The sequence below is a fragment of the Molothrus ater genome, chromosome 3 (assembly GCF_012460135.2).
Source record: "Molothrus ater isolate BHLD 08-10-18 breed brown headed cowbird chromosome 3, BPBGC_Mater_1.1, whole genome shotgun sequence".
Classification (NCBI taxonomy): Eukaryota; Metazoa; Chordata; class Aves; order Passeriformes; family Icteridae; genus Molothrus; species Molothrus ater.
In genome coordinates this window covers 99,803,572-100,957,004 of record NC_050480.2, presented here as the reverse complement: position 1 = coordinate 100,957,004, position 1,153,433 = coordinate 99,803,572, and the positions used below count along the sequence as shown (strand labels likewise).

The 1,153,433-nt window shown below is 40.2% G+C and overlaps 11 protein-coding genes and 1 long non-coding RNA gene across 20 annotated transcripts; 8 read left to right on the top strand and 4 right to left on the bottom strand.

The window, feature by feature from the left end:
* Positions 1-128,362: 128,362 nt before the first annotated feature.
* LOC118685354 (uncharacterized) lies at positions 128,363-271,002 on the bottom strand. 3 transcript variants are annotated; one of them, XR_004979958.1, is made up of 6 exons: positions 270,901-271,002; positions 221,017-221,118; positions 220,008-220,114; positions 153,563-153,915; positions 139,434-139,580; positions 128,363-128,764 (listed from the first exon to the last, which is right to left on the bottom strand). It is a non-coding gene; the product is annotated as an uncharacterized LOC118685354 (long non-coding RNA). The 3 variants fall into 3 exon arrangements; XR_004979959.1 differs by having other exon boundaries at positions 221,017-221,115; XR_004979960.1 differs by lacking the exon at positions 153,563-153,915.
* On the top strand, positions 270,076-319,224 carry MAP3K7 (mitogen-activated protein kinase kinase kinase 7). 7 transcript variants are annotated; one of them, XM_036380847.2, is made up of 18 exons: positions 270,076-270,748; positions 282,413-282,523; positions 284,129-284,194; positions 285,098-285,143; positions 285,814-285,952; positions 287,380-287,504; positions 291,064-291,192; positions 293,268-293,398; positions 293,809-293,890; positions 295,005-295,156; positions 295,767-295,926; positions 298,491-298,571; positions 304,795-304,859; positions 310,410-310,518; positions 312,391-312,477; positions 313,287-313,348; positions 313,889-314,004; positions 316,048-319,224. In XM_036380847.2, the coding sequence occupies exons 1-18, from the start codon at positions 270,659-270,661 to the stop codon at positions 316,226-316,228; spliced, it is 1,932 nt and encodes a 643-aa protein (XP_036236740.1). In that variant the 5' UTR covers positions 270,076-270,658; the 3' UTR covers positions 316,229-319,224. The 7 variants fall into 7 exon arrangements, with proteins under 7 accessions (XP_036236740.1, XP_036236739.1, XP_036236742.1 ...); XM_036380846.2 differs by having other exon boundaries at positions 304,792-304,859; XM_036380849.2 differs by lacking the exon at positions 298,491-298,571.
* An 89,900-nt stretch (positions 319,225-409,124) lies between these two features.
* On the top strand, positions 409,125-591,435 carry BACH2 (BTB domain and CNC homolog 2). The gene is made up of 8 exons (XM_036380552.2): positions 409,125-409,522; positions 452,346-452,432; positions 494,164-494,268; positions 512,956-513,106; positions 547,105-547,359; positions 575,388-576,932; positions 586,270-586,476; positions 590,141-591,435. The coding sequence occupies exons 5-8, from the start codon at positions 547,117-547,119 to the stop codon at positions 590,618-590,620; spliced, it is 2,475 nt and encodes an 824-aa protein (XP_036236445.1). The 5' UTR covers positions 409,125-409,522; positions 452,346-452,432; positions 494,164-494,268; positions 512,956-513,106; positions 547,105-547,116; the 3' UTR covers positions 590,621-591,435.
* Positions 591,436-599,203: 7,768 nt separating this feature from the next.
* GJA10 (gap junction protein alpha 10) lies at positions 599,204-608,087 on the bottom strand. The gene is made up of 3 exons (XM_054514237.1): positions 607,262-608,087; positions 606,741-607,177; positions 599,204-599,409 (listed from the first exon to the last, which is right to left on the bottom strand). The coding sequence occupies exons 1-3, from the start codon at positions 608,085-608,087 to the stop codon at positions 599,371-599,373; spliced, it is 1,302 nt and encodes a 433-aa protein (XP_054370212.1). The 3' UTR covers positions 599,204-599,370.
* Positions 608,088-615,122: 7,035 nt separating this feature from the next.
* CASP8AP2 (caspase 8 associated protein 2) lies at positions 615,123-635,765 on the bottom strand. Its single transcript, XM_036380351.1, has 10 exons — positions 635,473-635,765; positions 634,309-634,384; positions 633,080-633,160; positions 631,325-631,425; positions 630,097-630,171; positions 628,822-628,937; positions 624,532-627,026; positions 620,787-623,718; positions 619,129-619,228; positions 615,123-617,813 (listed from the first exon to the last, which is right to left on the bottom strand). The coding sequence occupies exons 2-10, from the start codon at positions 634,355-634,357 to the stop codon at positions 617,757-617,759; spliced, it is 6,006 nt and encodes a 2,001-aa protein (XP_036236244.1). The 5' UTR covers positions 634,358-634,384; positions 635,473-635,765; the 3' UTR covers positions 615,123-617,756.
* A 332-nt stretch (positions 635,766-636,097) lies between these two features.
* Positions 636,098-729,775, top strand: MDN1 (midasin AAA ATPase 1). Its single transcript, XM_054514215.1, is given in 103 exon segments — positions 636,098-636,199; positions 642,812-643,038; positions 644,570-644,661; positions 644,664-644,793; positions 646,130-646,237; positions 646,316-646,508; positions 648,454-648,666; positions 649,858-649,989; positions 651,466-651,569; positions 653,510-653,624; positions 655,155-655,348; positions 656,397-656,478; positions 657,160-657,255; positions 658,239-658,351; positions 658,878-659,026; positions 659,123-659,183; positions 659,675-659,886; positions 661,339-661,442; positions 662,429-662,573; positions 663,204-663,300; positions 664,508-664,621; positions 665,249-665,396; positions 665,562-665,672; positions 666,489-666,640; positions 667,102-667,280; positions 667,638-667,846; positions 668,921-669,067; positions 669,785-669,926; positions 670,055-670,189; positions 670,275-670,413; positions 671,390-671,528; positions 671,620-671,750; positions 672,242-672,386; positions 673,428-673,557; positions 674,110-674,340; positions 675,063-675,260; positions 676,707-676,915; positions 677,447-677,569; positions 678,466-678,663; positions 678,756-678,863; positions 679,430-679,618; positions 680,442-680,531; positions 680,625-680,885; positions 681,027-681,302; positions 681,631-681,806; positions 682,107-682,223; positions 683,362-683,570; positions 684,107-684,252; positions 684,738-684,940; positions 686,063-686,283; positions 687,271-687,384; positions 688,180-688,312; positions 688,987-689,096; positions 689,753-689,886; positions 690,482-690,642; positions 690,979-691,099; positions 692,245-692,455; positions 692,597-692,828; positions 693,668-693,794; positions 694,673-694,843; positions 694,985-695,199; positions 695,295-695,676; positions 695,859-695,968; positions 697,066-697,762; positions 698,718-698,879; positions 699,532-699,805; positions 700,769-701,004; positions 701,650-701,745; positions 701,960-702,054; positions 702,728-702,852; positions 703,965-704,111; positions 704,392-704,501; positions 704,941-705,014; positions 705,203-705,398; positions 706,863-707,019; positions 707,176-707,322; positions 707,745-707,871; positions 708,752-708,857; positions 709,901-710,016; positions 711,045-711,524; positions 712,045-712,271; positions 712,624-712,770; positions 712,995-713,167; positions 713,540-713,701; positions 713,832-713,969; positions 714,236-714,377; positions 714,591-714,763; positions 714,988-715,131; positions 715,766-715,901; positions 716,549-716,883; positions 718,388-718,549; positions 718,924-719,025; positions 719,172-719,373; positions 719,838-720,008; positions 721,446-721,603; positions 723,106-723,195; positions 723,570-723,685; positions 724,308-724,482; positions 725,096-725,169; positions 725,263-725,377; positions 726,031-726,094; positions 727,310-727,452; positions 728,817-729,775. Coding segments are annotated over 103 exon segments (16,749 nt in total). The 3' UTR covers positions 729,006-729,775.
* Positions 729,776-729,891: 116 nt separating this feature from the next.
* LYRM2 (LYR motif containing 2) lies at positions 729,892-731,587 on the top strand. The gene is made up of 3 exons (XM_036380002.2): positions 729,892-729,968; positions 730,119-730,259; positions 731,175-731,587. The coding sequence occupies exons 1-3, from the start codon at positions 729,924-729,926 to the stop codon at positions 731,253-731,255; spliced, it is 267 nt and encodes an 88-aa protein (XP_036235895.1). The 5' UTR covers positions 729,892-729,923; the 3' UTR covers positions 731,256-731,587.
* An 800-nt stretch (positions 731,588-732,387) lies between these two features.
* On the bottom strand, positions 732,388-820,056 carry ANKRD6 (ankyrin repeat domain 6). Its single transcript, XM_036380000.2, is given in 19 exon segments — positions 732,388-735,682; positions 736,751-737,093; positions 738,810-738,923; positions 739,508-739,660; positions 741,554-741,730; positions 741,959-742,096; positions 742,347-742,451; positions 743,251-743,328; positions 743,560-743,658; positions 745,246-745,344; positions 746,256-746,354; positions 749,586-749,684; positions 750,193-750,291; positions 758,480-758,578; positions 766,868-766,963; positions 766,965-767,125; positions 777,973-778,113; positions 819,477-819,609; positions 819,953-820,056. Coding segments are annotated over 16 exon segments (2,379 nt in total). The 5' UTR covers positions 766,989-767,125; positions 777,973-778,113; positions 819,477-819,609; positions 819,953-820,056; the 3' UTR covers positions 732,388-735,125.
* Positions 820,057-824,580: 4,524 nt separating this feature from the next.
* RRAGD (Ras related GTP binding D) lies at positions 824,581-846,320 on the top strand. The gene is made up of 7 exons (XM_036379906.2): positions 824,581-824,848; positions 831,364-831,659; positions 832,067-832,266; positions 833,240-833,354; positions 839,095-839,237; positions 841,009-841,157; positions 842,732-846,320. Exons 1-7 carry the CDS (start codon positions 824,701-824,703, stop codon positions 842,881-842,883), a joined length of 1,203 nt encoding a protein of 400 aa, XP_036235799.1. The 5' UTR covers positions 824,581-824,700; the 3' UTR covers positions 842,884-846,320.
* Positions 846,321-854,801: 8,481 nt separating this feature from the next.
* UBE2J1 (ubiquitin conjugating enzyme E2 J1) lies at positions 854,802-882,537 on the top strand. The gene is made up of 8 exons (XM_036380764.2): positions 854,802-854,944; positions 864,077-864,150; positions 865,837-865,968; positions 866,529-866,613; positions 868,029-868,134; positions 869,985-870,114; positions 873,812-873,943; positions 881,467-882,537. The coding sequence occupies exons 1-8, from the start codon at positions 854,914-854,916 to the stop codon at positions 881,740-881,742; spliced, it is 966 nt and encodes a 321-aa protein (XP_036236657.1). The 5' UTR covers positions 854,802-854,913; the 3' UTR covers positions 881,743-882,537.
* A 1,974-nt stretch (positions 882,538-884,511) lies between these two features.
* LOC118685158 (gamma-aminobutyric acid receptor subunit rho-2) lies at positions 884,512-915,915 on the top strand. The gene is made up of 9 exons (XM_036380581.2): positions 884,512-884,869; positions 893,337-893,443; positions 901,239-901,306; positions 905,266-905,489; positions 908,868-908,950; positions 910,236-910,376; positions 910,606-910,758; positions 911,371-911,567; positions 915,607-915,915. Exons 1-9 carry the CDS (start codon positions 884,682-884,684, stop codon positions 915,913-915,915), a joined length of 1,470 nt encoding a protein of 489 aa, XP_036236474.1. The 5' UTR covers positions 884,512-884,681.
* Positions 915,916-936,553: 20,638 nt separating this feature from the next.
* Positions 936,554-1,025,328, top strand: PRIM2 (DNA primase subunit 2). Its single transcript, XM_036380402.1, has 13 exons — positions 936,554-936,707; positions 937,400-937,503; positions 937,807-937,886; positions 943,228-943,348; positions 958,656-958,751; positions 959,595-959,732; positions 991,420-991,487; positions 994,561-994,633; positions 995,595-995,780; positions 1,014,524-1,014,650; positions 1,015,493-1,015,575; positions 1,021,213-1,021,281; positions 1,024,729-1,025,328. Exons 1-13 carry the CDS (start codon positions 936,554-936,556, stop codon positions 1,024,954-1,024,956), a joined length of 1,527 nt encoding a protein of 508 aa, XP_036236295.1. The 3' UTR covers positions 1,024,957-1,025,328.
* The last annotated feature ends 128,105 nt before the right edge of the window (positions 1,025,329-1,153,433 follow it).

The following is a 1,153,433-nucleotide window of genomic DNA, read 5'->3' as shown; positions in this document are numbered from 1 at the left end:
CAACTCAATTGTCACCGTCTACATCTTTGCAAAGGCAGGAGTAGATGGCACAGAGTTTTTTTACAGCATTCTCTCTGTCTCATATGTCCATCTTCAACATGCAGGGAAGTGCCCTTTTGCAATATCAGCCAAGATGCTTTGGAAAGTCCCTAGATGAATATCTCTCCCCAAATAAAATTTTAAACCTTAACCACAGTTCAGGTAGCAGTCTGAAACATCTAAGAGATTTGCCTTACTCATTTACTTTTAAGCATCTGGACCTTAGAAATCTTTTATTTAGATTTAAAGGATTTTACCAACAAAAAAGTACCAGCATATTACACCATTGATATGCTGACCAAATGGGAAAAGATGAACTTTTTACTGAAATGATTAAAGCATTCATGAAGGGTAAAAGGCACTATATTGGCACAATATCTGTTGGGTTCGGCTGTCTGTCTCTGCCCCGACACGGGTAGGGTGGTTCTTGGGTGGCACGCGTTTTAAAGGACGAGTCTGGACTCTTCAGCTTTTCGGTCTTCAGGTTGTTTATTATTTCTTATCTACAAAATTTTCTGTCTGCCCAACAGAGGTCTGATCTGCAAGCAGTCACAGGCACTCTCTGACCACCCACGGGGTGGTCATGTCTTTTTATACTAATATCTACGTACACAATATTTACCTTTATTTCCCAATGCTTTTCACCCACGTTAGCAAGTGCACCTTCACCATAAACCAATCCCCAAATGCCAACATCACCACAGGAGATGGAGGACGAGAAGAAGGAAGAAGAAGGACAAGACACGCCCTGATCCCTCCATCTTGTCTCCATAACCCCCCTGTACCCAAAAACCTTAAAATCTATATTTCACCCTCTAAATGTGTCTATTTTACACCTTTTACTCTAAAGTGATTCTCTTGTCCTCAAACTCTTGTTATTTCTGTGGATGGATCAAAATCAAGCCACCAGACACTTCTGGCAACATTCCAGGATTTTCGAGACCCCCAAGGGTTCTCCTGGCATCTCTGGACATTGGGAAAGATGTGCTGAGATCCCACAAATATCTTCTAATTTTTGGTTGTTTTCTTTAAATTTTGAGTCTGTATTGGCACTGTATCCTCTTTTTTGCATGTCTTCAGCCATGCAGAAGCACATGTCTACATATTCTAGCATAAGATTTTATACTGGTGATGCCAAGTCCTTGTCAAGAAGTCAACTAGGTGTTGCTACATCTACTGGAAAACTTTTAAATACCCTTAACAATCTCAGCCTAGGCATCTGAGCATAACAGTGACTATAACCAGAGCAAGCTGAGTGGCAGCCATCCCTGGAACCAGGATGCCAAGGTTAATTTAGTTTCAGAACCAGCAGAGCTGCATAGGGGAGTTTTGAAGGAGCAATGAAAGGCACCACAAGTCTGGTTCATTTAAAATCATCTGATCTTCTTTCTAGTTAAACATTGTATGAAAACTTTTTCAGCTCAGAAAAAAAGGCTCAAGAAAATAACTCTCCAGCTGGTTTTTGCTGATAACTAGAAGCTCTAGGAGAAAGCTGTAACTGCATTCTCCAGGAATTCCTGACTACTAGCCAAAGCAGCCATCCATATTATATGACTGTAACTAGACTCTCCTTAATAATATTGTAATTCATGCATGAACACTCTCATATATGTTTCATAGCTAACCTTGCTTAAAATGCATATCTGTTTTGCAACTCTTAAAGATACCTGATATGAATCTAGAGAAGTACATAATCTTCCAATTAAGCCATCTAAAAGGCAGGTATTCAGAACTGATGAAAGCAAGTAAAATTATATTACATTATGTTACATCTTCCTCTTAATAATGTAAAAATTAGAATGAGGCTAAAAGGGTGAAGTTTTTGTCTAAGAGTTGCTCCCCAAACTCGTGTACAGAAATAATCTTTGAAAGCATGTTTGCACATAATTTCAGTTGTGTCATATTCATCAAGTTGACCATGCTTTCAGACTATTGCCTACTGCTCCCTCCTTCCCCTAAGACAAAAGAATTTGTGATATAAGCTATTGGAAAGACAAAGATCAATAGAATAGAATAGAATAGAATAGAATAGAATAGAATAGAATAGAATAGAATAGAATAGAATAGAACAGAATATTTCATTTGGAAGGGACCTTCAATGATTATCTAGTCAAACTGTCTTACCAATTCAAGACTGACAAAAATTTAAAGGAAGTCATTAAGGACATTGTCCAAATGTCTCTTTGACAGTTTTGGGGTACTGACTACCTCTCTAGGAAACCTGCTCCAGTGATTGTAAGTCCTTTTGGTAAAGAAAATATTTCTAATATTCAGTCTGAACCTTCCCTGGCACAGCTTTGGAGCATTCCCAGGCCTCCTATTACTGGGTGCCAGGGATAAGAAATTAACTCCCTTTCTGTTTCTCCTCCTCAGGAAACTGTAAAAAGAAATTATTTTCCCCTCAGACTCTTTCTCTTGAAACTAGACAAGCCCAAAGTCCCTAGCCACTCTTTATAGGACATTGCTTCCAGCCCTTGCACCACCTTTGTTACTCCCCTCTGGCCACATTAAAGGACCTTCACATCCTTCTTAACTTATGGGGCCCAGAACTGCACACAGAACTCAGGTGAGGCTGCACCAGTGCTGAATACAGTGGATTCAGCACCTCTTTTGACCAGCTGGTGCTGCTGTGTTTGATGCACCCCCCAGGATGGGGATTCCCCTCTGGGCTGCCAGGGCTCAGTGCTGACTTACACAGAGCCTGCTGTGATCCAGCATCCCCAGAGCCCTTTGCAGGGCTGCTCTCCAACCACTCTTCTCCCAGTTGTACCCAGCATTATTCCATTCTAAGTGCAGAATCCAGCATTTGGAAGTGTTATATTTCATCCCATTAACCACAGTCCAGTGCTCCAGTCTATCTGGCAAAGGGCTCTTGTCCCTCAGCACCTTCCAGTTTGTATTATCAGCAAACTTGCTGACAGTGCATTGAATTCCTGCATCCAGATCATTGATAAGTACATTGAACAGAACTGGCCCTAGAACTGAACCCGAAAGAGCAGCACTGAGGACTGTTGTGGGTAACCAAATCTAGCCCCACTTATTGCAGTAAAAACCCCTTTGAGCTCTGCCTTTCAGTCAATTCCACACTGTCAACCCACAGCCACGATAGTGAGGAAATCCCTAGACTTCTTTGACAAAGTATTAATTTACAATCTCTTGGTTGGATCTGATAGTTACCTTGATCTCATGATTTTAAAAATCACATCCAAGTTGTCAAAAAACCCAAAATCATTCTAAATAATGAAGTTAATTTTTCTGTCTGCTGTGTAATGACTTAAAACTTGCACATTTTGTAATCAGTAATCATTTGTACACTGAGAACAACTCTGTTTGTAGGTCACATAATGCCTGCTCATCTGAAGAAATATACCAGAGAACTGTCTTAAATGTCTAGAATTTCACTGATACGTTACAACTCAGCTACTCTGTTTTTCTTGTATCTTTATGAACCAATTTCTATTTCAAAGCCATTTCTCCAACTGGTTAATTAGCAACCAGGTAGATTTAATTAATTAGCTAGTTAGATGTGAGCTCTCAGGGGAAGCTGAAATGAAAAAAGGCTCCGCTGCTTCTTCACTTTCAAAAGGACAAAACCTGCTTTGCAAAATATCTTTCAAATATCTTTTTACTTTCTATGGAAATGTCTGTGTGCACTGATGAAGTTAAGGATCTACAAACTTTCCCATTATAAACTCATTTTTGAGCTCCTGTGCCTTCTGAGCACTGAAATAATCCACCTCAAGTTGAAATAGCCTACAAGGTCTCAGCTCAAAGGAACTTTTTTTCCTCAGAGAACAGAGGAGTTGGAAAAAAAAATACTTCTGTAGGTATGGCAGGGTGGGTTTATCTTTTTATCTTACCATTCTATATAACTCAAAACGACTCATATTGGTTTTTTTTCAAAGATAACGTTCTACCACTCAAAACATATAGGAACTTGCCATCTTGTGCTTCAGTTAAAAAAAAATAAATAAAAAGAGAAAAGAAAATGCAGTGGTTGTGCAGCTGGTGACACACCTTGAAATTCAATAACTCTTTGTGAGCAGTAACTGTTCCTTTGCACATTTTATTGCACCGAAGGGCCTTAGGGATCCATGAAGCACACACTGCAGCAATGGCTTACACTAAGGCAGTTTTCCTGAGATAATATTTTTCAAGCACAGACCAAAACAAATGAATAGTGTAGTCACCCTAAACTGTTCATCACATATTAGCTTCTACACTGATGCTGGGGCTTTTTTGAAAACTAGTAAATAAAATGAAAATATTTTTGTGAGGAAGCATTTGGGTAACGAAAAAGTGATCCACGAAGTGTAAGTGATTCTGCTTAAAACAGTCTGAACTTCCCTCCACCAATTTATGGTTGTAGTTCAGACAAGCCTGGAATTATATTTGTTATTCTTTACAGCTACTCACTCTATAAATACTCTTTCATGTCCCAGTGATTTTTCTTCTGGTTCAACAAACAAAATTCTGTTGCATTTCAGTACTCCCTACATTTTAGTCTCTTCTGTATATTCATGACCTTCCTTACATCTGGTTAGTCCCATTTAATTCACCAAAAGAGGAAGAAAAGGTCACACAGTCATTTTAGGAGTTAGACTCCAAGTATGGGTTTTCTGAAACAGTTTTGGTTTTGTGTCAGTGTCAAGTTTAGTCTTTCAAAAAATTTAAGTGTGTATTTTTTCAGTTATCTTGTGTAAAGATATATCCTCTGCTTTATTGCCTCCTTTTCCCACAAAAGCAGACAGAAAGTTGGTTGATATCTTAGAATGAGAAGAGGGAGCGGGGTGTATCAGCATATCCCAGGAAACAGTTTTTAATAGTATTTCAGTCTTACTATTGCCTTGCATGTGCTCCAGGGCAGATCATTTGCTCACTCAAAACTTTGGGTTTTTCTCTGTAACAAAAGCAGAATATTCTCATTCCTGATAAAGGACTTGAAGAGCTCCAGGGCAATATTCTGTGTATTATCAAATGTTGCTCTTTCTACTCAACTGGGTATATATTTAAAGTGTTTTTGAAGCATTTGCACATGATAAGGAAATGTTAAGAATGTGAAACGTTTGGCTGCAGATGTGCTACTTTACTGTTGCTTTTTCTGGATACATTCCTGTTTTCTGTCCAGTGTTTCATACATAGGGATGAAATATAGCCTTACGAATGGTGTCATGGAAAGGAGGAATCATCCAGTTCATACAGTCAATCAGAGTTACTAGGTGTCACACAATAAGAGAATTTCAGAATTCAGTGTTTGATCCCAGTAAGAATAGTATACATGCTTTTATTTCACCAGAGTCACATCAGGATTACACTTAGAAAAAATAGCATTTGATGGTAGAATTTGAACACTCCATAGGCAAAAAAAAAAAAGGTTAGATTGATAAAAGCAGTATTTTAATGTATGAGATCTCAGAAGAATGGGAGCTTACATGCCTTCATGGATGTGACTTTTGCAGATCTGACCTTACTCCCTCTCCCAACAGCCAGATATAGAAGGAGGCTGTTGGGAGAGCATGCATGGGAAGCATGCATGGGGTTGCATGCTTCCATCTTGCTCATATAAAATCCTCAGTAAGGATCAAGCACATTTGCAATTCATCTGTAGAGGATTGTAGAATCATGGAATCATTTAGGATGTAAAGATTCTTAAGTTTATTGAGCCCTTCTGAGTCCACATCTAAACCATGTCCCTAAGTGACACATCTACATGTCTTTTGAATACGTGCAGGGAGGATAGCTCCACCACTTCCCTGGACAGTCTGTTCCAATGCCTGACAACACTTGGTGAAGAAATTTTTCATTTCAGGTAGTTGTAGAGAGCAACAGATCTCCTCTCAGACTCCTTTTCTCCAGACTAACCAAAACCAGCTCCTCATCACACTTGTGCACCAGACCCTTCCCCAGCTTCATTGTCCTTCTCTGGACATGTTCCAGTGCCTCAATGTCCTTCTTGTGGTGAGGGGCCCAAAACTGAGCACAGGATTTGAGATGCAGGCTGACCAGTAGAGGGCAAGGATCACCTCCCTGGTCCTGCTGGCCACACTATCGCTGATACAATCCTGGACTCTTGGCCACCTGGGCACACTCCTGGCTTGTGTCCAGCTGGCTGTTGATCAGAACCCCCAGTCTTTTCCCACCAGGATCTTTCCAGCCACTCTGCTCCATGCCTGTAGCACTACATGGGGTTGCTATGACCCAAATGCAGGATCTAGCATTTGCCTTATTGAAACTCAAACAATTGGCCTCAGCCCATTGATCCAGCCTGTCCAGATCCCTCAGTAAAGCCTTCCAACCCTCCAACAGATCAACACTCCCACCCAACTTGGTGTCATACACAAACTGACTGAGACTACAATCCCCTAATCCAGATCATCAATGAAGATATTAAACAAGACTGAGCCCAATATTAAGACAAATGCAGGACACCATTTGTGACCAGCTGCCAACAGAATTTACCTCCATTCACCACCACCCTCTGGGCCCAGCCATCCAGGCAGATTTTAACCAATGAACAATGCATCCACACAAGCCATGAACAGCCACTTTCTGCAGGAGAATGATGTGGGAATGGTGCCAAAGTTCTTACTAAAGTCCTAGTAGACACCAGCCACAGCCTTTTCCTTATCCATGAACTGTGTCAAGATCAGGTTGGTTAAGTAAGAGTTGCCTTTCCCAAACCCCTACTGGATTCTTATCCCCTGGTTGTCCTGTAGGTGCTGCATGATGGCACTCAAGATGATCTGCTCCATGACCTTCTCCAGCACCAATGTCAGGCTGACAGGCCTGTAGTTCCCCAGATCTTTCTTCCAGCACTTCTTGCAAACCTCCAGCCCACTGGAACCTCCTTGTGAAACAAGACTTCTGGTAAATGATTGAAAGTGGCTTAGTGAGCACCTCTGCCAACTCTGTCAGTACCTTTGGGTGGATACCATCCCACCCCATAGTCCTGTGTGTGTCTGAGAGCAGCAGATCACCAGATCATTTCCAATGGGTTATAGGGGCTTCATTCTGCTCCCTGTCCCTGTCTCCCAGCTGAGGGGCTGTGTACCTAAAGAACACCTTTGGTGTTACTATTAAAGACTGAGGCAAAGAAATACTGCAATCTTTTCCTCATCTTTTGTCACTATGTTTCCCCCTGCATCCAATAAAGAGTGGAGATTCTCCTTTTATTCCTGATGTATTTCTAGACCCATTTCTATTGTCTTTTAAGTTCTGTTTGGTGCTTTTACTATCCCCTTGCATAACCTCATGACATCCTTGTAGTCCTGCTGAGTTGCTGCCCCTTCTTTCAAAGCTCATAAATTCTCCTTTATTTCCTGAGTTCCAGCCAAACCTCTCAGTTTAGCTAGGCTGGTCTTCTTCCACAACACCCTATCTTTCAGCCTGCTCCTACACCTGTAAGATTTCTTTCTTGAAGAATGTCCAGCCTTCCTGGACTCCTCTTTGTGCTTCAGTACTGCCTTGGAAGGGACTCTGCCAACCAGTCTCCTAAAAAGGTCAAAGTCTCCTCTCTGGCAGTCCAAGGCAACTGTTTTGCTACTACTCATATCATTTTTTGATTTCTGTTGATTTTCTGATTTCAGGATGGCTTCCAAGCATCTCATCACTCACCTGTCCTTCTTTGTTCAAAAACAATGGGTCGAGCAGGGCACCTTCCCTAGCTGGGTCACTTACCACCTATGTGTATTCTACACACTCCAGGAATCTCCTAGACAGTTTCCTCTCTGTTGTGTTGCATTTCCATCTGTTAAGTCGAAGTTTCTCATGAGAACAAGGTTAGTAATTGTAAGACTTTTCCCGGCTGCTTATAGAATATTTCATCTGCTTCTTCATCCTGGTTGGGTTGTCTACAACACTCCCACCATGACATCTTCCTTGTTTCCCCTGATTCTTACCCATACTCAATGCTATTGACACTATCATTAAGTCCTAGACAACCAAAGTTTTCCCTAACATACAGGATTATTCCTCCTTGCCTATCCCTCCTGAAGAGTTCATAGCCATCCATTGGAACATCCCAGTTGTGCCAGTCATCCCACCATGTTTCTGTGATGGCAACTGTGTCATAGTTCTGCTGTTGCACAGTGGTTTCCTGTTTGTTGCCCGTGCATCAGTGTAGATACACATCAGCTGAGTTATTGATTCCACTGCCTTTTCAGGGGAAGAAGCCCTAATTCCTGCTTAACCATTGTCTCTACACTAACTAGCAAGTAGATTGCACCTAACCAGTTAAATCTCAGACCCATTTTTGCTGTAAATCATAGACCTTTTCTATTGTCTTTCAAGTGCGTGCACTTGGTGTTACAATGCAAATCCAGAGTTTATCCCCATTCCTCACTCACCAGCTCAGAGCCTGGATTGCTAAATGTAGGTTTTGATAGAGTTGTGTGGTGGTTCATCCCACGCTGGAATCAGAGTTGTCTTTGAATCAGCTGTCTTTGACAGCTGACACTAAAAAAAATATTAAAACATAATTTCTATTCAGCCAATGCTATTTTTTCTCCTGGAAATTGGACAGTTTTCCTATGAGGTTTTTAGACTACTTTACAGTTAGCTGTCTTTAGGGAGGAAAAATCTTGAATGGTACTCCAACTAGTTTTCTACACTAGTTCTAGCAGACATTTGGTAAAACCTCAACAAGTAGATTCTCCTGGCATTTGAGAACTGTGCTAAATGAGAAATTTACATGTTAAAACTTCATCAGTTCTGTCAAAACAACTCACTATGAGTAAGTGCACACACTCAGCGTGTTGGAAATGCCTGCTGGAATTTGGCTTACTGCAAACCTCCGTATAAAAGACAGCAATTTTCAAGGCCCTTAGCATCTGTCCAAGGTAGAAAAAGATACAACCCATTAGGGGTCTTTGCTTTCATGCTCGTTTTTTGGGGGGGTTTTATTTTTTGCCCCACAAGAACATAATTTAAACCAAAATATTTTCTCTTCTCCTTTATTCCCATTAAATGAAAAGCAGAGAAATTCACTTTCAGCTAAAATTGTATTTAATTCATAGTCCTGTGTCTAAAGTAACACAGCCAGGAAGGAAAAGGTTCTCAAGTCTTCACACAAGTGCCCTTGGGATGCCTCCCAGACTACAGTCGTGTGATTATACCCTTCCCACCAATGTGAGCCCTAGGGAAGCAAGAACCGAACTCTTGGTTCATTACAAAATAAATAAATATAGCCACTGAAGTTTTTACCATTGGAAATGAAGAACTCATGCTGGATACAAAAGAAGATTGGAATTGGAAACTCATCACAGATAAGAAAGTAGAATATGGAAATTTCCATGTTTCGTCTCTTGAGAGCTTGTCAAAATAAATATATTCAGAGACCACATGCAGATGCTTTCATCATTTTAGGCGTTGTGCACAACCATATGAAAAAGGGATTAGCACAACAGAAATAAACAGGCCTTTTCTTAGTTCTTTCAAAGACATAGTGGAAGGAAGGAGAAGAATCTCCCTTCTAATTAGAAGGAAAACAAATGAAAAAATTACTGGACTAGAAAAAAATAACCAAAAGCAGAACGAACATTCAAACTTTTTACTGAACTTTTAAAAAGAAATCAGAATGAAGGGATTGTAGTAGATATTCTCAGAGACAAATCCAATTTCTCTTCACTCAAGGAAGAACAATTTTTTTCTGTGTCCATGCCAGCATCAATGCTGACATCAGTTATATTTTCAAGGTATCATTTTTTTTTCATTCTAAGATAAATAACTTTCTTATTGCTATGTTTGACTGATGATCATGTCTTATTTTGATGAAAGAGAATAATTTCTGAGGATATGTAAGGTATCTCCCCCATTTTACAACCTTTAATAAACACACTATCTGTATTTCTTGTATCTTGTACCTACTATCAGCAGTACATATTGCCATACTATAACCCAACTTAACTATTAAAAAACATTGTATGTCATACTTTTGAAGTAGCTATTTTTGCTTTTTGTTCCTTTGCTTATAGAAAGAATTTGTGAGAAATAATAACAGGTGCAGCCAAATGGTAATTCCTGACCTTCAGGATGCCTAAGCAGAGAATACCAGTGTCCTTTGCCCAGCAGTGAAAGAAAGGGTGGCAGCAACTTCACCATCACTACTGGGCTGCTGGGTCTGTGTTGCTGCCCACCCAGAGCCATTCTGCCTTTCCTGCAATGGAGCAAAGAGAGTTCCCAAGGAACTAGTGTAATTCCTGTTTTTGAACTATGCTGGAGATGGTGAATTCCTTGGCTTTCCAAATTATGCCACATATATATATTGCTTTCACTGATGTGGGATTCTTGGCTAATGGCTCACAGAGTCAGAAAAAGGAACACCAGCACAGGACTTTAGATATACATTATTTTAAAATAGCTTACAGAGAGAATATTTGCATAATGCTACATCTCAGATTTTCCAAATCACATAGGTACCCCTATAGCTCTGGTCTATGCTCACAGAACCATGGAATATTCTGATTTGGAAGGGATCCACAAGAATCATCATGTCCAGTTCTTAAATGAGTGGCCCCTACAGGGATCAAATCCAAAACTGGTGTTATTAGAACCATCTTATGACCAACTGAGCTAAGGCAGCTCTTCCATAAACCTTTTAGAAGTTGCACTCTTTTAAGAGTAGCAGAAGAAGCATACCTTAACACCTTTGTAAATCCAGGCCCTAACTCACATCAAATTTTAGTTAACTGCAGGATCATCTCTTTCTAAGGAGTTTTTTCATAGCCACACCACTTTTTCCTAGCACCAGAGATGACCATAAAACAGGGTCCTGTTATTAGAGCATAAAACTTATTTTATAACCTTAATTCATGAAGGCCTATTGAAATAAAAAAAAAAAAAACCAAAACAGAATACCTCTAAAATTCATGCTTCACTATTTATTGCAATTTTGCTTCTATGTAAGAGATAAATACAACTGGATTTCTTGTAGATCATAGGTCACTGAATTTAAAACAGATACCATTGCTTTTACCCTTACTGAGTTCTTCTTGGCTGAAATACACTTTCTGGAAAGACATTCATGCTTGAGATGAGACCATGAGGCCATATTTCCTTCAACAGTATGTTGTATTGCTCAATATAAGTCCTATGAATATTCTTCAATATTTTTTTCCTTTGCATATTTGGCTACAGCTTTCACAAATGGATTGTGTCTTCTCCTATAGTACACACTTTTGATGTCAGGTTTTGGTCTTTTTGTTGTTCTGGTTTTGGTTTTGTTTTTTTTTCCCCCAAATATTTCTAAGCTATCCATAAACACTGTAAGTTTTGACATCTATTTTATAAGTCAAACTGATTGAAGTCTTCAGGCAAACCTTGCAAACTTTGCAGTCTTCCTTGCAAACCACTTTTTTGGTTCTTTTTTCCTCCACACTCTTCAGTTTTCAACATCACCTTGAGGATCTGGAGAGCAGAACACAGTGAAATACAGATATTATTCCATACATCCAATTGTTTTACTTCTACTGCTTAACCTGTTTTCACATGCAGAATCTCCTAAGGCCTTTTTTCATAATATTAAACTCCCCCCAAAAAAATTTCTACAATGAGTTTCTCAAATTCAATACTCACATCCATATCCACTACTTCAGTCTGGTTTTAACTGGCACCACTTCAGCATGTTCTGTGTTCATGAGTTCTATATTCAATAAGTACTTATGAACATCTTGACTTACATTATATCTTATTTTTCAGGGTCTCCCCTTTGATCAACTCCTGCATGGTGCAACACTCTCCTTAACAACAGTGATTTCAGAGGACCTGTCACTTAATGCAAAATGAAACTTAAAAACTTCCAAAAACCCTTGCACACATGTTAATGATGCTTGGTTTATTATTAATGTAGACTCCAGTGGGAGAAGCAGGATCAGTGCATAATAAACCCATTAATAAAATGGACCAAAAGGGGGTAATCTCTCTTCAGTGATGTGGCTCTCTAAGCTTCCCAGGGTCCTGGATCCCATGGAAACTCAGAGACAGACAAAAATATATGTAATGGGATAGGAAATGGTCCTGGGTTCTAATTAGTGGTTTTAATAAGCTGGTGTTCAAATTTTTGTCTGTCTCTACTGAAGTTCACAAGTTTTGCAGTGTCAGAAGTTCTCCATTTCTCAAGGAAACCTGACAAACTTGGAACAAGCTCCATTCCTTTGCTACAAGGAAAACACACATGTGCCTAGCTCCAAACAGACACCTCAGAAGAGTTGGTTAAAGCCATCAGCCTGTCTGGGCTTGCACGACTGAGACCTGGGACTGCCTGTGTTGAGAAGCAGGTCAGCCACATCAGCATACACACTCAAAAGAGAAACTCCTGTTGAAGTTGTAGCTGAATGCCTTATCTCTCAAAAGAGGACCAAGGAAGCAAATTCACACAGACAGTAGAGCTGGTTCAAGGGCCATCCAAGTAACTCACAGTAAAGTTCTAACACAAAACTGGTGATGGAAGTGTCTGAGGAGCCCCTTCATACTCATGGGGTTGAATTCATAAGGCATCAGCGACAAAAAGACATATTTAATAAATGGAGTAGAGAAGAGAAGAGAAAAACTTCCTGAAAATCCCCTGTCATTTACCTTTTACAAATACAGAAGTCCAGAGGCTAAAACTCACCAGAATTCAAACATTTTATATAAATAGTCTGACCTGATGCTCCTTCATAAAATGGGACAACACCACCATGAAACACTGGCTGTTTCCCCCCCTGCTCCCTCTGCCAGTGTTTTTTCAGGTTCCAGGGTCAGTGTGCCATGCAAACCCCTGACCCCTGGCCAAAATGCTCTCTCACAGAGTTGCTTTTTAGATCTAAGTGTATTCATCTTATGCTTTGACCAGACCTTACTAGATCAATAGAACAAAGCTTTTCTTCACTGGGAGATATGTTTGCCTTTATCTATGGCTGAAAATTTTTTGAGTATTTCTAGCCTTATTTAACTCTTCAGCTGAAAACAAAGTACTCTGTTAAAAAGAAGACAAACATTTTAAAGAAAACTGTGCTTTCATCACAGACTTTCTTCTATAAGCTTCAAAGAGAGACTTGTGGCTCCATAACTGTACACAAACAAGGAAAACCTTTTGACCTCTGTCCTTTTTCATAACTATATTAAAAGACAAAAAGGTTTCACATTTTTTTTCCCATGAGGAAGATTTCCTTGCCTTTGAAGATACTCCATCAAGATAAAATTTTCTTACATCATTATACTTTCACATAAATATACTTCATTTTTTTTCCATGTCAATCTAAAGGGAGTAAGAATGGAAAACTCCAAAGCTGATTTTAATAAATTAATAAGGATGCTATCCTGTTTAAACTTCTGCATGTGCTACTTGGTATAGAATAACCTCAAGCAAAGAGAGTCTTCAATGAAACCCTTCAAAAAGGAATATGGATTTGAATTTAAGAATGAGAAACTTTATATTTACACCATGGCAGATGAAAGAGATTCTATCTGTAACATGAAAGCTTTAAAAACATTAAGTCCAAGGTAAACAAAGAGAAGTACAAGCAAGTGTTCAGCAACTACATTGGAATTTGCAGCGAGATGTCAGTAGTCAAAGGAACATCCGTTCAGGCTGACTGAGGACTGTGACACTGTGACACCTTCCATCTGCATTTGAAAATGGCTTTGGCCCTGAGATCCCAGGGTTCCTGTTCTGGTGAATTTTTCCTATGTGAAACCTGAGGGCACAGATTTCTCTTTTATCAAGTCAGGGAATGAGGAAAAAATGCACTTTATGAATCTAATTCCCTTTTCTTCCACCATCTGTTTCTGTGTAGAAAATTTAAGGTGGTAACATGAGTGAAAAACAGAGTTTGTAGGACATAAGGGTTGGCAAAATTATGAGTAAGGGAGAAGCTTCCTTGTCCTTAAAAATGAGAAAGGACATTTCAAAATATATGATGACTGGGTAGCATTAGCTAAGATTCAAAGGAAACCTGTCTATAAAGGCAAAATTACACCAAAATTATGTGATGGTCAGGATCTAACCCCAATCTTGGCCAGAGCTTCTAGTATGCCTGAGGTTGGATTATAATGTCCATTTCCCTTGTAGTCCTTCAAAGCATTCTTTTCCTAAAACTGACAATTTCAGAATTCTTAGAAGGTGAGATATATGTGTTTGCTTGACTAAATTTGAATATCTCCATGTTGAAGTTAGAATTGAGAAAGACCTCTGATATTTTTTACCCCTTGACCTCTGCAACAAGGATATTTTTTTTTTTGTGTTCTATGGGTGCTTTCTGCAGTAAGTGACGTTGTTTCAGCCTTAATAGGCCATTGTGTTGGAGACCATTTTCCACACCTGCAAGGAAAAAAGCTGAAATTAAACCTCACAAGGGCAATTCATTCAGTAAAGGGGAAGTTTTTTTACTGCTCAACAGTGACACCTCTTGATATTCAGCAGACACTGATAACCTTCAAAGATAATTTAATGCAGTTTGCAGGACAGAGTACTGCAGGCAGTGCAGTTTCTCCCAGTGGAAAGGTTTTTCTTTCTTGGTTTATTTAGGAAAAAGCAGCTCAGCATCCAATCTATTGTTCCAATATGAGAGGCTCAGGAAATGAAAAAATTTATAGGGGACCAGCTCAGAGGAGTGAATCTGTATCCCCAGAAAATGCCTTTGTCATGAAATTTGAAAGTTTTTAAAATGTCACAAAAGGAAAAATATTGCAAAGGACATTTTATCAGCTTGGAGCTCTTCTGAAATGTTAATATTTTTAATATGATTTTTGAAATTAACATCTACCCAGAAAATTTTTTATTCACTCAAATTCTACTTTATGTCAGAATTTTTTATTATCAAACTTTCCATATGCATAGCTTCTACAAGGATGTATACCCAAAAGTCAGCAAAGAATCTGGCCACTTGCATATTCAGTTAAATAGAATTTTTAATAGCAACAATTGAATTTATTAACTCTTTAAAGTACTACTATAATGCAAATGAAAATTTAGACTTAAAAAAAGCCAAAGAACTGAAAAACTGAACTAAAAATAAACCAAGTCTAACAAGTATCCTTCCAGTCGGATATGGAATATGGCCTACTTTTCTGGTAGCTGCTTTAGCTGGCTCTGAGACTGTATTTGGGATCTAGCCATGAAAAGTTTAAATAATCATTCTTTCTAGGCCAAATGCTGAGTGTTAGAACAAGAACTTTTGGCTCACATTTATCTCTATAACAGATGTTGATTGGCCAGCTGAAATTTGTTCATGCATTTTACAAGTGCACCCTTTTGCCAATTCAACAGAAGCATTTGTGAGAAATCCAAGCACATTCATTTCTGTTGGAGCTCTAGCTTTATTCTGCTCATGGTACAAGTTCATTAGTGAAATAGCTGTAGATGAGCTGAAAATAGCTTGGCATTTAGGTTTCCTCCACTGGCACCAATTAGCATTATGGAATAACAAGATCTATGAAGAAAATCTCTGGGGACTATAACATAGATAGTAAATGTGTGAACAAAGAGTTAATTCCTGGATAATAAATTCTCAAGACATTGAAATGACTTAATTGTGAAAGGATTTAATAATTTAGTGCCAATAATAGACAGATTGTAAATTGCAAGGTTTATTTCAAAACCAGCAAAAACTGCACAGAGAGAGGATAACAGTAAAAGAAAAAGTGCTAACCTAGAGAGAAGAAAATTTGAAAACTGTAGGGAAGATTTAGGAGCAGCAATGGTATTAAGGGCACACTCTTTATGTCTGTCATTAATTTTTAAGGGAACTTTAAACCATGCCTATCAGTAAAATGTTGATACTTCATCATTTTTAAGAAATCAGCTACTTCATTGTTTGTAAGAAATCAGCTGTTACTTTTGTCTAGTAGTAGAGTAATACTTGGTGCTAAAAATCTGGGATGCATGCTATGCCTGCATACCATAACAAAACCCTGCTGTCCAAGTTTTGCAATATGTCTTAGAAGTAAACAAATAGGAAAAAGCACATCAGATATGGAGAAAATAAAACCCCAGAGGTGAGACACATAACTGAAAATGCTCCTTATTTCTGGGCAGTGAAACTTGCCATTTTAATGATGACAGGGTTGTCTGTCTGAAATATTTTGAGAAAAGCTATTTGAAAAATCTTTTGGCCTCAACCTCTAGATACATACACATGGGGACATTGAAATAGAGCCAGGAATATTTTAATGCTGATTTTCAGAATCACATTATAGCACCCTACCTATTTTCAGGGTCTTAAGGAATTAGGAGAATAAAAGTATTTAATTTTGTGAGCTGAGTTCTTTATCTGGAAGTGGATATATTTCATTTCTCTGCAACCGAGAAGGGAACACCTTCATATAATGAACCCAGTAAATGAGTAAAGACCCATAGACTGGATTTTTTGGTGTGTTTTTTGGGAAGAGACTCTCCTCTCTGCTCAATCCATATAGCTAGATTTAATTTTCTGAGCAGATTTCATCCTGTGAATGCACAGACACACATTAAATTTGCATCTACATAGGAGAGACACACACACAAAGGAAAGAAAAATAAATTACCCCAGCAAATATAGCACAATATAATACTTGGAATCAAACTTACTCAAAACAGACACTAAATAATCCAGTACCAGTGGAAACTCAAGACATCTAAAAGCCAAGAGTTCATGTTCAGTAAGAAGTATTTTCCTTCATTCTTTGGCATCTGTTGATCTATACATCTGATAAAAAGAGATTATTCTTTTTTTATTTTAGATTAATCAGAAAAGCTTAAATTCTTGGCTATAAGACAATTTGCCAACAGTCTATTAATCAAAATATCTCTTTAAAGTTTTATGTAAACACATCCTAGTTATACCAGCCTAGTTTTCTAATGGATTTTATTTTCCCTAACTTTAGACAGCTAAATAAAAATTAAACATCTAGTCTAAGATAGCCATCTGGGCTACAGTTATATCCTAAAGAGAGACAGACAGCCAAGCAGAGAGAAGGGCACCTCTAGAGTGTCATTGCCTGACATCCCTTTTTGCTCTGAGCCCTCAGATAAGACAGCTCTTATGGCTCTGCCATCTCCCTCTTTCAGCCATCATTGAAGTGTAAATAACTGAGCCTTGTCTCCCTCTCGCTTAGGCGAGTCTGGCTATGTAAGATGAATTTCCAACCTATGAGTTTCACCTCCCCCAGTAGTTTTTTGGCACCTTTGTTCTTTGCTAAAAGCACATATACATCGTTATTTAAATAGCACAAATGGAAGAGGCAAATAAGGACTTCACCCAGTTTCTATATCTCTCCCTTGCTCCTTCTAAACAAAATGTGTGAGAGGCAGGCAAGATAAAATGAAGCATGGGGTTTTCTGCTTTGTGTGGTTTTTTTTGCTCTGGATTTACCATGAGAATTGTGCCACTCATATTCTCCCTTCAAAACAAATCATATGCTTTTAAATAAAATACAGTAAAGTCAATCCCTCATTTGAAACTTGAAAAGTGCAGTTTTGTCCTAGATATGTATAATTATCAAAAGACAGCTTGGAAAAAAAAAGTAGAAGAAGAAAAAAATAAAGAAATTCACCTTTTTCTTTATTTTAGACAGACCTTGAAGTTATATAAGAACAACTGACCTGTTTCTGATGAAGAAGATATAGAATAATAACATTAATATATTTTCTTGAAATCTTTAAAGTTTTATAAATTGCCCATGGAGGTTTGTGAGCCAAGGTCACTCTGTGTCTTTTCATTCTTTTAATTATCTAGTTCCAGCCTGATACACTAGCCTTGCTAATTGGACACAGAGAAATCCCTTATCAGTGAAGTTAGAAAAGGACCTATGAAAAAGGTGTGGGAGACTGCTGTAAATCAAAGAAGAGGAACGGAACAGAAGGAAAGCCAATCAACTGTACCCCTCCGAGCTGTGAGTTTATAGGAAAAGCTCAGCCTCGTTGGATGGAGGAATAAGGGGCCAGCAGGTAGTTACACGTCATTGACCTCTCCCTGATAGATACTCTTGTGAGAGAAGCCAAATGCAGATTCACACCTGCCCTTAATTTCTTGGGGAAGGGAAGATTTTAAGCAGTAGCTTGTGCTTTGGGGTGTGTAGGTGCTAAATCCAATGTTATTCATTTCTATTCCCGTATCCCCAAGACGATCATCCATACCTCTCAAAGCCCAGTGAGGGACTTAATTTTCCTGTCTGGTTTTTACCATTTTCATGCACATTTGACAGGTGTGATGCACACCAGAATGTCTGTAGGTCTTTCAATCTCTATTTGGTAGAATAAGAAATGTGCATATCTGTACTATCCTTGATTTCTCGTCCTTTTCCTTTCCCAGCATTTTTCCACATTCTTCAAGGTTGCCAGTGATTTTTCTTCTTTAAATTGTGGTTTATCATTTGAACTACAGCTCCCTTCCATCTCAGATCTTCCATTTTGAATTTGGATGGTCAATTTAAAGAATTCACTTTCCCCTCTTCATCATCATTTTTTAGTATGAAACCTGTTTTTTCATCAGCTCTTCCATTTCCCCTGTGTCCTAATGAGCCTCTGCAGTGCATATGCCAGTATCTAAGACTTGTTCTTCTGCCTCTGCATTCTTTTCCCAGTCCTCAAATGTCAGCTGTCCACAGAGGTATCCAAAACTATATCTGCTTTTCACAAGCTATATCAAGTCCACTGTCATAATGTGTTTTCACCTAAAAAACCCATATGCCAGCACCCTAACATATTGTCCTTAACATAGAAGGAGTGTATACACAAAATATTTCAGAAATACTGAACTCTGTTTTCATCAGAAGATATTACCAAAGCAAGGAAATCCCATTGTAGCATCCTGCAGATTTCAACAGAATCCGTCAGGCTTCCAGAGAAAACACAGGGGTATTGTAGGAGAAAAGACAAGAAGACATTATCTTGTCAATAGGAAAAATATACTTACTGTTTCATATTTAGGAAATTGAATTGATTCTATTTGGTTTGGAGACATGAAACTGAAAATTCTCAACATTTTAACTGTTAAAATTTTCCTTGGCATTTCCATGACATACAAAAGACATAATACTGTTTTGGCATGTTGGTAAAGTGCAGATCAAAGCGCAAAGTGCAGATCAAACAGCATTCACCTGCAATTGCTTTAACATGTTTGTTTAGCTAACTTTCTCCTGTATCATGCTATTGTGTGACTTCATAATGCACTCTGGGCTTTGCATCCAATGAACCCCTAGCTTCTTTCACATCCAATGTTTTGAAGAAGAAAAGCCTGAACTTCTGCACATTTGGAACTATGAGGAAGATCACATGTATATTGTCCATTTTGGCACATAGCTTTCCCTAGTTATTTAAATGCTACTGTCTGTAAAATTGTGAAAGAGTTATCATTATTGCTGACTGCAAGACCTTCTTGACCAGAAGCATCCCTTCATGTCAAATCCTTCTCATGATATATTTAAAAAGTATCAGGTGGCAAAAAGCAACCAGTTCCATGCTGGGTACTGGCACCCAAATGTCTCTACCCTTTGAACATAGTGTTGGGTCTAGCCAGCAAGCACTGTACACACATATAAAGGAACAAATCCAGCACTGGAGATCACATCCAACAGGCAGATTTTGTGCAGCCATTCGTTTTGTAGAGTAAGAGGGGGGCTTTGTACAAAAAGCTCTGTGCAACTGGCCTCAGTTTTAGAGAATAGTCCCAGCAAATTTAGCATCATTTTATGGTAATCCAAATAGCAGCTGAAAAGAGCATAACTCACTCTATCCACTTTTTACAAGAATTGGTGTATTTTCTACATTTTAAAAATTTAAAATACTCCTACCCCATAAATTCAATTGTATCCTTATTAAATTAGAGAAACTTGCAAAGACATGAGACTAACACAGCATTATGACAGACAATCAGAAAGCTTTCTGCCTTTTTTTCCCAGAAGCATAGTGCAATTTCCCTTTTTTTTGATCTTAGATGTTTTCTTTTAAGAAGCAGATAATAAATGGAATACTTTCCTGCAAAACCTTTCCAGAAGGTTATTCTTTCTTATGGATTTCATTCACACTGCTTCACAGACTTGTCAATATCTCTTATTTTGTTCTGTTTTCCTCCAGCATAGAGGAAACAAACATTAGACAGAATATTTTAAGGTGCTCAACTCCAGGACAAAACAATCATAACAAACTACATTTTAGAGAAAGCACTATCATGTCCCTTTCTTACCTCTTAAAAGGGGCCTCTCAATGAATTGGAAATTCCTTCTAGTAGAGATGCATCTCTTAACAGTAAAAGTGATATTTTGCCCATGTAGTTTATGCTGACTACATGCATAAAAGTTGAAGCTGTGAATAGAGTTGCTTATGTTGCTGGTTTTGTGCGTATAAAAATGTCACTAAACTTCATATCCCCTAACTGGTGCAGCCATAATGACAAAACCCACATAGGTGTGGGCTTCATTTCCACTCTAGTGATAATAAAATGGCACCTGATTTAAGCTGCTGACAGAGTCCTGAGAGATTTGAAAGTTGCAACAGGTCTATGACAAATAGGTATCACAAGAAAGATTAATGTCATTAAATGCAAATGGTTGGAGTTGTGTATCATGCATGTCTCAGTCTGTACAAGCTCTTTTTATCATGTAAAGAGCACATTTACACTTGTTCAGACCTGTGTTAACCTGTCACTGGTTTAGACTAGGAATAGTCTTACACATAAGGCTAATAAAGGCTTTTTCTTTTAGACTGGTAAAATTACAAGTAAAGTGGATCTCTAATGGGGACTAGATGCAGAGAATAGCCTCAGATTAGTAATTTACAGTGTACATGCCTAACGGTAAGAGAATGGACTCCTATCCTGTGTGGCTTAGATTTCTATTAAGTATTTTTCTATAGAAAATGAGGTATTTTGGCAGATACTCTCGCAGTTACCTAGATAATTTATAGCTTTTCCCATTTTCTTTACCATTGACTTCAAGAAAAACTTTTTAAAGCTTAAAAATTTAAGACATTTTTTAAAGCTTGAATTTAAGATTTACTGCCTCATCCATCTTCTATTCATTCATAGTTTTGGCTATTGTCGAAGATTTGGTGAAACCATAACAGTGAAAGGAAAAACCAGCAAACATACAAAATTTGAGATGGTTGCTAAACTATGTTTGATGGAAAGTAGCAATGAGTGAACATGAAAAAGATCATACTAATCAAAATAAAAATATGATGTGGATGTTTATCTGAATGCATCCACTTTCTTTAAGGAGTAAGGTTGAGACACCCTTTAATCTCCTCAACACTGTTTGGCTTAAACCTTAAAACATTAAAAACTACTTCTTTTAGAGCATTTCAGTGCTTCTAATCCCTGCAAAGAAGGAAGAAAGACTTGGCAGGTTTATTTTTGGTTTTGGGCAAAGGTTGAGAACACTCTTAAAAACAGAAATTTAGACTCAATGGCTGAACAGTGACAATATCTTTCCGGCTGAGCCTCTCAGTTCCCAAGAGGAGATAATATCCCCCCTCTATTACAGTAGCCAAGAAGAATGAACAGAGCTTTCAGTAATAAATATAGACAGAGAGGCGTCTGGTTTCTTTTCTGCCTCAGAAGCTATCAAGAATATTTAATCAGGCTTTTCTTTTCTAGTCAATCCTCAGATTATTTTAATACTTTCACATTCGGTATTGAAATTCTGTCATTCTCATCAGTTTTTTTCCTGATGGCTGCATGCAGTCATTGCTAAACAATTTGTTAAAGTGTTATGCTTTTAGAGAGGTCTTTTCCCTTACCACCTAATGGTAATACCATTTTGCAGGGGTCATAAGGAAAGAACATATCCATGATGAGAAAAAATCAAGTGAATGGTAAGACATGAACATGTTCCTATCTCATTCCCTTTACCTCCCTATCCTCTTCTAAGCAGAGAAAAAATAACTCATACCAACCAGATTTTTACCTTATACCTAGCCTGGTGTTTTCTTCCCTACACTAAATTATGTAGTGCTTCTGCAGTGAGTGTGTACAAGAGCTGAATGTAAATCAGAAAAGGATGCAATTGTGAAACTAAAAGGCAGTCACTTCTCTCTAAAACTGCTTTGCTATATGGAAGGCTGGTCTGCTTACCTTATGGTAAAATCATGGGATTACTGTAGTACCTCAGGTATCTGTGCATGACAACACTGAATTTAAAATGCATCCTGTTCTTCATGTGTAATAACTGACACAGACCTGAGTGAATAGGAAGGAAAAAGGGTACTTTACAGCTAGAAGGATAAAGGTATCTTCTAAATTAAAAGGAATTATTAAAAATCAACTCTTAGTTTTTCTGTGCAGCTCAAACACCGAGCAACAAAACAATCTGTATGTTCTGCTCCAGTCTGGCAGGGGGCTGAAGAGATAAACCCCCTTTATTTCTGAATTGGAACATAAATAGCAACAAAAGAGAAATACACTATATAAAATGTTGACAGCCTTGACTGATCATTCACGCTAGCTTATAGCTTTCATCTCATGAACTTATTTCATTGCTCCCTTTTTTATCATGTGCTTGTTAAAAAACAAACCAAAGATCATTTGTTGAACTAATTGCCAGGATTTTAATATAGCAATAGCTTTTACTGCCAATCTTTACTATCACTTGGATGGTGCACAATACTTGCATCACAGTATTTTACACAAAATAAAACATAGTACAAAGGAAGACAGAAAATCCTTTAGGCTATTCTGTACCACTCATCATGACAATATTTGAGCTATTTTTAAATTTATGTCAAAATAGCTAGTACATGTGTAATTTACATCATAAACAAAAAATCCTTTCATGATCTTTTGAATCTATAGGTATTTATGGACCCTGGAATGACCGTAGTTAAAATTAAATTGTGTTTAGCTCATTCATACTTTTACATTGCACATTCACTAGAATGGGGTTCCCACTGGGACATGGGAAGAGGAGAGTGTAACAAAAGTGCAAAGCAGAGTCTCAGCGAATAATTTTAATGTTATTTTACACCTCTGGTAAGAAAAGTGTAGCACAAACTCACACACGTACCACACAAGTTACTACTGAGTCAATCAATGGTCTTTCAAAAAAATTAATGAGTAATAATGATTTCACTGCATTCTGCTGCTTTGACTAGATGGCTATTGTAAGAAAAGCACTCAGCCTCCTTTCTCACATTACTTATAAACAAAAACTGTTTCCTCCAGTTCATGGGAGAGTTGTGAAATGGAGTGAACACCTTGCACTGACTTTTAGTGAAAACTAACCTCCTCTACTTGTTCTTAGCTATTTCTTTTTCTGTTTGCAGGCGCGTGAAACCATCTTTTCAACTCCAGTTTCTAACAGACATGAGATTTGTAAAAGTAAATTATAGTCAAGCATTCTCAATGCAAATCTTGTAACTTTAGAAGACCAAAGAGGCCTTTTTCATCCCAGTGGTCTTAGTGTGCCCTGTAAAGTAGAATGTAATGGCTCAGGTGAAGGAAGGCAAATTTGTCAATACTGTGCACTGACAATGAACAACGCTTGAAGGGTCATTCGCAGCTACAGATTTTTTTAGGAGCTAAAGCATCACATTCCCACAAGCAAACCCAGACACATTCCAGTGGGTTTGGGATGTCAGTTCATATTTACAGCCATCACATGTAGCATCTAAGTTAAGAAGCCCAAGTCTGGATTTATCCTTCTAACATCAGTATGTAGCCTGATATCTGAATTAGAAGATTATTATCATCACTGAAATTGAAATCAAAGACAGTCATCTCCAAGATCAGTCCCACCCACTTATAGTGTTTCTCACTCTCTTTTTGCATTTACAATGGTTTTGAGGTTTAGTGACCATCATAACCATGGGCTGTGTTGCTAAAATTAACAGAATTGCAGATTTGATCCAGTAACAGAATAGCTGAATAGTCTAAAATGAAAGATTTTAATCCATGTGTTTTGAAGACATGACATTGATTATGAAACTGCCAGTGGATGGAAACAAATGTTCTCAAGGTTTTTTTTTGTTGCAGAAAAGCAATTGTTCTCCTCATCACGCTCCCTCCAGGGATGCGTGTGTATGAGACTGATCCAGAGATTTCTTATACAACACAGCAGGAGCAGTGATCCATATAACCAATTATTCCTGTACCTTTACTGACATGGTGAATCATGTAAGTTTTTTCTTCAGATGATAATTTCATTGCTCTTTTAGTTTGTGCATTTATTTCTTTATTGTTTCCCTTAGCTGAACCTTTTGTGGCATGAATTCATTAATGTTAGGTAATGAGGTGGAGATTCAGGCTTATAAAGAGGAATTAACACAGCCTAAATTGCAACTATATTATAGTACCACCATCTGTTTTACTCTTACAGAAAATTTACACATTCTCATTTCAATTAAGTGTGATAGTCAAAATAATTGTAAAATCATTCTCTCTCAGACATTACAATAAATAAAGATAGCATTAAGATAGCATTACTTCTCAGGGACTTAATAACACTTAGTGTAAAACATGTACTTCTATTCAAGTTTTATAACCTTATCTTTATCACCTTTTTTGATAAATATCACAGTATAAATAAAACAAATGGAACTGTTTCATTTTGTCAGCTAGGATTAAGGTAATATATTTAACATACAAATGGCCCACGTAGTGTTGATTTAAGCAGGACTGAAAACTTACCACTTTTTTTCACTTGTCTGAGTGTTCAAGGCACTGCAATTTTTTTACTCAAGCTTAGACTGAAAACTCAAAACTTCATCTATGTTTAAGAGTCAAAACTGAGATTTAGGGCCCAAGAAGAATTTTCCTTTCAATTGCTCCAAAATTATTCAATTTGAGTTTTGTTGGTTACATTTGCTCCAATTTGCTTATATTTTGAATGACATAAAAATTGGGACAATAGACACCTTGTAAAACTGCTGGAAGGAAATGTGATCTTATGATCTTTTAAATGCTTTTCTGTTTATGTGCTATTTCAATTTGACAGTTGATTTGGTTTGGGTTTTTTTTATATATTTAAAAAAAAAAATCTCCTTTAAAAAAAATCAAAAACCAGTTCACTAACAAGCCTAACTTGAGGTTCAGAACTGCGCTATCCATCCTTGATGGATAGCTGTTTATTTTCTACCTTAACTTTACAAATAAAAACAGTAAACTTGCACTGCTTCTACCTTCACTTTTAATATGCTGCATTTTATGTTTCTTCCTTGCAATTCTCAGAAGCATTTCCAAGCTCTTTGCTTATTTGGTTTTATACTTTCCTTGGGCACAGCTTGCTCGTCTGGTCAAAAGTGTGTTTCCAGCATGCCTGCTGATTTCTGCAGCCACTGGATTAGGCCCATATATTATCTGTGTATTTCTTTTTTGCCAGCAATTCCAGAAGATTTACAGGGCTGTTTTAAAAGATGTAAGCCTCTCCATTACGGCAATCTATTCCCATATCATACAGTCCTTTTGTTACAGTGGAGATGCAAATGAAAATATCAATAACTTAAAACTAAAATTGTTTGATTTAATCTTTTAAACCAGACTGTATTTTTAATATCATGTACTTTGGAGTCTACCAAAAAAAAAAAAAACCCATAATTCAAGTCTTGGTCTTTTAATCAGAATATAACTAGCAGTGAGGGGATCAATGTTTTATTTATGCTTCTGTTCAGATCATGTTCAGATGCCCTAATGCAGCTGCTGAAATATCAGCATAACAAATTGAATCTGGACCTGTCATGCCCCAAAATATGAGTGGCATCTCTGAGGACTTAGAGAAGCACAATTAACTGTCTCAAGCACTGAGGAAGGTCCCCCAAGGTAAGCCACCACAACAGGAGCTTGAGATGAGCACGATGGCAAAGAAACCCAGACCTAAATGGAGGTGAAGGTTTGAAATTAGCACACTGGACAAAACCCCACTGTGTAGACTGCAGGAAATGTGCAGACAGAAACAATGGGAAGACGCCAGGCCTGGTGAGGCGGATCTAGGCAACCTATCTGGACAAAAATTCCCAAAAGGGCAAACTGTGAGAAAAGGAGCAGCCAGTTACACACCTGCCATCCCAAGCTGTGGGAACAGCACATAGATCTTGTGCATTCGCTGTACTTGGATTCAATAAAAGTGGTACCTCAGGACACTCAGGGGAACCCACAACAGAGCAGACCAGAGTGAAGCAGGACCACATGGTGATATCTTTGTTTAATCTCTCTCTCTCTCTTTTCTGTCCTATTTATATCCCTCTACCTCGCATTTACTCTTAAATAAAATCTCTACTATTGAATTTGGTCTCATTTGCACCTTTATTTGGGCAGAGGTATTTCTTAATAATCAGATCCTAACTGCATTATGTGAGGCACTGTCCCCAGGGAACATTTTTTTCCTTGCCTCAGATGTATCAGGGCATTACTTATTCACATTGACAGAAAATTCTTAGACTTCTAAGTTTAAAATCTAAACACCTGGCAACCACATTTGGATGGCCTTGCAAACCCTCATCAGCTGCATTTTGGAGATCTAAAAAAAAATTCTGCCTCAAACTAACATAACTTCAAATCTGTCTTCTTTTTTTATCCATCAAAAAAGATTTTATTAATTATAATGAGTTTGAGATAAAAAATTTGAAGACTTTTAGAAGATATATTTGTTGCATAGGTGAGTGATACACAGCAAGACTCACTGAAGAGTACTTCCTACACTTGCTCCAGACTATTTTTCCACAGCACTTCCAACCCTTGGAATGACTAATAATCCACAGATCATCCTGACCTTTCCAGATTATTCTGCATTTCGTCGTGAAATATAAAATCAGTAATCTATCAATAAGACCAGCAATGATAAACACTGACTACAGCTTTGCTGATTCATGCACTCTCTAGCAGGTTATCCCTCTAGAACTAATTGGAATCTTCTGTTTTTATTGAACTGATGCGATGAGCCTGCATCTTTAGAAGATTTGTACTCAAAGTTCAGGGTCTATGGAATAAAAAACCCAAATCCCCCTTTCTTCAAGACACTGTAAATAAATAAATTAACAAAGAGCTCTTAATCTTACTTTGAAGACTTTACATCAGGGTCTAGAGAGAAACCAGGCAGTTTTCCAAAGAAATTTTTTACAGTCAGCACACTGAAAGCAGTCTGACTAACAAAAGGGGGAAAAGAAATTCAGCTGAATTAAAATTGCTCTAGACAAAAAAGGGAGCAAAGACAACAATGATGATTAAGAAAAAAACTGTGGATATTGGTCACATTATTGTACTGCTAAAAAGTGCTAATCAGTCACTCAAAGAAAAAAAAAGAAAGAGATCCCACTGAAAGTTAATGTTATAAGCTATGGGCACCTGGGTTGCTGGAAGAGTAGTCAACAAGAACAGTTAACATATACTAGATAGAGAATATACATTGTCACAGCAGGAGTTTTACAGATTAAAGCATTGCTGGGGACTACACAGGAGAGGAGGATGGCAGGCAATGGTTTTACCAAGAGTAGTTTTACCAAGGCTGGGGAAAAACTGACTTATCTGGGATCAATGTAATCTTTCAGAGGGAGAAGGAGGGTATGGAGGTGTCCTGTAAAATAACACTACTCTGGAGTCCTCATGGAGCTCTTCTTGAGGGCAATCCACTTGTGAAAAGTACCCTTTTTTTGGTAAGTCACACTCCATTTAGATGAAGTTTCCCAAGACTTGTCCTCCCGAAGAGAAAATGTTACAGGATTCACATCATAAATGGAAAAAAAATCACAGAATTTATACAAGTGCAAATTTTTACTTTTTCTTTTTATAAAGGGAGATTGCCTCTGAGTCTTCATTCTCCTTGTAATATACTCGTTCTTTCTCCTTAGAACCTCTGCTGTCACACATGCAATTACACACAAATTAAGGCTAGAAGATTAAAAAATTAAGGAAATCAGATGCAGAATCTGGTTTTCAGCAGGACAGCTTCTATTCCTACTGAAAACAGGCAGAAAATTAGCTATTTTTACCAAAAGCAACTCAGATATGTACTAAAAATCTCTACACATTTACACACACTCTATTTTCTGCCATCTCTATAACAAAGACAGAAAAATATGTTGACAATCACCATTGCTTTCCTTTAGCCTGTCAGCTGTGCATTTCTCTCTCTTAAAAGCCAAGGAATTATGTACACAGGGATTGTGTGATTAGATGCTACAGGGCAGACCAGGCCAAAGAGGAGCCCTGCCTCTGGAGGTACAGAGATTCAGTGATCTAACAGGATATTTCAGGCAGGTTTTGTGACAGAGTTCATGCTAGATGTAAGTCCTATCTATGTGCAAATGCTCCCCATTCCTCATGAAATAATCCATGAACATTCACTGGGCTTCTATGGAAGGAAGAAAATCTCACACCACAACCAGCACTCATAAAAGGAATGTGAGAATTTGTCCTGCTGACATTTGGGAACCTTGTCATTCTCACCTGGTTTCCCTTTCTCCTTAGCTGTTGGTCTTAATTTAATTTATTGCACATAAATTAGTTTATAAGATACATTTTATTTTCTGATCCTCTCTAGTATTTTTGAGAGGGTGTGGGAGATGGAGGGGAAGTATCCATACATTTAATTAATACATCTGTTATGCACAGAAAAGTTATGAAATACCAAAAGCAGTCACCATTTGCCTAGTTTTGGGTTTATTCAATTGATATAATCAGTAAGAGTCTTACTGGTTTCAGTGAGTTTGGGGCAATGCCAGGTCATTTTAAACATCCTGTTTTCCCTTTTTAAAATGTACTAAAATTTAAATTATATTGTAAACATGATCAACTTTACCTTTCACAGAGAGATGCTAGTCTTTATCACCTCCTGATATAGTACATGGAAGCTCCTTTTTTAAAATCATAGCACTGCCTCTGCAAGAAATCTGTGTTAGCAGGGAGAGACACTTTTCTTATTTACATCTATAAATTGTAAAAAGTAAAGTTAAATTCAAACACTGAACCACTTGTAACCATATTGTCTTAACCATTTATGGCTTTCTGTGACATTGCAATCCCAAAATTCTGTAATAGATAAGCAGTCTTATTACCCATGGTTGTTTATTTTCTTCTGTGTTATTTCTGTTATTGTGGCAATTCAAACAGGAAAATAATATCTTTTGATCCTTAAATAACAGGAACTAGAGAAATGTAGTTATAAAATATGATTCAGCCTTCTTTTATCTGAAGTATTCTTTTCTGATGTTATTCTTTAATCAGCCATCTCTAACTAAAAAAATAAACCTGTAGAAAAGAGGGTGATATTTTTTTCTGAATCCAAAGTTTTCATAACTTCATGTTAAGTCTAATCTTACTTAACAGCTCTCTTGAAGGCCATTAGGATGGCAGCAACTGTATTCTGTTATTAGAAGGGCTGGCAAATATCAAAAAAGACAGAATACCCACATTTATTTGAGGCCCATTTCCAAGAAAAATAAAGCACCCACTACTAGAAAAAAATGTATGTCAATTAAAAAAAAGGTAAAAGGACTGACCTATACCCAGCAGAAAAAATAATATTTGTTAATGTGTGCTAGAAGAGGTATCTATGTTCCACAGAAGTGGAAAGTGAAACAATCAGAGAATAAATTCCTACTTGGTGAGTGTTAATAGGGGCAGAGGAGGGCCAAACTGCCTGTACATCATACAGCCCACTCTTTGTTATATGTAAAAGGGACATATACTGGAGCCAGAAGATTTTTTTTAAATGTTTAAAGCAATAAAGTTAGTGGGATTAAATCTTCTTGAAAATATCAGATTCTTATGCATGCATTATTTTGTTAGAGGGAATAGATAAGAATCTCTTGTGGTCTTTTTTCATGTATTTGTCTTCAAGGGCAAAAGGAAAATTTGCTATAATGTACAAGAATTTAATTGCCAGAATCACCCCAGAATGTTCCAAGGCATGTCCCCTTTTTCTTTAAGTCAATTTCTAGTAGACAGTTACAGCACCTTTCTCTAAAACAGGGTATCTGTGGCTTTACCAATACAAAAGGCAAAAATAAATTTCAACCCAAGTATTTGTACCTCATCCTGTATGATCAAGCTAAATTGGAATCCTGAATCAAGCACTGAAGTTGTTGATCTCTTACCTGAATATCTGTGTGCAATTCCTTTCCTCATCACCCTCCACAAAGAAGCAGCCACGACCCTTCCACATCCAGGAGCAAAAGCAAGCGCTTACACAGATGCATTCTTTCCAGAAATCTCTCTCATCAGCCTTTCATTGTGAACCTTATTGCAGGGACTACACATTGGCTAAATCTATGGAAGCCCAGAAAAGAGGGGGAAAATGCAGGTGCCTACACAGTCCATGGACACACAAGAGAGTGTGTCGAAATTTAATTCCACATTTTGGGCCACAGCTACGGAGAAAAAGCCCTGCTAGATATTGGGGAAGCAGAAAAGGATCCAAAGAAGCAGGATGTTAAGGCCCATTCACACAATAGCATTAAATGGGGGAGAGGGATAGGGTCCTCCATTCCAGCCCTCAGACTTTCAAGAGGAAATTTTTGAGCAGCAGGTTCTTATGTCATACAAGAACTGGATAAGTTCTTGCAAGACTGCTTAAATATAAGTACTGAAGATCATTATTATTTTATAGGTAAATTATATTTTTTTTAACACTCTATAGTAGTTTTGCATGTCCTTCCAAATTTTGTATGATTTCTGGGCAGAGTGGATTGAAAAAAGGAAACACCAGTTTCAGATAGTTTTTCAAAGAAATTTCCTTTATGTGTTTGTGGTAGAAAATTAAAACTTGATTTATTACCCCAGCTCTGATGTATACTTGCTGCTATAATTGACCACACAATGCATAGTCCCTACAGTGTGGGACTTGGCCACGAGCACCTTTAAGTCATTCTGATGATTTTAGCCACCCTGCAATACTTCATGAGTAATAACAATAAAAAGAAAAAACAGATTTGTCGCACAGCAAAGTGTATTTCCATACTTGAACAAAGAATAGGTGAGGGAGTCTGGGCTGCATTCCTGCAGAACTAGAGCAGCTTCTTTGTCCTCTTTTGGCTGTACACATTGCAGAACCTGCATAGTTCTGTACATGCTGTGTAGCCTTTCTCAATTGATACTGCAGAACCAAAGGGAAGGAAAGTAGCTAATATTGAGATGTGAGTCCACAAAATCATTTGTTACATTTGCTTCTGCTAGCACTGATAAATTAACCAATTAGGAATAATGTTTTTTTCCTCCAAAGGAATTTTGTAGCAAAGCAATAGAGAATAGCATGGAGTAATATATATTGAATTCCAAGTCAAAATTGTAGCAAGAAGAATACATTAGAGCTGGGGAAAAACTCAAGTCCACGAGTTTTCTAACAGAAACACCCAAAGGAAATTTCTTTGCAAAAATATCAAAAGACAGTGTGTCCCTTTTTCAATCAACTCTGCCCAAAAAATGTACAAAACCTGGAAGGACATGAAAAACTACTGTAAGTTTGTGGTGGGTTTTTTGTAAATGAAAATTCATCTATCATATTATAATAGTCATGTTTTTCTGTACTTACATTTAAGCAGCCTCCCAAGACCAGTTGTATTAATCTTAGTGGCATAAATAGACTTATAGAGAGAAGAGGTTTGTATTGTATTGCCATGGTATTAAGCAGCTGGAGAAGGCTGGATATTTCTAGTACAGAGAGTATTAGAAGTGCAGTGTTCAGTGGACCACAGGCAAGTGGTCCACGAGTCAGGCAAATTGTCCCAATCATCTGTAGATAAAACTTTCCTGCTTTATAGCTCCTTCTGCCACATGTTCCTGCCCCTGTGCCTGCTCTGGCTGTCACTGAGCTACCTCATGGGCACTAAAGCCATGAAAGTATACCTGCCAAGACAGCAGACTGGGTTTTTTTCAAGTACATGAAAGCCTCAAAACAATGTAAATGCTTCCAAAATAAAAGGAACTGCACCATAACAAGCTGTTTTAAGTGTTCCTTTTAAAGCCTTTCCTAAAGAAAAACAGGGAAAAATATACATTCTGATGCTTCATTCTGTACAGGGACATTAGAAACGAGCAAGAAAACTTTCAGAAGGGGTTGACTTTGTCACTGCAAGTACACTTACAGCAATAAAAACCTGGATCAATTAGTGAGGACAATAGATCTCTCTGGTCTTGGTAAGGTGATAGCAGGAGACATCTGAACTCTCATGTTTCAGGAGATGCTCAGTCCCTACTTGAATTACTGTTGTTTTTTCCAAAGCAGCCAGGGCCCTGCAAGTTTGACTTCATATTCTTAAAAAAGAATGTGTTTCACATAGAAATACACACAAATAAAAACACAGAAAGTCTTGAAAACATGGGAACAAAAGGGTTTTTAAGATATGGGAAATTAATTGCTGTGCAATTCCAAGTTTAAAAGCAGTTGCTTAATACGATCCAAGAGATACAGGTCATGGTACAGCCCTAGAGCTTAAACCATGCATGTGTGACCATACAGTAATTTCAGCTGTGAACGACAGCCAAAATATTCAGGTTCAGAATATTTAGAGTTTTTGAAGAGTAAATAAAGTATCTCAGGTTCTCACTGAGAATGTGAAACACAAATGTCCTTACTGGAGAAAACTGTCACAACTCAGGTATCCCAATATTGTCATCAAACAAGGAAATCTTCATATGGAGAAAGGTAGAAAAAGTAATAAACTTGGACAGACAGAGCATCAAAGTGTTCAAAAACACTCAGAGCCAGGGAGCTGAACAAAAACGTTACTGATGCCATACCATTTATATGCATTTAGGCAAATAGTAGAGTTTAATTTACCAGTACTTTTAGGCAATACTTTAGAAGCAGTTTTTCACTGCTGTGTGTTATATGCCTCTGAAAACTGCTAATGTTCATGCATATTAAACTGTTATCTGGTGCAAAATGCTAAAATCTTACAAGTTAAAAAAATATACTTGCTTCTGTATATGTATATTTGCCTTTCAAGCTAATTCTGTCTTCTAGCAAGAGTATCTAAAAGCAGCAAGAATAAGCATTCAAGATAATAGTTTTCTTTATGGATCTTCTTCTCTTAGCAGTGCAGCAGATGAAGTAACAAGGAATCTGCCCAGCAGGTGAATTTCTATTAAAGGCTTTCTGTGTCTCGGCAGTGTCTCACAGCATTGACATTCTTTCACAAAACACTTTGTATCAAGGAATCAGCATTTTTCTAGTGACAAGTCATTTAATAAAATTCCTGACGTGGTCCAAGTACAATTCCTAAACAACAGTGATGCAGTTAGGATAGTTTAAAAGGTGTGCCAGAATGTGAGTTTATTACCATCTGTAAAAAAATCTGCAGCACACACAAAGGATGGTGGCTCTCTGGAGAAAACAAGAGGTTATTGTCTTTGCAGCCTCATGATTTTGCTCCCTGCCTCAACCTCTCATGAGTCAGAATGTTTCCTGCACATTCCAGAATCAGTCTTCTAAATGGAAGCCTCATGCTTTCTAAGCTAAACAGCTTCAGCCCTGGCTGACACCCATGCCTGCTTCTAGCCTGCCATTAGTCAGCACACTATCAGACTGCCCTGTAAAAGCACGATCACATCAAAGCATGGCTTCACACCACTGGACACATCCAATATCCTCATGTGAAGAATGCATCTGTTTTGCATCTGCCCCAACCTGCTCTTATATTCCTCACTGCTTAGCAAATAAAGCCTCCTGCAACACAAAGTACACTCCAGACTGATGCTCAACATATTACCTCTGTGGTGAAAAGACTTAGCAGGCTGTCAAATAAATTCTTCTTAGGACACCATCGTAAATTTCCATTAAGCTATAGGAAATAAAATATTTTATAATGTATTTCCAAACACATAGTCGTTTGTCCTCTGAGTGCCCCAAGAATGCTTACAAACTGCTGTGCAGGCTGGACAGTAAAGCAGCTCCGGTTACAAGGTCAGTTTAAGGGTTTAGGGCAATAATGGCCCAGTTTATAGAAGGGAGGAAGCAGAGGCCATAGAAAGGTAAGGGCTGAAAATGAAGCATAATAAAAACTACAATTTCACTCAGTTGTTCTACAGGAATGAACAACATCATCCACTCCACTTTCCCCTGCTGCCCAGAAGGCCCTTGTTACAGCTGCAGTTTATAAGGTTGATCACTTGAAGGTAGAAAATTTTCCTTTCTATGAGCAAGTATGTAAACTACTCAGGTAAGTTTGGACAATAAATAAACTGACCTGAATACTTCAGGAAAATTAAAAAAAAAAACATTGGAAAGAGAGGATCTCAATTCATGAAGGGATGATGGATTTTTTTTATTAAGTGAATAACAGAAATCTGAGACTTTCTGTTCCAGCTCTGTCACAGGCCCTTTTGTGACCCTGACCTGTGGTCTGAATGCATTTCTCTTGAAGTCAACACGAGTTTTATAACTGTCTTTACAAGAATCAGCATGATTTAAGAAATTTCAGCAGCACTTGTTGACCTCATATCCATCATGGAGCAGCACGATGCAGACACACAGCACTGAAGCTGTGCTCGTGGCATTCAGCTGGTGCAGCCTGGCCCCTTCCCATGCAGAGATCCCAGCTGGGGATGAAAAGAGCGTTACCCAGTGCCGTGCTGTGCCCGTGCTAGTAATCTCTCCCTCTCAGCCTATCTACACAAGAGACATCTTGACATTATAACAAAGAGACTAAATGAAAGACAGACACTTGACGACTGGACCTGGCAGCTGGCCATTCCACAGGAGTCAGTGCAATAAACAACGGTGCAAACTCACACATAGTCTAAATCATCATTGCAGAAGTTTATCTCATTTTCTTTCCTTCTGTAGGAGTTGCCCTTTGTTACTGTGAGTGTGGGAACACCAAAATCACCAATATTTTACCTAACTGACTTAATTTACATTACAACACATTTGACCTGATTGAACTGAACAGCTTTTTGACCTTAATGCTGCCTGATTTAGATTTATTTTAGAAGGGATACCTTCCAAATGAAAAAAAATACTCCAAGTTGAAGGAAAACATTTTTAATTTAAGTCTACTACAGCCTAGAACAAGGGTTTGAAAATCATGTCTCCATGATTTTCACTGCTGTCCAAGCTGCCAGCCTGCAATGTCCTCCTTCTGCCCCCTAGAACCCCCAAATGCCACCCCAAATTCTAGGCCCCCCCAAAATCCCCCCTGTGTCACCCCCCCTTCCTTTTCCATCAGAATTTGGGTTTTGAGGGAGTTCTTGTGGGGGTCCTCAAGGTCAAGGAGGACAAAAACAAAGTCCCCATCCCTCAACTCCACTGGGACCCCCAAATCCCACCCTGCAACCCCCTAATTCCCTGGGATTCCCCCCAATATTACCTTCCCAAGCTTTTTTTAAATATTGGAATTGTGGTTGAAGTGTCTTAGGTGAGTTTTGGGGAGATTGAGGGGGTTGGGGGTCCTGGATGGACTTTGGGGGGGTTCTGAATAGATTTTGGGAGTTCTGGGGAAAAAAAAGGCAAAAATCAATAATAGGCAGCAAAATGACCCTGGAATTTGCAGAAAATTTGTACAGCATAGGGACCTCTGGCTTCAAGTAAGATGTTCAGCAAATCTGAAAAATATATTGCCCAATGCATCAAATGCAGCTGAATATTCATTAGACAATATCAATGGGTATTTATCTACTTAATTTATCCTGTTCAAATGACACTCCTGGCTTCATATACAATTGTATGATAATAAAGACCTGGGTCATGAAAGCTTTACTGGAAACTAAAACATTGAATAAAAATATATCATGTTTATGAATGTTTTCCAGGATTTCATACTTGCTCCTGCTCCAGAGATAATGCTATTTTCTGTTTTGCAGGCCAAATTCTAGGAAGCTTTTTTTTCCCAGCTTGTTTTTAATAATACTTTTTGTATGAGAGTTGAGTTCATGACCCTCTTGGCTGGTAGGAAGGGGCTGTCCTGTCAACAGTCCTTCACTTCCCTCTCTGCCAGAGTGATGTGTGTGAGAGCGTGCTCCGCTCCCCTCCTGCCTGGGAACCAGAGCAGGGACAAGAACTGGGACCCCGACATCTCTCCATGTTCCTCCTGCCCCTTTCCTTCCCTCCCAAGAGAGCCTGAGGCACTGTCTTCTCACACTTCAGCTGGGAGGGAGGAAAGGGTAGAGCTCCAGCAGCAGATAAAGGCACAGGGGACTTGAAGCATGGCAAGTGCTGGTTCTAAGGTCTCTCTGACTAATGGGGCTGCCTGGCCCTTTTGTGGGAAGGCAGAATGTCCCATTAGAGCAAGGCTGTGACACTGAGAGCAGAAGGCAGGCCTTCTCCTTCCCTACATCCTCATGGCGAAAACCCTCCCCTCCATCCCCTCTGAAAACCTGCTCACGGCAACCACAGGCACTTGAATCCTGTGAATTACTCAGTTGCTCTCCATGACAGACATGCCCTTGATGGCTGACAGAAAATATGACAAGAAATGGCTTTTTGAGTTAGGAATTGTTCCCGACCTCCCCCGTACAGCAGCAAGTGCCGCAGACAGGGAGCCATTTGTAGCTGTCACAATGTGTCCTGCCATTATTGCAACATTAAACCTGAATTATGGAGCTGCAAAAAGGTGGTGAGTTTTGAAAGCGTGAAGATAATCTTACCCTGCCATACATTTACACACTTCCCAAGACTCCAGGTAAACACTGAAATGTAACCTGGTTGTTTGTTTCACAGTCCTGAATGGCTTTGTGCCAAATAGCAAGGCTACTAGGAAATCTTTTCTGAGAAATTTTCAAAAGCTTTCTAAAAAAACACAGTGCTTCCCAATTGTAGAGGGTATATCTAAAAATGCAGCAAGAGTCTCTGCAAAATGAGGACTCAAAATAAATCTATAGTCTTTCAGGAAGCTTAGTAGAAAAGAAGTCTTTTTCTCTCCCAGGAAAAAACATCTTTTAAAGAGGGCTTTGTTGGTTTGATTTGGTTTGGTTAGGTTGGGGTTTTCCCCCTACTTTTTGCATTATTTTGTTAAGGAATCTGGAAATAATCTTTTCAATGAAAAATAATTTTAATTTATGGATTTGATACTGTGATTTGGGATATCTTGTATTTCATGAACACATTTTGCTTTCATCAGATACAGACATTTGTCATTATAGAACACTTACCATTTAATAAAAAATAATTTCAAGGAAAAATTTGGTTCTGACTGTTTCCAAGCTTAAATTCCCCTCTGGAATTTTGACTGCCATTTGAAAAGAGTTACCGTACTTCTACTTATATACAGCCACAAGAATTTCTAATGAGAAATACTTTCTAAAAATTCAGTAGAAAGACATTCTCCGGGTAGAAAATCTATCACAACTTACATTAAAGTATTGTAGCCTGACTTTACAGTTTATCTATCACAATTTTTCAAGAGAAACTCACAGCTAAATAAATTATGCTTGAGAGAATGGAAGTAATCTGGGTAGGCAATGGGTTAGTGATGGCAGATAATTGATCTGGCTAAGCAATGGATTATAGATAATGATATTCACAATATTCAAAAATAATCCACAACAAAGTAAAACACTGATATTTTAATGATAGATAGCTAACACCCAGATCAAAGCTAATAAAATTTACTTTTACAAATTAATTATCTGAAAACTTTAGCAGTAAATTATCTGTAGATATGCTGTGATATTTTTGTAGTGTTTAATGACTACCTTTTAGCCAGGGGTGTATTCACAAACTGGTGAACAAGAACTTATTATTTATGACTGCCCCTGTGAATCACACAGGACAATTTCTGACCAGAACTGGGTGACCGGCACTCTGAGATTATGTAAATCATATTAAAGTAGGAAAATGGGATTCTCCTTTTTTTTACAAACTATGTTCAGTGAACATAACAGCACCAAAATAGAAAAAAGCTTTTAAAAGACTATCCTGAGAGGACATTTTTGCACAAATATTTCTGTAACAAGTTACTTCATTTTCCTGATACTTCTGTTTATATATATATTCCTAAATAAAATCTCACACTCCAAAGTTGTGCAGGCGCACACAAATAAGATGCCAGAGGAAAATAAGCTTTTTTGACAAGAATATATACAAACATTATTTGGCAACAGTTACACCCAGCTGAGCCTTACACACCTCAGCTGCCACACACACACCAAGGAAGTGCATCAAAACCATTTTAGAGGCAATTACAGCAGGAAGAAGGAGTGAAGAGAAAGGTGTGTATGATATACATACAGGGAAAAAAAAAAAAAAAAAAGAAACACTGCAAAACCACTTCAAGATGACTTTCATATTCTCTGGAAAGAAAATTCTCTCTCCAGACTGCAAGTTCAACATTTCGAAGTTCCAAGGTGGTGGAAACTTAGGCCTGCAGGGAAATTCCTGGCACAATCTTCCCATGGCAGGGAATTGTTTTTCTGACAAGAAGCAAGAAGTGATGAAAGATGTTCTTAGGCCCTGAATTAGTTTTGGTTTCCTCACTACTGTCAGATACTGAAATTAAAATAAAATGCTACCAAGGTCTAAGAAAAAGGAAGATGCAAAGATTTTTATAATAAAACTAGATATAGGAATTACATTTGTGTTTAACTCTTGTTTAGCATATGCATTTATATGCTTAAACAAGCTTCTACTTGTGCAAACCCATGGAATCATAGAATCATTGAGGCTAGAAAAGATCTTTAAAATCATGAAGTCCACCATTAACCTGGCACTTTCAATTCCACCTCTAAGCAATGTGTCTTAGCACCACCATAGTACTAACATGCAAAAAATACACTCTTTCGACAGCTGAAGAAAACCTCTAAGTCTCAAGATCTTTGCAGAAGTTGTAGCTCTGTGTCAAAAATCCTTGTCTCCAAACCCTCTTCTCCAAAGTATTCAAACTTTATCTGAACCTATGTGAAAAGACAGCAAGAGGTTAACTAGGATTCCAGCAATATACAGATGACTTCAAGGAATATCTCCTTTAAATCAGTAACTAACAGGACCCCCAATCATGACTGCACAAAGCCAGCAGCTGTTTGGGTCATGGAGAAGACAGGAGAGAATGGAAGTCCACGAGGAACTTCCTTCCTTTATGACTCTAGGATCACTGTGTCATGACAGGGTAATGGAAACATTCAGGCTGGAAGGCACTGCACAGGGTCTCTAACCCAAGTGAAAGCTGGGTCACTGATCTTGACAGACCATAAACCAGCTCACAGCTGGTACCACTTTGAGACCCTTATGTACTACTGTCCCTAAGAAATTGCCTGGTAGATTGTACCCCATCCTATCAGACTCTGACCCTGTCAGTCTGACCATGGTGACCCATGACTTTGTGGACACCTGAACAGGTCAGATACATCTGAGGATTTCAGTGAGCGCCGAAAGCAATACTCTACTTCCTTCAAAACTTCCCCCAGGTCTATCACCCTGCATTCTCTTTGTTTAAGGCAGAGGACAGACAGTAGCTACCCCAGAGCCTTCCTTCTTCTCCATGCCTAGGGTTTTGTATAAAGGCAGTTCTGTACTGCACCGCTGAGACTATTTATAAATGAAGGGATGTAGCACACAGTTAGGTGCCAGCTCTGCACCTAGATTAGAAGAATTATTGTCTTCTGACGCAAAACCAAGGCACTACCCCTCACGGAATTCTTTATGCAAGTAATCATATCCAGCCACGTATGCTTAAGCAAAACATAGGACAAATGAAGTGAAAGCAAAATGAAACCACAAAACTGTACACTGATCATCCGGTGTCACTTGCTGACAGAAGAATAAATAAGAAACTGGAAAATTTCATTAGTTCAGCTTGCAATACTGAAGAGGAGTTCGTATAAAAAAAGAACATTGGAACATGCATAACACCACACCATCATTTTTACGTTATATTTAAGAACAAAATCATACCTGACAATTTACACTTGGCCTGTTGTCACTCTTTTCCTGCATCCTCAGTGTCTTCTGAATTATGGACTGTATTTCTCAGCAGAAAATTGTTTTTATCTTTCTTCCTTTGAAATCCTGTCACTGCTTTAAAACTGAGAATTACTGGAAAATATCAGCATGCTCACTTAGAAAAAGCTGATGGTCTTCCATTTCAGATGAGAGCACCACATAAGGCATTCATGGATTTCAAATAACATTAGCAATTATGCTTTTGTTTTCTAGTTAAATATAGTTTCTGCTGCTTCCTCTACCCCCTGTAAGAAACTGATATTTTTCTCTAGTGAACCAAATATTGTCTGGCTGTCTCTGATTTTTTATCCTTTTTGGAGAGATTTTCCCACCTGATAAAAACTTCACTTAAAATTGAAGGGGGAGTTTATAGATAGCATCTGCAGTATGTAAGCCCCAAAAATGCAGCGTGGAAATCGGGAGCAGGAAGACAGAAGCACAAGCATAAAAGGGGTGGGTTTTTTTCTGTTTTCTGTAAATATATAACAACTCTTTTAGGGTACCCCAACAACTGCCAGAGGACCCCATAGACCTCATCTACAAAGGATCTCTGTCTTACATTTCTTGTGTAGGGGGCAAATGATCTGTCAGGTTATCCATACTCTCAATTTCTAAACAGAGTTGATTTGGTTCATATAACAGAAAAATAACTCTAACTTGCAGTGCTAACTTATGATTTAGGACAAGGGGAATTATTTTTTTTCTCCATTGCGAACTTGACTGTACAATCTTCAGTAAGTTGCCTCACCTTCCTGTGCTACCATTTCTCATCTGTAAAGTCAGGACAATAGCATTTTCCAGGTATACTGTGAGGAAAAATACATTAAAGACTGGGAGATTGCCCCGGTAGTACAGCGGTTGGAACATAAAGGAGCCAAAATAGAGTTTTGCTATTGAAGGTTGTCATTAAAATACTGAGTAGTGCTCCTTATTAGAGCTGGCTGGAACACTTCCCATCAAATACATACCGATTTCATCATTTGGCTTTCATCAGAGCCAAAAGCTTTTTTAAAAATCTCAGTTTTGACAATGTTTTTGAAGGAAAGGTTTCTTTGATGAGTGCTGGACACCTCAGTTATTTCCAGAGACAGGGGTCATGCTTTTCAAAGCATCTAAGAGGTTTATCTTTGACCCTATGAAGAAGAAAAGGTTGAAACCTAAAAGGCTACTATGCTACACAATCACCATTGTCCAGCCGGTCCTGCCACTCCTGACTCAGAACACAATGGGGAGAAGAACTCCTGTGCAAAGCAAAGAGAGTGCCTCTTCCAAAAAGGCCATGGAAATGAAACTGTTGGGCAGGGTTTTCAGCAACTGCCAGCTAATCCATTCAGAGTCAGCCAAAGTGCTTGGTCTGACCTACCAACTTTGGCATAAGTATGAGCTGCAGCCTGATTATTCAAACCATGATTATTTAAACCTGTAGGTACATGCAGTTGCCCTCCATCTACATTTTTCTATTTTTTTCCCCAATCCCACATCAAGGATATACAATTCCATTTACATAACATTGGGGCAGTTTGATCCAGGGGAAGTTTTGCAGCTTTTTTTTCAGTTCCTATATGCACACTTTGAAGAAGTGTCCCTCATGCCCAGCAGCTCAATAATTCAAGCAATGCCATTGCCTCTGCAAATTTTTCTTTCTTTTGTTGTTTTTTTTTTTTTTTAAGGAACTAGCACTAATTTAAGTGTAACCTGATTTAAAGCACATCTATATTGGTACTAGCTATAGCAGGGAGCATACGGATGGATGTGATGGTTTCATTGTCTAGCTTAATGTACAACAGGCATTACTGTAGAATTAAAAAAAAAATAAAAGAAATAAAAAGAAAGTTTTTTAATCCCCAGAAAAACATCTCATGACCTTCCTATCCCCTACAAATGCCTTCAGGTTTCTCTCTAGCTGTGTCCTGCTTGGACTGAGACAGGCGAAAACCCCTCTGTGCAGGAGCGGGGGAAGGAGGGCCGAGTGCAGGACTGAAGGGTTCAGGCTCCACCTAGTGGGAACAGCCTCCCTTCCCTTGTAAAATCTGCTCCTGGGTGGGCAGACTGTGCTCCCACACACGGCTGAGGGCTGGCAATCACCCCCAGGAAGGACAGCTGGAAGGACAGATCCCTGTTTCGAAGCTGTGCTCCTCCCGGGCAGACCCGATGGCACAGCTCCTGCACTCAGCATCCCGGTGATGCTCAGCATCCTGGGCTATGCCTGCATCCCAGCTGATGAGCCGGTCTCTCAGCACACTGAGCCATTGGGCTGGAGGTAAAGGGCACAATTTGATCCAAACTGTTTGCTGGCATCTGCACATCCCCCAGAGGACCAAAAATGACTCTCTACTTCCAAAGCATTACAGGGCAGAGTGATTCTTCATAAGCAAATGTGGACTTTCCCTCCAATGTTCAATCTCTGTCTCCTTTCTCCCTGAGGCAGCAACTCAAAGAAAATGACCCTCAAAGGGTATGATTTTCTGCTTCACACAAAGCTTGTTATCCTGGGGCTGCTTTTTCTGTTTCCTCTCTTCTATTCTCTTTCTCCCCTCCCCTCTCCAGAACAAAAAAGATCATACATCTCATCAGGATCTGTCTTCATGGGAGATTCTTTTTTTTCCTTCTTTTGACAACTTTCTTTTCATAAGGAGAAAAAGTGTATTTCTTTTTTTTTTCAATATAATTGTATTCTGCTTTGAGTACTTTGATATAGTAACGACTGTCATGAAGTAGATACGCTGCTTGCTGTTTTATGAAAAAGACTTTTAATCTGAAGTACTAATCATTTAGTCTCATGACTTTTCCCATCTGTTACAAGCTTCTTGTTTTTGGTGGGAGAGGGTTAATTCTGGACATTTATTTTGTGGGCAAAGTTTCAGATTAATTATCTCTAGTGGAAAAAATCTGTGCCTAGCACGTTAAAAATAGCCCTTCCTGAATTCATTTTTCTTTTTAAGGAATTTTAAAGTCCTTCATTTTTGCCTCTGTAGAAAGTAATTTTTTGTAATTATGATCTAAGGATAGGAGAGAGGCAAAGATTCAGGGAGATCTAACATCTTTTATTAGACTGAAATAGATAGAAAGAAGAACCAAGTCATCACATACACACACCTAACACCTGAAGGATGCCCTGCAGACCCCAGAGCAAGTCTTTTTTGCAGTGAAAATAATATAGATATTCTTTAACTCCCATTGTATTTCTTCAAACAACTGACAGCATTGCAAGGAGTGTCATAACATATTTTGTGTCTTTCTAGCTAACAGTAAACAGGAATACGAAATCAAAATCTGAACAATGGATTTTCCACAGACCATTAAGTTAGACTCCATTTTAAAAATTAAAGTTATGCTGTGAAATTTTTAAAAAGCTGTTTTCATACCCACATCCTGACAAAATTAAAGATCATGTCTGATATTGCAGAGGTCTAACAGTTCAGCTGAGTACGTGGATAGCTTCTCTGCTATCTCCCTGCATTGGTCACATCACTTAACTGTGCAAGTGTGTTTGGGCTCCTCTCTGGCTCTCTTGCAACCAGAAATAAATTCCCTCAGCTTTCAGCTGGATAAAGGGTTATGTACAAATCCAGCAGAAGGGATCTAAAAAGGCAGGCAGCTCTAGGAGATGTTTGGGCTTGGATACAAGGCTGTGCTATAGATGCTTGGACACAAACAGCTTTTTGCCTGCACAGACCCAGCATAGGAGAGATGCTCTGACCCTGCAGAAGAGGGACACAGGACCAGGCAACCCAATTGCTGGCATGCAGGCATGCATGAACCAACAGCAATGACACTGTATGCTGCTAACAGTCTCACAAAGCACTCCTAGAGGTTTGCTATTTTCTCTCCTTGTTTTTGCAAGATCTGAGTTATGCTTTCTGTGTTTTTTGTTAGTGGCATTTGGTTATGTTCATAGTACTTACTGTGTTTGCTGCTGCTTGACTACTTGCATGCTGTGCCTGCTTTTGCTAAGTAATGAGGAGCTTCTTTCTTCTATGAAACCTGCTGCATTAAGTAGCCTGTCTTTCATCCCCTCCATGCTTAAACAAAAAAAGCTTGAGCTGCTAGTCTAAGGATTTTGAGACATTTAAGGCTTCATTTTCTCTCTACTGTGCTATTATATCCCATCACATTTATCTCCTGCCAAAGAGAAGCAGGATCAGGGCCCATTGTAAGCTAGGAGAAAATAAAATTTCCAATTTAAGTTGCACCTCTGCAGGGTAAAGGGGACCAGAAAGATGAATTTTGCATGGGAGAGAAAGCAAGCAGTATGCGGTAGAATTGTACCCATCAAATGAAAGATTTGCTCAGAGAGCTGGTAGATTTTGTGAGGGACAGGTTGCCCAGGAATCAGAAAACCAATCTTTCCTTCTATGCTAGCTCACAGAATTTGAAGAAAGCAGGAAGAAAGAGAAGCCACCCACAAAAGAAGAGATTTCTCTATCCTGAAGGCAGATAATGAGTTTGTTCATGGGCTCATCACAAGTTGTCTCTGCCACTCCTTCCTCCTCAGAGCAAGGGCTCCTCTCATTATTCCCCCTCTCCAGTGTGGGGACCCTTCCACAGGAGGCAGTCCTCCATAAACTTGACCAATGTGAGTCCTTCCCAGGGGCTGCAGTTCTTCATTAACTGTTCCAGTGTGGGTCCCTCCCACGGGGTCACTTGGCAGTCCTTCAGGAACAGTTGCTCCAGTGTGGGTCCCCTGTGGGGTCACAAGTCCTGCTCTAGCATGGATTTCCCTTTCCAATGGGTTGTAGATTCTGCCAGAATCCAGGACAGGCTTCCCACAGGGTCACAGCCTCCTTTGGCCATGCACCAATTTCAGTGTGGCATTCTCAGTCTGGTCAATATCTGACTCACTGAGGATCTCCATGGTTTTAATCATGGGCTGCAGTGGAATCTCAGCTTTGGCACCTGGAGTTCTTCCTCATTATCCTTCTTCACTGAGCTTGGTGTCTGCCGAGCTGTTTCTCACACAGTTCTCACTTCTCCCTCATGTTACAGGTTGTTGTACAGGTTTTCTGCCCTTTCCCTTCTTAACTCTATTATTCCAGAGACACTACTACCATCAGTGATCACCTTGGCCTTGGCCACCAGCAGGTTCATCTTGGAGCCAGCTGGAATTGGCTCTTCTGGACACAGAGGGAGCTTCTGGCAGTTTCTCACAGAAGCTACCCCCACAGCCCCCCCACTACCAAAACCTTATCAAGTGAACACAAGACAAGTAAATATAATAATATTCTTTTTCAGGTATTGTATTTATTTATGTTTTGAAAATATTGCAGACTTTCTGTGCTAGTTTTATTTCTTTCTCATTAAAAGAACAGGTGGAAAAAATGTCAGCAGCTATTTCAAATACATAAAGTTCCACACCTGCATAAATGTCTGGACGACCTAAGGAACAGCCTGTGGGTGGTTTTGTTCTCTGTGTTGGTTTGAATCTCCTAATAAAATAAATTTTCAACAAATATAATGGTAGATGCAGAACATTATTACTGAACCTGTGCATACAGATGTTACATCTGAGGTATATTAAATAAGCTATACCACCTGATGAATGGCTTGTGCATGTACAGGCAGGAACCAGGTGAGTTAATGAAAAACTGCTATAATTAGGTGACCTTTTTCATAGTGCATGAAAGATTGAAATTTTGTTTGAATAGGTGAAGTTAAAAAAAGGTATTTCTGTCAATTCCTAAAATAGATATTCTCTTAATATATGGCACTCCGTATCGAAAGAAACAAAGTTATTTCACAAATACATAGTTTACCAAATGTTGTCAGTGAGTACTTCTGATTTTTAAGGCCATTGCCACTTACATAAGTAATTCTGATTTTATTTTTTTTTTACTGTTTCTTTACAAATCAGTGAGAACCTTAAAATATTAGGGTTTTTTTTCTGCTTATTTTTATCCAATTACCAGTGGTCTTCATATGGACAAAAACCAAGTCAGTAGCATGTGGGAAGTGCAAGAGGACTGAGCTCACCAGGCTCCTGGCCTCCAGTTCCCCAAGCCCTCTTTCCTCTGTCTCCTCACACTGACACTGCTTCTGTTTTCTGGGTGTCCCACACAAATCACCTGAAGACTTATTCCCATGGCACAAATCTTTTAAATGGTATGGGCACATGAACTGTTCATGTGAAAATATTGGTGGTTTTCCCTAGGTTTCCACTATCACAGGCTGCAGGCTCTTCTACGAAACATTCTGCAGCAGAATAGAAGTTTCCATTACATCATGCATGGAACAACTTTAATATTGATCTAACGTTTTATACAAGGAAATAGTGTAATACTGCTTTATAAAAATGACTTTCAAATGCTAAATGTCAGCATTTTTAAGAAATGTGAGAACAGCTGTACCTGGTCAGAGACAAGGTCAGTCTAATTTAGCATTCTGTCTCCAAGAGTACCCAATTTCCTAAGTGCTTTGTAAAAAGTGTAAGAGGTAGGCAAGCATAGTGAGATGCTCACCGAGGTTACTCTCCCAACCTCCAGTAATCTGCAACTCAGGAGCTTTTGGCATCAGGCTTAATGAAAAATACCAGGAAAGCAATAACATGTCAAAGTAAACCATGCACAAGCCTATTGCTTTATATATTCTCATATATAAATTGAAAACACATATAAGTCTCTCAGTCTGATCCCAAGACCCTTCAAGCAGAAATTTCTTTCAAATTTCTTTTTAGTCTTACTAAGAGATAAACCACTTACTAGCCAGCCCTCTTCATCTTCCTCATCAGTCCTCATCACAAATAAATTTAAACATTGAGTGACCCAGGATAAGTGGTTAAACAGCAAGGAGAAACAACAAAAAATGAAGCTTTGCTGGTAATAGTCTGGAAATTTAGACTCAAAGCACCTGTGTGTCAGAAGGGGCCAATGTATCCATCAGATCTTGCGCCAAAATTGTTAAAAATTACTGCTCAAGGTTAGGCATCTAGAGCTAGGTGTGTAAAAGAATTGGTGAACTATAATAGCCATTGGTACTTTGCCATCAGAAGCCTCAGCCATTAAGCTGGGAAATTCTATACAATTCATGGCATGGGAGACAACCATTCAGGAATCAAATTTTTAGGAAAAAGAAAAAATTTAAAGCTTTAAGCTTCAGACTGTCATCCTTAAAAACCCTTACCAGCTGCAGCCTAAATCCGGATATACCTAGAATCTATTCCTAACTTCATTTTTCACCTTAATGTACTTCAGGTCCCTGGAGTAGTTCTGAATTTGTGTGTTGTGTATTTCCAAGTACGCCTGGTTTTGATACTCATGGTTGTCTGGGGACTTCTGAATAAGCACCTATAATGAAGAAAAAAGGCACCTTCCTGTGAGAGCTCTTATAAACAACAAGTTTATAAGAGCTTGGAGGTGCTCTTTATATGAGTTTGGAGGTGGTCTCACTACACCTCTGGAAACTGTAGCTTCTTATAGATCAGGCCCCAAAAGGAAAGTACTCAATTGGACAGGACCTCTGATCCAGCCACTGCCCTGAACCTGTTTCTCAGGGGACTGTATCTGCAGGCAAGATCCTTTTCCTAAAAATACTGGAAATGCTTCTTTAAGAATGCAGCTGTGCCTCTTTCCTTGAGCATTTACCCCATGGACGCTCTCTCAGAAATAGTCGCTAAAGTATTTCATTCAAATGAAATTAATTTTGCAGTCAATCAGAGATGGTCATTTCTTTTCACCCAAAAGCCTGGCAGAATGCTCTTGAGGAGAGGTGGCAGATTTCAGTTCTTTGTCTTTTCTCACACTGAACGGATTTGAATTTATTATAACATTCCCACTGCAGTGACCCAGGTACCAGGCAAAAAGATATTTTGGAAAAAAAGTCCCCTCCTTTGAAGTGTGCAGCTTTGTATAAAGCACGTCAATGGCTATTGAAGCCCAGTTTGCAACCACCTCTAGCATTAGCTGTTTCATTTTTTCAAGGATGTCCTTTGGTAGCAGTGGCAGTCTGTGTAGGCTAAAGTCTGTTTACAGCCATTTGCAGGTAAAGAAGGCAGTCTGCCCTGTGTGTGTCTTTTACATTCGTTTCATGCACTTTTGTTCCTTTGCCCAGCTCTGAAATAGAAGAAGCACACCGGGAAAAGTGTGATTGAGGTTTGCCTAAGTGTTTGGATTGTTTCTTCCATTCTGTCAGAATAGCTTCAAAACAGAAAATATCTCCACTACAAGATTTGCATGAAACAATATCAACAGCAGCAAGAAAAGATAATGCTTGAGTACAAGCCTAGCTTATTCTTTTACTAATCTGTTTCTTGATACAAGTAAATCCCTGAAAGGGATCTTCTTTTTTCTTTTCCATGGCTTATGATTTATAAGAAATTGAGAAATGCATCCTCTTTTAGTGTTCCAAGATCTTTTGAAATCCATAGATAGGTATTGCTATGGTACCATGATTAATATGCCACAGTCCACAGTGAAGTCTATGAATATATTTTTGATATAAAAGGTGTAACTGGAGGAAAATTAGACAATAAGCTTGAAATGAGATGGCAATCTTAGTATTAAGCACTATTATAAAATAAACACTATTTGCATATAAATATAATCAAAAGTACTAACATTGTCATGAAGCAAAAGTATTTATTGCTAGCAGCAAAAATATAAATAGTTCTTGAGGTTGCAAAATAATTACATTTGAAAACACACTTTCCCCAAAGAGGGAATTTTACAAATGTCAACACCAAAGCCAAACCATGTTTGCATTATTATTCTAATGTGCCTTTCTGTTCTGTTTTGTCTCTTTCTTTTATATTTACTTTTTTTTTATAATTCCTTACCTGATCACTCTTATTCCCATTTGTGCTTTGTCATCACAGCCTTTTGTTATCCTTCCATTATTCCTTATAATAGTGCCTTTTCTCCTTGAGATTTCTTTGGTTTTGCCTTTTTGTTCTTCCATGATGTCCCTTTCAGACATGGATGATTTGACTCTTCGGTGTCTCTTCAAATGCCAGAGGAAACTTAAAATCACTGTCTCTAAACTACCACCAATATCACACTGCCACATCAGAGAAAGCTGGGATGATTTGGAGGTGAAGACACTTAAAGATATCCTTTTGATCTACTGATTCAGACATGACCTGAGGAGTGGGACAGCTTCTGTCCTTCTGCCACCTGCGCCACTCCCCAGTGATGATGATTTCTCTCTCATTTCTTTTATGGAATGTTCAGGCAGTCCAGAACAGATTTTCAGTGCCTAACTTCCAAGTTCCTGCTTCCTTGAATAGCAGGTAGGCTGTTATTTAGGAAGTTCATTGGGAACGTTGAGGGGTTGGACTGGACGGCCTTTAAAGGTCTCCTGCAACCCAAACTATTTTATGGTTCTGTGATTCTAAATGAGGCACTTTCAGCAAGAGTCAACTAGTCTGTGTCCTGGTTGAGCTCCATATGCCACAGTATTCATGGCCAGCAGGATGCCGAGAATTTAAATTAAGACTCAATATTTGCCACCTTTAGATATTTAGATCCAGATTGCGGCAAGGAACCTTTTGCCCATCTAACATTTAGCACTTAGCTAACAGTGGTATCTGATATATATTTTATCATACATATCATAGGTAACACATGCCTAAGGGTATACCTTTATACTCTTGTTATATATAGCTTGAAATGGTGATACCAGTACTGGCACTCACTTCCCTAAAAGGCATCACAGACAGTCTGGAAATTTTCAGGTCATCCATAGAGGCGGCACATGCCATTCAGCATCCTAGGTTTTCATGAAAAGATGCAGCAAAAAGCCTCCCCTGACTTCCATGTGCACACACATGCACAGAGATGCACAAACTCACAAGTTTTGCCAGCGTTATCTAGATTCATCCCCTTAAGAGGCTCATAAGTTACACATATTGCAGTGCCACACACCACAATATATCATAAGTCTGTTTATGGATCTGCTCTTTTTGTTTAGAGCACTTACATGGAAGATACAGACTCTAGATCAATTGTTTCTTTCACTTAAATTAATCTCTTCCTAATTTAAGAATCCTTAAATTGATGTTGTTTTTTTCTGGTTAATAATGAAGGAGAAAATAGTGTAATGACTTGGTCATGAGACCTGGTATTAACTAGTCACATTTGTAATGAAAATACAGGGAACAGGTTTACCACATTAGACAAGAGACTTACACAAAGGTGGAGTCGATATTCACGTAGTAAATTGCAGATCCATGTGATAAATTACATTTATCATGCACCTTTGACTGACTTACCTGTGTTCTGCCTACTAATCTATCTCTGTCAAGATTCATTCCATCACTCTTAACCTCTGAGCAGTTCTCAAGTGTCTGCTATTTTTTAATGATCTGTCACCAAAAAAAAAAAAAAGGTTTTTTATTAAATATTAAGCCCCAAATGTTTCGGGGTGTGTCCTGCCTGGCTTCGTCTGGCCTCGCTGCTGGACCAAAGGTGGCAGCTGTGGCATTTTTCACCCCAGAGATGCCTTTGGCTGGCTAGGTGCTGCAGCTGGGTGCTCAGAACAAGTCCAGGCAAAATAGGAACTCAGTTTACCTTTGGTAGAAAAGGTTCAGACGGTGAAGAGAAAAGGAGCGGGTTCTGCTGTGTAGCTTAGATCCAGAGTTTATTATAGCATGGTAGATTTCTGTATCTGGCAACAGCTCCAGACAGACAGACAGAGACAGAACCACGGCAGAGACCCCGACTGCATGGTCTGGTGCCCCTTTTAAGCCCCGGGGACAGGGGGAGGGGACGGACAGGTGAGGGCCAACCAGGTGTGAGCAGGGGAAGGGTCAGGGGATGTGGACGCTGGGACAAACCAATGAGCCCAGGCCTGGGGGGCATCTGCCAATCACTCGACACCTTGCTGGAAGGTGCCGGGCAGGAGGGCACAGGGGGAGGGGGAAAGGTTGGCATCCTTGAGGGGGATGTGATAGGTGGGACAGGAAATGGTGACACACAGCAACAGTTTTTGTTCACCAAAAAATGCACAAATTCCTCTCAAATTACATTGTGTTAAGGAGAAAGATGGGGAATACTCAGTTCTGAAGCAAAGAGATGTTTGAGGTTCTCCTTATTCTCAAAAATGCAGAAGAAGCATGTTTCTTTCAAGGGAAAATAACTGGTAGAAAGCTCTTTCCATCTGAATTGGCAAATGTTTCTAGCTGGCATATGCTAGACCTCGAGAGTGGAACACAGTGATTTATACACAAGTTGCTAAAGATCATTTAGAGGTTCAGAACTGTATCAGCAGTCATTCTGAGGCCTATGTAGTTGCCTCATATTAGCAAGTTAATTTAGCTTTAATATAGAAGGAAGTTCAATAACAGTATCAATTTAAAAAATCATAAAACCTCCTGAACCGTTTCTGAAATAATTTTTGTGTTAAATTTGTAACATAGCCTAACTGCATATGTGTTATAAAGTTTTTATTGGCACTCATTAGAGATGATCTCTGTGATAAAGTCAGGAATAAACCACAACTCATGCATACTGTACCTGAGTCCACACACCACTTGGCTAAAAAAACCTTGATTTTATTTCTAGAATGGGGATATGCAAATGCTTTCACCAGCTAAGAATCTACCTCCAAAATACTTAAACATCTTCACTTTTTTGCTTTGCTTTTCTTTCTTTTACTTTCTTTTCTAAAAATATTTTAATGTGCATATGATTGAGAAAGAGCTAAGAGTGACACAAATTAATGAAAGTGTTCAGACTTTTTACTATATATCTAAGTGCACACTTCCAAAAGGGACTGCCAATTGGTTTTATTCTTATGTATTTTAGGAAAATCACAGTCTAGCAGAGTTTGCATTATTTATTAAATTAATTTGATGATGAATCCGTAATTTCAGAGTCATTTACAAGTGTGCACATATTTGCTGATTTATTCACAGACATGGAGAAACACATGCACTTCTCAAAGCACCCAAATACAAGCATCCTGTGTAGAAAATTTTAAACTTAATGACTTCATTTTGGTGCTGTTACAACCAGCTATACACAGAGTTTTCCAACTGGGAAAATTTCATTTATAAATCATTGACACTTGAGCTGCTTGTATTATAGCACATGTGTTTTTGAGAGCAAAATTACCAACTACTGTAGATTAGGGTTCAAATTGCAATAAAAAATAATTAATCCTAAATTAACCAAAAATCAAATTAAAATTATCCAATGGACAGTTTTTGCAAGAGTAATCGTGTGAAAAAACTATTCCCAAGAAATATTTTACTTCATAGAATGCTCACAAAGAGTGTTCAGATATTTGTGTTGGCTGGTTAAGTGTATCAAGTAATATTATGTTGCTTTTGGACTGCATGATTTTTCTCTTTTTTTTTTTTAGTTAATCAGCAGACTACATAAAGGAACTCAAAAATGCAGAATCCATAACAAAATCCAACACCAGCTTCAAAAAGATATTTGATTATTAGACAGTAAATTTGCTTATCTGGAGTTTTTCACACTGGTCGTTCTCATTTGATGAATATTTGCAGAAAGCAAACTCAGACATTATATCAACATGCTTGAAGTAAATTTATTTTAAAATCTGAATGAAGATATGTAATGTTTGCCTAGAGCTAAAAGAAATAGGGTTATGAACACATCATAAATACTATGCAAAGCTTTGAATTCTGTTGCTGAGACACATTATCAAAGGTCGTGCTATCAAGCAAGACATAAAACACAATTTTAGGATCATCTCTTATCTAAAAGTTCAGAGCAGAGTTAGAAATTATAAATTTTAAAGTGATTCCCACACAAGCATACCCATGTTTTGGGGATTATTTGAGTGTTGTCAAATACAATGCTGAAGCAAAATTGTTTTTCTTCATTTTTTCTACATTTATAAAGTTCTTCTTCTTCTAATAAAATTCATGTTGCAAAACACATAATGATCTTCTGTATATACTTATAAAGATGGATATGCTATGTAGTTATACACATGCACAGGATGTTTTTCTTCAAAGTTTTCTGTTAACAAGGATTCTGAACCATACATATGCTATGCACATATAAACCAATACACTCGTGCCCAAAGGAAACAGGAAAACATTTATTTATTTTCTTTTTAAGGAGCTTCCAATTTTGGATTTTTTTTATGGGCTATTCTAGTATTTTCTTTTGAAATAAGGAAAACAGGAAGATGTTGTAGAAAACAACAATCATTCTTTTTAAGACTTTTTTTTTATGACTCAACGAGTGGATAAAAATTGTGAGCAAAGGGAAAAACTGCTATTCTCTCTTAAATATTATCTGTATACATGGTTATCGTTTTCTTTGACTGTGGAACATCAGATTCTCGTACATATGGTGGAGGCACCATCAAAATGTATCTTGGTTAAAATTCTCAAGATCATAGTGGACAGAACCAAGTCCTTCAGGGTGTTTTTTGTCAGGAAAGACATAAAAAATGTTGGGATCCTTTTCTAAGCAAAGCACTTTAGCCCTTTGTGAGTGGCAGACCTTTGAGAAGGGAAACTGCTAGATTGTGCTTTAACTGAAGCAAAGGTTCAATTTAGCTGTTTTCTTGTTGTCAAGAGAGAAACGTAAGTATATCAGCTTTCATGTTTTGTGGGAAATGAAAAAGTATAGAACTGGATTACTTTCAGGTTTTTTTTCAGGTCGGGGGTCAACCACAAACAGCTTTTGGGTCAATCTCCCTGCATTACAGTCTCTGTGCATCCAGTTTTCCCTCCATCTACGTAAGGCTGGCTGACAGTGTTAGTACTTTGCACTGCCTTCTTAAAGGTTGATGAGGTGATGTATCAAATTGGCAGGCTTTTGTAGTGCTGGCAAACCACAGACATAAGATAGGCAAAAAATCTCAGTCCCAACTGGCGTGTGCAGTGTTAACACCAGGAGTAATTTGTTTTCAGCATTTTTTGCATTGATAAGAGTCAAGAGAGAAAAAGAAGTATGTTTAGTTGAGTGGAAGATAACAAACATGCAGTGCCACATTCCCTCTGTGTGCTCTTTGTTATCAGCAGGACTAGTGGCATTATGTACTGTACAATGAAAGATAACCATAGAGTGAGAGATAGCTGGCTTTGTAGCTCTATTGATTAAACAGGACAGCCGGCTAATCAGAAAAAATGTTACAGGGATGGGAGTCAAGCCACTTGGAAAGTGTGAAAGATGATGGCTACACTTGAAATGCTAATTTTTTAATAAGATTGTACTGCAGAAAACTGTTTCCTAGATTATTTGTTTTTATTAAAAAAAAACCCCAAACCTATGCACAGAGATGTATCACTCCATTGCCAATTTGCAAAGATAATAACCGTACATTTATCTGAGACAGCCACAAGACAATTTACAATACAGGTTTGAAGCCTTCATAAATAAAATTCACTGGTCTAGAGTTTTGCTACATACCAGTATCTACATGGGGGTAACCTGTCAAAGAAATGGGTATACCAACTACCTAAGGCTTTAGGGAAGGTTTTTGCATATAGAAATACTTAAAGAAAATACTTCAGAAACCAGTCATTGCAAAAATGAACACACAACCAAAAACCTACAACCAAAAAAAAAAAAACCAAAAAATCAAACAAGACAACAACAACAAACCCACAACTTTAAGATCTCATTAAGGCCTTTGTGACTATTTTGTGATTTTTTTTATTTGTTTATTGCTTAGCTCAGCGCTAAGCATTTAGACTAATATTTTTCACAGCATATATCTGTCTCAAGATGAATTTGCTTGTAGGTTACACATTTGTATAATTTTTCTTCCAGGCTCTTGCTCAGTCTGGGGCTAGGAAGGGACAGATCCAGACTGGAATACAATGGATATGGTAGGTGTATGGCTGCAGAAATTCGGACCAGCTCTGCAGGACCAGCCTAGAATTATGAGGATTCAGAGGTAAATTCATTATTTTCCCACTTGACTTTTGACTTTGAGGTCTGTGCTGCATCTCCTGGAGGCACAATATAGTGTCTCACCTGACGTGCTCTGCATCAGAGTGCAAGATTTCCCTGGAAAAGCCTCTTTCCATGCTACTAATATCTCTGTTCTAATTTTATCAGATTGCTCATGTTCCTTTGAGGCTTCATTCATGATTCCCTCTGGTGGGGTGTAATCTACTGTATCTCTGATCCATCTCCCCCTGCTAGGAGCTTCCTCTGCTACCTGCTGTCTTGCAACATAGCAATTTACTATTGATAATGTTACTGCCGGTAGCTGGATATGATGACTCAGTATAGCAATTTTGGCTCTTTCTTGCTAGTATATGTTGCCGAGGATTCATAGGCACTTCTTTCTTAGTTCATACTTGCCCCAGAAACATGGGAGGGGGAAAGTCACAGGAGGCACAGCACATGCATTTCTGTGTTGGTGAATGTGTCAGTTCCCAGCTCTCTGGGACGACATATTTTAGATGCATATTGGAAGTTAAATACATTGCTTTAACCTTTCTTTATCCTTTCCAATACAGAATGATGCCATTTAGAAGCAACTGAAAGAGCAATTTATACTACATCTTTGACAAATTGAATTTAATAAACAGCACCAGCTTAGTATAGTTTTAACAAATCTGCTCATTCCTCCACGAGTTCACTCCTGCCTTTGCCAGGTTCCTGGAGCCTACAGCAGCCCCTTGGCAATATTCAGCATTTAGACTGTGAATTGTCCTTTGTCTTCGAGGAACACAAATACTCCCAGGCAGATTCTGGGTTTACCCTGAACTGGGAGGTGAGTCATGATAAGTAAAGGTCACATAGATGATTTTCAGCTTGATCCTGCAGCCACTTAAGTCAGTGCCTAACCCTTGCTCCTTTAAGAGGAGGAAGAATTGAGCCCAAAGCTTTGTTATGCAGCTGAAGGTATAGTACTATGTGTCTTTTCTGTTTTTTTACATAGAAGCAACCTCAAGACCTTTATCCAAAATTCTTCTAATTTGGTAGAGCATGTAATATGAAGTTTTTAGCTGAGGCTTGGATCTTTCAGGAAATTTTTTTATTAGATATCAGTTTGATTGCAGAGATCAGTTTGATTGTCATGAATTTTAAATTGAAAGTATCAGAACCTGTTTTCTCCAATTATCCCCTCCTGTCAATTCAATGTTTAATTAATAAATTAGCCACTTCATCTGCTTTTCCAGAACTCACTGAATCAAAAATATTTTTAAGTTATTATCAAAGAAGCCTATTATACAGGTTGATTCATTAAAATACTAGCAACACCAGTGTTTAAATTACTTGGTGTTCAAATAAATTTTGTCCATGAGGGGCAACCCTAAGTCCCACTAACCAGTCAGTGCCTGCTCCCCATGAACACAGGGAGTGTGGTGAGAGACTTCATTTGCAATATGAACTCAAAGCTGCTAGTCATTCTAGTCTGAGTACACACTACAAGAAACATCTTTACTCAAGAATCAGAGGTTTACTTTATCATGTGCCTGCCTATGCATTGCTTCTCTCATTATGCATAACACCAGAGTATCCCAGAGATTTTTACAGACTGCATTATGCAGTGTTTTCACCAGTTGACCAATAATACTACCCCACGTTTTGCTAGGTACGTGTGTGTTCATAGCTACTCAAATCCCTTCCAGAGCATAAGATTAATAAAAATAACCTTACAAAAAAGTCTTCTGTGCAGTTAATTTCAAATTGCTCCCTTTTCACCCCAATTATAATATCTTGAAGACTTTGCTTCAGGCATGGGCATTTTCACTCATGGATTTTCATGATTTTGCACCTATCGTTGAGCCCCAAGGTCCCACTGTCAGCCAGAAAGCAAGTGACCAACCTGAAATCAATTGGCCCATACCCAAATTTAATTAAACTTCTCTCCTCAACTCTAGAGGAAACTGATTTCCCTCATTATTGCTTATGTGGATAATATGTAAAATTAATTCGCCTTCACTAAGTTATCACTGCATTGAGCAAACAACACAGATATAATGTTATTAAACGTAATGAAAGAGGTTCATCAGCAGTTAACGTTAACGTTTTGTGTCATTGCAATGTCGTGTGTAGTTTCCGACAGAATTATTCGGCTTTGCAGCTGCAAGATGCAGAAGGTCAGCTGCTCAAGGGTTTGCAAAGGTTTTGTCATAAGGCACTATTTACACAGTTTTCTGTTTAAAGGAAAGAGATGCAAAAAATTGGGAGGTCTTCCTCTCTGTGGGAGGTGAGAGGAAGACCCTACAGTAGCCCTGCAGGTCAGGAACACTGTCCTGGTGTTGCCTTTGCTAGTAATGAGCCACAGGTTTTCACTGAGATTTCAAGGTCTCAAGGTTTGCCAAGATTCATTTGTCTGAACCTTTCCTTAACTGCAGTCAACTCTGTTTTAACAGAGCACATGTTAGCCGTGAGAGTAGTGTGTCTAATGACCAGTGCTAACAATACTATCAAGTAGTTATGCTACTTGGTGAATTAGGTGAATGGTGAATTAGGTATTTATTACTCTAGCAATGTGCTGAAGAGGAAAAGAAACCTGGTACAACAGCAGGTGTCTGAAGAAGTGGAGACGCAGGATGTGATGCAGAGCAGCAGGCAGGGAATGGTAAGGATGAGAAACTGGCCAACACTGGAGACTGTAAGAGAGTAAATAGCTCACCATGACACTGTTAAAGAATGCAAATATGGAGTTGGACAAAATGAGGTTTAGGTGTATCAATGAACAAGAATTTAACAGCCATGGAATGGAATGGAATGGAACATAATGTTCCATGGAATGGAACATAAATTCAGATACAATGTCCAGCTGCAGACCAAGAAAAAGCAAGATACAACAGCATGTTGAAAACTTATAAAGTGGCATCCAGTTAATCCAAATAAATAAATAAAGGCACGTGAGAGGAAGCAGAAGCCATTGATATCAGTACCAGAACGGGATTCAAGATGCCAGTGGCTTGTACCACCGGGATATGCACATCCCGGCTGTTGTCACAGGACAAGGAATGCCTGAAAGCATCTGGAAAAATATCTGGACTGTATCTGAGTAGATCTAACTCATTAGACAATTCAGGTAGGCAGTGTGAAAAAAAGGATCACAGGTAATAATCAAAGCTGAACTGTTAAATCTACATCCTTGTAACATGTTTGGGGGAAAGGCTAGAAAGTCATAGCAACCAAGGTAATGACAGCTAATTTAGTCTTAAACAGAGAGAAAGTCCAAGGCATTTGGCCTTCAACTACATGATCAACAAAGCTATTCACAGCTTATGCTGACCCTAGAAAGCAATAAATATTTGAGACAGTAGTGCCATGGAGGGAACATATCCTCAAATGCCTAGTGCTGGGCAGAAATTTGAGCCCAAGTGAGCACCATTATTTGTGGAAGCCAGGCCACCTGTAAAGGCTTGTACACAGTCACCAAATGTAGTGAGTGTCTGGCATCCTCAACTCCACGGTGCAGGCTGAGACTGGACCAAAGCAGCAGGGCTTTTTTTGATGCGAATGTGACTGCAGTGTGTGTACATGGTAAAATAGCAATCTTGGAATAGAAACCACTAGACACCTGCTATGCCCATCCCACTCAGTAAATCAATTTTACATTTTATGTCAGTGAGTGGTGTCGTTCAAGCCTTGAGGTTGTTAAGGACACTTCCCATGATCATTCCCCAAGCCCCTTCACAGCAGGCGGCTCCAGTAACCCAAGGGGTCCCTGCTTGGCTCCCCACTCACACACAGACCAAGTTTCCTTACCAGTTCAACCCCAGGACAGCATCTTAAAGATAGTTACAATTCTTATGGGATATGAGCAAAATTTTGTAATCTCACAGAATGGGTTTTTTTCTGATGTCAGTAACATGAGAGTTCTTTCACCTATTCACACAGTGATGTGATCAGCTAGTTAACTGTGTTCATGCTCTCAGGCCTCTATTGCATGTAAATGGTAGATAAATAAATTTATCTGCAAAGATGCTGGTGAAGTAATAGCAAGAGAATTTAACAATCAAACTTAAGGGCTGAGATCAGCACATAAATTCATACTCAGTTTCTTAGACTTACTTCGATATTTTAACCTAAGAGTTAGAGGTGATTATAACAGTCTAGACAAGGCTGGGAGATGTGAATCCACTTTGATCACCTTGATAAAGAGGAAAAAAAAAGGCTTAATCTGCTGATCAGCTGGAAACACAAGAAGTAATTTCTCATAGGTATGATCAGATGCGTTTTGGATATCTGATTGTGAGAGCTGGAAGATACCCTTCCATTCCTTGGTCTGCAGGCCATCTTGGACAATTCAGAACAGATGTTACCAATCACAACAAAGCCAATCCAAAACAGGTTTCCTTCTCCTGTGAAAGGGATATCTGCTGTTTTCCTTTCTGTCTTGCCTTACTGGTTGCAAGCTGTTTATGAAGGTACTCCTTTCATTTTTGCTTTAGGTGCCCAACTTAGGTTAATGGAAAAGAGTAAATGCTTCCAGAGTAAAATCCATAACATAAGTTATAGCATTTAAAGTATCATGGTGTTTCCTTGTGATTTGCAAAGCTATATTCCAGTCCTGAGATGTAAAGTTCTTCTCTATATAACATAAGCAGGCTGCAAGTATGGGTTTTAGCTCTGGAATTTGGAGCATGGCTGCTACCTACTACTTCTTAAATTACTGAACTGAGAAAATTAAGGTGAATACTAAATTCATGTCAAGGTAGGCAACTGGACAGACAGAATGAGTTGAACAATTACTTGTGAAAGTTAATCATGGCCAAACTCCAGCAGTATTACTACCTACCTGAATTTCCCCTGTACTTTCAATTAAATTTTATCTTCATTTCCTCCTGTTAAAACACTACTGCGTAATATTGCTGTCCCAGAAGGAGTCACTGTTCTTTCAAGGGAAACTGTATTTCAGCAGCAAGCCCAGCAATCTTTTTAGGGTCTCTGAGAAGTTCTTAGGATCCTTCTGGGTACACATTTCTATAAAAATGCAAAGTATAATTGTAATGCTATCACTCTGGTATTCATAAAAAGGAAAAAGAAAGGAGGTCAGTGTGTGAAGAACACAGGACGTTGGGAATGTTACCAAATGCAGCTCCTGCTTAATGCAAATGAGGCCACACCAAGTATCCCAACAGAGGTGCTCCTTTTTAAGGATGCCAGACAGCATCAACTAAGAGGTGCTGGGCACCAAAACTTTGATTTTGATTTGTGTACATTTCCAAGTGGAAAGATGAATAGAATTCCCAATAATCTTACTGACTCTAAGGTGTTAGAATTGTTCTAGAGAAAATCTGTGTTAATATGAGTATGGAGGTCTCTTCTTAAGGTATCTGTAGGCACTACATACATTCATATACCATAAGGCACAAAATGTTTCGATTGGTTTTTTTTTTTAAGCTGGCTATAATAGTAATAATGACCTCAGTGCTCAGTATTTCCTGGGGACTAATGACCAGCTGGGATTAATGACCTGAAATGTAGCTGCAGGCCATCAACTCATCCCAGACAGTCATTAATCCTATGGAACTACCAGTGCCTCTACTGTTATTGCTTAATTTAGTCTCCCTAATTTCAGCATAGCTTTAAAAACCTTGCTGCAGCCACTGAGCAGCTCCGTATTTTATTAGCCCTGCATTTCTGCTGCTGAGCACAGGTTGTTTTCCTAGCTGCTGATCAACTCTAAACACTGAATAGACTTTATTAAAACTTGGTTATCAAGCTGCTGAGCATCTCCAGACATCTAAATATTTTATGTGTGTTTGCTTTGAGTGGCCCTGAGCAATTAATACATTGTTTCATTAGGAGGGCTTTTTACTAACCACTAAGTGACTCTAAACACCTAATATATTTCACAAGAAGTTTGTATTCCAGCCATTGAGCAGCTTTAAACACTAAATTGGCGTCATACATTTAAAAAAGAAATCACTCAGCGTTATACATTTCTCACAAGTAATTTCCTGTCTCTACCCTTCTAAACATGATTATTTTATTTTATGGGGTTTTTTTTCAGCTGATACATTCCCATTTAGTTCATTGGACCTCCACTACCATTCATTGAAAAGCTTGGAGCGTCACTGGAATTGGCTTTGCTTCATTTCCATCATCTAATACAAAGAAAAGATGACCCACAGGAGGCAATACAGACCTTAGTTTCCCTTCGGCAACAAATTAAGGAACTAGAAAATTACTGTGTTGTTCTGACCAAGGCAGAAATTCAGACTTTAGACTTAAAAATAACCTGCATATGCAACCACCAGCAGCATGACAATCAAAATGACATTGATTCAGTAGGTGCTCTTAATCATCATTACAGGTCTCCAGCCCAGTGCTGTCAACACCAAGGTTGGCCAACATCTGCTCTGAGGCATTTCAGCACACAGCCCTCCACAGTGCTGTACTGAGTTTGTGTGCCAAGGCTTTGGTAGCAGGGGGGCTGCAGGGGTGGTTTCTGGGAGAAGCTGCCAGAAGAGCAACCTCCACATCCAACAGAGCCAAAGCCAGGAGGCTCCAAGACGGACGTGCCACTGGTCAAGGCTGGGCCAATCAGCAGTGGTGGTAGTGCCTCTGGGACAATGGATTTAAGGGGAAAAGTTATTGCACAGTTGCAGCCAGAGAAGAGAGTGATAATATGTGAGAGAAGCAACTATACCAAGGTCAGTGCAGAAGGAGTGGGAGGAGGTGATCCAGGTACTGGAGCTGAGATTCCCCTGCAGCCCCTGGTGCAGACCACGGTGAAGCAGCTGTGCCCCTGCAGCCCATGCAGATCCACAGTGAAGCAGATTTCCACCTTCAGCCCATAAAGGATCCTATGCCAAAGCAGGTGGGTGGTCAAAGGAGGCCGTGACCCCATGGGAAGCCTGTGCTGGATCAAGCTCCTGCCAGGACATGCGGACACTTGGGAAGAGGAGCCCACACTGGAGCAGGTTTGCTGGCCAAACTTGTGGCCCTGCAGGGATCCCGCCCTGGAGCAGCCTGGTCCCATAGAACTGCACCCTGTGGGAAAGACTCACCTTGGAGAAGTTGGTGAAGGACTGTCTCCTGCGGGAGGAATCCCACACTGGAGCAGGGAAGAGCCTGAGGAGGCCTCCCCCCAAGGCAGAGAGAGTGGCAGAGACAAGGTGTGATGAACTGGCTGTCACTCACTCCCCATCTCCCCACTCTGCTGGCAGGGAAGAGGCGGAGCAATCAGGAGTGAAGCTGAGCCCGGGAAAAGGGAGGTGTAGGGGAAAATGCTTGTGAGATCTGGTTTTGTTTCTCATTGCCCTACTCTGATTTGATTTGTAATAAATTAAATTAATTTTCCCCAAGTCATGTCTGTTTTACCCATGACAGTAAAAGCTGAGTGATGTTCCCTATCCTTATCTTGACCCGTGAGCATTTCATTGTATTTTCTCTCCCAGGTCCAGCTGACAAGGAGGATGATAGAGCAGCCTTTGTGGGCATGTTTTCAGGAAAAATTACTAAGGAAAAGAAAAAACTATTGTTAAGGAGCAGATGAAAAAAAAGATGAAAATCAAATTTCCATATTTTTTAAAATAATTTAAAAATTTGTCCTAAGACAATATAGGCATGGATTTAGAAGAACAGAACATAGATTTAACCAAATAAACACCTCTTTTTCAATTATTATCTCACAAGTAATGTTTTTAGAGCTCAGCCTGATTGCACACACCTTCTGTCTTCTAACATAATACAGAAGTATACTCTCTAATCATATCGGTTGGATTAACAGAATTCAAAATATAGGTTGTATCATTACCTTAGATATTATCTAGTTTGATAATCATGGTATAGAACTGTATCCAATACAAATTTAGAGATATTTTACCAGGATGCACCAGGAGTGTTTTGATTTGTCTAAGTCTCCTCAGGCATTCCTGGTATTCAACAGTTCTGCATTGGTTCTGCAGCAAGAATGGCAAGGCAATTCTTACATTCAAATTATATCCAGTGCGATATACTTCAAAACTTTGCAATAAAATCTTGCCTTATAATATTTGGATTGCTAGTTATGCACCAGCTTCAACTGCAAATATCTGTCTTTGTGCTGATACACCGTGGCATGAGTCAAGGAATGAGCTAGTATGGGAGAAATGAGTGGAGATTATTACTTGGATAACTCCAGTGTTTTCAGTTCTGTGTATTAAAAAATTGACTTTGGATGCTCTGCTTTGGCAAACTTGTAACTCAGACTGATATCTTGTGTGGAGCTGAGTTTGTGTATATGTATGCAGGACTGCGTACAAGAACATGCTTGAATTTTACTTTCAAGCCTCCAATCTCTATCACTTTCCTGAAGTCCTGTCAAAATTACCTGGTTCCCAGGAATCAGCTTTGGGGCTATAGACTGTTACTTCTGGACCAAATTCATTTTGGGCTATTCCTCATGGGAGGTTTTCATTTGGGTTTTTTTATTTTTTTACCTTCCAGGCACTGAAAACCCATATATTTCAAAGCTGAATAACAATTTTTCTTTGGCATGCATATTTTATTTTGCAAACACATGTGGTTTTCATGCAGTTAATATTTTAAGTTTAGAAATCTTAAAATAAACACAACAAAAATCAAAATCCAAGTAAAGACCTTTAAAAATAAAGGGTATAATGGAAATATAAACCAACCCTCAGTTCTGTAAATACAGAAGCATAACTGTGTTGACTTTGGGTTAGGTTCAGTTCAGAGAGGATGAATGCAATATTTATTTCAGCATGAACTGCAAGCATTGAAGTTACTGCCAGTTGTAAGTGAAGTCAGTCTTATGATAATCAAAATCATAATTGAAGAATATATTGTCATGAGAGCAATACATTATTCTTGTATTAAAGAGGGAAATACATTATTCTTGCATTGAAAAGGAAGCCTGCCTCTTTTCTCTTACTGTGATTAATGCTCCAAATTCTTAATGTACTTAAGTCTTCCAGTGTTATAATTCCTGGACCTTTACAACAAAGACATGTCTGCTGCAACAAAATAAAATAAATTAAAAAAAGAACAGGCAATATTGCATTCAAAAAAGGAGTTGCACTGTTTAAGTTATTTTTTCAGCACTGTCTGATCAAGTATGTTTTACTAATACAGTCTTAAGTGTTGGGATTAGTAGTGGCTTCTATATATAGTTCTGAAGTAGGTCAAAAGTTCATTTGGATCCATGCATCCTAACAAACCAACAATAAAAAGTTGCACCATGATGCACTTTCTGGGGAAAGCCATAGGTTTTACGAGTTCCTTGTCTGTGATGGCGCTATGTGAACTTAAAAGTACAACAGTTGCACTGACAAAATCCATAAATAGCAGAGATTTGCCTGTCTTCTCTGGTAATTAAATTTCATAAGACTGCACTGGGAAAAAAACATATACCTCATTTGGAACAACCCAGCATGTCAAAGGCAAACTTCTCATCAAAAACACTTGTTTTAAAAACAGTCATTTATGCTAAAAACAGGCTAAAAACTATTCTCTGTCAGTACACTGGCACATCTCTATGTGATGTCATTTTTAATGTTTATTATTTAATAAAGACCAGTTCTTTATTTGTGAGCACTTAAGAAAAACCTCATGATCAGAAAGCTCAGATTTAAGTTCTGCTTTTGATCCAATAAGTAAATGCAAAAGATTTTCCCACTGATTTTCAACAAGTTGCTGTACTGAAAACAGTTCTATTGTATCTAATTGACATGGTCTTAAAGGATATGAAATAGACTGTTTGTGAATATCACCTGAAGTTAAATCAGAGATTTCAAACAACCTTTTATTTCCTTATGATATTGTTCCTTCTACAAAGAGATGTTTAACAGACAAGATCTCAGTCTTTTCTCTTTCTCCATTCATCAGTATATTTCTCAAAGCTTTTGTCAGTCCTGGTTTTTTTCTTTTTTCCATTATATCGTTCTCATTTACTTTAGTTCTTTTCTCTTGTTATCTTAAAATTTTTCCATCCAAAGAATCAAATTACACGGTGCCTGCTTCTTAAGACTTTCTAAGATAACAGTGGTCTCAGTCAGCCATTCATTTCTTAAAAATCCTAGATTAACCTTTTGCAAATATGTTGCCTCTGAAACAAATCTTCCTGTTGGGTTCTGCGCAGGCTACTCTTTGTTCAAATTGGACACATGTAAGTCTTGTCTTAGGTCACAAATAGAAATTACACCAGTACTGTCTTCACACTTTCCCAATGCTAAATATAATGGCATTACTCTACAGTTTATTATGACTCTTGACATATCTGTTGGAAATATCCCAGAGTAGAAGACAGTTGGAAAGACAACCTTGCAACCAGAAACAGCACAAGCCCATGCAGAAGACACACGTGGTCTCTTGTTTCACAGAGTAGTACAAACACTTAGTTTTAGCATGAATCTGCATAAAATCTTACAATTGCTCCTCTTTAAGGAGATGTTTGATGGCTTTGTAACTCCTCTGTGCCAGATACATCTCAGGCTACTGAAGACACTCCTAAGACACTGACGTACTCCCTGTGCTCTAGGTAACCTCATCTTTAAGTAGAGGTGATATGTCTGTTTTCTTGCCCTCTGTTTTACAGTTGTTGCTATGCCTAGGTACAACTGATCTTTTTTCACTCCAGTGGTTCAAGAAAGGTTTGGGAAATACTCGCATGAAAATTCAGACTTGTTTATGGAAAATGTTTCCAAGGAAACCATGACTCCTTTGCACCTCCTTCTCTGGAAAATTTTTATTCCTTTAGAGTACCAATGTGGCAGGTAGTGATCGGTGTGTAGCCTAAAATGCCCAGTCTTGTCAAGGAGGGGGTTACAGGTGAGAATGGGTACCATGGAAGTAGAAGCAGTAACAAGGTAAAACATGCTGAGTTAGAGTGTGGCTTTGAAAACTGCCAAAGCACCATTATTAGTTCTGAGCCCAGGAAACTCTCATAAATGTGCAAGCAATCAAGAGTACAACCTGATAAACCCTTAGGTGTTAGAAACTGTACTGTTTGCAATTTGACCATCATTGTCTAAAATCCACTCTGCCACAGTAAAAATTACTGATCCAAATTCAGAAGTGAAGAAAGCACCAAATATTCTTCCTTTGTTGAAACAGCGGGTGAGCATTGCACTCCTTTTAATTCACTGAACCTAAGGTCGTCAATTCACATACTAAATAGAAAAGATGTCTGATGGCTTAACTTGAGCTTGACCACCAGACCACTTAAACTAGGTCTCTTAAACTAGAATCACACATAGGTCATCCTTCTCCTACCATTCCCAAGGTTTTCAACCATGTTGCAAGCTGAACTCGGTACACTTGTAATAAACAGTTCCCCCCTCATTTTTATTACATAATTTCTAATTCACAAGTTGAATGTCAGAGTACCATGTCACTATCTATCATCAAATTCTTTTAAATTGAAGAACAATTCTTTTTCTTTGTTGAAATGTTCACATAATAAAAATGATCAAGATAAGAATCCACAGAATTTTTCACAGAAATGTCTTAGATTGTAATAAATCCTGTGATTTCTAGTACTCTGCAGGTTCCCCACAACCTGTTCCTCTTTTCCACACCTCCATTTAACAAGTCTTCTTTGTGGGGATTTAGGAGCATCACTTATAGTATACTTCATTAAACTTTCCATGAGAATTAAATGCTGGAAAAAGAATTTGGAGGAAGCATCAGGAATATGGTTGGCACATAGACGACTAGAATTTTTATGCCTGTTCTTTAAAATACTTTTCCTAATTTAAGACCAGCTTATTTTTATGGGCATGAGTCTTAGCTGGAAATTAGCCAGCATTCAGACCATGAAAAACTTTCTTATTGAAGAAAGTAAAGCAGTGATCAGTAAGCACAGCAGTGAGATTAGTTCAGTTGGTTGGAGCACAGTGCTAATAACCTCAAGTCTGAGAGTTTGACCCCCATATAGTCCATTAACTTAGGAGTTGGGCTCAGTGATCCTTTTAGGTTCCTTCCACTTCAGAATATTCTGGGATTCCTTTCTGTAATTTATTTTAATAAAATAAATTACAGAATCCTTCTCCCTATTGAAGCAACTGCCCTTCTACAGCTCCTGCTTCCTAGCTCATGCCAGAGACTGTGCAGAGGGTCCCACCTCTAACCAAGACCTCAAATTTCTGCACTCAGCTCTTGCCTTGCACCATTTTTTAGCAGAATAGAAAAAAACTATAATTTAAGATAGGGGCTTTAAATAGGACATCTGGTTTGACTTGCATCTGGAAGGAACAACAGTTCAGCCAAAAAAAAGCTCTTGCGATATAATTAAACACATCTGTGAGAAAAAATGTATTGAGTAATATGAAAGGTTCAGTAATATTGGGCAATGAGGACTCTCAGGAAATGAGGCAGCTAGTCAAGACAGCTTCAAAGTCTGGAGAAGAAAAATCAGTATGTACAGAATACAGATTTCTTATATATTCTTCAACTGAATCACAGAACTGAATGTCTGTGCCAAACAAAGTTAAAATGGATCCTTTGAAGAGTCAATGTAAAGATGCACAAACAATAGCCATCAGAAAAACCAAAACATAATTTTGCAGAAATTGAATTTAAAAATATGAAGACCAAGAAATAATATAAGAAATTATTGGGTTTTTCTGGTATGCAAGTTTCTGCATAAGAACTTGCATGAGATCCTTTGGAATATTATTGAGTGACAGTCAATATAAAAGTGCCAACCTTATCTTTCCTGTAATCATTTTAAGCTTTCTTGTCCTTGGTAATCCATTGAGGTTCTGCTAGAAAGCCAGATTGTCAAAAACAGGGGTGCTAAAGTTCTGTTACAAGAGGACCAGGATACAAAAGAAGATATCAGAGTGTATTTACAGAAATTACTCCTCTTAAAACTGAAAAATTAAATTTCAGATACTGAGCATGGAAATAATTACAGGAAAATGTCCTATGAAGAAGTACTGAAAAGGTTATGGCTTTTACATCATCACAAACATGTTCTGGCATGAATTCTTTCAAAATATATGTTTAATTTGTAACAGTGAGAGAACAGCTGAACAAGATGAAACAAACTAGAATGAGCAAATGTGCAAAGGGCTTCTATCATTAAAATCCCTTGATATTAAGAATGTTAAAGAGCCTTCAATGCAGTTTTCTGGAGAACAACATGAACAATATCTTCTGTCCCTCTGTAACAAATGGAAACTTTTTAATTTTTTCTGTCGGATTTAGGTTTATGTAACCAATCCAGTAGAACTGACTGAATCACACTTTGTGCTGTACTTTGTCATTATGCTTTACCAATACGTCTCTAATAGAATCCCATTTGCATTTTGCTTGTTTGTTTGTTTGTTTTGTTTTAAATAGCAGGATCCTGGATTAAGCACATCTTCATGTTGAGACACAATTCAAAACAGAGTATCTAGGAAAGTCTGAAAAGTCACAGTTGTGGGGTGATAACCAGATTATATGTGTAAATTTTATTTGGTCTCTTATTGGACTCACATTTGTCTCTCACTACACTCTTTCTCATGAGAATTCAAACATCACAGTTTGATTTGTTCTCTGTTTGTGCAAAATAAGGCAAAGTATGGCTGGGAATGATGCTGCAGCAGCACTGACAAGGATCTCTGAATGCTTTAATGTGATGCCCAGAAGAACTTGCTTCTGGGAAAATCAGGCAGAGAAATAAAAACCATGAGTGATTAAAGCACATTTCCTCTTTGGAAAGTTATTCTATAAACATGGAAGTGCTTTATCCAACAGATGTGTAAACTTTGTGTCTTTTGAGCCATTATATCTGCTTATCTAAAGAATATGATTTATTGTATTCTATTCCCATAAAACAGAGCAATCTGCAGTATATGTACAATGTTAGAAATAAGTTAATCCTGACTTGCATATGATTAAAATAATTTTTAACTGAGGGACAACTCTGAAATATTCAGTACATACACATACTACATCCTAAGCATGTAAGCAGTCACAGGGAAATCATTGTGTAAGTATACATTAAGCAGTGACCAGAGAAACATTCAAATATCATAAAAGAGGTCACTGGTCTCTGTTGAAGTAGATAAAGTAATAGCTTTGGAATGCAGAACAGTTAAAACAACAGTCTAACATGAGAAACACTTATACTGCAATTAGAAAAGAGAGGACTTCTTAACAAAATTAACTGAATAAATCTGAAGATAAAGAAATAGGAAGACAATAAGCATAAAAATTTGCAATACCATCTTTTAGATTGTGAACACACTTGCAGGTGACCAAATTTCCAGCAATGCTATTTTTCTGTTCACTAACATCATTTTTGACCATCTCACTATTACACATATTGATGGACTGACTATTTCACATCCCCCTCACAAAGTACCAAAACTAGAAATGGAGGAGATTGAAAACAGCTAACACACCAAATAGAAAACATTGAATAGGTCAAAGTCACGGACTTTGCTGTAATCCTTTCTGGAATATATGCAGAAGGCAGAGCAGTCCATGTTTCATTTCTGTGTTAATCATTGTAAAAATTCTGTGAAATGTCATTCTGTGAACACATTCACACAGCAAAATCACTTTGTGAAAAAAGGAAAGTAAAAATTCAATTCATATTTACAGAATTTACAGTACACTTAAAATTGACTAATTCTTTAGTCCATCTATACACAAAATTACAGGAATGGGCTATTAAAACCAAAACAGACTGAAATTGATAATTTTCTTGTGCACCTTCCAAAAAACTGTCAAAACCTTCAGACAGAAGCCTCTTCTTATTGGGAATACTGAACCCTTGGCTACTCATCCTAATTAAAATGTAATTAGGTAAGTGTAATTAGGTAATAATACCACTCAAAACACTTAGCCTGTTTTCCACAATTGAATCCACAGTTGAGCTCACTATGGCATAAAATTCTGAACTCAGATCTCCTGACACTAATTGCATCTTCACCCCAATTTAATCTGACGTGTAGGCAGAAGCCTAGAGCTGCCAGGAATATGTATGGTATGAACTGTGAGAGAGGTCTGGGAAGAACATCCGTGACCCGTGTGGTAGATGTGCAACAAAGGTAATGTAAATATGACTGCTACGACGAGTATCTACTTCACAGAAACAAATCTGGTTATTTCAAGGAAAGATGGAATAACCCATTTAGTCCTTGAGGCTTCCTGGCACATAATTTTAGCCATCTGAAAGACAGATATGTCTTTTAAGGTAGTCTTTTTCACTGCCTCTGTAGTCAACAAAAAGAGGTAGGAGATCAAATAATCATTCATTTCACACAAGTGTAAAGTTTAAAACAAATGGAAGGAGCTGCTTTCTTTGTCAACCTGACTACCAAGAAGAGCTGGCAGAAATGAATTTTTACTAAATCTGAGCTTCTAAGATCAATAAAGTGACATGGAACCTGCCTCTGCTGCAGAAAATGTCTCCAACTACAACCTCACCATCAGCTTCTCATGTCTAAGGCAATAAATAAAAAACGCTAGACAGCCTTAATCAAACATCACATGACATCTGTCACCTCATAAGAGTTTCAGGTTCACTGAAGAGACCCTCAGAAGTCCATTTCAAAACAGTGAAACTGCCCCACCCTTCCCAGGCCAGTCACATCACTGCCTGACCTTAGCTGCAGTCTGGTTTACCTGGAGCAGACCTCAGGGCTAAAGGAGCACGTATGTGTGTGTGCATGCACGCACAAACACATCACTGCCTGCTTGCAAACATCTGCAGTAAAAATGCCCAAGCCCTCAGGCCATGCCAAGTGGGCAGCTCTAATTTACACTGGCACCATCCACAAACTGCTGCAGACAGAAGAAGCTGCCATGAGCTCCACAGTCAAAAATTCCTTCAGGGCAACCTGCTACCTTCCCTGTTTTCTTAGTGTGTACAACCTGCTACCTTCCCTGTTTTCTTAATGTTGTGCATGCCTAGAGAAAAGCACCTTGATGACAAACAGCCATTCCAGTATAATGTATGCAAAACTAGGGTGCTGGTGCCATTCAGACAGGCTACAAAGAGCTGCTTGGACAAATGAACTCATCTCCCAGCCAGAATAAATGCAGTCTCTTTTATATTGTGTCATTCAGCTTCTGTGAAGCCTTCAGAGCCTGCTGAATTTGTTAGTAGTTGCCTGTTATTAACATGTGGTTGGCAGTGCAGGATCATGGTTTCCTTTTCCCAACTGCAAGTGCTTTTCCCTTCCCCTTTATCATCTCGCACACTCCAGCCTCTTCTGTGGACCATTCTAAGGTCTGGCACTTAGGTCGAGATTTTAAAGGGATCAACACCCACCTACCACAATTACATCATGATCTGCAATGATAAATGGACTCCTAAAGGAAAATGCACATTAAATTAAAAAAAAAAACCATAAAAAGACTACACCAACAGGACAATCATGCTTGTCTCAGTAACAGCATCCTGTACAAGATGTTGTAAAATTTAGTCAATTGCATAATAAGGTATTTGAGGAGAGCAGAAAAATGACAACAGGGTTTTGTTTGTGATTATGCTTTCATATGAATAATGTTCAAAGGTCAAGAACAAGAACTGAAAGTTGTTGGGCACCAAGAAAATATATCTTTGTACTTTTTGCCTTCTCCAGGCTGTCAAACAATATATCCACCTTAGCTGGCTGGTTTTTATCATTCCTTGAAAATGCAATCATACACAAAATATATCGATAGCAAGCATGCTGCTTACTAATTAAATTTAGAAATTATTAGAAATACTTGACATTAAAAGATTTAAATTAATTTTTTGAATCCTAATGAGTACATTTTTAATTTAGTATTGTGTGTGCATTTCTCTTGAGGATCTACTGAGGATAGAGAGCATTAAAAAAATAATTGGCTTTAAACCCTGGTAGATTAATGTTTTGTCATGATTTACGCTGTCTGTTTTGTATTCAGCTCTAAAGTTGTTTTCCCCTCTCTGAGTCATGTATTGATAATTCAAATGTAAAGTTATAATAATGAGAGCAATATAAGTTAATCACCACATTAATGTCTTTTTTTTTAATAATCACTTTATCACATCCCTGAACAATCTTTTGCTTAAAAATATCTTAAACATATCCTGAAAGAATAGACAGACATATTCTTCTGTGATCAATGGAAAAGTGGATAAAAATTATTAAACTCTATTAAACTTCGTGTTATGTTAATATTTTGTTTGAATGCTTTTTCTGAGGTATTTTAAAGCATTAAATATTTATGCTTTTAAATATCTCAGAAAATCACCACGAAGCAGATTTTAAATTGCTATACATTTATCTTTCATTTAAGTAAGAAATAAATCATAAAAAATTGTGCAAAATCTTTTACTAGTTAAAAATAAAACAGTCAATTTTCCATCAGTCATACCTAAGAGCCTCTTAGGTCTTCCTCTTTGAAGAAATACATTAAAAGGGGTTAGAAGTTTCACAAATAAATTGGTTGGTAAGCAATATCAATGGTGCCCTAGATTGACCCCATCTATAATTGTTTGCATATCATTGCAGTAAAAGCAACAACGTGTTTAATCTCTGTGTGTTTATTTTGATCTATATATGGACCTTAAAGGTCAATGTGATTTACTCACATTTACTGTTGGTTATTAAAAATGCTGAATAAAGTGATGGAAAGGTGTTAGAAGGCATTTGCAATTAGGAAAGAAAATGACAGTCTGCATGGAACTGCTTACTCTCAGTTTTATCACAAGGGTGTTTAGGGCTTTTTCTACTCTGTTTTCACAAAGCTTTATAACTCACAGCTTGAGAGAAATATATCAAAGCATTTTTTGCCTTCAGTAAATGTGTGGCAGGACTAATCTTTCCTCCCTGGATCTTACATGATCATGACTGTTATAAAATTATGGGAATAGAGAACAGAAGGAACACAATATTTTGCACTGTCCTGCTTTTGGCTTTGGCTTGGGGTTTTTCCTGGGAATTTAAATTACATTGTTAGAATTACTGGACTCTTACCAAATCTAAGGAGGAATATCAGAGTACTCCCTAAACATCAACCCACTGAAGTAAAAAATTTTCTTATTCACTTCAACAGATTTTGGTTTTCTCTGTACACTGAAAAGATTTCCAAGTCACAAAACCTAGCGTTCAATCAGAGGGAAATTGCTCAGCTTTCAAATTTAAGGTAGATTCTACTTTACTATTCTGTCTTACTCAGTATTTTATTCCATTAGGAATTTCTACATGAAATTAAAATAAGAGAAGAAATGAAAAGTAGAAGAAAGAAGTCAGAACAGAAAGCCTGAAGAAAAAAAATATGAAGACAGGAAAAAAAAAACCACAGAAAAGAAAAAGACCAAAAGCAGCAAACAAAAGTAGGAGGAAAACAACAAGTCTTCAATTCAATATAACCCATAAGCAAGTCTGTAACTTTAACCACATGACTAGAGGAGCAGAAATCAAAGTCCCATTCAAAACTTTGAACTAACTGTACCCCAAATGGAGCATCTTGCTGAATCAGTTCCTCTGAGAGTAACAGATAATGGGAAGAACTGATCTGAGAAAACATTTTTCCAGCTTGTAAGCTTTGATGAAATCCAATGGCAACATCACATCTGCAGATAAAATTTTTAAATGAAGAAGTTGCAGCTTTTCAAAATAGATTAATGTCTGATTATGGCAAAGCAGTGCTTAGGGAACATGTCAACATTTCTTCTCCGAAATCCAGGAGTTTCTCAAGAGCAGTGGCAATGGTCATTATTTTTAGAGATTAGGCTGGATCATTCATGTAAGTAATACATAAGTGGTCACAAATTCACAAATTTTCATCTGAATTATGACAGAACTGAGAACTCTATGAAAACATAGTTTTACTGAGCTTTTTCTTCTGCCACAACAACCTAAACAAGGTCCTTCACTTGGGACTTTATGATTCAACATCAAAATCAGCTGATTTACTGAACCCACTCAGAATAGTTTCTGATAGAAAAATTGGATATGAAATCCCTATTTTGCAGCTGCTCCACAAACATGATATTTTGCATGCAGGATCTCAGGATCATGCCCTGCAGCACTGACAGGAAGACCTGGAGCAATCCCATCATCCCATCGTTACATTTTATTTACAGCTGAGGATAGTTAGAGTAGGAGTAATTCTCTATCATTTCTTGGTTAATCTCCTGCATGCAAAAGCTCTGGTAAACTCCTAAGAAAGTTCCTGCTGCCTACCTCCTTATTAGAGCCCCAGAATAGCAAAACATTCAAGTTCAGGTTTAAACAATACCAAGAGGTCTAAAATATATGCTGAGGTGCTCTGCAGAATCAGGACTTGAAGCTGGAGCTTTTCTTGGAGTCAAGAGATTTCCTGCCCTCAATCCATGTTGTTGAATGCCCAGTACTGCAAATCAGCTTAGCTGATTTCATCACACAGTCAAATTGTAATTTTTCTGTTTGTTACTTTACAGGGGCAGCTTGTCTAGCAAGTGTACTCAGTCATCTCTCTTGATATATCTCCTATTTTGCTGAATACTGTGAGCTGCTGAGCAGTTGCTCTGAGAAGTTGTATCTCCCGAGGGTGCAACAGCATTGTAAAATGCCAGTTGCCATTTTTTATTTGTTCCTCAGAGGGACAAGCCCCTTTTGGCCACAAGTACAGCTTTTGAAATTCCTTGATTCACTGCAGCCCATTTAAACCATGTATCCAGGCCAGAGAGTTACTAGAGTCAGATGCAGCCCTCCTAGCTAGAACAGGGAGCTTCATAGGGAGCCAGGTGAAAAATTCCTTGCTGCCATCAGTGTAAGCAATTCCTGTCTTTCATCATCATTTCCCCAGGGGGAAAAGCAGCCTGGACAATCTGATGGATGTTTAGCTACCACAGGCCTGATGCCCAGGAGCTCACACAAGAGTTCTTTGCTGCAATCATAGACCTGGAGCAGAGAGCAGATGAGGAATGGAGCAAAAGCAGTGCCCTTTGCATGTCACATTTCTGCACCCTCCTGCTTCTTTCAGGCCACGTTATCAAATACACTTAGACATTTGCAAGTGGATTTTTAGATAGTACTAGGATAACCACTGATTTATCTAAGTCTCTTGAACAGATTTGTTTACTATCAGGACTATAACATCCCTGAGACTAATTTATCATGAAAATGCGTATTTGGTTTTGACTAAAAATTGTGATTGTTACATCCCGTTTACCTTCTTACTTGCCAAGTCAGCAGGTAATAAATGGACCCAACTAATAATATAAAACTGCAATTTATACCAAATCATTTTCAACCAACTAATATTCATCTTTTTACTTCATGCACTTCTACCATCTTGAACCCAAACTTTTCTTGGAAAACAAAAATAACAAATATTTGAAAGCAGGCAATAAGACATTCCTTATCCTACAAAAATGCACTTGATATGGTTTTAAAAATAAAGTAATTTAAGGGAACACATAATTCTAAGGGAAATATTTCATCCAAATTATGTTCATCTAGCAAAGCTTAATTTTGTTGTTTATATGTGTCTGGATAACTAAATGCTTTCTTGCCTTCAGAGTTGTCCCATTTTGAAATATTAGGTATATAATTGCTAAGTGTACTTTCCTATTTACAGAAAAATGCCACTAAATTTTTCCTGTCCATCTATAAGCTTCTGGCAAGAGTTGATACAACTGTGGTATAAGGTGATTAATAAAGTAAAGGCAAGTAAAGGAGTAATTAATCAAACCACATAAGTAAGTAAGAATAAAAAATGATACAAAAATGACAAGAATAGTCTAAACTACTTGTGCTTTGGCACCACTGAAAGCTGACCAGAGAAAAAGGCTAAAAAGTTCATGAATGTGCTCCAATTAATCTGTATGCACACTGCAATGCTCTTCAGTTTGGTTCATTTAAATCTGAAATTCCCTTCCCTGTTGATGTCAGCTAGTTAGCCAAGATGGTGCATTACTGTTATGATCACTGTAGCACATATAATTTAGATTTATCTCTTTAGGGACTCAGCTCCACCCCCTGCTAGCTAATATGCTCACCATGTTTAATGATGCAAAAAATTTCCCTGAGTACAGGTTATTTATCTTTATCAGGGGCTGCTTTCGGCTGGCTGTCAGTTATCAGCCAGAATATTTGTTCCTAAATGGTTTGTACTCATCCATATTCCAGGGCAATTCTGAGGCCCATATTATCACTGATGTTTGCAATAAAAGTGTTTCAGTTCTTCAGATACACCTTAGTAATACTGATTTATGAGTCTGGACTGGCTGTATTTCTGATGCGGTGATATGAACCCTGAAATATCTATAACTGTCATGGAAGTGAAATATCTATCCAAAATCTCAGAAACAAAACCCACTTGTATGGGTCTTGAAGAAATATGAGGAATGAAGATATTTCTTTGAATACATTTTGAGGGGAATGAGTCAGGGGTGTGTTTTTTAAACTGAAGGTCTGTAGAAAAAAAAATAAAATTAAGAACAGACCAATGAAAAGAAGACAGATGAAAATGTGAGGTAAAGGACCAGTGAGAAAGAGACAAGTCTGGATGGAGAGGTAGGGAGAATAAAAGGAGAAAAACAAGAAAAGAAAGAACTTTGACTGTACCAGATGAGTGAACACTTTGAGCCTATAAGATTGAAAATGATAGTTGGAAAAGCAGAAAACTTAAGTTTTTCACTTGAAAGTACTTTCCTGCACAGCAACATGAACTAGCACCCAGCTTAAAAGTGAGATGCAGATATCCCAAGTGAAGAAAGTTCAAAATCCTGAATGTAGCTCTGCAGCACAGACATGAGCATTATGCTACAGTTCAAAGATGAAAACCAGTGAGTCTGGCAAGTAAGAAAGAATAAAGACATGAAGTAAGTAAATTTCAATTTTTTATAGTTTTAACTAGGATGACAAAAAGGGCAGCAACTGCGTGTCAGATTTGGTGTATGCAGTATAATAGGCTGGATTTTCTTTTCATGGCATGCAAACATCTGTGGCACAGAGATTCCCAAGCTCACAGCAACCAAGCCCATTCCAAAACTGGAAGCAAGAAAGCCAGACACGCTCTCCCCAGGGTGGCATGCTGAGATAACACAGCTTCACTGCTTCCCAGACCTGAGCTCATGCCTGAGCTATGCTGGAGAGCCACACCAGCTTGTTCAGCACAAGCTCAGGTGTCTCCAACAAAACACATACTTCAGAGAGTAAGAAAAGTTAATTCCCCAGTTTACATTCCTCACCTGTGTCTACAAAGACACAATAACACCGTTATTCTCTTCTTATTCTCTGTGCACCCACCTGGAAAGGCAGAGTAATAGAATCATAAAATCATAGAATGGCTTGGATTGGAAGAGACCCTAAAGATCATCTAGTTCAATCTTCCTACCTGAGACAGGGACGCCTTCCACATAGACTAGATTCCTCAAAGCCAGTCACACAACCAGAGAAGTTGCCATCCATAGTTCAGACAAAATTTGGTGTTGAAGCTGGCACATAAAAGGTTGTCTTCAACTCAGGAACATGTATAGGTGTTGACTGAACAATTTTTATTCCAAAGCATTCCTCTAGCATACAGGTGCTCCCTAGGGCCAGCACATCCCTCCTACATCATGGATACAAAGGATTTTGTAACCACCAACTACAGTCATTGTCCTTTGTCTAGGCTTAGGCACACAATGGCCAATCTTCTGGCTGCAGTTCTGCCAGCAAAGCAAGCTGCCATTCAGGAGCTAATAGAATATAACCAGAATTCATGACCATGTCAGGAGTTGCTCAGGGGCTTGTCTCTCTTCCCCCTTGTGCTTCACATTTCTCTGTGGCTCAGGTGTATGTGAGGGTAAAGATCTGTGCTCAAAAATATCTCCTCTGCCATGCTGAAGTAGGGGGTGCCTGCTTATTGAGGAGGCTATTAACAATAATCCATCTTTCCTTAATATACCACAGAGTCTAACAGTTAGGAACACCAGAAATAAAGTGAGTAACAAGAGAGGTTCAAAAGAAGAATAAACCCCTTTATTGACTTTTTTAGAAGATAAAATGCCTGGCAAATTTGAATACATCAGATTTGGATAAATTTCCTGAATCCCTATGGTGAAAATGAGAATGTACCTTGGATATGTGTAAAAGCATTGCACTGAACTTTTTTAGTTTTAAACTCTTTGTAACACTGAAGCTGTTACAGGTTTAAATTATTTACGATTTTTTAAATATGAAAGAAAAAATATACCCTAACACTGCGGAAAATATGATTAATTTCCTTCAGAAGCCTCTTAAGTGTTTTCAGCTTACATCACGTACAAATGTTAATATCACAACCAGAAAACAGGGTGTAGAATGGAAATGCAGCACACATACTTGGAATCCACTTTTGTTGCTTTAAGATGATATATTTGTTTGATTTCTACCATGACATGCTCTTCCTGCTCTGAAGTTTTCCAGAAGTCTGGATTAATGACAAAATGATCTCCCATATAAACTTCCACAATGATAATAACATATGCTGGCATAGACAGAATACTGCTACAGAACCACTGAGAGCCTCTGAGAGTGTGAAATAAAGGCACAGCACTCAAAAAAGAACTTAATTTGTGTTTTATTTCCAGTATTACTGAGGTAAATATTCAGGGACTTAACTAACTTACCATTTAATGCTAATAGGATGATATTTAATATTCACATGCTATGATAAGTATTTGAAATACTCACTCTGTGGCGTTAGATAAATTCCCCATTAGACTCGTCCTTGATAATGGGCATATTGTTTCTGAATGCAATTTCTGAATTATTTAGAAAAGAGACATTTTTCTACCAAGACATAAAATGAACTGCAGATTTTCTGCAAGTTCTTATTACCGTTAGGTCTAGACCACATTATGGCCAAATTATGGTGAAAACCCTTGAATAAAGTAATTTAACAGGAAGCTGTTAACCTGTTAAAGCACCAAGAAATACAGATCAAACTGAAATGAGTTTTAGTTGTATGCTTCTTGATTCAACTATTTAGATAATGTACTTTCATTTAGATCAGCAGCTAAATGTGTGAAGGATAATAGCCTTTCTTGTGCAGGTATAATGAGACATCAGAGCAGTGGTACAGAATAGCAGCAAAGAAGAAGGGAAAAAAGAAGTTCTGATGCCTGAGGTTTTCTTGTGACAGACTCTTTTTGGAAAGAATATGACTATGGAAGCAACAAGTATTTATGTCAGACACTTTCATACAGCTGGAAAACATGAATCTGTCACCTGATGAAAACTGATTATGGGCTATCAAGTTCAGAAGTGGAAATTCTATGCTATTGACAGAAAAAATGAACAACATAAAGAGAGAAAGCTATTTATGCATGTTCCATCTCTTTTCTTAAGCATAAAATAAGCAAATATTCAAGTTCGATTTTCTTCCCTCCTCCACCCTATCATACATAAAATCAGATCAAAAACTTCAAAGGACAGATGAGACAATGGAAGCACACTCTTCACTCAAAACTTCCTCTAACTATCTCTAATATGTCTTCAAAAAATCTAGTTCAAACTGGCAACTTATTTTCTAGTGGTAAAATCTCTTCTTTAAGTACATTAATATATATGACAATAGTGATAATCTGATTTAATTTTCTCTGTGTATTTACATTGCAGCTTAAGCATACATATTTTTTTACTTCCCTAACTCACTTTGTTAATATAACAGCTGACCTCAAAACAATGTAGAAACACTTCTGACTTCCTCAATTTTTATCTTTTGTATCAAAATTTGCTCACATGTCATATACTTCTCCAAAAATAGTATTGATCTTGACCCTGGAACAAAGAAAAAATCCTGGAAAATTTAAAGGGAAACTTTAGCCTATACTTAACTCCATACAGAAGGATTTTGGTGAATAGAAATCCTTGACCTGGGACAATATTATCAACTCTATTACTATATGACTGCTATTAGTAGAGCCAGCAAAAATGCAGCATTTCTATTTTTCAAGATCTTTCACTATTTCAAAATTTTTCTTTACTGAACATGAAATCAAAATTTCTATTTTTAGAATTATGTACCAGGTGGGCTGCATCCATTTGGTTACTCATTTTTTCATCCTATAGCAATTGCAGCAAGTTGTTATACATCATTCAAGGTAGGCCAGAACATGATGCACAATATGTTTACTGTGCACCCCTCCTGACTAGCTAAGTTACATAAGATATGTGTGCAAATTTAGCATACCAAATAGGGCATTTACACGTGAGCCATTCACATAGATATTGTCCTTTTTTTGCAAACAGAAGGAGCAGCTATGATGACAATCTGTTTAACTTAATTTATATGTTTACTTACTTTGCAATGCCATAGATCAAGCCCTAGGAATGCCTGTTTCTTTCCACTAGCCAGCATGAGCAGCTTTGCACTGCTCTTGGTTTTGCGTCATAGGACACTTCAAATAATTTTTACCTTGGCTTTACTTTTTTTATTCTGTATTTGAAAAATCTTTACAAAAACAGCAGCTACACAGATATTACGGGTAGCATGCTTTTTATTTAGTTATTTCTCTTCTGTCTCCAATTTCTGTTTCAATAAAAAAGTTTAGTGCTCAACACCTTGTGCAAAAAGAGCAAAATTAGCTTCTGTATACTAACCAAAGTTCTGCCTATTTCAGTAGCACAGAAAAATTGTTCCAGGAATATTGAGACCACTGTTATTTTTTCTTATTGTTGCTGTTGCCATTATAATTACAGGAAGCCAACGTGAGACCTGGACCCTGCTTGGACTCAGCACTGCAGAATAAAGTACAGAGCAAAAGACAAAACTGGTAGCACTGCTGAATAGAGCAGACAGGAACCCCAAGTTTTTCAGTCTCTAAGACAGAAGGTACATCTTTTTCTCTTGCATAAAGGATTTGAATTATCTTTTGTCTACTGTATTTCCTATTTACTTTAGCCATTGGGGAGGGCTTTTATTCTTTTTCTTTCAAGGTAGGCATTATCATAAAAGAAAAAAGGGAGGACACAACTAAAATCTCTAGGGAATTAGAAGGAGGTATTGCAAACTACTATTAGCACTATGCCTTGTGTTTTAGGAAGAAAACATTGAGAGGAAAAAAACGTGGGGATTTTTTTTGCAAAATACTCATAGAAGCTATGAGAGATACAAAATATCATAACAATGGCAACAGTAGGGTACAGGAGATTGTTCTGATAGCTTACATAAAATTGAAAGCTCATGCTCTTGGATGTAGAAAACAGATGAAAGAATTATTTCTGTGTAGTGATAAATAGAAATGCAAGTAAACCTAACTGGCTGGCATTCCGAAGCTGGGAATAGGAAACAAAGGAGGACCTTCACTTAATAGCTGATGTTCTGGAACCCCCAGCAGGCTATCTGTCTGTCTATCTATCTATCTATCTATCTATCTATCTATCTATCTATCTATCTATCATAAAGGTGCATTGCAGGACGTGTAATGTGGCCAAATGGAACAGATGAAAGTGGGAGGTTTTTTTTGTTTTGCCTTGACTGTTAGCAGTTAGGTAATATACTTACATTTTCAGAACTACTGTAAACAAACTTATACTAAACATTAATTGCATCATGGGTAGAAGTGTCCTTTCTTGTAAAGTGTCCAGGAGTGTACTGTACTTTTTGCTAGGATTGCTTGTGTGGATTTTTATATTTCTATTATCCACTGTATTTTCCATCCACCTTACTTCATTGATCTGATTATTTCACAGGAGGTTTTTGTGTGAGTTTCTTGTTGCTTTTTACCCACTTTCACAAGTGAAAGTGGGTAAAAAGCATTGATTATTCTTAGTTTCCTCTGACTTGAGAAACACCAACAAATTCCCTGTCTTACAGGAGAGTTTAGTTTCTTTGGTGTCTTCTGTTTTGAAAGAATACTATTATTTCAGCACTTTGCAAGATCAGAGATTAAAGCCCAAAGTGTCTCAGATTCCACACGCAAGGACACATCCATCCAAAAGTGGGATTCATCCAATGGAAAATCTCATTTTTTGTCATCCTAAAGTAGAACAAGCAAAAAAATTTACTCACACTCATATGATAAGCATATCATAAGGATATGCTTAAAGGCAATGAATGATCTTAAGAATCTTCAGTTTATATGAAAACCAGTGTCTGATACACATGAACTTTAAACTCCCATGAGACACTATGGCAGCTCAGCTAGGCAGAGGCTGTTGATGCCATCCAAACAAAAATGGACTGATAATATTTTTTTGAGGAAGATTACAGTGGACCAAGTCATTAAAACATATTTTTCTATTAACTTTTTAAATATAAATTTATATTTTAAAATGCCACTGATATTTTAAGAATGGAGTATTTAGGAATGTATCCACAAAAGCTATAATTTGTAACAGATAGAGGCTAAAATAATAAAAAAGGAAGAAGAAAAGCACACAAAGAAAATAGTCACTTCAGAATTTTTCAATATAAAGTATGATTCTGTTCAAATTCTGTTGAGGTAGCTGAGAATCTTTCCCAGACATTCAGAGATCTTTGGTTCACACTATATAGATGCTCACTGTGTCATAGTAATCTCTTTTGTTTCCTATGCATTAAGAAGATTTTTTATTACATTAATCCTTCACATACTGTAGACTTTGAAGTCTTCTCTAAGTCTAAAGTCTGACTTGAAGTATGAGACTGGATAGTAATAAAGTAAAGAAGAAGTACTTTTTCTAGATAGAAGCAGGAATTTAAGTTCTGCTAGAGTTTTCATCAAGCATAACTCCAACCCTGTTAAGTCTCACACTATTAGAATGCTTCTACATATACATAAATAACAGTTGTGCTAAGAAATGCAAGTGTCAGAGATTTATTCATGCTTTGTATCCCCAAAGTAATGTAGAGTACACAAACACTTAACTAAGTGAATTATGGATCTTCTCTAAACACAAAATAGAAATCTGCCACCAGAGAAGCACAGCAATGACTGATTCCAGGTAAGTTTTTCTAAAATAAAATGAGACAACTTTGGTATAAAGCACTCTGCTTTCCTCTTGTGTTTATCTTTGTAGCCAAATTACAAAACCATTTGAAGAGAACAAAGTTTCTAAGAGGCAGCAAAATTAACTCACTGCCTGTTTTGACCATACCAGAACTCAGGAAGCAAAGGGCTCTGGGGTGTCAGCAGCAGAATTCCCTGGCCTCTGAGCATTATTTGGGGTGCCATTGGGGAAACTTAGGGCGGCTACTGCTTTCTGAAAGGCATAGAGATGATCTCTATGTCAAGTGCCCTAAGTAGCTGCCCTAAGAGAAGCAATCTCCAGGCTTGCTTCTCTTCCTTCCCTTCCCACACTGGGAAAAAACATTACTCCAACGAGGTCTTGTCTGCTGTCCTTTAGCAACAATATTTGGATTTTATTTGTACCACTGTGAAGCTTTGAAGCTCTGCTGAAGCACATGAGTTGGTCTTCCCTCTTTATCTGTGAGCATTATCCATTGCCTGGAAACATCCCTCCAGAAGCCTTGTTAAGTGTTTGGCTCCAGGGATGCCATGGCACTCTGAGGTTCCCAGTCACATAACTTTGCTTGAAGCATTTGTAAGACATTTAAGATTCTTCATCACTAAATTTGACCCTCCCAATCCACCACATTTTATTCTGATCAGTTAAGTGTTTGGAACAACAGGAGGTAGCACATTTCTATTTTAACCTTAGGTGTCTTTTTCTTAGGCCACAGGAAGCTGACAATAACTCTAATGTGAAGCTTACTCCTACTTAGCCAGAACTCCCAAAGAAACCAGATGGAAATTCAGACTATTAGAGAAGAAAGGAGGGAAATATGTTTGGAAGGAAATATATATGTAATGTGTGTAATTGGGCCTACTTTCTGAAGTCATGCTCCCTCGTGCCTATTACTTTCACTCAAGGGTGTCTTACTAAGTGGCACTGTAACTTATTTTGGTGTTTCTTTCAGTAGAATTTAAAGGCATTTATCATGCTGAAATTCTTAGAGCAGCACACTCTGTTTGGTATCATTAAATCTCATTAGCAATCAACATTTAAAAAACATTTTCTCAGGGTTTTTTCCTTAATACCCATACATATAGCTTTCCCATAATTAAGCAGGTCTATTAGTTTCACATCGTGGGTGGAATGGAATTTTAAATAACATCCATTTCTTTCAGAAATAAATAGGAGTCTGAAATGAAAAAGTCCTCAGCTGGCTGTTGCTATAAGGGTGAGGAAAAGGATGGGATGACAATAATGCAAAATTTACTGTGCTGTATTGCTGAGAAAAGGGTGGAAGGTTTTCAATCAACACAAGCCTTAGCAAAGAATGATCACTTCTGTGACAGGCTGTGAAATCCAATTTCTGATGAACACAGATCTAACCTTTCAAGGAGGTTTCACAGAAGGTTAATTTCACTCAAACACTGAACTCAAACCTGGGTGTAACCTGCTGAAACTGGAACATGAAGATGCTTGAAATGTTTGGGGATGTGATGTTGTGCCTGGGGAGAGGGTGACTTGGAGGCCAGGTGTTTTTTTCAGCCCTGTTGCTGTCACTTGTCAGCACACAGGATGTTCAGCACCAAGGGAAACATTAAGGGTTTAGATTTTAAAAAATATATTTGTTAACATACAAATATAACAAATATATTTGTTATATTTAAAAATCTCTTTGTTAACATATTTCTTAATATGTGTTGGTGAAGATGGGCAGGGTTGTGATTTCCAAATTTGTTTCCCTTTGTTTAAGAAATTAGAAGCACAGATCAGCCCTGCACCAGGATCTGTTTTGTTTACTTACAAAGAGGAAACAGAAAGCCAAGCCTAACTCAAAAAAAAAGCAATTAAAAGCAGGCATTTTCCTTCTTCAAGAATTCCCAAGTGTACAAGTCCAACAAACTCTGTACCCAGGAAGTCCTGCTCTTGCTCTGACTCTAAGTCACATTTCAACTCTTTCTGTAAGATTTCAGCACTCAGAGAACACATCTTCAAACCAATAAACCAGCCCCACCTTGTGTAACCAGGGAAATCCACCAGTTGACAGAGGAGTGTATGAACTCCTTAGACACAATAAATAGACAGAAAGTAGTAAATATAGTAACATCCAAACTCATAATGCTAATATGAAAAAGTTCTTATATGATTATCTAACAGTACAATGAAACTTGAGGGACTACTTATGCTACAAATTTTTACACACAAGAAAATTAAAATATAGATGCATACTTGAGCTTAGAGCAGAAAATGCTCAAATTCTGCAAGTCATTTAAGCTCTTTGATTAAGCACACTCTGATTTACACCAGATTTAAGCTTTATTCGCCACTTGGGAACATCTTACAAGGAAAAAGGGAGGTTTTACCCTTGTGTATCCTATAAAGAAAGATGGAGGGTTTACCCTTCTGTCACTTGGGCACTCCCCTTTTGATAAGCCTTCTTATCAAACATCAGAGCTGCATTCATGTTGTCTCTGTGCTGAGCTGTGTAAGGGGAACATCTAATTGCAGATCAGTCAAAGTGTTTACTTTTTTTCTATAGTGCAAAAGCAATAAAAGTAGTTTCTAGAACTACACAAATGGAGTCTGCTTGGCTGGAAGGAACATGGAGATCTGATGATGGCACCAGAAAATAAAAATAATCCTTCATGTTCTGTCTAAAACATTAATTGCTTTGCAAGTTAGAATTGCAATATTTGCTTCTTTGCTTAGCAGGTCATTACTCCCAGTGAGCACCTGCCATTGACTATTTGGACCATGAGGATATATCCTTAACTTTAAACTGCTGCCATTAACTAGCCAGCTTCTGTTTTTTTTTTCCTGAACATCATTCTTTGCCCTTGCTGTTTTCTCTTCCTCACTGGCAATTCAGACCTTGGGACTACTGCAATTCTCCCCCTGGACATTTAGCCTCAGGAGAAGTATACATACATCTGTGTAGGAGGGAGAAGAGGAACACCTGATGGGACCTTCAGACTGACCAAATGTCTTCTAAAATGGAGAATGTAAAACTTTCCTCAGATGAAATCAGTGGTGCCTCTTCTCTTGGCCTTCCTCACACTGTGGAAAGCTCTGGTCTCTCTCCAGGCAGCAGAGCAAATCTGTAACAAAGGGCACCAGATGGAAGGCAGGAATTTCCATTTCTAGCCTGCCTACTGTGAGAATCCTGCCTTTCCTCTTCTGAAAAGTCTTGTCATCTCTCAAAATGCAGCTGGAATTTCTCACATCAAAAACAAGTCTGGACTGCTGATAGGTGAAAATTGCAGAGTGGTGGGATGATTTTCTGTACAGTGAACCTACACATTCACTGAGCCATGTACCCCTCTGCCCAGCATTAACTCCAGGTCTGATAAGACATGGGAAGAAGTGATGGGTGTTATCAGTCAACCTGCTTCAGGCTCAGCATGCATTAAAGAAAGGGCTGTGATGGGAACTCTGACAACTTTAATCAATCTACTGCTTCTCCAGACTTGCTCCTACACATGCCTGCAGCCCTCCTGCTTCCTCTGTGGCTGTGCCAAGCCTCAGATTTCACAGCGCCAGCCTGTAAAGACCATGCTGTTCATCATCCATCATGAACTCATGAGTAGGGTGCCCTAACTTTACTGTACAGCTTTGAAATGGATCCTGTAGTGAATAATGACTCTCCATCTATTTCTGATCTGATCTAAAACACATTTCCTTGCTTGCTGTACATCTACTTTCCATCCCTGCTTTTCCGTCTTATTTTTAAACTTTACCATGGAGCTCCATATGGTGTATTAGATTAAAACTGTTGCACAAAGAAGGCAATGCATTTTGTTGTTCTGATCCCCATCCCACCATATCGAACTGCTATGCGAAGAGGGGAGGTTATTGTAGAAAAGGAAAAACAAGGCAAAATCTTCTGCTAACCATAACTCACATTCTCTGCAAATCTGGAGGTGAGGAAGTCATAGTCAACAGCCATATTGGTTAAAAATCTTCTGTAGGACAGAAATTCCCAAAATAGAGTTAGGCTGCATACAGCAGACAAAATTAATGCCTACTATAATGTATCTTAATTCAGTTCAGAAGAACTTGGACCAACATTATCTAACTTCAAAGATATTTCTACAAGGAAGAGCTTCAACTTGGTGACATTTATAATGGGACTCCACAGAATGAGAACAAAGACTCGGCTTTCCAAACGTGTACCACAGAAGCAATTGTATCACCAGCAATATGGATAGGAGGAATAAGCTTATACAATTAAATAAATATGAAATCTTTCAATTAAAGTTAAAGTCTTAGAAGTCCGATTTCATGAACAGTTGGCAGGAGCTGCTGTATTTTTAAGATAATAACAATCAATTCTTCCTGTACAATAAAAATAGTTATAAGAGAAAAATCACTCAAAACTGAAATGTAAGAGGACAAAAGGTCATAAATTGCAATAGAAACCCCTAGGGAATCTGAAAATGTATAGGGGTTGGGGGTTTTAAAAAATTGTCTAGCTATTGAAGAAAAATATTGTATTAACAAATGGACAAATGAGACTAGAGCTATCCCTCAGAGTCGCTTCATCAACCACAATCATATGAAGAATCCAATGTACCTTTTTGAAAAGTAGTTGAAATACTGAATCTGCTAAAGCAGAGAACAAGCCTTTGTTAGCTACTTTTGAAGGTCATCAGTAGCTTTTAGTGTATAGGACGTTTTTACAACAATTAGATCAAAACTCAGATTGAAAATGTTGGTGGATTTCATAAGTTAGAATGACATCAATAGTTGACTCCTAGAGGGCACTGCCTGGGAACAAGGGTTTTATTCTAAAAAAATCTCGCTTCCACTTGGAGCACCACTGGAAACGGACATTAATGTTACGTGGTAACAAATGATTGTTTGTTCATTTTAAATTTAAAGGACGTTTGAAGAAAGACAGCTTCATTTTGGTCACCTTGGGTGTTGAAAACCTGAAAACCCCTGTTGCTTGTGCAACTCCTGAGCAGTCATGTGGATCCTAATAATCAAAACAGATGCACATACAATGTCTTTGGCATGACTGTCCTTATACCATCTGTTAGGCTAAGTTTGCACACTAAGAAGATATAAACCCAACACTAAGAGGTTGTAACTTCAAAACTGAGGTGACCCTCAACAAGCAGGCCTTCAAATCAATGCTACATGTCCTGTCTGTGAAAAAGAACTCATTTTATAGTGCTCACAAGCTCCATTAAATGGCATTCCAAATATAAATGCTGTGGATATCAAAAATCTCAGCTCCTTTAAACCACAGCAGCATGAAGAATGTAAAACATAAAGATTTGAGGAACAAGAAAAATACAGTTTGCCCAACAGGCCTGCCAAATTTTATTCTTCCTAATATCATGTGAGCAGGAAGGAAAGTAATTATTATTTTTCTACATGACACTAAATCCTTTTGCAATTGACAGGCTGAACAAAGGCTACACATGTTTCATTTAGCCAAAAGGCTAGTTTCTGTTTGAGAGCATAATGGATGATTCATTACTTCAAAAAACAACCCTGCAAGAAAACAAAGAAAAATGTCATGTTGATGAGGTGCTAAAACAACTACTGTTTCATGCACAAACAGTATCTGAAACATTGTCTTCTGCTGCATTAGCAGGATATATATTTTTAACAAGACCGTTAAAGGCAGCCAATTTCCTCTATTTACTTGTGATTTTAAACTGAAAATATTCATGTCACCACCTTTTAATTCCTGGAGTCCTCTCCCACAATGTTTCTGGTACCTCTCTTAGCCTCTGGCACCTGTACTGCAGTGTGTAACGGAGACATTACACGCAAACAGGCCAAGGTAGGTTCCTGTTAAAACCAGTATGAGCTCGTGTTACAAAGGCGGTGTAGCAATGTCAGTTCTGGCAATAACAGTGGCTCTGTAAAGTTACAAAAGAACCTCCCTCCTGAGGGAAGAAACTCTCCTCACCCATTTCTGCAGACATGGATAACCTTGCACTCACGAAATTTTTTTCCTTCAGTCTGAGACATCAACTAATGATGAGGATGAACCAAAGACTTGGAAATAAAAAAACACCTGCTGCAGGTAGTGGGTAACACATTAAGACTCATTAAGCAGGTTGCTCACAGGCAACGGACTAATTTTTTTCAAATTCATGATGTCCAAAACAAATTTCAAGTCCAAAAATTATAAAGATTGGAAGTTGAGTGTGCCACTGCAGAAAACTGAAAATGGCATCATCCACCCATGGGTCTGTGAAGTTCTTCCCCATTTTCTCACTGTGCCTTTGAATCAGTTAAATCTGCAGCATTGTCATCATATTACAACAAAAGATATACTTAGGGAATTAGAAGATTCGAGTTAGTAAAAGCTGTGATTATTTTAAAAAAAGCACAGAGAGAGCATATATATATATGTATATCATATGGGCAGGAGTAAATACCTTACTGTGTGAAATTAATTACTTGTATATTTAGATGTAAAGGACTGGGTAAGATGAAGAAAATAAATGTATGCAAGAGGCTTCCAAGTAGGGTGACAGTAAGGTTTATTCAGCTTCAAAGCAGTCCTCAAATGAAGAGATAAAAGGTCCATTACATCCAGCGTTCAACTATCATGCAAGAAAAGCACTGGCAAACACACACAGGAGGATTAATTTTCCTTGTTAAAGAAAAGGGTGTGGTTTCCTAACTGCAGTGTTAGGCAACATCCCTTATATTCATTATATTTCTAGCTTTAAAAACCGAGACACTCAATATTATAAGCATGAAGTTTAGCACTCTTAACCTTGGTGAAAAACGGTTTTATTGCACAGACCTAGCATAAATTTTAATATTAATTTCTGTATTTTCTTCCAAAGGAGTAGCACACATCCAGCAATACTGCATATATTATCCCACACTGTAACACAAGGTAGAGAAAAATTATTTTCTGAGATGCTTTGGTCTTTTCTTATTAATAGGATATTGGTCCAGAGATAATATGCATAAAAGTTTCTCTGCTACCTGTTGCATGTTACTAACACTGGAAAGAAATACGATTGAGCATATTTGAGCAAACTCCCATATACTTGTTATGAAAATTTTCTGAGCTCTCCTTTTGACGTAATTATTTATAATAAAGACAGTTAATCTGTTCTTATTTTTGCCCTTAGTAACCAAAATCTCTTTGTGCCTGAGGATCTATCCAACAGTCAATTTCTTTGGATCATATTACCCTTTACCCAATGAATGCAATTACTCATGGTGATAAGTAACACAGGCTACACTCTAATTTTAAGGCATGCTCCTTCACTGACTTAAGGACCCTAAGGACTTAAGGTTCCAGTCTTCATTCTAGCCGACAGCTCGCTTTCAATTTTACTCTGCCTACAGCACATTGCAATATTTCCAGAAACAAAGGAAATCTTAGAAAGCACCAGTAAAGCTAACCCCATCATTTTCTGACATAATTCCTCAGAAATTACCATTTTTTAAAGTTTTGGAATTTTCACTAAATCCCATTTAGAGGTTTTCAAAATTAGGAAGGTGCCTTTTCTTGGTCAAAATGTCTTTTAATTGTCTTTTAGAATTAACAGACAATTATGTTTCCAAATGAGAAGCATCACACAAAAGCTCTTGAACTGTGCTAAATGAAACATTTTGACAGACCCAATCTGATGTTCCTCCCCACTGGATTTTCAGTTCACTCTTGCAAAATATCGGTTTTTCAGTTCCAAATGAGACAGTGCCAATATTAAAAATCTTTCTACTTCTTCTCTTACTCAAGCTGTCAAGCTGATATTTTAAATAAATCAGTAGGTCTCCAGTCTGTCAGAGTTTATTTCAAAAGTATTGCCCCAACTAGTTTTTTAACAACTGTCAAGTCTATGGCATTGACAAGTTGGGAACCGTTCATGAACTTGGTATGTTATGCACATCTCCTGGAGTATGAAGGGTCCAGAAGTAGTGTGACCACATTTGCACAGTGTCACAGCTGAGGAGGTAATCCTCTCTGCTGGGTTTATTAGTTGAAGAGGGTCCATGTCATATGCACCCTGCCTCTGATCTCAGAGAAAACATAGCCAGAGACACAGAGTTTGCCCTCCTGTCTTCCTCTTACGCTGCGTCTACCCTTTGGTTGCAGTCTATGTGGCAACAGCTTAAATCCTCATAGCTTCCATTCATTGCCTCTCACTTCAACCATGGTTCTGAAAAAAGTCCATTTTCCTGGCAAGGCCACTGAGTGGCCTCTTGTGCAGCTGGAGCTCTTTGAGCTAACAACACCCCCCCCTTTTTCTTGAGGAATTGAATAGCAAGACAAAATTGAAGTATCATGATAGGCAAATCTCAGTCTGTTTTAATAGCAGCTTTCTGCTCATGGTTTTCCCCTAAAATATAGATTCATTCTGAGTCCTATCCAGGATATTTTAAAACACTGGAAAAAAGGTCTATAGTAAATCCCTACCCTTTCCTCTTTACCCCCTAAAATGGACACTTGTGGTTCCAACTCATCAGGTCACACTAAGAAGGTTTTTAAATAACCCTGGCTGAGGCTGAAGCTTCTTTTAAAGGAAAAATCAATGGGTTGCTTTGTTTTCTAAAGTGTTCTAATTCTACCATTCACTGTGTAAAGAGTGGCTGTAGGTAAAGAAAAAGACTTCTTCTCCCCCTTACCTCTGCCAACCTGATACTTTTTCCCTTTTGAATGCCTTTAGCCTGAGCTGTGGAGACTTCAAAGACTTCAAAGGCAGCTGATACTGCTGCTGGGGCTGACATGGAAAATGCTGGATTCAGCAGAGAATGCAAATGCTATGGAAGATCTTAATTTGTTTCAAAAGAATGGTGTCTTTTATTCATTTCAAATGAATTAAAAGGAGTAACCAAAAACAAGCAAACAAAAACAGAAGAGGGAAAAATCACAGGATGAAGGAATTAGTGTGTAGCAAACAAGTTGCATTTTCTGCTGTATTCAGCACACACTTAGGAGACAGGACATTAGCTATGGCTCTCTCTGTGGTTTCCTCAAGCTGAGAAAGGAGAGCATAATCAGTCAGCAACGATTTCTTAGGTGCCTCTGCCTGTGTGCATCATATTCAGGCTCGCTCCTAAACCTTGGCCCTGCAGCTGCCCCAGGCTGTAGCACAAGGGCAGAGAAGCCAACAGAGTGTCCCAGAGGGCCCTGGAGGGTCATGGTGCTGGAGGAATCAGAGGCAAAGCCAGCACAGGCACAGGGATCTCTGCTGTGCCACTGGCAAGGGGCTACGGGGAGGTGAGGTGAGCTGCTGAGGATCAAGTCATAGGCAAGTTCACAGATTAACTAGGGAAAGAGCCCATCTTATTTCTGTTCTGGATTCATTACAGACCCTGGGAGAAAATCCTGTGAAATAAGTTAGGAAGCCCTTTGCTTCTCATCTGTCAGCTGAACTGTCCCTTTCTAGCTGATTTCTTGTCATCTGTAGTGATCCCAGCATCACGTCTGCTGCTGTGTGATCTAACATCTGCTGCAGAGGTCAGAAACTTGGTTAACAAAACATGCAATCTCTACTATTCATTAGGATTTACTGGTGGAATTATCAAAATAATCCTAAAATGCTAATGTTTTATTTATAGAGATACCTGAGAGTCTAGCAGAACCTCTGAAAAATTCATTAGGTTTGGATACCATGTGAATTTTATTTCAGGCATTATGCTTTTAAATGCAGCATCATAGCTTTTTAACAAGTGCATATTAGCTGTAATAGGCAGGCAATGCAATTAATGCAAAGGGGCTCCACAGCTTTTATTACAGAGGACTGTGGGGTTTCAATTTTGGGGTAAACAATTTTAAAAACCACCTTGAAATGGTTTGAGTAAGAGCCCTTCAAAATGAAAAATTATTGTCTTAGCTGGTTTTGGATGAGCTACTCTGGTAAAAACAGTGTTGTTTAATTTTCATTTTGAATTAAAGACCTGGAAAGCTGAGTAATACACAGGCTAATTCTGACCTGAGCTGTGCTTCTGCTCATCTGAGTGCTATAAAAATGTATTAAAAGAGGAATTATTTTGTACACTGTGCTGTACTTCAACATTTAATTCTCAGTAGGCTATAAAATCACTTCCAAGATAATGAAATTACAAAAGAATTTTAATTTCATTTTCAATCCCTTATCATCACAAATCGCTAAGAGAAGATCATCAGAAGATGATGAGTGATATTGCTACTCTCCCTCGTCTGATGACCAGGGTTTTTTGACTGGAATACCTGCAAAAGACTTGCAAGGTAATTTAAATAAGGCATAGTGCAGAAGATCCTGAAATATGCAGCTGGGTACATAATTTTATGCATTATGAAAACACTCTTGTTAGAAAGGATTCTGAGTGGAATAGACAAAATAATAGTAAATAGTGAAAATAATAACCAGGTAAGACAGTAATACCAAATATCATCACAGTAAGGGTTAAAGGTAAAAAGACAAAATTATATACTCCGAGTATAAGATACTCGATATACTCAATAAAAATTAAGCATGTTTTGGTATTTCTATTTCAAAGAAAAAGAAAATGCTTTTCCCTGAAAATTGTAAAATATTCAAGGGTGAGTTCTTCTTTTCTTCTTCCTGGGCCAAAGTTCACAGTCGTTGTTCAAGCCAAATTTTCACCAGAAGTGATAGAGGATTTCAGACTTACTTTCTTTTTCACATTTAGGCAGAGGCAGAAGCAAAGGCCTTACACTGCTGATGCAAAAGTTACTGGCCTGTTACAAAGCAGAACTTAATATAATTCTTCCATGAAGACAGGGTGCATGGCTGGATGTACAAATCATTTTAAGCTTCTGCACATTTCAAATGCTGGTTTGAGCTAAAGTTAAAGACTAAGACATTTGTAAAGACCTAGTAAATGAAGGGAATCTTCTCAAAGATCAAGAAATGAAATTTCCAAGAAACCCGAGAGTAGATTCCTATTGGAGAAACAATGACCCTAGGTACCTAAAATGTGTTTAAGTAGAAATGTCTAGAAACACAGAGACACCAAAAAAAAACCCAAGAAAATTCCCTGGACAATTGTCTAGGCAGTTTCCCACACACAGTTCAGCACACACTGTTAGATTGAGCTATCTTGCTTAAGCTCAAGTTCAGTGCAAAGCACAACAGAGCAGCTCAGGGAATTCTAGGGAAAGACTTTTAATTATCACATGCCAGCAAGAGATAGGACCAGTCCACACTTGTGGGAGTATGGGTATGGTGGGCAGGGTATGGTGGGTGGGAGCAAAGCAAAACAATCTGCCTCCTCCAGCAGCCCCCAGTCCTGGCCAAGCATTGTCTGAGCTTCTGCAAAGACCACCACATGTGGATGACCACCACAGTGACCTGTGATCTTCATCTTCTATGAGTGACCATCTCTGTGATCTGAAGCAGTTCACGACTGCCCTCTAAGCTGTGATGTCACTTCTGAGAAGGAGCACAACCAGAGGCCTTGACCTCTTCTTGTACTGGACCATACTCACATAAATCAGCCTATTTATGCATTACAGTTCTCCCATCACCCAACAACAAGGCTGTATGATCCCTAAGTTTTGGTCCCACTTCCAGTTGCAGTTGGTACATTTATCCAATGACTTGTAAGAATAAAATGTACAAAAACAGGAGCTAAGTGACAATAGAGGAAAAGAGAAATAAAACAATGTGCTCAAGTCTCTAGAGCTGGACACAGTCCGAGCCTGCAGTTGAACTTTCCCACAACCCTGGTCAATGCTTTAGGTTCTGCCTCCTTTAAAAAATAGGGAAGCTAAACCAGACAAGAGAGACAAGGGAAAATATAATGGAAATGTGTCTTGGTTGTTTGTTTCAGAAATACAGCTATAGTAGTCAGTTTTGCAGTGATTTATACCTGCTTAGCAAATGCCTTCTTTAAGCTCTCATACTTGTTCCCAAATAACCTGTGAAGATAAGTCAGGAGTGCTCTTCCAGCTGGGGACATGAATCATATTTCATTTCTTGTGCAATGCTCCTGCATTCTGTGTTTAACAGGTTTCTGTCCTTATTTTATTTAGTTTAGTACAAATTTTTAGGCTAACACAGATAAATTTATGAGTCACATTTATTTACGCCCCTAAAACAGCTCTGTTGTGATATATGTGATGGATACTGAAAGAGAAGTGATTCCAGAAGCTGCTCAGGCGTCTGTGTATCTGTGCCAAATTCCACATTATATTTATCTCTCAGCTATCGCCCAAACACAGGCTCAGTTCATACTAAACACTCTTTGTGTTTCCACAATATTTTCTCTTAACTACATCCATAAAATACAAATTGCAAATTACCTTTACCTTCTGTCACCTCTCTTTACCAGCTCTTTTCCATTTCCTTTCTTTCTTTGCTTTATTCATCCTAATGTTGCCACACTGTATAAAAGTTAAACTAAAGAAGAATCTGCCTTCAGGTGTAACTGCCTTTTCCCTCCACATTTAACATGTCACTGATTAAATTACATGCCAAGTGATCCCATTATGTCTTATGGGAGTTCCATTATTGGTTGCAGAAAGCAATGGCAAGGTGAATAAGAAGTAGAAGTGATTTGCCAAAAAATGGACCAATGATGAACAAAATCATTTAACATCTACAACTAACTTGCACAGTACGGCACTTCCATTCAAAGCTATGGCCACTAACAATATCATTGATTCTGTTTTAAAGATATAACCCCTGTGTCATTTTCTTATCCCAAAGAGGCCAAGTCCTTCAGAGAGATTCACAAGTTTATTTAGTTTCATTTCAAAGCCAGCAGACTTCCCAAGGTTCTTTAAGCTATTTACATAGGTTCCCCTAGGAAGAGAAAACTCTCTGGGAGGTCTAAAACTGCCGAAAATAAATGAAGGCTGTTCACAACTAACTTGCATTAGTCCAGAAAAAATCAGGGACTAGGAAACTTTTTAAGACATTAGGCATAGATGGGTGTGATGATTTAAGAGACATGTATTTGAAGGGTGGACTATTCTGTGCATAAGGAATTGGCTGAATGATCATAGCCAGAGAGTTTTATTTTAACAGGTCTGTGTCCAGGTGGAATCCAGTGATGGCTGGTGTTGCTCAGATCCCTGTCTTGGAACAGGTGTTCTTCAATATCTTTTTTAATGACATAGACAATGACATCAGCAGCACTCTCAGCAAGTTTGCAGGTGACACGAAGCTGAGTGGTGCAGTTGACACAGCCCAAGGAAGGGATGCCATCCAAGGGGACCTGTATAAATGTTAGAAGAAATAGGTCCAAGTGCACGGTGCTGCAGTGGGTCAGGGCAATCCCAGACATGAGTACAGACTGGGAGGAGAACTCACAGAGAGAAGCCCTGCAGAGAAGGACTTGGGGTTCTCATGGACATGAGCCAACAATGTGTACTTGCAGCCCAAAAATCCAACCCTGTCCTGGGTTGTACCGCAACAAATGTAGCCAGCAGGTGGAGAAAGGTGATTCTTCCCCTCTCCTTTGCTCTTGTGAGACTCCACCTGGTGTGTTGAATCCAGCTCTGGGATCCCAATGTACTAAGGTCATGGACTTGTTGCGGTGAGTCCAGAGGAGGGCCACAAAGTTGGTCAGCAGGCTCGAGCACCTCTCCCATAAAAACAGGCTGAGAGTAAGGATTGTTCAGCTTGGAGAAGACTAGACCCATGGGAGATCTTACAGCACCTTCCAGTGCTTAAAGGGAGCTTTTAGAAAAGAAGAGGAGCAACTATTTACATGGGCGTATGGTGATAGAATAAGGGAAAATGGTTTTGAACTAAAGAGGAGATTCAGATTAGATGCCAAGAAATCTTATTCAGAAGGTGATGAGACTCTGGAACAGGTTTCCCAGTGAACCTGGGAATGCCTCATCCCTAGTACAGTTCAAGGTCTGGCTGGATGCATCCCTGAGCAACCTGACCTAGAGGAAAATGTCCCCACCTATGTCATAGGGGTTGGAACTAGATGATCTCTAACTTTCAACTCAAGCCATCCTATGACTCTGTGATTACCCAAAGTTTTTTGGCATTGATTTTTTTGGCAATGCCAAGCAGTGGTACAGATTTCTGTCAAAGAGCTTTTCATCCTCACATCTGTTCCAGTGTAAATGAACATCTGGCCTGGCTGTCAAAGACACAGGGATACAATAGGAAACACATAACCAACAGGCCAGGTGACTGGAAGAAAGAAAACCAACCAAACAAACAAACAAAAAACCAAAAACCCCCAAATTGGTGTGATCTAGGTATTAGAACTAGGATTTCAGGAGTTTTGTCTATAAGCCACGCTGAAAGGATTTTTATCCCCATTTGCATAGGGTTGGCACTGAGTTCCCAAACCTGTACTTGGATGGGACCTTAATGGCACACTGTTTGAGCCTGATTTTAAAGACTTGTAATATGAATGTTCTTGTTATTTTTTTCTTGTTTGGCTAGGGAGTGAAGAGCTGACATTTCCCCAGTTATGAACATGTGAATCATCATTCCTTTAAAAATATGCTGTTTCCATTTCAGATCTAAAGTTTTATATTTTCTGACGTCTCAGGTAGTTGTTAGGAGCAGTTAATACTCAGTTCGTATTTTTACACTCATTAAAAAGTTTTAACTTAAATTTTAAGTTGGAAAGCCACCAGAAAGCCAGAAGATTATGTTTTACTTTCAGCAGGACATCACCACAGAAACCTCTCAGAAACTTCTGTTTGAACTGTGATATATGTTTCAGAGGGACACTCAATCCTAAAATAAAGGGTCCACATGGTGGAGAATCAATCACATTCCTAGGTAAGTTATGTCTATGTTTAACTACCATCAGTGTTAAAAATCACTTCCGTGCTTCAAATCTAAATTTGTCTTGACTCAGCTTCCAACTGCTGAATCTCATTATGGTTTTTTACTGATAGATTAAAGAACTGGCTATGAGAAATCTGTTCTCAGGTAGGTACTCAGAGACCAAAATCAAACCATTCCTTAGCCTTCTTTCAGCAAAATAAGTAGATGAATCTTCTTAAATTTCTCAGTATGAAATATGTTTTCCAAACCCAAAATCTTTCATTGAACCAATTTATTACTTCTCACTATTCAGAGTGCTTTTAAACTGCAGCACTGGAAAGCTCTCCTGTGTGAAATTATCCGTTGTGCTGACTACAACTATTTTTAATGCAATTATTATTAGGGACTTTACAACCTTTTATGTGTGTATCTTGTTTAGAGACATCTGAAGTTCAGCAGAACCAGACAGATAAGTTGTAATGCTGTTACATGCTAGTTTGAAGCTAACCGCAGAATATTAATCTCAGCAAGTGTGGGAACTCAGCACATCGCTCCGGATGTCCAGAGTTGCCGAGAGAACCCTTGGGGGTCTTGGAAATCCTGGAATGTTGCCAAGAGTGCTTGGTGGCTTGATTTTGATCCATCCACAGAAGTGACAGCAGTTTGAGGACATGAGAATCACTTTAGAGTGAAGGGTGTAACAGGGACACATTTATAGGGTGAAATATAAACTTCAAGGTTTTTGGTACAGGGGGGTTATGGAGACAAGATGGAGGGATCAGGGCGTGTCTCGTCCTTCTTCTTTCTTCTTCTTGTCTTCCGTCTTCTGTGGTGATGTTGGCACTTGGGGATTGGTTTATGGTGAAGGTGCACTTACTAACATGGGTGAAAAGTATTGGAAAATGAAGGTAAATATCATGTACGTAGATTTTAGTATAAAAAGACATGACCGCCCTGTGGGTGGTCAGAGTGCCCTTGGCTGCCTTACAGATCAGACCTCTGTCGGGCAGACAGAAAATTTTGTAGATAAGAAACAATAAACAATCTGAAGATCGAAAAGGTGAAGAGTCCAGACTCGTCCTTTGAAACGCGTGCCACCCAAGAACCACCCTACCCGTGTCGGGGCAGAGACAGACAGCCGAACCCGACAAGCAAGAGGCCAGTTGTTTTATGTTATTTCCATATTTCCTGGTGGCTAGATAAGCAAATATGTTTGGGAGACAAATGTATCTAGGGGAGGTGAATAACTGTGCTGCTAGATATTCTTTTTGGTGCTGAACTTCTGACAATCCATATTTAGGTGTGGACAACAGAACATGTAAGAGAAGCCTGACTAAGAGATCACCTGTTTTGCATATAGAATCCAAGGGTGAGCAGCTCAAACCACATGTAAAGAGAAGATAATACTTATGTTTGATCCATACAGCCCTCTCCTCTCATTGCTGCTGCTCCTGCTGAGGAAGGTGTCAGCTCTTCACTGAGACAGAGGGAGTTTTTACCCCCTCTCTTCACCCACGTAGTATTTTACTCACTGCCCTTCATTTTAATTAGGTTATCTTACCTTGAAACAGTTTTTGCCTACATGTCTGGGAAGGTTTAAACCAGAGCTAATAAAATAAAACAATTTCTGGCAAAGATGATAAGCATCTTTACTTTTTTGTCCATTTTTCACTTTGTAAAAATATTTTGCAAAGAAAAACAGAAAAATTTGTCAGTTTTGAAATTAAAATAAAACAGAGGTTGTGGCATATTTTTTCTTTGTCTCCTTTATCTGTTCTGACAGAAATTGTGTTCTCTCTTTACAGTGACAAAATGAAAATATAGGTCATACTAAATAGATTCTTATCTAAATGGAAAGGACAATGTCTCTGTGATACAAAAAAGACAGAACCACTTTTGGCAAAAAAGTACCACCTCCCCAAGCAAAAAATGCCTGTGTTGAGATGTCAAGACCACACACAGCTTAACTAGTGCTGTGCTATTGATCTTCCCAAATGCCTGTGGCCTCTGCCAGCTATTCCTATCCCTGCTAAGCTTGGCTTTACCCTCTTGAATTCACTCCTTCCCACCTTTATTTGCACTTGTCAGTGAGAGAAATAGCAGCTGACAGAAGGAAATTGTTTGTGTCATCTATATCAGAGTTGAGCTCAGGCTCATTTGTATTCTCAGTTAGGTATTTAGTGGGCGCTTGAACTTGAGGTGTCATGGTTCTCCCAGTGAGAGTCGGGTGGTAATACCCTCAGTTCAATTCTCTCTGTTCTTCTGTTTCTTTATGAATTAATCTGCTACAGCATCAAAATGCCAATTTCTGAAGCCATGCAATACCAGGAAAGGTTTTTCACTACTGTTACTGGACACAGCAATAAATACACATCAATATAATCAGGATTTTTAGTGACCCAAATCCAGCTCCACTACTCCAGAACAGTGTATTAATTTCAGAAAGGCCAGAGAACACCTTTAAGGGAAAACAAAGGGAAGATACTAAGTGCTAATTGTTCAGCACAGTACATGGTAATTAACTTAGCCATGCAGTTCCCATTACTGTTAATAGGAATCAGATGGCTAGATCCCTGTGCTAAAAATGAAGTTTTAAATAGATATCTGCATGTGTGCCAAGAAAAAAATCAAGGTAGCAGAAAATCTCACTGAGGAAGATCCAAACACTGAAGGCACTGAAGGCATCTAGAAAGGTTACAGAAGGACTTGTGAAACTGGGGCAAAATTTTACTATGAGATCATTTACTGGAAGTAGTTTTCTTACAAATTGTATAAGGTTTGAGAGAACAACATGTGCACTAGCTGGGAACAGAAGTCTTCAAAGGCAGGGGAACAGCTGTGCTTGTGCAGAAGACATGAGGAGAATGGGGGCAGGCAGGCTGTAACAGGACCACACAGGAGTACACAGCCTTGACTTGCTGCCTAGGAAACTCCACAAAGACATTCAGTGGTGGGACAGAAAAAGGCATGGCTTTAGCTGCTGAATTTATAACTGATTCTCAAGCCTGGCTTACTGGCCAAAACTTCTTCAGAAGACTGGGATAATACAAGAGCTACTTACTCCCTGTAGAACACATGGCAAACATATGCTGCAACATATAAATTTCTCATTAAAATTTCAGAATATAGATGAGGCATTCAAAGCAAAGACCTGAAATCAACTGAATTTTTAAAATTCAAACCAATATTTTGTTAGACATATTCCTTATACATAAATATAAAAATGAAGATGATAATACATACATTTTTTAATGGAGGTCAGCTCTGATGAAACAAGGGATATCAAATCTACAGTCTGGAGTTATAGAAATGTTGTTGGTAATTGGTTATGTACAGCTGTTACTAAAAGTATATTGTATTAATTTCCACATAATAATTAAGCCCAAATTAAGGTATTTACATTACTAGATGGCATCAAATAATGAAACAAGACTCAGGGTCTGAAGAATAAGGACTACTCAGTTGCCATGACAAAGTGAGAAATCTGTGCCTAAGTCTGGACATTTATTGACTCAGATACACAAAGGGAAAAGAATCAAAACAAAATAAAGAGTCTTCTGAAACTAAAATAGAGTTTCTGCACGAAGGAAAAAGAATAATCAAACTGTATCAAAACGCTTTTTTCAGAGACAGGATTTTGGATACACTCTCTGATTCTGTCTAGTAATCTTTCTTCATCAGGATGAAAGAGTTAGTTCTGTTGTTCAGGTATGAGCTCTGAATGATAGTTTCTTTTCCTGTCTTTGAAAAAACAGGCAGACATGGTTACAAAAGGGAAAAAGATACACAAAGGTGAAGGAAGTATGGCTTTTATTGATCTTCTCAGGCTTCATGGCAGCTGTCAGGTTACAAACAGACCATTCTGGGCTGCCAAAGGCAGCGGGTATGCTCTTACCTTGAACTTTATCTTGCTGTTATCATGTGAGTAGTCTGACCAGGGTACTTGCCCAGCCAGGTTTTCTTGCCTTTGGGATGCTATGAAATGGTAGAAGGGGTATTGGCTGACTTACAGGCATCTCAGCATAAACATGGGGCAAGCCCTGCTTCCGTTCCCTTCCAATGCTGTGGCATATTCAGCAACTGCTCTACACCTCCTCTGAAATCACCCCTGTGTGCATGGGCTTGTGCCCAGCCACAGCTCCAGTGATAAGGCCAAGCCTTTCATGAACACTGGAGCTGCTTTTACACCAGTAGGTTAAACAGGTTACTGACAAATGGCAAGATGCAGTGCAAGTACGTATTCCTTTCCCTGCCCCCCCAAAATGAGGTGAGCACCCCTGTACTGCTTTTTGGGGACAGTCCCAGGCCTGTGTTATCCTTTCAGCTATGTCCAGATATTACCAGTGACAGAACTAGCTGAGCCTGGCCAGAGAGAGTCCTGCCACACCACTGCTGCTGATGTGCCAGAAGCACCCCGGCTGTACCTGGCCTGGTTTGGCTTGCTAGAACAGGAAAAACAAAGAGACTGGTTGAGAGATCTGATCTGGAAAGTTTCAGGCTGGATGCCACATGCTGGCTGCACACCAGAGGCTGTGAGGTAGCCACTCCTCAGGACCTTGCTGTAAGCCCTTGAGTTCCTTTGGTCACCACTGCCAGAGGACTTGAACAAAGAATGATTTTATTACAACTCAGGATTCAGCACTGTACTAAGCTGGCTGTATAGTGAAGCAGTACCTCTGCAGACAGGTATCCAAATATCAAGATCTATAAAGGACTTCGGTGTAGTGAAACTGAGCCATGCTTTTTGGTGAAGATGCTTGGCCTGTTCTTTCTGAGACATCAGGATTGTGCTTCCCAGGAGCACAAACAGCATCAAATCAGATGCCTCTTTACCCTCTTTTCTGGCTCCAGTAACCCTACATTGATTTCACCCTGTGCACTCTTAAGAGTGCAGAATATGCAGTTTTAAATTCAGACTCAGATGTCATACTTGCTAGGCAGGTGCTGTGTAGAAAATGCACAGCTCTTTCTCCATCTGGGTCTCTGAAGAGAGGAAAGGAGCTAGTGAACCACCACAAAGGATGAGTTAGTACCACAGAGTAGAAGGATGCTTTTATGTTACATTAAGTGCTAAATCCTGGGATATGGGTAATTTTATGAGAAAAGTGGAATTTAAGACACCATTCTCCTTTTTGAATATTCACTTTGGACTATCTTTGGCTTCCTCACAGTCACTGTGGCCACCTTCTCCATTCATTGCACAGGGCCATGGATGTTTCTGGGCTCTGTGTACTCCATCCCTAAAACTGCAAGACTTGCTAACCCTGCAAGGCCGTGCTTGTTTGTGTATTTGGGTCTGACTGTCCTTGCTTCCAGTTACCTCTCAAGTGAGCAGCAAAAGCCATTTAACAGACCAGTGAGCTTGGCCCTTTCAAGTCAGTCGGAAATGAGTTGCCCTCAGAAACCATTCTTCCTTTTGTCCTCTCATCAGGATTTTGCAGTTATCCTTTTTCAGCCCTAACTGTGGCTATTTAGAACTTGAGTCTTTTGTACTGATATGTCACTGCCACAGAAGTGGGCAGATTTGATTATCTTTCTGATCCTTGTGAGTAATCTCATTTCAAACTTTGACCTCCCACAGGCACCTGCTCCTTTTGACATCAAAGCCAGCTCTTTATCACGGAAGTAGCTTAGCCTTATGGCAAAATTATCGATCGCAGATGACTTATATGCTTTCCCTGCTGTGCTTTATCAAAAGCTGATCCACTCTTTTGTTGCTTCTTTTGAAAATTAGGTTGAATTTGTTACTGTCTCAAGTAGCTGGCTCTATGCTGGCTTATAACTTTTCAGGAATTGTCTCCATCTCTCTTCTTTTTGCATGCCCGTCTTCCCTTCCTTACACTCTGCACCACTATTGCTCAGCACCTCAAAGGCAAGCTGACACATTGCCTAGGATCCCCCTTTCTAATACAAACTTTGTGGTAGGGTGCAATTTCTGCCCACCATAAGTCTCTGTCTGTACTCAACAGACCTGCTCTCTGGAAAACAGCCCTCCTGTGGGAGAACAGGCAAGGCCCCCCTATAAACCTGAGCAAGGCTCTGGCTTTACTTCCTTTCTCATTCTCTTTAATTTCTTTTGGATGCACCACAGGGCAGGATGAAGCTCATCACCTCTATGAGCTGTCACTTGTGACACAGATATCCATTGATGTATCCAGTGGCTAAGGTGATTATGTTTGCATTGCCACATACACAAATGTCTCCTGGAAGGCTCACCAATATCTTAAAAGATAATTTATCACAATTGACAAGTTCCCATTTTTTAGATAATAGGTCTAATTCATCTGGCTGTGATCAGTTCCTTTTCTTAGTAGAATTTTCTTCTATTTTGGCCAGAATCCAATCATTCTTTTCTGGGGCTAATGATGCATTGAATGAATGTATCTGTTTACCAATGCCAAGCCTCTTCTATCAAATAAAATTACTTTTGCTACCTTCATGTGCTCAACAATTTTCTTAGACTTTTCCTAAAAGGGTAATGACAAGTTTGATACTGTAAGCCAAAAATTAAATAACTACCTTATGTTCTAGCTTCAAGATCTTATTTTAAGTAGTCTATTCTTCCAGTTTTAAGAAATTGCTCCTGACAGTCCTTTCCCCTTCAGTGTTTTATTCCATTCAATTTCACTTACAACCTTCTGCCTGCTTCCAAAGTATCAGGGAGTAAGTGACCATTGAACACAGACTCTTCAAATCAAGGTTGAGCTGCAGAGCAAAACACAGGGAAAAGAAGCCTGGCAACATTTTCTGCCCCTTTATACAAAAGGGCTCAACATGGTGCTTCCCCAGAATTAACTCAAGCCCACATCTCAATTAGAATTTTTCTCCAGATGCAGGATTGGCATGGCTTTATAGGGATGGCTGATGACATTGCACAGGATGAAATGTGAGCTAAGGGAACATGAAGCTTCAGTCTGTACATCTGGCAAATCAGAACTCCATAGGAAGAACTGCCTGCCCAGCAAGTGTCACCTGCTGAGAGTGATACTGCAAACCATGGCCCCACACTCCCCTAAGTCTGGCTATGACTGCTTAATTTAGTGCCTTCATTATCATCTGCATTTATTGTCAGAATGTGGAGTTAGAGCTGTAACTGCTTTGACTTTTTTCTTCTATTTGTAAGAATGCTGATTATATGATGTTACAACAATAGAGAATGCTGAAGTTTTAGGACTAAAGAAGAATAGAGTGTAGTTGAACAATAGCTTTTAAAGGTTTTTTTGAAATAAGCCATGATTCTTATTCTCAAATGCATATAAACAAAAGAAAATAGCATGCTAACAATAAATGGAAACATTCTTACTATCTCAAATCTCATACAACACATGCATAGATACCTGCATAAAACTATGAACTACCTCATTATTTGAAGAAATGGGAGACATGCTCAAGGACGTTTTAGCTAAGAGAAATGAAGATAGAAAAAAAGTTAACATTTACATGTATCTATTTATAGAAATAAGAAGTATAAACAGACATATGTGCACATTACTGTGAATCTTTCCTCACTGCTCTTAATGTGCTACTTGTCTTCACTGAACAAAATTTCTGTCAGAATAGAGACCCTATATAGGTACAAATACAGCACTCTGAACAGTGAGTCCACTATTTGGTGGTATTTATGTCTCTGATACAAGACAAATGTAACAAACTGGACATCATTGATAGGAAATACTGCTTCCAAAACCTAGAAAATGAAAATATTTCTGATTGCAAGGTGGATATTGAGAATAGATTTTGAATCTCTCTTACACATTAGATGATTTTTGACACTATTCCAAACTTGCTTTTTTTTCAGTTCAAATTCTGTATTTTTTCTTATCTTTTATATTATTACTAACATAAATAACCCAGGCTGAAGACACAACCATCCCACTGGGACCAGTTTTAGAGGGTTATACTATAATCACATTCTGACATTTAACACAACACACATAATTTGAGACAATTACAATTCTGGGTCAAATCCAAAACTGATTTATAAGAGGTAAAAGTTAGGCTCTTTACACATAATTGCACCCTCAGGAATAAAACAAAGCATAATAAGGTGATAAGGTGTAAATTAGACTAAAATATATGTTCACCTTTCAGGTACTTTACAGCTTCAAAGCAAAGCCCATTTAAATTAAAGGAAATTTTACTAAATTTCATGGTATTTGGATTCAAAATTATCATAAAATACTTTCTACATTATTTGAAATGAATCAATTTCACCTAGAAAGAATAAGGGATCCTATTTTTTTTTAATTTTCCTACCCTGTGCACACAGTTAAATCTGACAAAATGATGAGCTGACAGATTTTTCTCTCTTCCTCCCTCCAGGTAAGAAGTTAAGTATGACAGTCATTAAAGGACTTCAGTCAGGCACTTGATGGATTTGGGTGCAGATACATCCATTTGTATGTTTTCCATTTCCCTTTGGATTTTTTCCTCTAGCCAACTATACCAAAAACTATCAGCTCACGCTTCACTTTCCTGCATGACATAAAATTTCAGGCACAATCTGCCAATGTCAAAAATCCTATCTTTGGGGGTATCTATTAAGAGGTCCCTTACAAGCACTCTGAGCATTTAGCATCCATCAGTAGCAATCACCACCAGCACCACTGCTCCCACTGGTGTGGACAGGGAGAGGTGATGCCACCACCGCCAGAGCAGTGGCCTCATCAATATGTGCTGGCAGCACACCTGTGGTCACACACCCATACTTTTTTGTTGGTCATGCTGGCTTACAAAACCCAGAACACACTGCTGATTTGAGCTGAAATCTTCATATTTCTAGTAATTTTTAAAGCTCTCCATAAAGTGCTGGTCTGCCTTGTCCAGAGCTGCCATTTGGAGATGGGAAAGGTTGGGGTGTCCTGCCTGCAGAACACCTTCCAGATTCACAAATTACCTCAAAGTGACTGGCTGCCTAGGACAGAGGGCAAGCAGAGGGCAGCCCCTACAAACCATAGTGCTCTCATAGTACACATGAGGCAGATCCAGGTGTTTTCTGGAGGCCCAAAGGGTTGGCAGAGAAGTCCCCAGTGACAGCTCATTCCCACCACTACAGCCACCATCTCCTGGTCAGGGAACTGCTGAGTAGCCTATGGTAGGACTGGAAGAGAAGCAGTAGGTAAGAAAAAGGTTCTTGTGTCTGAGTGTAAGGCACAGTAGGAGCCAAGAGCTGGATAACATTTACAGAGAACACCTTCAAGATAAAGCAGCTCTCAGTTCCCAGTCTTGTGGAATGCTGTTTGACTTCTGCTTTCAGCAAGGCTTTGGTCCCTCAGCTTGAGACAGCTGATCCTTGCCTTTGGGGTGCAGGGGATCACAAAGCATGCTGCTGAGGCACTGAAGTTAAGAGTGCTCAGAAAGCTAAAAAAAAGCAGGACAGTCCAAGTCACAGAGTTATCAGAGACTTGGCTGACCTATGCCTTTGAGCCAGTACCTCTGCTCTGTGCTGTGGGATCAGCACTAACTCCACTGAATAAATGTAGCTGTGTCCTATGCAATTTGTAAACACAGTTACAAAAAAGAGTGATATAACACATTTTCATATTTTATGTAGTTCCAGTCAGATAGCAACTAATTGCCATTATTCTTTTAAGTGGGAAAAAGAGATTTCAATATAATGTTACAAAAGAATTAGAGCATATGAGTAACAGGCATATTATGTGTTATCTATGTTTGTTATAGAGATATACATGTATACAAAATCTAATTGTCATGGGAGTTGGGTCTAAGACTTTTAACCTATTCCTTCTGCCTTGATTTTCCTCATGAGAGAATTTCGCCTTTTAGAGATGGAATAATGATTATCCTTAGGAAATGTACTCTTTTTTGAACATAAGTTCAAAAAGCTGTAGTTTAAACATTCTCAGAGCCCTTGAAACTAAATAACTGATTCATTCTGGCATTTTCATCATCTTTGAAAACTCTAATGAATGCTTGAATAAAATAAAAATCTTATATTAGCATTTTTTTTTCTAAGTGCCTTGGGAGTGGAAATTAGTGACTTCCATTTTATCACTCAACCTTTTCCTTAATTCAATTCACATGTTTGTCAGCAGCATTGAGCCTCCCTATATAGGCACAAGATGCTGGCTTTTTACAAAATTGTTCTGTGATAAAATATAATTGCCAAGGTTTTTGTACCTATGTCAAATTAATTATGACCCTTCCTTTCCTTGCATTGAAAATACGTGGTTATTCCAACCTAGCCATTTTGTCTGAAGGTCAGCAGAGCCCTCTGCGATGCAATGTTTCCCACAGGTGCTTTCCTCCCTTCTTTTCCAAGATATGTCATCACAGAGGCCTCCTCTTCTGTGGAAATTGCACTGCTACTGGACAGTGACACAGAAGATTTGCTTGAAAATCCTGTTTTGAATTTATGCTTTTATAACACCAGAAACACTCTTACAATTTTATTTTTTAAAATAAAAATGCATACATGTGTGCACATATATGTAGGTTGCATTTTTCTTTGGGAGTTTACTGTGCAAGAAAGCAAGTGAAGCTAATGTAGTTCACTAGATCCTGTGTCTGGTTTTAAGGCTGAACTCTGCAAGTGGAGCCAAATCAAATGTCTCACAGACACCAAATGCCCACTAAGTTGACTAGGAAGGATTTAAGAGTGCTTTTCAGGGGAGTTATCAGCTAGCCTTCCTTAGTTAGCCTCCTTAGCAGTCCATAATCCAATATTGTGCCTTTGACAGGGGTCTTTAGTCTTTATGTTATTGGCAGAAATAAAACTCCCTAATTCTGCAATGATTCCAGGATTACAGGAATCCCAGATCTTCCATTCCCTGTGCTTTGACTAAATCTTTTATAAGGAATTTTAATTTTCAAAGAGCAATCAGCAAACAGACCAGCTAATCCTTTTAAATATTGACTGGGAAAGTACACATGGATTTCTACGATGTGCACATACAGGAATGTCTGCTGCAGTATTCCAAATCTGTGGCATATTTTTTCCAATTTTCCACTTTATTCTTAGTCTGCAGGGATTAGGAGAAGAATTGAAGAGAAAAATTAGTCTGATATATGTAGCAATCTGCATCTACTTTCTTATATTAAAATCTGAGTCTTTAAGAAATAGGCTATTAAATTTCATCTTCCAGCAATATTTTTGCTCATTATTTATTATTATAGGCTGAATTTCCTTAAGGAGCCTAAAAGATTTTGCTGTCAAAATGTCAATTAAATTAAGAAAAATGTTTGCACTTAATGCTAGTGATTTCTCTTTAAAATTTAGTTCTTCATACATAATAAATAAGACACTATTAACCATTGCTGCCTAACATCATAATTTGATTTCCCACAGGAGCATGATGACAGAAGTGACTCTCATCTTTGGGTGACTTTCAAAAGAGGGGACAAGGTTAGAGACCTTACCTGAGTGTGCAACTTTAGACACTTAAGAGGCAAGGTAGATAAAAATTTGTTAAATGAAAAATGGATGGCCTTTTCCTCACAGACTGGAATGTATTCCCCTTGATGAGAAAGGAAATTGTGATGGGAATCTGGGACATCCTGAAATCTTAATGCAGGAATAGGGCTCCTGAGTAGCTACTCATAGCAAGCCAGAACCAAGCAGCAGCTCACTGCTTATTAAAGCATTAGTAGAGTATTGAATTCTAGCAGCAGAAATTACTCATTTTTTGGACAGAATTTATTTCTTTACAGGCAGCCACTGACCCTGAAATTCCACTTGTATGAGTTTTGGATTTGTTCACTGAGTGGGACAGCACTGGAGTCTTCTATTTCCTTAATTTGTGGATTTGGGTTCAGTGATTTCAGTCGTGTGTTTCTTTGCTTATTTGCTTTGATTTGCTTCAAAGTGTGATTCCCTTTGGGCTCCCTTGACTCCTCTCAGCTGAACAAACTGTAGCCCTGGTCACCCACTGTAAACCAGGTACATATAAAGTGTCACTTCCCAAAGCCAGCACACTTACAGGTACCACATTTACCTCTTCCAGAATGAAACTGTAAAAGGTAAAATTAAGATTTGATTTGCATTTCTGCAAATTATTTCTCACAAAGGAATGTAATTTTGGATTCAGAAGTTTGGAGGTTTTTTTCCCTTTCTGATATGCACTAGTTCAGCTATCTAGAAATGGAAATAGGAAAGTAGGAGTGGCTCTGTTGATTTTTTTTATTGGGGGGGGGGGGAGGTGTTGGTTTGGTTTTTTTGGTCTTTAGGAGTTTTTTTGGTGTTTTTTTAAATTTTTTTTAGTAGACTCTGCTTTGCTGGCAGTATTTTCTCACCTTATCAAGTAATCTATTCTTACAGGTATGCAGACTTTTATAAATTTTTCTCTACAAAGAGTGAAAGGGCTTGTTAGTTAACTGAGACCTGCCTCTTAGTTTGAGGAAACAAAAACAATAAAAAAACTTCAAATAAGCAAGGACTTTTGGACAGGAAACAGGTGAAAAAGAATCTTTAAATTATTTCAGATTAACTCCAAAAATAAAAGCAATATAAACCAAGGTGTTTTCTGATTTAACTTATAAAATAAAAAGTGGAAATCTGTTGAGTAAATAAATGAAAAATAGAATCCTGCATCTGCAGTCTATCCATCTGTTGCCCTGTCTCCAGCTGCAGCCACCTCTGATGTTTCTGAATGACATGGAAAAAAATAAAGGCAAAAGACATGAGCCCTGAGAATACATCTCCCCAGCGCATAAAAGAAATCTTTTCTCTTCACTAATCCCCTGAAGTCTTGATAAATTTTGGTTGCAGTGGTTGTCTTAACACAAATTCCAGGTGTTATGGGCACTCTTAGGGTTGTGCATAATTTATTATCCTTTCCCTCAGAAAGAGAAAGAGGACATGAATAAAGGATTCATACATTTATAAGCATTAAGATCAGAAAGTACCAAAACAACAACTCCAACTAAGTCCCTGGACCTACTGGACACAGAATTTGGCCCAGAGGCAGATTAAATTATATCTCATAGAAGGATTTAATTACGTCTATCTTTAAAGATCTAAATCCATGTTGAGTTGTCCCTGTCCTGTCCTCCCTCCAGCCCTTTTAGGAGACTGTTACTTAGTGTAATTATCCTCTCTGTTAGCAAGATGACTAACTTCAAGGCCTAATTTGTCTTAGTCTTTACAATAGATCTTGTCAGGTCTTGGTCAACAAGTTCAAAAAGACCCTGCTATTGGATCTCTTTCCCACCTGTAATCACCTAGAAATGATCAATCCACTTCTCCATCTCCTCTCAGATAAGCTGAAGAGACTGAACTCTTTAAGCCTCACGTAGCACAACTTGTTTTCCAGCTGCCAGATCAAACCTCCCAAACCTTTCATCTCTGGCACTGTTATTAGGCTGCACCACTACCATGGAATGTACAAGAGCTCTTCAAAGGATTTTAGACTGACCATCTGATATTCACACTGAAGCACTCTCTGAGGGGATTTAGATACTTCTTTTGATTCAGATCTTGGCTTTAAGAAGCTGATGGCTATGGCTGGTTTAGGGCTCAGTAATGGCTTTGCCACAATTGAGCAGGAGAATAGCTCACTGCTGCGGAAGGCAGATGTGCCTCCAGGTTTCTCCCTGCTATGCAGAAAATATTCTTGGTACCATTATTTTACTCCCTCTGTCCCAGAAAACACAGTTGTAGATAGATATAAAGAGTATAAGGAGCAGCAAAACTCTGCTTGCACCTTATAAAATGTATTGTGGGAATGAAGAAGGGAATTCAGCAACCACCAAGAAGTGTCTCTCTTCTACAGACAACAAGTCTTAATAAAAAAAAAACGTACTACAGGGGACAAGAACACAAATGCAGAAATGTACATACACACATCCAGTGACATTGCAAATACAAACAAGTGTGATCTAGGCCAACTATTTTCAAAACACTTTCATACTCAGTGGGGGGTCTAATGCATTTTCAGGGACATTTCAAATCATTCCCTTTTGGAGGGTGTGCCCCAGAGTCCAGAAATATGGAATGTCATTCCATGTTTTTCCACTGATTTATGTGAGTTCTACTTACATCCTCATTCTATGAGGGTTTAAACGTCTAAAGATATAATTAAATTCACTACTTATTTTGTGCTATCTTCTGACTAAATTTCTAAATGAGATGGGGTGCATTTTAAACTCATTTTACAGGACCTTCTAGTGAGCTATAAACTAATTTACAAGTAAATAGTGCTATAATTTAGGAAATAGTTGACTATATGTCCCCCCAAAGTTTTATACACTTTTCAAAGGATGAGTAGGCTCGAGTCAGAATAGAAGTAATTGAAAGCAATGAAATGCATCATCTGAAAGTTCCTGTACACACAGAATCACACACAGAAATTCTAGGTTGGAAGAGACCTTTAAGATCATCGAGTCCAACCCATGTTCTAATACCTCAACTAGATCATGGCACCAAGTGCCACATCCAGTCTTTACATGTATAGGTTTGCCACTTAATAAAATTAAAACTATAAAAATAATTAATATAAACTGAAAATAAAATCTTGGGTCTCATCTCTGATTTTCTCACATTCTCGTTGTAGATTTCAAACGTTGACAAATGGATCAGCACGTCTCAAATAAGGGCTGTGATTACAGATATTTTATGCAAGGAAACAAAATAGAACATCTTTACACAGACCAGGTCCCTTGCTTGACAAGATTTTAAAATACTTCTCACACACACAGAATCACAGTAGCAGCTCAGTGCCATGTTTATTTCCTCACCTCACAGATGGAATATGTTTTTTTCACCTTTCACATGATGCTGCACATCCCAAGAGAGACTTAAACCTCTTTTTCCTGGCTCCCATGTTCATTTATCAGCATCTGACTTCATTGTTTTCTAAAGTCACCCCTGAGAAGGCAGTCTGAATATCAATTTGTAATAAACAGCAAGAATTTGTTGCTGTCAAGGTGTCACAGTGCAAAATAATACATGATTTTTCCAGACACATCTGAAGCTTAAGTAACCTACCCAACAGTCCTCAGCCACAAGGAAAGAACCACGTCACGAGCTCTGCTTCCTGTGTTTGATGCCTTGTTGCCATCGCTTGGGGCGTGGCGTCCCGGGCCGAGGACAGCTCGGTGGCAGCGCCTTTGCCACACGGACCAAGCACACGCACACACCAATGTGGTGGACGGTGAAATGGCATTTATTAACAGTTTTACGGGGTCATTTATAAGAGGGGTTAACGCTCAGGCAACGGTAAAAGGGGAGGGGTTCCGCCTGAGCGTAGCATCACGATATCTTGAGCATAACATCGCGATATCTTCCCACAATGCCTCTCCCCTCAGCTCTCTCAATATAATAATATGAGGTGCTTATTCTACTTCTTGCAGCATGCTGCTGAATCTGCAGTATCCAAATAGTATAATTTGCATGTGAAAACTCAGTACTGATAAAGTAAATGCTTTTTCTGAATAAACTTGTGTTACTGACACCAAAGCCCATTTTGGCCCAAAGGAACGTGTAAAGAGAAAAGGAAATCAGTTCCCCCTTTTTGTCCAGCAGGATCTCACAATTTGCAAAGTTCTGTCCATTGTTGTCTCATGAGTAGAGGTCCCCAGATCTGAGCAGCATGAGGTGGGACTGGAGCAGTGCAGGGCAGAGAAGAGGGTTTGTCCCAGCAGTGGGTGCAAGACAACCATGTGCCCTCAAAACAAACCAAGAACAGAATTCACAAGGGTAGCAATGCAGAGGGTCCTACAGTATTTGTGTCCTCTTGGACTCTTGGTCACTGGCCATGGCTTGGAGAACTTGTACAGCTTCCAGAAAACAGCTGGAGACCTGACCTCCCGCTCTCCTTTTAATGGACAAAGGCAAATGTAAGTCCCAAAATCACAGATGAACTCCGCAAGCTTCAGTGTAGGAGTTCTGAGTCATCAGCTTCCAAAGTCTCCCACATACAGCCCTACCTAGTGCTCCAAGTGCTTTATCTTAACTCATGTTCCATCAATTCCTAATACTATAAATGCAACAAAATAAACCTTTGATATGTTTGTTCTCTATAAAGATTGCGGTTACCTGGCAAACATAATAACAAAGTTAGCTTATTACAGCAGCAGCAACAGCTGCATAACAATTTGCATTCTAGATCCATGTCCTCATTTCTTATAACCTTCAGGTGTTCAAAAGAGGTGCCTCATACAGAGCTATTAATTCTTTATTTAGGCACCTTGACTTTAAATGTACTGAGTACCTCTTGGCTCTGATGAATGTCAAATAACATTCAGATTTAGAAGATTGCATTAATTTCTTTCTTTTTTTTTATTTTCAGGTCTCTGGTTTTGTCCTTGAAGGAAAGGCAACCTTTTATATATGTTTGTGTATATGTCTGCATTGTGCCCAATAGTAACATTAATTCACCCTTATAATAGTATCAGTAATAACATCAAAAGGAGCCAGGGATATGGTGTTTTAAAAGAAAAACAAACAAGCAAACCAGGAGGAGAATGGCCTAACCAGCTATTAAAGTTACCAGTATTTAGGTTTCACGGGAATTACAAAATTTCCTATTGAAAAAAAAGCCAGGTTTGTTACCAGCTGATTTGCAATACAAACATGAAGAGACACAGGTGTGCATTTATGTGCTTTATCTTTTGCATTTCAAGGTTTGTCAATCACATTCATGTTAACATATTTAACAGTTACTTTGCACTTAATGTTTTCAGACTCAGATTTAAAAATGCAAACCTCAATTTTTCTGTTGCATAATGCCTTTATTCCTTTGTTGCACACAAGAAACAGAATAAACTACAGAGTACTGATGTCGTGGCTTTACAACAAGCATTGAAGCAGTAAGATTGCACTTTCAGGTGTCTGATGCAGAGAGGGATTCGTCATATGGATGATTAGTACCTGAACATAAGGATGTGGACAAAAATTTGAAACCATTTGGGAGCTAATGAAACTCTTATGTAGCTAGTAGGGGGAAATTCTCAAGGGCTTCAGCTCAAGGAAGGAAAATAAATTGCCTGAAGTTACCCAGAGAGGTGTTACAAGGAACAGATGAGAACAAAAAGTTGAGTAGGCAACTGAGACAAGTTTGAAGAAATAGTCTTTTTTTTATTGGAAATGTCTTTTAATTGCCATCTTTTCTGAATCCTGACAAGCAAATTAAGGTATTCAGGGTAATGGAAGAAAGAAAGAAGGTTTGAAGGAGGATGAGAGAGGAGTGTAAGAAAATACCATTTATCTGAGAGGGACTGAGGTGATGACCAGGTAGGTCTTTTCAGCAGTGCAGAGTTTAGTGTGGTCCATATGGAAGATCTCTGAAGGCCTTTGTATCGCTCAGCTCTCAGCCTTGTTTTTTCTTTTTTTTTTTTTTTTTTCAGAAAACATTCAGGTATTGCTCATTTTTCTTTCATTATGAAGAGTATTTTTTTTTGCCTACTCCTTATACCTGTTCTAAAATAAATACCTTCTTAGACATAGACTCCATTTCATTTTAGGTACTGCCAGTTCAAAAGTTGAAGTCTTTTGCAAGTTGGAAGTTAAATCCAAATGTTCAATTAATATGAGACTCAAATTCTGATTAAATGACCTGTAATTCACCCTTCTGCCCTCATATTCATTTTCTAAGGATAATTATTAAATAAACATCCCTTTTCAACTGATTATCTTTTGACCCAAATATGATGTAGGGCTTTGGTAACTTTATACTTAAAATGAACTCAAAAAGAAAACAAAATAAAGAACAGTGATTTTAATAACATACATTATACCAGCAACATTTCATAGAATTAAAAATTGTAATTTTTGGAAAAGGGTTAGCTTGAAATATATTGTTTAAGCAAAAAGGAGGCTTCTGTCTTACAGAAATAATACTCTAGGAATAGAGTAGAACTCTGCTGTACTTAGGTATATGGCCAAGTCCCAGACATTCAGGATTAGCTTAAAGTACTCCAGCAAGTACAAAAACCCTCATGGAGTATCAAGACCCATTCAGATCATCAATGGTAAATTTGGTAGAATAGAAAGAACTAAAAAGACATTGCTCAGGTGGGGAACTCATTTCTTGAATCTTGTGCTCTTTTTTTTTGATAAAAAAGAAGTGCCAAAGGCTTTCTAAAAAACAGGAAATGTGCTATTTCTTTCACAAACATAGATCTATGCTTTGTTTTCTTATTGTTGTTGACAGAATCTTTCATTATGCCCTTAAAGAATCATTTTATGTTTATTTGTACTGTCTATACAGATTTGGAGACTTGTTTTATGAATTGCCAGAGAGTGATGTCTTTTTTTAATAAAAGTTTATTACACTTTGATTGATTTCCCTGATATTCATTTTGTGTGTCTGTGTTATAGAAACTCATTTTTGTTCTAAAACCCAAATTACTCTAACTAATGTACCAGAGGAGAACCGTAACTGTTTGCAATTGACAAAGCAAAATGTTTCACAGCTTTATTTGTCAATGCAGATGCCATGGAAAATCATTGAGGGGTAGTTTGCCAGGATCCTTATTTATTAATTCATGGAGGTTTGCAAGAACAACTCATGAGTTTGAAGCAGCACAAATGTCAGAGAGAGCTCAGTCACCTGATCATCTTACCACAAATTAACAAATTACTCTACATCTTGTGTGGTGGTGGGTATGGTAAATGCGTCCAATATGCAAGCATTTACTAGCAACAAATAAATATATATTTAAAATATTAACTTACCTTAGCACACAGTAAAAGACAATTCCACTGTAAACCAAATATATTCATATTTTCCATAAGCCATAGGCATATGTAAATACAGTTCCTGTGTCTCTGCTGATGTTTGATAACTTGCTAAACACCAGTAAATTGAGCACAACTCAGAAATATATGGAAGAATGTCATTTTTGGATTTCCTCATTTTGAAACTCTATATTATTTGCTATCATTTGCAATTGTTCTGGATAACATTAAAATTGCATGTGTTTCATCACCTGGTAAGTCAATTTTTCCCCCCAACAGAGTACCTTCTTTAACTCAAGTAATGTTTTTTAAAAGTGTCAATGTCTTTTTAGTGAGGCAGAATGGAATGAAATTAAATCTTTCAATGAAACCTGAGGTGTGTGCTATTCCCTCAGTGCTGGTTCTGCTTCTCACATTGCCTATGGGACAGCTAGATTAGACAAACACACTGAACATACTCCGTAGAGGCTTTTGGGGAATAATCATCAAAACAGTTTTGTCTTGCCTTGTATTGCTTCACCTGCTCTCTGAGCAACGTACCACATCTCAATAGAGTCTGCAACCACTGATTATTGCACAGCTAGACATTCACCCTCAGTGAAGGACACGACTGAGCTGGCAGGCTTCATCTTGAAGAGAGAGAAATTGGCAACACTTGTTCAGCAACCTTTGGTGAACGGTGGCGAGGCAGCGTGACTTCAGCTGCTGGAAGGACAAAGCTGCCAGGCCCTGCTAGCAAGAGATAGGAATTAAGCCATGAAACTAACGAACAGCAGAGGAGCTGGAAAGCAAGGTTACCCTGTCCTTCTCCTGTTGAGATCGTCCTGGATTTCAATTCTCTGTCCTGCCTCCTGTGCAGTCAATGGCAGCCATTACACATGGTTAAAACAGATTTCTGTACAGATGTGCCGTCCTGAGAAAAGACACAGTGGGGCCACCCTGCTGCCTTCCAGTCGTGAATATCAGAAGTGCTCTGGGCAATCTGGATTTGAAGTCAGCCTTTCTTTGGGCAGTGCTTAGGCTGTGTCATGTCCAGAGGTCCTTTCCAACATAAACTGTGAATCTGTTCCAGTCATCCCCCTCCAGTACTTGGCACCAAGAAATGGCAATGGTGCTGCATTGATCTGTGCTGGCCATATTGCCATAAAAGTACTCCAGTATCAGGAACATGGGTTGAAAGCTGGGACTCCTTTTGATTAGAGCTGACATGGGTCTGGTCTCCCTAAGAGGGAAGAAATCACAAAGAATGTTCTTGATAGCAGGGAGATTGCCATGCTACAGAAAACACATCAGATCAGCCATTTCACTGTTTTCACATAGCTTTGTTTCTTTATCCTTTAAAGGCTCTTGCTTCTGTTGGTATTACACCTCATTCCGCCTTCATAAGGGAGGTAATACCCAATTACACAGCATTGCTGTAGGTAGTGCATGCCCATGCTGTCATGTGCAGGCACTCCTCTGCTTTCTGGGGCTTCCCAGGCATTCCAGAGCCCTTGTTTTAATCCACCAGCCAGCATTTGATACAGAATCTGGAAATTATTTTGCTGCCAAAAGTGTACAAGGGAGGTGAGAGACAATCTGTCGGCTTCTGCTAGAGTAAACACAAAGAACCATTCTCTCATCTAGTAAAACAATAAGATTAGTCCTTTTATCATTAATTTTTTTTCTCTCCTTCACTGCTTTGTAAACACTGCTTGTATGACTTTGCCTCTTATCGTCTGCAAACTGAGTCTGCTTTTGTTGAAGCAGTGTCAATCACAAGGGTTTTCCTGCTCATATACTTAGTGATATGACTGATTGAAAAAGAAGACAGGCTTTCATTTGGGTCTGCAATATGTGACATAGTCACTGTTGGAAATATGAGGGATGGAAAGAAAACAAAGGGAACAATTTGGTAAAATATAACCCCAAGTCCACTTGCTCTGTCAAAGAGATTAAGATTAAACTGAAGGAGGTCAAAGCTATTAACATTTAGACTATAGGGTATATAAGAAGTTAGTCTCTCATTAGATATTGGCTTTCTAATTGGAGAGAAGCTTGTTTCTAATTCTTTATGTAAACACCAGCATTAGCAAAAGCTTGGGTGGTCTCAGCATTGTAACCCAGTGGACATATTTGATCCACATCAACCTGAAAAAAATGTCCTCAATGACTAAACTTGCATTTAAATTGTAAATATGTCTCTTGATTCCTTTTTGCCAACTGTGACAGCATTTGCAAAGGGAAAACTTCACAGTGATACTCTGGGTCTGCTTTAAATTTGTTTTCCCAAATGCCAAATTCTCCTTCACACCATACACTTAGTTGCAATCTTATTTATGTTCAGCTCTTTGGACCAAGCAAAAAGCTTACTGCAGCCACCAGGAAGGAGCACAGACATGACTTGATTGTTAATTAATTCCCATAGCAAGAGTGACTCTTACACAAGTCAGATTATTTATGGAATATCTTTTTCATTTTCAAATCATATTATTATCTGATTTTACAGTGCTCTCTATCTCTTCCTGTCCTAAATCCAATGGCAAGTGAAACAAGGGAAAGTAAATTAGATATCAGCCTGCAGGGTTAGTCATTGGAAGGTAATTTGGTTAATCCTTAGTTGCACTGACCCAAACCATACCTCATGACTGTGTTTAGCAGGTTTCAAGCAGATCTGGTGTGGTGGGCTGACCCTGGTTAGATGTCAGGGGTCCACCAAGCCACTCTATCACTCCCCTTGTCAACAGGATGGGGAGAAGAAAATAAGATGAAAAATAACCTCATGGATCAAGACAAAGCCACTTTAATTAAACAAACGCTATGTGTGGAAGCAAAGCAAAACAAAATATTTATTCTCTATTTCCCATGAGCAGACAATGACCAACCACTTCCTAGGAAGCAGGACTTCAGTATGCATAGTGTTTTCTTTGGAAGACAAGGGTAATAATAAATGCTCCCTCCCCTCTTTTTTTCTTAGCTTTTATTGCTGAGCAGGCATCATATGGTATGATATATCCCTCTGGTCAGTTTGACTCAGCTGTCCTGGCTGTGTCCTTTCCTGAAATCTTTCCCACCCTCAACCTACTGGTCAGAGAAGAATGTTCACAGAATCACAGAACTGCAGAATCACTGAATCATAGAATCACTAGGCTGGAAGAGACCCTTCAGATCTTCAAGTCCAACCCATGCCCTAACACCTCATCTAAACCATGGCACTGAGTGCCACATCCAATCTCTTTTGAAACACATCCAGGGATGGTGACTCCACCCTCTCCCAGGGCAGATGATTTTAGTACTTTATCACCCTTTCTGTAAAAAACTTTTTCCTAAAAAAAGCTGGATAGACTTGATGCTGTCTGTTGGACAGGCTTGATGCTGTGTGAGCCAAAGCACTGGTGTCTATTCTCAACACCTTTCTAGCTACTAATACAAAGCACAGAACTGTGAGTGTTGCTGTTGGGGAAATTACCTCCATCTCACCTAGACCCAGTACATCTGATAATCTCCCATTGCATTAGCATGTTTTCTGAGGATTAACAAATTTTTATTTCATATGTGAGCAGCATAACCAGCATTCTCATACAAGGGGACGGATGAGTGCAGGAAGAGTGAGCTTGTGGCCCCGTCCTCCTACACTCTGCCATTATTGCCGGTGTGATCTGCCAAAACTTCCTATCTTTCCACAGCTTGTACTGCTACAGGGAGATAGGCAAACATTCACAGGAAAAGGATCATGCAAAGTTTGAACTGGAAATAATCCTTATAAATTCATTTGGGCTGCTCTGCTAAAATTTGACTCATAGGTTTTTAATCCTACAAAAGTGTGGATGCTGGAAAAGGCAGCTTTCAGTGATGTGTCTCACAGAAAGACCATTACTATGAACCTTCCTGATCCATTGGCCAGTCTCTGTCATCCACTTAGGGTGATTTCTTGCATCACCAGAGGAAGCCCTACATCTAAAACTGCAGTTTAATCGTCATCATTTTGCAGTGAATAAATACATTTCCTTGCTCAAACAGCTACAGCCCAGGGCTTCCTACAAACCTCTTTGAGCACAGAGGGCAGCCCCTCACAGTGACGCACTTAACTGCGCTATCGCCTCAGCTTTTAAAACCAGTTGCAGTCCTTGGATATGAGGAAGACAGTGTGTATGAAATTCTCACCCTCCCTTTGGAGCACAGCCTCACTGAGTACAGTCAGGGTCATCAAAGCTTTTCAGGCCCAATTGCCAAGTTCCATGCGGCTGTCACTTAACACTCTCTGTTTTATCTTTTCACCTCCCAGTGGTCCATCACTCTGTGCCTGACACAACAATATTGCCACCATGGAAATCATTGCTAGTCTACCCAGCTCTCATTTGGCCAGATGCTTGTGAAAGCAGGAGAGTGTCACATTACTATCTCATTAGTTAATCCAGTTGGCAATGCTGAGCACACTAGTTTTCTAATGGAAGAGATGGTACAAAATATTTTCAGGGAGAAGAGTTTTCTTCAGACAGATGAATATTTTGTTATTTTGGAAGGAGCAAGACAGTTTATGTTTAGTTTTGAAAGAAATAAAAATAAAATGTGGCAAAAGCACTGGTGTCATGTATACCGACATGAATTCATGAAATGTTTGGCACTGGAGAGACTACATTTTTCATCAAAAAAGTAATTTCACAAACCTCCATTCTCCAAGAAATACATTTGCCTGAGCATTTAGAGGCCACAGAAAAATAGATTTATATTGTTATTAATTATAGTAACAGTCCTGAAGGAAAAAGGTCATTTTATGAAAAACAGTTGATTTTGAAGAAAAACACTAAGTCACTAAAATGACTAACTCTGTTGAACATTGAGGTAATTTGAAAGATGAACTCATAACTGCAAAAATAATTATATTATAAGGTTTCAAATTTAAATATATACAAGTGTTTTTTAAATGTTTAACATAAACAAACCAAAGATGAACAGAATCATAAGTGAGGTAGCTTCAGAGTGTTCTAAAAAAGCCCTAGCAGGAAACAACTCCAAATGAGATCATCTTGTCTATCTCAGGGCAGAAAGCTGGCTGTCATTTCTAACTTTTTCTGTTAACAGTAACAATACAGCATCAAATCCTAGAACCACCAAAATTAGCAGTGTCTCCCACTCAAGAACCAGTTTCCTGGATTCTAGGGTACAAGTGATACTGAAGCCTGACTCTAATCCACCTTACCATCTCGCAATCTATTGGTGAGAGCAACAAAAAAGCGTGCAAAGATGAGACAGGCACTCTGCCCTTTTTAAAATATCAGTTGTGGTGGAACTGTTAAACACTTTCAACTTGTTATCCATTCCTTTTCCTTGGGAAAGATTCTTTGGGGAGCTAGTTCTCTCCTTCTAAATTCCATTTAGTCATGAAAATAGGGCAGAAGAAATATGATAAAACTAGGAAATAGGCTCAAAGACATAAGTAATTCTTAGTCTGTATCTTGGTCTGTTACAAAAGAGGTACAAAAAAATATGGGTTTTGTGTGTGTGTTATTAATGCCTTCTACAAGTAATTATCAGAAGAAGAGGGAAAAACTATCACCTTAAGTAAGTATCCATAAAACAAGAAGAAAAATAAACCATGCAGTGTCAGCACTTCAATATGAATAGCATGGTTTGGAGTTTTCATGCCACCAAATTAATATATCCTTGGAATAAGCCATAAATTATAAGTTCCTTAAAAAGTGCTGCATCCAATACTTTTGGAAAGCTGTATCACATTATTTTATCCTTAGAGATGAAAATAAAATATCATAGATGTAGACTTAAGGAATCAGCAGTAGTTTAGATAAAAGTGATCATGATTTGCTTCTGTTTGTTATATACAATCAGAATTAAGTCTGGAGCAGTAATATGTATATTTGATGGATTGCAAGAGCCAATTTTGCAAAGCTGAAAACAATTATGAGCTAAATCATTTGGGAGAAAGAAATTAGACAGGAAATGTGGATAATAACTGGAAAGTGTTTAAAAACATTTTACCAGAGGTTTAAAAAAAAGAGTCAAAGCTGGACTAAATGTTGACTTGCATAAAAGTGAAACAGCTATGTAAATCAAAATAATTACACCAAAAAAAAGGCATTTATTAGAATATGAATTAGACAGGAGATAAGAACTACAGAAAATTGATAAGGATGGAAGCAAGAAGGTTTTTCATCAGAGTTAAGCATAACAAGAAAGATTTGTGGTCTTGACTACACATAACTGTAGCCATCTTAATATATGCAAAAATTTGTATATTCTGTAAATAATTCTGATCTCTCTTGGAAGAAAAAACAGACAAAATCAGTAATCCTATAAGAGGACAATGCAATGCTGTTCATTCCAGTAAATCAGAAGAATGTTAAATAGCAATTTAAATCAGTAGACCAGCAGGATTTACAACCTAGAGGTTTAAAAAAGCTGGCTGAGGAAAATTCCAAACCGTGGATATTGCTTTTTGCTAAGTCTCAAGATGTCCCAAGAAGGACAGGGAAAAAAAAAAGTGCAAATATCTCACCAGTTTTATTTTTTTAAGTTACATGTGTAACCCAGGTGATTGAAGCCCTTTTAGTCTGAGCTGAAATGATAAAATAATGTAAAATCTAATAGAGGGCTAGGGGTGTGTATGCAATTCACCCTAAGCAAAATGGTTTAGCAGAAACAAGAAGTTCTCATAAGCCTTCCTGAAAAATTCAGCATATTTACTGGCCTTAGGAAGCAAGAAAAAAAAAAACCAGCAAATGTTGCCAGGCATATAAAAGACAAGGTGGGCCAGCAAATCAAAGTTCTTCGAAGTCTGCAAAGAACCTGTGAACAAAAATAGCAAACAGCACTGGCATCAGAAAAGTCAGTGTCTGTCAGAGCCCATACAGGTGTGAATAACCTTCCCCACAGAATAAAGCACATTTGAAAAGTGGATCCTTCATCTTTTGTAGCCACACTTTTTAAGCCCCCCAAATTTAGCAGTTTTTGTAAACCTGTCTCTTCATTTCAAATATCCTCTTTTCCAAACTGATATTCAGGCAAGGTTCTTCCTGCCCAGATGCAGGAGAGAAAGTCTTCAGTGAACCTGGTACTGTTTACTGAGGGTCATTCAGCACAAAGATGTTTTCTGTATTAGTACAATTCTGAAACGGTGAACTAGCTCCTAACCAGGTAACACAGTGAATAATTGGTACAACTTGCTAACTGGTTAGGGTTAACTGTGTGTAACATCTCCATTGATTTATGACTGTCAGGTTCACAGGTTACTTAGATTGTTCAATTTAGCACTTTTCCCCAGCTTTCAATTGAACATTTTGAACCAGGTGTTCAATGGATTGATCGATACAAAGTACAATAGGTCTCTGCACCAGTCCATAAACAAAGCTGATTTTTATAGCCTTGATGTGATTTAAACCTTTCACACTTTAAAACATTCTGCAGCACTCTTGCCATGTAAGCATATGCTTCTCTTCACTTTCCTTAATTGACATCAGATTGTGACTTAGCAACACGCAGGGCAATGAAAGCTGCTGTGTGCCTGGAGGGCCTGATCCTGCAAATGTGTGTGCCTGACACTGCATGCAGGTAAGTAACTCCTTTGATCCCAGTGAGGCTATTCACATCTATAACCCTGTTAAGGGGAATTAGTTGTAAGGGAAGGACTGACATTTGATTATTGAGCTTTGTGGCAGGGGAGAGCTTTCCTAGCACTCAGAGGTCATGGGGAAAGGCAAATCTCATTTGTTCAAAGTCACTTACGCAATTTGCACAAATTCTCCATATGTCAGGTTCCCTCCTCCCCATAAAAACACACTCATATGTTCACCTTTGCAGCTTGCCCCCCACCTTGTGACTGTACATATCACATGTACATTGTGTAGGGGTTCATGTTCACCTGCCAGCTGAATTTGATGTCTGGTTCAGGGAGGAAAAGGCAAAACATCAGGAGAGAATTGAAACACAGATGCAAGCCCCAGGGGTCCTCAGTCTGTAGACCCCTTACTGGATGCCAAACTCTGGGTCTGTACCATAGCATTTGAGTGAACGCACCAGATAGCTCATCCCCCATTGCATGATTTGGCCCCGCTTTTACTCTTTCAATTAGCAAAAACTAGGGTTTCAAAGGTTTGGAGAATGAAGACCTTGAATCAGGTTTTGAGGAGGACTCGCTCTCAGTGCTGCTTGAGTGCAGATGGCAGAGCAAGGGAGGCTCTTGAGTTCTGAAGTCAGGGTTACTCTCATGAGGGAGCTGAAGAGGAAAGGGCTGCTCCCACTTTCCTCCTCAGCACATGTCACTGACCTGCCATTCACACATACACACCCATCACATCGCTCCTGAGTAAGTGCTGCTTCTCTGGCTGACCTTCGCTGGAGATTTCTCTAGTACAGAGAGTCTGTCTGAGTAAATATCCCTCAGGCATGTGGAAAATGGGTAGGGATAACAGATGAAGTCAACACATGGAAGAATTTACTGTCTTACCCGGAGGTAAGAAGCAGATCCTCCTTAAGTACTTAAACAACTACAAATGTTTTCAACTCAGTGTTGGTATAAAATAATAATGAAAATAACCAGTCGTCCTTTCTTTTAAAAAGTGGGAAGAGAAGGGAAGTGGAGGGAAGAGATAGGGGGCAGAGGAAGGTGAGGGAGGAGGAAGGAGAAGGGGAAGAGAAAAAAAAGGATAACTCTGAGCTATCACCACAATCCAGCTTTCATCTCACACACTAAAAAGGCACAGAAAGTGTGAAACAGTTGCAAAAGTCTTAAAGAGCAAGTTAAATGACTACCACAGACCTGGATCTTTTAATATCTGTTGAGCTGAGTGTCATAGACTACACATATTTTTGCATTTAACACAGCTTTAAATAGTATACATAAATGCATGTCATTGAGCAGTGACAGGAGAATCAGGCAAGTACTTTTACTTTAAAAATATCTTCCTTCTGTGTTGCTGTTTCACCTTGAAAAAGTGCCATATTCAGCATCCCAGACCCTGGACCCTGAGCACCTTCCTTTGACATCGATCCCTGTGGATCAGCCTCTTTGAGCCTAGCAGAAGTGTTTGAGAAGAGGTCAAGTTTGGCCTCAGAGGGTGTATTTTGAATCAGCTTTCTTATGTTCTTACTCCATCAAAACCTGTGAAAAGGAAATGAATCATGTTTGTATTTCTGCAAGAAGTTGGGGATTATGCAAACTATTTCCTGATACATTATAAGGAGAAATGTTTATTTTTATAAATAATGTATTTATCTAAAACTGTAGCCAAATAAAAGGCTGCCATTCCTTAGCAGTTAGATACAGAAATACAGAAACTGCCATAATTTAACAAACTGCAAATGAAAACATATCTTCTTTTATGAAGCTACCCTCATAAAATAGATCTTGTTACAAGAAGAAGTTGCTGTAAAATAGAAACAGCACTAAGAGCAGAACTGTGTATGTCTGGAATGAGATTTTACCTTAAATGCTATTCAGTAAATGAAAAGAATCATTAAGCACATTACAAGCTATTACTTGAACAATCCATCCAAGTGTTTTTTATTGCCATCTTCTTTTACAAACTCATTGAAAATTTTGAGGGAAAGAGGACGGAAAATCAAGAAACAGCTAGTTTCATACGGAATGAACATATTTTTATTGATGATTTCAAGGCCAGTAGAGCTGCCACCAATGGCCTGGGTGAGGTCCAGTGTTGCCCCTCAGGCACTGCAGAACTGGACAGCTGAGTCACAATGAATTTTTGAGACACTGATGTTTACTTTATCAGAAAAGGAGAGAGAGTCTGATGATGGTTTGTTTAGCCAGTGTCCAGATCTAAACTTGCTTGGAGCAAGTGAGGATGCTCCTTCTAGAGCTACATTTGAACCTGTGCAGTGTTTGTATAGTGTTTAGCACAGTGGGCTGCTTTCAGCTCTTGGAGATCAAACACACTACGGTTCTGCTACTAATTATGATGAGCATGGATATGTTGGTTTTCACTCAGGAAAAGGTTGCTAGATTGTCATTGAGAGAAGTAACAGACCGAAAAAAAAGACAGAAAAATTGAATGGAATCATAAAATATGGAATATGCTGAGTTAGAGGGAACACACAAAGATAATTGAACTCCAACTCCTGGCTCTGCACAAGACATCCCAAGAAGCACACTACATGCCTCAGAGCATTGTTTAAATGCTTCTTGAACTCTGTCAGGCTTGAGGCTGTGACCACTGCCCTTAGGACCCTGTTCCAGTGCCCAGCTTCCCTCTGGGTGAAGAATCTTTTCCTAATATCCAGCCTAAACCTCCCTGGCACAGCTTCAGGACATTCCCTTGGGTCCCTATATTGGTCACCAGAGGAGACATCAGTGCCTGTCCCTCTGCTTTCCCTCCTGAGGAAGCTGGAGACTGCAATAAGGTCTCCACCTTCTCCACTCTGAATATCCATCTGACAGAAAGTTGTCTAGCCATATATCTGCTAAATAACTTGTAGACAAAAGTAGTGTATAATTAGAATCACTGGCATTTTGGTTATTTTCCAGCACAGGATTTACCTGAAAATAGCCATACATATGTTGCATTGATTAGAAGACCACACTGTTTTAATTTTAAATTAACTTTTAAAATAAAAATTGGTGTAATAAAATATAAGAAGTATTTTTTTTTATTTTGGTGTACAGACAGTTGCATATGAAAGTTATTTATAACCAATTTATACCATTTGACAATCCCATTCTTTATCAAAATTAGAGTAATGATATTTACTAATTTAAAAATTCACAAATTAGGCCCTTTGAAAACTGTTGTACAAACAACTTCAGATCCTCAATTTCTAATGGTTGTTTATGAAGTTCATTTTTTATTTTTCGGCCATATCCCTAAAAGAACCCCAAATGTTAAACAAATTAAATAAATGTTAGGCTGAGCTGTGTCCAGACAACAATCATGAATTCTGCAAAAATGGCCTTTTGAAACTCTTCATTATTAGGGCACCTCATATAAAAAAATATCTGCCCTGCAATATCTCAAATCTATTAATGTCTGTTATAAATTTCCCCTTTCTGCACTGGAATGAAAGACACAGAACTGCACTTCAAGGAATTGAATTCCATAGCCAGGTAGCTTAATTTGCCAATCCGTTTCATCCATAAAACATAGTCTACACACATGGATCACATTATAGGGAATTCAAAGGTGAATGAGAAAGAGCAGCTGAGTGAATAAGGAACAGAGGATGCAGGCATATCCCGAAAGCTTTTTCTAAACAATTACCAAAAATCTTAAAATTAAACCACCACTGTGCCAAATGGTCTCAGTCAGATACAAAATTACCCATATTCAGCCATAAGCAAGGCCAGACCTCTTGAAACTGAGTGTTACAGAAAGGTCTCAGCTCCAGAAAAACACCAGTGGCTTGTTAAACAAAATGAAACATTAGCATTTAGACATAGACAAAACAGCCTGGGATGTAAACCTGCCATAAGTTCATGGCAACTTCAGACAGAAAACACACAAATAGATGAAGAACCTATTTTGATTACTCACCAGAAAGCTGAAAGAACAAAGTAACTTACTTTTATAATGGCATTTTCTGGAAAGAAAATATTCCCAATTCAAAGAACAGCTGAAGAAAAAATTTCAAGACAACTTCAGTTAGAAAAATCAAAGTTACTAGTTTATAAACAGCATTTAAATGATGTATTCAGAAGGCATTCCTAGGAAGACTGCATCTGCCAGTAAACTGTCCCAGGTCATCTGTAGAGCACTGGTCAAACACAATAGCCTGAAGCCTGGTCAGCCTTTTATTAAGAGAAGGACCTTTTTGAGAACTGTAGAGCAAATTAATTGATTTGGTTTCAGGTAAGACTATTTCAACCCTTGTTTCCCACATTGCCTCCTGCAGTGGAAATATTACCTTGTCATGTGTACAGTGCAGAGAACTTCAGGATGGTAATGAATATTGAGCCAACATTTCTCTTAGTGGCCAGTTTTCTAAATGTGGGCCGGCAATCATATGCACATGCACTAATCAAGCTTCTCTCTTTCCACAGGAGGCTGCTTAAAGAGATATATGGTAGTAGGATTTGTGCTATGTTGCTCAGGGACTAGGGAACAGATGGAGAAAATTTAATTCCCAGGGCCTATGGCTGCTAGGGGATTCCCTCATGCCACTTAAGTCTTTGAAGTAGAAAGAAAGAAAGTTTCTCAAACCACAAAAAGAAAATTTTACTCCCTACTAACTTGTCTATTTATTTTAAAAAACTCTTTCAGCAGAGAAAACATTTCTCTGCAGCAGATATAACAGCTGCCCCAAATCCATGGAGCAATCCCATGGTGTACACTTGTGGTTGTCCTGCCAATTTCCTTTTTAACTAAACCACAAAATGATGGGATGCCAACCACAAGAGAGCAAATTATTCTGATGTTCAGCACTTACGTGTGGAGAATATTAACTGACCCCTTTTTTGATTAATTGGACCTTTTAATGCCATTAGGGAAAGGGTTAGGTTATAGTTTCCTACTGAGTGGGACAGGCAAGTGGCACAAAGGGCTTATAAATCACCCAGCTCACAGGGGCTTCAGCAGCCGTGTAAATTTACAGATGTGGACAAAATAAAAGTTAATTGTGTTGTTAGTCTCATGAACAGAAACACATAGACAAGTGTTACTTTGAAGAAAACAAGCTAATTTTAATTATGGTAAATGCAGTTATTATTGATGACAGCTGGCTGCTGGATTGAAGCATCTCAGGGTGCTCAGTCAGAATTCAGGAAAGCCAACAGGACTTGGCAATGTAGAACAGGAGTCACCAGCACGAAGGTGTCAGACAAGTGTGGCTGTCACCAGGTGATGGGGTGATGTCTAGGACATGGCAGTCCACTCTGAGAAGCCTCTTGCCAAGGAGTGCTGCTTGTTTATTGCACTTTGAGCAATGAAAAATGAAAGTATTGAGGTTGCTGCCAGGAGAGGACTGAAGACAAGTCAACAGGAACCAAATTCTTGTCCTTTTTAAAGCCACGGGGTTTGCTTCCCTTCTCTCCTCTGGCCTCTAATTTCCAGTCAATCTCTAAGAGAACAAATGAAGATAATATTTAACCTGTAATTTAAGCCATGGCAGAAGAAAAAGTGACCAAAGTAGTGCTGGAGATCTTTTAGCTAACAGAGCAGTTAGCTGCTCTTTTGTTGATTCAGCTTAGAAGAGTGAAAAATGTTTGTATTTATTTTAGGAAAACATCAAAGGAGCATCCTTCCAACCCTGACTATAGCCTCTAGGTATTGTGGTGATTACTGCCATAGCAGCTCTTTTTTGAACTTATTCCTTGGAATAGGGGCCTAGCTTCTTTGGTCTTTCCTCTTGTATCTCACCCTGTCAGAGAGTGGAAAGCAGTTGCATCCCTGAAATTAAAGTCCATACAAAGACTCATTTATTTGCAGGTTTCAGTTCCCAGTGTGGAGCCGGAATGGGATGAAGGGGGATTTAATTGTGTTGTAATATCCCTGCCAGAGGAGCAGTCTAGAAAATTACATAGCATTAAGATATAATCTCCCCTCTGTCTTTTGACCCCCATCTTCTCACTTCACCTGCTCCAGTCCCTCAGAAAGTGGCCAGCCCAGCTGAAGGAGGGTGTTTGCAGGCTCCATCAATCCAAGAATGTGAATTGGATTTACAACCCCTTTGTGGGAACCTACCTTGAGGTGCTCCCTGAATTTGCAGCAAAATTTCACCCTACACATGGCCTCCTCACCAAAGTTCCTCATTCAGTGGCTTAAACTGATGTTGGTTTCCACCAAAACTAGTGCAAACCCCAACTTGTGGCATAGCATCCTCCAGCTGCAGGTGGGGAGAGTGCTGACACACACCCTGTGAGGTCCTGCACTCTCTCCCTTCACCCACCCTTGTGTCCTAAACCCACAGAGGGACAGCCAAATGCCAGGCACTGAGGGCATGCAGCCCCATCCCACCCTGCACGAAGCAGCAAAGGTCAGGGACAAGGAGATGATCCTCTTGGGGAGAATCTAGGCAAACATTCCATGCAAGGAAGCATGCAGCATTTAACCTCATGGCTGTCTCTATGCAGAGATCAAATTGCCCCATCTCTGGCAGAGCCTAGCACAGGGACAGCCCCAGGCTACAGGGATGATCTGGGCTCAGGAGAGAGGAACTGTGGCCCCAAGAGAGGGGGTGAGAGGTGAAAGCTGCTTGGTTCCTTCTCTTACATGCTGCCCCAATGCACAGGAAAATTAACAGGCACCAGAAAAAGGCATGTGAAAAAAGGAGAAGTGCAAATTAACTTTTCATTTCACAAACGAGGAGGGAGAGGCAGGACAAACTCCTGCTCTGGGTCCAACTCCTTTCATGTATACTTCCTGGGGCAGTACAGTTATGTGCCTGCCTAATAACTCAGTCTAGCTCCAGGTAAGCAGTCATTAGTTTTCTTGGGAAATACTCGAGCAGTAAGATACAAAAAGTGGGAAAAATTTATTCAGTCCTTAGTGCTGAAGTATATATAGAGAGAGATGTATAGATAATGCACATAAAAATACAGATACAGGGGTACACATGCATAGAGAATAATAAAAATAGATAGATCTGGTACTACTTTCTGTAGGGTTGGAATGCAAAGAAAGAAAAAGAGGGGGACATATGAATTTAATAAGCTCAGGCATAATTGCCATGAGTAAATGTTAATGCATAGGGATGAACTTTTATTTTTACTTTATACATATTAATAGGCTGCCTCTTTGTGAAAGAGTGACATCAGACATTGATAAATTTGACAGAAGTGAAAGGAAAAAATGGTTGCACTATTAGGAACATTCCTGAGGTGGTGTTGAACGGTGGCTTTGATATATCAGCCTTCAGTTTCTGAGCACATTCGTATTAACTTGTGTATACATCCAGAATTCAAATGAGCTGCTCCTTTAGATGCTGACTTTTAGCAGCAGTCCCACCAGACAGGCTGGAATCAAACCTACAGTTTCAGAATGTGGAATAGTATAATTTTCTCAGTACAGTTTGTGCCTGCTGACTCTCTCAGAAGATTAGAGAAAGAGGAAGCATATAGCAGGTCGTTAAAGATCCACACAAGGCTGAAGAATGGAAAAAAATCTTCAATGAACACACTGCTCCAAGTACACTCTCCTATGCCAAGAGATCCGTGCAAGGCTGTGTTTATAAAATTGCTGAAAACAGAGAGATGACAAATTCCTTGGAATGTATTCACTTAAAGGCAAGTGAGGGCTAACCACTGATATCTGAATGCCTCAAAAACATCTGAACATTGGTGTATTGCCCAACATGGATGCTCTTTATAACCCTGCAGAAAACCTCTGAGAAAACAGTGCTACACCTGCAAGATATGTATTTGTCTGGAAACATCATACCAGTACAGTAAGTGTCTGAGAATCTTACAGTAAAGCCAGCATACACAGGTGCATCACATGGCTTAGGATTCACAGTGAGCCTAGGAATAAATAAAAAGCTGAATCCACACATCTTTTTCTCATTAGTCCATTGAAAGCAATGGACTAGAAAAAAACTAGACATCAGGAGGCTGAAATTTTAAGATGTGAGTTAATACTACTGACACACAATTCTGAACAGCTTCAAACCAAAGGGGGGGTGAAAGAAAAAAAAAACCAAGAAAGAAAAATATTTGGGAATTGGAAAAGGAGGCAGCCATGGAAAATGAATATATAAAGAGAAGAAACAGAGATGAGTTAATGTGTGCTAGATTATATTCATTAGTTTACAAGAAAAATTTGGTTTGAAATTTGGGCAATTCAGTGAGATTTCTGTTATAATGTCTGCTTCTAAAAGACAAAAGGAAAAGGGAAATTCTTTTTTAAAAAGTAAAGTATTGAATAACCATTTTCCCTTCCTTTTCCTCATTAGAGTAAAAGTACTCTCTTTGGAGACAGGTACAGAAATTAGAAATAAATTTTCACCTTTCTTTTCATCACATAGGAATTAGGTTTTTATCCACTTTTTATCTAGTTTCATACAACAGTTAAAAATATTGGGGTTTTTTGTCTCTTTTAAAAATATCAGTCTCCTTTTGGTAAGCAAATGTAGGACATCATCTATATTTTTACTTTTTTTTCAGGTGTCAACCTTAAGACTGCTGGTAAATTAATTAGCCTGTATAACCAAGATTATGAGCAGCAAACTAATAACAAACATTAGCTCTTCTATGCAAAAAACCCAAGCATTTGAATCTATTCAAGACAAACAGTTTTTATCAAACCTACTGTATATTTGAATCTCTCAATGCCTAGTATCACAGCATGCCTAGTAGTTAAAGATAATTAAAGTAATAATACACCTGTTAACTGTGGAGATACTGTGCCTAGCATCAAACTGCTTAGAATTACTAACACGAACTGGCTGAAGGGTTGAGGATGCAGTTTGCATGCTCCTGCTGGCAAAGAGAAGCCTCACACCCTCATCCTGTTATCAGTGAAATAAGGCAAGAGTCCTTCTATTTCAGAGCAGAGGCCACAGCCTAACAGACCAACCATCTCACTGATCATTTTCTTCTTCATAATCAGGTGGACCAATTTCCCTCTTTTCCATCTGCCAGAAACAAGTGGTTTTTTATTAATATCTCTCTTAAAAGTACTCCAACTGCTTACTTGTGCTCTAAATTGCTGCTAAGTGATTAACTCATCTTTTACCTTCTCTTAAAGAAGCAAGCCTCTTCAAGATGGGATCTGAGTTTTCCCTCAACCCACGTTTTCAGCATCATCAACATCAGCATTTTAAGTAAGCATCACTGTCTGAAGAGCAGATTGCTTCTGCATGACAGAAGTGCTCAAATACTGTGCTCCTATTCAGCAAAAAATATATTCAAAGACCATAGATAAGCAGACATTATTTAAAAGATCCTGTTTCTAGAAAGCAATATGCTTTCTGTAAGGAGAGAGGTGTTTTATTTAACTGGCAATGACCACTCTTACTCTGAACTGGCAATAGCCTGCAACAACAAATACATCCAAGTGTTTTATTCAGCCGTGGATACTCATTTTCCTCCTCCTGCAGATACATTCTTTCTATGCATCCAGTGGCTAGAAGCCAAGAAACGCATTTCGTGCTTGGTAATTCATTGCTAATCAGTGTTAATCTGTTTGGGAAAACAGGTATGGCTCAAGCACAGAGAATCAGATCAGTTTGGCTGCTTTGTTGTGACAGTTCACCACCAAGAGCAGCTCTCTGACCTCTTCCATGGGACCCACATCAAGATTCACTTACTCATGTAAGTTGTTCCATACCGAGAAGTTTGTCTTTTTGAGACACGGAAATTTAAAATGAAAGCAACAATGAATTCTGGTGCAATGTGCACCAATTTCACTATTCACATCTCTGGGATCAGTAGTCACTACTAATACAAATTTACCACTGCAAAGCTTGTGGGAGCCTGCCTTGGTCCTACTGAGATATACTCAAATGAAAAAAAAAAAAAAAGGGGGAGAGCTTTGTAAGGAAAGTGCCAGCTTTGCTTTGATTTTTTGGCACTTGAATTTCTATGGGGCAGATATCCATCAGCCCAACATTTTTATGGGCAACGATTAGGAGCAAAATTCGTATTACAGAATCATGGAATTTGTTGAGTTGAAAGGAACACACAAGGATCATCGAGTCCTACTCGTGGCCCTGCACAGCACCATCCCCACGAGTCACACCATGTGCCAAAGAGCATCATCCAAACACCTCTCAAACTCTGTCAGGCTTGGTACAGTGACCACTTCCCTGATGAGCCTGTTCCAGTGCCCAACCGCTCTTCTGGGTGAATAACATTTTTCTAATATCCAACCTAAACGTCCCCTGACACAATTTCTGGCCATTCCCTTGGGTCCTGTCTCTGGTGACCACAGAGAAGAGATCAGTGCCTGTCTCTCCTCTTCCCCTCACAAGGAAGTTGTGACAGCAGTGAGGTCTCCCCTCAGTCTCCTCTAGGCTAAACAGACCAAGTGACCCCAGCAGCTCCTCATACAGCTTCAGCTCCAACCTTTCACCATCCTCATGGCCCTCCTTTGGAGGAGGCCATTAAGCTCTCCAATAGCTTAATGTCTTTTATGTGTTGTGCCACCCGAAACTGCCTCCAGCACTCAAGGTGAGGACGCCCCAGTGCAGAGCAGAGCAGGACAATCCCCTCCCTTGCCCAGCTGCTGATGTGCCTGATGCCTCTGAGGACACGCTTGGCCCTCCTGGCTGCTGGGGCACTACTGGCTCATTTTCAACTTGCCAGGACCCCCAGGTCCCTCTCATGGGTCAGCATTCCCCAGTCTGTATGTCCGTCCTGGGGCAGTCCACAAACACAACCCTGAAAATTGCAGCTTCCCCATAAAAACAGCTGTTGACTGGGAAGCAAATGGAAACAAATACCCCAAACTTAGTGAAATGTTACAACACTTGGCTTTGAAACCCTGGGAAGATGCTCAGACAACAAATATTGATTTTACTTCATGCAAAATAATGTTTATGTTACTGCTGCAAGATTCTGTCCCTGATACTTTCCTGTAGGCGTTGAGCCATATGTTTCTGCAATACAGCAAAGGCACAATTAAGCTCCTCTGTGGGACGGCGCCCCGCCAATGCCAGCGCTCTCCCAGGCAGGAGCACTGCAGAGAGGAGCCAAGGCACACATAGGCTGCGGGCACTCCTGCGCCTCACCCTCCATCCGAGGGCTGGATTTTGAGTCGAGACTGCTGAGGCATGTCTCAGCTCAGCTTGACGGATCCGTCGGGTGGTTATTCAAATGCGATGCTGTCCCAGCCTCATCTGGAACGCCTGCATGACAGCATTTCCCACTCACCCAGCTTTTTTTTTTTATTCATTAAAAATAAGACAGCGCGAGCCTCTGAGAAACCTGTCTGTAAAATAAAGGTCTGCATTAAAGCCAGGTATGAAAAACTGTCTTCCTGACAAGCAGTTGCTGTTTGGAGGTGCATCTATCTCCCAGGGAATCGGTTATGTGCCAGCAACAGAGAAACAATCCCATACAAACAGCAACATTGGGGGAATCTTAAGGCTAAAATTTAAGCACTAAAAAGACAGAGTGGACCTCAGGAAAAGCTAGATTAGCTACCTTATCACTGCTTGCAAGCATGCATACAATATTACAGCCCTTAATTAAGCAGATATGCTTTCTCTCTGATAGAATGAATCAGATGGTCTTCTAGATTTTCTGTGTTTAGCATATATTAACAATTTGTCTCTTTACTGTGTGTCCATCATTTAATTACCATAAAAGCCCCCTAATCCAATGTTTGCTTGGTCATCTTCATGACATATACCCCTATCTCAAAGGTACTCATTTTAATAATTCTATCAGTACAGATGTACAATGCATTCCACAAGACATTTTTCTCTTTAGAGACAGATGTACTTCTTAGCAGTAATTCATTACTTATTACCTCGCAAGCTGTTTTTCAGACAAATAAGCTCACAGTTCCATTACCAGTATCTTTTAATGATGTTTCTGTTTCAGATTTCTTTATCATTGGAGTCTAATCCAAATTTCACTGAACTTTCCCATTAATTTTAGTGAAAGGCTCTGTTCTTCATTTTCCAAGCAGCTCAAAGCACATCTCAGGAAAATCTGTATACTATTTATTCAAAAAGACATTTTAAAATAGAAAGCAAAATATTTCTTTAACATTAAATCGCTTCTCTAATGAGCAAAACCTCCTACAGAGGTTTTTCACTAGTTAGCTGAGAGTATATCCTAGAACACAGTAAGTGAAAGAAACCTGCATGTTGAATGATGAATGGGAGCAGGGTGTTTTCAGAATTACTTCAGAGGGCAGCACAAATGAGTTTCATATGTAGCCTTGCAAAATCATCATGTTGGGCAAATTTGAAAGCTTATTCAATATGGTAATGTTAAGCCTGAGAGCAGATAGATTACTGAGGGTGACAGAAGAATAAGGTGGTCTCTGGATCTCTGGGCTATGCACCAGCTATTCCATGATTCTAAACACAACAGTGAATCTTGGAAGCTTTCATGCTAGGGGACACAGTCTGCAAAGAGACATAACACTGAAAGGCAGAGTCTCTGTAGAGTGACCCTTTCCTTTATTGCACTCTCCTGAGATTCCATCTGGATTACTGCATCCAACTCTGGGGCATCCAAATTAAGAAGGACACCAACCTGTTAGACAGCTTCAGAGGAGGGCTACTACAATGATCAGAGGGCTACAACACTCCTTCTATGTAGTCAGACTGAAAGCCTTGGGGTTGCTCAGCCTGGAAAAAAGAAGGCTTTAAGAAGACCTTGTAGCAGACTTTCAGTCCACAAAGAGGACTACAAGAAAGCAGCAGAAGGACTAATCACAAGGACATGTAGTGATAGGACAAGGGAAAAATGACTTTACACTAAAAGAGAGCAGGATTAGATTAGATTAGATTAGATTAGATTAGATTAGATTAGATTAGATTAGATTAGAAAGAAATTCTTTACTGTGAGGGTGGTGAGGAACTGGAACTGGTTGCCCAGAGGAGTTGTTGATGCCCCATCCCTGGAATTGTTCAAGGCCAGATTGGATGGGGCTTTGGGCAACCTGATCTAGTGGAAGGTGTCCCTACCATGGCACAGGAGTTGATAGTAAATGATCATTAATGTTCCTTACAACTCCAAGCATTCTGTGACTTCCCTGCAATTCTCTGTACTAAACATATTTCTGGTTACTGGAACCCTGAATTTCACAGAGCAAAGGACTTAGGTCTTTGAGGACCTTCTGAAAATCCTACCTTATTTTATAAAGTCCTTGATCTTGTGCATTCTACAACCTCTCCAGTCATGCCCACTTATTTAATTGATTGGTACAAACTATGAGCACATGTGAAAGCCAAATCAAACTGGGATTTCACTATGATAGACATGGTGATCAGAAAATGCCAAAAGGGAATAATCTGTTTAGGCTGAACCGCCAGTTCCATGGTCCTCCTTAGTGGTTAAGAGATTTCAATACTTCTATCATGATTCGCTCTTGAAAAGAATTCTAAAAATTTTAAAGGATACTGAGAACATTGCTGTGTAGAGAATTCACCCATATTTTACCTCTTGATTTCCTCCTCTCACTTTTCTCCAAACTTAAAAATTCTGGTGTTTTTTCCTGTTAAGTACATTCTATGGTTTCAATGATTCGGAAAGAGTAAATGAGAAATTTAAAAAATCAAGTAGTTTAAATATTAATTTCATAACTATGTTTTATTAAGTTAGGAATATTGAGTACTAGTCCCTCATACTTCATACAAAGAGAAGGGAAGAGTTACTCTAAGGGCACCTTATCATGGGGGACATCTATGCTTTTCAAAATAGTAAACCAGCAAAATACTAATTATCTATAATTATCTATAATTTATAATTTTTCTCTATAAGGTGGGACTGCTGATTGACCCCTGGATATTAGAAACTGAGAGGACTTGTTAGAGAACCGATTTTCTTTCCTTGTCACTACAAACTTGTTCCCTATAGTTTCTTCTGTAATGACTTATTCAGCAGTTTACTAAAACATAAAAAAGGACTTGTCATTCTTTTCTGAACTTTTACAAAAGGATGAAGAGATTTAAGCAAGAGAAAAAAATGAGATCCTGTATTCCTGTCTTATCAATATCAGAAACTCATCCTAATAAGGATTACTCCTACACTGACACCACAGCTCTTCCTGTTTCTATAAAACTATTCACAAGTTGCATATATTTCCATATTTGATCTGCATTAATATTAAAATCCTCCTGAAGTTTCTGGAAAGATTTACATGTTTTATCATCAGATAAATCCTTTATTATCTTGTACCAAAAGTTCATTCTTCTTTAAAATGCAATAAATATTTAATTTGAACAAACAAAGCAAAAGCAATTAAGGAAAAGAGGTGCCCTAAGAAAAAAAGAAATCTGGAGATTGAATTCGCAGCTGCATTTGCTGTCTGTGTAAGAATTTCTAGAGTCAATACCAAATAGAAAAAGAAGCAGCAAACACCAAATCTCATATGTAGGAGTCAGAAGATATACCAGGGTATTATCCTTGAGCATCACATTACCATGCACTGCTATATTGGATGGATGAGTAGCAGAAGAGACAGGATATTGCTGTGGTTGCTGGAGACAGAATGTAAGTGGCAGGTGGAATGACAGGACTGAATAGACAGCAAACCCTCCAGTAACCCTGGCAGGAGGAAGTGGTAAGCAAAACTCAGTATCTTTTGGATTTTTTTTCCCAGGAGTTAGAAGGTGTTGAAAGGTTTTATTTATTTATAGTCAATCCTTTGGAGTTGTAAATCTCACAAGAAGTTGCTCAGGAGACCAGAGACTCCTCAAGAACATCACACCTTGTGTTGCTTCAGCACTTTGCATCCACCTCCCAAGAAGTGTGCAGAGGGAGGCATTAACAAGAGAACAGGGGGAAGAGAGGAGGACCCAGAAGCTCTTCTTTCATTTGTGCAAAAATACTACAAGAAAAGAGTGAAATAGATTTAAAGGGAGATAATTATAAAAGTGTTGGGACTTGTATCTGAGGCAAATTTCGTTGTTTTTAAACATAGCCTAGATCTCAAATACAATTTCTATTTCACTCAGAATATACACAGCAAATGCTGCTGGTCTCACTCCTGATCTTCCCAAGCAGTTTACTCCTACAGTAACAAAAAAAAATAAAATCTTTTTCTTATTTGACTATCTCTCTTTTTGTCCCTGCTGTGCCTTGCAATCCCCATCTCTGTGCCATCTGTCAGTGAGACAGGCAAGGGAAATACAGAACCACTGGTACTTACAACTCTTGAAACTTCTGGATAAATCATTAGAGAACATGCTATAGGGAACAACTTCACAATGACAAGGAAATAAAATCAATTTTATAATAAGTATTCTCAAATTCTTGTTTCCATAGGGTCAATCCTCAGTCATTCCCATAGAAAACTCTACCCAAGAGGGAGGGAAAGAGAAAAATTGTCTGAGGTTTCCCTCTGAGAACATTTACTTCTTCCTTGGAAGTGTGGGAATTTGCTCTCCATGCTCTGTGGAACAATGGTGAGGGGATTAGTCTACAACTCCATTAAATTTTCCCAGAGCCACAGGGGCTGTGCAATTTCTAGCTCTTTTGTAAATGATAGTTTGATCAAAAGGCCTCCTGTTACACTTGAAATATAGGACAGGTGTTACCACTTTAGCTATAGACCCACACAGAGAACCCAGAGACAGAGGAGTGAGGTGGTGCCTTGGGGTCCACAAATACTCTTACTTTATAAACCATATCAAAAAAAAAAAAAAACAGGGAATGGAGGCTCTCTATATGAAAAAAAATAGGTTTTCTATTGGCATTGTTACTTTAGAGGGGAGTTGAAAGTTTCCTGAATAGGAAACCAGCATCGAAACTAGCACTAAAACATTGGTGCATCATGCAGGACAGCACTGGGCATTAGTACAGATCTTATTCTCATATGAAAAGCCATCAAGCCACTGTGCCTGTGCTTCTAAGATTGCTATGAACAAAACACATAATCTTTAACCTGTCACAAGTCTTTTTTGCTCTCAAAATTTTTTTCATGGGATATTCTTCTCCTGCCATTTCCATTTCAGAGTAAGCTCTTTTCCCTCCTCCCACTCCACCAAAATGTTGATGTGTCCCTGCAGCTGAAAGTAAGGGGTAGTCACTGATGTCATATTTGTGGAAACACTGTGCAGATGACCCACCATGCTGACAACCTGAAGACTGCTTTTTTGATCTGGTACTCACATTTCCTCCTCCTTTGCCACTTCCCAAACATGTCCATGTGTCATTCTCTGTGTGTAACACTGGTTTTCAGGATTTGTTTTCTATGTGCTAAGAGTTTTGACTGAGGTTTTGTTTTGAAGAACCCAGGATTAATTTTTCCTTTCATACCTGCAAAGAAGGCAAAGTTCCACATCAGTATCATTCATCAAATCTGTGATTTCATGATGGTAAAATGGTGGATATGAATCTTATTACCACAGTTGTTCCCTTGAGCCTCTGTGGTGGAAAAAAAGGGCATCAAACCATATATGAATAATTGCTGTGGTCTTTGAGGTCCCTCTGTTGTACTCATATAAATGGAGCATCAGCAAAAATTATTATCAGGTCAGGTAATTCTAAGGGTGAGATCCTCAGCAGATGTGAATCACTATCACTCTAATAAAAAAAAAAAAAAAGGTCACCATTAATGCCACTTTGATATTTGGATTTAGGAAGCATTTATCTTACTGTGCTCATCTGAATTTATGAGGAACCGGCACTTAAAAATTAAATTGCATCTGAGAGTCAGTAAAAAGAATCAGCTTTACACGAACAATTAAATGTGACAAAACCATACCAAACAAAATTCAGGGCTCTTGAATTGCTTGGTAATTTATCTTAAAGAACATGCAAAAAAGTGTTTCACTGGCATAAGAAGTTGTCTGCAGATAACATCAAAGCTAACATAATACCACTGCTGTTACTCTTCAAAAAAAAACTTTATCTGCAGTTAAAAGGATAAACAGGGCACATTAGAAAGGTAATCTAAAATCTAAAATTAAATAGTTTGTAGTATCCAGTTAAATTAAATGAGTAGTGGAACAATCTAAGAAAACACAGCATTTCATTTAATGACTATTAGATTGATGGCTATCGGTGCTCGTTATGATTATAAAATCGCACTTCAGATACTCACATCTCCCCAGTTTTCAACTCTTCCAAGAGTTATAGTTCTGTCACTTCTCTATAGTACAAAAATACAGCACAGCCTCTTGCAATTTCCTGAGACACTGCACCTGTAATATATTCATGCTAATTGCTCCAAACTCATGCATACAGATGACAAAAGAAGCTGAACGGCAATTCAACTTTTTCATGCAAAGGAAACATAATTGTTTTATAATATGCTGTAAGTTTTGAACCTGCAGGTTAAGTATTCATTTAATTACTTAGGGAGAGGTTGCACTTCTACTCCTCTCCATGTAGAAGAGGCAGACTGCCTTGGTGCCATGCCAGGAGAAGGGTGAAGAGGAGCTCAGATTTTGAGTTTTCCTTCCTGTCTCTCTTCCTCCTGTACCTCTCCCTTTCCCCTTATTACAGATGCAGTATTGCTTCTACTGCTTCTGCTCATCCACTTGCCACTGATATTTTCAGAAACAAGTTATTCAAGCCAAATATGTTGAAAAGCAAATAGAGGAAGAGGAGAAGAAATGTGTTTCCTGTACAGACATGTGGTTTCAACACAGGTATCTGGTTTCAACACAGGTATTACAAATCTCCTACATAAGATCATTTACTAGTTAAGGGATTTTATTTCAGACCCTATCAGCAGTATGGCAGGAAAAAGAATGGTTTTGATACAAAGTCAAAAGTATTTTGGGTTTGTGATAAGAGACCTACTTACCTCTGCAGCAGGAGACCTGGTAAGATGCATCAGTAGCTACCAAGTATCTCCTTTGGCTCAAAACATTGAAGTCTGCGTTTTACAAAATTGAAGAAACATTTGAAAAATTTACATCTAGATTTGTGTGCATGTGTGATCCAGTAGTTGTAATATATTGTCTGCACCACACAGAGTCATTAACTTTGTCTAAATGTATTTATTACATTAAAAAATCATCAAAAGTTATGAACAGGGCTTAAATTTTCAGAAGACTTCGAGTAATTCAAAGGACCATTTGTATGGAACCATCAAAGTTTCCATTTGTACACCCTAAGTAGTAAAGAGACTTAACAGAATTAAGCAATGCAACATCTTCCTTACAGTCCTAATCATACCTCTTACAATACTCACACAATTTTTCTGTGGATAGGCACATAAGTATGGAGGCAACAGAAACCTGCTGAGCAGTGTATGGATCACACTAGTAACAGATAAATTTCAGGTAAAAGGAATGGTGCTCATATGTGTCCAGAGAGACAAAGTCTCTGTTTAGAGCCATTAAGCTCCTAAATAATCTCGGCCACTTGTATGATACAAAACACCAGATCTACATTTTTAAAGATGTAATGGTAGCCCAGGACAACTGAGAGCTTTGGGGTTAGACAATCTTGTGAGTGTGGAGAACAGGGTCCAACTGCTCCTTCTGACCAAACCACAGCCTGAGCTTGAGCTCAAACCAGCACCCCAAGACAGAACCCCAACAGTCACCATTCTCTGGAGTAGGAAAATTCTCTCAGACACCAACACAAGAGGTTCTCCTCCTCATAGAAATATTTTGAGATGCAAAGAACTGAGGTAAGTAAGAGTGTCTTTAATCCCAGCAACTAGGAAATGTATCTAAGATGGATGTTCGACTCCACATCTGATGGGTATCACTGCTCCAGAGCAGGAATCTGAACCTGGCTCTTCTACCTTTCTCTCACAGCTAGATTTACTTTGGGCATGTTGAGACCATGCTGGTAACATCAGGTCCATAGGAAAGACAGTCACATTTTGAAGGCTTCAAGGTTTTAGCCACAGCAGTCCTTGAAGTAGATCTCAATATTTAGGTGAGTTTGGACAGCAAAATCTTGAGCATATGCAAAGCATAACATGCTAAACTAATAGTCAGGAGATAAGTGACAGCTGAGGAGTAATTATTCCAATGGTACATGAGTGCTGGGACAAGGTGATGCCTACATTCAGAAGCAGATTATGGTGACAGAAAAGCTCTGAGCTGACTTTCACAGTACATCCACAGAGTTCAGCACAGCACCATGCAGAGACAGTCACACAGGTCTCAAAGGCAGCCTAGCCTTTTTGGTATGGCAGAACATGCATTATTAAATTCAATCCCTGTTTCTCAGCAGAGCTAATTAGTTCAGGTGCAGCTCAACGCTGCTATAATTATACTCCATCTGCTTCCAGAGCTAGCTAGTTTGGGTGCTGAGAGCTTGGAAATTTCTCTGCAGTACCCCCTCATGGGAGAGGGCATGATACTATTATGTCCTTAGGCGTGAAAAGAGATGGATTGACGCTTTGGTCTCTTTGATGATGCGAGTCTTAGCAGCCTAAATCCTGCCGAGTTAAATCCTCTCAAGGGACAGATTTTTTTAAGATGTTTAAATAGCTAAAGCCCCAGGTAGGGCCCCAGTGAGATTTTTGAAAAATGCCTCATAAGCACTAAGTGTTTGTTGGTGGTAAATGACTCTGTAAGGCAGCACAGCAGTGAGAGCCCCGTGTCAGACACCCAGCCGAGGCAGTCTGTCGCAGGCAGCAGCCCACGGTGCCCCAGCTCTCACCAAAACTTTGTTGTGCTCAAGTTGGCTCTGCTGCCTTGCAATCCAGCATATATGTGTTAAGACTCATTTGGCTACACAGAGAATATCAAGCCTGTCTGCTTCTCAAGAAACAGATAGTGACAACTCAGATGAATGCTAATTTAGCACGCAGTATTTGCTCGCTTTAAAATGAAGCCTTGATCCAAAGACTACTGCAGTGAATGGACTATCTCTCCTCCATGTCAATTCATATTGGATCAGGGCTTGAATTTGTGGCATGAAGCAATTAGTATAAAATAGATTAGGCAACAACTTCCTTTATTCAGTTGTACAAGTTTTTTCAAGACGAACTGATTGCTCACATTTGTTTCATACAGGCAGCTAAATCATCAATACCAACAAGACTGGCATTAATCAACAGAATTACCTCCTCACTCTCACAGGCATTTAGCTTCATATCACTTCACAAAGGCTGTCAGGGACTGTCTGTAGCTTCAAGTACAATACAGCAGTTCCACAGCATGTCTTTCCAGACACTGGAGTCATCCATATGCATTTGGCCTGCAAGCTTTTCAGCAGCACACTCAAATGAGAACATTTTCAGTGACCACATGAACCCTGCATGTTCTCCCCCCATCTGTTTGGTTTATCCACCCATCACTATGCTGTGATAGCATATATATGTACCTGTAGATCCATATGTGCATACGTGTCCAGGGAGTGTGTTCTGCTTCCATGTGTGCTGTGCAGGTGTGACTGACACCTGCATTTAACAGGATGGCATCTATGTGAGCATCTGTGTCACTGCCATTATTAATTTGACACACCACACTGCTGTCAGTGCCAGCTCTCCCAGTATTTTTCTCTCAGCCTCTGCTTGCTTTCTGCTTTCCAGGGGCACTGGCTAAGGCTGCTGAGACTGTTAGACATTGATTGAAACTCAACCAGTTTCATTTATTTAACCAATATGCAGACATTACTTTGTGAAATTATTTTAGAAAGTGACAAAGGGAGCTGCCCCACATCACCAGCTCTTAGGAGAAGAGCTCTGCATTTCTGCTCTGGTTCAGTTATGGCTGTCTCACTGCCAAGCTACACTCAGAGTGCAGACAGCTTCCTATGCCTTTTCAGACATGAAATAATTACTTGTTATATATATATATAGAGAGAGAGAGATAGATAGATATAGAGATAGATATAGATATAGATATAGATAGATATAGATATAGATATATATAGATATATGTGTATATATATATATATATTGCTGCCTATCACTTGTGTATATTCAGTCTTGCTGTCCTATCTCTCACACTGCACTGCAGCTTTGGACCATGTGAATGGAATGCTGTGAGAGGTGGCACCCAAAATGCCTGTGTGAGCCCAGCCCTGTGCCCCAGCTCCACAGCCATCCCCACCAGTACCCTGTGCCACCCCACAGCACTGGGCTCGCTTGCTCTGAGGAGCTCTGGCTCTCTTAGGACACTCCATCAATGGCAGCAGGCTGCCTCAAGGCAGATCAGACTGAAAGGCAGCAATTAGTGACTGAGGTGGTAAAGAGCTGGTATAAGTGATTTTTGCCCATTTCTGTGCAAGGCTAGCAGTTTAACTCAAAGCGTCCCCTGCAGTGGTTTAGGTTGTTAAAGCCTGACTGTACTGAAAAGAGGGAGGACTCGCAGGCAGTCACGGCAGAGAGGCATTTTGAGAATCTGTCTCCACTCAGTCACCTCATCTAGGCTGAAAAGTCTGTGACTCAAGCCTGTGCAGTGTACATTCGAGCAGGTTGGTTAGAACCACTGACAAATAAAAATAACCTCCCTAGTTTTGCACTGGGCAGTGGAAAAAATGTCACACAAATGATGAAGCTCAGCTGAGAAACAGAACCTAAGAACTGAAACTCTGGCCATGGCTATGGAATGAGCTGGATGCAATAAAAAGGGATCAGGGAGTTCTCAGGTCTGAAGCTCAGCATTAAGGTGTGGGTCAAAATAAAACTCTCTTAGACATGCCCGTAAGTCATTCAAGAAGTCTCATGAGCCTCACAGACTGCAGCTCCCCTGATGACCAACAGGTCAAAGACAAATGCAGCAAAGGCAAAAGGAGTTTTCCAGAACTCAGAATTAATTTTTTCTTTGCCTTTTTTCCTTGGCTCTTCATTTTCTTCTTTATCATTTGGTAACCTTCTCTCTGTGCAAAGAGAAATGCCATTCTAGTGTCTGCTTTAGCTTTAAATTTCAAACTTTCAATTTTTATTTTCCAGCTCTCATTAATATGTTACAGATTACTTATTTTATTAATTGCCATCTATTTTACTAGTTAATTTATTTTTCTGGGAAATAAATACTTTCCTGACCTGTTCCAGTCTTGTACTAATGCTTAGCCAAATATCTTAAGGCAGTGAAGGAAAAAACAAACAGCTGAACATCTGCTGAAAAGGTTGGAAGGGTGAATAATCTTTAATAGCTTCTAATGAGCTTCCAGAAATATACTGCAAAAGGAGCAATGCACAGATATGAGTTCTTAAACCCTTACTTGTAAGAGTATCCTGCTCTGTTACTTCACTCATTTACAGGCAGGAGCAAACTCAGATGCAAGAATATGTTGTCATATATGTTTAAAATGCACCCTACAAGGACATATCTCTTTCTTCAAGCAACCATTAATTGTGCTTAACACCACCCCTGCTTTGATGCTTTACTGGTGCAACTCTGGTCGGGAAGACAGGAAGGAGTCCCTTATCAGAGCTGAAGCTCTCCATCATTTTGGTGCACCACTTGTCTGTCTTGGAGCTCCACAGAGGCAAACTGAGTGAGCACACATGCAACCTGCATCCAAAGGTTCCTTTGGTGATGCAGATCAGTGGTGCCCCTTAAAAAGAGCATTAGAGCAACAGGCTCAGCAGTTGAGGCAGCTGTACAGGTGTGGAAAGAAGTGTTGCTACTATTCCCCTACTTATTGGCCAAAGCAGTACCGTGGAGGTTGCTGAAGAGTGTACCCTTCTCTTTGTCTTGCACTTCAATTTCTCCTCTTTGGGCTGCCCTCAGTTCAGCCACATAGACCTGCCTGCCATGCTCGGGCAGAGCATATAAGTAAATGCAACACAAGGAAAGTCAATAGAGTTTCACTCACTCACAATAGAAGTGAATTTAGCCATAAATCAATAAAGAAAGGCAAAATGTTCCCTACGTGCCTGTTCTTGCTGCTGTCCTTCATCTGAAGAGTTCAGCCCCACTTAGAGAATCAATGTATCAATAGAGAGTAAACTGTGTTTTCAATAAAACTGAAGATGTGCACAGATTCAGCATTGTATGATTATTAATTTCCAAAGTTAGACACAAGCTTTTAACAGTTTCCACTAAATCTCCAAATGAAATTGAATCACTTGGATAATAATCAAAAAATATTGTATTAAAATGCTCTCCTCCATCCCTCTCCATGTGCAGAAGCAACTTGGCATATTCCTAGGGCAAGCAAGGATACACTCTCGACTGAGAGCAATGGTGCTTCACTGCCTCTTATTTCTGGATAGCCCTAAGCTCATTCTGCCACCTTGTGTGATCAACATATAATACAGCACAGTCTCATTTTCAGGTCCATATTTCTTATTCCACTCCATTAGGTCTCGCCTCTTATTTAGTACTCCTCAAAGCTGGGAGTCTGTTAAACTATGTGCAGATAACCACTCATCTCTGGTATTCTAATACGGACTGCCAGGACGAAACAAATTTAATGTTCCATTCATACTCCACCTCCCTAAAAGCCACTTAGTTTTATTAGAGAAGTGAATAATTCTTATTAATTATATGAAAGAATGCACGTTCTGTTAGCTTATCGTTAGACTGTGGTTCTCTTACACTTCATTGAAATTATTTGCTAAATAATGCCTATGAATATTTTTAGCTGGTATTATCCATTCAAAGCAATTTGTTGAAAACAAAAATTCAATTTTTAAAAAAAAACCACCTTGAGCTGACTAGCCACTCCTTCTCTTATGGCCTATTATTTCACCTTTATAGAAATAGTTTCTTTACATTTAACCTGACTGGAAAACTGTGAATATTAGAAAAACATTTGGTTTTCAGTGTAAAATGTCTGTTGAAAGAAAATACAAAGGTAGTCTTTCAGAAAGTGTGACCACTGTTTTCTCAATGTTTCTAATTTTTGCTGCTGGTTTCAGTTGTGACATTACAAAGAAAAAAGGTTTTCTAAAAAAAAAGCAAAAGCGTTTAATGAATACCCCAGTTAAAGCCTGTAGGATAAAAGTCTTTGTTTTGATTAGCTGAATGAATTCAAATATCTTGTTCTGGAAACAGCCAAAGCATTCCTCAAGTTCATCTACAAAAACTGTCTAAAGCTTTAGTTCAGCTACCAAGAGAGGCTCCACAAGGGATTCACAGACCCAGGAACGGCGGGTGGTACAATGCAAAAATCAATAATGCTACATGAAGCCATTATCTACGGGTGTCATCTCTCTTCTGAGCACCAGCAAATGCCCACGTGCACTGTAGGTACTGAAACACATAAATGTGACACCAGCTGTCAGTGTAGAGGGACACTTCACCCTGTTCACAGAAAGGCACTCAGTACATCCAGTTTTTAAATGCCTGTGAGCTTGTATGTGCTGATCCGCCGTTCAGCAAAGGTGACAGAAGGTAGGAGCCAGAGAAAACAATTATCAAAAGCTCCTTCTAAATCCTACAAATGCAGATGTTGACATCTTTTATTGCCTTATGCTTTACAGATATAGAACTACATTTCTTATCAAAGTGAACTACGACTCAGCCTTAATTAACCAGAACTGTGGCGCCTACAAGATCTATGCTAAAAGCATAGTGAGTGCCGTCAAAGCAAAATTCATTCCTCTAGTCTGGTGTTAATGCCTTTTACACAGGGAAATAATTATAGCTAAAAGCTGATGTTTTCACTTCATACTTACAGAATACAATTCCTCTTACAGAATCTCATCAACACCTTAACTCGTGGCTGTGGTCAGAAAACTGTTTATGTTATCATACCATTTTACTCCCCATATATTCTGCAAGCAATCAAATCACAGGGCTGATTTCCAGTCCTTCTGCGAGGAGAAATAATTGAGGTAGGAAGATTCACAGTGATTTTAATAAGAACCAGGCAAAATATGTCTACAAGATACAAACTCAAAAAAAATATGCCATTTGCATGTCAGAGACAGCTTTAGTAAATTTGGAATTTGGCAAAAATCTTCAGGCTACACAAACATATCCTTCCACAACTAATAATGAAGCAATTTGAGAAAAATTTCTTTTGTTTCTTGAATGACCCTGTACAAAATTTTGACCTTTCTTTTATAAGATTTTTACTAAAAGGATTAATAAATATATATATTTAAAACCAAAACTGAAATTTTTGCCTCCAACTGTATGTTTCAGGTTGACCTAAAAAGGAAAATCATATTAAAATATGATTGAAAAGTACAACCTTCAAAACATGCTACACACGGTTCTAATATCAAAAGGCTTTGGCTCAAGTTTCAAAAGCACAGAGCAACCCTACAACGTGCATAATTATCCTGGTATAAGGGAACATACAGTAAAGGGACCCGTAAATTTTGAATCCCTTTACAGGCTCTTGCAGAGCCCTTGGCAAGTCATTTCATTCTCTTATATCTCTATTTCCCTGTCTATTAAGTCAGGGCAATAATACCTACCTTCCCCGAAGAGGTGACAGTAATTAAGTCAATGTTTAGCATAGCACTTTCAAGATGCAAATCTCTGCATTAAAGTTCTAAGTACTGTTATTATTATCATCATTATCACCGATTATCATTAGGCTAAAGCTACTGTTTAATTCTGTATGTTCTCATTCTGAGAGATACATTCAACTACCATTGTAAGCTAATTATACCATCTACTCTTAAGTATAGGAGTACAAAAGCATACCTTCTGCTGCATTTGCAGTCTGTTCCCACTTTCAAATTCTCTTTGTGTAAAGGAAAGTATATTCTTAACTAATGCCTTAAGGAAGTTTTCATGGTGTTGCCAAATTAGCTCATTGCAATTAGTATCTCAGGTTTCTCTGCAATCCCAGGAAAATAGCAGTAGCCACGAACGCAGATAATAATGATGACTTTGTAAAACAGAACTGGAGGCTGATATTGAAAGGGCTGTCAAAGAGCAAAAGGCTGCATTTCAAATGACCTTTAAATCCGCTGCGACTCCTGCGGAGGATAAGAGGTAACATGAGTGACAAGAAAGGCTTTTCCAGCTCACCAGATTTCACCAGGTCAAAGAAGCATTTGTAATGAATAAATAAACAGATAATTCATCCCCCAGCTGTTTCGGCAACTTTTCTGATATGAGCGCAGGTAGGAAGCAGGATGGATTTCAGAGCTGAAAAACTAGAGAACCAAAGAACTGAGCCCAAGTTGCTCATTATGCAGGACAGAAAGGAACAGAAATTTGCCCACAGGGCTTCAGATGCACTATGTATCTGTGAAAGCTGAGGCTTTAAAATGCCAGTGTCAAAAGTAGTTTCCTAAAATCGTCTTGACTCAGTTTCTTCTGGTTTTGCTCACAGGAACATGCAGCCATGCCCCCCTCCCTGCTCTGGAAAAATCAATGTGTATGAACTTCCAGATGTCTGGGCACAAAAGTGGCCAACACCTCAAAGCCTAGCTCTGACACAAACAGACACACACAAAGACACACAGTCACACTTTCACATGCAGCCACGGAGAAAACCATTCTTCTCCTTGTGATTGTTTATGCATGAGGACAGCACATTAGTGTAAATAAATGACTGGTTTTTAACAGATATTGAAATTTTACAACTGTCATCCTTGAAATAACTTATTCAAGATGAGACATTTTGTAACAACAGTGTTTTGCATTTACACAATCTTTCTGTTTAATGTTATCAATGCAAAAATATTTCTGAAGTCAAATAATTAAAAGTGCATGAAAATATTAAGAGACAAAGTAAATGTTACTTTTTATAGGGAAGGAAACTGGAGCATGGAGACTAAAATCTGTATTTATTCTTCTCCAGCTGGATGAGACAAATAAGGGCTCACATTGTCAGTCCTGGCATATCACAGGTCTACCAATCATTTGAGGAACACTGTGGCTCCAGTCTCTCCATGTTCCAGGGAATCTCTGTGCTGCAGGGAAGCCTTTTGCTGCAGCCTGGGTCTCACCCATACCAGAGGGCAGTCAAAGGCAGTTGCAGTGCTCACCAGGATCCCAAATGCCAGGCAAGCGCTTCCCAGCTAACAATTAAGAATAGTCTGTAGCACAGGGACTGGTGGGAAGTCTTTCCTCTCCCAAAGACACCTTTCTGTCAATTAATGTGACTCAATATCCACCCCTACACAGGTTTTCCTATTTTATCCAGCCCTCCCATAGATTTTCCCTGTGGGAGGACATTCAAGAGATTTTTGCTCAACCATCTTGAGGAAAAGTGATTCATGAAGCTTTTTCAATGGAGAAGGCATAAATTACTTCTCTAATGTAAAGATGGGGTTGAGAGATGAATGGACAGTATTGAATGGCATTATTACCTGAAATAATGGGAGAAAAGTCATAAAACACACACATACATAGACAGTTGTCCATCTGCTCTTTGCCTTTATTTAGGTCTTGTAGAAAGCTATCCCGAGGTAGGGTGGAACTGGCTGTTGGTATAAATAACTTTTTATAATTTCAATAAGAAAAGAGAAAGAAAAATGCATTGTAAGAAGAGAATTCTTCATATAAATGGTATGTGCATGGTCATCCAGTGCTATCAGCCACTATAACTCAAATGAAAAAGTTTATTGGTAAGCCAGTGTGTCCCCTTGTTAAAGTTCTATGCAAGTCATTTCTTCTTTTGATTAAAACATAAAGACAGCTTAATTTTCCCAATATGAGAAATCCAAAGAACAACCTAGAAACATTATTTCTGTCAGGCAGCTATCAACTGCCTTTCCTTCTTTGTCTGGCATTCTAAGGTACATTTAAGCATTACTACACTGTTTTAAAAGATAGTGAAAGTGGGGTAGGATCAGGCTGTTCAATAACATCTCAGATGGCTCTCATTCTTTAAAACCAATGCAACTGAATTTTGCCAGTTTAAAAGCTGTGCAATACAATCAACTTACTGACAAGTTGCAAAATATAATTTATTGTACAATATCATGTCTTATCATATATAGTATAAAAATATTTATCACTGTAGTTAAAAATTATGTAGTTCTAGTTCCCAGACAAAACACAACTATAATTCCTTATTTTATTACTTCATTGTTTCTCTTTTAATTAACATTTGAATAGGTTCAGAAGTGGATGAAATTACAAGTCTAACCCCTGCCAAATCTTCAAAACCCCTGGACATTTGTATCTATCTCATTCTGTTACTCAAAGCATCAAACTGATAGTACTGGAAATTAAATTGACCAATTTATTCATCACTGTAGCAGGGCTTAAACCTCAGCAACGTGATTGCCATCATGTCAGTGCTGTCAATGACCTGAGTCTTGAGTTTCAGAGATTGCCCCAGTAACACTCGATAATAAGTGGCAAAACATTATTACTTCCTTTGGTACTCATTATAAAAACATTAATTGGGGTGAAAGGTAATCTACTTCATATGCTAAGTCATGGATCTTCTCTAAGGGTGGACAAGGGGAATTGCAAGAATAAGTATGTCATCATGATTTGTTGCCACAAAATTTCCTTGAAGTTTGAATGAACAGACTTCTAGAGGGCATCACAACAAGGAAAAACATTTAAATTATCCAGGTCTGGCCTGAAAGGTCACATTTGATTTTTCATGAAAATGAAAACAACACAGAAATGGGATGAGCTCTGACAAAGTGTCTGTACAATTTATGCAGCCCACTTTTCCAATATCCTGTTTTGACTAGTTTAACTTTATTTATTTTAGGGAATCAGTCCATGGCTCACACACTGCAAGTAGTTAAAATTCATGGTTCTTTTACCACACCACCCCTATTTTCTCTTCCTTTCAAGTACTGTTTTCATAGAAAAAAAAGCCAAAAGAAAAGAAACCAACCCACACCATCACCAATTTTCTACAGTTTGACTCCTGTTGCAGAAAAGCATTAAACTCACAGCCAGGAAGCTGTTTTCCCCCTTCTCAAGTGCTGTCACCCTACCTCTTTAAGCTCTGTTTTATCAGTTGCATAGAAATTTTTTTCTTCATTTCAAAGAGCACATTAAACTCTCATTAACAGAAAGGGAAATTAAGCATGCACAGTTAGAAAACTAATAAAAAAATTCTGCACTAAGTACAGAAACAGGATTCCCCTGACAAATGTGTATTCACTAAGAAATATCACTGCAGGTAACAAATAAACTCCCTTGGCTAAGTCAGATATCATTTCCAAGGTTTTCTCAAAGCAGGCTCTCTCTTGGAGACATTTCAGCAGGAAAGAATGGGTTCTGCTCAGCCTGGGTTTATCTTGAAATTCTGGACTTTCATGTTCACAAAACAATAATGTTTGAAAAAACCAAAAATTTAAATTAAATCCCACACCTCATAAGGAGACATCTCAGGGGCCAGCTACTGGCAGGGCTGGAGAGAATGCTGCTGCCAAATGGAAAATGTGATCTGGCAAGTGGACCTGAAATCTTAGATTTTGAACTTGGCAGATCTGAAAAGTCTTGGCATTTGGTTTTGGGTCCTGGAATGTGAAGCTTGCAAAGTTTTTCCCCATAAGAGTATAAAAAGCACCTTTAATATGTATAAAGCAAACTTCCATCTACCCTTCTTATAAACAGCCCTGGTGTGTTTTGCTCAGTATGAAGTAGCCTTTAGAAATCATTGATTTTGCCTAGATATCCTATATTCATCTTCCTTTGTCTCATACGGGCCCCTGTGACTTTTTGACCTTCCCATAAATTTTAGCATCATTCGGAAGGTCAAACAGTCAGGGAAAGCAAAAAAGGATTAAAAAAAGAAAGAGCTGCAGTGGATGGAGAATTATCATCATAAGCTTATTATATATTTCAAACACTGCAGACTTTAATGGCAGCAAGCTTTTAAAAGTTCAGCCACTGCTTTTACTGGTATAAAGGGACACTGTTTTTTTTTCATCTGATTTTTAATACCACTAATCCAAAGAGTTACTAAAGTATTTCTGAAAAGTTATGAACTACTTAAATTATTTTTCATTCATTTAAAATATTTTTTTAAATTGAAAATATTATTTTTGAAAGTTTCCTATTGTTCACTTGTACCCTTGACAACAGGAAAGAGTCACAACACTACTTGCCTCTCTCTGTTCATCTTGGCCAGAATCCTCTCTGCATTTTCTGGCTTTCACTGTTTTCTTCCCCCCTCTCCCCTCTTCCCTCCCCCCAAATTTTTTTACAGGAAAGAGAGGGAACAGGCAGTACTGGCAAAGCACAGCTTTGAAAGTAAATAAAGACATGCTTGCAGTCTATTTAGTGACAATACATTCTCATTATTAATATTGTTACTATCATCTTTACCAGCATTATAGCTGGAGCCTAAGCATCTAAGAGACACAATTGTTTTCATAAGTCACAACTCTCCTGCAATTTGCTAAAATGCTGTGAGTGAGTAATTTATCCTGTTAATATCTTGTTCAGCTATTGAGAAGTAGGAGTTAGAAACCACAGAAAAGAAGCCAAAGACATAAGGTGCAAAGGAATTTTAAAAATTGTTCTGTAGCTGAGCCAACCCACCTTGGACCCTGCATGTGCAGAAAGTCTCCAGCCCATGAATCATCTATATAGCATGTTGTGGTCCACCGTGCAAGCTGTAGAGAAACACATGCCAAAAGCTGATCTCCAAAGCCTCAGACAGCTTAGTCGGTATAAATTATCTCTTAGGATGAATTATTCTGTCTTGATTTGTGAATTTGACACTCTCTCCATTTGCAAGTTTTTTCCTTCATCCTTTGCATGTGTTAGCATAGTACTGGAATACATTTAAAATCACAAGAGGTCCATTCCCATTTGTCTGTAAGGTTATTTCATAGAAGTTTTTCTTTGTTTCTAAGTATTCTTTTGCCCAGGTTTTCTGCCCCTCATATACCCTGAAAAAGGAAGAGAAAATGGCATAAGCCCTGTGTAATGTTTCACCCTTTCTTTCTTTTTCACTCTTACCTTTACAAGACCACAATATAACCATTTATTCTTCTTCTCATTCACTTGAAACTACATTTTTTTAAAACTTCTCTTTGGATTTACTAGATAAAACATGCATACCTTCCAGTCAGAACTGTTTATTGTCAGTGAGTTTTATAGGTGAAAACCACAGATGTATAGTTTCTAATAAAACAAAAATGAAATTTTATGTCACACCCCCAGTTGAGCAAACCAGAAAAGCCTGTTCTGATGCCTGGCTGAAGCATGCTGCCGAAAATACGCTACAAGTGATGGCTGGGATAGCTGGGATAGTCTGCCACACGGGAGAACACAGCAAGCTTCTCACACCAGTCTCCCAAGGATACACAGGTGATTTAGGATTCAAATCCTTTCTCCATTTCTCTCCTGAGGATTTCCTTTTCATGAGAGAAATCTCCTGCTGGTGCAGAACTACTGTGCTGGAACTCACACTGTGCCCCTCCTGGATACTGGGCTGGGGCGATGCTCTCCAAGATGATAAACTGGCACCTCCGAGGAGGATTTCACTCACTGGCTCACAGGCACTAATTTAAAGGAGTGCCTAGCTACAGTAAGACGTATCAGCAAAGACTACTGAAAATATAATTTTAAAAGCTTTTAAAAGAAGACATATTCCAGAAATTATCTGCAATCTCCTCCAAAGTCCTGTTACACTTGACAGATATTCAGCCAGGATGCAGGTAAATCCCAGAGTTAGCCAAAAGCACTGGACTTCAGGGTCTGTTGAAATTCTGAGTTCATTTCCATGAGGAAATTCTGAGTTCATTTTCATTCATTTATCAAGCAATGACTTGCCACTATAATACCAAAATAATGTATAATTGCCAGACTAATGAATATCAGGGATAAATATCCTTGCCATTCAACAGTTAATCTCTGCTATTCTTTAGCCAAACTTGGTCCCTAAAAAAGATATGCCTTCCTGAGATTCCCTGAAAGCCACAGTGAGGGAGACAGCAAAGTGAGCATAAAAAACAACTGCACAGGTTGGTGTTAAACTATCCAGTTAGACACAATGGAGAAAGTATGACTTTTTGGGAAAAAAACTCATAAGTGCCGCAAGACAACTTACTGACACAAAAATAGATAAAGGTTCCACAAGAAGATAACTTGGTACTATCACATTTTATTCTTTACAATCTCTGAACACCCTAAAATATCTAAAACACCCTGAAGCCAACATTTGGAAATGGAAGAGTTTGACAAAGAATTAAGCTTGCTCCCTGCTTCAGCACATGCAGGATCTTGTACATGACCAACATGAAAGGCGGCTGCTGCAGCAGAACTTTGATGCTGCCTGTGCCCTCCAGTGCCAACACATCCCTGTGCAGAGGCAGCTGCTCTTGACAGACAGTCGTTCTGGACTTGCATGCATAAGTTCAGAGGCAGAAGCCATAAAACTTTCTCAACCACTTCACAAGTTCACACAGCAGAAGCTTGCTGGTGGATTTCCATTGTTTAAGGCTCTCTGAAAACAGATGGAAACATGATGTCTTCTCACAAGTTTTGTTCCCACATTATTGCCACAGATGGTGCTCTCAGATCTTTGAAGAATATCTCTTCTTTCTTACATAAGCAATAACAGGATGCAAGCTATTCCACATTACTGCTGATATAACTGATCTCAAGAAATTACTGCTGAGACATTACAATGGTCTACCATGTTTTTACTCTCTGCCCCTCCCAGAACCATATTCTGTTTCTCCATTTAATCCCCTTGTACTCAAAACCAAGAATAGGCAAGGACACACGCTGAAATATCAAGTCAGATATTTATCTATATTTCCTTCGCAAACAGTTCTTATGCCCTTACTGAGTGATTCTATGAATGTCAATGTTCACTGAAAATTAAGGAAATATTTTTTCAAATTATTTGATTAAAATATTGTTCTGTTTCCTGTGGGATATATTTGTCTTTTCTTCCCACCCCACCCCCTCCCCCCCCACTATGAACATGTAACTAGACAATTATATTTCAACCTCCCAAGGCCTCATTCCCCAAATTGATGTAAATAATAAATCAAGCACCAATGGGAGACATCTTGATTGTCACAAAAGGCCTCTACATTTCAGTATCCAGAATGTCATACAGTATTTGCACTGTTGTTGCTGCACATTTACAGCTCTTAAACAATGACTTCACTGTTACTTTCTGCTCATGAATATAGGAAAAATCAGCTCCTGTTTACACAGAAAAGGATTTGAAAACCACCAAGAAAAAAAGAAACTGCTTCCCAGTCATCATTTACATCAACCATTAACTTGCTAAGGAAGCATACACTTCAGCAAGCTCTAAAAATTGAACTGCCTTATTGTCACAATAAATAAATCAAAAATTCATTCAATCAGTCAGTCATGCCTATTGATCACCATCTGGAAAACTTGAAGTCCAGTCCAGACAATGACCTCTGGCCTCTAGGTGAAGTGCAGCCTACTAGGTATCGTCTATGCTTTCCACACCTGGCTGCTGCTGGAGCAGGTTGACTGCACTTTTAACACACAAATTAAGTCATTTTCCCTAGTCACCTCACAGCCCTCCCATGAGCCCCAGAGGGTTCATGCCTATATTATACTATGATATTGGGGTACGCTTCTTCAAGTCAAAATCTCTGAAATGATAGGATGGCTACATTATGGTTTGCCACCAGAGAGGTTTTGTGGTGTGGTGAGTATTCTACACATGTCAGGATGTGTCATGATGGAGAACAAAGAGGCCTGAGCACAACAGACCCTCTGAGATGGTGCTGGAAGTCTACAGAGTGGTGAAATCCAAAGTGTCTTTAGTTGTACCCATGTTGCCCACAAGGCAAAATATTCTTAAACATGCAGGTGAATGTGGCCACAAACAATTGTTTGAGCACTCTGCAGAGAGTATCCTGGGTGGAAGTTTCTGTGAAGAACCAGGAAAGCTGGGCCCTGGCGCATACTGGGGAGTTATATTTTAGTCTTCTAGGAACTTTGAAATCAAATGGGAGAGAAGAAATTTTAGAAGGTTTTACTTATTCTGGCTTTGTAGCTCACGAGAGTTTCACTACTGGAAAAATTTCTGTTATAACCTAGAGTAAAAATGTTATTCACTTGTAATTACAGGGGTGCATCACCTTTGCTAATTTCCATTGTACAAAGGATAAATAAAAGTAAAATAATCTAGAAGTGTATAAATTTCTGTTGTCTGAGATATTATATATTTAATTACATAATTTTAGCTAGTTTCTTCAAGTATTTCCAGTGTGCCTTTTCTAATTCATGAAGAGGGACATTTTGATTGAATTTCTCCTTAGACATGGTCCTTTGTTGGCTTTTGTGACTGATGCCAACTTTCTTCAGGGCTTGATCAAACTCCCACTGAAGTTAAAGACTCTCAGTAACATCAGTAGGATGAACTGAGATCATATAAGTGTTGAGGATAAAATTTAACTCCAGAGTAAAAATGTAACTGCGCTGTGCATACACCTGTGAAGACAAAATTTTCTGCAAACTTCTGAAAAACCAAAGATATATGTCAGATACTCATATAATATTATTAAAATGATACAGTAAGCGAATATGTATTTTAAAAATTGACTCTACTGTTGCTAGATAGACAGATAATTCAATAGATACATTGAATTCCCGTGGCTTAAGGGACGTTTTGTACTTCAGATCAAAGATCAAAAATCTGATTGCATTGCAGACAAGATTAAAAGAAGCATACCCACTTCAACAAGTCCCCTGTCTACCCTCATCTGCACAGAAATCTTAATGGGTTTTGTATGGAAAGTTTAACAGGAAAGTCTGAAAACTTCTTCAATTCCCACCTGTGCTGGCATGCAGGTCTGAGGTGGTAGAAGGAACAGATAAATCTTTTGGGGCAGAGAGCTCTCCAGCAGCCAAGGACTGTCTTAAGCTAAAGGGCAGCCTTGAGAAAGGCTTGTTACAGTATTATATCCTTTACACTGACAGACTTGAGATATGTGTAAGAAGCTGGAAAAGAAAGGACTTTTAGCCAAATTAAATGTGCTACTCCATGTCCTAACTGTTTGAGCATAAAAAAAAAAAAAGGTTTGTCTAGATCTTAGAAATTTTGGTGTGCATAAACAGAGAAGACATCCTCCATTCCTAAAGCTTCAGCCATTTGTTGCTGGCCAGTTGTTAAAATTACATTTAACCTTCTGGATTTAAAAAAAAACCCCCAGATTATGGAAAATCATTTTAACTCTTCGCTTTTAATATATCTTGAGAGAGACAGAAGTTTCTTCATTAGCATTTTCAGAAGTAGATAATTTTGCAAAATATAAAAAGAATGTGAAATGTAAAAGAATAAAGAAATCCCACAAAATCATCAGAAAAAGCATATCCAGGTAAAGCAAGAATAACATGGAGACCTCTTGTCCTATCACGAGGAATCAAACCAAAAGATCTAAGATGTATATTAATGTTTGTAAGTATATCCCAAGTGCAGGTTCTTTGTTCATTCCATTATTACAGGAAAGTGTAACTTGGCTGAGAGCAGGAACACATGACAGGCCACTGCAATAAGTTAAAACATTGTTCTGTAATAAAGTGTCCGTGTTCGGCATATATGACTCAGTCATCATGCTAACAAATGCAGTTTTGTCTTCCCTCAGTCAGTCATGATGTAAGATTCTGTTTAGAATAAGACAGGCATTTTATTCAAATGCATCACTGCCTCAATGAGAAATGCAATATGCCTAAATGAGAAAATGCAACATGCCTAAACTTGCACCTGCAAGCTTACACTGATTTGTCAGAATAATTTATCAGTATATACATAAATACACTCATATATATTTGGGAATGCTCAAGAGAAACCTTAGGGTTTGCTTCTTGAGAAAACAAACAGGAGAAAAGGAACCACAGGACTGATGAAGATCGGTATGTTTAATTCAAGGAAGGGAAACTCCAGCAGTGCTATCATCAGGTAGACAATCAGTTTCATGGGAGAAATTTGTTCGAGTGAATAATTTTGGTTTAGATCTCATTCTGGACATAATAGCTGTTGAGCACCATGCATTACTCTTGCCAAAATCAGATCATAAGAGCATTTATTTGAGAAAGGTGTTTGAGTGTGCTTAACACTTAGGTAAGTTTAAGCATTGTCCTGAATCAGGATGAAAAGCAACCTGTATCCCCTTTTGTGAATCTTTAACACTTTTTCACTATTCTCTTCTGTTGTTATTATTCTCATTATAATTGTGCAGGCCCTGCATCACCTAATATCACTGACATTTGTATTTCAGTGACAAAAACTTTACTTAGAAAATGCCACATGCATTTTCTAATCTTCAAAAGACTTCAGGCTCAAAATACATTTTGACAAACTCCAAGCAGGGGTTCAGCCCTCACAAGTACACTGGTGGGCTGAATTCACAGAAGACAAAAATAACCCAGCCAGATTCCAGAGCCTCCAGCATCTTCAGTGTTTGAGCTAAACAGTTTGATGTAGAGAAATAAACAGTGGGGCAAAGAGAGAGAACTGGAAACTTTTCTCAGTCAAATGAATTCCCTGAATTATCCTGGACATTTCTAGTAAGAGATGGTTGCTCTATTAAATACGTTACAATCCATCTATCTTTCCACATAACTTTGTCACAGTACTTAAAGAGTTCTGTTATCTCTATTTTATAGGTGAAACAAGAAACACAGAGGATCTAAGTGACTTCAAGTTAGGCTGAAAACCTGTGCCATATGTAGGAACTGAATCTCTCCAGTCTCAGTCAAACTCTTTAGAAATGAGATGCTCTTTCTTCAGCTGGTAGCAGGGTTATCAAACACTGTCAATACCCACTGGCCATGTCTCCATTAGCAAATGAAATGAGAGGTAGATTGCTCCTTGGCTTCAAGGCCAGCTGACACTGCACGGTTCCGATCTGCACAGCCAAGTTCTTGTACCCAAAACAGGGAATTCATGTTCAAGCTCTTTGCCAAGAGCACTAACTCCCAACCTATGTACACTCCAGTGCTGCTTGGGAGAACACTCCTTAGCACCGGCCAAAATTCTGACAAAACCTGTGCTAACAATGTAACAGCATATACGATTCCAAAGCAGAGTCTGAGGCTATTCCCTGACCATCTCTGGCCTGCTCATACACATGCAGTCTTGTTTTCCAGATATCAATTGTTTGGAGGCTTTGTCTTTTGAGAACACATAGAGTTTTCAGGCCCCTGCCAACAAAGCTGAACTGCAAGCATTTCCTTTTGCTTTCCAAAGGTTCCTATTACTCAGTGAATTCTTAGTATTATCATGGCTTGCATCAAACCTTTACCCAGTTGTAATGCTCAGAAAATGACATACATCTTGAAGTTTCATGCCCAAATGCAACTTCAGGTGTAAGATACAGTACTAAAACTCTATTCTTGTCTTTTCTGCCTGCAGCTGGAAAGTTTGGAGACACAAAAATCAATGTCCTATTGTTCAGAGATTTCTTTTTCCATGTTACTTTGTGCACTGGAGGGAGAATATTCATTTCTCTCTTGTTTGAAATGCATTATTTAGTTATTATTCATTTACTAGCCTAAGACAAAGCTAAAGTATGCCATTGTGTTCTAAAGTGCTATTGATTACCAGTACAAAATGAAAATATATAATTGATGAAAACATCAGGATCCTATGGAGACTTACAGTTCAAAAGGTTAAAAGGAAATCCTGATCTCTTGAAAAAAATTGATCTACGTGCAGCCAAGCTAAGTTGAGTCTCTAAGCAAGCTGGGAGAGACAAGACAGAGCAGCTTGTTTGTTTTTCATCTGTAGGAAAAATACAACGGCTGTAATTTGAAAAGAGCAAGTGCTACATTTGTGTAAAGTCTTCTGTTTATTCTTCAGTTCATTGCTAGCGATACAGCTTTCTGTTTTGCAAATAAACTGTCTCATCTCAGTTCCTCACTCCCAGGATTGCTGGGGCTGTGGCAAGCCTGGAAGCTGTATTGCAGTCCTACTGGAGGAAAGCGACAGGCTTTGCTGCTGGGTATGCCCTATTACCACTTGGTAAGTAATGTTCTCAAACCTCAGAGGCAGAGATGCATGTCTATCAGTGCACCTAGAAGGATATTGCTACAAAGAGGGTTTTGGCAAGGAAGAGTGCAGGGGGTGGGGAGAAATAAGAAAACACCTTCATCCCTTGGAAGGAGAGGGACGCCTGGTAGCTACCAGGTGCTGCTGCTCATTGCCGTGGAGATTTATACATTCAAATTGTGTCCCACCTTTCCCCAGAAGTCCACAGTCTGCCTCAGGAGCCAAACACTCGAGGCTAGATTAAATCATCCCTCCCTTTTCTACTGAGTGTCTCCAAAATTAGTTATTTCCCTTCTTCTCTGCTGTGATTGTGATACCAGCTGGTTTGTGTAGGAAAATTAGGGATGTTTTGGTGACTTCTCAGATTTTACCCACAACCAAGAGCCACAGATTAATAGGGTTTGCTTTCTCTTATCAACCAGAAATAACTGGGAAAGGGTAAGAGAAGGATGAAGGCCATCATGTGAAAGTAGTAGTTTAGTCTCTCACTAAAAAAAAGATGGCATATGGTGGAAAGTTGTCACAGCTAATTCTCTGGTCCATTGCTAAGATGGTTGTCTACTAAACATTCAGTCACTGAAGGAGAACCTGCTCTTCAAAGGGACTCCCTTCCTCCTTATTCCAGGGAAAGATGAAATATAAATGCAAAAATATATTTTCATCTCTATCCCTTCAGCTGTCTCAGCAAAAGGCACACCTAGCATCTGTCATTGAATCAATGAAACCCAACAAAGCGCAGAGAAGAATATATTTGTCTGTATTAATTTCCTTTTGGAAAGTAAGAAAATAAGAATATATGTGTCAGGAAAGATGAAAGGTCCATCCATCTTGGAATCCTCTCTGATGTGGTCAGTATCAAAAGTGTCCAAAATATATTAGGATAAACAGGAGGCAGCAGTTCCCCACAGCTTTCTGCAGCCTGAGCCTACAGAATTTCTTAAACTCAAGATCATTTCTTTGTGTTCCATAATCCAGAATGGATTTTTCATCCAGAAATTTTTCTATTATATATTTTACAACCATCTAACTTTTCTCACCCATAATCCTTTTGGAAAAGGGTCCTGCAGGTTTAATTGTATGTTAGGTAAAAAACTAAGTCTACAGCAATTATACAGTGAGAAACTCAGTAATTGCTCCCTTTTCACAACTGTATTGCCTGCCATCACATCCCCATTCAGACACCTCTGGTTCAGGATGAAGAGTGTTAGTCTATTCAACCTCTCCATGTACAGAAACTATTACATACCTTTGATCATTTCCACAGCCCTTCTTTGGGTTTGCTACAGGCTTTTTTGAGATGGGTTGATCAGAACTAAATACAATAGCAGAAAGGAGCTCAACATGAATTCACACAGGGGCATAATCATATGAGATATTCTGAAGCTTCCCAGAGTTGGAAAATCAGCATCCCAAGAGCCTAGTAAGCTATTTATGTTCCCAACACAACTCCAAGATAATGGAGCAACATGACCCCCAATTCTGCTGACAAAAATGGAAGCCTGGTGAACCAAATGTACCAATCAATAACTTACCACTCATTTCATCAGCAGTGTATTTGTTTAAACAGAGAGAGTTACATGCCTAAAGACATTGGTAAATTTGAACCTGAGACAAATTTGCTCGAGGTCAGAGAGGCAGCCTGTGATGGATAAAGGAATTGAAAGCAGGTCTCCCATATCTCACATTAGCACCATAATAACTCACCCTCTCTCATCCTGTGTGCCTGTTACTGACATTTAACATTTTTTACCAACTGTATTTATCTGTCGTCTCTGAAATCCTTATGTGTTTCTAGGCAGAATATAACAAAACTTTCTCACTTTTAAAATCAAAAGGCTATGTAATGAAGAGTGCTTAAATATTCCTAAACTGAGATTTGGGTTAGAGGAATGTAGAGATTATGAGCTGCCTGCATATTCATTTCACAGCATTCCTCACTACTTTGGAAAAAGGGGGAAAAAAGACATAATGTTTACTAGCTCTAACACTGTTGCTCTTGCCAACTGAAAGCACTTAAATTCCCTTCCTACAGCTGCCCCTGCTGCAGACTTCTGAAACAAAGAAAACTGAAATAAAAGAGCAAAGAGCATAACGGCTACCAAGTTGCTGCTTTAAAGTTTAGCTCTGTCTTTAAAGGTTGTAAGGTTTGAAAATGTGCCATTAAAATATACCACAGGCATCTACTTGGGTAGAGTTCAGCTTGCACACTCTCCCTTCTATTGACAGCAACAATCCAGAGTCAGGTTTTTTCAATCAGGTTAGGAATTCACTGTTCAATTTACCAGGTTTACTTTTGGCCTGAAAGAGGGCATATAAATTAAAAGCATACCCCAATAAGACGCAAGCTTTGATGTCTAATAGGGTTCTGTGAATTCATTATTTTAATATTTTAGATTTATAATCAGAAGGCTAACCATTTTGCTCCACTCTACGTAATACGTTTTTCATGGTCCCTTTCCCAGCTCTCTCTGACAAATGTTGTACTCAGATCATATTCATTAATACTGGGGATGTTTTTCAAGCCCTAGGGTACTAAGATCAGGGATGATTTGAAACACCAACTTTCCTAGGTATTAAAAATATAGTTCAAAAGAAGTTTAGGGACCTTTGCATCACTTGAAATATTTATCTTTAATAATGTATCAGCATAAATCTGCTGAAGAAATTACTTTGAAGGGTGTATAATATCTAGCAATGGAGAAATTGGGGGGAAAAAAGGCTAAAGAAAAGGGAAAGAACTCCTCAAGATGAGGAGTTAATAGAATAAACTCCTCAAGAGTTAATAGAATAAACTCCTCAAGATGAGACTTGATACAGGACATTCATAGGTTCCATTTTTTGAAAAAAATTGCTGTCACAACTTAAAAGTTGTTCATCCTCTACTGTCTACTTGTACAGTAGAGCACCGAAGCATCACAACATTCCCTTTTGAACAAAGCGATGAAAAAAATCCCTCAGATTTTTCTAACTCTAAAAAGCTGCTCCTCCTTTTGACCAACCAGTCTACATAGGTAGGATAAATAAAATAGCATGGTCTATCTGCTTGTCCACTCCCTTGATATGAAACGGTCAGAAAAGTAGCTCAGGTGGGTAGCTACTATGAATTTACATTTGCTTTGCTTTGATGAAGCAATAAAAATCAGTGGGATGATATCAGAATCTGCAATTCAAGGCAATCATCGGAGGCACAACCTGTCCCCAGTAAAAAGTATGGAAATGTTACATTAGTTCGTTCATGTTAAATCCATCATGCTCTCAGCTGTAGCTAGGTCAGCAGTTACAGGACAGTCATCTTTTCAATTGCTCTGTAATGCTTTTAATTTTCAATTGCTCTGTAGAATTAATTAGACATGGAACTTCAGGAATAATCGTCAATTCAAATTTTTTTTTTTGAGTATTTGCCTCACAAATACTTTTTGTACTTCACTTTGTTTTTGGAGAAGATCTAACATGCAGAATTTTCCCTTCTGGTATTTTCACTGTATAGTAGCTGAGCACTGACTGAAAGCCACTCCACATATATGGAGCTATACATCTTCCTGAATCTCCTTTTTTCATATTACTATAAGCTAAGGTACTCCTACTTCTCTCCAAAATTTTTAGATTTACACTGCGCCACTTAGGATTATACTTAATTAGAGAGAAATTTAAAACAGGTGAAATGTTTTTATATATTATGGCTATTTTTCCTTCTGGCATCTGTCATATAGGGGGAACAGAAAGAGAAAAGCAGGTCTGAGACCAAATCACTGATGGCTTTAGAAAGTTAAACTCTATCAACAAGATCTTTCACTGAAGAACCTCTCATTAATATGTTGTAATAGCATCAGTTTCTGATGGACTCATTGTCTTTGTGAGACTCTGATCAAGAGATACAAACTCATTACAGATAATTGATATCTGGAACTATACATGTCCCCATTTTCCTAGGTCATGACTTATGTACTCATATTTGGTCATTTTATGAATGTGCATTTTCAAGTGGACAATGTTAATGAGGTGAAAAAGCTCCAATTGAAGTCACAGAATTAAGGAATGGTTTGGATTAGTAGAGATCTTAAAAGATCATCCAATCCAAACTCCCTGACATGGGCAAGGGCACCTTTTAGTGGTTCACATTGCTGAAAGCCTTGTCCAGCCTCACCTTGAACACTTTCAGGAAGGGGACATCCACAACTACTCTGGAAAATCTGCTTCAGTGAAACACCCTCACCTAATTTTTTTTCCTTATATCCAGTTTAAACTACCCTTCTTTCAGTTTCGAACCATTATCCCTTGTCATGTCACCAGAGGCCCTCATAAAAAAGTTTCTCTGTCTTTCTCTTAAGTCCCATCAAGTACGGAAAAGTCTCCCCAGCAAGGTATCTCAGAGCCTTCTCTTTTCACTGCTGGACAACCTCAATTGACTCAGTCTGTCTTCAGACCAGAAGTTCCAACCCTATGATCATTTTCATAGCCCTTATCTGGGTCTGCTGTAATAGGTCCCTGTGTTTCTGTAAATATGGTTTTTTTAGATATTTTCAAACAATTACCTGGTTTTGGAAAGGCAGAAATCCCACACCTTTCTTGCTGGAATTATTAAAAGCAGTAAGAATATTTAAAGCCCTATCTGCAGCCTAGGAACCTACTTTAGTGTAGCACTATACCAATAAATAGTGCTCCAACAAGTGGTAGTACACTACTTGGTTCTGATTAACTAATACTAATTGATTTTACATTTTTAGCAAAGAATACATTAAGAGAAAATAGTTCATGCCATAGTTATTTGGAGGATGTCATTAAAGGCATCCATATTCTTCTCTCTAGGCAGCTTATTTTTTAATTTTTGGAAATTATTCCCCAAGGGCTGTCATCAGGGGTCGAACAGGAGGGGTGACAAACCAAAGGGTATGACATACACTTTTCCTTTAAAAATTAAAAACTAGGCAGCTGGGCAAAATGACACTCAAAGTAAAAGAGGTATACTTAAGAAAGGTAACACAGTTAAGAAATTAATTATTTTCATCAGCATCAACAGAAGTTAAAATCTGAGAGATTTTAAGGAGCAATTTTTTGGTGGCTTTGAACTTGATAAAGGAGAAGGATAATCAACAATGGAAATTTTAAATCATACTCCCCAAGAAATTAACAATATATCATCCAGGGCCAGGTCATACTCACATAATTTTTTAATGAATTTCAGTTGTGAAACTGGAGAATAAAGTACAGAAGTATGTCTCCTTCTGCTTACTGAAAGTTTTATTACTTTCCAGCAGAGTGACAAAAGACAAATATCAGACCAAGCTTTGTAAGGAGCCACAGAGGCAATTTTGGAAATTATAATCTAATGAGTCTGATTAACACACCAGAAAATTCATTTGCCTCCTAATTAGCATAAAATATAATAGAAGCTAGAACAGGTGAGCATATGAATAACTGTAACATGCTGGGGCAGAATCAACATCATTTATATAATTCAAGAGAAAGGGATTTAAAGGACATAGTGAGAAAACAGTGTTTCAGTAGGTATAATGCAGCATGCATTCAAAATAGAAGAAAACCCAAACACAGACTTTAAATGAGGTCCTTCAGCAGCAGTTACGAAGACAAATTAAGGTGGCACAATGTAAGAGAGAAGACCTTTCAGGGATTAATAATAGTTTGGAGGACAGGAAACAACAGGTTGGAACAAATTATTCCTTCTCAGAAGGTGAGGAATTTGCCAGCACAAGTACCTCAAAAATCAATGATGGGACCAATGTGGTTCAATAAACTACTGAATGAAAGTAAAAGAATAGTGAGTTCTGACCAACTCTGACATTGGCCTTCTTGGCTCTCCATGGCAAATTCAAGAATAACAAACCTGGAACAGGAAGTAGAGGGTCTTGAAGCAGATGGCAAGCCGCTTATAAGTGATGGAAACAGAGTTAGTAGAAAGAAGCAAAGCAAGAGAAAAGAATGAGCAGGACTGGAAGTGTTACCAGTCCATCTCCTGCCTCAAGAATGGGTTGTTTCTAATATGTTAGATCATCCTTAACAGATGTGGTGGGAAAGCCTCCAAAGACATAGCTTCTTCAGCATTAGGAAAACACACAGTTCAGCTGATTCAGACTCCCTTCTGTCAGGAACTTAAAACTAACATAAACCTTTCTTGCTGCAGTTCATACCTATTGAACCACACCATGAATGCAGAGAACAGTTACTCACAGAAGGCTTTCACATCTTACAAGTTTATTGTCATAATCTCACATTTATCATGCAAAGAGGTACTCTAGACCAGCTCATACTCATGGTTCTCCAGTGTGCCCAAGCAGAGCAAAAAGATTATGTCACACAACTTGCAAACTTCCTTTACCTTATAGTTCTCACTGTAAAGTTTGTCCTTGTGTAACAGCAAGACGTTGTTGACTCTTGTTCAGGTTGTTATCACTATATTCACAGACTCTTTCCTGAAGGACTGTTGCTTAATCAGTTGTTTCCCATCCCATATTTGTGTAGGCGATTATCACTGCCTAACTGAATATCCCTATTGATTTACAGGTTTTTATTAGAAACTATTTCATCATTTTACTGAGATAATTTTGAATTCCAACTTTGTCCTCCAGAGGATTTGCAGTGCCTCCCAGCTTTGTGATAATGCCAAGTTCAGAACATTGGTAAAGTTCAGAAACACTGACCAGAAAGGTCCCAAAGCGTTCTGGCTAGAGCTCTGTTTCTATTTAGACAATAACCACAAAGAGTTAGTGTATAGATGTGGCTATCAACCAATTTCATTACCTCCCTTCTGAACTTTTGTGAAGACCATGTTTATCTAAAGAAGAGATGCATCTCTTGCTTCTATCCTATCCATGTCGATTGTTATCACTCAAAGATACTGAATTTCTTTACTAACTTTTTTTCCTCCCAAGTCTTTTTTGTTGTTAAACACTTTTTTATCTTCAAGGTGAATGCAGTACAAGTTTGTTCATATGTTGCTCCAGAATTTTTCTGAACTTAAATGAAGGCCTATTTTTCCCTTTTATAAATATAAACATTTTCTTGTTTTTCAGTGATTCTTTGTTGTGGTTCTTTTCAGTGCTATGCTTATCAACCATGTAATAAACATAAGCACTGATATTTTCAAGTTCTTTAAATATCCCTTGGTTAGTCAGTTCTATTCACCTGAAGACACCTAACATTTCTAAGACTTAAATTTCTTTCCCATTTTAGACTTGAATTATACCTCTTTTTGAATTGGTACTAGTTATGCTGTAATTTCCTTCAAGCAGTTTACAAAGACTGATGCAAAAAGGACAACACAACCCCCTAATTCTTCTTGCCCTCCTCTTGTAGCAGTTTTACTGCATAGGAGAAAAAGAAACTTATTACATTGGTATTTCCCTTACTAATTATATATACATGGAATTAGATCCTATTACTCCTAATGTCTTCTGCCAGGTGTATCCTATTCTGAGCCATGGCCCATTTTTTGCCTCCCTGTACTCTGTTTCAGTCATCCTTCAATGCTGAATCTGACTCAGAAGTTTTGTGTGTGTGTGTGTGTGTGCACATGTGAGACATCATCAGTGACCGCACCATCTAACAGAGCTGGCTTCTGAAACACTTTCTCTTGTGCTGTGTCCCACCTGGTTTTTTGGTCCATGTCCTCATTACCATCTCTTCAAACACACCACTCTGCATTTAAGGGTCTTTTTTCTTAAAAATATCTGTTGTCTTGTTCATCTCCTTCCTCCTCTTCCTATATTAATGCTACTATTTTTGTGATGGTTTAAGCCACCCTCCAGTTTCCTGTATCTCAAACTGTAGTTTTGTATCTGTTAATCACTTCTTCCATTGCTTTTACCATTTTTCTAAATCAAAAGTTTGTTGCTTCCATGTGTGACAAACTTTTGATCAGCCATTGCATGAAATTACAGTAGGAGTCAACACAGACATACGGGCAAATGTAATGGGATGGTAAACACAATTTCCAGGGAGGTCATGGCCCAGAAATCTATTGGAATGCTCCTAAAGTGTTAAAAAGCATATGAAGAAGTATACTCCAGAAAACGCCTTCTCCCCTGCCCCTTTACACAATTCCACCACATGCACCTGTAAAATACCTCTCAGGGGATAGAAAGGAAGTCCCCCTCATGATATCAAGAATTAATTACTAGTTAAGGACTATAAAATTAATAATATGAATAAATTTTCAATTTTCACATTTTAGGAAAGTAGCCAACGATGGTTTACTGTGTTAAAGCCAATCCTCAGCACATTCATGAAAGGGTTACTTAAGTTTTCTGATTATTCAAATTCACTCACTTGTGAACTGACTGTGAAGGGCTGCAGGAAATACCTGTTTCAAAGTGAAGAGGTAATAACACACCAAATGAAATCCCCTGTCAGTAAATACAAAACAAAGAACAAGAGAGGGAAATAACCACACAATGTAGACACATCAATGCATTCCAAATTAACTATTATCAATTACAAAGATTTTGCACTCATCTCAAAACAAACTTCATGTTCAGCAGCAAACTTAATAATAAAAAGGACCACTGGGCTTCAATAGGAGACGAAAAATAAAAATGAACAAAACAGGCAGCATAAATACATAACTCTGTTACATGATGTACATGTACCTCTACTGTACCTCATCCCCTGAAAATTAAGGACAACAATTGTTCACAATGTCTTATAACCCAGTAACTAGGGATACCTTAATACCAAAAAGAAGGTTTAGAGCATCTGAAAATTAAGAACTGTCTGCATATGTTCCATAATAGAATTGGAGGTTAGTTATGGAACAAACTGCACCATTCACAGAAGTCTCCATCAAGATGATTGCAACAATACAAAGCCACCTTTGACTCAAGGAACCTTTAAATTCTCAAGTGCCACCTGAAGGGAATTTATACATCATTTGTCTAATATTCTTTCCCTCACCATTCATACTATAAAGGTAGAATAATAGGTAGATGGTATCTGATGCACTACAACTGCCTTTAAATAACTGGAAATATATGCTATTAACCTGTTCCTAATTTCAGTACTGTAGATTGGCAGTATAGCACATTCTACTTCACAAGCAAAATAGAAGGGTCTACTCAGTTGGAAGAGTTCTTTTTTATTATTGCACCATGAATAAGTTTTCATAGAAATCAAGTCCTTCTTCCAGGGAAAAAAAAAAAAAAAAAAACAAAAAAAATTTAAAACAATAAGGAAGAAAAAGAAAAAAGAAAATAAGAAGAAAATGAAGACACAAAGAGGGGATGGGATATGAAGGAGCCAGTGGAAATGTAAGACTGTACAAGCAAAGATTGGGGCAAGTGGCACCAAAAGGGTGAAAGTCAAGTCTGTCTCCTGCACAGTTATCATCATCTAATGCAGGCAAAAATTTAAGGTGACGGAATTAGAGTGGCAGGAGCAGGAGATGAAGCCTGTGAGGTGAGGACAGAAGAAAGACAAGGAAGGAGGGTGGATACAAGCAATGGGGCGAGAGTCACAGCTGAGTGGCAGGGGAGCCATTACAGCTAGCACTGTACACACATAATAAGATATACCTATTGCTAGCTTGCTGGATTCATACAAATATTACAGAAACATGAGGCTCCCAGTGGAAGAAAAAGTGCTACATTGCCATCTAGAGCAGAAAAAAGGAAAATATAGGAAAATATTATATGAACACAGCTGCTTTGGAATGTTAAAAAAATCCAGTTAAAACAGAGAACTGTTCAGAACTTCTTCAACCAGGAAATCCTCAGAAGCAGTAAGGATGCTTTTTTTCAAAACCTCACATGAACGGGAGCCCCCAGCCACAACGGGACTGGCAGATGAGCCTCAAATTATTAGGTCAGAGAGAAAAAGAGCTACAGGAAGAAAATGCTTGATTTGACAAGACAAATCTCACTATTTACCTTTCTAAAAGTACAAGGTCCTTCCTAAGAAGCTTTGCAAAGAATACCCATCCACTGAGAGTTTTGCCAGTTTTTAAACTAACCCAAATAAATCAGTTCAGGTCTTACAGAATATAATAAAAGAGTATTCCATTTCTAAGTCAATTTTCATGCCCTTGATATATTTGCATTTTCTCTGCAGCAACATAAATTCAAGCTTGCAAGTTCTTATTATTAATAAAAACAAATATAAATATAATTTCAATCTGAAACAGCTGTAAGAAAAAATGTTAAATAAATGGATAAGGAAAGCCTTTCAAGGTATTCTTCACAAGCTCAACAGCTTCACAAATTAACTTCCCACCTTGCAAATTTTAAGAGATGTACAAAATCCAAACTAGGACAATGTGTGAACCCGAGCCAGCCAAATTGTCCCCTGAATTGCACTACCACTGGCTGAAGCCTTATACCTGTGTCAGAAATGCAGCTGTTGGAATGAAGAGAGAGTTTTACTCATCTTATCTGTTTGTGAGATCCTAAAATTAGCAAAGCACACACTTCGCGATAGGACCATTGGTAGCAGGGTGGCAGGTGGGAGAGGAAGGCAGGGAAGTGGTGTTGCCCCTCAGAGCCCTTTCCTTGCACTGTCACTGTGATGCATAACAAAAGCATGCACCACTTGCAGCATGCCACGAAGCACAGCAATACCTTTAGGTCTTTAAAGCATCAATATCCGTGCCAGCCCCTACAACACTCAATTTACAATCTGACAGGGCACCTGGTAAACTCCGAATTGCTCTGCTGTCTTCCCTGTGCAAGCTCCACAAATCTGGTGAGTCACAACAGTCAGAACTGTTTGTTTAGAACGGAGCAAGAGCAAAATTGAATTACTTCCTGTTATTAGAGAAATTTGTCCCAGAGGAAGGTGTTGAAACTGCTGAAGCAAGAAAGTGAGAGCATTTTATGGCTCACTGCATTATGAATGGTCTATGAATACACAGACAAAGTACTCTCCAAAGCTACCAGACTCCAAGACATGAGCTCCATGTTTGATTAAAAGATTATAAATGGTCAGACACACACTCCTGTTCTGTTCTCAAACAGTTTATGACTCCTTTCCATTTTATAGTACTCAGTGGCAAAGTTTGCCTAGTCTAGGCATGCACTGAGGCTCCAAATGTTTACCTTAGCTGATTCTAGCTGACATGTTTGAAAATTATTGCATCTATTTGTTCTGCTAGATGTTTTGTCCTTACTTATACTCCCTAATTCCTCACTTGTCCTATTATTAGCCTTATGACTAAAGGCTTTAATTTATTCACCAGAGAACTTTTACAAATGTTTTCTGTCATTCATTACACGTTGTCTCCATTGTCTCCTGGTATCTCTAGAGTGTAGTAACAATCAAATATATAAAAAGTTACAGTATATATTACTTCATATGTCTGCCTCAGACTTTAGCTATTGAACTTCTATGCACTTTAATAAAGCAGACCTTTCCCTACTGAAATTATTCAATCATTAAACTTTAATAGTTGGTGTGAGTCCACATAGCATCAAAGTGCACAATCAGGATTGTTAGCAGATACAGACAAATGTAATCAAGACTTATCTTAGTACCTCAAAAAATATGAGGAAAAAATTACCAAAATAAGCAACACCATCCCTGTCTTCTTTTTATATCCTTCTGCCTTTAAGTTCCATCTCTGTTTTCCTCCTCTAAGTTTCTTTATGTTCACACTTTCATCTGCAAGTGGTTTTTTTAGCACTATCCTCACACAGGTATACCTTAATTTTGAGAAAGAAATTATATACAAATCAATACATCACTTAATAATTATGATTTCACACTGACATGCCCTCACTTGTGGGCATAAAAGAAAAACATCTATTACATGTATGAGAAAAGTTTCACTGCCTTTCCTTCCTAAAAATTCTCAGAATTCCTGTCAGAATTTCAATGGATTTTGACTCCTTGTAAATCCATTTCTGTTATTCTTAAGCAACATTCCCTACAGTTGCTTAAGTTTCTAAATATTCAGATGTTGTCTTAACAACCATCTCTGGTGGATTTTGCTGTCATGACTAGAAGATTCAAAGCATGGCCTTCCCCTCCAAAGCCAACGCCTCTGCATATTTGCCTTTCAGACCTACTAGCTGAAATTTATATCTGTATAAAATTCCCCTGCTGCAGTAGGGGAATAGCCAGCAGGTATCCTCTGTTTTGTAAAAGAATCACTTAAAGGAGAATTAGCTTGTTCAGATTCAACATTGAATGGTAAGAAATAAAAAGAACACATATAATCTTAATAAACCTGAAAAATTTCTATACATAGTAAGGAAGCAATTGGTAAAAGTCAAAAAATCCAAATTCTGACAGCAGGTTCTCTGATTGCAGTTTTTTGTTTTCTGTGACATGTAGTGCTAAAATTATTTTAGATCAATTTTGCATTAACAGGCATTGTTTAGTCCATGAGAAACACCTGCAGCTCTCCTTCCTTAGCCACCTCTTACAATCTGACAATAATATCAAAGAGCAAATGTTTTGAAAAGGATCTGGTTAAGAACGGAAGGCTAATTAAACCAATTTACACTCTAAAGTGAAGATTAAAATGCAAGTTTCCTTGTATCCTTACAGACAAATTAGGGAAAGAGCATCAAAATAGAATCAACACAGACATGCTACAGTCTGATAAAAAAATCTAAGTGGTATATGAAAAAGAAATATTAAATTAAGGGGCTGCTGATGTTGGGAAGATGCACATAACAGACAGTACCTTACTGACGTATTCCCAAGTTAGCAGTTCACTGTGATGAACTGCGCAAATTTTTTTGGAAGCAGCCAAAAGTCTGACATCTAAGAGTAGTTCTTGTTCTCATTTCCAAGCTCTGGTACTAGAGAACTGCATTAGGAAAGAAGTCTACCACCTTCAAAATGTAAATGTGCTTTTCTGACTGAGACCACCTAGTTATTGTGATGATTGCTTCTAGCTAACCTGCAAGTAGCAAGCTTCTGGAGGCTAATAAGAGAGCATGTCATAGCCACAGCTGTCATAATGAGGCACACCTTACTACCTCTTTCTCCTTACCTCAAACAGTACTCAGCTTCAGAAATCATTCTTTCATAAAAGGATAGAAAAATAATTTCAGTCTATATTCATATCACTAAATCTATACAAATGTAATCTAAAACATTAGTAGGGCTCATTACAATCATTTTACCAGCCTGAGCATTTTTATGTAGAGTTATGTAGAGTTCTGAATTAATATCTGCTTTCCACAATAATTCTGCACCTTCAATAACTGCATTCTGTAGAATTTGTTTAGGTCTTTTCTATTTCAAAAAGTTGAATATGGCTCATTGGAAACTAAAATTGGCAGGTTAAGCACCACCTTGTATTTTTATGGTTTGCATGCATGTAATGAGAATGAGATTTATGTCCCTAACCTTGAAATATTCTGAACCAATTATTTACTTAATATTTATGTTAAATTATCTATGATTGCAGCACTGACTATGAAAGCAACCAGAAAAAATTCTGCAGGTGGCCTGTAAAGCTAATTTTGAAGTTAGCTGTACTAAGCTCATGCAGTGGTCTCACGGAATATTAATGTAGTGCTATAAACTACAGTACCCTCAGGGTGTTCACCTGCCATGGAATTTAATTTACTTCATATCTCATCTAATAGACTGAATCTCATCTATTAGGTAAATATAATGTGAATACGTTTCCTTGTTTCTCTAAGGAGTTTATTGGTAAAACCTGGAGAGGCATTCCCATAGAATCTTCTACTACTATAATTAGCTTGAAATTGAGCTATTGTGCCCTTTTCTGTATTAAACAATATAGAATGTACAGCCTAGGTACAAAATAACACCAGGCTCAGAGCCGATGCAGCAGCTGCATTGCTCACACAACAGGTTTGTGTTTATTCTCTTTATTGCAAAGAGGAAAAATTAGAGTGAGCTGTGAGGATTTGAGCCAGAGGCCACTGTGCCAAGAACTGCACCAGCTAGGAGAAGCTCTTCCCAGGGACAGCACTATGCTCTGCCCTTGGTAGCTTAGGTGGCACATTCTCCTGTCTAAGGAGATAGACATCAGTTTCATGGGATTGCGTGAATGGTTAAGTTGCCTGAAAACAAATCTGGTATTGTCTGCAGCCAGCATGTTGGCACAACTTCAACATTGGGAGAGGCTTCAAAGATGCTCTGTTCCTCTGCACTTCTTGCAGTGTCTAGTGCCTGGCTGTAGCAGTGCTGTGCAAGTAGCATTTGTTCCCAATGCATCGAAAGCATCCTGAAACAGCAGCTTGCTGGCAGGTTAATATGCAGCTCACAGAGAGCACATTTTCTGGAAAAAAACTTCAAGGGGCTTGTAGTATAGAGAGGAGCAGGCTTTCTGATTAGCTCTTCTCATATTAAAAACTATCCTGGTAAGAAGAAGACCATAGCAAATTTTGCTCCTTGTACTCTTTTGTGTATGACCTGCTGCTGCATAATATTGTACACATTTGGTTTGTTATTCTCGGCCTGGGTTCACAACAGGCTGAGAATAACCCCAAGTCCACTCCTAGGACTCATTCCTTCCTGCCACTCTGTCTGTCAAAGGGACAGACTCATACACACTTTTAAAAAATCATAAGAAAATAAAACCTTAGTGAAATCCCAGAACAAGCTCATTTACCATTGGTCTGTACTTCTGTGCATAAAGTTCTGTCAGCATAACTCCCGGGGACTGGTCCTTCAGAAAAGCTAGTAGGGGTAGGGAATTTAGGCACCTGACACAGTAAGTGTTCTCTTTCTGTGTATGCCATTTATGAACCCGACTTAGTTGTTATGTCAAACAGGAAAAAGGCATGCATGACGCATAAAAGCAGAAAAATGTGTCCCAAAAACAGCTTTAGAGAAGGAGAATGAGAAAAAGATAGAACCCATGGGCAACTTAAAAAATAAAAAGTAGATGTTATAGTTCACTGAATCAAATATGACATTATAGTGCAGAGGAAATTGAATTCATCTGTACTCGATAAGGGTGGCTTCATTATTCACTTGTGTCTTTGCTTAGTTGTGACACTCATGACTGATGAGACCATCCCCATCTCATGAAGATAAATTCAATATCCGTAGTATCATTCTAATATATTCTCTATATATAGAGAATGCATTTAATGGATGGTGGTGGGATAGTATTTTTATCTTCAGACTCATGAAAGGAAGGAGCACAATTTCCTGGAGCTGACACTTTGAGCAAGTTTATACAGCCACCTTTTCACAACCGTGTTGAGGGTGAAAGTGTTGTTATGGGGACAGAGGAGAGAGAGCAGCACAGAGGTTAACTTCACTGATTTGTCATCTAAGATCTGAATCCAGAATTAGATCAAAATGGAGCAGAGATTTAGCTATTGTGTCCTCATTTTGATAAGATATTTGTCTGTGTATGGGCATACAGCTATCACCATGCAGTCAGTTAGAAGCGCCACTGAAATGGCCTGACATTAATCCAGTGCTGCTCACTGCTGTAACTTTCCTCCTCTTTCTCCATTCAAACAGTTTTCCAAAGCAGTGAAATATTTCTCCTTGATGAGGTCACTGACTCACACCTCCTCACTCCTTCAGTAGCATCCTATATTCATACACAGTAATAGCAGACCAGTTTAGAAATGTGGAAATCCTGGAAGATGTTCAGCAGAAGTGATCCCAGAAGAAATGTGATTAATAAATAAAGCATATAGGAGGGGGTCAAAGGTAGCTATCATAAATTTAATTTACTACACATCTGTAATTTATCACAACTCTGTCCAGAGTGTTCATATGCCTCTTCATAAGAAAGATTTCTCCTGCTAGATCCAGGGGGAAGAGAGAGAGCTCAAGCCAACACAGGTTTCTAAAGTGCCATTTCTGTTCATGCTGCTGCTAATGCAAACACACACCCACATGTACACCCAGAAAAAAGTACTGGTACAGCTGGCCACTCCAAAACACAGGACTTTCTGTCAGAAAACTTCTGTCTAGATTGGGACAAAGGTCCATTAATTCATACACTTACAACAAGACAAGTGAGAGATTTTACTGACAGGTAGAAGAAATATCGAAGAAGAAAAGTCTGAAATAAGCTGCACACACAGAATTTTCTTTCAAATCCCATCATTTGGCAGCTGGCATACATCCACTGCATAATGATTTATATAACTTCAGCATTGTTCAGTTTGTCAGTGTCTTCATCACAGCCACTTTGAGAGTTCCATACGCAACCATTAAAGTCTGCTTCAGGCTGAAACTTGGAACACAAATTCATAAGGAAGCTAAAGTAAGAAAGAGTTACTTTAGTTTCTTAGAAAATTATTACATACTGCCTCTCTTCTGGAGTATAGAATATAAGTTACTTTGAGTACCACATGCACAAATTATTAACAGAATAATTAATTCTTCTTGTTTGGTCTAAAGTTGTAATTATATACAGGAGATATTTTGTCATCACCTACATAACAGAACCAGAATTTGTTAAGCATATAGCAGCATTACTCCACCAGACAATCAGTAACAAAGAGGTGCTATACAAAAATATATGAGTTGTATAGCCAAATGAAATGTGAATTTTAAACTAAGGTTTTCAACAGATAAAAGGAAACAAATGGGGGAAAGTGACCAAGTAAAATAAACAAAAATAAACTCTCACAAAACAAATACTTTGCTTTTTTTTTTCATTCTGGTTTGCAAATGTGTAGTATGAGTCTAGTGATTTGGTTTTATGTACAAAGAGCCCCTTGCTGATCATCTCAGCTATTTTTCACTGCTGTAAGTCCTGATTCACTGAAATAGAGCTGTACATTATTCTCAGATTCCAGAGGAATGTAGAAAAGCTATTTTTGTAACTAGAACTTAAAGAGCAATGTCTTTTGTAATTCAGTGAAGTCAGGTTAATTTACACCATTTAAAGAACTGCCCCATTAACTTGCTGTGACATTTCTAGTTGGCTTTAATGAAATTTTACATATAGTTTTATTCCTTCTGATTTTCAATATAGAATTTAATTGATAGGAGAAATAAAATATTATTAGGTACACTCCTTTCAAATGGAAGTATCACTTTCCAAGTGATCAGACTGTCCATCTAGTTGACTCCCCATAAAGCCTCTATTCAGACATGTTTAATATTGATGTTACACTTTTTATTAAAGATTTTCAAGATACCATGGAATTTTTAAATCTTATACACAAAAATGTTTGACAGCATAACTTAGAAAATAGAAAGATGCAAAATGCTTTTTTTTTTTCTCCACACACGCTGAGTTGCAGGCTTTTCCTACTGGACAGAATAGACTTCCTCCTGCAGTTCAGATAAAACAGATGCTTAAACTAAAACCTTAATTCTGATCATAAAAGAGAAAGGTATGGTTAATACACCACAAACCAGAGAAAAATATGTTGTCTCATTAGTGGCACTTTGATCCGATTCTTCTGTATTTTCTCACTTTAAAAAAAGTGTGCATTCCAGAGCAGAGGGAGCACTCCCCTTGCCTCCCCACTTCATGCAATTCCAGCTCAGCAGCACTCCACACACGTTCACTCCCCAGCGCTGCACTGGAAATGCAACCGCGCTAATTACGGCACGAGCGTGTCCTGTGGAACGGATACTAGTTCATTAATTGGAAGATGAACGTAATTGATTATTTCAACAGCAAGGCTAAACACAAGGGTAGTCCTACAGAGAGATCTGTAGGGGGAGATCTGTCCAAGGTGTGCCCTTCCTTGACTTCGTTCCTTCTCCCAGGAGGTGGCTTTAACAGAACACAGCCAACGAGGTAATAATTACAGATTACTATTAGTGATAGTTAAGTCATTCGTGACCTGTTCCCCTTAGCAAATTGTTCCAGAGCTGATGTGTATTTCAGAAGCCGTATTTGCCACTTGCTGCCATCAGCCAGACACTTTGACAGACAATTGACACATGGAGGTACATTGGCTCTCTCTTCTGATGATGTTCTGGTCAGATAATGCTCAGATTCAATCTTACCTTTGCTGTTGATATTTCACAGTGGCTTGATAAGTGTGTTTTATCATTTCTCCCCTGGTGTAGCAACAGAAATCTTTTGAACAAAGGAAGACTCAGCACTGAGAGTGAGACACCCCTGCTTGTGCCACCATCCTTATCATTGTCACTGAACACACAGCTTACCTAGAAGGCATGTTGAAGATGAAAATCCCCTTGGGCAACTTGTTAAGAGATATACAAACCCAGACCCTACATTTTGGCATTTAGACTCTACACATGCTCTCAAATGCCATTCTGTGTTAGCTGACAAACTCCTAATTAGGATCACCAAAGGCCTAATTAGAGCAAAGGCTTAAACCAGTCCATTCATGTTTTAAAAAGTTCAGCACCTTTTGTGGAAACATCAGGACAGCACTGCCAAACTGGAGCAATCACATCCTCTTTCTCTCTCGCCTTTCAAAGGCTGATTTAAAGGTTATTGCATCTGGCTTAATTCAAACATTGTGCTCAGTCCAGATTGTGGTTGACACAAGTCTTGTGCTGGCAGTAGAGGCACCAACACCACTGTGGAGGGCAAGGGCAATGGCAGAGTCTCTTGCCACCTTTCAGGCTGTAAAAAGCAGCCAGCTGTCACATTGGAACAGTATATACACCGCATCTTCTCAGATGGAGGTGCTCCCTTACATGATTATTGCCTGGTGAACCAGCCAGAGTTCATCCAGAAACTTACCAAGAGGGCTGAAGTTACCAGTTAAACCCTGGGCTGTTGTGCATTGGTATGAGGGCACTGATCTCCATAAACATATGCTGATGGATGTGTATTGAGGATTCTCTCTGTTACCTTGCCTGAAATGATTAAATCAATACAGATTCTTTGATATGGACACTGTAGACAACAACAATATTAGTCTCAATAAAATGACACTAAGAGGAGAAGTCCTTTTCAGTTTCTTTATTTGATTAAAGCGTTTCTGGCTCAATGTCTCCTGCATAGTATCCCATGATGTAACTGAATAACGAGATTGAAATGGAAAGCTGTTTCTAAGTAAGTGAATACTTCACTGGGGCTTTTGTTCTTATTAAGTACAGTTTAACAATTCCTTCCATTCACTGAACACAGATGCCTGAGAAACCTGGAATACCCACTATGCCTGGGCATGGCTATACTCCATAGCCCATCATGTTTGGAAGCACATTTGTAACAGATAAGAATCCAAAATGGTAAAAGTAAACACTTAGGTCAAATTCTTCTCTTGCTCAGAGACACACATTAACTCCAGAATATTTGTACGTGCCAGTGGGGAAAAAAAAATCTTAGTCTTTTTTTATTGTGTCAAGCAGTCAAAGGAAAGCACTTGACAGCTTGTGTGCTGCTCACTGTTGAACTCTATATGTCACTATTGGATTTTTTTCTTTCCTATATAGTCTGCTTTGTTCAGAGTAACTGATGATAGCAGTGAAAAAAAAACAGAACTTCCTCAGTTTTAAACAGAACCCTGTTGAATTAGATTAATATTACATGTTTATTAAATAAACTGACGATGTAGATGAGTATTAATAATTGAAAATTAAACATTATGAATTAAATCACTGCAGCAAGTGAAGCCAGTAGGAATAGGGTTAGGTCAAATACATCTAAGGGAAGGAATGATTTGGTCTACTGATCAAATGGATGCAGATGTTTAAGGATATGGTCCTTATCAAGCTGCTCCTTTAGTCCGCAATGAAATCTAACTTATAACACAGATGAGGCTGATGAGATAATTCATCTCCTTTTAAGCAAGATGTAAGTTATGTATATGTCACAAAGACAAAAAACAGCTTGCAGTCACAAAGATAAAAAACAGCTTGCACTTTTTCCTTATTTAACTACTATTTCTAAATGTCATGTTTCCAGAGCCTTGCAAATCCACTCAGCAAAGCATGCTACAACATTTTTTATATGCTATGGGTGATAGATATAATCCTATAATTTCCAATGCAATAATGAGAGGTTTAATTTTCCATTTCTTCCCTCTGTGAGATGGTGTCTGGCTTTGAATTCTCATTTATGCCTGCATGAGTACACAAACCTGATCTACATCATTGTGAAGTCAATACCTGCTCCAACTTCTTTTTTCATTGTTATAAAGCAAAGCCTGACCTGTAATTCAAAGACATAAGAAAAAGTTTATCCCATCAGGAGTCTCTCTCTTCTTTACTTTAAATCTCGTCTGATATGAGGACTCGTTGAAGGAGCTGTTAAGAACTGTATCAGTTTGTAAAAGGTTGCCTTCCTTCCTTCTTTTTGACACTCCGTGAAAGGTTAACAATAATTTTAAACTTTGTAAACCAGTACATTTGCAAAACTTGCTAAAGTAACATGCATCTTTTCCTGAAGGACAGAAAATCCCTATCAAATCTGAGACTAATTCACAAGGGACTTAACAGAGAAAGAAGCCAGAGCAGTTCCTCTCCACTGCAAGAGGCTGCTGGGACGTGAGAGCTGGATGATTTCCACCACCAAGGGAGAAGAGGGGGAGGCAAGGCAATGGGCCAGGAAAACAGTCTTTGTTCTCTCACACAGAAAAGATAGTATGGAGAGCTGCTATTCTCTTTTCTCACTAAGGAGCCTTTCCATCTTCCAGCTACCCAGAAAGAGCTCTCTTCTTTTCCCCTCAATTTTGGGAGTGTGGAGGTAGGTTTGGATAGAGCTGAGAACAGTAACAGCTTATTGTCCAGTATTTTTTGTCCAGAACAAGCTGAAAACCTCAAAAGTTAAATATAAAACACATTTATCCATCTCTTTTTTTATTGTGCTGAGAAATGATTGTAGTCTTTTACAACACAGAGTAAAATATAATGGCTTATCTTTAATGTTTGGACTCCCTTTGAGTATATCAGCCAACTAGGGCTGTCTGTGTTTGTACATGCTTGTGTGTGAATACAAGTGCAAAACTGTCCATTACAATGATGGAAAGAACAGACCAAAACAATTTTTTCATCAAATATAGTTGTATGTGTGGAAAGGTTCTCAAAATATAGTTATCCAATAGCAATGTCTTATTTTAAGTATAATTTTTACTTTTTTTTTTCTTTTTTGGGGGGGCAGGGGCGAACCACAAACATGTGAAAGCAAAAAGAGTCTAAAAAGAAAACAGACACACACAAAACTATTTTAGCCAAAGGCTGAAGATTTTTGCAGTGAAATATGAACATACATCTTTTAACTGAGATAAAACATCTCAGCAGTCCCATAAGCAAATGCTTCACTTTGGTTCACAGTTCAATACAATCCTTGTAAGCTGTCACAACACTTCATAAGAACTGTATTTTAGAAGCCAAACACCCCCATTTCCACAAAGCAACACACTTCCTCTGAACTGCTTTCCAACCACAGTTCTCATTTTGTACTGCAAGAAGTCCCTGAAGTAGTCTGTGCCACAGTACAGACAGGGAATGCTGACCCATTGAGGTGAATGAACTATGAGCTATTTGCACTTCAAATGGTGGGAAAATCACTGTTGTGCCTTAGAAAAATACAGTTTAGAAAAAAACTCAAAAATTTAAAACTACAGTTTTTAACATCGAGTTGTCCCAAGATGATACCTCTTGGTTTGGTTAAATAAACCAAGACATTGTAAATCGTATTGGAACAACTTGAAATAAATATTTTGCATTTTATTTTCAATCAAGTTTTTTTCACGTTTTAAAAGAAAAAAAAATACAGTCTTCCAAGAAGAGTAGGGACACATTTTAATAATGTCTACTATTTATGTGGTAGGACAGAATTTGTACCAGTTTATTCTGGTACAAGTTGGGTTTAAAATTGCATACAATTGTGAAATCAAATTCTGGGCCATTGAAGTGACACTGTATACTCAGACCATAAACTCCATTCTCAAGTTCAGTACTGTGGCCTGAACTGCCAGTACAGGATGTCATACACTGGCATGTCACATAAGGTCCCTGGGACACCCTTCTCCTCCTCCTTCAGCTCAGTGCAGGGCAATGCAGGAAAGACCTTCACACTCTTTATTATGCCCTTGCTCATGCAAAATTTGCAGGGTTTCCAGTTTATCTGGGGAAGGATTTTCAAGGAAGAAATTTTGATATGCAGTTGAGAAAATCCAAACACCCCTTTAGGTATGTATGTATGCCAACTATAGTAATAAAAATAAGGATGACTTCTACTTCACATTTTCCCAGATCTGCATAAGCTTTGTCTGCATACTTTTACATACCCATTTCTCCAAGGTAGTAGAGTAAATATATTTATGCCATTTTATATGGGAGTTTTCCTCTGGTTTGTTAAACCCACAGAAGCCACAAAGCAAATTTTTGGATTCCTGTTCTCCTTTTCATCATGGGTAAAATGTCTCTTCAAATCCCATAGCTCTTTGTGAGGCAGTTTTGGTATGCTTGGAAAAAACCAAGCACAAGTAAAGTAAAACACAGTTTTCCTGAGCATAATAGATACTTGCTTATTCTGGAACAACTCCATATATTATTAAAACCATACTACTACCACCATAATTATGTTAAAAAAAGAAAAATAAACCACATAGACCCACGGTTGTAATTATGTTTATCTTTATGTAATATCTTGTTATCAGTACAACTGCTGCCCTGCCATTAAGTTGCTTGGTCCCTGAAAATTTACTGACAGGCACTAGTGAGGGATGTATGCACCAACAAAGTTACTCATCCATGCTCCAGCCCCCACACCCTCCTTGAATTCTTTCATTATTTCTGTAACACTTTGTTTGCTATTAGGATTACGTGATTTATTTGTTCAGATTGGGAAGTCTCTTCTTGATGAGCTCCTGTGTTCAGTAAACAGCTCCCAACAACAAACAAGGATTTAAATAATCACTGTGTAATCAGTAGGCAGCAGCACATCGGATCTCATCTCTTCAAATCCAGGTAGCTGTCTGTCAAATCACGTTTATCACACTAAAAGTTAGATGTTTAACTGCATCAGAAACATTCCACTCACTTCCTAAGGAGTGAATTTACTAGAAAAGAGTACTGGACTTCCTGGGTTTGCATGGATTGTGCTGCAATGTGACAGTCTTGAATTAACTGTGAAAGTCCCAAGCAGCACAAGGAGTAACAAGACCGGAGTACTGAGCAGTACTGACTGGTTATCCCCCAGTCTGGTTTGTGCTTAGGAGGGGGCATTAGAATAATCAAGTAATAGTCCAACAAAATTCAGCCCAAATTAAACACCTTTCCAGCAGCTGCAGTCAGTATATTTTGGGTTTGTCAGCTTATTTCATACAGAGATGCCCACAAGCTCTCAAGGAGCTCAAATAATGAAAGGAACCTGTGAACTACAAGGTGTATGCACAGGTCAGTGAGTAAGTCCAAACAGTAGATGGACACAGGCTATTCACCAAGCTCCTTAATGTGAAAGGATTCTTAGTATTTAATCTATAAAGAGGAGGTGAAGAGTAGGTAGAAGGAAAACATGTTAGATGAGATAAAGAAAATCCTGACTATCAATAAAGAAAAAATGGGCACTTAAAGTGATCACTCTAGAGCATAGAAAGTGATTTTTAAATTACTTATCTGATTAGTGGGAGCTAATCTGTCAAGTAGAAACAAATTCACATAAATATTCCATAAATTAAATATTCTCTTGTCATTGAAGTTGTTTTCAATTGTTGGTGGAGATTTTTTTTCATCAGAAGGAGACAGATTACTGCATTGATTTCAGCTCCAGAATGCATTCTCTAATTACATAATTTTAATTGTCTGGCATTTTTATTTGTATGAATTTCAAAGGTATTGACATGAGTTAGAAAGAAAATCCAGTCTCAAATGTGAAAAAGAATCAGCTGCAATCCTGTTAGGCAGCGTACTAGAACACAAACTGAAGCATGTGCTTAAGCCCATATATACTCAACGAAGTGTGTAACCTGTTTCATCTTGCCCCTAATGGGACTTGAACAAGTGCAAAGCAGCACATGAACCTACACCTCTGTCCTTGGAGCTGCTGAAGGTGTGCACTGCACTCTGCCGAGGCATGCAAGAAGAAAGACTCAGGGATCTCATCTTATTAACATTTCAAGAATTTGTTGCTCAGCTGCTGTTTGTTTTCTCTGACAACCAAATGTTACTCAGAGCACTTTTGCCAGCCGCAATCTGATTAGGTATCGCCTTTTCCATAACACTGCCAAGCCAGTCAAACTCTGGTATAGAGAGAGCCTAACCTTTTGTAGATCTCATAATAAACAACTCCAAGTTTCAGGAGAAAATCTCTGCTAGAGAGACCCTGACTACAGCTTGTAAATCAAAGCACTCAGATAAGATGTGAGAGCCAGACCTCTCAGAGTTGATCATGCTGACAGTTGAGCTTTGAATTCTTACTCTATAAATCACTTCCTTACCAGGCATCTGCAAAATCAGGATTTGTAAGCCAAGGGGAAAAAAAAGATGTAGTTTTATTTGGGATTTATTGGTATGATTTGTAAATCTGTTCTAGGACTTACAGATCTGATTTAAGATTTGTTAATCCCGTTTAGGATATGGAAATTTTTTCTCTGACTTACCACGTACTGAAATGCTTCATTAAAAACTGAACTAAAAATTACTGGTTTAAAAGATGGTTTATAAATCAAGAGTTTGCAATTAAGATTTGCTGGCAGGTTCTATAAACTGCACAGTGCATTTTTAACTCAGCCTCTTACAATGGCAGATTTACAAATCCAACTTGCAAATTGTCAGACAACTGTTATAGGCTCAATTCTAATCTGAGAAACAACAGATGTGCTTCCCTGTGTTTCAAAATCCTGTCCTTTTCCATTGCCTGCGTCCTCTGCGGCCATCTCGCTTGCACCAAGGAGGAGAGAAGGGAAGAAAAAGACCTCCTGTATCACCATCACCCTGCCAGGAAAGGAAAAAAGGGTCTGGGAAAGGAAAAACAGGAGATGAAATGAGGGTTACAGTTCCTGTGTCCTGTTGCACAGCCTTCTGGAGCAGCCTGAGCTCCCTCCTGCAATTTTACCTGGTACCTGGGGCCATAAAGAAATCAGGTAATCCTAACTCATTCCCAGGCTGCCAGGCCATAGGCACAGGGAAAACTTTAACTTCATATACAAAACAGTGGAAAACTGGACCTAGCAGGAGCAAACTAGAGCAATTTGACGATTTTTTTTCAACACTCCCAATGATGTCTGCCTGTCTAGTTCAGATTACAAAGAGGAACTTCTGGGAGAAACCCTGGCCCTGTGACAGCAAATATCCCATTGATTTCACAAGGGTAGGATTTCACCCTATAAAAAGGGCACTGGCCAGATTCACAGGAATGCTCTGCCTGCCCCACATCACCCTGGTCACAGCAAGCAGCTGTAAACTCACATCTCTGCTGCAGCAGCCACCTCTCCCCAGGGAGGAGAACAGGGAGCCAGAAGCCAGGGCTGTGGCAGCATCCTGAGGCTCCAAGGCACTGCCAGCAGCTGTGTCTGCCCTCCCCACAGCCCTGCCCATGAGGAAAGTGCAGAAAGCAGCATTCCTCAGTAATTACAAGAAAATTTACACATGTCCTGGGAGTTAGTACTGCTTCCTTTCAGGCAGTTTTACAGTAGCCATCAGATTTTATCCTGAAGCTGAGGGTAATAACAATGAAATAATAGCACTATTAAATAGCACAATTTTTTTCCTAGAATGATTGTTTTTTATACAGTGTGAAAACTGTTTTTGGTAAGCAATGGCTATTTCTAGATCCTATGCAGGAGGTACTAAAATACATTAATGCCTTCTGACTTTTTTTGAATGTCTGTCTTCTTGGAATTGACACTCAGAAAAAGTCAAAAGCTTTTAAAAGTGACCTAATATATTTTATTGTCTACTATATTTGAAATTCAGTTTATTCTCTACTTTATTTTGAATTTCAAAATTTCATCACTGACTTTCTGTTGTCTATTATTGCAATGCTTTTTTTGCCTTGAATTGCTTGTTGCCTTGGATTTCTTACAAAACAAAATAAATACAAAGATGCTAGCAAGTATAAATTTCATAATTTCTTCTTTCATACTGGACAGCATTTTAAAGTCAAAGATCTGATCATTGGAAAACTCAGCAAATATTCATGAGTGTGTATGTGTGTGTGTGTGTGTATATACATACATGGAGCTAAATTTTCAGGTACTTTAAGTACATAGAGGATAAACTGCATGTTGAACTGACTATAAATACTATTACAAGGGGAATTGGAGCAAGCAGTGCAATTAGAAATAGGAAAATTTGCTTCCATAGCTTGGGACCTAACTGAAAACTCAATTCCACATGCAAAATAAATCTGAACTAGAGGATGGAATTGTGAGAAAAATGGTTAGTATTCTATAAAGTGCTAAGTCAGCTCTTTATATACTATACATTTAAAATATATGAAAATCAATGCATGAAAACAGATGTCTTTTTCTTTTTCATTGTGTATTCCAAAGTATAGAGCCTCACTCTCCCCTCATGCATGTCTGACAGACACAGAGACCTACAAAAGTTTGGCCTTTTCCCTCATGTTTAGCCTAAATGAAAAATGGTAAGAAGAATAGATTTGCAAGGAGAAATAGTCTGTGAGAGGTCTCTGAAAGTCAGCTCTCACATCAGAGGTGAGGAATAGTAGCTACAGTTGGGGAAACACTATAAATAATTGCTTTAACAAACAGATGGTGCAATTTAATAGAAATAGAGGTTTTCACATAATTATCTTGCAGGTGATGAATGAAACAGACCTTTACAGACAGTAGCCCAACTGATCTGTTGCAGTGCTAGAACTAACTGCTATTTTCCTTGTACCTTCTTTTCTCCTCTGCTTTGGGGAACACAAGAACAGTTCACCCATGTCAACACTCAGACTCAAACTTAGACTCAACCTCGAGGCTATTTCTAGACTGAAGACAAAAGGCACTTCTTAATGTGCCCTGCAATCCCAGTGCTCTGGCTGTCCATCTCAGGAAACATTAAAGGCTACATCCACCTTTCTTGGGTTCCCTTTAAATGGAGAGACACAGGAGGGACAGGGACGTCCCCTGCAGCACTCTGTGGGGCACAATGGAACCTGGGAACTCTGGAATCCAGGGTAAGAGCCAACAACCCCTACAACTAGCGTTCTTCTCTGAGGGCGTAAAGTATCTGTTGCTAAGCTCTCTTGGCAAAATCAAGCAAAATAAAAGGGGTTTTCTATAGCTGCAGTACAAAGAGCGCATTGCAAAATCATAAAATCTATAGCATGAGGAGAGGAGTAGGAAGCACAACATTGTGGCTGCAATTGTACAGTTTTATGGAGCAATGAATTTCAGCTCTCCAAAGGACCAAAGACCTAACAGTGAGCATCTTTTATTTAAAGTTTAAGTTGAGAGATTTAGGCCTAAAGTTAAACTGAACATTTTCTAAAATTCGAAGTGTCAACAGCACCATCTGATCAGCATCGGCAGAGGTAAAGGTCAAGGGAGTAGAAATGATGGAGGACAAAAATAGTGGCAAGAGAGAGAAAGCTCCTGGCTTGCCTGTGAAGTAAAGACACATACCTACCAGGCTACTAGCAGAGAAGCAGACCATTAGCCTATGGTCTTCATTTGTCTGCTCTAACAATACCAAGCCTAGCAAGAAAAACAACTCTGCAAGGAACTGAATACATTGCATACATGTCCTACCCAAGCTTTTTTGCTTTATCAGTCCATTCATTTTTCATTCCATAAAGATGAAGCTAACATGTTCACTACAATAGTTAGGAAAATCTCAGATCATCTAGGAACAGTAGCTACACAGTACAATATGCTTTTTTATGGAAAAATCCATATATTGAACACATTTGAATACATTTGAGTTCAATTAAATTCAAAAATTTTTAAAAAGGAGCAGTACTAAGGAAAAATTGTAAACATTTTTATATATATATTCCATCACCAGCAGTGGCAGCAGTAAACATTTTTATTGAAGGTTTCAAAAACTATGAAATGAGGCAAAAGTGTCCTAATAAAGCTTTGATAAGTTTGTCATTTACTCTGTTAACTTTTTTCCAAAGGTCACTTCAACAGACATGATTAGACTACAGCTCCATGGGAGCAGTGGAAATTAGCTTCAATGTTTGTCTCATTGATGAAGTTCTGAGTTTGCTGGTGGAATTGCAATAAGCATATGTGCTTAATAATGAGCACATGTGCTGCTTGCCATCTTGAAAGCAAACTCTGCAGCTAAATCATCTGATCTATTCCTTTGCAATCCCCTTCCCCCACAACTGGCTGGATAAATCAAAACAGGTCTCCTGGAAGTGTCTGTACTTCAAGTAAGAATTATAGGGACTTGTGTCCTTCTTCTGGAAAGCGCTAACATTACGAGTTTAAAACACCTGATGCCTTTGCCTTTCCGCCTATAGGCCCTCACATGGGTTTGAGAGTAAAGATGCCTCATTGTTCATCAACAGTCTAAAGATGACCAGGGTTTATGGCAAAAAACTCACTGTCAGCCTGCCAGCTGATATTCACTTTCCTCTTCAGGGCAACAGTAAAGCTGGAGCACAGAAATCTAACACAGGTGCAAACACTACCATACAAACCCCAAAGTAGCAGGGGAAAGGCTCTCCCTTCAGCCAGTTGTGGGACTGACCCCAGAATCACAAACAAATTCTATGTGAACTGTGATTCTATCCACATCTCAAACACTAGTGTCATGAGACCTTTGGCCCAATAAAGGAAATTTGGGATTCTGGCAAGACTGTCAAAGGCCTTGTACCATGGTTTAAAACAAACATCCTGTCTTACACAGAAAGGAAAGAGTGCTATCTAATTCAACTTCTACCCATATCATTACAATGCTGTTGCTCTCCTGTTGCTGAAAAACACCTTCAAAGTCAGGTGTGGAAGGCAGATTAATTACTTTGCATGGGACCTCCCAAGGAGTTAAATACAGCTTTCCATCGCTCTTCTCAGACGTGGAAAGGCTGGAAGTATTGCTAGCCCAAAACCTTTCAGAGCAGGGGTAAAGCAGCAGGCTGAGCTTTGCTGAGGTGATGCACGTACCCCATTCCTCCCCCTGGGTCTGTATCCCACCCCACAGTGGCCACCAGTCCCTGGCATGCTGCAAGCAATGCTCCACATCCCCCTCCTGGAGCCCCAGTCCAGCCCCAGGATGGTCAAATGACTGAGAGTGCTACCTGGAGGAAGGGGGAAGGGCCCACAAAGTCAAAGGGTATTTAACCCAGCGTGGCAAGCATGTGCCCTACCACCTCTTGGAATTTCTATCAGCTGAACACCACTGGAACCAGGAGTGGTACCAATATTTGTTCTTTTCTATACTTTTTCTGTCTGTCTCTTCTCCGTCTTCTAAGTCCCTCTTCTTGAAGCTTTTAGATAGGTAAAATCAGACGGGCCTGGAGTTTGCTAAGTTGAATGGGCTAAGTTAATGCCTTGTGAAGTGCTTTTTGTTCACTGAATGCTGCTCTAAACTTCTGCCAAAGCCCTCTGATTTTCTGAAGTTGCCACGAAAGTTCTTTTTGTTGTTTCGACCTCTTGAGAATATCTTGTCTGTATTTCTCCTGTAACTCAGAGTACATAAAATACCCTAAGCTGCTGTCAGAGGCTCATTGTGCAAGTTTCCTGAGGCCTTGCACAGGACACCAGAGAAAAATGCTGGAACTCTGGCTCTTGATGAAGCATGACCAAATTTCTATGGCTTCATAGGTTACTCTGTCAACTGAGCCAACCTAGTCCATAATGTGAGTGCTTTTGGTGCATTTCAGTCACAACTGCTGACTTCTCAGCAAAAAATACATTGAAATTTGACAAGCTTAAAATTTGGCATTAAACTTTTAGCATTTTACATTAAACTGAGGTGTGCTAAAGGCACAAAGGTAATTGTGGCAGAATGACTTCTCAGGTCATCATAATTTAATTGTGACTATTTGAGCCCCAAGTGATAACTCAAAAGTTTGAAAACACTGCAAAAGTTCCACTTTATTGAAAATTGAGAGAAAATACTTTAACCATTACAGAGAGTAAAATGATAAATGGATCAATCTTTACTAGCAAACAGTAGTAATTAGGTCATACCTCATTTCTTTATTAGAGAAAGGCTTTGGTGTTTAATCATCATTACATAATCATTTAGTCTTCTCCAATCTCTGCCTTTATAGATATTGTAAACTTGGTCCCTGATGCCTCAAATGGTTCTATGCAGGAGGAACCCCATGATCAGCTATTTGAATCAACTACATGATTCTTGCTTTATACCATATTTTCATTTTATAGTCTGTGTTCATATCACAACACAGATAAAACTCCCTGAAGGATTCTAAGAGAAAAGTTCAAAACTGAAATGTCTTTATATGAAGACACTGCTACAAAAATGAGAGAGTCTCAAATCACTAGTAAGGCACAAGACAAAGCACGGCCTAGGGCATAATACCATCCTGGAGAATGTCCAATCGCCTCCTATTGTCTGAAGACAGATGTGCAATTCACCAGATGGACCACGTGTTTGCTTTAGCACAGATCAGTATTGAACTGCTCATTTTCTGAAATAAGCCTCTGAAATCCAAAAAGAATGAGAAACATAATGAATGAGTTCTTAGAGAAATAAACAATGTCAAATCCTCTGAGCCTATGGTTTTCCTTCATGACAGACATTGTCTTAAGCCCACTTCCTCTTAAAGGAGCCCAGAATGTTCTTACTGGCTGCTAAAAATGTAAGTCAGCAGCCACTTACGAGGTCAGTAATGATAAAATCAGTAAGACTTACTTTAACAGGAATTTTTCTTTCCCAAGATATTGAAAAGTATTTTGCCTTAAAGCAATTACTACAGGGAGAAAAATGAGATGTTGCCTCTGTCAGCTTCCTTAGTGAGACAAGGCAAGTTCACACTTCACCACCTGATAACAAATAGCTCTCCATGAAACACAGGCTCACCTTCTCTTCAGGGGTGTTGGACTCTTCATAAGGAAAAGGAAAAGCAAGTAAAAAGTGCTAAGTGTTTCCAAAAACCCAAAGACATTTTAATTGGAATAAAAACAGCTTCAGGGTAGGGTGCCTTTTCTTTAGGCATTTTAGTGCATGTAAAACAAGTTTCCTTCCTAACCACAGGCAGTAAGACCTAAGGCCAACTCAAAGGTCTAATGACAGCCCAACACTATATTTTAAAAGTAGAAATGCTTAACCATGGTCTTTTCCTAAGGGTCCCCGCTTGAGGGAATCAGAAAAATAGCCAAATGAAACTCAGCAGGACTGCTTTAATAAAAACATGAACATACCCTCCAAACTCTTGTCTCTCTTTCCCACGTTTACCTCTTTTTGTTAAATCTGATGGAATACGTTTGGTTGCACCTCTAAGCCTCCTTCTGCTCACACAACAAAAACTGCAAAGCCTCCTGAGCAGCCCTTCAAGCCCTGTAAGCTCCCAGCAGCAGCAGAGTGGTGCAAACTCAGGACTCTACACAGTGAAAATCACCTGCCTGACCCGGCTGCTGAGCAAATGCCATCATTCCTAGGTCATTGCAGCTTCTTTTTAATTTCCTCTGCTGCTTGGCTATAGTTATCACATTTTTCCTCAGGTAAGACAGGGAGCAACCTGCTGTTGCCAAAAGGAGAGTTTCTCCTTCCTCCTTTCTGCAGGCACATTTACTCAGCAACTCAGTCCTGTCTTCCCAATTTCAGTAGTCCTGGTGCACTATGAACTCTTCGTCTCTCCTTTTTTTTTTTTTTGGTATTTTGGTGGTTTTGGTTTGGTTTGGTTTGGTTTGGTTTGGTTTGGTTTGGTTTTGGGTTTTTTGGTTTTTTTGGTTTGTTTTTAATGCTTTTGGTAAAACATCTTTGGCCATTCATTTTGTTGAAGGAAGGGAAAACTGATAGCAGTGGTAAACGGGGAATGCAAGAGCAGAACCACCCCTTCTGGCATCTGGAAGCTCTTGGAGCAGTGCAGTTATCTTGTCAAATAACATCCTTGTATGACACACACTTTCAACTTCATTCTTCCTCATGTTCCATTCACAAGGTGTCAGATAACTATTTGGTAGTTAGAAATTAAAATAAAAGGAAGGCCTCACAAGCTCTGTAGACAAGAAACACTAGAAAAGATTGACAATACTAAATAGGAAGTTGTCAGCAGCCACTGAAAAGTATAACATAACATAATGGATCCAAACTCAAAAAATTCTCCTTTCACAGGATGATTTTTCACAAAGTTCCTGGTTTTCTGTTTCCTACAGCACTGGCTGAAAAAACACTAACCTTTTGAACTCATTCTGCTAGCTGAGCAATAAAGAGAAAGGGAGGAGGCAATCAGAGCCCTCACAACAGAGCACAACACTTATCATATACAACCATATTGATATGCATGGGAAGATGGCTCCATGCCTCCACAAGGTGGACACAGAGGATGTGTCCTGTAATATTATTTCTGGCAGAAAGTGCCCATACAAGCATGATATATATATTTCTCATGCAAAGAATGAAAACCAAAACTAAACCAAAGAAACCACAGAGCTTAATGGAGATTAGGTACTTTTATGACCAAATACATCCCATCTAAAGTACATGTTGGAAACTGTTCTTGTCCTAAAATTTCCTGGTTTTCTCCATTAGCACCGAGAGATTATCCTGGCTAGCTTAGGTGTAGTGGTTTATATCCCAAACATATAACAGGCAAGGTGCAACAATTGTCAAAAGTTGTGACATTATCCTAAGGCAAACATGGTGTGACTTAATCTAGGTTGGAGCTCCATAAGTATACCCAAAATCTGCACTTTAAGCATACCCAAATACCTTTACTTTGCACTCCTTAGCTCTAGGTTTCCCTTTCTCGTTCACATCCCTCTGACATGTCCTTTACCACAGTTCCTTTTACCCCACACACCCTTCTTCCCCATTTCTCTTCTAGAGATGCCTCCTCCTTCACATTGGCTTTCACTGTATTAAAGTGTATTTGGGTTGTTTTTGTTGGCCTGTGTGCAAGGAGATGTGAGACATATCTGCTGCAAAGCCTTCTAAACTAAAAATCACTAATCTGTGATGACAGGTGACTAGACTCAGTGACTCAGGCAGTGCCTTCTGTATAAAATCTTTTGTTTCAGGCAGAGAGCAGATTTTTTACATGATACTTTTCACCCTTCTGTTATGGAGGGCCAGCATGCACTGCTAAAGTATTGCAGTATTACCAAAACCATAAAAAATATATTTATACCTAATGTCCTCTGATTGCCTTGTAACTGTAAAAGTAACAAAATAGTATTTAAATGACCAAAATGAATGAATTTTGAGCAGACATGACTGAGATGTAAATACAGGTGTTGTTTTCTGACAGCTTCTTACTCTGTTGCTGTCCCAGTCTCAGCACTACTACCTCTATAAATATTCCATATCATAAGCTAAGTGGCCATTATAACCTACTTAATATAGGCAATAGTATGTATATAGAAAACTAGTGGAAGAAATAGGGAGGAAATTACATTTGGTTTTGTATTTAATTGAGTGATTTTCTTCATAATGGCTCTCTGGAGCCCATTCACTTTATCATGGGTTTAATTTACATCAGGAGATAGTCGGAAATCACGCTGTTCCTGAAGGAAGCCCTGGCTGGAATCTCTCACCCTCGCAGCAAGGTGACATTCGATCCGTTCCAAAGGGCATCGCGGGAGTGCAGAAACGCTTCCCTACTTCCAGAGAGCCTCTTCTAATGACCAAACTTCAGAAACACTTGACATACAGCTCTGCGCCTAGGAGCACGTGAATATTTTAAATGCTGTTTATAAGAAGCAAAGCTGTGCTAAAATGCCTATTTGCCCCCTGCTGCTTAGCAATATTAAAGATTAGAGCCAATTGTTTTGTATACTGAAGAGCCTATAATGGTTTCTAGAGAAGAACATGTCAGCAAACTAGATAAGGTTCCTATTAAATTTTTGTTGCTGTGGACTGCTGACTTGGGTCATTATACACTTAAATTGAGTTATTGTCATTGTTATATAATGAAACAGAGAGCTTTTTGCCTCCAGTAATGTAGCATATCTTTTAAAGAATGAGTTCTCCTGACTGATTTATAAAATAGTTCTGTTTGCATTACAGTACCAGGCTGCTGGGTGTTTCAAAGTGATTTAGATGAACTGTCCTAAGAGTTCGTGCATATTTCGAAAGACAAATAACAGAGTCTTCTGTGAACCTGCTTCCAATAATCTTTGAAATTTATTGAGTGACAGTGAAAGACATTGTAAAATTACAACTCTCCTCTCTCCCATAATCTAAGAATGTTTCATTCCAAAAAAGGGTACTTAAGGATTTGTGTGGGTTTTTTAATTCCTGATAATCATTTGTTCAGATTTAAAAACAGGACTTGTCCTGTTTTCTTCATTCCAGGAATATTTGTCTTTTAAAATCTCAGAGTTTTATTCTTTAAAAACAGTTACGTTAACACTTTTAAATTTGAACAAAGAATGTGAACAGTGGAAAGATCAGATGACCATAAAAATGAACTACTTCAAGCTACTTTATTTCAAACTAACTATACTGCTGGGGGACACCATAACCATTCCTTTTCAGCATTGCCTTTGCTGGAGCCAGGATTTTACTCTGCACATTTTCCACAGTTTTTTCCCCTTAGATGCATCTAATGGCAGTTCAAGACAGGATGAAACCATCTACACATATGCTATTTTACTTAAATTCTTTTAATTCCCCATGTGATGGCTCTGAAGAGTTGCTGTATTTTAAGAGAAATTCCCCAGTGAGTAATAAAGGAACCAAAATCAGCAGATGCAGAAATATCTGACTGGAAGAGTTTCATTCCCATAAGTCTTAGACAAGAATATATTCAACTGATACAGGCTTATGCTAAATGCTTCCTGAGTCTGCAATTTGGCTAAAAAATAGAGGGTCTTTTTGTTTTCTCTCCACTCCCTTCACATACTTCATAGCCTTTCTCTGCAGCTTTTCTGGCTTCAAGTATCTTTTACAAACACAGGTCACTGGGGTTGTGCAGTAATAGTGAAGATCACATCCAGTTACATCTCCTTTTCCCTCCCTCTGTTAGCAGACACATCCGAGAATTGAATTTTCTTTCCATAGCATTGCATCACTTCTACTCCTTGTGTCATTCTTTGATCAAGCTTTCTCTTATCTCTGTTCTAATGTTAAGATTCCAAATCAAAGCAGAAAATCTTTATTTGACACTTGTATTTCAGATTTTAAATTCCATCCTCTTTCTGTGATCACAGTTCTCAAGATCATCCAATTTTGCCACTGTCCTATTATGATCCTCTACTGCAATAATGATACCTCCTCAATTTAAATCACCAGCAAAATCCATTTGGGCTCTAAATATTGAGCCTTTACACAGAGATAAATTAAAAGATTGTAGCAGATGTATTCTAATAGTTTATCCAGAGGAAGTCTAACAATAAACTCCCACTACCCTATATCACAAATATGCCTATATCCTTTTTTTAGACAGTTCCTCTCCTGACAGTTTGGGGTTTTTTTTTAATCATTATCAATTTTATCTAATCAGAAATTCATATACTATTTTATTGCAGCTCTGATTAGTTAAATATACTGTATTTGCCTTGAAAATAATTCATTATACTAAAGAAGGTGAGAGGATATGCTTGCAGATTTCTACTCTGGTAAATTTTTTTTACATTTTATCCAGTCTTTCAATTGTGTGGATATCCTAATTATTTTTCTCAAAATATGTTTTTAACTTTATAATCCTCAGCTAAATGCTATAGGTTTCTCTGATTACTTTTCCCTACAAACAGATTCTATACCCAATACAGAACCACTTTGAAACCAAGAAAACTACTGAAAAAATTTATACTGGATCTGTGGTTCTGTGGGTTCGTTTTTCACAATTCTTCAATAACAATTATCTGTTGCCTTGAAATTATCCTTTTTTTTCACTTTGAACATTCCTAGGGTACCCACTAAAGTGAACACTGACACAGCTGCGTTTCCAACATATTTCCCTCCCTTTTCCTGGAGGTACTGCAATTCTAAACTCATTTTCCGTGTTTGACTTATTTACGAGTTTCCTTCACAGACAAGTCTGTGAATATCTCACTCCGCTTCTCTTCTTGGCCAAATCCCTTCTTTGGAGGCACTTCTCTCCCATTCAGTCTGAGAACTCTGCGGGCTCTCCTTTGTCTGTTCTTTCACTCGGACTGAAAGACAGCAGGGCCATTCAATTCAAAGCAATTTTGTGTTATAGTCTTTTGTCAACCATCTTCATCCAAAATCAAGCTTAAAATAGCATCAGTAATTGCTAGTTCAGTGACTACTGGGGAAAAAATTGAAAGACTGCTTTTATAAATAAGGTGGTGATGGACTTCTTCACAGCATTTTTTTCTAATTTATCCTGGATAAGATAGGATTTAGTTAAATTAATACATTTCCAGTGCTATTTAGCATTCTGAAATCAATACCAGATCCACAGGTATAGCCAAATCAAGGTATGATGGTCCATTGCCAATATTACAGCTTTTATCACCTTTCTAAAAGTAATTTTGACTTCAAGATAGTTTTATCTACTGTATTTGTTTTTTGGTTTGGTTGGGGGAGTGTTGCGTTTATCACAACTTCTGAGTGAAGGCAATCTCATTGATTCTGATCATTTAGACTCTGAATATATCCCTGGTCCAGCCACGGCCACCTCTCTTTCATCTGTGATATTCAGCTTCATTCTGTACATTAACAGCTCTAATGTCTCCATTTTTTGGCCCACACTCCTTGCATGGATACTTCATGTATTCCCTTGTGGCCAGCCTCAACCAAGTACCTACCTACTCAGAGTAACTTTTTTTTTGTTTTTCCCACTTCCTGATATTCATGTGTAAAAACTTGTAATTATTGTAACAAAAATAATTTTCATATAAAAATTTTACAGGTATCTCAGGGTTATCATCTCCTGTCTTTAACAGTTTAAAAATCCTTTTTTTTCATTTTTGCAAATCAGAATACAACTATCCTAGTTGTTCAAGTGAAATCCATCTGCAAAGAAAAGATTTCTCTATGAATGTGTTCTGAAAATACCTGCCTTTCTTTGATCCATTATTTGATCTATGTTACTTTGTCATTCTTAGAGCATCTGTCAGGGATATTGAACAGACAGAATCACAAATGAGTAAAGTTGTAAGGGACCACACTGGGTCATTGGGTTTAACCTCCCTACTCAAGCAGAATCATCCTAGAGCACAATTCCTTGGATTGTGAGGGAGACACCACAACATCTCCAGGAAATCCGTGTCACACACACAGTAAAGAAGTTTTTCCTCATATTCAGGTGGAACTTCCAGTGAGTTATCTTCTGCCCTATGTTTCTTGTCCTGCTGTTTGGTACAACATTTCATTGAAAGTCTCCCAAGTCTTCTGGTTTTGATTGTTTTGATCCATTCCTGGGTATGTCCAGCTGAATCTGGATATATAATTTGTTCTGTAGTGGAAAACAGGCAGCCATTTTTGCCCTACTGTGTGGAGACTGTTCAGCATGGTATGGAGAGTTTAAGTCAGCTTTCTTAAGAGCTTGAACTCTTAGCATTAACCATGTTTGAAGAGTGCACAGAAGACCAATATTTGAGGGTATTAAATACAGTTTAGAAAATTTGTCTCTTTCTTTAATGCCTAGACAGGTGCTGAGTTTTTTTTGTTGTTGGGTTTTGCATTGCTTGTGGTGGTTTTTTTATGGTGGTTGCTGAATACCACAAAATTTTAAAATACTGACATAATCACTGGCATTTGTCTAGAATGACAAAAATAAACCTCTCCAATATTCTCACTTTTGTGTAGCTTTATATTTTTTCCAGCAAGCATTCTCTTCAGTAAGTCTGACATTATTTAGCATTGCAGATTCTGAGGCATTCCTACCCTATTCATGTGACTAACAGATATAGTAAGTGAATACATCTGTAGGTTTTAACAAAAACTTCTGGGGTTACATGAATGTTTTTGAAGTGCAAATGGCAAAATCCTTTGCAAGAGTCAACAAAATAAGGCTCACGTGTAAATTTATATTTACAAAAATATATAAAAGAGCAAAAAGGTTATGCACTAAGTCTTAGTAATTAGCCTCAATCCATCAATATCCATTGCCAATGACATCTCCATCAAGGGACCCACTTGAATCAAACAATCTTTCTTCTGGCAAAGACTTCTGCAGAACCACCAGCCTTAGCAGCCAACATATCCAGGTTTTACCAGTCCAGAGGCAGAGTGAATGTGACATAGGAGTTCTTCACTGAGAATGAGTTTTCACAAGAGTGCTGAGCTGGTCTAACAGCTTCCTATCACTAAAAATATGGTTCAGCTTTCTCCTTTTTCTCAATCTCAGCTGTGTGTACTTACCACTTCCTTTGTGCTAGCTCCAACAGTTTGATGACTCAATTCAGCTCACTCAGCAAGCAAAAAAAGGGAGATAATTTTCTGCCTGTTGAATAAGCTGACATGTCTCATCAAGGGGTCAGATTGGCTTCAGAGACAGCAAAAGAAAATGTACAGGATCACACAGCCAGAGTGCAATGAGAAAGGAAGGCACAGGCTCTCCTGTGCTGGTAAATTAGCGCAACCATTTTCTGAAACACCTACTTTTTGTCATCCACACCTCAGCACTGAAAATGGGACGGATAACATGTGTATTGTCAGATTCATTCCAGGTGCTCTACTCTCCCTACACCACCTTGTTAAATTCGGGCAGACACCTCAAGAGTTTATCTGAACATAAACAAAACTCTACTGCCTAATCAGTAGCTGAAACACTCACAAGGTTCACATCTTTCTTTCCAACAGGATAATCAGATATAAATATTCCCTCAATAATTTTCTTCTAGCCAGAAGCTACATTCTCTGATGGTATGTGAAGACTTTAACCAATCCCATAAGATCCTGTATCTTATCTGCAAATTTCATTAAAAATACTTAAAATATCTGCCTAATATTAGACTTTGTAAGTAGTGTTAGCTCTGGTAGTAGTGGCTTCATCTGTCACAGAGACAGCACAGGATCATACTTAGCAGCCTAGCAGTGGAGGTATTTGCATTCGAAAATAAACACATCCTTTTTGAAATGTGTGCCCCACACAAAAAAAAAAAAAAAAAAAAAAAAAAAAAGTCAGGGAATCTTACTTTAGGAATCTCACTTTAGTGAATTAATGAAACAGTAATAAGAAAATACACCCTTTTTTCCTCATTGCACCTATTACACAAAGCATAAAAACTATACATGAGGTCCCTATACCTGAGGCTGTGTGTTGTGTGTTCAGTTTTGGGCCACTCACTACCAGAAGGACATTGGGGTGCTGGGGCACGTCCAGAAAGGGGTAACAAAGCTGGGGAAGGGTCTGGAGCACATGTCCTATGAGGAGAGGCTGAGGGAGTTGGGGTTGTTTAGCCTGGAGAAAAGGAGCCCCAGGGAGGACCTTATTTTTCTCTATACGTGAGAGAAGGGAGTACCAAGTAGGAGCTGGTCTCTTCTCCCAAGCAACCAGGGACAGGACAAGAGGAAACAGCCTTAAGTTACCCTACAGAGGTTTAAGTTGGATAGAAACAAATATTTCCTCATGCAAGGTATTGTTAAACATGGGAACAGGCTGTCCAGGGGAGTGCTGGATCCCTAACCCTGGAAGTATTTTAAAAGGTATGGATGTTGCACTTAGGATGTTGCACATGTTGCATGATTTAGTTGTGGGTTTGACAGTGCTGGGTTAACAGTTGGACACAATGATCTGAGAGGTCTTTTCCAACCTAAATGATCCCATGATTCTCTTTTATCTGTTGATCCACAGCCCACTGACTACTGTATCTCATGCTTTTTTTATTAAGAAGCTGGAGGGGAAAGCTGTCCATTAGATTTGTGAGACAAGGTGCTCATTGGGTCAAAGACTCTCTGTGGGGAGTAGAGGTCTGCCCCCAAGCACTTACCTTTTAGATTCCAGGCTGGAAAAAAGCAAAGACTCTGGGGATCAGGACAAACAACTGGGGTGAAGATCAAAGACCAGATTTTTATATAGTGTCTGCTGTAACCTGGGAAGACACTAAAACTGAAAACAGAGCTTGAGGAAAGGACCTGTCCTTCAAGGAGCAATGGTTAAGAGAAATAGCTGTTTTCAAAGCTTTTCATTTCTGTTCTTCTGTAGCAGACTTCAACTATCTCAGTTTCAAACCTAATGTATTCAAAGCTGGTCCAGTAAACAAGGTTTTTGATACTTGATGGCCTTTCACACCCACTGGAGGAGAAAGGTGCAGGCAGCTCCTCCTCGGTGCTTTGGCTTATTGTGCATTCTGTCTCACTTTGATCAGCAGGCTGTGCCCACTGCTAACCACCCCTGCCATCTCCACACTGAATCCTGACAGGCCAACCTTCCTTCTGCAGAGCAGCTCCTGCCCCGTCTCACGTCCCCTGGCACAGGACCTGCCTGTCAGGAGCAGCTCTGCGACATTCCCTGGAAACTGTTCCAGCCTTGCTCTGTGCTCTGCAGTAAAAACCCCGGCCCCTCTGAGCCAGACAATCTGATATTTCACTCCAATGCAGGGGCTAGGCATAGCCTTTATCTCTCCATTAAAGATGCCTTTATTCTTTTTAAATTAAAAACTCTAAAATATTGATTCACATCAAGCAAAACTGCAACAGGCATTCTAAGTCTAATATAAAATATTATTCAAAGACTAAAAACTTTTTCATGAATAAGCTTTCTGCACACTCGAGAGCAAAATATGACATTCTGAACCCAAAAGTAATATAAATCTTTGAGAAAGACAAATTTCCTAGTCAGCAAAAATTTGTTGAAGTTGTATACTTTTCACAAAGAAATTAAATCACTGAGCTGCTCTGGAATCCTTTATAGCTAATAATTAAAAATCTAAAATCTTATTTTCATCCTGTAATAAATATAGCTAACAATCGAGATAGATGAGAAAAAACTAGAAAGGTTTGTTGGATGATTTAAGTTGAAGGAGTTACTACATCAATATTTTGTACTCTAAAAATGGCATGCATCATTAAAAAAGAAGACTTTATAATTAATATGTTTTCATACAACCTACCTTATTTCCCCTGAGATTACTAACCAAACCCTTTTAAAAATCGATTAGTTCAAGCACTTAGCCTAGTACCACTTTAGAATGTAGCAAGACAGATATTAGCTGAATTTAAAACTACAGCAACTTTATTTTTAATTACTTTCCAAAATGCCAGATTTACATGTTATCAAATACATTTCCATGGCAGAACTGACCACTAAGCATTTTTGGACAGGGCAAGAAAAATTAATTATATTCTTTCTAAAAAATTCACTTAGCATTCAGAGCACCTGCATTGTTGTCAGGGATAATAAATGTGGTTAAACTTGTATAAATTTCGCTATATTAACCAGTACAATAACTCAATAGCTTTGTTGAACTGAGCTGACGCCATACATTGCAACACTGTAGTACCCAAGCATAATGTAGGGGAGTGCTAGAAAAAAAGTATGATTTTCAAAGGGAAGAATTGCAGCCTGCCAAAGACAAATTCACCTTCTTAAGTTGCCAGTAAAAAGGACATTTCTGGAACTGAGACATTTTAACAAAAAAATGTTAATCATACATCATGCACTGCTAAGGCGTAGCAATACGATTGTCCTGCTTGTGCTAATATATTAGCTCTCAGGGTCTGGCTGTTTTTATTAAGAAAAAAATTGTAGCAGAACATGGTTTGTGTTTTGAGGCACTGCAGTTGGCTGAACCTGAGGGAATTGTGCAGTATCCCAAAGCCATTCCACAGCAGGCTTATGAAACAGGAAGGGTGTTGGGTCCGTACAACAAAGTCATACAGCTAACAATTGACAGCTGCATCCTGAACAAATAACAAAACATAAATAGCAGTATTTCTAGGTAAAAGATTTTTTTCTTTTATTGAGTTGAACTTCCAGACTCCAGAGAGCTGTCTAGGCTGGCAATAAAGCACCCCAAACATCTCTGAGAAACCTGGTGCATGTCAGGAGGTGCATGCCATGAGACAGGAGGACCTGGCCCTGGAGATCCTTTATGGGTGCTCCAGTTCATCCAATGGGAATTTGCTCAGTGCAAGAGAAGGAGATACTGAAAGCACAGGCCTGATGTGTCTCTGAAGTTAGAGAGTGCAAACCAGAGCATCATGGCTCACCTAGAAGAAAGGGAAGGACTATGGATATCTGCAGAGGACAATTTCTCCTGCTTAGTATTGTCTTTTATAAAAAAATATGCCCCTCTCTATGGTGCTTCTCTGTCTGTTGACTATAGGTGATGCTTAGATGAGGAGAAAAGGTGATTTGCCGGCATTTAGAAAATACTGAAAGAGACCTCACTCTGAACTAAGTTTTGCATTTTTCCAAAAGGGTATGCAAGATTCACTGGAGCAACACCCAATCTCTCCACCTTAAAAATACAGTTCTTAATAATCAGACAAGAGTGCTTGAGAACCTCACTGCTAAAGTGCAATGCAGATGATGTGCAAACAAGAACCAAGAATGGGGATATGTGGTCTTTGTTGTTGACTCAGTCAATAAAGATTCATAATTTAGAAACAGTGGAGTCAAAAATGAGGACTGAAAATGAAGTGACATATATGTTTATTAGAATGCCTGGTCAAACTTGGCACATCTCATTACTCATTCCTAGATAATGTTCAAAAGTTACAAATATCATGAAGGGAGAAAAATACCCAGGGACCTTGAGTCAGCTGATATGAAAAAGGTAAGATATTGAAGGAGGGTTGCAAGTAGAGAAACATATGAAATGATGCCAAGAAATTCAGAGAATGAGGAGAAGGCTGAAGTATGAGAAACCATTTACAGGAAAGTTTCTTATTGTTTTAAAAAATCCATCTCAATTAGTATAATACCTCTTTGAAGTGCCGCAGCAAAAAATATTTTGTGGTGAGGCAGATTGCTACTGCTGTCTGGGAGGCACTGTTGAATGATTTCTTTATTTATGTTATGGCCATGAGGAGTGAGATCAAAAATATTTCCATTCACAGGCAACACATCCTACATTAAGATGTAACACAGCCATTTCTGAGGCAAAACATTCCAATTGCCTTGTAAGACATGGTGATGCCTTATGATAATTCACTAATTGAAATTCTAGGAATAACTGAAATAAATTATTCCAGGGATTAGTTCAGCTATAGGAAACTGACAAAAGAAAGTAAAGATCAAGTCTTGTATCAGTCTACCCAAGTAGAGGTTCCTTCTTTCTCTTTTATATGGAAGACTGATATATATTGTATCTATCAGTGTTGTAGCTGAGCATCTTTTACCATAGAAAATTTGAATATAATGTTGACAGAAGAAAAACACTACATAACAAGTCCTTTTTCCTGCAGCACAGGACTCAAACCATTATCATCAAATCTTAGCTTTGTCCTATAACCAGGACAAGGAAGGCCCTGGTTTAAGCTTTAGATAAATCCAAATACTTTGGTCAGAACTTGGCCCATTCATCATGTAGTCCCCAGCTCTGGGGAAAATAAAAGATGAGGAGAAAAATTCCTCATCTGAGTAGCAAAGTGTCTGGAAAGTCAAGATACCTGTCTCTTCCTTCCATGTGGGAAAGCCCCCTAAGCTCTTTTTTCCCATCTCTTTCCCTTCCAGGCCCAAGAGGAGCCCAAGAAACTACAATTTGTCCTCTTCTCAAGGAGTGGGTAATGTAAGGTACCACAGGAGGACCTGTGGAATAACAATTCCTGGGTGCTTAAAGGTAGGCAGATAGACAGAAATGAGACTAGGGACCAGAACTGCATTTCCCTAAACCTATGGTGAAGAAATAACATTATTTGTAGAATTATAGCACACATGCATGCGCATATATCCATACACACACAAACCACAGCATGGGCAGAGTGAGTTCAAAAATTAACAACAAACCCAAAACATAATATACTCTTTTAAAAAACAAACATTCATATATGGGGGCCAGTCTCAAATTATGGGCCCTGATTCATGATTTTTGAAACTTTGGTATTAGCAGCACAGCCCTTCATGCTGTAATTACAGCACTCTTAATTAGATTGGGAGATTGCTCCAAGATTCCTGAGACAACTTCTGCAGCAAATATAGACACCCTCAAGGCAGTCATATACATTTATGGAAACAGCAATTTTAATAGCAGCTATAAATGGATCAAGAGGATCTGATGACATCATCACAATGAAAAAGTATTTTTGACACCGTCATATGAAAAATTATTTTAAAAGTGAGTCTTTTTTTTCCACTACATCAAAACACACTGATGTGATTTAAAATCATGCTTGAGGGAAATAAAGGCTGTTTCTTCACTCATCTAGTAGATCTAGATAGAAGTTTATTAGGAAGTTGTTACCCCAGAAATAGATCTGCACACCCTTGTTGGACCAGTAGGAAGCTATTAAATGCAACCTTGACACGGCATTCTTTGCTTCAGTTGCTCCATGCATGAGGTTACTAGTTTATATGATGAGATTTTAAGCACATTGCTTTATGCTCTTCTTGTTTTCCATTTCTTTCCTAGTGTCCACTTTGCTAGAGACTAACTTGGTTTTAGCAAATATGAAACAAAGGTTGCATTGCCTTGCCAAATTCCCTCCCACCAAATTACTGAATTACTGAAGGCAGTCCCTGTTTCAGTAGACCTTGGTTGTTTTGCTTGACCTCCAGCAGGTGTCCAATTAAGTCTGAAAAATTTATATGATATTCCCTTTCCATTGATAGTTCTAGCATTAAACTGATGAGATCTCTAGAGAAAGATCATCAGTGTTACACCTTTCATCTTTAATTACACCAGCTGAAGATGAATGAATGTACCAGAAGGATCCCAGCTGGGAAGTAGCACGCTTATTAGATAGTTGATAATTTAATATACACTCTGAATTCTGATTATTTTCTTAAAACATCTGAAGAGCTTTCAAGACTGTAGTACTTATTCAGCTGAACATAGACTGTGCCCTTTTCCTTTTAAGAAATGCTGCTCAGATGTAGGCAAAGAACTGTGAGCATATAGAACAAAGAATTTTAGACAAGGTGAGTCAAAGGTCCTGGTTAATGCATTCAATCTGTTGTTTCCAACAATTTTATATACATCTAAGAGACCACATAGAGAAGCAGAGCAGAAGACTCCTAGAGGACTCCCTGGAGTCTCACCATAGAAGAAGACTCAGTCCCTCTGCTCCGATGCTGTGGCTCCAGCTCCTCCTCATGTATTTTAGTCCTGAGAATGCTTCATTGAAAATGAAATGCTAAATGAGCTCAACTTCAGAGTGAATCAGAGCAAAACAGACTTGCTAGGTAGAGTCTGTAATATAGATACCTAATATTAAGTCTCAGCCACTAGAGGTTGAGAGCTACTTGCCTGGACCTCTTGTAGACTGTTGAGAGCAATAGGTCTGGAAATAACTCCTTTCATCTTCATAAAGAGGTAATAAAAAAGATCAGATAGTACTGCAAAAGTACCATGCTTAGGGGGCAACATGAATGTTGCTGAATTATTTCTGTATTACACTCTTAAAAGATACCCAAGTCTTGCTCAAAGCCAGACACAGTTAAGTAAAAGTACTGGATTTTGTTCAGATGTCTCAAGCTAAGTAAAAGCATTGTAGCAGGATGCTCTGCCTAAGCAAGGATACAGCAGCTCAAAACTTGCATCTGTTTACAGGTTGATGGCTTGAGCAAGAAGAGTTTGCCCTTTGTTGGAGCAAGGAGGGTCTGCTGATTTTAGTGTTGGTGAATGCTGAAATCAGTTTGACCAAACCATCAGGCCCCACCACAAGGATGTGCAAGACATGCTCCCTGAGGCTGGGACCAGTGAGGAAATACAAGCACTGATACAAAAGTGAGTCAGAAGTGTTTGGCAGTAAAAACCACAGAGCTGCTAATAATTTCTTTCAGCACAAAGCTTTTTTTGCTGAGTAAATCTGACAAAACATAATCTTAAAAATATGTATGGCTGACAGTCCATCACTTTATACTCTAGAAGGCCAGTCCCACTTTGCATGGTGAGGCCCTTGAGCAGACATCCCTAAGCTGTGTGATGGTCCTTCCCTTGAGTGGGGGTGCCCCTAAGCTCATTTCTTTAGGCTGAGATAAAGAGATTTGCTCACAGTCATTAATAATTGGTTTTTCTAGTTTTAATATAATTGCATTAATATAATTGCTTCAATATTGCTTCAAAAATAGCACTATACTGGTAGTTATACCATACTGCATAGTAAATAATTCTGACTAAGTTCTTTTTTTTGGTCTAATTATTATAATTTTTAATTAACTCAAATAAATAATTCATTTTATTTATATAAATATATCTGAGTGGCCATCTTTAATCCTGCAGGAAAAAGTTTTGTAAAAGCTCAATTACACCTGTATAATCACTTAGACGTGAATTGCTGACCTAGCCTGGGAAGCTCCAGTCTCACCAAGGCTCCTCTCTGAGAGGAGTTACAAAAGCAAGGAGGTCCTTTCTGCACCTCGTGACTCAATGGGAGCAACTTCTCTAACAAATTCTGTCTGAAGCTCCCACTCTGCCCCAATCACATTGTTTTATTTGAGTAAACTCACTGGCATACAAGCAGTGCATTTTTCAGTTTTTCAGGGCTTGCCTTGGAAGGGAAAAGGTACAAATGATAGCCTGGCACCTGTGCTTTGTCCTTCTAGACTCCAGTGCAGTCCAACTGAGCTGTTGTAGAAAGCATATCCTCCACAACAGAAACTAAATCCTAGGTCTTCCACTTACTTCTATTCATGGGTAGACACAGCACAGAACAGAGATAATTTGAAACAATTATATGGGAAGCTTGAGAAGTCCTTCCACTGGGCATATTCTTAGGCTGTATTCTTATTTTCTTATTAATTTGCTGCTTCTTGTTCCAAAAGGAGCCAACTCACAATACCAGGCAAAATCCTGCTTAAGGATCAAATACATTGAAAGAAAAACATCCACTGAGACCTAAAAAGAAAGTCATGAGTAGCACTAAGGTCTCACAATTTTTTGATAGGTTGCATGATTCTGTAAACATCAAATCCAGCCATAATATTCTTTTACTTGTCTTGGACAGAAATTACAATCATTTTACCAAGTATTGGCTAGTAGGATTGTGTAGTAGTAAAAAATTATCAGAAAATATTGACTCTTCTTTCTGCCCTGGAAATCAAAGAACATTGTGACATTTAAAAAAATATTGTGATGTGTGCTTCATTTAAATTCTAAAGAACTTGAAAGTAGACATTGTCCAGTGCCATGTTCAAAGTAATCAGATGTAATATTCGTAGTTACTTTGAGAAACATGAAATGAGACCCTACACAGATGCACAGCAAGATTTACAGAAACATATGCACACAGCCACAAGTGCCTTACACACTTTTTTTTAATACAGAAAGAATCTATTCTGTTATTTCAGATTCAGTCTGTTATCAATTAAAAATGTTTTACAGCTCAAACACAAGATCAGTCAACCAAGGGGCTTGGTAAATGTGTTATTTATATAGTTATTTGTTAAAATGAGCTTCACTGCATTAGAGAATGTTAAGACAAATTGTTGTGCCCTTTAGATTCATTAGAGATGACAAAATACTAAATAAATCTTAAATAAGTATTCACCTTTCATCACACAGGAACATAAATGGTTAGATCTTATCAACAGGGTACTCTTTTTAATCTTCCTTTATTAACCATAGAAAAAAAATTGCTGTTTTTCCTGCCTTCTTTTTTTAAAAAAGTCAAATAATTCTTGGCATAGCAGGGGAGAGTTAAAGAAGATCATCTTTCAAGTGAGGAGCAAATCAATCTCAGTGAAGGAAAGCCTAACCAGCCTTACTGACTCTGGCCTGCCAGGTACTGTCTCAGAGAGAGACTTCAGTGAAGTGTCAAAGGCAAACCAGCACTTTATAGTGCACAAGCAAGGAGTGCATTATCTTATCATCTGGTTTTATAACTTCCTGCTTCATTGTGCTGCAGATTAAAAAAAAAAAAAGATATAAATGTCATCTTCTGTGTCATTAACCTAAAATCTATTAGAATTTTATTAGAAAATAAGTAGCAAGACAGTACAGCTACATTTCCTCCCTTATGCTGTGCTAAATTGCTTGTGAAAGTGATATATTACAACTCTTACTCTACATCTATTGCAAAACATGGAAGAGAAGCCCACATACTGTGTACATTAAATGGTAATGTTAAATTGGCAATGAAGCAATGCACATCTCCTTAAATCTCCAAACAGGTTCTACAAATTTCCCTTTTGAAGGATGAAGATAAATAAAGAAATTGCTTCCACCTAGGACTAAACAAATGATACCAGTAAGATTCCTTGTTGATATACCCAGGTCACAAGCTATTAACCTTTTTTTAAAGATAACTTTTTTTGAAGAATAACCAAAAAAGAAAGTGCTCTTGTATTTCTCTGCTCAGGGCAGGCAGCTCCTTTATTATTAAAAGTCAGAAGTCTTCAGAAAGAAAATAAATTTCTGAGCCAATAATTTAGAGTCTATGAAAAGTTATTAAGGTTTCTGCAAAACAGAAAATGTCTCAGTTCATTTGGGTTTTTTAATCATACATATTGGAAAGCAGAATTCAGGAGGGATTCAATTTATTCCTGAGTAACTGGTCAGCACAAGGTTAAATAAAGAGGCAAGTTATATGTGGACTCCAGGCTCCCTCTTTAAGGGTCAGTTTTACCCCGAATGGAGCACACAAAGAAACTGCAAAGGGTAGATCAAAAAGACAAAACATTACATCAGCAAGTAGCAGGCTTAAGCCTCTCTTGGGAGCTGCTTGCTCACAAGTAAATTTGGCACCTTGAAATTTAGCCATTCTCCCAGAAGGACACAGGTAGCCTCTGTAAAGATCCCATTTCTAATTCTCCTGCTGCCATAGCTGTGGATTGTGATGATAGTCCATAAAGCATTCAAGATGCACAAAAGAGCACCAGGAGAAATTAAAGCTCTTCAGGCTGGAACTGCTGTTGCAGAATATAACTCACTCATCCAACACTGGCTGCTGCTTTCCAGCCTTTGGAGATTTGAGCATGTGTGGTGGGACAGGGATTTCAGAAATTGAAGCAGCCTGCAGGTACAAGCTGAACCAGCACATTCTCAATCCAGTCTTAGCTCAGTTTAAACTGGGACTAAAATCCTTCCAGCTTGGATCCAAGTTCAAGACTATAATTAACATGACTGGGCCCAACAATCCCTTGGAGAATTTAACACTGCAAAAAAAGCTGCATTTAGAAATAGGAATGTGACAAAGGCACGTGACAAAGGTAAAGCATCCAGGCCCAGCTCAGTCAGAGGGATAACCCCAGCTCCCCCAGCAGCACAGGCACTCTTCACACCTGCAGCACAATGCCACAGGGTCCTCTTACCATTCACATCTGACTTGAGAGGATGGAGAGGTGCTGCAGCACTGTGTGGGTGATGCTGTGCTGTAGAAATCAAGCAGAAGCATGAGAAAAAAAACTAAGCTCTCTGCTACCTACATATACCCCAGATGTACAGAAACTCATACATTCTACAGTGATGCACCCCACAAGACTGCCAGGGTTCAAAAGATATATAAAGGGCTCTGCTGTACAAAAATGTGTTGTTCCATGTTGTAAAACAAAGACCAGAATAGAGCCAAGTGAGCACAAGAAGTACCTGAACTGATAAGTACCCAACTACCAAGCATATTGGCCTTGAATCATGGTGCAGAAATGAGGGCTATTCCTGCCCACACCAGGGCTGGGGAGAGGCAGAGGAGGGTTAGGAGCAGGAGAGCCTTCACATGATGTGTCCTTATATACCCTAGAAAGTTTAGACAGCTCTTGTGCTCAATAGCACCCCAGCAGGGATGTTCCTTTATGGTCAGCTCAGCATTCTGAAGGGGTAACTGTTTGCTGGTTCAGTCACAAACTGACTATAATGATTTCAAAGTTAAAGTTTTGTGTCTGTCTCAGGTAAAAAATCCCAAGATTTGAATCGGTAATATGCTTAGAATTAGTGTTAGGTTTAGCTGATTGTTAAGAAATGAGGGGATAAATACCCCCACATATGGAAAATTGCATCAATTTTTCTTCAGCGTTAACAAATTGTACAGATTGTCTTTGTCCAGAGACAGAAAAAACAACTGGTTCTTCAAAAGTACTGGTATTGCTGCTACTGTCAGAAAGGCTGTTGGTGAGCACTCTTCATCAAAGGACATTTCATGTTTGCATCCACACCCTTCACATTCTGCTGCCAAAGCAATGTCAGCCTGGGCTCATATGCCTTTAAGGCAACTTTAACTTGGGAACATTTCTTCAAAAGGCACTAAAAATGATTTACATTTTTCCTTACTAAATCAGCATTTTTGCTATCATTTGTGTCAGTGTCAGCTTCCTCTCATTCTTCACCTGTATTCTGGCCTCCCTTTCCCCTCCCTTGTGTGCTCCTGAATACCACTTGCATGCCAAGAAATCCATATTGATGAATGCAAAGTTTTTTTGGCTTATTAGAGAAAACGATATTATGCAGCCTCCTATGCAACCTGCACTAAATTTTTTTCTAATATTGGCTAACATCTTTCATGAATAATTTTTCTGAATAGGATACTTCCTTTACAAATGGCAAATACCCCAGATTTGGACTTTTTTTTTTGTCAAGCAGTTAATGCCAAGATGACAGAAAGTGGCACACTGTGGCCTCTACCCTGCCAGGAGGAGGCTGAGACTTGATGTAGAATTTTGGACTTGGAAAAAGCACTCAGATACTGTGGTGATTATTTCACACTGATTACTGTTCTTTACTTTCTATTTTCCCTGACTGGTTAACTTTCCCATTCATGTGCCTCTTCCATCAAGGTAAATTATTAAACAATACATTTAGTTTTCTTGAGGGCTGTTGGTTTGGTTTGGGGTTGTTTTCCCTTTCCCAGAAATACATTTAAGTCACCTTGCAGCAGTGTGCAGCAGCAATCACAGTGCAATTTCAGGAGGAATTAACGGCAAGAATTGCACATTATTCATATCTCACAGAACTTGATAATAAGTTATTATTCCTCACCCTCAAAGGACAAACTGAGCCATGAGAAGTGATTGCTGAGATATCCCAGTGCTTTTGCAGGCACAATGGTGTGAATGTTTCCAGTCTGGCTCAGCATACTGTCTTCACTTACATTTACTGCCAATGCCAAGCACACAACATGAGGGCACTGAAGTCCTTTCAGATGTTGGTGACTCACACTCTCTAAATACGTCACATGCCCCGTCAAATCCACCTTCCCAAAGAAGGCACCAAATGCCATTAGATGAAGCAGATGTTTCTAGGCAACCTGACCATGACTGTGAAGTGACCCTCATCTATTTTGGATTTATCAAATCATCAAAGGCTCCTGCTCCTGCCAATAAGACTTGGGACAGGCGATTCAAAGAGGTCATTATATAATGACCAGCTGCCTGAGCCAACTGAGGCAGAAAATGCTGCCTACAGGGGATTGGGGCTCTTCCTGAGGGAAGAGGATCTCCCAGGAGCCAAGGGGACACAGAACAGCCAGTGTCCTCTTCTACCAGGGTGCTGACCCACCACATCTGAGAGGACGGAGCCAGTGACTGTGGCAGCCATCAGCCAGCCAGGGACCATCAGGCAAAGTGAATGAGTCAGACCTGGAGTCTATGCAGGAAGAACTTTCTGGGAGCAGGGGGAGGCAGGGATGGGGATCTGACAGGAGGACAGATCTGAGATCCCTCCAGAAAATCCCATCAGGAAGTCAAGACAGAAAGACTTTGAGCAACATTCAACATTTCTGAGTCAGAACTGGGGACCTGTACTGAAATGAAACTCCTTATCCATAGGCAGGGCATGCAGGGGTGATAATGGCAACAGAGGCATTTGGATGCTCTTATGGCCCTGACAGCATCTTTCCCCTTTTAAAGGACAGTAAATACCAAGGTTAACCATAGCCAGCTTCCACAATGCTTTCTTATTGTACACACACCAGAACACAGATAATCACAAACATCTGGAGGGTAGCAGCTCCAGTCAGCCACCTAACACATCATACTAAGTCAGATACCAGATATCAACCACAGGGTCCAAAATAGATATTAAAGCAAAAAAAAAAGCACTCAGCCTTTGCAATTTTATTCCCAAAAATTCCTGGATGTCCAAGATCTAGCAATACAACATGTTACCATAGAAAATCTATAGCTCACTTACTAAGCAAAGATGCCTGATCTGCAACCATGTAAGTCCTGATTACGTCAAAATGGCAATGAGGAATACAGAGAGGGCAGTACTCCCAGACATTACTCAGTAACCTATCAGGAGTGTTACATATGAATTATGTTGTGAAACAAGAGGTTGGAGGTGAAACAAACTAGCTGATAAAGAAGCATTGTAGCAGTTCATTAGAAATGTGGGCTGTGTCAAGCCCCTTACTGTAATTACGAATGGAATGGCTTCTATAGATATGAGGGAGAAATGAAAGCAGATGATTGCACAGAAAAGAATCTTTATGGAGTGCTCAGGCACTAAGAACTTCTCAGCCAACAGTCCTTTTCTGCTTGAGTGCTATTTCCAAATGCTTTATATTTTGTTCTCAGAGACTTACACAATCAAAACCTGGGATTAAGATGATGGTTCCACGTCAGGCAAGTACCTAAAAGCAGTTTTAAATCCCTGGATTAGGCACATTCTTTTTCAAAATTTATTAAGCATCTGGTTTACCAAATAATCACCACAAACAACTCCAAACTGTCAGTAGGGAGGAAAATATTTTGATACCTAACTTATCCTGTTATCTTTGAGAATTTTATAGCACTATGCTGCCTTACCAATTCTGGTGTAAACAGGGACAGCACCCCAAAAAAAGGCAAAATCAGCAATTAACTTGGGCAACAGACCCTGAAAAGTGCAAATTTCCTATAAAATCAGGAGTGCTGCTGTCATTGTGGAGGGGTGAGACTGCTTGGAGCAAGCAACTCCACAGGCTCAGCTGCTCCCCAGGCTCTGGTCTGCATCTCCCCCTGTTTCCTCACCCTCCCTTCCCCACCCTCTCTCTCTTTTCAGAAGCCACCTGTCCTCCTGGGGGCAAATCCTGCTGTGGCTGACGCTGCCCAGAAGACCAGAGCAGGTTCTTGGAGTGACAGGAAAGAATCACTACACTGAGTTTGGTGGAAATCTGCTGATGCAAAAGCAGCCTTCAGTGATGCCATGCAGCATGCTGCTGTAGCCCCAGTAATAACTGACTTGGCAAAATTCTTTTCCAGACAATCTAGCTCAAAAATGGCAAACAGACTCTCTTTCTGTGTTGTTTACCTGCTAGGAAGCAGGGAATAAATGAAGCATGTAGGTGCATGTGCACAACTTTTGTATATTGGGAAAGTTACCTGTCCTTCACTTTCTCATTTATTAAACTCTTACTTTGACAGGTTCTTGCACACATGCTTGGACAATTTTTAGAAGTATCATCAATCTAAGTACAGCTGAGTTGCTCTCTCACCTCCCTATCCAGACTTTGACTGAACAGTTTCTTTTAATAAATGAGTGATATGGTTGGGTGTTATCAACCTACTGTAACATTTAATAGATATTCATAACATATATTAATCATGAGCAAGTTTACAAAGAATTCAATCCTGCAAGGTGTGGAGAACACTCGAGTCTCCTTGAAATGAGTGAAAGTAGAAAGGGTGAGATTTTTGTCCTTCCAGGTTCTGCATTACAAATGCCAAGTCGTCCTTCTGGACATTAAAAATGTGAGCACGGCTTTCTGAAGCAATGCATGTGCTGTTTGGTTAGTTTGTTTTACAGGTACCCTGTTCATTGTAGACAGATAATCTGGGTTTGTTTTAAAATTTTTACTACAAACAAAAAGCCTTCCATCAAATTCATCCCAAGTACAGAAGTCTGCTCTTTAGCAGAACTTTCTGCATTTTCCCTACTTGCTTTGAATCATAGCAATACTGTTTGCCCTAGAAACACTCACATAGAAAATGGCAGTGTTCACATTCCTTTCCACATGCAGAACTCAGAAAAACTTCATCAATTAAAAACCAATCAAGTACGTAAGAACAATAACACAGCTTCCTAAAGTCTAGCAACCTATTAAAGTGAAATACAGAATTACAATTAAGATTAATGGGAGACAACTAGAATGAATTTCAATCAGATCTATTTCAAATGCATGTGAGATCCTGTTCATCATTTATACGAAATTATCAAATCTAACCTCATTACTGTTATTTCTTCCCTATATTGGGATTTTAAAAATAAAGTTCCAATTCCTAACATGTTGAGACTTTTTTTCATGACAGGAAGATGGCACAGCTGCAATACACATAACTCTGTTCACTAGATATCCACCAATTTGTCTGGTTTGTGTACAGACATATTCTGACAGCTGTTCAGCCACTTCTTGACACTGTATTGTAATGTTAGATATTCCACAAAAGATTACAAAATATGCCACCCAAATTCTTTATACCACAGAAGATTATGTTCTTTTCCCCCATCCAGTATCCCAGTTCTGTAGTTCCTTCCCATCTTGAAAAATGTGATCTCCAGTACTATCTGCAAACTTGCAGCTTGGGTGGGGTAACCTGCTTTTTCAAACTGAAGAGGTTACAGGTAAGGTCTTATATCTCGGCAGATTATATTAATCAACAAACCTTTCATCTGAGAGGATAGGATTAACTAATGAGCACCTTCATCATAAGCAGTACTGAGTCATAAGCAGTCAAAAAATCTAAGTGATTTTCCAGTTACTTAATTCTTCTGAAAATTTCTGAAAGAATTAAACATGATAAGAAGCATATACTTTCTCTTACATCACCAGAGTTAGCGAAAAATCACTGGAAAACAATTGTGTCCTAGGAATGGCACTCCCCAATTTAGTACCTTCTCCATCCCCCAAACAAGACTTTCTGAATGCAGACACCACCTGCTTACTCCACACCCAATGCCCTCCCCCTTCCCACTCGGGGGATGGAGTTCAGAATTCTAGCCACAATAAGGTGAAATTTATAGGCTGAGATAGGAACAATTTACAGGAAACAGCAATGAGATAAGATAATGAACAGTGACACCAACAATGTTAATGACAAAAGCTATAAGATAAAGAAACAATTTACACAGAAAAATTGCAACAAAATACCAACCTTCTCCCAAAATGCCAGTCCCTTATTTCTGCCCCTGGCAAGTGCAAGATAGTATAGAATAGTATTATCCCCCTCGTGGCTGCTACTAAAATATTAACCCTGTCCTGCCCAAAACTAGTTCACCAACATATCTGTTTACTTTTTCAGACAGCAGGAGGCTGAACTTAAAACTAGGTATAAGCCTAGGAGTGGAATACTTGGGCAGCTGAAGGAGGTTACACTACAGCCCCTGACCAGTGTGACTAATTATATTCAAAAATATTTTACTTTTGCTTTTTCCGTAGTTATACTTTGGGCTCATTTGTTTGCAATGTTCTATGTTATAATTGTTTTGCCTCCATAGTCCATGATGAAATGTCAAATTAGATGATACTGTAAACTGGCAGAATATTTAAGAACCATGACAAAAACTTTCTTCACCCTCTTCTGCCTTCTATATGTAAATGTCTCCTTGTCTCCTTCAACACAATCTAAGCTATTTTAGGAGTTCTTTACCTCTGCACATGCTCTCAAATCTCATTATGCAAATCCAGTATGTGACACATAAGCAAAAATAAAATATATTCAAGTTATTAAATGCAAACCTGAATTCTTTAAAATAGGCGTTAGATATCCAATAATAGAAATTAGAACTGTTAACTGACAATCAATTTTCCAGCTGTCAGTTTAGCAAACAACAATGAAAGTTTTTTAATCAACTCAGTTGGCTACTTGATATTTCTTTCAACAAGAGGCATTCTTCCCATGACAGGTTATTGGAAGGAGGCATGACAAACCCCATATACATAGTAGAATGCCTGAAACAGGGCACATCCTGCTAGCAACAGCCCCTGGAGGATCCCAGCTCTGACACCCTGCAAAGGGGTCAAGCAGGAAGTAGAAGGTATCCCATGCTGAGTGAGAAAAGGAAATGGGGGAAACTGTAGTCACAGTGAGCAGAAAAAACAGGTGGTGGCAGTAGGCCATAGGATTGTTGATTTTGGTTTGTAATTACAACTGGCAATCATTTTCAACCACTGCTGCTTTTTTTAATTATTCCACTTTGATTGCAATTACTAGCCAAAATCAACAATCCTAGAATAGAGCTCAGAGTTTTCTGATGAAATGGTTAAACTCCCAAATGTTTTCACCCAGACCTACAAATCTGCAATTTAACAGGAAAACTTATTAACAAGAAAACTTTTTGGATCACAAGTTGTATGCCAATGTCTCCGTAGCCTAGAACCGTAAGAGTAAGAAGATTACAGTGAGGACAGTTGAAACTTTCTTTTGGAAGTTGAATTACAATCAGCAAAGGCAGCACTCACCAAAGTGCAAACAATTTCATGCACTGTCTTGCTGTAGAGAATAGTTTAAGGCAAATGAGTGTCTCAAGATGAACCAAAGCCTGAGGTTTTCCAAAGCAGTGACATTTTTTGAAAATATCATGTTGACTTCTACCTCATTGGAAACTGTGCTGTGTATGCAACAAAACTCATCAAATTTCTTAAGCATTTGCAAGTAGGGCAGGGGTATTTTGGAGTCTACCTACTAGGCTCAGCCAACACCACAGGCTCACACAGGATGCAAAAAATCCATTTTGAGCATGTGAGAGGTGATTGTGAGCATGTAAGTGGAATCAAGTCAAATTAATCTCTTTTTTCTGCTAAATAATATCTTTCACCTCACAGTTGCTCTTAAGGAGGAATCGCATATTGAAAGGACAGACTCAGCAAAAATGTTACAGAAAACCCTACTGAAATTACCTCAAGAGTACATCTAATCCTTCTCCTCACTGAACTATACCCAAGCCATGCCAGACAGACAAGTTCTTCACATGGAGATTCCATGATCTTTCACAGATTGTGCTAAAGCTTTCCTGTCTTTGTTCTCATTATATTATTCCTAACTTTCAGCGGGAATCCTCATTACACCAGTTAAAGCCTGTTATTTCTTATTCTATCAGTAGAATGTGAAAGGAACAGAGTTTTCCACCCTCCTTTTAAGTTGTGCACACTGTTATGTTCCATGCTATGTTCTTTCTCTACCTAACCATTCCAATTTCTTAAGCCTTTCTTCATAAATCACATTTTCTGCTCCTACAATTGTTGTTTTCAGTAATCTCTCCAGTTGAGCCAGGTATTTGTTAAAAGTTCGTACTCAAAACTGGGCATAATATTCTAAATGAACCTTTACCAAAACTTAATAGACAAGAAGATGATTTCAAATACCCTACAGGTAATACTCTTGTGTAACTAACCTATTAACTCCCAACAAAATCACTTTTTTCTTATCCTGTTCAGTAGATTACTCACTGTGACGGGAGATTCAGCCTAACCTCTTATTCTCCAGTGAGGAGGATACTCAATTATCCAGCCTCTTATTCTTTCTCTGTGGGTGTAAGAAGATTATTCCTGTCCAAGCATAATATCTTGAAATACTTCTTGTTGATCTGCTGCCTTAGACTGCATCTTTAATGTGTCAAACTCTTTCTCAAGACTAATCCTGTCCTACAGTATGCTCCTTAAATATTGATATCTAATGAAAGTTCACAAATAATACTGAAAAGTGATAGTGAGCTTTGAAAAACTTTTTAAATGCAGTTTTCCAAAAAGAGTGCAACTAGTCTTATTATAATCTGTAGAGTGATTTCTTAGCTAGTTTATGAAATGTCATGAGAGATAAAATCAGAATTTGTCAGGAGAAAGCAGAGTGTCATAGCCTGTTTCTTTCCTATCTATAAGGGTAGTTATTATTTAGTTCCAGAAGGAAATTAGACCACTGACATAACCTGATTTTGGAAAATCTATAATGGCTCTTAAGTCATCTCCTCATCATCCTCCAGATCTTTAAAGATACTTTGAATATTTGTTCCAGTATTACTGCAGAAACTAAAGCCTAGCAGACTACAGCATTGATTCAAACAGTGGTGTAAGAAGTGCAAGGTACATCATGGTACTTTCCAGTGCAATTCTGGTCAGCTGGAGAGAGTAGGTGCACAGCAGTCTGACTTGCAGCAGCCACTGGCATTTGGGGGTTGTATTGGAGCTTGTGGTTGTACATGTTCATAAGTGGAATGAGAGCTGGGATCATGTCACATGCCAAGAGCCACCATCAAAGACATCAGAAGAGCAGACAGCACTCCAATGTATGCCACAGCATCATCTCCCTTCTTCTCTTCATGTGCACATTGGAGGTCAAATGTAGACTGAAAGTGAGGTAATGATGCATTTGGTGGGTTACTGCACCCTGCACCTTGTGAGACACCCCACCCTGTCATACTTACCTGCAGCTGCCCTTGCTGCACCTGCTGATGACTGCCAGCCTGCCTTTGCCCAAAGCCCCAGGCAGACCAAGAGGTGGGCCAAATGGCTCCTTTGCTCTCTATTTTCTTCACAGTTCCTCGTTCTGTAAATAATGCAATCTCTCTCTCTACACCATGCCTCTCCCTTTCTCTGAGCAATGCAATTGGAGCTGTGTCAGAGCAGCTAGTCCTTTCTTTGCTCTGATTGAATAATAATGAAAGGATGGGAAACAAAGACTAGAAGCTTTTGAGATTAATCCCCCTTCTGTTCTCAGCTGTCAGACTTACTTATTTTTTCCCTTTTTCAGCTAAATCAGGTCATTATACTACAAATTTTTACTCTGAATGAAAGATTAAACTCAGGTATTTTATTTTCAACAGGGCATAATATTCAGCACAGAATAATTGGCTAGAGTTTCATCTGGATATTTGTATAGGGCCTCCTATCAAATTCCACTAAAACCTTACTGACTCTTTCCATTTTTTTGAATTCCTTAGGATCTTACTGTAGTAGAATCCTGGCAAATGGAATCTTTCACTCAATTATACCTATCTCTACATCTGAGATGTCATGTTTTCATGAAGCCTCTTTAAACAATCAAGAAAATGAAAAGGTCTTCAGGGTTACCTTGTAATAAAAACAGTAACAGAAAAGAAAAAAAATCTGTAACCTAAGTGTTTGTCCTTGACATAGTATTTATTTTTCTACAATGAGAAGGAAAAAAAGAGAAAGAAAAAAAAAGAAGGAGTAAACAAGAAAAGGCTTTCAGACTACATTTAACTGCTTTGAAGCCAACAATTAACTTACCACAGTTAAACCAGAAGGCCAACAAGGCATAAGGTCATCAAAACCAAGGCCCATTGAGCCAGTGTGTTTGGATAGATGCCATTTCCACTTTGTCAGTATGAAGAGTGCTATATTGAACAGAGAGAAGAGAGCTCATGCTGACATAAAATTAAAACCAAAAAACATCAGGTCTATTGTGGTGATCTCACGAGGAGCAGCTATGCATTAGTAAACTCTCTGGTGTGACTATTGAATCTACCTTGATGTTTCTTACTTTACTGATTACTTTATTGATAGTGTCTTTTTTTAAAAAGACATTATCACACAGGGAATGTATTTTCTCAACTGAGAAAAACTGGCTTTATGCCACTTCTGCTCTACCCAAAATCGACCCAACAGTAGCTTTGGGATTTCATTTAAAGAGAGATAGACAAAGCATGACAAAAGCATAGCATATAACAACCCAACATGGGCCTCTGCTAATACACAAATTTTTTGCTGCTGCAACAAATCAGAATATTTCTGGACTTAGTCTTTCTGCTCATGTTCTGCTTTGTTTTCTCTTAAAAAAATATTCTCAATTTAGAAGTAAAATACTACTATAAAATTATGCTCCAAAGCCAATAAAAGACAACAGGACTGACTGATGTTTGGAGCCCTTGAAAAGTTATGCCTTTCATTAATGCCTAAAAATATTTTTGAAGCATTTTGGGTTATTTCTCTCAGAGGTATCAGATTTTCATGATATAAGGGTCATGGGAAGAGTTCATATCAGAATAGGTCCTGCAAAGGCTATTTTGTTGATTCCTTTGCTCTCATGAATGGACAGCATTTCAGACACATTTTTAGTATATGCAGTGCAAGGCTAAGTTTAGTCCTTGTGCTCTATGATACAGGCAGTCCATTGACTTTGGGCAGGAGAATCCTAATGAGAATTGCCAGAAATACTGCTTGGATCAGCAGTGGCTCTAACAAGTTTGAAAGGTACAAGGCAAGCAGTGTCCTCTGAACGTGGAAATTTATAACTCACCTCTTCTTCAGGTGACTCATGTCTTGTCTGATTAATATCCTTCCGGGGACTTTTACAGTTTCCTCCTTTGTTCGAGCTTAGTTTCTCTTGTTCATACCACTGCTGGGAGACAAAATATTCTATCATGAGAAACATGCAACTAGGAAATACAAGTATAATGTCCCAGTACCAGTGGCAAAGGTTTGCTCAAAAGATGATACTGAGCAGGGGCTGGAGATTCAACAATGGTGCCTCAAACCCACTGCTCAGGTAGGACTGGGGAAAGCCTTCCACGTAGGCTACCAGCAGGTATGATCCTAAAAAGACAAAACAGATTTTACATCCAAAGAAATGAGGGCCTTTATCACAAGTGAGTGAGTGAACCACAGAGAGGAATAAGTGAGGAAGCAGGACGGGGTCCTGAGCAACTGAGTCAAGTGGAAGGTGTCCCTGCCCCTGGCAAGGGGATTGGAACAAGATGATCTTTAAGGTCCCTTTCAAGGCAAATTATTCTATGAATTTTTATTACTCTGAGCTGGCTAAAAGCCAGGATGTCCTGAACCTGAACAAGCCCTATTTAGTTAGAGCAAGAGCAGGTTGCCCTGTTTACACCCTGTAGGCATGTCTAGGCACAGTTCTGACACATTTCAATGCAATTGCAGTTTCAAATGCACCCTAGAGAGCACTAGATTGCGGTGATATTAACAAACAGCCCACCAAGCTCTGAAATCCTATAGAAACCTGTGGGATGTGTGGACCTCACAAACTTCCTCGCCTTTCAACATCCCAGGCAGGCAGGCAAACATGATGCCACTATCAAAAATGCCGAATCAAATTTAAACACTACTGAAAACTTCATAAAAGTCAGTGAAGAAATCTTTCCTCTGTTTACTATTAATGGTTGCAAGATAACCTTTATTTGTAGTACCTTGGAGACTTATTCAATAGGATGTAGTGACACTGATGAGAAGGATTATTTATTGTTTATACGGTTGCTTAAAGATGAAGGCTGCATAAATACACTGGAAAATATAATTCCATTTAAAATTCTCTTCATAATGCATCAAAATACTTCCTGCATTAAAGTTATTCCAGACTCACTCTTTGCATCACAAGCCACATTTGCAATGCTCAGAAGGCCTGACTATATCCTTTATCACACAGCATCTGATATACAGTCAATGCAAGAAAATCATAGTTTCTATCTGGTATTCATGTAGTGCCAATAATCTGCAAGGTGTATTGACATCTTTTGAAAAACCAAGGAAACTGTGGGCTTGTTTGAGAGAATTTAAAAAAGAAAGTTTCAAAACATACATTAATGGGCCATAGCACTTGCATTCAGAAGTGATAAAATGGTATGATAAGGATTACATGAGCAACAAAAACCTTCTTATTTTGTGTAAGCACATTAAAATATACCATGTTATTACTAGGTTGTGCATAAGCTCAGAAATGTCTTAAGTAATGAAAAACACATTTTTGTTCACAACTTCCAAAACAAATGTAAAAAGAAACTTTATGCACCCAAGAGGCAAGTCAGACAATACTGAACACAAAACCTCTGGTTATCACCCTCAGTTCCTACTCTTTCACTCTTGTCACTAGTGTCCCAAGGAAATACATTGATCACAGGATAGTTTCCCCCACTTCTGTCCTCACCCTACACCAAGACAACCAACAATAATGATTTAGTGATCGGTTAGAAGCATGAGCTATTCATATACAACAGAACAATTCACTCCAGAAACCACTCACACTGGAAGGACCTGCTGTTTGGCCCATGAACCCTTTTGTCTTGTGTTCTGTGAAAATTTAACTTATTTAATTCCTTTATGTCTATGAATATGAATTTTTATATATTTGACGAGCATTATACCAAACACAATTGAAATCATTCTCCATCATGTTTCTTTTTCCTCTAAGCTCCAGGTCCCAGGGTCCCACTTTTTCCAGAGGTAATGTGCAGTCTAGTTTTCAATGAATCAATAACCTCTAATCAATAATGCTCTCTAGGGGTTGATTTTAAACACCTAAAATAAATCTGTCTCAGGAGGCACTATTCATCTGTGTCCACTGCAGAGCTGACTGCTCAGACCAGACACCTGACTTCTGGTGTCCAGCATCAGGGAAACTGAGTGCTGAACTAAGCTACAGCAGTACTTAGCCCATAACCGATTACTTTTTCAGAAACTAAAAGTTTGGGAAGCTGAAATGCTGTCTTTCCGAAGCTAGTAAATTAATCATGAAATCATTGAATGTTTAAGAGTTGTTATGGTTTTAATCATCTAGTCCCAACCTCACTGCCATGTGCAGGGACATCTCCCACTTGACCAGGTTGCTCAAGGCTTTATCCAACCTGGCTTTGAACACCACCAGGGTTGGGGCATCTGCAACCTCCCTGGGTTCAGAGAGGTTTAGGCCTGTTCCAGTGTCTGAACACACCTCACAGTGAAAAATTTTTATCTTGTTTTTAATGGAGGATTGGGAGAAAAAATGTCTTTATCTTGTGGGAGTCATGGGAACAGAACAAAGAGCCTTTTCGGCTTTTTCTGCGGAAAGCAGTCCTCAGTGATATAACTCCTCAAAAATTTTTTGTATGCTGAAAAAGATTTTCTGTTAAACTTTTCTGGGCAAATCCATCTGGGGTGTATTAAGACAAATCTAGTTATACTGATCTATTACTTCTGTCTGAGCACTTAGTTTTCTTCAATTTAAAAACAACATAAGGGAGTAGGAAAATCTTTAAGCAATGAGACATGACATACTATACCATGCTGTACTGTTGATTAATGTGTAACCCAGGTGGATGGGGAGTAAGATAAGTGCCTGCACCATATGTGGTGAGTGCATTAATCAATATTAACGTGTATTAACAGGTACAGAGAGAGGGTACTGAAGAAGAGCTGGTTTTGGAGCATAATCCTGCTGTGATGGCAATGGGGGATTGAATCTTGTTGACACGAGGAGTCAGCCTGACCTCTGAGACTGTGATCTCAGACAAGCACATGCATTTGATGGACTCCACACCACAGGATGCTGCAGAAGCTAAAAGCTTACATGGATCCAATGAGAGGAAGGGCAGGTTCATGGATCAGAATTTTTTTCAGGCTGTAAATTTAAAGAAATATTTCCAGGTCAGGAAGTCTCTGAGCTGCAAATAATTGGAAGCAGGGGGAAGCCTAAGGAAGTATCACATACAGTTCACCTTGGTTTTATCCTCTTTCCTAGATACCTCCTTTTGATGGCCATCAGGGACTGGGCAAAGAGCTAGAGAGCCATGTGGTACAATCCCATTCAGTGCTCTTCTAGTCTGGTGGTTTGTGCCCTAAATTTACAGCATACATTGAGTTCTCATTAAGTCTGTGCAAGTTGTTTGGTGTTCAGATTGGAGCAGTGTGTGCAGCTGCATGCACACCTCCACTGACCCACTGAACAGCATCGAGACTCAGGTAACTGCCTCACTGCAAACACTGGCAGGAATTCAGCATGGTCTTCTACCACAGAGACCTGGTACCACCAAACATGTGCTGCCAACATCTCCCGTGTCAAAGCTGTGGTGGGGCACTGAGCCTTGAGAGATACTGCCTGCCTGAAGGTGGAAAATCAGCCAAGAGACATAAGTCAGTGTAGTATGGGACACTTCAGGAATGCCACAGCACCACTGCTCCACACGCAGGAGAGGACTGGGATTTTCAGGAATGAGGCAGCAGCTCTTGCTCTCTGCTGAGTTCAGAAGCATCCCCATTTTCCACCCTGCCAGACAGAGACCTTATAACACAACTGCCACATTAGGGAAACCAAAGAAACAACAATAACATATTGCTTATTGGAGCATATTAACATGCCCCTCAGCAGTCTCATTATGACTGTTAAACTTTTACCTAAGATACTGAATTAAATGCCTTTTTTATTTATGGCCTCCTCTCTAGACTCTCTGTTACTTACAGCCCTTCCTACTAGTACAGGAACCAGAGTGGTTCAGCAGCCCAACAGTAAAACAATGCTGTCAACTGCCTACTTTCAAATTAAATTAAGCTTCTCTAATGCTTCTAATTTAATGTGTTAATGCACACGACAAAAGCAAAGATTTTGGGTTGGCTTTTGTGTGATTCTCATAGTCCTGTGTTTCAAAATCTTTTTTTGAGATGCTGAAGTGGCATTTAAATTATAATTTCAACTGATCAGTTAACTAACATATTTGAATGCTGATCCTTTTCCATCACTATAATTTTGAATTTAAAGAACTTTCTATTTTAATGGTGAAGAACTCTAAAAACAGCACATGGCTGTAAAACATCTCAGCTATGTTTCATCCTTTGTCTCCATTCTAGGCAATATGAGGGAGCATCTGTAGCTTACATCCAGCTATTAGGATCTGTCCCTGTGTTGATCAATAAAGACCTCACGACTTTACTCCACACTTCAGTTCCAAACCCTAACTACTCAGTAGACAGCCTGTAATTTCAGCAAGGGAAGAGAGCGCCTGCAGGTGTTGAATTAATGCACCATGAAAGCTGAACTCTGCTGCGTTGCAATGGAGTTAAAATCAGGCTTCTCTGCTCTTGCTGGCAGTATTCAGTTCCCAGTATGTTTCTGACTTTGGATACATAGGCTACCCAGTAATTTTGTCACATCTTGAAAATAGAGCAGAGGTAAAAATCCATTAAAGTCTTACAGCCATAGGTTATATTTACCATTTGCTAAGAGTCTATTGTGTTGTGAAAGGAGCCTGCTTCTCTAGTCCCACCACAGAAAGTTTCTTTTGTCTCACTCAAACTCTCAGAAAGGAACTCAAAACCAAAAAAGGTCACTGATTTCTTAGGAAAATAATGTAAATTGTGATGTTAACCAGAAAAAAATCCTCAGTAAAATCAAACTTTGGGAAAAATATATTTTGAAAGAAAAGTGGTTTAATTATAATTTTTTTAATTTTAAAATCAGAGCTGAAACATTGTACTGAGTATTTTCAATGCCACTGATCCACTGGCTTTGGATGAGAAAATTAACACGGGCAGTGAAGAAAAGCCATCATCAATGCAGCTGTTTTTTAAGCAGACACCTGCTCAGCTATGCCTCTGTGGGTCACATCTAGTTGCCAATCCATATGTGTGACATTTCTGAGGCCAGATTGCAGCTTCATCTCCCAGTACCTCAGTAAAGCTGAGGAAATTTAGATGTCTCACTAAGGCCATGTTGACACCTGTCTCTGCTCCTAACCTGTACCACTGAGCCACCCCATGGGGAGAAAGAGGAAAACCTTCAGTACTGAGGTGGAGATGAAGACGTCTGCTCAATATTTTGAGTGCAGCTGCTCTGTTCCCCAGAGCAAGTTTGCAAGTCCTGAGTAGAACTAGTCATCAAGGTGAGGTGATGTAGGCAGCTGCCTCAGGCAGCAGGCTGCCAGGTGGAAATCAGCCTTTGCTGTGACTACAGCTGGAAACATGAAGGGCAGCAGCTACTTCTGGGTGGGAGAATGAGGAGACTTATTCAAGAAACAACTACTATTCCCCTCTTCCTCTCAGCAATGATAAATCAGGCTCCCCATGGGTCTCCCTCTATTTTCTCCACCTTAGTTTTACTTCTCTCCTTGTTAAGAAATCTTAGATGCAAAGAAACAGACTCTCCCCAGGTAACTGCTACAGATTTTGATGCCCCAGTGAGTGACACAGCTTATGCTACCTGTGACCTTCTGCAAAGCCAGGCCAGGCCAAATGTTCTAGTTAACAAATCTAGTTAACAAGTTGTGGCAGTCCCCTAATGCACTGGAGTTCACAGCCTTCCACAGTCAGAACAGTGCAGGTTGGAAGGGGTCTCCCAAAGTCACCTTGTTCAACATCCCACTTAAAGCAGAGCCACCACAAGCACTAGTCCAGCTTTTCCCCCCTCAGGCAAATATCCAACAGTAGAGATCACACAATCTTTCTAAGCAACCTGTTCCAGTGTGGCACTTATGGCACAAGCCTTTTCCTAATGACAAACCTTAATGCAGACCCTCCCTGCTGCCCCTGGTTTTATGACCTGCCACCACTGTCAAGCACTGCAGTTATATCATCCTTGTGACCGGCCTCCAACCAATTTGGAGGTGCAATATCACCAGCATGGACTGGGGAAAAGTTATTTTCCTTAGTCTACACACCACACTCCTCCCAACATACTCTGCATGATGTGCCTCCCTTTCAATGAGGCTGCATTGTCACGTCCTATTCATTTTGGTATCCACCCAGTCCTTTTCAGTATTTACCACTTGGACAGCCAGCTCTCAGTATTATTGGTGAGCTTATTTTAAGCAGAGGAGCAGATCAGGAATAAAAATATGCAAAACACATCCATAGGAGTTCAAAAATAACATGTTCCATTCCCATTATCCACTTGTTCTCCCTTCTGTACTCACACTGCCCACACTAGGCTCTGCCCTGTGTTATTATTAAATTCAGCTGTTGGAACTGCCAGTACCAAAGTATTCACAGATGCTTTTAAAAACAGGCTTAAAATCATGATGTTCCTAAATGTAAATGGGACAACTACTATTGGTTTGATCATTATTTATACATGTTCATACAGCCAGAGTGTATATAGGCAGGGCAGGGGAAAGAGGCCTCAGTATATTTCCCTGCTATGTCCACACAAGCAGAAAGTGCATCCCAACAAAGAGGGATTTTTCAGTGAAACAGTGCTGAAGAATTAGCTTACACTTTACAAGAATTTCGGGGCATTTTATTTCTGACTAGCTCCAGTCTATTCCTATGCATTTGATCAGCCATGAATAAAGTGAACTAGGTACAGTGAGAGCACACCTTTCATTTTACTTTCATGTACTCCAAGATGTCTCTACAATGTGAACCCAATATTGTAAACTGTAAAGATTATGATTTGTGCTCCAGAGATAGTCTCCTGATTTGAACTAAAATGCTAATGCAGTGATACATGAGTTTCTTCTTTGTGCACTTCCTGACCCTACTCCTTGTGTCTCAATAGCAAGAAAAATACAATCACTTAGATTGGAAAACACCTTAAGATCATCAAGTCCAACCTTTAACTAAACCATGTCCTGAAGTGCCACATCTACACATCTTTTAAATACTTCCAGGGATGGTTACTCCACCACAAGGCAGCCTGTTAAGGGAAAGGAGAAAGACAGAAAAATATTTGTGGTAGAACACAGGCATTCTGACTGAAAATATCTCATGTCTATCAATGTGTGTTTCATTTTACTTTCCCTGACTTGAGCTTAGTTTCCGCTCAATTATTCATTTTGCATCATTCAAACAGAAACAAAACAGATAAGAATTTTAAATATAATTATATAAAATGCCTTACTCTGAGGTCCTGAGAATCACTGTGATTACAAGAAAATTTCAGATGTTCACTACCATTTCCTTTATCTCATGCCTTCAGTTGAAGAACCATTATTGTTTCCTTCTCTGCCTCACATTTTTCATTGCCCCTTTTTTGCAGCATGCATCAGTACAAACTTACATCCTTCCTGAAGCATTGACGGTTGCTCAGTTTATTTACATCCAGTAGTACATTAATACTTTCCACTGTGCAATATGAGGTCCTAGCTAATCCTTGGACACTAATTTAGTTGAATAGGACAGTTACAACTCTCTGTCATTGCTAAAGTTAATGATCTGATGCTTTACAAGACAAGAGATATTTCAAATGAAATTGATTGTATTAATAGTTTTATTGAGCAATATTAACAGAAGTGTGTTGTTCCACAGTGTCCTCAAGCAAAGCCTTTATTGGCACATTAATGGTACATAATGCCCAAATCCATAGTAAGAGACACATTTTATTTCTATAAAATACAATTATGGATAGCCTAAAATTCTACATCAGAAACTGAGAACCATCCCACTCTGCTTGAAAGCCCCATCTTCTGTGGGAATAATGGATAACTGCTGCATACAAATCACCCCGTTGTACTGACAGATTCTCTGTGTTTCCAGCTGTCTGCACTACAGAAGAAGAATATCTGGTGGAAATGGATGAATTAATTTTCTTCTGATGTGCTGAAGTATCTGGGATCCCATTTGATATTAGGAAGAGGGGAAGGTAGCCAGCATCTTGGAAAATAAGACATTTTCAAAGCAGTGATATTAGAGCATTTCAAGTCTATGTAATGAGTGTTGAAGAACACCTGGTGAGGAAGGCAAGAGGGAAGGGAGCTGAGAAGAGCAGGTATACTCTACTTGAGAGAGTCAAAATAGGCCAGTTTCACAGCCATAATTTAAAGCTGTTGAAAAGCAACTCACACCTTACTTACTATTTCAGTCTCTGGACCTAAAAGGACCTCAAGCCAAAGGTTTTTTCAGCTAGCAGAATGCTGCACTGGTCCTCATTCATATGGCCCTCATGCATATCAAACAATTAGTTTCTCACACAGATCACAGCCCAAATTCAAAAATAAACTTTTCTTCTCACAATGGCCGTACCATTTAGGTCAAGTTGAATGCCAAGTATCATTGAAAAATTTCAGAATTTTCAATTTTAAAATTTTCTTCATGTCAGATTGCCAAGTGATCCAACCTGTGTTTCCAGCTCATATATACAGGCATCCTTTGTGAAGCTGCGTATCACTATAAACAGCTATGGTCAATCACCTAGTATAGTTTTCAGTAGGTGCAATAGGGTTGTCTGGCACAGTTAAAGGTGAACTGACAAAGAGAGAGCATCATTGCTGAACTACCTTAAGCACCCAAACAACAGAAAGCAGAACAAACAACAAAATTTTTCATCTCCATCTGCCCTTAGCATTGGGTGTATTTGCCTACCATGACACATCTAGGGAAGAAAACTGAGGTCATGTATGATGTAATAAAATAATGAATTCTGTCTGCAAAGGGCTTTATCTGACCAGGACTCTGGTTCTACCTCAGGTGCTGTGATTGTTTTTCTCTCTCAATGGCATTAGTTTATCTCTACTGATAGCAACCTGAATTGCACAACACTCCCTCAGTGTTAGACACCATAGCAGTCACAAGTTGTGTAAGAGGCAAACAAACACACCAAGCAGTCTGATTACCACAGAATCATAGTATTGGGCTTGGGTTGGAAAGTAATCTTGAACTTCATCTATGTCCAATCTCTTTGCCATGGGACACTTTCCAGTTGGCCAGGTTGCTCAAAGCCCCATCCAATCTAGTCTTGAACACTTCAGGAATGGGGCATCCACAAATCTGGGCAACTTGTTCCAGTGTCTCACTACCCTCACAAAAAAGAATCTCTTCCTAATATCTAATCTACATTTGCTCTACCACTCCAAAGAGATATTTTGGATGAACTTTGAACCTTGTAGCAATGGTCAAAACTGTGGCTTCCAAAGGCTTGAAATTTTCAGCTTATCATCTCTCATAGTTTTTCCAAATAAAAGTGTCAGCCAGTCTGTGGGATGTGGTGAGCATGCCCATAACCCACTGAAGCAAAAGGTTTGTGGGGCATTGCCTTGGAGGAGTAAGACTCTAGCAGATCATCTCAGCAGCCTTTAGCTGCATAGAGTTCTGGCACCCTGCTAGATCAACAAATAGAAAAGGCAATAAAGAGCATCCCAACTAATAGGATAAAGAAGCCTACATGGCAAACACTTCTGCCATTTCTTCTGTGGTTTGCTGCTTTCTCCCCAGGTACAAATGATTTCCTGTGCCTACAATTTTCAAGACAGAGCATTAGAAACTGTGTATGATGCAGCAAAGCTTGACAGCAATCCAGCAAGGTGGGCAGCTGAAGAAGGAGGCAGAGGCAATCAGGGGAGAACTGCAGACAATTGTTCCACAGCTGAATTGTAAGCCTGCGCCTGTGAACTAAAAAATCTATCTCAGATAATTGACATTTATTTGATTGAAACAGCAGGGTGCCCTCCATCAGAATGGGAGGAGACCATATGGAACAACAGTATGAGTGGAAATAATGTTTGTCTGCTGAGTGCGTCAATGTGTTTAGAGATTATTCATCGGGCTCTAGGGATTCCAGTATGGTAATGTTTCAGCTAAATTAGAATCAGATTAATTGCTCTAATCTAATGGAAAGACAATGTTTATCAAATTATTGCTTCTTCACCACATGATATTGTGGTGTCATTACTCTTTGAGTTAAAAAAAAAATAAAATAAAAAGGCTCTCTTGTATCACATCTGCTCATGAGCTCCTTAACAGTGTTGATTACTGCACAAGAGAGACAGTGCAGTTTATAACTCTATAAAGAAATTAATGAATTAGAGTGAAAGTTTGGTAGAAAACAAATTCTCCATACTGTGGGTAGACCTGAAACTACATTAATTGGAATGACTTTGCCTCATTTGGGACTTGGGCTTTTTTTGGAAGGACTTTATTTTTGTTCAAATTTTGATACTTTTTTGCCTCTTTTAAATTTTATTTTAATGGAATGAGCTTGTTTTTTTATAGAGAGTAGCACTAAAATGGAATCATGTAGTAAAAAAGTTAATGTTTTCCTCATTTTCTTTCATCTTCTTTAAGTTGCATCTGAAAATTGCAATGAAATTACTAAAAAATATTGAGTGTGCAGATGAGATGACTAAAATCCTTTAGATATACTTGCTATTATTTAATACTTAGGGTCATTTTAGATCACCATGTATCAAATGTATCAAATGCCAACCCAGAGGAGATACAGAGCTTTTCAGCTACTTTAAAAAAAAAATGGAAATCTGCAGTTCTCATAGCACTACACTGCAAGTGCTGAATATGTCATAAAGTAAGATTCTCCTTTAATCTTTCCAGAGCCTGAATGGTGCAATAGCCTCCAAAGATGTATTTTAAAAGCTGGTTCTACCCTTAGCATTTTAGAACACTTTCAGTATATGTTATACATGCTAAACCACAACATTAAAATATTAGCCCTTTTAAAACTTTATCTAGTAAGCACAATCCTCAAAAGGAGTAGAAGCATGACCTCTTCTAAAAGGGCTAATAAACCCACCAGGAATACCCCTCCATTCTGATTTTCCACTGTGTTGCCCTGACTTGATGCTACTGAAAAGCACTGGGAGTTTTTCACAGGACTTTGTGTATCACATCAGAACAACAGAAGACAGTCAGGCACTTTGTCTCAGCCTAATTTATAATGGTGACATGGTGTTTGTGAGGCATTCAGGCTACATGCTTAAGAGAGCACTGAACAAATATTTTCTAGGCTTCTATAGTAACAGTTTTTCCTGCCTTAAAAGGGTCATATATCCTCTCAAAACATATTTCACTGAAATTCTATTTAAATAAAAGTGAATACCTTTGTTAGTCAAGTGTTCATAATGCCTATTAAAACACATCGTTTATAAAAGTGGGCTAAACGCAACCACAAAAGTGATTGAACACTGAGTAGAAAGCACTGCTTATGCATTCTCTCCCCAGTAGCTTTCTCTCCCAGGTACAATTTGGCACAAAGATGCCAAGTTTTTAAGGCCAGGACCTGTGCTGGCAGGATATTTGTTGTGCTTGTATTCTAGGATTCAGTGTTTCCATAACCCATTTCCCTCCACAAGCATTTTTCTCAAACTTACACAGTGAAGCTTTCTGGAGAGACAAACTCTCCTTCAATCTTTCTTATTTGTGAGACATCAGAAGTTCATGGCAACTCTCCCACATAAAACTTCGAGTTTTTAAGCCGTATTTTATAAAACATAGATCAAAAGTGTAGTGACGTGGAATGCAAATTGGGCTGCATAAACCAGATGCACTCTGAAGCCATGATGACAAAGCCCTAGGCACTTGCTCTTTTCCAACTTTCAATTCAAAACTGTTGTTTGGATACCCCTTTTGGATACACAGTTTTTTATATGTCTGTTTGAAACTAACAGAGAATCTGCCCTCTTTCCCTGAGACTTCCGACTGCTTTTGAAGTGAGTAAGGCTCCAGAACGAGCCATGGTGGATGGCAGACAGACACTTACTCTGTCATCACTTGGTGCTTGGATCTCACTTCATACCTTTTGTTCTGAGAGCTCCAGCAATAGCTTCCCCATTGTTTGCCCTGCTGTTGGAGCTGTGAACTTCCAGCCTAGCCACTCCCTGCTGGGCTCCTGAGCTCTGTACAGCACAAAGATCCACAGTCACATCCGTGCTGGGCACGGAAACACACTTCTCACAGATATATATAACTTAAGGATGATGCAGCTTGCTGAGGAATAGTGTGACTCACTGTATAACCCACAGCATAAAAACACCATTCAGGAAAAATATACTAGTTTAGTACGGATCTATAAGTTTTGAAATGCACATGGCTAATCTAAATGCTTAATTTAAATAAATGACTTATTCATGATCTTTAAATTATCCTCTACCATTATTTGGAAATGATTTAAAGTAGCTGTAGTCCCACACGGCAGAAATGGTGACATGCTGTCAGGAAACCTTTGTTGGTAAAATATACGGATTTATCTGTTTTGAAGGAAAAAAATGTTGTACACATAGGACACTCCATGTGGTAATGAATTAGAAGATTTGCAAACTAGCAGCAGGGGATAGTGTTTCTGAAGAAAAGTCCTTTACTAGAATCAGCAGGGTACTTCAAAATTGCTATTATTACTATCTATTAAAAATTGCAGTGTTAAAAATGCATAGAATACTCTACAGAAAGATTAATGTTATGGCTTATTCCTTGCTCCAAAGAATTTAAAACACAGTTCTGCCTCTGGAGACATTGCTGCCATACTCACAGAAGCCTGAAGGACCCAACAAAGTCGACGGAAGTTGCAGCCTGTGATAAAGAGCATGGCTGGGCATTGATTTAATATAGGCAAAACAAGAAAAAAATGTAAGAACAGCAAGATATTCAGATCTGAGAATTTTGACCCTGACTCTTCTTATAGTCTGGTTTAATTGCACTGTATGAAATTCTGCTTTCATTGGGAGTCAATACAAGTTTATCATCTATTTAAATGCTTAAATGCAAATTCAATTGACTTCAAGGATGTTTCCCCAGTTTAGTGCTTGTATATGTATATATATATATATATATATACACATATTTTAAACAAACAACATGAGTAAATTTTGGAAAATAGAACTGTTTGCTTTTTTGATTTTGGCAGTACAGTTTTCCTGCACCCAACATTTGTCTAAACTGGTATGCACTAAGAAATTACACAACTTATACCTCTTTGGCTTATATATCCAAGCAAAAATATAGGAGGAAGATTCCCAGATAATTAATTTTGATTACAATTTTATTCCAAGTTGTCATTCATACATGCATAAATAATGCATAAAAATACATGATCTTCTCTATAGAGAGTCAGAGATAGCTTTAGACCTAAGAATGACTGCAGTGAGAGGAGAATAAGGACTACCACCCTACTTACTTTCCTTAGGTATTTCTTCATTGCTTAGGAACTGTACCAGCAGAGCAGAAGCCTGTGCTGGCATGACTTGGTAAATATCTCACAACTTCAGTATTCAACCGCAGCATCTGCAGAGCCATCAAAAACTGTTGCATCAACATGTATGAGGACATACATTTTCAATTACATAGAATTTTTTTAATCTCTGACATAGATATGTAAAGTATTAAAGGAACAGATTATATATATGCTATAAAGGCAGCAGAGTAGTTTTAAAGCACAACAGCAACTTTTCACTGTTCAATAACTCAATTTTTATCTAATTATTGCAAATTATAATGCAATTTGTGAGCCAACAATATTGTTGTAACTGATTTTCTGCTTGAGCTGTACAAACATTAAAAAACACCTGAAACTGGCAAGCTCATCTGTGTAATTGAAAAAAATACCCGTTTCTGGTAAACAAAATGTGCCAAGGTTTTTCACCTGAAGCAAATTATTACAGGTGTTAATAAAACTTATTTAAATAGCTTTCCTAATACATGAGAAACTTCTTATATAGCTCTGGATACAGCTCTTTAGTTTTGTTTTATGGGAGTCTAGTAATTGCAGTAGAAATAAAGTGACCATAGAATTCAGTATTGCAGGATTGATGGCTCCTGTAAAGGGATAAACATTGCTGTTTGTCACAGTTGCAGACTTTAAAGACTCACTTGTACTTCTCATCTATGTCTCAAACAAACCCCAAAAACTAAAAGAGCCCACAATACTTCTTCAATTGATTTGCCCTTTGTCACTGTCACAGATATGTTTTCCCTATTTTGACATGTAGTTGTAATTCTATTAGCAGCCCATTGACTGCCCTGTGAAATCGATCTGTGTTGGGCTAGCTGGGTCTTCTTAAACTAGGTGATTTATTGCTTCTGCCTGCTAAAAAAAAAAAAAATTAAAAATAAGAAAAAGGAAAAAAAGAAGAAGTCTTTTGCCTCCTCCATGGTGAACAAAGTACCTAAATAGTGTCTGAAAATGAATAATTTTTAGTTTGGCTGTTGGCTGTCCCAGTGACAGACGAGCTGTGACCCCTTGCCAGCAGCATTACTGAGATGCCTCCTGTTGCTGGCATGTAAAAATTATTGTCAATTTCCCTTATTCATTTACCTCAGTGCCTCATATATAAACTAGATCTCATTTACCCAAAATTTCCTCAGCATCAGTCTATTGGGTTTACCTAATTTTGTGATTTCTCACTGGGCTGCCCAACTGCCTGACTGGAGAATCATTGAAACCTATTCAATGCCTATTCACTGCTGCAGACAGAAAACTGGGGCACACGGGTGCATTTACCATTGTTGCCATTCTAGTTTAGGTCAGAGAAAGAGGTTAGCATCATACTCATCTTATGCAGTGACATCTGACCTACAATTTACCAGGGTCTAAAATGATGTACTGGAACTTTAGATTATGTCCTGATATCTACATTGAGATCTGCACTAATTCTTTCCACTGGATCAGAAAAATAAATTACTTTTCTCCTAGCCATCAAGAAAATTTATGTTGTTTCAGGTTGTTGTGTGGAGATTTTCTATCATCTAAAAACATTAACTTTTGATTGTGGATACAAAGAGATGAAGAATACTTTAATGTACTTGGTTATCTTAACCAAAAGTCAGTTTCTAGCTGTGTTTTCTCATAGGAAGTGTAACCAAGCAGAGATTTAAAGAAGAAGAAATACTTTTTTTTCCCAAATTTAGTACCCCTGCTTTTTAAATAATGATAGTCATTCATTTTTTTTAAGCATGTGCAATTTGTTAATGAATCCTGAACTATTTTTATCATGTACTAGAAAGGGTTACAAAAGTACAGAGATGCTGTATTGTGTGTGGTCATCAGGAAGAAAGCTGACCCACCCAAAATGTTGCAGTCGTGAGTTCTTTTTGTCCCAGTATTTTTTCCTTCTGACTCATTTTAAGATCCATTATGGATCTAAGAGAGCATCTTAATGCTGACTCAAAAGGCCAGAGGGGTTAAAAAAATGTAACCCAGCAGCTGTGTGACTTCAAAAAAGGAGAAGGATGCCTAGAAGTACACAAGTATGCACTGAAGATAAAGGAAGAAAATTCAATAATATCCACTTGAAACAGCACAAAATAATATTGCTGGAGGTGGCTATTATAGTTGATACACTATACTTAGTAAAGAAAGAATATACCAAATAAAAGACTGAGATGAGGGAAAGAAGAAGCTGTCTTGCAATACCTACATCAGAAAAAGGATCTAGGACATCTGGGCTTTATTTAGTCCTTTCAAATATTAAAGCCTAAAGAAACACACAGACCATTGCTTGCGATGACACCTTTTAGAAAGATACTGGAGGAAGGAATTTGAACAAACTAGCAGAAGTTTCTCAGGTAAAATTCCAATGAAACATCTCAGAACACAGTCATTGTAGTAATTGTAGGTAAAAGAAACATTACTAGTGAAAAAAGCAGAGCCTGAAAACCAGCAGTAGGCAAAAAGGGGTGCATTCAGGGCAGGTCTTGGACAGGACCACATCATGGAGCTTCATTCCACAGACACAAAGCTCCCTGCTGGCAAGACAGCCCCAAAGACCTCAGACTGTATGGTAAAGCAACCCCCTGAATAGAGATGACAATGGAATTGAGACTAGATGACCTCCCACTTTTCAGGTCTATTCACTCTCACAATAGTTGTTTTCTCTGTCGGAGTGGCCCATGCTTCTGTCAAAAGACAGGGAGACATTTCCCAGCAGGACCTGGGTCTTGGGTGAGGGTCCTCAAAAAGTCTTCAAAATCCTGTTTATTTTAAAACTAAGCATTGACTTTCTTTGTTGAATTTTATATTGCCAGATGTAGCAGTAATTTTGTTACAGAATGTGTTGACTGCCAGAAAACAGTTAGTGAGATGTTCTGGATGAAACTGAATTGGGTTACTCATTATCACAGGAGAAGTTATCCTTTTGAGAATCTATGGAATCCATTATTACTTGCAGAGGAGACCTTTTGTAACACTGATAAATGTCAACCATGCATGGAGTCTCCACAGAAAACAACGATTTGCTAACCCTGGCAGTTGCCCAGTATGGCATTTCACACCGACTTCAGCTGAGTATAAATAGAGAATAGTGTATAAAGGACATTGGCCTCTCACAGCAAGGAGACTCTGAGTTGAATTTAGTTATACAAAAAACAGGTTCTGAGGGAGACTGTGTTGCACAAAAAATTCTTCTTCCTCACTTCTCTTTTCCCAAAGGATGGGACCTTCAAGCAAACTCATGTTTTTTCCTGTCTTGGAGGTGTGTGTAAAGATGGTAGACTGGAGAAATGTAGTGAAGAAAACACAAATGTGAAGATACCAGCAGGGGTTGTCAGCCCTAAGGGGTGGAAGGAAACTGTAAAGTATCAACTTTACAGAACTAAAAGAGACAGCAGGTTCAAAACGAATAAAAGGATGGGTGACAGCAGCAGCAAACTTTAGCAATACTTGAGACACCTTTGCCACAAGAGGCAGTCACACATATCCCTGAACAACAGGCTCCTCTTATAATGGTGAAGTTTAAAGAGCACTGCTACCTCACTTGTGTATCTGACTTTCAACTAGATTTTCCGCACCAAAAGTGGTGCTCATGTCATACACAGGTACACACAGCAGACATGAGTACATCTGAGTTTATCAGAGGAGTTCAGAAAGCAATTTTTTTGGCCTGCTTTTGGTCAGATGAATGAACTCCACTGATGATCTTGGTTAGAGCATCAGTGACCACAACAGCAAACTTGACACCTACTCACCTAAAATCAGACAAATCAGTCAAGCAGTTCTCTGAAAGAAAGTGCCCAAGCTCACTGAGTAGTGGAGACATGTCCACTTAAGGGATTTTAGACTTAATTTAGGAGTCCTATAGAAAAAAACTTGTTAGGACTGGTAAGGAAACAATGCAGAAAGTGATTAATGGGGAGCTTGATTTGTTTTGCAAGACAGAACAAATCCTCAGGTTAGAACTGCAGTAAACCTCATCCAGCTTTTGAAGGGAATACAGTCTGTCTTCACTGAACTGAATCCTCAACATACAACAGCTAATTAAAGACTCCAAAAGTCTGTAAATACTTTGACAAATATTGATATTTAAACCTGTGATGCTCACTTGGCTAGTTGGCTTAGTCCTGACTCATTTGCTTCCGTGATGCTGCAAATGACTGTGATGATCTCATCATCTGAAACTCCTAATAAAGCAGCTATTCCAAGACGTATGAAGAGGATCTTTCTGATATAAAAACTACAGAAATTACTTTTGATAAACAAGGAAAAATGGAATCACTCACAGTACATGCCTACTGTTGCTAGATATCTGGGAAGAATATTTCCCAAAAACCTTTTCATTAAAATGAACAATAAAACAAATTATCTAATTCAGAGCTGACTCATAGCAGAGAAATATTATCAAAAATTGGACTCCGCCAGAGTCAAACTATTTACACCACTTAGACCAATCTGGCCTAAAATACTTAAAACATGGTTAGTTGGATGCTTACAGTCTGATGCCTCACATTATAATGTAAGTTTTACATCCTGAGGAATATTTTTTCTATGTCTTTTCCTAATTCACAGTGCCACTGGCAGCAAATATCTAGGTACCAATTTTTCAAATCACACCTGAAGTCTAACAATGGTATCAATTTTTATTATTTTCCTATCCACTTGATAGGTTTACACAAAGGTTATAAACATAACGCAAGTCAGCAAGCAAAGGTACATAATTAAGATGCATCCAAAATACCCCATGCAGCAAGTAAATATTTTCTTTTTAATTATATTATTACCTGGGTTTATGTTACTAAATTGCTACACAATTTCATATATAATTGATATTCTAAGAAAAGTATTACTGAAGTGATTCTGTAGTTCAAAACAGCATGAACCTAATAATACACAAACAATTTCTATCTCACAGCCTATAGTGGTGCATGGTATTTGTATGCTAAAAAAAAAAATTCCTTCATATTAACAGTAATTTTGAATGCAACATAAAAACTCAATGACTTTTTTTCTCTTTATTTGTTAAGAAAGATACTAACAGTGCCTCCTGTGAGGATATATTTTGTAGGTTCTTTTGCAGATTATGAAAATAGTTGTGAGGAAATATTTGGATAAAGGAAGACAAAGCTCCAGGTAGCAATAGATTTCATACTGAGTTGATAAATGCAATTAGGGATCAGAAGGATGAACAATTACTTCAGGGGACTTTTGATACCAGAATGCAATATCAGATGATTAGAAAACTGGAAAAATATCATCTTTCCCTATTGCAGATACATCCAGCAGTCTCAGCACAAGCAAGAGCACCATTGTGCTATAGCAATGGATATTGCCTGCCCTGAAGTGTTCACAGGCCCAGCAATCAAATATGAGCCTAAAGGAATACCTGCCAGATCTTGAGAAACTGAAAAGCTAACATAACCCCAGCACAATGTAAGGAGTACTGTGAAGAGTTAAAATGAAGATTTGAGGGATATCCTCCTTGGCTTAGAGAGTTTGAGATGGGTGAAAAAATTTCCCCCATGCTGGAGAAGAGCGTGGATGCAGATGGCACCACTACAGTTCTGATGAAAGGTAGATGCACTTCACAGCCACTTTTAATGAAGGAACTATGAATGAACCAATGTTAATATCTTGCCAAATCAATTATAGCAATATCACAGGGTTTATGTTACTAATTGCCAATATTTCCTGACTAATTGATTCTCTGAGAGCAATATTGCCGGCAGCATTCCACCACTGCTGAGAGATGCTGAGCACCTGGGCACTGCCAACTGCCTGAGTTCCTGCCACCTACAGAGGATGCTCAGCCTCCCCCAGACTGTGAGGCATGGAATGGGTCCCAACAGTCCTTCAGAGCTGAAGCTTTTGTTTTTGAGGAAAAATTAAACTGAACATGGTAACGGTGACTTAACCTCCGATTTGGTCTCTTACAACTTGAAGAAAAAAAAAGAATGAGATAATAAAACCTGTGCTGATTAGCTAAGCAACACTAACTCAGTTTTTGTTTCTATTATATGGCTAATAGTCTCTTTTGAACAGGTTTGATTCTTGTATCTGTTTGCATTAGAGTCAATTTGTGGTATGAGATTGGTATTATTTATTGAATGCTAGATCCAGCGACAAAGTTAAAACTATGAAAATCTTCTGTGAATTTAATTACACTACTGTGAGACACAGTCTTGTATAGATGCTATAAATTAAGTTTAGCAAGTATGATTGGTGTGGTGAATGGTTAAATGGAGGTACCAGATCCATGAAGTTTCTCAGTCATTTCAAAAACTTTGTGGACTGTTGTTTTGACCTGCATTGACCAGACATTTTGAACTTTCTTATTCTATACAGGTATGCATTCAAAATCAAGTCAACTTTACCTAAATATGTAAGGATAATCTCAGCCTGAAAATGTTCAGACTTGGAGGCAGCTTAGTATTCAGTATCACTGAGCAATGTGATTGTGTGTTGGTGAATCTTTAATACATTTGATGCTGTAGAATTTTTTTTCATTACTAAAAATACTTAGTATTCTGAAAGGCAGAATAAATTTGAGAGCAACAAACATTAGCAACTTTTTCTATTTTGTCTAAACCTTTCTGCTCTAAGTGCTACAGACAGTTTCTCTCTTCTTGATCCAATATGTAATTGACAGCTCAGCCCAATGTCCTTCTCTATCTCTTGATTCTTTCCCTGGCTGCTAATAGCATACACCATTTTATACAGCCTCAGTCTATTAACCAAGTGTCTGACCTTGTGGGATGCTGAACACCTGCTGGAATAGACTCAGTGCCCGTAATTCTCATTGATTTCATTAGGAGGAGAGAGAACTTGGCCTCTCCCAGGTCATTTAGGCTTACCTCACTCATAAAGACAGAGCTCATGGTGGACTCCTGCTGTTCCAGAAAGTCAGACTGTCATCAGAGGTAGCTGCTTCCAGAGCACCCAACTTGGAACTGATGCCAAACAACATTAACTGTCAGGAAATAGAAATTAGGAGCACAGCTCCTCTTCATTCCTTATGCAGTCAGTGGAGGGAAATGTTAAGAGTGCCCTGCTGGGTCTCACCAGTAATCCATTTACCCCACTATCATGCTACTGACTTGCACAAGAAGAGAGACACTACTAAGGAAAACACACAAGCCAGGCTGTTTCTACTGCCTTTTCTTTACATAGCCCCAGCACCGACAGCTTTTGCTGTAGGTGTGTCTGAAGGAATGTTCCTACCTCTGATACTGTCCTCTAGATCCAGCAGTGGAGGGTTTGGTGAATAGCAGCAGTTCTGTCTTTATCTTATCTAGGACCCTGGTGACTTCAGAAACCTCAGTCTTACCCACCAGCCTTTTCCTCTCCAGCTGAAGTATTCCTCATCTTCTAACCCCTCCTCATCAGGCAGCTGCCCCTGACTATTAATTATTCTACTCACCCTTGTCTACATCACCTCTAGCCCCCCATGTCTTTCTTGAAACTGGGCCAGAAGTGCTTAAAGTGGTCAAAAATGGGGCACACCAAAGGTATAAAAGCAAAATGGCGCATTCTGCTTGTTCTGAGTGATGGAGGATCTGACCTGCAAAGTTTTAGTTTATATGCCAGTGACCTGCAGCAGCCACGTACATCCTAGCCAGTCACCTCAACCTCCTTTTAGGAAGTAGGTCCCTTCAGGCATGAGTTATCTGATTTAAATTTTCATCCATTTTAAAATTAAATAAACAGTACCTTCTAGGTGCCTGCTCCTTCCTGCTGGCTGTAAAAGTAGATTACACAGATAAGGCAGTTATGTGTGCCTGGGCCATGGCTATGTTTTGTTGACTATAAGAACCTCTTCTGGTGTGCCTCTGATTTCCACAGCCACTCCCTGCCTCCTTGCACTGTGATATAGGGAGAAGCAATCTAAGGATGGGGTCCTGAAGCAATCTAAGGATGGGGTCTTGAAGCATCCTGCAGTGAATTAAAACTTGCTTCGACCCAGGCAGGTGTCAGAGAAAAATGAGGGATGTTCATGTAGGCTGCAGGTTTTCTGGGCCGGTTTTGGTTAAAAGGCAAGGGGTTGGGAAAACAACAAACAAACAAATCCCCATATTTGAATCTTAATAGTTTGCAGAATGATGTGAATGAGAACATAGACTAGTGATAAAGGAATACTAAAATTTGCTCTAATGAAGCCTGCAACTAAGATCAATGAAAGGGGAAAAGACAGATAAATAACATTTTCTTTTGCTTTGCCCCTTTCTGGAGAGCACGTTTTTTGTTTCAGGAATATAACTAGTTTATAATAAAGTGTAGGAAGTGCCAAAGAGAAGAAAAGGTTGAGTGCTAACTGCTATACCACCTATTTATGTTCCATTCACTATTGCAAGATTGACTCTTCCTGATTTAGTTTACATGCATAAATTCAGAGCTACTCAAGAAAATAATTTTGAGGGTTTAGTTTAAAAGAAAAAGAAAGAATTAGTATATGAAAAGATAAAAAACTATTGCTACACTCCAGTCCAGCCTTGTTGAAGTACCTTTTAAGCTTGAACAGTGATTAACTTGCAGCAAGACACTCCATATGTGATTTATTAGGCATCTTGTTTTGGTTTTAGTGAACTTTTCTGTGAGGCAGCAGACTATCATCACCTCTGGAAAACAGAGTTAGTCACCTCTAACTGTGGAGACACAAGCATCCCTTCATAATATTTACTTACTGGGTTATTTATTTGCAATTCTGAAGGTAGTAAACTAATAAGCTCTCACGGGGCCACTGAAAGTGATAATATTCTTTAACGGTCATCACTAAATCATGTAATAATTAACTACAAAATTTTAAAAACCTAGAAATTGCAAAGATCAAAGGTGAAAGCTAAGAAGTACATATTAGAAATAACAACAGGTGACCCCATAACAAAAAAAAAATGAAAACACAAGGAGTTTGTAGTTTGTGACTTGAGACACCTTCCAGAGAAGTAAAATCATGTATTCACTATGTAGTCACCATTTGTACCAAATTCTTTATATAAATTATATCAAATTCTAATAGTAAAAAATATTTCAAAATTTATTTGTTGAAATTTAAGATGTAGTTAGTAGAAACTATTTGTTCTCCACCATGTGGTATGTTAGCTATGAACCGTAAAACAGAATTCACCTCATAATGTAATAGCACATGTACTAATGTTCAACCACAAATGCAGTGGTGACATCTAAGCTGTACAGTACTCCTTATCAGGTCCAAACAAGCCTGTTACATCCTTCCCAGCAGATAAGAAATAAGAAATGAAGAATAACATGGATAACAATATGGCTTATGCCAACTACTTATGCTCTTTTCTCTTCCCATTTGTAATTGAATGAGTGAAACCAAAAGTCAACAAAAAGAGTACAGCTATCTACATGCTTTTCTGTTCCTTTGTTTTTTCGGGGGGTTTCTGCCCTGGCTCTAGAGAGGATTAGGTTGGAACACTACACCACAAAGAAATGTATTGGCTCACTGAGCACCTATGACTAGAAGTTGTCTCCTGTAAACCTCAAGGATTTCCAAGACTTGTTCATCACAGCAGTATATTTCCAGATGATATCTGGGAAGTTGATATCTCCTATAAGCACAAGGGCTACTGATTCAGATTTTCCTAATTGTCTACAGAATCATCAATGCTTTCATTCTGGCTGGGCAATCAGTACTAGGCACCCACTACAAGATTTTCTTTGTTTTCTGTGATGACAGAGCCCCTGTCATCACCAACTGTAAGGACTGTGCAGTCAAACCTCTTACATGTAGTGCAAAACTTGCTTGCCCTGCCTATTACTCCTGAACAACCTGCAGCACTCCATCCCAGCATTCCAGTCACAGGACTCATTCCATCCAGTGATATCATTAACACCAGTGATATCATAGCTCAGATAGCTGAAAAATACTTCCAGACCATGTTCCTTGTTCCTCAAATGCGCTTCTAAAAATGCATGTCATGACAGTATTACTGTTTTTTCCCATCTTTTTGACTGATGAATAAATATTTTAGGGAGTCTCCTCTTCAAACTGCAGCAAAGCTGATGTGGACAGTATATAATTATTGTGGAAGAACTGAGTGATTGCTATCAATCTGTCCTTTGGTCTATAAACAATTAGTGAGGGAAGCTGCTGAATCTGCTAATCATATGCTAAGTATTCACATTTTCTCTTCTCTTGTTTTCATGGGGGTTTTTTTTGTGCAATTGTTACCTGAAATCAATAGGATTTTTTCCACCGACAATTGAAAATACTCCTTGAAATGTCCTGAGCTTCTATGCAGAAATTTCATGCTATAGAGAAAGAAGAGAAAGGCCAAGCTGAGTAAAGAAGCTCATTTTGTTCAGACAAGAAACAAAGTGCACTTTTTCTTTCCCTAAACAAAGCATTTTTAAGAGCAGGATAGAGGACATTTAAATCAATAACCATTAAGAAGCACAAAGCTGCTAAAAGAATATATCTTTGGAGAAAGAAATTATCAGGCTCGGCACAGAAATAACTGAGTGAAATTCTATTTATGCAGGAGGGATCCAAATTAGATGATCCTAATAGGCCTTTTTGGCATTGCAGTCTGAAAAACTATGAAACATGAGAACAAAATAAATACTGCTCATCCCTGTCACAGCTTTTACAGAACGCTTCCCCAGTGACAAAAATACTTCACTCATTCTCTTACTGCACTGAATTTATTGTTTTTCTACATATAGTTTATTAGATTAAGTTTGTCAAATTGTCACAATCATGATTTTGATGACTTAAATTCCAAGTCTTTCTCCTCTTTTCAAAGTGAAATATAGAAGAAAGTAAGCACAACATCCACACCAGCTGACAGCTTTGTCAAGTGCCTGAGACAAAGAGGATATAGGGGCAGGATGGGTAAATAACACTACTGGGAGTAAAGGATGTTCAGTAGACATTAGAGTAACCACAAGAGCCTGGAAGCTTCCTCACAGGAAAAGGAGATCCACAATCAACTGAGAATACCCAAAGCCCAGGAGGCAATAACCAGATCCTGTAGATGCCCTTGGGAGTTTTGTTGTTCATTGAGGTGAGCTTTATACTATTAAATACTGAATAGCTATTTTAATTGTCACATGAAAAGTGTTAAAACGTGGAGCTAGATCCTGCCTAGATCAATAGTGGAAAACTTATATGGTCAAGAAAATATGCAGTCTCAAACATCTGGAAATCTTACTCTCTGTCCATTAATGATTGGATTTCCAAGGTCTTTAAAAAAAATCCTATTTCCCTGTAAAAGATAGAGGGACCACCCCCTGCTACCCCTCCATGGTAAGACAGCATTTCACTTTCTGCCTGATGTGGGTTCTCTTGAGCTGCTAGAAGAAAATGGGCTATGACATCCCACAGCCTGGCCTGTAAAAGAAGGAATAACATAAATGGCCTCTGTGGGGGCTGTAAACAATCCATTCCTCCCCCTGTTCCCACCCTAGTGGGTTACCATGCATTTGCCTCTAGAGCTAAGCAAATACTTGCAGGCCTACCTCAGGAAAGGTCATTTCACTTCCTATGGACAATCCCCAGAGGATGCAGAAACACTCCATATTTCCACTGGAACAGCTCAGGAGAGTTAAGTTTTGCAGGAAATGCTTGCAGTGTTGTGCTTCTGTGTAGCTGACCAAGCATCAGGAGACTTATATCAATGTACAGATATCAGGTTAGCTTCTCTAAGTGCCTCTGCATCTTAGGGTTAAGAGCAGTATGACATAAGCCTCACATTTCTTCTTAAATTCCATAAAGGATATCTAAATACATGTAATCCCTCCAGAACATGATGGTGCAAAAGATATTGCTGTGCTCGGGGTCTTAGAATATATTGCTTCTCTTCACTACTAATACATCACAATCTTTAGAATTAGAAATAAATGCCTACTTTTTTCTTTTTTTTTTTTTTTTAACTTCTTATTTTAGGCAATGGCTTACTTGCAAAACAAAAACCATGTATTGATCATTTGGACAGGGGGGAGAGTGCACCGTTCTGGGACATAGCATTTTCATGCCACAGATTGCATTTCAAAGCAAATGAAGATTGAGATTTCCTCACAAGTAAGAGCACTGATGTGAATGACTACATCACAGATAGGGGCTAGTTCAAGAACTTGAAGGAATAGTTTTTAGTGTAAAATTGACTGTTGGAATTTCATTAAGCTTAAAATTAACACAATTTATTTCCAAATAGTATCAATCATAGTTACTATAGTTCTGCTTCTGACTGCTCTGATATATTCATCACCCATTTGGAACATAAGTAGAAGCTTAGCATACTCATAATTTTCTGTTGTCAATTGACAAAGATGATACTGAAACAAAATAAAAATTAAGTTGCAGCTTGGAATGATACAAATGATCCAGTATTCCAGCCATGGTTAAAAATTCTGATTACAAAAAGGTATATTATCAGAATGGAAGAAAAGGCATGGGGAGAAAAAGCAGCATCTAATCCCTCTGTTAAGCAACTTCAATAAACTTCACTGTAGTTATACCACTGCCAGGATTAGCTAACAAACTTTGAATAAAAGTATGAACAACATTATTGCATTTTTTTTCTTTTAATCCTTGATGAGAGAAAGAAATTGTACAGACTCCAGGAGCACAAAAATAATTGTTACATTTATGATTCTCCAATTATGGCTTATAGGGACTGCTTCTTAGCCATCTCTTTGGTCTTATGAAGGTTTTATAACAAGGCTTTAAATAAAACAAGTGTTTTCAATAGCACCAGTAAAATAATCACATAATTTTGTAAAAGAGGAATTTTCATTTTGCTTTGATTCATGTTACAACTTATAGAGAATCAACCTTCTATTTGTTCAGATAGCTTAATCCTCACTTATGTTCTTAGTTTAAGTGGATACAAAGAAAAAACCCTCCTAGGACTGTTTTCTTCTATTTCCATTTCTCCCTATAGCATTGTTTGAAAGAGGACATACTTTAGAAGGAATGAAGTCTTAAACAGAGAAGAAATGCAAATCCTGTTGTATACTCTGCTCAGCTTGAACTACTCTCATAGGGGTCCAGGCTAGAAAAATATCTTCTTTACATCTCAATGTAGGCTGAGACAGTCAACCCTGAACCCAGTCACAAGTTACCATATGTCAGCTTGGTCAGGTCAGCAGGAAGGGATTGCTGAGGGTTTCTACATCCATTTGCTTTACAGTTGATGCTGATTGCTTCAGAAAGGCAGAAAAATTAGTAGCTCACAAATTTTCCCAAGGAATGCTGCTGATTCTCTGCCTGATCTAATAGACTATTCTGCATGAAGATTCTACACCCAAACACAGATAAAAACAGGAGTCAAAATATAGAACTGGCCAAGATGACATAATTTATTCATAAATTAAAAGATTATTCATAAATCATAGATTAGATTATATATGATGTGATGAGTTAATCTTTCCTCCACAAAACTTTAACAGCAGATTCCTATACCAAGTCTATAATGTCTCAGTGAGCTATAGCCCATATCTGAGAAAAATATTTACCATTGTATCAAAGAATCAGGCAGTTGAAAAGATCATATTCCAAGTTAAGTAGATTTATGGATTAATCATCCTCAATACCACACATCTTGTTTGTTATGTCTTATGTCTTATCTTCTGAGTGTTGGATCCCATTATGCCTTTCCACTGCATTAAAGACCTATCTCTACAAATACCTTCCTTACATAAGTGTAAATAATAATCAAATCACTCTTAATATCCTCTTTGGAGAATCAAAATACATGCAGTTTCTTGCACCTCTAAATTTATGACTTGAAACTTTTTTTGTTAAATCTTGGTGAAAGATTTGTGACAAGGGCCCTAAGATTTCTCTGGTTTTCAGTATCCTTCTTGAAGGTATTCCAGCCTGATTTATTAGTAGTCCCATAAATATGTCCCCAACACTGAACAATGTGGGACACCAGTTTCCTGTTTGTGCTTGATATTTCTTCCTTTCACACCTAAACCTTGTGTTTGCCCTCTGTCCTTAGCACTTCCCAGTGAGTTCCCCATTCAGTGTCTAAGTATACAACTAGCCTTTGTTCAGCCACACATATTTTAGGATGTAACTCTTGATTTATTTTTTTTTAACCACAATTGGCCCAATTTTGCTAACACGAGTTGTTCTGATGAAACTCTGCTATTAAAGAGGCACAACTCAAAGAACCATATCCCAACCAACATCAGTGTACAGAGCTCCTTACCAATTTGTGGTGTGACATCAGCTGACACAAATTAAAAATCTGACCTCCTGCATTCAATACAAGACATTCTTAAAGCCATTTATCCCACAATCCTTCACATCATTTTCTACCAAATAGGACAGAAAGGGGGCAAGAGTTCCACTGGTTTCCCCCCAAACACATCTGGAACGTAGGTAGATGACCTGCTTGTCATGTTGACAATAATCACGGAGACCTGACCTGCTGGTCATGTTGACAATAATCGTGGAGACCTGATCTGCTGAAATGGAGGCTCAGTTGATTGCTAGGAAATAAGGATACTGCAGATTTCTGTCCTTTAGTGGAGCAAAACTTATTGATTCTGCCTAGCACTTCATCCAATGTGCTGAAAAAACACTAAGAAAAAAAATCTAAACTTATGTCATACTTATATTCGTGCACCCCAGTGCACAATGACAAGGTTTTGGTTTTTTATCCTGATAGTTACTTTAAGTTTTAACAAAACCACATTTTTGTAACATGCCCATTTCTAACCTGGAAAGTTTTTCGCTCTAGAAATCCTTTTGGTTAATAAGGATCATCATCAGGGACTAAAAGGGACAAAGAGGGATTTTAATGTGAAATCAGAGACAGCAATGAGAAGCAAGACACTTGAGAAGTCTGCCAATGTTCGTGCCATAGAAAATAGTGGACCTAAATTATAGGTCTATTAAAGCACGGAGATATTGCACTCAAGGTGTTAAAATAACCAATTAAACATGCAGTTTTACTCCTGCAAAAATACAGAGCATTTCTGTGGAAAAAAATACCACTGTCAAGAATTCACCATGACTGCTAGAAATCAAAATAAATAAATAGCTTTAATTGGAAAAAGAATATTTGAAACCACAGTGCAGTTTTGTGGGCAAAGCAAATCTGTTAGCCAGTCTTTTAATAAGTCCTCATTGTACTGGATTCAATTTAGGTTTTCTGTGAACGTGGACATAACCTGTTAATAATTTAACACACCTCTGGTAAAGTAGGAATGCAGTAAATAAAAGGTAAACTAATAAAACAAAAGCAGTGCTTTGTTTTTGCAACTAGATGGTAAATTAATGGAAAAGATTGCTATCACAACACAAATTCTGAAAATGTTATACACACAGAAATCATGAGATCAAAAATTTATGATTCCAAGAGAGGGACTAGCTTTAGCATGTAGCATACTGCAAATGACATGCTTTTCTTCTGGAAGGGTTTTTATGTATAGTGTGTCCTCTCAGTCCAGCTCAGCAGCATTGCTGTGGGAATTTATTTTTTTTAATTCTTCACTGCATTTCTCTGCAATTCTTTCTCTACATTTATTTTTTTCTGCAGACAGAAGCAGTGCATATATGATACATGTTCTGAACAAATGATTAAGGAACATAAATACAAGGTCAAACCAGAGCTTTCATACACTCTAAGTATTGCATATTAGTGCAACAAAATTTAATGTATTTATTTGAATGAAGAGTGAGGGATAGCTCATAATTGCATCAGGGGTGAAAAAGCACTTTGCATTAGTTAATCTACCTTGGTATGTTACACCTGCTGATTATTCCAAGCTTTGCACTGAGTGAAGGTGACGGAGGCTATGGAGCACCAGACCACAGAGGCATGAACAGCCAGCTGCCAGGGTCACCCGCTGCTCCCCTAAATTCCTGTCTGAGCAGGCTCCTAGGGCTGACCCAGGCCACAGCACTGGCAACCTGCACTGAATTCATTTGCTGCATTAGCAAGAGCAGCGTAGCCCTGCTGGGCCGATGCCAGCTGGTGAGGGACACACAGTGCGTCTGCTGGCTGAGCTGCAGGCAGCTCTGCACACCTTCCCTTCCAAAGGCTCCTGGGGGCTCTCCCTGAAGGCAGCAGGACACCAGATCTGCTGCCTCCTGACCCCTAAGGGCACCAGGTCCCATCTGAGTCAGTCCAACAAGCCTAGACACTGACTGGCCCCTTTCCTGGAGATGGGACAGCCTCCCTGGGCTTCATCTGTTCCCAGCATTCAGTATCCAGACAGCCTGGGCACCTTCTTCACCTGAAGTTTATTCATTATTTATTTGTAATTTATTATTTATTAATTTATCATTTCCATTATTTCCTTTGCCCTTCAATCTCACTCTTCTCTGTCTAGAAGCAGCTTACAGGCCCAGGGAGGTTCCAGCTGCCAGCACATTTCTGGCTGCATTTGTCACACTCTTGCAGCACTGTGGGTCTGCAGACAGACCCCTTTTGAACAACCCTGGAGGCCAGTGCTGCTCCAGCTCAAAGGAAAGGCAGATTTGAGGAGCACAGCCATCCTCTATGAGATAATTCTCCTATTTGTCAAGCTCTCGTTACCTTCCTCCCATAAATCTTTCCAGTTTCCTTTCCACACACAGTGGAAACTGAAACTGGGCCTGCCTCCACTGTTAAACTTCCACAGAAGGCAAAACTTTGAGTTTAATATATTCTGCCACTTGAGAAAAGCAAGGATTTGAATACTAAATAGAGCTCCATAATCCATAGCCATGTAATTGTATGTTACGCCAGGAACTTCTGCTAACAACGGAATTCAGGCAGAGGCACCAAGCTGACAGGGAGACAGAGGCTGCTGCTGGGAAAATCAGGGGGAAAGGGATGTTTAGGAGGAAAGGGGGAGGAGGAGAGAGGAATGTCACTGAGAAATATGTGAGTCCTGGAAAAGCAGTAATAGAGAGCTGCTGGGAAAGTAAGAGGCAAAGACAGACTGGTCAAGGAGGCTCTGTGACAATATTGTTATGGGAATCCTGGAAGAGCCTGCTGGAGTAGGTGGCTGATGGCACCCAAAGTGAGCTCAGGAGGGGAACACAAAGACTGGAGCACTGGTTTTGTAGTGTGCTCCCCTGAAAGTCTTACCTACCCTCAGAGGGAATCTGGGATGTTGAAAAAATGACTCAAGTGTATCATAACTTTTTTGTGTAATGCACATCTCCAGCAAATGGGGAAGTTTTAGACAACTGGTAGTGCAGGGCCACATGGCATGAGAAAGGCAGATGAAGCTTTCAGTGAGGAACTTGAAAGAGGCAGAAATAAGCTTGAGAGCTGCTGCCTTCTAATCTGTCCAGTATGGAGTACCCACACAGGGCTGTGATGTGGTCACTTACACCAGGATGCAGGTGCTGTGGGAAGATGGTGGGGCCAGATGTGAAGACCCAGCAGAAAAGGCAGGATTTTCTTGCAGAGCTGTAAGCCTTGCCAGGAATTTGGGCTGAGGTTTGCTAGAGGGTTGCAGATTCTGTGTTTCCCGGATGGTGATAAGCTCACACAAGCAGCAGTGAAGGCACTGGAACATGTCTGCTTTTCTTATTTCCCTTATACTATATGTCCCTTCTCATTAGACATGAGAGGATCACATTTCCAGTTTAGGATGCATGAGTGAGAACAAGGACAGAAAGATAAGAGAATTGTGCAAAGCCTCATCCCTCTGCTTTTTATTACCCTTGTCATCTATCAAGAGACTGACTGCTTCTCTTGCTTTTGCTTTTTTTTCTTTTTTTTTTTCCTCCAGCATATTTGTAAATGTTATTTACTTATTGTCACTAGCTCCTCCAGGCTGTCTACTTTAATTTTATATCACAAATTGTGACCGGCAGCATTTTGTTGCTGCTGCTTTCTTTATTAATTTGTGTCTTACTACTCCAGCAACAATAAAGAGTCTTCAGCCCTCATATAATTTGTGCTCCATTTTGGATCCAAATGTCACAGGAATATTGATAGAATTCCAAGCCTAGCAAGGCTGGGAAGGTACTGTGAGCATTGCTATGGCATACCCACACTTTTGATTCAAGTTCTGGGCCCTTTAACCCAGAGGAAAAGATTATACAACAGTATCATTACCAGCACTATCACATTTCTCTTCACATCACTAAGCATCATCATCAGCATATTTTGAAAAATTTTTCTTGAATTTAGAGTTTCCATAGTTCAAGTCATATAGACCTAAAAATAATGCCTTACCCTTTAAGCACTTTGGACAGAAAATTTTTTCTGAGTCTTGAGCAGTTAAGAAAATCTTCCTTGAGCCAATTTACCATGCAGGGTTTATGCCATCAGAATTATTATTCTCCTCATGTGATTGGCCTTGCCAAGTTTCTCTAGAGTCAACATGTCTATGTTTATGTACCACTGAATTGACTATTTTTTATCTGTGAATACGGTAATGGGATTAGAAGCTTGACTCTTTCCCTATTTATTACTGTGTTTCTGACAGTTCTCATTCCTAATTCTCTTAATTTGGACCATCATATTATCTACAACCAGCCTGTAAACCTGAATGCAATGGTCTGATTATTAAAAATTACTGAAATCATCTTCTCTTTCCACACTTGATCTTCTTTAAATACCCATGTCTCACCACAAATAAAATTTGTAAGAGCAAATCTTAGTCCTGTCTCTGTGCAGTAGTGCTAATAAAAGCAATAAAAAACATAGGTTTTGTCATTAAAAACTTGTTTGTGTGTGCAGAGTAGGTATTTATATTATGGGATGTTTATTCATGTCTCTTATCAGCAATAATGAATAAGCTATATTCTATGAAGGGCAGTTCTCCAGACACATTTGCTACAGGGATCCCCAGAAGGCACACAGTAGTGCAACAGCTCTGGATTTCTATTCTTCCTCACTAGCATGAATTGAAACTACAGCCTCTGCAGTACAATATATTACATTAAAAAATAAAACAGATATAGCTGAGGGGAATAAGAGGAAGGAAGAAAGGCCAGAAATCTGTGATATTAACCCAAAAGAATTAACTTGTTTTCAAATGTGTTTAATTCCTATAGGCTTGAGTTACCATGTTTTAAAGAACCACTCTTTTTCTTAAAGGTATTAGTCAGGGTACAGGAGCTGCAAGATAAAAATAAGATTGGATAAATGTGCCTGTGGCTCAGATCAACACCTGATAAGCAAAAATCTGCCTGTCATTATGCCTGTTTTGTATGCCATCATTGTTGATCCCTGAGTGCAAGGATTCATGGCATTATCACAGCTTCTTTCTCTAGACCTAAATGCTGGCTTCACCACCATTTGTTTTTTTATTATTATACAGTAGGAAAATTGAAAGGCTCACACTGCCCACACACACTGGCTGATGCATTTGTACTCAGCAGTCAGAGCCAAAGGTTGTCTAAATGATACACAGAGTGATGCTTTGAAAATTCATGGCAAAATGAGATCCCCCTCTCATTTCTAAATTACTGTTCTTCCTACTTGCAAATGTGTAAGAGGCATCCACACTAGGAAACAAGCTTTTTTGCTATGCCAGGGCTGACAATTCAAATGAGGACTTTTTTTTTCCCCATCACATCATCAATTTAAAAAGAAAAAACCCTCTCTATAGGATTTCTTGCACTAGAAATATATAGTGAAAACATCATAAAAAGACTATTAGTGACTATTAATTCTTTGGGGTTTTAAAGTAATTTCTGTAAAACACGATTATATTTTTACTGAACTTGTTCAGGTTTTTTAATAGATTTGAAGGCTAGAAGGGACTACCAAATCATTTATTCTGACTTCTGGTATTACTGATAAAATAGCATCCAGTTAGTCCTGTCTTGAGCCCATGGCATTTGTCTGAGTCACACACACCTTTCAGTTTCAGCTCATTCATTCTGAGGGATCCATGGGTAGAATTGCTTTTTCAAAATATGGATGGAAGTTACATTTGAATTGGAAAGAAAGGAATCCTGTCGCTGCTTTTGTCTAGAGAAAAAAAGGACAGAAATTATGAGAAATACAATTCCTGTAAAGCATTTGAAAACATGGAAATATTGATTACCAGGATTCCTCTTAACAAGTAAAGCTATAAATTGTTATCTGTTGTTCCCTAAGCCTTAACAGTCTTTCCCATGGCCCGAACTAATTATAGTGATCTAATTAGGTCACAATTTTTGAAACTAGCAAGTCATAAGACCTCTTGTATTTTTTGAGGTGTCTCCTCTGGTATGAAACAAATTGCATCCCAGAAGTGCCTAGTTTTCTTGAGTAATTAATGAAGAAAGACAATTAGCTCAGTTACAGACAGCTGGGCTTGGGCAGATGAGTCTTATTCACAATGACTCAGTATTTAGCTCTCAAAAGGAACAAAAAATTAGAAGACCATTACATAGCATTTCTCTGCTTCACATAAAGCTCAGGGGATCCTCAATACAGTGCATATAAGAACCTAGGATAAACTGCAAATTTAGCCTGTTAAAAGATCTGACAGGTATTGCTGTCCTGATTAGAAGAAAAAGTCATGAGGAACAGGCTAAAACATTGCTTATTCAGGGTTAGAAGCACCTAACAAGTACCAATGAGGAAAATGCTTATCCTTCAACAGAATTCTTAAAAGACAGGGCTCTGCAGGAAATAATTCTCTCTCAAGACTTTGTTAGCATCATTGTGCAGCCATGAAATGATTGGGCCAGCCAATACAGGCAGTAATCCAGCAGTGACACACAGCACAGTGCAGCCTTCACTATCCATCGCTCTTGCTCAAATCATGGCTGCACCTCCGTGGTGGCTGAGCCCACTGACAGCAACCCCAAACTGCTAATGGATCACACACCACTGAAAAGTGGAAAAGGTGCCATAAGTGGCCATACCTCTGCTATTGTTGTGGGAAATGCTGGGGAATGGGGAAAGACAAATACACGGGCCTCTCAACCCCAGAAGCCAAAAATAACTTGTGTTTGAAAAGTGACTGGACAACCTAAGGCTGTGAGACATAGAGGATTATGTTGGAGGCTCTGCAGCAGACTTCAAAAAGTTTTAGTTACAATGCAATAACCTTCCTTTGACACTGCATGCCCACAGTATTTCATTTAGGTTTGGATTTCTCACTCACACCAAGCTCCCAAGGAGCCATATCCATCGATAATGCTTTCTTTTATCTCTGATTGGTTTAAAAACTCCATCCTAAGCAAGTCCAGATTAGTTATATATGCCATCATCAACTCCCATCTGGATTGTACCAGTGCATTTTGTTTGAACATGAAGTTATCAGACCTTCAGAGATACCTACTAGCTGATTACAGTGAACAAATTATATTACTTTCTCCACTGACTCCACAAAATATTGAATTAAGCTCAAGATTGCAGTGTTTATATTCAAAGTACTCCTGGGACCTCACAAAGTTCTGTCACAATGAAGCCTTACGGAGTAAAAAGAAAAGTTATTTGCCTGAAAAAGAACTGCTTTGTGGTCTAATTTGCAGCTCCTGAATTCCACCAAGCATCCCACAACTTCCTCCAAAGTATGTTTTATACTTACCTAAAAAAATTAAGATTCTACAAAAAACAAAGCTCATGAACATTAACCCCTTCTCCCCAGGGGTGAACTGGGAGAACAAATGTTATTTGTGGCAGTAAATACTTCAGGATTTTAATGACAGTAAAACTGCTACCACAGTGAACTCATTCTAGATGTTGCCATGTCTGACAAAAATTGTCATCTTCAGATGGATTAATAATCATAGAAATTACTCTAATTCTTCCTCCTTTGCTACTTATTATTCAGCTACTCTTTTCGGGGCTTATTGCAGTTAGAGTTCTGGAATGGACCAGAGAAAGTACATGCAAATAATCTCTTGCATTTCCAATGAAATAAAATGGCAATATATACCGTGAATATCTTGCTTCTATCAGAATTTACAATTTCTCAGGCAGACACACGAAGGACACATTTTCCCCAGTTTACTTCTGCTTAGGAAAAACTCACTTGTCCCCCTTCTCCACCAGACCACTCCTGAGGTTTATTACTAGCTGAAAGATTATATCTGTAATGATATTATTTTCCTACAAGGTAGTGCCCACCAGGAATAACAGATTAAATCATGTTCGAGCTTAGACACTGTTAGCACACACCACAAGAATTCGTTCCTGCCAGTTTTAATGATTCTGTCCGAGGGTTTACAGAGCCTGTTTCACAAAAGTGCTAACTTGCTTTGCAAACCTTTCACACATAAGAAACTGGGGAAGGGGGGGAAGAGAGAGAAAGAGAAAAAAAACACTTTCCACACAGAGAACAAAGATGCAAAAATGTTGCTGTCAGTAAGAGAAATACTGGAACTAGTTGTGCACAGGGATTTGGGAAATTTTCAAGGATCATCTCCCCCAAAACAGATTCCACGCTTTCCTCTTGTTTTTCAATCACCTTTAGGAGAGTGTTAGCTCCAAAGGTTGGATTTCAAATTGTCCAGTGATGAAGGGCAAGGCAGAGTGACTCTCTGGTGGGGAGGACAGTAAGAGGGAGACCTGGAAGCCATCAGAGCACAACAGCCATTAACAGCTCTTCCTGAAGAGCCAAGGCAGGGGAACAGCAAGCATTGTTCCTGAAAACAAATTCATCAATGTCAGTGTCGTCCTTGCTAGCTCAGATGCACAGCTTTCAGCTGGCATATTTATTATTAATTATTATTAAATTTATTTATTTAAGTGTGCTTTGCATAGATAGACACATTGTCAGTCACCAAGGACTTAATATCTAAATTAGTTAGGACAAACAAACACGAGATGAAACAACACTGTAACAAAGAGCATGTGAGGGGATTACTAATGAAGAGAGAAAGAGAAAACTGTTTGAAGTGGTGAGTTGAGTCTTTAAAGAAAAACCCACAGATTTTAAAACCAGTGATTATAATCATTAGAATAATCTAGGACAACCATTTTATAGGATGCTGAAAACAGTCTGTAATGTCAAAATGGACATTCACTGAAATATTTCAACCTAGGTCTTGAACCCACCTCACAGGAGCAATTCAATTCCATGTCTATTGACCTGTTTCTGGGATTATTGTGCTTCCTGAAGAATAGGAAAAAATACTCAGAAGATGAGGACAAAAATGTTTTTCTGATATTGGAAAAAGGATCCAAATTCTAAAGAGCAACAAGAACAGAAAAGAAGGCAAGGGAATAAATGGAGCAAGTGGATTTAGAGGGAACCAGAGGATGCCTGCTCAGGTGAGAAACACACAGAGTGATCATAGGGTAATTAGCCTTATAGGGTTTTAAAGAGCTAACTGTTAAAAAGGGCTGGAGGTAGAAAGACAGTGCAGAATTAATATTATATGTTTAGAGTAGCTGAGAAGGATAATAACTGTATCAGCAAAGCACCACTAGATAAAACAACAAGGAATGAGTAGGGCATGAAGGCCAAATGAGATCTAAAATGTCTCTGAGTCCTTAATAAAGAAAGGCTTTTATCTGAGGTCATTTCCATTTCCAGATAGAACAGACCAGCAATTTCTATCATTTATTAGATAAACCAGAATCCATTCTTCAGTGGGTGACTAGATAAATGTTTGAATTCTTCCAAAAAATGATAAAAACAGAAGAGGAAAGTACAAGGACTCCCAGGCTTTGAAGGTCAGTTACTTCACCCTGGAGCATCCTGTAGACTTGGTTAAAGCAACTGACAAATTACAGAAGAATAAGAGACTTTCCAAAGGTCATTTTATTGGATCTATTCCCTCTTAAGTACATTATTAAAAGATTTCTTTTCATCTGGATCCTGCTGTCCCCTTCATGGTCATCTCCAATTGGCAACCCTTCAATTTCTTTCCATAATATGAAAGCTGTACTTTAGTAGAGGTTCTCTAAAGCCCAAAATAGCTCATAAAACATGGGGTTCCTGGTTGCTTTACATCAGAGTCTGCAGATGTTTCAGAGTGCATGTGAGTTGAGTCTGGCTTGTGCAGGTGTGAGTCCAACTTAATAGTTTTCTTAGGCTTCAGAAACGGACCATTTAGGAATAGAAACCAAAACTGGAAGCCAGAGGGCAAATATTTTCAACATCTGCTACTCTTTGTGTGATATTCCTCTGCTTTCAGAAGTAGGATTCTTAGAATTGTTATGTATGGCTTTGATTCAATCTCTGAAGTGCATTTCTGTAACAAAGAAATACTGTTACTGGGATCTAGTGTCATGGGAAACAAGATTCTCAGATTATAGGGCATAGGCATGCCTCCCTTTCCTGCTCCTAGCTATGTAGCTCACTTTTCCCCCTGCAAAGATGACTTGTGGCACTGACAGCAAATTCTGACATAGAAAAATGATGTCGGAGAAGCATTTAATCTCTTTTCACCTGTTCTTTATGAACTCTAAGTCCTGGAAACAAGAACCATACCCATGTTATTAAATATCCCTACCAGCAATCCTATCTATGTACTACTGGCAAACCACTTCAGTGTGATTCCTTCGAGCGTATTTTTCCCATCCTGCTGTCTCAAGAGCCTGGCTAATACACATGCTTATTCTTGTTAGATCTCATTCAAGCATATTTGAGACATTGCTACCAGGTCCAGAACACTTTTTCCAGGGCACTGGATATATTTTTCTCTCATGAAGAACTAATATTATTATCTCCATCAAGAAAAAAATGAAAATCTAAAAAAAGCCCACAGAAAGTGTTATTTTAAGCATTTACATTTGCAGGAAAGTCCCAGAATTCAGGGAACTTCTTTGTGATAAGGGAAAATAGTAGGAAGAAAGAAGCCTTTATCAACAATAATACATGGAGATTGTTCAAAAGCAGAGCCAAAAGCTGAAAATGCTGATAGGTCATTTTTCAAGTAGGGTGTGCAGACATTTAATAGACCATAACTTCATGCTTTGAGAAGATATAATCATAGAGAAATTCTTTGCTTGGGATCTGATGCCTAAAGAAAGGGTGCCAATTTGTAAAGGTACAGAATATCTGAGCAGAAGTGCTTTGCATACCTCTTCCTATCCTGCTCTCATGTTACCTCTGGCACCATAACATTACCATAATGCTGGTAACAGATCCCACAGATCTGTTTTGCACGCACTACTTGCCAGAAGACCAAGATTCTTTCAGTTCTTTTAGTCTCTATCTTGTCTCCCCTTATCCATGTCTCCCACACCCTCGTCTCAGTGTGGGAAAGCCACATATTCCAAAAAGAGGAGTATCTCCTGCTGTGTTTCCACCCTAGCAGGATCAGTTCTATCTTCTGACCTAGAGGCCATGAAGAGCAAGCTGGTAACATTGACAAGTCCTGTTTGTGGATTCAAGGCATTCACTCTGCCTCCATACAGGTCGTATGGTGCCACATGGTTGCACCCCCTTAATTTGGGACTTGCTTGGGGTCTCTCACTTTTCTGATCTACGTTGTTCTCCCTGACCTTCAAAGGAGCACAAGAACTTGGATGCTGCTTGAAAGGAAGATTTGAAAGGTAATAGCAGCACTCAGCTCTCCAATTTCTTCCACTCTTGAAGAATATATAGAAAATCCAGAGAAAACTAAATAACTTATTCTTAGAAAGCTCTTAGATATCACTAAATAAGGCATAGACCACTGAACATTTTTAATAATAAATGTGAGTCTCCATATGTATTTTTTTAATACATATAACTAGAGATCATTTTTATGTTCCTTCCTGCTTTTAAGCATAGATTGTTCATGACACTTGATAACTTGTACAACCAGCATCTGTAGGGTAACTGCTTTATCAAGCTGCCTATGGTATGTCCTTGCACAGGGGCTGAATAGAAACAGCCACACAGAGAAACACAATGGATGAAAGGCTGGGCCATAAAAACAGCAGTTTGTGTTTCTTAAAATTGAGCAAAAACCTACCTGAGTCCATCCTTAGCTTTGAGCATAAGGATTATTCACTGATACTGATGAATGCAATGGACCAAGGTCTGTCCTCTGCTCTGGAGACCAATAATCCCTGGACAGCACATATCAATACAGCTGAACTCTCTCCCATGCAAAGTACGGGCTACAGCCAAACCCTGATAAACTCTGTCTGGGGAGCCCTTAGCCCTGCCAAGGACTATGCTGACCATTTAGCAGCATGCTGATACCCAGACTCAGGCCAGGGCTCAGGTGTTCCCTAGTCTATTCCACTTTCTAATATAAATTATAAACTACAAACTACAGAAGTATAGAAGCATAGAAATGACCACAGAAAAGTTATTAAATGCAACGGTGGGCTGCTCACAATAGATCCTACAGACCTCTGCAAGCAGCTGGAAGAACCCCATATACTGCCACAGAGCTAGATTAAAACTATTATGTTTCGTTCCTGTACTTGACAGTGGTTAGGTCCGTTTTCAGGAGAGAAAAAAACTGCATTCTCCTAAATACTTAATGTTTATTATTTTTTTACGTCTGTAATTAATTGTAGGTACCCCTTTACTTACGTGTAACTAAAGGGGGACAAAAAAAGATTAATTTCTGAACAAACATATAACAGCTATTGTTTTAGTTAGAAAACAGAGGAGTCTGAAACAAAATAATTTTTTTTAATGTAATAAAAGGTGAAAAAATCTAAACAACAATAATGGAGATTTTTCTGACAATTACAACTCACAATAAAATTTATTTTTAATGAGAAAAAAGTTGGGAAAAGGCACATTAAAAAAAGAGTCTTAAGAACATTGTGCAATGACATTTGATTTTAACACTGAAGCTTTATTCTTTGCAAACAAAAATCCGTCTTTAAAACATGTGCAAAAGGGGGTACAAATATAAATCAACTACAGCCAAAACAAGCGCTGTATAGTCAGTACCACAGTACCACCTTGTGGGGAAATAAAAATGGCTTCAGCATTGACTTCTTCCACCGCACAGTTTCAGGAAATACTCATCATATAAACATAAAATTATAACTAAGACAAATGAAAGAGAGCCAGACATCAGCAATGTATGTGATGCATGATTTCTCCCAGTGTCAAATTACTCTTTTTGAAGAATCCATGTTCCAGATGAAATCTTTCAGCAGTCTACTGTAAAAACTTCCTGGAAGAAAAATGTATCCTTTTACATTTGCCTACATTCTTTACTTGACTTCCATTTGTTTCAAATTTATTTCTCTAGTTACACTGAATCAAGAGAACAATTGCATCAGGCATGTCAAATTCCACCCACACAAAATGCTTCATAAAGTTAAAGGCTATGACACAAATAAACTAATGCCAGGATCTTTGAGATGACTTTTTTATTGCTTTTCTGCAACTGATGTAGATATTAGAGACAGTAATATTCCTGACTACATCTGAAGAAATAAGGTTATCAAATCCTCAGATCCCCAAAGGGAGTTTTCATCTGCCTTTCTCCATTTCTTTCATATAGTGAAAGAAATTTGTATGATTAAGTAATTGCTGGTTGTCAGAAGAAGTAGTTGCCCAGCCATCATATTTTAAGAGCTGTATTAAATGCAATTTTCACCCTTTCAAATATAACTTCTTATAGGCATCTCTGAATTTAATGAATCCCTAATAAAGCAGAACAACTAGTTCTTTCTTTCCCAAGTTGTTTGGATGTTGACCAATGGGGCAGGGGGGAGATGGGGAGGGGAATATTCTTTAGGGGATTTCGTTGGGCTATTTTATATTTTCCTCCAATACATAAACAAAGTTTCAACTTGCTTTTCTTCTTGCTGTGGAGAACATGCCATTGATGGGAGCAGTGCAGAAACAAACTCACAAGAAATTAACAAAATTGTATTCAGGTTTACTCTTCACACAGAGCTAGGTTGTGACATGAGACTTCTAGAGTTTGAGGACTCATCCACGTACAGTTATTCTACTAAGACTGATACTGGCTTTACCTGGGCTGGGGTGAGATCCCAATAGTGGGATTCCCTTCACCTTACTTTCATTAAGATATTGGGTTAGCAGCCCAATTGCCCACACATATCTACCTAACATCATCTCAGATTCCCCAGAATATGCTCCCTGGACCTTCAGCTCATGACCTGCATCACATTTACCAGCCCCACGCAGAGGTCACAGAATCCCTGGGGGTCTTCAAAGTCACTAAATGATAATTAGTAGGAAGCTGAACCAAGCCCTAGAAGTGTAACTGAAGTTCGTCACAGGGGCTTGCAGTAGAGAAAAAGAAAAAGACATCTCCAAAGAGTAATTTGGGAAGAAATGCCCTCTGAAGACACCTGTCTCTCCTTACTGATCAAAGAAGGAACTTTGAAACTAAGTGGGAACTAACTTTCAGGGAATCATATTTTGATGAGATTAAACTGAAAGTTAATGTATAACAGTTTATAGACTTTTTCTCTATTTTTGCATGCTGACAATATTGGCATTGTTGGTTGTTGTTTGGGTTGCATGTCGTAGCTATGATTTGTACAAGGCCTATAATGCATACATTATTCCAGGATACCAGTCAGCTCAGATGCCATTAGTGGTGGCAGTACCAGCAACTGGGGTCTGATTGCCAGAGATGGTTCATGTGCATGAACAGTGCCTCTGCACCCAGCTACTCTTTTACAATCACATGCTCTCTTCCCAGTGAAGGCAGCACCCCTCTTTTCTAAATATGCATTTAATTTGCCAGAAAGATAGAAAAAAATTATTCCTCCCTCTCAACAGGTTCTCCACAAACCAACACCCTAAAATCATGGCATCACACAAATTCCCCAAGTTCAATCTCCACATTCCCAGTCTCCATCACAGTGGATCTGGCACACATCCCAGAAGTGGATGATTTTCTAGAAGATGCCACCACCAGGCACATGGAACTTGGAGGGCCTACAATGCCACTAGCCATGTATGCCCCACAGTCTGGGAGACCCACAGACACTCTCAGATAAAAAGTAGGCAAGTCCTGAAGTTAACATTTCAGAGTAGCTTTGAAGTTTTGAGTTTTCCACCACAAAACCATGAGATCTATGTATATATTTTTTTCACTAAAGTTCATTTTCCTTCCTCTTCATGAGACCATTGGACACAGATTGAGATTCCCAAGAGGGCACATGCTGCCAGGTCTCATCAAGGTAAATGAATTAGACAATGAAATGCTGAGATTATGCCAAAAATTAGGTCTTAGCAAGTTAACTGGCTCATCACATCTATTGCATTGATCTGTTGAAGCAACAGCTACAGTAATGGCCTGAAGAAGGCTGTATTTATGAAACAGGACCACACAAGAATCAATCTGTGAGATGTTTCCAGCTTGCTAGCATATCCTTAGGAACATAGTACAGCCAAGGTTGGAAGGAACCTTGAAAGATTATCTGGTCCAACCTTGTGCAGGAAATGGAGGCTAGATGAGATTATCTAGCACCCTCTCCAGTTGTGTCTTGAAAACATCCAGTGAAGGCAACTTCACCATGAACCTGGATGTTGTTCTAGGCAATGGTTATTCTCATTGTAAAAAAATTCTCTCTTGCATCAAGATGAAACCTGGCACAACTAGCACCCATTGTACCTTTTCTTCCCTATGAAAAGAGGGACTCCATCCTCTGGAGAAGCCCTTTAAGTACTAGGATAGTTGTGATGAGATCCTCTCTTGAGCCTTTTCTTCTCAGGGAGAAAAGGACTAACTGCTTCAGACTTTCCTCATACAAGTTCTCCATTTGACCAAGAGCTCTATATGTTCTGTATTTCTGTCAGCTTTAGCTGGTATGAAACCAGAAAGAGCATCTATTCCTGTTTCTCATTTAAATAGTAGAACAGATCTTCTAGAAGAAAAATTTTGAAGGTAAGTTCCTCATACACAGGAGCCTTAGTGTATGAGCTCTCAGACTACATGTCTTATGCCCATTTTGTGATGAAGATCATGAACAGTTTCCCCTCTTATTTCCAGTCCACTGCTCCCATGTTTTGTGATGCTCCACCCACTTTTGTGTCTTGCATAAAACACACAAGGCTGTAAAATCCTTTTCACAATATTGTGTTAAAAACCACACCTGCAACAATTCCTTTCACATGCTCTAATTCATTCATTAGAAGCTTTAAAATGAAAGATAATGATATTACTTCCCCAAGAAATAAAATACCAATAATTTCTCCTCCTTCAAATTTCACTTCCTTCTTTAGAATACCACCTTACTCTCACAATTCATTGCAATACTTACTTGATCTTAAGAACATGCAGTTCATTCCAATCTATATTCAGGTAAAGAAATACCACGATAAGAATTTGTTACATTATTTACACCTTTAATAGCACATTTTTATTCAACATATGATTAGAAGATACCTCCTTAGGAAATTAATACAATACTTTGCTTTCACAGATAGTTATGACAAATAAATTATTTTATTAATCAGGACCATCCAGTGAAGTGACTTGCCCCATTTGCAAGGAATATTTACAGGTCTCCAATCTGCATGCATTAACAGGGTTCTTGTGCAAAAAGGACTTTCCTTTTACTTGAATATCACTTTCCATCAGTACTGTTTACCTTCACAATATCTTTATCTTTCCAATCTCTTTAAACAGAGGCAACATATATCCTCTCTGTCTTTGCTTCACAAGATTAAACATGCCAAGTTGTTTTATATTCCCCTCTGTGGTAAGCCCTCTCTTATCTTGACCATCTTTGTAGCTTTTTTCTGCAACTAGTTAGGTCTCAATTCATTTTTCTTGGAAAGCAGGTACCAACACAGTAGAGCCTTTCAGATGAGGTCTGCATAAACTTTTATAGCTTTATTGGATATGTCAAACGGGATATATAAGCTTGCACATTTTCTAGGTGCATTACCTACAACACTCACAGTCCTCCTAAAACCAGTTAAAGCATGCAAGTTGTAATCTTCTTCACCTCTTCTTCGTAAACCTTTCACAGGATAACAAGATGTCATGAGTTCTCAAATTAATTTATGAACGTGTATTCTAATATTTTAAATACTAGCCACTTTATTTCTCTTATCCTTGGAGTCATCTAATTTCTCCCATTTGATATTCTTATCCTTCTCTCCATTAACTATGCTGTCTAAACTTGTGTCTTCAGAATCACTGTCATACTCCTAATTCTCTTATCAACACTGTAATGAAATTACTAAGAGCTTTCTCTCAAAATTCAATCCTGAAAAAAAGATTTTATTAGTAACTTCATTCCAATACTTCCCTTTTGATAGTCTCTACTGTCTCCTAACCACTCCCCTACTTTCTTTACCCATTTTCAGTTCTTCTAATGATTCTTATCATGTCCAGCTTAATTAACAATTTCCACCACAAGACAATATATCAAATACATTCAAGATAGAATAGTTCTATCCATTCTCCTTGCCTAAAAATATCACTGAATATATCAGAAATGATCTTTTGTTAATCCGAGATAATTGACCTTTGATTAAAAAGATGTGACATTTCATTCCATTTACCTCCATGCTCTTTATTATTCTCTCCATTACATTTTATTTTAAAGCCTACTGAGAGCAGAGCAAAAGACACTTAGATGTCTGGATCTGTTCTTGCATCTTTCTAAAATACCTTTGCAACTTTATAGCTACCTACCTTTACGCCTCTGCCTAACACATCTTCTATCAGCAATTTCATGTACCATATCTTTCAGACCTCTCAGTTCAAGATCAGCCTGTCTACAGCCATCTGTCTCCTTCTTCTCTGTGCTAAATTTGTTACTATCTTTCTCCCCCTGGCCACTTAGCCAAGCCCGGCTGCTGATAGCTGCACCAGAGAAAATGTGTTTGTTTGTTTACAGCACTGAATCTAGGTAGTCTCTCACCTTTGCTGAGCCCTTAATGCACAGTGGCTGCATTATTTGACTTTCCTGGCTCTCTTGGTGGTTTAGACTGCTGGAAAACTCTGGGAGATCTAACATGTCCCAGACTAGGAGGCAAAATAAAGTGCAGAAACAAATGTGATCACTTGAGTTTCTGTAGTATTCATACAACAGAACTTTTCCTTTTACTAAAGTGAATACAATTCCTTGCATACAACTGAGTTTGCTATTTAGCAAATCAGCTCATGCATTTATTTGCAAGGCTTTTTTAGTTTGGTTTTTTTAATAGATGTATTTTATCACAAATAATAGGGAACACCACGACTGAAGGAATTAATAGCTATTTAGAAGATTTTACATACTATGGGGAAGTCTTCCCAGACTGCAAAAGAAGCAATAAAAATACATGAAGCATGCTGGGGGTGCTATCTCAGTGTATTTGGCAGAAGACACCCTTGTTCTGTTTCCCAAGATTGCAACCATTATTGCAGGACATAATTGAAGAAATCATTGAGATTCAAAGTGGAATCTGACACACACACACAATATTGCAACCTGCTCTTGGGAAATATTAATGTACAAGCCAAAGGAGTTGCATGAGAAGAGTAGATTAGGCAACAACTCAGCCATGCAGAGAAACAGAAGTCTCTCAATATCATCACAGTGATTTGTCCTCATGAGATATTTCTACTGTACCTGCACTGTAAGGAGCAGCAGGCTTCTCTGGGGTGCCTCCAAGCTGCAACATGAATTTGTGGGACACGCGTGTTTCACAGTGCTCTCCATACTACAGTCACCAGGAACCTGCTCTTTAATAACAGAGGGTTCCCACAAACTGAAATAACATAACTTCATATTTACAGAACAATGTTTAACAAGGACAAAATAGAATCAGACTTGGCAGAAACATATTCCTGTGCTTAATCTAGAAGGAAACCTTTTTTGTTGTAGGCATTCCAGTTGTAGATACCACCCAGTATGTTCCACCACTGTTTTCTAGTTTCAACCTTCAATCACCTAAAGTGAGACATTTTAACCATTTTTTTTTAAATGTATATACTGAAAAAACAACACAAAGTCTTTTGGAAGAAGAAATCACTTAGCTTTTTTCTAAATCAAGTCAGTAGGAAATAATGTTTGTTCACCCCTCTTTAAAAATTGTCAGAGAAATTTTAAGGGAGGTGGACGAAGGGTAGTCAGGATAATGTATTTGTGCCTTTGTCTGTATTCATGAAAACGTGTCCAAATTCTAAGCTGTACAATTCCATATTATATTGGATATATTTTCATTAGCATATGCAGATATTAGGGCTAAACCTCAGGTCTGTCAAGCTGTCCAGGTGGACTTTGTTTATATTTTGCATCAGACTTACTGCTGTCTCTATTGAAAAAAACACAGCCCTACCCTCTAGGACAGGTGTGACAAAAAGCTCCACAGCAGCTGTCTCAGGCTGGAGTATTTGTGCACACTCTGGCCATGGTACCCAGACCTTTCCAACACTCTTTAAGCAACCTTCCAGGCAATGTAACCACTTTCCAATGTTAGAGAGGCTGAGACCCAGAATGTGGATTTCCCAGGTTCTAGGTTTTTCTTCTAAACACAAGAGCAGTTTTTCTCCAAGATAAGCACAGCAGGTACAGCTTTTCTTTTCCTTTTTCTCATGTATCTGTTGAATAAATATTTTGGGGCTGTACAAGCAATACCCAGTCCACAAAATAGCTAATCGTAACTAATTAAGACTAAGTCAGGAAAGAAGAAAAAAAAAGTAATATCAAAATTACTACATCCTTAAAACCCCTCCTGATCTTCACAGCAGTGACATTTTGATAATGATGATGACTCTGCCTTCACAAAGAAAGAGCTCATTATTTTTGAGATACATATTTCCACATCAATTTCTGAAAGGAAATGAACCTTACAAGCAACTATAATTGGAATGCTCTCTTCTGCTGTCTTAATACCCATCAACAAAATGTAACAAAGATAACAGAAAAATCTCTCCACTGAAAAACAGAAGACTGCAACTGCCATCTGCCTGATACATACCCTAAAGAGATGCCTGTGAAACATAACAAAAAGCCAAATATTCAGTTACATTTAACAGAGATCACCAACTGCCACCCCCTAAAGCACAACCACCCACTTGGCCATCTTTCTAAAAAAAAAAACTACTGATGTAGTTCACCTTTCCCAATGCAACTGTGCCCAAAAAAGAAATAAAATGTTAAGCTTTTGGCCTGAGATCGTGCTCATGATTGCAACTAAGTATCAAGATGATGGATTTCAAGCATCCAGTGATAGATTTTCACAGCTCCCTTTCTTTTCATTCATGCTTTATCCTTGGCTTCAGTTGACTTCAGGTGTTCCTTGTCTTGATCTACAAGTGTTTAGAGAACTGAAGCATTTCATGCAGCAGTATGAAGCCAGTATGAACCAGACTGAAAGGAATCTGGTTTTCATTGGACTTGCAGTTTTCTCAATACCTCAGAAATCCATGTTCCTAATCTTCCAAAAATCGATATATTGCACACTCCAGCAGGTGAGACAGCAGCAGCTGCTTACACTTTCCTGTGAGAAGTTGTGAGGTGCAGGTATAAACATGGTTCTTTATGACTGTGTCCCAGCATGACTAAGATGAGCACTAATAGTGGATTTTGAGAAAACGAAAATCAAATGCTTCACTGGGTATAAGGGGGTGCCAGGGTCAGTATGAACATCCAAACCTATAAACAAGCTGAGAAAGTAGGAGCTCTGGATAACCCCACTGTTGGATGAAGCAGATATTAGCCAGATTTTGTGGTACTTGGACTAACAGAAGATTCTTTAGATCTTTCTACACCAAACCATATCAGAAAATCAAAAAGCAACAGTAGAAACTCAGCACATTCAGCATGAGTCTGCTCCCCACGCACACACAGATTTCTTGGGCAATGTAATTGCACCAACCCCACCAGCCCTGCATACGAGTTTCATCTTGCATGCAGCAGAGTCAACACATACTGTGACTGCTTGGCTGGGATTTCTGGATTGGTGTACATTTGAGAATCCTGGACAAATTACAAAAGCTGACAGAAAAATACAAGAGGGGAGCAAACAAGCCTTAATAGCAACCTGTCACAAAGTGCAGCAGCTCAGATAGAGGTACTTTCACTTTGGCTTTTCTAACAACAGCTGAGCCACCATAAGATTAGGTCACTTCCTATATTCATTCTTGATTTTTTTTTTTCCTAGTTAACTGTTTAAGCAGCTTTCTCAGGCTAGCTCTGTAAACCAGATCTCTCTACATTTATGAGACTTCCTTGTGAGGAACAGACATTCACTAGCATGCCAGCAGAGGAAGATCTAGGAAAGCTTACTAGATCTACTAAAATTACAGACTATTAATAGTATTGTACAATAACATAACTTTTTATATATAGCCCGAAGGCTAAACATATCAAAATGAAGCACAGCTGTTTCAGGGGAACACAGCAGCTCTATTCACTCATCTCAGCACTGATTTCACACCATGGACTGCCCTGAAGCATCAGTCTGAGACATTTACCACCGAAACACTAATGGGGTGGGTGCTGCAGCCAAAAGCAGAAGCAGGAGCAGCAGACAGCCCTGGCAAAGAGAGGGTCAAGACTCCCTTGGAGAGGGAGCAGTTAAGGTATACGTTCATTCCCTATCCCTTTATTACTATGTGTTTACATCAACAGCTCCATTCTCCTCCACTCCACAGCCACTCTCCTACACACAGGTTTCCCCTGAGAAAGCACCGCTGAAGAGCACAAGGCCTGCCCTCGTCCCAAGACCCCGTACAACAGCTCCTGCCCTGGACAGACACAAGCACATATACAGGGGAAGGGCCTGCGCCCGGCACTCGCATGGCGGTGACACGCAGCCCCGGCCCGGAACGCGGGGAGCCCCGCCGGGCTGTGCCTTGCAGCCCCAGCTGGGACGCGCGGCCGGGGCGCTGCCCGCAGCTCCGCTCCGCGCCCGCCGGCGGCTCCGGCAGGCGGCAGGAACAGGAAGCGGGGCCGGGCAGGGACCGCGGCTGCTCCCCCTGGCGGCAGCGGGCGGCGGGGCGGGGCGGGGGCGGTGCCGCCGCCAGGCCGTGGCCCCGCCGCGGCCGCCCGAGAGGCCGCTGCTGCCGGCGCTTCCCCGCCCGCCCCCGCCTGGCGCTCCCTCCCTCCCTTCCTTACTCTTTCACTCCGTCCCTCCCTCCTCGGCCGGGGCAGCAGGAAGCGGCTCTGATGTCAGCGGCGGCGGCCGCGGCGCGGCTCTGAGCGGCTCCCCCACCCCCGCCGCGGCCCCCTCTCCGGCTGCCGCCGCTGGGGCTGGCGGCGGAGCCCGGCTGCGGCCCCGGGGGCGCCGCATTCTCTCGCCCGGGGACGCGTGGCCGAGGCCGGTCCCAAGCTGCGCAGAGGCCGCGGCCTAGGGCAGTCGGCGCGGCGCCCCGCGGGGGTGCGGGAGGGCGCGGGATGCGCAGCGGCGGCGCCGGGGCCTGTGCCCGCCGCCAGTGAGGCCCGAGGCCGCCGCGGATGCGGCCCCGGCGGCGCCTCGGCCAGGCCCGCCCCGACCTGCGCCAGGAACCGCCGCCGAGCCCCGCGTAGCCCCGGCTCCGGCCCTCGGCTGCCCGGTGCCGGACCCTCGCGTAGCCCCGGCCCCCTCTCCTCCCTGCGGTGAAAGAGGAGGCATGTCCGCTGCCGCCTCCGCTGAAATGATTGAAACCCCCCCGGTCCTCAACTTCGAAGAAATCGACTACAAAGAGATCGAGGTGGAAGAGGTGAGTGAGGGTCCCGCCGTCCCCCTGGCTCCCCGGGCGCGGCCAGCCTGGCCCCGCCACGCAGACCCCGCGGTTCTCCTGCCCGGCGCTGCGCTGCGCTGCGGAGGGGCCCGCGGAGGCTTCGCGGGTGCGCCGCGACCCCCCCGGTGTACCTGAGCGGGGGTTCTGTGCTCCCGTGGATGCTACAGCGGCTGGCACCAGCGAACAAAGGCGGTCTGGCTGGGAGCGGAGGTGCCAGCTTACTCCTGCCGGCCCTGCTGCTGGATACCTGACTGTGGAGTTTTATTTAAACGGGATAGATTTATTCAGGACTTTAAAGTTTCCCCACCCATTTTGCCACCCACTTTAGTATGGGTGGCAAGCATAGTTGTCAAGAGAGAACTGTTAATTCTAATCTTTCTTTTAGGTCTCTATGCCCCTGCTTTCACCTTCTGCCAACAAACTGAGCCATTGTATATATAATGATCATACCACTCTTAATGATTTGCTAAATTTACAGCTCTGTGAGCTGTAAGGATAAACAGGGGTTTTTTTCTTAACATAGGCTAGTGATGTTGCACTCATCGATGTTTAACATTTCATTTGTGACCTGTGCCTGTTACACAGGAAGTGACATTCAGTTATTGTATAATAAAATTGGAAGGTAGCTTTTCTTCTGTGAAATTCACATAGTGAAATTTTTTCAGGTGTATCTTTCATCTGTCAGGGGTCCCTGTAAAAGTAAGGTAGGTGTGATCTAGGGTAGCTTGTGTGCTTTAATAACGGGCTCAGCAGTCTCTATATACTACAGTGTTGTTTGACTCTCAGAATTACTCCAAAATATTGCTGCTGTTTTTTCCTTTGTCGCCTGCTAAATTCTCTACAGGAATTAAGTTTCTTCATATAGATCCATAACAAATTTGTTGAGGCCAGCTTGTAGAGTCTGGACCTAACAGGCATCCAAGACTGCTGAAACAGTCCCTGTGCTTTTATTTGTAGATTAACATCTTTCTTTTAAAGTAATAATCACCCTGTTTTCCTTAAAAAATTGTGTGGAAGTGGAGTTTTGTGTAGTTTTATCGGTATGACAGCCTGGGTCTCAGGTTTTTGCAGTACTTTGCTAGATACTGGTTTGTTCATAATTATCCTCCTGGGCTTGGGTCTCCTGGGGATAATTCAGGGACCTTAAAATCTACCATGGAGCACCAGGGCACCTTCTGCTGTATTCAGGTAGTATTGTGGTAACTTTGCCTTTCACCATAGCAGGCACTGGGCACTGGAAATTTTCAGAAGACAATATATTTCAAAAGATTGCCTCTATCTCTTTTTGTGAATTTGGCAACCATAAAGATTTTTTTGTTTCTGTAAGTCTAGTTGTTCCGCCTCCCTTTATGCATTTAACTATTCTGAAGTCAAGGTATTTTTTGTTGTTTTTGCAACACTTAACTAATAACTAGGGATCAAATCACACGTTTTGGGAGAAATAGCATTTCTCACCCAATGAAGAAAGTATAAGCAGGTTATCCATTGTAAAAGGGTGCCCAGTGATGGCTCACAGAAGTGAGTACCACATCTGCTGTGTTAGACATAGCCCTTTGAATTAATAAAGTGCTATTCAAATCTTTAATCCTCACAACACCTTTGGGGAGATGTTAGCAAGGATTGTATTGCTGTTTTACATATGGGAGATGTGGACCTGCATAGTGTGTAATTGGTGTAACTAGAGTCTAGCATTCTAAGGTTTAGTGCTCAGAGCTTGACTGTGTCCAACACAGTCAAGTCTGGCACTTGCAGAAACAGGACTGTCAGTACAAAAATGTATCTAGAGACAGTGCTGAAGTAGAAATTTGTTTAATGCAGTTGTTGTTATTCTAAACACAGTATCTTCATAGAGATACAAAACTCATGTGATGTAAGCAAGACAACTTAGATAGTGTTGTCTCCATGAAAAAATCTGGTCACGGCTAGCATAGCATTTTGAGTGTACCTGTCTTCCCACAAGTTCTTAGAGGCAAAGGGAGTACCCTAGTGTTGAACAATGTCTAAATGTCCATGCACAGCAGAAGAAATAAGACCTACTTTACAAGAAAACAGATGGATTGGAGATCCTACTTAGGCCTTGCTTTTCTGAGCTGTGGGTGTTGACCTCTTACTCATGATGCAGTTTCAGCACAAATAGTCAACGTTGTAGTCATAACAAAAGGCACATCCTTACTGAGGATTTTCTGTGCTCTCACTTTAGGCTCAGAGGTTTTCAAGGATTTTAAGTGGCTGTAATATCTCAAAATTGTCATATTTATGCTTGGCAAACTTCAGATGTTTCAAAATGGAGTGTTAAGAGATCTACACTGGAAACTCAACTGCTTTTATAATCATAGCTTTGCTGTTGTATTATCAAGGCTGTCTTGTCAGCAGATAGCAGTCCCACTCTGCCACTGGTTTATTAATAGATATTGAAGTTCTGGAATACTTACAGGCCCAGAGACCTTGCTAATAAATGTGAGATCTATAAGTGCACTTTCATTTAGGTTTGTCTGAACTCTACTGAGATAAAAACAAGAATATACTATATTTTGGTTTAGCTAGCATGCACATGAGTAACTGTAGTGTTACTTCCCACCAGTCAAACACATCTTCAGCTTCAGAATGCCTTTTTGTTATTTCAAGTGCTTAAAATGAAGTAAACTATAGAGACAATTATTATGAAAGAGTTGGAGTCAAATCAAAATTGATGTGACACAGCAGGAGCATCTTCAAAGCTAGAAGGGGAAAAACAACACAAAACTTTTGTTCAGAAAGTGTTCTCTATTTCAACAGGAGTGCTCTCTATTTCACTATACAAATTTTCAATTGTGAAAATGGCCATTTTTAGTTTTTAGTATTGTATAGAAAAATGATTAGAAACTGAAAAAATAAAATCTAATATAACTGAAATCAAGTCAACAATGAAAAGCCTAATAGCCTTGTTTTAAAATCTCTTATTTGAATCTAGAACAACACTCTGGTTGTTTCTTCCCAGGGGAGTTTCCACATCTAAGCTAAAAGAGACTTTGGTTTTTAATTGTTCTGGCAGCCTACTCCCTGCCACTCTTTCCTGAAAATTCCACAGGCTTTCCTCCACCAGGTAACTGGGTAACAGTCCCATACATGACCAAAACATAGACCTCTTCATCACTTGATGTGTGTGTGCTTGGATTGCACAGCCAAAGGTACATGTCTGGTCATGTATACTGCAGCCCTGCCCAGTCACTGCCTGATGCAGACAAGTTAAAAAACTAATGCCATATTTGCACAGTTGCAAGTTACTTTTGGATGGTCTGAAATGTAAATTATTTGAAAACTGTTTTTTAATGCTCTGCTGGTATATTGCAGTTTACAATGAAGTTTCTTTTCAACAATCTATTTGGGCAGTAGTTAATTCTAAGAGAGTTAGGGTCATGTTTTCTTTGAGATGAAGAGGTAAGCTTTATAAATATTTATTTTAGAAAATTTACTTAGGTCCCAGCAACTAAGGAGATGTAATTTATAGTATATCCACCTATTTTAGATATTTTTTAAATAGTTGATTAATTTCATTAACTGAGTAGCGTGCTGAGAACTACATCTATTCCTTCCAATTCTGGAGCAAAGCAGTTCAGAAGCAAGAGAATGAGCAATACAGTAAGGCAACTGGGTTTTGCTTCCCTTTTCATAGTTAACTTTTAAAAAGTTAGTGAGATGCAGTAATAAAGCCTCTGATTTGGCCTTATTATTATGCAGTGCAAGTTAACTCAGGAGCTCAGTCCCCAGGGGGACCGGGTGCCTGAAGCTAAGCTAGCTCAGGCCGAATCGCTGCAGGGCTACCATCTACCAAGCATGGTGATTTTCAGCTCTATAGTGATTAGCAAGCTCTTAGGATTTCAGCTCTGCTTGCTAGGTAGGGGTGCCCTGGGCTGAGGCTGCAGCAGACGGCAGAGAGAGGAGAAGGAGGCGTCCTGGGGTTCCACAGAGATGGCTTTACTGGGGAAGTCCGCGAAGGGTCCAGGAACAGCTCTTCTTCTCCTGAATGGGCTACAGTATGCCCTTTTTATAGGGTTGGAGAGAATCCAAACTTAACCAATGGTAAGGGTTTAGGGGAATCCAGATTTGACCAATACTAAGGGTTAAAGTAACATAGCCTTATAGGGTTACAGAGATAGGCTATGGGGCAGAGGTCAGGGAGACAGGAATTTCTTTTGCTTTCTCAGCATTCCTATTGTTCAGATTCTGCATGGGGCCTTAGCCAGGTCCATGGGATTTACTACAATGCAGTGTCTGATTATGTCCATTACAAGGTAAAGCAGATTTGTGTGAGCTGCTGTTGAACATGGAGCTGTTACTACCTTCATTGTTTCTGTGTCCTGGGGGATCATCCCCACTTGTAGAATACCAATCTGAAAAACTGAAAGAAATTCAGAGAAGAACCAGATGTGATTTGAGATCTGAACAGCGTTATTGGATATCTGACATGAGTACAGAAGGATTGGTTCTCAAGAACCAAGGGTGGTAGTTAGAAATCCATTTGAACTCAGTCAAATTTCTCAGCCTTTTTCAGTTATACATCAAGGTGCAAAGCTGGGTATTCAAAAACAAAGGCAAAAAATAAGTACATGGTGAAAACATATGCCAGTATTTTCTCTGATTTTATTCTAAGTACATTTCTGGATTAATTCCAATAACTACTTAAATGTAGTTTAGTTACATCAATAGAAGATTCTCTTCATTAATTTGTATAAGAAAATAGCTGGAATGTCAACTGGAGTATGAATTTATAGCAGAAGTTATGCAACACCTATTCCATGTGGATGAAATTTACTAGTGAGTTAGAAGATAGCTAATTAGCTAGTTAAACTCTTAATGTGACACTTTACACTCATTTCTACACATGCAGATACTTTCAGTGAATCAGTTTGTATCCTGTAAAAGAGACTCATACTTTACTTCATAAAGAATATATGGGAAAGAAACCTCACAGATCTTCCTGTTCCAGTGATGAAAGCAAGATCCATATTTATGAGATAATAATAAGAAAAAAAGAAAAAAACTGAAACAACAGAGCAAGTTTCACATGTCCCTTATTTGTTCCACCCAGTAGATTGTTACCAGTATTTTACTAGTTGCAGAATACTTGTTTGTTTTCTGGTTTGGTTTTTTTTCAAAGACCAGTAATTTTAGACAGTGCCAGCCCAGAGAGCTCATGTCAGAGTCCTGCACCCTACATACAAGATTATCCAACATCTTGTTTCTAAAACAATAATTCACTCTCTGAGCTGCTCTAACAGAACAAATTGATTCATACTAGAGCATCAGAAAGTTGTTTGTTAATGTTTTTAAATTGTCATTAATTAAAATGAGTTCAGTTCTCAAGACAGATGTATAAAATCCTATCAGTGCATAAAAGCTTTTCATTATGAAAGTATAACCTGATAAACTGTCATCTTTGAGATGCATGTATTTCTTGGAATGACTTGAGCTATCAAAATGCAGGGAGGGGTTGGTTGCATGTTCAGAGCAAAGGAAGAATTTCTGGAAGCATAGTTTTCAAGAGCAGGCTGGATGGAGTTCTGAGCAACCTGGTCTAGTGGAAGGTGTCCCCGTCCATGATGAGGGATTGGAACTAAATGGTGTTTGAGGTCCCTTCCAACCCAAACCATTCTATGATTCTATAATTTCAGGAACATGTATGATGATACTTTGATTCTTCATAAACATGTTCTAAAGAAGCTGAAAAGAGAATTAGTTCTTAAAACAGAACTAAATTCAGATAGACCAGCCACTGAATGAAAACTGTACAGTGTTATACAGCAGAGATGAAACCCTAGATAAGGACCAGCTCTATGAGTTTGTCAAGCAGAACTTGCCTATATTAAGAATCGAAGTTGATTTTAATAACCAGTTTCTTTCAGGAAGAAATATTTTTTTCTACAGTGTTTTGCATAACTTCTAAGTTCAAACTTGGAAACTAAATCTAAACTAAATTACTTAGTTTACTTCAAATTAGTAGGATTTCTTCCAGAGGTTTTGGGGGTGGGGGAGTGGAGAGGATTTGGAGGTTTCTTCATTGCTGTATGAATCCCAGAAAGGAAAAGCAACATTTAGAGTTGTGCTGACACTAGTACAAATAAACTTAACCAGTCAAAGAACATAGCTGTAAGAATTGGCAGATAGATCTGAACTCCTTCCTAAAAGTGCTGCCAGGGTATTGGCCACAGTCATTTATGGCACGGGGCTGATTTGCTTCAACCTACTTAATAAAGCATAGCACACACAGAGGAACCAAAGCTGGAATTTGATGCTGGTTGAATGAATGATAGAAAGTGTAGGAATATAATTTTAGAAGCTCTAAACTGTTGTTCATGGCTTCTTTTGGCACTTTTTTAAAATTTACGCTGCGTGTGCCATACATTTCACATATGTGAAAAACTGAAAATATTGGTATACTTTTATTAGTACTGCTGGAGCTCTGGTAGACAGAGAGAGTAGAAGCAACTGAATTTTAAAATGTTAAAAAATCAACTGAAGTTGATTTAAATGTTAATGATTTTAACATTTAAAAAATGTTAAAAAAAGCAACTGAATTTTAAAATGTTAAAAAATCTTTTTTGTGTTTTTTAGAACACATAATAGAACAGTTTTTTCCACTCTCTCTCAAGTAGTATCTGGAGCTTGAGAGATCCAAACATTCAGTTTGCATACATCCCATTTCATTAGCAAATATACCGGTAAACAAAGCAATATAGATATTAAAGATAACTTTAAGCCTGTTGTCATTTTGGAAGCACAGGTTTTGTTGGGTTTCTGGTTTTGGATTTTTGTAACTGCTTGTTCTGCTTTCCAAAATCGTAAATGAGCAGCCATACAGTAGATACTGCAAATTATGAAGTCAGTTCTCTAAAGAATACTACGTCTGCTAACCAGGGAGCTATTATATTTTATTGGTGTCTTATATATCCAGCAAGTTTTTTTTTAGAAATAAAAGCACTAGGTATCCAGCATGCAGAACTACCTTACATGGAAACTTTATGGATAAAGAGAAAAACTTTGCATTTTTATGTTTTTGAGTTAATAGAAAACTTGTGGAGTTAATGCAAAGTTGAAATTAATTCTTCCAAAGTTTTGACATTTGTTAGGGAATTATGGTGCATCTGAATAGAGATGCATTTTTCTTGTTTTACTGGGGGAGGGGAAATTTTTGGTCACATCCCTTAGGACAAAATACATCCTTAAGCTCTTAGCATATCTGCAGTCTCTATTTCCTGCATGATTTCTAGTCTACATAACTTACCAGTCAGTATAGTCTACATACTTACAAGTCAGTATCATGTATCTTTGTTTATGTACAGCATTTGATACTATTTGTACACAGAGACAGAGGTAATGCTTGTTCCAGGGTTCTTGTATGGTTCATATTCTTTAAATAAGACTCTAAATACATTATCTGGAAAACATGCAAGTGGCACTGTCCTTCACCGTGTCACTTTGTCACGCAGTAAAATGTAACTTCTTACTGGTATGTATTTTACAGGTAGAAGAATAAATTTTAATACACTTTTCAATCTTTGAACCTCTTTAAGTATTACTTCCAGTTTAAAATGGTTTTGTGTCATGTACCAAGTGGTTTTTCACAAACTTAATTCTCTTCTGTGATAAAGGTAGAAGCAGACTTGTTCTTACTCTATTTCTAAATGTCTCATCTACCCTGTATCTTCCTCTTTTCTCCTAGAAGATATTTAAAGAAACAGAATCTTTTACTAAAAGAATGTGTTTATTTTTAGATCATTTTCCAAATAAACACAGTGCTACAGATCAACTGCTGTTTATTGATTTGTTGTGTCAATAATTCCATTAACTGTGCTTCATATAATTCCAAATATGCACTGTTGCCCAAGCATATGGTGTGGCACCAGCAGCAGGGGACAAAAAGGAATGAGCATGAAGAAACTAAAGTTCAGGCAGTGCCTCCCTCCTGTGATATTAAGTTACTTAGTTCCAGCACGAGGTGCTGAAGGAAACTACATAGTGTTTAAACTGTTCTGACAATATCTAAGACTTACTCCTTTAAAGAATAAATTTAAGGGAAGAAAATTATATGTAAATGGACTTCACCACAAGCAGCATTCTGTCGATTATAAAGGGTTTTTTGCTATGAGTAATATACTTTTTCCAGATTAAGTAGGAAAAACACACTGAGTTTTCACATATGGGAAACCAATTTGTACTGGATCTGTCATTGTTTCTGATGGTTGCTCCTTTCATGTGCCATCCAAGAGCCTGAGCTGCTTTAATGGAGGATCAGCTCTTCTGTTTTCCCTGTATCCTAGGTAAATATTCACTGCATCCATGTCCTCTTCTCAAGTTTAACCTTCTGCCTAAACAGGCACCAAGTCACTGATAAATTGTTATGAAACCTTGACTGCATAATCATTTATCAAACTATTTTCACCAATAATAAAATTTACATACTTGGTGGTCTCACAGCTTTCTATTACATAATTAAGGTTTAGATTGCCTGGTAAACTCTTGGTGCACAACACTGATTTTATTTTTTATTATTATTTTTTTCCAGTCATCAGTGGGACTTCTTAAAGAACATCTAATTCTTGGAATTTATTCCACTTTTCAGCTTAAACCCAAATATTGTGACATTCATGGCTCAATGTAAAACACTACATGGGGCAGTATACTTGTTTCTGTGAGTTTCTTCAGTTATTAGAAATATATCTACAACAGCATTAAAAAATAATGATTTCTTTAGTATATTAATTGGAAGTACATGTACCAGTTCTCAGGATGAAACATGCAAATAGTCATGAATTTTTTGCAGGGAAGTAGTATGCATTTATATTGACTTATGAGCTGAATTTACCATGTGGAATCAAATATAAGAGATACATGGACTTTCTTTTTTTTGTTATACATCTGAAAAATCAATATAAATAAAATGTATAAAAATATATGTAGTATATATTGCATATTGATAATATTAAAATAATATACATAATGCATATAGTGTATTTGTTTATATGGACATACACAAGGCTTTTCAGCAGGGAAAGATACAACTAGCCAGAAAAAAAGTAAGCCTGACCTATCACAAACTGTTGTAGGTAATTCAGGCTGAGTGGAAAAAAAAAGTCAAATTACTTCATTAAATTTTTAGACCAATCTTTTAACATATATGCACTGCTTTCAATCACTCTTTTTGTTTCTGTCATTGGATTAAATGTAACAGAGTTGTAGTTGAAAACTCTGAAAGCATGTGAGAAAAGGTATATTTAGAAAAGGAACCTTCTAAAAGGTGTCTCACAGAGACTTGAACCATAAGACCAATTGTATCCACCTAGGAGAATTCATTTTATGTCCATCTCCTTTTCCCTAAGTGAAAGGGAGTGTTCTTCCCACTCACTTGGGTAACCCTGTTTGGATTTCTTCAGTGTAGGGGAGCAGCAGATGTGGAACTAACTGTATTGCTTCTGCCAATACGCTTCATCCTTCACAAGCTGCTCTGTGGCATCCTTCTCTCATTAGCTGTCCTTAGTATTTCCCTGGTGCTTGCACTTATGTACTCACTAATCACCATTTCTGTGAAATGCAGACTTACAGCAACTCACTGACTGATGAGATTTTTCTTATTCTGTAGGTCTGGTCATGTGCTGTACAAGATGGGTAGGGGCTTTGTAATCAACAATTTTTGTGAAGGTGGGGGGCCTGCCAGCCCCTAGAAAGTGAGCAATTTTATTCAAAATATGGTCTGAGAGAAAAGGAGATAACAAGGAAGACTGTTCAGGACTTTTATGTCTTCCAGTGACTCATTGTTTCCAATTTGTTTATATGTACTATTTTTGTAGGCTGCTCATCTATCATTCATGGCTTGGTGTTTCCAACCTCACGTGTGGAATGCAAGAAAATAGTTAGCGTGTGTTACATCAGGACAAGATGTAAGAAGGCAACACAAAGTGCAAGGCACTTTGTCTGGGGGATGAGGTTACAATCAACAGGTTCTGTTCTTAAACAGAGCAGAATTGGGCATGTTCTGTGCATCTCCTGTGATGTCTTATCACAGACTCTGTCTGTGAACCACTGCTGTGGAAAGTAAACGGGAGATGGCAGGAACTCCTGGAAGGCTAAGTGCATGCTGTAATGTAAAAGAGAAAAATATTTCTTACAGTAATAAGGAAACCAGAAGAAGAAAGTGCCATTGATCACCATGGCTGTCAGGGGCATCTGTCTCTTATATCCACATGAAACTTCTGAGAAATATTAAGCATAATTTCCCTTTTTTTATCTTTCTCAATGCAAGATCTTGATGGGTTTTTTTAATTTATATTTTTCATCTCTTCAAACTGGAGCCTTGATTGCAGACTTTCTCATATCCATCATGACACTTTAGCAGGTCTTGAGTTATGCATCTACAGCCCTTACCATCCCATTTCCAGGGGAAATCAGTTTCACTATTTATTTATTTGGGAAGCACATAGTAAGAACCTAACCCAAGGATTACATAAATGGTAGTCAGCCCCTTGTTTCTCCTCCTCTCTTCTACTTCTCATCCTGCCTGCCCTGCATTTTTTGGATTTGGAGGAGCTCCTTTTCTTTCTGTGCCTGTGTGTGCCCTAGGTTTCCTCCTCCTCATCATTTTCTTTTCAGCATATGAATAACAACACACTTATCTGTGCTTTCCTGTGGTGGCTGCAGTCACTGTTTTGGCAACAGCTTCATTTCAATTTTACATCTCACATACATGTTTTATCATTATTCCGGTATGTTGCCATTTTTCCTCTGAGGAACAATTAAAAGAAGTGGATTTTTAATTAAACATCGTGTGTAATTCACCAGTAACTAAAAGTGACCTTCTTTCTATGCTGCTTTTATTTCTATGCTTGGTTTCAAAGAGCTGCTCTAAATAATGGTGATGTTGGAGCTCCTTCACAGCAGAGGTTAAGGATTACTTGAACACTATAGTATGCAGAAACAGCTACTACTGCTTTTGCAAAGTTACAGTGAAGAGTTATGACTCTTGTCTGGGGTTGTTTTTTTTCATAGTTTTAGGCAATGTTAATTCCAAATAAGCTAGAAAGCAGACTTCAACAGAAATAGGAATAATTTAGATCATAGACACTTTTTTGGAGGACTTGCAGGATAATTTACTGCTATCACACTCTTGAGTCATCTATGAGAAAATGAACTGATAACTTTTAGCACATGGAACATCTTGTCCCAGTTTCATCATGGTCCTGTGCAGTTGTGTATGCATTTAAGTTTCAGAAGTCTTAATTCCTGTTTTTTAGCAAGAATAAACAAATACAGCAGATAGGTGTCATTTCAGGGGTCAAACTTGAAAAGAAAAAAATAAAAGGTCTCATTCCTCTAATTTTCTTCTGAGCAAGTCTTGTTCTAAATAATTGAGATTATACTTTTCTGAGATACTGTCACCACACGTTAGTAATAAAATTTTTTGTATGTGTGTTTTCCAATTCTTGCCTAAATGATCTCTTGAGCAAGCTAAGACTAGTTATGCTTTAATGGCATAGTATTCAATTCCTACTGCAAAACTTGAGCCTGTGTATCTTCAGTTTTCTAAATTAAATTTCTTTTCTCTTTGTGAAGTCCTGCACAGTGGATGAAACTGTTTAAATTTTAACTCCAATGTTTTATATTTTGTTCTAGGTTGTTGGAAGAGGAGCCTTTGGTGTGGTCTGCAAGGCAAAATGGCGAGCTAAAGATGTAGCCATTAAACAGATAGAAAGTGAATCTGAAAGAAAAGCCTTCATTGTAGAGGTACAGTATGTTTAATGGAAAATAGAAGGTTTGGTAGAGCTTGTTTCCTGAAATTCATGGGTGCACTCAGTGTACTAAAAGCTATGTCTTTATCCCAAGAGATATGGTGCCTGCAGTACCCAGTTCAGGCCTGGACCCTTGTCTTGCAGAACAGGAGACCTCTCAAAGCACATTGCAGCTCCTTTAGTTTGCTTCTCATAAAAGCTGAAAAGCAAGAGTGCGGGAGAGACAAGGGCACACAAGTAGGGAAATAACAGTTTTTAGATTCTGTCCCAGTGTGAAGTCAGGGTGCTGCTGGAATACCCACCAAAGCCTTGAAGCTGATTAACACTTCCAGGGGCCACAGCATAGGTTCTCCAGTACAATCAGGTTGATATTTTGAAACTGTTTCTGAGTTTTTTCAGCAGTTCTAATAATTTGATAACTTTTTTTTCTTCTATGCAAGTACCTTGCTACCTTAAAGAGAACACTGTTTTCATTCAATGTCTGCTTATTTAAAAATGTCTTGAGTAGTTCAAGTATACTGATAAACTTCCCAAGATACATAATATTTTCTAGACTCAAAAGCTTAATTTAAATTACATATATTGTGACATGCTTCTTAGTATTTATTCAGGTATAGCTTAAAATGTTCAGGATACATAAAACATGTTAAAAATAAAGCTTAAATTTAGAACTAACTCTAATAAAATGTGACACATTAAAGGGCTGAAAAAACATGTTTGTAGTAGGCTTTTCTGTAAATATTTATATGTTGTTCATTATGATGGAAAGTTTTTAAGGTTATTAATTTGAGTCTGTTTTAATGCTGAGTAAATACAATCAGTCTCCTGGGATTTTTGTGTTCGAAAGAGATCTGAGTAGATAATCCCAGAAATGTTTCAGTAATTACTGCTATTCGGGAAACCTTGCAAGCATCAATGGAAATATTTCATTCTGATTTTTTAGGTCTTCTTAAGGAGAAGATCTAAAATATATAGAAAAAATAGCATTTGCTCCAAAGACAGCATAAAATACTTCAGCAGTCTGTGTTCAGGGAAAAAAATTCCTTTTTGCTTGCTTCTACTGTGTACTAGTAAAAAAATCCCAATGCAAAATAATGCAGTTGTCAGTACAAACAGTAATAGGTTCTTAGAACTACGTCATCCTAATATTAAATTATTTTATGGGGTTGTGGGCTTGGGGACTTTAGAACTTTTGTCCTCTATAAAACAGACAGTAATATTCTGATTTTTTTAATCTAATTGGACAATTTTTATGTAGTCCCAAAATTGAAGGCTTCAGGAAGAGCACCAAATCTATAGACGTCATAGTTGCACAGTGCTTGTGTCTTGAGTGACTTTACTATAGCCTGACAAAAATACTTTCTTTAAACATAATTTTGTCAAACTTCCTTTTAAAATACAGGTCCAGTTTGACACAAACCTGACTACATAAATTGAAATGCAAAGACCGACATAAATCTTGTAATTCATGAAGTCACCATCTGGAATTATGCAGACATAGAAAACTGTACTTGCTGTTGTGGTGTATTATTTATAGCTATGAAAATAAAGCATTAGCCTTTTTTTCCTGTGGTTTGAAGCTCTGTGATTTGTATTGCAGCTTCGACAGCTGTCACGGGTAAACCATCCCAATATTGTCAAGTTATATGGAGCCTGCCTAAACCCAGTAAGTTATAGCTTATGTCAGTATGACAAAAGGTAACTAGCTTAACATATGCAAGCATCAATGCACAGAACATGTATTTTATATTAAAAATGTATCTTTTATATATTTTTCCTGTTTTAGCCATAATAAGGAAATACACAGATATGTAGGTTGGTTGATATTTTCAGATATTTGTTTTTCCTTTCTAATGCTATAAAAAAATAAATTCTTTCAAGAACACCCCAAATCTGTTTCTCATCACCAGTTATAGTTCAGTTTGAAAAAATGGTGTTTAGTGTATTACATAATGTAATTACATTCATATCTACAATCCTATTAATTGCAAATCAATACAAAAAAAATGCAGTATCAAGACATGACTGTGTCTTGTAAATCAGCTCCTATTTTCATACATGTAATTTTCAGGATTTACCTGCTTTCTGCCACAGCTGCAAACAGTCTCACAAATTCTCTAAGCAGAAGAGAGGGTACTGTGACAGGACAGATGTATCCTTAGCTAATTCTTGTATGGGCTATTTAATTGCTTAAAATAATGCTGCATCCCTTTTCTTTCTTTGTACTAGTGAAATTCTTCTGGCATAGTATTGAACAATTTTTTTTTGTAAGCCACTAAAGGAATAAAGTAAAGGACAATGAATTGCAGTTGGAAAACAGTATTTGCTTTTTACGTCTGAGGAGGAGGGAGGTCATTCTTATATTTTCTAACTTCCAGTGAGAACTAAGAGTAAAACTGATTTTTCTTACATGTAAATACATACATTTCAAACTGACTATGTATTTTCCATTAGTTTGGGTATTGGGGCTTTTCAGTTGCTCTCAAAGAACTTCCCTTCAGTTTACAAAAGCTGTTTTCTGCCTCTGCATTGAAAATATGCCTATTTTTTTGTCCCCTTCCCCCCAAAGGTGTGTCTTGTTATGGAGTATGCTGAAGGAGGTTCTCTATACAATGGTGAGTATCATTTCAGCTTCCTGAAGTTAAAGTGCTAGTATTATGGCAAACATGTAAACTACAAGTTGTTTCATAAAAATGAAATTCAACAGAGACCATTCTTGGAGCTATTGAGAAGCCACCTGAATGCAGTCCAGGGCAAACGGCTGGAGGTGGCCTGTTTTCCTGTTTACCTGCTTGGTGGACTTCCAGAGATCTCTCCCAACTATTATCTGTTTCTTTGAAATTCTTAAAATAATTTTAAGGAGAAAGGAGTGTACCTTTTAAAACCTCTTTTCAGTTTGCTGGTTTGTTCTTGATAGCAGTTTCTTATATTTTATACAAGTAACGTAAGGCTTTCCAGTGGAACATCTGAAAACATTCTTCCTTAATTTGTAAATTCCCTGGGCATTTGTTTAACATAGACTTTACCAGGAATAGCTGAGAACAAGCAACACTTCTCACATTGAATTTTAACATAAATTATTATGGAAAATGTACTAAAAAAGTAGGAAATATTTTGACATTTCTGTTATTTTAACAGTCTGCAGAAAGGTATTTTTGGTTCAGTAATGAGGTGTTGGTGATTACTTAGATTCCATAGAGCTTTCTGACTGGTATTTTGTTAACTCCATTGTATCTGTTGTAATATGCAATAAAGTTCTTTTTAGTTTGTGCCTTTGTTTTGCAGTGCTGCATGGTGCTGAACCTCTGCCTCATTATACTGCTGCACATGCCATGAGTTGGTGTTTACAATGTTCCCAAGGAGTGGCATATCTCCACAGTATGAAACCAAAAGCTCTAATTCACAGAGACCTGAAACCACCAAAGTAGGTTTAGAGTTCATTTTTCATATTTTCTTACAATTGGTATTTAAGATCATTTACAATAGTTTTATTGCATTTAAGAGAAATACCTTTAATTGGTACTAACTTTTAGATGTACTGTATTCTAAATGAAATCTGTGCATATGAAGCTTCAGTTGTAGAATGATGATTTATGATACAGAAAACTAACTGTATTCAGTTACTCTCTGTTCAACTGGAAAAATACCCTGCTCTTGCAGGGTACCTGTTGTCATTTTATTGCAGGGGTTCCATACTGTTGTCTCCTTACCACAAAAGTTTCATACCTTCTTGGTGTTTTTTCATGAGCTGTTCTCTGAGCACTGATTCTTTCTTCTTCACAAAGTATCCAACTGACTCCAGTTCCCTCCTCAGCAACCCCACCCACTCTTTTATAGCACTCTTCTTCTCATTGGTTACAGCTGTGGCCTGTTAAAGTCAGGCCTGTTCCTAATCTTTGATAATTGGCCCAGCTGCAACTCCTTAGGAGTAAGATTACTTTCTACACTATCTTTTATTTTCTTATATTCTCTCCCCCTACAGGTATCCATCATGGAAGAGGATTTTATTAGGAATAGAGCTTCTAATCAGAGGCATTTAAAATCTTCCCGTTTTGCAATGGTTGTGGTGTTCAATAGGAGAACATTGTGGGGGGGTTGATTGGTTCTAATGTCATATTTAATCTGTTGCATTAGAGCTCTTTCGCCACATGGCCATCCTCCTTTATCCCCTCCTTCTGCTTGTTCCACTATCCCTGCCAGAAGCTCCCATCACTTTCCACCAAAACAAAATTTAATAGTTTCCTACCCAGTCAGTTTGTTATCCAGCTCATTTTACAGCTTGAGATCTGGCTCCACAGATTAGATAGAAACAGATATTTGAGGATCAGCAGAATCATCCCTTTTTGGTGGTAATCTGCAGTTATTACTAGATAAAATTATAACATGAAGCCACAATTTAAATCTTTAGTCCTTTCTTGTATTCCCCAGTTTTGATTTAGAGAGTTCACATGTAGCTTCAAGTGCTTCCATTTAAATAAATTGCTACATTGATTGACATTTGTGGGAGTCTTGATTGTTCTTCTTTTGGTAAAATTGTTACAGCATTTGTTGGTTTTCAGCCCCTGGCACCTGAAAGTCCACTTTTGTCACTATATGCTTTGTGGTTTACTATGGCTAAAGATATTTATTTAAGATCTAGCATATAGAAATATTAATAAATTACATCATATATTGGGTTACTTTAAAATATGTAATGTGTTCACATTAGACACAAACGACCTTCTTTATTTCCCAGATTATAAAACAAAGCCCTGAGATACAAAGCCTAAGATATTCACCTATATTAGAATGATAGTTGTTGTATTAAAAAATTAAAAAAAGTGGTTTAATATCCTTTTTCTTCTTTGACAGTTTACTCTTGGTAGCTGGGGGGACAGTTCTAAAAATCTGTGACTTTGGTACAGCCTGTGATATTCAAACACACATGACCAACAACAAAGGAAGTGCTGCTTGGATGGCACCTGAAGTTTTTGAAGGTAATAAAACTTCAGTGTTAATATTACATTTTCTTTATAGGGATGCAACTGTGAATTAATGTGGTGTAAGACTAAGAGCGTCATATAGTCTTTAAAATAAAGTTTACTAAAGTTGAGGTAACAACTGAAAGAGTTTTGGCAGAAGTGTAACATTTTTTTAAAAATCTCTACAAGTGTATATTGTCAAATAATTGTGCATAGGTTTGAAGAACAGCACTGAACCAATTCTCTCATGTTATTATTAGATATTTATTTACATGAAGATGTAGAACCTTTATTTGTCATTGCTGAGATTTACATAAGGTGTACCTTTAGACAGCAGCAGTTCCTTATTTTGTAAGTCAGTAAAATACAGCCAGAGGGCTCTTTCCCCACAGTTTTGCTGTTTCTAAGATTCTTAAATCATTTCAAACTCTTCTGTCATTTAAATACACTGTCACTACTTTCACTCCCTACTCTGATTAGCTTTTAACTTTAGAATTTCCCTGTTAGAGTCTAAATTGAACATAATTGCTTTCTTTTTTCATCCCCCACTTTCTTGTAACTCCCATCTTCATCTGCTTTTTGTGTAATCTAGAGATTTGATGTACTTCCTCTTTCCTACATACTGAGGAATTTGTTAATACCAGTTAATTTGGTTATGTAGAAAAACAAGCTATTTCTTGGAGTGTAATTGGTGAAGACTGATGATACTTGATAATTAGATACCTATAATTGCTGCATTATTATCAAAGAAATAAACCCATAGATATTAAATTGCAGACTAAACACCTTTTAATCTGTCTGTACCTTAATTATCAACAGCAATTTAGCAATGGTCTGGAAGAGTCACCCTCCTGCTTTAGGAAGCAGGTGTTCTTGATTTGATATATTTGGCAAGTGACAATGTGCAGCAGTGGTTTCCCAGATTCTGGATCCAGGTGACCTCTTTTCTTTTTACTGTCCTTATTCCAGAGACTGTCCATATACAGTTTTAGGATTCCTCCCAAACATCACCTTTGGAACTTACGTTCTGAAGGTACCATTTTCTTCCACATATTGCTTAGAGTACCAACTGGAGGATTATTTGTTTCACTCAGATGCCTGAAAATTTTCCTTATGTCATTTTATATTCAGACACTTCCTCTATTTTCTTAGCCAGGACTGCTTCTTTTCTTAACATCTGTTTTCTATTAAATTAAATTGTATAAATAGAAGATTTCTTTTCTTTTAGAAATAAGCAATTGAACAATCAGTGTTAAAGATAGACTTTTTTTTCATAAAAAATCTTAATATAAAATGAATATAAATAAGTGTATTGTAGTAGGGATTTGCAGTTCATATCCTAGTTCCTCTAGTGTATGAATCCAGCAAGGTAGAAAGAAACTTTGTATTGCAGTTATTGCCGGACAGCGCAAGAAGCCTTCAGTTTACAGTTGTTTTTATGTGCTTTTAACTGAAAGCATTTACTGATAAATAGACAAATCATTATAAAAACACAAATATCAAGGAGAGGAAAGAATCTAGCATGATGCATCTTCTACAATGCAGCATATCAAATTACTCTTAGAATAGTCATTAAACTACTAAAAATAACCACTTTAAATGGCAAAACTATTAAAAATTTCTTTGCTTGTGTTACTCCAGCAGAATTCAACAATGGAATAAAGGCAATATTAATTTGATGCTGTTCTAGTACAAGGTTTCTAGGTGAGAACAATAAATGCATGAAAAGCATCTGTTGCAGAACATGTTGCTTAGTGAACTAGTTACTGTAATATTAAGAATTTTTCCCCCATTTTAAACCTAAGGCTTTAGGGCACTTCAAGCCTTGTACAAATCAAATAATCTAAATAAAAACTATGCTATAGATCAGGATGAAATAAAAGAGAGCAATTCTGTTATAAAAACTCCCATTAGAAGAAACTGTTTTTAAAAAAAATTAAATTGCTTTGGGATATAAGGAAACAATACAGAATACTTTCTCACCTCTTTTGGACTCTCACTTTTCAGAATTAGTCCAAGACTTCTCAGCCATAAAGTAGAATTCCATTGCTCAAATAGGGGAATAGTACTACTTTAGTTTTTATAGGCTGTGTGTTACAGAAGTTCTGTGACTGCATAGGATGAGACTGTTTTGCTTTCCTTAGTGATCTGCAATTGTTTACATGACTTTTTTTCTCCAACATTTTTGAACATAAGCTGACTGATAAAGCTGACTTTTTCTTCTTCGTACCTTTTGAACTCATTAGCCACATTCAGCTACTTTGATACAGATGTCAAGAGTTTTTGAGATCCACATTCTTAGAGAGTTTTGTAAAGTCTAAATTAGTGCCTTCACTTAAAGAGGGCTTGTGGTTCATGCTGCAGTCTGTTTCTTGTGTTTGCCTTGCAAACTGGCTGGACTGGAACTGACCAGAGAACAGGCTATTTGCCTTGCAGTTTGTCAGAGGTATGGGGGCAGAGGAAGTTGGCTCACAGGTAGTGGATGGAGCCTGTTGCAATTATTGCTGTATGGTGGGTATTCACATGGAACTAGACTTCTTTAATTCCACTGTTACTGAAATGATTAGTCTGAATAATGCTTTCTGATTAGGTATAAACAAAAAAAAAATCTTTTGGCCACTATATGCCAATTTTAATGCTTGTTTGAAGATAGGTGAGCAAATCTCCTATAATTCATATTCACACATATATATTCTCATGTCATTAGCCATTCACATTTCTTATTAGCATTTGCATGAGTTATGGTTGCAAAGCATACATTCTTTCTTTATAGCCTCTGAACATCTTTATTTATTATTCTATATCCCCATCCTGTCTTCAGCGCCTTAGGAGTCTTAGAAATATTGAATTTATGGTCAAAGAATTTTAATTAAGTAATGACATTACAAAAAGAATAAGAATAATAAACAAGGAGGAAATAAGATTGTGAGGAATTGAGGACTCTCCTGTTTTGTTCATGTGGTAACTTAGTTGTTCTTCTGAAGACCTGTAATTAATTAAGAGGAATGGATATGACAGATGTTATTGGCTGGCATATTGTGACTAAGGTTGGAAGTGAATTGAAGAATATTTAGAGGAAGCAAACATAATCAATTAAACCCTGAATGCAAGAGATTTTTAAAACCTAATAAATTCCAGTTTATATCATATAAGAAAAGTGATGCATTTTAGCATTTCGAGATGACTCCAAATGAAAAGGATTGATTCCCAGAGAGGGACATTCTTAACAGTCATACTGTCAAGTGATTTCAGATTTAAGTTAGCATAAATCAGTCAGCTTTAGAAAACTGTTTTTTCTCAGCAAACTAAATGTGAAGTGAAAGTAAGTATGTAAAGCTATTTATTTATTTATTGGAGCAAGCTGCCCACTCCCAAGGGGAGTGGTGGAGTCAGCATCCCTGGAAGCATTGAAGAAGTGACTCAGCATGACATTTAGTGTTGTGGTTTAGTGAAAGGTTGGATTCAGTGATCTTGGAGATCTTTTCCCGCCTGATTTTATGATCTGCTCAAACTATATTTGTTTTTGACGTGTTACATAGAAAAGAGTAAAATTATATTGATGGCTTTCTTCCAGGTAGCAATTACAGTGAAAAATGTGACGTTTTCAGTTGGGGTATCATTCTCTGGGAGGTAATCACCCGTAGGAAACCTTTTGATGAGATTGGTGGTCCAGCTTTCCGGATAATGTGGGCAGTTCACAATGGTGAGTTGAAAATACTTTATTGCATTTGAAGTTGTGTATATGACCTATAAATTTGCTAAACATTCTTAATGTACAGCTTTAAATTACTAGTGTTTCCATTTTGTGCTTCATTGAATATGCATTTTTGTCACAAAGACTGAACAGCCACTTTGTGTCAGTGTAGGTTTTGAGTTACTTGGCTGCTACAGTGTTTGCTACAGTGTAACTGGTGTATGAACAAAGAAGGATAGAGAGTAATGCCCTGTTTATTACATCACTCCATTTTAAAAGTGATCTGAGAAAAACCTCTTACCTGGCTAAATGATGGTTTTATTAGCTACATTTATTAGCTACTTTTTTTTTTTAGGTGGACATCTACAAGAAATGTGTAACTTTAAGTAACTTAACCTGTGTTTATAAATCTTAGAAACTATGAAACCTCCTCCAGGAACATTAGGCATTAAAAATGTTATTTTTGTTTTTCATCTGTGGTGTTTTTGGGTTTGTTTTTTTTTTATTCTGTTGTTTGAATGGTTTTACCTTTATGCCCAGGTACCTGCACTCATGGAGCAGCACTCTACTGTGCTAGGTGCTATGCAGAACAGATTTTCAGGAGCTTAGACTATGAACAGGACACAGTGGTTGTGTTCAAATGGATTGCTTTCTTTAAAGCTGTAGTGTAACATTGGTCAGTGTAGTAGAGTAGGCTGTAGTATCTTCAGGCTGGAAGTGTAACTTTTTTACTGCTGTGTTTTTAGGTACCATGACAAAACAATCTTTTGAGTAATAAAGTAATGATAGTGAAGTAGTTCAGTGAATGTCTGCAAAGAGTTTCTGCCATTTGTGAGAGACAACATCAAGGCTAGCGCCAACTTTTTGGAAGAAAAAATTTAACAAGCAATGAAGGCTGGTACTCTGCCTGAGTGTCATTGCTTCAGTAGTAAATGATAGAAGCATAAGGTGAGCACAGGCATATCCTATTCAAAGAAGAGAATGGGGCAGACAGAGACAGAATCAATTAATATTATAGTCTTAATAATGCATATAGAGAGATGTTTGCAAATGCCATTTTTGAATGACGAATGAGATTCTCCAGTTTTTCAAGGACACTGGATGTTGAGATTAGGAGTGATATGTGCCTTGCATAAAAGCATTTACTGTAAAACTAAGTGTAAATCTAGTGCTAAATTAGGAAGCCTCAGTAAGGTGTGGGAGTATACCTTAAAATTCACTGTCTCTACCTACTTTTGCTTTAAAATTTTATCTTTATCTTTTTCCATTTACTTTTTCCTTTTTCTTAAGAAGGAAAGTTAGTTAGTGTTAGTGCACTTCATCTCACTTAAAACTATTGTGGCATTCTTACTTCATGTATTACTTGTTCTGTTTAATATATTCTTAAATACTTACTTTCTTTGCAAACCATCTCTGTGTCTCATATATCCAGCACAACTGTAATAAGAGGAGGAACTTGAAGCAAAAAACAGCTGAATAGTTACACAATAGTTGAAGTAAAATGTTATTAAAAATTAGTATAGACCATGAAAAAGTCACACAAAATTGGTAGTTGCAGGGCCTGATAATTTTTCAGGATGTTCTTAGGAGCAGCTTTCAAAAATACTTTAAGTCTTCTGGGTTTTTCTGTTTGTTTGTTTTGTTTGTTGGTTTTTTTTGTTTTTTTTTTTTTAATTTTGTTTTTTTATTTTGACTTTTTTTTTCTTGTGAGTACAGCATTAGGAACCAAAGACTGTTATTACTTGCTTTCTAATTTGTTCTAGAACTTTATTCTTGAGAAAGAAGTAACATGTCATTAGCCTTTGTAATATGCTGTATTTGGTCAGTCGGTGAATGTATTCAAACCTGTACAGAAGGAAAAGTTTAATTTTTTTCTACTGCTGCTGTGTAGTGCAAAGGAACTTTTCTTGTCAGTTTTTTGTTTGTAAGAGAGAAAACTAAGTACCAGCCAGTTAATCCAGATTAAAATTAATTCTGCATTTTCCTTTATTTATATAGCAAAATACTGGAGCAAGATCAGACACTTTCAGTTGTTTTAGAGTCTGTTTAAAAAGTTTAAAGGTGTTTTATAATTTCCATTGCAGGTACTCGGCCACCACTGATCAAGAATTTACCTAAACCAATTGAGAGTTTGATGACCCGTTGTTGGTCCAAGGATCCCTCCCAACGGCCATCCATGGAGGAAATTGTTAAAATAATGACACACTTGATGCGGGTAAGTATTTTAATAATTTCTTAAACTATTAAGCTGGAAAATTGATGTACAAAAACTATGCTGTTCATCACACTCCAAAGGTGGGCTTGCGTGTTTTCTTTTGCCTCTCTGTTTTTGACAAAAATTACCAAGTTATTGAAGGGAAATAATTCGTCTTATATACATATATATATGTATATATTTCCTCTTTGAAGGGGTGTAATAACTCATAATAGATTTGAGAAAATAAACAAAGTCATAGGTGTATCTAATGTATTACATTATTGAAAATAATTGCATTCATTTATCTTCTAAATAAATTATTATAAATGTAATATATAATTTACATTTGTAAATTACGAGGTACTATTTAAATAGTTTTAAAACAATTGTAATTACTTTTTAATTAAATAATTACTGTTTTTTCACAGTACTTTCCAGGAGCTGATGAACCTCTGCAATATCCTTGCCAGTATTCAGATGAAGGCCAAAGCAACTCTGCCACTAGCACAGGTACATTTGTATAAGTTAGAGAAAAAGAACAGCAGCATGAAATGATGCAGATAGATTGTAAAGCATGTTCTTACATTGATTTTGAACTCAAAATGGAAAATACGTCCAAAATCTTAAGCATCAGTAGACCCTATTTATTTTGTTAATACTTCATACTTAGTGTTCTCAGTCAAATGGTTTTGCTGAAGTGTACTTGTAATGAAGAAAAATCTTATAATAAAAGCTGTCTCCAAATGCCCAGGTTTAATGTCTCCATTTTTTCCCCATGAATGTTGCTAGCAATTGACACTCTTTTACTCATATGTAATGTTTAGGAGTTGTCAATTTAAAATGTTTCACTGTTCTTCACTATACAGTAAATACAGTAATTTAAGTGCAAGAAAAATCACTAGAAATTTTGGTGGATGGAACAAAATGTGGGCTAGACTTTCAGGTAGTTTTGCCCTCAAAGAAATCCTTTTTTTAATAATAGTAAAAAATCATTTAGTTTTCTCATTGCTTAGAGTACTTTTTTTTCCACTTAAGTAGTTTTTCATTTTACATGTCTCCAGCTTCCTCTGCTAAATTATTTTCTATCACCAAAGAAATTGGTGCTATTTTGGATAAAGCTTCACTGACTACTTTGCAGCTTAGTGATCTTTATATTAAAAAAATCTTTGCAGCTTTAGCATTTCACTAACTTTAGTAGTTTTTCTCCACCTCTCAGCACACGATTTTAAGTGAATTTATCACATCAAACCATGAATAGATATTGGCTGATATTTTTCAGGTGTTTGTGCTGCTCTGTAGTTAATGATGGCCTTTGTCATTAATTGTGAATGAGGTTGCTGCTGTGTTGTTAATATAATATAACAGCTACCCTAAAAATTTCAAAGAAAGGTAAAGATTTACTTCAGAATGTTATCATAGTGTTTAGATAGATATTCTTTTTTCACTGCTCTTGCTTCTTATACTAATTGATCTGTAGCAGTCTTGCTACTTGTCTTTCATTAAAAGTTTTTAAAAGTGTTGATTTAAGAGCAAGTTAGACATCTGAGAGCTTTGCTGTGAAGAGATACACTTCAGTATTTTTAGTGGACATTCTCCAATGCTTTTCCTTGTTACTGGTTTCTAGGTTCATTCATGGACATCACTTCTACAAACACAAGTAACAAGAGCGATGCTAACATGGAGCCAAGTGACTTCCAAGGAGCTTCTACCAATGACACTATTAAACGTTTAGAATCAAAATTGGCACAGCAAATCAAAAATACAGCCAAGCAGCCGGTAAGCCAACAGGTGCAATTTTGAACCATAGTAACAAAATGGACATGGGTAGACATAAGTGTTGTGTCTGCTCTGAAACATGTGTCCTCATTCAAAATAGTACAAAATTGGGTCCAGTTAGTTATAGGAGAAGAATATAGAAGAAAAGGGACAGAAAAATGTTGTATGGTGCCAAAAAGGTAAACTGGAAGGCTCTAATTTTAATCTAATAAATCCCTTTAAATACATCTCCAGTGTATTCAATGGTATTTATTAGATTTAAAAAGTATGTTTGAAAATTGCTGCCTTAATTTATAACCAAAATACTAGTATGACATCAAGGATTAAACATTTTAGGTGAATTTTGAAGTAGAATTCAAGTGGAATACAAAAATACAAAGATACTCTTATGAAAATATTGGCCTAATTCTGCTGATTTTTTTGTCTGTGTGAAGTTAGATTATTTTTAAAGCTGCAGATATTCCATTTGTAGATACCAATTATTGCCATTTATTGTGTTATGAATTTTAAATCTTGTCCCTTTGAAAATGCATATTGTAGAAACATACTGGTGCATAATATGGAGGGGCTTGTGCAGAATTTTTTTTCACAAGGTGTGACTGTTAAACAGGGTGACCCTGGCCGTTTGAGTTTGCCCCCATCTCGTGGCAGCAGTGTTGAGAGCTTGTCAGATGTTCGCGCACGACCACCGTCCGCCCTTGTTTCCGGAGAAGCCAAAAGGATGAGCGCTGACATGTCTGAAATAGAAGCAAGAATAGCTTCCATCACAGGTAAAATTTAATGATGTCTGGGGAGTAAACTAAAGAACTGGAAAGAAATAAAGGAGGAAGGAAAACATAAAACATGCATAGTCTTACAGAAAGTTGTCAACAGTAGCTATATGACAATACTTAAAGTTTTCCTGTAGTCTTGATTGTCCTTTATTAATTGTGGGGGGAAAATGCCTTTATTTATGGTTATACACTCAGCAAGACTGAGTATTTTAATTGAGTATTTTAAAAGTTTTAGAAATTTTGTTGAATTAGATTTTTACCTTTTTTAAAAAAGCATTATGAGACTTCTAAATATCAGTCCTATTCCAAATGCGCAACTTTCTCCTTTTTATCTGAAATAGTGTTATTTCATCTCTGCTAGCGTAATTATTTATATAATAACATATTCTTCAGGGTTGTCTCTATAATACTTTTGAAATTAAAAGGTAGGTTTAAAGTTCATGTTCCCAAATAAGTTTAAAAATCCACTGTGACAGATTTCAAAATGAGAAACATAATTAGATTTTACTCACCAGGTTAAGAAAGCATTGTTGTCTTTTGTTAAAAAAAAGCTACAGGTGTTTTGCCAGGTTTCCGTCAGATATAAACTGTCATGTCTAAACCTTAAATCTGTGAGAGAATTAGAATTTATCTGTAAGTATAAATACATAATATTATGGTGAAAGCAATCTTGATTCATCCCAGAAGAGCAAATTAATAAAAATGTGTACACTTGGCAAACACTTTCTTGTCTCTTTTCTTCATCAAAGATACTGTTTGTTAATATATGTAAACTTCAGGTGTTAAGTACCATATGTGAAAGTTTTTTGTGTTATGATATATAAGCACAGATTTAAATAATTAAGCAAAATTACTTTGGTTAGTTCAGGGTTATTTAGCTGTTTGAGTATGTTTATACCAATATTAAAATTAGGGTAGTTGAGTATCTGCAATTAATAAGAAATCCAAATTCTGGCTTTCTTGTGCACCATGGCTGTTTCATTTTTGTTCTTCATTGTGTTATGGTTACTCCAGGATCTTGTTTTATTAAATACTGAGGTACTGAAATAATATTTATCTTGCCCTATTTTTTTTTTACTTTAATGTTTTTATTTTAAAGCCTTATTCCAAAATCTGTCTATTGTATTGTCAGTCTTTGACTGGATGACTGTGTAGCACATCTCACCCTGAATATCTATAAAGGTTTCTTAACACAGAAGGCAGCTGTGTACTTACCTGGTAATAACACTGTGCTGGTTTTATTTTAAAACATGTCAGGACTCACTTTGGTCGCTGACATTCTTAATGTAACTTTTTGACATTATCAGAGATAGCCTGTCCCTCCTTTGTAAGAGTTTTTAATTTTCCTAGTTTGTCTTCTTTAAGTACATTGCTCTGAAATTATAATTACTATTCAAAATAATCTAAGGGCTTTTTGGTGTTTTTTTGTTATGACTGAAGGGTTTCTTTTTCTTGAAATAAATGTACATATTGAACATACTATTTTTGGTTTGGGGTTCTTTGGATAATTTTTGGGAAATCGCTTCATGCAGTAGTGGACTATGAGAAATGAGGTCAAGCACATCTGACCATAACTTTTTCAAAAAGAGGTGAAACAGCACTGTATTGGTTTCTTTTTTTAATCTTGTTAACCATGTGACAGAAATAATATGCTGTGAACCTGAAAAAAATTGCACGGCTGGGTGAGGATTGGGCTGTTGTTAAATCAAGTTGAAAATGATTTAATCTTGTTCCATCATCCTCTGGATTAATTGTAAGAGTAAATCATGTAATGCACATCACCATTACTTACTGAAATGAGTATGCTACAATGTTCTACCTTTGGGAGATGCATTCAGATTTTTCTTCAAATAGGAACTATTTATCTTAAACTACAGAAGCGGTAAAATAAAAAAAGTATGATTAGATTTTATTTCAAGGTGTATAATGTTTCTTGAACATTATTCAAAAATTAAAAAGCTGGTAGTTAAATCCAGTTTTCAAAACAAAAAATCTTCACTGGAAGGATAAAAGAGTAACTGGCAGGAATGATTGTCAAATGTAGTAAAAGTAAATATTTTTTCAGAGATAGATGAGATTTCCTTTGAAAGGAGGTGACTTAAAGAAGCAGAAGTACCTAGCTATTAGACTTTTTAATAAAATAGTTTGTGCCTAACACTAAAGAGAAAATGTTAGTTAAGTTCAGGCAATCAAGGTTTTTTTTTTTTTTCTGAATGTATAGGTGAATTGAAATAATTTAATTTGTTTTCTGTTTGGATAATTACATTTGGTTTTCCCTTCTGTGTTGCCATGCTGCTTTCTGTGTTTGACTTTTGTGTTGCTAACTATAACTAATTACACTGTGTTGTAATGATGGCTAGTTCTGCATTTTTTGCTTTTTAACAGTTGCTTTACTATGTGTAAGCATGAGTGGAAGGCAATGCAGTTTATTCTGCATGACACATTTTTGCATGAACTCTAGTTTAACCAAATATATGAAAAATGCAGTATTAGGAATTTAATAATTTTGCTCTTGCCATTTTAGTGTTTTGCATGTGTATTGTATATGTGTATTTTTTCAGCCTATTCCAAGCCTAAACGAGGCCATCGTAAAACTGCTTCATTTGGCAACATTCTGGATGTCCCTGAGATCATCATACCAGGTATCGCAGACCAGGTGAACGGGTCAGTTGGTTAAGATGCCGGAATAATGATCAGACTGCTGAAATACTTCTTGCTCCAGTTGCTTTAGGACAGGCCCAGAAATTATCCCACTAAATTTTTCATAATGTTTCAGTAAAGAGGAGCATGATATTTTATTACAAACTTACTTTTATCAGTAAATTGTTCAATCTTCTAATCAAATTTACTTCTACTGATAAAGGACTTTTTCCGTTACGATCTTGATGTTCAGAGTCTTCTTATAGAGGAAAACTATATATGCAGTCTTGTATTACAGTACCTCATTTGGTGAAAATGGAACTAAGTTGAAAAATTCCTGTCTAGGTAATTGATTCGCCCTGATCTTTGTTGTGTTTAGGTTCCCATTTTTAATCAGATCATAGTGGAAAAAAAACCTAAGATAAATGATGTACAGAACTTTAAATCCATGTGATATTTGTGATTAAAACATTAACACTTAGTCTGTGTAATTCTTATATTTGAGTACACTTTTCTAGGGCTAAAATGTGTGTGCATGAGGTATTGCTGTTGTGTTTAAGTTAATGCCAACTAAAATTACTCGGAGAGGCTTTTGATAGGAAAAAAATTAATATAATCAGGCACCATGGATGGGAATATCATTTGGGAATTTAATGAATAATTCTCATGTATTCCAAGTCTTTTTTTAGTTAGTAGAATGACATTTTTCTTTCTTTCATTTCATACTTCTCAAAGCCTAAAAATAAGTATAATCAATCCCAAACTGTGATAGGCATACCATTAACAGTATGCAAGTCACTTCAGAGTGATATGTCAGAAGCAGAAAATGAGGAAATGTGAGTGAAAGTATCTAGGAATCCACTAAAAACCGTGGCCCTCCTATTCTAAATTTCTGTCATCTGAGGAAGTTTCTTTGTAAATCTTGATATTGTTAGGTATTAAAAAGTTGAATGCAAAAGATAATTTTGTACAAACATTTCTTTCAAATAACTTTATTGAAGATTACAGTAAAAATACAGAATATGAGAAAGTAGATTCCAAGGAGCAATAGCACCCATAAAAAAGCAAACCTCTTTGGCACTGAGGCTAACAAATTGGCAAAAAAGTTCACTAGAGTAGCTTCCCACTGTAACTCTCAAGCAATCCTGGCCTGCACTGACATAAATGAAATCCTGAGAAAGCAAGGAAAGCAAAAGTGAAGACATCTGTCCAGTTTCAGTGTTAACTCATGATGAGAGCCTGGTAAATAAGCTCTAGCAGCTAATGAGTGCCTCTTGTCTCCATACACTGTCTGTACATAAAAACATTGAGGCTTCCAAGAAACTTTGAAACTTTTAGGCAATAATGAAGAAGTCAGTGAAATAAAATACAATGTTGTTTTCACAAAACAGATTGTATTGTACCAGTCTATTGGTTTCTTAGTTAGGCAGAGGCAGTCATTAAAAATTCTTCACCTGGTCTATTTTAATTGAACTTGTCAGGATAGGAATTTCAAGAATTTGGAATACATGTGAAAGAAATAGAAACCTGTAGAAATAAAAAGGTATAGGGTTGGAGCAAGCATATTAAGGAGTTTTCTCAAAATTTATTCCTAAAATATTTAAGTGAAATAAGTTTGAGTTAATGCTTTATCAGAAGCAACTATTTATTAAGAGGAGGATTAGAATATCACATAGGTAGGGAGAATTTTGCTGTGACTGAATAGAAATAGGGTAAAATCCAGGGTCATGCACTGACAACAATTTCTATTAATAAGATGACATGGGATCATAGCACATGCATGCAGATTAATTCCAGGTAGTATGAGCCACGAATTTAATGTAGTTGTGAAAAACTGAAATCTTAAGGTGCATTTCCAGGAAAAATAAAGAAGCACTGACACCATTACTGGCCCTTGTTGAGTTTGAATCAGGAATTTAACATACTCTTCTGGTCAGCCATATGAAAGAAACATACATGCACTCAAATAATAATATGAAGAAGAGTTACTAGGATATGAGCGGTATAGAGAGTATAAAAACAAATCTGAAAGCATGGCTTTTTTTAGCTCACAAAGTGAAAGCTGAGAATGAATAATTATTTTCTATAGATGAATCTGCTGCTAAAAACTAGGAAGAGATGACTACTTAAGCTAAAAGACAGTATTGGCACTACAGAAAAAATATGTAAATTGTCTGCAAATAAATCTGGGCTTTATATTGAAAACTTTCCGGTTGTCAGAACAGCTTTCCAGTAATAATCCCAAAGCCAGAAAAAATGATATTAATCATTACATGACAGAACATGATCATCTGCCCAGTAAACTAATTATATTCATCTGTATAGTTCTCACTTCTTTCCTTTCTTTACTCTTTCAGCACAAAGCTCTCAGTTCTGGCCTCTGAACACACTTTTCACTTTCTAGACCCCTAAGCTTCCAAGACCCCCAAACTGTCGCCACCATCTCAGTCCCACCCAGTTATGTTCCATGCTACTTCTGCCACAGACCCAGCTCCTGCAGAGTTCCCTGGGCACGTCCCTCGGTGGGGCGAGCAGCTTGTCCCTGTCCTTGGAGCCGCACAAGCGCCGGTCTGTGCTGCTGCCTGGAGTTGTGCTGAGCACATGGTAGAGCAGCTGCTGCCCAGAGAGGGGAAGCACCAGGCAGGCATGTTACCATGAGTCAGCTGCTTTGGGCAGGGCTATTTTGGAAGTATGAGTGCTACATCTGCTATCATTGGGGGTTTTCGTAATGCGTTGCTTCAACTGCATTTCGTCCATGAACTGATTATGCTTCCAAGGTCGTAAAATACATACTTTATCAATTAAAGGTAAAATATTGTCAGAAGGGGAAGTTTTTAGAATATATTTGCTCTTCTTTCTAAATAAGTACTGTAAGAGTGAAGAGAGATATTTGTTCATTTGAGATGTTATTTTGTGTTACTAGCTTACAAAACTTAAAAACTGAAAGATGGGTCAAAAAATTCCTCCTTTGTGTAACAGCTTAGCAAATGAGTTTGCAGTGGTGATATCCTGTAACCAGATAGCCTAGTGATGTATCATTTTTTTTTCATTTACAGTATGTATAATACAGGTTATAAGCACCAACTTTATTTTTATATACATATTTATATATAAAAAATGAAAACCCTAATAAGTGCGAAAAGTTTAAGTATCCTTATGTTTCAAGAAACAAAATATGATTTCTAGTTTGTATACATTTTTGGTAGAAACCATTCAAGCAGCATCTAGCAAATATACCTACAAGTACAGCCTTCTCTTCACTGGCAATGTTAGACATCTCGTGCATTTAGCATGTGTGCATTTGGCTTTGTAATTTTGTCATCTGAAACTGTGCCACAGCGTTACAATTTTTATAACATTGACACTGCATAAATGATTACTCAAGATAGGAACATTTTGTAGAAGGTCTTTAGAAGGTGGATAGGAATTATGGATGCTGTAGGTCTGTAGTTTTTCTATCTACTTTTAAAATCAATGTATGCCAGAAATCCCACCCTTGTCTTCCCTTAATCAGGGAAGATCATTTAATTCTTCTGGAATTCAGATCAATGTTTTAACTTCTTCAGAATGTCTTATAGCAGTGTTGCAGTCACTAATCATCCTGCACTGTGAGACAGGCTTGAGCCCTGTAGGTGTGTAAGGAAGAGAGAGGACTGTGAGTAAATAAGAAAGTGTAAAAGGAGATGCAAGTATCTGCTAAAGGGCAGGGAGAAGAGGTCATAGCTGGTCTGGATATTTGGCGGCTGGGTGGGGGCGGTGATCAAAAGCTTAATAAGTTGTACAATTTATTTTTGCCTAGAGTATGTGGGGCAGGACGTGATGGAAGTTTCCTGTTCCTTTAGAATTTAATTTTAGAAAATAAATAACACTATGTGAAATGGGTTGTCCTGAGGCCATGAAGTATATTTGTGACTTTTGCTTTTTAATCTTAAAATCCTGTAAACCACCAAAAGCCTGACACTGTGCATCATGTTACTGTGGATTAACTTCTGTCCATGTACAAATCTCTTAGTTTTATAATGAGGAAAAAATATTTTTAAATGGACATAGAGGTAAGAACAAGATCAAAACTGGGAGAGGAAAGCATAAAGTACCCATGAGCTTTTCAAATAAATATTTTTTGTTTTGTTGTACAGCGTATTTTTCAGTTGAAATTTGTCTTGAATCTGGAGCAATAAGTATTTGTGGATTTGTAGTCTGTTTCTGCCTTGTTGAAGCTATTTGCCAGATGTCTGCAGTATTATACTAATTAAAATGGCATTGCCTAGTTGAGCTTGCTCTTCCCTCATGCTACTAACTTGAAGATATTTCATTTAAAGGTGTTCATTTTTTACAACAGTAGTTTTGGCCCCTCTTTCCCTCCCACCCCTTCCCTTCCCGCAAGGCATTTTCTTTTCTTTCTTGCACCCCACCCTGATTATTTTAACATTTTGGCAGCCATGTTCTAATATTTCAGCAACACATGCGCTGGGTTCTTTAAATTCACAAATGTTGCTAATCTGAAATGAGAATTTCAGATATTTTTGCAAGCCTATTTCAGCTGAGCTAATTTTATAACAATGTTGTTGAATGAAATGTGCACATAATTTTGTATCAGTTGTGGGTGGATTGCACATATGTTGCCTATTGAGATGAGCTGTGGCAGCCAGATGAAGTATCCACAGCACAGAATTCTATTAAATGTATAATCTTGTTTGTTAAACAATTGCATAGAGAAAAAGTTCACTGCAAATGAACAAGTTCAGACATTTTGACATAGATTTGTAATTCACAAGATCCCCATATGAAAGTATTAAACAAACTTAGCCGTTGTTGCTTAGGTAAGTATATACTTTCCCTGAATTTCAGAAGCATAAGACCAAGACCACAGAACAGTTGCAATTCAAATCCGTTTGTAGTCAGAGCAAAAAGTATATTCTTTTTCGTTTTAGAATCCTGCTTGACTTTCTTATATGCTTGTTTCTTAAAGTACCTTCTATAAATTTTAAAATATCATGACAAATTGATAAACTGACACTAAGCATTTTGTATTGCTGTTTCGTGGTAGTGTGCTCCTATGTGTAATAATACATATATTTAAAAAATTAAAGGCTTATTAAATATATCAGTTAATATTAAATAGTCTTACATTTTTGTAGTAACTGTTGCAATTCAAAACATGTGTCAGGATAGGCTTGGAGTCGTGGGAATTATGCTGAATGAGAAGTATCTAAAAGGTCAGCAATGTGATGCCTTTTGCAGGGCTTTGAGTGAGCCGTGTTGGTGGCTGAGTGTGGGGCTGCTGGGCGAGGGGCTGCCATGGCTGCAGTACATGTTTCAGATGCTCCCTTCCAGTAGCAGAGTTACGTAATGCACAGAGTTAAGAGCAAGAATTTTGAGCATTGTCAGCTGTTACTCAGGACATTTTGGTGTTTCCTTTTGGACAGCTGACCTGCTCTCAAGAGATAATATAAACAATCACTGTAATAAAAATCAAAGTAGTCAGGGAGATTCTGTTGCATAATCTCCTTTTATTTTTAAGGAGATTTTGTTTCCTGAAAATGCCTTTGATTGCTTGTCAGTGCTAAAATTTAAACTGTTTTATGTAGCTGTCACTGATGGATAATTGCGAACAGGTGGAAGGAGAAGAGGAAAAGATTACAGCATTGTGCTTCGTAGGTTGATGGTGAGATGTGATTTAGCTGAACGGTCCCCTTTTCACACTTCTCAGAGCATGAGAACAGGACATAGTTTCGTTCCCCTGAAGGAGACAGGAGAGCAGAAGGAAGCGCTTTCGCTTCTTACTTTCCTTGAGGGGAGTGTCACGCAGGCAGGAGTCCTTGCTGTGTTCCTTGAGCAAGCCAAAGAGCAACAGGTTAAGGCTGGCAGCCTGTTATCTTTGTGGTTTAGCTTTTAGAAATCCCCATAACGTAACGCACTTGAAATAGATGTCGTCATCAGCTCCTGCCCCAAGTACTAAGCCTGACCAAATACATGTGACAGAAGATGGTGGAGTAGAGTGCAGCAGCTATTCATGTGGTAGGAGTGGTTATTGTATTAGGGTATACTTTTTGTTGACAGGCCAGCATGTTTTGAGTTAAAATTCTGCAGCTGTCTCTCCCCCTCTCTCACTTTGTCTCTGTGGATTTGTACAAATTCCAAGCTCCTCTGCAACAGTCGCACCCTTCTTATTTTGTTCTGAATATATTTCACTGGTTTGTTTTTGTTTTGTTTTTTTCCCAGCAGGAAACGGACAGCAGAGGCGCAGATCCATTCAAGATCTTAGTGTTGCTGGAACAGAGTCCAGTCAGGTAATGTCCTTCTCATCTCTTCTTTGCCTCTCAGTAAAGTCAGCACCAAATCTGTACTGGGGAACTGACCTGGAAATCTTCACCTTTGATGCTTTCATAGAAATGATGTGGAAGCTTGGCAGACTGTAGTGTTGTTTGTATTGCATTGAAATGAGATTCCATGAGGGTAGCTATGAATGAGCTCTAGATGAGAAGCATTTTCTGTATAGCTTATGCAGTATTTATCACTTTTATGTACACATGTTTTTTTTGTGTACTGCTTAATTTGGCTGAGGGCACATGTTACACAGGAAAGCCTTTTCATCTTTCTGTATGTAGGAAACAATTGTAATTGCTGCTTATTGTGTAAAACAGTTATATATAGACTCACTTTCTGCATGAAAATAAAAAGCATGTGCATCAGTATAATAAATGTTACTTATTATCAATTTCTGAATTCTGAATAGTAAATTACAAGATATCTCTATTTCTTGTGAAAGATTTACAGCAGGGTGTTGTCAAAAAGTTTTGTGTTAAAAAAAATACTGTTTCAAAAGGATATTTTGTAATAACATCGCTATTTGACTGGTATTGTAAATGCCATGGAAACAGAGACAGTGGTATGCTACATAACATGCTCCTAGTTTCATTTCAGTTTTAAATGAGAAAAGTATAGCTAATACTTCATTCAGATGTGGTTATTTTGTATTTTTAATTGCTTCAACAATTCACAGAGGCTATTTGGTCCTTAGTGTGATTTGAGATTCCTACTATTATGTGAGTGTGGGATACTGGTGCTTAGCATATTGATCAGGTTAATCAGGTTTCCTTATTAAACAGCCTACTGCAATAATATAAAATGGGTGGTAATTCTTGGGGGGTATAATTATCAGGAAGATAACCTTTGATTTACCAGGAAGATAACCTTTGATTTTACTTTAATTCCATGGAGTATGATAGCCACAGAAACCTCATCAAGCCTGTAGTTATTAGCAAATTTACTGTGTACATTTACTAGAAAATAACAAGTCTACATAATATATTTTAATATCTTCAGAGAAGACAGGTTTAATAGAAAGAAATTAATCTGCAAAATTTAGGAACTAATTTAGCCTATTCATTTAATTGTAGAATTAAAATTATGCAAGACTTAGGGGAAAAAATTAAGTGACAATACATCAGTTATACCAAATTGTGCTGATTGATGTATGAATATATTTAATTAGAGCTTTTTTATTTAAAAGTTTTCATTCTGTTCATTTTAATGAATGGTTGATATTTCAAATTTTCATCATTTGCTTCATATCTTAATAACTATTATTATAATCTTTATTTGAAAGCTGTTCTACTGCTTATATGGGTGTTCTAGCTAAATTGTCATTGTGAACAGAAGGATACAGAAATTTTGTTTTATGTTTAGCTCACCAATATCTCCTGTGGGTCTATAGAAGTACCAGAGTCATATTTTACTTTCTTACTTCTGATAGTGTGCATATTGGAAATGTAAGTGAAAGAATTACAATTGTCTGTTGCTATCCTGCAGTTTCTTTGGAAACATGGTGAAATCTGGAAAACATAATATTTTAACATGCATGAAAAATGCAGTTTCAAAGATATTTTTGCACTGTCCATATAAACAAATAATGAATTTTTATCCCCTTTTTGATGTGAAGAGAGATAGAGGAGTCTGCTGAAACTAATGCTAACTTTTGATGTACACATGCTTGTATATTAAAAAAATTGGAAAACAATGAAGAAACAGAGCACAGTGTAATTATGGCTAAAGACTTAAGATTAATCTTTATGGGTTTCTATACATCTGGACCTCAGTGCCTTGATTTTTTATTAAAAATTTTGAGCTGCTATCCATATAAGCAATCTACGAGCCAAAGCAGAAAAAGCATCTGAGTGATATAGCTCTGGTGAGTTTATCCAATCTCCCCATATGCACTATACCATATCTAGGGTATCCTTTCAAATGTGAAAATCCCCTTCCCCTCCCTCCCTTCATTGCAAACATCCTTCTTCCCCTCATTCCATTCTCCCTTACACCCACTCTGAGGCACAGCCTTCTTCACCAAGCAGCCATGGCCCCTCTGCTCCCTCACCCAGGCCATGAAAGGCCCTATCCCACTCAAAATTGAAGGATTGCCATGCTGCCTCTTCTCTGGCTTTTAACTATTTGACACAGTAAAACAGATCAGAAATATTTTTACTGAATGTATTTTTCCTGAAAATTGCTGCTGTGTCTATAGAAAATGGTTCTGTTGCTACTACAGGTTTTTAATTAGAAAGGTTTTTCCAATTCAGAATGGAATTTTTCTTAAGGTGAAGGAAAACACAAGGCTTGTATATAAATAAATATATATATTTATATTATTAATTAATATTTTTATATATGGGTGCTTACCTGAAAGGGGTAGTCCAAGACTCTTGGTCCTGTGTACCTATTTGTCTGTTTTCATTTGACCACCTTGTATGTTTTATGATTGTATGTCTATTTTATGTCTGTGTGCTCTTGGAAGATTTTTTTGTGTGGCTTGTATGGCTGACAATTACAATGCTTATGTTGTTGAGACACTTAAGGTGCTTAACAGCATTTCTCTTACTGGTGTTCTCAACAGCAGACAGTAATAGTGCTTTGCAGAGGGTTTTACTACTCAGCATCAACAGTTTAGATAGGAAATTTGCTAGGTCAAGGGTTTTCCATCTTTGGATCAGCTGTTAGCGTGATTTGGTGTTGAGAACACGTGTTCAGGTCTGAATTTTCACAGATTTTAGCACTTAGAGACCTTAGACTGGTCCTTGAGTAAGGACTCCAAGTGACATAAACATCACTGATGCAACTGTCTCTTCTAAAATCAAATGCTACATTTTCATTTGTTTCTGTCTATATACTGTGATTCTCTGTTAATTTCTCTCTTTTTCTGGAATGGAATTGTTTCTCTGCCTGTTTCTCTGTACATGCATTTTGAAACATTTTAGTGTGTCATCTGTCTGGTGCTATTGCTCTTGCCTAAACACCTTTCCAACATAGAAACATGCAGTCCCTTAACTGCAACGACTAATATTTTTGGGGATTTGAAGGAATACAGCAAATTGCCATTAATACTGCATGCAGTGTTTACAAAATTTCATGTTTTATATGGATACTGAGAAACATATCTGACATAATGATCCAAGATCTGCAGGTTGTGATCTGATGCTCAGTGTGGTATCCATCTCCTTGCCTGTGTGTCTTTTATTGGTTTGGATGTTTTGTATTCATCTTTCACAGTACTACCATAAACACCAAAACTACCTGCTTCCTCTTTTAAACATTGTTTTGTTTTGTTTTGGCATTGTTGGTTTTTGGGGGAGAGGGGGTGTTGTAACTGTTGCAGGGCCTTCATAACTTTTACAGTTTACTTTGAAGTGAAAAAAATTACTGTATTAAAGAAAGCCATGTGCTGATGTGAACAGTTAAGAAGCAAGGTCAGAATGTACATGCCCACATGCATGCAAACTAAGTGGGATAATTTGGGGATCTGATATTACACAGATGAATCATTCTGTCCATGAGATTGTGAAATTTGTCACAGATGCACATTTGGATTTTTTTCTCCCCTTTCACAGCAAGATAAAATTCACAGTTGAGATGAAGAAACAGAACTAGTAATGATGATTTCTTTAAATCATGTTGCCTGTTTAAATTAAGCTTCAGGGAAGATTATTACTCAGAGTATGCCTGCTTTTCAAGACTGTAAGTGTTTGAGAAATGGCAGCTAAGAATGCCATGAGGGTTTGACCACCTGGCAAAGATGATTTGAGAGTAACCTGCTAGCAAGTCTGGAGGAAGCAAGGATGAAGGGGTAGCAGAATTCATTGCTAAAGTCCATACAATGGACTTTACCTGTCAGAGGGGCTGCCATGCAGGTGGCCTAAAGCATCTCAACAAACACTCAAACACTGTAATCTAACCAGTGTTCAGCTTGGGAAGCTTCCCTTATGCTTTGTAGTGCTTCTTAGATATACTTCAGATGTCATTCCTTCATTTCTACATCTACTGAATTTCATCTAAATAAAGGTATCAAAGAAATGTGGTTTTGGTTGGTGGACCAAAACAATCTGGTAAAGCACTGAGAAGTTACTGTAACTAGAGTATTTCTCAGGTGCCCTTCACTATCCACTATAGTTACTCAGCTAATCTCTTTTTGCTTAAGGGGCCTTCATGCTGTTACAAGTGCTTTCTCTATCTTCTAATCTTTTACATCAGCAGGGTGTGTTTATCATTCATGTTTGAGGACGCTAACAGTAAGTTCAGCAACTTAAATCTTACTTAATGTCAACAAAGACTCCAATACAAAAGATTTTTCAAAATATCTGATGCCATCATCTTGATAATATCCATCAGATTATTTCTATGGTTTATTGTCTTGTTTCTAGATAATAACATAAAACACAAAATGCTTAATAAACATCACAGAAGAAAGAGTATGCATTTGAAATAATGGATGTTTTAGTGTGTATAATCTTGTTATTCTTTGGATCATTTCTGGGCCAGAATCCTGAATTTTAAAGCTTAAATTAAAGTAGGATATTTGGAAATAAAGTCATAAAGAAATACAGTTTCTAGTTAATGTATATTTGAGTGCTTATTTTGAAAAATGGAGTCATTTAATGAATCATTTCATGATAAATACACCATCCTGAAAATAGTTGTATTTTAATAGCGTCTTTCCTTTTACTTCATATTTTTCTGAGAAACTTGCTGGGGCTTATAGTCTTAAATCCATTACTGTGTTAATTTAATGTCACTGAGGGGGTATGTGAAATAGAAACATATATATTGTAAATAAAATTTCTGAAAAAGCAGCTTAGAAGAATAATGAAATCTGTATTATGTTTTTGTGCTTTGGTAAACAAAAAGATTGGAGGAGTCAAACAGTACATGAAAAAACCTTCAGAATTTTGGTTTAGTTCTTAAACTGCTTCACGAGGGAGCATGTACTCATTTTCTGATTGATGTGCTTCAATTGACTGATCCTTTTGATTTCTTTTTTCACATTTTCTGAAGATTAATCACATAACCTCTGAGTTAACAAAAGAACCAGAAGAAAACTGTAGATTAATACATGGTAGTCTAGTGCAGCTACTAAGCTGTATTCCTTTTATTGAGTGTAGTTCATTCATTAATTAAACGTTGGAAACAAACTTCATTTCCTCTTTATGTTACAGAGCTGCTAGATTTCACTGAACAATGGTGCAAAAATCACTAGACATATTGTCATGATTTTCTATAAAGATCTTGAACACACTGTTCAGCATTGCTTTTTGTTATGCTGAATAGCAAAATTGTATCAATTTCTTTTACACAGTAAAGAAGAAGTGGGGATGAAATTATCCCTGCAATGCATGTAAAGTTGACCAAACCATCAGGAGAGCATTCAGGGTAAAAGCTTGGGGAGGGAAATGGGAAAGTATTTTTAAGGAGGATTATAGGTTCATATTTCTTCAACTTTTTTTCTTTTTAATGAACTTCTCAAAAAATCTTCTGTTAACTTGTCATTTTGTTTTATTTTGTCATTTCAGGAGAGTAGAAACAGCAGTAGATCATCTAGTCCTAGTGTGAGAATGATCACTACCTCGGGACCAACCTCTGAAAAGCCAACACGTAATCCATGGACACCAGATGATGCAGGTAATCCTTTGTTTATTGTGTAAATTTTTTGCCTGTAAAAAAATTTAAATATTTATTTGATTGTGGTATGGGGTGTGTGCTCAGACATTAATAAAAGTAAGCAATGAAGATCATGATTTTTTTAAGTTCTGCTTAAATCTAATCATTACATTACTGCCTTGTTTTTCACATACACTGTAAGAATACTTATTTATAGATTGGTAAATTACATAAACTTGTAAACATTTTGCTTGTAAGAAAGCACTGTAAATTGCAGTGATAATAACACTTAATGAGCATCTTATTAGCTGTCGTTTTTTAGTGTGGTTTTGGAGAATTAGGGGAATAGACATCTTAGAACATTTTAGTCTTGTCCAGTTGTATTTTCAGTGCACATATAAAGATTTCATTGCCCTGACATCTGGAATTAAATGTTATGTAGGTGAGTATCATCTGGAGTGGGTTACTCCTGTTAACCACCTCTTGTAATTTTGCTTATGCAGGATATACATGTGCACACAAAATTGCTGGTTTTAAATGCACGAACACATGTCTGTAGAAACATTGTAAATACTTCTACTGTAGCATCACTGCTCTTTTGTTATAAAATAAGATAAAGAATGAAGATAATTGAGTTTGATTTTAAAAGTCATAATGTATTCTGTTATGAAAAGAACCTGTACTGGAATGCAGGAAAAAATGGATCCCCACAAATTCAGTTTTGGGTATAAATAAAAATTACATTTTTGATACCGAAATGTACATGTTGAATCTTAAATTTAGTCTCAAGATGGTACTTCAGAGTGCCTCAAATGCTGTAATCTTTTTCTTACGATATTTTCATCTTGATGATCAGACTCTTTTCCTGTAACCAACTGCAAAATGGAAATTCGTGTGATGACTGACTCTTGCACAAGCATATGTATATATACATAAATATGTATGTATATTTACACACTTGCATTTTACTGAATATAAGGTGATTATGTAAGATGTACTTTTCTTTTTTCCCTGTGTTAGTGGGAGGACAGCACACTCTTGTGTTTTGCTTCCCTGTTTTCTTCTTTCTGTCCTTTGTTGCTTTGCCTGACCACAAGTCAGTGCCTTGTCACTCATAACTTTCCCAAGCCCTTCCCCACTGCTGCAGCCCACCCTGGGCCCTCTTGTGCAGCATGGACCCTGAGTTGCTTTAGGCAGTGGGCACTAATGGGAATTGCTGCCCCGCATTGGAAGCAAGCTCTTATCCAGTCAAGAGTTCATTGGGAACCAAAAGCTGCAAATCATAAGCCAGTGCAACAAAAGTTTGTGCCAAGTTTTTGGTCTCAAATGCAGCACAGCACTGGAGCTAAAAGTCAAGTTTGTTTTCTGGCCCACAGAAAATGGTCACCTTATACTCAGGTAAACACAGAATGTGCCATATGTGTATTTTTTCTTGTTAGGTTTATGTAGGCCGTGCACAAAGAATTGTTCAAATTTCTGAGGAGAGAAATAATATTGGTTTTCTGTAAAAGATGCTATGTTTTTAATTTTATGAAGCAAAGTGATAAAACAAGGATGCAGCCGTATCTGGTCAATCAAGGAGAATTTGCAGTAGTACTGGGACGCGGTGCTGAAACACTTGGGAATGTCGCCTGAAGCACTGACATGTATTGATGTATTTTTGAAGCATTGCAATTCATTGTCACAATATCCGTATATGGCAATAGTCTAATGTAGGGAAGGACTTCTCATGTTGATTGCATTTAAGATACCGTGGTGATTAAGTCTCTGGTTTTAGGGTTGTTTTCTTTTTCTTTTTCCTTTTTGTTTTTACCACCTTCCAGTTTCCTTACAAGCATACACTTAACCACTTTTTCTCCATTCCCACCCTCTTATTTCTGTTTCCTTTTGAAGCTGCTCTTGGAAATAGCATAGTCTTTGAGGGCAACACCTTAGTTTCTCTACCACGACTGCTCTGTGGCAGGTGCTTTTGGGGTATGGGTAAGCAGCCCCTTTTTTTTCCCACCTACCCTCCTCCATATAATCCTCTAGTAGCAATTATGCGGCTGTAAAATCAGTAGTTTCTCCATGTGTCTTTACTCCTGTGTCTCTTAAAGCTTAACAGTAACCTTGTGATCCCCAGATTGTGGGCTACTGAAAGATAAGAATGCAGAAACGTACTAAATCTGGAATGAAAGCTCTAGAGAAATCCAGAGCAACTGCAGTGTAAGGAGAGCAGCCATGCCCAGGGGACAGACCGATTATTGGGTTCTTTGCTACCCACAAAGTATATGTATGGAGCAGAGAAGATGCCCCAGAGCATGTTGTGAGGAAGATACTTAGAGACCTCGCTGGGAGCAGGTTTCAAAACTGAGCAGGAGGTTGTGCTTATTTTATTTTGGCAGAGCTGATTTGCACAGCTTCTAATTTTAAAATCATTAGATGCATGGGCTGGCTGGCTGATCCTTCATAAACAAGAATGAAATGGCAAATTTTTTATAAACAGAAATGATCACAAACTGTACAAAAATGGTATTTTTAAAATCTGTGTGCTGTTACATGGCTTCTAGAAATGTAGGTTGGTAACCATAATTTTTTTTTCTTGATGTGATAGACCATACTTTTGATGTTCTTAACTATCAGAAAAACAAAATGATTCATCTGCCTTGGGATTGGAACACTGCTATTTCCATCTGCTTATCCACATTCAGATTGTGTATTGTGTAATTACTTAGACTTCTTGTTTTTGCCCTGTAAGAATAGAATTAACTCTTTTTAAATACATTAAAGTTTTCTTGGTGTTTTTACAGAGACCAATGGGTCAGATAACTCCATCCCAATGGCATATCTCACATTAGATCATCAGTTACAGGTAATAAATATACAGTTTAATTAGATTCTCAAGTTTGCATTTCATTCCAACATGTGACTTTGGGGCTGCAAAATATAGTGCCACATATTTACCTGGGTTTATGTTCTGTCTAATTTTTGACCAAGGCTAAAAAAATATATTATGTAATCTGAGATTGGTTGACTCAGGTTTGATCAAGCTATTAAAAACAAGCCCTGGGAAACATGATCCCTAAAACCAAATATAAGCTGAGTTTGACTGTCAAAATAAGACATTATTTGCTTGAGTGTTACTGAATCAAATTGTTGTATACACTTTATTTTTTGTGTGTGGGATTAAATGTTGCTCTGATTTTTGTGACAAGTGTCAGATTAAAAACTTCAGATTTGAGTAAACTTTGACATCGGTGCAGTAATATTTTCCAGGGGATGGTTTAACACTTATTTTTAAATGCTTACTGGTTTTTAAAAGACTGTTATAAATACACTGCAGAGACATTCTAACACACTATTTACTAAGATATCAGTTCATTAGTCTTTTACATGTCTGATTTATTTTCAGCCTCTCGCACCATGCCCAAACTCCAAAGAATCTATGGCTGTGTTTGAACAGCACTGCAAAATGGCACAAGAATATATGAAAGTTCAGACAGAAATTGCATTGCTGTTGCAGAGGAAGTAAGTGAAATGTGTTTAACCTTTTCTGTTCTTCTATGTCTTTCCTATCCACAAAGTCTGTGTATAATAATAAAAATACATAATAAAAAGTAAATGATAGTCACTGTGACTATTATTTCTGGCTTTATGAAGTAACATTCCGTAGGGCATAATTATTTTCCAACCTTAAACTCAGGAATACTGAGCTGCTCAGTACAGATGAAATATTTAGAGCAGGTAATTGAAAGTTCTAATCAATATCAAGACAACTCTTCTGGACAAGTCCTACATAAGGAGTAACAAACTTGTAATGTTTGATTTTATCATCTCAAATGAAACACCTGAACTGTTAATGAACCTTGGAATTTAATTGGCTACACTGTCCATTAAAGTATTTTCAGTTGCAATTTATAGAGAATTGTTTAGTTAACGGATTATAGCATTTTGGGTAAGATGTCAGTGTTACTCATTTTGCAGTTAGTTTTAATCATATCTCTGACTTTGGTCAAGCTCTGCATTTACAACTGTATTATCAACATTCATCTTAGATTTTTCTGCCATGGCTTGAGGACCTGATGCTTTAAAGCTGTTATGTGCCTTCTCCTTGTGTGTTGGAAATAAAGTCTTTCCTCTTGCAGTGTTTACATGTACAAGTAAAGCAGCTGCACATATTGTTGTATTAGGTCAAAAATTATTGCTGATTCAGAATCTGAGTTCATAACAGGTTCTGTTGTGTTCTGTTTCCTGATGCTGGGGACCAGTTCAGAGGTCATAGTCACGCACTAGACCAAATAATCAGCTTGTGACCCACCAGTGTCCAAGCCACTGGCAGCTGGTAGTAAGGATCTTGCCTTGGTGTTTGTGGATTAGCTAATGAGAAAAATGTGTGTACCTTTTGTACAGTAGAAATAGCATACAGAATGGGAGGAAAATGTTACTGCAAGATTGAACTCCTATCACATATTCACTTTGGGCTTAGTATTCTGTGAACAATTTGGTTTTTTAACATGTAACTAGGATTTTTAGATCTGATGAGGAGATAATGATGCTAGAGTTAATATCTTAATTTTGATTCTATTTATGTTGTCCCCAATGGTCAATAAATTATTTAAAATATATTTATTTCAAAACTGTTAATTTTCTGCTTTTAGATTCCTACTGGTTTTTTTTTTCTAGGAAGTTTGTGTTCACATTTCTTCCAAAAAGTTTTTTCTTAGTCAGAATGTAATTGTCCATAAGTGTTAAAACAAAAAAAGATGTTGTGATGGATGAATTTAATGCTGGTTAAGGTAGTTATTAGTTCAAACCTCATATAATTACTAAATTTTCTTTAACTGTAGTTAAAAACCATATGGCAATAATTAATTAACTTTCTCCTTTGCTATTTTGTTGCGAAAATATTGCTGGCAGCTTTCCTTCTTGTCACCTCATAACAAAATAGTAAAACAAACTGCCACATCAGTTTTGCAGAATAAATTACAACAAGATTATCAGTGTGTGTAGGCCTCTAAAATCTTTGCTAAAAAAACATGTTGAACACTTACAGCATAAATAATGGGAAATGCCAGTTACAGAAGTAATTTCCTTGATTCTACTTTTCCACTGCTTTAATAAGTTCAAGTCCAGATAGAAAATAGCACTTCACTAAAAAGTTACAAAAATTACTGCAATTTTGTATTTGAAGTTGCCTTTTAGAGGTTTAAAATGTGCATATAGATATCTAAAATTGGAGTTGAATATATTCATGAAATTTTATGTGGCTCCTTAGGTATTTTACTGTGACCTGTAAAACTACATCTGAAAGACATTATCTGAAGGACAGGTTTAGAGGCTGAGGCTAAGTCCTCAGCTGTTTTAAAGTTCAAATGTGGATTTGATTTGGAAGGGAATTTTTCCCCATTCTACATTAAAGAATAACATTCTTTTGTCAACTTCTTTTGCACAGAATATCACCAGCTGTGAGTTCAGATTGATAATCAAATACTGATTTGAAACATATGAAGTCATCTACACACAAATGAAAATAGAACATAAATGACAATGACTTTTTTTTTCCCATTTCAGACAAGAACTAATAGCAGAACTGGACCAGGATGAAAAAGACCAGCAAAATACATCCCGTCTGGTACAAGAACATAAAAAGCTGTTAGATGAAAACAAAAGTCTCTCAACATACTATCAGCAATGCAAAAAACAATTAGAGGTCATCAGAAATCAGCAACAGAAGCGGCCAGGCACATCATGATTTCCTGGGACCTTTCAAATGAAATATATGCACAGAAAAGACTGATTTTTTTTTTTATTGTTATTATTATCCCTTATTATGACAACTCATGAGTGTTAGCTTCTTGGTGTGATCTGTACGTCTGCTACGCTTAACATCATTTAATTTTCTTTTTTCTAGGTGAAATCCAGTTCAACAGGTTAATTGAATAGAGTGAAAAAACAGTGACTTGAATTAACCAATGGCCCTCAATTTAAAGCAAGAAGAGTGGCTGTTTGCATGCTCCTTGTGTGAAGGCTAGCCTAACAAGTGTTGAGGAGGCTGCTATTGTGAGAACTTACTTTTAGTTTTTGGTGTTGCCTCAGTAAGAGCAAAAAAAAAAGACTTTCCTGTTTAAGAATGGTTTTGTTCCAGTGTCTCATCTCAAACTATTATTATGATGATTATTTTCATAATAAACTGAAACATGCAGCAAGCTGCAGAGGTGATATTGGCTGATCAGAGTAATTCATGATGCATTAGTGGTGCCTTTTACCTGTAGACAGTGTATTTTTCCACATGCAAAATGGTAGGCAAGCTGATGCCTGCATTCTCAGTTCAGTGCTTGATAGCCCTGCATTTTGACTAATATATTTCTTGTAGTCTTGCATTCATAAAATATTTTAAGTAAAAGGCTGTATTTTGTTTACTTTCTTGGGGTGAATGACATGCAGTTTTATTTAAATACGGGCCAAAAGTTAGGAAGGTGATCACTTTACACAATACACACTTTATACATGGGACAGAATTGGTCCCTTGTGTAAGAGAGATATCATCAAAAATATGTAAAAGTGTGTTTCAAACTTTTAAAACTTTTGTCCCTGTATAATCTTTGAAAGAAAATTCAGAAAGAAAATTAATACACTACTTGAAATACTTGCTCCCTCTATGTTTTTGCTCCGTTATTGATTTTGTTTCAAGAGGTTTTTTTTTTCTTAAAGTTATTTGATGAAAAGCATTTACCATAAATGTAAATAAGTTTGTTTTGGATAGAGTGGGGAAAGAGTGTGGGGAAATTACTTATTTAAATAGCAAATTATAAAATGGAGTTCAATATGAGAATAGTGGAAACTATTAAGAAAATGGGGGAAATAGCTTAGACCTCTATCAGCAATCTCAGTTATTCCACTCATTTGAACATAGCTCAGAAGAAGCTCATTACAGAATGCCTGCTGCCTTTGTGACTGAAGAATTGCGTTTAATGAGGTGGAGTGGAATATGTAATGCTCAGTGTTGATATTTACCATTATTACATAGGAGAAAATAATTACTTGTTTACATAGCAGATTGATTATTTGGATTATGAATTAACTTTTAACTGGTACAAAAATGAGACACTTCTATATACAATGCTAAATTACTCCTTATATACATACATAATTTCTTGATGTTCTCAGTTACAGGCAGGGTTTTAATAACACTTGTTTGCAAAATTAAAATAGGGAATTGAACTTTAGCTGCTGAGCCCTATAAATAAAAGAGAAGTAATCTGAAATTCGAAGTACACTTATTTCAAAGGAATAGTTACTCATACCCATGAGCAGAACTTGGAAAAACCTTAAGGGGAAAAACCTCCTACTATTTTCTCTTTCTCTTCCTGCCTACTTGATAAAAACCATTACTACAGTTGTGCTTATCTGTGAACAGCAAAGAGGACGAACAACTTACTGGACATCCTGTCTTGAAAATAAATCTATTGTTGGCAAAGCTTTGGGAGTTAGAAACCTTTCCCTCATTTTATTTAAATAAAGGAAGGGTTCTCATTCCCAAAACCTTAACAGATAATTTGATTAGTTAGCTGAAACTGATATTGGGATCAACTTAAGGGCACACATATTTATAGCAAAATGTAATTGAGGGAGAAAATAACTCTAGTATTAGGAATAGCACAAGTTATCCAAAGCATTGCTGTTCACATACATCTGTCTGTCTACCAAAATGGAGACACTCAGTGATCAGCAGCTTACTTAACATATGCTGAAGCATTAAGTAGAGCAGCATAAATACTGATGCTCAACTTCAGAGGCATTGATAGTTACATACACAAAATCATTTCTCAGTTTTTACATTTTTGCTGTGTAGTACAAGAGATATGCTTAAGGTCAATCTGTTGTATGTGAAAAGTCACTTTATGGCAAGGTTTGAATAATGGAAGTGAATGCAGTGAAAAATTAATGGTACATAATACAAAAGTAATTTCTAGCAATTGTTAATGATTTTCCAGGGTTTACATCAAAAAGGGTCTCAGATTATAAAATAAGTGCTGTGCTACCATGCATTTTTGGCTTCAATCAATAGTTTGGTTTTATCACTCTTAATTTGCAAAAGAAATTTGGAGTTTGACTTTTTGCCTTCAAATTGTCCTTTTCTTAATTTTACCAAAAATTTTAAAAATACTTGCCCAGATTTCTCACTGAAGTTTTTCATATGAAAAATTTTGTTTATCATAAAAAAAACTATAAGGGTAAAACACGGCAGCTTGGGCTAAGAAGAGTTTTAACAGCTTAACTTTCAGTGACCTTTATTGTTTTCATAAGGTTCTTGTTTTAAAGTTGTTTACAAATGTACTTTTATTCTTCTGTTAAACTATTTGGACTGTTCAGGAACTTTTTTCATGTACTCCTCTGTTCAGTTAAAGCTGTTCCTCTAATAATGGAGGTGAATCATCTACTTTGGGCTGGGCACTGCCTTCTCAGAAAAGGTAACAGGCTCTGCTTTTTGTTACAGTCTGTGTTCTGTAAGATATTTTGTAATTGAAGTATGCTTCTGTATACTATGCAGTTCTTCTGAAAATGGTTTTTTAGGCTTTTTGGTTTGTTATTTTTTCTGATGAGGAGTTGAAGATTGTAATTCAAAACTTGTACATAAAATGGTGAATGATTTCATATGATTCAGGAATGAGCAGTGTGGGTTTCTGTTACAGGGTTTTACTGCTTTGTCAGGAGTCAAATTAATAAAAGCTGAGAGACTTCCACAAACATGTAGTAATGCCCCAACACTTGCCAGAGCATCCATCTCTCATGGAATCCCACACTGGGTGGAAGATAATCATCGTGCAGTTGTTCCCTGTGTGCAGAACTAGGGTGTAGGATGAATAGTCTTACTCATAATTGAGTATAAAGATATTTTAAGTATGCCACATCTACCTTGTGGATGTAGTGCAAAGAGCTAAGTGCTTGTCTTCTGTTGTTAAGGTCAGAAAAATTCCATTCCCTGTAACTTACCTGTTTTGTTCATAATGGATGTTGCAGCTTGTGAGGTTCCGTTGCCATACCAGAGACAGAGATGACCCCCAAAAGTGTCTCATTGCCTGTGAAGATCACAAAATTGTGCTTAAGATGTGTTCTGAAGTGTTCTGAACAGCTTGATCCTTTCAGGTGCCCTGCTGTAACTTGCCAGGAAAGTTTGAAAAAACAAGGGGAAAGAAAAAGGTGTGGCATACCCAACCTCTCAGAATAGAGATATCCCTGGTGAGCTGGTTGGCAAGGAGGATGTTAGAAAAGCAAACCTGTGTAGATGTATATTCAAATGTAAACACAGGGTTACCTGTTTGTGTGTTCTTACCTACCTGAAAGGAGGATGCAGCCATGTGGGGGTCAGCCTCTGCTCACAGGCAACCACCAACAGGACAGGGGACACAGCCTTAAAATATGCCAGGGGAGATTGAGGTTGGACATTAGGAGGAATTTTTTCACAGAAGGAGTGATTAGACTTTGGAACAGGCTACCCAGGGAGGTGGTAGAGTCACTGTCCCTGAAGATGCCTAAGGAAAGGCTGAAGGTGGCACTTGATGCCATGGTCTGGTTGACGTGGTGGTTTCAGTCATAGGTTGGACTTGATGATCTCAGAGGTCTTTCCCAACCTCAGTGATTCTGTGATTCTGTAGAGAGCTGCATATATCAAATCGGAATTGATAGATATCTTTTTCCAAAATCAGAGCTTTCTTTAGTTTTTATTTACTTCAGTAATGTGACTAGATGGGTGATATTCTATGCCTGTGAAGATCACATTCTTTAGAGGCAGATAAATAGAGGTGTGAGAGTGCATCATATTTTCTGTGCCTGTGTAGCAGTTTCCTGCTTCTTGCAGGGACAATTCACATCCTCCACTGAACTTGGAGAGGTTTGCTACAAATGTTTTGATTTTGAACCTACATCTATCTGGTCATGGAGCAGTACTTAATGAAAGGGCAAAAAGGAATTTAGACTAAGTAGTTTTAATTTTTAATTATTAATAAAATACTGTCTTAAAATACTTTGAGCACTACTAATCCTAGGGCTTTAGCCTAAACAAGCATTAATGAAGGAAAGATTTTTGTTCATAGCTGTGTGCTTTACACTAAGTAGCTAAAAATTTGAGATACTCCAAAGGATACAATAGGCTTGTGTCTGCATAATTCCACATCGTTTGTCAGTAGTGCCCTTCTAACTGGAATAAAGGCAGCCATGCACTTGGGAGCCATTTCTTTTTACAGGTGGATGGAGAGGAGCACATCATAGAATCACAGAATCATTAAGGTTGGAAAAGACGTGGTGGACAACAAGCTGTCTGTGAGCCAGCAATGCCCTTGTTGCCAAGAGGGCACATGGTGTTAGAAAAAGCATTGCAGGTTTATGGAAGTGATTCTTCCTCTGTGCTCAGCCCTGGTGAGCTGCTGTGTCCAGTTCTGGGCTCCTAGTACAGAAGAGACACGGAGCTACTGGAGCAGGTCCAGAGGAGGGCAGTGAAGATGATGATGGGACTGGAGCATCTCTCTCATGAGGGAAGGCTGAAGTAGCTGGGCCCATTTAACCTGGAGAAAAGGTGACTGAGAATGGATCTCACCAGTGTGTATTGGTATCTGAAGGAGGGTGACAAGAGGGTGTTTCCAGCCTCTTCTTGGTGGCGCCAAGCAATACGACAAGAGGCAATGCACAGAAACTGATGCACAGGAAGTTCCACCTGAACATGAGGAAGAACTTTACTGTGTGGCTGACTGAGCACTGGAACTGCCCAGGGAGAGTGTGGAGTCTCCTTCACTGGAGGTATTCAAAAGATGTTTGAATACAATCATGAGTAGCTTGATCTAGGAGACCTTTGGAGCCTGGACCAGATAATCCACTGTCATCCCTTCCAACCTTACCCATTCTGTGAATCTGTTAACACTGATGTGCAGCCTGGTGGAAATGCACTGGTCTTCCTTTTGCCTGGTCATGCTTTCCCCCCACTGATACTGAACAGGAAAAGCAATGGAGCAACTGCACACAGACTGCTCTCCTGTGGTAATTGGGCAAAAGACCAAGTGGTGATTTGCATTCGCATAATCTATGGGCTTAGCATGTGCTGTGGAACAAAATCTTAGTTTATTCCAGAAAATTAGAAAAAATTTCCTATCTGTAGGCAGCTTGAAGATTTTATAATCTTTACATTTTCTCTGCTCACAGGGTGGTGAGGCACTGTAGCAGGTTGCCCAGAGTAGTTGTGGGTGCTCCATTCCTGGCAGTGTTCAAGGCCAGGCTGGATGGAGCTCTGAGCAACGTAGTCTAGTGAAAGGCGTCTCTGCCCATGGAAAAGAGGGTTGCAATTTCATGGTCTTTAAAGCCCCTTCCAACACAAACCATTCTATGATGAGGTGGATATGTGAAGGGCACTGTCTGGGTCTGTTCCCCTTCTTTCTCATTAAGAGTAGCAGTGTGGATGCCACAGCTGTGGCCACCTTTGAGTGATGTGCAAAGCCACATGACTGAGCTGTTAGCTCCTGCAGTGTGGAGAGAGGGGTGGCCAAAAAGGTGCTTAAGAAACAGAGAGCACCTCATGCAGCTTTGCTACTGTATCTACACAGTAGATGCTCTAGACTATTCAGACTCCTTCCAAAACCAGGCAAAGTTACAAAGATTAGGCTAAAAGAGGGAGTAAATCATCCTATCATGTGAGGATATCCATATTTGCAAAGCCACCACATGTGAACCAGATTCTTATTCACATTTCTTAGATCATCTGCATCATTAGCAAATTCCTGGCACAGCCAGGAATTGTTCATGAGGTAGGAGGTGTAGATAATTTAGCTCATCCTCTGAGGGCTGTCTGGGGCCTGTGGGGCTACTGGGAGCAAACTGCTTCTGTCAAGGAAGTGCTCAGATGGGACCTCAGAAGAGTCTGCACCAGGAGCCCCTGTGGTCAGTGCCTCTGTGCTTTCCACCAGAGCACAGTGCCATGGCTGAGGTTACAGGGCTGGTGGTGAGAGCAGCCACCCCCTCTGGGTGTCCTTGGGTGCTGGCAGACACCAAAGCTGCTGTGAAGTGTGAGATTTAGGGTGGCAGTTGTATGCTTATCAAAAACCCTAGTTCCAAAGAGATGGCTAAGGAAGGATTTTGATTATTTGTTTTGGGGTAGAAAAAAAAAATTGGGGTGAGTAGAAAAAAAAATTGGGGTGAGGGTCACTGAGAGCGCTGTATCCCACACCTCTGGATCAGGGAAGTACGCCTGTAGCCTTGGCACCAGCCCTTGTCTGAGTGTGCTACCAAAAGAACCATGTGGTGAAACAAGTGGTAAAGGCTTTCATGGCTGCTTCCCTGAGGGCTCTGAGTTCTCAGACCTGAAAGGAAGAGGAGGAAAAAAAGAAGGAAAAGCCAAAACAACACAGCTAGGGAGATAAATGTGTTTGGTTTATTAATAATTTTGAATATTGCCATGATCTCCCCAAAAAGTGCTAGAGGTGAAACTGAGTTTTCATCTCAGCTGCTTTAATTCAGTGGGTTTAGGACCATGTAATCTGCACTTCCTGGATAAACCTCAGCCTTCACCTGGCCTTCACTGCTGTATTTGCTCCTCTGTAAAGCAGAAGTTTTTATCTAAATATTCCTGGAGCAAGACGTCAGGTAAAAATATCTTTTTAATAAAATCCTATTGTGGTAAATCACAAAAGGTGCAAAGAGTGATGAACATTAAGAACCTAACTTGGGATTAATCATCTGAAAACTCAGATTTTGGTGATTTTTTTTACTTTCCCTGGTGCTCAGTCCCAGAGTGAGAAAAGATGCAAATATAACCAATTGCACACAGCTTTTCTGTATTGTATCCAGCTCCTACAAGTTTAGTTTCTGTCAGTGAGGTTCAGTGAGGGGTCTGGAGCACAAGTCCTGTGAGGAGCAGCTGAGGGAGCTGCGGCTGCTTAGCCTGAAGAAAAGGAGGCTCATGGGGAAGGAACCTTGTTGCTCTCTACAGCTCCCTGAAAAGGAAGATGTAGCCAGGTGGGGTTCAGCCTCTTCTCACAAGTAATAAGAGGAAATGCCCCCCAATTTTGCCAGGGGAGGTTTAGATTGGAAATTTCTTCACCAAAAGGGCTGTTGAACTTTGAACAGACTGCCCAGAAAGGTGGCTGGGTCCCCATCCCTGGAGGTATTTAAAAGCTGTGTAGATGTGGCACTTAGGGATGTGGTTTGATGTTGGACTTGGCAGTGCTGGGTTAGTTGTTGGTCTTGATCTTTGAGGTCTTTTCCAATGTAAATGATTCTATGATTCTGTGATTCTATGTATAGTTGCTAAGGAAAGTAGCAAAGTATAATTTTAAAGATGATTCTACTGAGGTTTAGCCCTTACTTGATTTATTTGGGGGCAGATTTCATAAGAAGCGAGTGATTTTCAGAATATCTTTATCAGGTAGAGCGCCAGTCTCATGGCTGATGTTGATGTTGCAAGTTTTTAACTAGCACTGTGGCTTCCCTGGCCTGAACAGTTACTTCTAGTCTGGATATTGAAATTATCTGACGGGGAAAAGCAGAGCTTTGGGATCATAGAGAGTAAACCTACTTAGCTCATTTCTGAAATCAAGCAAAATGCTGAAATCTCAAAAATTGACAGGAAAAATGGAAGAAAATACCAATGAGGAAAATTATTTTGCAGACATTTAGGCATGTTCATCCAGATGTCTAAAACTGGCTGGCAAGGAAGTAAATCACGTATTACCCTCACACCTGTACAGAAAGATGGTGTTCCAAAACATTTGCTTTTGTTCTGCTCTGTCAGTTGGTCTGAGATATTGTTACTCTCCCAGAGATCCAGAGCTGGCCAAGACCTTTTCACTGTCACAGAAGGATGGTGCTGTCTCTAGTCAGTATGTGGCCAGTCTTCCCATACCAACCAATTTCCCAGAGCTCAGCCTTGGAACAGGTAGCTGGAGGGCTGCTAGAAGTATTCACAAAGATACTTCCTCCCACTTGCTTCAGGCAAGGGAGACACGTATTCCCCCATGGTAAATCAAGCTGTGAGCCTAATTCAGAGTCCTGAAATGGATGGTGCAGAAAATAACTCTCTCTGCCTTACCAGTGAGGCTACACAGGTGGATACAGGAGAGATTACTCTCAGATGCCTTTAGCATTCTTGCTCTTGAGCATTTGTGAATGCCTCAAGAACTCCCCAGTCATCAGCATCTGCCAGTGAAGAAAAATCAGAGATGATACCCGCACTCATTTTGACCCATCTATTGTGTTTCTGCTGCTGAACATCATTTTGGACTTTAAAATCTTTTAATAGCCAAATATATACTTGATTAACACTTCTCATAGTATGAGTGCATAGCATAACTTGCCCTGTTATTTGGACCAAGGCTAATGTTTTATGTATAATATCCATTTTTATCTAATAACCCCTAGAATTAGTATTACCAAGAGCAGCACAGGCCATGCATATCCTTTGTGTGTCTGCAGGCAGGCTGCAGGAGGACCTGTGACACAAGGAGAAGTCTGAGAGTCACCACAACTCCTCACCTCAAAGACAGCAGGGTTGTTAACTCGTGGCACTGATTTTGCAAGGTTTGTGCCTACAATCCCAGCTAACGTCACTAATTCACTCTGTGGTTGCCACTCAGTAGACAAATTAATGGCGTGAGTCATTGTCAACTCCTACTAAATAAACCAGTGAACGAGAGATGAAAGGCCCTGTATCCAATGTTGTTTTCATTAATTGCACTGTGGGGCAAGGGTAGATTTAATTTCAAGGACAGGAATATTAACCTCAATTCCTTTTCCTTAATTGAGTGTGGAGAAACAAGAGGCGTAAGCAAGGGAAGCGGAGAACAAGGACATGGGTCATTAGCACTGTCATCTGGTCTCACAGGCAGCAGTGCCTTGTAAAAAATGTCATTGCAGCAAGCAGGAGGCAAAGGCTTGTTTGGAAATGCACGGAGCATAAGTAATAAGGAAATTTACATTGGTGATTGAATTTTCACCAGTATTTAGATGTACAAGTCTCAGCACAGGCTTATGATGATAAACTCGTAACTGGAGCCCATCTTGCAATGATTCCCAGGGTAAAAAAAAACCAACAAAATCCTGCAGAACCCTCTCCATGGCTGATGCTGGCTCCATGGGAAGCCTTTAAGGGAAAAGATGTGGTCATTAGGCCTATTTTATTACTGATATATAACACTTGCAGAACATTTCTCACCTGAAGGCTTCAAATCACTTTCCAGAATGCATGATTACAGGAAAATAGAGGCCCAAGGGAGCACAGCTGACCTTCCAGAAAGGAGTAAGAATTTTGGAGTAAGTTTCATGTTTCCTGCCTATCGTTCCATTAACGTATGTGGAGGGCTCCAGTGATTCTGTCACTGAGTAATTATCAGTTAAGCAGCAGAGTTCAGGAGAAGCTAAGCTAGATCCAGGAAACATCCTTTTAGCTAGTGAGGACTTGGTACATTTTTAATTTCTCAAGTGTCTGAGTTGATTAAGCTGATGCAAATGGAAATAAACCAATTACATACCAGGTCAGCTGTTGTTGTGAAAGTGGGATGGCAGTGAATGAATGGGTACATCTTTTGGGTATGCATAGCAGGGTGGGTGATGAAACTACATCTTAGTATGAGATAAGGTGTCTCCTACATATAAAAGGCTTTAATAAAAGACCATGAATTTTGGGCTTGCTACAAACTAGCTGACTGTGCCTAATCTTGTTCAGGATCATAACTATTAAAGAAATAAAAATACTGAGAGACAACTTTTTGGTAATGCCTCAAAGAACTTTATAGTTCAAGGAGAGAGTAAAATATTCTAAACCAAACACATTATTACTTGTTAAAAATTCTGCAAAATAATTTTAAAATTAAGGTATAATTTTTTGTTGATGGAATAGGTTAACAGAGATCTATTTACGTTATACACTTCATGATGTTGGTTGGTACAAGTGACTGTGCTTAATTACATTTAAATGCTGTGCAGTTAGGAAAGAATGTGCCTAAAGCTGTATCTCCACATGCAGTGCTCATAAGAAGAAAGAATTTCTCACCAAGCTCAAATTCTATCTTCTCTGCTATTTAGAACACAGGAAACATAAGATCATCTTTCTTTTATGAATCTAGGAGTGATTGCAAAGCTGTAAATAAAAATGCAATTCTTTTTTGTGATGCCTGTGAGTGAACAAATCAGAATTAAATAAATAAATGTTTCCCTTCCCTCTGCAGAAAACCTTTAGGGCGCTACGGAAGAGTAAATTGTGGGAGTCTCTTGACTTAGCTCAGTTACACTTGGTTCCCTGGAGGCCCATCATTTTGAAAGAACTGTGGCCTACTTGGCTTGAGAAACCAGGTCAAACTCCCTTTACTTGGAAAAAAGTAAAAATAAAATATTAATGCCAGCGTTTCTTGCAGTAATCCAAAGCACACACCAGAATCCAGCACACTACAGAATGGCACCATTCTGTGCTTACTCTCACTGTATCATTGCTCTGTTAGTGAAGATCTGATTTATCATCTCTTGACAGGAGAGTTGACCTCTCCTGGAGAACCTCTTTGAGTCCTGCAGAAATTTCTGTGCGTGCTCAGCTTGGGGTTCTGTTACCCACCCTGTCGCAGACATCTTTTGTGAAAATCCTTTTCTTTAGGATTTTTCTTTTCTGAGAAGCTGAGGCCTCAGAAACGGAATGTAAACAATGGTTATCTGCTGCTGTGGAATGCAACAGGTGGGTCCCTGATTGGTCTCATGTGGATGTTTGGATTTGCTGACCAGTCACAGCAGAGCTGGCTCTCTTGCTCTGTCTGGGCCAGCTGCTTTTGTTATCATTCTTTTCTATTCTATTCTTAGCTAGCTTCTGAGGAAACCTTTTCTTCTATTTCTTTTTATTATAGTTATAATGTAATATATATATATATATATATATATATATATATATCATAAAATAATAAATCAAGCCTTCTGAACATGAAGTCAACATTCTCGTCTCTTGCCTCATCCAAGAACCCCTGTGAACACGGTCACACCACCCCAGAGGGATTCCTGGCCAGAGAGCCAGCCAAGGCCAATGTCTGTCCAGAGAAAATACCCATAGCCTGTGCCGCCTATCCCTACACTGTGATTGAAAGGATCAGTCAATTTTGTGATCAATGTCTTCTTTGTGCTCAGCTCTGGTTTCTTTTTTCCCCATATTCTTCTGTCATTTGAAGCTTAGCTGAGTACAGAAGCCTTAGGTTATCCTCTACCTGTAATCTTTGTTGTAAGATTGGATATGGGCACACATGAGTTTTAAACTACCTAATCATTGACCTTATTTGCCAATACATAGAGATAAATATATGATAGACACACATTAGCCTCTCAATTCAGGTAAAGTGGAAAAGAAAAATGTGCTATTCCTTTTTAATTGAGCACACTAGCACACAAAAGCAGTATTTTTTCACTATGTAAGTGATTGTAAGTGCAAGTAGTTTTTCTGCAAAATTCCTCGGTGTCAGCTTTGCAGTAGCCAAGACACAGCATTTACGCTGGGTCTGCAAGAAACTGCAATAAATTTGAAAAAAATAATTAACCAATACTGAGACTGCCAGCAGGGGCTAAATTACATCATGCTATAACCTAGATTTCCTGGAGGTGAGAGACTTCCGCAGAAGGAGAGTTGAGCAGCAGGACAAAGCCCCTTTTTCTGAGCTATGCTGCTCACAGAGCCCTTCAAACCATGGCATTCTGCTCTGTAACAGTGATGAGACCCTGAGTAATGACCTGGGGACAGAGAAATGGTGCCAAATAGCCCTCATAATCTCTTTTGTGCAAGGCAATTTTTCCCTTGCATTAACATGCCAGGGCACTGATGACTTCATATTTACTAAGACTTTTTGTTTTGCCATTTCCCAAAGAGCAGTGAATTTTGTACTTCTGAAAACTGTGATTATGCAAAAATAGGGCCTTTTTTTCTCCCCATTGCCCCCAGAGGAATATCACTTCTTCTGAAGAAGCTCTGCAAAGAGAACCCAGCAGACTTGGTAACTTAAAAATTTGATTGCCAGTCTTCAGTTGTGTGCACATTTCATTTCAAGGCAGTGGCCTGGGAACGTTCTTGAGCTAATTAAAATGCAGTAAGTAGTCAGCTGGTGGTGCTGAGAGCTGTTTTACCACTTGGAAATGGGAACTGCAGTGGTTTCTTCCTTATGGTCCAGAACTGTTGGGAAGGAACATCACATGGAGAGCCTAGTCAATGCACAAAGCATCTCCAATGGGTGCAAAATGGTTTGGGGGTTTTTGTGTCTAAAATCAGACATTGTTACTAATGTAAGAACAAGGAAAATGTGCTCTTGAGGAGAGGTTGGGCTTTGCAGCTGCTACCAAGAGCCTACTTAAAATCTAGGCAGATCTTGATTGTAGCTGGACAGGCTTGAACTCAAAAAAAGTTGGATTATAGCCATTAAGAAGCATTAATCTCAGAGGTATCTGAAATTAACCTGTATTTACTTTCATAAATACCTTTTGTGTTTCTTTTGGTTTAGAAAATTCCACATTTAAACAAACCCAACTAAACCACAGTTCAATACCAAAGGCCCAAGTATGAATCACTAGAGTAGCCTTTGAAACAACCAGAGGATGCTTGCAGTACTTGCAGCAGCTGCCAAAGAGCAGCAGGACAAGTGCAGGGCTTTCCTGGTCCATGATAAGCCCTGGTGTAAGCCTCCATATCTTTAGTGGCCACTTACCTTTAACCCTGAGAAGCTCAAAAAGCACTTGCTGGAGTCCAGGTTCTGTTTCAGCAGTGGGCAGGGCTCTTTAGAGGGAAGAAGTGGGTTTTTTGTACCACTCTCATCCTCCTACCTGGCATAAAAGATGCAGATGAATCACTTGGAGGTGAAGCATCTCTGCATTTAGTTACATGCTGCCTCTGACTACCTTTTTGCAGCACTGCAACCTTTTTAAACTTACCAGCGATTTACTGGAGCGCGACAGAGAGGAAAATGAGGTGTGTTTTAACATTTCCTTCTGCCAAATGAGCACACAGTCTCACAGTCACCTACGGAAACTGGAAGGGTAGAAAAGTGAATTTTCCTTTTCTCATTGCAATTTAAAGAAAGTATATGGAAACTAGTTTGGTGGATCTGCAATCTGTACCGTATTTAAAATTAAAATTGTCCATTGAATAAATTTCCATTTACTATAGCAGAGCTCTGGTGATTTACATCAGTTAAGAATCAGCTCATCATTTCCTTTAAAGCTACTTATATCATTCTGTGGTTATGAGCACTCTACAGAGCATTTAGGCTGCATTTTTAAAGAGTATAAACCCTCAGCGAGTTTCCTCTTGTAAATACAAGTTTGAAGTGATATATCACCATGAAAACATGGTTAATTTCCCTCTTCCAGAGAGGTTTAGTGCTATTTTACATAGAGCGATCTGTTTAATAACATGGAAATGTTCCATCCTGTTGGTCTCTGTGTCCGTGTTTATTCTTTATATTATGTTTTAGAAAAAAGTATTATGACAAACCTTTTTTTTTAAACTCAGCATGTTAAACAAGGCTTTCCTGAAGTTCTGATGTAATATCAATTATTCAATAAGCATGGAGCTTACAACTTAGCTAAAGGTTATCATCTATAATAGATACATCTGCTTGTGTTTTCCTCAAAGCCGTGCATTTTGACCTTTTTGCTATACAAAAGAATAAACTGTTTCTGTGTCTGTACAAACTATGACAACACTCTGGTTTTCCCTCTAGAGTTTGCACTGCTCATTTTACATTATTTTGAATTTAAAGAAAAATAAAATTGCAGCAGCATGTTTATGCCAGAAAATAAATACAAACACTGCTGTACTCTCTGGAACATCATCGCTATGATGTAAAGCTTTAAATTAAAACCAACTTTGCACACTGTCAGACTGCACCCCTACACTTTCCTCAGGACAATGTTCCTGTCAGAGCAATTCAACTTTTCTAGCAAATGAGACCATTTCTAACGAGATAACACTTTCTCAAAGAACTGAATGACTTAGGGATGTGAGCTCCATGCTCAGCAGAGTGTTTGGCACCCTGAAACTTAATATTTCACTGAAGTGGATGGGACTGGCTTTCCTAAAAGATTGAGTTGCTTTTGAAGATGAGTGCCAGTTGGTCAAACCATTTTATCTGGAGTAACAATTGCATTAAAAAAATTCAGGTCCTTTGGCAAAAGTATCAGCAAAGCCAGGGCCTCATTATTATTCTTACTTCTTCTGTGGTCATTGGTGCCCTTGGCCTTGGGGTGACACAGACCACAGGAATTTGACACCTAAATCTCCAGATACAAGAGTGGGTATTGCTGTAAAGTAGTCCAGTGATCTCACAGCCAGGCACTGGGGAATGGGCCCCAGTCACCATCAGTGACCAGAGGGATCAGTCTTCCCAAGTGCCTGCATTTATTCTTTTTAAATGTGACGAAGGCTCTTAAATCATTGGATGTGTGTAAAATTTTTTGCCTGGTCATACCAGAATTACAATTTCAAAGACATATGAAGGAGTTGTATGTTTGTAACAATAATCCAGAGCTGCTTCATTTTAGTACTTGGGGTATTTTTATTCCCAACTCACCCCACATGAAAAGAAACCTCCCCACAGGGAAGAAAATTTCCTAACCTAGTGTTCAGTACTGTGGTATTTTGGAGTTAGAGTTTGCATGTGGTCAGCTGAGATGTTTCTCTGGTTTACTCCTAAAGGAAGATATAGCCAAGGCTTCATGGGAGAACTCTCTCTGTTCCCTCCATGAACCTATACTGAAGGAGGTAGGTAGGCAATCTCTTATTTTTAAAGATTGTTTAAACCAGAATGCCTGGAAGCACCTTAACTCTAGACGACTGGAAATCATTTTCTAAAGCCTCTTATTCACTAAGAATCATTTAATTCTTTGAAATCTAGTCCATTTTCAAGTAATTTTCTACAACAAATGGGACCAGCTCAATCTGTTCTTCACATTTTAGTAATTTAAAAGGACATAACTGAATTTTATTTTAATGGTAATTGCAAACTCATGCAGAAAATGTAAATGCATACTTCCCGATTAGCTTGCAGCATAAACCACGGCTTCTATTAATGTATTCCAATTTGTAATTCTTTGCACAGTATGAGATTTGAAAGCTGTGATTAAAATTAATTAGGTTAAGTAAAGTTTATCCCCCCTGAGCACTGCTATTTGAAGAAAGAAATAGTAAAACACTAGCTACATCTGGCACCACAGGAGGCTAAAGCATCACGAGGTGTAGCCGCATTGCTTGCTCAGAAGAGTTGCTTATGCTGCTTTTCTTGGTGAAGCTTAAGCACAGTCCTTCCTCTTCTAAAAGACAATTTGGAGCTGTTGAGTTACACTTTGCCTCTTTAAATGCTCTGGAGCTACAACATCTGTATGAGCATCTGACAAACCAATTTTTGTAATACAGTGGTTGATGCTAATTTGCAAGTGGCCTCATCCCTACCTAGCTAGGCATTATGGTGCTGCCCCACTGCTGCACGAAACAAGCCTCACAAATTCAAGATTCACAAATACAAGAAGCAGTAGAAATGTTGTCCTAAGTGAGGTCCCAAAGTTTCTGCTTGCTGGTGTATTGTTCTTGAATGGGTTTTTGCCAAATCTTTTTTAAAGTAGTTTTCTCCAGAGAAGGAGTGTTTGGAATAAAAGGAGCATAAGTGCTGGGGACATGGAGCCTGCTGGGATGGAAAGACCTTTTTGAAAGAAAAGACAGTCATACCTGATCCCCCCCACTCTGGCTCAGAGACAAGTACACTGGTTGGAAACAGTCTGACTTTGCTGTATACACCATTTTACACTCTGATTTTTGTCACTCCAGAAGCGGCAGCCAATACCTCAAAATCTGGTCTTTTGCCACTCTCTGTTCCTTCAGAGCAACTCATTAACTAATTGAGCAATTCTTCATCAGGTGAAGCCTTTTGCAATCAGCATGTGTCACAGCCAAACTCCTGTAATAGTTACTGGGTATTGAATGTGCTTGACCTAATAACCAGGGCTGTGCCAGAAGCAGGAAGGTATTTTTGGAGACTGATGCCACTGGTGACTCAAGATGAAGCCTTCATGCCTCTCTGATGAAGACAGGCTGTTCCCATCAGGGGAAGGTAAGGGCACTGTGCCAGATGACAACTCCTGAAAATGTTTTGCCCTGCCAGCCAGTGCTCCCTTTGCCTTCTCTTCCAGATGGATCTCATTATAAGCTGTACCAGTGGAGCACTTCCAGCTCCTGTGAGCCGTGTTCCCATGCCTGGAGTCCCTCTGTGTTTGTGTGCTAACCAGGATGCAGCTCAGAAATCCAGTCAGATGGGAGAGTGAGGAGTGGCAGGAGATGCATCCCTGCAGAGGGAGAAGCACGATGGGCTTGGCCCACAGCACCCACCAGGCACCCCAGCAGAGAGCAGAGGGACACATTGGCACAGGGATGTCTCCCATGTTAAGCCAGTACAAAACTGGATAAAAATTTTAGAAAAATTCAAACATTGAAATCTAAAGCCCACTCCAGGGCAGCAGTGAAGTCTGAGAGGAAGCTTTCACATAATTATCTCTGATTCTGCTATGGCATCTGATTAGGAAAGAAATAGAAATTAATTCTGCTGTTGCTACCCTTGTTCTAGTTCAATATTAAAAATGACAGCAATAACAAAAGTTGTGTCTTTCTCACCCAAACAACTTCATTCTCTCACATATTTCATTGCCTGCAGTCAGGCACTGTGCAGAGAACTCAGTCCTGGTGGAAGCCTAAGGCCAAGCTGCCACATGATGGAGAAGCCACCAAAGGCTGGCACCTAAGGAAAAATTGCTTGTTTCTGTTACTTTGATGTGAGAGTTGAAAAAGAAGAAATGGGAAATCCCATTAAAATCAAAATGCATTACATTGCTTCCCTGACAGTCATTTCTGAGCAAGAATTTCTTACTCTCCATGGTGTTTCTGGGTTAGAAAGAAAGACCAGGGCATACACAGATGTGTAACCTTTGAGCTATGCAGCTGTCCAAGATGGTGCAAGCACTGCCACTGGGGTTGTAAACAAAAGGGGCTGGAAAATGAGACAATTTTGCAATACTGAGTAAAGCCACAGGCTCCACAAGGCAATTCATGGTTTCCCAGGCTCACAAGGAAGATCTGCAATCCCCAGGTCTATCATCCTTTCAACTCAGGCCAGGGAGTTACACCCAGTAATTTTTGGTGCAGGCCTGTAATTTACCTGAGCTACTGCTCTGTGCTTTAGCCAAAATGGCATGGGGAATGGAGGGAGTTGTGAATTGTTAGCCTTGGCACAGCAGTAATTCTGTATGAGGAGACGTCAGGAGGCCATGGGGCCCATCAGATGTGGTGCCTCTGGGATGGGTGGGATGGTGAGGCAGCTCAGGAGAGCTGTAGCTGACCAAGGTCTGCCATGTCCCCTTTGAAGGATGTCCATGGGCACTGAGGGTCTTGTTGCCCCCATCCTGTCCTTGGGGCTGCTGTCACAGGGACAGAGCAGGTCTGAGTCTGGCATTCAGTCACCAGCAAGGAAGAGACCATACATAAACCAGAGGCCACTTGATTTGCTAGGGCCAAAGTTCTACTTTCAATTTTCATCCCACTCCTTCTAGCTGTCCCTTTATCTTCCTTTATCTCCCTCCTTGGCCCACCACTGATACCATGATGACTCTTCTCTTCCTGCCCTTCTGCTCCTTCCCCCCACTGCAGCTAACACAAGCTGAGCACCTTGGGTTTGCTGGTTTATTGGAGGAGTTCTGAGAGCAGGAGGAGGAAAGGGCATGGTCAGGGCAGACAAAGGAAATAAACAGGACATGACACTCACTGTGTCATGCCACCCACTGTGCTGCAGTACTGGCAGCACATAGGTAAGTGGGACTGGGAGCAATGCACCATGATGGATAACAATGGGAAAAGGAGAAGCATTGCATTTACATGGGACATCAGCAGCTGCGAAAGATTCACAGAAGTGCAGAAGGTGAAAGCTAGCATGGTGAGAGGGGTGCCTGCTCCCTAGCCTTCATTCTCCTGTTCATTTTAGGGAGCATGAGAGTGGCCAGTCTGAGCCAGTACAATGGTTTCCCAACCCCTCCAGCTTTTGATGGATGAAGTCTTTGATAGATGCTTAGAGAAACAGGGCACAGATGATGAGATCTTTCTTCTGGCAGGATGTCCCAGGCCCATGTGAGCAGCTTGTGCCTCCCTTGAGCTGGAGGTTGAAACATAAATCACCATTTCCATGAACCTTCACAGCTGCTGAAGTACAAAACGAAACCAACTGCAAAGCATCTGGAAACCAAGATCTATATGACACTTACTCTAGAGGGCTCCCTTTTGCTATGCACCTTAAGGAAGAAGGCATGTTGTCAAGAATTAGGTAGAAAAGAGAGAATAATTGTGAGAATAATTTTCCTGTTCCTCTGTCGGGCAATATTGTTTTGACAATTACATGTTTCCCATGAAGAGGATCCCTTCATTCACTCCCAGTGCAGAGCTGGCTTTACAAAGCTAGATCATGAGATGCTGAGATGACCACTAACCTGCTGCCTTATCCAGTGCTCTTACATGGGCTTCTGCTGTGAGCGCTGCAAAAATTTTGGGGAGTTGTTGGTTTGTTGGGGTTATTTGCTTAATGCCAGAATGATGTATTCTGGTGAAAAGCCCATCCTCCAGATAAGAGATCAGAAGGAAGGATGTGACCAGCTGCCATACAGTAGCAGCATAAACTCTCACTGACCTGCATGATGTCATGGTCCCAAAGTGCTGGGTTGGAGAGGTTACTCTGCATGTGGGACTTTGCATAAGGAGAGGTTAATAGGTTTCTGCTGGCCTGACAAAAATTCATAACAAATCTGCAATTCTGCTTCAAAGATCACCATAAACAATTCAGTGCTCTCGTTAGTGTCTACACCCTGCAAATGTTTAAACCACAAGAAACCACAAACCACAAGAAACCTGCGAACTGAATAAACAGCTGCTGTTCCAGAGTCCAAATCAAATTTACAATATACTGCTAATAGACAGGCATTTGCATTGCAAAACCAGATTTCATATTGCCAATATCTGTGTCACAATTAAAGTATAGCTGAGCTTTTAGGTGTTGAAATGAATTCATGATAATATACTCAAGAAAATTATGGCTTCCATTATAAAAAAAAGGAAGCTCTAAAATGTCAAAAGATAAAGTGGCACAGGATGTGGATGTATTAACATCTCAGGTAAATGGGGCTCATTAGCTACAATATTTCATACTTTACAATATAAGGTATGCACATAAGAAAAAACTCCCTTGGGCTTTTGCAGCATATGAGCTCTCTGAGTCTTCCCCAGTGCTATTGCCTGACTTGTTTTAACATTAACATTTATTGTGTGTAATTCTATCTGCCCTCACACTAAAGAAAACATCCCCCTTACTGCTCTTGTCCTTGGACTTGCTTTTGTGGCTGCATACAGGGCAAGCAAAGCCATCGAGGGCACATCCACACTCTGTGTCTGGCCAGTGGGAGATGCTTGGGGAGCCATGCCAGAAACAGAGCAGGTGTGAGGTGAAGCTCCTCTCCCCTCACAGTCACCTGGGAATCTCTGAAGAAAGAATGAAGGGTCTAAAGCTCTTTGGTGGGTGTTTCTGGTGTGAGTTTATCTCAGTGCTTCCCCAAATGTGTGGCACCTTTTTGATAGGCATGTCAGGGAAGGGCAGGTCTCATGGGAGATGCACAGCCGTGCCAGTACAGCCCTTGTTTGCTGAGAGGAAAGGAGCAGAGAGCTGTTCACTGAGGAATTGTTTCATCTTCTGGCTGATGTGTGAGTCATTCATCATAACAGCATTGATCAGGCTAATTACAGATACCTTACTAAATAAAATGTGCCTGAGACTGCTTTTGGAGTCCAACACCCACCCTCTCACAGCACCTGGGTAACCTTGTCCAATTGTTGCTATCAGCTAGGAATACTCCTGGAGTGTGCCTCAGCTCTGAGGAGAGAGTTTTAGTGTGTCAAGACCTTGCTAATTAACCATGCAGAGCATGACATGCCTCTGCTCAAGGCCCTGTTCCTTGGCCACTGGAGCTTTGTAGCAGAGGCATGGCTGTTGTGTCTGCCCTTCACAGGAGGAGAGGTTGTAATCCCCAGAACATCTGTGTTAGTCAAAGCTGTGCTCCAGTAAAAGGAGGAGTGGGTCAAACAGGAGAGATGGCAGCTCACAGCAGAGCTCACTGGTTTTCTTAGCAAAACCTGCTGAGCTCTGCAGAAAGGGACAGCAGGAAGTGCCACAGGGGAAGAGAAAAGCTTGGGCCAAAGGAGGAGCTGAAATTCCTGGTGTAGGTCTCAATGCAGGTGGAGAGAACAGCTAGTGCAAAGACAGATAAACCAGAAGAGGAACCTGCGCTGGGGAAACTGGGAAAACTCAACATAACCCTAATATTTCTATTGGTGATGCCCACAGAACTGGAAAGAGACAAGCACAGCTGGGGAGCAGGTTGGGAGGGGGGTCAAGAAATGCCAGGAGCTGTGAGCAGTGAGGAGCTGGCAGGCTGGAGGGCTGAGGAGAGCTGAGGTGCCAGGAGCAGGGAAGCTGGGTCAGGAGCAGGCTGCCCTGGAGGCAGAGCCAGCAGACAGCCAAGAGGAGAGGCAGGAGAGTGTCCCCTCCATGTCAGGTGGCTGCAGATGGGGGACAGGAGCAGGAGACAGGCAGCTGGGCCACAGGCATGGGGTCACACTGACCTCTCTCTTCCTTCCTTCTGTCTTGTGGGAAGATTTCTCCTACAAGATTAGTCTCTTGAGAGCATTTACTGGGTCATTTTATCAGCAGCCTGGCTGTCAGCGTCCTGCTAAGGGTGCTCACTAGCAGGAGAAGGCACAGCCCATCTCTCACCAAATGCCCTGACTCTGTCCCACTGAGGGGACCCTAGGCAGTGTGAGGAGGGGCACAGCCAGAACCTGGCTCACGTGCCCTTTAGCAAAACTGTCCTTGTGGATTTCCCTTTCCTGACACATAAACAGTTCACATGAAATAGGAACTTGGATCTGAGTTGCCACCTTCCTTCATCAATATGAACTACCCTAAATTTTTTTCCTTTCAGAGTTGGCCTCTGTAATTCTGAAATAAAATGAAAATCTGAGTCAGGAATTCACCTATTTTTTTAAGGAATTCTAACCCAACATTCACCCTGAAGTCTGGGACTCCTCTGACTTCAGTGTTGATCTTTGCATTGGTCCATCAGACAATATTCTAATTAAAAGTGTCAGCACAAGAAAAATTCTGAAAAGTCAACCTCGGACACAAAAGTTGGTGATGCCAACGGCCCTATTCTTGCAGCCCTCCTGGAGAGAACTCTGTAAGCATAAGAGCCACTAGGTGCCACTATAATCACGGCTTTATATTTAGAAATAAGATTTTCTTTTTTTTCTTAAAAAAACAAAGTGAACCATCAAGGTTTTCTTATTGGAAAATAGTCCTTTCAGTTGTAGTGCATTTCCTTTGTACAGGACAGCTTTGCTTTAGAATAGCCATTTTCCTGGGCAGACTTTCTGCTACCTGTCTCCACCACAGTCACCATCCTCACATACAACATAACAAAATGTTCTTGTGTGTAAATGTGAGCAGGCCTTTGTGTTTTGCCCTTTCTGGGCCATCCTCCTCAGAAACAGCTAAAGTAAAAACTACCCTTGGCATTCTCTCACGTGTCTTTCAAAAGGACTCCTCTGGCCTCCATCAGGGAGCCATTCCCGTGTCACCTCAGGCATTGCAACATCAGCAATGTGCTTTGCTGCAGAGCATCAGCAGCCCCACGCTCCTGTGCACACTGACCCCGTTTCCTGCAGGACAGAGAAGGGCCGTGCCTTAATCGGCTTTGACTCTTCCATCCCAAAGAGCCCTGCCCACTGCAAGACTGGGAACGGCCCAGGAGCCTCCAGGTGAAGGAGCCTTTACACCAAGAAGAGCAGCACATCTGCAGAGAGGGCAGGAGAGGGGGATACACAGGCACTGTGCCAACACTCCATCACATCCCAGCCATCCCACAGGTCCCCTCCAGTATTCTGCAGTGCCCCAGGAGAGGAAGAGCCTTATCCCAGGCTGTGCCTCTCTCCACAGAATGAGTACTTTGCCCCCTTGGAGTGTCATGCTATCAAGGCATCAGCCACATGCTCTCTCCAGCCCACAGCAGAGGCCAGACACCCACCCAGAGTGATGAGCAGGCACATCTGATGCTGCCACAAGCAGGACACGCACACTCTGTGTCCTGGTTCACCTCCTTCCTCCCCCGCCTCTCACTGGGAGCCAGTGAAAACAGCGCTGGTGGTGAGGGGGAGCCTCGCCATGCATGACTCCAAACCCTGTGAGCCTGTGGGAGCAGTCACTGTGCTGATCCCTGTGCCCATGTGGGTCACAGCTGGCCTGGGCCAAGCCACCACTCAAAGGGATCCTGAGGAAAGGAGGCTTTCCTTGCTTGCTGCCAGTGCTGCGAACTGGAGACTGAAAATTAGGCAATGACCTCTCAGCCTCAATTAGTCACCTAAGAGACATCTATTCTAAGGCCAGATGATCCTCGCTGTAGATATGGAGTTATCCACCAAAATAGGTTGATAAATGAATGTAGATCTTGGGAAAAATGCTCCATCTTTTAAATTTCATCCCTATTTCAGATGTTCACTATTTAGAATTGAAAAGCCAAGTGGAAGCTCGTGCTACTCACTGACAACTCACATCAGGTTTCAGAGTGGCTTTTGAAAAGTAGAAGGGGTATTTGGCCAAGAACTGGTGTTAAACACTAAAGATTTTGATGGGTTTTCCCACTTGATAACTATTTTATTTGAATGTAGAGGAGGTCTGTGGGATTTTGGAGGAAATGTACCATCCTTACTGGTTTTGCACCACTGTTTTGTTATCTTGTTTTAGTTAACATAAAAAGAATGGTTTTCTTCTATCATTTTCTAGTTATTTTTAAAATGGAAAGCAGAGTCTTAAAATGAGGCACTTAAAAAGTTCTCTCTTCTATTTTTACTTGCACAATTGAATACTCTAAATCCAGAGCTTTTTCCAAAAGGACATTAATAAAAACTGACAAATTCAAAAATAGATAGAGAGAGCATTGGACGTGAGCACTTGTTGAGCAGCCGTACAAAAAAATGAGAAAAAGTATTAATTTTCATGTGAGTCATCCTCTTTGGGGTGGTTGCAGACACCAGCAATCCTCATTACATTTGTGGTAGGGTTGGTTGCCTGCTTTACCCTCTAGAGATGTGCCTGCTAGAAGTCCCAAACCTTCCCAAACCATTCGCAAATGCTTCTAAGTGGAGCAACTATCTCTATTAAAGCAATGAAAACTAAGTTTTTTTCCACTGCACTCCTGGGATTCTCTCTATTTTGGCTCATATTCAGGAAGGCAATTAAATATGTGCTAACTCTATGCTCATGAATAGTCACATTGAAATTTAAAGAATTACACATGCCTAAGTGCTTTCTTGAATGAAGCCCAAAGTTTGTATCCCAAAGAGAGATAGAAACACTGTGGCTGAAAGCCACACACTGCTCTGAAGGCCATGTCAAGGGAGCTACAATTCAGCAGACGCTCCCAGGAGGGTATGGGGAGTAAAGGAAGGGGGTCCAGATTTATGGATGTTGCAGAGGAAAATTCACCATTTTCCATTTGTAGCCACTGCCCTACTGCTCTTGAGGAAAGTATATAGTGTTTTTTCTTCCATTCCCTGTTTCTCCTTCCCCAACCTGATAGAATTTGAGTAACACCTGATGCTCACTGTTTTGCAAAGTTCACTTATAGGATCCATCCAGTCCCCAGCCTCGATGCTGTGGGGTACGTGTGAAAAGGATGCAAAGAGACCCAGGGGAATCGCTGCAAACAAGTCACAGGCATTTGGTCAGGCTCTTACCTACCTCTGTGGCCTTAGCAAAGGCAGGTAACTCTCCTTCTCATTTTCCCCAGCTCATGATAATAATTTCCCAGGAATAAAAGGTGGAACTCCTTCAGGACAATTTATTTGTTGCAGTCTGTGCTTGCATTGGTAATTGTAGTGTCCACTCTTGGTAGCAGAGCTGCTGTCAAAATAGAGAATCCTTCCTCACTGGCTGCCATGAGATATAGTAGTTTACAGTCTCCTGCCAAATGACTTCCATTGTGAAGACAAACTTTCCTACCATGCTAAGTGCCAACCCCAACCATGCTGATGCAGCCCAGCAACCTGTGTGTGCTTGGGTTGGGCTGAATTAGTCAATAACCTGAGAGAAATGAGGTTTGTTAGGTATCAAGTGTATCCTGACAGTATTACTGAGTGGTTTTCCATCACTTCCCTTTTTTGCTAGATGGTTCTGGTACCTCCTGCTTTGTGCAAAGTGCAGCAGAATGTCATTTAGCACAAAAGATAGGGTGTTTTTCCTGCAAAGTCACTGTGGATGCACTCTACCAGGAGCTGATGAATGATAATGTCACTGTGAAGGGGCACTTGGGTGACACCTGATAACTCAAATATCATTGAGTTGGCTTCTTGGGGCAGAGTCACTGAAATCAGCACACCCCCTCCACAGGTGCCAATGGCTGGCTCACCTGAATGCCACAAATTTCTTGTGTGGCCTCAGACAATGCACCCAGGCTCCCACCACATTCCTTTTCCCCATTGCTTTTTGTCCTTTCCATCTGCAATCTCCATTACATCTTGCACACTGGGAGATCAGGCCCTGTTCTTTTGTGGAGAGGGTCCAGGCTGCCCAGTGGAAGAGGTCATGCAGAGAAAACGTTTCTGCCAGTTGTTGCCCTTGATTTGCCAGTTTCAAGTCAATATACAAAGGCACAGGGTAAAAGGAGCCTAATTTTAATTCTTAAGATTGTTTTGAACCATCATGTATCATTGATTAATTTTTTTTTCTGTATTTGCCCTTTTTAAATACAAAGACTTTAGTTTTCTGTTATGCAGAAACATGTTTAGTGGAGTGACTTTTGGTTTCAGTTTAGCTAAAGGGTGTGAAAAAGACCACTTTCTTCATTTGGACTCATTCATTCACAGTTAAGAAATCAGTTGGGAGTGGAAGAAGCAGTAAAGCTCATTTCCTCTTCCAGCCTGTGACTAGAAGCAGGTGGGCAAGGTCAAGACCTGCTCATTTAGAAACTTAAAGGATGTGGTTGAGACTTTCCAAACTGCAGCTCAAGAAGGTATGGTTCCCACTTCACACAACTGTCACTAATTTCCAGTGAGATGCTTTGGAAAATGCCATAGAGAGCTCGCCTCTATCTTTAAGGACTTGAATGTCTTTAAATATCTAGTTCACAGTGACCAGTAGCAGCCTGTCCATTCACTAAGCACACTTCCCTTGTTTAACACATCTATTAGATGTAGGTACAAAACTTGTTTTGATGTTTTGTCTAGCCAACCTTTCCCACAAAACACCAGGCACATTTGAAGCAGTTGGGGTTTTGTTTATTAATAGAAATTGTTGGTTAAATGTCTGATTTGCATACTTTTTATTGATTTTCCACTTCCACCCACCAACTGCTTGACGCTAATAATGGAACTATTAGTTCTAAGAAACATTGTCTTTTACCTTTTTCTTATACAACACTTGTGTGTCTACACGTACAGTCTTGCTCACGATCAGAGAAATTTGATGTTTACCCTGCTCAATCATCTGGTCCTGTGCCTGAGCATCACAGAGGGTCTCCTGGTTACCAGCCATCCACTGCAACAAGTAAACATTCATGCCCTTTATAACCTGGCTCTGAGATGGATCACCCACTCTCCAAAGTTGGGGTTTTTTGCCAGTGCAAGAATAAAACTAATTTCTTGGAAACCTCTACAAAAGCAGACCTCAGGTGGTGTTCTGCTACCAAATCTAGAATAACTGCAAATGTTTTCTGAAGACTTAGCTGAGTTATGACTTATCCTTTGCTGAAGTTCCCAAATTATTACCTGATCTGTAACCTAAAACTGGTTTCTGTGAGAAATACTTTCAGTTTGGTTCTTCATTGAGGTCTGAAAATAGTGGTCTGGTACAAACGTCCTGCCCATGTTACCAACCACAATCTTTATATATAGCAAGCACTCCTGTGAAATAGATTGATTACAGTTAGCCAACAAGAATTATTTCTACCAGACAGTGAGATCACCTTGCGGGTGTGGAGACTGTTTTGGTGGAGGTTGCTGTTTTAAGCTTGCTTGAGGTGTGCCCACAAGTCTGTTTATTCTCATGTATCTTATGTGGTCAGGGTGGTGGTGCTGGAGATTTTCATTTCTGAGCAATTTCTTTTAGTTTATTAAATTAATTTAGTTTCAAATGGAGTGCTGGTTTTTCGTTTGTGGTGCTGCTTTTCCTGTTACTGTTGTTGTGGTTTACCGTCCATGCTGGGGTATTCAAAAACTGCTCTTCAAACTTCACCAAACTTGTTTTGTGATTTGTGTTTTTGCAGTTCTGAGCATTTCTTATTCCTGGGATGCTGAGCAAGGGCTGGGACTCCCTGCAAGGAGGATCAGAGTATATACAGTGCTGAGACATCACTGGGGGCTTGTGGCTTCAGCCAGACTCATTTCAAGTCCTTGTTGGTCAGGAACTGAGAGGATGTAGAGATCCACCCAGACAGGGCTTACAGCAGCAGCAAGGCCTTCTTTAATGTACAGATGTTGTTAAGGAGTTGCATTTCCAGACTGGCTTCTTCCTATATCCAGTACTGCATTTTAATTGCTAAAGCAACTAATGGAGAAGAAAAACAAATAAATAAATAAATAAAGAAGAGATAGCAGAGTCTTTCCCAGGCTTAAGCAAGGATTTAGATGATGATGTTAGGCAAGTTTTGGTACTAATTTTCCTATTTGTAAGATAGAGATCTTAAGATTAATCACAGTGGGCCAGTCCCTCAAGGATGTCATGAAGGTTAACTCCTATTAGAAAGTATTCTGAGCTAATCAAAGAAAAGGTTCTACCCACACGAACATAGTGGGAGGCTTGGCATTTCTCTACTCAGCTACAGTGACGACATTTGAGATCGTGACTCCAGTTCCCAAACATGAGCAATATGGGATTTCAGCTGGGGAGGTAGGAGTGAAGCAGTGCAAGATCAGGAAAGGGATAACTGAGGGCACCATCTGCTCAGACCTTCAGTGGCCAGCAGAGCAGGACCTCTGCATTTTCAAGTGCACATTTACATCAGTATATATTTCCGTAGGCTTCGGAAAGATACGGTTTAAACAGCACAAGAAGCACAGAAAAGCAGAAAGATGTCCCCCTTTCCTTTGACAGCAGCTCTGCTGTCAAAGCTGTGTGCTTGGCAAGGGCAACGTATCTGACAAAGTCTGCTCAGACAGTACTTGCAATCATAACAAGGTCTGCTTGAATAACGTCACCTAGAGACTGGGTCTGAGCCTCCCTCAGAGATGCACAGCTGCTTCTGCTGGGAATCTCTCCAGTGAGGTGTGCACCATGGGGTCACAGCAGCTGTGGAAAAGCTGCTGCAAGCCAGCCACAAATACCCCCCAGCTGTGCCCTTTGCCTTATTATGATATCATGTCTCTCACAATGGTCCTCTCTGCTCCCACCCTGTGTCATGCCCGTAACCCCATGGCCACCCATGAGAGTCCTTAGTGTCCCTTCATCACTACTCATCCCAAACCCATTTATTTCTTGCTTGCTTGAAGATGGACTCATCACAGTTGTCTATAATGACTCCTCTTGCACAGCCCCCCAAGTTCTACCACTGTGCCGTTTTCTTCACACCCCAGTCACATCCCATCAACTCCCCAGCACTCTCCCACTCCTAAAGATTATTACAAACAGATCAGTAACTCCCAAACCAACTTTTCCTTTGTTTTTAATAGAGATGGTAAGTTTCCTGTGTGGTAACTTCTGCATGTGTCATCATCATCTCCATCATTCCTCCCAGTATTCAAAAGCCTTTAAGGCTCTTTGCTTTATGCCAAAACAGTTTTGCCATTTAAGAAAGGGAAGCAGAACCCTGTCAGTTTTCTCAGCTGAAGTTTGGTGCAAAATAAATATTGGAAACCACCAGCATAACCAGTTCTTAATCCTGTGGTAGTTTGCAATATGTTCCAGTGCTCCATAGTCCTTATCATTGGAAAATGCTTCTGATGGCTAAAATAAATCTTCCTCACTGCAAATTAAGCTTGTTACATGTTGTGCTATTGCCACTTAGATATGGACAACATTTTATCACAGTCTCCATCGCATCTACATTTTACATATTTGAAGACTGTTTCCTTCTCTTTTCCAGAGTAGATACACTCTCATTTTTCAATTTTTCCCCCGAGTTCACATTTACTAGACCTCTAATCACTCTTGTTGCTTTTGTCTGAGCTTTTTCCAGCATGTTAGTAGGGCAGCTAAATATATCACTGCTCTTCTTTGAGATTCAAATCGGTCTTTATGCTATGAATTATCCCCAGAGCTCCCATAGGCTTGGTTAGCAGCCTATTCACCTAAATCCTTTGCTAAACCACCACTTTCTAGGATAAAGCCCCTATTCCTGTAGGTAAGCTGCCCTTATTTATCCCTAGCTTCATGGTCTTTCATTTGGCTGTCAAAATGTGTACTGTATTACTGACCTTCCTTTAACAAGTAATCCAGATCAATTTTTCTAGCTGACCTATCTCTAATGCTTCTTCACCGTTTTTTTTTTTTATCTCCAGATCTTCAGCCAGGACCAGAAAGAAAACCTATGAGACCCTGCAAGGAACAGACCCCAAGGGAACAAACTCTCATTTACGTGCAACATTTAATCTATTCAGGATGGGCACTTTTGACTTTGCAGATCTCATTTATTTTCACAGCATCGTGCTCAGTGAAATCACGTCTTACAAAACCCTAAATGTGTTGTGTCATCGCATTTACCCTTACCAAACCTGAGATCTGCTCAGGAAGCAATAGCAAACCTGCTATCTGGAAGGAACCTACAGCTTTCTTAGGGAGTGGCAGAGAGTTTGAGAAACAAAAGCTGGTGTGTTGCTTGGAATAGAAAGAGAAATGTAAAGGCAGGAAAACTATTAGACATGGGAGGAGCGTATCTGCACTCATTTCATAAAGATACTAATTAAGTACTGGAACTGACTATCTAAATTGATTGCATCTGGTAAGCATTAACTGAGCACACATTTCTGAACTGTTTGCTGCTTTTTTGATCCCACTGGGTAGTCAGCTTCTGATATTTCCACTGAACCGTGTTTAATCATGTTTAGCAATATTTTAGTGATAAGTGATAGCTCCACTTCCAGCCTTTGATGCATATGATTATATTACCTCCTTCTTCAGTGAATGCAAAAATCCACTGGTAACTGGTACTATTGACGTCTGAGGAAGTCAGGGCTGTTATTGTTTCAGTGTTCAGCATGCTGCTGCTGCTGCTGCACCGCTTTGATCCGTGGCCTTACGTGGCTTTTTAAAGCGGAGGAGGGTGGAGGGAGAAGGGTTACTGGGCTTGTAAACATTTCTATTACATCAGATTAGTTTCCCTGCCATGTACAATCTGCTGGTGTGACTCAGACCTTCACATTTTATAAAGTCAGTTATGTCTACCGGGACTACAACCATTCTGAGAAATTCTAGATAAATGTGAATTAGTTTTATTCTTATCTTATTACACAATGTACAATTGTACAAAAAAAATGCCCTTTTGTTGACTTTTAGTGCAGATGTGCAACCACTGGCAGATAATGAGAACAGCATGTTCCCTGTCTCACCAGCTCTTTTATTCTTCAGCTGAAAGTCTTAAACCAGGTTTAGTACTAATCCATGCTCATTCACGGTGTTCTCAGCTGCTCTCCACCCACCTCTCAACTTTTCTTTTTTTCACTGGAGCTTCCCCACGGAGACCTGAGATAGAAGCCACTAAATGGCTGGAGTCATGTTTCTCAGGGCAGATCAGTCAACCACTTTTACTCTGGGAAATAGGGCATGATTTTTTGCAGTTATAAGATCTGGGCAGGGCAATTTATTTTGCCCTTGATTTGGCTTAGGGCACCACCAGTAGCATGGGAAAAGTGGTAGTCGTTACCAGCACAAATATTAATGTCTCATACGAAATAATCTGGGGCATCACGTGTAACATTTTCCCTTCAGGACATTCTGGGCAGGATTTTCAAACACTCTACGACAGTCCAAGTTTACAACTGCTTTGTTATTTCCCACACACTTTCTTGCCAAATGTTTCCACAGTTGTCTGCTATTCAAATAGTTTCTTACTAGAGGGGTGGTAATTTTCATTGTTTTAGGGAATAAGCTGGGTTAGTGGGTTGTTTGCAGGTATCTTTAGCAATGGTTGTGATTTCTTCAGCATTGAGGTAATCAAAGAGTGCCTTCCTTTTTGGATGACCTACCTGCCTGCCTCAAAAAGGCACATCACCATTTCTAACTTTTCTGGCAACAGTAAATAGGACCCATTCACTAGCCCCAGGCAGAGGAAAAAACTGCACTGCATCCTTAAAGAAAACATGATGATGATTTGGAGGGAGGCCCCAGAGACTCCCCCAGGGTCCTGTAATGCAACAATGCAGCTCTGCAGCTTGGAGAGCCAAAACCTATGTTTTTGGAAAGTGCAGGGTGGGACTCACAGACAAATAAAGACAGTGAGTGAGAAAAAAAATTCAGGAGATTGTGAACGATCCTTACCACTTCTTCACTAATTGCTACTAAGCAAAGACACTAAAAACCATACAAGAAATATTCAAGATGCTCACTAGATCAGCCATCACAGTGGGCTGCAGCTCAGAAGTATCTGCTAGGGTCATGCAGAAGAACCACTGCCACCCAGACCAGAATCTCACAAGGGGATGGGAAACAGGACTGGAACACAAATCAAGCAAGAAACTTTCATTTCCTTGAATGAGTGTCTTGTTCTTTCTTTCTGCACCTGTATTTAATCCCATTCTCACAGCCATTTTTGAATGCAGAAACCTTCAGGAGGACAACCCAGTGCACAACTCCCTTTCCTTCAGGTGAAGGGGGATTTTGGTGTGGGTGAGAGGTGAGGCAGGTGCTGGCAGCCCTCCAGCCACTGAAGCCCTTTCACCAGGCTGCCATGGACCAGCAGGCTGTGGGACAGATCAGGGAGATTTTATCACTCAGAGGAGTGTGTCAGTGCAGGATATGAGCCTAAAGATGCTCTATTTGTGGAAAAGCATTTTCTTATTAACTAACCAGTTTTTGACAGGGTTTTTACTGAAACAACAGCCTCCCCCAGGGCAGGTAAATGTGACTGTGGCAGCAGTTAGCATTCCCCAGGGCCTTCCTGCATCTAGGATACAATTAGATCCATTTGTCTGCAAATGCTTTAAATATTTCAGCTGGTATGCCATTAAGGAATAAGAAAGGGTTTTATGTAAAGAGCAACTCAGAGCACTGCAAGGCAGCCAATATCAGAGACAAGGCATAAGAATGATCTGGGATAGATAATGGTTGTGAGTAATGTTATAAATGATCTCATAGATTTTTTTATTTTTTTTCTTCTGTGAAGTAAATGACCTTCCTTCTCCCATTTAGGGAGCCGTGTGGCCATTACAGTGTGAAAAATGTTTCTCTCAGTCAAGACCACTCAGTACATTTTTACTGAGGTCCACTGGATAATTTTAATAACGTCTGCTCATTTTCACTCAGCTCTTTCCTGTGTACTTGCCAAGACACAGCGATGATGGCAAGGAACAAGGGCTCTCTCACAAGGGTGCAGGAGGCTTCTCGTCTAGGTCTTCTCTGATGTCTGAAACATCACTTGTGCACCTTTGCCTTTTCAACTCCAGATTCAGGGGTAGTGTTCTTATTGACAGCAGCAGGAAGATTTATTCATATTACAGCTAAATTTATAAACATCAATGAGAACCATGGCATAACATGATGAGACACTACACCCCTGCAGCAGCAAACAAAAGATCCTTCTTTCAGAGACCTGATGGGCAGTAACGTGAACATGGCGGGCATGTGAGGATGCAGACAGTGGCAGTTTTCTGTGAGCAGGAGGCCAGAGAAAAGAGGGTGTGGCCCACAGCACCGACGTGATGCTACCAAGTGGGTTATCAGTGGATATCGCACAGTGTCAGCAGCTGACTCAGGCTTTCTCCTTGCCTTCCCAGGCCATGTCTTGCAGGTGCCACATTGTTCACCCCTGTCACTGTACACAGAGTCACAAAGCTGTAGTGTGGAAGTTCTAATTTGCCGCATGCCTCGAGGCAGGGCTGCCCCAAGATCCTGTCTTTGCTCTCCTTCTGTGTTAAGTCCTTGACAAACAAGTTCCATTTAGAAAAAAATCCCACTCAGGGCCTACTTAAAATCTTTCCTTTCCTCCTTACTTGGTAAAATTTCCTTCTTTCCATCTCTGTGACATGTGCAAGTGATGTGAAAACAATTATACCTTCATTATGCCTTTGTTTTCAGAAGATGCTGGCATGGGAGATCTCATGAAAGGAGGCCTTGTGCCCTCGTCAGGTTTTATTATTCTGGGTGTCTAGAAATGGGAGAATAGCTTGCAAAAGCCTTGCATTCTTTTTTAAGTTTAAGTATTTGTAATCATGTATTCAAAATTGTTAGACATTGTGGCTAAAATCCAACTGAGACATCTTTAGGAAGAGCAAAACCCCCACAAAAAAAATTTCTGTGATACAAATTATTCAAATCCTTATTAGTCTCACCCATTCTACTAGTCAAAGCCTATCTGAGGATTCCTGCATGGAACAAGATTCAGCACACATGGCAACAATTGTGCAAATTCTTTTGATTCCCAAATTGCTGTATTTACCACAAAAACTTTGTTTCAGTCAGAGTCCCCTTGCAAATGTGTTTCAACTTAAAATGTCAGTTAAAGCACTTCACAAAACCTGAAGCCCGGCCTCCTTTTTCATTTAGAATTTGTTCTGGCAAAGCTCCCCTCAAGTCAAGCAGAGACACCACCACTCTGGACAAAAGCTTCACAGTTTGACTCAATAAACTTGTCATCTTCACATAAAGAAATGGATAAAGATGCAAACAAGGCATTGTCCTGACATGTCACGTAGCTCTTAGGCAGGACACTTTGCTCAGCCTCTAGGCTGGCCACCACACCAAGGCTGGCACTGATCAGTGCTGCTGAGCTTAAACCTGTAGTCGTGGCAGTCCTGCAGTGATTCTCAGATCACTCTGCTGTAAGCAGCTGTGGTGGCCCCACAGGAGCAGGTGACAGCCCAGGCCAAGCTCTGATGCATTTCTGGTGCTCACACCAACACTGCAGTGTCCCGCCCTACCCCATCTCATGGCATGGAGGGAGCACACTTAGGTACATCCACTCTGAGCACTGGAAACCTGCCAGCCATAAATCCACCAGCACCCATCCTTGCTTTGTAGCCTTTCTGCCAGAACATAACCATTGTTTCCCAAGGCTTCCTCCCCTTTCTGCAGGTAAGGTCTGACAGTGCTAGAGTGTGGGCTGCCTGCTGGTGCCTGGTGAGGGGAGCTCTGGTGCCAGACTACAAGATGTAATTAAGGCACGGGCAGGTGACTCCCATATGGGGCAGGCTGACCAGTTGTGTGCAGAGACCTCATACTTGACCAGTAAATTATCACATAATATTTCCAGGGAGAGTAGGTGGTGTGCTCATGCCATATTGGGGCACACTCTGTGTTACATTTAACAGAATATTTCTTTCAAGTTAATCAGTGTTTTTCAGAACCCGTAGACCAAAATATCTAATGTAGCTTATTTACCTTATGCTCAACATCATCAAATATTGGTCCCTAAAATTTATGGACATTCAGGGTGACAGATTGCCTGCATTTGAGATAGATGTCATTGTGCAATAAAATGTTCATGTTTGGAGTTGAAAAAGAAAATGATTTAGTGGAATATTGATTTTATAAGGAGAGGGGGAATTACAATTGGTGGTTGGAGTCAGTCCAGCTAGAGATGAGTCAAAGCAAATGAGAAGATTCATGCCATTATGTTAGGAACTTAGTTTCCCTTACTTAGATAATTACTTATCTGTCACCGTAGAAAACCTTAAAAATACAAATGTAATGTCTCTGTGAGATAGGGAAGAGCTGTTATCTTCCATTATGCTCACAACAGAGGCCCAGAACATTCAGGCAATGCCCACACAGTTTGTTGAGGTTCCTCTTGAAGGCCACCACCATGGTCCAAGCTGTTAGTGCACCCCATCTGCCATCAGATCAGGGATATGGTTTACCATGCAACTCAGCTCAAAGGGTCATTCTCACACTACCCCCTCAGCTGACATGTTTAAATCCTCTGATCCAAATCCCTGTAGGTACAGAGACATTAGGTAACCAAATCCCTGCAGGTTTCCAGCTTCCCACTGACCATGGTGCTATGATAAACTGATATGGGTGAGCAGAAAGGAACCTTTTGGAAAAGGGTACAATATCATCACCCATGTTGGGATCAAGCACAGAGAGCCCCAGGTAGACTGCTCTCCCCTACACCAAGAGCTCTGAAAATTTCTAGAGGCTTTTTCTACCATGTTCAGACTTGACAAGCTCAGGGCATGACCATGACCCTCACTTCTTTTTGCACAGAGGGGATAGAAGACAGTGCATGAACTAAGAGTTTGCCCAAGGCTCTAAATCAAACTAATAAGCAAATGTAGAGTGCAAAACTATTCTGCAATTGTCAAAAGCAAAAACCTCTGTTCTCTAATGGAAGAAAATTATAGTGATCCCCTGCAGAGAAGTTACTGCCAAGGGGTAAGCCCAAAACCAGTCCACATTGAATAACTTTGCATCATTAATGACTAAAAGCAACACTAAACTTTTACAAAAGTTCCAGACTTGTTCACTGGGGAATATACAGATAATAGAGGTATTTTCATATCACTATTTTTTTAATTTGGGCCAGCTCAGAAAAAGCACAGACCACACACTGAAAGACTGGTCACTCTCTGTTACGACAGCCATCTGGAATCCCCTCAGACTAAGTGTGCCCAGGCCATCACTGGTTTATGGCTGGAATAGGCCATTGAAGAAGAACAGAAAGCATAAAATTGTAATGTGATCTAAAGCTTAAAAATAAGTAAGAAATATAGTCTGCCCTTTTAGCACTTTCTTGGGTTCTGAAGAAGTTCAATAAATAAAGAATGAGAGCCACTAGTCCTTTCCGACTTACTATGTCAGGTATCAAATCCAGATTATGAGCTATCCATCCATCTTCTCAGTAAAGTGGATTTGTTTCCATCATCTGTAAAAGAACACAGGTAAGACAGCTTACCCTACCCTACCACATTACTCCTGTCAAGCATCTTCAGGATTATTTGCATTGCTACTCCTTAGGGTCCTCCCTTCTCCTTACAGTGGTGGCTTTTCCAAAGCAGCAATCCTGTACTTACTCTTTCAGCATGAAAAGGAGCACCAACATTCCAGACAGACCATACACAGGGATACATCTTGTGTCCATGCCCCAGTGGTTCTGTGGAGGCCAAATGCAAGAAGGTGCAGTCTTGCCAGTTTTCTCACAACTTCAGGGCTCCATGCAGGGCTCAGAGCAAACTCCAGAGTGGGTATTTCTGAACACTATCTATCTTTTCAAAAGTGGATGCTGTGGAGGGCAAACAGAAGGCCAAGTTTCTCACAGATTTCATGCCTAGAGGTGTTAACTGAAGTGCCCACTGCTTTGGCAGCTGGGCACCCAGGCAATGAAAAAAATCAGCCTTGAATTTTCCATCAGGGCCACTTTTATTAGATTGTGCTGGATAGATGCTGAATGTCTCAGGAGAAGAGCACAGAGTAAGATGCTGAAATTCAAGTCTCTAAATGCAGCTGTCAATCTCATCCGGCTGTCCTCATAGCTCTGTATCCCCTTTTGCAGGTGCCTAAGCAAAAATCAACCCCTATTTAAAACAAAACAAAGCAAACTTTTTCTTATCACCTACAGGGCTTTGTACTACATGGGATTGTTTTCCTTCCAAGCACAACAAAGGTCTGTGGCAGGATTTGTCAGTGCACCAACAGCACTCTTTACTCAGCTCAGGTGAGAGAACAAAGCAGTGCCTCCCTGCCTGCCCTGGAGGACCTTGCACAGTGCCTACACAAACATTAGCAATGTGTGTAGCTGCTGCACTGTGCACTTGCAGGGTGGAAATGTCAATCTGATCTCCTGGAAGGGTATTTTTCATGATGCCTCATGACATAATAGTCTTGTAGCATCTTTAATTTAAAATAAAAGCTCCTGCAGAGGATTGCTCTCGCAGCCTTCCCGACCTGAAGAGCTCAGGCGGGGAGATGGCATGCAGACAGCAATGCCTTAGAGGATTCCACCCCTGGCTCCTTCATTGTTTGTTTGACGGTAATGCAGAAAAGGTGCAACTGAGATCAGCATCAGTCGTGCTGTGTGTCACCCAGATACACAGAGAGATGTAGAGGCAGGTCTGAAAATCTGTAGGCATATTTAAGTAGCTGCTTTTGATCTGTATAGCACCGTGAGGGAACAGCAACTCTCGCTAGACAGATGAGCAGGGGCTGAAGGAGCCAGAGGTCAGGTCTGTACAGTGCCATCCACAGACATGTGCACTGACACTATTAACCAAGGTGGTGTCAAAGAAAAGCTGCCTGATTCATCAAATCATAGACCTGCCCATGCACTGTATCCATTCTGAGAGTGATTTTAAATGGATTTTGGCCTAGGAACTTCAAAAATACATATTTGCATCTTTCTTCAAACAGAAGAGATGCCTGACCTGATTTACAGCGGGGACACACAAGGAACATTGTCAGCACAGGTATGAGGAAGAATCCCTGCAGGAGGGAAAAGAGTGGCTGAGGGTGAGGTGGAGGTCTCTGATTTGGCATTGACACCAGCACTGGGGTGTCTGCAAAGCTCAGCCTCAGGAGCATCAGGTCTGGGTACCTCCACTGCTGCCAGGTAGCACATGTCCATTCACAGCTGTGTCCACAAGAGCATCAGGGGAGAGAAGGAGAATTAGAGCATACCAAGAGAGAAAATATATCATTGGCTGCACAGGAATGCTGGTTTTAGTTACTGTCTGCCATTTCTTTTCCTCCTTTTATTCTATTTCTCTGACATGAATAATTTAGAAAATTAATAGATTAAAAATTAATATATGCCATTGTAGAATGTGCATAAAGGCACATTGCAAGAGATTATCCTTTCCCAACCCATACTGCAGGCCCAAAGCCGACCTTAGCTTCCCCACTGGACTCAAACATTTTTATTTTTTCCTTTGTGTATTTTTGATCCAACAGCTCAAGGAAAACTGAACAAAGCTGGGAAATGGAATTACCAGCCTAAAAACAAGACAGATCATGACTGTGACATTTCTACACTGAAAACTGAAAAATAAAAGCACAGAGAAAAGAAGGACTGACTGAAAGGGTACATGAAGAATTTCCCCTTGAGAACCTGTTTCTGTGTCTTTTGGGATTAATTTAGTCAAGGAGGGGACTGTGGGTACATTATAATGCCTGTTGTTTCAAATGAAGGCGATTCTAAGCAAACAAAATCTTAAAAACACACGAAATTTTAAAAATACACAAAGCAAAGCCTTAAGCCCAAGAGAGATGGCTTTGAAGTAGTATTTTCGATCACCCTGTATCTGGTACAAAAGTTTCTATTCAGCTCAGTTTACAACAGTTTAAACAATGTTTTTTTTCCACAGGAAAGGAAAAGAAAAATAACATTTCATGGTAAGCCACATGGTTAATGACCATATGCAAGGAATTGCTTTGCACTCACCAGGAAGGCAAGTTTTGTGATCCAGCCTTTGGGCTTGAGACAAGCTCCAATTTTAGTAGAATCCATTTTTAATTTTTCCAGGGTAAACTCAGTGAATATCTGTCAGAGTTCTATCTGTATTTACACCATTAGGATTCACATCTATTTTCCAAGCTGCTACTGTTTGTGAACTTTCATGAGAATTTTCTTTGTTATCTGACTGACACGAATGTGGAATATTTTGGTCAGGGTGAGGCTAAAGTCTGATACAGTGCACTCAAAATTTTCCACAGTACAGGCTGGCTTTTCTCTGGCATGGGTTGATCAAACCTTTGTTTCAAGTCTTTGCAAACTGTTTATGATCTGTTCACTTTGGGTTCACCCTCTGCTTTCATCTGGTTTCTCCCATATTCTCATTCCTTATCCCTTCTCCCACTTGTGTTTTATTTCCATTTGCATTACACCTTTCCAACTGGAGATACAACCCTACAGAGGAATCCCTCCAAAACCTAAACCAAGACACAAATCCCACAGGAAGGATGCAGTTAGTCTCATATTTGCTGCCATCACAATATTTGCTGTGCTTAAACATAGCATCCTATTTCTCACTGGATAGAGAACTAGATGAAGACATTTGGCATCTGAGGCCACCCTACTCTCCTTTTCTTTTGAAGCACTGCTTTGTGTCCCTTGTCTTCCCACAAGCACTGAGCATCCAGGCTGGAGAAACACAGGGCAGTGGGGCAATCCATGGGCTGGGGGCCGTGTCCCCTCATTGCCTCTGCCCCAGTGAGTTTCTCCCCTCTTGCAGAGAAATGCAGCAGCAGCAGCAGTGGCAGCTAAATCAGGGAAGGTGAGGGCTCTGTGCAAGGTCACTTCTTACAGTGGGGGACAGCTTTTCTCTGCACTTCTCTATCACAAGTCTTCTCTGGGGGGCTTTTCAGGGCCTGGGCCCCAGAGTGTGGAGAGCTTGGAGCTCTGCAGCCGTGTTGCATGGGGCAAGAAACTGGGGGCTCTCCCTTCTACAGCTTAAACTGTAAAACAGGGATGCTGGGAACATGCCCTTGTATTCAGGGCTCATCCCAGAACATCTGATACCCTCATCCTTAACCCTGAGGAGACTACAGTCCCACAGGAGCCCTCACAGTCACTACCACCACCTGTATCCCAACAGCATCAGAACAGAGAAGGGCTGCAGCATATTTACCTCCTCCTGGCACCTGTCTTCTTAGGGGGAAATCAAGGAAAAAGTCTCCAGCCTACCCATTGTTAAGGCTTTTTTTTTTTTCTGGCTGTCTATCTGACCAGCAGAAACCAGCTGCTAGTTTTGCAGTGTCTGGCATGCTCAGGTTGCAGTTTTGCTGGCAGTTTATTAATTTTACTGATAATTATTATGGTTAATTTACATTGTCCCACTCCATGGTGTACACTTTGGCCATTCAGAGCAGTTGCTTGCAAGTCCTGTCCCCCAACACAGCTGCATTTTCTGTGGTATGCCTGATCTACCTGTAATTCACGGCTCAGCTGGGATTTCTGTGGCACAAACAGCATTACACCATTATGAAATGACAACAGATGCCAGAGCTGTTATCTGTCAAAGTGGAGCCCGAGAGTGCAACTTCTACCAGACTAGCAGCAATTAGGTTTGCAAGTGTAACCAGATCCTATTGTTAATCCCAATTCTGTTTGGGCATCTGTAACAACTGGTTATGTTGTAAGACCACAATGGCTTCCAAGTAAGAAATCACAGCATTCTCATTATGTGCTGAGTGTTCATCACATCAGATCCATTTCTCAGTATTTAATGTTAATTACTAGCTTGGGTTTGTATTAGCTGAGAGCTAAATGATGTAGTACTGCAGAAAACTATTAAGATCTGCGTCACATAGGCAAACATGACCATCCACTTCCAGAATGTGAAATGAATAATGAGTGGGTATAAAGGAGTTCTCAGAAACCCCAGCTGAATGCATTCAAGAGTAGTGCTTCCTCTTTAATGGGCTCTCTGCCAGAATGACACATCACTCTGCCTCACTGAAGTAATTTATAAACAGTCCTTCACAACACTCTTTTCTCTCTAGCTGTGCTGCTTCTCCTCACAGGGATAGCTGCAGAGGGAGGATGCACCTGACAGTAAAATTCTGCACTGTTCAGAATAGCAAAACTCCTGGAGAGAGCGAGAGCCTAACTCTCCCCAGGACTAAGCCTAGAGGAAAAGGGAGAGCAGGGTGATGTGAAAAACAGAGTTACATAGAGAGAGTTGGCTACTGACCAAATTCCCAATTCTTTGAGGCTGACTTGGGCTTTCCACTCTAAAGCACTGCCTTGGTTTCAGACTGTAATGCAATATCTGAAAGCATTCCGTGTAGCTCCCTGCATTCCTGGAGAAAGCCAGGCTGGAGCTGGAGGCTGGAGTAAAGGTCTGTGAGGTTTGTGCATCATTCCCCCAAGGGATGGTGCTGAGGTGTATCAAAGAGAGCATTTAAAAGGAGGGAAAGGAGCTTCTTAAAACCTTTGTGTACCTTCCCCTCCCTTCCTCTCTTTCTGCCCAAGCATGCTCCCATGCAATGAGTCACTGGGGGTTGTCACAGGCTTGGGATCCCCATTGTACTATTCAGTACACATGAACACAGTCCTTGCTTACAACACAAACATGAAAAACTAGATCCAGAGACACAACAAACCATAGGACAATCTCAGCCATCCTGCAGGTCCAGCAAACTACAGACGGGATTTTGGCCTGCAGTGTTCAAATGAGAACCTTTCTAAAAGCAGGAGCTGGAAGAAAGGGAGAGAGCATTACACATTTTTAATCAGGAGCTCCACCCAAGCCTGAGGAGAAAATAGCAGAGGTGCTTGCTTGTGGCTGATGAAGGTGGAAGTCAGTCTCCTGACAGTGAAGGAAGGTTTATGGGCAGGGTGGGGACAGCCTCCATTAGAGCTTGCAAGCAAAGAGAAATTATTTCTGCCTGATATCACAGAGATGAGAGCCAGCACAGGGATGTGATCACCACAGAGAGAAAGGAGCCAGCAAAGAAAAAGTGATGATTGGGTAGTCTAAGCAATGGGCAAAGGAAATGACCACTGCAGCAAAGTTCCTGCTGCAATAAAAATTTCAAGATGCTGGATGCTGAGAGGCTATGAAGCCAGCCAGCCAGGAAACATTATATGTAGGTGAAGTATGAACAAGAAATCTTTGAGGCATAAACTTGGCATTTTTTTTAAGAGAAAATACTAATTACTTAGGTTGGAAGAAAAAAATGCTTCCACTAATTTCTAAAAATCCTTGTGCCAGAAGGCCTGTTATGCCTTTCTCAGGAAAGGGGAATCAGCTTTTCCTTTGGGTACCTTGCCCATCAATTACCTGCTTCAACAAAGTGATTCCTTTGTCCACTGCCAGCTATTTATAGACTGTAACTGTTTATATGTGGCCCTACAGACATTCTCTACTTGCAGTCTAGATGTGAAACTACAGATTGAAAACACAGACAGCACTGTGTCAGGAAAAGATTTCCTAATCAGACAAATTCTAATCAAAATCCTTCAGCAGAACTTTAAAAGATTGCCCTGCCTTTAACTAATTCTGTGTTATGAGATACAGCACTGAATCTAAGATGTAGTGGATCTGCCAGAAGAGTGCTGGGAATTACAAGGGAAGCTGCTCAATTGCTGGCTTTATATAGAGAAACTATGTGTATATCCTTCCTTGCTACAGTTCCTTGGGCTCTAATGGACCTTCCCTTTTGTCCCTTTGAACATGCAGTACTTCTGCCTTGATGCCCTAGAGCCTCTGTTACTTCAAAACCATTGTTGGGAATTTCCACAGTTGCAGCCTTCTCCTACTGTTGGAGGAAAGGATGGCCTCTGACAATGAACTTCACATACATGCAGACAAGAAATGCATTGTGTGGCTTCCCACTTGCCTTTGTTTCCCTGTTTTGCAGAATTTGCTTCTCTCATCAACCTGCCTAGGGCTGCCAGGGACTAATGTTGCCAGTGTGGTGTTCGATACATCAGTCAAATGCTGAGCTTTGAGCAGAGAGTATCTTCCTTTGCAATTAAAATGAGCTGTTCTCTGGGGAAAGGTAAGGCTGTCAGCTCCAAGGAAATTTAACTTGTCCAGTAATCTCCTCCCCATTTCAAGACTTCATGACCTCTGTGACAAGATACTACAAATTTTGTTAGCAGAGCTCTTACAGTAATTCAGCTAAGTCCTATTGAACTACTTGAACTATTTCATTTCATCTTTAACAGCAGACTTGGAACCTGAATACTTCTGTAAATTGAAAACAAATGTAGGTTAAATACCCAGCAGGGATTTCTCTGTCTACCCCAAAAGCAACCTAGAACTTTGCCTCCTCCTAGTAGTACCAACAGCTTCTTGCTAGGAAAAACTGACCAGGAACACAGATGAGCTTGCAGCAAATACAACAGGGTAAACCAAAAAGTCAACAGCAGTGGAAGATAGAGAGCAAAGCATATAGAGTAAGAAAATAATTCACATCTTCACAAAAAACTCTGGCTCCATGCTGTCCTCAATAGCAGTGGCTTCAAGGCAGGATAGGTGGGAAGGACAAGGGACAGCGGTCTTCCCAAATACCAGGGTTTACCTCTTCTCTAGGGCTGACTTCAGAGGCCAGTTTCCCAAGGACCTGTCCAGAGTCAGTGGAGAAAGGCAGGAAACTCCAGAAGACAATTCATGGGACTTCAAGAGACTTCACATCTGGAATGTCCTCAGAGCCCTTTCACTCCAGCACAGCAGGAGACTGGCTTGAGGCAACTTATCAGCTCTCCTCTTGACATGGTAAAGCCAGGGAGAGGACCACAGGGGAAAATGCAGCTCTTGTCTCTGGACTGAGGGACAGAGTGGGTCTGCCCACTGGACTGAATGATTTATCTCCATGGGCTGTACCCCTCAAGGTGCCTGCTGGGGCAACAAAACCAGACACAAACTTCTACCTGGAGAAAACCGGTTTCTGAGGAACAGCACCTTTCTTGGGAAGAAGGGACGATTTCCCATACACAAGTGAGGTCCTCGGGTCTCCAGACATGAGACAGCACTTGTACAAGAGTGGCTCTGCTCTGTGCTGCGTGGTGCTGCTGGAGAGCTGGCAGGAGCCCAAGCAGTGGCTGAGCCAACAGGCTCGGGTCTTTCAGAGTTGTTCTGTACCCTGTGGGCCAGCTCGTTTAGCTGGGTTGTGTGTGAAAAGGAGCATAGCCAAGGGCCATAGCCTTAGCTAATGCTCCAAAAAGAAAGAGCAAAGGAAAGGAGGGAAAAGCCACTCCAGTAGAGAAAGTTGATAACAAAGTTCATAATTAGGAGAAAGGACGTCAAACGTTTCAAGGCTCTTTGTAAGTCACCAAGCTGGAACACTTAAAGAAGAGTGAGTGTGGGTGTTCAGCAGAGACAGATGCCCCCAATCAGTAATCATCCATGCTTAAAAGAAAACTTTAAAGTTTGCTGTCTTACAGATTTCACTGGCAGGGTTACTTGTCAAAGGAAGTGCATATGCATAGTAATAAAGTTAGCAAGGAGTGGGATTTACAAATGACATTTATCTCCAGCATTTAAAGAATAATAGCTGAGGAAGTGAAGAACTAAGGAGTGCTTGTTTGGCTATTTCATTACTCTGGTACTGTCAAAAACTGGCATACTTATCTCTATGGCTCTTGCATTCTGGACTGTGACAAATCAGTCAAAAGACAAAAATCTTCATATATATAGAGAGAGCTATATATAAATTTTTGTGTGTGTGTGTGTGTGTGTGTATTCCAACGTACGCTGAAAATATTTTCCCTGTTTCTTCCTGAATCATTACAGTGATCTCTTTTAGCTTGGCTAAAAATATGAACATTGTGTCATCAAATATGGCCAAGAGGTAGCACTATCATAGATATTGCATTCTTACCAGCAGCCATAAACAAACAAACAAACAAACAAACAAACAAACAAACCGAAAAACAAACCAGGAAACCCCAATAAAAAAACAAGAGTATAAGAGCATTTACACTGCAAGAAATCCTGGATGATGAGCTGAGGTATTAGCAGACTGCTAAGAATATTCCTGGACATTTCTGGCCCCTGAAGGAGCTTCTTTTAGGGTTTGTACTTTGTTAAAGAAAACCTCCAGCCCCTGGTCATGGTGCCACAGCGAAGCAATCTCCCTCAGTTCTGCTCCTCTGACCTACTTAGTTGAGCTTGGGCTGCTATTTTCATGCAAAGTATTAGAAATCAGCCTCATCATTACAGCAAAGAGCATTATCTCTCACTGTTTTCCATCTAGCCCCAAGAATAACTCTGATGTCAGTGGGAAGCTCTCTCTCTGGCAGCCGTCTCCTTGCTGCCAGCTTGTCAGATAAAAGGTCAGCTGGCTCTGCCAGCTCCTCGGACAGACCCACCCCGTGGGGTCCTCTGCTCACACCAACTCCAGCCCCTAGCAAAGCTGCCCTGAAGGAAGCCAGCTCCTGCTCTCTGCTTCCAAGATCCCATTCAGCTCTCTGTCCTCAATTTCACCAGCCAAGTGCAGTCCTCAAAAACACACACTGCAGCAGGGCCATGCCAGTGCCTCCTGGTCCAGCCGTTTCTCCTCCACAGCAAACATCCCATGCTGGAGCCCCAGGAAGGGGGAGAACACCCCCATCCTGTCAGAGCTTTCCCAGCAAACAGCTGGCATGTGGCTTCCACATCTGTGTTCTTGCAGGACTGATGTGAAGAGAGGGGAAGAAGGCAAGAGCTGGGACCTGAAGTGCTGACTGGCAGCCTTTGGGCATGCAGAGGGAGCAAAGGCTCATATTGGCCTCACCAGTGAGAGCTGGGATATTTTGTCTACTTCAGGAAATTTGTCCTCCAGCTGCAATACAGCCTAGAGTTCCTTAGATGAAATCACTCTTCCAGTGAGGATACAAGAAATTACAGGGTGAACAAGAATAACCCCCCAGGAGTCCAGCCCTGAACACACAGTCCTAGCAAACCTCATTCATATCACTAACCACAATGGCCATTTTACCTGAGGAAAGACAGAGCTAGGACTTCAGAGTTTGGCCCAAATCCTAGACTATATAAATAGATTTCTATGAATCAAAGCTCCATTATGTAAGACATAAAAATAAAAGAACAAATGAGAGGAAAAATAAGCTGAACTTCAGAGTCTGCAGTGAAGCATCATCTTAAGAGTCTGGGCACTGAGTCAAGACACAGATCTTTTTCTTTTATTTTATTTTTTCCCCAGTTTGCCTGCTTTGCTTTAAAAGTGACTCATCCACTCGCTCCCCCTTTCTCCACCACTTCCCATGTTGTTTCAAACATGCCTGTACATTTTAAAGCTCTACAGAATATCCAAACTGCCTGATTATCGACTGCACATCTACATTTGCATTTCCAAATTAGAGGGGCAAAAGGGATGTGCCCAAATGAAAAAATGCCTTCAAACACATTGCCAAGGTTAAAAGAACCATGGTGTGAGGCATGCTGCAGTTTACAATAAATTGAAATGTGACTAAAGGCAGCATGTGACAGCCTTCTATATTTAGAGGTGGCTTTTGCTTTTACACTCTTTGAGATACCTGTCAGAAAAGCATCTGTGTTTGTGCATGTCAGCAGAAGAATGAGCCCCTGAAGGTGTAGGAAATCTCCAACAATGGCTTTGTATACATTCCAGTTGTCGCTGGGGCATTTGTTTATACACATTGCGGACTCGCCTCCCTCCCCACCTCTGGCACATTCCCATCCGCTCTTTGCTTGGGCCAGCAAGTATTTTTAGCTGATGTAGAACAGTGATTTCACCATTGGATCTCCTTGTCACACCTCTTCCACAAGCCTTTAAAAGAGAAGGCTTGAGAGCAAAACAAAGTGCCTATCATAGAAGTGCTGTGGTTATCATTCCAGTAAGAGAGAAGATACATATTCCATTTGCATTTTCCTTAATTTATGTTATTTGCATAGCCAAAGGAGTGAGGAGTCTGTGTTTTGTACAAGACAAATCCACATTGAACACAGTTTGGTCTGAAGGGTTTTCTTTTGTTCTGAGAGATTCCACTTGTCATATGTGCACCCTTTCAGCAGATATTTTTTTTTAAAGCAAGCCAAATAGATATATATGTTTTTTTTAAAAAAAATCACCCTGAGCTGTCATTCTTTTGGGAGAGGCAGACTCTTTTCTTCTTCTTTTGTTGCAGCTTTTATCTACTGTTTGGTAAATAAAAGCATTTCTGTGTAATGTGTATTACATGCATCCCTTTAGGTTTATAAATAGTTACACAGAATGATACTTTTTTCACAGTCCCCTTTCTAGTCTGCTTAAAGCCTTGCCTGACTGCTTTTAAAGAAGGCTTAGCGACATTTAGATAACATGGTGATGCATGCATATAAGAGCAGCACTAATAGTCTAGCTGGGATAAGCATTAGAGCATTCCCACTATTCCAGATTTCCATAAATAACATAAATTAAACTCCCAGCTATTTATATGCAGTACCAGCTACAATAGCCTTTTATTTCATTCCCTTTTTCTCACCATTTGCTAAATCAATATTCAGCCAACATTCTGGAGATGGCATCCATTTTTTTGCAACAGGCTGCACAAGCACAATGGATGTTGCATAAGTTTAGTGGGAAACAGCCACCAAAATGTCTCACTGCAGCCCATTGCTGCTCCTTATAGGCCTCTCCACTGGGAGATTTGCAAAACAAAAGTAAGGCTTGTTTTACAAGGAGCTCCACATACTGTCATTCCAACCAGGATGACAAAGTCTGCCACTGAATTCAGGGCAGCTGTGAGACTCTACAACAGTAAAAACATTTCTTTGCATAGGCCAGGAAAGGGACAAAGTGCTCATCCTCCAGACCTTGCAGAGATTCTTGGTCCACAGCCCAGCTCTAGACCTATACTCCATGTTTCCAGGGTTTGGACATGGTATTTTGTGTGCTACCATAGCAACTGATGCTCACATATCTTCTAGCAGATGGCAGTTCCAGGAAGGAGGCCTGAAAATGTCTTTGTAGCAATAATTGCATCCCTTGGACATTTCAGAATGACTCTGTCTTCCAGGCTGCTCTTCATGATGTTTCTGGCATCACTGCTTGGCATGTGGCTTCACAAAGTAAAGACAGAGCAAACTGGGAGCTGCCTAATCAGCGTCAAAGTCAGCTGTATTAAAAAAGAAAAAGCCAAACAGTACAAACTTTTAAAAAGCATAAAACAAGTAGACACATAGAAAAATGTGGTAGAGAAGGATAATGAAGGATGTTGTGCAAGGAAGCTGTGTCTTACAAATTTAGCAGTGTTTTCTAAAGGAGTTAATAAACATGTAGGGGTAGCTCATTTGATTGATAATGTAGGACCAGATTTAAAACAAGGTTTCACAATATCCCTTACCATGGGCTCATAAAGATGCTAAACTAGGCAGAAAGTTCTCTCATGAACTAAAGTTAAAAGAAATGAAAGGAGGAATAAACCTGAAAGTCCTGTGGAGATCTGTTCTGCTAGTCATTAAGCATGTTCACTAACCACCAAAAAAAGGCAATGGAGAGTAAGCTAATGAGGTTTATTGATGATACTAAGCCACTGAAACTGTAAAAATGAGTGATGACTGTGCAGAATCACAATCCAGTGCTATGATACAAAGCAACAGGGCAATAAGATGCCATGCAAAATTTGGGGTCTATGAACACAACACTATGCATATAAGGAAAAGCAACCCTAAATTCAGAGATAGGTGATGAGTTTGGAGGTGCCTATTAACACTTTGGAAAGTAATCCTGGTCTTAGAACAACTTTTTCTACAAACACTTTAAGGTTTAGCAGCCCTTTACCAAAGGGGCAACTGTTTTAGCTGGAACTATTAGGAAAGGAGCAGAACCCAAAATCCTTGTTATTCCTGTATTTTGAAGCATCTATGGAGTTCCAGTCCTTCATCAATCTTGGGGGGGGGGGAAATAAAGGATACAATTGCAAAGAGGATAAACACACACCACCAGTGATTAAAAATATGAAAGAAAATATTCAAGAAGTAAGTAAAAAGCCTAGGAGGAGTCTTGCACCTAGAGAGGTCAGTAGGGAAATGAAAGGTAACCTTGAATGGCATGGACTAGTTGGATGGGAAATCATTATTCACACTTTCTATACAGTGGGAAGTACACAACTTCACATCTTGAGCCTACAAGATGGTAGTACAACAGTAGTACCAAAGCAAAGGTTGCATTTTTTCACAGCACTAAAGATACACTGAGGAATTAATTTCCACAGGATGCTGTAGCTGCCAAAAGTCTGCATGGGTTCCAAAAAGCAGTTGGACAAAGTCATAGAAAAAGACCATCCTGAGCTACTGTGCATAAAGGTGCCACCTCCAGCTCAGGAAGATTCTGGGTTAGAGACTGTCAGAAAATGGGAATACTCCTGTATCACTGGCACCCCAAAACCCTTTTCCTATACCCTCTCAGTCAGAGTCAGAGATAGGATACTGAGTTAGCTGGGGCTTTGGTCTGGCTTTGGTCACAGTCCTCTCATACTGCATCATCTGAGCTGTAGGAACTGATCTCAGGCTGTGCTAAACGTGACCCAGCTTAGTGCTTTTGACTGAAAGCCAATCTCTATCAGATGCTTCAGATTTACCATAAATTTACAAGAGCACACACAGTTAGGGTACTACTCCCTCCTGCCTTGGCATCGTGTGCAAAGGGGCAACCCACAGCAAGCAGGAAGAGAAGCAGAATATTTTGTATTAGGCTTCTTCAAGCTCTCTGGACCTTATTCTTTTCCCATGCTTTGTTTTCATCTCTATTTTACCTGAAATGTCAGAGAGAAAATGAAGATCTCTTGATCCAATAACCTCCCTCATCCATCAGCTCTTTTTCAGCAGGAAATTACTGCCATTTGGTCTGAGTTTTTCTCATGGAATAAGGAAGGGCCAGACTCTGAAGACTGGGTTCACCCTAAGTTGTACCTCACTCAAATACAAGTCACATTGCGATCACTGTCACTGCTTAGAGGATTAAAAATTACAAGGCTAATAAGAATAAGAATCTGCCCCTAATGTACCAAGTCCCTCTTTAAGAGTCCTACTTGGTTCATCTTACTGTGGCTGCTGTCCCATTAAAACCTTAAAGAGAACTCATAAATATAAAAATACCCAAGAGTGTGGCCGAGAATCCTGCCCTGAATAATTGTACTGAAATATTCTAAAAGGGACTTAATTTCCTTCTCGATAGCCTCAGTAATACTTTGAAGAGAAAAAAATGAAAGTGAGGACATGTATTACATTCTGTAGATGTACAAAAAGGAACCTTTTCTCAGGGACTACGTCAGGGGAATATGTCTAAAAGGGCATATCTGTGAAAATATGACCTCTGATTTTGCCAAGGTCAGCAAAACCTACTGTGATTCACTTTGTAAGTGTCGGTCACACAAGTTAAAGCTGCCTCAAGGCAACTTTAACTTCTCTACCCAAATTCAACAAGACACAATGTTTTTGAAAGGTTTGCAAAATCCTCCTCTGTACGGAGGAGCAAGATTATCTGGGCCAACATTTGTTTATGATTATTTATGGATCCAAACCAAGGTTTTTTTACTATAAATTCATATGGACTGGCAGATCAAAAAGCCATTAAGAGCTGTTAATCTAACATGGAACAGGCTTTTTAATTTGAGTTTCCTGGCACATGCTGTTCAAGGGTGGGTGCTGTTCTTCTCTTAGCCTCAGTGGCAAGAAGACCCTCACATCACACAGGCCTACAGTGCCATTTGTTGAGAAAATCTGTTATAATTCTGGGTTACACCATTTGCTGAACATTTCTTGAGTTAAAGCTGAGAAGAGGAGGGGATGGTTCTTGCACTCTGCCTTGAATGCCCTTATATGGCTGCTCAGAGGTTGCCACAGCAGCTCATAGTCACTGTTCTGGAGACAAAGATAAGCATCTGGGGTCACACCATTACCCATTCCTTCAAACATTCCTGGTTCCTAGTGTCAAAAAAATGAGCTCCCAACATCCTCTGCATTTGTGCTCACATGGGATTTTATTATTGTGCTAGGAATAGGAGGATTTCCATAGAAGGTTAAAGCATTTTGTGTCCTGCATGGAACTGGCCAATTCCAGATGTGGAAAAAGGTGCCAGGATCTGATTGAGCAGTTGTGGAGTAGTGTTATATCAGGACCTTATTAAGCAGTTGTGGAGTAGTGTGATATTCAAAACAGTTTCCAATTTACCTGCACTAGGGAGAGAAAGTAGTTTGTCATCAGTGATGTGGGTATTTATCTCTTTAATTTTTCCAGATATCTTACACAGACTAACAATACATATTCTTTTATTGATGTAAATGTCTAGATGCCTAATAGTCCCTTTACTTTCCTCATATCTTGTAGCAATGAACATGATAGATTGCTGAAAAAGTATTTACCTTTTACTGGAAATGTTTATCTTTCAGTTTCCCTTTAGTTTTATCTCAGGTGATGTTATATGCAATGTTTGTGTGCCATTGGATGCTCTGTCCCTTTCTATTCACCTCCTGTCTAAAAGCAAGCCCTCTTAGTCAACCATTCATCAAGAAGTCTCTCATCACTTCAGTTGTTTTATCACCAGATTTCTGTGTCCTCTCTAGAAATACTGGCCCACCTCCCAATGAGCATACTTTACATGACAGATTTATAATGATTTTGCAGATGTAGACGGTATCACCATCTACATGGTATCATCAGACATTTTTAATTGCCTGAGGCACATTGCTTGTTTTCTGATAGCTATGGTATAGCATGCAGTGTGTTGATGCTCCTGTTTACAAAAATACTCCCAAATCCTTCTGGTTTGGTTGTTGTGGTTTTTTGTTGTTGTTGCTGTTTTTGGTGTTGGTTTTTTTTTTTTGTAATTCCAGTTTGGTTAGAGAAGTACACTCAGTGACCTGAACACTCAACCCAGCCTCTCCCTGGCCACTGAGGAGGCTGAGCTCTGGTGGGGCACCCTGACTGAGCTGTAGTCAGACAGGATCACTGCTGCCAGGAGGTGATGCTCCACTTCATCCTCACAACACCTCTGCATTCCCACCCTGCAGATGCACTTATTCCCACCCTGCAGCACCAGTGTTTCTTGGAACTCTCACAAGCTGAACCAGCTCCTGAAATGAGAGGGAAATGAATATCAGGAATAAAGGGCATATTCTGGTGGGTCAGATAGCTGGATCAGCTCCACAGTCAGCCTGGAAAACAATGTCAGAAAGAGCGTGAGAGTCCTGGTTGACAGCAGCAGCAAGAGGAGGAGGAAGGAGAGAGAAGGGGAGTGAAATGGCAGCTGTCAGCAGCACCAAGCCAACAGAGCACCCCCAGCAAGAAGACAGGAAGATGTTTGTGATGCATCTGCTCCAAGATACACATATCCAAAGACGGAAATACTGCTTAAACTAAGTGACTGCTAAAAACTAAGGGCATGCAGAAGAAAAGTTCACCTTTCCATACAGCTGCCAGGCAAGCACCCCAGCAGTGCCAAGCCTCCAAAAGTGTTACAGCAGGGTTGCCAGCAGCCATCTCACTCTATCGTCTCAGCCCTGTCTCATCCCTCTTGGCTGCTCTTCGCTGCCCTCTCTTGAGTCACCAACCCGTGGCAGGTTGTGTACATCTGTGGCTGCAGTGGTTTCCCCTCCTCTCCAGAGTGACGTATTTCAAACACTTGCTCTAGATAAGGTGTGGGGAGCTTCTTCTCCTTGTTAGCTCTTATCACGCTGAGAATTGCCAGCCTACTTCTGCCCTGCACTTCCCAGCCACCGAATACAGCACCCTTGGTCTGTAACTAATTCCTCTATGAATCTTTTGACAGGGATTTTGTCAAAGGCTTCCTGAAAGTGCAGGTATGCAGGAACACTGTAGAACAACCCCAACCATGCCTCTAAGGAGTCCATGGAGCTGTAGTGTTTTATTTTTGCTTTAAACTTTTGCTTTCTCCTGTGAGTTTCCTTTATATTCAGATGCAGAAGTGATGCAAAATTTCATAGGAGGGAAAAGGTGCACAGCAGAAAAAGATGAGATGGGGAATATGATTATGCAGGAATCCTGTGCAACTTGAATGGTAGGAAAGTCATTTTGTATCCTGCACTGGAATGTCTCCTGCTGATGGGTGCAACCCTTTCCCAGTGACTGTGAAAATCTTGATAAGGAAAGTGATGAGACACTTAGTGCAGCTAGAGCTCTAAGACTTGGGTTTGCCCTCCCACACATTTTGGGTGGGCAGGCAAACCACAGAATGTCATCTGTGAAGTCAGAAAGCATTGGGTACATTTAATTACTACATTAGCACTTGCTAACTCTTTGAATGCCAAGAACTGGTTGTGGAGGGTTTGGGGTTGTTGTTCGCACTTTGGTTTTACCTCAACATAACTATTGGGGTAGGAGCTCACACATCTGAGAGTTGGAGTCAGCCCATTAATAGGCACTTACTGCAATAAACAGGTCAGGAAATAATTGTGGCAAAGCAAAGAGCTGAGTGGCTTTGGCTTATTCTTGTACTTCTCATTGTTTCCTATTCTGTATTTTCTCACTCACAAGGTTTTCTTTTCAGCAGTTTTCTATTTCCAACCATCTTACTCGTTCTGAAGAAAAATAAAATTATGTAAATAAAAGATCTTTGCAGTTAAACAAGATATTTCAGCCCTTGGGGGTTAGGCACCACAGAAATTCCCCCTGAGAATCTGCGCCGACCATTTTAACAGTGTTAGAAACTGTGCAGTAAGAAACTGTGCAGTATCTTACTGCACAGCCCATTTATCAGCAACACCCTGGTGACTGACCACAGCTTCATCAGGCATCCCATGGCCCAGTCACTCTCTTTCCCAGATATCCAAAGGAGCAGGCCAAATCCAGTGTCAACAAGAGCAGCCCCTTTCCCACGTGTGCACAGCCCTTTCACAGCCATGGGGTAACTCTGCATGGCATTGGAGCTGAGAGGGATCCCAATATCCCAAGGAGACAGGATAGATCCTTGTCATCCCAAATTACCTGACTCACCCCAGAACCCAGTTGCTCATCCAGTGAAGCAGCTGTTTCAGATCTTGCTGTACGAGTTCTCTGGGCAAGCCCTGCTGGCTCCCAAAGCCCCCTCCCCTGGGACACACACTCAGCACCTCCAGGACTTTGGCAGAGCCATACACAACTGGAGGCATTGCATAGCACATCTTTGTCTGACACGATGGTAAACCACATGGCCTAATGACCCAAAAACTTGGGCGCCGTTTCTTCACACAAGAAAGGGAAGTTATTGTTGCATTTGGCAGTTTCCCTGAGAACAAAAACCAAGGCATGAAGCTGTTCTGATGTGATCTTTATAAATATTTGGTTAGGCAAATACCTGAATCAAAAGGAGGTTTCTGACAGATTTAGGATCTTTCAGTTACTTTTCCATTCTTGGGATATCTGAAATGAGTCAGTCTATCAAAAGTCACTGTTGCTTAATGCTGGGGCATCAGTGACAAAAACCACGCTGTCAAGAGCTCCTCTGTTAGTCAGCATTTCCTTCCTGATCCCTCAGCAGGAACCGAGGTATGTGTGTACCAGGGCTGAGATTTGCCTTCCCTGTGCACACTTCTCTCCTGCTCACCTGGGAAGGAGAGAGCCTTGCTGCCACTCCCAATGTGCTGCAACCCTGCCATCTGCCCCAGGGCCATGGAAATGTCCTGACACTGGGCGTCTTCCCAAAACATGCTCAGGCTTGCAGGATCTAGATTGTCTTCCCTTGCTCTGCTCCAAACATTGTTGAATCAGAGGCTAAAAGACTGCAGTGTTTGGTGTTCAAAGCAGAATTAAAGCACTACACGAGTTTGGGTTTTATTGTTGGGTTGTTTTTTTTTCTTCACAGCAGACCTCCCTTTACCAAACTTTTAAACTTTGAGGGCATTTTTGTTCTTTTATTTCCCCTTTAACTTCTGCCATGCATATATCCTTGTCAAGCAGAAGCTCAGGCATTGGGACACTGTGGCTTTACTCCACAGGGAGTTATTAAGCCTGATGTAAACACACAGTTGTTTCCATTTAGCTTATAGGTGAAATGCTAAGCAGGTTTTGGTCAGTATGAATACATCTCACTGAGCCTGGGGTAGATTTTTGTACATGGATATCCTTTACAGATCTTCACTCAGGCTTCTCCACAAACAGCAAGGTAAATGGGTATAACCACATCCTAAATCAGTCCAGAGAGATTTGCACTGATGCAACTGAACTCATGGAGGTTTGGGTGTGCACAAATTCCATAATTGCTACCAACCAACTTTCTGCAGAGCTGAGATCCATATTCATATGTATCCTTTTCTAGAGACACTGAAGGTGGTTGCCCCAGAGAGCACTTTGTGGACACCAGTGTCAGCCCACACAACTTGTAATCTCATGTTTTACTGAGTTCAGCTGGCTTGCCAGCACTTATGAGCTCTGAACCACAAGAACCTAGACACAGAGATCAGCAGGACCAAGGGCTGTAGGCTCTGACCAAGGAGAGCATGCCCCAGGGCAGGGAAAGTGTGAAAGGTGAGGGTGCATCAGTGGCTGTGGGCAGGGTCACCCACCACGTGGTGCAGTCACCTGGGCCAACCGTGTCACCTCTGCACCCCTGTCGAGCCTGACTCACCCAGCCCACGTCCATACTTTATCATCCAGGACATTATCACAGCAGGAGCTCTTTTCCACACAGTGTCACAGACTAAAAAGAGAAGATGAAGAGAAACATAAAAATACAGAAAGTCAATGCTTTTTCAACGCTGACCTAATAAAAAAAAATTTAAAAATTGAAAAAAATCTCCCATCCCAAATAGCAGTGAAACTCTTAGATAACTTTCTGTTCCACACAAGTTCTCAAGCACTGTCAGCCTGGAAAATGGCTTGGTCTTAACCTGGTCCAACCATCTGTGACAATATCCAGGAGTGCCAGACTATTTGCAGTGGGGCCACTGGCCCACAGAGACACCAAACATACACCAACCCTTTGGAGTAAGAGGGTCTAAACCCCAGGGTGTGGGACCACCAGCAAGGTGTGCTCATTCCTAGTGATTGGAGTGATGCCACCTGGGGCCCCAGATGCCACCTGTGTCACCTGAGGTTGCTAAGAGAAAAGGGCAGACAATAAAAGCAAAAGCCACAACACACACAGAGCAGATGTTTTTCCTTGCAAATGATGTTGGAGTAGTCAGGAAAACAGAGTGTCCGCTTATTATCTAATATTTTCACACATTTTATTTTCACTTGTATCATCTTTTCAGGGTATGAAGCTCTTAGAAGGATTTTGGTTAAATCATTCCATGAATGGGAATAATCAAGCTTGTTATTTTTTTGCTTGTTATTTTTTATACTAGGAGCTAGTTCCAGGACAGTATTGCTATGTATTCCTTTTACATTTAACCTTCCTGTCACTCTAGTTTTACCACTGTGGGTCTGAAATTCATTCACGTGGAAGCCAGCTGTGGATTGGTGGTTGTGTAATGTCCCTTTATTTTATTATTTAATCTTCTTTTCATCTTGCTCGTGTACAATATCCATGGATGCATACTTTCAGTATGGTTATGAAATATCAGATCACTCTCTCTTCTTCCCAAGAAAGGAAAGAGAAAGGAAAGGGGCAATTTCATCTCAATCCCCTGGTATCAGGCTCTCTGAGTGTTATTCACTGTGCTAATAACTGTATCAGCATGTTTAAAAGATGATATGCTTTTAATTGTTTCACTCACTCTCTCATGCACATGAAGTAAACACACTCTAATGGGCTCTGTACCTTTCATCCTTTATTTTATTGTTAATGGTATCTCCAGTAATATAAAATGACGGATGAGTGCAGTCTGAGAAAAGCAGAAAAATCAATACACATCCAGACTCCACATGAGAGAGGCGAGGAGCTGGGGCTGCCAGGCACTGCAATCCCTCTTGGGCCAGACAACAAGAGCAAGGCAGTCAGTAAGGAAAGGCACACCAGCAAAACACCTCCTGTGGAAACAAGCGGTGCCCTGGGCATCCAGCACACTCTGCCCCATCATTCTACCTCCTGTTTGCAGAGAAGGGCTCTCCAGACATACCTGATGTACTGACACACGTGCAGTGTGGCTGAGAGCACAGCACTCTTGCCACAGCTGGGCTCACCCACTATTCAGGCAGCACACATGGGTGGAGGTACCCAGTGCAAACTGGCTGGATTGTCTTTGTCCCAGGCTCTTCCTGAGGGAGATCCAAGGGGTCTTGTGGAATGAGAGAAACAATGGCAAGACCTTTACTTCAACTCAGATGTGTCCATGCAGGCAGGGGCCATGCCCGGACTCAGGTGTGGGCAGACTCACGTGTGCTTGAAAAACTATGCCCCAAAACACATGAGGTGTTAGAGGGTGTCAAGCAGAACAGTGAAGCAGTTTTCTATAGCTTGTGAGGACCACCTGACAGTCCTCTGCCCTGCTAGAGGAGAGTGTCACACACATTCTGCAGAAACACAACATCCCCATGTCACATTCAGCCATCAGCCAGCGACTGTGTTAATAATGCACAGGGGCAGCCACTTGCCATTTCCAATTCTCTAGACATCTCTGTTTTCCCTACAGGAAAACATAGTTTGGTCTCTGGTCTGTTTAAAAAAATCAGGGTTTTTTATATATATTCTTTTTTTCTTTTTAATTTTCTTTTTTTTTCAAGGAACAGGAATGAAAGAGTCTAACAGAGACCAACAATTTTTAATTCATTTAGGGAAGTAAGCCCAAAGGTAAGGAGAAGTACTGTTTGTTTCAAAACAAGAGCCCATCCTTCACATTCAGGCTGTAGCCTGGAGTGGGTATCGTACTGCCAAATTATAAAAGCCTGTAATGGAAATGCTGACAGACCTTCAGCACCAGGGCACTCACAGCCCCTCTATAAATAGACTGCAAATGCTTGGTATGTGAGATGGGTTCAAGTAGCCACTTGACAGACTCTGGCAATTTGACCAATGATTATTTCAGAAAACAAGCACAGATGAGATCTGCTCATCTTTGTAGTCATTCTTGCAGGTGGTTTGGGTGCATATCCTCCCAGTTCTCCAGTGCCAGATACAATGCATTAAGGATGCTGATCTGGCAGGTACAATGCTGCCTCTCCAACAAAGCTGTAATATGACCTACTTTGCTCAGTCTAGTACTATTCAATAATAAGTGGCCTCTATTGGGTTTCTACATGTAGACAACATCAAACACGTTTCACTGAAACATTTAGATATTGATTTTACTCAGTCTGGAAACTTCAAAGTGGGTTCTTTCCATATCATCTTGAAAATGCATCCTCTTGCCCCCATGCTATAGATTCTGTGTTAGTGCACGTGCATGTGGACTCCCTCAGCTGCTAGTCATCCCTCTGCTCTTTGTTCCTAAATTAAGGGCAATTGCTGTGTTCCTTTATCTCCTAATGGCAATAACTACTTTGTACAGTAACATCAGAGCTGTCTCTGCTGCTTGGTTTCCTTTCAGTTACCCAGCCATGCCTGGATTTTAACCGGAATGCAAAAGAATGCACTGATCCTAAACAGGAGCACTGGAGGTACTGGAGGATTGTTTAAAGTTTGTGAGCCTGTTTCTTTAGCTTCAGGAAATGAGTTAAGTTTTTATCATGCATTTGCTCATTCCATCATTTGTTCTGGGGCTCTGTCTCCAACTAAAAACTCCATTGAGATTTGTTTATGTTCTCCACCTATTGGAATTGCACTGTTGGTTTCTTTTCTTTCTGTTTTCTTGGTTTTATCATAAGTTCTCAATCACCTAGGTAGAGACCTGAGTGCAACAAGCATCCTGTTAATAGCTGCAAAGAGAAAGGGCCATCACATACACTTTCAGTGGGGGACTTAAAGGCTGAGATGAGTCAGATTTCCAAGGACAAGGTGATACTCTTTGTCCCGAAGTCCTTGTGGTAATTTCAAGTGTGGGAAAAGTGTTCCCTTCCTGACCCAGTTTGTTACATCATTTTTCTGCACATAATTACACCTCTGCCACATTCCATCCAAAGCCGGTTGCATCCTGAGTCAGCCTCATGCAGAAAGTGGTGGAGGGCCTTTAGTCTTGAGGTATGAGTGTAAATGAGCTGTCCTAACAAGCTCTCCTGCAGCAGGAGAGACCATTGGCATCAGAGGGTATCGATGAAATGGAGCCCTACCTAGGCATGGTCCATGTTCTTGCCATGTATTTGGGATTGGAAAAAATTATTTTCCTGTCCAGAGTCAGGAAGTGCTGGTGTCCTCTGCACTCTGCCAGAACAGCACAGACCAGATTCCTGCCCTCCTTATCTATGAGCCAATGCATGTGTCCAAGTGAAAGATCCACATGTCTCATCCTCAGATGCACTCTTCAAAGTTGCACGTGGTATTTAATCAGGAAAAAAAGCAGCAAGTAGATGTTCTCATTTAGGGTCTTTTTGGATGGACTGTCTTTATGTAATCTATCATTGTGGTGTGCTATGGATGATGATGATGATGATGATGATGATGATGATGATATTATTATTATTATTATTATTATTATTATTATTATTATGTCTAGAGTAGCATCATTAGGTCAATGGCAGTTATTTTCTTCTAGAAAATTATGAGTTAAGAGCACCACAGCAAATGAAAATCAACAAGCGCCTGAAGCAAAGGAGCTGCTTCAACACTCTGCTGCAGAAGGTCAGCTCTCTTTCAAACACTGCTTTTTCAAACTTTTGCCTCTTGATTGGCACAAATGAGTGCTCTTGACCAATTGCCATTTACCTGTAATCTTTCCTCCTAAAAAATTTGGTAAGAAAAACCCCATCACTTATATTCACAGCAATTATTTCCTGGGAATATCATTTGTTTGAAAGGCTGAACACAGAAGATGATGTCATATTCCAGTAATACTTGAGGACATTTGAACCAAAGCAAGACTAATCACATGGGGCACCTCATGAGGAAATCATTTCATCTGAGAATCACAGACAGGGTGGACAGTGCCACTACCCAGCACCAGAGCCCTTCACAGCACCTGGGGTTCCTGGTGCTTCCCTCAGCTTTCTGCCCAGCCTGCAATAGATAGGCTCTCTGGGACCCTGGGCTCTGCACAGATGCTGCTTTGGGTATTTCTGTGGCTTGGCAATGCCAAATGTCACCTGCTCAGTCAGCACTGCACAGCACATGATTCTCACCATGACTTCGGTGACAGTAGATGGTTAAGAAGCAAAAAGTGCCAAAGGCAGAAAGGACGGGGTTGTTGTTTTAAGTCTGAATCCTTACAGTGATGGGGGATGTTAGAGCACTTTCAGCACATATTATTAAAAAAAAAAAAAAAAAAAGACCACAAGCAAATCAGGACAATTTGATACTGCTGAAGTCAAAAGCTTCTGCTGTTACATTCCTTTACACATCAGAAATACTTATTAACAATTGCATGTTTCTTTCAAAGGAGCACACGCAATCCACTGTGGTTTAAAGAAGGTGGAGGAAACCCTGAGAGAGAATAAAGCTGAGCTACAAAACCCATAGTAAAGGAATGCCTCAGTGGAGATCACTTTTCTGCATCATTCCTGCTTTCCCCGGAGCTAAGCACAGTGCTGCACTTAACTGGGACCAGATCCTGTTCATTTTTTCAAGGCCTGTCCTCTTCAGTTTCATTCTTTGTATACAGCAATTGGGATTCTGTCCTACATGTTAAAATAAGGATATTAGCTAGCAGAAAGAATCCCTTCCCAAGCTGTGAGATAGTGATGGAGTCTGCTTTATGAATGCTAAAAGAGAGCGTGCAGTGTCTGGAAAACACTACACTGACCTGGGGGTTTGAAACCTGCCTATAAAGTTCTCATTTAGCTGAGATGTTCTCAGAGTGGATAGGCCAAAATCTGCTCTTCCTAAGTGTCTGCTAATAACCTTAATGGAGTGCAAAAGCATAGAGAGGCACCAAAAGGGATTTAAAAGCGGAGAGAGCGGGAAGAGCAGTAATGTCACTTCGTACATAAAATATCACACCCCAAATAACAGAGGTGCTGAGGTAGGCAGAAACCTCTGGAGATTGTCTCATCCGTACCTTAAAATGAAACACTCCAATTTCCACATTCACATTCACTCAAAATGAGACATCACATCACTATCATTTGACCAAACACTTTGGAGGGCCAAAAGCATTGTCAGGGAAAGAGGAGGCTGGAATCATAGGATGCAATCTGCAAACATGTCTGAGAGTGCTGCCACACCCGAGGCTAAATCCGCTCCAGTCTCAGTGCTGCCTGACTCAGTGGTTCGGATCCATAGGAATCATAGCCGCAGGGCAGGAACCCACATTCCCCACAGGCTGAGTGCAGAGCATGGAAAGCCAAACAGTGAGCTCTTGGAACACTGGCAGGGTGAGCAGGGAGTGAAAGTAGGTGGCCATTAGCACCCAGAGCAGACTGGACAAAGCCCCTCAAAGGCAGCCATGTTCTTTGCCTCCTTTCGGAATTCTCACTTGGAGCTGGCTGCCAAAACTTGCCGAGTCATTTTGTATAGGATGCAAAGAGCCTTCCTGCTGTGTCCCAGCTTGGTCTGCCCATCAGTGCACAGCCACAGCACCGGCTGGGAAAGCACCTGTGCTGACAGCCCCACGCATTTGATGTGAGCAGGTTGTGAGTGCAGGACACTCACCATCTACACAGGCTGCCCACGCTATCAACAATTTGAATGATTCTTCCTCTTTTAAGGACATTCCAGCTGTAATGGCCCATACCCTGCTGGGGGAGTCAGGATCCCACGGAATGCAAGCCTTCCAAGTGGTTTCTCCAAGGCAGCACAATAGTTAAGCTTGGGCTTTGTGTGTGCTGGGGAAATACTCCAAACACTCAGGTGAGATAGGAACTTACATGCAGGGTTGCTCTGAGGGTTTTGTCTGCTCTGTTTACAGAGACATTAAAGCAGCAGTTTCTTTTGTCAGGGCTGGTGAGAATCTGGTACTTGTCTCCCTTAGGGGGTTGAGAAATCCCACCCAGGGAAACAGAACACACCCAAAGATCCTGCCAAGCCAAGCGGCGATAGAGGAGGGGAAGACATGCTCAAGGTTCCCCCTGAGGAATTTGAGCACCCAAATTGCAGCCAGAATCTGCGGGGACGTCTCAGTAGCAGTTGGGGTGGGGGAAGTGTGGAAGCAGCAAAAAAGTGCATCTGGCTGGGCCAGCCCCTTTCCTTCAAGCGGCACAGCCAAGCTTTGAAAGACAGAGAACAAAAGGCAGACTGGTGAGCAGGGGAAGAAAGTGCTGGAATGGAATTTGTTGCTACAGGAAGCTCAATGGTTTGTCGTAAAACAGACTGCAGTTCTGTTGTTTCCGTGTTAAACCCTAGAAAGGGGCAGCTCCAGCACACAGGGGATTGTCTGGTGCAAAACCAGTGGAGGTTTGAAAAGAACAAAAGGCAATTTGAGTTTCCCAGCTATAGTAAAAAATAATAATAAGCAGAGACCAAGTTTTTTTGCCTTTTCTTTTCCTTCCAGAAATTCCCTGGTTTCATCTTTTTAAGTCTTAAACATTGATTTAATTCCAGGCTTGCCTTTAACGAACAAGAAAACATGTAGCAGGCCTTCTAGATCCCAAATCTACGGCAACACTTCCAATTTTCATTACCAGAAATAGCAAAAGGAAATCAAAAGCAGGTGTGGGAAGGCTTCTCTAAATGATGCCAGGGCTGTCCTTTAACCTTTACTGGAGGCAAACACACATCTATGCATGCCAGGCTATTGCCTTACTGCGTAGTTCCCTTACAGTTACAAAAACCTGACAAAAGCAAACAAACACACTCAAGTTTTTCTAAGCATGTTTGCTGACAGCCCTTGCAACCGAAATATTTCACTGACCTTTGACAAAGACAGTAAATAAGGTTTGCTAGGCTGTAGCGAGGAAAAAAATCAGGGCATTGGGGATCTCAGAGTTAAACAAAGGAAAGGGTAACATGAAAACAACTTTGGAGATCAGTAGGAAGAAAAATAGGCATCTCATTTATCTCTTGATCACACCGTGTCCTTGGTTTTTTTGCATATATTTGTGGTACTTTCTCCAAGTTACTTGAGATGACTTTGGTTTGATCCTGCCAGATGCTGAGCAACAAGCCACAGCCACACTCAGCAGTTTGCAGAGATGGAGCTGAGATTAGTCCCAGATTATCTTGGTGCAGCCTGCGAAAGCCAGTCATTCTGTTTTTCATTTCTGTGGCAAAACTGCAAGATCCTGGAATTTGTTCTTTCTCCTCCTATATACCATTCAGTGAAGCAAGAATTAATGCCCTGGAGCTAGCTGTACACTGCCAACTCAAGCCTTTAAAATGAACACAAAAATCAGAGCCCAGCCTGAACAGGGAAATGTAAGCCTGAACCTGGCCCCAGCGACAGCGGCTGCTGGAAAGGCCCCTGGAGGCAACTCCAGCACTGTAATAACCTACGTAAACAGGGATGGTGTTTTTTTCTTTTTTTTCATCCTCCGCCTTGCTTCAGTGGAAAGGGGTGGAAAAATAACTCACTTGCGTACACAGTCATTTAGGCCCAGTCATGATTCCCTTAGAGCCCGTGCCAATGGATTTTAGTCATTTTCTGGCAAAGGTTTCCCTTTCAACCACAAATACTGAATAGTTATTGGGTGAGTCACTGCCTTGAGTAATCTAATTCTTTGACCAGTACATGCTTGCTTCCTGTGCTGCAGAATATCTTTCTTCACTAGGATATTTTAACCTGTGCCTTTTGTTCAGGGGTTTTCCTTCCTGCAGTGGCCAGCGTTGCAGGTTTGGGAGACCAGAGGGGTGTGGAGGAGCTCAGAGTTCAGCTTCCAGGGCAATTCCTGCTGCAGATCCCTGGCTGCCTCAGGGCTGAGAAAGGCACTGTGGCCTACTGGCCTCCCCCACCTCAAATCCAGCCTGTGCTGTCCTGGGAGAGTGGCAACCTCAGGCTTAGAAGGTAATTTTTAAGACAGAGGGTCTTTACTCAGCAGCTCTGGTCACAGCTGGAGGTATCATATGGTTCCATGCAGCTTTGCCAGCAGATTGTAAAACAGCCAAACCTGCAACTTTTGCCTTGTGCCAGTGTCCCAGCCAGCCCCTCGACCAGAGCAATTGGTGCCTGAGGGCTGATCCCACTGACTTTAGGAAGGGAATGTGAATGACAACTGCATGGGATGGTGTTGGTGCAAACCATAGCAGCTGGTGTTGGTACAAGCTTCTGCAAGGATTCTGACCTGTTTTCCCTTTCTCATGTACTAGCTTTATAAGAAAACATACTGCTTAAAAAATCACATGGGTTTAGAAACACTACAGGAGAAAAATATTTCTTTTCACCTTTAGAAAATGCAATGTTTCAGGAGAACTTAAATGCTCAAGAATTATATTGTGGTGAGTGTTCACAAGACACCTTTTGAAGAATGTTTATAAAATCTTTCCTAGCCTTTTCTTTCATGTTTGCAGCTTTCTGTTTCATTTCCTATTTATGGCGGCCCATGCTTTCCTCAGGGCATTTTCTGTCCACTATTTACTAAAAGCTTTTTCTCTTCAGGGGGGAAAAGAAAAGACAGGCAGCAAGAAGGGAGGATTAAATTATACTCTGATATTTTCATGACAAGAAAAGCAGACTGTAATAAAAGTACTCTAATATAAATTTATGATCCCAGTAGAAAAATCTCAGAGTAAGATGTCTTTGTGCATTTATGTACATATAAGCACTGCTGACAAACAGAGCAGATCCAACTGTGGCTGTGTCTGATAGCCTGTATGTCTGCTAGAACCATTAGATTCTCTCCTGACCTGATTTATATGAACACAGAATTACTAGAAGAAAACAGAGCTGTTGAGACACCCCTGAAGAACCCTGGCTGTGCCAACACTCTCCACAACATGCCAGTCAATGGAGCCCAAGAAAAACCCTATTTTTTACCTTTTTCTCGAGTTTTCCTAGGGGCTAGGCATTTCCATGTTTAATGTGAGACCAACATGACATGTTGTTGTCTCTGCTCTCATCGTCCTCCTGCCAGCCGACATTTTTCCATCATTACTGTAGAGGCACACCAAATTGGACTGGAAAGGACAGGACGATATCACCTACTCCAATTCTTCTCAGTCTTGGGTGCATTAGGAAGAGCACTGCCAGTAGATTGAGGGAGGTGATCCTGCCCCTCTACTCAGCCCTGGTGAGGCACATCTGGAGCGCTGTGTCCACTTCTGGGCTCCTCAGTACGAGACCTGGACTTCCTGAAGCAGGTCCAGCAGGGGCTACAAAGGTGATTGAGACACTGAAGAATCTTTTGTTTGAGGAAAGGCTGAGAGAGCTGGGCCTGTTCAGCCTCACCTCAGTACATGAGATGAGACAACTAAAATGGGACCTCACCAGTGTCTGTAGGTATCTGAAGGGAGGCTGTCAGAGGTTGGAGCAAGGCTTTTCTTGGCGATGCAGAGCAATAGGACAAGAGACAATGGGCAGAAACTGATGGACAGGAAATTCCATCTGAACATGAGGAAGAACTTCACACTGGAACAAGAAGACCACACAGTGGAACAGATTGGCCAGAGAGATTGTGGAGTCTCCCTCACTGGAGATATTTAAGAACAATCTGGATGCAATCCTATGTCATGTGCTCTAGGATGACCCTGAGTGAGCAGTGAGGTTAAACCAGGTGTCCCACTGTGATCTCTTCAAACCTTATCTATACTCTGATTCCTTGAACTGTGGGCCTTTAAATGTTTCCTTTGTTGGCAAGGTCTTCTGAGGTTAGGAGGTGGCATGGGTGAACCCATGTGGCTTTTGAGCATAACCTGACACCATACCTAAGGCAAACCATCACCAAAATGAGCAGTCCTTCACCTCATCATCATCCCCATGCATTGCTCTGTTCTCTTTCCTCCAGGCTGCTGGCATTCATATGATTCTTCAGTACAAGAGCTTAACAAGCAGGGAGCATCACACCTTTTCTTCTGGGGTTAGTGTTCCAATGGCTTTCTGCCCTGACCAGGTCACAGTAGGGTCAGGCCAGCCAAACACAGATGGCAGCAGTGAAGGAAGCTGTGGAGCCACAAAGAGTCAGAGACAGCAGGGCTTTTCAAAGACATTGGCTGTATCAGTTTGGTTACTATAAAACTGAGCTTTGGCTTGCATGGATGTCCTCAGGTCAGCCTGTGAAAACCACTGTGCTTCTTGGTCTGAATCAGAGACACTTATGCTTTACAGGTAGTTGTCAAACCTTTTCTTAAATTTACTTAAACTTCCATGCATTAAATTTATCACCACTTAAAAGTTATCTTAGTTTTGCTCCTTTTCATTCCTTGTAACAAGAAGAATTTTTGTCCTGTATATAAACCTTAGGTAGCCTCAATAATGTGAGGAAAACAAGGTCTAAAAACTTAATTTGAGCCTTGGGACTCCCAGGCACAGGCCCAGTGCAGCAGAAATATCAATTTCCTGCAATGTCTGTGGCCACCACTGCAGACAGAAAGCAATCAGGTGGTAATGTTGCAAGGTTCCCAACAGCAAACTTCTGCCCCTGATTCAGAGCCCTGAGTTACCAGCCTGGCTCTCAATCCTTTGTGCCACCCAAGAGCTGCATCCCTTCTAACCCTGCCTCCATCACAGCTTTGGTTGATCTCAGGTGTGGGGCTCAGCCTCCTCCCTCCCAAAGCCAGAAACAATTGCATCACCATAGAAAATCTGACAGCAGTTTGCTAAAGATGCATCATTCAGAAAAGCAACTGATCTCATTCTAATGACATGAAGCAGTGTCAAAGCCATCACCATTGTGGTAAGCTGTTTCAATATCTATTTACCACCACTGCTAGGAAAGTGCTTCTATTTCAAGGTTGAATTCATTTAACTTCAGCTTACAGATATTGGATCTTGTTATGTTTTTATATATGGCATTAAAATATCACCCTAGGTCTCATTTCTCTGTGTAAATATCTATAAATACAGATCATGTCACCTCTCTGCCTGCATAAGCCTTGTCTTTGGGGCTTGCCTTCCAGCCCTTGGGTCAACTCTGTAGCTGTCCTTTGAATTTCCTGCAGTATTTCACATCTTCCTTGAAGCATGAAGATGAGAAGTGGACAAAGGATAGTAATAGCTGTCATTAATTCAAAATCACTTTCCGTCTTTTACTTCATATTCCTTTATTATACATCTATTGGTTACATTGGCCAATTTTTCCCACCACACTGCCTCACGTGCTTGAGGTTTGGTAATTATTTGCAATGACCCCCATGTCCTTCTGTTCAATACCACTTTCCAAGAAAAGGCTCTTCATTTTGTGCAAATTTTTCTATCAGAAGATAATGTGGTATGAAGTCAAATGGTTTTGAGAAGTGTGAGCATAGATATTGATGCAGCTCTGTGGACCAGTAATCCTATCAAAAAAGAAGGGCAAGAGGTTTGTGTGATGAGACATGCCACACCTGAAACTATACTGACTTACATTTGCTATTATTTTGAATGTAAGTTGATTTATTGTTTGTACAGTCCTAAATTCAGTCCTCTAATACTTTGACCAGGGTCTCATACTTCCCTGAATGACACCGCTTGCCCCATACCTACATATCCAGCTTTTTCAAGCTCTGAGCACCTTGACTCACTCTTTTCGTCCTCTTGGCTATGGGTAATCTGAATAGGCTGATTTAAATTTTTGATCTTTAGCAGATGCTGTTTCATGCACCTTTTTCTGTACTTCAGAGGTTTCTACTCCTGGCTCTAACTTCATCTGAGCTGGATATATCCTCCTGCTCCACCCCACCTACAACACAAAAAACTCTTTGAAAGTGTCTGCCATTTTGAGATCAAATTCACACACCTGCAAGCAGCAGTGGAGCTTTAGGTGACAGATAAATGGTTTCCTTAATATAACAAAGACACCTTCTTATTGCCTTTAGCCATTTAGTCCCAAGCTAGGCGAGTGACTCCTTCAGATCCCCCATCACTGGGCATTATTTACAGTTTTTAGCTTCACTGTCCATCCACCCTTTCAGCCTGGAAATCTATCCAGCAGCACATTTTCCCCATGGGACTGCAGAACCAAGGCTGAGGGATGCCAATAGGACAGCACAAAAAAATCCTCAGTTTGAGGTAATGGTTCCCATTTACAAATTGGTCATGTCACCAAGAAGCTTGAGTTTCTGGAAAACTCTCCCTTTTGAAGTTTCAAATACGTATGATAGATGCTGGTACTTTCTTTACAAGGTCGATGAAACCAGACTGATTTCACTGGTGCAGGCACAGCTGCCAATTTTTAGGTCAGTGATGATCTCATCTTCTTCAAGCAGAATGAGAACCAGTATGCAGAGTTGTCATATGTTCTCCTGATACCCGCACGGCCACTGCAGCACCAAGGTCAATACTAATTTAATCTGCTTTTGTGACTGCAGTGAAGCCACAGCACTTCTGCATTAAGAAATCATTCGTCATTTCTGGAAACTCAGGAAATGCTGCTGCTGGCCAAGAGAGTCTAGTCAGTGTGTACCAAGAGAAAGGGGTGTGTGATAATGCAGTTTTACTGCACATTATAAAGAAAGATTAAGAGCATGAAAGATGAGATGCACTTTAATAAATGCTCACTAACACCAACATGTCTTTAATTCATTGCTTGAAAGTGTAGCCTATAACCTTTCAGAGAGGCTGGATAGGATCTGTAATGGTTTAAAAAGTACCAGTGCTCTTAATGGACAGTGCCTTGGGTGAAGCTGATGTCACTGGTGCAGATCCCCACCACATATATCAACCTGGGATGCCTGACATCAGTGTTCTTTATTATTGTGAGGTTGTCCTTCATTTCTGGAAAGCAGAAAACTGCTGTGGGATACACCTATTCCTCCAAGAGATATATGCACTTCGGATTGATGGCTCTCTGCATCTTCTGTCTTGACTGGGACCAGCTGGGAGGCCCTTATGGACTTTTCTGAAGTTTCTTTGGCTTTAAACAAACAGGATCTCTCAGTTTCCCACTCCACCCCCTGTGTGTCCCCTCTTCCTTTTGGTTCTTGCAGGTTCTTGGTTCAAATGTCTGATTCAGCACCTGGTGGTGACTCGATATCTCCAGATGTGACGAGAGCATTCCGGTTCTCCTGCTTCTGATCATGACAAATTGCCAGCCTCTTTCTTTGTTTCTTGTGTTCCCTGGGCAACCTATCTCCTTTGCCAAAGCTTGAAAGATTTGCCATAATATCGGCCAGATCAAGGAAACTTCAACACAGCGTTCATATTTCCAATCTTTTGTGAGATCATCAGCTTTTTCTTTAACTTCTCTCTGTAGATCTTGTCACTCCCACTTCAAGATGACCACAGATAAGAAAAAAATATTATGTGGTAGAGGTAAAAAGAGCTGGTAGTGCTCTTCCCATCCTGATCACTGCATTTATAGAAGAAAGCTCTCAAACTACCTATACTCTAAAACCTATACCTTTACCTAAAACCTCCTATATGAGATGTCCCTGTCCAAACTTTATCTTTTTCAAGAGTTGTTGTTTCAAATAGACACTTCCACATTTTGAGTATAAGTGCTTCTACTTCTAAAAGATATACAAGAATTCTAAGCAGCGTTTGGCAATAATATAGAGTGAGAAACTGATACTATTAAGATTCTATTTTAAAAAAATTTTGTAAGGGATTAAAAGATAATTACAATGAGGATTAAGAAAAGCAATACTATTTTTTTCTTCTTTTTAAAAATTCAATGCTTAATTTTCCAGTAAGAATAAAAAATACAGACAAAAGACATTTATACTATATATAAGCTTAGATATGAAAAATATGCCTACCTTATTTTAATGGTATTTCAGCTTTTGTTCTGGAGGTTTCAGTTTGTTTTCTTAACTACAAAGACAAGCTTTCTATTGTTGTTTAGGACATAAATGTATTTTATGTCATTATGATCCACAAACCAAAGAACTGACAAAGCTGGGTCTTTGATTGTACAATAACTGGAAAGGTTTGCGGGCCCTGTTCTGCTCTTACAGCCTAATCAGTGCAGTAATAGGACCTAATTCTGCTCCCATTCAAGTCAACTGGATTTTCACTGTTAACTTTTATGAGAGTAAGGTCAGAAAATATATTGCATGGAATTAAATACCTGACAGGTCAGGTGTTTTCTTTTTTTTTCTTTTTTTTTTTTCTTTTTTTTTTTTTTTTTTCTTGAAGGGCTAATTCTTCACACTGAATTGCTGGGAGCTATAGTGGAAATGGAGAATGAGTTGCTCCAACCTTTACTGGCAGTGCCATGGTTTTGATCTGTATTACAAAGGATCACTGAACATGAAGAGGCCTGGTGGCTTTGAAAACCAGCCCCAGAGTGTCTGTGAACATATTTTGCCCCACATCCCACCCACTTTCAGTCCATACAGCTGCCTCACAAACAGTTTACTCTTGGACTGTTTGGATGCACCTGGGAGCATCCTAGCCCACAGAGCAGGCTCAGGCAAGCACAATCCCTGCAGCTGCTGTGGAGAGCACACCTTGAGCCCAGGCAGACACTGTGCTTACCGAATCCCAGTATGGAAAACAGTCAAGTCTGCTCTTGAGGGTGGTGTTGGCATAGTCAATATTGTCTCTAGAGATTTCTGGGCATCTCTGAGTGCTCTCTGTGACCCAGTTCGGTTTCTGTTGCACCGCTGTTTGCCCATAGCATTACCCTGGTGTGGGTGGAAAGAAAAACATGTTGTCTGCCAGGTACAGCTGTTGGAAAGGGCTAGGCCCTCCCTGCTCTGAGAGGAGCATGCCTGCATACTTATAGGAGAGGCCGTAAGGAGAAGAATAGAGCTGGGCTCTGCAGCAATTAAGGGCTAAAGCTGCAGCTAGCACAGATCAGCCCTGCTCTAGGGATGTTAGTGATGCTACCTCGCCTGTGCTAGCTGAGGATCTGGCTTCTGGCATCCTTCTTGTCTGTCATAAAGGCACAAAATGCAACATAGCAGTGAGCAAAGGAATAACAAAGGTTTTTGTTAGCAGCGAGGGTTAGAGAGCTGTATCAGTTTCTTCAATCACTGACGGAGTCCCTGCTGCTGGCCTCATCACCTGCCTGTTTCAGGCAATCTCTTCTCTAGGTTGCCTTAGCCATCTGGTAAGATTACAAACAGAACAAAGCAGCAGCAAAGGAGAAGAAGGAGTAGGGGCAGAGGGAGCTCGTTCATCCTGCCTCCCCCCCCATGCCTCCTTTTCATCCTCTGAATGTGTAAATCCTGGCTGTGGCCAAGCTCCTAACAAACTGTGTGTGCAGAGGTAGCCAAGGCCATTTGATTCAGCTCTATTGGAAATCTGATTTCTCGTTGGTTTTACACAAAGGTCTATTAATTAGGGCTGATAGAGCTTAGTAAAAAAATCTGCTTGGCTAGCAAGGGCACTCTCTCGTTTGCTCACGCTTTTCTTAGATCTTGCCAAGATCTCAAAAATAGAGGGAGCTTAATTACAGTCAGTGGATTAATCTCTAAGGGAAAGAAATTGTAATTAGCTTTTTGAAATGTGCCACTTTTTCTTCTGGGCTTTCAGAGTTTGTCATTGTGTCTGTCTGTCCTTCTGTAGGGCTAGAAGAAAGGTAATTCTGCATAGCTTTTATGCTCATTTTTCACCCTAAGCCAGACACGCAAATGGCAGCCTGACTTCATAAACATTTCCAGTTGATTACAAAGAAACTGTTGTTTCCTCAGTTTTTTCTCTTAAGTCCTGCTTGCTGCTTCCCCTGGAGCAATTCCCTGAAGCTGTGGTCACTTTGGGTCCTGCAGCTGAGGCTGCAAAGGGCTTTTGGTGTCTCTTTGGACTCGTTCTCCCCTTCACAAGAGGAACAAGCAAAGCCTGGGGTTTGACTGTGCCATTTCGAGCTGCTCATGTGATGGCATGAGTTGTAACCGCCCGTCAGTGATCGATGGGAAGGCAATAAACCCAGTGCCTCGTAGTCTATCATTTATGTTCATGTTCAAGTAGGTTTGAAGGTGAACAGGGGTGTTGGGGAGAAAATCTAAAGCCAGAACAAGGCATTGCAAGAGATTTCAGTGAATTCCCATTTCTCACGCATGGGAATTAGGCACAGGTTTAAAAATCACCTTGATAAATGAGAATGTGTCCAGCAAAGACACACCAAGCACTCTGATTTATAACAGTCATTGCATGCAGTCATGTTCCTGATACACAGTGCCTTTGCTGTTGACTTTGCATATATGTAAGCTGATTTTCCAGACATGTACATTGGGGTACATCACACTTTGGCAGTTGAGACCAAGCCCTTTATGTGTACACACTGGCAGTGTATCAAGGAGAAGAATAAAAAGAGAAAATTAAATACTGTCCTATGGGGGAGCGAGCATGGAAGGATCCTTCAAGATGTATATCCCTTAATCCTTCTGCCTAGTATTTCATCATTCCTCAACAGTGTTGTAAAGCTATCCCTTCATTAAAACTCTCAGTCCTAGGGAAGGTGACCCAAACTCCCCTTCCATCCATTTGAATCTTGCTCTGACAGCCGGTGACTAGTTAATTATTAATATGAAATATTTGATGGTACATACAGCAGCTGAACCCAGTTTAATGTATGCTCAGGGCGACTCTATGAAGCTGAAATCAGCCATTCTGATGCTTTGGATTTTTCTACTGAAGTTTTGCCTTTTGCTTCCTCTTTTACTTCCCTGTCTTTCTTTTTTGTGCCTTTGTGCCTTCATGCTGAGTGTCTTCTTTCATCTCAGCGATGAACTTACAGGTCTGCATTTCAATTCTATTCCTTTATGCACTGATCAGGCTTAATGGAAAAAATAGGAAACAGGACACAAGCCCTGGCTTCATCCAATCCCCAGAAACCCTATTTCTTTCTTACATCAGAGATGATCAGCCAGTCCAGCGATCCACACTTTGAAACACTGCTCATCTCTGCGTACCCCTGGAGTCTGAGCTGTGCTAGTAGCCTCAACTGCTAAGTGAAGTCACATCACACAGAGTTAAACATGTGCTACGTGTGATAAATACAAGCTTTAGAAGACTTATCTTCTGTCTTAGGGCATGCTTTTAGGATGAAAATCTCCTCTTTAGAATGATTTGCTCACTATGAGATTATGATTTGATACCTGCTTGCTTTGCCCACACACAAATACATCGCCGAGATTATAACTACCTGCCCACCCTGGGTGTGGCCACCATTACAGAATCTGTTGCTTTACTATTTAAACCAGAGGGATATCATCTGTTTCACTCCCATGCAAGCTCTTCAGCACTGATTTTTCAAAATAGTTGTCCTCTATTGGGTCAGGTCACATTTGGCTACACCACTTTTGTCCTTTTGTTTGGGCAGCATCTTCTTTGCTGATCAAGAGAATCCACTCTAGTTAATGTTCCCCACACCCCCACCCACCCACCCCCACTTGCAGCAAATATTTTTATCCACTTCCTTACATTTTGCCCTTTTGAGAGTCATGAGCCATGATAATTCACAAGGGCTGGGCCAACACACTCCGGAATCCAGGCTCACCCTGGAGAAAATCCCTCTCCTGACTGGCAGGAGCAAACTCCAAAGTACCTCAATTTTATTTCCCTCTTAACGTGAGAGTCAGCTCCGTTAAAGCCTCTCTGAAAACCTGGCCCTCAGACCATTCAGGAAAATAGAAACCAGCACAGCTATGTCCAAATAGTGCTAATATCAAGTATGGCAAAGACACTGGAACTTGGCAAAGCCTGATTGTCTGTTCATTCTTACTTACTCTACCTCCAGTCCTCATTTTATGATCACCAGAATACACACAGTAGTTATATGCTTATTATATGACATCCATCCCTCTCTAGGGAAAATGTGAGCACGTATTTAACCAATATTCTATTGCCTGCTGTAATTCCAGTTCACGTGAGGGACTTAGCAAGCAGCACACAGCAGAAGCAACAAGCCCTGTTCCTTGTTCCTCCCCTGCTCACCCAGCAGCCACACTAAATTATGCACATTGTTTTTCCTGAAGAATCTGTTTAAGCAGCACCATAAACCAGCGGTGTTTGCATCGCCGAGACAACCTTTGTTCTACTTAGCACAAAGTAGTGCTCAGTATCTGCGTGCAAAAGCAGAAGGGGAGGTGATTTGGAAAGTATTTTGGGAGAGTTTAGAAAGCAGGATTGAGATTTTATTATTATTATTACTGGAAATGTGAACATTTTCTATCACATTAACTGACTTTACAGCAATTTATTTTGCTGCTATCATAAAGGGAGGTAATGAACCATGAAGTTTCTTTAGGAAATTGTCAGCATCTGCCTGCAAATAATTTTCAAACACGTGAGCCATGCAGGAAGAGCACAGTGATTCAAAGAAAATTGCTTGTCCTCATCCTAAAGGAAAACCAGTCAGTCTCATTGGTGTTGGACACATTCAGGAGAAGGATCTAGTTTAAAGACATGTCAGTGGTATGTAACAATGGAAAATTTAGATGCATGTTAGTCATCTCACAGATAAGATTATCTCCTTTGAAAGCATATGTTTCCGCAGCTGGATAATCATAGTGAAAGGATAATCAATAAAATGAGAAGAAATTCAACAACTTGCTTTTTATTCTCTTAGGGATCTCACTTTCAAAAACAATTACCTCTCTGTTATCTGTGACACCTCCTTTGCTCCTCACAGTAGGTGCCTAACACTAAATCAAAACCGAAACCCATATCTAATCAAAGATAATAGGAAATTTAAAAGATTTCCTTATCAGTTCCAAACACATATGACATCAGGTAGTAGTTATCTCAGATTAGGAAGCTTTCTGGGTGTGATTCACAGATAGAATTTACCTCATATCTCTCCAGCTTTGGTGACAAACATGGCACTGAAGAATAAAGCAACATTCTCAGGTTGTGATATGCTGGAAATCTATGGAAATGGATTCTCCATGCCTATAGCCTTGTGTGGTCATTTATGGTGCTAGGGGAATATAAAATGCAACCAGTTATATGTGAAGCACTTTATATTCACACCATTAGTGGGTGTAATTGACTGTGTAAGGTACCTGGCAGTGAAAAGTCAAGCTCATGTATGTTTTAATCTTTAAAAGATTCCCAGTGATAGAAAAGTTGTACATTTTCTCTATTCAAACTTTCATTTTATACAGTTAGGACATCTATCATTCCCTCTCTTGGGTCTTTTCTTCCTTGATGTAATAAGAAAAAACGGGGTTTCATTTTTTTTCCTTTACTGATATATTATCATTAAAAATCTCTCAGACCTTGTTATGACTTCACAAAAAAACTGGTCATTGATATTTCTCTGACTAGGAAAAAGCCAGTGTTTGTCTTCATAGCAGGTTCACTGGCTGGAGAAATATCTCACTAAACTCATCTCAAGCAGAGTTGGAATTCGTTGATTTACTCATTTTCCCCTGTGCTCATCACTTTAACAGCTGAGCATTTCATAACTTTTGAATGGATTTGTCTCTGAAATAGATTGGTGAGGTAAAGAAATTTTATTTACTTTCATTTTAGTGGTGAAGAACTGAGGCAATGAGAGACTAAGTGACTTGTCACAGATCACAAAGGAATCCAATAATGTATCCAGGAACAGAGACCAGACCTCTTTAATATCAGTCCAGTGCCTTAGTCACAAGAACATCTTTCTTCTCCTTTCTCCCTTAATAACCTCTAACTCATTTCTTCCAGGGATTCTTGCAGCAGTCTGTGTCTCTGTTCACAGCTTGCTCGCTTTTACTGTAATCCCATCAAACCCTCCATCCTTATGGTGCTTTCAAAAACATTTTATATTTATTTCTGATATCAGTACAAACAAACGATCACAGTATTCTCAAAGTAGCATTATAGCAAAGTCAGTATGAAACAGATGGAACAAATAAAGTGAGGTGATGAAATGCCATTCTAACAATAGTGAGAAGACAATATATTGCTAACAACACACAGTCTGCTGCTTCTCCACTGTGTGTGTAAAAGAGCTTTGTTAACAGAAACCACAGCTAGTTATTAATCAGTATTATGGTTAGTGTTTGCTTTTACTTGGTTTTCAGCTGGGAGAAAGACACGTAGCAATTCCTCCCAGAGTACATGTCAGCAGCCTAAAGATGTCAGAAATACCTGGTTTCAGTTATGCTCTGTAACAGCATTTCCTTGGCTTGGAAGAAGACAAGGGGGAGAGCTTGCAGCACTTAGAGAAAGAGCAGAAACACAGCATTTTGGATACATCTTTACAGGGGCCTATGCCCTTTTCTAGTCTCACTTCAAAAAAGCTTAATAGTTGATGAGGAAATAGATGGTGTTCATCAAGGTCTCTGGAGTCAGCAACAGTCCCAGTACAGTCATGCATCTCCTGGTGAAGGCAGTGGGACTGGGTACCCTGTGGGCTGCAAAGCCATTTCTCCAGTGCATGGATGATACAAATCATTCCTGTTTCAGAAGTGACCTAGCAACTGATTTATGCTGGTATCAGTGAGCAAGCGCGCAAAAAGCCATGAAAAATTTGAAGTGAGAATTTATCTAATTGAAGGTGGACTTTCTCCCTGTTTATCTTTCAACATGATTATAGGTCAGGGAAAGGGTCTATTTTGTATCTGATCTGGGATTCTTGAGGATGCCCACATCCTAACTCCCCAAAATCCTTACTGTGTTGGCATTCAATCTGAATTTAGGCTGCTGCAGCTTACAAAATCTGCAAGTCCTTCTAGTAGCAATCTTGGGCTCTTTCTAAGAAACACTGTAAATCTTCTAATCCAGCCAGCTCTGACTGTGGCACATGGCTGTGGAGGCTGCTGGCAGGGGAGAGCCTGTCACACCAGGCACAAAGACAATGGTCATTCTCCTCACCATCATTAATGCAGCTCTAAACAGGCTCAGAAACCCACCTGAGTATTCCCTCCCTTTACCTAGTCTTCATCGCACCACAATTTTCAGGGTAAATAACTGGGCTTTTCAGCAACTTAAGCCTCAAGTAGCATCCAAAATTGCCTTGGAGGAAGGGTCTAGACTCAGCTGGGATATTTAGAATTAAATGGTTCCCACTTACTTTGTTTAGCACACATTCAAAGTTCCACTAAGTTTCAAATCAGCTGCAGGTAAATGTTATAGCTCACACCTACAACTTGTGTCTCAGGGGGAAATATTTCAGTGCTCACTCCTTAGAAAAGTAGTAGTTTCATTTGCCTCTCTCAGTCCCACTCATGTATTTCCAGTGGAACAAGGAGTAGAAATCTCTCAGATTTACAGAAATGGCGTACAGGTCTCTCCAGGGGTGAAGCTGGATTGTATCCCCATTTGTCTGTTTAGTCCAGAAATAAGTTTTGTGCCTTTAAAACTAGATCTGAGAGTGAAGTGGGGTAGAAGGAAAAGGGGTAGAATTTTCTCACAGCTGTATTCAAAATCAGCAATAAGAACTTCGGGTCTCTCTCTTTGTGCACGTTATCTGCAGCAGAGCAGGGAGCAGGAGAGAGCTCTCCTCTGCTTTTAGTTAGTTTTTTAGCTAGCTGAGGCAGAGAAGTTCCCTGGATTGCGGATTTTTCTTTCTCTGGAACTGTTCAAACCTGCCCTGGACCAAAATCCCAGAAAAACTCCAGGAGCTCATGCCCCCACTGGGGCCCATGACACTGCATTCCAGCACCAGAGGGGCTGAGAGACACTCAGTGAGCTGAGAAACACCCACAGAGGATTCTCTCTGAATTACAGGACTTTCTGAATTTGACATCTCTTCAGAACAGCAAGAGGTTTTATTGTATAATATTATTCATTTTTTTAATACTTGTGAATACTTTGCTTGTTAAATAAACTTTTTTCCACCCTTCTAAAAGGAAACCTTTCCCAAAGTAGTGGGGGTTGAGGCTGCTTGAATTTGCTTTCTAGAGGAACCCCATTTGGAGGTTTCCTCCCAAATTTGCTCTAAAATGGGACAAGGTCAACTCTATCAACTCTGCTTTCATCCAGACCTGGCAGGAGGAGTCAGCACAATGAGTGGGACTTAAAAACAAAGTGCTGGAACTACTGAAACTTCAGTATGTGCCAGAGGCAACCTGTTTTCTCCAGCCTTTTTCAAGATCTGACTACAGAAAAGTGGCCCAGAATTAGCAGTGGCAGCCCCACTGAGGATGCACATCCCCACAGCTCTGCAAACACAGCCACATTCCGTGGCAGGGGAGGGTGTTTTGCACAGCACTGCTGAAGGAACAGCCCCTGGTATGGCACTACTTGTGGATGCTATGGCAAAATTCAGCAGTGAAAACCTTGGCCATTCACTTCAAAAAACACATTTCTGGAGAACATAAATTATGTTTATCTTGTTTGTTAATCAGAGTTCAGAAAGATGGGTGGGTTTTCCAGCTACTCTGGTAACATCTGTAACAGTCAGTTTTCAGCAAGTGCCACAGGTTTTTGGCAGAAAAGTCCAGAAACTTAAAAAAACCCCAAACCTCCATATAATTAGAAACACTTGTATTGGGAATGATGGCTTTCTCTTGTTATGCTATAAGATAGAGAAACTTGTCTTTACATGAATTTCCAGTAACCTCTGTTTTTCTTACTCTTTTATACATGCTGTCCTCATAATATTTTTATAGGATGCGACAAAGAAACTATTTCAATAAAGCTTTTCTTTCTTCATGTACTGAGGAACTATAACTTTTCATTTAGCCTTTTAAGATATGACACATCTTTTGACACTTTCTGACTCCTGGTACAAGGCAAAGGCAACTTCTGAGCTTGTGTTTTGGTTTTCTTTCTCTTTTTGATCTGTTTAGCTGAGCTCTTGTCAGTTGAGAAAGAATTTTTAACCCATACAATTCTGGATGTTGAAAAAAAACCTTGCTTTTCAGTAACACCAGGACTGCTGCACTTAAGAGCTGCAGCAGAGTTCTCTTTTCCACCAGATAGGACTAGACTCTTTTATCCTTTAGTGCTCCTTTGATTTGCCCATGATGTCCCACTTATTAAAGTTTTACATTCATAAGCTCCCTTTAATAATTTCTTATTTCTTACTCTTTATGAACATGGTTATTGGCCTTGACCAATAACATAATCCCATCTGTCCTACAGATATCCCTAGTTCCACAGATAAGCTTATGGGTCTTTTGCTTCCTTGGTCTTTACTCACTTTCCCATCTACTTCTGAGCAAAATCCACAAATACTCAAGTTGTCATTAATTTTCTTTTAAATTTTATATTCTCCACTAATATTTACATTGGCTATATGGGATCTTTAAGACTGAGATACTGAAACTATGTTGTCATACTTTTGCATGTGAATATGCTCCTACAAAGGTGAATAAAGAATAGGCTAATTTGCACATTCAGATAAGAAAAAAAAAATCAAATATACTTGTGTGAATAGACAAAAACACATGTAACAGTTTTTGCAAATGAATCTGGGTTTGATAGGTTCATTTTCCCTTCAGGTTAACATCAAGACAACATTTTGCCCAGTCACACCCATATTCATCTGCAGAATTTAGCCCTAAGCCAGTTCAGATATAATTATTGTCATTTCCTCCTACTTCCCTCTAAAGTACTGTAGGCATAGTTTGCTTTGAAAAGAGCTGAACAACTTTTTCCATGAAATACATAAAATAATCCTCGACTTAGAGCACTTGCTTCTTTTCACTCTCTACTTTACACAGCACGTGTGGTTCTCATGACAAGAGAAAGGAACAGATTATTTTCCTCTTCTTTTTAATTAATCCATTTTGTACCAAAGCTGTAAAAAGAAGGCAAAGATTACTTAGTCAAAAGTTTTTCTGTCATGACCTTCTCAGTGATGAGTAGAATTGGAAATGACTTGGAATTAAGGGCTGGCTAAGGTAGTGAATTAGCTGTGCATCTTTACAGGTTTGCCTCACTGCCAGCTTACATCAGACGTACAAATTAAGTTTGCAGTCCCACCCAGGGCCTCCTTTGTACAAATCACACACTCCAAAAGGGCAGTGCTGTAAATCACCCCCACAGGCAGCCAAGGGAGGTGGATGGGTGCAGGGGCTGTGTTTCAGCCCTGGTCCTTGGGTAGTCTCAGTGTTTCCTACCAGCTTCTCATTCAGCTCCTCTCTCACTGCTTCCCTCACCTCCTGGCCCACCTTGCTTCCAAAAATGCCCACTCCTCTTCTCAAAAAAAGACAGTTTTAATAGATGAGATGGACCCAGAGCCTAAAAGAAATCACCTGCAATGGTTAAAATGAGGAAATTATAAGTAGTTGACAGGAGGAAAGTGTCTGACAACCTTAAGTTAAAGTTGCTCTTCTGGCTAATATCTTTGTTAATGATTAAAAATCAAATGCCTCACTGAAATATCACATTGTACTTCTTTATCACACTGAACTGAGGCAAACAAACCTTTATAAAAAAATTCAGAGCCTTGAAGGCTCTTTCAAGGCAGGAGCTGCTGTAGTAGAATGTGGTGCTGTGAACTTCAGAGACATTGCCTCCAGGTCAGCACTGAAGGAGCTTTCACACAGACATGTTAGAAATTCTGACCAAACCAGCTCAGCACAAGTAAACTGTAAATAGACAGTAATTCAGAGGGAGGAGAGGGAGTGAACAGCCAAAGATAATAAGATAAACAATATATAATTATTCAAATAGACTAAACATAAATAAAGGTGCATGTGTGTCTCTGTAAGCCCTCCGGGTCCTTACGGAACTAAGGACACAATTAACAAGGATTAAGACATTTTCAAGAAGCTGAATTTATTATTTACATTTGTTCTCACTGTAGTGGGGGATTTTGAAATTTATTGAAATGCTGATTGTGCTGTTATGAAGATAAACATTTCTGAAGAGGAGGCAATGGAGGTTAAGAAAACCTAAGCTGATGAAGTTAAAAGAATTCAGGAGTGTTCAGAAGCTAAACTTCAGAACAGAGAGACTGGCAAGAGCATGCAGTGTGGAAAAACAAGGGTGTTTTCCAAGACTAAAGAATTTCTCTCTTCCAAAATATGAGATAGAAAGGAAGGTAGGTAGGGTTAACCCAAGCACTGAGGATGCTCACTGTGTGCAACCACAGACATTGTTAATTTGGGGTGCAGGATCAGGCCAGCTGAGCTGCAGCTCTCTCCCTCAAACCCAAAATAGAGTCCTATTGATTTAAGGAAGCAGAAAGTGTCAGCAGGTTTTCAAAATCCTTTGACAGAGCTCCACACAGCAGAGCAGTGGGTCAAATGACAAACTGTGGATTAGTACCCTGCGTTATAAATGGATTAAGCAATAGGAAACAAATAATCTGGGTACAGTCCTGTGTGACAATAGTAAATGCTAAGCCACTCGTGTCTTAAAGGTTACCCCTCACATCTTCCCTCTTCCACTATGTTTATTTGCTCATTGTGAGGTTTTATGAAGAGATTGCCTGAAGAAGAAGGTAAACATTTTCTTTCAGCTGGATTCTCCTTGCCTCCACCACCATGGGATGACACTGCTAGGCTGAATAGGTAGCCAAGGTTCATGCTACCACATTATACATTCCAATTTCTTACTACTGGGAAAATACACACCTTCCTGGCTGTGATTTTTCTTCTGCTGTGTCATCCTACCACCTCAGAACCTGGTCTGGAAAGTGAAGCAGGAGAAACACAGAACACCATGGATCTGCTGCTGTTCCTCAAATGATTTTTCAAAATGATTTAGAGAGCAATGACAAAGTGTCACTGAAGTTTATGCACGTTGCTAAGACTGAAGAGCAGCATAAATTATGGAAGATGGTGAGTGATTTCAGTAGATCTCACATATACACCTCAGGCAGGTAAAATGTAGTCTGAGAAATACAAAATAACATGCTGCTTGGTGAAATAACAGTTCTTTGACATGAAATGGCATTCTTTTCACATCATAGTTTCAGAAAAATTCAGCATAGGTTGCAGAAGACATTCCTCCCACCTCTCCCAGGATGCATGTAATGACACTTAAGCAAATAAAATAGCATGAGCCATGCTAGGTAAACAGACCAACACACTGCAGGCAGTTTCAGACCTCTGTATTTGGCAGGCTGTTTCTTCTGTGTGTAGATCTTTGCTGAACAAGGGCTCTGATTTGGGTTTTGTTCTATTGTTTGCCATAGCTGAGGCAGCAGCTGAAGAGATCCTGGGAAGGCTGGTAGAAACAGAAGCATGGCTGCCTTTAGGTACAGAGAAAACATGAAGGGAAGAGGACATCAGGCAGAAAAACACAAATATGCCCGCCCTAACTGCTCACGCAGGCAGCTTGCTCCCAGCCCTCGCTGCACTCCCAACCTGCCCAGGGTCTCTGCCTCACACAGAAGGGCACACAAGGTTCAAGAGTTCCCCATTCTAAGCCTGCAGTAAGCCAGCAGAATCATCACTTTTTCTTTACTGTCTGAGCCCACTACCTGACCCCCATGTCCCCTCCCCTCTTCCCTTCCCCACTGCACCAACCTGCCTTTCTTCTTGGACTTACAGCACTGCCCCCTCACTAATACACAAAGGTTATGAAAGCTCACAGGGGAGCACCAAGCAGGCAGATCAGCCTCTTGTGGGGGGCCAGGCTGAGGCAGGGGTGCCTCTTTGCTGGACTCTCCAGGCAGAGGATCCACATCAAGATGGGGTGCTCTGCCCTATCCCCAGACTCCCATTCCCACTCCTCCCTTTGCACGTGTCCTGGTCTTATCTGCTGTGGTCAGCTGGTTCAGGAAATCATGCTGGCAGAAAACTAATTCTGCAAAGAAGTGTGCAGCCACTTGAGGTCCCAAACTGGCATGCTGCAACACCAATGCCTGCCTTAGGGGCAAGTAGCAGGGAAGGGATGCGAAAACACAGCCAGAGGCGAGGATGCCATGGCAGCGGTGCTGTGAGAGCTGTTTGGAGCTGTTTCAGAAGCTGGGGTCAGTCTGCTGGCCAACTCAAAACTGAAGTTTGTCTTCCTTCACCTGTGCAGCAATGACAGCCTCAGGCTGTGAAGGTAAAACTTTGGGATGAAAACCTGCAGAGTTTGGGCACCTCCTTGTTTAGAAGGCACCTCTCTGTTCAGGAGCTCAGGCTCACACCCTTAGGCTTGAGCACTTAGGCCCACATTAAGCCTTTTTTGATCTCCTTCACCTTCTGATATTGCTGTTAAGGTCCATGTGCTGGATTTAAATAACCATTTTGCCATGTACATAGTTGAAAACCACATGCAATGGAGGGAGTTCAGAGAGGATTATCACTCTTCTGTAATGGAGCCAGGATCACTCTGCAATGATGCTCAAGGTCATGCAAGGTGATCAAAAGATGATTTGAAAGCATTGCTTGCATTCTTGCCCAGGAGAGAAGAAAATCTGGACTAAGCTGGGAAGAAGAGAGAGTCTCACAGGCATTGCATGTTTTCACAGAGCAGTCTAAGTGGAACTCCTGCTATTTCATGAAGAAATACTGAAAGGACAGAAAGAAGCTGACACCACTGCTGCCCTCTGTGAATCTTCCCTATGCCCTTTCCTCCCCCTGCCACTGCTCTCTCCTTTGCAACAGTGGGAGGGAGGCAGCGTGGCCAGGCAGCATTCTCTGACTGCTGGCAGACCTCTCACATAAAGATGTGAGACACACAGAGGAACCTGTCCAAACCTCCTGGAAGGATAGAAAGGGGGAGCCACTGCCCAGTGCCAGCAAAAGAAATCTCTCCAAAGCAATCGTTTCGCAAGTGGGGGCTGGGAAAGAATGAACTGCTTCAGTTAGGCAGGACTCAGGGGGAAGGGAGTGGTAGCTTGGGTATTTTCATCTAGACAATTAGGTATGATCCTCGGGGCAGTGGGTTTTAGGCCAAGGCTGGAAAACTTTCCCTAAACTAGTAAAGCACAAAGCTTTCATGCAGAGTGTGCTCAGCCCCGAGAACTTCCTGGTAACTCTCGGGTTATTGAGGCAGATTGTTGATTAGAATCCAAGAGAGGATTAGAAACTCTTTTAAGCATAAATAGTATTTGCAACTGTGTGAGTTAAGCAAACGGATACAAGGGAAATCAAACCTCACGCTTCAGGGCATAAACTGCTCTCTTGTGAGTCAGGACCAACCTTTTTTTTCCCTCTACGCATCGCATCTCATAATTAGCTAGGTGCTTGCTGTGGTTTTGATTTGCTCTGCAGCATCAGTTACTGGCCGCTGCCAGAGGCGGGATGCTGGACTAGATAGACCCATGGTGTGTTTCTGTAGGGCAACCCTTTTGTTCCCATATTGGCAAAGCTTTGTGGGAAAGCTTTCGTGATTCATGTCTTCAGCAGCTCCTGGTCTTGCTGAACATTGTCCTCTCATTTCCATAGGCACTAAAGTCACTCTGAATTGCTACAGAAATAAAAAGGCAAAGTTGCAGGAAGGGTAATTTATCTACATGGTGCAGACAGCATTTATTTAGTAAATACAAAGATATGCTTTTAGGACCTGTATGGGCAATTTTTTGCTTGCAAGAAATTAATTATTTTCTGTATTCCATTTCAGCTGCAAAGCCAAACAACTTCCAGAAGGTTTTGTATGTTAAAAAATACATATTTCTCTGTGTATGCACATACATTTATGCACATAGATATATATAAATATAAGTTGGTCCAATAAAAGGGTTTGAATTACTAGCATTTCCTTACAAATTAAAGGCAGGCAAAGACCAGTAATGCAGGTGACGGAGCATGCACTAACAAAGTCTGCCTCTCCATGCTGCCTCTTTGATGTACCTCATCTTTGCCCCGAAGGAATTTCATTATCCTATGGTGAGCTGGTAATGAAATCTGTACTCAGAATCAAGCCTTCATAGACAACAATATCTTGACTCTTTGTTCTGTACAGACTAGCTGTGTGTGGCAGGAATATGTTTCTATTTGTGTGTGATCTGAGTGTACTTTGAATACTGATCTCCAGATAAAAAGGATAGAGATCTAATTTGACAAAATACTAAATTACTCTATCTTGCCTTATCTAACAAAATTCTGATGCTTATTATTGTGATGAATATTCGGGGCAATACTTGTGGTGTTCAGCGTGTGTGACAAAAATCTCTCTGTTGAGAACCGACTGGAGTGTCAAAGACCCTGATTTATAAAGAGTGCAGAGGGCTCTTAAGTACTATTTTTAGAACAATGCCACAACAGATTTACACACAGGGAAGAAACCTTCCTTTACAGTCACTTAGGAGGAAAGTAGCATTTCACTGCATAATAATGAGGAATTAATTGTTCTTTGTCATCACTTTTTATGCAAATTGCCACAGAGCACTTGCCCAATGTGCATTTTACCTTTTAACAAAGAAAGTAGTCATGACAAAATAGACCAAATTTCATAAGCTAAAGACAAAAGTAGGCTGCACCATTCACAAATTGAAGCTAGCAAGTCTATTCCTTTGAGGAACTCTATCAACTTCCTATGAAAGTCCATTAAAAAAATAAAAGGAACAAGGAAAAGATTTCTTGGCCTACACATATAGTTAAATTAAATTAAGTTCAATGATTAGACAAGTGAAATTTCTTCACATGGAATTTACTCATCACTCTTTACAGACTTTGTTTATTTTCTTCTTTTTGCTTGGCATAATCACCAAATATCACCAATATTTTGTTTCCTTACTGCTTACAAGATTTTACTGTGTCATTACTGGATTTCAAAAGCTGTGGGTTGCCAGTTGTTCAAAAATGATTTTCTGACTTATATTAAAAAAAACACAAACAAAAATAAAAACATTATCAGCCTTGTGTATAATATATGTTTTCACAACATCTACACTTAGACTAAACTGACTATTCTTCAGAGAAAACCAGAACAGAAACAGCTACAGAATAACATTTCCTTTCACTGCAAGAAAGAGAAATACATAATAAATCATCTTTCTTCTACATGAAGCTTTAATTTTTTAGTCATTCTGCAACTAACACTGAAAATTTAATGTAAAAATTAACTAGACAGCAGACTAGGTCAAAATGTAGACATCGTAATGGATTGCCTTGTGTCAAAGAATTTTGTCCAGAAACATCTCAAGATATTTTCTTTTTCCTGAGAAACATAGGAAGGATATCAGTGTGCCAGGACTTTCTGTCTTGCATGTGCAATGAATTAATTCAGTGAACCAGCGGGTCTTTTCAATCTCTAGTTTCTACCAACTTCAAACATAATAGCGAGTTCCAACAGAGTCCCTTTTCTATTCATAAGCTATTCACTGCAAACCTTTGTAGTTCACAACTTCAAGTTAACATAGCAAAGAGCAGTTTTAAATCACTCCTCTAATCAGAGGTCACAATTATTTGCTGCAGCTCCCAAATAAACCCCACAAAAACACCACACGCTGCAAGCCAATGCACTCTGCTTTCACCTCTAAGAGAGAAAAATAACAGAGGCTTGACTTCTGCCTTATGTATTAACACTTCAGTAACACTATCTATTAATAAAAAAATAGTTGAAGGCAGCTTATAAATCCCTCTGCATGGAAAGAGCCGTCTTCATCCTTACAGAAATACATTTTCTGCCCTGTTCCTTGCTTAAGGTGTCTTCTTGAAAAAAGCAAAAGAAGTGGATGTGAGAAGTAAATGAATCAAACAGATAATTAAATACATCAGTGGAAAGCCAGTTTCACTGGGGTCCCAAGTCTTTGCTATTAGAACTAAAAGGAAAATGAACTACCCCTGCAAAAGCCAAAGCCTTCAGTGTAGCGCTGAAGCACTCCAAGTCCCCACACCCTCTCAGAACTTCAGCATGTCAGGCATTTAGCCTTTAATAACAAGTCCAAAACACTCCAACAGCTTCCCTAAGGCCATCAGAGCCACCATGCCAGCAGGGCCAGCGTGTGCCCACTAAGTGCCAGTACATCTGCACCCTCCGTGTTCCCCCCAAGCACTCCCACCAGTCCTTCTCCAGCCTCTTCTCAGCCAGCAGCCATCCTCAACCAGCACAAGCCTCCTTATGCTCCAGCCATGTTTCAGCTTCATGAAGAACATGTTATTATTAAACTACACAACAATCAGACTTGCCTTTTAAATTTTACCTTCCCAAGTGTTGCCGTGCATCACTTCCCACCCCTCCCTCTGAAGGCACACTGGACACCTTGGACATGCCCCACAGCACAGTGGTGTGTACTGCTGCTGGGCTCTGACAGAGCTGGTGGCTTTGCACTCTGCTTTGTCCTCCCCTCCATCTCCAGTGCCCAACCCCAGCGCTCCAGGCTTCTCTCCCAGTCACACCAGCACTGCATTGTCTCCATGGCTCCATCTGCTCCATTCTGCATGACTCATCACCTGAAATACCTCTCCAGGTAAGGCTTAAGCAGCAGTGTGCTCAGTATTCCTCCTCCTGCAGAGGCAAAGGGAGCACACAGCCACCATGACACCACCCCAGACAGCACTGAGAGAGACAGTGCCAGAGGCACAAGAGGCAGCCAGGCATACAGTCAGACATCCCACCAGAACTGCCAGTTATGAAGAAACTCCTTCTGACTTCCATAAGACAACAGCCAGATGTCCTTGCTGTGGCTGCACAGTGCATCCAGGAAAGAGAAAAAGCCCCTATTACAGTATGCACTGAAAGCAGAATCATGGGTGCTAGAAGGTCACAACTGTTACCAACTCAGTACCTCTGTGAGTAATATTTACATCTAGGCTTTCACTCTTAATAAGTGGATTTAAGTCTATTCAGCCATTGGCACATGTGTATGAACTCTTATTGATGTTGAAGACTATGTGGAGTAAAAGGGTCCTTAGAAACAGCAAATTCTCTCCACAGAATAGTGATATTCTTCCTACCTATCCTCTGCTCCTTCCCAAAATAATGGCTTTGAATTAAATCTTGCCAAATAACTGGTGTCCTGTGGCATGTCAGAACTGCAACCTAGACTGCTCAGAAATATCTCTGAGCTCTTGAATGGAAAAAAGTCTCCAGTCTGACATTTAATATCTAGAATGCAAACACCACTCTGTCTTATCTAGATTAACCTCTGTGTGCCCTCTTTGTTCTCCAGTCCCAGATGTTTTCCCTCCCTCAGCACTGTTCAAGAGAAAAAAGCATTTTTCTAATCCTCTTGTGCATCCCTTGATTTGCAGAAGGACAGCCTGGACAAAGCAGATGTTTTGTCTCCTCTCACAGTTTGCTGCAGATATTTTCACTCTTCTGGATAACTGGGCTAGGAATGAGGCCTACAGCCATGAGCTATGCCATAACTGATATGGTGAAAGTATTTCCATGAGATAGTGGTGAAGGAATTACCATGGACATGATGGTCTGCTGATGGGGCAATAAGTTATCAGGAGGATGGATGACCCTTACCAATTAGCCAGGTGGGAGAGGGAGTGGTGGCAAGGTGCCATGGTTTTGTGCTGGCCTCACACAAGACCCAGAGTCTTTGTACTCTCTCTGTAACTGTCCATTTCAGAGTGAAGTGGTTGCCCCCCATGTGCCCTCCAACCACATGAAGTGGTTGCCCCCCTTCCCCACTTATGAGAGCAGTAATAGAATATTTGACTGCCTCCACTTCTCCCCCAGAGTGGAAGCTGGCATTGTAAATCTCTCACATTGCAGACAAGTCAACGGGCTTGCTCCTCTCTCTTCCCCAAAGCCAGTGACACATTTTTGGTAAGATTTAGGCCTCTGACTGCATTGGAGCATACCTGGGAACACTTTTATATAGTGCTACCTGCTAGTATTTTGCAGGTCTAGTGAATGTATCACCAGCAATCTAGGGAGAATCTATAAGATGTTGGTCCAATAAACAGCACTATTTGTAAATCTGTGTTTGTGAAAGTTCCTACTGAACGTGACCAGACCGACGGTGCTGAATTGCACACTGCACTACTTGTGAATCTGTGATTGTGAAGGAGACCAGACCTACAGTGTAACCCAGACTATTTGTGCATCTGGGATCTTAATGAATGCAAGTGGACTTACAGTGTCAAATTGGCTGTAAACAGAAATTAAGCTCAGCCCGACCCAGCCCCTCTGATCTCAGGGCTAGTTGGAAAGCAAGGGGGCTTAATTTCTCCCAGACTTCTATACTCTTAATACAATAACTCTAAAGGCCAAGTGTTGTTGAAAAGATGGATTACACACTGAGCTAAAACAAGGTTTTGCCCACAACTGCCCTCAAACCATTTGACTGTGTTGATTCTTCGTGATAGGAGAACATGTGAACCGAGATTTAAATAAGTAATTTCATATGTCCTTGCTTTTAGAAACAGACTCTGGGATCATCCTGACCTGTGAAATCATGGAATTTGACAGAGTTGACCTTCAGAACTCTTTAAAAAAGAAGCTTTATGTTTTATTTTCAAATACCATTCTAAATGCAAATTCTAAAATGTAACTCACAATTTGTAAATAATAATGAGCACACTAAGTAAAAAAAAGCTAAATGCAGTAAAAGAGTTGAGGAAATTCTCAGAAGATGGCACTGACTTAAAACAAAATGAGGAAGGACAAAGCCTAACCTGGCTTGCCATCTCCAGGACTTGCTGGGAGCTGTATTTGTGCTGCTTTTCACACAACTGAACTTCAAAGCACCAGCAGCCTGCTAGGGCTGAGTTTGCTTTGGGGCTAACAAATTCTCATCTCCTGCAAAACCGTTGGAAAGAATAATTTTTAGCTCATTCATCCTACCTGTCTAGCATAGGTGTTGCAACTACTTTTGCCAAATTAAACTATGTCAAACCTAAGTTGGGTGACCCCAGCAAGCAGGTGATGTGAACAGTTTACATCTTTTTTGTTTTGTTGTTTTTTTGTTTTTTTTTAAAAAAGATAAAAAACAGTGAATCCACTTAGTGACTACAAAATACTTTTTGGAAATAATGTGTAAACCTTAGTGATTCCTGGCCTTCTGTTTCTTGACATACAAAGAGTTCCTTATATTCCTTTTTCATTATGTTACCTGCATCAATTTTTTTTAAAGGTCAGTGCCTGTCGTGTTTTCCTACCTTGCTTCCTGACACTGTAACTTTAGTCCCAGCAACAACGCTGATACTTCAATATATTTCCAATATTGTATCTCACCAGATCCTCAAAATGCCATGCCAGGGATCTGAAGCTCTGTGCATGACAAATGCTCTTTTGTGGAGCTTTTGATGTGATGTCAAGCCACGCTCTGGAGACACTACACTGTGGATCTTTGATATGGCACACCATGACAATGTCTCCTTCGTAGCTGTCACTGCCACTGACTCAGGGTGTGCTGATAGTACTGTCAGAGCTCCAGGAAATGTAATGCACCTAGGGTGTGTTAGGACCTGCTTGTGAAAAGACATGTGGTGCCTTTAGTATAATCAATAATCAACTGTGAATTTCTTAATCACTACGAAGAAAATGATGCAATGTCATTAAATCTACCTGCATAACTCAGGAGAATATGTGCATAATTACCAATAATGACTTAGATCTCAGCACAGGACCAGGGCTTACCCAGGAAAACTGTTATTTTTCAACCCAAATGCTCCAGGGCAAAATGTGCTTCGGAAGGAAATGACAACTTCCTGAATTAAAACTTGCAAAATTTGTCCTTATTTTTCCCTTTTCACTCCTTCATTACCATTGTAAAGATCAAATTGCATAAGACCCACTAACGTGTTGCTCATTCATAGTCTTTGAGTCAGCGTGGTTGAAGCCGACTGCAGTACTTGTCTTTCCATAGCACTTTAAATTAGGAATTGCCTCTCACTAGGAAAAAGCCATTTGTTTTTATAAATATGTGACTGAAATACCTTGCAATACACAGAGCTCTCCAACAAGTGGCACTATTAAGACTATTCAAGTTACAAGATTGATATGCAAATGAGATCTCAGAAAGGGATGTTGGGACATGTTTTACAATATTGGATTCACTTTAAAATCTTCTAAATTTACATATGAAATATACATTCATAATTCAGCTACTCTGGAAAGTTTTGTGTTATCCAAAAAGGAACCACTGAAAAGTAGGTCAAGTGCCATAAGCTCAACCAGGCAGTCCTCCTGAAAGAGATGAAGTCATGGCAGTGTGGAGAAATCACCTAATTAATATGTTAGTAAAGGTAACATGCAACCAGGAAATTTGTCCATAGCACTGAGCCAACACATGTTGTTGAAGGTGTGGATGCAGCCTTTTCTGAAGGATGAGTTGCAGCATTCATGGCAGGTTATCCCTTAAAGTATTCTTGGGTCAACTTCTAAATTGTACCTCTTCACATTCATTCTTACCTTATTTTGTTGTTATTGCTTGACAAATTGGGTATTGTTTTGAGACACATTACATGACGCCTCTTCAAATAACTCATATTTGTCTGGAATATATGTTTAGCTGCACTGCAAGAAAAATGGTCCAGAAATAGTTACATATACAAAAATTTAGGCATGAAGATAGTTGATTGCAATGGAAACAGTATCAGACCAGATTTGTTGCTGGAATATAAGCAGTTTGGGAATGAATTGGAAAGCCAAGGCATTAAAATGTAAAATATGTGATATAAAAATAGCATTTTTAAACTGTAGGCTTCATTTGGTTAGTGTAATATTCCTTCTGTATTTGGAAAACAACTGTCAGCTTTTCCTCAGTTTTCTACTGTTATATGGAGATACAACAGCCATAACAAAATCATGATCTGAGTGACTTATGGGAATGTGAACTCTGCCTTGAATTATGAGCTGATCACAAAATTATTAATAGCATTTGGGTACCAAAAGCTCCATAGAGCTCCTTGGTGAGTTTTCAAAAAGCCTCTGTGCAGAGCCCCTGCTTAGCTCTACCTTCTTTCACTCTCTGCTGATATCTCTGTCCTGCACAAGCATGACCTGATTCACACTGAAGCCACTGCATATTTTATCACAGCATAGATTGAACAACAAAACCCAGAAGGGATATTCTCACATTACTCCTCCTTTTAGCCAAATGGTAGCATTCATTCTAAAACATCAGCCAGTAAGATAAATGGCAATTACTGTGCTATGGGCAGAGCGCACACGGCGTGCTTTGTTTCCAGTTTGGATGGCGTTGACTACCTGGAGCTGTATCTCCTGTAGTGTGCTGTAAATAACAGAATAGGTGCACTCTGAATGCAGGGGCAAAACGGGCATGTAGCATGCTAACTAAAGCATTATAACTGCTGCATGGCTTATTTTTATCTCTCTGTCCTTCTCATTATAGTATTTTTATCTCTCATGCCAATACAAAATTATTTTTGTGTCTCAGGGAAAAACAAGGCAACACGAAGACTCAGCCCTGCTGGTGTATAAACATGATGAGTCTCCTTACATCCTGTGGGACTTTTTGTGTGCTGTACACCATATATGTCTGCAGAACCCAAATGGCACTGGTGAGCAAGGCTTCATATGAACATTACTTGGAAAGGGAAAGTGAAGTTTATGAGTCAAAATCTCCAATGAGGTGCTATTCTGCAGCTACATGTAGCTAGGAAAGCTAGGGGCAAAAATGCTGTGAGGAACTGAAGGCTTTCCACTTTACACAAGTGGACAATAGTGCAAAATGCAAACTGGGAGAATCACATTTTTGAAAAGTGACTATATGCTTGCCCTGACATACAAAGAGTTGAATCTAGGTTGACAACATAGTTTTCTGGAGTTTAGCAGACTTTGAAAATGCAGGTAGCTGATGCAATTTCAGAAGACATCATTGAGAAAACTTCACAGGAATGGCTCCTCTCTAAAAGATACAGAAAACGCAGTATATCATCTGGCTGTAGTGAAAGGGGGAAACAGAGGATGAAAATGTACAACGAAAACTGACAAAAGCAGAAAAAATAACAAACATGCACATGTTAATTACTGAACGTGCTTTTGTTAGCAGTAGGTCACCATCATTCTTTATTGACATTTACTGCAACTGCAATTTCTTTTTCAAGATCACTGACCCAGGAAAATGTAACCCTCTAGTTATCCAACGCCCTTTAATTAGAGATGTCTCCAGAGATAATCTCACTCACGGCCCCTATTGTGAATCATTTATTCCCCAACTTTCCTTTTTATCAGCTGTCTTTCATCTTTATGTTTTTCCGTCCGAGCCCGGCTGAGTAACTCGGGCTTGCAGAATGCGGCTTATTCATTTGCCGGTTCTCCCAACTGCATTTCATGCCCATTGACATTTGGGGTCTCGCTCAGAAGCACTGGCTGCCGGCACCGGGATAATTTGCAGGAATCGCAGCTCTCCACTTGGCAAAAGGAACCATGGCGCCAAGCCTCGGGGTGGGGAAGGGGCTCGGATTCGGGCGCTTCACACACACACACACACACACAAACACACAACACACACACACACACGAGGGGAGGCGAAGAACAGAAGAACAACCGCGTTCCCGCGTCGGGAGCACTTGTCGCGGGGTTGTGTTTTTGTTTTCAGTCCCGGAGCGCTCACCTCCCCGTGAGATGCTGGGCACGGCTGACTCATGACTGCTGGGCGCTTGCGGTCGCCACTATAAGTAGGATGAGGTTTCTCCGGGGGGAGGAGCGCGCAAAATAAGGCAGGCATCGACACCGAGCCGGCCCCGCTGGCAGCCAGGGCTGACCGGGGTGGGTGCTCTTTGCCCTGCCCGTCGCATCCTGCCCAGTGCCTCCGCACCGCCACAGCCGCCGTAACGGGGCCCCCTCCGGCCGCCCCCGCCGCCATGGCGGCCCCTCGCGGCGGACTACGGCTCCCAGAGCCCCCCGCGGCCGCCGGCGCGAGCCCCGGCGCGGGGTCTGGCGGCACGCACGCACGCACGCGCCCCCCTCCTCGCGCGCGCGCGCACACGCGCACACACGCACACACACATACACACATACACACATTGCCGCGGGAGGGAGCGAGCCCGTGCCGCGCATGCGCTGGCCGCTGGCGGAGGGGCGGGGCGGGCGGAGCGCCGTGGCTATTCTCGGAGCGGCCGTACGCCGCTCCCCGTGCGTAGGGGCCGCGGCGGGCGTAGGCGCGGCGGCGGGCGCTGCGCCGTTGGCGTAGCGTTGTTGTGAATGGAGCGCGCGGCGGGGCGGGGAGGGTGACGTCAGCCTGCGAATGTCAACAATGTAGCGATTGAGGGGCGGGGGCGGCGCTGGGCCGGGGCGCGGGAGGCGGCGGCGGGCGGCAGAGCCGGGCAGCAGCAGCGGCCGCGGCAGCAGCAGCAGCACAGCAGCGCCGCCTTCTCTCCTCCGCCTCCACCGGCCGGGCTGCCACCGCCGCCGGCCCCGGGTGCCGCTCCGGCAGCGACACAGCCGCCGCGGTGCTGCTCCCCCTCCCCGCCCCCCCCCCCCCGCCCCCCCCCCCGCCGCCCGCCCTCTCTCCACCCGCCCTCCCTCCGCTGCGGCTTTCTCTCCTCCTCCGGCCCCCCTGCCAGCCCTCCCCTCCTTCCCTCCCTTCCCCCTTTATTTTTCTCCGCAAGACTTTGGCTCTGGAAACAGCTGGTTCAAAGCAATCGCCATGTGATGATCGTCTGGGTCGGGTTTTTTTTTTTTCATTTGGGGGGGGGAGGGTGCAGGTTTCTGACCGCAGAGAAATACTAATAAGAATTTCCGAAACAACAGCAGCAGCAACAACAAGAGCAACCTCCCCCTTCCCCAAACCTCCTCAGCCGTAACAGCCCCCCCAGCCCCGGGCCCGCTCCACCCCGCCCCACTGCCTCCCCCACCTCCCGCCCAGGCTGCAGCGACAGGGGCGACCCCCGAAAGTTGCGCGGAGGCGAGGTGAGTGCGCCTGTTCCGCGGCTCGGCAGCCCCGCCGGGGAAGGGGAGCGGGCGGCAGGGGGGCGAAGTTTGGGGGGAGGCCGGCCGTGCGGGGGGGCAGCGTGGCTTCTCCCCTCCTTCTCCTCCTCCTCCTCCTCCTCCCCGGCGCAGCAGCTGTTGCGCGGGGTCAGGCGGGGGGCTGCACCCCCGCCCCCGGAGCTCCGCGGGCTGTGCAGGCGCGCTCAGCGCTTATTCCTTAATGTGGGAAATACGCGCGTTGCGTAACGGGGAGTGCGCGGCGGGCGCCCGGGCGCGCGTGTGTCCGTCCGTCCGTCCGTCCGTGCGCGCTCTGCCGCTCCCCTCCGCGCTGCCGCGCCCGGGCGGGAGCCCCGGGCAGCCCCTCCGCCGCCGCGGGCACCTGCAGCCTCCCGGGCAGCGCGTCCCCCGCCGCCCCCGGTGCCGCGGGTTCGGGGAGCGATGCGAACTCCGGTAACAGGAGTCCCGGGGATCGCTAAGGCGCGGCGTGCGGGCACGGCAGCAGCGCGCCGCGGAGACGCTGGCTGTCATGAAAGAGGCTAAGTGTGAAACCGTGCCTCTCCTTTTGTGGAGCGGGCTATTTTGGTCATGCAGCGGGTGTCTTGCTGAAATCACTTCAGTTGCCGTGAGATCATTGTGCCCTTGTTATTGAAGCTCCGGAGTAAACCCCGGGTTTCGGTCTTTACTGATAAACGTGAGGCAGGGACGACATCTGATTAGAAATACTCCTTAAGATGTTGGAAAGATTGGGAAATTACAGCGTTCCTGTTTGCTCTTGTTGAAGCCGTGTCAGTGTTTTCGTGATGAAAGCCTGTTTTCAGAGACTTTGGAACTGTCGCTAAACTTGTGCATATTTTAATTTTTTTCTTCTGAGCCTCGAGCTGAAAACAAGTTGGATTTTTGTTGCTTTTTTTTTTTTTTTTTTGAGCTGGGAATTGTCTGAGATTCTGCTGTAGCTGGTGGAATGCTCTGAGGTTTGGGGAGGGTGATGATGCTTGGGTAAATTGACTTTTTCAGGTATGTAAATACTGAAATTTGAGATAATTGCTGAGATGAGATGGGTAGACTAAAATGATGAGGTGGTGTGTTAGGCTTTTGCTGCAACAGCCCCATAGACAACAGCTTTAAACCACTGTTCTAGGAGCTTTACCTCTGACAAATAGAAATAAAATTCCGCCTCGCATGTGGGCTTGCTCTTTTAAAAGCCTTGTTGCCTTTTGTGTCCACCCGCCTGCCCCCTGTCACTGGGATCTGGGCAGCTGTGCAGCAAAATGGATCGGCGTTGTACTTCCCTGCCGTGTACTGAACCTGAGTTTTCAGCATTGCTTTTCACATTTGACCCTTCAGCTTCAAAGGCTGCTCTGAAGGTGCTCTACAAGGAATGGAAGGAAGCCGTGACTAATTGGGAAAGTAGAGAACTGAAAAATCAGGATCATAGCTCTAGTTGTCTTGTTAGTTTCCTCTGTACCGCCGGGCGAGCCGCTCAAACAGATGTACGCCAGTACACAGCTGCCAAGTGGGCAAGAAAGGTCCCCAGTGATTTTGGAGATAGGATGGTTCTCAAGATATTTAGGGATCTCTTGCAGAAATGCTCCAGAGGAGCAGAGTGTGCAATGCTGGGCAACTCCACTGTGAGACTTGAGGTTGAACAGCTAAAATTTTTTTAAACTTTTACCATTGTGGAGAGTAGATGGGGAAGATGCAGGCAGTGAATAGATGACTAATGCACATGCTGACAGATCTGTTAATCAACAGAATTGTTTATGCTCAGGTATCTCACTCTGGGAAACAGTTCCACGACAGGTACTCCTAGTCTTTTTCTGACCCAGAGGCACATCTGGAGCATCTGTTGGTGGTAATGTGCATGCTGGCAGATTGCTCTGGTGATGTAGGTGGGATGCCTTCCTCTCTTTTCCTCTTGGCTTTCAGTCATTCATTTTACAGCAAGAAAACATTGGCTGTTTGCTCTTTTGTGTTGGGCAAGAAGGGAAGTTAGGACTAAAACCTGAGTTTATGAGGAGATTTTGGTAAGTCTTCGACATTGGAGAAGTCTTCAGATACTCATTGAAATAGTAAACTCTCCATAATATATAGCAGTCTTACATATCTCTTTCTGCAAGTGCACAGTAAAAGACAAAGAGAGCTGAAAATAAAACCCTGTGTAGATGATGTGTAGTGTGGAATATGTGACAGAAGTTGCTTCCCTTTGCTTATTTTAAAACTTTTCTTGTTTGATTTTTCAGTCTGATGTGCCATTTTTTTCTTAATGAGGCTGCAGTGTGATTGCCAGTTATTTTCTTTTAGGTTTTCTCTAAAGGTGTAGTGTAAAAAAAAATCAGTGTTTTTTTTTTTTTTTTAAGAATAGAAATAGATGTTTTGTCATTGTGTGCCTGTGACATTCTTTTTGGGTAGGGCTTCACATATGCCCAGATAAAGAGACTTCTCATACCATAGCAAAGAGAGGTTTATGGCACTAAGCTGAAAAATGAGATGTGTAGCATTAACATATGCAAAGTAATCTTTTCAGTAGTAATGGCATATTTATGTAGTAAACTTGGTAAAATTGAATAATATTTATTGTGTGACATGAACAGTGTCTCTTGTGGTTTTAATCTAGGTGCTATGAACATGGTTTATACATTCAAATCAAAATGAGTATGCCTTTTTACTCAAAGGAATACTTTGTGAATGGTTTCTTAGTTTACTCTAAGAATGTACCTGCAGTGTTGAGCAGGTCTGACTTAAATTTGAAGGCATGCATGTTTCTTTCACCTCTGGGTCTGAATTTCCGTCTCAGTTCATTTTGGGTGTGATGCTTGTATATAAGGGTTTTCTGAGTTGAGCTGTTAGGGAAAACACACTCATTATTCCATTGATGTGCTGAAGAAAATTCAGGTTTAAACTTCATGCTTTCTCTGGGTTACTCCTGCTGCTTTCAGTGTTCCTGCTGACTACAGAATGCTTTAAGAGAATGTGTAAAGTGTGTTGTTCTGATACTGCAGTTCTTTACTGATATTTGAGCAGGTGCCCAAATGATTTTGTTGTCATAGATGAATGGGCAGTGGAGTTCTACTCCCAGTAACTCCTGCAGGATTTCCGGAATAGTGCTCAAAGTACTCATTCAGGTTGTTACAAAAAACGGTCATCATTCCTTTAAATTCAGCCAAAAGATACTAACCTTGGCAGCTGTCTGAATATTACACATTTATTTGAAGCTTGCATCAAGAAGATGTAGAATGTATGAATATAGCCAGCTGAGTTGCAATGTGTTCATCTTGCTTTTTAGATAGGCAGAAACGTCTTTGTAGTGGATTGAAAAGAGCACTGCCTACTATGCCACTCTTAGACTATGAATTACAATTTTAAAGCAGGCAAGCAGAGGAATGTATACAAATGCTGCCTCTATGACCAGTGATGGACTTGCATCTTCTGAGTTACTAGAACTAATGATCAAAGAGCAACCACATGTTCAGAACAGGCAAAAGAAAAGGAACCAGGGAATAAGTTGGGGAAAGCCCTTATGCTAAAAGTTTACATGTGTGGCAGAACTTTGATCTGTCAAAAATTGGGCTCAGAAGACTCCTCTGCTCGATGGTATTGATCTTCATGCAGAAGGAGCCGCAGCAACAATCTGAAGAACACCACCTGTGCTGCACTGGCATCTCAGCAGATCAATAGATGTGTCCCTGTTTAGCTTGAAAAAAACTGTCTGTGAAAGCTCCTAATACAGTGGGGGCTGAACTGCAGCTCCCCAGTGGTGTACCCCCTCAGCCCTCGCTGACTTCTGTGTCTGCTCCCCCTTTGCTGTTTACACCTGCTGGTGCAAACCTGCCCCAGAGCCAGCCGGGACATTTCGGATTCAGTGCCTCAAAGGAGACGGAGAAGGAGGAGGTGCAGGGGGCTGCAGGGGCAAGGGACACGGGGACCTGAGCTATGCCTTTTCCTTCTTTTTAGTTTGAAAGGTGACCTAAAATGGTCAGATCCTCCCAGATTTATTCCTGAGACCTATCATTTGCGTACAACTGTCTCTGCTATCTCAGCTGAACAAGATGTTTGAAAAGCTATTAGGAACAAAAAGCAAGGGAATTTCCAGTTTATCCCTAGTAAGGATTGAAATAGAAGCTTGAAGCTTTTTTTTTTTTTTCTTTTCTTCTCCTGAATGTTGAAAACAAATCAGCCAGGCTGTGATGGGTAGATGGGGTTTGGTGCACAGGTTCAAAAGGAGTCTCCCCACTAAGAAAAACAGGAACTGTTTGCTGCCTGTCACCACGCAGGGCTTCTGGGCTGTGGAGCAGCAATTTTGTTTTTTGAAAAGAGGAAAAGCAGCTTAAATAAACAAAATGACCCTTGAGACTTAATCACAGCTACTTATTATAGCTGACATTCACTGAGTACTTTTTTTTCCTTTTTTTTTTTTTCTTCTTTCTTGAGTGATCGCTTTAAAATTTTAACCTGAACTAGGAAAACAGGAACTGTAGGTGTGGAGGTGTTCCTTCAGCCCGACTTGCATGCAGGCTGTTTTTTATTTAGCGGGTAGGTGTGCTCGGTGTGTGTGAGTGCAATTGAACATGTCAGCAGTTTCCTACGAGCCGCTCTTGCTGACTCACGTGTCTGGTGCAGCTTGGAGCTACCCTGGCTATAAACTGTCCACAATGGGAGGCGCGGGCAGAGAGACCGGCAGTGCCGAGCCGCTGTTCGAAGGTTATTTTCGGTTCTCCGGTCACTGCTTTGCTGTGGTTTTCTTCCCCAGCAACATCAAAACACACTGTCACTTTGCCAGGCTGCCATTCCTCTAGGTGCGGAGGGTAAAGTGGAAGTTCATTGTGCCGCTGCAGAGGTTGCGCCCCAAGTGCATTCTGATGCTGCTGATCTGCAAGCTCAACCTCTGGGGTTTAGGTGTTTTTGTTGGTGTTGGGGTTTTTTAGGTTTACATAGGGTTTGGGTTTGTGCATAGTTTCAAATTTGGGTATGCAAGTCTAGCCTATGAATTGTGTTTTTCCTTTCCAAATGCAAGCTCTCCTGTGGAGTATCCTACCCTCCACCCCTTTTTATGGCATAAATCTTCTTTAAAGCCAGCAAGGAATTATGATTAAACTTTAAAAAAACCTGGTTTTAGCTGTCTTTAATTTTCAAAATTTTGCTATTTCTTAGTCTTGTTTTTACCTCCTGTGTGGCAATATCACTGGCTGCTAGCATGAAAGGATTCCTTCATCTGCTCACGCTCTTGTACAACTGCTTCTTTATTTACAGACTCTATTCTGATTACTCATAAGGATTCTAAAATGATAGCTGCTGCTGACTGATGATTTTTAACTGATCTTCTTGTTGTGGTTTTTGGGTTTTTTTTCTTCCCTCCTTTCTTCTTTCTTTCTTAGCTGATCACAAAAGCCTTTGCAGAAGTGGAGTGAATTAGCCATCTGCAGTTCTGGATTTACTGTGAGGGAGTTTAGATTTGTAGTTGTCTTTTGTGTATTTTTCTTCTTCTTGTTGTGGAATGGGGTGAAAATAAGCGGTCTTTGAAAGTGTGATAAAGAAAATCAGCTGCTATAGAGCAGGGTTTAAAAACAAGGTGAGTTCATATCACTTGTTTTGTTTTTAGTCAGCTACTTTGACCAGTAATTAATAGAAAACCACACTGAGAGCTTTATAACACATGAAGAAAATGGGTGTTCTTGGTTTCTGCCAATACAAATGACTCATCAGTATCAGGGTTTCTACTTCTAATAATAAAACTGTGGAAGACCTTTAAAACGTGTGGTTTTCGCCCCTACTCTTAGTGAAAGGTTGGAAAATATTACTTTGAGATTTTTATTTTTTTTTAACTTATGGGCGATTTAGTGATTTGCTATGCAGGAAATCTTATACCCTCCAAAGAAAACCTACTTATACCACTGTTTGTAGTGCAAAAGTCTTCCCCTCTCCTGTCTTCTTTCAATGATTTGCATTTGACTGTAGAGTATTGCCGATGCTTAGCCTCGATGTCAGAGATGCGCATCTGGAAAATATAACGTGTTTGTGTCGGCTGGGGGAAGGCTTGGCACGCTACCTCTCCTTGCTGAGCTGTTGTTCTCTACCTCTTTTCCAGTCTGGTGAGGAGAGGCACAGTAAGACTGCTGAGTGACCTGTATTGCTGTTTCAGTTGGGGGTCAGAGGATGTGGAGAGGAAGATAAACAGAAAATAGGAGTTGAAACATAAATGACAACTGTAGGATGTGTCTGTCAGTACCTGGAAGGAAGCACGCATCTTCCAGTACTGAAAGTGATACTGAGAAAAGTGCAAATCAGAAAGTGATCTGTTCAATTATTTTATTTTTCTCTCTCTCTTAAAAAGTAATAGTTTTCAAATCCTTTTAGCTGTTTACCTTTTTGTAAAGATTCTGCGCTTTGTTCAATGCAGTGGAGTAACCTCTAGCACATTCTGCTTTTTGTTTGAAAGTGTTACTTGTAGGTTGTGAGGTTTTGTTTTCATGTAAGCAGAGCATGCCCTTCATGTTGTTACAGTATATAAAATTTTAATTATTTTTTTCAAGGTGTTGTACTTTGAATTGTAGTCCAATCAGTGTCTCCTGATCTGCTGCATTAATATTTAGTGTTGCTATCTCTTTTCAAGTTGCCTGTGTTGTTACAAGGTTTAAAAGCTATACATGAGGCAGAGCTAGTATTTCCTTCCCATTGGAGTGAAAATTCCCACATTTATGAAGCCTCCATGTTTACTTTCTCTGTTGTTGCAATATTTATACTAGTAAGTCAATCCTTATAAGGATATGATGATTCTTTGTTTCTTCTTATTCTATTTTAAAAGCAGAGTGTGTTTTTAACAAAATCCACTCAGAAAATCTAGACTTAACCCAGCTTCCACATTGTCAGCAGGCATCTTTTACCACTAAATATTTATATATATTAATGTAGTTGGTTTTGGTTGCACTGAAATACCTTGGATGTATTTGTCAGTTTTTTGTGCAACCAGATTCTGATGTAGAATCTTTGTCTTGTAGCCTCTTACTGGGAGAAGTGCACTAAAAATAGAGGTACAGAAGCCTGTGGGAATAAAACTTTGCAACATGTGGGAATCCAGTTGTTCGTTACATGGCAACAATAAGGCAGGTTTTATTATTTTCAGATGGATACAGCATAAAAGGCCACATTCCAACTTAAGGGATTTATTTAGGGACAATTCTTACTGAAGTTCACAGAAGAATAATCGGTAAAGTCTGCAAAATAAGGTGTCAGTGGTCATTCAGAGTTCAAGAGAACACAAGTTCAGCACTCTGAGTTTGGCATGTCCTTAGAAAATCCTGCCATCAGAAGTGCCATGAAGGTTGGACCGTGGCACATGAATAACGGGTCTAGATCTCACTGATGTTTTGAGCTCTTGACTCTGAAATGGGATTTGTGTCCAAAATCACTGAGGGCTGGACCTGTGAAGGGCAGGTAATAGTGTTGCTGCCAAATTTGGGGCAGTGATTCTGCTTGGCATCTCCTCTCCTTGCCTTTGCTTGCCCTGGCATCTGTCTCATCCCACAGTGGGCCAACCCTGCGAACAAAATTGGCAGGAAATTACTCGGTCTATGTGTAGGGTTAGTTTTGTGCATGTTATGTTTGCTGTGGAATCTGTCAAGAACTTGGATAATGCGTCAAATTAAACCAAAACTTGTTAAAAGGCTTAGAGCAGGCCATGGGATATCTGGTCTCCAAAGTGCACTGACAGTCGCTGCATCATGCCCCATCTCCTGAAGGTTGTTCTTGTCTTGCTCTGGCAATGTGGTGGCTCTGCAGAAAACCAGTAGCATCCTGTGCCTAGCCTAACCTGTAGCTTGGCAGTAGGAACTTGCTTCCCAGGCCATGAGAGGTTAGGGATATTTCTTTCCCGCTTGTATGTGCAAAAAACAATTGAAAAAATAGTTAGAGGAAAGCAGAACTCAATCAAATGAGTCTTCAGTGTTAACAAAATGCAGAAGTACTATCTCCTGCAAATATTCAAATAACTGAAAGAGGGTAGGTTTAAATTAGATGCTGGAAAGAAATTTTTACTGTGAGGATGGTGAGGCACTGGAACAGGTTGCCCAGAGAAGGTGTGGATGCCCCAAACCTGGAAGTGTTCAAGGCCAAGTTGGATGGAACTTAGAGCAACCTGGTCCACTGGAAGGCATCCCTACCCATGACAGGGGGTTTGGAACTAGATGATCCAGAAAGTCCTTCCAACCCAAACTATGCTGTGATTCTGGAACAACTGTTCTAATTCCTACCTGATTCTGGCTTCTGGCCTCATGCAACCAGGTCATGTCACCGATCTCCCAGATGTGATGAGCTCTTGAGAATTTTACATTGAAAGGGATGAGCAGACTTGGTGACTATGGAGAATTTTTTGAATGATGTGGCTGCATTCCTAAACCCTTGGGTCTTCTCACAACCTTTTATCACTCTGGGGATGATGGTGAGCAATGTTGAGTAACAGGTTCAACAGATGACCTGAGTGACTTGAATTTACGCAGGTGAGGGAGGGAGTCTAATGTCATCCTTCAAAATGAGAGGGTGAAATTGAGAGCTGGTAGTGCCTTGCGCCACTGGTGGGAGCATGAGGTCCTGCCTGGCCATCTGTTTGTTGTGCTTTGCTGAGCTGATTCAGCTTTTCGATCTAGTACATATCAGTTTACCATTTTCTTAACCCTGGCTAATTTTCCTAGGCAGTTTGATGAGTACAACCCCAGATCCAAAGAGCAGCAGGGCTAATATGGGAAAGTCAAGGAGGAGCAGTGGTTGTGCAGTTGCTGAGGGGCAAACCCAGATCTCCTAGATTTGCTGTCTGTAGCTTCACCCCACCAGGCTGCTGGAGCTGGGTGGCTGTTATTTGGGAGGGGATGGCACTGCTACCCCTATCCTGTGTTCTTGAGCAGCACCCTGGGATGATTTTCTGCAAAGCTGAATGGTGGTTGTGCGTTAGGCAAACTTTTTTCCAGACCCTGGGTAGCAAAAATGAAAATTGAACCTTTTGGTTAGGTCCTCTTCTTGAGCTGGGAAACCTGAATTCTGCTTCAGGTCAGCTTCAGGTATCTGCTGTGCCTGAGGTACTTTTGTGTGTTCTTTACCCTGCCAAGTGCTTGTGACTCAACTCAACAATTTAACTTAATTTCCAATCCCTTAATTTGTTCCTGTAACTTATTAAATGTGTACCAAGGGAAAGTGTGGAGCAGAGTTCTTACAGAAATTCAAATTAAGTGAGGCTGTGAAATAATCATGGGTCATGTCAGTAAGCTAACCCCAATGTAAAACTCCTGGTAAATTATGAAATGTACGCATAGTTTGTCATAGCTGGAAATTCATGGGCAATGCAAATTTAAACACTTTGCAAGGAAATTTTTTTGTTTGTCTTTTCCCCCTTCTTGGTCCTCTTCATTTGTCTTATTATTAGACTAAAAGTAGAGTCAGTGATTCATTCAGTAATCTCTTTCTTGGACAGTTAGTCATCTGCCAATTTGTGTTAACTTTCCACTTTGTTCAGAAAGTGAGTAATGCTTAATGCACCAACCAGCAAATTCCAAGCTTAAAAAGCTGTGAGTATCATTCAGAGCATCTCTAAACTTTCTCTAAAAAAATTTACCATTTAGTAAGATCAAAGTAAAGGTCCGACATGCAGTGTTGTACAGCTACAGTCCAGTTGTTTTGTCTAGCCCCAGTTACTAAAGCAAAACACAGGGATGCAAATGCAGTGCACAAGTACAAGAAACACACATGTTATTTAGCCAGTGTAACGCTTCTTGTTTTTCTTCCCAAGTACTACTTTCAAGGGGTAAATACTGCCTGCATAGTTCTTTTTCCCTCCCCAGATTGCCATGGCTTGTTAATTTCTATTGTTTCCTACCTCAACAAATTGTGATGCTATCAAAGCTAATTTAGTGAAAATAGCTTGCAAGGAAAGTAGTAATTGTTATTAGCTGCCTGCTACAAATATTTCTGGTGCTTTTCATGATGAGTTTTGGTAGAGAAAAAAAATATTGCTCTGTTAAGTGTTTTCTGTATAGAACTTCCAGCTATGAAGTCTTTCTATAGCAGTGGGGTAGATATTTTGATTCCAAAATGATGCCAGTTATTTCTGAAGATGAACACAGTACTTTATTGAATCACTTGAGAATGTTACAACTTTTTTTCTTTCTTATAAAGACTGGAGTAGCGTAAAGAGCAACAAGGTCAGTAATGTCATAGGAGAACTTTATAGGACCAAAGTCTTTGCAGTCTGCTCTAAAATAACATGAAAGAGCTGACTATTACACTGAGCAGCAAAGGAATTCAAAGTGCACGTGGGACTTAGTGCTCTGGAGAGGGTGTGCATGTGCAGAAGGGTAGGGCAAGGTGGCAGTGGTAAACATCAATGCCAGAAGTGGTTTGCTTGGCCCCACACATTTCCTTGTTCCTTCCCCAAGTGCCTGTTGTCCTTCGCCCCCACTTGCAGTCTGCTTCTTGCAGTGAAGTTGTCTTCTCTATGATTGTCCTTTGGTACAGGTGGTTTTTAGGGTTTCCTGATGCCACAGTTCTGTAAACAAGCAATGCAAAAGCTGGTAGAGAGGAAAGAATAACCTTTGGTTATAGGGTGTAGCATGCTGGGGCCATAGCAGAGTTCTGTTGTGCTCAGCTTTTGTCAGAATAAAAACATGATTTGGTTTTGAGGAAAAGGTAGAAGAAGATTCATTCCTAGAATTCAATTCCATTCCATGTAAAAAAATATCCTGATAACCATGTTCCAGTGTGAAGAATTAGGGCTTCTGAAAGGTTTTCCCTTCCAGTCTTACTTTGTACCTCAGTAAGTTTCAATAGTTTGGTGAAACTTTGGACAAACAGCCATACCAGGGATGCTTATCTGATCACCAGCCTTTGGGATTTGCCCCTCCTGGTTACCTGCACATTTTCCAGCATCAGCAGTGTTAGTTAATGCAATCCACCCTCCCCCCTCTGCCTTCTGGGACGTCTATGCCCACACTAGCATTGCTTGCCTATTTCTGATTTAAATCTTCAGAGCATTGTGAAGAAGTTCCTTGCTAGTTTTGGGGTGAAGGTGGGGATGGGCAGGCAGAGAAGAGCAAAGGCTGAGGTCAGTGGTGCAGCTCTCAGTTGAGTTTGGTGCACTCTGTGCATGTGTGACTCAAGCAATGGCTGATTCACCGCCTGAAGGTGGTTTGGGATTTGCTTGGTGTTTTTTAGTTTGTAAAGTAGTAGTCCATCCAGAGGTGAAAGTTAGTGCCCTTTTGTTGGACTATGAGTAAACTAGAACTGTGAGAAATGTCTTTGCTCCCAGCCTATTGCTCCAAATGCTGGGCAACAGACCCGGAGTGCTGAATTGATGTTGGAGGAGATGGGCATCTGGCTTTCCTGGGACTGTGCAGGGTTTGAGGGATAGCTAATTGCTGGATTTGGCACTTCAGGTTGCAGGTCACCTGGATTGGGCAGAGAAGGCTGTAGGATTTATAGCTCTACTTGGTAACACCTGGTAGAGCTGCTTTCTTTAGCTAGAGATTGTGGGGTGAAGGAGGGATGACCAGGTGCCTGAGATCTTGTATGTGTTGAAGCCCAGAAAAGGGCAGTGTTGACTATTGCAAAGCTGAAATTGTATTCAGGGCATTTTTATCTGAGGAAATATCTATCTGTATCTATGTGGTTTTGTCCCCTGCCCACTTTCCATTTGTTCCTTGACTGTAAAGTTTAGGCTATTGCCAGGAACACGGGCACCTGTTGCCATCATGCTGCACGGAGAGGCACCCCAGGAGGTGCAGCCTGGTGAGGGATCTCCCGGGTATTTATGGAGGGGTCTCCTGCCCCAGCTCACTCTGCAGGTGTGCTGTGCAGTCGGTTAGAGAAACCACAAGTTGAAGGGTTCGCTGGGGTGAAACAGTTTACAAATAGCTTTTCAGTGTTTGTTTTTATTTTTAACTCCCTCCCCACCCATAGGTCTCTCCCCCGGCATATCAGCAAAGGTGAAATGGCTCAAAGAGAGAGGATTGTTGTTGCAGAATAGGCAAAGCACCCCAAGAGTTTCCAGACGACCTTTGGAAAACAAATTACTTTCCCTGGGTCTTTTTTCTGCTCCTTTTTTCTTTGGGGTTTGCAGGGTTAAAACTTCTTTCTCTGTGGCTGCTGGGTTTTTCAGGGGTATGGGGGGGTGTCATGATTTTTTTTTTTTTTCCCTCTCGGTTTAGTTTTTTTTTTCTTTCCCTTGAAGACTGACCCCTGACAAAAAGATACCTATAGCAGTGTATTTGAAGCTGGTAGAGCCAGGGTGCCCTTCTGGCACCTGCAAGGAGAGCCCCTAAACCAGGTGACGCTGCCCTGGCACCAGTTCCCAGTGTCCCCAGTACCATGGTCCCTATGGCCAGGCATCTTCTCTCTGGCACTTGGTGTGGGTCCTTTTTGCCCTAATTTTAGGTTATCACGGGGAAGTGATCTCAACCATATAGCCTCATCTGAGCATGAGAGGAAATTTAGACATTTCTCTTTTTTATTTTCCTAACCGATGTTCAATTGCTTATGGAAAATTCTGGTAAAAAGGGTAAAATTTCTTTGCTGGGTGTTTAATCTCAAAACCACAGCTCCCTGTACCCGGGACACAATAGTGGTAATGCCATGCTTACAGCCTTTTTCCAGCACAGTGTAGGTGTGGGTAGGTGTGCGTGCGGGGGAGAAAGGGAAAGGGCACGAATTCGATGGAGGGTTTCTCTTTTCCTCCTTGGGCTGCTTTTCTGGTTTGTTTTTTAAATTAAAAAATGAGAAGGTAATTCTGGCTTGCTCACAGACGAGGTAAATCATTGCAGAGAGACCCGATGCTGGTTCCCCACGTATGCATTTTCACACATGTGTTGCTGGCTGCGTGCGGACTTTGCGGCTGGCACGGCATAGCTGGAAAGTATGTGGGAGCATGTCTGCTTCCTCTGAGGCTGCTACAGGTGGTTGGGAGGGTGGGGGCTGGAGGAGGAGATGCTGGAGGCAGGCGAGGTACGACACCCATTTCCTTTGGCGTGTGCTGTGCGCTCCAAGCCGCTGCCTCGCCGGCAGCCAAGCGGCTGCATGTCGCGCCCGCGGTACTTCATCTTTGCGCTTACTGGAGGTTTATGACTAAGGTTGTGGTTTAATATGCCCTTTTTAGGTATGTGAAGGGTTTAAAATTATCTAGTGCTGCATTTCTTCTTTTTTCTTTTTTTTTTCCCCCTCCGATGGCGTTTTCTGCCTTTAAAAGTTTCCATAATTTTTAGAGGGCAAGAAGGATAAGTTCGTTTTTAAAAGAGAAAAAGTTTTCCCTGATTACTCATCAGCTAAAAGTATGCATTTTTGCCTTTCAAGGATCTCTTTTTGAGACTAAATAATTGGCTTGTAAGTTTTAAGTACCTGATACAAACTGTTGGACAGCCTTAAAAGAAAATAAAAAGAAAGCTTAAATACCTGGATCTCTTGAGGAAACTCTCTTTAGATGAGATGCCTTCCTTCTGCAGCTGTACCCCACAAAGCTTGGTGTTAACATTTGCAAGTACCGATTTGTTCCTTGTGATTTCGAAGTCTTTACTTGAGGGCTTGTAATTTTCCTGAACTCTTCAGGTGCCTCTTAATGCCTTGAATATTTGTTGTATGTATTGCATGTGGCTTGTATTCCCTGACATTTCAGATGAAATGCTATCACACAGCCAGCTACACTGGATAAAATTGCACATGCTAGATTAGGAAGGAAGTAGAAATGGAAGGGAGCAGACCTACACATACACACCTTGCTTGATGTAACACTTCTTTCTTAGCCAATTGTGCTGCTTTCATGCCCGTGATTCCTTTTTTTTCTCTCTTTTTTTTTTTCTTCATGTCCTGAACTGCCATGGAGCAGGATATAGTTTACGTACTCCTTTTTTTTTTTAATGAAGAAGAATGTGGTTTTTGCATGAAGGTACCTGGAATATTTGGCATCAGCTCAATTGACAGGAGTTCCAGATGCTCTGCTCCAGGGGAGCTTGAGCAAGTTGAACTGTCAGTTGTAGCTATTGGATATCAGAGGTGCAGAGCAGTCTTTCTGATGTTTGTGCCACCTCCTATCTCCTTCTCAACTGAGGTGGTTACTGAAGGACCCAACAGTAGTTCTCCTCTGCATGTTTGACACTTTGGAAAATGTTGATACACAACCATTGTGGAAGCCTTAGGGCTTTATGCATTTTTGGAAAGGGAGCAAGTGCAGAGAAATCTGATGTTCCTCAAAGATCAATGAATCCATGCATCATTAAAAGATCCGTGAATCATTAGCAAAGTCACACAGAATTAAACTGATTTAATTTGGAAAAAGGTGCTGGAAGTCTCATGGCAGCTTGGCTTTAGCTTATCTCCTGAGGAAAGAGTGCTGATTTGGTGTCTTTTGTGTATTATTTGCTTTGGACTTCGGGTTGCTGTTCTTTGTAACCCTGCAATCCACTTACCAAAATCCAGGTGTAGATCAAGTGTCCCAAATGTCCCTCCGTGAGCACTGCAGGAGCTCCAGGAGCAGCTCAAGTAGATGATTCCAGTCCTCCACCAGAGGATTTGCTGCTGAGTGCTACCTGCCAGTGCTCCTGGGAGCTCAGCAATGCCTGTGGAGTCAACCCAGCTCAGCACTGCAGGCTGACGGATGGTCCCTGCACCAATGGACCACTCATGCCTCTCAGGTAACACAGTCAGTGGGAATGGCCCCTGAATTGCTCATGAGGGAAAGATTGGGATTTGAGAGCTGTGTGAAAAAAGGAGCAAGATGAGGGAGGTTGAGTTGAAATAGTCATAAATGTTATGTGCAGCTGCCAGGCTGGAGTTGTTGGGTTAGAAAATGAGGGAGAAAAAGGTGCAAAGCCAAGAAGCATCTGAGAAGAAAAAATTAGGAATTATACAAAGAGTAAAAATGAGAAGACAGTCAAAGTCCAGTACTCTGTCACACTGGAAAGGGAAAGGCATCATTAAAACTCCTGTAGGAACTAAAACCCATACCTGTTCTAATTAGCTGCTTCCTAGGTATCCTCACTTCAAAATTAGCCCCCAAAAAAGCTGCTTGCTTACAGGAAACCATGTTTTTTTACTAGAAGGTGCAGTAAAAAGACAGGGTGGGGCATAATTGTGCTCCGTGGCATAAAAAAAAAAAAAAGTCAAAGTCAAGGGTATGCTGCAGAGCAGTGTGTGTGAATCCATGGTACTTTTCTTTCACAAAAAGAGTTCAGAGGGTATTGTGCTCTCAAGAATACCACACCAAGGCTTGAGCAGTTGAAAAAGGCACTTAGCAGTTGCAGGGAGCTTTAAAACGCTTGACTCCCTGAAATAACGCAAGTGTTAGTTCAGCACGTAGAGCTTGCACACTGACCAGAGGCACGGCAAATACAGCTCTGATTTATTTTATTTTTTTAGCAGTCCTGCTGGTAGACATAAATGAAGCAGATTGAGATCTCACCGTGGTTGCAAGCTGTGGCAGAAAAATTAGCACCACACTTTACATTGGAAGCAGAACAAAATGTAAAGTCTGCCAATTAAATTGGAAACAGCTCTTAATTTTCCCTCTCCTCCTCCTTCCCCAAAGGATGAATGGCTTACTCTTCTGGATGGAACTTTGTGTAATGACTCATAGTTTTATATGGATTAGTGTGAATATGTAGGTGAGGGAGATGCTGGTATCTGAGAAACTATAGTGTCTGGAAGAAGTGTCCTGGAACATGGAATACATGAACATTTGATCTGTTTCTCATGCTGAATTAATGGAAACATAAATGCAGAATGTCTTCCTCCCTTTACTCCCTCTCCTCCCAGATGCACTCACCAGATACTAAGGAGATTCATGGTGAACAGAGAACATGCCTGTTATGATAACTGAATTAGCCACTAGAATAAAGGTATTTCCCTTGCCCACTCTGAAATACACATGGACAAGGCACTAGGAATTGTGGCACTGTAGACATCAGCAATGAGCATGCTAAGTTCTCTGGTGCCCCTTGTGAGGTGGGTATTGTTCTTAAAGGTTTCCAGCAAGAAAAGAAAAGCCCATCTGCCTTTATGCACTGTGCTGCTTCGGTCAGAGGACACCAAGGACATGCCTTACACAGCAGCTGGAGGGAAGAGCATCACACACATTGCTCTTCTGCTGCCACTCTGGCACACCTTGTGTTAGACTGGGTCACCATCGTTCCTGCTGCTGTAAAGCAAGATAGGGCAGCTGTATTCCTGTTTGGCTTAGCCAAAATCTCATGGCTCTGCAGTCACGTATAGCTGGCAACTTGAGCTGAAAATATGGATTCACATGGGGCTTCTCCGGAGGACTGCCAAGTTTTCACCTCAAGGTTCCTGGCTTACTCTGTCCTCTCTGCAACCATTTACTATACATCCACTTGGATCAGAATAGCTGTATCCAAACACTGGGGAAGTGTTTGTCTCCCTGTGTTTGGCACAGGTGAGGACACACCTTGAATACTGTGTTTAGTTTTGGGACCCTCGCAACAAGAAGGATTTGTTTGAAGTGCTGAAGTGCATCCACAGAAAGGCAAGAAAGCTGGTCTGAAATACATGTCTTAGGAGGAGCAGCTGAGGTTGTTCAGCCTGGAGGCTCAGGAGGGACCTTATTGCTATCTACGCCTACTTGAAAGGAGATTGTAGACTGGTGGGAGGGTCAGTCTCTTCTCGCAAGTAAAAAGCAGTAGGACAAGAGGAAATGGCCTCAGATTGCATCAGAGAAGGTGTAGATGGGATATTAGGAAAAATTTCTTCATGGAAGAAGACATTAGAAGAATTGGAAGAGGCTGCCCAGGACAGTGGTGGGCTCTGTCCCTTGAGGTATTTAAAAGCCATGTATGTATGGCATTTGGGGACAGGATTATTTACTGTTGGACTTGTCAGTGCTGGGTTCATGTTAAAAGATCTTAGAGATCTTTTCCAACCTAAGCAGTTCTGTGATTCTAGTGAAACCCCTGTCAATGAAATGTTCATGTTAGAGAAGAATAAAGAGACCACTTTCTTCAATGATGTTCAAACTCAGTCATTTAGCCATGTTTCTCATAAGTGGTAAAAGTAAGGGGTCAATGTATTGCAGTAGAGAAGGTCAAGGAGGCAGAGGAAGATGGATGTGTTGGGCTGGAGTTGCTGCAGGTACACACAGTAGGGTCTCCACCCTCCAGTTTTGTTTACTCTTCTCAGTCTGCAGCAATGTTGTTTGGTCCTCAGGAAAAATGACCTTCCCCAATGGCAATAATGAAAGAGAAAATTGTTCTTACACCCTTATATGATAGTCATTCCTAAAATTGGATCTTATGTAATGAACTGTCCTTGTTGAGCAGTTTTCCCAGTCTGATGTAAGTGGGTCCTCATTTTCAGATTGTTCACCAATAGCTTACGTTAACATTTAGTTGTAGGGGCCTTGTTTTCACACCTCAAGCCTGCAGACATGTATTCTGCTAGGGTAGCATTGTTACTAGGTAAGAAGATTGGAAATCCTGAGGTCAGTTCTGACCTCCTGGCCTCTGCTTTCCTCAGGCAATGTGTTGCTCCTCTTCTCTGGGAGGACCCTGGCTGTGGAGTCTCCACAGTTCTCTGCAGGAGAAAACTTCAGCTTTCCTTTCAAGCTAGATGCCACGCAAGACTTACCCTCAGGGTGCCACAATACCCTGGGAACATTTTCTGGAGAAGGGGAAACGCGTTTACATTAAAAACACGCAAACACTACCACCAAAAAGAAGCAGCTGCTTCTCATATAAGTGTGGGGGGGAATCCCACACTCTCTTCAGAGACGTAGACTTATTTGGTCATGTGCAGTATCTCAGACCTCCCACCATCACATGTCAAGGAGGTCTGACTTCCATTTTAAAACTAATACCTGGCATGGAATAGAGTTATACTGAAGTCTTATTGCCTAGAAACCCAAACATGAACACATCCAGAATTCACGTCGCTTGGTTTAATTTCTTGAAAAGAGTTTAAAACTCCCAGTGTTTATTTTGGATCCCCAATGCAAGGCACAGGAGGGTATTTTATGATTAATGAGCTTTTCTGCATATGTTTTTTTGTGCCTCTTGGCATTTAATAGTCTCAGTGACCTAGCTTTTTGCTTCATTTCTGTCTTGTTGGCATTGTCATCAGTAGTCTCTCGTGCGATGCAAGAATCTACCGTCAACCAGCTCCTTGGCTGCAAGGATGCATTCCACCACTCATTTAGTTTTTCTGTCCCATTCCCACCACCACTCATTTTGTTCCCTGCTTTGGTACAAAACAATTCCTGTAGCACATAAAGCCATCCATCCTCACCTTGAAAATAGGATCTGCTTAAGAGGGGGAGCAGAGGGGGAGTTCTTGGCCTAACCAAGAAGAGGTTAATTTGGGTACCAGGAGTCTGGCCACAATCCTTACTGCTCATGGGGGAGTCAGGTTTGCAGTTGCACACCAGGATGGTCCCCATGCACAGCAGGCTGGTGGTCCCAGTCACTGCAGCTGCTGTGATGGCAGCAGAGACCTGTCCCACACTGGAACACTGGCCAGAGGAAGGAGCGCCCTTCAGCCGCCGTTCTCTGTGCTCAGAAAAGGAGAAGCACCAGGTAAAAGCACATGGTTCCTGGTACTCACATGAGAAATTAATTTTTCCTCTATGGATCTGTGTGAATTTTATCAATAAGGGAGGATTTGGCTTAGACATGGGACTGATCCTTCACCTAAGACAGTTTGAGGAACTTCTGACACTGAAGATAAGCAATTTATCCTTTCAGATGGGAACTTTCTCAACTGGTGGCAGGCTGTATATGGCACATCAATCACTCTGCCTCCCCTGGGGTTTGTCTCTGCAGCTGCAGACCATGTGCTTGTGTATGTTGCATTCACCAAGGAGGTGGGGGTAGTAGCTAGCCAGCTGTAAATCAGTGAATCACTGTAGGGGAAATAATTTCCCTTGGGCAGAGGAATGTTGTGCTGGAGCAGAGGCTGAGTTTGGCAGGCCCTCCAGCGTTTCAGGGAACCCATGCCATTACTCCATGGTTGCTCACCTGGGCTGGAGAAGGGACTCCTGGTTGTCAGGTCCCACTGAATAAGTCCTGCATGCTTTACAGCCACTCTCAACTGTCCATGTCATTTCCTCTGCCACTTTGACCAAGGTTTGGAGGGGATGGGCAGGAAATGTGGGGACAGAGGGCTGGAGTATGAGCCAGGGTCTCTGTAGAGCAAGAAGAGGGAAATGGAGGACTACTGTAAAATACAGGTACTGAAGGTCAGGCAATAGGTCTTCGGAGACTGGAATATGAGAAGAGCATGCTTTTGCTTCTCTGTCAGTAGGACTTAGACCTCCTTTCCTGCCTCTCTCCTACTCGGAGAGTAGTTTAAAAAAAAAAGCATCTAATCAACCTGTCAAAAGCCCTCCTTGTTGCTTCTGCCCAGCTGAAGAGGCAACCATAAGTTTTCTTTTTTTTTCTTGGCTGTTGATGCATGAGGGAGTTCAGTTTGTTTTGCTCATATACAGCTAGTCTATCTACGTAGTAAATATTTTCGGTCTTTCTCCAAACCCTGGATACAACATACCTGGTTTTTGCAGTGATAGATGTGTGTTGATTTAACTAATTGTCTTAAATGGAGGAAGTCAGCAAGTAGATGGAGGATTTTAATTTCTTTGAAGCCATTCAGGAAAAGCAGCTGGATTTCTATTCTGCATATGTCCTTATTCCAACCCATGCTTGACTAGTTTGGGAAGTGCTGTGGTGAGCACCTTACATGGTGAGTTCAGTCACCTGCATGAGTGGCTGGATGATCATCGCAGAGGCTGCAGAAGAAGGTGTGCCTGAATGTCTGGGGCAGAGAAAGTGGCTCAGCTTCATTTTTTATGGAGGAAGCCTTAGAGGTTTGAATGAGCTTTTTCTCCATCCTGGTGAGTAACCCAGAAGAGTGAAGCTTTCCAGGGTAGAAGCTGTTGGAAAAAGTTGCTAGCTGACAGCCTAGTGCTTTGGGGCAAAGGCATCCTTCTCAGAGCCTGGTTTCCAGCACAGTAAGGGGAACAGAAGAGGCTGGATGAGGTAGTTTTTCTTGTGATTGACTGGTGTTAGTCTTTTTGAACCTTTCTCTGAAGCTTCTGTAGCTTTATGCCCTGAAGCTTCTGTAGATTTACTTCCTGAAGCTGATAGTGGGCTGGATCATGAGTGTGATCTGAGAAGGCATTTTCTTGTGTACGGTATAAACTATTACATTGATAGTATTTCCTCTGAATGATGCATTTGGGAGTCTTGTAAAAAAAATGTAAACAAAAAGTACTACTCTGTGGGGAACACTTATCTTCTGCAGAAATGAAAATGAACAAAATGAAATGCAGTGTATTACATGCAGCAGACCGCTATCCAGCATCCAGTGAAATAGATAAAGGGATGGAGACACTGCATTGACCTGTGCTGATTTAGGGTCCCATCTCCTCCAAATGGAGTAGAAGAGCTATAGTGAACCTTAACACAAAGCAGCCATTCCCTGTATGGGACAGCAAAGACCATGCTTACAAACTGTGGTCCAAATAATGAAACGGTTTTCACTATGGGGTTTTGGTGATTATTTCCTTTGCCTGGGAAGGGTATTGTTAGAAAATCGGAGCTCATAAATATGTAGTGAGGCCTTGGTGCTCCGAGCACTATTATATTGCTCTGAAAAATGTATGGCAAAGCTGTTCCAATACGTTTCCTCTTGGATCCTGAATATGAGGAATATCACAGAGGGAGAATGGTAGATCACACGTAGCATTGTTAGTGAAAAGTGGAAGATAATGTTGATTTAAAGAAATCACCCCTTTGGTGTAAATGCTTCCAGTAGGTCAAGGGCATGGCAGAGACTCTGGAACAGGTCACAGCATGGAAGTAAAGCGTGAATGTGACCATTAGCAATTGAGTCCAGCAAGGAAGGTATCCTGTTTTGTACTCAGGGATTGTACTTTTCAGTTCTTACAAAACCCCAGATGTACCACTTTTAAAGTGTTGGGCCTTTGCTATTATGTATACATTTCCTGAGAAAGATGGTATGTTACTACTCATTGTTTGAGTGGGCACAATTCCTTGCTTGGGCTACAAACATGTGTTTTGGATGGGACATGTTTGTGCATGGAGTTTTATATAGCAATTGTCCTCTTTGCTTTTGTGGGTAAATTTTTTTGCACTAAAATATCGAGCTGCAACACTGTGCTTCATTGTTAGACTCCCTGACCTTTGCCTCTAGTTGGAAAGGGGGCAGGAAATCTTTGTTTCCTAAAAGCTGCTTGAAGTCACAGAAGAAAGCAGTGTCCCTTCTGCTAGCAACATATGAAATGACCTCTTGGTGCAAACAGAAATAACTGCAGCCACATGAAAGCCATGCAGAAACTTGGCTGTGGGGAGTCAGTGATGATAGGAAGCAAATTAATGACAGGGAACTGGATGGTAATGTTGGTTGTCAGATACGTAAGCTCATAGGTTGCAATAGTTCCACTTATCAGGATCTGCAACCCATCTCTTCCCAGAGCAAGGGCGAGCCATGGAGCAGTTCTCTCCTCACTGCTTCAGCAGAAAAACCCAGTTGTGAGCAAAGGAAAAGTGATCTTACAGGGAAGGGAAGTCAAAATTACTGCCTCTTCCCAACACTTGGATTGTGTAAGAGAACAAAAAGCAGTCCAGGATGGTGAAGACAAAACGTCTCAGCCTCTCTTGCCAGTTGGAGAATTGCTAATAATGTTTATAGTCCTGGAACAAAAGACAACAAAACAAGTTACTTAAGAAAAGAATCTGTCACTTTGACAAAAATAGAGCTTTCAGCTAGTTTTTTTGTCTGAGCCTGTGTTTCTCCAGCCAATCAATCCTGTTACTGAATAAAACTCTGGAAATAAATGTAACAAGATTAATGTCTGTAACTATTTGTAAAACCTATGTGTTACACAGTCTCCTTAAATGAGATTATGTCATGTTTATAATACTTACTCATATTTTGTCCCCAGTCTGGCCTAAAATTGAATAGTTTTCATTAATTTTTTCTTGTTTGTTTAATTTTGTGTTTAAACCAATAAGTTACAAATCTGCATGACTGCCCACTTATTGTTACACTCAGAATAATTGCACTGAGTCACTGTGCATGGACTCGGATTGCCATAGGGTGTTAATACTTGATACTTAAGCAAGCATGTTTATCTGAGAGCTGGCTCATCAGTCTGTGGAATGTGATGTTTACTACACGAGGTTCAGCCTAGAATTATTGCAGTTAGGAGATGGAGCCTATGCTCATTAATAATGCCTAGAATCAGTGTTGGTATTTTCAGGGGTGTTAGGGAAATTATCTGCTAAGTGTGGGAAAATAAATGCAGGGAAAATAAGTGCTAGGCTTTGAGAAAAGGGGTTTGTATGCATTTAATATGGTCTTCCTAAAAGGTTCTTTCTCTTGCCTGTGCTTTTATTTATCCGTGTAGATATCTGGTTTTTGTCTGTGCTCTGTCTTGAATGTCTTGTTTACCCAGAGGAGAATTTGGGATTGTGCAAGTTAATAATCAATTCCCTTCATAAATGAAAAGATTAGATTCTTCATGTCCAAGTTTTTTCCCAAGCTTTAGTCCAAATGTTTAGTTCCAAAACTGATGCAGACTTTTTTTCTCTAGTGAAATTTTCCTCTGAGGCAGAAAAAACGCAGGGAAACTGGTATTTGAAATGCCATTTCACCTTCATTTATTTTGTTAATGTGTTTTCAGATAATTCAAATCCTGAGAAATTTAGCAGCAGCATCACCTGCTGGAGTGTGTTTTACAAAAGAAAAACAAATAATGAAGGGGGTTTAGGGTTTATTTGCACCTTCTGCTGAGAGGCTGTTCTCCAGTACTGAGGAAGCAAGTGATGTTCTGCCAACTCTTGGCAGGCAGGTAAGAGCAGGGAACCCTTCCCTGAGCAGATTCCCTGCACCAGCAGGTAAGCAGCTGTTCAGCTGCTCTCTGAGGTGTGGGCTGGGTAAAGCCTGCAGAGCTTCTCTTCCATGAGCAGGGTGGATGATTGCATGTAGGACTTTGTCAGAACAGATACTTGGGATTTAGCAGAAAAGCACCATTTTTTTAAAACTGCAGCAAGTCCATAGTTCTTGTTTTTGGGATTACTAGTGAAGTGTCAGCAGCAGGCTGGATGTCATTTTTCATGGGAGAAACATCTGTTCAGCTCCTCAGATAGAGATAAAACAAACTTTAGATTGGAAATCAGATGAGTTTGTCAGTCAGAATTACTGTACTGTGGAGCTCCAGGAAAGTAGTCAGAGGCCACTCCATTCTTTGTAAAAATAGAGGAAAGATTTGATATGATGTACCACTGTTTCACATTAATAGTATTTAATGCCATTTAGGACAATAGCTCCTGACCAAGGTGGTTTTATTAGCTGATTTCCTGTTACCACAATTACTTGGAATAGCCAAAGGAATCACTGTTATTCAGAGACCACATCTGTCAGCTTAATACTTTGTGTTTCAGGTGGCATTTTTATATATTTGTACAATAATTATAAATAATGATTCTTGTGATTTTTTAGCATATGTATTACAATAAGAATATACAGGGGAAAGGACTCGAGACATCATAGTTAAAACTACTATTTTATTTATATACCACATTTTGATCTCTTGTTGATCTTTTGCTAGCTGTGCAAAGAATGCTTTAGTAAACAATATTGATTTGATAGAGAATGTAGAGGAATGTGTATTATGTGCGCAAGAGAAGTTTACATGTTTTTTCCAACTGCATTATACATTTTTTTTAAAGATTTTAAGTACTTTATTCTTAACAGCAATAACACATGGAACATACTGAGATATTATACACATATCATTTGTTCTTGGGAGCCAGTATATACATACGTGGGTGTCAACTGCATATCACTGCGGTTTTTAACCAATTTATGATAGTTTTGTTCTGATGCAAAGCTTAAGTATGCTGGAACCAGGATTGCCGCCCACTTTAAATGTTGTTGTTAGCGGATAGCATTTATTTCGGCGACTTTTAAATCTTAACATTATGAAGTGGTTTTAAGAGGCTCTTGTCTTTTTAAAGGAACTTTTATATTCCATCTGGGTAATGTCTATCAGCGTTGGTACTGGAGATCAGTCTGTAACATGTAGTGTGGGTTTGGAGTTCCACCACATCATTTAATTCCATTGAGGTCTTGAACCTCCAAGGAAAGTAGAGTCATCCCCTTTAACTGTCCAAGCAGGGTACAACTGACTGAACTGCAGTGTTCTCTCAAAGCTTCTGTTGATCATAGAATCCTCATTGATCCTCTGGATGGAGTCCAGGAAGCCCATCACTTCGAGGAACACATGTGTCAGACCATATGACCTTACATAATAACCACACACGTGAGAAACCCAAAGGGTGGGTAATCCGTGGGATGTCCAGGGTGATGCTGGCAGTGGGCTGGCAACTTCTTGTGCTGGAGAGGTTTGCAGCTGACTGCCTTGTGGTGGCTTCAGCTTTCATTTGTCCTCTTGGCTTTCTTGTATAGCAGTTAGGCTGGAAGAATGGGAAATATGGCTTGTGCAGTCCACGCAAATGTTTCTGGAGGAAGCTCATGGATTGTTCCTGTTGCCTCCAGTCAATTCTTTGGCTGAAATTAGCTTGAAGATTGGAGGAGAGGATACAGCCACAAACGTGCACACACAAGCTTACAGAACAATGAACATACCCAGGGAAATTGCCCAGAGTAAATTTTTTGTGTGTCACGTAAACAAACAGATCATAAACATTCAGCGCCTGCTTGTTAGGTTTGTTTGTTAGGTTACCCTGTGTTGCCTAAGAGCTTAAGTTAAAACGCTTACCAGTGGTGTGCTTGATCTTCAGGGATCTACTGATAGAAACAGGCTGAACCTCTTCACCCCTTCTTCCATTTCTATATGTGTAAAATGGAGACTGCCTGCCTTCCCCGGGCTTAGAGAGGATTATTTACTCCTTACGGCCGGCTTTGGAGGGGAGAAGCACTAAGCAGGGCGGTGTGACGTATGACTGCTCCAGTGGAGATGGGGACAGAAAGGCACCAGGGTGCTCCTGGAGAGGGAGGAGCATCAGCTGGTGAGGGCAAGGTCAGGAGAGTCCCTGCGTGGGCACATGGGGGTGAAGGGAAGGCCACCAGTGGCCACAGGGACACTGCAGCTGCTTGGGGCTGGCTGGCCCTGCTGGGAATATGCAGCTGGCTCTTTACAGCAAGCAGAGTGGGACAGGCAGAGGCAAAATACCCACAGCATTTGGGTACTTACGAGCACAAACCTGTTGGATTTAATCAGCTTATGCAAAATGAACTGTACCTGGGACCTGCACGTGCTGGGCTTGCTGGGTGAGCTCAGGTTCTGGCATGGGTGTGCGCAGGTCCCTGCTCCTTCCCTGGGCTGAGGGTTGCTGCCTTTAGGCTCCATCACCCTGCCCCAGGCCTTCCCCAGAAAGCATACCAGGAAAGGAAAGCCACATCACTTGTCATGATCCAGCACAAATCTGGTGTTTACCTGCAAAATCATACCTGGCTTCTGCTTGACTAAGTCTAAACCTGGTTCATGACAAGTTAACCTTATGTAGCAGCATTAGGAGAGCAAATGACTCTTCCCACCCAGCTGACCGTGTTTCTTTCCTCTTGAGCTCTGTGCCATTCCTGCTAGTCCCTGTTGTCTCTGTGTTCACAGAATCAATTAAGTTGGAAAAGACCTCCGAGACTGAGTCCAGCCTGTGACCAGGCACCACCTAGTCAACCCAGCCATAGTACTAAGTTCTGTGTCCAAGTCTTTCCTTAAATACCTCAGGAATGGTGACTTTACCACATCCCTGGACAGCCCATTCCAATATCTAATTACCCTTTCTGTGAAGAATTTCTTCATAATGTCTAGCCCAGACCTCCCCTGGCACAGCTTAAGACTATGTCCTCTCTTCCTGTCGCTGGTTGCCTGGGAGAAGAGACTGACCCCCACTCAGCTGCAATCTCCTTTCAGGCTGTTGTAGAGAGTGATAAGGTCACCCCTCAGCCTCCTTTTCCTCCAAGCTAAACAATCTGAGCTCTCAGCCGCTCTTCATAGGTCTTGCACTTCAGACTCTTCACCAGCTTTGTTGCCCTTCTCTGGACCTGCTTCTGCTCCTCAATGTCTGTCTTGTCATGAGGGACCCAGAAATGGACATGGTGCTCAAGGTGTGGCCTCACCAGTGCCAAGCACAGGGGAACTCTGATGAGGGGATGCAGCCCCATGCCGCTTGCTCTCCCCATCAGTAGCTTCCCCATAATCTGCTTAAAGGTCCTGGTGTTTTTACCCCCCTGCCATGACTGGTTTTCCTTCCTGCCCATTCCCTTCAGCATCCTTGGGGATTTAACTCAGTGTGATTGGGCTGGATAATCCCCAACAGATAAAGCAGTGTCTGAAACTGGGGTGCAATGAGCTCCCACAATGTGCAGAACAAAGGGATGTCCAAGTGCATCTCTGCCTTCCAGAGGACTTCAGATCTATATGTTAAAAATTAGCTGGCTTCTCACATTAACTCAGCTTCGTGTTGTTGTTTTTTTAATGCTCCTCATCCTTTCCAAGTAGACAAAAGGCTGTAATATTAGAAAAAATTTTATAAATCCAGGCAGAACACACTTCTCCTTGTACAAATTAATGATCTGTAATAACTACTGTGTAGGAATTGATTTTCTGCAGGTAACAACTTCATGGTCTTGATACGATAAAGTAATAAAATTCTGCATTTTTTGTGTAACCCCTGCAGTATTTCAGGGCTGTGATAGAAACAGCCTTTATTGTGCAAGAATAACAATCACGTTTCAACATCAAACACAAGAGCAACAAAACAAAAAATCTGAAATTCATTATCAATTTTCATCTGAGTTTGCCAGGCCTCATTGTAAGTGTGGTGGTACTTCAAAGACCATGACAGTTCAGTTTAAAAAAAAATTAAATAATGTGTCATCCTCTTGAAATATTAGCATAGGAGAAAAACAAAGGAAAAGCCTCTCTTGGCATCTGCATCTGCGATGGGTGGATAATTCCTTTGTCATTTTGAAGTTCTACCTGAACTTGCAACAGAAAACCTGGCATTTCATTATCATTAGGCCTCTTGATGTCTCTTTTTGAAGCGGTTGGCAGGCTCCTGACTTTCTCCATGCAGCCTGAACAGGGAACCTCCAGCTCTCAGAGGCCCTGGGTGAATGCACAAGGAGCTGTATAGGGGCAGAGAGGAGCTGTGAGGTGTGATTCTGTTATAAATGGGCTCACTTAGGCCTGGGGGATTGTTGCAGCAAGAAGCATGGCTTAGAGGGTAGATGGTGTTTGTTCCTGGTATAGAGAATGAGCACTGTGATTCTGGACAAGCAAATAATCCCTTAGGGTGCTTACTGTGTCCTCCTCTGCATAAGCTGAAAGAAAGGGCAGAGCATGTAGAGAACTGCTGGTTTGCCTGGCTACACTCAAGTCTCATACTCATTGAAGTAAAAGTTGGTTTCTAGAGCCTACATGAAATCCAGTCATATGCCTGAGTCCCTTTTCTGTGCCGTGGACATAGAGTTAGGTCTGAACTCTGGCTAAGCATTTGTGTGCTTAAACCTGCTGGGAGCCTGAGAGGATGGTGCTGATCTGTGGAGGGAAACTGCATTGTGATGTCCTGTTTAGAGGGAAGCCATTGGAGAGCGTGACCTCAGAAGGTGCCAGAAGAGACACCAGTGTTGATACCTGCTTGGGTCAAGACAGACCCAGAGGGTGAAGTTGCCTTCCCAGAGCAGCAAGAGTGGGCATGGATCAGGTGCTGTGATTCTCCTGGTTGCACATGTTGTGGTTCTCCTGCTTTTACCGGAGCTGTTTCTCGAGAGGAATAGGAATTACCAAAGCCATAAGAACCCCCTGGGCAGGCAGCAAGCATATGCTGTTGGTGCTTGAGTAGGGCTGTAGGGCTGTTTCCTCATCTTCTGATGGTGAGGGTGATGTGCCTCATCCCTCCCTACTTATGCTATCAGCACTGCAGTTCTGCAGCCAGCTCTTCTCAGTGTGGCAGTACAAGTCTCCTCTGTTTTTATGGCCACGTTTGAAATATCTTGTTGCTTATTATGTAAAGTATCTGCTTTTCATCACTACATCTTTTTGTGTGAATGCTGTGTTGAGTCTTCAGCATGTATTTAATATTTCTTGAATGTTACATGTTAATTGCTTCCAATTTTCTATTGCTTCATCTTTTGGCCACTTCAGCGTAAGTTATTGTTATAGCTGCCCTTTTGTGAAATGTGTGATGCCTGTTCCTATTTTTCTTGTCAGTTCCATTTAAATACTTGGCATTTTAAGTAAACCTTCTTGCCTCATATATTTTGTTTAGAACAACAGATTCCCACTGAATCAAATATGGGAATTTATTTAGTTAATAGGGAGACTGTGTTGCATTACTGACTGTAAAACAGACTGTTATAGCCTGCAGCATTGAACTGGGAATGGTGTGGTTTTTGAAAATAGAAGTTTGTGTGTTGATTCTTTCATATATATACACATCAGGTTCTCAAAAAATCTTATTATGCTCTTCATGCAGAATTTCACTACAAGAAATGACATGTGCTATTCCCCTAGACCTTAGCCTTTGTGTAGGGAAAAGGGTACAGAATCTTCTTCATATTGTCTTCATGTTGTATGAAAAGGTGCTCTTTCAAAAGGCTAATTAGGGGAACTGGACCTCAGCAAGAAAAATGCATCAAGGTAATGTGTCCCTGACTCTGAAGTTTATGTGGCTCTTTCTTGGTGGAAGGGTCAGCTGCTGGAGTCCTTCTGAAACACTGCTGAGTGTCCTCATGCCAAAGACAACTCTTGGAAGATGTAGGGGAAAGAGGATGGTGCAAAGTTCAGAAGTTGCAGGGGACTGAGAAGGGAGTGACTGGCAAAGAAAGCTGCATAGATGGTGATGAGTTTTATCTCAGCCCTCTTGCAAAAGCTTGGATTCCCCTTGGATCTGTTGGTGACAGAGTGGCAGCTCCTCCGAGCATGTCCTTTCCCTCTGGGTAGTGAAGGATGAGAAACTTTTTCCTAGGATGTGTGGGACCTAGACCAGATGAAACAAAGGGTGACAGGAAGGGTCCCTCCTGCAGTTTTGTTAAATAAGACGACCGTGCTAGGACTGAGAGGTGCTGATGCTTCCCCACAGTCTCAGACCACTTCTTTCCTGGCTGGCTGGCTGGCTGTGCAAATACAGGTCCTGCCATTTACTCCGTACAGAAAGTATTTGGCATAAAGGGGATGTGCACATAAAGACTCGTGTGAGGAAATGCAAGATCTCCCAAAGATAGCACAGAATTGTTTCTTAACTAGGGTTGTAGGACAGTATGTCATAATGGACTATCAGAAAAGTATGAAAAGTTATTTGCCTCAGTGTCTGAATATCCTCTCCAGAGCAGGGGTTAGTCTCCTGCCTGTGCACAGCTGCTCTGGGCTCCGTTGTGGTGAGCAGCCCCTCTGAATCCTGCACCTCATCCCTTCCACTCTTGAGATGTTGTATTTAATAACAAGGCCACTCGCAGGCTGGGATTTGACATTGTCTTTTGTAAATTAGTGTTTTGAAAGGAAACCAGTGGACTTTGCTGGATGCCCATGAGTTGGTCCAGGTGCTTGTTTCTAATGCAGACAGTAGCTCATTCATGGGCATAACCCAAAGAGGATGTAGTTGGTTGTACCTTTTTTGTTTTTAACTGAAAAAAGTATTTTTGTAAGTTATTTTAAAATGTCATTAAGTTAAAAAAAAACAAGCAGGTGCCATGCTACAACATATCGTGCATTTACAGTTTCACGGCATATCTCCGTTTTCTTCCTCTATACTATTGTTCCCCACAAAAGCAAGTGAATTTAAGACACCAAGCAAATGACTGATCATAATAACCTTTAAGGTGCTGGATTATTCCTTAGGTTTATGCTGCTTTGGTATGCCTGTTGGTTGCATGCCGACTGCAAAAGAGTTTATCTTAATAGTTGCAAAACAAAGAAGTGCAGTACCAAAAGAAAGGGTTACCATTGACATGTTATAACTCAGAATGAAAAATAAATAGGCTAAAAATGCCTTCCATTTCTTCATAAAATAAATGCAAACAGTGTTAAACAAGTATCCAGTTATTTTTAGAAATTTCTAGAAAGCTTAAAATGCAAGGACATGAGTGTGACAGTTACCAGCCCACTACAAGACCACATGGAAACATTTAATTTAGAGACCGTTTTCAGATTGTAGGATATGATTTAAAACCAACTTCAGCTTGTTTTTAAAATCAGTTACTTTCATCCAGTAACCTCTAAACAATCTATTTCTGCTTTGTCTGCCCTGCCTGCACTGAGGCTGGGAGAAGGCGAGAGGGGCGCTGAAGCTGTGGTATGTGCTCTGTGCTGCCGTGGCACTATGCACCAGATGGTCCCACCCTGCAGCTCACTTGCTGCTTATTCCCTTCAGTTTCCCAAGCCTTACTGATTTTTTTCTTCTATAAATCATGAGTTTCCTTTTCTAGCAATTAATCATTTCGCTTATTTTTTGGTTCTATATTTAATCCTTCCCATTCATCAACTCTCTCACACATTAATCTTCCAATATTGGAAGAGATGCATGCATTCCTGTGCCAGTTCAGATCCCTGTCTGTATACCCCAATTTCCTTTCTTTGTTTGGGTGACCAGGAACAAGATGCTCCAGAGGAAGGAGCAGTACTCCTGCCCCACCTTGAATGGCAAATACAACATCCTGACAGCTGGTGGTATCTTCACCCCTTAGTAATTGGGTCAAGACTGGACAGACATGAGATGTTTGTGTTCTTTTCAAATGTTTTGCTGAGATGGGAAACTCATATCCATTCACTTTTTTAATCCAAATGGACTCTTGGCCTGCCTGGTATAAAGGGAAATGAATTATTTTGGGGTAAATTGCATGTTGTATAGAGTATTTTGTTTTACACATAGTGAATTTTTCTTTTTGTGAAATTTATTTTCTTCTTGAGTTACAAGAAAGACGATCTCCTGCTTTATCATCCCAGTTTATTTTCTAAAACAGGTATTTTAAGCAGACCAAATGGAGCATGTTATCCAGAACTGGAGCACACCTTCTTTCCTCTCAGCAGCACTAAGGCAAAGGTTTTGCTGTCTCCCTTTTTTTTTTTTTTTTTTTGGGGGTCACCCATTGCTGGAGTGCTCGTGTTCAGAGCCCAGTTATGGCCTGGTATGGCCTGGGCAGGCGCTGGTCCTGTGCTGTCCTCCCACCACAGGAGGGCAACCCAAGCCATCCCTGGTGGCACCACTTAAACTGGAGAGGTGTTTGTCAAATGATTTAAAGGCCACCACTGTACGGATGCATTTCTCGTTTGGTTTTTTGGTGGTTTTTTTTTGGTTTTTTGACAAAACAAGGTGGAAATATCAGCTGAGTGGCCTTCTTGAATGTAGGTAGGACAAGGGGTAATGGCTTTAAACTGAAAGAGGATGGGTTTAGATTAGATATTGGGAGGAAATTCTTCACTGTGAGTTTGGTGAAGCACTGGAACAGGATGTCCAGAGAATCTGTGGATGCCCCATCCTTGAGAGTGTTCAAGACCAGGTTGGATAGGGCTTTGAGCAACCTGGTCTAGTGAAAAGTGTCCATGGCAGGGGACTTGGAAGTAGGTGATCTTTAAGGTCTCTTCCAACCCAAACCATTCTATGATCTATGAATAAGAGCTCTTTTTTTCCAAGATGCACCTGCAGCACCTGCTTTATTTTACTTATATCTATGAATGCTACAGAAAACTTTATAAAAGCTACATCATGTCTCCTAAGCCATTCTCCCAACCAGCCCCTGGCTTAAAAACACTTCATGGGAAGGATGAGGGGGTGTGCTGAGGTGTTGACACCTGCAGCATCAGTTGGAAAGACCTGAGGCTGTCGTATTGAGTGCAGTAGGGCTTCCCATGGAACAAACCTGGCCTGTAGAGCCTACAAGAGGGTGACAAGGGGTTTCATAGCTCTGGATTCGAATGCGTGCATGCAATGCCTTATTTTTGGCAACATGTGCTGCCAGAATCTCTTACCATTCCATGACCTACTCAGACATGTGAATAACTTCCCACTTCTTGACTGCAGGTTGATAGTGGTGGACTTGTGTGAACTCCTTTAGAGTACATAGTGTTGCTTTGCCTTTAGTGTGTGTACATAACTGCTCAGATAAAACAAACTCATAGTACCTCACTGCAGCTGTCAGTTAAAGGAAGTTGTGCATTTTTCCCCTGAGTTTTGGGATAATTTTTCTCCAGCCTTTCCTTCCTTGGAAGTCATAGTAGCATGCTACTTTTTAGATCTGTCTCTTTCTTTAGAGAGGAAAAGCCACTTTCTGATTTTTTTGTGTTCATAATTATGCAAAGGAGTTGCTGAACATAAACATGCAACTGTAAATGCCATAGAAATGTACTCCACAAAGATTCCACTGTTAACCACACCAAAGAAAACAAAAATGCGAGGTTATTCAGATCGAGGTCACATGCAGGAAGTGACATTTAAATTCTTACTCATTTAAAATTAAGCCATCTTACCATTTTCCTCTTCTGAAGTGTTGCAGATTTTCCATTAGTTAAAGGGTTGTCTTGCAGGTCTTCAAGAATAAGTTTTTCCATTATTTTTTAGAGGCTTGAGCTGTAGGGCTTTTTTAAAATGATAGAATGCATGTGAGTGTGAGAACTGTGTACATTTAATTGGCTATTTGAGAAGCTGTGCTAGAAGATTGACCTCAGAAACATTAGGAAATAGCAGTTCCACTGCTTATCTTTACAGTTCATAAAAAGTATTGTTTAATTCTTGGAAGAAGAGGGTGTTTCAGTCTTGCTCAGTTTTTGTCTTTGTTCTGATTTGCTTTGCGTGGTGTTTTTCCTTGTCCACTTCAGTGCTGGAATACAGTATTGAAACAACTGTGTGGTTTATGGCTTTTACTCCAAAGTTTTTCATTTTTTCATTGTGTTGAGCCTTCTGTAAACAGATTTTCTTGAATCCAAACAAAAAGCAAGGGCTGCGATCTGGGGCCAGTTTTGGCTGTGAAATCATCACGGTCAAAATCCCTTGCATACATCCAGTCCCAGGGGCAGTGGGCTTGGGCTTGTCCAGGTGTTGACCTTCCCCACTGCTCCCAGCTGAGCTCTTGCCTGGATGGTATCTTGAGCTGTGGGTCCCTTCTACCACTGAAATTGTCTAAACAAGCATGTTCTCCTTACTTTTTGAAGGAGTGTTGCCGGAGGAAGCATCTGGCCTTCCTCTTTCTTGGAATTGCTGATACTTTTGCTTGCCGGTTGCGCTGTGACTTGAGTGCAGCTGTTGATGCTCCTCTGAGGCATGAAAGGACAATGCTTTGTTTCATTTCTCAGGTATCTGCCAGAAGTGTTTGATACTGTTGAAGTATCGAGATGTTATCTGAATCACTTTCGTTCTTGAGCATTTCTCCGTTGCTACGACTGAAAACAAAACCACCAAATTTGAAGTTGAACTGTTTCAAATGAAGTATAACATTTAATGTACTTTTAGCTGGTAAAATCATCACAAGTGCTAACTGGTGTAATTTTGGTACTTACTGGTAAATCTTGTTTATTAGACTATATGTGTGTTCCTTTTATTTACCACTTCAACACAACATTGAGGAAAAACATGTCTTCATTTCCTGTATATTATTCTGTCAGCCAGAAGTGTTTCCTATTGGAAGATGTTAAAATAAGTCTATCAAGGAAAAAATAAATTAAAAGATTCTCTGTTAAGAAAAAGGGAAAAAAAGCTAAAATCCTGTTAAATAATTAAGATGCTTTGGGCTCTATCAGGATTGACAGTATTCTTGCCACAATATAGATATGCAAAAACTGTAAGAAGTTTAATATTTTATAGCAAGGATAACTCCAAACCCTAAATCTACTGGCTTGTTTCTATGGTAACAAATATTGAAATATGTCTAGCCAACACTGTAGGTTCCCCCTATTTAATTTCTGTCTATGGGTTCTAGGAATTCATTAAGGCTGTAGAAACCTTTTAAAATTGGTACATTCTGTTGTAAAATTCCCTAAGATTAATGTTGAACACAACTCTAAATTTTAACATAAACATTTCTTTGAAAGTGACTTCTTTGCAAGTGAAGGATTAGAGTTTTATTCTAAGACTGCATGAGCATTGATCTGGTATTTTTGTTCTTCATTGGGAAGTTGAATTTTTTTTTTCTGTGCATGACTACTGAAAAAATTGAGTTTCAGTCTATAGATTCTGATGAAAATATGGAAGGCCGCTTAACTGGAGCTGTCTGGCTGGAAGACAACAATGGTATGAGGTCAGCCACCTGCAGGCTTTAGTTTAGTTAAGAACTAAAGTAGCCAGAGCTACTTTTAAGGGATCCCATCCTACTCTTAGGATTCAAATGAGGATTTACAGCAAGCTTCAATATTTATTTCAATTAATTGCACCTTTTGTGTATTACAGAGCATTTTCTAAGTGTCTGATTTAAGTCATTTTGTGTTTGACATCTTTTGGTTGTTTTTCTTTTGAGGGCAGCCCGGCAGTGTTGGGAAGTAATCTGAGTGTTGGCTGTGAGATTCCATTTCCCTTGTGGTAACTGAAACCACAAGCACCTAGTCCCAGCTGTAAGAGGAAAATTTTGAAACTTTGAAGTGAACATCAGATTGATGCAATATTTTGCATCTGGTTGACTAGCCAGAGTTAGATGCAGCTGGAAACATAAAGACTTCCTCCCTCAGCCTTTGGGGGGACTCTGGTTTTTGCTGGCATGTAGTAAAGATAATGAGGCAGCAGAAAGAAAATTTCAGAGACTGAGATTTGCTCTTAACAGCTGTGTTTCAGGAGCCCGTGGTTATGGACTAAACGCATGGTTTCTCAGAGGGCTAATAGCATCCAACCTTTTTTCCTCTTAAAGAGACTTATAGCAGGGGACTTGGAAATCAGACCCAGCAACCTTAAGTGATGCCTTGTAGGGCAAGGAGGTGCAGTTGGCAGTGACTGAAGTACTCAATAAAAGCAGAAGATGGTGTTCAGAAAAAGTGCAGTTCATTCATTCATATCCATCTGGAGCAATAAGGAAGAAGGTGGGCTATTTACTGGGCAAAGGATTATGTCCACAGTCCTGTGTGAAAAAGAGTGATTTCAGTGTGAGCCTGAGGCAGTGATTTCCTCCTAGTACTAGAGGAGCTGACAGTTCCTACTTACACCTCAGGCAAAGCCAGGCTGCAAGAAGGGGCCAGTGTATGTGCACAAGGGAACATGAGAAGAAAACAACAGATATCTGTGCTATTCAACTGTATTGTGAGAAAAATATCCCTTCACCCACAAGCCCTAGGTAAATCTCCAAAACCTCTTTTTATTACCATAAACAATATGTAGAAAAAGAATTCAGGTGTTCAGTGAAGAAGTTGCTTTAGGTTGGATATGGAAGGCTTTAGAGACATTCCTGTGGCATCATTCAGGGTGCACTGTTGGCAGGCACAGTCCCACCACCACTTCCAGTGCTGGGACCAAAGCACTGTGGCAGCAGGCAGCTCCAGTGACCTGACCAGTGCCCTGCACGCCTTCCTACACACACCACGCTCACACAGTCCGACGAGGTTGCCTTACAAGGTTTCCCCAGACATCTGCATCTTTAAAGCAGTTGAATCATGGTGCAGTAACACAGAAACAGGAGCCCCACAGAAACAAAGGAAACCCTGGGCTTTCCTACGCTTCCAGTCTGTGTGCAAGGTAGTCTGGGGTCTTCCTGCTGATTCACTGGCTCCTGCTGTGTCTCCAAGTGCCCAGTCACCTGGCTGGCACCACTGGTCCCTGTGCCTTCTGTTGTGCAAGGCGTCCACGGCACCAATTTGTGGCCTCTTGCCTGGTGCTCTTGCAACCCAGGGCACAACCTGCAGCTTTCAGACTGAGCTACCTGCCCTGAATGTATTCCTTAACAATGCCAGCTGTCATCTTGCTTCACCTTAGTGTGTATTTATCTCACCCTGGCCTGAGATACTCCTTTTTTCGTCACACATGTCCTGTGGTGTTTTTTGAACTAGTGTGGGCTGTGGAAATAGGAGCTGCAGAATCACCGACAAAAAATGTTACCAGTCTCCCTGTGTCATCAGTGAGTTGTATCACTGTCTGAAATGCTCTCCAGAGTGTGCTTTTGTGGTACCCAGAGTCCCCGGGGTTTCTCATACTTGGAGGCTTTATGGCTGCTGTGGGAGTTTTGCCTTCATGCACCCCTACACCATGCAGTCAAGAACAGTGATGTCCACTCTCATCAGTATTTTGAACTGTCCAGGCTTTATCCCAAGTCTGTGGAAAGACTTTTGATCTCTGCAATGGGCTTCACCCAAGGGGCCAATTTAAGTGATAGATGCATGTTCCTGTTAACTCTGAAATGATGCTTTTCTGCGGGGCTGATTTTTTTTCTTCTTCCTCTTTTCTTTTTGTTTTAATGATGGAATTTCCCTTTTATTGAAATAGAAAAAATCCTCAAATTTTGTAACAACAAGGTGAAACTTATCTTTTTAGGATGTGAAGTCTCCATGTGTATTTGTAGAGTACCTAGTGGAGTGAGGGTTGTGGCTGAGGTGAAAGCCTTTTTTATTTGCTGCTTTTAATGTCCAAACACAAATTCAGAAGAAAATGGGGGAAACTGACTCAAGACTTACTAGAAACAGAAACAAATGAAAAAAAATTACCTTTTAATTTCTTGGGTTAAGTGTGGTGCTTGCCAAAACCATGGATATGCTCCAGACCCAACTTTTTTTGTATATGTAACAAAATTATTCCATTTTGAGGCTTTTTCATTTAGTAGTGATGGACTTGTCAAATTTATTTTCAAGAAAAGAGAGTAGGATTATATGTGTGCATGAAGGCTGTGAATATTCCCATTCCATTAGGCCTCTAATCTTCCACAGGCAGAAGAAGCCTGCTCACTATAGCAAGGCCAGTTGGTAGCTGTCAGGAAGCTTTCATGACACCAGCTCTTCCACCTTTAAAACATCTGGTATATATCAGGGTTCTACTCACCCTTTCTGACTCTTGGAGCTGGGAAATGAAAAAGGAACTTGTATTCTTCTGTGATCAACTTTCAATTTTTCATATCGTTTTTGTGCAATCTAGACACATCAAAATATGCTTTGACTTGCTCCTACATCTGAAAAATACTGTACTGGTGGACTGCATAGTAAAATCCTGCAGAGAGTGAACATGAGCTGAGGGAGGGAAGCACATGTGGTAGAATGCCAGTGGTTGTATGGACTGCTCAGCACAAGGCAGAGGCAGAGTTCAAGCCACGATTTCCACTATTAACCTTCAGGGTGTTCATGCAGAACAGGTAGTCAGTGTTCTTTTGCAGACCTAATGCTAGTATTTCCTCTAACATAAGCATGCCTAGGAAGATGCATACCAGATGATTAAAAAAATAATAGGCAGTGTGAGTACATGCAGAGAATACCTGCTTTGTTACGGGAGCATGTGTTTCCTGCAGGAGTTACAGCCCCTTGAGGAGAAACAAGAATTTGTAGAGCTGCATGCTTCTTAAATGTCTCTCAGTGCTGAGTGCTTTCCTGAAAGTGTGCGTAGTTGGGTTTTTTCTGATAGGTTATTTGGAGACCTACTGTTCGGAACAGAAGGTGGATGGTAAAATTCCATAAGGCTTTTTATGTGATATTCGCAACAATAATTTTATCAAGAGTGTCTCCCTGCCCCGTTTCTCAGCTGATTAAAAATTCAGTTTCTTATTTTTACATGTTCTGGAGGCGAAATTTTGAGAGGTCAGGGGTGACTCTGTTGCAGCTTCTTTTCTGTCCTCAATTCCCCAGCCTTATGGTGAAGTGTTTTTCACTGTAGTTGGTTCTGCTGTAGTGGTTAAAGACAGAAAATGTTTAGCTCAACCCTGAGGCAGCTCAAACTTTGTGCTGGATTAATTAAAAAATAGTTCTGTGCCTTCTGTAGCAACAGTGCTTGGGAGGGGAATGGAGGAAGGAGTGCTGTGCACTGGGGACAGGAGGGCTCATCACACCAGCCAGGATCCCAGCTGTCTGCTGGAGATCCTGGCTCTTCAAGGCAGCGCGTATTTTCTCCCAGGTCTGCCACAGCTCCTGGAGCTGAATTTTGTTTGCAATAATCTGTCTGTAAGGGAGCTGTTCCACTATCCCAGTCGTTGTTTTTTTGGGTTTTTTAAAGTTGTTTCAACAGTCCCCTTTTCCATCCCGGGGAAAATAAAAAATATCCCTTTGGAAGAGGGGCTAGGTAACTAAGTTCTGTGCTTATCCTCCATGTTATGTACTTTGTGCAAGTTAAAAGGCTTGTTCTGCCTTTCATCTTGTGTGCTGTTTTCTGCAGATATTTCCTAACTTCTCCCATGACGTTTTTGCCTGGTTCTTCAGAAGACTATGGACTGAAAGAGACTATTGTTTCTCCGAGAGTGCAGGCATGTGTACATCGGCTAATCTGGTTGGTACAGGATTTCAGGAGTGGGTGTTGAACTGAGGAACAGGGCTGGGATGTGTGCGCCTACAAATTCTTGTGAACGGCGTGCTCTCCTATTCTGTAAATAATATCACATTTCACTTTCTAGGTTTACCATTCATGTTTCTCCAAAAGTTGAACTCCTGTACCATGAGATGTAAACAAGGAAATGGCATACGGGAAGGTTGCAAAAGTTTTGGTTAGCAGAGACTGGAAAGGTGATCTCCTTTTCAGTCATGTGCCTGGATAGTCAGCTACTTGATTGTGTGGAGACTCAGAACATTTGTTTTTCACAAACATCATATGTTTAAAATCTACACTTCAATTTAAACATAGTCTTTCTAGTGTTTTCCTTCCCCAGGTTTGGGTTTTCAGATCTGAAGTACAAGATAAGCAAACAAATACTTTTTAGCCTGGTGTTTAGGAGGAAGACTTTGCCAGTTGAGGTGCGTTTGCAAGCTTTTGGGAAACTGCAACCTGAACCTCACATTTGCAGCAAATTCATTCTGCAAAGCACTTTGGATACAAGACATCAGGCAAAATTCGTTGGGTTTTTTTTTCCATTTGAATGATATCACCAAGGAGCAAGGAAACCCCCAGTTACTGTTTTTGTTTACAACCAGCACCTCGTCAGATGAAACCTTGCCACATACTTGTTTCCCCTCCTGGGAGCATTACCTAAAAGATGATGGTGCTGGGATAACTCCAGCTTCCTTGTGGTGACCCAGATCTCTGCTGGCGATGAGATCTCTATCTCTGCTGGGCACGGAGCAAGAACAGCAGTTGTGTTTTCGACTGCAGATCCATGGGCATGTTCCCATACAGTGTTTCCAGGCTCGTCAGCAACCTTGCAGTGCCTTGCCTATTGTTGTTGACATTCCTTTGTCTGCCAGCAAAAGGCGGATTTTATTCCACAGTCTGGTTTCATGTAGGTCTCGTAAGAGGGTGTGAGGCAACTTTATGGTGGTTTGAAATACTACTTTTAGAGCATGAGACAGCATAAAAATCCTGGTAGGTTTGTTTGGGGTTTTTTTTTTTTTGCAGCAACAACATTGTATTACTGACAGTTGGCTGCATCTCAACTTTGGTAGAGTTTCTTCGCTTGGTCAGGAATAGTTGCTGCTTGCAAAACAGCTCCTTGGTACCATAGGGTGCAGGCTGGGAAGACTGACACTTGCTGGTAGTTTAAGAATTTATGAGGATTTATCCTATGGTTTGTTGATGGGATTTGGTTGGCTGAAATGCTTTTTGATGGATACACAGGAATTCCCAGGTGTGGATAAAAGCACTTGGTGATACTCAGTCAAAGAGGATAGAGAAGAAAGACTGTGAAGTGAGGAGGACATGGGGGGTTGTCTGGCTTCTTTTTATTTATAGGGTGTCATATTTAACAAAGGGCTTACAGTTTCACCCATAGTCTTGTGTGTTTCTAGCACTGCTAGACCAAGCTGCTGTGTTGGCTACCCTTGAAGGGTTTCCCCAATGCTTCTGTTGGATGCAACATGGGTCAGCTTCCTTGCATCACAGCCACCTCACTGTTTGCCCAAGCGGTGTTTCTGAAAGTGCACATCCTTTTCAGCAGCCCATGGTCACAGTATGGAGCACTGGAACCAGTCTATGAAGCTATCATCTCTTCCTATCCAAGACTTCTTTTGTGTGAGAGTCTTGCTGTAGCCAGGAGTGTTTGAGACAGTTTCTGCTGACAGTTTTCTGCTCTGCACTCCTGAGGATTGGATGTAGGGCAGTTTGGAGGGTTCCTCACAGTGGAACTCCCTATTTACAGTCAGTGAATTCATTAGCGCCCTGAATTATTTACCTTAAAGAATTCAAGTCCTGAATTATTTACCTTTAAGGTCTGTCTTCCTGTGTTGTGCATTTGGTTGACTGTAGACCTGTGCTCTGTTATAAGCTATTAATGTCTAAGGTAGCATAGTATCCAAGGAAGTTTCAGCTGTTTACTGGTAATTTTATTTTCATACATAAATACATTGCAACATTGCAGCTGATCTTTAAGGTCCTTTCCCACCCAAAGCATTCTATGGTTCTATAAGTTCAGAGTGACACTCTGATATAAAATGGATTTGTGCAGATCTTGTAAATGCATGGACAGTTTTTGAGTATGTCATCACACTCTTCTCTTTCTGCAAGTTGCCTGCCTGCTGCCAGCTGTAGCTGCAAACCCTGGGCAAACTCCCTATTCAGCATCTTGTTTTTTCCCTGCTGTCCCATATTTAGCCCAAATTTTTATTTATGGCATAGTACTCAAAGCCCTACTGAAGAAGTTTGTAATTTCCTCATGATCTTACTCTGTTTACCAGTGTCAGACTTCAGGATTTGACAGATGATTTGGGAAGCCCCACTTCTCTTTGCAGGAAGAGACTTAAGAGGACAGAGGATCCTGAGGATCCTCAACAGCCTTGCTGCTGAGATGTCTCTATACTCCTTAGTGTTTTGTGTACTGGAAATACAGTTCCTTTCCGCTGTGACTGTTCATTACTTTTAGTTGAGAGAAGCCAGGTTTTCAGGTTGGTTAGGAATTCACTGTTAATGGCCACTTGAGGGATACTGAGTTTAAATGACCTGTGTGGTGCTTCACTGGAGCTGCATGGCAGCTCTCCAAGGCACAGCTCATCTGCCTGGATGCTGAGAGGGTGGCAGGGAGTGTCACGGTGGCTGCCATCCTTGCTGCCAACAGCTGTTGGAGTTGTCATGCACTCTTGCCCTGAAGCCCTGATGCACAGCTCAGGTACATCCCCTGTGCCAAGAGTGAAGGCAGCTGCAGCAGGCAGCACTCACCTGCACATTTCCCTCCCTTCTCAGGGGTGAGTGCTTGAACACATCAGCGTTCTCTCTTCAACCTACCTGTGGTACACCAAAGATTTTGCAGGAAGCAGACAAATGGCGTTTGGGCATTGGCACAAATGATGTGCTCTGACATCATATGGTCTTGGACGTGGTTCTTCAGCAGTGCTGCAGCTGCACAGCCAGCAGGCTTTTCTCCATGCCTAACCCCAGTTCTGCTCTCTCCCCATCCAACCCTCCAATTTTCTGTCTCCATTAAATGAATTTTCTTGTTCTGACATGTTTTTCCCTGCCATCCCCTGGCCCAGATCTTGACTCCTCTGTTTTGAGCACAGATGACTCCAGGCTGCAGTAGGGAGGTCACCTGGATCAGGACACCCTCCTTGCCTGGGAGGGGCCCAACCCTCGCTGGCAGCAGATGCCGGAGGCAATGGTCACTTCTGTTCTGCTCTGCCATGGACTAGACTGTGTTCATTGAGTTGTGTGGCATCAGGCTAAACCACAGTTTAAACTCTGTTCTAGAGATTGCAAGAATTTGGTCTTTCCAGCTGATTTTCTGGGGATGTCTCAGTCAGACGGCTGTGACCAAAATCTTGCAGCAAAACTTTCTGTCAGTCATCCATGTCAACAATGGACAGAGTATGCCAAAAGCCTGAGCCCTGAAACGCAGGAAGGGTATGGCAGCCTATATCCCCCAACCTGTGCTCTCTGCCTGGGTTTAATTGTGTATGCCCTTGTGAAGGTTGGCAAGGGACCATGTACACATGGTCGAGTTGCATCTCTTTAAGTGAAGGGTTTTTTTTAATTTGCTTTCAGAGAAAGCAATGAAATACTAATGGCATTTCCAGTACTGAAAATCCAGTTTCCTTTACTTAGCATGTGTCTTCTGTCCATTCAGAGAGGTTGGGGGTGTGGGGTTGAGATTGTGTCTTCAGCTGGATTTCTACCATATGGGCTTTTTTCTTCCTTATTTAAATGTCTTCTATGAAGTATATTGGCAGGAGAATTTGACACTATAGCTTAAAGCTACTAATATGGGAAGCAAGGAGTAAACACAGACACTAAAAGACCCTTTTGAGAATTTTAAGTGGAGTCACTACTTAAATCATGTTGTAGGTACAGAGTATGGAGAAACTTTATGATTAAGTAATCTACTGTCAATGCAATTTTGCAAGTATTATTTTTACATCACTGCTGTGGTTATTAGTGGCATGTATTTGCTGTTGATACTGAAAGAAATTTAATGAGCTTTCTCTCCCTCTGTATTTCTGCTTTTGGTGGCACTGTCTGCTCGGCATTGGTCCCAGTGCTGCCAGGCAGGATGGCCTGGGAAGAGGGCAGAAGATTTGGGCACAGGAGAGCTGTGTTCTTCTGTGTAGCTCTACAAGTGGTGGGCTGTGGTATCTCATCTGCCTCTCTAAACTGGTATCTGTTGCTTCTGTTTGATCAATGAGTAATTTTGGGGAAAAAACTTTTTCTTGTTGAATGTTTTTATGAGATCAGGCAGAAAACAAAAGACCTGAATATCTACTGCAAAACTTCTATAATGCAAATAATAGATAATTGCTTGTAGTTAATCAATTATCTCTTTTGTTTTGTTTTTCACACAGAGCAATGAGGCAAGAGAGAAGTTTTTAAAAACAGAAAAATGTGATTGCATAAACATCGTTGTTGGCAGGAGGACTCAGTGGATTCAGGTAATAATGTGACACCACTTTTTATTATGCTTTAAAAACTAGCTAGGTTTCAGGCTGCCAGTGGCCCTTTGTTCAGGGGCTGAGGAGTAGAGGAAGGTGACAAGGTATAACAAGACCTAGTAGCTGGCTGTTAATTCATTCAGACCAGATGAGAGGGTGTGGGTAATCCCACAGTGCTGGGGAGTGATGCTGGGGCTGCAGTAGCTTCCTGCTTTATGTCAGGCTGTTGTATCTGAGACTGGGTTTTTTTTGTTTTGTTGGGGTTTTTTACAGGCTTTTTTTTAACCCTAGGAGATTCTCTCCTTCGACCTCTTACAGCTTCGTCGACGTAGGCGGGGAAGCTCCATGCCTGTTTCATGGAAAAAGGTCAAATGATCAGCAGTCCCTTCAGACTGCAGAACCCTGAATCTGCAAATATTTCCCTTGAATTCCCCCTTTAAAAGGATTTCTGGATCAGAGCAGATCACTATCTGCTGTAAGACCCACACCTAGACCTTTACTGCTTTAGAGAATGACTGCTGGTTGTTTTCTGTGTGTGAAGACAATTTCTCATTGCATGGTTGTAGGAAACCTAATGTGTGATATTTAAGTATACTAATGTTTGCAACATATTATCTTGAAGTAATCGACTTTTCCATATTTAGATTCCCTTTTGTAGGAAAAGTAAATTCCTAGCTAAAATGCATCTCTTATAGTTTAAATAATTTTAATTATTTCCCTCACTGAAGGGGAGTGCAGAATGAAGGCAAGGGGAGTTTACCGTGCTAATTGCACTCCACATTTGTAATTGGGAGCAGATCCTATCCTCAGTCTTCTTAGGCAATCCTAGTGAAGTCATCAGGCTTTTCACAAGCATATGGTTTTCCCCACGCCTGTTTGATTCTGGGATAAGGGCCTACGGTGTGCTTTTTCTTTCACTGATTTCTCATACGGAGGAAGTTTGAAAAATATGCATCATCTTTTCCAATGTAGGTTTCTAGCAGCAGTTGAAGAAGTTGTTGAAGAAGTTCTGCAGTATTTTATTGAGATAGCAAAGCTTATTGATTTAGACTGAGCTGTTTCTAACTGGCAAGTGCATTTTCTTCATTAGGTGCAAGGTGAGGAAAAGAGCAGTTGTGGCTTTGCATTGCTATAGTCATGACCAAGAAGAATGTTTAAAAAGGATATGAATGGGTGTGGATTTGATATTTCCTAAAACCAGATTTTTTTAGTATTAAATTACATACTCCAGGAAGCTAGTTGCTGTATCAACACTGGTATAATGACACATTATTTAAAAAATCAATATCCAGTCACAGAAACAAGTCCTGGTATAAGCAGTTGGGTGCTTACAGCTGTGATTTGTATGTATTTGCAAATGTAATGGGATTTTTTTTCCCTTGTAGCACTGGTAACTTGGATAAACACAGTATGTGTGACTCATTGCAGAATATAAACTTACTTTAAAGGAGCAAGTGTTGGATTTGCTGAATATCCTATTGCTTGCATCCCTGAATACCTTCTTGCAATAGGTCATGATTAATCTTAAATTGGCCAGCCTGAGGGGAAAATTACTGCTGATGTCCCATAGGTACTTCAGAAACAAACATAATGATGGAAGTGCTTTAAAAACATAAATAGTAGTTAGAATTCATAAAGTCGTAAAGCAAACATATGGTACAAGGCCTTCTAAAATATAACACTTGAAAGCTTTTTTTATCATTTCAGAAAGAGCTTGTTTAGTTATCACAGAAAAAGTAAATATTTTCATTCTTTTTTCTTCAGCACACTCTCATTCCATTTATCTTTCTCTTTTTCCTTTTGTACTTCTTTTTTGTCCCCCCAGAGCATTCTTATTTTGGTGGGATGGGAGACCAACACCTGATGTCCATAGAAGGCCATGCATAAGAACAGGAGATAAAACTGCTATTGGTCCTCCTGTTGTTAGGTACATTCTTGAAGTCCTTTTGCAGTGTCGGCACAGAGTTGATGTAATCCAAACTGAACACTCGCTGTGCGCATGTGTGCGGGAGCGAGACGTGATGGACACTGCAGCAGCTCCTGGGCCACTCGAGAACACACTGATGTTTTAGTGTGATACATCGGTGATGGGGGATGCAGTCCCTCTGTGTGTGTGTGTACACACACGTGTGTAGGCGCGTGAGCTCACGGAGGGCAGCACGAGACAGCTCTTCTGCTGCACCTTGGGTGGGGTGGCTGTGGTCTCCACTGCTTCGAGCCATCAGTGGGACAGGGAGGTGAAGTTGCTGCTGGAAAGGGGTGGAAGGAGGAAGATGGGGAGCAGAGAAGTGGGGAGCCGGGTGGGGATCAGGGGCCAGGGAGGAAGACGCAGCTCCAGAGGGAAATACTCTGTGCTTTGCAGTTGCTTGTGTGGATAGAAACCAGATGGTGCGCTGGAACACCCGCTCGCTTGGGCGGCGGCGGAGCCAAACATATGGTTAATGGTTAGGAGAAAGAGCTTTTCGAGCCAGGGCTTTGCTGACTGCCTCGCATTACAGATTGTTGCAGTGTGTCATTACATTGCCAAACTAAGTGCTTAATACCCGCTGCGGGCGCTGGGCAGGCATTTGCAGGAAGGATGCAGAGGCTCCCTGGTCAGGGCGGGAGGCTGACATCACGTACAGCCCCCTGCCACACCCCCCCCACCCCCTTTCCCCTCTGGAAACCCCATAAATCTCCCCATTTACAAGCCCAAATCTACAGCAGGCAGTTTTCCTGCTCTGAGTGTCTTTAAGGGATTTCTTTAAGGGATTTATTTCCAACTTCCAACAGCGTATGGTTAGTTTTGCCTTTTTTTGTGCCTTTTTTTTTTTTTTTTTTTTTTTGGCCTCAAGCAGCCAAGTTCACTGTGGCTGCAGCACCACACTTACATGTCCAGCATCCGAAGTTCCTGCTCTGGGATCTTTGGGCGACACCAGACCCCATGTTATCTAAGGAACTGCTGAGCTCATTCATCTCCTTTTCACGGCCCGCTTCCTTTTATTTTTAGCCAAATCCGTCAGGCCTGACAGGCGGGTAATTTGAGCCAGAGAAAGGGCAAAGCTCCAGGTCCTTTCCACAAAGCAATTCTTCTCCTCCCTCCTGGGAAGGCTCCAAACTTGGCCTGCTCCAGGCAGATGGATTTGTTGAGTCATGTGAGATCATTTACACAAAAACACAGCGAGGCAGTGAAAAGGAAAAAAAAAAAAGGGGGAAAGAAAAAAGAGAAAAAGGTGGGGGGAAGGGGTGGGAGAGCATGCACTGCCGGGGCTGCTGTGAGCGTAGGAAATGTGCTGCGAGGCAGCTAGACAGAGGAATGCAGCAGATTCATTCTTGTATAAGGTAATGTCTCGTTTACAGTACAGGGTGGAGCCAGCACGGAGGAGAAATCTTTCAAAAACAGATTACTCATTTAAAACAAAAATTCTCCTTAAAATAAATAATAATATTAAAAAAGAAATAATAAAACACCCAAAACAACAACCCGAGCAGCAAGCAAGCGGCGCACATGGGCGCGCAACAAAGGCGGCGTTGTTGACAGCACCGGATTACAGTAGCGGTAAACTCCGGGCTGGGAGGTTGCTGGAAAATGAGTTTGCTCCGTGATGCAACTGGAGTTTGCTTTTGTCTGGCTGCCAGTGCAGGGGAGACTGTGAGCCCAGCAGCAGCAGGGCACGCTTTGCTCCATCCAGAGATGGTTTCAGACAGTGGGGAGGGATGGAGCGAGCAGTTAAGGATCCTGAGCAATCAGGCGGGGGGGGCATCATTAACAGCAAAAATGAGGGGGGATATGCATGGAGGGGGCAGGAGAGAACCTCTTCTTGCTTTGGTTTTGAGCTGGTTGTGGCATCATCTTTGTCGCATCAAGGAGTAAATTGCATTTATTCAGTTGAATGTGAATTTTGTTTTCGTTTGCAACCTAAGCTAACCCCAGCATGTTGGGTTTTGGTTTTTTAAGTGGGTGGTAAGAGAGAACATGAAACTTGGAGCTTTTCAGATCTTGTTACATCCTAGAGAATTAGGTTGGGTTAATTTATGCAGTGTTCTAACAAGATGCGTTCAAACCTTTAAATAGACTGTATTTAAGTATTGTTAATATAACTCCCAGTTACTCCAGTTTTCTTAGCAAGCCAGTATCTAAATGTTACTGTTTTGTCCCAGCGGTGATTAAAAATTAAGAACAGAAGTAGAAACTGGAACTGGAAATTGGTGGGAAACATGCAATAAAACAAGTCTAATGCAAAGTATTTCCTAAAATTCTCAGCAACAGTTAAGGAACTTGGGGGAGCATGTAAACAACGATTTGTATTTTAACATGACGCATTCCCCTGCTGAGTAGTATCTTCTGCATTGCTGACTCCACAGCAATGTCTGTTGAGGTGCTTTCCTCTGGGGAGGGGAGGGTTTGTCTGGAGCTTGCCTCCCTCTAACTTGACCTTGTCTTTCCCTTTTTCCCCTCCTGCTGCTTTTTTACACTTTTGTCTGAAAGACGGCTGGCTTTCCCAGCCCGCTCGCTCTGCTGGGCTGAGCCGCTGAGCACAGCACATTCAGCGTGGGGAGGGCCTTCCCTTCTGGGCTTGGAGTTTTCTCACTTGGTGGAAACCTTTTGTCTTGTCTGTCTCTTGATGAGGCCAGCTCGTTACTTATGTACAAGGAGCACTTGGCAACATCCCAAGTCCCAGCTGGGATCCTGCAGGGCACAAACCCCCCCCCCCGCCCCGTGGGGTCCCTGCGCATCAGCTGATGTCTGGTGTGAGAATCGGCAGAGGGACAGAACTATGAAGATGAGGAGTACAGCCAGGCTTGGGACCTAGATGGTGCAATAAGCTGTGGCCATAGCAGAGCAGCCTTTAATGAGGAATGGCTGTAGATTGCTCTGAGATCCTTGGAAAGGTTCTGGAGAAGGACAGCACTGTTATTTATTCTGTTTGCATAGTTACTGTAACTTTCTTTCCCTTTTTCCCCAAAAACCTAATCATCCTACATTTTCTGTTGCTGTGAGCAACATTTCCTGTTGTTACCCAGAGCTGCAATTCCAGTTAAATTCTCACTTTGTAAAGCTAATCTCTCAGCAGTGGGTGTGGGATTTCCAAAAGAAAAGACATTTGTGAAGAGCCAGTTTTTAAGATTTTTGTCTTAGTGGACAATTCTGCAAAACTCCTTTTTTAACTCTTCACATTCATTATTGGTTGAAAGCTTTATCTTCATCTCTATTTATGGCACTTAGAAGACTTGTAGGTCTTTCATTCCCCTACGGAGTGCCCCAGTCCTCAACGTCTCCTTTTTCCGCTTCAAAGATGCCACATGTGCTGCTTTTTGCGTCTGTACGTCAGACAAGCAGCCCGACTAGGCAGGTTTCGGGAACTGTTTGTGACCTGTCTATCGGGAAAATCAGCCTTACTCTTCCTTCCCCCTCTTTCACAGACGCTCAACTTCCTCTCCTTCTTAAAGCGTGTTGATGCTATCAGCCCCCAATTCTTTTATCTCACTTCTCCTATCATTTCCATTCTTCTGTCTCATGATTAGACTAGAAATTTCTCTGCTGCTGCTGGCCTCTTCCCTCCTGGCATGTACTGTGGCGCTGCCTCCTTTGGGATCTGAAGAGGGATGAGTATGGAATTCATACATGTTGAATCATGTCTTGTGGTTGGCATCAGTTTGCAAAGGTAGAGGACATTGTCAGTGACAATTTTTCTTTCAATTAGTACCTTGAAACTACTAATTCTCTCCCTCCTAGGTGGGAGGATGAGCAGGATGTCCCCACCAAGGCTTGGGAAGGGAGGCACTGAGAACCTCCTGCTGAGGTTGCTCAATTTCCTTATGTTGAGACAAGGAGAGATGTGCTAGGAGAGAGGTAACCCTCTGTGTTTGATGTCACATTATCCTTTCGATGGGACAGGATGGTGATGCTCTCCCTTGGAAAACTTAGGCAAACTTTATAGTACTCTGCAGTGATATCTAAGGTGAATGGCCCAAGTGTCCATTTATGGGACTTAGGAAATAACCTCAAAATAAATAAATCCCTAGCCTGCCTTCCCCCTAACAGAAACTTATAGAAGTTATAGTGTAGTGGTGGCAGTTTCCTCTTTGTCATGTGTTCATCCAGAGGGCATTTCAGGGAAGAGACAAGATTTATTCCAAACAGATCAATCTAAGTTTCTGTGGAGCTTTAAATCTATGTAAATTTTTCTCATCCAGCAATGAATTGATGCAGCAGGGAAGTGCAGGACTGTTTGTAATGTATTTGAAACCTAGCTGTTTTCTGGATGTAGCCAAATCCCATTAACTGCGATTTCCCTGCTTCCTTTTTCCTCCTGTCGAGCCTTCTGGATAGCGGCTTTTCTTATCAGCTTGTTTGTAGAATCTGCTCTGAAATCTCCCAGTGGCTTCACTCTGCTCAAAGCAAGGGAAACTCTGGGAGCAGCTTATTACCTGCTTATCATCCAGTTTCCATTTCTGTTAGAAAGTCTCTGTTGGCCATAGACCAAACAAGCTTAAATCTCTTTGCCTTCCATGTGGTCAAGCACACCGCAGGTAAAAGTTCTTCTGGAGATTAAACTTTGCAGGTTCGTTAAGTGATACATCAATCTAGACAGCATTTGTGTACAAAATTGCCTTCTTGAATTTCCTTGGAACACCTTAGGAAACCTTAAAAGTTGTCTGAAAGTTGCTAGCGAGTATGCTCAAGCACCCTCTGACAGTGCCTTTGCAGTAGCAGGTTTTCAAGTCTATGTTAAAAAATACAAAGTTGTTTTAAGGCTCTGTTCATTTCATTAGCTTTTCACTGATAGCTCCTGTAGCATTACTAACTGCTAATGTGATCCTTTAGTTTATTACCCTGATTTTGTTATAAATTAAATTGGTGTCAGTGAAAGTCACTTCTGATCAGATGCTGTAGAAATGTCTTTTTTTTAACCTCTTTGCAGCTTTTGTACAATTAATGGGAACATACTGTTGCTTCTTGATAAGTTCATTCATGTTTAATAGCTATTTGTGAGCCATATTTGGCTTTTAAGTGGATGTATCACAGCTCTTGAAGCATTTTGGTGGCTAAATAGCTGGGATTAGACATTCCAATTGCTCTTGCCAATTGTTTTCCAGTGTTCACACTGAACTCTGTGTGTTACAAAAATATTTTTAGTTATAGCCTTGTCGGATTTGTTTAAGTAGAAGAAATGTCCTCATTTTTCAGAGAAGTTTATCTGGGAGTGAGTGGAATTATATTAATGTTTTTTTCTCACTTGATCAAATTTTAAGTGCCAAGATGAAAGGCTCACTCTTACTTGCAAAAATAAGACTTGCTTTTGCAGGAGTGGAGCAATTTATCTTCTGTATCTGCTTCACTAATTGCAGCCTGTAAAGACCCTAAAGAGTCCTGCTAGTCAACAATTTCCTAACCACAACCAGGGAAAAATCAGATTTAAAATGCACTTAACTGATGCTCCGTTCCACATTTTAATACCTCTTGATTACTGTGGTCACAGCATAAATAAATACATTTGATTGCTTACTGGATCATGCAAGTGTTGGATGCCTTCCTCCCTCATCACAATACTCCTTTTATCAAAGATAGCTGCTGTCATAAAGCCCCAAGCTGTTGATTAGGTAAAGGGAATACCGTACATGGGAAAATAAACCAGCACCTACAAGGCAGCTTCTTACTAGAAAGTAATGAGATTTCTATTACAAAATTCAGCTTGTTGTTTTCTATTTGAATACTTTCAAAATTAATAATAAAATACTGAAAATAAACTTGTTGTGCATTCTGGGAGAATGGCATGGGATAATTCTGGGAGAATTAACATGGGATCTCTGTCTATTTGGTTTTGAGTTGATTGTTAATTGGTACATACTAGTACTATGAATGGGTTTGAAGCCCCTGTGGTGGGCTTGACTAGTCTGGACCAGCTCAGACTCATTGCTGCCCTTCTCCATGCTGTTCACTATGGTTAATGGTGTCCAGAAGGATGGCAGAACCCAGACAGTTATGCTTAAAGAATTCTTCTCCTGGGATACACTGCTTGGACACAAGCATCAGTGAAGCCCTTTTTGCAGTGGTGATGTTGTAGGCAGCGGGACTGCGTGGGGAGGACACCGTGGGTAGCACTGCACTGCTGAGGGTACGGGTGGCACAGCCAGACCTGCTCAGATGGCTTTGTGAGAGCGAGAGGTTAAAAGGACAAGGGTAAACCACGGTCTGAAACAGACTCTTGCATGGGGCAGGTCTGTTCTTGGGTGACACTCATTTGGTTGTGCAGCTCAAGTGCATCAGGAGTTTCACCCCTGCCCACAGGCTGACAATCACACGCTCAATGGGAAGTTACTTTTCTGCTGGGTTTTGCCCCCAGTGAGTGTTGTCATTGGATATAACAGAAAATTAAGGGGCAGAGGTTTGTGGGGTATCATAGCCTGTTCACCATTTAAAATAAATCTTCTGTGATTTAATTCTCCATGGGGCAAAGAGAGAGAGAGGTTTGCACTCTAAACTCTGGAGAATTTTTAGTATTTAATGCTAATTTTAACCCTGAAGCATTAGTGAATTAAGTAGAGCTCCAAGTGCTGCAGTTAGCCTTCAACAGGAAACACTGGATAGCATTGCTGAAGGAGTGAGGATAGCAGGGAGTTCCCATATGTGTGCAGTGGCATTTCTACAAGAACTAAAGGTTGGTATTTCCAAACACAAGTGGAAATGCACGTGAGTTGGTGACACATATTTTGGTTTTCAGTACAGTAGGTGGCAGGAGAGACAAAGTGACAGTTTGGCTGGGGTGGCTGCAGTCCACCTGCCATAGTAACAAATGATGGTTTACGCTCAGTACTGTGGAATAAATGTGACATTGTATTGCCAGGTACTTTTGTGAAGTCTGTCCTCTGCTGTGATCAACTCAATGCCATAACAAGACAGGAACATTGGATATTGCAATGTTAAATGCCCCGTGTTAAATGCCACAACGTGTACTTGTCGTGTTTTTGTATGACGTCTTCTGGTACGTGTCAGGGACTAGAGGTTTTGTGGCAGCTTACACCAGTCCCAGCTAAGACCACTCATTGTCTTTCTCTTCCTACTTTGTCCTTGGCCAGGACTTGCCCCATTCCCTCTTGTGCCAGTGGTGGTGCTTATGAAGCTGACCATAATCTGCTTGATGGGGTAAAGCCAGTCATCAACAAACTAAGCTAAAGACAGGGTTGGACTTTGTACAGCTCAGCAGAAGCATCTCACCTCATGGTTGTGAAAACAGTGTTGAGGTAAAGAAGTAAGTGATAGGAAAAGGGACTGACAAATTCAGGCAATGGAGTGCACCCTTGATCACCCCTATCAAACAGGATGGATGACAGTGAAGTAGACACCAGCAACTTCTCTAAGCCAACAGCTGATAGACTTCAGGGCTTCTGATCTGCAGTTGCATAAAATAGCCTTAAAAGCCTGAAAAACTTTTTAAGTACATAAGAGTCTTTCCTAATGGAGAGGCAAACTGAAATGAAATTAGTGGCGTTTTCTCTTTGTCTCTTAGACATATGTCTCCTTTAGATGAAAGAGATATTCCTCATCCCACTTCAGGGAAGGTGAACAGATTGTTTCCTTTCTTATTTATGGGAGGTTTGGTCTCCCAGTGCCCCCAAGGACAAAATCTGCTCTGGTGCATGTGTAACTTAAGCAATGTCAATGAGATTGTAAAACAGAGAAGGTGATTTGGCTCTGAGTTTGTAACTGGAGAAAGGAAGAGCTTTTGTCCATTGATTTATAGGGAAATTAGTGCATGGCTAAAATATGCCCACCTGTTTGCTGTGCTTTTTTCTTGAGGATTGTTCCCTGAAGGACTTCTGGTCCTGATGGAAACAACTTCATTGTGCAGCCTTGCCCTAGCGCCAAGAAGAGCACATAGTATATGACTCATACTTGTCAAAAGAATCTTTAGTATACATACAAGCTTCCAGTGATGGCTTTAGTCCTCCCTTTATCTGTATTTGGACATAAAATTTGAATTCTGACGTATCAAAACATGCATGTATGATGGCCTAAATTTTGCATCTTCATAAGATGTCAAGCCCTTTTGCTTGGCTCCATTACTTATATTCTGTTTCTGTGACCACTGGTTTTGTAAGATTGTTGTCAGTGTTTTTTCAATAAATTAATGCTGATTTTTTCATTGAAGGTTGACTGAAAATTGAACTGGGGTTGAAGTTGTAAAACTGTTAGTGTAACGTAGCAGCAAGGACAAGACATCTTTTGTCTTTGCTGGAGAGCCTGACTGCCCCATAGATAGAACCTGAACATTTCATACTGATGAAAAATGAAGGCAGGAACACAGTGATTTATTGAAGGTCATGGAGGAAACCTGAAAGGTTGAGACCTAGGTCTCTTCTACCCCACCCTAGGAAGCTGAATCCTGTGATTTCTAGAAGGGTGAAGTTTACTTCCTCTTCCCCTGAGAATGTGAGACTCTTCCCATTGGAAAAATATTTGCCCTTGTCACGGCAGGTACAGACACACGTTACAAATTTGGAACCAAGTTTGACTCATTGCCACAAAAACAGTCACATTTAGAAAGTAGCTAGCTATAGCTGTATTGTGCAAAATGAACAAGGGAAATGGTCTGTGGGGCACAAAAACCAGTTAGTAACTGCTCTGTTGTGGCTTTGCACAACTCTCTGAGTTATATCTGGACCAGAGGAGGGACCTGGGCATGCACTGGGTTTAGCTTTTGGACTGCTCCATCCCTTGCATGCAGGACAGGTTTTTTCTCATAGAAAAGCCATTTGTAAAGAATGGGACCTTGTTGGCCAAATTTTCCTTGAATGGGCTGGTATCTTGCAGCTGCTGGTATGCTGACAGAAACACTGTGGCTGCGAATAGTTAATTGGTTCTGTAACCAGGTTTAACTGTAGAGACCTCTGCTCGGTGAAGAGGATCAGGAAGGAGTTCCTATTATTTTAAAGCACAAGCTGTTTGAAGCTAATTGTGAAAAACATGCCAAGTTGAAATACTCATTCTTTTAAATGAATTTCCATAAGCAGCTCATAGACAGGTTTATGCTGCACTGGAAGAAGTCTGACTGCACTTTAATGTTGATACCTGGATTGGTGATTAGGAAAAGATTGTTAAACAACTGGAGTTTAAATACCAGTACAGCTTCATTGTAATAATTTCCCCAAAGGCACATTGGTAATTCTGCTAAATAGAGAGTTTAATAGACTTCAATAATGTGTACTTGGGAGACCCTATACACAAAGGAATAATGCATAAAACATTCATTATTGTAAACTGCTACCTTTGCATGTAGAGCAGAATCTGTTGGAAGAAAACTGTTGTGTTGAGCGTGGCAACGTGTCAGACGGTGTTAGCAGACAGAAGTCATTGTCACCCCCTTACCTAATTCACCTGCTGTGGTTGAAGTTGGACCATTTTACTCAACAGTGAATGAATTATTTGAAGTAGACATTAGTTTATTTTTTGAGAAGTCCTTTGAAAGCTGGTGGGGCATGGTGGTTCACAGGGCTTTGTTTTCTTTGTTATGCTGATTTAGTGTCAAGAGAAGAAGTACCTGGTAGGAAGCATAGCATAACCCCATTAAAAAATGACATTAAAACATTGACATTAGAAAAACACTAAGCAACTTTAGCAAGTGGCTCTAAGTGAGTTTAGTGTTGTATTTGCATTTCTTTTTACTGCACTGCTGCTGATCGCCCTGATGGAGAACAGGTGAGAAGGAAGGAGCAGATGCTTTTGGTAGTACAGTAAGGCATTTATCTCTTTTAATGAGGTAACATCATTAGTGCTGACAAAGTGCTGCAAATCCATAGGTGCTGCTGTTTTTAGTAGTGCACACAGGCTGTTGTACTTCTGAGCATTTGAATCTGCTGAATCACAGGTCAGGCTTTATCTCCTGTCTGATGCTGGGTTGCATTTTTGGTGGTTTATTTTTATTTTGTTCGTGTTGGTTTGTTTCTTTGGTTTTAACCATTTTATTTCCTGTTCCCTCCCCTTTCCTCCCCTTCCCTCCCCGCCCCCCCCAGTCCACCTTTACCTTTAATGTCTGGGAACTGAAGCACTCCAGGATATGTATTGGGGCAGGCAGAAGTGTACCCATTTTCCAAGTATAGGAGCTGATTGAAATGCCATGTCTATTGCAGTGCAAGGACCTTCTCTATAACTGGGAAGAGGGAGGTTGATTATAGGTCTTTGAGCTGATTTCTTTTGTCTAAGATGGGTAAAGGTTTTGGGTTGGGTGTTGTTGGTTTTGGTTGGTTGGTTGTTTATTTTTTTGCTTTGCCCTCTGCCTGTTTCCTTTAGAGCAGTGGCGTAATGTCAGCCACGCTAATTGTGTCAGCCAGTGGCACTGACGTTCAGTAACAAAGAGCTGCAGCAAAAGGGAGAGAGGTGGCTGTGGCACTGGACAAGGAGCAGCAGCAGTTGGAGGGAAATCTGCAGGGTAGAGCATTCCTCTGTACAAAACCTGTCACTGTAAAAGTCGTGTGCACAGTTGTATTCAAAGTGTCAAGGGAAGAAATGAGATGTGTGTCAATGGATATGTGTCCTTTAGGTCTCACTTTTCAGATGGTAAGCATTACAGCACACAACTATAATAGTATGAAAATAACAAAACTTCAAACAAATAAATCTAAATTTTAAAAAGCTGGGAGGTTTTAATAATGTCTCTGTTAAAAATTACTTAATAACCCCAGAACTCCCACCCAAACCTCCACTACAAACAGGCAACATAACCTAGACATTTGAGGTATGCTGTGTGTTTATCAGAGAGCCACAGAAGTGTCACTTGGGCATCCGTGCTGATTCCAGGAAGAGAGCCTGTCGGTAAAAAGATTCATCTGAATAGATCACGCACACACACAAAAAAAGTGGTTCCTCTTTCTTTTTTTTATCTGCATGCCCCTCCCATCCTGGGCTTCCCAACACCTGCTTGTGCTGAAAGAACATAAACAGAATTGCAAGATTCCTCAGCATTAACTGTTGCCTGACAGTCCCAGCTAAAGACTGCATAGTTATCCCGCTTTTCCTCTTCATTGTTTTTTCTTGCTCTCTGCCACACATCCAGTGAGTCTCTGCAGCATCCTCAGATGGACCTCCATGTTTTTTGTGCTCTGCCATGAACCAAAAATCAGTTGTGTTCACCAGAGTTGAAATGAATCCAGAGTTGGGGGTTGCCCACCCATTGCCCACCCCTGTTATGTTACTCTCACACCAAGTGGAGGGACATCACTGAGGGCTAAAAAATTCACAGCTAGCCAATATGGTCCATACTGAAGTATTATCAAGTAGCCACACCACTGAGTGGACATTTGGGTCAGGACTACATAAAGCTCCATTAATACTTGTAACTTTTATTAAATTTATTTGTTTAATGCTGGAGAGTTCCAAGGGTATGCTTCAGCGATGCCCAGTCAGCATTCCCCACTGCTGAACTGAAAGCATCATTCTGCAAAGCAACGATCTCACTGGTGGCTTGTTGCTTCCTCATGCTCCTGACTGTCTTGAACTGGCAGAAAGTTATGGCCAAACAGGTTAAAGAAAAGGTATTGTCTTGGGAAAGCTTTAGGGCTTTTAGAGCTTTTAGATCTTTTTTAGTTTTACACACATACTGACACCCCATTGCTTCTATAAATCATCATTTCTACAGCACATACCAAAGACTTTCTGTGCTGTCTTATTCCAACAGTGAAACCAGAGTTCAATTGCCTCTCTTCCAAGGTTGGGATTACAAAAACTTTACAGTGTCTCACCCTCCTCTCTTGCTGCAGGCACTCTGGTCCAATAAATAAATACTTGGCCGAGTTTTACTACCCTTTACCCCTTTAACTAAAACCAAATGCCTTCTGCTTTGTTGAAGGCAAGTCATGCCTACTTCTGTTGCTCCAGCCAGCAGTTTCTCAACCAGCTTGGCCTCTCAGGGACTGATTAATTTTTAGTGACTCTAAAACAGTTACCAATCCTTTCTGTGATTCATGTATGAAAAGAAAGTAGCATTGTCCAGGGTTCTTAGGGAGAGAAAATAGCTGGTGATACCTTTTCTCAAGACTACATATGACCCAACCTTGCTCTCATTTCTCTAACAAAACTGGGCTGAAAGTGCTGTGATGGAGGGCAAAGGGATAGGATGGAAGGATTTAACAAATAAGGAGGTGATATTATGACAGGCTTCTGTATTAAGGTTATCTACTCTTTTTTATTTCCTTTTTTGTGGCCAGTTTATTACAAATATTTTAGCACTTGGCACCACTTCTCAAGAGGAGAAGGTGTTGGTCTGCTTGTCAGTACTGTTTCAGGGCAGACTTAGAGGTGATGCAGCCCCAGGCTTGATGCTTATTTCTCATAGGAAGTACAGGGCAAAGCCCTGATAGAGAAGGGCTGCTCGTCAGCAACTGCAGCACTGGTGGGCCAAAGTGTGTTTGCCTGGCTTTCCTGGGTGGTCGACTGGCTCGTATGCAGCACATGGAAATAGATCTTTTGGAATGTGAAACCGTGCCTTCTGCATTTCTCCCACAAGTATTTTATAGTTTTGACTGGCATGTGCAAAGGAAATGGAGAATAATAGAAGAAAAAAATTATATAACACTTCAGCTGTGCTTCTTTTCCATACCAAGGTTTTGGCTTTAAAGTAAAAAGACCAGTCTTGTGTTGTTGCAGAAATCTTTTTTGAGAGTTCAGTGAAGAGTTCTTTTGGTAAATGAGTAAAGATTTCTTCCTCCTGAAACTTATCTCCAGTTTAGATAGTGGGTGTGCTCAGAGAAATGGAATCTGATTCCTGATTTTGCAGAAAGAGATTGTGAAGGGACCTTGCGTGTTTGGAGATTTTCTTGTTTTTCTTTCCTTTTTAGTAAAGATGTTATAAACCAGTAAGTATCCATACTTTTGTAAGTCCCACACATGAGGAGGAGGATGCTCTCTCGGTGTGGCTGCCATCTACTAACTAGCTTAGTGGTCATGGCTCTCAACACTTGGTGTAATTCAGAAGTAGCGTATCTTTTAGACAGGTCCTTGCCAGCAGGACTCCTTTCTCCCTCAGGTTCAGCTGAAGAGCGTGGAAAAGACAACCTGCAGATGTAGAAGTTGTCCTTTCAGAGTCCCTGGAAGATCCAACTCCGGTCCAACTGTGAATCAGCCATCTAAGGCTGAGGATCCTCTGTACTGCCAGAGAAGTTGCCTCCTTGTAACAAACAAAAGGATCTTTGCCTTGGATGTGAGAGTTTAAAAACACACACTCATGCAGAAGGGGCACTGCAGCAGTACATATGTTAGAGCAGTAGTGCTAGAGTGCGGGGGGTGAATGAGCATGTGTGAGTCAAATAGAAATGTTTGCTTTTCCCCCAGTTCTACCTTCTGAGGTAGCTTCGTTCTCCAAGGACATGGTCCTGCTTTTGTGAGGAATGCCTGAGGGCTCAAGTCACTTAGCTTCTGAGCTTTGTAAATCTAGGTATAAATGTTCTGTTGTTTGCAAGGAACCTTGCAGTTCTCTGGTGGGAATATGTGTAAAAAGTACACATGTGAAAAGTACTCCTGCCTTTGCAGTGGCTTTCAGATTAAAGATCTGCTTTGTTGACTCAATGGCTCCTTAGCCTGCTTTGTCAGCACTGAAAGTGTACAGAGATGCTTCCAGCTGGCTTACAGCTTTTGGTTTCATCTAGGAAGAGCAATCTGTAATCCAGGGGTGTACAGGTAAGTGAGCTCTTGAGAGGTTTGTGGAAAAGGAATGATGCATTCAGCATGATACTTGGAGAAGGTGAATATTCTGACAGTTTCATTGTGTCAGACTATTCTGTTTTGAAAATTGTGCCTTCCAGTTATCCTCTCAGCAAAACAAGGCAGTTCTCTTGGAGGGGCCCAAAAAGTGTACACTTAATTGCTTTACAAATGTTGTGAAGTCTTGGAATGCAATGTAGCCATTGCTCATTAACTAGCTGAACCTATTAAACCTGGACAGCAAGCAGGACTGAGTCGTCCGCCCTTGATTGCAGGCAGCTAATGGAGCTGTGGGAGCAAGCTGTGACTGCAGAGTGGAATTGGCAGTAGACTCCCAGCAACCCTCCCTGTTTTGAACTTGCCCTACACTCCATTTAGACTTCTGGCTTTGAGACAGATGATTTCAGGGCAGTGAGGAGGGGGGAAGGCGGAGCGTGGAAAGCATTGTCTTCCCAGCTATGTTAGCTTTGATCAGACGTTAAAAACAAATCAGAATTCGAATGGTCCTGGTAATTTGACATTCAAACCTGCAGAAGCAGAGGGATTTGTCATCTGGCCATGGTTGGCTTTGATTATTGATTGGTACTCATGCAGATGGTTCCATTACACAAGACTAAACAAAAAAAAAAATTGCCCAAACAATGTGACTGGGCATCTCCTCGGTGGTTTTTAGCTCAGAGGGAATCAGCTGGTCCTACAAAGCCCATATAGAGCCCATATAGAGGTGGAAGCCATGAAGCACATCCTGTCTTGCAGAACAGCATGATAGTGTTTTCTTGCATCTTCACACCACTCTAGCAGCACAGGAGAAAACAAAAATCAATAATTGTTGAGATTGTGGTGGTGTTTTGTTTTTTTTTTTTGTAGTAGCTTGAAATAAAATGAGGATAGTTGGGATTTGCCCAGGAAACTTGAAGTGTTTAACCTTCTAAACAGAAAAGTGTTTAACCTTTTAAACAGCTCCTCACCTGGAGATGGATACAGCCCTCGCTAAGTAGTGTTTACCTCTAGAGCACTCTTGGCACTGTGCCGGAGCATTGTTTCAGATGAGCTTGTGCTGCTGTCTGAATCGCCAGGATCTCATCCTTCAGCACTCACATGCCTCCCATCCAGTTGTACTTTGTGCCCAGCCTTATTTACCTTGTGGGTTTTGCCAAGATCACAGCTTGGTGGTGTGGCTTTGGGCCCAGTCAGACCATCTGTCAAGAAGAAGGGGAGGAGAAGGTAGTGGTTTTGACATGTTGCTTGAAGAAGCACATGTCCAAATGTGCTTTGAAATCTTTTTTTCTACTTGCTTGTTCAATACTTTCAAGGTGCTGTGTATTATGGAATATTTTTCTGTTGTGCTACCTTACTTTCCCTGTTGTGGAGAGATCATTTCATTTCTAGTCTGGATTAGTACATTTTGTTTGTGCTGCTGGCAGATCCTATCAACACCCACTTTTCACTGATATTTAAACTTTAAAAGATAAAATAAAAATCTTTGGTGTCATGGAACACTGACTTGCTTGTAAAATAGTTCTATATACCAAAGATGCTATTTAAAAATATTGTAGGAGTCTAGTAATACATTAGCATTTTATGCATTTCACTCTGAGCAGTCCCAAAGTGCTTAAACTGTAGCGCACACATGCAGCCCTGTGGAGATGCAGTTCTCAGGACAGGCGCTGTAAACCAGCCCCTGCATTTGCTGATGGAGGGATGGGTGCAAACAGCTTCAAGCAAAGCAGCGAGAATAAACTGCCTGCTGGGGGAAAATGCCACATCTAGGTGTACAGCTCCCAGGAGTTCAGCTCAGGATGCTGTCAGTTGTCCACCCTGGGATTACGATGCTGTATGTGGACCAGGACCCCCTTAGCCTGGGTTGCCCTGGATTTTGTCACAGCCTCAGGTGCAGCCCCCGACCAGCACTTGAGGCTGGATATTTGAGCAAGTGCCCTCACGGGCTCTGTGTTAAGAACTTGTTGTCTTTAGCACTCTTCAGTGGACTAACAGCAGGTAACTCCTTTGTTTGTCAGCAGCCACGATGGAGCTCTGCAGCTGCAGGCCGGGCTGGGCGCGGTTGCCTTGCGGAGCCGTGCACGGGGAGCAGCGTGCGGGCAGGCAGCTGCCACGTGTCCCTTGGTGGCTGAGGATTCCTGATGTGATGCCAAAGTGGTTGTGTCCCTGTGTGTGCAAAACACATTGCTCTGCGTCATCCTAGGTATCCTTCATCCTATTTTATGTTTGTGTCCCTTAGAAACCAATGTGTGAGTTGATCTCAGATTAGCTATTCTAGACATAGCTCAGCAGAGGGGAGATGTAGAGCTGTAGTGTGAGGACAGAAAAAACATTTTCAGATTATTTTGAGACAGCAGTTACATCATTCTGGGAAATTCAGCCTTGCAGAAGCTAATAAAAGTAAAATTCAAGCTCTTATAAAGTTAAGCAGAACTAATACCACAGAGTGTTTTCTGGTTATCATTTCAAAACCTTTGTGGCATTTTCTCTGAATGTTCCCATACAGGCACAGTTATTGACGTGTGAGAATCTCAGGAGCAGCTGGGTGGGGTGGGGAACAGCAACCTCACTGGTGTGTAAGAGAGCTCCATCTTCCAAAAAAAATTACATTGTGGCCAGCTGTGATGTCACAGTTCAGGGTTCAGCAAGTTGTCAGCAGCCACTGTCTGATGTTTCTAATCAAGCATCATAGCCTGTGCTCCTTTTTAATTCTTTAAAGAAAGTTAAACAAATAATTATTTCAGTTTTAAAATACATCGTGTCTAAAGACAAAAATAAAAAAGGAAAATACCCCCACTATTTTATATTCATTGGCATGACTGTTAGGCGGAAGGAACCTTTCGATGTATTGAGTTGGGAAGTAATTAATCTTGGGAGTGTGAGATGGGTTATAATCTTAATGTCATTTTACAATTACTAAAATAGGCCAATTTTGTCCTTCACTAATCCATGTAAATCCCTTTGATTTAACAGTGTTGTATGGATGAAAATAAGAAATGCTGCAGCCTATATTTTGGGATCTCCTTGCTTACAGTGTAAAAGCTTACAGAGCACATGGATGAAGCAGCCCTCCCTCTTGTACACTAGAACACTACTACCAAGTGCTGGCACAAGCCAGAGCATCACCTGCAGCTGTTGCTTTTTTCAGATGTAGCAGGTGAAGCACAAACCCTGTCATTTCTCTAGATTCAGCAGAATACGTTATGTGCAGTTTGCCAGTATGTTTATAGCAAAAATGCTAAGAGCAGAAAATATTTCTAGGGATAGTAAAACCTGCTTTAAAAGAAATGAGAGGCTTTAAAAGCTTATACAAATCTTGAAAGACACAAAAGGACTGGACTGAACATTGCCATTTCAGTCAAATTTAGAACCTCCACCTACTTAAACAGGAACACGTTTAGGTCAGCGTTTTGTGCTTGGCAAAGTCATCTCCCTAATCTCCTTTGGAGCATTTCTGACTGTGATTTAGGTGTAGGGGGGAGGGAAGTGCTTCCAGGCTGAGACTTGTAGCTAAATTGTCATACCAAGATAATCTGTTGATTACCACTGAAGTGGTGTAGATTGATAGGCACTGAATTCTGAAATCTGCTATTCACTGTGTGCTTGTGCACAGTTATTCATTTGGAAACATTCAACCAAGGTATCCAAAACCTTGTGAGTTTTAAACCATTTTCCCAAGCCACAGCAGCAAATTCTAGTTGCCTGGATTGATCTTGCTTTGTTTGTGTTTTTCAGCAAGATTCAGAGAGGTTGTGTCAGTTGATCTATATGCAGTTTCTTGCATTTGTCAAGTAAGTGGAGCAGAAATACAGTTTCCTCCTTTCTCCACCCCTTCTTCATTTAATGAAATGGGAAATGTTGAAGCTACTGGAAACCTTGATGTGACATTTCTAAATGCAGTGATGCTGTGTCTTAAATTTGGGTCCTGTAAGCAAATTACAAACATCAGGAACTCCTGTACAGCTGGTCTTCAGTGCTGTTGTTTTATGAAGTTGAGTAGGAATAAGTGATCAGACTAATATATATTTTAAAACAGGTGATGAAAAGTGCTTTCCTGGCAGGTGATATTAGTGGTAAATGTGTTGGTAAATCTCTCCATTATTATAAAGGATCCTGATTTTGAGTCTGCTGACAGAGGAGTTGGGATAATGGGAGATGGCATTGCAATTTAGGATATCTTTAACCAGCATCTTGAGAGCAGAGGCTCCAAGACGACTGTAGCTGGTGCAGCTGTGATTGCGGTGTGAACGTGGGCGTCTCGTAAGTGAGATGAGTCTCCTGGGAATTAACGTTGGCGCTCTGTCTTCCATGAAAGCCCCATGTGCTCACCCACGTTGATATGTACGGCTGTCGCCTACCTGCTAATGAACAACGAAACAAAAATGTTCTGCAAGGAAGTCTTCCCTTGGCATTCTTCCTCCAAGTATTTCTTCTTCTGTCTACTCAACAGGTGCTAAAATGGAAGACAAGAGAGTTACAGAAGTGGAGGAGTTTAACTAAGGTGAAGGTGGCCCTTTGTGCTCCCTGGGCTTGCCACATATCTCAAAATTCTGTCTTTTGGGAACAGGGATTGGAGCTCATTCCTGTTTGAGCTGATGCTTCAGTTCTTGCCTTTCCATGCCTGCACTTAATAAAATCAAAAGCTGAGAACAAACCCAGTCTCGATGGGTTTGATGGCAGCTCAGCTTATCTACAAATTTTATTAAAACACGCTCCATCAAAGAGGTGTAATTATCAGGATATAGAAACAAAATTGTTGCAGTCATGCACAGAATTGTTGTCTAGCCATTAGGAGGCTAAGCAAAGAAAATCAGGTATCACAAAATTGAAATTCATAATCAAAGCAAAGAAAGCAATATTGTTATTACTTGGGGCAACAGAAGCTAGCTGTCCTCTTGAGAATCTGAAATAGTCATTTCAGTCTTCCTTCAAATTTCTCTTTGCTTCCTCTGAGACCTACTAGCCACAGATTTTTCACACACCTGTGTATACTCAGACACCTGCCTTTGGCTTGTAAAAAACTACACTGGAGGTTCTTTCCTGGACACTTAGTGTAGGGAGTTGGTGCAGACAGGTACCAGCCATGTCCTGTATCCTCCTGCTGGTCACTCTTTCTCGGCAGGAGGTAACTCCACAATGTGATGGCCCAGACTGTCTTGGGGTGTCACTTATGTCAGTTTAAAGTCTTGATTTCAACAAATGGATTCCAGTCTCTTTCTGTTTCAGAAACAAAGGTCATTTTTTTATGCTTTTTACTTTCAAAAAAAGTGTATTTTCTAGGGAGAAATTATGTACCAAATAACCATAAATGGCAAAAATTGCATAACTTTTCTCAAAGTTATACATTGAAACAGTACTTCAACCACCAAATTTTAATTAAAATCACCTTACAGACACTAATTGTAGTATATACAGCTTTTATGTGTATATAAGCTGAAGCACAAAGTAGTTGCTTGGGGTTATACAAGAAAGTTTTTAACACAGCCCAGGTCCCTTGTTGTTTGCTTTCCATAGCTCTTTGTTTATTACAGTGTGTTAACACGAAGAGGTAAAATGTAGATGCTTTGTCTTTTTTAAAGCAAGCTGTATATTAGTTACACTTGCTCAGACTGCATTTACACTACTTGAGAGCTTGTTATCTGCAAATACCATTAAGACATCTCTGGGTTTTATGTTCTTCTGAACATACCTTCTTTGTCTTCCATGTTTCTGTCTCTTGTTATGATTAAAAGACTGCCAGTCATTTCCCAGTATCTCAGAAATAGCATTTTTTTGGTCTCATTTTTTAACCAGAAAACTCTCTTTTACCCCAAACTGTGGTTTTTCATTCTTCCCTCTCCCCATCCCCATCTCCCACCCCATTTGGCTTGTGCCAAAGATGACACCCTCAGTGCAGATGACCTCCATGCACTGACCTAATCCATTGTCCATCCTGTTGATTATTGGAGCAGTCCCTAACATCCTCATTTGGCTTCTTCATCTCTCGTTTGGTCAATAGTTACCCACTACAGTTTTGCTGTGGAAAAGTGATTTAGCAGGTCCCAGATACTGGCCACCTGGGTTAAATTTCCTTCCTCTCTGTAGAGTGTGTCTCCCTAAAAGACTAGGCTTTTTGCAAGGATGAGCAGCTGTTCTTTTCAGTACTGCTGGCCCATTTTGACTCTCCCTTAAACCTGACTTTTGAATGTTACTATTTCAGGTCTGTGGCTTGACCATTCAAGTGCAAAGTCTGCTCTTCCCTTACAGTTTAGGGTACCCAAACCCATAGTCAGGTCCAAAATTACTGTGTCACATGGGGCTCAAGTGTAGGTACATCTCTCATGTGAGGCAGTAAAAATTGTTGGCAAAATTCTTTTAATTCTCCATCTGCTGAACCAAATAGTAAGTGTAGAAGAATATGAGCTAGTTCAGTAGCCAAAAAAAAAAATTTTAAGAATTTTTCTCTTGGGCTCCGGTAGGTGCAAAGTTTCTGTGTTTTGCCATATTTAGGGAGTCCTAATGTGAACCTGCGTAAGATTCAGGTGGTGATAACTACTAACCTATGGTTAGTACTGGGTGTGAGGGAGAGAGGCACTGTCATGCAGAAGAAAGTATGAACAGTTTACATCAGCTCTGGAGACAGAACACAGCCATTTCTGAGATGTAAGATGTGGTTTCTTTTTTAAGGCAGGTATTGAAATGGCTGCTGTTACTGTAAAATGTGAGTATCCGGAATCTTTTCATCTCATAGCATCCTTATCGAGTAGAATGTAGGTGACAGGAAAACTGCTGTGCTTCTTTAGCAGCTGGCAGTGCATGGCTACCACTTGAACCCAGAGGCCAAATCAAGGCTTCAACTGACCTTGCTGTGGGCAAGGTTTTAGAGTCTCATGACCCAGACTGAATGGGTCGAACATCATGGTTGTGATAAAAAGCAGTGATACAACACTCTATGTTTGGGCTTCAGCTACAGGCAAAGAATCTGTCCTTGGAAAAGAGGCAAATTAGAGGAAGATTGCAAGGTAGCTGTTCCAGCAAAGTTCTGGCCAGGTAAATAGCAGATTGGGTCTTAGGTGTAGTGATGTGACCTGCTTTGGTGAAAGCTGTGAGCCAGGCAAGCCTCTGAAGAGTTCTTTAGGAAAAGGTTTGGAAAAAAAACTAACCACAGAAAGTAGGTTTCTGGAACAGTGAAATAAAGGCTGCAACAACAAAAGAGATGCAGGTGAAGGAAATAGAGGAATGAAATAAAATCCTTTGAGTAAGCAAACTGTCTTTGACCAGGAATTGATGAAGAGCAATCTTAAGAATGAAAACAAAGCTATAATATATTCATGAAGCACGATGATGATAACTCAGAGGGAGTAGCATTAATTATGACTTCCATGGCAGAAAAATAGCTTGTAGACTGGGAATCAATTAGTGGTCGATTGCTCTGAACTAGATTTCAAACATAGTACATGAAATGACAATTACCCAGTGTTACCAACAGACAACTACTGCGATGAGATAAGAGCTGTCAGCAGATTTGGACCAAATTCCTTAGCTGACATCTGCTTACTAAAAGGGAGACTTCTTTCTTGAGGTTAGGGCCAGTGACAGAACAGAGGAATTAATGGCCAGATGTCATCTTCTGTCTCCAAAGCAATCATGTGGGGCCTGGCAGAAGTCTGCCTGCTCTCTGTGCTCTTGGTGATGCCTGGACATAGTGTAGAGGTGTCCCCACAGCAGCTGGTGGAATTGTTGTGGTCTGAGTATATTGGAGACAAGCACAGTGTTTATCGTCAGCACATTTTAGTGTGCAATAGAAGTGATTCTTTTTTGTGATGGTACAAAAAATAAATTTTAAAAATTGCAGGAGAATTTGTAAGAAGAATTAGTAAATTGGTATTACTACTTAAGTGAACATGCCATATGTTGCTAAAAATGTAACTGGTTTGCAGCTGAGCAATCCCAGATAGTGGACTTTCCAAGGATGCAAATACCAAAACCAACATTGGACATTTGAATGCATCCAGCAAAATCATCAGCAAAATCAGTTTCAGAACAAGAATAGAGGACCCAAGAGAAATAGCCTTGCCCAAGAAGCTGGTATAGCTCCTGAAAAAGCTATTCCCTTTGCTCAGCAGGCCAGGTTCTACTAGCCAAGAGACCCGTCTGAGGTTAGCAAGTGAAAGCTATTTAGTGACAGGAGAAGGATGATGGTGGTGGGAGGAGCACTGTGACTTTGCCAAAGGAACTGAAAATCCCAAAGTAGAGAAGCTGTCTCATAGCACAAAGGCAGATGTGAAAAGCTATCTAAAACCACAATTTGGAGTAGCTGGAGGTAGCAATCATTGCTGAAAAATGGTTGAATGAGTAGTTGCTGAGTTCGTCAAGAAATACAGGAATATGAAAAAAATTAACATAATCCAACTAATACAAAGAAATTGCATTTCAGATAAAGTATTTCAGAAAGGTGATGCAAGCAATTGCAAAAGTTGAAGAGAAGTTCTGTTCCTTTCACTGGTACAAGCATCAAAAATGAAAAAACTCAAACAAAAATGAAGAACAGAGATTCTGATTTATTTCTCTTACAGCTTCAGCTCAGACATTTCAATCAGGAAGATAAAGCAATGGCCAGGTTTTTGGACGGCCTCTGCTATCCAAATTTTGGATAGCCTCCTCCTTCCTGGCTCGAGGCAGATCACCTGCCAGTTTGATGTGTTTGTTTGTTTGGAGCTCTTGGTGAGAATATGTTTATTACCTTTCTCAGGAGACTAATCTATTATTTTCTTATATGTATTTATAATGGCTGTGAAGTCACTGAAAAGCTCAAGCCATTGAAGCAAGTAGGGAGCTGTGTGAGTGGTTCATCATGGATAATGCTGGTGTAAAACCAGTCTCCATTCTGTCACCACTTTAAGGTTGCAGTTGAGTGGACAGTGACGTGGCCAAGTCACCATAAGAAAAAGTGCAGCTGGATGTAGTGTAGTGAGCTGTTACATCAGTTAGATCCAGCATCCTGAGCATGGGATGCTTAAGTGGCAGTTCAAAAAACATGTAAGAAATGACTGTCTGGCATTGCAGGGCTAATAATTATTTAAGGAAACAAATCTCAAGAGACCTTTTGCAAATTCCTACTGAAGCATTGTATAAAAAGGCAGAGAAATACAAGGAATGAATCAATTTACATGTCTTGGCAGAGACACACCAACCAGGGGGGAAGTCCAAAAGGAAATGTCACCAACTGGCAAGGCAACAGCTGCGTTTACCAACTTAAACAAAATTAGTCATTGAAAATACAAATGTAAAGACCAAACTAGGAGTCTTCCACTCAGATGTTATTTCCATCTCAACATGTGGATGTGAGTGTTGGAAACTCACCAGAGGCAAAGATGTCTCATGCCTCCAGAGGTAATACCTGGGGAAAATACTAGGTAACAGATGGAGTGAATGTGTCACAAATGCAAAGATCTGCCACTTTCTCACCAGTGTGTCCCCCAAGTTCTCCAGGGTAAGCAGTGGAAACACTGGGTCGTGTGCCTGAGTGGAGCCAGCAATGCTGTCTGAGCAGATGGGCTCTCAGGCAGCTGGAGGAACATACAAATGGTCAGACCAGATATTGCTTGGAGTGTGAACACTTACTGGCACTCAGCGATACAGAAGAACTGCAGAGAGTGGCTGAAGATTGGCACAGACTTTGGAGCCACACTGGCTCCCAGAGCAACATCTGCAGGTGCAAGAAGGCTGTAAGGGGAAAAAGTTACTCTTGGTACCGCGGGGGAGTGGTGGGGGGGAGGGTGTGCTTACATGGGATTTTCTCCTTTAAAGATCCAGACTATTTAAAGTTAGGTTACTGAGAGGAACCAGAGCTTCCAGTGACGGCATTTCTGGCTCAGGCTGCAGAGGGCTGCATTGCATGGACAAGCCAAGAAATCTGTCATCCCTGGTCTAGTGTGCTTTAGCTGTCTGACCTCAAGGAAATCACGCGACCCCACCAGTTCTCCAGAGCTCTCTGACCGCAGTACTGTAAGATTTTAATTAGAAGCAGTGGACAGTACACCACTTTTTCTAGTTTCACAAGCTGTCCTGAGGGGTTAGTAACTGTAGTACGTTTCTGTGGAAGTGGAAAAACCCCACGTGTTTCACACACTGAATTGAGAATAAAGAAGTTGCTTCTAGCTTGCTTTATTTATAAATAAGTATTTACATGGTGTAAGTGTAGCTACAGATTGTCTTCAGAGGTGAAGGATAGCCCTTAACTTTGTACTGTACATGCAAAGTGCTTGTATATTATACTTAATACAATTTTGAGAGTTTATTTCAGTTGGTGTTTTAGATGATGGCTGTTACTAGAGTAAAGAAAAATGTTTAGGTTCCGCAATTTTAGTCCAGTTTGTAGAACATAGGGACAAAAATAACATCCTATGCTGTTTTTTAATCAATAGTACAAATAGATTCTTCAGTTATTTGTTCTTTATAATTCTGGTTCCTGTATGCAAACCCTGCTTTCTTAGAACAATTACTAGACCCTATTCATTCCTCTTGCTTTTATCACTGCATCTGAGCACCTTGTGTGGCAGGACTGAAGCAGTTTGCACCCCTCTTGCCAGGCCAGTTGTGCTACCTCCCTTCTGCTTCTTCTCTTTTGACATCTATGCTGAGGGACAGCCATCAAATTCCTAGTGGTGGTGTCACCTGCCTATTGGATAAGACGATGATTTTTCAGAGAGTTAAAAATTTAAGGCAGTAAAGACTGATTCTATCATCTGCTCTTGCTTTTCCAGCCAAGCTCTTACTCTTTCTCATTCAGCCTAGCTTTGAAAGGTTGAGGTGAGAAGATCCCAGCCCTGTGCCTAGGGAGACTATTCTAGCACCCAACCCAAAGCTTTCTGCTGTGCTTGGAATGAGAATCCCAATGTCTTTCTCCCAGATTTAAGCTTGCTTTTTTACTTGCACATGCCTCAAAGGCATTTATTGCCATTTACCATGACCAGGTGGTATCTAGCCAGCTTTAGCCCTTTTGGTTCTTCCCCCACAGGCTTGTAGGATAGCTGTGGCTCCTGGGCACTACAAATCAGGGACCAAGCATCTCTTTGGAGGGTTTGCTTTTAGCCTGCCCTGTTTCATGCAGCTAGCCCCCTCTGCAGCAGCAGGGTGAGCTGTGGCAGTAGGTGCAGACACACCTGCACACTTCACATGGTGCCATGTTTTTGTGTCTGTAGCCAGGTGACAAAGTACAAAGTCCCTTATTTGCAGGGGGGAGCTAAGCCATGCATTTTGCCTTTGAGAACTGGTAGGCGACACAAGGAGCTCAGTAAAGACACCCACAGTGCTCTCCTGAGCTGGTGGTGTGAGTTATGCTGCCATCTCTCCCCAGAGATGCTCAGAAAGCAGGGTATGACCTTGGGAGCATGATCAAGGATCCCCTTTCCAACCACAGTGAAAGTCAGTCTATCTAAAATTATTCTGCTCCCTTTTGAAAACAGTCTCCTAAGTGAGGCTGCAGACAGTAAGGGCAGCTGCTATCCATGCCAAGGAGCTCATCTGGATTGCATTTAAGAGGGAGTTTCAGATGAGTAAAACCTAAATGAACACAGGATCTGCTTTATTTGAAATTTTGACATCAGCAGACATCAGAATACAGACTGGCAGCAAACCCTGTAGGTAGGTTGGGATGCAGCAGAGATCTGTTGCCAGAGCTTGGGCCTTGCTGTGGGAGCAGATCTGATTGCCCAAGGGCTTCCTTGGCCAGTGCTCTGTGGAGCCCCAGGAGCATCTGGCAAGACTGCTTGGTGGTTTCTGCAGGGAGCTTCAATTGCAGTATCTCAGCTGGAATCCCTGCTAAAATAGTAGCCAGCCTCATTGGGACCACTTCCCTTCACCCAGTGTGACCCAGTGTGGATGTGAGCAGCACTGCCTGCCCAGGCTGGGCTGGATCAAGTCATTTGGGCCCCTCACCTAAGTGGCTGCAGATACGTCCCCAGAACAAAGTCATAATACAAATGGATTGTGGCAGCAGGGATGGAGTTCAGGAGGAACTAGCCTTTGGGGTATTTCATCAAATTTTTGAAGCATGAATTGTTGGTAAACCAGAGCTAACATTCCTAATCTGCAGCAAGAAGCAATATAAAGCAGCTGCAGCCCTGCTGCTGGTGCCTGGTGTTGTATTTCTCCTTGCCATTCTCTGCAGACTGGCTGTTGCTGTCCCTATCTCTCCCAGGGGCTTGGGGTGCTCTGGGGACCCCAGTCCAGCTGGAGATGGCAAAGCAGCTGAAACACTGCTGTGAGTGACCTTTGCCCAGGAGACCAGACCCAGCTCTCCTGCTGCCAGGCCCCTTTGAGCTGGGGTTTGTCCATGTGCAGGTGGCCACAGTGGAGCTCTCAGCCCCTTCCCGAGGCAGCAGGGGGTTCATTCACCACCTCGAAGATGGGTACCTGCAGTGGTGTGATGTGTGCCTTGGAAGGGACTGTCACTTTGCATGGACAGTAAAGGGAATCTGGAGAGCTGACTGTCACAGCTGCAAGTTTCTACCTTGCATCTGAATCAGAGGAATTAATCCTTTTGTAAGTGGCTGGAGTGATTGAGCCCTAGAAGCAGCCAGATAGCAGACAGCGAATTAGACAATATTTTACATTGTAAGATGTCCTCTGTATGTGAGTGTAGCTATCAGCAGAGCTGGAGAAGTGGGTGGGAAAGGCATGGTAAAACTGAGATTCTTGTCTCTTTAAGTCATGATGCTTGATAATAGTGTTTATTAACTGGCAGAAGCTTAAGTATCTGTGGTGGTTTTGCACATTTTGACAGAGAAAAGTGTTGTGCAAATTAATGGGGATGTTCTCTAAAATATATTAATTTCTGCAGGAATATCATAGGTAGCCTTCTGTTTACCTATCCTTTTCAGGATTGCATCCGGAATAACTGGATATTCAGTTCAAACTTCTAATTTGAAGAAAGTTTTTATAAGCCTTGAGCCATAGGTTTTATCTTCTTCTGCAAAATGATATGAAAATATTGTAAACAAAACTGTAGCTCTTTGTGGCCCCAGCCTGATTCTCATACATTGGTTTACTTCCTTCTTGTATTCCTCTTGATGAGGACAGGAGAAAGAGCATCAAAGATATTTTCCTTTGTATGAAACTATACCTCTGCTGTGACTAAGACCATAAGGTCTTCTCATTTTCAACTGGTTTCCATGTCCTTTAATCTCTCACAGCTCCACATGTCTTTTTGCATCATCTCAAACTGATTAGATAAAAAAATGAAAAGTTTACTTGGAAATTACAAGTACTGAGAAGTGTCATACTCTTTGACTGCCTTGCTTGCAGGAGGCAGTGGGTGGGAAGGAATAAAAGCGTACCTTAATTATACAGTCTCTCTGTTTATTTTCACAGCTGTAGCTTTGCTGAAATGTGCAGCAGACATCCTAAATCCACCAAGCAGGGTCCCTGTGTGTTGCACCTGCCAGTCCTACAATCTTGGTACCAGTTGGGGATGAGTGTGTGGCTGAACAATGCAGGAAGACTACAAGAGGTTTATCCCATTAGAAATAAATTACAGTGTAGTGTAGCATGAAAATGATGTGTCAGTGAATACAGAACACAGGATTACCTTCTGTCTCTTCCCTTTATCACAGATAACAGCAGCAGTATGGGAAGGAGATTTATATTGCACTTATTTGAAGCTGACCAAGCAATTTAGATGAGATGAAATAGGGATTTTATTTCTGGAGAGAAGAATGTGTGCTTGCTAAAATGCCATTAATTGCTTTATTATTTAAAGCACAAATTTTATCCAGCAATTTGTTGATCTCCTCTTTTGTTCCAGTGAAAATAATTCACCATGGAAAGATTATTCTGTCAAAATGGATGATGAACCTGCTAACAAATTAAGTTAAAAGAAGCTGAACTTTCAATTCAGCCTCTGTTTTCACCCCCCTTCTCTCTCTTAAGTACTGTGTGCATATGTGAATTTCAATAAAAACATTAGTAGCGTAGCTAACTATGAAAACCTTAACAAAAATTGCAGCAAATAGCACTGCAGCCCTGGAATCACAGGCATCCCCTTACATGTTGGGAAGCTGCTGTCCCGCTGTAGTAGCAGAGGCATGGCACACCCATTGCAAGCAGAGCCCTCTTGTGCTGCTCACACATAGAGCCAAGGAGCTTAGGAGAGCTCCTGGCCTCTCCTGGAGGCAGAGGCAGTCTCTGGGACAGACCAGTCCTTTCCAGGTCCAGTGCTGAACTCTGCTCCTACTCCCCTGCCCTTGTTACAACAATGACATGTCAGCTCCTTCCACAAGCACTGTCCCTGTTTGTCAAACTTCCCTGCTTTAGCTCTTTCTTGGTTTTTTTAAATCAGTCTCTTTGCAATCTCTTTTTGCTCCTGTCAGTGCAATTTTTTGTTTCTTTATTTGGCTCCTCCATTACCCTACCAACAGCAGGCTGGTGGCCAATCTCCGTCACCCAAAGCTATGGTTTTTCTCCTAGGGCTTCATGCCTGGAATTTGCCCTGCCAGTATTAACCCAGTGCTTGCCCATGACTGATTTATTTGCCATAAAAACAAATTGAACCCAAAGGAGATGTGCCTCCATGCAAATCAGTTTTCTTGTACAAGCACTGCTTGGAGGAATGGTCACTTCTTTGTCATGCCCAAAGCACAAGCTTTGGGACTTCTGCTTTGCCACAGGCTGAAGATTAGGAAAGATGTGAAGCTTATGAGGTGAGCAGAGTCTTCTGTATTGTTGGCTCACTTGAGTCATTTTAGAGACCTTGAAAGCATTGCTTGCTTCAGTTTTGGCCCTAAGGATTTCCTTACATCCAAGAGGGCAAAGGAGAAGGCATGTAGATGTGCTTTCTGGAACAAGGTGATAATTATGTTTTACTTTAAAAATAACAGCTGTTCCATGGAAAAAAGCTTTGAAGCCATTTCTTGTATCTTTCAGTTCTTCACAAATAGAAGTAATTCCAATATATATATATATATATATATATATATATATATAAAATATCATTATTACCATTTCCTTGTGAGACAGAGTACAGCTCCCTGTCTTGATCAGTGATTAAAGCTGCAGTGAGACCCCTGAATTGCCAGCAATTCTGTATCATTTGTGTCGCCATCGATAGAAGAAGAATAGCTTTTACAAAAACTATTTTTATTACAGCTGTGTAGACGTGAATTTATAGCTTCAATCATGCTTCCAAGAGAGCAGCTGTGAAAGTGAGATAGAAAGCTGGATGAAAGAGGTGGCAGGAAAAGTAAAACATGGCAGGGGGACTGCAGGAGGGGATAACACCTGGAAACATCTTTTGGGAGAAGTAAAGCTGGCGAAGGCGTGGAGCCGCTATACTTCACCGATCCCTGACCAATTACTGGCTTCTTGCCTGCTTTTTGTTTTTATTTTGTTTCACATTGCCTGGTGTATTTATCCCCACCCTTATTTGCAACAGACGATTTTTATAAGGTTCGGAAGTGAGCGAGTGCTTTTTCCAGCTCTCTGGTCTCCGTGCCTGCTGGAACATCTGTACACACACACTCTTTTCCTGTCTAAAGATAGTTTGAGCTAGTGTGCCCAAAATACAACTTCAGGCTTGGGTTTGTTGTTGTCTTAGTAAGCATAAAAATGTGTTCTAATATTATGTCACTCCAGTTATGTGTTTCAGCAGCTGCAGTCTGTTTGTGTCCAGTTTGTTGGGAATGGCCTTGCTTCCTGGGATTTATTTTTCCATAGCTGGAGCCCTGGGTTACTTGGTTTGACCAAGACTACACATTGCAGTCTTTCTGTGAGTACGATCATTCTTGCCCAGTAGGATGATTCCAGCAGGGTTTTCTGCTGGAATGACATGACCACCTTTGACTGACCTCGTGCTCTGCCAGCACTGCTGTTTGCACATCATCCCTTCCCACCCCCTCCGCTTCCCCCTGTCCCTGCAGGCCTTGCTGCAGTTGTGCAAAAAAATATTCCTTCTTTCTGCAGTGCCATCACTATGTTGAATAATTCTGCTTTTACTTCTCAGGTTTTCTGGCTTGACCTCTCCACCTCCCTCCATCCAGCAAGGACGTAGTACCTAATCCCTTTTGTGGATATATGTGCTCCTGTGGTGTGCATTGAAAAAGTGGAATTTACTTATCGTAGACCTTTCCTTATTTTTACTTAAATTTCATTATTTTGAGTTTAATGCACTGTAACTTGTGCTGTGGGGTCACTTACCCTCCCATCATGAAGTCCCAGATAGGAGTCTGGGATGGGAGCTTTGTGTAGTCTGGAGATCCAGGGAAAGGAAACTACTAAATGGCAAATTGTGTACCAGCCACACTTCTGGGTTGGCTGGTGCTTGGAAAGTTGATGAACATGGAGATTTCAGAGGAGGCTGCTGTGAAGGGTAAAGAGGCGCAGGGAAATGACCAGGATCAGCAAGTGTTTGATGCTCAGGTATCTGTAAATGATTATCACAGTCCATGTATTGTGTGGGGATGTTAATTTTTGCTGATAAATGACAAACTACACTATGCACTTTTATAGGTAAAGCAAAAATTGTTCATGATCGTAAAAGCTTTTGTACTGCTTGTTGCTATAACTTAGGAAATGTGAAATGGTCAAGTGAATTAATTTTGTGGGTCATCTCAAGTGAGTGCCTGTAAAAAATGTTGTGCAGCTCATTGTCTATTTTCTTTTTAAGGCTTGTTTTATGGAAAGGGAACTTTGGAAACTTGGAAGATTGTGATTTTTATTGGTGATATTCCACTATCCTTGGAGCAGCGAAGGCAAGCTCTCCTCGGTGCAGGAACCTGGCACATTTGGGCTGGAAGGAAGGTGAAGGTGTCAGAGCTTCCTTAGCAGAGCAGGAGGGTATTCTGTCACTGCTGCTGGCTGGATGGCTCCAGGAGAAGGACTCAAGGAACCATGCAGCTGGCACCCTGCTTACGACTCTTAGTGTCTGCCAAAATTGGTTTAAAATAGCTGTTACTCAGAGAGCAATATTACAGATTTGTATTTGAGCTATTTGGACTTCTCTCAAGGGTTGGAGTACAAGATGCCAAACAGTGCAGCTTGCTGGTTTTTTAATACAAAGTTTCACATTCTGAAGTCTTTGTCAGAGAAATTTCTATTTCAAGCCCTGGGATACAAGGTGTTTGCAGTAAAGTGTGCTCTTGTTGCAGGCCTGAGTATCTGCCCTTTGTTGGCATTTAGGTTATCCTCATTTATGCTGCAGAGATGCCCAGGGCCTGGGTGAGTCAGGGCCCCCGCTGTGCAGTGTGCTGGGTGACAGTAGGATGACAGTCCCTGCCCCAGGAGCCACTAGCCTGGGTCACTTGCTTCAGATGCCACTGCCATAAGCTGCTTGGGAGCATCAGCTGCCAGGCCAGAGCATACTAAGGACAGAAAGCAGGGATAGTTAAGGTGAGGCAGCCAAACATGCATTTTAAATGCAGTTTACAGTCAGGACATCAGTAGTGCCTTCTTTGCCCAAGTCAGCAGATACAAATGCACAGCTCATTGTCATTAACTATCCTTCTATATTTCAAAGCTTTATAAGCCCTGACCTACAGTTTGATCTCTGCCAACACCAGTTCCCACAGGAACACAGGACCACTGTGAAAACCAACTGTTAGAATCAGAGAGATGTATATTCTCCTTCACAGCAGGGAATCTGTCTGCCATATCCTGCCTTGTGCTCTGTGCGTGGCATCGCTGGGTGAAGTACAGGGGATGATGTCCATGGATTCAAGTGAGAGATTGAGCTGTAACAGTGAAATGCTGGGAATTTTTTTCATGTTTATAGTATGCCTCAGTCCAAGGCATGTGCAGGTTGGAAAAGAGTCATAGAACTGTTTAGGTTGGAAAAGAACTTTAAGATCATCGAGTCCAACTTTTAGCCCAACACTGCCAAATCCACCACGAAGCTGGACAAAAATGCACCACTGGGTTCTATTTATGTGTTGTATAGGAGGGTGTGAGGTGGTTTCTATGGCACAAAGTCTCGACCATTGGTGTAATTCAGTTGTGCCATTGCCAGCTGGGGCAGTCTGCAGTTCTGGAAGTAGGGCAGATGAAGCCTCAGCCCCGGCTCCCCTCGCCAGGCAGTGTGTGTGTTTTACATAGCACCAGTGTGGGAACAAGCTGAAGGGAAACTTCATTGTGTTTGACAGTGCCTTTTAGCTGAAGTACTGCCACGATTGGCATGACAGCAGTGAATCCCAAAATTCGTTGATTGCCGAGAGAGCCTGTGAAGACAGACATGAGGGATAAAAGGAATTAAATGCTTAATTAATAGGTTTATACTTCCTATTTCTTGAAGCATGACTATTTTTCCTTCTCCTGTTTGTTTACTTTAAGGTGCCATATGTTCCACTTGAAGCTGTATAGAAATTTGCTGAAGAAACCTGCGCATCAGGGTTAAGAGAGTTCTTAACTAGGTGATCTGCTGCTTGAATATTTGACTTTTGAAATAATTAAATATTGTGAGCTACCAGCATGAAGAGATTATTTGGCCAATATTTTGTACACTAATAGCACCTACCCTGTGTAGTGTAGTTGCTCTTGATTTTAAGGGACTAAAACTTCAGCTTCTCATGGTAGAGGTTCTCTCCTGTGTTCATGTATCCCTGATAACATTTTTCATTAGAATTCTAGTTGCAAATATCAACATTTCTTTGGTGTCTCCTTCTGTTAGTTCCTTGCTTCCCACATGCTGTTCTGTGTGAAAGTCTTTGTGAATTGCTTAAAGGAGTAAAATCCTTCATGGTAATGGAGATGCTAACATGCATGACAGTTCTTATCCATCCAAAAATGGCAGCAGTTGACTTGTAGTTTTTCATATAAGCTGATTTTTCACTCAGAAAAGTTTTCACTTAGAGAAGGTAGCTATTAATTACTTATCCATCCATGTTTCAATATGCCACCATCTCGTTAAATAGCTCCCTTGTCTATTTCTTTCTGAAACTATAAAGCACTCTTTTCTGCAGAGCAAGCTCAATGACATCTTGACACTTCCCTAATGTTTTCAAATCCTGGTGGGTTTGAGTGAATTGCTGGATTTATTTGAACTTCAGATTCAGGGCTTGTAAATATGCACAGATGAAAGCTAAAAAGGTTGACAAGAATGCATTTGCAGTTGCAAGCGCTAGGTTTGGCATAGTTATCTTTGGCAACATGAACCTAATCAAGTCCAGGAACTGGAGTGATCATAAATCTGTTGTGATGCTGATAGTCGTCTTGTATTACGGTAGTCAGTACTACCTCCTCTATTATTAGATTGGGCCCTGGGGAAATGCAAAGGAAAGTGTGAGTCTCACCCACGATGTTTTGGTACTAAGCAAGCCAAGCATTTGGAGAAGATCCTTATCTTTGCTTAGCAGATGGAGGGTGAGGTGAGCGGATGAGACCAAGTTGCTGAAGAGGTCTCATCTTCCAAATGTTAGTGCAGAGCTTTAAATTGGAATGGCTCTGCTCTCACGGATTGGTACCTGGCTGTCCTGTTTCCAGACAGCAGTGCTGCTACCCACAAGAGACCTGGGAAGAGGAGTCCACCCAAGCAATGAAGCTTTCAATGGATGGCATTGTTAAGGATGATTTCAAGAGCTTACTTCTAGTATTCCATTGGTCCAGGTAGTTAAAAGATCTGTGAAAAACCCTGCACTATGGATTTATTTTAAGGAAGGAGTTTGGGTAGTGACATTATGTGTGTGTAGGTAGCCATTCAGCAGAGGGAAAGTAGGTGGCATGTGTTTTGCTACTACTTCTGCCTCTTCACTTTCTGAGCAGAATGCTTTTTAGTTTAAGGGCTCCTAGCATACCAGCATCTCCTGGTGAGAACTGGTTAGCTGGCTCTGTGCAGGGCATGATTGGATTGGTAGGTGTTTAGTTCATAAGTTTCACCTACTCATCTTGTTTTCTATTAATAACTTTATGTTTTAATCCTGTAAGTGTATTGTGCCATGCATCTGTCTATTTGGGGAGCTAATCCTGTAGTAGTAGGTATCTATTTCAGGAGCAGCCTAGACAAAGCACAGCCTATTTGAGTGCTGGCCTCCCTTATTGTGTGTAGTGGGTTAAATCACTGGTATTAGTGTAGTGTAGGAGTTCAAAAAGGAAAGACGTTATTTGCAGTGTCAACTCATTAAAATACTCTGTACAGATTTTTCCAAAAGAATAAGCAGCCCAAGCACACTGGGCCCCACGCCAGGGTATGTAATAGCCTTGCACAGCACCAGTTGAAGCTCCAAGTTGGATAAAAGGCAGCTTTTTCTGGGTTTGTTAAGTATTCCTTTAAAAAAATAAAAAAGGTTTGTATACAGAAGTAGCAAATTAATTCAGTCCTATCAGAAAGTAGGTCAGTGACTGACCTCCCGATAGCATGAGGCAGCAGTTTCAAGCAGAAGTGACAGCTCAGCAGCGTGGACCCTCCATGTCTCCAGGAAACTTGTTTTGACAAATGTAAACACATTATATCCTGTATTCCTCTTGCCTTTTTTTTTTTTTTTCTGCTGCATTTGAAACCACAAGCTGTCACTCTACATCCCCTTTCTTCAGCCTTTCTGGTCCCCAAAGGGAAATGCCTTGTATCATAGCTAATAATTTTTGCAGGGCTGTGTAATGAGTAAGACATTCCAGCAAGGGTTGGTGTTTTTTTATGACACACAAAGTTGAGCACTGTAAACCAGACTTGACTAAAATCCAAACCAAAGTCTTTCCAATGGTGAGGGAAGTCAGTGGGAAGACAGGAACTGGATTAATTTAGGATCCTTCTGTCCTAGCTTTGCTTTTCTTTGTACTGAATGAAATTTTTACATATACCCACGTGCCTCTTCAGTGTTTATGTTGCCAGTGTTGGTGTCCACATTGCTACAGAGAGAACCTTGAACATATCTTCACTTCAGCCCAGCAACTCCTGAAACTGGGATGCTTTTGTAATTTTGGGTGAAGCAGCGAAGTGTATATAAATGGGGTTGTGGCTCCTTGAATACCTCATAAAGAATAATTGCCTCAGAAGACATGGGAATATGTTCATCTTTTCATTGAGTTGTCACTATCAGCAGGTATTGAAGGTGGACTGTACACCACTAGTTAACTACTTTGACTTGTACCTTTCCTGCAGTGATTTCTGCTGTGGAAATGATGGTGGATCAGAAGGTCACACAAGGTTTTCAGCTGTCTCCTTCTCCTGACTTTTAACTAGGTTGCACAGACAAGATGCTGCTGTGTGGAATATATAGAGGAGGATTTCAGACTGTATTAGCCATCATGGCTCAATTTAAGCCATTTTACTAAAGATCTCATAAAACTTGACATGATTTTCTTCATTACCTAGTTACCTTTCTGGCCTGAGGTGGCTCAAAAATATTGAGAGACTCCTATGGATATTTATACAGATGCTGTACAAAGAACGATTTTTGCCATGTGATGGATAAAATAGCCCTTTAGCTGTACACTACCATTTAACTGAATTTTTAAGTTCATTTACTTAGAAGAAGTACACTACAATAAAAGTTGGATGACACTGTCTCACCTAGGACTAGAGATTTGATTGGGGAGGATAGGAATATATTTGTTAAAAACAAAATGCTTCTGGCTTTAGTAAAGGTTTGATCTGAATAGATTCAAATCAAGCAAGAAGTCAGATGGATTTATATTACAGAACTGGCTATGAGAAGCTGGGGAAGAAGAAAGTCCCAAAGTTTCAGTGAATTACATGTTTCTGTGCTATAGGTAATGTTGGCATTGATTTTACATACCATGCAATGGATGTCATGCTGAGAAAGTAGTGAAAAATACACTAGTGTATGCAGTTAAAAAAAAAGACAAAGGAGAGGAATGCCCATGTACACTTGTGGGGGGGGGGGGGGGCAGGCAGTTCCCAATCTGCCTCCTGAGGGATCTTTGCATGACACAGATGCTGGCTTTCAAGTCATTACACTCTCCACAGGGCCACCAAGTTTCCTCTGCTTGAAAGGGCTGGAAGTGCAAGGTGTGCTCCAGGTGAAGGCAAAGATCTGATGCTTTTTCCCACTGTTTCATGCTTACAGAGATGCTGCTTCCCTTTGCTCCCTCCTGCACTGGGGATAGAGAGTCAGGAAGGAAACAGCTTCTTTTGACTACAAAGATCACCGAGTCCAACCTTCAACCCAGGACTGCCAAGTCCAGCCCAAAACCATGTCCCTAAGTGCCATATCTACATGTCTTTAAAGATCTCCAATATTCCAATACTGAAATCCTTTTAGTTCAAGGCAATTTGATCTTCTCTTAAGGTTTAAGAACTGGAAGCACCAAGTGGAGAGCTGGGAGGTTTCCTCCCACCCCCAAATGCTCACAGGAGGTCCTGCCAGGCTGGCCAGTTGAGCTGCTTCCCTGTTGCTCATGAGTGGCAGAGCTCTGTGTAACAGAGGTGACATGGTGACCTTTGCAGTGAAGTGAAGACAGGCATAGATCAGAGACAGAAAAATTGCCGGCCACTATTCCATAGTGTAGACAGTCACTGGTGTCACTTGCCTTTGGGCTAGTGTCCTGTCTCACTTGTTGGAAAAGCAGTTCCCATGGAATAAGAAAGCTGAAATCCTCCTTTTCTTTTTAATTTCTAGCCAGGGGAGTATGTTTCACAGTCTGCATCCCATACAAGCAGTGACTACCAGTGCATATTTGGTATATATATTCAATATATTAATTTACCCCTTCAGCTGTGTGCACACATCATCAAGGAGCAGGACACCTTCATATGTTCCCTTTTGCTTTGGAAACCTTGGTGATGGCTTGCTGGGATGAATGTCACCTTTATGGCTTTCTCCTGATGCCCTGCAGGTAGCAGTTTTGAGGGAGGCAGCTGCAGGATCAGCCAAGACTACTGTCCTCCCTGTGATGACACTGGAGGGCAGAGCAGCAAAGTGTGATGGAGAGAGGCCAGGGGAGATCCTGGGTCTGCATTTCCTCAAAGCTGAACCTTCCTGTGTTGGCCCTGTGTTGGGTAGAGCAAGCTCAAACTCACGCAAGGGACTTGGCAAGAATGGCTCTTCTGCTTGGGGGTGGTTTCCTCACACTCTCAAGTCGCATCCCCGAAACAAACAAACAAAACCAAACAAAAAATGCTTCAGAAAAACCCAGGTCCCACCTTTTCCTTCATAGTATTCTTAATTAGATTTGTGGCTTGGATGTCCTGGGCTTTTTCCATCCCAGAGTAAGAACTTGGGAAATTTGTTTGTTCCCTTCTATACAGCAAAGTAAAAAGGTACAGGAGAAATCATATTTTGATTTCTTTAGTTGAGATAACTTACAGCAAAACTTAAGATTTTATTAGTTTTCTTCCAAGGTGGAGGAGAATTGTTTTTACCTCCAAGTAACTCATCAGCTGAAGTTTTTGACTTAATAGTTGAATCACCTTTATTTCAACCCTGTTGACTCTTGGACTGAATCCAGTGAAATAATGCATTTAATGTGACGCACTGAAAATATTTAAAAATTTTTGTTACTTAGGGGAGGAAGGTGGGAGTTGCCACTTTAGTGCTTTTATTAATGTAGAGTGATCTACGCTGATTAAGCATGACTGTTCAGTCAACAGCACAAGGCAACATCCATCCTGACTATAACAATGTAAATGTCCTTTGCTTTGCTTAAATCTTTCTAGGAGTATGTAATCTATCAGAGTAACATCTCAGATGGTGAAGAAATTCTATACAGGGTGTATGAAATGAAGAGTCTGTATGAAATTTCATCCCTCCTTAATGTTTTGCAGGAGCTCTTTTTGGTTGAAGTAACATGTGAATTTTGTAGAGAAATTAGGTGGTCATTAGGGTCATTCTTGCACTGATGCAGGCATAGGACAGATTCTACAAAGGAAAAATGTTGCCCCTCTTCAGGACTTTTGAACCACTCAAAGCACTATTTTGTACAAGTGTTAAGGGGGGGAAAAAGAGAAAATTAATTCCTTGTATTGCCCAGCTAGTGTCCTGAATGAATTTACTTTGCATTCTCGTGTAGTCTGTGCTCTGAGATTTGGTAATATCAGGGAGAGCTACTGGAGCACTGGATGTCCTGTGGGCAACATGAAGCAGTGGCTTTTAAGGGCTTCTCATGAAGCCCATTTGGCAGGTGCTGTGAGTGCTCATTTTGCTTGGCTTTGTTTCTTTCTCTGGATTTAAGCTAGTTTGTGGTTAATGGTTCAAGTTTGCATCACCATTGAAACACTGCTCACCTCAGCTGACTACAACTTTATGCCCATTACTGATTCCAGAGTGTAAACTAGATAGGTTATTAGTCCTGCCCTGAGGAAGAAGAGAAGGAGTTAAAATTTAAGAGCTGCCTGTGGTGGACAAGAGTGCTGACTAACACCTTTCTTGAGTACATGGAAATCAATTTGGACCTTGTCTGATGAATGCCACTGCTGGAGTTCTTTCTTTTCCTTTTAGACTTACCTATGAGAATCGAGAAACAAGTGCGTTCACTTAAGATAACATCGTGTGACAGCTGAGAACAATTAAAACTCTTACTTGTAGCTATATTTTTTTCCTTCCTTTCTACAGCAGGAGGGTGGTGTCTGCAGCTCTAAGGAGTTGATACAGGCTATTTGTCACTGCTGTGATCTTATCTAGAACAAGTATCCTGCAAGGTTATTTATTTTACAGCCTTTTCTTCTAGTTTTGCACAACACACAGATCTTGGGAGATGGGAAAGGTTTTTTTTCTTACTAGAGTCTTTTTGGCAATAAACACATGCCTAACTGTAAGAGAAAAAACTTTCACAACCAAGCTTGTTTTGTGAAGCCCAAACATTTGTGAAGCTTACAAACCCTCAAACTTTGCATAATGTGCCCATCCCTGGTCTCAAACATGAAGTGGCAGAAGAGGGAAGTGTTACTTTTTTTAACCAACAACTTATGACTGTGTCAACACATGACAATTTGTCAAAGCTTGCTGTAGCGGTACTGTAAATTAATTTTTAGCATCACTTGTGAGTGGTAAACACTTTGTGCAGTGTGAACAGCTCCTAGTACAGTGTGAGTTGTCAGCAGCTTGTGAGCTACCCTAAAAAAAAAAGCACAGAGGGAAGGATACAAGCCCGTTTACTAGTACAAAATGGGTCTGAGTCTGCAAAAATTCAACATGTGGTGGGATGTCAACTCAACCTTGAAAACTTGTTTTTTCCATTAATAGTAATCACCTGCAAGGCTGGGAAATCACAACTTTCCATTCTGTGCCCCAAGCAGTGTCTGATAGCAAGCAGTTTTCTCAGGCTCATGACTTGGTGAAGTAGAGCCCTCTCTCTGCTCTTGGGTTTTGCCTTTGCTTGCTCGCTTTAAAAGCAGAACATGCAAGTATGCTCTTTTGCTGAGAAGTCTCAAATCAACCACGTAAAATGCCTGGAAAAAAATTAATATGGCAGCCCAAAGAGAAATGGTGGGGGCTGAGTGCTCTCTCCTCCTCACCTGTCCCCTTGCTGTTTCTCCTTGCCTATCTCAGCTGCTGTGGTGGAGCTGCCAGTGATGGTTCATTCAATAGGAGCTGACATGATGGAAGAAAATTATTTGGTGCGAAAAGACAGGGAATATGTATTGTAGAAAACAACTTTTCAGATACAAATGTATTTTAACCTGTCACTTTAGCAGAACAAGCAGTAATAACCTCCCAACCTAACAATGACTGTTAAGTTGAATGTTAATTCGCTCAGTCGTTGAATTGCTAACATGTCTACAATTTACAAGTGAACACCCACTCAAGAGAGAGAAAATAGAAGTTGGTGCCTGGAATTCCTGGCCTTACTGAAATCACCTACATTTTTTTGGTACTAATTCATCTTGCATTTCCTGCGAGTGTTTTTAAGTAGAACTAGATGAGAAAAACAGCTGGGTGCGTTTGTTTGCCACTTTGATGCGCTCAGTGCGGGGGTTTTTTTTCAGGCACAATCGCTCTTGGCTTATACACCATAGGGTGGCTTTGGCTGCACCCTGGGGCTTGTTCCTGTGAGCAGGCAGCACATGTGAAGCTTGGCACAAGAACTCTTGAGACCTGCTAAAGCTAGTTTTAACCTGGTCATGGTTTTAAAGAGAAAGATGACTTTATTTGTGTTTTTGCTCATAAAGAATTTTGGTTATATTTCCTTTTCTAGATACAACTGTAAGTGCTGCCTGTATGAAAGAGCTGAGCCACACCATCCAGTAAACTGTCTAGAGCAGCAGTTGGCTTGCTTGGAAATCACTTCCAGGACTGTGTTGTAAGTGTTTTTACAAAAGCATCATCAAATGGTTTCTTCAGTTTTGGGATGATTTTGAAATGTTCTGGTTGTTTCTTATAGTTTCACTGTTTTATTCTGATATCTAGTAAGATTCTAACAATGCATGTGGGAACTATTCTGATATCTAGTAAGACACTAACAATGCATGTGGGAACTGGAGCACCCCCATATCAGTGCAAAGCATAAAGCTAAAGCGCTTTCAAGGCTTTTTGCTCTCTTGCTCTAGAACTCCCCAGCGAAGGAGTTCTAAACACTTTTGAGAACAGGCAGCTACAGAGAAGCCTAGAAAGAAATTTGGCCAAATACATAGTGATCTATTTTGTTATTAACTCTATGACATACATGTTTTTGGAGTGTTCATTCCAGCCTTTTAGCTGTGCTGGTGTAGCCCTGCTAGAGTGAATTCTTTGTGGAGGTCTTCATAAACTGTGATCTGCCTAACTCAGTTTGAAATGATCCATGAATAGATGCCCTGTCTGATCCAAAAAAAGCAGTGCTTTTTTCCCTTTGGCCATGCAGAGGGTATTGCTAGGGAACCTCAGCACGCTCTGAATGGAGGTGAATTTGGTCAGCTGCATCTTCTTTCTATGATCATGGAATCATAGAATATCCTGAGTTGAAAGGGATCCACAATAATTTTTGAGATCATCCTAGTGATGAGTGGGTCTCAAGGAAAATGGCCCTATTTCAGGTCACAAGCCAATTGCATTGTATATGGCATTGAGGATGTGTTTGCATTTAGAAGAAACAACATCATCCTAGAAAACTTTGAGATGTACACCAAAAAAAAACATTATTGTGCTGTCTATACTGTTCATTTTGAAAGCATAATCCGTTCAGGGATGTTTGTGACCCAAAATTTTGTAATTTTTATTTCTTTTTATATTGTCTTCATTTTTCTGGTGCTGCAGGTTATGAGAAGTATGATATGAGAAGTATTTCTGACATAAGTGCATTTCCCTTGAAATGGCCTCTGATAACACGATTGCTTGAGAGAGCAGTGGTGGGAGAGTTGGTGACTTAGAGTTCAAATCACTTAGTTAAGCATATTTATTATACAGGCTGCTCACATTCCTCAGCACCTTGCAGAATATTCCCCGCAGGTGAAATTTGCTGTACATATACTAGGTATAAATTTTTTATTTTTTTTTTAATGTTAATCCTGTCGCCAAGTCCTTCAATCACAGCAGCTGAGTCAGTTTTTTTGCTGTAGGTGGAGTCAGCTTTTTTTGTGAATCTTTACTCTGTTCAATAACTGACGCACCTGGGTCACTCTCTAGGTGAGGTTGTGCTGGACAGGAATCTTTGGCTCAGCTCTGCCTGCAATTATCTGCCAGATACAGTAACTGCTGTTTGGTTCTTGTTCCGTGATTACTGGACCCGTGAGGCAAGCAGCCCAATTCTGCATGGGTGAAGTTGAATGAGATGAAAAAAGGTCTGGTTACTGTAAGTGATGGGACATTTCAGCTATGGCAAATGTGCAGAGAGCAAGTGGGGGAATTGTTTGGGGGAAATGAAGGCTTTGAAAAGTCTGAAGTCAGTTTCCCAATTAGAAATTTCAAACAAGGCCTAATGTTTGTTTTCGGCAGCCTGTTAATGGTTCGTCTCCTTCTGGAACGTAAATCCTGACCTAAGCCACCATTGGTTTCATGGAACCATAAAATCATTAAGAATCATACAAGCAGAGTTGTTTAGGTTGAAAAGTACCTTCAAGATCATCAAGTCCAGCTGCTAACCCAGCACTGGCAAGTCCACCACTAAGCCATATTCCTAAGTGCCACATCTACATGGCTTTTAAATAACCTCCAGGAGTGGGGCCCAACCACTTCCCTGGGCAGCCTGTTTAATGCTTGACAATTCCTTTCTGTGAAGAAATTTTTCCTAATGTCCAATGTAAATCTCTCCTGGAGCAACTTGAGGCCACTTCCTCTGATCTTGTCACCTGGGAGAAGAGACCAAGCCCCACCTGGCTACAGCCTCCTTTCAGGCAGTTGTAGAAAGGGGTAAGGTCCTCCCTGGGCCTTCTTTTCTCCAGGCTGAACAAACCCAGCTCCCTCAGCTCATCAGACTTATGCTCCAGAGCTCTCACCAGTTTCATTGCTCATGAAGATGAGCACTTCTCGTTCTTTCTCACAGTCTCTGCTGCACTTGTTCACAGGAAGCCCCGCTGTCACTTGGGCTGATGCCACCATGGAGGTGCCCATAAACCCCTGAGGCTGTTTCAAGGGGAACAGCTTCTCTGTCACTGTTAGTAATGGATTTTCATCCAGTTTATGTCATGATGTTTGCATTGCTCTGGCACCAGGAGCTAGTGCTGTGCACTCACTTAATTTACCCCAGGGTAGTTGCTACTGATTTTGTTCAAACCTGGTGTTGCAGCCTGCATGCTGAGGCAATCTCAGTTACACGAGTTCCTTGAAGGATTAACTATTCCAGTGTGGTTTTCTGCCTCGTGTCCTTCCAGCTTAACTGTATTAGTCTGTTTAATGGTGCCAGAAGGCCACATATTTGCTCTCTGTGAAGCCTCAAACAGTAGATGCATGCTTTTAAATAGTTAAATAAATGTTAATTATGATTCACAAATAGTTTTTCCCCAACTATTAAGTAATATCAAACACTGAATTTTTCAGTCAGTAATTGTTTTTCCAGCTGCTGAGTGGGACGAAGTATTCAATATTTTTACAGAGTTATTTTTGCAGCTGCTTGGCTGCTTTAAGCATAAAAGTCCTATGTTATTTTGTAGGGCTTGACAGCCTTGGATGCACAGTGGGCACAAAAAGCCTGTGGTGGGAGCGGAATGATTACAGTCTTCAGATGCACCTTGGTTAGCTGTGGATAGTTTGGTCTGCATCCAGATGAGCTGAAAATAGCATATTGGGCACTTTCAAAAGTTTGTGGTTTTGCAACATTTTCTCATCAAAATGTGAAGTCTTTTTCTTTCTCACCGTGTGAGTTATTACACATGTGGAAATTAGTTATTTTTTCCTTTTCAAGATCTTGAGACATTCTGTGAGGGATTCAGCTAGTGTGAATTATTTCATGAAATAGTGGTTTGACTCGTTGCACCTCCTTGCAAATAGTATAATACCAAAGGATTTTGTCTTAGAAGTGCATATTATGTGCTTTACACAGAAAGATCTTAAAAAATGTTAAAATATCAATTAAACCACAAGGCATGGTGATAGTGAAAGAGTCATTGTTTTCACCCACCGTGACGACTACCCTGGCAGTGAGCACATGGCTCACATTTTCCCAGTGATTCATTAGCCAAGCCAGTAAAACATCCTAGGCAGTCTGATGCTGTGGCTTACTGGTAGCTGTTCTTCAGATGATTGCTCATGTCGACATGATGCATAGCAGTGTCAGAACATTAACTTTGGAACTTACCTTTTTTGTGCATCTCTTTTCTCTGGTTTTCCCACCAGATCTGTTCTGCTGCCTCACAGCACTGCTGTTCACATAAGCAGTTGCTGTAACTCTGTAAAGCTACAAAGAAGAATCACCTTCTAATTATCACTGGTGGGTTTTGATGGAGCCACAGTCATGAGCACAGGGTGCACAAAGGACACAACACTGAGTGCTGGGAGAGGACACTTAGCACTGAGCACTAGGGAGAGGATGATGTTGGTAGGGGAGGAGACCAAACTGTGAAGGGTAAATTCTGTTTGATGTTCAGTTGTGTTGGTTTTTCAAGCCAGAATAGAAAAGAAGCAGGATCAAAAGCCTTCACAAAGCAGAAGTGTGAGTGTAATGAAACGTAGTGACTAGACAAAAGAAATAAAAAAAAAAGAAGTTCATTATAAAACCCACCAAACTTACATTTCAAAGACCCAGAAGAAGAGGTGATCTGTCAGCCACCCAGCTTGGACTGGGCACCCAACTGGAACTCATGGTCTGGGTTCAGTTCCCTGCCTCAGTCACAGGTTTCCTGTGTGTTCTCAGGCAACCTCCTCCATCTGCCCCATGACTGACTTCCTCATTTTGCAGTGGAGATCATCTTCTTCACGTTCATTGTGAGGGTGAAGCGTACCGATGTTGCTGAAAGATGTGGGTGTTGCGATGGGAAGAGCCACCCTGGAGACCAGAGCACAAGGGGTGTGCTTCCTCACAGGGGATAGATGGTCACCATGCAGTTCGCATTTCTGTGTTAAAGAGTAAAAGAAATTATTTCCAGATCTCAAAAGGGCTGATTTTCTTCTTTCTAAGTCTTTCAGGCCTACTTTTCTTGTGGAGTTTGGCTGCCCCAGTGCAGCAGCAGGCATTTGGAATATTCCCTGTCTCTCACCTTTCTCCTCTCAGTCTGTCTGCTCATGTCTTTGAATCACTCCTGTCTGCTCAATACGCGCGCCCGGCACAACCCAATGGGATCAGAAACACAGCTTCTGTCATCTCACAACTTACGTGGAGATCTCCTAACATGGAAATATGGTTGTTTGTAAGAAAGAAACCGAAGAGTGCTTGAGGCTGGTTGGAGGCGTACCAAAAGTGAGCCTAGCAGCTGAGGAAGGTGGTGTGAGCCAGTGGAATGTCACACTCACAGACTCCTGCCAGGTGTGCACTGGCACAGTGTGGCTGCTAAGGATGCCCACATAACTCATCACCACCAATGGCCCTCAGCCCCTCTGCTCCTCCACTCAGTCCCTGATAAGCAAATATATTAATTGAAGGGGTTTTTATATGCTCTCACTCAGTGCTGATGCTAATTCTGAGTAAGGAATCAGAAATTATAAGTCACACGCCTTTTGATGTGCCCTTTTATCTCCTTTGGGTTGGTTGTTAAACTTTTAAGTTCTCAGTACATGAAAACTGATGTCTTGTTCCTTCCAAGGCTGGTCAGCTCAGAGTCCCTTGCCATGAGAAAACACGGATGATTTTAGATGTAGTGCTGTGGACACTAGACATCCTCTCTGTGCCTGCAGTGCTTGTCCCTTTTCCTAACTGGTGAAACTGCAAATTCAGTTTGCTTGCAGCTCTAAAGGACTAGGGCCTGAAAACGCAGCAACTGTTTAGTTGTCCATTGCTGTTTCAACCCCTCACCCAATCTACAAATAATGAGTTATTGAGCTAATTTAGTTTTATATAGAAGTGATCTTCATCTTGCAAATCAGGAAGGCTATTTAACACAGTGTAATTGACTTCAGCTGTAAGATTCAATGCACTTAACTAGGATTACAGGTCAATAAAATCTAATTGTGCTGAGAGCAACAGGAATTACAGAAACACCTGGGGATTGTTTTGTGCCTTTCCTGTGAACAAGGTGTGCTGAATGCCTTTTAGTGTTATGGTTTGGGTTATACTGCTGCTTGACCTGCCCATTGGTGGGAACAGCTTAAGTTGGCACCATTTGGTGTGGGGAGGTGAAGCCAAGCAGGTGAAACGATGGGTGGCCTTCTTCAGTGAGCTCTCATTTCTGTGTGCCTGGCCAGAGTCAGGATGGGGGAGCAGGAAGTAAGCAATGTCTGGTTTCATTATGATGGTGATGATAATAGGATCCATGAGGTATGTGAGATTAAAGCCCTATAACATTGCAGGCAAAGTCATGCACAGAGGACAAGGCCTGAAATCAGCTCAGTGCCTAAACATCCTTTTGTCTTGACTCACCCAGTGCAGAAATAAATAAGGGAAAACTGATATTTATTCAGTATTTCCTCTCACTATTTACCAAGTAGGAACTTCTCTAAAGCCAGTTGCTACCTGGAAACATTCTCTGGCCATCGTGCATTGGCTTTATGACTGTGTGCTGCAATTGTAGAGACCTTTTTTGCCCAAGTAGTAGTGAGCTTTTCATCAGCCACTCTGAATAAATGGGAAAGCATTAGATTTAATTTTTTACTTGCAGAGCTTCAGGGAAAAGTACAGCCTTTTTAGTGGGATGAGGACACTGGCACAGGTAGTGAGTAATTTGAGATGATGGCAGAGCAGGCTGTGTGTCAAGCGTCCTTGTGACACACATGAGGTGCAAACTTTGTTATTCTCTTGTAGAGAGGCATCCCAAACATCAATCTTTGGTCCAAACATAAGGTTGTGTAATTAGGAGTGCTTACCTAACACCATGGTTATTTTCTCCATTATTTTTCTCAGTTATTAATTATCCTGTTGCAAGCAGGAAAGGAAAAATGTTCTTTCAGACCAAAGTAACAGATTTGGCTGGTTCCAGTACTCTGACTTCATGAGCAATAAAATATATAATATTGCTTGCTACAGCACATGCTGTACTAATCATTCTCTGTGCAACTGCCTACTTTTTACATAATTTTAAGCAAATGCCAGGACTATGAGGAGTAATAAAACAAGATAATAATGGCAGAACAGGTAGGTTTTGTTGTACAAGTAAAAAACAAAACAAAAAAGACCTCCATCTCCACAAGCCATGAGAACTGTAGAAAGAGGCTCTGTTTGCCTGACAAAGTTAACCGGTAATTACTGAGTGCAGAAGACATCTTTCTTGCACAGGAACAAGCAGTGAGAATGGATCATGCAGGATGTCCCTGAAGCTGCTGCAGTCACATTTTAAGAGCAGAGAGATTGAAAAGAAAATAATTTTTTTCTGGTTATGGAGTTGGCATTGCTTGTGGCCTAATGATTGCTGGTTCTTACTACTGCTTTGGGTGATCGTTAACTGGGATGGTGAAAATACTGATGTTGAACTTCTGTTTTCAGGTGACATGAAACTGAAGAAGAAATTCATGTCATGCCTAAGGTTTCAGTTTGAGTTGAGCTGTCAGGGAGAACTAGATAGACATTTGAACACAGTCTTTGCTGACTTTATGAGGTGAAAAACCCTATTTCGCTTTGTTTCCCACGCCTTTATTTTTTAATCAGGACATTCAAGAGTTGGTGCAAAATTAACTTAAAAACAAATACAGAGGCACTTCAAAATGTGTCCACTTTGCATGCATCAAAGTATTAATGTTAGCATGTGCACAACCTGCTGGTATGCAGCAGCAGACGGCAAATGGTTTGTTAGTATTGGCAGTGCTCTCACAAAGCCAAATACAATTCTTACATTTGCTGGCTCGACAGTCCAAAGTGCTTTTCATTCCTATCCATTTTTTTTTCTGCTTCCTCTGTCTTCATATTGCCACCCTTGGACCTTACAGTAGTAATACGAAACTTCAAAGAGTTTATGAAAGTTACAGTTGAAAACGTGTTCTCTTAGGTCAGGCAGATGAAACCAGTGCTAAGTCCAGTCTCTTCTCAAATTTGGCTAAAATAATATTTCACCTACATTTGGGGAGTGTGACAGTCCATTTCTCTCTAAAATAGCTGAAGTTGATACTTTTCTGTTGTTCAGAAAAATACAAGATTCCCCAAGATGTTGCAAGGTTGATGATGCTCATTGGATTCTGTGCTGAGCAGAGCTGAATCTATATGCTTCTGGACATTATTTCTCAAACATGGTTGAGATTTCATCTTGTTTAGTATTGTCATAGGTTTGTTTCATAAGTCTAGCTATGCAGTAATTTCTTACTTCAAAGAAATTGCTTGCCCGAAGATTTTTTTTAAAGCAAGGCTTTCATTTAAATTGAGTTCCACTCCATTCAGAAGAGTACAATCTTTGCAGATATGTCTGATATTAGTTTCATGTCCAACTATCTACCACAGTTAGGGAAATAAAATCTAATGTCATCTTCAGCCAGTAGATTGTTTCCTTTTCCCTTTTTATGCCACTTGTTTTTCATTTCTTTTCCTCCACAGCTTTGGATTTTGTCTGTCTTCCTGTTTTAAAATCTGCTGTTGTATTACTCTCAATACCCAGTGTTTAGATGGGTCCTCCTCCATCTTCTCCAAAGCATACCAAGGTTCTCCTCATATCTCATGCCTTGTATTTAAGAATTAGTGGCATGATGTGTAATCCATGAGTTACTGATACACGCTGAGAGCTGTGCCTCCAGCAGTGCTGGTGATATACTCCAGCTGCTGGTAGGTGCTCAGTCTGCAGCACTGGGCTGGAGTTACTGCCAGATAAAATGCAAAAATTGGGCATCATATCAGCAACATGGTTCCAGTGGAGTAGTTTAGGTCTAAGGGTAAAAGCTAATATAGACATGGCCATTAATTTCTCACCCTTCCAAGGGCATTCTTCTAATTAAGACCATGTATACTCTATTGAATGTTTCCAGTACTGTCCCCTTAATCTATAAATTATTGGTCCATTTAACAGGGCTCTGCATACAGCCCCAGCTAAGACACCTGGCTGGTACCCATTGATCCTGGTCCTCCTGCCCCAGTCTCCTGTTCATTTACTTGCTAATGGAGTAGCCTGCTCTTTCTGTTACAGTATCACATGTTTCTCTAATTGGCTTCTTTTTTTTTTGTCGTAATGATTTCGCTATTCCTGGGCAGATTCCCTGGCAGGGGACTCAGAGTATGTCTGTCTAACATCACCCTTATCCTGGTAGTAGCAACCACTCTGTTTTGTGTCACCTTGTCTTCAGAAAACACCGCTAGAGGCAGTTGCAACCCCACTTGATCTTTCCCTATGTAGAAGATGTGAAAATACCTAATGAATCATTCTGGGGAGGTGTGACCTGCGGGATGCAGACGCGTGGGAGTGTTTATTTGTTGCAAGCATCAGAGGGGGAATCACTCCGTTATCCGAGTACCCATGTCAAAAGGTGGGAAATCAGCATGCTCTGAAGTTTCACTATACCTTGATTCCTCTCCTCTCTGTCTCTTCCTGGAAGGTAGTTAATTTTGGAAACATGCACAAAGAGGAGAAAAGCAGCATGTAAATTCTCAGGATTTCCTTTGGGGGAGAGATCCCGCAGGGGAAGGAGGGAACTCTTTTAATAATCTTTGCAGCATTTAATCCCAAGAAAGTGAAATAAAATCAGTTCTTCCACTGAGAGTTGGCAGCATATATTTCTGTAGAAGACCGGTTCTTTGTAGTACAGTCTGATTAAGACTCTATCGAGTTGATTGAGGAGAGCAAAATCTGGTTTTGACAGATGTTTCCCATGATCTGAAGAATACAAACACTCCTGCAAGATGACAGACGGCTTGTTTACATAAGAAATCTTTTTTTTTAATTAAAAAAAACCAACAAAAACACACAAACACAAAGCAACATTTGGATCAGTCATTCTGATCAAGGCAATGTCAATTATTAGGCTGTAAAGGGAACTGATGACTCAACTTAGGCACAGCATTGCGGCGATCTCCGATTTTCGGTTTCATAACAGATTCTTTTCAGGAATGCTTTTCATTCATACCTGATGTTTAAATGTGTCTCTGGGAGCGTGTATCACTTTGTGAAGGGGATGTGAGAGACTGGTGTCAGCGTGCTCCGAGTGGCTGGGCAGAATTTGGGAGGCATTCCTGTACCTTGGTGGGATGCCCGGTGGGAGAAGGGTCCTCTGACACATCGCATTGTGCACTCGTACCTGCACATCGCCAGTGTTGTTACCATGGTAAATTTTATAGATAAGTTCACATCAGTAAAATTGAAAAGCACTTTGATTCAGAAAGTGAAATGTTTTGATGAGATCCCATGCTTAGTAATTCCAGCGAGTGTGCTTGTTAAAGCGGATGAGTCAGAAATGGAAATGCAAAGCATTTCTCTGAACGGTGGCCGGAAATTAGCTTTGAAAACTGAAACAAAGCCCCAACCGCAGTTTTATCTATTTACCTAACAATTTTAGATCTGTGAAAATCCCTTTGTCTTTGGGATACATTTCAATTCCTCTCTTGTAGTGCTGGTGCGATCCTTGAGCTGGATAATCAACCATGTGAGGACTATCTTGGTACATCTGACTTTTTTGGTTTAAAAAATTGAGTGTCCTGTTAGTGACTTCATTGCCTCTGGTGCTGCCATATTCTGTTATGCTTGTGGTGCAATTTGGTGGAAATGTAAGTCAGGATGGGATGTTTTAATATTTGAGTTAATGTAACACTGAGGAAGAAAACCAGGGGAATTGAGTGGAGTCACTCAGCTGCTTATTACCCAATGCATAAGTTGTGTGTGTATATACATATATATGTATTTATGTATCTATATATATAGCACACAGGGCTATCTGACTGTTCTGGCACAAAAAACTCTGCAGTTTGGGGCTGGCTGCTACCCAGCTTAGCATGGAGAGGCTTCAGTGGTCACAAGCCCCTCTGTCAGGACACAGCTCTCCATCTGTAGGGAGAGGGCAGAAGGGGGTCATGAGTGTTTTCATGTTAGTAGTAGTTGTCTTGCTGCAAAAAATTTTAAAAATCAGCATATTGAGTGATAGATAGCAACATTCTTTTCTTCATTCTGCACCTTTCTCCTCTGCTGACATCTTGGTACCTCTTGCTTATCCTTGCTGGAAGCTTTGGACTTGTCACTCAGCCTCAGGCAGCGTAAGGACTGAGTGCTTTTCTGGCAGCTGGAGTGTGGTCTGAGGCCCATCAATGTAAATCATGGTGGAGGAGGACAAAGTAATAGATGTGTTTAAGGGACTTGCAATTCCCACGGCAAGGCTGGTAAAGTAGAGCTCGTTTCAAAGAGCAGGCGGTTTGGTGATTTTTCTTAATTACTGTTTACCTAAATAAATAAATAATGCATATTCATGGCTTTAACTAGAGTAAGTTGTGTTGAAATGTTACTTCTCCTGAGGATAGTTATTAAGGGTGGGGTGTGGGGTGCAGCAATTAATAATAAAACATTTAGATGAGATTACAGAATGTTCTGATTGGAATAGTAAACATTATGCTAGAAATAAAATCAAATAAACAAAGCTGTCTTGAATTTAAAAAAAATAAATACTATGCTATCTGAAGAAACATGCTGAACAGAAGCAGTTTGGGTGAAGGGGCCATGCCCTTGGAGCTCTGCAGTATCACAAAGAGGCTTCTTCAGTGTAAAAAGCATCCCTGTGGAAGAAAGCCCCTCATTTTGAGTCTGGAAAAAAGATGATACAAATATTGGCATCTACACAGATTAGTGTGGCAGATGTAACACCTGTCAGCACCACTTTGAGGCTAGGGTCCATTTATTCTTTAACCGTGCAATGGAGAGTATTTCACCTGCTTATATCAGTAGTAAATAAAACCTTCATTTGCATTGTGAACCTCCTCCCTCCTTATTTTGCACATGCCTTTGAATGAAATTCTTTGCTCAGCTGAGAGTTTGAAATTTGGACTCATCCTTTCATATCTTTTGGCTGTGGTTCCTTATCTGGTTAATCAGATCAAAGAGAGCCAGTGATGTGTTCAAAGATTCTTGTGACAGCTGTGTACCATTAGGCTGAATGATTAAAAAAACCCCATAATTGTAGTTTAGCACAGTAAATACAGATTGGTCTTTCAGTTTAACATACGGTTGCAGGCAAACTGAGCCTTTGACAAAAGACCTGCTGCTTTAACCCCATGCAGACAAAATCGGTTTGCCCCCAGCCCCACCTGCCTCCAGCCATTTTGGGCCAGCAGACTGAGCAATGGGTGTATCTGTCCTGTTGCACTAGGTTGGGAATGAAAAAGAAAATAGGGAATGGGCAGATAGTAGGTGGGGAGCACCGAGGTAACGTGTGGGGACCATTAGCCTCAAAGCTCCTTGTGCAGCTGGGGTGGGCTCTCTTTTCTCATTGAGCTGTCCCTTTGCAGGCTGCTGTCCTTTCTGTGCTGTTTCCTATCTTGGGCATCTTTTGGGGATGAAGGCTTCCAGTCCCCCTCATCTAGACCAAATTGCTCCCCTCTAAAGTAGCTTCACAGGAGCTAGGATGCTCGCTGGCACCTAGCCCGCCCGGCGTGCTGCTGGCATGTCTCCTGGACTCCCTATCATCTAGAAACCGAAAAGCGGCTTCTCTTTGGCTGGCAGTGCGGTCTGACTACTAGCACAGCTGACTACTCCTGTGGTGGAGTCTTTGCTTGTGTCAATCACCAGTGCAAGTCCCTGGCTGGTCTCTGAAACAGAGCAAGATGTCGAGGAACAAGCACTGGTGGATGGGCTGTCTTGTTCCTAGCGCAGGTGGAGGGAATGTCCCATTGACTCTGGTGCTTGTGAGGCATCTTCACAGCTGTTTTGTTCTGCCTGATAAATTTCACTAAACCACATTTTGCTTCTCCTGGATAAACCTTTTCCCTGACCCATCTGCCTGCTCTGCAGGATCTGTGAGTGGTGTCTGTATCCCAGAAGATAAGGGTGTTAGTGGTGGCTCAAGTTGTCCTGTTGGTCCATCTCCCCTGTAGCAGCGGTGTGTGGTTTTATAAACATGGTGCATTTTCCCCATTGGAAGAATCATTCTGGGCTGACAAGATTTCTCTGGAGCAGAAATACCCATTTCCATCTTCACCTTTTTTTTTCCTAAGGGTTTCTGGGAGTTCCAGCTGCATGCCTTCTGGCAAAGCCAGCAGCAGCAGGGCTGCCAGAACCTCATGTGGGGTTTTGCAGGTTGAGAACATGTTGCACACACAGAGTGCACAGCACAGTAAAGCTGATATCAGCTCGCAACTAATTATCTCTGTATAAAAATTCCCCTGCTTGCCGTTTTGCCGTTAGAGGCTCGCTGGTAAGATTTATGACTCTGGCTAAAATGAAGTACCATTTCCTTTTTCTCAGCATTACTGTGCATGGCCTCTCTGGCTTTTCTTGTTAAAAAGACCTGAGTTCACCCAAGAGGGAACATATTTTTGAACCACTTTCCCATCACCATTCCCCCTTTCTCTTTTTTATATTTTTAACAACCACTGAACATCACCCACAAAGCAATTTCATGTCTTTTGACTTTCCCCTGTTTGGAGTGAGGGGTGGAGACAGAGAAGATGAGAGGCAACTCCTTCATGGGAGATGGAGCATTTGCTCACTTTCAGCCCTACCATAGCTTGCACAGGCAAGATGTGTACATCCATCAACATGGGCTCCCTCTTCATAGCTTGGTGAGCAACTATGGCATCCAAGATTTACATGAGCTAAAGGATAATTTCCTCACTTCATGCTGTAGCATGGGGGACCACCTGTACAGCTGGAGAAAAGGCTGTTTCTCCTGCCCTTATGTTGCACATGTATGTCCTCATTTGACAGGATGATGAAAATGAGACCACTGACTGAACTTTTTGAACTTGCTAATATATGGCTGACTTCATCCTAAATCACCTTAAATTAGTTTGTGTGACACTGTAAGGCAGCTGGGTTTGTTTTCTGAGTACAGAGGGAAAAAAGGGAGCAATGTTGAGCTGCTGCCATCTCTTCCCAGTTGCAGTGAGACGTAGTTATTTTTGTATTAGAGCTTGGAGGAAAACCGGTAGAGATGCCAGATAAACCTCCCCAAAACAAACATTTGTGTTAATACTTAAATATTGTTCATCTTTTGCAGCATTTACTTATCTGTTTCCCACATGCTGAACGTTATGGGAAGTTTTTGTGGTTGACTGTGGCCTGTTCTTTCATTCTCTATGTTAACTGTTTTCTCAATTTGCAATTTTTAAAAGAAATCAACAGTAAAAGTCTGACTGTGATAATCATTCAACATGGGAACATCTTTTTGGCATGGCAGGGGTGTGTTTTTGTGGGTCACATGTGTTGGGTCAGGAGCCTTGGAGCATTAACCCAGTGAGCTGTGTCATTTCATGATGACCTCGGAAGCATTCTCATCCAAGAGAACCAGCACTGGCTAGTCTGGTGTCATCTTCCAGCATGCCAGACTAAGGGACAGCAGTTTCATCCTCATCACTGAACCATCTCATTTTCTCCTGTTTGTATATGTGTTAACCATAATTTCCAGCCCTTAAGGGGAAATAAGCTAGGTGTCTGAATTTTCATCAGATCTGACACAAAGTATTAGGCTGTGGCTTTTGCTGTCTATTGGTTTTACTGCATAGGACATAAATATTCAATTCGTGTCATCTGATAAGGTTGCTGGGGAGGGGGTTTTTCTCACAAAATATATTAACTTTCCTTTCACACCTAGCCATTCTTTCATGAGTCATAACCCCAAGATAAAATATTTTCGATGGTGGCTTTAAGTCAAGTATATTCCAATGAGAAAATCACTCAGGTTTTACATTAAAAGATTTACAAGTTCCTGTGGCAGTAGTCTTGAACTGCAGCCTTATGCCTTCTAGCCCTGCCTGCTTGATGTGTCACAGACCTAACTGCAACCAGAGGACAAGAAAGGGTGGAAAATTCTCCCTATGCACATTCCCCAGCTTCTCTGAAAGTTTTCTGTTTAAGCCTGGTTGGTTTTGTTAGGTGTAGCTGGTGAAAATCCAGTTTTCAGACTCTGGAGCGCTCCAGGGCAGCAGCAGCTGCCTTCCCCTGCAGCCAGTCAGCCAGCAATGGGTGTCTTGAAGGTTCTCCTGGTGACTTCAGTCACAGTCTCTAGCTAAGGTGGCTCCTGACACTGTTTTGCCATTATCTGAGGGAATAGCTCAATCTCATCTGCTCTGACTGCTGACACAGCTCACCCAGATAGGGATGCACTGCAGAGCTGGTGCTCACAGCCCTGGGATGGGTGGGTACCTCCTTGTTTGTGGTCCACTCCTCCTTGGTTGTGTTGGTTTTCTGCATCCCACCTCTGTACACTGGGAAAAAAGCTGCTGTGCCCTTCTGACTCCTGTTTTGGCTGCCCCTGGTTAAACAGTGCACATGGGAACAAGCAGGAGTGATAGATGGGCATGTTCTTTCCCTTTGGAAGAACTCCACAGCTTATTATGAGGAAATTAGGTGCACTGAGGGTGAAGCAGACCATGTCTCTTTTGTGACACAGGTATCAATATCATCTTGGGTTTAATTTACAGATTTCAGGGAGAGATCAGGCATTAGATGTCAGGAGCACTGCAAATTCCTTCTCAGCCTCAGGCGACCCTTCGAGCTACAAATGTTCCCATGAAGCTACTTCAACCAGACAGAAATTACACACAAAATGCAAGAAAACACGTTTGCTGATCTGTGATGGTATTGCATGTAACAAAGCAGGATCCTTGACTTCACTGGGATCAATTTCTGTACATATTTGTGTAAGTAGCATCATTGCACCCCACCAGGTGAGGCACTGCTTCAGAAAACACCAGCTCTGTTTGCAGACCTGTGCTCACCGCTCCCAGCTCGCAGGTGCTCAGCCTTTCTTAAATGTTTTTTTCCTCTTGTCTGCATCTGAGAGAAGCTCATCAACTGGTCTCCTTGTGTGGGTCATTTTACTTAGCCCTCATTCTACCCACCTATGCTGAACATCAGGATAAACAACCCACTGTGTATTTGCTGCATTTGTGTATTTGTTGCTCACTTCCCAGCATCTCCAGTGTTCTTGAGCACAACTACACGATTTTCTGTGTTTGAAACACCTTTCATGATAAGTGGAGTAATACCCAGGTACGTTCATCATGCCCTTCTCAATTCACCTTTCTTGGTTTGTTTGTTGCAAACAGAAGAAGTTGCCAGTTTTCTCCTTTTAAGCATTAAAGCCCTGTTAAAAACAAAACCTCTCCTTTGAACACTCTCTCTGTATAACAGAAATCCAAACTGGAAGGTGTTTTATTGAAGCAAATGGTTTTTCAATTTCATGCATTCTTCTGCCAGTTAGAGTGTCTGGTGTGTCTTCCTTTACATTTGCATTCCTCAGTGCTAATTTCAGCTGCCAGGTGGTACTGGAAGCCATCAGAAGGGGGGAGAAAGAAGGTAACCTGGCTCAAAAAATGTACAAGAGGTTGTTAAATAAGTTTTTTTAAAAATCAAGCAGATTTACAAAGTCCAGTTAGAAGTATTGTTATTTTTCTAGATTTCTTTGCAAGCTCTTAAGGCGGATGCTTCTTTTTAGAATAAATGTAAGGTTTTCTTGCAACCTCCAAGACTGCAGGAGCTGGTTCTTCAAGCTGGTGTAGGACAGTGATTTTGTGGCCTCTCATGACCCTGTTAACTGATGGCCCACATGTGCAGGTCTGTGCTGAGAGCTGAGACCTTGATGTGAGCAAGCCTTGGAGCAGAGAGTAGATCTTACCTGCCTAAGATCCGGTTCTTCCAATGCTGTAAACCTGGCTGGTCAGCCTGTTAAACTGCTGAAATTCCTCTTCAGTAGGTGCACGGTTGGCTCTTCCCATGAGCTCACTTTTTATGCATTCCTGTAGGTTTGCAGCTGTAGTAACAGCTTTGCCTTTAATACTGTGCCTGTTTCAGGACAAGTCTTTTGTCGAAGGGAAAGCATGAAGGAGCCCTCGTGCTGAGCATAGGCAGGGGTCAAGTTTCATTCTACCCTAAGCTGACCCCTGGGCAGGGAGATTCCTGCTTTAGTCTTTTAGATCATGTGTAAAACCTGATGCTGGCTGGATCATCCCGCATAGGGCAAGAATATCTGGGGAACATGGGGAGAGGTATGGAGTCAGACATTTGCAGAAGGGAATGAAATGTTTGGGATGCAGCCTCATGCTTTCTACAGCAGTGAACATCAATCAGACCTTCTCAGAAAAGCTTCAGTGGTGCTGAAAGTCTTCTTTCTCCCCCCACCTCCTGTGCCCTTGATTTTCTCTTGTTTCCCTATTCCCAACGTCTGTTTATTCTCTTTTTCGTCTGATACACCGTGGCATGTGCAATTTTTGCCCAGGAAAATAAGTTATTATTTTATTATTATTATTTTATAAGTTATTATTAAAAACACAGAGGCTTCCCTGGTTTTAGTCCTTTGGCCATTGAGTAAGCAACAGTTATTTTTGTTCTACAGTGATTTATGACTGAACAGATTTAGAGTTTATATTTTTAGGTTTATAGGCAATTTAAATAATCTATATTTGTGACTATAAATATTTGATATTCTTACAGTCTGTCAATGAATGTTATGCCCAATTGGAGAAAACTGTATAAACTAAAGAGACACAAGCATTGTGTTCCTAGCACAGCCTCATGATTCTTTTCAAGTACCTAATTAGGCAATCCTTAAAGGTAGCAAGAGTTTGAGCATTGTTGGTGAACCATCTAGAAGGGTGCCATCCAGAGGAAATGACCTGCTTTCCATAAGTGAATCAATTCTCCACAAGACTTGGAGTACAATGCAGTAGGATCACTGCTCAGAAATTATTGAACTTTTTTTACCAGGAACAGCATACTTAGAAAAATAACCACCAAATTTCTCTCGTTTGCGCTGCTTTTTGTTTCCCCCCCCCCCACACACACACTTTTTTATGGAGTCATAAACAGGCATTAGTCATAATAAATAGACATAGCAGACATCTCTTGAGAAACCAGGATTTTTTACTGAAGAGTTAATTTTGCATGTTTTTAAAAAATAAGAGTAGTTTTTTTAAAAGATCTAAACTTCAGGGGTTTATTTTCCTCTGCCTCACCTCACCCTTTATCTAGCTTTAGTTTGTGGTAATCCTGCAGACACAGCCTTTGCAGTGATCCTGTGAAGACAGATACATGCCACTGCTTGTACTGCTGCTGTCCCCTTCTGTTCAAAAGAAAACCATCTTCCTTTCCACTCCCAGTTGCCAGTTTCACTCATGTAAATAGTAGTTAAGCATTCCAATGTTTTTTCCAGGAAAACAGTGAAGTATTGGGCACTGGCAACTTGAAAACCTCAGCCTGAGAACCCCTGTAGCTTAAAGCTCATTACTTCTCCTTCCACAAGTATTTCCTCCCCAGCCACTTCAGAGTGTGACCGTTTCCTTGATAGATGGGGGAAGCCTTTTCTGGGATTGGGACTGTGCTCACTGTGGGGTCTGGGCTGTGTGATGATGCTGGGATTGGCTGCTGGAGGTTTCACCCCCCCCTGCTCCAGCCTCCTGGCCCCAGCCCTGCTCTCACCAGCCTTCCCCATCCCAGAGGGCCTCCCCTCCAGGGACTCCAGCCCTGAGCCCCTTGCACAGAGGTGACAGCACAGTGAATTTTCTGTGGGCAGATGAACATTTCATTCTCTTTCCAGGTTTCTTTTGACATGGACTGGCATGACAGGTAGCTTTGCTTTAGGGTAGCTGCAGGATTATGACACACATTGCATCGACCCAGGGATACCAAATTAAGCTGATGGTGTTTCTTGAAGCTCACCAGAGTAAAGGAGAAACAAAGGAACAAATTTTGTGTTCCTAACCTATATTCCTTGATAAAATCAATGCAAAGCTTTGACAAAAGCCAATATTAATTATTATTTAAAGCCTACTAGATAAATTTGCTGGTTTTTGATAACTCCTTTCTGGTGTGCTGTGCAGTTTCATAAAACCAGAGGGTGATTTAGGTTCAGCTTTTTATCTGGTTCCAACCCATCTGCCATGGGCAGGGACAACTATCACTAGACCAGGTCACTCAAAGCCCAATCCAGCCTTGGCCTAGAACACTTCCAGGGATGGAGCATCCACAACTTCTCTGTGCAACCTGCTCCAGTGCCTTGCCACCATCACACTAAAGAATTCCTTAGTATGTATGTGTAACAGTGCACGTACCTGTGGTGTGATCTGGTAGAGTAATCTCAGAAACGTGATTATTAGTTAGTTTATGTGATAGCTTATATCTGTTCAGAATTCTTTTCAGGGGCCTTATACTGTATGACTGAAAGGAAAACATGGTCTTTGTAGAAAGGTATCTACAGCTTAAAGCTTTGATGAAGTGTGAAATGGACATAAAGTAATTGTCATGTTTGGCATAAAAACCTTCTATATTAAAGAAAAAAGATGCCCCAGTGTGTTTTTTAGAATCAGAGGGAAAAAACAAAGAGGTGTTTGTAAAGATTCAGTGCATGATTTTTTTAAATTTGTGCCTTTATTTTATTTTAGGTTGCTCCAACTGAGTTGCCAGAACACTGCCCCACAGAACTTTGGAGGGTCACTTCTTAATGGATTGCTGCAGCCTCTTAATTTCTCCATTGATCCTGTTCCCTGCATCGTGAGAACATTTTAGCCAGCACAGAACCTAGAAAAGTTACATGTAAGTTGTGATTCCAATTCCTTTCTATTTAAAGAAAAAATGGAAAAAAAAAAAAGATCTTGGGAATGCAAGGTAGAGGCAGTAAATATCACACTTTAGAAAAACACCGTAAAAGCTGTAATTCAACTACAAACATTAGGTGGTGAATAAATTGTTATTGAAGTAGTTACTTGCTTTTTTAACCTAAATAGTGATTGTCATTTTGACGGCTTTTCTAAGTGTTCTGCTACTACGGTAAACCATAGTGAGAATTGCCTAAAATAGCTCTGTTCCCCCACTGCTCTAACTGCGCTTTGTTTTTCTCTGCAACGGGCTGCATGTGTGCACACTTGCCTTGGTGTACCCTGCCAAAGTTGCACGTGCTCCACGTCAGTTTGGAGGCCATCACCTGCCCTACAGGACTGCAGGCACCCTTCTATTTCTCCCATGATAGAATCCATATGCTTCTCCTTTCGGGTTCCTGGAGTATTTCCCTTGGAGGAGCCCTGATGCTGCTTCATCCTTCAGCCTGCTGCTCCAAAAGGCTCTGTAAGCATCAGAAGTGTCTTTATTGCTACCTCCTGCTCCTTCCAGGTGGAATCAGTGCTCCACCTGAGTGTAGGAGGGTAAAGAAAGTTGTGCATAGATCTCCTAGGGACAGATTGAGGGGACTGCAGATCCCTTCCTAACTTCTCAGCTGGAGCAGTAGTCCCCTGTGCTTGTTGTGCTTGTTTGATGTTTCACCCAAGATGGGGAGCAGCTTATGATGCTGTGCACGTATTCAGTCCCTGATCCCACAATGACTGAGTCTTCCTCTGAAACATTCCATAGTGCAGCCTGGCATAGAATCAGTGGGGTATCTTGGTTTGTCTCTTTGCAGTTTGTCAGCAGTTCTAACCTTAATTCTAGTTTCTGAGCTAAAAGAAGCTTCTGGACCACTACAAGGATGGCATGGATGTGGTGGTCTGTGCTCTATGGAGGGTGGGGCACCCCAGAGCTGACAAGTTTGGGAAAAGGCTTGAGCACAACTTAATTTCATTAATTTTTAAAACAAAACCAAATTTCTTTGTGGTTAAGAGGTTTTTATCTTTGGGATGGTGTTATAGAGCAGCTTGGCAAAAGGAGGTAATACAAAATTGTGGTTCACAGTGTGGCACTGTGCACGTTACCACCCTTGTTTGTTCACTGCAGTAACAAATGCACATGATGCAGTTTAGTCAGAACAGGTCAGTGAAGCAGACCACTCCTTACAGGTCAGTTTTTCTTGAATGCTAACTAATACCATTTTTAGTATGTGGAACTGATCCGTATGTAATACTACTTCTAAAAAAATATGAATGTTTTGGAACCAAAGTATTTACATTAGAAATATACCTTTATCTGAAGTACTTTATTTGCTTATGTGACACTAAAATATTTACTAAAAAAAGAAAAGTCTACTGTAAAAGCAGGATTGTGTTCTTTAATACATATGGAAATTCAGTTTTTAAAGAGAGGAATTTTTTTTCTAGTGTGATAAGTATCAGCAAAAAAAATGGTGAAGTCGTAGGCAGTGGAGAAAGTCTGGGTAGGAGCAGAATTCACTGTCAAAGAGGCCTTACAAGGTGTGAGTTTGATTTTGTTTTCCAAAAAAGGGAGAGTGTTGCCATTTCCTTGAGGGTCTGGCATTCTCTGGTGCAGTTATTAATCAAATCCCCCTTAGCAAGAATTGTCTGACTACAGGAAAATTTTGGATCTGGCTTGAAATTTGTTTTTAGTGCTTGTCTTAAGGGAAGAAGACTTGAAAATAAGAGTTGTAACAGCTAGGCAGGCAGAAAAAGCTTGTTTTTCATTAGTCCTACTTAGCACTATTCCCATGAGGTTTGGAAGCCTTATTCACAATTTTTTGCAGGCTTTTCTCATGATGTTTGAAAAGCTTATCATTAGGCATCTTGCAAATTCACTATTTAAAACACTTCCAGAGGAAGTAACTTCAAAAATATCATCTTGTTGGGGGACTTGAAAAAGCAGACAGAAATGGGAAAGACAAAACCTCTCTCATTCCAATAAGTGCATGGGAAGTTTAGTCTTGCTTTTTGTTATGCTACAAATAATCAGATGTCTCCTTTTCGAGGAACAAAATCAGATCTGAGGACCAAATGAACTTGAAAACCAGTATGAGCATATAGGAGCTGTCATCAAATATGTGCCTTTCTTTTTTTTTCCTTCTTTCTCTTTTAACTGTGGTTATGGGCTTCAACTGTGCATCATTTTTAAAACATGGTCTGTACTCAAGCTCCTAGAAAACCCATGCATCACCTCACAGGCTGTTGGCCGGGGTTGCACCCGTCGTGTGTGCAGATCCACGCCGGCACAGGTGGACATCAGGGCAAGCTGCCTGTTGCTTGTTTGATTTCTCTGTTTCCCATTGTCTGGCTGGTTTTGATGACAGACTCTGCTAGTAACAATTACCTCATTATAGCAATTTCCATAGAAAGAAGCAGACTTTCACTTGTTAATTAGCCCTTCTGGAAAGAGCAGTAGCACAAGGTTGACCCAGCTGTAACAACTGCATTCTTGTTGCTTTTCCCAGAGTGCAGTGGGGTAAATAAGTATGCCTTTCCCCTCTTCCATTTATTATTTTCTTTCTATAATACTACTAGGATGCTGATGGATAAAATCTCTGTAAAAATAGTACTTAGTGATGTGTGAGTTCAAAGCAGAATGTCCCTTGCTTGTTCTGACAGAGCATATTGCAAAACCCTGTTATGGTGCGTGTGCCAAGGTAGTAAAGAAAACCCCATTTCTCCCGGTTCTCTGGGAATGAATCCTGGCTAGGTTAGACTGAGTGTACTGTAATGTGGGAGTACAGCAGTCAGGGAGAAGCTGTGCTCTCTGCTGAGAGGCCCTCTCCATTTGTTATCCCAAACAGCCACGAATGGCAGAGAATGTACAGAGCTGTGTCTTGGAGCAGCTGCTGGGGCAGGGCTGCTGGCATCCAAGCAGAGACAGGTGACTATTCCTAGCAGTGTCCATACTCTGCTCACATTTCTCATTTTGTTTTAGCCCTGTGTGATTTCCTTTAAAAGCAGCAAAAATAACATCCCAATCAATGTCCTTCTGCATCTCATAAAAAGACCAGATTGGTACTGCTTATCCAATGTTGTGAATTCAGCAAGGGCCTATAAGTGGTTTAAACAGGATAAAAAAATTAGGCAACCCAAAACTCAGAAAGTTCTGTCCAGAAATTTCATATTTGCTAGGTGTGAGTTCTTCAGTGTATTTGAAAAAAAAATTAAAGATTTCTTGAAATCTATGCTATGCCCATCTCTAGGCAGATGTAAATAATATAAAATTTTAAATATGCAGATATTGGTGGTTTAATGTCTGTCACCCACCTACCACCACAGCCTGGGAAAAATGTAATTTTTTTTCAATCTGCTCTTAAAGGTCAGATAACTTGACAGAATTCAGAAGAAAAGCAGATTTCTTAAGGCAAAATTGTATCACTTTGAACATTGACTTACCAAACACTCCTAACCATCAGTAGCAAACCCTGTTCTCAAGTGCCATGACCGTACCTGAGGACACTGGCAAGTTTATCTTACTGGATGAGAGATGTGGCCATGTCTACGTTTCACGATTTTTCTGGTACGTTTTCCTGTTGGAGTGCTGTTTTCGTAGGGGTGAAGGCACTTTCTTACTCATTTTATGGTACTGGCATATCAGGACTCTGTGCCTTGTGACACCAGTGTGTGGAGTGTCTCCTGCCTCAGGGACCTTCACAACCTCCCGTGGCATCCTGTCCATTGACCACTGCTAGCAGCTCTGTGTCAGTGCCTCGATGTGATCAGGTGCTTCTCAGCACCGTCAGAGCCTCTGTACCTCAGCCAAGCTGCTGGCCAGGGACAGCTTTTGATACAAACACATCAATATATATATAAGTATATGATTTTTTAAATAAAATATGTATCTGGACAAATGTATGTCCTGAACGGCGCTGGTGTGGCTTCAGGCAGGGCGCCTGCACGTGACACACGTGTGGGTGGTGAGCCAGGGTCCCTTCCTGGAGGTTTCTGCCCAAGACCCCAGTGCTGGAGGCATCCCCATCCAGGCACACGCAGTGACCGCGGGCTGTGTGGCTGGGAGGAGCACTCTGCTCCTGTTCAGCTGCTAACAGCAGCAGAGGACAGCGGGGTTTGCTGCAGTGTAGTGTGCCATCCGAACCTGAGTTCCTCTGACACCTCTCGCCTTGCTGGCATTGACCACAGGTTTGTTTGTTCGTCACCCCAGCGGTGCCACGGGCTGCGTGGGCACGCAGCATCATTGATCTGTTTACTCGGCGTTCCCCTTGTGGCTGCCGTGTTGTGGCGAGGACTTTTATTTTTTGCTGTGGCAGGTGACATCGCGGGTGTGTGTGTGTGTGTGTCAGCCCAAGGGACTGAGTCACAGCCCTCCCTCCACCCAGGGCCAGCGGCACTTCCCCTTTCCCGGCGGGGTGAGCTGCCAGCCCATCTCCACAGGTCATCTCACCAGCCTGTACATTGCATTTTTTTGGTTTTTTACAGAAAAGCCTGAGAGACGGTGGCAGCCAGACCAACTTTCTCTGTAACCCAAACCAGTGAAAAGTAAAATCCATCTCACCACATCAGTTTTGTTTTCACTGCTGGCTCAACCTCTCCTCTCCCTCTGGCAGAGCCCTGCACAGTCATTCAGTGCCCGGCTTGGGGGTGGTGTGGTTGTTAGCTCAGTGGTGTATGACCCATTTATTTTCATAATACTTAGATACCCGCGCTTCTGCGGCGTTCGGCACACAGGTGCTGCGACCTAAATCCTGGGCAGAGAAGCGCACACCTGATTCCAGCGGCGTGCCTGGGGAGCAGCCGGCTCTGCCCCAGCCTTGTCGGGAGCTGCAGGAAGCTGGTGTGCTTTTGGGTCTAGCAGGCAATTGATGAGCAAAGGCAGGTAAAGGTGCATTTCTCTGGAGCCAGCACTTTGTCTTCAATCATTTAGTTAAGTATTGATTGCTAGCTGGTGGGACATGCTTCCTGTTACGATGTACAAAGAGTAGAGACGTAAAGGCGCTGCATTGGATCGTTCTCTCGCTATAATAACCGGCACTTTCTGCGACACCAAGATGATTAATGGCACAAGATTGCTCACTCTCAACATCTCCAGACACGGCATCACCCTCGTGTTGGGTCTGGTCTTAAGATAGATCTTTTTTCCTTTATTTCTTTTTTACTCAGTTAGTTGAATTCGTTTTCTGCGGGTTTTCAGATGATAATTAGGTTTATGCTTGTGTTACTTTCTGTAAATGGAAAGAATCAGGCACAGGACGCACAGGAGAGTAAACTGGCATCACAGTAGCCCTGAGAGTTTTGGTACAAAATTAAAGAGTAATTTGCAAAGTGACTTGAAGTAAAGTGGATTTAAACACAATGAAATCATCCTTGACAGCAATTTGTTTGAAGTTCTTCTACTGTTATGAGTGTAAAGGGATTTTTTTCTTTTTAATTGCCAGTTTCTGGGTAGAGTATTCAGCATAATTTCTCACAGGTAAGTGAAGCATTAACTCCTTGTACCTCAGTATTTTGGGCAGTGTGGGAAGAAACCGAGAGTTAGGGGGAAGCACCTTCTCTACTTCATCATTTAAAAATCAGTCAGTGGTCAGCTAACTTAGAGAAAGACTTTACCAGGGACACTGGTGCTGGGAAAAATGTATGAAAATCCACCAGAATCCTGGACAGTAGGTAGGCACAGCATGTGAAAAGTTGTCTTCAGTGTTTCACAGAATATAATGGCACTCTAGATATAAACTGGAAAAAAAGTAACAGCAACTAGCTAGTTTGCATTCCTTGTTCAGATGAGCCATGAGTTTTGGGGCTTTTACATTTATATACTTTTGCTGTAGGTGTTGGAAGTGTGGGTGGCCACGAAAAAGCAGTGGTTACAATAAGATTTTCCGTTTATTGCCCTTTGTGTACGACTAAAAATAAGATTCAAATGCTTCAGCATTTGTGGAGCAAGCATAATATTTCTCTGCGATCTGATGACTGGCTTGCCTGCAGCTTCAGCTCTGTCTGGTGGGTGAGTCCTAGGTTTTAATGCTTGTAAATGGGTCTGTGTTGGAAGGAGAGTCAGACCTTACTTGTGGTGTGGTCTGGCTGTGTTAGTTCATCAACTTCTTACTGGAAAAAAAAAAAAGAAAAAGTAGTTAGGCTTAGTACATAAGTTAAAGGTGGTGATGAAAGAATTTTGGAAGCAGAATTGTTCTGCTGTCTGGAAAAAGCAGCTTTGGAGAGGACTGAAAGATCTTTAAAGTCAAAACTTTCAAAACTTCAGTGGTGTACCTTGAATTGTTGATCCAGAACTTCATCTTCTGGCAAAGAAAAAGTGAAGCAGAGAAAAAAAAAAGGAAATCTATATAAATCTGCTGAGCTTGAGAAACAAATTCTCAGGGTTAACTTTTGGCAGATAAAATCCTTTTGGTTTGCTTTTTAGGGTGACTGTTGAAATACACTATGTGATGCTTTTCCAAGTAGTTGCACTGGTTAGGAATCCACTAAACCAGTTGTGGTATCTTGAACTACTAAAGTGTTCTGACCACATTAATTGATATGTCAGCTCGTGGTCAAGAGAAATATTTAAGAGAGATGTCAATATATGCAGGGAAATTTGTAGCTTCATGGTGTCAGCTTTGGTGCTGTCCCAGCTTCGCTCATTAGTAGCTGTGGCATTTCCAGAGAATGAGTGTGCCTCTGCATGTCAGGCTTCTCAGTCTGATGTCGTTCTTGATGGATGAGAGGAGAGAGCATCTATCCAAGAGCTGCAGGACCCAAGGTAGAGGTTAAAAACTTGCTCTCTGCTGTGTGGCAGCTTAAGCATCACTGCTTTCTTGTCACTTCATGACCTTCCCAGCTTTGCCAGGCTTTGCAGGGCAGCAGAGGTGTTGGTCTTGAGAACTGGGCTTTATAAGACAATAGGTTTGCACTCTGACTAACACCACGTGGTGCGGAGGATGTGAGGTGCTGGGGGCACTTAGAGGTACACGTGCTTGTTCCATGGACTAGTCACGCTGTCAATGGTGAGTCTTTCATTAGGCAATATGAAATCCCTTTAAATTAGCTTGGTGTAGTCCTCCCTCTCCTCCTAGGAGAGCTCGGTGCCTGTCATTGCTACCTTACTTTTGCCTTTTTGCTGAAATGCTCCTTTCTGCTTTTACATCTGTGCCTGCTCATTGAACCGGCTCTTGCTCTGATACGAAGTACAAATGGCAAGAGAGCTGAGGCAGTAATCAAGACTTCAAATATTTAAGATGGGAACGGGCAAAACTTCAGCAATTATTAGTTTCTCCCACAGTGGTTGCTGCAGGGAATTACATTACCTCTGTTACAATCACCTGCATGTCTTAGTCCTGTAGGTGCCCAGATGCCGACAAGGGGCATAATCACTTGCTGTAATATTCTTCTGTGGAATTTTCCCTTTTTCAGTACAGTTGTAGAGGTGGTTTTTTTCTCCCCACCCACCCTTCTCCTTCTACTGCTGTGCCTGCTGCAGGTAAGTTCAAGCCTGATGGCTTTGAAGATAATGACAGGAGAGAGTGCAACATGTGCGTCATGTGGCAGCGGCACTCCCGCGCCGATTGCTGCTGCTGCGCTTTCCAGCGGGATGAGACACGCTGGGCTCTTCCAGGGGTATCACCACACAGGCTATTTTTAGGGATGGCACATTGGGTGCATTGTGCAACTATCAGTACCCACTGCTGTGCTCTTCATTTTTTCCCTTGTATGGTGATGAGGTTTTTAAGGTGTTTGCCTTTCTCTTGAAGAGGTAGTAGGATCTCTTTTTGATTTTTTTAACTACTTGTAGAGGTGCTCCAGGGAATCTGTGACGTTATATTTTCTGTACACAGTTTGAAGGGAACAGTCCTACATGTGGCCACTAAATTAGGATTAGTGCAAGTGACACAAACAATGTGGTTGTGATTTTCAGCTGAAGAGTTCTAACAACCTCTTGGGTTGCAGAGCAGAACTGCTACCTTGGGAAACCCCCAGCTTGTTTTTGGCTTTTTTTTTTTTAACTTTACCACAGAAAACAAGCTGTAGTCAGTCATTTTTACAGTTTTCATAAACTCTTTCTGTGGCTCTCATCGTCTGGAGTCCCTTGAACAGCCATGTCATGCTATACTGTGAGACAGTGACAGCAGCAGATGCTTTGGGATGTGGTGCAGCCGCACAGTGGGAGCAGAGCTGGACACAGAAGTTGACTGGTGGCTTCTGTCCATCGCTGCTGGAGGAGCAAGGCTGGCCAGTCACAGGCTGCTTATCACAGTGCTCAAATAATGCAAAAACATTAGCAATGGAGATTTGCTGTAATGGTGTGTTTTAAGTGCGTCTCTGCTCTGCCAGCTTCACTTTTAATGCACTCGGCTAAGGAATGCTTTGGAGGTTGCTGCTAATGGATGGATCTCTCAGAAAATTGGAATTTTGAAATAAGATTGACACTTTGGAGTGAGAAATATAAATCTAATGAGAGTATTTCAGCAGAGGCTTGTAATTAGGGATGAATGGAGGGAATTTGTACGCACAGTCTGCAGAAGGGCACAATGGAAGGTGAAATTGCACCCTCTGTGCTGAATGAGGGATGAAAGCCAATGTATCAGTGTCATGGCATGACAGTGTAGAGTATAAATGATACTGTCACTGAGTGCTGCAGAAGGTATCAAGGGAATTCCACTCCAGTAAATTACATTACTTAGACAGACCTGAAGGCATTGTGTCTGAATGATTGGAGGGAAAAAGGTTGTCAGCACAAAGCAGAAGATATTATAGAACAACTGGCTGCAGGCTTGGAAAGCAGTTTTTTTCTGATGTTTACCATGCAAAGCTTTTCAGATGCTGTTTAAATTTCTTTTTTGGTTAAATTACAAATGTATTGATGAAGGAAAAGTGTTTTTTGAGGTGGTGCTTGGAGTGGACACCAGCCTGCAGCAAAAGGTGTGAGCATGCACAGCTCCGATTTTTTCATTAGGATTTGGGACTTCTTCGGACTTGAGAAAAATCTAGTTATGTGTTCCCAGCTCAAGTGGTGTTTTTTAATGCATTGCTTCATTTCACTGAGGACTTCCTTTCTGGCCTAGCTTTTGTTTGTGGGGTACTTCTAGCACAGATTTGTAGAGAGAATGGGTTGTTATTGTTCTCAGTGGCAGTGAGGGGCTGGACTGTGGTGAGGAGCAGCAGATCATGGGACACAAACTTTAAGGTCTCCTTTAGAGGCGTGGTGAGGTCCATGATGTGGGCAGGTAGGAGCATGATGTCATGGGACAATGCAGCAAAAATCCAGACTTACCCTTTCAGCATGTATGTAACACAGTGCACTAATGTAACACAGTGTGTTCCTCACACTGTTCTGCATTTTGCCCACCAAACCCCACTGCTAAGGCCAGTCCCAGCCACAGGGATGGTGTTGAGTAGAACAGTTATTTCTCACAATTTTATTCTCTGTAACAACCTACTACATCCACCCGCACAGGGACAGTACCTTAGAGATAGGTTTAACTGCTTCTCTGTCTCTGACCTCACACACAGACAACACCTACAAGCTCCTGTAATTTCCTAATTTGCTCATGGGTGAGACAGCCCAGCTCCCACAGTTCTCCCAAACTGCTGCTTGATGATTAAACATCTGTTCCCCGAAGATGCTGAATTTCATCCTGTGGTACATAATAAGCTCTGCTTATCTTGGGGCTTCTTGTAATACCTCAGCAGTCTTTGTCCTTCTTAAAAATGTACTTTCCCACTTGTCTACTCATAAAAAACAACACTAAAATTACATGCTATAAGTAATAATAAGGGAGCAGGCTCCGTTCCTCCTTTCCAAAAGTTGGTTTTTGGCAAAGCCCACACAAGGCAGGAAGATGGACATGCAGCACAGTCTTAGCAGTCCATAGAACAGGCTTCTCCACATGGGAATGGTGATTCAAGTTGTGGGAGCATTAACCAGGAAATATGGCCAAACTGAAGGGTGCTGACTCAAGGAAGGTAGCAGTTCAAATGCTCCCATGGAAAGGCTTCAGCCCCTACAGCCTGTAGCTGGAAACCAAAGCATCAAACCCACAGGCTGTGTGGAAAAGCAGTCAGGCATCTGTGGGAAAGAAGTTGCCTGTGTGGGATGGGATTCAATAGTAGAGCAATTTACTCTACTGCTGGGTCCTGATCATGACCAGGGGTGAGTGGGAGGAAGCAAAGTGCAATTTCTATCTATACCTCCTGCATTACAACTGGGTTGGAGTAGTCCAGGGTGTAGGTCTCTGTCTGTCTGGATAAAAAAGGGATTTCAGATATTAGAGATGTAAAGTTTGTCCTTAGACCATCATTGTCAGGGGAAACTACTATGCCTGCTTGAGCACCTGTTTGTAGTAGGAGTAAAAATCTGCTATCACTCACTTCCCCTGTGGTATTTTGTGTCAAAAGCTGGCATTTTGACACATCTGGTTTTTTGCATGTTGGGAAAGCAAATGCTTTTTTCTTCTATTTAGTGTCATTTCTCTGGTCATGATCAAGCTGTGTTTTCAAAATGTGGCTCTCTGTAGTGATCCATTAATCCACAGAAAGTCCATTAATTCTCACAGTCCTAACTACTCATATGAGGCCATTTTGCTCTTCCCATGCTTGGTCCTGCAGCATGAATGCCTATAACCAGCACCTGTGAAGTCACCAGGGCCATTCGGGGGAGTGATAGGTGCAAAACTGGAATTTAAATGCTGCAAAGTTGTGTGATTGCAAGAGTGGGTTGAAGCAGGAGAAGGAATGACCAAACTATGCCTTAGGGAAGAGTGGGAGACTAACCAGTATTGCTTTAACTGAGAGAGATATTGAGCCTGCTCAGTCAGATCAGTATCCCCTGGCAAATGAATTTTGTTGTGTAAATGTCTCCCTGTGGTCCCAGAGGACTATCACTATCTCTTCTTATCTTGTACAGTGGATTCCTAAATAATCACTCTTGGTGCAGGAGAGCTGCAGTTTACTAAGTGTAGCTTGCTAACAAGTCGGTGTTTTAATCTTCATTCTCACTCCTCGTGCTTTTGATAACACAGGGCTATAAAGTTTGACATTGTAGAATCTTCTCTATAAATTCTGATTTGCTTGCTAAAAAATCAGCCTATTATTTTCAATTCCCCTCTTATCATTAGTGTTATTAAACTGACGATTGATGTGTAAAAACTGCCATTTGCATGAAGTTCACAAAACTGCAATAAAAGACACTTTTGTTCTGACTTGGTAAGGAAAGAGAAAAAAAAAAGCAGCTAAATAATGCTAGTTCTAACAGCAGAGATGCTCATATAAAGACATGTTCTGAACAATAAGATCGTTTATCCATGTATGACATAAATACATCGGAATTTAAATTATGAGAGATCTTGTGAGATGCAGCAAAACGCACACCACTGGCATTGTGAAGTTTCCCTTCTCTAAAGCCCTGTTCTCTGGGAAAAGCAGCTTTACTTTTGCTTTGAAAATCCATTATCATAAGCCTTTTTTAAAAAAAACGTTTGTCGTAGTGCAATATTAAAGCAATTTTATACCCTAAGAGCAGCTCTTTCGTAAGGTAAAATGCAATCCCATGTGTGTATATAATTGCAGTTTATAATACTTCTCACAGCCCTAATTTTCCCAAAATTAAGAAAACCACTAACCTTTTTAGGCTTTCCTTTTCCTAATTGTTTCTTGTTCTCCCTGTCTTTCTTCCACAAAATATTCCTTTTTTAAAATCCCTGCTCAGGAGGGAAAAAAAAAAAAAAGACACAGAACACTCTCTGGATTCATCGCAAAACACTGCTTGAAGGAAGCATTTTAAGAGTTTAGGTTAAAAAGTTTCTGCTTCTTTCAAACTACATGGGTGACACTGCTATTTTGGGAGACCATACCATCTGCTTGTTAACCAAAAAGCAGGGAAGATATTCCTAGTTCTAGTATAGGTTTTTGGGTTGATTCCACATAAAATTCCCAACTGATCTCCGCTTGTGTTTGCCCCCTCTATAAGCTAAGGAGAACAAGGCCACTCATCTCTGCCGCCGTCACAGCTCCCACGGTGAAGATGCTCAGCTTGTGGTCCTGAGTAAGACATGGTTGTTCACAACAGGAGCAATCCATTGAGATCTGTGAGGTCCCTAATTCTTCCCTGCAGGTGTTCATGTCACAAAAGCTGTGACAAGGAGTAAAAGAGCAATATAGTTCTCAGCCCCTGATGTGCCACAGGTGACTGCTACCTGTGGATGAAGAAGAAGGTGTTTGGGAGAGGCTTGGTTGGGTTCTGTTGGAGGAGCTGAGTTTTTGTTTGTGTTTGAGAAAGAAAGGGGGAGGACACATTTTCTGGGGTTTGCTTGCTTTTTGAGGGGGAAAAAAGGCAGAAGGACAAGGTTTCCTGGCCCACTGATCAGCCGTCTGCCAAGCAGTGCAGGTGGAAAAAGTGCAGGAGCTCGAGAGGACAGTAAGATTGTCCTTCCCTAGGTGGAGAGGAGTGGCAGGACTTGTAGTGGAGATGGATTCAAGGAAAAGGTTGACATGAATAGGAGCAAAGTGGAGTCTATGTATTTTGTCTGGTGAGTCTGTGGGAAATAGCAAAGCGGAACATGAAAATGTGAGAAGACGTTACTGTGGTCCTCCACAGGTGATGAAGACATTTGTCTGAGATGGGAGAGATTTAAGTCTATATTATATTGCTGGAGTATCTGCAAATACATATGTATCATCATTACAGTATCTTCCTGACTGGCAAAATGTTTCATCCAATCTCTGTTGACAGAAAAGATTGCCTACTGATAATTGCTTTGCTTAAGTGTCTGATAATATGCCAGAAATGAGAGCATTCTCTGTTAGGTCATCTTTAATTATGCATGTACCACCTGTCAGCTTTAAATCTGGAGAAGATTAGTTTTCTCATTGGATTTAGAGTAGGGAAGAAGCCTTTAACAAGAGGACTAGGCTGTTGCAAACAGTGTCTATGGGGGAGTTTCACAGGCAGTCTCCTCATCATCCCTAGTCATGGATACCGCTGTTGGCACATGCGGAAATATTTGAAATATTGCCTAAGCTTGCTGCCGTAGTGATGGGTTTCACAGGAAGAGGATTTCAGACCATCTGTTGCATTTTCAAGTTTTCATCTTTCCCCATACCAAAGGGAGAGGGAGTGCTGAGGTGGGGGAGGACACGTGGCAAGTCGTGGCTCCTTTGGCAGTGCTGGGGGGAAATCCCCCCAAAAGCCATGTGAGGGGGTTATTCACTTGCCACTGGTGAAAGCACATAATAAAACTGGTCAGGCCAGTACAGACATCCCAAGTTAATAGGAAATTAAGGGCTCAAAAGACTGAAAATTTATGAGGATGGGTGCTTTGCAGAAAACCCTTACAGGGAGAGATGGTAAAGATATCTGAGGATATTAAATTAACATGGTTGCCATTACCAAGCCTACTTAGGATATTAAAAATTATATTGGAGAATAAATTTATCTTTGTTCAGAGTGGGGAGGCAGTAATTGTTTGGGAATAATTGAAGGGATTTTCAGTCCATGGGAGAATACTAGATGTTTATTTGGTACAGTAAAAGATTTTAGGAATCTCCTTGGTTTTCTGGTCTCCTTTACTCCAAGGCTGGTGTGGTTGATTGTTCTCTGAAATGCATCATTTGCACCAGAAAACAGAAAAGGGCTTTGTTAAGCTTCTCACCAGCTTTTGGCAGAACATCACTTGAACTGTCAAGCACTGCTCCTGCTGCTCCTTGCCTATGTATCTGAGTGGCCAGTGCTTCCCCCTCTCTGCGATTTTGGTTTTCCAGCTTCTGTCATCACTGCCTCAGTCTCCTGGAAAGAATTCCTCTGTTACACTGGTTAGCTGACACTGATCATTTTTTCCTGGTAATACCTTCAGCCAGAGCTATTTCTGAAAATCTGGGATTTGGAACAGTAGGTCAATTTGTAAAACAACGAGCGAAGAGGGACAGATGGCTGTGGATACGAGAGCATGTTTCTGTTCATCTCCATTTGGCTTCTGCTGATGCTTCGTTGTTGCGCGAGCGTTTGAGGCTGTCGCTTCGCATTGGTTATGTGGTTGTTGCTCCTTTGCTTGAAAGACTGGCCTGTGGCACTTGTCATGTCCCCCCTCTGCTCCAGTGGGGCTCCAGGGCAGGCTGCCTCTGCAGAAGCTTGCAGTGCCTTTGCACCCAAGGACATGGAAAGGGTTTGCAAGACAAGTGGATTTTCTGCTCAGAAATCTGGCTGTGTTTCTCTTGACCTTTTCTCCCAGGAGCTGCACTGGGCAAGGCTTTCCTGATAATTCCTTTGCTCAGGGTAAGGTTGCTGGACTCACCTTTCTTTATTATTCCTGTATAAATGATTACAACTTCTCCATGATGTGTTGTGCTGGTGGGTTTTGCTCAGTTCTTAGGCAGATTCTGATTGATTCTGACTTGCTTGCTCTGTCTCTCTGAGTAGTGATGCCAGTAGCATCACCTTGATGTAGCTGAATTTTACAGACCTGAAATGGAAAAGCATGGGCGTGTGCCACAACCCTTTTTTCCTTGCTCGTGATTCATTCACCTCTTCCTTCCACCCTCCTATTTCATGCTAGAGGGCTCTCCAATCTTGCAGTGGTCACTGGAAGACATCTCTTTTGTACAGGCTCCTTCATTAAATACAGGGTGTATGCATCTCATTATCCCAGTGCTACTGCTGAGCTGTGCAGCACCTCTGGGCACTGCAGGAGATGTCCTGTTCACTGGTCTGAAGAACAGCCATACTTAACTGAATGTAGTACTTTGCTTTTGTCTCTGGAAAAAGGGACAACTGGATAAGATTTATAAATACCCATAAGAATTGAAATCCTTACTTCAAACCCTCTGAGCTCTTTTGGCTTAGAGGTATGGCTTACATAGTCCTCAGACTATGGCTGGTCCTGGGGGCTCTTCCTTGTCCTATATTTTAGAAATGACTGCTTAAGCTACCTAGAGCAGCTTTTCTGGAAAACCTTCCTATTCTCGAACTTGGGATGTTCTATCTAATGACTACTTCCCTTTTTTCTCTCCTGGACTGCTCTTCACTGGATCTTGTCCACTGCCTTAGTCACAGGAGGGGCTTTAGCTATCCTCTCCATCCTCACAGGGAGACTCATTTAACAGTTCTCTTGTAACCTTTGGTGTGTTGCTGGTTTTAGGCTTCATATGTTTTCTCTCTGTTTTCACTCTTTTAGAAGCACTACAATAAAACTCTTCACATATCAGATTTAGTATCTGTTATAGCAGAGACTTCCTACAGGATTCATACTTTTCCTTGCTTGATAGTGAAGCTGGTGAAATTCAGAGTGATGTGTTTACATTGAGCTATCTGACTGTATACACTGCTAATTTTAAGAGGAAGGGGGACCCTTCTTGGGATAATTAGTTTTGCCATGTTTATAGACACAAGCATGTTTTTCTTGACTCTGAGGCGGCTGCTGACAGCTGGTATTACAAGAGTTCACTGGGAGTCTCATGGTCCATGTGTCCTTATGTATACACAGCACAGAAATGTTGAAGCCAGGGAGAGATAATGAAGGCAGTGATGCTAAACCCTCTAGCAGTGCCCAGTAGTGAAGCATTTGAACAGCCAATGTGAGCCAAATTCCAGCTCCTGTCTAGGCTGTAATGATCAGGAAAATCACCTTGTCCTTTAATAGATTTTACCAATCTGGTTGAGCAGCCAAGTCAGGGGAATCATTTCTTTTTACTGCCGCAGCAGTGGCAGCACAAGCTCCTAAACCAGGGGGTTTGTCTGTGGCCCCACCAGCACATGAGGGTGGTGCTGCATGTCCCTTCATGCCCTTCTGAGCTGTAGGGACAGGGCAGTGTGTGGGTCGGGCAAGTGCCACCATCAGGTTTTGTGGCCTTTCCACCGCAAGCCAGTTGGCAACACAGTGCTGAAGATCGACGGTAAATACGCACAACCTTCTCGAAAAGTTCAAGTGGGCAATCAGAGCGCAGCAAGTGGCTGCTTTTACACTTTGGTTACAGAGTGATTCTGGAGGGATTTCAAGGAAACCTCTTTGTAGCAGGAAGCTGCTGCTCTAGGCAGCTCATTCGATGAAGGAGCTGCGCCTTCTGCACCTGGTGCCCCCTTCCCTGGGCTGCTTAATAAACACATGAGTGCGGCCATTATCAGCCAAGCTCCGTTTCTCTCGCCTGTGCTAATGTGCTGCTATTTTATGTCACATCAAGTGAGGAGGGAAAACGGTGATATGAAGCCATTCCTTCCATTCCTTAAATAGGATTGATGACCGCAGCTTAACAGCATTCCAAGAAAAAGACATTTGATTGAAAGTGGCCAGAGCTTCCCCTGAGATGCTGAATAAGGATGTTCATCCTGGTAATAACTTGCCTTTGCCATTTTCAGAGCAGGCGTTCCTATTGCAAATCCTGCATTAGCTTGCTGCAGTTAAATGTGCACACACATGTCTGAAGGTACCTCTTTGATTTTCCTCCTCTGCCTCCCCCCACCTCCCACACAGGCCCAAGGGAGCCCCATTGGCTCATCGACAGCTCCATCTCGAGGTGGTTCCTCCAGCAGCACTGCTTGTTGCCCTTTGGTGCCCCTTCAGCCATGGGGGGGTCTGCTGTGCTCTGCTGTGCAGGAGCATCAGTGAGCTTTCTGAACACCGTGAGCTGGAATTCCCTCTGGGCCCCTGCAATGAATATTGCAAAAAACTGTGCTGAGCAGGGGAGGGCATTGTGCTTTTATGTGCCATGGCTTGCCAGTTTGAATCACATCTGTTGTGTTGCAGGGGGAAATATTGCTTTGGTTGCAGTGGGTTACTGGAGTACTAGCAAGTCTCATTTGTAAGGGGTCCTGGGCTTAAGTCTCATCTCATCTGTCACCAAGACAAGGAATCTACTCTGACAACTTCTGCAAATGCTGGTTTCACTTTTGTTTACTTGTTTTCCAGCCATGTTCTTTGTTTCTGAAATGGTGTTTACATACTGTAGGGTTTTTTTTATGCAAATCAATTAGTTTTAATTTCTTTCTCAACTACCTGATTTTTATCCCATTTCTTCACCACCATCCTGTTGTTAATTCACATGATTATGCGATGTGGTATCCCTCCCTGGTTAGCAAAATGTTAGAATAGCTGTTGGCAGCTTCTGAAAGGGTAATTAGCAAATAGGAATTACTCAAAGATGTGCGCTCTAGCCTAAGTAGGCATTTTCCAGCTGTTTGCAAGTTTAGAGACTCATAGGCACTTTCTTGGGCTCTAACACAAGATTAATTACTAGCTACTACAAAAGAACATTTACAAAAACGTGTAGTGTGCAATCCAGACTACTGTGTTTTGTTCCTTACATTGGAAGTGGACATCTTTGTCAGTAAGAGCAGGATTTTTACAGTGCTTGGTAGTCCTTTTCCTGAGGAGCCGAGCCTCTTCATTACAAAGGGATGTCACACTCAAATCAGAATGGTGAGAGCTGCCTAAGGAAGTGCTGGGGGCTGAGTAGCTGAGTCCTGGCACTGCAGGGTGTAGCTGTTCCTGCCTGGGCACAACTAGGTGCCAGTGCCTTTGTGCTGTGTGCCTGAGCCAGGAGCCTCAGCTCCCGAGCCATTCCGGTCTGGCCCAGGACATCCTCGTTTCCTTTCTTTCTAATGTGCAGGAATTGCTGTTCACCAGGCTTTCTTTAGAAAGCCATTTACACTGCTCTCGCTCATTTTGCATGAAGAAGCTCTCGTAAATCAAATACAGCCACACAGCTGTGCTAAAGGTCTCCTTTTTATCCACAGGCAGCTACTGCCAGCCTGCTTTTATTTCTCCTTATTCCTATTCTGTTGTTCCTTCAGGATCAGCCTGAGGGCAGTTGTATTTTTGTTTGTTCCCTGCAGTAATAAGGTAGTTGATCCCTGATGGTGCAATGGAGAGAGGGGGCAGGCAGAGGGCAAGTGCATGGCTGGTGTATTTGGACTGCTTGACAGTTTTATTTTAAGCTCAGGGTCCTCTTGCCACATCCATAGCCTCTTCTGTTCTGTGCCTTTTTGCTTGACATCTCTTGTGCCTAATTCTCTAATCAGCTGGATTATCATCTCTTGGCACTGTGTCCTCACCCACTCTCTAGCCTCTCACCAGTGATTACCTCTCCCCTCTCATCTCTTCTCCATTCTGACACTTCTCCCTGTTTGCTTCTCTGAGTGCCTGTGACTTTTCTCTCTCCTCACCTCCCAGCATCATCCCACCTCCCAGAGGGAGAACAGACAATTTCTGCGAATCTTCTTTCTCGGCATTGCCTTCATTCCCACTGCTCTTTCAAGCTCCTTGGCAGTCGTTCCCCTCTCTGTTCTGGGCAGTGAAACATCTCTCTCTCTGCTGCCTGTGCCCTCTTTTCTGTTCCCTCCCAACAGCCCTACATACTCACTGTAGTATGCAATGCTTTTTCTTCAGCTTCTTCAGTTTCTTTTTGCTCACTGAAAACACTGGACAATAGCCACTCTTTCTCACAATTCATTTCCCTGTTCTTACTCCAGCCCCTCTGCCTCTCTGGAAGCAATGGAGCTAGGACTGGGTTCTTGCCCCCTTACTACAGACCTTTCTCCCTGGAAACTTCTCCAGCCATCCCTCCTCTGCCTTTCCTTCTGAGTAGCTCTTGATCCATGATCCCCTAGCCTCTTCAGCAGTCTCTGTCTCCAAGGTAACCCAGGTCCTTTCCCTCCTTTTTTCTTGAACCCTTCCACACAACCATAATAACACAATTATTAGTCTCCTTGTGGATGTTGCTCCTGGCTCTTCCCCATCCTTTCAACTTTTCACCATTGCCTCTGGATTTTCCCATTTCAAAGGTTTTCTTCATATCTCTCTTCTATTATTACTAAAAACATTCGCACAAATATCTTTTTCAGGGTTTTAATTTCACCTGTTTCTTGTGCTCTTTCTGGAAAAATTCTTGCCACATGTAGCAGAGAAGAATGCATGTGTGCATATGTACTTCAGGTGAGAGATGTGTGGAATAATGGCCACAAACAATACTGAGACACCTAACTTCTACAGTAAAAGGAGCATTTCTTCTTCATATAAGGATGGGTTGCTCTGTTGATAGGACTCTTAATTAAGAGACATGTCATTTTTTAATGTTTGAAAAACTTGTGCCAGATGACATGAGACACACAAAGATAATAATACATATTTTTAAGAGATAGTAATTAAACATTGTGCATATGTGTGTGCATGTATATAGATATATGTATATGTGTGGAGATATATATGTACATATATATGTATGGTTATATATAAATATATATACATACACATATATAACTGTAGGCACACGCACGTACGTGTCTGCTTTTAAGACACTATATGTGAGAAGGGAATGCTATGATGGAATAGCATCATGCCATTCATAATCCAGTGGTGGCTGTCCTGTATTTCATCAAGCAACAGGTATTTATTTAAAGCATTTTAACGTTCCCTTGGGCATATAATCAAACTGTGTCTTTAAACTCGCACTTTAAATTCTTGAGGTAATGGCATGAATCTGTGGATAGACTTACCTGATCTTGACCTCTGATAAATATGAATTAACTGAGCCTACAAGACTCCAGTCGTCTTAATGGCAAAATCTTCATTTAGTCTGATAGCTCAAAATTGTCTCTTCTTTTCCTGAAGCTATGTCTCTTTGTGGTCAAGTTTGTCTAAAAAGATTGGATTTGGTCCTGCATAACAATGTTTACATTCTTACGACAGTCCAAGAAACAAACTTCATTCATTTAGTTAGAAAGGCTTGTGGAGTGATTTTCTAATTAATTTATTTTTTATTGCAGTCTGCAATATAGGTTAGGTACATTTAGGATAGGCAGAAGTTGAGGGGGAAGAAGTAAGAAAAAAGCCTGCTTGCTTTTACATTGAGGACTGTTCTCTTTTACATGAGACAAACTCCCTGGCAAGCACTAGAGTTTGCCATGTAGGCTGGTCTCCTTTTTAGCACAAAAATTGCTCTAGGGGTTTGCAGGCAGGGAGAAGTATTGATTGTTTCCTAGCACGCTGTTTGTATTACATATTTCAGCTAATAATTTGTAATGCTTTTAGATTAGTTTCGTTTGAAATACTAATCAATGAGCTTTATAGATCTCCCGCTTTATACATAAACATGCCAATCTCCAGTGGAGCATAAGAGTTTTATTTTATCCTGGATTGTTTATACTATATAATTATTAATCTGTAGTTTAATCTCCTTGTCCTCATGCTTTTATGGCTTGATCCTGCTTGTTGCAAGGGATCTCAAATCTAATTAAAGGGCATAGATTAATGGCACTCAGCACCTTCAAAAGTAAGTGCTGGAATGTGTCAGCTACGTCCTGTTGCATGAAGACCTCCTGATGCCTCTTACTCTATGTGTGCAGCAGAAACAGGACTGGCTGCCTTGTGTCTTGCAATTTCACTCTAAGAAATTTCACTCTATGAAGTGTTATTTTGAACCATAGTAGGTTTTCCAGACTTGAGGTGCACAGAGTCACAGTTTTCTTACTGTGATGTTCTCTCACACAGTTGTTGGAAAACCACCACCAAAGGGTTTCAGCTGAGGGGGAAAGAAAAAGAAAAAGAAAGCTTGAAATTATGTGTTGATTTCCTAACATTCAGCATGTTTTTGAGCTCTTCTAAAGCTCTGGTGCCCTCATGCTGTGGAGCAAAATCATGAAATCTCAGCTGGAGAGTGGAGTGGGGGGGACACTGCTGTCATTGCTGGAAATACCTCTGGCCAACAAGAAATTTTGCTAAGGGAAGCCCAGGGCAGCTAGTGGCTTCTGCTCAATTCTTCCTCAAAGGTTAGGTTTCTAACAAAACAGGAGCACCTGTGCTCTGCTTGCTCCACCATCTGCGTTTGGTGTGGTGTTGCAAACTGCTCGGGTGGGATTTTGCAGACCAGTGATGGTCAGCCAGTTCTGCTTGGGAAGCAGGAATCTCCTGCTCCTACCCTCATCCTCACCCTCGTGAGCTCAGGGGTCAGGTTACACAATGGCACCTTCAGTTTGTTTAAAGCAAGGAAATTATGCACAAAAGCTGTTAAAAGAATATAAGGTTGTCAAGTCAAGTGAGAAATGTTATAACATCGCCTGCTCAGCCTTCAATTGAATCCTGCGTGCATGCAAATTTGACAGTCTTTAATTGCATGTCTCCAAGATCTGTGGAGAATATAGCTTCTCAATTCATATCAGAAAAATCATACAGACTTTTTTCTTCTCTGAAAAAAAGAAAACATTCTCTTTTAAAGATTGTCCAGACTGTAGGTATGGGTGTACATTTCATCAGCCGAGCAAAGCTTCCATAGGTCACAGCTGCCCAAAACACAGTCCTGAGCAAACCTGGCATGGTCCTGAAGGTAGTGTGCCAGTGGTGATTGCCACTGTGCAGACAAGGACCTCACTAATTCCTTTTGTGCTGTCCTCAGATATGCCAAGGTGTCCTGGAGTGTCTGCCCCCTCGTGAATGGAGAGGAAAAGGAGAATTAGCAGCAGGTGGCACTCGCCATGCTACTGAGGGTGGACAAGGCTTGGGATTTTGTTGTTTCCGAGCTATGGTCTGCAGAGACTGTGGAGAATGTCTGATTTTGGTGGCCTCTTTCTCTACCAACATTACATTCCCCTTGAAGATAAATGAGCAGACAGGGGCTGTAAATAACCATAGAGGGAGAGAGTGACAGCAGTGAATACCCAACCACATAAACCAGCCTTACGTAAGTCTGGTGTAACTCTAAACCAGTATATGTAAGTCTAAACCATAAGGATTGCACAAGAATCGCTTTGTTTGACATTTTATTAGGCAGGTTTCTAGCATTATGGGAGAGGCACTGGAGAGAGTGGTACCTGAGCAGGAATCCAAAAGATTTTCAGAGTGGAGTGGTCCTCTTAGAAATGGACTGGAAAATACATGTTTGTGACTTGTTGCATGAGAAAATGAAGCAAGAAGGGAAGCAATTTTTCAGACAGTACTATATGTGGACAGTCTTAAATAACATGAATCACAGGGTCTCAAATCCTGTTCAGTGACCTTGTGCAATCAGAGTACATCATCTACTAGGAGATTATGAATTTATGCATGTGCTGTACTCAGAATTGGAAAAGATGTTTTCCAAAGTTAGAATCTGTTGTGTTGGCATAACATTGCATTTAAAGTAAAAAGCGTTGAACGCACTGGGAATTGTTGAAGAATTTTCTGCCAGCTCTCAAAATTAGGATTTTACACTGCCATCAATAACAAAAAAGTTACTCTAATGAGAAGCCATTCTGGTTAAATGAAGAAATACAAGTAGTGATAAAACATTTATTAGTTTAATACCCAAAAAGGGAAAATAGAAAAGGCAGAAGTGTTCCCCAGGTGTTTTTTGTACTTGAAACTGTGGAAGAGGATGTGTCCATCCTGTGCAGTAATATAGAAAGAAGAGAAAGTTTGCGGCAACAAAGGAAGATCTGGGAGGCAAGAGTGGTTGAAATTAAACATTCTCATATCCTACTAACTTTTACATCCAGGAATTTTAAAGGAAGTAGCTGAAAAGCTCTGTTAAGTGGCTGGTAATTTATAATAAATCTTGGGAAATGGGAAATTCCAGAAAATTGGAGGGCTGCCAACTGTATTTCCAATATTTCACAAAGATAAAAGGGATGTCCCAGGGAACTGATGGCTGGTTTATCTTGACGTCAGTCCAGGGTAAAATAGTGGAACAGCTATTTCAGAATCTGTCAAGAGAGAACTTGGAGGTTAAAGGTACAGATAATTCCAGTAACAGTTGAAGAGAGAGCCTGTCAAAAAAACTCACTGGATTTCTTTGCTCTGTCAGGATTGCACGTCTGTGTGATAAAAGCAGCTGTTGATTTGCCTTTAGGAGGCCAGAGTAGGTGGTCCTTTCTGCCTTTCGGGTTTGTGAACCATATAAGGAATGCCCAGAGATTAAAACTCCCATGACAGAGTTTCAAACAGAAATCATCAAGCCACTCTGTTTCCCTGGGATAAAGCGTGGCTTAGTTTTGGGTTTGGGGTGTTAATCTCCTATTTGATTTGATTTGATTTGATAGCTTTTGCAGCTTTAAGTGTGCTTGAGTACATTGTAGTTCTGTGGGGGTAAAGAAAAATCAAGCTTCAAAAAGCTTCATGAAAAGCTCAACAAATAATGCAAGTATTCTCAAACAAAGATAAAATCCAAGTACTTCGTATAGCAGTCTTTGTAGCTTTAATCCCTCGTTCTTTACCATGGCAAAGAAGATTTCATAAACTCTTCTGGATCTTACAGGAGAAGGAAAGCTTGTGTTTGCCTTCTGCTGGCTTTGCAGTCCTGTAAGAAACTACAGATCCAGATGCAATGTTGGCTTTACGAACCCTCAGAACGAGTACCCAAATACATCAAATCTTTTCTTTTTCTCTGGGCTCCTTCAGACTGCAGTTGCACTATGTCCAAGTGTCCATTTTTGTCTCACATCCTCGCCTTACCTTGGCTGTAGTCTGGTAGCTGTTGGCAGCAGAATTGATTGCTTTCCGTGGACCTTTCTCCATGGGGTGATTTATTGTCTACAGCAGGAAAGGCACTCAAGTTCCAGAATCAGGGCCCGTCCATGGATAAAGGGACTTAAAGTAGGCACCTAGGTATATGTCAGACTCTGAGAAGAGTGGGAAAGCTTACAACTCCTGCCTAAACCTTCTGATAACAAAACAGCAATTCTCAGATCTTTGCAGGATCAAAACCGCATTGGTGTAATCCAGGTATCCCCTTAGCACTTGCTCTGAATTTCTAAATAGTCATTTCAGTCATCTTCTGATCATTTGATCATTATAAAAACATGTGAAAATAGGTTTTTTTGCATATATTGATTGTACTTTCAAGATTCAGTGTAAATCTCTGGATCCTAATGCAGTAGTCCCTAGAATATATTTATTTGTTATAGATTAGTCAAAAATCTATGATCTACTGTAAAGAAACATTTTTTCATTCAGTTTTTAAGGGAGAACGTTATAGTTGGTATCCCTTTGGTTGTGGAAAGCACTGCACAGACAGATAATGGCTCACTCTTAGGAGAAGGCAGCACCTGTATTCTTTCCTGAGAGCAGAAGGTGCAAAGTTAACACCCTAAGCAAGTCTGTCCCAAATTTAACCCAGTGACCTACTGCATGCCTCCCCGCTCTTCACACATTAATCACTGCAGACACGTTCCAAAGGACATGCCAGTTTGTGTCCCAAGGAAGGATGAAGGATGTTTTGACCACCTGCTGACTTGCAGCAAAGATGAAAAGCTTGCATTTTAGGGGGTGAAGCAAAGAGAGCAGATTTTTCCCATAACAACTATGCAGTATGACAGGAGAAAATGGGATCAGGTTGCTTTCCCAGCCTCTGCAATTTGTGTAGTCAAAGGTGTTCACAGTGGTTTTGGCCATAGCCTCTCAAGCAGATAGAACTGCTTCCACTGGTTCTGCAGATAGGCTGGAAAAGCAGTAATTAGTACAGCTTAGTGAAGGAAAAGAAAAAATTTTGAGAGAGAACTTTCCTGTTTGCTTATTTGTGGATTTTTTTTTGTGACTGTTTTTTGGTTTTTAATTTTTTCTTTTTTTAAAAAGTGAAAACAATGCTCATTTTATAGCAACCAAAATTTAAAGTACAGAGCTTCAGGACTGAATTCCACTGGAGCTTTAAGCTTGAGAATAAACATAAAGAAAATTAATTATTTTTATACAAATAACTTGTTAACATAATCTTTGACATTCAAAGGCTGCTGAAAGGACCTGCACAGTGCTGTTGTTCATAATTTGTAGTTTCCAAACTTTGGTGGCATTAGGGCAATATCAGCTGTGCCTTTGTTGTCATAGTCATGCTAACAAAAGAGATGTCAAATACAGAGGCACCTTCTTTACCATCCTGAGATACTGTCGTACTGGCAAGTGACCTGGATATTTGACAAACCATTTGTACATCTGCAATTCCATCATTTCAGAGGGCATTTCTGCAGTGTGAGTTACACATATATGGACACATATGCCCACACCAGTACACATAAATTACTTAAAGGTTTAGGAAAAAGGGGGAAGCCATAACACTGTATCACTCCTCAAGCAAAACCCCCAAATAGTAATTTAAAGCAAGAAAAGCAGTGGGCATTTGCCAGAATTTCCAGCCCCTGTTTGTGTGGAGACCTTAAACTTTTTCAGAGAGCTTACGAAGCTGGAAGGCAAAATAAAAACAAACCACTGTTTCATTTTTCCCTCTCAGATTCTTTAATCTGGCAATCCAGCTCACCCAAGAACAATCCAAAAGGTTATGTCTTTTTCCAAGGTCCTGAAACCATTGACTACTTCAGAAGAACATAATGTGTTGTTTGTTGTGCTTGGTGGTTTCCTGGCAGTGTTTCAGTGTTGGGCATTCCCCATTCTGCTTTGAATAAGCTATTTTGAGTAGCAGACTTAGTTCCAGTCCCCTTCACCGTGGCCAGCTACTGTAAAGAGCAATGTGAAAGCTGTGAGAGGAGATTTTGTCAGGAAAGAGTTCTATGTTTCTCACTTTCCATGTTCATATATGTCAGTCAAGTAGCTTCTGAGAAATAGGGATAGCAGACAGTTTTTGTGTTGTTCCTCCTGTTTTCCTACCTGGTCTATGTGGAAGATGTCCCTGCCAACAGCAGGGGAATAGTAACTAGATGATTTTTAAGGTCCCTTCCAACCCAAACCATTCCATGAATCTGTCTTCCCCCACACATCTACTGTGCCTCTTTCCTGAGGGCATCATCAGTTTATTTACAGAACATTGAAAATTCATGTTAAATTAAGCCTGACTCACTCAGTGTATGAAAATTAGTAGTATAATTATATAATTTTTACTGAGTCATAAAAACATTCATGTGTATACTTTGCCTAGTAGGCCTGTATAGAATTTATAGGTCAATGCATATACGGTGTGTAAACATTATTTGCATGTTAACTAAGGTCCCTAAAGAATGTGAGCTCTCATTACCTTGTTCATCTGGGTTACTCTCTCAAGAAACAATAGCAGCACAACCCTCTGAAATCGAGAAATAGGTTTTATCTCTATATGGAACATAAATCTGTTTGGACTCGTCAAAGCAACCTCCACTGGGAATCCCTGACTCATCATGGTGGTACCAATCTCTGAACAACCTGAAGCACAGTTTCTTTAGACTAGACACCTGGGGTTTAAATAAACATTCATCACGGAGACTACAGGCATCCTGACAGTACTTTAAAGAAAAAAAAGATTCAGTGTAGACATGAAGCTGTGGTACAGTTTTGCTCGTGTGTTCATTCTACCAATAGCAAAACCATTGTGAATAAAAATGCTACAGATTAAAGTTATATTCAGCAATTCTGTTTAAAGGTCTGCAGGATCAGAGTCCCTCTTTTGGTTTTTTTTTTGCTTTTGTAGGGGTTTTTTGGGTAGGTTTTTTTTTGTTTTTTTTCTGCGCAGTATCTATCCAGTTGTGCTGTAGGGTCTAAGTTTAGTATAAGAAAAACAGTGAGTGACTTTGCAGTGGGACTTAATTTCAACATCAAAGCCTCTGTACTGTGATGATAAATGAGCTGTTCAGAAACAGCCATTCCACAGTCTGCAGGATACATCCCTATCCCTGTCAGTTTAGCTAAGGAAGGTGTATCCAGTATTCTCATCTCCATTTGGAATCCATGTGAAGCTTGGAGACATGGTGCTCATGGCCCAGCCCTGCAGCCAGCTCAGGCATTGATTCTTCTGCCCACTGCCTGTGGTGTAACCCATGGGGGACCAGTTTGTGTTCCTTGAAGCACTTGCTATTCTGCTGTTCAGCAATTCCAAGGGTGCTCCCTGGGCTGTGGACGCTCAATGTGTTGGAGCCACGCAGCCTCCTTGGCAACAGGAATTCTTGCCTTTAGGAGACGTTAGCAAACATCTGCAGGGCCCTGCTGTGTGCCCAGCCAGACCTGCCTGTCTCGAAGGCCCATGGTTAAATTCTCCCTGGGTTTCTCTTAGCTGTCCCCCTTCCCACTCACAGTCCAGTGAAGGTCCTTCTTCAAGGCACTATGGTCAGGAGCACCAGCCATCACTCTCGGGAGCAGCACGTCTGCAGCTGCTCGTCAGGAATGTTCTGCAGTGTCTTTTCCAGTTGTCCATGTACATTCTGCTTTACAGCAGAAGCTACTTGATCACTGTGAAAAGTTCATCTCTTAAGACAATCTTGCTAATGGCCCTGGCACCCACAGTATGTTTGGCAGGAGGAAGCCCATGTAGCCTGGCGGCCCGCAAGTCTATTTTCAATTATCTGGGGTGCTCAGAGAAGAAGACATTAATATTGCTAAGGATGACATAGCAAATTACTACTGCTCCCTAACCTTTTTAAATTGCTAACACTGTTGTAATCTGTAATTACAGAAATCAGTGTGAGAATTGTGGCACAGTATAATTATCTTTCCTGATACTTTATTGCTGTATGAATTATTAATCAAAATCAGTCTTGTGTAGTATTTGCGGCAACTAAGAAGAATAATCTATAATTAAATTTCGTTGTTTCTATTTTTGTGCTGGTGTTTTATGATGTTGTAATTGATAATTAATTGGTTAAAAATTCGCACAATTCTTGGGAGTTTCATATGACTATGACTGCTCAGTATTCAGCATTTATTAATTGAATAATGGGCTCACTGAAGAGACCTTTGTATATAGTCTGCTGTCATTACAATGAGCTCTCAAAAATGGTGAATTAATCATTAGGCCTTTCAATAGTTTCTTTTTAAAGGAAAGCAGTGACAATATAATCATATCCTTTGTTGTTATAGCTACAATTGAGAGATCGTAATAACCAATTATAAGCATGGTCATTTTAGGAGCTCTGAAGTGTCAGTTATTGATAACTTTCTTTAAAAACAAAGTGTTGATTACACAGAACTAGTCTTTTCATAGAAAAAATATTAGGAGATGGGGAAGGAAGCCTGGAAAATTATTTTCCTCCCACTTGCCACTTAAAAACAGTGCATGTTTATCCCTAAAAACTGTCAAGTCTGATGTGCTTCTGCTGCCAATTGTCAGAAGTACAAGCTGCTCTCAACTTTTTTTCATTACTTTATCATCATTCTCCTCATTTTTTTCTGAGTACCTTTTGCTAAATTGTTAGGAGGGAAAAAAACAATAGAAAATGTCAGAACAAAAGAGCATTTTTTCACATTCTCTGCCTGAATCTCATTGAACAGAAATACTGTGAGACATTTATGTGCAAATCTGTAATGCAGACTCCAGCTACTGCTGACCAAAGAGCCTTAGATGTGTTCAAGCTGGCCACTTGAAACTGTTCCTTAGATTCTTCTGCTGTTAGTGGAGCTGATTGAGAGAATGTGAACTGGAACTAAAAATACTCTCAGTTCAGTATTGATCCTCTCTTAACACGATAAGGAGAAAGTTGGGAGTTGCCTTGCATAGCAGGACATAAAATGTGATTTCCAGCTTATGCTTCCAAGAAAAACCTGTGGTTCATTTTACACCAGCTCAGGCACTGCAATTCCTAAATGAGGAATCACAGTGTTGTCTGTTGGCTTCTGTATTAAAATGTAGCATTACAGACATAATGAGGAGAAACTGATAAACCTTTTTAGACCTTTGCAGTGAAGTTGTTGGGAGTCCTCTGTGCTCTGTTATAAATGTGATGTCCTGTTTACATTGCTTAGGGTACAAGGAGGGGGATGAGACAATGCCTTTAGGTCCCTCTTTTCCCCCATCTTTGCTGGTGGTTTGCCACAGACAGACTACAAAGATGCTGCTGCTGCAGTTTATACACCTTTTTATTAGTTGAATTTAGCATTGTGTTGCTTCTCATGTCCTAAGCCAGCTGCTCTGCTGGAGTCACTGGGTTGTGGGAGTTCCTGGTGTCAGTGACACCCATCACATGTAATCTTTGGACAGATGTTCTTTGCTGCTTGCCTTCAACAACCTGGTCCCACACAGCTTCAGTTCCTGTTTGAGAAAGGGGAGCACCAGGCAGCATGTCCATTGCTGTCTCCCACAGCTGGGGACACGGGATGCAAAGGTCTAGTAAGCAGTAGATTTGGGGTTTTACAGTGGTTAGTAGGTCAGAAAGGATGGATAATACAAGGACATTTGTTGTTGGACAGTGGAGTATTGTCTGTGGAAATTGGACAGTGGAATATACATGCTGCATCATGTAAATATTCATCCCATGTAAACTTGTACTCTCAGTAATGTGGCTCTAGATATTTTTATTAGGAGTAATTAATCCTTTTACATATGGAGTGAATTCTTTGCCCAGTAACGTTCAGCAGTGGTCAGTTGTACATATGCTCTATTGCAGTGACTGTGAAATCTCTCAAGGAAAAACTAGAAAACCATCCTGTTATGATGATGGGGTACTATTTTGGTTTATTTCAATGGTCAGGTATCACAACCTCTCCAGGTAACTTGTTCCTCAGTTTTTCCTTGTTCAGTCTAAACCTCTGTTGTTTCAAATTGTTCCGAGTCTGGCTCGATCACGTCATGGACCTTGCAGGGGGAGTGTCAGGCTGCTGTTGGGACCCTGTATGTACATCCAGGCAGTCTGCCATCCTAGAATTAAGTGTGCCCAGCCTTGCTGTAGCTCCAGAGAGCAGAGAAGCTTGGGCACGTTGAGCAGCATGACCACAGCCAGATGTGAGCCAGCTTCTGAAGAAATTTCACTGCTAACATGCTGAAAATTGTCCCTGCATTCCTCCTCTATGGAATACAGTTTATCCTAAGTGATTTCCAGTCTGATGCAACTTCTCGGCTTATGGCAACTGAGTTTCTCTAACAGCCATTTCTAAAGGTTTTGTCAAAGAATTTCTGAAAGTCAACACTAATTACATGTACCAGTGTTCCTCACTGCTAATTTGACACACTTCAGGAATTCTAATAGAGCCCATCAGAGACATGACTTCCCCTTGCAGAAGCCATGCTGCTTTGTCACGATGATAATTTGCCTGGTTAAGTGCTCTGTAGCTCTGCCATGATAGAGATTTACCTTTTCACATAATTGGCCCAGTTCTGATGCAGGACTTTCTGGTGTGTCTTGATAAGATTTTCTCTCCCCTCCTGTTTCTCTTTAAAAACAGACACCACATTGCCTGTGCTCCAGTCTTGTGAGGCAGGAGCTGGTTTTTTGTGATAGGTAATGTATTTTTGGTAGCAGCTCAGTCAAAGTGTTTATGAGTTCCTGGAGAGTTTTGGATGAGCGCCAGCCAGTACAGACAATGTGCTGCAAACCAGAGTGATTTGGATGTTCCATGAGCAACATTTTTAGTCTCCTAAAAGGTTTTGTATGCTTCCTCCCTGCTGAAGGGTTTGGTGGGATCTTCCACCCATCACCATGGAAGGAACTTGTAAGCAACCTTTCATTTCACTTCACTGCAGTGGCTGGCCTTTACCAGCAACTTTTTTGGCTCGGTTTCAATGGTGCTTTCCTTGCCCACAATAGTTCATGCCAGTTTCTGGAAACTTTTGTTTCATAGAGGCTTTTTCTGGCAGCATGGTGACCTATATGCAAACAAATGCACAGCATGTTCTTTTGAGCCAGAGAAAGGCTTGCTAAGACATTCCCTTTTCAGTTTGAAGAAATACGAAGTGTGTAGCAATGATTTCCATGAATAAGGTTCTGCAAACTCAGCATAATACTGAATTCAGCAAAAAATGATGCAGTTTGAATTAACACTGTGTAAAAGGCTTGCAGCCCAGCTTGCCTCAGAGTTCAGAGATAATACCAGATCCCTGGGTCTTTTTATTCCAAGGATAGAGGAAAAAAAAGAATTGAATTCTTCTAATGTTCATGCTACTACATGCCAAAGTCCTACAGTGACCTTTTCTCTTTGCCCTCTAAACCCTTTCCCTGTGAAAATGAACAATATACTTCCCAGTGGAGGGTTTCACCATCTTGCACCTTTTCTGCAGGATAAAGCCCTCTTGGAGAGGAAACACCTCACGTCTGGAGGTCATGTGGTCAATGGCAGACCGTGGAAAAGGAAAAACTGTAAATCACTGCTGTTGAAATTAAAAGCTGATAAATGGTCCTGAGCCGTAGCCCAGCCCCAGTTTCCCTGTGCGCAATGCAGAGCTCTGGGTGCTTCCTAGAGCGGTCAGGGGCACGGTCAGGGGGAAGTCTGTGGAAGGCTGAGGTCACAGGTGCCAGACAGGGCATCCATGTGGATTCTCAGTGGCTGTGGGAAGGTGAATGGCAAGGACCCACCTTCAGGAAGCCTCTGGAGTCACAGCAGTAGCCTTGGGAAAGTATGATGATGTGAGCAGCGGGGTGCAGGTCCTTCCTGGGAGCACAGGTGCCATTTACAGCCCCAGCATCTCAGGACTGCACCACTCAGGTTTCCTAGCAGAGGAGACAGGCTTGCTTACCAGTGGGGAAATACACCATGGTATTTTCAGCACTTCACAGCACATGCAGCAATTTTTTTTTAAAAATACACTTGATGAGAGCTGTAGTTAAAAAGTGAGAAATTACTAATTAGTAACTAAGTAATTCGGGGTTTGATTCACACAAATTGCACTATTACTGTAAGAGAGGATTGCAATTTCAGGCTAGCTGGGGTTTGGTGGGTTTTTTCTAAGGCACTGAAAATATAATTGATGTGCTGTTCATTATCTGCCAGGTGTCGGGTTTCTTGTCCTTTTTTTCATCATCTGAGATATTACAGGCATAAGACATGCCTGGAAAATAAAGGGGGGAAAAAAACTTACTGCTTTCCCCTTTGCATTGTCATTTGCAACTCTCAGGTTTTCCCACTAGATTCTTCTTGTAAACTCTTTCATTTCATAGCACGCAAGAGTGACCACTTAGAACATCATTATAGTGCTATCGTTAGCATCAGAGTTTAGTTATACAGAAAGCTCTGAGTGAGATGAGCTGTCATTTTCTCTTTTACCTTGGTGGAGTGCTAATAGCATGATTGCTGTCAATTCTTCTCATTAGTCTCAATTTATACAGAGAATTTTATTTTTTTTAATTTCTAGTTAAGAAATCCAGCTGGTATAACTCAACCCCCCCCAAAGTGTCTCCCTCCCCTGCCTGCACGCAGATCAATTAGCAGCTATGTATCTTCTCTCTACGTGCTAAGTTGTTGAAGAGCTAATCTGTGTCCGTTGGTTGTGGGTTTTTTTCTGTTCATGTAAGCATTTCAGCTGAGTGCTCAAAAGTGTAGCATGAGTCAGCATAAAGATTGAAAATGCCAGTAAAAGAGAATCTGTAAGCATTCCATTAAGACTTCCAGTAATATTACAGTTTTGCTCTGTTGGAAAAAATACCTATCCTGTATAGAGTCATCATAGCCACTGGCTTAAAAATACTCATAAAAAGGTGGGAAGATGAACACCATTGAGAAGTTTAGTCAATATAAGTAACAAGTGTGTCCTCTTATCCATTCTTGTCTAGATGATTAGTGTCTTTCAAATGGCGCTGTAGGAAAATGGTAACCTAGTTTGAACTCACAGCAAGAGAAATAGTTTGAAGTCATGTTGTGTTTAGTGATGTGCCTGTATATTGCACTAGCAGAGGAGAATGCTGCAACAATCCACATTAAAAAGTAGCAGAGGAGGACTTTTGCTTTTACTTGGTACAGTAGTCAGGTATTTACAGTGCAGCAGTACTCTACCAAAATACCATCATCTTATCCTTAGCCCTTGATGCCTCTGAATTTTACTTCTCAGAAGGCAGTTGTTGTTCTCAATAAGGAAAAATAATTCCTTTGAAACGCTGCAGGTTTGTGAACTTGCACAACTCTCCCTTCAGCAGTAGGTAGAGTAATACATACCAATAATCCTTTTCCCCATGTAAGTCTGAAAACAAGTGGGTTTGGTTTGGGATATATAGTCTGTTCAGTCACAGGCTTTTACACCTTCCTACTCAGAGAAGTTGAAATGGGAAAATAATGCAAAAAGGATTTGGTCTAATGCTGGGGAAGATGTTTTTAGTAAATTAATTACTTCAGTGTATCAAGTGCAAAGGGGGTTCATGCAGTGTGGGGTACTGGGGGGAGCTGTTTCCCTCCACCATCACCACTGCAAATCCAGTCTCCATGTTCAGAGGCTTTACCAGTTCTACATGTGTCAGGAACTGCAGAACATCAGACAGAGAATTTCCCTGACTCAGACAGTAGCAATGGGTGTGTAATCATTCCAACCTCTGACATCATTCCAACCTCTGCTCTTCAGTCAGAAGATCCTCAGCAGGAGTAGCCTCAGCACCCATGGGCTGCCTGGGGCTGCACATCCATTCAGGTGAAGGGATTTTTTGGGTCTGTGGGTCTGGAATTCGGGAAGATCTACTCTTCTGTAAATGGCATTAAGCCACTGATGAAGGCATGTTGCTTTAGCCATGCATGGAAACAGATTTCTTCTGGAGCTGCTAAATATCTTTCTCTCCCTCTTAAGGCTTAAAATTCTGATTGAGAAAGTAAGTTGCTGTAGTCAGTGGCTTGTCTTTGTCAGGTAGAGTTCCACCTTGACTTTTACTTGAGCTGAGGTCTTCAGTGTGACTGTGTAGTGCTGCCTGTCTGCTGGAGAGCAGACCTAGGGGTTTGAGGGGTTTTTCCCTTTGATCTGAAAATATCAGAAGCAAGCACAAAGCCCTTTTTTTTTACCATTAGAAAACCCAACAGTTACTCTAGCTTTTTTTTTTTTCTAAAATCTTCTAAAATTTCCAATGTCCCCATGTTATTGCCATTACTAAACTGGAAATTGGAGATGCATAGTAGGTGGTTGAAGAAAAGCACCTTTCAGTCTATCTAAACCCTATTTTGGTTTTGAGGGGGGAAGCTGGTGGGGCAAGTAGGTAATCCAAGCATGACAGGGTGAAATCCAGTGGCATCAAACCAGTATCAATCATGGTGTCTTTCCCTAGGAACTTTCTTGGATTTAAGCATTAACGGGCTGCTTGGCTGTGGTCTTGAGGTATCCAGATATTGGGCTGAATCTCCCCATAGCGTACTCACCCAGGGACCGTGCTGCTCCTCACCACCTTGTTTGTGCTTTCTTCTCCCTTGTGCCCTGCAGGGTGTGAACGGCATGTCTGTGGATGAGAAGACTGACTCCCCCATGTATGTGTATGAGTCAACGGTGCACTGTACCAATATTCTCCTCTGCTTAAATGACCAGCGGAAGCAGGACATTCTCTGTGACGTGACGCTGATCGTGGAGGGGAAGGAGTTCCGCGCCCACCGGGCTGTGCTGGCTGCCTGCAGCGAGTACTTCTTGCAGGCCTTGGTTGGGCAGACGGAAAATGACCTGGTGGTCAGCCTGCCGGAAGAGGTACGGTATTGTCACCATGCCCCAGCGTAACAGGGTGCCCCTTCCTCCTCCTGGGGAGGAAAACCTCTGTGGTCTGCTGGGGTGCCCAAAGGGAGGGGGGCACAGGTGTCAGTGGCTGCCCCAGCACGGCTCAGGATGTGCTTTTCATGTTTGGCTGGGTTGCAAATCACTGAAGGATGGACATGTTCACACCATGCCAGCCTTATGATGGAGGTGAAGCTTTAGGATGCTTCAGTTCGCCTTTGTCACTGCTGCTGGAGGAATTGCACCCAAACATTTCATTACGTAGCCTCGTTCAGGGCAGTATTAGGACCCTTATATTCCTCTGCTCTTCTAGACAGGAAATTTGAAAGGAGTGATGTGACAGCTACATGGCAGGTTATTGTTGAAAAATCATTTGAGCTGTCATGTTGTTGGGAGTTTCATTGCTGTCCACCCCTCTCTGGCAGCTCATATCTTTATTCCACTTCTTTCCCCTTTCCTGCTCCTCATTCAGTCTGGCTTCCTCACAGCTCCCCTCATAAAGAGTTTGGGATTTAACCGTGTTTTCCCCCAAGAAACCATGAACTCAGTCTGTCAGAAAGCAGAGGTTTTGTCATGCAGCGTAGCTCCCACAGCAGGAAACCCAGGGACGTAGAAAACACATACCTCACTGGAAAGTTTACTTTATTTTATCACAGAATCTCACTGGCTGGCTTCCACCCCCACTGTAATTTCCTCACAGCCGTAGAGCTGTGACAGCACAGCTACTGTAGGGCACGCTGGTGGCTTTGCTGCCCACAGAGGGGAGGTGCATGCCTGATGGCAGCATCTCTGCTGCCTTGGCACTGCCTGCCCAGTGTCTCCAGCTGGGAAGGGTGGCATGAGGAGGGTGACAATGTACCCAGGACATTGTACTGCATAGCAGTCGCTCAGTGGGAAGGTGCTCTGGCATACGGATGGTTTTTCACCGTCTTTTGCTTAACGCCCTTGAGGAGGCATGGTGTGTTTTTAAACGATAACAGGTCCCAAAATGTCACACATCATTTTTCCCCCTCTGGTTTAGTTCTCCAGAGACTTCAGCAGCGTTGTAATGTTGTCACAGCACAAGCTGGAGAGCATTAGAAGTAGGTCACTGGCTGTGACTTCATGAGTCCTGACACTGAGTATTACTCATGAAGACATTCAACCCAGACATTTTGCATAGGAGTTTAGAGGACCTGCTAGGATGCACACTTTGATTCTGCAGTGTCCACTAATAATTTCCAGTGGAAGAATCAAGTCTCAGTCAGTTGCATGGCTTTCTTGCCACAAAGTAAGGGTAGGAGCAGAGAAGTGACAAAACATGCCCAAGGGTACAGAAGTGTGAAATTGCAGTGCTCTTCTATGAAGTCTTAGTGAAACCTCTGTGTATAATTCAGATCCTGTTACATAAAGAAAAGTAATGACATTCAAATAAGCACGTAGAAGAGTGACTGAGATGTTCAGAAGAATGAGCCTGGCCTAAAGGAGGAGAAGAAAGGACCATGGCAGGCTCATAGTGCTGGTGTGACAACTGAGATGTGCTGCAGCACATCTAGTTAGGCAGAGGAGCTGAAACAGCCGAGAGGAGAAATTTCTCTCTAATGCCAAAAGACACTAGTGGCTCAAGCATTGATTGGTTTCAACCGGCTGTCAGTAAAAGTAGATTGGAAATTAGAAGATTTCTAATGCCAGCAGCAGTGAGATGCTGAGCTGCAGGCCAGTGGAGGGGTCATGATGTGCTTGCACTTGGTCACCCAGTCCTATGTTAATATGACACTAAAGATTTAAAATACAAAGGTTTGTCTTTCTATGTGTTTTATATGGGATGCTGTCTAAGAAAAAAAATCCTCCAGTTCAACCATAAATCATTTCTATTTAAGTGAATCCTCTTCAAATACATGAAGTATTAGAGCTTTACATTTTAGAATGTATCTCAATGAAAGATCAAAACATTTTTGTGACTTAGGTTTACAGTGGCTGTTCTTATGGCTCCAGTGAAGCTCGTGGAGTTGCAGAAGTAGTGAACCTAGTTCTTAAGATTTTTCCAAGAACTTTGAAATTGTCATGCCTTACCCAAGGCAAACACTGCTACTTTGCTACATGCTTCTATTAGTAGCAAAAGAGCTACTAGAGCACAAGGGCTTTGACTTTCTCATCCTGGAAAAGAACTCTCTTGGCCTATTAAAAGAGATAATGACAGTTACCAATGTTTACTTGTACAAATATTTTATTTTCCACATGCAAATTAATTGCTACTAAACGCATTGAATCTTAGTTTTCTTATGGCTACTTTTCTGAAATAGCTGTGTGTGAGGTGGTCAGCTAAATCATTTCCTCACAAAAGCTAGTCACTTGGGATAAGGAGAGCAGCCTGATGCACCTCACTATTTCTCAGTTACTCCTTGGTTAAGATGCACATCCCTGCTTCTGGTGTTGCTCAGCTTCACAGCGCTGGGCGCTTTGGCAGGTGCCTGTGCAGAGACACGGGAGGTGCCTCCAACAGCATCAGAGCTCCCTGCAAGAGGAACTGAAACACTCCTGCTTTTTAAAAGCTGATAAGGCAGAGGAAACACCATCTTAGTTATATGGCATTTAAAGAAGTTAGCAGGGTCATCTTTGTTTCACAAGCTAAGGACGCTTCCCAAGGCTACTGTTTTCAGTCTGCAGTCTGCAGAACTCCAGCAGCAGTGAGTTATTTCTTAAGGTATCTGGGAAAACTGACTTATTATATCATGGAGGGGGTTATTCCTCCAGTGGAAAAATTTCAAAGAAAAGCTGAATGTGAATATCCTGAACAACTACTTTTTTATGCTTAGAGACAATTTATGTTGGTGTATAATATAGAAAAACAGATACTGAAAAGAATTTTTAAATGTAGTCTTCACTGTTCAGAACTTCTCCAAAGGAAACAATTGTTCATAAATTTACAGAGCTATTTTTAAGTCAGCCACACAAACACTGTATTTTAAATCTGAGCATAGTTTGAAAACTGCTGAAGTACGTTGTGGAGAAAGGGCATTGTTGTTACTATTATTTGTCAAAGGTTTGATGTTGGAGCTGGATAAAGCTTTATATATAAAGCTTTTACATTCATGTTATGTTGGTGTGAGGAAGCTTAACATCAAAGAAAAGAACTTCTGATTATTCAAAGCAGTAAATCTGCCTCTGAAGTCTAAACTGCAGACTTTTTTTTACTTCATAGCATGTTGGGGTCATTTTGTTAATCTGGCATCCAGACATTGTTAACTGTTGTCTAGCTAAACAGGGAACAGATGTTTTTCACATTATTTCTTGTTTATATCCAGTTACAAGCAAGAGCAGTCTTTACAATACACCAGTCATTTCAGTAGGGAGACATTGTGCACACACAGAATTGGGACTAGTTGGATTTAGAGGGTTTTAAACCACTGCGAAACCTTGTGTTAGACATTTCAGGTTAGTTCAAGCATGTCTTAACAGGCCTCAGTTCAAACCTTTCCTTAATCAACTTAAAGTCAGTATGGAGCTAATTCTGCACTGATTGAAGAGTTTCCATAAATCCTTTTGTGCTGGCCTTGGTAATTTGATTTTGTACCACACCTTTTGTTAAGGCAACATATTTCAGTGTGTAGACAAGCTGCCCAGAGCAGCTGCATAATAGCAAGAGCTCAGATGTGGCCATGGTGTGTGAATTATCAGCCCTCAGAGCAAGTTAGAGAAATGGAGTTTTTCAGCTGCCTACAGCTAATAAAAGAGGGCCCCATTAGCTCTTAACTTCTATGCTTTTTTCTTCATTTTCAGTTTTGCCAAACAACTGGAACCTTGCCTGCTTTTACCCAGGGTGTTTTTCAGCAATTAATGCAGTTTTCCTCTAGCAGGTGCTGTTAAAAGCAACCCAGAATTAGTACTTTCAAAGAACTGAGTTTGAAGCTGTAAAGTTGGTTATTCACTCCATACCCCTAACTGTTGTTTTGTTTTATTTAATCACAAAAACTGGTCTTCCTTCCTCTAACAAGGCACTTAATTAAGTTTTTAATTTATGATAAGAAGTTAAATGGCACTTACGAGGTTTTTTAATGGTTTCCACTTCCCATCCAGATTACAAAAAAAGGTGTGATGGAGAGAGACACGGCTGTCAGCCAGGGGTATTGTAGGTCATGCCAATATTAGCTGGCAGCAGGCCTTTATCCAATTAACATTGCTTCATCACTGCAAGTAATAGCTCTCGAGTAGATGATTGAGTCATTCATGCTGTAGTGGTACTCAACTTTACTTGAGAAGGAGCCAGTGCTTCATCAAATGGGCTTTTTATCTGCTATTATTACCTGCCTAACTCTGCTAATGGAAGTGCACAGCAAGTCTGGATGGGCAAGTGAAAGCTGGGCACTGGATAAGGGAGCGTCTTCTGTGCAAACACCGAATTCACTTCTGCAAGCTGCGGGTGCAGTTAAATGGTGAAAAGACAGAAATAGAAACAGCAACAAGTAAAAGTCCCCAGTGGCATTAGATTCCTACAGGTTAGAAATATTCTCAACGTTGCTTGCATTTTTTTGATTTGGGAAATTACACTTGAAAGAAATTTTCACCATCCATGAGAGCACCAAATGTCTTCCTCTCAGATGAAGGAAAAAAGCCTAAACAAAGGTTTTCTGAAGCAGCAGACCAAGCTTTCTTTAGGACTGGTCTGATACCAGCCTTTGTGTTCTTTTAGAAACTTGCTTCCCTGGTAGGTTGGTTAGTTTTACCTGTAGCCCTCAAATTTCTTGAGTCTGTTTCAGAGTGGTGACTTTTTTTAGTGCAATGAGCTGTCTGCTGGGAATGTTTTCTTACAAAAGGATTAAACTGAGCTATCTGTGGTGTCCAAGTCTTCCAAGGTGCAAAAGGAAGTAGCATCTCTGTTAGGATGAGGTTGTGGGATTTGTCCACACAGCTCTTTCCTTTGCTGTTAAGAGAATGATGTTCAAAATAGATGTAAATTCCTGAATTCCTCCACATTCTCTCTCCTTCATTGGTGCAAAACCTGCCTTTTCCCCACAGGATCTAGTCCTGTGAAATTTGTCATCGGCTTCTTTGTTAACTCCCTCACACAGTGGATTAAGCTTTGCAGGGAGAGAGGCAGGACAGGACCTCGGATTTGGGATTCAAGGCTGGCGAAAGCTGAGTGTGTTGGAAGGCAAAGGCAGGCAGCAGCACTCTGGGTGGGACTGAGCCAGGCAGCTAACATTAGCATGGCTCGTAGCTGACAGGGAGGAGAAATACTGGCAGCTGCTAACCATCCATGCCAACCTGCCAGCCTGAGGGAAAAATGCTGGGAATCAGCCAACTAGAGATGATTGTGATGAGGAGAAAATCAAAGGCAGGATGCAGGAGGTCAACTATTAAATACCCTGCTGGCTAAAGGCACTTACTATTCCTTTTTATCTCTCTAGAAATTAAAAGTGTTCTCTTACTTTGTCTTTTTCCTTTCTTTGTATTCTTTGTATGTATAAATATAATATCTTTGAAGAGTGTTGGGACTGAGCCGGGAGTTCTCTGCACAGGAGCATAGAGTGAAAGAAGTGATAAATGTGGAAGAGAGGAGCAAGAGGGCAAGAAGTTTATTTCCCAGCTGGAAGGATGTTTAACACAGTAGGGAACAACAAAAGACCCTTTTTCGTTGGCACCCTGGAGATATTAGGAGTAGCTAAGGTTAGCTCTTAGAGAATAGAAAGCAGTAATGTGGCTTTCTCTTTATGTGACTATATTGGCCATTGATGTTCCTCACAGATTGCAGCACTGGCCAAAATTATTTCTGCTTTGGCTCAGGAGGTGGGAAGAACCTGAAAGCCATTATTCCCTTCATCTGCAGAGCTTTTTGTGGTGGAAAAGGGTTATCTCCATCAGGCTTCAAACTCACTTATGCTTCAACCTTACCTCAGTAATGCCACTTTAATCAGTTCATATGGATAGAAGGTTGGGTCTTTGGTTTGTTAAATTCCTCCCAGGGAATGTGTTATTTTTCATGCTGCCCCACAGTGCTGACAGTGACCGCACAGAGGGATGGCTGGAGGCTGCAGCTCTGTACTGAGAGTAAAACTGAGCATTTGGGTACTCTTTGAAGTCTGACATGACAGGACTCTAATTCAGGAGAAACTATGAGACAGAATTGGCTGATGTTTTATGTGTGTTGCTTATGTAGCACATACAAGGTGCAAACGATGTACTTTGTTTCTAGCAGGTGAGCAATAAAACAGAAATGAGATCTTCAAGATGTGATATGAAATTCCATCCATGTATCACTGCAAAAGCTTCCAGCACTGCTTGATTTTTCATGCCTCAAGTGTGATGAAGAAACTAGCCACATACTTTTCATTCTGCATAGTGTAACTTCCATTATTTTCTGATGAGGGCTGTCTTGCTATTCATAACATTCTCTGATCTTCTCAGGTGGAGGAAAGCAAAATACATCTGTGTTGTGGTGAGAGCTTAGGCTTCAAAAAGCAAAACAGAAGTCATGTATACATGCATGTTAAGTAGAGAAAATCTTGCAATAGCTCCTTTCCCTCCCTTCGGCAGTAGCTGTGCAATTTATTTATGTATTCCAGTAGGCATATGAAAGTCTACTGTGGAAGGGGATCGGGAGATGAATGCACACAACAAAATTCACCATTGCAATAACTGCACTCAATTTTTTTGCCCCTGTTAGAATCCTACCTGCCATTACTGTTCAGTTGTGTTAGTGTTCAGGAAAACATAATAATGGAATAATTACTGGCAGGTGCTTTTATTGAAGAGCTCTGGGTGCCAAATCTGACTTCGACATGGGTTCAGGATGAACATGTTTTTATAGCCTTATCATTATATAACTACATATAAATTATTAAACTTATATTGTTCTATTGTATACATTGATTTCATCCAAGCATGGATTTTTTTGATGGTAATTTCCATCAACCCCCCCAACATTGTTTCTCATGATTCTTGTTATGATTAAACAATAATTATATCCAGTTACCAAACAATCATCACATCTAACAATCATATCATTTATCATAGTCATTAAATGATTATACAAGTGCAACCTAACATTTTCCCATGGCGTACCTCAACATTTGCCCAGGGCCTACCAGGCCTATCCTTCCTTTCTAACTCCCCTGAATATTCCATGATTTTAGAAACATTTTATCCCTATACTATCAGTTGGGCTGATTGACTGTGATTGCACTTGCTAGTGAAAAGGCAATTTGCAGTGTGGAAACTTTCTTGGTCAAATATAACAAACATGGTCTAAAATGTAAAAGATAGCTTGAATAGTAAGTCCTACGTTAAGGGCACAAGAAGAAGCAATAAGAATGCATAACAGGAGGTGGGTTGTTTTGTTTGTTTGTTTTGTTTGGGTTTTTTGTTTTTGCTTGCTGTGTTCAAATATATATGAATGAAAATGAGATGGCTGAGCCATGACTGTGCCTCAGCTCTGAGCACTCTGGCCCTGCAGACTGAAAGATTTCTCCCTCTCCACCCCCTCCACTTACAATTCTCTTACCTTTGCTTTCTCTCTTATCTAAAAACCCCTTTCAATTTCATTAAAGACCTCAAACCAGGTATCTGCTCCTTTAGAGTCCAGAAATACAGGCTGGGCATTTGACTAAACAGATAGGTAAGGTCCAGTGAAGACACCTGTCTTCAGCTTCATAACATCAGACACCACAACCTCTAAGGTACTTTCTGATTACAGTACCAAGTTTTGTTCCCAAGACCCCCAAAAAATAAGATTTTAATCTTCATACAGCACTTTCTGACAAGGATTCCCTGGTGAATATTGTCAGACTGACTGTTTTTCTCAGCTACTAATGAAATTGAGCATGTTATGGCGTGGAATATGCTATGTATTCAAATGATGCATTGCAGCAGTCAGCAAACATTAAGCCTAGGAAGTATGGTTCAATTTGGAAGTGAAGTATGGGTTTAAGGTGAGCAGAAGGCAATGGAATCATACTAGGATTTGGGAATGAGATGTTTTTTGTGAGTTTTGCAGGGTTGGATTTTTTTAGAGGAAGAAGTAGACACAAACACTCTGTTAAATTCGATGGAAGCTCTGAAGAGCAAAATGTCTGGTTTATTCCAGTATTTTTGTGCTGTAATGAATTTTCATCTGTCCCATTTTGACAAGAGACATCCAGCAAACACCTCTGAGTCCCAGTGTGGTCTAACACTACTAAAAGCTTTGTCCTTGGGTACTTTGTTTACTTTAATAAAATAAATAAATAGGAGCAGCTGTAGCTGGTGAAACTACAGATCTAGCTCAGGCTTGGTTTGTTTAAAAAAGTGAGTTTTAATTTCTCTGAAGACACTTGGGAGGAGGTTTGTGTGGCTGTTTAAAGACTTAAATGAAAAGACAGTATCAGGCATCTCTCTAGGAAGCATGTTGTAAATTACTGGGGAAAGATATCAAGAGAAGCCACTGGCAGTTGTTTTGAAGTCAGATTAAAATAAACTGAAAAATTTGGCATGGGTTTTTAGCAACAAACTCTTCAATGATATATGTATGACTGCACATTGTTTCATAACTGTAAGGCAAATGGCCTTTGAGAGCAACAAAATTTGGACACCCCTTTAAGAAATTTGGTGCTCAGTACTGGTGTAGTTCAGTGCAGTTCAACATCCTAAAAGAAGATAGATCAGATTTGCTAGTCAACCTTTCTGTCTCTCTTTTTGCTTAATCTGACCTTCTAAGAGTTGATGGCATCAAAGTATGCATTTAACTGTGTCTGTTTCCCTGCACACAGAAGTAGAGGGTTTTTTTTGTTTGTTTTGGATTTTTTTGTTTGTTTGTTTGTTTGTTTGTTTGTTTGTTTTAATTAGAAGCCTTTAAAAGACATTGTGGAGAAAGTTGACTTGGAAGTTAAATGGTACCCTGCTCCTTTCTGGGGGTCCACAGTCAAAATAACCATAGCTGAACTAGAATGTCAGAAAACTGCAATACTAAAACTTTCAGTAACACTGATATAAACAAGGTGTCACCAAACAGCTGGAATTGAGAGGTATCAGCTCTGAAGTTAAATAATGGCAGTATAAAACCTTCAGCAGTAGATTTCTGAGGTCTCTTGTGACCAGATAAAATACTGTCATCACCTCTCTGCACATGCTGGAGTGGAAGTTGATGCATCAGATGGGAATTACAACACAGGTCTGTGCATCGGGTCAGTGATGATTAAATCACCTTGTGTGAACCACTCAGCAATGTTTACCTCTCTCTAAATGCTCTGGTTCACATTACCTCACGTGGAGGTGAACAGACCGACCCACAGCTGGCACAGCTGCTGATCCCAGAGCAGCCCACACACCTGACCCAGAGCTTCCAGCTCACCAGTCCTCAGCCAGTTTCAGTCTCGTTTTCTTCCCTCTGTATAAGGCACTGGAGCTTGTTGGACTAGCTGCAGCATTTCTCAGGATGGTCAGGGCAGGATGGAGGTGCTCACCTTACCTGGGTGACTGGTCCTGAGTGACAGATGGTGTCCTCTGCCTGTTCTTCCTGCATCACTCCTGACTCCTGTGCACTGCCATTGACAACAGCTGCTGAAACTACACATCCAAGAGGAAAGCAGGGTTGCAGGCATGGGGCAGATCAGGATGAGCCTGTGAATTGCTACAGGCTTCCTGTCCCTCACCAGGAGGCCAGAGCACTTAGAGGTAGCTTAAATAGGAAATTTTGCTTAAGTGACAGCAGTTGCAGACCATCCCATATATCCCAAACAACAGGCAAGCAGGTTCCTAGCAAGACTTAATCTCTTCCAAAGAGAGCTGACCATTCTTGGCAAATGGGAGCTGGAGGTTTTCAGGACATCAGAAACAGGCCATCTTTCTTTTAGTGTTGAAGGAACCATATTTAGTTGAGTATATATTGCACCTGGTCCACATCATTTTCTGCAGCAGCTGCTCATCATTTCAGAGCAACATTTCAGAAAAATGGAAGTGTGCAAACTTACTGTAAGGATAGCAGAGAGATTTGGCAAGTGTGAGCCAGGATGGATTCATGGGTGCTGTTGTGTTCTCAGGGCTTCCTTCTGTTCCTGCAGTGTCAGATGTACTTCCCAAGGACAGGGCTGAGGTGAGTTTATGGGGGTAGTAAAAGAGAAAGGAGACCATCTAAATAAATTAATTGGCCCAGAAAGGGACCTGAACAGTTCAAAGACATGTGGGCATCCAGTGTATTGTACTTGAAACGCATGGTAATGCTCTGCTTGAAATTTGCTTGCTTTGAGTTATGATAGGACCAAATTCGCACATCTCTGCATATACCTCTTACTTTAGGTTCCCAGAATGGATGGGAGTGCAGTCTGTGTTAATGTTTCAAGGTTTAGAAAGTAGATCAAAAGACTTTACCAGTACAGTTCTTAGTTTCTGGAAAAAATACTTTTGATCAAGTGGTGCTGGATTTTTGAGACTGTCATCTAGGAGGCTGAGACTACATTTCTGACTGCGTAAAGAAAACTTTTGGTTCTGAGAAATGTCTTGGGTTTTCACTTACCTTTGAAATTCAGACCTGTGGTTCTCTGTTTCAAGGTCCTGCAGCTAATAAGAAACAAGTCTTAAACAACTCTGAAAGCAAAATATCTTTCCATCTCTGACCACAGAGCAGTAGTACAGCATGCCTAGCCACCTCTTTCCTCAGATACACAGACAGCCTTCAGAGAAAATTTGCCTGTCAGAGGATTCCTGGTCAAGTAAAAACAGAGTAAGTTTGAGTTGTTTCCTGTTTCCTTCAAAGGACAATGTTGGAGCCAGTAAGCTTTCAAGACAGGAAAAAGCTGTGGAGAGACAAAACCTGACAACTTCCCTTCTGATCTCCATAGAGGACTAGTGCTCATTTCTGTTTCTGGAAGGGGAAGCTGGACTTGAGGTGGATAGGTCTGAGCCATTCAATCTGCCTGTTGAATTCAACTATTTTTTAGACTCTTTTTTGTCTGACTGCAGATTTTCTTGTTGTACCGTGGATGGCTTTCTGCATATGGCACTTTTGTTTGGACATAAAAACAAAGCAAGAAGTTTCTGTCTATTCCTTGAATTTGCTAGTTTTCAGGAGACTGAACACATCAAACCACATTTTAATGGGTATGTTTTAAATGTTGGAATTGATTTGTCAAATGCAGGGCACAGAAACTGAAGAGTTGCCTGTCTTTTGTAAGAGCCATCTCTCCTTGTCATTTTTGCCCAGTTTATATAAGCAGTAGCCATTGAGGTCACATAATATCTGTACCATTGTCCAAGGAAGTGAAGAATGAAGAGATGTCCCTGAGATACAGAAGCACTGGGGCATTCTACAAAGAAACTTGTTCACATGTGCAAAGTCATCACTGCATTCAAAAAGCAGAAAGCATCGCTTTCAGTAGTGGCAGAAGCCTTTAAATCACTAACTTCCATTGCTTTTTTCCCTGTCTCCAGTGTATCTTGCATTTGGAGGACTGAGAAGAACACCCAGTAAGGGCTACCTCAGGCTTGGTTTAGTTTTGCTTCTTTTTAAAGATGAGCCTCATCCTTCTCTTACAGGTTCTATTTCACTATTATGCATGAACTCTCCAATTGGAAAACTCAGTTGAGAGGGCATATATAAGTAAATTTTTAAAGACAAGCATGTGATTACATTTCTGGCCTTTGTCTTCAGCTGGTGGTACCCAGCCATGGTGATCCTAGCAGGAGCTGCCCTGGACCTCTGCAAGCAGCTCTGTAGGGCAGACAGGCACTGCAGACATAAACTGCTCTGCAGAGGGTTTCAGGTCAATCCCAGCCTTGGAGAACCAGACTGTTTGTATCACCTGCTCTTGCACTCTCATTTTTGTTCTCAGATATGGTTTTAATCTGAATTATTTGTCCAAGTTACATTTTGGTTTTATAACTGCTTTTCTGCAGAGGAATTGCATAGCTAAAAGGCTGTGAGAATTTATGGTCTTTTCTTGTCACTTGTGCTTTCAGCCTCTTGGTTGAATGATGAGGTGGTAGTAAAGACCTCTCTATTCTCTTTCAGGAATGGATATTTTACTATATCTAGGCTTTTCTTTTCCCAAACTGCTCTGATTTGGGTAAAGGAAAAGAAAAGGTCAGGTGTCATATGTGCTCTCAAGAGACTCCAAAGGTGTCTTGTCTATTGTAAAAATCAGAAGAAATCAAAGTGGTTGTAACTATTTGACCAATTCATTCCAAGACTACTATTTTCTTAAAGCCAAGGGTTTCATGAGGCCTTTCTGTAATTAGTTGTCTGTGCTATCTTTTTTTTTACATATAAGGGAGAAAGTAATTCCATTTGCAGATTGCAACTCTTGTCCATCTGTCAGATGGGTGTGTATTTACAAGATGAATGCCTGTTTCTGATTTCTCCCATTAGAACAAAGGTTACTCTGTCATTGTCCTCAGAAAGCTTTTGGACTAGCTTGCTTTGGTGTGTGCATGCCCTTTTTTTGGTACAATGCCAAGTACCCTGTTAGGACTCTAGTAGTGACCAAAGGGACAGAAGGAGTTTTGGGGATAAACCCTGTTCACGTGGCTAAAACTCTATAAAACCACCACAATGATCTGCTGGAGAGTGATGGAGAGCTGGGCTCTGTCTGGTGTGCTCCCCATGCCCATCCCTGCTGAGGTGAGCCAGCTGCTGCCCTGCCACCTCTGAATATGGGGTTCTCCAGCACCAAATGTGGGAAGGACTTGGGAAAGCAGCAGCCTCTAGGAAGGCTGGCATTTCCACACCCTCTTTATGCACATAGTATTGGCACATAAATGCTCTTGCTCAATCCTATCAGCTGCATATCATTCTATTCTGGGGAAGGTGAGAGCACTGCTGGGAATGACTCAGCTCCAAAAGGTATCAGCTTTACTGCTGTTACCCCCCCAGCATTGTTCCTTGCTTTAGGTTTGTGTGGTAACTACTGTACAGGGGGGAAACATCACTTTTTTTAGAAAACAACAATGAGAAATGGCTGCCTGTCAAGTGAAAGCATTTGTTCTTTGGAATTTATATGACTGATGAGTTCTCTGCACTTCAGCAGTGCTCTGCTTTGTCAGGGGCTTTTAAAGGTCCTTGAGAAGCCTCTACAGCAAAGGAGGGAACCTTGGCAAGATCCTGCATTACACCATGCCCTGCCCAGCATTCCTGTAGTTCTTACCATTTCCTGTCCCTTACAACATGGCTGTGACTTTGGACAGCAAGCACATTCTGTGTTTTAAATGTCTTTATCTGTGGGGGTTTTACAGTGTGCAGTGCATTTGCACAGGGGCAGGGGGATTTTTGGTTTGTGTGATTATGTGCTGTTTTGTGACTGTTCTGTTTCCTCTCACATCCTCCTTCCCTGTACCTGAAACATTAAATTAAATCTAACATAGCAGTACTTTCAGACAGAGGCGACACTTGGCTGTGCCAGTTCCCCGGTGGCTTTGAACTGCTGGCTGCAATACTGCAAACACATTCAGACCCTGGCTTGGCCAGCAGTTCCCCCCTGCTCTCTGCATGTTTGTCTCCAGGCTTTATTTTACCTACACTATTGGAGACTCTGGAGTCACAGCCTATGTCTCATTGTTATGCATGGATGGGAAATATTCCTGTACTTATTTGCATTCATTAGCTGTTGGGAGCTCCTCTGTTTAGGTCTCTAGCCTTGTTTTTACAGTGCTTTTGGCAGTGTTTCTGCACTTGGTGTGCGAATTTTTATGATCTGTTGCATGTTATTCATGCAATTTCCTGCCCTGTAATGGTATCAGTTTTCCAGACACAGAGGAATACAAACGAAAACCCAGGAGCCTGCATTAGCATAAAATGTCCCAGTTCTGTCAGTTTGATTAATTTGTCTCTTTGTCTCCACTCTATATGATAAGTGCTATTAATGGTTGCAACACTTCATATGTCAAAGTCTTTCTTCCTAATGACTTGAAAATGTGGTTTATTTCCCCCTTTTTTGTATTATTTTTCTCATTTAGCATTCCACTCAAGTATAGATTTATGCCATGCTCTTTCATTATCTTACTGGTTGCAGCACTGGAGTGATTACATATGGTGTAGGGTATGAGCAAAGATGCGATCCCAGGGGCAGCAGCTGCTGATGCAAGCTGAAAATAGATCCAGCGTATGCTCAGCACTTTTCCCAGAGGTCTTTAATTTATTAGGAGCAGTCTTGGTACAGGACAGCTCGGACCCTCATTTAGCAAGATGACTTCTTGCCTTTCAAGAGCAGCACGGTGACTTTGCTCTATTTACTGACTGCTGTGTAATTTTTTTTTTTCACCATCTCCTGTGGAAACAGAGACTTTACCTAACATAAATTGTAATATAATCCTGATTTATAATGAAGTCAAGAAATGACAGGCTCCATTTGAAGTAATGGAACTTGACAGATCTAAGGTTTAAATTTAATAATCCTATTTGTAAGACAGCATTTGTACATGGTACACTGATTTAAAATGAACTTCAGTTCTTCTTCAACGGATCCTTTACCATTCTCTGTGTTTTACCTTCCATAGAGACTTTTTGGGGGACAAAGTTAATTTGAAGAGAACAATTTTTTATTTGAAAACATGTATGGCACAATAAATTGTTTTCTTTCCCAAAGTTCTTGCAAATTGTTTCACAGAAGACAACTTTAATTACAGAGGAAAAATTAATGTAGGTCACTTATTCAGGCCAAGCCACAGCTAACCTGCTTTGGTGGCCAGAAGAGGCCAATTGCTGAGAATGAAGAGAGGGGGGATGCTGGAGAGAAAATAGTGAGGAGGGTTGTGGCTCCACTCTTCCCCTCCCAGGAGCAGAGGTTCATTCTCACAGTGGTGTCTGTGGAGGGAGAAGGTCACCTCCTCCTTGCTGTCCTTCCTTCCCTTACAGCTGGCAGAGGGGGACACTCGAAGATGAGGTTTCCTCCTGCCTCTGCACCCCACTTTTCTTCATCTGTCCCTGTTGTAGCAGTGCAGGCAAGCAGAGCCCCGGGGTGCACAAATGGAAAGTGGTCCCGCCGTGGCTGCTGGGAGCTGGCAGTAAGCACTGGAGTGGGGGTTGGTGGAACAAAAGGCTTGCAGAGGGAAAAAAGAGACCAGGCAGGGAGCATGAGATGCTGCAGAAACATTCGAAAAAGGCAGTGGGATAAAAACACTAAAGGTACAGTGCATGGCTTTTTTGGCTTAGTTTGAGGGATGCTGTTTTAGAAAATGCCCCCTTCTCTTTTCTCTCACTCAGCATTGTGTTTTTGCCTTCCTTTCTACCTGTATTTAGTTGCAGGTGCCCTCTCCAGCATCTTTCTCATTTTCCTTCATACCTGGCAGGGATGTGGCCCTTTCCCCAGGGGTCTGACAGATGCTCTCACCCTGGACCAGCCTCCCCTGCTCAGGTCCCAGAGTGTGTGTTCAGCTCAGTAACGAGCCTGTTCTTTCTGTGTCACCCTGCCACCATCACCCTCCTTTCCTGGGAACACATGGAAGGTGTGGGAGGGCAGGGTGGGCACTGACCCACAGGGTCCCCCTCGGGGGAGGGAGGGCAGGCTCTCCTGCCCTGGGGCTGTAAGAACTATCTGCCCAGGCTGGAGTTTCAGCACCGTGTCTGCCCCACAGGGAGTGGCTTCAGGACCAGGCAGCTCCTTTCTCCTCTTTGTGGTGAACTCCAGCAGACAGTGAAGATGAGATGGCTGCTAAGGAGGGTGTTGCTGGGGCTGGAGCCCAGCCTGGGGACCCGGCACAAGAGGCTCCTGCTCCCACGTCCTGCTCTCTATGTGATTAAGAATTTTTTTCCCCAGAGCTTGAAGGGAATTAATAATTTATATTAATTAGTAACCAAGCCAAATCTTCCCAGTGCACTCAAGAAAGAACATGACTCAAGAGTGTCACTGAGAAATGGTAGGAAAAACAAGCTCAGGAAGCCAAAGTGGTGCAGGCCAGTGGAAAAGGTGAAGGCAAGGAGTATCCATGCAGCAAACACAGCACTGATGTCGTGTGGGCCCTTGCTCCTCACCTAGGGAAAAAGCCAGCAAGGCCCAAGAGTAAAAATCCATCAAGAGGTTTTAGAGTTGCTGCTGGTAGCTTGCACACTGCCCATCTCCCTCCTCCAACAGACATGTGCATGGCTACAGGCATGGCTTTGTGTTCACTTGGAATTAATGGGATTATATACAGCGGGAGAGGAGGCAGGGTGCACTGAATTCTGCAAATACAGAGCTTCAGCCTGTGCTGCTTGATCTTTAGAAAAATATAAGTAAAACAAAATAAAGTAGCAAGAACCAATTCCAGAGTGCTTCAGTGTGCACATAAACTGGTTTTCATTGCTCACAGCACACATAAATACTGGCTGGTGACTGAGGCAGCAGAGTAACGCTTAGCTGTTCGTTATTTTATCAGACAGTGATAATTGTAGTTAATAATTTCTTAGTAGTGTCTCTGAGAGTTTATTTATGCTGTTAATAATCTGAGCAGCTGTAATGATGCTGGCTGCCAGAGCTGTAGCCTTTTAGAATCACTCCAGTGTGGCAATGGTATGATGGTAATAGAAATCCAAGGAAAAAACGATCTTTTCGGAGCAGATGGGGCTAATTCAATCCCTTTCACACACATTCACGTTATCTAGTTTCTTTCTCACACTAGCATGCGTGGGTGCACGTGAGCATATGCAGTCACATACACAGACACACAAATAGCTGTAAAGTCCCACCCTCTACCCTCTGAGGAAGTCAAGCTGGAAATGCCGTCATTTTACTGTGTGAAGTCTTTCTAGGGCTTCTAGAGTACATGGCATTTTCTACTCTTTAATTTCTGGGTAGATCTTAAAAATATCATGTATGAAGCAGAAAGGGGAAAGCCATTTCCTTGGGGACAGCCCAGAGCTGGGCACAAGGTCGTGGCTGCACTGGGATGCTGTTGCCCAACTTTCCCATCTTTCCCTCCCTTTGACCTCTTTACTATGGGTCACTCCTGCTAAGCCTGCACTCCTTTAGGGACTAAAAGAGCCATTTACCTTTTACTCATAGCAGACATGAAATCTCAGCAAGAAGGCAAATGCCTACAATTTTTTTCTGGTGGGATTTACAGAGCCTAGTTAACCTTTTGAGCCACTGAGAGAAGAGTTAACTGCTCCTCGTGGAGGATGGGAGGGAACCAACTTTGCCAGCTCAGCAGTGGCTGGTTCTCCTTGCAAATCTGCATTGCTGAGCTGAGCAGCATTGCAGGTCATTGATGAAATGTTCCAAGCAGTGGAACAAAAGCCACCGTAATCCTCAGATCTGTTGTAGCTGTGCAAGAACAAAAACAAGGTGATGGCAGAAGAATTGCACATCCAAATACCAGAAATTAAACAGCAAGGCAGGGGAGGAGAAGGAAAACTGGAACAAATGCAGCATTTGGCAGGTTTTCTTTTAAAAATAGGAAGCTGGGTCAGTTGTACAGGGTTTCAGCCTACCAATTAATAGCTGTAATTGCTTGGTTACCTCATGAAGTGCAATAGTAAAGCCTTTTACATTAATTTCCATCCACAACCTGGCAAGAGCATCTCTGGATTTAAAATGTGATGGTGTTTGCTGGGCAGCACTGTCTGCTGCCCCAGTGTAAGGATGCCAGTGATTTTACCTGCTGTGCTGTGCCAGCACAGGGTGACAGGCAGTGCCAGAGGCATGGATGCTCTGTCTGTGGAAACCAGGGCATCCATGAGCTGCTTTGGGAGTTACCCAGCCCCTCTCCTGAGCCTGCTTCTCCTCCAGCTCCTTTGCCTTCCCACTTAGTGCTCTTCTCAGAGTGCAACCTTGCGGTTTTTAAATCATGTCTGACAGAGCCTGCTTCCTCCTCTCCTACACTGCATGGAGTGTAATCGTGGGGCTTGCAGTGAGGTGCCTTGCTGTGAAGTACTCCTTGTTTTTATGAAGTAATTACAGTGTATTTAATGCACTGTGTATTTAATACGCTATTACATAGTTTGTGTGCATAAATACATTCTGCCGTTCCTGAGAAAGAGGAGCATTGGTGAATTTACAAGTCTTGGTAATTTTTTGGTGTTGTTGTGCTTACTTGTATATCAATTTCAGCTTCAGAAACTCTGAACCGCTCCTCTAAGGCACCCCTCTGAATTAGCAAAATTCTTACATGCATCTTTATTTTCTGCCTATTTTGATATTTCCTAATGTAATTTGGAGGCTTCTAGGATTCTTTCTTTATTCTAAAAGTTCTGAAACTGCTTTTGTTTTTCCTTTTTCTACCCACTTTGGCTCATGTTATGCACTTAGATCTTTCACAGACTCCTCTCACAATTTATATTCTGTGAAAGCTTTCCCACTCCTTCCTCACCCCCCCGTTACTGCTAACACTTCCTCTTGTTTTTCTTTCTTTTTTAATCTTGGGGTCAGTTTAATTTTCCTTTTGCAAAAATGTGGGACTAATTTTAATTTTAAATTACAGTTGCACTTTAATTCTGATGATGCTTTTTGGTTAAAATCTGTTCATTTCTGCTTGTTTCTTCCCCACTGGTTTCAGTATGGCCTGCACAGGCACCCAGGAGCAAAGGCAGCATTTCTGCTGAGCCACCTTCTTGTGTCATCCTTTGTTACTGTGTTCCAGGTTTCTTAAAATGCTCCTTGCACTGAAAAACACAAAAGTATTTGAAACAGCCAGGTGTCATAGCCATGTTTCCCTTTGCTTTCTCTTTCAGTCCATGCCTTGGTGTTTAAACTGCTACTTAGTGCCACTGTTATTTATGTGTGCTTTGTTGATTGAGTAATGTTGTGGCCACGTTGTGCCTTTAGAGAGACTGTTCTTTGAAACATCTTAATCTCTAATTTTCTTTTTAACACCTTCACTCAGAGTCTCACCTTAGCAGCCCCAAAATCCTCCTCCCAAAGCCTTTTCACCTAAGCTTGCCTGCAGGTACTCTCTTGGCCATAACTTGGAGTTTTCTGTGTTCTTGTTGTGCAGTGGACAACCTGTTGTTGACAACATCAGCAACATACCCCAAGCCACCAGAATTAGTTAGGAAAAAATAATAAAATGGTATTTGACTTCAAAACAGGTTACTAAGTGAGATTTTAAAATAAGGGCTCTGGCAGTGTCATGTGGCAGGTTTGCTTGCAGGGGCTAAAGTTTCCCCCTCCAGTCCAAGAGCTGTTTTGCCAAAGGTGTTGTGCTGCTGTGAGGTGGCAGAGGAAGGCAGCACAGAGCTGCCTTCCTGAGCTGCCCAACTTCTCATGACTGAGCTTCTCTGTGGCCCAGAGGAGAGCCATGCAGGCAAATGTCCCCTTTTGCTCAGAAGACTGCTGTGAATAATGGTAAGACCTAGGGCTGCCCAATGGGTGTATCTGACAGTGACTGATGTTTGGAGTAGATGTGATGCAGGCAGTGCATCCCTGCTATGGAAGAGCACTGCATCTTCCCATCCTATAGCCTTTCTGTTATCCAAGTGTATTTATTGATCTTTGCTAAGATGCCTGCTGCTTCCTGCACTGAGATGTGTCTGCAGCTTATGCCTGTGGATTTCTACCTTCCTTCTCAATAAACGGTGTATATTCCAAGAAGTGTGGCAAATTCAACAAATTGCCTTTTCCTCAGAATTTTCAGAGATGCAGAAAATGTGCAGGGATACTGTCACAATTTCCAAAAGTAAATTCTTTTCGTTGATTTGAAACTAGTCTCGCCTTTGAAAGGTTGAAGGAATTTCAATTTGGCTTCAGTAACTCTGTGAGAAAATAAAACTAGAAGTTGTGGATTAAAATAAGCATTGCAGTTGGATCAGAGATTATTTTTACTTTTACTACACTCTAGGTTATTTTTTTAATTTCCTAGACATCTTCTGATTCTCTTTTCCCCTTTTGTTCCTCTGACATTACTGACCTCCGACTTAAGGCTTGGGGTTTTTGAGAGTGCTTCAAAGCTGGGGCTACAGCCACAGTGAATTTGATTCAGACAAACCCAAGCATGGGTGCCTCAGCTCTTACCCTGCACCCATGAGCCATGTGTGGCTGAGTGCTGACATAGCCAGTGATGTGGTCATCGATCCAGGGGCTGCTTACGCCATCCTTGCACCCGGCAATCAATCCCGAGCTGCTGGCCCCGCCGTCAGCGCTGGCGCACCGCTCACGGAGCACTGGACACAGTCTGCCATTATTGCTTCCCATCCTCCAGGCAAGCCTAGCTGAATGACTGCTCCTCCCTCCCGTCTGCCCTCCTGCAGTCACCCCTGCCACACTGGAATGCTCTGCGGGCACTGAGGGATACTGGTCTCTCCTTCCCTTTCAGGTGCCGAGGGAGGAGGCTCTTTGAAGTGCTCGTGCTGCCCCGGGATGTGTTCATTATGCCAGAGAGTCACTTGGTTTCCCTCTACTCTCACACAGACAGTCAGGGCTTCTAGTGTAAATTTGTTGTCTGGCCAACAGCTGGGATTTCAGGGGGGAAGGCTGAGGGTGGCACTTGTAGGGTTTTTTCTTTGGAAAGCACAAAATTGCAAGTTGGACAAGCACTTCCAGTGTGGCATCTTCTGTAAAAGTACCATTAAGGGCAGTTAAGCATCTTCTTAAAGCTCTCAGTCTGACAGCCTCAAGAGGCTGTTGTGGAGGATGCACTGGAAAGACACCAGGATACCCCTTAGACCAGCTCAGGGTGTGGCTTTGCAGATGGTAGTTTTTCCAGGGGGACTTTTGAAATAATTGGGTAATGGGCCTCCTAAAGAAAGGAGCTATGTGTCCAGTTTCTCTGCTCCCTGGTGTGCATTCGTGCTCAGAGAATGCGAGGTGATGGTGTGGTGGCCTCCCACCCTTGAAGTGTGATGTGATGTGGGAGAGGCGATGCTGTCACTGTCACTCTTCTGCACAAAATTTGTATGCCCTACCAGAAGAGGCAGAATGTTAAACTGGGGCTGGCAGGGTATTTACTTAATTTAAAAAATGGTTTTAGAGTGCAAACAAAGGCCTCTTTTTGTTGATCTTCTCCATCAGCATCTTGTACATTCCTTTGTTGTTTAAAAGCTTACATAAGACAAAAAAACCAACTTCTCACCCAAGTGGAATTTTTAAAGAGTAATCACTCATTTTAGGAGCTCCACAGCCATATGAGCAAATAAATAAGGGAACTACATCTGCAACCTGCTGGTGACAGAACATTTAAATGCTGTTAAACTAAAGACAGAAAATGCAATAAAATACTGGTGTGGCATTGCCTTACAAAAGTACTCTGCTGTTTATCATCTCTTTCTGATTTTTTCCTGCCTCCTGCATGTTCCCACCTTATGTAAAAGGATCATGGTTTCAAAACAATTCCTGCCTGTGTGCATGTATAGGAACAAACCATGATGTCTTAACACTGTTGGTTTTTCACATGTGACTGACCAGTTTGAGCCTAGTAATATACTTAAATCTTTTCCAAAGAGTTTTCCAAAACCAAATAGGCTCAAGCTAGGAAAAATCCAGGCTTCACCATCCCAGGTAAAAATAACCAAGTAAATAACCAGGAAGTCTCTTAATTCTTAATGGAATAACAGCTTTGGTGACTGATTTTGGTTATCAGATTACTCCCTGAAAATAACTTCTGTGCTATACTTGCAATTGGCTGTAGAACAAAAAGAATACACTGTGTGCTAATTTTAGCAAATAAGATTAGAGTTAATATTTAATCCCAGAGACCTTCTTCAGGCTGTGGAAAAAAATAGCAGCAGTTAACTGTCACTAATCTTATCTCCTATTTTTCTAGCATGTGTTTGATTATATAACTTGTAGTGCTGGGAACCCGCTGGCTGAGTGAGAAGTTGGTGGTTTGTTGGCTACATGCTTGGGCATATTAGACAACGTCAGGGCTGAGATGGATTAAAAAGCTGTACACGTGCCTTTGGACTGCAGCAGCAATGCTGAAAGGCCACTAAAACAGGTACCACAGTAGACCTGATATGAAACAATATGTGAAGAACTGATTCATTTGGAGTTCTGCAAGAAACAGTTACCTTTCTGCCTCTTTTCTATCCAGTTGTTTTAATACCTAGTTTGAGATTTGATATTCAGCATGTGCGGTTTGATTCAATCTTCCTTTCTTCCTTCCCTACAAAATGGCTTAATTGAATTGATGATTGGAAATTAGAGATGAGGGGTTTCTAAATGTTCTTAGGTGCCTGCTGATGAATTTAACCTGAAAATCAAAATACTAAAAATATAAACCATTAACCTACAAGTAGCTTGCATGCTTCACAGCAAATCTATGGTGCTCCTATTGAGTTTCAACAAATCTACTCAAATGTGTAAAGATAATAACATGCGCCTGCGCTGCTCTGTTGGGACTTGGGCATTCTCAGTGGGTCTGAAGGCCTCACCACCCAAATTACCCCCAGTTCAGTAGGATTTAGCAACTAATGTTCTGCAGGTTTCATTGTATCCCTGGAGGGGAGGAGAGGGCTCTGCCCTCTCACGCCCTCACCAATGAGCTTATTCTTTGCATGTGCCCCAGGTATGCTTTATTTGGAAAGGAACAATTGCATGTGCATTTGCTGTTGAACTTTATTGCTCTTTCCTAGCAGATCATTGGCACTGTGCCCTCATTAACACAGAAATTAGCCCTGGAAAAGTCTACTAAATTAAAGCCCAGCTCTCCAGAACAAGGTTGCGCTTTGTTAGTTTTCCTTTGCAGTACCCAGACATAAAGTATCCATCATCTTCCCTGGAAAGCCTTCCAAGACCGCTCTGAATTGACTGTTAGGTTAAGAGTCAGGGGAAAAAATCCCTACATTTTAATTTCTTTTCGCTGCAAATGCCAATAGCGCCCCATAGCAAACCAGACAGTTCTTCTCTGTTCTTGATGTTAGTTTGCATCAGATTACTGTAAACATTCCCTTGCTCCATTTTAGATACTGCCTTGCCAAGTTTTACATTCCTACATGTTTACAGTGATCTTTTCTTGCCCTTAATCACTTTTCCCCTCTTTAAATTGAAGTCAGACTTCGCTGGCATTTCGCAGGGGTTGACCTTCCCTGCTCCAGATGCAGCTTTTCATACAGATGCCATTCCGAGCAGGGTTACCAGACATCCATGTTTCCTTTGGAAATAACCTTCCTTCCCACCCCCCATAAGAAACACTGTCTGTGCAGAATTGGAGGATTTTGTCTATTTGTCTGGGATTTTGAGACATCTGGAAGTCTGGGCAGCTCGCTAATGAGCGTGCACTGATGAACTCTGCGGCGCACAGAGAGCCCGGCCCATCGGCAGAAATGTCAGCCCTCCATGTGTGCTCCCAGGCCACGTCCCGTGTGTTCAGAGCAGCACAGAGGCCTCCATGGCATGCCTGAGCAGCCCTCACGGAGGACACGGATACAGCAGGGAGCCAGAGCCAGTTCACCCACAGTGCTGCATCTCCCACGGTGCCTGTGTGTGTACAGATGCGTTTAAAATAGAATTTCTGACCTAGAAGTCCCTTACAAAAAGATGGTGTTCCCAATGTGAAAGTGAGCTAACCCTCCTCCTAATTTTAGAATAGTACAGGCCCAGAACTAGAAGAATGCTTTGCTAAAAATGCTCTATTTGCATCTGTAATGCTGCCTCCTTTACTAGCATTTATTGCTGACTGTCTTCTCAGCTTCTTATTCTCCCATCCAACAGTTATCAATACTCTTTTCCTTGAATTAGCCAGTTTTTCATTAATGACCAGCAAAAAAGGGAAGGAAGGCAGAGAGTCTAACAACAATACAGCTATTTCTCCAAAAGGAAAAAGCATTACCCAGAATGCATCAAGGAAATGTAATGAGAGATGATAGAGGAAAAATAAGGGAAATATTTCCTCACGAGGAGGTTTTAAGTAGAGTCTGGCAATGATCTCCCAAAGGAAGTAGTGGAAGTCTGGTCACTTAAATCAATTAGGACTAACCAGAGCATCGCACTCCCCAGGACTCTGTAAGGAGAAAAGCAATGTCAAACTGAACTAAAATAGACTTTGCGTGCTTATTTTCTGCAGGGCTGCTGTCTGTGTTTTGCCAGTAAATTCAATATGGCTAATGCTGATTAACATCTCTTGATGGTGATCATATCACTGCATTGTTTCCAGCCTGTTCCTCAATAGCACACACTCTCAAGGTCCCCCAGCTCAGTCTGAAAGACAAGAGGCAGACAAAGGGCAGGAGAAGTTGTTTTCTCTCACCTTAACAGTGGTCAGCCTTGTTATCATCACGACGCTGAATTGACTCAGACCTCCCTGCTGCACACTGAGCACAGTGTTCCTGTGGCAGCACAGCAGAGGCAGGAGCTGCAGGTGGACTTGGTCTCTTGGATTGCTGTAGAGCAAGGAGGTGTGCCAGGTGCCTTAGGTAGGGCTGCAGTACCCGTGTCCTCTGTGCACTAGACAGTTCTAATGCATACAAGTCCTGATGGGGACAGAAGCAAGACAAATAAAGTGCTTTGTCCTTAGTCTTGGTGAGCTGTTTGGCATGCTCCAAGTGCATGTAAGGGAAGCAAACAAGTAAACATAAGGGAAAGAAATCAAGCCTCCAAGAAGCTAGGGTCTTTGCTTTTCTCTCTGTGTGAGCATTGTTTTATATGTATGCTTTGCCTTTTCTCTGGCTGGTTTTCTAGTAGCCAGTCAATTCCATTTAAACAATAGAAATGAGAAGAAATTGGAATAAAGCAAAGGATTGAAAGGCAGGAAAGTAGTGACTTGGCATATGAGCTTGGACAGGGTGCCTGGTGGAGGTTCCCACAAACTGACCTGCCTGCTTAAACATTAATTTATACAGAAAATAAGGCTTAAAAGCAAACAACTCTTGCACATCTTATTTTCAATAGAGAAAAAAAACCAAATTCTGGGATTGTTGCTGGCATGGGTTTACCCATCTAACAAAGTGTAAATGAAGACTGTTATAGCAGAGAAATTATCTTTTTCCTTCTGCAAATGTAGATCAACTTGTTTTCACTAGCTTTTTTCACTGGGATGCATCAGTCAGATCAAATAATTTTAAAAGACTGTCCTTATCTCTTCCTAGAGAAATGCCTGTGTGGTGGTAGTACATGCAGCTTCAAAGGCTTTTCTTTGCCAATGTGCGGTGTTCATAGTCACGCTCCAGTGGCTCGATTCCAGCCTTCCTGCCAGAATGCATCAGATGCAAGCAGTCCCAAAACTGGTGGGGCCGAGGCAGGGAACCTGCCACGGGAGCCGGATCAATATTTAGACAGCTTCAGGCGGCAGAGCTTGCGCTGGCTTTCACACTTGGCAGCAAGCTTTGCACCCGTTTGTTTCCAAAGTTATTGTTTGTGCAGTTTCAAGAATTGGCACTAGAGAGATTTCTGCCTGAGGGCAATGACAAGTGCCGGGTGCTTGAAAAGAAACTTCCCCCCTTTGGATCTGAAGATTGTGAGAGTGAAGGTTGTGTCAGTGGGTAATATCTCCAAAGGAAGTCAAGGCACACATTTGCTCGGAGTTTTCATCATCCCTCACCTGAGGCATCTGCTGGGCACCATGGGGAGCCCACGGCACAGTCTCGTGCTCTGCTTCCGATGCATCCGGAGCAGAGCCGCTCTAACAGCTGCCTTGCTGCTGTTTGGTATCGTGGTGATTTACCTGGAGCAAGAGCCTGTGTCAGCGTGGGAGACAGCCTTGCTGTGGGGTTGTGTGAGTCAGCCCGAGGCTGTGCAGAGCGCCTGTGCTGGGGCGGCGGGCAGGCAGGTGAAACCCTGGCCCAGCACAGAAAATTATTCTAATTTGCTTTCCAGCCATTCCACCTAGTGGCCGAGTGGCACCACTGTCAGGAGAGCTGTGTTTGTGCTCCACAGTCCCTGCAGACCCACGCTGCTGCCGAGCTTACAAGATATGCAGCAATATGTAATCCCCCACACTGAAGATCTTACCATCAGCCTGCGAGTAGCTCATTAAGTTCCCGAGCAATTTTGTTAATCATGCTGCATAGATAAAATGCAGATAGGCCTTTAGTGAGCTGATAATCTAACAAATAGGCAGAAAGTGTAACACTGATAAAGCAGAGATTTGTTTAATAGCCAGCTGTAAATCTTGGCAATTCCATACCAGAGGCGTATTGTTAAACAGGAATGTGCAAGTGTGTAAGTATGTGCATGAAAATGCACTGCTTCTTAAAATAGCAGATAGAGCAGTAATACTATGGATGGAATAGCTATTGGAAGCAATTTTAGAGGTGTTTTAAAATATTTTTCTCCCCATGAAAATCTGCACCACTTGTGGTGTCTTCATAATCTGCCATCATAAGTACAGATCTATGAATAACAAAGGCTTGTTTGTGGAAGTCAGGATTTTCTATAAAAATCTGTGAACTCTACCTCTGCTCCTGAGGCAGTATAGGGCTTTAGAGGCTTTTCATTGAGATGAACCAAATTATTCACTCAGATACACTCTAATCACGAATTAGTCCTTTGCAAATTCATGGCCTGATGGCTCACCAGCCTTTTGAGCAGCTTCTTTGCTCGGTGGCATTAATTCAATTGGAAGAATAGTAAAAAAGCAACAATACCTTCAGGGTATCCCATACAATCCCAAATATACCCTCCTGAGGAGCTGGGAAATGGGAGTTTCAATCCTCACAGCCTGGGGAAGGAACCTGGTCTCCTACTTTCTAGGATCCCCTTCTGTCTTTAGGCCATTTTGCAAAAAAAAAGGAGACAGCAGTGCTTCCTCTTCTTGTTTGTTTTCAACGAAGGACCTGAGCTGGGGATGCCTACCAGAGACATCTGCATCCAGAAGGAGGTTGCAGACCATGCATCCCAACCTCACACAGGTGTGCAGGTGTTGGCTGTGCTGAATCCCATCTAGAGGCCTTTGCCTGGTATGCAAAGCACAGGGAACTCAGATAAATGAGTGCTACTTGCAAGAAAGGCAAGAACTTCAGTCTCAGGGAATTGAGACTGAAGGGGCTTACCAGGGTCATGTAGTAGTTGGTTGGTGCAATGAGAAATTGAGTTGTGGTCTTCCAAATCTCAACCTTGTAGCCAAAGCAGTGAATTTTCTTGTGCAGAAACCTTAACCCTTGACGATGGGTTGTGGTTCTGAAGTAGCCTCTTGCTGCTTCATGAAGAATAAATTTTTCCAATCTCTTTGTTTCATACTCATTGGGAGAAAAAAGTGTAAGAGAGGTTAGTGGTAGTCGAAGTATTTTTGTCAAAAATAGACAATATCTATAGTTTGCTATGTGGCTTAGCAACTTTTTTGATAGCTGTCTGTAAAGATACAACTGTAAAAAATGTGGGGGGGGAAGTGTATATATTTTTTTAATATATGGTCTATTAATGTTAAACACAGATGGTGTGGAAAGAAAAGATGAGTAGCAGTGCATAAGTCAGACCTGGAACAGTTGTCTGGAGATCACTCTCCTGGAAACAGTTTTTACTCTTTCTACAAAGAAAATGGTGGAAAATTAAGTACTGAGGGGGGACTCAGAATAATTTCTACCATTTGAACTATAAATATTAATTTCTTTTCTGTTAGCTGTACCTCAGGCTCACTAGAATTGGGAACAGTATGAGGGGAATAATCTCCATGGGATAGAGGAAAGTTATGCAGTCTGTACTTACCTATCATGTATTCAGCAATGGCTTGCAAAAAAATTTAGAAGAAAAAAAGGAAATTGTTTGCTTTTGAAAGAGACAGAAAGATTTTCTGTTGAATTTTGCTGTAATAATAAGTGTTTCGTTATCAAAACACTTTTTGGATAAGGGGTATCTTAAGCTTGAAACCTGTTCATTGGACCTTCCATCAGAGCAGAAGAATCAAGATTAAATTGGTGCTTTCATGGTTGGGGGTTGTAGCACAGTAAAAATGAAATCCATGTAAGACTTAGCAGTGTCCAGGCTAGTCTTGTCAGTCTTTTATTAGGGCAGAGACTTGGTTCATAGGTCTTCAAGATACTTGGGAAAAACAGTCTCAGTTCAACCAGTACAGTGATGTACAGGAGCACCACAAAGGGAGCAGTGCTAGCTCCTGGATGTAGTAGCATCACTGCAGGTGTGACAGAAGAGCAGCTGGTGCTGAGCAGTATTTATTTCTGAATGCCAGCTCTGTTAGTTTATCTAACCACATGATGAAGGACTTGGGATGATAGCAAGAGCTGATGGTAACACCGGCAATTTTCCTCTCTATTTTTGCAGGTCACTGTCAGGGGATTTGGTCCATTGTTACAGTTTGCCTACACTGCTAAGCTGTTGCTCAGCAGAGAAAACATCCAGGAGGTCATCCACTGCGCCGAGTTCCTGCGCATGCACAACCTGGAGGACTCCTGCTTCAGCTTCCTTCAGACACAGCTGCTGAACAACGAAGATGGCCTGTTCCTGTGCAAAAAAGATACCACCTGTCAGCGCATGCACGATGAGGAGAACTCCGATGGAGATGAGGAGGAGACGATGGAATCGGAGACGTCAAAAATATCTTGCCCGAGGGAGAGGATGCACCAAGAACCCTTCAATTTTGAAACCACTGTTGCTGGAGCGGACAAAGGCGAAGGGATGCTGCCTGACTCTGACATGCTGAGAGATAGCAAGGACAATTTGGATAAAGATGCAGTAACACGGTACCCCAGATACAAGAAATACCAGCTTGCTTGTACCAAGAATGTCTACAATACATCACACATCAGTACCTCAGGTTTTGCAAGCACATTCAGTGAAGAGAGCTCTGGAAATGGCCTCAAATCAGGACTTGCTATGGGGCAGATAAAAAGTGAGCCTCAGAATGAAGAGAACGATGAAGAAAGCATCACACTTTGCCTGTCTGGAGACGAACCTGACATCAGGGATAAAGAAGGGGATGTTGAAATGGACAGGAAACAGCCAAGCCTCACTTGTGTCGACAGACCAAAAAGTGGGTCTTCTCCCTCTTGCTTGCGATCTTTCTTCAACAGAACAAAAAGCATAGATTTGGTTGGCTTCCCCAGCACTTCCCAACAGCACTTTGGCAGGAGTCCAGCATGCCCTTTTGAAAAAGGGACAACTCAGGGTGACCACAAAACTGATTATGTCCCTTTCACAGGGAACTATGGACAGTCCCATGCCATGCAGAAGGATGCTTCCAACTTCACAGTGGGATCACCACTCAGGGGGCCCGGCTTTGAAACTCTCTGTAAGCAAGAAGGGGAACTGGACAGGAGGAGCGTTATATTCTCTTCAAATGCTTGTGACCAAGTAAACACTTCGGTGCATTCATATTCTGGTGTGAGCAGCTTGGACAAAGACCTCACTGAGACTGTGCCAAAGGGTCTGTGGGCTGGCAGCAGCCAGTCCCTCCCCAGCTCCCAGACCTATTCGCACAGCGGACTGACAGCTGATCACCTGCCAGGGCGGATGCGGCCCAACACCAGCTGTCCGGTGCCAATTAAAGTTTGCCCTCGCTCTCCTCCTCTGGAAACCAGAACCAGGACCTCCAGCTCGTGCTCCTCCTACTCGTACGCGGAGGACGGCAGCGGCGGCTCTCCCTGCAGCCTGCGCCTCTGCGAGCTCTCCTCTTCCCCTTGCTCCCAAGGCCCCCGATTCCTGGCGCCCGAGCACCAGGAGCCCGGCGTGGTGGGGGATGGATTGTACAACCCGGTCCGAGCCCAGATTAAATGTGAGCCATCCTATGGAACAAACTCCAGCGATGAGTCTGGGTCATTCTCAGAAGCAGACAGTGAATCATGTCCTGTGCAAGACAGAGGGCATGAGGTAGGGATTTAAGATAAGTACATCTATCACGGTTGTTGTGACCCAATTAATCTCTCCTTGATTCTCTCAAACGACTTTGCATTTCCCCAGCACTTTCTTTGTTTATAGGGGCAAAGAGTAACTTCTGGTTATTCCCTCATGAGCTGAATGCACATGGTTGACTTCACATTAATAGGTCTCCTTGATCTCTGAGGTGCTCAGCACTCGTATAAACCTGGATATAGGAAAACAGCAAACTGCTGAATGATGAGAGTGCATTGATGTGCTTAGGAGTCTGCCAGCAGTGTCCTGTCTTCCTCCCTCCCTCACCCACTTCTGTGGCACAAAGCACTGCTCCTTACTCTTAATTTGCTGAGGTGGTTCCAGCTCCACTTGTTACTGCTCTGGGTGTGTTTGAGCAACCTCAGGCTGTTCCTTTCCTGACACCAAGGGTTGGGCAGCTTGCTTGAAGACCCAAGCTGCATGCTGCCAGCAGAGGTGTGAAATTACTCAAACAATTGTATAGCTGGGCACCCTGTGCTGTGGGAATGGCATTCATGTCATCTTTGCACATCTCTGTGTGTGTGTGTGTGTGTTTGTGTGTTGCACGTTCAGGTCCTGGGTTTTGTCTCTATTATGTGACAACTTGAGATCATTTGTTCAGAGCTCTAGCAGCCATGGCACAAATGGTTTCAGAGAGAAGTTATCCTTTAATTTCCAGGATTGTTAAGGCAATGACAAGAGAATGATCTAGGGCTGAAGAGCAAGCTGTCAATTTCCATGTAGTTCTCCCAAAAGAGGGAGGAGAAAGAGGGGCCTTCTCTAAAACTGCAGATGGGCCAGCTGAAGATGCTGCAGTGATAACTGCCTAACCATGACCAAATAAACTGTCTGTGTGAAGTCACTAGTTTGAGGGCAGACTTAAATCAAGGAGATGTGTTGTGGAGCCCAGGAAGTGGAAAAGACTGGTTGTTTATTCACAGAGCTTCCTTAGGAATCTGCATGACCTAGAGAACATCTGGGTGAAATCAGGTATCAGGTTGCTCTAGTAATGCTGAAAAACTCCACTGAGAGCTTTTGCTTCAGTGTGGGGAGCAACAAGTGCAACTTTTGGGGGTTCATATGCGGAGAGCTCCCAGTTCAGAACTATGTGGGCTTAGTTGTGGAGTGGGGACGAAAAGGGTGAACTTTATCGCTCAGTCTTTATTCCAGCTACATCCCAAGCTTTATTTTTCAGACAGATGTGGGTGCTTCCTTTAGTTGGCTGCTTAGCTTTCAGAAAGGGCTGAAGAGCCAGGGGAGCCTCTGGTGTCCTAATCCCTGGTCACATCGGACCAGTGATTCTGAGAGACAGTTCTTCTTCGTCCTCATGTCATAAGCAGGGGATGATGCAGAAGGGAGAGGAGTCTCTCTGGGAGGCTGTCTGGGATAGTGTGCAGGAGATCTCATTTGGGAAGCCCTACAGCAGCCCAGGCCATAGCTGGGTTACTCAGTGAAGTCCTGCCTTTACAAGGGGCAGAGGGCAACAGGGACCAGGGAACATCCATTTCCACCCATGTGTGCTGCTTGCTCAGCATGAGGCAGCGCAGAGGGCAGAGGTTAGCCTTTTGAGATTTGATAATTAATTAGCTGTCATAATTACCTAATTGTGTGGAAATATGCTGCAGCAAAAATGAGCCTGGAAGAGTGAAATTAGAAGCTTACAGGGGACTGGTGGTTGTTTCCTAGAAAAAGGTATGTGCATATGTGCAGGAGAGCATGGATGAGAGGAGGGACACAAGGAGCAAACAGGCAGCTATGGGAGGCTGGCTGGGTGTGCTGCTGGCAGGCAGACATCTGGCTCTGAGGCAGTGCTAGGAAAGGTTTGCTCCATTCCTGGCTTTGCTGCTGGGGAAGATTTTCTGAACTAAGCTGAGCAAGTTTTCTCCCTGGGACTGCTGATAAGGCGGCTTTTTATTTTTATTTTTATTTTTTTTTTCTTTTTCTTTTTCTTTTTCTTTTTCTTTTTCTTTTTCTTTTTCTTTTTCTTTTTCTTTTTCTTTTTCTTTTTCTTTTTCTTTTTCTTTTTCTTTTTCTTTTTCTTTTTCTTTTTCTTTTTCTTTTTTCCCTCCCCCAGGGTATTTTGGTTAGGACTGCTAGGCATTAAAAATGTGGTGAGGAAATTAATGCTCCGTGAGGTTGCACTGCGCTATCCTGATCAAGCCAAGGGTAAACAGATCACACCACTGCTTTGGTAGAAATTCTGTTTAAAAATTAATCTTTTGAAGGTTGTTAACAATACAAGAGCAGACTTTGCAGCCTCATTAAAAAATACTGTATTAATACAGTGACTTAGGGTGTGTATCCTGCAAGATCTGCTGCTGTGGAAACCTCAGTAAAGGGTATCTTAAACTAGACAGTAGAAAATAAAGTAACAGCAGCAGGAAGTTCTTGTATAAGTTGTTCTACCTGCTTTTAGCAGTTTGCCTGCGATTAAAACAGCAGGAGAGACTCACAACTGTCTGAAATGGACAGCTTTCTGTTCTTCACCTCCCTGCAAGCTGCATGGGAATCTTTCTCCAATCCTGAAATAGTTGCTTTGCCCTTCCTGTCCTGATGACTTCTCAGACAGGGCCCTTTCCCCCTCCATATCAGAACACACAGTGTTTTCTGGGCTTCTATTCAAAAAGCACCTGATAAGATATCTGGGGGTGACATGCTTGACCTTCTGGAGAGTGGCCATGCAGGTTCTTCTGCTGCAGGTCAGCTTTTATTGGGGTGGGATGGCCTGATGGGAATAAGCCTGGTGGACTCTGACCATCAGTTATCTCAGGGGGCTGCTCAGTTCCCCTGGAATTTGGACCTAGTTGGTCTTAATTTGGCTTGCAGAGTGCTGTCCCTGCCAGAATTAATGTCACAAAACATCATTTCCTGGGGTATTGATTGTGTGAGAAGTAGGTGAGAGGCTTCTCTCTGCTTTTTTCAGGCATTCTGCTTTCCCACAGACAGCTGCCATTCTGGAGTACATGGCCAAAGTTGTTTGGTGCCAGAAGTGGGGTGCTAGGGCTCAGCATGATGCCATGTGGGTGAAGGTGACCCCACCTTGTGATGAGCCCCCATCTTACTGGGGCTGCAGAAGGCAGTCACAACTGTCACAGGAGGTGTCAATCCTTGGAACATCACTGGTAAATCTTCTCCAGGATGTCCTTGCTTATTGCTTCCCTTCCTGGAGCCACCAAGACTCTTCTGCAATCTCCCTTTGTTAAGGCTTCCTGACAGAAGCAGCAAGTGCAGTGTAGGGTGTACCCATGGTACAGAGTTGCAGGAACAGGGCTGTAACTTGAGCTATTGGGACTTCACAGAAATATTCAATAGTTTGTGGTGTTCTTTTCACTCAGTTCTCTCAGGTCTCCCCAGGTTGTGAAAAATCAATTGCTGAGGTATAATACTAGAGAGAAGACTTAAAGCTCAGTGCTTACAGGCAGGTTCTGACAATCCTGCTTAAAATAGCAACAACAAAACAATAAGCTCTGAAATAATGAATTGTTGAGAAGGAAGTAGTCTGTCAATCTGTTAACCTACTTAAGGAACAGAAACTTCTGCATTACCCACTTTTCTTGGAATACCTTTTCTTCAGCAAGTACTTCAGAGTTTTTATCTGTTAGAAAACTTGTAAAAAATATTGTACTACTAAACCAGTTAAAAAGAAATCTCAGCTCAGTCTAATATGATAAGTGAGTTTTCTGAGGAAAAAAATAAACAAGAGTAAGAGGAGGTAAGAGGTGGAGTTTTCCAAGAGCTATTACTACCTAGAGAGTTGCGTTCAATGTCTCCTCATCTGTATTTCAAAAGAATTTCCCGCCTGGGTTAGTGACTCACTTTTCAAAGGAAATTTTCATAAAGGGAAAGCTAATGCAATTAGACCTTCGAGGATATTGTAGGTAAATAACTTTCAGCAAGAGTTGAAACCGCTCCGTGTTAAGTGACAGGCAGCCACCCTTTCTCTGTTATCTGCTGGTGCTTAGCAAAATACTGCAAGTCAGAGCCCCAGAAAAGAGGAGTAAACCAAAGCTGCTCTACCAGAAATCTACTGTAACTATGCTGAGTTACCTCATCTGAGACTGCTTCACTGCTTAATATTCCTACTCAGTGAAGAATGTTACATGGAAAGAAGGGCAACCAAGAAAAATACATGTGAAGGCTTTAACTTGCTGTGATATGTGATACCTCCCCAGAATTTGATGATCAGTCACCCCAGCTTTCCTGATTTTGCTAGGTTTTCAAATTTGAAAATGAGAAAAATTAGTCTCCAGATTGATTTCTGATAGATGTTTTCCTGACCAGGAAAATCAATCTGGCATCAGCAGAGCACTGGGAATTGTTTCTCAATGTCTGTTTAAATGGTGTCTTGTCAAACATTGGTCTTGTAAGATAAACTTCATGGAAGTTTTGTTTTCTTTCCTCTCTTCACTAGGAGTGGTCTCCATACTGGTAGCAAAGGGTTGCTGGATTATAACAACACTGAGAGTTTGAAATTTCAGGAGAGTCCTTTCAAACACTGTATTATTTCGTGGAGCCCTACCCTACAATCAATTCTTTTATACTCTGCTCTGAAGACCTTGCACGAGCTCTTGAAGGATTCCAGTTCTTGAGCTGCAAAAGCAACTCTTTCAGAGAAATACTGTACTTTACCCCCCGTCATTTCACTGCCTGATATTCCATTCTTAAGTGCACCTGTGGCTTCTGTCAGTGTTTCTGTGCTATCCCTGGTTTCAGAGAAGCCTGTTAAAGGGCAGGAGTATCATACTGTTGTGCCCTTTGAAGGGCTGGGAGCTGGGGACACTGCAAGCAGTGAATGGGAAGAGGTCAGCCCAGCATCCTAAGTACCATCAGTGTGTGGTCTGAATACAAGTCCAAATCATGAGCTAAAGGATGAGAATCCCGTCCACATCTCCTGATTACTGGCTTAATGCACTCAGCCATGGGATTAGCCTGGTCCCCTACTTGTGTGAGGCAGGTAGCAAATGGAAAGGTTACCCAGGCTGCCTCCACAGCAGTGCCCTCTCAGGCAGCACTTGCTGACCCAAACACCTCTCATGGCCCTCACAAGGTGAGGCTGGAGTGGACCCCAGGCCTCTACGGGGCCATCAGCTGTGTTGTGTCAGATGGAACACACTGCAGTGGAACCTGCTGACCTCAACTGGGACAGACAATTTAGACCTGGTTTGTTGACACAATGGTAGATCTTCACTGCCTGGGCTCATCATTCCCCTTTTGCAGTCCTCTGCCATCTTGGTATAGTTGACACCTGGAAAAAGGAGGTGTTTTGAAGGCTTTACCTGTGCCAGGAGACAGCAGGACGAGAAAATGTATCTTGGCTGTCCCTTACACAAAGTATGGCCCATTACCTTTGTGCTTCTTAGATAGCCTGTGTCCAGGTGAGATACCAGGACAGGAATAGGTCCCTAGTATGTAGGACCACAAGTGGTGCCTGAAATACCCTGCAGATAATTCAGTCCCTATCACAGGCAGACACCCCTCAGCTCCTCTCCTGGAATGAATTTCTTCCTGAGTGTGTGTGGAAGACAGACTCGCATGCTAAGGAAGATACTTGAAAACACAACATTAATGCCTTGGACTCTCTTGTGTGAAGCCAAGTACCTATTTCTGCATTTTAAAAAAAAGGCATTAATATGATTGAGCCCCTGGGCTGGATTGCTTGGGTGGGTCCTGAGAGCCTCCAAAGAGTCAGCAAGTGTCAGAGGCTTTCAGGATTTGAGGTCACTAAGGCAGCAGGGTTTTTTCTTACATCTCTGCAGCAACTGACCAGCTGGTACAATGAGTTCCACCTTCCCATGCCCACTACATAATGGTTGCTTTTTCTTATGGATAATATATTTGTTCTTTAAGTTACTGTGATGTTAAAGTGGCATTTGGGAAGTTCATTATCTTTACTAACACTTGGCTAGGGTGAGATGATGTCTTAATTAATATATAAAGAAAGAATGAAGAAGCTAAGGTTACCCATAGGATAAAGAAATTTCCAAGAGTTGATATTTTATGTTTTAATGGGAATGAATACAGGTCCTCAGTTCTTTCCTTTATTCCAAGTAAAAAAGAGAAGGGGGAGGGCAGCAGGAGTAACTAGTGCAATAGATGAGCAGAACAGCAGTAACTGGCCTATGATCCAAGCTGGCACTAACTAGTGAAGCTTGAAGGAATTAATTGGTTATATATGGGCCTTGCATGTGCTGAGTCAGTCGCTGTCCCTGTCTGCCTACATCACTGCTCTGACTTGGCCTCTCAAAGCATTGACATTTACACTGGCATCCTAATGCTAATAAAGGGGGGGGGGGGGAATGCCACAAAATCCTAACCAGGTTTCCTTTTTCCCCAGGGTAGATTGGCAGAGTTGGGCCAGTAGAGTCTGCAGTGGTGGTAGAAGGTTTATTTGTTGTGTGGTGGAGAGCAAGCTTGTGCTGCTGGTGTAAAAATGCAGGGAAAGAATAATTGTGCAGATAAGGGAAGATTTTGGAGCTCTGTGAGGTTAGCTCTGGCTGGAGTAACTCCTGGAAGGAGCAGAGATCCCACTTACATTTTTAATTTGAAATAGTTTGAACCAAAAAATCATAGTAATTAGAAAGAAAACTTTACAAGAAGGCATACTCCTGGTTTTCTTTCATATTTTTTTTTAAAAAAGATTGACTGTCTTTCTCAGACACCTCAGGTGAGTTTCTCTCGCCTCCCATAGATCCTGTAGGATGCAGAATCTTTTCTGAGTCTTAAATCCACTCCTTGCAGCCAGAAGGAGGGAGAAGCCGTGCAGCATTGCCATCTGAAGGGAGCAGGACATTAGGTAGTCCCAACCCATCATCTCAGGCAGCTCTGGGTGAGTCAGATGAATCCCACCCACTGCACAGTTGCAGGCTCTAGCAAAATGACTCACCACTCTGTTATGGTAAATAGCAGCTGAGAGTCTTGCCCTGTGCAGATGTAAAACACTTTAGCCTCTCACTGCAGCAACACCCGGGTGCAGTTATTCACTGTGGCCCTGCCAAAAGCTTGGTGGGTTGGTATTTATTTTTTTTTAGTTGACAGCTGATTTCGAAGAGGGAGACAGGCAATAAAAATGCTGTGAATGGTGAAGGAAATGAGTCTGACTCACTTCCACTTTCCCTTTCACATTTTTAATCCTGTGCAGTGCTGCCTGTGACAGGAGTGGGATTATGCTGGGATTACTGATAGCAGTCTCTGATCTGCTGTGTAGATGGTTTTATTTTCAATCCCTTTTTTTTAAACAAATCTTTTTTTATTTATTTTCCTATTTCCCTTCAGCAACTTCCACCTGACATATTTAAATTGCTTCTCTTTCATTCCTGTTCCAGCTGCAAGCACATCTCCTCCTTGCAAGTAAATATGTTTTGAAAGGGAGAGGTAGGGAGAAATAAAGTTAACATTGCTTTCCATTTTGGTCTTAAGAAAATAAGGAAAAACTGTGAACATGAAAGGGCTGGTTTTGCAGTGAAACTGAGGTGTCTTTCAGAGGAAAGCACTGGCTGTTTTCATTTTGAGACCCTGGTAGAAGCTTGAGAAAAAAAGCAGGTGACACTGAGTTTGTGTTAACCATCCAAAGGCTTGGGAGGGGAAATCAAACAGGTTTCATGTCATTAACTGGCTGTCTGTAAACAAGGTAGTTCACATCCCTGTGCCTCAGGTCAGCCTTTGTGTGTACAAGCAAGAATTTGGGAGGGTTTGGGCAGTGTTTGGCATTCCTTGCTGCTTTAAATTGACCTGTCAAGCAGTGTGTTATGAAGCAGCACCTGGACACGTGGGGCAGAGGGGCATGAATGAACATTCAGGGCATGAAGCCATCTGAAAGAATGTGGTGGGTGTTTGCACAGAACTTCACATGCCCCAGGCTTGGCGATGCACAGAGCAGTTTTAGAAGGGTACAAGAAAACAGCCAAGAACGCCCCTGAACAAGGTGAGGAACGGCTTACTGCAGGTTCAGGTGCCTGGTGAGGGTCCATGACTGTCAATGCCAGAGGCCACTGCTCTGTGTTGGTGTATGTGTGTCCTCAGCAAACTGTTCTGCTTGAACAACTCAGCTCTCTGAAGAAGATAACTTATAATCCATGTTGTTGCTTTCTTTATTTCCAAATAATTATTAAGAGCACCATTTGAAGACAATGCATGTTTTAAATATCAAAGGAATGTTTTCAGCCCCTATCTTTCATTTGGCTGGAGCAACTTACCTTCTTTGATAGCCTGTGTGCAGAATAGTCTCCTTGTTCCAGAGGTTAGATTGTACCAAACAGGGACAGAAACATAAATATTTACTGCCATCTTTTGGGCAGTGTGGGTATGACTCAAAAAAAGAAGGGGTCAATCGAATTACTCTGCATCTCCTTCAGCTTTGTCAGCTGACTCTTCTCTGGCCACCAAATACAACAGTTGGCCAAAGAACATCAGTTTTTTAACAGTTATCAGTCCAAGGCTCTAAGTGAAGCGAGGTTCCTAAAGGGAGGTGCTTACTTTGGCTTGAGCAAACTGATAGATTTTGGGCTAAAAAACCTAAAAGGCTTTGAGCACATCCACCATTCTTAAGCTTTTGACACAGTGTGTGTTCATTGCTTCAGACTGCTGGGAGCTTTGTGTTTTGCTCTGCTTTAATGCATAATTGCTAGGATTCTTGAAGTCAGACCCTGACCTTTTCAAGAAATACAATTTCAGTACTCTGTAGTCTGCAAGAATATTAGAGTGTCAACATATGTAGGTTTATTTTTAAATGTGTGTATTTTAGCAAGATAGGATATGTTGCATGACACTCCTCTGACCCTTTCTTCTTACACAGTGTATTGTTCAGTTGAAATGCTGATTAGGTGACCTTTCCTAATTGCAATACATTATTTTTCATCCACTTGAGGTGCCAGGTTGTATTTTTAATATCATACTTAATCAAACTTTCAGTCCTGCAGTCTGAGCAGATGCACATTTCCTGCTGTGGTAATAGCCCCTTCCTTGAAACTAGTTTGAATATAATAGCAGCAAGGTACTTTACTCTTTCCAGAAGGCCGTGTCTCTTAGTGGACAGAACCTTCTTTTAATGCAATGAGATCATTTATTAAGGCTTTGTAGAAAGATGAAATTTTTATCTGGGATTCATATGTGTTGCTGATTTAAGTACGATTATCGTCTTATCCTTACCATCTGGACCTCCACAATGTACCACAAGGGAAGAACTTGCTCAATGTAAAACTTGGTTTGTTGTTTATTGAGGGGGTGGCAGCAAAGATAATCGTCCTTCCGCTCACTGTTCTTCAGCTTGCATTGAGCAAGCAAAATATGACTCTTTGCTCTTGTCTTGTGTTTGTTTTAGGTGAAACTTCCTTTTCCTGTTGATCAAATCACAGATCTTCCAAGGAATGATTTCCAGATGATGATAAAGATGCACAAGCTAACCTCAGAGCAGCTCGAGTTCATCCACGATGTCCGCCGGCGCAGCAAGAACCGGATCGCAGCCCAGCGCTGCCGCAAGAGGAAACTGGACTGCATTCAGAACCTGGAATGTGAAATCCGCAAGTTGGTGAGTTCTGTGCCCTCGCTGCAGCCCAGCTCACCCTCACTCTGTAGCCTGCAGGGCACCAGCAGCAATTCCAGCCCAGACTTCAGGGGGTTCAGTCAGTTTGTGCACTGATGAGCAGAATGATGCACAATGGACAGTGCCACCACATTTTAATGTCAGGGAGTGAGGTGACTGGAGCGAGGCCAAGGGGCTGCTTAGAAAACTCCTCTCACTTTCAGTCATGATATGGACACCTCAGGTGGGGTTTGTTGTGTTTCATTTTGCTTTGTTCTCTGCTCAAGCTGTAGGAAACATCATGTGAAAGAGGCAGGGATCTGTTGGAAGAAGCTGAGTTACCATCACCTCACAAATGGCAGAAAGCCACAAGACTTTGGGTTACTCACTTGCTGCCTGTGCCTGTCTGCTTCCCGTCTGTAACAGGGAGGTGGCACTGACCTCACAAGCTGGTTGGGAGGCTTAAATCATCAAGGCTTGTGAAGCTTTCAGATGCTGTGCTGCTGAAGCCCTGGGGGGAAAAAAAAGAAAAATCAAAACATTGTTCAGAGTAGTGCTGCACTGATGCAAAACAAACAACACAACAAAGATAAACAAAATAGTGAGCAACTGCTTCCTGCACTGAGTATAATGCACAGTGTGTACAGGGTGAGTCAGAGGTTCTGCACAGTGGAAGAGTGGATGGATCCTCATCAGGTTGTCAGAAGAAGCAGGTTCAGTCTTAGCTGCACATGCCTGTCGCTCTGCACTGAGCTGGTGATGGGGAGGAGTTCCTGTCTCTCACTCTCCAGAGCCTCAGGAGCAGCACTCTGAGGGCTGGACTAGCAGCAGGGGGTGATTCAGCCTTTTACCTGTTGCCTTCACTTGAAAATTAGTTTGAGTTAATTGATTTCACGCAATCCTGTGACATTGCCATTATTGTCTGATATAGTAAACTGTAGACAGACAAAATAAAAATTTTAAGTCCTCTCCCCAGCACAAACACTCATCTCAGGGGAATGAATGAAAGGCATATGAGAGGCCTTGTGGGCTTGATCCATGCTCAATTTGAGGAATCAAAAACCATTTGAGTTGCAGGATTCTTCCCAAAAAAAAGTTGACATTTCTATTTAGCAAAGGGGACTTGAATATGTGGCAATAGGCAGTGAGTGAGCCAAGTAGGGAAGACACCCCACTGGACCTGTTTGCAAACAGTGAAGGGCTGGTGGGTGAAGTGATGGCTGGATGCCTTCTTGGGCACAGTGATCCTAATTTGATGGAGTTTTTGGTTTCTGGAGAATTAAGTAGGAGGGTCAGCAGAGCTGCCACCTTGGACTTCCAGAATGCAGACTTTGGCCTGTTTAGAAGACTGGTTGGGAAAATCCCTTAGGAGGCAGTACTGAAGAGAGGAGTTCAGGAAGGTCGGACATTCTTCAAGAAATAAATCTTGCTGGCACAAGGGCAGGCTGATCCCATGTGCAAAAATATAAGACACTGGAGAAGACCAGCGTGGCTGAACAAAGAGTTTCAGCTGGAACTCAAGGAAAAAATGGAGTTTATTATTTTTGGAAGAAGGGGCAGCTATTCAGGAGGACTGCAAGCATATAGTGAAGTTATGCAGGGAGAAAATTAGAAGGGTAAAAGTCCAACTAGAACTTAATCAGGCCACTGCTGTAAATGACAATAAAAAATGTTTTTTTAAACAGACACGCAACAAAAGGAAGGCCAAGGAGAATCTCCATCCTTTCTTGAATGCAGTAAAAACATAGCAACAGAGAAGGAGGAAAAGGCTGAGGTACTTAATGCCTTCTTTGCCTCAGTCTTACTCAGTAGTAAGACTGATTGCTCCCCAGGTACCCAGCCCCCTGAGCTGTTAGACAGGGACAGGGAAAACAATAAACATATAACACATGACCACTGGAAATTCCTTTGTTTTCTTCTGTCCACTTTGTGATCAGCAGTTTCCAGTCTCATGAATTACATAATGGTGCTGTGGTTTAAGGGTTTTTCACATGGCTGGGTCTTTTTTATGAAAGACCCCTTTCCCCCCTGTAGTTACTGTAAGTCACCCATCTTCTTGACACAGATGGTTTCACAGCAGACAGTGAGTGAAATGGTTGTATCCTCAGAGTTTGATAGGTAATTTTTTTTGCCTGCTTTCTCTCACTCATTCATCTACCCACTCACATTCCCTTTTTTCCCTGCAAACTCGCAGCATATTCTCCTCCATAATTCATCATCTCAAGATGTACTTGAGCATCTGTTTATTTTTTTATTATTTTTGTGCTTTCTTGATAGATTTATCAATATTTTAGCAGTTAGTTCTTTTCATGTGTACTGCTCTCTTTCACATTCATGCAGCTGTATGCTTCCAGTGTGGGCTCTGGACCCAGGGCAACACTATCAGCTGTCAACAACCAGCCATAGCTGGATTATCTGAGTTGTGGAGCTTTCACACCTCAGATGCAGAGACATCTTGGGTTTAGCAGTGTTACTAGGTGAGATACGTGGCTGTGCTGCTTTTGGGGCCAGCTCAGCTCTGGAAATAGTTCTGGTACTCTACAAAAGCTCATCTTCTCTCTCGAGCTGTGTGCCCACCTGCCTGAGACAGAAGGAGATGCAGCAGGACCATCCCAGTCAGTCTACAGTGAATCAACACCATTTTTTAGAGGTGAAACCCTAGGCTGGGTTCATAAAAATATCTGTATTAGATCGAGCTCAAACCATTAAACACCAGAACATAAGAAAACAAGCCATGGTGCAGACCACAGAGCACACTTAGATCCTCTCTTCGGAATAAACTCACCTCTCTCAGGAGTAAGGAGCTCCAGGGGTGCACCCAGCCTAAGCAGCCAACCTGACAGCTCAAGGGTGAACCGAACACCAGCAGCTTATCCTCACTTCAGGAATTAACCCATTCTCTTGCTGATTAGGTAGGAAATGGCACTTCTTCCTCAAAATGTTTTGTTCAGAGTTCTTTTATAGAATCTATTGGGCAGCCTTAGTTTATAAAGGGAACAGTTCTGTGGGAATAACTTGGGATTCTATCCTCTTCCAGTTCAAATGTTTTTCTCCAGATGTTTCCCAAAGTTCTGTCCACACAGGCCATGGTGCTCAAATACTTGATGTCTTTGTGACTTTTCCTCTGGCCATATGAAAAGAGGTGTGACGCATTGGTGTTCTTGGGTACTGCTGCATATGTATTGTATTTGCAAGGACCCTCGTGGCAGACAGGAATGATGAATCTGACTCCATGTTCTCAGAAGGCTAATTCATTATTTTATGATACTATATTATATTAAAGAATACTATACTAAACTATATGAAAGAATACAGAAAGGATATGTACACAATGCTAAAAAGATAATAATGAAAACTCGTGACTCTTTCCAGAGTCCTGACACAGCTTGGCACTGATTGGCCAATGAGACAAAGCAACTCATACCAGAATCCAATAAAACAATCACCTGTGGATAAACAATCTCCAAACACATTCCAGACAAGCAAAACAAAGGAGAAGCAAATGCGATAATAATCATTTTCCTTTTTCTCTGAGACTTCTCAGCTTCCCAGGAGAAAAATCCTGGGCAAAGGGATTTTTCAGAGAATGTAAATGCCACACGTATGTGCCCAAAGTGAGCAGGCAGTGGATGTCCCTTCCTCAGTCTAAGATGCCTTCTTTCTTTTTCAGGTGTGTGAGAAAGAGAAATTGCTCTCAGAAAGGAACCAGCTGAAAGCGAGCATGGGAGAATTGCTAGACAACTTCTCGTGTCTTTCCCAAGAAGTGTGTAGAGACATGCAGAGCCCGGAACAGATCCAAGCCCTCCACCGATACTGCCCCGTTCTCAGACCCATGGATCTACAGCCGGTCACCACCATCAGCCCCGCCCCAGCTGGTGTGGAGCAGGGCCTGGTGAGCTCCCAGTGCATCGGGGAGAGCATGCAATGCTGCTCGGAGCAAGGCTCGGTGCAGCTGGGAGCGCCCTGGCTGCCCAACAACATCTCGGAAAATTGTTCGGCTGGCGCGGGATTGGATGGAGCCGACGCAGGTACTTACCCCGAGAGAGAGCTTCCACCTGAGCAGAGCAGCCAAACGGTCACGGTAGACTTCTGTCAGGAAATGACTGATAAATGTACAACAGATGAACAACCCAGGAAAGATTACACCTAGTGACTCGTAACCTTAATGTTACACCTGGTCAGGTGTTCTTCAGTCAGCCAGTGGCAGTGTTCATTTGTTGTCTAGAAGAACGTATTTGGTGCACACTACAGTGGTCTTAGCAGCAATACTGTTTTTAAGTATTCCCTCCTCTCTACAAGCAGGAGTTCTCTTCACAATGGTGCTATCCCTTGCTCAGGCAGGGAACGAAGCAGTGGCAACACTGTCTGTTTTTGTATGTTGATTTCAATCTTAACAGGGATGGACATAACACCTCTGAGGACCCAACCGCAGCTTTTTTCTCAGTGGCCCATGTCACAAAACCCTAACTCAGGAATTTCCTCTGAATGTTCAATTTTTCATTGAAGACAGCTTCTTTACACATCAAAGTTTTATAGCTAAACTGTACATATTATATATAATATATATAAAATATATATATCCATATGCAAGAGTCCCTGCATGCCTCAATTTTCTCATCCTACAAACTGGAAGATTTCATTTCTATTGTACAAACAAGTTCCAACATTCCTTTTTGTCCTTGATGCTAGAACTAGTTTGGTAACTTGTTACACGATAATTTTTTCCTCAGTTCGCAGTTCAGCAATAGCATTCAATTTGTACTTATTTATAAAACTTTAATGTCGGAAACTTATTTGAGATTTTATTATAGACAATTTTTTTTGGCACAGCCATTTCGTGCCATTGAGCAATGTGGAGTTATTTTATTTTCTTGCAGATACTGTACAGTAATGGTCAACTTTGCCACTTGCACTGAGTTTCTGGTCAAACCTCTTTTCATAAATGAAGTCATGACTTCAGAATAACTTGAGTATATGGTTTTCTTTGCTTTATGGCTTAAAGGAAATAGAAAATTTTTATCTAATAGACAAACACTCAGGAGCTCATTATGTAGTAAAAACAGTCTTGCCAAATACTGAATTCACTATACAATTTGTAAAGAGAATCTGCTTGAATTATTTTTATATTTAGACTTCTTTCTGTTTCACAAACCAAGTTTAAGTGCTGTTAATGATGGTTTTGGAGTCTTATAGGGGAAAGTATATTTCACTCTTTAGAGAAAAGTGTATTTGACAACTGGATCAATTCATCAAATGTTCCACGAAGTAAAGCAAACAGAGATCACGTCAATATACCTGGGGGCTTTTTCTTCAGCCCCACTCTGCATCCTTTATTCATGGAAGCAACTGCTGCTCCGGCTAAGTCCCCAGAGCCTGACCTCAGCTGTCCTCAGACGTTACCTGTTCTCCCCACCAGACCCAAGTTGCAGAGCTGGGTCTGGTGAAGTCAGTGACCCTGCCTAGGTAGGCAGAGTTGCAGGATCACACCCCTAGTTGTTGACTTTGGTTTCCTTACGGAAGTCCAGCTAGCACTGTATCCTCTAAGAGCAAAACATACGTTTGCCAACACCCTATTTGGTCACTTACCCATCAAATTGTTGTGTTCCGGGATCCTCTCATCCTGCAGCATTGCCCTCAGCACAAACTGCAGCTAAAAGAGCGCTGTCTCAAAGGAGACTACTCAGTGAATTGGCTTAGTTGTAACTGTATTGGACTTGTATCTTAATGTTGACTCATGTTATGACTGTGTGAGACAGCAGCTTTCCAAGCATAACATCTGTATGTACAGTGTAGACAGAAGAACAACCTCCTAATGCTTTTTTTAATAATTATTACTATTCTAAGTGTACTGAGTTTTTATTTTGTGGTTCTTTGCCCTACGTGTGCCAGGTTGTGTGGCTTTATCGACGACAACTGTCATGTGCTTTATTGGCTGATATTGTCTGTTCTCGCTGAAAAAAAAAATGACCAGCTGTTCACACCTGTTAAAAAAAAAAGAGTGTGGGGAAGCAGCTTCTCAGAAGCACTAAGTGATAATGTGTTCTTCTGTGCTAACGTTTACACTAGAGGTGTGCGCTGGTGGTTTTTTGAGGCACTCAAGTAGATCAGCATCTTGAACCCTGGAGGAGGAATCAGCTCCCTCTCTCCACTTTCTTCCATCTTCAGACTGTGCTCATGGACTGTCGCCCACTCGCCACAAAGTCTTGCTTTTATCCTCCTCATGCAAACTATTGTAATTGTAGCCAAGCTACTGAGGAGGAACTGCATATAGCATGTGCCATGTTTGTTGAAAATACTTTTTTTCCCCGCATGTACAAAGAAAAACTAGTATATAATGTAGGAGAATATTTATGTTTAGGTATTAATCATTACTGTACAAAATCCTTACCTTTAAATGTTCAAAAATATACAAATGCCATAAACTCCTAGTTCAGACGGTTGAAAAAGGGGGAGGAGTTGTCCTTTCTTTTTAAAAGAGCTTAACCTAAAAATATCTGAACCCCCTCCCAACCATCCTTTGCAGGTAACTTCACTGAGAAGCTCTTTGGTGGGGGGTGGGATTTGATTTTCCTTTGAATTTGTTGACGTTGCAAAGCAGTTCTGTGCTTCGCAGAGAAGTTTTGTTTCTATGAGACCATGGTGAAAGCTAGAATTTAAAACTAAATGTGAATCACATTATAGAGTCATAGCTACTTGGGGGGGGGTTGGGGGGGGCGGGAGGGAAGGGTCAACTGACACAGTATTTTAAAGATGTTTTTCTGTTGCCTTTTTTATTTTTAAGTGACCTCCTATATATATGAATAGATAGAATGTTTTATGAGTATAAAACCAAGTTTTAACTTGCTTCCTGACATGAAGATTTACTCTACTAACAACTCATGTGCAACTGGTACTCTTGACCTCATTCCGACGGTTTAAAAAACCCACCCACACAACCCATTGCGCTGCAGCTCTTAGGTTTGACCTGGCCTCATACTGGTGCTGGGTCCCTTGATTTCCTCTACCTTGGGAACTGATATTTAAAACCACTGCTCAAATAAGTGTCTCTTCCTCAACCTTTCTCTCGTCTCTCTCTTTCCCTCCCCTGCAAGCTTTTCTGGATGTTTGATTTCATTCTTTCCCATTAGAAGTGGCTGATTTTGTGTCATTGCTTCCTATATTTACATGTATCATGGTTTTTCAGTGGGGTTTTTTTGGTGGTGGTGGTGGTGGTTGTTTTTTGTTTCTATTTTGTTTTGAGGTTTTTTTGCTATTTTGAACCATGTGGCTTTCAAAGCAGTTACTGGGCTAACATTTAAAGGAAAATACTGGGAGAATTAGTTTCAGACCTGGACGTCAGTTTACATACCCAAACGTTCTTGTCTCACGAGGTCAAACCAATGACCACAAAACATCATTGGAAAGAAAAAAAAATCTGACTGCAGAATTCTAAGAGTTTGGCCAGTGGTCACTGTGATCTTAAGAATCTCTTTGCATTTGTCAAAGAGGATACATGCAGCATCTCTCCTGCTGGGCGTTGCTTGGGAATGGCATGGTGAGACCCCATCTCCCCTCTGAGCACTGCTCTGCTCCCATGGGCACATGAGTCCTTGGAGCTCTGTCCAGTCTGTATCTAGTCCTCCTTTTCCTCTGCCATTGCTATACTTGTATTGCCAGGAAACCTCATTTCATTTAGGCTTGTTATGCTTTGTCAGGTGAGTACTACACTATATAATGTGTTTGTTTCTCTGCGTTCTCTGGGGGTGCCTTGAACACAATTAAAGCTCATTGCAAGCTGATTCTGGAACAAAAAGGTAGTGAAAAAATAAATTTAAAAAAAAAGAGTGAAAACAAAACAGAAAACAAACAAAACAAAAGCAAAAACGTTGGCTGTATTATCAGGAGATCCCAGTATTTATATCACTGACTTCCTAACGTGATGACTCAGGCGTCAAGAGTTTGATGCTGCAGTATAAAACTATTATTTTATATATTGTACAAGTAATTTATTAAATGTCTTTCTAAGGGTATATGCTGCTTTTAAGATGCACTATATTTTTGGATCTAATCCCTGTATTATTTTTTTCCCAAGGAAGTAAAATGTGCTGCAAAAGCAAGCCACAGTGATTAGTATGCTAACTGCTACTTCTCTTTAAAAAGCAGAGTGGGAACGAGATATGTAACTTTGCTAAGTGGATTAACTCCTGCCAGAGAAATGATTAATGCTGATACTGTGGTTGTTAATCTGGAGTGTGACACTTCATCATGTCTGTATCCTAAAGAGTGCTTAAATAGAAGTTAAAATGCCTAGATATATAGTTAATTTTTTTAATATGTGACTTCATGACTGCCTAGTAAATAAAACAAATCTGCATGCTGGAATCACTATAATCCTGTAATAAAATGAAAATTGATCCACTAGGAGAAAATGTGGTGAAGCATTGCAATTCCAGAATCAACACCACATCCTCATCTGTGTCTTGTAATCCACTGCTGTGGTGGTGAGGAGAGAGTAAGGGGTGCGTTCGCAGAATAGGAGACCCTTAGTGAATTTTGCAGTGAGACAAAGTGGATGTTTGCCAGCTTTCCGCAGTCTCACATTTTGCTCCACTTGACATCCTCTACCATTACAACAAGCAGTGCTGCTTCCACCTCTTTTTTTCCCCGATCTGAGATGCTTTTGAAGGTGCCTCTGGGTGAATGTTGTAGCCCATGGCTACAGCATTTTAAAAGTCTCTATTTTAGGGCTGCCTTGAGAAGTTTTATCTCAGTATGAGCAGCGGCTTTGCATAAGGAGGGGATCTGCTAAGTATGGAGCAGTTTTATTTTTATCAGAAGTGAGGTGAAACTCAAACTATTAACATAAAGAATTTCTGCTCTCTTTCCTGGTAAAAATTTTCTCAACAGATTTTGACTTCATTTCAGTTTTGTCTCTGCCAACACAGTCCAAGTTAATTTTGCATCCATATATAGAATACATGTATGTATGTATGTATGTATACATACATCTATAATTCTAGTCAGTGTGTGTTTGTGTATTTTACTGTTTATAATACATATATGTATATTTATAATACTCCCTGGAGTATTTTATGACTCAGGCATCAGGTCTGATGCTGTAGAATACAATATATGTGTATATGCATATGTTCAAATACTGTGTGTATATTTAAAAGATCTATTGTTGGTGGTCTGTAGAATAATAATTCCCTTTACTCTCAAAATTTTAATGGCATTACTTGCAAAGATTAAGTGTACAGTATTTTCCTACACTCCACCAAGATAGGTATTATTTATATTGAAGTCAATTATTGATGAGCATTTTAAGGTATTACATTAATAATATTGCCATTTTTGCTAACAAAATCACTTTTTGGCAGGAAGAAATGCTAAAAATATCTTTTTTATAAGCTTATTGCCCCAACCAAACGACTGCTAAAAAGCCAGTTAGATGACTCCTGTTCTTGTGCAAACTTACGTGACTGTGGGCAGAGCCCTTGCCATAACTGACAGTCACTGTGTGGTTCGTGCAGTGCCATTGTTGTCCCTTTTGGCTAATTAAGGGCATGCAGAAAGAAACTAACATCCCAAAATAGAAATTGGAACTGGCAGTGTTTGATTTCATTGATTGCTTAGAAGCAGAGATGGTCCCAGGCTACGAACCCAAACGACTCCCCCTGCTTTGGAGGGAGCCAGGCAGGGGCTGCGGTGGACGGTGGGCTCATCCCTGCAGCCAGAGGAGCCCGTGCTCTGGGATGTGGGCAGAGGAGGGAGCAGCTGCCCCGTGCTGGGGGTTGTGGCTGGCACCCCCTGCCCAGGCTGGTGGTACCCTGCAGCTGTGATGTACCCGAGAGGAATGTGCATGGTTTCAGTCCTGTTCTCACTGCTGCGCTTGCTCTGCCTGAAGCTCTCTGGATCCCTCAGACCAGCAGGAATGATACTAAACACTTTGGTGATACTCAATGCGTGGTTGTTTACTCAAAGTTGCAAGCATCACCTTTGATTTCAAGGGTGAGGATGCCCTAAGAGTTTGTTCCAGAACCAGTTGGTTACAAGTGCACCTCTTATATATGCCTTACAAACTTCAGAGGCCATATTCAAAACAGGGTTTTATCAGTGTATGCAAGGGGGTGCAACCCCTCTTCTCTTCCTCCCCAGGTCAAACAGTATGGACAGTTTTCACACATATCTACCTGTATAACCCTCTGTACCTCTCATAACTGGTCAATGACTGTAACAGGTTACATCAGGTGTTTTTTCTACATACTTTTTACACAAATTCTATGCGATTAATGTAACTTAATTCAATGCATCATTTTATTGTACTAGTTCTTAAGCTTGTCTTTATTTTTTTTTTCTAGGTGACTGTGGTTTCTTGTGATTTTTATTGTATAAATAAATGAGGTGGCTGTTGATGCTTACTCTCTGTTACTAAGAATTTTTACCTTTTTGGAAGAAAGCATTGCTATGAACTAATGAATTTAAAATGTCATTTACTCATTGTAAATACAGTATTGTGCAAAAAAACAAAAATGAAAAAAAACCACCCGACCCTTTTCATTCATTTGAATTGCTAGTGTTAACTGAATTTTGTCTAGACACCATTTCTGTTGATGAAATAAAGACATATCATTATGTATTGTAAATTGTCTCATCGTGACTCTGAAATCGACATTGCCGGGCTCGGCTAACACGCGGGTTGTAGGTGAGACACAGGAGGGTGGGTAGGAAACAGTTGTTACTGCCAGGTGAATCTCTGGACTAATGAAGAGACTTCTACTCACGTGGTCCCACTGCTAATTCACTAGCAGTCTTTGATCCAGGGATCCAAGCTACCTTTGATCTGCAGGAACAGCCCAGGGTGTTCCGTTGCAAACATGAAATAAGTTTTTTTGGAAGATCAAATAAGCTGTATCTATACTCGTTCCCTTAGTGCATGACTTAAGGCAATTCTGCTCAGTCTTTGTTTTGGTCTTCTAAAATGCCAGTGTACTTGTTGGAAAGTAAGGGAAGAGGCTGAGGTTTGTTTCCTCTTTAAGGAAAACCTGAGAGAAACTGAGAGAGGTTTGTGTAGTAACAAAACATAGCTAAAAAGTCTCTGTTGTGAGGAAACTTGTGCCATGGACCATTCGCAGGAAAGCCAGAAAGGAAAGAAATTACAACAGTTTTAGATGCTATTTACCACAAGCAGGACATGGGGTCCAGCGAGGTGTTTGTGCTGTGGGGGTCCTACATCTGCCGCCTCTCTCCTTGTGTTGGATGCAAGCTGGGAGCCTGCCCAGCAGCTTGGCTGGAGCAGACCCAGGGAGGGGGGAATGGCGTGACCAGTCATCCTGCCCTGGCCCACACACTTGGGATGACACCCTGTGGCATGAGGAGGAGGTCAGGCTGCTGGAGGGAGGTCCCCAGGCTTTTTTATCACCAGACAGAAGACCATTAATCATGTTCCCTTGTCCACCAACCTTAGCATCTTCCTGTTGAGCATATATGAAGAAGGCTTCCCATCCCAACAAATCTATCAGAAGATGTATCCACCACATCAATGCAGCCTGGCAGCAGACAGAGTATGTTAGCAAAGCTGTTTCTCCATCCCTCAGTTGTTGCTGGCATTTAATGGCCACCATTTCAAGTATTTCTTTTCTTTTTTTTTTTCCTTAAAATACTGAATAAATGCACAGGCAAATTGTCAATGAGTTTCTAGTGAGGCAGAATATGAATGTAAATCATGTGCTCTTGAAAAAAAACAAAACACTGCAATCTTTGTGCTTGAGTTATTTTCCTGCACTCCTGCTTTCTGCTAGCCTTGCCTTAGAGTTGTCAAGTGATGGAGGATTTTTATGCATAGGGAAAGCTGCATCGTAAGCAAACTTGTTCCAAGCATCATTCCCTCCTGAGATGATAGCAAATGTGAACTGTGACAAATAAAAGCAGTTTTAAGTATGTGACCTGAAACAGGATCAGGGACAGTCAGAAGAAGCTGCTTTATTTTCCAAGTACACCAGTGGAAGAGCTGCTTTCTCGGGCTGCTTCCTTGGGCTGCATAGAACCCAGGAAGCCAACCCTCTGGAGCTAGGCTGTACTAGCAAACTGAAATGAGCTCTTTTTGGCTTTGCTTGTCTTTTGGTTCTTCTGTATGAGTTAATGAGGCTGTGAAGCAAATAAGATTTTCGTGACCACAATGTGATCTTCTCAAACAGCCAAATGGAAAGCATAGATATTTTGCACTTAAAGTAAATTGTCTGATATCACTTAGTTTCAATTTTGAATCCAAAAGCATTAGCTATGAGGAGGCTACATTGGCATGGAAAGTCTCTATCAGAATTTGAGGATTGCAGCAGCACAGGCAGAAAAGCTGCAGATATTCTTCAGCTGTTTTTTGCTCTCTTTAATTTTCTGTCCTTTCAGATTCCATGACTGTTTCCACTGGTTTTTTATTCATCAGCTGCTGAAGTCTGGAGAGATAGAGGCCACATAGCCTTCCAGGTTATTTTCAAATCAAACTATTCCTTTCTTGTCAGTGTCTTGGGTCTTAGGCTACCTTGAAGTTCTGTGGATCAGGCTGGTTTCTGATATGAACACCACTAGCATGCACAACAAGTTGTGCATCCCAAAATGCTCCCCCAAAGACACAAGGCTGTTTCTGCAGTGGCAGCACACACTGGCAAGATCCAGCTCAGTCTACGTGAGAGAAATCTTGAGTTGTGGAGTGAGCTACCCAGTAACAGAAGCAGTCAGAGTACAACACAGCTGGGATTGGCATGAAATGGAGGAATAAAGTGTTTGCTTTTTCAAACTGTATTATCAATTTAGCATTACAGCAGCGGACAGGGGAACATAATGACAGAAAATCTGCTTTTCATCTCTCTGCTGAAGGCAGTTTGTACTCAGTCCCTTAGTTTATTTCTTCTCCTTAGAATGTCCTTACTTTTTCATGATGGATGATAGTTCTAGGAGCATGCTCTGAAAGACAACAAGAGAAAGAAAGCACAAAACTGAATTGGCTTAAAGGAGAAAAATAAATGCTATCATAGTAATTAACCCCAGCACAAACACAGTTAAGGGAATCTGGTGTTTAGCTGACAACATACTTACCTTGTAGGGCTTTGTTCAATGCTAATGGGGGGGTGGGAAGAAGGGAAACACCTTGATTTTAAACCAAAATAAATATATGAATGCAATGATATGACCAGCAGGTTGAGGGGGGTGATTCTCCCTCTCTACTCAGCTCCTCCGAGACCTCACCTGGAGTTTTGCATCCAGCTCTGGGACCACAATATAAGAATGTCATGGACCTGCTGGAGAAAGTCCAGAGGAGGGCCATGAGGATGGTCAGAGGGGCTGGGACACCTGTCCTATGAAGACAGGCTGAGTTAGGGTTGTTCAGCCTGGAGAAGAGGAGGCTTCAGGGAGACCTTACAGCACCTTCCAGTACCTAAAGAGGGCTTACAGCAAAGCTGTAGAGGGACTGTTAGCAAGGGCATGTGATGGGACAAAGGGTAATGGCTTTAAACTGAAAAAAGAATAGGCTTAGATTGGGTATTAGAAAGAAATTCTTTACTCTGAGGGTGATGAGGCACTGGAAGAAGGTTGCCCTGAGCTGTTTTGGATGTACCATCCCTGCAAGTGTTCAAGGCCAGGTTGGATGTGGCTTTGAGCAATGTGGTTTAGTGGAAGGTGTCCCAGCCCATGGGTGTGGGGGTTGGAACTAGATGATCTTTAAGGTCCTTTTAAACCCAAATCATTCTGATTCTATAATTCTGTGATTTAGTAATTTGTTTGAAATCAGTGAACCCACCCTAGTAGCTCTTCCTGTACATAGTAAGGAGGTTTGTATCTTTTTGAATTCTTTAAAACCTTACAAAGATGGACTCAATTAAATAAGTTCCGCTTTCTAAAATCCAGCTTATTTGTTTTTTGCTGCACAGATCCTCAGAGGGGTTCATTAGCGTTCAACTGCTGCTGACACCCAAAGTTTATCTGTGTTTGTACAAGTGGTGAATGGTTACCTTTGGGTGGCCAAGTGGCTTTTACAGGAAAATTGGTATATTTGCTGTCCTCACCACAAATTTCTTCTGAGTGCTCCAGGGCAGAATAAAATACAAGTACTGTGGGATTTATTTATTTTTTTAAAGAGGTATTTACCCTAAAAAACTGTACAAAACCAGCAGTAGTTACTAGCAGATGTAAATGTGAATACCTTTGAGGATTCTCAAAAATCCTAGAGGAACACAGGGTTTTGCCAGTCCCTTACCCCACCTGCAGATTTTCCTGGTGGAGCTCATGTGTGTAAATAACTCCTCCGTGGTTATCAGGTTTGTGATTTCAATGTACATTCACTCTTATCAAGCGGTTGCAGCCCCAGAAGCAAGAGCAGGTGAGCAGCTAGTTAAATGAGTATTTATTCCTTACACGATGCTGAAAGGTTGAGTAAACATGCCCTGTTCTGAAGAAGATGGCAAGCACTCATGCTGAACAGCAGCTTTCTCTTCCCTATCCTGCTCACTATGGAGAGTTTTCCCAGTGGGTAAGAGGCTCAAAGCTGAATGGAGAATTGAGAAGCAGGAAAAAATTGAACAGCATGGAGGAATAAAAGAGCAGTGCAATGAGGGAAACCAAACCTAGTGAATTGTAAAATTTTCACAACTTTGACAGAACCAGGATTTCAGCCCTAGAGACTTTCTTCTCTGCAAAAGAATAAAACCAGCAGCCCTATCTCTCACTAATTCTGCAATCTGAGAGTATCAGTGTCACCATCTGCTTCATTGTTAATTTTATTCCCTTCATTCACCATAAGAAGGGAGTCTTGTTTTAAAGATGCATTGGTTACTTTGTAGCCAAAAATACAGACTTATTAAGATGACACTGTAAAAGCACAGGACACTCTGGAGGAGAGGATGAGGAAGATGCAGCACTTCTTGAAAAACAAAAGTCTAGAGTGCCTAAAATGCCTAAGATTTCTTTATGAAAGTCTTGATCTACTAATTTTGGTTGCTAAAATCATTATACATCTTCTATTGATTTCCAGTTTTGCTTCTTGATTTAGGAACATATCACAGCTTCATCAAGAGACACAAACATTAGATAATGTCAAGCCCCCATCTTCTTGGAATACCCTTGGGTACTCTAGAAAGAGCATGAGCACAGTAGAGCACATAACCTCTTAATACAGGTTGAGGCATGGGTTGCAAATATTTGTTCCAAGTCATCTGGAAGTTGGTGCTTTTGTGAAGAGTTGCCAATCTAGTGTAACAACTCACAATCCCAGTTAACCAAATTAAAATTCCTAGGTTTTAGAGCACAGCATAGAATTCTTTAGAAAGCTATCATATAGGTAAAGACCAAAAAGATCTGATGCTGGACATCCTGCTCAGGTAGCATGGAATTGGAATCCTCTGCTTTAGAAGGGCAGGAAACACAGCTAGCAAAGACTTCAAATGCAGTTAGCAAGGAAATACCAGCCTCCAGCTTTTGTAGAAGTGATTGCATTCAGTAATTGAGTTGGGAAGACATTGTGACACTCTGAAGATGGAAAGTCAGACTGTGGTCACCTCAGCTGAGCTGTCTGGTCATTCTGCTATCACTCCCTGGTTTGCAGAAAATGGGTGAGGAGGAAGATTGCTTGATTCTGGCGAACAGTGCCTTTGGAAGTAAAGCTGCCATCTTCTCTAACTGTTCATTTGGAGTGCTCAGGTCTGCTTTTCATGCCCTCAGAGATAAGAAGAGAGTTATTCTGTGGTCCTAATGGCTTGACACAATCTTGCATGTGGATGCTGGGAGACAATACTCCTCAGTGCAATGCTCCAAGAGCCAGGTGCCTACTCTGGGCTGTAATTCCTGGCCCTGCCTATTTTCAAGAGAGCACAAGTTGTATCTGTACTTGTTATAAACTGATCTTAGACTGCATCAGTCTATTAATCTTATCAGGCTTAAGCATGTATTATCCACTACTCAAGACCCTGACTGGTGCAAATTATGAGGTCTTTTTCTCAGAATATAATTCATGTGCAGAGTCCTATGGACAGCAGCATAATTCCTACACACCTTTGTGGATCCACCTCCTGGCTGTCAGCTATGATTATGGCTATACTAAATTCAGTGAAGGTTTTTTCACTCAGTTGTGTGTGAAAAGCTGCCATTTAAGGCCTGCTTCACCTAATGGAGTCTGGCAGTCTGGAACCATGTAGAGGATGCCCTTTTGCTCCATAGCTGTATCTGCCCTTAAATAAAAGTTAAAATGTGGTGAGAGAAGCAAACCTTAGGGCAGAACCATATGTGTACCCACAATATCTCTGAGAAGATAAAATACTGTTCATTCTCTAAGAGGTATCCTCTAAGTGAGCCTTGGAAATTATTAGCTTGGAGACAGTTACCAATGAACAAATTGTTTTCTGTCCCTTCAAAGCATGCTGACTGTTGTCCACAGGACCAAGGTTTTGGAGACATGCAGATAGTCTGACTTGAGCTGTACACAGTTGCTGGATTCCCCTGTCAGTATAGAGATTTGTAACATTATATTGAGATTAGCTCATCTGTATAGTCAGCAATGCTCTTGTCATTGTGTTAGGTGGAATGAAATCAGTTGGAAATAACCCTCATGTCATGCATTTATTCTCTACCTTTGTTTGCCATGTGCTTGAAGGTCCAGTTTTGGTGCTCTGTCTTCAGAATCTAATAAACCTAAAGCTTGACCAACAGAGGCTCAAAAAAGTTTGCTTTTTTCCTAACAAATCTTTAGTCAAATAAATTTTTTAGGTTTTCTGTCTCTCTGACTTTGGCTTCCTGGTATGAATAATGATTAACTTTGGATAATGCCACGTGAAAGAAATGGAACAGAACATGAAGAGTGAGTGGGTTGGGTGTAAAAATAAACAGTTGCAATGTAAATATTTTGTCAGGGGTTTATGCTGCAGTTGGATGTGAAGCAACAAAATGGCTCTTCATCTCCACCAATTCCAGGTAAGGAAGTTTTAAAAAACCTTTAAAAAAAAATAGCCTTCTAGTTTGTGGCCACACATGGTTGGTCTGTATAAATCCTACCAGTTGGAAGGGCATTTCTTCTTTTTTAGATATAGAGCTGGTCTTGTTTGCACTGAAGTCTGGAAAAGTTGAGGAATCCTGATAGCCAAACATGTATTTTGTAATCAATATCCTACTGTGCTGTTTCATAGGGGCATTCAGTGAAGAATTAAATGCATTCTCTCCTAAGGGTCCAAAATAACCTTTCCTCCAAAGAGGAAGGCCTAAGGGAAACTTCCTGTTCTCTTTGAGAGATGCAGTTTTGTACTTGTGAAAAAAAATCGCGTTATATGACCCAGCCAATTACTATCCAACACCTGGTCTTCATAGTTTGATCCACAGGATCCAATACATAATGAGAAGTAACTTAACACATTTATCCCTAATGATTATTATTTGCTTGTTAGAGATTCAGTTTTAGTGTGGAAATGGCATTGGTAATACTGGTCAGAAAAAAGCTCATCACTGGTTGAAGATCAAGCATCCATAAATTGTACCCTTAGACTTGCTTGGTGCTTTCAGTGCCACAACTCTCAGAGTGCAGTTGACTTGTCTGAAGACTTTTGCAGTATCAGATGGATGGATTTTGTGTAACTTTGAGGGTTTCTTTCAGCTAGGAAGAAAACTATGGTGTTTGTGGGCAGCTGCAGCTGCCCTGCTGCCTTAGCACAGAACATGGGGATGTGTTTGGTTGGAGATTGCTAGAATGGTTATTGAGCTGTAGAAAGTGATCTTTTCAATGTTGAGTTGATACTCCTCTCTCATTGAACCTAATACAAAGAATGCTACAGACAAATTCTGGCAGAATGGTGTGGATGAGGGGGAAAAAGAAAAAACTTTAACTCGTATGGAACTAAAGATGATAGTTTGGGAAATTTATCAAAGAAAATTGAAGAACAGTGTCAATTCTGCTTTTAGGCTACCCAGCTTAGATTTGTAAAATCCAGGTTAGAGCAGACTATATTTTGTCTGTTTAAAGTATGTTTGTGCATTGGATTCACTGTTATGCTAAAAAGTGTCTGTACTTTGACTTTTTTTGCATTAGTGTTACAAGTCACTGTTAATCAGGGATGGCAGTAGGCAATGTTTTTGTATGCTTCATTGGGATTTTTTTAAATATAGCTACTTTTAAGTACTTATTAAAAAAATATGATCAATAGATTTTTAATAAAATCATACACATTTTTCTTTTATCTAAACATTACCTCTCCCATGAGGAAGGGCTGAGAAAGTTGGGGTTGTTCAGTCTGGAGAAGGCCCCAAGGTGACTTAGTAGTGGCCTTCCAGTAAGTAAAAGGGACCTGACAAGAGAGCTGGAGAGGGACTGTTAGCAAGGGCATGTAGTGATGGAACAAGGGGGAATGGCTTTAAACTGAAAGAGGGCAGATTTAGTAGGAGGAAATTCTTTACTGTGAGGGTGGTGGGGGGCTGGAACTGGTTGCCCAGAGAAGTTGTAAATGCCCCATCCCTGGAAGTGTTCTAGGCCAGGCTTGAGGGGACTTTGGGCAACCTGGTCTAGTGGAAGGTGTCCCTTGACAGGGTGAGGGTTGGAACTAGATGATCTTTAAGATCCCTTCCAGCTCAAATCATTCTGTGATTCTGTCATTAATACATGATTATCGTCTTCTGGACAATATAAAAACAAATCAAACCAATGCTGAGTGCATTTGATCAAAATAAATAGTTAATATAGGAACTGAGGAATACAGACTAGAAAAGTATTCAAGTTTTAATGCCCAGGTTCAACATATTTATGATGCACCAGCATATTTGTGTATTGAAATCAGTATTCATAAAAGTGCTGCAGCAGTGCCAGAATAAAGTGCATTTGCCAAAACCTTGCCTCAGTGGAATTAAGAAGTACATGTACTTTTAAATATTGCATGCTGTAAGCAGGAAGCACCAGGCAGCATACCTACATCAGTCACATTTTAAAATGCTTGCACAAGCCCTGTACATAATGATCACCAAAGACAGCATGCTGGGAGAGTGTTACTTTCAAGAGTAATGGCATTGTTTTGCAAACTGACTATATTTTTCTGAAGGTCTCCCCTGGAAGGTAGAATCATTGTCATTACATAGGAAAAGCTGCCAACCAACTTCTGTGAGTTCTCAAGAGAGTGCTACTGAAATTCTGTCTTGCTTTGAATAACTTTCTGCATTCACCTTTTTAAAGGGCCTTCTATCTGAGTATCTAGAGCCAGCAGATCAACAGATTAGGCTCTAGGCCCTCTCCCTGTATTAGAAAGATTGAAGTGGAAAGTGGTTAAATTGCACCTAAGTGACAATTTAACATGGCTTATGCTGACTGGCTTTCTGTAGGAACTGTAACACCATGGAAACTGGAAGTCACAAACAATTTTTGGATAAGCAGTATAAAGGAGCCTTGTGTTTCTTACCAGAAAAGATTTGAAGTTTGTTGGCTTTGTTTGTTTTGTATATAGGAAAAAAAAAAAAGGAGAGGGGGAGTTGTTTAGGAAGAGCGAGGAAAAAGAATTGAACAGAATCTATGACTTTGAGCATTGTGTGAAGTAATCATGTTTATTACATGCCCTATAAAAAGGTATTTATGGGCTTGCTACTGCAAGTGATTGTAAAGGAGCCTCTATGCTCTCAAAGAACCAAACCTGTGATCTGAGATCACCAGAATTCAAATCTCTTTTAAGAAAGCCTTGTTGACTCTTGAATACAAGCACTATATCTTGCCAACATTATGACTGTAAGCAAGCCTAGAGCATGTGGCCAAAGAAAAAGAGGAGCTTCTGAAAAAGCAATTCTGTAGTCGTTGGCTCTGGCATTGCAATTATTTGGTGGGGGTTTTTACATGTAGATCTTTTGATTTATTCATTGAACAATTATTTGACTTGGAGGTCACCTCTGAGACAAACCTGAAACCGAGAGAAGTTGTGTCATTGAACTCAACGCATTCTTGGCTTCTCTTTCTTACACTGGCTGGAGCTGAAGAAGTTTTCCCTGGGACAATCCTCGTCGAGTGGATTGGGATGATGGAATGAGTATATAAAGAAGCCGGGATTCGGTGACTTAGAGCTCCTCGGGACTCAGTAGTTCCCCGGTATTCCTGCTTTCACGGCAGAAGGAGGCCGAGCGTTTGGGAGCTTGGCTTTGTCCGGGGGGCCGCGAGGGGCTGGGGCTGTGTTGGCAGTCCTGCCCGAGCCGTTCTGCCCCCTGGCTCGCCCCCTCCTCCCCAGGGCCGGCACAGGCTGCCGCGGCCCCCCGCCGCCCCCCTCCCGCGGGCCGTCCCGGGCGCTACTTGCCATGGACAGGCGGCGTCCCGAGGCGGCGGGCGGCGGGCTGGGCGCGCCCTCCTCGCGGCGCTGCCCCTCCGAGCCGGAGCCGGAGCCGGAGCCGGGGCCGGGGCCGGAGCCGCCGCGGGAGGCGGTGCTCTCGCTGTCGCTGCCCGCCCGGCTCCCGGTGAGCACGCGGGAGAGGAAGCTGGACTTGCGGGTGCCGGGGCAGTGCCCGCTGTCCGGGGAGTCGCCGCGCTCCTCATCCAGATCGCGGCAGGCGCTCACCCGGCTCTGCCTGCGGGGCGCCCGGCGAGCAGCGGCAGCCGCCCCCGCCGCCCCTGCCCCTCCGCCCGCCGGGGCGGCCCGCGGCGCCTCCTCGCTGCTGGAGGAGGGCGGCTGGTGCTGTCCGTGGTGCCGCCGGCGCGGCGGCGGCGTTGCCCGGAGCTGCCCGCGGTGCTGCCGGGCCGGCGGCGGAGCGGGGGCGGCGGGCGCGGGCGGCGGCGGCGGCGGGAGCGGCGCGGGCGCGGGGCGCGGCGGGGACGCGTTGCTGGCCAGGCAGGGCGGCGGAGGCACCACCGAGCTCTTCTTGGAGTTGTACGCGCTGGGCTCCTCCTCGGACGGGCCCGCCGGCCACAGCGGCTGCCCGCACAGGCTCTTCTGGATCTTCTTGATGCCCAGGTGGGCGATTTCGAGGATGTTGAGGAAGAGGGAGACGGCGGCGATGCTGTTCATGAAAACCATAAAGATGGTCTTCTCTGTGGGTCGGGACACAAAACAATCCACCGTGTTAGGGCAGGGGGGCCGAGTGCATTTGTAAAGGGGAGACATGTGAAACCCATATAAAAGATACTGACCTATCATAAAGCCCACTTCGACCACCGACCGGGTCAGGATATGTAGGACATAGGTGCGCAGCAGGGACCCTCTCAAGGGTGCCTTATTCACTTTCTTCTGTTCCTCCAGCTTACGGAGTTCTCTCTCCACTCTCCTGTGTTCCTCGAGCATGGGCTCCAGGTCCTCGAGCTGAGCCCGCAGGTGGGCTTTCCTGTTCTGCCGCTCTTTCTCCAGGGCCCTCAGCCTGTAGAGAGCGTGGCCCATGTACACTAAGGATGGGGAGGAGACAAATATGATCTGCAGTACCCAGTATCTGATCAAAGAAATGGGGAAGGCTTTGTCGTAACAGATATTGTTGCAGCCAGGTTGCTCCGTGTTGCAGATGAACTCGGACTGCTCATCATCCCAGACATCTTCAGCAGCCACTCCCAGCACCAGCATCCGGAATATGAACAGGATTGTGAGCCAGATTTTGCCAACTATGGTGGAGTGGATGTGCACTTCTTCAAGGATGCTGCCCAACAAGTTCCAGTCCCCCATGGTCAGAAGTTCATATCTGGCGGGGGAAAAAAAGTTATTTTCCTGCAATGATGGATTTCTTTTAGAAATGGGTATTTTTAGTTTTTGTTGTTGTTTTTGGTATTTTTGTTAATTTTAATATATGTGTTTCAGATACATTCTTCTGGTAGCTGGAGAGCTCTTAGAAGTTCGTCATTACTTTCTACTTACTGAGCCTTTAAATTAATTCAAACTTCATGATTACTGGTCAAAGATGCACATGTGAGATTATTTAAATATTAAGAGATATTTATTTCAGCTGTAAACCACAGTACTTCATTACTGCCCATAGCTTTATATTCTTTTCTTCCCACAAGAAATGAAGATCACTTTTTTCCAGCCTTGCAAATCATTTGCCAACTACAGTTTAATTCTACACCCATTTAATTCTACACTCCATTCCACATTGACTATGGATTTGCCATAGTTTTGCCACAATGAATAATGTTATTTGCTTTATTATTTTTGGATAAAGTTTTGAGAAATGTCCTATAGCTGTGACTTAAAAATAGTTTCATTTTTTACACCAAGGTAGTAGCAATTTTAGTGCCATCCATCCAACATTTTCCCATCTACCCAGGTAACAATCCACAAGTTTCTCTCTGAAACTACAAATACATAGCTGATTTACACATAGCTGTACATTTACAGTCTCAGTTCTAGGATAATATCAATAAACTGAGTGCTTCTAGAGTTAATACCTTTATTTTTATGTATCAAGTTTGCTGCATCTTAATTATAGACTTTAGCATATGAGATAATTGAATCAGAGTGATGTGGAGGTTTTTAAGAGTGAGTGTGTGAAAATCTTTTTAACTATCTCTGTCCCAGAAACTGATTCACAAGCAAATTAGTCTATGTTCTGCTTGATTTAGAAGCTGCTTCTTTTGAAGATTTCTTTTGGAGCTTCAGATAATATGGGGAATTGAAATGTAAGATATTTGACTGTTTATTTGTGAATCAACTGCATGTTTGGTGTTGTGTCCCTGGAACTTTTTCTTTTAATATGGCAATAAATGATTGAAGCAACTGGGATCGTATCTACCTTAGGATTCGCACTTGAATTTCTTTTATGCTACAATACTTTCAAAACATCCCAAATTCCACTAAACCACAACCTTTAGTAAAGTACAATTTCTAAGATTTTTTTTAAAGATCTGGCTGGTTGATGCACCCAAAATCTTGTATATTTAAATGATAGCATAGCTGGGTGATATCACCATTATTAATATGGCTTGGCTCATGACATGATCCCAGGAAGTTCAGTTTTGCTTCGAGGCTGTATTTATCCACACTGCAAGTAAAAATCCTCAGTTGTAATCAGCAGTGAAGTTATTCTCAGCATAGGCATCCTACAGACTTTATTATTATGTTTCTGGGACTGTTTTTGGTCTGCAAATTTGAATTTTCACACATGGAACTGGCTAAGTAAACACATCTAGTCAAGCAATCTCTTAGGTGCTGTTATGCACCCAGAATATCTTGTTTCCCCATTCCTTTCCTCCCACGCATATCATTGCAATGAGACACAGGAGGAAAACAGAAAGTCAGCAGTAATTATTGTAGTCCAATGCAACAGTTAAGCAAAGGAGCTCTAGGCATATTCACTGCCTTGCAAGTGGCTGAACCCTCACTGAAATTGATTAACTCAGCAAAAAACCCCAACCAAACCACAAAACCCTAAGCATGAGGCTACAATGTAAATTCAGGGATAAATATGTTTTAATCCCAAAGATGAAATTCTCTAGCAGCAGAAACTGGAACAGAAAGTTTCTGTCTGGAACAGAAAGTGGATGTAACTATTCAGGGCAAGGGAGGTGTCTAAACATATCACCCTGGCTCAACAGAGTTTTGTTTCTTAAGTGGTTTCTACCAGTGTTTAAATAACTCTATCCTCACCTTTGCATTATAAAAGCCAACAGACGAAATGTAATTGTAGGAATGGTATAAATTCACCCTTTAAGTGAGCCCTTGATACCAGAACACTTCCCCTCAGCTCTGCACTGGTAGAACTTTCAGTATAAATAATGACACATTATTTATATACGGTGTATAAAATGAAGAAGTTAGTTTAGAGCCACAAAAGCCAGTGTTTTTAAGAAATCAGCCCAAACTACTTCACTACCTTGTCATAGCAACATGCTTCTAATTTTTCCATTTCTGTCCCCTTCCCTGGTCTTAATTGACTTCTAACAGAGCAATTTCAGTTTACGGTAAGAAAGCAATCTTAAATATCAATTAAATAATTATTTCCAGTTTACTAGTAGACTAGAAATTCTAGTAGTACAGCCTATTCTATACTACTAGCACTGTAGAATAGAAATGTACCATTTTCAGTATAGAGAGTACATACCTGAGACATTTCTCATTATACCATCTAACTTTGTATCTGCCCCAGTATTTTTGTATGGTTATTTCAAACAATAAAAATTCATGCATGTAATCAGTTAGAACCAGATGGAAATCCATAATTTCTCTTGGAGGAAGTTCCTTTATTTTTGATTTTGTTACTTCTTTAAAAATCATTTTGTCATTTGCCACTATTCAAATCACTTCTATGTGACATTCACGCCATGTTTGCATCAGTTGAGGTACGAAATAGCAGCATTACAGATCTTGTCAGAAGTTAAACGTTAAGATGCAAATACTCATGGTTTTAATTTGCATTGCTTCAAGCCTGACAGGCACCTGCCTGCTCCATACAGCCCTAGAAAGAATTATTTTTCTGCCACTTACCTTAGGAGAAAGCCCCTGGTTAATCTCTTAGAGCATTGCAGAAGGAGCATGCAGAACTGCTTGTTGTTATTTCTCAGAGACCTCTCTTTGAGAGTCCTAGGACATATTTTTTTTCCTTTTTTGTCTTTTCCCCAAGAGCCCAAGCATAGACGTGGTACACTGAACGGACTTCTCAGTTCTATGTAGCTGGATGCCAAGATCACTCTGTCTAAACTATTCATGCACAGTTTAAAAATCATCAGATGATAGGATGGATGATAGGATGGTGCCTCTAGCCAAAATTATCATGCAATTATTGTAGTCAGTGGCATCTAATAAAGCCATTCCCCCAAGGCTTAATCTGTACAGCAGCAGTTTGTGAAGTCTCTATGCCTTGTTTTAGTCAGTTCTTTGAACTTTACACCTCCACCCAGCTCCCAAATGGAGTTTTATTTTGTAAAATGGCTAAATAGGCAGCCTTTACAGTACAATAGAGTCTTACATTTTCTTTACATTCCATTAGTTTAGCTTTGGATCAATGCTCGAGGATCGATCGGTCATGTCCGATTTCATACCCTGCTGCCTGGTGAGTTAATTTAGGATGTGTTAGACTGAGCCTTTGAAAATGGAGGCCACAGGAACTAAGACTCGAGTCTTAAGTTAGAAACACAGGCATTCAGCACAGTAACCCCTCATCCTCTGGGTTGAATAGCTGCCCTCACGCCCAGAACTGATATCTTCACAACTGGTGTCTGTGAGAGACAAGGTTTAAAAAAGGAAGGCAAGTTGTCAAAATGGTATTTTGTGAGAAACTGGAGCCACCAGAACTTAGCTGATGATACTAAGACCTTCTACTGCCTACTCCTGCCCATGCCCTGGCCTACATTTTATGGAAATACAAAATACTCATTTTTTCCTCTCGTTATGGAACTTCTGGCCCTTTTCTTCTGTTTTATAAGGCACATGTATGATTTCTATTTCAGATTCTTCTCCCTGAAGATACTCCTACAAACCAGTGGCCAGTTCTCAAATGACAGTAGCCTCACCTCTTCTTTGGAATGATCTCTGATTTATGCACCATTGCATCCTTCTCTCTCACACAAGCTGTACATGTCTCCCTGAAAGTCCTGTTTAAATGTGCCTTCAGAGCCCTGCCCTGCAGCAGCTGAGGTGGCTACAGCACCTCTCCTCGAGCCTCAGCTTAACACAGCAGATGTATAGGTTTATGCACACATTACAAACAAATGCCTTACAGGCAGTAGGAATACAATTTTCACCCCTGAGATGTGCATTAATATTCATCCAAACCTCCCAGACCTCCTCATGCTTTTCTCATCCATATACTCTCACATACCTGTCATTGCCATTTTATTTTCATGTCTCTTCTTTCCAAATCTGGTCACCAAGTCCCTGAAGCTCTTTGCTGCTTCAGCTCAGAGCATTGACTCAGGCCTGGTGCTGCCTCATCAGATGCTCTTGACCTGACATCTCCAGCAGCTTCCACAGTGCCCAGGTGTTTCTCAGGAGCATCCTCTTCACCTCTACTGGCTGTGAAAGCTTGAGAAAAGAGCAAGAGCTGCAGCACCTATGATGTGTCCATCCTGTCAGAGTTGTTCACTGCAGAAGCAGCTCATTCTGGGCCCAGCACAGTCTGTCCCATCCCACCTGTCCCTTGGCAGGTCCAGAACCACAGGCTGCCTACTTCACTCTGCCCTCAGGGCAACCTGGTTTAAGGTTTTGCTGTTCTCAGGGGACAGGGCAGGTGACAGTGGGCTGTTAAGGGACAATTTTTTGCATTTCTGCTGTAGCAGCAGAATAATTAATGTTGTCAAAGGACTGCTCCTACAAGCTTGTTAATGGTCCATATAATTAATTGTGCATGAAAGGGAAGCAGGGTGAGGGCACAGAGATGGTGGTGTTTGCATATGGAGAGAAGCAAGGATCTGTGGTGCCTCAGGACACTCCCTTGCTATAAGCTCCTGCCACAGACAGAACCAGCTTGATTCACAGTGTGAACTGACAGCAGGCTGTGTGTGGATTGGTGGGAGGGAATATATCCTGCAGATCAGAGATGGGACCTTGGCCAGTGGTGACTGAAATAGGCAACTGTGAGAAGCAGCAGAGTGGGAACCAGCACATCTTCACGCCTGAGCTTCCCCGACCAGGAGAGACCTCCCTGCTGGGAAGCAGAGACCCAAGGAAAATAGTGCTGGGGCAGGAGCAATCACAGCCAAGGAGGGGGAAAGGTCTGGTCCTGGTGGTTATTCACTAAATCCCAGTATCCAAATCCAGTATGGGGCATTTACTCTGCCTCGTGTGTGAGAGCAGGATTCTGCACCTGGGATGGGGTGACCCTGGATGTAGGTGCAGACTGGGGCATGAGAGGCTGGAACAGAGCCACAGAAAGGGTCCTGGTCCTTGGCAAGCTGAACCTGAGCCAGCAGTGCCCTGGCAGCCAGGAGGGCCAACCCTGTCCTGGGGTGCATCAGGCACAGCATTGCCAGCTGGCCAAGGGAGGGCATTGTCCTGCTCTGCTCTGCACTGGGGCAGCCTCACCTCGAGTGCTGGGGGCAGCTTTGGGTGCCACAGTGTGAGAAAGACATTCAGCTATAGGAGAGAGCATCCAAAGGAGGTCAACAGTGATGGTGAAGGGCCTCGAGGGGAAGCTGGCTGAGGTGACTTGGTCTGTTCAGCCTGGAGGAGACCCATTGCAATCTACAACTTTGTGAGGGGAAGAGGAGGGGCAGATGCTGATCTCTTCTCTGTGGTGCCCAGTGATAGGATGCAAGGAAATGGCCTGAAGTTGTGTCAGAGAAGGTTTAGGTTTGGATATTAGAAAAAGATTCTTTGTTCAGAAGGTGGCTGAGCACTGGAACAGCCTCCCCAGAGAAGTCACAGCCACCAAGCCTGAGAGAGTTCAAGAAGCATTTGGACAACACTCTCAGGCAGATGGTGGCATTCTTGGGGCTGTCCTGTGCAGGGCCAGGAGCTGGATCCCTGTAGGTTTCTTCCAACTCACAATAATTTTTGATTCTAAATCAGAAGTGCCAGCTAGTACAAAATAGGTTCTTCTAGTATTAGATCCAAATACACTTTTTATAGCATTGCAGGTTTTGACATTCTTGTCAGGGACTCACACATTTGAAAAACAGAAAAATAAATATGTGGGAACTAATAGTAATCTTCTTATAAGACAGACAGCAGCATTTCCTTGTACTAATACTTCACATTTCTGACATCACAACAAAGCTAACAGTACAAGGTCAAAACTACTTCAAAGTGCCCATGCTTTCTGCTGTCTCACCAAACCTATCAGAAATTGGATGTGAACAGTGAGCTGGACAACAGGCTGCAGCCAAAGCAGTTCAGGTATGGGCATAACGAAATGCAAAGATGAGACTACAGAATTTCAGCTTTAGCCTAAACCACTAACTGGTACAGTGTACTCTCAGTGTCTAGAAATACCTCGGCTTATTAAAAAAGTCACTTCACTTGAACTTCTTTCCATTTTACTAGACAAACATTGCTGTTACTGCTGGTACTAACTCGCTCCTTCTGGAGCAAGTTACCTTTCACAGGAACCAAACAGCTACCCCTGAAACTTTATCCATCTTTCCTAGCAAAGCCAATTCTGCTCCTGAAATGCCTCAACTGATTTCATAGATTCTTCTAAGAAATCCTTAAAACTGCTCCTCAGCATGCTTTATTACTGCTGCTTCCCTTCATGAAGACAAATTGCTAAAGATTATTCTGCATCTGATTTTAGAGTGCACACAATGAGAGGAAAGCCTTAATGGGAATAGCTATGTGTTGCTGGATTGACATCTCAGAGAAGTGTCCTGAGTTAAGACAACTGTTGTATGTACACCTTTAGCTGCCAACAGACTTTGCCTAAGAGAGAATCCCTCAAAATTCAATGCCCCATGATTTCACTATCATGCACATCTCCACTCTCTTGATTTAAACTCTGGAAAATTTTTGAATAGTCACAACCATTAAACAGAATCCTGTAAAAATATGTGTGTTGGATGGAAGTAGACCTATCCTTCAGTAGCAAGTTGGATGGAGTAAGACTCTTGAAGGGCCACCAGCTACAGTCTTCCAGTGAAAGGGCCTGGGACACAAAATGGTCTTTCTCCTTTGTAATATTCCACTCAACAGTAACCCCATGTTTCCAGAAAAACAACTGAAGTTGTAGGTCCTGTTTCATAAGTGGCTTAAGGGCTTTTATGTGGTTTGTGAAACTCTCCAATTTCCAGTCACATTCACTAAGAAATAAGCAGGATGTACTCAGAGCAGTAATTAGAGCAGAGCAGCAGCTGACAACTTCCATGTTTATTGGCCAGAACATCAACATAGCTACTCACTTATACAAACTAAGAGAAGTAAATTTTAATGCTCTTCACAGCATGTGTAGCTGTCAAGCCATTAACCAACAGTTCTAGAAAATATTTTGATTTACCTGAGGTTTCACAAAGTAGACTGTAGAATTACATACAGTACATTTGGCATATATGTATCAAAATTCTTGTTGGAGAAATAAATTAGAAACAATGTTACAAAACCACTCCAAGCCAACCTTTGTTCAACAAGAACGTGTGAGTTTTAGAATTTTATTTTTTGTATTGCTCTTACAGTAAGCAAACTATTCAGTTTATACAAAATAAACCTGTAGTTTTATATACTTTAAAAAATCATCTTTGGCTAAACAAAGCTCTTTCTATTTTTATACATATATTTATATATATACAAACATCAGATATTTTACATGACCACCTAGGAACCTGTACACATAGATACAATAGAGAGAACATTAACCAAGTTTCACACTTTACAAAAAAGGAATCCAAGTCAGATTCAAAACCATCAAACTCTGCCCCCATCACCTATACAGATATGAAAGTAAGTAAACACACATAAGGAATAAACAACTTTGTAATAAAATACTGCCTGCCTTTTTTGATGCAGAGAGGAAGCACTTAAGTAGAGAGAAGTGACTTCCCTCAGTGCCTTCAGTACTGTGCACATGTTGATCTATAAGGATATGGTTAAAAGAGCACTCTTAGGAGAGTCTGATTTTTCCACACACATGAACAGTTCTCTGCAAACTGACTATTCTGAAAACAGTTTCAGTTAGATTTAAATCTCCAACAAATTAACAATTGTCACAAACATTTGTTAAGAACAAGCATGGGCTGGTGCACTGATCCCCCACTGAAATTACCAGGCACTGACTGACAGCAGAGCACGGAAGGTGAGATTTGATCACTGAAAGCAATGTTCAGAAACAAGCACAGAAGATGGAAGACTGCCAGAACTGACATCATCACCCACTCAAGTTGTTCCTTGTAACAGTTTGCAGAGCACTGCCTGAAACAAGGACAATGCACTGTTTGGCAGCAGGACAATCCATTCCATAGGCCACATGTACCATACTCCAAAGGGGTCAGTGACAACATCACTGACAAATTGTCTGATGGTTTATTAGAAAGAGAAGTCTGTCCCATTAGCTGGAGAGGGAACAAAAAACATGCTGACACTGAAGAAATGGTTACTGGACTCTGAAAAAGAGCCAATTCAATCCAAGTTGAAAGGCAATGCACTTAGGTGAGGGCTATTAAATGAAATCTAACTGTACTCAGCAGATGCTCTGACTGAATAAAGACTACAGCAATTCCAATCCTCTGCAGAAGATAAAACCTCAAAAATTAATGAATTCCTTAAACAAAACCCCCTGCAACTTCCAGGAATGTTTCTCAGAGAGAAGAAAAAACAAAACTTTTTTAGAAATTTGGGATAAACAGCAGTGTGTACGAGATGTGTGCGTAAATATATATACACACACACACACACTTTAGGTATGGCCTAGTAAAACTGGAAACAGTTGTAACAGATTTTTTTTAAATAGAACATAATGAATTTCTAATGCACTAAACAATGTGTAAAGATAGATGCAATTGCTGTCAAAACATGCCAAGTTGACAAGCTTTTGAAAACTGCCTGTTTTTATGGAAAAGTTCTGCTTCTGGTTATTAACTACAAAGTCACATTTTGTGTAACTGTAAAGGTCCGTTTAAAAATTATTTATTTTCTTTTAAAAATTTAGAAAAGAAAATCACTCCTCGATATTTAATTTTTTTAACAAAACAGAATGTTTATTATGTTGAAGACCTAAACAAAGTACCTTTTCCAGATGTCATTTGGAACAGAAAAACACAATGGCCTTTGCAGAGGAGCGTTCATGTAAAGTAACATTTACGCCACCCTGCACATTGACTGCTCTGGAAACAGATTCTGTTAGACTTACACCTCTAGTAAGTAAACAATTGTCACAAATGGTTGTTAAGAACAAGCTGCAAGATCCACCTCTTCCTGAGCAACCGAATTCAATTACTAGATAAGCAACTTTTGGAATCATTGCTATCATTGCCCTGCCTTATTTTAAAAGAAAATGACCTCACTTCTTAAAATATGTTCCACAGTAACCAAGATGACCTACCTGTCAGTTCCCAGGATTATCTACCAACTGGATTCCAAAGCACTCTTACTTTTTAAGATCACAGTTCAACATCAGCACACGCAGAACTTCCAACAAGTGAAGCAAGAGCCATCACTCCCACTCTTGCCCCTGTCTCCACCCACAGAACACCTTTAACTAATAGGAGATAACCCCCTTGAAATGATACTGCCCCATGTGCAGTGTCAAAGCCCTTTCTTTCCTTGCCACCTGGTTTGTGAAGCTCCCTCTGTGTTACTCTGTTAAAGGAGTTCAGAGGAAACTCAGACAAGTAAATACTAACAGTGCACTGGATTTACCAGACTCAGTGTTCTGACTCAGATACCTCCCCATAACCCCACCATATGAATGCAGTGGCTCCAGTCCATCCCTGCAGGTAACACCTGAGCCCTGTAACCATGAATAAACTTGGTTTGAGTCTACTTGCACTTGGATTTCTTGAAGAGCTTCATTAACTGCTTGAATCTTTCTGAAACCTGAGAGGACAAAAAAAGAAAGACATATCATTAAGGTCCCTGACTTCTATATCTACCAAGACAGATTGATCTGACATCAAGTTTTTTTTAAGATCACCACTATTTACTTCTAAGAAATTTTAGTAGGAGAATTTTAGGAGCACCATTAACAAATTAACTAGATCTAGGAAGTCTTCCTATACCTTTCACATTTGAAATAAAGCTTCCAGGTTAATCAAAGACAGCTAGAGCCAACACAGGTTTCCCTACAAGAAGGAGGAAAGAATGAAGGCTTCAAAGCCAATTAGCCTTGATTTGACACAAGTAACCGTGAGTAAGATGCAAATGTAAAGACAAAATCTTATTTTGTGCTCCACAAAAAGCACCATTTATTGGCTATTTCTTACCCTCTCATACAATTGTTGCTTCAGGTATTTTTTGCTCATCATGGAATGATCTGCCTGACAGGGATTTTACAAAACTGGTCTGTAGATCAGAGTAAAAGGCCTTTTTGCTGAACATGGCTACAGCTGAAGCAGTAATCTCATTCAGCTCTAAGCTACTACTCTTTATTGCTGTATACATGTTGCTATAGCATACTGATGATCCACCAAACTGGGAAGAGCGGCATAAATGCACAGGTAACATTATTTTATCTAAGCAGCCACCCCAACAGATTCTAAACTCCACAAAAACTCTACAACCATACAACACAATATCCTAAAATCCAGATCCCAATCATCCAGGATTTCCTAATGGAGTCAAGTGTCTTTCTCCCTTTCTAGATTTGCAGGATACATATTAAGAGAGCAATTAAATTCAAGTATAAAGTTAGATGCAAACCTCTGGAAATATTATACATTAATTTGGTATCTGCGTCCTTTGAAACTTTTACATTAAAAGGTGAAAGGAAAATGAGAAAAGCCTTCATTAAAAATGTCCTTTCTGCACAATCATACTTCTTCTCAGCTCTAAATTGAATCTTTTTTCTAATTTATTAAAGGTGTCCAAAGGCTTCAGGCCTCTCAAAATTGCCTTTCTTTATCTAAGTGCTGACCCAACAACAGAACAATCCTGTTGTTCCTGGATTATGAGTGGAGCAGTTCCAGTGTACCAACCAAACAGGTACTTAGGAATCCCCATAATACCCCTATGTGCATTTTTAAGAAGTAACAACTGGCAGAATCTAAGATTTTTTTTTTCAGGAATCTCCCAGAAAAGACATGAGGAAAAGAAAACTACAGATTTGCAGAAGATCTCTAAAGATTTTTGTTAAACTGTAATTGTAAATGTAGGAATACTGCTGAGAGTGTATACAAGAATGACCATCACCTACCTGACTTGGGCTTTTGTTCAGCCTAGTGGCCAAGGAAAGAAAGGTTTTGCTTGATGGTCCTTTTCTCTGACATTCCAGTAAAATTTCTCGGTCATCATTTCTACAGCAAAAATGCATTTTTGAAACATTAATACATATAGTTGTGTACACATACACAAACAAAATAATACATACAGGTGTATATAAAATTCAGAGTATTTCCAAACTACAGAACATGAGTTCAAACAGCAGCAACAAATTTGTGGAGGATCCTTTCTTCTACCAGCACAGAGTAACAGAGTCAGTAAGAACAAGTGGTAGAGGAGATTACATTCTCCTACTAGGGAGGGCAGGATTGTTAGAATGGAGCTAGCCCCAAACCAAAGCCAAAGAGTTTTAAGCTTCTAAACCAGGTATTTAAACTTGAATTGAAAGGAATTTAGACTCAACAGAGGTCAGCATTCCAGCCTCAGTTTGCATGGCTGAACAGAAGCTTTCACCTAAGGCCTACTGATGTGTGACTTGTCTAAGTGGCTACTTACCCAAACATACTCAGAGCACATCTACTGCTCATATGAGAATAAAAAACCCAGGAGTCTATTCTGAAGTGTGTCATCAATTTCCTGTTTGTCTCATCAATGATTTTAAGCAAAATGTATAGACAGCAATTTTATTTGGCTGAAACCTATCATACTTCAACAAATTCTATTTATTTTCTTCAATTTCAAAGAAAAATGTAATGACTAGTTATTTAAATAAATGTCTTTCTAAAAAAAAAAAGATAAACAAAACTTCAAAGATAAACAAAACCTGCAAAACTGAAAACCTGGCAATATTCATGCAGAAATTCTAAGTCTCTTTCTGCCTTGTTGATTTGCACATTAAAAAATCACACTAGCTTTTGCTGTCTTTTTTTTTTTGTGAAGGAACTGGTTTTCTTTTAATATGCTACCTAGAAACTTACTACATTTGAACTATAGTTTAGAAAAGTCTATCCTGAAAATTCTAGAAGCCCCTTTATAAAGTGTTGATTGTGTCAAGTCATAGCAAGAACAGCAAAACCTGCCAACTATAGTTTCTTAAAAACAGGAATACACCACAATAATTTTGCATGTATTATTGACACGTATAGCCATCTCAATTGTCACCCACACCCTGCAAATCAGAATATATTGAGTTGAATGGTTGACTGGTACATTTCCACAGATTGAGCAGCTCAGACCCAAACCCAGAAAACTGCTCGCTCTCATGCCTTCCCTCAGAGGGGAAAATCTTTAGCTGTTCCTCACCAGTCACCAATGCCTCACAGGAACATCAAGAAACTTCATCCCCTACCAAGCCTGGCTGAAATTTTTGGACAGAAAAAATAAACCAGGCAGGGGAAATAATAAGAACATAGAGTGGATTACAGTAGGTCTTGTTACCTCAGCACATAAGCTTTCAAAACAAAAACCAAAAGGACTCCTTGCTTTGGGAGATGTGGATAGGAGATGGACATCAATCTCCCACAGCAATCCTTCATTGATAAAAGGAGCTCCCTTTCCCCGTTTTAGAGAAGGGTGTAGAGCTACCAAATAACTTTGATCTTTAGCTAAATAACCTTTTCTTCCCTCTTTTCAGTGTTTCACATAGTTTTAAAAAAACCCTAAAGTAATCAAGCAGATCAAATCAGAAATTACCTTGTCCAGGAAACTACTACTTCCCCCTTCTTTTTAATGATGTTTTTGGCATAGAGGCTAGGTGATGATGGAGATGAAGCCAAGGGAGAAGAGTCTTTATTCTGCTGGTCATTCTTCTTACTGGAACATTGCTTGGGTGATGAATTTTTATCTTCAGTCCTGACATTACCTTCATCACTCCCCTCACCTGCTGATTCAGTTCCTTTTCGTTGCCTTTTGGAATTGGAATTCTCTTTGATAGTCTCTTTTTTCCTCTTCTTATTAGTTTTATCATCTATACTTATCTGACACCCTCCACTAGTCTTTGAACTGGGTTTTGTTCCAAGATCACATTCACCTGTTACAGTCTCATTAGAAAGCTCTTCTGTTAGGTCTGCAGATGCATCAAAGCACTCTTCCAGTTCTTCCTTTTTATCACTGTCTTCTGAGTTTCCTGATGAAGTTTCCCGAGTCCCGTTATCTGCTCTGGATTCCACTGTATGACATGAAGTTCCACCAACAATACCATCTGTTATGCATGACTTCATACTGCATCCAGCAGGAAAAGAATCTTGAGATCTAACATGCATTTCATTTATGTTTTCAGATACTTGCAATTTCTGTGCCTCAGATTGCTCAGAACCTTTATCTGGGCTTTCAGTGTCATGGCTCTCTTTGTCTGAAGATTTTCTACAGGTTACAAGCAAGCCAGTAGTTTCTTCCTTGCCAAGACTACTGTGTGACTCCTTCAGAGGCTGAGCTAAGGAAGGATTCTGGTCTTGTTCAGTGCTGACATGAGGCAAGTGATCCATCTTAACCAGATCTGGTTTGACAGATTCTTTCACGGTGGCACTCTGGCTGTCCTTTTCTTTTCCCCCCGTTCTCATTTCTCCTTTTCCAGTCTTGGCTGAGGATGCCTGTGCCTCCTTCACTGGAGCCATCTGCTCAGAGGCTGGTGAGGCAGATGGCACTGCCCGCCGGATCTTGACAATAAAATGATCATTGGATTTCTCCATGATCACTGCCTGCATCGGGAGGCTGGGGCGACACTGGAAACCGGGAGCAACAGGCCGACTTGTCCACGATGAGGAACAACTTGATTTACTGCTTGAGTTATCAGACTCTAAAGCCAAATGAATGTCTTGTTCAGTGGCATCCTCCTCTCCAAGAAGTGCATCTTCGCTATAATGTGCACTAACAACACCCTCTGGAGCTGAGCTGGAATTATTCTCAGGTTTTAGGAAGCTGAGGTGAGCATCTGATTTCAAAGGCGATGGAATGGTTAAGGAAACAGCCAAATCTTCAAGGAGGATAGAAGAAATACATGATTTATTCTTCTGTAAATTGCATTCATCCTCTTTGCATGAAGCTGAGTTTGTGGAAACCTCAAACATACAGCTCTCATCCAGCACATCTGGATCAACAGGCATCTGAGGCCTAGATGCCAATGAGGGAGCTCTTACAGGCGAAACAATAGTCCAACTAATATCCTCATCCAGTTTACAATCCATGCACGCCTCCTTTGCAGTGATGTCTTGCTCCAATTCAGCAGTATTATCCCTGTATTTATGACTGTCTAAAAACTGTTTTTCCGGAGTCCTGAATTCACAGTCATTTCTGTTGATATTGCCACCATTTTTTTCCAAGAGATCAGAACCTTGTAATAAGCTTTTGAAAATTTCACCCATTTGAGCATCACTTACTAGATTAAATGTAAGACTGGATGCTTGTTGTTCTGTGAGAAGCTCATAACTGAGATCAGACTTGTTAGCATCTCTGGGCAGCTGGAGACCTTCTTTCTCATATTTAACACCCTTCAGTGGAGTAAGAGTGTTTTGTAAATTATTCTCTTTAGAGAGGTGAACTTTTGTTTGGGAATTTCTTGTGTTATCAATGGAATTAAGACATTTTGTAAGGGCAGTTTTTGGTGCACCTGGCTTATTTTTCTCATGGTGACAGTTAGATTGTTCATAATCCACAGATTGTTTTGAAATATATTCTTCAGGCTTTTGAGAACCTTCTTTTGGGGACTTTTTTCTAGATCTCTCCACATCATTTTTATGACTGATCTTGTGGTTTTGCTTTCCAGCTCTTTCAAACTTCCCTTCCTCGCTCTCATTTTCCACATCACATAGCTTTATTATAATCCTCCTTATCTTTTCAAATAAGTAATCAAGCTGTTCATCTACAAATTTCCACAACTGTTTTTTCATATCTGATACTTGCTGGTCAAAAAGACGGTCCACTATTGCATTCTTTTTCACTTGTTTAAGTTTCGACTCTATAATATCACAGATATTCAGTTTTAATGTATCACCTAATGCACACATCTTGGAAAAGTTCAAGTATCTTATTAATGCTGTAAAATTTATGATCCCAGATTCTATAATTCTGTGAAAATGCTGAACTGGGAAGTGTACTTTGAACTTCATATAACTTTTCCTCATCTGTTTTCGTATAGCTCTGAGCATCTGCATGATTTCTTGTATATTTGAAGGTTCAACAATAACATGAACTATTTTTTCAAGACAAGCAATGCTCACAGTTTTGTTTTTCTTCATATTCTTTGAAGATCTGAAGGTCTGATTTTTATGCCTCTCTCTGTTCTTTTGTGTGCTTACTTGCACAGAAACAAATTTTCCATTGTCTTCATTGCAGTGCACAGTCTTGCTATTTTGATTCTGTGGGCTGCTGGTCAAATTTCGTGTCTCAGAAGAAGCTTTTGGTCTTGACTTTTTTGTATTTTCAGAGCCTCTCTCTGGTTTAGATCTTTCTTTATCTTCATCACTGCTTATGATTTCACCTTCTTCTATTTCATCTGAAGAGATACTCAGCCGAGACTCCATCTCTAAGTGTTCATCAGACATGCTCACTGGCTTTTGATTTTCTTTGTTAACTTCCTTTGACAAGTTCTTTGAGGGACAGATGACAACAGTACTTTCAGGCATTAAATCTATAAAAAGAAAACAGCTTGCTAATCACCACAAAGAATGAAATCTTAAACAGATATTTTCAGAAAAACAAGATTCTCTTCTGTAGACTGATTGTTCAGAACTGTTTGAACTCATGAAGCCTGAGCTATAATGAGTTTGGGTGGTTTGCTTCAGCAGCTGCCAGTTTAATATATTTCTTTGAGCTTTAAAGGGCAAATGAAACTTTATTTTGAGCAAATTTTGAGCTTTAAGGGGCCTCAACATTTCACCAAACACATGTGAACTCTCTCACAAACACATCAATTGGAAAGACAAAAACATAGCAGTTTTCATCAGTTCCAAATTTCTTTCCATTTACTTTAACAAGTTTTCTGATTACTGTACCAGCTAAATGATAACTCTCACATCATTATGAACTAATATTTCTATTAGTTGGCTTTTCTTTTAACAATTTCAAAACTAAAACAAATTGAGAATAAATGACCCAGTAATGAAACCTTGAAACCTAAAGAGATCTGTGTAAAACTAGCCACAATTAAGAAATGCATATATATATTTTTTTAGTAAGTTAATACAAAACTCTTATTTCACGCAGTCTTCTGTCAATAGTGACCAACTCCAATTTTAGAGCACTAATATTTAAATGGCTAGAGAATCCTGGCTCCAACATTAAATGCTGCCACCACTAACAAAAAGGACCACTGGGACATACACAGCTTAAGAAAACACAATTTGTATTTTTCAGAAAGCAGTTAGAAGTAGTTTCTACTTTCCGTGAGAGGATCTTTCAAGTTTTACGTAGAAAACAAGTTAGAATATACACATACAAATACCTTTGTTGTAAGTCTTCACAAGGCCTTTACAGGGACTCTCCATCTTCAGTGCTCTAGCCAAGGGACGTATTGGACTGTTCAGTGGGCTGATTGCCTTTGGAATATACCTCAAGTGATTGAGATCAATGCTCAGTATTGAGCTGTCATCATCAACAGAAACTGGGTTAGTTAATACTCTCTCTTTAGTTACAGGGCACATCTCACCACTGAGAGAAGATGCTGTTGCAGTACTGTTATCAGCTAGGTCTGGCCCCAGATCACAAGTATTCTGGTCAACTAGTGGTTCATCCTTATCACTTATCCTAGTTCTGTCCAGTGAATGATATGCACTCGTATTAACTTCACAGATACTCTTTACCTCAATGGGATAGTCAACATTTTCTGCAGCCAGGTGATCATCATCCCTAACTACTTCCATTAAAGAGTCTGGTTTTGTTTCACTGCTATCATCTGCAACATCAGAGGACTCCAGGTCACCAGAACTTCTGGGTTCTGAGTCATCTAAGACAACACTTTGAGAGCCACTTTGATCTGCAGAGCTTTCTGTGTCAGCAGCCAGCCATATTTTATCTTCCTCTTTCTTCTCTGCTGCTGACTCTAGAAGGTCTCCCATACTTGCACTTGCAGGTTCAGGTCCTGTCACTTCTGCTGCTGGTACATAATCATCCTGCATCTCACCCTCTGTCACAGGCAGCTCTTCACACTCAGCCACACTCCCTGTCACCTCCAGGGGCAAACATTCAGGGTGGTTCAGACCTGTCATTGCTGCTGTTTTTACTGAGGCTTCCAATTCAGCTGGATCACAAGCCTCTGCTGCTTCTGAAGGCATTTCAGACTCCATCTCATCAGGAACCAGCACCTTTGCTGCTTCTGGCAAGGCTTGGGGCTGTATCTGACCCCCTTCTTCTTCTGGTAAGGTTTCTGAGCTTGGTTCATCAGCTGTGACTGCAGGCAATGCTTCAGCCTGTGCCGGATCTGCTGCTGCTTTCAAGGCTCCATTTCCAGAACTGACAGCAACAGGCAGTGCTGGTTCCATGCTGCTCTGAGTGTCCAGAACTTGCAGTGCTGAATGACTGTGCCCTGTGGGACCACAGTCTACAGGGTGGGCAGAATCTAAGAGCTCTGCTTGCAGTGTGAGCTCTGTACCTCCCTCATCAGTGGCCTTTTGGGAAGGTGTTTTAAGTCCATCCATTGCAGAGAGACATTGCTTCTTATTAGGAGAAAGAGTTAAATTTAGCTTTTCCATAAAGCTAAGTTTTAAGTCTTTGCTTTTTTGCCCAGTGTGATTACCTTTACTTTTGGGTACCTTATCATCTTTTAAGGTGCCTGCTACTCTGGATGTTTCTTCCAGCTTAGAGGATTTGTTTCTCTCACTTTTTGTACCATGGGTACCTTTTTTGGAGTCTTTCACAGATTGGTGAGAAAATTCTTTTGCAACTTTTTTTTCACTTCTAAAATGTCTATTTTCATCCTGATCCTCTCTTTCCCTTTTCCTTTTTTCCTCAGTTCTGTGTCTTTCTGATTTGGAATGTGCTGTTTCCCATTCATGTCTACCGCTGCTTTCCTTCGAGCGTGCATATTTATGCTCTCTGCTGCTGGAATTAGAAGGTGAAGTCCTTCCTTCTCGAGAGCTATGATCATCTGTCCCCCTGTCTCTCTTGCAGTCAGTGTGCTTTACTTTTCTAGACTCTTCTGCACGACATTTATGTGATTCATGAAGACTCTTTGAATGCTCATTCTTGGAGTGTGGACTGCTTCCCCTGCTAGGCCTCCTTGCTTGTTCTTGCAGCTTCTCATTCGGTTTATTTTTTTGGCCAGCATGCTTTTCACCTTTATCATGTGTTTTAATGTCCTTTTTTAAAACATTTTGTGATCTCTCATCAGCATACAATTCACCTCTTGTTTGAAATCTGTCTTTACCAGCTGTCTGTTTCTCCCAGGAAGAAACGCCCCTTTCTACTCTTCTCTCCACACATGGACTGCATTTGAGTTTCATGCTCTGACTTTTTTGTTGCAATTCATTTTTACTAGCCTTCTCTGAGAGGGTTTTCAGCTTCTGTTGAGGATCCAAATTCCCCTCCTCACTGTCTCCATCATTTCCAGCGCTCTGATGTACTTCTCTTTTGTATTTGCTGCCATTTCCCCTGCTGTGCTGTTCATTACTTTTGGTTTCTTTTCTTTCCTTTCTGTTCTCCTTGGTGGAGGTATGGTCATAGCTCAGTGCACACGTGTGAGTACCATCACTGCAGAGCTCTTCAGGGGGGTACCTTGGCAAAAGTGGCATGTTCCTTTTCTCAGAGGCACACTTCCCACTGTCTGTGTTGTGAGATGAGTAACTGTGGTATGCATCTTTTGAACAGTCATTCTTCATTCTGTGCTCCATCTTCATACTGTCACCAAAATCAGAAGGTCTGAATTTGGAATCTTTTGTTTTAGTTGCTCCTGGAAGGTATGTTCTGGTGAAAACGCTTCGATGGTTGGGAAATTCTGACAGCCTGTTTATAAAACAAAAGAAGTTATCTTATTTTTAAATTTATTTAAACATAACTAAAGCTGAACTGCAATGAATCCATGTTTCTGTAAAAATTGTTAACACTTTCAATTTCAAGCTGAAAAAAAAAGGGGTGATTTAAAAAAAATTAATTATTTCCATCAGCACAAAAGAATGTAATTTATATACATATTTTCCAAAAGAAATTAATCTAAAGAAAAATCAATATTTATGAAAAAAATACTGTATTGAGTCTAGTTAACAATCTCAGTAATTCAAATTAGTATTTCATTGTCCAGCAATAAAAGGAAAAAAAAAAGTTGTTCTTTACAGCATTAGTGATTTATAATAACAATCATTTATAAGCCATCAATAAGCAAATAAACTACATTTGGGAGTTTTTGCAAGCTCCAGAAAACAAGTACACATTATAGATAGATAACCAAGATAACCATAGATAACCAAGCCTCATCAAGGCCACATGCTACTGCTGAGAAGTCATCATATTAAAAAATAACTTAAAAAATCAAATTAAAAAGGGTATACATGTGTGATTAATGTAATTGTACCCAAGCTGTGTTTTTTTGGTTTTGTGGTTTTATAGTTGAGGGGTTTTTTTTGAGGTAAACACTAACAATTCCTTGAGAGATACTAACTTTGAAATAATCTTTACACATAGATGTATTGCTTAAGAAAAGCTAATTTACTATAAACCATGCAGCAGACAAGGCATGTTTCTAAGATCTCAAGGTGCCAATTTCCCCACAATTTTCCATGGTGGATGCTTCCAAAATATCTAGATCAAATACCTTGTTCACAAACTTTCACCACCATCAGATGATACTGAAATAGAGCTTTTAAAGTATATAAAGTGGTCAAATATTCAAAACAAAAAAGTGTTTTTCAAAGAATTTAATTTAAAATTCACTGCACTCAAAGGTGTGAAAATGAAAGCTGTTGTGTGAAAGCTGATGAGCTGAAAGAATTACACACATCAATACCTCTTGATCTCCATCAGACTGTGCCTGGTAATTCTCTGTATTTAGCAAAGAAACCTGCATAGTTTATATGCAAATAGCCTTCAGCACAGGAACCTCAGAGGAATCTTCTTTACAACATGTTTTGGTGCAGGAAAGTATCAAATGGTCAAACCAAAACACAAACAAACCAATGATGTGTGACCCAAGTGCAAGGAGGTAACCTTCTGACAAGCTGGCATCCTGAATCCCAAATCCCTGCTCTGGCTTTACATGGTTCAGAAACCTTATTGTCAGCTACTCTCCCATCCACACGTCACTGTTTCAACTCCTTCCAGTAACATTAGTGGTACACAGAAATAACCAAGAATTCTCCAGTTGTTATCCCTCACCACTGGAGACAGGATTTCATACCTTGCCAGGAAAACATGATATAATTTATTTCTTCTCAGTTGTTGTCTGAGAAGTTCCATGGAATTCATGTCTGAGGCCATAAAACAGACACAATTCAGCTTCAAAACTAGTAAGATATTGCTTTCAAACATCTAAGATGGTTAGATAACCCACAAGGAATAGAGGGTTACAAACAAAAAAAAATTCATGCAAATGGTCACCACATGGACTCATTTTCTTAAGTAGAAACCCAAGACCTCATCAGGCAAAGGAGAGCTGTATTTCCTCTGATTGTACTGGTTCTAAACTACACAATAATTTACTAATTTTTTCATTAATTTTTTCTTAAAATGCACACAAAAATTTCTAACAAGTATATAAACATGATCAGACCACAAGCATGTTTTCAGTTCTACTGTCTATTTGTACCTTTGATGCAGATGACTAATTTCTTCATCCTTACGGTTAATTTCCACTCTTGCTGTTTTGATAAGGGCTGAAATATTCTTTTTGAGAGCCTGGTTTTCATTCTGTAGAATGATATTCTATTTTAAATATATATAAAAGAGACAGTAAGAGAGGGAGAGAAAAAACAAGAATTAGTTTGTATATCCAACCATGTAATGAAAAACAGTGCAAGACAACCACTAGAAAAGTGTACCCAGGCTGGCAAAGTAACAGTAAAACAGATATAAACTCTTTCAAAGAAATCAGAATTATTGAGATTCAAAAAGTTTGGGGTTTTTGTTTTGGTAACATTATTCACATTTATGCTTCTCTTTGTGGTAATTACTTCAAACATTTCAAGCATACAATTTAGTAAAACTGAAATATGCCATAAAACAAGTGAGCTAAAAAATGATAATCCACTTCTTTGCTTCATTCTTTACTCATTTATTTCGTTCTTGGTCATTGGATCAAATGAGAGATGTAACTGTCAAGCACTTACAGAGAAAGAGGGTAACTGTATTTCTTCTAAGATATCAAAATCAACCTTGGGCGCTTTATCATTCTAACATTTCTAGGTATGATATTCTAGAACCCTGCCAACCCTAGAAATAGTCCCTTCTCTTGATAATTGTCCTCAGCAAAGCCTGCTCAGAAAGGCAGACAAGTTTTGCAGAAAAGTGTCACAGGGCAGCAGCTGCTTACCACTGCAGACTTAGAACCTTTGGGAGCTATGTGCAATATGCAGTAGAGCACACTGCAGAATTGCCCCAAATAATCCTCTCTACAGAATGGCACAGCAAGGGAACACCAGCTGCAGCTGAAGAGCAGTTCAGACTTATCAGAATGGCTCTATGCTCAAAGCAACACAGACATCTGCTTCCAGCTCTGATGACAGCTCAGGTGCCTTTACAGCCCCGTCCCTAGAGCATTAAAAAAACAAGAGTACTGGATACCTTTCTGATAACTATTCATTTGACACATTTACTTTCTAATCAGGAAGACAGAAGATAGCTTTTAACCAAATAAAGTCCTACTGCACACAACATTGTGAAACATTAATTTACCCAGTGATCTTGTCAGTAGGCTATCCCCACCAACCATCCTAGGCAAAACAAGTTCCTAACATCCACAGGGATGCTTTACAAACCATCCATGCAATGGATCAAGTCTGGAAAGCATATGAAATTCTTTCTCAAAGCAATATTCAATTTACTTTGCATGATCTTGACAATATTTCCCTTTGAACTACAATACCTGTGCCTGTATTTCTTTGAATTTCTTCATCAACTCTTTAATTTGCTGCTGACATTTTCCATATTCTGCCTGCAACTGTCAAAGAGAGAAGAATTCAGAGCACACAAATGGACTTAATTATACAGAAGAGTTACTTCTCTAGATCTATACTTACTTAACACATTAATGTATATTACAAACCTCTGTTTTTCCCCCAAAGGAAGATATGAAAGCCATATTGAAACAAAAGGCTCCAATATGCTCCAATTGGCATGCAGGTCTCTAAAACAACACAAACACTCAGCTAAGAGGAAATCTACATGTGCATGCCTCACATTAATAGGTTAAGAATAACAGGAAGCCATATTATTGTGAAATAAAGTCACAACTACCAAGGAGCAGGAGTCTGAGAGCCAAATGGATGGGGACTCTCTTGACAGATCTCATGTAAGATAAAACAGGTAAGGAAAAACACAACAAAAAGTTACTACAACAAACTTGGGCTTCAAAAATAGCAAAGGACACGATCCTGCTGAGATCACAAAGTTAAGTAAAATAAATTTGGCACATGAGCTCTTCTTTAGAGGTAGATAGTGACAAGGTCTTCACAGGAGAATGGCCAACTTCCACTCAAACACACAGTCAACAACTTTCAAACTTGCAAAGTAGTATTTTCATCACTCAGCCGAGTTCTGGAGGGTTCACTCCTACTTATTCTGTAACATTTGTTAATGCCTGTCCCTTTCATGCCATTTGAATGTGTCTTACAGGCCAGGATTGGTGATGCTACTTAAATGAGTGTTGTCTTGATTTGCTAGAAGCAGTTACCTACTGCATGGCCACCTTCAGTCTCAAGGACAGAATTTAACAACACATAAAATAGATCACAGATTTATCTGCTTTACTCTGGTAAAACTTGTTGGGAGAAATGTCAACATTTTAGCTTTGTATCAGATGTCTGACCAGATCCTTGACTACAGGGAAATCCCAATGCATTTTCCCATAACACAGTTGATAAATGAACTGCATGCAAAGGATGAGAAATAGGAACAGTTCATGTCACAGAGTGACATTCACTTGAACTTGTTCTAAGAGTTTATTAGCACACTCTTGTTTTTACTTATTTAAAAAGAGCCTATTTTTCCTACAGTGTGAGCATCTGACAACATTTTCTGTACTTCTCACACAAGGAAATTAGGAACAAACCCCCCAAAACACCAGAAGGTTTTTTTTCCATATTAATACATACCTCATCATAGGATGCTTTCTTTGCAGTCCCTTCTTCAATTAATATCTCATCAAATAAATTTAAGCTGCTTCTAGATGGTGTAGTATTTGGAGCAAAATTGTCTATATAAAGAAAAGCAATTACATGAGGAAAAAGGTATTTTTCTAACTATGTTGCATTGTGTACACAGTTCTATACTGTCTGTGCATTTTGGTTTTACTTCTTGTACTTACAAGGTAACAACACACAAAATAATTATTACACGCTCACATCATACCACGTTGCAATAAGGTACAGAGATATCTTGAAATAGCCATCTGTAAGTGAAATGAAAGTGAACAAAAAAACCCCAAACAATCAAAACCAACTGACAAGCCAACACCCAAATTATTTAATTATAGTGTTTTTTCCTCAAATCAGCCTGGGTGCCCTGTTCCAAATACACCTCACTGACAGGACCTGGCTTATGACAGCCCTGAAATACAGATGCATTTGCAGACAAATAAATGAAGTCAGCTATCAAAGCTGTGCTTCCATCCTGTGGACAATACCATAATGCAAAAAAGTATTATTAATACAATGCAAGAGGATGTATAAATAACATCTTATCTGTACAGAGCAAAGATCTCACCAGCCCTCTCTGCAAATTTAAAAAACCATGGTCACTCAAAACTAGACTATTTAAAATGTTTCTACAGCATTGCTCTCTCTCCTTGCACCTTTAATGTTTATGAAACAATGCAACTCCATATAAGAAATATGAACTTAAGAAATACAAAATGCAAAATGAGAAGATATATAGATGCTTTATGTCTGTAGGATATAGTACAGTTCTTCATAAAAACTCAATGGTCTTACAGCAGTAAGGAGAGAAATAATTGCTTAAATACTAGAAACAGCATTTCACTAAAGTGCTCTAAGACTCACAAAAAAGAACATGTGCTGAATCCATTTAATTCTCACATTCAAAGAAGTTAAAAGAGGAAATTAATTTACATTAACACGTTGTAGGCACACAGTTTGTGATAATTGGGAGTGGGGCTGTGGCTGAGCCTCACCCCCATGAGCTACAGCTGTGAGCAGCAGGTGAGCAGCACTGACAGCAATGAGCCATGGAGTGCCCAGGGGCACTGACCAACACCAAAGGGAACAGAGGGCACTCAGGTGCAATGCATCAGCATGAGGGGTATAAAAGGTTGGGCTAAGGAACAGGAAGGGTAGATGCCTGAAGCCTTCTGCAATTGTATGGTGATACTTTGTGTATCCTGGCTGTCTGAACTTCAGTGTGTGCTGCAACAGCATGTCAAATTATCTGCACAGTAACAAAAGGTTTAAAGGACATCCTGAATTTACTGTATCACACTGAAAGTATGTTTTGGATCTCTCACAGGATTTAGTGATCAGTGACTGCTGGATCTGATCCTGAAGCTTACAAAAACACAAAATAAAGGTGTTTTTTCCAAGGTAAAATGTCTTACTATCACAGCACAGATAAAGTAGCTAAGGTTTTCTGCATCCCTTTACGTGCTCAAGTCTCTTCAAATAGCCAATATCAGGGAAACTGTCTTTCAGTCATTCAGCTAACAGATTTAAGAATTCCCTGCTACATTTATACAGCCTAATATATATCCTGAATTTAAACAAGTTGCTTGCTGAAGCATAGGTTGCACCAGCTAAATGTAAACTTAAAACTAGATATTGTTTTACTTGAAATCATCTTAAGAAGCAGAGACTGTGTAATGTGCCAAGCCGAGCAGTGAGACACAATTAACCTACCAGAAACGGACAAACTGCTGTCCAAGCCATCATAAATATCCACAGAGCTCTCATCTCCTTCCCTGAAGGGGGAAGCTTCAGCTAAAGCAATAGGAAAAAAAAAAAAGCCAAAGTACTCATTTAGTAAACTGCAAACTCTACCTTTCCCATGAAGTAAGCACAGCAGTGATCCTATACCAAAAGAAAATAGTAGAGGTTATAGTACAGATCAGTAAAAGGGGAATTTTATCAGGAAACTACTGCTACTGTGGAGAAAAGATCAGTCACCAGGGAGCAAATTTGTAAGATCAGTTTGTAAATACTACAAGAACTGTGCATAAAACCAACTATATGGCAAATAGATTTTAAAATGACAAATTAAGTAAAACTGATCTAACTTTGAAACGGTTTTCTAGAATACACTAAATACCAAACTTATACAACCCAAAAACAAAAATAAAAGATTTGGTATGATAAAACCACTACTGTTAAAGAAAATATTTCTTGCTAAAGAGAAAGTACTGTAGCAGTCTATATCATAATACCACCAATTTGCTTTAGTATTGCCATCTACTAACACACTAACTGATTCTGTAAATGTATTTTAATCTAAATCATCTTAGTCTCTCTTCATGTCTTTTTGCAGTGCCTCTTATCACTCTCATGTCCTCTGTGTGAACCTCTCAATTTCTGCAACAAATATTATTTCTATAAAGAAAAGCATCAATATCCATAGTCCTTCTGAGGCTGGGAATCTCCCAAATATGTGTTAAATCAACCAAGCTGGATTTGGAAATAAAGAGTACCCTGATTATGGGTACTGTGGCAGTTACTGTGATTACCGTGGGTAAAGGCAATGGTGAACCTTACCCATACTGATGGGTACTGGGGCAGTTGGGAGCACATTGGCTCTTACAAACAGAAAACAAAGGAGCAGTGCCCCATACTGTTTATTAAGATACAGCTGAAGGTTAAATTATACACTGTGAAAGACAGGAGGGACACCAGTTCCAGACCCCTTCAAAACATTCCAGAAATCCAAAGTACACAGGTATGGTTTCACATACAAACTTACTAACGGGATAGGGCTTGCATGATATTGTGCCACAATTATTTAATTACATTTGAAGCTCATCAGTATTTGTCACAACTTCAGATTTTTTTTCTAAGTTATTTCTGGACCTATTTACTTGCATAAGACTGCTTTCATTAATTCCCCAGGAGCCAGAAAGTAATCTAACACTTCTTACCACTGTAGCGGATATCGTACAGTCCCAGTCCATCCTCATCCGCTGCCATGATACAAACTCCCTATGGCTTCCCCATCTACGAGTAAAACATCAGAGCACAGGGAACCAATTAATTGACAATTTCAGAACAGCAACCTAAAGCAGCATCACCTTGAATTACATAAATTACACCTGAGCTACATGTGGCCCTTGTTCTTCAATGAAATCCAGCACTAGAGTAGGAAAACTCTTGGATCAAGGTAACAAAATCATCTTTCAAAAACAGGTAAAAAATATCTGTTATTTGAATGAGCATCCTAAAGATGTTTAACTATCACTTATTGATCCGACAAAGAAATTTTGATATGAAAATCAGCACTGCATTAAATGAACAGGTTATCCGAACGTGCAGCTTACCCAGTTAATATAATCTGAATTTGATAATTCTGATTTCTTCCCTACTGATCATTTAAATGCAAATTCCCGCTGTCTGATACCGCCAGTCAGACCAGCACCGGGCTGGGGGGCTGACAGGGGGGAAGGTACATGGAACCCAGCAGCGCCGAGCAGCCCCCGGGCCGTTCAGAGGCAGCCGCTCTTCCCCTCGCCCTCCCTGCACACGCGGGAAGGAAGGGGCTCCCGCCCGCCCCAGTTCCTCCCGCGGCGGAAGAGCTCGGGACCTCTCGGAGGTCAGGCAGGAGCACCCCCGGTCGCGGCTCCCGCGGGGCGGGCAGGCTGTGCCGGGGGGCGCTGTGCCCGGGGGGTGCGGTGCGCGCAGGGCCGGCAGCGCTCACCGGCTGCCGCCACCGCGGTGCCGCAGGCCGGGCGCGGGGGGCGGGGCCAGCGCCGCGCCAGCCAACGGCCGCAGCTGCACGGCTCATCCGCCGCCGAGACGTCAGCAAACCCCGCCCCCAGCCCCGAGCAGTTGGCGCCAAAGTGAGGCGCGCGGGGCGACCACGCCCCACCCCCTCGGCCGTGGCCCCGCCCCTCTCGCCCCTTCCCAGCCGCGGGCCCCATCCCGGCCCGGCCCTGAGCGCGGGAAATCGCGCGCTGCTCCCGGCGGACGAGCCGGGAGCCTCCCGCCTGCTCCGGCCCAGAGCTCACGGCAATCACTAGTCACACAGGCCTGGGCCGCGGCCGCTGGAGGCTGCCCGGGGCTGTGCCGCACGGCACACACGAGCTTACCTGGTGTCGTTCCGCGCTGCTACGGCGGAGCTCCCGGGAAGCCCAAGGCTTAATCCCGGCGGCTGCTGCTGTCGGCGCTCCCGCTGCCAAACCCCTGCAGGGACATCGTTACCGCCCGACAGCCGCGCTCGGCCTCCGCGAGCGGCTGCCACCGGGGGCGTAACGCTCCTGCCGCCCGAGCCGGGGCCACCCGCTGCCGCGTCCGTCACCGCCCGCCCTCGGCCGCCTGCCCGACCCAGATTTAAAGGGCTCGCGGGCAGGCGAGTCCTGCGGCAGCAGCGGCAGATGGCTCTCCGGGGAGCAGAGAGCAGGTGAAGCCGAGGGCACGGCAAGCGCAGTCCCCCCACGCACGGCGTTCCAGCGCTCTGAGCCAGCGGGAGAGCCTCGCTCCGCTCCCGGACGGCGCCCGCGGCGGGAGGGGCGGGGCGGCGCGGTGCACGCCGGGAGCTGTAGTCCGGCAGAGCGGGGGGTGGCGCGGCGGCCGCGCTTCCCGTGACGGCGGCAGAGCGGAAGTCGGTGGTGCCGCGTCCGCCGCGCGCCCCACGTGCTGCGCGCCGCGCCTCCCCCCCCCCCCCCCCCCGGTGCTGTGCCGTGCCCCTCCCGGCGCGGGACTCCCGGCAGCGGGATGGCGGCCGAGCTGCGGCTCCGCCTGGCCGAGCCGCTGCAGCTGGTGGCGCGCAGGAACGAGAAGAGCGGCGTGGAGCTGAGCAGATTTGTGGCCAAGCAGGTGAGGAGCGGACGGTGCGGCGCTCGGTGGCAGCCCCCGGGCGTCCGTACTCCCTCCGTCAGGGAGGGTCTCGTAGGGGCCGCTGTGGAGCGGAGGGAGCGCACCCCTGTGCCTCCCCCGTGCCGCCATCTCCTCCTGGCCGCTCGTTCTGTGTGTGCCCGATCCCCCCGGCCGTCCCCGGCCCTCGGGCAGCCGGCGGGAGCTGATCCCCGCTCTCTCCCTCCCTCTCTCCCTGGTGCTGGTTCTTGCCGTCCTCGCCCCTGTCGGGGGTGCGCGGGTGGAGCCCATGAGGAAGGTTCTCTTCTGTATCCTGGTGCCCTTCCTATTGCGTTTCGCCTCGCAGTAAAAATCTTCAATCCATTCCATGCGCCTAAGGTGACTCTGGAGGCGTGACAGCGAGAGGTGGTATTTTGTTATCAAGCACTGAGACAGTAACTGGTCCCTACCCTGTTGCTATTTTGCGTGTCTTTTTAAATTACCTTAAAACAGCATATGGGATAAAAAAAGGCATAGATATTCTAGGCTTTGCTTTGAGGGTTTTTTTTTATCACAGTCTCCGTGTTGTAGTGATGCTGAAAACATGGTTCTATAGTCATCTTCATGCCGAAGCTGCCTTAGCTCTGAGAGGCACATCTGCTTTCTAGGAGAGTTGAGACCGATCCCCTTTCTGTCTCTGAAATGCTTGAGGACGTGTAGTAACAGCATATCAGCACATCAGATATTGTTTTATTAATGCTCTTCGTGATAGAGCTTTTGAAGCCCCTCAGATGTGTACACATTTTGGGGCTCAAAGTCTCTTTTTCTCTTTGAGTGTCTAGGAAATGTCCCAGTTGTTTGAAGATGAACAGTCTGAAATACCATATTTTTTCAGAATATTGGCTTTCAGCCTGAGTTGCTGTCGCAGTTATGGTTGGGGAAGGCTTTCATACTGGTACTCGAGGTTCTTTGTTGGTACACAGATGGCTCTTTCTTCTGTCGCTGCAAATGACAGGATCAAAGTAAAATTGACCCGAATATACAGTCCTGAGTGGAAGCTAATTGGTGGGAAGCAGTGATGAGGAATTGCTCTTCCAGAGAGAGAAGCTGCTGCGAAATAGGAAGGGGGATGATGTGGGTACGAGTTGTAGCAGACAGATGGAGCAGCGAGCCAGAACCGAATCATCGAGATTGGGAAAGACGCTGTGCCCTTTCCCTCTCGGTGACTGTTCATGGAAATGCTTCAGGTTTAAAAGCCTTGCTAGGTAGAAATTCCTAAAGAGTGATTGAATAGAGGGAGCCTGGAACAGCACGTGATTTAACATTAGCACATCCTTTTGAAAACTGAATTGCTGTTTCCAGGCTTGGAAGCTACAGCTCTAGGATTATTTTAAGTTTGTCTTGCCAGTAAACAAACTCCATCTCTAAACATCATACCTGATTGCCTGCTTTGTGTATAACCTAGAAAGCCTGCATTCTGGAAATGTAGAGCCCTCTTTGCTCTACAGCTTTGTTATGTCTTTCTGGCAGCATATTTCTTCAGCAGTATTCCATAAAGGAATGAAACCTGCCCACAACTGCTAAATAAGGAGCAGTCTTTTGAGGTTCATAGTATGGCACAGTTCATGTGGTCATGGAAGGTTTTGTTCCCTGTGCTTGGGTATGGGATAGAATTAGAACCTTTTCTGTAAAGTATTTTTATATTCTATGCTATGAACTCTGCAAATACACAGCAAATTTCTGTGCTCTTAATAAGGAAGATGTGATGAAAAGCTCTTTGAACCAGTCTTTGTTCCCCACTTTTACATTTTTGAATAATTTAAGCAAACTGTAGAAGCAATAGATCTCCACAAACTGCTGGAATGTGCTTTTGGCTCTGAATTACCAAAGGTCTGCCAGAAAGTCTTCCTGCACAGAATTCCAAATGTGAATTTTGTGCAAATGTATGTCTTTGGATGCCTGTGATCATGTAATTTCAGCAGAGAAGTTGATCACTGAGAAGGTTAAAACGCTCCTAGGAATGGAATTTAATGCAAAAAAACCCTTACTGGTTTCTGTCCTTTGCATCTACCACAGTGCTTATATGGAAATATATGTATTAAAGAACCTGACCCCTTGGGATGTTTCTTTTATTCAGTCTGTGCAACCTTCCTAACTGGACAGGAGCTCTTGAGCACACCATTCGTGATTTTTCTTTTTTAATTCGTTGATGGTTTATGTTGGCATCCTTCATTTTGCATTTCATTTTTCTCTGTAGCAGTGAAAGTTGTTTTAATAATAATTCCAAGCTTTTATTTAGAGGCCTTCAGTCTTAGCATTTGATGAAATACCTTTATTCCTTTATATTAATAAATGTAGGAAAAAGGAGTTGACCTAGTGGTCTCAAATTCACACAGTTACCCATTGTCTGTCAGAAAAATGTCCTGATGCTCTGGCAACCAAGGCAGAGGTTTTTTCATACTAAAATGTAACTTCAACATTTTATTTGAAAGATTGGTTAGACTTTCCATCGTGTAGCATTAGAAATAAGGGAAGGTATGCTGCACTTTGGCTTCCATCTTGGGCTGTATTGTCGTATCCTTCTGCTATGTTTTGAAAAGCTGTGATTTTTGACACACCTTATGTCAATGATGCAAAGTCAACGAGAAGCTTCTTGCTTGCATCCTCTCTGGTGAGGGAGAGATCTGTCCAACTCTGTCAAAGATGTGTTGGAGGAGGTTCAGGAAGTTCCAGCTTGTGAGACTGCATATCACCCCTGGGGTTTTTCTTGTTTCCCTTCAACTGTGTGGGTTGTAGGAAGAGTGTGAGCTCGCATTTTGGTTTATCTTGCTGAACTGAACAGCTGCCAAAGAGTGGTGCTTCTCTCTTTCCTTTTAGCCTCTTCCAAAGGCCAAGCCACACCTTTGTGTTGCTTCTCTTACCTTGTTCCCAGAACGAGTGCTGATTTGGAAAATCTATTCAACTTTCCCACCCAGTGTAAGACTTTGTAAGAAGGATTAATTTGGATCATCTTGCCAAGTTGGTTGCTGCACAATCACACAGGTGTTGTGTGAGGGAACAGAGACCATGACTTCCTGTGATGGAGGGAAAGAAAGATTTCCATGTGTGGCCCTCATGCCCTCCCAACTCTTTAGGAGTATCCCAGTGTTAAATCTGTGTCTGGTGTAACCTGTGTGTCGTGAGCAGAAATGTAGATTGCATATACCAGCTTGCTCATTGCTGTGATCCTTTTATGAATTTAGAGTTTGGATTAATCTAGGTATTATTAAAGATTTCTGTACTGCATGTGCTCTGAGCATTGGGATCTCTAGCTGGTCAGAGTGACCTTGAGATAGGTCTCAGAAAGTCTCTTTTCCCAGCCTGGTGTCAAAGAAGGAGTCAGAGCTCTTCATTTCTCAGTGTCAAGGTTGTTTATTGTATCTTATCCATAAAATTCTTTCTCCTGACCTGCCAAGGTCTGCTCAGCAGCACAGTCACAGGCACTCTGCCTGCTCTAGGGTGGTGTTATCTTTTTATACTAAAAACTACATGTACAATGTTTACAGTTACTTTCCAATACCTATCACCTATGTTAGACAGTGAGCTTCTACTCTAAACCAATCTAAAAGTGCCAACATCACAGCAGAAGATGGAGGCCAAGAAGAAGAAGGAGAAAGGCTGGACACGCCCCAATTCCTCCATCTTGCCCCCTGAACCCCCATTCCAAAAACCCAAAAAAATCTATTTTTCCACCCTGTGATAAATTCACTATCATTCTACTTAAACTGTTGTGGCTTGTAATTCTTCATCTAAGGTTGATAATTGTTTTTTCTAAGGGCTAAATCAAAGGCACGGGGGTCTCTGAGCCCCCTGGGCAGGGGCTCGAGTCCTCCAGGGCAGCCAGAGGAATTTCCTGGGTTCCAACATGAGCTCACATACTCTGCAAGCTGGGAGGGGGATGTGCATCCTGCTGCTGGAGCAGTGACTGGGATCGAGTCTGACTCCAGGTCTCTGTCCTTGCTGTGTGTCTGCTTCAGGTGTCTCTTCAATAACAGGCTGTGTGTGTTGTGTGCTTGGAGGCACAGCCTTTTATGATGCTTTCTTAAAGCAGCTGTTTGGTACCCCACGTGCAGATTTGACTGTCCCAGATGTGAACACTTTCAGATCAGGTGTCTGTTGCTATTGGTTGAGAAAGCTAGTATTTCATAAAGCCATGTTTAGTTAAAAATAACACCACCCACCAGAAGTATTCTGCTTCTCCATAACATTTTTCATTTAGGCTCAGATAAACAGTCTCTTTGTAGAATGAAAATGTTGCCACTGTGATTTTTGAACAGTTTTATAAGTCCTAAGGGTACTGCACACAATGATTAAAAAACTGCTTCCTCTTACAAAATTGCCAAGTGGCATGAACTTCTTGGACAGTAGACATGTAAATACAGACTTTTACTGAATCAGTCACATTATTTATTATTTTATTGTTAACTGGCTTTATTTGATATTCAAAGCTCTGGTTAATAAATTAGGCATCCTGTTGTGCCTTGTTTGGGTAGCCAAAGACATAATTTATTTAAAAATTTGAGGTACTTTCTGGTTTTTTCGAGTTGAGTTATCTGGTTCTTATAAGCCATTCTGCCTTTAAACAGCTTATTAGTCATTTTGCCACTCAAAATCTGATTCCCTGTAATGAGCAGGGCATTGCTCTATTTTTAAAATCATTTCTGATGCTGCTGTGATAGATGAGAGGCAGATAAACTTATGTTCTGTAAAAGCAAACACGAGGCCTGTAAGAAAAAGGTTGCAATTAATGTGATGTGTTTGATATTTGTAGTATATATACCTCACTGGTATTCTTAGTGCTGTATGGGGGGGATGAATGTCTTTCAAACTCAGGAGACCAGGGAATTTGAACAGGTTTGCATGTGTTCTAGAAGGGTGTGTACTGGTACAATCAAAGGACAGCTGCACTCTTGTAAAAATTGAACCATCCCTGAGATGGTGAGACCAGGAACAGGTTTTACCAGAGTAGCTAAAGCCTAGGAGAAGCAGGAATTGGCTGCATGTGGTGCTGAAACAAAAGACTGAATTACCTGAATTACAGAATATTTCTGTCTTGAACAGGATAAGGGTTCACTCGGTAAGGGAGGGGAGCATGGAGCATCCCAGTTGAGAGCAAAACCACTACAGTGCAAATTCATAGTCCTGATTTTCAAAATTACTTGTACTGCACTATGTGTTAAACATCATGGAAGTGGAGAGATGCTTGTGTAGTAACATGAGCTCAAAGAGAGAGATTTGAGGGTAAGACAAAAGAAATGGGTCAGTACATCAGTAACAAAGTTAGGAGGGCTGGGAGCATTAGGCAGGGGAGATGTGAGGTTAAGGTGTGTTGGTTTGGGATTTTTTCTTTCTTCCAGCAGATGTGAATATGTTTTCCTTGTATTTTAAAGAACCAAATGACAATTTTTGTGTAACAGTATAAAAAGAAAAAGGATTTCAACTTCAAAACTGCAGATACAAGCTGCTTCCTGTTAAGAGCATTGCTTGCTGTAATTCTTGTCAGAACTATAAAAATAAGGCTGTAATCATGACTGATTGAATGCTTCTTTTTTGTAAAGAGATAGTTATTGGAATATGATCCCAATATTACTGGGTGGAACGTGCCTGGGCTCTTCTGGCCCTTGCTGCTTGACCAGAGGCGGCAACTGTGGTGTTTTCACCCCAGAGACACCCCTGGCTTGCTGTATGCTGCAGCTGGCACTTGGAACAACTCCAGGCAAGCAGGAATTCAGTTTTTACCGCCAGTGGAAAGGCTTTAGGCGAGGAGAAGAGGAAAAGGAGACTGGATTCTGCAGGAGGGTTAATCCAGAGTTTTATTCCATGGTCACAGATCTTGGTAACAGCTCCAACAGAATCCAGACTGCATGGTCCTGTGTCTTTTTAAGGAAAGGGAGAGGGGAAGGGGTAGGTGAGCCACCAGCCAGGTGGAAGGGGGGCAGTCTCAGGGGACAATGACACCTGGACTGGCCAATGACCCCAGGGCTGAGAGGAATCTTTTGAACTTGGCCAACCAGACAATGCCCTTGCTGAATGTCAAGATGGACGGACAGCACTTAGCAAGGGGGCAAGGGGGAGGGGAAGGGAGAGGCTGGCACACCTGAGGGACTGGGAAAGGTGAAGCAGGATGTTGCTTCACACTGCAACAGATAGTGAACATGAAGCAAGTTTAAATGTTAAGTTTAATGTGTTATGTATAGTGTCTTAAATGTTTTGTGGCTCTCATAAGATCAAGCTATTAAGATCAAGGGAAATTCTAGGAAGATGTATTAATTGTTTCAACATTTCCACAATCTTTTTCTTTAAAAAAAATACAATTTGCGTTTATCTTTCAGCTGTAAAATATAATTTAGGATTTTGGGACTACTTTGCAATTCCTGTTTAGTGTATCATTCTGCATCTTACTCCTTCTGTATTGTAATTTTTTTTTGAATACTGAGAACTGTGTTAATTGAGTACTTGCTTTGGGATTTTGGACTCCCTTCTGGTTTTGAACTATTTGTTCCTGTAAAATTCATTCTGACTCCTGCATGAATAGTTCTGAAGTTAAAAGTCAAAATCATTTGTCATTTAGCCTGTTTTCACTTCCTATTCCTTTAGGTTTGGACTCAGCAGGATCGTCAGTGCATCCTCAGTACTTTCGCACAGTTATTGCTGGATAAAGAATGTACCCTGTTGATCGGCCGACAGCTTCGGCCCATCCTGCTGGATTTGTTGGAAAGAAATGCAGAAGCCATCAAAGCTGGTGGCCAAATCAACCACGATCGGCATGAAAGGCTCTGTGTAGCAATGAGCAAGCTGCTTGCTGACCACCCGGATGTTATGCCGTGAGTAATGGGATGTCAGTGTTTGAACTTAGGAGGTGTTACAACCTGCCCCTGGAGGCAGGGTAAACCAGGTTTTTGTTAATAGATTGATTGGGATGGATTAGAGAGGACACTGACTGGTGTTTTTATATTTTAGAAATGGTGTTTATACTGGTGTTTTGTTTATTTTAGAACCATTTGGTTACAGTGAAAAGGAGATATGTAGCCATTTTGGTTATTATCTGTAGAAATACAACAGTATATAAGCATAAAAAATAACACTTAAGGAAATGAATAAGGGAAACAAAAGAAAGAGGATAAGAATAGAAAGATGTCACTACCCACGGTTCCAGTGGTGAGACTTGCTTGTTGCAGTTTCAGTGTCCATTGGTCCAAATGATGGTCAAAGTGTTGATCCATCACGAGGTGGGGGAAGCCCATGGAACACAAAATTTGTTGGGTTAATAAACAAACAGGTTCAGGTGGGAAGGCCCAGGTACCTCCCCTGGTGGGGGAGAGTTTTAGCTGTGTTGCAACACTGTGGATCGTGACCAGTTCTCTGATGGAAGTTCCTAAAAGTGAACCTGGAGGCACTTAGGGATCTTTGATTCATGACTCCTCCCAAGACATGGCTGCTGCCTCTAAGGTGGCTGAGCCAGTTATGCGCCATCAGAAGGGATGAGAGCCTTCAGTGTGAATGTCCTGGTATTTTTCCCCCAGGGGAGTTTTCACACCTGAGCCACTGTGGGAGGACATTGTCATGATAAAAAGCATTATCCCACCTTGCAGGATTTGCTTCTTATTGGTGGTCTCTTCCAGATGCGGCCCAAACCCCTGCTTGTAGCCCTGGGTGATGGGTGCTCAGCCCCTCTGCCCCTGGGCTGTGACCCTGCACATCCTCAGCAAAGCACTGATGCTTTTGCAAGTGGGCAATTGTTGGAGTCATCATTAACCATTAACATTGCAGTTAACATTTCCTCCAGGCAGTATGTGCTTGGAAGTGTTCCCTGGTAAAGAGAGGTAGTGTCAGGATTTGAATTGTCTCCCACAGTAACAAATGTGTTTTGAACGGAAATAATTATTAAGTAAATACAAGTCTCAAACACAGTTTGTTTTAATTAAATCCTGTTGTAAGATGCAATTTGACTTTGACCTGTGATCTACAGAAAAGCAAAACAGCTTGAAAATAGTTCACAACCAAATCTCTGAGTTTAATATTAGACCTCTAGGCTGGTAGAATATAAAGTTGCATAAATAGGAATCTGTATTACTTTTTCAGTAAACAAGAGCAGTCAAAGAGTTTTCACCAGAGGCAGTACTGTTTCCCCTTGATAATTAAGTAATGATTTCTAATAAGGTGAAGTGTCTGTTGTCAGCTGATTGCTGAAGTGGTTGTCTTTCCCATGTGTGGATGAAGTTAATTACAGGCTTAGTTCTTAGTACTGTCAATTATTGTCTTAGGACCTGTGCCCTGACATCTTTATTAGTGTCTGGTTTTCTTTCTTCTGACTTACACGTTTGTGTTCTCTTTCTCTCTCACTCTCTTCTAAAGATTTGCTTTAAGATACTTTAAAACTACATCACCAGTTTTCCAGAGGCTTTTCCTGGAGAGCTCAGATGCAAACACAGTGCGGTATGGGCGCAGACGATGAAGCTGCGGGATCTCATGGAGGCTGCCTACAGATTTTTACAGAAGGAGCCATCAGTTTTCCGGGAGCTGTGGGACTGGAGCGTGTGTGTTCCGCTCCTAAGGAGTCATGACACTTTAGTCCGTTGGTAAGTTAAAACCTCCAAATCTTCTTCATTGAATAGCTGTAACTGTGTCTTGAATTGTAATTAAAAATGTTCACATGCAATAGAAAGCATCTTCAAGTAATACCAGCAATCCATACCAGTGGTGTCTGTATTTGTACTTCTTAACTGACCTTTTGAAAGCTGTAGTGATCTATCACAAAGTGAACTTCAGACTAGCACTTAGTAGTGATTAAAACTATGGTCTAGAGAATCTTTCCAAATTATTTCAGTTTGCCCAAGTTGGTTCTTTTTTCAGTTGTTTGTGTGTTGATTTCTCAGCAGCTGTAAAACGTAGCTTGTTTAAGCTGCACCTTGTATTTGCCTTGTTACAGGTTTTGTGTGGGATTTTGGTCAGATCTTTCATGTTAGGTGTCTGCCTGCAGGCCTTCAGCCTAACCACATGCTCTACCTTATGTAGTATTGATAGTGCCTTTTATTTAAAAAAAGATGTTTAATAGTCTTCACTTTTTAAAACATAAATTCTGAATTGTGTTGGTAGCACATAATTTCAGTAAGGTGTATAATTTAGGAAGGGCAGAACCAAGACTGTTGTCAAATCTATCAGTCATTTATGAAGCTCTTCAAAATGACATAGTTAGTGTCAGAAAAGGAGAGCACTTGCAATTCATTGAGTAGAATTGGTTTACCTGGTGTTCAACCAATAGTCTTTATTAAGTGAATGAGCTGACTCTTAAACATTTATCCTGAAACAATCTTCTGCCTTCCCCCCATCTCTTCCTTCCCCCCATCATGCTCCTTGAAAACTTTGTTCTTGGAAGTTAAAACCAGCATTATAATGAATGAGAACTGGTTTATGATTTATATTAAATGTTCCTTTGTAGCAAGACAGCTTTATGTAGTCACGACTTGGGAGTTGTTGGCTTTTTTAGGCACTCAGAATTGATTTCATTGCATTAAGTTTACTTTAGAAATAGCATGAAATGAAGTTTTGGAAGGGAAATGGTAGGAGGAAAAAAAATGGGCAGAGATGACTTCATTTTCTTTGTCTCATATGTTAACCTTCATTTATTTAGGAAAGTGCATTCCGTTATTATATTTCTGCTGATAATTCAGTTTTTCAGAGAAATGTTAGCTAATTGGTTTATAAATTAAAACTGTGCCATGATAGAATTGCTTTCCTCAGTTCTGAGATATTTGTCTAATCTGAAAGAATGTTAAGCATAGTGCTAAAATAATTTCTATGAATAAAGTTTTCTGCACGTTTTTCCAAACTTGATGTTTTGTTATGCAACTGACAGTTGTCGAACTACATTCCTTAAAACTGTTTTGCATATTTTGTTCTAAATGTAATTTTTAGGTATACTTCCAACTGTCTTGCTCTGGTTACGTGCATGAGCGATGAGCATAAATTATCTTTCCTGAAGAAGATATTCAATCCTGAGGAGCTGATACATTTCAGACTGAAGTAAGGACTTTAAAATCTTCAACACTATTTGTTTTTCTTGATGGCTTTCAGCTGAGTTAATAAACATGGGTTTCACAGGTTGCTAGAAGAATCTCAGCTGCAGAATGTGGAACAAGCCTTAGTTTTGGCTAATCCAGACTCCTCATTTTGGCAAAAGGAGAAAGAACCACACTATACACAAGGACACGTTGTGTCGGGTGACCTCTCTGCACGTGTAGTAGCTGTCTGTGGCATTGTGCTGCCCAGACTACAGCATGTTTCTGAAGAGCAGGTATGTAATCCACAGTTAAATCAGTACATTTTTGTTTTAGGAATTTCTAAGTACAGTGAACTGACTTTATTTCCTGATTGGATGGTATTGAGATACTGTGAGTAATGTGTGTATCTTTATCTTTCTCAGTGTGTGCTGTAGTGTTGCATAATTCTGGTGCCACACAGGAGCTCAGCGGTAAAGCAGTGAAGGAGCAATAGTGCTGTTCATTTTACCTTCATGTAGCAGTTTGTACAAACATACTACAAAAGAATATTCAGCCTAACATAGTAGGCTGGGGTGGCAGTCCATAGCTGAGTAAAGCCAGGATCTGGGACAGTTGTTTTTACCTGCATTGCTGTAGGTGGTTTTGCGCTCTACGGGCATCTTGTATGCAGCCTTTCTCCAAACACATGCTCAGTTCTTCTATGAAAAGAAGAAAACAAGGCTGCTGTTTAAATTCTTCCATAAGACAGAGAGAGGGGAAAGAAAGTGAGCAAGAATTTACTGTCACCACTTGAGAAAGTGTAATGTAGACTATAGTGCCTTATGGAAGCCCATCCGAGGCATAAACGTTTTTAAACAAACAGTGTTTAACCTTTTTTCTTCTAAATTACTATTTAACTTAAGTAGTTCAGATCCCTCTTTGTAGCTACAGCCAGTATTCCTGACTGTTTTTCTCCTTTAGGTACCAGTTTTAGCTCTTAGTTGAGTTCTTTTGTTTAATTTTGTAACAATGATCTACAACAGGAGAAAGAAATGAATGAAGAGTACCAGTGTCCAGAATTGTTTGAGTGGCTGAAGCAAGGAAAGAGGATTTTCCCTCCAAATTCCTCTTCCCCCCACGCTGTTTTTCTCCCCGCTTCTGTTTTTGAATTCGGTGGTTTCTAGCCTTTTGGGACTTTTTATAGGATTGTGAGAGAGTGGTTTGGAGTTCACTGTAGCAGGGGAAACTGTAGAGCTGTTTAAGATTCTTACTCCCATGGCAGCATCACTGCTGCTGCAGCTCTGCTGAAGCCAGGCCATGGTGTAAACTGGATTACTGAAAGAATACTCTTTATCTCTGAGGGAGGTGAGAGCTTCCCTGAAAGGAATGCTTTTATTTTTTAATAGCCACAGGTATTCCACTCATCTGGTCTACAGTGTAGTTCCAGTTACAATAGGAAGGTTCCAGTGACAGCTTAGGAGGTCTGATGAAGACATAGGAGCAAACTGTGAGGGAAAGCAGGTTCTCTTGTTTCCAGAGAAGTACATCAAGCTATATCTGGAAAAAGGTCAGACTTAAATACAAGACACTTGTTTCTATGCTCCGATTTCCTTCCTCTGAGCCTTTTGGCACAAAGCACTAATTTTTGTGCCATATATAGATAGGTGACTGTAAGAGCCAGAATATTTGAGACTATCCATAGCATTGATTAATTATCATTCAATAAACTGAATTAATTTAATTTTGAATAAAATGAAAATGTTATTGAATTTACCTTTTTTTTTTCATTCACTGAGTTTAATGATCTTATACTTTGGCCTCTACAGAGAAAAGTAAATACTCACATTTATCCATTTAATATTCATATTTGCATCATTTGAATGCAACTGCTGTTTGATTTGTCCTGTGATTTGGATCCATTCCCATGACTTATAATCACTCATACTGCAAATTGTATTTGATTGACATGAGTTCTGTCTGAATAGTTACTATGCCTGTACTGACAACTTAGTGGGAATTCCCCTTGGGATCAAGTTGTATGTATACTTTTCATTAAGTGTTTCACCTGTAATAGCTTTTGGATGAAATCTATTTTGATATCTGTTAATAAATACAGCTTTAGACTCCTTTATTTTATTTTATATGCAGATCTGCAGGCCAAAATTTTTCTTGTTGTTAGACACACTTTCCTAATTGTTCTGTGTGGTACAACTGTAAGTAATTTCAAGTGTAGTAACCCAAAATTTTATGTTTGAACAGGAAAATAACACCAGCAATTTTATTTTGGTTGAATCTTCCTTCACAAATCTTCAAAACCTTGCTATTGCTGTATCGTATCAGACTCCTGTTTTATTAGAAGGACCGATAGGATGTGGCAAAACTTCTTTAATTGAATATTTAGCAGCTGTTACAGGAAGAGCAAAACCTCCTCATATTTTGAAAGTTCAGCTTGGAGATCAAACTGATAGTAAGGTAACTGATGGATTTGTTTGGTGTTTGAATCACGTGACATAACTTTTACTTAAAGCATGGACTTAATTTTCTAACAATATAATGTTTTCACCCAAGGACCCCAGTCCCCAACTCTTTAGTACTGGTCTTAATATTGGTGAGAATGAATAAATAAACAGGAAAAAAAACTTATTTTCCAGTAGGTTTTAAATTCTTTGTGTAATTTTGCTAAATCTGTATCAAATTATATTTTATCAGGGTTTTTCTATGTGGAACAGCACTTTTGATTTTTTTTTTTAATTTAAAAAAATTGATTTGTATTGGAAAAAGCAGGATTCTGGTGCCAAAGGTTGTATGAACACTCTTATTTCAGTGTAAGTGAGCTAATGTCTGTTTAATCTGATGCCTTTTTTGTGATATAAAGGTGAGATAAAGTAAGGTACTGGGATGTTGAGGTGACTTGCAGTTACATATTAATGATTAAGCTCTATCTGTAGATAATTTTATGAACTTACTGTTTTTCATACAGAATTTTGGAGCTTGAGTTATGTTGTTTGGCACAATTTATTTTTAGTTTTTGAAGGTGGTTAGTATCTACCTGAAGTTATCAGAAGGTTTTTATTAGCATCCATAAGCACATTTCTATGCTTGCATGGAGCACCTGGTTTCACCATCTCACAGACTGTATCTTCTCATATACAAGAGTGAGGCCACCATATTTAAGAAAAAGTGGTGAACTTCATGGTATAAAATATGTAACAGTAAAATCACAACCTCAATTTTTAAAGCAATGCTTATATTGAAGTTACAACTTGAGAGAAAAGCAAAGCTCTGCCTGGATTTTACCTTTGAATAACTTGCCTTATTCTTCTGTTTACTACCTTAGTCACAGAGTTTTCAAAAACATAAAGTTTGGTGTCACCCTAGACAGTTTTCTGTGTTACTTTAGATTGCTTGTAAATTAGGATGGCACAGCTCATAAATTCACTTCCAATTGCCTGGCTTGTTTTAATTATTTCAGTTAAATTTCCACCGGAGGTGGGAAACTTTTCTTCTTAATTAAAAAGAGTGCAATGCTGGGCACAGATAGCCAGATTGTTTAGTAAGGTAGAGGTAAAGTGTCACTTCTGTCCCAACTTTGGTCGTTTTTGCCATCCTTTCCTGTGGGGAGGCGGTGCCCAGGTCTCTGATGTGTGCCTGTTCCCGTCACAGACGCTGCTGGGGATGTATCGGTGCACAGATGTTCCAGGAGAGTTTGTGTGGCAGCCTGGCACCTTGACACAAGCTGTTACCAAGGGTCACTGGATACTCCTGGAGGATATTGATTATGCTCCTCTGGATGTGGTATGTGGCTCTATGTTTGCTTTAAGGTACTGGTTGTAATGCCCATGGTGGCAGTTTTGGGAGTCTGATCACCAGGGGTCTGGAGCAGCACGCTGAAAATGCTGCTGCTTTAGAAGGGCTTAGAAAGAGTTCACCTGTCTTGGTTCACATGTTTACACACCTCATTAGTTTCTGTCTTCGTTACAGAGGAGTCATGACCCTGACACCGATCACAGATTTCACTCTGAAAACTAGAGTTGACACTGATAATGTGTCTGATAATGTATCTATTTAATAGTGTTTTGGTGTTTGAAACCAGATGTGGCCCTAAACACCACAGAATATTGTCAATATATGAGGCTTAAGACTTTATTTTTTGTGTGCCCTTTTTTCCCTTCCACATATTTTTCCTTACACATTTCTTCCATATTAAAAATGTGCTGTTGCACTAAGCATTTTAAGTTTTAACAGATTTCCCGTTTTTTTTGGCTCCAGAACAACTAGTTAGTCGGTCATCCTTGCCTCTTGAAGTAATGGCTACTGAAAACAAGTCATTTGCACCATGGTGTGATAGAGGTGCTTTGCTGCATAGGCCTGCTGGACATTCTGCTGGTTGTTTCCTTTCATATCTGTTCCATAAAGCATCCTTTGTGTGACTGAATAACCTGTCAGTTTGTTTATTAGGTTCTAGGCTTTCTGGTATAGAAATAGAAAATTTATAAGAAAGCAAATGAATAGAGCTTGTATGTACAGACAGTTCACTGCTAGGAGCTTGTGCACTTATTTGCTTCTGTGGATTTAGTTCACTGCACTCATGATGAGCATACCCTGAGAAGTATCCTGCATTCATCAAATCCCTTTCTTCAGGTCCTCCCTGCAGGCATCCTGTCTGCTTTCTCCATATCAAAGGATCTCTGTGTGCTCCCTCTGTGCTGAGGGGTTGGTGTGGTCATACCTCCCTTCTTTCTTTCCACCACCATTACTGTCCAGCCCCAGGGAAGGGCTGATTTTATAAATAGGTACCAAACTCTCCTGGGGTAGCAGTGTATACACTAAAAAAGGATTATGGTTGAGAATGACATCCTTGAGACACAGGTCATCTTTGTTCAGGCAGATAAACAAAATAAAGCTTCTGATTTGAATGTGTCTAATAAGTAATCTGATAATTTTAAAATAAATAGTTTTGATTTGGACTTGAAGTGTACTGGCTGTCATTTCCATTGTCTTACCATTAAATTTGAATACGGGAGAGAAAAGGTAAGTAAACATCACACCTTTGGCTTCCACTGCTGATTAAAATTGCTGGGAACTCTGCAATTCCTGTTAGCATCACTTGGAAGTGTATCTCTGGAAATAGCAGTTGCTGGCAATGTAGTGGTGCTCAGTGGCATTGCTCCAGCATCTCAAGTGTGAAATAAGTGTGGATGGTTGTGCTGTCTGTTAGTGTCACCAAAAAAAAAAAAAAAAAAGTTTTATAATTTTTCTTTTTCTCTCCAGATCTCTGTGCTGATTCCACTTTTGGAGAAAAGAGAGTTACTGATTCCTGGTCGTGGTGACTGTTTAAAAGTAGCACCAGGATTCCAATTTTTTGCAACCAGGAGGTAGGTTTGTAAACTTAAATGAGATTGGGAACATGGTATCCTATTTTTAAGTCCAAGGTGCTTTTTACAAGGTTCTTTTATAGGAGTATTTTAGCAATTTCCAGTTAACAAGCAATATAAATCATAGAAACTATGAAATTATTTTTTTTTCCACTTGAAAGCAGCCTTGGGGTGAATCCCAATCTCTGTACAGAAAAATAGCTTCAGCAAAGCTGAAGAAATGAACCTTGCTAGGAGGAACCCTACAAAACCAACCCATCACCAAGACAAAATACCACTCATAGGAATGTGTGAAAAAGGTTTATTATTCATAGTTATGAAATAGTTGTAGTGTCAGTATAGGTGCTTGTAATGTTTTCTAACCAGAAAAAGATACAATATGCTCTGCCTGATTGTTTCAGTGTTGTAGTGGCTCCTGCCTTGGATGTCAAATAACTTTTTGTATAGGAAAATATAAATCTTTATCAAGGTTAAAGATTAGGAGATCTACATGGAGAATGGCAGTTACATGGTTTTCAAATGTTTTGTAGTTTATTTCAAAGCCTTTAACAAATTTCCCTGCTTTTGTCTTGCTTCTATAAATTTGTTTTTCTGGTCTATTTTTTCTGGAATCGAGTCTTCTGTATTCCACTCCTTTGGCTGCCTCATTTCATAAGAATTTTTATTTCTTTATGCATGGTTGCCATGGTTTAACCTCAGTCAGCAACTAAACACCACACAGGCACTGGCTTACTCTCCTGCAGCAGGATGGGGGAGGGAGTTGGAAGAGCAAAAGTGGGAAAAGTCAGTGGTTGAGATAGAGTTTAGATAAAGCAAAAGCTTTCCACACAAACAAAGAGACAAACCCTATCACCCTGAGCATCCCCACCCTTCCTCCTTCTTTGTACAGCTGTGTATGCTGGGCACTGCTGATACAGAACATGGGATACCCTGCTGGTCAGTTGGGAATCTGATATGGAATATCCTGGTGGTCAGTTGAGATCAGCTCTCCTGGCCATGTCCCATCCCAGCTCCCTGTGTTTCCTCACCCACCTCTGCTGGGTGGTGCTGGTGCTTTCCTGAGGAGCAGGAAAGGTCTTGCCTCTCTGGAAGCCCTGCTCAGGGGTAACTAAGACATCCCTGTATTATCAGCACTGTTTGGGTCACAAGTGTAAAACACAGCCCCACAGCAGCTACTGTGGAGAAATTTAACTCTGTCCCAGCCAAAACCATCAGTGAACAGTTTGTATAGCAGCAAATTGTAATTTTCATTAGGCTTGTTAGAGTAGATTCTGTAAATCTGTTGCAGTTTACAGCTGGGAAATAGTATTTAAAAATTGAAACAAAACACAATACAACAAAGAAGAAAAAATTTAATGAAAACCCACCAGAAAACAAAAGCCAAACCACAACCCCAAATCTAATGCTTTGCATGTGCAAGGCTACTTCTTACATGGCTGCATAGTTTTTTCTGTAGGAAAAGAACAAAGGGGAGGAAATATATGATGGAAAGAGCTGAGTCTGGAGGCAAGGAAGAAGAATTGTGACACACTGTGGAGGGGACAGGGCTGAAGATGCTTTTCCTGCATCTCTGCAATAAGATCACAGATCCTCTAAGATACTTCACAGGCCACTTCTGTCAGGTTTCTCCCTTTACCAAAGATTCTGGATATTGCTTCTGACAGACAACTGACAGAAAGTTAAGTCTTTCTGAAAGTACCTCAATGGAGATTTTGGCATATAGGAAGAAAAACACTATGATAACAAGTAACTTGGAAAGCATGGATAGGCAAGGTGGGGTACAGGACAGTACAGTGACAAACAGTGACATTTATGCCTGTTGCCTTATGCTGTAGCAGCTGTATGTACCTTGTTCTTTGATGCACAGAAATGCACTGAAAATGCTGAATACTTCAGCCACACTCAACATGCTGTGTTTCTTCATTGTTGTTTTGATTTAGAATATTCAGCTGTGGTGGAGGTTGGTACAGGCAGCAAAGCAGCCATGCTGCTCTTCTGGACAAATACTGGACCAAAATTCATCTGGATAACATGAGCAGAGGAGAGCTCAAGGAGGTATGGGGGTGTGCTGCTCCATTGTGGCATGTGAATAATTGTTTCATCTTAGGGGTAATAAATGTTTTTCAGTAGTTTATTGAATCTTTATTTTATCTTCAAGTTCTTCAATAGACCCTTACAATTTCAGCTTTGTGCTGCCAATTTTGAAGTAAACAGGCAGTTTGTCAGGAAAATTTGAAGTGAATTGAACCAAGATTCCTGGAACTTGCCTTGACAGACACAATTGTGCTTTGTGTGGGTCTAAGAATCAAGTTACTTTGCTGCTTATTAGCCCACAGGGACTTGAAAGCAGAGAGAAATAGCAAAAAAGAAAATTGAGTTTACTCTGATTTGGTGTTCTAAGCTTTGAGCTGAAAAATAGTTGGTCAGTTATCAGTTAAAAATAACTGCTTGTATTACCATCTTTCTTTTGTTAGCATCTCTGGGAGATGTTTGCTCTGTGTAATTCTTTGGAAGATTAAAACAGCCTAGGGCTCATATGAAAATTCAGTTCTCTGGAGATTCTCCTTGTGATGAGAGCTCCAAACAGGATCTGATTCTAGAAGAACCTTGGCTGAGGGAAAACGTAGTGAATAGTCCCTAGCAGAAGAGTTGGGGAGAAAGTTCTGAGTTTTCTAGAATGGAGAAGACAGTTTTTTCAGTAGAATTCATTCACTCCTTTGGTCTTGTTCAGCAGCCAGCACAATTATAGGTGGCCTTAAATATCTGTGAGGTTTTTTTCCTTTCTTGTCATTTGTCAGCTAATTGTTAGGACTGGGGCAAGAACAACTATCAAAACCTTATGAAAAAATAAAACTTGAGTGTTAGCTGTGTCTCTTACCACCAGGTTATTTTTATTCTTTTTCTGAAACTTTGTAGCTTAAGTTACAAAAATGTATAAACTAAGCACTAAGATTCCACAGTAGTATACCCACTTCCTTGCCTTGAAAAAAGTCTCATGATCTTTTTGTTAATCTTAAAGGTCTGTCTGGCAGGGTAGGACCAGTTTTCCTGGCCTGTATCTGTGAAAAGTAATTTTGAGAAGCAATATTTTGGTTGGCAAGCTTTAGTGGAGAGAACAGAGCTGAAAGGAAATTACAAAAGAAAAATTATCCCCTTAATGTACCTTTGTCAGCACAGTGAATAGACAATTTGAATGCAATATGAATTTAGTCAATAAAAGAAGGGTGGGAGGTAAGGACTTCTGTTACCAGTTGTAAAGTTGTAAACTGGTCATGGTTTGGGTTCAGGTAGGATTGAATGTACTTTTTGTTCTTCCTGTTGGTATTTGTGCAAATGTATTAAATGATCTAGAGCAGAGTTGAGCTGGAAAAGTTTGGTTTTGGCATCAAAATCGGTATCATAGTAGTCATAATTTCTATTTTCTTCAGGTAAGAGATTGCAGGAGAGCAGTTTCATATAGCTTGCTAGCTATAATATCTATTGAAGCATTTCCCAGTAAAAGCTGGGGTGCTGTTGGTTTCTTTCCAGTGTGGATGGGTTTGTTGTTTTGTTTCATTTTTTTTCTTTTTTTGTTTGTGGTTTCAGATCCTCCAAAGGAGATACCCCAACCTTGCTCTTGTGACAGATCACTTGCTAGACATTTTCACTGACCTTGCAGGAGACAAGTATCAGGCACCAGAGAACAGTGCTGCTGGCTCCAGTCACATGCCAGAAGCAGCATCAGAATCGAGATCAGAACATAAGAAACCAAACTTGGAAGGACGAGAACTATCTCTAAGGTTGTCTTTTCTTATATGTTTATTGGAAGTCAGCTGGCTACAGAGATAGAAGGGTTTAAGGGTTTATTTTTGTTATTTGTCTTAAATTTTTAGACATAATGGTGATAGCTTGAATAATTAGATGAGAAAAACTGGGAAATATATTTTTTGTTTTAAATAATGATTAATATATCATTTAAAGAAGCTAAATTCATTCTGGATTATTTAAACTTCCTATTTGCTATACTTACTTTTTGGGTGGCATGGGGGAATGTGTGGGTTCTGTCATATGCAGTGCTTTGTTGGCATCAGGCCATATGAATTTATTCTTAATTATTGTTAACGCAAGATATTGGTACTAGTTAAGAACTGGAAGGTCCTTATAATGTTATTTCAGTAGCTAGAAAATAACATTTTCAGTAACTGAGTATATTATCTTGATTATTTCATGCTGAACACTCAGCATTATAACTTCAGGTGACTGAAAATAACTATCTGTAATGTACTGTTAATTTCAGAAATTCTGAAATCAATGAAATTAATTTGATATAATAATGATGAAATGTAGTTTGATGCTGAATTATTCCTTCCTCTCCTCCGAATTGTCAGTTCTACTCATCTGGAATTTCTGTAACCAGTAGTGCTTTGAGGATTAGTAAATGCTAGGTGTGAGTAGTATCTGATATTTTTGTGGAGCATAAGAATGTCAGCTTTTTCTAGAACAAAGTTTCCTTTTCTTGCCTTTTGGAAGATCTTGTTGTTGGTAAGGAATCTGTATCTTGAAAAAATGGGAGGTTTAGACCTTTCTGGATTCTTTAATACCTTTGAGTTTTACAGTTAAAGTTATGGTTTAATGAGAGTATGTATGATCTGTTTATAATGTTTATATGTTGGTCTGTGCTCAGCTGCTCCTCAGAGTTATTGTCCTTTGTGTCTTCCCATGTACAACTTGCACAGCAATTGCACGTGCAAGTGCCACAAGATGATGTCATGACCTAAGTTGAACATGCAAGAAGGTGCTGTGTATTTTGGCATGTTTGTACCAAATCTTTTTGTTTTTTCTTTTTAGAGACCTACTAAATTGGTGCAGCAGGATTGCTTGCAACTTTGACAGTCATTCTTCAACCACAGCAGTGAATATTTTTCAGGAGGTGCGGTAAGACTTGGTGCAGAGATTGATCCAACTGATCCCAAATTCTAGTGATGTCTCACGAAATCCTCTCTTTGGGAATGTGAGATGGGGATTTGTTTGGTTTTGTTTTGAAGCGGTTGGACTGTAGTTGGAATGTTAGTGATCTCTCTGATCAGAAGCTTGTGTTGCTACTAGGAAAGTTGTTTGCAGTTACGTGCTAAAAGAATTTCCTGCTGTCTTACAAACGGCATGGTGGGAAATGATTGTAACTGATACAAGCTGGAATTGCATGTGGCTGAGACCATTCTTTTTCTTGTAATATGGGGCTACTTTTCTTCTTACCTACTCATCAGTTTACAGTACAGGTTGAGGACTTTTTGGGTGTACATCTGTTAGAGGCAGTTTTGAGATGAGATGTTTTATAATGTTACTTCCATCTCTATTTTGGTCCCTTTGTCTTAAAATAGCTTTTGTGGCTGGGCATTGAAAACTTAATGCAGCGTAAACCCACTACATTACAGAGTTTGGAAGTTCTTCTAGCATCTGTTTGAACTCTGTTGTTTGACTCCATCAGAGGACAGTGAAATAGTTTTATTTACAATGCTTGAATTGGATGTGGGTTCCTTTAGATTAAGATGATTCTTTGTCAGTTAAAATCATACAAAATTAGTTTTCAAGAAGTTGGTTCTCCCCTTGACAGGCACTGGACTGTTTCACAGCCATGTTGTCCAACCAAGGGAGCAAACAGAAAATGGCAAAAGTTATTGGAAGTTACCTAAACATTTCAAAAAAAAAGGTATGGTGAGCTACAATTAACATGGTCTTTATTGGCAGTATTCTATAGCTTGTAATTTTTCTATGATTAATTGAAATATGTTACACTATTTTTATTTAAATTATGCCCACCTTTCCATCCCAAACAGGTTTTTTTTTTCTTTCTGTTCCATCCCAGGATCTGTTTTTCTCCTATTTTATATTCAGCTGCATTTGTTTTTTCTCTGAAAGTTCCAGGCAACCTGTTTTAGAGCAAATGGCCTCATGATGCAAAAGAAGGATTTCACAGCTGGAGCAGCACAGCTGCCTAAGCACATGATATCACTATATGCACAGGGTAGCAAAGAATGTGTTTTTACTTAAGTTGGTTTACAGTGAGTATTAAACTCTTAAACAGAGAGATCAGAGAGAAACATGATCTTTACTGCTACTTGTTCTGTACTCATGATTACAAAATCACCTGCCTCTCTGGAGCTCTATAAATGACAGAATTAAACTAAATCACTTCTTTGTCAACTGTTTCTGGCTATAGAAAGAAGTCTGCGAAGCAAATTCCCTCTATTGTTATTTTAAGTTGACAGATGGATCCCTGAATCTTCTGTGGGTTTTTCTCTTGTTTTTCTTTGCATTATTTCATTAAAGGAATGTATTATTCCCTGCAAGTGGCAAAATATCATTGTTCACATAAAGGGGTTTTTTTTTTCAGGGCTATTGTTTGTTTATTGTTAAAATAATTGTTCAAATTTGTGTAGTTGAACTACCATGGAAGTAGAAATACAGTGGCAAAGATTATTACCAAGTTATTAAGTTGAAAATTGTTTGTGCAGATAAAAACACTTCTGAGGTCCTTCACTATTTTAGGTGATGATTATGTGAAACCTCCAAATGACAGAATTTTACCATTAAAAATTAACTTGCTACAAAATAATACTGGTAGCGTGGGTGGGTGTTCTTATTGCAATGTAAGCAACATTAGTATTGGGAATGCTGATGCTTTTTTCACAGGTGGAGTTCTTCTGTGAACTCTATAAACCAGAAATTTCAATACGGGAACAAGAAGTCTCTGTTGGAAGAGTGAATCTTGTGAAGAAGCAGAACCAGGCTCTCACTGTTCAAAGGTAGAATATCCTGTAGTTTCCATGTGAATTGAAATATTCTGTGGGGGAATAGAATAGGCTGCAAGTCACAGGGTTTAAGGAAAATTCAAATTGGGTATTCTCATTCTAATGAAAGGAATGTGAGAGCTCTTTCCCTTTCGATCTAAGTTTTACCTTGTGTATTTTTAAGAGTGTCTGCATCATGCTTCTGGCAGCCAAAGCATGGAGATTTTCAGCTTCTTTGAACTAGAGTTACTTCAAAAGAGTGTGAATCCACAGCTGTTATAAAAAGATTTCAATGGCTCTACCTTGGTAGAGGGAGATTTTTGTATGTGTTGGTAACTTCATTGGCCAGGAAGTTATTTGGAAACCGTGAATTTTTAGGTTGTATCTTGAGAAAAATTAGTATCTTAGAACTATTTCTTTTCAGACCTATATTAAAAAAAATCCTAAATCAAACCACACCACAAAAAAAAAAAAAAAAAGGCAAAATTGAAATGAGCTCCTTGGTAAATCTTAGTTTGAGTAACTTGCTTTGTTTTTCCAGGGCAAAACATACCTTTGCTGCCACACGGCCATCTGCAGTACTGATTGAACAGCTTGCAGTGTGTGTTGTCAAAGGGGAGCCTGTGCTCTTGGTTGGTGAAACGGGAACTGGCAAAACCTCAGCAGTCCAGTACCTAGCTCATATTACAGGTAAATAATGTGTAAAAATTGTAACTTACATGAAGATAATGTGAAAAACAACAAACCAACCCACAAGTTGATGGTGCTTTTCATCTCTGTTTCAAGGACACCGTTTGAGGGTTGTCAACATGAACCAACAAAGTGACACAGCAGATCTCTTAGGGGGGTGAGTCACTGACCACTGTTTTGTCTGTTCTGCAGAACAAATGGGCAGTATCTGTTACCTAGTTGGATAAATGTCTTAGTAAACATGTTTGCATGCAGAAACCTTCTTGTCCTTGCTGAAGAGCAGAGCAATTTTACTGAATTGTGTGCAGAGCTGTGTGTGATGAAGTCATTCAAAAACACAGCCCAATGGCTTTAAAAATGGCTAAGCTGTTCAATATAAATCTGATGTAATATTCACTGGACAGATTGTTGGTAGTACTACAAATATTTTACTTATCAGGGTGTTCCTGTCTTTACAAAATCACCTCCTGGTGCATTACAATATGTGCGATTCTAGTGGTTCATTGGTTGAGTAAAAAACTTCAGAAACAAGGGTTCATCCATGCAGCTTATTGTTGTTTCAAGTAACTGGTTTTGGACTTGTTTTCTTTTTTAAGTTCACAGGTGACTGTGTCTCACATAAATAATTACTCTTTTGCTTCTCTTCAGTTACAAGCCTGTGGATAACAAGCTGATCTGGCTCCCTCTGCGAGAGTCTTTTGAAGAACTCTTCTCTCAGACGTTCTCTAGGAAGAAAAACCAAACATTCTTGGGACACATTCAGACTTGCTACAGACAGAAGCGTTGGCATGATCTGCTAAAACTAATGCAACATATTCATAAATCTGCTATTAATAAAGAAGTAAAAGAAAATGCATCTGGTAAGACTTCAGATGGATCAAACACAGATTAATGCTAAACTATGCAGAGGGTAGATAAATACTGGTGAATTTTGTTCTTTTAATTTGGGTTTGTTTGAAGTTTACGGGTTTTTCCCTCCTCCTATATTGCATCTTTTTTTTTTCTGGTTTTGAGAAATGCAATGTCAACATTGCAACAAGACATTTACAACACTGTTAGAACAGTGGCTGGGTTTTGTTTTGGTTTTCCTTTTTCTAACTCATCTCTGCAGTTAGCTATGTCTGAGTGTGGAGATGTCTGCCCTGTGGTACCCTTGACATCTGGTCTCCACTCAGTACTTGTTTGCTGTGCTGGTGAGCAGTCCTGCTTGTTTGTGTGTCACTCTTCTATGTGACTGTATCCACACTTTCAGCCCTGGAACCTGCCTGTGTCTCACAAACACGTCCTTTTCAAAAACAAAGCAAAACAACAATAACAGAACCAAACCCAAAGTAATAAGTGGTTTAGGGTAGAAATTTTTTTTAAGATCTTGCTTTTGCCTTGGTTCCTCTGTTAGTGATGCTGACTGGCCTAACGCTTTATTTTGTTCCAGAGTGGTTTTATCTCCAAATAAGTTTTTCTTGTTTTATACTTCACAACCTGTTTTGGGGCTGAGGCAATGTTGATACTTTACCTTGCTTAGAGTTGTTTCTGGTTCTAGACCAGCAGAACAAGTGAAATTGTAGCTTTCTTTCCATTTGGGCTAAATAAAAGTAATTATCAACTTTATCTCCACTCTTCTTTTAACTGGTTCTTCTGAATATGCAGATATTAAAATAAATGCCCCCAAATGTAAAAAAAAAAAAAAAAAGAGACAGAGAGTTTAAAAGGTTCTGGCACTTATTGCAGGAATTGGCAATCCTAAAATAAAAACAAGCTGAAATTTGTAACTTGCAGAGTTTCTTAAGGAATTTTGGTGTTGTATGTGGCTCAGGTAGGGATTTTAACAAATAACTGAAATCAGTTATAGTAAATACTGTTGTATCTGCTAAGCAATAGTGTGTTAATTATTGATACTGAAGTGTTCATTATTAATCTGTTCTCTGTCATAAGGTTTAGAAATTTGGATTTATTTTTTTGACCTGTCTCTTTCTGTCTTTGGAAATTAGACAGTGGTAACAGTCATGCTGGAACAAAGTGCAATATAGGTATTTGTTCCTCATCTGGGAATGAATAGCAAATTATCTGAGCACTATTGACATATGAGCACAGTTAAATTTGAAAAATGAAAAACCACACGTGCCCCAAACCAAAATAAGAAGTTTAAATTATTTTTTTTATTTGTGGTGTGTCATCTGCAGGACTTGAATTTTTTTGTTGCTTGAGCTTACTTTTGTATCTCTCTGCTTGAAACAACTTGATTAAAAAACTGTTGTCGAACATTTTTTATTCTGGTGTTTGGATGGTACAAACTTAAATTTGTTTTCTTGCAGGCTTACCACTGAAGGAAAAGTGGGAGGCATTTGGTCTTAAACTGAATCATGCTCATCAACAGATGAAAATGACAGAAAATGCCCTTCTCTTTGCATTTGTTGAGGTATTTAGATATTTGCATTTTGATGCTAGGAGAAATCAGGAGAAGTATTTAAAAGACTTTGCAATCAGTCTTGTATAAGTAGCTTCCTGGCAAGAACCATGCTGTGAAGTAAAACGTGTGCCATGATAACTCCATGAAATCAAGTGTGCAGATTCAAGGAAGCAGTGGTGAGATGGGAGGTGGAGACTGGTTTGTGCTAGCACATTAATTCTGTGCTGTATAACAGGAATTAGGACTGGTATAATGAGTATCAGTATGTCATATCTTCTTTTTAATTCTAGGAGATTAGAAAAAACTTCTTGATCAGTCTCCAGTAGGTCTTGCTTGTGACTAGGGATTCCTGTGAAGGATTTAATATTAAGAATCTGTGCTGTTTATCTAGAAGAGATTTTTCTAAATGTTTCAAACCTGTAATATGTTTTGAAAACATTATATGGGATTAGGAGAAACCATGATGTTTATTTATGCTTGTTTATTCTCACCGTGATAATCTGAATATATTCTCTCAAATTTCATGTAAAGTGTGTGAAGTGTTAACCAGTCTTCTATTAAAAAAATGTATTTGTGAGTAGTTGGAGAACCTCTGACTTAATATAGTGTTAACTAGTTGGGTACAGATTCCTTAGGAGCATAATACTGCTTGTGTGTTTGGATTTATTCAGATTAACTTTATTCTCATGTGGTGTTAGTGATGCATATGCACCAGAGTGCTAGATTGCACAAAAAAGGGATCTTAAATCTGTTGTATTTGAGCCAATCTAACTGGTAACTGATACAGTGGTATGATAACTGTGTGACTTCTGTGACTGGCAAAATGATTGCTGTTACTGAGAGAGAGCAGTAAAACTGCTACTGCTGTAAAAGGTCTGGAACTGCCATTTGTCTAATTGAGCTGTAGATTGCACACCAGGTAATTCCAGTATCTGAATGCTTCAGTTGACATTTCATTCCTGGCAACATGATTAACAAATTGATCTTGCTTTTAGGGTACTCTGGCACAAGCAGTGAAAAAAGGAGAGTGGGTTTTATTGGATGAGATTAACTTGGCTGCAGCAGAGACTTTGGAGTGCCTGAGTGGTTTATTGGAAGGATCATCTGGTTCACTGGTGTTACTGGACAGAGGAGACACAGGTACTATTTCTATGCTTGCCTATGCCTTATCTTGGTATTCAGCTGGGTTCCCTATCCTATGTAGCTCAAAATAAGTTGAGATCATTTACCATTAAAATGGACGTGTGCACAAGGGAGCAATGTGCTCTTTGTAGATTTCATACTTCTTTGCAAGTGGTCTGTTCTCAACAGCAGTGTGAGCACTGTAGAAAGTTAACTCCCTTTAGAGATGTAAAGATAAACTACAGTTGCTGAATGCTGCTCTCAAAAGCTACAGAGAGGCAAATGTTGTGTGAGCATCCCAGGCTTTATTTTCTTCTGGCTGAGGGAAGCACTGGCTATTGTTCTGAAAGAGGCAAAAGGAGTTCCAAGTTTAGGACTCACATAATTTTTGAAATGTTTTGTGTTGTTACAACATCTTGCTACACATGAAAAAGTCAGGGTTTTACTTACCTGTGGCTGTTGTGAAGATGCAGGTACTTCTGATAAAATCACATGGGATTATTCTCTGAAAATTCTTGATGCTGGTGTTTTTAAGGAAATGTAGTAGTGCAGCAATAGAAAGTTACCTTAGATCAAATACACCATATTTAACATATAAATATCCTGTGTTTATCATTAACTTTGTCTTTTATTTCTGTTTTGCTTTAGAGCCTCTTGTCCGTCACCCTGATTTTCGCTTGTTTGCGTGCATGAATCCAGCTACAGATGTTGGAAAGAGAAATCTTCCTCTAGGAATAAGAAACAGGTAGGAAATAATGATTCTGGGACAAAATAGTCACTGTGTTTTTTAGAGTTTAATTACTTTCAGGAGTTTACCAGTGAAGAATGCTTTATCTGAAGCCTGAGGATGCAAGTATAAATTCATTTACTACTTGTGAGAGATGTGTAGTGAAGGTTTTTCATGAAATAGTCAGCAAAATACTTGGAAGTAGCTGAGCTGTGAGCAAATGGTGTAGCAGTAGTGTAGAGTGTTGTCAGTGGGAGCAGAAGATGTGAAGAAATTCCTCACATTGAAGCTGTCAGCACCTGGAAATGCTACTGCAGCATTCCCAGGTACTGCAGTATAATGCTAAAAGCATTATGTTCCTGATGGGAGTAAAAAAGACATGTAAGTGCTTGGTGTCTGCTTAGCAGCCTTTCTCTGAACTCAGAAGTTTTGATGATCCTTGCAAAAAGCTGCATATCCAGTCTTGTTTACTCAAAAGGAAGGTGATTTGCCTGGTGGCACCAAGGTGTGATACTCAAAATATTTGATACGTGGTCTCAAAGCATTTAAGCTGTGGCAAGGCAATTGGAATTGTGGCAAATCCATTCTTCAGTACCATTACCTATTCCTGTATGCACACATCTCCTCCTTGATGCAGTTTCACTCATGAGTGCCAAAAGTTGCATGTGTAGTCCCTTCCCACATTCATAAACACTGGGCAAGATTCTAGAGATGCACCAGCTATGTGTAACTAGTAATTTGTAGTTATTAGTGGCAAAGCAAGGTTTTATTGCTCTTGGCTCTCTTGCAGAATAGTGAAAGAAAAGAAAATGAGTGTAATACAGAAGAAAAGAGACTTCAGTATCAGCATAACTTGCTAAGTTTAAAAGAATTTATATTTCTATTTATCAAAATTACCTACTACTATTTGTCAAAAATAGCTACTGCTGAGTATCTATTGCAAATTGTTTAAAATTGTAATTTAAGTCACACTGTTCACTATCAATCTAAGATGTTAAACTAATTCAGATAAATTACTTGAAAGTATTAGTAATACCTTATTTTTCAATTGCTCTGGTTCTTGAGTCTGTCTGTAGGTTTGACAATCTATAGATCTGCAGCTTTAACAATCAGTATTCTGTTACTTAAAAATTTAAAATGCTATATGCCATGAGATGTATATATAATATGATTTTTCAATATGGTCAGGTGTCTTAAGTATTACAAATTGATTTGATTCTTGCAGGTTTACTGAACTTTATGTAGAAGAATTGAGAAATGAAGGAGACTTGCAAATTCTTATAATGGATTATCTGAGAAGCTTGAATGTGAACAAAAATACAGTACAAGGAATTGTGAAGTAAGTTGACTGTAATCTTTTAAACTTCTTGATGAAATAAGTCACAAAAAGTAAGTATGTGATGATAGTCTGTGGTTAGACCGCTTTGGGAAACTCTATAATGCTCTCCATGCAGCAGTTGGCATAGCTGCAGGAAACAGAAGAGTACAGACATCCATCTTCTTAATTCTGCAGGTTTCTGTATTCGTGGGAAGGAGATTTTAGTTTTTTGAAACTCAGAATTGTTTTCTTGGTGACACCAGTTAAATAGCATTGTTGTTTCAGTCCTCTTTCACGTCTGAGACTACAATGGTTTGCTTCTGTAGATAATTCTGAAGAGAGTCTTGTGTGTTTGTCTAGAGTTACCTTTCTTTCCCCTAGAGTAGGGTGAACTATCTCATGTTTAGAATATCTGGAGTTTATAGTCACTCTCTGTATATCGAGCCCTGTCAGAAATATGGCTCTAAAAATACTCTGTTGCTGTGCTTCACTGACTGTACAGATGGCAGAGCTTGGCATGGCTTTCCTAACCTGGAGCTTTTGAGAAAAGTAACAGTTGGGGATAAACTGAAGTGTTCATACTTGGGCTTTGATTCCTTGGAGCAGTGGTCTGATCAGTAACAGCTCTATGTAACTTTATTTTTGCAGCTTTTATTTGTCTGTGAGAAAGGAAGCAGAAACCAAGCTGGTGGATGGAACTGGCCACAGACCTCACTACAGTCTCCGTACCCTGTGCAGGGCACTGAGATTTGCAGCTTCTAATCCATGTGGCAGCATAGCACGCTCCCTGTATGAGGTGATTACCTGGGCTGGCATGTGTTTCAGTGTGTATTCACTACAGAGGTTGTTTGGGTAAAGGATAATCTTCTCTATGTTCAGTATTGAACAGAAATGGTTCTTTAATCTGTATGTTTTTTCCCTATTTTTCCTGTTTATCGCTGAAAATAATTCTTCTTCTTAGGGCTTCTGTTTGAGTTTCCTGACACAGCTTGACAGAGGTTCTCACCCGGTGGTTCAAAAGCTAATATGCCAGCATATAGTCTCTGGCAACATCAAAAGCCTTCTCAAGCAGGTAAGCAACTAAGATTATGAAGAGCTGTCTGGTATTTAAAGTAGAATTTATTTTGAGTTGTCTTCCCTCGTTTTTCCTCTACATTTCATTCTTGCCGTTCTGTTTTTCATTTTAAAAAGTTAAGAAGCGGAAAAAATTAATGCCATTCTTTTCTAGTTTTTTACTTTGCTTGAATGTTGATATGTTAGCTGGTTTTATTTGTTAATTTGAAAAAATATGGAAGTCTGGATAGCTAAAGCACTGTGGAGTGTGGGCAGCTTAATGCAGTGGTTCCAACTCTAAAGCTTTCACAGACTTTGGACAAGCTTTCTCAGGCTTTATATTTTTAGACTGAATGCAGAACATATGGATATGAAGAAGCATCTGTGCTTTGTCTCTTATGGGAAAGGAAGAATGTCAGTAGTGCTGGGAACCCAGCATGAGTTTGCATGGGGGATGGGGAAGCCAGTTAAAGAGATGAGTATTTGTTTCAAAATAAACCCTTTCATGCTGGAAAATGTGTATAAATATATAAAAAAGATTAAAGCAAAGCTCCTGCTTGTAAATGCCCTTCAAAATTCAGTGCTAAGACTCTTGAGACATTTTTGTCTCCATGCCACTGGCAAAGATTTCTGCTTCATGACCCTGAAATAATCTGGTCAGGTTTTTCCTATAATTTGCATTCTGTGGCAAGGGGACAGTGGTTACTGCAGGAGTGCTCAGGGATTAATTTAAAATTTCTTTAGAGAATATGTAGCAGTGATGTAACAGTAGTTGTTTTCATTAGCAAATTGAAACCCATCTGTATAATCTGTTATTTCTGTCATGTCTCCTTAGCAAATGCCAAAACCTAAAGGAGGGAGTTTCATACTTATAGAAGGGTACTGGATTTCAGCTGGGGACAAAGAACCTACAGTAGATGAGAGTTATGTGCTGACCCCTTCAGTTAAGCTTAATCTGAAGGACATTGTCAGGGTTGTGTCTGCAGGGTAAGTGTTTTAACTTTTTAATTTAAAAAAATAATGTAATTATGTTTGTTTAGGCCTTGAGTTGTTGGTGCCCCTCTAATCTTTATTGTTTGGATGAATAATGTCTATTTTCCTTCTACTTTACAGTTAACTTTTCATTATAGAGTGACTTGAAATTTTTACATGTGTTTCTTGTTTCCTTAAACCATCTTACTGCCATATCTAGTTTTATTTAAATTCTGATCTAGAAATTTGCAGTTAGAATAACCTGCTTATTTTGCACTGCCATGAAAAGCTTCATGGGTAGCTGTTAGCACTTGGATGTAAAGATATTTTTATTTCCCTGTTAGTGTGTGATCTTGGATACCCCAAATGAGTTAAGTGGGGGTGTTTTGATAGTGTGATTTAACAATGTTCACATCTTGTGTGTGAGAAAGTCATGGCTCATGCTTCTAACCCACTGTTTTGGGCATGGCTTTTAGGACTCATCCAGTACTGATTCAAGGAGAGACTTCTGTTGGTAAAACCAGTTTAATTCGCTGGTTGGCTGCTGCTACTGGGAATCATTGTGTAAGGATTAACAACCATGAGCATACTGATATCCAAGAATATATTGGCTGTTACACATCAGATGCCTCTGGAAAGCTGGTATTTAAGGAAGGTAAGTGAGCATGTTCCATATACTCCAAATTCCTGTCTCATTTTAGTGGCTGGGTTTTTTTTTTCCCCTTTTCTGATTAACTTACCTGGTTTATTACAATGGAGAGATGGCCTGTCATAAAATTAGTAGTTGCACTTTAATGATGATCACTTGTGTGAATTTCAATGAATTTTGGAAAGTCTCATTATGCTTGTCCCATGGGACCTAAAGATGATAAGCCAACAATTTAAACAAAACTCCTTCTCTGGATTAGTGTTCATGCTGAATGAAATGGGTTGCTGAAAGTATCTGAGTGCATGCTTCTGTTAGATTTGCTTTTTAAGATTTTTAACTAGGCATTTTTCTGTTCCCTCCAAGGCATTCTCATAGATGCAATGAGAAAGGGCTACTGGATTGTTCTAGATGAGTTGAATTTGGCTCCCACTGATGTTCTGGAGGCTCTCAACCGCTTGTTGGATGATAACAGAGAGCTGTTCATTACTGAGACCCAGGAGGTTGTCAAAGCTCACCCTCGCTTCATGCTCTTTGCCACACAGAACCCTCCAGGTCTCTATGGTGGCAGAAAGGTCTGTATGATCTGTTCTGTTCCTTTTGGGTAGCCAAGACTTTAGGGAGTTAATCTCTCTCATAATAGAGTGTGATGTGAAAATGTTATGATGTGTAGCATCATGAATCTCTCAAGTGGGAGAGAGTTGAGGTGGCTGTGGACTGTCAGTAGAGCTGGGCTCTGTTTAGGTGAGTTGCTTGTTTCATGGATACAGAATTTCTAATTAATTTTAGGTAGTTAAGTTTTAAGTGATTTAGTGAACCGGACTTCACGTATATTACACTTGAATCAGCATTTCTTGTCCAAGAGCACTGGGAAAGAGATTCTACTTGAGCTGTAGAAGTCCATTTTGTACTGTTTCTTGTCTGGAATTGGTGATTTTCTTCATGGTGACTGGTATGGTGCTGTGCTTTGGATTTGTGATCAAAACAGTGTTGATAGCACAGGGATGTCTTAATGATTGCTGGGCAAAGCTTGCACAGATTCAAGGCCTTTTGTGTTTCTCACACTGCCCCATGTACTTGTGGAGTAGGTGGGGGGTGCATGAGATGCTGTGAGGGGACACAGCTGGGACAGCTGACCCCAACTGCCCAAAGGGATGTTCCATGTCATATGACATTGTGCTCAGCAGTCAAAACTGGGGGGAGGAGGAAGAAGGGAAGTTCAGTGTTTGTTTCCCTAAATAAGACTTGTGTGTGATGAAGCCCTTATTTCCTGGAGGTGGCTGAATACCTGCCTATTGATGTGATGAATGAATTCCTAATTTTGCTTTGCTTGCACATGCACCTTTTTCTTTACCTATGAAACTGTCTCAGCCTAAAAGTTTTATCGCTTTTACCCTTCCAATACTCCCATTTTAGGGAGAGTGAGCCTGTGGCTTTGTAATGCTTAGCTGCCTGTGCCCTTAAAACACCCAGTCCATTTTAAAGCTTTTGTCCTCATCCTGACTGTCTCTTCTTTCTTTCAATGTTTATATGTGTGTGCTAATTTGTATGCTATGACACTATTCTTATTTCCTTTGGATGTGTAGGGGAACATCTATGAGCAATATCAAAGGAAAAAGTTCAAACAGTGGTGTGGTCTCATATTTTAGGTTTTGTCCAGAGCCTTCAGAAATCGTTTTGTGGAGCTGCATTTTGATGAACTGCCGAGTGCTGAACTGGAAACCATCCTGCACAAGCGATGCAGTTTGCCACCTTCTTACTGCAGCAAGCTTGTCAAAGTCATGTTAGACCTGCAAGTATGAGAGTATTTTTTCTTTTAGTATAAGAAATGCAAACATACTTCAAAGTAATGTGCACAAAGTAATAGAAATTCCTTTGGGGAGAGGTATTGTTAGCTGAAGGATATTTAAAATCCTAAATCACAGAGAGAACCCACCAAGGTACTAATTTTCAGTGGTTAAGACTAAGGCTAGGGAAGGTGATGTCAGATTTGAGAGAAAACTTGTAGCAAAAAAACAAATAAACAACCCACCAAGAAACCAGACACCTTGGGATTTAATGTGTGGAATTATCCCTTGCTCTGGAGCCAAAGCACAGTATTGGATTTGTAGGGGTCTTTGGGTCATGTGAAATTCAGTATTACTTTTACACAGTAATTTTTGGTAAGTTCGGATACTCCTGTATTTACCAGACATTTGACACTTAGCTAAAACTATCTTGTGTTTAAAAGCAATTACTGCAGCACAAACTAGATTTTGTTTTATTCTAGGTACCTATTTTATTCTTAGTTGGTTTTTTAAAAATTTTTATCATCTAAATTATTTAGTTCCTGATGCTCATCAAATACCTGCCTAAAAGGAGTTAGTGTTTAGATGTTGTGACTCTACTGAACTTTTTTTGTAGTTATTCATAGAATTTTCTTGTTGCAATGTCACTGCAGAGAGGGGTGATAAGCTTTGCTAGAAGTATTTGGACAGGTTGATGAAAAAATACTCACGTTTGCTCTTGTGCAGTCTTACCGCAGAGGTTCCACGGTGTTTGCTGGGAAGCACGGATTCATTACCCTGCGGGATCTGTTCCGCTGGGCTGAGAGGTACAGGCTGGCAGAGCAGCTGCAGAAGGACTATGACTGGCTTCAGCACTTAGCAAATGATGGTGAGCTCTGCTGCCCCAGCTTTTCCAAGTGTCTGTAGAACTGCTTTCCAGCCCCCACTTCTTAAATGTAAATCTTTGTTGCTGATTACTCAGGTAGTAATTGCTTTCTCTCTTCCTCTGTTTTGTAGGTTTTATGCTTCTGGCAGGCAGAGTCAGGAAACAGGAGGAGGTGGATGTCATTCAAAATGTCATTGAAAAACACTTCAAGAAGAAAATATATCCTGAGTCTCTCTTCTCAGGGGAAAGTGTCAAAAAGCTACTGGGTGAGTTTCCTAGAGGGAACAGGTAGAGGGAACTGGTAGATCTCTAGATGGGACTGAAGCTGATGGATTGCTTTGTGTTGTGCAGCTAAGTCTTCCACGTGGATGTCTGTGATGGACAGAGATTTCAGCCATGTTGTCTGGACTCAAGGGATGAGGAGACTTGCCATTTTGGTGGGACGAGCCCTGGAGTTTGGTGAACCAGTACTGCTGGTGGGAGACACTGGGTAATCTTGCTTTTTGTGATGTTCTGTACCAGCTGCTGAGCTGGAGACAAAATGATTGTGTGGGCTTCAGTGCTGCTTTCATCTGGGATCTTTCAATTTGAGCCTGTCTCATGGCAGACTCGCAGCTGCTGTTTTTCACAGTTCCTTTCTGAGGGGAAGCAGATGCATCTCATTTAACCTGTGTCTTTGATGGGTTCATCTGCATTGTGTAACTACATAGAAGTTACATAAAAGTAGGAAAATGAAAGTGAACTGACTTCTGTCCCCAGCTTTCAAGGTGCCCTGTTGAATCTCACTGTGCCTCACAGGGAGGGGCTGCTTTTGGGGTACTGTGATATTTTTCTCTTCGAGAGCACATTCAATTTGCATGTTTTATGAGCTTGAATATAGTCTTGCTACCACTTCTCCACCTCAAACACGGTAGTGGAGGTTGTGGAAGAAGATGCTGTCTGCTCTTGTGCTGGTTATAAATTTGTAGAGTAAATTTTTATGGAAGAGAAGGAAAGAAAAATGCAAGAAAAGAGAGAAGGAAAATTTACTTGGGTAGTAAATGAAAACTAGATTCTCAGCAGTTTATTCCATCAGACTTAGGCTTGGTCTAGACATGTAGCATTTCCAGTTCAGTGAAATGATAGGCTGGTTGAAAATCTGGAAGGGCAAGCTGAAATAAATTTGACTTAGAACATGCAGAAATCCATCAATCCAGCTATTGATTTAAATTTAATTGATTTTAATTTAATTTAATTTTAAAAGGTCTCTTGTGCAAATCAGCAGCAATTGTGCCAAACATGGCTTCACTTTGCATACATTTCTTTCAATGAAAGGGAGCAGAAGAAAATTTGCATGCTGGGCCTTTGACTCATAACTCTTCAATGAAAGTATGAATCCTGTCCAAAGTGAGCAGGATTTCACTGGTTTGATTTGGTTTGCTTCTTTTTTTTAATTCATCCTTTTTAATCAAATTACTTGGTTGCAGGTGTGGTAAAACCACCATTTGTCAGATCTTTGCAGCATTAGCAAATCAGAAGCTGTACTCAGTGAACTGCCACCTGCACATGGAGACATCAGACTTCCTGGGAGGGCTGCGGCCAGTCAGGCAGAGGGCCAAGGAGCAGGTTTGTCTTGCGCCACTAATACCTTGGACGGTGTCACCAGGGGAGTAAAAAGCAGCAGTTACCACTTCTCACTTTCTTTTCCATTTCTTAGGAGGAATCTGATGGTTCTAGACTCTTTGAGTGGTGTGATGGGCCTCTTGTTTTAGCAATGAAGGAGGAAGGTTTTTTCCTCCTTGATGAGATTTCTTTAGCTGATGATTCTGTACTAGAGCGGCTTAACAGGTATGTCTGAAATGTGGTAGTACTAAGCATCCTCAATGTGTCTGTTCATTATCCAAACACTGAGTGGCATAAATCTGACTTCTTTTAGGCACTTTTGTTTCCTGGCTTAGGTGAGCTGCTCTCTTGCTGAAAAGGACAATGGTACAAATAAAACTTAAAAGTAAAATCTCTAGTTTACCATTTGCAGTATTAATGTTTTCAGCCTGCCAGAGAGCTCTTGAAATTATGTATATCTTGGCAAATCCCAGGAACAAAATCTAGTTTTCCCCCTCTTTTGTGTGTGTGTAAAGAAAACCCCCAGAACAACTAAAATATAAATTCAACCTCATTATCTGTATGCAGCAGTATCCCTCATTTCAGTCTTTTCTGTTACCCATTATATTGGGTAAAAGAAAGTTTATCCAGGCCAATTAATATGATTTTCATTTTTAAGTGATCTTTTGAAGTGTGGAGCAAAATTTAAGCAATTTTTTTTTTTACCTTCTCTCTAGTGTTCTTGAAGCTGAAAAGACATTGGTACTTGCTGAAAAAGGTGGCCAAGATGATGAGGAGAATGAAGTAGAACTGTTAGTTGCAGGAAAGAAATTCCGCATCCTTGCAACCATGAACCCTGGAGGTGACTTTGGGAAAAAAGAGGTAAATGCCAAAACATGTGGAAATACAGCATGCATCTTCTGGTCATTACTGACCATTAAGTGGTTGGAGGTACAAAGCAAAAATGCATCATGCCAACCAATTCTGGCATCCAGTGCTTTCTAGTTGGCATCTGCTTCATTGGTCTAAAGGAGGATTGGAGTGAATCTCTTTTCTGCCACTTCTGTGGGCTGTCACTGTGGCATTATAAATGAATACTCAGCAAAATGTCAAAGGACTCTAAATACCCTAGTTAGTCCTGATATATAGAATATTCAAGTACAGGAGGTGTGACTTGTGAAGCAAGTAAATCCAGGTCTCTGGGGTAGTACAAAGTTGCCTATCAGATGCTATTCAGAAAGTGATGGTCATCTTGTGTTTCTTTGTGAATAATGAACATCACATCCCAAGAAAGCTTTTTCATTAAATGAAAAAAATTGTTTCTGAAGTTGAGAATTAAGTAATTTAAAACATGTTGAAAAAACCCATAAGACAACAAAACCCTACAACTTTTAAGCAGTGTTGGAAGCTAGGTTTATAAAAAAGAACCAGAAGCTCTTTTACTCAAAAGAAGATGGGTACTCTATTTAAAGTTGTTTCTGAAATAGAGAACCACTCATTGAAGCCATGTGTGTAAACAGGATTTATTTCTGGATTGCATTTGTGCTGCTAATTTTTGATTGACCAATTCAACCAAGGAAGAGAGAAATAAAGAAACGAGCTCTAATTGAAGGCGAATTTCCATGTCCTACAATGAAACAGAGCTTTGGTGATTGCAAACCAGCTCAGTTTCTTCCTATATTCTTTTGAACTTTCTATATCACCCATTTCCTGCATTGATGCCACTACTAGAAGTCTTAAAAATCCTTCTTCTTTCAAAGATTTTCTTACAAAGTATCTCTGTCAAAATTAGAAGGAAATATCTATCTTGTTCATTTTATTTATTGTTTACAATTACAGTGACTACAAGGCTGTTGTTAACTGACCTTTGGGGAAGATGTTGTAATGAATCTTTAATTGCTCTGTCACTCTGCTTGTTTGCAGCTTTCCCCTGCGCTGCGCAACAGATTTACAGAAATATGGTGTCCACAGAGCAATGGCCGTGATGATTTGATACAGATTGTAAAACACAATCTCCATCCAGGATTGTCTCTGGGTGCAGTAAACCACAAGGGTGGGTATTTCTGTGTGTTGATACTCAAATATTGCTAAGAAAGTAAGGAGTTTGTCAGGAGGCTGACAACCTTTCCTCAGGATGTACACCACTGTCACCCTTTTTCTGCTACGTTTCTCCCTGAAGACAGTATGCTATATTCTGGACTTTGTTCTTCCTTCACTGTGTATGGTATATGTCTAGCTAGAAGTAAATTCAAGGCTGTGTTTACTTACCATCCAGGTAGCTGAACTGTCCCCAGCCCTTCAGTGTCCCAGCTTGGTTTTAATATAGAGTGTTGAAAGAACTGGCACTTAACTTTCTGCCAGCAGCTTCACTGTTAGTGTTAGTCACGTGATGCTGTCTTGTTACCTGAATTTAAAAGGATCAGAGCTTGGGCATGAGCTCTCTCTTCTCTTATTCTGTTTCTAGGATATAGAGTACCCATCCACATTGCTCATGCAGCTGTACCTGCCTTAACTTGTTTTTACAACAGTGTAGCAGATGTGACCAAAAAAATGGTAACTCAAATTTATTTGATGGCTTGTTTGTCTGTTTTTAAATATTTTTTAGGGGCAGACATAGCTGAACTCATGATGGACTTTGTTGAATGGCTGACTAATCAAGAGTTTGGTCGCCAGTGTATTCTCAGTGTGAGAGACATCTTGGCCTGGGTTAATTTTATGAATGTCATGGCAGAGAATGAGTCAAGCTCTGCCAAGGGATGCAGCCACTGTAACATTTCCCCATGGATGTCTTTTATCCATGCTGCATGTTTGGTGTATATTGATGGAATAGGATCAGGTAAGTCTTCAGTGCTCATTTGGTAGCAGAAAATATGAAGCTCTGTATTTGTATTAATATTTTTAGTCAAATGCAAACAAAATGCTTTGGGGCAGCATGGGACTTTTCTAGGAGACGTTTTCACTTCCATTTGACAACCTTCTGTATATCATGTGCCTTTTCTGTGTTTCAGCAAGAGTTTAAGTAATAGAGCAAGCTGAAGTAAATTAGAAGGACTAATAATATTACAAAGGCTAGCACACAAATTAAGAAAACCTGTGGTTTTTATTGAGTTGATGTGGTTTTACTGAGCTGATACTTGAGCACATGTTATGCTGTCATGCTCTCCCCCACTGCACATGTCAGTATCTGTCTGTGCTGGCCTGCACCGTGCACATAGCTGAGAATGCATCTTTGTGTGTTTGGCTGCTGGCCCAGCTGATAAATAGTAGATAAGGGAGAGGAGGAAAAGTGGAAGGCACAAGAAATGCCAGAAAAGAAAGCCTGGGGGGGCCTATGGCAAAGGGTCAGGTTGATTGTGATGGTAGAAGAAATGGGATTGGAAATATTGTGTCCTTAGTTCTGGGCTCACAGAACAATCTGTCCATGGCAAATAGTACTGGAAGCACTGTAAACATTAAAATAAAATATAAACCTGCATGCACATGAAGGGATGAGTTTTTTGTCATGAGATGAATGTGCCTAGTTATGTTTTGAAACACACTTTACTTTCCTAATTACAGGTACAACATCCTGCTCAGCTGATACAGCTTTATTGGCTCGTGAGAAATGCCTCACATTCTTATGTGAGAAAATGAGTCAATTCTCTGAGCTGACTGATTATCAGAAGAATGAACTGAAGATTTATGACAGAACAAAGGAAAAAGAGTTTGTATGGATGGACAACTTTATGGGAATTCACCCGTTTTTTATTCCAAGAGGCAAGAGACTGTGGGAGTGGGTGGACATTTATTCTGTGATTTATATTTTCAGTAGTTTTGTTATTCACTAGATCTAAATACAATACCTGAACCATCATAGAACAATTTGTTGGTTCTTAAGCTTTAGAAAAATCCCTTTTCTGCCTCCAAATGTGTAGATTACAACTCAGTCACATTTATTAAGACACATCTGTTCATTCCCCTTTTTCATTACTTCCTAATGGCCTAATTTTCATAGACTTTTTTGGTGTAACAAAACTTTTTTTAATTTTGAGTTGTGATTTTCTGTCACTTTTTCATGCTCAAAATGCCTATTAAGTTCCACTAACTAAAGCTGCAGCTCATCCTGGCCCTTGTGCCAAGAATGGAAATCAGGGGTCCTGAGTACAAAGCTAAACAGAATGGAAGATAATGCCATGCCTTGCTCTAGGCTCTCAAAGATTTGCTGCAGTTTTGGCAAAATCATTTAATCTCTGCATTTCAATTCCTCATGGGACAAAAAAATGCAAATGAAACTAGCAAAACACTGCTGCTTACCCTTAAAATACCACAACAGGACTAAAAAGTGCTGACTCTGAGCTTTCTAACTCAGCTGGTTAGTTTTTAGCACACGGACCTATGTGTTCCTAATGCTGTATTAGTTGTTCATATTTAACTTTCTGGCATTCATGGATTGTGTTAGTCATGCATAAAATTGTACAAAGTAAAGCTTTTTTGTAAATTGCTTAGCTCCCCTCTGCTGATAAGTTCACAAAAGGAATCGCTTTGGATCCCTTTCCTAGTAAAGAGGTATCAGTTTGTGTAGGATGCACTGGTGATTAGTATCATGTGTACATGAGAAATGCTGTATTCCACATTTGGGGGAGTGATGTCCAAGGAGCTATACTGGCTGGAATTTGGCAGACAAGCTCTGTGCTCTCTCCCCACTGTATGCCATAATAACAGTAAAGGAGAAGCAAACTTTTAATTAAGGGGATGTTCCTTCACAGAACTGGCAGTGTATAGAACAGATTAATATGTTGCTCTGGAGCATGACTGGATTCTATCCCTCAGTGTCAATTTTTCAAGAGCTGTTTCTGAGTTTTAGATCCACATGACTGAAGTGCAAGAACACATTTATGTTTGTTCAGGGATAGATCTCTACTTTAAGTCATGAACCAGGAGGTGTTGAGGTTTCATGGCAAAACAATCCTATGTCCATATGCTTATTTTGCAAAATTCAATATAAATATGTGGAGATAAGCTGAGATGCGGCTGTGGGTCAAATAAAATCTATGTGCCACATCTCCAAGAATGGCATACAATCTGGATCTCCATTGCTTGCTGCACTGAGATCAGCAGTTTACAGACAGAGTGGGCTCATTCAGAGGCACACTATCAGCACCTCCAGCATAAACATTCTTTAATTGTTTAATTGTTTTCTGGTTTACCTTTCCTTTATTTTAGGTCCTGTTCTCCAGAGGAACAACATGACCGATTATGCTTTAAATGCTGGGACTACAGCAGTGAATGCACAAAGGCTGTTAAGAGCCCTACAGCTTAACAAACCTATTCTGTTGGAGGGCTCACCAGGAGTGGGCAAGACCAGCCTGGTTGCTGCCCTGGCAAAAGCCTCAGGCAACTGTCTTGTTCGAATCAACCTGTCTGAGCAAACGGTAGAATAAAATATTCTCTTCATTACTTTGTGTTCATGGCAGGGTAGAAGCTTTGTATAACTTTTAAAGTGCAGTTCTCTTTAACTTTGGCACTGTATCTGAAATGTCAGTTTTTCCTTCTTGGTCTCAGTGGTCTCAGAACTGAATGGGAGGGGGCAGGAGGCAGAGCAGCAAGGTTCTGTGAGTGACTGCCAATTCCCAGATATTTCTGTTCTTTTCAGGTGAAGTCATACATATCCTTGTCTACTGTGTTTTTCTTGGCTTCTGCAGCATTACACAAAAACAGCTTTAAGGCTTTTTAGCTTTTCTGTTGCAATTTAAATTTTTGTTGTTAAATATTGTACCTTATCACTGGAGTCCTATAATGGAAAAGCTTTCAGCATTTTGCAATTGCTGAAAATTTTTCATTAGACTTAAAAGTGTAGGCATTAAAAGGGAAGGGAGAAAATGTTAAGTAAAGTTAACAAATGATGTTTATGAACTTCTGTTTGTAATTCCTCAACTCCTCCATTCTGTTCTTTACTCCCAAAGGATGTGACAGACTTATTTGGGACAGACTTGCCTGTTGAAGGTGGAAAGGGAGGAGAATTTGCCTGGCGTGATGGACCACTGTTAGCAGCATTAAAGGCTGGACACTGGATTGTGTTAGATGAGGTAAATTCAGGTTTGGGGACAAACAGAATGGAATGTTCTAGAAGAGCAAATTTGGTGATTTGGCTTGTGGAATAAACACCTTTGAGTGCCGATGACCTCCCTTCATGAGGGCAGGTGATGACTTTTTTGAGACAAGAGAACAAGAATTGAATCCCAGTTTAAATCATTGCAGAAGAACAAGGATAGGTTTGATTTGCATTTGAAAGTTTTTAGAGAAGAATGTCAACAGAAGTTTCGATACAAATGTTCTTTATGGATGCAGTTTCACTGAAATAGAGGGTGTTTTTCTGGGGACTAATATACTGTGTTGGTTACTGATTTAATTGAGATGGGGAAGAGTTCCATCTTGCCAGTATAAGCTTTTCTGCCACTGCTGGTTTGTTCATGTACCCTGTAGCAAGTGCTTTCAAGCATGTGTGTGCACAGATCTGCCTTCTTGGCAATAGGTACTCTAATTACTGCAGAGTGCAAAATCTTCAGTTCCTTAGCCCCTTGTATACCTCATTTTTCTCCCCTATTGAGAAGAATGCCACTTCAAACAACCACTATAAATAATAGCTGAGACTGCCTTAATTTAAACAAACAAACAAAATGCTCTGAGTGCCACAAATGTATGAACATAAATTCAGGAAAAAAGGTCTTGAAAATGCAGGTTTTACAATGGAGAATTGTTTAGTTATCACAGTGAAAAAACACAGTACAAATAACAAGTGAACATAAGGAAGTGTTTGTTGCTTCAGTATAGTAACAGTCTAGCTGGTGATAATAACTTGTGTTAGTTCTAGAACAGCAATGAAATGGAATTTTACCTTCTATATATCCCAGACTATTAGACTAGAGATTATGCAAAAATGTTTTGTGGAGCATTAATATTGTATCCTTCTTTCTTTCCTCAGTTGAATCTGGCTTCTCAGTCTGTGTTAGAGGGGCTAAATGCGTGCTTTGACCACAGAGCTGAGATTTATGTTCCAGAACTGGGAATGAATTTTCATGTACAGCACAAGACGACGAAGATTTTTGGATGCCAGAATCCGTACAGACAAGGAGGTGGAAGGAAGGGTCTCCCCAAGTCCTTTCTTAATAGATTTACACAGGCAAGCCTATTTGTTTGGTTTCAACTATATCATGATCCTGTCTTACATGTTTCTGACTTTATAAGCACTCTGAATTCTCTTGATTTTACCAGGTGTATGTTGATCCACTGTCAGCAGAAGATATGAAGTTTATTGGGAATACATTGTTTCCTGCTATTGATAAAACTGTAATTGCTAAAATGGTTGCTTTCAATAACAAGGTAAACATATTTTACTTTCTTTTCTGTAGAAGTAGGTAGAATGCAGTAAGTAGAAAAACATTAAGTATAATGTTTTATTTCCAAGCATTTTTATAGAGAAGTGTGTGGGTAAAAAAAGAGGGATGGAAATATATGCAGAGGAAAGTAAAGAGCACCACTAAATCTGAATTCTTGTACCATGACAATCAGGTGCTTTGTTGATATTTGACGAGGCACTGTTTTTCACAGAAGATAAAGCATATATACACAGGAGAAAGTAGTATTCTGTGACCTTAGGTAAAATCTCTTGTGTCAGCATCTTACTGCATATTCATTTGAGAGTGCGAGAGTAAACTGCAAAATTGAACTGAGTGTTAAGAGAAACAGTAAGAGACAAACTCTAAATCAGGCTTTAGTTCCTAACATATCTTCAGCAAAGTAAATTCAGCCTGCTCTTTCAGTTGTCTTTGTCTTGTAAGCAGTGCCAAAGGCAGAAGTTCAGTCAACATAAAAAAAAAAAAATGGAAGAACAGCTTGTGGATGGAATAAATGATTATTTTTTTAATTACTACCATTTTTTCTTTCAGATTGAAAAAGAAGTAATGGATGAAAAAAAGTGGGGACAGAAAGGAGGACCCTGGGAGTTCAACTTACGTGATCTTTTCCGCTGGTGCCAGCTTATGCTTGTTGACCAGTCACCAGGATGTTATGATCCAGGCCAGCATGTGTTTTTGGTATATGGCGAAAGAATGAGAACCAGAGAAGACAAAGAAAAGGTGAGCCATTGTTCTCCTTCCTTTCTCTTCAGATGGTCAGGATATATCTATAGAAGTCCAAGTTTAGATCTCCACTTTGAAGATTCCTTGCAATTCATTCATAGACACTTCTCTCTTAAAAATTAAAAATATGTTTGTTTGGAGTTTTGAGGTTTGCTCTAATTAAATTGATGTTTCAAATGGCAAGAGGGTATAGATACCCTCTCCCCTTGCCATTTGAAATATCAATTTAATTAGTATAAAAGCAGACAGCTGATGTAAATAAAGGCAAGCAGAATAACAAAGGACTTACATTAAAACAGATCATACTCTTGTGTGATTCTGTATTAAATAATGTTTGCTACCTACTTATCCCTCTTTTGCTTAGAAATCCTGTGCTTTTTGTTTAATTTCACACCATTTAAGTAGTATTAAACTGGAAAGTCAGATTGTGAAACTGAAGTTACTAGCTGTATGTGACTGGCTATTTCCTCATGGCTTTACTGTCCCCTGCCTGTAACATTGTTATATTTTTCTGTGTTACCAAAGAAAGAACTTATTATGAAGTAAGTTCTATCCCACTACTTTGTAAAGAGAAACATTGCTTACAGTATTTCAAGTCTCAGGAAACAATGGTTAATGAAAGGGTTGCTGTGGGCAGCTCACACATTGCTTGCTGCACTTTGAGTTCAATGAGCTTGTAATTTAAAATGTTAAGTTACTCTCATACAACTGTGGAGCTGAGAGGAAGAGATACTTCAGATGTAAACCTTTAGAAGTGAATCTTTGGAACAGTGGATAACTTGAACTCATAAGTCTCTTTCTGCTGTTTTAACTGTTCTAGGTTATTTCTGTATACAGAGACATTTTTGGCCAGGAGGCCAGTGTGTATACAGGAACCAGGGAGTTCCACATCAATCCATATAATGTTCAGGTAAACTGTTGACAAGGGATTTTGTGATGGGATAGGGAAGGAAACAACTTGCACAGCCAAGCTCCATTTGCCTCTGTCTGTCATCTCTTTCAGATCGGTTATTCAGTTCTTTCTCGTGGCAACTATATTCCTCATTCTGGCAGAACTCTCTCACTTCTGCATCATTCACTGCAGTCCCTGGAGTCTGTAATGAAGTGTGTGCACATGAGCTGGATGGTGATCCTGGTGGGCCCAGCAGCTGTTGGCAAAACCAGTCTGGTGGAGCTGTTGGCCCATCTCACCGGCCATCGGCTGAAGATCATGGCGATGAACAGCGCAATGGATACAACTGAGCTCCTGGGTGGATTTGAGCAGGTAAACACTGGTTTGGTAATATGGCACAATTTCTCCTTCCTACCTGATAGTGGCCAGTCTGCTGTGAGCTTGGTGTTTGTAAATGGAGCCCTGGCAGCACGCTGTTCTGCATGAGCTAACTCCCTACTGGCCTGTTTGCAGGTTGATATCAACAGGCCATGGCAGCGCCTCTTGGAAAAGGTGGAGAGTGCTGTGAGCACACTTGTACGGGACAGTCTGCTCCTGGCAGAGCTTTGTGCAGATGATGCTGAACTCGTGCTGCGTGCTTGGAGCAATTTCATCCTGAATTACAAACCCAAATCTCTGGGGGAAGGAGGTGGAAGTGTTACAGCTGAATTAGTGAGCAAACTGGAGGGAATACTTGTACTTATCCAGCGACTAAACAACAAAATAAATTCTTACACAAAGGCAGGGTATGTATGTTGGCTTTCCTTCTTCTTTTTTTTTTTTAATAATTGTTTAAAATAAGGCATCAGTACTCATCAAATTTCATCTAATGGAGGAGAAGTGATGCAGAAAAGTACCTGTTTAGGGAGTAAAGTGTCAATCTGTTTTATATTTCTTTGTGCTTGCAAACTTTTTCTGTTCAAGTGGGTTTTGCCTAAGGGAAGCTTCTGAAGAGCTGGAGCCTCTGCTGTTATGTTCCCCTAAAAAGTAGGAAGCATATATGTTTGTTAACAAAATAACTACTACTTTTCTTGAATGGTGCTGGAAGCTACTTCATTAATGTGAGTCTCAGTGTAAGATGTATTTCCTTTCAGAGTTTGCTCACCTGGTAGAAGAGTTCCGGCGTTTCAAGCTGCAGCAGGCCCAGGCTGCTGACTGCAACAGCCATGGCACTTTTGAGTGGGTAGATGGGATGTTGGTTCAGGCCCTGCAATCTGGAGACTGGCTCCTAATGGACAATGTTAATTTCTGCAAGTAAGAGATTTTACTGGCCTTGTTTCAGTGAACCCTTTGACCTCCCTGATTGACTTTGCCTCTTACTGAGTGATTCACAACTGAATATTTTGCATTTGATAATACACAGGAGCAATAAGTTAGATTTTCTGGAAGAGTCTCTTCCTTCTCAGACAGTGTAGCACTTGACAATTTTCCTGTTTCCTTATAGAGTAATTAACTCTTTGGGTTTTGCTTAAGGTTGGTACCATTTTGATTTCAGATCAGAGGGGGATCAAATTGGTACCTTTTTATGACCACATGAATTTGTTTTGAATGTAGCCCTTCTGTGCTGGACCGCTTGAATGCTTTGCTTGAACCAGGAGGTGTTCTGACCATGAGTGAGAGAGGTGTCATAGATGGCACGATTCCAACAATAGCTCCTCATCCAAACTTCAGGTACTTCTTTCTGCTTTTTGTTTCTCCTTTTTTTTTCTCCTTTATCAAATAGCAGGTTTAGCATTAAAATGTCATCAGTGAGCCAGTCTACTGGTATTTTGAATGCTGTTCAGTTTGCCATGCAGTGTAGTGACACTCTCTAGCAGGGAAGAAAACTGCACTGTGGTGAGCATATAAAAGAAAGCTTAAGAGGCTTTGCTTTATATGCCTGTTGCAACACGAACTATTACACAGGAAAATGCATAGCAGTGTGCCTCTGCCTTGATTTTGAATTTCTGGTTTAGGACTCCAGCACTTCCCTGCTTCACTGTGATGAAACTGAGGATGCATTGAGGATGCTTGAAGTCTTGAGATATGCTGGTTATGAAAGCTGGTATATGGGCATAATAATTTTCTTCCCAGCTTTTTTCCATCCCATATATAAATTTGAGTTTCCTGCAACGACAGGACTTTAAAAAACTCCAACAAACCACACAAATAGACAGCCTGTTCTCTCAGACCTGAAGTAATCTCTGGGGAAGATGGAAGGAGAATGTAACAGGATTCTGTATCATTCCTACCTGTTACAAATTCATGACAAGGATATTGGGACTGATACCCTCTGGTTCCTCTGACTTGGAAACACTCTTGACTTTTCAGAAACCTGTTTCCACTACATTGTATCGCAGAAGTACTTTTTCCTCCTTGCTTTTAAGTGGTGTCTGTTGATAATAATAACTACTTGAATGTTGGATACTTTGGTTTTTAAATAGCACAGATTTATTTGAAGCTGTTGCTAAGACTTCTAAAAATCTTGATAGCTCAGAGGCATAGTCTAACTTTTCTTTGTAAGTGGGCAAATGATAGAACAGACATAATTCAGATAATAAGTTAGAAGTCATGCAGAATATCTGTGTCTAATTGCAAAGTATAACTATTCATATAGATTTCTTTTTAAATTCAGTAGCTGTCCCTGGATTTCTAGATACTGTGTTCCCATTTTTATGAAGAGGAATTTACTTTATGGAGAAGCAGATTTGGTAGTTCCAGAGTGATAGTTTAAGGGCCTAAGTTACATCTTAAGAATTTAAGGCAGTTGAAATGGGTGATTGTTGTAGGCCGCTTGCAACTTGAATTATTCTTTTCTAATACCCAACAGACTCTTCCTTTCTATGGATCCAGTTCATGGGGAAATATCCAGAGCCATGCGGAATCGTGGGATTGAAATTTACATTCCTGGGGAGAATGATGGAAATATATTGGACAGTCTGGATTTGAAGTTACTCCTGCATGGTTTGGGTTTAGTTGGAGACAGTGTCTGTGATGCACTTCTGGCTGTGCATTCAGAAACCAAGGAAGCAATAGCAGGTAAAGAAAGTCTGTTCACTATTCTTTAGCAACGTGGGCTCATTATGTATATCTGGATGAAGTCTTTAGTATTAAACACTGGTTATTTTATTATGTGCTGATATAAGTAAGCACATAAAACTATAATCAGGTACTTTTGGATTGGTTTTTTTGCATTCCCAGGAAGTAGGCCCAAGTCATGGAAACGTGGTAGCTGCTGTGCTTTGTAAGGAGACATCAGACACTGGCACATTATCCCTTGCTATCGTGAAGCCAATGTATTCAAAGTGAAAATCAGCAAAATAGAGGGTTTGCACAAGTTGTATTTTGCAGCTGAGTTTCATTCAGCTCAGCTGTCTGATGTCTTTTTTTGAGCTGGTTATCTGTTATTTACAGTCTTGTCAGATTTTCGTATCAACCTTGGGAAGAATCCATTCAGCTTTCAGGTCAATGGATATATTTGTTTTGTATCATGACACCTGAAGTGGTGTTTGTCACATTAAAGGGCTGACAGTTGCTAAACATTTGTATCACTCTAATTGCTGTGTATCTTTCAGGTTCTGTGTCATCTTTGTCACTTTTGCTTCAGGCTGCTGTATTAATTGTGCAGCAAATACAGAGAGGCTTTGGATTAGCAAAGTCTTTTTACAGAGCCTGTTGGGAAGTTTATGGCCGCTCACAGCAACTGCAGATTAACCAAAAGGTAAAAATCCTATATTTGAAAGCTTTTCTTAGATCATCTAGATAAATAAAAAATGTAACTTCATGAGGCTAGTGTTTGAGATCCTCTGTTTCTTAAATGCCTGAGACAGAGACTGATGAAGATGGTGCTCTTGGAGTGATGAACCAAACAGTATCCTGTTTGGACTCTGAGGCTTGTAGTTTGTGACAGCTTCAGCTGAGACTTTGGGATATTCACACTGGTGCATCTGTAGCCTGTAACACTGTGCACACTCATCTGTAGACACATTCACTTCCTGTTTGGAACTGCACAGTGTGTTGTTTCACTTCTTGTAGGAATGTTTTGGTACTTTTATTGTGTACATTATATCGTGTTCGTAGAAGATTTGGTGTCTAGTAATTTCATAATACATACATGTAATTAAAGAGTTTCCTGAGGTTTGGTGCTTGAGTACATGCTACATGTCTGAATGTGACTCTAAACTGCTTTTTGGTTGTTTGTTGTAGCTTGTATTAGAATTGGTTACGAGGCATGCTTCCTCTCTGGCTTCCCCTGACACTTGGGGTGAGTCCTTGCTGGCAGTGGGATTGTGGCCAGACTCCCTGCCTTCAGGTCTGTTTGCAGCTGAGGATTCACTCCTTTCCACAGTCCAGAGTGATGGACAGGTCCTGATGTATTGTCTGCATAGACTAAACCTCAGAAACTGCAGGTAGGCAGGAAACTTTTTTTTTTGGTCTAGTAAAAGAGAAACAATATATGTGAACTATTCATGGCATGTCATTGTTTATTGCAAAATCCTGTCTTCATGATACTGTGCAGGTAGAGATTGTGATAGTCATACTCTGTGTTCCTGTTACCTTTACCTTGCATACAACCACTGCAAATGAAAGTTCAATTATTTACTGCTTTATTCTTAAGTCTTCCAAATACATTCAAAAGACTTGACTTTTTAATTTTCAGTAAGTGCATTTGACTCATTTTGAGAGTTGTTTAGCAGAAAATGTGAATGCAAACACTGGGTTTAGTAGGTAATAAGAGCTCCAAAATTTCTTCCTTCAGTTTGCTTCTAAGCTTTAAAAAACCAGAGCATTAAAGTAGTTTAAAGTACACTAATGATTCTCTGGATTTCCAGTTTTCATGGAATCAATTACTCATCAGTAATTTTAGGTCCAGTAGTTTCAGGTAAAAACAAAAACTTCCTTCTTCAGACAGAGCTGTCTGAAAGTAGCAGAGGCCCCTGTTCAGGGGGTGTATGAAAGAATTTTCTAATGATTTCTTGTGCAATATAGCTGTTAGGTTTTACAACACTGGTGCAAAACCTTAGTTTCTGCCTTCTTTGTTTAATAACCTCCTCTGGACTGTAGGTATACAGATAGGTACTGTAGGTTGCTTCCAGTGAAACAAGTGTGGAAGCTTGTAGTAAGAGAAAAAGTTGGAATTGTAAACTCTTAGCAATATGCTGTGTTGTTTGCCTATTTTTGTTCAGTGTTGTTGTTTATTTTTTACTCAATGACACTTCTTTTCCTATCTTTGTCTTTTTAAATTTGCACATCATTCTGGTGCACAAATCAGTTAGAATTTCTCAGTGAAATTCTGTGCATATTCTCTTGGGGAGTAGTGCATGAATTGTTGGTAGCAGTGAGCTCCTAATAATCAGTAGACACTATCAACTGATTTGAAGTTGGAAACTGGTTTTAAAGCTAAATAATGGAGGAAAGATCATTGCATTGCACTGATGCCTAAAGATGGTTGCAGAGCTTGACCTGCAAAATATATTTTTTCCTAGATCTGGCAGTTCAAGCCCTTGATTGCTGGACTTGTTTGTGTTTAGGACATTACCAGTGACTCTGCAAGATCTTAAGAAAGTTCTGCAGTCCACTAATCCCGAGAGTCTCAAGTTCAGCGCTGTTGAGATAGATGCAAACTGGATGGACGAAATGGAAGTTCTCCAGGCTTCAGTGAAATTGTTCATAGAAAAGGCAACCAATCAAGACTGGAAATTAAGAGTTAAATGGCTTAACTCCTTAGCCAAAAATCTGCCACAGGTGCTTGGTATGTAATCATTTAACTTTGTTTTGTCTAAGGGCTGAGTTGTTAAGTCTTCTATGAAAATATCCAGACCTTTCCAAATTATGGGTTATGAAGACTCTCAACTATCCACAGTAATTCAAGGGCATGGAGGCTCCAGGGAGGGACAGAAACAGGTTGTGCATGTTAGGGAAGTAAGGAGATTTGAGCTAAACATTATCCTTTATTATTCAGCCATGTGTTTAACTTGTGCCACTTCTGAATTAGTAACTTTTGGATCGATTTTTCATCTGTGTAAGCAAATACGGCTTTTCACTATTTCTTTTAGTGATAGTGAAAGCAGGCAAGTGCCTTCTGTGTATCTGGTGTTAAAATACAAATGCTTAGAAAGCCAAGAAACTGCAGAACTGAGATTTCTTGAAGCAGTGTTTTCTGAAAATTGAGGAAAATAGCTGAGAAGAGCTATTCACTTAATTACAGAATTAATCACATTAAACTCATGAAGCATTTAGGCAGCCATTAGTCCAAATAATTCACACATTTAGCTTTCTTCTATAGTCTGAAATCTCAGATATGTTGTCCCTATATTAATTGCTTCCTCTTTATTTTCCTGTTTTTTCAGGCAGGTAGGTCTGTAAAGTAGAAAATATGTAAAAAAATAATGAAAAGTATGCTCTTGTTTTCCTTATTGTAAAGAAAATTCACCCACCCCCCCTCAAAAAAAAATGCATTGAGAGAAGATTTGAAGATATAAATTCATTTTCACAAACCATATTTTACTAGCATACATGTAGTATCACTAGTTCAACTAGAACTCCTTATAAGATTTATGTCTTCAGCTCTGATATTCTGACATTCTTCTGGAGCCAATACAAAATATGACCAACCAGCATATCCAAAGTGGATGCACAGATTTGATTCAGTCTGCTTGTGCTGGCTCAGTTGAAGTTATTTTTCTTGATTTGTACTAAACACTCTTTTATGCCCATGTTCTCCCCTCTTCACCTGCAGATTCAGTGAGGATTCAGCTGGAAGCGGGTGCTGGAGCCCTTGGTTGTTTTTATGCCAGTCCCCTCTCATCTGGAGTCAGTAACATGATCAAGTTGCTACAGCCAACTATGACAGGTATTCTGGAAAAGATGGATGTAAGACATTGCTTCCTTTATTTGTTCTCTGAACACACTGCAACCCTTCTTAGGAAATGTTTGTAGCAAAACACAGGCTAAATTCTAAATATATGTTGCCTTTGTCATAAAAGAAAGTACAACAAAGAAAACAAACAAAAAAAAATTACAACAAACACAAACATTCTTGCTGTCTAGAACAGCAAACATGGCAATTAAATGCATTCATACTATTCAAGTTAGAGATGAGTGCTCTGCCCATGAGTCCTGGCTGTGTATCTGTGGCTCAGATGTGTTCCTACAGCTCATAATGATGTTCTGAAGAGTGATTCAAATATTCACTGCCTTTCTGACTTGATAGTTTAGGCACCCTGGTCTTTTTTTTTCCTCAGGATTTGTGTTAGCCCATCTGAAACCCATGGCTTGGCCTGTAATTTTCCCTTGGTGTTTTGTGGGGAGCTCAGACCTGTGGCTTCTTTTCCAAGCTTGTTAGGTGCATGAAAGCTGCATCCAGTGACAGTGGGCCTTTTATGGATGGTCCTGGGTGTCTTGCCTGGACTGGGAGCCAGACTTGAGTTTCTAAACTAATCCCTGTTTAATTTATTGTTACTGTTCTGTTTTACAGAACTTGCAGTCAGCTTTAGTGCTTTTCTGTTGGGATATCTGGAGTGGGAGAGTTCGACTGCCTTCCTCCTAGGCTGCTTCTTTCTTTCCTTAATGTTCTTGCATAGGCAGGGGGACAAAGAAAAGAACTGAGTGATGTTTCACTGCTGTCCTGTCTTGTCTGCCTTTCCAGATGAACATGTGATGCCTCTGGACCCAAGATGGAATATGCAGTTTTTGGAGATCATTAGAAATTCGATGAACTTTGATACAGAAATGGAACACACAGACCAGCTTCTTACGCTTTTGAAGTCTGCCGCAAATCGGTGGGTTACAAAAAAACCCTTGTAAAAAGTGCTCATGCCTGTAACCAGTGCTGAGTAAACACTTGAGATGTCTGCCAAGTGTGATTTTAGGTTTTGATACGTGTGGTCAAAAATATCAAGCAGAGGTTTTTGTACAGGTGTTTAAGTTCTTTGCTTCTGTTTTCTGTAGATGCATACTAAACACAATCACTTAATATAGGAGCAGAGCTCCCAGCATTCCATACAGGCTGCAGTACTTCAAGGAAAAATCAGAACTGTGGGATAAAGCATTAAAGAGGCAAAAGCAGCAGTGTGAGATCTCTGACAAAACTTAAATAGTTCTCCTGCTTTTGGATTTTGACTGTTTTTCCTAATAAGATTAGAAAGTGCACAGATTTTGAAGTTAAAGTGTTAAGAAAGCAGCTGCTCACATATCCTACAGGATGTGGTGTTGCATCTGTTTAGCAGCTCACTGGTTTTTCCTTCCTGGTGAAGTCAGGAATATGCTCCTTGTGAAACTTGCTTCTACAGAAACCATGTTCAAGCAATTAGTTGTGTTGCACTTCATGCTTCTTCCATAATACACTGACTGTATTATGTCACTTTGCAGTTCAAATGCCATGTTGTAGTTCACCATTCTCATAAGGCCAAGGTTTAAAACAGTTGGATTGATAACAACTTTATTTTTACTTCAGGGCAGTGTTATTTCTTGACCGAGAAAAGAGGAGCTACCTTGAGAAGAGTTTGATTGCCAGCAAGAAGCCAAGAAACAGTGCCTTAAGAATGTCTCTAGATTTCCACAAAAGTGGGTTGATTTTTGCTGTTCCTTTTGGTTCTGTAGTCAATTTGAAATACAGTTCATTTGCATTGTTAGGAAATGTGTGCTTCAAACATGGTGTGCAAAGAAGGAATATGTGAATGTAAAGCAGTCAGATGAGGACTAGTGTGGTATCTAACACATTATCCTTAAATTAGATATACCTAAGGTATCTATTTATGTCCTGCCTCTACAAGGTAATCAATGAATATGATTTTTCTCTTAATTAACCAAACTTTGAAATAACGGTAGAGAGAAACTGGAATAGTGTTCTGTCTTTAGCTAGCAAGAATAACCAAATTCTTCAGCTGTGTTTTTATGTAAGTGGGAAGTGTTACTTCTAAAACAAAGGGTAAAATTTAGTGATGAAGTTAGTGTACTGCATAGAAGCAATTGATCAAGGAATCCCTTATTATGAGTTTTTTAATATATGTATAAACTGCATAGAGGTAACCGGGAATTGTGTAAATAATGAAGGGCTACTTTTATTGCTTCATTTCTTGGATCTTTTCAGGTTGTGGTTTATTTCTCAATGCTAGAGAGGTTCTAGTGATCAGAAGTTGACCAAGTTGACCCACATGTGTCATGTGATGTGGCTGCAATATTCAGTCTCTGCCTTTCTTTTCCTCTTCCCCAAACCTCAGATCCAGGAAGTTACAACTGTCTTCCTCACGTAGTCGTGGTCAACCTTGCTGCTTTCTTTGAACTTTGGGATGCATTTGCACTTCACTGGGTGAAGTCTACTCAGGTGGCCTTAAGTGATGATGACACTCATAATGTGAGTAGATTTTCCATTGTACATTTATGGAAATTAAGTGAAATGAGATTGTGTGCAGAACGCTATTTTTAGTTTCAGGTGCCATGAAATAAAGTGCAGTGCTTCTGTTTGTATTCAGAATATGCCTAACAGTAGGCAAACAATCATGTTTGTTTCAGTTGCTGTATTTGTGTCCTCTAATACTTGCTTAGGATGGCATGAAGTGTGCTGTAGGAGTTCCCGTTTCTCTCCACTGATGATAAATAGAGTATCCATTTCTATCTGTGATAAGAATGATATCTGACATGAAGGCCACAGAGGTGGTTCACTTCTCCCTTTCCCTTTTCAGACCATGAATATAATTTTGCTGAAATCTTGACATTGTAGACTTGTTGCATGGATTGGTTGGTTTTGGCTGCTGTAGTTCCCCTTGCTGGTGTGGTATTTTTAGAGAGCCTGTACTTGAGTCCTGGTTGTGTAGCACTAAATACAAAACGCTGTGGGACTCTGAAGTTTATACAAGTGATGGTGGTTTTGCTTTTTCTCCTGCTTGAAGTAAGAAGTCTTGTGTAACCTGTGGCAGGGGTAACTCTGTAACCCCCTTGGCTGGTTCTAGGTTCTGTGCTGCTCGCTGTGGCGGGACCGGCTCTGGGCCGTCTCTGACTCTGTCACCGTGGATTCACCAGGGTTGTCACTCCTGGCTCTGCACTGGCACTGGGTCATGAAACACCTCATTGACAGAATTCCTCAGATGCTTATTGGGTCAGACCAGACCAAGTGAGTGGCTTTGTTTAGTGGCTTTTGATTTGTTTCTGTTAAATAGCTGTATAAATTACTCTTTTCTGTAGCATTATATCTGCTAAGCATTGTTTAGATTAGTGTCCCAAGTTATGTTCCATTAGTGATGCAAGTAACATCATTTATTTTTAAAATCTGTGTTTCCTACCACTGTGCTTCTGCTTGCTCAAATGATCATCTAGAATTTTACTCCTTTAGTAAAAGAATACTTATACATCCTTATACTTCCTTTTGTCTTGTTTCTCAAACTTTTGTTAACTGTGGGCTTTTTTTCTCTCCTCTGTCCCTCCCTTTTTTTATTTTTTCCTCTACAAGGATTTCCAGGGAAATTCAATCCATTTCACAGCAGATTCAGAACTGCTTGGTCAATCCTGCTGGTAATTCAGCCAATATGAAGATACTACAGAAGTCTCTAGGAAGACCCCTTCCATTTAAGGTATCAATATTATGTTTGCAAAGGATTTGTATTTCCAGCAACGTCCAGATAGGCTTTAATATATTTACAGCACTTGCTTTTCAGGACAGAGAAAACACAATTTTTTTCTATTTTTAAGATTGATTAAAAAAAATTTCAGCACATGTTAATATACATATCTTTTGAGAAATATATCAGTTATCCAGAGATAGTATTTGTACTATTAATTATGCTATGTTTAATTAATTATGTCATAGAAAGGGGGACCTAAGCATAAAAATATTACTCCTTGTTGTGTTTTGGAGGCTTGTGAATATCAAAATGCCACTTGCTTATTCAGTGAACATAGGTGTATTTAGAACAGCCTATGCACTTCCTTTCATACAGCACAGGATGGGGCTGCCTTATGACTTCGCAAAACAAGGCCTTTAAAATTTGAAAGTTTTGGAGTTTGCTCTTCATATATTTCAGAATCTGTTGTAATTAATTTTTAAAAAATATTTCAGTGATTTTTTTAAAGAGTACAAGTCCCTGTTTAAAAGGAGCGCACAAGTAGTCATGTGCAGTTGTGTTGGTCACTAGTGCTTAGACCTAGGTTTTTATGACCTTCTCTCTCAAGGATACTGAGCTAACAAAAAATGCACATAGTTACTTTATGAGACTGAAAAACATTCAGTGCTTACTGAGGATTTGGAAAGATCCAAATGTATTTAGGCATCCAAATGTATCTAATATATCTAAGCCTCCAAATGGATTTAAATTGCAGGTGCAAACTGTAATTTCTTGTAAGTGACAGTAGCTCCTGGTATTTTTTAATTATTTTGTATATTTATTGCCCTTGATTTAGGTAAATTGCCCAGTTGAGATACTATTTGTCTGCATGATCTATGTAGTTTCTTCATGAAGGGGAAAAACCCTTACTTGACAAGGAGGAATTGTAGCCACCTGTTTTAATTTCTGTCTTCCTGCTGTATTGAGTCAGGCTACTAAAAGATTATTTTTAAGCTGTTGTTGCAGGCTGGTTATATATGCTTGTACTTGAGTTGTGTGCATGTGAATTTGAAATCTTAGTTTTGTCTGCAGTCACAAATCTTGTTTGTGGTTTTGTTGAAACAAATTGTCTGAAACAATTGTGCTGAAACAAATTGTCCTTCTCGTGTTTCTAGGATAAACTGGGCATGGAATGTTTTTCTCAGTTAAAAGCTCTCAGCAAACCACTGAACATCTTGGAGCTAAGATTGGCCTGTGGAGACACTAGATGGCAGGAAAAAATGTGCTGTGTGAAAATTGCTGCCACAGGAGTGAAGATGAAGAAAGCATTGCTGCAAGCTGATGGCCTGATAATAAGAGCCAATCATTTAGAAGATGTTAGTCTGGGTAGGTTACACTTGTGAAGAGCCCAGCAGGATGATTTCTGCCATCTCCATTCTTTTGTACACTCATGGAAAGGATGTTAAATGTTCACTGACAAGAAACATAGTACATATATTTATGTGCCTCTTTTATTCTGTCAAACAGGTCAGCTACAGACATTTTTGAAAGCTGTGCATTCACAGCTGAGAGCACAAGGAGTCACATACAGTTATTCAGAAGAAAGGCTTCCTGAAGACACCATTTCCAACCAGTTAGACCCTGCCCTGCTAAGCCAGCTCTGCAGTCAAGTTCAGCTGTGGCCTGCCATGGAATACATAGGGGTGCTCTGGCAGTACAAACTAACAGCAGATTATTTGGCCAAGGCTTGTGCAAGAAGGTAAGAAGAAGTTTGGAGAAAGAACTGCTGTATTCCTTTCATGCTATTCCAAATCCCTAGCTAGAAGCTGTAACTTTGGTGCTTTATATCTGCATGTAAATCTGTATGTATGTATTTGTGATTCATATACACCTGTGTATGTGTGCATATATATCTATGCAGCACACTGATATATGTGTATCAGGAATCAACAGAAGGTGTTTTCATTGTATTGCTGGGGGCTACTGCAGAAAAACAGAATTAGACCTGGAGATGAAGGAAGTAGACTAGCATGCATGCTTCCTTTTGTGTAAACTATACACACATAGAATCATAGTTTTAAATAACATTATTAATTTAAGAAGTGTTGGTGTTGTTTTAAGGGGCCAAGTGTATTTATTTTTAGTCTGGTTTGCCATTCCTTAAAAAAAAGATAATCATTTATGGAGTTTAGTGAAAGTAATTTTTTTGTGTAATGAGACTCTTAGAGTCAGTGGTTCACTCTTGAATTCAGCAAAGTTCTGACTTTTCACAAAAGCTATAAAGCTAGAAAATGGTTTTTCCCCAAATGTTTTGTGTGTTTTGCTCAGCATGGAGCTTCTAGCTACAGGAGATTACACTTTGCCCCCTTTTCTTGTGTTTAGATTTTGTTAGCTTTGAAGAATTCAAGAGTTTTGAGTATTATTTGAGTGCTTGTTCTTCCCTAACATTTGGAATGCAGTCATTTTAACCTTTTGGTGACTTTGCTTGCCATTCTTAATTGGTTTTACTATCCAAGTGTTGGAACTCTGATGGTTGGTATTCCATTCGTGTGCCCTGCTTAAGCACTGCTTAGGTTGCATTTTTTTTACCTGCTACAGGAAGAACTGCAGTCAAGAGTTAAGCATCTGTTCAGATTTAGCTCAGTTCATAGCTTTTTCTCTGAAGCTGACACCAGCTGCTTCTCACCAGCTCTCTGGACTGTGGCACTTGTTGCACCTTAATGAAGTAAGAACAAATTTTATTTTAATTTAATTTAATCAGATCTTTAGTTTAATTAATCTTCCTGAAGTTTTCAAAGGTTCTTCAAAATATGAATATCACTTAAGATTTTTGACATGCAGTTTTTCTATGTCTGCCTGACAAAAGCTGTTCCTTCTTTTAACAAGAAAAGTTAATAACTGTGAGCCTTGAGAAAATGCAATTAAGACACCATGTTGAAAGATAAAATACAACAAAATCTCAAATAAAATAGTCTGTTTGGTAGTATTGTTCCATACATCCATCTGTGACCTAATGGGCAATTGTTTGGATGGCAGGTGCCAGCCTGGTTGTATCTATGTATTCAAAGTAATTCTATGCTGAAAAATGCTTTCCTCTGTTCCCATGCCTCTAAAGTTTTTTAGTTCTGTTGCAAATCAAACAGACTGATAAAGCTACTTGATGCATTTTCTGTAGAACATTTAATAACTCTGCTTAGTATTTATTGTACAGTGGTTGTGTTCCCACAAAGCACAGTAAAACACAAAGTTCACCTTAAATGCTTCAGAGCAGAGTATTGGATGGCTTTACCTGTTTCATGCCTCTGCATCCTTGTGTATTGTAACAAAAGGTTGCACAGACATGGACTACAGGCTGTATTCTAACAACTTGCTCTGTAAACATGCTGCATATTTCACAGACAGGAGACAGTGCTGACCTCAGCAAGTTTACTCTTCATTGAGGAGATGCAAGCAAATGCTACGTGAATTTGAAAGGATCTTGGAGAGTATCTTGGACTATCCCTACTGAAAAACAGAATCATACTTTCTTTGTACATGTGTGTGCTTAGTTTTGTTTTGCTCCCTGTACATTATTCTCACCTCTAGGTTTTTGTTTCTCCTTAGATATCCCCTGAAGAAATGTCTCTTCTGTCATCTCAGCTAGTTAGTGCTGTGTTAGCATCCTTTTGGAGCAGTACTTTCACCACGGACCCAGATTACTGGTTGACCTGGAGGCCACTGCCTGCAGCAGAGGAAAACAAATTCTCTAAATCCCATGTGAACCCTTCTATGAAGGTTTGTCTCTTCTGATCTAATCAAATTCTAGGCTGAATGCTCTTGTTGACTAATTCAAGTTTTCTAAAGCAATATTGTAAGTTCTAGCATAGTCAGAGCAAGTTGCATCTGAATGATCTAACTCTTAATCTCTTGATTCAGGGCCCAGGCATTTTGACCCGAGCTGTTTTCTCAAAGTGCTTCTTTGAAATTCTAACTAGTAGCAGCAAGACAAGCCAGTGGGATGTGAGTGGGCTTCCTGTCTTGTCATCATCCCATGTAACACTGGGAGAATGGATGGAGAGAGCACAGCAGCTTCACAAAGTCAGCACAGTGCTGTGGACCAACCTGGCTCTCTCTTCAATAGCAGATTTTAGGTATGACCTCTTTTCTACATATTTGTTATTTAAATCAAGCATGTTACAGAAGGTTGCTTACTGTGTGTAAATATTTTCTCATTCCTTTTCTTCAGACACACAGATGCTAGACTGCAAGGAATAATGCTAGGCAGACTGCTCTCTGCCCTGGTAGATCTGATTCCAGTGGATCTTCAAGAAGAATTTTTGGAGTGCTGTGAGAAGCTTTACCTCAAGGATCCTATTGCATATGAGTACCTTCTCAAGATACTTGAAAGCATCACTGATCAGGAATTACTTCCTAAAGAATTCCTGTTCCTTCTGCTCACTTGCTTGCATCAGTTCTATGGGGAAGGGCTTCAGGAGTTACCGGAGACGGCTTGGCGAGGAAGCCTCTGGGTGAGCATTGGCTTGGTGCAGATCCAGATGTGGATTCCACAGACCAGGTTTGATCCAGCTGTTAAAAGAGAATACAAGCTCAAGTACTCAAAAGAAGAGGTGAGTATGAAGCCAAGTTGGTTTTTACCTTTGTTATGTGTAAAATCAATGCAGAGGAGTTTGGCTTGGTCATGATTTTTAAACTATACCGTTAGAACGTCTTCTAATATCCAAGAAGTTGATGTACCTCCTTGGTTACTAAAATAAGAACTGCTGTGAATGGCTTATTCTTTCCTTTTTAGTTATACCAGCTGGAGTGTGAATGGAAAACACATGATTTTTCATGTCAGCTGCATACAGGAAAAAGTATTGAAGATGAAACAGTCAGCAACTATATTCATCCCCATATCAGGTAACACCCAGGCACTGAACCCATCTCTTTTAGAGTGGACATGTCATCTTTGAGTGCTCAGGCTCTGAAGCTTTACAATTTTTCTCTCTTTCTGTAGAAACTAGAGTTGCTGGTTTTAAAGTATCAATTTACACGTTGAGGTGGTAGAGAAGAAGCAACTGTGCTCCTTACTTGCAATAAGGAATTGTCTGTACACTTTGTACTGCTGAAAATAGAATAATTAAAGCAGTGGCCATCATATATTGATGTTGAAACCATGCCCGGAAGTAAAAACAATGCCATACATTTAAATTACAGTACTTTCCTTAAATGTGACAATATTATCAATCAGCTGAAGTGAGATGAATTATATATCACTGTAGTTTCTCAAGGCCATTATATGTGCCAGTGCTATTTTGCAAAGTTCTTCAGCTGATATTACTGGGGGAAAATCTGCATAGTGTGTTTTAGCAATAGCCTTTGCCTGTGTTGCAGTGGATGAATTAAATTTCTTACCACACAGAGTAGAGTACACTGTTGATAATCAGAATCTGTAGTCACTGTTATTTTGTTTGGGGCTTTTTGTAGCTTTTTTTTATCAGAGGAACTTGAGGAGAAAATTTTCAGCAAAGAGCTTTCTCTTTTCTGTAGCCTTCAGGTGTGTTCTGTGTACATGAAGATAAAAACTGTCTATTATTCATTATTTTCCACTTTCAGTAGGAATTTTTGATTTATTATTATGCATATAGAGGCTCTGGTAGTTCCATACTACTGCTTAAAGAGATGATAATAATTGAAAGCAGGTTCTGAATGGATGAGTTTTACCAATTGCTTGTGGTAGTATTATTTTTTTTCTTAATGCTCACAGAGCTGTCAGGTAGTAAGAAAAAAGTACTTGAAGTTTGTTGAAGTGGCAGGGAGAGAAGAAATCTACATCTGTGGGCTAAAAGGCTGTCCCTTATTTTTCCTTATTTGCTGATAAGGATTAATTTTGGAATAATATAAGGAATAATCTGATTAATCTTTTCCTGTATCTAACTGCTATGTTAGATCCATTTAAACAAGTTCATATGAAAAGTATTCCCATGTCTAAAGCAGTCAATGTTATTTCTTAACAGGCTGTTGCATGAAAGAATGCAAAGGCTGAAGGAGCAAATAAGCAGTCTTTCTAGAAGGAAGGCCTTCAGGCCTCCAGCTCCTCTGTATGATTGCTTGTACCAGGAGGCTCACCAGTACATCAGCAGCATAGCACGGGTTTCCTCAGTCCAAGACCTTCTAGCCCGCCTCCTGCAGTTCCTCCGTGGAGAGAGACCTAAATCACTGCAGGCTGCACAGAACCTGTTAAATGAAGAGGCATCGTGGCAACAGTCACACCATCAGTTTAGAAAGCACCTGGCAGAGGAGTATGCTGTGTTCCCTGATGCCATCGCTCCCCTGCAGGCTGCCATCATGCAGCTGCAGCATGGCATGCGATTAGTGGCTTCTGAAGCGAGCGCAGTGCTGCAGAGCTCTGTGTGCCCTGCTGATCTCAGCAACCTCCTCACTTCTTTGCTGGCATTTCCTTCTGTTGGCCGGGCCTTTCCCACTTACTTTGCTCGGGCAGAAATTTTATGCTCAGTGAATTCAGTTGGGGTACTTAAAGGACTTAAAAAGTTCTCTCTGAAGCACTCTGAAGGAGGATCTGAGGGAGCTGAGCAGCCTTCCCCAACTCCAGAGCAGCTCCTGGTGAATGCTTTGCTGCATCTTCAATGCCATGTACTGTCCAGAGGAGAGATGGACCCGAAATCTCTGCAGCTCTTCAGACATCTGTGTCGGGTAAGCTCTGGATGCCCATAACTGGGAGTCTTGCTCTGAACCTGTCCCCTGTGGAAGACATGGATCTGCTAAAACAGCTCTAGAGGAGGGCCATAGGAATCATCACGAGGCTGGAACACCCCTCTTGTGAAGAAAGGCTGACAGAGTTGAGGTTGTACAGCTGGGGGAAGTCTCTGAGGAGACCTTGTTGTGGCTTTTCAGTTTATAAAAAGGAGGGAAGGAGACTTTTCACCCAGGCTTGTAGAACAGGGCATAAGAGTTTTAAACTGAAATAAGGTAAATCTAGATAGAATATAAAAATAATTGTTTAGAAATGTGTATGGTGAGACACAGGAACTGGTTATCCATAGAAGTTGTGGACGCTGCAACCCTGAAAGTGTTTGAGAGTGATTGGATGAGGCTTTGAGCAACCTGGTCTAGTGGAAGATGTCCCTGCCCATGGCAGAGGGGTTGTATTAGATGATCTTTAGAGGTCCTTATCTTGATAATTATTAGTAGGATGTTCTTTAAAATCTTCTAATTTTTTCCCAATTAATTGTAAAAGATAATCTAGTATACTGGATTAACTTGTTTGAATTTATCAAGGCATAAAACAATAGCCTGTAATAATTAGTAAATATTTTATTTATGTAAGAAAAACCCCAAGCAGCAAAACCCAAAGTTGGACATGCACAGAAAAATGCACCCCAATGCTAACTTTGTGGAGAGTTTCTTTATTAAATGTTGAGGAAAGGAGATTGGAACTTGGTCAAGTACTCTGTTGTGTATTGTCTTTACATTTTCCTCATTAGCTTGTTAAGAGGGTAACTCACAAATATTAGATGGCTTTGATTTCTACTGTTGTAGACCACAGAGGAGGGAAGAGCCCAGCAAAATAGATGCTGCCCCAATGATGGAATAGGGATGATGTTAAACACTGACAAGTGTAGAAGCATCTTGCTCTGTGTTTCCTTAGGCAATTGTAAACGAATGGGATGAGCAGGAGCGCCGTGCCCAGGAGCAGGAGGCCATGGAACGCAGCCTGTACAGGTACAGGAGTAAAAGCCACGGGAAAGGACGGAGCGAGGAAGAGGAGGAAGAAGAAGAATTCAGGAGGAGATTTCCTTTTCATGAAAAGGTAATAAATTACATCTGAAGTTGCTCCTGAAAGTAAATGCTGTAAATGACATGAGGAATGAAGTAGTTTTTCCTTCAACCAAAAGCCAAATTGGGGCAGATTTTGATAGGTATTCATTGATGTGCTTGTGGTTTATTTCACCTTCTGGTTGAAAAATGTTTTTGGGATTAATTTCCAGCTTGAACTGTACTGTGGTTTGGGTGAAAAATCCCAAATTATATAACTGAACAATAACATAGTTACTTGTAAAAAGCTGGAATATTTTTTGTTTAGCAAGTAAGGTCATCTGAGGTTCTACTATAGGTGGAGAAAGCTGATCTCCTTGATTAAATAAAGCAGCTGGGACAGAATGGTCGGGTCCTCGAGCAACCACGCAGTGTTGAGGTGGTTTATCAGCAGACACAGCTGCTGCTTCTTTTTCTGCAAAGGGGTTTAGTTGGCAGCAGCCCAGGGTTCACTGTACTGCACTCCTGCCTGCTGTAGTTACACCCTGAAATGTTCTGTACACCTGTGTTCAGTTTCAGACTGGCAGTCTGTCTATATGGTACCAGCTGCAAATCATTAGCATGTCGTTGCAATGCCAAAAAAAGCAAAAGAGGAGGTAGAGAGAGGAGACAATAAAATTTACTTTTGATTATCATGTAATTTGCAGGACTTTGAAGATATCACAGCTCAGCCAAGCTTAGAAGAAAAAATGGAAACTGAAGATCCAGTGGAAGACCAGCTGGAAGTTGACAGAGCCCTTTTGTCCAAGAGCTCCATGCAAACAGTAATGAAGGTTCATCAGCAGTTGTGCTTAAACTTTGCTCGATCCCTGTGGTATCAACAGAGTCTGCCTTCTCATCAAGCCAAGCATTATTTCAGTGCATTTATTTCCTGCTATCAGACTGGTGCATGCCTGGTGTCACAATTCTATCCTTTAATTGGTAAGACTGCTAGCAGTATTTCAGATATGCCAGTTTAGATTTGTAAAGATTTGTTTCAAAATAATCACAATACAGGTCATGAAACACACCTGTTATGGGGGAAATGCACAAAACAGAAAATCCTTTTCGCAGAGAATTTGTCCCATGTTCAGAATTGTCTTGTGGAATGCTTTGATTTTTTATTCTTCTATGCATTTTTTAATTCCATTTGGTATTACAGAAGACCAACACAGTTTAAAAATGTATTGACTGCTGAGTGAAATTTTGATCATAGGATCTGCATAGTCCTGTGGAAGATAAAGCACTTGAAGAAATTTCTCAGAAGTAAATTTTGCAATGAAGTTCATTAAAGAATTGTTTTAAATTTAGCTTATGTATATAAAGTAAAAAGAAAAAAGGTATCATGGGGTTTTTATTCCACCCTGAATTGTCAAAAACTTGATGTGTAAATTTTTTTAACAATGTATGAGACTCAGAATCATCACTTGTTAAAGCACAGCTATGTATTTCAGTTCTGATCTAGGCGTGTGCGCAATTAAGATGAAGTGAATAAGGGCTGTTGTTTCTACCATGACTTATTTTTGTGTTTGCACCTGAGCCATAATGTATGTGGGATTACTTTTGTGTGTTGGATTACTTTTCCACTGAGCCTTCCTTTACAGTAGTATCTCCTTGATGTAAATTTATATACAGACAATCTGTTCTTCTGACAGGATTACAGCCTGTCTTTATAACACTTCTTGTACTTTCGTAGAAAAATCTGATAAAATAGAGAATAAAAACTCCAAGTATGTCTTGTGTTCCATACTCCATCTCATTGTTCCAGTGGTATAGTCTTCTACCCTTGTAAAAGATAACATGCTAAGGCTTGGGATACAGGGGGGAAAAAAACCCCTAACTTTATCTATTCAACTGAGAAAAGAACTAATAGCATGTGTGATGTCTTCCTTACTTGCTTCCTAGGTGCTGAAATGAATGACAGTCTTTTGGGAAGCCAGCTTCTGCTGAGCACTCTTCTTCACAATACCTTTTTTGAGGAAGTAACTTCAGATCTTGTGCTGCAGCAAGATGGCCCTTATGACTTCTATCAGCATCCCAATATTCAGCAAGTCCGACAGTGCCAACCTGTGCTTGACAATTTTGCTAAAGAAATAAATGGGCTACTGCAGGAATGGCCAGAGCATCCTGTACTTGCGCAGGTAAAAACAAATATTTGAAACATTTTAGGATTACATTTATGTGTATGTGTATAGATATGTATAGACATGTGCATACACACTGATATGCTTGCACAGATGTTGTATTACTCATGCAGATGTTTTGAAGTCATACCTGTTTATTCATAAGAGGTATAGGTATTGCTGTATGTATTATAGCTGTTCTGTTTTAATCATGAAATGTTAAGTGGAATTCTGCCAAGTCTGAACTTAGAGTTTTAAGCAGTCTTCAGTCTGCCATAGCTCAAAGATCCCCGAGGTCTTGCTGCTTCTACTCAGTTTTCTTCTGAAGTTCTTTCTTTCATAATGCTTTAGAATAGTTATTTTTAGTCCCTCTTACAGCATCTATGTTGTTTTAAGGTTACATTTCGTGGGGTAATGTAGAAACTCAGATTCCTAAGATGAGCTCTTAGCCTTAGGTAATTTGTGCTGCCTTCCCCAAGTGCATTGGCCTTACTGAATTCCTAGTGATCTTATACTAAATTGAGAAAACAGTTTAAAAATGTGTAAAAAAGAAAAAAATTCTTATCTCTTGTGAGGGTCAGTTATGCTCATAGAAATTAACTGAATTTCATGGCTTCTTCTGTTGAAGTGCAGCTCCTGAATGTTTTTGGTTTTGTTCTGCAGCTGTTAGTTGTGATGGACAGAATCCGGAGTTTTCCACTTTCTAGTCCTCTCTCAAAGTTTCTGAATGGCTTGGAAATTCTTCTTGCAAAGGCACAGGTAAGAAGAAGTCTATGGTAAAGTTCATTTTTCTCTTTATGGTACCATGTGACAAACACAGTACATGGAAGCTGCTTGTCAGGATTTGGGGGAGTGAACTTGCTCCATGCTGACAGTTTAAAGAGCAAGAACCCAGTAATCCAGAATGATGCAATGAGTTTTGCCAGGCAGTGACTCATTTCTGGCTGTGTGAAGGGGAATTTTGCTTTTCTAGGACTGGGAGGAGAACGCCAGTCGGGCCTTGTCCCTGCGGAAGCACCTGGATCTGGTCACACAGCTGATCATTCAGTGGCGCAGATTGGAGTTGAAGTAAGAATTATCCTTCCATGCTGCTTTTCCTTAGATACTGTAAGCTTTCATCTCCACATGGAGGCACATTCCAATACAGAATTGCCCTAATTTTGGAACATGCTTCTGTCTATCTGTCGTGGTGAAAATATGTGAGGGAAGGAGACCACCAGTGAGGAGCTGTAGTGGATCAGAATGAGCATGTCCAGGCTGTGGTGACTCTATTTGCCTCAGGAGAAGTAGAAACAATATTTTACCAATGCTCTCCTGTTTTCATCCAAGTTTTTCCTGAGCCTGTAGGGTTTTGTCTGTTTAATAACTATCATTAAATTGTCCTTAAAAATGATTTTCCAGTCTCCCGTTTAAGACCACATGAAATTTTTATAGCCACAGTGTGTCACAATCAGGAATTCCACAAGTCTACCTCAATTTCTGAGAAAATAAACTTTTAAACCTGCCTCTGATGGATTTTGCTTTACCCTCTCTTTTTTTTCTTCTCTCATATATAATAATGGTAGCAAAACAATGATCCTCAGAAATTGTATATATTAAGCTAATGTGCAGATTCTTTCATCCTGCTACATTTTCCATTAGTTTAATAGAAACAGAAAACAAACTTTGGTTGTTTTGAACCCAAAGTTCAAAGTACCCATGATATTTTTGATTTCTCTCTCCCTTTTCTTATTGTTTCTAGTTGCTGGTCAGTAAGTTTGGACAATGTTATGAAGCAGCATGTGGAGAAATCCACAAAGCACTGGTTCTCAGTCTATCAGATGATTGAGAAGTATGTTCAAGAACAGACAGAGGCAAACACAGAAGGTAAGTGCTGGCCTTAAAATAAATGTGATGCAGTTCTAGTGTGATTACGGTCCTAAATGCCAGACTTTGACAGTGCACTTTCAGATATAGCTCTTTGCCCACAGTAAATTCCATGACTGTGTAGGGCTTTCCATATGGAATGAACTTTGTATATATTTGTGAAACCACTTGTGGCTCACAGAGCCTGTGTTGTGATGTAAAGAAAAGATGTTTTTAAAAAGCACCTAAAAGAAAGTAGAATTGTGATAGCTGTACATCATGCATATACAAACATTTCAAACAGATTTGGAGGGTAGGAGGCCTCATCTGCAACTGGAAAAGGCTCCTTGTTTTTTTAATTGCAGAAAGCATAATTCATATCCCAGCTGAACTGCTTTTAACATTCTGTATAAAGCCTAAAAAATTCTTAGAGTAAGTAGGTTTTGGTACATACTGTTCTTAGCAAATCTGTCTGCATGTGTTCATGTTACATAAAATAGGGGAATGAGAGGCAACACCTTGCCTCCCCCAAATTTAATGGAATTGTAAAGATGAAAGCAGTATCCTCTGACTTGAGGCCAAATTTCCAATCTCGTGACTACTTAATGCACTTGATGAGCCTCAGATCCTTCAGTTAGTACATCTCAAAGAGGACAACATGTCTTCTTCCACAGATAATACCCTAAAGACACTGTATTCTCTACCAGATTCTTCTGCTCTATTTCTGTCCTCATGACTTTGAGGAGTTAAGGAACTGGCAGTGACTTATTTGTGCTGTTGCTTATCATGACTGAAAAAGCCATTCATTCTTAAAGAATAGCAAGTATTCTGTAAATACTCAATGGATTCTGAAATTCAACATATAAGTGACCTTCTCAGTCACTATTTTAACGCTGCTTCTTGTTCCCTTTCCTTTCTTCCAGCGTGGAGTCTGTTAATTTTACTTCTTATTAAATCAGAATTCTTCCCCTCTCTGCCCCTTTCCTATTTTGTTTTGAACTTTTCCTAATTGACACTCAATATTTAATTGAAAGTTATGAAGACCAGACAACAATTTTCAAGTAAATGTTTTAGGTTTTTTTGTTTGTTTGTTTTCTCTCACTTTCTTTCTGAATTTCTGGTGCAATGTTCAGGAACTGAGCAAATGGATCTGAAAACACTGGTCAGCACATTACAGGCTTTCATTGAAGGCTCTACTCTGGGAGAGTTTCAGGCACGGCTCCAGGTACTGCTGATTTTCCACTGCCATGTCTTGCTGATGCCTCAAGTAGCAGAAAAGGGTAAGTTGTTAGCATTATCTCTGGTGAGTTACCTATACAGCATCCCCATATTCAGCCATCAGGTGTTCCAGACTTTCCAGACAGGTCACTGAGCTCATAAATAGAACACAAGCCAATAGGGATGTTTTACTGTTGTCCTGTTGGTCAATTTATCCCATCTTCTGGTGTTGCTAAGGTTCCAAAAAAATTGGTGTATATTTATTGTAATGATACTGAAAAATGCCCTCTTGTAAAAAAAGAATGATGATGATGATTATTATCTGTCCCTTCTCCCTTCTAGATGTTCTGTGCAGCATCCTGTGGAATCTATACAATTACTATAAGCAGTTTTCAGAGTGTGTTGAGGCCAAAATCACTGAACTTCGTCAGCCCATAGAAAAAGAACTTAAGGTAAAAGGAGACTTGGCTCAGACAACATATTGGTCTAATCAAAGGAACAGTGGAGCAGAAGCTATTTGAATTTGTCTATAATAGTTCTGTTGGCCACTGAAATCCCTACTAAACTTAAGATTTTCTTTGACAAGAATTAATTCTTGAGGTGGGGGACGGGTTGATTGAAAGCTTTAATGTTTGATCAGCCCATTTATCCATGAAGGTTTCTACCCAGGGCTGTTCATTTCACAACATCTGGCTATGCAGCAGTTTTTATGCAGTGCAAATATTATGTTAATAAGATGCCTGTGCAATAATTTGCTCACTTACTAAAATGTTTGGCATTTTAGGGCTACGAGATCATTGTAGCTGATAAGGTTTAAAGATCATCTTTGATGTGGAAATAGTTAATTTCATTTACATAAGTAATCCCATTGATTATTTTTTTTCCTAATAGGAATTTGTGAAGATTTCCAGGTGGAATGATGTCAGCTTCTGGGCTATAAAGCAATCAGTTGAAAAAATACGCAGGTAAGTCAGAACTTAAATAAAGCTCCCCTTTTTGAAACCTTCTGTCTAGATGATTTCTCTATGATGTTACATTTGAATGCAGAAATGTTTCTTCTGCTCATAACACAGTGAAAACATTTCTTTCCAGCAGTTGAGAGATTTCCAGGATTACAAAACCCAGTAATTTTTTGTTTTCATTTGGTAATTAGAACTCTCTTTAAATTCATGAAGAAGTTTGAAGTTGTTCTGGATGAGCCATGTCAGCCTGCCTTGGTGGAGATTGGTAAGGAAGAGCAGCTGGACTGCATGCAAAAGCAAGAGGAGTCTGACGACAAAGAAACCAAAATTCAGAGGCTAAACAACACATTGAGAAAGGTTCTGTCTGCTAGAACAGATGTTACCAAGGTGACTGAATTAGTTATTCTAAGTGTGGGAAGAACAGTTTCCCTATTCTCATCTATACATTGCTTTTCACTGATTAATGCAGGAAAATCTTATGTAAGTGTCAGATCTGTTGAATATATCATAAACTTTTTTGGTCTTACTTGTGTTCAGTGTTATGCAACACTGCAGATGGGTGGGAATGCAGCATGGGATGACAAGCATGGTCTGTACTGATCTGGCACTATATCTGTGCTCTGATAACAGAGTTGAGGCTGTTACACATCTCATCTCCCATTTGCTTACATAGTGCCTGCAGCAATTTGTTACTTCTCTACTAGTGAAGTAAAACTGGGAGCCTGGGAGTTGAAATTATTATTACTCATTTTTTTCCTAAACAAGGACACAAACAAATAATGATGTAGCTGTAGGATTTGTGCATATGAGGTCTGATTAAATATTAAATCACTTTTGGCTTGGATACTCATAAGGGAATGCACTATATTGTCACATGTTTGCTGTTGACTGAGTTTGTGGACTGTGAACATTTGCCTTGGACAAGCTGATGCATGGTAAATCCTGTTCTAGAGAGTCTCAGTTTACTCTGTCTCTAAATAATTTGCCCAGCTCAGAGAGGAAGTCAGCTAATTTTCTTCCTGAAAGAGATTCCTATTCATATCATTAGTTTTTATTAACAAGATGCAAGGAGACAATCATAACTCATCAGAATTTGGTGGTAAGTGGGAAATGCTGAGTTACCCTCAGCTTTGTTCTGTTTCTTCAGACCAGGAGCAGAGCTGATCTTGCTCATGTCCTGTACAGGAGGGTAGAGCAAGGAGGCAGAAATTTAATGCAAATCTAATGTATTTGATTGATTGAGGGTTTTGTTTGTTAGTGGGTGATTTGTAAGCCTGTTACTGATAGTTAACAGGGTTATTGGTTTCACTGCTTGCAGCTCCATGTTGTCTTCATTCCTTAAAGAAGACGCATGCAAACAATTGAAATTGAACAAAAAAAAACTGAACCAAAAAAAAATTGAAAAGCTTTGGATATGCTGAGGAATTAATTCTGTTATTTAATAATTTCTACCTGCACACTGTTTCTGTTGTCTAGTGGAAAGTGAGTGAGGATGTTCTTACCTGACACCCTGAGGCCATTAGTGATTTAGGTTAATGCCTTTAGACTTGGAAGGCACAGGAAGCTGACCTGACATAGTGATTACTTTTGTTATGGAGGTAATGACAAACACCTAAGACAGTAAGATCATAGCATCATTCACTTGACTGTTCAAAAATAATGCCTGCCTGACATACATGTGTTATGATTTTTCTCAAGCGTTGGTGCTGAACTGATGAAAGAATCACATGAGCATGTTTTGGGGTTTCAAATAAATGCAGAATTGAGCCCTTTTTTAAAGCAATTTACTCCTAGGACTCAAATGAGAGCTTTGAGTATTTGTGTATAATTTTCTTCCATTTTTTTTTTCAGAGGGCACTCCCAGAATGTCAGGGCATCATCACGTTTCATACAGATTCTCTTCAGTATCGTCTGTCTAAGCTGACGAAGAAGATGAAGAAAATGTGTACAGCAGTTACAGAAAATAATTCATTCTTAAACCTGGTGGAAAATCTCGACCAGTTCACAGGTTAGGTTTTCTTGTGATGTCCATACCACAGTTGACCTCTCTAACATAAATAGAGCAAGTCAGGAAAAAGTGCAGATATATAGTTGTCTTCCCAAAGAATGCTTTGCATACATGAAAATTTCAATCTCATACCTTTGTCTGCTGTCTTCTATACAGGTGGTGTTATTGTTTCTGTAGCTGAACTGCAAAATTTAACATTTGATCAGACAGCAACTAAGGAGAAGCAGAAATCAGAGGCAAAGCATATTCAGATGCAAAAGCAACGGGCTTTGTCAGATCTCTTTAAAAGCCTTGCTAAAACAGGTGAGCTTCCACTAAAAATGGGCTTGGTTTAACAGTACAGAGCTCTTGAGCATTTTACTATCTTTGCCAATATATTTAAACCCACCATAATATGATGTAAGGTAACACCTTTACCTTCCTCATTCACCAGCCTTTTCATGTCTTAAAAATGATCCCTAACACAGCTTTCTTAAAGGACATGGGGCAGTGAAAAGTCTGTAATGTACACAGGTCTGTGTTAGTCTTATTTCAGCTGTGTTGTTCAGCTATGTTCAGCTCAAGATAGCTCAGCTACAACGTGTTCTCACATTACAAAACTTGCAGCATGTTCAAAGACTTGTCAAAATAAGAACATTTTAATGTCTTCCTACCAACTGTGTGAGTGACATTTTTCATACAAAAAAGGAGGGCATCAAAGGATGTGTGATGAAATACCGTTCCAGGTTTGTCATACCGGAAAGGTCTGTCCTGGTGCCGCTCAGAGGACTGCCAGGAAGTTCTGTACCTCCGTCCGCTGGACTTGCGCAGTGCCCTGGCTGCAGTGGATTGCACACATGAGCTGGACAGCACGTATGTACCCAGGACTTCTCCCCCTCAGATTGTGGGAATGCAGCTGTAATATATAGAATTCATGGCGTGTTGATTTAGACTGGGGTTTCTCAACAGTAATTCATTTAGGATTTTGCATATTCCCTTCCTCCCGTTACATCTCAGTTTGGTATGTACAACTGAGCAAGGATTTGGGGTTTTTTTAATTTCTTTGTTTTTTTTCTATATTTGCACTTTAATAATGATACCCTCAGTTTCATTCTTTCCATGAATTAGATTTCAGTTAGCCCTCCACTGTCCAGCCTTGCCTGGGATGCTTTGCTAGCAGTATATTAGAGTGTAAACTGCTAATGATTTTATTGAAGGTGAACTGTGATTTTCAGGGATTTCTTCATTGTTTTGTCTTCGTTGAATAATGGGATATTTCAGGAGAAAATACTTCAAAGTGGGCATTACTGGAAAAGCTTTCTTAGGGGAAAGATGTTTTTTTCAGATTTTTTTTAAACTGTTTTTCTGTCAACAAGGGCTTTTTTTTGTCATTGAGACTTGCTGGTTATTGTCCTGGGATGTAATCATTTAGTTTATGTATCAGAAGAAAGGCTTCTGTATGAAGCTAGATTTAGCTGCATGGGGGGAAGAAAAACAATATCACTATGAAAGTATTAAATGGTATTCAAAGATAGAGATCTTTCTGCAATTACTTAGGGTTTTCCTAGAATTTATTTTAAAAATCAAATCTTTTCTTAAGACTAGAATATTTTTAGATAAAATGAAGAATAGGAACTTCAATGCATTTTCTAAACAACAAATTTCAGGCAAAACTGTTAGGTTGGAGAGCTGATGTGGTGGCTCCAGCATGCTGAGGTACTTTTTAATACCAGACTTCTTTGTGCTCTGCCAGGTTGCTGACAGAGATTTCTTCTGCCTGGGATGGGTGCCAGAAGTACTTCTATCGGTCACTTGCACGTCACTCTCGGCTCCAGACAGCCTTGTTAGCACCTGCCAAGGTAAAACCAGCAAAGTAAAACCAGAATCTTAGTTCTGTAAACTTCATTTTACCAGCTTGGACTGAAATTTCCTTGTGAAAAAGTGATGGGAGATAACGCTGTTGTGTAATATGATACTAAATATGACACTTTGGTAGCTCTCATTAAATGCAGCATGTTGAAACCTGCTGTTTTATGTAGGGACACAATTGGTTCAGGGAAAGAAGTTAATGATCTGTTCAGTGTACATTATCTTTCATCCCAGCAGATCCCTAATTGCCTCATTTTTGTGCATGAAGAAACTCATGAAATGCTGAATCCAAACTTGTAAGGAAAATAATCCCAATGTGATCCAGTGTTCTTGAAGAAATCAGTTGATACTTATAATTGGGCATAACAGGAGTCTGTGTCCAACACAAAAAGTGCTAATACATTTCTTCATTTAAAGTGCTAATACATTTCTTCATTTACTGGTCTGAAACCAGTAGAACAGACAAATGAACTCTGCAATACCAGAACAACTTTTCCAAAATTTCAGAAAAAAAGCACCTCTTCCAGATGTTCTTCCTTCACTATGCTTTAGCTCTTGTTTTACAACATGATCTTATCAAAGTCACACCTGATACTGGATACAAATAGTGGAACTTGACTGTGCAGTTATGCTCTGTGTTGTCACCATTTATTCTGATCTTTAAGATGTGACCTCCTTTCACTTCTAATGCAAGGAGTGAAAGTAATTGTCAGTATATCTGGTAAAATGAATGGTTGTAGCATTGGTCATGAATGTAAAGCATTTAGGCTGGTACCTCTTCAGATTTTAATCATTATTTGTATGAGGTAGATTTAATACTGGAACCAAATTCCTGATAAGAATTGCTTCAGTGGAGTGAAATCTAATGTGAGTGACTGTTGCAGAAGTTACTCGAAGGGCAAATTTTGTACGACTTGTTCAATTAAACCATAATCTTTCAGACTGCTCAGTGAAATGGAGGCACACAGACTGCCATTGTCTCGTTGTTCATCTGACTGTTCCCTCCCACTTCTTCTGTCTCTGTTTTGTTTAGGATATTGGACTGGGCAGCATTGAGCGCTGCAAAGGGTTCACTGCACACCTCATGCAGACGCTTGTGAGACAGAGGCGATCTCTTACTGCACTGACAGAACAGTGGATCTTACTCAGGTATTTTCCATCTTCCAATGTTTAATTGTTGGCAAGAAGTTTTGACAGTAAGCAAATCAGTTCAAGAAAGATGGAAAATAAGGCAGAAGACAAAAACAACTTTTTCCTCTTCTTCCTGATATTTCTTCTCCCTTCAATTAAGCCTAGATAGAGAAGATCTAAGTTTATCCTATCACTGCAGCCAGTATTTTGGAATCAAAATAATTTTGTAGAACAAGTAAGGCATATATGTGAACTAATTCCTGTAGTTAATTACACAGTTAAACCATTAAACTTACAGATTGTTATATCTCTCTCATTTGGTATTGGCCTAAGTTAATTTAGTTTACATTCAAGTTGTTGGCTCGACCTGGGGCAAATAAATGATCTGGGTGGTATTTTGAGCCAAAATAAGTGAAGCATCAACAGCTTACAAAGGAAAATTCTGGAAAGGTGGGACATACTGGATGTTGTGTCAAAACTGTAAAAGGAAAAGTGTGTAAGAATCTTTCTTACTCTATGTGGTCTTTCATTTCATTGCTTGAGTCATCAGAGTCATTGCAAATGCCACCTTTGTTGAGCATATTTGTGTTTAGCACTCTGTAGTCCATGAAATTTCTAGAAGTCAGGTTAGGAGCTAGCACCTTTGTACAGAGAAGCAATTCTGGACTGGAGATTACTGCTGCAAAATTTATTCTAAGGCCAGGAAACTTAAAAAAAATGAATAAACAGAAAACCCCAACTAAACAAACTCCTCAGCTTTAGAGTCACAGAAATAGTAAAATTTTGTGGACATATATCTACATTACCATGACTTTCATGACAAATCAGATTTCCAGGGCTTTGTAGTATTTCATAATTCAGGGAGGGAAAAAAATCACTAATTAACCCACCTTTTTTTAAAAAAAAAACAACTATTGTTTTAGCTTTTCCAGGAAAAGTTATCTAGATTTAAAAAAATAATAATTTAGTTAAAGGTAGATCTTTTAAAAATGAAGGACAACATAAAACTCAGTGATCTTAACTTCTCTTTTTTTCTTCTTAACTAGGAACCTCCTGAGTTGTATACAAGAGATAGATTCTAGGCTGACTGCTGACAGAGAGTACAATGCAGCATTTCCTCCTCAAGGCAGTATTCAACACTGGACAGACAGACTGCAGCAGCTCTGCATGCAGTGTGTGATGGTTCTTGAGGAGCTGTCTTGGTTTATCCAGTGCTGCCCAAAAGAAGAGACAGCCAGATGCAGTGACAGTGAAAGGACTGATGTCGAACCCAACATTCCTCAGAGTTCAGTCCCTGAAATGGGAGATGTTCTTGCGGGAATACCTGACCTGATTCCCTCAGATCTAAAGCACTTGTCTCCAGTATCAGCTGAGCAGTTGCCTCCTGGATGCAGGATGAGAAATAAGGATCAGGTGTGGCTGCAGGTAGCTACACAATTGACTGCAGTGATGGCAAATGTGAAGGCCATGAAAGCAGAGGTGGACAGAGTAAGACAGCAGTCACGTGAGACCTCCTTTTATTCCTGGTGAGTCCTACACATGAACATCCCTTCTTTATGTTCACATAGTATGTGTGAAGTAATTTTGAAAATTTTTGCCTATGCATATATTGAAAAGTGGGTTCAGATGCTCTTCAAACATTTTTCTGTTCATTTTTTTGCAAAATGCAGTGCTTGACTCTTTAAAGAAATGTATGTCTTCTCCTGTTCCCTTGTCAAGTGAAAAAAATTTCTGTCTCAGCTTCCCACTTTGTCTTTGATCTCTCAGGATTTTATCCCCATAGCTCCTTAGCTAATGAGGTGAATTTCAAATATAAAGTTAATGAAGAGATTTTCATTTTAAAATAGGGTTGTAGCCTATTTAATAACAATCTTCTGATTTTCTCTCTGCTTGAAACAGTGTAACTATAAGCTTTTTGTCAAATCTTTTCTTTAATAAATTCAGGCTGGATGTATGCTGCCTCTCCCTTATCCATGACCAAGAAAAGGTTTTATCTTAAGTTGGACTGTTTGTTCTTCTTTCAGTATTATGGTATTTCTGTTGCAGGAGAGACTTTGAAGTTTGCACATCAGCTGTGAGTTGTTTGCTGGAAGTCTCAGCCCAGTTACAAAGCATAGAGTCCCTGTTTCTTCCAAAAGGACAAGACATGGAAGCTGCAAATCAGATAGCCCTAATCAAGAGCCTGAAGTATATACAAGAAGAAGTTAATAACACATCTTCACACTTCACAGCCTGGAGAACACAGCTTCTTGCTCCTGTGTCAAATTGCACTGGTGAGGATAATTTTTCTCCGCCTGATTTGTTATGTTGGTAAAGACAAAAGAATTTATTAGTTTGGTTATTGCTGAAAGTGGCCCTGTGTTCCTTCTGATATCCAAAAACTTCATGAAATCAAAACTTGCAAAATTAAGTCCAGACATTATTTGTGCAGTATAATTTTTTTACCATCTCTACTAGTGATGGATCCTGCACTGTAATTGTAGGTCAGGATTAGCAAGGAGATTTTGGTAGAACTGTGTAGTAAAAGTTGCATAGTGCTGTCATTGTCCTTGCATAAAGGAAACATAGGAACCTGCAATCTGATGTTTACAAGCATGTAAAACTGCCTGTGTTATGCTTCAAAAGGAAATCAACGGTCGGATGAAGAGTTTGTGGAGCAGTTCTCAACGAAAGTGGAAACTGTTATCCATGCTGTTCTGTATGCTGTTCAGTGTTTGGTAGAGAGAAAACAGGAAGGTGGAAAAGAGGAAGAAAAATCTTCAGAGGAAAATGGTAAGTTTGTCAATAAACTTGAGTGGGGAGCAGAAGAGTTTAAACCATGCAAACCTTAATTTTTTAAACAGTGTGTGTCAGAGGTACCAATACACAAGGAAATAACTATTTTAATAGAAATTGTGTATTTACACAGATAGGGTGGCTATTTCTAGGTTGCTTGCTATAACATTTTTAGAATATCTGACTTGATCTCCATTTTTTTTAATGTGTTTCAAACAAAGAGGATGCAGCCTTACTTGATGTGATTAAAGCTGGACATATAACTAAACTTCTGGATCAAAATCTGTCTGCTGATTTGGAGGCTTTACATGTGCAGAAGGCAATTTTAGGTGTTTCAGAACTCCTGGAGATCCTGAAATCTTACAGGGAAGACTGCACTTCATATAAACATGAGGTAAATTTTTTCTTTTCATGAGTTTTTTAGCTTAGGAGTCTTGAGACATTTGGAATTGTAACTACTTTGGTGGTTAAATGTGCATTGCTTCTTCTTGCCCAGTGCCTTAGAACTAGAAGCATGTGAGAAACTGGGGACAAATAAAAGTAGCCTTCTGTAGTGTCTGGCAAAAGCTAAGCATTTCTGTAGTAAGAAGACAAAGTTTTTGTGAAAAATCTAGAAAAAGCTCCAGAAACGCTAGAAATAGAAATAAACTCACCTACTGATATTTCTGCTTTGAGCATGTTTTTAGTCACTGTCTTGAGCCTCTCTGAGGTGCATGTCAGTAAGTACAAGTAATGACTCACAGCTGATTTTTTGTTTCAACTGTAGTTCTTCAACCAGTCCTGCTATTTGTTGGTGCGTCTAAAGCCCATGCTCTGCAGATATTCAGACCTCATCCTGTTCTACCTCACCATTTCACTGGCATCTCACAGGAGTACTGGAAAACTGCTTTCTGTTCTAACCAGCATTTTTACAGAGCTTGCTCTGAAGGTAAGTTAGTAGAGGTAACAGTGGCTTTATGGCAAGCATATAGTTAATGTATAAAAGTCTTGAGTAGAAAGTAAGCTGAAAAGTGTACTTACTACTGAGGAAGATTTTGAGTTTCTCTTCACCTTTGCAGGGATTTTGTCTGCCAAAAGAGTTACTTGAAGATGAAGCAGGAGAGGGAGCAACAGAGTTCCATGACTATGAGGATGGTGGTATTGGAGAAGGGGAAGGCAAGAAGGATGTGAGCGACAAAATAGAAAGTGAAGATCAGGCAAGTGTTTGGGGTTGATCTTGTTTAATTGAAGTGAAACTGAAAAAGCTCTTGAAATCCATTATGTGGATGTCTTAGGTAAAAAGAAACACAAAGTTATCTTCAGTCTCCTATTTATGTTGGCTTTTACCTTTGCCTATCACCTTACGAATCTTGTTGTGATACTTCTAATATCACAATATGTTTTTGTGTGTTTTAATATGCTTGGGAAGCTTTTAATAAATAGGCAAGATTCATTGTAATTTTTTGCTTTACCAATGATTTAGATAGAAGACAGTTTTCAAAAAGGGAAAGAGAAGGAGAAAGAGGATCAAGATTCTAAACCAGACATTGAAGGAGAAGACAATGCAATTGAAATGTCTGAAGACTTTGAAGGAAAGATGCATGATGGAGAATTGGAGAAAAAAGGTTTGTTCTTCCACTATGGCAAACTTATAAGAAAAGTTATAGAACAGTTCAGTAATGGCTGATGCTTTCCTATAACATGTGCATGTGTGTCCTTTGCATATATCAATTACACTGAATGGGGTGATAAAATTAAGGATTGCTTATTTGCTTCTAAAGTTAACAAAAACATTATCTTTGTCTTCTGTACTGAAACACATTCTGAACTGTACACAGAAGATGAGGAAAATTCAGATGAAGAGCAAGAACTAGATAAGCAGATGGGCAATCTTGATAATGCTGAAGCTGATGATAAACTAGACGAAAGGCTCTGGGGGGATGATGAAGATGATGACGAAGATGAAGATGCTAGTAGTAAAACAGAAGAAACTGGACCAGGAATGGATGAGGTAATAAGGAACAAGATGGGGGGAAAAAGTATCAAAGGAATTGAACTCTGCTAACTTAATGTGACCTAGAATGGGAATTGCCTCTCGTAGCTTTTTGCCTTAGAAGGGGATAATTTCAGGGAATAACTTCTGTTGGGTGTTGTCTTTTTTTTAGTAGGAGATGATGCCACTGAGACTTTGAAAAGTGGATAAAGTAACTGAGTTTCTTTTGGATTTACAAATAGGAGGATTCAGAGCTCGTTGCAAAAGATGACAATTTGGGGACAGGAAACAAGGATAATAAAAAAAAGCCTCCCAAGAAAGAGGAAAAAGAGCAACAGGAAGAAGACAGTGGAAATCAAGAGAAAATCCATGAACAAATTGATGAGGTAAAAATTATTTGGACTACATGGAGTATTTTGCTGTTAAACCACACTCTGTTGCTCATACCATGTGTTTCTGAGAATTTCAAATGCTTTTTTTTTATAGTGAGGCACCCTAAAGTTCATTTCAGAGCTAAAAGTAAACCATACTGTATCCATTATAATACTCACTCATTTTCTGATAAATATTCAAGAAAGGATTTCTTTGGAGTACCCTGAACTTGCAATAGCTACCAAAACAGGCTTTGCACTGAATTGATGTTTTGATGGACAAAGCTCCAAAACTCTAATTCTGTTGTGTAGCAACAGAAACACCTTAGTATGCAAGAGTACATTTAGCATCTCCAAGAGTGCATATTCTGTTTAGAATGTTTCAGCTAGAAAATTTGGCTTTTGAACATAAAACATGCTGGTTGTAAGTACCACCAATTTATGTAAATGCATTTGCTGAAATTAATCTTTCTGCTCCTTATGCATGATTATGTGTACCACTGGAAATCCACATTTAACTGATCAAAATGTAATATTGTATCCAGTATTTCTTTGTCCTAGAGAATATAGTAGGATCTTGTTTCTTATCTTTGCCAATCCTCCTGCTTAGTCCATGCCTGTTATTTTTTCCCCCATTCTTTGCTGACAGCGTGAGTATGATGACAATGAAGTAGATCCTTATCATGGCCAGCAAGAAGAGGAGCCTGAAATTGAACCTTTGGACCTTCCTGATAATTTGAATCTGGAGAGTAATGAGAAGAGTGATGATGAGGAGGAGGATGAAGGTACAGCTGAAAATCTCTATAGATTCCTAGATGAAAGCCACATGGAAGAAGGGGGGACAATCAGATCATGAACCCTTTTTGTCTACAGAAAGGAGAGAGATGGTGGTAGGATTCAGTGTAACCAGCAAGAAGCTGCAAATTCATTTGTGCATCCAAATATCAACATACCAAATGGAGGCCAGACAAGAAGTCAGCATGACAATATTTTCCTTTACCTCCCTTTCATGCACACTGTGGAGCATGCTTTTCATGCTACCCAAGTGATACAGCCTATCTCAGGCTGGAATCTCCTTATTTAATTGTCTAGTTGCTTTTGTGGTTTCATTTTTGTTCTCTTATACTTCTGAGTATTTGTACTCTCAAAAGTCAATTGGCCCTCAGGTTAAAGGAAGTTACTAGGAATTCATCCTAGTTATACTGCTAGCTAGAAATCAATTTTTGTGATACTGCTAGCTAGAAATCAACTGTGACTTAAAAGAATTATAATAGAATTCTAATCTAATAGAAAACAGATTTTGTGCATAGAACTGAGTATTTTATGGGTTTTTGACAGGCTGGGCAGTTTTATTCCAAATTCCTGTAATGTTCACTGTCTCTATACTTCACTGAAAGTTTTATATACCTTTCTGATTTTTTTTTTAATCCAGAAGAAGAGAATGATTTTGAAATAGATGAGAAACCTATGGATTTAAATGAGGCTGAGAAGACAGAAGAACAGAATGCAGAGGATACTGGTGAGACAGAAGGAGATGATCAAGATGCAAAAGCAGCTGAAGAGGGCATTTCTGAAGATAAAGAGGAGAAGGAAGATGAAGGAGATAAAGAAGATCAAGATCATGATCAAGAAGAAAAGGCAGGGAATACTGAGGATGCACAAGAAGAAGAGGAAGAGTCACAACCACCTGATGAGAAAAAAAATGAATCTGCTCAAAAAAATGAAGATAAGGGAATCCCTAATGAAGACCAAGGCCTTCAACCTCAGGTACAGTATGATAAATAAAAATGTGATTTTTTTTTTTTTCCTTATACAAGATTTAAGAAATGGCTGTGCTGTGCGATACTCTGAAAAAATTGACATTGAATAGACACAATGTTAGAGTCTTCATCAAGATAATAAGAACTATGCTTATTAAGCATGTGTTTCTGCTGTCTGTGTTCCTGCTGCCTCCTTGGCCTTGTGTTAGAGTGGAACAGACTCTTTCAGTGGTGAGGGACCTACAGTGATCATCTAGTCCAGCTGCCTGACCACTTCAGGGCTGACCAGAAGTTTAAGCATATTTATTAAGCTTATTGTCCAAATACCTCTTAAACACTGACAGCTCTGGGGCACTGGCCACCTCTCTAGGAAGCCTTTCCCAGTGTTTGACCACCCTGTCAGTAAAGAAGTGATACTAAAGTCCTAATGGCCATTCCCATGCATCCTATCACTGGGTACCAGGGTGAAGGGATCAGCACCTCTCTCTCTATGTCCCTTCCTCAGGAAGTTGTAGAGAGCAATGGGGCCACCCTTCAGCCTCCTTCTCTCCAAGCTAGGCAAGCCCAAAGTCCTTAGCAGCTCTTTATAGGACATTGCTTCCAGCCCTTGCACCACCTTTGTTACTCCCCTCTGGCCACATTAAAGGACCTTCACATCCTTCTTAACTTATGGGGCCCAGAACTGCACACAGCACTCAGGTGAGGCTGCACCAGTGCTGAATACAGTGGATTCAGCACCTCTTTTGACCAGCTGGTGTTGCTGTGTTTGATGCACCCCAGGATGGGGATTGCCCTCTGGGCTGCCAGGGCTCAGTGCTCACTCACTCTGAGCCTGCTGTGGGCCAGCATCCCCAGATCCCTTTGCAGGGCTGCTCTCCAACCACTCCTCTTCCCAGTCTATGCTTGAGCCCAGTGTTATTCTATCCTAGGTGCAGAATCCAGCATTTGGACCTGTTAAATTTCATCCCCTTAATCATGGCCCAGTGCCCCATTCAATCTAAACCCCTTTGCAAGGAGCCTTTTGTCCTTCAAGAGAGCCCACAGCACTTCCCAGTTTGTATCAGCAAACTTGCTAATGGAGCATTCAACTCCTGTATCCAGATCATTGATAAATGCATTAAACGGGACTAATCCTGGAGCTTAAACCCAAGGAACAGCACTGGTGACTGTCACCAGCTGAAACCCCATTCAGTACAATTATTTTAGCCCTAGAATCCACCCAGCACACTGTGAATCCACTCATCCCACAGCTGGACAACTTGTCCAAAAGGATGCTGTGAGGGACATTATCAAAACCCTTACTAAAAATCCAGAAAATTGCATCCACTGCCTTTTCTTCATGTGCTAGGCTGGTGACCTCATCACAGAGGGGCTATCCAGTTAAACAGGCCTTTCCCTTTGTTAGGCCACTCTGACTGTGTCTTATAACTGTATTTTTCTTGAAGTGCCTTTCAGTAACACAGAGTTCTCAATGTTTTTTAGAATGTTAAAATAATCTGATGCTATTTCAGGAGGAGGAGGATAAAGATAATTCAGAGATGGATGAAGAGATCCCTGAGGCTGAGGAAAGAATGGAGCATGAAACACAAGGGCAGACTGGGCAAGAAAATCTGCAGAGTGACAGTGCTGTTGAGCTGGCTGGAGAGGCTTCAGAAAGAGACCAGTCTAAAGAGGTAAATTATGTGGAAGTGTCCAAGTTAAAAATGCTGAATCTGTGAATATGTTTTCAAGTTGAAATCAGGCAACTGCTGCCATAGTTTTTAAGAACTGTGCCTAAGGCCTTAGTTTATACCAGTTGTAAATTCACTGAAAAAAACCTTAAAGACTATGTAGATATCCTGCATTTTCACTCCTATAAAGGTAAGTTTAGGATAATTGTTGAACTGTAGAAGTGGCTTGTCTGCTGTCCATAAGAATTATACTTGCAGTTATGAGCCATTGGTCATTCAGAACAGAATGTAGCAAAGCACTGCAGTTTAACATCTGGAGTTTGTTTACAGTAGTTTCTATTTTTGGTAATGTTTGAAATTTATTATTTTTCTTTCAGGAAAGTGGAACTGGAGCTTCAAGTGCCAATCAGTCAGAAGGCCATGAATCCACACGTATGGCCCGGGTGGCTTCTCAGAAGCAAAGCATAAAAAACACACAGGTTTGTCTCTTTAAATTTTTGTTTAAATGTCTTAATATTGACCAGCAAATAGTCAGGACTCAGTTTCTCCTTGTCAGAGCACTGTTCTCATTAGTGGTAGGCTACACCTCTCTTGAAGTTGATGGTGTTAATTTGTTCCTTTTCAGAGTTTCAAGAGGAAACCTGGCCAGGCAGACAACGAGCGCTCGATGGGAGATCACAATGAACGCATCCACAAGCGACTGAGAACCATGGAATCCAGCAGTGAAGCAAAGCAGGATGCAGCTCAGCCTAAACAAAACGTGGAGGAGGCTGATGCATTTGAACATATTAAACAAAGCTCTGAACACTATGATGCACAGACATATGGTACAGTGGGATTTCTGGGGGTAAAGAGTTGTCATTGCAGAATCAAATCCTGAAACACTCGTATTTGTTGTAGTTTTCCCTGTTTGCTTTTTAAAGTTATGTTTAACAATCCTTGCTTTGGTTAAAGGTGCCACACCATTTCACTACAATAAATGCTACTCTGCAGTCAGACTCCAACCAACAATAACACTTATGAAAATACTGATTTTGACTTTAAAAATAGATTTTATCTTACTATCTTTACAATCTATTATCTTCAAATCTTACTTCAGCTAATCAAGGCAATAGCTTACTGACATGACACAACACAGCAGAATGAAAGATAAAACAGGGGTTTGAGCTTCAGATCTCTTCTAAGTTCACTGAAATTGATACACAGTGGCCTCAGAATGCAACATTTTTTTTTTAACTTGACTACTTCTCCTTCCGCTTTCCTCTTCACAAGTATTGTTGTCTTTGTGCAGATGTAGCTAGCAAGGAGCAAGAGAAACCTGTTATGCCTCCTGAAGAAAAGGAAGAAGGAGACTTTGAAGATGCAGCAATGGAAACAGAAATGGAGGATGAGGATCTCAGAGCAGTAGACACTGAAGAGCTGAAGCCAGAAAAAAAGAAGTCTAATGCCACTAAACCTTCTGGTACATTAACTTGTAAAGCATTCTAAATGCATGCTGATATGGATCTTTAGATGTATATATAGGTATTCAGATTTGCATGTAGTAGATATGTTTCATAAGGCTGAATGCCTGCTCTAAATTGACTCCTCTGCAGCAGTATTCTTACTTCTGCCCAGTAACCAGCATTAGCCTTTGCTAAACTGATTGACAGAGAGGTTTACTGCTTTCTTTCAAGTTAATGGTCTCTAATCTTTATCCACCACTTTGAAGAAATAAAAAGCAAACACTTCCCTGCTGTTCAACACAGTGCCAATTCACTTAATTAATTGGCATTTAACAATGCATTCCAGTGTCACCACCATCAGCACCACATAACTCAACTGTTTTATGTATAACTTCTGGCAAAAAAAAACAAAAAAACAAACCAGCAAGAAGTAGAGGAGCTGGTCTGAACACATCTGGTGAGGTAGCACCAAACTCTCACTGCCTTCTTTCTTAAGAGGGAACAAAACTGAGCAGCTGACAGAAGTAGTTGTTAGACAAGATAGGTCTGACTTGTCAGCCACACAACCCCCCCCTTTCAAAAAAAAAAGCTAGGTAGAAATATCTCTTGCCAATTGCAACAGAAATTGTAATTTTGATGCATCTAAGTATATGACATCATAGATTGGAATTTTGAACAGTTTTCTTCTTGAACAACACAAAGCATGGCTGGAGAGGGGAGACGAGTTTTACAAGCTTACATTCTTGCCTCCCACTCCCTTGAGCTTTAATCACTTAGATCTCTTGCTAGGCTCTATTTATGGTACAGGTGTGCATGTCATCAGTCTGCTTGTTTTTCCACATGATTCTCTAACTATGTTCTGAAAAACTAATCTTTGAAACATGTCCTACAATGTCATTCTTTTTCTCCTTTAGAATAATTCTTAAGAAATTAGCTGTTAAATAGTGTAGTACAGTAGAAACAGTAATAAAACAAATTCTCTAGTCCATTCTTTTATTTGTAAATTGAATTTTGATTTATAGAAAACTGTTCTGTTAAAAATCAGAGTAAAAATAAGTAAAGATTGCCATTTTTTAATGATGATTTTTTGACTTCTCATATGACTTTATACCTCCTATCATTCTGTCATAGAGGCTATGAGAGTCAATAAATGTACTTCACCAGTGGAACTGTCAGGTGTTAAATATCTGTTAACTATTACTTTGTTTAGCAAGAAGTTTGCAAGACAGAAAAACAATTTGCATTAGGAAATGCATGGTTTTCTGTTCCAGTGAGTTGCAAGATGTATTCATCCCATTCCTAGAATTAAATGTCTTAAAATTTGGCACTTCTTTTAAAAGGAAATGTCAGCTGCAGTACAAAGCATATGAGATGCTCTGTGAAAGAGTCAGATACAATATTGTTTCTTGTATTATGTTGACCCATGAAGTCAGTAATTAGTTTTGTGCTTGTAGGACCAGGTGACGTGGAGCCAGAGCTCCAGACTTTTGACTCAGAGGATGTCAATGACTCTGCACCAGAAAAACTACTAAAGGTGGCTGAAGAGAAGCCAGAGAGAAGCAAGGACTCGACCATACACACAGCCCACCAGTTTCTGATGGACATTCCCCAGGTAGGATACCCAGTCTGTCTTCTTTCAGCTACAGCAGGAGGAAGAGGTGGTTTTACTTGATCTGTGTTAATGTAACTCTGTGAATGCAAAAGACTAGAATTACTTTTTTTTCAGCCAATTCAGTCATTATACATGAATATAGTACTGTTTTATAACAGCTGATCGTAGGTACTGTAGAACCTTTTTGAGCTTTTTATTAGTGTCTCAATTCAAAAAAGATCATGGCCTAGAAGATCCTAGAGCTTCCTGTTAACATGGTTTTCCAGTGCAAACTTCTGTGAAAAAGCACATTTTATCATAAAGACCTATAGCATATAAGCAGTTGGTGGTGGATAAGCAGTTGATGAAATGAAAATATTTTCAGTGTGTGTTTTTTTTAGAAGGATTCACCTTTCATTCTTACAGTATGGTGTCCTAAGTACATGCTTAGAGGGTGCTATTTTACTGTTTCTATGCATAACAAAGAAAGGATTTTGTGCCAGCTGCACTTGATATTTCTACCTTAATGCCAAATATTGCAGCTTTTTGGAAAAAAGCTGCTGAGTGCAAATGTTCTCATGTTGTCAGAATAATTGTGCCTTTGAGCTTTGTAGGTTTCTTCCAACTGGCATGCAAAATGTGGAACAGAAGAGGGAGCTCTTGCAGCACCATTTAAAGGGGAAGGGAAAGAGGCAGCTGGGGGAAAAGTGCAGCTTCTCACCTTTCAGCAGAAGGAAGAAGAGAGAAATCTGCTCCGTTTCTGTTCTTTCTCCCTTCCATTAATATGCAGCAGGTGACCAGTGGGACAGCTGCTGCTTCTTGAGGAATGAGAAGTTACTGGGACTATTGAGCTTGGAGTCATGGGCTTATTTTCCTTAGTCTGTGTGCCTGCAGGTTATACAGACCATGTAGTGCTGTTTGGCCAAACTGGGGGTTTGTAAGTCAGGGACAGAGGCTATTACTGAAAACACAGTGAGAGTAAAAGAAGTATCATAAAGCTTGGGTGTCCTTTAACAGAATGGCTTATCAAATAATATTTGGTGCCAGGTAATGAGGATGATGTCATTCAATCTTCAAGTGGTTTGAATGAAGCTTGTATAAAAATATAACTAAGTGAAGTGTACTCTGTTTCCAAAGATACTAGTTAGGTGTATTGTTCGATAGTTTGGTCTCCATTATACTGTTGATAAATCTGGTGTTTGTCAAGATCATTTCATTGATTTATCTTGAAATTCTATATATTATTGTATTCAGTGTCATTATCATAGATGTTCCTAGCTTTGTTTCTATATTGATTAAATCGCATATGGAGATATTTGTGGGGAGGTGTTTATCCTTCATGTACATAGAAGCCCTTAAAAAAACATGGAGATTTAGAATCTTCATTGAGGTATTCGGGGTTTTTTTGTTTGTAAGAATGAGAACAATGCATTTTACTTTCTTTATAGTTTGCTATACTTTGGGAATCACCAGATGTGTAAACTTAATTTTCTGTCTCATAAAACTCGTAACTCCACTTCTAGCACATCATTAGAGATCCTGAAGAGCTAAGAAAGGAACTTGAAAGGCAACTGGAAGCTTGGCAGACACAACAGCCTGGAACTCCAGAGGAGGTTTGTGACCTCATTTGAATATAAAACTGTCATAAGAATCCTTCATTGCTTTATTTCATCTTCTTTTACTGCTAAAACATTGAGGAATGCAAGCAGGCTGGAATTTAAATACTCAAAAACATATTATATATATACTATTTTGTTGTTACATTTACCTTACTTTAAAAAACATACTACATTATTCTTGAAGCAGGATGCTGTTTCAGATCTTGTTTTGAATGTGAATGCAGATTGTCATGTGAGGCACCCTCAGTTTTAGCTCATTACAGCCTTCCCTGTGGTGCACTGTGGTTTGGTTTCTTTCTTCAGACAGTGCTTCCCCTCTTGTTTTGTTCTTTCATAATTGACTTTAATTTCTTTGTGTGATGTTGTAGGAGAAGGAAGCAGCACAGCTGTGGCAGAAGTATTTAGTACTGACAGCTCCTCTATCACAGCAGCTTTGTGAACAGCTGCGACTCATCCTGGAACCCACTCAGGCTGCCAAGTTGAAGTAAGTTGGGTCTTTCTGAGGCTTCTGATTTCTTTAAACTCATGGGTTTGGGGTGCTTTAACCTCTAAAACTGCAGCATTATGTCATTCTTGCATTACAGTAATTATTCCTGTTTGCAAATGCCTTCAATTTCCTTGTACAGAAACATTAGGTTATTTTATGAAATGCAAATATGATATAGTAGTTGGCACCCATCCTGAGGATATTGCCTTCTACTTTTTTTTTTTCTCCTGTGCAACAGGTGATTAATGAACTTCACCATTTGAAGTTAAGTCAAAGATTATGTAAAATGTCAAAATGTTTTACGTTGTTTATAACATTAAATGATTATTTTTTAAAGAAATATAAATTTGTTTCAAACTGGTGGAATGTAAATTCAAGGTCTGCCTTCCATTTTAGGTACCTAGAAATAAACTTCTTGTAAAACACTGAATATCCATCTTACATTAAAAATGTGGGGGATATTTTTATCTATAATGAAATATCAGTATTAAAACTACTCATATATTGGATTTGTTGTATTTTAAAAAAATCATTTGGTGTATATGCTGCATAGGCCATGGATTTCCAGAATGAGATATCTGCTGATAACCCCTGTCACTGTCTTTTTCTCAACTTTCAGAGGAGACTACAGAACTGGGAAGAGGCTGAACATGCGCAAAGTGATCCCGTACATTGCCAGTCAGTTCCGAAAGGACAAGATCTGGCTGCGAAGGACCAAGCCCAGCAAACGGCAGTACCAGATCTGCCTGGCTATTGATGATTCCTCTAGTATGATTGACAATCACTCTAAACAGGTAAAATAAACCTTGGGAGGGGTATGGAGAAACCACCTGTCATTGATGTGTAGTTGCTGATTTGTTTCATCCAGGGCTGGTAGCTGCTGGAAAGTCTGATAATTCCAAAGCACCTATTTTTCCAGTCCATGTGCTTTAACTCTTGTCAATTCATGCCTGAGAGAATTATTAACAAAAGATCAGTGAAAACTAGCTGAAAGGATGAGCTGTTAATTTTGTTAGAGGTGTACATATCCACTGTAAAACTACTTTTTGTGGCGTATAAAAGGTTGAAAGTTCCTTATCTGGCAGTTCATTGGAGTGCTAAATATCCATTCATCATAGACCACTTGTAGGGCTTTTATTAATTAAAATGGTGTGTTTCCTTCTGAACAGTTACTTATTTATTTCATTAGCCTACCTAAAGTGGTGTCTCTAAATCAATCAGCTAAAGCCCTCAAGCAGAACTATTGTATCTTTATTGCACTGACTGTCTTACACATGATAGGCAGACTTTTCAATTATCTTCCTAGATAATGAAAAATAATGTCAGTAACACTCTTCATATTTAATACTGGGCATTGAGTAAAACATTGACTATGCTAATTTTTGATGCAACTTTTGTCTTTAATAGCTTGCATATGAATCCCTGGCAGTTATTGGAAATGCTCTGACTCTTCTAGAAGTGGGACAAATTGCTGTGTGTAGGTGAGTTTATTTGAAATCATGACTTTTCTTCAGTACTTCAGAGCAGAATGTAAATACCAGTTCCATGCTCTAATTTTCTTCTCTTTTCTGAAGCTTTGGAGAGACTGTTCAGCTGCTGCACCCGTTCCACGAGCAGTTCAGTGACCAGTCAGGGACACGGATATTGCGTCTTTGCAAGTTTCAGCAGAAGAAAACAAAAATAGCCCAGGTACACAAAAATGCCTCTAGGGCAACAGGTTTACCAGTCTTTTCCAGACAAGATATCAGCAGCTTCATGATCACTTTGTAACACTTACTAGTTGTTTTTGTATTTGAGAGTCTGATAGCTGGTTAGATAACAAAGAAATAAAATGGTCGTAATTTTGTAACAGGAAGAGTGTTTTCTCACTTTTAGTTCTGATATATACCACTTTTAAGCATTCACCTTACTCTTTATTGAGTCTTAAAAAGTATTTTGGGTACTGTTGATGTTCTTAATCTTAAACTAGATTAATACTAGAGTATTAAACTAGATACACCTGTTTCAGGCTGAAGCCAGAGAAGTTCAACCTAGAAACAGGATGTAGATTTTCAATGAAGCCATTAATCTCATTAGCAGTGTACTGTGTTGATGGCTTTGCTAGTATTGGGGAACGAAATAATCTGTTTGAAGGCTCTCTGAAGATTCATTAGTTCAAAAGTACTTAATAAATTTAAATCTGGAGTTGATACAGGAAAATGCTAAGACCTGTATCTGTGTTATGTGTTCAGACTGTCTTAGCATTTAAAAGAGAGAAAGCTGTTCTTTAGAAATGTTTTCATTTTTAAGTTTATTATTTTTAAGATGAGATAACTTGATTTTCTTACTTATTTCCTTTGCAGTTTCTAGAATCATCAGCAAATATGTTTGCTGCAGCACAGCAGTTGTCTCAAAATATTAATCCGGGTGAGTTTTTTTGTGTTACTGTGCTTGTTGCCATGGCAGTGGAATGCTCACTACAGTCCCGATGTAGGATCTTGCCAGGAAGACTCCTAGGACTGAAACATCACTTGCATTAGGGCTTTGGGTTTTGCTTTGTCAAAAGCAACGTTTGGTTGAAATTTGGCTCCCAGGCGACATCTACTTCATATTTGTTAATAAGTCACTAAAATCTTGTGTAAGACTTTTTAAAATGGCACGCCTTACCTGCCTCCGTTTACCTCCTGATTGCAGACTATGTTAAGGTGTAGATAGTGCCAGCTGGGAGCATTGTCCAGCTTCCTAAGACCCTGACTCTAGACACTTCTGTTCCTGCTTGAGAGCTTGGGTTCTCTAGGTATCCAGAAGCTGCTCTGAGGAGGGAATTTGCCACTGCTCTGAGGAGGGAATTTGCCTCCTACCTGCCTTTCACAGTCCTGGAACTTCAGGTCACAAGCTGCTTTTCTTTCCAAGAAAAGCTGGAAGACTGCTTGCCTCATGTCTGCCCCATAATTAGTCTAAAAGATTGCTCTGTGATAGTTAAAAGCTTGTCATGGTGGCACCTGTATTTTTTATAAGTTCTTGTTGTTGAAGTACTCCAAGAACTGGACAGTCTGGGATTTATAATCCACAGCTGTTTTGCCACAGGGTGGCCAGGGTGTCACAATATTCTGAGGGGGAGCTGCATCCAGTTCTGTGTAAACCAGGTGGGGATGCAGCAGCAATCAGCCCTGAGGGAGCTGGCAAGAGAAAATGCTGTAGGATTCATCACCTCTTTCTGTAAAAAGACAAAGCCCTGTCACATCTGGGGCCTGTCTGCAGAAGTGTGTTCTGCATCCCTCTGTAACAATTAGGGCTTGCATTCCTCACTGTAATTACTGTGATTTTATGTGTAATTAAATACATAACTTAAAATGTACCTCTAGAGGGATGTATCTGACTCTAGGGGCAACTTGGGTCAATAACATATCTCCAGAAATGATTGGTGCTGAGGAACGCAGCATGGGTGTGATGTCTGATGTTCCAGGAGGTTTACTTCAGACTCATTGGACTGACTTGACAGAATTCTATTTGAGGAGTTAATATCCTTAGGAATACTCCTTTTTCCATTATACCCACAGGCCAAACAGCAAAATAGGGGGTTTTGCCTTTTAAATGTTTTACTCTGAACTTACTGGAGTTTTAAATGGTCTTTGTGCTCAGAAACAGCGCAGCTGCTTTTGATTGTATCTGATGGAAGAGGCCTTTTCTTGGAAGGCAAGGAACGGGTGACAGCAGCAGTTCAAGCAGCTCGGAGTGCCAATATCTTTGTTATTTTTGTAGTGTTGGACAACCCTAATTCCCGGGTAAGTGAACAAGGGAGAAGTATTCAACTGCAGTGAATGAGAAACTGATACAAATCCTTTTCTTGTCTTTTATATGCCATACAGCTACCTTATCTTTTGTAGAGGTCAGAGATACTGAACCCAAGTGCAGTTTTCCACGTCTGTCAGATCTACCATTTCTTCCTACTGTGCTTTTTATCTTTTGTATTTAAAAAAAAAAACCCCTCTGCTTCCATGCCACAGAAAGGCTAAGAGCTCCCGTCTTCAAACGGAATGCTTGTAGCTCTTGGCCACCAGGGAAGCAGCTGGCAGGTTGACAGATTTGGAGCTTGAGAGATGCTTTGTTCCATCTCAGCTCTGATTCAGCTTGATAATTTCTGACAGCAGTCCCCAATTGACATGACAGCTGGAGCCAGTATGAGATTAAACATTAGACAGAAGGGAGTGTGTGAGAGTTATTTAGTGCCTCAGTTGGGAAAGCTGAGTTCTGCATCTGGTAATGGGGGAAGAAAACTTTAGATATCCTTGGATGGGAAGCTGAAATAAATGGGAATGTTTCAGGAAGGCTCTGTAAGGTAGTAAGTGAGCAAACATAAGCCTGATAGAGAATTATGTGGTAAAGACTCTTAATTTTGTTGGTTGTGTTTTCTTCCTGTATCTTTATTTTTGCATACAAAACTCATCTGCTATATTTAGTGTTGAAAAACTAACAGTTCTCTTGCTGACAAACAGCTGAAAGGTTCTGATGAAACCTGGCTGTAGTATCAAGCGAAAATTCTGGGTGTCTTTCATAAGCTTTTTTTTCTGGGGAAAAAAAGGTATTTTCTGTAACCTTTATTAATTTCTGAGCTGCAACACTGAGCAACTGAGAAGTTACTTTACAAGAAGCACAGCTGGAGTTTAATCTGATTTTTGTCTTTGTAGTATTTGCTGAAATACTGTGAAGTTGCTAAAGAATCTTCTGTTAGAGCACTGCACAAATATTAGTTGAACTCAGCACTAAAGAGCTTACAGAATCTCTTGGGAAGGCATCAAACTAATGAAACTTAAGTGCCAACAGTAAACTCAAATCGTAATATGCTAAGAAAAGACAGAATTTATTTACAGAATTTGGTATTGCAGAAGCTTAAGCTTAGTCCCTGCTAACCTATAATTCATGGATTAGTACACTTTTATCTAAAAGGGCAAAAGAATTTAACTGATTAATGTTCAGCTTTTGATCTGATTTACCACTGAACACTTACAGCTTTTAATCTTGAAAGTATTTTATTAAGTTTTAATCTAAGGGGGGAGAATTATAAGTACTTAGAAAATAGGGTAAATTCTATCAGTGCTCATAGAATATGTGTGTCATTTAGTAGTAACATCAGCACTTTTTTTTACAGGATTCTATTTTGGACATTAAAGTACCTATATTCAAAGGACCTGGAGAATTGCCTGAAATCAGGTCTTACATGGAAGAATTCCCATTCCCGTTCTACATGATCCTTAGAGATGTGAACGCGCTCCCAGAAACTCTGAGCGATGCCCTCAGGCAGTGGTTTGAGCTGGTGACTGCCTCGGACACTCTTTAGACTTTGTAGACAAGGTCAGGACCTGATTGCTGCTGCTGAACTGCTGAAATACAAGAAACTGCATTTCATGGGAGGGGTCATAAAGCTCTTCCTGACTGGGATTATCCTGTGGGAGCTGCTCTGGGGCAGAGGCTGTGTAAGAACAGAATGGTTTGGGTGCATCCTCCCAAGGTGTCAAGAGGACAATTATGCAATGGTGAGACTGTCTCCTGCTATTCCCATAAGAAATGTAAAACTTGTCTCAAATTCTCTTCTAATAACTTATTACCTTGAAAAAAAAAAAGCGTTTGTAATATTAATAGAGGTAATATTATTCCTGCTGCTCCCTCCCTGCCGTTAGTAAAACCAGTCTTGTTCCTAGGAAGGCATTTCTGCATTAGAAGTTGAGGTGTCTCACAAATAAAGCCTTTTCCAGCATCACCCATGTGGAGGTGCCTCTGGGAAGGAAAGAGTGGGGGACCAGGAGAGGCACAGATGGTTTTAATCAACCAAAAAAAAAAAAAAAAAAGTACTTGAATACTTGCAACTATTCTGCGGTTTTAACGCATGATTTTTAATTATTGCCGATTTTTGCCTGACGATAGCAGCAGGGAGATTTCTGAATCACGCCATATACGCTGATCCCTGCCTTACCACTTTACACTGTGAAGTTTGCCCCGTCCGAGGCAGGCGTTGGGGATGTTTCATAAATCACGGACGTGATTTTTCATTGCAAAAGCTATGCATCTTGTATCGTCTGTACTAATAAAAAGAGGTACCACTCTTTGTAATTACGACGTCTGCGCCTTGAATTGATCAAAGCTGCAACAACCCGACCGGGCCGTGAGTGCCGCGGTGACGCAGGAAATGGCGGCCTCGGCCCCGCCCGCGCGGGGCGGGCTCGGCGGCCCCGTGGCGGGGCAGGGGCGGAGCCGCGTCATGGCCGCCGGGAGGCTCCCGCCGGCCGCGCTCACCCTCAAGCAGGTACGGGCACGGGGGCTCGGGCAAGCTGCGTCCTGTACAAACCATGGGGAACTCGGCGGTTGTTTAAATACCCCTCGAAGCAAAGCGCCGAGGGCGCAGCTCGCAGCAGTGCCCTGGGGCGGCGGGCAGACTTCCCTCTCTCCTTGGCAGTTCCTGAGGCGGCAGCAGGTCCTTCAGTTGTACCGCAAGATCCTGCGGGCTATCCGGGAGGTCCCTGCTGAGCAGGATCGCCGCTACTTAAAGGACTGGGCCAGGGAGGAATTCAAGAGAAATAAGGATGCTACAGAAGAGGTGAGGATAAGGAACCCGCCACTCTGATCGCCCGGCCTCGGGCATGGTCACTGCACCGTCCTGTCCTGTCCTCTGTCTTGGGGTTTGTTTTGTAGGTGTCGCTTCCAGACTGGTGAAAAGTCCCCTGTTATATTCCCTCATTTATGTGAAGAAATAATCCAGCATCTCTAAATAATATCCCCCCTCTTAGCAGTAGTGATGTTTCTTAAATTTCCAGAGAATAATCTGGAATTAAAAACCTGAACAACAAATACTGTACTTACTCAAATCACAGATCAGGAAAAATGTGTATATATATGGCAACTAACACAAACCTAGTGATAGTCAAGCTTTTTATAGCTTTTTTATCTTTAATTTCACTTATATTCAAGCAGAATACAATCAGATGGAATGGTTATGAATGTGAAGCTAGTGTGAAATGCAGAAACCTTCACATTTCTTGTACCTGTCCTGTTCTCTGCTCCCTAGTTCATTCCCTGTTCTAGCCAGTGCCCAAGGTGGCTGAATTATGCAGACAAAGCCTTAGAGCCCTTAGATAATGTTGAGAGAAACCAGCACCTGCTCTGTAAAACCCATCTCCATAATGCTCATGTGCTGGTCTCACTGCTGGCTTGCAAAGTCAATACACACAGGCATAAAGAAAACATTATTAGGGGTCTGAATTCTCTTTTAAACTGAGTATTAAAGCAAAGCTACAAACAAATACATTGTAAGGAACTGGAGAAAATGAATCCATTTATTTACCTGATTTTTAACCGTCTCAGTGTTATGTCACAGAAAGAAGTAAATTACAGAAGTGCCAGTAAGAGTTATATGTTATTGAATGTATTTTAATGCATTAAAAGTCTCCGTGTATGTATAAAACCCATGCTGTGTACAGATGTACAGTTCACTAGATTCCATTCTGTTTTACAGGATGCAATCAGGATGATGATTACTCAAGGCAACATGCAACTTCAGGAACTTCAGAGAACACTTAAGCTGGCAAAATCCTGATCTTCATTTTGTTGACAGTTTAATTTTTATTTATTGCAAATAGGCACAGTGTTTTTTTTCCAGAATGTGGTTACAATGGCAGCCTTTGCTGGCAACCAGGTAATGTTTGAAGGAGAAATCTACCACTGTGGGGGTTTTGGTTTTACCCCTTCCCCAATCCATTTCTCAGTTTTGCTACCCTCAGAAGTGGAAATCACTTGGACACAAAAGACATTAAAGAACTGCATGGATGATGTACCATGTGCTGCAGGAAAAGCAGAAAGCACCAAAAATTACAGTTAAAACAGCTGTGTTAATGCCAGTGCAATGGAAAATAAACATATGCCAGATTATTTTGTCTGCTTTTCACTGTGGTAGCTGTAATTGGTAATATTCACAGTGACAGCTGTTCATGTACTGTACCAAGGATTTTCACCAAAACTTGTGATTGAAAAAAGAATTTGGGATATATTGGCCTAGAACAAACAAACATTAAAAAATGTTTTGTTGTGTAGATGTTGTTTTTCAGTAGTAGCTAAATAAAACTTAAAAGGGGAGGTCTGTATTTATGAAAATGGGAGATTTTAGCTCCAGAGATGTTTATTACCAGATACCTTCAAACTATTATTTAAAAGTCAATATATAAAGAAGAATTACAGGTAGGAAATAACTGCAAAAGTTGTGGTTTGTTTATTCAAATATTATACTACTTCACTTTTAATTGTTACCTTGCAGCTGTTCTCACTTTCCTTGAGCTGTGGTGTATCTTTTTTTTTTCCATTTAATTTAAAAATGCCGGATGAGCTGGGGATTTTCTCCACAGAACTAGACAGGCAGCAGTAGATTGATGCCTTACTATTTTAATTTGTGATCCAAGATATGCAGGATCTCTTCCCTCTTCCATTCTACTATTGTAATTCCCTTGAGGAGAACCCCTGTTTCAAAGGTGGTTTTCTGCAGAGTTGCTGAGCTGCACAAACTGGCAGCAAATCTGGTAAATAGGTATCACCACTGGCACCAGGGAAGGGACAGGACAGAATTCCAGGCTAGGAGGAAATGACCCCAGTTGAGAGCAGGAGCTGTGGTTCAGATCTGTATAGACTGAAGCCTCTGAGCTTCAATCAGTCAGTGAAAAATACATATCTAAAACCGCTTCATTAAAAATTTACATTTTATTAACATTTTCTGGTAGAACAGACTGACAGAACATTTTTGTGTTGGGGATTTATTTTTCATGTTAAGAGGAAGTGCTGCTTAGAAAGGTATTTTGACTGAACAGCCATAACCACTGTTGGCTGTTACCACAGTAGCCTTCCATTCCCCTTCAGCCAGTGCTTGGATTTCTGTTCCTTAATCAGGAGGCTGTACCCTGCTGCCTCACCATGGTGCTTTCCTTTCAGAGCCCAGAGCATGCATTACCCCTTTGACTCCCAGTTTGTACATTTCCAGGTTGTGGGTATGTAATCCAGAGCTAGGACTGACAGACAGGGCCCTGGACAGATGTTGATGCCTTGAGTGCTGCTGCCATTCATCTTCACTGCTCTGTGGGCTTGCCAAGTATAAAACTGACAGCCAGAAGTTTAAAGAGTCCAAGTACAGCCTGTGAGGGTAAGTAAATTTACCTGAAGAGACAGGTAGGTAGGTCACAGCTGTTTTACAAAGTCCTTCACAGTTTTGAAGAAGGGAGGGGTATAGAAAGGAATTAGCAGAAAATGCTTCTCTTTCTTTTACCATACACTCACTGGCTTCAGAGAACCTCTAAAATCAGTAACCTGCAGCCTGGTTACTGCCTTAGGTTACTTGGTAATTACTTGGATTTACTTAAATTACTTGGACTTAGGAGTGTGGTCCAGTGTGGTCTGTATGGAAAGTAGAGCTAAAGCCACAGCCTCTCCCTTGAGCTTGGGCATCAGGAGTGTGTGTGTGATCTGTGCACAACTCAGCCCTGTAACTTCTGAAAGGGGCACCTGCACCAGCCAACAGCACTCAGTCCCTGCAGCCTCCCTCTGCACAGGTGGCAGATTCCACTTCTGTGTTTCATAACCACAAACAAAAAGCTTAGAAGTTAAAGTCCAAAATTCTGCTCCCCCTTCAGAGTCAAGTGAGGCAACTGTGTCAGTTTTCTGTGGCTAGAAAATGTTACACCACACATTTCTGAGCAACACTTACTTTAATTGCTTGGCAAGACATTAACTTCATCCAGGTGATACAAAACTTCAATAGCATGCTTCTGCATTCCTACTGTAGCTCAAACAAAACTGTAAACATACCAAAGTGTCTATGTTAGACTACAGAAGTCAGAGCAAGAAAACTAGTATTTCCATAGCTGCAGATACACTTCTTCTGTCATGATAGTGCATTAATAGGAACTTAAAAAGTATTGTTATATAATATGACTTTTTTGCTTTGTACATCTGCTAAGAAGACAAAAGCTTAATTACTAATTAGTGAATGGCATTCTTCAACACTGTAAAGTATTTTGTATTGATTTTAGAGCTCCTTAGTACAGAAAAAAAGTATTTTCCTCCTTGGCATAACAGTACCATCTGTGTTGGAACTGATTTTGAACAGTTGTTCTATCATGATCCGGTAAGTAAACATTTCTAGCAGAATCTGATGGAGCCTTCTCAGATGTGTAAGGAGGAAACTCTAAAGGGATGCAGATGGAATAGTTACAGTGCCTTGAAATTATCTGGAGTCTGTCAGCATGGACAACATTGGTCAATGAAAGTTCTGATTTTATAACAAAATACAGTGATAAAGCTTTTAAAATGATGAGTGCTGTTTTGTGGGACTGTTTGTCCTAAAACCTGTGGACTCATCAGGGCCCGGTCTTCTTTTTAGAGAAAGAAGGGAAAAAAATGGGAGGAACCATTCAGAGGAAAAAAAGGTAGACAGTCTGGGCAAGGTGCCTGGGAAAAAATCCTGACTGCAGAAAAATAAATTTTGAATTCAGGAAGCCAAACTTTCACTTCCTTAGATAAAGGACTTTTTCAAGTTTCTTCAATAGTAGACAATTTAGCCATTTCCTGCTTGAAGGAAAAAAAGATTTATATAAAACATCCAACCTAAAAAACAGACCATGGTTACAGTAAAATACTTGTCATCCATGCCCTAAACAAAATTCTTAGTCAGATTACTGGAGTAGAGCCCCAACAATAGTGTAATCACAAGGAGCTCTGCAAGCAGGACACCATTAAAAAAAGACAAATGAGATTTAGCACTTGTTTTAATAATGGAAAACCAAGAGAAAAGCAAAGTGAAGCTTCTGCTGAAGCTTCTATACCTATTGGGATGATTTGCCCTAGCATGTCCCTCCATGGTTGCCTGCCTTCTCCCAGCTGGAAGCCTACATCTGTCTGGGCTTGTACCTGGACTGGGTTCTTTAGCTTCTCTCCTGACTAGAGAGAGGCCCTGGCCCTGGGAGTATCTAAAATAGGATCAATAGCCCTTCATCACTAAGTAATTATGTCAAAAACTTTCAAACATCTTGGATTTATTTCAGTACTGGTAACAACATGTTTACATGTAGCATACAGTAGAACCATCTAGTCTGTGTCCTGTGTGGAAGTAAGGGAATTCCCTTTTCAGAAAGCAGTTTTGGTTACTAATGCAGTTTGGTTTCAAGCAGCATCTGGAAACTGAGAGTGCAATATTGACAGACTCTTGAAAATAACAAAGAAAGGATCTAATCTGCAGCATCTCTTCGTTATCAATATAGTTTGCATATGAACTCTCCTCAGTTATGGAGTTTCCAAAGTTATTTCTACTCCTGAAATAGAGTGTTGTGTTTGGATGTAACAGGCACTACAAATATCTATCAATATTCCCAATTCCCATACAGCAGGTTCCAAAATGAGTCCTGTTGTTTGATTAGCTGCCTGGCAGGTGCTAGCTCTCTTTCTGCACCTTAGTCCTTAATTTGCTCAGCTCCTCTTCTAAGCATTTGATGTGCTCCTTGAGTGCAGCTTTGTCCTGCTGCGCTCTCTGGTTGGCTTGGCACCGGGCTTCTTCTATCTTCCGCTCGTACCACTTCTCCATCTGCGTGGAGACGGCCTCGAAGAAGTACTGGGTTATCTCCAGGGCCTGGGAGGTGTCTCTGAGCGGAGGGGCAGGCGGGCCCTGGGGCTGCTGCTCCTGGCCCTGCTGTGCCCCACCGTGGTGCACAGCTTTGTGCCTCGACTGCCCACTTTTGCTGGACTTCTTTGTCTGAGTTCCTTTGTCAAGGAAGTAGCCGCTCTGTGGTTCAGTCTTTGCAGGTTCAGTCACTGGCCGCAAAGCAGCTTGAACTTTAACATGTCTTAATTTGGAGCCCGAAAGCTCAGAGGAGGGCAGCTCCTGCTGGAACCTGTGGAATGTGCTGGCACTCACAGCTTTGTCCTTTGGCCTGACATCTTGAGCAGGGGCAGAAGAAACTGGTCCACCAGCCACTACCTGTTGCTCTGTACCTATAGAACAAATTATAGACAATATATTAAGAAAAGCTCTGGGCATTTATTTTAGCACTCAGAAGACCTCGTTGTTTGATGAACGATGGGGTTTTGTATGTACCTTGTACAGGCTTATATTAGTTTATCACATCTTCAGAGTCAGGTGATGTAACAGAAAGTCATTAAAGGAGAAAAGCTGGCTCAGGCAAAGAAGTGCTGCATTGCAGCTGTGGATCTACAGATGGACAACAGCCAAAGGACATAAATATTAGCCAAAAATTCTTCACTGTGAGGCACTGGCACAGGTTACCCAGAGAAGTTGTGGTTGCCCCATCCTCAGAAGTGTGCAAGGCCAGGCTGGATGTGGCTCTGAGCAACCTGGTGCAGTGGAAAGTGTCCCTACCCATGTACCCATGGCAAGGGGGTTAGAACGAGATGATCTTTAGGGTCCCTTCCAATCAAAACCATTCTGTGACTTCATCAGAAGGCCATGTAACAACTGTCAATCTAGATTTCCAAAGTAGGTTCTGTCTGCTGATATTGATGAACTCCCTGCTTCTACAAAACTTGGAAGTCCCAGTAATTTTGGAAAGGTCACACATTTCTATGCTTTGGACTGTTCCAATACAGAATAGCTCACACTCAAGCACCACAAGATCTCTTATGTGCCTTTCTATTTGATGAGGCATCCATGCCTGTTCACTTTGCTTGGTGTTTGGGGGACATTGTATCTTACAGAAGCCAGGGCTCAGATACCATTCGGCTTTGCTGTGGACACCTGGCCTTTCTGCACATTTCTTTTTTTTTTTTTCCTTCAAAAGCTTCCAGGGCCAAGAGTTATTCAAAGCACCAAAGGACTTTTGCTTCAAAGACATAGCAGAAGCATCAGGAACAGTCAGTGGAATTCCACCAAGCCACCTCTTAAAATATTCCCAGTGGCTGCCTTGAAGTGTATTCAAATCCCAAGACATCAGCCATATGGAGGGGGGAAGCACACCACCAGAATTATGTAGTATTAATAATACAAGTATTAAAAAGTTAATCAGTTAATGAGCTCGCCCTTGAAGGAATATGACAGTTAAGTACCTGATGTGGTTGTACCCAATGCTCCATCTTGTTTAATGCAAAAGTGTGGCCCAAAGCTTTGTTCTGGCATCTGGACTCTGCTCCTTCCCCCATCTTCCAAGAGGCTGTTTGGAAGTGTGATGTAGGAATGCTGGTGGGAGCCCTCTGACTGCAGCACAGGCTGGTTGGCTTTACAGTCCTTGGCACTGTTAGGGTTGTTGTCAGTATCCAGGGTCTCAGTGAGAGACTCACAAGTGGACAAAGTTGATTTTGGTCTTGATGACCTGGAATCTCCAGAAAGCTTGAGCTCCAGATTCTGAATCTTCAACAAGCACCAGGTCTTCAGCTCATCAACCAAAGAAATCTATCAGAAAGAGACTGTAAATTACATAATCCCATTATGACATCCTGTGGTTTCTGGGCTGCTGAGGACATGTGGCAGGGACACAGAGAAGCAAGCTGGGTATCTATGGGCTTAGACTCCCTGTTCAGATGGGCATGCTGCACTGGGAATATTTAAAGGACTCCAGATCAAAAAAGGTGGAGAACTGTGCTAAGCTAGTGAGCTTATGAAAGGCAGTCTCTTTAATCCAAGCTACCACCCCTTAGATATGAATATTCTATTTCCAGTTCAACTCTGAGTACTTTATCAGGGATGACTTGTTTAATCATACAGCCAGTGCTACTTTCTAAGTGCAAGGAACACCACATGGTTATTTTTTAAGAGTGAAATTCAAATTAGACATTTCTGGGAGACAACTTTATACAATTACCAACCTCTGCTTCTCTGTTCATTCAGTCATAAAGGTGTGTCCCCCACTAAATGATAAATCAGTAACAGCTTTCAAATTACACAGATGCTTAATAAGTGTCAGCTGCAGATGCATTAAAATAATTTAAAATAGGAGTAGCTCTTTTCACCCTGTTGTTCATATGACATCATGAATTTAGGTCAGGCCCTCCTAGGCACAAGGATATTTAGTCAGTGTGTTTAGGAAAGCCCAATTCTGTTTTTTCAGGTGTTTCAATTAGACCTAACTGAGCAGAAACACTGACATCACTTAATTCAGTTCAGTGACGTATCACTCCAGCATCTTGTGTCTTAAATGGAGATTACAAGGAAATGGAGTACAAGCCTATATGTTCAGAAGCCTATACAAGACTTACGTCTCTTATAAAATAAAAATTAAAGCTGCCTTAGTTTGGAGAAGAGTGTTTGGTGGACATTGGACCCAAGTATCTTGATCAGTATCCTATGCAAGGATTATCACAGCTGTCAGTCTTTTTACATGGATTTGGAATGGTCTTACAAACACTCATGACGTTTTCCTAGCACAAAGTGTATTTCTCAATTCTTGGAAGAATACCAATAATGAGAAAATGAACTGTATTTTAAATTCATCTGTGTGAGTGGAGAAACACAAATTTCTCAGCAGGTTTGAAATGGTGAGTTTTTGCAGGAGCTGGATCTCTGTGGGAGCAGTTGTTCTTGTCCTGCTGGTTGAACAAGCATACCAAAAAGGACTTTCCTATTGGCAGTAATACACAGCTTGGAGATGGTGCTGTGTTGGTAACATCAGAGGAAAGAACTTCAGCCTTTTAATACATGGGGAGGAAAAAGATCAGATGGAGAAGAAGGGAGAGATTCCCAGGGCCCACAACCAAACGGATGAGAAGGAACAACACAGATCTTTGTCTTTTTTACTATTTGGATATGTTCCTGCATATTCTCTAATGAAGCAAAAGCTGAAAGCACAACTGTGAAAAATTTAGTGATGGAAATTTTTGCAAATCACTATGTTAGAAAAATGGTATTTTGTTGTAGAACCCACACTAGAGATGCACCAAATTAAATTACAGCAGTGGGACTGGATTTCACGTTGCTCATTTCTAATGCAAAAACATCATAAATTTGGTTTCGTGACTAAGATGGTGGGTAGGAATAATTTGGTCTTTGAAGCTCTTTTACCTGTTTTAACAGACGTGACACATCTCTGATATTTTCTGCCTGCTGGAATGAAACTCCGGAGCTGACCTGCCAGGGGATAGAGTTAGAGGGAGGGGCTGTGTGAAGCCCTACCTGCCGCTTCTCCCCCTCACTCTTCTCCAGCTCCGTGTGCTGCTGCAGGCGGTGAAGGCACTCTGTCCTCTCTGCCGACAGCCGCTCGGCCATCAGCTTGTCCAGAACTCGGAGCTGTGGGGAAAACACTGTGCAGCTGAGATCATCGTGTTAGAAACCAAACTCCCATCTGTGAACCCTGTAAATCCAACTACAGTCTGTCTTTCAGTCTTGGTTTCTAGCAATGCTGCCAACTACAACTAGATGTAGCTTGCAAAGAGGCTCAATCACCAATTAATAAGTCACCAATTAAAAGTCACCAATTAATAACTATTAAATTAAAAATAAAAAGTAATTTAGAGGATCTTGATTCTCAATGCATACATAATTCAGCAAGAGGGATTTTGACAATTATGAACTGACTAGTCATAATTGGGACTGCCTTCTTTCCCTCTTAATGGCTCAAGCCCTTAAGATTTGTTGTCTAAAGAAGCACCAGAAGCCACTTAAGACATTAAATGTGTTTTTTCTCAAGACTGTGGTTTGCAACATCAGTTCCCAGTGGAATGTCACAGTTCTCTGGACTTGAGTATTAGAGTTCAGCTTTGCTTTTACAACACAAGAAGCAAAAAATGAATCATTGCAGTGAAAATATTAATGAAGTTTAGGATATGTTTCTAAATCATATAGGCAAGCAGAACTTCAGGTCATGTACTTACTTGATGTTGAGTTTTGCTTTCCATCTGGCCCAGCTTAATATTCATTTTATCTTGTACTGTCCCAAGCTCAGCTTTTATCTCTTCCACTGTTGCATCCAGCTGATTCTCCAGTTTATTTATCAGGGGCTCACACCGACATCCATTTATGGGTGCCTGAAAGGAGCGATGATGATACATTTACTTGCTACACCCCACCCTCTTAGCACACTTGGAACATTATCACAGCCTCCTTCAGTCAGCCCTGGGTTCTTCTATCCCATGTACTATATCTCACCCTCCTGACAGTATCTTACAGCAGCCCAGCAGATGGGCTGTTAGTTGAAAAAGCACAGCTTACACAGGGATTGATTTGATATGTATGGACACACCCTAATACAGCAGTGTTGATTTCACTGGGGCTACAAGCAGCACTGAGCTCAGAGCTTCTGTGCTGGCTGAGGGAATACCACCACACAGGCCTATACCCTGTGTCTCAATGCTGTAATCTCAATGCTGTAATCCAATTCTGGATGGCAAGCCCTCTCTGCTTCTGTTTGCCCTCACCCTCCTGACATTCAGCTGCCCCTTGCCTGCTGGGCACTCCTCTGCCTGCCTTTGACTCATGTGACACCATCCTATGGCCCCTCTGCAAGGGCAGCTGCAATGACCACATCTAAATCTCTCTGGGAGATGGTCACAAAAGGCCAGCAGGACAAGCAAGGACAGCTAAACCTCATCAGCTTCTTCTGCAGCCCAGAGGCAGAAAGTGGCTCCTTCAGGGCTGTGCCAGTAGCCCAAGGCAGCTGCTCTGAACTCTGTCTGCAAAGGAGCCTCCCTCTCTTCTTTAGCCCCACAGCAATGTTTCATAACTTGGGGGTTATTCCCTTGGCAGGGAAAGGTGGGTGGTTTGCTGAGTACTAAAGAAAGCTTCAGAAGTACATGTACTTCAGAAATTATGTTTGCTATTCATGGCCTCAGGGCATCAAAGAAGACAGACAAGCAAAAAAGAAAAGGAGAGAGGAGTGTCATGTATTTCAGGAAATACTGTATTGGAGTCTAGCACTATTAAACTAATCTTTGTGAACAGATGAGATTTGTGTACAAGTCCTGTCTGCTTTCTGCACTTCTCTACTCCCCAAGTCCTTCTGCACCTCTCTGCTCTTTTATCCCTTTAATGTATGAAAGGTCCCCCAGCCTTCCTGATGTCTGCTATAGGATAATTCCATAGTGCCCCGTCTGGAAATTTCTCAAACATTACATGGAGAGGTTGGAAAGCAGTAAACAGCCAGTAAAACCTTAGAAGTCTGACTTCAATGGTCTTCAGAATCTGCTGAAATTCTGAACTACAGGAAGGGACTTACAAGAGCTGATGGATGGATGCGAGAAGCTAAGGAAATGAAAGGATAGACCTTCCAGGAGTACAGGAGGGCAATATTGAAAAAACAACAATACAGATATCTACAGTGTCTACAGGATAATTTAATGTCTGTTCTTATGCTTTCTTATAAATGTCTACTGGTAATTAATTGTATAAAGTGACTAAAATATTATTCTCCAAACTGGAATAAATGCACGTGGCCTGGTAGCTCCAGGTTTATTTGTTTACCAGTTTCTATAGAAATACTGCCCCCAGTAAACATAGAATACCCAAAGACATGTTGCAAAACCCAGAAAGAAATGGAACAAAATCTATTACTCAGCCTCTTGGTTTAGGTAGCAAGCTTTTGGTGCTCACACAGAAAATTTCCAAGGGAAAGCAGTTTCTTCTGTCAGAACTCTTAATATTCCAAAGTATATAATGAAATTTCTCATGCCATTTCCAATCACCCTTTACCTTTGCAGATCAGAACTACTTAAGTATGTCTTCTTTAACAGGCACAAAACCAGCTTATTGTTTGCCAGACTTCAGGCCAAAATGCAGCTGAAGCCCAAGCAAGGAAAACCAATCCCAAGCCATGATTCATGGCCCTGAGAGTGCAGTTAGTGGAGCATATTTTCCATCCATTACCTGTGTGCCAGCTCCCCAGGCTGCTGGCAGTGTGTCCCCCTGGGAGGGCAGTGGCTCACCTGCATCACCTTCCCGTCCTTCCCTCGGTAGAGTGTGTAGAGCTGGTAGGCTCGGACCTCGTGGGGAGGGGGTGGAGAGGAGCAGTGGTGTTTGCTTCTGCGCTTAGGCACGTTCTTCTGGGGCTGAGGGAGTGCCTGCTGGTCAGCTGGGGAGATGGGGTCTGAGAGTGCTGAAACCTGCACAACATACACACAATGTTTTGCCTACATGAGCACCTTGGTAAACTATTCCTGGTAGGAATGGACAAATTTATTGTGACAATTACAGCAAAAATCACTTTTATCTGAAGATTATCTCTGCCCCAGGAGCATGGTGGGGCTCCTGCCCCAACACACCAAAGGGACCCACACCACTTCTGAACAGCTATCCCTTCTTTCTCTCTGCTGTTTTAAATCTATTTATACCTTTTCCTTTGGCTTTTTCTTTTTGCTCTTTTTCCCTTTGGGATCTGGTGAGGCTGACCGGGGTTTATCCTTCAGATTGTTCTTCCTCTCTGGGGGCTGGTCGCTGCTTGGTGTGTCATCAGCAGCTGAGACACTGCCCTGCTTGAAGCAAAGACAGGGAGTTCAGAGCAGTTGTAGAGATGGGGAAAAGGAGCCTCTTCTTCGATTGCCCAGCTTTAAGCTGCTCTGCACATGTGAGTGGGAAATGCTTTAGCAGCAGAGCATGGCAAACTGCCTCGGCAGCTGCTGGGGCCATGCACAGTGATGGCTCCAAACAGACTGTGTCCTTAATGGGTTTTGGTGACAGTCCCTCCTTACAGCAGATCCAGCTGGTAATGCCAGGCTGTACCTTGCTCTGCACCACTTCATCCCGTGGCACCGACTGAGCCCTCCTTTCCTCCTTCAGTCTCTCTCTCTTCTTCCTCAGGCTTCTCCCACGGTTAAAACGCGAGACCTGAAGACAGACCACACTGTTACTCAGTGATGTCATGCTCTTTCCTACCACAGAAGACAAGTAACAGAGCAGACCTTTTCCTTTCCTGAAAGGCAAGAGATAAAGGAGAGTGCACTGCCAGATGGACACTGATGAGCCAAGCAACGTGGGTGTTTATGGCTGTGAAAACACATCAGCACTGAGCTCAGTCTGTTGGAGCACTCTGCTGTCCCCTAGAAGGGTGAACACCTCCTCTGCTGTCTTTGGGCTGGTTCCCAAGCCAAGCCCAGCCCTTTTCATGCAGAGGTGACCAGGATTGTGCCTGGTCTCATGCCCTCCTGCCTTCTGGCCTGAAGAGCATTGCAGAATTTCACACACAGCTGCGAAGTATAAACAGGACATAAACGTTTTGTCCCTGTTGCAAAGCATCCTCCAGTGCTAACCACCCTTCTGGGGATAGGATATGTCAAGAGGCAGGCAGCAGAGAGACACAACTCAGGATCTTCAGGGTACAGGGCAACTTTCTAACCCCTGGGCCACTGCAGGGAACAAGTGCCTCTGAACAAGTGCCACCCTCTGCCAGTCAGGACACAGAGACCTCTGACAGCACTTCATGCTGAGGCTTAATCTGCACACCTTGCTCGCTTTGGGGGCTGAAAGGCTCTAATGTCAATAGACCTGAGCCCTGCCCACCATGCCAGCAGAAATGTAGGAACCTTTCACAGCAGAAGACAAGGAACAGGGGATGCAGCCTCCCAAGATTAAGTGGCCTCAGTTCCATGTGTATGTGTGTGTGTTGGGGAGAAGATGTGTAATGTACCTGTGATGCTTTAGTGAGCAGGAGTGCAACCTCGGGGTTATTGTGCTGTCTGGCAACCTCTAGAGGGGTCTGGCCTGCCTGAGAGAAAAAAGAAAATAGCACTTCCTTCAAAACACAAGCTACTGGAAACATGACATTTCTCCAACCAAGTTCAGTATATACTCTGTGCACAAAAGTGACTAATTGCATTAATTTACTCAGATATAAATCAACATTTCACAACCAAGTATTTTCTACCAAGCCTATGAGGAATGTTGAAGAGACTCTACATCAATATAAAATACCAAAGAAACTCTGTGTCCTGCTTACATTGTTGACAACGGATGCATCAGCCCCTGCCTCCAGCAAGAGCTTCACCACCTTCTTGTGATTTAGAGCAGCAGCTACATGGAGTGCAGTATCCCCTGCCTGCAAGTCAGAAAGCAGAAAACAAACTTGTGACACTAGTCCTTGGGTCTTACCCTACAGAATTCACATCTCCCTAAAAAATGTTCAGAGATGAAAAAAACTACACTTGCTGATGCAACAACTAAGCTTAAATAAGGCCCGGTCAATAAAAAATGACTGACTGGGGAGGAAGATGACAGGAGGGGGTAAAGAGCTACTTCAGCCTGGGTTTGAGAAATGCAGCTGGGGCACTGGTGATCTGATTTATCTAAACCAAGTGACACATGATGCAGCTTGGAGACAGCCCAGCTCTACCTCCAGTAAATGGATATAACATCTGAGGGTAGAACAAGTTTTCCCACTACAACCTTCTCTTCTTTTTTTCCCCCAGGTTTGATTATTTGGCGTGCAGGTGGTGATGTATCACGTTACTCAGAAATACTCAGGTAAGTACTGGCAGCGAGATGGTTGGCATGCTCTTGCCAGGTTTCCTCAAGAAGAACAGATTTTGGATCAGAGCCAGGAGGCAGTCTGGGTCCAGCACTAACACACTGCCCTGCCCTTGTCCTGGTGCAGTGAGGTGAAGACAGCCGGGATCAGATTTGGGCACTGGTAACAGAGCCAGCAACTGTTCAAGTGGGACTGGACACGTGTGTACAATGCCTTCCTGTCCCCCTGGTCTTGCATCTGGCCTTCATAAAATTAGATTTCCTCAGGACTAGTGCCTGTTGCTAACTTAGATGAGGTGTACTCCTAAATTAAATCATTCTGTGGGCAAATATGGAACAACTTCAGGTAGTGCTGGGGAATGAGGGAAAGGGATGTCTCTCTAGGCTAGGTTCACACCAGTTGATCTTAATATTCAGTAGCTCATTTTGCAAGTTAAGAAACTCATTTCCAAATGAAATTACATAGTAAATTTCACATGCTGAAACCTATTTTGTTTGCTGTAATATCTCATCGTGAAGAAAGAACATTAAATGTACAGTTCAGAAAACATCTTTATGATCCTCAATTACACATGGAAGATTTCCCAGGAACATGAGAAAGCATGGTTAAGCACCACATAATATGTTTATTTAGCAGATTTAAAATGTTTTAATGTACCAGTTTCATTCCCTTCTACTACCCAATTAGGCTATCCTATAGGTACAGCAATCAGTTACTTCCCTATAAAACAACTCTGGATGATTAATCCTAGGCTGGACTGATCATTACTTTGAATTTAGAGCATGCTTTGTCTTCACTTTTATGTCCTCCTAATTCTCCCCACTGCAAAATGCAGCAAAGAAAAGTATTCCAGAGGAATTTGCACTTTAGTAGCATCTAAATGTCAGTGAGTTGTGCTTCACAATGTCTCTGTAATGGCTATAAGATCATTAAATCACCTCATAAATAAGCAATGCTTTAAAGAAATAATGCAAATGTGATGGCAAAATAATAAACCACTGATATGCCATTACTTTAAGGCTATTCTTAAAAGCTTAGGCATTTGGTGGTACAGTGGAACACACAGAGTGAAGCAGGATTACTTGGGTAGGAATTCCTCTTCCCAACAACTGGCCATATGCAAAGGGCACAGAGTCACAATGAGGTTCATGCACTGACCTGGTTCTTTTCATGGACAGAACAGAAAGCACTGAGCAGCACCCTAATGATGGGCAAGTGATTATAACGAGCAGCCACATGCAGACAGGTATCTCCTGCCTGCAAACAGAAACAAAGCTCTGAGCATGTAATCACTGTGAGAAAGCCTGTACTCATCATGATGTTCAGGGATGAAATAATCCTATTAAATCAGAAAGAGCAGTAAACACCACACACCTCCACAGAATAGCAATGCTGTCTTCTCTGCAGTACAAAATCTGCTACCATGGGTGGGAAAGTTTAGCAAGAGCTGGGGTCAGGCAAGGGGGGAGCATGAGCTCTTTAACCACTGATGGGAAATACTGGAAAAATAAAATGCTATTTTACTGGCTTTTAAACCCTGAGTTAGTTATATTTTCCCATTACATCTGTTCTTCTGAACCACAACCCAATGCAATTTGGAATCTCAACTTGGGGTTGCACATAATGTAGAAAACATGAGTGGCAGCATTCTTGTGAAGGGTGGCACTTGTGCAGCTGAGCCTGGGAGCTGCACAAAACCCCACAGGTTTCCATTTCTCTGCCCACTTTGTTATCAAGCAGGGCAAAAATATCTGGTTTCCTTTTGTAGATTGTTTTTATTTTTCTTTATCTATCATGCCAGAATCATTATAAAATAGGAGGAAAGCTGTCTGAAGCTGAAGCCACCTTGAATCTACCTCATTTGAGAGATAGACATACGGTGTATATGATCTGCAGATCTGAAGCCTTTCACCATTGTCTGTGCAACAGCAAAACCCCATTTGGCTCCTTCTATCCTTGCTCAAGAGATGGGTACAAGTAGTGAATCACTCAATCCTACCAAAAGTATTCCTGTGCATGGTGAATACAATGGTTGGGTAGTGGGGTTTTTTCAACATAATTTATAATAAAAATCATTGCTTAAAGTCTTTCTAAGTATTTCTACGAGTTAAAGCAATATACCTAAAAGAAAGTCACACAAAAATGAACATGTTATTTCCAAAACTCACATTATTTTTGAGGTCTGCTCGAGATCCTCCAAGTAACAAAACACGAGTACTCTGCGAATGGCTATTCTGGCAAGCCAGGTGAAGAGGTGTGTTACCTGCCTTAGAGAAATACAGGAAAATATAAAAGCCATATTTAGATATTGGACATAAGCATTAAAATATAAAATCTCACAGATCTTTGCTAAAGAAGATCCACCCAAGGGTGGGAAACTGTTGTTTTCCCAAAGATATGAGAATGAACCTGGAGACTGAAATCTCCACTTCATTCTGGCAATGGCTTACCAGGGATATAATAAAGGCACAAATAGGACAGTATAATGATATCTGCATTGGTCAAATCTGTTTACAGGAAGAAAGAACTCTAGAAACTGTCTCATTCATTAGTCTCAAACAGCAGTATTAAATACTTAATTTAAAGAACTGTAATTCTTCTGCTTTGGGTTTCCCCACGCACAGACACAAAAAACCAAACTGCCATGGCATGGGATCTTTGATCCCAGCCACGAATGTTGCAGGGTATTGAGCAGACCAGGGTCACAACTCCTGTCTCCTTACAATTGTAATACAAACCAGCTTGAAGTCTGGCTGGGTCTGCAGGTGCTCTCACTGGGCAGGATACAGATTTTAGGCTACCAAGAAGCTTTGGTGTTCAGAAGGCACACCAGTCTAGCCAAGATGAGAAGGGAGGGCAAAAAGCCTCCCAAGCTGCAGAGAATCACATGCTATGGTTCCTCAAAGAAGAAAATGTGCAGAAGTGGACAGAAATCAAAGAAGTGCTGGCTTGTGTATTGTCTTTCTAACAGGGTGAATGATTTTATTGGTCTGACAAGTTTTTTCTGGCAGCACTTGGTTTTTGTTGGTCTGAAAACATTCAGGGTTTTTGGCTCTTGGGAGCAAGAAATTAAATCACCTCAGGTAAAAAGGTTTACCAGGCTTACTACGCTGTCTGTTCACCTTGATTTTGTCCTTTGATTTGTCCCCCTTGCTTTCAAGACACAGATCAAAGCTGCAGGGTTTGAATTACAAAAGCCAACTCTCAGATGTGGTCTTAGGTCTTCACTTGCATATTATAGACCTGAATATGAGTGTGTCAGGCTCTAAGCTGTGGCAGACATGAACATTTCTCTTCTCAGCTAAATTGTGTTTAAGTGTCAATTTTTTTCCCTCAGAGGTTTATCTCTGCAATGCCTTTATCATTTACTGTTTGGCAGGTTGGCCCTGGTGGGAAGGCAGAGGTCCTGTGCAGCAGGTGAGGACTTCAGTTCTGCAAGAATGGCAGTGCCAAGGGTCAGAGCTCACAGAGTGGCTCGTCTGGCTCATCTCCCATGGGGTGACAAATCTCTCACCAATTTCTGAGAGGGAGAGAAGCTCCAAGTTTTACCAGTCTGGGAATCTTCACTGAAATGTACAGACTGATGAAGAATCTAAAAATAAGGATCTACGACTGATCTCACTGGATGATCTGTCAAAGCAGAAAAGGTTTTATTAAGCCAACTTAAATAAAAATAAACTGCACCTTCAGGGTGACTACTGTGCAGGAGAAATACAGCTACCCAAAACACAGTGTCAAATCCTTCCCATCTTCTGATGCTTCACAGGTTTGGCAAATCTAGCAGCCCATATCTGTCCCATCCATCCAAAATGACACAATACCCAGGTGTAAGTCAACAGCCTGTGGGATGCTCCTGCCCATGGCACTCAACCCTGGCTGCCAGAAAAGCTGACAGAATGATAATGCCTTGTCATCAGTAACACAAAAAGCTGAGAGAACAGAGAAACCATTTTGGGATTAAGTAGACTTAAGCTCTTAATTTTTCTTGAAAACAAAGGTAAAAGCACGTGCAAGCATGCATGATTCCCACATTTTTCAGCAGCTCCTGAGAATATATCTTGTCCATTAAAAACCACCCAAAGAGTAAAATGCAAAGGACAAGACATCAAAGACTAGCACAGGAGCTGCTCAGGCAGTATTTAAGTTTGCCAGTCATATTTCAGCCATCATCCCTGCTGAACTGTTTTGTGCACATACTTTCCCAGAGAGGTTGCCTCCAGCTGACATAAACTGGATTTTAATGCTAAATCTTCTAATTCCCTGAGGCACCCAAGCATGCAGGATAACCAGACTTGCATCTCAAGCCCACACCTTTGTACAGAAGTGTATGTGTATACACAGACAAGCGTATCCAGGGACAGGAGCAAAATGGCTCACAAGGCTTACAGTCAAGCATAGGAAGTTTTCTAAAGTACCCTTGATACAAATCTAGATGGACATTACAGCAAAAGTAATTACAGTAAATAAAAAAATGGTAGTTGAAATAATACAAAAGAAGAAATACACATAAAATAATGTCGAAGACGATGACATTGCAGACCACAAAGTTACCACAACTGTACAAATATATGCTTCTATAGTGCCTATACACACATGCACATACAGAAACACTATGCCCAAGCATCATGCCTTTTTACTCTAAACCTTAGACTTTGACCAGCTGTCTCCTTTCTTTCCCAGCCCCCTTTCAGTTGTTGTTTTAGAGGCACATTTACCAAAAATGCTCAGAGATCCCCCTAAAGCAATCCCAAAGCCCTCTCCCTGTCACGCAGGGCACTGTGATCTGACCAATCCAGCAGCACAGCTGTCCAAACCCTGACTCTGCTCACACTATGGGCTGCTACCACCATTTTCTGGACTATTCCATTAACTTCTGAATTACTGAATTGAAGTGCCCCTCAGTTATAACAATTAGAGTGGAACTAAAACCCTTTACTTTGTTATTTTTTCCTCTAAATGGCTCTCAAGGTATTATAAATACCAAAAGGAACATAATCCAGGTTCATTACAAGATTCTGAGAAGAGACTATGCTAATATATTAGGAAAAAGTTAGTAACAAAAGACACTTTTTTTTTGTTTCCCCCTGTGGCTTACATTCCTTTGGCTGTTTAATTTCTGGAAAAAAACCAGATTTTCAATACCTTTTTCTTATTAGTACAATTCATTTCCATTTTAAATCACACCAATCACAATGAATCTCCTCAGTATAAATTAGAGCACCATGGAGATTTCCACAGGAATGGCAGTGTTCCTCAGCTGTAATTAATGTATCATTCAACGCCTTATTGAGTTTGTCCTGCGTCAGCTGTCAAAATATGAATTTCCTAATGCCTGTTGATGAACCATCCAGGCATGATAAATGAAAAGAAAAAGAAGAAAAAAGTCCCACTAAGAGCTGGCCCCCCACCTGCTGAGAAATGACACAGCCAGAAATCTCCAGTTCTGAGAATCAGCCACCTTAGACCAGAACTGAAAGCTCCTCCGCCATGGGTCTCACCTTGTTCTTGGCAAGAACGTTGGCTCCTGCTTTAACAAGCACTTTGGCAGACTGACTGAATCCATGCCAACAAGCTTCATGAAGAGCAGTGTTCCCATCCTGAGGAGCACACACACAAGAGGAGAATGTTAGGGGCTGTATAACCAACCTATTCTCTTAAAAGTATTTTCATTTCCTACTACCTTATTTTCTATTTTATTCTTATAAGAGGGTAAAAACATTGCTATTTGTCTGGAACTTGAAATTAGTTATATTTACTCCTAAATTAAACTTACAGCCTGGGATTCTCAAGTTTCTGGGATAATCATGGGAACTGTGCAGTCTTTTGCGTAGGGTGTAGTATGGCTGTACATTCCTTTAATTCATCCCTTAATGAGCTGAGAACAGACTCTTAAACCAAAAACTATCAGCCTAATATAGAAGCATAACTAAACCAGTAATTTGTATTAAAGAGATGTACAGCTTTTTTTTTCAATGTAATTGTTCCAATTACTCCTGAAGGATCAGACACTTACTAAAGAGTATAAACTATAACTTTCTCTCTGAGACCTTCACATTACTGACTGCCAAAGCTGCCATTCCACAGGGCTTTTGTTTTGTCTGTTACCTTGTCTTGTCTGTCCAAAGCACAGCCCTCTTGAATCAGAGTTGCTATTATATCAGTGTTCCCTACAACAGCAGCCCGGTGCAGTGCTGTCTGGTCACCCTGCAAAAAGAAGCAGATTTGTAATTGGTACAATTCCCACCTCATTTTGACTTGAAGCAAATGCAGACAACACAGACAGGGGCTGCATCTTCGACCCACATACTGTCTAAATCCAAGCTGCCTTTGAAAACAGTCCCCCTAAACAACTACCATAAAAGTTTCCAAGATTAATGAGGTTATTGCAAGTATCAGAGCTACAAACCATTTACAGAAGTTTGCAAGTCATCACAATCCCATATACAGCGCTGAAGCATTCCAAAAACATGGCAGTATTAGAAGGCAGTGAATTGGATACATTTGACTCTACGTGTCTAATAGTCATCAGTGTCTGTAGGGAACTAAAGGGAATTACAGGCTGTCGTAATTCATCATCATGATCCTCCAGGACTTACACTAACTGGATAAGGCTCTCCTGCTCTGCCTCTGATTGCTCCATCAGCCCTGCTTAGGATAAGGAGCATGAGATGAGATCGGTCTCTTCAGCACCTCTGATGAATTTACCAATTAGTGCTAAGAGTGGAGGCAACTTTACCATGAGAACCACAACTGCAGGACCATCCACTTGTTTCACTCGAGCAACTGAGCCATCGTGAGGTCCAAATGACTTTCCTTTCTCTTTGACTTGCCATGTAGCAGCAGCAAGCAAGTTTCCTACATCAGTTTATTTCCTTTAAGGTTTCCAAAAGAAACTGTGCTGATGTGGTCATCTTGTCTGACTGCCCATCTATCTCCTCTCTAACAACTTCTGAACTCATTTGCTGAGCTGAAGAGCCCAAGGTTAGTTTCCAGAATCCTTCCAGAAACTGAAGACTAGGGAAACTTAAATCACTGTCCCTGCCCATCAGGGACTATCTATGTTTTTATGTACATGTTGGTAGAACCTGATAAAAGAGAGGCAAGAGAAGGATTTGTGCAGCAGTGTGTAGGGATGTAAGACAGGGATCAATGGGAAAATGAGCTGCAGTAGCTCCACTGCTGCCACAACAACTGGTCTTGGCTTTCCTTTGAAGTTGCTTTGAACCAGCAATGCCAAAGCACAGCCTGAATCCAGGAACAAAGACAGGCTTCAAAGCTGCACACAGACTTGTTTGGGATTAATAAACAGATTTGGAATCCAATCCATTTCTGCCTATCTAGATGATGGTAACCAGAAACACGCAGGGCAGAGATATGCCATGTGTCCTAAAAAAGCTTGCAGGAAACCAAGTCCTAAATAGACGCTAAATTTCTCTGGTAACATTCTTCATCAGATAATAGCATATTATATTAAATACTGAAATTAGAGGAATTTCTTTATTTTTTATTCTAGAGTGTCCAAGTCTTTAGATAACTGGCTTATTTGAACAATTTGTTCTCAAAGACAATTAGCAGCTGACTTAAAAATTGCTCTTGGTGGGGTTCTTTTGTGCTAATGACACCAAAATAGTTATTAATCTATAAAAAAATGAGCATTGCCAACCAAAACCTTTCAGTAATCCCTACCAGTAAATCATTAAATTGGCTTATAATAATGAAGTTGATTTTAAAAAATAGTGTTGAAGGTGCTTTTAGATGCCTGCTATCTATTTTTTATTGTTGTTTCTAGAGGTTAGGTATTTTTACATTTGTTCTTGTGACTGGAAATATATTTTAAAGGATTTCAGCAAAGGCAGTGAAGCTTCCAGGAAGTGGAAACAAAAAGAATTGGAAAATTGACAGCATGGCAAGTGCTCTGAACTTATGTATTTGTTCCAAATTCAAAGACAACCAAAATGTTATGGAAAATGTCCAAATTATACCATCTCACAAGTACAAATGTCAAATAGTTACTGGTTACTATGACTACATGGAAATCTGCTCACCAGCAAACTAAGGAAGAATTTTATATCTGATTTTTGATAATGGCACAGCTACTGTTACTGCAGTAGTGAGTCATGTGGGACAGTGCAAAAATCATTTTATCTGACTATCATGAAGTGGAAAGTAATCTGCCAACCCACCCCTGCCAAGTGGTATTGATGCACCAGCAAATCCACAGAAGATATTATAAAACAGACTAAAACAAAATGGTAACTGCCATTGCAGTGGATGGAATCTGAACAATAAATGATTGGTTCCTGCTGCTTTACATTTGGGAAAATTACTGTGGAGAAGGCAAATTTGGGGCAGAAATGGATTGTACAGGATTCGGTTTGTAATTAAGGACCTTCTTACTGGGACAGTTTAAATCAAGGCTGTTCCTGTCCCCACATCACAGTAACTGCAGTGAGGTCAAAGACTATTCGGCTTTTGGGGCTTGGTTGATCGACAGCTACTTCTAACAGCATTTCATTTAAATTCATTCATTTCAATTTTATACAAACACATTTGTCTGTTTGGAAAATGGGCTTCACACCTCACTGCTGCAAGACCAGGTCTTGGTAATCCCAACCCATATGGTGGGGGGGCCATACACTGGGGATGCAGAGCAGCACTGGGACAGCTTCAGCCATGCCTAAACTTTGTCCCAAAATACATTCTGGTCCCTGAAATAGACGTAGGTGAAGGGACACAAGTTCTGCAAATGGCAGGCTCAAGTGCCTCCTGCCCGAGGTATGGGCTTTGGTTATGACATCTTCCCTACAGGAGCATCCAAGAGTAAGGTCCAACCCACACCCTGACTGGACAAAATGAGCACCTCATCCATGCAACAGAGAGTGTCAAAGGATATCTCAAACCTTGTTTCACCAACTGAGGTGCCTCCCAGTGAAGAGAGGGTACATTTCATTGTCCTGGTGAGGGTCTGTCCCTACCAGCACCAGACCCCTCAGCCAGCAGGACAGGGCAGCACCTGATCCCCTGTTCCCTTACACCTCAGCACAAACAGTTACCTTAAAGTGCTGTGGAAGCTGAACCACCAGGTTGTGATGGCTTCTGTGTGACAGCCACAGAACAACCCAGCCATGGAGAGCACAGCCATCCTATAAATAACAGTGCCTGCACCACTGCACTCTAACCTGCCTTCCCTTCCCATCAGCAGTGGAGCAAATCCCTGCCTTGCCTTTCACAGAACCCAAGGAAACAGATGAGTTGTGGTTTTTTCACAGCATGCATTTTCAGGCAGTGTAATCACAGACTTGTGTACCTTTTATTAATTACAGAAATAAATGTCTCTGAAAGCACTCGCTATAAATCTGTCTTTAGCAAAGCATTAGGGGTCTGTTCCAGAGGCTCAGAGAGCAATTATATCGGTAAATGTGTATTAACCATCCAGACTATTATGTTGGGCACAATTTATGATTCTGTTTCCAAGAGATTTATGCCTTAGGAACAGACTGCAGATCAGTAGCAATGAAGAGAGACAATTCCAGAGCCATGTCACAGAAACGTGACCTTGACAGAAACAACAGTCTGCCCAAATGCAGGTGTGGGCCCAAGGCCAAAAAGACTGAAGTGAGGCTCAATAGAAGTAAGGCACTGGGGTCTACACTGGTGAGTCTTAAACCCCCTTCCTCAGACTCTGCCTAGCCCTGAAGGCAGCCCAAACTCAGGAAATTCCACTCCAAGATGTTCATGCCCTGGACATACCAGCTTGCAAGGCAGGTACAGGGCACTGCATCAGGGTGGCACTGGCACACCCTGGCCCTGCACAGCCCCAGTGCAGGCAGCTCCCCTCCTCTCTCTGGCCTTGTGAGTGCTCTTGCCACACACCTGATGGAAGCAGATCCAGGCATGTTGCAGGTACAGCCACCACCCTTCAAAATTAAGCCAGTGAAGGAAGTGGCCACTGGTTTTTCCACAGTAGCCCAGAGATAGCAGTGCTCACTCACTTTGTCTTGCCATGGCAGCACTGCAGTGTTGGAAGTTCTCCACTTTTAGGAAAAAATCTTGGTACTCATTGGGATAGTAAGAGGCTGATACTTGGAGACTGGGATAGAAATCTGCATGCACTGATGCAGAGGATGCAGGGCTGCACATCTGAGAGCTCTACCTGTAAGAGGGTTCCTGCACAGCAGCAGGTACATTTCAAGAGGGGAGAACCAGGCTCTTTACAGAGGGCTTAAACACCTGCTTTCAGGAGAGGCTTCCAGGCTGGGAGTCCTGAAGAAAGGCAGACACCTAAATCTTGATTTTTTCCTCATGGACTTTGGCATTACCCTTTCTTTATCACTGTTCTGTTGGCATGGCTGTTGGCATTTGCTCAGTGTCCTGATGTTTGCAACTATTTCCCTGAGCTTCCTCATGTGCTATCCTAAAACAGTGGATGTAACCATTGGAACCAGGCACTTGGAAATAGGGCAGGTATCCATTTACATCTGAAGTTTACCCCAAGGGAATGAAACAACACAAGTGACTTCCAATACAGTCTCAGGTAGACTTCTGATAGCTCTCCTGAGTTACTGGAGTCTCTCTAATAGACTCTACAGACCCAAATGAGTGAGATTTGGTTTACATTAGTTTGTAGTAAATGTTAATTTTTCCTTTCCCTGATTTAAAAAAACTCAAACAATAACCACATTTTTTCCTGCACATTCCTGTTCTCCAGAGCATCCAACAGTTGTACAATCTCCTTTAAAGCCCTTCTCCCATGTGACATTTTGCCTCCTCACTTCTGTGTTTGCAGAAATCAACAGACTATCTTGCTGCTGGAGAATTGCACCAAAATCACAGAAACATAGAATGGTTTGGGTTGGAAGGGACCCTAAAGATCACCTGGTTCCAACTCCCTTCCCATAAGCAGATACACCTTCCTCTAGACCAGGTTGCCCCGTCCAGCCTGGCCTTGCACACTTCCAGAGATAGAGCATCCACAACTTTGCCAACCAAAAAATAAACAACCAAAACAACCAGAAAAAACGCATGGCTTCAATCCCTGATGCAAAGTGCTGACAGCACTTGTAAAGTCATATAATATAAAATCAAGCCACTACATTCACAGCAGAAGAATCAAAATATTCTAAAGTTAAAATATAACCAAGTGTTAAATACTTGCAGGAGCATAGAAGCATATGTGGATATCCTGAAGCAGCTGTACACAAAGGGAACTGAATATGCTCTCAGCTTTCTCAGTGTCTCTGTGCTGCTCTCCTCTTTTGCTACAGAGAGGCAGTCGTGATATGCAGCTAAGAACAACTTCATTTATTCTTGCACAATAAATGATGATGCATGACCAGCAGAAGTGATCAAGGCATGAAAAATAATCATGAACAAAACAAATTACACTTTAAATGAAATGGGACCACAGGAATAAGCCACTTTGCACATTCCCATTCAGCTAGAAATTATTATGAACCCTGGGCTATTGTTCCATTTGAAACTAATTTTCTGCTTCTTAAACTGGAGCTTCCAGAAAGGAAGTTTTGGGGCCTTTGGCCTTTGTTTTAAATCATCTTGTTTTCCCAGCTATTCTCAAGGGTGCAGGCAGGGCAGGAGAGGATGCAGAGCACCAAGCAGGCCATGCAGCCATGCAGCACAGCGGGGAGCTCGGCCGCGCCAGGGCTCGCAGCATGCACCGCGACCGGCGGCAGGCGCAGGGCAGGGCGATGCACAAGAGCTCTAACCTCCTTCTCTCTTTCTGATCTTCTAGGTTCCTTCCTAGCCTTTCTCTTCTGGTTTCTCTTATTTTTTTCATCCTTGATTTCCTTCACCGGGACAATTTTCTCCTGGACTATTTCTGAGGTGTGTGCTGTATGGACACTCATTGACCACTCAGAGATGGCACTGGGATCCCAGTGAGAGCTGGCAGTATTGGCAGGGAGAAGGAAGGAGTCAGCTCCTGGAGTGGCATATTCTACAGAGCTGGACTCCACCGGCTGAAATTCATAATAATCCCACTCCAGGCCACTGGAGGTCATTCTTCAACTAATTCTTAAGGCTCTTACCGTGCTTAGGGAATATATCTGTAGAACATGAAAGGGAGCATTTTAATCTCTCTGAAACAATTAGCAACTTTTAAGTTTCTGCTTATCATCTGGCAAATAAAAACTTGTTCTTGAATTTGATCAAAACTCAAAAATTAAGTGTTTAGATTTCTCTTGTTATTTTGAAAAATAAAATGTAGGTCCATAATTTTGGATTTTTTTGTGGTATCACAACAATGCCATAGACCAAAATCAACAAATCAATTAAATATAATACTCCCCACTCTTACAGGTGTTTTCATATCTGAACCTAAATCCACATTCCTGGAAAACAGCAAGGAAACATACAGATGTTAATCAACACTTGAGACTAAGATGCCTTCCCTGCCACATAAGCACACAGTAAAAGTGACTGACGGCATAATCAAGAGATTGCAACTAAAAGACACTACAAACATTCTGTGGGGCATAAACTGTAAAAATGAGTTATACAAGGAGAAGCCATAAGCAGAGAACCTTCTTTGAAGACCTATGTAAAAGGAAAGCAGAAATATTTCAGTTAATACCTATTGCAAGCAAAAATCTTCATTTGGAGTTTTAGACTTCCTCTTTCTACAAGACAAACCCAAACACACCCTTTGAAATTCAGAAACTCCTGAGGCTCTCCTCAATCCCAACCAAATTACCACTACACCTAAATACAGAGCGACACATCAAAATACATTTTAAAGATTCAGTATCTATGAATCCAGCATGCATCTACTCTGCCCATATTAATCACCACATGTAGAAGTAGTATCCAGTTGTGAACAAAGCCCCTAAGCTCATAAGACAGTAAGTTTTCTATGAGCTGAGTATTTCTACAAGTGCAAGACTCTTCACTGAACTGAAATTATGCTAAACACCGATTTACTGTTTTTCGATCATGGCTTTCACATTTACATATAAATAGCATAGACTTTATTCCTAGATGATTAAAACAAATGAACCAGACTTATTCAAAAAACAGTTTCCACAGAAACTCAATTTGACCAAATCAGTGGAAGCTCTTGCTTTCTTAAAGCAGCAGTTTTCTTTTCTCAGGAAAACTGGCTGTATTTGAAAAGTGTCTGCAATTTTGTCTTAAATACCTAATGAACCATTTCTGCTGGGAGAAGTGAAAAAGCATACCCAGGATGCATCTGAATAAACTGATTCTCCCATTGCACTTGCAAATCTGCTCCATTTCACAGATGAGCACAGGGAAAGAATAAAGAGCACAGGGAGCAAATTTTCTTCCTAGAAAAACAAGTTTCCCTGCAGAAAGCTGGCCACATCAGTACCCCAGTCCCAAGCCCGTCAGGCAGACTGCTCACATCTCCCAGGGAATCAGCTACTCATCAGTGGAGAAAGAAACCAGTTTTCCAGTTGCTATAGACTTTTAATTCTCTAGATGCAAACAAATGCCCAAAGGCATTTTTAAAAGGCACCTAGACATTTCCAGTGTCCTTCTACCAGTCATACAGGTGGCTCCACTAACACCTTTGGGCCTCCATAGCCTTTGAAGACTCTCCACCTTATATATTACAGGGGGAACAACTGTACCTCCAACTTCTTCCAGCATGCCATCAGAAGTTAGCAATTAATTTGAAGAAATCATGGTTATTCAACTGCTACTGCACATTTCAGCATAGACCCTTTTCCAGCAGTGAGGGAACTAAAACCACATTGCCTGTCAATCCAAAGCACCTTAAAGCCCGGTCCTAGATTAGAACTACTCTTACAGAAACCCAAGAAATTCCAGCAACTTACGTATTTTACCAAATGAACACAAACTACCATGTGCTAAATTCAAAGCTGGCTTTTGTGCTGATGCCTCACCACACAGCAACCTCAGAGATGTGAGCACCCCCACATGGAGCATGGTGCCATGATCAGGATGGTCTCCCCATGGCACAGCACTGTGCTAGGGGCAGCTGCTCTGGATGCTGAGGGATGTGCCTACTCAAAAAGCATCTCCCACTTCAGGCAAACCCAAAAATTGGTTGTGTCCCCTACCTGATGTCCTCCAGCAGGTTCCCACAATGAACTCCTAGAGCATTTCTACCAGAAGCAGCAGATGATGACTCTCACACAGCCTGGCACAAGCAGAGCTCTTATAAAGCTCTGCAGCTTGAACAAGAGCACTGAGCTATTCACTGAAAACCACCACATTTTACATTGTTTCCCATGCACTTTTGCATCTCTAATAGAGGTTACGTCTCTGAATTGGAAAATAGAGAGACAGATTTTATTTCCATTTAATCCCACTTCAAAGAAGTGAATGTCTACTGTTATTTGTAAATCACCTTTTCCCCTCCACCCCAAGTTAGAAGATTGTATCTACTTACATCATCCTGAATATCCAGATCACAACCTGCCTTCAACAAAACCTGGACAACGTGGAGATGACCTTTGTAGGCAGCAAGATGCAGGGGGGTCCGGCCATGCTATGAATGAGAAGAAAATAAACCTTAAGATTAATTTTTATGCATGGTAGTTTAAAACAGTTTTATCTCCTTTTCATCATTCTTTTGCTTGTACCTCACTGTCTGAAACCTGCAATAGTAGCAACTGACATGTATTAGTGTGACAAAGACTTTACCTTGGTTTTGTGAAAGCTGAAAACTTCTCCTCCACCTTCTGCAATATTTCAATTTACGGTGAAATGTTGACACTCTACAAAAGGGATATTATATTCACGTAAGGGTCCTTCCTTACAAATTCAGATCTGGCTCTGTGTCCATGCCTAAGCAGAATTCATGACCCTCTTGTTTTTGTCCCTCTGGAGCATGGAACTATCAACTGCTTTCACCTTCCCTCTGGTACAGACAACTTGCAATAACTGGCTAATTCATATATTGTAATGGGCACTGTCCTTGCAACAGAGATAAGAATTACTGAGCTGTTGCACACGACAGATGCTCCCCTGAAAAGGAATGGAAGGCCTGTAGTCACTCCAAGTGACTTTGTGTGTATGACAATCAACTTCAATTTAAAAAAGATCTGCCAGGTTTTTTTAGACAATACTTATTTTTATCTCTCTCTCAGTAAAATCTCAAAGTGAGTGAAACACCTTAAGATCTGTGAAACAACAACACTAAAACTGTTCACTGCAGATTATTTAATGGCAGTAAAGGAAACAGGATTCCAGCAATTGCTAAATTGACAAAATATCTTCCCAAAGAATGCTGGTTTCTCCACTAGGCATTTTCTGAGGGTCACATTAAAAGTCACGTGACTCTTCACCTGTATTTATTCTAAATCTTCACTACTGGTGCTGTTGTCTATTTTTCCACCCAATGATTTATCCTGCAAAGGAGCATAAAGAGCCCTGACACATCAACCACAGAAGGGGCAAACACTTCAAGAGCTGTCTGACTAGTGGCTTGAAGTACACAGAAGGCAACCATTGGCTCTCTGAGGTTTTAAGCAACTTCTTCACAAAGAAAACTACTTCAGGTATGTAATAAACCAAGCTCAAGACAAGATTGTTTTCATACAGCAAACTCCATACCCACATACCTGGTAAAGCCCTGTTAACTTGGCCTTTTCAGAGAAAAAGGAAGAACGCTGTTGGAATCAACAGAATGGCTGAGGGCAAAATGTTTGTGCCATTACTGATTAGTTGTGCTGTGCTCAGAAACACTAAGTGTTGATCAATTGTCCTATCTTATTGACCTAAAGGGGCAGATCTGAGGACAAAACCCTCACTCACATTATGACATGTGGATCTCTCAAAGCCTGAATGTTGTCCCCTGCTGGCAGCAGCAGTTCATTCCCATGACAGAGACTTCCATTCTTGCCCTGCTAAAGGTGTAGGAAGGGCTCGTTTCTGTTGTCACCACTGCCCCTGGGCACCATCCAGCCTGGGTGCCTCTGGCTCTGTCTGGCCACAGGTCCCTAAAATCCTGACCCTTTATTGAAGGGCACTGAGCTGCACTGACCACACTTCCTTCTCCATCAGCCTGGAGAGAGCCAGGGGTATGTTGCTGTTCTAGCTAACTCAATAGCAGGAGGCGTAAAATGCCCAAGCAATAGAGGGAGAAAAAGATATAAAGAAAGGGAAAAAAAAGGAATAAAATATTTTTTTAAAATACCAAATTGACAAATCATTCCCAACAATAAACAGTATGTTTGGATTATGAATATGTGCTGTGAATCAGCACATTCAGATTTACAGGAACTGACTTTCTACATTCCTTAATGCCAATAAGTAAATCACCTAATCCAGGCATCTATCTCACTTCCTGGAAGGTTATTAATACACCATGAAAACAATTTATAGCAATCTGTGCATGGAGAAGGAAAAATCCCAAACAAACCCACCTTGAAGCCAGCTTATGTGCTTTAAAAGGAAAGCATCAACAACATGAATACATATTCCAGCAGGGAAACTTTCTGGTAAGGCAACCAGCTCTAACCACTACAAAAATGCTGACATGCAGTTAAAGGTACTGTGTTAAAAGCAAGCTATGAAAGCAGAATAGGAGTTTATTTGAATACAAGGGACATATTTTCCTCACCAAACACACCTTCCTGGGCAATTGCCACATGAGCTATGCCTGCTGGCATGGTTGAGCTGGAAGACTAAAGGATCATTTTTATTCCAGAGTGTTAGTGTGTTTCAGATTCTCTATCCAGAAATATAGGTTGAGAGGCATCTCACCTACTGGAAAACCCTAAAGAGAGGCCTTCAGGAACCAGAGTTTCTGCACACATGCAGTCCTTGAGTTCTTGCTACTTTAGAGGGACGCTGTAAACAAAAACTACGACATTAGCCAGGAAAGGAGACTGGGAAGGAAGATCAATTCCAGAATATTACACTGATTAGAGGCTCAGGCTTTTGGAAGAGCACTGATCATCTCAAGATTAATCACAACCCTGCAAGAACACGCAATGCCAGATTTTCTTCCCAGCAACATCAAAATGAGAGCAGAGATGAGTGGTACAGCTGGACACTGTTCCAGTGCAGACAATGCAAACACTTGGAAAAACATCAAATCCCCCCACAAATACACGCACACACAGGTATGGATGTACATACACATGCACACACCAATCCAGAACAAACTGTGAGGAAGAGACAAGGCAATTTGGGTGCCACTCATGCTGTGATGACAAATTTGGAGCAGACCAAGCTTTGGAGACAAACACTGAACAAGTCCATACCACAGCAGCAAAGTCAGGGCTGCTCTTGCCTTCATGTCTTCAAGTCAAATCACCAGCCCACCAAGTTTTTCTCTCAGAGCAATTCATCCTACCCAAAATATATAGGGGGCAGAGAGATGAAGGCAGACAGACAAAACTCCCTCTGTGTGTCTCCTCCATAAAGACATTCTGCACTGAAGGCAGCAGCAAAGAGGGAGTTTATCTGAATATACATAAGGGAAAGCAAACATACAAACCAGAATGTCTCCTAGATGCTCAGTTCAAGGACACAACACCAAACCCAGGGACTGTTCTACATGCAGATTACTGACTTAGAAGCTTGTGAGCCGTGCCAAATATAAACTGTAATGTTTTGGGGGTTATTACAAATACAAATGAGACACTGCTGCAACTTGGGATTAATGAACCAATAAACCAGTCATTCATATGTAAAAAAAAGCAGCAATTTGGACTTCTATTCAAATGTAAACAATTGCTCCATCAGGCAACAAATCATACAAATGGCCCTGTGTCACAGACTTATTGACAAAATAAATGGGACCTATTGGGACTAAGGCTGCAACTCCCGGGCACCCTGACACGCTGCTGTAGCTGTGGGGTGCATGGGGTCACACCAAGCACTGCAAACAGCCACGGGAAATTCAGCAGTACAATCCAAGGGTAGGATTCTGTTTGCATTAAATCTGCACTCCAGCTTTCAGATATTGACAGGCAGCTGTTGATGCACACCACTTAAAAGCAGAATCCTCCCAGCATTGCTGCCAAGGTGCATGCACGCCACAACCAAACCCATACAGGGAGCCCTTAGCACTGTCAGCTCCGTGATCCTTCCTTGTGTTTATCTATGTGTAGGTACTTTTCTGCAGGTACATTCAGTTCTCCATCTCACCCTCCTCTTGTGGTGCACAAGGACTGTTATTTATTCATCTGTTCTGCACTCATAAAAAACATGCCTGTCTACATTTTATTGGAAAAGCCTGAAAGCAAAATCCAAGTCCTGTCACATTGTTCACAGTGATAATTTGTTGGACTGTTCTCCATGAATAACCTGCTCACTCAAGTCAGCAGAAAGCTTCTCATTGACCTCAATAGGCATTCAGCAAGCTCCTAAGTGTTTGTTAGTCCCTTTTAATTTATCTTTATTTATTGTTTAAAACAGACACAAATAGCCTTTCAAACTGAAGGAGTGCAAAAATGGGAAAGCACCAAAACACATTTATTTTTTTTGCTTCTGTCTTAGCTTAAAAAACAAGAAAAAGAGAATTGCTTTAAAGAACTCAACATGCTCTGAAGCTGAGACTTAAAGTATCCCAGCATTACAAAAGCGTTGCCATATGTTGTGTTCATAACATGACTGCTTCAGAAGTTAAATCAAACAATTACTGAATCAAAACAGAAGCACTACCTTTTCCATTTCTTTAGGACTTTTTTTTTCTGAATGATCATCCATTCTCTGCAGAATTCAATTTTATAGCTATGATCAATGCAGGAGCCTGCTCCAGCACAATTTTCTCATGGATTCACAGGCCTCTTTCAGGCATCCACCTACTCTGGGATGGGTCTGCCTCCATGGGCTGCAGGGAATCTCAGTTCCACCATCTGAAGCACCTCCTCCTCCTCCACCACTGACCTTGGTGTCTGCAGAGTTGTTCCTCTCACATGTTCTCACTGCTGTTCCCTGGCTATAATTACATCTCTGTAACTTCTTTTCTTCCTTCTTAAATATTTTATCCCAGAGGAGTTACTACCATTCCTGACTGGCCAAGCCCTGACCAGCAGCACATCCATCTTGGAGCCACCTGGCAGTGGCTCTACCAGACCTGGGGAAGCTTTTAGCAGCTTCTCACAGAAACCACACTGGTAGCCCTTCCTGCTACCAAAACCTGGCCATGCCAACCCAACACCCTCAGGAAAAGGACAACAACATCCTGGGAGGACAGCAAGGCACATCAGCTCAGCAACAGTCCCAGAGCTTTTGTGCCAAAGATGCAGCTGTCAATAATTTCACTAAAAGAGAGCTCTAAAAAAAAGACTGAAAGAGGGACCAACTTTCTTGTTTTCTTCTTCATACGTGTGAAGAATGTCAGACAAAAAGGTGTAAAAATGGAAATTATCTCTGTCACATCAGGCAGAGCAGCGACAGAGCACCCTGAGACCAAGCAGGTGCCCTTTGGGAAGGGCAGAGCCACAAAGCCTCTGCTGAGCATCACACCTGCCCTGGGCCACAACCCCACATGGCTGGTGGCAGAGGTCCAGCACCACCACGAGTGCCCAATGCATGTGCCACGCAGTGCCACCAGCCCTCTCCCACTGTGGGCTCCCTGGTGGCAGATTGCCATCACCTCTGGGACCTAGAGGCCATCAGCTCCTCTCTACATATTGTAAAAGGCCTCAAATCTGAGTCTCCCTCACTGGAGTCAGAGGAGGTGCACATTTCCATACTGACTTCACCTGCAGAGATGCCTTGCTAGTAACGCTGTCAAAATGAAACCAGTGCATCGTCACCGTAACGCTCAAGTCAGCACCTGGACGTGTGTATGTGTATTCTCCATTGGATTTTGTTTCTTTCCTATTCTTCCTCTTTTCTTCTGAAATCATCTACTCAGAAGTGACAAAAATTAAATACTATTTTGCAGATGAATTGTTGCTTACTGAAGCAACAATTAACCACATCATATGACCTGACATACACAACAAAACCAGAATTGGACAAGTCAGCTATAAGGCATTTACTAGTACTTGGTTTGTTAAAGAAAATACTCTTCATTTTTCTTGAGCTATGCTCAATTGATCCTTTTTGAATAAAGAACTCTAGCACTTATGTCGAGATCCTGGACACTTTAATCTGTGGCTCTGGGGTGTGATTCACAACAATTGGTCTGTGCTTACAGATGTGTATCAGAAATACATTTAAAGACTGCTGTGATGGGGGAACGTTTTCTTTCCCTCCAAAGAGCTTTGTCTCCATGTATTCTCCTCCAATAAAACCCAGAGAATTCAGCAGGAAGTTTGGTTGACAAGGACCAAATCAAATGTTGTCTTTTTTTGGAAGCAAACCCCTGTAATTTATAATTAGGCAGAACAAAGTGAAAACTAACAAAAACAGGAGACATACAGGAAAACCAGATCTAAGGCAGGCACCTGGATACATTTATTTTTATGCTTCATTGTGCAATGAGTTTTATCTTGGGGGAGAAGAGGGTTCTGGGTTTCAATTTATCTGAAAGCTTGGTCTATTCTACTGCACTACAAAAATTCTGCTAATTTCCATTCTAAAATTAAAAATCTCTATCCTGAAAGTTGTTCTTATTTTGTGCTTGTTCTGCTTAGTAGAAAACTGCACAAGAACCTGATGCTCAAAAAGCCCCTCCAGATTTCCTGTTTCAATATACTTGAGTCTAATTTATACATCCTCACTCTTGTGACAACCTTGTCCTTAATTTTAAACAGATCTTTCTCTTTCCAGCTTTTGTGTGTGTCATCAGATTAGCAAGCCAAGCTATTCCAGGGAATGTTTATACAGCCTTTTGTAGAAAAATCTACACATGCTCTCCCTGTGCAGCTGGCAGGCTGGGTGAGAGCAGGATGCAAACTCCACGCTGTGCACACCTGGACAGGACACCACAGAGCCTGGATGGATGGGCCCTGAGAGGGCACCAGGTTGGTCTCACACCTCTTGGTTGGCCTGAGCTCAGCTCTCTGTGGCTGATGGTGTGGGAGCAGTGAGTCTGTGAGCCTTCAAAAGGTCCCATACACACAGTCCTGGCTGCTACTCTGAGACAGCCCTGCTCCTCTGTGCGCACTCCTCCACAGTCTTGCAGATCTGACTTCATCTCTTCAGAGCAGGGCTTGTCACCAGGCTACCCAAGCAGCTCATCTGTCCTGCCTGTCAGTGTGCTGGGATGCATCCACAAGACAACAGGGACAGCTTTTGTCATCTTCCCTCTCTGGGTCCACGGGGATGACCCACAACTTCTAGGAAAGAATTGCTACAGTGCTGTAGTACCTGGTGAGCTACAGGCATGGCCTCAGAGCTCACACCTCTCCAGCATGGTTGGCAAGCACATGTCTCCACAGAAACACCAGCACTTTGCACCTGATCACAATTTTGCTGCCAAATGAGCTTTGTTTTAATTTTCCACACAGGGCAGAACAACAAAGCAAGGGAGCTACCTATGCCACGTAGGAAAGAAAAACTTGTCAACTCTAGGAAATCTGCATTCTATCAAATTAACCTGATTTTGTGTTTCAAAGTCAAATCTACGTTATTTGTTTTTTATTGTAATTAGCAGAGGTCCCTCAGCAGCCTCAAAGCTCACAATCTTAAAAAAAAAAAAAAACAACAAAAAAACCCAAACAAACAAAAGAAAACACAACCACAAAACCCTGAGCTACCAGCCAGGTATGTGTAGGTCAGTATTTCCTGGTCTATTGCTGACTACCTTTAATAGTTTTTCATCAGCTACAGAGTTGCTTGGAGAACAGAACTGCTGTCTACATGGGACTACTCATGCTTATAACATCTGTGCTTTGTATCTACCAGCAAGTTTTATTTTGGCACACAAAACTTACAAGCACAGGTTGTCCTTGGATCACTCCGACTTTCAAAATAAGTATTATCTACAACTCAAACACTGTGAAGGGACTGAAAACAACTGTCACTGACAGATAAGCATTCTATCTTTTCCTCTTTTTATCAAAAGTGTTTTCTATCTGTAAATATTAGCTTCCATACATATGTAACATTCAAAATCAATATGGAAACACAAATATAAGTAGGTAGGATGGCAAACAACAGTTCATCAAAACAGTATGCCCCAAATTTTATGTTATAGGTCGAAAGATTTGACTTACCTATCTATTTGAGGGTTTTTTGTTGATCAAACCTTCTCTGCAACAGATAATTACATCTCATCTTTTCTAAGATAGTATTATTTATAACATGTTGAGCATTAGGAACAGGTGAATAATCAGTTTGAACTCACTTGTATCTAAGCAGAAATCCTTTGACTCTGACTTTTCTCAAAGGTACAGGGAACAATTTGCAACCCCCAAGTTTGGAACTGACTAAGGGACTACACAAAACAAACCAATGAAGAGGTTGGGTATAAGTGAGGCTGCTGCACCAAGAGACTTCAGCAGCAAGAAACACTTTCTGCATCCCTTTACCCTGCCACAAGAGGTGGCTTTCCCCCATCTCCTCACCCAGGGAGACGGGTGCCCTGAACCCCCTTCCCTTGACAGTGATGAATCGCTCCATTCATCAGGTCACACACTGTTCAAAAGTCAATGAATGCTTTGAAAAATGTTACTCCCCTCTGTCTGTGTCACTGTGTTTGCAAGGACTAAGTGTTCATCACAGCTGCACCTCCTGCAAAGGGTATAAACACCAGACGACCGCTATAGAGCAAATCTGTGTGAGCTATTAAGTGCAAACTTTAAGGAAATCTGAACACTAACTTCAGTCACATTCAGATTGGTAAAGCTAGGAGGGCATTTTCACAGACAATGGTCTAGAAGAGTTACATTAGTTCCCAGGGTTTTGCAAAGCGTTTTTCTCTGGTTACCTTGGTAACTGCTACCTTGGCACCCCTGTTGATAAGCTGCACCACATTCTCCACTTGGCCTTTGTAGGCGGCTACAAGCAGGCGTTCTGAAAGCACAGGCGACCACATCCTGCTGGCTCATGAATTAGGAGAGAAAGGTTTTCAGGTTTCTTCAGTCCAAAAACAAAGGCTTGGGATCAGTTCAAGCAGCATGCAGGCAGGCGAGGAAGGATTCCAGCTCCCTGGACAGTGATGTTATTGCTATGCCATCCATTGGACCTATGGATCAGAAAACAACACTGCTGTCAGGCAGCTTTCAGAAACAGAGCACTACAGCAGCTCCTCCCTGAGCGTTCATCTTGGCATTGGCTTGGGAGGGGATCACAAGAACTCCTCAGAACCTCCTGAAGACATTGCACTTCTGTTGCAAGGTGGAGGGATGTAGACAGTAGCACATTTCAATGTGCCCTCATTCCCCTTGGTTGGGACAAAAATCCTTAAACTTTCTGAGAGCTTTACTCTCTTTCAGCCTAACTTCTATTTGTGTGGTCCGCCCACCAGGTTTCCTGGTCTTTAATTAGCCAAGGGTGGGTTAACTCCTGTTGGCCAGAGGAACAAGAATAGGTTATAGTTACTGGCTGCTGATACAGATATACAAACCTCTGCCCTGGAAGGATTGAGTGCAGTCAGCAATTAAAGGCAGCTGACTGTTCCCTAACGAGTACTAAATGCTTCACAGCCTCCCCTGAACCATCCCAAGGACACTGCTGGGAAAGATCACAACCTGCTATTGGGAAACACTCATCTTTGCTGTCACTGAGAAATTATGTTCTCCCCACCAAGCTGACATCATTCCCCACTGATTCCAGAAACAATTCAGATTTAGCACTCATCATGCAAACTGTATGTCTGTCTGTCTGCCCAGGCTTCACTGACCCATCCAACGAGCCATCAGAGCTGAAAAGAGTTTTCTGATATAATTACAGAAAATGTATCCACTGATCACTTTGAGCTGTGGGATCCAGAACCTGCCCAGTTTGGGAATATTTCAGTTTCATTTGTGCTCTTTTCACGTTAGCATTTAATTGTTTCAGAACAGGAAAAACACCTTCAAGATATCCAGTGTATTTACAAATTATCTGTCCTCCTCTCTTGAAATATCACCACACTGCTCCTTAACAGCCACCAGTGCAAAACACTCTGCATAGTCAAAGAGTAATAGTTGCAGGGTCCTGGATGATCCTGGAGATCGATACTGGAATACAATGTCTTTCACCCTTAGGTTATCCTTTAAATCCATCTCAGAACAGCTATAACTAAAACTGTAGGTTAATTTGTAGTAGTAGATGGCAACATAATTTAATTTGCACTCCTAAGGTGATTTATATTAGCAAATCTTAGAATGCTTTATGAGCTTTAATTCTTATAACAGCCTTCAAAGTGAACAATATGCAGAAGAATATTACATGCATCTTAGAAAAAGGCCCTTGAAAGCACAGAGAAGTTACTGTTTTCACTGAGGTTGATAGAAAGTTATGCCAAAGCCAGTAAAAGCTTCAGGTAACTGATTTTTGATTTTTAAGTATAAGCATTAGGCAAGACCATTTCCTTTTAAAAGATTCAAGTTAGCTTTTCCTCACCTTTCTCTTCCTTCCAAGTGCAAACATGTTTGGAGCAACATGGAAATAGCTGCACATTTATTTAGAGAAACCAGACAAAGAGTTTCTAGGCCTCAAAGTCAGCATAACATAGAACAACAGAGGGGTGGTGCTGTACCCTGTGCCACTGGACTGGTTTCACCCACACCCTCAGAGTAATGGACACAGTTTGTACCCTGGTAAAATGGAAAATAGGGAAGATTATAGAAAACCCCTCATGTCCTTCATTAGCACATCATACCCTGCTCCTCTGGCAGAGTGCTGTGCACATTATAGTACAAACCATTAAAAAGGCTCCAAGAAACACAGGTGGCCTACACTTACTAATTTGAACTGTAACAAACAACACAAGTTCCAATCTTACCTCCTCAAGTATTTGATTTCCAGTGACTCCTGCTTCCAAAGCAAGTGGAACACCCACCCTCCCTCCATACCTCCCCACCACCCACCCACGATCCCAGCCCCCTGCTCCCAACATCCCTGAGTCTCCCATCACATCCCAAATGGAGCTTCCATAAGCCAGGAGCACAACCCACAGCTCCCCTCCGTGACCAGTACACAGTGCAGGGCACACCTCACAACAGGGAGCTCCTCAGGCAGAGGATGGTGTGTGTCTGTGCCAGCCCCTGCCTGGGCAGTGATAGTTTCCAGGTGAACTGTGCCATCACTTCCATCACTTGTTTGTTCCCAGCCTTATCCCTTAGATGCCTGCCAACACTTTGGCTGGAGACATGTACACTGACATCTTAAAACATCTCTGGTCAGAACCTGCTTGGTTTTCTTACCTCTTAAATTTAAAAAAACAAACCAAAACAACAAAAGCAAAACAATGAAGTGACATCATTGTCACTGACAGATTTGCATATTCACTGCAAAAATCTCAGTCTCAATGGAGACATTTTCCTGATACACTGATATTTCTGAGCAAGTTTGCAGAAACCATAGATGCTCATCACATCTTAGCCACACCGCTAGAAAGACACTAATACCTCAACAATGTAGGGCTGGAAAAGTCTGGATAAACTGTGCAAGGTAAATGCTGGAAATCATACTCCCTAGTTGAATAGTTCTCCCTCTCTCCCACAGTTTTCCCATCCCTGCAGCACAGTGAGATCATGAGCCTCCTCCTGCCATGCCCTGCCACACTGGAGTGATGGACTGTGACCGCATCACTGCTATCATGGAGTTTGCCTTCTTGTCTTTTCCACTACTTGGATCATACATAAAAACACAGCAAGGAGCTGATTCAGCTATTGGTCTTTTAGGGGTATCTCCCACTTTGCCCAGGTCTCCAGCAGGTGTTGGTCCTGTTCCCAGAGGGCTGTCACAGCACGAGCCTGGCTCCTGCTCAAACAACAGGTCACATTCCCTGTGACCAAATCTGCTTTACATCTCCTCAACTGGGATTATCTGCAATTCAGAAAAGTGAGTCCATTTAGAACAGGAAGCCCAGACAACTGAAAGACCAACTTTCCTTTTCTCCTGAGCTGGTAGGAAAAGGTGATGGGTGAACAGTGGAAGTGGGAACAGTCTTCTCATTCCCCTCCCCAGGGACCCATGCCCAGCACAGTGGCTGCACTGGCAGTGGCATTGCTGCCCCCAGATTTAACTCTCTGCATGCCTCAGACACACAGAGTGTCTTTCCTTGACCATGTCTGCACCCCCAGCAGCAGGAGGAAGGTACCAGATGCCCAAGGACTGCAATTAAAAGCTTGACTGCTCCTTTCACACCCAGATGGTGCAAAATGAACCCGACAACACGATTACAGGCGCTGCATCGCATCCCTGCTGCCAGCACCTGCTGCCCAGAATTAAATCCCTCATTATCACCCCCAAGATCCAGAAGCTCAAGGGAGGCACAGAGCATGAGAATATTCAAATCTTATGCCTTCAAAACAACAACAGAAAAAATTATTTTGCTTTAGCATATTTTTAAATGAAAACCAGCCATCTCTGTGCTTCTTTGTTTAAGATCAGATTACTTACCTGGAGCGGGCTGGGAAAGCAACACCTACTTCCTGAGCCTCTCCAAGGAAACTGGCCAGATGTGATGCCCACAGGTTCAGCTGCTTTGTTGTGGGTCAATCCCTTCGGAGGATAAGGAGCTCAGCCCATCAGTGGAGTGTGGAAAAGGAGAGGCTGACTGTGGATCAGTGTTCCCAGTCGGCAGCTGCGAGGCACCATCCCCCGGCACTGAGGTCCAGCTGCATCCCCACGGATTATGCTCTCAGCTCACTGAGCCACACTGCCCCACGGACACTTAGGACATGTCTGTCTGTCTGTCTGTCTGTCTGGGGTGGCACAGCAGCCTGTGGGTGGGCAGCTGGCTGCTCGATGGCAGGGTTGTAAAGCTCCCAGCTCTGTCCTCTCTCCCGTGCAACTGGCAGAGCTGGCAAAAACACTCTCTGCACCTTTCCCCAGCTCCCTCCCCTCCAAACTGCTGCCAGGCTGCTTCAGTGGCCGTAGCCCCTGCACGTCAGTAACAAAAAAAGCACAGGAATGATGATTTTCAAAAGCCAAAGGACAGTCTAGGAAACAGATACTGAAAGGCTAGGCAACAGATTCCCCTAAGTTCATGCAAAGGGTTAAAACCAGCAGCATTCTCACTAAGGGAAGAGAAAAAAGCCAAAACTATGAAAGATTTAGGAGCTGTGAGCTAATCAATTTTAAGAAGTTCTCTGTGCTAAATGGAAAAGATGAAATACCAGAGCACAGGTCATTCTCAATGCAATCACTAAGTTAAATTAGTATTTGAATAAAAGAATGCTTACATAGCTAACACAAAGTTTCCATATGTGCTGAGGTACAAGATGAAAGGGGAAAAAAAGAAGAAGGGACCCCCAGTTTTGTGCAAGGGATCCCAAATTCTCTTTTTCAGTTTATCACCAGAAATTATGCTGAATAGAATCACAGAATCATAAAATAACAGAACTTCCTGAGTTGGAAGGCATCCACAAAGATCACCGTGTCTAACTCCTGACTCCACACAAGATGGCTCCAAAAATCCCACCATGTGCCTGAGAGCATTGTCCAAATGCTTCTTGAACTCTGGCAGGCTTGGGGCTGTGACCACTGCCCTGGGGAACCTCTAGTCCAAGAAAAAATCTCAACATCTTGTAGCTTTATTTTATTCAACATAAACAATGGAATAAAATTAGTCTAAATTATTTTGGAACACTCCAATATTAAAATACGGAACTAGACCATTTTTTAATGGGAGAGTAGGTAAAAGCTACTAATTCATAATAATATTCTTTCTAAGAAAATTTCCTACATCTAAATATTGCTCTTCTGTGCTTGACTCTCATAGCAAAATGGGTTTCTTTTTTTATTAGTACATAACAGTCTAAAATCTATAAAATGCTTCTTTTCTCATCCAGCCTCTTTGCAAAGCAGTTTGTCATACATAAAATATGACGTAAACACTAAGATTGTATTCACTTTAGAGTAACAGCATTATTCAGCAGAGTGGATTATTGCATTAGAAAGAGTGGGTTTCCTGGAACTCATTTATCATTTACTGCAGGATGTTGATATATCTGCCATTTCTTTCAGCTGACTTTAAAAGGGTTTGTCCGAGACATGCAGCACTGCTTCCCTTTCAGTGATTTTTCTTTACTTTCATCATGAATCCAGTAGAAACAACTCAGGAAAAAAATATATTTTGCTAAAGGGAAGATACTGCCTCTCACCCCTTCCTGCCCCAAAAGACAGTTAAAAATCAGTCAAAGGTGTAATTGTGAAAGCCAGCAGAAGCTTCATCTGGAAAACAGTAAAGCCCCCCACCAGGTTGAGAACAATGTGCTTTTGAGTCACACTTTTCTTCTTTCCTTTACAACATCATCAACACTATTTTTGGAGTTAGGTTTTATACCAAGGAACATATTGAATTGGACATCTACATAGACTTCGAGTCTGGGGGGATGGATTTTGCTGTTTTCATGACATATTTTATTGTGGCAAATACAATCATTCAGTTTTCATATGGATAGTTGCATATTCATCACCCTAAGTATCACCACTGTCTGGGACATCTGAAAACAATTTCTGAGCTGCTTTTTTTTTTTCCCCCACTTGTTGCTAGTAATTACTTCAACAATGACTATTTAGCAGCCTCCCAGGGAGCATCTGCATGACAGTTGCTCATCGGGCTTCCCACAACCAGAGCAGACTGATTGATGCCACTGCTCCACGGACCGACAGCCAGCCCCGCTCGGCGACGAACGGACACAGGGACAGCGACCGCAGCTTCCCCAGCGGCTTTGTCCAGCCCATCTCTGTTGCCTGGCCTCCACTGCTGGCTGCACTCAGTGTAAATCCTCAGCTGCCTGGCAGCTCTCAGGCAATGCTTTGGTGCCACCAAAACCAACCTCCAGAGCTGCAGCTGCCAGGCAGGATGCTCCTGCAGAGAGGCACGGACACATGGAGACCAGCAATGAAGATCAGAGGCAGTTTCAAGTCATTGCTTGAACATAACTAATCTTGTATGAAAACAATTGCTTTTCTTCCCCTCTTACTTCTCTGCCTTCTAGCCCTAATCTCCCTTATGCAACACACAAGTAATATACTTACCACTTTCCATATAACGTGATTGGGGGGGGTTATTTGACTTTTCTCATTGAAGTTCCACAGCTTTGTTACTCCCCACTCTTTCAACACCTGCATACACACACGTCAAAACCACTCAGTGCAAGCAAGCTCAACTCCCAGAAAGCCCTGTCAGTTGGGCACTATTTACATGACAAAACAATATCTATTGTTTGATAGGGGACAGTGCCAGTGTGCAAACACACATGCATGACATATCTCTTCCCATTTGCATAAAACCAGTTAGGAGATCTTTCCAGCTGACTGCTGTTTAACAGAAGTGCCAGAGCCTAACCTTGGGAACCAAGCAGACACATGGCTGTGCTCATGGGAGGGTGGGGGTTTATGTTACCATCACACACAGTGGGGCTTCTGGATGGGAGAACTGTTCCTCACTGTCACCCTCTGTGCAGGAGCCTATTAAAATGACTGCAGGACCTCATTCTGAGCAGAAAGTGCCATAACCCTTTCCACAACCATCTTCCTGTCCTTCTCTGCTGTTCTCCCTTTTCTGATCCCAAAACATGTCCTGTGCTGCAAGGGTTCAGATTATCTTTGGCATGGACAGCATCTGCCATTCTGTTTGGGGCCCCTGCTGCTGCCATGTCACAGTGCTGGTGCAGAGGTCTCCTCCTGCCCATGTATGACCTGAACCCTCTTCCCTGCTAGCACAAGCAGCCCCACACCCTCCCAGACAGCATATAACAGTAACCCAGGTTAATACTGCAAAAGACATTCCAGAAAATTTCAAGAAAAAGTAATTCCTACACTTACAGATTCTTTTTCAAGGCCAGAAAACACCACTACAATAATCTAATGCCAACCAGCACCAAGGCACAAACTCCTATTTGAGCTGGATCCTATCTTTTATACACACTATTAAAGATGTGCAGCCAGGCAGTGATCAGGAAATGCTCTGGCTGACACAGCAGAGAAGAAAAGAACACATTTACCAGCTTCAAAATATTCTTCAGCTGGCAAAAGAGCACTGGAAATGCTCTTCCTCTTCAAGAAAAACATGACTTAGGAGCTGCCAGCAGCAATGACGCAGCCCCTCCTGCACCTTCACAGCTGATGTCTTGGGAGAGCACTGGGAGATGGGGTGAGGTAGGTGAACCAGTGCCACCCAGCTCAGCACTGAATCATGGAGACAACATGACTACACGAGATGTTTGGATATTGGCACAATGTTCCTCAGTTTTGCTGGGCTTCTGGCATGGGAGCAAGAGTCTGGCAGGCAGCGTGTCAATTAAAAGCTTAACAAGGCTCAAGCTCAAAGCCAGTGGATGAAATCTTAGGGATGAAGAGGCCAGGGTGGGAGAAAGGTGTATTCAGACAAGCATGGCTGGAAATGCTGAGTATGTCCACTACAACCCCAGAGAGGTGTGTGCCCCTGTTATGGTGCACACCATTATCATCAAGAGATGACGATTTTTCCATTTGCCTCCCACCACAGGGTACTGCAACAGCAAGAGGAAGCACAAATATCCAGGGATTTGGCACACCCTGGAAAATGGGCAAGTGAGAGAAACTGAACACAGCAGGGAAGCAGACATGGAGGTCACATTTTTTTTGCATAGAATCACCCCACCAGTCAGCACAGCTAGGACAGTAATTCTCATTTCCTAGAGCCATGCGCTCATCTCCCAGCGCTGCTGTTGAGAAACTGGCTGTAACTCCCAAGAAAAAAAACATTATTGATGAGCTAAATTAGCTGCATCTGATTCACACAGGGAACCTCTTTAGGAAAGATTCCTAACTTGCTGAGTCTGCCAGAGGGCTCTCTCTGACCTTAGCAGACTTTGCAAGAGACCTGAAGAACTGGGGAGCAACTTTAAATCATCTCTGAGGAGATCCTAATAAGGAGAGAAAAGTTCAGGGACTTTACCCTATCCTACCCAGAGTTTAGGGCAAAGATAGCAAAGATTCTAATGCAGTGCACAAAGCCTCCATGCTGCACATCTCCTGTGGTGCTCAGTGTTTTGGGTCACACAGCAGCAGCTGAAGGTGATAAAGCTTTTCCTCTTGAGACCATGGGCTCAATTCTGCTTTGGTAGCCAGGTCAAGTCAGCCACCAAAACTGCTGTTTCCTGGCAGTGCAGGGTCCTACATGACACCCACAGAAGGTCTCTACTCCTATTCTAGTGCAAAGATGTTCATAAATGACCAAATTATTCCAACACATATCAAAGGATACATTTGTCAGCAGTCTCAGCAAATTGACTGGACTGCCATGTAAAGGCACAGAAACTGGGGCAATGAACAGAGATTTCAATACTGTCAGTACTGTACTCCAGACAATTAAAATACTCTCTTCCCCACAAAATAAGCTGGTTTATCAAAATGATACTAATATTTATCTCCTATATTGACAAACATAATGAAGTATGGAAGATCACTCTAGAAGATCCCTGTCTTCTTCCCTTCTTTCATTTCCTTCATTGCTTTCTTGTCTAGATAAAACACTGGGTTTTTTGCCACTCCCTTCTAGATAACTTACTCCAGCTCTCTGCTCATTCATCCCCTGACACAGCTCTTTTGAGGCTTGGTACTCAAAACCACACAGAATATTTGCAGAGGGCTCTTGATGTAAACAGCCCTAAAGGCAACCTGGTTGCAAGGAGAGAAACACTGAGCAGAGTATGTGTGCTGAAAGAGGAGATGCCTGCTGGACTGTGAGCCTGGGAGCCAGCAGCATCCTTGAGAAGAGCAGTCAGCATCTTTGAAGGGCAGCTGGGTTTTCAGAAATCACAGCCATCCTGAGATACCATCAAGGAGTAGAAAACCAAGGAACTTATCATCTGAAAAGGTGAAAGAAGTGGGAAAGGTGGAAAAAGGGGCAAACATCCTGAGCAAATAAGGTTAAACAATTGCCATTGGCTGTTCTAACTGCAAGAACAGGAAACAGTGGTCTGAGATGTGAGAAATCATCATCTTCTTGTTTCTCCCAGCTGAAAAACAAATTAACAGCACCTCTTGGCTGCTGAGGTGAGTGTGTTGTACACCTTCTAATGTCTCTGTGCCATAGAAAGGACTTTTTACCCAAATTGGAGCTTTATCCTCTGGTTATTTCCTGCACTGCTTGTGGTTTTCCTGCACAGGTTGAGCTCCCCACACAAACTTTCCACAAGATCTTCTAGACAAACTCTTTGACCCTCATCAGGGATGTCTGGCTGACTACTAGCTTCGTGACAAGGCTCATCATTGATGTGAGACTCTGCCTCTTGCTTTACTGGTCTTCCCCTGGGACCACTTCTGTACTAGCTGAAATCCCCCATGGTCAAAATCTTCTTATTCCTGTAGGCCAGTTAACCCTTCAGTTCATGATGACCACACAGTTAATAATTCCCTCTGATCTCCTCTACAGATCAACTTCTGCATCTCAGAGCCCTGGAACTGGGCTTTGCCTTTCCTTGCAACTGCATCAGACAGATCAAATTCACTTCCCAGCACACTCCAAATTCTCAGACTTATTTCTGCAGCTTAAACAGTAATTCTCTGCCTTGCAGGAATCAGAGATCCATTCTTACAGTGTAGTGCTTGGCACTCAACTCTGAGCAGAGTTTAATCCTCTTGATTTTGGACCGAGTGGAGCTAAATCCCCATGGATTTCCTCTCCTTTTGAAGTTCCTGCCTTTCCTCCCTATTCCACCCTCCCACACCGCTTAGAGGTTCTTTCTGTCCCACCACCCCGTTTGTAAATTGAGGGTTAAATGCTGTTTCTATTTTTCATAAGCTGGGGTCACCAAGAAGAACACAATGGACAAGCCCAATGGTCCTGTTTTAGCACTGACTTCTCTGTAGTTACACAAGCAGGAGGGGCAGAATCAGTAATAACTCGCAGAACCAAAACCCACAAACACTTCAGGCAGCAACAGAGAATGTATCTACCTGGAAACCCTTTCATATTGTATTAAAGGATTGTTACATCCATGTTTTACAACATGCTGCAGTCCCCTCAGGAATAAAACAATTACTTTAGCAGCATCCCACAATACAAAGTACCTAAATAAGCCAAATCTTTGAGAAAAACAAGTCTGGGGGATAAAAATAACTTTAAAAATAAAACTAAAAAAAAATAAAGTGTTTTGCACACATTCTATGGGCTGTATGCATCACACCAGATGACATTTTTTGTTGCTTGACTGTATTGTGCTATTAACTTAACAGTTCTCAAATAACTCACCTCTTCAGTCAGAGGTGTCCATTATGGAAGCTGAGGACAGTGGGACCAAAGAGCTGGAGTAACCATGTGGAGCAAGCACTCTAACTCACCATGGGAAAACACTCAGATTGGAAACGAGATGCAAAAATGAACCAGTGCAGAAAGTATCAGCAAATCTGAGTAATGACTTATCTTCTGCATGGACTGCAGAAATCACATCACACTCTCAGGTCTGATTTTCTAAGCCCTAGTCAGTGATCCCACAAGAGCAGCTAGTCCTCCAGCACTGAGAGTGCCTTGTTTTCCAGAAACAATGGAACCCTTTGGTGCATGGAAAGCCCCTCCTTGTGCAGAGGATGGGGCTTCCTAGGGGGACAGTCTGTGACTTTATCTTGAAGAATTCAAGCTAGCTAAGCTAGCCTCCTGCTCAGGGAAATCCCATTTCAACGTTTGACACTCCTCAAGCCTCTGGTCCTCAAAAATGGAGCTCAACAGAGGCGTACAAAGACAGCAGAGGAAGCAAGGAACTACACACCCCAAAGAACACAGCAGTGCAATGTAAATACCATAACCCAGTGCCACAGGTTCAGTCAGAGCCCTTCACAATCCCTAGTTACCCAGGAACTGGAATGCATTTCTAAAATGCAAAATGCATGGCATTATTTTTATACATTTTAGACAAAAATTCAGAAAGGTCACATTTGTTTTTTACTCACTCTTAAGGATCTAGGATTCAGTTTTTTCTGATGAAAATTTATAGCTGTGTCTTGCAAGGCAACCTCTGGAGAAGGACAATGGGGATGCCAGCTTCAGTCTTTCCAGTGTTGGCAACAACAGCAAGTCTCTGTACACTGCTCCTGGGTGAGGAGAAACACATCATAAATGGAGAATCACAGCAGAGTGAGAACACAGAAATTTAATACCACTGTTTTCTGCAGCACTCAGCTGCCAGCATACACCTGGGCAAACCCAGGCTTTTCCTCCTGAGGTTTATACACCCACTTCCCATCATAAACAAGTTCCAACCACAGCTCTCCAGTTTGGTTCCCACTAACTGACCTCTGAAAATAAAACTGTGCAGCTCTCACTGCTTTGTAAGGATGAGGAAAATGCAACAGAGACTTTAATTTCTTCCCAGAAATCACGTGACAAATCAATAAAATCAGGAAAGGGACAAGTTCACAACAGTGTTCATGAATGATGGAAGTCACTTGGCCCGCATGAACTTTTGAGAGCTGAAAACTGCTAAGGATAAATAATCTCTCTTGATCTCTGAAGCAAAAATCATTGCTGAAATGCCAGTTCAGTGACATCAATTAGAAAATGCTGTTGGAAGACCTTACCATCCCTCTTTCCTACTAATTAAAATTACCACATAATTTAGCTGCTTTTGCTATCCTTTTTCCTAATACATTACGATCAGCAGATATGTTGCAGTACAAAAGCATAAAGGCATTGGAAAACTAAGCACAGTTATGTCTGTGACTTGACCTTTTGGTACTGTTTTGCTGACTATGTTGTCAATGACAATGTCACTGTCTTGTGAACACACCTTGCTGTTTCATTTTAATTGGAAATAGCAATTGAAATATAAAGAACCAAATAAATAAACTGTATTTAAACTACAGGTAGACTATCAACAGTCACATTCAAGATGATGTGCAAAAAGACAGTCTAAAGTGAGAATCAAGAAATGGAACTCGGACAGACATCTCCAGAGCTCATCCCTTCTTACAGCTTGGATGAATTTATATGCTACTTCAGTTTAGGAATAAATGGTGTACTCTGAAAACAGGTTCCTAAAATGTCTCAGAGGTGGTACAAGTTCCACAGGTTATGTGCTCTTATAATTTCATGCACAAACTGGAAAAATAGAAGGTTCCTTTAAAAAAAAAAACAAACAAAAACACAAACCAAAAACAAACCACAAACAAACCAGAAACATTCATGCAAAAACATAATTAAGTCTAATTCAAGATAATTTGATTAGTTGTGTCATTCTGTTCATCTCAGCAGGTTCATTGGGTCATTGGGAACACAGCTAGTGTGATTTCACTTGGGTATCTTATCTCTTATCTATACTCTTTGAAAACTGCAGGCTAACAGAAGTAACTCCACAGCAATACAAAGTCTATCTGGCAAATAGTATCTACAGTATGAAATTAACATAACATGCTGCTAATTTACATATTACTTGTTTAAGACTACTAACAATCTGAAACTCGGTTCAAAGAAAAGGGTCCAGAAGGTGAAATAGATGCCTGTTCTGTACTCGTGAGGAAAATCAAGCAGCAGCAATTGGACAGAGTGGCAGACAGAGTAGGAGGGATCCAGCAGCAATGCCATAAGCAGTTTAAGAGCCCAGGCATGCTACCCAACATCTTGTCTGAGATCAGAGAACAAAAGCATGGGCAGGATTTCAAGAACATCAGGAACAGCAGAAAGATGGCAGCTGATGTGAGGCTGAGGAGGAAGCACACATTGTCACCTTTGAGGAGGGAGAGGTCAGGAAAGGCACTGCCCAGAATGAAATGTGCAAAGCTGGACTGGAAAAGTCACTGTACCACCAACAACTACTGACAGCACATTGACAAATAAGGGGAGAAGAGAACTGCAGAAGGTGTCTAGAAGAGTAAATGTAACTGGTGATGGTCTGGTCTTTTTTCATGATGGAAGAGGTTCAGATGCTGCTTGCAAAACCAGAGGAATGAGACATGAGGGTGGATACTAAGAGAAGAGCTGAAAAAGCAATTAAATGGTCTGAGATTGTACATGATCATCAGGGCAAGTGGAAGGGTTAGCAAAGGAGGGCAGGCAAAGAACTTCTGCCTTTGCTGAAGAATGACAGGCTTCTAAGAAAGGAGAAGAGAGTACAAACAATGAAAAAGCTTCTTTTGCCAGTATTCTCTTCAAAACAATTGCTGAGAGAGAACTGGAGGGAGAAAAAAGGGAATCTCCCAGGGACAAGTCCATGCTCTCAAAAACCTCACTGTGGCTGTAGAGTAAATATTTATAATAAATTACTACTTCTTTATAAACTGTTGTATTTGCTTAGTGCATATGATTTAAGAAATACACAGGTATTTCCCAAAATACACTCCAGTCCATTACGGAGGAGGTATTTCAAATTTTGTTTTGGTGGGAATAGAAAATTTATATACTCCTCTATTTTCATCAGTCATGCAAGTCTTTGTTAATAAAGATTATTAACACTTTTTTTCGCCTCCCTGCAATTTCTGATGTATGCACAAATGACTTAAAAAATCAACACTGTAACTGTGATATATAAGGGAGCCAATTTAATCACTGGAGATCAATAGCAAAACTTTAATTATCACAGTAAGATGAGAATTCAAGTTTAAGAAAGCGTGACTCTAAAACACTAATAAAGCTGTCCTCATCTTTGAACTGCTGCTATGAGTGTTAAGCATTTCACTTTAGATTAAATATTGCATTCATTGGATGTGCAGTGCTCCTTTTTATGCTGTATGAAAAACACACAAAGCTGTACAAACCTGGTTTTAGCCAAACCCATTATTTTTCATGCATATTAAGTATATTTTAGCAGCATAAATATTAGTTATTATTTTGTACAAGAGTGGTTGTTCCTCTCTAGAACCATCAATGAAATATGTTCATATACATCAGTTAAATGTTTGTATACTTACATTCAATTAATGAAATGCAAAGCACCTATTTCACTACCTTTGAAATACAAATATGGTGAGCTCCACCATTCACCTGGTGTACCTGGTATTTTAAGTGATGTTGGAAAATACAATGAGCTATAAAGCCAAGAGTGGCAAGGCTAGACAATGTTGATACTGATGCTGTAGAGTATTATTTAGGTCTTAATCTTCTAAATCCCAGGGAGACAGATTTGTTTTAACAGTTTGTCAACAGGATAGCATCTTCAAATATCAGCTGTTCACTGAAAGATGATTTTTCCTCAATACTGAGACTGAATAAGGTGGGGTACATATTTTTCAAAATTAATCCATCATAACCATCATCGATCAAACCCTATGTTGGTAAAGCCCATCTAGAGTCCTCTTGAAACAAATTTGTTTTATTTCCTAATGGTGACAAATCTTCGGTCTGCCAAGCTAGAGAAACAGAAGAAGAGAAAAATTCCTGAAAAAAAGCCAGTCTTAGTGAGAAATGAGCTGCAATTAAAGCCTTCCACACATTAACCATAAAAAACAGATCCAAAATTATAGCAGATGCAGCAGCAATTTTTTTAAACTGAATATTGGATTGATTGTACAAACCTGTCCTAGTGAAGGGAGGCAAAAGAGAGCTGGCACTGTGCTTTATAATATATTTGAGGAACAGCACTCACAAAGGGTAGTGTGCAGCCATTCACAGATGGTGCTCATATTTGGTTATTAACCAAGTCTCTCTGAGCTCTGGATGAAAGCAGAAACAATGTTGTGTTTTCTTTGAGACCTTTCTGCAAGTCCAGCCCAGTGGGGACATGTCTGTCTGTGGCTGCACACCCTGCAGAGCTGCACTGTGCTGCCTCCCTGAGAGCTTGGGCCAAGAAAAGATGATTTGTCTGTGAAATTATTTGATGATTTGTCTGAGTAGAAAAAATGGTGAACTCAGCTGGGCTGGGTTTAGCCCAGTGTATTGGATGGTGAGTGTCTGAAGAGTGTTTTATAATGTGCATTATCAGGGCATGACTGGACCTCACTATTAGTGCAAAACAAGCTGGCCTGGGTGATGCTGCAGCAGAGAGCACAGAACCAACCCCTCTCACACCAGGGCATGGCAGAGTCTGTGCCAAGAGCCACTGCCACAGCTCATACCTGCTTTCATGGGCCACATCCAGAGGGGGAGATAGTAATTGGGCCTCTTTGTTCATTCAGTTCTAATCTCTCTGTTGAGACTGACAACGGGGGAGACCATTAGTGTCAGCTCTGCTGGGACTTTCTGTTATTAAGGCTACTTAAGCTTTTCCAAGTAAATTGCATGTGTCAAACTAACAGCACACAGCGATGGGCAAAAAAGCCATTACACAATTGCTCTCCCTTTCTATTGATCCACCCAGGTGCAAGGGGGAAGGGAAAGACAAAACCCTGGAGCCAATTCCCTACAATTCCCTGCTCCTCCCACTCATTATTTTACACTATTTACAGGCAATACATTAGTCATTCCCTCCATTTCTTTCTCTTAACAGGAACCCACAAGTCTCACAAATCTTTGCAATAGTCACCATTCTGGATACACTTTGCTGGATAACTTAAATATTGAAAAAGTTTTGATTTACATTGGTTACATTCCCTTCTACCATGGATGGAGAAAGGCAAACAACTGTAATGCAGGCACAGGAGTGCCCCAGCTGCTTTCTGGCCCCTTCCTCTGACCACAAAGGGACATCACCTCTAATTTTCACACACCTCTGCTTAGATTGCACAAACCCCATGTACAACAACAGCCTGGCCATCCTTTAGAGAAAATATTTTGCTATGTCAAGGCCTCCATCTTCTTAAAGAAAGAGCTAAAAATTGTTTCTAGACTGTCTTCTGAACTGTTATTACAGCCCTTAGCTCCCATCCGAGGCTACAGGATTCCCAGCACCTTTTAATCACCATTCATTTTGCTGTCATTAAAGCAGCAAAGCTATTTCTGGTGCCACCTTCACCATATTTAACCTTACACATGCAAAACCTTAAGTAGAATACAAGTATGATCCTTGACCCTATTATATCACGGGAAATTCGCTGTTAACTTTGATTATTTCACTCCAACTTCTGATACCCAGAGAGCTACAAGGCTTGTTATTTTTTATATTTACAAACAGCTTTAAATCTCTAGGCTATTTTTTTGGATCTTGGAATATGTAGTCCATGGATCTCGATCTATAACACACCATGCTGAAGAATTCTTTCTGCTAGGAGTAATGTTTGTTATTAAAATCCATGTAGACTCTTTGAGGCAAACAGGGATTTCCACCCTGCACTACAACTCCAAAATATGAATCATAAAAGGAGCAGTTCTTAATTCAAGTATAGGTTCAACTGAACTATAGCATTTCTCCATTATATCTTACTTCCCTTTCTTTTGCTAGTTTCTTTACTGCTTTTCAGAAGAAAATCAAATGAGGAAGGGAAGAAAGAGTAGAGGGGAAGTTTAAGCAGATAGAACTTACTCCATTTAAAGTTAGGGATGCCAAAGGAAGGACAATTCAGCTACCTGCAAAGACACTGCAGGGCACACACTTTAAAACCAGATACCGTGACAGGCTGCAAGGCACAGGCACCAGGGAATTGTTATGGTTCATGCAGGAAAACAAACCTTTATATTTATGAACTTACTGGCTGTTTATTTGTTCTCTGTTCAGAAATTTCATGATGAGCACAAGTAGCTGTGTCACTGATTCATTAAGTACCCTGACATTTTAGCTGGGTGTTTCAAAGAGATTTATGCCCCTCCATCCAAAGGGGGCAAAAAGAGAGGCAAAGATGAACAAAGGGCTCTGGAGCACTGTGACCGTGGGAATGAGGTGCCCTCCACATGAAAACAGAAGAGCTCTTTAACAGAATGGACAGCCTATGAAATGTCACTTACTCAGCTTTCTCTAAAGATGGGGAGTTTTAGGATCACCATATGTAGGAATTAATTCAAACAAATGAACAGGCTGTTAGATTTTTCCTCTAGAAGAATCTGCTGGCCACACTGTCCCACCTCACCACCACCCTTCAGCAAGGACAAGGAACTGGGGATACATATCCACAGGTAGCCCAGACCAATTCTCTTCAATGACTGCAGAGCATCCTTATGAGAAAGAAACAGAAGGCAGTCCACACTAGGCACTTAATTTGGAGATTCATAACTTCCCTTTGGATGAAAATGTCTCTTTCCATTCCCTAAAAGAGAGTCTCAGACAGACAGGCTGGTTTAAGAGTCAAATGTCCAAATTTGAATAGCCTGCTGTTTCAACTTACACCTGAAAGACTTGGCAAAATGACCTGTTCACTTTCTCACATTCATTCCAAATCATCATGTTTAAAATATATTAGAAAATACAGGAACTACTTTTCCTCATCTAATTTAAACTAAAAAGCATACTTTTCGTGTATGTTTGTGAGGGCACTGGATTAGTCCCATTTCAGTTTTGGATATTGAAATCCCAAATATGGGATTCACTGTACTGCCACTCCTGACCATTTCCAGCCTTTCCATAAGAATCCAACTCTGAGCAGATGCACAGACACATCTGGACAGGCAAGGCAGGTCTGTCAGAAGGCACACCCGCTGTGCTGGTGACTGCATACCTGCTCAGCACTGCCTGCTTCCCATCTGTGGCACAAATAAAAAGGGCAAAAGGTTCAAAATCAGCTAACACAACTGGATAGCTACAACCTGGATATCTGAAAAAAAATACCCTAAAAATATCCCAAATACTTTTATTTGTGCTCTTAAGAGTAAGCTCCAATAGAAACAGCAGAAGAAAAAAAAAAAAAGGAAATCAAGAGTTGAAAAGAAAATGTTCAAAAGAAAATAACATAGGCAATTTAAAGTATTTTTGTGGGGTTTTGTGAGTTTTTATATACAGCAATTATTTTCAAGATCTTATTAATGATGCATGCTCTGAATATATATTTCTATAATACAGTCAACAGCCATTATTTTTGTTAAGTCATTTGTGCACATAAAAGAAAACCAGGAAACACATACCATCATTTGATGTGAAAGTCTTCAACCACAACATTTGTCAAAGGTTTTATTCTAAAACTCTTAGTAAATGTTTAAAGAAGCTTAACAGAGATACTGTCTGATTCCTGTTCCCTCATCTGCACAGGAGGGCAATTTCCCTTTCACACACAGACAAGGATGAAGCTTCTGTTGACTTAGGTGGTGTAATAGAAAAAAACAGATAAATGTTTTTGCAGAATGAAAGAGAAGGAAAAAAAAACAAACAAGTATCTCTGCAGTTTTGTCAGACTTTTTGACTTCTGATAGCAATCAAAACAAGTGCAATGATTTTAGATGTCCACCAAAGCAGCACAAACTCCATGGAATGAAGAAGCCAGGTACTGAGATATACTCTAGTTCTCTCTCATCTACTCAGGATTGCTGTATGGCATGTAGTAATGAAGAAATGTGATTCTTTATTCAGCAGTAACATAAAACAATGCATATGATTAAAAAAAAAATTCCTTGACAAAGGAGAACCATACAGAATTTCTGAAAGTGACTCTATAAACAAAAACCAGTGATTCAACAGCACAGCAATTTAATTGTCCATATATTTTTCACAAATTAAGGTAAAAACCATTTGATTGGTCATCTTGTTTGTATCAAAAACAAGAAGTAAAGTACTGCCTGAAAGTATTACATAAGAGTATCCCAAGTCTGGGCTCTCATCTCACCAAGAGGGAGAAGTGCAGCAGCCAACAGCTACCCAGGCTGCCACCAGCTGCAGTCCATGGCAGAGGAACTGGATGTGACCAAAGCAAAGCAGCACACTTGCAAACCCACCCCAGCCACAGAGCAAATAATTCTGAACATCAAATCCCTACCAGCAGCTAAATGGGCACACAGGCTGGGCTGATGTTTTACCATTTCAACCCAGGAATAAAACCTCCTACAACTGCAACAGAAAAAAAACTACATTTCACTCAGCTTCACCCTTTCTGAAAATGACCCAACATGCCCTGAGATTTTGTCCAAAAAGATTCCTTAAGAGCTTTTTTTGAGCAGCAGATTTAACTGGCATGTAAGTGAGGCATTGGGAGGAATTGATTGAATTTTAAGAACTAATTTTAAATGTAATATTAAGAATGTGAAAGCTTAGCATGCCTGGTAATAAAGACACAATCACTTGCAACAAAATATAAAAGTAAAAGTTGATAGTTCTACTTTGTAACCAAAAAGTACTATATTTTCACATATGTCTATTCAGGACAAAGAAAAGTATTAGAAAACAGTGAATTGTTTGGTGTATTTTCTATACAATACAACTGCTACTTCTCAATATTGTGCAGAGCTGTTTTTAGAAGGAATGATACTTCCATTAAAATGATGAAAAATAGTGGGTTTAAAATAGTTTTAGTAATTATTCTGAACCACTTTAAATACTGGTTACAATAAAAAAACCCCACATATAATATTTTTCTTTCTGATAATTCACTGGTTGTTTTGGGGTTTGGTGCATTTAGAAGATTTTGGTTTTTTTTATTTTTAACTCTAAGTACCCACTGCATGTCAAAGTATACTTTGAAGAAGTCCAGTACCAGCTCACTTTGCTACACAATCTTAAAACCAACATGATTAGCTAATAAGGTTTTGAAATCTTTTACATAGGGCATATCAAATAACTTTTGATACAGTCAACAAATAAAATTCGTATTAATGGAGCGCACGTATACTTGAAACATCTGATATGAAACAGTTAAAAAAACCCCATTCATTAAAGGGTATTTGCAAATCAATTCAAAGACCTTCAAAAGGATAAAGATCAAAAGAGGAGTAGAAAGCATTTCTCAAATGAAGCTGCACATTGCACAACAAACACCTGCACCATCGTCACAGGCACCTGCAAGCTCCAAAGCCAAAGTCCAATCAAGACAGAAGAAAGCAAAGATCACAGTACCAGTGTCATGCCTGCTACTAATCACCTACTAGAGAGCAAAACAGTCAGGCAAAACCACCTTCTCAAGAGGAGAAAAAAAACAGGAGGAAAAAATAAATACATACATATACCTCTGTATCTATCACTGCATGATAGATCTCTCATTAGACACTTTCATCCAAGTACACAAGACACTCTAATTGCTACCTGGCAAGGCTTATGAGTGAATTAGAGAGACTTCACTTCCTTGCCTTCCCTCAGAGCTGACAGTTCATCAGGGACACCTCAGTGGAGAACGGGCTCCCTAACGCTGTGAGGTCCTGAGAGCAGAGGCTCCTGTTCTGAAGGTCTCTTCTTAGCACCTGGGGTGTCTCATGTCCTCCTAGCTGCCACTTGATTTCCAAAGAGGCCCACAATGCATTATTCCCCACCCTGCAACCCAGCAGAAGGAAGCAGGAGAATGACCTGTGCAGGATCATTCCAGATTATATTTAGCCCAGTCTGATCTTATGCTCCGTAATTTGGGCAACAAATTATTGGCTCCACTGAGGGTGAGGAAGAAGAGCACATGCCCCAGTGTGCCTGATCCTGCTCTGAGTGACCCAACTAATCCCCCTCTGAACTACTTGAGTCCTTCAAAGCAATTATTTTAGAAGACAGACAAGATCAGTCAGTCTGCCTTATCAATATTCAGACATTTCCACAAGGCTCTTGGATAAACACTCAGCTATTCCTTTCATGCCCTCACTGATAACCACCGATAATGCACAGAGTTGCCTCTCAGGGTGTGCAGGGTTGTGCACAGCTCTGGATATCTCCAGCAGAAAGAGCCAGCAGTCCCTGGCTGCATCAGGTGGGCAGCACACAGCAACAGGACTCAGTGCAGAGACAGAGAGGAGAGTTACAGGGAAACAAAAATAAAGAGCCCTAGAGGTTCCTGATGAATCTACAGCATCATAAAAGCTGCAGAGACAAGAGACTTAAGCTGCTCTGCCTGTCAAAACCTCCCGTAGGGCTACGCTAAACAGGCAGACAAGAGACGTGGTTAAAGCTGCCATTCATCAAGGCTCAGCATCACCAACACAGAGAACAGCAGAGTAAAGACAAAGTTCAGACGTCAACTTAAATTCTGTTTTCAAACTTCAGTCCTTCCGTGTAACAACATAATATCATAAGAAAAGGGAGCAAACAGTTCATCCGCCAAAAGCTTGTCTAATTACCGCAAATTTGTTTGCTTCGCATTTCTTGAATTCCTTTCTCTTTGCCAGACAATTGACTAAGAAATACTCCCTTCCTCAAAAAAGCACCGAAGCAGAATAAATAGAACAACTAATATAAACTGGCAGCTGTAAATTAATCTATGTAGTAGGCAGCCTGGAAGGCTTTGTTCATCCCTACAGCTTTGTCGGCTACAAACCGGAGGAAACAAAAACAACCCCAAATACTCATGCACATCCGCACCCTGTTCATTAAACTGCAGCACTAATACTTAATCTCACCAGATGCTGGGATGAAACAAGCAGCCCAGTCTCAGGGCACTCAAGTGGTGTTGTGCCAAACAAGAGCTCTTACAGTGCTGGCACAATTGTCTGAAAAATAAGCAGCCACACACGCCTGCATGCACAAGCCAGCCAGCGAGCAAGTGCTTCCATTGCTGCCTCAGCTCCTTCAAAGGCTCTCCCACTTTTTAAACTGGTATCATTTGAGCCTGTTACAAACAGATTACAGTGTAAATTTATGTTCTGTTTTTCCAAATTCAATTGCCCCCAATTTATATTCATGCACCCCCAATTTATATTCATGCACTCTGAATGAAGAATTTTGAGCGATTATACCTATTTTTGTCATATTTATTTTCCCATTCTTGTCAATTTAAAAGAAGCTGAACCTAAGAAAAAGGATGGAGTTTGCACAGTGAAACACCCTAATTTATCACCTCTTTGGTAAGGAGAAGAAACCCACAGCTGTTTTGTAACAGCTAGTATAGCACTAAGTTATTAAGTGCTTTATTCCTCAAGCACATCTCAAACATGTTACTACATCTTAGTCACTCTGCAACTACAGAAAAATGTTTATCAAAACCTCTGATGAGCAGTTTTATAACTATTCCTTTAGCACTGATCTGGGAATGAAAACATAAACAAAGAGGGCTGACTCTATTTAGTACATTCAGGTGATGATATTTGCCTCAGAGATTATCCAACATAAAAATCTATAGTTTTATTCAGCATAAATAGAACAATATGTTCATTTGAAGCATTCAGATCTCAGCTCCTGGGCCCTTCAGGGGAAAAGGCAACGTCAGGAAAAGCAATTTGGGTTTTTTAAAACCATCTCTTGATTTATGGCATCGTGTGGAGAAAAAAAAATCTTTGTAAATAACTGTTCATATTACATAGCGCAGTATTCAAATATCATGGGGAAAAGCAATCAAAATAAACCAGAGTCTTCTCCTTCCCTGCCATTTAAATGTATTTCATTCATGAAAGTAACCTCTAGCTGATCACCTGCAGCAGCAGCATCAGTAAGAGTGTGTCACAGCTCATTTGCCAGAGCTGCAAGAATGAAGCTGGTTCTGTGCTGGAGACATACCTCCACAAACAAAGTGAACAGGTGCTGGAAACACCCTCTCTACGAGGTCTTAGTTTTGGGCTCTTGATCTGTAGCACCACTACCAAAGAATGTTGACAGTTTCAGGTACCCCTGTAACAATGCATTAAAAAAGTTAATACTGAAACTGAGTTATTAACCAGGTCAATTTACATAGCAGTAGAATAAGCTTCTCAGGGAGGTACTGGGATAATAAAAACTTTACTATGCTGAAACATTAAAAACAGAAGTAAAGATAAAGGAAGATAAAGGAAAATAGAAGTAATAGAAAATAGAAGGAAAGATAAAGGAAAGATAAAGGAAGGCATGTTCTGGCCACTGCCACCTTATGGTTTGGAGTGGATCCAGTACATTTTGAAGGCAGAACCTCCACAGCAGTGGACAGACAGACAAGCATCTCCCATTGAGAAAGCACTCACATAGCACCTGTCCAAGTACATCTGCCTCATTCATGTTCATTTCACCTGAACTCATCTTGAACCACAGTTGCTGGGGGGCTTTTGTTTTGATCCTTACTTCTGTCAGAAACTTGAATGACAAAACTACAAGACCACCAGGGTTGAGCATGGAGACCAAGAAGGTGAGAAAAGCAAAACTTTCCTTACCTTCCTTATTTGATATATATATATATTTGACACATTTACATATATATGAAATATATTTATATATGTATGGTTTTATTCACTTTCTACACTCTGCATTATGGTGTATAGATACCTAAGGTGATTTTTCCCTCCTCCTTCTGTTCTGTACCACCACCTGTCACACTGAACCTGGTAACCCTGCTCTGCATGTATCCCCACAGCTAGGCTCCAGCCAGCTCCAAACCCTGCACCCCCAAGCTCCAGGGGTAAGGCAAGCCCTGGTCTCACTGGTCTCACCACCAACACAGCATATAACCATCCTGCCACTTCAGAAGAAAGCTTCTGCTCCCCATCAAACCCCCTCCAGTAACAGCTGGACCTGAAATGTCTCCTACAGGCAACTTCCACCTCTCTCTGCATCAGCAGTGCTTCCACACTGCCCTGGCACAGGGTAAGCATGAGTCCAAGAGAGCTTGGTTTTGGTTTGGCTTTGCACCACAGATCTTGTGTTCATGCTCCCAACCAGGCTGAAGGGAATTGCAGCAAGCCCCAAATACCTGCCCTGGCATGAGCTGCAGCTGCTCAGCTGGGAGGCAGCAGGGAGAGGACAGCAGAAAACCATTTGTGGAACTCTAACCCCAGGTGAACTGATGCACATATTCACCCTGGCTGTGTCTGGAAGGACTGCATCACTAAAAAGTGGAGAAAACCTTGGAGATAAGGGCTAAAAGGGTTATGGCAAACTATCAATATACCCATTTCTATCTCTGTAAATTGTGCAATTGCTTAGGGGAAGGATTATGTCCCCAGAGCAGCATGCTGTGGCCAAAACACACCCCCACACCCCTCCCTGGATAATCCCCAGCAAATAAATCCTCTCCCATCCAAGGATGCTGTCAAGTGCTAAGGGAAACAGTAGCTATTTCCAGCCTTCAAAGGCAAAACCTCCCACAACTCCAGGCCACCACATTCCTTCACTGAAACATAAACACAAAACAAAATTACCTATGAACAGCAACTGTGTTTAGTTCTCCTACTTGTGTGTCCACCTACATGCATGCACATCTATATAATAAATATATATATTGCACTGCCATCTGTCAGAGGCTTCTACCAGCAGCTGCAGGAGACAAATGCCCCCCTTGCCTAATTCCCTCTCCATGTGGGAAAATAGCTCATTTTACTAGCTGAATGCATGCTATATATTTTCTGTATTTATATGTATAATTAGACATTCTTTTCTCTGTGTCATGAATGAATTGGGGAAGAGTCACTGATTTCTAATGAGGAAGAGCAGAAAGGCAGGGTGACAATAAAAGGACCCTGTATTAATCAAATGTCCACCCCAGACAGGAATTCCAAGGCCTTAATCTCCGTCTGGGAGAAGTGCTGCTTAAGGCTTTCACTCAAAGAGAAAAGGAGAGATTTCACATGGCAGGTGTTACACTTGCTGCAGCAGTGTAAAACGCCTTTATTCCACATTTCTGGTGAACATTAAAAGAGAAAGAAGGAAAAGAAGAAAGGAAACAATACAAGCAGCAGCCTCAAGGCCGAGGGAAGTGGGGAGGAATGGGGTTCCTTCCTAAATCCTCACATTATTACAATTACCAAATTTAAACAGGCTAAACAACATGATGGGCCAACACACATGGTCCTCTTCGGTAAGCAACTCAGATGAGGTCACATTTTGTTCTGGCACTGGTCCCCACATGACCGGTGGTGCTCATGCAGGACAGAGCCAGAGCATCAGAAAGCATCATGAGTCTGCACAGCTCCATGGCACAGCTCTGCCTTCACATCCCTGGAGCTGGGAGCCTGCTCTCATCTCCTCCCTAGAGGATGTTCCTGCCTCTTGGCTGAAGCAGCACAGGCCTCTGCTGTGCCCATCCAAATGCACTGCTAGTGCAAAACATTTCCCTGCCCATGGAATCTGGAAGAGCCTTTGTAAACCTCCCTCCCTCATCTACTTTCCAACTTGTTTCAAACCCAAGGAGAAAATGTCTTGCCTTTCTTGCCTGAGCTTCTTAATGTCCCTCTGTAACAGAATTACTTAAGTGAAGTGTTTTGGCATAAAAATTGTGTGGAAGACTCTTAAAAATTACCTGCCAAAGAAAACATATCCTCTGTCACTGCAATATTAAATTACATATTTAGTTGAGGAGAAGGAAAACTCCAGTTTATTGCTTGTATTAGAAATTCATGTCTTGCCTCTCCTGGGATGCCACATGAATGACTAGAAAGGTGATGTCAGAGTAAGCATCACAGCAAAAGTGCCAAGGGAAGTAAAAATCCTTTCTGTTACTTTGTTTTGCTTTGGATTATGTTCAGGAAGATGCATCACTTCAGTACAATTGCCAAAGCATTTCCTGCATCATACCAGCCTGCAGCCTAGAGCTGGATATTGCCCATCCTGCCCATGCTGGCTCTCCATGGAGACCTCCAGCACATTCAGAGTAGACAGTGGTGTTCTAACACTGCTATAATGAAAACTAAAGCAACCAAGGGAAACAACAGAACCTTTCAGACTTGCTGTGAGCAACACTGAAATAAAATTATATTGTTTTCTTCTATCATTTACAGATGAACTACAAGCAAATAAAGCATTGGGTTGGATGCCTAGACCTGGTAAGATGTTTGCAGAGCCTAATCTGCCCAATCATCAGCTTCATAAAACACACAAGTAACACTGACACTCACATCTCATGGACTAATGTCTAAACCTTACACAAATTTACAGCTCTTCAGCTCAAAGCACCATGACTTCAGTATGTTCATCCAGCTGTACCAAAGGTATCCTGCACCTTGTATTTCTCTGCTATTGTTTCATCAAAGTCTGTCATCCTTCTTTCATCACTCTTCCCTAAAAGCAGCTTACTGTTTTCATTCAAAATATAAACAATGCTGCCTAACCATTTTAGATAAACCTTTTATCAGTCATGTTCATACCCCCAAAATGATGCTGCAGTCATTCCATTCTCACACAATATATAAGTAGTTGGCTTAACTCTCTAGGCCAGGCACCCTGTCCAAAGCCATGCCACAGTTTAGAATAAAAGAACACTTCAGCTGCAGCAGTCCAATGACAGGAAAACATCAGGTAACATCAGGAAAAATTACCAGACAGTTCTGATGAAGATATAAGCATTTATTATTTAGATATCCAGCAACAATTATGTTGTAGTAAAAGAAGTGTTTTACCTTCAGAACTAGCACAAACATTCATTTATGGAATTTAGGAAATCAAGCTTATGTCATTGTTATCCAACCCCATCTTATTCAGGAAAAGGATGATGTAGATACTGAAGGATCATATGGAGTCAAGGAGAGACAGTTTTCCTTCCTTCTCTTCCCTAGCCATACACTTCTGGCCACTGTGTGAGGCCAGGAGGAGGAGCTTTTTGGTCCAGCTAAGCCAATACAGCTGCTCATTTTCCTGCCTTGTCTTGTTATACCAAAGAAAGCCCATGAGAGAAAATAAGGGGGAGGTCAGGACATTCTGGAAAATATTAACAATTGAAATGCTCAACCAATGTCCCTACACCTGTTTAGGTTCGTATTTATAAATTTGCTGAGAAGAGAGAAAATTGACAATTTCTACAAAGGAAGGTCAAGATTGTCATTGAAAAGGTGAAAAGGAGAAAAACTAAAAGAATTACAAACTGCCACCCTGCCCTTACCACTCAGAAATAAATGGTTAAGCAGTCACTAGTAGAATACAAGAATAAAAGTAAGATAAAAACCTCAGACAGCACAAAAATCATCAAAAATTATGTCTGATGTAATACTCCTCTTTGACAGGGAAACCTCTCAGTAGGCAAAAAGAAGAGCAGTGTATGCATCTTGAATTCAGTAAGGCTTTTGACACTGACACATGAACTAAGAAATTACAACCTATGGGTGCAAGCTGGGTGCCCAAATGGTTTAGAAAATCAATAGCTCAGTAGTTATCTCTGAAAGTTTCTTTATCAAACTGTCCTGGAATTTCTGATAGGCTCCTATATATGTATATGCTGGTCCAATTTTGTTAAACAGCCCCATTTGGGATCAAGGAAACAGACATGACCCTTGTGAAATCTCTCTCTAACATCAGAATGGGTAAAGTTTCAAGTTCTTTAGAGAGAGGTCACTTTTCAAAGTAATTTCAAATTGCAGAAATGGTCTGGAATAAAGAGGATGCAATCAATAAAGTACAGAGTTCCATATTTACATAGGAATAATCAACTCTAAAAATGCAAAACTAGGAATGAACTGACTCAGCAGGAATACCAGAGGAAACCCTTGTTAGACACAGTGACCAAAACCTAAATGGAAATAAAGAATACAGTGCTGAAGGACAAAACTCCTCTCAGGCTGGATATGTTAGTAGTGGCTAGAGGACTGTTGGTTCTAGTAGGCAAAGGAAGAAAAATGCAGAGGCTCTTTTGTGTGAATAAGATATGCCAGTGGGACTTAAATTGTGATTTAAAACCGACTTTATTAAACTGACACAAAAAATAATGTGATGTTGTTGTAAAGCAGGCTGTTTAATTAATCTAGCATAGCTTGATAAAGAAATCTTAGACTACTTACCAGAGTCACTCATGTTCCTCCAGATCTCTTCACCTCAAAAATGGGACTAAGTGAAGTATGAACAGTGATAATGTATATTTTTCACTTAATTCACTTTGAATGTGACTACTAGACCATACTTAATTACAGTAAAACTCACCAGTGAGTTTTCTGAGAGAAGCAACTTGTACATCATCCCATTTTTGCTAATCAAACTGCTTTAAAAATGTACATGAAAAGCTGAGCACTTGCAACTGCTAATGGGAAACTGAGTGAAATGAAACAGTCCCAGTGCTGAACCTCTCCAGTATTAACTCCAAACCAGCACAGGTCTCACCACTTTCTACAGAGCTAAACAGCTTTTCCATTTATAAATAAATTTTAACCACCTTTATGTGGGAAAACTGTTTCACAACTAGAAGCATTCTGCATACAGGATCATTGTATTTATCACTATTAAAATCTCAAAAATATGAAAACCTCCTTTAGCAAGCTGCCAATTCTTCTTACAGTGGAATAAGATGCTCTTGCACTTTAACTATTAAAGCAAAATGTGCATTTCCCATTTAACACAATCCCCTACTGACTACACCACATCACTTGTCCAGTACAGTTAGAGACACCAGGGTTTTCCACAAACTGTCAAAAAAAACTTTCTCTACTTTAGGAAACATTCAGTCTCTAAATATAATGGTGTCCACAATTACATAAATCAGAAATAATCCTGAGGACCTTATTCTCCATAGACAACAGCAGTTACACATTCTGAAGCCTTTCTTAATAAGCAGCATATCCATATCCCACAATATCATTACTGAGCATATTTATGATCCCAGAAGCAGCAGTGTCCTGCCTATGTCACAACCATGATGGAAAGCATTATGGAGAGCCAGATGAACACGTACACCAAAGCAGTTCCAGAGTGAACAGGCCTGAAGCAACCTGGACTGTTTGAGAAGACTCAAATTAGGAGAGCAATGAGATGAGAAAGATTAAAAGGTCAGACAGACAAAACAGCAAGTAGACACAGAGGTAGCACGGTCCAGTGATGTGACCAGAATATGTATATCCTGTATTCCAGTCCCAGGTCTGACAGAGGGTTTCTCTGTGCTGTTGAGAATCATTTCATTTTCCTACACTTGTGGTTTACAAGCTTTAGAGACACTGATTCCAGATTTACTGAGACATACAGTGGTATTGCAAGAATGCACTACCATCTACACCCAGCTAAATTTCTTAGAAGGAACATAAACGATGACAGTAGAGAGTAGGGGAAAATGATGTAAGGGAGGGGAAGGAAAAAACAAAGGAATGCAAAAGTAAACTAACAAACCCACCAAATAAACAAACAAAAAACCTGAAACAAGGAGTTTACAATAGAAGTTTGAAACTGACCCTTTAACTCAAGATTAAAAGTTTGAAAAATCATTAATGTTTCTGAAATGCATGTTTGCATTAAGCCATGTTATGGCAAAAACTCCACAACCCAGCACCAAGCAAGCCAGCCTCTCCATACAGTCTATACAGATAAATATGTACAAACAAGGGGCGTTTATACGAGGAATATTCTCCATAATCCTCATACCGACCAATCACAATGAATCAGGGCACATGTTTTTGGAAAACAGAGTATTTTTTTAATAAAACAAACTGATTTGCTTTCTGAAGACTTTTTTAGGGTACATCATAGAATTGTCCATGTGGCAAAAAATTCTGCTGGCCAAAAGGTACCTCTGATTTCCCTAAACTTATTTTCAGGAAGAAAGGAACACTGTGTTAGAGTCCTGAAAATTGGCTCTGTTTGCTCAGTCTTCTACTTTGAATGGAGCAGAGGTTCATAGGCAATGTAATTTCAGAAATTACTAATGCTACTCAAACCACCATATGCCTCTATTTTTACACTGCCCTCCATTCTTCTGCCAGATGCTTCTCTTCTTTCATTTCATCTACTTAATGAAGCTCAGCTATTTAGGCCCCAGTGCTTTGATTTTAGAAAATTACGTAAGATATTTTATAAAAATAAATTTTCATTATTATTAAGAAGATGACTGAGTGCCTATTTTTTTTTCCAAAAAAAGGTAACATTTAGTTTAGCTGTTCAAAAAGGTATTTGTTGGTGCCAATATCCCACCTTGCAGAGGGTGAAACCAGAGACAAATCTCCAGCCAGAATTAAAATAAGCACAGGATACTTGGAGCAGATGTGGTCATACTCATGAAAGTGTACCTGACATTTTGTCTCCATTTGGGTAGTAGGGTATTTTTTGCACTGACAAAGAAATGACAATGTAATATGGATTATCTAATAGTCTACATATCTGGATGCTTATCTAGGATCTCACTGTACAGGATTCCAGACCTGTGGATGGTTTGATTATCCCAGGATCCCTCTGAGTCTAGCAAATCTCAGTCTGCTATTTTGCTCACCCCTAAAGAATTAGTATTGTAAGACTCCCTGAAACCTCTCATTTTATCTTTATGCCCCCATCATACTCAATGAATTCAAATTGCTAACTTCATGACCTTAGAATACAGGCTGCTATGTGATTCATTTTTAATTTGCCTTAATCGAAACACTGAGAACGGAAGATAAAACTTAAATAGCAATATTCAAATTCACATTTATTACTACTCTCAAGGTGCAATTAATCTACCCTGAGGAAGCCAAAGAAGGGTGGAAGGTCTCATTTGGATGCTTTCTGGCACAGCAAGGACCACTGTGACAAAAGCAGAGCACAGCAGTCACAAGGAGTTGTGCTGCTCTGGGTAGAGGAGTTACAGAGCAGATGAAACCTCCACAAGGCATCCTCCCAACCCACCATCTGAGTGATACAGTGGTTCCACTACCTCTGAATAGAAGTGAAGGGGCAAGGCTGGAAGTATCTCACAGCTGTAGGTGCTCAGGAACAGCACCAAAAGCTGCTGTTACCCCCACAGGGTAAAAGGAGTTCTAAAACTGGAGTACAGCTCTCACTGCATCCACAAAAGCAGCTGCACTGCTTGGGAACACAAAGCATCTCAAGTGTCCTTTAATGCACTGGGCAGCTCCCAAAATGCCTATGGGACATGCTGAGAAGGTGAGAAAGGCACTAAGGGTCAGTTAATGACATCAGTTAGAGTTTCAGAGTTGACTTACATATTTCTGTTAGGCAGAGGGATTGCACTTCCACACTGCCCTGCTATGTACTGTGTTACAGGGCAAAAGAGTATTTTACTTTACTAAATGAGATGAGCTTATTTCATAACACAGCTGTTTTTACTGACAAGTGAGATTTTAAAGACAAGTTAAGCTTCTTGCATACAAAACCACCGGTAAGAGGAAAGAGCTCAGGTCCCCACCTGTGTCAGGAAGGAAAACATTAACACAGCTTTGGAGCAGTCAATTCAGTGTTAGCTTGTCTGCTTTACTTTTAATGAACCATGAACAAGCCAGCAACTTTGACTAACAGTTAGTACCTTGACCCAGCACATATATATAACCAGACATAGCCCCAGAGAACAGGTTTACTCCCAGGGTCAATCTAAGCAGGAGAAAAAAGTGTTATATATTGGTTTGGCTTGATCTAATTCAGCCACAGCACAAACTGGAGCCAAATACACTGCAGGAATGATCCTTGTGCAAACATGGCACAAGAGCCAGCTGACAGGTATTACACAGGCCAGAAAAATGGAATCTATTAATGCAGGGCTGCAGGAGAGGTTTCATAGCATGCAGTGACCTTCCTTCCTTCTGTGCCTTCCGCTGCTCAGCAAAATGACGATGCAGGATACTGGAGCAAAAGCAAAATGACTATGCAGGATACTGGAGCAAAAGCTGTCCAAGAGGGTAATGGCTTTCTGATCCACCAACTAAAAAGAGAAATTCAGCAATTCGCTTTCAAGAGGTATCTTTTTAAAATAGTTCATGACATCTATGCTGCAGATAATGGGTGTTGCAAGAAATTCCCTTAGCATGAGGAAATTTATCCAGGCTCTTTTATCTCCTCTTACACTAGAGTAATGCAATGGTTCCCAAGTCTTAATGTACATATTGTTTCTGATTTGTATCTTACAGCAAATAATCACAAACACTTGCCTTGAGGGGCTGTAAAAGAAACTAGACTATTACAATTATTCAGTTCTCATGTGCCCACATGGGTCCAACCAGCCCTCCTAATCTGGCAGTTAGTTCATCCTAAGAGATGGATTCAAAGTATTTCTCTCTTTCTTCTCTGCTTATGGTAGCTGGTGAACACAGGTGACAAATTGGCCTTTTATTTCAGCAGCAGCTAGATCCAAATGATGTTAGCAAACAGTAGGTAAAAAAACCACACAGGATAGGCTGCAGACCTGGCTGATCTCTTTTTAAAAGAAAAATCAAGAAATGACTTTTTACTAGCTTGAAATTTTGACCAGCATGACCACTCTTCATAACATGAGATGAAAACTTGCAATGCCCTGTCCAATTACTCTCAAAATGAATGACCTCCTGATAAGATTTTACTGCTTCACCTATGAAGCTGAATACCCAACACAAACCTCTTGGTGCAAACGTCCTTGGCTGCTTTTTTTTTTTTTCTGAATGGTTACATTTTCATCATTGTCATCACCTTCACCAGATGCTCATTGCTCAAAAGCTCAGTCAAGGGCGAAGGGCAAAAACCTGGCAATGATGTAAGGGCAGCTGTGAAATGATTACTCAGGATGAAATCAATAGCAGTGTACCACTGTTGGGAGATCAGCAGCACAATTGAAAGCTACTGAGCCAAAAGTGGTTTCATCTTCAATCAGGAAAGCAGGGTATATGAGGACCTGATTTAGTTTCCATCAGGTTTGAAAGCACTGCTGCAGCATGCGAAGTGTGCAGCTTCCACAGACCTCCAGGCATCCCTTCCAAACCCAAATATTATGTGGTAAGAATGAGACTAGAAAATATTAATCAGCATATATACTGGGAGAATATGGGAAGACTTTGCCACTTCTAAATTAATTTGTACCATGACTGTAGTATGAATCCAGTTTCAGGGCTTATGTTGCATGTATTCTACTTGCCAGAAAAAATACAAGATACTAGTGTGTGACCGTGTTCACAGGGGTTCTTGGATGAGGGAAGAGATGAGAATGTTGACTCCATGTTCAGAAGGCTTGATTTATTATTTTATGATATATATATATCACATTATAACTATACTAAAAAGAACTAGAAGGACAGGTTTTCTCAGAAGCTAGCTAAGCTAAGAATAGAAAAGAATGAATAACAAAGATCTGTGTCTCGGACAGAGAGTCCAAGCTATCTGGTCTGTGGTTGGCCATTAATTGTAAACATTCAAGATGGCCCAATCACAGATGGACCTGTTGCATTTCACAGCAGCAGATAACCATTGTTTACATTTGTTGCTGAAACTTCTCAGCTTCAGCAGGAAAAATCCTAAGAAAGATTTTCACAAAAGATGTCTGTGACACTAGTGGGTCAAAGGATGGTTTCATGTGGGAATATAATTGGAGGCAGTGGCAGGTTGAACACTCCTTCAGCAAGGGAATATTTACAAGAAGCCTTTTTAAATTCTGATATACAATTTAGCTAGAAGAAAAAGTTACACATCCTTCTCTGAGAGAACAGGAGGCTGCTACTGCTATTAACTCATTTTGAGTCTGCCTTAACGGCTTAATTGTTCAAGACAACTTATAAATAAGTGTCTTATTTTAAACCTGTTGCTGGGAGAGAAGCTCCAAAATGAAAGTAATCTTTAAAGACAGGAAAATTAAGGTATTTTTCCATACAGGCTATGCAAGTTCTCTTTGTAAGAGATTTTCACTATGCATTAATAAGCACAGTCAACAGTAATTCCAAAGAACAATGTGCTCATGGGATAATACATAGGATAACATGTTTCCTGAGACATATGTTCAAAAATGAAGAAAGCATGTTCTAGTTATTGAATTTGTCCACAAAATGATGGATGTGTCTTTCAAGAAGCAGTTCTGAAACAATTTATCAGTCCTGCTTTATTTGTATGCCCATTGGGAAAGTCAATACTGTAGTATGTGCTGGCATACTTGGAGCACAACAGAAGGTAAAACAGAAACAGCAGGAATATCTACAGCAGATGATCAGAACCAGCTAACTAAAAGCACATTCTATAATGAAACCTCACCTGCTTCTCCTGTGAGAGGCCAGGGACAAAATAATCCCAATGCCTTTATACAAGAACAGATCTGCCCTAACTTCCCTCAGGAAAAAATGTGATCTGAAATTGGATCTTTTGTGGGTTTTCACATCTATTTGGTTTGCCAACTCAGGGGTTTTCTCATACGGTGAGAAATACCATCCACATCAACTTGCAGCCCCTGGAAAGGCTCATGGCTGCACAGATGGTGCCACACCACAAAGAATTCCCAACCTTCCTTCCTTCCCTTCCTGAACAGGGACCGGAGTAAGACAGAAGCCATTCTTGCAGCTGCAGATCTCCCTGAAACAGAAAATACCAAACACCTGGTACCATTCCATCAGCTCTCCTGCAGCACTATCATATTACATTTTGACTATCATATTACATTTTGACTATCATACAATAAGGAACCCTCTGTCTTCATTCAATGAAGGAGGAAGTGGCAAGCTGGGGTTAGAGAGAGTAGGGCAGCAATGAGAGAGCAAACATCCTGCAAAACATGTTCAGTCCTGGAGCTATGTCTTGGAGATCTGTAGCAACAATACTAGGCAACAACCCAGTTTTTTGGTTTACAAAACAAAACACTCAAATCTTCAGAATGGAAAATTCCCCACCATTCTGGTGAAAGTGCAACATACAGCCACAAATCTTCTTGGGCAAGTGCACATTGCATTTTTCACAATATTCAGTATTTTCTGACTTAAATCAGTAGTTTCTATGAGTCCATAAAAAAAAACAAAACTAGGAAATGCCTAAGGAAAACTGAGGGTACCAGCTTTTCCATCTTCCCTTAAGAATAGAGCCGCACTTTTACAGTAATGTTAAAGAGTTAAGACTGATAAATCCCTTTGCTGGGAGGGGAGACTGTCACCTGCTGGCACAAGAGAAAAGGGTATCTCAGCATATTTGCAGGGAACCATATGTCTACAGCTCTATTTTCTGCAGGGGTCTATCTATCTGCTTCCCAAGAGGCCAGTGCTGAGCTCCCCAGCTAGAAGAACAGACTCCACAGCGAATTTTCTTAGGTGGGTAAAAGCAGCAATGTTGGTTTATGACAGGACTCATTCCCTTAAAAATTATTTATTCCCTTAATAGCATTTTTTGCAGGGTGGAGGACAAAACTGGTCAGAGAAAGCATTTTTAAAAGAGGCATGTGTTTGTCTTTTCCCCTACATCAGTGAGCAAGGTTTCACATTAGAAATCAGGAGCAAGTTCATCATATACCACTCACTCCTCTGTGCTGTGTGAGTCTGGCAGGCTCTATCCCCATAAATGTGGGAAGCTCTTCAGAAGGACTGTGTTCTTGGGGTGCCCAGCCACAACAAAACCATCAGGGAGAGCAGAGAGCCCATGTGACATCTCAGACTGCAGGGAGAAGGGAAGAGCCATCAGTGCAGCTCTGCACCAGGTGCAGCTGGTGGCATGGGCTATCGGGGTGCTTCCCTCACAGGCACAGGAGGAGAGGCTGCCTTGCTCTTGAAACGTGTACCCGCTTCTGCTTTCTCTCCTTTCTTGCCTGGTGATGGAGGGAAGTAGCCCCATCTAGGTATCTTGCAGTGCTCCTCAGCAAGCCCCCTGCCAGAGCATTTCCCCAGCACTGAAAAGATTTGGGTGTTTGTCACTGCATTCCGAGGTCTCCCCCTGAGATCTGAAGGGATGCTGGCTGCTGCCACTGCTCAGAAGAACAAGCAGCACAGAGAGGGAGCACAGCCTTCCCAGCCAAACCCCTTGTACACAATAAAGAAGTGAAACACAGAACTTGGTGCAGTGTGGAAAGCAGCTGCCTACCTCCTGAGTTAGACATTTTGTCCAGAAGATTTCCATACAAAAATAAGCATTGGAGTCTCTAAAAAGCTCTCCCAGACAAGAGTGGCTGCCAAGCCAATGCACCACAGCCAACACAAAAAGCTGGAAGGATCTGTGGAGACAGGGCAGCTCCCTTGAAGCTGATGGCTCTGGCAGCAATGCTGAAAGGATGCTACAGTGTTTGCTGCAGCAGAGCTGCCCACTACAGCTTGGGAGAGAAGGAAACATTGCAAATGGAGACAACAGGAGCTCCTACAATAATTATATGGGAAAATAGGGACCTATTTAAAGACACTTCTCTCTCTCACTCTCTCAAGGTGGTTAAGTTAAAAAGCATCACAGGAATTTCAAAGAATGGATTAATTTCAAAGACAAGTGTGTAGTATATGGTAGAGATAATTCATGCTATTAATGCATAAAATATTGTAAGATCCAAACTATGTCTTTTGACCACCCTGGCCGGGAGCAGTGTCTTATTCATATTCATCTAGTTCCTGGACTACGTTGAGATAACATCGAGTTCTTTAGTGTAAGAATAGAAGCTTGCAGGGCGATAATCACCGGCTTCCCGGTCCTGGGACCACTCAAGAGTGATCATCACCTCGATGATTAATTACATCTACCACGATGATCGACGGTGCCACCTTGATGCATGCGAATGCTGACTTCCCCAAAGTTCTCTGACAATATCTCGACACCTGGACTGGACCTTTGTCTACCTCGGCACATGTAAAGCCTCGGTTCTGCATGTGAAGAGACACAAAGAACATTCGGTCACCTCTGCCTCGGGCAGACTGACCTGTGTAAGAACTCGCAGCATCATTCGTGAACAGGGGGAGACTCTGACATTTGGGGGTCAGATCCGTGTGTTCACCCAGCGCCGAACCTGGGCTCGACCCTGACCCTTGGCTGTGGTGGTTTTTGACAAACGAAATTCGGTCTCGCGGACAAATTAATAAATCTTTGCTGAATTTTCTTATAAAATTGGCTCTCGATTTGATCATTTTTAACAAGTGTATGACACCCTGTCAGACCTAATGAAGAACCAAGGGTTTGGAGACAAGTCTGTGAAACTCAGTTCTGCTAACCACAAGCTTTCACAAGCAAGGACTCCTGCTGAACTAGAAGGCAGCTCCTCCATTGCATCAATACCTCTTCTTGAAGTGACAGCTCACACATCAAAGTTTACATATTCCTATTGCCTATTAGCAATCAGATACCACCATTCGAGGCATGAAGCTTAACTTCACCAAGGTGCACTCCAGGGACACAGCTGCTGCAGCCCTGACCACACTGCATGCCACCTTATTAAGATAGAAACTACCACAGTGCTCCAGCTGTTACTACAGGAAAACCCTTTGCAGGAAAAAAAATGTATGTTTGGGATTCTGGCATAGTCTGGATAAAATATACATGCAATCCAAATTCTCCTTGTAGGAAGCTCCAAGCTGAAGTATCAGCAAATAAACCAAATCTTGGAATAATAACATTGTTGCAAAACAGTTTAGAATAGAAAAAAAAATTAATCTTACAGATTTATTCTAAGGAATTGGATGTCAATAAAACCTGAGTATCTGTTTAAAAAGCAGTGATTTTAAAGCTAAAAGTTTTCATTATCATCTCAGCTTGGATCAGCAAGCTCAAAATCAAACTTCTGACATAAATTTAAATATCCCAAAACTGTAGTTTCAGAAGTGAGGTAATGCAATTGCTGCATCTCCAGATTTAACAAACTGAGTCCACTTCCTCTGCATTTTCCCCCACCTACCCCACCTCCCTGTCAAAGCAATTCACCCCTCTGGTAATTCAGGTATGCTAGAGGGAAGTGTTGCAGGACAATACTTAACATCTCCTCCTCTCCCTGGCAATTCAAAAGAAGGCAACAGAAGTCTCAGTAATTGAGAACTGTTCTCTGAATGAAAAGGTCCAATTTTACAAGATTCATCACAAAGTCTCTTATTCATCAGCAGCCTTGGCACTCTTACTCTTCTACCTCACACAGACATTTCTGGAATGTGTTTCAGGCTACTGGGGGGAAAAAAGGGTAGTTCAGCAGGAAGCAGCAGAGGGTAAAGAAATGAAGAATCTGAAATCGATCCTGTTCCTGTCCTACGCAGCACAACTTCTGTCAGCAGCATCAGCAGAGCAAGACTATCCCCTTGGTGAGTACAGTTTTATTTTCACTTTTTCTGTTTTGGTACCTCCAGTTATGTTGACAAACTGCTTACACACAAGAACAATACTTGTAATTTTGCATCAACAGTCTTGTAGCTGATCTCTTACAAGGCATCTGAGTTCTTATATAAACTAGGTCTGGAGATTAAGAACAACAGATTTGTATTTTCATCTGGTCAGGAAAAGTTCTATTTGACAAGTTTCCTTGCTAGACTCCATGTTAGTTTGCTGGGATGAGGATACACAGAAATTCACTTCAGAAGTGGCAGAAGGTTTTACTACCATTTTTATGAGAAGAATATTGTTCTTTCTTGCTCTGATTCAAAGCTTATAAAAACCAATTAAGAGATTGAAACAAAGTCAGCAGAACCAATATGGGCAAGAAATGTCTTTTTCGAGTACTGGACCTGGCATCTGGGCAACCTTTGCAACAGAGTGGCAGTCTCCTCTGAAAGAATGCTTTCTCTGCATTTTCAGACACAGCTCTGCTCTGGGCCACACAAGGGACAACAACAACAACAACAACAACAACAAACAACAACATAATAATAATAATGTTTCATTCCTTGGATTTAAACTCATGTGAACTGATCATTGCTAGTGCAGTGTAAACAAACTTCCCTGGAGATCTAACCCCTCAGTGTAGTACTTACAGAGGTATTAAAACAAGAAAACATATTTTTCAGACTTGTGTGCAGTGTCAGTGCATGCAAAACAACACAGCAAAAGTCAGGTATGTGCAGAAAGTTATCCTAGTTTTGATGAATGTGTTTGTTTGGGAGTGCAACAAGAAACCTAAGGAACTTGTTTGCCCTGGATTAATGTAACACCAAGGAGGAGTTAATGAACAGTAAAGCTGCAAAGCAAATCATAGAGAGAGCAGGAACTGCCAGAATTAGTCGAGCGTTTCTCCCATGGTGCGAGCCTGCTTTGGGTTCCAGGTCATGGCTTCCACACAAAAGTGCACTCTTACCTCTCCAGAGCCTTGCCCAGCCACTGCCTGTCCTGTGCACCACACAGGCCACCTCTCCCACACAGCAGCAAATACTCAATGATGCCCTTAAGGTTTACACCACAGCATTCTCTTCTTACGGTTTTTCATGTTTAATTTCCTTTTTACATAAAAGCCGTGGAAAACCAAACCCAAATATCCAGGAGTACCCCTTGCCTCTGTGTTCTCTCATACCACTTGCCTATGCTAATGCTGCACAGGACTTGCACTCAAGGGTGTTTAAAACCACAGCACACACCTCCTCCAGCACCTGAACTACAGGAATAAGCACTGGAAGACACAAGCATACAAGGCAGCAGAAGAGGACTGGCTAGTGGGGAGGAACAGAGTCAGCTTCTTGCCACAGACTTTCACACATATTTGTAAGACATGAGAGGAATGTTGGGAGTCAAGCTTTTTTTTTTTTTTTTAGGGGGGGGGAAGGAGAGGGAGGTGTTACTGAATAGTGAGAAATTACATCTAGTGGCTGAGTGCAGCATAAATGAGAACAGGTTTGGCACTTTCTGAAAGGCAGTGAAGATGCTGATAAGACTTAGGGCACCTGTTGTAATTGGTGACCTCAGCATGGGCTGGAGTAGATTTCTATACCTGTGAACATGCTTATGAATTATGATTATGAATGCATAAATATAAATAGTGCAGAATGAATGTACTTGCTTTGTTTCTGTGGCTGTCACGTAGTCTTGATCAAAAGAAAGAAGGAGGTGCATACATTAACACTGGTGGGCTGATGAGAGGAAACCAAAAGCAAAGACCTGCTGCCATGTTTGTCTCACTTTGTACAAGTTACAAAAATCTCCTTAGAAAAGTACAGTAAACTGCTAAAAAAATTTTCAGCATTATTTCTCAAAGACAAGTTATGGGATAAAAATTCAGCCAACATCCAATTCTGAGGCCCTGAATGTCTATTTATTCCACAATTTAGAACAAAGACCTCTAGTCCTTTACAATTCCATTTCCTTTTCTCTCAAGTTGTCTTGCATTTAAGCAAAGACCGTCTATATTTCTAAGCGGAAAACAGGTAAACATTTGGTTATTCCATTTGCAAAAAGTTAAGCTGTTATCACCATAAAGCTGAAGAAAAAAAATTTAACAGGTAAGAGGATAATGTTTCTGTGATTATTTTTTTCTTTAGCTCATAAATCAAGCAGGAATTCTAAAGCAATTCTCATTCAAAATGCCCTTGGGTTCTTTGCAGACCTGTGGTGGCAGGCCAGTAGGACTTTCACAATTGTAGATTTTGGGGGAAGAAGGAGAGTTACACTTGAGAAAAGCCACATGCTGGGACAGACTGCACAATAATGACAGCAGCAGTTTTGGTACAAGACCATTTTTTCATTAAAACATACTGGGCTGAATACAGTAGTAGGACACATTTGCTGACTCAGACACTACAAAATGAGAATTCAAGAGTAAGTTTAGTTTATGCAAACGCAGTCTGAAGACAGTCCTGACATTGGTTTGAATAATATTGGTTTGAAGAAGTATCTGCACAAAGCCTTCAGCTGCACCAGTCCATTTCACACCCTGCCTACTCTTGTTACACCTTCTCCTTGTCCTGGTCTTAGCTGGGACAGAGCCAATTTTCTTAGTAGCTGGTTCATTGCTGTGTTTTGGATTTAGTGTAAGAACAATGTTGGTAACACACTGCTGTTTCAGTTGTGGCTCAGCAGTGCTTACCCTGAGTCCAGGCCCTTTCAGGGTCTCCTGCTCTGCCAGTGAGGAGGGGCACAAGAAGCCAGGAGGGAGCATGGCCAGGACAGCTGACCTGAACTGACCAAAGGGATATGCCATACCAATAGAGCAGGTTCTGGACTTGGGGGACCAGACCAGGGACTTGATTCTCCACAGAAATAAGACTTTGATCTTTAATGCACTCACCATTATCAAAGTCAGAGACAGTTTGATACCACACAGACACAGACTTTCCCTAAGTTATTCTGGAAGGAAGGCTACCATAAGAAACAGTATCTGCAAAAAGTAATCAAAATTCCCCTAAAAAGTTGTAATACAACAAGGTCAAGCTGCCCTTCACAGTTGTATCTGTATAGGTGATGTTTGTGAGTAATCTCCAAACAGGTAATGTAAACAAAACAATGGAAATTCTGATCCTCTTGCCTGGACCATTGGCAGACATGGAGCTGAAGGATCTCTCAGTGGATTGTGGGCACCCTCTGTGCTGTCTTTATTACTTGCTAAATTCTTTGCAAGTTCTGCAGAAGACTCTTCCTCACTCCATGCAGAAATTCACTGGTGGGAATTTCAGTCAGATAACAAAAGTGATTCCCTGCCTCAGGGCTCTTTTGTTCCAACCCAACTGAACAGCTGCCCAGTTCCCAAATGTCCTCCTTCATTTGTTCTGTGCAAGCCATGCAGAGCAATAGTCTCAACTCAGCATTTGATTCATGAGGAATGCCTCCCCACCAAGCCCAAAATAAACAAAATCACGTTTCCATCCTATCCTACTTACATTGCAAACTAGGATCTCAGCTAATTTTAAAAACCTATGCATCAACACAAAATACTTCCAGGACAAGTAACTGAAGTTAATCTCTCTCAGCTCAGGCTATGGCTCAGTTAACACATCTCACCTTGAATTTCACATTGCTCTTCTCTGTATCTTGAGAATCTTGCCAGCTGTACTAACACAGGAACAACAGAAGAAAGCAGCTATCACAAAACCTTGGCTCTTGCATCAGGTGACTGAAATGAGCATTGCACAAGGGTGCTTTGATGTTATAAAAGGCCTAAGAAAATGCCAGGGGTTTGGGGCGTATTTCTTGCTGTGTTTACTCTCTTACCAAAGGGCACCTGTCACACACATGCCATCTGCTGCACTGAAATGCAACACCCAACCAGGTAAAATAAAAATCTCCTACACCAGCAGGCTCTTTGTACAGATTCAAAGGATCACCACTAATATAATTTTAGGTGTTTCAAGAAACTATGCTAGAGAGACTGCATTTCTTAAAAGCTTCTCCTCCTGTAGGACAGAAACCTCAGCTCCCAGGGAAGACTCTGCTCTCATGGCTGCACACAAGAAGTCACAGGCTCATAATCCAGAAATACTCGTACTTGTTTCAGGTACAGAGAGCTGAGAGTGCAAGGTGAACACAAATGACCCCCACTCCCCTTCACTGCCCCCTGATCCCCCTCCTTTCCCCTGGGTGCTCCCAGGCACTGCAGGAACCCAAAGGAGCAGCCCTGCAGTGGAAGCCATCTCTCTGGGAACTGCAACTGGCTTTAAAGGCACTCAGCCTCTTAATGCTTGTGGATATTTCCCACAGGCTGAAAGAAAGGAAAACCTGGAAATGTGTTACTACATGGGCTTACCTACAGCACCTTGGTAAAGCCAAGATCCCTTAGTACAAGCACCTCCTTGGTCAGCCACTAACAGGAACCATGGAGGATGATGCTATTTGTTGCATCCATTTCATTCTCCTTAGGTTTTTTATTTGTCTTCAGTCAAAATAGATGCTTTGGTCTATTCTGAGTACTGAAAAGGATCATGCAGGTCAGTGTATCTGCTTTATAGTTAATGAATATTCTGAAATCTCAGCATATCTGAGTCTCCTTCATACTCTACAAGGGGCCAGCTCATACAAGATTGTGTTAAGACATGGAGATCATTTTACATTATCTGCCCACAAAGGCTACCCAGGTCCTAAAGAGAAATAAGAAGCAAAAAAAATCCCAAACCTGATGACAGAGAAACAGAGAGGAGCAGGATCATGCTAGAGGGACATCATATTCCTGGACCATCTTCCCAGAAACATGCAGGATTTTCCTCATGGCCATCTCCTTCCCTACCCTTATGAAGCTCAGCACCCCTGTGCCTCGTGTATTTGAGGATACCCTTTTGAAAGAGATTCCATTTTCACTTTTACAACATACAGGAAAAACACAATAGAAATCTCAAGAAGGTGGCAGTTCCTGTCCAGTAAGACAGAAATAGATATTCCTTAACCATCACTCCTACCAAGAAACACAGTGGTCAGTTGTTATCAAAAAAACAGCACACTGATAAGGACTGGAAGCCTAGCAAAGCCAGAAGTGCAACCAGAAAAGCCCATAAGCTACTGATGTTGGAACAGAGAGAGCTGAAAGCAGTCAGAGGTGGAAAAACATGCCCCAAGACCCAAAACAATACTAGAGTTGAAGTGAAAGCAGAAAAAATAAGATTGCAAATTGAGACAGGTAAAGGCTAGAGGATAGGATGAGGAAGAAAATACTGAACATAAAGCCTTTAAAAAGCCTTGGAAGATGTGTCATGACCAAACTGATCTATAAAGATGGCCTGGAAAGGTATGGAAGAGGGACACATATTCTTTTTCATTCTCTCACAAATTCTTTCTTAAAGGATTGTCAAAAAACCTTTTGCTCTATTCACATCTCTTTTGGGTTCTAAGTGTTGATTCAGCACTTATTAACCACTGTTAGGAGCACAACTAGCAAAACAACAGGAGATTTGTAGGAAATGAGGAACAGATCAAAGAAAATCAGATTATTCTCTAATCAATGATAAGAAAGTACTGGGACAAAAGAGGGGGGAAGATGAAATTGGGGAACAATGCAGAGCTTTTAGAAGTGGCACAGAATGGAAAGAAAATGGGAAAATTAAATGGTAAAAGGGTCAAGGATATCCTCATTACCTTACAATCACAGGAGTGGCCTAATATGGTAGAAGCACACATTGGTGTTTGAGTGCAGACAGGATCAAACTTCACTCCTGAGCTCTGCTGCTCCATCTCTGGATTTGCTGGTTCTGCAGTGTGAGTAAGGAGGAGTTAACAGAGGAGTTCTGCTCTCTCCTGGCACTACAGGACTGAATCACACCTAATCAGGGGAGCAGGGGAGCTGCAGTTGCCTCACAACCACCAGCTCCAGTGAGGTATAAAACAGGGATAGAAAACTAAGGAAGAGGAGGACTGACTCTAGTGCTGTTTTCTTACAGTTACTCTTCCCATTTACTTTTGGCTCAACACAGGGAGGCAAAAGGAGGGGTAGAAAGAGAAGGCAAGCAGATTATATATTTGTATTCTTGTTTTCCAGTCCTTCCAGAAAGGCCAGTTTTGTAAACAGAGAGAAAGCTGAGATTTTCTTTATCTTGTTAACTACTCCTATGACTGTAACACACCATGCAGAGCACACAATTATCCCTCTGCTCAACATTATCGAAAATGCACTGCAACTTCTTTGGCAACACGTTCTTTAAGGCAGGCTATCTGCACCTAAAAACACTCAGGCCTTTGGTTTCAACAGCACAGACCTGCATGCTGAATTATAAAAATTGTCCAATATCATATTATCTTGGCTACAGATTTAATTTCACGGAATATGAAACTTCACTGAAAATCATTGTACAACAAGACAATGAAACATAAACATTCACTTCTGTCTTTTTTCCCTTTATATTAAGTGTGAGCCTACTACAACTCCCTCTGGGAGGATATTTTTCATACAAAGCCACATTCTTTGAGTCTTATTCACATAAACAGTCATGGAACTGAATGAGATCAGCCACAGAAGCAGGGAAATCAGGTTTTGATCCAGCATTACTGATACAAAATACAACATAAAATTTTAAAAGAACAGGATAATAAGCAACCATCTTTAAACTAGCTAATAATGCAAAACCTACTTGAAGGTTTTGTTTTTCAGTTCTACCCTTCCAAGATGTAATACATTAAATTAATTATAATTTTGCTACACCCAATTTGTTGATAATTACCTCTCTGTGGACCATACTGTTATTTGAGTACAAATCACGGGAATTTTTAAAATAGTCATTATTTCAGTATCACTTTATTCTTGATCCTTAATTAAGCAAGGCCTGAAAATCCCACTTGTAGAGCAGAAGGGAAGTGATTTTCAAATGGTACTTGGTAAAATCTGCTAACTTTTGCCTTACACTTTTGCCTGACTCTGTTTTCCCTGAAACACCATTTGTATTTTGAGCTAAGCTTAACATAGACAAACCATTAAAAACTTTTGTTAGCAGAAGAGTGGATACTCATTCTCAAAATCTGAATAATGACAACTGATCAACTGAAGGTCAGTTTGCTTTTTACAGGCAAAAAGGACAGACATACAACAGCTGCTTGCAGCCATATTAAAACTTACAATGTGACTTTATTGATAACCATCAAACTAAGACACTGCCTATATAGTTAATGCTTTCCAAAATCTCAGTACTTTGGGGAAGATGACAAGTATACAGCTCCATAGAATGACAGAAAAATCCTTCATCTTAGTGTGAAACACTGTAGCACATATTTACTAATGTTCTGAGAAATTCCATCATGGTGTCACTCTCCTCTGATAACCTTCCCTGGCTTAGCTTACTTGAAAAGCACATTTAGTGCTTTTTCTACCAAGGCAGAGTATCCTGTGTTTCATGAGAGTTACACAGGACTGAAACACAGAGCAAGTTCTCCATTTCACTGACACTCTTTATTCCATGTCTGGGAAAGACTGAGAATGGGTCCCAGACAAAACTAGCTTTACACCACAGCCTCCTGAGTAGCTCAACACTTATTTTAGCCTAATCAAGGAGAGAGTCTTAATTTAAAATTGTGAGGAGAACAAATAAACCTTTAAAATGTTGGTTTGTTTTTTTCTTTCAAGTGCTGTGCTCAGTTCTTCTGAATGCACCCTTACCTGTTTTCTTGGTGTGTCTACTCACCAAAACCAGCTCACCCCATCTAAGTATATGCAGACATTTGCTGCATGTACATACCCACATATGATATGTAAGCTAATTCATATTATTACAACTTTTCCAAAAAGTCATTCTTAGAAGCTGTAAATACATGTATTCAAGTTCTGTAAACTTGATTTTGAATATGTTTCTGTCTTCCATACCATGTATCCTACTTTCAGGATTACAAACAAAAAGAAGAAAAACTGGCACAGTTCTAGTAAATGAAGCAGCAGCATCCTCCTCATTTGTATGTCTGCAGTTATAGACATGAAAGGCTAAATTCTCTGAAAGAATATGGAACCCAGAAGTTTGCTTTAAACTTCTCAACCATGTGTTGGTGGGCAAGGATAAAGGGAACAGAAAGGAGGCAGAAAAATAATTGGGTTTGTTTTTCTCGACCTAAAATACTCTTGTATGGAGACTGGGAAAGAATCTGGGAACAATTTCTTAAAATATTAGGGTTTTTTTCAGTTCAGAGCTTATGCCTGCAAATTCTGCTTTGATTTATTGATATGGCACACTACTTAGTGCAAACATTCACACCCCTCTTTTAATTCAGCCATTCACTTTCACATTAGGACCCATCTTGCTCCAGGTAAACAAAGTGTAAAATTCTTATTGAGAAAGGATGAATAAACAAAGCAGAGCTAAATATAGAAACAGTCAACCTGTTCTGACAAGTAGGAAGAATGAGAAGCAGAAATGAGTTACTGTAATACACGCAGGTTCTCTTTAACCAAAACTAAATCCCAAACAGAATACTGAAACTTAAAATTTTATGAAGCAAGCTGGGATGTGACTGCAATATAAATTAGATGGAGCTGAATGTTGATTATTTGGACACAAGACAGATGTTTAAGTTAAACTGCTTCACATTTGTGGTGAGTGTACACATAGCCTGCTGACACACTTGCACTGATGTGAAGTTATTTCCCAATAACTCATGTCCAATCCCCAAAGATTCCCTCCAAAGGAAAGAAGGCTGCTTAAAAGGGGAAAAAAAAACCCAAACAAACGCATAAAAAAAGTCCCAGTATTATAAAAACTAGGCAGTCATGGGATAACAGGAAAAGTCCTCATCTGTATAGAGAACCAGTGAGACAGGAAATAAACAGTACAAGGTCAGTCTTCCCAAGAGAAGAACACTAAGCCTGCAGCCATCTGCATTAAGCATATATTGTGGTCATTACACCCACTAATGAATCACAAGGGAACAGGGAAAGATTACAACTGTTAAAAAGGGCTGGTAGATTTCAATACCATTTAAAACACAGTCTGGTATTTGGGCTGGGAAAAAACACCTCAACTTCATATGCATAATGATGGGCTTGGGATGATTCAGGAATGAAATCCTGGATTGACAGTGGGTTGTAAGTCTGGCCTTCTCCTCTTTAAAAAAGTTTAGCAAAACTAGAAAAGTTTCCAGGAAGGAGAACATAAGTCAATTAAAGGTAGGATAATGAAGTAGAAGAAAATCAGGTTGGAGAAATACTAGAAGACATCAGATTAAACCAGCATATTTCAAGCTCAAAACAAGTGAGAAGAAATAGCTCTTCTTATCAAATAGCAACTTTCAAGCTATGTTTGTCATTTGTTCTTTCTTCTCTGATTTTCTCAGGCTGTTTCCCATTCACTCATGTTCCCTCCTCAGTTTGACAGAGTCACTGATATGGATGCCCTACAGGAGTGAAAGGCATTAAAGAGATAATGTGTCATCTCTCCCTGTAAATGAAACACAGCCAACCTAGAGATGAGAATTGGCCAGGCTGACCATGACACCATCCACCCACACCTCCAAGCCAGGCTCATCATTCCTGCAGCCATTGGACTTGCTCAGCTCCTGGCCACAATGATGGAAGAGCTGAAGGAAATCTCCCCAGCCAGACAGTCCTGTCCTAGTCAGCAAGAGATATCCACCTCTCACTGCCTTCAACCAAAGTATGATTTGTAAAAAATGGTCACACAGAGAAGCTGCTAAGGTTAGGCACTCTGTTATTCCAACTATGTCAAAAGCATCTATGTCACTTGGTAGTTTTTGAAGTTTTTGAAAACTCTTTACATTATTAGAATTTAAATAAATTAAATTTGATCCTGCTTATTTTGAGGCTAGCAGCAACTAAGGCAGCCAAGATCAACACCCTCTCTTTACTGAGCTGTCCTCACTCATCCCCAAATCCAGTTCTGCTTTATCAGGCATGCTGGCAACGAAGCTGCTCGCCTGCAGGGCACCTCCACTTGTCTGTCAAGACACCAGGCAATAAGTGAAATGGATGACAGCCTCACCCAGTGCATGCCAGGTCAGGGTTTCTTAAAATCTGTCTCTTTCAAACTGATTAAGTGTAGTCTTACAGAGAAAGAAGGGAATCCAACTTGGTAGCAGACTGTTCATTAATAAAATACCATACTTCAAACTCATGTTTAAGCTTACTCCACACCTGAGTCTGCCATTCATAGCAATACTTACCCCATAAGCTTAAAAATAAACAGTAAAAACCACCATAAACTTAAAAATAATAATAATAAAAAAGAGCACATTGAAAGAGTATGGTCAGATTTTATCCAGAAGCTGTGAAAAAACACCACCATATACTTGCAAGAATTCAGGAGCTGTTGCAAAGTCTAGAAAAAAAATGATAAGAAAATGCTCCACTTTTAAAATCTGGATTCAAACCAGAACAATAACATCAATGAAAACTGTAGATGTCAGGCAGATAATTTTGCAGCCAGAAGAAAGACACCCCCCCCTTCCCTCCATCCCATAATCCTCTTGAAAGACTTCAGCCAGACATAGCCAAATCCCAAAAGTGCTCAGACAGAAAATGAAGGAAAATTACTCATATGTAAGCTTTACAAAATACTAAATACTGAGTTAAGCAACAAATCTGCCTGGCAGTTATTAGTGCAATTATTTGGAACAGTAATGATAACAGTGAAAAGATCACATCCTGCCCAAGACTCTGAAACAGCTGCAATTTCTGCATCTGTTGCACAGACAGACATCAAACTGAGTAGAAGTAAATCATACCTAAAATGATTCACTGTGAACACTATTAAAATGTTACTCAAATATTAAGCTCATATATAATTACCATACATTCATGGCGCCTTTCTTATTTTATAAGGCTGGCACTTTTCCTCAGTGACTGTCCCAACTGAGACAATTTAGGGCACTTTAACTCAGAAGTGTATTGGCACAATATAAATAGACCTAGCAACAGATCTTCCCAAGATGTCACATTGCAGATGCTGTTAAAACCAACAGAAAATACTCCTGACTGGCTTAAAGCAATTGGCATGTCAAAGTGGAAAAGGAATTATCCCACTGCAATGCAGACACAATGAAGATGCATACCCTTAAGGAACTAATTTTCATCTATTCCAAATGCATTTTCCATAATGCAAATGAAAATGCTTTTGTCCAACAGCATGCCAAGACATGCACACAAAACCTGTATCTTCAGTGGTCACTTGTCAAAGTGGGTGGTGTTTAGGTGGGGAAGGTGGCAAAGCATGAGAGAGAAGCATAAGCTGTTAGAAGAAGCTTATTTAAATCCAGTATTTGAAGGAGGTATGATTTAATGATTTGAAGAATACTCCAAAAATGCTTTTGATCATGACATAAGATTAAAAAGCCTAGGCTTTTCTGGCATAGGAGTATATAATTTTTCCTTCAGGCAATTCCACTAGGGTATCTGTGCTCAGCACATCACACCCCAGCTACCCTGTAGCCCCAGTATGCTCCATCTAGCCGGCATCTACACCAGATACTCCCACCACTTGCCATCAGATAGATCCACCATTTGCCACAGATGTGCCCAAATCCCATCCCTAATCACAGCCAGATTCCCCCTCATGGCTGTGGCTTGGCTGAGATGCACTAGGGTTTGGAGGAGCAGCACTGGGTGTGGGGAGTGGGAAGGAGAGAGCCACAGAGGAGACAGCAGGCACACACGAGTGCTGGCTGAAAAAATCATCTTCCTGTTCATTCCAAGAATCTTTAATTACATTTGATACATAGCAGGATCTCTGTCAAAAGATCAAAAGTAAAACCATGCAAGAGCAAGCCAGCAATCTACAGTCCTGCATTGTATCATGAGTTACCTGTGCATTTGGTATTCCATCAGAAGTACATCACTGAGGCTACCAAGACAACCTCTCCACATCTGGATAATGCAAGAATTCAAGCTGTTGTACTGTATCCATTAGGCCATCCAGTGGGGATTGATTTATGGCAACAGGATATACCCAACTAACTGTTAGTGGTAATAAACTAGATTGCTTTTGCCTCAAAGTCCTGTGCAGCCTTAATGCTTCATTTATCACACACCTCTAAAAATGTGTCCTAAATTGACACTCATTTCATCATTGGTTTTTTTGATAGCATTCTTGACCTTGGTATCAAACTACTGCACACCAACAGTATCCTTCCTGCTTCACTCTCAACACCTTCACGTCTCCAACTCGACCTCAGTGTTTTCCAGAAAACAAGAAAAATACCTGTCTGGCCAAACCAGCAGCTTTGAATACAAAGCATCATTGTGTCATCCACTACCTGCCAAAGGAAGCAACACACAGAGAACATCCCAGGCACAGGGAACATCCCAACACTCATGTGTTTGAAGGCTTTGCAAAAAATAAGAACTCCACATATTTATTCTGACTCTTCCTAAATTTGGAACATCTGCCTTCACAAATCCAGCAGTCTTCTGAATGGCAGCATGAGATAAACCAAATACAAACAAAAGGAAAGAGACCAGTACACATAATTCAGTGACAGGTCAGAGCAAGATATGGGGTATTTCAGGATTTCACTATTCTCACAACTGCTGTCAATGAACTGTAACAAACTATTCTCCAGCAGCACCTGCTAACAGGGAGTGGAGTAGCCAAGTAACTAAGCTATTCTAAAGGGTTCACAAGTTAGCAATGGTATGCAAGAATATTTCTAGTATTGTACTTCAGAAACTATTCTGGATATTTTTAGGATCAAAATAGCTGGATAGGAGACAGGGAAGAAAATTAGCCCCTTGCTGTTATGAATTAAGGTCTTTCTGAAGTGCAGTTCTGCACCTTCTATTTTTGGCTGGATCATTAAAGTCACATATTTAGTTCCTGAATAAACAAAAGGAACTAAAAACACTTATTTCAAATTTTTATTTGCCCAAAGCAATTTCAATCAATTTATGTCTTTGACAAATATCTCCCTATATCAATCTTGCCAATAAAATATGGCACCTCATTGTGGTTTTAAATAAAATACTTCCAGGGACCTGTTGTACTGATATATCTCTATAAAAAGATACAACTGTGAGTTCTCTGCAAGTTCATCCGAAGTCCTAACTGTTGAGGGAAAAAGAGAAAGTGCACATCTGAAACTAATGAGAATAAATATAGATGTCAGTATAATTAATTTAAGAACCTGGAAGTGCTTTAAAAATGTTCATTGGTACACCACCTATCCAAACCAATAAGCATTGTTCATCCTGTTATACAGATTTAGTGAGTAAAGGACAGTAAGGTCTTTTACATCACAACATGACTCACTGGCAAAGTCAAACAGAGGTGAAGCTAAAGACACATGGAGAAATGCAGCTTGAGGCTCAATTGCTCACCACCACACCCTACAAGCACCTGATTTACTCAGGTATCATTCATCTCATCTAGTCCAAGAACATGGTAAATTTGATAATCTGAACTCCAGAACATGCCACCTGAACAGGGCAAGATGCTGAGCCTGGTGCTGGAACTACATCACATCAGCCAACATGGGAGCCCCACTAGTGCAGACAGCTTCTCACAATTTCTGTTCCTCAAAAAAGAAAGGACCTCTGTGAAAAAATCTTGAAGGAAAGCACCTGCATGATCAGGGAGTTTCCACTTTATTTTTGCCAATCATTTACTGGTTATTTCATTTCTTGTGTTCAAAGCCAGTCTCCTATATGAGGTTGGTAGCACTGTCTGGGTAAATATTAAGTAGCAAGGGAAAGTGAAAACTTCCCAGCTGAATACTACCATAAAAGTCCTTCTTAAATTTTTTTAGTTTATTTTCAAACAAACAAACAAAACCAAACAAACAAACAAACAAAAAACAAACAGGGAGAAAAGCAGTGACATTACTACAGCTGCTACACAATTCCCATTTACCCTTGCAGATAGGTCCTCATGGATAAACAGGCATACATCATCTACACACCAGGCATGTAAATACTTTATGTAGCAACCCAACTGCAGGTTTTGCTACATGCAGTGTATTTAACTATTTTTGAGCATTTTCTGCTCAGAAATTGTTATGAAGTTCTGAAGGAGAGTCATTACACCATATCTTGTGGTCTGCAATGCAACTGCAGATCTTACATGTAATCACACATCTCCAGAAACACTTTGTTTTCCAACTATCTGGAGAATGAAGATTACACAATACTTGAAACTTGAGCCTGCCAAAATAAGTTGTTATAAAACTAGCTGCACAGCCTGACACATCACCTTGAAAGAAAGTAAATAACATTCTCCTCAGAATAACCCATAGACTAAAACAGTCCTACCAGGGGATCTGATCCATGCCTAACCAAAGCTGCATAAGAGTTAAGACATGGTTACATTTTTCTGTCTTTGGACAGAGGCAGACTTGCCGATCTTCCCAATTACTCCTTTAACATTGGTAGGACATTCTAAGTTCATTTAAACAACTCATGGGGCAAAAATTCAGCGATCCACCTACTAGCAAGCTACTTTCTAACTCTCTCAGTGTTTTCCCTGCGAACAAAATGTATCAGTAGCAGACAACATGTCCTTTTGGTCATGTGCATTGCAGAAATACCAAGCAGAAACCCAAATAATCGCTTCACATATAATTATAAAAACATGAAGATACAGGTTATGCCTTTTTAAGAAAACAGAGCGCTGTCTACAGCCTATGCTGTAATACACACAACACCCCAGGGCACGATAAGCTCTTTATTAATGCTTGCAATAAAAAGAACACTGCAGAACAATGACACGCCGTAGCCATGGATTTCCACAATCAGAGCTCAACAAGCAGCCAGTGTGTACTCACAAGGTGTTGAGACCTCGGGAGGAGGCGATGTTTGCAGCAAACTAGTGGAAATATTTCCAGCGGAGTTTTCAGGTGATGTCAACAACAGGAAGGATGACTTTGATCCAGATTTCCATTTCTCATCAGATGCGGCCTTAAAAGTTGGAACAAGAGCGTTACGACTCCTCATTTTCACCCCCAAACCTGTAAGCGAGCCCCTACGTCGACACAGGCTCCTGTACCTGCGCGGCATCCCGGAGGGTCCGTGTCTGCCCGACTGGGGGGGGGTCCCTCCCCGGGCTGCAATACGGGAACACTGGCACGACTCCGCTCGGGGGCACTGGCTTCGCCGCGGTCGCGCCCAGCTGCGGCCCCGCCACAGCCCGGCCACCTCCGCCATCACCTGTGCGGCCCCGCCGGGAGCGCCCCCGCCCCGCCCGGGCCCCCCGCGCTCCCCCGGCCGCCGCAGCCGCACACGGAGCCGCGGCGGGGCTCACCTGCGCTGCCCCTCCAGCGGCGCCGCTCCCGCCGGGCCGGGCTCCGCTCTGCCCGTCCAGCGGCGCCTCCGCCGCCGGGCCGGGGCTGCCCCGGGGGAGGCGCCGCCGCCGCCGCCGCCGTGGCCGCTGCGAGGGCGACACCGAGCGGCCGCGGAGGGCGGGCGGGCAGCGCCAGAGACCCGCGCGCCTCCCGCCGCCGGCCGGCCCGCGGGACGGAGCCCGGGCCCGCCCCCGGCCAGGAACACAGGGCTCTGCCCGCAGCCAGGCTCCGCGCGGGCGGGCCGCTCTCCTGGAGCCAAGCTCCTTTGCAGCTTAATGATGGAAGCTCATAATAATTTGCGTGGGAGCAGAAGCGCTACAAAACCACAGAATCAGAGTGGGTCAGGTTGGAAGGGACCGCAGTGGTCACCTGGTCCAGGGTCGTCCTAAAGCACGTGGAACAAGACTGCGTCTGGACAGCTCTTGTCCCTCCAGTGAGGGAACTTCCAGAGTCTCTCTGGGAAATCTGTTCCAGTGCACGGTCATCCGCACAGTAAGTTCTGTGAAGAAGAACATAAGTTCTTCCTTATGTTCAGATGGAACTTCCCAGGCACCAGTTTGTGCCTGTTGCCTCATATCCATATTGAGACCATCAAGAACAAGAAGAGCCTGGCTCCATCTTCTTGGTAACCTCCCTTTAGATATTTATACACAGTAATGAGGTCTCCCCTGAGTCACATCTTCAGCAGCCAGGCTCAGCTCTCTCAGCCTTTCCTCATAAGAGAGATGCTTCAGTCTCCCAATCACCCTTGCTGCCCTCCATTGGACCCATAGCAGCTACATGTCCCTCTTGTATGGAGGAGCCCAGAATTGGACACAATAAAATTTCCCAAATTTTAGGGAGGCCAGATGCCCTTCCCTCCAGCAGGGAGCCAGTCAGCGGGCTTTGAAGTCTGAACTGAAGGACAGAGAGGAACACCTTGAAAGGTGACTGTGTCTGCTTGATGCCTCACCCATCCCTCCAGCTATCACCATATCACTGGGACCTTCTGCTCACCCAAGTCATGTGTTTTGTGGGCAATTATGGGTGAATGTCAGTAATTCACAAACTGGTAGGGAAGCAAGTTGGACAGGACCATCTGTAGACACTGGTAGAGCAGAAAGGAGTTTGTATGAGTAGGCTGAGTAAAATGATAAAAGTGGGATTGGGAGAAGAAGGAGAAAACAGAAAGCAAGCAGCTGTTCCCCATACAATGCTTGATCTCACATGCACATCACTTTCAGAGGCTGTTTCTCTGGCTTGAAGGCATTCTCAAAATGCTCTAAATTAACTGATGCCCTAAACAAACTAAACATTGAAGTAGCACAGGCACTTCCTAGTTATGTCATGAATATATTCTTTTGAATGTTTTTTCAGGTTATTCTACTTATGCCTTTGTCATTAAACAATTATTATGGTAGTCATCGTTCTGTGGCAATAGTTATACCAGAGGTTCACATCAAAACCCTTGGTGCTCCCCAGGAAAGACTGACTGACTGACTGACTGACTGACTGACTGGATTTATTCTTCTGATGCCTCCCTGATCACAGCAAGGCTTTGTCAAAACTACAGCATGTGGTGGTTTGACACAGCATTAATCTGAAGTCTGGTGTCATTACTTAAGGTAAAGTGTAGTTGCTAAAACACATAAAAACACACTGTGATTCTTCACACTACGATTTTGTTTGCTCATTTCCATATTCAGGATGGGCTTACTTCATGTGAATTTTATTTAATTTGATACTGTTCAAAATTCTGATGTAGGAATAAAAGCATTTGTGTGAGTAACAATTAACCTGTATTAAAGAAGCTCCATATATGTAAAAGTTGGCAGAACTATTTTATGTTTGATCATTACAACTGAGAAACAAGATGCTAGCACATTGTAGAAAAAAGCTTTCTTGGCACAGGTCTGTCACCAATGTGACATTGTGAAATTTAATGGAAATTTTCACTCTTTACAGAACAGGATGAGACCCTATCATGACCCTGCAAACCTAGGTGCAGATAGGTTCCTATTATGTGGATGTCAGTGGGACAATTCCCTGTACTTCAGTAAAATTAACTTTTTCTAATGCAGACAGTTGGGTTTGTATTCTTCTGGATTTTTTTCCCTAGTGGGAAGAGAAATGAATCACACAGGAAGAATATAATGTCTATGAACTGCAGCTCTCCATGGACAAAGTCCAGTCACATCTATCACTGTACATATCATATATGCAAAGATGCAACCTCTTATTTACCTCTGCCCTTACTGCAAGTCCTGTGACTGAGGGCTGGACACTGTTTCATTATGTGCACCCAGCTTCAAAGTCAAATGACCTGACAAAAGGGAAAGAAGAAAAAGGCAGAGGGAACTGAAAACAATCTGGTGGCAAAGGGACAGAGGAGGAGCAAGTCCTGAGGCAAGTCCTGAGTCCACAGCAGATTATATTGCCAAGGGATTGGCAGAAATGCTTTAGCCTTACTCTAAAAACCTATCTGGCAATGGGCCTGGAGTCTATGTGGCTTTGAACCTGAAGCTGTGGTCAGGTCACTGATGTCAGTTGTGGGAATGTTGTGGGAAGAGCTGCATTGCAACCAGTACTCTTTTTTGAGTTTCTACACCCTGATTTTGTATTTTAATATATCCAAATTATTCACTCTCTCATTGGTCATGTTTCATAACTTTCTGTATAAAAGAAACCTAATACAGACACTTCTGGACAAGACCCCCTATCCAAAGCTGGCCTTGAAACCTAACAGCCCTTTGTGCACATAAGTGATCAGCTGGTGTGTGAGACAGATGTTCCTCCATTACACACCTGGAAGCTCTTTCCCTCTTTCCATCAGTTTTCAGCAGGCTAGTGGCTGTCAGGGCTGTCCCGAGACACAATGCTGAAAACAAGTGGTAAAAAAATCCTGCTCCAAACCTAAGTCCTAATTCCTTTTACAGGATTTAACCTTGAAAAGTTTCCCATAATCTTTTAGTACACTGTTAATCTGTTCAAGCAAAACTTCAAGCAGGTTGATAAACTGAGAATAAAGGCAGGCCTTTGAATAAATTTGTATATTAATAGGCAAGGGGGATTTCTCCCACCTCTGAACAGATGTGTACCTCCATTATCTCTAGTGGGTTAGTGCAACCTGGAAGGCTTGGTGATAAGATTGTCATGCAGCACAGAGGTCAGAAAAATAATCAGCTGCAGGAAGACAATGAAGACTCCAAACAGAAGTCTATTCAATAAATTGAATGCAAGGAGGGAGAACGGATAGGAAGAAGTAGAAAGGAAGAAACAGAAACAGAGGAATTTGGTGTTGGAGAATCAGGAATTCAGCAGCCAGTCACCACAGTGGGCAACACGGGATGACAGCCAGGGACACACACTCTGGAGCTTAGACTGGTACAAGATAAGAAGAGCAGCACTGGAAACTCCTGAGAAGGAGCCTGGGTGAGAGGCAGGAGGTCTGTCCTTGCAGAGCAGGCCTGGAGGAAGCAATGACAGGGAGATGAGAGCACCTTAGTTTGTCAGAGTCATCAAAATCTCAACTTCTTCAGAGATTTCACTACTATGTCTCTTAGTGTTCCTTATTAATCAAGTTAATTATTTCTAAAATAATCTCTCTAACCCATACTGCAAATACATTACCTCCCACTATCAGTGCCTAGATTAACATTTTGGGCTCGCCCACGTGATGACATGGAAGGAGCATGGGGCAGGGCAGCAGGCAGTGCTTGGCAGATGGGTGAGCTGAGCAGCACCAAGCACACACTGGCTCTGCCCATGTCCCGGCGTCTCCCACATGCTGGAACTGTGTACAGATGATGCAGGACAGTCCCACGTCTGTCTTTGGAGTTTGTGCAGGATGAGGTTGCAGGACTTGAGCAAGAAGAGGAGGCTCAGGAGAAACTTTACCACTCTCTTCAAACTGACTGAAAGGAGGTTGTAGCCAGATAGGGATCGGACTCTTCTCCCTGGCAACCAGTGACAGGAGGAGAGCACATAGACTTAAACCGCATCAGGGGAAATTTAGGTTCTACATTAGGCAGAAATTCTTCACAGAGAGGGTGATTAGATTCAGAATGGACTGTCCAGGGAGGTGGTGGAGTCATCGGAGGTATTTAAGGAAAGACTGGACATGGCACTTAGTGCCACTGTGTAGCCGACATGGTGTTCGGTCATAGGTTGGACTCAATGATATCATAGGTCTTTTCCAACCTATTTGATTCTGTGACTGTAAGGATTCTGAGCAGGGATGCTTGTAATAGAAGCGCCAGGTGCCCTCTCGGTGCCGCTGCCGGGCACACCTGGCCGCTCCGCTCGCCCACCGCGGCGCCTCGCACGCCAGGGGCAGCGCCTCGCGTTTGCACGGCTCCCACGGGCGTCTCTCGGTACAGCAGGGCCGGGGCGAGCGGCGGCGGCGCTCGGACCCACCGGTGAGCGCGCAGCGCCCGGCTATGCCCGCCGGCGCTGGGGTGCCAGCGGCACGGCCGGGCTTGGGAGCGGGCCCGGGCGAGCGCGGAGGCCCCGGCGGCCCGGCGGCCCGTGACCGGGCGCGTCAGGTGACGCGGGTCACGCCGCCTCCCCGCCCGCCCCGCCGGCAGCTGCGCCGCGCTCCGCCAGCGCCGTGCGGGGGGAAGGAGGGGAGCGGCGGCGGGCGCGGCGCCAGCGCGGGACCTGCGCCCCCCGCGCCCCGAGCCTGCCGCAGGCAGAGGGGCCGCGGAGCCCCGCGAGGAGCGCGGCCGGCATGAGCCAGGTGCCGAGGAAGCTGCCGGAGGAGGAAGAGGGGGACGAGGAGGAGGAAGAGGAGGAGGAGATCGTGGGCTTGGCGGGCTACGCCGACGGGGCCGAGTCCTTCTCGGACGGCGACGCGGAGAGCGGCGGCGATGAGGCGTGTGAGTGCCGCTCGCGGCGGCCGCAGCGGCACCGGGGGCGGCGGGGAGCGGCGGGGCGGCGGCCGCGGGGCTGCGGGGGCGGGGGCTGGGGCTGCTCCCGGAGAGCCGAGGGGCAGCACCGGGCTCGGAGGGGGCTGCGGAGGAGCGGCCGGCAGCGAGCGCGGGTGTGGAGCGAGGCGGGGCGGGGGCCGGGGTGAGGCCGGGACGGTGGCGGGGGACGCAGGGCCGCCGCCAGGAGGTGAGGTTTGGCGGCCCGCGGATGTGGGTCAGGGAGGAGGCGAGGCGCCCCGCGGGGTTTGGGGCACGGGGGGAGCCGGGGCCAGCGGTGCGAGGAAAGACGAGGCGCCCAGAGGGAGGGCAGGCCCAGCTGGGGACGGGGCTGGGCGCTGGGAGGCCGGGCGGAGCGAGGATGCTGCGGAGGTGGCCATGGCAAGGGCCGGGACGGGGACAGGGTGCTCGGTGGGTCAGAGGGTGCAGGGAGCTCTGAGGAAGGAGCAGGACAAGGCTGACAGGTAGCAGGAAGCGTTGGGAAAGAGGGAGGAGGCAAAGGGAGTACAGGCAAAGTGTGTGTGGTGTGTGTGTGTGTGTGTGTGTGTGTGTGTGTGTAATTTCTCATCAGTATTCTTCCAGTCTGGCGTGAGAGTTATTAGTTATTAGAGGCCACAGCTTGATGATGTGACCCGAGTGTGCCAAGGGTGGGGGGTTGGGTGTCACGCTATAAAAGGCAGCGGCCACACGCAGCTCTGTGTCCGGAGCTGCTCCGCAGCTGCGAGTGTCAGTCCCACAGTGGCAGGCTCTGCTGAATGTCCGTCTGTCTGTCTGTGCTTGTGGGGAGCCGCCTTACTCACTGCATGTCCGCGTCAGTATGGATGGTGATGCTGAGAAGGACGGGCTTACCAGGAAAAGCAGTCTCATTCAGTAGAAAAAGGAAATGCCAGCTCAGAGCCTGTTGCGTTCATTCAGAGCCTGAATTCATTCTTCTGAGACATATTTCACAAAGGAGCTTGGAGAACTCTCAGTATCACAGGATAAAAAAAGAAGTGCTTTTTTATAAGAGCATAATAAAAGGCCACAGGCTTTAAGTCTATTTCGATATTAGCGTGCAGAACCCTTCTCCTTAAAGGCCCAGTCCTCCAGGCTGCCACGGGAGATGCTGCATTGACTAATGTAATTTTGGGGAGTGGAGGAAGGTCAGTGCTTTGAGTATAAGCCTTCATGGTTAAAAGCTATAGGAATGCTGGACTGTAAGAGCTGTAACTGAGATAAAATAAAGTCTTACTTAAACCTGCTAAAGAATTGCCTTTATTTTGATGCAAAGAGAATAAATTTTAATATGATTCTTTAGTGCTACACTAACTTAGTATTTTCTGTAGAGAAGTAACCTATATACTGTCTTCAGACAAATTCATTTGGATATTTTTGAATGGGAACTTGTTAGACTGCTAAAAATTGCAATTGCTTCTTTACAGTAATACCAGAATATTGTGCTTAACAGAAAAAAACATTTACATCTGAATAGCAAAAGAAGACAGTACATGCAGGGACTATTTTACACAGGATTAAAACTGTCCAGATTCCCTGGTTTTCTGTTTCATTTTGAATTCTCCAGAGAAAGAGGCAGACAGCATCTGAACTAGAGGGGGTTGGGATTTGGCCGTGTGTTTTGTATAACACTAGGCTGCAGGGCAGGGGGCTTCCCCCTTTTTTTTGTCCTCTCTTCCTGGCTCTGTATGGCAAGTAGTCCAAAATTCAGTGTCACTGCCTCCACTTTTCCACAAAGAAAGAATGAAAAGGGCAGTATAAGAAGAACAGCTTCAGTGCATGGCTGTTGGCAGTGAAGAGAGAATCCAGGCTTAAAAGTAAAAGCATAATTTCTTCTTGTAAGTATGCAGAAGATTTCAAAACTTCACATTGGTCATCCCTCACCCTATACTGGGTTAGTGTCTCCAGCTTCAGGGCTGAAACTATGGCTCTTGTCTTTTGTTTACACTTAGGGTCATATTCAGAGACCTTAAAACACTTAAATTTACATAAAGCCTAGTCATAGTTTTTATAGATGCAATTTAAAAGTGTTCAGAAGCAGGAAAGCCCTCTGCAGAGCGTCCCAAGGAAGTGGCTTTAAGACATACCCTTGCAGTGCTGCACTTGTGGCAGCGTGGAACCTGGTCTTCTGGAAGAGACACTTCTGAGATTCTTCTGTAGCCACAAGAATTTCTTTCCACCAGGTGTTTCTGCAATGTCTATGAACCCCCAGTAGCTGAACACCCTTCTTCATTGCATACAAGCTTTTTCTGTTAACTCTTTAGTCTTGGGCCATCTGTTAGCATTGAAGATGTTCAGTGCCTGTGTTTTGTAAGGGCATTGTCTTGACAGCAGTCCAAAGTGCTGCAAATTCCACAGTCACAGCAGTACTGGAAATGCTACAGGAATAATGGGTTTGAAGGTAAGAGTAGGAAGTTTGGAACTGCTACCTCTCCTTTACATAGAAATGGTTAAAACTTAGTATAACTGAATTAGTGGGGGAAAAAAAAAATCATCATTAGCTGTATTAGTTCAAACCTAGACTAAGAGGCTTGTTACCTTGCAGTTGGTAACATAAGCAAAATAATTCCTTTTGGCTTTATGTTACTTGAGCAGATGAGCTGTGATGTTTCATTTGGATGTTTGAAAGCTGGTGGGATGTACAGAACATGGCATCCCCATCCCATATGCCCACAAAGCATGGGTTGTCACCTGCTTTGACAATTAATTGCAGTTGATCTGTTACTCAGGATGGGCTTCAAAAACTGCTTTAGTTATCTCTGTATATCTAATGGCATGAAGGAGATACTAAAGTATTAATTGTGTACTGGAGAGACAGGTTGGGAGTGCTGCATGCTGTTCTCAACTCCTGGGAGCTGTGCTCTTCTGCATGTTGCAATGCATGCAAAACACTCCATAGGCAAGGACACAGCTGTGGTTAACAGAAGTTCTTTAAGGAATTGAGTGCTTTTCTGGGGGAAAGTGCTTTTAGGTTTGTTGAGTTAAATTTGTGAATACTTCAAAGGAATGGCCTCTAACCAGCATGGCTGCTGTTCTTTATGGCTGCTTAGAAAAGTTGAAATATGAAGGGCTGTTGATATGCATTAGAGACTGGCATTTTACAACATTTACTCTTTGCAAAAGTGAATGAAGCAGGAAATGTGTGGCATCTCACAATAGGGAAAATTACCTTTCCCATTATAGAACAGAGAAGAGTTTAGTGTTTCTCTTGGGCATATTATGATCTCACTCAGTAACCTAGTCTGGGAAGTTGCAGTGATACATCTACTGGCATTTCTGTGGCAAATTAAAAAAGGAGTTGTCATGTACTCCTGCAGAGGAATGTGGGCAGGCAAAGCATCGTCCAATTCCTTTACATATAAGGTAATCTCTTAACTCTCTCTGAGAGGGAAGTGCTGCAGAAGCCTTGCTATCTCATCAGGTTTGGATGATACTCTTACATTTCCCTGTCTTTGAACTGGCAGGATTTCAAAAGCTAAGTAACAGTCCTACTAGCAGAAGAGCTGGTCTTCATTATTCTCATCGCTAATTCTGTTTGCAGTTGCAACTGTATTTTTTTTTAGTATGGCTTTAATAGAAAGCAATTTCCTGCTATTAAGCATTACAATCAGTAAAAATCTAACAGCCGGGAATAATTTTAATACCACAACGTAAAAACTCCCAAATTATTTAAGATATTTCTTCAGATATATGTGGGTTTTTAGATTGTTTCTCAAAGAAAAGGGAGTTAGGTATGTAGCTTGTCCTCTGGTTGTCTCATCAATGGTCAGAATCTTGGAAACTGCTGTCCATCTTCAACCAAGTCTGAACAAAAGACATCTCAAAGGTTATTAAGTTCCCACAAGTTTGAGGAAAACTGGCATTCAGAAGAGAGGAGAAGTTAAATGAAGTGTCCTCAGAGGGACAAGTGAGCAGTTTTGTGTGTTCACTGTGGCAGCAGCTGGCAGACGGGTGTACACAGTGTAGCCAACTGAAATGTGCTGAGCTCCAGACCAGCCACAGCATGTCATATCTATTATTTGGAGGAGATGTCATAAGACATACAGGAGGAAGTTGGTGTTTTTGTGGTGGGAAGAGGAAGGGGACACAAAGTACAAATCCATGGTAGATGAGACTTTGCACTGTATGCAACTGAACTTACAAATGGGAGGCTTTTTATTTTTTTGCAACATGCAATAAAGCCTCAACTTGAAGCCTGTTCTTTACATGTTTTTATAAAGTCTTTACAAAGCTTTGAATAAATTATTTTCTCTTCTCATGGCCAAAAAGCAGAGTGAGATGGAGTATACACCATTGACTCTTGCATATTTGGTTTGGTTTATTGACAAGGCTGTACTCCCAAAACATAAAATATCTTTACATCATCTTAGAGCAGATGTTTATTATTCTTCTGGAGATGTGAAGTATTGTAGGCACATTTCTCCCAGCCACAGGAGTACTACCTCTGTTCAAGTTGATGGGAAGAGTAGAGGAGCATGTTGACCTCAGTTTCTTACTTCGTAAATTTGTTGTGTGTAGATCAGCAGAAGTGGCCATTGCTGTGTTTACTGGATGAGATTCTGACAGAGTTACCTATCCCTGTTCTGTCTGAAAGTGTTTCCCCTGTGCACATGTTCCTGCCTGGCAGTGTTCATGTGTGATAATTGACAAGAACACAGTCAGTGATAGTACCTGCCATGGTACAATTTCAATTGCATTTGAAATGGACAGGATCCCTCCGATAATGAGTTGAAAACTTCTGTCAGTCACTGGTGACACGGACCTGCACTGAGTGGCACAACCTCTCACAAGGCCAGTAGATGGTGCCAGGAGATGTTTTATGCTAACACTGCAATATATTCAGTTTGAGAAGCCCTACTTCTCTGTCACTCAAATTTGGGAGGCACAAACAGACCTGGAAACGGTTCTGTACCCTCCTGGCAAACATACCCCGCTCCTTTGGTTCTGAAGGCTTCAGTCACACAAGAAGATGCAAGATGTGGTCACCACCCCTGGGTGCAAAATGTGCTCCTAGGCAAAGGATTCCTTTAAGCTTTCCCTCTTCTTTTGGCTGATAAGACTATGTAATAAATTGGCAGGTTCAAATTGTTACTGAGATTTCTTGCTTTGGATTTTCATATTTTGGGAGTAAAGCTGACCACATATGCTGGGCATATTCAAGAATGATACATGTGAATGAATGTAAGCCAGATAAGTTTTGCAATTCAAAATTTATCCCAGCAGAAAAAAAGAAAAAGAAATGCAATTATATATTATGTTGTGCTGTGAAGTATGATCTGGATAGTCTGTGGTGCAGTGGACAGGAAAAGGTCTACCAAACCTCACAGGATAGTATGTTTATCTGTTATGTGATCAGTATTTTAAACCTGACCTCTCTGTACTCTGAGTCGTACTCTGTGGGTTTAGCACTGACAACTCATTTTTTTGTGCTGCTTGTGTTTGACACTGCAGAGTCACAGAGGTGTTTCAAAGCTTTTTACATATAAGGGCAGTGCCATTTCACCTCAGCACCAAAGGACATTTCAAAGTTATAGGCCAACTAGATGCAGCAATTTAGACTTCTCTGGGTGTTTTGATTAGAGATAACCTGAAGCTAAAGTGTGTACAGGAATGGATAGCTACACATTCATGTCCTTACAGATATAACAGCATAGTTTACTGTTGGAACTACTTGATGCTGATATAACTGCATCAGCATCAGAAAAAGTAGTGCCAGTTTCAAACTGGGGTAGGTAACACAATGAAACCCCTGTGTTCCCAGGCCTTTGTTTTGCAAATAGGCAGATGATATGCTGTAATCTTATTTATTGGATAACAAACCTTTACAGATTGTAACATGAATTGCTGAGCAGCAAGTGAAATCCTAAGCACCTTAGAAAAGGACTCCTCATGAGCTCAGTACTGTTTACTGCTTACTCAGTAAGCAACATAGAAGCACTGTGTGCCTGCTGAGTTGAACTCTTCCTGTAGCTCCTTGCATGTGTGATTTCATTTATTAGTTGATTGATTTTAGAGAAAGGCAGCCCTCAGGTAGAAGGATCATGCAGAGGTACTTCACAGAGTCTTACTCTGTTCTTCCAGCATTGTGATGTAGCTATCTGCTGGAAAGGGTATTTGTTATCAGATGATACTCTTTTAAAGGAGAATATATGTGGCATAGTGTTAATTAGAGTAAAATTAGGTATTTAAAGATGTCTATGTGTGATAACAGATTTTTCACATACAAACAGAGCAGTCAAACCTTCTGCAGTTTGTCTTGGAGGTGAGAAGTAGATTTTCTGATAGCATACCCTCAGGGGCAAATAATTAAAGTCAAAATGCCTGTAGCACTGCTCTCTAAGCTTAAACATTGGTAACATTTGCATAAATGAATATAAAATTTCATGAAAATAAATATCAAATGCATGTTATCTGGCAGTTATTAATTATATTGCCATAGTATATTCCTTTTCTTCTTGTGTGATTTTATTCAGTTTTGGATTTCAATGATCCCTTCAGTACTGAAGTTAAACCAAGAATCCTACTCATGGGATTGAGAAGAAGTGGAAAGTCTTCCATTCAGAAAGTTGTCTTTCACAAAATGTCACCGAATGAGACTCTCTTCTTGGAGAGCACAAACAAGATCTGCAGAGAGGATGTTTCCAACAGCTCCTTTGTCAACTTTCAGATATGGGATTTTCCTGGGCAAATTGACTTCTTTGACCCTACGTTTGATTATGAGATGATTTTCAGAGGCACTGGAGCACTGATATTTGTTATTGATTCTCAGGTAAAAAAAGGGGCTTTAAGCTATTTTTTTTCTTCCTTCAGCAATAGACAAATGGGTTGGAAAGTACAGGGTTTTTCAAAGCAAATAAATAATCTACATCACAAACACACATTAAAAGAAGTCATTAAAATTTGAAGAGCAGCTGGGCTATTTTTAATCTCTCTCTGCAGTGTGTTTGGAAGTTAACTAATTTGTTTTAACATCTCAAGGTTCTTGCTCAGATTCGTAAGTGCTGACAGCATGAGATTGGTGCACATGCTGGATGTAGGCTCAGGCTTCTACTTAAAAAACACTAAAAAATCAAGCTGCTGTTGAGCTGTAGTACTATTTAAAAATAAGTATCATAAAATCTAATATATATTTTTAAATACTTTCCTAAGTTGTAGCTCTTCTTTTTCCTTTATTAGGATGATTATATGGAAGCATTAGCTCGGCTGCATCTTACTGTGACCAGAGCCTATAAAGTGAATCCAGATATCAACTTTGAAATCTTTATCCATAAAGTGGATGGTTTATCTGATGACCATAAGATTGAAACACAGAGGGATATTCACCAGAGGGCAAATGATGACCTTGCAGATGCTGGATTGGAGAAGATTCACCTCAGGTGAGAAAAGTTGCTGTGCAGTGAATGCTAAAGAGGAGAGCAGCTTATTTGACAAGTTACTATTTTCTGTCCTCTTGAACTAGCAGGCAACATGCTTTTGATATATGAAGGATAATCAGAGATACTTCATTTGACCTGAGCCAAAGTATCCTATTTCTGATTGCTGTCTAGAAGGGAAAGATGGAGAGCTGCTTAATAACAGATGACAAACATGCCACAATACTATCAGGTTTTGCTGCAGTTGCTGTCTTGAAATAAGTTGGCTTGGACACTGACAACAACCAGTAGAGTTCCAGGCCATGGAGTGTATATGCCACCACATCACTTTTGCCTCCTTTGAAAGCTCTGTGCCACATGGTCCCCTCCCAGTCACTCATCCTCACTGCTGCAGCCTGCTCAGAGCCCGCTTGGGAAGACCTGTGCTGTATCTTTGCCCTGTGTCTTCTGGTAAAATGGGTTACTGTAGCAAATGGTGACAAGTAGAGGACTTTGCAGGCTGGGAACCAGAGGACATCAAGTTGTCATGGCTTTCTGAGCACTTTAAAGCCAAGTACAAATATATTTGGAGAGGCCTGCTCCATGAACATGCCCGCTCTTTAGAGCTCGTAACTACTCGACTGCATCACTGCACTGATAAATGGGTCCTCAGCTTTCAAAAAGTAGATCACAATAGGCATACTCAGTAACACTCCTCTCCTGAAATTTGATAAATATTTTTGTAAGAATACCAGCGTGGGAGTTGCATTAAAAAGTTCTACATTGAGTTCTAGATTTCACTGTTCAGGCTGGGGGGTTTTTAGTATAGAGATGAAGTCCTGTGTTTCAATCATATAATGACTTTTGATCACAGGGGGTAATTGCATTAGTGTAGGCACTTACTGTCTGACAATATTTTATTTCACTCATACTATGAAAGGTACATCATGTTCACAGTATGTGGCTAAAAGGAAAATGTGGTGACATTTTTTTCCAGCTTTTATCTGACAAGCATATATGATCATTCTATATTTGAAGCATTTAGCAAAGTGGTACAGAAACTGATTCCACAGCTCCCAACACTGGAAAACCTGCTTAACATCTTTATTTCAGTAAGTACTTACTATGTCCTTTGTCTGTAGATCTGGCTGTGTCCAACATGCATGTTTAGATACTCTATTCACTGCCTTCTTAGAGATCATGAGCAATGTGAACTCTCAGAGAAATTATCAGAACTTAGTTGAAATGCACCCCCACGCAGCTTGGCCTCACCTCCATGTCTATTAAACAGCATTGATGAGCTGCTGAGATACTCAGAGTATTTCCTGAGTCACATAAAGTGGGTTAGCTGCCATCACTTTTCTGCTTGTAACATCAATCTGAATGTTGCAAAAGTCTGTGCTGCATGTATATGTTGAAGTTGCACTTAAACCTTGTATAAATAAATATTTAAAGGAACATCATCTAGTCTGACCTCATATGGGGAGCTGTCTGTAGTGCTTCCCAGAATTAATTTTATTTTGTATCAGAAAGTTTACCGAGCTTAAGAAAATCTTCTTATGTCATGAAATTTTTAGATATAGATTCCACCACAACTTTCACCTCTTCCATATTTGCTCTGAAGGCCAGTTAGGGAGTTTTGTATATCTAGTGGTTTGTTACCACTGGGGAAGAAGTTGCTTGCTCCACTCTTCCTGTATGTCTGATCCCTTCCTTTCCTTCGTACTGGCTCTGACACTCACTTGTTCCCTCATGAGATTACTATATCATGCACTTATGCACTGCTTAATTTAGTTAAAAGCAGGTGATGGAGGAGTCCAACATGCTCTTGTTCTGACACAAGGTAAGAGATGGAAACATGGGCAGTGAGTGAAGGGGAGCACAGGGAGTAATTTGTGAAAAGGGGAAACCCCCTATTTTAGTGATCATTATATCAGGTCATTGTGGCTCTGAAAACTGCACCCTTTCTCACAATATTCTAATTTTGTGCTTAGCATCTAGCACTAATTTCTGAAGCTTCAATTTCCAAGCAAGATACTTTGATTTTGACATAAGAAATTATTTAATATCATTCAACAGTTTGGAAGATAAAATTAGACTTCATGGTTTCTCAGTGTGGAAATGGAGAGAGATAAAAGTTGAATGTGACAGGGAAAGCTAGGAATAGAGGAAGGTCATTCCAAAATTTATTCTCTTACTATTAAACAGCACATTTATACGGTTTCATAATGAATAGTTCCCTACAAAGATCTGTTTCTTCCAAAACAGCTGGACTGTATACCAGTTATTATCATGAAGCCTCAGAACTCCATGGCGGAAAGGCAATGAAGAAATGATGACAACAATTCTAGAGCAATTAGATAGTCGTTTTGGCACACAGGTCTTTCAGAGAAAGCTAGCTGAATAATAGTCTTCCCTGTGCCAGAGTCACTCCAGTCACTCTATGTGAGTCAGATCTCTGTATGGAGTCTCCTCACTGTTTGGAGTTGGTGAAGGGTTTGTGCAGAATCTCCACATGAACTGAGCACAGGCAGCTTCCTGAATGACTGATGCCAATTGCTCATGTGTCTGGAACACCCAGCTCCAATCACACCTACAATATCAGGTACAGATTGTATGGAAGAAAAAGTATTTCAAATAAATGGGATGTCCAGAAAAGTGAGGGAGGTGTGCTATTTCCCCTGTTCAGTATGGGAAAAGTCTCAGACTGTTTCTTTGCTCCAATTTCTAAATGACCTAGGGCCATGTGTAGCTGCATCACTATGTCCTCAGTATGCTTGCTATTTTTACAAGTATCTTCTGTCTGCAGACAGAGAGACTCAGAATGATTATTTGCAACCACAGGAAGATTAAGCATCATTCTCCTTCATACAATTAGGTAGGAGGTGCCTCTTTACCTTGGCAACTTAGTAGCAACAAATTTTGGCATGGATTTTGGTCACGCCTTATCTCAGGAAGCCAATGTGTTGGATATCAGGGCGGGGGTGTATTCGTGTTCTACTTCTCAGTTTCAGCGCATTCACAAGGAAGTGCTTTCATTTATGCCACGGAGACTTCCAACACAAAAAGCTGATGATTACAAAAATAGATCTGTGATCACTCTTAAGTTCACAGCAGGTTTTTTCCCCAGTTTATAATGCCACAGTGTGTGAGCATGTGTGATCATTTGAGGAACCATCAGTGTGATAATACTGCTTCTGCATTCTTTCATGTAATGGCTTGTAAGTCATTAAATAATTAGCACTAAAAATCCACGTTAATCTTATCTGACTAACACACCAGCTTCATATAGAAGGATGCTTGTTTCTTAATTACTGTGGCCTTATTAACCAATCAAGTTGTGTGACATGGGAAAGTGTATTTTCATTTGAGGTTGTTTGGTCTGTTTTGAGGGATATTAAAAAGTATGTATTAAGAAAAACAATTATAGTAAAAATAAAATTATATACAGTTTTGATCATTTAATGATTTAAATTTTGTAATCTGTAAATTCAAATGTAGTGATAAAAATTAATTCACGAAATCTGCTGTGTGATGTAAGGCCTGTTTAAATAATTGTCTAAAATTCATTACTAACTGGATGTGACTGGCAATATCCTCTTAAGTTCTTTTGACAGTCGCTTTTTAGGGCCAAATTCTGGCTTACTTTCATACATTAAAGACAGAAAAATATAGGCCTGCTTACCTATCCTAGGAATTGGAGAAATACTACCACTTTTACTGAACTCATTCTATTTAAGGAATAGAAACTGTCTTCTACATCATCACACCCCATATAGTTGAGAGACATGGTTTGAATTTCAAGTACCTCATGGTTTTTACCTATCCAAAATAAAATCTCATATATTCATTGCAGATTTTTCACAATGGCTCTCTTGGTTCAGATTAACCATGGAATATTCTTACATCAATTCAGAGTGCCTTTAGCACATGTTGCATCTTCTCTGCAGACTGTAGGGTTGTGTCAGAGAGAACTGGTGTTTATTCATGCCCTCCTCTCACTTAATCAATGTCAGCCTTTCATTCAGTAAAGAACCCACAGCTCCAGTAACAGAAACAGTTGATTTCTTATTGTAGTTTTCCCTAAGCATTAATGATGTAATGTCTCTTTGGCTATTACTTTTAATCCACCTTTTCTGGTTTTTTATGACTTTTTATTATTGTTTCTACAATTTCTGTTTGGGTTCTTTTGTGGGCTAGGGGTAGCAGGTGGAGGGTGGAGTGTTGAGTAGTTTCCACACAAAAATTCTGGGAAATCCTTTGCCTTTTTGGTTACAGTTGTACTAAAAACCCTGGCAGATGAAATATTGGAAGGCATGTGGGTAAATTTAGTGGTTACTACTCCTGGCAGTCCATCCATTTCACAGAGGTTTCTGTTACCATACAAGTTCTAAAGAAGCAAATATGTGCAGTTTCTCAGCAGGTCCTACCACAATGGATCAGTTGCAATTGAAAACAAGCATAGTTTGAGTTAAGAGACCAATTTCTGCCCTTAGCCAGCAGGTGTAACTGCTGGCATGGCAGAATGTCTCAAGACATTCATGACAAACGTTCAGAAAACTTTCTGAACTGTCACTGCAAGTACAGGCAGGCTGCAGCACCTGGAGCTCTCAGATGAAAAAATCACTTCTCATTTTTAAATGTTATTATATTGTCACTGGCATCTTAATCATTTAAAGTGCATCTTACCTGTACAGCTTAAATCGTTGCTATGTCTCTCTTTTTGTAATACAAAACTTCATAATTGACTTCTCATGAATGACACTGCAGGGCTCAAGTTTCAGCTTCTTCTGTCTGAGATGACTTGTATTTTCAAATACAATTTTGGCAATGAGTTATAGCTATGTACTTACATGATATTTCAAAAGAGTCTTGTAATTAATCTTATTTGACAGCATCTGTTGAACTGTGTGAGGTGCTGTCAGAATTACTATTTAAAAAATAAAATTACAGAACTCCTATATGTGGCCAGAACAACCAGCTTAAATATGCATACATTTTTGTTCTTTGTGCTCAAAGAACATAGACTCATAGAACCCTGAAGGCTGAAAGGCACCTTTAGAGATCAGCTGCTCCTCAGAGTCAGGCCAGTTACAGCAAGTTGGTTATGGCTGGGTCCAGTTCAACTTTGTGCATTTGGAAGGATAGAAACACTACAAATTTTCAGGTCAGCATGTTCCCAATCCTTCACCACTCTTCTGTTAATTCTTTTTTCTTGTATCAAGTCAGAATTCCAGCCTGTGCCTTCAACATTGTAGTTCTGAGAAGAGCTTGGCTCTGGCTTCTCTGAGCCCTTACATTAGGTATTTGTAGATAGCAGTAAGTCTTCTCTTCTTCAGGTTGAACAAAGGTTCAACCATTTCTCTGAGACTCTCCTTGTACATTCTGTGCTTCAGCCTGTTTACCTAAGGTATCCACAGTGTATACTTTGTTTTTAATATTTTTTTATTACTGACTTACTGAAATAGGCCACTCCGAGATTTTTTCCATTATGAAATACAAGAAATTCACCTCTCTACTCTGTTATTACTAATGGATGTTTGCAGCCTTAGCTCTGTGTGCAGTGATGGAGGAATGATGCCTCTTGAAGGAGAAAATGCCCAAAATACTACTGGCCATTGTTCAGTAGCATATCTAGTGTTGGAAATTTTTCTTCCTATTTCAGGAAATATGGGAAGCAGGAGAGTCACTTTAGTTACTTAACTATGTGTTAAACAGTTGACTTAGGAAAGAAGGAAGGAAAAATGGAAAAGTTTTGTAACTGTACAAAAGAAGCAAAAACTATAAAAAGTCGTTAGGGATTTTCAGTGTGGTTTATGGTGGTTACAGAACTACTGTGGCAGCAGTCCCAAACCCTGTTAAAATGGGAATCCCATTTCTGGAGACAATTCAGTTGGATGGAGAAAATTGCTTGTCTTCCCATATAGATGGATACTGAAGAGTATTTTATAGCTTGTGCTTTAGCAGTTTTGGGAAATTGCCCATTTTTCATGCTGGGACAGGTGTGCATGTGTAATCCTTTGACATCAGCCAGCAAGGCTACTGTTTTCACTTAAGAAGTACACTTTTTTTTTTTTTTTTCCAGGAAGCAGAGGCTTATGGCAGTTTACCTTATCTACACAAAGAGTAAGAGCTAGGCATTCCTGGCTAGCTTCTCAGAGCTGTGAATACGATACATCTCCAGTATGGAGAATGTCTTAATCAGCTTGGCAGGATCACAGGAACACAGCTGTCATCATTTTAGCAAGCCTTAGCATTTTAAACATGGCTTTAACTCCCAGTGCTACATGAAACCTGAAGGCACCATCACAACACTGGTCTCTCTCCTGTGATCCTAAAAGATGTTCTACAGAACCAGACACTAGAACAACTACAGACTGCAATGGAAAAATTTCTTAATTTCCTTGGAAATCAGTTCCTGAGCAATACTGTCTTCTTTGTCCATCAGTGTTTTCTTTCTCTTGTTTCTATCTTCTCATATGCTCACTTAGAATAACTTTAGATTGCCGCTTTCTTTTATGTCTGTTGCTACAATTAAAACACCAAAATCTTGAACTTGCCCTCTCTTATTTTCCACTGAAAAGAAATCTCTCCAGGTGGAGCAGTTAGGGAGTGTTACTTGGCATTATGTCTGCGCAGAGGCAGAAAATGTTGGAAGGTTTGTGAGCATTATGGTTTGCTACAAATACAACAGTGCTGTATGTACAGTTCTTTCAAAATGAGCTTGATTGCAATTTATTTTCTTTAGCCTAGACTTTTTGTACAACAGGCAAATAAAGAAACAGAAAAGCTTGGGGTTAATTTGAAAACATGGATTCCACTTTGTTTTTCTTTTTTTCTTCTCTTGAATAGAATTCTGGGATTGAAAAAGCATTTTTATTTGATGTAGTCAGTAAGATCTATATTGCAACAGACAGCACTCCAGTGGATATGCAAACTTACGAGCTCTGCTGTGATATGATAGATGTTGTGATTGACATTTCTTGTATATATGGGTAAGTAAATTGTGAATGTTTTCCATAAAGCTGTGTACTGAGAATCTGAATAGCCTCAAAATTCCAGTGATGTGGGTATAAACCGTAGTGAGAATGGGTATTTTGCCAGGACAGGGGAGGAGAAAACGGCTGGCTTCTGAGGTTCCCAGCAACAAGCATTGTTCCCTGTTTAGTGCCTTTTGTGAGCATCTTCCTCTTTCTATGCTAATAATTTTATTTGGAGGAAGAAGTCAGAAGAAACCAACCTAAAATAAAAGGAAACTTCATCTTTTTTTTCCCTAGGGATGAAATCAACAGAGGGATGCCTCCTGTTTTAAAAAGAAGTAGAGCCATATTGAGTTTTATTTAATAGCCAGTGGCCTCTAATAGCCTCAGAGAGTTGTTTCACTCTCATTTCAGTTCTCTGTTTGTCCTCTATTCCCTATATGACCTTTCTGGGTTTTTTTCAATTTCCTCTTTTTGTATACTAGCAAGTGGAAATCTCCTGGGCTGGCATGTACATCTCCTTGCAAGTTATGTGTTCAGTGGCTGGGCCCTTGGCCAAATGTAATGCCAGCCATTCCTGGGAAAGGCAGGGGCACATTAAGAATTAGTGCACTAAGATGCTTACACTTGGAGACCAATGCACAACATGCTTAGAGAGTGGTAGGCTGGGCTAGCTTTGCATTTGTACCACTGACAGACTTTTTGCTCTCTGGGATGAGGTACAAGGGAGGGTCCTGGTGCACATGTGCAATAAGCACTGAATAATAAACTTGAATACTTAACCTAAAATCTCTAAAGTTTGTATATTCTACCGTGTGTTTCAGATTTTGGAGTCATCACTTCAGTAGCTGTGTAAGAAATTGTTTTACAGAGGTACAAAAAAAAGGATGCTGATTTTTGTAAAGGGAAGGATTCTGCTGTGTAGTTCAAAAGAGTGTGCATTTATTAATTACGTGTACAACACCACTTGTGGGGCTCTTTATTTACAAAATATCATTCTGCCACTGTACTTGTGTAGCCATTTAGCCTTTATCACCAGAGATCTGCTTGCCATTTTTTAGCTACAGACTAAAGATGATATTACAATTAATTTTTTGTCCTCTGTTCCTGGAGCATCTGTGGAACTTGCCACTTTAATATATTGTTGAGACTAATTGTTCTGGGAGGTTGGTGATAACTATCCATTTAACAATATCTGTGTGTGCGTTCAGGAATGAGGATGAAATTACAATGTTACAATGTACAAAACCATACTACAGTTATCATCATGACACAGCATCTGTGAATGAGAAATCTCTTTTCATCATATGATGTTGCAAAAGCAAACATCTCATGAGGAAAGTCTCATGATGTCTTAAACTATCAGTCAGCTGCTACCACTCAAGCAAGGTTACTGGGTCTGGAGTTATCCGTATAGACCTACTGTTTCACGTTTTATAAGTCATAATATAAAGCACTGAGTAAAAAAAAAAAAAAAAAGCAGCCTTGTGGGAAATGGGTGGTAACTTACTGAGGAAAAAATCAGGTTCCAGTTCAGGCACTTGGCAATCAAACCACCTGATTTCTAGCCCCAGATCTAAGGTTTGGTGTGTGATGTGATAAAGAATTTAATCTCTTTGTCTTCTTAGTTTAATAGTGTGTAGTTTGAAGAAGAGTCTCCCTGAAAGATGAATATGAAGATTTCATAAAGTTTGAGATTCTTTGGTGAGAAAAATAATGTAACAGTACTTTTGCTAACTAATCTGTTGTCTTGTCTTTTCTTGTTTGTTTGAATACTGCTCTTTAGGCTTAAAGATGATGGCACTGGAACCCCTTATGACAAAGAATCAATGGCAATCATAAAACTGAATAATACAACTGTCCTTTATTTAAAAGAAGTGACAAAATTCCTCGCTCTTGTATGTTTTGTCAGAGAAGAAAGCTTTGAGAGAAAAGGTATTTTCCCCTTTTCTAGTATTGCATTAATTTTCCCTTATATTAGTGAGTTAATGAATAACTGAGGTTGTCATTAGCTGATAACAGTTTCTAACTGTATCATAAATATTGAGGTAAGTACAGCTTGATAAACCTTACATAACATTTTTAAAGGGATGAAAGAACTTGTGCAGGCATTATGGGATGAAATCATAAACATATTTGACAAATTTCTGATATGAAAGTATTTGAAAGTTTACATCCAATGCAGTAAAGCTTCCACCTGCAACTGTAGACTGTGTTAGTTTATATTGACTGACACTGATTTGTACCTGTTGACACCAGCATACACATTTGGAACAGCTTGCCTGCCATAACCAAGGGAAAAATTTTGAAACATGTCTGCTGGGCTGTTTGAGAGCCTGGTGAGCTTTTGATAGAACTTAAATTGGTCAAACGTCTCTTCCATACCCCTACCACCTTTATTGCCTATGAATGTTGGATGCAGTTGCTTTCTGTAGAAAGCATAAGAAGTGTTATTTCTGCATACTTACTAACAGCACTGTTTCAGAAGACACCATGTTGAATAAACATCCCTTAGGGTTTGTCCATAACTGTGTGAGGTTGTTGTGTCTGCATAGTTGGGACACTTGGTAGCCTTCACTCTTCTGCAGTACGGTGCTGGTATTATAATGGAGATGAGCTTTTTGTGCCTCATGAATTCCAAGTAATATTTTGTCTGAACTACAGGAAGACAGAAAACAGTTTCTGGGAAAAAAACCAAAGTATAACATGGTGGATTTAAACCACTTAAAAATATGCATCTCCTCTTAGGGAAACTAAAGTAGAAAATGCTGCAGTATTTAAGAAAGCTTATGACATTAATATTGAATGAGGTCATGAGCTCAGTACCAAAATTATATTGTGATATTACAGAATTGTAGCACTCAGTAAATCGTCCAATTGACTACCAATATGGCTTTACAGCTTTTCTGTGGGATTACATTCAGCCCACTGACATGGTAATGTTATCTGCCTATTATGTAAGTATCTAATCTAACAGCATGTCTACTGTGTTACTTTTTAATTACAGTGTAAGATGAAATACAGCTGGCTGAGATTTGGTAATAGTTCTATCAAGTATCCATTTCAAAGTTTATGTATTGTCAAAAATTGAAAATTTCTTAATTAATAGATGGTACTTATTTTTATCGCAGTTATTCTGTAAAGCAGATTTCCAAAGTGACACCATATTTTTGAAAGATTTCAGTTTTTCTTCTGGTATACTGGGCACTTCTTCAAAGCCCTTTATTAAATTAAGGATCTGTTATCTGCCAATGAACTTCTATTTGATTTCTCTTAAAACATACCAGTATATATAGTAGCACACATTGTATCAAGCTGTAATGCTTACTGAATTATTTGTATTTCTCAAATGTGCTTTTGCTTAGCACAGAAAAAATTCCTGGACAGTTCACTGAATATGATCCCCAGACAGAGATTATGGTATTTCACTAAACAGAATGTAAGCAATGTTTTCATTACCTTATTTATATGAATGTCTTTATTAATATGTAAAACATTTCTGTCTCTAGGATTAATAGACTACAATTTCCATTGTTTTCGAAAAGCCATACAAGAAGTATTTGAAGTAAGAATGAAAGTAGTAAGATCTCGAAAACATCAAAGCCACCTGCAAAAAAATAAAAGACCCACTCCCAATGGGACACCAAGAATGCCACTGTAACTGAGGTTTTCTGGCAATGTGGCAAGCAAAGTTTTCATGAAGTTGATGTGACTTCTGCATCTCATTGCACTGAGGGAAGAGGAAAACAAATGGGACTGATGTATTATATGAATTTTCCCTGAACGTTCAGAAAGCACTGTTTAAATATTTTTATCCAATCAGTTTTTTTCATATAGTGAGCACTTTGAGCAAAATGTTGTATATATAAACATTGAGGTGAGCACTTGTAAGAATTTTCTTAATATATGCTGTAAACCTTTTTCATGCCATATTAAGAAAAAACAGCTGTGACAGAAATACTGGGTACATAATTTGCACTTTTTCATGTTTTCCTTGTGGACTTGGACTTTGATAAACTTAGTTTTTATGGTGATTTTGATGCATGGTGTCAGGTAAAATGTATGCTGTAGTTTATTTACCTGCTACAATCAAATTGGTTAGTAAACAATTAAGAAAACTTGGTACAATGCCTTTTAAAATTTGTGACAGCTAATACCTAACATTCATACAGATCTAATTTCATATATTTTTCAATTTGTAAACTGAAGAATAATATTGAAGTATTACAGCAATAAGCACCTTACCAGGAATCGTAACTGGTAGGTAAATATTAGCTTTTATAAAACAGGCTTTTGGCCAAATTTCATCCGGAGTTCTTCTTAACACTGGTCATGCCCTCTCTTGGGTCTGGTTTTATTATTTACCTCAGCATATACCACTAAAATACCTTTCTATAAAAATGATTTTGTAAAATGGCTCTATGTTGCACTGGTATTTTTATAAGGCTTCAGAGGAGTATGTTGTATCTGTACAGCTGGATTTACATTGCTAAGTTTGTGTTGAGAGCCTGCGCGTGTACAGTTGGTGCAATGAAGAATCTGTATGTATTTCCACCCTGGCATTCTGATGTACTGATAAGTCATAAAGGTGTGAGCACTGGGTTCTGATTCCCTCTATCAGGGGTACATCTGTGATTGAAATCAAGACGAGACCATTAAAATGAGGACTGGACAATCTACCTGCTGTAATAATCAGCGTACATCACTACTTTTTATTTTAATATTGAACATGGGCAGATTTACCACAGGATCAGCCAGGACAGCAGAGGACTCTCAAACCTAAAAAGAAGTAACACTTTCCATGTTCTGTATTGAGTGGTTTTGTTTAATTAGTGATACAAAATTATAATTTATTGATGGAAGGGGAACTCTTAATTTTTACCAATTGCATGCACAGTCTAATGGTTTTGTTGGCAGCTTTTGGGAGTGAGAAGAACTTGACCAGAATGGGAAGCAGCTTATTGTACACCAGAAACAGGTAAGGGGAAATGTACCTTATTCACAGCTAATCTGCCCCTAGCCAAAATAGCTCTGGGGGCAGGCAGGAACATGGAACCAATGGCTTTGTCAAGAGGTGTGTGATAAGTAATGCAGTTCTAGGGGCTCAGAAAGGTAAGAAATACTGATAATAGTGAAAATCACTGATCCTGGTGCTGGTGACAAAAACAGTGACAGTAGCTGTAGTCAAATCAGTGTGTTTAAAAAACAGAGTTCAAATTCCTTTTAGTACTGTCACCACCCATCATCTTAGTTGAGGGCAATTCTTCTGACTAGCCCCTCAGTTAAAGTAATGCAAAGCTGTTTTCAGAGTTCACCAAAGCAGTGATGGGTAAGAGACACCTTTTGACAGCTTTCCAGTCCACAGGACTTTCATTGAAGGGCTGCTGTAATTTCTGGCCATGTGTTTGTCTTTCATTTTGTTGAGATTCCCCCACTGGGTCACAATCTCTGTCCTCCCTTTGCCCCACCAGGTGTAGGTGGCTATGTGGGACTAAGAACACCTACCAGGCTGGGCCAGATTTTGTTGTTGTTGTTGTTGTTGTTTTTATGTGTAAATTATCTCTTCATAGTGGCTATGGTATGAGTCATAACTAAATGTACCTTCCATAATTTGGCCTGAGTTCTATGTAGCCATGCATGCCCTTGTATTAGAGACTATCAACTTGTTTAAGACAGTGAAGTTGCCTCTTGTAGTCCCATCTAGAATTTGAAACAGACTAGCATAATTTAGTGAAGGTGATTTTAGCCAACATAAATTTTCCAATTCAATATTATCAGAGTAAATGTAATTTTCATCAGGTTACTTATGTTTCAAATATAAAATTTAAAGAATGTTAAAAATTCATTAGTTTTAGTGTTTAACTTTTGTATTTTCAGGTTAGGTGATAACTCATTTCACTTTTGAGTAATAATTTTCTAATGTTTTAGCTGAAGTGATTGGACACTGAGTGAGGCATGCAAGGTTCTTTTTACAAATATATTCTAAAATTTGCTCTTTCTTTAAAAAAATCTTTTAAATTTTATTGAGATTCTAGTTTTTCTTTTAAAGAAATTTAATACCCCATGTGCTACAAGAGCCACTTAAGGCAGTGTTGATACACCTTTTCTAAAATTAGAAATTGTGGAAGAAGTAATTACTTTCCAAATAGTCCAGTATTTCTAAAGTACCTGATCCATGAGTCTCCATTTCTTATTTAACATTGAAGTTGACTAGAAATGGTAGGGACCATTAATGAACAAGCCTTTTTTTAATATGCTGGTTTACAATAAACCCAAACCAATTTAGTATCCTGTAGACATTTTAAAGTCAGGAGCTAGATAACTATAAAATATTGTTTCCAAGAACTTGTTATAGTTGAGGAAATCCCTGTAAGTAATTCAACAGGCAGCAGCTCAGGCAGCAGAGTGTGTGAGGGGTTCTCTGAAGGGTTCAAATGCGCCTCTGAGCATGCACTGGAATGGCTATTTAAAATGTTACAGTGCTGCAATATGTTTCTAAAATCTGGTGATTACCGACATGCTGTGCATTAGCATGGAAGTGTAATTGACAGGAGCAAACTACTCTGATAAAGCATAATTCACATGGATCATTTGAGCTCTCATGTTTCATGATAGAACAAGGTTGTTTTTACACTAAAACAAAAATTCTGTGGTTTCTTGCATGTGAAATTGCACTCCTGATGATTTGATACTAAGGGAGCTCATTCTGTGAAAGTACTGCAGCAATTTTTAAAAGAAATGTTGACCTATGAACTCCCTCCATCTTTATATGCATCATCAGAGTAAGTGGAGGAATTAAAGAAAATAACCCATAATTGTATACAGTACCAACTGTTTGCTTTAATAACATATTTATTGTGCTGTCATTTGCAACAGTCATTGTAGAATATTTTTTTCTCAAATTGAACACTGGGGTTTTCCTATTTTTGTACCGATGATGTACATGACATCATGTCATGATTTTTGTGCTGCAGCTTTGTCCTGTTAGATGGACAGATACATTAACACCAAATTTCTTACTCAGATTCTAAATGTTTATATATAGCTGCGTGTGAATTTACTCAATTACAGATAAACACATCAAATTCTCCCATTTCAGCTGTGTGGAAAATCAGAAATAAGCTTGATTGGGAAGTTCTTTTGGGCTCCTCTTATATGGTGGCATATGGTTGACATCCCACTTGATTTCTCACTGTATTAATATTTGCATATTAGCTCATGCACATATCTTCAAATAGCTACATTTAAAAATGACACTAGCAGATTGCTGCTTTTAATTTGTTTTCTCCCTGGTATCTGTGTTACGTTTCTCAGTTTGCTGTCTCTGAATTTCATATTTTGCTGTAACCAGGTCTGATACTCAGTTTCATTGGTTCCTGCCAGCCTATTCCCTTTGGTTTGTAGGCATTATGAGGCACAAGCTAGGTCTTGAGCTAAAACCTACTGAAAAAATACTGAGTACAAAAAAATCTAAATTGTAGAAATCCATTACATGCTATAACATCCCTAAAAAGACTCAACATATTTATGTAATCCTGGTTTGTATGCATGCTATAAAATATGTATTGATATTGAAGTTACAGTTTATGTTCACAGTCAGATTTTAAACATTTCTTAATCATGTCCAGAACGTATTTTAAAATTTAAAAAATATATAAATATAACCAGGACAAAACCCCCTAGTGCAGCAGTTTATCACAATGTCTCTTGGACTAAACGAACATATTTTGATAAGGTAAAAGATTTTCATGAGACTAGTCAGAGAAGATACTCTACTGAATATTCCCCTGAATACCTGGACCTGCTACAAGTAAGAGGGATTATTTATTTCAGGATTGCTGAATAGCAGAAGTAAAAGAGAAAAAAACCCATTGATGTCCTTTCTTTAAAAAGAACCAAACCAAAAATAAGAACAAGCCAACAACTAACATGCACTAGCCTAAATTGAGAAACTGGGATTAGACACATGGATGAGTGCAAACATGAGAGGCAAGAAAGAAAGTACAGAGTGGCCAAAGGTACAGCATGTAGGCCAGAAAATTATTCAAGCTGCCTTACACAAAATGTTCAGGTTGGATATTTGGAGGAATTTCTTCACAAAAAGGGTGATTAAACATTGAAATTGGCTGCCCAGGGAGGTAATGGAGTGATTAAACATTGGAATCGGCATCCCTGGAGGTATTTAAGGAAAGACTGGACATAGCACTTAGTGCCATGGTCTAATTGACCTGATGGTGTTTAGTCAAAAGTTGGACTTGATGATCCCAGAGGTCTTTTCCAACTGAATTGATTCTGTGGTTCCATGAAAATATAGACCAAGGAAAGATAATGGGCTTATCACAACAGTGTCAGCCCCAGGGAGGTAGTGTGGATGAGGTCAGTTACACCACATGGTCCTCAAAGGTCCAAGTAAAAGAACAGGACAGTATCAAAGCTGCCTTTCCTATTTCAGCAGGATTTACCCCTTGTGTTTTTATCTCCATTCAGTGCAAACTAAAAGCCATTCTGAACTGTGCTAAACTGAAGTGTAGTGTCAGTACAAATATAACTATAAACCATATGAATGCATTCACACTGGAAATCAAAAATAATTCTAAAGCAGGAGAGCAGCACAGGGAGAGCAAAGAGCCTGACTACATCCAAGAGAAACCTCTCCTTGTGAGGGAAAATGTGTAAGTCATGATGTTTCAATTCCTTGAGCATGCTAGCATCAGGGAATGCTATAGTCTTGACTCACTTTCCCATCAGCACTGCAAGTTTCTGACCTAGATGAACCTGTGTTTGCATTTAGGTGTTTCAGGTAGGTGCCCCCTCACCCAGTTCAATCCATGCATCACTGCTAATTCTTGGTCCTCAAAAAACTGGCCTGCCTCCTTACTCCTTCCCACACAAACCAAGTCTCAAACCTAGTGCATGCTTCTAGGTAAATACTGCCCTAGTCCTTCCTCAGCTTTCTGTTATCCAGAAAGAACAATCATCCAACAGTTTGGGAGCCAGTAGTGCTTTCAGACTCCTTCACAACTAGTGCTGCAAGCTCTCTTCTGCAGCTGGAGCTCCTCTTAATGCTGCTGATAAAACTGCACAATGGGATGGAGTGATGGATGCCCCAGAAATAAAACCTTTCAGCAACACTTCTGGGGTTTCTAAAAGCCCCACTATCCAGGGCCATCATTCAACTCCAACTTGTTCTGAGGTTAAGTCAGCTGTGGATTGAATTCTCCCTTTGCTTAAGCACATCCACCTCTGGGTTTAGGGCTACTTTGATAATGAGAGCCCTCTGGGCTGTGGGAAATGTAACCTGTTTCAACTCCTTTTGCAAGGTAGTATGCAGAAGGATGTGCCTTCTGGGAAAACAGTGGTGCCAGATCTAAAGGTCCTGGGACCATCTCTGTCTCCAAAACCTGTGCTGAGAAGTGGAACCATGCTCTGTTTCTCTGCAATGCCCTTTTCAATGACTGAATTGTCTTCTGGTGAGCCAAATGGTCTGATCCACAAATTGCTTCTCTTTCAATACTCCTTTGAAGCTGATTCAACTTCTTTGGACTGTCAGTATGCCATCATGCTGTCTTGGTCTCATACCCTAAGTGCTGAATGCAAGTTTTGCAGCAGAGGCACTCAAATTAATTCACTACCTCCATTCCTGTTCCCCTTGCTCAGCAGTGTTTCCAGCTCTGTTCCTTCAGTAATTTCATATTTCAATTCCACATTTTCTGTCTATAAAGAAGCAGTTGTCATTCAAGTTTTGTATTCTTCATGAAGTCTGTTATGCAGAAACTTGATTATTGGCTTTAAATTTAGTATTCTCTTGACAGATTATAAATGCCTTTCTGCTTTACTCAGTACACCCTCTCCCATGAAATCTTCCAGCTCCCATGAACTAAATGCATTCATAAAAGTTCCTTAGCATGGAAGAAGTTCTTTCCTTCTTCCCTTTTTATATTGCTACCATTAATAGTCCTAATTAAAAGCTATAAATCTGTAATTTGAATAGTTATGACAACACCAGACTGCACAATTGTTTTAGCTTTTGTAATTTCAGAGTAACAGTAGCCTCTGCAGCCTGCATCTCCTGTGAGTCTGTATCCTCATTGGTCACCTTGCTAGACACCTTTCAGCGATGAAAAAAAAAAGCCTGCAAGCAGATACAATTTACCAGAGTACAGTAATAATTTATTGGTTAATATAGGTAGCTGTGATTAGCAAGCTATTAGACTAAGCATTAACATGCTCACGTCCCCTTGCAAGACAACAGATGAGTATTCTCTGGCTCAAGTGTCACCACACTGCCATCTTTTGACTCTCTGCCTTTTCCTTCCAGCATTTTACAGCTTTTTAACACTGCTGCCTTTTCTCTGGACCATATGTCAATAGCCCAACCTCCATCTCTTGGTCTCTCTAGCCTTATGTGGCTCTGCCGTGCAGTTTTCTCTAAGAGTGCCAAACCAAAGTTCTGGGATTGAGCCCGACCAGGGCTGGGCTGTGGAGCCCAAGCAGCTGAGAGTGACCATGCAGAGGAGAGTGACCTGGGATCAGGCAGTGGAGATCAGGTCAGTACAGTCAGCTGGAGCCCAGAGAGCAATGCAATTTGCCAGAGGGTAGGCATATTTGGTCAGCAGAGCCACTCTCTGGGCTCTCCCAACTGTTGTGATTAGGGCTTTAGTCCAAGTGTCCACATGGCTTCCTTATGTCATTGAAGGCACTCTATGCACTTCACCTGCTGCTGCTTTGTTCAGAATGGCAACAGTATCCCATACCTTTCTGTTCTGTATGGATATCTGGCATACCTTAGGATACCTCAGACAGCATCAGATGCTTCTCTGTGCAACTGAACCGAGCCCCAGATTTCCACTAACCATTTGAGAAACTCCTGTGTGTCCCAGATATCTACAAAGGGCCGGTGAAGACAGCTGGTAACTCAATATATCTTGGTTAATGACACAGTAAGCTAACACCATTTGGTAAATGCTTTTTGAGGAACTTTAAATAAACAGCCAGCTCACCAATCCTTTATTTCTATTGCTGAGTCAGTCAGAGCTGTATGTAAGCAGCTGTATGCAAGCAGGAACATGCAAATGCACATTAAAGTGGTGAGTAACAGTTTTGGAATGGATGGGGTGGAAGGACTTACTTGATAGCAGTCCAACAGACATAACCGTGAGTGCTTTTCCTCTGCCTGATGTTTAATTGTGAGGACAGGTGCTCCCTTCCCAGAAGAAAGCTTATGGGAGTAAGTTAAAATGAAGGGACATGCAGAGGAACTCACATACAGAAAAAGTGACAAGAAAATCTGGGGCCTGAAGCCCTAAAGAGATCATGAAAAACTGGCTGCATGGGTCAAAGGCTATGCCCAGCCTTTTCTCCTGAAATAATGGCACTGGAGCAAAATATTTTTAAATTTTGGTAGTTTGCAACTGCCTCCAGCTAAATAGTGTGCTCTGCAATTTGCATGGTGAGGAATAAGCACTACAGAAAATTTCTGCCGTTATCAGTAGCTGCTAAGGACAGAGTAACTAAATCAGGGAGGTTCAGAGTCGTGAACAGCTGTCACTTGGACACAGATTCAGCTTTGACTTGTGGCTTTGCACATGTCTTCTGAACCAGGAAATCATCTGAACTATTACAGCAATGATGCCAGAAGACTGTGAGTCAACTGGTTGGCATGATTCTGCTCATTCTTCAGGGAGTAAAGAAAAGGTGAAACATATGTACCTTTATTTTGACTTCACATTGTGAAACATCTTGTTAGTTCACACTAACTCTGCATCAATGGTCCAGATTGGGCACTTGCTTGCTTCATCAATTAAAGCAATCTGGTAACTTTTTTCCCTACTATCCTTCTTCATTTCTGAAATAATGCTAATTAAAAGTCAGCTGGCAAAGCCCCCCATTTTGTGAGATGGTTGCCTTAGAACTAAGCTTGAAGAACAGACAGTAATTGCTTTCCTGAGAGGCACCATCCATCTGTGCAATTGCTACAGGGCACTGGTTACACAATGCCACGCTTGTTTTTATTGATGAGGAGGAGGTGCACTTGTTGAATCCAGATTTACAAGGTCTGAATTAACACAGAGGATTTTAAAAGCTGAGACTGTATTAGTCACAATGAATACCATGATGATTTCTCTTGCAAGAGAAATCATACTGACAATATAGGCACGTGAATATTAGATTCCTTAATTCCATTAAAAATTTAATTCTGCAGCCAACTGTCTGTACTGAAAGGCTAGCATTATAAATGAGGCAAACCCTTCTGCATTTTGTGAATTCATAACAGCAGGGCGTGATCGCTCTGTACAAAGAACTATTGTATTATCATAAGCTTCTGTGATCTCAAACTTTGTCTAGAATTAATAATTAGTACCTGAATTTATGAGACAGCCCACAAAACATACAAACCCCACTCTGAACTGACTTTAGATAATCACCTAACATATTTATACACTCATCTCATACCATTATATGACCTGAACAGAGAAATAAATAGTAGTTCAGTGTCACATAACCTAGCATAATTCCCTGAGATTTGTAAGAACATACACTGATGCATCCAAGCTTTGTGCAAAAACTGAACCCCTGTGTCACACAGGTGTTCTGCCCCCCAGAGAAAGAAGAAGTTTTAGAGGTAACTCCCTCTTTGTGGGCTCCTGCTGGATGCTTCTTACTGTGCATCTCCCCAACTCTGCATGCTCACTTTGTGATTCCCATTCCTACTGGCTGAGCTCCCTTGGAGCTTTAAAGTCAGTTCATCAAGGACCTTACTGTTAAGAATGAGAGGCTATATTGACTGAAATGCTTGTAATTCTTCTAAACTGAGGGGAAATGCTGGATACATTTCTCTCAGGTATAGAGAGCTATGTACCTCAGATGCAGCTATACATACATACATACATATATACATACATTCATATAAAAATACCTATGTATTTTTTATATTTTACATACATATAAAAATACCTAACCAGGGTAGTCTAGAAAACAGAGGACTCAGCTTAATCTCCCTTTGCAGGTAACTGAAAAATGCAGGAACTTTTAAAGCATGATTTGTTTGGTGTACAGCTAACATCTATTCCAGGCAAGAGGAGCTCCCAGTTCTCTCCATCAGCTATAGAGTGAGCCTCAGGAATCAGCTCAGAAATCTCTATCCATAGTTTGCAAGTGTTCAGCAGAATTTCGCCCATATGTTAACTGTGACTTGGCCTTTCTTTCACAGTAGAAACACCTTCAATTGAAAAATTATTCATTTTATCAAACCTTATGATTGTCATTAATTTTGTCTTTTTTTTTGGTTTTTTTTTTTTTTTCACCAAAAGGGCCTATATGCTACTTTGCTCTGAAGCTAGGTGGATCTGTTAGAGCTTTCATCCAAAGATAACCAGAGAAAAAAGTACACATAAACATGGGTAAAAACTTTCAGCACAGATTCAGTGTGGCATTAAGCAACAAAATCTTTGTTGCAGCAATGTTCAGGCAAACTTTCAGTTTCTATGTGCTTCAGCTTGTTTATTTTTTCACCAAGTTAGATCATATGACAGGATACACAAGCTACATGAAGTGCTGCCAGCATGTAGAATTTGACTGCAATTTTGCTACTATATTTGGTGTTTGGTTTTAAAACCCCACAAGTTCTAGTACAAAATGGCTTCTTCCTGCAAAAGTCTAAACAAAAGGCAGATGAAAAATCCAAAGGGTATTTTTAACCAGAGGCAGGAAGAGGAGGGAGGCTGCTGCTTCTGGACTGGCAACACTGACTGTGCATGAGCTCTGCAGTGCCTCATGTGCCCCAAGCAGCTGCCGAGATGTGGGGTTGGGAATTAATCCCCAGATCTCTAATTGTATGCTGACTACCTTGCAGGAATCAGCATTTTCATCTGGCAGCATTCACCTCCTGCAGCTCTGACTTTTAACTAGTAGTACATCTGAAAATTAAAGCAGTCTTGTACTGCTAGCTCTGCACAATACCTCACGGCAATTCCCCCAGCTCCCAGCCAGGCCACTTTGTAGCTTACTTAAATGAGGAAAATGTGCACCTTCTTTCAGGGTATTTCTCTTGCTTTCAGTTTATTCAGCTCATTTTCAACAGTGCTTAGTTCTCATGCAGTTAGAGTGACTATATATCTTTTTTTAGCTGAAAGCCCAAGTTTCACATTAACTGCAGGTGTTTCCTCCTTGAACTATATAAAAGGACACTGTAAGTGCATCCAACAAGGGTCAAAGGCCAGAGCCCAGAAGGCAGAGCTGAACTCCACATTCTGCTTAAGTAGTTCATAATAACTACCACTTTATACTATTCATATTATAATACAACTCAAAAATTATCTTCAACCAAAATAAATTCCAGAATTTTTACATGAAAATCCAGATTTCTGAATGGAGAATACCTCTCTCCTACTTTGGGGAAGGGGACAACTTAGTGACAAATTGTCCCAATGCCCTTCTCCATCTGCACAGCAAGGTGGCTCTGGAAGACAAGAAAAGATACTTATGACCAAAATAGTTTGTGAACCCAACAGCCAGTGCCTGCAGCTCACCATCTCAATCGGTCAGATCAACCATTCTTAGCTAGAAATGCTGAAATGTCTTCAGGAGTTGTTGGCCATTTAATGTATCTATGGTGCTTTTGTTGTAAGAGGGAACCCCAAGGTCTGATGCCATCTTTTCCCATCTTTATACATGAATGACCCTTTATATTATCCATAGTGCGTTGTCCTGTAAAAACGACAATCACTTTGCCCCTTTGAAAATTTTGCTAGTTGTTCAGGAGGAGTAAAGTTGATTTCTTTACCTATTGCTGTTACCACATCACTGTGCAACAGGACAGGAAAGGAAACACTAACATGGTGTTTTGTAATATTGAGAGAGAAGATGGTGGGGTGAAAAATATGTACCTACTCAAATGTTTTATTTACAACTATTTGCCATTGCTGTTCAATCAAAGTGGGAAAAAGAGAACTAAGACCAACAACAAAAAATTAATTTAAGAGGTTGATTCTTATTCATAGCTTGTACTGAAACAAAAGGAAACAGAGACTGCTGAAATTCTGACCCCTTTAATTTAGATATTGTCTCAGCTATATGTTCTTAAAAGTTCTATCCCAAGTGTATTACACCTATAACCAGGTGGAAGAGAAGCAGTTGAGATGTAAATATCTCTCCGTCACTGCGGCATGGAAAAGGTGACAGTCAAGTCAAGCTCTTGCTGGTAACACTTGCTAAAATAATAATCATTGACATATGACAACATTTCAGTCTTTCATGATCCTGAAAACCAACAAACAAGATGCTACTCAGTCTTACAGTGAAGTCTGTTGGGCGGGGAGTGTGTTGTGTCTGTGGGTTCCTGGAAGCCTCTTTTCCAAGCCCCCACTTTTCAAACCCGCCGAGGCCCGGAGGCACCTCGCCCCATCACCTCTGCGGTCGGGGCGCACAAGGGCCATTCCCACCCGCGCAGCCACCGCGGCCCGGCCGCCGCAGCACCCCGTCCCCGCCCGGCTGCCGTTCCGGGGCCGGGCCCGGGGCGGTGCCCGGCTCGGCAGGTGCCTCCCCCCGCGGTCACGGCGGGGCTGTCGCCGCCGCTGCCACGTCAGGGGAGTGTCCCGCGGCGAGGCGGGCTGGGCCGGGGCCGGCCTTCCTCCTCCGCCCCCTGCCCCCGCCGCCGGAGCCGCCGCGGAGGGAGCGAGCGGTGCCCGCTGCCATGGAGGCCCGGTACAACCTCAAGAGCCCGGGTAGGCGGCGGCCGCGCCTTTACGAGCTGTCCGGGCCGCTGCGGGCGAGCTGGTCGCGGAGGGCTCGGGGGCCGGGGCTGGGGCCGAGGCCGGGGCCGGGCCCGGGGGTGCGGCGGGGAGGAGGGCCGGGGGCCACGGCGGTGGCGATGGGTTCCCTGCGCCGGGGCGGTGGCGGCGTTCAGGCGGAGGCCGGCCGGGTTCGGTTCGCCTTCGCAGTGCGATGGCGTTGATACCTTCCTCCGAGCTGTAATTCGGTTCAAAACACCCTGACCGCCAGGTCTGTGTGCCCACGCGTTTTGGTGGATCGTGGAATCGTACCTTTGAACGTTTAGTCAGGTGGCCGTGCCCTGCTCCCCCCGGCATCGCCTGCTCTCTGAATAGATGCCTGTGAGGGACGGCTTGCCAAGGGGACTTGGCCTGTGTGGCGTCAGTTTGTTTTGCAGAAGTGTTGCTGTACAGGCTCTATTTACTTGCGTGTCTGTGTTTGCTCCCATGTTTGGTTCGGCATGTTTGCATGTTAAAATTCATGCCTATAACTCCTGGGCTTTCTTTTGAATCCTTGAAGTGAGAGAGATGCCTCAAGATAGGTGGAGAAAACAGTGCTAGAAGGGAAGGCTTGGATTCCTGGGAAGCAACAGTGGACAGGCCGTGTCTCCCCCATGGCTGTGTCGGAGCAGCGGCCTCTGACCGGCTGTGCCCGGGTTTCATCCCCGGGAGCTGCTTGCCCAGCCGGAGGCCTGACTGACACTGCCGGAGCAAAACCTCTTCCGCGGCTTGTAAGGGCTGGGAGGGTTTGTGTGTGGGTTGCTGTCCCTGCTTTCCCCTGACTGGGTGTTGAGAAATAGGCATTATCAGCTTCATGTTATTGTGATGAATAGTGGCTTTATTTTTTAATCATACCTTCCTGTTACCGGCATGAGAGGTGAGGAGAAACTGAATGTTATGATGACTTGTACCTTACAAATGTCAGTGACACGCTTGTTTACAAACATCCCTCATGCGGATAATGTGTCTATTGTTAAATTATGTCCCTTAGCCTCACACCCAAGTTGCATAACTGAAAGATAAGAAGGATCACTAAGCGAATGATGAACTTTTTGTCATTTAAAAATACTTTGAAGGAAGGAATACTTTGTTTTTAGGGAGATATGCAGGATGCGTGGCATATGTGAATTTACAAGGCCAAACAAACATGCTCCGTGGTTGTGGTTCGCCACGTCATGGGAAACAGTGGTGGTGTGCTGTATGACAAACACCTGGGATCTGGGTGGAGAGGACAAATATTTGTGGCTTAATTTAGAAATGTTCTTACCCTTTATTGCTACTTGTCCCCCCTGTATTCAAGAGAAAATTACCTTTACTGGAATTGATTTTCAGCACCTGTTGGTGCTGAAAACCAGGTGGAACCAGCTGTTCCATAGCAAAATGAACTTTATGTGGCAAAGACAAATAATTCATACAATGGTTTAATATTATTTCTCCAAATTCAGCATGTTTGGTTACATATTAATTTATTAAACTATTTATTTCCATATAGATGGTGAAAGTTTTTAAATTATATAAGTAACTTTTAAAATTTCTATAATGATTTAAAACATGGATGTCAATAGTCAATATATGTGAAATCGTTCACTGAACAGATGTGCAAAAAGGTGTTGAATAAATATAACAAATATTTTAAATAAATATTGTTTCTTTCACAGTTGTCCATTAAAATGAGTTGACAGTAATTATGTATAACCACTGCTTCTAGTCTGGCATTTTACTTGCTAACCAGGTAGATGAGCATAGGCAATTACTTAATATTTCTGTGTATGTTTTACAAATTCCTGTCCTGTTTCAGTTACCTGTGCACTTTAGTGCTGGTATCTTACTCTTGCAATTTGACTGAAGGCTTACAATGGAACTCTACAATATTCTAATATTAAGCTAGTTTCAGTTAATGTAAAGGCACTAAAATACATAAAAAGCGCACCATATTTTCTCTTTCAAAGGGTTGTGTCATCTGTGGACTGAAGGGATTACTTGGTAACTGAGCCCTCTAGGGCTTTAGAACAAGTAGCTGACCTTGTGCCTGTTATTGCTTTGCCTTTAGTAGAGGAAGAACCAGGCTGCTAACCTTTAGGTCAGCTTTAGGGATTTAGAACATGCTATCTTGAGACAGAGTGGAAAAAGTAATCGTTCTGTACCTGTACAAGAGGCTTCTACTGTTGAAATCTGCTGTTTGACTTGAGCAAACTGCAAGTGGTGACTTTGTCTGTTCAGTAGATTTTTAAAGGGCAAATCCTACTCACCCTTTTATTATAAGTTGCTTTAATGTAATGTTGTAGATGAAAACACATTTTAAATAGGAAAATATTGTTAAAAGAAACATGTGCCTTTATTAATCTTTATTTTAAGCCAAATTCTGCCATAGAGTTGTGAAGGAGCTGAAGTTCATCTGTGAACTTCATACCTGGATCTCTCTTCTGTGAATGTGCTAGACCAGGTTGATGAGTGGGGATCAGTTAGGTTCTCCACTGCTGTACTTTGTGTGCTCTCAAGCAGACCACAAAAGAGCAATATTACTACACGTCTTTGTCCTGCTCCTGATGCTCCAAGGCAATGTGTTCATCTTCTTCCTTATCCCTGTTTCTACAGCCAGTAAGTTCATCCCAACATACCAGAAAGATGGTAACTGTCCACAGCACAAAGCAAGTTGTTCCCCTGCACACCATGCCTCTGTTGCTGAGAGGCAGCGCAGCTCTGGCCCATCTCAGTTTGCCACAGGTACAGGCCATGGCCAGTGCATGTCTGGGATGGCCAAGCAGCTTCTGTCACTTGCCCTCTGTGAGAGCAGGGTGCCATGGGGGCATTCACCTCATGCTGTCTTCTCACACTGCCTATTGAACAAAAAGACCATTAATTTTGGAAGGGATGAAATTTCACACTCCACACTTCAGGTTTCTTTGTATTGCTTCAATAAGGCAAAGCCTTGTAAGCTGTTGCTTCATATTTTTGTGTGTATTTTTGGTAGTTGTAAAAGGGTAAGCTATTTTCTGTCTTAGGATTTCAAAATGGATTAGTCAATGTATATCAGCCTGCTACCACATGGCTGATAAACCTCTCCCATCAATATTAAAGCTCAGCTGACTAGAGTACAGACTCATCCTCTTCATGCCTCAGGAACATCCCTATTTTCTGAAATTTATAAGACAGCTACTTGGAATAATCTCTTTATTTTTTTTCCCCCCAAGTGCTGTGACCCTTGGCCTGTAAGATCAGACACCAAATCTTGTAGTCACTGCTCTTGTAGTGACAATGTCTCGCTTTTGTCTGGGCTGTGACCAGGCGTCTGAGTGGGTATTAGCACAGACACTCGAAGAATTATGAACACCTACTTGCAGTGCCTCACACAGAGCCCACAAACAATCATGCTTTTTCATTTTTTGGGGGGCAGAGTTTATTTTGCTTTCAGCAGACCAACTCATTGAAAATTTGATTAGTGAGGGCACTGGAGGCCTAGAGAGAGCATGTGGAGGGAGGCATGCATTTATTGTCCTGGGCAATGTCCTGCATTTATTGCCCAGGGCACTGCTTTGGGAGCCTGAGGGCATAGGGAACCTAACAATGCTGAGATTGTGATCCTCTTAGCTGTCATCTTCAATATGATTGCTGCTTTTCCTACAAACTGTACTTCTTTCTCCCCTGCATATTTTGTATAAGTAAGTGATCCGTGCCTACAAGCATGAGTCAGTTCTTTGTTAACTAAACAGAGCTAATAGGAAATAGCCAGTAGCTGTTGTGCTGCTTAGTACCTTCCGAGTATGAAATAAGGATAGATTGTTTGAAAATAAAACGTTGAACAGATGTTAAAATTTTATTCATTGTTTGATCTTAGTGTGTTCAACAAACACCTTGGATTTTGTAAGTTTTACCTCCCTTTGTGTTGACTGAACAGTTGTTTTCAATTGCAACTGCAAGAAGAGTACTGTACTTCCTGCTGCCCTGAGGGAAATGAGGACTAAAGGTTGGCTGTTTCTGAGGGTGAGAGGAAAGCAAGACAAGACTAATTAAAAGTTTTTGTGTTTTTTTAATAGTTGTTAATACTTTGTTGATCATGTGAAAGAATGTATGTGAGGCTGTGAAGATGTAAAAGAGCTATTCAGGAGGCTTATGGGTCTTGAGAAGGGATGTATCTGAGACCCTGAGGATGGAAAACAGCTGGCCTGTTTCTTGGGAAATGGTGTTTACATTTGTTTTGTAGCAGAAGTCAAAGGAACTGCCAGAGGAATGTCCTGGTCTTGGCTGGGATGGAGTTAATTTTTTTCCTAGTAGCTGGTTCAGTGCTGTGTTTTGGATTTATTTCTATTATTTTTAGTTCACAGATGATCACACATCATTCACAGGTTCTAAGCTGTCCAGGAGAATCACATCCACAACATGTCACACAGGTCCTAGTGACACTGTGCAGGTTGCTGTGAACCTGTTAGAGTTTCTGTATGTTTAGATTTAATAAACCATTCTCTAGAGAGTACAGCAAAAAAATATCATTGAAAAAATACCATTTTCCATATCAAAGAGCTACTGTTGACTCTTTGTTTTAAATATGTTTTCTTACGTGTGTCAGTGACCACATCACTTAAAATGGGGATTTATTTTTTTAACTTAAAATGTCAAAGCTCATCAAGTGCTGTCATTTTATGAGCAATCCTAGGTACTTTACACATAAACTTAATCCTGATGGGTTTTTTAATGAAGTATAGTGGAGCTACTGACAGAGTGATTCACTGTTATTTTTCCCTTCCAAGAAATTTAAGCATTACCTTTAGTAAATGAGATTTTCTTTTAAATGCCAATGCAGTTTGGGTTCCCAGGTGCTTTGGGCTGCTGTGGGGACTGCTGGCACTCTGCACTGTGACCTCTGAAGTCACTTGATGGTTACACCAGCTGTGGGTCAGGCACTCTTGGCTCAATGGTCAGCTATAGAGTGGAGGGAGGAAGAAAAGAAAGCCAGCTGGATTTAAGAAGACCCTCCCAAAATGTCGTTCAACACGTCCATGTAATTGAAAGGACTTGATGCTTGTCTCAAACTGTTTATGTGATTTCATTTTAATTTTTTTTTTCTATTATTGTTGTGTAATATTTTTCCTAATTGTAGGCAGTAGCCTCATTAATAGAAAAACACATAACAAAGATAACTTGTGTTTTACTAATCACTTAAGTGGATTGAGTAGTTATAAAAGTTTCTCTGAGATGAAGGGTTTTATGGGAGTTTTACTTTCATTGGAAAACCTGTATTCAGTAAATAAATTGCATCCTTACTTGTGCTGTTTTGGTTAGCAGAGCCATAGGGAAAAAGTTACTGCTTCTTCTGTATTTCTTCTGCATAGACCTCTAAATCTTGCTTAAAGTGAAAAAAAAAAATAATAATAGCAGCCATAAATAAAAAGGTAGGAAACATTTGCCAAAGCAGTAAAAGCTGTCAGGTTGTTTTATTCGTCTTTTCCCAGCTTAGATAAGTCATCTTGGAAGATTGAGAGATCTCTAGCTTTATGCCAGCTCTTCTGGATTCCATTATTTGTCTGTTCATTATGTACTTTCTTTTTCAAATAGCGGAACTGAAATTTCAAACTGAAGTTTGAGAATTCATTTCAGAATGAAAAGGTTGCTGTGCATTTGAGGAAGATACTGTTATGCACAACCACTTTTTTTTTTTTTTTTTAGTAAAGACATAGTGATATACTAAGAAAACACCACCAATGTTCAGATCCTGTCATCTCGTTAAGCAGTCACACTGATGTTTACAAAGACTGATCACTTGCATGTTCTGTGTCCAGAAGGTTTCCCCAGCCACTAGCTACAGACTTGTCTGGTTGGGCACACAGCAGGACTACTTGAATGTGACCTGCAGATATATTCAAAAGAAGCAATTGTGTGAACTGAGGTTTGAGAGTAACTTGAAGTAAAGGATGATGAAAGTGGAATTTGACTGGATGTGGTTTTTGGCAGAAATGAATCTATGAATCACATATGCATTTATTGTCCAAATTTTGCGCATTAATTGTTATTCCACCACCACTCAATCCTAAAGCAAGCTGGTAGCTTTAAACTTGATTCTTAGATTTTTAATATCCATATTTTGCTTTTCAGAAAATTTTATTCAGTGTAACACAAGAGGCAGATTGTCAGGCAGGGCCTCTGACCTGTAGTATTCTGTCTTTCCTCCACTGAGCAGTAGATAGCTCCCACACCTTCTGCTTGGTGGGAACTCTCCTGTAATCTCTAGTCCAGAAACTTAATTTCTCCAGGATTTAATTTTGATGAACATTGATACAGTGTTACTGAGTGTATCTGTGAAAGTATGGTTATTTTTCATGCTGATAGTCATGTCACATTAAAAAATAACTTGATTATTTTGTCTCTAAAACCTATCTTAGACAAATTCTGTGTCTTGACTTTCTTTTTTTGGCTGAATTAGCGATACTCTTTGACTTTATTGACAGTCTGCAATTCTTTATTTCAAATGGGTCCAAACCGTTCTGATTTTTCAGAATTGCCATTGCCAAATGTTTACTCAGTGACTCAGTATGACTTAAGTGGGTTGAAATACCATGACTTATTGCAGGCAGACTTTGTGAATTATGCTTGTTTCTTCCACTGCAGTTTTTGGTAGCCAAAGGAAGAACTGTTTCATGAATACTGCAGCAGTGCTTAAAGAAGAAACAAATTTTGTGCTTCCTTCACTGGATTGCACATTCTCAGAATGAATCTTTACCTCTCCAGGCTTTCTTTGCAGCCTCTCAGTTGGTTTTTTCAGCAATGTGGGAGGAGAAACACAAAATGGTTTGGGTTGGCAGGGATCTTTAAAGGTAATCTAGTTCAGCCTCCCTGCCTCAGGCAGGGACACATTCTGCTAGATCACAGCTCAAAGCTCTGTCCAGCTTGGCCTTCAATGCTTCCAGGGATGAGGCCTCCCCAGCTTCTCTGGGCAGCTTGTTCCAGTGTCTCATTGCCCTCACTGCAGAGAATTCCTTCCATATTCCTTCCAATCTAAACCTACTCTCTTTGAGTTCAAAACCATTCCCTCTTCTCACTACAGGCTGTGGTAAGAAGTTACTTCTTTCTTATAAGCATCTTCTAGGTATTGAAAGGTCACAGTAAAGTCTCCCTAGAGCTTTTTCTTCAGGCTGAACAACCCCATCTCTCAGCCTTTCTGCATACACATGTGCTGCTTAGAATCATGGAATAATAGAAAGGCTTGGGTTGGAAGGCACCTTGAGGATCACCTACTTCCAACCCCTGTGCCATGAGCAGGGACACCTTTCACTAGACCAGGTTGCTCTAAGCTCTGTCCAACCTGGCCTGGAACACTTCCAGGGATGGGGCATCCACAACTTCACTGGATAAGTTGTTCCAGCATCTTACCATCTTCACAGAAAAGAAATTCTTCCTAAGATACAATCTAAATCTACTCTCTTTCAGTTTGAAGCTATTCCCCTATTCCCTGTCTTGTTGCTACAAGCTCTTATAAAAATCCCTCTCCCATCTTTCTTGTAGGCTCTCTTCAGGTATTGGAAGGCTGAAGTTAGGTCATCTGATAGATTCTTAAAATGTCCTGGGTTGCTTAATACTGAAAACTTCTTATAAGCAAATTATCTCTCTGATATTCAAGAGCTAAATTAGATTTTTGTTATGTTTTATGCCCCAAGAGTGGAATATTATTATGCTCTAATAGCTTTCCCTTGGTGAACATGGGTGACTCCACGTGATGCTGTTGTGGGGGAATGTATTTCTTTTCTGTCCTGGTTTCTCAGCTGGGAAATCTCAGTAACAGTTGTCTGCCTTGTCCATGACTGCTCTGTCTTTATTAGGTTTTATTATGTACATTGTCAGTTTTCTCATGGTCATCTTTTTGCTTCATGGGGTGTTCCCTCCTGAATTAGCTCATCCTGGTGCATGCCACTCTTCTTCTAAAGGCAAGTGTCCAGCCTTGTTGGCTGTGAAGCAATGCTGGGTCCAAAGCCTTTTCTGGTCCAGACTGGTTTTCTTATATTCCTCTCTAATGAACTGGTAAACCTTAATGAAGATGAAAGAGACAAACTGTTACTCAGCAGAGCCTGAATGCTGCTAGCTGTGCCATGACCTTGTGGGATCTGTAGGGTGTTTAATTGACACCTCCCTGTGACAGCAGCATAACTGAGGTAACTGGCAGCAGCAGATTTCCACGTAATTGGTTTTCTGTTTGGGTTGTAAGAAGTGAAATTCTCAAACTTTGAGCCGTTGTTTATAGCTGTCCAAAAGTGTGAAGGAGGAAAAGAACTTTTCACAGTAGATTGGAAGGAGAATTCCTGTGTGGGGAGGTCAGAGTTTTTTATTAATGTATGGTGCACATGAGGGCACCTGAAGTATAAGTGATGTAACAGAGCTTGCAAAAGTGGGCACAAGAAGGAAATACAGAAAATACAGGTGATGCTGGTATTTCTGAAGTGGAAGGTTGGAGAAGGTTGCTAATGAGTATCCTAAAATCATGATAGGACCCCTGGGTGTTCACACTTGGTGGCAGGTTCCAACTGCAGAGGCCCTGGGTAAATTTTTCAGGCTGGGCATATGTGTTTTCAAGTCTTATATAAAACTTCATCTCCTCTTCCTGATGATATGTTGATTTCTCTCAAGTATTACTGTGACCATCCTTTGATCAACTAAAGGAGTAGTCATGTAATTGTCATGGGAGGTGTCAGGATAAAGCTTTTCAGCAGTTGTTAAAGATGCTCACGTATTGTAGAATATTGAGGTTGTTAGCCTTGTAAATCTTGTAGTCTGAAACTCTGTTAATGATACATATGTTTTTCCTCCTCCTTGGTGCAATTACCAGTATAAAACTACTTTAGTCCCGGTGTTCAGTGTTGAGAAGCTCTGTGACCATGCATGGATTTTTCATAACTTTATGCTTGTACAACCCATTTAAGGTTTATTCATCATAAGTAGTTATATAGTGTCTTGAATTAGGAACTCCAGTGAAGAAGCTGGAATCTGCTGGAGAAGATTAGTTAGCTGAAAAGAATTCTTCAAAAATGTTTTATGTATTTTTCTATGCAATGCATATTAAGTTATTTTCTTCATTTTCATGTCTTATACTTTCCTTTTTTTCAGCTGTCAAACGTTTGATGAAAGAGGCTGCAGAACTGAAGGATCCTACAGATCATTATCATGCACAGCCTTTGGAGGTTTGTTTCTCTATATGTTTGCAAGAGCTTGTAATTAGGCTGTTTTATTAATATATACTCTTAATATATACTTCTCTAAAATGCATATATATTTAAAATATACATATTTAAATGATAGCAAACCGATTTTTTTCCCCTATGATGGAAATCAGCAGCAGAATTCAACTTCAATGGTCTTCTAGTTCAGGGTATTGGTGAAAGTACTTAGTAACAGTTTTATATGGCACCTGTGTAGTTTTATAGCATGGGTGTGTTTATTCCCCCCATCGCCTTCCCAAGACTGTGAAAATACTTGATAGGTAAATCAAGCTTTTTGTACCCAAACCTGACATCGGGCTCAGTTGCTGAGTTGGTCACTGAAACACTTAAGGTGATCTCTGAGGATTGTTGTTTTGCTTTTAAGAAAACCTGTGAAAAACACAAGTGTGTACAATTTTGGATGCATTGTAAGAGAGAGGGATTTCACTCAAGGGGTAGCTTCTTGTCTGAACACCCAGTTAAGTTTTTGGACGGAGAGGACAATGAACTTCTGGTGGTTAGAAGCTTAAACAGAAATCCCTTCTGACTTCATTGGGTTAATTTAAAAAAATCAGTGTTCTTTGATATTCAGTTGGGAGGTTTGATTTTCAGCTGTTTGCAGAAATGCGTAACACACTTGTCATGCTCACATAATAATGCATGTTCCTAGGCGCTATAAAATATTCCCTATTGTTTACTGGTTTTTATCTGTAGCTTGCTTCTCCTTCCTGTGGTAAAAATGAGAGGTTTAATTCTTGCTATTACTTGTAACCTACATGAAGATCTTATTTCTGGATTAGAACAGTGTCTCGCTGCGAAGAGAACGCTGGCAGATGAAAGGAAACACTGGAAATCTTGACAGTTATCTCCTAGACTTGAAAAACTGCAACTATGTGGGCAGTGCCAGTGCTGTAATACCAGTGTTTAGCATTAGCTGGGGGATCTCACTCACTGACAGCAAGCCTCATTTAGGCTCCTGTCCTAACAGTAGGAGTTGTTCCGCTTGTAAATATTTAGGAAGTTGTTGGCAGCACAAGTTCTGATACACAAATCCCAGCTCAAAACTCCAAAGAAATAATGTTTAAAGAGAAGTTATTTATATGTCCAAGGATGATAAAACTCTAGATTTCAATGCATATCTTTCAAAGTTGTGCAATAAGGCACAGTACCTGTTTCAAAATTGTTAGTGGAGGAGGAGGAATAGTTCTGTGGGGTGTGAGTCAAATCCCTGTGTTGACCAGGGCATGGAAGGAGCTTTGGGAAGGCTGTCTTGGTGTAGGTCTCCCCTTGGTTCTCCAGAAATCATTGTTCATTAAGGCAAAGATCGAAAGATTTTGGATCTTACTCTTAATTGACTCAGTTTTCTATCTGTTGGGTAGTAAAACTCTTCTAATAATTTATACAGCTGGCATAAAAAATGTGGATAATGAATTTGAGGGTTTTGGCAAATTATAGCACAAGAAATTTACCAGCCTACAATGCTTTATCCTTAGTGCTGTGTTCTCTTAACTCTCTACTTGATTTTGGCTTCTTAAAACTTCTGCCTGTGTACTGTTTCTTCAGCCCGTCCTTGTTCAAGAAAATGAGATTAAGTTGTCTATTTCTGTGATGAACACTTTTTCTTTTTTTTTCCTCTCCCCCCTTCTCCCATCGATGGGGGCATTTTAGGATAATCTTTTTGAATGGCACTTCACTGTTAGAGGCCCTCCAGATTCAGATTTTGATGGAGGGATTTATCATGGGCGAATAGTGCTACCACCTGAATATCCCATGAAACCACCCAGCATTATTTTGCTGACGGTAAGTAAGCGTGCTTACTAATTTTTCTTTTTATTGTTATCAATTTTATCATAGGTAGAGAGAGAGCGATTCTTGGCATTAAGCATAATGTTATTTTTGTAAGAAAGGTGGCACATATAGTATAATTGAAGATCTAAAGTCTTCCAAGATTATTTTGGTAATCTCTGAATGGCATGAAGCTTTATGCCTAATAAATGGAAGTTCTTTCCTCTGGGAGCAATCACATTGATGTGATTCTCTTGCCTTCTGTTCTCCCCATGGGCCTGCTTGGTTTCTGTTGAATACATTGCTCAGATGTAGGAAGGCAGACCTGTAGTTTGAGGCAAAGGCCTTCCTTTGTGCATAGCTTTGTAGAAGGTTTTCTTCATGCATTAATAGACTCAGGTGACAGAGTTCTGTTTTCAGCAAGCTGAATGCCAATTTTATGGTGTTGACAGTAGTATAATTGTCACATATTATTTGTGTATGTAATTATTTTGATCATGATTTTTACAACATTTACAAAAACTCAAGAGTTAGCTTCTGGCATGCTTTATTGTATCCTCCTTCTTCCTTTGAAGGCAAATGGCAGGTTTGAAGTGGGGAAGAAAATTTGTTTAAGCATCTCAGGGCATCATCCTGAAACATGGCAGCCTTCGTGGAGTAGTAAGTAACAATTCCTTGATAAATGTTACTCCCATCAAACAACTTGTTCTTTAAACTAAAAAAAATCTCATGAAGAGTGTTTATAGTGGAAGAGGAGACAGATTTTGAGGGTGTAAAATTATGGGAGAATTTGTCAAATGTAAGATCATAAAGGAGTGAAATTGAATGATTTGGAAATCATACTAAGTAAATGCCAGGGCTGAGAAGCTGAGGGGTGATGGCAAGCTCTTCTTTACTTGGATACATAAGCATTAAGAATTCTCAGACTACTTAGAATATCTTTATGTGTTTTGTTTAAAATTTTGTTACGAAAATAAATCCTGTTACTTTACTCAGTTTTTGCATGATCACTAAGCCAGCTTGAATAATAATAGAAGTGAGTTTTCAATTCTAATGATGTGGTTCTGAGCACTCAAGAGGAAGATAATGTGGTCTGAGTTCAGAATAACTGAATCTTCTCTTACCTTTATTTTTAAAAATACTGTTATTACAGCTGGCACAGTTCATCCAAGGCAATATGCTATATGTTCAAGTAATTTTAATTTGGCTGAGTACAGTATATCAATTATTTCTATATCAGTTTCACTTTTAAAATATGTTAGTAAGATTTTAGGATTTTTCTAGCAGACCACTCTTCAACTTTTGTTAAGTCTCTAATGTTTTTTTAAAGAGTAGAAAATACTGTGTTTCTAAGTAGTCATATATATTCTGTCTCTTTTCTGTGGTACTTATTTTGATGGGATATTTATTTACCAACTCTATTGGCAAAGTGTCTTGAATTCTTAAATTTCATTACATCTGTAAAACAAAGTCCAAGTACAGATGTTGTCAAAAGAGATGCTTCAGATGAAGAACAGATGACTTCTGTTACTAATATTAGTTAGTTATTTAGCAGTTATTAATGTTTTAAGTGAGCTCCTTCCCCTATTTGTGATGACATAAAAGGAACAAATTCTGCAATACTTTGCAAAAAAAACTCAGAGCATGTGTGCACTAAATTGCAGAATTCATGTCTAATAGAAAACAGACACAAAAAAAAGAATTCCCTGTGAACCTTCTTATCTTTTTCCTCTCCCCTCTTCTCCCCTCAACCACCTTTTTATATGTTAGTTCTGCTTTACCTTTTTTTCCTTGTTTTTAAAGTCTGGAACACTCACCTTAATGCAGCATTTTTGTGAGAATTGATTTTTTTCTTCTCTGTTGGCCTTTTCTTTGTTTACAACCTGATGTTAAAACAGAATTGAGAACACCTTGCAGTGTACCAAAATAAACCCCAAACCAGTGCTGCTTGTAGGAAATTCAGACTTGGCAGAATGAAGTTTTGCAGTCAGAAATGCAACTTTGTCAGGTGTGGAATGAGATTACATAACTGTTGTTTCTGCCACCTTGTTTATAACTCTGTTTTCCCATTTTAGTAAGAACAGCTTTACTAGCCATCATTGGATTTATGCCAACCAAAGGTGAAGGAGCAATAGGATCTCTAGATTACACACCAGAAGAAAGAAGAGCTCTTGCAAAGAAGTAAGTGTTAAGTTTGTTATTGTAGGTACATTCACATTCACTTACTTTTAGGGTAATGCATTGAGTAGAAAATAAGCTATTTTAGTCTATTATCTTGAGTCTTTATCTTATCTGTTCCAAATAAAACAAGTTTGATGCCTTGTATGTGTAGTCACTTTTTTCTTGGGATATTGTGTAAACTTGGAACTATCAGTCAAACTAAATATTTTGGGAGCACTCCGTTCCTTCCAGTATTGTGTGGTCATATTAGAGGTTTGTCTGAAATTCAGACTTGGAGATGTAATTAACATTGTGATACAGTACTAATTGCAGCATGGAGAGAAAGTGGGTATGCTGGAATTGATAGTAAGTGGGGGAGAAAACAACCAAAATAATGATGTATAATTGTCCTTAAGTAATAACAAAATTAGTTCAAAATTCTGAAGCAACTTCTTCTAAATGATCTTTAGGAAGTTAATTTAAGATTAGGTTTGTGACTATGATGAAATTATTAGCTTAGTGGACAAGGGGAAGGCAGTGGGTGTTGTTTATAGGGACTTCAGCAAGGCTTTTGGTGTCCTTTGCCTTATCCTCAGTCATGGAGTACAGCCTAGGTAGTTGGGGACAGTAACGTAGATTAAGAACTGGCTGAGCTGCCTGGCTCAAAGGATTGTGATAAGCAGCACAAAATCCAGCTGCAGGCTGGTCACTATTGGTGTATTCCTGGTGTCAGTACTGGGGCCAGTGCTATTCAGTGTCATTAATGACCTGGATAATGGGACAGGGTGCACCCTCAGCAAGTTTGCTGGTGATACAAAGCTGGGAGGAGTGGCTGATATACCAGAAGGTTGTACTGCCATCCAGAGGAGCCTCAGCTGGCTGGAGGAATGTCAGAGAAATTCCTCCCTGGAGAGGAATAGCACCAGCTGTCTAGAAGGGAGCTTGGAAGGGAGGATTGTGGCAGTCACCATGCTGACCAGCAGGCAGCAGGTGCCCTTGCAGCAGAGAAGGCTGATGGTGTCCTGGGTTGCACAAGGAACAGCATTGCCAGCAGCTCAAGGGAAGTGATCCTACTTCAGTACTCAGCACTAGTGAGACATCAGGAGTGCTGGGCTCAGGTGGGGCTGTGAGCAGGTCAGAGTACAAGAAAGATAACACGTCCTGGAGCAAATTCAGTGCAGTGCCACAGAGGTGATTGAGGGGCTGGAACATGTTTCATCCATGGAGATAGTAAAAGAGCTGGGAGCGTTCAGCCTGGAGAAGAGAAAGTTCAGGGGATCATATCCATGTGTACAATTATCTGAAAGGAAGTTGTAAAAAAGGTAGAGCCAGGCTCTTTTCAGTGGCATTCAGTAACAGGAGTGAGTCAGTGGGGTAGGTTGGTCTTGATACTGTGCTGTCAAGTCTCTGTGATTCCTCACTGACCTGGAGAGCCACTTGCCCTATAGAGAGATGATGTGGGAAGGTTATGTTCTCCAAGAAGCTGAAATTCCTGGATTGGAGGTGCAAGCTCCTGGGTTCAGTATAACATTTGTAATAATAGTTAAATATTTATAATTTATAGTTTTTATTTGCTGCAGATATAAGTATTTTAATTCTAAGAAATTATTAATAAAGTATAAATAATAGTGATATTTAAGTCAGTTGTTAATACTTTCCTAAATGACATGAGAGAATTTGTGTTAGTAATATAGATAATTCTCAATATATTTTTTCAAGATAGTGTGATTTGAGGCAGAGGGAAGTACTTCTAAGCTACTGGCCTTGCCACCACTTGTCTTTCTGTGGATTGTTCTGCAAATAATTTATTAAACAAGCACACAGGAACACTGAGAACATGCTATTCTGAGCTATGTCTTTTTTGGGTGCAGGTCACAAGACTTCTGTTGTGAAATGTGTGGCACATCTATGAAGACAGCCCTCTTACCACTGACATCTGGAAGTGTGTCATGCCAGGCAGACAAGGAGGCTAAAGAACTTGCCAGGCAAATTAGCTTCAAGGTAAAGTCACTGTTTAAACTTTTATCTCTCTTGTATAGAATTAGAAAAAAAAAATACTGAGGGAAAAACTTGGAAATCACAGAAACATTCATCATTTCAGAAGACCTTCATCAATTGCTATGTGGAAGCCTGTTTATTTTAGTATAGTCTGAAAGAGAAAATAAGAATGGATCTCTTGAAATTTGCTTGAATTTAATAAGTTGTGCATCTCAAGCATTGATTGATTAATTTTAATTTTAGTGGTGACCACTGTGGTAAAAACTGCCTATGTTGCTTTTACTTCCACGTTTTCTGACACTAATAACTTGATTAAATTCTCCAGAATTAGTTTTATCATAAAAGTGTGATGAAAGTTTGGGCAAAGCTAACCTAAATTTTTTACCTTTGTGATTTTTTTTTTCCTTTTGGCTTATGGAAGGAATAAAACATATTACTACTGAAAAAGGGTTGCAAATTCTTTTGAACTACTCTGCTACTATCTGAAGATACTGAAAGTTGAACTCTGGTATGGAAGTTGCTGTGACCGAAAAATGTGTTCTCTAGCTTGTGTTTCAGTGAAAGCAAGGTTTGTTTAGACAAATACATTCCTTAGAGAATTGCATGTCTTGCATGCACAGTGTTGTTTTTCACTGGGTTTTCCACTAAACTCTTAAATCAGCCACTAAGGAAGACTACTGTGCATGAGGGCAGGGAGCTACAGTTACACTATGACAATGTGGCATTAGTGCAGAACACATCCTCACTAAGGTCAGGGCTGCCAGTATGTCCCCTTTTATCACCCATGTTCTTCTAATAGTGTCCTAAAGGGCTACTTTTTACTTCTTTTGTGTGTGCCAGGAAAGTAAAGATTGTCTTCTGAGCATTCCTGCCATTCTTGCAGGACGTGCATATTCCTGTGCCATAATCCTTAGAATAAAAACATCTCCAAATATTTTACAAAGATACAAAAAACAGGGACAGAATTTTAAAGCTGAGCTACTTGGAGAAACAATGGATTGCCTTTTCCTGGCTTTTTTACAGTATATAAGGGTTTAACGTTGTTGGATTGATTTTTACTTAAGAACTGCTAATCTTCAAAGAAATCCTAGAAATATCAGAGTTTGGTTTTGTTTGGCTTTTTCTTTTGTGAGAAAGAACTCAAAACTGACATTTCAGACCTTTTTCAGTTTTAAAATTAACGGCTTACAGATATCAGTCTTTAAAGAATACAGGTGTATATGTATCTGTGTGCTTGACACCACCTCCTAAGAACAAGCACTTGTCAGGAAAAAAATGAACAAATGCATTAGGTTTCTACAGCCTTTCACCATCCATTGTTTTTGGTTTGTTTTTTTTTTTTTTTTTTTAATAAGGTAAATCAGTTCTGTCCTCTGGTTGCACCTTTCTTCCCTTCTCAAGTCACATTTTAGGGGTTGGGGTTTTTTAAGCTTCCTGCTTCTCTGCTTTGCTTGACTTTCTTATCTGTTTGTTGTTAGGCAGAGGTGTTCAATTGATGTGTTTGTAATAAACTAATAGTATGAATTACTAGCAGAAAATAAAGAAGTTTTTAATTATTTGGATACATTTCATATCAATTTATGGGGTAAGATTTAACATCAGATTGCTGATTGAGTGTATAATTTGAGAGAGTCTCACTACTAGCAAACATACTAGCAACCTCTGCATTCATCCTTTAATAAGAGGTTTCCTAACTATGTGTAGATGATCCCAGGGTTATTGTGTTTCTTACCAGCTTTAAACAAGATGGTAACTTTTTAAAAAGTGGTATTGAGATAGGAATACAAAATTCAGGAGGGGGAAAAGACCCCAACACATCTTCTCATTACAGTTTTCCTGATTCTGTGAGCATCCACCTTTGTTCCTGTCTGTTTTAATAGTAAATTGTATTTTGTATCAGTTTTATATTGACTTCTAAATAGTTTCCTGCATTTTAGGTGTTATATAGCAGAAATTCCACTTTGGTTAAAACAGGGAAAAAGTAATCACTAATAGGATATGTGTCACTGTAAAACAGTATGGTTTACCTTCATGCTGCCACCACACGGCATATTTTGCAGTAAAATTCTCTGCTCACCCTCATATGTTTAAAGATGTTGGTCATCTTTTTAATGTTAGTCTGACTTCAGTCTAGATACTAGACTTAGTACTTTCCTAAATTAAAGTAAATCAAATGCACATTTGGTACTGCTTTATAGAGATTAACAGTAAAGATGAAATAAGCGCATCTTGAAAGAAGCAAGAGTATGAAAATCGGTACTCTGGTTCTGGGGAACTTAAGATTGGATATAGGAAAGAAAGATTCACCCTGAGGGTTGTCAAATGCTGGAGCAGACTACCCAGAGAGACTCTGGAACCCCCAGCTTTGGAGATGCTCGAAACTTGTCTGGACATGACTCTAGAGAGAGTTGGACCAGGGACATCTGGAGTTCCATTCCAGTCTAAATGCTTCATAATTCTGTGTTGCTTTGTTGATGATCCATATTTGAATCATAACTTTTCCTGTCTAATACTACAGTTCATAATAGTTAAGTGCAAAGACAAAGCAGTCTTCTTAGCAGATTCTAAGTTTTCAAATGTTAAATCCATCTCCAGATTGTTTTGGTGCTGTATTTTTTGGATTCTCTTGAGGTAAGACATATAAAGAAACAGAGAACTTAATTTCCTCACACTAAATAGTATCATGAAAGACTATTATACTGTGATCTTACCAGTTTGTTATCACTGTAACTGGTTGTTTTCTAATACACCGTTTGTATTTCTTGCTACTACTACCACCGCTACCACCGTGTCTGCATTTGAAGACTAGATTTGAAGTTGTCATTTTGTAATAAGTTGGCATCTAGACACATGACTTGAGAGGTGACTTGGTTACTGATAAAAATTGATCTGGTCAAGACTTCCTTTTTTTTGACATATGTAAATTTTAGAAGTATTCCAGTTCAGCACTATGATGGTATATCCTTTTCCATTCCCAAGAGATTATTGCTGCCATATATTCTGGGGTTTGTGTTCTTCTACATGTCCCTACTGATCTCTTGTCTCAGATTTCCTAAGCATGAAACCTAAATTCTGGGAAATAATGTGCAGTAGACATTTTGTAAATGTGTATGAAAGCAGTATTGAAAGACTTGAATTTTTTCTTTCACTCTGTGCTGAAATTTAAATAGTGGACCCTGGTATGCAAATACTACTCAGTGTAGTGTCATGCATAAATGCCCACTCTGTCTGTGAGGCAACTTTGTACTGAAACCAGTACAGCCAGATTACACTGGCTCTCACCAGAGGCTCTTCAGTCCTGTGGGGGAACAGGCTGTGCTACTTCACTTGTATCAACAGTAAGCAACATTGTCTTAAGGACATGCAAAACAAAAGTTTTAAAAACTGTGTTATTCTGGCATAATGTCCTGGATCTTCTAAAGACTTGTTTTTTGCTCTTACATCTGTGCTTTTTTTTTAATGTTACATTTGATATGTGCAAACATAATTGGTTTTAAACCATTGCTTGCACATTTGCAGTCTTATTTTTAAAGAATGAAAATTTCTTAAACTTATTACTGTGTCATCAGAATGCAACTGGCACACCTGATTATTACATTTTGGTAAGCCTCATATTCTCTGCAAAGAAATACATGTTCTAAAATAAGTTTTGGAGCAATTTTGATCTTGTCTGTGACGTGTGCATGTGTGCTTCTTGTAGGCAGAGGTCAATTCATCCAGGAGATCTGATGCTGGACCCTCAAACACATCAGGACTGAACCACGCTGCTGCTTCACGTGAGCCCCAGCAGGATGGTGCAGCCAGAGCATTCCCAGATCCAGCAAGTGCAACGGTATGGTCCATCTTTGAGCTTTATTGGGCATAGCCTTATTGTTAAATTGGTCCTCTTAAGCTGATTGGAGTCTTGATTAAAGTAGCACAGCCTGTAGTTCATATATTTATGCTGGAACTCCTGCATACTTTATATAAAATCTGTTAGCAAATAGTATGCTGAATCATTTTTAGAAATAGCAACCTTTGCTTTCACTTTCTTCTCTTAAAACAAGAAATAATGTTCTTTTAGCAGTTCTTCTTCCCAGTGTTTCCTTTAATTACATTGTGTTCATTAAAACTTTATGGTGTCTGAAGCACTACAATTTACCGTCTGCGTAACATAGCACAAGGTTTTCGCTACAGAATTCTTAGCCAGAGGCAAAAAATGTTTCAGTGATAACCTGTAGCTTTTAAATATTAATCAGTACTATCTTCTTGGGTTTTATAACCTCTTAAGTCAGTCTAAAATGTTCTTACAATTTGAAATATGGCACTTATATTTTAATACTGCTAGGTGTAGGGCTTACATAAAGGTTTCAGAAGTGACTGAGGTCTGGTGGTGGGCCAAGGCAGCTGCTGTTAGGACTGTTGCAAATGCAGTCTAAATTCACTGATAAATTGCAGGCAAATCCCAGCTCAGCTGCCTTTTTTAGAGAGGATGGGGCTGCAGATTGGTTAAAAAACCTACAACATGTCCAGTAACATCTGTTGTGTGTTTGCAACATGTTTTCAAGCTATGTAGAAATATAAACGTGCTAATAGCAAACTTTCTTTCCCTCACAGTAAGGGGGAAGAAATTCTTCCAGATTCAATTCAATTCAGGATTCAATAAACCATTTTATTACATTCTTCTTATTGCAAATCCTGGCTAATATAGTAGAAAGATCTGATACACCAAGGCATTTCTGGCATTTTCTTGAGGAGAGAGACTTTTTAAAATTAATCACATTTTTAAGAAAACTAGTTTTATCAATAATACTGATTTAATAATTAATAGTTAATTTAATTTTCAGAAGATCTGTCCTATAGGAAATGAGACCTGTAAACATATAAACATATAAGTGTATGTAAAAATATTAATATATGTGATCAACTGTAAATGATAAGTGGGTTCATGTTTTAGAGAATTGAACTAATATTCAGGATTGTTAGTTTTAGTTTGAACCAACACCTGTGTTTCTGAGCTGTCACATAGTGGAAAATAGCCACAGTGGAAGAAAGAAATGTGTAGCAGGAAAGACTGTTTTAAGGAATTTGAGCTTGTTATTTTTGTGTTCTTATTCATGTGAAAGGTAATAGAAATATTTTCAAAGTAGGGCACTCTGGGCCTTGATCTGCTTAGAGGTGTGAAAGAGTATACCCATGCAAACCTCAGATCTTTTCTACTCAGCTGGGTTTCCTGCATGTGTAAAATCTGTTTATTGAGTTCTTGTTGTGTAAAGATCTACTTCTGCCTTAATAAGTTGGGTTAGATTTGGGCAACACCAAAACATATTATTCTCTCTTTGTGGATAAAATGTTTGCCCCTTACTCTACAAATGTGTACTTAATTAAAAGCTGTTGTAGAAAATTTGCTGGGTTTACTCTAGTTGAGAGTAAAAAGGGGAGAGATGGGGCTAATGCTGAATTCTTGTATTAACTTGTTGATACAGTAGATTAATGTGTCTCACTCTGAAGTCATGGGACCTTTTGTCTTTCTAGACAATACAGAATGAATACTCGAAGTAATCATGCAGAAAAAATGGAGTGTTACCTTTCTTCTGCTCCTAGAACAGTTGTAACCATTCTTCATTAAAGACACAATGGTAAATAGGTGTTAAGGGAAGGGTCACCTCTAGGTGAAGGTGAAGGAATCTGTAGTCTGTGTTTTATTATGGGACTGCTTCATGATCAAGTTTGTTCTTTCCAGCAACAGTTCTCTGTGCCATGATTTTTTAACCTTAAAGTTGATTGAAAGGCCAGATTTTTGAAATGTGTTAATGGCAAGATATTTCTGATCACAGTAATGTCCTTCCTGGGACAGGGCTAACTTAATTCCTGTGTGAAGAGCACTCTGAAATGGGTCTCTGTGATGGCATCACTTTGTGTCCATTTCTTTGTTCCACGCAGGGCCTTATTGCTGAAGAGAGAATTTTTCATTCCATCAGAAAAAGAGATATTTTTAATTAGCTCCACCTTCTGTCGTCTTTCACCTAGGGAAAGGATTATAGCCTCACTGACTAAAGAAGGACCAAGTCTTACAGTATTTACATTAAGTTTATGTTTTTCAGATTTCAAAACTCAGTTTGAAACTGTTGCTTATGTTTTGGCTGTCATTTTGTTACTCAGTACTTCAGTCTTACAGATTCTTGCCCTTTGAAATACTACTGTGTAATTGCTGCATGGATGTTTGTCTGTGCTGTGGGGAAGGTGCACTCAGAGCTCTTGACTTTTAGGCTTTCCCTGCATGACCACATCTTCCAGGTCACTTCACATCCTCCCCACCTTCTCTTGTCTTTTTGCCAGACCAGCAGTGGTTGTTCCCATTCACTGTCCTGTTAATAATGACTGGAGTGTGCAACACTGATGCAGATGTTGCACACTGGCTATTAAGTTTTATGTGCCTGTATTATTAGAGAACATTCGTCCAGCCTTTAAACAGCTGATTTTTGAAGGAAGAAGGGGGAGGGGAGGGGGTTGATTCTCATGCCAGTGAGACCTGCTTCCCAAGAGAACCTGTCTCACAACATTATAGAGGTTTGCCAGTGTCCTGGGTTGACTATATGATGCTTTTATCCCCAATCATCTCGTTCTGTTTATGCTGATAATAAGTTTTGCACCTTTAAGATGTGTTCCAGAGAGTGAAGGGGGGAGAGAAGAAGTGCACAGTTTGTTTTCAGGCACTGCACTCACTCCTCCACATTCCTGCTCCAGGACTGTGTTGTCTGCGGATGGACAGACAGCAGGACAGAGCTCTCCTTTGCTTTTAGTTAGTTTAGCTAGCTGAGGCAAAGAAGTTCCCTGGACTGTGATTTTTTCCCTTTTCTTTGGACCTCTTGAAACTTGCTCTGGACTGAACACCCAGCAGAGCACCGGCAGCTGCACCTGTGGCCCACCAGGCCGGGCCTGGCCCACGACATTTCCAGCACTGGAGGGACTGATCAGAGACTGAGTGAGCTGAGCTGCAGCCTGGGGAGGGGGTTTTCTCAGTTTGTCATCTCTTTTGGAGCGGCAAGGGGTTTTATTGTTTAATATTGTTTAGGTTTTATTGTTTGATAAACAGTTTTTTTCCACTTTTCTCCAAGGAGGTAGTTTCTCCCGGACTGGTTATGGGGTGGGGCCGATTTAATTTGCTTTCCTACCGGAGCCCCTTTGGGGATTCTCTCCCAAATTTGCTCTGAACCAGGACAAATAACAGTCAGGTGCAAGGCAACGAGTACAACAACATGGGAACAAGGAAAGGAACAGCACTGCTCTGGAAAATGCTGCCACAGCAACTCGTCTAAAAGGATACAGAGCTGCAGAGAACAGTCTTTAGCAGTAATAAAACTAAAACAATAGGCTACCTAAGGCATTATGCAGTATTTCTGAGGAGTCTGAACTGAATGCAGAGAACACCTCTGACTAGACTACTTCTGACAGTACTTCATTTTATGTGTAGTAGCTGTTGATGTCTACTCAGGGTAAAGTAATGATACGTTATTCTTGTTTGAGTATTCAAAGTGCAAGCAAGGTACTGCTGCTGAAAACTGGCTTGATAAAAGTAACTGCCATAGCATTAAGGTGAAATCCTTCCACATCTGAGCAAAACAATGTTTTTGAAGGAATATATTGTAGATACTCAGGTGGGACTCAGGTCCAGTGGGCACCTAAATTTTGGTACCAAAACTCTGATCACAGTGGGACTCATTAGTGGAGGCTGGAGAGCAGTGCCGTTTACTCAGCAGCAGAGGCTGGTGGGCTGCATTTCTGTCTTCCCCCCCCAATTGCACAGACTAAATCTGTTTGGATTATGGGTGTCTAAACTTCCACCAAATCAGTAGCAATACATTTGGTGCATTGGTATGGAATGATGTCCCACCTTGGGGCTTATAGCTAATGAATAAAGTTGATGCTTTGTGAGCTTTATTAAGTAGCAAGGTAAAAACTGTAGTTAGGCTGTTTTCTGATAACCTGGGAATGCATTAAGCCTCAGTGCACCTGTTATTAAGCAGTATCTTATAATAGTGACTTGCACTGATAATAGTGACTAGATGAAGCATTTTGAGGGTGATAAAATAAACAGTGTAACTGAAGCCAGCTACTCTTGAGCTGATGAAGGAGGTTTCTGTCAGAAAATGAGGCTGTGTTCTGATGCATGAGATTTATAAAGCCCTTAACTTTAAGTTCTGAATGATATATTGGCAAAAAGTGTTACCCTTTATCTCTGTTAAGTGACGTCTTAGTTCTGTAATGCTACAGCAACCATTTTAAATGTCTTGACAATTGAGAGTACTATGCCCAACTTTGATTCATTAAAAACCTGACATTTTTCATATTAGCCATTAAGCCATGCTGTGTCAAACTTCAGTGTTTCTTCAGTTAGAAGTTGTACAGACAAACAAGTGTTTCACCTATCCTGATTTCTGCATCTGTCCCCAGACCACTGGTGTAAGTGAAAGAGGCTTCAGTAACCCAGAGCATTTATATGGTCCTGAGTTTCTGAGTTTGCTGTATTTTTAAAACATCCCTTCTAAGATGATTAAATATCCTTCTAGTATTCTGATAAAAATTTTTAAAATAATGGGCTGGAGCTATAAAGGATGCAATGAGTTCTACCATTTTTAAGTAGACTGAACATGATATAAATTTCATTACTTGCATTTTTTTATATGGTACAAGTTTTTGTTAGTTCTGATATAAGTATATTTTACTGAAATACCTTATTCATCAAATAATTGTTCAGATGTCCTTGGAGCAAATTTTCTATCAGTCCTGACAGTTTCAGAAGCTTCAGAAATAATGTGACATGTAGTAATATAAATAGTATGTAATAATGTGACATGTATGTATTAAATGTCTGTAAAGATCAGATGCTAAAGGTGGCTATATTTAACTATTGTTGAATATTTCTATTTTTAGTCTGTTAAGCCCTCATCCACATTTCTAGTATGGTTTGGCAGAAACCATTATTTGGCAGAAGCAATGGAAATTGTGTTGTGTGAGGTGTTGTGTTTGTCTAAAAATCTTGTAATGTTTGCTTACGAAGAGTTTAAAGACTTGCCATTGAGTTGAAGACAAGATGATTGTGACTTTTTTATAATAGTGAAGCCCTTCTGCCATTTTTGGCATTCTTAACAATTAAGTCTTCAAACAAATAAAGGAATCTATCTATCTATCTATCTATCTATCTATCTATCTATCTATCTATCTATCTATCTATCTATCTATCTGTCATCTCTGTTACTTAAGATACTGTAGCACCTGGACCCAAATTTATATCGGATCATGATGATGACTCCTTTCTTAGCTTTCTTCTGCATGTCTGGTAATAGTTGGCCATTGATTATGTTGGGAATCCCAAGCTGGTGCATTAGCTGAGCTTTGGGTGAAGCCTTTGGTCTGCTGCTGGCCCAATCCATCTATAATTTCCTCGGAAAAATAACTGAAAGCCTTGAAATTGTCAGTGAGATTTCTCTTGAATCACGGATCTGTTCATGTCAGTGTATGACAGCTTGTTCTATTCAGAACAGGGCCTTTCTGTTTTATTTTTAAATTTAAGTTTTGCAGTATTGAGAAGATGTGTGTGACAGCCAGTGCTAGTTACTTTTGTTAGTAAGATGGAGGACTAGGAATATTTCTAGACTTTTTTAAATATATAAAAAACTGTTTGAAGAAGAAAAAAATTGCTTACTGAATTGGTAGTTCTTGTGTCCTGAATTCACTTCTCTCCCTCTCACCTTCTGGATGATGGGAATGTAGATGAATCTAGGAACTTCATTTCTCAAAGGCTTGGCTTCCCCAAGTCTTTATTTTCCTTGGCATGAGGAGCTTTCAAGTGAGAAGCAGAATTACTTTCTTCTGCAGTGTACTGGAAATCACAACAGGCTGCTTGTGGTGTTCTTGGCTGTCTCTGCTGATAAAATTTATCTTTTAAAAACATTTTTCTTTGAAGCTACCCAAGCTGCTTTGCTTATTTAGGCTAGACCCCTGTGTAAACAGCAAGTTATCAAATGTGGTGAGTAATTGCATCAGTACTTCCTTGCAAATGATAAACAGTGGGAAGTAGTAATGATGAGGAGGTAGGAATTTAAGGCCTTTTCTCTTGGTGAGACAAATCACTGACTAGGTGGAAATTTTGAATTCTTTATCCACACACAGAAGAGTCACAAGACCAAGTGCTATTCACTGTCTTGTGGATTGTCAAATGCACAAGACAGCTGATGGGCATTCCCCATTAAGTCATGTGGAAAGGTTATCTTTTATGAGTATAGTAGATGGCTGAAGTAGTGCTTAAGGTTATGGATATTGGGTCCATTAAAAGGCTTTGGAGAAAAATCTAAAATGTCTAGAATTCTAGTTTTACCTGCTGTTAGGATAATCTTTTAGAAGGAAAGGGGGAGAAAGCTAACTCTGGAAAATAGCTGCAAATTGGTTTAAGTAGGAATACCAGAAACCCTTATTTTCTGAGGACTGAAAATGAGACTTAAAAATTTTAAAAACCTGCCATTTTTTCTCAGAGCTTTTTTTTTTAAACTTTTAAAACAAAACCTTGTCAAAATGCTTATTTCTAATGACTGCGCTGTATTACTATTTTTAATATTAAACATTGGAAGTTTGAGCTTTTTAGTATTGCAAGCAGGATTAGTCTGGTGGGAGATCAGATGTCATATTTTCTAGTTCATAAGATTAAAACTTGTTTTCTTCAGCATAAAATTCTCATGAGCAGAACATCATTTGCTAAAGTGCATTTTCTAGTACTTGTAATGTCAGATCGAGTTTGCCCAGTAGAGGGCAATAGGTAAGTGCCTGCACATGTGCTGTGCTCCGGAACTCCTGCTGGGATCAGGTGGTTTGTGGTTAGGATTTTCGTTTTGTTTTTTCAGTGGTGGTGGTGGTGATGAGAACAGACTTCTGGACCCAGATGTCCACAGGAAGCACTGCAGCACTGCTTAACTACAGTTCTTGAACTTCTCTCCATCCTTCTTTTGGCTTCTCCATCTTGTTTCCCCTTCAGTATAGGTGACGTTGCAAATCCTCAGAGATATAACTACCTAGAGGATTTCTTGAGCAGCAAAGAGTTAAAACATCCTAGACAAAGATATTTGAAATCTCTAACGTAAATATGGTTTGACAGACTTCCTTCAGCCTTCTCTCGTCTATAGAACTGCTGATTTTCAGCTTGAAATATATTTCTACTCAGGATAGTGTATGGACAAAAACAACCAGCTATAACAATCCTGTAATTATTAGTGACATGTATTAACACTTATCTGAAGAGCATGTTTTAGTCCCTATGATTTTATCTCTTGCTGACAAGAGATAAAATGTATTGTCTGACAGCTGTCAACCCTTCTGTTTCAGTCTGAAGCTCAGAGCAGCAGTGCAGCAGCAGCTGGGCAGGAGCACACCCCAGCTGTGTCCAGCAGCAGCACCTCGCTGAGTCCCCGGCAGCGCCGCGCGCAGCAGCAGAGCCAGAGACGGGCCCCGGCTTCCGCCGACTTCACCCGGGCACCGCAGCCCCGAGGCAACGCCAACCACACGGGCTCCACCGTGCTCATCGTCCTGCTCACCTTCGCCCTGGCAGCTCTCATATTCCGTAGAATATGTCTGGCTAACGAGTATGTGTTTGAGTTATAAGGTTGTTTGTCCTAACAGCAGTGACTTGAGTGCTTCACTGAACGCTCTGTATTGGCTATGACATGAGAACTGTTTACAAAGGTTACTTTTTGTATTTACGCTTAAATCCTTATGAATGTTAATGTACCTACAGATACAATAATTGTAGGAAAAGCAAAGTTGGACCTGTAAGCTATGAGTTTTAATTGAGTGCCCACTAGATACTTGCAGAAACAGTGCAGTGGAATAGTAACATTAAGGCATGTGGGATGGGGCTAAATTTGAATAATTTATTTAGTAAAAGACGATTTTTAAAAAATGGTTGATTCAATTTTTTATGGGGCATAAATGCTCATATAAGTACCCCATCTAAGTTAGTATAAGATCTGCCATTGAAGAGGGGATGATAAAATGAAACACTGCTATGTGTTTGTGTCTGGTGAACTCCTAATTTAGAGGAATACAGTTTTGTAACCACTTTTATTTGCCATGACACATTTCCAGAAACACATACAATTTGGTTGTGATGCTGCTTTGTGTGTGTGGAAGGGGGACGGGATTGTGGGAGGAAAGTAGGTGCCAGAAAACAACTTGCATTATTTTGATTTTTATTTTTTAGAAGAAAGATTGGGTAGTCTTTTGAAAGATTTGAATGTCCTCTTCTAGTACTTTCAACTGTATATCTTGTTTTTAAAATTTGAAGATTATGCAAAACATGTCTATTCTTGCAATAGTTATAAATATGTAATATAATTATTTACCCAGAGCTGTTGTCTTTTAATTATACCAGAAATATACATAATGTGTTGAACTGAATGTTTCGTATGTGGTTTTATTTACTAAAGAAAATTTAAGCCTTATTACTTAAATTCTGACATATATGGACCTGCTTAACAGAAGTATTTATTACAATCCTGCTAGTAATAAAGTTTCAAGCCAGTCTTTGGATATGTTTCAAGTATCACATGGCAGTTTGTTTTTTGTTTGTCTGAGGGTTTTTTTTGGTAGTTTGGGTTTTTGTAAGGGGGTTTCTTTTGGTGGATTGGTTGGGTTTTTTCTTTGGTTTTTTTTTTGTTTGTTTTTTTTTGTTGTTGTTGTTTTTTTTTTGTTGTTGTTGTTTTTTGGGGGGGGGTTCAATGTGTTTTGGTTTTTTTTACTCTAAAATCAATACTTTGTATCCAGGGATCTACTTATTATAATAAGTCCCTGGTAATATTCATGAATACTGTGAAAAGGCATGTACAAGCAGTAGACCTACAGTTGTTACGGTTTTGAGAAGTTTTGTCTTTGACTATTTAAGTACTGAAGTAGAAGAAAGTGGGATAATTTTCCTCTTGTATTATTGCTCATATTGCTCATATTTCTGTTCAGCGTGTTTATTTCAAAGACAAGGAAGTTTAGCTAGCTTTCATTTTGTTGCTGTCAAACATAATAGCACTGACTTAAGTGAGATTCTCATCCTGTTTTTCAGCAAGTATTTATTGAGCTAGCTAGAGCTTTCCTACATTTTATCAACTGTAGTATATATTTCTGTATTGCAACACTAAAGTAGCTATAACAACTTCTAAAAGAAGGAAAACCCGTTCTGTGTCTAAGGAAGATGTGTAAATTTAGAAAACCCCCAAAATCTGAGTCCTTTAGCATTTCTCTGTATTATTGATAATTTTGTTTACAGGTATAACGGAAAAAAGGTGAAAAAATAACTTTTGTAAGAAGTTCAGACAAAAAAAGTCTGTATTTGTTCAGCAGTTAGACTTCTGCTGCAGACCAATTTGATGTCAATATATTAATTAACATATTTTTACGTTATTTGTCTTATTAGAAATTGAATAAAAACAAGCAAAAAAAACAATACACAAATGCCCCCCCCCCCCAAAAAAAAAACCACAACCCACACCAAAATCCTACAAAACCTGTTCAGATCCTGTAGCCTCTAAGACAGAAGCCCTGTGTTTCCTTGTTGGTGTGCTTGAATCCCCGTTCAAGTACTGCAAACGTGGGCTGGCAGAGGGGGTTCTGCAAGAGGTCTGACCCTCCAGACCTTTCTGCTGGGTTTTCACTCACTCACTCCTCTGGAGTTTCTGCTCTGAATGCGCTTTTCTTGTCCTGCAGAGTCCCTGCTGTGCCAGGCAGACTTCTGAGACTTCTGCCCCTGTACCGCACACTGGCTGTTGTTAGCACAGCCTGGTGCTGCACACAGAGGCCAAATCAGCATTGCCCTGTGACCGGGCTGTGAGGAAATAAACCTTGAATGGGTTTTGGAAACAGCTTTGTCATTGTGATTAAAGAAATAGCTGATTTTAATTTGAGTTTCGATCTCCTTTGATAAAAGTTAAAATGGCTGATTATGCAAAAGCCTTTTGGAAAAAAAAAATTAATGGTGACTTGGTTTATGTAAAGGCGATTGCATGCATAGATTGGGAGTTACTGTTTTAATTTTCCTTTTAAGTTAACAGTAAATAAAATCAGCTTTTTCAGAGGAAGTAGCTCATGTTCTCTCTTCAACAACATGAGGAGTCAGACAGAGCCTCAACTGCCCTAAATCCATTAAAATACATACATTTTACAATGAGATACACATCTGAAACGTGGCACAGGCAGTTACCAGTTGAAAGAGATGCCGTACAGAGGATCAAAAAATGTAGAAAGCCTAATGAAAAGGGACAGCCTGGTTTTACAGTCTGGCAGGAGGATAGCACTGAGATTAGGGGATTGAGCAAAGAGCCGGCGTGCAGAATTGCGGGTTTTTATATAATGGCTTTAGCAAGTATCCTTTAGGAGCCGGTGGCAATGTGCAGTGAGGCAAACCTGGCGAGTCATGGCCAATCATGAGGCGGTGATGAGGGAAAAGCGCCGAGTGCGAAGCCGCCGGGAGCCTGTGGGATGCATCACGCCGGGAACGCAGCGTTTGTGCCGCTGCTCGCCCACCGAGGCCGCACGCCAGAATCAGAGTTGATTCAATGTTTAAGCCCAGGGGGACTTGTACTACAGCAGGTCACTGGAGTGCAGCGTGCTCGGCTCCCATTTCCAACAAGATGCCTTATTTCACAAAACTCCTTTTATTGATTTTCTGCTTCGTTCTTCTCGTGGAAAGCAGAAGGCACAGGAGGAGGAGGTGGACGACCCATCCGGATGTGCAGAGGGCAAGGTAAGGGTTACTAAACCATGTCTGTATCTTTTCCTGCAGTGATACAAATACATTACTACAGGCATACAAAAACCTACTCTGTCAATGTCTTCATGTATACTGTGTGTGCAAACAGCTTTACAGATAATGTTTTAGTAAAGTCTCTGGTAGTATAATCAGTTTTGTTGGTAAGTGGACAATTCTATGGCTAACCTTGATTAACTGTGAATGAGGCAGGTTTTAAGAGAAGTTGACTGCTTTGGCATGGATTGTGGTAAAATTATTCTTAGCCATACCTGCAAATTTCTGAGGGAATTCAGAGGAGTTGCAGTTAACAGAGACGGTCAAATGTGCAACTGTTTAATGTTTCAGCAGTGTTTCTGGGCAGGTTATTCACCTGCTTGCTGCAATGTCCATGTTACTTATATTCACTTGCCCATTATGCTCTGACAATTTGAGATGGGGATGTTGGTTAGTACACATTGTGGTAATTGATAACAAATTAAACCCTGGAAGTTAGCCAGGGATTGTAAAATTAATTTATTTTTTAAAATAAACACATGGAAGCATAAAAAAATGTATTTTAAAGTTAAGTGAAAGCACAAGAATGAGTTAAAGGTCTTAGTCAAGTTTATTAGATTTACCGCTGCTGAGATTTGTCTAGAGGTTTACATTAGAAAAGATAATCTTCCAAACCTGCCAGACAGTCCAAAGTATGTTATCCTTTTTTGTGGTTATGTCATCCAGTGGCAGTTATATCTTACAAGACTATTCATTGTTTGAAGGGCTCACAAATAAAATTGGGTTAATCCATCTTATTAAATGCTTTCACTATGGCTGTAAACTTCCAAATTTTCATTTATTTTTGTGGACTTTTCAGTTTATCACTCAATGCTTTTAAAGAGAGTGTTGTTATTTGAATGTTTTGAAAGGAAACATGACGAAATAGAAGCAAGTAAAACATAATATGCTATCAGATTTACACTACTTATTGAAAAAATACAGTGGCATATGCTTTTAGTGACGTAAATGTTAAAAAGCTGAAACAGCCAGGGCATGATCCTGAAATCCTATAGTCAACTGAAGTTTTACCACTGAAGTTCACAGAATCTCAATTATTGAATGAGATCTTTCATTGGACTCTGAAAATATTCCAATGTCTATATTCTTAGGAATGTGGGGGATTGAACAGTAGCACTTCCTTGCAAACCTTTCTGTGTAGTAAAAATTACATACTTAAAAGTGATAAAATAGTGTAAATCCTTCTTTAAATATCAATTGGCCCTGAAGTAAAAGTTTCCCTGCTTTAAAAGTTTTGTGCTTTATTTGAACTTGGAGAAAAGTTCTACAGTGCTGATATTTTCATGAGTTGTGACGGAGTGAAAGTCAATGCACTGATAAAATTATTTTTATAAATATACTACAAAGAATAACAACACTATTTAATATTCTCTGGTGTCATGATTTAAATTAACAATTTTCCATCTATGTAGGATCTTGGAAACTATATGCCATATATATATATATATATATATATACACACATACATACGATTCCTATGCAATGTAGTTATTAAAAATTTTATTAAATCAGGTTTTAGGGATTGTCAAATGAGAATGACATTTTAAATACAGAGAATAATGCAATGTTGCAACAAAAAAAAAGTATATGGAGCAGTATTGTTAATATTTTAATTTTCCTATTAAATTATATTTCAATTTTTATATTTCAATATTCAATTGTATTTATTTTAAATTTCATATTCATTATCAATTACGTAGAAAAAAAACTTAGTATCAATTAGTGAATAGTCCACTATACAATGTCCACTATACTAGTAAGAGGAAACTAAAACTAGTTCCTAGGCTGGTTTTCTAATCATATAAGAGAAATTGAAAGAATTATCTTTTAAATAATTCCATAACATTTTCTGCTAAGTATTTCTCTTGCTGACTTATCATAAGGAACAGTAAATTTTACAGTAAACTTTCCTTATTAAAGAAAATAATATTTATTCCTATATTTGGGAGTCTACAGCTGGTAAGTTTGATATTTTGTGTCCACTAAGGTGATAAATCAGCCTGATCTAAAGATCTTTACATGGACTTCAAGAATATCACTTGGGGTGTGCAGGTCCAGAACTCCTTCAGCGCTGCAGTTTCTTGCTCAGACATTGCGCAGAGTTCCCCGGGTGCAGAGGTCCTTCCCCCGGAGCTCTGGGCCTTGGGGTGCTGCTCCTGCGGGTTCTGGGGCAGCTCTCTGCCACCATGCTGTGGAGAAGCTGTTGAGCCTGTGCCTAAGTGGGGAAGGAACATGGGGAAGGTCAGGTTAGGAAGCCAAATTAAGAATTGCCAGGTTAAGTTTCCTGTTCATCCTTAATTACTCCTGGTTGTTTGTGTTAAGACATTGTAACACATGATTTTTTCTCCATGAGCGGTGCCTCGCTCAGCATGCTGAATGGATAATCCTTGCTTGATTAGAAACTGCTCTGCATTTAATTTTCTCTTACTCCTGCATCCCCCCCTCACTGATAGCACATCTCTGCTCCTACAGATTGAGGTATAACATAAAGAAACAACTGCCTGTGTGCATCCCTGCCCTGACTGTTGCCCAAGACTTCCTCATGTTATGCCCTGGAGAGCCCAGGTTTTGTGTAGGAAATTGGTGTGTGCTCATTGAGTAGCAGCTCCTGCCTTCATACTTTGATAGCAGTTTTTCACAATTTCCATGGTGTACAGTCCCTGCCACTTCGATTGAGAAACTGAAGGAAATCAGTGATCCTTGTTTCTGTGAAGCTGAGTGTTCTTGCTGATGTGCAAGATGTACAAATGGTGCATGCAACCAAGGGCCCTAGAACTGTAACAGCATTGTTGGTTAAAAATTTTTCCATTTCCTTTTGTTTGGAGAATTCAAGTGATAAATGAATTGCAAAGTAAAATGTTTCGTTGGAGTCATCTGGGTGACTGCTGGGCAGGGCATTTTTGTTTGCCCCAACCTTACCTGCACACCAAAGAATAAATTTACACAGAGGAAGAACAGCCTGGTGCTGAAGGAAACAGTGTAAATATGGAAAGCTGCAGGTGTGTGTGTGTCAGATGGTCTATGCTGCTCTGTTGATAGCTGGGATTTTCCAGAGAGCTGTGTACACAGTTTGAGCTCGTGCTGCCAAGGCAGGTCAGACTTGCTGAGGGTAGAACTGGCTGTACAATGTATGTAGCTGTGCTTGCATCTTCCTCAGAGCATCAGCCTTACCCCAAGCAAATGCTGCTGGAAAGTCCAGCACTGAGTTTTTGAAACAGTTTTGGGTACTCTTCAGTAGCTCAGCAGGGGCTGCCTCTAAGAAATGGTAAACAAATGCTGGCAATCCTGCTAGATTATCCACCTGGACAGAATTTCCAAAAGACAGAAACTCTGAAAATTAGTGGTTTTGTTAATATTTACTGCTCTATAAAAATTGCTGGTAATGCTTCTGGTAATGTTTATTGCTCTGCATAAATTGAGAACTCAGGAGACATTTGCCATCTCTGTTGTGCCAGTGAATGCCATGTTTCCAGTGACCCATGCCCACCCTACTCTGACTCTGCCTGTTCCTCTCTCCTACCAGCCATGTGAAGCCTTCTGCCTTTGATACAGAAGTGGCTTTGTATAGTAGAGGAAATGTATTTGAATATCTGTATAGAGGCTTTGCCCCAGAGGTCCCGGTTGCCCTTGATGGGCTGCAGCTGTGATGTCCTTAATTGGGCTGCAGCTGTAACCAATGAAGACAACTGGGATAAAAGGGGGCAGGTTGGCCAGTCAGGGAAAGCCTTGGAGGAGCCCTGACCTGAGAGAGAACAGCATGCAGAAGAAGGAGTCAGTGAAGGTTGGCAGCTGTAAGAATACACCCAAGAGGTGTGGACTTTAGAAATCTGATAAGACCAGTATGGGACTCTAGAGAAATAATAGAACAACAACAGCTTTGGCCTGTTCTTAACTAAAGACTTCCTGCCAAGGTTTTTGGAAGTGGTCAGTCCTTTGGAGAATCTCATTAGAGATGCCATTTTCAGGGCATGCTACATGCCAGCCTTAGGCTGGGACCCAGGAGCAGAAGGCAATCAGCAGACACGGCAGCACAAGGCTCAGCACACCAACTTTTTCCAAACAGCATTCCACTGGAGCAAGCAGTCTGGTGATCCCTGCTGAAGCTGCTGCTGCTGGCAGCGACTTCCCTCTCTTGCCTTGTGGAGCTGCATTTTTTCCTGTTTTTAATGGATACTGCAAACACCTCCCAGCCCTCACAGATCCTCTTTGCTCTATTGGCACTTTCTCAAAAATTTGGAGTTTGTTAGTGCTGCAGTGATTGAAATGTGATAGCCATTTTTTACAGGTGTATGGCTAGCCTGGGACTCAATCCAGGGCACTGCTGAACCTCTGGTGCAGGGTTTGATGTCTACTGAAGCTTTTTTCCCAACACTGCAGCATCAGCCAGGGCTAAAGAACAAGGTGAAACAAAAGCAGGGAGAGAATGTGTATGATAGCATTGATTGTGCACACCCTTTGAGTTTGTTTCCATACTTTTTCCAGAGTCAGATTTAGTTTTTCCAGAAAGCTGGTAAGGAAAGTCACTTTCCTTTCCTTCCTGCTCCCAGCATAGACCCACAGATGAGTAAGTGTGAAGCATGTTGCATCCAGAGGTAGGGCTACAGAGTCCCTCTTCCCTGAGACTGGAAGCGATAGAGACTGGTGTGGCCACCCAGCCCAAGACAGATCTATCTTGTGGAGATGCCAGGGCTTCCTGGGCAGCTGGGGCTCCTAAAGCACTTGAACTGGTGGCCCTGACAGGCACTGGAAAGAGACTTCACCTAAATTGAGGATCTTGATGTTCCCAGTTTGTCAGAAATTTCTCAACCATATCTGATCCCATATGATCCATGCATATTAAGCTTAAAGATGCACTCATAACACAGTGGTGAAAATAAATTTGGAGTTCTCATCTAGGAGTGAGCTAATCATTATGACAGTCAAAAACTGTTCTTGTACCTTCTCTTTTTAGTTCAGCTTCTAGGGCTTTGTGTTGTAGCAGTCACATGCTTTGGTGGTTAGAAAAACAGGAGGCCTTGTACCTTCCTAGGTGCTGGGTTTACACAGTGTGCATCTCCTCCAGCTTGCTGTGGCTGCTACACGAAGTAAATGATGCCTTCACCTAATGCATTTTGGGATTTTTTTTTCTCCCCAGAGAATATGCTAAAGAGTTGTAAGATTTTCACTGAAACTGTGGAAATACTTCTCTGCATCCCAATATGTAATTGGAGCCAAGGTCCCATGGCCATGAGTTACCATCTTGGGACCAGAATCCATCCTGAATTCTCCAGGGGAAGGTGCAGAAACCTGTCAGACTCTGGCTGCCAACAGCTGTGCCATGCTCAGGATGGAGACCGTGTTTCCTTTCAGGCTCGCCACATGAGCCATTGCCTTGTGCCCTACAGCACAAGGACTGTTTCCAATCTGAAAGTTCTTCATCTTTCTCTGGAAAGGTCTGAATGTCTGCATAGACACCTGCTCTTTTTTGCTGAGCTGTTATCTGTAATTCCTCATGCCATCAAGAATTAATTCTCTTTGATATACTGGGCAATAGAAAAAAATCTATTTTATGCAACTGAGACAATTCTGAGTAAAAGTGGAAAGGAAAAAATATTTTTAAAAATTAAGGCAATAATACAGAAGCCTTTACAGAAGCTCAATGAGGTACTGGTCACCTTCTCTTCTCTTTGAACAGAAACAATTCTTCACAGAATACAGATTTATCAAATTATGCCCATTGGACGAAATATAAACAGCAATAAAATTATATATGAAAAATGGGGGAAAAAAGACAAAAGGAGATGGGTGGATTTAAACGACTTGTAGTGAACTGCAGAGAATGCATGAAGCCGAAAGAAACCCTGACAAATCTATAATCAGAAATGCTAAAGACCATAAGTACCTCAGGCAGGATTTATGAGATACTGGTGATCAGATTGTCAGTAAAGGCACCCTGTGGCAGCAGTGTTCAGAGCACCCTTCAGCTCCACAAGAGCACGGGCAGCTGGTGTCACCTTTGCTGCAGGCGATGAGAGCTCCCTATGCCAAACAGCAGTGGGGCTGGCATGGGGTGCTGCCAGAGAGGGGCAGAAGATACAGCACACCTGATGTCAAATGCTATTATAAAGAAATTTTTTTTTCGAACAAACTTGGTCTTGAATTGGATTAAATAGACAAAAGTAGTAATAAATTTTAAAGGCTGTGTAGACTTCCTGTCATTAAAAATATTTCAATACAAAAACATTGTAAATGGATTAAATTTATTAAAAAGGGACTGTCAGAGCTCTTTCTGTAAAATCTGAATTGGCTGTCATAATACCTGAAGGATTGGGCACGAACTGATGATTAAATGATGGTTATTAAATGCAACCTCTGGCTCAGGATGTGCCTGAAAACCTCTTTTCTTCCTAAGAGAGTATCCATGTCTCCAGCCAGCCCTCTAAACCTCTGCAGCCACAGACTGCTTTCAGCAGCTGTCCTGTGTGCTCTTTGCTGCTTGATGACTTTTAAATAATTGATCAAAATGTAACATTTCAGTGAGGCTGAGCCATTGATTTGCACGATAATACTGCCAGGGTTTTCCATACTAATTCCTTGTACAATGCATTCCAATGTTTTATTGGATTTTTAATTTGACTTTTTCACCCCCTTCTTTGAGGAGAGAGACTTGATTGAACGTTCCCTGGTACTTTGGGTTTTCCCTGATAATCAAAGTCGAGCAGACACAGGAAGATCCCTTTCCTGACTTGCAGCTTTTCGGGCGCAGAGGCCGAGCAGTGCATGGTGAAGTGGAGCGCTTTGGCAGCTGCCCTAACTCTGCAGCAAAACAAAGCTTCCCCCTGCAGCAAGCAGTTAAAAGCCAAGCTTTTGCCTCCAAGCATTCCCATTAATGGCTGTGCTTGGTTTTACACCCCTGCTTTTAGGTAACCATAATGCAGCCCTGTCGGGAGGGCGCTTGCTCCGGCTGGCTCTTTCTCACAGCCAGCAGGGAGAGAAGCTCTGCCATCCCAAGTGAAATAGGAGCCCAAAATAACCTGAGGGAGATCTAACTCTTCCTATGTAGCATGTGCCCTGGGGTACAAGGGGTTATAGTCCTTCAAAACATCTATTTGATACAAGTATTTTTAAATTCTGTTGCTTCCTTCATCTCCTTATTGTAAGGAAATGGGTTATTGATGTTAGCAGCAGCTATCAACACCCTTTAGGTTTCATCATTTCTTTCTTGAACTTAGTGCTCTGATGGAAACTATCCTTCTGATTTGTGATTTATGCTCCCTTTGGCTCATACTTACAGTACTTAATATTTTAATGAAGCTAAGAACATCCCTTTCTATACCCACATTTATGAGTGGGGTGATTGTTTTGTATTCTGAGTTCTTGTTTCCTGAATTCTTGATCAAGGCTTTAAGCCTAAGTAATCTCTTTATTTTTCCTCCAAGATTTTTTGTTCTTTATTTTCAGTCATATCTTTTCCATACAGGAAAAGGAACCTGAACCTTTTGTATAAAGTTCTTCTATTTATTGTAATTATTTTCAGTAAGTTACTGGAAACCAGCTAATTGCAGCAGTACTTAGAACGTCATCAGCTCTTATGTCCAGAGCAAAGGGATTGAGGAACCTTAATGTTCCAAGTCTTCCCCGCACACCACTGCAGAACAGTCAGGGATGCTGATCTGGATTTTCTTCCAGAAGTGCATGCAATTTGTTTGTGTGCTGGTTAGTTATCCCCTTATGGGATTTTAGTGACTATCTTGCACTTTTCTCGGGGGTTTGTGGTCATCCTTGTTCCATTGTTATCATACAATATCTCAAATGAAAAGTTAGAATTTTTCCTACCTTAATGTTCAGAAAAGTGAGGGACTGAAGGCTTTTTTAGATAAAACTCCTCTCTTCCTGCTGTTGTGAGGAGGAATGGGTGGTTTTGCTGCTGCTGAAAGCCAGAAGACCCTCTGTCCACACAAACTGCTGGCCCTGAATTGGTGAAGTTAGTGGGGCAGTTTCCAAGTAGCGTATGACATTGCGTGACCAGCATTGAAAGGAGCTTTTTCATGACAATGCTGCCTTGGTACCTGGCCAAATCCTGGCCAGGTAACATGGGGCTCCCAGCTGCTTCCCCTGGTGCCTGCTCTCAGCTGCAAAGGCATTCCCTGCACGCAGCTCCCCTGTGAGATGCTGTGCTCTGTGCCTTTGCCTCCCTGGGAGCCGGGGTGTCTGGGGCAGAGGGAGCAGGGCTGCCTGTGGGGCACAAAGGTCTGAGCTGATGCTGTGGAAAGGCAGCTCTGTGTCTGTGTTTTGGTGCTGGCAGTGTCCCCACGGTCCCTGGGATTGTGCCTGCAAAGCTGCTGCTCCTGTGGCTCTGAAACTGGGCTGGCAGTTGTGGCACTTGGGCACAGAGACATCAGAGCAATGCTGTTGCTGTCTTTTGCAGCCACATCTTTAAGAGGAATCGCGACTTGACCAAAGCCTGGAAAGGAAAGACAGAGCAGCTTCTCAGAGTGGATGAACACGACTTCACCATGCGGCCCGCCTTTGGAGGTGAGGATCAAATGGTTCTCTTGATTCTGTGCTAATCTAATTAAGATTAATCTAATTACCCAATTAACAATCTAATTAAAAACCAAGCAAACAAACCTCTGTCCAGAGGCATCAGTGTGAAGGGAAAAGGCTTGGTGCCAATTCAGAGAGGCCTCATGCTCATCCTCCTTGCCCTCTGTGCTCTGTACATTTCCTACATTCCCTCCTGTTGCTGCAGTTGGCTCTGGTTTTGGCTGGCATTCCCCAGAGTTCAGGATGTTACACTCCCAGTAAGTGTTTCACTCTGTTGAGAAGAGGGACAAGCTGCTGGTTTTAATATTCACCAGTGGTTGTGAAGTTGCAATGAGCTTTTCAGCTGATGTGATTAAATTGCAAAGTAAAGAACTCTGGGTGGATCACAGCCTGCCATTACTAGGAGAAAACTGAATACTTTTGTCCAGAAAAAAATCTGGTCTCAAACTCTCATAAGCAAATAAAAGAGTGAGAGGGGAGACCTCTGCCAGCTTCACTTCTGCCTCTGGTCACACCCAGTTACAGGAGTGTGCTTGCCTGACCTTTCTAGACTCACCACTGCAGAGATAAGAGGGTACCTGAACAAAACCTGCTGGAATACCAGTATGGCAATCCCTCTTCTGATTTCATCAATAACCAAATCCTTCCAGAGCTAAGGGCAAAGTTTTCTGTAGTTTTCACTGAATGACTAATGCTGCATCCTTTGTCAATTGGCCATCTAGGGTGAAGGGCTACCTCTCCCTGCCCAGTGGGACACAGAGTGTTGTGTCCTTTAACCCAGGTCCATAGAACAGAGCTTCAGGCCTGCCCATTCCTGGTGTGGCTGAAAAGATGTTTCTTGCCCCTCAGTGCAGATGTGCCATTCTGAGAGCACAATGCTGACCCCTGCTCACAATTTTTATATGTATTTTCAAACTCCAGACTTCAAAACCTGTCATAGCCAGAGTTTCCTGCCCCTGCAATGTTATTTACCAGCAAGTTGTAGTCCAGCCTAAACATTGGAGGTAACGCTTTTCTAATCAGTATTACCTTGGTCTGCTGCTTCTGGGGTTGAAGAGTTTGCCTTAAATTGCCCTCTGGGTGGAGCATGGGCAGATCTCCCTGGGGCTGGTGGGAGCACACTGAGCCCTGGGTGCAGCTGAGGCTCAGGGATGAGGTCTGGGAGCTGGCTCTGGAGGCACTGGGTTTCTTCATGAATTGGCTGTAAAAGTGTGAATTCACCAAAGTGCACATGCCTCCCTAAATCCCAGGTATGCCCTCCCATGCTCTAAGGTCAGAGGATGCTGTCTAAGGTTTTCTGATTTTTTAAAAATTTTTGTTTTTAGCCAACCTCAATTTTTGTAGCTTGGCTGTTGACTTCTGAGTGCCTGATATGGACAAACTGAAGGTGCTGATCTGTCCTCTCTGCAGCTGATCTGTCCAGGACAAAAGACCTGCTGGTCTGATGGGTGGGATGATAAGGCTTCTCTGGGAGGAAATTTGGAATCCCTACCTTGCCTCAGCTGGAGACAGTGGGGGAGCCAGGGTGATTTTTTAACTTTTTTTCCCCCCTAATTGGATGTATGTCAGGGCATCCTGCCTGTTCTGGGGGGAAGCTGCAGGGTTTTGTTCTGTTGTGCTGATGGTTTGGCACCCAGTGGAACCACTGCACTGTATTTCTGGAAACATCTGAATGTTACTGTTTTCATCAGTGTCACAGGGTCCTTGGAGAACACATTTGAGCACAGGTCACACCAAACGGACACATGTAATTCCATAGACACTTTTCTAGTGTTAATGGAACTGCATTTTAATCTCTTTTGCCTTGTTCTCCCATGCTACCTCCCTTCACACCATTAAGATTCTTCTAGAGCCAAAATTTGGAATAACGTTTATAAAACGTTTATAATACCCTAAGAGCCTTTGCTGAGAAGGTTCCTTTTTTTATAAAGGGAAAACATGATGGGTTTAAAAAGTTTTTGTTTAAAACCTCCTTAACTTGAAGAGATTCTTGGGACAAAGGTGTGGCATTAGCAAAGTTGTACTGAAATTGCATGGGATGAGGAGCAAAGCATGGAAACAGCTTTGTTGAGGCTCCAGCCTTGGAAATCCTGACTCAGACACACAGAGATAGCAGCTGCTACAGGTTCTTGCTCACTGCAGAATTGCACAGTGTGTTTTTAGTGACAGATGATAAGCCTAGTGGAAAAAAACCATCAAGGAAAGGGAACAAAAGTCTGGCAAGAGGTGATGCTCATAGTTTTGTCTGCAATGTTATTCATCAGGCAGTCACAGTGATTTGCTATGCACCATGAGTGCTTCCAGCTTCTGGCTGTGGCAGGGTCACTCAAACTGATGTGTCTGACCTGGGGAGCATAAAAAGGCTTTTGTACTGCCAGAGTGGAGAAGAGGAGCCTGTGGGATGCACACGACTGTAACTGGTCACTGCCCTAAGACCCTCTCTGGTCTAACTGAGATTCCAGCTCTATGGCATTGCATTGGGCCTGTGATGTTACCTTGCAGGTGGGAAAGGCACCTCAGTTCTGGAAAATTAAAATAATACCATAAGTAAATGGTGAGTGGCATTAAGACTAAAAGAAAGTCAATATTGTTGATGGCTCCCAAGTTTGGTGGGCCAGCCTGCAGTTCCACCTTTAGCTAAAAAGGGGATGGGGTATGAGCTGTTTTATGGTGGCCACGGTGACACTTGCTGGTCTGCAGAGGACAGTCAGCAAGCTGCCAGCCCAACACAGCTGTGGCCACTGGGCAGAACAGGCTGGGGTTATGCAAGGTGGAATGAAAAAAACTCAATATTAGAGAAAGGTGAAGGGGTTTTCAAGAAAAAGTATCTTTGTAAATAGCAAGTGAGCAAACAAATGTTGTGTAAGTTGTGTTATTAACAGCCCAATAAGCATGGCTGTCTTGCCTGCCCTCAGCCCATTAGAGACAGGCAATTGGGTACAGAGGCAATGACAAAGTTTTTTGCTTTGATGATGGTCAAAGAGCATTCATAAGCTAAAAGAGACTGTGGGATTTCTGACCCTTAGGGAGTTATCTCCATGTCAGTGACCTTGTTCTAGGTAGCAGATGTTCAGGTATTATTTACTATTATTAATATTTACAGATTATGTAATTGTTTGTTTTGCTGCCTTCCTTAAACACCCATTTTAAGCATTTCATTTATGACATCTCATATTTTACAGGGAGCCTGTGAGTAAGCAGCTTTAGTTGATACTTAAAATAGCTGTATCTTCTTTATTGAGGACCAGCCTAATGCTTTACTTTTATTATATTTGCTCATAGCCAAGTAGCCTAACATCAGCTGATCCTTGCTGCCCTTTCTGGGCAGTGCTTTTGCCAGGATGGATGAACAGTGGGATGAATAAAGCACGAGTAGTTCACGGAGTGTTTTTTAGTGACAAGGGCTGGAATAGAACTTGCTCCTCTGCTGATGAGCAGCCGCCCATGAGGCGCAGAGGGACTGACCCTGCAGTCATGAGGAGGGTGATGAGCATGTCCTGGTGCTCCTGCCTGCGAGCTGCCCACACCTAAGAGGTCCCACAGGGGTCTGCAGTCTCTCTGGGTGGGCACAAGGTACCTGTCAGTAAGGAAATCTCAAACCCACTCGTTTCTCATGTACATGTTTTTATCTCGGGGCCTTCATCTGCCGCGCTCCTTCAAAGAGAGATGAGTGGACACTGCCTCAGAGAGAGACAACAAGACTTTGAGAGCACTGCCAAAAAGAAAAATTGAAGGGGTGTCACAAAGCTCTAGTCTCAGAAGCAGAGCGGAAAACTGACTTCACGCATCTTCATGGCAGCACCCTCTTCCCTCTCTTCCAAAGCCTGCTCCAGTGCTCAGAAATAAAAACCACGTTTGTGCCCAGTTCTGCCTGGGAACTGACTCACACTTAGAGGCTTTCATGCTGCTCACTGGTTGGTGTTTTTAGGTGTGGAGACACACTGGGATGTAACAGGCTTTAATGCTGGGCTCCTTCTGAAGTCATTCCTGCACAGGACTTGTGGAAACCTCCTGGGTTCCCTGGAGAGTTCAGCCCAAGGCCAGACATCCCATTCAATCTGGGGCAGAGTTCGATACTCAAACTGGAGTTTTTGCAATATGAAACAAGCCACAAAATCTTCTTTCTGTCAGAACCAACACAAAATTCCATTAATTTGGCTGATACTTTTCAGAGACTCCAAAGTGTGATCTGAAAAACTCTGCTGGATTGCAGGCTTTGAGCAAAGCAGCACTGCTTCCTTTTATCAGCCATATCTCCAGCTTTCACATGGATCCATTTAGCTTCCTGTGCAGCACTGAACATCCTGGAGAGGAGCCTGAGCTTTGAGATCCCTCCAGTGTTAATGTGTTCAAGTCTATTGTTGCTTATAATTCTCTACGATGGTCCTAGATTTTCTATATTGATGATCCTATATTTTCTCTTTCTGAGGAAAAGGTAAATATAGATAAAATATTGTTTATGACAAAAAAAGCCTGGTTGTTTTTTTTGCATCTAATGCTGTAACCAAAGTTAATTGTTCTGTCTACCAGTTCAGTTTGTCATATCCCATCTGAGCTGTTCTTGTTCCCTCACATTCACACCCTCCTCATACTCTGCTCCCTCTCAATACAGAGGTTTTTTTTCTTTTTGCTCATCCCTAGTGGCATTTGATGAGGAGTTTGTAAAACACTCTGAGCCTCTGTGGTTCAACTGTTCAGTTGCCAGAGGGACAGGATTAAAAAGCTAGCAGCTCCTAATTGACTCCATGGGCTAGAGAGATCAAAGATCTCCTGACATTTCTCTCTGGGTGATCAACAGCCATTTAATTCAATGGTATGTGCTGTAGCCAACATGCCCTTTAGGGAAACCCAGGGTTTGTTTCTGTGGTTTGAAGAGGTCATTTCTAGACGGGGCTTCTGCTGTGCTTCAGAAGCTGCATGCACTTTCAATGTTGCTTGCATCAAGTACCTCTACAAAAGTGCATCTTGCTGGACATTTTGTAGAGTGATGGGCAGAGTGAATATACAATTTTCTTTATCACTTATGCTCATTGCCAAGAGCAGGACATGGTGATCCTTTGATTCCTGTTGCTACCTCACAAGCAGCAACATTTGCACTGGCCCTTCATTCACCCTTCCCTGCTCAGTCCAGCTTCTTGTCTAAACCTCCTCCAAAGTGTCTTTGTGTCTCATCATACCCTCATTCACATTTGTGTGCTCTCTCATTGCCTCAGCCCCAGGTGCTGAGTGAGGAGCACCTGGTGCTGAGGCAATGAGAGAGCAGGGAGAAGGAAAAAGCAGTGATTACTCCTGCTGATTGTAGTAGGAGTTTGCCCCAAAAAAGGCAGAGTAACTATTTCTGCTGAAATAAATTGGTTTTACAGACTCATCTTTACATTTCTGTATTAAGCACTAAACATTTGAGTCCAGTATTCAAATAATTTCTCCCTCTTTCTATTACAATCACTGTTTTATCATCCCCCAAATTTGTGAATAACTGGAGAAAAGACACCTAATCCAGCCTTGGACCTCTTCTCTCAAGAACTTTCCAGACCACCCAGCTTAATGTGGAACACCCGTTATTTTGGATGTAATAAAGCTTTGTGTCAGTTCCAGACTGAGCCTTAGGCTTTGTCCTTGCAATGGGATAACTGCTGATTATTGAGTGTTTGATGCAGGAACGTGAACAAAGCAAAGAACATGGTATTTTATTTTCAAGGGCAGATGGGGAAGGAATAGGAGAGCAGGACAGATATCAGCTTGGCAGTGTTCTTATGTTTATGGGTTTGGGTTTTAGTTGTTTGTTGTTGGTTTTTTTGGGGTTTTCTAAATCTGTGATTAGTGTTCAGAGAAGCATAGAAATCACAGTAAATAGACTTTGTGTGGGTGTTGATTTCCTGAACCAAGGCTGAATTAAGGATTCACACACAGAGAGTCTCTCTTGCAGTCTGGAAGTCGTGGGGGGCTGCCCAGCATGTGTTGGGCACACAGCCCTCAGCTTGTGCTGTTTCTCTGTTGATTGTACTGCACATCAAAGTGTCTCTTGTCACCACAGATAAAGTGCTTTTTGCTACCTTGTTAGGTACTGAACAAACCAAATCATGTTTTACTGAGCAAGAGAAATGTCACAGAAAATTTTTTTTCTCTCAGTTGCAAATGATTGCTAGCAATTTTAAAGTATGCAGTGCACAGCTGTGTGTCTGAATGTGACATGTAGGTGTTTGTAAGCATCTGGGAGTCACCTCAAAGTGCTGGGTTAGTGCTTAAACTGGAATTGGTGGTTCTGGGGAGCCTGGTCCTGCTCCACAAGGCTTGTTCAAGGTGCCTGATCCCAGCCCTGCTGCTGACAGGCACTGTGGGCAAAACACGCTGGAGCTGTGCCTGTGGGAAGGGGACAGTGCCACCATCAGTGTGCTCTGCTGTAGTCAGGTGGGGCTGGCTCACCAAAGCCCTGGCAAACCTGCACTGGGGCTGGTCACAGCTTGTCTCAAGGGCATGGGGATCAGCCTTTCCCTCCTGAGCCTGAGCTGGTGCCTCTTTCTCCTCCAGCAGAGGCAAACATAAGGCTGTGTTCAAAAGCCCTGAAGATGTGTGGGAGTGTGTACATGCTGCTGCAGGTACAGGAGCATGATGGGTAGCAGCTTGCAAAATGTGCTGCTCTCTCAGCAACATTTCTGCTCTCTGGTTGGACTTGTAGTGTATTCAGAGCTTTGGTGAGGTCTTGAGAAAGATGCTACTCCAGCTAAATGTATGCATGCAACAGGCCCTGCTGTTTGTGGCACTGCAAATATGGGTCTGAGTCCACAAAGGGATTGTGGTGCACCTTACATATTATCTGACTGCTAATCAGGTTCAAAATCTTGGAGATAAAAGTCTTTGCAAATCTTCATGGGCGCCACTGTGGTCCTTGGAAAATTAATTTCTGCTGGACAAGTCTCAGACATGGCTGCAGAGCTTCTGCTTCCTTTGCATGGTCTGTGTCACTGGCAGTGCCCAGGCACACCCTGGACAGGGTCATCGGTGTGAGCCCTGTGAGTCCCACTGCCACACCCTGGGAGCACCAGGCAATGCTGGACCCACCTGCACTCTTCCTCAGCAGCTCCTGCTGAGCCATGCTTGGTGTGCTTGTCTCAGTAGGCCCTTGTCACCAGAATTTGGGAAAAGCTGCATGAAAGCACACTATGGGGATCTTGAGCAGGTCCTGGTCATTAGTGAGCAGCAGTCTGCAGTGAAGTTTTGACACAGGGTTTCTAGTAATAGAGGAGTGTGAATTTATTATTGGATGTTTTATGCTTATTTGCTCTTCGTGAGCTCTCTGATTGCTAATTTTAAAACTATTGTGGAAAACTAGCAATATCATCAGTGAGTAATATGAATCAAGATGGTGATGAGCTCTTGAGCCTTGTTGATAAAAAATGAGAAACCTCCAAGGAAAAACTTGTTGCTTGCCATGTCTTCATCTCAGTCCCCTGTCCTTGGGGCTAAATTTGCTCATAAAGACCTAAAATTTAAGATGGGATGGCTCAGTTTTTAAAAACATAGGCAAATGTCTCATCCAAGCTCTGGACTAACTGGCAAAGTGTCAACATTGCAGCATTTGCCAAGGGGAAGAGAAGTCAGTGTTTCAAAAGGGCCCTTACATGGTTATTCACTAACTCATTCCCCAGCCCCTTCCTGAAGAACCATTGACAGAAATGTACAACATAAGCTCAGAAATGTTTGCATGTCACCTTAGAAGTGCTAATTAAATGCAGTTGATGTGAAAGAACATTTATTTACATACCTAAATCTCATTCTGTTTCAGGCCCTGCGATTCCTGTTGGGGTGGATGTGCAAGTGGAAAGCTTGGACAGTATTTCTGAGGTTGACATGGTATGTAATGCTCTTCTAAGCCTCAGTTAATTCTAGGCATAAAAAGACCTCCTGACTTGAAACCTATGGGCTTGCAATCATTGGTCAGATGAAAGTAATAGCAGCATCTCCAAAATTCAAAGAGGCTGATAATCAGAACCAAACACTTGATAAAACCAGATGATCAAATTCTTACCTCTCTACCTCTAGAGGAAAAAGATTAAAAGTGTGAAGAGAAAAGGGACCTTGAATGGGAGAGTAATCAGTGCTGTGAAAGATCTATCACAACTAAAATATAAGCAGCTGCATATGAAGGTTTGAAGCTACATGGTAAAATTCACATAAGCTGTATTTGCTGCAGGAGTTTTCTTCCTTAGGGAACCATTAAATTCACATGAGAGTCACACACGCTTTACTGTGTGGTTTGGGGTTGTTTCATGGGGATTTTATTTTTAATTGTAGGAAATAGAATAAAAACACTTAAAAGAGAAGTGGAAAGGGGAACATAGAGGAAAAGAAGGAGCTTCTGGGCTCCTTCCTCTTTCTGCCTTTTCCTCACTGTTCTTGTGCACCTTTTGTGCTATAGACAAAACATAAAGACAAAGGAAGAGCTTTAGGTTGATTTTTTTTTAATATGGTGCAATTACATCTTCATGCCATTTTGGAGGGGTTGGTTTGGATGACCTTTAAAGGTCCTTTCCAACCCAAAATATTCTATGTTCTGTGATTAAAACCAGGCAGCTTGCCTGCCTGGATATTGAAAGAGAGGGCTGGGGGTATGCATGCAGTGAGGTGTGTGGGAGGGGAGCACAGGGAATGGCTGTCAGGAGGAGAACTGGGGCTCTAATATATCAAGATAATGTCAGAGCAGCAAAGAGGCCTAATTAGGGCAAGTAAATAACTCACAGTGCTTTCTGTCAGGATTCAATGAAAATCTTGCCTGCCAGAAGCCTTGGAGGTCAGTTCTCTCCCTTGGCTGTCGATAGTTCCTCTTTTCCCAGCTCATGACAAGCACTTTCCATAGCAGCTGCTGACATATATTGGGGTGGAAGAATGTTCTCCCAGATCAGTCTGAGTTATGTTCCAACAGACTGTCCCAGCATGGGTGTTTGCAGGGAGGAGAGCGGGCAGCAAGCTCCCTGCATGGCCAGGGGGCCAGGGCTGGCTGTGCCTGCAGCAGGGAGCCCTCCTTGTCTCCTCACTGCAGGCAGGGCTTGTTTCAAACTGCCCTGAAAATCAGCTACCCTGGGCTGGGCAGGCCTTACCTACCACTGCTTGAGCAGGCTCCTGGTGCCCCAAAGAAGGACCAGACTGAAGCATCACCAGCCCCAACCCACTGTATCTGCAAGACTGTGCATGACAGTGAGAGCAGCCAGGGGCTGTTTAAGGCATGTGGGTTTAAAACCAGTGCCTGGCTGGTTGATGTGGATGGGCTGCTGCTGTGTGCAGTGGCAGGACATGTTCTTGAGGCTGCCTGGAGCTTGGAACAAACACGAAATAGGCTGCCAAAATTGAGGTACTTGTGTAGACTCATTGGCTGTGCCTCTGGCAGGTACTATCATTCTCCCAATTTGTTGTAAAACCTTGCTTTCCAGAGAGACTTTCCTATTTGTGGGTGCTGAAATAAACCTCTTTTCTTGCTTGTAAATAGTGTGTGTGCTGGTCAGAAAGGAACGAGCAGTCAGCACACTGCCTCTTTTGAATCATGCCATGAAAAAGCCTCTATAAGTTGGATTTTATACTTAGAAGCTGTTGTCAGCTGCCACTTTTTGTTGGCAGCATTTGGTGCACCAGGTTGGCCATTGGAGGGAGAGGAGAGTTGGCCATTGCAGAGGCCACTGTGCTGGCTGTTTGGAGAGAGAAAGGGGCTGAAGGTGAGAGATGTGAAGCTCCAGTTGGGTAGGACAGGGAGAGAAGTGGCCTGAAAGCAGGAAAGTGAGTTCCCTCCTGTTCTGTGCCTTCAGACAGCCTCTGCCCTCCTCTAGAGTGCCTGTAAGCAGTGCTGAGGGTGCCTGGCTGATGGTCCCCACTCTGATGATGGAGCTGCCCAGAGGCATTTTGCAGCCACAGCCTCAGGCTGCCTGGCTGTCCTGCTTTTGGCTGGGATAGAGCTAATTTTCTTCTTAGCAGCTGGTACAGTGCTGGTTTTGGATTTAGTATGAGAATGATACTGATAACACAGTGTTTTATTTGTGGCTCAGCAGTGCTTACCCTGAGTCAAGGACTTTTCAGTGTCCTGTGCTCTGCCAGTGACGAGGGGCACAGGAAGCCAGCAGGGAGCATAGCCAGGACAGCTGACCTGAGGTGGCCAAAGGGATATTCCAGATATTCCAGAACATCATGCCCAGTGTATAAACTGGGGGGAGTTGGCTGGAAGGGGCTGATCACTGCTGGAGGATGTGCTGGGCATCTGTCAGCAACTGTATTGTGCATCACTTGTTTTTCTGGAGTTTTGCCCCTCTATCTCTTTTCACCTTCCTCTTCATTACTCGACTTATTACTATTTATTTAAATTGTTAAACTGTCTTTATCTCAACCCAACTTCTTGTAAGTCTACTCCCCATCAGATTGGCTGGAGGTGGTGGGAGAGAGGAGTGAGCAGGTGTCTGTGTTGTACTGAGCAGCTGGCTGGAGTTAAACCATGAGAATGGTGCTCCTCTCCTGCAGCCTCATGTCCCTCTGTCTCACGTCATGGCCAGGCAACTGGTAACCCTGAACTGACAGGCTCTGCTTTACTCCTTTTTTGAGTTTTAATATAACCTGCTCTGACCCCTAAGAAAGCAGCAATTGTGCCTCTTCCTTGGTTCCCTTTTTCCCAGCTCTAGTCAAACTGATTAGTTTGATGTCCAGCCCCTGAGGCTGACTCTTCTAGCTGGGTTGTAACCTAAGCTCTGCATTGGCAGTAGTTGCTGGAAGTGTTTCTTTGGGACTGTAGATGTAAGGGGAAGGTGGCCAGTGTCCAGTAGGGAGCAGGAGCTGGCAGCATCACTGGGATGAGCACTGAGGGAGGCTGGGATCAGTCTGGTAAGGTGGGGACCTGCAGGTGGGTGAGCAGAAGTGTCCCCTGGCCAGTCTCTGCCATGGTCAGAGAGGTCTGGCCAGCTCTGTGCTGTGCCAGGCATCAAGGGGAGAACTGACTGGCACCAGAGCCTTCTCTGACAAATCAATGAAAAACCTACCGGCAGTGCATGGCCATTGTGAGACAGCCCTTTGAAGCAGAGAGTCAGGGTAACTGATTGTCACTGTCACCAAACTGATTGGCTGTGGTTTGAGAAAGTGGGTTAGGGAGAAACCTTGGCCTGTGCTGCTGCCTGCTCAGACTTAGCAGCTGCAGCTCCCATAACCACTTGCTTAATTGGGAATATAAAGGAAAGAAGTGTATTTGATCTTTCAGCATGAGAGTAGATTCAGCTCTAAAAGCAGCAACTGCCAGGTTGGGATCAACAAATAGATGTTTTCCTTTATGTCACTGAAGCTCCTGCCCCATCAACATGCCTAAAAGGGAACTGTATTTACACACCTATATGGTAGGAAACACAGTTCCCTCACTTGGTTGCTATTTGCAACAATTTAGTCCTTTTGGGGATAAATTGCTTAGTGTTTAGCATGACTATTAAGCTAACTTTCAGTTTTTCCTCTTGATCATCCTATTGCTACCATAATAAGATAATTTTGCCAGAACTGAAGAATCATTTCTGCAGGGCATTGCTTCTCTTGGGCATATTTATATCCTGTTTGGGACTGAACATTACTGGGTACTGTAATAAATTCATTAGTTGGCTATGCATTGTTTTGGCTGAAATTGTTTTGTCGGGAAAATCTACTGACAGAGAGCATTGACCTAGGAAAGAATCAGGAGTTGAGAGTGGAGAGATCTCATCTGTCTGGTGGGAGTGAGTTTTCTTTCTGGTGTGTCCTAGTTTAGAGTGCAGCACTGACAGACCTCTCTTCCTTTATTGGTTCTCTTCCCTTTTTTAAAGGATTTCACTATGACCTTGTACTTAAGGCACTACTGGAAGGATGAGCGTCTCTCATTTCCCAGCACCAACAACAAGAGCATGACCTTTGATGGCAGGCTGGTGAAGAAGATCTGGGTCCCTGATGTCTTCTTTGTGCATTCCAAGAGGTCCTTCATCCATGATACCACCACGGACAACATCATGCTGCGAGTGTTCCCCGATGGGCACGTCCTCTACAGCATGAGGTACAGAGCAGCCCTGCTTCCCCTGGGCAGCCCCTGGGGCTTTGCTGCCAGTTTTGCTCTAGGCTTGACCTTGGTGATCACCAGGACTGCTACTGCCAATCCTGCTACTCCTGCTGCTGATGCAGAGCCCTGTTTCCAGAATGTCCAGTACAAAGTGCTTTGCAGGAAACTGAGAAACCATGCTGTGGGCAGTAACAGGATAATCTCCTCCTGGGGGAAACATGCCCCCAACTCTTTGCAGTCAGTGGAGGGCTTAGTCAAGCAGGAATGTTCATCCCAGGGTCAGTGTGTGATTAAACTGGAAGCTGCTGATATACCAGATGGTGACCTCTATAATTATCCTATTTTCCTTCTTGTTTGTATAGATTTTTTTTTTCAGTTGTGGTGCTTTCCTGTTGATGTAAATGTTTAAGTTTATTGAAGCTGAAATGGCAATATTAAAGACATCCTGGTTTTCTAGTAGATTTGTTGGCTGGAGGAATCCTGAGGGATGCCTGTCATGACCTGGAGGGTTATCCATCCTGCGGGTGTACACGGATCCTGACTGTTGGTTTGCAGGATTCTGTAATACACAAGAACATGGAGGCTTAATCCTCTAAACTTCTCTACCTTTATACAGATTATCAAAAATACCACAAAAATCAGCACTAGCAAGCAAACTACCACAAAATCACCACTGGCAACTACACCCATGATTAATAAAGTGACTGTATATCCATATCACTCTATTGCAAATTGCTGTCAGCAATCAATAATTTAGCATCTGTCAGTCATGTGGCAACAGACAATAACTAACCAGGGTATTTTCTGTTACAGGTTACTTTACATTACATGAATTTACATTTCATCTACAATATACCCTCAGGTACACTTAGGACAGTTGCTTGTGCAGGTGTAGAGCAAGTGAGATTTGCTTCTATAAAGTTTTTGTCTTGGCTAAAAAGCTGTGGCAATCACAGCTGCAGTTTTTAAACTAGTCCAGGTATCTCAAGTGATCCAAATCATCCAAGGGATGGAAGGATGGACAAACTGAAACAGCCTCCAAAGCAGGCTCAGAGGGGACCAGTGAGACAGCAGTGTCTCATTTCAGAGATGCTCTGAGTCACAGAGCATGGAGTCAGCCAGGAGTCCTTGGTGGGTGTCCAAGAGCTGGCAGAAAGTTCATGCACTGAATTCAACCTTCTAAGGAGCAGAAAAGTGTGTGGAGCGTGGAAAGGTCTCAGAGGAAGGCTTCATTTTGGATAAATGTATGGCCTCCTTATAACCAGAGAGATAAGAGCCACCAACTTGAATAGGCAATAGATGCCGGTAATTTTTATTTTTCACCTCTAACAGCCAATACATAATGATGTTTTCTGTTCTCCCAGACCCTTTTTTATTTTCAAGATAATTTCCCACATTTCTTACAATAAAGTGCCTGTTAAAGACTTCTTTTTTTGGCAGTTATTGATGGTATTTCAGAATGTCTCCAGTTTCTAGGTACCCTATCTGCATGTCAAAGAGGCCAGCTGAGCTTCTCAGGGATTTGCCTTGTTCCCTTTCTCTGCCCATATTTTTCATCAGACATTTTTTGCTCAGTAGTTTCCCCTTCTAACCAGCCCACCTTTATGGCTGCTATATCAGCATCCCAGCAGATTTAATTTCCTTCAGAAGAATGAAAAAAGAGAAGCAGAGAAAAATACACTGCCAGAGGAGAAAAGCTCAAGAGCCCAAAAAAAATGGATATTTCCCCAGGACAGAAAATATGCTCTGAGTGTTCAGTGACCTTTGAATATTTTGTAGCCAAGGATTTCTGTTCTAGGATCTTTCTGGAACTTATTCATTTCAGCCATGGTAAAATGATTTTCAAAAACTTGGAAAGGTTTTCTATTAAGTTTGCTTCTGTGGTCTGTTGAAGAGGTGATGTGACTTTTTAACGTTACCCAAAAGAGAGAAGTCTGTGAGTTAACCACAGCTGATTGCACAATTGTTAAATTGATAATTTGATACGTAAAATCCAAGGATAAAGAAAATCTCTCTGGCATTTGGGCCCGCTGGTGTTTGGAACACTGAGAACAGTATCCAGCTGAAAAAGCATGGATGTCCAGCGGTGCTGGAAATGCCCTCAGGTATTTTGAGATGTCTGCATGGGATTGGCAGTGGACCGGGGAACATTTCATTCCTGTTTTGGGCCTTGGGCCTTCACAGCCACCTGGACACTGCACTCTAATTGAGGAATATCATACTGATGAGCCAAGTTTCTGTTCTGCCCTGACTAACAAACTGTTATTGACCACAGGTTGTGCCACAGCTCAGATGATGCCAGAGAAAGAAAATAACACACTTTAATGAGACTGAGTTATACAATGCTTAAATGCTGCACAGTTAGGGGAGGCCATTGTTGCAGGATACCTTCTGGAGCACATCCCCAAAAACACTCTTTAAATTTTGCTCAAATGGCAAAATTTTGCTGTAGTTTATAGTCAAAATGAACAGCATGTGCCTTTCAGGGGCGATGAGTGTGTAGGTCAGGGTAGGATTTGGATCACAATCCCTGGAACAGAGGAAAAGTCCTTTATCAACATCTGGAATGCATCTAGAAAATGGTCACAACCAACGTAAGTTGGCCTCTGAAACGATGAGTCACAGCTGATTTGCCCCTCCTAAATCGGGAGCTCCTCTGCAAATCTGTCTGCAGGGAAAGTTCACTGACCCACTGGAAAATTTCTTACGTAACGTTGTGCAAAACTGGACTAGTTTAAAAACTGGAGCTGTGATTGCTGCAGCTTTTTAGCTAAGACAAAAACTTAACAGAAGAAAATCTCACTTGCTGAAAACCAGCTGCACCCATTTTGCAACTCCCGCCCCAGAAAAACACCCCTCAGATTAAAAAGGTTTATTGAGAGTTGTAAGAAACTGCTTTTGCCTTAATAATATATGTACTGAAGGAATTTTGTGGCTTGCAATAAGGATGGTCATATTCCTCAGGCTTGGGTCATTCTGGGGGTGACTATGGAGGGAACTGAACTGAGAGGAAAATGTGGAAACCTTAATTAAACTGCACATAAGGGAATATTCAAATGTAAATGGTGAAGTTACTTTACATTGTAGTCTTGTAGGCAAATAGTTGGATATAAAACACAGTGGAAATATCTACACTGACATTAGTATAGCAGTAACATCCAAGATTGTGCTTTAGTTCCTTGATACTGAAATTTGGAATTTCTGTGTATAATCCATCTAGCTTGAACTTGGAGAATTGGTAGGCATTTTCCTGTGGACTTTTTGCAAACATCATGCAATATTTCTGGCTTAAAAGCTGCAGAAGAATTATCTGTGATAACATTCTCTGTTGATTGCTCCTCATAGAAACCAGCTTTTCTCATTTTCGATTTCTAGGGTCACAGTGACAGCAATGTGCAACATGGACTTCAGCCACTTCCCCCTGGACTCTCAGACATGTTCTCTGGAGCTGGAAAGCTGTAAGTTGTATCCGTGTTTCTAGCTAGATGTTCTCCATGGTTGGCTGCACAAACATTTCACTGGACATGTTTCAGAATACTGTCTATTTTAGAGCCTGAAATAATAGTTCATCAGAGTTACTAGGAGTCCTGTTGACTCAGCAGTGTTGTGATCTAGTCCTTGTGCTGCAAGACCAGAATTTGCAAGGAAAACATCCTATAACATAATCCTGATCCTGCAAACACTGTGATCTGGGCTCAGCTTCTTTGGTGGGGAAAGCAATGTGAACAGTAGGATTTTTTGTAGACTTTCTCCAGGGTATGGCAAGACTAATATCTGGTTGTTTTGAGGTCCTCCCAGCTATTTAACTGAATGTTCCTCTGCAAAAATCAGAATCAGAAGATAATTTCCACTGACCTTGAGGTCAGCTGCTCCAATACCCTGCTGAGAGCAGGGAGTTCTTCATGATGGGTTGCTTGGAGCTGTGTCCAGCTGGGCTTTGAGCAAGTTAATTCAGCCTCCACAACTTTTCTCTGCAACATGCTCAAATATTTGACAGTCCTGATCCTGAAAATGTTTCCTTTTACCTGCTTGGGAACAATCCTTTGCTGAGACTTCCAGCCTTTGCCTCTTGTCCTTTCGTTCTCCATTTTGTCAAAGCATCTGGGAAAAGGCTGCTGCCACCTTCTCCATGAGGGTCAGCAGTGCAGCATCTGGACCCCACCACAGACTGCTCTTCTCCCACCACAGACTGCTCTTCTCCCACCACAGACTGCTCTTCTCCCAGCTGAACAAATTCCCCCAGCCTCTTGTCCCTAAGCCATGTGTTCCTGTCCCTCATGGTCTTGACAACACTCTTCTCATTTCCCATTCCTGTTACTTAGTGAACAAATTCTCTGTATTTCATTTATAGTTTTAACATAATTCTGGGCTTTTGCTTCTCACCTGTCCCTTTTGCTTTTATCATTCTAAGATAGTTTGAAATGTCCATGCTTCCTCCTTCCTCTAAATTAAGGTGTTTTACCCATGATTATTTCCTGAGCTATTATCTATTTTTAGTCTGTGGTGTTCAGAAGAGTACCATTCTGTCATTTCAATGTGAAGTAAAAAGAGGATTTGTTTTCTTGAACCTTGAATCCAGATTTTTGTTGTTGTCGCAATATATTATATGACAAGATCTTTTGAACTCCTTAGTTGTCGGCAAACTTACCTGTGGCATTAGTTCATGCCAAAGACTGGATGTATTAACTTTTGTTGAACCTCTAAGCTAAAGTCACATCACATTGTATTTCTTCTTTCCCTTAGATGCTTACACTGATGAAGATCTGATGCTGTATTGGAAAAATGGGAATGAATCTCTGAAAACTGATGAAAAAATTTCTTTGTCTCAGTTTTTGATACAAAAATTCCACACCACATCAAGACTGGCTTTCTACAGCAGCACAGGTATTGGCCTTTTCTGATGTTGTACTATTGCTAAACCTAATACTATATTAACTGCTTTTGAGGGAGCTCTTGGGATTATGTCACTGAAGTGAAGGGTCCACAGTCTGTTCAAAAACTCAGTTTCTTGTTTTACTAGTCTTAGAAATAAAAGAAACAAAGAAAGATCTTGTCTCTCTGTACCTGCTGTCCAGGCTGGTCTTGCTGATTCTGGCTTTCCTCTCTCTCAAAGGCTGGTACAATCGACTCTATATAAACTTCACATTACGCCGACACATCTTCTTCTTCCTGCTCCAAACCTACTTCCCTGCCACTCTCATGGTCATGTTGTCCTGGGTGTCCTTCTGGATCGACCGACGAGCAGTTCCTGCCAGAGTCTCTTTGGGTGAGAACAACTGCAACAAGCCACAGCTGTGTGAAAAGCTTTGAATGTGAAGGTTTTGGCAGGAAAGGGAACTGCTCATTTTGATGGTTGAAGATATTGTGCAAGCAAATGGTGGTTTTACCTGATGATTAATACAATGTATAACTTGCACTTTGTCTTGAGTCCTTCATCATTTAGCAGTCTTCCTCACTTATATGTAGCTCAGGACAGAAAGTGGTGTGGTCCTAAAAATGAAGATGTAACACAGAATGGTACAGCTAGGAAACAGTAGTCCTTGTCCCATTGATCTTAGCAGACCTGATCTTAGGATTAGGTGTGTAAAAATACCTTTTAACAGCATTGTGTTTAAACCCTGGAGTTTAAGGAGGGAGTTAAATGCTGTTTGTTAAATGCAAAATGTTGACTGGCCCATTGCTCCTCAAAACTCGACCCATCATGAGCACAAAAATGTAGGCAGGGGAACAAGTCTGCATTAGCAGAAAAGATACTTTACACACATTTGTCTCATACTGAACATCTTTCAGACCATCATGTAGGCCATAATTTCTGTTTTTCTAGACCCCTCATGGACTGTATCAGTCAATAACATTTCTTTCTCTTGGTTCTCTCCAGGGATAACCACTGTGCTGACCATGTCCACGATCATCACAGGGGTGAATGCCTCCATGCCTCGTGTTTCCTACATCAAAGCAGTGGACATTTACCTGTGGGTCAGTTTTGTGTTTGTCTTCCTCTCGGTGCTGGAATATGCGGCTGTGAATTACCTGACAACAGTGCAAGAGCGGAAGGAGAGGAAACTGCGGGAGAGGGTGAGAAACACTTTTGTCATCCACTTATTCCTTTTTTTCACCCTTACAGATGATCTGGTCTTTATATTGACTGTCTGTTAATGGGAAAACATTGACAACCATGTGTGTAATTGGGTCTGTTTAGACTGGTCCACCTCAGGCTGAATTGCTAACACAGAAAAACAGGATTTGATCATATGGATCTTTAGAGAAGAGAGTGTGATCTGATCTGGGAAAGAGCACAACCTGGAAATGTGAGGGAATGGCAAGAGGGGAAAGTATAAAATCTGATACTTCGCTGCAGCCACAATTCTTGTTTAGTAAGATAAAGGTCTTATTTGGTGCAAATTATTTTCCTTCCTCTACAGCTAATATTACTCTGGAAACTGAATTTAATGGATGTAATAGTGGAGGTGTTTCCCGTCACCAAGCACAAACAACAGTCAGCCAAGTTATGCTTGTACTTCTTAATGTGCTATGAAAGGTCTTATCCTGCATCCCAGGAATGTTTCAAGACCTGATACATCCTGGCCATCTTGGCCCCGCCATGCGCAGGACATAGGACTCGGGATGCCCTCAAGTCCTTTCCAGCCCGAGTCCTTCCCAGTCCTCTCCAGATCTTTAGGCCCTTCTTTGTGATCAAACAAAGTGCTATTGCCTTTTGAACACTAAGGCTTACAACCAATTTTTTTTCAGTCCCCATACACCCAGGACATCACCATGTTTTACAGTTTCTTTCTTCCCAGTAGGAACTCACCACATTAGTCTCCTGGTAATACTGATAACCTCCTGTCTATGACTCCTGGAGAAATTTGTATAAGCTTGTTGGAAATGTCAATGCAGACATCATCTCTCATACAATTTAAGCGTGCTATTTCCCTCTATGAACTACCCTTTTGGTTTTGCATGTCCTTCTCTTTCCCTTCCTTTTCTCCCTATGACTTTCTTGAAGAACAGCACAAGCCCCATAACAGCCCAGCACCTTTCTCAGTTGGCATATCATTAAAAAAATGTAATTAGATACATTTAAAAAATCAACTGGATAAATTTACCAGACTTCTGTGATGAGATTTTACCTCTCCTCAAGGCCTTCTCAACAGCATTATGATTCTGGAAAGCTGCTTGAACAGGTCCTGAGTATCTTAATTTATCTATGCCCCTCCTAGCCCCCACCTGGGGCCCAGCAGATCTCTGCAACCCAGGTAGAGATGCTCTGTGCAAGCACAGAGACTCCAGTGTGTCTGACTTGCTGCGTGTGAGCAGTGGTCTGTGGCATTTTAGCCAGCCCTGCTCAGGCATCCCATATCCAAAGAATGTGGTGTCTTGGCAGGTCATGGGAAGTAATAAGAAATATCCTTGCTAAGTTTGACTTGCCTAGAACAAACCTGTAAATTTTTTTAAGATGAAAGCTCTTCTCCTTTATTTTTAACTGTACTGGAGGGATGAAATGAACTTTAGAGGGTTTGCTAATTTTCTGCTAAGTTTTCTGGAATGTTTTGCCACATCCAGTGATGGTGTAGCTTGTTATTTATATAATAAATCTACCCTTTATTGAGTCTTGTGCATTGAATTCTATATTCAGCAAATGCCTTTTTACTGCACGAGGGAAAATATTGTACCCAGTCTTCAATGTGTGACACTATTATTCTTCAGTAGGGGAAACGGGAACAGAGATAATAAATAGCATTATTTGAGGAAGAAGCTCTTGAAGAAGCAAAAGAGACATTTCTCACAGTAGATGTAGATCTTGTCAGCCAGAGCTGCTCCCCTGTGAAAGACCCCAAAAGCTCTGGTATAAACATGTAAGGCTGCCCAGAAGAGCTCTCTGTCATGTCTACATTAAGAAAAAATTGCCAGGGACAAAGACAGGCAGTATCTAAAATTAAATCTTCTCTCCCTGAAGATCACAGGAGCTGCTGTGAAATGCCTGTGGCAAAGGGTCTGTGGCCCCATGCTCATTCCCAGCCCATACCTGGGAACTTTTCGGTGCTTGCTGGGCTGAGAGAGGCCAGAGACCTTTCTGGCACTTTAATAGTGCTGTCAGCTGCATTCCCATGTCCAAGGAGGCTCTTTGGCAGTCTTTGGATTATTATTGTGGATATAGGCTAAAAGTCCTGCAGGGTGTGAAGTTACGCAGTGCACCTCTGCGTGTACGCCCATGCGAGGATGAGTGTAATTTTAGGTTCTGTGGAGGCAGGTTTCTAGCATGTCAGGCTCTCTTGTCCATAGAGGTGGCTGTCATCACATCTGCATGAAGCCATGGGAACTCTAATTTGACCTGGGGGCTGACAGTAAATCTGCAGAATTGCTTCCTCTGTTGAATCCTGCAGCAATTGGCTTGTTGTTGTAACTGCTGTCCCTCACATGCAGCCACCATCTCCTGGACCTGTCAGTTCCTGATAAAGAGCCTGATGTGTAATTCTCCCCTGTGGTTTTTGTGTTGTTTGGTATTATTCTGGTTTGGGCTGAGATAGAGTTAGTTTCTTTTCAGTAGCTGGTACAGTGCTGTGTTTTGAATTCAGTGTGAGAATAATGTTGTAACACACTGATGTTGTTGCTGAATTGTGTTTATCCTGAGTCAGGACGCTTTTGTGTCTCATGCTCTGCCAGTGAGGAGGTAAACTAAAAAAGTTGGGAGGGAACATGACCAGGACAGGTGACCCAAATGAGCCAAATGGATATTTCACACCATAGAACACATTTCAATTATTAAACTATTCTTATCTCGATCTACAAGTTTTACATTTGATTCTTCTCCACAACCTTCTGAAGTTCAGGGGGGAAGGTGGGTTGAGTGCGTGACTGCATGATGCTTATTTGTCAGCTGGGGTTAAATCACAGCAGTCCTTTTTTGGGGAGCTGCACTCTGGTTTGGTTCTATTTTGGTTTGGTTTTGTTAGTTTTGGGGCGTGAGTTTTTCAAGTGTGCCTGCTTAGAATAAAATATGTCTTAAAACCCAGTTGATCTTCAGTTGTACTCATGGAGTGATAGAAAAAAATTAAAGTAAGAAGGCTACTAGCTTGTCGTGTTTTTCTGAACATGACCTGCTGATACCAAATCTTTTGGTTATGCCAAGAACACAGAAAACAATCCTTAAGTTGATTTTAAGGTTTTCAATAAGCAATGTGATCTGTTGTTTAAATAATTTAAAGGAAAAGCCTCGACTGCAGGGTTTTCCAATGGCATCCTGAATATTACATATTGATTTTATATATATTTTTACATATATATGTATTCAGATATATACATTTGTTTTAGCTGAACATATCCTTGAAAACAAGTTCTTGGAAAACCCACACGTTGAAGTTGGTGGAGTATTATTGGGTAAGGAAATTGGTCTGTGGGAAATCAGAGAAAGGAACTCCTAACAGAAAGGACATTTTGGAGTCCATTTTCCTTGTATGCAAATACATAATCCATATTGCTGGGACAGGAAAACGGAAGGTTTTTAATTGTTGAAGAATGCATTTCCTATTCAAAATTCTGTCTCTATGCATTGGAATTTTTTAGACTTGTGGGTGCTTCTGAAGTCAATACAAATTTTGCTATTAGCTCCAACAGAGCTGAAATTTGACATTATGCTTTTAGCTGGCCCTCAGCTTGGTTTAAAATCAGATTTATGAAAAAAGTATGCGTATCTGTAAAACCAGAACTTGGCCCTTTTCTTCCTGTAACATGTACTGGATAAGCCATTTCCACAGATTAAACTGCATCTTATCCATGAATATTTATAAACACAAAGAATGAATAATAAGGAGTCTCAAGACAGTTAGACTGAACAACAACTAAGTAGGACCTTTTGCTTAGACTATATATCTGCTAAAGCATTTTTCTAATCTTTTCTGAAGCTGTTTGTCCAAGCAGTGGAGATAAATCCTGTTTCTTCCTTTTGAAAACAAGCAAAAAAAAAAGACCTTTTTGTTCAAAGAGAAACTTAAAATATCTCAATCAAAATTTTGAACTCAACTGTTTACAAGCTATCTGTTAATAGAAAGGCATAATTTCAGTTGCTTACATGTTTTTTCAATATTCAGCTATATTTCTTGTTTATTGTCTCCAGTTTTCATGTTCATGTGGAATACCTCACTCGAAAACTATGATGCTGGATGGAAACTACAGTGAATCTGATGCCAACAGCCTGGCAGGGTACACAAGAAACCAGATGGCACCAGAAGAGGAAAAACCAGAAAAGATGGTTGTGCATCTAGCTATGAGTAATGAATCTAATTCATCAAGGAAGAGAGGCCTGAAGGGCCACGTGGGCTTGCGCATCATCCAGAACACTCATGCAATTGATAAATATTCAAGGTTAATATTTCCAGGCACCTATATATTTTTTAATTTGATATATTGGTCTGTCTTTAGCTAAGCATGCTGGCACTTCTGAATCAGAAGATGTGTACAAAACACTCTTTCGTTGGGACTTTTTTTTTTTTTGTCTAATCTGACACAAAGCTAGAAACCTGATTATTGCATTGCTTCTTTGAAGTGTAAATGGGAGGACACATCCCTCAGAGGCAATTCCATGTGCAGGCCTCATGGAGGAACTCTCTGTGCTGGTTGGTTTGCAGCCCACCCCCTGCTCCCGTGTGCTTTATGACACATGACATTTCTCATACTTGAAAATACGTGTCCACCAAACAGCCAAAAGGTGCTGGATGCTTATTTGGGGCTGGCCACACTGGTGGTGCCTGCTGTGCAATGGACAACCAAAGACAATGCTCATGTGACCTCTAAAGAATTAAATAAATGCAACTTTTGTGGGGAGGTCTGGACAGTACTTCTCCTGTAAGGAGACTGAGTGCTTTCCTTTACTTTTGAGAAAATTATTTTGTTTTTTCTTTGGCATATAAACATAACTTTTCTCCATTGTTTTGTGAAGAACACCTCTTTTAAGGGTACGGATTCTGCTTTCTGTCTGGACAGGACCTTCATCAGTACCATTAGGACAGCTGGCTGGCCAGGATCAGCTGGGCTGGTTACAGAGCACAGGTGGGATGTTTGAGTCAGGGGTTTTTTTCTAGATTACAAAGTGCAGCTCACAGACAAACTGTACATCCCAATGTGCCTCTCCCAGTCAACGCAACGCCCTTCTGTTCAGGCATTTGGGATCAAAAGGGATACATGTCTGCCAGAACCTCTCTGCAGAAACAGAGGCAGAGATGTCAGAGATTAAATGGCCCAGGATAACACTGTGGGTCTAAGGTTGATGTAAGTCCTTTGAAGCTGCTGCACAGCATTGTAGCATGCTTATGTGCTTGGCAGTTCTTTTCCTATCCTATGATATCTCTTTTTCCTTTGCTAACAACACTGACAGCAAAACCCACATGTAGAAACATGATAGCAACATGACAGCGATGCTCCGGTTTGTGTGCTCCTTATTTTAAGAAAACACCATGACTTTTTGGCTGTTGTGGAGATTATGTACATCACAACACTTGTTTACCAAGCTAAAGCTGAGCAGTGGGGGCAGACCTTGAAGTGTGAAGATCCAGGACTGAGATTAGAATAAAGAAAAAGAAAGCAAAAATACTGATGTAACCATAATTATTTGTCAGCACATGAAATTTTCTGCTTACATAGCAGGAACTCTTACATCTTAAATCACAGGAGATGTAGAAAGTAGCAGAGAAATGTCAACTCTTGGCTGTCAGCAATACACAGGTTTTCCCTTGTGCCTCAAATATTACTGCCTAAGTCAAACTGATGATGACACTGATTTAGTGAAAACAAAATTGATGAGAGAAGCTAAAATTAACAACTATGCTCCCCTTTAATCAGCCATGTTAATAACTGACATGAATGGAGTTCTGTCTGGTCATAAAAGTAAGAAACCACAGCCCTGAAGTTGCTGGCAAGAAGAGGAAGGACAATGTCTGAGGGGCAGGATTGCCTAGCCTGCCACTTGTCTCCCAAGCCACCAGGAGAGTGCATTTACCACTCCTTGCTCATGGAGCTGAACCTGGAGACTCCTCACATTGACAGGTGGGGATCACTACAAGAAAGACACAAAAATATTAAAGAAATATACCACTCATCTTTTGAGAGGTTAAACCCTGGACATAACTTCAGCATTAGGTTAAAGCATTAGTGCATTCTTCAGCATTAGCAGTTTTGAGTGTAAAACAGGAGCCAATGTCCCAGCTGGCAGCAGGACAGCTGCAGCAAAGAGACCTTTGCGGGGGAAAGGCAGCACAACTGCACCATGAAGGCACCAGAGAGTCCAGGGAGTGAGAAGCTTGGTTCCTGTGCCCCCTGTTTTGCCAGTCTTTGGGCATTACCCACAGCACGTGCCATTTAACCTCGCAGTGCCTCAGCTCCTCCATGTAGGAAGTGAGGAGCACTAGGATTTGCCTACCTCATAAGGGGCTCAGCAGGCTTAGATAGCACGTGTGTGGGGCATGCCTATGATTTCTGAGCAGGCCACCCAGTGGGAATCCAATTTTGTATTAGTTACTAGTGAGTTCTTCAAATGCATGCTCTGAACCAATCCAGCTGGAAGAAAGCAGGTATCTCTCCTGCCTTATGATGCTGTTACAACTCCCCTGCATTACAATGACATTAAACCAGGGATAAGTGTAGACAAACAGCCCAAAAGTGAGGGCTGTCGATGAATAATGACTCTTGGCATGCAAAACCCAGGAAGCCCTTGTGCTTGTGCTTTACTTTGCCATTTATTTTTATTACATCTCCCGTTCCCTCAGAAGTTATGTGATGGCAAAGATGTCCTTTAGGTCCTATCATCTTTGTACTAGCACTCCCAGTAGTTTTAATATCTAATAGGCATCTTTTGGAGAGGATACCTTACTGTTATTTTATTTGCATGTGTACATAACTGATAGAAATTGATGTCTGCTTTTGTCAGCCTATAAAACCATCAAGAGGGTGTTTTTCCACTAAAGTGAAAAAAAAATCCCTCCTCTATCTTAGGCATTACTTAAGCTCATTGTTAATTGAAACAGCAAATTAAAAGTATAGATGCAAATAAAGCCAAGTCTTCTCCTTCAGTCAGCATTATGAATTGTATTTTTCTGTTTATTCAGAGGAGAGTGGCTAGGCATGAAGTTAGAACAGATATTTGAAGTGTGGTATTGACAATGTATTTCACCTTTGATTTCCCCTGGATTACAAGGGACTCCATGAGCATTGTCTAACTTCCAGTTGCCAGATCCCAAAACCAGTGTTTTGACAGAGAGTGCCTGAAGCTGGGCTTGAATGCTGTTTGATGGATACAACCCAGTTCTCTGAAGCACTGAGCAGATGGACAATGAACCCACTGAAGGAGAGGATTTTCAGAAGTGCACAGGAGATTTGGGCAAATTGAGGTCACTGATGAAAATGCCTTCTCTGGACAACTTGGTCCAAATGCAGAGAGAGAAAATGTCACCTCTGCTAATTCTAGGTTGGCTCCATTGTAATTTTACTTCTAACCAAATCATGTCTTTGAGAGAAAGTAACTATATAGATATGTGCACATATGTATAATGTGTGTGCAAGCATAATGTGTAACAAAGGAAGACACTGGGATTTGCACCTATGTTCAATAGTGTCCATATGTGAAATTGTAACATATTGTATGTAAATTACTATTTATTATGCCCAGAAAACTTACTATGTTGAATAGAAAAAAGGCTCTTATTGTCAGTCAGGGGCCAAGAGACGAGGTATTGGCAAAAATATGGGTTCTCTTACGTTATTTTTCTGAAAAAGGAGGTATTGAGAAGGATACAAGCAATGCTGATGCTAAACTTGTGCAGTGGGTGCAATCCACTGTGCTGATTGCTGTAATCAAACCTAGTAATAAAATAACAGATGGAAAGGGTGGAAAAGAGTCAATTTCATGGTGTGAACTTTAAAATGTGATTTTAATTCTGTTTGGAAATCTGTTACCTATAAGCTGATACCCAGGGGCAAAGGATTTGAATAAACATCTCATTTGTAATTGATTTCAAGTAAAAAACCATTTCAAAAGGTGGAAGAACTGTAGTGGAAGCATGTGAGTACTTTGAAGTATGCAAAGCTCTTTGAGAAATGGAGCTGTTAATCACAGTTACAAACTATGAAGACCTTTTGTGAAAACTGCAAACCAAACTGAAGATAGTTTAATAATTGCTTCACAGTTAATGGCACATTTTCAAAAGAGCAAGTGGCAGGTATGTATCTCAATCTCCATCTGACTACAAATAAGAACTTGTCATTTAATTCCTGCTTTGTGCCTTTGAAAACATTGTCTCCACACTTCCCAATGGAAGATAAAACTGTTCCGAGGTCCCAGCTGCCAGGTCTCAGCTATTATCCCTAATGCAGACTTATGGAACTAAAATAAATGTGTGTGAGGCTGATGCCTGAACCACTGAATAATGGTTATTGTCTGTCATATTTCCACAGTGGAGAGATTACAGCAAGGTACAGCTTAACTAAGCGAGATACTGCCCTGCTGAAATGTAAAAGAGCAGGAAAATTTATTTAAAAAACAGCAAGAATTTAGCACTATTAAAATTAAAATGTAATCCAGTCTCACATTAAGCTGATTAATTACTTTGCACAAATGACATTTGCAATAATGTATCAGGGTCATTACTTTCCTGGTCAGAGGAATTATCATTTCAGATGAGAGAGAAGGGAAATTGCGCACAAGCACGGAAAGGTGCTGCTCTTGGCATCCAGCTCTTGTGGAAGGACAGGAGCAACCACCAGGGTGAGCAGGGCCTGCTGTGGAGGCAAGGGTGAGGGGGAACCAACCTTCCAAGGTACTCAGTGCCTGGGAATCACACATCACATGTGGCACTCCTTGATTTGGGCACAAAAAGGTTATTCTCTGCCAGAAGGGGTGGGATCCCCAGGAGCCGTAAGGCAGCCATGAGAGGTGGTGCAGTGCAGGTGGTGCAGCCATTCTGGCCAGAGGTTTGGGCTCAGTTCTGGCCATGTGTGTCATCAGCTGGTCCTTGCTCAGGGTTTCACACAGGAGCCCCAGGCAAAGTCCCCTCCACACCAGACAGAGACACATGCCCATTTCCCAGGTGTGCCCCCTGCAGCACTGAAGAGATGGGGACTGCATGGCATGGAACGCGTGCCCCAGCCCTCCCTTTGCAAGGCAGCCAAGGATCAGAACAGTCCTGCACTGTCCACTCCCCCAGAGCAAGCAGCAAAGCCCTTAAAAGATAATTTGACACCTGATTTTTAATATTTCCTCCCTTTGAGAAAACGCTGAACACTCCTTTTGGCCAGTTGTCCAAACTGGACTTCTTCCACAAGTCTTTCAGGGGTCCCTGCATGTGTATATGTGCACTTGCAACCATAGAAATCAGCTTAGGAGAAATGCCTGGCAACTCAACCCGTGCAAAATGCATATAAATGATGTGGAAAAAAAGAAGGAAAGATTTACTGCTCTACTTGTCATGCAGATTTATAGAAGAAAATTGTGTGTTTAGCTTAGAGGGAATTCAGAGCAGGAAATGAAAGGACAAGTTAATTGTAATGACAGTTTGAATTACTTGAACAAATATATTTTGGGAAACGGGACAGAACATTAGAGCTGTAAAACTCTCTAGCCTCCTGGCTCTTTCTATTTTATCTGGATTTTTAATAGGGTCCAAATTAATTTCAACCATGAAATTTTAAACCTTTCTTACTAAGGTGCATAATGACCACATTTTTATTGATATAGATGGGAGGAGACCTTCAGTGCTCTGCACAGACTGTAACTGCAGCAGCCTCCAAGTAAAAATACTGCTCATTTTGCATCTAGAGTTTCAGGAGAGCTGCTGTTTCACAAAAGAGGAAAGGCAGAGTTATTCACCTGTTGGGCAGGGACACAAGATGCTCTTCAAGTAGCTGCACAGGAGAATGATCCTATCATTTGCACCAGAGAGAGGCCTTGACATTTAACACATATTGCTGGGTGCTCAGGGATGGTGCTGAGGGGCACTTTGTAAGACTCTCTGAAGAGCAAAGAAAAGGAAACTCCTGCTTGGCCAGACCTGGAGGCACTAACCACCGAGGCGGTCATCACCCTAACCACAGCCCCCATCCATGATGGCACCATGCCTGCAAACTGCCACCCTGGGGAAGGTGACAAAGGACGTTTCCTCAGGGCCTGTCCAAGTTCTGTGCCTCAGTGAGATACTTTCTTTATGGGGTCACTGTCCCTTGCCCCAAAGGTCTCTGAGCTGCTCCCAGGGTGGCGCACTGAAAGAGTTTCTCTTAGGCTGAGGCTGAGGTGGGAGCTCTCTCTGTGTGTTCCATCCATGAGGGAGGTTGGTGCTCAGTCTGAAAAGGTGGTGTCTGTTTGCAGGATCTTCCTGTCAGATTCCTGCTGCATCAGACCTTCCTTTCATCAGTGGTGACCAAGGAGAGGAAGAGGAGGAGGAGCTCTTGCATTGAAGGGTTCCTTTGTTTTGGAGAAGGGCTGATGTATGAACAGAAATCAAATGAAAGGATTGAAATGGGGGGCCCTGCTGATTACTTGGGGTCCAATTATCTGTCCCAAGCTCTTGGGCACTGTGTGCCCTAAATGACAGAGATGATGCAATTCAATTTTGAGCTGAGTTGCCAAATGGAAATGGCACTTGCTGAGCTGCCATGAACCTTCACTGCTGCTCACACAGAGTAAGGCTGGGGCAGGAGGTCTGTGTGTGTGGTTCTGTACCTCATTAACCTGTACAGGAATGCCTGGAGCTGGTGGTGATGGTACCCAGCAGTGATGCTGCCCAGGAACAATGCTGTCCATCAGCTTCCCCTTCCCCATGCTCAGTCTCCCATGGAAGGGCTCTCCCCTCCTCTTACCCACCCTCCTGCAGATGCAGCTGTGCAGTGCTTAGCAGAACATGGCTTCCTTTCAAAAAGAAGAAAAAGTAGGGAAAGAGGCAAGAAGAGGAAAAAAGTCCTCCCCCCAAATGAAAATAAGTATTTTTGTGGCTATGTCAAAGGCAGTATTTTGCCAAGCCATTAGCTGCTCCTTGGTTCTCCAGCTTTTCTTTAATCACAGCTGTAACATTTATGCTTTCTCCTCCTCAGTTCTGTGGCAGCTGATGTAAATATTACAGAATGTCAGTATTCTTCCCACGTCTCAGCTGGTGACAAAAGACACCAAAATAAGTGACTAACAGCTCCAGTGCAAAACCTTTGTACTGGTGCTCTGCCAAGGGAAGGGACCATTGAGGCTGATTCACAAATACAAACTTTGTAAGGTTTCCTTACTATGTGAATCCAAATAGTTGAAGCAATTTAATCAGGAAGAGGTAAAATAGCCTTGTAAAAATAATAAAAATTAAAATTTTTAATTTTAATTAAAAATTTCTGATTTCACAGAGGAGGAGGCAGCCTCAGAAAGAAGTCCTACTCTTACTTTCACTTCAGGTCTCAGTCAGGGCTGTGTGGATGCACAACACACAATGGTGAGAGGAGTCATGGCCTGGCCAGATGGTGGGTGTAGGTCCAGGAGGCACCCCACAGGAGGACCACCAGTGCACCCAAGCAAGGGAGCAGCCCCCCAGGATGAACCTTAGACCCAGAGTTTCATTCCTCAATCACTCTATCCCATGCTGCTAAGCTGCCACCTAAACTATAAAATGCCCACTGTTGCTTCCAGGCACATCCATTTCCAGGATGGAGGCTGCCCCAATACTTCATGGCCAGCCCAAGGCATGGACTTGGACTTGGACTCCAGTGTCTGGGCCCTGGCTCAGCCTGTATGGAGCAGAATGCCTCAGTGTTAATATCTCACGAGCCTCTGGGCTCAGCTGCCTATCCAGACACTGTGGTGTTAAACTGCCCTGGTGTCACTTCTCAGCTGCCTCCCTAAACCTGGAGGTCCCTCAACACCTCAAGCACATCACCCATCTCTCATCCCAGCCTCCCACTTTCTGCTGTCAGTAGAGCAGCTCATGGAGTGAAAGGCTTCACATGCAATTGCTGCCAAACAGACACCTCTACAACTGTCTCCTGGTGTGTACCCTGATCCTTGTTTCTGCTCCCCATAAGGCTGTGACAGGAGATCAGGAGTCACCCAGAAACAATCTGAAGAGAGAAAGAGCCTGAAAAATGTTTGTCAATGATCAGGAAGAACAAAGAGGGTGAGGCTGCTGAGCTGGGTTCCCCGAGTGCTTGGGTGGAGCACACACACTTGGCACTAGGGCTCAGCCAGGTCTCAGGCACAGCACAGAGAGGCTCAACACAGCTCCAGTGCTCACACCTTTTTGGCCAAGGACTGATAGTCCTGGAGCGTGTCCCCACCACCAGGACAAGGCTGCCTTGCCAAGTGCTGCCACAACACTCAGGCCAAACAGGGCTGGGAGGGACCAGGCAGCCAAGGCTCCTGTGCCTGAAGGCATCATTGGCCACATTTAAACCATTTCTGGCAGGTGCACATGCAGACTGCTCTTAAAAACCTGCAATGCCACATCCTCCCCAGGGAGCTTCTACCAGTGGTTATCCAGCCTTAAAATTAGGAAGTTTTCACTGATAACCCAGTTGAATCCCCCTTGCTGGGTCTGTTAAGCCCTGTGGGTGTGAAGTAAAGTTTATGCACAGTTTATGTACCTAAGTTTGTGCAGATACATCTCATGTTTCTCCTGCTCTTCACTTCCCTGGAGTAGGTGGCCTCCACTTTGTCTGAGATCCTCCTCAGAGTTCCTCAGTTTGTTTACAGGAAAATCTCACAACAGCTTACTTCAATCACAGAATGGTTTGGGTTGGAAGGGACCTTAAAGACCATCTTGTTCCAACTCCCCTGCCATGGGCAGGGACACCTTCCACTAGATCAGGCCACTCAAAGCCCCATCCAACCTGGCCTTGAACATCTACAGGGTTGGGGTATCCACAACTTCTCTGGGCAGCCTGCTCCAGTGTCTCACCACCCTCACAGTAAAGAATTTCTTCCTAATGTCTAATCTAAACCTACCATCTCTCTGTTTAAAACTTTCCCCTTGTCCTACTGCTATCAAGTTATACAAGCCCTGCTTGCATCCACCATTTCTTTCTCCAGAAGAAGTGGCATGATTTAAGATTGGAATTTGATTTTTTTCTTGGTTGATTTTCTTTTGGTTTGCTTGTTTGTTTTTTTTTTTTTTTTTTGTGTATATGTTTTTCATCTATTTCATTAAATGTTTAATTATACTGCAGAGAGGTGGTAACTCTTTTATGAACAACAGTCCCAGCTTTTCCATAACACCTGTTAAGATTACCTGGTAGCCCAGAAGGGACTCATTTTGCACATCTAAAAAACTCCCACCAGGCAGAGTAAACCAATGACCCGACTGTTGTGTTGTGTCTGTATCAGTTGGACTGTTCTGTTCCCCCTATCATGTAATGGTTCTGCCCTGGTTATCTCCTCCCTCCCTTGTGCTGTCAGTTATCCCAACTCCTCCCCAGTTGCCTTGGGGATCAATGTACCCTTTCTCAAATCCCTCGCTGGTGCCCTGTCCGTCACTCGGCGCTCCCACCCTTCTCTCTAGAACTCTCTAGAAACTTCCAGCCAGAGCGTCAAGTGATTGGCTCAGGGGCCGGGGGGGCCGGGGCCCCACCCTCAGGTTATCCCCATTGGTGTTCTCCCTAAGTCAATCTTTTGTATCCCATCCCCCTCTGAAGCTCTATTCGCCAGAGGACCGACGCCTCCCCTGTCTCCCTCCCTCCTTATAAGCTGTTGCAACGTCCCTGAGTTTGTCTTTGGCTTTTGGTTTCCTTGGGGCCCCCACTAACTCTGGATTCACCACAGCTGGAGCGCGCTCTCCTATTTCTGCTGCCTGTAGCCACAAGCCAAGCCACGTCCTACCACAAGGTCACACTGCTGTCACAGCACAGAGTGTTTGCCTCAGGTGCTGTCCTGAACCACGGAGACCGGGATAGAGCCCCCGTACTGCTAGCAGTGCTGGATAGCTGGCCGGGACGTCCGAGAAGGACAATCCTCCTCCAGCTTGACCGCTTCACCCGACCATCAGTGAACTCATGCATTCCATAAATGTACAGAAGGGCTTTTCCATGCTTACAGCATTGCTGCAAACTTTGATTCCTGACATGGAGGCAAATAATGCTCCCAAGTATAATCCAAAGCAGGACCTTTGACAGACAGGTCTTTTTCATCAGCTGGACTGCTGGTGGGCTGAGGTTTCACCCTGCAGCCAGGCAGCAGGGAGGCAGGAGGGTGGCTGAGGCTCTGCCCTGCCCTGCCCTGCCTGGCTCGCTCCCTTGAAGCAGCACCCGCATGGGCAGACAGGAGGAAAGCTGGGCCACGTGGAATGCCTGGGATATTGATAAGTGCATTTTCATATTACATCTAATGTAATAAGTCAGTTAAATGCGCCTAGTCCAGAAAGGGCAGCATGTTAATAAAGGGTCTTTACCAGCAGCTGACAGTTGGTTAGCACAGATTAATTCTTAATGAAGAAAAAAACTCTTTATGTAATGTAATGCTTCTGGCTGGGGATCAAGGGTTGCAATCATCCACCCACAGCAGACCTTTAAATCCGGCTTTGTTCCTCTGTGGGAAAAAATAGACAAAAAAAAACCCCAAACCCTGCTATTTTTTAAAGGTTATGATTCAGGCAGCATCACTCAGATTCTAATTCCAGAAGTGCTGAGCTTGTTTCCTAAAGAGTACAATATGTTACACCATGGCCTGGTGATGCAGATGTGGCAGAGGAGGTGGTGTGAGGCAGGAGAAGGGCACTGTGTGGACCTTGTGCCCCAGGGATGCAGAAGATGTGTGGGGACACACCAAGGCTCTCACAGCTGGAGGGATGGTGCTGACCCCCTGACCTCAGCCACGGGGGTTTGGGGCTGTCCCATGGGTGTTTGTGTCAAAGGAGAAAGGTGCAAGGAGCAGGAGTGCAGCTGAACTGGGCTGTGAAAAGCAGGAGGTCAAAGGCAGCTTAAGCAGCAGGGGTTTTGGCAGGGGACAGTGCAGCTGCCCAGATTCGGGCAGCCGATGCTGCGGTGGATGCGCACAGACACTTTCACCCTTGCAGCCATCAGGAGGCTCCCAGGACCTTTTTTTCCACTTGCAAGGAAGGAAGGCATTCCACTGACTCATGGATTTTTCTCTCCCTCCCTTGAGACATTCCCCGAGATGATGCCTTAGGGTGCTGGCTCCTGAGCTACTCCACAGGTGCCACCTTCTCTCCAGGCTGTGCCAGTGTAACCCTTGCAGAGGGAACTTGCAGAGGTGCTCGCACCCATCCCAGCAGAGGGTCTGAGATATTCTGCCGAAGTCGTGGGACCAAAAGCGAAACTCACTGAAAAGCTAAATCCCCTGGAATACCAATAAATAGTGTCAATAATTACCAGTTAGAAAGCAAAATCACTATCGTTTACCCTGTGACCTAAGGACATGGATACAATAAAGCTGCTTCACATGCAGGAAGGTAATTTGTACTTGTGTTTTCCTACTACTAGTTTTATTCATTATCGTGTAAGAATCTTCCTACTAATTTACTGATGATCTGAGGTATTTTAAAATAATGTCTTAAAGCAAGAATTATTCCATTTTACTTCAGCATCTTATCTTTTATGGAACACTGACTTACACAAAATAAATGTGCATAAAGCAGGAGAAGCTCCACAGCTTGTGACACACGAACAGGAGAAGGCAAAGGAGACCCATATCTCCTGAGCAGCAGGGATGCTCAGCAGGTAAAATGGGGTCTCTCAGGTTCTGGGGGTTTCTTTCATCTCCTTTCCGTTTCATCTTGTGTTTCTGCAGTGATGCCAAGCTGCAGAAAGCAGATTAAATCTGTAAGAAGTGTGAGAACAAAGTAAGTTCTGTGCAGGCAGAGGACTTCAAACAGGAGAAAGGCTGGTGGCAGAGATACTGTCATAGGCAGAGACTTCAAAAGAGGCGCAGCAGGTGATTGAATTTGCAGCTGAGCAGCGTGGCCAGAGTGAGGTACACATGAGTGAGGCTGAACACTGCAGATTTCTATTTAAAAGGCTCCTTAAAGATTTTGCCATTTATGTATACTGGTGTTAAGGGGACCTGGAAGAGCCCTGTTCTCATGTCTGGGAGGATGATGTTGCCCCTGAGGCCATCTCCCCAGCTCCTGAGGATGGGAGGACAGGGGCACAACCAACTGTACTTCCAACGCAACAGGCCAGACAGCAGCACCCCCAAACTGCTCTGCAGCTTAAACTACACACTGTGGCAGATGAGAGGGGTGGAAAGAAACACCATGGGGCTGCTGCCCAGGGAATACATGGCCAGAAGTCCCTAACAACCAAAGGTCTGTCAGCTGACAGTACCTGGGTGTGCAAAGGAGGCTTCCCAGCAGGTTGCCATGCAAGCAATGTGGGTTGGGTACTAATGTGAGCAGATAAAGTGGTCAACAGCCCCTCTCAGAGCCTTTTTCATATGCTGCTTTTACCAGTCAAGTCCCTGAGCAGCTTTATGCTTCTCAACACAAAGCAAAATCCAACTGTGCTTTACTCATGGACAACTCTGCATACACTATAATGGAAATTACAGGCCACATTTATAGCCAAGAAAAAATTTGTGACACCAATACAAAGTGAGCAACAATATGAAAACATCAAATTATTGACATCAGAGATGAAACAGTCCCATTAGATCATCTTAATCATCTCTCAAAAATGTTGAATGTTTTCTAGTACTTTGTCTGGGCTATGAAAGAGGTTACTGTTAAAGGGATGCCAGTCTGAAGATAGTTAATGGCTCTTTTGGCTCTGGCACACTGGACAATGTCTTCAATGTCAAATGGGGAGATAAGCTCTCATAAGGAGCTACAGAAAACATGTAGCTCCTGATGAGAGCTTACATGTACAAAAAGCATGTACAGCTCTGGGTGGTAGCTTAGGACACCCTGCACTGACCACTGATGACAATCATGGAAAGGGCATGATATGTTCCCATACATGTTATGCTTTATATGTTCAGCACAAGCAACATCCATTGTTCTCCTACATACCACAGACTGAATTTCTGGAGAAGATTCCTGATCTTCCTGGACTGTTTCTGGGCTGACATCAGCATGCTGTGCTGCAAAGCCATAAACTTGCTACTACCCATACTAATAGTCTGCTTTTTTGGGTCCTTCCCCAGAGCATCTCAAACCACTGTCTCCCCTTCTATTAGCTCTGGATGTCTCTCTGAAATAATGACATTATTTTCCTTTAAACATAAACCATTCAAATACTATTAGTATCAAACCTCTGCTAACAAATCCACAGTTGCCAGAGAGGGAGTAGGAAGGATTTAGCCTAAGAAATCAGAGCCCATTTTCTGGTGCCTGAGAGTTCAATGGAGGAAAGAAAAACTGCCATTTAAACCAAAGCCATTAATACTAGGCAGCTTTCTACAGCTAGAGAGTGATGCCTTTTGAAGAGGGAGTGAGGAAGGAGGGATGGATATATTTTATTTTTGGGTTTTTTTTCATCTTTGGGTGAGTTTTACCACCCATTGGCACCGCTTAGCTACTCTCCTGAAGCCTCCAGTTACCCACACATTTTAGCAAGTGTGGACTGTGGCAATCTGGATCTTATTTCACGCTTCCCCCACCCTGGGCAGCGAGCATCCTTTTCCAATCCTCTGCCTAGCCCCAGAGGCTATCAGGAAGACCTAATTTCCTTCCTGATACAAATACACATCTGTTTACAGTCTCTTTCACGATGGGATAAACTCCCCTGATACACCAAACTGCAAGACACAGACCTCCCTGCTGACCCACCCTGGCCCCAGGGCTTCACAGTGTGGTCACTCCTGCAAGGTCCCATCTGCTGGGGTGGTGTAGGGGGATACAGCATGGGTAAATGAAGGTGCTATAGAATGTAATTTTATCCCCTAAAGAGTTGCAGCTGAACCAATTACTAAAGATCAGGAGCAGACCTGATGTTAACAGGCCACAGCTGTAGCCAATAAGAAGTGTTATAAAAGAGTGGATTGGTGGGAACTGGTGTCAGTTGGCTGCTGCAAGGACAAGGAAGAGTCAGTGCATAGAGGAGATGCCTACAAGAAACATCAAGGAGGTATGAAACTCTTGCAATATATATGACAACAAATGGTGATTCTGATGTGATTTAGGATAAAGGACTCAAATACTAAACTATATAGCCCTGTGGATTCGGGACTAAACTATATAACCCTGTGGATTTGGGGAAACAGGATTCGACTATCTAACCCCATGGTTTTGGGGAAAAGGACTTGAATACTAAACTATTGGTAAAATATATTAATTGCAGCTATTAGTGTTTGTCAAATACGAGTATAAAAGATTTTGAAGATAAGTACTTTGTAAACTGAGAAAAGCTGCAAAACTGAACCAACACTCAGTAATATTTATATTCATACTGTAATATGTTGTCTGAACATCTGTATAACTATTGGTTCTGAATGAAATATATGAATGTGTCACAATGTTAATTTATTTGTATATGTACTTCTAGAAATGCTGCAACTCTGTAATTAAAAGAAAAAGGGGGAATTGTAGGGGGATACAGTATGGGTAAATGAAGGTGGTATAGAATGTAATTTTATCCCCTAAAGAGTTGCAGCTGAACCAATTACTACAGATTAGGAGCAGGCCTGATGTTAACAGGCCACAGCTGTAGCCAATAAGAAGCGTGTTATAAAAGAGTGGATTGCTGGGAACTGGAGTCAGTTGGCTGCTGCAAGGACAAGGAAGAGTCAGTGCATAGAGGGGCTGCCTACAAGAAACATCAAGGAGGTATGAAACGCTAGCAATATGGAACCCTTGCAATATAATGATAGTGGAACTCTTGCAATATATATAACAACAGGGTGGCACCAGGCAGCTTGGACAAGCGGCTGTGGAACTGCTTGTGGCCAGCAGGTGGGAGCCTGCCTGCACTGCCATTGCCTGGTTTTGTGCTGCTGGCTCCAGCACTCAGCACCGCTGCCTACCTGTCACCCTGTCCCCACCTGCTTCCCATGTCCCTGCCAGTCCCACTGCCTGTGTTATGCTCCAAGAGGCAGAGACCTACTCTTGGTGAGAGGTGTAGCTTCCTAATGCAGCTGCCTATTGCAGTGTTTGAGGCTCTAGCAAAGAAAGAATGCCAAGTTGGTATTCCAGATGGAAAAACGCATGAAAAAATAGAGTGAATGACAGCAAGATTTTCTTCTTTCTTTTCCTTAACCTCCATGTCTCTGTGCTCCAATGGAAAGAAAAATTGCAGGTGATTCTGTTCCCCTGACTGCCATTCCAGGATTTAATCTGTGTGCAGTGTTGGGTGTAAGGCCCACCCCCATCCTGCCTCATCCCCGAGGTCAGCCCCCAGATGGGACACAAGCAAATGGCACTGGTGGCAGAAGTGGGGCAGTTCTGATGTGGACACAAGTCCTGGGGACAGGCAGCTGCTCAGGGCTGTGCTGTCCTGCTGCAGCTTGTTCACTTCTGCTTACTCTGGCTTGGGTGTGCCATGGAATGAGAGCAAGAGGTTGAACTAGGGAATGTGCTGGCTGTGAGAGGCTAAAGAGGATAAATGTGTGGAAGAAAAAATATGTGCAGAAATCAGTGATGTGAGAAACCAAAATGGTCAGAGCAAGGACTGTATTAATTATGTTTGTGTTTTTGACAAGGCTTTCCTCTTCTGTGGTCTATCTAATATTTTTTAAAGTCTGCTATCTGATAATGTGCTTGCAACAGAGTGTACATCCATTTTTTTCTATTTTATTTGAAAATTAAAACCATGTAAAGACTGCCTCTTCCTCTATTCCACTTCAGTGAGCTGCTGCAACTTTTCTGATAGATCTTTTGTGCCTCAGTCCTCCTGGTGATGTGCCTTGTGCTTGCTCATATACTTCAGTGACTCTTTTCAATGGCCACCACACATGATGGCATTAGTGGTACATGCATGGATTCCTATAATTGGCATTGACCTGGTTAGGAAGGGGGAAAGAAGAAACCATGGTGAAATTATGTGGAAAATGTTAAAAAATAAAACAGCTGACTTCTTCTGTAGCACAGCTCACCTAACATGTTACAAGCCTGACACTGCACACCTTCATTTTCAGTATCTGGCACTCTCTTGGCATGTCTGGCACCCTGCACATGATGGCATGCCATGCCTTTCAATGGCTTTCACTTTGTAGAAGATTGATTTTTGAGTTGTCATTTTCTTTTTTTTCGAAGTATTCATGCCATGTCCTTCACATCCTCCCTCAAAGTTGTGTCTTCCTCCTTTTTTGGGTTTTTTTCAATTGCATTTCCTTTGCTGGGATCTCTATTCCAGAGTGTTTGTAACTCCTTTTCTTTTCCCAGGATTTTAATGGATCAATTTTGGCGAGCTTTGGTCCATGTCCCTGCACTTGATGGCATCCCATGCCTTTTTATGGCTTTCACTTTGTAAAAGATTTTTTTTTTTTATGTATCCATGCCATATTCCTCATATCTTCCTCTCCAAGTTGTGTCTTCCTCCTTGGTTTTTTCCCCTGCTTTTACAACATCTGTCAGGTTGGTTTTTTTCATGTTTTTGTCCTTTGCACTACACCTCATTTTCTCCCAGACCACTTTCTTGTAGTCACTACATCTCCCCATATTAGTTTTAATTTTCCTTGAATTGCACTTCATTTGATCATATCTCCTTTTCAGAGTGTTTGTAAGACCTTCTTTTTCTTTCTGGGAACTTAATTGATCAATTTTGGCAGGTTTTGGTCCATGTCCTTGCACTTGATGGTATGGCGTGCATTTTTTGTTTTTTTTATGTATCCATGCAATGTCCCTTATATCTTCCCCTCAAAGTTGTGTCTTCCTCCTTGATTTTTTTCCCTGACTGTGCAACATCTGTCAGGGTAGTTTTGGTCCTTTGCACTGCACCTATTTTCTTGCACCTTCTTGTAGTCACTAAATCTCCCGATTTTCTGGTTTTTTGGTTTTTTTTTCAATTGCATTTCATTTGATCATATCTCCTTTCCAGAGTGTTTGTAAGCCTTTCTCTTCTCTTTTGCAAGATGTCATTTCCCTTCCCGAAATGACTGGAATGGAAGGCCATTTGAAGTTCCATAATTTTTCCTTGGAACCAGCCTTAGCCCAAGGCTGCTTTTACTGCCTAGGGTTATATCTAGATTTTCTCTGCCTCTGCACTAGAGTCTTGGAGAGGGAATTTGGGGAATAAATCTAGGATTTGTAAGCTCTGTAAGTGGAGCCAGAGAGATTTAGTGTCACTGGGGAATGTGACCATTGTTTCTCCCCACTTAAATAAATTAACATTGAGACCATATTCCAGTTAAAGCAGCCCTATGAACCTCTCTTCCTTGCATGATTCTTGCTTTACTCACTTCAGAGCCTGCAGAAATTTAAAGGCCAGCTCAGAACATTTACCATGGTATTTATAGTAAGTATAGAGGTATCTGTGCATTTTAGTCAGAAGTAAAATCCCAGTATAACCTGGATATCAAACATTAAAAGAAGTAATAAAAACCAAGGAGAACTGCAAAATAGAAAAGAAGAAATAGAAATTGGGCTAGGAATTACACCAATAGACTGCAAGAAAAGATTTCTGAGAAGGTCAGCTCAGTGAAGGAATAGAGTTAGACAAGGGGAAAATATGTAAGTAAATATTTTGAACAAACAAAAGTTAAAAAACCTTTTGAGAACAACATTTTAAGAGGTGAAAAGACCAAAAGTCCAAGATACTAATACAATATATTTGATGACAGAATTGCATGAGAATTCAGTCAGGCTGATGATGCATGCAGTTAAGATTGTCAATTAAAAATAAGAGCTGAAAGGAGGGAAGGGACCTTTTGTGCTAATCACTGCCATCCACAGAGATCCAAACATCCCCGACATGAGGGATGAATGGGGTTTGAAAGACAGAGTACATATCAGCATCACCAGATTTACCCTTTTATTAGCACATGCAGTTAAACAAATAGAGAACGACTGGGCTCTGGCAGATTAGCATTAGGCACTCTGCTAGCCAATATAACAAAAGTGGGAGTAGCAACTGTGCAATGATACATATTTAATGCAAATAAGATTTTGTGTGTGTGTGTCTGTGTTGACACAAGCAGGCAGCTGGAACAAGCACAAAAACACAGTTAAAATGCAAAGAGTAAATTTATTGCATTACCTTGCTAACTGGAAGATCCCAAGGCAACACCCTGGCAGAGACGCACAAGCAGTAAGGCAGGCACTGTTAGGCTCAGTCCATCTGAGTGAAAGGCAGGCCTGCTGTTTGCACCCATTTATCAAGGGTCCTGCACTTGTAATTTACCAGCTTTTACTGTGATCTCCTCTGGGCTTTTTTTATGAGCTCTGACCCTCTCTCTCCCAAAACCAGGGAGCTTAAGCATGTCTGTGAGAGTGCCTCCAAGTCTCTCAAAACACTCATATTATCTGCACAGAAAAGCTTCTCAAAACAGAGTATAAACAGTAGACATAATATACAGGCCTCCCCTCACTTATTCTCCAGGCCTTGACATTCCCAGCTGCAAGGTCACTTGAGTGAAGTCCTCATCCTCCTCCTCACTGCCATTCTTCCACTTTTAACCCTGTCCTCCCAACAGTGCATTAATTAAGCAGCAGAACAGCTTAGGGTATGCTGAATTGGACTGTGTTTGCATGGGATGATGGGGGCAGCTTGACAGCTGAGCATATGGATGTTGTTGTAAAACATTTGTGAGGTGGGTCATTACAAGATCAGTAATTCTCTTAAAAACCTACTTCAAAAATCAGCCCCCAGTGGTAATGTTACTGTGAGAGTCATGAAAATACATTTAGAAAAAAGTAACCAAAACATTGCAAAATATTACCATCTGTAGGTTTCAATATATGCATCAGTAAGAAAGTTTGAAATTGGGGGGGGGGGGGGAGGGGTTTATCCCAAGGTGAAAAATTTTCACTTGTCTGTTTTCTTTTCCAAAGAAAATAAATTTTGTGTGAAAGGGTTAAGATCTTGAGTTGTAAGGGTTTTTTTTAAGTGTAGTAATACAGTAATTAAGTCTAGTAATAAAGATGTTAATTTTGATTCTTAATTTCTGCTGGAGTAATCTTTTTGCAATGCTGTTAGTGCCACCAGTTAACTAAAATTTAAAAAGATAAATAAACAAGGTAGATCTTCACCTACTTGCAGGCAATTTGGAGATTAGTATTCAGCAAGAAAGGAAAAAATCCCTAGAAGTAAAATAAACAGAAGAAAACAACATATGTAGACATAGCTCCTGACCTGTCAAAAATCAGCAGCACGTGGCTCAGTAGAATTAGCGATGGACAGCAAACTGCAAACCATAGTTTGCAAAGGTGTGGTGCTGCTGATGTGCCAAACCTGAAACCACGAGTAGAAATTAAATTAAATTAAAATGAAAAGCATCTCCGGTTTGTGCTGCGCTCCTCAGCATTGTCGTACTTCTCCCCCTCTGGGCCAGGCTGCGTACAGCACTGCGAGCAGATGGGAGAACTGATGGAACTCCTTGACCTGCTCTGGGCGGTGCGTTGCCAGTCTCTGTAAGATCTCTTGGGTATTAACACACTGGTCAAAGGCAAAAGCTCCATCTTCTTGCAAAAATTAGGACGATTTCGGCAGATGTACTCCTTACTGCTAAGCAACTCAGGCTGCAGCCAGGTGGTGAAGGGAAGAAACTGTGTGGTGTGAGCAGTGGCTATTTGGAAAAACGTTGCTTCAGGTTAAAGTTTATATATATATATATATATAAAGATAGAAACTTGCTTACTATTAAATATTACAAAAATATAAACACATGAAAAAATAACAATAGTATATTTTGCCCTGGAAAATTACAGAAGAGTCTTGGAGAATGAAACTTGACTTTCTGTCCTGCTAAAACGTTCCGATACTGTGTGGCAGTGGTTTGGGCCAGACCAAAGAGGAGACGCCGCAGAGAATCAGCAGGACCACAGCAGTACGCACTGTGGGCAATGTGCATGTGGCCACCTGCTTTGAAGGTGGAGTGGATTATCCGTGTCAGCTGAGTTCAGCACCACCTTTGATCTGTTGGTGCAGAGGTAGGGTTTGCTAAAGCCGCGCTCAGTCAGATCTCCCGGCGCGGGGTTTGCTAAAGCCGCGCTCAGTCAGATCTCCTGGGGCGGGGTTTGCTAAAGCCGCGCTCAGTCAGATCTCCTGGGGCGGGGTTTGCTAAAGCCGCGCTCAGTCAGATCTCCCGGGGCGGGGTTTGCTAAAGCCGCGCTCTGTCAGATCTCCCGGGGCGGGGTTTGCTAAAGCCGCGCTCTGTCAGATCGCCCGGGAGTGTCCCGCGAACACGGGATTAGTCCGTGTCCTGATCCATGGTCTTTTCGCTGCTCTTAGGAACTTGGCAGCCTAAACTACTGATTTTCCTCACTTTGTTGGCACAAACTGTATGCCAGTTCTGATTTCCCACTCTTACGCTCCGAACTTCCTGCAAGATCATTAAACAACTTCTAGGGAAAAATTGGTAGGCGGCCTTTTGTGACAGGGGCATAAAACAACATACCCTCAGCTGCGGCAAAACTGCCTACACAGCGGCAAAACCAGCAAATCCTGCAGTTCTCTTAGAAAAGTGACAAAATTATAAAACTGTAGAACAGTGGACAGTGGGCCAGTGCCGGAAGCGGCTGTGCCAGGCGTGGACACCTGCCAGGATCTCCCAGCTCGTGCCGGGACCGCCATGCTGGGTGTGGGCACTGCCCGTGCCCGAACCGCCATGTTGGGTGTGGGCACTGCCCATTCCCGAGCCGCCATGTTGGGTATGGGCACTGCCCGTGCCCGAACCGCCATGCTGGGTGTGGGCACTGTCCGTGCCCGAACCGCCATGCCGGGTGTGGGCTTTTCCCGGGCCGGGGCCGCCATGCCGGGTGTGGGCACTTCCCGTGCCGGGGACGCCATGCCGGGTGTGGGCACTGCGAGCACCGCCCCGGCTCACTGCAGCAGCCAATGGGCGTCCAGGAGGCGCGGCTCTGCACGGAAGTGGGCGGGGCCGGCGGAGCGCGGGAAGCCGGGGCGCGGGGCCGGGCGCGCTCAGGTCTGGGTCGCGTCGGGCGGAGCGGCAGGAGCGGGGCTCGGGCGGTGGGGACGGGGCCGGAGGCAGCCCCGGGGCGAGGGAGATGGAGTTCTCCAGTCGAGCGAGGCAGAGGCATGCGCGGCTGGCCGGAGACCGGAGGGAGCAGTACCCTCACAGCCTGCAGTTTTACCTGGAGCCCCCCACGGAAAGCATCTCCCTGGTGGAGTTTGAGAGCTTTGCCGTCGACCGCCTGAGGCGTGAGTAGCGTCTCTCTCCTTCCCTCCTTCCTTCTCCCCTTTCCCTTCTTCTTCCTCGCGTCCCTTCCCTCCCTCGATGCTTGAATCCTTCCTGTGACAGCTGTGTGTATTTCTGGCAGGCCTGGGAGCTCTGTTCGCCTGACGCAGACGAGAGCTGGGCTGGCTGCTCCTGCTGCCACGAGCTCCCTCCCGTTAAAGGCAAACGCTTTGCTTTGGGCGTTTCAGAGAGCTGAGACCGATTGCACAGTGAGCGTTTGTGGTAGCTCTCGGGACTGTGTAGTTTAGGTTTACACGGGAGGCTTTATGAGCGCGTTTCACATTCTGTAGATGTTGTGACATATTTGATGTCTCAATGTTGCATTTGAGGTCATTGTCGCTGGCAGCCAGGGGTTCCCTCGAAGTCCTGAAAACTGGATCCAGATTTCCATTAGAGTTGAAACCCATGTTCTGAGACTGGTCCATCAGACCAGTCTCACTTTCCTTGTTGGCAGTGTGGATCCCAGAATTGGGCCAGCTGTTCAGGACTCACGGGGCCACACTTTATCCTCCCTATTTCTCACCCTTTTGCTCCTCATGCTACTAAAAGCAATTCCTGTGGCCTTACTCCAGTTTGTGTCTTTCCCAAGCTGTCATACATTTAGTTTGATTTCAGCATGTTGTCTCTAACATGGACATTTTCTTTTTTTGCCCAGTGCTTAAAGTAGTTGAAAATCTCGGTGTGAGCTATGTAAGAAATTCTGATGCATACAAAACTAAGTTGGAGTCTGAGCTCCGGAAACTGAAGTTTCCCTACAGAGTAAGTAAAGATCAAGACACGGAATTCTCTTGCACTTTATTTTCTTTATATCATTCAAGAACAACAAATAAAAGTAGAGGTGATGAAATGCTGTTCTGTCATTTTGTCAGAGGTGTAGGTTTTCTTTGAACGGTTTTCTTTGAAGTTTTTCTTCCTTTAGAGTAACCACCTTCCTCAATGAGTTGGCATTTATTGTCTAAAAGATGACTGTTAATACACTGTTGAAAACAGTGGTAAATTGATTGTGAATTTTTTAATCTGGGAGAGATTATTTCTTAGAAATAATAAGCACTTGTTCTACAGGCTTTAGCTGAGGATGATTATGAGGCAAGAAGAAAAGATCATATCTCTCATTTCATACTCCGCCTTGCCTACTGCCAGTCGTAAGTACTTTGTGGATTATGCTGTACTCTTGTTGTTAATTTTAAATGTATACAGATACTACAGTGCTTTGTTATAGACATTGCAGATGCTGTAGAGTTGCATGGCTAGTAAAGAGACAGGTAAGCTCAAAGAGGATTTTTGCTATGAATCTGATTTCAACTGTGATGAAAACAGATATGTATAATCAAGATCTGGATTTTGTGCTAACTAATAGATTCACAAACTCTTGGCTTTTAAACACATGCAATTGGTTTGAGTCTCTTGATAGCTTTTTTCTGAATGAATGCACATTATTAACTGTTCGTTGTGCATTTGCAGTGATTGATAGCATGGTTTAACTTCTCTATATACTAACTGTTGATAACTGACTAAAGACCTGACTATATAAATAGGCTTTACTGTATTACTACTATTACTGTATAGAGAGCACTGTTTCTGACTGACTAAAAATATCATCTGAGTTTGAGGTTTCATCTACTGCCTCTGTTTCTTGTCCATAGTCATTGCTGTGGCTGGTTTCACAACATGTGAAATTTCACGCAAAATATCAATTTTGTAAAGCACATTCTTTTGTTTCCCCTGTAGTTTTTGGATGTAATTAGAGGTTGCCAGTGCTTCATGTCTGCAAGTAGTTTTGTTATACATTTGTGTGAACTCTTTACTTCTTATCACTGTGGTATTTTTAGAATTAAAACTGGCAGATATGAAGTGTGTTGAATTGTTGATTCAATTGCACTTAAGGCTGCAATGCAGTTCATTAAGTTAAGTGACTGTGATAGAATGCATATTATGATGCTGTGATAGCTGACATGACTGAAGTGCTGCTATGGATACAGATTTGTAAACAAAAACAGGCAGGAAAGCTGAGTAGGAGGGATAGCTTGGAATACTGTCCAGGCTGGGATATGGAGCTGGAATGGATGGGGCTTTTCTTTGAAATGGCTTTGGCTTCCTGCTGCAGAACATCTGATCAGAGTAGGAAGTAGCAAAGGTCTCAAAAGCCTGCCTCCAGATGGATGAAACCTCACCATGACAGGCCCTGGGTGACTTTTAAACACCCTGAAATCTTCCAGATCATTCACATCCCATTCTGTTGTCCTTTCAAAAGGCATCTGGGCTGTGCTGAAGACAGTTTGTCAATGTGTGTGATCCATGAGCCTGCTAGATCCATGTGCATGTACCATGAGGAACAGGTTGTGTGTGAGGAGATCAATACCAGCCTTCACTCCAGTGTCTCTGGTAGTGTAACTCAAAATCCTGAAAGAAGGGAGCAGACTGAATAACAGAATGCAACTGATATACCTTTGTAGTCTACATGTATAATTTGTGATTATGAATAATAAGTGTAATACTGCCTTCTTTCTAGTGCCCCTGTTTGTTATATTTTTATAAACTCCCTTAATCATACTAAGCCTGCTGATTTTGACAATATCTTTCTTTACATGTATTGTAAGTTTACCAAAACCCCCTGAAAGGTAGTATCCTCAAGTAGTCTGGGGTCTAAAAGGCGCCTGAAAACATAGTGGTTTGTATTAGTGGCATTTTGAATAATCAATTAGGGTTAATTACAAAGCCAAAACTTTACTTTGAACATTTTGTTATTATTTAGACCATTACTTTTTTTCTTTTGTGGGAGGTGAGATGCTTTAAGGGTTTTGGTAGTTGATGAAAATTCTGCTCTTGTGGAAGGTAAGAATTTGATTGAAGTTCTTCCTTAGTAAATAAATTGCAGATACTGTTCAAACCCTGTGTTTCAGGGAAGTATCTTAAAAATTAGACTGTAGGCAGGGCAGAAATGGGCAGCTTGATGAAGGTGAACTGCTGTGCAGAAATGAATACAAGCTATTCTGGGCCACAGGAAAGAGCCTGGCTTTGTAATATGGGGGGAAAGACATCTTTAGAGGAGGTGTTTTGATCAGAGCTCTGGACACCGTTTAGACAACTTGCAGTTGCCATTTTGTGTTCCCATTTATATGTACTTGCTGCATTTTGATAAAGCAGCTTTTGGTCAACTTTTTGGCTTTCTACTTATACTTTGAAAAGGTGGATTTAGTGCTTACTCATAACATGGAAAATAGCATTCTGAGAACTATGAGGTGAGCCTGTAGCCCAGTATTCTCTATTCTCTCTTGAAAGGCAGCTACTGTGAGGCTATTTCTATCATCTACAACTGGCAAGTTCCCAAAAGATAAAATTGGGAGGCAAATAGAATATACTGTACTTCAAATTTTTATCATACTAGGTCAGAAAAATAAGCTTGGCACAAATCATGAGGTTAATTGAAGAATGTTGAAGAGCAAAGTTGTTGAAGAAAGTAGGAGTGATTGAAAAAGTGCACTTAAATAGACATAACTGCAAACTAGGTTGAATTCAGTTCCTGAGGCAGCTGTGTGTGCATGTGCTTGTGTTTTCCTGTGATAGTGCTTTTTCAGTTGGCCAACAGTGCCATCCAGGGGTAAAAGTTTATATCGATTTTTCTTTTCTAGTCTCTATTAGTCCTCACTTGTAAATTGGATTATTTTGAATTGTTTTTCACGTGATCTGAAGTGATCAGCTCCACCGTTCTGGTCAGTTAAATTCGTAAGGTAGTCATTATCTCTTGACTTTTCTTCTTCTGCTTTCTGAAATCCAAGACTTTAAAGCTCATTTCCATATGACAGGGTATTTACAGTCTGATCAGTACCCTTCTTTCACACCTCTTCTAATGTGACTTAGATCTGTTAAGACCAGGAAATAGAATGATCTTGTTTAATTTGCTTTCATGGCAGATGCAGATGTAAAGATAATTTTATTTGCATGTGGATGGGAGTGTGCATTTTTGCTTTTCTCTTCTGCAGCTCTCGTCACTTCAGCAGATCAGCTATGAAGAAAAAGTCACAGGAGCATAATTTTCACTTTACTTTCTTAAGATGGAAGAAATAAATTTTACCTCTGCTCTGACAGCAAAACTCTTTTATCCAGGAAGCTTTCAGACATGCTTTTGTGCCTTTTTAAAGTTTTTTTTTGTTTGATTTGTGTCTGTGTTGGACATAAGGACGTAAATTCTATTTCAGACTTAGCAAGGCCTGTTCACTACTCCCTGACATTTTTTTTTCTAAATGATAAATTAGACTTCTCTGCTAAAATAGCTCCCTCTTTATGTTAAATAGCATTTCCTTTTGTGTGTTATCTGTGCCCATGTTCTCCTTGCTGTCTAGTCTTTAAAACTTAAACTTTGAGTAATGCATTGGTGTTGATTGCCTAGAAAAGGAGTGATCTGGCCCATGCCCAGAGTTTTCATAAATCATTGTTAAGTTGTTGGAGCTCTTGTATTAATTGTGGAATGGGAGCTACTAGTCTTAAATTCCAGATTTAACCAGTATTTGCATACCTTCCCTAAAGAACTTACATGTTCCTGCTTCCTACCAATTATGTTGATTTTTCCTACCCCTTCTTGGGGTGAAGAGTATTTCTATTCCAGCCCCAGCCCCTCAAGTGCTTTTCCCTGTATGAAAGAGACTGTTTTCTTATATTATTTTTAAAGTTGGGAATCTATGAACTGGTTTAAACTGCTAAGTAATCTGCACACCAGAAAGTTAAGTAGCAAAAAATGAGGAGATATTCTTAACATCTACACTTCAGTGACCTGCTACTCCCTTAACTAACCAAGCTGCTGCTGAAGCTAATGACAGTGACATTGCTTTTCAGTTAAGCGTGGGGTTTTGATAATAAGTATTAGCCTTAGTATGAATTTGAGATGAGAGTGTACAATTTTTTTCATGTGAATAATGAGTATAAAATATGGTTTGGCTTTAGAAGTGATGTATAATGCCCTAATGATGATGATCCTAGGAAAGTCAGTTTAAAAGTATTTGGTGTATGTATACAGTAGTGTGAGGTCAGCTATTTTGTCAGTGTAGGAAGAATCCACGTAGGTGTGTGTGTATGAGATAAAATAGTATTTTCTTGTTATGGTGACTTAAGTGGATAGGTGGGATTACAGCCTTTGATCTGCTTTCCTGAAGGAAAGGAACAACAGACTGGCTGGCCTCCAAAGAAATAGCATATAATCATGTTTGTGGTTTGTTTGTTTGTTTTTTATGTGTGTCTATGTGTGGTGCTGTTGTTTTGTTTGGTTCCCCCAACAGGAAAACAAATGCGCTGTAAATCAAGGAAAGTGGAAAAAATTGTCACATCCCAGGATTTAACTACAGTCCAAGATGGCCACAGAAGAACTGCAACAGATCAATCATTAAAGCATTAACTTCCATTTTAAGTTGCACTGATTATTATTACATCCCAAGCACTGAGACTGTCCACAGGATTATATTTTACAAAGCACCTTAACAGCCTTTCTATTTGGCTGTTCTATGTAATAATTACTTTTCTTCAAGCCATATTTCAAGCAGAGGTTTTGTCCACAAAACCACAAAAAACTCTGTTGTGATTCGCATATTCCCTATGGGAAAAGATGCTTTAATATTGTAAAGAGAGCATATATAGGACTGCAGTATTTCTGTGCTCTGTGAGTTCCAAGGGCAGTGGCCACAGGGTAGCTCTCAGAGGACAGTTTAAGAGAGTGCCCTGTGGTAGTGAGATGCAGCATCATCTGCATTCTGTGCTTGCACGTGTCAGGTGGCTTTTTTCACTGGTACCTACTGGCTGTAGCTTTGAGTAATTTGGGATGCCTGGGAATCTGAGCACTAGGATGTGAGGAGTTCCATGAGTAGTTAAAGTACTTGTATTGGCTTCAGTGTTGTTTTATTTTGTCTTCTGACTCCTGTCCCTGTGTTCCTGTTTGTTCTTCTACTTGTTCACCTGTAGTTGCCCCTTCTTCTCTTCTGTCAGGAGTTAGATGTTATATTTGTGTTCTTCACCCAACTTCATTGCCGTATATTTTCCTTTTGCCTGTTTCCAGACTGTTTGTTGCCTAGAATAGAGTGCACTTGTCATTTACTGAGATGTATGCATATTTCTTCAGCTGGAGATACAACAAAAGTGAGAATTAAAAGAAGTAGCCTTCAAAATTTATTTGCCTCATCACATTAATTGTGATGTTAATTGTACAATGAAGAAATGTTGTGCCATGTTGTAGAAAAAAACTGTCCTTTAGATACCAAGGGAGAAAGTTACCTACAATTATTTTTATCCAAAACAAGTAAAAAGTATTGTCTCTCCACAGGTCTTTTCTGATTGAGTGTGCATTACTGAAGGTTTCCTGCCTTTGCTTCCAAGCTTCTCAGTGTGTGTGGGTCACATGCCAAAGTCAGCATTACTGTTGTGTTCACTAGGTTTGTGGTCTAGTTTTCAAGCAAAAAGAAAAGTATATTCAGAATTTTTTTTTAATTATTTTTTTTGCAGTGAGGATCTCAGGCGTTGGTTTCTTCAACAAGAAATGGATCTCTTCCGATATCGCTTCAATGAACTAACTGATACTTTAATGCAGAAGTTTCTGGAACATGTTAACTTATCATTTGAAGCTGTAAGTATGTTACTTTCTGTATTTATGTTGCACATGTCTGTTGTTTTTTGAAATTCTCATTAAGATAGTTATAGCAATCACATTTTAAAAATAGAAAGTGCAGTTATAGTTTTAAAAATCCTAACCACACAGAACTTCTAAACTTGGGGAATAGTGTGTGTGAGGATTAAGTGATGTAATTTTGTGCTACAACAAGAGAAGCTCAGTCTGCTTCAGTCTACAAACACAGCTGAAAAATGTGAAATTACACAGGTAAGTTAACAAGTTTTACTAAAGCTGTTAAGTATTGTTGAATCAAAATTTTGGGTGGATTAGATCATAAGTCATAGAATGGTTTGGGTTGGAAGGGACCCTTAAATATAATCTAACTCCCTGCTGTGGGCAGGGACACTTTCCAGTAGACCAGGTTGCTCAGAGTCCCATCCAACCTTGCCCTGAACACTTCCAGCAATGGCACATCTGTGGCTCCTCTGGGCAGCCTATTCTAGGACATCACTGCCCTCACAGTCAAGAATTTTTTCCTCTAAACTTCTAATCTAAACCTACTCTCCTTCAGTTTGAATCCATTCCCCCTTGTCCTGTGACCACATGGCCCTTGTGAAAAGCCCCTCTCATTCTTTTAGGCTTCCTTCAAGTACTGGAGGCCACAATTACGTCACCCCCAAGCCTTCTGTTTTCCAGGCTGAACAATTCCAATTCTCCCAGCCTTTCCTAACATAAGAGGTGTTCTATCTCTCTGTCATCCTTGTGTCCCTCCCCTGGACTCATTCCAACAGAGCCATGACCTTCCTGTGCTGAGGACCCCAGAGCTGAATGCAGCACTGCAGGTGGGGTCTCACCAGAGTGGAGCAGAGGGGCAGGATCACAGAACTGTTAGGGTTGGAAGGGACCTCTGGAGATCATCCAGTCCAGTCACCCTGCCAAGGCAGAGTCAGCCTAGAGCAGGTTACACAGGAACCAGGTGAGTTTCGAATGTCTCCAAAGATGGAAACTCCACAACCATTCTGGGCAGCCTGTTCCAGTGGTCTGCAGCCCTCAGCATTAAGTTCTTCCTCATGTAGAGTTGAAACTTCCTATGTTTTAGTTGACCCTTGACTGCTACCCTTTGAATGTAGATGTCCAGCCAGTTCCTTATCCATCGAATGCTTCTCCCATTGCATCAATTTCTCTCCAGTTTGGAGAGGTGAATGTTGTGGAGGACTGTGTCAAAGCTTTACAGAAATGCAGATAAATGTCACCTGTAGCCCCTTTCTTGTCTGCTGATGTAGTCACTCCATCATAGAAGGACACTTGTTTGGTCAGGCAGGACATGCCCTTGGTAAAGCCATGCTGGCTGTCCCAAATCACTCCTGTTATCCATGTGCCTTATCACAGCTTCTAGGAGGATCTGTTTCATGATCTTTCCAGGTACAGAAGTGAGTCAGACTGGTTGGTAGTTGACAGGGTTTTCTCTAAGGTTTTTATGTTTTTTTAGATGGGTACAATGTTTGCCTTTTTCCTTGCACCTGGGACTTTTGACTGCCATGGCTTATCAGATATCACGGGGAGTGGCTTGGCAGCTACATCATCCAAGTCTCTCAGGACTCTGGGATGCATCTTATCAGGTCCCTAGTTTGTGTTCTTCAGATAAGAATGTAGTTTGGCTTCTTCTGATAAGTGCTTACCTACCTTATCTGGCCACCTGGACCAAATGACATTAATGTTTACAATACCTTGCTTTATTGGTGAACTGTGTGATAATTCACCCTAAATGTTTCAGTAATAAGAAAAGCAATGACTGCATTTGATTCTTACTTGAATTGAATATGCAGTCTGTTCTCATCACATTATTGACTTTGGTTGAAAAACAATTGTGGTCAAAATATGTTTTTATTCATAAACTTTGCTCTAGAACCTTTACAATCTTCTAACTATTAAGATGTGGCTTCTTGCTATAGAAACCACAGCAAACTACAGTGACCTGGGGACATTGTGCATTGTTCCTTTTGTGAACACTGACTTCTGGAAAGCTATGTGGAAGAGAAAAATAAGGGCATTCAATGAATGCTTATGATAGCTGTTGAGGATGTAGTTAAATTTTAATAATCCAAGTATGAAAATCCTGTATGGATTGCTCAAAAATGTAGCTTTCTGTGTTGCTGTCACCATGGGGACATGCAATGTTTGTGCATGCTAAAAACCATTTTGACTCTTCTTGTTTGTACATATTATGGAGGTACTGGAGCTATAGATGTATAACCAAGACCATGAGTTAGCTTAAATTACACAAAATTAGAGGCTGGTGTTAAATACAGTAGTTACAAATTGTGGTTAAGGATTATTTATATTTATATAAGGATTATTTATTATTCATAATTTTAAAAGAAATTATGTACAATTATATAAGTTTCATTGTAACTTAGACTTTATACATGCATATACATGTAAATTACCCTATTTTCTTTTAATAGACAATTTAATTTTTGCTCATTAAGTATGTGCTATGGAGAATGCAGAATATAAGTTTGTCCAAAATTCTGTGAATGCTCTCATTCCACAGTTGTTGTTTCATCATTATAACTTAGATTCAAAACTTCTTCCCTTTTGACTCTAAACTCATTCTATTTCTTTTGATGAAAGACTTTGAAAATGCAAAATCTGTTTAGGCAAACAACTGTTGTTGGTATTTTAGGGATATTACAAAAGAGTTCCTGCTGTTATATACTGTTTTGTTTGTCTGAGTTGATTAAAGGAAAATGTCTATTGCAGTGTCTTCATTAATGATTTTAATAGTATTTTGCACTGCAGCTATGAACTGTTTTGTTGGGAAACTACAGCTTTGCCTGTACCTCTCATCATAAACTTGAGTGAATAAAAATTATCATGCAATCATCACTCCACTGAGAAAGCCTTTCTCTTAAAATACTGCTCATTAGAATGACTTAAATATTCTGAGATGTGGCTGATGTGTTGCTGGACTGAAATATCTGGTGTCAGTGCATGTTGGTAAAATAGGATTTGTGGAGTGTTAAGAGTAACAGAGGCTTTCCTGTGTCTTTGAGAGACTATTAGAAATGCCATTCTCTGGTTCAACAGACCTTTCAGTGAAGGGTGTCTTTGTGGAGCTGTATTTTTGTTGCTTATTCCCCAGCCTCATATTCTCCTGTCACAGTTTCAGCATTTGTCTTGTAAGAATAAATAAATGTTTGCAGGTTGCTGGAAATAGCTGGGAGTATGGCTTGATTCCATGCTACTGAATGTGCCTTCAATATGTCAAAATGATTAGGAAGGTGTTATTTCCTTACTCCTGTAGAGGCAAAAAAAAGCATCATTTTATTGAAAATCTACTTCCCTGCTTCTGCTTTCACCCTCTGCTTCCAATTCTCATGGGAATTTAGGCAAAACTAATCCTTCCTTGCACTATCATGTATAAAACATTTGAATATTACTAATGAGTTCCATATGTATTTGAAACAGGTCTAAATGCTATGGAGCTATGTAGAGGCCACTACAAAAGTAAGGCCACTCTAAAAGCAGTATTATTTTTCTCAGTGTTCTATTTGTAAAAGGAGACACTTCCTTTGAAAAGGAAATAAGGATGAACTATTCTCCTCATGCTTCCCTGTTAGAAGTTAGAATGTTTTCATGCCTTCTTATGCATAAAACAAGACGTAAATCAAACTTTGTGCTCTACCTGTTAGAAAAAAAGGTGGTCTTCAGAAAAAGGAAGTAAGTTCTGATGTTACAATCTCTTTTCTATATGGGTAAATGGTTAGAAATTATATTTCTATCTTTCAATTGCTTATGATGCACCAAGAAACTTGTAGTTAAATTTCTTTCACCAGAAGAGAGGTGCCTTGCATTTTCTAGATACTGGTTCTGGTTTCAGAACTGTAATCTGAGAAAGGTCACGCTGCTAAAGCTTGACCTTGGTGTAGTCTGGCATAGCAATGTTAACAATTCTAAGAAGTGATTCTCAATATTTATTAAAAGAATCAACTCTTTTATGGGAAGAAGGAATAAATGGATTGTCTTGTACAGTTTTGTCACCATTGTCATCTTTTACAGTACGAACAAAATGAACCTAAAATTGAGAATTCAATAACTGCCACCTCTCACCTTTTCTTATTTCCTTACATGCATGTGAAAGTGATACTTGCACATATGTTTTGCAGGGGTTTTGCAGACTAATTTCTGAGAATTTTTGAATTGTGGATTGAGAATTATTGCTTTATAGAATCAAGTAATCTTCAATCCCAATTATGGATAATACTTAAGAAGTTGTTAAGATCTTTCCGTATTTAGGGTCTTTGAATAATTTACAAAAAGGTCTTATTTAGCAAATTTTGGAAGAGTGAAATTGTTAACAACTAGAAGAAAAAAACACCAGATTTCCAAAGCTTTTTTTATATGATAGTTAGCTGTAGAGAGTTTGGTATGATAATAGTGCTCATCTCATGGTTCAAGAAATTTTTAATCAAAGAGCAAGAGCTTTCTGTAATTAAAAACAGAAATGGAAAGTAAGGAAAATTGATGTTTTAATTTTTTAATAGGATTTCTTTTGTCTAGTGGTTGACATTTGTATTGCTGATGGAGCAAAATATGTGGCACAGTGTTATTACAGTTAGTAAATGACTGCTCTGGGGAGTTTTACCTGATTATAAAGATGCCCTTCACTTGAAAAAGGAAGGCAGTAAACTTTGTGATAAACAAGCTAAACATGATGACTTCAGTATGATGAATATGTGTGAACATGCATAGGATTATTACAATTCAAAATTTTTACAATATTTGTGAAAATAAGCCTCTCTACCTTTAATATAAGTTATGGAAATTTGAAGGTTATGTAAGTTCTTCCTTGGAAAGTTTTTACAAAGCTGGCACTGGATTAAGTTAGTCCATCTTTAGTATTCTGTAAGAAGCTTCTGGGACCTGGATTTCTTGGGGAAAAAAAATGAAGCTTGATTTGAGTTTGTAGTTGAGATACTTTGTTGAACTACTAACATGTAGATTGCATTTAATCACTGCAGTAACAGCTTTGGCCAGTCTGTTCTCTGGCAAGTGTGGAAGATGCCTGGACTGGTGCTGCCCAGTGGAACATTGCTTGGGTGCTCAGAATTTCACAGTACTCTGAAATATTATTGTTTATACCTACCAATGTACACCAGCAAGAGCAAGAGGTAGAGTGAATGGTATTGAATAAAATGTCAAGAAAAGATGAGGGTAAAAGGAAAGCAAGAGTAAATCTGTGCTTCAAGAGTGTTTTCCCCTGATACGTTGATTGGTTTTCTATCACAGTAAAAGGAGAATAATGGAATGGTTCTGAAGGTATTTCAGAATGTTTTTAGTCTGTTCTTAGATTATATTAAATAGTCTATGTGCAAAGTCAGTCACGCAGGGAGCATCAGAAATCCTTAAGCAGGACTCAAGAGAAGTAAATGCTGACGTTTCAGGTGACAGAGCCCATCAAAGAGAATATGCAAACACAGGTGTGCAGTTGAGATTTACATCAATTTAGGAGATTAAAGTATTAAAATCTTACTAAAAATGAGTAATTACATCAATGATGCCTGACAGTTTCTGGCAGTAAAAGGCACTAATAGATTTAAAGATATTTAAAGGGAAATTTGTGAGTATTTTAAATAATACAGTCATCGAAGAAAATATTTTAATCTCCAAGTAAGTTGTTCAGGATATGAAGGAATTATATAAAATAAATAGTTTTACAGGTAACTGATACTTGGACTTCAACTACAAAGCTGATTTTGACATGGTCATAAATATCTCCTTTGAAGCCCTCAGAGTTTCAGCCTTTTGTCTGCTTTGCCTCACATAAATTTAAGTCTCCAAGACCTGCCACTTCTTCTTAGACATCAAATGGAAGATTTGTCCTTTTAGCATCTGCAGCTGTAGGTCTGTGATATATCTTGTGCTGATTTGGAGCATCTAATGAACTTCTGTGTCCATTCCACTTGGTTCTTGTGAAAACTTGCCACAAAACCTGTTCAGGTTCAGCAGTCACACTTTCAGGGTCTTAGGGTCTGTTCTGTTCAGGTGGACAAAATGTTCAGTGGTTACTTTCAAAGTGCTTTGTTGGGGTGGGGGGTTGTTTGGTTTTTTTTTTCCCTTCAACACTTCTGACAGCGTTTTGAAAATGACAGTAGTTCCATTTGCCATGTCCATGAAAACGTTGCAGCTTTGCTTGCAAAGTTCTCTGCATGTGTATCTTCAAGTCTCACAGTGGTGGTCATCATTCTGCTGCTTTAGTTTCCTTTTAACTTTTTTAAAATAACGTCAAACCTAACATATTTCTTCTTGTTCTATCCACTAGTTGAGAAGGGTAGGGCTTTTTTTTTCCTGTTTGTTTGCTTTTTTCCTTCTCTTCATATTTGCCTTCTATCTATCATTGCACTTTCTTATTTAAGCCTTTCTTTGTGTGGTGTTTTGTCATTTCTGTGAGTGTCCTTTGCCATTTTTACAGCTTTCAATTTCAGATCAGATTTTTCTTCTCTGATCCTGTTCCCTTAGAGCTCTTGCAGTGCCTCCAGCCTCATGGCATTTTAGTATGTGATCTGCTCCTGTTTTAGTGTACAGGTTAGGAAGTTGAAGTATTAAATTTTACTTTAGTTGTGGAACTTGGCTTAAGACATCCGTTTTCTCTTTTGAGTTAAATTCTTCTACGTGTCTTTTCCAATGGGTTCTGAACCCAGGTATAGAGGATGCACTGAAACTGTTTGGAACTGTTTGGTCATTTGCATGTGAAAGAGTATTCTGGTGACTTCAGGGGTGTTGACACAATATGACACCTGCTTTTTTTATGCCCCTGAGGTGTGTGCACTGTGATAAAGGCTGTGAAATCAGCTTAACACAGTTGGGATTTTTTGACACAGGTGCATTGCTGCTTATCTCGTGTTTTTTCCTAAGTGCTATTGGATACTTTGATTTGTTGCTACACCTTTCCAGGAATTTACCTTATATACTGGAATATGGAGTGGAGTAGAATGCAAAATTTAATTTTGAATTTAGTTTTTGGTGTTATTCTGGTCATCATTTTGAATGTTCTGGTTTCTTTGTCTTCAGACTGTTAGTACCTCTTTGTTGCTTCCAGAAGAAATGAAAATTAATAGGCATTATCATGTCTTAATCTGTGGTGTAAGGATGTTGTATAATTTGATTTATATTTCCTGCAATGCTTCTGTTCACTATTATCTTTCTGCATTGTGCAAAATAAAAAAAACTTCAAGTGTAATATATATCATCTTGAATACATCTGCGTTGCTGTTTTGACTCCACAGAGCAGAAAAAAATTCATGTTTAAATTGAACTTTACTTCTGAATAACCTCTTGAAATTTAAAAAAATATTATGACCTTTTAAGGCATCTAAACTAGAAGTTATTTATTTTTTGAGTAACAGCCAGTTATTGCAGAATCAGATGTCCTAATTTTTAGATGCTGTTATAAAGCACAGTATTTTAAGAAATGCTTTGGCTCATAGTAATGGGGAAGGAATGGCAGATGGAAATAGTCAGCTGGGGGAGCTAAAGGTCTTCAGTGCATTTGCTGGCATTTGAGAGGAAGGAATAAGAATTGCAAAATGAAATGGAAAGAGCAAAATGCATTAGTGATGGAATTTTTTTTTCTACAGTAGCTCTTTGATGCAGTTGAAGTGCTTTTTTAGCTGCTTTAAGCAGTAGAAATTAAACTTCTTTAATTTCCATTTTTATGATCAGAGTAGTCCTGTGAGAGACTTTCTGATATCACTGTTATGCTTTTTTCAGAAATATTTATCTTGGTAGTAGGGCAGTTGTATAAATATTTGTAGTTCAGCTTCTTGAGAAAATGTTTTATGACTGCCTTTATTTGGTACAGAATATCCCAAAGTCAGATGTGGGTTAATGAGAATGGGGACTAATCTGTGTCTCTATTAAGGACAGATACATTTGAGAGAATACTCAATATCATGTTCTAGCCATTAAAGGTGACTATATCCATTTTGGAACGGGTGTTTAATCCAGAATGTTCTTCTGATAGGGTTTATGGCTTTTCATTTCAGGGGCATCAAATAATATTTCTTCCTTTCCCAAACAGGATGGGGAAAAGTTGAAACTGTCTGGAGTCTGTACTGCTGTGGGGAAACTTATGCCAAGATAAGACAATGTCTATGCAAGCAGCCTATGGCTTACATTTGCTAAGGAAATGGTTCTGAATTGTATCTTGCTTTTCCACTACTTAAATCTTGTATTTGTCCTTTTGCTTGAAAACCAGTGATGCTTATCTTAGAGTTGACAGCAAAAGTCATAAGGGATGCATGCCTAAGTGGGAAATGTGCCTTACTGCCAAAAGTATGTATTCTGTCATTTAACTTCATGCTTAGAGTCATAACAGAAACAAAATTGTATGTGGAAAGGCTTAGGAGTAGGGTGGATTTCTAAGTGCTAGAGTTTGGTAAATAAGACAGTGAGACATATACTATTATTGCTTTAACAAACATAGTGAGTTATTCTCATCTAAAAGTAATTGGGTTGATTGCCAAGCAGCCTGGGTATTCTAGTGAGCTAACATTTTGAGGGATGGGTAGATAGGATGAGGTTTGATTAAAATATTTAAGCTTAAAATAAGTGGTAATACTCTCTCACAGAATTTTTAAATAAAGCTTGATTTTTTTTTAAAAAAAGTTTTTTTTTGGTGCACTGGAAGGATATATGGGGGCTTTACTCTGCTCTAATGGATCCTTGAGCTGTAAGCATTACTTTATTGTTAGTTATGGAGAAAACTGGTGCATTTTGCTGCAGTAATTCTAGTTGCATGTATTTATTTGCACATATGGTGTTGGTGAGATTCTATGAAATTGTAGAATTGAGTAATAGATGTGATTAAAGAATATATAGCTATTGGGGATGTCCTTTTTCACCTTCATAAACTTAATGAACAAGTTTGTAAATGATGCAGAATGCTAATTAAAATTTTAATTTGGCAATCATCTCAGTTTGATTAGAAGCAGATGCTGATTATCTGCAGAAATCTAAATGGACCCTTAGAAGGTCTTCCTTATTGCTTAAAATTGACTTGTGGAAGTAAACTGCACCACAAAATGTGCAGTTACTTAGGCCACTTTAGAGCACTGGGGCACTAGGATTCTTACTAAATGACTTTGTGTAATTCATCATTTGAGTTAAATAGGAACTTTACAGTCTACTGTAAGGCTGAATCCTTCTGCCCTAGATACTATATATGCTCTTTCTGGATGAAGTACATCTCTAACTGCTTCAAAAAAGTTACGTGCTTTGAAATAAAAGTTGCAGAAAAGGCTGCGGTAAAGATACAATGAATAAAAACAGTCTTCCTCTTAATCTAGCTGGAAGCAGCTAGACAACATTTGGAATACAGCCTGAATCCTGAGGCAGATATTTTGCTGTAACTCTGGATTTCTAAAGTAAAATTGAAATGGCAGCTGTGCCAAAAGTATAGTGGAAAATAGGATCTTGTACACCAGGCTCTTGAGCTTAAGGTAGAAGAAGTAGAAAGGGGAACCATGCTACTTATGTGATTATGTGCTCTAGCACTCAGTAGTTGAGCAGATCATACTTGATTGCCATTTATCTAAAGGCTTGGAAAAGGTGAAAAAAATACCAAATCCTAACCTAATCCTTACAGATTTTTAGTTCTTAGCAGTTGGTAATTTTGGATTCTTGGAAGAAACTTAGTATAGACTAGCAGAAAGGTGTCATCAAGTGTCTTCTCTTTTTTCTATAAATATTTTAGAGATTCTTTTGGGGAATGAGAAAAGACAAAATTAGGAAATCAGTACTGTATTTTTTTAAAAATGATACCCATCTGTTGTACAAGAAGAAATTTTTTTTTGAATAATCAAAGTATTAAGTTCTTTTGTAGTGGTTGAAGTTCATAATGTTTGAAAAATGAATTTATTTTTTACATAGCAGTGAATGCAGTAGCTTTGGAGATGTTTACATTGTTCCTTAATCCAGCAGCATAAAAGCTGATAGGATGGTTTGTGCAGGATGTAATTACTCTGCAAGTAGAATTTACTGGCTGCTGTTTGGGATAGGCTTCAGAAAATGGTCTGCCAACTTTGAAACACTCTTCCTGGCTAATCTTGTGATTGAACCTGGAGAAACATTTGTTAACAAGTTGCTTTAAAATTGCATCTAATGTTACTATCTGGATTTTTCAATGAAAGAAAACTTGTTTTTATCAGAAGAGTCTTCTGTTAGCTCTACAGTCATGTGTGAGTCTAGCTTGTATGTGGTAGTGTTTCTAGGTAATTCTGTAGTAATTGTTTTGTTCAGCTTTCCTTTAAATAAATATTGGGAAATGTTTGTCAGGGTTGTAGGAGACTGAACCTGTGTCACTGAGTTTCTCTGTCATTGTGGTAACCATGAATGAGCTGCATAGTGAGGCAGATCATAAAATGTTCTTTCTGTACCCACTCTTGACTCTAAAAAAAAGCCCAAACAATGTTTCAATTGATGGATAAGAATAGATAATTCCAAGTACTGCCCTTTATATTTTTAGGTATGCCAGCAAGCTGAACTTTAGCTAAGATATAAAGTTGTAGTATTTTGGAAGATAAAATTTTCTTCTTAATTTGTGATTGGCCAAAATGAAATTGAAAATCATCAGGTTTGTGCATGACAGATTTACAAGCCTCTGGAATGTTTTCTTTAAGGCTCTTCATTCTTTTAATTAGTGGGAGAGCAGGGAATGGTGTCCTTTGCTAATCATGCAGTTCATTAACTGGCTGATTACACTTCATATTCTCAAATTTAATGGTATCTAGGTTAATAATTTGATATTCTAGTGCTAACTTAGTTTGTAGTGTAATGTGTGGCAATGGAGAAGATTGATTAGGAAATTTTTATTTTTTCTGCTTCATGCCTAGAGTTGCAATTCAGCAAAGTACAGATTGACAACACTTGTTTTTGGGAAGGGTGTTGTTCCACTTGAGTATCAGGTGCTTTGTAACTAAAAGCAAATTTTAGGAACTTCACTTTCTAAGGACACTGGTGGCATGTGCACATAAATACCTGAACCTGAGTCTTGGAAAAGGAAAGGACTTTGTGCATGGAGTTCTTGTTCCTTACTGGGAGACTTAGTAAAACTAAGTGTTGCACATATATAGCAGTGTAATGTGTGCATGCATCTTTATCTGTTCATTAAAACAGAGCACTGATATCAAATTTATTTTGAAGTTTTTGGACTACCTCACTGACTGTTTGTTTAACCAAGCTCTGCATATTAAATTATTCATATTTTAATCTAAATTTATGTGTCTTTGTGTTTCCAGGACAGTTCTGTGATTAAAAGTCAATGAATAAACTGCATGTAGAAAGCAAGAAAACTAGAAATAATGGAACTTGTCTTAGTGCTTCTTTTCCTTCCTCTCTTTTTCTATCTTTATTTTTCCAAAGTCTCAGGAATTTGCAATGAATTGTTGAATTGTTCCAAGCTATGATACCTGACCCATGTCACTGAAAAGGGAAGATCCTTTTCCTGGTGTTCTTTGCTTGTGCAGAGCAAAGTCTGACACAATGATAAGCAGCTTACTAAACTGGCTACAAATGAACAAGGCAAAACTAGTGAATTCTTTTCTGTGAGGTGAGTTTAATCAGTTCCATGTGGAAGGTCAGATGAGTGAGACCCTCAGAAGGACTCTATTTTTTTTTTTTAATTTTTTGAGCAGCAGTGTTTTATCTGGTGAAGATCACCAAGTTCTGTCAGAAGTTAAGCAGCTTGTTTATCTTTCTAATCTTGATTAGAATCCTAAAAGCTGTATTTAATTATATCTAATTTTTTAATGATTACTGGAATGTGCATTTGCAGGTGCTATTTTAGGATGAAATTATTAAATATACAAACTGTAGTACTCTTACTTAAATAATTAAAACCCCCAAAAGCAACAGTAAAGAAGAAGCTTTTCTGGCTTCTGTGAACCAAGAAAAATTGGGGTACATGTTTCATGATGCTCTGGATGCAGCAATTCAGGCAGGGCCTAACTGAAAGCTTGAGTCTGATTTTAGACTATGGGTAGTGTATTTCTTTGCACCGTGCCTTCAGTCAATCTGATGTGAAAATGGTGAAATCATTAATGCAAATGGAAGGTTATTTTTCATGTTTCAGTCTTTAGGGGAAGCCAGTCTTATTTTTGAATGCATTCTGGAGTGATTTTCCAGCTTTAGGTAGGGGCTAGTTTTATCCTTGTTTCTTCTTCCTCTTTCTCTCTATTAGCTGAAAACATGAAGGCAGTGTGAATTTGTTGAAAAGGCAAGGAGCAAGGTGGTTGTGGGGCTGCTGAATGTTTGCCTAACCTATAAGATACTTGAGCCTTTAAGAAATAAATTATTTAACAGCTTTATGTGTATCATTTATGTATATAATAAATAGTACTTTGCAACAATATTTGCGTTAGTTTAAAAAACAAAATTTCGGCTAAAGCTGTGTTTTTGGTCACACTGTCCACAGTCTTATCTAAATCTTTAGTCATGGCCAATTAACCTCTTTTCTGTGAGGGTTCACCAGGATCACTTTTACCCCAACAATGTTAAATTATTTGCTAGTGACATGCAAGAAAATCTAAAATGATTGTCACTGTAGATTGTCACTACATCTATACAAAACTTATATGGTCAAATTACTGATAAAGAAGGATGTAGACAGCTTGTGAAGTTTGCAATAAATCCCCCTTGAAATAAAATGTAATACTGGAAAATAGCGGTTTTGTTGATGAACTTAAGCTGACTTTTTTTGGAAGAACAAATAAAGAAGGAATCCTTGCCTTTCCCTCTTCTTGTTCTCCCCTCAATATTGCTGGCCTGTCTGTAAAACAGTTTCTGGACTCCTTTAATAGCTCTCTGGAAGAAAACTCTGCTTTGTCCTTGGCTTTGTTTGTTTGATAGAGTTATTTTTAGTAAGATATCCTAGAGGAAATAGTGGAATTGTAACCACCATTGCTATACAATGTGTTATACTGTTTTTATTTGGTCAGTGTATTCACAGTCAGTGAGGGTTTGGAATGACATGGTGGACAGGCTCTCCTAAGGGATTTCTAATAAGAATGCATAAAATTGTTACATTTAAAAATGGAAGCCACTTTTTGGAATTAAAATGAAAACTTAGGTTTCTGGTAGGTGAAAGACAGGCTTCAGGCTGATGCAGTGGCTTAGATTTATACTTACTTAGACAAGAAATAGATCATCTGGAAGGAATAATGGAGTTTTGGTACCACTGTGTGAAATTTGTATATAGTTTCAATGTGTTATGAAAAGCAGGAATTTTTCAAAGTCTGACAAGAATAAGATTGTTAATGAGAGTATTTTGTAGAAAGTATTTTCTCATTTAATTTACAGAAACACATTTAATTGTTTTGATACAGCTACTTCATTAAAGAAGAATGCTTTCTTTACAGGCTGCTGAGCTTTACATTTTTACATGCAGAAATATAATGCTGTTGTGTATTTCCTTTCTCTTCAGCTACATTCTTCTGCCTTGCTGCAATCTTTGCTATTTTTTAAAGCTGGTTTTCCTGGGAGAGTACTGCAGATTGCATCAAGATGCAGACAGGGTAACCATAAGCCTTCTCAACGTTGCTGCCTTGGCTATTTCATATGCATATATCAAATCACTGTTTTTCTCTAAGCTACTTGTCCAAGTTTGAAATTAAATGGTCCTTTCTATGACTTCCAAGAGAAGTGGGGTTTCTTTTTTGTTTTCTTGGGTTTTTGAACTGAGAAGGAAAAAAGTTCTGTTGAAATGCCCATTTAACCATATTATCAGTGTTGGTCAACAAATTTTTCTGCTCCGTTCAGAGAATAAAACTGCTTAAGCACATCCCCTCCCATGGAGAGGAAAGACTTTGGGTGACTTTATCTTGCATTTGAAGTCTCCATATCTATTGCATGTGATGGCCTGGGCTTGGTTCCTGACTAGTCTCTAAAAAGTGCCTTGACTGCAGCCTTGGATCAGCTCGCTGTAGGTGTTGGGGCACACATCCAGCTCATGGAGAGCAGTGTCACACAGCGCGTTATGCTTTGGTGACACTTCTGTCTGTCTACCTTTTGAGAAGGTATTCTGCCTTCCTTCACATTTAAAATGCTTGCAGTCAGGGACTACTCCCATTGTACTTCATCAAAAGCATGTTATGCAAATGTGTGTGGATTTGGGTGCTACAATATAAGAAAGATTTCAGGTTATTAGGGTGTGTCTGAAGGAGGGCCATGAGGATGGTGAAAGGTCTGGAGGTGAAACCGTATGAGCAGTGGCTGAGGTCACTTGGTCTGTTCCTCCACAGCCTGGAGGAGACTGAGGGGAGACCTCATTGGGGTCTGCAACTTCCTCCTGAGGGGAAGAGGAGGGGCAGACACTGATCTCTCTGTGGTGACCAGTGACAGGACCCAAGGGAAGGGCCTGAAGCTGTTTGGGAGGTTTAGTTGGATATCACAAAAAGGTTTCTCACCCAGAGGGTGGTTGGGCACTGGGACAGCTCCCCAGGGCAGTGGTCACAGCACCAGCCTGACAGAGTTCAGGAAGGGTGTGGACAATGCTCTCAGGTACATGGGGTGACTCTTGGGGTGTCCTGTGCAGGGCCAGGAAGTGAACTTCATGATCATGATGGGTCCCTTCCAACTCAGCATATTCTGTGATTCTATGATGTGTATTTATGTATATGCACTATTTAAGTATTTTTATTAGGAAAGGTAACATTGTGATTTTCAAGTACTTCAAGTTGTTAAATTAGAGCATTGCTGCTTTACTCACTTGTTTCAAGAACTGCAAAAGCACTAACACTTTAAGGACAATACAGATACCATTGTTCTCACTCCTTAGAAAAAGGAAAGCCAAATTCCTGAATATAGGATTAGATATAGTTTTGTTAAATCTGTATTTAAAAATAAGCTGAAACTGTTCTTTCTGTTAAAATCTCATGAAGCCCTTACTAACTCCCATTTATTCATTGTGCTTTGTTTAATGCACATCCAGAGACGAGCAAAGATTGTCACAAGTTTTATTTTAGAGAAGTTGACTTCTAAAAAGTGTATTTTACAGTTCTTGTTAATGCCTAAAATTTTTGTAGTTTAAAATCTGCCCTTCTATTTGGAGGTAAGGTAGCTTAACATTATTGACCACTAATATTTTGCTGGTTTCTGTTTAATTAATTATTAGTGATCACTTACTGAATATGTAGCTCTTTTTCTCTTTTCAACTAAACTGATAATATTGCAAGTTAAGTAATATTTTAGATAATGCTAATAAAATAAAGAAGCCTTTTTCCTAAAGTATTTTAACAGTTTTAAAACAAATTCTTAATTTTAGATTGGTGAAGACCTGAAAAATCAATTGGCTAATGAGCTGAGTGCATCAACTCCTGGCTTCACTCTGTCTAAAGTAAAAGAACAAACGTTCTATAAGGTAAGTAAAAAATTGCTGAGTCCCACAGATCTGCATTCATTTTCTCTCAGTTAAATGCAAAGTTACTAATTTTAAGTTTACCTAATAGCCACAGTAAATCTAAAAGTATCTAAAAGACTAATAAGAGTTCCTCTACTTCATGTGAGTATAAGGGTGGAGGGAGGGACTGGGAAAATGAAGGAAGTTTCAAACTACTAATAATGTCTTCTGTCCTCTTCTGTCATCCCTTACTTTTGCCACAAAAATGATCTTAAGTTTTAATGATCCCAGACAAATGACTTAATTTACCTGGCTGTCAGATTGTTCAGGATGAAGACATTGTCAAATATCTGTTGCTGAAATTAGGTTTGGTCTGATTGTATTAGTCAGAAATTCGTTTTGCAAGAGAGCAATGGGAGAGGAAAAAATTTGTAATGTGGCCCACTGTTTCGTTGGAGTGAGGCTGGTTGGGTTCCAGATGGGCTTGCAAAACCTTTTGTACATAGCTTAGGTGAATCAAATATTTCCAGATGTTAGAAACAGAAATCCATTTTCAAATATCAAATCAGTAAGTGATGCAAAGCTACATAGTTGGATCAATACTTGTAGACACAAACTTTGAAGTACCTTATTTTGCCTAGTTGCATGACTTTCTGTAAGCAAGCAATATTTTCCCACCAAAATAATGATTAGCTATTCCTAAGTTAAGACCTAATTTCACAGACTTTTGAGTTTTGCCTGGAGACAATGTTAAAAGAAAGAAAATGACTTAAAGCTTTACTGGCCCATCTTGAATCTTAGGGCTGTAGACATTGTTACTGTGTTATTTTGCTATGCCACAATGTGGGTTTTTCTTCTTCTCAGGTTGGACTTGCCGATGCTGTGGATTTATTTAGAGCCAGAAGAGTATTTATTAAAGATGGCTTTGCCTTTGTGCCATTTAAGGAGATTGATGTGATTGTTTTGAATAACTATAGAACAAAATTGTCTAAAGCACTGGCGGTAAGTCAGATGAAGTCTGATTTTCACAATTCTTGTGGTATTATTTGGTGACACTCCTGGACAATAGCCTTTTTGGGTTTAAAATGTATATGCTTCCATCTGGAGAATACCAGAAACCTTACTACAAGTACTGGTAGCACTAAAAAACATTTGTTGTGAGCTGTGTCATTAGTTTCAATTGGTATTTAGCATATAATGTGCATTCTAAAGAAATTTGTGCTAGAGGATTTTAGCAATTGTTTTGCACAGAGATAGTAACATGCCCTTTCATTCAGCATGTTACCTTTATGCACACAACTGTTTTTTTTCTGCTAGTATCTATATTTTCTCCCAAAACATTTTCCAACAGCTTTTTGTTGGAACAAGTGAAATAGTTGTGGATTTTTACTCTATGTTCTGTTGGCTCACTTGGTTGCAGCATGGTCAATAATAATGCCAAGGTCATGAGTTCAGTCGCTGTACAGGTCACGCACCTAAGAGTTGGGCTTTGAGGTCCTTGTTGGGTCCCTTTTTACACTGAATTTTCTATGAACTCAAATGAGGATAAGCCAGAATATGTCAGGCAGAGGCAGAGTTTTTGTTGCGTGAACATTTGAGTTATCATATCTAGTTAAGACGTCTGTGGTAAACACTGTATGTGAATGTCCTTCTGTTAGTAATTTAGTGATCAGTTCAGGAATTTCTTGTTCTACAGTATCTCTGAGACTCTTCACAGGGTTTAAAAGGGGGTGATCATGTCTAATACACAAAATTTTAGTAATAGAAAATGCAGCATTGAATAACATGAAGACAGATTGGATTGCTTTTCAAAAATGTTTTCAAAGCCTTGTATTGTTACGTTACATTAATGCCAAGGTTGACCACAAACATTTAGTAAACAAACAGTGGGAAACAAAAATGTATTCCTTTATCAAATCAGAAAATTAGCATACTGCAGTCTTATAAATTTTGATTATAACTGGACTTTGTCGAATTATTTGATGTAGAGTGAAAATTGTGATACTCCTATATGAACATTTTCATTAGAACTCTTTAACAGAACTGCAACTAGAGATGCCTGTATTTGAGTTGATGCATAATGTTTTTGCTGAAAGCTGATAACACTTGTGTGGGATTTAAAAAGAAGGAATGTATTCCACAGAAATGTAGCTAAATATGCACATTATCTGTATCTATTCAAAATACTTTTGAGAAGCTTTGTGAATGTCTGAAATTTGTGTGTTGTGTGAATAGCTGAGAAGTCTGAAAAACAGTAAGAACTGCAATGAGTAGGTCCTGACTTACTTTGAGGAGAAATCTGAGAACATGCACACTATCTTATATTTTATTCATTTCACCCAGATTGCTTCCTTAAAGGCAATAACTGCATTATAGGAAAGAAGTACTTCTTTATGTGATACTTAGTAGTCATGGTTTAGAAATTTGAACACTCATGACCTAGGAAAACGATCTTCTACAGAATTGCTGTATTAGAAGTTATTGTGGTGCTTCACATTGGTCTTGGTTCACATTAGTCTTTTAATATATATGCTTTGTTTATTAAAGTTCACCATGTTTTCTAGGTAAGGGATAAAAGATAGTGATTTCTGTCCTATTCCATAGCTCCAAATTGAACTTGAGGGGTTTTGATTACTAATTTAGAAACTGTATTTACTAAACTGTTTCAGCTAATTTTAGCCAGGAAAGTGCATGGCTGAGAGATACTAGGGATATTATTGAGTCTTTGGAAATGAAGGCTGAAGTTCCAGCATGTTTTACTGAGGTCAGTCTAATGTTAACTCTGTTACCCCAGAGGCTTAATTGAAGTGTGATACTTGGTAGCTGGATACTTAGTGTAGTTTTCACTGGAACAAAGCTATAAGAATTAATTATATTTCAGTGAAACTGTAAGAACAAACTCCTAAAGAAAGGATTGTGTATATATAAATCCAGAGAATAATCTTAACAATTTTCCTCAGCCATATCTCTACTGAAGAGGCAGAAGTTATGACACAGTAGCACAATTCAAGTATTGTTTGTGAAAAGTAATTGTTGAAATACTATTTGATCTAGGCCCAAGTTCTGCCTAGATTAAATAGTACTAAAAAGTACAGCTGGTTTAGCTGTGCTTTTTAGGACATGGGTGCTTTTTGGTGTCCACTGCAAAAGAGCAATCAGCCAAAAGAAATGTGTTTCATTTCATGCACTCTGGTGATAGAGGTCTTCATGACTTTGCACAGAAGTTGTGCATCATGGCCAGACTTAATTAAGAAGTAATAAAGCCTTGCATATCATCACCTGTTTTGTTGTTTAATTTGTCTCTTAATGAATATACCTGATAACATTGCCACTTTGGTAAGCATTACTTGTTTGTTCTTTTGGGAGTTGTTTAAGTGGTTTTGCAGCATCTAGGTGTTCACACTTTGTTCTCAGCATTTTCTCTTGGACAATCCTTGTATTTGAATTTGAGAATTTAAGACTGTAATGGTGTGATAATCTGAATTAGGCATATGCTATTTCTAAAGAAGGGGTTTGTAAAATTAGGTTAAAAAATTGTATCTTTTGTTAGATATTTTGATGTCACTGGCTTAAAAATTGCCTGGATGCCCGGGTCCCAGCTGTGGTGGTGAATGGAGCCACATCCAATTGGTGTCTGGTCACTAGTGGTGTTCCCTGGGGCTCAGTTATTGGGCCCAGTGCTGTTTAACATCTTTACTGATGATCTAGATGAGGGACTCAAGTATACTCTCAGTAAATTCATGAATGGCATCAAGTTGAATTGCAGTGTGATCTGCTGGAATGTAGGAAGGCTCTGCAGATCTGGATCTGGGCAGGCTGGATAGATGGGTGGAGATGAGTGGTATGAGGTTCAACAAAGCCGAGTGCTGGATCCTACACTTGGCTCACAACACCCCCAGGCAGTGCCACAGGCTGGGGACAGAGTGGCTGGAAAGCTGCCCTGCAGAAAAGCCCTGAAGGTGCTGCTTTACAGCCAGCTGAACATGATCCAGTGTGTGTGCCCAGGTGGCCATGAAGGCCTTGGGCATCCTGGTTTGTATCAGCAATAGTGTGGGCAGCAGGCCCAGGGCAGTGACTGTCCCCCTGTACGCAGCACTGCAGAGGGCACACCTCGAGTCCTGTGCCCAGTTCTGGGCCCCTCAATTCAAGAAAAGACATTGAGGTGTGTCCAGAGAAGGGCAGCAGAGCTGGTGAAGAGTCTGCAGCACAAGTCCCATGAGGACTGGCTGAAGGAGCTGGGATTGTTTAACCTGTAGAAATGGAAGCTCAGGGGAAACCTTATTGTTCTCTACAACTGCCTGAAAGGGGTTGTAGCAAGGTTGCCCTCTGCTTCCAGGTGATTTGTGACAGGACAAGACATAGCCTCAAGCTGCACCAGGGGAGGTTCAGGTTGGATAGCAGGAATTTCTTCACTGAAGGGGTGATTAGATATTGGAGTGGGCTATCCAGCGAGGTTGTGGAGTCACTGTCCCTGGAGGTGTTTGAGGAAAGACTGAACATGGCACTTGGTGCCATGGTCTGTTTGATAAGGTGGTGTTTGGTGATAGGTTAGACTTGATCATCTCACAGGTCTTTCAGTGGGTAATTGATTCTGTGATTCTGTGACTTGGGGCAATACTTCTGGTTTTGACAGTCTGCTGTATACTTCTAATGGACAAAATACCCTGGTTACAGATATTGGGGAGATGGTTTTTCAAGCATGTGGTTTCTTACAGCTCTCATTAGTGGCACAATTTTTCAATGTTAAAGCACTATAGTTTTCCAGTATGGGTTGTTTGTGCACTATTATTGATTATTGGTACTTGATCCATGTTTTGCTTCATGGAACTGATTTGCTGCTACTCTAAGTAGTCACATGCACAGGTTTTTGGAAGGAGTTATGCCTATGCAAGAATGATACTAGGATGCACTGCTCTGTCTTTTCCAAGGTGTTCTGCAATTGTACACCTTATGGGAATGTGCTTGTGCTAAAGATGCTCTTCTTAGGTCTCCAAATGATTGAATAATTTGGGTGCTTGCCTAGCCTTGTTACATTGCTGACTACATTGCAGATGTATGTCACCATCCTGCATACTAGAGTGATTCTAGTTGGGAGGAATAGAATGAGAGTGAATTGATGTGTTGACACTGAGCTTTGAAAGACCAGTAAATAATTCATGGCACTGACTTTAAAAAAAAGTTTTATGTTGACACTGGCAGAAATTCAGTTCAGTCAGTTACACTTTAATCACTTACTAGTCAAGCCCATGAAGCATTCAGATGTTCTCTTTCATCATTTAGAAACAAGTTTGACATCCCAACTGTGGCTCTTTCTTGAGGCTTTATAATAAGAGGAGTTGATATTAGTCAAGCCTTCTTGGCAGTTCCAAGTACAATGAAGATGTTAATTTTATGTGCGAAATCAATACTGCAAAGGCCTTCTTTATGTATTCTCTGACCCATTTGATAGTAAATAATTTCCTTGTGCCATTAATGATGATTAAACTGTAGAAACATTTTCTGTAACATGTGAGCTTAATGTTTGCTCAACGATTGTTTTAAATGGAACACAATTTAAATTCATAGAAGTTTGCTTAATGTTTTATTCATGAGGGTTTCACTGCGTTTACACTAACATGCAGAATTATGCATCTCATATTTGAGGAAAGTAGTTTTAAATTTTGATTTAAAAAAAAATCAGAAGATTCAGCTTAGTGTCATGGCTCAGACACTAATCACAAAGCTATATCAGAGTTGTATTGGACTCAGTATTGCATAAAAGAGGATTGCTCCAGAGAAATCTGAAGTGAGACAAAAGAGGGAGAGGATGGAAGAAGCAGCTGACACACGGACACAGGATGGGAGGAGGAACCCACACAGAAGCAGGTGGAGAGTCCTGAAGGAACCACAGCCTGTGGAGAGCCCATGCTTTTAAGCATTTTTGTTTTCCTGAAGGACTGCATCCCATGGGAGAAAGCCGTGCCAGAGCAGGGGGGATCCTGAGCAGGCAGGAGCTGTGGACAGGAGCTGTTCTGGACCTGTCACAGCTGCCCCTGCTGCACTGGGGGAGGTGTGGGACCTGGGGTGAAGGGGCACAGTGCAGCTGAGGAGAGAGGGAAGCAAAGGCCTTGTCTTGTTTGTCTCTGCTCCTCACTACCTGGGTCTAATTGACAGTAAATTGCATTTTTTTCCCTCACATTGAGTGTTTTGCTTGCAGTTGGAATTGTTTATCAATCTCTCTGTCTTTATCTGTGTGGGAATTTGGCCCTTAGGTTGGGGTGAGTTATCTGTGGCTGTTCTAGTATTTTGTCATGAGGCTTGTAGTTCTGCTGAGGTTGGATACTGGAGGGAAGGAGGCTCAGCACTCTGGTTCCAGTTCACACAGCCATGTTTGCTTCTGTGTTTCCTGGGCTCTTTCTCTGGAACAGCTCCCTGATAAATTCAAGATGTGAGGATCCTAGATACTGAAAAACCCAACTCTGACTGGGATGCCTCCCAGTAGTGTTTGAATCAAATTGATCGAATCTTTGTTGTTTTACCTTAATTCAGAAAATGCTTTGTCCTAAAGTGTTAGTGGTCTTTGAAAAACATGTTTTAAAGCTGTAAGCTGATGCTTGAGAATGTGTAAATATTCCTGCTGTGTGAGTGCTTTTATGGTGTGTTGAAGAGTTTATTTTACAAAGACGTGTAATTATCTGTGCTAGAATAAGTGAGCCATAGATTTATCATACTTGTTTTTAAATACTGCCTCTTTTTTTGCCTAGCAATTGCAGTAATACTTGCTAGTCTCTAAATTACTGCAAAAAAGTTGCTTTTGTGAAAACTCTTTGTCAGAACATCATATAACATCTTACTGTTTGCAAATTAAAATGTAACCTAGAAATAGCACTAATTGGTGCCATAAGAAATTGATTCCAATATTAATACATACAATCTTGATTGAGCGTTTTTCTTCTTAATTTAATACCAGCACTTTTTTACTTGGAATTACTATCTTTTGTAATCTGAAAAAATGTCTACAAATAAAATTGCTGGGTTTTGAGGACTTGCTGCAAAAGGAAGACCTCACTGGTATTTTCTAATTTTGTACATTTTTTCCTGATTCTGTTCCTGATTTGGCATGTAATCTTTTAAACAGTAGAGATGGGAATCAAATAAGTTGCATTACTAATATTTGTAATGATTTGTCTCTTAAAATGAAATATTAGTCATTTTAATATTCTATTTTGGTTGACTTATGCTATAGTTACAAAAACCTCCTAATTCAGAGAAGTATCAGTATACATAGAACCATCTGTGAAACATTTTCTTCCTGAAACACCTATATTTTTAAGCAGTGGAGCAGAAGGCTTTATGTGGTGGCATTAATGTTGAGAAAGTATGATTGATGATGGTCTTGTCACTTGAAATTCATTTCAGGTGTTGTGTTCCCACTGTTAACTTAAAGTAATTCACTGTAACATAAATGGATGATTTTTATAATATGGACATACAAGGTTAGTAAGGTAATAACTTAGGCAGTGTAAGGTAAAACGTGATTACAGTGACTTTGTCCTCTGAATCTTTCAGGTAAAGTTTGCAGTGAGAATTTTGCAGAGAAGCAGCTGGCCTTGGTTTCTGAGTATTACAAGGTCATTGTCTAAGGCACAGGTCAGCTGAATAAAATGGTGATATTTGGAGTGGGATAAGTGATCTTCAGGGATATTATTTAGAGAGTGAGTGTGTGTCAAGAGAAGACTGAAGCTTGTATGTCGACTCGTTACTGGACTTTCCTATGTGGCTTTTTTTTGGGCTGTTGTCCCATTGCTATTTTTTGAAATACATCCTTCAATGTTTTATCTCCTCTACTAATTGAAGTACATGTGTTCCTTCTAGAGACCACATAGATTGCTAGCATAAAGTAATTATAAATAATGTTAGGAGGCTAAATTAAATTTGACTGTATTCAGTATTTTTTCTCTCTGTTTCTTCTCTTGTCTTCTTACATGTGATAACTGTAGCAGTATCTGTCTGGAGTTAATTTCATCCCCTGTGCTCTGGCTTAGCAAGTTTATGGAGCAGGCAAAAAGAAGTGGGTTGAATCACTAAAAATTGTGATGACTACCTCTCCAATTATGTATTTTTTTTTTCACACATTTTGCAATAGAATATGGAGAAAGGCTGCTCTCCTTAGTCAAGTGTTACGGTGTCCTAAGCCAAGGAATGTACATCGCATGTGCGACGTTAAAATGTTCGTTGCCATTCCTACTAATGATAAAGATTGGCTGACCTTTGGGGAAGGGCTAAATTTTAAATCATTTTTTCAGTCAGAAGGAAAAATTGGAAATGACTGTCAGTAGATCAAAATCAGACTTGAAATAAATTGAGCACCTGGTAATCATCTCAGGTCTTGGCAGATTAACTTAGAGAATCTTTTTAGAGGTTAGAGCACTCCTTAAAGCAGAGAGTGTCAGAGCAAAGTATGCACAAGTTTTATCTCAGCAATGCCTTTGCCAAGATGTGTTTAAAAGAAATTCTACTGTAAACTAATTTTAAAAAGCCCCACTAATTTTATTGATTACACAATTCAAGTGTTTTGAACTCTTTTAAGAAAAAAGTAGCAATATGCTTTTTGAACTCACTGAATATTTATTTTCAGACATTAAATATAGATGAAGTGAACATTTTTAGAAATGCTTGTCACTGTCAGTGTTACTGCAGCTAATTTCTGGGGGGCTTCATTGTATGACTTCCCATTTTACTGCAGTTTCCCAAAGGATATTTTAGCTGTTAATGAATTGCTTCTTCAGTTAATTGCTAATTTGCATACCTGTGCTATAGAGGAAGTGGACTTTTTTATACTTCTTATAAATGAAGATTATTTTTCAGAATAACTTTTTCCTAATAGTAGGAAAGTAGGGAATGTTTCAGAGGCTGTATATTTGAACAGAATTTTTACAACAGAAAATATTCCTGAAACATGATTTAATTAGGCTTCAAATATGAGCTAGAGTAGTTAAACTTGGCTCTAGTAGCATTGGAATCCTGCCCCCCTCCCTTTCCAGCTGTGGCTTCATTTTTCACTCTGGCTTGCAAAGAAGCAGGCCCCTGCCTGGATAATGACTTGTCTCCAGGAAAGCATCAGGTGCCTCTGCACTGCCTGTGCTCTGCTGCCAGGCTCCTACTGGATCATCACTTTCTTCTAGTGGCCATTGACTCACCTGCCTCAGGAGTCTGCTGCTGTATCCCTGGATGTTTGGACTGCAAGGATGTTTTAAAGTAGGGTAATCATTGATTTGGGGCTTCTTTTGATTGGATTTCCCTTTGGATTATTCCATAGATCCTACATGAGTTATGTACATTTGGCAGTGTCAACAAACATAAATGTTTTCTATTATCTCATTGGTCTGATGCTATCTGTCTGAGGGAGGAGACAGCAAAGTACTATAATATAGATATTTTGTTGTAAAAATGGATTTTGGAAAGTGATGATGTATTTAAAAGTCTCCAGTTCTATGTGAAAATTTGTAAAATCTTGCATGTGCTCTATAGATTTTTGCAGGGACACTGAATTACCTGTCCAGTGTCTGAGTTGTAGGAATGCAGAAAATAAGGTGAAGTATCAGGGAAAAACAGACTGATGAAGATACTCAGTTCCAATTTACATGTAGCTTGTGAGAGATCTTTTTGGCTGTAATTTTTTTCTGTATTTATGTAAACAAATTCCTTTTCATGTAAATACTAGTATTTCTCTGTTTGGAAGGATTGATGTTTAATTTAAATAATCTGTATTCATGAACAAATATCAGAAAGCAAAGGTCTTTTTATTACCATCTGTTGCAAGTTAAGCAAAATGACTTGGTTTATTAATGACTGCAGCCTTTGTTATGTATGTACACATAAAAAAAAAAGGATTAAATTTGGATGTACTGCTTAGAGCTTTAAGTAACAGAAAAACCCCAATGCATTATGCCTGTTTTTTTTGTAGCTATGATGGCAAAGTGAGGTGAAGGTTGTTCTGTTACCAGATTTCTTAATCCCAAACATTATTTATGTTTCTTTTTACTCCATCCTTTTGATTTATAGACAGTAAAAATCAAATTTAAAAATGTGGAAATCCCAACACACTGCCCCCCACCTTCTCTCTTTAAAACTGAAGTGTGAATCAGGAGAATCTTCTTTGGGGATGGTGGAAATGTAGAATTACTTTTTTTCAAAGTGAGAAGAATGCCACCCGTTGTCAGAGTAAATGAATAAAACTATTAATCACTTCTTGCTCGAGATGACAGGCTTTTAAAGTAATTTTTGGAGGAGTTGAGTCTCCCAGGCAGTATTGTAGAATGCTAGGCATGTGACACCCCTTGTTGACAGAAAGCAAATACTTGTTTTTAAATGAAAGTTGATGATAGCTCATATTGCATGAGCAAGTAAATAAAAGAAATGTAATAGGAAAAAATAAAAGCCATGAATTAATTTAGCATATATTTAAATTGAAAATCAGTCTCTTATTTGTCACAAACAATACATTTTGCTGTGTTAGACACTTTAATGTGTGATTTCAAAGGCAAATTACACTATTTCCTTTGAAACGTGATTGTAAACTTCACTGAAATTCTTTCTCTAGATTGTTGCTACTGAACAAAATGTCTTGAGGTGAATCTGCTTTTAAATTTGGTATGATCTCTGATGTTACTGTCTAAGAAACAAAAGGATTTGGAGAGCAGGCATCTTGATGCCCATAGTTACCCTTTGTTTCTTCCCTGTCAGTGCTTTCATCACTCCTAGTACAACTAGCCAGTTTTAAACTAACCAGTTTGAAATAGCAAATCCAGTTGGACTTTTGATCTTTAATTATTTCAGGAGGAATGAAGAGGTGAGTGTAGTGGTTCATCTGATGATGTGCTTTTGCCAAAAATTAGGCTGGGGAATAATCCCTGGTTTTCATCATTAGTGCCCTTTCTAGTGGAAAACTGTTAGATACTTCTATTAATCTATGTATTTTTTTTTATGTTATAGGATAATTGCTGTTAGAGCCTGCCATAAGAACAGAGATGATTGAACTAATAATTAGAGAGGCAATAATAAAAAATTCTTCAAGCTACATGTTTTTCAAACCACAACCATGTTTAGGTCTGTGGCTTTGGGAATTTATAGTGGCTCCCAGACAATGGGTAATTCTTATGAAATGAAGTCCACAACTTGGTACTCGGCTCTTAAGAGAGTTGGATTTTTCAGGCATGGATGTGGGATACTTGAATTCAGTTAGTGCAAGGGAGAATACATCATACAAGGTGTGAGCATAAAGCTGTGCTCTGCTGCTGAGGGATTCAGCAGCAGGTGTGGAGGATGAAAGCTCCTGTCCTGCTTGGTGCAGGGTGCTGTGCCAGCACTGCTGCAAATCTGTGCAGAAGCTGTGTGAGGGTCCTTGTGAGCACTTCCTTCAGGTGGACAACCTTTCCCCAGGCATGAATGCTATTACAAGCAGGAGAAAGCTATGAGGTATTTGAAAAAAAAGAAATACATTTTATTTTCTTTCATAACATCCTTTGCCTTTGTGACAGTGTCTAGAAGCCATAGAGAATGTCTCAGGGAATGAAGCGGCTCTTGGTTTTGTATGTGTTGGTTTTGTTTTTTTTTTTTTTAATTATTTTTAAGATGTGGCTCACCACAGAAACATAATATTTTGTATAGCAAATGGTAACATACTCTTATCTGACAAGTGATTACTCTGAGCTCAGGATTAGTTCTTCAACTCTTTTCCCTATGTGTTTTTTTTCTGAATGTTGGGTAGCACTGTTGAAATCTAAGTCAGTGTCACCAAGATTTTCCCTGGTCACTGATGTGTGTTCCTTCAGCCTCTTAAATAGCATAGCAAAAGCAACCATAGTGGGCTTATGTGATGCTGTTGCTTAAACTTTTAGTACAAGTGTTGCAGTGTGGATTGAATGTAGTTCACATCTAAGCAAACAGGAGTTTCAGTGTATGCCAGCAAAGCCCCCTGGCAGCAGAGGAGGTCAACAGTACCTTGGGCTGTATTGACAGAAGTGTAGCAGGTAGGTAGAGAGAACTGATTCTCCCTTTACTTTACACTTAATAGACCACATTTAGAATACTATGTCTAGTTTGGGGGCTTGCAGTACAAGATGTTGATAAACTGGGGCAAGTTCTGTAAAATGCTACCCTCTGTGTTTTCTAGCTGTCTTCACTGCCAAAGTTGAACCTACTGCTTACCAGATTTTCAGCTCTTTTCTGAAGAGCTGTTCTCCAGTGAGTTGGCCATCATCCTGTGTAGGGGATTTCTCAGTGGTGCTTGGTGAATTTCAATCACAATTAGTCACCTGAATTTCTCCTGCAGCCAAGGAATATGGTTAGCACAACACAAGCCCAGGCAACACATGCAGTGCAGAACAGTCCAGGCTTGGCTTACTCAGGTTTACTGTAAATAGAATCCTTAGCTGCTTGCATTTTACAGTGAGCAGTGAGCTGGTTAGCATCACTCCAGCCTTCCAACAGCTTTTCAGCCATCTAATTTAACCTGGCCTACAAAGTTGCAGCTTAAATACAGGAATCCATTATCAAAAGTCTTGTCAAAGCCAAGGCAAATGAGATCTGCTGTTCTTACTCACAGATGTACTTGTTTTTGTGACAGAAGGCAAACATGTTGGTTAAAAATAAATTCATTGTGAGTGCATTTCAAGAATTCTAAGCTCTGTGACTTTCCCAGAGTCTAGAGTGAGTTTGCCTGGCCTGTTGTTCCCCACTCATCCTTACTGCTCCATCAGAAGATGGATGGAGGACTTGCCTTTAAGTCATTGGGAGCCTCTCCTGATGAGAGTAGCCTTCCAGCAAAGGTGGAGAGCGGGTTCATAGCTTCAGCTCTCAGTACCCTCAGGTACATCCTGCCAGGTTTCACAGACTTGGCATTAGAGGACATTTCTTGGTAGATCTCTTACTGAATCCTTTTTGACTGCTTGGTAGTTCTTTGCTTCCTTAAATAATGTTTGTAAGGCATAAACGTCTGGAAATTTATCAGTAAAGATAAGTGGAAAATGTGAAGGTTAGAATTGCTCTCAAACTGGCATTTGTCTCTTATTTGTGGTGTTACTCTTAGAAGCTAAAATACTTAAGATCTAATTGATTTTTGTTTACTTTTGGAATTTGGAAAGTCAATATGCAATACTCCTTTTTTTGTTTACTATGTCCTGTCACTTAGCAAACATAATTAAACTATGCACTTTAAATATTACATGGAAATGCTATAGCAATTAAATGTCAGTGACTGCATAATTGGACTCAAAAGTTTCCTGTATTTGCAGGATTCAGAAGGCAGAGCATGGGAATTTCAAAATACTTTTTTAATAATTCTGTCAGTTTTCAAGTTAGATTGTTTTGCCTTCTGAAGTCTTTATTCAGCTTGTGAATATACTGTTTTCTGCGTTGGGCTGGGATTTAAGGAAACTTTCAGAAAAGCAAGCTCAGGCAAAATACTAAAAATCAAATTCTTTGCATGAATTTTTTCTCTAGGCTGCTGCAAGTCCACAACTTATGTCATGTGTTCCAATTGGACATTTTACTCACCGAGTGTGGAGTTTGGAGTGGCTTTCTCGGTTTGGTGTTTTGTGAGCTGACTCTCTGTATTAGGCACGGTGGCAGGTTTAGTTCTGGTCAGCACACGGGTGATGCGGTGAGGTCTGGGAGCCTCTGCCTCGGAACCTGCCCGGGCATTTCCCCCGCGGGAGGCTCCGCCTTTCCCCCGCGGGAGGCTCCGCCTTTTCCCCGCGGGAGGCTCCGCCTTTCCCCCGCGGGAGGCTCCGCCTTTTCCCCGCGGGAGGCTCCGCCTTTTCCCCGCGGGAGGCTCCGCCTTTTCCCCGCGGGAGGCTCCGCCTTTTCCCCGCGGGAGGCTCCGCCTTTTCCCCGCGGGAGGCTCCGCCTTTTCCCCGCGGGAGGCTCCGCCTTTTCCCCGCGGGAGGCTCCGCCTTTTCCCCGCGGGAGGCTCCGCCTTTTCCCCCGCGGGAGGCTCCGCCTTTCCCCCGCGGGAGGCTCCGCCTTTCCCCCGCGGGAGGCTCCGCCTTTTCCCCCACGGGAGGCTCCGCCTTTCCCCCGCGGGAGGCTCCGCCTTTCCCCCGCGGGAGGCTCCGCCTTTCCCCCGCGGGAGGCTCCGCCTTTTCCCCCACGGGAGGCTCCGCCTTTTCCCCGCGGGAGGCTCCGCCTTTTCCCCGCAGAACGCAGGAGCGCCGCGGGGCTCGGCTCGGCTGCGGCTGCAGTTGCCGGGCGCGGCCGGCAGAGGGCGCGCTGGGGCGGCGCTCCCCGGGCCTCGGCGCATTCGTCATCTGTAGCTCCATCTCTTTCATCTGGGGCATTCAAAGTCTGCAGTGTCCTAGGTAATATTTCGTTTTGTCCATGATGTTAGGACTATACAGGTTAATCTTGCAGTCATCGGACTTCATTTCATAAGACTTAGCATCAACTAAACCAAATACCTGACCATAAATGAGCAATTATATTTTTCTTGTTGATTATTGTTGAGACTGCTTACCATTGATTTCTATGGTCAATTCCTTATTCTTATTTTCTTTCCCTTGCTCTTATTTTCTTTTGTTTTAGTTAATTTTCTTCCTGATGTCACAGTTTTTTTACTAAATGGACATATGTTCCTTTTTTAATAATCTATGTTAAAAGCTTTTTGTCATCTTTAAATAATGAATGGTTCTTTCTCTCTGAATATTTTTTTACCAGCTAGTGTTGATTCCTGAAAAATAATGCTATCATTTACCAAAAAAAAAAATCAGAAAACTGTTACTACTTAACTGGCTACTCATTTGTTTCAAAAACTGCTTCTGTTTGCCTGTCTTTTCAGCTTTCTTAGGTCATTGCTTGACCATTTTCCCTCAAGTCCTCTCTAACCTGAAATACTGCAGATGTATAATCATCAGAGGACAGCTGGCGGTAAAAGTCATCCTCTGTTCAGAGCATTGTTTTTCACCTCAATGTGGTGGTTATATTCATCACACCTAACCTTAATAGGACTAGTATTCTTGTTTAAGATCTCTGTGTTTGATCTTTTCTTGCAAATATTGTGCATTGGATCTCCACAAATACCATTTTACCAGCTGGATATTTAGAGCATTGTCCTGTATTCAATATTGTAAGAAGAGCACAGCCTATTCCTGGTACTCTGGAGCCACAGTGGCACAGGGGTTCAGTCACAGATTTTTGTTCTTGTCAGCTATGAAATTGTGTGTCAGGTTCCTTGTAGAAAAGACATATTCCAGGTTTTAGTTAATATCTTAAGGTTATGTCTAAAACTTTTCAAGGAGAGGATGTAGCATCTTACAGTCTTATTTCTCCCAGACTTGTATTCTTGTTGAATTCTCTTCATTGTCAAATCTAGCTTATGTTGAGTTGTGTGTTCCCTGCCTGGCAACAAATCCAATTTTTCAGCAAGCTTAAAAAAACCAAAGCACAATTTTACTATAGGCTGCAATAAAAGTAAATAAGCAAACAACGTTACTTACTCTTTATAGAGCCACAGCCTTAAAAAATGGTTATGCTAGGTGGTAACTGTGCAGCTTACTGCAGAGGTAACAGAATTAGTGTCATGTGGCTCTATTACCTTTCACAGCATATCTGTGTTATGCCAAGATATGACTGAGAAGTAGATGAAAGTAACAACAGAGTACCATGCTAACATGATGATTTTATCCTTAGGACTTGTGATGGTATCTCTAGTAAAAGCTCTGTGTGTTTAGCACATGTGGAGGCATGTACATTCTGAAAATCATTCTATAATACAGCTTTTCTGCATGTGAACTTTAATATAGCACAAACATGGTTCAGATTTGCTTCTACTTCAGCTCACGTCTACCTGATTTAAACGGCAATAGAAATTTAGGTTGTCTCACACATCAGGAACAAGCTGAAACCCTGTTACTGTCTATGTTCTAGCTGGTAAACCAATGAAGAAATAGAGGCTTGAGTAAAAAAATGTATCAGTTTGGAATGCTTCTGCAGTTGTCTGCTCTTGCAGCAAGATAAAGCAATAAAATAGCTTGGAGAAATATTTGACACATTTTCTGACATGATTTGTCTGTAAGCAGTGATTCCTATATAGCTCAGTTTTGCTGTTTTCCTCCTGTAACAACATTTCCTCCTGCAGTTTGCAATGGTCTTTCTCAAAATAATAAAACTAATAAGAGGTATAGTACTTCCTGAGTAGTAGAGATCTGACTTTATAAATCCTAACTCTGTTAGTGATACCTTCACAATAAAAGTTCTTTTCTGTGTTTTCCTGGACTTGCCATTTTAAGCCTTGTTTGTGAAGTTTCAGTCAGAATAGCAGTGCTGTATACACTTGTGTACTGTGTTGAATTTAAAATATAGTTTAATCTACTCTTATGATCTGGTTATGCAGCATTAAATTTATCAGCCCCATAAGTGTTTAAAAACAGGCATCTGTTTAAAAAAGCACAGATAGCTGAAAACACTTTGAGCACTTGTAAAGATTTTTTCATAGTTCTTGCTGACCACGGACCCATGAAACTGCAGGTCTGTAAGGAAGAACAGTGTCAGGTATACTTACTTACTTGCTTTTCTTTTTAAAGAGATTTTATTTATCTGCAAGATGAAGAAAAAGATCTTTGGTATATGAAGTGATTCTAAACCAACCTTATAACTACACTGTATGAGTTAAAACAGGTATTCTAAGTTTCTCAACCTAGTCCTAGTAAATTATATTTTTCTTACAAAAAAGTTAATTGCTATTTGTTGGTGTATCTTGCAGTGCACTTAAATGCTTGTAATGACTAACTAACAGTTTTTAATATATATGTGTATATGTATATTCACACAAATAAAATAATTTATTCTTGTGGTTTATTATTTAAAACTTGAATCAAAAGAATATGTAATTATGTAATTTTAGGAAAATGAAACAGACCTATCAGTGTTGTCACTGAATTTAGTACACTGTTAATTAAAGTAGAAGATACGTGTCACTGCTGTGGACAGCATCATTATGGAGAAGACATATTCACTTAGTGTTTGAATATTGGATGTGTCATTCCTTAAGTAAGATTTGCCTCATTAATGAACCAAGGTGAATGGTGAGAATAGTCTGTGTTTTTGTTGGCTTGTTTTACCTTTTCATGTTACCCATCAGTCCTGAGTATTTTTCTCAAAAAAGGTGAGGATTTACTCATAGTCTTTGTTATATCAACTAAGTCATTAAAAATTCTTAGGAGCACATAAGGAAGATTAAATCCAAACAGACTATTTCAAACAGCCATTCCAACCTAGTTCATTCTGTGAACTTAAAGTTTATGGGGTTTTGATAGGGATTCCTGGGCTGGTTTTTTGTGCATAATAGACTGTTATGTAAAGCTCTTTTTGTTTTGAGTGGAGGGGTTTTTGTTTGGTTGGTTTTCTTCTGGGTGTGTTTAAGTGTACTTGGTTAACCATTAGAACTATATGAAAATTATAGTTGCATTTTTATTGAAAAGACATGTGGGAATTGACAGAATCTTGTTTCTGATTGTTTGGTGATATGCAAAATTAAGCATGCTATTTTAAACATCTTTGCTGTGTTTTGTTTCAAAAAGAACTTGAGATTTTTTTTAGCATTTGAAATGTAATGTTTGAGTTAATCCTTGAGTTTATGGAGACTGTCTTGGTTTTTATTTTAAATTTTGTGGCATCTAGACTTGACTGTTTAGCCTCGTTGTGTTCTATCACCTTCTACCCAGAAGCCCTGATGGAGTTCTGTGAGTTTCCTTGTGTGTTGCTTTTGATCTCTGATCTCTTTTGGTCCCTGAGATGCTTGTTTGGTGCAAGGTTGTCACATCTTGCTATTGGGTTGTATTTCTATTGTGGTGATATTCTTGAAAAATATTGATCTGGCCCGTGGTAGCTTCACAGTGTTGAAAAGTGCTTTAGCAATGGTCAGCTCAAGAGCAAGGCAAATGCTCCCACACAATATCACTTTGTGCTGTAGATAAAGGCGCCTAGTTTGGTGAAAATTGGGATCCTTATCTAAGTTTCAGACTGTCTCAGGCATACAAAATTATATAGTTCATGTACTCATTGCCTTCTTCATCTGGAGTACTTTATAGATATAACATTCAGTGAAGAACAACTGAAGTGGCAGTGAATGTCAGAGACAGAGCTGAAGAGGCTCATTCTGAAAATAAGAGGTATTTGGCCTTACTTGGCCGAAAACAGCTTCTTGCCAGATACTACAGAAGGGCCGGTCATCTTTAATACTGCTTCACTGGTAGTAAATTTTATGTACTTTTTGTTCATGTATAGATTATATCATTGAAAAATATAGTAAAAGATAAATTATTGGCTAATTAAAACAAAAAAATACAATTGCAAAATCTGCATGACAACTTAGTATGTCTTTTAGAGCATACGGTTGAGAACATGGCAATCTCTTAAAACACTGCATGCTGGTTTTGATTTACTCTCTTCATTTTCCTTTCACCCTATTCCACTTGGGAGGGCTGGGTAATGAAATTGGGAATACAGGAGTGAAACTGAGCTTGGGAAGAAGAGGAGGGTCACAGCAAGGTTGTGTTTTGGATTTTTGTCTTTGTTTCCCACCACCTAAATCTATTTTTATAGATATCAATGCATGAGTATTTCCCCAGGTTGAGTCTGTTTTGCCCATAATGGCAATTGATAAGTAATCCATGGACTTACAGATATATTTTCTCCCACCATCCTGTTGAGGAGGGGAAGTGTGTGAATGGCTGGGTGGGAGTTTGGTGCTTAGCCAAGGTCTAGCCACCAAATTGTTCTATGACCAGCTCTCACATTCTTTGAAGAAAAGAGAGTTACATCAAATAAATCTGCTTTTGCCAAGCTGTGGCTGGTACTGTGGACTCTGAGCAGGGCACTCCCAGCAGGATCAGGCTTGGCTGGTGCCTTGGCTTCTGTGCATAGTGGCTCCCTCTTGGGCTCAGCCTTTTGCAGTGTTCAGTGTTCATGGGTGAGTCACCTCTTGCTTGCTATTCAGGGCTATTACTTTTATTTATTTGTTGCATTCTAATTTAGGAACTTGGCATAAGCTATCAGTGGCCTCCTTGGTGATGTCTCTTTGACCTTGCCTATATCTAAATCCCATCTGCTGGTGTTACGTGAAGTCATTAGTTTGCATTTTGGCCCAAGTGTAAGAATGCAAAGCTCTTATGAGTTCATCCATTCTTCTTGTTCTTGTCCCACTCTGACCTAAACCATTAGAACGAGGTAGATGTTGTACTTTGGGCAAGCTTACACCAGTCGTCTGACTGGTATCATCTAAAGAAGTAGAGCTGGACAAATGTAATCAAATTCCTGTCTTCTGTGTGACACTTCCAGGCACACTTGGACAATACACAGTTGTTTCTGTCACTTCTTGAAGGCATTAGGAACAGAAGGTTTGAATAAAGAAAATTAAGGATGTTTTGTTGCATGTGTTCTTCTATTTTCGCTTAGTGAATTGACCTTAAAGAAAAGAGATAATATTTTAGATAATTTCTCGTTTAACTTTGTTTTCTAAAACAATATTTTATATAGGCTGAGGAGTAACTGTGATTGCTCTGGCATTTTGTGAGAATTGTTTTCTGCTTTTTCCTAACCTCTTCCATTATCTCTTGTACATAGATGAAAACAATATGACTTTCCCAACCTTGATAACCTTATTGTCCCAGATAATTTTCCTCCTGCTTGAGTATTCTGTACAGGTTTAGTCATGGTACAAAGTCACAAGTTGTGTGAAAAGAAGCTAATTTTCTTATGCAAAATGGACAGTGAGCTTTCACATCATTTTCAGTAGCCATTAGAGAAAGTGTTGTAAAAAACAAAATTAAGGAAGTGCACAGGTTTGGAATCTGTTTTTATGGTCATGATGCAATATGCTGAGTGCTGTGGGAAGTATGCTTAGCAGGACTTGTGAACACCGTTTCAAGAAATAAGAAAGTAGCTAATGGGTATATATAAAAAAAGTGTCACTCACTTCACCTAAATCCCAGTTCAGTGAGAGCTTTGGAGCCATTTTGGTGTCCAAGGGTTATGCCAAACCAATCTGGAAAAGTATTAGTAGGCTGACTCTCATTGGTAAGTGATGTTTTAATTTTTATTGGCTGTTGCTATGTTGGTAAACTACCCAGAACATGACTGGTATGATATGTATTTGGATCTAGTAACTTCTACATTTTAATTGTGTATAGACCTTACTTGTTTTATACTATATTTAACAATGGCTTTGCTGAACTATGTAGAAAGTAGCTTTTTATGTATCTTATGTATGCTTTCTCTACATGGGTTATTTTCTGTTATGGGAGCATGCTGCAAGTAATTGTGAGCAGCTTAGAGATCCTTTAGGGCTTTATAATTACTCAGCAGCCACAGTGAAACAGATTTGATGCTAGCAGCAAGAGTTCCTTGGCTAATATAAATACTTGAACTACTGATTACAGCCTCTGATCCTCTGCCAGTAGTAATTATATCCTCTATTTCTCCGCCCTGAGGGTGCTGAACTGGTGTGACTCAGGAGAAACCAAACTTCTGCAGTCTGTTGCCAGACACTTGGCTAATGCCATTGCATATTTTCATGGCTCCCAAAGGATCATAAACTGTGGTTTGAAGAATGTTGGAGTGATACAAGAATACAAAGGATATTTGGTAACAGGTTTCACTTAACAATATGTTCTTGCTTCAGAAAATGGATACCAGATATTTTCAAAGACTAATGTTAGGAGAGTATATTCTTCATAAAAACTCTTTTTTAGTACTTCCTGTATTTGAAGGCATTACTCTAAAGTAGCTTACCTTACCTTCTGAAATCCACTGAATAGCAGTACCTGATGTAGTATTTGTTTGGGTTGCTTTTCCTTTGCACATTCATCTGGCTTCAAACAACTTATGTCTTTCAATCCTGTACTTTTGGTTGCTGGACTCCATAGTCTTTGGTGCCTGTTTTTGTGTGTGTGGAGTTCTGGAGGTGGCCAGCAGTGCCTGCACAGTGTGTGTGTATGAGGAGTACATGGTCAGCCTGGCTGGGGTCAGGGACTGGGAAGGAGAACATCCCTGGGGCTTGAAGCCATCAGCTTCAGCTTCACTTCAGCAGCTTTCTGTGTGCCCTTCTGCTCTGAAAGGCTCTGAGCCACAGGCCTTCATAAGGGTCAAAGGGAGGTCCCACTTCCATAGGTAAGTTCTAAGGCAGCAATATTTCTGTTTCATAAATAAGTAGCTGTTTTGAAGGCTTGGTTTTCTGCTTCGTGAAATTTACTCCTGGGGGAAGTGTTCTTATGTCAGAGTGTATTTGTTTATTCAGAACATTTGTAATAATTGTAAATGCAAATAACCATTAAAAAAAATTAGAGCATTGCATGTTATTGGAGTTGCTAGTAGTTTTCCTTGATCCAAGTGTCTTTTTCTGTTTTGGAAAGAAAAGACTTAAACATGAACTCCTACTCATGTCTAAGGAGTTGTTACTGACAATTGAGAGGTGAGATGAAGTAAAATGTTGGAAAATTATGATAAGTAGGCTCAGATTAATGCTGGGTTTTAGCTGTTTGAAGTTTGAGTGCCTGTCATGTTTTTAACTCTACTCACTAAAGATAAGAATGTAATCACTGGTACTTGAACATATGGGAAACTGGGGCTTAAAGCTCTATCAAAGGCTGGCAAGATTTAATTTTGCTTCTTAATAACAGATAATCAATATTTTAAAATATGCACAAGTGAGCAAAAGTGTTCCAAATACCTTTTTACTTTTAAAAGATGGATATTTTCCCAAGTTTTAGCAACAAAACAATTAATTTTCAAGCAGTACCACATATTGAGAGAACGAAACAGTTGAAATTCAAATGCTGCCTTCTGAGTTTTGAAAGTAAGAGATTGGTGTCATGCAGGCTGTTGTAATAAAATCTTTTCTATGTTGTTTGTTTCTAAAGATCAGGTATGGGATTCCTAAGGATTACTTAAACTTATTTGAAATTGTATAGTAAATTTGTCAAAGAAAAAAAGTAAATATATGGAGATTTGAGAAGTTCATTAAACACAGAAAAATGTTTTTCAATAATATCCCTTTTCCCTAGATGTTAGTGTCTCTAGCTTATTGTTAAAGGACTGAATTAAGAGCACAGCTTTGATAAGAGTCAACTTCAGGAAGTACTCCTGGTCTTAAGGAACAAGTGATTTTTAAGATCTTTTGTTAATAATTTTTCTTTTAAGGAAATCTAAGAGTAAAGTGATCTTGTTTCCAAAAAAAATCCCTTCATTTCATCCTCCTGAAAAAAGACTTCACAATCTTGTTAGAATTTGTTTGGAAAATCACAAGTAATTTTTAAAATTTCCCTACAATGCAGATGAAAATGTGGACTTTGGAGGCTGTTTAGAGAATGGAAGCTCTGATATGCAAAACAGGAAGGCTTAGTAGTTCAGAAATACTTGGTACTGTATTATGGGCTGTATTGTGTATTTGATTTTCAGCAGGTGACCCAGGGAGATTGCAGAGTCCCCGTCCTTGGAGATGCTCAAACCCTGCCTGGACAGTGCTGGTCAGACAGCTGTAGATGCCCTGCTCAGTCTGAGAGCTTGGATCAGGTGCTCTCCAGAGGTGCATTCAAACCTGGGCCACGTTGTGAATCACAGCTGGTGAAAACCAAGTGCACAATACATAATACAGACAGTCTTTCTTGGTGTTCAGATGGGATCTCCTGTATTTCAGTTTGTTGTCCACATTTCCTCTGGTCCTGTCACTGGTAACCCATTGAAAGAGCCCGGCTCTGTCCTATTTGCACCCTCCATTCAGGTATTTATATGCATTGGTAGACTCCTCCAGAGCCTTCTTTCCTCCATGCTGAACTGTTCCAGCTCTCCCAGCCTTTCCTCATAGCAGATGCTCCAATTCCTCCATCTGTGTGGCCCTGTGCTGGTCTTTCTCTGGTATATCCATTTCTCTTTTAGAGGGGAGCCTAGAACTTGGACACATATTTGATTCCCAGTAGTAAAATCCTATTACTAATAAAATCTAAATATCTCTTCCGAAGTTCTGTAATAAAACTGATTTATAGTACCTGATTTTTATGCAGTAGCAGACATTTATTTCATGTAGTGCATGGGGCTTTAGTAATGGGGTTTGTAAAGATAAAACACATAAGAGTTTTCAACTGAAGGTTTTTATGAAGGCCTACATTGATGAAGCCCTGTAGTAGTAATGATCACTATGGAAAATGAGCTTTTAATCAAGTATATTGGATGGGTATATAGAGTTGTTTCTTCTCTTTTTGGCAATACAGTCTTCAGTATCAGAGAACTTTTGCTAGTATGGTTGTTCTTCAAGCACTTCTGGAGCCCAGTGCTAGACTGATGAGGTCTGTGATGGGAAACACCTACCATTGTTTGTGACAGTGACTTTGAGGGTCCTTAAATAATAATCCTTCATACGTTCTAACCAGCTGCTTCTTATGTGATATTGGCTAGTAGCTTCTACCAAGAAGAGATTTTATGATGATTTTGGCTTTCTTAATTTCTTTCTCACGAATGAAGTGCAAGGGGCAGGGTGTGTGTGTGAAAATTGAAAATCATAACATTAGGACCCCGGGGAAATCACTGCTGTCTGAGTTACCTTCTCCCACATCAGTAATGCTCCATGGATGCAAGTTAATTAAAGCATCATTGTGTAGTTGAACTGAGGAATACATTCCAGGTTACTTTAGAGTACTGCTATCACCATTTAGTCTGTGAACCTGGGAGAAGGACTGGAAAAGCAACAAATTGTTCATAAATAATGCCTGAAGAAGAAACAAAAAATCTGCATGCAGCCAAAGAATAGTAAGCAGTAATGAAGAGATGAAGAACTGTTTGCATGAATCAGAAGTTCATGGTGAAATAAAATGAAATAAAAGAAACAATCTCATTTTCCATGCTTGCTGTGAAGGTGAGTGTTCCAGGACACTGTTTATTGGTTTGAAAATAACTAGGTATCTGGAAGTTGATACTAAAAAAGGTCTCAGGACTAAGTTAAAAGTTGAGAAAGCTCTCTGTAAAGGCTGAGTCAGTGGTGAAACAGTTGATAAAATCACTGAAGAATGTTCACAACTATGGGAAGCAGTATTATTTAACAGAAGATTTGGAGTTTGCTGACAAGGTAGCTTCTTAAATGTCTTCTTCAATCTACATATAATTAAAGCCTGAAACACACTATAACACTATTGTAAGAAAGGTGGAATCAATAACTTATTTTTGGGGGAAAATATCTAATGAGCATCTTCATAACTGTCAACTTCAGCTTTATTTTAGTATGCAAAAAAGTATAAGAGATGAGTTCATTTACATGCTGTCACCCTCAAATGCAAGTGAAATGATTATATGCAGAGGTAATAATGCTGCAAAACCCAGCAACAGTTCTTTTGGCAATTAAACAAGGTTTAATGATTGAAAAATTTTGCTTTAAAGACTTTAATCCAGGTGTTATTTATACCTCAGTGTGAATATGAAAGCCTAGACATTTCCAAATGGGAAAAAGAAATCAATTACTTTCAGAAGCAAGTGCCTCAGGAAAACATTAATTATTATTCTGAGTGCATTTGACAAATGCTGAGCTGAAATTAGTGGACTTCAGTTTCTTCAGAGTTCTTAAAGCATTAGGTAAATATGTAGGACATGCTAGCAAGGACACTTTTCACAACTCTTAATTTGTTTCTTCTCTTATGGAAAATTTTTCATTTGACAGCTTGAATTAACTGGCAAAATGAAGACATAATATATATATAATATTTATAATTTAGAATATATATTTTACAACATAATTTATATTTTATTATACTTGTATATAGGTTTTAAATGTTTAGATACAGCATCTAAGCAACATTGATAACTATTGTGCCCTGCCTTTTAGAGTTCAAAAAGAAAATGAGAGTGCTAATAATATAACTTTAATTCTTTTGTTTGTTTACTTTTTGAATAAGTTAGTTGTTGCCTTTGTTTTGCTTTCCTTAAACATAGAAGGCCACTTAGGGTTGTGTGTTACTTTCTTTTGGCTAGCTTGTGTTATTGTGAAAGGGGGGGTGGGTGTGAGGAGTTGGTGGGGAGTTTTATGTAATCAAATAACAAAACAAAAGCAAACCCACAAAACCAATTTCAGCCTTATATTGACACTCATATCATCCACTAGGGATTCAAGAGGGAAAATTTTTCCTGTTGTTTAGAAATGTCAGGATTGTTACATTTGTACTAGAAGCCAAGTAATGCTAGTCTATATTATTTCCTTCCTTTCATAAATTTGGTGGTACTAGATGGAAATAATCTAAATCCTTTATGTATTAAATTATATTGGCCAATTAAAAAGAAAAGTTTCATAATGTTGAAAGCATTTTTTGCATAGTTTTGTTAGTTTTGAAGAATGTTATTTGCTGTTATATAGGTTGTGTGCTGTCGAATAGATGTAATGTGAATTGTTTGGTGTAGTTTTTATTGAGCATATTTCAGTGTAAGTGCTGCTGAAATAACTTTTAATAGCTGAAGAAGTCTTGGCAAAAATTACTTATTAATTTTGTACAGTGCTTGAGATTTGTATGATCCTGTGAAAGGTTAAACCCCAACTTTTTTCAAAAGAAAATTGATCAGTGTTAAAATGTCAACTGTCTAGGTACAGCAGCTTACTGGCATGCAAACACTGCTCTCTCATTCCAGGTTCCCCAGCTGCATAGCATTTGCATTGTGACATTTTCTAACAACATTAGCACCATAGCTGGTGTTTCAAAATCAATCAGTTTCTGTTGGTATGAGACAGCCTGCCCCTTAGTTGGATGTTGAAGGTGTTTCTCTGGAGCATAATTAACTTGAATTCTTGGGTTCTGGCAATATCTGCATCTCATAACTTTTTACTGCAAAATCATACAACCCAGGTAATATAATTCTGAAATGTCTTTAAAAAAATATTTTCTTATTTATCTTCTTATTTATCTTTAAAAAAATAAATAAAGGCAAACCAAAGTAATATTAAGGTTTTCGCAGAAGTACAAAACCTTTCTAGACATTGAGTCTGAAATTTAATCTAAAGCAAGTATTTTGGTGCCTGGTGCATTAAAATGCATTACTGGAGAATTCATATCCTTTAATACTGCATTTTAGAGAATAGCCAGCTAAAATTCAGATTTGTTTTAAAATTTTAGAGTTTCTATTCATCAACAGAGCTTCTAATCAGAGAGAAATGCATTAAGTCTTTTGCGACTATTACTTCCTCTATTTAGGCTGAATTCTAAAATAAAATGTACATGAAAATTATATTTCTGCTGAAGGCAGATTGCAGTGGGAAAGAGATTTTACATGAATGATTTATATTTCAAATGTCATTGTATGGTAGAGTTTCCATTTTTGTAAAAGGCATGGCCTTTTATATGGACTCATGGACTCTGTGTAAGTGGAACTGAGACTTAAAGGCCGGTTATTTATTATAATCTTGCTGGGTATTTGCAGAATTCATATTCAAGACCAGGTTGGATGAGGCTCTAGTCTAGTGAAAGATGTCACTGCCCATGACAGGGAGTTTGGAGCTAGATGAGCTTTAAGGCCCCTTCCAGCCCAAACTGTCCTGTAATTCTGTGTTGATCCTATAAATATGTAAAGAGTACTCTGAGATGTGTGTAGTGTATTTATAACAATATAGTGAATGTTATGACACAGTCTTTAAGTGAGTAGAACTAAAATGCTTCTACAGCATTATTTTTAACCCTTGCATATCTTAAAATGGGAATGAGGAGAGGAAAGCTTCCCTAGGCATTTGTAGCATCTCCTGAAGATTGTTTTTTCTTTTGATCAAATGTATACTTCAGAAGGATAGCTAATCTAGATAAACTAGGGTTAAGGACAAAAATCTGTAATTAAGGTAAAAACTTTTACAGAAAGCATTTTACCGTCTTCTTTTGTTTCTCAGTTACTCCCAGTGAAGGGGGAAAACTGGGATCTGTTATTCTGACTTTCAGGTATGGCATGGCTACAGTATACTCAGTAAAAAAAAAACATAAATGGTTTGGTTACATAAAATTTGATATTCTGTTAGATTGGTTACATTTAGAAAACATCTTAAAATGCTGGCCAGACAGATCTTTGAATAAAGTTTGTCAAGTACTAATGAGTTAGTTGGAGCGAATGTAGTGCCTATTAATGCTAAATAGCTATCGCTAAAGGCAGTCTCTGTTTCAAAAAGTTCAAAAGAAAGACCTGAATAGGTAAAGTAGTGCTGGATTAGTAGAGCAAAAAATAATTTTCATTCCACTAAAGATGACTTCCAATTGTATACCATTCCTTTAGATGAGTTACTGCTGCAGGTACTACTGTGATGTCATATTTTACTCATATCTTTGTTTCCATTTTTATGGAAAGAAGCTTCTACCTTCTTTCCCTCTTGCACTTCTCTACTGTGCAGGCTCATACTCAGCTGGGTGATGCATTTAATGGAAACAAATAGCCCATAGTGCCTTTGTTGGGCACACACAGGTCAGGCAGTAAGTTGGGCACAGGCCCTGCGTATAGACCTCGACAAATTAGAGGGCTGGGCGGTCACCAGCCATGAGATTTAACAAGGGAAGGTGCCAGATTCTGCACCTGGGAAGGGGCAGCCCTGGTTGTTGCATAGAATGGGGGTGAGAGGCTGGAGAGCAGCTCTATGGAATGGCACTTGGAGGTCCTGGATGATGGAAAGTCAAATCTGAGTGAGCAGTGCCCTGGCAGCCAGAAGGGCCAACCCTGCCCTGGGGACATCAGACCCAGCATTGCCAGCCAGGCAAGGGAGGGGATTGTCCCACTCTGCTCTGGGCTGGGGCAGCCTCACCTCCAGTGCTGGGGGCAGTTTTGGGTGCCACAATGCAAGAAATACATTAAGCTGTTAGAGTCCAAAGGAGGCCACAAGGATGGTGAAGGGCCTTGAGGGGAAGCTGTGTGAGGAGCAGCTGAGGTCTCTTGGTCTGTTCAGCCTGGAGGAGACTGAGGGAGACCTCACTGCAGTCTTCAGCATCCTCATAAGGGGAAGTGGAGGGGCAGACACCGATCTCTTCAGTCTTGTGACCAGTGACACGACTGGATCGAGGTAAAAACAGTTTATTAAATGAAAAAGGAAACCAAAACACCCCAGAAGCAATGCTTCCCAGCCACAGACTGATGCCCAGCCAGGTCTTGAGCAATGGCAACTTTGGAAAAACCCCCCCTCAGTCTTATTGCTGAATGTGAGGTTATGAGGTCACCAGCTCAGCTTAGCTCTGAGGTGTCTGTCTGCAGCTCACTCTGCCCCCTTCTCTGATCATCCAGGCCTTGGGACTTGAATTATCTTAAGTCAGCAGTGTTTTATATTTTCTGTAAATTAAACTGCTTCAACATGATCACAGTATGGAGCTGTGCTCTTTACTTGACAACATTTTCATGTCTTTCATGTATCTAAAATGTCAAATGTCATGTTTTTGCTTTTCTTTCTCTGGTATGACTATCTTTATGTTGAGTGTCATATAGAGGTAGAAGCAAGGCTGTGCTTGCAGGAATTTGTCTAAATTTCATTTAAAAGTCATTGGAAAAAGTTCAGAATCTCAATTTGGAATGTATAAAATTCTTAGCAGTTTAAAAACACCAGCAATTATTTTCCATGACCTGTGTCAAAGCTGCTTTTATTTACAATGTGGCTCTGTTAATAAAAAGTTAAGGTCATAAGAAGAAACTTTATACTTGAATTTTTTTTTTTTAATAATCCAGGCAAGTTGAAGGAGAATGTGGAAAATGTGCTCTTCCAACAAAGTTGTTCAAATATTTTGATGAAGTCTCCTCACCTATGTTTAAGGAAAACTGTCTTTAGTGGTAGATAGAAAAAAGCAGTGTCATGAGGATCACACATCTTCCTGAAAATAAACATTTGAAATAACTGGACTAAGTGTTTCTTCTAAGATTTGAAAAGTGTTAGATCATATTTTCACACATAATGTGAAAATAAGGTGGTCTGTAGAGAACATTACCTTGTCCAGGCACCATAATAGAAGAAAATGGGGAGTAATTTTGCTCCTAAGATTTGCAGATTCAGAAAAATATTGGCCATGTAGATTCTCCTTTGACTTCAAAGTATTATTTTTTTGCCTTTTAATGGCAGATCTTAAAACTGCCAGGCATCGGTCACCTCTTCCATATTGTTTCATTGCAACGTCAAGAAAAATCTTGGTTAAAGATCACTAGGTCTTGGTTCTGCCTCAATTACTACAAGTCTCCTAAGTTAGTTTTAAACCAGTGTTTCTGTTAATTGATAGTGCTTACACAGAAATGTAGTTTATTGTATATACAACTTGGATATACAATAAACAGTAAATAATGTTGATACTTTTTCAGGTTTTGAATGTTACTTTTTTTTGCTGCTTACATCATTGTCCAGACAGACTTTCATAAACATCCTGTCATAAATGCATGTTTTTTTTCTGGTGAAATGCAATATTTCAAGTACTGCATAGAAGAAAATACAGTATGCTTGTCTTATGTAAAATTACACCTATGTGTTTGTGTGGAAAATTTTCAAGAGAAATATAGGTTGGATATTAGGAAAAAGTTTTTCATGCAAAGAGTGATCAAGTACTGGAATTGTCTTCCTGCAAGGTGATGGAGTTGCCATCCCTGGATGTGTTTAAAAAAGACTGGATGTGGCACTTGGTGCCATGGTTTATTGAGGTGTTAGGGCATGGCTTGGACTCTATGATCTTGAAGGTCTCTTCCAACCTAGTGGTTCTGTGAGTATGCACACAAATACTGTTTTCTGTATTTCTTAAGTTAATAATGGAGAAAGAAATATATTGTATTTCAGGCAGTTCTGCCTTTGTTCCGATAACTTTGGTTGGTGTTTAGAAGGCTTCCTAGTTCTTTTCAGAAAGAATTTCTGATTGTGTTTAAAACAAAGTTAGAGAGTTACTTTACAAGAGATGTGAATATAGAATACTTACATTGACCTTTAATACTCCATAGTAGGAAAATGAGGTGTTTTTTTTTAATTAAAAGAAACTTCTGAATAAATGCTGAGTTTACCAAAGTTTTAGTATATCATATGCATCTCAGTCTGGCTCCATAAAACAAGGTGGTTTGAGAGGAAGTAAGTTTTCTGGGGTGCTGTGGTCACACCAATGGGTGCTCAGATTTAAATATTGGCACCTGGTTTGGCCACTGGGGACATTGGATTCGCCTCTGAGAGCACAGGGGTTAAAAGCAGAGCACTCCCGGGGAAGCTCTCTTGGGTTTCCCTGAGGGAAGCAGGTCAGACCTCCCTGGCTCAGCTGCTGGCTGGGCGGGGCAGGGGAGCCGTGCGGCCGGGTGGGGTAGGCCTGGCCCAAGGATGGAAGGGTGGAAGAGAGAGAGCACCCAGAGGCATCGGGCAGCCCCCCCAGGACACAGAGAGACAGAGAGCTTGTGCCACCTTGAAATTTGATATCATTGAAATTTGATATCATGTGCTGGCAGCACAGCCCGACCAGCAGAGGGGGGGGGGCAGCAGGAAGGTGTCCGGCTGCTTGTGGGAGTTTTGGGTGGGCAGAGCCCGAGCTTTTTAACCCTTTTTCTGGACAATGAAAACTTTACAGAACACTAACCTTTCCTAGAAGAGAGATAGAGATGAAATGGAAGAAGGAAATGTGCAAGTGTGAAGGTCTGGGCAAGTGAAAGATGTCGGGAGAGTAGAGAAGAATCTTAGGTGGGAAGAGATGGAGTGGCCTTAGCTGGACTCTTCTTGTTATAGCCATGGACAGAGCCATGTTCCTTGTGACACAGAGACTGCATCCAGGGGGAGGCAATGGCTCAGAGCCAGGAGGGTTCAGTGTTGGTGCCCCTCGGCCCCAGGGGGTGAAATGTGGGGGGGGACAGGTGTCCCGAAGGTGAGACTGTGCTCTTTTTGGAACCAGACAAAGGATCCTTAAAAGGAAAACCCTAGAAGCAGTTCTGGTCCATGTGCAGTGGTGGGAGCACTGGACAGGAAAGGAAGAGGTCACGACGGCAGATGTTCTCCAGGTGGTTCCACGAGTGACACAGAAACACACGAGGTTTCAAGGGTGTTTCCTGGGGAAGCCCATGGTACAAGAAGGACTCCGCTCCTCTTGATGAACTGAGAATTGATTGTCTAAAGGCTGGTGATGGACCGAGAGTTGGTGATTTGGGGGATGGATGTATTGGAGATTTGGTAGGGGGAGGAGGAAATGTTTTTGGAAAGTTTTCATTTTCCTTGTGTGTTTCTTTTTACTTAGAGTTGTAGTTTAGTTAATAAAATTTTCTTTATTTCTAAGTGGGGGCCTGCTTTGCTTATTCCTGGTCACATCTCACAGCAGAAACCAGGGAGAGTGTATTCTCATGGGGGCACTGGCATTGCGCCAGCGTCAAACCATGACACAAGGGAATGTGGATCATGCTGTAATTGCCAAGACAGCTGCCTTCTTTAAGAGGAGGGTGAGTGGGTTGCTGAGAGTGCCAGGTTAATGTTTTCTGCAGCAGTCAGGTCGGATGAGTACATTTGGGATACCTGGGGCTGAGGAGAGCCGTGTTGTGAGACAGTGACTGCTGCAGTCCAGGGCTCCCTCAGCAGCAGAAATGGCCCCTTCCTCCTTCCCTGCTGTCCCTGTGTTCAGTGGCTTCAACCTTCCCTTGGCAGACAGCTGCTTCTAACCTCCTCTCATTTACTTGGTGGATGGTGCTGTGAGCTTGGGGTGCACGTTTCAAATTTGGTCCCAGTCTGACTTCTGCCAGCAACAGAGGTTGTGAAATGGGTGTAATGAATGGGTGGTCTTTCAGGAGTTACATATTTCTAATTATTATGTATAATAATTCAATTAATTAATACTGCATGCTATTTTTGAGTTACCTGTAAAATACTTAAGACCTTGGTGTTTATTTATACAGTATGAAATATCTTGAAATTTCTACTTTGTCCAGAGGTAGTTTTCAAAATACAGCCTAAGAAACATGACAGCCACAGAATCATGAAATGCATGTTTATATTCAGTATTTTGAGTTAAAAGTATATCAGAATTATCCAAAGAGCTATGTTTGTAGCTTTTATAGGTGAAGGTAACCACCTTATATACAGATATTAAACAAATCTAATACATGTATTTTTCCAGTTTTTTTAGTTAATACACCAACTAATTAATATTCTACAATAGTGTGATATGTATTTGTTGATCTGTAGATTGCTAGGTTTATTTTTGCAGAAAAAGTTGAATGTTTTAATTAGTCATATGAGTTAGAAGAAAAAAATTTAGAACAATCAAATTGTAAAACATGTTATTCCCATTTAAAAGAAAACAGTGTACACAGAGGCATGTTTATATAAAAGTCACATGAGGCTAAATACTATGTAAATTGCTTTTATATAAATGTAAATTATATATTATATGGCTTCGTGAATTATATTTACATTGGTAGAAGGCTGTCTAGGCACAACATCACTTTTAGTTCAAATATATTTGGAAAAATGTATACCACTTTCAGTGAAGTCTTGCTATTTAATTTTAATAGCATTGTAATTTTAGAAAAATGATTTTTCACTGTTTGTTAACTTGTAAATATTTCTGCTACCTTCAGATTCTGGAAGGCTGTGCTTAGTTATTTTTAATAGGAGAAATTACGTCTTGTCCAATGTTGTATAAAGTTGTAACAATGCAGTGTGACTTCCAACATAATTCCTGCCTTGTGCGATCAGATTTTTTAAGCTAATATTTTAAATTTTACTCATTTTCTCTTCCAGCTGACAGCACGATCACTACCTTCCATACAGTCTGATGAGAGACTTCAACCTCTGCTTAATCATCTCAGGTAGTATGAAGTGAAAGCATGACTATATTCCTTCATACAGATTAAAGTAATTGTTTTGGTAGAATGCCTTAGGTACAGGTTTTTAACAGACCTCATCTGTGTGATTGGATTTGAAAAAACCCTAAAAGTAATTCTTCAACTTAACAAAAGCTTTATAAATGACATGGAACATAGTTTATAGAACTAGTGTTGCTTCTAAGTAACAAAAATAGTTGTAGCTTTTATAAAGGTTGGTTTTGTTGTTTTTTTTTTTTTTTTAATAGCAAGTGCAATGCTGTTAAGCTCCTTTATAAACAAAAACAGATTCCAAATTACGGTGCTCAGAGCATGGGCCTTCCTTGTTGCAAATATTCTGTACTCCCTGCTCTCTTTGGAAGATTTTGCTGTCATTGATGAATGGAGTACTAATTTGTTTCTTTTAATGGACTTATGTAGATTGCTGAAAGTGTGAACCATTAGAGTAAATTGTTTGCCTCCCTCTTAGTTCTGTGTGTATATATATATGTGTGTGTGTGTGTGTGTATGTACATGTATATAAGCTTTCTACTTTATTTGTAGAAGAAGGTAAGTAGAGAGCTCTGGTCTCTTTCTTATCTATAGATATGATTGCTTTTTACCACTTTGTATGGGAGACTTTTCTTATTGTGGTCATATGCAGGAGGACAAGGTCCATACAATTAGACTGAGCTGCAGAGGTCAGTCAAGGTCCATACAATTAGACTGAGCTGGTTTAGAATCATAGAATAATTTAGCTTGAAGTGAACCTCTGGAGATGATTTAATCTAGCCTGTGTTCAGTGCAGATCTGGTTAGATCAGGTTGCTCAGGTGTTTCTTTTTGTAGAATTTTTAATGTCTCTAAGAATAGAAATTTACTTAAATATGGGATGTCAGCAATGAAAGCAGTTTGTGAACACATACATCTTGGCATTAAGATCATTGTAATTATGTTGGATGAATTAGAAATTGAAGTGTTAGGCTCTATCCTGGCACCATTTCATGGGGAATTGGGATGCAGATCTAGGTTCCTGGATCCTGCACCTTATTATCTACAGTGCTCTACTGCTTGAGCTATCTGTTCTCAAACCCTGACATTTTGATTTTTAAAAGTCTTATAATTTTTATTATATAGGAAGAGTTTAATGTTTTGTTGTTTTTAGTGTAAATCAGAGTAGGAAAAACAACTTTCATATCTCTGCTTATTTACATATGATTGAACTTTGTTCAAGAGCAATGAATGAAAACAATCATTGCAGTGTTATTGTTACTGTTACATAGCTGGGGGTACTTCTGAATGCCAATAACCTTCCATGATTTTATTACCCTATATCTTACTGGGGTTGGAAAAATATGCTCCTTTCTTAATTTGAAGATCAAGAGCAATTAAGTTAGGTTTTTATAAACTGTGCTCTCTAGGAGTAATTACTGAGAAATTGAAAATTTCTTTTGATGTATGCTCTGTTCTGTGTAAGTGGAACAGTCCTTCAGTATCACCATCACTCCTGTCTGTGCTTTTTTATTAATATGGAAAAAGTAAAGGTTTCGAAAGAAGGTACTTCAACAGGGATATTATACCCCACATTTATGCCAACTGGTATTTTTGTACATTCTTATGTTGCCTTGGGTATGTATGTTATACAGCTGGTAAATCACTTCCATTTTGCTTTTTTGAAAATGGAGGGACTGTTTCCAGTTTATTTTGTCACCAACCAAAAAAATGATGCAAATGCTTCCAAGTTGCCTGTTTGGAAGTTCCTTTAAAATGAACAAAATATGTCAGACCTTGTTGAAAAACAACCTCTTGCAGTGAACAGACAGGTGACCAGAGGGAATTTAGATGCTTCTATAGTAAAATTAGTAAAAATAGACACACATGGTTTAAATACTTTAAAATATTTATCCCTTTTATGTGATGAAAAAAAATCTATTAAGTACAGTAATCCGTAGTAGAGTACCTGGAGTCCTATCTTCTTTAGCTTCTACTTTGTTGCCTTGGGTGATGGAATTGAGTGTGTACTCAGCAAGACTCACATGATAAAAAACTGGAGAGAATGGTTTGCACCAGATGAGTGCTCTGCCTTTCAGGTGGACTTGGGCAGGAGGGAGAAATGAGCTGCCAGGAGCCCTCTGAAGTTCAGCAAAGGGAGATAGCAAGGCTTGAAGTTGGAGAGGATTACCCCATGTGCCAGTGTAAGCTGAGGGCTGAATGGCTGTGAGTGCAGAAGAGCACCTTGGGGTCCTGCTGGACAGCAAGCTGTGAGCCACCAGAGTACCTGTGAAGCAAAGACTGCTGACAGTCCTCTTGCATGGCATTAGGAAGGGCACTTGCAGCAGGTCAGGAGAGATGATCCTTCCACTGCTCAGCACTGGTGAGACCACATCTGCAGGGCTGTGACCAATCCTGGGCTCCCCAGTATGTACAAGAAGAGACTGAGAAAACTGGGGTTGTTCAGCCTGGAGGAGATAAACTTCAGGAAGTGTCTGTGTGCATTTCATCAGTGCATGTAGATAGGTGTCTGATAAGGAGGAGGAAAAAAAGAGTGAGAGTTTTCTCAGTGGTATCCAGTGATAGGCCAGGAGGCAGTGAGCAGAGACTGATACACAGGAAATTCTGCCTAAACATAAGAAAGCCTTTTTTTTTTGACAGAGTGGTTGAACATTGGAAGAGGTTGCTCAGAAAGTTATGATTCTCTGTCCTTGGATATGCTCAAAACCCAGCTTTATGAGATCCTAAGCAACCTGCAGGCTTTATGAGGTCCCGAGCAAACATCATTTTGAGCAGGGTTTGGACTAAATGATCTTCAGTGGTCTCTCTGATCTAAACCCTTTATGATGCCTCACCTCTCCTTTCAGATGAAGGGGAAGAGGGTTTCTTTGCTATGTTTCCTCTAATGTTTTATGAAATTGTTTTATAACTCAAGCTTTATGAGTCCTAATTACCTGGTTTCTAGTTTTTGTCTGATACAAAATATTTGCAGCCTATAATTGATAAATTACTTTCTTTCAGAATTTTTAAACCTAAAAATATTTTGGAACTGCTTTAAATGATGCCATACTGTTTACTTTCTTTTTCAGCCATTCTTATGTTGGCCCAGATTACAGCGTCCAAAAGAACACTGGAAAAATTTCTCTAGAGCAAATTGATGCTGTAAGTTGTGTTTCTGGAGTAATACAGGATGTTCAAGTGTAACTTTCTAAATTCAAGTACTCTATGTACAAACTAAATATAAAGCCTTTATCTTCTTTTTATCCATGTTTGCTTTGTAACTGTTGAAGGAAATTGCGTTGAAGTTCAAGATGGAGCAGAATTAGCTGAAAATGCATCTAATCAGGATTCAGACTCAGAGTGCAGTTGCAGTGAAATGCTTAATTTGCTGTTCAATTTTGTGTACTTTCACAAATACTTAACATAATTATAAGCAGAATACAACAAAATTTTCTTATTTAACAATCTTGCAAACTGTGACGTTTATGATTACTGTGTTGCAGTATTAGTCTTTCTAATGCTGGTTGTTGATTTTTGACTTACAGGCAGGGTTTTGAAAACAAGGAAGTAAATAAAATCGAAGTAAAATGTGGGATGTAAAACACCATGCATAAATTGCACAGAGTCCATTCAAAACATATTATAACTCCTTCATCCAAATTTTAGGAACCGTGTGTTTTCAGCATCCATCTTAACCATGATAGTGTTTCTCTGGCAGTGAATTAAAATCCCCTCCCCTTCCCCAACCCCCAAAACTCTGTAAAAGGTCATTTTTTCATTCCGGCTGCTAAAAAAAAAAGCAGAGTCAAGGAATACTGTAATGCAAGTGTGGGTATATTTTTCCTGACAGCAATTAAACGGTCTAACTTTGTAGTTGGAGACAGTCTGATAGTACCAGCTGTGTTACTCTGTCCTCTGGATTTTGTTCTTGAGATGGTTGTTCAGTTGGATAGTTTATGGACTCACTTGTGCTATGAATTCAGTCCCAGGGCTCTCTGTACATGCCTATCTTTTGTGCCAGCCATTGGCATTTTCAAATGGAGCTAATTAATAATCGCAGTAAACACATATCCTACGAATTAAATGATCAGTATGCCTTAAACAGAAATTCTTCTCCTGTCAGCTCTCTGTGAAGTCATTCCCTCTGTGCATGAGGCAGCTGCACAGAGCTCTCCGTGAGAGCCACCACCTCCGTCACGGAGGCCGCATGCAGTACGGGCTCTTCCTGAAAGGCATCGGCCTCACGCTGGAACAGGCACTGGAGTTCTGGAAGAAAGAATTTATCAGAGGAAAAGTGGATGCTGATAAGGTAATTGAACAAAATGTAAATGTGGGGGTATAGTTAATGTGCACGTTGTGCTACAGATTTGAATAGATGCTTTTTGAAGTAGAAAATCGGGCAAAAGGTACACCTTTTTAGAGGTGGGAGGGGTTTTTTTTGGTTTCTTTGCTTACAGTTTTAGTAATTTTGTTGAGTATTGACCTGAACTATGGGTAAAAAAGGCAAACCATAAAGAGGCTTTTATAAGTGTGGACTAGAAAAACCTTACCAGTAAGTTACTAGGAAACCAGTGTCCTTTATGAAATACAGGTACTATGTGACTAAATTAATTCACCAAGCAGATGAGTGACCAAACCCAGTACTGTCTGAAAGACAAGGTTAAACTTTTTTGTTGTTTATTAAAAAAATACATTAGTTGGACAGCTCTGTGTGAAGTAGTCTTGCCTTAGCAAATTTACAGTTGAAGAATGAAAGAAGAAACTGGGGACAGAAGACAGAAGAATGTGTTCAAGGAAATAGTGAGAAAATGCTATTCAGTGCAATGGGAGGTATTACTGACATATTAGTCATTGGCCTCACTCTTGCCAACATTTTTGGGAGTATTGTGGGTGAGGAAGATATAGTGTCTAATTTTTGGAGGATTGTGGACTGCTCCTTATCTTGAACAATTCAGCTACTATGAAGCAGGCTTCCTCCCTCATCCTTCTCTGAAGCCTGGCCTGTGGTATGTGTTAGAGCAGAGTTCCAGACTTTATCTGTTTTGTGTGGAGTATACTTTGTATTTAATATTGTGAGATCTCAGCTTTCCAGAGTACCGTGAAGTATTTTTGGAGTGCTTGGTAGACAATCTTTCCTTACCTTAGGTTCTCTGGGCCATTCCTATTTATAGAAGATACAGGGGAAAAAAATAAGATTGACTAAAATGAATTATGGTACATATGCCTCTTTCAAGACCCAGAAGATAGATCAACTTTTCTGCAAATTTTTTGGAAAGGAGAAAGGGATTTAAAGGTATGATTTGAATGAGTATCTAAACCTCTGTTTATCTAGTACCTTAAATATAATTTGATTTAAAAGGAGACTTTTTTAACAAAGGTCTCAAGAACATTTCAGAAGAGTGGCAATAAATCTTGCCAATTAATTAGTAGTTGTGTTGGGTTTCTGTGGCCATGGTAGTGCATGGGGCTGCAGGGTTAGGTTATGTGAGAAGTTGCCAGAAGCTTCCCCCATTGTCCAACAGAGCTAAAGCCAACTGGCTCCAAGAGGAGCCCTGTGGCCAGGGCTGAGCCCATCAGCAGTGGTGGGTGGTACCTCTGGGATAACATAGTTGGGTAAAAATCCCCTTCACAATAACAACTTCAGCCACTGAGAAGAGAGTGGGAATATGTGAGAGGGACAGCTCTGCAGACACCAAGGTCAGTGCAAAAGAAGAAGGGGCAGGAGGTGCTCCAGGTGCCAGAGCTGAGATTCCCCTGCAGCCCCTGGTGCAGCCCCTGGTGAGGCAGCTGTGCCCCTGCAGCCCATGGAGGGCCAAGGTGGAAAAGAGATCCACCTGCAGCCATGGAGGACCTCATGCCAGAGAAGAGGGATGCCTGGAGCAGGCTGTGACCCAGTAGGAAGCCCATGCTGGAACAGGCTCCTGGCAGGACCTGTGGCCCCATGGAGAGAGGAGCCCACTCTGGAGCAGGTTTGCTGGCAGGTTTTGGGACCCCATAGGGACTCACACTGCAGCAGGCTGTTCCTGAAGGAGTGCACACCATGGAAAGGAATATGCTGGAGCAGTTTGTGAAAACTTCAGCATGTGGGAAGATTCAACATTGGAGAAGTTCATTGTTTCCTGTGGGAGGGACCCCACTCTGGAGCAGGGGAGGAATGTAAGGAGTCCTCCCCTGAGAAGGAAGGAGTGGAAGAAACGTGTGGTGAGCTCCCATTTCCTGTCAGCCTGCACCACCTGTGGGAGGAGGGAGAAAAATCAGGAGTAAAGTCAAACCTGGATGAGGAGAAGGTGTTGTAAGAGTTGTTTTTATTTCTCATTTCCCTCCTCTGATTTGATTGGTAATAAATTACTTTTCTCAAGTCTGTTTTGCCTGTGACAGTAACTGATGAGTGATCCCAACATGTGCTTGAGTCCTTCGTTATATTTTCTCTCCCCTGTCCACCTGAGGAGGGGAGTGGGCACCTGACATCCAGCCAGGATCAACCCACAACACTACCTGAATTCAGGAAAATCCAGAATTTTCAATTGACATATCCTGTGTGTAAAAGAACTGAAAGAATTAAAGCAAACTATTAGAAATGATAAAACAGTATCACATTAGTTATTTCTGTTTTCAAAAAATATTGGGAGAACACATCTGATTCCACCTACTTGTGCTTTGGCCAAATATGTACATGCACATGTATGAAGACCTGTATGCACCTTGCATCCTATTTTCCATCAGAGGGTTATGACTTTCTGTTGTAGCATCTCTGTTGATAGGCCCTAGAAATAAATGAAGTTTTATGATCCTGTGTTTAGCTTCAAGAGTTAGAAAGCACATTGTGACTCAAACAAGGAGTTTGGTTACTACATTTTTCACAAGCAAGCTGCTACATCCATGTAATTTTGGTCCTTTTCAAGTTCTAGATAACCAGCTTCAATCTTGAATAAAAGAGAAAACTAATTTTTCATGTCTCTAACTGAGGTTGGTGGCCTGTGATTTTTCACAGTAGGGTCCATACAATGTTTAATATCCTGAAAAAAGGAAGATTAATGCAATTCTTATTGCTATTTTCTTCTTTTGACATTTTTATTTTCTGGAATTCGTGCCATTGTTCCTGTCCTGTAGAGTGGAGATAATTAATTACAGTTTCATTTTACTGGAGCATTGTGAAGATATATGCATGATACTTTGTAAAGATTAAGGTTAATGTTGTATTACCTACTGACTCTTTTATATTGCAGAGAGGGAGTGTTCAATTTGCTGGAAATGGTTCTGTTTTCAAAATTGTTTGTTCATTTTTGTCTTTAATAGCTGCAACATCTATGGCAATTTTCCATCCTAGGAATTCTTGGCACACACCTTCAGTCTTCAGCAGGAAGAAAGTTACCATGAACACATTAGCAGCAAACTGGCTAAGCATGGTCTCCAGGCTGAGCCATAGACATATGGACAATTTGCACCAAAAAGAACTCCATGTGTGCTCTGAATAACTGATTGAGGCATACCTCAGGCCTCATTGATAAAAACACTGTAGAAAAGCTTTTAAGAAATGATATTTTACCTTTAGAGAGGAATCCATGAAGTATGAATGAAGTGTGAAATCATGTAGTCAGTGGGGAAAAAATCAAGTAACATCTGCAAAGAAAGAAGGTAGAGATGCTCTGTTGGTGGAGTGGGAGAGGGAATGGTCATGTATTGGCATGTTCACAACAGGGATAAATGCAGAATGCAAAATAAAACATTTTTCTAATTTAGGCACTGCAATTAAAATTACTCTGCAAATTGCTAGGTTAAGAGTGCCTAAATGGTAAATTGTTGTTTTTCAGATGAAAGGATTAACTGCCAGATAGGGGTAGATGCATTACTTCTGAATGAATGGTTGTGCCAGTTGGCTTCATAACTTCAGTGTTATTTTAAGGCTGTTTTTTTTTTCTATAAATTGAAATCTTACTCTAAAAATATTGATTCTCATAGATTCTTTCACTATTCTTGCTTAAAAAGTAACTCCCAACTTGTCCAAAAAAAGACCACCAAAAAATGGTGGGGGGATGTAACTCCAGTGTGATTTAAAAATACACAAAGATAGTAAGATGACAAGACAAATCAAATAATTAGATTGCAGATGTAAAAATGCTTTTATAGTTGAAAATAAAGTCCTCTAACAGATATCATTGTAGTGGAGTTTGTTACTGTTTTCAGATATTTTTGTATGATTAACCTGTGAATGTGAAAAGGAGGAGTTGAAAGATGATGCAGTATTTCAAACAAAGGAAAGAAAGAATGCAGAATTAGTTTCTTTAAGGTGTTATTCAGTTACTTCTTTAGTTAATAGCCTGGATCTGAGATTTTTGTACAGATGGAAGGCTTTAAGGCAGCTCCTCACTTTTTGCTTCCCATTGCTACATATACTTGTGATACATGTTCTTTTTTCTTGGCAGTTATTGGTGTAGGGTGGTACAAAATGCCCTCTTCTAGTACTCTGATTTTTTACCTCTTTGTGCAGAAGTAACAGTTGCTGGTTATACACTTCTGTGTTGAAAAGTAATTCCTTTGGTGCTGCAGTTTGATATTGCACTAGTTTTAATTATTGTTGCATAAGCTACTGAAGCACATATTAAAATTGTGCAAGAGCGTGGGGGTTTATTTATTCAATAAATCTCCAAAACTGAAATATTACTATATTTACAAAATTATCCTTGTGACAGAACAGCTTTCTTGTCTTCTGTGACTTCTTATGGCTCTTTAGCCCCTGTGTTGTAGGACTCTTTAGAGATGTGGTGGCACTCAGGCTGGCAAAGCCTCTTATTCATCCTGACTCAGTCCTCCAGATTAACTTACTGTAGTTTCTATTGCAGTAAGTTATTATGTTGTTTCTATTATGTTGTTTTCCATTGCAGTTGATTGCAAATGGCAAGGAGCAGGTTGTTTTCTAGTTGTCTGAGGTAAGCCTCTTCATCCCTTCTTGCCATTGAAGGTCCTCGTGACAGATGTTTTTCTGGAAGAAGGAAGAGGAAAGTTCACTCAAATTCAACCTTGCTCAGGGTCTGTTATTGGTAAAGAAGCAAACCCTTCACAATGAAGCTTTTGAACTTGAGTTGATATCATTGATATATTCTACATGTTTCTTCCACACATGGTGGTCATGTATGAAGCTGAGGACAGATAATGTGACAGCCATATACTGCATCAATATGCAAAGAAATATGTCTCCTACTTTGCTAAAAAACAGTGAAACTTTGGGATGACAATACATCCCAAATGATAGTTCCAGTGACTTTATTTTCCTGGCTCTTTGATTTCTTTTACAAATGATCTTAGGAGCTTCTTGAGTCTGGATTCAGGAGTGAGCTTTTACCTTGATTGCAAAGAGCTGGTGATGAATGTTTCTACCAAGGCCAACCAGAAATTCTTTGAGGGGAAGCATGGACTGGGGACCTCGTGAGGTCCTGTCCAGCCTGAATTACCCTGTGATTGTGCAGGAGGGCTGAAGCCAGGTGGAAGCCCGTGTTTGTGAGAGTCAGCCGCTAGAGGGAGACAAGATAGTATGGAATAAACAAATACAATCTATAGAGGTAAATTAGAAGTGTTTATGCTCTAATGTGTTCTAAGTCTATACAATTATTTAAAAAGCCCTTTGTATTTAAGTGAAAGTAGAAGTAGGCACTTGGCAATCTTCAGGTCGGTGCTTTTAAGCACATACAACTATCCCCAGTGCAATTTATAATGCTTGGATGATATGGGGGTTCTTTAAAACAACCTCCACCTGCTCAAATCCTCAGGAATGTTTTCTCTATCAGTCAGTGGGTTACGTTTGGGTTTGATATCTTCATCTCTCATTTCTTAGAGATTTCTGGGTTGTTTTGCTCTTAGAGTTTTTTTTTTCTTACTTGCCTCCTTTATATTGGGTATTGCTGGCTACTATTTTTGGAAAGTTTTGATTCATAAATCAGAAAATGATCTTTATTATCTCATATTTTTAATTATAATTCTCTAATTGAATGTTATCTGCTATTTTTATTCTTTAATTATTTAAACTGTACAAATCTGCAGGCTAGAATGACATTTTGGACAGCAAGCCACAATATTTAAGAGATAAAGGTAAAGTTGAAATGCATCTATATGGATTAAAATCTCATTTTGAAAAAATTGTACATCAGTAATACTGTAATGTAAATAGGTGGCCAGGCTTGAATACTCCTGAGATGTATAAAGACTGAAATAGAACTTGAAGAAGGTTTTGTTTTCTCTTCTAGGACATGTAAAACAAAATTGTAATAAAAGTGCAGCATGTATTGGCAGTAATATCTTACTTCCTGAATTCTGCAGTGAAGGACTATGTCATGGTAACAAAGCATTAGTATAGTAAAGAATGTTGTTGTTGCTGTCATTGGTTATCGGGGGCCTAGATATTCATATTATTTTTTAAATTGTGGGTTTGTGTTAAACTTACCATAAAATCACAAAGTTTTTTTCCTTCCACCAATGACTGTAAAAATTAGCTGCAGTAGAACCACTTCTGGATTTGTCTTTGTAAATTTGGAATTTACTATTTCATACTCTAGCTGTAGTGAAATAGAACAAGTGAATTTTAAAGATTTTGAGTGGTTTTTGGCACAATTGCATTCCATTCATAACATTATTATATGTTGAATGGCAATACTTATGTAGTATAACTGTATGTTTCAAACAGTATGTTTCAAAATGTGTTTTGTATTCTACAAAGTTAGCTCTTGAAATTTCTTTAATAACAGACTTTAAGTGATTTAATTGTCAGAAGAAACGTGAAAATGCATTTTTCATTTGCATGACTCATTTTTATTCCCAACCATACTGTTTAATTTACATTAAATCTTTTCTTTCAATGCAAGTTCAAAGAAAAGTACAGTAATGTGCAGTTGTTAGGGGTCTCAAGACAGTAAGTAGATCATCCAAGGCCTGCATACTAGGCATGTAGGCTTGAGCTAAAAATTAATATTTAGTTTGAATTTTAACCCCAAAGGGTAAAGAAAAGGGCTAGGTAAAGAAAAGAAAGCCAAGTCTATGAAATCAGAATATTTATGCATAACTGCAAAGTGACTCGACCAAGATATTGAGTTATATTTTGAGATGGTTGTTAGGAAATGAACAGCCTCTGAGACAGTGATACACTGAACACCAAGTTAAAAAATGATTCATGTTGATTCCAGAAATCAGCTTAATATCAGTGAGTCAAACATCAGGAGATCTACTCCTTTCATATAATTCCTGAGTGGGTTTTTTTTGCATACAAATTGCAGCCTGGAGGAGAAGAGGTGTGTTGTTCAAATGGGACAAAACTGTTTTTGTAGGTGATATTCACATGAAGACAGATGGCTGCTGAGTTTGATGAGCTGCCTTGATCCTGGCTGAAGAGAACAGGCTGGAGTCCCTTTTGTATTTTAATAAGCAATGTGCAGAAGAGATGTTTTGAGTGAATTTGTTTTATCGTAAAAATGTATACTACCGGCATGAGAATTAAAAGCATGACTTCAAGTTATAAATACATGGGTTTCTGGTGTTACATTTAAATCAAGCTGAATTAGTAGTATTCTTGTTGGTTGGATTTGGAAAGATTTTGTTTTATTTTCCTTTGGCTATGGTAATTTCCTAATTAGCAGTGAGGAGTAAGACTAAAATAGCTGAAAATCCTGAGGACTTTCGTTGTGGGCAGCTATTGCTCTTCACCATTTGGCTCCACATGAACAGCTGGAGCTGAGCCTGACAAGTAGGATTTTCTTGAAAAACCTCTGGCCACTGAGTTTAGACTCATCAAATCATAAAAACATAATATCCTTCTTTAGCTGAATGAAAATAAGCTTCAATTGCCATTAAAATTGGGTTATTTTTGGCTTTATAGCTATCACAGTATGTATGTTATGTCTGCATAAGATTTGTGCTGTCATATATTATTATCTACAGTTGTGTTTTATAGGTGGGAATTTGTCCTGTGTTTCCTTCATGTCCTGTGTGTCCTGGGCACATTTGCTTATGTTTGCTAGCATCCTGTTCCCCTTTCTTGTGGAGTGCTTCAGAATTTTGAAAGCTCATTGGAGTCCTGTTGGTGGATTATTGACACACTGGTCTGCATGGTTTGGTTTTGTCAATTTGTTGTGTGTGTCTATTGACTAGAGCAGTAGGAAGGAGATCTGTAATGGATTCTGGAAGTGAGAGGACTGAGAACGCAGGCTCACGGGGTTGCATTTGATTGTATTCCAAGAAGGAGAGTGCCTAGGGGCATGGCTTAGTGTTGGATTTGGCAGTGTTAAATTTATGGCTGGACTCAATCTTGAAGGTCTTTTCTAACATAAATGATTCTATGTTTTTTGTGATCATACTTCAGTAAGTTCTTGCAGAGTCCTGTTAAATTCTGCTAGATCATAGGTAGGAACTGGGACAAGATTCCTTCCTTGCAGCATCAGAAGTAGAGATGATTAGCAATGCCTGTAAAGATATAACTGTGGCTAGAGGGAAGTCCCTGATAGGGTTGTCAGTGTTACTTGTGTTTAGTCTTGTGTGTCACAGAATCACACAGTGATTCTGGAAAGACTGCAGAAAATTAGCTCATCTAATCAGAGCTAGAGATAGCTGTTTTTTTCCTGTTTCATTAAGCATCATGAGATCAAATCAAAATTGTTTAAAGTTGTTTGCATCAGATAATGATTTTTATTAGCACTTAGATATAAATAATGGTATGGAATTGCTGTCATTAAAATAACATGCCGTGTTGCATTTGGGGATGTTGCTGCCTGATGTGATTAATAGTACAAGTTTTACAAAGCAGTTGATAACCATTTCTGCTTTCCTGATGGATAAAAAACTCTGACTTTGCTGCAAAGAGATTTACCAGTAACATCTACATTGTTCACAGTTCTCACACAAATATGTTTGTAGGTATTGCTGCTCTAACCTCTTTACTAAACAAAATAATACAGATTTGTTCTGTGGCCTTCTCTTATAGTTTGTTTTACTTTTGGTTCCAAATTAGACAAGTAAACAGAGCACAGCACAATTTCAGTTGACACATAAGTCAGATGATGAAAAATTAGATGTGAATATAAGAGTACATGTTCCACTTATTTCAGGAAAGTAAGATGAAAGTAATTTTTTTTTTCACCATTTCTGCCCATATGCTATATATATATAATCAACACTGTAAAGGTACTGTTAACTTACAACTTTATGTAAAGATAAATACATAAATACACATGCACACCCCTTCAAGGGTAGATGCTGCACCAATTCCTTTTGGCAGGGGAATAATCTGTAGCTTCACTTGATACTGTTTTCTTTCAGTTTGCATATAATTTGTATTTTGACTGACACACTGGAAGTTCTGAGCACTAGAAGGAATAAAAACAAAGCAAACCCTTTTTTACCTTTTGCTTGTAAGAATTTATTTTAGACGGCGTTGCCTGACCTTTTAAATCCAGGGTGCTTACAGGTTTATCAGTGAAGTTAAGGATGCTAAGGAAGAAATGTCTTTGGGACATAATTATGTTTTAATTATGCCCTGTAGCTAATGTAGATGCAGATTAAACTCAATCATATCTCTGTGTATTTTCCTCTGAAAGTTTCCTTTTTTAAGCCAAAAACCAGCATATCAGTGTCTTACAGCTATGGAAGTTTAGGAATATTGACAAAAATCTGTTTCATTTTGTAACTGTTTTTCTTAAGAGAGTATTTTTGTTACAGAAACTTCTAATTAAAAAACCACTAGATTTTGCATAACAGATTAAAAGTCTTAAAGCAGTATTTCTTAAATGAAATGGATTTGGTATAGACCCATTATTTTTCACCATATTTTTGTTTCGTTGGTGTTATTCCAATGAATCCCAACTGAAGATGAGGTGCTAGAAAACATTGAAGAGTATTAGACTGTAATATACATGAAGGCTATAGTGTGCACATAAATATTAGAGGAAACACAGTAGTAAATGATACTAAAAATGTGTACTCTTTCACATCAAACTCAGTCCCCTTTTCAATTTTCCCAATTATTCTAGTTGAAACTGAAATTCTGCAGTCTTTGTTGTAATGCCAAAGTTATGCTGACATTTGGCTATGATTATGCACTTTAAAGTGCTTTAATTTGTTCAGTATTTTTTTAACCTGTTAAAAATGATTTTCTAAATTATGTTAAAAGGGAAGATTTTGGGAAGTCTTTTAGCCTGTGGCATGTCTTAGGGGTAGAGAAGAGCTCTAGCTATAATCTCTCTTCCAGGGCATTAACAGTGCTGGCATAGTTTTAGTGATGTTTAACTGTGCTAGCTACCATAAAAAGAAAGAGGATCACTTTTTGTTGTTACATATTAGACACAGAAATCTGCATTTAATAATCTAATGCATGAGCTGGTTGGTGATAAGGTTCTGGCAGTGAAGAGAGTGAAAGCAATAATTATCTTTCCTGTACTAAAACTAATTTAGATCAGAATCTGCTCTCTTATGACTTATTTTATTCTCAGCAGCACACATTGCTGTAGATATTGCTTGATGTAGTGTCTTGTTAGAACTGCATGTATAAAAATGAATGGTGAAGCCAGACCTTTAATTTTCTAAGATTCCTTTTGTAGTTTAGAATCACTTGTCAGTCCTTGCACTTCATCTTCAGCGTAGATGGACTGTACTTGTCAGAAGAGGTTTCTGTTTTATTGGCCTTTGCAGCAGCAGCAGCAAGAAAGTCATTCCATGACATTTTAAGAAAAGTAATAGATGGATTTGCCTATGTGGCTGATAAATTTCTAAGTTTAGGGATAGTGAAGTATCTGAGTGTCACTAAATATAGAGCTTTTAGCAGACTCTTTTGAATACCTTCTGAACCATACAGCTGTAACCATCTCCTGAAAAATGCCTGCTGCACATTGCTGCACACACCACTGGTAATGTATTTAAGCTCTTTGGCTATTTACCCCAAGTTCTAGACAGGGGTTAGTGGTTTTTGAGATGCAAATCTTTTCATCCACATCTACCTACCAGGACAAGCTGAATGACACAGCAGGTGTCTTCCAGTTTTGTTCCTGTGCTTTTTGAACAGAAAAGTTTTGATAGATTTTTTTTAAATCTTGATACTCTTAGTTGAAACAATGCTTTAAAATAATTTTATGAAAAATTCAGATATCCTGGAATTGTATAAACTGTTTACAATAACAAAACCCAGGATTCTGAATACTTTTTTTGATAATGTCCATGTAATTGTTGTAACATCATATAGCTGTCATATTCAGTCTATACTCAGCCAATAAATCATGGCTGTGTTTCATATTCAATCATTCCAGAAAAGCAGCATATTGTATCAAATGTGCACTCTGCTGATATATCACAATAGGCACAATGTAAATAAAAATGTACTTCTGCTTTCAGAATTGATTTAACATTCTGCCTCATGTCTTTGAAATCTCTTGGATCTCATGAATAAAAACAGAAAAGCTCTTCATACATTATTTGTTCTGTGTGCCATTTATGTTTTGGAAATTTAATATATTAAGATTGAGGAAAGGGAAATGATGATAGGGCTCAAGTATTTAAACATTATTGTTGCTACTAGTGTTGCTACAAAGTGTTACTACTTCTTGAAAGAAGGTTGGATTCTAATTTTGTATGAAATGTACAATGCTTTTTACTTGTGAAACTCAATTCTATAGGGTAGGCTTTTACATCTCCTTGCATTCCCTCTTAAGTTCACTTACAAAGAAGAAAAACAAAATGTCCTTAAATATGGGTTTTTTTGTGGAGTTTTTTTGGTTTTGTTTTTTGTTTGGTTTTTTGGGTTTTTGGGTTTTTTTTTTGGTTTTTTTTTTTTTGGGGGGGGGGTTTGTTTGTTTGTTTTTTTTTTTTTTTATTTTGTTTTTTGTTTTTTGTTCATTTGTTTTCTGTTTCCCTGTTTTTCTTTTGGTCACCTGCTATACATGAAGGAGTGGAAATGTGGTCTTTATGGCAAATATTGCTGTTTAAATTCCAATTTATTTAGGTTTTTTTTTTTCATTTACTTAATGGATTTGAATTTGGATCAAGAGAACTGGGGCAATAATAGTGAATTCTAACAAACTTTTTTTAAAAAATCAATTACAATAGTTGGGCTTCTTCTTGTACTTTGTTACCACAATTATTTCCCTGTTTTTAGAAGTTTATAGCAGGTACTGAAAATGAGATGTGTACTACTTCTTCTGAAACAGTTCAGGGCAGTCTGGTAGTGGAACTTCTTTATTCTTCTGTTCCTGTTTTCTCTGCAGTCAAGTAATCTTTTAGTCAGAAAAAAACTAAAAGGATAGGAAAATAGTCTTGTGTATTTTTGAAACAAGCTTTCTTTTGTTGAGAGCAGAAAGGCTCTTGTTGTAATTGCGGTCTAGAGTTGAAATATGTCTTGATTATAGTGCACTTTGCATAAGATAAAATATCAAATGCTCTTTGTATGTAAGCAGTTCTCTTTATTATGACAGCAAGGGCTGATACCTGGTTTTCTGCACTTCTGTTTGATCATTATCTTAAAATGTGATTTTGTCTTTTATTGTCTTGTTAATGAATCAAAAAATCTGGTTTTACAGCAGAGTTCTTAGAGAATGCCAGTGATCTTGAGCCAAACTGTGCTGTTAGGAGAGCACCAATATCTGGTTTACTCTGTGTTCAAGAGGGTTAATAAACATCAACTATCCATGTACTGTTTTGTGTTTCATTTCCTTGCTTTTGCCATTCTTTTATGACTGCCTCAAAAAAGCTAAGTATATATGTTTCTAGAGTAGACATAAGGAGCATACTTACAAGCCTGAGGAAATTTATTAATTACTCAGTCACTTTGTAATTTTATTTTAAGAATTATTTGATTTTTTTTCCCAATCATCAATTAATCTAGAAAATAAATCAATTTTTTTAAATTTGCACTTATATTGAGGATTTGCTGACATCTTGAAATATGTGATTGGGACTTAATATCCTTTTGTTCTGTCACTGATCCAAAAGGTTTAACCATGTCTCAGTAAAAGCCAGGGCTTTTTGTCACAGTTGTATCAAATTTTGATAACTGTGTCGCTTTGGTTGAAGGGATGATTTTCAGTTTTTCAGTCACTGAATCTCTTTGAGTGATGCTGCCATGTTTGAAAGTCTGAGGATTAGGGTAAAATTCAAATAAAATTGTAGAACATCATATGAGAGCATTCTTGTTTAGGGAATTGATGGGGCTTGAACTAGCAGTAGGAAATAAGTTTTTGGACTTTGGGTCCCTGGCCAGTCTTCATCACTCTTCTCTGTAAATCTGTAACACACATATAGTGCTGTGGTATACATGTAAGTATGGATTTCTCTCAGTTTTATACAGACATACTAAATTTCTTTTCTCCTAAGTATACATTCTCTTTACACTTGGATTATAAACTGCCATTATGACCAATTGAAATCTAGCCTATACAGTCAATAGTGTCTAGAGAATGATTTATTTAATGAGCCTCCAGAGCAAATGGAATTGCTCCCCAGACTCCTCTGATTGCATTGACCACCATTGATGATAATGAGAGATGTCTGGATTTAGATGTTCTCAGTGGAATCTTGTTTCTGCAGATGCAGTTAGTTACTATTCTACTTCTGTTGAACTTTCTTAGTTAATAAAAATAGAGAGAGGAACCCCTCCCTCTGTCCCCACCCCCCCAACAAACCACAAGTGATGCACAGTAAATGTGCTCACCATGTGCTGAGCAATGCCCCCCCAATCCCTAAGCAGTGACCAGCAGCACCACACAGCTTAGAGCAGTTCATGTACTGAGCATGATTTCTGTGGGCTGGAACATCCCTTAGCTAACTTCAGGTCTTGTGCACCTCCTCACTGGCAGAGCATGGCAAACTGAGGAGTCCTTGTCTCAGAGTAATCACTAACTATAAACAACCAAAACATCACTGTGTTAACAGCATCATTCTCATACTAAATCCAGAACATAGCACTGTACCAGCTACTGGAAAGAAAATTACTTTATCCCAACTGAAACCATCAGAATAATTTAGATACAGAAAGAAATATTGCAGTGTTTTGAAGTAGCTAATAAACTCTTTTGTAGGTGACCAAGCATGTGCCTAAGAAAAATTAAATTGTTATAGAGAAGGCTTTAAGATGTGCTGTGCTCATAATTTGATGCAGTGTCCTGAGGCAGAAGACAGCCTGCTGTGGTTTATGTTTTACTTTTCCTTTTCAAAGTCTTGGTGCATGTAAATGTGTGAAAAAATTGTGAACATAAATTGTGTATTTAGCTAAATTAAATGAAGGCAAGCTTAGACTGCTGAAATTAGTATCCTGTGGTATCAGATTTTAGTTAGTTCATCAGCCCCACACTTTGTGCTCATATGGGTAGTTAGTATACAAGGTGTTTGACTGATATAAAAAATTTCTGATTTCTTACAGTAGATAAAACCATCTCCAGTGCTAAGTGGTTCTTGCCTCATGTAGTTTGATAATCCTGGAACTGGTGGGGTAAAGGTTTTTTATACTGCTGTGGATTGGTCTGTGCTGACTGCTACACAATGTAATCGTTTTCCAGCTCAATTTTAGGTGATGTCTCTGATCTGTACCTTTGAGGTAGAAATTGGGCTACAGGGTGGTAATTGAGGACAAATTTATGTTGTTGGCAGATAGAGAATCATTTATTTGTGCTCCTAAATACAACTGTGCTTGCAAAAAGATAATCTTAAGTTGAGGTTATTTTAAGAATGAGCTTAAAAAAAGTTGCTTGGATAAAGATATGCCAACTAAGCATTGTCAACAGTAATGATTTGAATGACTGCCTGGGAAATGAATGAAAAAGAAAACCAATTATTTCAGCTGATATATGACTGTGTGTGATAAATTTATGAATCTGAAGCTGTTATCTACAGAGGCTCAACAATTTTTGACAGGAAATTACCCAGTGACTGTTTAAAAAAAAAGATGTTAAGCCATTACTTCCTTGAATTTTGCAGACTTGGAACTAATCAGGTGGTCAGTCAAGAAGCTAGAAAAAGTTAGTGCACCATTTTGCTTAGTTAATAGACTTTAAATAAATAAATTTCCCAGTACTGTAAGGAATAGGTGCATTAAATCTTACAGGAATGTATAAATGTAGTTTTAACTGAAACATGAAAGTTTTGTGCAAGTGTGAACCTGAGCATACAGGGCTTGCAAGACCTTTCAGCAAATTATTTTCCATCCTAATATGCATGCTGTATATCAGATTTGATAACAAATTTAATGAGACACCTAGTTATATTTACAGATACTAATCTGCAAATATGGCAAGTGATATAAGGAAGGTCACTGTCAGTGCTACATGATGCCCATTGTTCAGTGACTGGAGTGGCTGGGGAATGTCATTTCTTGTAGCTTTGAAAGTGTATTCTGTTATATCAAACTGATAATTATGGGGCAGACATGACCCCTGCTTTCCTGCTCTGTCTGTTGAAAACTTTCCTTCAAGGAAGAGCATACACCTGCCAAATGGTCCTTTTGAGGTCCATCCTCATTCCATATCTAAAGATTCTGTGTGTGTTTATGTGATCAGAACTTGTTGAAAAAAGCTTTTCCTATCTGGAACTTCCTGTCTCAAATGTGGGAATCTGGTATAAGGCTATACCAGTTGCAAATTTATAGCTTTTAGATGTCTCTATCTATATTATCCCTTTTTATTTCTACTATAACTTATAACTTTATATCTTCTAGTGAAGGCTATCTAGTACGTGTGTCTTAACTAACATTTATTAGACAAATTAATCTGCATTACCCAGATACTCATGTGAATGTACCACATAAAAGCAAAAGATAAGTTCCTTGCTATGGTACACTTATCTATACCAAGTGAACTGTCTCCTAAGCCTCTTTGGTTCTGGCTTTGGACTCCTGGTTTTGTCCCACTTACCATTACCCAGAGTTTTGTTACTCATGGGGAGAAGTTGTCTAAGAAAGCCTCAGTGTCACCAGGATACCCAGTATCACCATTAGCACATTCAGTACCATACAATGGACATGTCAGTGCATTACAGCAGACACTGGTGCATAAAACCTCAGCAATACCCACCCACTTGTCTGCTCTGAAGTGACATCACCTGCATCCTGCAGCCATGCCATGCCTAAAGGAAAGAGAGGTCCCTAAAAAACTATACCTTTAGTGATCAAGTTAAAGTTTAGGAAGCTGACTTGCAGGTTTTTTTTAAACAAAAAATCACCCAGCTGCTAATGCCTAGACTTGCACATTCCAAGATCCAAGTCACAATTTTTGGTGGGGCTGCCTTTGCTTCAGCTTCTTGGCCTCAGTGTGAATCAGTTCATTGCTTAAACGAGATACATTTTTTGATATCTTTCTCCCTTGCCAAAGCCATGGCCTGTTCACCTCACACATAAATTATAAATGTGTTGCAGATTTTAGAAAGCTCAGAGAGCTAAATAGAGGCAGAGTAAGTGAGATAGTCCTGATGTGGGCCATACAGTTAAGAAAGTTGGAGAGAATCCTTGCTTTCAAGTGTGACCAGCAGTAGGTCATCTCAATAGTGTAATGATGTTGCTTCAGTATTACTGTTTCATAGTAACTTTGGCAATTTCTGTCGATATTTAGCACAACTGTGGTGGAATGTGTAGGACATACCCAGCTTTTCTGTGAATATTTTTTTGTTTTGTGGAAACTATCACACAGAGTACAAGGGAAATGCACTTGCTCTTGCAGCATCATTACTGCTGAGAAAGCTCATATCAGGATTCAATAAGATCCTCAAAAGTTCTTACAAAAATATTTGGTGATTTTTCAAATAACTTAATTTGAGTCTGACCTTTTACAGGTTATTACCATAATGCTCTTTTAATAGATTGTAGTTAGAATGGATGGCAATAGTAGTTTTGCGGGTTTTTAAGCTGTTTCTCTAAAATAGTTTAAAACAAAGCAATTAGAATGATCCTGCAAGCATCTACGTGCATGATATGAGCTGTCTATAATTTGTTTTGTTCAAGGAACTTTGACTGAACCACTTCAATTTGGAGCCTTAGAATAAATAGGAAGGAGCAGATCCCTCTGCCTTCTTGTTTTTGCAGATTTCAAACATGTCTAATTTTGCCTCGGTGCTTTTTCTAGCAAAACAGGTTGCTCCTTGTGTTTTTTTCTTTTTTTTTTTCCTTCATGCACATTCTAGAGTAATGGTATTAGGAAAGAATGAGGCTGACCATGGAGTTCACTCCCCAGTGTACAAGAAGGCTGTTCTGCAGGATAGTTTTCTGTAATGAAATGCCCCAACTCATGGCTTCTTCCTTCTGAGAATGACCACACAGCCTGTCAGATGGTCCTGCTAAAATCCTGCTTCCTTGATCAGTGATAAGAAAAGCTGAATCACAGGGATGAGAGAGCTCTCAGTGATGTGTGCAACTGCACATGTGCCAACTTGCACCACATAGCTGTGTTGTTCCCTGCCATCTGCCACTGCAAAAAGAGAGAACCAAACTGGATTACAATAAAGCAGCAAGAAAATATCCAACCTGTCCCAAGGCTGTGTTGTGTTATTATGTAGCTGTTGTTTCTATTTACAGCAAGAGCTGCTTCTCAGCATAAAGTAATGAGTTAGGTACTAAAAGTAATTTCTGTGGGCATTAAGGCAAGTGATGTGAAAAGTACAGCTCAAGATTTTAGTATACAGAGCTGTTAAAGAGGGGTGTTAATTTTCTAGGAAACTAAGCAGTACATCCTGAAGCATTCATTTCCCAAGCTTTACCCTTGGGAAAAAAAATTTAGTCTAACTTAATTGCTTGCTCAAATATCCTTTTTTAAGAAGACGAAATGTGCTTTAATTCATCTTTTGTAAAGGAGGAAATATTCCAGAGCTTCTGGGTAGAAGAACAGGTGGCTACAGGATCACAGATTCCATCTTCACTTCAACAGGTTCATGCAGAGATTGGAAATCAAAATGCAGACATCTTTGTATTTGGTCTTTGCTGTTTTACAGAAGTAACCAGAGCATTTGCAGCTCCAACAGGAGCAGCAGCAGGACTTGGCCAGCAGCTGCTGGTGTCCTGTGAAGGGGTGGGGAGCTGTTCCCTGGCCCTTCCAAGTGCGAGCACACACCCAGGGAATTCTTTCTAATGATGAGTTGGTGAGCCCGACTCTGTTGCTGGAAAAAGTGGTGTTCATTTGCTATTAAACCATCCAGTTCTTTTATCTCCTGAGCAAAAAGGTTCACTAGATAGGAAGGAGTATTCCCACCTGCTTGATCCTGCCTCTGGCTATGCTGGAAAACAAAATGCTATTTTCTCTCTTTTCTTCCCCTTCCTGCTTTTTAAAAAGTCTTTTGAAGTAGAGTAAAGTCACTTTGTCAAATGCACAGTATAGATTAATTAGTCAATATTTGTTCAGAGCTTTGGATGTCTTAAGCCTTACTAGGGATGAGTGCTGAATTTTAGTCTTCTTGTATTGACTTGATTATGAGCAGCATCTTGATGGAAAAGTTTCTTTTTTACTCTTTGAGTCAGGTGCAATTTAGGATTTTATTCTCAAAATTTGTGTATATTTTTATACACCTTTTTATGTATATTTGCATATTATGTTATAGAGTTTAAGTAACTATATTTTCAAAATCATTGGAGTGTTTTACATGAAAAAAATACATTTATGTTTCTATTTTGTTTTTGTCATCTTTATGCCAGTCAAGAGATTTCATAGCTATATGAATATTCTGAAGTACTCTTTGGACATCCACAGGCCAAATAGGGACCTACTTTTATCAGTAGAAATGAGAATATCCTTGCAGTAGTAGTGTTAGCAGTGGTATGTTTGAATGATTTTTCTCAGTATATTACACTGTCTTCTATCAGTAAAATACTGGCGTTAGAGTAAAAAATTAATTTTAAATGGTTTTTGAGAAGAAAACTTAAATTCTTATAGGTATTGTCTATATTTAGATGGAGAATTTTACTTTAATGCTATAATTTTGAATTGAGCAAAAGCAGAGTTGTTCCTTTTATGTATTGTCATAGTTCTTTTTTGAGGCAAAGAGAGACTGAAGAGATGTAATTCTGAATATGAATTCCTGACCCAATATATAAGAATTTATTCTTCTGTTTTTATTCAGTTTGACAAAGGATATGCTTACAGCATTCGCCACAACTATGGGAAAGAAGGAAAGAGGACTGATTATACCCCATACAGCTGCATGAAGATTATCATGTCCAATCCACCAAGCCAAGGGGATTATCATGGTGAGTTCCTTAAGGGGAAAAACCCCAAGCATTTACAAACAGCAGAATCTCTTGGCTAGAGAAGTTACTCCTTCCTGTAGTCTCTTAAATTGTGTATTCAATTTCCAGACCATAATGGTATTGAACTATTCTCTTTAGATCAAACTTGATAACTGCTGTTTTTACAAACATTGTGTCATGCAGCTCAAGGAGACTTTAAATGTGCAGATACTTTAAGAAATGACCAATTAGAAGTGTTCTGAGAGATGAATTCAATCATACAGGAAGTCTGAAGTTTGCTAGGGTATTTTAAAAGCTCCTACAACTGTATGACTAGAGATGGGAAACCTGCACTTGCTTCACTGTTGTTATGCTAATACTTAAGTCATTCATTCAGGTGTGTCTCAAAACTCACTCTAGGACAAAAAAAATCCACTTAGGTGGTGGAACTTTCTAAGTTACTTATAAGGTGATATTTTTACAACGGACTATGCTTTTAAAGACCTGTTGACCCTCATTACTTTTATTTTCTTGGGTTTTTTCCACTGCTATTAAATGTACCAACACTGTCATTGTTAGTAAGGAACTAATTTAAACTCTTTTCCTGTCAGTGAATAAGAATTGTGGCCTCTTTATGGTGGGATATTTTATGTGACTCTTGAGCCTGTGGTGCCCTGATAACTCTGCAGTAAAGTAATTATTTAAAGAAAAAAAAAAGGCAATTGTACACATGGGTAATTAACTTTCCTGTTAATAAGCTGTTAGACAATTAGGAACAGCATAGCTGGTCTCTTGAGTGCCTTACTGCACTAACTCCTGAGTAAACAGCCTTGTTTGTGAGCTTGCTTATTTTTTACTGTCAGGGTGCCCATTCCGCCACAGCGATCCTGAGCTGCTGAAGCAAAAGCTGCAGTCATACAAGATCCCTCCCAGTGGAATAGCTCAGGTAAGGCATGTGACACTTTCATTAATAAGGCACTGCTTTTCAGTTTTACTTTCTCTTTGAGTAGGAATGCCATATCCAATTTGTCACTGGGTATTGTGAAATATTTCTTCTTATAAAGGTTTTATACCAGAATTTTGACTTTCTGGCTGCAATGCTCCCACTGATGTGATGATTACTGTCACTACCTTTTATTGTTTAATATTGTGAGAAGGTTTATGCCAATAGTGGATATAATCCAGAATTTTTTTATACTTTGTTTTACTGCACTGTGATTAGAAAAGAAGTTTAAATGTATATGGCAGTTTTTTAGAGAATTTATTTTTATTCTTGCAGTGACTTGTGGACTACTATGTAGTCAGTACACAAATGTAATTCTTTTCTATAATAAATTTCTAAAACCCATACATTCTTCATTATCAGTTCTGCTGACTTCCTTTGAACAATAAAAGCACATAAAACATAATGAAATTAAGCAGAAATTTTTTATCAGCTTTTAAAAAACGTAAATCTAAATTGAAAAATCTATCTTATATAGCAAAAACCAATGTAGGAATCGGAACTTTGAGATGTGTCCTGAAAAACTGTGTCTCCCACTGCATTCTCTAGCAAGATCTTAAGGCAGTAAGAGTATGTCATAATTTTCATTGAAAGAAGAGGTACTGGTGAGATTTAAGCTGAGACCAAACAGTTCTGTATATTAACTGGCTGGAACCTGCTTTAGATCCTTAGGAAAAACCTGCTTACAGTTGTTGTATTTAGTTCATATGGAATGTCACCATTGTTTGTCAGGCATCAACAGACAAGATGGAAAAGAATGTGGGAGTTCCACTTAAAGCAGTCTCCCTTGGAAGGACTAATTAAGATACAAATTAGAAGAGAATAGTTTTAAAGAGCTTATTGTTCACTATAGTAATTCTTGACAAATTCCTGAAATACTCATACTTTTTCATAGGAGTATTTTTTCCTTTTCTTTTTTCCCTGTTTTCTTCTGGTTCATATCAATAAGCATCTAAATATCTGACAGGCCCTAGAGATACTTTCCTTTGGCTTTTTCCTTATATATATATATAAAGAATTGATGCTGGTCTAGGATTTTTTATCCTGATAATCATTGGAAAGATTGGTGAGGATTTACTGGCTTAGATGCCTTGCTGTATGTGTGGGTGGGATTTAGTAGAGGTTATTTCTTCAGTGAATTTGCACAGTAGGACAGTATCTTCATATTTAATGTAGTTCCTTATTTAATGTGAATTGTGATTTTATTTTTGTGTGTGTATGTGTTTAGGGTTTTTTGTTTGGTTTTTTCTTGTAAAGTAGAATTTGAATTCACTAGCAGTCTTATATTTTTTTTCAAAAGTGACTAAGAAAAACTCTCTCCATCAACATCTTCTCTGCCCAGAAATGGATGTTGTCCTGTCCATGACTTTTGTGGTGTTTAAATGCAACTAGGGTAAAGGGCTCTTCAGTGTCCACTCCTAGTGTTAAACAAAAAAACCCCACAAAATTATACACCCTCCCTGCAAAGCCTAATAAAATAAAATAAAATAACATAAACTGAAATGTTGGCTGTGCCTGGCTTCTGAGAAATTAATCTTTTACATCAGACAGTCGTTGAGATATCCAATAGAAGAGGAGATAGAAAAATAGTTGCCATCAGACTCCAAGTTGTCATTATTGCTGCCCCTCCTTTTGCTCCATTTTCATGGTCCAGTAGTGTCTGTGTGACTAAGAACAGGTCAGGATCCTTCAGTCCAGACAGGGCTTTTAGGAGTCTTCTCTGATGTTGATGATGGTTGCTGAGTATCAGAAATGTTTTTTTCCTTTAGCTCTGTGAATAGATATTAGGAGTGAGTGGTTTACCAATCTTTCAATGGTCTCATGTAGCTAGACTGGCATTCACTCAAACCATACCCTCTGACTCTTAGGCTTCCTGTTAACTCCAGGTCCAATGACAGCTCCCTTACAAACTGGTAGATACCTATTTTTAATTAATGGTTTGGAGTTTGACCTTTCAGCTAAATATTTCAATTAAAAATATGTTTTTTCTGGGGTCAGGACCTCTTATGCTCATTTCTTGCTCTGTTCCAAAATTCCGGGAACGATGCAAAATTTTTCAAACATCTATTTTGAATTTAGCTATGCACTAATGAATTGTCCCCCACTGGGATTTTCATCTTTTGGTTAGAGTACTCTGTGTCTTCCCTCCAAACCCACAAACAAGGCCCTTCTTGTCTTTGAGGCTTGTTCCTCATGGCTACTATGTGAGCCACAATGGGGGCTAGTGTCTAGCCCTAATGCTTGTGGTTTTTACCCAAGGTGCTCAGTTTTCTAGTGTTGTTCTCAGCCTTCTGTTTCTGGGGCTGTTCATACTCTTGACATGCACTCTTTCCTTTAAGGTTCATAAGAGTGTCTGAATTTTTCCAGTTCAGATAAAGCATTTGATTGCTGCATGGTAGGAACAAACCCCATCCTAAAGGGCTTTTTCACAAGACTGGGTGTGGAAAGGGAAAGATGATGTGATGATGGTAAAGAGCAAATACTGCCAGACCTCACATGACTTCAGTAGTCAGTCTGAGCATTAGACTGCTCTCATTGCATTCATTTTGTAGTGCTGTCAGTAATGAAAAAAGGGATCAAAGCATTTGAATATGTGAATCTCCTCACTATGAAGTATTTGGATCTGACCTATTGTCTGAGGCTGTATCTTGTCTAGGGTTGTATCTGCTGAAGAAATCATCTCAAAGTAGATGACTACAGGTCTTGTCTAGTTATCTAAATGCTTGAAGCAGAGAGCTAATCCTGATGTCTATTCCAAGAACTGAATTATTTAACTTGTATTTTCACATTTTCCTTAAGTTAGTCCATATTTATGATAGTAGCTTTTTTTTTAATGCTTCTTAGAGAAGAAGCACTGGCTGAGCATCTGATGTGTGGATGTGTAAGTGCATGGCATTTGAATTTACAGTGTATAATTTTTCATGTCTGTCTCTGGCATACTGCTAATTAGGTAAAAAAAAAAGCCAAACCTGCAAAAAAAAAAACCCCACCATGAGACCACCACAGTGAAAAACACCTTAACTCTCTCATTGTTGATCAAATATTTAAAAAGTTTTATGTTATTGCTGTCCATAAAAATATTTTCCCTTGCAGCTAAAGATAGTTTCCAGGAAAAGTTAGAAATTATTCACACACAACTGAGTCTATGGTAGAAAAATTTTCATAAGTTAATTCTGCAATGTAAAAAAAACCCCAACCCAAACTCACTTTGAGTAAGTTGAAAATAACAGTGGATAATTATAGAGCCCCAACTGTCCTGCTCTGCAACATCTTTAATTTGAGTGCTGAGGATCTATAAAAGCAGGTGGCTGCATACATCTGCCAAACATCATCTCAGCCTCATTAGCAGTCAGTAGAGAAACATCAGAAAAGCAAGTTGCAGATGGCAGTGAAGAAAAAGGCACATAAGGACTAACAGGAAAAGTCCTTGAGTGTCTACCTTTGCTTACAAAATAAAGCAATGCAGTGTAAATGGCTTAATGTATGTAGAGGCAAAAGATTGCTGCTGTGAATGAAGCTTTGAGTGGAGGTCTGTTTCTGGGAAATACTAGGGAAAAACAGCTGCAAGCTTGCTTCCATTATGCACAGAAATGTAGTAGAAAAGATAATATTTATTAGGGATGGTAAATCTGTTTTATTTTAAGAGTTTGTCTCATACAGAGGACTCCTTTCTAGCTGGGCTTCATTCTGTTGCAGTGTTTAACCTTTTTTGTTTCCTCTTAGCAACTTTTTTCCTGATAAAGCAAGTTAATCTCCTAAAGCTATTCTTCTTTAAATATGTTAAATGTGCCCCTTATTCTCCCTCCCTTCATATGTGCAGAAGGGGAACCTGGTCCTCCATGATGTGTACAGTTGAACTTAGATATATATACTGATTTTTTTATCTCTTAGAATTTACACTAATAATTAGTGCATACCTGAGTTTGTTTGCTCAATTAAGGTTCTGAGATTTAAAATGTATTTGCACCTAAATTTAGAAAACTTTTTATTTATATCATTTTATTACATTACATTTAATCTTGATAAAATAAGAAGAATTTTGGGAAAGTCATAAATATTTATGAACTAGATTGAATTAGTTGACTTACTTCAACTGGAAAATTCAGGTTAGACAGGTCTGAATGCTACAGAATATCATAAATGTTTCTTTTAACTAACCAACAGACTAATAGGTCTTCTGGTAATTACTCCATATTAGGTGAAAAACACTTCTAAAAAGTATATACTTATAACATGGTCAGCATTTTCTTTAAAGTAGAGATGGCTCTTTTGTATGGCATAGATTATATTGTAAAGAACAAACAAGCAAATGTAAGGAAATATGAAATTGAGGTGTTAAGAATAGATGAGCTTTTTCAATCCTTAACTACTAATTTTTCAGTCAATTTCGAGGAGAGAGGAGAAAAAATGGAAATATATTTATGTAGACAGATAGTGGCAGATTTCAGACTTCATTGCCTAGCTGGCCTTGGCCTTTGTGTTTTACAGAAGGTTTAGCAGGAGGTGGCAAGAGGGATAGAAATGTAATCAGTTGGGCTATTACAGAGAAATAATGGGGCTAAGTACTTTCCTGGCAGTGTGTTGCTGTTTTTATCCATTCAGCAAATGTAATTTATTTATATATCTGTCAATAAATACAAGGCACCATTGGATAATGAGTACAGCAAGGATTTAGCTGTATATTGCTGTGTTTGACACAAAGGTCAACCTTGGGAAATGGCTTGAAATTAACATTTCTTGAAAACTATTTTTTCTTCCACTGAGGCTATCTCTTAATTCCAGCAATTTTCTCTGTTTGATAAGCAGAGAGAGCATACATTTTGATTATATAAAGGAGGGAGGAGGTAATGAAACTTTAAAATATTTCAACCAGCATTGCATTCTGGTGATAAGAATGGGACTTCATGCAGCACAGAGAGATTACCTGAAGTAGAATTGGAAAGTAAATTGTATTTACAAAAGATGGCATGATTTTCCTAATACATGTTCAAAACAGCCTATTCACTCACATATTCTGCTGAGCTTGACTAGAAATAGCTTCATTTCTAAAAGGACAAATCTGATTGAAGGTAAAAGCATTCCCCTCTCACAGATACTTGTCTAAAGGATTTGCATTAAATTTTCTTGATGGGAGCACAGTAGTATTTTGCTGTGCATCTGCATGAACTGGTAATGTGGAAAATAAAAATACAAATCATGTCCTTGATTGCTTCATGCTTCAACCACTTGAATTGCTAGATTTATGTCTGCAATTATAGAAGAGATGTTGCAATATGATAGTTTGACAATAACTGTCACAATGATATTACCAAAATATAGATTCAACTTATTCTTGAAGTTAAGAGTATTGAAATTACATTTTAAGGGTCGGGCGTACCTTCCTGTGGTTTTATCCTGTTTTTAACATAGCCAGGGCATTTTTAAAATGTTGTCAGTTATTTGTAGGATTCTCAGGTGTCGTGTGCTGCAGGGGTCCATGAGCTGTTGTACCAGGCTGTCCTGGAGCACCCTGTTGCTGCAGCTCTCAGTAAGTTGAACGTGTGCTGCTTGTGAGTGTGTCTCGTGTCTCTGCCCGTGCAGGTGCTGGAGCTGGTGAAGGGCATGCATTACCAGCTGGCCTGTCAGAAGTACTTCGAGCTGACCCATGATGTGAGTAGCTACTACTCTTTGTTCACCCACTTAGTCTTGAGGAAGGCCTTGGAATTCATGAAGCCCAGAGACTGTTTTCAGTTTGCCCATGCATCATTAGCTGTTTTGCCTTGTTAGTTTCTTTCGGTAATTTCAAATATTCCTTTGTAATTTTCTGCATTTATATATTGATGTTATTAATACCCTCAGTATTACAAGATGTTGTAAAATAATATGCTGTCTTTCTGAAAAAGTCAATATGGTTGAATCTTACCTATTTCGAGTCATTTAGCTTTTTCAAGATTCTGCTTTTAATCAAATTTGTAGGCTTTCATACATTGAGCAAGTTTGATGTGTTTAGATAAAACACATAAAAACCTTAAAAAAATAAAGGGAAAGTATCTAAAACCTCTTAATGAAATCTCCCAGCATTTTCATGGTACCTTTTGTTAATTTTTATTTGGTATTTTTTCACATTTGTAGTCATGTGTGATTATTTTTTAAATCAAGATGGGCATTCTCAGAGCTTTCCCATTTGCTTAATTGTAAGCAAAGTTATCTTCAAATTTTCTCCAAAAATTTTTTAAGATAACAAATAGTCACACTCCATCTCCTGTGTGATTTCTTGATTCAAAGAACCAGCTTTTTTACTGGTTCAAGATTTCTTGTCATCAAAAAACCCCCAGTGAGGCACAGCTCTTCTTATAGCTTTTTTCTCTTCACAAACCAAAAATGGAAGCATCCCTTTCAAACAGCATATTAGGGAACAGCCTTACTAAGGATATGGATGAGGATTAGATGGCCCATCCAGAGGCATTTACCACTGACTTTTTTGTTCTTACTGATTTGCACAATTGATTTAAGTGGAACTGTTTGTCTTCACATATTTCCAGAAGTCATATGTATGAATGTATAGCAAAGGTGTAGCCTGAGCCTGTGTCCAGTGTTGTTTTGGCAGCTGTATTTTGAGAGGAACACTTTTTCTCATAGTCTTGGAAAATGTGAGAAAAAGTCTCCTAATCTGGAAGGAAATTCAAAATAATATACAGTTTTAAATTTAGGTAACACTTGCTCTGTGTAAGCTCATGTCAGTAGAAATAATATTTTTTCAAGATGACTGTGGACCCCAAGGTCAGCATTCATCAAAAGATAAATCAGTACCATGCATTTTAGGAAAGCTATCTTTCCATTTTTCTATAGGAAATTCCAGAAAAGCATAATTTTTTATCAATTTTGTAGTAATATAAATATCTGTATTTGCTGCTTGCACTCACAATCATCTTTCTGCTTTGCCCTTGATATTATTTCAGTAAGAGAAAGCAAAATACACACACACACTGTAGTTTGAGTGGCACATGCTTATGATGGCATTTTTTTTACAGAATTTAGCTGCTTAACTTGTTACCAGCCTGCTTGGACTGATTTTTCTATTCTACAACTCTATGCTTTATTAATGGTTTGGGTTTTTTTTTTTTTTTTCCTATGGAGAGGTAAAAGATGTTTCTCTGAAGCTTGTGACCTTGACTTGCAATCAAGCCTTTGCTTTCCTGTATATCACTAGCAGAGTTTTTCATTGAAGGAAAGTTCACAAGAATCAAGTAGCATAACTTTGATTGTTTCTTTGAGCAGGGGAACAATCTTAAGTAAAATTTTCATGGAAGTAATGGACTTGCTCACATGGAGAATTTTAATTTAAAGTATCTAAACATTTTACAAAGAAAGTGTTGGATATGTGTTGGGAAGAGCTGTTGGTGTTGCCTGCAATTCTTAAAAGTTATGGTGTATGTGGGTAAGATTGACTATGAATGACTTTGTAACAGAGACTTGTTAAAGATTTTATTTCTCTAAGTTCACAGGGTCAGCTTCAGTAGTCTGGTGCTTGGCACCAAGACTGTGCTAACACATGCAGCTGGACTAGAGTGAGAATGCTTGGAAACTGGAGCATGGATGAAAGCTGGCTGGATGAAACTCATCCAGATAAAACTAAGATCAAATTCAGTGATGACTTTGGTTTAAGTTTTTTGGATTTTTTTTTTTCATTATGCCTTTGAATACCAAATTAGAGTGCTAGGACTGTTACTTGTAAGATTTTTCGAGCAAGGTCACTGACTACAGTTGCTAATTCATGTCTGAATTAGATTTTGTTATCCATGTCACCATTTTCTAATGGAGCTAAGCTAGGCAGTGGTAATACATTTAATCAGGCTTCCATTTAGAGCACACACTGATCCTCTGCTTTATGATTATTCACAAGCAGCTGAAATTTAAACTGATGGGATTTGGCATATTAAATTAGCCACAGTATGTCCTCAGGAGACTCTGTGTGTGCAGAGTTGCTTATTATGCCTGAATTGGCCACTCCCTTCTGGGAAAAAAGGAATATAGTGAGAGCAGAAATTAACAGGTATATGACTCTTAGTCTTCCATAGTGTGTTGTACCCCATGTTTGGTAAGTCTTCCAATGTATTTTAAGAGCAGTGTTTTTTTTGAAATGTTCCTGCAATTCACATGAACTGACAGGCAGATCAAAGGTGCAGGTTGCCTTGAATAGGAGGTGAAAGCACCTTTTAAAGTAAGCATTTCCAAATTCTGAGCCTCCCAAAAGAAATACAAAAGTTATAACTCTGGTTCTTGGTCATTACATAATATAGCTTGCTTTTAAAGCTGAAAGCTTTCTTGATTTGAAATATTTGAAGAGCATTAATTGAATGTTCATTTTAAAAATAATTCCAGAGTTGAAAGAATGCATCTGCTGAAGTAAAAAGTAGCAATACAAATCTGCTGCTAGTTCTCTGTATTTTTTGCACTGAAGACTAAATGTTCTGTGGTACTGGTTGTGCATCTAGTGCTCCATCAGCTGCTGATGGTGGCACTGATGGAGCAAGGATAAGTTTGATCTCTGGGGGTTCTGTCTTAGCTCACTCCCTTATAAATATTGCATTTGTGCCTTCTTGGGAAACCAGGGAAAGACAAGAAGCTCCCCTTTTCCATTTGCAGTTTCACACTTATACTTAAGATCTAGATTTATACTGTGCAATTGCTGCAACTTCTAGCAGTATTTTTCACTTTCATTTGCACTCTGACCCTCTCTCACTCCCTCTTTTGGATGGTGAAAGTCCATTTTAAGGTGTAGGTTCAATAGTCCTACATCTCTAAAGAGATGCCATTTTACTTATGTGTTTTTAGATGCTTTGGGGTGTTATTTTTCTTTACTATAGTAAAGACAGTATGAAATAATGTTTGAATATGCCAAAGTTATTTTATTTCTGCAATGAAGGAAGAAAATTTCTGATGAAATTAGATTTGTGTTATGCCTACATTTACTGAAACATTATTTACAAACCGATGCCTTTTTCTTCAACAAAATTGGAACTTATGAAATTGTTAATTAATCTGTTCTTGAATATGAAAAATATGATTTTTAGAAATAAGTGTAATAACTTGGTGTTCCTTTCCTTTTATGTGCAGGTTGATGACATTGGGTTTTCTTTGAATCATCCTAATCAGTACTTCACAGAGAGTCAGAAGCTGTTAAATGGTGGTAGAGAACCGAAGAAGGAATTCAATATCTCAGGAAACTTTCAACAAAAAAATAATAGTCAGGAAAGCATAAATTCAAGTTCCACTCTCACTTCTTCAAATGACAAAGCTGATACTGAACTGGAAGGACTGGAAGCATACTTCACTGAAGACTAAGCAGCTGTGTTATTTGGGTTAGTTTTTCTTTCTTTTATTATTTCCCTTCTCTAGCTGGATTTGTCCCTGTACTGAGGAGTATGCACTTCACCACCTCGAAGACAGAAGCATTTAGTGCTTTGAGAAGGCTGGAATAATGGAAGATATATATTGAAGCTGTAACTGCATCCAGTATTTATTCTTACTGCTTTAGGAAGCTGTTTTACAGGGTGTGTTTAAGGATGGGAAATGAAACTTTCTTCACAATTATTAGGTAATTTTTGTCTGATTTACCTTTTTTTTGGTTTTCTTCAAAAATTTCAACTATTTTTATCCCCTTTTGTGATCACTTTTCTATGTATCACCTTAATAAAAAAAATTGCAAACCCAAAAGTTTTTTGTATTTTCTTTTTAGCTATACTGGGATGGTAATTAAGTAGGAGTTCTTACGATCAAAATTACCCTCTGGAGGAGTCTGTCTGTCTCTTCTATATGAGAAGCTGAGGGCAATCAGCTTCCTAATTTGTACCTTGGCACTAAATTTAGAGAGCTGGTTTTGATACTTGGAAGAGAACAGAATCAGACTTTAGACACCTGTATGTAAGAAAGTAATAAAAAAAAGATACTCTACCAACTGACTCATTATGCAGAAACTAAAAGCTTCTTAGCGTATATTTCTGTTCAGCAGTCATGCTGATGTAGGAAGTAGTTTTCTTTCCATCCAACCTCTAACCTCAAATGTACCCCAGTTCAGTTTGGAGTTGAGTATTTCAGAAGGAATGCTGGCCCAAAGCTTGTGAAGTGCAAGCATTCAAGACAATAAAACATCTCAAAGCCTTTCAGGATCTAATGATGAAGAGGATGTCACTGTTGGGTGTTCAGCAGAAGGAAGGCTGAGGAGCTCCCAAAGTGAGTGAGGCTTTAAGTGCTGTGCTGAGGAGTGCTGCCCTGGCAAGGGGAATGAATGACAGGAGCTGCCACCACTGTCACGGCACCCAGTGTAGGAGCTGATCCACGCGGCCGCACACCGGATGCTGAGCACGCTGCGTTCCTTCTCTGCATGTTTTGGGAGGTTTACTTTGGACCAGTTTTTGTCTTACACTGTGGCTGGAGTCGTCAGTAGCAAGTGCAGGAATGTGCAGAATGTGCCTTTTGTGTGAGTTTCTTCCAGAAGGGACCCAGTTTGCATGCATGCATGCAGACTGGTTGGCAGCATGAGCCAATGCACAGCAAATGGAGGTGACTTGAGAGATTGCCTTGAAAATGGTGAACATTTCAGACAGTCTTAAGTCCATGTAATTTATCCTAGTTTTGGCTGGGATAGAGTCAGTTTTCTTCCTGTAGCTGTTACTGTGCTGTGTTTTGGACTCAGAATGAGAATAAGGTTGATGACACACAGATGTTTTAGATGTTGCTGAGCAGGGTGTACTCTAAATCAAGGACTTTTCAGTGTTCAGTGCTCTGCCAGGGAGCAGCTGCACAAGAAGCTGGGAGGAAGCACAGTTAGGACCCAAACTGGCCAGAGGGATATTCCATACTGCAGAATGTCATGGTCAGTGTGTAAACTGAGGGGAGTTACTTGGGAGTCACCAATTACCAGTCAGTGTGTAGCGAGCAGTTGTGTTGTGCATCACTTCTTCCTCTTGGGTTTTATTCCTCTCTGTCCTTTTCATTACTATTATTATACTAATGTTCTTTTAAATTTTTGCTTCAGTTATACAACAGTTCTTATCTCAACCATGAGCTTTTTGGTTTTTTTTTTTTCTTTTGCTTTGATTCTTACCCCTTCCCCTCATCCCTTTCCAGGAGTTTGTGGTCTGTGTGAGCTTTCAGGTAAGCTTACTGATTGCAAGCAATTAGAGATGCTTTCCTTGTTTTCCTCAAGTACATATCAGGAAAATCCAGTGAATTACAAATGGAAATGTGTATTCAAGGTCTCCATATTTAAGTGGTTATTTTGGGTGTATTTCACATCATGATACATCATGATTCAGTTGTTATTTATTTTTTAAAGCATTTATAGCATTTTCTAAAATCTATATCTATTTGGAGTCCTTTAAAAACCCACAGAAGAATCACTTTTTTTCTGCTTGTACTCATGAGCTACTCTTGGTAATGGTATTATCTCAACATTGGAACTTCTACCAGTGGTATCTAGTTGACAGAAAGAAAAATAAAGACTTTCACCCCTTAACACACTTACTTGCTGAGACTTGTCTAAATCCTTCAAATGCTGAAGGATTTATGGTGTTTGAATTGGACAAAGGTTATGATCAATGGGTACAGTTCAATCCCACAAGGAACCTGAAATGTTTATATAGGTAAATTGATTGAAAAACAAGTATAAAAATGGTTGGGATAATGTCAAGAATGAATTATAGCTGTGAAATATAAGGAATAGATACCTAAATACTAACTTATTAACAGAGGAAGCACTGCAAGACTTTAGAAGAGGGTTAGGGTGGGTGAAAAGTAGATCAATAGCTGGAGACTTGAAGGTCTGATATCAGTGACTATCAGTTGGAGCAGAGCAGGATTGGTGATTAGGCTGCAAAAAAAGGAAGATGTATGAACTCTCAATTTCTCTTAGAATAAAAATTACAGCCACAATGGAAGCATCATGAAAAGCTGTGTTTCTAGCTGAAAGTTTTCAGCCAAGTTGAGGATGTTTTGTCATATAAACTTTAATTAAGATGGTTTGTGAAAATGGGGTAATGAAAAAGAAATCAGTATAGTGGAAGACGATATGGCACAATGTTTATTTTTTCAGAAGAATATTGCATTCTACTCAGGATCAGAGTTGTATCTTGGGAGATGTTATGCAAACAGAAAATCTTTGCCATGCTCAATGGCCAGACTCATAAAGTGAACTTCAGTAAAAAAAAATTTAGATCAGAAGTGTCCTTGCTCAAAGTGAACCAATCAAATGGATGCATGCACTGGATGAAATGTCGTGGTCTCTGTTGCACTGTTCAGAGTAGATGGCCTGGCTGGCCCTTTTGGCCATTAAAGTCTGTGACATGTGGATTTATTTTTATGCTTAATACAAATTTAATCTCTAAGCTGAAAGTGTCCCTGCTTCAGGCAGCTGCTGTAGTGCTTTTGGGTGGGGTATAGAGGCAATCTAAGACAGATGGAAGAGTCAGAGATGTGAGATTCACCCACTCAATGTTCAGGCCTTGGAATTGTTGGTAGTTTGGCCAGCTACAGTTTTCAGAGAGAAATTGTTGGCCGTAGAAAAATACCAGGGAACCTGCTAAATTACTTTGATTCTGAGCTGATCTTTGATATTATTGGAGCATAATTAAAAATATGTGAAGTTCTTAACATGCTGTAGGTGAAAACTAGTAATAATTGCAGTTACTATATGACTTTGAATGGAAGAAAAGGAGAATCCTTGTCAACTATGGCTTAGGAAGGAGGTGAAGGTTTTCTTACATTGTCTCTTGGTTAAATCCAGAGGCACTGTTAAAGAGTGGTTTTATCTACAGTGGTAAAACTTCCTTTTCCAGGACCTGGCATTAATAGAAATACAATTTTTTACAGTTGGGGAAACTTTTCACTTGAATTTAGGTATTTACCTATGGTCTTCTTCTCAGTTTCATCAATACTTTAGTACATCAAGAATAACAAGTACAAATATCTGAATCAACATACAAATAAGAAAAATAAAAACAATTATTTAAATATACTTATCATGTCAGTTCTAGGGTGTGTAATCAGAGTTACAATAGTCAAATATGTTGGTAGTGCAGTCATAGTAATCTGGTGAGTGCAAGCATATGTGAAAGAAGTGCTTTCCCAGGTTATTTCTATTTGGTGTGTTTAGAAATGAGCCTTAAAAAGTATATTTCCCCCTTTTTTACCATTCATTTAAAGATCATTATAATTTTGTTTTGTAAAAATTTCAAATTTGTTATGCAGTAGAAAAAATACATTGGAATGTCCTTTTTGAATTCATCCCTGATATTTATAGATTTTCTGTCTCTTGCCTCTTTGTTTTGGCTTAAGTTCCCTCTTATGAGCAATGTAAGGCCTAACCTTTAGTTCTCAGGATTTTGAAGTTTTGGATTAAAGAATCTGACTTCATTTAATTTTTTTTTCATGCCTCACCTAGGAAAAAAGTCCCTACACAGTGAAAATTCTGAAGACCTTCATAGGCCACGTGAAATAAACTCCTCCCTTTGACCTTCTAAGTTTCCATCAAAAGAAATGATAAGTAAAGAAATTAAGTAAATTTTCCTCTAAACAGGGGGGCTATAATCACACTGAGGAAGCCTTATGACTATATTTATACTTGTTCTAAAGGCAAAACTTTTCTTTTGATTTCTGAGTTGTTTTGGAACATATGTAAATGGGACTTAAGTTGTGAGGGAAAACCAAACCAACCTCACTATCCTTATCAGAAATGAAAATAGTAGAATATTCAGCCTGCTGAACTGCTTCCAACCTGAAGGCCAAAATTATCTGAAGCACAGCCATCAAGCTGGAATATCTAAATTGGCTGTCAGGCAAGTTTGATGGGATATTCACTCTTTTTAACTGCAATGTCTGCTCCCAGCATGTATCAAATTAGATGGCAGAGGAGAGTCACTTGTCTCCTGTAGGTAGCTGGAACTTATTTAAGCCAGTTTGCCTGTGTGACACTTACTTAAGGTGCTTAAATGCTTATCTGGGAGGGAAAAATCCTATCTCTGTGTATGCCATCCAGCTGTATAACTGGTTCTGCTAAAGTGCTTTCTCTAAATGGGTTTTATGTCTGAATAACAACAGCTGTACTGTAACAGACTTGTCATATTTTTTGCAAGAAGTGTTCTTAGCACATGATTATTTCATAACTTGATAAGTTCAGTATTTATTAAATTGTCTACTGTGCAGATTTAGAGCACTAAACCCAGTTCTCTGCAGTAATGTCAGCCACCAGCACTCTCAGTTCACAGTTTAGATTCAGTTTCTCTAGGGGTGTTAATCTTATTTTTCACCAAGTAGCAAACTCTAGAAATGCTTTTTTCCTAAATAGAATTCAATGTTGTTTCAAAAATTTCACTTGCGCTCTTCAGCTGTAGTGATTCAGTATTTTGTGGTAATCTTAACAAGAAATAATTGTTTAAAAAAAAGTTTTTAATACATTTAAACTGAAAAAATTGCTAAATTTCTTAATTACTGTCTGTTACTGAAGTTTTTTTAATTCAGTGGAGCTTATTGCCAGATGCTTGTTCTTAATAAGTTACTTTTTTTACCCTTCATGTTAGTAGACCTAAACCTGCCTGAGTCTTCTTCATTGAGAGTGACTGCAATAATCATTTTCTCTAAAAAAAATCACCTGAGAAGCTTTCTGTAGCTTGAAACAACAAAATCTTAGAACAGGAAGTAGTGCTATTCTACTTTCTGAATAACACTGAATTAGTGTTATTCTTCCAGTTGTCTTCTTCTCAATCATCATAACTATAGAGAACATTTAATTACTAAGAGCTGATGCTGTCCATAAATCTGGAAGAATTGTCTAAATAAGGGCACCTCAAGCTTTAGTAAGGACCACTTTTAACAGCTGTTAAAGTGGCATTATAAAGAAGTGAATAGACCCCTTTCTCAGCAAAGTTTATTCTGCAATTGATATAAACTTCTGTCTTAACAGGGCTGAGATTCCTAGTATCAGACTGAACTGTTCTTCATGACTATTTTCATCTGAGGACAGGAATTTGGGTCTGACAGGCAGGTGGGCTGTACTGTGTGCATTGACCAACTGCTTAGAAAACTCAGACCTCACATGCTGAATTCATGTGAGAATTCAGTCACAGGCTGAATGCTCAGTTTGTAGCTGCATAAGAGAAAAGCAACTTGGTTTGGACTTGAAATTTCAACCAGTAAGTTGAAGGTTGCTGGCATTCCTTTAAAATCCAAATGTCTAAATATTTAAAATAAAATCAAACAAACAACACCAACACATGCTATTCCTAGGTACTTTAGAGGAGTCTTAGTTTTTAACAGTTGCTGAATGACTGTTTTGGGAATGAAGAGTTGGCTCTTTCTGTGCTCTAAGTAAATAAATGCATTTGGTGTATCCAATGTATCATGCTGTTAACGTCTTCGTGGTTCACTGTGGTGAGAGTCTTGCATGCAAATCCTTGAATGTTGCTTAACCTAAATCTACTCCCTGAAAGTGTTTTTTTGGTTTGTTTTTTTTTTGCCTGTCTGGATAATTTGTGGTGCTTCACTGAGCAGAATCTACAGCATGAATTAGCTGTATGGCCAAGTTGTGGTTGCAGAGGGTAAATTATTAAAGCCATGGGTTACTTTGCATGTTTGTTCTGCCAGGTGGAAGACTGAGCTCTAATAATTAAAGACACACTTCTGAACTAGTCTCAGTGGGATGTCTGTAAGTGACATCCCGGTGTAAAGAAGGCTTTCCTGTTGCTTTCCTGTGACTTTAGAGCACCACAAAAACATGGAGTGTGACAAAACCAAGGCATCTTCCCCTGAAGGACAAACCTGTTAAATTCATTTACTCTGCTACTCCTACATCACACTTTTCCCGTGGAAGATGTGTGCTGTAAGGGGCACATCGTGCAAAATGCAAAGAGACGCAAACCAGACAGCAGCTTCCATTGCTACTCCTAAAGAAATATAGCAAAAAACATACTTCAAAATGATAAAGAAGAGGTTGGAAGGATATAACCATATTGTTGCATGTATTAATTTCCAAAGGAGCTATTGTGGCAGGGTCTCAGTGTTTGTGGTATCATTGCACAAGAATATGGAAGACAGAATATTTTTTGTCCCCAACAGTTTACAGTTTAGATTATGAGATGATGTAATAAATATGAGGAACAGATGATAAGAATATAAAATGCCAAGGACTGTCACCAGTGATATTTTTATATTTATCTGTTGTATAAATTGAAGGTTTCAGGTGGGTTGTTAAAATAGATGTTAATTATGTCCATAGTCTTCACTGGCCACTTGCCTATCCAGTATGAGCAATTGGGTACTGAGGAAGGATTTTAAATCAATGAATACAAAGAATATACAAAATAACCTTGAGATGAAGTTTTTACCTCTCTCGCTCTGTGTTCTCTTGCTCTCCACAAACTTTTGCAGGATCTTTGACAACGCAGAAGTTCTTGTCTCAACACAAGCTTTCACTTTCTGACTCCTAATTCTGGATTATTGATGTGGCATTGCAATGACAACAAAAGGCACAGCAATGTGCCTGTTTCTCATGTATGTCTATGAGAAGGATGCATTTGTGTCTGACAAGGTCTTAAATCATGCTGTTCTCAGTGTTCAGAAAGCTTTACTTGTTTCTTTTCCTGGGACTTCTGGAGACAGAACAGTCCACATCTTGTTTCTGATGATGTCCAAGTCTCTTTCCTTCAGCTTTGTAATATTTTTTCAGCTTATAAAACACATTTTTGTTAGCCTGGTTTGTTTTCCAAAGCAGCACTTCCGCCACAGAAGCATTTTGACAAGCAGCAGCTGTGCTCCCATGTCCAGCATTAATGGCACATGCAGAAGGTTTGTAGGCTGCTCCAAAAGAAATGTGGGTTTCTCTTGGCAGGCCCTTCACCTGTACCTTGTTCAAGGAAAGAAAAGTCCACAGTAGCTGGCAATTCTAGTTTGATATGGGTTAAAATACATTGGCTTTGGGTGACACTAGGCTAATGTACATCATGAGATGACAATTTGTCATTTCATCCATGTTGGCTCTTAGGTGTCAGCTCATAATTATTTGTAAAGATTATTTTAATATATTGAGGCTTAGTGCACTCATTTGCATTTATGAGTGATCACAAGGGCATCTAAAAGCTGGATTTCTTTGCTTGTTTCAGTCAAAATAAAAATAAGTAAATATAATGCACATAAATTAGTCATGATACCTTCTGCTTTTAAAGACCTTTGGTTAGAAAGTAGCTCTGTAACTCAGGTGTTGAGTACTGGAGCTACTTGCCATGTCTCATTCCCAGCTCTAATTCTCATAGCATAGAATGGCAATAACAAGCTTGATATATTCCCTTTGCCTATTCTGTATATTGTTTATTCTGATGGGAAATCTTAAATTTTCATTGCTATTGCTGCTGCTTTTTATTCCCTGAGCATTTGAATTGAAATGAATTTTTGCTACCTGATGAAGCTGAGTGAGTCCTATATCTTTCTTGTCCATACCTCATCCCTGGCAGCTGCAACTCATTGGATACTCAGGGAGAGTAAGGAAACAAGTGGGCAGTGATCCTTCTCTGGGTAGTCCATGAATTTTAAAGCAGTTTTTTAAAGTTACTTACACTTTTAACCTTGGCATTCTTGTATTACCATGATGCATGGTTCTGTATTATATTTTGTATTATACGAAATACAGTTTTCACCTTCTCAAAATAGCAGGTTCTAGCTGTCCTGGTTTTTGTAAACAGAAGAGTCTTACTGTGTTTGATATTTCTGCACACGCATGTTCTTCTGTGCCTCTCATGTTTCTTCTTCTTGTGCCTTTTTTGTATGTGGTTTATTTCCATCCTGGACTTCAGGCTGTGTTTCCAGTCCCAGTGCTCCAGAGACTTGTCTGGTCACTGTTGCAGTGCAGCTAATGAGTCTCACTGCACACCTTGTGCTCAGAGCACAAGTTCACCTCTCACATCAAACCTGCATGAACGCTCCTGTGTACCTGGTAATTTTGCCTGGGGATGACCAAAGGAGGCTGACATGCTGCAGAGAAAATTGTTTTCTTAGCTCCAGAAACATCATCTGCCTGGTAAGCAACTGTGTTTGAGACTGACCTGCTCGAATATTTATTAGGATTATGTAGATCAGTGATGTATCTAGGAGATCTAGTGGAAACAAGTAATTCTGTAACTAAGAGCTCACAACAGCATGTATTTTTTCTAATCTAAAATCTCATATTGTCCTAACATTTACCAATAAAGAAAACAAACATGTCTTGTAATCAGAATATATATGTAGAAGAAGGAAGTAAATTAAACAGATATAATAGAAAGGATTTTTCATTATATTGTTTTTCATAAAAAACGAAGCTATTTTAACCTCTTTCATGGTTCCTGATGAATGCTGAGATTAATATAACTTCATTTTATGAAGTATAGCCTAGGCTACTACATGGAGCCCAGACTGCTGTTTCAAACATTTCAAATAGCTTCTGCCTTAAGCAGAAGCTTCAGCTGTACTAAGAAATCTAGCTCTAAAAAGGAAGGTTCTATTTAAAAAGATGTTTATATATATATATATATATATATATATATATATAAAGGAGAGATGTGTTCTGTCTTCACTTCGGCTTTCAGGGAAAGAATAAATATAGGGCATCTAGACTCCTCTAAATTGTTAGATGTTTTTTTCTTCCCAGAAAATTGGTTTTAGGTGTGATAAACACAATTTATCATCCCTCTGGACTGCATACAGGTACTTGATTGATTTCAGTGTTGTGAAAGCCAAAGTCAGCCCCATGTTTTATCATTGTACTCCTCTATGAGAGATCTTGAAGATTGGATGAAATACCCCAAATATAACTATTTTTGTTATTACAGATTGACCAAAGAATAGAATTGTGTGTGCTTAGTAAATACTTCCTCCTGTTCTGAGCATTGCTGGTCTCATATTCTCTAAATACAGGTAGTTAATGTTCATAAATGTCTTTGTTTTTGAATGGTCTGTTTTGTATTCTAGTCTTGTAATTTTATAGCTGGAGTGAAACCCTGGCTTCAGCAAATTTCATAAACAAGCTTATTTGCTGTAGCAAATGATTTTGGCCTGATGCCATAAAATGGATATCATATTTTAGTAATTATTTTATAATCATATCTAACTGTTAACAATTTGTAATATACAAAAATACTACCCAGCCAAAAAAATAAATGAAAATATCTTTTGCTTGACAGATTTGGTTGACTAGGGAATAAGAGAACTCTTTTTTCTGTTAATTTATCTTTTTACATGCAGCCTAATAACTAGCAAGAGTTTTTCAATACTTGAATATCCAAAATGTATACCTTGATATTTTATTCATCTTGGACATGATGACAAGCTGTCTTCCACACTCTAGATATGTTCCCCTAATGTGTTAGATTAAAGAGATGTGTCTGGAGTGAAACAACCAGCATGTTCTCTTACCTGCTCTGCTCTCTCTGGCCCTAGTTTTTATTTCCAGAGCTTCCAGTCAAATACTTTCAAAAACCTTCATGATGAGCACTTGAAATATGTTCAAAACAGTATTCTGGTTACTTAATTATTTTCTGCCATTCCATAATTGCTTTACAATAGAGAAATTTTTTTTTCCAGGTTTAAATAGTACTTTCAGGAAAGGAAGCTTGTTGTAGAAATGATGTCACTTAAAGAAATTTATGAACAATGAGCAGGGACCCACTTATTTGGCTTTTCTCTTTGGTTTCTGATTTGGAATGGGTATTTGAAGTAGTGCTTTGTTTCTCTACAGGTAGATCAGTAAGCAAATGCTTTTGTTCCTGACAAAAGACTGAAGAAGAAGAAAAAAAATCTCTTTCTGCAGTCACATTTGAGATTTTAGTTCCAAGGACGGAGCATCCAAGAGTCTAAAAGGTACCTACCAAAAAAGTCAGAAAGGCAAATTTTTTATTTTAACTTTTTGCTTTTCTCCTTAAAGTAATGCCTGTGCTGAAGGGGTAGTGTTCCCATCATCCAGAAACCTCAGCCTTTGTGGGAAAGGGAGCATTTCCTCTGCCTGCTGAACAGTATCAAGGCTGGGGAGCTACCTTGCCTTTGACTGGGGGTGCTCTTGTATGCAGAGTCAGTCACTTGCTTTCCTTTTCAGAGAAGCATAGATGCTCTCCTGATTTGGAGGAAGTCAATTTTCTATTTTCAGAACATAGTTTATTTGCTCTCCACTGCTGATCAACATACAAAATATCCTCTTCTCTGGCAGATGTTCTGTCTCTTGTCTCATCCCTTGAATTTGAGTTGCAGGGAGAGGTGCTCATTTGGGAGCTGTTCCATAGTAATTTCTTTTCTGTGAAATGATAGGCTAAGAAACTGTGCTAATGAGGACTGCTCAGGAGGTCACACACCAGTGGCAGCTGTCAGGATGCACTGTGAGCCACTGGTGGTGGCTGAATACAGCCAGAAATAAATGCACTGTCACAATGCACTGTGGGTGAAGCTTAGTGAGTCTTTGTTCTGGCATACATATTTCTTATGAATGCACCACAAAATGGCATATCTTAGGTATAAATAGCAGTAAAACAAGTCACTTAATATGATTTTTAAGTTGCTTTACTGAAGATATGAAAAATTAAAATATTATAGGGCCTGGAGGGAGAAAACAGTTTTATCTACCTGCATCACAAAAGGATGCAGGATGGTTTTCAGAGGCAGTAATGACAAACTGCAGAGTCACATGTTCAGGATGTGCAAGCAGGTGCAGTATCTAGCTTGCATTATGAAGGATGGTAAATAGGGACTAGCTGGGCAATCCTGCCAGAAAGAGAAGGTTAAAATGCTGTCAGAGGTAGGTAGAATAGGGTTTTGCCTCGGTGAACTGGAAGATGATGGGAAGACCAGTAAGTTGTGATGAGAAAAGCATAGTCTTGCCTGCTTATCAGAAACTACCACATTTTAATGCCAGATATGAGCCTAAGGCCAAGTATTTCCAGATTTACAAGCTGATTGCAAACCCCTCTCTTCTCTCTTCATTAAGTGAAGTTTTGGCAGGGCTGAGCCTATATCTGGACTTTGCTCATTGTATTCTTAGTGTGATCTTCCCGGGAAATGGTGGGGAAGGGGGCAAATACCCAAATTGCAGTTTAATGCTCTGGAGGGGTACAGCTGCAGTAACATATTTTGCTGTTGACACCATCTTTTTCTGCTTCATTAATCTCTTAATCTCTCTGTCATGTACCAGCAGTGGGCAGAGACACATTTTTTATGGGGACACCCTTGTATGTTGGGACAACAGTGAATTTATTCACCAATTTAATTTCTCTTCCTAATAAATGTATCAGATTCATGTTGGCTTAGCAAGCACAGCTCCACTGCTGCTCTTAGGGCTATCCCACTGACCATTTCCTTTCTTGCCACTTAGAAACCACACTGCAGAGCCTGGGACAGTTTATGTTCAATTTGAGGTGTGGCCCTGAATTTCCCTGGTGATTTGTGGCAAATTGTCTGCCTGCCTCACCTGCAAGGGGGAGGGAACCATTCCTCCTTACTCCATTCACATCAGTCTGTACCACATGTATTGTTTCTCCTCCTGTGTAACATCTGGACAAGACTGTCTCATCAGCCTGCAACAACAATAGCAATGATGAAAATTCTCTTTTCAGGTGCGTGATATGTAAAGGGGTATTTTACCTGAACAATAACTTTGGATTTTAATGGGAACAAATATTTCAGGTGGTCTCCTCTAGCATCCTGATGCTAAAAGTTCTGGGTGTTTGGGACACTCCTAGTTCCTGATTCTGTCATGTTCTGGATTTCCAGTCTGCCATTTGATATTACCTTCAAATCTTTTTGCTTCCAGCAATGCACCTGGAACTGTTCCCACTCCTCTCTCACAACATAACCTCTTCTTCAGCCATCAGGGCTGGGCATGATCTGTGTGTAAGGGCTGCAGCAGGGGATGCATAAGGCAGGAAAGGAAATCTTCTTTCTGACTGCATGGATGGTGCAGGCTTTGAGTTCACTCTTCTATTTTGCTGTTTCCTTTAATAGTAGGTTCAGATGCAGCCACTAAAAATCTGCCATGAAGAGCTCCATCCCACTCTTCAGAGTGTGAAAACCCCTATTTAAATTATTTGCAGTGTTGTGGGTATCTAATTATTCTGAATGTTCTGTTTATCTGTGCTTGTGTTCCCTCCCAGTGCAGCTGGCATGGCTGTGTCTGAGCTGACTGTTACAGCAAACAGCAGAACAGAAGGCTGAACTCACATCAGGAGCAGCATCATCCATGCAGGCAGGAGGAACTGGAGCACTGCATCCCACTCTGGGGTCCCCAGAACTGGGAGGACATGGAGCTCCTTGGAGTGAGTCCAGAGGAGGCCACCAAGCTGATCAGAGGACTGGAGCACCTCTCCTATGAGGAAAGGCTAATCAGATTTGTTCAGCCTGAAAGAGAGAAGGCTTTGGGGTGACCCACCTGTGGCCTTTGTATCTGAAGAGAGCCTACAGAAAAGATGGAGAGAGACTTTTTAAAGAACACATAGTAACAGGACAATGGGGAACAGTTTAAAATTGAAAGAGGATAGTTTAGATTAGAGATCAGGGAGAAATTCTTTACTGTGAGGGTGATGAGGCACTGGAACAGGTTACCCAGAGAACTTGTGGATGCCCATGCCTGGGAATGTTCAAGGCCAGGCTGGATTAAACTCTGAGCAATCTGTCCAGTGAAAAGTGTCCCAGTGCAGCCAAGGGGGTTGGAACCAGAAGATCTTTAAGGACCCTTCCAACCCAGGCCATTCTGTGATTGTTTATGAACTTAAGATTGGTTCACCTTGCTTCCCCCTACCCAATGAGCACTTGGTAAGTTTTAGAGGTTTAATTTGGTTTGCATTTCTCTTTGGTGGCTCCTGAGCCCTGTAGGCATCAGTTTCTCGCTTTTTCTGTAGTCCTGCTGGACATCTGTTCTGCTCAGTGGGACAACAGGAGGATTGAAATGGATCAAAGTTGGGTAAAGTGCTAATAAAAAATACAGGAAAGAAACAAATTTCACATATAATTCATTAAAGTGTGGTGTGGCAAGGAGGGAAACACAGCTGTATTTTTGGATGGAAATCCCAACAAGTCTATCAGTCAAGATGAAATCTCACATTACACACCGCAGTGTTTGTAGTCCAGAAATTCCCCTAATTGCTTTGCTAAAATCCCTCCAAATAATTTTGTAGATTACATTGAAATAGTTTCTCTCTCTACCAAAAGGTCATTTTTGCTAATAATGGACACTTTCTTTAAGCTGGAAATGTGTAATGTGCAATCCACTAACATTTTTAAAGCTGAGTTAAGGGAGGCAGGGTGTCTGCCAAGGGAAAGTGAGATTGTTACTCCTCTGATGAATGTTGCAGGGTGTTTAGCAACCATGGACAGGAGGTCTTTGCAGTGAACTATTCCTTGTGGATTCAAATCTAGTTTGAATTATTTGCACCAATGTTTGTCATATTATAGATTGAAAAGGGCTGCCCAATGTCTTTGGGCAGGCTTTCCTTGTCCCTGTCAGGATCAGCTGACATCAAGCTAATTGCTTTCTTACCATTGGAACAGGGGTAATGATGGGGGTTTTTTGGGTATTTTCACAGTTTCCTGGAGCAGGGCCTGCTGTGTGGAGTCTGAAAGGACCTGCTGCTCTCCAGCCACCACCAAAGCTTTTCACAGAAGTCCTATGGGAAATAAACTCAGTCAGTAATGATTTTACAAACATCCAAATATTTTTATAAAGCGTGTGTACTAAGCTATTGGCACCTATTGAAAATATGCTACTTTGTAAAATGCATTTCAGGAGATTAAAACATTTTTCACAATTTCTGGTAAATAATTAGAAAACTGCCTATGGCACTTAACTAGGTCACAAAATGTTTCAAATTTAATGAAATGGACATGTAAAAGCTTCAAGTACTGGTTACAATAAAGAGATGGACTGTTGAGCTTTACAATAACTGCAGCATCAACAACACTCAGAATATAAATAATTAGTTGAATTTGCAGACACTTGGCTGAATTGCAAATTGAATACAATTTCATTGATTCTCTGCATAGCTAACACACATTTATATTTATTTGTGCAGAGAAGGGGGAGAGAAAGCAGAGATGGGAAGCCCTTACCTTAATCAGATTGCTTTTGACTTAAATTCCTCTAGGAATGCTGAATAGGTTAAGGGGTATTGTACCCCAGTAATTACCATAGAAGAAGGATTGCACTATTAAAAATCATCAGTGCCTGGGATTTATTTCTGAGCATTTTCCCTACGTGTTCTTATAAAATGGTCTGAACAATAGTAACTAACATTTAATTATAGGTATTCAAAAGTAATCATAATGAAACAATAGCTTAAATGTGAAATCAGACTTTACAATTTTTAAAATAAATACACACTTATTCTCATTGTAATTTATGATAATCTGGTTGTAATCTCTCACTACACTGAAGTTTGTTTCCAGTTTTCTGGTTGATTCTAAGCTTATGAGAGCCAAAGACAAAAGTGCTTAGTGCAAACTGTGTATGCCTCTGATTATTATTATTATTATTATTATTATTATTATGATGTTATGGATGTAGGGAAATGATCATCTGTTGGAAATGCAAGTTTTGGGCACACCTTTTAGCAAGATGTCTGTTGCAAAGGCTTCTCAGGTTCTGTCTTGGTGTTTGCAGCAGAAAGGCTGAGGGGTCCTCTGATGGCACAGTCAGTTGTGCTGGTCTTATGAGACCACAGGCAAGCCTTGTGATTGTGGTTATCACTCCCATTAGGCTGTTTAAAGAGTTTACTCAGAGAATTTCAATTTCTAGCAATTGTGGGCCAAAAATCTCCCTTTCCAACCTATACAGAGAGTATAGGAACTTGCTTTTGTAATCCCCTTTCTTGGACATCTTAAATCACTGCATGGACTCCTTATGGGTTTGGAGGCTGCAAAGTGGAAGCCCATAATTTCATTTGTACATGCAGCATGGAGCAATGATCACATGGTGTTGTGCTTGAGGAGCTGCTAGGAAATCAGGGACCTCAAGGAATGGTGGTTTAGCACTGGATATTCACAGCAATTATCTTATTATCTTATTACTGCTTTTCTCCTGTCCTCTCCCAAAGCCATGCTTGGTGGGTCCAGCTTGTGCTTACAGGAGGTAAAACTTCGTGGTGAAATATAAAACATTGATTTTGTTTTGCTTTCTTTTCTGGCCAGACTCATTATCAAAGCAAGATAGCTTCTGGGGCACCCAGTAACAGGTATGTAAGAACAGGCAATTCTCACAAATAGATGTGTTTATTTTCATGGCACTGCAGCTGGGCAATTAACACAGCTTGTTTTCTGGGTGACACAGGTCCCAATTCTAACCTAAGGGACATTATTGCTTACTTGCTGATGTGTATATATATATATTTATGTGTGTGTGTGTATGTATATAGTATATATATTTACACATCTGTATATATATATGTTTACTGGAAAGAATTGCAACTTGAGTCCAAAGTGACGGACAAAATGGTTTTTTTATACATTAATTTGGTGACAATTATGTCTGCAAATGAGCATAACAGATGTGAAATAACTTGAATTTCAAAAGACAGCTTCTTTTGCAGCCCTCTATGGATCACATTTGAGGTTGTTATGTCATTAGCAGGCAGCAGGGAGACTGTAATTCTGCTCTCCTTCAACCTAACCCTTCCACTGTGCGACCCCTTTTCTCCTCACGTTGCCACTTCTACTTGAGTTGATTACCAACATGATCTTTGAATAAACCTGCTGGTTGTACAAGAGAGATGAGCATCTGACTAAAGCTGTTAAATCTACATTTACAAAATTATCTCCCTGGACTTAATTATCACTATCCTGCTGCATGCTCTGATTCTACACTTGCTTATCCCTTGACTTCATTCTCTTGTTTGATAATACAGCTTCTCATAATCCACACAAGCCTTGCAATATATTTCACTCACTTGCTGACATTTCACTTTGTGGTTGATATTTATCCCTAGGTATCCCAAATGCCTGTCAATTAATCAGTCCTAGGTCTGCAGAGTGTTGTTAGAGCCAGGGACTAAGCACACAGCTTTCAAATGAGGCAGCATTTATCAATTCATGTGACTCTCACTATGAAAAAAAGAGAAATTGTATTCTGTCATTGCCAGCAGTCTTTAGGATGATTAGACTACAAGGCAAACTCTGAACCAAATCCTTCTGGATCTACTGGAGATATCTTAAAACTTCAGTGAGTTTTGGCTCCTTCTAGCTTTATCTCTTGTGATCTGCTGATTTTTTTGTCTCATGATTAAAAAAAGGCTTGGAATCCTGTATGGCCTTTAAATGCACTTTTCAAAATTATTATTTCCGTGAATTTTAAGAAAAGAAGTGGCTGAAGCAACTGCAGAGATAATATGGGCTAGCTTTTCTTCAGACTATGGAAGAAATTAAAGACTGAAAACACTTCTGGTAATCCTCCCCCCTACTTTCCCATGCACAATTTTATGCTTTCCATGTTTTCAACACTGTAGGGGTTTTATTAATGGAAACAGACTGTTTCTTCAAGAATGTGCAGGCTTCTGAAAGAAGCAGTGATGACCCTGGATGGAGTGTGAGCTGCATGCACAGCATGACACCTGAGGCAGGATTTTTCTTCTGCTGTTTGCTCCCACCAGGCTTACCTGTGTCAAAGGGGAAGCCAAGAAAGCATTTCTCTCTCCTGTAAGAAATATCAGTGTATACTGCTTAAGAGAGCAGCTTCCCAGACAGTGATTTATCTTCAGATCCCACTCTCTACTCATCCATTTGCTATCAAAGCCCCAAGCTCAGGAGAAGTTCCTGGCTATAACTGAATAAGGGTGTCCATGTGTAGTAGATATTGGTTTTTTAGTTGTCTAAACATTGATGTTCTTTGTCCTTGCTCCTGGGCAGTGTCATAATTAGTGGTGAAATGTTTACTTACCCAGAATACATTCCAGCTGTGCTTCATCCAAGGAGCCTCACTTCTGGCTCTGTGTAGTCTGCATTTCATGAAAGAAATGCTCTGCTGGGTCTGTCTAAATGTGAGGGAGAGTTTAGGGGTTATAAAGGCCCTTGGATTTATCAACCCAGGAGAGACTGTGAAGCTTTTGCTGTACCAGTGGCTGGCAGTGTCTGAAGAGGTGGAGTGACAGATTTGTGAATACTCTGATGAAGTTTCCTTATTGCTCCTTAGCATATGCAAGGCCCACATACATGCTGCTGACCTAAGAAGCAGGAGAAATATCTCCAGTTTTTCACTGAGTAGTGTTTCAGCAAAATTGCTGGCCAGTTAGGAGTCAGGGCTGGCTCTGAGCTGCTCAGCAGTAGAAGCTGACATCAGCTTTGTCATACAGGGGAGGAACAGCGAGATTTTGGATTCAGGGAAGGCACAAGTGGCATGGGAGGGGAGGTTGAGGATTTTAAGAGCTTCATTCTTGTGCTGCTGTTTGAGGGACAGGAATGGATAGGTTTTCAGCCATCCACCTTCACATATACATGAGCACAGGCAGATGATGAAATGGTCAACTCTGTCTGCACTCAGGATGAGTCTTCTTTCAGTGAAAGATTAGTTTATATATAGATGTTTCTAAGCCAAATGTTAGTTGCTATCATTTTCCTGCCTTATCTGATAGTCCAGAGCAAAATATTTTTGGTCAGAAATATAAAACCTTCCAAATTTCTTTTTTAAACTTATTTGTGAAATGTCTTTCTCAGAGGGAATGGTTTCTGAAGGAAATTCCTGTTCTGAAAGAAGCAAAAGGGGGATTTTATTTACATCTTTCTAATCTGGGATACATTAGCTGACTGGTACAGTAGTAATTTCTGAGAAATATGTGATCTCTAGTTTTTTTTCAAATCACTTTTCATGAAAAAAAGCCAAACCTGAGACCTTTGAAATCTTGCAAGACAAGTAAGTCATTCCATCCAGACTTATTTGGCCAGTCTACAGGATTTACACATTTACTCTCAATGGTATTTGATGAGTAAATGATTCTCAATGAATACTTGAGCACTGGCTGCTGTAGGGGTGGAAGATCAGTGCAGAAATCTGAGACAAAGCAAAGTCAGTCATGAAGTTGTCAGAGGAAGAAAAACTAGATGTGTAATTAGCAGAGATGCAATTCAGACCTCTGTAAAATCTTAAGTGTCAAATTTGTGCCTAAGAACTTTTTATTTGCTTTGTACTTCCCCAATCTGGTTTTAGGCAGGCCAGAAGTGCAGCCTGAAGGGAATTGGCAGTGGGGTGGCTGTTGGCACTGCCAGCAGCTGCTGAGGACTGTGTGTGCTCCAAAACATTTGAGGGGCAGAGCGGTAACCAGGCTTGAGGGTCAGGATATGTGCCTGCAGACACACTTTGTGTGTGTATGGGTACACAGGTGCAGGCAGCTTGTGCTGGGGCTGCTGACTGTGGGAGCAGCAGCTGTGCTGGCACCAGGTGTTTGCTGAGCCCTGCAGCACAGACACACATAGAGATTCTGCTTTTGTTACACTGCTTCCTCCAACAGCCCAGCTGATCTGATAAAAGCATGTCTGTACCTGCTCCAGGGGTTAGCAGAGCTAAGCTTTGAGATATGATTTGTATTTACTTATTTATTTAACATTCATAACCAGCACAGCTGTTCCAGCAAAGCTTTGCAGGACAACCTGAACCTTGATAAAGTGACACTGCACTGCTAACCTTTGCACAGTGCAGTGCCATATTTTAGGTAAGGCTCACCCTTCTTTTCATAGGAATGTTCAATGTAATGTAGTACCACAATCTGTCAGTCAATAAAAATGCCATTTCCTCCCCAGGCTGTATGTGTTCTCACCTGTTACAACAACATTGAAATGGTGCCAGTTGCATCATGTTTGTAAACAGTGCCAGATTGGAACTGCATGCTCCATTCTGTAGGATCATGTCTGTTGTGTGATGTGGGCATCACTCAATTAACCAGCCCCCTTTGTTTTCCCTGGATTTCTCCTTGACATTTATTTCTGGGAAGGCAGATCCTGCAGGCAGCTTTATTTGTGGTTCAGGAGAAAGACACACTTTAATGCCCTTGCAGCATATTTATCATCATCTTGCCTGCCTTGCAAAGGTAGCTGCAGATGTGATGGATAGAGGATGACTTGACCAGTTTTGCTGTGGTTTCTGTAAGTGCTTTTCTTCATCTTTGGGCAAAGAGACATAGTGTAATTTCTTGTGGCTCTGCCACTCAACAGAGCTCTGTTCTTTTGGCTCTTTACTGTCTGTGTAAATAACTATTGCCTTTTAAAAGAGGTTTTGCCCTGATCAGGTACTGAAGTTGCTGTGCTGTGGTGTTTGGAAATGGTTCAGAAGAGAACCTGCTTCTCACCCTCCCACCCCTCTGGGGGTAAAAGTACTGCAGCTTCAGGTGGGTCATTTATAGCTTAAATCCCCAGAATAATGCAGTTGCAAATCAGATGTAAGCATCCAGGGAAGGAGATAGTAAGGATTTCACATTAATAGAGAGCTTTGTCATTTAAACTGAAGGCAAGAACTTATTTTTTATATTAATGGGATTTTGAACTCTTTCCAGTGAATTATCATTAAAGGGACATACTGTGAGGAAAGAATGTAGCTGTGCTCCCTGAAGAGTGGAGTTCAGTGTTGTCATCTTATTTGTTATTCCACTTCATTTCTTAGTGCAGATTTATTCTGTCCCCATCTGCCTTTTGTTCCTTTTAAACAAAGCTTCAAACAAAAGAGTCCAGGTAGACATAATTTTCCTCCTTGTTGTCAGTGGCAATGTTTCCTTGGTGCCTGTGGCAAGGAGAACTTTCTGAGCCCCTTCTTTCCTCCTGTTTCTTTGGGAGCAGAACTCACCATGGGTTGGAGCAGCCACCAGTGGTGGCAGCTGGGCATGGCTGGAGGCTGCTCTGGGGTGGTGGCACTGCAGCCACTGGGGTGCAGGGGTGCAGGACCATGCCATGCAGCTCCCTGCTTGAAGGGTGTGCAGACACTGATGGAGCACAGGTATGGCCCTGATCACTCAGACCCCAGTAACTCATCCATTCCCCTGCTAAATGTGTGGCACAAGGAACTGACTTTTTCTCCTTACTCAGATGAATGAACACAAAATGTGGCTGTTCCCTACTGGCTGTGTTGTATTATGAGCTGCAAAACCCCCAGAGATTAAATGACATTTCCAGAAATCAATCTCACTAGCTACTTACAGGGGTTTTCTTCCTCCTAATATGCAGTGAAGATATAAAATCCTAAAACTGAAGTAAAAAAAAAGTCAGAAGATGAATATTCTGTTTTCAGACACTGAATTCCATTACTTTTTTTTAGGAGAAGGAAGAAATAGTTATAAAATTACAACAAAGCAACTTTGAGAGTAGGAAAATAACTGGTGTACATTTTGTTTCTCTTTTACTATTCTTGGTTAGAGAATAAATCATCTCTTTTCACTGTAAGGCTTGGTGATATGTTTTTAAAAAAAATACTCTGGGATCAGCTCAAATCCAGCAATGTCTGCCTGCAGCCAGGAAATATCTAATCAAGAGACAGCCATGGAAGAAATTCTGATCTCCCTCAGGTAGCAGCTTAAAAAAACTTACCTTTCAAGATGTTTGATAATATAGGAGGGTCTAGGGACTAATTTAAATAAGATTGTAGATTTGGATTAGAATAGCCCCCACGACTGATCTAATCTGCACAGCCCCTTTCTTCCCAAAAGAAGGCTTCATAGCCAGGCCTTTGGTTATCTTTGTGCCTCAGTGTTCCAGGCAGATCAGATCTGATGGAGAACTTCAAAGCCAAGCTTGCTCCTATCACTTTTGAAAGGTTACTCCCTACCTTCTGTCCCTCATGTGTTGCCTGATGTGCCTGGTGACTGTTAAATGGGAGTTATTTTTACTTCTCACTCACCCAACAAAAACAAACAAAGAAACACACCCCCCCACCCCCAAATCAACAAAACTCAGGCTTGTCTAAAGAAAAGCAGCAGCATGACAGTTTTCTCCTGCAGAGAGGAACTGCTGTTGGAGAGATGCACTTGTGGTGGATTTGTCCCCGTGCACAGCCAGGCTCGGGGCTGGGCTCAGCCAGGCAGATGGATATCCTTTAGCTTCATCTGCTTCATGTGGCAGAAACTCCTGCTCTCTGCAGGGGCTTGTTGTGCTGGGACTGTCACTGTGAGTAATGGGGCTCCTGTGATAACTCAATGTAGCTATTGGATAGAGAATGACTTACTGAGGCTTTTTGTAGAACAACTGTACAGCACAAATTCAGGTTTTTATAAATGGGGACTGGTGTCTGTTGTGATAAATCGGATTACTTGTTTTGCCCTGTACTTCCAGCATATTCAATTTGTGCCACAGTAAGACAAACATTGTGATTACAGACTTATTTTTGCTGTTGAAGGTGGCAATGGTGAAATGCACATCTAATGATCTTGCTTTCAAGATTCTCCAAAGTTTCTCCCAGCTGTTGCAGGAGAAGCCACCTGGCCAGCATGCTGCAGGGCACGGGCTGAACCCTGCTGTCTTCAGGAGCCACAGAGTCTCTGCTGCAGAAGGACTGCCAGGCCCTTGTTGTTACAGGTAAGGACTGAGGCTTGCCCTGCATGGCTGCATCCTTTGCACTGTGTACAGCAATAGCTTGCACGCCTGATTCTGGAGCTTTTGCCCCAAGTGCTTTTTTTGGGCCTTTGGGACACAAAAAAGCAATGAAGACAGACTTAAAATAAAGTGAATCCAAGCCCCTGGATTAGACAAAATATTTTCTCTTCCCACCCACATAACCTGTCTGCAGCAAACCTTACCCATTTTACTCCAGGTTGGTATCTCACAGGGGGAAAGCACTGGTTCTCTTCTGCCCCATCTCTGAGGACTCATGCAGTCAAGTGTTTCTGGTACCAGTACAAAGCATGAAGACTGCATGTAAAGTTCATTGATGTTTCTGACACTTACTGTTGACTGCCTGATTCCCAGCCCTTTACTTGGCATGGGTAGCGTGTGGTGAATGACAGCACAATAGAATGCAACCAGCTTCCATATTTTAATATATTTTTTTCTGCAAGGAGAAGGAGATTTTTTTCTGGCATTCCTCCACAACTCTGCACAGCCTGAAATTAAATTGCTAGAGAAGTGCCCTAAGAGATTTTAATTTACATTTCAACAGTCCAAAGTAGCAGTTACTAAATCTGTTAGCAGTAAGCTTAAGGTTCTAGTTAGTCACTAAAGTTTTTGATATTGGGTTGAAATAGGCATTTAACTGGGAGGATTAAGGTATAATTATTTTTTGCTGTGGAAGGGTATGAGTGCTGGAACTCTGTCCCTCTGTTAGAAGGGCTTAAAAAGTACCAACCCCCAGTTTTTAGTTACTTCCACCTCAGCTGGGGAGTGACACAGGAGAAGCAGACTTGTCTAACCTAATGCTGCTCAGCCTGGGAGCATGCTGAAGAGGAGCATGCAGTTCCTCCACCTCCACTGTGTGTAATTTATTAACTTACTGGAGACAAAATAAAAGGGGCCAGAAAAGGTCAGGAAGTGTAGTTTGATGCACAGGTAAGGGAGTGTGCCCAGAAAATCAGGGCCATGAGAATGACCTTGTTTCCAAACTCTGTCCCTGGCAGAGCCTGCTGCATTGAGCCCTGGGCTGTGGGTGAGAGGGGCAGCCCTGGCACCCCTTTCTTTTCCTACAGCTCCCTTATCCTCTGTCTGTGCTGAGACCACATGAAGCTCTTCAAGGCTGCCCCTGGATGCTTTCCATCCTGCCCTGGCCCCAGCTACTCCTCTCTCCCATAGGGCTGGGTTGCCTGTGTCACTGAGAGGCAGCTTGGCAGCTCCACACTTGATGGCTTGGACAACCTTAAGCAATGTGTTTTCTTCTGAGGTTATTGCAAGAGAGGACAGAGCAGGAAATTTCCCACCTTTTTGGTGGAAAATTCTGCCATGTGCTCGCAGCACAGGTGGCACAAGGCATTGCACCCTGTCCTCTGCCTGGGCAGCTGTGAGAGGCAATGCTGCAGTGAGGAAATGGGTCTGGCAGGCAGAGTGAAATCCAAATTACTGTAATGGGGATGGAAACGTGTTCCTGGCTTAAAAGAAGCCAGACTTCTGGCTTCTGCAGTTATTTTTCTGTGTTGATCTTCTTCCCTTCCACAAGGAAATCTTTTCCTCGCTACCCACACCTCCCTGGTGCAAAGAGGGTGATGGGGGACTTGTGTTCTCACCTGGCAGTGGCTTTTCCAACTTGCCTCTGTAGTGTCCATGCCAAGGGAGAGGGAGATGTGCTCGTGGCCCTGGCAACACCTGATGAAGATCTCCTAGGCTACAGGGCATTGCTGTAGTGGATGAAGCTGCTGCACCTTTATTTCTAAGTCTCCTCCTTGGACTGTGGCACATCTGTGACTTGCTCCTATGGTGCAACAAATGTCTGACTCATTGCAATGCCAAAATCTAAAAGCACATTCCAAAAAAAATCTGAAAAATAAGAGGGTGGACATCCCAATGCAACATTCTTTTATAAGGTCAGTCTGAAGAATCCACTGCACAGCCATTCTGTGGAGTTACTTTCTTTCTACCTTTGCTGCATTATTTTTTTCCCTTCGGTATGAAAAATTTATTTCAGTGCTGGGGAAAAACAACCCTTCCAATGAAACAATGCTGAGCAATGCCCATCTGACATCAAAATGACTTTTGATATGAGCAGTTGAAATGCTAAAGGTTGTATTTCCAGAAACTGAAAGCACATATTAAGTGGAAAAACATTCACCTGAGCATTACAGTGTCACCTTAAGCAGAACAAAGAGGTAAGCTCCAAGCATCCATCTGATTAGAAGCTAAAAGGATCTGATTTTACCACTGAGCATGCTGTGTAAACATGTGAGCATGCCTTTATCTCCCTTTATGTTTCCTGTGTTGCAACCTCTTGTCCTTCTTAAGAGGTTTTCTGTGTCTTTTCTGGAAAATAAAAGCTCCAGTCCCATTACCCAGACCCTCCTCTGCACCACCCGCTCTGGGAATCCCACAGGGTGTTTCTCTGTGTGTTGGAAAAATCAGCTGGGATGACAGATACAAGTACAGTATGTTTACTTTAAACCTAAAAGCCAAAGTCCTCAAACCTAAGCTGTTCCTTGACCAGGACCACTATTACTTGAGAGTAACCTTCCAGATTATCCTGGGAGCAGCTACAGATGCCATAAATGCTATATGACATTACAGAGACAGGAGCCAGGTAACAAGTGCAGGTTACTGTAAAAAAGTGACTTGGTTGCTTAAAAAAAAGAAAATTATATCAAATGAAGGTATGAGGCAGTCAGTGACCTCTGATACTGTGTATCTGACTCCTTTAATGCTTGACAAATGGTTTAAACTCAGGCTGACTTTGGAGGAATAGAGCCTGTATTCAGCCCAAACATAAGCATTTTTTCCAGAATAACAGAGAAGTTAATGTGCTACAATAAAAGCATCTGCTTTATTTAATGATCCATTTAATCATGTGATTCCTGTCTTTAGCTATGAGATGCCAGCAGTTTTAAGTAGGATGGGATGTTTTAAGTAGGATGGGATAAATAAGATAACAGCACTGATGTGCCTGTTATCTTATTTGCGAGAGTAGGAAAGAAGCTAATGAGAGCTGTAAATTATTTCTGTCAGCTCTGGAGTTTTCCTCTTCTGACTGGGCCTGGCATGGTGGTCCCTGGGGAAGCTTCTTCTCATGCCAAGCAGAAATCTCCTCATTGCCCCCTTTCCTGCTCTCTACTGTTCAAAAACATTGTGTATTTACAGGTAAAATGCCAAAAATATTTTGGAAGGCTCTGGTGTTGGACTGCAGACTCTGCAAGGCAGCACTGGAGCTTCCCTTGTGCAATGCAGATGGGTCATTCAGAGATGATGCTATAACCCTTGCCAGTCCTCTTTGCTTCATCCTCTGCCATGGAGAATAAAAACAGATGAGTTCTGCTCTTACTGTCCAGAAACTAATCTGGTTAATAATAAAGAGCGATTATAAATTATGCTACTTCATGGAACATACTGGAGCAGATGAGGTCAATTGCCTACAATCACATATTCTCCTCATTTCTCTAGAAAAGTTGTATTAAAAGAATGAGGTACAGTAAAATATAATTATTCAACAAGTGTTGCTAACTGGAAGATAGCACAATGCAGTTTTACCTTTTGTATTGAAAGATGAGAAGACTTCTCCATGTCACACATTTCTCTAGCTTGCTCCTTCAGACACTCTTTTATACTCCTTTCTGGTATGGACTCAGCTCAGAATAGCCACAGCAGAATTCCCAGCAGATATGTGCAAAGCTACATAAAAAACATATTATCTGCAAAGTGAGTTTTCAAACTGTAGTCTGCTTATGCATTTGTTACAGCTCTGCTGTGGGAAAAAATAGGAAAAAAAGGTTTTCAACAGATAATCAGGAGTAAAGTTTACGACATCATTGCTTCTCCTACCTCATCTGAGAGGGTTAATTTAGGCCAGATTATTCCTGTAATCCATTTCCTAGGACAGTTCTGTGAGTGGCTGTGCTGCCTGGATGGAGAAGGGGTAATGGAAAGAGGAGATGGCCTTTTCCTCCCAGTGTCACCAGTGATGCTGGGTTGAGTGACCCAGGCACCAGTGGATCTCCAGCCAGAGGGGGCATCTGGGGACCTTTTTGGCAGTGGGAAGTGTCCTGGAGCTGATCCATGGAAGGACTGTAAGTAGACAAACACATACTCTTCCCAGGTGAGTGTGTTAATGTGTGACGTAAGACAAAGGTTGGCTAAAAATATAAAGTAACACCTAGCCTAGTTAAGCATAAACATTGTCTTCTGGTAAGTTTTTTACAGTTTAACATTTTCTCTGGGAGTTTTTATGATGTCCTCTCTTTACATCTTGATGAACTGAACTCCTTTTTTCCCTCTATTATTGCATTTTTATCAAACAGGCAAATATACCTCCTGTATGCTTCTCTTCCATGTAATGTCCTCTTTTTAATTTGTTTTTCAACGTGCTGCAGTCCCCATGAAAGTCTCTTGTGACTATTGCATTGGACCAAAGTTTAGAGTTGGTTGCTTTCCATCAGAGACTCCTGTTGGCCTCTGCTCATATGTTCACTTGCTACATTAAGTAGATAAGCTTTTTTTTCCTTGAGTCATTTTTTATCTGTTTCCCAGGCTCCCAGAGCATAGTAATAAAGCTGTATTAGGTTACTTGTTGCTTTTAAGTAGAAACATGCCCTGTTTTGCAGTGACTGGAAGTGGAATAGCCTCAAGATAAAGAAAAACAAAAATGCAAAACCTTATGGTGACATGACCTTGAAAGGAATCCCCTCTATCACAAACTCCCTCTGCCCCTTGTGTATAAGTAGGGCTGCTAGGACCAGTGGAAATGGTGTGTGCTTATTTTCTGAGTTTTTCTCATAGTGCCCAAGGCAAGTAATTGGAATTTCATTCTCTCATTGTTAACCGTGATACCCAGAATTCATGTTTTAAAGGGCAGTTTATCTCTGGAGAGCTAATATATAAAAAAGTGGTAAATTCTTACTGAGCAGTTTCATTTCCTGTGTGTATACAGATTTGGATTTAGTTTTGCCTATTGCAGATGAATTTCCTATTTTTTCCCTGCATATTTTCTTCTTTCTCTTGCCCTGGAGATGCACCTGGTGAGGACTGAAGTGGATTTTTTTCTGACTTTCCCAACACAAAAGAATCATTAAATAAGGTCTGGATTGTGGTGCCTAGTTGAGCCCCTACTTATATCTGTGGAAGAACATTAAGGCACAGAGAGAGGATGTAGCCTGTGGAAACTTCAGTGATGGAGGGTGTGTATGACTCTGGATTGACTCAGAGAGAGCTCTGGGTTAGCTGGTGTCAGAAATACCCATCTTCTCATTTGTGAAATGACAATCTCATGTAAATCACAAAGATGTGACAAACCCTTTGATGCTGCTCCTGTAGAACTGGTCTGTGAAGCTGAGTTGTTTTTGAAACAAGATTTTGTTAGAGACATGCTGGAACCCCACCCTGAAGTGAATAAAACTTTCAGGCAGATGAAGAACACTTCATAATGTGAGCCCATTTGCTCTGCAGCATGCAGTTTTGTTGTACATGTTATGGTCAGTTTTAGATGTCTTTTAGCTATGGTATGAATTATGTCCATAAGAAAGAGCAATATGGAGCAGTACATTTCCCCTTTCTCATGGTCATATGTCCACAGTTTCAGGGTAAGAGGCATGCAGGCAAGGACAGTGATTATTTCACTCTATACATTAAAACATTTTTATTGATAAGATTTAATATAATCCATGCCAGCACAATTCCATTATTCCAGTGAGTAAAGAAGAGCCTCCATTGTTCTAGAGTCAGTCTTACAAAGGAATGAAACAGTCAAGCAGCACTATCACCATGAAGTAGACCTTTGATCTTCAAAACTTGGTGGTATGCAGGGTTCACTACAGAAAATTGAATTCTTTGTCAAGTTTAGTGAGAAGTGAAAATAAATCTGTGAAGCTTCTGGAGTTTTGGCTTATTTTGGGTTTTTGAACAGCGCAGTCTTACTAGAAAATTTTGTTAGTGTCTATTTCTCAAAGCATACAACTGGTTTGTGCCACAGCATCAGAAATCAGGTATGCAAAATAGCAACAAACACAGGTTTTGTTAGCCAGGAGAGTGCATATTCAGGCATCTTTAAGGCTCCCTTAAAAAATATAAAAATTGTTTAAACTCACATAAAAAATCATATCACAGGTATTGGAACTGAAAAATGGGAATTTTTAAACTTTTCCAGACTTACCTGCACATTTTCAAAATATTTATGACAAGAGCAAAACTCTTGTGTTTTTGACTGAGAATTTATTTTTGAAACTTATGAAAAAGGTTTCTATTAGAAAACTGATTTACTTGTAGTAGACTCCTGTGCCTGGGGAAAACTGGTTTCTCAGACCCTTGGATTAGTCTGGCAATGAACATTTTGCACTGGGGGATGCAGGGCTCATGAATCCAGCTGGGCAGTCGTGGTTTTGCTCAGGTGCCAGCTGCAGCCTAGGAAAGCTGTTCCTCCCTGGTTCTGTTCCAATCCATTCTGGACAAGCTGCAGAGAGGGAAGAGCAACTTATGGAGAAACTGCAGGTTGATCTCCAAGCAAATAGAAGCTTTAATAACTAAAAATGGAAATGAGAGGAGGGAGGTGGGAGAAGATTTTGTGCATCTCTTGTCCATCAGGCTGGGATTTGAGGCTCTCCTGCCTCCCCCAGCAGGACTGCAGGCACCACTTGCCCTCCTGCCAGGGGGCATGGCACAGTTTGGTCTGGGTATCGATAACTGTATTCCTAGCAGGACATTCTGAAATTATCATAACTGTTTCTTATGAAGAGAAAAACAGTTCACAGCTCAATTTTCCCTGCCCTGCCAATCCCACTTTAAACTTCTCAAACTCGTGTGCAAAACATCACAGCCTCATGAACATTTGCAGGCAGAAGTTTTCTGAAGTAAACAGAAAGCCCTTTGAAAATTGCAATCCTAATCCATTTTTCTTCAGCATAATGTCTCTTTTAATAACAACTTTTCTCTCATCAATTTTCATCTATGGAGAACTGAAGTAGATAAATGTATATTGATCTCTATTAACTACAAAGTGGTTACAATTTGCCACTACAACTTGAGTAGAGTTTTTTTGTTTTTTTTTTTTAAAGATTAAACTACATGGAGTTTACCTTGTTGAAGAGCAGTGGTAGCCTCTGTTCTGGCTGCTCTTGTCCATATGGGTATTGAATTACTGCACTCTCTGGTAGCACCAATATAGATAAGATTCACTTGAAATTTCCTTTCTCATTTGTATTCAAGTACATTGCACATAGTTAATGGTGGCTGATACTTTGCTGCTTCAGAAAGAAAATGAGAAGCTAAAATCTCAAATTTTCCATATCTATTTCAAATGATTGAAATGGCAAGGACAAAAATTGCCCTCTTCTGTGGACAGTGGTTGCATCAAGTAATTAACAGAACTTCTGCTACTTAGTTTATTGGATCATCTGAAAATGCTTTGTAGATATAATGGCACAGAAATAATGGATATGACAGATGAAACCCCACCAAATCATTAAATATCTATGTCTCAGATAAAACTGCAATGCTAAATGACAATTCTGAGTTTGTGTCTCTGTTACATGTCAGATTGCAAAGAATGCCTAGGAGGCACTGAGCTGTGGGGGGATGTGAGACCAAAGGAAAAACATAATGTAACTGCACTGGCAACATGAACAATGGAATTAAGTGGACCCTCAGCAAGTTTGCCAACTGCACCAGCCTGTGTGGTGTGGTTGACAGGCTGGAGGGAAGGGAGGATGTCCAGAGGGACCTTGTCAGGTTTGAGACGTGGGTCTGTGCAAACCTAACAAGGCCAAACCTAACAAGGCCAAACCTAACAAGGCCAAACCTAACAAGGCCAAACCTAACAAGGCTGGGCGCTGAGTGGATTAAGAGCAGCTCTGAGGAGAAAGACTTGGGGGTATTGGTTGACAAGAAGCTGGACATGTCTCAACACTTGGATTGCAGCCCAGAAAGCCAATTGTATCCTGGGCTGCACCAAAAGCAGCATGACCAGCAGGGTGAAGGGTGATTCTGCTCTGGTGGGACCCCACTGCATCCAGCTCTGGGGTTCCAAGCATAAAACGGTGTGGACCTGCTGGAATGAGTCCAGAGGAGAACCACAAAGGGTTAGAGAACCTCTCCTATGGAGATAGGCAAGCGAGTTGGGGTTGCTCTGTCTAGAGAAGAGAGGGCTCTGGGGAGACCTTAGAGCAGCTTTCCAGCACCTAGAGGGGGCTTTTTAAAAGGGCCTGAGGTGATAAGGTGAAGGACAATGGCTTCAAACTGAAACAGGGCAGAGTTGGATTGGCTATCAGGAAAAAAATCTTTACTGTGAGGATGTTGTACATTGGAACAGGTTGCCCAGGGAAGCTGTGGATGCCCCATCCCTGGAAGTGTTGAAGGCTGGGTTGGATTGGGCTCTGGGCAAGCTGGCCTAGTGGCTGGCACACCTGCCTTTGGCTTGAGTTGGAGATAGATGATCTTCAAGCTTAGTTCCAACTTTTTATATACTCTGTGAAGCAACAGATTGTGATATAATGTAATTTATTAATTGCTAAAATAGGTGCTGGTAGTGTCATGTACCAGCGCTGTATTTAGAGGGATGACCTGTGTTCAATAGAGATTACTGGTAGGTGTTTGTGTTCATATATTCATAATGACTTCCCTAAAGGTGTTGTTGGATGTATTTTTCCATAATTAAGAAGTCTACATGTCACTGCTTTTTCTAACAGCATATGCCAGCAGAAAGCACTTTTCTGACTAGAATGAAACCCTTGCCTTGAAGCTAACCACAGTTTCAAATAACAGAGGTGTTTCAGTGTATTACAGAGTCCTGCATTTTGGCTAGCTGCTTCTTAAAGGATTTATGATGTATATAAACCAGATGAAAACTGGAACCACCAGCTGTAAACTATTAATGCAAGAGTGGTTGACTGGTGCAATCAGGTAAGGTCAGTTGCTCTGTGCCATTGGGGAAGAACAGATTCCATATCACTCAGATCAATGCACTTCAGTACATTCTCTTAAAACATCCCAATTTCCAGGCAGCCTGTAGACTCAAACCATTTCCTGAAGCAATTAACAAAGTATAATGCAAAGCAAAGCAGAGATGAAAACCAAAGTGAACTGTTGACTGTAAAACATGAAGTAAATCTCATGTCACTTCTTGCTTAGTCACAGCTAAGTGCTGTTAATCATCTACTCTGTTATATTGTCAGGTGAACAGCTGAGATTTTAGGTGATTTATATGCCTGTTGTTCATTTTACAATGCAAATGCCTGGAAGTGCATGTGCTCTGCTGCCAAATGTCAGCTGGGAAGAGGTAACCTGCAGCTTTTAGTGCTCTGGGAGTACCTTGAGCTCCTCTTGAGTCATCCCCATGGGACATATGACCTTTTTCTAATTTTTTCATAAACAAATGGCTGTGTAAGTACCACCATACTGTTAGATTATCTCATCTTTCCAAATCTGCACCACAACTCTTTGTACTGTAAATACTTCCAGTAATATATGACAAAGCTCTGGGGTCATGAATCTGGTAATATTGGAACTTACATTGTTACTTACTGAACATAAGCATTTTGAACAGCTAAATTCAAATGTGTTTATTATTTTGGAAGAAATAGATCTAAAAGAAACGTAAAAGTAGACCATGACTCTTGTGTGGACAGACTGGAAAATAGATAATGCTCTTGAAAAGAAAAAAACATTTCAGTCCTTCCATTTTTCTTACACAAGCACTGTTGGGCCACATTTTTATCTGTCTGACTCATCTAAGGGCAGCAAGTAACCTAAAAGATCATCTTTCTGTTTTGGACGTATCTCTAGCACAGCTTAAAGCAAAGCCTGGGTGCCAATGTAGGTGTTTTATATATGTTTGGAAACTGCTGTTAATGTTGTTACATGCTCAGTTCAGACTTTATGCAAGTAAAAGGAGCTTGGCCTTCATCCTGCCACAGGATAGGAAACCCCTGTAGCTGCTGGGTGCAAGCCTCACGCTGCAACCATCTGGTGCCACTGAAATGGCTTTAAAATTATTTATTTTTGTCAAGAAGCTAAAAAGCTCTGCATTAAAAAAGAAAAGGAAATGTTTTTTAGCTGACATTAAAAGAAAAAAAGGAAATGTTTTTAGCTATCATTACTCTTTTGGTGTTTCCCCTTGAAGTACCTTTATGCCCTGAACTTCTCTAAAACTCAAGTCCTTTCTCAATATCTTTAGTGTTGAGTCAGTTATTTCGGACTACCTTAGGACAAAATTTGTGGATCTAAATAATACCAAGAAATACCTATTTGTTTCTTACCATTTCCTAGCATTGTGCTCTCTTCAAGTTTAGAATAATCTAGTGCTCCCCTAGGGACAGCAGTTTATGTAACTTTTTGCAGAAGGGAAAGCTGTATGTGCCTCAGTTGTCTGGTTCAGTATAGCACTTTGCAATATGTTGTCTTGCAAGAGAAGAATAATACATTTGGGCAGTTACACTAATGGGGGCATGCTGAGCCACTGTTGGATAGAGCAATGTGTTTTCTGTTCTCCCAGAGTAGTGTTGTCTTTTGTTATTATTTGGTTTTATGGTTATTTATGGTTTTTATTATTTTTATGATTTTTGGTTTGCATTAAGTTATTTGCTAATGACACTAAACTCCTTGTTCATTTGGGATGGGTAGTTGACTAATTTGCATTATCTGATAAGAGATATTGTGCTGTGAAATGGCCTCCAGCTGCACCATGGTGGGTTCCATATCAGGCAGAAATTATTAAAGGAAAAATTTGTCAAGCATTGGATGGCCTGCCCAGGGAAGTGGTGGAGTCACCATCCCTGGAAATGTTCAATAAATGATTGGACATGGCACTCAGGGCTATGGTTTAGTAGACAAGGTGGTGTTTGGTCAAAGGTTGAGCTTGGTGGTTTTTGAGCTATTTTCCAACCTTAATAATTCTGAAATTCTATGGAATTTGAAATCTCTTGCTGTCTGGAACTCTGTTGATGTTCAGAAGACAAGATGTGAGCTAAATATCACCTTTTTAATGTTCAAGAAGAATAGATATTACCATTTAATTTTCAAAAAAGCATCCTCACATCCTAACATGCAGCCTGCAAACTCCATTTTTAAATGAATATTCTTGACAAATTTTAGCTTGCCTTCTGGATTTTAATTTCTTTTCAAGCCACCAGTACATACAGACCTCTAAGTCTACTTGCCTCTAAGTATTGAGGGTGTCAGTGACTTGAGAAGTGGAACTTCCTCTATGTTTGCTGTAGAGTCCTCTATATATTTTCAGATCTTTTTTCCCTTTCCCATTTTTGTTAAACTGTAATAGATTTTCTATGTTCTTAAATGTTTTATAAGCCTATTTAATCAGTCTGTTATACAGCAGTATAAAAGTCACTTGAATTATATGTTCTCCAATATGTTCTCCAAGTCCTAGCTTGGCTCGACACTAACAGGACAAACAGGTCCATAGATCTTTCTACATCACCACCTATTTATTCTTTTCTCAGACCTGCCTTATGGGATAGACTTTATTTATTCCCCTATATCTGAGCAGCAATGCCATGTACCTCTACTTGGTTAACAAGTCTGTGTGACTGCAGAACTCTTCAGTCATGTTTTGATTATGTTTATTGTCAAACTTTTCACTTCACATTATCTTTTCATACACATTAAAGGTGGATGTAGAGACCATTGAGGTAAATCTGAGGCTTTGCACTGACTTCAATGAGCCTCATTTCTGTCTCTATGGGAACACCCAAACCTTTATATGAAATATGTAAGTCAGATATACCTTTGTCTGTTATCTGTTAAGTAACTTAAAATTTATTATTTAAAGCATGTCACTCTGACATCTGGTGAATATGATGTCCAAACAACAGAACCTTTAATAAAGTTACATCTGGCTATTCAGAGTGGCTGACTCTTGCCCTTCTAAAAAGCTCTCTTAAGCTTTTAAATGGCTTCTAATTCTCCGTGCAGCTTCCAGCACCATAGAAATATATTTTATGAAAGTATTGTTTCTTCACCATTGACTACTGGGATTAAATGCAGTAACATTAACCCATCATTATGCATTTCAAAAACTGTCAAATTCATGTACCATCTAAAAGGAGACTTTCCCCAGTTCGTATTTATAGAAGGAGTTCATATTTTTTCTGTGAGTCATTTCTCACTTCTGAAATTCATTCCTTGCTATGCGCAAAGGTTGTGTTAGGTTTCTGCATGTGGTTTCAGATTTATGGCTGCAGTGGTATTGCTAATCACAGGAGACAACTCTGAGATGGAAAAAGGAGTTAAGAATTGTTGGCAGTTCTCTGAGAAGCTATATTAAATCTTCAGATATTAATCATTTTCAATGAAGAGAAAGAATATGAAGTGCTGTAAGAAAAAGGTTAGCTAAAAACAAATTCCAAGTGTAATAAGAGAGGATGTGGAGATTTGGTCAAGTTACTGAGGATGGACTGTAAAGAATTAAATAGGAAGGAAAGAAAAAGTCCAGAAAAATTAAAACATATGAAGATAAACAAAGCAAGACCGTGCAGTATAAAGTGCATATTGTATAAGTACAGCAACAGGGAAAAAACCTGTTCCACTCAGTGAAGAGGGAAAGTTGGGGACAGATGAAAAATAAAATATGGAAATATTTAAATCTTTCTTAGCTCTGTTTCTCAGATTATCACTTGACAAACTGCTATTTAGACAGGCAATAACTGGATGAAAGCTCAAGTTAGACCAGTTGAAAGACAGATGGGAGAACACTTAAAGCAGTTTAACAAATTATCTGGATCATAACACCTGCGCCAGGATATTGTAAAAACTGGCTGAATCAATCACAAGTCATTATTAATCTTTGGGTGTTTGTGGAGGGTAAATTAAATTCTGAGAACTTGGTACCTATTTTTATCTTATTAGGAATAGATGGTTTTTATCCTTTATTCTGGAAAAGAGAATAAATATTAATTTATTGTTCTCTTCAATATTAATTTTTGTTCTCTCTGGAGAGGACAAAAATGTCTGGATAGGACAAAAATAAATGAGTTTTCAGTGTAGAAGGCAAGTTTGGATGAGACAGTAAAACATTAAAAAAAAAAAATCCCTACGTCTTTCTAGTGTTAAAGGGGTACATATTAATGGAAACAGGTTGTTTAGAGAGTTTTGAGGGCACAATCCTTAAGTGCATTGTTAAGATTAGGTTAGACAAGCATCTGCCAGGAGCAGTGTAGGCACAGTTGACCCTGTTTATAGGGAAGAAATGGATTATATTGTCTCTCAAGGATCCTTTCAGGTTAGATACTGGCTTTCTTATTATGTCATTATTCAAAATATCTATTTTGAGCGTCCTAACCTCTCACTGTGCCCCCTCTCTTTTTGTTTGCAACATGCTTGTTTATGATTCTTAAAGCAGAGACTCAGATTTTTTGCAGTGCCTGCTAATAAGGATTTAAATTTGTTGGCCCCTAGATGCCAACAGACACGTTACAGACCTTTCTCTCATGATACTAAAAATAGAATAATGAGGAGGTTTTTGTTTTTGAATACAAAAAAGTCAAACTATCTGAAAACTTACTGAAAAAGAATAGGGTTGTTTTTAGGCGGGTGGGGAAGTAAAGGAAGTATTCTAATTTTGCTTGATGCTGGATAGCAATTCAGAGTGTTTTACCCAACATTATACGCTAGTGTTTTATGTTTAGCTTCATTTACAATAGAAAACTCTAAAAATGGACAGGGTACAGGGTAATTCCAGCTTGAATTTCATTGATAAAAGTAGGACCTGCCTGAAATTTTTTCAGTGCTGGATTTAATTCACTTTGAGTGAGTCTTACACAAGCGACACTTAAAGGATTCATACCATGCACGTCAGGCAACGTATCTTGGCTAAGCTAAAAGTGCAAAAAAATAGTCACCATCCCTGGAGGTATTTAAATGATGTGTAGATATGGCATCTGGGGACATGGCTTAGTGGTGGGCTTGACAGTGCTGGGTTAATGGCTGGACTCAATCTTAAAGGTCTTCTCCCACCAAAGAGATTTTATGATACTAGGATTCTGTGTGTGAGGGCTTCTTTTTCTTCTTTGGTTTATCTTCTATCTGAGTAACACCTAACTAAAACCAAAAATTATATCTTAAAAATATCCTTATAAGGCCGGAGACTCAGCTATAACTACAATGTTGTTATCATCCAAAATATAAAAATTAAATAAGGGTCATTGTATAAGTTTTGGTAGTGTCATTCTGCTTTTATTTAGAGGTTGAATAATTTTTCCCTTTCCTTTTCCTTTCCCACAGATTTTTAACTGCAAACATATTAAATACAACGGGCATAATCAAAGCAGCTTAAGTTTAGATACTGCATTTCCTTGCCAGCAATTTACAGCAAAGCAGATGTGTATGCAAATTATACCTATCTTAATTCCAGAGATCACTATCTCAGTCAATTACTTTAAAATAACTTATACCTTTGAAACATAAAATGTGATGAAGAAGCTTTAATGTTGGATAAAGAAGGTGTCAGTAACTACCCAACCAAGGGCAAGACTGAAACATATGGTCCCATTTTCCCAGCCTTCATTGACCTCATGGGAGCTCTCAGTAAAAAAAATCAATGACAGGGTCTTCGATGTATAAGAGTAAGAACTGTGTGCATGTGTGTTGGAGGTAATAAGACGTGTCTTGTATTACAGATGATTTGCTTTTTGGGTAAATATATTCTAAAGTGTATGAAAACCAATGTCTTCTCTACCTGAAAAGAGCAGCAGTGGCATTTAAAATGCAAATGCAACCAATCCTCCATGCCCCCCCCCCCCCCCCCATGTTTCTATGTGGAAAAGCAGAGACTGAAGCATTGAAGTCCACATTTTTTCATGTAATTGATATTCCCCCTTGCTTTTGCTCACTTATGTAAATTTCATTGCAGAGCTGTCTGTGTAGAAGCCCTTACTATTCTGGTACTCCTGCCTTCCTCAAAAGTCAGTGCAACCTCCATTACTCTCCAGACCAGTCTCTCCTAAAGAGACCTGTCAGAAAAGACACCCAGCAGCCTTTACAAATAACTGTCAAAGACTTTGACTTCACAGAGTGAATAATTTGTGGTTTTAGCCTTTCATTCGGCAAGACCTATTACCTGAGCCCTTCTGCCCACAGCTGTTAACCATTTTTTCAACCCATGACTCCTCAGGTGGCAGATGGGGTGGTTAAAAGCATGCCGAGCACCAGCTACTTTCAGAGATCCTGTAAATGCTTGCAGTCTTGCAGTAATATTTGTCCCCTCCCCTTGAGGGGCAGAGGAGGTCTGCACTTAGCAGCATTGGCTGAGAAGGGATACTGGAGTAATCCCAGCAAAACAAACCTTTCATACAGTGGGCAGGAAGGATTCAGTAACCACAGGAGATGTTGCTGTGGGAGCAGCTCTGTGTGCGTGAGTCTCCTTGCATGGACCTGTATGCCTTGGATTCAGGCTGCTGCTGTAATGCAGATGCATCATGAGCCGGACAGTTTCTTTCTTTTTTTCTAAATTATTTTTAAGTCACTAGTTTCTATGTGCCTTAAATTTGGTGCTGTGTTTTTCCTGTCCCATTCCATTCTTTGTTATCATAATAACAGCTGGTTCAAGAACAAAATATTTAACGTCTTTCTGCCGGACGTTGAAAGTATTGATCTAACACGTGCCTTGTCGTGTTGCTGTTCTTCTTCAGGGTTTATTGGAAGGCAGACTGGTAGCTGATACATGCATTTTTTCTGTTCTTCATATATGAGACCCTGATAGGACACATAAACAACAGCCACTCTGTTTTGTTCTACAGAACAAAAGAATGTTGCCAAGATATATTCCACTTATATCTCTGAATAAAATAAACTTCCTCAAGCATTTCTATATGTTGGCAAGATGCTCTGAGTAGAAAGCATTTCCTCTCTCATTCTTTCATATCTTCTCTTTTCATTTCCTGAATTTTATTTGCAAACAGTTTGACAAGAATATTCTCCACATACCTGGAATATTATTGTTACACTGCAACTTTTAAATCCCACCAGGTTCTGATGAAAAAGAGATGTATTTAGAAGCACAGTCTGCTGTCCAAAGAGGGTCTTTTCATTGATATGTCATCAGCCACTGTTTCAACAATAGACAGAAAGGCTCCCAGGAAAAGGTTTTTTAATAGGAAAAATCCCATCCTGATAGAAAACACTTTTGAATACTAAAAATACAGTGCCCAGTGATTTACACATTACTTATCTCCCTTGAAGGGGATATAATTACTCCTCTATAGCATTAAGCAAAGCAGTAAAAAGATCAGTTTCAGTTTGCTGTGCTATGTATGCATCCTTTTAGCATACTTGTACCTTTGCTGTTTATTTTGGACTTTTCCCCCTCATTCTATTGTTTTCTTGTTTTCCAGTGAATTTATGCATATCCTCATGTGTTGTCATAATGGCTTAGTCTATTTTGTTCTCACATCAGGCATGTTTGAAATGAACTAAACATAAAAGGAAAGAGAAAACCTCTTTGGCAGGTTTTTCCTTCACATTATTTCAGAAGAGAGTAGTTCATTGCTATGCTAATGGGGAACACGTGGCTCAGGGTAATTGTTTAGAAATATTCCTTGCAGACATCCATCAGCTTTTATTGTTGAACACTCAAAATTCTGCCTGCAGTAAGGCTGTAATTCACTCTGGGCAATAAGACACCAAGCTGAATGCCACACTAATTGCAACAAACCTCTGCAGTGCCTTAGCCATGGAGGTGTATGAACAGAGCCCAGTCCATAAACCACCGTGCCCTGGTGAGGGTGATGGCAGTAACACGTACTCAGCTGAGAAAGATCCGCTGTGAAGGGAATCTGAAAGAGACAGACAGGTCCCAGAAACTCTGATTTCATTCTACCAGGACTGATTTACTTAGACTGTGTGTGGCATGTATGTATAGAGTGAATAATGGGTGTATTAAGGATATGGATATAATATTGCTCTATAGAACTGGGAAATGTCCATCTTCTGGGCAGAAAGGATTCTTGTACAATCCATGAAGCCAGATCATAGTTATTCCACATGGCCTTAAAGTTTATGAGTAGAAGCAGAATAGTTCACAAAACCTTCTAACAACTAAACTAAGCAGACCTGGTTTTCCTTTCAAACATTTAGATGAAGATATTGAAAAACAAAAAAAAAGACCTCTTGAAATTCCTTTTTAAAATGAAGGGGTAATATAATTCTGAACTACCTAAGGGTGTTTTGTGACTTGTTTAGTGCTTTCATTGCACATTCAAGGTTCTCCTATAAAAGGCACTGCTATGCTCAACTGCTGAGTATTGCTATTATTAATGAAGGACTATGATGGTTCTAAATTTAGAGTTATAGTTCAATATAGAGTTTAAGCTCTTTGCTGGGGTTACAACCATGAGAGTCTGCACGTAAGCAGTCCCTGTCAATTACTGACAATGACATATATAAGATGCTTGTATCATTATTTTGATTTGAGGACACCGTACCATAAATATTCAGAATGCTAAAACCCCAAGGGAAGATGAACATGCTGATAACATGAACATAAAGCTGTCAAAGGCAGATAACCCTGAGTATGGCTCAAACAGGGCTTTTGTGAAACCACAAGCTGAACCTGCCCTTTGAACACTGTAACATATATTGTATACAAATATATTATATACAAATATTGTAGTCTAAATCTTAAACATATACATCCTAGCAAAAAAATTCCATCACCCTATGAAAATGTTAAAAATAGCCCTTTCTATTGTGCTTTTTTATGTTATATGTTTAGAATAGCCATCATTTGAAAAAATGAAGGGTAGTTTATTTATGTCAACATTTAAGGCTACCTAGAAATATGGGGGCAGCATTAAGAATTTTTCTTAGTTTGTAATGCTATGAAGTATTTATTAGGCCAAACATGTTCATTGCTTCTTTGGTCCTAACTCCAATGTACATAGACCCTGATGCTGGTTTGTAGTGTGAAATTCCAGCAGGGTGTGGAGACATGAGTGGGTCCTTGAGAAACACGGGCAGCTGGCAGGCAGTGATGGCACAGTGCTCAGGGTGGCACAAGAGCAGCAGGAAGGGGACACAGGCACCCTGGCTGCTGCCATCAGGTCCAGCATGGTGACCCCACTGCTCTCCTTGGTGAGCACAGGGTTGTGCTCAGGGAAAGTCTGCCTGGGGCTGTAATTCTGTACAGCACTGCCTGCCCTGGAAGGGTCAGACAACCTCCCTTGTAGCACAAGCTGAGGGATATCTCAGGGTTTCTTCCAGCTGTATTTTCTGCAGATCTACTCTAGAGCAGCTCATATGGGTTTGGAAGACTAACCAGATAAATCCTGAAAGTGTGGTTAGTACTGATAGGGTGTCAGCAGTGTTCTTCTTCCAAATACTTTCAAGTCAAACTTCTACTTAAGGTGGAACTAAAGTGACCCTCCTATGTGTTTATGAAAAACACTTTGTTTGATGGGGGCTAATGCACATGAAATATAAAACATAGTGCAAGGATACTGCATACTGCTTCTACTGGGAAAATGGTTAATGAATCCACATTTAGTGGTTCAATTCTTTTTGTGTTGCATCAAGCTCTTGTGCAAAGAAGAGAAACCTGCCCTTCCATGCTCTAATTTATTAGAGGAGAAGATATATATTTGTGAATATATTTGTGAATAACACAGATACCATTCCCTAGTAAAGTTTAGACAGGCTGTTGATTCAGTCAAATCCTCAAAAATAAGTACATGTATTTGAGAATCACTATTTTTCCCCATAAAGGAAATATTTTTGGTTTTATTTTTGGAATTCACACTTTTATTTATAGAATAAAATATAAATAATTGCTAGTGTAGCACATGCTCACAGCAAGGACAAAATGCTGTCACAAAAGAGATTTACCACACAGGAGCCTGCTGCTACCATTTCTTTGCTCTGCAGGCCCATGTTGCTGAAGAAAACGTGAGTCAAGCCTAACTCTTTGCTATCAGAAAATAGATGGGTGAATAATTTAACATATGAGAGACCAAAGTGATTTGAACACAAAAGGCCAGCAAGTTTCTAGTCTCCAGAGACATTTGTAAATCCTGTATCCATGAAAGTGATACACTGTTTATCTAGGTCAGGCTGCCAAATGTAATACATATTTATATATCTTCCATTCCAGGCTAAGCATCATGTCAAAAATGTCTTGAGGAAGTATGAACAAACACAAAGTGATAGTACCCATTAACTTTGTGGTTGCATTCAGTTTTTCTCTCAAGGAAGTTCATTTGCCATATTTACTAATTGGCAACTGGAGGGTGATTTCTCCCTGTCCTTATCTCCTCCCATGAGTGTTTCACTGTGTTTTCTCTCCCCTGTCCAGCAGGGGAGGGGTGTGACAGAGTGGCTTTGCTGGGTATCCAGCACCCAGCTAGGGTCAACCCACCACAATATTTTATTAAAATCAATGTCTGTAAAGAGGGGAAAAATGGTGGGATTTTTTCTGTGAGGTCAGGCCAGGGACGGACAGAAACAGTCCTGCCAAGAGATGGAATACCCTATTCCTTAAGGAAGCTAAGCATGTGATTTTGTGCAGGTCTTTACAATCTTGTCTGTCTTTCTTCTCAGGCTACAATTTCATCACTCTCCAACCTGCTGTCCCTCCATAAGAGTGAAGATAGCTAAGAGCTGTGAGATGGCTCTAAACCATCCATTGTGTCTGTAGAGCAAATAAGGCACACCAGTGTGATGACAACCCCCGAAATCTGGCTGCAGAGGGCTTCAAGCCCTTCACACCAGGAGTGCCTTCACATGCAAGAGCAGTGAAGCAACTTCCTCTTCCCTCTCACACCTTTGTTATCCCCAAGCATGGTCACCATCCTAAGGGTCACTGAACTGCAAAATCACCTAGAAACAGAAAGTGTTGAAAAGGAAGTAGGGAGAACTGCAAATAAGGAAAAAGACTTAGATAAGGGAATGCTACTGCCCTGGAAGGACAGAGTCTCCTGGTCTCTGCCACAAAACTCCTGGTCGTTGCTTGTCTACTCACTCTTCTCACATGGCCATTGTCTGGAAAGGTCTCATGTTTTTGTACTTGACTGAATATGTTTAAGTCAAATGCTCAAAGCTGCTGAGCACCCAACAACTGCCACTGAAAGTATTAAAAAACATGCTTAGATAAGCATCCAGACTCTGGAAAATATATAAGTCTGTAAATAAGGGATTTTTCCAAGTGTTGACTTTGCACCTTGGCTTCTTCTGACCCCGTCATTATTAACTGCGTCATAGCAAATTTGCACAAAGTGATGCTGTCTGTAAATCCTTAATCCTACTATTCATTAACTTTTAAATCCTTGACTTTGCAACCTGACTGATTCTTCAGAAGAAATGTCTGTGTAGTCTTGGGTTTTTACAAGGCAGACAAAAATAACAGAAATTTTCTCATGAGAAATTATCTATTGCCAGAATCAGAGCCTTCTATCGCAGAGATCTGTCACTTCAGCAGCAGAATAACTGATAGCAGTATCAGATTGTCATCACCTGTTTACCAGCAGTAAAGGAGAATGAAAAGTGCCCTTTCCAAGGTGCTTTATAGCCCATGGCTGTTATCAAAATTGGGAAATTAGAACTATGCTCTGCATCTTAAAGAGAAAGGTCCTTTGGTGGTTAGAGATCCTTCTTTGCTAAGCTCTATCATGGTCTTTTCATCTGTCCTCCAAAGTCAGACCTCTTTCTTAGCTAATCTCAGGCTTACTAGCTTCTCTTGGATCTTTAGCTGTTACTTGTCCTAACCTAGTCCTTCAGCTGTGTCCTTACTGTCCCTGGTTCCTCATTAGGTGGCAGTCTTCTCCTTGTTGCCTGGGTGCCAGAGTTGGGAATGCTCAAGACTAGGTCCTGAAATTTTGTTATTGTGAAAAAAATTCAGTAAGGTTTTATAAGAAAAGCATGACACTACTATCCCTGGTTATGTTCTGCCACTAGTAATTCTACCATGGAAGCAGTATTTGCCCTGTCTGTGTCTGTCATGTCATGTCTGTGTGGTCTCTGTAAGGATGGGACATCTGATATAGCAGCCAAAATCTGTGAGACACACAATATATTTGGGGGCTCGTGACCTAAATTTGTTTAAATGTCAAGCTGGTCATGTCAGTTAACAAACAGAGCAAGTTTGTCCTGCCACTTGCTTTCCTGTGCATCCTAATCTGCTGCAGCATTGTGGGAAGAAAGCCAGTGCAACAAAGGGAAACATTCACTGCCCTGTTTCAAAATAAGGCAGAGGAAAACTCAAATTGTGCTAGACCATCCCAAAAGAGTAACTCCTGAAATCTTTGCTTTAAATGTTTCTTGTGCTATGCTGAAAAAAGCAGCTGCCAAACCATTTTCAGGCTTGGTGTTGAACAGTGAACTTAGGCTGGGAAGGGGAAGATCATTTAATAGTGGCACCACATAATTTGTTGTTACTGAAGTCCATATTTATCCTATTAATAAAGAGTTTGGCGTTAACATTTTGTGTAAATGAGGATAATTTATTAAGGGAAAAAAATAAACCTAGAAAACAGATTGCTCCAGAGGGCAAAGAAATATATCACTGCAAATATACATAATGAATGCAATTTATAAACCATTTTTAATTAAAAGTTTTTAACTTGAATTATATAATTTGATTGCAAAAAGTTGAGCATGTTTTATTAAGCCAAACTTCTCAGTTGATCTTATACACAATTTAAGAGGAAACAACCATTATGTTTATAGCTGTCTCTTTGTCATTAAGAATTTTTTTATTAATTTTTATTAGTGCAAGCAAAACATTTGGGGTCTGTGCTTTTGTTCGCCAGAATTTCCTCTAATTAAATTCCATCTGTCTAGGCCTTTTAACAATGATAGTTATTCTTCTTTATAGGACTGATGAATAATACTAATTCTTGCACACTGCTTTTTATAACAGACTTGAATAACTTTCCCTTGGCTTGGGAGCATGAATGCTTATTGTCCTTCTTCAAACAGATGCTATGCATTATCATATTTAAAGGCACACATAGCAAAGAAGCATCTGCTGCAATGAGTCCTCCTCTCTGGATGATGGTTTGCTTTGAGTATGTTAGGGAAGAGGGTTCTCTCAGCTGGGTCCCACAAAACCTCTGGTTTGCCTAAGAGCTTGTTGCACCAAACAAAGAAAAACTGCATGCCCAGCTCTTGAAAACATTGAACAATTTCAGAGGAAGTTTCAGAGGAAGTTTCCCATAAGTGCTTTCTGTCTTATGGTTCTCACTGTGACCAACAAGTGCCCACCTGAGATGAAGCCATGGACAGCTCTGGGAATGTTCCACCCCTCCGCCTTAATTTAAAGTTTCAGTATCAAAAATGGAGGAAGTTCTGAAACTTGGAACAGGGGCTGGATGTCCAGTCAAGAAATCAACTTGATATTGCTTTGAGATATTAAGCCTTAACAGAAAGCTTAATACAAAAAGTACTGTACTTCAGCAAAAGCTAACCTGGCTTTTTAGGGGTATGTGTGCTGTGTATCCACCTCCTCTGGTTCTTTCTAGCAAGCAAAACAGACTCATTCAGTTAATTTTTGGATAAAGATGGTGTACCTTGTATTTGGTATTGCTTGGGAAGTGGTAGGTGAGACACAGAATTTGTGACTCATCTCACTTGCTAATATTCCCTCCTCCTGATTCCAAGGGAATGTAGGTATTGAATTGTTCTCTGAACAGACTAACTTTTGGAAGTAGATCTGTGAAATTTAGCTTTGAACATTCTTCTTGCCAGGTTTAATAGAACGTAACACGATAGCCTACAGCAGCTTTGCAGTAGGATTTACTCAGGTGGCTCTTCAAAAGCTGAAGAGCAGAGGGACCAAGGCCATCCTTGGAATGCCATTCTGTACTCCCCAAAAAAACAAATTCATCTGTAACACTCTTTTTTTAGTGAATGAGCAGAATTTATCCTTCAAAAACCTTTGAAAATTACAAATAGATTAATCCACTATTAAAATAAAGGTCTTGTTTCTGTGTCAGGAAAAAAAAAGGGTGCTAGACCTTGCTAATGCCTGCAAATAGCTTTTCTATTGATGTAAAGTAGAAGTTGCATTTGGCCACAAGAAAATGAAAGGAGCTATATAAACCAAGAAAAGAAGAGGGCTTCTGAGAGCTTTTCACTGAAGTTCAGGAGTGAGAAAATTAATTGTCTAACTTCCAAATTAGAAGCCCTCTGTGTAGATCCTCAGAGTTTACTGTTTACCTTTCATGAAATGCTGATGTTTGCAGCTTCTTTATGAGACATTAAAGCCAGGGTTTCTCACAGAACCATCTTTTTCAGTTTTAGTTAAAAATGATAAGGTTTATTTCCCATCTGTTTTAAGACCTTTATCTTCCCCATAGACATAAACAGGTTTCAAATTGCCAGTTGGCCCTCCTGGTTACCAGCAGTTCTGCTTGAGTAATCTCACAGCTTGAAGAACTGGCATAAGAGTAATATAATTTCATTTAGTATTGCAATTGTTTCTTCCTTTTTTCTTCCACGTGGTTTTTCAGAGTCAGGGAGCATTTTATGCTCACTGATTTCCCTCCTATATCATCATTTTGCACTGTCAAGTGTGCAAAGAAGGAGCTAGAGAGCTGTTTGGTCCTTTTATAGTGCTGATAATCAACATGCTGCCCTTTGTGAGGCCATCATGTTCAAGTACAGGATCCAACACCTTCTGAAGAAAGCTGCCAGCACTTGACTGTGAATTGCTTTTCCTCTGCTCAAGACAAATGCTGACATTGCCTTTCTAACTTTTTTAAGGAGACCACAGTCTCAGCTGCAGTGAGGAGCAAGTAAAACATGAATGTACTCAGACACTGCAAAGACTGATTATCACATTTCAAATCCTCTTTCAGGCCATTCCACTAAGGTTTCAGAGAGCTTTGGTTTTCAGATGACAACATGTGATGTGAGGAGAGTTTTTGGGGTTACTTCAACCTTGTGGTTATGTGTCAGAGATATGTGTCTTAGTGTGTTTATGTCCTACCCTTCTTCCTACCATGGTGCCCTGTATTCATTCAAGGCATTGACTAGACCACTGCTCCCAAACAGCAGGTATATATCATGGTACCAAAAGACCATTAAAGGCATTTGAAATATTATCAAAAGTGCTTGGACAGCAAGGTTTTGCTGTCTTTCCCACAAGGAGATGAATTTTTTCTCTCACTTTCTGTTTTGCTTCTTAAATCTCTGGTGTTTCCAGCTGCCAGGAGATGGTGCTGATGTACTCCTCTTGTTTAGGTGCCTGTGATGTCTCTGAGCACAAAGTTTGATTTTGGCAGACACCTACAAGCTCTTTGGTTACAGTATTTGGGTACATTTTTACATCAGTTAAATTTCATGTCACTGAAGCTACCTGCTAATATTGTGCTGCTGTATTGACTCAGCTGTGAGGAGGAGCTGAGTCTTGTCTTCTGCTTCTAAAACACAATGTACCACCTTCCAGGTTCCTTGTGGGCAGGATGCCAGTCTTGATATCTAGAAACTCCCTAAGAGAAGCATTAAAGATTAAGCAACCAATAGATATGAACGGCAAGTGTGAGTAACTTCTGTTGTAAGTGCAACTGGTTGATGTACCCAAGTTTGAGTTGCAGTGCATGGGAAAGATGGTGATGTTTCCTTGGTACCTCCCTGTGTTGGTGTGCTCCCTCTGGACCTGGAAATTCTGTGCAGCCCACTTCACCTGCTGAAGCAGACAGTGTTTCAAGTTGATAAAACCAGGGTCAGATCTTTTACTCACCTACAATCATCCAAACAAATCCCTGTAACAGACTTGACCTCCCAGAGTTAGAGCCCATTTCCTCTATGTCAATCTCACACCTCCTTGGCCCTTGCTGGGCTGCTGCTTCAGGCACAGCTAGTCTGTCACATCTTCTTAGGTTGCTGCTGTGACTTCAGACATTATCTGCCTTACCTTGGACTTCTGTGTGATGATCAGGTTTTGAAGCTCTTCTTGTTTGTGTTCTGCACACTCAGTGTGGCCCAGAGCACCCATCCCTGTAGCTCCCACTGCCTCCTGCTTGCCTTTCTACCCTGGACCTGGACTATCCTGCTGCTCAGTGGTTGCTCTCCTTTCTGCCCTTTGATGACTAACATAAATTTGTAAAATTCCCATCTACTTGTAGAGCTTATTCTACAGAGGCCTGGGCAGTAGCCCACAGTCACACTGTCTGGCACAAGCAGAGGGGAAGAGCTCGTGATTGTCTGGTGTATCAGCTCTTTAGGTTCTCCTCAGACAGTCTTTGACTAGACCCAGCTTGCATTTCTTGGTGTACAGTTAACTTGTTTCTCCCTGTGGTTTTCCTTCTGTGTTTTTATTGTCTGACATACAACAATTCTCCATTTAAGTTTTCTTGTGAATCTTTTCCTATAGGCAGAACTCATCTTTTGGCTGAAGGTCTGTTTCATAGTCCTGCTCTGAGGCTTCTTGTCTGTATTCAAAATGGCATAATCTGTAACAAATATACCATGTAAGTAAGTTAAAAATACATTGATCTTTATTCCTGTCTGTGAGTGCTTGATAGGCAAAGAGATATTCAGAAAGCCAGTGTCATAAAACTCCTGTGAGCACGAAAACTGAACTCCTACTGTTAAGCCACCAGTATAAAAGACTTGACCTCATAAGGGCAGATAAATCTGCGTGTCACATAAATTCCCTCTCTGGACCCTAATGCTCAGATTCAGTGCTTTTCAAGTACTTCAGAATTTCACATATGTATTTTTTTCTTTCACATAAAAGCCTTTCTCAGCATGGCATCATGACATTTACTCCCTCCCTCTGTTGCAAGTCTATAGTAAAGTTAACTGTAAATTCAGCCTTGCAAGTAAGTTTAACTTGTAGAAGAATTCATACTCTTCAAGGAAGTTTATGGCATTTTCAGAGGTTTGGTTCTCTTTGAAATGGCCTCATTTAAAATACTGGACTCTGAGGCAGTCTTGAGCAGTGAAACTCATAACATTTCCTGTTTCTGTGCACATGGAAAGAGGCTGATGCTCTGATTATTTTCATTCAGAAATCTATGGAGACATAAATACAGCAATGGAAATACCAAAAACCTGGCTGTACAACAATCTGCTTCAGTAAAGTCTTCTCTATAAGAAGGATTAAAAACTGCATCCAGGATCAAGTAAAATGTGAGCATTTGATTGCTAAATAGTAAAGGGACAAAATCACTATATTATCAGTCAGACTGATAATCTGCTGAAATTGAGAAGAATTCACAATATCCTCTGGGCTTCTACTTCAATGCAAAGAAATGCATTTGAGGGTTTGGAGTCTTTTGGATTTTTTTTTCTTTTAAGAAATGTTAAATTTTTTTTAAACAATATTAGTTACCTTAACCTAAGCTTAACCTAAGCAGGTGGTTATTCCCCTGCCCTTCCCCATGCCCCATTTCTCCCATTGCAACAGAGATTTTTTTTTAATGGGATTTGGTTGAGTAAGTGCAAATAGCTTCATTCCTTTTGTGTCTGACTCACTGATGAACTTGGATATCTCTAAACAGTTGTTTCAGGAAATATTTCAATTAAAACAGGCTTACTTTTTCTTGGCACAGTTCATCACCAGATCAAGTTTTTCAAGTCATCTTGTCAGGTTGTCTCTAATCCTACCACATAAGACTGCTGTGAGTTACTCTCCTGTAGCTCAGCATCACCCTAAGAAGAGGTATTTCCAAGCAGCTTTCTCACTAAGAAATGGCAAGCTTTCTATCCTTACCCTCTTGCTGCACTATGTTGTGACAGTCCTATGTCAAAAATATGCCTCAGATTGCTCAGGGTCAGGCTTTATCTTGAAGTATGACAGGAAGATGGAACATGATCTTTCTGGAACAAGTAATTTATGCTACGGTTTACTTTCTGCTGAGAGAGAAGAATAAATTAGTCTAATTTACATTAGGAGAATATTTAGTTTTGATATCAGGAAAAGGTTTCTCTCTAGAGTAAATGCAGCATGCATAGTCATGGAGTGTCTTGTTGAGCTCATGCAAGATAATTGGATGTGTGGGGGTCCAGAGACAGGGGACTGTGTGTGGTACAAGGAGGGATAGGACAGATCAAAAGTTTTCAGCCTGGTGTCTGCCTCTGGGCTTGCCCAAAAGTTCATTGATTAGGGAGGCCAGGGTGACTCATTTTGGTGCAGTAGTGATCTGTTCTGGGCCAAAGTCCTCTCACCTTCCCTAACCACATGGGTCCAGGGCTGCTGTAGGGACAGAAGGAACAAACTGGGTGGGTGCAGCTCATCCTGTGATTTGATAAACTGAGTTTTCTGCACCTGAGCCTCAGTCCTTGCACGCCAGGAGAGATGTAGAGGTGCCAAACTCCCCTATCTTCAGAGAAGGACATTAAATGTCTCACTGGGAGCTGTCCTACAGGACCCCTTGGGCATCTTCTGGTTCTACATTTCTGGAACTGCATTACATGATAAGCCAGAAAAAAAAAAAAAAGAAACCTCCATAAATATATTACCTATGACCCTGGAAATGGTAGTTTTGCAGAACTGCTTTCCTGTGTTTTTCATTCAAGGTGTATTGTGCTGTTCATTACAGTATGTCAGAGCGACAGTAGCATTATTCTCTTATTTACAGTTCTTCCTTTCTCTTCAGCAGTGAAAATGAAAAGGAAATCAATGCCATTAAAGAGAATAATGAGAAACTCACCTCCTGCAAGGTCTGTTCTTTTATATTTTTTTCTGAATTCTCATCTCTGAATGTACTTGTACAAATGCAATGGAAAAGCAGAGTAAAACTCCAGGAAAGCACCACTGCAAAATAGAGAAATAACCTGGTAGGTCACTGGATCTGCAAAAGGCTGAAAACAATCCCATGTCCTGCATTCCCCTCCACAGCCCTGGCCTTTACAAAAGTGTGCTATGTGATTAGAAATGTCAGGGAGGAAGAGCAAGAAAGATCAAATTAAGTGACACAGGAGACAAGGGGAGGTAGTACAATTCAGCAGCAATCAAACAACATTCAAACTTCAGTAACATCACTGTGTCTTTCAGTCAATCTTTGCACCACACTGTGAAGCCTCAGATCAAAGAGCTGTTAAAAGCCCACCAAGGAAGATCTCCATCAGGCAGGAGTCTGTGGTCTCTCACAATTTATTAAGTCAGAGCAGCACCTAACTTGGAACTGCCAGCAAGGCAGTATTTCATTGCCCTTTCTGTGCAATTCTAAACCCTTTTAAGAATTTCCAGATTGTGAGCAGAGTTTGCAAGCACAACATCTGGAAACCACTTTGGCTTTCAGAAGTGCGAAGGCTGCAGTATGTCTCTATATTCTCTGCAAGAGCCTTGTTCCTCTGTGCTGCATTGCTCAGTGAATAGTATTGACTGCTCAGTTCTTCCAGAGTGTGAATTTTACTGAGAAATGAAACAACAGGGATAGAGGGCAATGTATTTATCCAGCATGATGCCTTTGCTCTAATGAGTGGGGCAGCCATACAGCATTTAGAGTTGCTGACTATAAAGGATGAAACAAATCTCATTTGCATATTACTCTAAGGGAGAGTTTCATTAGTGAGGTTCACCCTCTTTGTACTGTAGCAGTCCCTACCTCTCAAGCAACCCCGCTGGGCTGATGGGAAACAATTTAGATGGGCTCAAAAGTAGTTCAGTAAGATGAAAATTTTCAATGGATACTTACAAGGCCAATATTTCATAGGTCTGACTGCTTGCTAATTAACATACTTTGACTAGATCTGCCTGCAGCAAGAGTAGAGCCCATTAAGAAGTAAGCTAGCAAATTATGTGGTAAAAACTGTGAGGTAACTTCATCCAAAGCCAGGCTGCCTATGTGTGATATGGCTTGAAGGTGCTATATTTTCTCTGGATGAAAGGAAAGCCAAGCTAAGCTGAAATGAAGAAGATGCAGTGGTAGCAGTGAGTGTGACCTGGGACCTGAATGCCAATCAGCCAAGAACATCAGGGCAGAGTGTTGGGTGTGGGTTGGGTTTGAGTTAAATATGGCAAAGAGCACCTACAGCAAATGATGGTACTGGCCCAGGAGCAGAGAGTGGTAGATTTTGACATGGTCCATGATTGTTGTAGTAACAAAATTGCACAGCCAGTTCCTGACCTGCTGCATGCACTCATGGAGTTAGGATATCTGTGCTTGCCAAAGGAAAGAAGAGCACACAAAGGGCTGTTCTGTGCAAAGTTTTTGTATTTGTGTGAGACAGAGAAAGAAAAAAAAATGGTTTAGTTAGTCTCTCTTGCTGATAAAAAAAATGCTGTTGGCCTCTCCATTGAAAGCACAGAGTCTGTAATTGTTGGTGCAATAATTTCATTACAGCACATTCAGGTGCCACTTGATAATGCTCCTGATGCACACACCTTGCAAGGGAATTGGTGGACACTTTCCCAGTAAGTGCTGCATCCTGTATCCTCAGCACATTTCATACATCATGGCTGGTTTCCCCTGGGACAAAATATTTCTGTTTCAGCTGCATTACTGAAGAAATACATCTGCTCCTTTATGTAATCAGCACCATCTCTACAGAAGGGTAAATAGCTACACATTTACCTGATGCAGCAGATGTTAAACATGTTTGCAAAATGGCAAGTAACAATTGAGAATTAGCTTGGCAAAATCCTCTATAAATGTTATAAAGAAATAAAATAGGTGACAAACACAGCTTTATGCAGTTTTCTCCATTCATCTGCATTTGTTCTGTTTATGGATAGTCTGCATATGTAGGAGTGGGTATGTGCTTAAGTGCTTTAAAACCCATTTGTTCTGAGCTCCTATACAACCACTCTGTGTTGGTGTGTGTGTACACATGCATTAGAGAAATGCATTTGCACATATAGGGGTAGATATTTGCTTTATGTATGAGTGTGTGGTATCTAAGGTTGCAAAGGAGGAAAGTAGAATCACTTGCACAGTACTGCTGCTTTTGAAGTATTGCTACCTTTAAAACTGCCAGATCTTCAGTTTGATGGAAGGCTTTGCTGAGGAGCAAGATGGGAGCCACTAACAGTTCAGTTGTATCTTGTCTCTGTGAGAATAGATCCCTCCTGGGTCACAGTGAGCTCAGCAGTCGCTGGCAGCTGGAGAAAAAAGTGTAACCTTGCCTGATTCATAACCTTGTAAACTTGTCTTGCCAGCAAGTGTGAGATCATACTAGAGTCTTATTCCCCCACCTCCCCACCACTAATGTTCTTCATGTGGGCAATGCAGTGATGTGCTTAAGGCCTTAGCTGTAATATCACTGGAAACAAGCTGTTATGTTCCCTTTTCATACAGTAAGACCTTCATGTTATGGGAATGTATATCTATATCTATCATCTATATCTATAAATACATGTGTAAATTGATATGTACAGCATATGTGATCTTTTAGATGTATGCTTATGGATTCAGTGCATAACTGAATAATTTTGTAAAGACTGTGTATATATAATTTTAAAACAAAAAGCTATAAATAATGCAAAAATTATTTCTATTCTACAGTATCTGATGTTGCTTTGTACTAATGGATGATTCCACAGGACTTTAGAGGTATGTGTATTGGGATACATCATGCAAACATGCTTACCTTATATAACATGTGATTGCATGGTTATATGTGTGTATGACACAATTCTGTAATGCAGTGGTTATACTCTTTTAGAGTAACCTCCCCAGACATCAGGCTAAGTTGTTCTCAGCAGCTGGAAGGTTGAAAGCTAAGGCACAGCATGTGCTGTTTATGCAACACTGCTACTATAGAAGGGAGACCTGATGTTTAAAATCTGTAAAAAAGATGCTTCAGCAGCTGTGCTACCAGCCAGTAAGAGTGGCATTCCCTTGCTGCTCCCTTCAGCCCCAGAAGACCATAATTGAATAGCATGTGAATCCTTTGCTGCCTGAAGCATCCAGGCAGTAGACCCAGAGGTTCTTTCAAATCAGGGTTTTACAGTTCTCCCTAAGTCACAGAAGATGTTGGTGCTCTTCTGCTCACAAAAGCAAAACTTCAGCAAAACCCAAAAAATTGTGCAAGAGTGTTCCAGGAAGAAGATCAGCATAGCAGAGAAATAGGGACAAAAGAAGCTGCCTATCTCATTAGTATATAGTAACACAAGTAATACAAAAATCATGAAGACTTCACCTTTCTTTACCCTAGGGGTGCTACACCGTCTCACACATGATCCTACCTCAACCCTTTCAGAAAATGAAGGGGTTACTACTCTTTCCTGCCATCTCTGCCCTCAGATCTGTGTGTATGTGTATCTTGTCAGGGGATAGCACTGGCCACTCGACTCCCTTGTATCTGATTAGGAGTCAGGGAAACTTCTTGGTCTAATAGATCTTATCAAATAGATTATACTGTATTTTCCTTTGTCTTCTATTTACAGCCAAATCTACCAAAGCAGAAGCTCTGTCTACCCTGCTGGGAAGGTGAGAGTAGCATTGCATTGCTTGTGTGTTGAGAGTTGCATGTTTCCTAAATGATCTGCCTGGTTAAGTACCTCACTGATGTCACTGGGAAATGGATGAAAAATACTGCTGTTGTTTGGCTGCATTATGTGTTGCACATATGTAAAAGGATGCAGGTTGTAGAGTGCTGTGGAATCAGACAGTTCTTTGTTTTTCAAAATATTTTCTGAGTTTGAAGTGTAAGCTGTGATGCTCTAGTACTTGCATAAAATCTGCAAAGTATGGGTTTGCAAGTCATCTGTGTTTCAGCATGACTTACAATCTTTCCTTGACCAACTCATTGGATAATTGGTGCCATCCATTAGCTGAATTTAAATATGGGATGATCAACAAAACATGAAATTCTGTAAGTACCTTGTGCCCAGAGAGTGCAAGGACATAGTAGAGGAAGTACCTCTGATAAAAGGCTGTGTTCTTAGATGAGAGTTTTATGATGAATTCTTTTCCTGGTCCCTCATTATTCCTGTAGGGACTGGTGACTGCTGGATACAGGGCTCTTAAGCCCGTATGGTTATTTCTACTTCAGTTTTGATTATGATGTCTTGCAACACACTGAGATAGTGACATTCTGTTCTCCCTACCCAGAACATGGTTATGAGATGGGGGAGCTGAGTCAGACTGAGCACAGAAAGGTCCCACATCCACTGATGGGGCTCAAAGCCTCCTGTAGGGTCTAGAGAGACCACAGAGCCCAGGGGCTCGGCCACACTGCTGTTGGATGAAAGACAATACCTCAGGCCCAAAGAGAAAGGTATTTTCCAGATGGCCATCTTAAAGCTGGCAGAAAAGCCTGTTATTTCCTGGTTTTCAGGGGAGGTTTTGTTGGGCATGACAGTGCTGTAAGTGCTCCTTGTAGATAATAGATTTAGCTGTGTGATAAGCTTTGTATTTCATCAGTCTGCTTCAGCCTTTGCAGGTGGGTTTTAAAGGTGCACCTCGACTCATTTACTCCACTGGATGATCAAGGACCTAAGACTACACAAAGGATTTCTGAATGTTGATTCTTTGCTCTGTTAGACACTGCCCAAATAGATATTGCTTATTTCTTCTCTGTCATAGGATTTCTTTGTTACTTTAATATTTGCATTGTGTACTGTTTTGAGTTTAGACTTTCAGGACTCTTCGAAAGCAAAATAAAATGGCATTTCTGCCTGATTAGCGATCCACCATGAATATGATTCTAATTCTTCAGTTAAAAAAGCGAAACGAAATTGTCAATGAATCTACATTTTTCACTGCTGTGCAGGTATATTTTATAAGGCAACCCAAAATACTTCTGTAGCTCTCATGTCAGATTCTGACTTAGTAGACCATTTCCCAGATTCACAAATGTTCAAGTGAATACCAGCATCCTGCTATGATAGTTTTTGGCTTCTCTGAGTAAACAACAGTCTTTTGTTTTTCTGTGACAGAGCTCTGCTGTGCCACCCACTGGGACATAGCCTGCCCCTCATCTCTTCTCCTGACCTTATCTTTGCAGGGAGCTTGGCAGCTTCCCTGCAGCAGGAGGGAAATGACAGATCCAGAAGGGCTCCCTGCTCCTCCCCACTCTCCATTAGCTGTGGATAGTGCCCACAGTACTGCTGCTGTCTCACACCAGCATTGAGATGGACTTGGTGATAAAATGACTGACTGCTAGGACTCTAGGACTAAAAATAAAGCAGAAAAAAATTTCTTCAGCTCTCACCAGAGCACAAAAGCTCTATCACAATATATTGGCTATTTAATATTTCCAGAATCTGAATTGGAGAGTGTGTTTTCAAAGTCTTGCCTGAGTATTGCTAGTCCTGTTCCAGATGAGGAAGAGTGCCTTCAGTCTTTAGGGAAGCCATCAGTTTAATCTGAAAGGCCCAACAAGTTATTGCAATGTCATTTCTTCAAAAGCCACACCCAGCCATTCTACTGGAAGGAACTCTTCCTCTATATTCCACAGGAAAGGAAAAAAATTTTGACAGTGACTTTGAAGAGCATTAATTTGCTGTTTTCATTTTGTGTTTGGGTTGTTGTACAGGCCCATCCATAAACAATTGCTCTTGTATTCCAATTTCTGTTTTGTTCAACTACACATGTTTTATGAAAGTCACACAGAGCTACATGTACAAGATGCCTGCATGACAGAAAATATGAAGCATCAGAAAGATTAATGTAATGGTAAAATATGTCCAAAAATAACAATACTTTGCATGCATATTGAACAGATGAGTTGCTCATTCTATAGTAGCTGACTGGATAAAGCTATTTATGCATAAATCACTTAGTTCAGCCTGGCTTCTGCAGTGATGGGACATAATTGATCTTAAAAAGTTTTGTGCAAGACTCACAGTCTGTGAAATTAAAGGAGGTTCTTTTGTTTAATTTTGTATTTCAATCAACTGACAGGAATATCACAATATTAGAAGAATACCAGTTTTCTCCTAAAAAAGTTTTATAAATAGTATTAAACCAGTAAGTATATTAATGTATTATGGCACGATACTTTGCACCAAGATATTTTTCACTTTGTATCTGGAATTTATGGAATAAAAGCCAACAACATTGTGATAAACAGATTCACTTCCAGGAGGAATGATGGTAATATTTCATCAGCATCATACCTGAGTTCCAAGACTTTTCTTTCAGAACAGCAACTGTTAGAAAACTCAGGCATTGGAAACCTCTGGGTCTTGTGACTGTGGCCTACCTGCCTTTTGTTAATAAATTTGTTGGTCAGGCTGGGATAAATGGGGAAATATTTCTTCTTTCCATCATTTGGGAGCAAATGGACAAGGGAGGAAGAATGGGTAGAATCCCACTGCTCTTCCACAGGTCAACATGGGTGTCATAATTTAGCATAAATACATTACAGCAGTAGACCTCTTTCTTCAGGCATCTAGGAAGGATCAACAGCCGCCCGAACCACTGCATCTATCCCCCAGTATCCATGATGGTACAGCAGCACTGTGTCCTGTGACAAAAGCAAGGCATCAGTTGTTGCTGTACTAGGGATTGTGATTAATGTACTCACAATTGCTTCTACTACCTGCAGTTTTAATTAAAGCACCAATTTTTTCACCTCCTTTTGCATCTTAGGTTTGAAACAATTGCTCAATGACTTAATCTTGTTTTCCGGGCTTTTTATATCAGGAACTATAATAAGAAGTCCCTACACAATCACCCCTTTATCCCTTCAGCTGTTTATTTCTGAATATATGTCAAATACATCTTTTGCACATTTTTCAAGGATGGTTAATATTTTGAAATTGGAAAAGTAGGCAGAGAGCTGTGAGCCAGTCTGGCAATGGCTTTAGCTGTGTATTATGTACTTTATTGTGTATCAGGCTTGAACTGATGAGGGAGATGGAAAGTACTCTCAAGGCCCATGGACTTTTGTAAGCATGAGAAATAAATTGTTTTACCTTTTAGGAAAGCCTCATGTGCTTCAGTGGCTTGCCTCAGACCCCAGAGGCAGGTGAAGGAGGTCTTGCTGTGTTTGAGCCTGCTGGGTTTCCAATGGTTGCGCACAAAGGCCTCTGATGATTCAGTCTTTTTCTCCTCCGTGGTACTCCCAAATCCCTCTGGGTCCTCCTGATGTCCTGGTGATCAGCTGGCTTATCCTTAGCCCTCTGTGTAGGGAGGAAAGAGGCAGGGTTGAGGACTCTAAGGAGGATTTGCTGTGCAATTGAAAGGGAATGATCTCAGACCTAACATCCTGCAAATGGATCTTGAAGGGACTGCATACAATTACTATAAATTATTGAACCAAAGTACAATAAAAACTACACTTAATGCATCGAGTAAAACAGAATGAAAATAGCTGCTCTTCCCCTCACAGTCTCTCTTATTCCTGTCACAATCTAGCATGGAGTTCCCACTGCAGACAAAATTATAGCAGAAGGGCTATTTAACTTAGACAGGGGTCTGTGTACACAAACATCACAGTGTGTGATGCAGGGTGATTGCTTGTACCGTGGATAGTTTTATCTTTTGTTAAACCTTCATGCTGTCAGATGGTATTTCCCTGCTTTGAATGGTAATTGTCTTCAAATGTTGTTAGGCAGCTGCAATGCCAGTCTGATAGCTGTGTGATTTGGGACACTTGCTCTGTCACTCGCTACCGCAATAAAGTAATTTTAATTTGGTAGATTCCTGAGAAGGTTTATCTTGTGTAAATGCCCTAGCCAGGCATGTGAGCAGCATGTCCTCCACCTTGCTTTCCCAGTGACTCAATGCTAGTTGAAAGAAGAAAAAGAGGGTTTGCTATAAATCTACCCTGAGAAAGTCACAATTGATCTCCTCTTGAAATTCATACAACAGGTACAGGGTCAGTGTCAGAAGGAGAGTCAAGGAGACCTGAAGTGTCACTGGACTGGTGACTCAGCTATGGGAAAAAACAGGTGATGACAGGTAAACAGATAGGATGAATGACACTGAAGGTGGGAACATGAGCTGTAGGGGTATTGGCAGATTAATGGGTGTAATTATCATAATTGTATGGGAATCACTTGAGTCATGACACTACATGGCAGGTAAGTGTAGAAGATCATTCATAAGCCATTGAAAAGGATTCAAGTAGCCTGTAAAGAAGCTCCCAAAAAGGAGAAAAATTAATTGCATCAAAGAACAGTTTCAGAACAATTAAATGCAAATAATTGTACAGTTACATGTGAAACATTTTTCTGAAAATCTTTCTTCTTTCTTTGAATAAATGTTGAGGCTGTATAAACAGTGGATTAGCTGTTTGGAATAATTTACTCCAATGATTTTAGCATTCCCTCCAACAACCAGAAGAAAAATAGGAGGCTTGTTCCTTTTTAATTTTATAAGATCAAGCCAGAAGCACAAGGAAATGGCTGAAATAGATGGCAATGTTCATGCAGGCTGTTCACCTTGCTCTTAGGTCTGTGGTACTTGTAGCTCGCTTTGTAAAAAGAGGGGAGTGTAACACACTGATGCTGCTGTTTCACAATTACTTTTTGTCACAGAAAGGTGTTTAACTAAACTAATGAGAGAATTGGCTTGGCAGGGAATGGCAGTCAGAAGACATATCACAGGTGTCCTGTTGCACAGGGATGGAGAATGGGACAGAGATGTCCAATTATTGCCCAATTCTGTGGCTGTAAGAGCACCTTCTTGCCAGCCACATGCTCCAAACAATGACTATGTGCACCCTTCACTGCTCAAGTGGGTGCTTTATCATGAAGCCTGAACTTAATCTTGTAAGTGCATCTTCCTTCAGCTGCTGTCATTGGCACATTTTGTTGTTTACTGTGGTTGACTCTGTTAAAACATGACAAGATTTGATAGACTATGTCAATTGTTTTTTCCTCTTCTTGATAACACCTGTTGTATTTTGCAGTACTCTGTAAAAAATGAAGGCTCTTCGCTTATAGTGAGAACCAGTCAGAAGTGAATCATGACACACAGAAAATGGATATTGTTTATGGATTTGATAAAGTTAGCTCAAATGTCTGCATAAAAAGTTCCCTTTTGACTTTTGTCAGAATCACAGTCACATCAAATGGCTTTTGTGTTCTACCTTGGGTAAAATATTCACCTCATGGACCCCAAAACTTTCAAACAGAGGTAGGAATATTTATGATCCACCAGGGGCTCTGTAAATCCCAGAGAAGCTGGTGCCTTTTTGAACACAATGCCTTTTCAGCCTCTGTTTTTCAGGCTCTATTCTTTACTTTCTAATTTGGTAATTTCCTCCACACAGTTCTGGTTTTGTTCTGCTGAGCCTGTGCCACGGGAATTAGCTGGCTTTGCTTTCTGCATGGGTGGGCTAAAGTTTCCTTGGAAAGCCTGGCTGGGAATCACTGACACAACTGCAGCCCATGGCCACAGGATCCCTGCAAAGTGCATGCTGCTGTTCTCACTTTACAGGTGCCTAAACGAAAGCAGAGGAATGAAGAGATTTGCCTAAGGCCACATTATAAATAATTGTTTCTATGGCTTAGTTACAGCTCAGGACTGCCCTGCTGCTGACTGCCAGCCCTGCATTGACTCCACCACTCACTCCACTGTTTCCAGTGCCACAGGGATTGCTTTCACCCTACTAGTTGAGAGGACATGTAGCTGGTCCTACTCAGGACATGAAATAATCCTGCTGCAAATTGCTTTAAGAGACTTTGCTGCCCTTATGCAAGGTGGAAGATCTGGGGTAAATGGTTTCTGCTTGCATGATTCTTGGCACTGTGAACATTATGTCATTGCACGTTTTAATGACATTTCTCTGGTAATGTGAAGGTTGAAAAAAATGTGCTAGGTTAAGTCATGGAAATCTGGATTTCCTTCAATAGTTTTTATTCAGACCCAAAAAGAAACATTATATGTATCTTGACACATATGCCAAAAGCTAGGATAAAAGTAGGCCTGTCCATTGTGCAATGTGAGATAGTTAATCATCTCATGTAAATTGCTGACAAAGATTGGCACAGAGCAGGGCAATCATCCTGCACATGATTCCTCCTGGAGATGTACTTATTGCCTGGTCTTTGGTGTGAGCAGTGCAGCCAGCAGTGAGTGTTTGGAGCACTCTGTCTCCACCAACACAGCTGTGGTTTGGCTCCAGCAGCTGAGGGGGATTGTAGGAAAGGGTATGTGTAAGTGCTTGAACTGGGAGCATTTCTAGACAAAATCAACAGAAAATGTGACGTGTACATGGGTTGAAAAGAAAACCAGCAGTTAAGGTGTGAGCACAGCTGCCTGTGACACGCACTGGAGTACCTAAATAGAGGATTAAGGGGTGGCAGAGAGAAGCCATAGAGGCAGCAGAGAATATCTACAAAGCAGACATGCACAACAAGCAGAGGAAGGAAAGGATTTGCTCCTCAGGGTGCTGAGCACCTTTGATGCCCACTGGAGTTCAGAGGTAAAAGGGAAAATCCTGCAGTTATATCTACATTAGATTTATCTTAATTACTCCTGAATTTTCCTTCTTATAGTTACTGCCATTTCATTGCAAGCAATGTAATGGGTGCAGATCCATTGTGCTTTTTTCTCTTTGCAATGCCAAATTGTTATAGCTTTCTGATCATGTGTTCTGACAAAGCTCATCCAGAAATGCACAGCAAAAAGGGTGATGTTTGATGCTGTCACTTTTATTGCCTCACTAAATAATACAAGAGAATTTTTCATCCCTGAAACACTTTTTCTGGCTTGCCCATATAGTAATGGCAACTCTATAATCTTTTCTCCCTAAGAATGATATTATTAATTTATTCAATGTCTTGAATAGGATTCTCTTCATAGTAACACCTTTCTTTAAAAGGACTCATCCTCAGCTCCATACAAATATCTATTATTGTTTGTGCACATGTAACACAACTACTCAGGCTTCATGATAATTTTATACACAGGATATAAAAATGACATGTTCATCTATGTCTGCAAAGAGTAAAATCTTCCCTTCAGGCTCTTCCTCACCTCTGTTTCACTCAATGGGATGTGAGCAGGGAGGGTGGGATCAAGCCCTTGAAAGCCATGGGAGCAGCATGGCCACGTGCAGAAATTTCACTTGCTGTTCCCAGTTTCCCAATTTCCCAGTTTCCCAATTTCACTTGCTGTTCCCAGCTGGAATAGTGTGTGTTTCTCTGTGCTTGCAGATGAGTGGTTACCCTTACATTGCCTTCTTGTTTGCAGCTTTTTTTCATAGCAGTGAGATAAATCAGAGTGCTGTGTGAAAAGCAGCACCCCCTCACACCTGTACAGACCATATCAGGGTGGGTTTTGTTTGTCAGTGCATTGCATGGAGGCAAACACCCACCCTTTCTTGTAGATGTAATCTTGCTCTGCAGTCCTGCTTTATGCAGAAACAAAAACATCTTCATTCCTATTGGCTGCAATAGTATGAAATGTCTGAAAAAGAGCATGAACTAACCAAGCAGATGTGGACAGTGTATAAAAAGTGAACATTACAGATGTTTTCCTCTTGCAAGGTGATGTGTGATTAGCTGCACAATAATTTAAGTTATTTATTCATAAGAGAATTGAAGGACTGCTTCTTCCAGTGTGCACAGGCTTTTGATTTTGCATAGCTGAACTGGAACATATTGTTGGCTGCCACTGCTGTGACACTGAGCAAATCCTTAATCACAGCCACTTCAATGGAATAGGTTATCTGTGATCTGGAGACATAACTTCTTCAGCAGAAGATCTGCTGTCATTACATATAGGAGATTAGCTGACACAAATCCTTTTGGGTAAAATGTGTTCCACTGCACTAACCTCAAGTGCATCATACATAAGTGCAACTGTATGCAGACTAAAAATAAAAAATATTTTAAAATATGCATGTGCAGCTATGAAATGTCATGTTTGGAAGTAGTGTAATTATGCTCTTATGTTAAAAGCCATGCATATTTAGAACTTTATTGTAAAGAAAGTATTGATGGTATAAATATGACACCAATTAGAAATCTTTTTCTGTTATGTATTACAATCTCTGTATTATATAGGATAAATTTTAATGAAATTGTACAAATTTTTTGTAGGCCAATTCAGTTTATACATGAAGCATTATGTTAGCAGAAGGTCTGCTTCAAATAGGAATTTCTATGGATCCCACTGTGTGGTTATTATGCTTTTTTTAAAAACAAAAGTTCTTCAGAATTCTTTCTTGTTTGTTTGTAAAAGTATGAAACCAGGCCACTTTCAAGGCCAGCCAAACTGACCTTGGCTTTCTAAAATACGATGCTAAGAACCACTCCCTTTACCAATTCTCAAGACAAAATTCATGTTGAGGGTTAAATGCAGGCAACCCTCTGGCCATGCATGGAGCTGCTGACATGTTTAGATTAAGCCTTTTTTTTTCCTTCAGGGATGTAGCACTGTCTTTCATTTACTTCCAGAAAATGTTGTGTATTGCCATGGCAGCTCACTGCTGGGCTACTGTTTTGGAATGGCAAAGCAGGGAGGTCAGAAAAGCAGCTGAACAAATGAGTTGCTCTTAGAGCCCAGAGCTCTCATCATGGGAGCATCACACATCTCTCTGTCATTATTATTATTATTATTAGCCCCAAAAAGCCTGAGGTATATACCAATGCACTTAGTGCTATTCTTTCAGAGGCATGGATACTTTTTTGTCAGGGGCACTTCTCTGTCAATATAATTGTTCTCATGGTGGTGAACAAACTGCAGTCAAACAGCCTTGAATGCTGGACAATTGCAATAACAAAGAAAAAGAGAAAAAGAATTTTATTTTTTTGTAGCTGAAAGAAAGAACATTGCACAGACAAAATAAAATGAAAGGAATAGAATAGGACAGATTATAATAGGATAGAATAGATAAGTAAATATCACCCACATACTGTTTTAATATATATATATCCAGCTGGAAGGACATGCAGAAAGGTATCTAGACACTCAATTTGTTTTTTAAAAATAATATATTGCTGTGTTGATGCTGTATGCAGCCATGGTAGCTTGGACTTATAAGAAGGCTGATCTTTAACTATTCTGTCAGGGAGAAGTCATTGGTTTTTCAAGTACTGGAGATGTAACATCATCAGTTCTGCGAGCTGCTTTAGGGGCATGTTTTTAGGCTGATTTAGGGGCATGGTCTGTGACCTTTTCTTCTAAAAAGCAGGGTGTGAGATGGGCAATATGGGTGAAGTAATGCCCAGTAAAGTTCAAATTTATAGCAGTACTATTGCTGATACTTGGAAGTGACAGTTTGGGGTTGAGGCAGGAGCTGCTGAGGGGAAGGCAGTCCATGGTAGTGTCTGGGCAGTATCAGGGGGCCTGATGCTCAGACACTGAGTTTTGAGAGCAGGGAAATACATGGGCTCTGGATCAAATAGCAAATTTATCAGGTGAGTCATCTATTGGCTGTTAACTTTTGTTTCTACATTTTGTATGGTTAATATTGTTTCTATTCTGTTCACAATTTCTATATGTTAGGTTGAATGTTGTGAGAGCATAGAAAACCTGTGTGTCTAGCAGTTTTCTATCAGTAGATTTTGTTTGTTTGTTTGTTTATCTTAGTTTCAGAGTTGTTTGTTTGGTTTTTGTTGATGTGTGTGATCTTCTGTGGAAAGAATTGATTGAGAATGTTTTATAGGAATATTTCTGTCTTAGTTAGTACTGAAGTAAAAATGATTATTGCTGGAAATATCCTAACACTCAATTTATTTAAAAGTAATGCATTTTCCTTGATGGGATTTTACACAGGCTCTGAGATATAGAAATGAAACTTGAGAGCAGCAAGTGAAAAACTCAGTCTGTATTCCTGTGATCCCCCCCTACTCACAGTGGGCTGTTTGCACTGGTGCAATATCCACTGGTGCACATCCAACTCACAGAACAGAGTTCCAAATAATGCAGTCTTTGGGTTCAAGCTCAAACTGTCTTACATGCCCAAAAATCATTCTAGGCACTTTCTTCTGAATAAGTAACAATTATTGAACTCCTGGCCTTCTTCCAAATACATCCTGCAACCTGCAGCACTAAAACCTTTCTCATGTAGATGGTGTCAGAGTTAAGTATTATAGAAATCTTAAACCTGGGAATGTCTGGGTGTGGAAGCCCTGAGGGTAAGTCAGGAGAAGGGCTATGAGAATGGTGTGTGCTGAAGGTCAGCAAGATCTCAGCACACATCTACCTGCAGCTTCCCACCAGGACTGGGAGACAAAGGGCCGTGAGCAAACCCTAATGCAGGTGGGGATGGAGAAATTGAGAGCTCCTAACAGATATAAAAAAGTTTATCTAAAGCCAGTACATGGTCACCAACATAAGAAGAGCACACAAGATGAAAGAACCACTTGACAGCTGGAGTTCTTCTTCCCAATGTCATTGCAAGGACTCCTAGATACAGCACCTGCATGTATATTATTGTCTGGATGCTGGACAAATGGCTAGGGCTCACACATTTTAGAGTTGTGAATATGTAGATAGGAGAAGATGAGTATCAACAACTGAAACTGGTTTTGTTTAAAAATAAAACCATCCTGTATGGTCCATCATTGTGATTTCCTATGTGGTTGCAAAAAATATTGCTACATTATCTCCTACAGTGCTGCCTGTTGTTTGGCAGGATTAATTTATTTTCCATGAGAAGAAAATCAGGTTTTATATTTAAAAAATGCACTTCTTTTGTCTCTCCTTGCAAATTGTATATTGCAGTAAATGTGCTATGAACTTTTATTCAAATTTTGGGTTGTATTTATGAAGAAATTTGGAGCTTCATAACATGTGAGGAGGTGAACAGAGTCTGCTTGTGGAAGATGATGTCAGGGCTCCTCAGTATAAAGATACAAGGGGCAGAAAGAAACAGGCAGGAAAATGGTGCAGGACCAGCCATGTCTGGCTGCCAGGGGGTGACACAGAGTGGGGCTGGGTTGGTGGGGGACATAACCATGCAGAGCATTGCTGGCCCAGGGATGGCAGGAGTGCACCAGACTAGTAGGGGAGGTAGTGTTTCACTGAATCAAGGAGAGACTGGAGGATACATGCCAGAAGTGACTGAAAAGGTCTGAACTGAATGAAATTGCAAGGCTTGGAGATGGAGATCAAGCAGCTTTTCAGGATCTTTTCTGTGTCTCTTTAAAAAAAACTCCCTTGATTTTAGATAGGAGTATACAAGAACTCATATATGAACAGAGAAAGGCATAGTAAGTTTTCTGTTGTGAAGAAAAACAGGCAGAAAATTATAGACTATTGAGGGAAAAAATAATTTCTCTGGAGAAAAGATGGATGAATGGAGGGGGAATTCACATTTTAATGTAGAAACTGGTTATAGGATTGGGGGTAATATGAAACAGTGATGCCTTATACAGATTGCATGGTAGAAATATCAGTCAGTTTCTGATTCATAAAGCTGAAACAGCACAGGACTTAAGGTCAATACTAATGGTTCCTGGATAACCCTAAGGTTGTACTGTACTGTGGTGGGCAGGAGTCACCTGCATGCTTGTGCCTGCATGTGGCTCTCATTGATCTGAATCTGCAGATGCTGTGTGAACATCTCAAGCCTTTGGTCATGCAAAAGCATCGGGAAGCAGTGAAGAGATTGGATCACATGGAGACAAAAGTCACTGCTGTCCTGGCACCTGTAATTTTTCTGAACATTTGTTTTTAATGGTGAAATAGAAAGGTGACATTTTGGTTTTGAATTGAACACTGACTCAAAATTTAAAATGTGATGGTCAATTGTTTTTTGTCTAAGAGTATCTGAAAATGTCGCAAAATCCAAGTTAGAATAGGCTTAAATTTGCTCTATGAGGGTCTCCACATTTCTCTGAAATTTTTTTAAGGATTTGCAGGTTGCAAACACCTGACGTAGAACAATGCTGGTGAAACCAGACAATGTGTCTAATTTCCCCCTGACCTTAAATGAGGATGGTAGATCTGCACACTTATTTTGTTATGACAGGAGATTTTATTTTTCAGTAGTATGCCAAGAAGGATTGAAATAGAAACAGTCTGAGAAAACCTGCAAAGCTTTCTATATTCATTGTTTTTGATGGTCTAGATACATAACTTAAAATAATGCATCTTGGATTTCTGCTATTTTCAGTTACTGCTGCCTTAAATTAGAATAATGGGAAGGACTGAATAATTAAGAAGGATAATAAAATGTTATTTTTCAAATATTTTGGTGGATATGATCAAGTTAGAAAGGAAGATACAGTTAATTTACTTTACCCAAGGTAATCTGATAATTTCTGATTTTGTTTCTTTTCCAGTTACTTTACCTGAAGCTATAGCACAAAAATACAGAAACATTCAATTTTGCCACTCTCTAATTTGGTTTAATTCTTTATAGTGAGGAAAAGCTTATATTTAAAATGATGTTATAATAGTTTTATTGCTTCTCCATTCTGGCCACTGAACAAATCCATGTAAACTTCCTGCACTTTTGCATCATAGCAGCTTACAGACACCCAGGCTGTGCCTACACTCAATTAAATACTAAATGTCTTCAAGACATTGAACCCTCTGTTGCTAGAGACCAACTGGCTTGAAATGACCTTCTAAGCCTTGCTTCCATTCTAGCTTCAAAACTCACTTTATTTTGGCTGTGAGTCCTGACCTGCCTAGAAACACTGCTCCTGCCTGTTTCTTTTGCACAGCACCTTTGCTTACTGGAGACAAACCCCGATTTCCTGAGCTTTGGCCAGGCCTTCGATGGTTCCCTTTTCTGGGCCTGTCCTGTGCCTGGCCTGCCCTCAGCGGGGGAACCAGCAGGAGAGGGGACAGCAGAATGTCCCCTACAGCCTTGGGCAGTCTCCGCAGGCTCCTCCTCTGTTGTGCTGAACAGGTTAGGAAGGGTTTGCTATCCCCATTAGGTTTCGATTTTTCCTATTTAGGACACTGTGGGAGAGGCAAGCTGGCAGAGGAACTGCCCAGCTGCCCCGATGGCTGGGCTGTGAACCGTATGAAATGGTGATGAGCTGGTTTTGGGAATTTCAATGACTGATAAAATTTACTGGTAGGAAGAAATGTGTCCTTCCATAGCTACGAGCAAATTACATTTCTCACTCCAAAGACACTGCTTCTCTTCCTAGTTCTTGGCACTAAGGTATATGAACAGCATGGAAATTTTACATCCAGAAAAATCTGACACCAGGACAACTTAATCTTACCTGGTCTATAATCTTACCTGGACACAATAAAGGATAACTGTATGGGGAGTTTGAAGATTTATTCTGTTATTGATAACAAAAAGATTCCTCATGATGTCTTAAGTTAAAAACAAATTTCAAGCTGTAATCTGTTTTTTGGAGCTATAATATTATTTTTTCAATTTATGCACTATTTGTTAATTAGCATTATTATTAGTGTATTGTACATATGCACATACTTTTAAAACATATTTTATTATACATACACACATGTTTCCAGTGTGTTACACTGAGGGACCAACCTGCTGAGGCGGATTTTTAACATCTTTGCTGAGTATTGAGCTTGCATAAAATCTGAAAGATCACACTCCTATTTGACTAAACTTGGTGATCAGTGATTAATGAATTCTTTTAGCAATTCTAACTTCATTTTCTGTGCCTCGGGTTCCAGCTGTTCAGTTAAAAGAGCTTAGCATCCATCTTACACCAATTGCATTATGGAGAGAAACAAATTATGCTTCTAAAGTGTTCAAATGCAGTGCATCTCAAAGGCAAAACTAGAAGGAAACTAACAATTTTGTGATCTGGGCAAAACCTTTGTACATATGTTTACTAAAAAAAGGAGAAGAAAAAATCTGAATCACAAGATGAACAAGAAGGTTGAAACGAAATACTGAGTAACAACTGCTGTACTGAATGAAGTTGTGATCCCATGGAGAAAATGCAAAAAGAGAATGTAATTAAGGATTAGAAGAGAAAATCAAAGGAGACCAGGGTAAAGGTTTTTAGATGTGTGACAGACTGATGCAAACCCCTGTTCTTCATGTTGGGATGAGAATACAGGAAAAGCACACAAAAGGGCAGCAAGGGAGAATAAGAAAGATATGGAAAACTTCCAGGTGTGGAAAATTCTCCATGTTCTTTGCCAGTTTCTTTCCAGTTTGCCCCTTATTTTTTATCTCTTCTTGTCATGCTAAAATTTTGATTTGTGTCTTGTCTAAGCTGAGCTTCTCACCATATCTGTATGCATCCTCCTTGCATTTGAAATCTACAAAGTTCCCATGGTTTAATCATATCTATCTGTTGGCTATAATTCTTTTCTTTTGTCTGTGGTACAATTGTTTGTGTATTGACCATTAAGAGTTTCTTTAGGAACTCAGTCTCTTTAACAGGTTCCTCCATGGAAGATAAGATTAAATCTTGAATTTTTTTTTCAATGTGTTGAAATCTCTTCCTAAATATCTTCCTAAATACTGTTTTTTTAAAAAATTTCCCCATTCTACTTTTTTCTAAACATGTCATTTCACTCTTGCTTTTTTCCCCTAGATGCCCTTCCCCTTGGTATTGCAATAACTTTTCCCCTGCTGATTAGAGGCTCCTGATGGTTTTTTGTGCTATTCATTGTCTAAAGAATAATCAAAATATTTATTTTCAAAATAAATTTTCTGCTGGTTTGGTTCTGTGTGAGAAGCTCCACTGTTACAATATCTGTGGTCTTTCCCCTATGAAAAACGCTTTCCAACAGCTCAGTTAGTTTTGTTGGTGACCTAGAGAGGTAACATATGCTCCTTGACATCTTCCCTGATGACAAGGTAATGTAGACATATATTAAGTAGTCCTGTGACATGAATTAACCCACAAGGTCTCTCATTTTAGTTAAATGATCAAAAGGATCTTTTGATCAGGCTTGAGCCCATATTTGACTATCTTTCAATTTTTGGTGCAAATGTTTATTTTCTTTCTTAGTGCAGGTACATTTTGTAACACTTCAATGTTATCAAGAATGATCTTTATACCAAAAGGAAAGAAAAAATATTAGTCTTTCTCCAATTTTTTCCAAGTAAAAGAGAATAAGAATTAAGAAAAAATAGGGGAAATATGAGAGAATGAAAATGTGGCTGGCTGGGTGAAAAGTGCAAGGGAAGTAAGAAAATAGATTAGTTATGATTAGATCTTGACAATGACAAGAACATACAGGAAATCACAGAAAAGTATGTAATCTTCACTCAAATTATTACAAGGAAAACAGATTAAAACAGTAGCTCTATAATCTTTCATTTGAGTTTATGGTTTGAAGAAGTGCTCTGATATCTGCAATATGAAATGAGCCTGCACACAACGTTCAGTTCTCCAAAGGGAAAATATCAAACACAAATATGGAAAGGTGGAAATAAGTAGACAACAGCACTTCTGATAAAGGCAGGGGATTATAATGCAAGAGGCATGTAAAACAGGCAAAGAAATGATGTTGTTGCTAGGAACCTAATGTCATTCCAGAATTGTTATTATAAGGAAGAGATTGTGTCAGACAGGGGAAGTAATTACTGAACCCCACTCCATGCCAGTGAGGTTATCTGGAGAACCATGTCCAGTGTTTTATAATGAGCCTCAGAAAAGATGTAAACAAATTGGATAGCATCCAAAAAAAAAAACCAAAAACCAAACATTGGTACCTATGAGAAATTTTTGAAGCCCAAGCAAAACCAAAAAAAGAAAAAAAAAGGTTGAAAGAACTGTGCTTATTATTTTGAAAGTCTGAAAGACAAAGGAGGGACTGGAGAATTTTCTGAGATGCTAAAGGGTTTTAAATTGATTAATGTGATCAACTATTCCACATAGTCAGTGGGCCAAAGAAAAAAAGAAGCTATTTAATTTGAAGAAAGATGGCTGGAAAGTTTATATCAAAAATTCTTTCTCGTTGTTAAAATTGCGGAAATCCAGAAGAGGCTGCTTTAAGGATCTGGTGACGTCAGAGATTTTTGAAGAACTGAAAGAAATGCTAGGGATGGGCTAGGAATACTTCAAAATATCTCACAAGCCTTAGTCACTTTCCAATCCTTCATTCTTACGATTTTTGACTGTCTCTACTATCCGTAGTTACAATCTGTAAGTTTAAAAGGAGGATATGATATTCTTAATAATATGCCAGAGGACCTCATTAAACCTATCATTGCAAGACTGACCATCTTAGCATTGGATAAGCTCTGTGGAGCCCCAATTCATTTTTGAGAAAAACAACTTCAGTCATCTCTAGCTGGACTATCCCTATTTTTTCATCCCAGGAAAAGTAGTTCTGTGAGCAGGGGTTGGTATCAGAATCATGTTCCCCATGTGTCCTCCAGAATCAGAATTCCCCTTTCTTGCTCTCCATATTGTTTCCCAGTTCTTTGCGTTTTGCTGCAAATGAGACATGAAAAATGCCTTTAGTTTTGTGTAGGTTTTCTTCTTTTTTTTATAGAGGCACATGCAGCTTCTCTGGAAGGGAGAGGAGCAATGATCATTACCCCTTGAGACTGGCAGCTGTCAGGGGGTTCTTTTCTCTCTGCTTTTGGGAGGTATTCCAGTTATGGAGCTGCAGCAAGAGGAAGGGAAGGCACCACTCCTTTTCTTTCATTGTTTGGCTGTTTTAATAGCCTTTCTGCAGCAACATGGAGGATAAAATTCCTGGGTACTTGTTAGATCAAGCCTCTTTTGGGCTTGGATTCAAGGATATTCACTTTGGAAGAAATTCCGCCCCTGCAAAAGGTAGGTTTCATTTAATAGCCTGTTCAACCACATTGACAGAGTTTCTAAGCAGTAAAAGACGTGGGCATCTGTGTGCAAGATTCTAGTCAGAAAATTTGAGGGATTTATGGCATTTCAGGCATATAAATGCTATTTTGGGTGACAACCTTACTGATTTATTTTTCTTTTATTTTTCTGTACTTTGCAGCAAAGACAGCATCTCCTGCCATGTCATTGAAATGCCTGCTTACATCTGCAAGGCAAGGGCTGTTTGGACTTTTTTTCCCATTCAGGCAGTAGCACACATACCCACATTTCTAGAATACAGTACTGACGTCACCCTGTGTCAAGTTGCATAAATATACTCTGCAGAGAGGGGAAGGTGACAGATACAAGCAGTTTTTATTATTGAAGTATGTAACAGTCTATAGCCCTCAAAATTCTATCTTAGGGGTCCAGGAAGGATTCTTGCTTAAATTTTCAAGGTTAATGAGCTTTTCATAAGCATCATTTGCACGTGTGTAATAAAATAATTATTTTAAGCCCAGAATGATTCAAGCTATTATTTTGTCTCCCTACGACAAAATTCTTGGGTTTGATTGTTATGAAGGAATGTTCATTATTCTAGTAGTTGAATTTATGACAATTACTGTATTGCTTTACTTGACAAGAAAATTCATTAGTAGCATGGTTTTCTGTTTCAAACTGAACAAGAGAATTCAATCCTAGATGAAAGATAGGCAAAATGAGATATCTGTGATCACTTGTCTTAATCTCTGAGAGGAGATTTTAGATTTCTGAATGTTTAAAAAATGCACACCAACAATATAATTAATGAGAATCTAAATTTATATTACTAGGAAGCAGCAGAAATTTTCTGTATTTAAAGAACAGCTTTCAATTTCAAATCAAAATAATAGCTGCAGCAAAAGAAAAGGAAAATGGAAACATCTTGGAAAAATAAGTAAATCTAATAAAATAGATAGGACTTGTTTAACTGTTTGAGTAGTGTATAAAGATTTAAATATTGCAGGTAAACATCTATTGGCAGACAGAACTGCGAGGCCTTGACTTACTAGCACTAAACTGTGACCCAGCATTCAGAATATCTGGTTCTGGAAATATAGCTACACGCAGAAATAACCTCTGTGGTTTTTCTAGCTGTGAAATAGTCCTAAAATAAATTCTTACAAGATTAGAAGGACTTCTCTGATATAGCATTTCTTTCAAATTAATACAATGACTATTGTTTCAATTGAGGTATTGCATGATTTGCTTTGCTTCACTCCCTAAAACTTATTTCTCTTTGAAGGAAAGCTGAGCAGTGTATTACCTCAGCTACAACTTGGCTTGCTCCATGGTCTGGTGTATGGGATTTGTTTATCTCCTTGTTTTTCAATACTTAACCTTATGACTCAAGAGTCATTATGTGCCCAATTAACTTTGGTTTATATGCTCTCTGTGTTTTAAGTGTGCAGCATTGTTTCTGGAGAAAAATTACTTTTCTACAAAACTGGGATCGTTTCACCCAGCACAGGCCACCCTGAGATTATTACCTTATCATGGGTCAAAAGAGAACAGATGTTGCTGCTGAATGTAGGGTCGGGAGGGACAGATTTGGTGATACCAGGCAGTAATACCTTAGCTTCTTTAAAATTGTGCCACATTCTTGAATGTTATTCAGGGACCTCTACAAGATAGAAAGAGTCTAAATTATCTTGGCCTACCACCTTTATTAATTGGAACTACCTTTTAATGGTTCTCATGAAATTCATAAAATTGGTGCCTGTAGTTTTCTTTTGGCTAAGAAACTGTTGAGAAATCAGACTACCAAAATCAGACTTCCCTGTATATAAAGCTATTTATTTTTGCATCTTCTTTGTTGTGACATATGTTGCTAAGATGATAAGACTTAAAAAATATCTTTTAGGAATCTGGAAATTTTTGGGTTTTTCAATTTCTGCTCTTTAAATGCAGTATTTTGAAATAGTCATTACCTGACCATTATTCAGATTTTAATGAGATGGTCCTTACTTGAAATGTATACATAACTTTAACATTGTATATTTATTTTGAAAGCTGCAGTTCATTATATTGTCTGAATTTATGTATTTATTTAGATTTTTGAAACAGAAAAAATTCATTTGAACCCAGAACTTCTGCTTTTGACATAATATAGAACTTATCATAAGTGCAAAACTGAAAGTCACTCCTGCTGAAAAATCATTCCTTTAAACATTTTTCGTCTCACCTATCCTATTTTGTACAAAGTTCTGAAAAAAATAGTGTTATGCAATGTAATCTGGAGGCCATCAGAACCAGGTTATTTCAAGGTACTAGGAAAGTATGAATTTTTAGGGTGTGGAGCCTCCCCTGAGAATGGGCTGGGTCCTCCTTCTCTGCATTCAATCTCTAAAGCTCCAGTCTGATTTCCCCTACTATACCCAAGTGAGTAAAGGTGGCCTTAGAGAACAGACAGGCTCCTTGAGGAAGCCTACAGTTGCCAATTCATTTGTGTGCCTGACAATCCAGCCAAATACTCTACCTCTAGGCTATTCCACATCACTGTTTTTCTTTTTAGCTTCTTGAAATTAAAATAGTGACTTTGCGTATAGTGATATTTCAGATTCTTTCCAAGTAGTTGCAAGACTAAATGTCTTTCCTTTTGAGGGGAATGATGTAAATGTAAAGACTGTCAGTACAGAAGTGAGTAGCCTGAAGAGCCTAACAACAGATACATTCCAGTCATAGGTAAACCAAAATTTGATTTCTTATTCATAACAAGACATCCAACTGGGAAGAAAAAGAAACAAAACTATTTGCAAGACACCTTCAGACTTTCTTTTTTTCCCTCTGTGAAACTTAGATGAGAAGTGTCAGGATTATATGTAATGAAACTCTCAGCTAAAAATATGATAATCTTTTTAATGCAACAAAGGCTAAGCACATTAAATGGTGTCATAATTTTTCATCCCAAGAGAATGTATGTGAAAACTCATGGAAATGTGATAATGGATTCTGATGTTGATGCATGAACCTTTTCCAAAATGTATAACCTCCTCCCCTCCATGCAAAGGAACTAGTGAGTATTACATGCTCAGGCAACAGATGTAATCCTTGTCATAAACATGCTTTTTAAAATTTGTCTGACTGCTTTCTCTTTTTGTTTAACTGTCTTTGCATGTGCTGGGCAATGAAAATTGAAGACATGCCTCCTGAAGAGGAAGTGTTTTTCCCCACTGTCAACCTCTTTCCATCCATTGTAATGTCATACAACTGACCTGAACCTACAAGCTGAAAGAAGAAATATACATGCCCTGGGTATGTAAGCAACTTTTCTCAATGAGGCAATAGTGAACCTTCCTGCTCTCTCCTTTTTTTTTAAGGAAAAATCACTAGAGAACTGGTGTCTTTCTTCTTTTTATTGTAGCCGAGTAACAACTGGGAAACAAGAACATATAGCCACTTCAGAAATACACCCATAAGTCCCAAATCCATGGTGAACCAGAACTATGAAATTCCCCTACGAGGGAAATGTCCTAAAACAAGTGATGAGACAAAATTATAGCCGGACTGTAAGTCTAGAACTTGCCATCATGTGTCTTCAGTAAGAACTGTTGTTGTAGTGTGCAGTTTAAGCCTTGGACACTTGCTTAGCAATGGAAAGCTTACCAGGCTCTCTAGGTGGATCATTTCCTCTACAAAACAAAACAGCAATGAGCCAGATCTTCAAAAAGGAAAAAAAGAACACATCAGTAAGCACGTAAAGTTTTTGTGGTATATGCTTAATTGTGAAGATTTTTTGCAAAATGTTTTACATTCTACCTGAATGCACAGGAAGATATTTCCTAATTCTAAACAAATAAGCATTCTTGAATTTAAGTATTTCCAATTCTTAAAAACCAATTAGTAGTCAACAGAAATAAAACAGCCAAGTATGAAGAAAGGGTAAGTAGGAGGTTTTGTGCTACTGTTTTCCTATATGGCAATGCTGGCTTACAGTTCCTCATGGACTGTTTAGTCCTGTAAAGATTTTCACAGTAGCAGAACACATATTATTAGTTACAAGCTTACTTGAAACTTAGCTGATGAAATTTATGTTTTCAAATGACATGACTTTTTTTTCTCTTGCTTTGGTTTTAATAAAAAAAAAAAAATGGGTTATATAGGGGTCTCTAGGGCCTCCTTGTCCAAAATTACTTTGGTGACAAAAGAGATCTTTGAGCATAAAAGCATATCTGCATCAACCCAACTGAACAGGTTACATGTTCAGCACTGAATTTCTATTCTTGGCTGACACCACAGGAATGAGTTGTTATATTCACGTGGAAGTATAGAATGCTGTAAGTGTAGCAGAAAAGCCAAACAATGCATGCTTGGCCTGTGGGGTCCTTAGCATTGCAGAAGGGAGAAGATATCTTATTAGCAATGCTTGTTAAAGTCTGTTGAAATGAAGTATTCTAATAAAATCCATTCATAACTATGCCTAAAAAGAGAAGGTGACTTCGCGTACTTCATTTCCTTTTAATTCTCATGTTGGAGATGAGGAAAAAGTGAAAACTAAATTCATAGAGTCACAGATTTTAACCTTGAATCGGTGTCTATCAGACATGAAATCTGTTTTACTACACAAGTCAGAGCATACCCACCTACTCTCCTGCCAAATGTTGTTGTGGGAATAGCTATTTTCTTATTTTGTGCCACTTTCAAAGAGAAGGTTGTTGAGCCTATTATCTTTGGCTGAATGCTTAAGTGGTTTTGGAACCATGGAGAAGGAATAGGAAAACAAATTCAGTGCCAGAGAAACTATTTGACTGGTCCCCCACCTTGTGATTTCAGCTCCCCATTCTTGCTCTTTGCTAACAGACTCTTTTTTCCTTCTGCCTAGACTTGCCCAAACATCACTTAGTACCACTGATTTTCATCATTCAGCTAAGAGTTGGCTGGCAATTGGAGAATGTACATAATTATGTCCTAGTTCCAGGAGTAGTTAAAAAAAGTGGAGAGGTGGAAATTTCTATTTTTCTTCCCCTTTTCTTTCTGCTGAAAACTTTCTAAACTAAGTATGTGCATCCCTAGAGGGAATATTTCTCAAAAAATATAATATAGATAATTCATCAAGTTGAAGTAGAATAGCATAATAAAACTGGGGGAAGAATATTCTGTAACAAAATGCAGGAAAAGCAGTGACATGGTGACATTATTAGTATAGACAAGCACTAGTGAGATGGAAGTTTAAAAAGCTGCTTCTTGCTGTAGGCATGTTATAGTTTGCTGTTCAGTACAGTTTTCCAGTGGTTTTGTTGTTGTTGCTGAAGAACAATAACAAAAATAGCAATTAGGATCATGGGACAAAAAGAAAACTTGTTTTTTGTCCCCTCTGACTTCTGATACCTGGAAAAGGATCAGTCTGGCTGTGTACTCAACAAGTTGTCTCTCTGCTGCAACTGTGTTTTATTTTAGCAGTTGTGGGCTCCTGCAAAGGTGTCTGTGCATGTGTGTAGGCTTTAGAAAAGCAAAAATAGTTTTTTATTCCTTCACGTGTCTAGGTTCTGACTTTTAGTTTGGTGCCTGAAATCCTGATTGTTGTCCTCTCAGCCCCTTATTTTCTAGCAATTAGTTTTCAAGTTGCTTTATTGGGGTTTTGTCAATGTACAGTCTAGTATTTCTCCCAATGGAGATATTTTCCATTTTTTTCACAATTTTCATTCACTCCATGTGAAAAATGTGGTAGGATCCAATGGGTGAAGTCTTGTCATTCTGTTTCCCCATCCCCTCCTACATTTGACAGCTGTAGATGTGTATGACTACCAGACAGCCCGCATCTTGCTCCATTCATCCTTTCATCCACTTCATCCTTGTTTAACTCCTGGATAAATGATGGTGGAAGACCTCTGATCCATCTTATTGCATTTATTCCCCCTCTCATGTCCTCAGAATCCTATTTGAGGTCCAAATATTAAGACTGGACATGCTTGTAAGTTTTTTATTTAAGCCATTTTAGAAACAACTGTGTTTGAATTTTCCTGCATCTGTTACCACTAGTAGTCTTTAACCTTCTTTTAACTTCTTCATTTTGCTAAGAAAGTTGGAACTTTTTCTCTTCCAAGTTTTAAGGGCTTCACCCCCTTTTCTATGCTCTTTTTAATTTTTTTTAAATGTTGAGAAGGAGGTAAAAGAGAACCAGAAAACAACACTTTAAAAATTGAGTGCCCTCTCCACCCCTCCAAAGAATCTGAGAGCCCAGTGAGACAGCTGTGTTATTTCTGTGGAGATTTGTTTTCCATTTGATCAGGCTAAGATCAGTCAGTGTTTGAGAAGTAACCCAAAATTTAAACCATGCTTTTATGTGAGCTTTATTTTTTTTCTTTGAGGATTTATTTTCTTTAATGTTATGAAAGACCAATAGTGCTGTCAACTATATAAGATTAGATCTTGTGGTGCAATGGGCCAAGTTTTATAGGGGCAGGCAGGGCATGGTGAGGATTTTTCTGGTTGCATTTTATCTTCGTAAATTCATAGCATCAGTTTTCTGTGCTTGGCTTGAGCAAGGAGGGCTCACAGTTTCCATTGCATTGTCTCCAGTAGAAGAACAGTTTACCCCCTCAGTATCCTTCCTCTGCTTCCCAGCTCACAATTTCAGATGAAAGACAAGCTCCTGAAAAACTCTGTGATCTCTACTGATTACTGGAATTCAACACCAATGATTCATCTACTTTGGTTTTTCTTTCAGTTATGGAAAACCAAAATTGATTCCAGGTTCAATGTGATAACATTTCACTGCTTGGAAATAATGCAAGTTTGATCAATACCATGTTAAAGGATCTTGTCCTGATACAGTAGACTGGCTTCTACTGGTTTTGCTGAAGATTTGAAGTCCAGAAAAGTTCAAACATAATATGCATAGAATCTGGGTACAAAAATTGTGTCAGTTGATCAGTGGTATAGTATGTGTTATGGCATGATGATATTCCTGTGGTGGGTTGACCTTAGCTGTATACCAGGAAGGAGAGAGAAAATATAATGGAAGGTTCATCTGCTGGGATAAGGACAGAGATATCACTCACCACATACCCTCATGAGAGAAGCAGACTAGAGACACTAATTGAATATATTACTAACAAAATCAGAGCCAGATAATGAGAAGTAAAAACAGATGTAAAAAAAATCCTCCCCCCACCCCTCCCTCCTTCCTAGCTCTATCTCCTCCCCCAGTGGAGCAGGGGGACAGGGAATAGGGGGTTACAACCCCAATTCATCATAGGTTGTTTCTGCTGCTGTTCAGGGAGAGGAATCTTTCCTGTGCTCCATTGTGGGGTGCCTCCCATGGGAGACAGTTCTCCACAGAACTTCTCTGACGTGAGTCCATCCCACAGGAGACAGTTCTCCTACAAACTGCTCTAGAGTGGGTCACTCTTCCATGGGGTGCAGTCCTTCAAGGACAGGCTGCTCCAGTGTGGGTACCCCATGGCATCACAAGCCTCAACAGGAAACCTGCTCCAGCATGGGCATCCCACAGGGTCACAGCCTCCTCTCAGGCATCCTCCTGCTCCAGTGTGGGGCTCCTCCAAGGGCTGCAGGTGGATCTCTGCACCCCCATAGCCCTCCATGGGCTGCAGGGGCACAGCTGCCTCACCAGGGGCTGCACCAGGGGCTGCAGGGGAATCTCAGCTCTGGTGCATGGAGCATTTCCTCCCTCTCCTTCTGCATTTGGCCTTGTTGTCTGCAGAACTCTTCCTTTCACATGTTCTCAGTCTGTTCTTCTCAGGCCACAGTTATGTCTTAGCAATAACTTTTTTCCTTCATCTTAAATATCTTATCACAGAGGTGTTATCACCATTTCTGATTGGCCCAGCCTTGGCCAGCGGTGTTTCCATCTTGGAACAGACTGGGATTGAGTCTGCTGCACATGAAGGAAACTTCTGGCAGCTTCTCACAGAAAACACCTCTGTAACCCCACTGGTGCCAAAACCAGGCCACACAAACCCAATACAATTCCTAATCTCAGCTCAGTCCATCTCTGTTATAAAGATAACACAAAGATAACAATTATGGTAGAAGAAAGGAAGAAAATGCACCAGATGCTCATGATGTGGTAAGAACAGACTGGAATGACTTGATATTTTTCAGTTAGATTCTGGGTTCTGGAAATACCTGATGTGCTGCTGAGGGAGGAGCACATTCATCCTTTTTGTACGGGGGATATCCTGGAGTTTACTGGGTCCAATCAACTCCATGATCTGAGGTATTTCTGCTTCCTGGGAGCCAGTGGCTTTTGGTGGCTGTGAGGATTGGTTTGCCTTAGTTCCTGGAGGAAGGGATGGAAAGCCAGATGCTTGAACAGGCTCTGGACCGAGTGTACTACAAATCTCCTGTTTTTCTTGTCACAGAACTTATTCCAGTCCCAAACACTTACTTTTTCTGCCTTGTCAAGCAGGCTAGGAGCTAAGTGTTGTCACAGTGAATGCTGCTATTTCTGTCCTGAGTGTTAGCTGGGAAAAGCTTAGCCCAACGTCCATTATGTTACACAGCTCTCCAGGAGCAGTCATTCCAGCGTGACCACCAGATTGTCCAAACTTCTTGTTGCTGGCAATGCTCCCCTGGGACAAAGCTGTTGCTGTGTTTTATGGAGTGTATTATAAATGTTCTTCTCCCTGTCTCCTCACTCTACTTTTACCCAATGTGCTTTGCAGAAATGAACTTAGGGACTTCTAGATGTTTCCACATTTATGGAGCACTTTCCACAGAGTCTTGTTTCTGTAAAGGGAAGAGAAAGAGGCTGAAATTATGTTGTCATAATCTATAACAGTAATCACAAATTAATCACGATATCAATGTATGGTGATAAAATGCTATGGGGAGATAGGTTGCAAATGCTGTTCTCTATTTATATGTAGCCTCCTTTCTTTGAAATGAAGTAATCACTTCATATGGACTTACAAGCTTAGGGAATAGCCTAATGATGCTGTAAACTAGAAGGCATCCATGCCTGCAAAATATTATTCTTTTTCTCAGACATTTGCAAACGTTAACTGGTAACCTCTCACGATGACCCTTTGAGATGCTTTCATCTGTGTTTGACGGAGTGGGAAATAGATAAAAAACTATGAAAGACCTGAGGAAAGGTCAGAGAGTGAAATTTGTGAAATCATGTACATCCCTGTTTGTTCTTTCTAAGTCAATGACCTTCCCTATGTCCTCCAAAGCAATCCATAGTAGTTTTACTTGTATCTTTAATGTTTCATTCAACATAGTATAAGACCGTGAATAATGAAGTTTACACTATACAGGCAGGGTAGCTATTGATTTACACAAGGTATGTCTCATTTATTAATCTGTAAATACTATGCAAATATATGCATGACAAGAAATTAAATCAATGCCTGTCACTTCTCTTTTCAGTCTGCATGCATTCATGAGTATGAACTTGACATTAATATTAGTTTACTGGAATGTACTTGCTGAGAAAGCAATGATTTACACTGGTGTGCAAATCCCTCATATGAGTGGAGAGTGTTTGAAAACAGTGTGTGTAACCTGGACCTACTGTCCCATGAGTGCCATTTTATAGATGATCTTAGACCCCTTCATTTTACCAATTGTTAAAGTTTAATAAGGGAAAGGGAAAATTCACTTAATTTTTTAGGTCTTGTGGATGGTCTCTATCTGAAGGGTGGAAGAATTAAACATTAGTGTTGGGTAGAAAACATGCTGAACAGAGAGCTTTGGATGGAAATCAGAGACGAAAAGAGAGTTTGTGGCCTTTGGAAGAAGAGGCAGGAAACTCAGGAGGACTACAAGGTTGTCATGAGGTTATGCAGGAAGAAAACCAGAAGGGTCAAAGCCCAACTAGAACTTAATCTGGCCACTGCTGTAAAAGACAGTAATGTCTTATTAATCAATATTAATAAATACATCAGCAACAGAAGGAGCACTAAGGAGTATCTCTGTCTTTGATTGAACGTGGGGGGAAACACAGTGACAAAGGATGAGAAAAAGACTGGGATACTTAATGCCTTCTTTGTCTCAGTCTTTATAGTAAGAGCTGGATACCAGGCCTCTGAGCTGGAAAACAGGGATGGGGAGCAGAAGGAAGTCCCCATGATCCAAGTGCTACACCACCTAAACACACAGAAGTCCGTGGGAATGGATGGCATCCACCTAAAGGTACTGAGGAAGCTGACAGAAGTTCTCAGCCACTTTCCATCATTGAAAAGCAATCCTGGTTAACTGGGGAGTTCCAAGTGATTGGAGGATAGGCAGTGTGACACCCATCCATAAGGTGGGGTGGAAGAACCAAGGAACTACAGACTTGTCAGCCTGACCTTGGTGCTGAGTGCCATCACGAGCAGATCATTCTGAGTGCCATCATGTGGCATGGACAGGACAAGCAGGAGATCGGGGACAGCCAGCATGAGTTCATGAGAGACAGGTCCTTCTTTATTTGATCTCTTCTATGCCAAGATTATCTGCTTAGTGGAGGAGGGAAAGCCTATGGATGTTTCCTACCTGGACTTTAGTAAAGCCTTTAACACCACTTTCCAGAGCATTCTCCTGGAGGAACTCATTGCTGCTCACGACTTGGACGGGTGCACTGTTGGTGATGGGAAGCAAGCATCTACAAAGAATTCTAGAAAAAAAATAAATTTAGGAGTTCTTCTTTGCTCTTTGCTGGATAGCTTTATGCATTTCACTGTTTTCAGAATACCTGAATTTCTTGATATAGAGTGGGACACAGAGACTCTGTGGTCTCTGTCTGGGTAATAACTATTTTTGTGGTAGTATTTATAGCTTCTACTTACTGATATATTAGGGAACAGACATTTTCCATATCTGAACATGTTTGAGTTTGAGCATGATCTGATACATATATTTTTTGTGAGAAAATGAATGGCTTTTTTTAGATGGTTGTATGTAATGGAATATCTGCTAAAAGAAAGCATTGGGTCGTGATAAAAACACCATGAACAAATTCAAGATACTTTTTCTTAAGAAATGTATGGTTTTATTTCTGTCAGCTGTTTTTTTTTTCCCTTTCATTTTAAAATCAGGTTTTCACCTTAGCATCTTTAGATATCCTGAAACAAGAAAGATAAAAAATTATTGAACTGGAGACTGTGGTCTGAGCATTTTCTGCGTTACTATGAGATGGATATGTCATAAGAAAAACCACAAAAACATTTTTAACGCACAGCTTTGAGGACTCCAGAGGTTCAGTTAAGCATTCAGCATGAACATCTGCAGGTTGAATCTCAGAGTTCCCTAATGCAATGACCTCATTTCTCTACAAATTGGTCTCTGTACTCAGCTGGTCGTAGGTTAGTTAAAATCAACCTCTCTCTGCTAAGTCGTACTTCAAAAATTCCTTTAGAAGTTTTCACACTGAATACATTTCCACCTGTCGGTTCACATGAACCCATCCATATCTTCCAGGAACAAAAAAAGTCTGAACTAACTGTTGATGGAGTTTTATGACTCATTGAAGCCCTGAGCTATGTGAAACTGGCTTTAATTTCTAAAAATCAATAATACGTTTAAGCTGTGTGTGCCTCTGATAGTCTTACCCCAGTGAAGAAGCAAATGCACTCAGTATAACAGGTGAAAATAGATTTTCATTCAATTTTAGGCTGAAGTAGCTTTCTGAATATAGCTCTGATAACAAAGCTCAGTTGTTGGGTTTAAGTGAAACTGTTGTGTAATACATTGCAGGCAGCTGAGTCTGCTGCAATGGAAGAGAAAGACAAAGCCCTTTTGGCAGGGTTTTCAAAATGAAAATTAGGACTTTCTGGAGGTGAATCACTTCCTGATGGGCTGACAATGCTATGAAATCTGTTTGTTTTAAATATTGCTGGTGATTTATGGAGCCCATTATATGCCACAGTCATTTGATGGTGTGTGATTCACAACACAATTTCCTTCCCTCTGCAAACCTTTTGTGTCAGTCAGAGAAAAGAAATAACAATCCATCCCTGGGCCTGTATTGCCCTGTTTAGACCATTTTGGAAAGCTACAAAATGTCCAGGATAATACAGCTTGAATGATAGGTTTTCATAGCTTCTTTCAGGTATTGCTAACTTCCCATGCAAACCCAGTATAAAAAAATAAATATATCTATGTTATTGCTATCCTACCATCCCTACAATGAAAAATACAGCAAGAAACATATATATAAAAATGTAAATATGTCACATTTCAGAAGTCTGCATTTGCATTGTTCATTTCTCTGTTAAACATTGCAGCACATTTTTGGTGTACATCCCTTACTGGTTTCTTATAAGAGTGACAATTAACATCCCTGTGGGCTGCACTCACAGAATAACTTTGCCCTTGGCTATCTCTGCAGTAGTTTTCAACCCTTGGTTAGACTTCCCTTAAACCATCCCTCTTGCTTTGATACCAAAAAAGTGGTTCTCAATTTGCCTCATTTGTCAGTATTTATTTTTTAGTCTGCCAATAACTTTATCACTTTAAATTGATTTACCACTGATTCTTCATTACCAAAGGAATTATAATAGAGCACTGTGCAAGAGATCACTGTACAATAGAGTGCACTGCACAAGGGAGTTGTGTTTCTCTGTAGAATCACCTCTGGACATTGTGAAGGATCTCAGTCTCTCTACAGTGTTTACTTTTGGTAACTAGAACAAGAATAAGGGTAATAGCAAAATCTTGTGATACATCATGAAAGCATCACTTTTCTGAGGTATTTTTTAGGATATGTTTTAATTTTTCAGGGTAAGTGACATGAAGTAATGGAAGAAACAGTAAAAAAAGAGTGATGCTAAGCATTGAATTGTTGTTTTTTAAATGATGTTTTACTTTGTCTAATCTCCAGATGTCACAGAAAGAACAATGCTGCAAGAGAGAACTAGTGTTTGCTATGGGGAAGATGATAAACAGTTTTGACTTGAGTCCTGTGAATATATGTTTGCGTAGGAGTCACAGAAATTCAGAACCTGCTGGAAGAGTCAGAACATAAAGCTGGTTTGGAGCAGAGTTAATTTCATTACTCCATTAATCTTACTTCTGAGCTTGTTTAAAAGTAGCAGACTTGCAAATGACTGAGTTCTCCAGGAAGATAATTTTAATTTTATGGGGCACTTTTACTCAGAAGTAGGCGTTTTGCAGCTGAAAGCATATGGTGTTGGAATTCTCCCTGTCTGTCATGAGGACTGGATGATGCCAGCACACTCTCCTGCCTTCAAATGCTATGGCACTTTGTGGAGTTTCTGCCTATTAATAATGTACTTTCTTAGAGAAGGATTCACTATAAGAACCAGATACTGTGTAAACCTTGTTACTGGATCCCAATGAGGCTGATAACTACTTTGCAATACTCACCAGCCTCCATTAGCCACTAATGCTCAAGAGCTTTAACAAAGATTAACCATCTTTTCAGGGGCCTCTGAAAGCACAAAATCAAGAGCTGTACATAATTTTGCGCACACAAAATACCAAAGATACTTCCTTTAGGATTCTAACATTCACCTTGCAACAAACAAGCTAGAAAATGGAGCTGTGTCTCTTCAAAAGTTTCAGACTTCCTGAGGTTCAAAGGCTGTGAAGGGTTTCAGCATCAGTTCCCCATCCATTGCAATAAGTAGCAATTTTAATAATGAATATACTTTGTGGAAGCTTCAGGTCTCATCATTCAATGACATTTTTTGCCTACTGGTTCAGTCATATATTTTTAAAGTAGTTAAAACCAAAAACAACCAGAAAGTTCCTCACAATCATGACCTTGCAATAATATCAGACCTTTCCTTTTCTACTGAAATAGGAAAACGTAGGTAGCTAGTAGATGAGGTATTGTAGCTTACTCAGATATAGGGTTGCAAAGCAAATTTATTCTTGCTCATATTCTTTGTAAAAGTTGTGTTGAGTAGTTTGTCCTGCAGGTCTGTACATTATTTTAGTCTCCCCTGGACTATGTGACATTTACATGATATAGTGGCAAATTTCTGCTATTCAGTTCCTTCAAATAAAATCAGAGGACCAAGATGCATTAAGTGCATCTAAATTAATCAAAATAATGTTTTATGGATACATTTAATCCTCCATTTGTCAATTAAGAATTCCAAATACTGTGACATCTGTAGTGTATCCAATTTAAATTTGTTTTTTAAGAGAAAAAATCGTTTACTTCTTCCATGGGTATTTAATAATGGTAAACTCATTATGGAGTCATTTTATCTCTTTTACAGTTAGCCAAATCTTGCCATTATTGCTACCTCTCAAAACAGTAACCAGAGCTGCTCTTGCAGATCCTGCCATTCATGAGGTGAATTGATTTCACCTGTACCCTTGAAGTTTTAAAATCATGCATTTTTATTATCTCTTCTCTTCTGTGCCAGTAAAACCTTCCATTTATACCTTTTTTTAGAAATGCTACAGTAAGACAAATCACTGAGACTGTGATTTAACTGGAAACACTACCTGTATATCTAATATCCTGTAGAAAAAGCAACACCTATACCTTCTCCTTGATTCTTAAGGAGCATACATCTGTCTGCTACAATGTCTGGTAGATGGTATGTTGTGATTGTCATTAGTTATTTCTGTTGCTGGTATCAGAATGACTCATATAATTGTTTTGAAGTACACAAGCAATTCGGTGCTTATAGTACTTAAACACACGTTAAGTTTCAACAAAATCTGTGAATTCATCAGTTTCCTTTATGAATTAAAATCAAATACCAAAGAATATCAGTGCCATTGTGTGGGGTTAAATGCTATTATTTAAACAGCTCTTATTTATTTTGTCTTGAAAATAACTCCAAATGCAAATACACTTTATAGAAAATGTTAAAGAAAAACCTCTTTGTTCCTTACATGAGGATTCAGGTACAATGAAAAGTCATCTACATTCTGGGAGGGAATAATTTTTTGTACATTTTAATCTAACTTTCGTTCTCACTTTTTGTGCCTATGGAAGTGGAGATTGAGTAACAAAGACACCATGCACAGCATTCCAGTCATTACTGCTCCTGGTAAAACATACAAGATTAATTTGTGACCATTTATCTAGATACTTCTGTCTTTAGTGATTTTAATTCATCTTTACTCAAGTGTGATACTTTATTTTAGGGAAATCTCTACCAGAATACTGCTGGCATGGTTAAAGGGGGGGCATCACAGCACCTTCATGTGATTCCTGGAGCAGTTTGCCCAGTGTTGCACTGGAGAGTGCTATAGCAGGGCCAGAGGTGGTTACAGTGAGTGCCAACCCCTCAGGTGTCTGTTTTATTGAGGAATATACTCAGTTAACTGAGATGTCAAAAGGTTAAGAGTGCAAAATGGCAGGTCACATCACCAGCTAGAAAGACACATTGCTGTCACCTCTGCTGTGTCCTGCCTGTGTGCATGCACCCAGTGGGTATCCAATAAGTACCTCACCAACAATAATAAATAAGAGATCAGTAAAAATCTTCAGCAAAAAGTCCTGCATATTTTTCAGTTCAGCTTTCCTAGGAATTCAGGAAACATTTTGTCTTAGAAAAATTGGTACCAAATTTTCCCCCTTCAGCACTAATTACAGTTCTCTGTCAGTTCTCTCTCTTTGTCCCCCACCTTCCCTGCATTTTTACCTGAGCAGAACCTACACTTGATTAACAAAACTCTGGTATCTTAGGTATCGTTGTATGGCTGCTCATGGTAAGTGCTCCTGGTTTAATCATCTTTGTTAACAATTTAGTTGCTTTGCTGGTCATTCTTTGGAGTTTGTGGTAAAGTTTTTAGTTACCAAGGAAACAAACTTTTGATAAAAAAAAATTATTGTGCAAATATTGTCTTTAATGGGAAAGAAGTAAAGCTATTTTGTAATTTTCATAGCAAAACAAATAGAAAAGGAGAAGTTACGTAATTACTGTATCCTATTGTATTTCCACACTGGATAAATAGCCATGTTATGGTTCCATCATTGTGGAAAACAGATGACTGAGTAAAAAATGATTATTTTCCTCTTACACTGATTTCAGTGGCACTGCTTACAAAAGACATTTTTAATCAGCATAAATAAGGGTGACAGAATCAAGCAAAAACATGTAGTGCCATGAAACTGTTAGACCATGTTGCATCTTGAAGAGAGAGATCTTCCATTCAAGAGAGACTGGATTTTAAATTCTTTCTGTTATTTATAGTGATTCTTTCCACAGTATGGTGTGTTTGAAAAAAACTGCTTGTTTAAAAAAATCATGGGGAGTCAGTACACAATCTGGCATAAATAACTCCCAATTAAAATAAACAGAACCCTGAGTAGGAGGAAAAAAATTCAAAGAGGAACAACTTAAAAAAGACATGAAATGAAATTTTAAGCAGTTAGATACTAGGGCAATTAGAATAGTAACCTGAAATTACCATTCTGCTAAGGGAAATACAGTCATTTAGGAGACCAGATAATTTTTGGTCATATTAACAGTGTCATATGGTCATGAACCATTCCCTTATCTAATATAGCAACACTCTTGCAATATGGAACACATTTGCCTTTTTAATTACTTAGCTGTTAAAAAAAATTACACTTTTATTCCCAGTGGATAGCTAACAAATTGTGACTTTTGCTTTGCTTCATTAGAATTGGGTAAACGTGACCTTGACATACTTCTTGGAGCTTCATCAAATGCACTTATGGCAGAGGAAGGAGTTAATGACTGTGACTTGCTGTGTGAATTCTCCAGCATTCCCCAGAACCCTGTAACTGGCAGATAATTTTTTTTTTTTCACTGCCACTTCCTGTTACTGATGGATTTTAATTTTCATACTTCTGGTTTTAGGCGGCAACTCCAGTTTGGGCACATTAAAGGGAAAGGTATTATGGAAATAAGATAGGTACATTTAAAAAACTCAATTCATATCTACCTTGTGACAAAATAAACCAAACATGAAGCATTCTTCTCAAATTTCTGCCTGGAGGTGGTACTTAAGAATACAAATTGGCAAAATAAAGTCCCAAATGGCTTAGGATAAGCTGCTTTATGGCTTCCACAGTTTGCATAGCCGTTTTCTTTTGCAATCTGAAAGAAGAATCTTTTTGAAGAAGAAAAAAAAGGAACGCCATGTCCACCTATTTTAGAACTATATATACCCAGAAAAAACTGAGTTCATGTAATTATCTCTTAAAAATGCTGCTTAAGAATGAAGCTTTTAACTCTGCACAAACCAAGGCTGGGAGATTCATGAGATCACCCCAACAGAATATGACTGAAGTGATGTATGTGAATGTGCAGTGCTGCGGGCTTTCCAGATTAGTACAAGAGCGTCTTTACTGCAACACAGATTCAGGTTATCCTTTGACAGGGCTGGAAAAGGTTCTCTTGTCTTATGGCACAGAACCATGTCCCAGCTGCCTCTCTCAGGCTCCCCTGCTGGTATCAGAAAGGAGCATATAGGGTCGATGGAGTGGGATTCAAGCCTGTTCACCTCACATTGACATCAACAGATGTCATATATGGATTTTGGGACATGTCAGAGGTTTGTCAGATCTGTCAGATCAAGGTATTTGTCCCAGGAACATCCCTGAATTCCTAAGTGTTATCTGATGCTGAGAGTTTTGCAATCTGCCTCATTTTTTTGTCGTCTCTGGTTTGATTTTAAGCAGCCACATTTTCAAAATGGAGATAGCTCTATTTCTGTCTTCCAGTGTTTTCTGTGGGGTCATGCACACTGCCTGCCTGCTCCATGTGGTACTGAAAAGGTTTTACAAAGGCACAACTGACAGTGGGGCACATAGCACAGGCTTAATGAGGTGGTTCTTCTTTAAAGACTATTCCAGAAGGGCAGCCATATTTTGCCACAGTAAGTTAAGATAAAACAAAATAAACAAATGCTGTAATTTCACCAAAAGCTTGACTTGCGCTCTTGATTACTGGTGAAACCAATTGGTGATCTGTAAAAATTTCAGGGTTCATCTGGAGGAACTTCTAACAAAGAGACAGTGGTGCCCTAAGTAGTCTTAACTCAGTTTAACAGCTAGTAATAGGCAACAGCTCCTACCACAGGCATCAGTTCATGCCTTTAGTTCACCAATTCAGCTCAAACAAGTCGTGTAAGTTCTCTGTTGGAGTTTGTGCTGGGCCATTATCCTCCGTACCTGTAAGCAGCTCTAATCCTGTTTGCCACTGGCTGCTTGTGATCTCCTGTCCAACCAAAACTCCTCTGTGTACAGCTTTTATTTTTTCTCATTACAGGGGATGGACTTATCCTCTTAACCAGGCTGTTTTAGTGGTCTGTTGCACATGCTGTTACTAGACTGTCTTGGCCTTCCTTAACACTTAGACTCATAAACCAGCATGTGCAGAATATGCTGCTCAGTATCCTCATTTACCCCACAAGAAATGCTTTCCCTTTCATGAAGCACACCATATCACCCACTGACATCTTTTTTTTCCTCAGACCTATCCAATGATTTTACCATTACAATCATAAGAATTATGATACTTTTTTAATTTTAGTGTTGCCAATTAAATCACATTTCCCCTTATCCATGGGAATTTCCATTTCACTCTTCTTGTTACCCTGGCATTTGGTATCCAAGAGACCAAACAATTTCTCGTCTTTGAGTTTGGTGTCTTTATAGTTCTGCTGGTTGGCAATAAATTGATAGTGACTATGTCCCTTTGCAAGCCCTCTCCAGGTGTGTTCCAGCAAGTCTCCAGCTAGGTCTACACTGCTTACTCATGATGCCAGCTCTGCAGTTCACACAGGTCTACCATGCATGCTCTTTTGCTGCTCTGAAAGGAAAATAAAACATAAAGAAGGCAAGTCACAGCAACTCTCTTCCCACTTGGCAATTTTTATTGACTTATTTAGAGCTATTCTTGCAGAGAAAAGACCAAAATATCTCCTGTATCTCTCCTGGTGTCCCATTGACCTGCATTAAGGATCCTCTATGTATTTCTCATCATTATCATTCTTTTGCATTAACAAAAAAGGAATCAAATTCCCCAGATTAATTTTTAGCAAATTTATTTAATCCAAATAGAACACCTCCAAGTGATAGTATTTGTTTTGAGGATTTCTAAAATGTTCAGGTCTTCTGAACTCTCATTTTCCAATTTTTCCTTGCAACAGAAAGAGCTAGAAATCTGTAGGGTTTGGTGTTTGGGTTTTTTTCTCCCTTTTTTTTTTTTGTTTGGTTTTTTTGGTTTTGTTTTTGGGGGTTTTTTGTGTGTTTTTTTTTTTTTTTTTTTTGTAAATTAAAACTGAGGCATTCATTTCAGGAACTGGAGCTTGAAGAAAAATACTATTATCAGAAAATAAATACCAACAGTGGGGGGGCTGGCAACACTATTATCCTGTGTGCATCTTAGGACCCTTGGCAATCACATCCCAGCTGCTTGTTCAGAAAAGTTTGCAAGTTGACCAGAATAGATCTTCAGCCTCAGTGTAGCATCTGGTAGCTTAGTGAAACACACTCAGCTTGGTCAGTTCCTACTTGGGATGGTGCAGAGCCATGCACATACTGAATAAAATTGCTGAGTTTGGACACTTTTGAACTCTGGACAGCAGTTCTTAGCTCTGGACCTGAATTTCAGGTATGAAATTTGGATCTGAATTTCAGTTCATATGTCCAAACAGGTTTAAGTCAATATCTTTGGTACAAACAGATCTAAATCTATGGGGAACAGAAAGACGTATTTGAAATGCAAATGAAAACACTCTCTCATTCTAACTCTCCCTGATGAAAATTCAGACCCTGCAGTAAACCCACACAGCTTCAGCGCTGTTGGAGAGAGTTTCTTCATGGATCATTGGCAGCTACTCCCCCTAGAAGGATGTTGGTTCAGTGGCAAGTGACCAGCTTCTCCTTAATGCTCCTTGCCATGATAGTACAGCTTTATTGTCTCCTCCTTGCTCTTTCCTTGCCTACTGTAGTTTCAGGCAGTTCTTTTCTGTGACCAAGCAAAATATGATACCACTGTTGAATGACTGATTCTGTTCCTAACACACTCAGCTTGGTCAGTTCCCACTTGGGATGGTGCAGAACCGTGCATGTTGAATGCTACTTGTGGAAATATGAGAGCTGAATGCATGCATGTTACTTGTGGAAATATGAGAGCTGAATTACAATAAAGCAGATTTTCTCTGCTCAGTGACAGTGTAGGTGAAGGAAACCAGCATAACAGAATGTGAGAAGTGGGTATTTTTTATTGTGCTGGGGACCTGTACCTATGACTTTGACAGTTGAGGGTGCTTAGCTGCTCTTAAAATGAGCCCCAAATATTCTGCCCTCAGCAAGCTTTTATTGCTTCAGCTCTGATTGATGGGTTCAGAGAACTGGAGCCTAAACATAAGTCTTTAATGGATCACTAAATTGTGACTGCCAAGCAAATTATTATAGGTTTTAGAAATTGTACTACCTAGAAGACAGCTTATTTCAGGAGTGAAATTTTATGTTGGAGGGAAAACAAAACAACAGCATTTTCAGCAGTGATTTTAATGGCTGGTTTGCTCAGAATGTTTACTTGCTGCTGTCTCCTTTCTTGTTCAGTCTTCACTTCAGCACCTCTCCTTTCTGCCATATACATGTTAGTAAGTTCATTTTATTACCCTTCTTATATTATTTTTCAACTTTAAGATTTTTTTCCATTGTTATTAACTCTAAAAAAGTACAGATAAATTTCTTTTTGAAAGGAATATTCACAGATGTCATATAAGGAAGTTATTCTTCATTTGTGTTTAGACATCTTTGTGAAAAAATAGCTTGGACACTAAAGTTGTGACCTTTTCTTTTGTCACTTTTTTCTTCATAAACATTTAACGTGAAATATTTAAAGGCTTTATATAGCTTTTCTACACTGGGGTAACACTCACAAACCCAGATTTTGTAGCATGCTCACAAATCTTTTATGTGGACATGGAGCCTATTTTTAAAACAATATTAGTGTCCAATGCCTATTTTTGTGTTCAGCATGATTGAATTGCCTTTGACAAGGATTGGAAGCAATTAAGTTTAACAACTGTAATAACATCTCAGGTATTGCTTGTCTATGAATTGTGGCTATTGCTGTATAATAACAAACCTGGACACAGTACATATCTAGATAACTCACAGTCATTAACCTCTCTGTTAACAGGTCTGTTTAAAGGTTCAGAGGATGGTAGGTTATGTTTGGAGCAATTTTGGCTATGTGTGAATTAGATTGCTTCTCTCTCATTATTTTTATGACCTAATTTGTGTATCAAAGGTTTATGCAGTTTTGTGTGATTTATTCCTGATACAAAATTGTCACCATAAGAAAACACACTGCTTCAGAGTTTAGAAATATATAATGGTGCCCTTTAATTGGAATGCATAAGAGACAATATTTTAAAACATTTAAATTAAAAAAAGCCTCAAACCACACTTAAATATGCAGGTAGAAAACAAATTTATGGAAGGATTTGAATTAAAAAGCCTGGTAAAAATGTGAAAATTTAAAAGGCAACATTTGCTCAAAAATATTAGGAAATCAAGAATCAGCATTTGGTAATAAAGCAAAAATTAGAATTTGTAAACTAATTTCAATTTTGCAACGAAACACAAATGGCACGTGTATGTAATGAAGTACATGACAAATTTTGCTACAGATTTTGGCTTAAAAATGGACATGAAGCTGACTTTGATTAGTTATAAAAAGAGGAATATCTTGCTTCTGCACCTGAAAATATGTAATTTTTCTGTTGTTAATGGTAGTGTGAATTTGTATGAAAGAAAAATGAAAGGTTACACAGGCACATTTCATTAAGCCAACAAAATATTGAAAAGAATAACATACATTTTCAATGAAAGTGTAGTAGACTTCTGGGTACCTTAGATGACTTTTAGTTTTATTTTGCTTTTATTTTGCTTCTATAATGATCACAAGCATTTGTGATCATTACAAAGCCCTCATAGCAATGTAAGTGCAGAGTGAATGAGTCTGAAATGAAAATCATTAGTTTGCTTGGGATGTCTTCAAAAGAACACAGAGAAACTGAAGCTTGCAATGTATTATCCTCCAAAATACAAAATTTTGCACAGCAGAGGAGTAATAAGCCCCATTAATAGCCAGGAAAGTAAATCAAAACTTATTAAGAGAACAGTGATGGACAAATTCATCCTACATAGCAGTCATTTTACTTCAGTATATTGTGTTTTTATTATCAAATGTACTGGGTCATGTGTTGTCTTCTGTGTTAAACCCCCAAAACTATAAGATGCTGTTTTAACTGGGGTAAGGGTCCTAGAAAATAAATGTTTAGCTTAACTTTGCTGACAACATGGGATGCTATCAGAGTTTGAAATCTCCATGTCCTTCAATTAGTCTTCTCATGTTTGCTGGCTTCTGAGGTGGAATAAAAAATATTTTTAGTGCTAGGATTTCTGAATACAACCTCATGTTCCATGAGGGCTCCTGAGGCATGAATAAGAAAAGAAACTCTTCTTTCAGAAGCCATAGAGAGGTGAAAAGTTTAGTGGTGTCTCACCAACAGATGCATCTGACTATGGCATCACTGACTTAGTCAAAGTTCTCCCCAGATTCACATAAGGTATATATAGACACATGGAAGAATAAAATTACATTAGAGTCAACACTGGAGAGTAAAAACTGGGAGTGCCAGAGAGGTAATTTTTGGGAAATTCTGCTCCTTTTTTTTCTCCCAAACTGTTTTGGCAATGTTGACTTTATAGCTTTAACACTGTTATTGCAGGCAGTCTCATCTCTGGAATGGGCGGAGAAGGTCTGTAAGTGCCTAATCAGCAATAATTTATGTGTCGTTCTGAGGACACATGGACATGAAATATGGTATCTGTTGGATGCACACCCAGCTTCTTCAGACAACAGGAGAGAAAGCAAAACTCCTTGTAAAGATGTGGTGGTTTCAGTTTGAAACCAAGCAGAAAGATCAATTTAATGCAGTGGTTTTGGTTTGCTAATTTAAGATTTTTCTAATTTTGAGATTTTTTTAACTAATGTGTTTATGAGTGTGGTGTGTTTCAGTGCTGGTTAATGACTAGTGTACTCACTTCCTGCTGTGGGATAGGATTAGGAGAAAGGTAAAGCAGGCTCAAACCTTTGAAAGAGTATAAAGAAAATTTTATTAACAGTAATTAAAAGTAGGAATTAAAATAAACTCTTTAAATTTTTTTTTGACTGATAACTTTTTTTTCTTACTGATAACGTAAAGAAACAAAACCTAAAATTTCTAGTGAGTTTATTACTTTTAAAATAGTCTTTCTTTAGTTTACTTAAGGATAGAAGTCTCTCTTGTTAATGTTATGGAGACTTTAAAAATTTTGCGAGTTTGAAAATAAATGAAAGCTGTCTTTAGGTAAGACTGAATATATGTTATCTTTGCACTTAGTAGAATTCCCTCTTGCTGCTGAACATGTTGCCTGTCTTGCAATGGCCTTGCAATGTTGCAGTCTATGCAATGGCCTCTTATTCTATTCTATTTTCATTAGTAATCTATTAGATCTTTTGCTTTTATTGCAATTAGCATGGCAGTTGATTTTGGGGATGAAGAAGAATCCAGCCAAGAAGAAGGTCACGTTTCTTATTGATAGAGGACTAAATCTCAGTCTAGTTTGTTTGCTTGTTTGTTTGTTTCATTAGAAAAGTCTGGAGAGTATCTTGGTTAAAACTAAGTGTGAATTATGATCTTCTCTCAGAAGATGGAAATTCTCCTTTGATGTCCAGTTGCTAATTTTTAGCAGAGTTGCCAGAGTCAACACTGTCTGTGCCTCCTGGCTGGAGGGCTTGCCCTAATTCTCATGTTAGCTATCATGGGCAGAACAGTTGAGATCATCTCCTGTTGGAGTAAATCCATTCTGCTTTTCTTTTCTAGGGAAAATGATGCTCCTTGCCCTTGGAGTGGAGTAGAACTGCATTTCTGTGCAGTTCTAGCTTTAGCTGGATGAAATTCAAGAGTTGGTTAAGACTTAAAAACCTAATACTTCCCATTGCCTGGACTCTCCACAGCTTTGCTGTTGATTTGTACTGCTATAGTGGGTTTAGGTGATGTTAGGAAGATCAATTGAATATCTCTGGGAATCCTTTACTGGTGTAGGAGCAACTTCCTCTTGGTAGTGAGCTGCAAAAACATCAAGATACAGCTGGCTGACTAGTTGCAGGTGATTTTAACATACTTTAACTATTTGCTTTAAAAAGGGATTTTTTTTTCCTCAGGGGGTGGTATTCTGATGATAATTTAGGAAAGTTGCTAGGTATATTACAAATGCAAATGACCCCTCTAGTCTGCTTTTTTTTAAATTTAATTTTCTTTTGAAAAAGACAGATGACTCAGGTACTTCTAGCCTTAAAAAGACTGTAGGTAGTTTCTGATAATAAGGATTCTAGTTAATAGTCAATATAAGGATGAAACAGGTAATCCACATTCATCCCATGTTCCCAATGGGAAATTTAGCTCTCACTTACTATCCAAAACAGTTGTATATTGTATGTACTATTAAAGATCTTCTGTTCTTCTGCTGTTAGAAGTGTCTCTTTCCTAGACAACAGGCACTTCTAATGCTTTTTATTTTATGTTTGAAAATGTAACTGAAGCATGTATGTGATGAAAGGTGATTATGAGTTCCTAGAAACCCCAAAGAATAAGTGCATTTTTATGTTTCCTTTAGTGAATTTTTTCAATTTGTTTTCCTCAATTTACAGGATCTAAGGAGCGATACGATTACAGTGATCACATGCAACTGTTCTAAATGCCTACAGACAGTACCCCCTGCCCTTGCAGCTGGAATTGCAGTCTGAAGAGGGATTTGAATAGTCTTTGTCCTTTCAATACCACTTACAAAACTTCTGGTGTCAGTAAGCAAAATCTATTTTTATTTTATGATTGTAGAAATTATTTTTTCTCCTTTTGCAACCAGAAGTTTTGAAACAAAAAAAGAAAAGGATGTGTTTGGTTCTAATGAGATTAACATCAGTGCCTTTTTCATGGTAAAAAAAAAGGAGAAGCCTTCATACATCACTAGCTGAGAAACACTAGATGCACAGATGGGGACAGAGATGGTTCTCTTCGATAGGATACACAGTTGGCATGAATGCAAGAGAGAAGTTTGGGAACTGAGGCTTAAATTTATTCATTATGAACATTTTGGTTACTTATTTGGGACTCTGGTGACAAATTTATAGTATGAATTAGAGCCCTTTGAGCTTGTTTGAAACTTGAGGAAGTAGGGTTCCCTTGCAGACCTCTATGTTGGGATTTAATTCAAAACAAAACCTCCTGATTTTAGTTGTCCACAAGCTGTCCAGTTGTCCAAACTCCTGCATGAAGATTCTAGTGAGGGGTTCAGCTACCTTGTAACAGCAACTGTACTACCTAATTGTCTGAGATTTGCTGCCTGGGCTGGAGCAGCCTGTCCAAGGAGAAAAGATCCCTTGTGAGTCCTACATCATGTCCTGTGGAAGTGTCTTGGATGTCCTGTGGCACCTTGGACACACTGTGGTGTTGGTAGCTAGACCCTGCTCCCAGCCAGGGGAGGCTGGAGCATCTTTCACCTCATCCAAAAATGCTACCACCTATATTCATGGCTCTCTAATAGATCTGTATTATATAGATTACCATTTAAATGCATGTCTGTCCGATGGAGCTTGTATAATGCCAGTCTGTGCAGGTTTTGGACATGGATGGAAGGATCTGTTGGCATGGGCATCTATATTGATGCAGCAGTTGTGGCTGCTAAGCTCAGTATCTCTGTAGGCATTTTAGATTGTATTGGCTTTATCCATGGGCCAAAGAAAGCTTGACTTCATATTCAGCTTCATGCCTTGGAAAATCTGATCCCTTGGGAAGAAAGAGCTAATATTCTTTAAAGTAGGTTTTTATCCTTATCAAAATGTATTTCTGCATTCTGGAGTTCATATATGCTTGTTTCTAACATTTCTTTTCAGAAAGGACATGTCAATTCGCTGCTTTATTTTCCAGCACAATTCAGGCTGCATGGGCAGAATAATTTTAAAAGGCGAGATATACAGTTAAAAAAAACAAAACAGCTTGGGACTAAATATTTCTATTGCCTTTGTTTTCTTTCCTGACTAAAGGTTTTGCAGGTGCTTAACATAGGAAGCTGAAGCGTTAGACCAGAGGTCCATTAAGCTTCAAGTTCTCTTTTTGGCAGAAATTAGTTAGCAAATTTTGATACTGTAAAGAAAGAAGCATGAGGGAAAAAATGCACCATATCACAGGCAAACAGACTTCTGTTTGTTTCCCATTAATCATCAACAAATTGAAATTAAGGGGGTTGCAAAAGACAGAGTAAAAGAGTAAAGCTTTAACATGAAAACAAAAGGCTATATTCAGCACACTTGTCAGTGATTTCCTTCTCTATTCCACCATACATCACCATCAGGTTTTATTTGTAATGCAGTTTTGTTTCCTTGCAGTTTGAGTTATCACTGAGAAGAAACCATTTACTGGTCCTTGAATTTTTAGAAGAAATATATTACTGGCTTTTGGAGAAATTATCAATGATTTAATTCTTGGAAATCTTCTGCAGTATGGGTCGAAATTTTGTAAAAAGTGCTCACTGCACTCCTGGCAATTAATTTTGTAGAGGGTCCTTTGCAATTTTACTAGAGTTATTCTTTCCAAAATCCCTCAAACACTGTTAGACTGAAATAATTTTTTTTTGTGAACAACCACGCCCTGTATATTCTTATAGCCCTATATATTTTTATAGCTGTTAGCTATTACATTAGCTGATCATGGTTTAACTACAGTTTTCATAATCTATTATTAATGAATATTTTATTTTATGTGCTGTATTACTTTGCCAAGTGAAACTGCTGTGAAGTTATTTACTGTGCAGGTTTTCTTAAGGTGAAAATGAGAGAAATTGCTTTTGCAGCAAAATTTGTTTATAGAATTTGTTGTGTCATTACAGGATAATGCCAACAACATAATCCCTCAAGAAAGCAAAGCAGTTCTCAGCCTTGTCCTATTGTTAGGGTGACTGATTAAGCACTTGTAGAGCTGAATCCTGGCAGTGCAAAAATCTGCAGCTTTGTAATTTAGGCTGCATTCAATTGTAAAATGAATGGTACACTTCCATAGTCTTTGAAATATCAAACCTTCTTTCATGTTTGTATTTTGACCTAGTCTGGTACTAATGCACATTTAAAAATATATTCTTTCCACACATACAGACACTCCAGGCTGCAGTGGCTTTCTGCAGGCAAAATTCAATGGAGGAGGCTCTTTTGTTCTCTACTGCACTCCAGGGATTTCTGATGTTGGCAGCTGCTATGTTTTTGGAACTTCAATCTGCTCATGATGCTTTCAAATGTCTTTTTGCTGAAAGCAATTCGAGTCCAATTTAAAACATATATTTCTGCCATTACAATTGACACAGGTTTTAATTTCAGACTGAAAGCACATCGATTTATCATTTGGCTTTTCATGGTGCTTTTATAAAGGCTGTGTTGTGCCTGCCCTTCTAGGAGAAGGAGCACTTGGTGACTTTGGTACTGAACTGGGCCCTACATGCTGAGAACCCCTCTGTCAGGACACCTTAGCCCAGCACTACCAGAAGATGGGCTCAGCTGTATCTGGACAGGGGGAAAGGGAAGGAAAGAATTTCTGTCAAGGGATGGCTTCCTGAGAGCCTTTTTCAGATCCTGTGTAGACTATTCTCTGTTTCAATTCACAATACTCAACCCATCACAGCTGAAATATTACATAGTAGGAGGCCTCTCCTTTAGCTGTCTGGGCAGAAGTGAAAGCTTTTTGTCACCATAGGTAACCGTTCTTCTTTCATGTTTTAAAAATGCAGAAATTGAACCATCTTTTAGATAATAATCCTTGATGATAATCCACCAATTTTTGCATTAAATGATGAACAATATTTGGTAACCACCATTCCTGTATATCCATTGCTTTTGGTATTCAGGCAAAATTGCTGGATTTTTCTCAGTTAAACGATACACTCAGTTGACGGCATCCCAAATATTATCTCCATCTTTCTCTTACATGAAAGTTTCTTTATTAATGACAAGAGACCACTTTTTGATCTTAAAAGGTGATTTTTTATGAAGGAACTGTGTTCAGATTGATGCTTTCAATTGACAGAAGAATTGCAGTAGTATTGTACTTATTCATCACGTAACAGATCCTTATAACAACAAAAAAAGAAAACATTAAGTGAATAAGATGATTGAGGAACTATATGTTCAGGTAGCAAAAGGCAATGTAATTATTTCAGCCTCCTGATGACACTTTTGGAAAATACATGGGGGAGAATGTGGCTGGAATCTTTCTGCTGACAAAGTCCAACTACAAAAGCTTTGAGAGGCCATGGGGACCTAGGTCCAAATTTCTTGCCTTATTTTTCTGCTTCATGTTAAATTATGAAAAAGAACAAGTAGATTGACCCTGAGCCCTCCACTTGTGTTGCTGTTGTCTGCTCAGCATGGGAAATTAAATTGAACTGTTCAAAATCTGGACTATGTGAGGATATAATGTCAGAATTTGGATGTACTTAGTCAAAGTTCCTCTCAATCACATAGCATGCACTCCCATTGGTTTGAAGTCAGAAAGATTAAGTTGTTAAAAAATTATATGCAAGCTCAATCAGCTCTTCAATCTAGATTTTGAATAGCCAACAGGTCAGCTTCCAGTGATTTCAGACAATTGCTTGGCTCATGCTGGAACAGAATCACTGATAAATGTTTCCAATTGTACCTTCATTATGACTTTTCAATGCATCTTTAACTTCTTGGAACTGGAATTCACTGTGTGCCTTTGATTGCAGCCCACCATCCTGTGCTGAAAACCTCTGTTTCTTGGGATTAAGACTGTCTGTCTAATTAGAGACTATTCATGGTAGCTAGCAACACAAATCCTTTTCCAGATGTTGGATCTTTCACAGCATTGCTTGCAATTTTATTTTTTTTAAAGCAATTTGTTGCATCTCTCAAAAAGCTCAGAGACAGTTTATTACTGCTGCAGCCTTCACCTTATTATAGCCAACTTTTAAAGTCTTTTGACTGAATTCTTAAATGGAAAGTAATTAGGACAGGTGGAGAAAATTCAGCTAAAAGCATTTGCTTGTGGCTTTGTGCATCTCACTACTTTGCTCTAACTAGAAAACATGTAGAGAGCTAGTACTGATGAATTAAGGGAGAAATAGTATTTCTCAAATATTAATAAAAATCCTGCAAAGCTTTCTCCAGCTAAAAATATGGATTCTTTGAGCAATTAGTCCCCATATTCTCCTAGGTCTGCCATGATCTATTTTGTTTTTTATAGAAGAAAGGTTCTGCAACAGACCAAGGCATGGATAACCTTAGATACTTCACCTAAGACCTCTCCATTTGTGTGATGGATAATTGGGATAACGAAAACAAGATCACCACTCTGAAAACTGGCTCTGGGCTGTTCCAGCTCCTGCAGGCCCAGGAAATAAAGTGTCCCAAATTGGTTTCAGGCATTTCTGTTCTGCTGCAAACAGCAGCCTCTGGCTGTATGCCAAGCGTGTCATTGACAATGGTCTTCCTGCACAGGGAAATCATTACAGTAGGGCACAACTTCCAAGTGGCACAGATGTGCTGTGGGAACTGTTGTCCAGATACGTGTCCTGCTTGGGGGGTGGAAAGGGACTTGTGGGGAGAGATGACACAGGGCTCTCTCTGGATGTCACCTTGATTTCATAAAGCACCAAATGGGACAACAAATAGATTTTCCCATGGTGTGCCACAGTAGACAACCATGGAGAGATACCCAGCATTTGAAGGAACATAAGGTTTACTCTCATCTACAGTCTTAAGTTATTTTCTATTTTTTTTTAGCATCTCTTTAAATATCATACCATCATAGAATACCACATTGGAATGAACCTCTAGGATCATATGATCCAACCTTCTCTGACATAAGCATAGTCTAGACATGACCAAGTACTTGTCCAGCCAAATCTTAAAAGTATCCAATACTTACTTAAAAGTATCCAATTCCCCCAATACTGGGGAATCTGACCCTTCCCTGGGAAGATAACCCCAATAGATGTTGCTTTTATTGTGAAAAATATTCCTACTGTGTGCAACTGGAATCATCCCATGAGTAAATTTCACCCATTGCCCCATCTCTTTTCCATGTGACTCCTAAAAACGCTTTTAAGTCACCCTTTAGGTACTGGAACATGGTGATAAGGTCTCCCTTTCTCTTCTCAGTGTTGACCAAACCCAGTTCTCTCAGACTTTCCTTGTATGACAGCCTTCCCAGTCCTTGGATTGTCTTTCTCTGGAATCTCTCCAGGCTGGAGACTTTATCTGACAAATGAGAAAAAAAAAAAAAAAATTAGTGCTGTCAGGATCAACATCTCTTGTATTTGTGCAGACATATGAGCAACTCTTGAGATTTCTGCATCAACACTGATCACAAATGATTTCATAACCATCTCCTCAATGATATAGCTTGACACTCTTTTGTGCTCACAATGAAGCAGGTCCAATATGATACAAAATTCTTTAACTGGTCTCAGGGAAGACTCTTGTATGGGAAGAATGATATCCCAAAATCAACTATTGGGGACAGGTGACCTAGGGTGTATGGAAAATAGACTGTTCTTGTATCCTTCCAGATGCCAGGATCTGTCTGAAGTCTGACCAGCACAAGCTGCTCAAACATACTTTCTGCTCATGAGGCTCAGCCAGGAGTCTTACAAGTACTAAGTCAGCTCAATTTTCTGCATGTTTGGATTTCCATCAACAACTTGTTCTGCAAGGTGGTCTGCTGTTGAAGGCATGTCATTTAATCATTTCTGTGAGCATGCAGGGTGAAATTGCCTATGGGTTTTATGGCAGATGTAAGGATACTACTTGAGTGTTGGGCTTGGGCTTGCCAGGCGCTCATCTGGTGGCAGTGATGTGACTGATCACATCCCTGAGAGTCTAACTTTGACCTGTAATGAAGATGGTACTGAAGAGCAAATAAAACATTTTTCTTAGGAACATGTAGAGTGAGGCTCTACATTCTGGCTCAGTGGAATGATCCCATGCTGGCTAACGATGGGGGAGGCTTGTGCTCCAACATCTGAGAGTCAGCATATGGACTGCTACAAGAAGGCACAACTTAGTAGTCCATACAAAGAAGTTAATAGGATTTTGGCAAGTTACCAACATTTACAGCATCACTTTACTTCTTTCTTACTCTAAACTGAACTGCTGGTAACTTATTGGCAGAACTTCTTCACAGCCTGATTTTGCTTTAGATGGTGTCTGCTCTTTGGCTTTTGAAATAAGGGAGAAGTATAACAGTTACAAAGCATTTATCCATAGGTTTCTGATTTCCTTTGGGAAGCACTGGAGTTCTCAGTGGGCTTTGCAGATAGTTTAGGCTGGCTAAGCACACTGTGGATGCAGATTCCAGAGCTTTGTGACTGACTTGTATTTAAGCCAGGAAAACAGCAGTCTTTGCAGCATTTCTGTTAACATTGTACTTATAACCCCCACTCTTGTCCTGTGCTGACCCATTCAGTTCTCAAATGGTGTCTGTTGAGGGACTGGACACCTTATTTTTGCCACATATTTTTTTCACTTAAACTTTTTTACAACATCAGATATTCCTTATCTCTAGTATCTCTAGTATCTCTAGGAGCATCTCTAGTAGAAGCTGTGGCATCTTTCTGGAAGTATTTGCATCTTTCTTGGTGGCGATACATAGGCATATGCCAAGAAAATGGTAATTTATGTAAAGTTCTGGAACATTTCTGAAGAGTTTAATTTCCCTCCTCTCACTTCATATGGGCTAATATAGTGGCATAAAGCACTCTGCTTTTGTCTCAAGAAGAAATCATTCATCAGCTTGGCCAGGCGTGGGCTGATGTACTAAGAACACAGACACAATTTGTATGTGAATATGAAGAGGGGTTGGACTAGATGATTTCCAAAGCTCCTTTCCAACCCTTACAATTCTGTGGTTCTGTGGTATCAACCTTACAAAGGTATCAGAAGATGCTGTGTCTCTGTTGTCTTTAACTCTTTGCCCTTCTTAAAATAGCATTGCTGCCCTGACAGCCTACATAAACAAGCTTGAATTGTGCAGAGCTGGTTGTGTATCCTTACTACAGGAGTATGGCCCCAGAGAATAGACCAAATCCTCGTTTGACTGTAGGATGTCACTAAAATACTGACATAATTTCTTCCTTAGCTCAGAATAGTATGAGGTGTGGGGTGTGTTACTGTGCTGCCACATCCACTCTGGTGGGGATTGGCATACATGGCATAGGATTGCTTCTTCAGAGAATGCACATCAGACAGTGTGAATTCTGCCTATTTGTAAGAAAACAATGATTGGAGATTATGTAAAACTTAGTGTTTTAACTGTTTATGTAGCTCAACAGACAGAGGGATGTAAACAGACTGTCACTCTAAAAGTGCAACATTAAATTACTCCCTAAAGCAATCGTTGCTTTTGATTTTTTAAAATTCATACAACACATTGAAACAAGAGGGAAAAACCAAATGCAGAATAAAACTGAAGCTATAAATCTGCTGAAGTTACCAGAGTTATTCTGAAGCTAATTATAACTATATGCAAAGCAAATGAAGTGAGAACTAATTAATGGAGACTACTACCTCCCACGAACTAATGAGGTATGCTTTATACCAACAACTCTTCAAATTGAAAAATTAACCATGAGAACGAAGGAAGGAAGGAAGGAAGGAAGGAAGGAAGGAAGGAAGGAAGGAAGGAAGGAAGGAAGGAAGGAAGGAAGGAAGGAAGGAAGGAAGGAAGGAAGGAAGGAAGGAAGGAAGGAAGGAAGGAAGGAAGGAAGGAAGGAAGGAAGGAAGGAAGGAAGGAAGGAAGGAAGGAAGGAAGGAAGGAAAGAAAGAAAAGAAAGAAAGAAAGAAAGAAAGAAAGAAAGAAAGAAAGAAAGAAAGAAAGAAAGAAAGAAAGAAAGAAAGAAAGAAAGAAAGAAAGAAAGAAAGAAAGAAAAGCAAGAATTGAGGAAGTTGTTTAAGAATAGTAGAGAAGACCAGAAAAGCAGTAAGATCCCTGCTGTTCAGTGTTCTCCCTTGACATGCTTTTCTAAGTATCTAGTTGGCTCTCAATTTTTTTTTGTCTGCCTTGATAAGCATTTTTAGTGCTACTGGGCTAAAGAAAAGAATAACACCCTGTTGATTTGGGGCAATTTTCCCCAGTCCTCCTTGGACATTTTCTACGGTATTTAGTTTTAAAGTTATGTGCCCAGTACTCTGTAGTAAGAGAGGCAGTTGAGTTGGCTGAGGCTGCTTTTTCTTTCAAGTGTGTGACAGGACTTTTCAGCCCTGATACTGAAAAAGCTTATCTTTTTTCCCTTCATGGCTCAGTTAAGCTGGAATAGCTTGCCTTCTGGTGAATTATCTTGGCTGAAAAACATCCTTAGCCAGCAATAAATATCCTTTCCTGAATGCATGGGAAAGGATAAGCAAGAATTCATGACTGACAGACACAGCACTTCTACACAATATAAAAGCCCACTATAATTTTCATAAAATCAGAAATCTCTAATTCACTCTCTGAGTGTGTGGGGAGGTGTCCTTGGAGATGTCGGTCCTGGGTTACTCTTGTGGAAGTTGAGTGAAGGGAAACTTCTGTACATCACTGTCATACCTTGATAAATTACATTGGCTCCTAATCTATACTATTTCTTTTCTAGCTGTGATATAGGTACCTTTATTATCCTGCACTGTCTTATGAACCTACTAGTAGTGTTTCTTTTGTTTATCTTGTGTGGTAAGAAGCCATTAAAGTCTTATGTCTGTTTTCCCTGTGTCTATTCAAGAAACAATTCATGTGGTAACAGACCTGATCAGTCATTATTAAGAACTTGTAATCAAGATACAGTTGGGGTGCTGGCTGCCTCAAACAGAGCTACTGCCAGAAATCTGAGTCCACAACAGGGCTTGTCTGAGCTCTTGTCCCCATTCATAACAAAGTATAACAAAACCCAATTGTTTTCAGCTTGTGTTCTGTGGTCAACTCCACCTGCTACCCATTAGGCTTTTATTTCTTTATTTTATTAATCTTCTATTTATTTGTCTTTTGTACTCTTTTTCTTTCATAAATCAAAATCCCCATCTTCTTTTCTGTGTTGCTGTGCATCTACAGCCATATTTTGTTTGGTGAAATGAGGTATCTTTGCCACTCACTAGAAAAAATACTAATAAAAAAGTGTTTGGATCAATATCTTATCTGTAATTCTGTGCTTTAAAGGGCTATGTGTCCCCTCTTTCACTAAGCAGCATATATGTCTACTAGATTTTATTTACAAAGGAAGATTAATTTCAAATGCAATCGAAGTATTACACAATCTTATTAAATAACACATGCATCTAAATTCAGGGCATTTCCTTGAAGCATATACTACTTTTCAAAGGCTCTTGAATAACCTGCAGCCAATATTGTTGCATCACATTTTTTTGCTAAATCAAACTGGAAATTAAATGCAAATAACAAAATAGAAAAGAGATATATAATAATAGCAAGGAGGTGAAAAAAGTGTTCTTGACTACAAGCCACCACAGCTCTCCATTTTCTGACTTTGAATACATATATATATATATGGTAGAGTCTAATCATTAGATTACTTAAACCATCTTTGCAACAGAAATCCATTTCACATCTTGTCACCAATGGAACAAATATTTACAATTATAATTTGCCGAAGAACCACATTTTTCTATTCCTGTCCTTATATAACTGCTCAACATGAAGCAAAACTATTTCTGGAATTAATTTCATGTAGGAAAGAGGGTTGAAAGGAAAATGACAAATCCTTCTCATGGGCCACAGATGAACCAACTCTTTTTATGCAATTCCTGACAGACTTCTATTTTATCTGTTTTTGAAAATGCTGAACCGGACAACCCACCATCTCCTAAAATTCCTGTTATGAAAAGTCCCTGCTAAAATTACAAATTATATCAGTGCTTGATTAGTCTTACTTTTAGAAAGTTTTCCCAAGGTTTAAGATGTTAATACTGGTTTAGGTAAAGGATCTTCTAGTGCCAGATCTTTTTATAAAATACTAGTAACACCTGAATAGTTATTAAACATACCAGTTAGGTTACTCTCCCCTCAGCTGTACTGTGCTTGTTTGCTCATTTGTGCCCACTACAAGCTTGTGTTGCACCCAAAGGTGAATCCCTGGAAATTCTGGAGAGAAAGCTGGCCATCATCCCCTTGTACGCCTTTCCAGGAAATCTGTCTTCTTCAGACAAGTCACAGCTAATGTGAAATCAGATTTCTTTCAGAAGAATCTTGTTACAAACAGTAAGAGGTTTTGGCTGGTACATATTTACTCTGTAGCTGTAAGATGGAGAGTTGTTCAGTCAGTTTTTTTAAATGCAAGCAAAGTTAGGAGGAAGATTTTATTTGATTTATGGGTTCTCACCTCCTAATTGCCACATCTTCCAGCAAAAGAGAGTTACAAAGTCTTCATTGCTACATTGTAGAATTGATTTAATTACAAATGTAATGTCACTTCTCTAGTCCTAGTGTATTCTATTTTTAGACCTTAAAAAAATGATTTATGGCATTAAGGAATTAAGGTCCACTTGAGATTGCTGTGTGAAAGCAGAACTGATTGCTTAAAAGGTGTGAAAATAGCAATGTTATTTACACATTTGTGGGAGTGGTATTCTTGTAATTGAATCATGTCTTTGCAAGGTTCTTATTCACATTACTTCTGAATGCATGCACAGTGACATCAATTTAATCATAATACATGACTTACACATGTTTATCATTCCTTTTTATCCCTTCTGTCGTGCTTTTTAATAGGCTTTTGTGACATATTAAAAAAAAAGTTTAAGTCATCTTTCTGATGGGGCTCTTAAATAACAGATTTACTGGTGTTGGCTCTGACAAAAGGGGAGATGAACAAGAGTGTTCCTGTTCTTCCAGCTTGTTCAAGATCTCAGGCTCAAGGATTTCTACATTGCTAACATTAGCCTGGGGGAAAGCCTTGGCCCTATTGATAGAACTGAGAAAATCAGTTTTATTGGAAGACAATCTTACTGCAAGAAAAAGGCATGGGTGTACACAAGAAAATTTAATTAAGGGGAAAGCATTATTTCTCCTCCACAGCAAGAATATTTCTAGTTGCCCACTGTTTTAATGGAACCGTAAAATAAAAGCGTAATCAGTTTTACCAATTTTTAAAATGAATCTCAAATACTACTACAGCTTTTTCAGATGTATGTCCTCTCCTTCACAGAGGCAAAACAGTCAGTCTTTAATAGTCCAGAGAACAACTTTTGAATAATATCCACAGGGTGAAGGTAGTTCTTTACTTTTTACATTACTCATTGCTAAGATATTAAGATGTATCCCTTTATCACAACATACACATTATATAAGTAGACAAACAGTATTACACTCTATTACACTTTTTTCCTGAATTTTATCCTTACATTAAAACTTCTGTAAAAATATTTAAATCACCTATATATAAATTCTAAACAAACATATTCAATAAGCTGTTTGTTCCATTTCCCCCACCCCCACCATTTGCTTTAAATACACTTTTTGTTTTGGGACAGTCCTTTGCTTCAAAGAAATACTGGTTTATCTATGTATCTCTGATAAATAAGTCTGTAAAGATCTTTAACATATGTAAGTGGCACATTTTTTTATTTATAGACATGACAATCTCATTTTATTCTCAAACAGTTATATAGATAATCACCACACCGTTTAAGGAGAAATAGCTTGAAAACTATCTCTAAAAATACAAAAATTGTCTTTTTTCAGATATTAAATTCTCAAAAATCTGTCAGAAATAAGCAGCTAATCTTGCATCTCCACACCTGGGAAACTTCAATTGAGTTAATGTCAGTGGAATGTGGGTGTTCAGAAAATGAAGAAAAAACCCCAAACATTTTTAAGACTGCCCATACCTTCTGCTCTCAGTCCAGTTCTAGATAAATCCTCTATTTTTTTTTTGAAGTGTTGTCACACAGATGTCTCTCTAAGCTTTACCTTGCTTGCTGGTAAACTTGGATGAAAAGAATAATATCTTGTGTCTGTTGTGGTCCTCTATTCTCTGTGTTTTTATACCTTGGCCATCTCTTCAAAGGCATCCCTGGATAGGATTCCCTAACCATAAACACATTGGAACAAGTTTTTAGTAAATATGTTTATGCTGTTTGATATTCTGTACCTAAACCGTTTTAAATTTTTTTCCCCCTTGCAACACAATTTCAAGTTTTTGAAGTATGCCTTCTTATTTTAAATAACCTTCTTTATTTTGTTGTTTGGCCATGCTGGCTTTATTTGTGATGTTTCCACAAGCATTTTGGCAAATGAAGCACATTTGTTTTGAATTTCTAATGTGTTATCTGCCAGTGTTTTTCAGTTTTGTTGGTTTGGGGGTTTTTTCTCTCTAGAAGTTTTTCCTCATTTTTAATGTAATTCTTATTGAAATTAAGTGGTGCTAGAGAGCCTGTATATATTTTTTTTTATTTCTTCAATAGATAATTGACATGTATTCATCAAGGTTTTTGAAAGTAAATTTTAAATCAGGTCTGCAAAGCTGTCATTTTGGCTGAAATGCAGTCTTGATTTCACACTTGAAAAGTTATTTCTATCCAGTCTATATCATAGTAGATGGAGTCTCATGACCAGGTTTTTCTCTTTAGCTCCTAATCACCTTCACCCTCTCTCTGTCACTATCACTGTCCTAGCTGAGCAATGATACTATACTTGATACTTGATACTATATTTTTCCTATTTTGTCCTTTAATTTCTACACCTGTAAAGATTTTATGTTGCTTGTTATTCACCCATTTACCTGATTTGATGGCTGTTTACAGATGAAACTACCCCAAATCAGGATAAAGCATTTTTAAAATAAAACAGGCAGTGGAAAAGAAGTTAGTCAACCATCTCAAAGTCACATCATTTCTAGATGAAAGGCACATTTGGTAAATTCTAGAAGGCTCAGAGAAGGGTGATACTAGAGTCTAATTGTTAATAGAAATTGTAGCTATAAATATCAGCACCATATGCAAACGGTGGTAGTGTAATTCTGTAAACTGATATTTACTGTTATCATATCTCTGGGTTTCTTCAAAGCTTCTCCAATAGAAAATTATTTAAATATTCTAAAAGATAACTCTGCTATGAGGAGATTTCAGGCTAAGTAGATGACAAAAATATCAGTGGGTAGACTGCAGCAATAATGTAGAAATCAAATAAAGCATGTAGGAGACGTAACAAAGATATGAGAATGGTAAGCAGTAGATTTCCTGTGCCTCAATTCTCTTCAGTCCAGAAGGGAAATAGGAACAAGACTTTGAATCAATCCTGTTGCTCTACTAACTGGAGAAACTGTTTCCCAGTTTCTAAAAAAATCCCCAGAAGCAAGGAAATGAAATACACCAAATTAGAGTAAAAGGGAGAAACTTGACCTAACTTAGCAGAAGGGCAAGCCAGGAAAAAGTTAGTCCCCCTCTGGGGTAGCTGGAGAGTTTTACAAGCAAGAATATGCTTAAAATTGGGGGAGGTAAGAGGAAGACTGAAAGGTTGAGAATACCTTGAGCTCTTTCCAACAGATAACAGTAATATTGCCTGCTGTTTCCTGCAAGTGAAATTGAAGTGCTTTCTTGCTTTTAAATTTAGCAGTATTAGTGTATCACTCTCGAGAAATTGAAGCTTGAAGGGAAAATCCCAATGTAAAATGCTGCTTTCAGTTCCCTGCTTATTGGAAAGGAAAAAGTGTTAGTCTGAGACAGCTCCACTGGAGTTCTCTGATTTGTCATATAGCTCTTAATGGAGGATGTTTAACTCACCTTTAAGTTCTGCTGTTATGTTGCTGTAAGAAAACAGATAGACACAAAAAGAAGTAGAGGAAGAGAAGCAATCTAGGAAATATGGATTTGTTGACATTTGCAAGACTTACAAGATTAATATTTTTGCCAGCAGTCAGACCATGGGCAGATAGTCAGTCAAAACATTTACTGTGGATGCAGACTGAATTTATCCCTCTGGTATCATCTCATTAGACTCATCTCCAATCCCTTTGTCAGGTGAGTGCCACTCAGCAGCATCTCATTTGGTGTGTCAGTTCTCTCTGGGGTCCTCAGTGGTTCAGAGGTGATGGCAATATGCTTGCTGGGGTTCTGGTAGTACACAAGGCAGCTTGCTAGCACTGTGTGTCATCTTCAGCTCTTCCACTTGTGGTGCTGTGTGAATTGGCATTTTCATGAATGGCTCCAGGGTACCAGAACCTATTATGAACCTACAATTTCTTATCTGTATTTGTCCTCACAGTCAACATACACTAAACCTAAATCCCTATAGAATCTGTGCATTAGGCAAGGCTGCCAGTCCTTATGGGAAACAAAGGCCAGCATGAACTTCATGGAGCAGGGCATTAGCCTGTTTTATACCTGGGCTGAAAAGCCCATTGCAGCAGATCTGCTGTGCTGAGTTTGCTAAAGGATATTACAAAAAAATACACCAGTTCATAAGAAAGTTGTTTTGTTTTCTACCCCAAAATTTGGCTCTAGTAAACACAGGTATATTTAAGCATCCAGGTAATACTTTCATATTTCTTTTACAAATGGACTAAGGGCTTTATCGCTATACTGAAACCCAGTTTCCACTAAAAGAGTTGCTTATCATGAATAAGTTTAACTTTTCCCATTCCAGTTCAGAAACACCAACTTTACTGGTCCTCTTAATTATCAGGATGAACAATGATCCCCTGAAGCAAAAAGGAGTTACTGTATGACATTTGATGATATACCATATAATGTCTCAGGGGAGCCTGTATGTCATTGTAATTCAGTGCTGCACATTTTCTGGTGCCTATGCATTGTGAAGTGATGAAAATTCATTCTTCACTTTATCAGCAGAGGTAAAAATACTTTTGTTACGTTAGAAGAGAGAAAACATAAATAATTTAAGATCCATCTTCTTAAAACTTGCCTAAGTTGAATGAAAGTTAAAGATAAGCACATTTTTATTAAAATGATAAAATCATGAAGCAACAATCTTCCAGCTTCATTCTTAGTCAAAATTGGCTATTTTCAATTAGTATAAAAATGTATTATATATCTTTTTATGTATACATTCAACATGGCTATCGGTAGTGGAAAAGTAAAATTCTGCAATAATCTCAGGGAGATAAAATATAAATAATTAAATATCTGTCTTTCTAGAAAAGGATTAGCTATTATGAAATTTAGAGATAGAGCAACTTACTGAAACAATAAGGCTATTCATAGTATAAACTGTTTCTATTCTGCTTTGTCAATCAAAATTCAACTTATTTGATAATCTTCAGAAGCAAATGCATCATTATTTGGTTTCTGATTGTATCAGTTGAAATATCTTATCTCAGCACTCAAATACTAAAGGATCTAATTTAAACACAAATATTTGCATCTAAATAATATTTTTTTTAATATTGTCAGGGCTCTTTTCTTCATCTCTGGCTTTTCCAAAGCAAGACTACAGTAACATATTCCTTACAGAGACATCTTAATCGGGTGAGCAGCTGTGGCACGCAAACAAAAGTGCCAGAATTTCATAAGTCTTAGAAGAACCAATTTTATAAAGTAACTTCAGTCACTGAACTAAAGCACAAGAAAACAACAGACTGACTCTACTTTGCAATCAGGCCTTACCTAACATAGTTGCAGCCACTGGGATGGCTATAGTGGTTCAAAGCAAACACAGGCTGCTTCTACACAACTTGGGTTTACTTTGGTTATCTAACAAGCTCTCACTACACAGGAGAAATGTTTTTCTTAAATATTTTAAGAAAATTTTAAAGCCTCTGTATCCACTGTAGGCCAGATGGCAAAGTCAGAAAGGTATCCCCAACATGTGTTTAAATGTGGTTCAGATGGAGAGCATCTGAAATGTTCTATCAACCTTCAGACTCTTTCATAACAGAGCAGAAAATCCATGAAGACTCTTGCAGTCTCCCAGAGGCTGTCATGCTATAACTCTACAGATTTTATTTTGGGATATCTGCAATCCCATAACTAAGCAGTGAATGCTTCTGTCAAATAGATTCTAACAACTAAAACTACAACTGCTTTTCTCTACTTAACATTTATTTTCTTTGCGTGCTAAGATGTAAAGATATTGGAAATAAACTCTAAGAGAATAATCAAAGAAATCAAAATTTTGGGATTATTTCATTATCAAAGCCCCTTAACCTCTGAGTAGGAAAACTGTTTTATGCTCTGAAAAGTATGGTTTCTAAATACAATTAATATTTTCAGAAATCCTGTAAAAATGGTAAGAGTTATGAAGTTTTACTTAATTTATAGGAACTTCATAGGGGAGATCCATCAATGCAGCACAGTGGGCAGCTGAACTGGTCCCAGTGGCTGCATCTGTAATATTAAATTGTGAGGAGTTAGGTGGTATGACAGAGCACATGTATCCAGCTTTGCACTCTTACAGACAAAACCCCAAACCATGTCTGAGCTTTGGCATGGGCAAGGGAGCATTCTCAGTGGGCAGTTTGGAAAACCTCCCATGTTCTGGAGGGTAAGTAAGTCAAGTTGTGTGGATGCAATCCATAAGGTATCATTCCATTACAGACATAAGAGGTGAGTCCCTGCTGGGGGTGTGCAGCTCCTGGTGCCTAGCACAGAAGTTGTGGTTTCCTGCACTCTGGGTTTGCTTCTCTGATACTGCTTTCTGGAGTCCCACTGTGCTTGGTAGACCCAGGATGACATTTTTAAATTCTTGCACTTGTCAGGCAGTAGGTCTCTCCCCCTGCCTCAGTTTCTTACTCACACATTGTGCACTACAGCCATTGCATTCTCCCACCCTAATTTATGCTCTCTAATGTAGGTTAGTTTTAGACTAAAACTACCTACTGAAGAAAAATATCTCATGTAATTTGGTGTCATTTTAGAAGCTGGAAACATACACAGGACACAGAATAGTAGATGGGTCCTTCATTCACTAAGGAGATCTCAAAGCAATCACAGACAAGAAAGGAAACTTGTGTTTCCTTTCACAAGTGTATCAATCTGATAACTAATATAAAATTGGTTTGTGTTCTTTCTGCTCCAAGAGGAAGACTGCCTCAGAACTTCCCTATCAGATCCACTATAATATTCAGATGCAAGAAGAGAGAATTTCACCTGTTTTATTTGCTCACAGACCTGCAGTATTTGTTAGCTCATATAGTTCCCTGTTCCTCTCCTGGTATTTACTGCCTGCTGTAATTTTAAAGCCCATTTCCACAGGGTCTTATATTTTGTTTTCTAAGCAGATTGAACTGTACATTCACCTGTTACTTATGTGAACAAAGGAGAAGAATTTCCTCAGTTACTGGTTTAATTTTTTATTTTATATTTTATATTTATTCACCAGTAGCTTGCCCCTCTTTGGACTTGCACATAGTCTGCCCTTCAGCTTAATTTTGTTCCTTCCTGACCTATGTCCTTGGTATAAGTCATGCTGTGGAAGCACCTGAAATCTTAAAACATGTCTTGAAGGAAATTTCAAAAATCTTTTGGCACAAAAGATGATACTGTTTACAAAAAATTATTTCTTGTCATTTGGTGTCCAGACCAATAAAATTTAGATCACCTCTAAGTTGAAATACTGGGAAGGAATGGGGATAGTAAAGCAGATATTATACCTGGGTTGAAAGATATAATATGATGTTAATAGTGCTTAAACAAATTTGTCAGTAGTTGTTTAAATTTATCTTTTTTAGACCATAGGCAGTTGAATTCGAATATCTGATTTTATCTTCTGAATTGTAGCCTAATTTCCTACAAATGGATTTCATTTCCTCTACTCAGTAATACCCAGAAGAATTCATTATTTGCTTTTGTTCCCCAACAAATTTTAGGACAGTGCCACAACATCTGAAGATTTCTTGGGCAAAAAGACCAGAGGACCTTACATTTAGGGTTCATTGAAGGTTATATTACTTTTATAAGAAAATTATAAGTGATCTCTCAGCCTTCCTTTTGGAAATGCAGTATACTATATGCAAAATAAAGGCAATATATTTTCTTATTTAGCAATGGCACTTCCATGTCAGTCAGTGAAGGCTTAAGATAACATCTTCTCTTTAATAACAGAGATTGAACCCAGCAAAAGTATAGTTGCAAATACAGTAGAGGACACAGTTAGTGACAGTAAGAGACTTTTCTTTTTTTAGTTAGGCAAAATGATGCAGCTTACTCCCATGTTCAGTGTGTCCCTGTGCAGAGCTTAGAGGTTATTTCTTTATTTTGGGGTAAAAGAACTAAGAGTGGCCTACTAAAAGTTCATGTAGCAAATAGTGTTCTGGTTAGCCAACTACTGAACAAATTAGGTGTTAGCTGGTGCCCCTAAATAATAGGTAAAGGATAAGGGATGACAATGAATTTCCCTGTTTCATATATTCTGTCTTGCAAAGGGAAATTAGTTCCTTGTCCTTTCATGGTCATTAAAAAAAAATAATGCTTATGTTACATCTACAAGGATTATTGAACACAATCATCACAAATTTGTTTTGTTCATTTGCCAAAATAGTAGGATATTAGCATATTTGAACCAAGAGAAGTATAGCTTTAGTTAGAGATTCGTGCTCTACTGAGTCAGACAATATACCCACACCTGGCATTGCATATTGGAGTCTATCTGCAATTTGTTGTTTGATGTGTAGGCAGAACATGCTTGTGGCACTGCATGGACCCTACTCTATCAAGTCCTTGGTCTTTGGACAGACTGTACTATTTCATGACAGTGAATATTGTTGGGAGAGTACTACAGGCAGGTAACTGAAAAAAAAATTGCTGTTGAAGCATGAGTTAGTTTACCCAAAATATCATTCTATAAATATTTGTATACAAATAAACTATAGACAAACACTATAAAACAAAATTCGATGTTGAAACTGTCCTTTTCACCACATGATTCCAGAAATTGTCCATAATTTTGCCCCAAGACAAAAAGTGACTTTCAAAGATGCAGATAGAAACCATTTTTGAACATTTAGCAAATCTGGAATTTAAATATTGTTTGATGTGACAAATAGGTGAAAAATAAATGGCAGTTGTCCCTAAGTGCATAAAAAAAAGAGATTATAATATCTATCTAGCATCATGACTCCTTTTCATCTATGGCACTCAAAGAGTTTGCAAAAGGAGGTCATGAAAACTTCAAAGGTGTTTGGAATTTATTCAAATGTGACAGAATGGAAGATTTGTCATATTTATATTCTACAAAGTCATTTCTGAAGTGCTGTGGAGGATAACACACCTACAACTTGCCAGGGAAAAAAGTATGATAGTAGACAATACTACAAAATATAGTGGAGAAAAAGCATCTATTTTAATGTTGTTTTTCACAGCACTTTTTGTGGACGTGTCTTTTTTTAAAATTTAACATAATTTAAAACCGACTACAATATCTAGGTAGAAGTGCCAAAAAATCTCTACCCTTTTCAGCAGAATTCAGTGCAGAAACAAAGTGCAGAATTTTATGCCTACAGATTGTAATAAAAGTTGTTAGCAGTAATGAGAATGCAAAAGTAAAAGGAATTGTTAGCAATGGAATAATTGGTGCATACCTTGGCTTCTTACACATTAGCTTTTTCCTGTTACTTGCAAATGTGCTTGACAACCACCTGTTAGTTTACTGCAGTGAAAACCCATGCTGCAAATACCAAACTGGTTCAGAGACCAAGATATGTACTTCTGAATTACAGCTGTGAGTTATTCTCTATCCTCTTACTCTGGTGATGGATGAACTAAGATATGTAAACATTCTGCTTCAGAACAGCATGAAAAACCTTGTGCATTTTTATAAGGGACTAAAGGTTATTTCAAACCTATCATCTGAGGGATGCTGTCAGTTTGTATTTACCACAGGGGTTTCTGGATCCTTAGCTCATTTTTTATGGTTGTCAAATAATTTGCTCTACATGCAAAGCCTTCCTACAGACATACACACTAAGGACAAAACCAGTTTGAATCCTTGTGTGGTTATTTCACCCCTGTAGTTTTCTCTCTATTTTTTTTTTAACAAACCTTCTGATACTATTTTCTGATTGCCAAATTCCAATTCTTTCCTGGTTATGGAGCTTGTAGGAATAAAACATACAGGCAAAGGAATCTCACCTGGGGTTGCACTTCATTCCTCTTGCTTAGCTCAAATAAGTCCCATTATTACATGAGGCAAGCTCCCCTCTGCTTCAAAAGCAGGTCTCCTTGTACTGATTCTCTGTGAAATCTCAGAATGCTTTTGGATTTTTATTTAGCTGGCATTAGTCATGTTGGTTGCATTCAAAACATGAAAAAATATTCTGTATTCCCTTCTTTCCCATTCTTTACTATCACTCAGGCTAGGACTGAAATAACTGGGCAAGGATTAGGAATGGGTTGCAGGGCTGTTAAATATGTTACTTAATTTTAAATGGAGACCAGCAGATAGATCTTGCTCTGATGATCAGAAAGGATATCCTCCTCTTCATTGAAAGCATAGAAAACTCAGGAATTTACAATATAGAGACTGCCTCACAAAGCACCTACAAATTAGGGAAAACATATTTACCCCGTAGTGCCAAAGCATTTTTAAGATCTTGGCTTTTGTGTCTCAATCTTATGCTAACATAGCAAACCATCTCCTGTTGTTTTGTGCACAGCTGAAGTTCTAGATCTTAAAAAAAAAAAGGTAATTTTTTTTTTCTTACATCTTACACTGGAAAATGATTAAAATATATTTTAAAACTTAAGCAAGCAAGTCCTAGATTTGTGAGGCCAGAAGACATTTGGACAACAACTCATGCCTTCACTCCCCAAAAGTTTGTTGTTTGAAGACCCATAGGTCATCATGGCTTTGATCATACTTAAACTGACATTTTTAGCATATTTCCTTTAATTAAAAAATTATGTTCACTAATATAAGATAAATAGTAACACTGAAGTAGTGTCTGGGATACACATAAAGAATATATTTTTATATTAAACTGTTTGATATACAATTTAGTAGCATGGGACACTGTACCTATACAGCAGTTGCCATGGGAAAAATGTGAATATTGAAAAATATGAATATAGAATATTCATATAAAATGCATTATGCATTAGTCAGTCTGCTATACAATAGTACTATTCATAAGAATGGACCTTTTAGATTAAATACTTGATGTAAAAAATCGAGCAAAAGAGAAAAAGACCAGAAAAGATAATTTGTCTTTGAGTTTGTCTGATAGTACAGAGATATCTACACAGTTCTCAGCTGACTAATTCAAACCCACTGAATTAATGGGAGACAGGACAAGATCTCATTATTTTTTGGTAACAGTCATCAACTTAGAGTGTGCCCAGAATATGAACACATAGAGGAAAAAATGCAAAATTGTCTGCACAGAACCTTTTGTGTATATTTAAGCCTGTACTTAGCTCCCTTCCAAAGCAGAGAAGGACTTAGATTTTTCTCTGTCAGTCTTATGATCCTTTGGTATTGATATCCATCTTTTGACAGTTTTATTGTTCAGGAGTTGATTGAAAGTTTCAATTTCAATGTTTCTTATTAAATGGCAAATTTGAGAAAGGATAAACCTCCTGCTTTCTTCTGGCTGCCTTGAGAAAGTTCAGCATAAATACTTAGTTAAACAAGGTTTCCAACTCAGGTGAAATTTCCAGGGGTCGAGCGAGGCAAATGTCCACAATAAATAAATCTTTCTGAAACAACACAAATTTTATGCGTTCCTTACTAATGTGGGGAAATGAAAAGTCACACTGTCATATAGAATTTTACAGACAATGATTCGCATTCTTAGACTTAACACATTACAGTGTACCATGCATGTCTAACATTGATTAGCCTGGCTTGCAAACATCTGCAGTCTGGTTAAGAGTCTTCCCTTTTAGAAACCTTCAGGGGGTGTTTTTTTTGTGGGTTTTTTGTTTGCTCGGTTGGTTTTGTTTTTTTTTCTTTTTTTCCAACTTCTGGTGCATTAGAATGTATTGCACTTGGAAAACATTTGTTTCTCATGGGTGTGAAAATAGCAGTGAGATGGCCCCTGGCTCCTCCAAGGGAGCCCCAGGGCTCCTGGTACCAGACCCAAGGGAGCCTGCAGCTCCTGCTGTCCCCTTGGACCATGCTCCTCCTCCTGCAAAACAACATAGATCTTCTCTGAGGCTGTAACCAAATCCCAAATGCTGTCTCAGGATCTTGCAGAAGATAAGTTTACACCTTTTTTAGAATCTGAATTTTAAACCTAATCATTAGCTTTTATTATCTTCAAAGAGAAAAAAAAATTACACCAAAAAAAATAGATGACATATACCATGTGTTTAGTATATCCATAAATGGATTTCATACTTATTCCCATTTATAATAGCATTTTAAATATTCTGACACCTTTTTTTTTAAATGAATGGTATCAATAGTTTAGTTTTAAATGCCTCTTTTTGCATTAGGGGCTAGAAATATTTTTCTATCTGCAAATTCATATTTCTGGAAGAAACCCCTAACTGTATAGTCTGCCAGGTAGATAGCAGTCAATAAAATGTTCACCAATTTTTGCTTCAATGTAGCATGTAATTTTGCTGATTTTACCTGGGGATCATTTTTAACTTTGAGAAAGATAGTATTTGTATGTCATGTCTGTTCTTTAGTTACCTGTCTGGAATTAGTCCTAAAAATCTCATTTCATATTTCTTAGTTTTATTTAAAAAACCAAAATGCCATCCATCCAGTGATGAATGTTCATTGTTTGGGGACATAAAACATCACTGTGTGTTAGCTTCTAAGATGGATAGAGAGAACTGACTCAAAACATACTACAGAGGTTAGGAGCTGTGAGACATCCATACTGACAGAAAGACTGAAAATAGTAAGGAAGAATAGAAAGGAAGGAAAACATCCTAGAAGTCTCTGACAAAAACGTATATACCTTGTTCTCAAGTTTCACGTAATATTTCTGTGGGAAACAAGACTAGATAGGGCAGAGGCCTTCTCAGAAGGGATGGTTGCTCTTTCTTACAGCAGCTGCTCAAGGAGAGAAGGTCACAGGAAAGGCTTGACACGAGAAAGAGAGGCAATCTGGGAGGGACAGCAATGAGATGGGTGCTTGCAGTTAGTACAGACACTGACAGGCTGCTGGAAAGAGAAGGAAGGGACAGAAAGGCTTCAGGAGTCATGGAGGGTGGGAAGAGTATCCCATGGAGAAGATTGGGCAGATTTTGTTGCATCTCAGACACTCTGTGAGTTAGGCAGCTGAAGCAAAGTCACCAAACAGTGGTTCATGGGGCAATCTAAAGTATCCAAGAGCATTAGGGCACAAAATAAGAAGCTGTTCATATTTTACCTGGTACAATTCCTTAGAGTATTTTTCACTTAAGAATGAACTATGCTAGTTTATACTCTAAAATACAACTCAGTCTTGAATTCAAAAGCCATTCTGGTTTTCCAGGATATTGCTGTAAGAAAAAAGTCTGTATAGCATTGTCTCTCTTGTGGGTTTCTAGCCCCCATCAGAGATAGGGATAGCTCAAACCTTTCAGAAAGGGACATCCTGGACCTCTGAGATGAATATTGCTCTCAGCTTGGCAAAATACAAATCACTTCCTTCAGGAGGACCCACAGATATGTGGTCTGCATTTCAGTGTGTATTGGACTTATGTGGCAGGTTTTTGATAGTGGGGGGGTAAGGGCTGCAAGTGTGACTTCTGTTAGAAGATAACAGAAGCTGACTGCGTTGGACAGAGCCAGTGCCAGTCAACTCCAAGATGGACCAGCTGCTGGCCAAAGCTGAGCCAAACAGTGCTGCTGGGAAAACTCTGTGATAACACATTTAAGAAAGTGGGAAAAAAAAAGCTTCACAGCAGCAGTTAGAAAGAAGTGAGAATGTGTAAGAGAACAATGTGTAAGTCTGGAAATAGCAAGGTCAGTAGAGGATGGGGGGAGGAGGTGCTCCAGTACCTGGAGCAGAGATTGCGTTTCAACGCCCAGCTGGACCTGTGACCCTAAGGAGACAGGAGCCACGCTGCAGCAGTGTGTTCCTGAAGGACTGGCTCTCTTCAGCCTCTGCTGAAGCTTTCCTGAAGATCTGCATCCTGTGGGAAGGTCTCACATTGGAGAAGTTTCTGAAAGACTGCCTTCCTCAGGAGACACCCCATGCTGGAGCATGGAAAGGACAGGAGGAGGAAAGGGCAGGAAGAGGAATGAGCAGCAGAGATGATGTGGAATGAACTGACTGAAACACCTGCTTACCATGCTGCTGGGTCACTCAGTGTGAGGAGGCAGAGAATCTGAGTCCAAAGCTGAACAGGGCAAGACGGCAAGGGTGGGGGAATCTTGGAGGTCTTTAGAATTTTTTAACTTGTTCTTATTTCTTGTTTTCCTGCTCCATTATTGACAATAAATAAATTTGCCCAAGTTGAGTTTCTTTTGCCTGAAATATTATTTTCCTATCCTTATCTTGACCTATGAGCTTTTTGTATTTTTTATCCCCTTGCATTGCTAATAGAGGGGAAGTGATAGAGAGGCTTGGTGGGCACCTGGCAACTAGCCCAGGTCAGAGCCCTACACAGCATGAGAATGTCAATACTTATCATCTCCTTAAGAGAAAGGAAGAAGTCATGAAGGCAGTGAAGCAGGCAGCAGCAAGGGGAGTAATGTGGAGAGCTTTACTAACTTACAGGACTGTATGTTTTTATGTCATGTTGTTATTCTATGAAGATTGAGGAAATTATGCTTAATGTAGATGGTTTTATACAACTTCCAGTTGCTACAGATGAGTAAGGAATCTCTCAGATTACTCAAAACAGAAAGTTTTAAAGTATTCTTTATGCTGACGAAATCGGGGTTGTTAGAAAGCTGGCAAGTCAGTTAAACATTTGGAATAACATTTACAACCTCCTGTTGAAACCATATTTGAAATTGAGTAGTCAGAAAAAAAAAAAAAAAAGAAACAAAAAGTGGTTGTTGTTACAGAGAGGGGCAAGCTTCAACACTTGAGGCCTGTCAGTTCCACTAAAGAGGCCTGTCTGCTAACAAATGTAACCTCAAACAGGGTGTCAGACCAGGGCACTTAGCAGAGTACAAGAAGAGGCTCAGTAGAGTGGTAGAGAACGAGTTGGATTCTATTCAAGATTAGGATGCTTAAACCGAAGCTTCTATTCGTGTATAAAAATATTTTATTCAGTGGAGTCTAGTCAGTACTAGAATTCCTGAAACTGATCCTGTTGTCCACTGCAGAAACCTAAGAAGTGTCCATTTTTGCTGCCTCAGTCTATCTTGTGTAATTGCTATTGAAAATCACTGCTCCCTCTCTCATGACCAGAAATCTGATTTGCATAGTGAAATCCCAGCCTATGAACTGAAAATATCTGGGATATCATTCTAGATGAAAGAGGCAACAGACATTGATTTTCTATATATCTCAAATTTGCCAATGGAGCAGATTACATGAATCTTTCTGATTCTTCAAAATCGTGCAGCTTCTGCATAGCAAAAATTTTTAGAGTGGATATCACTTTGTGCTTTGAATAAGGTGCAAAGGGCTTTTGCATTTTGCAGATTTTCAATTTTAATTAATTAGAGATATATTTGCCCTATATATTTCCCAGAATTTTAATATTTATTTCACATTGAACCAGTTCAATTTATTCCGAATACAAGTCATAAAAAAGTCTAAAAAAAGACTATGTGCATTAAAAATGTGAAGCAGATGGTAAAATATTAATTTGTTTATGATGAGATTTTCTTTTCAGATTATCTAATAAGATGTTCACTATTATTTTGTAATGTGCTCTTGAATCTCAATTGAATGGCTATTTTAAGAGTATATTTTAAATGGAAATCGAAACTAGGCACAAATGTCCGTAACTGAGCCTGCCAAGAAAAGAAAGTAACAGTTCTGTTGTACAGTAGAAATAGGACCGAGACTATTCTTGCACTTATGTAACCCCCATATATAGTGCATCCCTCTAAATATTTAAATAAATTGGTCTGGAATAACCTAGACCTCCAAAATGAAACTGGGTTTCTTAATATTATACTATTTATTGTTTATTTTTTCATGGCTTATACTTATTGGAAAAATTTTGAGAAGAATAGGTAGAATTAAGTGATACTTAATTTGGTTTTGGCATTACTTTGTCTTCAGAGTGAGCAACTTATTTTATGGAAAAAAAAGGAGATTTTATTCCATATGCTAGATTACTTTAGTTTACTGTATGAAATACTGATGAACGCAGTACACTTCTCTAGACTATTCCAACTTTAAAATTAGGTCTTAAAGACTTCATAGTACTTATTAATTTAAATAAGCCTAATAAGATCAGGCTATTGCAGTAGAACTTTATTTTAAGTGTATTAGTTGGTTATCCACAGCTGACAAGGATAAATGAGTTCTGCTCAAGGCACTCTTTCATCTTCATTGATCCATGCTAAAAAGACTACTATGAGTTCTACTTAAATATGTTGTGGGCATAAAAACAAGAACCAAGAATGTGATAAGGAGATTAGATAAGAACTGTAACCATTTTGTTTAGACATGGTTTTTTAAGATGTGAACACTAGAAACAAACAAATACTAAATATGCTCATGGCATATGTAATAAAATGGTTATGTTTTCCTTCACTCAAAGAGATTTTGCATCACATGGTTCAGCATCTTGAAGTGTCAGTAGCTAGTTTAGATGGAGAGATAACAAGAAAAAAACATAAATTAAATTTGCTTCCTTAAGGCTTGCAAGAACATGGAGAAACTTCAGGAATAATTGATAGTGGCAGGATGTGAGAGATAAAAAGAGATGGACTGGGAAGTATTTAATGACTCTTTGTGGTATTACATCTGTCACACTTTTTGTGCTACATTAAAGTTTCATTATTTTCATATTTCTTGTGTTCATATTTTCCCATCCTCTTCTTTCTGCTAAATTTACCAAGTAATACAATGTGGATAATAGAGAGCTATTGCTGCAAATGTCATTGAATCTGTTACTGGACTGGATAAAGTACCTCAGCCATGCATTCTTTTTCATAATGCATTTTCAATTAGTGGTTTTGGAATTCTATACAAAGTAGATTTTTTTTTTTTTAATAATTGTGTATTTCTAAATCGACATAGTGAGACTTACAGTATGGAACTATTAATGAAACAATTTTATTTCACCAAAGAAAATTATTGCATTAGTCTGTTTACTGAAAAATTTTCTTCATCTAAGGACTTGCCTTCTGCAGGCTCTTAAAACAAAAGGTTTACCTTTCCTCATCTGAACAATAACAGAAATAATCTGAGAGATTCAGGTTTCCCTTCTTTCAGTCTTGTTCCTTCCATCTATGTTCTTACATCTTTGGAGCCTACACATATAGATCAGTGGTTCAGTTGTTTGGAAAAAAACATAGTATCTTTTGCCTGAATATGTTTTCCTAAGATTTTAATTTTTTTAAGAAGATGTCTATAATTTCTAACAGTGTTTCTCTTAGATTCGTGAGATTCTAATACAATTCTGTTCATTAGTGAATATCTTGTTTACTTTTTTTAAGATTGGAAAGTGAAATCTGTTGTATTAATGAGTAATACTGTGTGTAGATTATGGATTCATCAGGATTTGTTGTGAAATTGGAATGCATATTAGGTACCTGGAGATAATAAATGGAATACTGTGCTTCAATGCCATCAGGACCTAAAATAACACAGAATTCTTCACTCAACTAAGATAAGTAAAATGTTGCCTGAGATAATAGCACTGGAGGCAGAAATCCAGACTGATGCTGTCCTGGTAATGCTTTTTTACTTTTTACATAACCAGACTAAAAAGAGCTCTTTTCTGGTTGATAGTTATGCAGTATGAGTCTTTCAATGATAGATTGCAGTTTGTGATGATCTCAAATATTTACTCTGGAGAGGCTCTGAAATGTTAAAATATACCCCATATTTAAGTGCCCTTTAGAACACAGAATCGAAAGCAGCACCCAGAATTCCTGAGAGCTGAATGAGTCATCTTCAGCCATAGGAGCTGCATAGTTACCAACACACACTTTTATGACTTTTAGATTACAGCTTTCTCCTCGCTCCATTGTCCACAGAATTCACAATTTCATTTTTACGCATTTTTTAATCATTATATCTCAAGTCATTCCTCTGTCAATACAATAGTGTAATTCACTAAGAAAATACTATACAGGGCTCTATGACTTTAAATCATCTCAACCTGCACTCACACAAGCACAAAAACCAGACAAAGCTGTTTTGAGGATTGCAAAATTACATCCCTGAAAAAGTTGCAGGCTTTCTAAATTACAGTCTCAGGACCGAGAGAAAATAGGAGGAAAAAAAGTCCTTCTGCATGATGGGTATCATTTGAGATTACAAATTTATGTGAACTACATTAATTCAGTTAAAAGGTGCTGAAATACAGAGACTGCTTTTGCAGTTGTTTTTATAGATATAATACAGAAGTGTTTCTGCATTATTCTTTACAGACGTAACTGTTGCAAAGTTGTACTAGTATTATCATCTTTGAAAACTGTGTTTTAAAATTATGTTTTACTGAGAAAAAAAAGAAACATGAGGCCTTTGCAATTTATAGGGACCTGGTTATAGAAACCCTGCTGTTCAGCCCAGTAATATGTAACAAACCCGTACTTAGAAATGTATCTTTTCTCTTGATATTTGATTTCTTTCCTATTTTACTGTTCTTTCCAACTGACTTGTGTGACAAACATTGAGGATACTGGCTCAAGAGAAACAGTTTTGTTGCAAATGTGATCCTGTGCATTGCATATGGAGCTGTTTTGTATGCAGGGTAGGAAGAAGCACGGGTTCTTCAGTCACACAGAGACATTATGTATAAAAGATTTTCTCACTGATTATTTTTTCCCCCTCAAAATTAACTGTCTATATTTTTCTTACACCTATTTCCATGGTTCATCCCAGATCAGACTGAAGATTAAAATTTCCTTCTCACCATGATTCTAGCAGTGCCTCTGATTTTCAGTAATTATAATTTCATTTCTCTCAGTAATCATTTTTTAGTTATTCAGCCTATTTTTAACAACTACAGATGGAAATAAAATGGATCTGTAGAAGAGACATTCATTAGCAAGTAAATATTCAGGGACTGGAAAAGTCTGTCTGATTCACAAAGCAGAAATGGCATTTAGTATCCAAGTCCCCTCCTAGACAAAATTAGCAAAGACTGCAGTGAAGTTAAAGCCTGCTGGTTGCAAAATTGGAAATTGGTTTCCTGGGGCTCTCTGTAAACTCTTCATTACTTTACTCAATCATGGTTCATTAGTAAGTTAACAGACAGAAGACCAGCACACGTTGGGATATGTTTAGAGCCAGGACTTCCATCTCCTTGAATATCCCTTAAAACTTGAATGTCACAGCAAATTAGACACTGTGTCAAACTGCATCTTTTTCCAGCTGCAGTACATACAGTGCACAGATCATGGCCACTTAACCTCTTGAAATTGTCAGGTGCTTTTTATCATGCATTTCATGGATTAAAACACAGTACATGTGTTTTAATTCAAAGCAACTCTGACGGAATAAACTAAAGACCTCAAAGGAGCCCAAAATAGAAACAAGTTAAAAAAACCTTGTTAACAGTGTCATGTAAAATGGATTTAATGTCTCTTATTAACCAAAACCTGATTTGCTAGAAGAAAACATCCACCAGTGATATTATTCCAGTTAAACAGAAAGTTAAAAATAATTTTTATATTTCCAGGAACTGTTCACATTTTAGTTACAATATAATTTTGAATTACAGCGGAGTGCCATTAATCTAGAGCCCCACCTGAGTGCCTGAGTCTCTATTTTCTATTAACCACCATTACATTTTTCTATGACACTGCCTGATTTTTCAGAAAAACATTTACTGTAAATAGTTCAAGTCAGTGAAATGAACTGTATAGAAATTTTAAAAGAATTTAAATGCTTCTGTGCAGCTGCTATTTATAAAATAATCTTTTAATGCTATAATTTTCATTAGTTATCATTAATTTTGAAAATAAAATGTAGGCCAGGCATTATTTGAAGCAAACTGCTTAAAATTACCTGTGGTGTTTAGAGTCCCTTTAATACAATCTGTTCATGGTTTGCAGGGTTAATGGGTATAACAAGTGACACTCCTGGTTTTGTACCACTACATCAGATGGAAGTAGCTGCAATGGCCAGCATGACCAGACACCTTGTGATTAGGTTTGTGATTTGGGCTATTCACTAACCAGAGGTGCTAGACCCTGATTCCCTCTGCAGTTAGGGAATAAATTGATTGTGGTGTCCAAAACAGGAAGCATGGCTACCAGAAGTGCCCAGTTGGAGGGAATCCATAGGGAGCCAGCGTATGGCAGGATAAACAGTGTGTTTCCTTTTGCTCTCTTGAATCTTAGTGCTGTTGCAGTCTTAGTACCTAAGTTAGGCACTTATTTTGGTCATGATATGGCAACAAAACTATGTAAGCTGAATTTTCAATTATCAGGTCCTAGATAATAGTGATGCAAAGTATCTGAGAGTGTCCAGAGAGGGACTGAATTCTTCCAAAGTCCCTTTGTGAGGAGCTCCAGGTTTTGTTTGACTTTTCTGGGCCTGCTCAGTGGATTACTCTATTTGCTGTTTACAAGTGCTTTGTGTGTTCAGCGGGCCCTGTAGCTTCTAGCTGGCTGTTCAGTAGGCTCTTTCTGTCTACTACTAAACAAGGCACTTTTGGGAGTCTAGGGATCAGACTAGAACTACCCAAAGCAGTATGAGTGCCATGGTACACCCCAGAAACATGACCTTTCAGCCATTTTCAGCCCACAGCACAGCTCCTTTCCAGCCTGGGTCTTGGATCCCCTTTGTGTGGGGATCAGAGAGAAAATTCATGGGTACTTGGATGTCTCCCTGGGAGTGCACAAAAGGATGAAGGCAACATAAAACTTGAAGTTTGAAAGCAGATTTCTTCAGCTGGTCCTTGGCTTGCCTTTGTCTTGTCTTGGCAAATGCTGTCATTACCACAAGAAGTGAACATGCTGTGCTTACATTGCCACTGGTATGCCAATTACAGATAATGTTATTTACTATCACAAATTCAGTAAAATATGGCAAACTGCAATTCAGAAAATATGTTTCATACATGGTGCTTAAGGGAAGAATAAAATATTCTCATGCCATCATCTGTATGATTTTTCACATAATTAATTTGTCTGTGTACACATATGCTCCTGTTTTTATGGGGTTCTGACATCTATTTGATAGCTTATAACCTAATTTACTCTAGAGACAACTGGCCTGCTGAGGGTTGGCCTTTTGTTATAAATGTTAACAAAAGAATTAATCCCTCTCTAATTTATTGCCAGGATTACAGTTGTACTGTCACAAAGAAATGCATAACATGTAACATGCAGAAAGTGGCAAAATAATAGAAAAATGGCACAAAATAAACCTTATTGAAAAGACAGATTACCACAACACAAGTAGGAATGAAGTGGCTGGTGACTCAGCTTGAAAACTTGAAAATCTAAGGTCTGATAAATAGTAACATTGCTCCACAGTATACACTTCAGATAACATGCAGAATCAGATAACCCTTACAAAGTCAGCAGAAGGAGCAAATGAGTGAGAGTCAGGGCAGATATTGTATCAGACAGTCATGCTGTGGGAACTCACCTCGCTGTGAAGCCCCCGGCAGAAAAGCAATCCCCAGTGAAGGTGCCAGATTCACAGAAACAAATGGAAGATGTGAGAAAAGGGATGAGACACACTTCCTTTTGTAGCTCAGGTATTTGGGCTGAATTTAAGTCTTTCTTTTAATCTATGCATAATGCATCTGTAAACTTATTCTTACATTAATTCCCTAATGAATTTTCTGAACAGGTCTTGCTTAATAATTTTGGTTAATATTGCTTGACCTAATGCAATTATCAAGCAGTATTTTGGAAAGTATTTGATGTGGGGATTATGAATGTACAGACATCAATAAGATTTTAAAGAAGTAGAAGTTATGAAAATTGCAGATTTGTAATTTTCTTTCCCCTAGAAATGTGATTTTTCTGCCTGTTGCACTGATTTTACTGGTTCAGTAGTGCACTATTATTTAAAAAAAACATTCTCCTTTAGTTATGAGTTAACCTTAATTATAATGAAAGCTCAGATGCCAAGAAGTCTACATTAAAAGTTCATTTCTATATTGGATTATGTGTAAAATTCCCATATTGGTTTCTCCTCAAGTTGTGTATAAGCACTTCTAAATTCTTTATCAACAACTTGCAAGGAAAATTAATACATAGTTATACTTAGATGTTTGGATAGGGATGCAGGACCTGCATCATTCTCTGGAGTATGAGTGACAACTACATGAGAAGACTACAGACATCCTCATTAAAAGCTGAGGATATGACTTCTTTGATTGGCAATGTAACATGTCTGTTTTCAGGGTCCCTTGACCTCCTTCAAAGGCTGAGGCTGTATCTCCACTTGCAAGTCATTTGGCTGAGTAAGAACAGACCACAGGGTGAAGTTATTGGTGCCAGGGCCACCACATTAGCTCCATCCTGAGGCTTTTATTTGTGAGTGAGTTCAGTCCAGTATCCTCAATTGGATGTCCTTATCATGGATGTGGTTTAAAATTGTCAAGAGGACAAACACTGTTTTGGACCATTATGTTTTCCACTCCAAGGAGGTGATGGAGCACATTTGTTGTGTACCTAAATTAGAGGCTTCCAAAACAAACCTTGTCTGTGAGTACCACACCTGCTCTGGGAAGTGAACTCTTCAATGTGTTACATGTGGATGGTGAATGATAAGTGCATGTTTCAGTTCAAATCCTACAATTGCTCTAAATCAAATGCTAAAGGATCTGCAGCTTGAGGGGTACAATAAGCTCTGATAGGCATGGATAGCTCTCTGCTTTCTGTATCTTTTCAATGTTTTGCAAACTGCAAATCATGAATATCAGAA

Coding starts and splice junctions, on each gene's coding strand:
- RRAGD (XM_036379906.2), top strand. CDS start 824,701: ATGAGCCAGGTGCCGAGGAAGCTGCCGGAGGAGGAAGAGGGGGACGAG. Junction 833,355..839,094: donor TGCTTAACATCTTTATTTCA/GTAAGTACTTAC, acceptor TCTCTTGAATAG/AATTCTGGGATTGAAAAAGC. Junction 839,238..841,008: donor GACATTTCTTGTATATATGG/GTAAGTAAATTG, acceptor ACTGCTCTTTAG/GCTTAAAGATGATGGCACTG.
- MAP3K7 (XM_036380846.2), top strand. CDS start 270,659: ATGTCCGCTGCCGCCTCCGCTGAAATGATTGAAACCCCCCCGGTCCTC. Junction 284,195..285,097: donor ATGGAGCCTGCCTAAACCCA/GTAAGTTATAGC, acceptor TTCCCCCCAAAG/GTGTGTCTTGTTATGGAGTA. Junction 295,157..295,766: donor AAAATACAGCCAAGCAGCCG/GTAAGCCAACAG, acceptor ACTGTTAAACAG/GGTGACCCTGGCCGTTTGAG.
- CASP8AP2 (XM_036380351.1), bottom strand. CDS start 634,357: ATGGCAGCGGATGAGGATGGACTGGGACTGTACGATATCCGCTACAGT. Junction 630,172..631,324: donor AGAAAGCATCCTATGATGAG/GTATGTATTAAT, acceptor TCTCTTTGACAG/TTGCAGGCAGAATATGGAAA. Junction 623,719..624,531: donor TGTGAAGACTTACAACAAAG/GTATTTGTATGT, acceptor TTCTTTTTATAG/ATTTAATGCCTGAAAGTACT.
- UBE2J1 (XM_036380764.2), top strand. CDS start 854,914: ATGGAGGCCCGGTACAACCTCAAGAGCCCGG. Junction 866,614..868,028: donor ATGGCAGCCTTCGTGGAGTA/GTAAGTAACAAT, acceptor TTCCCATTTTAG/TAAGAACAGCTTTACTAGCC. Junction 868,135..869,984: donor AGAAGAGCTCTTGCAAAGAA/GTAAGTGTTAAG, acceptor TTTTGGGTGCAG/GTCACAAGACTTCTGTTGTG.
- BACH2 (XM_036380552.2), top strand. CDS start 547,117: ATGTCTGTGGATGAGAAGACTGACTCCCCCATGTATGTGTATGAGTCA. Junction 576,933..586,269: donor TGCAAGACAGAGGGCATGAG/GTAGGGATTTAA, acceptor TGTTTGTTTTAG/GTGAAACTTCCTTTTCCTGT. Junction 586,477..590,140: donor AATGTGAAATCCGCAAGTTG/GTGAGTTCTGTG, acceptor TTTCTTTTTCAG/GTGTGTGAGAAAGAGAAATT.
- PRIM2 (XM_036380402.1), top strand. CDS start 936,554: ATGGAGTTCTCCAGTCGAGCGAGGCAGAGGCATGCGCGGCTGGCCGGA. Junction 991,488..994,560: donor CCTCTGCTTAATCATCTCAG/GTAGTATGAAGT, acceptor TTTCTTTTTCAG/CCATTCTTATGTTGGCCCAG. Junction 995,781..1,014,523: donor GAAAAGTGGATGCTGATAAG/GTAATTGAACAA, acceptor GTTTTTATTCAG/TTTGACAAAGGATATGCTTA.
- LOC118685158 (XM_036380581.2), top strand. CDS start 884,682: ATGTTTAAGCCCAGGGGGACTTGTACTACAGCAGGTCACTGGAGTGCA. Junction 884,870..893,336: donor CCGGATGTGCAGAGGGCAAG/GTAAGGGTTACT, acceptor TGTCTTTTGCAG/CCACATCTTTAAGAGGAATC. Junction 901,307..905,265: donor GTATTTCTGAGGTTGACATG/GTATGTAATGCT, acceptor CCTTTTTTAAAG/GATTTCACTATGACCTTGTA.
- LYRM2 (XM_036380002.2), top strand. CDS start 729,924: ATGGCCGCCGGGAGGCTCCCGCCGGCCGCGCTCACCCTCAAGCAG. Junction 729,969..730,118: donor CCGCGCTCACCCTCAAGCAG/GTACGGGCACGG, acceptor TCTCCTTGGCAG/TTCCTGAGGCGGCAGCAGGT. Junction 730,260..731,174: donor ATAAGGATGCTACAGAAGAG/GTGAGGATAAGG, acceptor TCTGTTTTACAG/GATGCAATCAGGATGATGAT.
- GJA10 (XM_054514237.1), bottom strand. CDS start 608,087: ATGGGGGACTGGAACTTGTTGGGCAGCATCCTTGAAGAAGTGCACATC. Junction 607,178..607,261: donor TCCGCCGCCCTGCCTGGCCA/GCAACGCGTCCC, acceptor CTCCGCCGCCGG/CCCGGCAGCACCGCGGGCAG. Junction 599,410..606,740: donor CGGGACGCCGCCTGTCCATG/GCAAGTAGCGCC, acceptor GTTGTCTTTCAG/AGCATGCTCCTAGAACTATC.